Genomic DNA, 1153433 nt, shown 5'->3' on the forward strand with positions numbered 1-1153433 from the left:
GCCTGGCGTTCTTTACAGTTGTCTCCATCCTGGCACACTCCTTTTTAGCCACACAAAGCTTGTTGATGAGGTGGCATTTCTCCTCAATCTGTGCAGCCAGTGTTTTTGCTAGTTGCTTTTAATGTCTTCCATTAAGTTGACTTCTAACAGACTGAATAAGTCTGAAAGTAAATAAGATACCCACCAAAAAGGTGAGGACAGGCAGACTCCACACTGTCTCCCAGTGGAGGCTCTGGAACATGAACTGAGGAAACAGGCCATTGGGCGGCAGCAACACCAGGACCGCACTCAGCTTCCTAAGGATCAGCCCAAAGCTAAGCTCCACAGAGGATGGCAACCCCTCCATGGCACTGACCCACCACAGGGCTCTGCCTAGTTACCGTGGATCCACCAGCCACAACAAGTCCCAGGGAGCACCCCAACATTCCACCTGGAACCCAACCAGCAACTGACATCCCAGATCAGTCAGTTCTCTGGTCAGTGTTGGTGGGGAGGGGGAGGGTTGTCAGAGGAGTGGGTTGTAACTCAAATGTCATTTTCTCCTTTATTGTCTAATGGTAATTTTTTTCTTACCTCTTTCTTTTTGTGTTTATACAATAAAAATATGGTGAAATGTGTCAATGTAAAGTTTATGATTTTACAAATCTTTCAAATTCCTAACCCTCAACAGTATCAGAAAAGTCAGTGTATGAACCATATGTTTGAATCACATACATTAACAGAGAATATATACCCTTGTCACATTTCAGTTGAAATACACACACTCTCATGACATGAATCCCAATTTGATGAATTTTGATAGATGTATACACCAATGAAACCACTACCACAATCAAGATAGCTAACGTTTCCTCCCTAAGAGGTGCAATTTTCAAATTCCCAATTTATCCCTTCCCATCCCCTTTACCCTCTGGTAACCATTGTTGTATATGTTTGTGAGTCTGTTTCTGTTTTGTAGATAAGTTTGTTTGTGTCATTTTTTTTTTAGACCCCATATGTAAGTGATATCATATGACACTTTTCTTTCTCTTTCTGGCTTACTTCACTTAGAATGGTGATCTCCAGGTCCATCCATGTTGCTGCAAATGGCATTACTTTACTCTTTTTTATGGCTGAATAGTATTCCAATTGTATAAATATACCACATCTTCTTTATCAAGTCATCTGTTGATGTACATTTGGGTTGTTTCCATGTCCTGGCTATTGCAAATAGCGCTGCTATGAACATTGGGGTACATGTGTCTTTTTGAATTATATTTTCTCCAGATATATGCCCAGGAGTGGGATTGCTGGATCATATGCCATGGGTTATTTTGATTGGAACACAAACTATCCTCTTGAATAAATAAGGCCACAGAGCCTAAAAAGTTACAGGGCTTGCAAATCAAAAGAGAAGGACAAATACTTTAGCAGATAATGTGTGGCAGACTCGATCGCTGTCTGTGTAACTGTAAAACCTCATCCTTATCTAGCACTGGATAACAAAGGTGAGACCTAAATGTGCATGGTACAGCCGTGAAGTTTATGTGGTAAATACCAAAAATATCTCTGTGACCTAAAGGTGGAGGACTTCATAAACCATGGCCTCAAAGCACAAGTCATAGGGCACAATGTCGAATGCATGGACTGCATTGAAAAGTCTGACCCATAAAGACTATCATGGAAAAGAGTTATTAGAGAGACAACCACACTGGGTGAAGACAGTTTTAGTGTCTAAACCTGACAAGGGACTTAGACCCAGATGACAACAAGGAATTCTGGCTCATCAATAAGAAGACAGGAGCCCCCAAAGGAAAGCAGGCAGAGGACATTGAATTGGTTATTCCTCAAAGAAGAAACACCAGAGTCTCTAACAAAACATGAGAAATGTACAAACTCATGAGTGATTGAGGCAAATTAAATTAATGAGAGATCGCCTTTTACTCATAAGATCTGCAGACAGAAAGCTGATGAATGCCAGGTGGGGAGACTCCCGGGCTCTGCTGGTGTGAGAATAGACCGCTTACTTCTTGGTGTGCAGACAAGTCAAGCACTGTGTGCCCCAGGACCCAGCATCCTGCTCCTGGGCATCAGCCCAGAGAAGCTGATGGACGTCTCACACGTGTCCAGGAGGGAGCATGCATGTAGACGTCTGCTGTGGCATCATTTGTGATGTTAAGAAGGTGGACCCAATCGTGACATCTCTCACTGAAGGATGGAGTAGGCCAGGTGGAGGTGGGACAACGCAGCAATATAGCGGGATGTACCATGACAGGGGTAGATGTGAATGAAAGACAACACAAGAAAGAGAATGAGCACATCCACCTGTACATGAACAAACAGAAGAAAGCACAGCCTTGTGCCTTCCCATTTAGGAACCCTGTAAGGGGACATGGTGGTGGGTTTTATCAGGAGCCAATACCCCCGTCCCTCTTCCCAAAGCCCTAGTGTAGGAAGGGGATTTTGTGGGATGAATCCCAGTCTAAGGAGTGACATGGTGATTGGCTCTGTCACCAGTACCTACCTTCTCTGGCCCTCTTCTGCATAGTGAATTTGAGCCTAGTAGTTGGTGAAATGAATTTCTCACAGTGAAGTGAGGAGACAAGAAAATGATTTAGAATGCAATTACCTTGCTTCCTATGTGGCTCACCAGCTTAATGACTGCCTTATTCTAAATCTCTTTTTATGATTCTTGTGGCATTCATTCTGCCGAGGTCCACATCCAGGGCTATTAAGCAGAGGAAGGGAAGAAAAGACCATCTGTGGCTGATCTGGCCTGGATCTGCTAAGGGCTTGTCCCTGGCGGGTATGGAGTCAGGTGGCTCCAGAAGACGGATGGGGCTCCCCCACGCCACATGCAGAATTTCAAGAACTGGGCTTCCCACGGGCGTAGCTTGCTGTCACTGTCATCACACTGCCCTCCCCTAAGCCTCTGAAATCAGAAGGATGCTCTAATAAAAATGCCATCTGCCACACGCCATCTTTCCTGCATTATCGCATCCAGCTCCCAGGTGGACCCGAGTTGAGCATTATCAGCCTATTTTTCAGAAGAACCTCCTGGTGGTAACACAGACGCAGAAAGTGGACAATCTAGTTTCTTCAACATATAAAGTAGAAAGGGGCATAAGACGGAAGGAACCAGTGATCCTGGGTGACCAGCCCTGGAGCACCCCGCCCACCTCCCACTGCTGGATGAAGGAGAAAGAAATGTGTGGCTTCTCTGGACCACCCTTTGAAGATACAGCACTTTGTGGTCTCTGATATAGCAGCTTAGCCTGTATTCCAGCTAATACAGTCATTTAAATCTTTTTTTTTAAAGAAAATATTTAATGATATGAGAAAAAGCTTATAGATTACAGCTTAGGAGGAAAATCAGTATACAAAAAGGAAACTCATAGGGCAGTGTAACTACTCTGTACGATACTGTGATTGTGGATACGTGTCATTATACATTCATCCAAACCCAGAGAATGGACAATACCAAGAGTGCACCCTCATGTAAACTATGGACTTTGGGTGATAATGACGTGTCATTGTAGGTTCATGGATTGTTAACGGCGGGGATGGTGGCGGTGGTGGAGGCTGTGTAGGTGTGTATGTACTGGGCAGAGGAGAGGGTTATGTGGGAAGTTTGTACCTTCTGCTCAATTTTGCATAAACCTAAAACTGCTCTAAAAAATAAAGTCTAGTTTAAAAAACCGCCGTCACATAGGTGTACATCAAATATGAAAGAAACCCACATGTTTCTCTGGGGTGTGACCTCAGCCTTCTTACGGCTCACTGAGAGGCCCACACATTTACTGAAGGCAGCACCTGGGACTTGGAGTTTTGTATCCTAGTAAATAACATAAGAGGCATCTCTGTGAGAGATGTTTAGGTGGGTTCCCCAAGGTTTAGCTGGGCCTGGGTCTCAGGATCCCTCCAACCAATGAATGAGCAAGAATTCAGAGATCACAAGAAAATCAAGCCTGCTACTACGTAAGCGACCATCATGTGACACGTGGTGTATCACAGAGTGACTATTTATGACGGTCATAGGCATTTCTGAGCAAGTTTTCATTTGAAATTAGTTGGCCTTGTTCTGTGCAATGGTAGTCACGTCCCACCTCTTTTGAATGCAACACAACTCCTAAAACTATTTAGAAGAAGTATGTGCTTCGAGTTATAAGGGCTGATTTTGAGTCTGTGTGTATCCTCTGAAATCTAAATTTAGTCATGGATAATGACAGTGTGTAGCTCTTTCGAAACTTTGTTCATTAGATTCATGAGGTGTTGTATCTGAGAAGAATGAGAACGCTAATTGTATTTATAATGAAATTCATTAGTGCATAAATAAAATGCATTAATATTTTATCCATAATGATTACGAGCTGCAGGGGCAGCCAGCACTGTGCTGGGTACCAGGAGTTTGGAGCCATTGCTCCATTTCTGCCTGTTCTCTGCTCCTTTGCTCAGGTGCATGGGGACCCACAGGCACTCATGCAGGCATGTGCACACACCTACCCCAAGGACCCTCCCACAGAAGGAAAAAGGACGATGTCCAAGTGACACATCCTTTCTGGAAGCAAATACATGTCAGGCGTGATCTGATGGAGCCTCCATTCCTTGGATGTGACAATAGAAACAGAGACCCCAAATGGTTCTGATGGTCCACGGGAGACGGGAGATGCCCTCTGTGCTGAGAGCCTCCTCCTTAGGGTCTGTGCCCTCTGCCTGGGCTCCCCTTTCTTCAGGGGAGAAGAGGTCCTGGGGAGGGACTGTTCTTGAACCTCAACAAGCACCTTCTAGCCTCCCTCAGTGGGGGAAGACGGAGGGGGTAGTGAAGACCCTGTCCCCTGCCCCCTCCCCTGCAGAGATCCCCATGGACTTCCTGTGCGTGTTATCCTTCCTGAGTCACACTTTGTGTCACCTCTCTGTATTTATCTTGCACTCTACCTTAAATTGACCCCCCTTCTTTTAAATGTAAACACATTTCTTTGAAAAGAAAATATATATCCACATCGTAAATGGAAACCAGCCTCATTTGTCACAGAGATTAATTTTTAAAAATAAATACAAAAACATATTTGCATATACTCACATGCACGTAAAATATTTCTGGAAGGACAAATAAGAAATGCATGTGGATTGCCTGTGGAAAGAGAAGAGCTGTTGGCTAGGGGTGGATTTGGGGACAACTTGTAGTGACTATTCCTGTGGATTCCCACTGATACGTTCTGCTTTGGGAATTAAATAGAAACAGACAGTTTGGCATTAAATTCTGGCCAGATAGGGTCGCTTCCTAAAGGCACTGATTCCCCGGCCTCTCTGATAAAGAGGACTGGCACGCTCAGGGAGGTGGTCAGGAGATGCCAGCATCCAGCTGAGACGTTCTCTTTGATGTGATGAAAGGAGGAAGCAGAGTAAGAGACTATCTTTCCCACGTTGTTATTCATGCCACCTTCCTTTCTGCCCTTCGTCATTCTGCTGCCAGGTCTCTGCATCCTGGCCCTGACTTACCGTGGGCATTGCTCCAGGAGCAGAACGGACTCCAGGAAGTCAGAACTGAAGGCCGCCCTAGGGGGCCTCCAACCGAATGTTCCCGCCCTGGTTCAGGCATCCTCCAAGGGGCTCCGTGAACCCTTTGAAATTTTACCCAACATTTTATGCTCATGCGTATTTCCTAGGGAGATGGTGCCTGGTCTTCGTCAGATTCCCGAAGAGGAAACTGTGACTTCTAAAAGCAGCTCACTTTGCAGAAGCAGAAACAGGTTCAGAAAGGAGTGACTTCCCCAAGCACATGCAACTGGTGCCTGGCAGCGGCATCAGACCCACGGCTCCTGGCATCTCTCAGCAAACTCTTTTTGGATGCATTAGCGAGGTCATGGGAAGGAGGGTCCTAGATCTCTCAGCTGCAGGAAAGAAACTGCAAAGATTCATTTTGTCCAGCTGTCTGCCTCTCAGGTTCAATTTCCAAAGGAGGTATGGAGGCCCAGAGAAGCTAGGAGATCTCAAGGATTCTGATGGCTCCAGCATTTACACAGTGATCAATGTCACTGTCATTCAAAGCAAGGCAACCCGAGTGTGGGAAGACCCGCCCTGACAGCGGGAAAATGGGAATTTCAGACATCACTGACTGCCGGGACAGAGACGGCACTGACTGATGGCTTGTGCTCCAGGGCACCTCTGCTGTTCAGATTGTGTTCTTTCCCAACTGTGAGGATGATTCAAAATGGGAATGTGCATCAGGCCTAATTCTCTGTAATTCTGAAGGCTGTCTCTCCACTAGAAAGTGGAGCCTGGGACTGTGTTTTGGCCACGTGTTCACAATTAGTCAGTTTTCGCAGGAGGTTGAAGGCTCCTTCCTTTGATTGATGGGCGTGTTGACTGTGTTGGAATTTCTAACCTGATAGTTTGAGAGCAGTAGTTCCCAGCTAGGGGTGACTTTAGCCCCAGGGGACATCCAGCAGTGTCTGGGGACAGTCTGGGGGAGGGGGTAGGGAGGAGTGCTACCGGCATCTGATAGGGGGAGGCCAGGATGCTGAGAATCATCCTGTGATGCACAGGATGGTTCCTGCCACAGAGAATTATCCAGTCCAAATGACCAACCACATTGAGGCAGAGAAACCCCACTCAGGGTTACTTAGAACGTCTTTCAAAGCTGTTTCCAAGATGCCACACAAAAAACCCCATGGAACTCTGGAAGGACCTAGGCATTTGATACCTAGTTGGGTCACCTCTGTGCTTTCAAGGCCTAAAACAAAAGCCAAATCAGAAGAGGAGAGAAAATGGCATTGGCCCAGAGAACATGTCACCCTCCTCAGCTAGGTGGAGGGACTGAGGTTCTGAATTACAGGAAGGAAAAAGAGCCACTGAAATCATTTAGTTATCTGTTCATTTATTCCCTCAGAGACCACCACCGAGGGCCTACTGTGCCCAGGCTCTGTGCTAGACTTGAGGCCACGTCTGTCAATGAGACCAACAGGGTCTCTGCCCACATGGAGCTTCCAGTCCAGTGGGGGGAACAGACCTTAAATAAATAATTGCATAAATAATTATTTTATTACCATTGTGATAAGAGATACAAAACACAATACAGAGAACTTAAGACTATTTGAACAGGGCAAACCACTAACGCCGGAAACTGGGGATGAGGCCACATGAGCATTTATACAGGCAGATGGAGGCCGAGGGTCATTATGTTCCTTTTTGACACACAGCAGTTGTGCTCATTTCTCCTGACATTATCCACGAAGGTGGTGGCCAGGACCCAAGGGTACCAGTGACCACACTCAACCATACCTCTAAAGCGGGAGAGGAGTTCACTCAGTATCACTTAAACCAGACTTAACACGTTCTCAAGCTCCTGACAGCTACAACAGTTACTCTTCCCTTTCTGTGACCAAAGTACCAACGGGTTAGTGTCTGAAATTAATTGAGAATGCCATCTTGCTTGCACAGAAACTTGGACCATTGACTCAGGAAAACACATTAACTGCTTGAATGAAGTATTTATCTTTCATGGCCAGTAGATTTTTCTGCTGTATGGAATTTCTGCGACCACAGTGGAGGCAGCTGTGAAACAGCAGGGAGAGGCCTACAGGGCATGAGAAAACTTTAGTCCATGTTCTGTTGACTAGCAATGGGACCTTGAACAAGACACTCATTGTCTCTGACCTCGCTTTCCTCATCTGAATAATGGAGATAGTAATACCCAAGTGTATTGTTTAGGAGTGGTTTTGGCTGCAAGTAACAAACACCCAGTAATAGGGGCTTAAACAAATTAGATGTTTATTATTCTCACATAAGAATTTCCATGGCAGGTGGTTCCAGCTATTGGAGCAGCATCTCAGCAATGTCAGGGTTCCAGGTCTGCTTTTTTGTAGTTCTCTTGTTCTTTCCCTCATGGTCACAAGATGGCTGCTGCAGCTTCAGATATCAAATCCATATTCAAGGTAGTAATAAGAGGGATCAAAAAGCGTGGAACCACCCTATTACATTTTATTCAACTGTCCTGACATTCCCTAGCAGACTTTTGCTTTTACTTCCTTGGACAGAGCTGTGGCCGTGGCCACCCCTAGCTGCAAGGGAGGCTGGGAAAGTAAGGGTTTTTCTAGCTTGTCTGGTCTATTGAGTAGATTAGTCAATAAACAGCATGTAAAGAAGAGACAACATTAGGCAGTGGAGGGAGGCAGAGGAGAAACTAATCTTTGTTTCATGCCTGTCTTCCTCCCACAGGCTCCGCCCACTAGCAATGGGACCTTGAATAAAACACCCCCCACAGTCGTTGTAGGGTTCAAAAAACATTGCTTATGTGAAAGAGCTTCGTAACGTGCCCCACAACAAGTTATAGTTGTCACTCAGAGCATCAGAGCTGCCTGAAAGGAAAACAAAATTAACCATCCTAAAACAGTCTGCTTTCCCCTCTGCTTACTTGTTAGAAGGTTTGGATTTGAGTTAAATTGTCATTAAGCAGCCTCAGCATTTGCTTGGAACCCTTACCTCTTCTGATCCCTCCTTGTTCTGTTCATTCTTTGTTCTCCGTGCAACAGGGACCAGTCAGTTCTCTCTGCAAATAAAATCAGCGGGAAACCTTCCGGGTACACTTCCAGGCACAGACGGCAGCGTGGTGAATGCTGACTGGGCTGGGGCATGTTAATTCATCAGCAGGGAAAAGACTCTGTCAATATTTGCAGAGGACAGAAGTCTCTGCAAGTGAGAAAGGCCACATTATGGAAATGGAGTGTTTGATGCACAGAGACATTTTAGAATCAGGGAGGGTTGGTGCAGAAGCTCGGAAGGGTTAAGTACTTGTATGTCAGAATACGGCACAAACAAATCTACTGGCTGAGAAATAAAATGAGACTTCAATAACCTGCCCCGCCCTGCTGCCCCATGTCCCCATTTTAGGAAATAATGGACATTTCCCAGGGACTGTTCTGTGGAAAAATCTGGAGGTGCCTATGCCAGAAAGACTAAGGGAAAATCACTGCTCTGAATCACCACGAGGTCCTGTGTTCTGAGTAGTTTGGCTGCTTTGTTCCTCTTTGGCCAAAAGAATTTAGAGGAGGGTGGTTGAACTAACAGCTTCTTTTTACATTTTTAATTAGTTTTGAAAATTTTTATTGAAGTATAGTTAGTTTACAATGTTGTGTCAGTTCCTGGTGTACAGCACAATACTTCAGTTATATAGAAACATGCATGTATTCATTTTTATATTCTCTTTTACCGTAAGTTACTGTAAGATATTGAATATAGTTCCCTGTGCTATACAGTATGAACTTGTTGTTTATCTATTTTTTATACATTAGTTATTATCTGCAAATCTCGAACTCCCAATTTATCCCTTTCCACCCCTTCCCACCCTTGGTAACCATAGGTTTGTTTCTATGTCTGTGAGTCTGTTTCTGTTTTGTAAATAAGTTCAAACTTCTTAAGCTGGACAAGCTGGGTTCAAATCCTAGCTTAGCCACTTACTATGTGATTTTGGTCTTGTCATTTAACCTCTCTGTGCCTCAGTTTCCTCAGGTGTAAGACGGGGAGGTAACATCAGCACCTTCCTCGTGTGGTTGTCACGGGGATTAGATGAGTTACCTGACAACCAGGAGGCACGTAGAAAGTGCTCTGTCGGAGGTGAGCACTGATTATTCGTGAGGCAGGTGGCAGGTTTGGCTGTCAGGGAACACTGGGTTTTTCCCATCCCATGAATGTCTTGTGTGATCTGTCAAAAGACATGTTTTTCTCTTTCTTTCCCCTTTGGTAACCTGAGCAGTGATTTTGCAAACAATCCATGCATTTTTGAGAAGGAAGGCATAAGAGACAGGGGTGACCAGGTGCTGATAAACAGCATAGCCCAAAGGCAAGGCGTCCGAGCTTTGCCATCAGACACGTTTGGGCTTGAACTTGGTCACTGCTACTCATGAGTGCAGTGCGATCCTGGAGAAGTTACCTACCCTCATGTATGAAGGAGAGAGGGTGAATGCCCCAGGGTCGGAGGGCTGCTCAGCAAGGTCATAGGACAATGACATAAAAAGGTTGTCACCATGTCTGGCACATGAGGGTTCAATAAGTTAATTTAGTAATGATAATTCAATCAAAAGCAGCCTGTGGCTGAGGGAGAGGGGTTTGCCTCCCGACTGTCTGCGCCATAATCCCTCATCCCACCAAATGGCAGACGCAGACTGAATGCAGGGTGGAGGTTGTGATTGGGACCTGGCTTTGAATGGAAAGCTGCCATTTCCCACTCCACCCATTTCCGGTCATTCCTCGGCCAGTGGACACCGCATGGGCAGTGACCAGGGACTGCTAACAAGGTCTCGGAATCCTGGAGGGCCACCCCAAGGGCTGGGCTTTGAGAGGAGGTGGATGTCAGGAGCTGGCACTGGATAGGGAAGGGGGCTGTAAGCAGAAGAGACTGGACAACCTCCCCGCCGTCTTTGGAGTCCCCTTTCCCGTTTTCATGCATAAGGCGTGGGCAGAGGGGGCTTCAGGTGAAATCGCATACCGGCCTCTGTCAGGAGAGGAGCAAGCTATCCGATTCAGGAGCTCAAGAGAAGGCACTAAGCACACTCAACGCATTCTTTCCCCTTTGAGGGCAGCCTGTCCACAGGAAGAACACTTTCCACCCAACCTGTGCCCCAAATCCCAGCAGCTTGCAGGGGCAGGTCCAGGGTATGAGCGGGGTGGGGAGAGGCCTGCAGAGGCCCAGACCTGCCCCGGGGTCAGGTGACCGCTCGTGCTGCAGGGGTGTCTCAGGTACCTCGTACACTGTCTCAAGCCTTCTGTCCTCCTGCCTGGCTCTTGGAGAAATGAGTTTTACTCTCCATCCTGTGACTCCCACGTGCTCCGTGGGCCGACGGGGTAGGGAGGGGTGTTGCCGATTCACCCCAATTCTGTGTGTCCCTTCTGCGTGCCCCAAGCAATGCTTTCTTGGCTGCAAATTCTACAGTTTTTAATTCAGAAGGATTTTTTTTTTTTTGTATTTGACTCAGGAAGATCTGAAAATTATTCAAATATAGGATGTTTAGCCTTTGGGGCAGAGACAGACTGCTTTGTTCATGTATCCCCTGGGCCTAACATAATAGGTATTCAATAAACATATGTTGAATAAGTAACTGAAAATTAATTTAAGTAATTGGCATCTGAAATATGTCATAGGCACGAAGATGTTTGTTGCAGCATTATTTATAATGGTGAAAAAATGATCTTTTATGGTCTGGGGGAGAAATCTGTGGTATTGAATACAATGAAATGGATGCTATTATTAGAATTAATGTGAGGACTATAAAAACATGAGAAATTGTTTATGAATATAAAAGAAAAGGGTACAAATGAAGTTTAATAACACTGTGACTCAAACAATACAAACATGGAAATGAACAGAGGTTAAGATTGGAAGGTACACTTGGAAATCGAGTTATTATTGTGTAAAATCAGTGGGCTTCTGAGCAGAGAAGCACTTTTGATAACGTTTTACAGTGGATTCAAGAATGTTTTCTAAACATCTTTTAAAGAAACCCCTGCAGTACTTTCTAAACAGATGAGCCTGTTGTTTGCTGTTTTCCAGGGTCTGTTTGGTGAGCTGTGAAAGGCCCCATTGGAGAGGGGGCTTCTGAAACTTTCCACCTCTCCACCTCCTGCTGCAAAGCAGTTGGGACTTGACAGAGTTATTCTTGGCAAACATAATCTGTCTGGGTTCTCCGTGCAGAGAGCCTCCAGCGACCGAGGTGCTATAATCTGTGTTGGTAAATCCTGGTCCACAGCGGTGGTTTGACAGAGGGCTTTTCAGGCCTTTATTTCCAAGTCAGCTCCTCCTCCTTTTCCTTTTCTTTTTTTCAGTTTTGGTAAACAACCCAGGGGTGTAGTTTTGCGCTCCTCCAGGTCTGTGTGGTTGGAACACGTGGAAGGAAGCCTTGCCCTGGCTCCCTCCCACCCCACCCCCACCTCCCCACCCACCCCCCGCCGCTACCTATGCTCTGTCCCTGCAGCCCAGCCCCTCCCACCCCAGCCCCCATCTGTGGTCTCACCCAGGACCCCAGGGCTCACAGAAAGCCAACCTGTGCCCACTCTCACACCTCTTGCCGCTGGACCTCCCGTGTCCCTAACGAGACAGCTTGACTCTTTGTGGGACCTGCTGGTGTCCTGCCCAAGCGTTGGGTTAACTTGCTCCTGGAACTGCAGCTTTAAACTATCCATGCCTTCATTTGCAACAACCACCCTCTGGGACACCGAAATAGGTCTCCCTGGAGGTCCAGGTGGCCCTGGCCTGGGCTCTGCCCAACCCGGCTGGGGTGCCAGTGAGACAGGCCCCAGCTCACCAAGGCGGGCAGAAGCCATGTGGGGCCACTGCAGCTTCTGGTGGGCACTGCCTTCTCAAATTTCTGGGCCTTCTGCTAAGATGAGTTACAGCAGAATTCTGAAGCTTGGCTTTGGGGCCTGATAGTCTAGAAGGGTCTTAGTGTTTATCTGGCCCCACCTGGCATCACAGGACAAGCAGAAGCTTTCATTTCACTTTTACTTCCCAGAACTGCCATTTACTAGGGCACGTTTAATAACCACTCTCATCTGTTCAGCACTAGTTAGGTGTATGCTAAGCATTTTACATGCTCCATCCTCTGTAATCTCCGCAGCTCAGGGGTATGTGTACTCTTCAGAGATGAGGTCCAGACAGGGCAAGCTACTGGTCCAGGGACACCCAGCTTGCAGTTGGTGAAGCCAGGATCCAAACACAGATGGATTTTCCTCCCAAGCCAATGACTTAATCCTTGCCAAGCACTACTTCCTTCTGTCCTGCTAAGTCAGTTTCCCTCAAAAAGCAGCAGAATGACTATATGCCATGATCCCATCTCCATAAACCTAAACTGCAAAACTTCTGAACACTGGAAGTTGGTTAAAAAAAAAAAAAGTACTTCCAGCTCCAAAACTCTTCTAGTGGTAAAACCTGCCCTGAGCGGCCATGAGGCTCTTTGTGGTCTTGATTTATCTCACTTATTGTGAATGTTCATGTGTTTTACTGAGGAATCTAAATAATGAGTTTGGTTGTGGGTCTGCCCTGGAATCTGCCGGAGATGTAACACAGTATGTAGAGTGTACCTTGTGGTGCTTCTCTAGAACCTGGAAAATTCCGAATTCTGAAATACATCTAGTCCCAGAGGATTCAGGTGAATGCTGTGGATTGTATAAAACCGTCCCCTCACCCCACAAGGGCTCTCCTGCTCACCCAGTCCTTGCGGGAACTCGACAGATGTAGGCAATTTGGGTGTAAATGTTGGCATGAACATGCCCGTTGACTCAGCAATTTCTTCTCCAGGAATTTCTCCTAAGGATTTTGGGATAAGGGTATTCATCACCAGCCTGGGAACAGCCTAAACATCCCAAACTAGGGAAATAGTTTAAATAACGACTGATACATTCATACAGTAGAATGCTATGCAGCCATTAAAATTGGTGCCTGACTTGTAAAGTTAGTAATATGGAAACGTGCTCATTATGTGCTATTAAGTGGCTGGGAGCAGGGAACCCAGATTTACAAAATAGTATGTACTATATGTCCTATTTTTGTGAAAAGGAGAAAAAAGGTAAAATGACAAGAAAGAACATGGTCAACGCATGTCCACTCCTGGAAGAACATCTGTCTGCCTCGCATCTCTCCCTCAGCACTGGGCTGTCAGAGCACGGCGCTGGCTGAACTGGCTGTTGAGCTGGGATGATAAAGGACGCCGTCCATCCCTGGGTCATTCGGACCCTTCCTGTCCTCGTCGCTGCCCTCCCTGCGCAGGGCCCAGGCGTAGATGGCTGAGGTGCTAGAACAGATTTTCATTGCAGCGTTTTCTGCAGCCTGATGTGGGGTCATCTAGGGATTTTTCATCCATTCCTTCAACAAACATGTCCTGTCTTTCCCAGGCACTGTGTCCAGTGCCAAGGGTGTGGAAACGAACAGGACAGGAGGCTCCTGAATTGTACGCTCCCCAGCAGTGGTAGCTGTGTCTATTCATCTCTGTCTGCCATGTTTAGCGTGGGACCTGCCACCTCCTAGGCAGGGCTGGCCAGATGAGTGATGAATGAAGGGGTCACTGTCATGGTCTGGGAGAGGGAAAGAGGTGAAGAAATAAGTTTGATTGGATGGTCTTGGCGGCACATCCTGGTGGGCACACACAGGAGGGAAGATTCATTCTAGGGGCGGGGGAGGGGAAGGCTGGTGCTAATTCAGGTTTGGTTGGTTTCACAAGCCCTCTCTCTGGGTGGATGAGCTCATTGCACCTAACTGGACTGTTAACTCCATCGCAAAGACAAGCTTAGTGCCTCGGAGCAGAGAATACGGGTGAATGTGGGCTGGGATGAAGGGCTCCTCGTGTTAAGTTCCTAATAAAGGATGGCGACAAAGATGATGTAGGCGCCTGCCTGTTTAACCCAGCATGCTCTCTCCCCGTTTGCTGTTTCAAGTCAAGGGGAACTTGGGGAGGAGTGGAGTCCCGGGAGTTCACCGGTGGAGCCATTTTATTTTTCAGACTAGTTTCATGGCCCTGAAAGTGCCCTGTGCTTTGTTTAACCACCTCCTTCCCCCAACCCCTGACAACCACTGATCTCCATAGTTTTGCCTTTTCCAGAGTGTCGTATAATTGGAATCATATGGTACATGGCCTTTTCAGCTGGGCGTCTTTCACTTAATAATATGGATTTAAGATTCCTCCATGTCTTTTCATGGCTTGATAGCTTCTTTCTTTTTAGCGCTGAATAACATTCCATTGTCTGAATGTACCACAGTTTATTTATTCATTCACCTGCTGAAGGACATCTCGGTTGCTTCCCAGTTTCAGCAGTTATGAACAAAGCCGCTACAAACATCAGCACGCATGTTTTTGTGTGGATGTAAATTTTTAACTCCTTTGGGTAAATACTGATGAAGTAGCTTGGGTTATGGCCATTCTGCTTCCTGGTTCATGACCCAGCAGGAAGGACCCAGCTAGGTGACACATGGTCAAGGGCAGGACCAGAGGGGAGGTGAATCTGGGCACCGATAAACAACTGGGATTTTTAAAAAGTATTTATGCTCATTAAAAGCAGGCATTTAACAAATAGTTCCAGCGTGCCTACTCTGGCCACAAACAGAGCTGCTCACAGATCTGACTTTCCAGTAAGAGCCCTTTGTCCCTGCAAGTGACAATGCCCGTGAAAGTGCAGTTGTAGACCAGGAGCTCTGAGGACCCCAGGGCCACTGGGGCATCTGGTATTCATGGGGAAATCAGTAGGGGACACATGAAGGGGGATGTGGGGGAGAGAAGCCCAGAGTCAGCCTGGAGCCTCCCTGCGTCATCTTCCCAACTCTGAAAAGTTCCCTCTTGACCTTTCGGAGGTGGTCAGGGAGACAGCTGTCTGTCCAGCAGCCAGAAAATACAACCACCTGCAACTTTCTGATCACCATGAGGTCACTTCAACCCCTTAAATGGGGTTTGTGGTTTCCTTTCCTTTAATCATAATTGTAGTGCTCTGTATATTCCAGACACCATTCTAAATGGTTTACATGCAGTAGCACCTGTAAAATTCTCACAACAACCCCGTGAAGTAGGTCCTGTATTTTGATTTTTGTATCCATTATTCAGAGGAGGATGCTGAGGGAGAGAAAGCTTGTCCAAGCTCACCCAGCTGATAATCCATAGAGTTAGGATTTGAACCCAAGCTGACTGAGCTCAGCACCCATTTTCCTAATGTCTGGGCTCTGACGCCTTGGGTTAAAATGCCAGTGGGTAGGATATGGTCTGCGCACAGGAGGCACATGACTTGTTGAGGGAGACAGGGCTGTAAATAAGTAGCTGTAATGCAGTGTGGTCAGAACTGTGACTGTGGTGTGTGTCTGGTGGTGGAGAGATGCTTACGGGGTGACTGACTGCCCAGCAATTGTCTATACTCCTTCCTCTCTCCCCTTCCTTCCCTCTTTCCCTCTGTTCCTTCCTTTCTGCCTTCCATTTCCAAATATTTATTGAGCATTTATTATAAAATGAGGATATGAACCAGGCTGTAATACAAGATACATGGAGTCTGCCCCTGGGGATCACTGTCTAACGGGGAAATCAGAGAGTGAGGGGGAATTGCACCGATCCCCCGAGTCTTGTGTAGGGTTACCAGATCATCCTGGTTTTAGCACACAAAATCCCCAATTCTAGGAACCCCCTCAGTCCTGGGCCAACAGTGTTGATTGGTTTGCAGGTTGTGTGCAAGGGGAAGTTTTAACTTCTGTTTGATTTATTTGTAAATTTGCTTTTTGATAAGTATCAGTTGGGATTTCCTTGTTACGTTGCCTTTCTTTTGATCACAAGGGAGGTTGAACAATGCTTTTGATGCTTTTTAACCAGATGTATCTCCTTGTGTGTGAGTCAGCTGCTCCCGTCTGTTGTCAGAATGTGTCTACTGAGGCAGAGGCTCTCAAACTTGAGTGGGCATCAAATCACCCGGAGGGAGAGCTTGTTAAAACAAAGATGGCTGTTTCTGATGTGGCGTGGGGCCTGAGAGTGTGCATTTCTAACAAGCTCCCAGAAGAGGCTGATGCTGCAGGTTGGTCGGTCCACCCTTGAAGAAGCGAAATGGGAGCTCTTCATTTCACAAAGTGGCTCTCAGCCCCGCTGCACGTTAGAATTACCTGGGGAGCGTCCCAAAACAAATACGGATGCTCAGCCCTACCCTGGACCAAGTGAACGAAACCTCTGGGAATGGAACTTGGGCTTTGGTGGTTTAAAAAAGCTTTTTACGTGATCTCATCATCTCTGTAGAAATGGGCAGCAAGTGGAGAAAAGAAACTGCATCCTACTTTCTTCAAAATAGCTTATTGTATGGGTGTGTTTTACACTTTAGAATTAGTTTAAATTTGCCTAAACCTAATCCCAAAGACTTTCTCCTGTCTTTTCCTAAAAGTTTTAGTTTTATGTTTTGCGTTGAAGCCTATCACCTATTTAGAGTTAATTTTTGTATAAAGTGTATGGTTTATTTTGAGGGTTTTTTGTTTTGTTTTGTTTTGTTTTAGGTTTTTTGTTTATATATTGTTTGTTTGTTTGCCTGTGGATGTCCAATTGCACTTGCACTGTGTATTGAAAAGGTTGCCTTTCCTTCATTGAATTACTTTTGCATCTGCCAGTAATTAATTGAGCATATTTGTATGGACCTATTTTGGGGTTCTCTATTCTGTTCCATTGATCTATGTGTCTAATCCTCTAATGCCAGTCTTAAGGGGAAAGCACTCAATCTTGCATCATTAAATAGGATGTTTGTGTGTGTGTGATGGTGAGGGTGGGGGGCAGGGAGGTAGGTGCTCTTTATTAAGTTAAGAAAATGTTCCTCTATTCCCATGTTTCTGAGTGGTTTTTTTTGTCATGAATGGGCATTAAATTTTGTCAAATGCTTTTTCTGCGTCAATTTATATCAACACGTGGTTTTTCTTCTGTAGCCTGTTGTTATAGTAGATTCCACTGATTGGTTTTAAAATACTGAATCAGCCTTGCATTGCTGGGATAAACTACACTTGGTCATGGTGTACAGTGCTTTGTATATATTGCTGAATTCTACTTGTCAATGTTTCATTAAGGATTTTTATGTCTATTCATGAGGAATATTGACCTGTAGTTTTCTCTTTTGTGTGCTGCCTTTATCTGGTTTTGATATCAGGGTAATACTAGGATAATACTCGCTTCATAAAGTGAATTGGAAACTGTTCCCTCCTCTTGTATGTTTTGATAGACCATGTGTATAATGTCAGTCCTTCTTTAAGTATTTGATAGAATACTTTAGTGAAACCATCTGGATCTGGAGACTTCTTTGGCCGGGGTCGGGGGAACTTTTTAATTACAAATTCAATTTCTCTAACACTTGTAGGCGTAATCAAATGATCTGGTTTATATTGAGTGAGTTGTAGTCATTTGTGTTTTTCAAAGAATTGGCCCGTTTTATCTATGTTGTCAAATAATGTGTGTTCTCAATACCTTTTTAAAATTCACTTTCTTCTATTAGTTCCTCTCGAACTGAAGTGAGTTACCTCCCACACCTTCCCCACCTTCATTCAGGTCACAGAACTGATCAGTGAAGAAAAGCATTATTCTGTGTCTCAACCCCGAACTGGCATCCTGGACCCTCAGGGCAGAGCCCAGGATGGGGCAGTCCCCACATAAACTCACAGTTTCAGGGAAGCAGCTGGCTTTGGGCTTCTCTCAAGTGTCCTGGAAACCAAGAGGGCAGGAGACCCTCTAAATCTTCCAAGCCTCCCTGCAGAGACCTCAAAGAAAGGGAGGTAGTCAGAGCCCCTTCCTCCATATCAGGTTTGAGAAGAAACTCTAGGGACCCTGGGCACCACTAGGTGGCGCTCAAAATGCACAGTTGCTTGCAGTGGCCAACTGTAGATCCCAGTAGCTCAGCTCAGCAAGACAGTTGGGTCATTCTGTTCTTTCAGTGAAATGAGCTCTTAAGTCTACAGCCTGCAAAGACCCTGGGAGCACTAGGCTGGAGGAGTCTGCAACACTTTCTCAGACTTCCCTGCAGACAAAGGTGCTAAAGCTTGAGAGGGTGGTGCTGGCTGTGAGATGTCAGAAGCACCAAAGAGCAGCTGCAGAGACAAGAATGTCTCCCCGGAGCCTCTGTCTGGTTAGGAGGCAGTGACCACCACCCACCAACCTCCCAGCCAGTCCTGGAGCAGAATCCCAGAGAATCTGCCCTGGTTCCCTTCTAGCCCTGGCTCCTCAATGCCAGGCTACCCATTCCACCCCCAGGATCCAGCCCCACCAGAGACACAGAGATCCCTCCCCCTCATTAAGTATACATTAAGGAAAGAGCCCTCTGGAGTCCATGGTGGGGACAGAGGTTGTTTCTGCCTCTGCCACTAACCGTGCGCCTCAGGCAAGTTCTGTTCCAAGTCCAAATCCTGACTCAGCCACTCCCAGGCTGTGCCACCTTGGGAAGTTGCTTAGTCTTTGGGAGCCTCAGTGTCACGCCTGCCACGTGGGGATCATGATGACACTCATAGTTTTGTGACACTTTAATCTAGGCTGATGGCAGGACAGAGTAAGCCCTCGATGGATGTCAGCAGTTATTTTTATTACCGCTCCTATTAGTTTCTGTGCCTTTCCCACCTGGGGCCCTAGCAGTAGATGTATCCGTTTCCTGCTGCACTGTTAACAAACGACTACAAACTTAGAGGCTTAACACAGCGCAGATTTATTCTCTTACAGTTCTAGTGGCCAGAGGTCTATGATTTAGGTGTTGGCAGAGTCACATTCTTGCTGGAGGCCTCGGGGACAACCGGTTTCCTTGGCTTCCCCAGCTTCTAGAGGCTACCCCAGTGCCTTGGCTCGTGACCCCGTTCTCACATCACTTCCGACCTCTTGCTCCCATGGTCACAGCTCTTCCTACCAACTCAGATCCTCTTGCCTCCCTTTTTAAAGGATCCTTTTTACCTTGGCCTCATCCCGATAGCCAAAGATAATTTTCTCATCTCAAGCTCTGTATCTGAATGATGACACCCAGTGAATAGGGGAGCAGTGTGTGAGAGACTCCAGGGAAAGTTCTCTCTTCCACGGGTCAGGAATGAAAGTGAAAATCATTTAAGCAGTAGGTGTGTACAAATGCCACATGCAAAGGATTTTCCTCACAGCATTGCCTGTAACAGTGCACAACTTGAAGAAGTCATGGAGTTTGGTTAAGTGAGCGCCAGTGTATTGATAAAAAATGCTGAGCTGTTATTTAAAATTATACAGCAACTATAAAACATGAAGAAAGGTTTATAGAATAATATTAAGAGAAAAAATTAGGCACAAAACTCTGGTATATATTATATTAAATATGCTGTGATTATAACTATGTAAACATTATATGGGTCTATAAGAATTAAAGTTAGAAGGCCATTATTAATACATGGAAATAATTACTTTGTAAGGCTGCTGGGATTTTGGGTCGTTAAAAATACCCTTTAAACTATTCTACAGTGGACTCTATATTTTAATTCCTCTAAAGGCCCCCCTGCAGTAATTTCTGAACAGGTGAAGAGTTCATTCCCATTTTCCAGGGTCTCCTTGATGAGCACAATATCCCAATTTCCCTGGCAGTCACCTGCCACTCTTGAGGGGTCCAACCCTCAGATGGATGCTGTGTGTGGCAGAGTGGAGAGACTGAAGGGGACAAGGTCCCTCAAGGTCTCAGCGAGCTGCACGCCCACACTCGTGACTTCCACCTGGTTGGGCCCAGGTGTTTCCCAGTTTAACACAGCTGGGCTTGGGCTCCTGTCGGAGGTAGAAAGCATCATGACATCAACCCCTTTCCATGATTTCTCCACAGCTTTCATCCCATGTCAACAACATTATAAGGTCAACATGTTACCTTTAAAAAGCTGTTGAAAAGAGCCACTTTTGGAAACTGTGTTCCGTAGAAACCACCTATCCTTATGTCCTTTGTCCAAACTTTTGTCCATTTTTTCCTACCATCTTTTTTTCCCTAGAGCTATGACCCTCAAACTTAGGCTATGTCAGAATTATGGAGAGGGGCTGGGTTTTTTAATGCAGATTCTTGGATCTCACTTCCAGAGTCTGCTTTAGTCCAGTTCCTGAGTGGGGACTTTGTATCTACATTTTTACCAAGCTCTCCAGGTGATTGTATAACCACTGGATTTGAGAATCACTGTCCGGCTACATTCAGGGATTTGCCCCTGGAATCATGGGCAGACCCAGAGAGGGCAAAGGGAAGAGACCATCTGAAATCAGCAGTATACCTGCTTCTTTTTCCTTCAAATGCATAATTAAACACCCGAATGAAAAACAATGATGATATTTACAAATCATGTATCTGATGCAGGGCTAATATCCAAAATATAAAGGACCCCTACAACTCAATAGCAAAAAACCAAATAATCTAATTTAAAAAATGGGTGGAGGATACAAATAAACATTTTTCCAAAGAAGACATACAGATGGCCAATAGGTACCTGAAAAAGTGCTCAAGATCATTAATCATCAGGGAAATGCAAATCAAAGCCACAGTGAGATATCACCTCATACCTGTTAGAACGGCTATTATCAAAAGACAAGAAATAATCAGTGTCAGAGAGGATGTGGAAAAAAGGCAACCTTTGTGCACTGTTGGTGGGAATGTAAATTGGTGCAGCCACTGTGGAAAATAGTACGAAGTTTCCTCAAAAATTTAAAAATAGAACTGCCATATGATCTAGCTGTTCCACTTATTTATTCAAAGGAAACTAAAACACTAATTTGAAAAGATATATGTACTCCCACATTCACTGCAGCATTATTTACAACAGCCAAGACATGGAAGCAGACTAAGTGATGGACCAATGGATAAAGAAATTATTGTCTCTATGCACAATGGAATACTATTCAGCAATAAAAAGATTGAAGTCTTCCCCATTTGCAATAACATGGATGGACATTAAGAACATTATGCTAAGTGAAATAAATCAGAGAAAGACACATACTGTGTCTTACATGTGGACTCTAAACAACAGCAACACACTGAGCCCAGAGGTTGGGGGTGGGGATGGGAGGGCAAACTGGGTCGAGTGGGTCAAAAGACGCAAGCTTCCAGTTATAAAATAAACAAGTCATGGGGTTGTAATGTTTTGTATATTTGAAAGTTGCTACAAGAGTAAATCATAAAAGCTCTCACCATAAGAGAAAAAAATCTCTGTGCTAACTAGACTTATTGTGCTGACCATTCCACAAATATTGACTCATTATGCTAAACACCTGAAACTATCATCATGTTACATGTCAATTGTATCTCAGTTTAAAAAGTGACTTGTGACCTGCACATCCAGAAGAACTTTGGTAGAGATCTATATGCACCTGATTTGGGTCAAAATTAAGCAGCCGCGCTGAAAACTATGCCCTTGTCAATGACAAATTGAATGTGCTCAAAAGATTCATTTGAACAACTGATTAAGATCCTGACCGAGGTGAAAAGTTCTTTACAATCAGAAGAAGGCACGGACTTTTGATGATTCAACCATTTTTAATATGCTATGTCCTGTTTATAATGAGAATGTAATACTATTAACGTATTTTCATTGATTCTAAGGTGCAACTCCTGCCCCCCATTACACACATTTTTAGCAGTTGTGTAATTGGGTGTCTTATGATCAGTGTCTTATTGTTATTGACACAAAGTCATGACGTGGTTGTCATTGCCTGACACCATCTGTCAGATCCAGAGTGTAGCACCCTTGAAAGAACATTCCCTCATCAATGCCATCGATTGCCTAGAGGGTAACTTTGGGCTGAAAATAGGAACATTGACAGCATTGAGTTGAAAATCACTAAGAAGATTTGGACTGTGAAGAAGTTTTCAGAACAACTTAACCATTTTTTCACTTGTATTTTCCACTTTAGGTGTTCCCAGTGGCGAATAAGTACTTTCGATAAGTCTGAAATACAAATGTTAAGAGAAAAAGCATTGCATCATAGTTTAATTGGTAGCAGTTTTTTCTTTCCTAGTGCATAGGACAGTGGTGCTTCTCACAACTGCTAGCATCCTAGAACCAATGAAATGCAAGAACAGCTCACACATAGCACTTCCGGCTTGCCAGGGATTAACACCTCATACCCACGATCTCATTCAAATCCTGTCAGTCCATTTTACAGATAAGGAAACTGAGGCACTTAGGAAATAGGGTCACACAGCCAGACACTGGAAGAGCTGAGTGGGGTTCCACCCCTGGCAGTCAGCTCCAGGGCCCAGGCACAGACACTGCACTACAGGGTCTCATGTAGAAGCGTGTACATTTGCAATCTGTCAGATAGTAAAGGGTAAAGAGTTTTCAACCAGATTGGTATTTTAGCATTTTAGCAAGCATTGTATTAATTAGGGAAGAAAGTGGAAATGTGCTGCAAAGACAAGGTCTATTCTGCGACAGGCAGAAGGGCAGCAGAGGCAGCCTGCATCAAGGTTATTTCTCACCCTGAACTCCCCTGCAAGCACTGCCTCGTTTTAGCAGGAGCACCTCACATCAGAAAGTGTCTCTCTGTTTCTCATTGCATCCAATGGAACATTGAAAAGAGCAGAAATAAAAGCTGTTTGGCTACTTATCTTTTCCCATATTACACTGAAATGAGGAACAACTTAATGAAGACTTTTGCACAGATGTTTGCTGCCTTTGTCAGGGGAAGAGGCAAACCCAGTTTTCAGGGATCAAATTCTGGGTTGAATTATTATTCTTCGCAAAAGATTAAATAGACACGAGGACAAAGGGTAAAAATGTGGACTCATGGTAGAGGCTACCTCACAGATTTGCTTTGCTTAGCAGATTTTTTAAAAGCCTGAATTAGTGCCAATTTTATGTTATTTTATTGCTCTTGCCACACATGACAAGATTGATACGATGACAATGAAATCTGAGATGTGGATGACTGCAGTTGATCATGAAAACTGAATCTTTGAAGGATTAGTTCATTTGCAGGTGACAAAAGTTCCAGACTTAGTGATAAAACAGGAACAAAAGAATCAATCATCTTTGCTCATGGAAAATTTCTTTTGAAAACAGTTTTTTTTCCCCCCGAGGTAAAAACAGCCACCAAAAAAAGAGACTGGGATCAGAGGCCCTTAAAGCCCATTGTCTAACTTAAGCTTCCTGCTCTCTCAGCAAGAGGATGCTCATGGACTGTCCCGGGACAGGAGACTCAGAGAAGTGCACAGGGCTTCATCTGGGTACCACTTTCTCCTGTGACTTCCCCACCAGCATCTGCCACCTGACTTCTGCAACCCATATCTTTATGAGCATCTGAATTCTCAAAAACCATGAAAAGAAACTGCCTGGGTCTTGAATCTGCTATGCGGCATGCACTCCCTTCAATTCAGCCCAAATTTTCTGGAATTTACAGCCTTGACAACTTAGTATTGACGGGGGGAAAATGTAGAAATGTTTAGGAAACTTAAGATTCATTTAAAGCACTAGTTTTGTGTTAAGAATCAAATGCAGCTGTATTACTGAGGAAATGTGAAATCTAGGTGAATTTTAAAGAGAAAATTAAAATTAGCAGATATATTTCTGGCTCCCTGGTCAGCTTTGTGCTAGACCCCCTACCCCTAACAGCCCCCAGAGTTGAGTGAGATTCGTTTCCAGCTGCCCTGAGGGATACTCATGTGGAAAAGTTTGAGAAGCTCTGCTTGACAAAGAGTCCCTTGAGCCTCATGGCCATTGATCATCAAGTGGGAAAATACACTCGGTCCCTTCTGTCCTGGGCTGCCTTCCAATGCTGTCCACCCATGGCCGTGGTCTGCCCATTGATGGGCAGGGTCTTCGGAGTTGAGGGCTCCCTTGGCAGAATGCTCCCTGTAGTTTTAGCCCGGGAGCCCATGTCGTGTGGTTTTCAAGGCTAAATTAGAGACCACCCTAGAATTTTGAGGCTGAAGTGGAGACTTCTCCTCACTCTGTCTCATCTGGTTTGGGTGTTGCAGGGAGTCAGAGCTGTGATGGGCTTGATTTGAGAGCCCAGTGAACAGAGCACTTTGAAAAACCAACAGAATCCACACCTTTGTGCATATAGAGGATGGAATCTTTGCAAATCTTTGAATAAAGCTTTCCTTATTTAAAAGAAAAAAATACATTTCCACATATTTGATATTCATTCAACCATATTTTGGAGCTGCTGTAGGCATAGGGAATGCAGCAGCAAACAAAACAGATGAAAATCCCTGCCCTTGTGGAGCTTACGTGCTAAGGTGGGGAGTGAGAGAATTTTAAAAATCATTAAAATATCTAGAATATCTGATGGTGATCTATAAAGAAAAATAAGGGAAGAGGGGTGAGAGTGTGCATGTTCATGGGTTGGCTGTGATATTAAGTAGGATGTTTAGATTTCAAACAACTGAGGGATTCTGGGTCTGTTAGGTGGCCTGAGGGATGAAATATAGGGTTGGATTGAGAGAAGGAGAGAAACCAGAGAAACCAAAGTGAGATAGGCAGCATATGGCATGGTTCCCAATGAGCCCTGCCTCCTGGTATTCATGTCTTTGTGTAATTATGTTCCTCTTGAGTCTAGGCTGGACCTAGTCGCTTGTTTCTAATGAGTAGACAGACCATGGCAAAGTTGATGGGATGTCAGCTGGACCTAGTGATTTGTTTCTAATAAATATAACATGGCAAAGTTGATGGAATTTTATTTCTGTGATTAGGTTACAAACGATTGTGACGCCCTCTTACTGGCAGATTCTCTCTATTGCCTGCTCAGCCTGCACGCTTCAGTGAAGCAAGATGCCTTGTTGGAGAGGTTCACATGGCAAGGATCTGAGGGCAGTCCCTGGCCAACAGCCAGCAAGGAACTGAAGCCTTCAGTGCAACAACCCATGAAGGAACAAATCCTGCCAAAAAGCACATGAGCTCAGGGTGGGTCCTTCCCCAGCTGAGCTTTGAGACGAGATCACAGCACCTCCTAACCCTGCGATTGCAACATGGGAGAGACCCCAGCTGAGCCCATGTCCAGATTCCTCACCCACAGAAACCTAGAGATAATACACATGTGTTTTAAGCTGTTAAATTTGGGGATAATTGGTTATGCAATAATATATAACTCACACACAAGATTTTGGGTATGAACAACTGGAGGAATTAAATTATCATTTATCATATCATAAGATGAGTGTAGATAGAAGGATTTTTTGGTGGGAAAATAGTAAATTTGGTTTTGGGTAAGTACAATACACACATATTTCTGTTTCTGTGAGCATGTGTCTCATGAATTTTTCAAATGGTAGCTACCATATATGATCTAGATGCACTGCCATGAACTGCTTTTAAAAATGTTAATTAATGCATCTTCAAAAATCAGATTCTATAATAATTTCAGTCACAATTATTTCTAGAAATGGAGAACATCAAATCTAGTATCAACCCATTAATTCTGATGTCTTGCTTTCAAAGTTTTTTTTTTCGAGTTTATGCAAAAACTGGGATAAATTTTTGTATTTCTATAAGGAAAAGTTTTGCTGGAACAGACCGACAGTATAAACCATTTAACAGAAAGAATCTTTAATTTTTAGCATTCATAAAGGATTTACTTTACGTTAACAAAGCCATTCACTGTTGGTAGAAGATTATCCAACCTACCAAGGTTTTGAATTATGATAGCCTAGAGAGAGACCAAAGTAAGGCATGGAACCAAGAGACATGAAGGAGGTAAAATTGGCAGACAGTGGGGATTGTTTGGTGTTGGGGTGAGGAAGAAGGACTGTGGAGATATTGTATGCTGCTTATCCACTCTCTCATCTTTCTTGCCTAAAGAATACCATTTTGTTTCCTGTATCAGGTGGCCAGTGTGACCAGAGACGCTGGGTCTATACATGACCCAAGAAGGTGAATCATTGTTAATCTCAGCCATTCTGATAATCCCATTCCCTTTGCCCATGACTTGTTTACCAGTGGATACATGGCACAACCCTGGGGCACCTCTGCAAACGGCTTCTGTGCTCTTTAGAAGAGAATATTGAGGGGAGACTTTTATATCCTACCTCTGGACATTGCTGTCTGCTTACATGACCTGGATCCAGAGACACCATCTTGGGACCATGAGGGGAGTCAGGCTAAGAGACTGAGTCAACAGGCTGAGGGGGGCCAAGTGGAAAGACAGAGGAACTTGGGTCCTTGGTGCTGAGGTTGATCTGCCACATTAGTCACTCCTGGAACTGCTGCATTTAGGGGCTTGTTTTTACATGAGATGGAATGTTTCCTAATGGTTTAAGCCATTTTGAGTTGGGTTTTCTGTTACTTGCAGCTAAAAGCATTCTAACTGAGACAGGAGATTCAGGGATAAGACCTAGTTTTCTGGCTTGGTCAGTGGACTCATTTACTGAAAGAGGAAATTCAGAAGGAGAAGGTACTGAGCTAATGAAGGAGAGAAAGTAGAAATGAAGGAGAGAAGGAGAGAAATGAAGGCCTGGGTTCAAGACATGTTTAGTTAGAGATGCCTGTGGGACTCCCAGGTGAGGACATCTGTGGAAGTCCTGATGTGCAGTTCTGCAGGTTAGGAGTGAGCTCTGAGCAAAGGAAGAGCAGTGGGCATCCTCGTGTAGCACAGAGGTGGTAGTTTTTAACACAGCCTTGGCTTGAATTTGAGTCCAAGAGTTACCTCTTAATACCTATGTAAGCTGGGGTGGGGAACGTAACTTTTCTACTTCCCCATTTGTAAAGTGGAAATGCTTGGTTGCCTTAGTGCTTCCAAAGTAGGAATCTTACTGCAACATAGTAGAGACCATGCTAGATCTTCATAGAATGAATCTGTTTTCCTTTCCTCCTGGGCCCATGGGCAAACCTCATGTCTCAGCATCCCATGCTGTTAGGTGGTATCATATAGACGAATTATGACCAGTGGGGATGTGATGCTCTCCCTTACCTCACCTGCCAGCTGGATGCAGAGAATCCAGAGGAGGCCCTGAGGCTCTAGAGAATGAAGGAACCTTTAGATGAAAGAAGCCTGGGTCCCTGAGTGACTTTGTCCCAATTATCTACATGAAACTGTGGCATGAGCAACGAATAAATCTAGACCATGTTGTTTCTATAGCAACTAGTATTCCCTGACTCGCCTGCCCAGCATCCCCTTCCCTGACTCACCTACCCAGCATCCGCTGCCCTAACTTGCTACATAGCAGTCCTGACCCTGACTTGCCTACCCAGCATCCCCTACCCAGACTTGCCTACCCTGGATCCCCTACCCTGACTTGCCTACTCAGTATTTCCCAGTGTTTGATAATCAAGATGATTTAGGTGGTACGCAAATCATTACAAATTTTAAATTGTTACACTTTTATTTTAAAGGTATTAGAAAAAATACATATGTGTGTGTGTGTGTGTGTGTGTGTGTGTGTGTATACACAGAAAACTAGCTTGATGCATCAGTCTTATGATTTCAGAAATATTATTACCTGGGGCAAGGGCTGATTTAGTAAATTTAGTTGGTTAAAAAATATCAAAAAAATACAGGTGTTAGGTGAAAATGGTAAAAATGTTAATGGCAACACACACCCTGGCTTACTTCATGAGGTGGCTGTGAGGCTAAAAGGACATAATGTATGTAAAGTACCTCTCCAAGGCCCAGCACATAGTAAGTGTGTGATAAATGCTAGCTTTCATCTTGTAGCTCACAAACCTGTATCATAGCATTTATCACCCTGCATCACATGACTGGTTAATCATTTACTTGCTTATGACCCCCACTAACACTGAGCATATTAAAGATGGGGGTCTATTTTATTTCTCTTGGAATCTCAAGTTGTAGCTCAGTGCCTGGTACCTAATGGGAAACCAATAAATGGAGGATGAATGTTGATAATCTGGGGGCATATCATTCTTTCTAAGATTACAGATTTAAATACACTAGACTATGAACCCCATGCAGACAAGACCCATCTGAGTCAGTGCTGGGTCCCAGCATCCAACACAGCATCGTTGGTGCTCAAGAAAGGTTTATTGTGAATGAATATGTTTAATTAATCACTCTCCTGAACTCCTCCATTGTCTTCATGGGCCTGAACCCATGTTACCAGCTGAAGATGAGGGACGTAAAGTCTAGAGAAGCAAAGTGACCCCAGGAGATCACATAGACACAGGAATGTGCCGTGGGGCCTTTGAAAGTTACATAGGATGTGGAATAATTCTTCATTGTATAAGACTGTCCTGAGCACAGTGGAACATCTAGTGTCCTTGCCAATGCCCTCTCATGCCAGTGGTGTCCCTGGTCCTTGCAATCATCAAATATGCTCTCACAGATTTTCAAAACACCCCATAGGGAACAGTACCCCAACTAGGAACTACTGGTCCCAACTACTCTCCCAAATGGATGAAGAAACTAAAACCTAGGGAGGGAGAGAGACTTGCCCAAATGCCAGAGCCAGGATTAGGATACAAATCTTTGATGTTGCATCAATAATCTTTCTCCAATCATTGATAGTGTGAACTGTTCAGATCAAAAAGTGAGCTCCAGGAAGGAGCCAGGGTTTGGGTTTGGTCATGACTTACCACCCCAAGGTGGTATTAAGGCTCCTCCCACTAGATGATGAAAGTGGAGCCCATACCCTGTTCTCCATCCCTCCTCTTGTCTCCCAGCAGCTCAGTCAGACCCCAGGGAGGAGGAGGCATGTGGGAGCAGGGAGAGTGTGGCCAGTGAATCTCCCTCCAAGGTAAAAGCTGGCTCTGCCTCCTAATAGAACTGAGATGAGTGTGTGTGTTTTAAAGCAAATAAATGTTTCAGGACCTGAGAAGGGAGATGTTAATGGCTCCATTCGAATTCAGTAGAATTTATTTTCCATCAGGGCCAGACTTTCTGAGAAGCATGGTTCAATCAAGGTTAGACATGAAAGAAGCACTTGTGGGCTGAATGGACACAAAGTCAACCCCTAGACATTCGTCCACTGCACATTTCTTAATTAAATCTCTGAACCTGCAGCTGCCTCTGGCTGGAACACAGAAAGACATGCTAGCTTTTGCTTGCTCTTTTTGGCTTTTTCCATGTTGGAAAAGATCATCTTTTTAAGCTTGTTTTTCACAATCGGCTTTGAGACAACCAGCTAACTTACTCCCCTAGCTGACCACGTGTTTGTTGCTTCTCCATCCAAGGGAGTGCCCATCAGCTAGTAATGAGAAATTCGGCCTGTCCTTTCAAAAAGATTATTTTAAACAATGAATAGTGTTTGCAGACGTGAGACTGGGAATAGAGATTCATAATGAATAGCTCCAGCAATAATTACTTATTTTCTATATTTATCGAAGAGAAAAATGCAGTAATTATCACAGCTACTTATCTACTTTCCTATTTTAATGACTAGCAATTGCTATTTTTTAATTACTAGGGCAAAAAAGAAAATGTTACTCCTTAGATGAGATGGCTCTAGTGTCCTGAGAATGCATTTGCACATTAATATCTGTAACTTGGTGTGCAGAGAAAAAAATATATGTGTAGTATTTGGGCTTTGCAGTAGATCCCCCAGTTGTTAGGCCTATGACAGAAAAGCAACTTGGGGTTGAAACTGTTTGTCCCTGGATTCCTAAAATGAGTTAGTTTTCCTCAGAGTTGTATGTGAATCACCTCTCTTAAAGGAGGCAAAGTCTAAGAGCCCACATTCATTTATGTTTAATGATGTACTGGTAAATGTTTAACGGGAGACAAAAATCCTAATATATACTGTTGGTCAATTTCTATGGTGTAGATACTCCCTTCATGGCAGATTTGAAGATACCAACATGATATCATTGAATGTGCATTTGAACCGAGATGTGTGTAATTGACTCTCATGAGCCAGAGTGAGCTGGCTCCAGCACATGGCTGGATATAAGTCATATCTGACACATATTTATTGAGACCCTACTAGGTGCGAGGCACTGTCCTAGGTGCTGAAGTCACAGCAGTGAATCAAATAGAAAAAGACCCTGCCCTAATGGAGCATAGATTGAAAAGGAGCGACAGATGATAAACAAACAAGCTAACCAGTGAACATGTAACATACCTTCAAGGAGCGATGAGTGAAAAACGAAGCAAAGTGAGAGGGAGTGTTGTGACAGGGTTGGAGGCAGGAGCGCTTTTGCATACAGTAGACAGGGATGGCCTTTCTGAAGGGTGTCACAAGCACAAATTCAGTGAAATGAAGGAGTGAGTCCAGAAGGATGTCTGGGAAAAGAACATTCTGGGGAGAGGGAAAAACAAGTGATGAAGTGGGAGTGGGGAGGATGCCTGGTGTTGCATTTGGTCTCTGTTTCTGAAGGGCCTAAGATATGGCACATCTAGGGTTATCTTCTAGGACACAGATTTCTGGCTATTCATGCTCCAGTGAAGCATTCATCTTCTAGATTTAGGCAAGGATTGAGACTGGCAGTGACCCACAACTCTCTTCCTCCCATCCAAGCACAAAGGTTCTCTTGCGGGATTACATCCCAGCTGTTATTCTCATGTCTACCATGCCTCCAGCTCCTTCTTGTTTCCTCTCATAGACTGGCTCTTGATTTCCACATTCCTCTTACACTCAAACTTATGCCCCCTGCCTGGAATGGCACTCTACAGGGAAATATTTGTACACTGCTGTACACCCATCTTCCATAATAGGGCCTGGTCCTGTCTGCTGGTCAACATTCAGTAAATATTGAATTAATGAACACAAGAAGATGTAAGCGTCTGACTGGTTCATTAGGACTTCCAGCCAGGTCTGGCCTGAGCTGGTACTCACACTCTCAACATTTCATGTCCCTCTTCCTGCCAGTTTTGTTCACCACTCAGCACCTTCAGAATTGTTTGGGAATAGACACTCATAAACATTTGTTGAATGATTGAAAGCATGGATATTATTTTAGTCTAACTGACTTTAATTTTTATTCTAAATTACTGTTCTTTCTTCCTCCTTCATATTATAGATAGGACATTCTATTGATTTTTTTTTTTCAATTGTGTGTGCAGGGAGGTAAAATTATGATTTCATTTCAACATGGCAAGGGCGGCCTTACAATCCTGTGTTCTATGAAGGGGTGCCTGGGTCTGACAGGTGTGAGAATTGCTGGGCTGGACAGAATGATCCTCAGTTTCTTTCTAGTTCGAACAAGTCCTGGTGGTCACCTTGAGCATCTCTGAGGCTGTAAGAGAATGTGGGCAGGCTGAGGGCAGCTCTGGGGACCTTGGGAATCTCTGCTGGGGTCTTCAATGAGACCCACATATGGGACAAAGGCAGGCTTTCCTTTCTGGGCATCCCCAGTAAGCACAAGTTAGAATCCAGAGGGAGAACCATTTCATTTCCAGTGCTTTTAGAATCTGTGCAATGATTCAGAGAGTGGAGGTTTGGAATGAGTTTCTCACTTCATGTCATATCTGATGTCCAGTGCACAGAGAAGGTACAAAGTCAGAGACCTGAGAAATGAGGGTCCCTTCCTTGTGGGAGCTAAGTCTTGCTGGGTTTAAACACAAATCAATGTGATCTGTGCTAATAATGAGGTTGGGAAATACATTGACAGTGCAGGTGTTTTAAGTGTGAAGATAAAACAGACAGCTCTTTTGATCTATTTATCAGTGACAAGTCTCCCAGCTCAAGAGAGTTTGTTGTTCTATTTTATTTCTTTTTCACACTGACTTTTAAGGTAAAGAAATTCACTGAAGGACCTGATCTACAGAAATAGGTAACTGACAGCTCAGGTTTCAGAAAATGATACTGAGGGCTGTCATAGAGTAGACTTTGGCTCTGCCTGCCACATCCTGTGATCAAAGCTGGAACACATCTCTGTGTTAGAAACCAGGAAACCAGGCTCAGAGAGGTGGATGGATTTGCCTGAGACCAGCCTTCTGTGAAGGGGCAGTCCCGGGCTCAGACACAGGCTTTCTGGCTCTAAGAGTTTTGACAGGGGAGTTAATAATAGATGGTAGGAACCATACTCTATCTCCAGAGAAACAGAACCAACAAGATGTGTCTACACAGATATTTAGAGAAAAAGAATTTATTCCAAGGAATTGGCTTACCCGATTATGGAGGTTTGGCACATCCAAAACCTGTAGGTTCAGCCAGCAGGCTGGAGACTCAGGAAAGAGTTGGAGTTTGCAGAGTCCAAAGGCCATTTCATCTGCTGGCAGAATTCCTTCTTACTCAGGGAAGGTCAGCCTTTGTTCTATTCAGGACTTCAACTGATTGGATGAGGCACACTCACATTATAGAGAGTAATCTACTTTACTCAAAGTCTACCAATTTCAACGTTAACCTCGTTGAAAAATACCTTCACAGAAACATTCAGAATAATGTTTGACCAAATATCTAGGCACCATGGCCCAGCCAAGTAGATGCACTAAATTAACCAAAGCACATACATAAATTTTTAAATATATTTCTTAATGATAGCAAATGCAGTATATATTCAATATAGAAATATGAAAATTATAAAAAATATATGTAAAAAAACTTTTAATCCTACCAGGGCCTATTGGGATGAATATTCCTTATTACCTCAATTCTAGGCATACAAACACCATAAAAATATTTTTTCATACCCCCAAATGGGATCATTTCATGATAATGTTTTGTAGCATTCTAGAGGAAGGTTTTCTTTTCTTTAGGTTTCTAGGCTGGAGCAAGATAGGTTTAGGTCTAAGATTGCTGGAGGCCATTTTTGTCAATACTTGGACTTGATTCTAAGAATGAAGCCAGTATATAGGAAAGCAAAGTAGAGAAATGAAGAAAAGCAGACTCTTGATTACATTATTTGAACACCTGGATCCAACCATGCCTGAAGCTACTCTCCTATACTTTTCAGCCATGGAAGATAATAAATTCCTCCTTTTTTGCCTAAGCCAGTAGAATTAGATTCTATCACTTTCCCCTGAAAGAGTTCAGAGTCCTATCTGATATTGTATCTCTCCACCTGACAGGCACCAGTACGTGACTGTATGTTGTTTTTGTTTTTGTTTTTGTCTTTTTTGACAATTTACCCATGATGGGCAAGATGTTGCAAAGGGATTTGGAGATTGCAAGGTGACTTAGATATATTTCCTGATCTCAAGAAGCCTGTGATCCAGTAAGTGAGGCCAAGTACATTTTCATCACTTATAGGGATGTAATTCCAACAACTTATGGGGATCAGGACAGCTTCTCGGAGGAATAAGCACTTGACATTGACCTTGAAGGAGAGGGAGGAAGGATTTAAAATTCCTTGTCTGGATCCAAAATATCCTATGTGGCCCAGTCCTGAACACAGTTTAATGTGCATATGAATGGTCTGGGGATCTTATTAAAATGCAAATTGGAATTCAGTAGGTGAGGGGTGGGGACAAGTTTCTGCATTTATAATGAGTTCCCAGGTGAGGTGGGCCCTGCTGGTCCACAGGCCGCACTTTGAGGAGGGAAGGTACAGCTCTTGCCCACTCCTGCCTCACCTCACAACAGCCCCCGCGTGACCCCTCTGCCCAGCCTGGAAGGCTTCTTTGTGTTCTGGGAGCACACCCAGCTCTGGCCTCCCTTGAGGCTTGCAACCCACTGGACCCTTTGCCTGGATTGCTATCTTGTGCCCTCCCACAAAAGGGCTCCTCTCCAATCTCCACTCAGATGTCCATACCTCAGCAGGCCATCAGTATCCCTGACTATTTCATGCGGCACCTCCCCAGCACTCATTATTTGCAAGCTCTTTTCACATCATGGTGGAGGCAGGAAATGATACTGGTAGGGCTCACCGGACTAAATGGGTGAGGGAAACATCACGGGGCTCTGTATCTCTCACATCTGTCATCCACTCCTGGCACGTGGCCTGGAAGCTCTCTTAGCAGTTACCAGAATTTGCAATTATCAAGTTGATTTGTTCACCCTCTGCCTTTTCCAATAGAAGATAAAGCCCTGAAAGGCAGAGCCCTGTTCATGTCGCTCACTGTTCTCTCCTCAGTGGTGTCTGACACGTGGCAGGTGCTCAGCAGATATTCCTGAAGGAACTAAATGCATGTGTGGATGGGGGCACAGACTGAGACAGGAAGCAAGAAGGACATTTCTGGCAAAGGGAAGATCCGGAGCAAAAGTGGGCAATAAAATGAATCCCCCAGTTTAGCTGGACCCTGAGCAGAGTGTAGAGGAGGAGGTAGATGGTAAGGAGGGTTTGGACTGTTCTGCAGAGAGAGCTCCTGGCGAGGAGCAGTACTTCATGTGACAGGTGATGGGCACCTTGATCAGCTTTGATCACACCTCAGCTGGAGGAGTACCCATCTGGCTGGTGGGGTGGGGAGAGGAAGAGGGGGCTGGGAACGGGCACCGGTAATTGCAGAAGGTTCCTAGGGCAATTCAGGTGAAGGTGGATGTGGCGGTGGGAAGGGAGAAGAGGAATAGATTTGCAGGCAGGTGAGGACTGGGAGTGAAGAGGATGATGAGAAACATGACTTGGTGACTGAGTCGGGATAAAGGACCAGGGGTGTGCACCCAACGAGTGTGAAGCTCTGATCAGAAACGGAGGGGCTAAAAGAGAGGGGCAGATTCTGAGGGGAAACCTGAGTGAGATTAGAGAAATTCCTTGGTTCGTTGATTCTGGTTTGGAGGACAGATGGAGTTATATAACTTGAAGTTCCAAACTTAATGAAAGTGTCAGCCTGGGGTGCTGATGGCAATAGCAGGGGATGCTTCACCTACTTGTTCTGAAGTTCAGTGTCTCAGATCTAGAATAGAGGTGACAAGTGTACCTTGTAGAACTTTTGTGAGGTTTTGAGAGAGCACACATAGTGAGTGTTCGTGGTAGGATGCAGTGGGGGCATGTCACGCTGTACCTGCTGGAACCCCTCCAGGACAGGAGCGTTTATTCCCCTAGTTGCTGGGTATGTTGGTGGCTTATGGCTGACAGCTGTCGCTGTAGAGCCCTGCCTCACCCAAGGTCAGCCCCACCTAGGGGCGGGTCTATGTCATGGTACAAAGGCAAGTCTGAATCCCTAGCCTAGCTCCAGAGCTCCCAGTGGGATAAACGAAGGTTTTGTTGTGACTGCATCACAGCTCATCCTCTCCCTCTGTCTAGTCCTGCTTCCTTTGCTTCTCCGACAGGGACATACATTCCCCAATAAACTTCGTGTGTGTGAATCTCCACCTCCGTTTCTGCTTCCTGGGGAACCCAACCTGTGATGGATGGGATTATTTTGGCACAGTGACTTTAAGTCACAGAATATAGGGTGTTGCACACTGGCCGGACTCTTTGACATTATTCTGCAAATTTGCAGAAGCTGAGAAAGAAAGCAGTGTGTTCTAGAGGCCTGGCCTATGAGTCACAAGGCTTCTCAGGCATGTTAGAAATTCTTTTTTGTGCTATGGACCCATTCCTAGATTAGTTTATAAACGCAAAAAACAAATACATAGGGTTGCAAAGGAAGCCCATTTTACTGAAACATAGTTATCACACTATTACAAAAGTAGACTATGACTAATAATAAATGATACAGCAATATAAAAATTATTGTGATACATTAATATAGCTAATGAAATTTCTGTCAGTGGGTCTAATAATCTAGAAAAACAATGAGTTGATATCTCAAGATGTACATGGCAGCTGAAATATGATATGAAAATATCTGGCTTCTGTTGATGAGAAAGTACAGGGTTTGCAAATACTGAGGTCAATGAAAATAAAGACGTAATTTTCCTCCACCCACAACCCACAGCCGAGGAACCCCTGAATTCTATGCATGGAAGCCCTGGGAATCTGTCCAGTTGAAAAAAAAGCCTTGGTATTATAATGTCTGTAATCTACCTTAAGATACTTAGTTCCAGACGGTTACGCCAGTTAGGAATCCACACTCCCCGGGTGATAGATAACATTGGATCAGAAGGGTCACACCTCAAGGAACCTGCAGCCAGCTCTTCTGTTTTCCTTCTCGCTGGTCAATGCCAGGTGTCTTACTAATTAACAAAGAGGCTAGCAAAAGGGGGATGTTATCTGTGAGGTTTGTGGCTAACAACCTAACAGATGTTAGAAATGGGATCTTGTTAATAAAATTAGTGATATTCAAGATTAGGGGATTGGCTGAAAGGTTTCTGAGACACTCTCCATGCTTGGATGAATCGGGCAGAAGAATCAGACAAGGCTCATCCTGCACCCTCAGGGATGGTGCCTGTGTCCGGCTATGGGGTTGGAGGTTAGCTGGTTGCCTAATGTCAACCATAGGGATAAGCGGGTCCTGCCTCTGAAATCCTGTCATCTGATCCTCAAGAAAACATTCCCTGTAACGTGTGAGCAGATCTGTTAAAAAATCGGAGAGCTGGAACTTTACAGAGTTTATAATTATGTGTTATAAACCACTTAACTCCATGCTTGCTAATAAGTAAAGTCTGTGACGTGTGGTAGAATTTGGTCTGAGGCTAACTTTCAGTATTACTGGTAGTGAGGTTTCAGAGACGTTAACCTTTGACCACTTCAGAGGTTCTGGAAACTTCTTATATCTCTCAAAATGAACCCAGGAGATTGTGCATGACTATATTGGCTTAGGTCCTTTTGCAACAGTGAGACTTAAAAGTTCAAGAGTTCTGTTGATCCAAAATCATCGACACCACCACCAGTGCTTTACAAAAGACAGGTTTAGGGTACAGATGGAAGACCAATCAGAGCAAAGGAGGTGGAGCTTTGAGTTAATTACCCTATGGATGTTTAGATAATTGGCCTGGAGGGGATGAGAGGAGGTCAGAGCTTTACCCAAATGGCCCCAGAGAGAGGGTCTGTTTGACTTGGCTGCTTCCCTACGCAGCTAATGTGGAACAATTCTTGCTTTGTTGGGATGATTCCAGCCTTAACAAACAGCCAGCCGGGCTCCCCTAAACGCTCCTCCAGAGAGAAATGAATCCTGAGACGGGAGGGTTAGGGAGGGCCAAATGTGAGAGTGCTGTGTCTGCTCTCCTCGCTGTATTGGGCTGCATCAGAGACGAAGAAAAATCTCTTTGAGTCTCTTACTTGGAAAAAATGCAAGGTTTTATCAGGAATGGATCATAGTCTGAAGTAATCCTTTCTTTTTACCAATAATCCTTTTGTATAAAATCAAATAGCACTCACAAGACTGGGGTGAAAGAAAATAACACACTGATGCATCTGTAAGTTATGAGAGAGGGGAAAGAGGAAAGAGATGAGCCTGCCATCCATCCACGTCACCTCAGTAAACACTTCGTTCATCCCAGAACATACACTGAAGACCAACAGGCTAATCCATCCACCATCCACCCACTCATTCATTCAACATATGCTTATTTATTTATTTATTTTACCACCTACAGTGCACTGGTCACTCTGCCATACTGGGGCTTGTAAAGAACAGGAGAATGAAGGTCTCGTGGATCTTAGACACATAATTACACAAATTAGCATATAACTCTAATCATAATAAATGTTAAGGGGGAAAATGGAGAATAGCATAATGTAAAATGGGAGGAGTGGCATCTAAGGTAGCCTGGGAGATCAGGGAAAGCCTCCTTGAGGAGGTGACATTTAAGCCAAGGCCTGAAGATTGAATCACACATGAGGAATGGCACCTAGCACATGAAGAGTGTGTGTGTCTGTGTGTTGGTGTATGTATGTGTAGAGCATTCCATGTAGAAGAGCTCATGCAAACGCCTTAAGGTGGGCAGTAGCCTGGCCAAGTTCAAGATGTAGAGAGAAGGTAGAGTGACTGAGGTGGCGCATAAAGGCAGAGTGGTAGGAGAGGCAGGGATTGTGCTGGGGATACCGATGTGAATTAGATACAACTGTCCTTGGGGCTCACCATCAAGTGGAAGAGATCATTGTAGGACTGGGTGAATCATAGCAAAACAGAGACAGCTACCAAGGGCCTGAAAGTCTTCAGAAAACAGAGTAGTTGATACTGCCTGAAGGAGTCAGGGAAAGCTGCCCAGAGGAGGTGATATTTGATCTGGGTCTCAATGGTTGCATAGGAGTTTGTTAAACCAAAAGAAAGGCAGATGGAAAAGCATATGCAAAGGTGATCAGAGTGACCAGATCATAGAGTGTGGTACAGGAAATATCAGGAAATGATCTAAGACCTAAGATGTGAGCTGAGGGCCAAGGATATTTATTTTTTCTTTTAATATTAGCTCAAATGTGAATTTACTCTGCCTTACAGACACATTCAGCTACATTTTACTGATTTGAAACACTGAAAATGTTGCCATCATTTTTGTTTTCTGGGCTCATAAGTGGATTCAATCCTTGTCCTTGGTTGGTTGGAATCTTTTCAGTGACCCCAAAGCTAAGGCCTCTGCAAATATCTTTAAAATAGTTATAATCTTGCACATTTATTCCACACTACCCAGCCCTGGAGTCTGATATTTACATAACTCAGATGTCTGAGCTGGGGGCCATGACACTGATTAAGCTTTGAGGAATTTACATTTTTCTATTTGGAGACTTAGTGAAGCACAGCAATAATTCTTGCTGTATCCTTAAAATCCTCTCATTACACACATACACTACATTGCCTGGATCTAGGTAGGGGCTTATTATTTCTGGAATATTCTCTAATCCCATCCATTTCCCAATCCATCAACAACATACTTGGTCTGCCATTTCCCATCAATAGAATCATGTCTTGGTTTTGGTTAAATATTAATATTTCCATTATACCAGTGATTAGCTATGCAGTAGTGTGCCAGTTAACAGGGAGGAGGAGTCATGATTTGTACCGTCTGCCAATTTCTATCGTGTGAATATTCCCGTCATGCTAATTTCAAGCAACTTATTTTTAACAACTGGCTCACAAAATTTCTAAAAATTTAGCAATCGGCATCCCACTGGAGCAATGTGACCTTTGTCAATTTACTTAACAACTTCCGACTTTTCTCATCTGCAAAATGGGATAATAATAGTAACTACTTCCTAGGACGGGTATGAATATTAAATAAGTTGATGCATTGAAAGCTCTGGCCAGAATACTCATATATATAATAGAGCATGCATTTGACAAATAATTGTTGATTGTTGTTATAGTTTACAAGTACCCAATTACTATTTAATGAATTAAGCCAAAACAAACAAACAAATCTGTGGATTTCCACAGATTGCCAGATAGGTGGGTCATGTATAGTTAATTTGCTGCATATGAGTATTTTATTAATAAGTGGGATTTTAGTCACTTCCATTTAGCAAAAGACAATTCTACAGTTGCTTCAACAGCATCCTGCTAGTGTATTGTTAAGCTTTCATGACTTTGTCATCTTAAAAAAAATCTTTTGGCTTTTCATGATTCAAAAAAACCCTGCTGAAAGCATGAAAAATGTCCCTTACAATTTTCTCTTTAATACCCAGAAAGAACTGAATTATACCCTGTTCCTTTGTGTATTTCAGAGGGAATGGAAATTAACTTGCCTGCTTTATGCCACTAATAATATAGTACACGACGCTGTCAAAACAGCTTTGTAGACTAGCAGCACTACCTGCAGATGCCCTGCCTGCCTTCAGAAGTTATATTAATGGGCAGCTGCTGAAAATCTGGCAGAGGGAGCATCTGAGATAATGGTTTGGGTGAGAGCTTCTAGAAAGTCTCTTGTGATCCTTAAAGAAAAACAGACTAGGAGTGTAATAATCTTTCATTTTTATAATAAAGTGTCAGGATGTGTCTGGCTACACGTTACAGAATACCTAATGATGACTGGGGCAATAAAGACATTTAATTATCTCTCATAACACGATGTCTGACGATAAGCAGTTCCGGGTTGGTGCAGTGGCTCTGTGATGACTTTATCTCTCCCCTCTGTCATCTTCACTATGTTGCCTTTGTTCTTAGGCTTGTTGCCTCATGGTTGCAAGGTGGCTGCTGCAGCCCCAAGCATATTGTCCTTATACAACCATGTTCAAGGCAAGAAGTGGGGAAGGGATGGCATTAAGGGACTCTCCTCTTGTGACTTTTATCAGAAAGCAGAAGCCCCCAAGCTAACTTCTCCTTGAAACTCATGGGCCAGAACTCAGGCACGTGGCCTTGCCTGACAGCAAGGGAGGGTGAGAAAGACAGTAGCTGGCAGAGTGCAGTGGGATCACCACATTGGATTAGACCAATCATGATTTATCCCCTGCGGTTTGGGGAGGAGTCCTCAGTCCCATATTTCTGCTTCCCAAGTGCCTGGCACATAGTAGGTTCTTGTAGTAGTTAATCCTTCCATTGGGATATGGAATCTATATCCCTTCTCTTGAACCTGGGCTATGAGGTTGGTCAACCAGAAGAATGTGAGTGGATGCAACACTGTGCCATTTTTGAGGCCCAGGCCTGAAGAAACTGGCAGCCTCTGCTTCCTGTCTCTTGGGCACTTCGCCACCATGCTGTGAAGAATCCCAGGTTGCCCTGCAGAGAGGCCCCCATGGAGAAGAACTGACAACCAGCACCAACATGATAGCTGGGGGAGTGAGCCAACTTAGAAGTGGATCCTCCAGCCCTAGTTGCTCTGTTCCCACTGACACTGAGTGGAGGTGTGACCTGCTGTCCAGCAGAGCCCGGCTCAAACAGCAGATTTGTGAACAAATGAAATGATTATTGTTGTTTAAGCCGTTAAGTTGGGAGTGATTGGTTATGCAGCAACAGATAGCAAAATAGGGCTCAGAAAATTATTCAGGGAAAGACTAAGTAAATAAACCATCAGGATTTAAAGAGAGGAAACAATTTGCTCTTTAAAGGATTCTTGGTTGTTTCACCGAAGCGTAATTTTGAAGTTTATGAAGCATGTTCACAAAAGCAGGGAGGGATGATGTCTTTCCAAATGAATAATGCTCCAGCTGCATTTGCATCTTGTAACAACCAATTAAAAAGCAGAAAAATTCAAGAATGGCCACTTCACTTTGAATGGCTGAACTTGATGGAGGTATTGATACAGATTTTGTGTAATGAAGCTACTTGGAAAGGAAGATTTCAGAGTTCACTGTACCACAGAATCTGTTCCACTCCCACCCCCACCCCCAGGCTAAATCCTGAGCAGGGAGCTGGAATTGGGTTTCCAGGGTGGGAGGATCGTTTCCCACCCACTTCTGGAATCACCGAGTGATATTCTCCTTCAGGTGCAACCCAAGGTTTGATTACATCCCTAACAAGTCTGCTGAGGGGAGAGCACAGAAGCCCTTTCAGAGGAAAAAGGCATTAAGAATTCAACATCAAGATCTTGATTTATAACATTCACATCTACCTGTCAGTCTCCTTGGATACGCCTCTCAATTGCAGGGTGCGGTTTCGGTTAGGAATTCTGCTCACATGCCAGGGTTGGTAGCTGCATAATTGAACAGAAAAGAGTCACCCAAGGAAGCTGGAGGAAGATGACTGCCTTCGGATGGCTGGCTAGGGAGGAATCCCAGGACCTCAGAGCCACCTGCTGCTCTTTGCCACTTCTTCCCACCAGAGTGGGAGATGTTTTGCTGCCTACAGAAGGCAGGGGTTTATCAGAACTCCCTCTGACCTTTACTATTGATTGCATGGCCTAGGTCCGACGCCATAGCTTACTGATGCCTAAGTGCCCTCCCTCACTCTGCATTAGGCCCATTCACCTACCCTGGACCAGGCAAATGCAGGGCTAGACCACTAGAGTGGGTTGAATAGTGTCCTTCCCAAATTCATGTCTACACAGAACCTCAAAATGTGTCCTTATTGGACATATGATCTTTGCAGATGTAACTGGTTAAGATGAGATCTTACTGAATGAGTGTGGGCCCCAAAGCCAACGAGTGTTGTCCTTATAAGAAGAGGAGAGGACATAGAGAGACAGACACAGAGAAGACCCTGTGAAGACAGAGGCAGAGATCGGAGGGGATGCAGCTACAAGCCAGTGAACACCAAGGATTCTTCCTCAGAGCCTCCAGAGGGAACCAACCCTGACAACACCTTGACTCAGACTTCTGGCCTCCTGAATGGGAGGAAATGAATTTCTGTTGTTTTAAGCCACCCAGTCTGTGGTACTTTGATCTGGCAGCCCTGGGAAACTAACAACAGTCAAGGACAGTGATGTTCTAGGCAGACAACAAGGTGAAAGAGGAAGGATGGACAGAGCCAGGAATGCTCTGGTCCTCTCCCAACTCACCAGGAAGATAAGTCACTTTGGGTTTGGAGGGGAAGCCAGGAGTATGCCCCATGTGGAGCTCATTTACATGGAGAGACTTGAAGGAAGATGAGAAATGTCTCCCTCAACAGCACCAGCAACAGAAATCACCCCAGTGGAGTGAAGCCTTAATTTGACCTTTCGTACTGACTAAGCTGGAGTCCTCACCTAATGAACTTTAATTCTTTCCTCTCTCTTTCTTCATCAGAAAAATAAATACGCTATCTCAAGGACTTGATCAAAACATAACCACATCCAGAGATGATCATAAAAACGTGCAGATATTTTTATCTGCAGGTTAGCAGTACACTGTTTGGCTTGAGAACAGTGACCATAGCTGTTCAAAGTGGCATGAGTTCATGGGGCTCAAATTACTCAGGCAGGAAAGGCCGCCAATAAATGTTATATTTCCAACCACAGGTCTGGGTATGGCTCAGTAAATAAGAAAATTCAATCATGTAGAACATATATGTATTTGCCTTGAAAATTGTAGTTAATCAAATTTCACTTCTGTCCGAGCCAGCCTGGGGATAGAGCCAAGCCCAGGTGACACACAGAGCAGAGAAGTGGATCTTGGTAACATTGTTTGGTGCCTAGATGAAGCTGTGCCTGAAGCCATCAGTGCCCACTGCCTTTTTTAAAAAATTGGACATGAGTGAAGAAGGCTGAGTTAATCATAATCCTCAGCTCATGGCACTCTATGCAGACTCTCCTATTTATTTCTCTATTTCTAGTAACTCTTACTGCTTACTCCCTTTCCCCATCCCTCCCTGTGGGCAGTCATTCTGAAGTGTCTAACGTGTAACTTTGTGTTTGTATGCTTTGTTGCATGTATTTTTAATTTACACAATGACTTTGTCATGTTTCATTTTTTTCCTTTATTTTTTTCACTATGTACCATGCTTTTTAAAATTGAAGTATAGTTGATTTATAATATTGTGTTAGTTTCTGATGTATAGCAAAGTGATTCAGTTATATATATATATATATATATACACACACACACATATACATGCATATATATGTTCTTTTTTAGATTATTTTCCATTGTAGTTTATTACAAGGTAATCGAATATAGTTCCCTGTGCTATACAGTAGGACCTTGTTGTTTATCTGTTTTATATATAGCAATTAGTATCTACTAATTTGTCCCTCCTCTCCTTTCCCCTTTGAAGCCATAATTTTGCTTTCTATGTCTGAGTCTGTTTCTGCCTTGTAAATAAGTTCATTTGTATTATTTTTAGGTTTCACATGTAAATGATATTGTATGATTATTTGCCTTTCTCTGACTTATTTCACTTAGTATGATAATCTCTAGGTACATCCATGTTGCTGCAAATGACTTTATTTCATTCTTTGTTATGGCTGAGTAGTATCCTATTGTGTGTGTATATCTGTATGTACCACATCAGTCATCTGTCAGTGGACATTTAGGTTGCTTCCATGTCTTGGCTGTTGTAAATAGTGCTGCTGTGAACATTGGGGTGCATGTATCTTTAAGAATTAGAATTTTCATCTTTCCTGGATATATGCCCAGGAGTAGGACTGCTGGATCATATGGTAGCTCTATTTTTAGTTTTTTAAGGAACCTCCGTGCTGTTTTCCATAATGGCTGCAACAGTTTATATTCCCACCAACAGTGTAGGAGGGTTCCCTTTTCTCCACACCCTCTCCAGCATTTATTACTTGTGGACTTTTTAATGATGGCCATTCTGACAGTGTGAGGTAATACCTCATCGTAGTTTTGATTTGCATTTCTCTAATAGTTAACGATGTTGGGCATCTTTTCATGTGCCTATTGGCCATCTGTATGTCTTCTTGGACAAATAGACAAATGGAGACATGTCCATTTAGGTCTTCTGCCCATTTTTTGATTGGGTTGTTTGGGTTTTTGTTAGTGAGTTGTCTGAACTGTTTGTATATTTTGGAAATTAAGCCCCTGCTAGTTGCATCGTTTGCAAATATTTTCTCCCAGTTCATAGGTTGTCTTTTCGTTGTGTTTATGGTATCCTTTGCTGTGTAAAAGCTTGTAAGTTTGATTAGGTCCCATTTGTTTATTTTTGTTTTTATTTCTTTTGCTTTGGGAGACTGACCTAGGAAAACATTGCTGCGATTTATGTCAGACAATATTTTGCTTATGTTCTCTTCTAGGAGTTTTATGGTGCCCTGTCTTACATTTAAGTCTTTCAGCCATTTTGAGTTTATTTTTGTGTAAGATGTGAGGGAGTGTTCTAACTTCATTGATGTAGTTATGCAGCTGTCCATGTTTCCCAACATCACTTGCTGAAGAGACTGTCTTTTCTCCATTGTATATTTTTGCCTCCTTTGTCGAAGATTAATTGTAGGTGTGTGGCTTTATTTCTGGGCTGTCTGTTCTGTTCCATTGGTCCATATGTCTGTTTCTGTGCCAATACCATGCTGTTCTGATTACAGTAGCTCTGTAGTATTATACAGAGTACCATGTTTTTAAGGTCCAGATATGATACTGTGGCTACTACATTAACCATGCTTCTTATTAATTTATACTTCTCCCTGGTGTATTATATTCACTCTATTTTACATTTATATTCCCCTGCCACAAAATATACTGTTTGAACATGCTCTATATGTCCCCTGATGGAGCTAAGTAAGAGTTTTCATGGGTCATAACAGCATTGAGACTGCTGGCCCCTGCATGACTCAATTTGACTAAGCTGCCTGGTTTCTCTGGGTAGTGGATGTCCCAGTCTGCACACCCAATAGCAGTGTCTGAGGGTTCCCCCAGTCCTTAGCATTTTCCAGCTTTCTAGTTTCTACAGCCAAGTAAAAATAAGGTAATATCTCATGTTTTTAAAATTGGCATTTCTCTGATTACTAATGACTTTGAGCATCTCTTCATATAGCTGTATTTTGAGTCACCATTTCTACAAACTGCCTTCTATAAACCTCTGTAAACTGCCTCTTCAGATCCCTTGCCCATTTCCTCTTCTTAATTTGCACAGATTCCTAATATATTATAAAAATTAACCTTTGTTGGTTTTAGAAACTAAAATTTTCCTTTCTTTTATCTCTCCATGAACTTTCCCCACAGTTTCCTTTGTGGGCCAGAAATTCTTAATTTTAATGTCATCATGGTAGATAGAAATCCAAAGATGTCCTCCCAAGATTCTCGTCACCCCTCCCCCCACCACCAATTATTCAGTCACACAGTAATCAAGATACTGCAGTGCAGGGACTTTGCAGATGTAATAAAGATTATGCGCTGTGATAGTTGTTCTGGCTGCTACAACAAAATACCAGAGACTGGGTGGCTCACACACTTCTCTTTTGCCATAAACAAACGTTTATTTCTCACAGTTCTGAAGGTCAAGCTGTTGGCAGATTCAGTGCGTGGTTCACAGATGGCACCTTCTGGCTGTAACCTCACGTGGCGGAAGAGGCAGGGGAGCTCTGTGGGGCCTGTTTTATAAGGGCACTGGTCCCATTCAGGAGGCTCTGCCATCATGACCTAATCACCTTGCAATGGCCCTACCTCCTCACACCGTCACCTTGGGCTTAGGTTTCCACACATGAATTTGGAAGGACACACAAACATTCAGATCATAGCACAGACCTCAAAGTAGGAAGAGTACCCTGGCTTATCTGGGTGTGTCCAAGCTAAGCACTTGAGTCCCTAAACGTAGATGTTTCTTTGGCTGACGTCAGTGAGATGCAGGAGGAGAAATCAAGAAGGGGAGTCAGACAGGTTGGAATCTGAGAAGAACTTGAATGTATGCTGCTGGCTTGAGAGACAGGGGGAGGAAACCATGAACCAAGGAATGGGTGTGGCCTCTAGAAGCTGAGAAGGACCCCTGGGCTGGTAGCCAGCAAGCAACCAGGGAGCTCAGACCCACAGCTGCGTGGAACTGTACTCTGCCGACATCCTGACTTGGGACCTACAGAATTGTGAGATAATAAATAAATGTTGTTTGAGGTCAAAAACATTGTGGTAATTTGTAGTGGCAGCAATAGGAAACTGGCATACTAATCAGATTTATCAATTTTTTGCTTTATGATTTGTGCCTGCTTTTGAATTAAAAAAATTTTTTTCTCCTAACCTATATGTGTGCAGCATTGCCAGTGGGTGAGGTGGGATGGTGTGGGGGTGATCACCCCCAAAAAGGGGAAAACTAGTTTCTGAGAGGTGAAAGTTATCTTTACTCCTTTTATGTATAAAGCACAGCTATATATACAATATATAAACAGAATATCAGTATATATGGTATTAAAATTTCCCTGGGGTGAGGGTAGGGAGTTACATTTAGTAGAGAAAAATACCTAAAAAAGCTCCTTGAGAGGTGATAACAGAAGAAGACTGAGAAACATTGGCTTGTATCACAATGATATTCTGTATTTTTAAAAATTAACTTTATAGTTTTATCTTTCATATTGAGGTCTTTATGTAAAATTTTACTGAGTTCCTCTAAAAAATCCATATGAAATTTTTATTGGGATTGCATTGAATTTATAGTTTACTTTGGGGAGAATTGACAACTTTATAATATTACCTCATCCCACCAAGGACACAGAAGGACACTTCACTTATTTGGACCATCTTCTGTATCTTTTACCAGAGTTTGAAAGTTTTCGCCATAGAGGTTTTGTGTATTCTTTGGTAAGTTGTTCCCAAGGCACTTTAAAATATCTGTGACAATTGTGAATGGTGTCTTATTTTCAATTCTGTATTTATTTGACTCTAAGATGCCATCAGTGTAAGATGCATCCCAATTTCAAAGATATTAAATGGGGAAAAAATAGTTTAAAGTTTTTTTTTCCTGTTGATGTATTGCTGGTGTCAAGAAATGCTATTGATTTTCATGGGCTAATCTTGTATCTGGCAACATTGCTTATAAATTCTAATATTTTGTCTGTTGATTCTGTTGGTAGTTTTCTAGGTAAATGATGACAGTTTTATCTCTTCCAATTTTTACACCATTTCCTTCTTACTTTATAGCCTTGGCTATGACCTGTAGTACTGTGTAATCATTAGTGGTGATAGTTGACTCTGAACTTTCAGTTTATTGGTTTGTAAGTTATTTTTCTTAAGTCAGTATGCTTGGGTTTTCTGAAATTTACAATCCAAGAACCCTAACTGATAAGAAGTAACTTCTTCAAGAGTACTGAGTGCAGAACTATATAGCCAATTCTTGAAGGAATCTTAATTTTTTAGTCATCCATCTTGTCTACAGCACCTGGTACAAATGTAGTGGCTTGATACCAGTTTGGTTTGTGAGTGAAGGCAGATTCTCTTAGAAAGGAGTGTGGGCAGGAAGAGAGTAATTAATGGGTTTAGTAGAGTGATAATAATAATTAAGATAATGACAAAGATAATGATGATTCTTCCATCTTTATGACTTTAAGTTTTCAAAGTAATCCTTTACCACATTTGAATCTCATGACAATCCTATGAAGTTGGGTAGGAAAAGTATCATCATTTTCATTTTCTACATGAGGAAAGGAGAGCTTTATTTTCTACTTGGGTCCATGGGTAGCTAGCTTCTTGGCACTTGGCTTACAAGGGTAGGGGGAGCAAGGCAATGGGGTAGAAGGGTCCCTGGATCAAGTAGAGCTGGGGTTGGGAGTGGTACTGCTTATTCAAGACAGCCTGCAAAGCATGGCTCAGATAAAGAGCTAAACATGTGAAGATGCCCACTGTCAGAAAGAGTATTAGATCTGAATGGAGAAGATCCAGTTGAGTAATTCAGAACTATGACTTTGAACCCAGGTCTGTGAGAGATCATGACTGAAAAAAAGCCCACATCACATTTGAAATTTTATGTCTGCGCTATGCTAGCATTTGCAGCAAAGGACTTGGACAGAGCAGCCCTGTTCAAAATTTTGTTAAAGGTCCTTCAGCCCCTGTATCAGTGAGAGTTCCACCAGAGAAGAGGAACCAGTAAAATTCCTATTGATTGATTGCAAGGAATTGGCCTGAGCAATTGTGGGGACCACCTAGGCAAGTCTGCAATCTGTGGGCCAGGCCACGATGCAGGGCAGGCGGAACTCTTGGCCATGAGCTGAAGTTGCTGTTCACAGGCAGGTTTCTTCTCCCTCAGGAAAGGCGCAGTTCTGCTCTGAAAGCCATTCAACTGATTGAATCGGGCCCATTCAGATTATCTAGGATAATCTTCCTTCCTTAAAGTAAATGGATTATAGACTTTAATCACATTGACAAAATGCTTACACAGCAACACCAAGATGAGTGTTACATTGAATAAGTGGAAACTATAGCCTAACCAAGTCGGCTCATAAAAGCATTGGCCCCTCTGGAAATAGCAGAACCACGTTCATCTCTTGAGTCTTTTCTAACCTGAGTCTGTTGACTCGAGAAGTAAGGCTGTTGAAAGGTGGTAAGCCCTGAACTGCACGAAGAGAAGACAGTAGGTTGATGACATCAGTTTCTTCCTCCCAAACAATCTCTTCCAACCTTCCTTCCTTGCTGCTGACTGGCCTACAGGAATAAACAAGCCGTCAGGTGTAATATAAATCAGAGAGAAATATTAAAACTAAAAAAGGAATAGCCACCCATTGTACCTTGGCTGCCCCACCCTGCCTCTTTGCTGTCCTTGACAACAAAGCTTGTGTGGGTTAGAGAATTGTTTTGTGAAGCTCTTGCATCTATTCAGTTTTCTTGTTTTGTTGGTTATTACACTCTTCGATTTCATACATTATGCATGTTTGTCTTTTACAAACTCTCCTGAGGGTAATGTGGTGAGTTTCGAAGATGAAGTGTGAAGTGGAAGAGGAGAGTTCTAGGGCTCGGTCTGTGGGCAGTCCTGATGCAGTTAGCGACGAGGAGAACATGTGAGACCTGACACCGAAAGTCAGTCATGAGAAATTATGGTTTTCTGAGACATCTCCCTGCACTACTCAATTAAGAGACACAAGCCAACTGTTCTTTACAATGAAAGCCAATCATGGTGATTGGCTTTCACAAGCTGGTGATCCACTAGGTCCTGTCCCACTGTGCGCAGGTGTGACAAACAACTCAAAAGTGCAGCCGTGGCCTGGTCCACAGGAAAGGTGCTGAACTACAGGCCATGGTCATTGGATAAGGAAAGAGCTGGTCATCTGAAATGGCTACCGGAATCTCGAACAAACAGTGTAAAGCTTTGGAGAAGAAGTCACACTCAGGTGCAGAAAGCAGGTTATCTAGCAGCAGAACTTAGAGCCCAGAAAAGGAAAGGTCACACAGTTCATGCAAACCTAATAATACCAGTTAAATTTTAGTGAATAAAATATCAGAACAAGCTGTAGCATGAGGAATTGGAAAGTTTCCACTCTCAAAGAGTATTACAAGTCAGTGTATTGACGACATGTCACATGATGCTGAAGAGGTTTATGTAATAAACTGAAAAACAGTAGCTTCTCTATCCAGGTTGAGATGTCAACAGATTTCACCAATATATGTCATGGTGTAGCATTTGTAAAACTTATAAATGATGAAATTTTTCTGCTGCAAAGAGTTGTCCCAAACAAGCAAAGGCCAACATGTAGCTTTTATTGTCTTTTTTGCATCATTTTATTTTATTTTTCATTACAGCTTTATTGAGGTATAATCGCCATACAATAAATGGCATAATTTGATGAGTTCTGACATACTTGTACACCAGTGAAACCATAATCCTATAATCAAAATAATGAATAAACTCATCAACCCCAAAGCTTCCTCATACCTCTGTGTCATCCATTTCTCTCTGCTGCTGGCTCAGATGAAACCATTGATATTACTGCTACTATAGCTTAGTTTGCATTTTCCAGAATTTAATAAATTGCAATAATACAGTATGTATTCTTTGGTGTCTGGCTTCTTTCATGCAACATAATTTTTTTGAGATGCAACAGAATCATCCTGTTGTGTATATCTGTTCATTCTTTTTTATTGCTGAGTTGCATTTCACTGTATGTATATACCACAGTTTATCCATTCACCTGTTGATAGTCATTTGATTTGCTTCTTCTGGCCAAGCCTCTAAGAACATTCATGTACAGGTATTTATGTGGACATACACTTTCATTTGTTTTGAGTAAACACCTAGAAGGGGAATGGCTGGGTCATATGGTAGGTATACGTTTGACTTTATAAGAAACTACCAAATGGTTTTACAAAGTGGTTGTACCACAGCAAATCTATCACCTGCAGACTGTGAGGGTTACAGTTGGTCTACATCTTCACCAGTATTTGATATGGCCTGTCTTTTCAATTTTAGTCATTCTATGGTGGGCAGTGTTCTCATTGTGGTTTCAGTTTTTATTTCTTGAATTACCAATATGTTGAGCATCTTTTCATGTGCCTTCTTGCCACCTGTATTGCTTCTTTGGTGAAGTGTTCAAATGTTTTGCCCATTTCTTATTAGGTTGTTTATCTTCTTATTGAGTTGTTAGTACCCTTTATATTCTAGATACAAGTCCTGTGTCAGCTATATGTTTTGCAAATATTTTTCTGTCTAGCTGGGCTTCCATTTGAATTTTCAGAGCTGTTTTTTGAAGAACATATTTTTAATTTTGATGAAGTCCAGCTCATTGATTTTTTTTCTTTCATAGTTCATGTTTTTTTGTGTCCTATTTAAGAAATCTTGGCTGAACCCAAGGTCACTAAGATTTTTTTCTAATGTTTTTGTTTAGAAATTTAATATAGTTAATGTTTTTTTCACTTTGGGAAACAAATGGTCTGTCTTATATGGCACCATCCATAGTTGACTCTAGGAAAAGTTTTGCCTCTCTTATAAAACTGACAGTCTGGATGTTGTCAGAACATCTGAAAATATAAAAAACTCTTGGTGATTAATTGAAAAAATTCTGACTGAAGCCACAACAGTAGTTAACTTATTAAAGGAAGACAAATTCATTCAAGATTGTTTAAAGATGGTGTGAAAACCTAGGGTGAGGAAAAAGGACTTTTCTCTTGGAATACTCACTCTTGTGATCTAGCTGCCATGTAACAAAGCCCAAGCAGGCTATGTGACCACAGGAGAAAGAGAGGCCCAGTGTTCAGCCATCCCTGCTGTGATGCCAGACATGTGATTGAAGCTATTTTGAATGTTCCAGTCCCAACCACCATCTTACTGAAGCCACATGAGAGACCTCAAGTGAGACCAGCAGAAAATGCTACTGAGCAAAGGGCTCAATGACTGACATACATAGAAGCCAATACTATGGCACCACTTTCTGAGAAAAGAGCTTTATATGAGGTTGACCAGCAAGAAGACAGGAGGCAAGGCACAAATCTATTTCCCTGATTGGAGGTTTGGTCAGACTTTTATGAGTTGGGCGAGGGGGCTGGGTGGCAGAAGCACTGACTGGAGGGGTTTGGAACTTGGCCATTTAAGGTAAGGTGTGGTAGAGGGGCTTCAGCAGCAGATCTTCCTGGACAACAACTCTTCACTTCTGAAAGATTTCTGGCCTTCAGCTTGCGGTCTTGTTCCTGTCCTTTGGTTCCATGTGGGGAGAAACTTAGGTTCTGGGTGTAGTTTGAGGTCAAAATCTTCCCCTCTGCCCATGCTTTGGCTGCATGACTTGCAGGTTTGTTCCGTTGTCTCTGAAGATCAACTCAGTACCTTGTTAGAAACAGGATAGAACTAGTTTGGGGCTACTTTTGCCGTTACAAAATGAACCAGCTGGTCAACCCGCAGAATTCTGCAAGATAATAAAATGGCTGTTGTTTTGGCCATTAAATATTGGGATAGTATCTTACCCAGCAATAAGTCATCAAGCAGTCTAGTATAAAAGTCCCCTCGGAAGCTTCCAGGGTTGAGAAAATAACCTTATTGTAGAGTATGACATTGCCGCTCTTCCAGCCTTTGGTAAGTTGCTCCCATGACTGAACAGAGCAGAACTCCACCTCTGCCTTCCTATAGTCCTGCAGCCTGTTCCCAGCCTCTTCCGAGTCCAGCCAGCCCTGTCACCACTGTGCCCAGAGCAGGGGGTCTGTGGGTCAGAGATGCAGGCTCACATTCCCCTCTGCACCCCTGCCTTGGAAGCATTTGCACTTGTGCCCCAATATCCCTCTCTATGCCTTTTCTCTAGAAAGATCCCTGACTCTCAGGTTTGTTTCGAGAAAAAAAACTGTGTGTCTGTGTGACTTGTTAAAATGCAGATTCCTGGGCCATATGCTGCATATGCGGCTTCAGGATGCAAATAATTACACAGCAGATGATTGTGAATAGGCTGTCATGGGACCATGTTTTGAGAAACTCCACCCTGGGTTTACAAGGTTCTCCTGGTGGACAAGGGGCATTTCTTTGTCATGAGTTGTTCTTGATAAGTGACGGTGTGAACACACACAAGAATGTGTGTGTATAAGTGTGTGACCGCCAGCACGTGAGCACGTGTGAGTGAGCGTGTACATGTGATACAACTGTGTGAACCCACCACTGGGAGCATGCGCATCAGACTCCAAGTAGGACCCAGGGTTGGGCGGCGCACAAGCAGGGGAAGGGGTGCAGGTGTCCTGGGAGGAAGAGAAGGCCTTTGGGGTGGGACACAATTAACTTGGTGGCAGTGGTTGCTGTCCCTGGTGGCCGCCAGTGCCTAGCAGCTGCTCTGCTTTTCCTACAAACACGTGTGCCTGTGCTCCTGCTGAGTCCAGAAGCTCACGTTGTAAAAAGGTGTCCTGTGCAGGTAATGGAAAAAGGGCAAAGAAAACCATATGGACCTGGGAGGGGATCTCGGCTGTGCCGGAGCTTGGCAGGCGGCTGGGTCCTCCCCAGGCTCCCACCGCCGCCTACCAGCCCTCCATGGCCCACGGCCACACTCATAAACGGCCTGGATGGCGGGGGATTGCACCTTGTTTGGTACCGCCCCTGGCTCCCTTGAAGCGAACTCCTGGCACTTGAGCTGGCAATTAGTCTGGGTGTGCTTTTCAAAAATTCTCCACTGCCGTTTGGAAAGTCAAAGACATAAGAACAGTAATAATAACACTTGCTAGAATTTATTGAGCGTAATTCTCCATTCCAGACACTGTGTTGAGTGCTTTTGGGGCCTTTGCTCATTTAATTTCAACTTGTAAGATCATAGATATCTTCTATGATCTTGAATTTAACCTTAATCCTGAAATTAACCTTTAAAACAAAGTATAGATATCCCTGCTTAAAGGAAAAGTTTTAAGTAAAAATATAACATGTAGGAAAATGCACAGTGCATCAGTATGCAGCTCAGTGAGGTCCCATAGGTGAGCACACCTGTGTAACCAGCCTCCAGGTAGAGAAATAGGGCTTTGCCGGCCTTCCCAGAACCACTCCCGCAGGCCTGCCCAACCACTTACTCCTGCCTCCTTTCCAAAGGAATTGCTGTCCTTTCCTGTAACCCCTGGCTTCATAAACCTTCTGTGAATTGACCCACACAGGAGGTAGTTTCTTGTGTCCGGCTTCTTTCCCTGGATGTGTGCCTGTTAGGTGCAGCCAAGTGGGGCATGTGGCAGTGTTTCCTTCGTTCTCTTTGTGGTAGAGGATTCCATTGTGTGACGACACAGCATTTTATTTATCCATTCTGTGTGGACAGATCTTTTTTCGGGCTTGGACTATTACAAATAATGCTTAGGTAGCTTCACTTTTTATTGTTTGGTTTAAGGAAATAGTATGATATATCCATATTCAACTGACGGTCAAAAGTGCCAGATTCACATCCTGGATACACTGCTTACTAGCTCTGTGAAATTCGGAAAAATTCTTTAACCTCTCTGAGTCTCTTTTTCCCCTCCCTGGATGTAATAACAATGCCTACCTGACTTCAGTTTCCTCATCTTTCAAGTAGGAGTGGATAAAACCTACTTCCTAGGACTACAGTGAAGGATGGATAAGATAAGACCTTTCCTCAGTTCCCCCTGAGACCCTTGTGGAATTAAATGAGGCATTTCCTCCAACATGCTTGGTGACAAAGTAAGAACTGAGCCAACATATTTCCCTGTCCTTGTGTTAATACTGGGAAAAAGAAAAAAATAAATATTCCTGGAATATGTTAAAGAGAAAAACCATGGGCCCAAAATGGCGTCACTTGTGCTAAAGCCTGTGATACCAAACCTGTGTTTAATACCTAAGCTAACTGGAGTTTCAGTGTTCACTGAAATCTTAATCATGTAATCATGATTCAGACATGTAATCTTAATCAACCAGTTTGGAATTTTCTGGTCAACACAAATGAGGTGATTTTTCACGTGGGCTCTCTCTATTCCTGCAGTAAGTCCAATGAACTTAGTTTTGCCTGACCTCTGGGTTTTTCTGGTCTTTTGGGAGGTCAGTGGTCAGCATTTCCGTTTCTGCTCTCTTCTTTCCAAAGGTATCATCTCATTTGATCTCCTAACAGCCCTGGAAAGTGGGTACTATTTATCCCTATTTTATAGATGAGAACGCTGAGGGTCAAAGAGAAGTAACTTGCTCAAGGCTACAGTTTGTAAGTAGAGGGTTTGAAGTCGGGTCTGGCCACGCTAAGACTCTGCTTGCCTTTGTGCTTAGTGCCAAGCAAGTGGGAGGCATTATTTACATAGTTATTACCTAGAGTTAAGCTGACCCCTCTTTGCCTCTGACCACTGCCTCCTGCCTTTAGTCATCTGCTGTTCTAGACCCTGTTTTGTAGGGGAGGAAAAATTTTCCTTCTTCCCTTATAGATTCTTTGGCTGGTCTAAAAATTAAATTTACAGAAGACAGCTTAACTGGAGAAAAATGAAGTTCAATAACATGTATACCTCCTGTCTACATGGGAGAGACCCAGGAAACTGAGTAACTCTCTGAAAAGGTGGAAGCCTGCACCTTAAATACCATCTTCAGCTAAAGACAAAAGAAGATGTTCGGAGTGGGAGTCAGTTATGGGAGGTGACCAGGAAAAAGCACAGTGAACAAGGGTAAGGTTGTGAGGCAGGTTTAAGTCCTTGCCTTCTCCACTGATAAGAGTTTCTAGAGACTCAGTCATCCCTGTCTTTCTGGTACAGCAGGGAGACACCCTTACAAATGGTGTCTTATGTCTTATGGTGTACAAACCTTATGAAGGGTGACTTCTCTTTAATTTTCGGAGCTTCTCCCTGTCTGCCGTTTCTTAAAAATAACCAATTTAAGATAATCCTTATGCCCAAAAGACATATTTTGGGGTGACAAATTCTGCTCCCCTATAGTTTATATATTCAACTAAAATAGTCTTCTCATCAAGACAAGCAGCTGAAAGGTGGGGGGTATATCTCAGTGGTAGACTGTGTACTTGGCGTTCAACCCCCAGTACCTCAGTTAAGGGGAAAAAACAAAATTAAAAAAAATTTTTAAAGAAGACCAGCAGCTGAGTAGTGAAGACTCCTGCCTTTCATCTCACACCAAGTCAAAAGCTACTGTATCATATGTTCACCCAACCCCAAACACATGTTACTATTCCATACTCAATTCACCATTGAAAGTGCTGAATTCAAGTCTGGATACAGTACTTCCTAGTGCTGTGAACCTTGGGAAAATTACTCACCTTCTCTGGGTCTCATTCTCCTCTGGAAGTGATAATGCCCAACTTGCCTCAGTTTCCTATTCAATCTACAAGTATTTATCAAACAGCTGCCACACACCAGGCACTGTTTTAGGAGATTAAGGTGCCAATAGCACAAAGATCCCAGTGCTATTTTGTGCCTTCAGTTCCTCCTTTTTTTTCTTCCAGTTTTATTGAGATATAATTGACATATGCACTACGTAAGCTTAAGGTGGACAGCATAATGATTTGACTTTGATACATCATGAAATTATCACAATATGTTTAGTGATCATCCATCATCTCATATAGATACAAAATTGAAGAAAAAAGAAAAAATTTTTTCCTTGTGATGAGAACTCAGAGGATTTACTCTCTTAACAACTTTCACATGTAACATAGAGTAGTGTTAATTGTATTTATCATGTTGTATGTTACATCCCTAGTACTTATTTATCTTATAACTGCATTTTGGACCTTTCGCCTGCCTTCATCCAATTCCCCCTACCCCACCCTTCAGTCCCCTTTTCTGAGACGCTCTCTCCCCTTGAATCCTCCCTCTTCCTCTATCCCCACTTCCACATTTTGCCTAGCCATCGCCTCCTCATTCTCCTACACTCAAGTCTTCCTTTCCTCTAGGAAGCTGTCCAGCAGGGCACTGGTCACTGTTTACTGAAATGCTGGGGAGCTCATTTTCTACAGTGGTCTCTCCATCATCTGTGAGCTTCCCAGGCAAGGACTGGATTTCCTGCACCTTTGCATCCTTGGTACCTATTTCAGGTTGGCTTATGGTGAATCTCAGTACAAGTTAAAAACAATTTCTGTTGTACAGGTGGCAAAAAAAGCCAGTGCGATGGACACTCAAGGCGTATCTGTTGAGTCATCGGCACTCCAGGGACATGAGTACTGCCCTCAGAAACCAGAGCTTAGTCCAGGTAGTTTGCAAGGGATTCTGCCATGTTATGGGGGTTTGGGTCAAGAACTTGCCTTCTCCAAGCCTCTGTTTCTCGTCTGTTAAATGGGAAGAGCAAGAGCTGACTTTACAGGGACATTTGGAGGCTTAAAAAATATATATGTGAAGTATCAACATCTAACAATAATGGACACATGGACTAAATGTTTACTATCTATTCACTGTCGACTGAAGAAAAACACAACCTAAACGTTGCCAGTTCTGTTTTATTTGGGGATCTTCCTGAGAACTGTAGTCTGGGAGACAGCCTCTTAGCTCTAAGGGACTGTTCTGAAGAGGTAATGGAGGAGCCAGGATATTTAGGAATTTTTGCTAAAAAACAAAACAAAATCCATGTAGTCGGATATCAAAAGATTACTGCTAATCACAAAAAACAGACATCTCAAGTTAATGATTTTCGTGCTTCTCTGTGTATGGAAAGATGCAAGAATCTGGACTCATTGAAGTTATTCCTTAGGTATGTATCTTAGTTTAGGGCCAGTGTCCTGTTTTAATCCATCCTGAATTGCCCTCAGGGCGCACCTTCAGGGGCAGCTACAGTGGCTGATGGCTTGAAGGTGGTTAACAGCCACTGTTTACTGGAATGGCAGGCAGCATTTTCTGTCAGCCCCAGTTTAAAAAGTGCTTTCTATATTTCAACTCATTTAATCATCTCCACACTTTCGAGGGAGGGGGCTATCATTATTGCCCATTTATAGATGAGGAAACCAAGGCACCGGGGGTTTGGGGAATTTGCCCAAGGCTACGCTGACCCAGCCAGTAAGGAGCAGGACTGGAAATGAGACTGTGATCTTGACCAGCATGGGCCACACGGCTTGGGGTTGCTGCTGCCACCCCGAGACTCAGCTCAGAACGTCCACAGAGCATGTTAGCACAAGCTACACAAACCCGGCGGATCTCTCTCTTCACCTGCTCGCTTCGGGCAGTAAGGTCAGGGCCAAACACAGCTTCCTTTGAAAGCCCAAGCTCGGTTCTCCTGTCTTTGTTGATGAGACCTCAGGACAGATGAATTCTTGCCTAAAGACAGCAGCAGCAGCTTATGTGTGGGGGGAGCTCAGCGAATACTAATGATAGTTGAATCGAAACACTCAATTCCGAATGTACTGATAATAGAATGAACTGATAAATTCATTCATCTTATTTAACAAATACGTTTTGAGCACCTACTCTGTGCCAGGGCGAACTAACTCTAAACAAGACAGCTGAGGGCCTTGCCCTGCTGGAACTTACATTCTTGAGTTGGGAGGCACAAAAAAAGTTGTGTTTTTTTTCCCCATCACTTTTCCTTCTTTTACTTGTTTAGTTTGTCCAAATTTTGGTATTTTGGTTTTTCTGGTATTTTCTGGTATTTGGGGGGGATATTTTTGGTATTTTGGCATTTCATTGTTACATTTTTTTCCCTAAAATATGAAAGAGAGTTTAAAACTTTATATGTATATATAAGATATATATACATATGTGAAAGTAAAAATGAAAGTCTTAAAGAGGGATTTATACAATCTAAGAAACATGAAATTCTAGCATTGGAAAGAAACTGTCTGATCCAGACACCTGTCAAGAGAATTCCATATGAAAAGTCAAAGCACAGTAGAGCTGGCAGGGACTTCTGAGGTCTACTAGGCCAGTATTCCTCAGGCACTGATTTATGGAATGGCCTTGGATTTCAGGGAATTTTCCCCTACTTATAGAACTTCTAAATCTGAAGGTATTTACTTTTTGAGTCACCTGGACACAAATGGACAAACACAAACCTTACTCTCCATGGTCAAGCCAAAACTGTGATTTTTTTTTTATGGCTCTATCTAAATATAATTTCCCTATGAAGATTTGTGGGGTTTTATTAAGGCTAATGACTAAAAAATGAAAGCTTAGTAAAAAAAATTCCTAACTCTCCTGAGGAATGTAATATACATGCTACAGACTGAATGACTATGTCCCTTCAAAATTCCTCTGTTGAAACCCTAACCCTGCCATGTGACAGTTTTTGGAGATGGGGACTTTGGGAGATAATTAGGTCTCGAGGGTGAAGCTCTCATGGTGGGATTACTGTCCTTAGAAGAAGAAACAGGAGAGAGCTTGCTTCACCTCTCTTTGCTCTTGGCCGAGAGGATGTGAGGATATGGTGAGAAGGGAGCTGTCTGTAGCTGGGAGGTGGGCTTGCCTCCCCTCACAGTCAGCCTCAGAACCATCAGAAATCAGTGTTTGTTGTTTAAGTCACACAGCCTATGGTATTTTTGTCATAGCAACCTGAACTAACTAAGACAGTATGCTTAACGCATATCTGCTTGTGCTCTCTCTCTCACACACACACACACACACACACATACACATTTATATATAACTATGCAATTTCAGTGAGCAATGATCAAAACTTTAGATATTTTAGCATTCATAGTCTTATTGAAAGATAAGGAAACTGAGGCCACCAAACATACACAGGTTAAACATATACATATGTTAAACACATATCCATATGTTTGGAAGAGAAGAGTTGGATCTGAGCCTGGAGCTGGTGTTGGGGGGTTGCAGGAATAGGGCTGATGAGAGAGGAGGGGCCAGTCTGTCATGTGATTACTAAGTCACCTGCTGAGATGGTGGGAGAGAGGTGACCAGTGGGACTGCTGAGAAAGGGGGCCGTTTCAATACCAACAACATGGGGGCTTGATTACATCTAATTGTATAAAGGAAATGTAGTGAGTGGTGAGAAGGGAGAAATCAAAATTTAGTCCAATAAATAATTTACACAACCTCTTGAAGGGGTGGGATTCTCAAAATTAAACGCTCAGTCGTATAGATTCCATCCTGCACCCGCTTCTCTGTAAGACATCAGCTGGGTGCGCAGAGGAGGACTCAAGTGACTTCTAGAGGTGGGGGAAGAGGGCCTGGGTCAGGGCTCCCCAGGATCGCCCCCAACTTTGAAGACTTGCTGGGAGGACTCTCAGGACCCAGCACGCCATTCTGTTTATGGCTGTGATTTATTACAGTGAATGGGTACAAAGAAAAGTCAGCAAAGGGTAAAGGCACCGCAGGTGAAGCCTGGAGGAGACCAAGTCCAAGAGCCCAGTGTTCTCCCAGTGGGGTCACACAGGATATGCTTTCCTTCAGCAGGGAGTTGTGACAGCCCATGTGATACGGTGTCTATCAGGGAAGCTCCACTGAACCTAGGAGTCCAGGGCCAGTCAGGTTGGCACCTTTGCCTGGCATGTCCGGAAATTCCAGGCTTCCAGAAGGAAGGCAGGAGTTTTGCATAAACCGTATCATTAATGCAAAGAGTTTTGGCCCAGGGGGCCACTGTTGCCGGTTCTGGGGATGGTGAGCACCCTCTCCAAACCTAAGTTCCCAGATGGTAGCAAAGGGCTACCCTGGCAAATAGTCTCAAGCTGGCTACGTTCACTCTTTTCTGCACCAGGCCCAGATCCACACGTGTCTTCTGGATCCTGGATCTGCGACCACGGGGAGCTCTTGGGAAAGAGGTGCGCACTTTCCGCAGCAGACGCAGAGCTGAAGAAGGTAAGCCTGGAGCAGGTGGCGACCACCTGAGAACGAGGATGACACGAAGGTGAGCAGAGCAGAGTCTGGAGAGAGACAGTGTCCTCAAGACACAGCGGGAGACCTTGAGTGCAGTCATCCCTAAAGCTGGCTTTGCCCCTTCGAGATCCCAATTACAGGAGCCAGTGAAGGCCCTTTTTGTTCATCCTAGTTGGAGTTGGATTTCTGAACCCAAATGTTGCTGACTAATAGAGTTGCTTGGTCAGGAGTCACCTTACTGGTATCATTTGATGATTGATTTTGTTCAAGTTCAACACTCTTTTTTTTGGTAGGGGTGGGGGTGGGCAGCAGGGAATTAGGCTTACTTATTTAGCTGTTTTTAGAGGAGGTACTGAGGATTGAACCCAGAATCTTGTGCATGCTAAGCATGCACTCTCTCACTTGAGCTGTACCCACCCCCTGAAGTTCAGCACTCTTGAGCGTAATCTAGTACAACTCCACAGGAGATGCGGTCTTGTCCAAATGGCATTGACCTTACAATTAAAACCAGGGAGAAAAGATGGATCCTTCACCCCAGAGAATGTTCCTGCCGAGAGTTACTACTTGAATCCTCTTACTTAACATATCCTAACAAACCCTTGTGTATCTGGGTATTTCTTTCCTCTGGCCTTATCTCACGTGGCTGTTGAGACCCAGGGACGGGCAATGACTTGCTTTAAGCCACCTGGTCAGCTGGTGTCTGACTTTGGATTGGAACTCCTGCCTCTGAATCCCGGCACTGCTCGCTCCCTGAAGCATCTTGTGTGAGCATAATCCCTCTTGCTCCCGTGGCTCAGAAAATTCACACCCTGCTGTTTACAATTAGTCCTTGCTGCCTCCTTTGCTCATCAGCGTTCCTAATTTCATTTTCAGAGCTCTGAGTTTATCATTATCATAACAAGATTATTTAACATCTTGAGTATTAAAAATTTGACTCCACAGAATAAGGTTTGTGTTCCAAGGTGATGGCTGTTTACCCACACCCATCATTCAACCTGCTCTTTTTTTGTTGTTTTTGAGAAACATCAGTTTGAGGGCAAGACACCCCCCCCACTCCGAGAAGAGGTCATGTTTAAAAGGATCTCCTTTGGGTTCCTGATACAGTTGGCACTGATGTGACCCATCAGCGGGAAACTAGAATTATCAGCTAACAATTTTAGAGTCACCCCAGGATCAGAACAAGAAGGGATCTTAAAGGTTATTTAGCCTGGTCTTTGCAATTTTTAAAATCATATTTCTTCTATTATTTAAAGATGTACTTTTGCAGGGGGAGGGTATAGCTCAAGTGGTAGAGCACATGCTTAGCATGCATGAGGTCCTGGGTTCAATCCCCAGTACTTCCTCTAAAAATAAATAGATAAGTAAACCTAATTACCCCCACACACACAATAATTAAATTTTTTAAAAAGTATTTTTTAAAAAAAGATGTGCTTTTAAAATTAACACTTAATTTTTTTAGAGCAATTCAAGGTTCATAGCAACATTGAGATGGACGTACAGAGACTTCCCATATACCTGCCCTTACTCATGCACAGCCCCCCATTATCAATATTCCCCACCAAAGTGAGACATTTATCACAAGTGAGGATATCCTGATACAGCATGATCACCGAAAGTCCATAGTTTACGTTAGGGCTCACTCTTGATGTGGTGCAGTCTGTGGGTTTAGACAAACGTGTACTGGTGTGTATCCACCACTACGGTATCACAGAGAGTGTCTTCACTACCCTAAAAATCCTGTGCCCCAGCTGTGCATTCCTCCCTCCCCTCTAACCCTTGGCAATCCCTGATCATTTTATTGGTCCATAGTTTTGCCTTTTCCAGAATGTCATATAGTTGGAATCATACACTGTTTGGCTTGTTTCCCTTAGAAATAGGCATCATTCCTTGCATTTGCCGATGGGAAAAGTGAGCTTTGGAAAGTCAAGTATGTATCAATGGGAGTTCTTGGTTTAAAGGCAACTACTCTGCTAGCTTAAGAAGATCATGAATATTTGAAAGGATGTTAGATAGCTCATAGAAATCCTAGGAGGGTCAGAGAAGCAGGTAGGAGCCTACTAAACCAGAAACTAGCCCCTCAGGGGCTGCTCCAGTAAAGATTTCGCTATTACTGTCTGTGGTGGGTTGTAGTGGATGATGGGTGGCCGCCAAAGTGATAGACGTAACCACCCTTGGTGGCTCAGCCCCATTGCTAGGATAAAGGACACCTGTACTTCCAAAGGGGTTGTTCCAGTTGCTTCAAGGAAAATGTATCATTTAACACAAACCGTTGCTACTTTGATACACTAAAATGGTGTCTAAGAACACCAAAATTGTGTTTTGGTTTGCTTATTTTAAACTACTGAGGGTATACCTTTCCCCATGTTCTATTATTGAGTTAACTGTCCTTTCTGGATGTGTGAAAAATGCCATCCGTGTCTTTCGTTCACGTGTTTTTTGGGGTCTCGGTGGTGTATTAGGTTGTTCATGTGAGCTCTTTATATATAGTAGTTTCACCTTTCACCTTCCTTCCCTCCCTCCTTACATTCTTTCTTTCTTTCTGTGAACATTTCCACCAGATTTTTCTTTGCTGTTTAACTTTGTTCCTTTTTCTTTGACATACGGGAGTTTTATATTTTGGAGATAAACATTTAACAAATATTTCTCAGGCTGCCCACATAATGCAAGAGATTGTTTTTTAGGGAAAAACGTCTCTAACCCTGAATACTTAGCTAATTCCTCTTTTTTGTGCCCCGCCACCTCACAATGCTTTTGGGTCAGTAAGTTTATAGAGAGCCCTTTCATCTCCAGAGAGAGTCATAAACAACTCTGAGAGGCATGGTTTTTCACTACACCCCAGGGCAAAAAAAAAAAAAAAAGACAAAGATGAATATTGTTTGAGCCAATCTTTTACACAGACTCAACTCATCCTTCCATCTAAACTATTGTAGGAGGAGAGGTGAGGGGGGACAGAGAGACTATTAAGGTCTGGTTTAAAAGCCACTGAGATTTGACCCATACTAGGAAAGGCTCTGAACATGAGTTTGTCTGTGAGTGCAAAGGCGAGAATCCAGATGACTGGAGGAAAAACCTCTCCTTTAACTCCTAATTGCTTGCCCCCAGCTCCCCTGCACACTATGATCTCTGTCTCCAAGCTCATTTAAGGGTTGATCTTGATAAGGCATGATCTTGATGAGAAGTCTAGATGGGGTGCTGTTAGATGTCTGTGGAGCAGATAGACATGGTTGATAGACTCTGAAGCATGGGTCTTGGTTCAAACCCACCTCCCACCCACGTGGAACAGCTGCATAAATGTGGGCAAGTCCCTTAATCTTTCTGAGGCTCAGTTTTGTCATCTGTGTAATGGGATACTCATGCTGTCCTTGTGTGACTGATGTGAGGATTAGTGGCAGTGTGTGTCCTGTGCTTAGCAGTGTCTGGCCTGCAGTAGATGTGCAACCGGAGCCCATTCTAATGTATCAGGAAATTAACTGGCAAGGGCTTGTGGGTCATCTGCTGTGTGTCCAGCATTGCACCATGTCTGTGGCAATAGGTCCCAGCGTCAACCTTCCTGAGCTTGTGCAGCATGGCCCAGGAGACATGGCATAGCTCACCAACTGACTCTACAACTATTCAACAGCCTGGAAGTGCTGAATTATCGAGGAGGGGTTTAATTCTTAGAAACAGGAAGATATCTCTGTAGGCTGAAGTAAGTAGGGAAAGCTTCACGGAGGAAGTAGGGGCTTGAATTGGATCTTGATTTAAGAAACATATTCTCCTTTTATTAGAATCTTTTTTCCTCTGAAAATGAAATAGCTATACAGTTTTCCTTCTTAAAAATAATATATACTCTTTAAAAAATACTTACAGGATATAATAAATCAATTTTAAAAAATCTCGATACCCATGGAATACCTATTATTAATATTTTGTTGTATATATATTTGTATATAAATATATTTGTATTTGTTTATTTATACAAAGCAAGAGCACATCTAGACACCTTTAATTGGTTTGGCCATTTCCCTTTTTAGTGGCTGTAGAGTAAGCATTCCATTGTATGGAGGTTTTATAATTTGCTTAACCAACTCCTGTTTATTAGACACTTAGGTTATTTTTAGCCCAGCTCCAGATCTCTCAACAGTAACTTAGTGATATTAGTCAAGTTATTGCTGGTTCAATTTTCAGAAATGTTGTAAAAGTTGTATAATTTACACTCACTTCCACTCTCGGTATATAAAGGTTCTCTCTTCTCCACATCCTTCCCAGCACAGGGTATCACCAATATTTATAATCTTTACTAGGATGCTGGGTATAAATTATATCATTCATTTAAATATGTATTTCTAGACGGTCCTGTGTCTACACTGTCATGTTAGATGTGATACAAACGTGGTCCCAGAGCTCAGAGACCACTGGAAAAATACACATTAAATAAGTAATTACTGTAAATTCTTGATGAGGACTGTTACAATAAATTTCTTTGAATCAGGTCTTTAGTTAAATAAAATAAAACAGGCCCATTGAGGTTTTTCAGTGATGTAACCTCATGTCTATTAGTGGACCAAGGAGTGGCTGTTCTTTTTTGCCTCTGTTAACCCATGGAAGGACATAGATCATAGGGCAGCAATACAGGACATCCCAAGGGATTTGGGGGAGAAAGGTGAATTCAGTCATGCTTTTCTGACCTCATTTCTACAACATCATTGGAATTCTGTTATTATCTTGAGGACTGCAGCATGCTTATGGGGATTTACATCCTGATGTGGCATACTTTAATTGTACAACATGGGCCGAAATCATATAAAACAGTGCTGGAACAACTGGATATCTGTATGGAAAAAAAAGAAGAATCTCCATGCTTACCTCACATTGTACACTGCAATTCACTCAAAATGGATCAAAGACCTAAATATAAGTGCTGAAAATACGACACTTTCTACAAGAAGCCACAGGAGAAGATCTTTGTGGCACTGAGTTTGGCGAAGATTTCTTTCAGAGAACACAAAAGACATGAACCATCAAAGAAACAATTTATAAAACGGACTTTATCAGGTTTGAAAACTTTTGCCCTTCAAAAGGCACAGTGAAGAAACACTAAAGGGCAAGCAGATTGAGATTAAATATATACCAACCATATATCTGAAAGAGCTGATACTCAGAAAACATAAGTAATTTAATAATATTACAACTAATGAAAAAAGAGAAATCACTCAATTTTAAAAAACTGGTGAAAGAGTTGAACAGATATTTTACAAAGGAAAATTTCTGAATGATCAAGAAACACATGAAAAGGTGTTCAACATCGCTAGTCATCAGGGAAGTGAAATTAAGACTAAGTAAGATATTACTACACACTCAGTAGAATGGCTAAAATCAAAAATACTGACAGCACTAAGTGTTGGCAAGGAGGTGGGACTCTCCTACTTGGCTGATGGGAAGGCAAAAGGGTATAGTCACTTTGAAGAAGGCACAGGCTCATGGAGCATCTTAGATGGTTGCCCAAGATAATGAAAACATTTGTCCATACAAAGACTTTTACGTAAATATGCATTGCAGAATCGTGTCATTCAGATTAGTTGAAAACTGGAAAAAGTGCAAATGCCTATCAATCAATGGATGAATTGTAGGAAATCGATACTACAGGATACTGCTCAGCATTACCTCTTCCAGAATTTTTGCCCCCAAGAATGTCTTTATCAAATCCCTGAGGCAAGGGAGCACAAAGCCTGCTTGAAATGGAGGAGCAGAGAAGTGAAGAATACCAGGAGAGCAAAAGCAAATGACTATTTCAATAAATTACCATGTTGTGATGTCAAAGTGGGTTCCAGAAATGCTAATGTCACTAAGAAGGGGCATACCGAGGGGCTAGCAGAGGTGAAAAGGAAAAAAAAAACAAAACCAGGGAAGTCACCCAACAGTCGCTGAGTGCCATGTCACCCTCTCTGGTGTCCTGCCCATTGCCGCAGCTATAGCTGCCTTCATTTTATAGGCAGAGAAGGTAGGGTATAGAGGGATGAGATGACCTGCCTCAGGTCACACAGACCCACCTGGTTGGTCTGAGCCCTCAGCCTGACTGGCAGTCTGGAAGGAGAAGAGAGGGGACCCTGGAGTCCCTGCCGCTGGTTGCTTTCTAGCTTTTCGACCTTGGATCTGCCAGCACCAGCTGTGTGACCCTGGGTGTGTCACCTTTCTCTGCCTCAGTTTCCTCCTCTGTAAACCGGGAAGAATGGCCCCATCTGGAGGCTTGTGGTGAGGGAAAATGTGTAAAGCACTGAGGACACCATGTACACATCTGGCTTCCCCTGTGGCCACACTGGAGACGGGTCCCTGGGGTCGGCAGAGGCAGGACCATCTGACTGGAGCTGAAGAGCTTCTAGGTCATCTGGATGGGAGTTTGGGAGTTGACCAGGGACCACCAGTTAAGAAATCCTTGAGAGAGATGAGCATCTTGGGGAGCTGATTTCTGGGCTGTGGGTGGAGACAGGGAGGGTGGCAGAGGCCACCGAAGGCAGTTGAAGGGAGCTTGGGGTAGTGCCCGAGGGTCTGAGGGTCCAACAGATGTCTTTCCTCTCTAACGGAGGGAGAGGAGTCTCTTGGGCCTAAACTGGGTGGAAGGTCAAAGGCAGAATCAGAAAGTGAAACAGAATAATAGCAGCTCTTTCTTTCCTCCCTTATTTTCCTCCTCTCCCTCCCTTATTTTCTTCCCTCCCTTTCTCCTTTCCTCCCTCTTTCTCTATCTCCTCTTCTCTCTGTTCTCTCCTCCCTCCCTTGTTCTGAAAGGCCAGGGAAGAAGAGCCTCTCTCAGAGCCATGTCATGAGTAACCCACTTGTGTACTTGCGGTTTACCTACCTGGAGAAGAGTGGTACCCTAAGGTCTCCACATGCTGTAGGCAAATGGTTTCTGATTCAACTCCACAAATATTTACCGTGCTCTGGTTAACTGAGCGTACTTTGTGCTGGAGGTTCCAGAGAGATGCAAATGGGCAGAGCCCATCCTGGGAGGAGCCAGTCTGGGGCTCCTGGCTGATGTTGGCTGAAGACATTACCCCCGCCTTCTCTAAGGATGCTAAAGAGCTCTCTGTCTACAAGTGCCTTGAGCCCACATCTCCTTCCAAAAAAGTGCAGAAATTGGCGGCCAGTTCTGCAAGATCTTAACAAGACTGTACATTGAAGGTGTCACCTACAGGAATGAGGTAGAACTCAGCCTGCAGGTATGGGAGGGCTTGGTAAAGATCTGCTGGTTCACTGCTGATGGCACACACAAGCTGGAATTCTGATGTTGCATCTTTCTCTCCTCTGAATTTTCCAAGATCATCCACATACACAGAACTTTCTCCTCAACATGGTTTTCAGGGGCCACACCAGCAGTTTGAAATTGACAGAGCCTCAATTTAATTTGTATATGTTGCTTCATTTGGAGAGTAAGATTCATGCCTCACGATCAACCAAGGGTTAGCCAGGCCCCATGATGAGCCCAGAGCCGATGTGCTGAAGCTCTCGGAGGTGAAAGGGTATTTAGAAAGACGAGGGAAAATAAGGTCTGAAGAGGGACAGGGGGCTGCAGTCAGGAAGACAGTTTCCAAATGCTTTGGGCTTTCTGACTTCCTGGCCTGGATGGGATGTAGAGCAGAATATGAGTAGTTCTGGCCAATGAATGATGAGCAGAAGTGACACGTGCCTTTTCTGGGCTGGATCACTGAATTGTTGGGGTGAGGCCTCCTTTCCCCAGGCAATGTTCTAGCGGGGTGCTGCTTAAGCCTCTTCCTGTACGAGGTATTCCACATGTTCAGCCCCTCTGCTGACCCATGGCAGACAGGTGTTGGAGTGAGACCTCAGCCCTGGATGTTTTAAGCCATTAAAGTTAGGGCTTGTTTGTTATTGCAGTGTAACCTCATCCGTCCTGACTGGTACATTGGGAAAACAAAAAGCTTGATGTGAGAGGCAGCCTTCTGTTTACTTCTCTTCAAAATTCAATACATCAAATATCCTTCCTCTTCAGTCTTATCAGTGAACACTGTCCTTTATTGGGTCAATATTTATCATGTAGCATGCATAAAAGATACAATGAAGTTTTGTTACGATAGAAAAGGAAAGAAAGCAATGACTGTGTGATAAGAAGACAAGAAATAGAACTTTTCTCTCATCCCTAATGTGCATAGAACAACAGAGTCACAGACTATCACCACTGACCATTACCATAGACTTCAGAAGGGATCTAATTCAACTTCCTAGTCCAAGAAGGCATAATATCTCCATCTCAGACTTATTTGTACCAGAGCAACCTGGTGCCAGTTGCTCTGCTGAGCACGAGAAAGCAACAGATGAATAAACTCAGTTTAGTAGGTACAGTGACCCAAGAGGGGTTTGGACCTAGTGCTCAGAGCAAAGAGGTGGAAAGAAGCCACTTCAAGTGAGAAATCAGGGAAGGCTTCTTGGAAGAGGTGGTGATTCACCTGTCAGAACCTTATTCCTCACTGTATGTTTGGGCCCATTCCTGACTGTGAGAATGCAAAAATGGATGCTGGGCATGGTTCACCATCCTTCCTCACCAGAGGGGCCAACTAAGCCTTCCATGACCCACCTGGGATTTGGCTTCTGACCTCCACCTTGGCCCCATGACTTCCCAGACTGCCTTATGCATGTCCAGGCTTTTATACAGGAAGGCGAGAGACCAGTTGGGTGACCTGGGAGCAAATCCCAGCCTGTTTTATAAAACCAGGAGTTAAATGAGAGCCTTACATTCTCGGCTAAGCACTGCGAGTGCCCATCTAGCCATGCTCCTTGCAAGGAACCCTGCCTTGGTGGAGGTTGGGTGTGTAGGGTAAGTGTAGCTCTCATTCCTGATCTCCTGTTGGGGGCACAAATCACTGAAGAATGACTTTGTACTGGATCTTGTTTAGCTCGGCTGCCTTTACAGCTCATTCACAAGTAAGCACAAATTAATACAGTACAAACCGGCCACATAAATATTGTGCTGTAATTGTCTTCTGTAATCAAAGTCAAGGCTGCTGACTTTGTTACTTTCCCTACTTCCCAACTGCTGGAGGAAGACTTTGGGGGAGGGGAACTGAGGTTGTAGAGGTGGTTTTTGTTGCCTGCATCTGTTTTCAAGTTGTGTGTCTTATGTATTCAGAGGAGGATAAGGCTCATTACATTCAGATTCAATAAGTATTTATCAAATGCCTGTTATGTGAGATGTATTGAAAGACACATTATCTTATTTCATTACTAGATGAGTTAATAGTAGTAAAGATTTGACAACATGCACAAAAGTTAGTCTTTACAATAACTTTTTTTCCCTGGTATATATTGTTGGAATTTGAACAACCCTTTAACTTTAAAAAACCTGTTGTAAACGTATAAAAGGATATGACAGCCTTATCTCTTTGCTCACAGAATTCACAAAGGGCAGAACAACAAAATCTTCCACTCTGGGTAGTTAGATAAGTGGACTATAGTAACCAGTTTTCTCCAGCTAGTACTGGGTGAGTGAGTCAGTGATCTCTGCACTGTATACCAGTATCCACTTGATTGCTAAACAGTCTAAATGCATGGAGTTGGAATTTTCAAATCACTTCACCCAAAACAAGAAAACAACGCCATCTTTCCATTTACCTGCCAGTGCTAAAGCGGGCTTGGTTTTTTCCAGTGGTTGGTTGTACCAGGAGGAGTGACTTCGTGGGGGCATCCTCTCACATCCACTGCGCTGACTTTTTTTGCACTTTGGAGGATTTGGAGGGAGCTCTCCCCTTTGGGAAATCAAACTTCGAAAATCCAGAAAACCCTTTTTGCCCTGTTGAGGGGGGTGGGTGTCAGAGACTCTGCATAAACCCCCGGGAAAGCTCAGCTGTCGCCTGACCCCTGAGGGTTATGTAGTTTTCCTAACCCTGACCTCAAGTCAGCCGTCTTTAACCCCTTTCCAAAAGGTCGCTCATGCTGGGCTGTCGTTTAAAAGAAAAAAACCGAAACCGCTCGGTTCAGAGCTACAGGAAAAGGCCACTCGCTCCCTGGGGGCTTGGGGTAACTTCCAGGCTACCCTAACCAGGGATTCGCAGGAAACCAAGGATTCCGCTGGACCTGCTCTTCCCGTGTCCCACCCGCTCCCCGTCACTTCCCTCTTCACACGCCGGCAGGAGTGGGTGGCAGCACCGAGGCGATTTTACTCGTATTTTTTTCCTCCGAGTTTTGTCATGGAAACGCTGACACACACAGACGGCGGCCGGGCACGGCCGGGGACTGAGGGCTTTTGGGACCCTGCGGGAGCGCGGCGCGCGCTCCGCACTCCCCGGGAAACAGCTGGACGCGACCAAATCCAGGGTAGGGGCGGGGGGAGCGCGACGCTCCGCCCCGGCGCTCGGGTCCCTCCCTCCACCCTGCTGCTCTCCGCAGGCGCCCTCCCCTCGCCGGGGGCTGCGAGTTGCATTTGGTAAAACCCAGCCCCGGAATATATAGATCATTGGAGCGCAATGAAGTAGCCTTTGGAGAGGAGGGAGGGGGCCGGTCCGACTGCCACAACGGCCAGCGCAGCGGCAGCGGCGGCGGCACCATCATCATCGCTCGCACCCCAGCCGCCCGGCCCGAGAGGAGGCAGCGGCGGCCACCGGCGAGAGCGGAGGCGGCGGAGGAGAGGCGAGGAGGAGCAGCCGGAGGAGCAAGAGCGCGCGGCCGGCAGGTCCACGCATCTCCGCACTTCCAGAGCAACTCCGGCGCCTTCCACACCCCTGCCCGGGGCCGGAGGCTCCGAGAGCGCCGCGAAGCCAGTCCGATCCTCCTTGCGAATCCTGCCCAGCCTTGCTCTGCGCCTCCCGGGCTCCGCTCCGCACGGCGAGGTCCTCTTTTACGCGCTCCGGGCGCGCCTCCCGGACACCCGGGTCCCCGTAGCCAGGACAAAGCCATGAAGCCGGCGCTGCTGGAAGTAATGAGGATGAACAGAATTTGCCGGATGGTGCTGGCCACTTGCTTGGGATCCTTTATCCTGGTCATCTTCTATTTCCAAAGTATGTTGCACCCAGGTAGGGGGCGCGTTAGCGTGGTTTTGTTGGATATTTTCTTCTCTCGCGCGCTCTCGCTCGCTGTCTCACTCCGCCTGGTTTCTGCCTCTTCCAACCTTACCTCTTCTCCCTGGGCCACCTCAGGGTTCCTTGCTGACCGGGTCTGCCTGGATCACCGAGTCGGGATGAGGAGGAGGAGGGAAGATGTGCACGCTCTTGTTCTTCCTTCCTGCTCGAGGCTGGAGGATGGGACCAGAGCGGCGGTAGTTTTTTTTTTTTTTCTTTGTGTCTCTGGTCTGCCAGTCTGCGAAGGTAGCAGGGCAAGACAGAGGTTGTGGGAAGCTCCTGGGGTGGGAGGTTGATTTGAAGAGAACGAAACTCCCTCCTCTCTCCTGCCGAGGTTTGAAGATGAAACAGGCGCTGGGAGTCGGCCGCCCCGCGCCCCAGCGCTCTGCCTCTTCCTGGCTGGGGGGCCAGGGGCGAAGGGTGCGCGCTCCAGCAAGGTTGCGAGTCCCCGCCGAGAGCTGGGGAGCCCGGGGCTAGGCTCCCACGTGTCCGGGGCTTGGCGCCGCGCTGAGCAGGTGTGGGGAGAGGTTGGGTGCTTGGTGCTACCCCTCACCTGGCTGGGGAAGGGGCCCGGCGCCGGCTGTTTGCCCCCGGGGTGCGGCTCCGCATTGACCTTGCGGCTGGTGCCTCTGGGCCTGCTCCATCCCCCACAACACCACCCCCTCGACCCTGCGCTGGGGGATTCAGAGCTCCTGGGTCGTGCCTCCGTAGTTTGGGAGGAAACTTTGGCCGAATCCTGGGCTGACCGTCAGATTGCATCCCCCACTCCTGGGTTCTGAGCATCTGGAGTCCTCTGGTGGCCCCGGCCGTGTAGGAATGAGCCCCCTCCTGGTAGCCCCCACTGTCTTAGACAAATTACGCACCTGAAATCTGGACTGGGGGAGGGACAGGGCTAGCCCCTTCCGAGGGGCTCGAAGGAAAGTTTGGGACTTGGGGAGGAAGGGGCGCCTTCGAGCGTGGCGGCCCCTAGTTCGCAACTCCGCTCTGAAGCCCAACAGGTAAAACCTTCCAAAGAGGCTTCCGGGGTAACGCGGATCTCCCCGTGGAGCCTTGGTCCTCCACTTCCTGCCCCCCAGCAAGCCCCTACGGGGCCACCTTGGCTCCCAAATACATTTTTCACGTCTCCGAGTTGCCCTTCTCTGTATAGTCACAACAATAATTTGCTTTTATAATTGCAAGGAAAAGGGAGCTGGAAACACATTTCCTTCCAGGGCTATAGGGTTGGTGTTTTCTTTTTGCCTCCTGCGTTCTCCTTTCAGTGAGTATCTAACACTTTAGCACACGCAGACCCGAATTCATCTAGCCTGCGTTTGGGTCCATGGCAGAGGAATAAAGCTGTTCTTTCCATCAGACAGGCACAGCTGCCGGGTGTGAGATTCCTTGACTGCCTGGGATGGGATGGCCCCTCTCCCCTGCTTAGTCTGGAGCAGTTGTTAAGGCGGCCACATTGCCAAGGATATGGTCATATGGCAGGACACTACCATATGTAACCTCAGGACATCCGAGCCAGTCTTGTAAAAGGTGGCTTTTGTTTGCAGCTGGGTATTTTTAGTTTCATGTCAGCAAACTACAGCGGTGTTTGTCTCCTCACCCAAACCAGTGGTTGTGAAACTTCTAAGGGAATTTAAAAATGGACCTGGCTTGCTTGCTGGCAGCCAGGCGGTGGTTGCAGTGGGCAGGACCAGACAGACAGCGGCATCCCGGAGACCAGGCCAGACTCCGCCCGAGGGCTGGGGGACTGGGTGGTGTGCAAACATACTGGGGCTCCAACAGTTTAAACAAAGGGTCAAATGATTTGGTCTAGACACTGCAGATGTGTTTGGGCCATTTAAAGTTTTGCCTGCACCGAATGTGCCAGGTAATTCTCTGCGGAAATGCCCGGAACAAGGATGAATATTAGTCTCCGGCAGGAGTGTACTTTAACCTGTGAGTTGTGTAGTGACATACTCACTAGTCAGACTGCTACTATCCATGGTTTTCATGCATCTTGTTCTTTTCTTTTCCTGTGTGAGAATTAGGAAATAATTTGCTAGCCAGAGATGCCAGGAAGAAACTTCCAACTTATAATTGGCACTTGCAAAAACTCCCAGCTCTATTTGGAATATTAAGGTGACTTGAAAGTGGCATTAGCCCCTTTCAGTCTGGCCTTTTGGAATCAGGGAAAGAACCTTTTCTAAGGCTGTCCTGATAAATCTTCTCTGTCCCTGAGCCTCTGCTTTCAGCCTTGGCCTCCCTTCTTGGTCCCATTTCCTCCCCAGAAATGGCATTTGTGGATTATTTGCATCTATATGAGTATGCTCATCTGATATTTTGTCCCCAGTCCATAGCAAATACTACTTTCAATACATTCTATTGAACATAGAAGGGCAGGTAGCTCAACTGAAAGGTCTTCCTTATTTTGAATTACATATGGTTCCAGAAAAACTCCATGTCAATGGTTTATTATTACATGGGACATAAAAATATGCTTTGAGATTCTTATTAAACATTTACTTTTGCTCTCCATTTTATTAAAGCACACTGATGACAGCTGATGCTAAATCTTTTTCTTATCATTTTGAGTTTCCTTAAAAGTTAGCTGAAATTTGTTTCTTGGAAGGATTCAGGGTAATGATAGATGATCCTTTAGCCTGCCTCTGCAGTTTCTGTCTCTCCAGATCACCCTGGGAGAGGCAGAAGGGACCAGAGCATGGCACAGATTGTGTTGCTAAAAATTTGGAGCCCTCTGGCAGGAGGGCTATTTCTGTTTCTATCTGGAATAGCAAAATAGTATTCTAAAAGAAATGGATTCCTGGCTTCATTGATAGCTAGCGAATACCTGGAGTGTGTGGGGAGGGGGAGAAACAATAAAAGGAGACAGCTGGTGGGGGTCTCGCTGTCGCTCCCTCTAATTCTAATTTGAGGTTCATTATCTTTTATACTTTTCTAATATATAAACTTGAATAATTGATCTTTAATTTGGTTGGAGGGTTTGGCAGAAGTGGGCCTTGACAGTAGAGGTGGTTTTCTTTAGATCTTTCTCACTCTGGGTTAACAGTCTTAGGGCGGGGACCAGATTTTAGACCCCATTCTAATCCCAGTGTTTTACACAGTACCCGGCACATAGTAGGTTCTCAATAAAATAATTGCTGGAGGAATGCAAGAAGTGCCTGGACTCTAGGAGATCTGCTTCTTCAGTTTTTAGCAAACCTTGCCAAGATGTGTAGTCAGTAAGTCTGGCTTTTGGGAGGGAGGGCAGGGGAAGGGACAGGGAGTGGGGGATGGAATAATTAATTCTCCGCCCTCCTGGGCTCTGAGGTCCCCTGAGTCTTGGATCTTGCTCACCCTGCACCAGACAGCAGCATTTCCCATGGCATAGATTTGCTGTCCTGAAGTGTGAGGCAGTGAGGTACTGCTGGGTGTCCTGGGCCCTGGGGAAGCTCGGCCTCATTTAGTCACTGACCAGTAGAAACCCATCCACATGAGAGATACCTTCTGTGGGCGTGAACTGCTCCTGATTTCGATGAGAATGGAGCTGCATGCCTGTGGTTTGTGCACATGTCAGAGCCATCAGTGAATGCATCCCGTGAAAGTGCATCCCCAGGATTGAAGTGTCTCGCCTACCTGCCCCAGCCGGCTGGCCTTTGATGGAGCTGTGTCGGGCAAGGCAAAGCAGAGGGGCCCCCAGGCTGCATTTGTGCTGAGTGTGTGAAGACAGCTCCTCTGAACCTTCCTTTTGTGTGACTCCGTAGGATTGTGGTTTTGTTTGAAAGCTCCTGTTCATAGAAGAGAAGCCTGCGGAGAAAGCCTTTTTTTGCTTTCTTTCTCCTCCTCTCTCTTTTTTTCCCCTTTGCAATATGTTTACTTTCACTGTCGCCTGGGATTTCTTCGCCTTGGTTGAATGTATTGAAAGATTATACCCTTTATTTCCAGACTTCTTGGGTTACCCCTTTGTAGTTCACTTGATTAGACTGAATGTAAAATACTCTTGTATTATCATTTTAATCTAATTGTAAACACAGTGGGTGCTCACTTCAGAAAAATTTAGGAAGTACAGAAGAAAAACAATCTTTCATTAACCTACCACCCAGAGGCAATGGGGACTTTCTTCTGTAGATTACAGAATATATATTAAAAAATTAGTTGAGGTCACATCATGGGTTTTGTATCTTGTTTGATGGACAATATGTGTTTTAGACAAGTGCATCATTATAGTGACAAGTTATTAAGTTTAAAGACAGACAATTTAACCACAACTGTTTAAATTTATAGAGTTGCATTCACCTCTCTGCTCTTGCCCCCAGCCCCTTTGCAGGCTATCAGTCTGCAATGGTGCTGCTTTTTTTTCACCCCCTGCACATACTTAATTTTAAATTAAAGAATCTTTCTGCTGATACATGAAATGAGTTTGGATCACACTAGTTTGTAGGGGCTGTTCTTATGTTATCTATCTGAAACTTCCTTTGAAAAGATGTCAGAAGGGCCTCAAATATAAGACTGTTATGAATCCTGGAAATAGCACTAAATAACCCAAGGATAAGACGTTTCCAGCATGGGGTGTCTCCTTGGCAGTTTAAATGTTTGCGCCTCAATGGGGAGTTCCATAGCTGCATGAAGATGAGACAGATACACTTAGGCAATTTCCTTTGACAGTTACAGCCACTGCCCAGGAGTCCCCATTTCTCTGCCTCTGAAATCGGAGTGGTGATCAGGCACTGGAGAGAGAGTGGTTGGGGAATTTCTGATGGGGCAGGGGTGAGGGACTCCACCCTCCTGCAAAGGTGGCTGCTGTTTGTATTTATCTGGATGAAAAGTCATTTTGCTTATGACGAGCTCTATCAGCAACAGCCATTTAAAAACAGGAAATCAAAGGCTTACAAGCACGGGCACCACCCTTTCCCTTCTTAAATCCACTAAAGGGACAAACCTCTTCTTAATCTGTTAGTAAGAAAGACTCTTGAAAGTCGTGACCACTTGTAAGGTCAGATTCTGAGCAAACCCAGAAGTTGTTTTACATACTCATTTTCTCTTTTTGTTTTTCTTCTCTTGAATTTTGAGTCCCCATCTTTATCCCAAGTGAAGAGAGAGGCAGTTCTTCTTAGGAGCTCATTGAGTGATCTGATCTGTCCATTAAAAAATCCCGGAGTTTGTAATGTGGTGTATTTTAGATCAGATATGACTGGTCAAAACTTGAAAGCAGAGTTGCTCTTTCTTTCTCTGTTTCTCTTTGCCCTCTACTCTGGGTCGTGTATTGTTCTAGGCACTGGGGGTATAACAAAACATGACTTCTGCCCTCATGGAACTTAGATTCTAGTGGGCTAGGCGGACATCAAGCCAAGGCAGAAGTCACATGTCTGGCATGTCAGATGGTGTGCAGAGAGAAGAACAAAGCAGAGGAGATGAATGAGGGCTGTGGGAGGCCAGGGTTGCAATTGAATATAGAGGTAATTATGGGATGTCCCTGATATGATGACACTGGAGAACAGAGATCTGGCCATGTGGCCACCCAGTCCCAGGCAGAATGTTCCAGGCAGAGAATAGCACAAGTCTAATCCCCGAGGGAGGCAGGACCCTACATGGCAAGCAGCTCTGAGTTTGTGGAGCAGAAGGAGGGAGCAGTTAAGATGATGAGGTGGGGAGACTGTGTGGACCTTGGTCTTGACTGGGACGGGATGGGAAGCCCTGGAAGAGTTTTCTCCTGGAGGAGGGGTCACAGAGCAGGGGTGGACATGCTGGAGCCTTTGTCTTGCAATTTTGTGTTTATCTTAAGGCAGCCATAGTGCCCTTTGGTGAAGTGGTTACCCTGTAAATCCCACTTTCCCACCATCAACCCCCCAAACTAGATCACCCCTGTTTTCCATTTTTTAAAGCAGTAATGTATGAATCAGAAAAAAAGATTTGACAAAAATTGTAACTGTGCTTGTGTTGGGAAATTCTTCAAATATTCAGGGTACGATCCATGGTGTTCGTAGATAAAAACAACCACAAATGGCCCCTGACTTGCACAGGCACTCAAGAAAACTGGAGACTGAATGGGTTGATGATTTGGGAGTGAAAGACCAGGGTCCCTGTGTGGGGACCCCCTACTGCCTAACCCCATGAACTATTATATTGTATCAATTTTAAGATACTCATTTTTTTTTCACATTTTCCTATTTGTAAAAATTTGTGTTGTAATCGATAGTGTCCTGATGCTGTGCCGACCTTTACCGAGGAGCTTTTTTTCCTTAGTGGTCCGTCAAGTGGTGGTATGTCTTACAGCTGATGCCCTCGGACCTGCTCCTGTAAATTGTGAAGTGCCTTCTGTAAACCATGGCACACTGTAACCTCAGTAAGGTGATGAAAAATGGCACTCCTGCAAGACTCAGGCTCCAACTGAGGGCCTGGAGGTACCTGATCAGCCCTGATCACCTGCTTTGTAAAGGCTTTGCCAGCATGCAGGCCTTTAAGTTTTTCCTGCCCTCCCTGGGAAATGTGCACTCTTTTCAGAGCCTTAGGGCTTGTAGTCAGTCTCTCTCTCTCTTTGGTTAACTGATGAGGTTGGTAAGTGTCAGAATGGGAATGTGGGAAAGTAAGTTATTTAACATGGGGCTCGAGCCTGGAAGTTCACGGAGAAATAGACATGGATGTTTCTTGGGGAAAGTGTCACCAGTGTGGATTTCTTTCAAGGCCGTTGAGGTCCCATGATCCTCGAGCATTTCTTTTCCCTAGCCTTTTTAGAAATGCGTTGTAGTTGGTTGTTTACTTGTACATCTTCCTCTTTTGAGAAACCTGTGCCATGTTCCTCTTTATAGCCTCTGAGTTTGGTCCAGAGATGCTTAGGAAACATTTAGTAAGTAAATAAGTGATTGGCCAAGATGCCTCTTCTGCCCCCACCCACATCCCACTAATATGAATAGAGTCCAAAGGGGAGAGCCAGCTTGGCTTACTGTGTCCAAACAGCTTCTGATATGGTCTGTTTCATTTACCTCCCAAAACTCTTTGCTCCTGGTTTGCTAGGATTCAGTCAGGCTTCAGGGCAGGAACTAGAAAGCGGTCTAGGTATTTTAGGCAGAAAGGTATTTAATGGAGGGAATCTGGTGCTTATAAAATTGATGAGAAGGCTGGAGGCATAGGGCTCTTGGCTGGGCCTCCAGAAATGGGTCCCAGCTAATCGTGGTAGTGTCTGTAATAACTTACAAGCACATATTGACATGACTGCTCAAAAAAAAAACTGACCCACCAAGCTTGCTACTACTTTCAAGACCATTTTTGGAACCACTGAATCCAAGAACAAACTAATGACACTGGGAATGGGGCATCAGAAATCCTGATTCCAGAATTGGAATGTTCTCCACTATAGTCACCTCTTGACACCCAGAAAGCCTTTTCATGAAGCACGGTGGCCCCTTTCATGCTGTTGCAAAAAGCCTTCACATCCACATCACCACGTCTGTCAGTAGGAAGACAACCCAGAAGGCGGGAAGGGGGCCTTTAGCTCATGGCTTCTTTCTAAATCTTGAGTGAGTGCTTCTATTTCGGGGAACCAAATTCACATTCAGAACCCTGGTTTCAAGAAAGCCTGGGAAACATAGCTTTTAAATTAACAGCCTCTGCCATGTAGAAAGGCCTTCTAGAAGGGGGTGGAATGCATGATGAACAAACATCCAGAGTACTCACCACACCCTATTGGTAAAACATATTTGAGCAGATATCCCCCATATATTTTGCTTATGGAAAATTTATACACATTACTCCCATTATCCAAATATGTAGAATAAGGATATTTATAACTTTCAACAATAGTGATTGTCAATCCACATGTTCTTTATCATCTGGATAATTCTGTTAACTGACTCCTTGTCAGTTCTGATTCTCTCATCCTTTTTGCCTTGTAATGTGGCATACAAGACTCAGGGAAAGAGAGGAAGGCCATTTTCTTGTGTGTATGCGTTGTGAATATTATGTCCAAGCTGTGGTTTCTTGGCTGGGATCTCTTTAAGCTTCTATGCCATTTTGTGAGGATTAGTTTAGGTGACAGTAGACAGTCATATCTGTAAATCTACTTACGATTCAGCTGTAAATGATGGCTCATTGAAATATGCTGAGCGTAGTGGGATTATTGAGTTTCTTCACCTTGTGACTTTCCTCCTCGGGATATCTGAGTTTCATAAACAGCATGGAACTTGGTATGACAAGTTAGATTTGGGTGTTTGTTTCAATTCATATTTAACATGAATCTGTATTTTTAACATTAAGTTTCTTTTTCTAGAGTCAATGAAAATGGAAGGCCTGATGTTTCCTATTCAGGCCCCTTTGTGGCAGAGTGCACGTCCACTAGGCTTTGGAACCCCAGGTGTAGACTTGTCTTGAATGTAGCTGGGTGATTGGCAGGCCTGCCACAGTCAACTTTGGGTACAAGGACAGTGTTAACCCAGGGCTAGTTCTAGCAGGGGTGAGTCAGAGTTTGGCTTTAGATAAATAGTATGGGCAGGACTGATACTTACAGGATCACTGGAGCTTAACTCTAACTCAGATAGATATGGATTAGACATGAAGAAACCTGGTAATGTAAGTGTTTAAGTCCTTATCAATCTCTGGCTTAAGCGGTTATCTTAAAAGCCTTGTGAAAAAAGAAAAAAAAAAAAACCCACAAAGGCAACGCAAATGAAATAGGCTGGTGGCTGGGTTTCTGTTAGAAACTGTTAACTTCAAAGAATCCCGGAAGAGGCACAACACAAAGGCCCCTCTGAGGTGGTGGTGTAATGGGACTCATTACATTTCTTAACAGTTGACATAGTTTACCTTTAATGCCATTGTTCATGGTCATTCACTCTGGTGCAGAAAAGCACAGAATTTGCAGTCCAGAGACCAGTGTCAGGCCTTGGCTGTCCACTATATCCATTTGACATCACTGAAGAGATTTTTGTTGAATCCTTGTTGAGTTAGGCTCTGTTCTCGGTGCTGGACATTCAGCAGGGACAAGGGACAAAAGTCCATGTCCTCGTGGTACATCCAATGGGGCGGAGACATAATATAAACAAATGCATGTTTAAACCATAAATATGTTTGATGGTGACAAGTGCTACAGAGGAAAAATAAAGCCAGAAAGGGGGATGTGAAATAGAAGCAATGAGGGGACTGCTCTTTGAAATAAAGTGGTCAGGGAAGTCTCCCTGAGGAGGGGGCGTTAAAGATGGAGGGAGATACGGGCCCAAGAGGCAGGAGCTGAAGAAGAAATACAGATATTTATTGGATATTATTTATCGAAGGCTGACATGGGTCAGGTGTTTAATACGTATTATTCCTTACAGGAATCTGACATGGTCCACCTGTTATAATCACCATCTTACAAGAGTTGGGGGGAGACCGAGCTTACACAGGGAGGAGCTGATGACACTAGAATTTAAACGTGGCTGTCTGACTCTGTGGCTCTGAATGTCTAGTAGGGGCTCTCAGTTGGGGGTACTCTCTGCCTCCCCTATTTGGAAATGTGTAGTGATGCTCATTTGGCCTGAGGATTGATGACGTCAGTTTAGTGGGCAGGGCCAAGGATGATAGACATCCCGCACAGGGTGGGATCTTTCTGCCCATCAAATAGTCATCCTAACCAAGGGCCGATGGTGCTTCTCCTGGAGAAATACCTTAAGACTCTTCATGCTTAACAGCATCTGGCGAGGTACCTGGCCACCCTCCATGGCTTGGGAAAGTGCCCAGCATGCTGTAGGGGCTTAATAATTGATCGAATGAGTGACTGAGTGAAAGTCACAAACTCAGAGATTTGGTCCACCTCATTTGCCAAGTGAAGGTAGTAATAGGACCTCTCTTATGTGGTGGTGGTGAGGATTCAATGACAAATGAAATGTGATAAAGACATTGAAAGTGGATGAAAGGTATATGTGTATTGTTAAAATAAATGCACTGTGGTTCCTCATCCTAAGATTTTAATCTTCATGTTTACAACAGTGCTGTTAGATTTCATTCTGCTTGAAACCTGAGCGAACGTTTATCTGTTTCATAGGTGTGACCTACACCGTAAGGTTTGCTGAAAGTGTCGTACTCCTAGAGTCCCACAATACCTTCCTTCTATACACACTGACCCGCCGCCTGCTGTGCTGGCCTTGTCCCTGCCTCGGTGTAGTGGTGTAGTGGTGTAGTGGTGTAGTGGTGTAGTGGTGTTGTGGTGTTGTGGTGTAGTGGTGTAGTGGTGTTGTGTTTTGCAAAAGCAGAATTTATCTGGTGAAAAATCAGCTTTGTAGTTTCATGCTGAATGCAAAGGCCATAGCTCCCCCCTACCCCTGGTTATGCCCATAATTACCCATTGAGTTCCCATTAGCTTTGAATAGTGACACTTGAAAAACAACATGGGACACCTGTCAATGCCATTTCTGAAGCTGAACTCGGAGGTGGATGAGAGTCATTTCAGAACGATAACCGTTGGGTAGCAGCAGCCCTTACAGGAGCTGGGGATGGGGCACATTGCATGGGACAGAATTGATTGGCCACTGTCTCCACGTTTGAGCCTGTGTTGTGCAGACGAGGACTTTATGGGTTATTCTTGAACAGGGACCAGTCAGCCCCACTCTTAACCTATTAGCCGGGAGCTTCCTCTGGTGCATGGTGCTCAGCAGGGCAGAGGTCTGTTTCTGAGCATCGTCACCGGAGCGGGTCCTGAAATTTAGTCTCAAGACTGTAATCTGGATTTGGGCGAGGTGCAGAGTTCTTCAGCCTGAGACCGAGGGCCTATCTGACGTTCTTCCTCTCCACCTCTGGTCCCTCGAGACAGTCCCTGCCGGGCTTGATACTTAAGCGTGAGTGGAGGAGTCTGTCAACGCTAGTGATTCTTTCAAGTTGAAAAGTATCTTTTAAACCATGCAGCTCTGCTGGTGAACTTTCCTCCTCCCTTCATTGATGTGGACCAGCAGTTTTCTCAGCTGGGGACAATTTTGTTCCCTTCTCTCCCCTACTGCGGGGGCCATCTGGCCATGTCTGGAGACAGTTTGGTTGTCACAGCTGCAGAGGTGGGTCCTACTGGCGTCTAATGGGCAGAGGCCATGGATGCCAATAAACATCCTACTATACACAAGACAGGCCCCCACAACAAAGATTATTCTGGCTCAGAATGTCAGTAGTTGTAAAAACCCGTGTTTAGACTTCATATTTTTCAGATACTTTCCTAAAAATAGCACTAATGAGTACGATCACTTAGTGATGCTGTGCATCAGACAGTATGCCAACGGCTGTACTTGGATGGCCTTCACCATGACCTGGTGAGGGTGGGCGTTTACCAGCCCCATTGTACAGATGAGGAAACTGAGGCTCAGAGAGGGTAAGGAGCTTGCCTGAGGTCACAGAGCTGGAAAGTTGGAACAGGACCCTGGCTTGGGTCTGACACCAAAGACTATAGTGTTCATTTCAGCAGTGTATCCCATCTACATGTTCTTGGTTTTTAGCTAATTAGGTCAAGAAGTAATTATTTTATGAGGGCCTTAAGCTCAGCATAGATGCTCAGTGGGACCTTCAGTGATAGCCCCTTCTCTTCTTACCCTCCACTCTATCCCCTGGTGAGCTCATTCCCCCTTGGGGCCGGCACTGTATCAACTGTGTTCAGATGACACTCACTTCTCTTCAACTTGGATGTGTCTTGAGGTGAAAGTCCAGCTCATATGTTACCTCCTGTGTGAAACCAGAATGCAGAGTAAGGGGTTGGGTGTCCCATGGTCCTTCATGTGTGCACACGTCTGTTGTGACAAGTGCTGGTATGCCGGCTCATCCAGAGCAGGCCGTGTCTTGTTTGCCACAGTATCTCAGCACCTAGATTAGAGCCTGGTAATAGGAGTTGTCTTACTCTGGCTGGGCTGCTGCAACAAAAATCCCACAAGACTGGGTGCTTCTGAGAAAAAGAAATGTTCACATGTTGATATAGGGAAGTCGTTCTGGCTTGTACATGAATTCACTTGAACTTTATGCTAACCAAAACAGCCTGTTTGCAGCCTAGCAAACATACATTGTGCATCTGCTTTAATTATTAAAGAAAAGGGCACATTGACCAGAAGTAAAGAATGACCATGTTAAAAATAAAGATTAAATGCCCCTCTTCCCAGGACGCCAATGCTGGTCCTCCCTTGATGATAAGACTCCCTTCCCAGGTGCCAAGGCCACAGTGTACATGCTGTACGTGCACGCACTGCTCTGGTGTTTTTGAAACCGTGAAGGAAGGTATCCCTGACTTGTTCAATGTTCTTTGTTCTGACAAGATATAAAGCTGTGCTGAAAACCCTGCTTCTCCAGAGAAGTTTCTCAGAGTAATCTGGGAAGCTGGCTTCCGGGTTAGTCCTCAGTTTGGCTCAAATAAAACTCTTTTTTATTCTTATTATTGATTGTTTATTGTTTATTTTCGTTGACACTTACAAACAACAGACATTCCTTTCTTGCAGCTCTGGAAGCTGGAAGTCTGAGATCAGGGTGCCAGCATGGTTGGGCGAGGGCCCTCTTCTGAGTGGCAGACTTCTCATTGAATCTCCACATGGCCATGGGGCAGGGGAGCTCTCTGGGATCTCTTTTATAAAGGCACTAATCCCACTCATGAGAGCTCTGCCCTTGTAACCTAACCGCCTCCTGAAGGTCCCACCTCCTGATACTGTCACCTTGGGTACTAGGTTATCAACATATGAATTTGGAGCCAGGTGGGGAATAACACAAATATTTAGACCATAGCAGTAGTCACTTCGTAAATATTTATTGAAAGAATGAATACACTAATGGTAACTGGCCACCCAGAAGAAAATCCCCCTTATGGGGATGGCAGATATGGAATCTTCAGCTATTTCCTTGCCGATCTGATTTCAAATTTGAGTCTACAGTGAGTAAGAGAGCAAAGAGCAACTCATTCAGCACCATGGCTAGATGTAGACACAGCCAAATGGTGAACAACTCTAGAAGATGTGGTTATTATAGTAACCAGTGTGCCCTGGGAGGGGAGTCTGCTGACTCAGCTAGGAATGCCCTTCTAGGGCAGCGCTGCCCAATAGAAAATGCTGTCAGCTCCATAAGGAACTCTAAATTGTCTGGTAGCCACATTAAAAAAGTAAAAAGGAACAGATGAAGTTAATATCAAAAATATTATCATGTTAAGAAGCAATACATGTTAAAAATTATTGAGATATTTTGCATCGCTTTTTTTGTACTGGGTCTTTGGAAACCCAGTGTATATTTTACATTTACAGCACGCCTCAATTCAGACCAGCCACATTTCAAAATGCTCAATAGCCATGTGTGGCTGGTGGCTACCATATTGGATAGTGCAGCTCTGAAGCACTGAAGAACTTTTTATGCATTGGATTAGAGTTTTTTGGTTTACTTTTTCTTCTTTTTTTGCCCCTTCCCCCTTTTTATCAGCATGATGCATTCTTCCCCAGGTTTAAGCTATACCCTTTGAGAAGACTGTTGACTCTCTTAGGACTCAAGGTGTTAAGTAAGAGCTATCTGTTCTGGCGTCAGATGTATATAACTAATTTCAGGCCTCTAAGGTCTCTTTAGAGTCTCTTGGCTAATCAGTTGCCATCTGAAGTTTGACCCTCCAATGAGATCCTAACAGAGTCTCTAATGTAGAGAGAGAAACTATCAACTTCCTTCTACAGAGGCAGTGGAAACTCGGTGGAGTTCAGGGAATTGCTTAAATTTGCTTTAAAATGGTTCTAATGGAGAGATTTGAGTGCAAAGACTGGGCCGAGGAAGATTCATTCTGTTGGGGTGGACAGAAGCACGTGTGATTGACTGTTGTAGGGGGCCACACGTGACTGGGGTTACAAAGAGAGACAGACTGCTAAGGAAGGGGTGGGGTGATTGATTTAGGGAGGGGCGTGGAGGAAGACTCCACAGGACAGGTGATGTTTGCACTGGGCCCCGAAGGATGGGTAGAGATTTGCCAGGGGGACATGGAGGAAGGAGAAGACAGACACTCCAGGTAAGGGTACCTGTCAGAGTTAAGGCAGGGCGGGAAGGAGAGTGATGCCTGGAGGCCGCGGAATGGAGAGGTGGGTGGGCAGCCGACCTGGAGGGCTCTGAGTGCTCTGAAGTTTGAATTTTATTCTTGGGCCCAGGGAGCCATAGGAGGTTTAGGGTCTCTTGTCTTTCAGATGATGAAGATTAAGCTCAATTTCATGAAACACTCTTGTTTCATTAGAAGGGCAGAGGTTTTCAACTCACTTGCTCACAATGAACTTGGAACCATTTTGAAATGGTTTCTATTATTATCATTTAATGGAGGCTAAGAAGATTATTCATGAATGTCTAAAGTGCAAAGTAGGAACTAGCTTAAAAGCACTCTGTGATGGGGCTTAAAACCCCGCTGTCTGCACTACTTGCACCAAAATTAGAGGCCGTGGAGGTTAAATTGCAGTCTCTCGGTTGTTCATGGGGCCCTAGGCTCACCCTCAGAGGCCCTGGGGGGAGTGGCAAGAGAAAGGAAGAGTGTGTAAATAGTTGCAGGAGGAGAATTTCTCGCTTCAGTGTGAGCTCTCGGGTCTGTCTGGGGTCAGGTTGCAGCTGTGGGCAGCCGTGGAGATGAGCCGGGTAGACTGGACCAAAGTCAGCCACTTCCTCCTGGGAACCCAGACCCCGAGCTTTAAGGCCCCAGGAGACGCGTCCCCGGCACCGTGTGTGGGGTCTGATCTCATTGTCTCCCTGAAAGCTGCCGCCCTGTGTAATCTGCTATGAAAAGGCTGCCTCTTTGGAGTCCGGGCTCCTGGGCTGTGGGAGAGAGGATGGGTTAATTGTAGAGCTCACACACAATGTGAAAAGGCATCTCTGGCTTTCAGAGTCACTTCTAGGGGGCATTGTGCTAGGCACAAAGCTGAGGGTCCCCTTCGTTTTCCCTGCTAGCCCGGAGCACTCGACACCTGATGGTAAATATGCTAGAGCTGGTTTCCTCATTGGGAAATCTCACCACCTTTGATCTCCCGTTTTCTCCCCGTTAAGACAACAACACACAGGCAGAACTCTCCCAAAGGCTTAATTAAAAAACCAGAAAGTACCATAATGGCATCACAGATGTGCAGCATTTTGTAAGGGGGCATGTGGCCATGTAAACTACAGGGGTTTCTGGATTTACACTTGCCGACCTGTTAAGGATTTGGGGATTAGGGATTGGAAGGTCTAATTAAGACACTACCTGTTATTGAGGGTCTATGCAAAAGTATTGGAATCTAGCTTACTTTGAAGATGGAAGGGTTAGATCATGAATCCTTTAAGAGCCAAGGTTTTCTGGTACCTAAGGGCTCGCTGTATAATTTTGCTGTTCAAAAATGGAAGTACAGGTTTAAAATCAGAAATGGAACTGGCAATTTTTTAGTCACCTGTAATAAAACAGCTTTTACTGGGAAAGCGTGAACCATTCTATGAAAGACAATTATGTGCTTAAAGATACTAACTGGTAACGGTGGCCTTGCTCATTTTGGGGTAATCCATTTAATTCAGGAGGGGAGTGGCTGGGGGCTCTTTTCCTACAGGATTCCGGAGAGAATTCTTTTGAGGCTTGTGCAGCCTTTGTTTCCTGTGTCTGTAAAAGCAAATTGAGAATTTAAAAATAAATACGGGCCTGATAGCAAATGCCTTCCTGCAAATGGGATTCGAGCAACGTGAAGGATGTTGTCATTGGAAAGTCACAGCGACATTCCTCCTTTATTTTCATAGGAAATAAAAGAATCATGGGTTCAGAGTGCTGAGGTCTCAGCCTGTAAGCCTTGGCTTTGATTCGTTCTAAAACACGGGTAACCCTGCCAAGAAGCAGAGGTGCAGTTAAGGAGAAAGGGCGCTGGGTAGGGGGTCTGGTCCCCGTTCATCTAGGGGCCCTCTCACCTGTTACTAATGAATGTAGACGTTGGCAGTTTTCAAACTGCTCCTCCAATCCCAAAGCAGAAAACTTAATATCAAGGAAGGTTCCAGTAACCCCACCCTCCTCAGAGTGGCTCTGTGCTTATCTGTTTTATATTTTGAGGTTCTGAGTAAAATTTTGTTAGGAGAAAGTGTTTCAAGGCTAAAACCACCACCAACTTTGCAGTTGACTGCCGGGACTATTTCTAAGTCTGTTTCTCCCAACTCAGATTTTATTCTGTTAGCAGTTCTCAAAATTGATACACATTTACAGTTAGAGTTAAATCACAAGTGACGTGAATAATGACCATTAATCCAGTATGATCAGGTTGACCTCTTTCCACCCCTCCATCCATCACTCAAACATTTATTGACCAAAACATTCATCTGACTACAGAGACAAATCTAAATAAGACTTAGTTCCTGCATTCAGATAACTTGCCATTTAGCAAGTGGTGACAGACTCGTAATTGTGAGCTGGAAAGCTTTTCAGTAACAGCTATGGGCCACTAGAAAAAGAAGAGTAATTAATTTAGGGGAGGTCAGGGAACTTCACAGAGGAAGAACATCTGAGCTGGACCGCAGTCATTTATTCAGTTATTCAACAAGCATTTATTGAATGCCTACCGTGTGTGCCAGGACCCTTCCAAGTGCTAAGGAAACAGCAGGGGACGAAACAGACAAAAATCCCTGTCTCAATGGAGCTGACATTTCTTGGCATACAATTTATAAAGTGTCAAGTTTGGCAACACCGTTGGCTCCTTCTCCACCTTTGCCCCCTCCCCTGCCCTGCGGTATCAGAGTAAAGCAATGGTTTGTGTGTGTGTGTGTATGTATATATATATATATATATATATATATATATTTCAGATTATAAATTACATTCCAGCATAATACAGAGAATTTTGAAAAAGATGAAAGCCACTTCCAAAAGAGTCACCCCTGATCCTCCCAGCCTCTGGGTAACCTCTAGTCTGTTTTCCTATGCATCCATACAAATATCTCTATTATCTATCTCTATGTATTTACAAAGATGCATATATTATAGTGTGTCTTGCTTTTGTCACTTAGTATTGAATCATAAGTATTTTCTCATGTCATCCCATTTTCTTTGAAAACACTATAATATTCCATCGTATGAATATGTCATCACATGGATGTAATTTAGTCACTCTCTTTTGTTGAACATTTACAAAAAAGATTTTCCCTTTTAAAAAATGGCCATGGTTCACCTTTCTGTACATAAAGCTTTGTCTGAGTTTCTTAATGTCTCTTTGAAATAAATTTCCAAAGGGGAATGCCCACGTTATAAACTGTGGGAGGCTCTTGGTAGGTGTAGCCAAACTGTTTTCTAGAAGGTTGCATCTATTTCTGCTCCAGCAGGCAGTGCAGGAATGTGTTGGTCTGCCTGATGGTAGCCGGTTTGATTTGGCCGCCGTCCAGATTACTAACAGAGCCTCCCTCAAACTCAGCATGGATGCTCTTGTTTAGTTTTTGGTCCACACCAGATAACGGGCTTCCGGAGAGCACAGAGCGTGTCCCTAGTGCCTGCCCTGTCACAGACTTTGAATATGTGCTTGCATGTCTGAACGAGTAAGCCGCAAAGGTGAGGAAGTTTCAGCCGACAGGGGAAGAGAATAGAACTTCTGCACCTTATCAGTGGACTTTCAGGAAGAGGGAAACCCGTCAATACACAAGTGCTTGTCTGAAAGCCACCTTCACAATCCTGATACATATCTTAGAGGCCTGTAAATCATCCTCAGGGTTGAAATTCATTTAAAAGATAACGCCTGGACTGCTGACTCCCTGAGCGTCCTTTATGTGTGTTAAATCTAGCGAGGGAGGCACTCAGTTTTAGGTGGGACTCAGAGATGTTTTGTAATTAACTTAAGGTAACACAGCACAGTGGTCTAAATCTTTGTGACCTCCCCAAATTCATATGTTGAAATCCTAACCCCTAGAGGTGATGGTATCAGGAGGAGGGAGCCTGGGGGGTGCTTAGGTCATGGGGTGGAGCCCTCGTGAATGGAATTAGTGCACTTATACAAGAGGCATCAGGGAGCTCCCAGCCGCTTCCACCACATGTGGGCACAGAGAGAAGGTGCCAGCTATGAATCAGAAAGAGGGCCCTCCTCTGACCATGCTGGCCCCTTGATCTCAGACTTCCAACTCCCAGAACTGTGAGAAATTGATTTCTGCTGTTTTGAAGCCACCCAGTCTGTGGGATTTTGTTGCAGTGGCCTGAAGGGACTAAGACACAAGACTGGTGAGTGATAGAGCTGCGATTTCCTGGTCTGTTGGACTTTGGATGCTCTCCTAAGAACCTAACTTCTGTGTGCAAAGCATGGGCTAGTGTCTCTGTGAAAACCTCCTGTCTGTGGTTGAGGAGGAAAAGTGGATACCAGGGCGATCCGTGAGCTGGAAGGAGAACAGAGTTGTTCTACAGTGGCTAAGATGTAATCAACCATAGATCAAGAGGCACTGTGTACCCGATGGTTCCCCACCAACAGTGAGGAAGGATTTTGTGTAGTGACCAGGATCGAGACATTGTGGCACTGTGGAGCAATTCCTTACATGCTTAGCACCACTCTCAGGAGTGTGCTGGTTAGCAGCGCCTGGAGAAGGAAACCTTTCCCTGGGAAGATGACGCTCCCAGGGTAGGGGAACAGGCTCCCCTAAACAGGAAGCGGGAGTGGAGGGGGTGGGGAGAGAAAACCAAAACCAAACCCAACACATGACTATGTCTTTCCTTTTGCAAAAGTGAAAGATACTGCTGCTGTTCACACACACACACACACACACAGAGCAGATGGGGGCTTCTCGTGTACTGTCTGCATTGCCTCTGCCTTCAAAGAGTAGGCCTAGATATAGTTAATCATTCCTTTTTCTTGGATATTTTAAAACACAATCCCCCCTCCTTTTTTTTAAAGCCACAATAACCATTTTTATACATTAATTTTTGAGTTTTGTATTACTTCTTTGAAATAAGAATGGAAAGTAATTTATTCCTGCTATTAGAAAGAGACTTGGTGTCGGCCACTCTGGTGGCAGCACCAAGGGGTGGCTTAGGGCAAACTGGGCCCCCCATAATTTCCACCAGCCCACACCAGGTCTCCCCAAAATGCACACTAAGGAAAAATGCAGTGTTTGCTATGCAGGTGCAGTGCCTGGCCCCGCTCCTCCTCCAGAGTCTCCCCACAGCCTTTTTACCTCCAAACTCTGGAGCTGTCATAGTTCCTCTCCCCGTATTCCTTTTACATACGCCCTGACTTTCCGTCAATGTGGCACTTAGTGGTAGAAGCAGATGAGGAGGAAGTGAGAATAAGTCTAAAATAGCCGGCTATTAGGTTTCCTGTTAAATAGGATGTAGTCAATTAACTTGGGTTATCTGTGCATCGAATTCAGGCCCCCCTGCAACAGTGAGTGTGCAGAGGGCCCGGTGGTCCCTGAGTGGGCTGAAAGCAGTTACCAGGAGCACCGGGACCCGATGACCACCTTGAGAAAAGCCACTGTGATAGAGCCCTTTGTGAAATGAAGGTGATGCCACCTGTACCCGTCAGCAGTCACAGACAATTTCAGGAGCTCCAGGCGATGGCTGGAATCACCTAGTCACTCATCATTTAGGGGCTGTTGACATGGCTGGGTTCTTAACACGCAGTGGGAGAGGCTGTGAACTGGTCCCTCTGATCTGGGAGGTTACTGAAGGGAGGTTTTTTTTTTTTTAAACTTTTTTTTATTGATTTATAATCATTTTACAATGTTGTGTCAAATTCCAGTGTAGAGCACAATTTTTCAGTTATACATGACCATGTATATATTCATTGTCACATTTTTTTCTCTGTGAGCTACCATAAGATCTTGTATATATTTCCCTGCGCTATACGGTATAATCTTGTTTATCTGTTCTACAATTTTGAAATCCCAGTCTATCTCTTCCCACCCCCCACCCCCTTGGCAACCACAAGTTTATATTCTATGTCTGCGAGTCTATTTCTGTTTTGTATTTATGCTTTGTTTGTTTGTTTTTTTTTTAGTTTCCACATATGAGTGATCTCATATGGTATTTTTCTTTCTCTTTCTGGCTTACTTCACTTAGAATGACATTCTCCAGGAGCATCCATGTTGCTGCAAATGGCGTTATGTTGTCGGTTTTTATGGCTGAGTAGTATTCCATTGTATAAATATACCACCTCTTCTTTATCCAGTCATCTGTTGATGGACATTTAGGCTGTTTCCATGTCTTGGCTATTGTAAATAATGCTGCTATGAACATTGGGGTGCAGGTGTCACCCTGAAGTAGGGTTCCTGAAGGGAGGTTTTTTAAAACTGGAAATGACAGATGGAAGGGGGAGGGGGAGGGCCTGGGGGTGAGGAGTGTTCAAGGGCCATGTTTCAGAAAAGTTACCCGTTTTTATGGCATTTCCAAACTTGCTGCAGGTATTTGAGGTAGTCTTAAGGTATTGGTCAGTAGTCTTTCAGATGCAAGTCTTCCTCCCCCTGGCCTCAGTCAAATTGGTTTAAGCCAAAAAGGGACTTTGTTTTGGCTCCGGGAACTGAGAAAGTCATGATGGCAGGTTTCTGGGCTCTCATCCCTTATCTCTCTCTGTGTGGTGGCAGAATGGCTCCCAGCACTGGCAGCCTCCATCTCATCCTCTCAGCAATTCCAATAGAAAGAGCACTTCTCTTTCTGAGCAGTTTCCAGAAAAGTCCTGGAATATAAACCTCACGAGGGCAGGGATTTTTGTATTTTGTTCACGGTCATATCCCCAGATCCTAGAATAATGCTTGGCTTAATATGTGTTAAGTGAGTAAGTCTTTGGTGTGGCTGGGGTCACATGCCTAGTTCAAGAGTTGGGCTGAAAGTAGGGGAGGATGGTTCCTAGAGCAAACTGGGGGTGCTGTTCCTCAGGGTGGGGCATTGGGTGCTGGACAGAAATCACCCAGCATTTGAGCTGAGCTGTCCCAACGCTGTCAGAGCCATGTTGAGAGCATTGGAGGAGCTGCCTAGCAAAACCGAGATGAGTCCTGGGTGCAGCCTGAAACCCAGCCACCAGGGCTGGGATCCTTTAACTTCATGATGCCCTGATTGACAAGCTCAGGTAAGAGCTTCCAAGACTTATCTTGTGACCAAAATAAGAGGCTTAGAATGGGCTGTTGAAAACTTTTTGAAAAATAAGACAGCATCTGGGCATGCTCGCCCCATGTACAACTTAGGGACATATGTACCCAGATAAATGTGGCCCGGAGACATGGTCCCCATGTGGCATCATGGCTGCTTTGGCCCAGGGTCGCCCTGGGCTGCTGAAGGATTTTTTTTTTTCTATGATAAATAACTGAAGCAGGAGGTGAATAATCTATAATTGGATTTAAAAGACACTTGGTACTCTTGTAGTAGGTGGTACTCTTTGGACTTTTTTTTCCCCATTTGGAAAACCTATTTGTATTAAAAGTAGTGACATGATTTTTATTTCATTGTGTAGTTTTTTCTTTTTAAATTGAAGTATAGTTGATTTAGTTGATAGTGTTGTGTTAGTTTCTGGTGTACAGCATAGTGATTCAGTTGTACATATATATATATATTCTTTTTAATTATAGGTTATTACAAGCTATTGAATATAGTTCTCTGTGCCATACAGTAGGTCCTTGTTTATCTATTTTATATATAGTAGTTTGTATCTGCTAATTCCAAACTTCTAATTTATCCCTCCACCACCACCCCCTTTCCCCTGTGGTAACCATAAGTTTGCTTTGTATGTCTGTGAATCTGTTTCTGTTTTGTAAATAAATTCATTTGTGTCATTTTTTTTTTTTAGATTACACATGCAAGTGATATGATATTTGCTTTTCTCTGTCAGACTTACTTCTCTTAGTATGTACCTAGATATATCTCTAGGTCCATCCAGGTTGCTGCAAATGGCATGATTTTATTATTTTTTATGGCTGAGTAGTATTTCACTGTGTGTATATACCACAATTTCTTTATTCAGTCATCTGTCGATGAACATTTAGGTTGCTTCCACATCTTGGCTATTGTAAGTAGTGTGGCTATGACCGTTGGGGTGCATGTATCTTTTCAAATTAGAGTTTTCTCTGGGTATGTGCCCAGGAGTGGGATTGCTAGATCATATGGTAAGCCTATTTTTAGTTTTTTAAGGAATCTCCTTACTGTTTTTCTAATGGCTGCACCAAACTGCATTCCCACTAGCAGTGTAGGAGGGTTCCCTTTTCTCCATAGCCTCTCTAGCATTTATCATTTGTGGACTTTTTAATGATGGCCATTCTAAGCAATGTGAGGTGATACCTCATTGTAGTTTTGATTTGCACTTCTCTGATAATTAGTGATATTGAGCATCTTTTCATGTGCCTATTAGCTATCTGTATGTCTTCATTGGAGAAATGTCTGTTGAGGTCTTCTGCCCATTTTTTGACTGAGTTTTTTTTTTTGTTATTGAGTTGTACCAGCTGTTTGTATATTCTGGAAGTTAAGCCCTTGTCAGTCGCATTGTTGCACATATTTTCTCCCCATCTGTAGGTTGTCTTTCCATTTTGTATATGGTTTCCTTTGCTGTATAAAAGCTCGTAAGTTTAATTAGGTCCCATTAGTTTATTTTTGCTTTTATTTCTATTGCCTTGGTAGACTGACCTGGTAAAACATTGCTACGAGTTAGGTGACATGAATTTTTGATTCCATCTACCTCCTGTGGTCCATATGTTTCTCAGATAAGCCGTTCAGGGCTGATGCAGTGATGCCCTGATGCTGGAGGCCCACACGCCCTCCATCGTGCTGCACCACTCTGCCTGTGTCGTGATCTTCATCCACCTGTGGAAGCTGGCTCACCTCCATGCCTGCCTCCTGCCAGTGGGTGTGAGGAGCTCCGCCGTCACCCCAGAGGGCGAACACAGCACATCTAACACCCAGCCCTGACTCGGGGTCATTCAGCTTGTGTGCAGATGTGACAGCAGTAAGATGACTGAGTTTAGCCTTTCTCTGCCGAGAGAAGACCGACGCAGGCACCTTGTCGTGCTCCCATCCATTGTCGGAATTGGGAGCTTGGGTTCAGATCCAGAGCTTGGTCTTTAAGGTTGCACAGCACTTTTATGATTGGGGGGCTCACCATGAGTGCGTGAGCTGCAAATGGAAACGGTGGGACAATGAAAAGGCCCCTGACCGCAGACTTCCTGCTGGCCTCCCTCCCTCTTTCGTTCGGGTGCACCCCGGGTTGTAATTACCGAAACGCTATTTTTAGGGGTCAGGGCGATCTAAGGTGAATTGGGTCTTTGCACAGCTTGTCTTGGCTTGAGGCTGGAGCATAAATCATCATGCAGCTCTGTGTGTGTGTGTGAGTGTGTGAGTGTGTGTGTGTGTGTGTATGTGTGTGTACGTGTCTCTCCTTCCCTCCTCGCATCCTTCTCTTCTCTGCTGGGGCTTGGGTGCCTCCTGTGCCATGAGTTTCACTTTGTGGGGCTTCTCCCAGCCCATGATGCTGCAGCTACTCATTCCTGCTTGACCTTTAGATTTTTCTCTTTAGGGAAAATATGATCATTAGATGTATTCTCGAGCAGATGTATTTGAATCACAGGCTGTCTTCCCACCTCCCTTCACATCCATGGGAGAAAAGTGTTTTAAAGTCAGCGTACATTTTTAAAAAATACTACAGAAATGAATACTAGATGAGAGGACCATGATACGGCGAATGGCCGTTCAGGTGAGAGTCCTTGCTTTTGGAAATGATGACTTCAGCTTTTGGGGGGTCTGGCTTTTGGCCTGTTGGCAACATGAATCGGCTGGACTGTGGGGTTCATGAGCCAGAGCCCAGCCCTGGAGCTCGTGGCCGTCTGTGCTGGAGAGTGCGCTAGGGCCAGGCCAAGTGTAAGGGCTGCCTCTTGTGCTTCGTTCCTCTGGATGGTGAGATCGTCTGGAGGGTGTGTTCCTGGAACTTCTCAGTCACCATGGTGTGTATTCAGTGACCACACATGAAAGGCCTGAGGGCCAGGGCCACTCCCCAGGACAAAATGAATCACGGACTCTCAGGACTGGAAAGAGCCCCCTAGCAAACCCAAGGGAGGAGACCCTCCCTAGGGCTGGGGAGACCCCCACTCAGGGCTCCAACTGGCTCCTGTTGTGGCGGAGATGGATTTCTGATGGAGAGGGTGTTTAAAAGCCTTGGAAGCCTGGCTAGCTTTCCACTTTGGTTATGCAAATGAGTAACAGTCCAATTTAGTAATCCAGTAGAGCTGCATCCTTACGAGTAGGCATACCCAGATCGAATTAAAACTAAACAAAAGCAAGCCAAATTTCCGGTGTGATTTTTCAAGTCTCACCTTGTTTTAGGTGAATCCATTGGTGGAGGCATTAGACTGTATAAATGAAGAACCCGGCCTTGGGTCATTTTCATTTCTGCCTGCCTAAAAATAGTCTCCTCCCCACCCCATGACTGTCAAAAATTCTAGCTTATAATGACACGCTGTTACCAACAATTACTAGACTAATAATAGTGGCGTGTCTTCTTGAGTGCCCACTACAAGCTGCCCTGGGTACTTTAGAAGCAATATCTTGTTTTACAAGATTACAACAGTGTTTACCAGATTGCAGCAACTTTGGAGAGGTTCTCAGTGTCCGTATTTTACAGATGAGGAAGTTGGGCTTGGAGAAGTAGGGAAATTTCTTTCAAGGTCACGAGTGGAACTTAGATTGCTGGTTCCATTGATGCTTAAGAATCCTGTTAAAATGCGCACGGAACAGTCTGTATCAGCTTTTTATAAAAAAAAAAAAAGTAAATCTTCCTGGGTAACAGGTAGAGTTATAGGTCGTTTTATTATTTCCGTTTCCTTGTATGTATTCTTTGCATACTGGTAAAATCTTCAAAAAGGCATATTATCTGACAACTGAACTTTTTATGTGGGTGATTTTTTCTTTTGTAATTAGGTTAGCTAGTGAGGGGCCAGGACTTCGGGGAATCAGACTGTGCACGTGGGAATAACGTTTGAGGGAAGGAGGGGAAAGAGGCTTGTTCTGTCCCAGGAGGCAGATCTAGGTCAAGGCACCTGGGAGACTGAGGATCGCTCCTGTGGGTGTGTATGTCTGTGTGTGTGTGAGTATGTGTACACACCCAAGCCTGCTTGTTCCCCACCATGTTAGTCTGCTCGGGCTGCCACAACAAAATCCCACAAACTGCGTGGCTTCAACAACAGAAATTTCCTCCCGGTTCTGGGAGCCGGAAGGCTGAGGTCAGGGTGTCGGCAGGTTTGGCTTCCTCCGAGGCCTCTCTCCTTGGCTTGCAGATGGCCACCTTCTCCCTGTGTCCTCGCGTGGTCTTTCCTCAGTGATTTACTTCCTTTCTTGAAAAGTTCAACACAGCCAAGAGGGAGATTGGATCTAATGCTATATTTTTACTACATGTTAAGTCTTGAAACCGTTTTTGCTGAACTCGGGATCGGGGAATTTGAGAAGTAGAAACTGGTCTTCTCTCAGGCTTTGAAAAGAGAGGATAAATTCATCGCAAGAACTGACTGACATTTCAAAAAAGAAAAAAGGCTTGAGTGCGTGTGATGGGTCTGAAGAGAGAACCACTAGATCTTAGGAGTGCTTATTTGTGAGCTGTTTCCAAAATTCTAGAGCAAGATGTGAGAAATAAAATATTGACCATTGTTCAAAGGGAAAAATACAGGGTGATCTTTGGCAAAGCTTGACATTTGGCTTACACTTCCCTCATTTCTCTTACTTGTGAGCCCCTGCCGTGGACCAGCTCCTTTGCTGTATGCAGGAAAGGTCTCTTGATTTTTTTGATCTCTGTGTTAGCATCGAGCTTAGTGGACACGGTATATTAAATCATTTACTCATTTACCCAGCAAGCATCTCTGAGAGCCTGTTGCATTTAGGCATGGCTCTGAGTTCTCAAATAGTCTCTCACTGGGCGCATAGCAGATGCACATACTGTTAGATTTTCTCCAGATACCTCCCTTCGTGACCACCAGAGAGAATCCTGTAATTGCCAGTCCCTTCAACCACACTCACTGCATTTGATCCTGACTTTTTTGAGAATGACCTGGGGTAGGATGGATAGGAGAATTTAGCAAGAGCATCTAAGTAAAATCCACATGAGGAAGTCAGACAACAGTCTGAAAGAGATTTTTTAAAAACAAAAATCAGTTTACCTTAGACCCTTCCTTAAAACCCTCCAGCAGTTTCCATCGCACTTGGGATGAAATTCTGACCACCGTGTACCAGGGTCTACGAGGCTCTTCAAGACCTGGCCTTTACATGCCTTTATGACTGTTTCCTGCTACTTGTGGCCTTACTTGCCATGCTTCAGTCACATGGGTCTTCTTTCTCTCTCAAAAACTGCCTCAGGGCCTTTACACTTGCTATCCCCACTACCAAAAATGCTCTTCTTCCTGAAGTCCACCTGATTTCTATGAATCAATCTCAGCTTACACCCAGCCTTGGAGACACCTTCCCTGACCATCCGTTCTAAAGAATTCCCCTTATTACATCACCCTCTTGTTTTTTTCAAAGCTTGTATCACTTTCTGAAATTAGATTCTTTCTTCATTTCCCCTATTTTTACCCTCTTCCCGCAATCAGCATAGAGGCTGCCTGAGGGCAGAGCCTCTGTCTGCTCATCCGTCCCTGGGTATCCCTGGCATCTATCCAACTACCAGCTTGGAAGTAAGAACTCAATAAATATTATTGTTGACTCATTGAATGAATAAATCCCTGTTAATGCCCTTTGGAAGCTGTGAATAAAGAATGGAATTCCTGTTTAAAATTACACTTCAGGCTGTTGAGCTAGGCTTCTGGAACAAGACTTAGCTTGGAGATACCACCATGGGGGCCTGGATCAGTTGAACTGATGTGGTTTTATTAACAAGCATCCAGGAGGTAACTGAGGACAATTTTTAGTTGAAATCCTATGCCACACTTACCCATAATTCTCTGCTCTGCTCTCAGCCAGGTTAGATTTTCTTGACTAAAAAAAAAGTGAGCACGTGAAACCGTCATTGAAATGGTGTGTTGCAGCTCAGTGGTTTGCTGGCAACTTGTGTAGCCTCGGCTGTTCACATGCACCGGAGGGGCTTCTGATCTGTGTGTACTTCAGATCTGGTGTCTATCGACGTGACAAGATGTTTATTGCTTTGTCATCAGATGATGGATGTGGAAGAGAATGTTTCTGCCTGGAACCAGGTAGGCTTTGGGCCATTTCTTGAGCTCTTTCGTAGAAACAGGTGTTTTCAGAGGCCCCAGTCATTCCCTTAACAGATGCTTATTGAGCACACCTATTAAGTGCGAGGTACTGGGTGTACGTTGCTGAGTAACGCAGACGTGCTGACTTGTAATCCAGTGGCTTGGGACACGTCCTGTGTGAGACAGGTGGAAATAACATATGCAAATATACCACCTGCTTCATAGATGGTAAAGGCGTTATTTACTCATGTGGGAGATGTGCTGGGAAAGCAGGCTTCAGGTTGGCAGCGGAGGGGCCGTTTGAAGGCCTGAGGGTGTGAGGAGCCAGCGAAGCATCCCTCCCTCGACCCCGGCGCAGCCTGACGCTGTCTGCCCAGCAGGAAGGGAAGGACAAGAGGGACTTGTACGGAGGAAGACACTTAGTCACTCGGTGTGACGCTCCCTGGGGTTTTACATGTGCAGAGATGAGCTCTTTGCCATTTGTGACCCAGCCACTGTACGAGGATTTGGGACTCCAGGCTGGTGGATAGAATTGGGCTCCTTTCCCCAGATCTCCAGTGGGGTCCCATCTGAAGGGACAGCATGGAGACGACAGAGCCTGTACCGCAAAGCAGAGACCCTTGGCTGCGGCTCCAGAGCCGCCATCACCTGTTAATGTTCCTTACAGCGGCTCTTATTTGAATGGCTCAGAGCTAACAGCTTTGAAATGCAAAAATATGGTCTCCACTTCTGAGGATGTGATAAGTGATTTGGAGGCGATTTCCCAGGGGAAGGGTTTTGTCTCCAAGCATTCCAATAGAATCCATTCTAAGTCCGAGTACTTGGAAAGTTCACTTCTCGAAACTCCTCCATCCTTATCCTCTCACTAGTGGCAGACTCCACCACTTCTCTGAGCAGTCTTGTAGGTAGCTGAGCTCTGCAAATCACCAGCGATTCTGAATAATATCTCTGAGGTGGGGTGGGGGCCAGCTGATGGACTTAAAAGGCATTGAGAGGTCATTAAAAAAAAAACATTTAAACAATGAATTTTTTTTTGCACAGATTAAGAAAATTGGTTGTTTAAAAAAACACATATCATAAAATTTACCATTTTAGCCATTATTAGGTGTACAGGTCAGTAATGTTCAGTATATTCACATCATTGTACAATAGATCTCCCAAACTCTTTGTACCTTGAAAAACCATATCCATTAAACAATTCCCCATGGCCCCCTACTCCCAACCCCTTGCAACCACCGTTCTACTTTGTTTCTTTGAATTTCACTATTTAAATACCTTATAAAGTAGAAACATACACTTTCTATCTTGTGACTGGCTTATTTCACTTAGCATAATGTCCTCAAGTTTCGTCCATGTTGTATGTCTCAGAATTTCCTTTCTTTTTAAAGGCTGAATAATATTCCAGTGTATGTATATATCACTTTTTTTTTTTAATCCATTCATCCATCAGTGGACGTGTGGGTTGCTTCTACCTCGTGGCTATTGTGATGAGTGGTGTTATGAGCATGGGTGTGCAAATATCTCTCTGAGATCCTGCTTTCACTTCTTTGGAATAAATATCCAGAAATGGGATTGCTGGGTCATATGATAATTCTGTTTTTAATTTTTTGAGGAAACACTGTACTGTTTTTTTGTAGCAACTGCACCGTTTTATATTCTTACAGTATACAAGGATTTCGATTTCTCAACATCCTCCCCAGCACTTATTTTCTGTTTTTTTTTTTTTTTTTTTGGATAGTAGCCATCCTAATGAGTGTGAGATGGTATCTCATCATGGTTAAACAATGCAGTTTTATTACTTCTTCATGTTGTAATCAATACATAAACTGGTACTAATCTAAACTACTAGCAACTGTTTATTGAGTGTTTGTTAAGTCTTCTAAGTAACTCTCACTACCATTCTATGAGGAAGGTTGCATTTTTACCCCATTTTACAGATGAGGAAATTAAGGCTCAGAGACTTTGAGTAACTTAGCCAAGATCACACAAATAGTAAAGGCTTACGTCTGGATTTGAACCTGGCTGTCTGACTTCTAGAGAATTCTCTGCCTCCTTCTTCCTAACTAACTAAGCTGTTTAAAATTCACACCCTGAGCTGACCCATATCACAAAAGTTACAATAGATAATGAGATTCTCACTCGAGAATAAAGCTCCTTGGTGGGCTCAGGAGTTCAAAATCCCAGAATAAGGCCCATGCTTCAGTCGTCACTCAAGCGTCCTGTGGGAGCCCAAAGCTGGGACCCCACGAAAGGAGGCCAAGCCTCCTAAGCCCTTGACTTGTCAAAGACTCTGTGCCTTTTTAGCCTGAATTCCCTTAAGTCTTGAGTAAATAATAGAAGAACTGAGGCAAGAGACATAATTTTAAATGTTTCTTTCATGACAGTATTCACCTCCTGAATTTAGTTTCTATTCTGTGTGTGTGTGTGTATGTGTGTGTTGGGGGAGAGAGATGTTGAATTAATGAGTTGTTTTTGCATTAGAGGGTTTATTCTTAGAGCCCCTGGATTTTCTAGAAAGCCATGGAAATATTGGAATGCCTGCCAATTTAAAAATCAATGTCAAATACAGTCTTCCCTTGATATTCTCTGGGGATTGGTTCCAGGATCTCCCACAGACACCAGAATCCCTGGATACTCAGTCCCTTATATAAAATGGCTTAGTATTTGCATATAACCCACACACACCCTCCCGTATGCTTTAAGTCATCTCTAGATTACTTGTAATACCCAATAAAAGTAAATGCATGTAAACAGTTGTAAATACAATGTGAATGCTATATGAATAGATGCCAGTGTGTGACAAATTGAAGTTTTGCTTTTTGGAACTTTGTGGAAAAAAAATTTTTTTTTTTTTTTGATCCATGGTTGGTTGAATCTGCAGATGTGGAACCTGCAGATACAGAGGGTCAACTGTGTTTGGTTTATTTTTTTGTTCATCTTTATCTTATTTAATTGTTTTTAAATTAGGCTTATTATTAGGTTTCCTTTAGGGTGTTACTGAAGTGACTGCTGGCTACAATCCCCCATATCAGTTCTGGGGTTTGTGTTGGATTACTGTATTCACAAATGCTTTGAATTACATTAGGAAAACTACATTACATGATTTCAAGTCAGGGGAGCAATGCTGCACTCACACCCACTAATCCTGTCAGTAAATAATGGCCCACAGCCGTCCTAACAGAGCCAGTTCAATCTCTGGGCTCACTCTTCACTCCCTGAGATGTTTTGTTTACAATTTTCTTTTTTTGGCACCATAAAATCATGTCTCCATTAAGAGCTCAACTCACAGACTAATCCTCTAAAATTTTTTTTTTAAACAAGACAGAGAAAACATGATGTCGTTTCCTGTAACAAAGTCCTAGAGTTTGAAGGATGAGTTTTACGGTGTGTTCTGGGTTCACTGAAATGGGGAGTCCAGAAACAGCCTTTCCACTGGAGCTGGGGAGGGAGGCCTGCTCACCCCTGGCCTGGACTCAGCCCTACCTCTGTGGTTATGTTCTTGGATAATTTAGCCACCTTCTAACTGTGTGACACTTGGAGCCCTTGTCTATGGCTTGTGGAGAATACCTGCCTCCTAGGACCTCTGCGAAGATTTAAGCTGAGGTGCATCAGGGACCTGGCGTTATATGATTGTCACACGCCTTAAAGGATGGTTACTGCCACTGTCATTTGTTATGGGCTGAATTGCTTCCCGTCCCGTGATCTTGCTCTCTCTCTCTCTTTTTTTAATGTTCTTTTTTCAATTAAAAAATATTTATTTATTAAAAAATTTTTTTGAAGGAGATAATTAGGTTTATTTATTTATTTAGTTAATTTTTAATGGAGGGACTGGGAATTGAACCCAGGACCTCGTGCATGCTAAGTACACACATTACCACTGAGCTATCTTCTCCCCGACGCTGTTCCAAATTCATATGTTGGAGTCCTAACCCTCAGGACCTCAGACTGTGACTGTCTTTGGAGACAGGGTCTTTAAATAGTTGATTGAGTTAAATGAGCTCATATGAGTGGACCCTCATCCAGTCTGACTGGTGTCTTTGTAAGGGGAAATTCGAACACATACAGAGGCAGCGGAGGTGCAAGCTCACAGAGGAAAGACGTGAGGACACAGGGAGAAGGCGGCTGTCTGCAAGCTGGAGAGAGAGGCCTCGGAAGCAATCAGCCCTACTGACACCTCAATCCTGGACGTCTAGCCCCGGAACAGTGAGGTGACACATTTCTGCTGTCTGAGCCACGCAGTTGCTGGTGTTTTACTGTGGCAGTTGTAGCACACGGATTCCTTTGATGCTGTCACAACTTGCTGAGTACCTTGTGAGTGAAAAGAAAAGTTCGCATCCTCTTTTCTCTGCAATTAGTTTCCTTGAAGTTTTCTTCTTTAGTTGTTTTCTGGGTTTTTCTCTGAGGGGCCGAAGTCTCTTGACCTCCACTCACGTTTCCTCCCCTGTGTTGATTCTGTCTTCTTTCTGGGGCCCTGGATCTGTGATGGGACTGGGATGGGATGGGGAAGAGGAAGGCAGATGCCAGCAAGCACGCTGAAGCCAGCTGCTCCTTCACGGGCCATGTACATGTCGACACGTGGCGCCTCGTCAGGGTCCCCTGTGCGCTGCATGAGTGCTGGTGGGCGTCTTCCTGGCCCGTCTTCTTGTCCCCTCCTTCGTCCCATCCTCTGGCTCCAGGGATGTTGGACATCACGTCTCATCTCCAGCTTCGAGAGGGGGATCTCCTCTCCCTCCTTGTCTGTCTAGGGGTCAGATGTAAGCTTCTCCGCTTCCCTATGCACATGGGTCCATTTTGTTTAAAAGGCTTTATTGCTAACCATTACTGAGAGACAGACAGATAGAATGAGGAGTGACTAGATTTCAGGGGAGTCTTAAACTGCCAGGGTGAGAGCTTCACTTTAGCCCTGTAAAAAGCAGAAGAACAGAGGGATGTGCACATGAAGGACAGGGGCGGTGTTCATGTCTCATGACCGGAGTAATCTACCGGAACTATTTGTGCAACTCCTAATGATTTCCGAGAGCCTGATCAAGTGGATGTGGGGAGGATTCAGTTCAAAGAGCTGGGATGCTTGAGTTAGCTATTGATTTTAATAGCCTTTTGCAGCTGATAACATTGTTAAAGGTATCTTTTAGGAAACTTCTAATAGTTTTGAGGAGGCTGGGGGGAGGAGTTATTTTTGTTACTGTTCTTTTCCAGCAGTAAGAAGAGAGAGAGAGAGAAGTGATTCCGTTTTTAATTTCTTCTCATTGGTTCTTGATCTTTTTAACCCCTTTTGAACGTGGCCACCACTCTCCTGCTCTACAGCCTTCAGTGGCTCACTATTGCCAGTCCTCGTCTTCTTTTTCTCCCAGGGCTAGTTTAATTTAGGTTTCCCCAACTAGTCCACGGTTCTTGTTTTACAGTTCATATGGATCTCAAAGACTAGAGCAAGCATTCAGCAAAATTATCAGTGACTCTTATTTGAGGGGAAGGAAGGGATATTTGGATTTTTATCCTTTTCTAATAGGCTATTAGAGAAGCAGTTTTTTTCTCATTTAAAAAATTTTTTAATTGAAGTATAGTCAATTTACAGTGTGTTCAGTTTCTGGTGTACAGCATAGTGATTCAGTTTTACATATATTTTCAGGTTATTCTGAATATAGTTCCCTGTGCTATTACAGTAAATCCTTGTTGCTTATCTATTTTATGCATAGTGGTTTGTATCTGTTAATCCCATATGCCTAATTTATCCCTTCCCCCCTCCCTTTCCCTTTTGGTAACCATGAGTTGGTTTTCCATGGAGAAGCAGACCGTTTTGGTTTACTCCTCTGCACCTGGACTTTCTGTACAGGCCACTGGGGGTGAGGATATGAGGGGTGGGTGTCTTTGAGCCTGGATAAGAATTGGGGTGAGACCTGTGACCAGCCATTTGGAGCTTCAACAGTTGAGGTAGAAATGCCTGTAGCCTCCTACTGGTCCCTCGCTTGAATGGGGTGGAAGGGAGGAATTGGGGGACCCCCATGTCCAAGCACCTGGGCTGTTCTTTGACCCTCTCCTCAAGCCTGGAACAGCAATTGCTTGTTGGGTCATTAACTTTATGCAGTTTGGGGGCCAGATTGTGCATTCTTTAACCTTGGCTTCAATAAGAAGACATCAAGAGAGAAGACCTGGAGAAAATGTGCCCTGACAAATGGATACAGATCCGTGTTGGTGGGTTGTGAGAGCTTTGTTGAGTGTGAACTAGTCATTATTATGCAAATCAAATAGACACTGAAGTCTGGACAGCAGGTAGCTCAATACTGGAGAGTTCAGACCAAAACCAAAAAAAGAACCCCCCCCCCCAAAAGACAGGAAGGGGAATCATCAAAAACAGGCATGGGTTCTCTGGGGCCTCAAAACCACCTCCTGCCACTGTGTAGGTCCTCAGTACCCCCTCCTCTCATTCTGTGCCCCCTTTTCTCTTGTCCTCTGGGCATCCCCCCACCTGGCAATGAGGCTGCCACTGTAGGGTCTAGGGCGTTCTCTGGCCCCCGACCCCGTACCCAACGCCTGGTCCAGGCAGCCGGGGGCCCAGCGGGGAGCTGCTCCCTCTTTTGACGGCACTAAACCAAATTCAGACGGCTTCGCAGAATTTGATCATGGACTTTTATTCCAGCACCCCAGGTGACCCTGAAGCTCTTTCTGTTTCCCCTCCACTGTAGCTATCTTCTGAGCTACATTTGCCCGGCCTTGTTAATGGTTTGTTTTTTCTGCTTTGATTTATTAGATTCCAAGCTCTGTTCTTGGCCTCCCCGCCTCCTTGGGAGATGTTCTTGCTTCGTCTCCATAAAATGTTGCTGTTGGGCTTTTTCCTGGTTTATTGCTCTGCATTAATACCTGGCAGTTTACATCTGGGCTTTCTTTTTATTTCCTTAATATATAATATTGCCTCCCCTTTGGAGGGCCTGGTCCTTGCTAAGGGTTTGTTGGCCTCTTATTTTTTTAAGTTGGGAGGATAAGGGTTTGGATTTATCAGAGCCAGCTTAGTGATAAGCAGCACAAGAGAATTTTAAATATTCATTTTAAGTAATGTGATAGCGGGCAAAATGAGCCAAGGGTACAGAAACGAATGGGAAAGGAAGGAGGTGCATGGGCTTCTGACGTATTCTGCCCTTTGGGGTCTTACCCGTATATGACTGATTTGTTTCCAGCTTGGTGTTTCTCTGTGAGGCAGTAGAAAGGATTGCAGGAGCGAAGAGAGGAGCGTTCAGCAGGAAAGGGGTAGAGGAACAAAATGCTTTGGTGATTATGACGCTGGGTCTATTAAAGTCACAGATACACTTTTCCCCACAAAACCTATTTCAGTAGAGGAATTCATACCCCTTGCACGGCGGGGTTTCAGTTGGATGACAGCCGCAAGTCGTTTCTTGCCCTGGGTTGGCGTGGGACTCGTTCATCCTCAGGGTTTTAGCTTTCAGTGCATCCGATTCTCTGAAGTAAGGAAGGAGTTGAACTGTTGCAGCAGGCTGGTGGGTTAGTCTGGGATGTTAGGGAATAAACTGGGCGGCAGGTGGGGTTGGGGGAGGTTCCTCAGGTTCTGATCTCTGCAGGGTCCCGTCTGGAAGGTATGTTTTCTCGGGTGCTTGAGGGGGTTGGGTGGAGCCCTTTGATTCCATCCCTAGCGCAGCAGCCGGCATTCAGTGCAGGCAGGGCCCGCAGGAAAAGACGCTTCATTCCCCTCAGAGTCCTTGAGGATGGGAAGGGCTCTGAGCATCTCAGGCTTACAGGGAGAGAGGGGCATAAAAGTGGAGCAGCTTTTCAGAGCATCTGGAAGAAAAGCTAAGACCAGGATCTGGGGACAGAGTAGAAAGAAGCTCGAGATAGGACCCCTCTCTTGCATTCATGACTGGGCCCCTGACTGTAAAGGCGGCTGTCTGGGAAAGGACAGGTGTTAGTACATCCTGGTGGACACACAGTGGGGCGCTGGGATCCAGGAGGTAGCAAGGCGGCACTTCCGAGTCCCTGGAGGCAAGCACCTTAATTTTGCTGGGTAATCTTGTGGAGGCACTAGGCGGACGATGTTGGACCTGGAGTACTTTTCTCCCACTTGGGGACTGTGGTCTGGTGTTTGATGGTCACATCGTCTGTTCTAATCCCCGCCCAACCACAACTAGATCCTTGACCATGGGCAAGTTACTTAAGCTCAAGGATACTGAGGCTGACCCGAGAAATGGGCTCAGGTTGGTGTGGGGAGCATCCTCATGGACATTTTTTTGTCAGGAGGATGTGGGGGTCAATGAAGGGATTGGTGTAGGAGTAGATGGCTTAGGAGTTCTGGATCCTGCTCACTGAGAAAAATTAAAATTGCTAGTTATAAATGGCCTGTCCCTTTTAAAATAAGGTTAATGGAATCTTATTCAGCCTGAGGGCCGGCTAGTAACCTCAGCCTGGAGGGAGTGGACTTGTAGTTACAGTCTGCTCGGGTCCAGATCCATCAGGTGTCCCCAGCTGTGGGAGGAAGGACCTAGTCTGCCCCTAGGAATTCAAGGCAGGTCTCAAGTACCTTCCACCAAACCCTGGTGTCAGTCACTGTGGGAAGTGTTCCTTAGACCCTAGGACCCTGCCGATTTCAGGGTCAGGCACAACTGTGAGCAAACACCTGACCTTCCCTTCTCCCCCTGACAGCACATCTGTGGCCTCAGCCACTCTTTCCTCTTCCTTCTAAGTGCATGGTTTTTACAACAGACTGGATTGGCCAGATAATTCAGTTAATGAATATATACACTTGTCAGAGTGCCTGTTGCTTGTTATGGGGCAAAAAGTAAAATCCCTGAAAACAGAGCTCCTGTCTTTCCCCCAGGTGACTAGTAATTTAATTGGCTGGAGATCACTTGATTTGTGGATCGTCCTCTCCGCAGCCGGTCTTTTTGCTTTTCAGCCCCACCCCCTGCATGTGTGAGACAATTAACAGGTGAGCTCTCGGGGAGACAGCGCCCAATGCTAAATTGGGTAGCTGATGAGACGCTGTGTGAACAATCAGAAGTAAGATGGGGGGGACACCAAGGTGGGGCGTCATCAGGAAGGAGTTTCTGAAGGAAGTACAGCAATGGGAGTGAAAGCATCTTTTGTTAGGCTCTTAAAAACTCCTGAGGCCCAGAACCCAGGAGAGGAGATTCCAGGGGCAGCTCCTCATACTGAATCAGGAAGAGGAGGGTCTTATCTGCGCTTCTCAAATTGGATTCAGGGGGCTGGGGGCAGGGCCTAGGATTCTACCTTCCAACAAGCTCCCCAGTGATGCGGATGCTGCTGGTCTGGGGACCACCATCAGCGTAGCCAGGTCTTAGGTACTATGTGTAGATCTGTAACGTGACGAGAGGCGTTAGTTACCAGGGAGAAGAACTGTTGGCACACAGGGCTAATACAGTGTGTCTGGCCAGACGTTCTCCACGACTGTTGCAGAGGTGAGTGGCTTTGTGTGGCCTGCTTCTTAGGTGTGTGACTTTGGTGTCAGTCTCTTCAGGCTCCTCTAACAAAGCACCGCAGACTGGGCAGCTTATAAGCAACACACTGATTTCTCCCAGTTCTGGAGGCTGGGAGTCTGAGATCAGGGTGCCAGTGTGGTCCGGGGAGGGCCCTCTCCTTGGTTCATAGCTGGTGCCTTCTGGCTGTGAGTTCACATGGTGGGAGGGCCTGGGGATCTTTCTGGAGCCTCTTTTTTAAGGGCATTGAGCCTGTTCCTGAGAGTTCCACTGTTAGATTTAAAGGACCTCTCAGAGGCCCCACCTCCTAAGGCCCTCATCTTTGGGGTCAGGACTTCAACATATGAATTTTGGAGGGACACATTCAGACCACGACTTGGGCAAGTCGTTAACCCTCTCAGAGCCTCTTTGTCCACCTGCAAATGGGGGATAGTAATTAGTACCCACCTTTAAAAGAGTGTGTGTTTAGGAGTAAAAGAGCAGGTCTGTGTAAATGCTGACAGCAGCTCCTGGCCTACACAACCAACAGGAGTCTTTCCATTCTCTGGTCTGGGAGCACCTCTGCTTAATTGGACTTGATTAGTGAGACTTTCGGCCCACAGCCCTATGTCCCCTGGGGACCTGGCCTCCCCTCACCTGGTCCTTCCTGGGAATTCTGGCCGCCACCAGCACACAGGATTCATTAGGGCCCAACCCCTCTCTCTTTGAAGAACTGACTAGAAAAGCCAAAAAGAAGGGCTGAGACTGAATGGATGTGGATTTGTGGGAAGAAAAAATCCTGTGAGGAGAGGGAAAAAAAATCATTGGGCAGATTCATGAATTAAAAATGGTGAAGCAGCTTGGGACTCAACTTAGTATTCTGGAGCTCAGAAAGCCCCTCAGTTGCTTTGTTCTCCGCCCAAAACTTGGTCACCGTAGCTTGGTGTGTAAGTCTAGGAACTGCAGGTCTGGTCCTGGGACTGGACGGCATGGCAGTCAGGGCTTCTACCTACACCCTGGGAGGTGCTGGCTGAAAATTAGCATTGGTTCAGGAAAGTTCCCTTCAAATATAGGAAACAAACAAAAGCAAAAAGATGGGGCCTCTGGGGTTCTTAAAAATGAGCCCAGTTCCCTTCTCACCGTAGGTGCTGAGTGTCCTGGAACAAATGACTCGGGCTCTGAGCCTCAGTTCCCTCATCTGCAAGACAGAGGCCAGGATGATGGAGATGGTGCATGCGTGTTGGATGCACACTGCGTAAACGTCAGCTGTGTCTCTGTGGCTCTGCCGAGAACCTTGCACTGAGCCTGCTCCCGTCAGGTTCTGGCTGACTGACCTGAGGGTGCCCCATACACCGGGCAGCATCCTCACAGTCATCCTCTCACTGCCGGCAGAGTTGGTGGCTGGGGAGGAAAGGTTCCTCCGGGCCACCATTAGCACCTCGTGCAGTTCCGCAGCTGCGGAAAAGTCCCACGTGTGCGTCTGATTTCCCATGACTGCCCTTGGCTGGAGAAGCCCCGCCTTACCCGACTCCGTCAGGCCTTGTTAGTGTAATTAGCGGCAGGTGTAGGCGGCATTTAAGACCATCGGCCCCAGAGCGCTGCCTTCAGTCCTGTGGAGCGCCACGCTGCGGAGCTGGGGGCCTCCTCGCTGGGCCCGGAGCGCCTGCGGGGCCCGTGTGTGGTTCATGCTGGTTGGATCGTAGCTTGGGGGAGCCTGAGGACTCTCAGGTATGATTTGGTTTCTTGGAGTCAACTGTCAGCAGCCTGTTTGGGTGGGGAGGAGGCCTAAGTCACTGACAAAGAGGGTAAAATCCTAGAATTTAGGGCCGCTTGGAGCGTTCTGGGCTAGTGCTTCCTAAAAGCCAGTTCAGGGATGCGGTGTATTAGAATGTTTTGAGGAGCTTGTTTAAAAGGCAGATGCTGGGGCCCCATATTTAGTGGATGTGGATAGTTGGGTAAGGCATCCCTTAATCTGTATTTTTAAAACAATTCCGAGGTGGTTCTCATATGCAGTGAGGTTTGGAGAAGCCCTGCTCTAGTCCAGCCTTTTTGGTGGTGGGGCTGGACTCAGGTGCAAATCTAAGTCTGTCACCCCAACTTCACAGGGCTGGCACAGACAGACCTAGAACCCAGTCCTTGGATCTCAGAGGAATTTTTTTGGCCCTGACAAACACACAGGCCTTTGATTTGTGCTTACGAACCTCTGATCCATGCCAGAAATTCGGCCCAGCAGAAAAGCACACTCATCTAACTAGTGGTTCTCAGCTGGGGGCTGTTTTGCTCTTCTAGGGGGACCTTGGATACAGCTGTAGATAATTTTGGTCTTCATGACTTGGAGAAGAAAGTGAGTTCCTACTGGCATCTGATGGGTAGAAGCCAGGGATGCTGTTAAACATCTTTCACGGCACAGGACAGCCCCCACAGCAAAGAATCATCCAACCACAAATGTCACTAGTACAGAGGCTGAGAAACCCTGGTTTAGACAAAATGCTTCTCAGACTTAACCTCAATTAGTAGGTTGGCTGTGTGGCCTGGGATTCTGCATTTCTAACAAGCTCCTGGTCAGTGTCCATGCTGCCCTTCTGGGAACCATTCTTTGATAGCAAGTGTTTTTACAGAGTTGATTTCAGAGGGACTCCGATGTGGGTTGAAATCACAGCTCTACTACTTAACTAGCTGTGTGACCTGGGGCAGGTTTTTCAACCTCTGCACATTTAAGTTTCTTCACCTGTGAGTTGGGGATAATATTACATGGGCTCAAATGAGATGATGTCTGTAAAGAGCTTGGCCTTGGAGAGCATTCACTAAATGTAGCTGTTATGTTCATTATTCCTGTTATTATTATTGGCTTAGCAATTCAACGCTATCTGTGTACCTACTTTGTGCCTCATGCTTTGCTAAAATAGGATTAGTTGGGAAGAGATAGAAAGGATTATCTCTGTGAAGGTGAACTATGAAGATAACTAGTGTCAGTTTTACTCATAAATCACCCCACCCTTTGGCATTGGGTGGGAATTGAGGCTGGAACAGATGTAAAACCAACAGTGTTGTTTTCACATCCCTGAAACACAGCAGTCATACTACACTGGCTCACCAAAAGTGAGGATGGAGACAGTTTCCTAAAAATAAAGTTCCTGTTTTCAGAGGGGTTTTTTTTGTCTCTTTTTTTTTCTTTGAGGGGGAGATAGTTAGGTTTATTTTTACAGGAGGTACCAGGAATTGAACCCAGGACCTCGTGTATGCTAAGCATGTGCTCTACCACTTGAGCTATATCCTCCCCCGCAGAGTTTTCATTCTAATAACGTTTTGTGGATAATGGAGAAACATGACAAGTGAACATAGATCCCTATTTTCATCAGCTTTCAGAAATACGTACGGATGTCAGCTCGCATACAAGTATTTCAAAGCAGGTTTAGAGTGAGAGGTTGATTTTTTTGCTCAAAGCCCAACATTGCCAGGTATTAGCCATGTGACCTGGGCATTACTTACTGTCTCAAAGCCTCAGTTTCCTTGTCTCTAAAATGGGACAAAAGCTACCTACTTCTAGAGCTGAAACGAGGCTGAAGTGAACCGAAGCATAAATTACTTGCTGACTGTGGACCAGTATTGTTCTCAGCCTACAGTGTAAGGTTGTCACTAAGAAGACAACTTTTAAGAGTTAGTGCGTTAGAATTACGGGGGAAACTTGTGAATCCGACTTCTAGGGCCTCCCCCAGGGAGTGTAATTCATTAGGTCCAGGGTGAGGCTCAGGAACCTGCATTTCAAACAGGCAGCCCAGGGGATTGTGGTACTGGTGTGCCACTTTGAGAAATGCAGTCCTAATGCTGAGGTTAGAGTGGTCACCTTTGGTACTGTGGTGTTGGGCAGAGATGGAAAACACACAGGAAACGTGGCCGAATGAAGGGGGGAGAGGATACAGTAACTCCTCAGAGCAGTTCTGACAGACATTTTATTTTGGCAGAGGCTTATGCTTTCTTTGCCAGGCTATCATCCATTACTTGGAAAGAGGCAAGAGCATGGGGTAGGGAGAGGGGACATATACAGCTGGCTGTCAGAGCAGTCAACCTCCAAATGGGATAACTTCAAAGCCAGGCTTCAGGCAATCTGGAAGCAAGACGTGGAGGTGAGGGAGGTGAGAGCGGAGGCAGGTGCTCAAGGCATTTCTGCAGATTTCCTGGTAAATGTGAAAAGGTGATGGTGCCAAGCTGGAAAGGCTTGCAGGGGGTGAGCATGGTAGGGACATCGGGTGGAGGGGACACCTTTGCGGCTCCAGGTGCTGGTGTTACCAGACTGAAGTCCGGTCTGCCTGGCTGATGCACAGCAAAGCTAATCTACTGACACCAGTTGTGGTGAAGGAAAGTACAGTGTATATGGCGGAGTGCCAAGCCTGGAGGACTGGCAGCTTGTGCTGCAAAGACTCCAATTCCCCGATGGCCTCAGAGAAGGGTTTTTTCCTGTTGTTTTTTTTAAATATTGAGATATAGTCAATTTACAATGTTTTCTTAATTTCTGGTGTACAGCATAATGATTCATACCTATTAATTCATATTCACATATATACCTTTTCATACTCCCTTTCATCATAGGCCATTACAAGGTATTGAACATAGTTCCCTGTGCTCTACAGTAGGACCTTGTTTATCTATTTTATATACAGTAGTATCTGCTAATCCCAAACTTCCAATTTATCCCTCCACACCCACTTTGCCCCTGGTTACTTAAGTTTGTTTTCTATGTCTGTGAGTCTGTCTCTGTTTTGTAAATAAATTCATTTTTGTCCCCCTCTTTCTTTTTTTAGATTCCACATACAAGTGATTTCATATGGTATTTTTCTTTCCCTTTCTGGCTTACTTCACTTAGAATGGCAGTCTCCAGGTCCATCCATGTTGCTGCAGATGGCATTATTTCATTCTTTTTTATGGCTGAGCAGTGTTCCATTATATGTACCACAACTCAGAGAAGGGTTTGTAAAGGCAGCATTTGGGGTGAGGGTTGCAACACATGGACTTTCTTCTGATTGGTTGGTGGTGAGGTAACAGGGTGATGTCTGGAGGAGTCACAACCATCAACCTTCTGGTTCCGCTCAGTGTGAGGTCTCCGTGCTCGTGGTCAGCACGAGTCACCGTCCTCCGCTGGGGAGGGTGGTCTTAGTTTCTGCAGAACAATTCAAAGATAAGTGTCAGATTGTTGTCTGTATCCCTTCAGGAAGAACTAGGAGTCCTGTGACTATTGTTCTAACCATTAACTGCTTGAGTCTGCTCTTTGGAACAGAAGGAAGGCCAAACAAGAAGTGGGGGATACGGAGGGACTTTAGTACCTGGGGAGGCCCTGCAGGGTCCTGCTCAGTTTCAGCACCCCCTTGTCTTTGATACTCCTTAATCCTGAGGGGAACAGAGGTGGGGCAAGAAAGGGAATGAAGTTTTGGATAGAGAGATTCATCATAACCTTGGCAGGGGAGCTCAGGTTTAAGAGGACTGGGTTCCACTGGCCCCAAGGACGCATCTTTCGGGGAAGAGGATCTGAGTGGTGACGGTGCAGTGCGGGGAGAGGTGTGGGGAGCTCAGGTGGGCAGGCTCCCCCTGCGTGTTGCAGAGTTCCTGGGAAGAGCAGATGGTCCCCGTCACTGCCAATGCTAAGTCAGTGACTAGAGGGAGGTGAATGCACTAATTAGCAGATTCCCAGGCTTCCCTCCTCCCAGCCTGGAGGCCCCACCTGGAGCCCACGAGGAGTGCTTTGCCGCCTGATAAAGATTCAACTCTGACTGCTTCATGGAGAGAAGCTATGGTGAGTGAGGTGGATAACAGCAGAGACTGTAGAGCCACTGCCTGCCTTCAAGCTCCAGCTTCGCCGCCTACCCGCTGTGTCGCTGCGACAGTTACTTCCCTTCTCTGTGCCTCTTCCTCTGTCCATAAACTGGGGGCGATGACAGTAGTACCCCCGCAGTTACTGCCACAGTGACGCTGCCTGGCAAACAACCGCTAAGCCTCAGTAGCACACGATAATAACCGATAACAGTTCACACATCTGGGGGTCAGAGGGCTCTGTGATCTTGCTTCTCATGAATCCAGAATGGCCTTGGCTGGGATGGCTGAAGTGTTTGGACTCTGCTCCACGTGTCTCTCACTGGCAGGGTGACCCAGGCAAGCCCTCATGGACGTGATTCAGGTGCACAGACCAGCAAGCCACTCGTGCACGTGCTTTTAAATCCACTGTGGGATGTTGCTCTCATTCCATCAACCAACCAAGTGCCCCAGCTGAGCTCAGAGATCGAGGGGCAGAGCGTGCTGCCCAGAATGGCACACAAACTTATGGCCAGAGGGGTACGTCAGGGTAGGGTGAAGAAATAGGGCCATTTTTGTAACTGACCACACTTACTAACCTCACAGTTCCTTACACGAGCAAACCCTCACCCACCACATATGACATAGGGTGATTTTTTTTTTTTGTGTGTGGATGTGATAACCATGTGAGAAAATGTGGTGACGTGGAAAATATCTCCTGTGATTATTTGGTGGGACAGTCGTTCTAATAGCTGACCCAGCATTTTACTGCCATCGAACCATCATCCCTACCACCTCCTCCAGCACCACCAGAATTATTGTCATCATCCTTTAAGCCCTTGCCAGATCATCTTCTCTTGGATGACCTTCCTACCGGCTTCCCCCAAATAAGTAATAATGCTACACTATTTTGTATCTTGTATGTGCTCCTGTTCTGTCACACTGCGTTTGGTGTCCAGTATTGTTGGGTCTCCTGTTTACCCCTCTGTAAGGGGGCAGAAAACATGTCTCTGAACCTTAGTATTGAGAGCAGAACCTTCCGTGGAGTGGGTGCTCAGTGAACACCTGTTGAGGAACCATGGGTAGAAGAGTCTTTCTTTCCTCACTCTGTGATACCGTCGTTCTCAGACCAAGGATCGTGGGACAAGCCTGCCAGGCTGCTGTGCTTTCAGAGGCGCATAATCTGAGTAGTGTTCACAGGTGACACTGGATCCCTGGATAGGCACATTTTAGGAAGCCCCAGATCAAGTTGGGGCTCTTAGATGTTAATAAATGGACTCCTCATGACTGCCAGTATTATTGAAAGTAACGTTAGCTTCAGTAACATAAATCCCCAAGTCTTAGTAAATGAACACAAGAAAAGCTTCTCACTGAGGCAGTGGTCTAGAGTAGGAGATCCTGGTTGGGCAGTTCTGTGTCATTTGGTGTTTCAGGGACCTCAGCTCCTGCCATCTTGTTGATCTGCCATTTTCAACACAAGGCTCCCAAGATCACTCTGAAGGTCATCTCCTTTTTTTAGGCAGCCAGACAGATAAGAACACTGAATTTACTGAGTCAGGCCTGGAATTGGTTCCTGTCACTTCTCCCATTCTGCTGGCCAGAGTTTTGTCTCGGTGAAGCAGAGAAATGTAGTTCACTATATGTTCATTTTCATTTAGTAAGACCTCCCATGGCAGTGTGTAGGCAAGAGATGTGTAGCATTCTGTTTTTGTTTTTTTTTTTAAACACCTCTATCTGATTTTCCACTGTTGAGCTAATCTTAACCAAATCCTACTTCCATTTCATGCAACATTGGGTTGTAGTCTGCAGTCCTGTGACAAAATGGTGATCTTTGCACCAGGAAGGAGGGGTTGGAGAATGTGAGCTGCTACTAGCGTGTTGAAGATATGAGTGTTGCTCTATGTGCTGCTTAGAACATAGATCATTTTTAGGCTCAATGTTCATAGGTGTGGTATTGCTGGCTGGCAGCTCCAGGGACACAGATTCCATTTTGCTTGGTTTAAAGCCTTTGAGAACAAGGATGGCTGAATGTGCTTTCGGGAGCAGAATTTAATCTGCAGGGAGGTGGTGACTCTTGAATTTAGTGACTGCAGCAAAACTTTGCTTTTTTCTCTGTGTCGTGGAAACATTGTACAGCATGTCTTCCATAATCAATACAAGCGAAGCATTGGTGAAGAGAATCTCTTGTTCAGCAGACAAAGCTTTCTCTTTGTTGGGATTGAGAGGCTCAGCTAATTTCCTGGGAGTGTACTTAGGAGAAGGCGGTTTGTGATTCTTGGGAGTATGAAGTGAGGTTCTTGAATTTGGTTTTTTTTTTTTTTTTTTTTTAAATTTTGCAGAAACGTCAACAACCCATTGTGTTCTTGCAAAAGTATTTCGGTAGCTTCTAATTTGAGGAATGTACCCACAAGAGTCCCTAGTTTTATTACATACTTTAAAATAGGTTGGGTGGAGGGAGGATTTGAAACACGAACATCTCACTTGAAAGAAAAACGTCTTGTGTTCCACCTGAAACTGCCATCCATCAAAGCATTATGGGAGGTGAATTTTCTAGATTCTATATGTGGGATTTCACTGACAAGAAGTTGGACAAAATGCCAGAGAAGTCCAGTGCAAACCCTTGGTTCAGTAAGTCTCCACCCTCGTGGAGTTTATAGCTTAAATGCCCTTCCTTCCGTGAAGGCAATTTTCATCGGTTCTGTTTAGTTATAGAACCTTCCCTCCCCTCCCTTCAGAGAAGCAGGGGCTCACTTCTTTTCATCACTTAGGAAATTCTGTTTGTGGGCCCCATTTTTGGGGTTGGCCAGCAAAGTTTATTTGGCACTCGGATATCGAGATGCCAATTTCTGCCTCCCTACTTTTGCTCAAAGAGAGGCTGTGCTGTAAGTTACCACAGGGTCCTGCTGGCGTTCTTCCAGGTCTCCTCTCTTTCATTTACTTTGAATCCACCTCATGTGAGAGTTAAGTCCAATAGACAGTCAGTGGTATAGTTGGACCACGCGTGGCCAATTTCATGGCTTTGTTTAGTTCACTGAGTATTATGCCACCTTGTCTCGATCATGAAATGGTTTTGAAGATTAACACGTTGGAACCGAGATGTTACGGCTGGTGAGTTTTCTAGTCAATGGAAAGGAATGAGCTTGGCCAGAGTCTGTGACCTTGCGGGAATTCTTTATTCTTGCTGAGCCTCAGTTTCTTTACAGAGAGACCAGGTCTACTAATGCTTTCCTTGTTAGGGTTGTTGGGAGAACACATCTAAGGTTCTTCAACTGTAATTAAATACACAGGACTTGGTAAGTGATTGCTACCTTTAATAATAATAATAATAATATAATAATAATAATAATAATAATTATTATTATTATATACACAAAATCACTATCAGTGAGAGATTTAAAAATAGCCATGGTGGAAATAGAATGAGCCAGAATATTGGAAGCAGTGATTTTTCTGGTAGGATTTTATTTTGTAATCTCCAGCATCATTTTGGAGGCAAATCTGTAGCAGCTGAATCTGTGGTACCATTTAGAATGCCTATTATTTGGAGATTTAGTTCCATAAATGTTTATTATTTAGCACCTATGGTGTTTCAGTGTTATGCCAGGAGCTATTTGGTTAAAAAGATCAGACAGAGTTAACAAGGTAAGACAATGCTCTTTTTCTAAGACCTTATATTTGGAGTGACCCTATGCCCCAGTTTGCCCTGGAGAATTCTAGTCTCTTGTGGTTGTCCTGGCATAATTATTAATAGTGCCTCTTTCATTTCAAAAGTATACTGTTTTGAGAAATTAATTACATGGTCACTAATAGTCTGCTATTGAGACAGTGGGAGTTTCTTAAGAAGAGAACTGTTGAAGTCACTGAACAGGACAGAGCACAGTGAAAGCTGTTCCTCAGTGAGTTGAATCCAGGCTAGATGGAGGACCAGAGAGGAGGAGCCAGAGGGGAAGGCATTTTGGAACTAGAATAAGCCCTACCAGTGGGATGGACAGAAGTCCAGCTGGAGACTTGAATTCCACGGTGAGAAGAACCAGCCTCAGGTGCCCAGGCTTTTTTGTTTAGGTTTTACCCATCAGCAGGTCCCCTCGTTTTTTCATGGAGACCCTAACTATCAGGTTTTAACTTTTGCCTAAAGAATTCCCAAGCAGAAGAAGGGAGGGAGGTCTACTGCCTGCATGTCAGATGCTGAGCTTCGCTGAGTTATTGCCCTGGTTTTTATGACCATTTCCTTTCTGATTCTAGGTACTCGGGTCCTGAGGGGTGACACTCAGGGCTACTTTTTGCATTTCCACCAGGTCTTCAAAGTGACCCGATTCCTGGGGGGGAGGTGGGGCAAGGCGTTAACCCTACCTTGACACAGTGTTTGAAATCGGAGGGCTTCGTTTGCTTCTTTGTGCCACATCTCACATACACAGAACACTGCTTGCAGTGGGTTTGGGAAGCATTATAAGGTGATACGTACATGTGTCCAGAGGTTATTTCTAAGGCAACAGCCAGGCAGAATGCAGTTCAGTCTTTTTGGATTTGGGATGTGAATTTTACCCCCTGAGTGTTTGCCTTTGGTTTAAGCATCTTAATTACCATTCAGGGAACATCTGTGAAATTAAGGTGGAAAAAGAGTCACGCCTGGCTTAGGTATTGAAGTATGACACTGTGTTTATTGTGGAGCCTTCACCTTTGGAATTCCTATTTGCAGACCTGGGCAGCGCAACCAATTTTCTGTGTCGTTAACTTTTTCCTGTAACACCAAAGGGCAGGAGGCTGCTGGTCTCCACATTTGCTTTCTCCGAGGCAAGTTGCACCAACCATCTGTGTTGTGAGATGGATGGTCTGTGGTTGCCCTCTTGTTGATTTGGTATTTGTTTTAGTACAGGGATCTTTGCTGATTCTGATGCTCACTTCACTGGAATGCTTGCTCCCTGCTAATTCTCTGAAACCAATGATGAATTGATTGAGGTCTCTGTATCCAGAAAAAAATCAAAGAAGAGCAGTATTTCCTGACACATGAGAATTCCATGAAATTCAAATTGCCAGTGTTCATACAAAAAGTGTCACTGGAACTCAGCCCTGCTCATTTGTTTACGTATCTCTTGTGACTGCTTTTGCATTACCATGGCGGAGTTGAATAGTTACTCCAGAGACTGAATGGTCTGCAAAGCTGAACGTGTTGGCCTGGCCCTTGGCAGGAAAAAATGTGCCAGCCCAAATCTAGAGCAATGATGATTCTTGTAGCAAGATGAACCAGGCTCTCCACAGAGATCTTTTTCCCCTGATGAGGCTAAAGCTTTGGGAAAGCTCAAGCTCTCAAATCCCTCAGGAAGGAACTCTAAGCTAGTTTGTTCATTCATTTGTTTAATCATTTGTTCATTCTTCCTTGCCCCAAGTATTTCTTGAGTTCTTGGCATGTGCCAGATGCTGTTTTGGGTGGTGAGGAAAAAGCACTGAGCGACGTAGAAAAACATCCCTGCCCTCACAGAGTTTACGATCTAATGACAAGAATTAGATAACACGTGGATGAAAGCCCCTGTCAGGGGTGAGCAGTGCTGGGGATGGGGGGAAGGCGGGGATGGTCAGGAAGGGAGGGGCCTTACTAGGAAGGTGATAGTTGATATGAAGGAGGTGAGAGGTGAGCCCTGACAGACATGACAGGTTTGGGGGCCAGGAGGGAAAACTACTCAAGCAGAGGGGAAAACAAGCCACAAAGCCTTGGGATGGAAGCTTCAGAGAAGCAAAGCAAGGCATGCACAGTGGGGTTGTTTTGTTTGTTAATTTCAGCATTGGCTACAGAGCTTTGGTAATCTGATTTATTGCCATGTCAAGAAAGTGTCTATTGTCCTCTTCAGGCCCATTAGAAAACAAGAGGGGAGCCGATACAGTGCAGTGGATAAGAGGAGAAGTTCCGGGGCAGGGTTTCTCAGCCTCTGCACTGTTGACATCAAGGACCCAATAATTCTATGTTGTCCTATGTACTGTCGGATGGTTAGCAGGATTCCTGGCCTCCATCCACCAGATTCCAGTAGTAATCCCTCAGTCATGACAGCCAAAAATGTCTCCAAACAATGTCATACATCTGCTGCAAAATCACCCCCCCCCCCCCCCCCCCACTGAGAACCACTAGCCTGAGGTTAGGCTGCTTATCAGCTGTGTCACTTTTAGTAAGTTACTTAAGCTCTCTGGGCCTCAGATGTCTCATCTGTAGAGTGAAGGTAATGCCTCAACCTGCATCCTAGGGCTGTTGAGAAGATTAAAGGGACTGCACCCAGCACTCAGCTCGGTGCTTGGTATGGCCCAAGCCCTTGACAGATGTTCACTGGGAGAGCAGAGACCCTCGCTCTCAGTTTTCTCTCATTCACCTTGTTCTTCAGCAGACAGCACAGTGTCCATTCGTGTCTTGGTGAGAAGTGTATTTATGTGCTTTATATGATTGGCTCAGATCCGTGTGCAAAAGGGTCATCTTTTATTTTTTTTTCCCTTGTCATCATCATCCTTCATGTGCAGCTGCCATTTGACAGCTTCCAAACTGACCTGTGAAGCAATGAGGCGGACATCATTTCTTTTCCTTTTACGGGTGGTTGGAAATGGAGAGCCTCTGATCTTAAGGAACACTCCTCAGGTCCCTGAGTTCTGAACCCTAAAGGCAGGGAGCTCCAGCTCCTGGGGGTCTGGGCAGCCCGGCCAGTGTGATGTGAAAGGGGAGGCAAATTGTGCAGTTAGAAAAGGAGACAAATTTTTGCACTGTTCCTCTGTGGCCGTGCTGTTGACATATCCATTAAAAATATATATATGAGGGGGAGCGAGTAGGTTTATTTTTATTTGTTTTACCGGTACTGGGGATTGAACCCAGGACCTCATGCATGCTAAGCACTCACTCTACTACTGAGCTATACCTTCCCACAACACATCCATTTAAAAGGGCTTCTGTGCCCCAGGGAGCCCCTGGAACAAATGCTGGCTAATTCTGACTCATAATGTCTCCTCTGGCCCTACTGGATGAAAGGGACACCTGCTTTAAGAGGAGTGACAACTGGAAAGAACTGGCAAGACACATGGCAACTTGGCATTTTAAAAAAATTTTTTACTTATTGAGGGGAGAGGTAATTAGGTTTGTCTGTTTATTTTTAGTGGAGGTACTGGGGATTGAACCCAGGACCTTGTGCCTGCTAAGCATGCATTCTGTCATTGAGCTATACCCTCCCTGCTGCAAGCTGGCATTTTTGTCTCCCAGTCTGCTCAGGGCACCAAGAAGGGTCACACTGGGAGAGCCTGAAAGTGCCCCTGTGCATCTGTGTTCTCTGTTGGACTCATTTGGGCTTATTTCCTCCCCTGCACCGTTCACCTGTGTCTGGGTCGTGGGACAGAGTTCCTGTTGGCACTTCCTTATGGACTGTCGGTTGGTGAAGGAACAGTGACTCATGTTACTGAGCACTTCGAGTGTGCTGGGAAGTGCGCCCTGTGCATTATCTTGTTTCCCTCTCTTCCTCCCCATCAGGGCTGTTATCTCTACTTAAAGACCCAGAAGAAAGTTCCCAGGAGGTGAAGTAACTTTCCTAGGTTCAGTAATTTGGAGAAGCTAGCTGGAATTTGATCCCTCCAGTCTTTTTCTTTCACAAAATCTTGGATGCAACAGAAGAGTAGGCTTCAGATTCTCCAAAGAAATGAAAATCGCACCCCAAAGCTCAGAGTCTGGTGGGATTCCTGGGCTCCACCTTCAGAGCGTTTCACCTGTCACTGATCCTACTTTTCAGTATGAATGTGGATGAGCCCCTTAAAATCTGTCTCAGTGATGGGCCCACTATGTCTTGACAGCTTTCTGGGGAGTTATTTTTAATAGTCTTACAGTGTCCTCTCCATTTCTCCATCAGCATTCTGAAGCTTGTCAGTTTTAAGGCTGGGAGAACTGGGGTGCATGGGGGAGCCTTCCCTCAACCTCCCCCCCGCAGTCATCTTTATAGAGCACGCCTGGATGTGGAGGACTCCCCCCCAGGGATCTGGTTAAAAAGCAGATTGTGATTCCTTTGTAGGCCTGGCCTGGGGCTCGAGTCTACATTTCACATAAACTCCAGGGTGAGGCTGAGGCTGCTGCCCACTGATCACACTGTAGCTGGATATAGATGTCACCCTCACCCCCACTTCAGAGGCTGAGCCAAATTCTTAGAAGAAGAGTATTGCCCCAGAAGAGACTCAGGAACCAGGCCGCAGGAAGAATTCCATCTTTCCGGGGCGCATGGAATCAGTGTGATGTGGGGTTACTAAGCTGACTGCTGATGAGCCTGGTGGAATTAAGCCGGATGTTTTACTACTGATCCTGGCTATTAAGGGAGGGGCTCGTATCTTCTGAACACCTGCTATGTGCATTTGCCTTTTGCCACTGAAGAGCACGCTAGATCACTTTGGACCTGAGTTCCCTTTGGCAATGAGAAGTACAACTCCTTTCTAATAAGCTCTGGCCTTCAGTCAGCAAGCCCGCCATCCATCTGCTGGCCAGGAACCTGTGGGTGAGAGGGAAGATGAGATTTTACACACATTTTCATGCTGTATTTCCTTAGTTACATGGGTTAGTTACATGGGTTCTCAGGGAGCCAGCTTCTTGGAGGCCCGGTAAGGGATGTTAGGGAGGTTTGTCAGTTTCCTCTGCACCAGATTTACTCTGACTTTCATAAAGCCCCTGGACGGGCCTTCACTCTCAGACCCCATGTTGTCTGTGCCCGTTGATCCGGGTGGCACTTAGGAGAGCCTGGGCAGACACGCTGTCACAGTCACTACACCCTGGGCTTTCCCCTTGCTCTGCATATGGTGGCTTCTGTGAAGAAAATAGACTAGAAAATCATCTGTGTGTCTCTTGCAGGAAAAAAAACACTTCAGGTAATGAGGCAGGATTTGAGGATTTGAGTGGGAAGTGATGATAACAAACCCTTCATTCCTTCTCTGCAAAGTAGTCAGCACACCGTCTCCCAAGCTGCCTAATGAATGTAGTGCCCGACTGGGGAATGCTGGGGGGGCAGTAGTTTTTATCTGTGATCTGATATTAATTTGCCTTAAACAAAAGAAGTAATTCACTATGTACTTCTGAGGCTTAGGGTGTTTCTACTAAGTCCTTTTATCTTTTGAAAGATGGTGTTAGGCATTTTAATAAAAACTATTATTTTCTTTATAATCTTTTTTTTTTAAAATGTTTTCTTCTCTCTTCAATCAAATCATAGAGTTGGAGCTAATATTGCAGAGAGCTTTGAGACCCAGAGCTGCAAATCTTGAGGGGGGTGTGTGTGTGTGTGTATGTGTGTGTGTGTGTGTTTGTGCAGACAAGTGTGGTACGATACCCTTTGTGGAGAAAAGCACAGTTGCTCTCCCAGGGGCCTTGAGCCTTCCCAAACTGTACTTGATTTGGGTTTTGTGCTGTGTGTGACGTTTAGCCAGTCTGTCAATTATAGGCTTCCTTTAAGGAGTTTCCAGGAAACCCTCTTACCCTAAAGGTACAAATTAATGTTTCTCTAGTTTAATGACAGCAGTTTTGAAAGGAAGCACCTTTCAGACCATTATCTAAAGCCGGCTTCCTTTAAAATTAGAGGAGGGCACAGCGTAATAGATGGAAATCTGCCCTAGCACGCTCAAAATCACCCATGCCTGGGGGCAGTCACGTGATGCCTTTTGCCCTCGGAGGAGAGGTTTAGTTTTTTTGGAGATCGGAGTGGGGGTATCTGTATATCAGTGAGTGGAACGCCTTTGTCTTAAGGCTGTCATCATCCTTGTCCGATTCCAACTCTCTCTTTAGTATCCACTTCCCTGCCTTGCATGGAAGTGACCCCAAGGAGCCCGTTATTACGGTCCTGGCTTGAAGGATAATTACTGGTTATGAGGTTTGATTTGACACCAGCATTTTGCATGATAGCCTGTTGGATTTGCTTGGCTCCAATTGATACTTCCATTCATCTGAGCCTGCAGCGTGGAAACATGGTGGGGTGGGGTTGGCCCAGATGTAAAGATTTCCTGTGCTATAGCCATACCAGGACAGTCGTCCTGAGAGCTGTTTCAGCAAAGCCTTCCCAGTTGAAGGCTTCCCTTGAAGGCTCTTCTGCAGATGCGGGCTTGGATTCTGAAGGATGATAGTCTGGTTTTCCTGGGAGACTACTTGCAGTGTGTGTACCTGTGTGTGTGTTTAGTGTAGGAAGCCCAGCTGTAGAAGAGAAGGGGACTCTGCCGGGGTACGAGGGCTCCTGCTGCTGACCTTCCTAGCTGCTGGCATCAGAACTGGACAAGGTGCAGGCTGTCATCAGAGTTGCTTGTCTTTCTGCACAGTCGTGCTGCAGGCAGTGAGGGCTGCAGTAGCAAAAAATAAAGACTTATTGCTTATCAGCCATAAGGCCTTAGGGGAACTGCTGAGCATCAGTTTTTTAATCTGTTAAATGGGTCTAATAACACCTGCTCTGCTTACCTCACATGGTCATACATATCCTGTGAGATACCAATAAGTAAATGCTTTATCAACCATGAAGGAGTAAATGTGGGTCCATTCAGTGAAAGGCAGTACCACCTGATGGTTCGTGGTGATGAGTGAGCAGAGTGGTTGGAGCAGGTGTTAGCAGTAAGAAGGGGGGTAGTTAGGGGGAGAAGTACTACGGCTGCTACTACTTAGCCAGTTGCGGGGGTTTTTTGCCTTTTTTTTTTTTTAAACTGTTAGTTTACTATAGGACAGATGGTTCTGTCGCCTGAAATTCCAAAGCACTTGTTGAAGGAGATTCTTAGGTTGTACTCGTCTTGTTCCGCGATAGGACATTTTTCGCGGGGCACGGCCCTGGCAGCGTACAGGCAAAGCTCTGTGCATCGAGCCAGTGCGGTGCGGTGTCCTGTGGGTGAAACTAAATCTGTCCTGGGCTCTGAGCCTCGGAGGGGAAGGTTTTGAATTCCCTTAAGGGCCCTTGACCTTTTGTCTCTACTCAGGAAGTCAGACAATCCACAGCCCCTGGTGCATGTATCTCCCCTTGTGTTTTCTGGCCTTGGAGGCTGCGGGCCTTTTGTTTTGAAGTCGACTGCCTGATACTCCTTTGGAATACATGAGTCAAGGGGGAAAGAGCTGGACACATTTCGAATTTTGCTGGTGGCCTTTTTTCATCTATTAAAGGAATCTTGGCATCACTTAATCAGACATCTTTTTTCCCCTAGTTGATTTGATTAAATAATGGTAATAATAATAATAATAATAATAATAATAATAATAATAATAATAATGTTGTTGATAATTGATCTCAGTGTCCCCTGTTCCCAGTGCAGTTGCTCATACGTATTTATTCAATGAGTGGATAGACTTGGAGATCTACAGATCTTCTCTTGGAAGATTTGGAGATGTACCATTAGCTTCAAGTCTAGGGGGAGCTTTAAGGCAAACATTCTTTTTCTCTGGACTTCAACTCTTTCCTCGTCCCACATAACCATTTTCATCTTATCCACACGCATACTGCGATGCACATCCCCATGGATGAGCTCGGGCAGTATGATTACAAGTGGGTTGGCTTTTTCCCTCCTACAGCTTCCCTGTGCTCAGCATCTCGGGAAACTTTATAGATGGTCCAGCCGGCCCGGTGGCTGCTGTGGTCTGGGTTTCGTATGATGTCAGAGCTGGTAGGGAATTCAAAGATGATCTCTTTTCACCCCTGCATTTTGGAAACTCAGGCTCAAAGTGAAGGGACTACTTGCCCAAGAACACCCTGAGTCAGTGGGGCGGCCAGATAGAAACCTTCCTCTCCTGACTCTTCCTAGCTCTGGCCGAATTCCAAGAAAGCAGGCTGTGACTTCTGCCCTTGAGGGCCTGGCAGAGATGACACCCTGGAGGATGATAGTCTGCATGAGGTCAGAGCAGAGCACCCTACTCTGCCCCTCTGGGGGACCCAGGGTGACTCTGAGTCTTTGGACACTGAGGGAAAATGGGCTTAGGTCTTCTCTGCTGTCTGATTAAGATGGGACTTGCCCTGCTCCAGTCTGACGAATGGTATCCTGTTTCCCTGCCAGTGGGCATTTTCTGCCATTATCCGCCCTCCTGGCTGCTGAACAAGGCACCCAGGCTGTGACCGGCAGGGCTGCCCTGCAGGCTAATGGACTTGGTTGGCCTCGTTCCTCCTTGGTGGTGAAATCCCAGACAGGATTGTTGCACCCTCCCTGCACCCAGAAAACACAAGTCTTTGCTGGAGCTTATAAAATTGGGGTGTCTGTCTCCACTGGCGTTTCTTTCTCAGTCCTATTAATCAATAATAGGAAATTAAATCAAGACATTCCTTGAATCTTCGCCAGCCTCTCAAATACTTTTGTGGTCTCCGTGTTCTAGTACTCACTCCAGCTCTTTTCCTTAGAAGGGGATTTTCTCCATGATTGCAGGAGCACAGAGCAGGCTTTCTTGAGAAAGCCTGGAGGTTCATACCTTCTGGGCAGATCAGTATACAGTTGGTCCAATGTATTTGTGGATTCTGGCTGGAAAGCGGGGTTGGGTGAATCTGCAGATGCAGAAGCTGTGGATACTGAGGGCTGAGTGTAAGGGACTTGAGCATCTGGGGATTTTGGTATCAATGGGGAGGGAGGCTGCTCTGGAACTAATTCCCCGCAGACACTGAGAGTCCACTGTATTACACTGAGGTCCAGTTTTTGTATCTATAAATGGGTGTAATCATGCCAGTCTTGAAGATGTTGTAAAGATGACCTGAAATTATACTCTGTGTGGAATAGGTCTCCCTCAGGGCTTGCTGCTTGGTGGGTCTACACATTGAGGTGGATGCTGGCCAGACAGCCTTCACTCTGGTGTGATCTGTGTAAGTGTATCACAAGGGTTTTCACGCAGGCTGATCATCAGAATTACCAGGGTGCTTTCAAACACAGGCACCCCCAGCACCAGATACCTGGGCCCCTCTGGACCACTCATTCATTCAGATCTCCAGAGGTGGGCCCAACATTCTATCATTGTAAAAGGCTCCCTAGTGCTGCTTTTGATCCCCAACAATGTTTGGGAACCTCTGCATTTTTGATCAAGGCAAAAATGATTTGAGGGCTTAAATATTCTGGCCATTTATTAATGTTTGCTTTGGGCTCTGTTTTCACAGTAAGTTATGTGTGTTGGGACCAGTTGAGTGGGAAATGGGACAGTTATAAAAAATTGTCTAGTAAGAGAAAGTGTGATGCTTGGCTAATTAGAAATGGATAATTTGCTCCTAAAAATGCCTTCTTCATAGCATGAAAGACAACTGGATTGTCTCTCTATTTGGGCACCCCTGGGTTTACTTCCGAGACGGAAATTTGTCTCTGAGACAGCTTAAAGGTGGAGTCAGTCAGCTTGCAGAGATGTGCAAGTTGCTTCCGTCTCTCTCCCAGTTCCTTCCCTCTCTCCTCCCTCCCTCCCTCCCCTCTTGGCTGGCTTGGAACTGAGAGAGATCTTATCACCTCCTGGAAGACCTTGGTGCTTGTGGCGTCAAGGAAGCCAGCTAAAATTCTGTCTCCAACCCTTAAATGGCTGGAAATTCCATAAAAAAGGGAACTGTTCCTAGCTTGCAACTTATCTAAGGATGGCCTAGCTCTCAATATGAGGCCTTCAAATGTTTCTCTTGAGCAATGAGAAATATATCAGAGAAGGATGTAAAACGTGCCTCTTTTCCCTTTCTGGTTCTATGACCTGAGACAAGAAATTAATCTTACAATGTGAGCTGTGGTTCCCTTACTGGTTAAATGGGATGTTTGTGTTTCTTTCCTTCGCTTTCGCAAATGAAATACTATGTAAAGATGCTCTGTAAAACCACAGAGCCGTGTCACCTTATTGTATAAGGAGTGTTTTGTTGCTTGTTTAGAACACTGGCATTTACAGTTTTTGCTGGTTGTTTGCGTGTTATTTCTGTGTGTAACATGGCAAACTTTTGTATGTAAGTTTTCTTTTCTTTTTCTTTTTTTGCCCTTCAGTGCCCTGGGAACCCTTCTGTACCCAGGCACTTCGAAGGAGGGTTTTCTGGAAATCTCACATGGGTTCCCCCCAGCACCCCCATCTGTCTTTAAAAGTCTATCTCCTGTGCTGTGTTTGCTGGAGAGAGAAGACAGATGCCTCTATGCAGCGACTGACCAGCAGCCTCAGTGCTGCAGTGTTCACAAAAGCCAGAGGATTTTTTTCTTTGCTCCTCAGGTGGAATGGAGTGGCACTGCAGGACTTGTTTTCTGGTGTAGTTACTAACCCAAAGCGTCTTTCTTGTGAGTGATTGTTGCTTCCCACCATGGGACTGTGGATAGAGAAGGACACAGAGAGAAGATGACAGATGTGCTTTGGTGCCAACAAATGGAGCTGCCTTGCAGAAAAGTCATTTGCATTTATCATGTGTTTGTTAAATGGGGAGTTATAGAGTGCAGTTGCTGGCCTCTGTCTGCCTGTCCTTGGGGAAGTTTCGGTAGCAGTCCACCTTTGGCCCTATCGTCACTGTGGGCTCTCAGCTGGGTCATTTGTTTATCTGAATCTGGGATGGACTGTTGAAAAATATATACCTGGACAGAAAACAATCTTAGACATAGAATAAATTCCTTACAGATCATTTTTTCAGTGTTTAAGCATAGGTATAGCATCCCTTCATCCATCCATCCATCCATCCATCCACCCACCCATTCATCCACCCCTCCATCCATCCATCCTCCATTTTGGCAAATGGTTATTAAGCACCTACTATGTGCCAGTTTGTACTATGCTCTGGGAATAAAAAGTAACGTAAGACAGGATCCCTTTCCTCAGGAAACGGGCAGTCTAAGGTGTGTGATGTTCTCCTAAATTTTAAACCTAAGTTTTCTTCAACATGTTCCTATTTTTATTTTGTTTCGATTCTCATCTCTTGTAAACAAAGCACAGCATGTAACTACTGTGACATTCTCACTTATTTTCATAAACCCAAGTTCTAGAGTTGGATTTCACATTTTGCATAACTCTAAGCACAGTGTATGTGCCTGTATTATTAAACAGAGAAAGGGAAGAAATAATTCAGAAAAAAAGATCAAATCTTAGGACAGCAAAAATGTATTAAGGTACCCATTGGAATTCTTAAAAGCTGTTTTAAAAGCCTCACAGTGTATAATATTCAAAATTGCTTTTTAAGCCTTGGGTAAACTTAAGTGCAAAACATCTTCTAAATATATTAAACTAGAAAGCCAGTTGGGAGGCACAGAGTTCCGTTTTTCACAATAGCACAGGGACAGGCATTATAATTAGTGATTACGAGTTCAGATTTGGGATCTGACCAACCTGGATTTGGGCTCTCTTATTTAGCCGCTCTCTACCTGTGTGACCTTGGACAAGTTACTTAACCTCTCTGAGCCTCCAGTTTCCCTCTTTGTAAAATGGGAATAGCGACAGCATTCACCTGTGAGAATTATTATGAGGATGGAGTGAGAGCAAAGATTTGTAGAGTGCTTTGCACAGGCTTGACACATAGTAAGTGCACTGGAAAGTCTAGCTATTTTGATTATTATGAGAAAAGAGATTGGATGGTTCCAAATCTGTATATATAAATCTTGGCAACTTGAGGTTTTAGTGGTAGAAATGAGATGTATGGTGCCTTTTGGTTTTATGCAACTCCCAATCCCTTGAGAAGTATTAATTTGATGCTTTTCCAATAGCCTTTTTTTTTTGCTGCTTTGCTACAATGGGTGTGAATGGTGAGCAGGCTGTTTTTGCAGCCAAAGGGTTGGTGAGTGTGTGTGTAGAGAGCAGGGGGGAGAGAGAGCTTTACGCCTCTAAGCAGTGTCATAGATTCTCAGCTAACAGGTCTGAGCCGTTAGTGTATTATTCAGGTGGGTCACCGACTAAGGAGAAAATCCAATTCTGAAATTAACTTCAATAAATCAAAAGGCAATTGGTAACTGGAGCTGACATTATATTTTTTAAAGGGCCGACTAGCAAGTTCGATTTTATAGTAACACTTGAGGCAAAGCGTTCCATGTAGTGGAAATTATTTTCACAAAAGGATCATTTTCTTAAAAAAAAAAAAAAAAGAGGGGAGAGGGGTTCTCTTGGTGTTTTGTTTTCCATGGAAGGTAGTTCTATATACTGTTTATAGAGGCCTTGATCCTTTTTAAATTTAAGGAGCACAGTTGGCCTCCGTGGTAATAAATCGAGAACCATATGGGGGCTCAGGGACACTTAATTTATGTGCTCGACTTTCCCCCCAAATTCAGCTGGCTGCTTCCTGGGATGGTGTACTTGATTGATGACTCTCTGGCATTTGGTGCTGCCGGGATGTCTTTTGAAGTTTCTCCTACAGGGCTTGAAGTTTGCCCCTGGAGTTGTTAATGGACTTCCTGCTGGGGCTTTATTTGTGAAGGGTGCTTGTTACAGGGGCCTCAGTGGAGCGGCTGGGGACACGGAGCTCTTGTTCTTCTGAAGAGCTGACTCTCAGGCCTTGGGTTTCCAGGCCCCCAATTTGTGTTTGGAAGGCACCGCATCCTTGTTTTTATTCCTGCTCCCCCAACCACAGTTTGTGTAGCTTCTGGGCATCCCCAGACCCTGGAGGTATTGTTGGTGGGTGATCAGGCCCAGCCTGGAACATGCTGGAAGAGTGAGTCTGAGAGGAGAATCGAATCCACGTGGACGGAAGGCTCCTCTGGGCAGGGGAGAGCAGGGATTCTCCCTGGGTGACAAGAGATGGTGTCTTGAGAAAAGCAGCCTAAACTCGTGCCAAGGTTGGTCACTGCACTGTTCTCCTCAGTGGCCGGCCTGCCTCTAGGCTCTCCCTTCCCAAATTCCATTCTCCTCACCACCAGCAGAGAGCTCTTTAGACAGTGAAAACCTGTTTGTCACTCTCCTCTTGCAACTCCTTTCATGGTGTTATGGGTTGTGTTGGGACCTCCTGAAATGTCTGTGCTAAAGTCCTGACCCCTAGGACCTCAGAATGTGACTCTATTTAGAGATGGAGTCTTTAAAGAGGTGATAAGATAAAGGAGGTCATATGGGTGGGCCCTAATCCAGTCTGACTGGTGTCCTCATAGGAAGAGGCGATGAGGACACAAACACGCATGCTCACAGAAGTGAGGCCATGTGAGGACACAGGGAGAAGGTGCCGTCTGCAAGCCAAGGAGAGACCAACCCTGCCAACACCTAGATCCTGGATCTTCGGCCTTTAGAACTGTGAGACAATGCATTTCTGTGGTTTAAGCCATCCAGTCAGCGGTATTTTGTCATGGCATCCCTACCAAACGCATACACACGGCTACCTTTGACCTGTGGTCTACCTTCCCAACCTCAAGGAATATCACAGGAGGTCCTTTGTTTCCTGGCTTCTGACTGCCTCTCTCCCCTGCCTGATGAACTATAGATCCTTCAGCTGAATTCAAGGGCCACATGCCCTGTGAGGTCCCCCTAGACCCCCCATCTCTATCCTCACAGACCTGGATCTCCCCTGATAACCCTGCAGCTCCAGCATTTCCCTCAGCCACGGCCCTATCCATCATTCTCTACTTGTTTGTTCTTTTGTCTCTTTCCCACATTAGACTGAGATCCTTGAAGGTGGGGATTTTGTTTATCTTGTCTCCCTAGCACGTAGCTCTGAGCCAGGTAATTAGTCTACATTTACTGAATCAGTTAAAACATACCTTTTACTATTGTTTTCTTAGGGAGCCTTCACTCCCCACACCTCCACCCCACCTTTGTATGGTATGAGAAGAGATGATAAACCTTGATTCTCCTTGGGGTGTTGATAGCTCCCCACAGGTGTGTCCCCAGGTGATAATGGTAGAACCAGTCATTTTAAACTGGTATTTATTGAGCACGTTCTAGATGCCAAATGAGCATGTATCTCATCTAATCATCACGACACCCTTTCAAGTAAGCACATCTTCAGGGAAACTGGGGCCAGGTTTCCCTGGAAGATGATATAGCCTTAGCTGTGAGCAAGAAGGTGTGGATGTTAAAGGCTTCTGGGTCCTTCCTGGCAGCCTTGACAAAGCAAAATTTTAAGATGCTCAATTGCATAGTAAAATTTCAGTGAAACGGATGAGAAATGAAACCTCCCTTAACACACTCTTCATTTGAAAACCCTAGGGAGGAATTGCTTTCAGCAAAAGCCCTATTCACTAGACCTGTCATGAATTCCCTGGCTGCCCTCTAGCTTGGGAGTGGGTAACCTGTGGCTCTTTTCTCCCGGCCACTCTTTGGATATGGAACTGAGACCTGGAGGCATTTCTGAGACTTTGTCAGGTCCTAAGAAAAGTCAGTGATTGAAACAGGTTCTGCTGCTTTTCCTTTGGTGTCCAGATGGAGGAGTGAATTTTAAATTCGCTCTATCTCAGTACTGTTGGGGTTTTATAGCTATTCTTGACTTTGAAAACTTGTGAAAGAAGAATGACGACTGGGCTGTTTTCAGTTCAGTGCCTTTGACAGCATTTCCTTGTGCTGCTGTGTCCCTGGGACTGACTTGGCAATTCTTTCTGAATTGTGCCACATAACACAGGATCCACTGAGGGGAACTGTACTTTTTGGAAGGGAAGTGAGAAAATGAAAAAGCATAGTAATGCAATAAACCCATCGCTAGGCTTACAGAACCTCAGTCTAGGGTTGAGAGACCCAAGCAATGTCAAGAAATAGCTGTGTCTGCAGCCCTTCGGCAGAATTCCCATTTCATTTTAGTGTTCAGGTCAACTCTACGGAGGAAATGAGATTTAAACGGAGAGGCAGCGAAGTCTCCACCTGAGCTTCCCTGAGTCTGGGAAAGGAGACCGAGGGCAAACTGATCCCCTAGAGACTGGAACGGCCAAGGACAGCCAAGGAATTGTGCCCCCTCACCTTGGCTGGAGAGATGATTAAGCCTGGTCTAAATTTTTGGAAATTGGTTAGATTCCTTCCTTGGTTCAGGTGGGCTCGTTGTGTGGCAGGGAGTTGCCAGATTCTAACCCCTGGAATCTGGCTACCTTGTTCAGTCAGGCCTTGCTATTTGCTTAACAAGTGACTTGTCCCTCTGGGCCGCAGTGTTCTCCATGGCAAAATGAAGGTAACAGCAGTACCTGCTTTATAGGGCTCCCTATGGATTAAGTGAGATAATGCATGTAAAGTATATAGCATTGTACCTGGCACAGAATTTTATTAGTTCAGCTGTTTTGAGAGGCTCAACATAATAGTTGCTTCCAAAAAATGAATGATTATTTCTATCTGACATAAAGGCCAGGGGAGAGGGCCCAGGAAGGTTACAGAAGTCCCACAATGATCAGGGACTCAGCTTCCTTTACCTTGTTGCATTGCTGTCCTTAATATGTACCTATTTCATGTTCCAAGGTGGCTGCTTTAGTTCCTGCCATCATTTCTACATTCCAGCCAGGAAGGGGAAGAGGGAAGTGGAGGGTGTGGTCTGCATGTTGCCCACTGTCTCATCCCATTGGCTAGCACTAAGTCATATGACCATATTTATTCAAAAATGAGTTAGGGAAATTTTAGTCTTTAGCTGGTACCCAACTAAAAACTCTTATTACTATGTAAAAAAGAGAGATTGGATATTAGGGAACAACTGGCAGTTTCTGTTCAAGAGTTAGGTGTTCAATAAATGTTATCACCACCACTGTTATTACTGCAATCATCATGATCAACATCATTTCTGATCTTAGCCTGTAAGATCATTCTCCATGAACACACTTCCTAATTTACCCCTCACTTCCCGTTTTAGACCATCTTAGCTTGTACGTTGTTCCATTACACAATTTACTCCATGTCCATGTACTTCTGCCACCTTTTTATACCTAGAAGTTGGCAGCGTAATCACAGCCCTCCAATATCCCGTGTGGCAGAAGTGAATATTAAAGCTGGTGAAGACATTGACAGTTTAGGAATAGGGGAGAACAGAGCATGAAGTCTTAATAATTCATTTGGCACCTTAATTAAAATATTATAGGAAAAGTTGATGAAAGGAAGAAAAAAGTATAACTACCTTTAAATGGAGGTTAAGAATTTGTTTTGTTTTATCCCTTCTGCTCACATGTTTGTGAGCCTCTACTGGAGGTGTTTTGACTCTCCATGGAGGTCTTCTCCAGCCTCCTCACTCTCTTTTGAGGTTTCCAAGATAGAATAGGCTCAAAATCCTTAGCCTGGAAAGATGTGGAAGCTGAGTTTCTTCTAATTCAGAATCACTTTAAATAAATGAAGGGATTTGTTCCGTAGACCCTTATTCATGATTTAAATGCTCTGCAAGAATCTTTCGTGGTGGAGATGGTTCTTTGAGAAATCATATGGACTTAGGACTCATTAAAGTGTTGCGAAGACGGATGCCACTTTCCTGTCATAAATCCCAGTGAGGCTAATTTAATGGAGCTCTAGCTTTCACAGTTTCCATCAGCCATGTTTCACCTCTAATATTTGTCTCCTCCTTTCTCCTTTAAAAAATAATGTGTCAGAAAGTTACATTTTTCTCCTAGGAAGAATTGTGCCGAGATTACAACCTTGCTTCTTTCTGCCAAGGCACTCATCTTGAAAGATGAAGGGCCATGAAGACAAGGGACTGGGAAATCCCCAGAAAGAAACATCGAAGACATTGTCACTTTTTTTTCTCTTCCTCATCCTTTCCTTCTCCCAGCCCCTGGTGGTGTTCTCCAAGAAATCTCTTGGCAATTCCTCTCCTTTTTGTTCCTTCTGTTACTGTTCTAGTCAGGCCTTCAGTGTCCCTTGCTAGGACTGTTGCAGTAGTCTGGTTTTCCTGCCTCCTTCCTCTCCCCCATCCCATGCATGTTCTCCCAGCACAGATCTGGCCTGGTCCCATTCTTGGTTACAGATAGTCATTCCTTTCCATTGCAATCAATGGCACGGAATCAGCCTTCCTTGGCATGGGGTCCAAGGCCAGTTGTTACTATAGTTGTCTGCTAATGTATTCATAACAGGCAGAATAGTGAGCAGGGTGGTAGGTAAATAATTTTAATCCTCTTTCACAGCTGAAGAAATGGAGACTAGAGAGATTCAGTCACCTACCCAATGGCACCTGCTAAGAAGTAGTGGAATCAGCATTGCTGGCCCTCAGGCATCATGTCATGTGTTGGACTTGTTTCTTTTTGGCCTTTCTCTGGCCACCTCCTTCCCTCATGCCCTGGCTCCCAGCCCCACTAATTGCCTTTCACGCCTGTCTTGTTGCCGTGAACAGTAAGGCCCAGAAGTCGCCTGTGTCACTGTGTCTGTGTCTGTGTCTTTGCCTTTGCAGCGCCTTCTATGAAGTGTGCCTTCCCTTGCTTTTTTGGACGGGCAGAGTTCTACTTCAAAGTCTAGCTCACAGCCTCCTCTAGGAAGATTCCCCCTTCCCCTCCTGTTAGGTAAATGAGCCTAAGATGGTCACTGTGTATTGGCCCCAAGGTTTTTATTTCTCCACCACAGGCTGAGACCTATTAGATCAAAAACCTGCTGGCGCCAAACTCAAATTTCTACATGTCCAATTGCTTTTAAAATAGCCCAAACAAGCAGATTTTTAGCCGTTTAGGGTCTGTCTGCCCGCTTTGCATACCCTGAAACTACGCCCAGCATCTGTTGGTCATTGATAAGATGGAGCCTGTGGTTGTAAAACCCCAAGCTGCTGCTGCCCTTTGGAGCTCTGTGACTCAGAGTCCCCCCACTGCTGCTGAGTGATAACACTGAGACAAGCCTTCCCTTAGAGCTCCCCTCCCTCGGGACTTCCCTGGTCCTCCTCCTCCTCCTCTTCTGAATGGTGGACCTTGAGCCAAGCCTCTGGATGGCCTCCTGCTGTGAGGGGTGTCCCTTCCCAATAGAGCTTGTCGTGTGCCTCTTGTGGTCATATCTTTCCCCTCAATCAGCCCCTGAATCTCTCGAACCCTTACACCCCCAACAGAGCCAACCACACTCTTTTATGAGTTTCCATCATCTTTTGAACCCGCCTCCAGTACTGTACTCATCTTGCCCCGGTTGGCGGAGGATCACAGACCAAGAATCTAGGAAGCTGAGGAGCCCTGAGTTCAGAAGAACTGAAGGAAGTTTAGCCCATGAACATGATCGCACTTTCCCGTCGTTACAGATCCATCTGTTGTTCTGTACCTAAGCACACTTCATCCTGGTGTCCAGTATGTAAGTGTTGGTATTTTGTGAAATACTGGGAGTAGGTCTCATAAGTTTAATTTTTTCTGATTCAGAAAAACAAAAATGACCGTTGGAAATACATTGGGTAGGGAGGATGATGGAAATTTAGAGCACTTTTCATCAAATCTTATTTTGATGGTGTGTGTCCCGCCCCCTTTTCAATCTGGATTTGCCAGTAAAAACAGAATACAGGGATAAACAGGGGTTGGGGAGTGAGGGGAGGGTTACTGGCAAGGCGAAAAGATTCTTCTCAACACGTGTCCTTCCCAGTTGTGCTCCCCTAAGACTCTAAAGTGGTGGCTTGAGGGTCGGCAAGGCTTGGTGGGGAGAATGGAAATGCAGGAGCCAGCGGCAAATGCCGATCAGTAAGCAGTGAGAAGATGGTGCTTCGGATGTGGCCTCTGGGTCACATGCAGCTTTTTCAGAACAACGCTTTTTGGGTGTAGTTCATGTCTTGTTTATGTAAGCCTTCCCTCTTTCCTCCCTCTCTCCTTCCCTCCCTCCCTGTATTTATGCAGCAATTAATTTTTTTCTAGTTTTATTGAGAAATCATTGACATGCATCACTGTGTAACTTTAAGGTGTACAGCAAGATGGTTTGATCTACATATATTTTGAAGGGATTACCACAAGTTTAGTTAACATCAATCATCTTGAATAGACAGATTAAAAAGAAAAGAAAAAAAATTTCTCCTTGGGATGAGAACTCTTAGGATCTATATATTGTCTTAACAACTTTCACACAGCAATGTTAATGGCAGTCATCATGTTGTACATTAACATCCCTGGTACTTACTGATCTTGTAACTGCAAGTTTGTACCTTTTGACCATGTTCCTCCAGTTCCCCCTCCAAGGCATTTCTTGAGAATGAAACTAAAATGTACTCTCCCCCCATCCTTTAAATGGGATTAAAGTTACCCCATAATGAAAGAAAGGTGTGGGTTAGTAGAGATGCTCTTTAAGAAAGCAAAACCAGAAAAACCCCTGAAATTCTAAAATGTGATTTTCTTGGCACTTGGCAGGGTTCATTTTGAAGTAACTAAGGTCTTTTGTTTTTCTTTCAAGATTATTAATGTAATAGTGATAAGAAGTTTTAAGGGTAAATGCACTTAGTGAGCAAATCAACTTATTAAAAAATCTCTGTTTGGTTTCCTAGTTGAGTATTTTATTAAGGAGCAAGAGCGGCAAACTGGGTACCAGGGGCTGTTCCTCTAGTTCCCATGTTCTTTGATAGTGTAACAGACACCACACGTGAAGACGTTGGCCCTGAGACAGTCGGTTGTTTGCCCAGCAATTCTCAAGATGTAGCTTCTTAACTCTTCTTCCCTCCGAGTCAGGGAAATGGAGTGAGAACACATTTCCGACAATATTTTTCCAAGTGGCAGTTAGTCACTTGCCGCTCACAGTCCCTCTTTACCGATTTCCTTTTCACTGAGCTTTTTGCTTAGCGTTGAGTGAAATTTACATTCGTTTTTATCCCATGAGAAACATGTATCTGAGGGTTGCCAGGAAGGTGGATTTCAGCTGATCCCCTTGAGGACGTGAGAGAAACTGCTGTCATCTTCACGTTTCCTTCCAGGAAGGAGGGATTTGGGGTGTAACCCCGTATGGGTTTCTGCCTCCCTCATCTGCAGTCTGCCAGGTTGAAGAACGTTAACGCATGTGTAGGTTGATTTCTTGGGAGCTTTTGTTTTGATTAGTTTCATTTGCGTACTGGTTCATTAGGCACCAGAACATAAGGGCTCAATTTTAAAATTTTTATTTTATGAAGGAGCTCAATTGTTCTTAGTCTCCGGAAGCCAAGTTTCTTATTGAGCCGTACCACCCCGTCTACATTAGTCAACTGAAGATGTGAATTATACATTTTTTTTAAAAGTAGCTAATTATGGTAAAACCTGACACATTTGCATTTCTGTAAAACATCTTTCTGCAGCAAAGATTCTGGCTAGAAGACCGTATCATACTGAGTTTACAATCACTTGTGGTGGGAGCTAGTTCTTCTCATGAGAAAACGCGTAAATGTGAAAAGATTGCAAGTGATGCCTTCCTAGCCTCTATTCAGAGGCCTCGCTGCCCTTTGGTGTCTGTGGGCTGTCATCACAGTCCAGGGGCTCTGTCCTGAGACTCCCTCGTCCTCCTGGGTTTCAGGCTGGATTTGGGGGTGAAGTGACAGGACTCTAAAGACATCAAAGGCAGACACTGCCTCCTGTTCAGGTGGCAGCTTGTCTTGGGGTGTGTCCGTCCTTGGGGCTCCACGGGTCACATGCACTGGGTCTTCACTGCAAACTGTCTCAGCACAATAGGGTCTTAATGTCTGGGTGTTCTGATCTGCTCATCCCGATGAGCTCTGCATGTCCTTAAACCTCAAGGCCAGATCTCACACTGACTCTTTGACTGTGCTGCATTCCAGAAGCAATGTGGAATGTTGCTTACCTCAAGGAACATAAACCTTACATTGTGGGATGGAGGCATTTGAAAATATCTTCCCCTCTCCTATTGCCAAGGTGGCTCAATGTGCACTAAAATTAAATCCATATGGGTACACTGAGCAGATGGGGCACTTTGGAGGGGTTGGAAAGTACACTGCCTTATATGTCTGTGATGACATTCGTGTACCCAGAGGTAGCCTCAGAGTTATAAACCAGGGCATTATTGCCTAAACAGGCTCGTGTATTCATTTATGATGCTATAGAAAATCTAATTTATATATATATATATATAATATGTGTGTGTGTGTGTGTGTATACACACATGAAAGAGATCTTCATTCTGGATTCAATGTTAATAATTAGATTCATTCTAGAATTCCACATACAGTGGTGAAGGACAATTCTTTTTGTTATATTACATTAACTTTCCTTTATGACATCTATTAGTTCAGCTATCTTCAGTGGTAGGTCAGTAAGATTTAGAGGGGATGTGCATTAGAACGGGGAGAGACTGTAATTTGATAAAGCATATCCATTCAATTTGTTATTTTTCTTTTCTATATAAAATCCAGAGAGTAAAGCTAGACAAGTCTTCTGGCCTAGCAGGGCCAAGATGGGCTGGGAAAGTGTCTTAGGGATATAGGTTCGGAAAGGCTGAGAAATGGTGCCTTTGGGTTTGTGAAAAATGGTAGTGGGAACTCTCTCACACCCTTTGGGGGCAGAGTAAGACCATTTAATTTACTCTAAGTCCTGTGTTGGTGTCCATGAACCCAGGATATAAGTCTAATGAGGCCAGCCTCTCCCTCGTGTAGAACAGTCTGTGAGTTGATGGCCGTTGTTGCTGGGTAAGGGCGCCTACTCAGACATGTGGTCCGAGGACCACACCACCAGCATCACCATTGTCAGATGTTAGAAATGCAGAACTCGGGTCTCGCCTGCCCGGGTAATGCCCTTGTATAAACTGTCCGCACCTCTGCTTCGCTGTCCTTCCCTGTTATCCACGAGAGCCCGCGACACAGGGCATTGCTTTCTTCCTTGGGTAGCGAGGTTTTGGATCATGACAACCGTGCTTGGCTCTGCTGCTTGAAAGTTATTTCATGTCTCTGCCTCATTTTCCTCATCTGTAAAGTGGGGAGAACAGCCACGACCTTGTAGGGATTTTTTCAAGCATTAAGTAAGAGAATATTTGTAAAATACTCGTTCAAGAGCCAGGCGGATAGTACATGGTGGTTACTAGTGTGGTAATGGTGATATTTGTGTCATATTTCCCCTGCAGATGGTACGTGTGTTAGAGGCTTCCTGTCTACTTCATCTTTGTTTTCCTCCAGGCCCCTTCTCTGTATCTAGAACCTGTTTGATGGGGGACAGTTTTGTTGTCCGGAACTAACATCTGTAGCTTAAAATCCTTGATCTTTGGAAGATTCAGTTGGAGTCGGAGGCAGCAGCCCTAATAACTCTAGCTCCACGGGGGAGCGTTCTGAAGCCTGTTACAAGACAGCTTCTTTGCCGTCAGGTTCGGGCAAGCCCACGACTGCTCTCTGAGTGCATACCGCATTGCACGCAGGTGTGTGGGACAAAAAGGAGTAGTTGCTGAGAAAAGGCCAGCTCACTGTTTCCATCATCATGTCACTTTGGAATGAGGTGGAAAATGAAGAGCCTCAATACATTTTAAGTTGGCTGAAATTGCCCATCAACCTGGGAAGATGTCGTCTTGGATTGGGGTGCGGCTGTGAGACACAGAAGCTCTAAAGCATCAAGTCCTGGGGCGGTGAGGTAGACTGTGGGCCACCCACCGGCTGAGTGGACCACGGACACAGCCAGTCCAGTGGGACTTTTAACCACAGGGCCAGCATTGAATTAGCACTGGTCTTGCAGTACCCACAGGGGCTTTCCATCGTATTAGCGGGCAGCGAGCCCAGGTATTAACTGGGTGGGCCCTGAGGTCTGATGACCCAGGTTGAAATCTTAGCTCTGTCTTCTAGCAGCTGGATCACTGAATCTCACTAAACTATACCACTAGCAAGAAAACTAAGGTGAATTTATGCCCTGCCTTGTCCCTGAGATTTTCAGTCGGCTGCTCAATAGACATTTAAAAGCCTCTTAAATACATTTTAAATTTTGCAATAATAGCTTTAGATTTAGAAAAAAGTTAGCACATTTAGTGAAGATGGCACAGAGTTCCCATATGCCCCCAGCCCAGTTTCCCCTACTAACATCGTACACGAGTGTGGTACGTTTGTCGTAACCAGTAAACCTCTATCAGTACATTATTATTAACTGAAGTCCATACTTTATCTCGATTTCCTTCACTTTTACCTCGTGTTCTTTTCCCAGTCCAGGATCCCCTTTATGAGACCACGTTACATTTAGTTGTCATGACTTCTTCGGATGTGGCTGTGACAGATTCCCAGCAATTCTTTGTTTTGGGGGATCGTGACCATTTTGAGAAATACTGGTATTTTTCAGAATACCCCTCAGTTGGGATTTTGTCTAATATTTTTTTCTCATGACTTGACTGGGGTTTTGGGATTTGGAGAGGGAGACCACAGAGGTAAAGGACTGTTGTCCTCATATCCTGTCAAGGCTATATACTCTCAGCATGACTTGCAGCTGTTGACTTTGACCTTGATCACCTGGCTGAGCTAGTGCTTGTCAAGTTTCTCCATTAGAAAGTTGTCTCCTCACCCCGCTTTCTATGCTGTGTTCTTTGGGAGGAGGTCATTGTCTGTAGCCTACATTTAGGAGTATGTTCAAAAGAAGTTTGTTTTTTAAATTTTGCCCATACCTTTATTCAGTGGTTTCTACATCCTGCATCTGATCAAAATCCATCCTATTTCTTCCCACCACTAGGTTGTAATTTCCTCTATGGGAAGAACCATGGCTTATTTGTATAAACATTATAGGTCAGGTGACCACGTTACTTGACATAGGGGATCAGGTACCTGATTTCCAATCCATACCCTAATTCAGTATAACAGGATCCATCACTGGGGAATGCTGACTGTATTTTGAGAGGTGCTGAGTTTTGAGTAACTGAGGCCTAGGAAGTTCACAGCGATAACAATGAAAGCTCACACCTATGTACGCTTCTCAGGGGCCAGACACAGTGTTAGCAGTTAACGTATGCTAACTTTTTTAACCCCGTAAGACAGCTACTATTATTATCCTCACTTTACAGGTGAAGAAACTGAGGCACAGAGAATTGTAGTGCACAGAGAAACATTGCCCAAGATTGTGCAGCTCGTAAACTCCAGAGCTGGGCAGTGGAATTTGGAAGGCAAAAAGTTATCTGTATGTTTGCTGACTCTTCTTCCCTGCTGCCCACACTAGCCGAGAACTCCATGAATCTCTTTCCTCCTGTGGTAGCAGAGAGTCCAGGCTTTGGAGCACAATAGCCCTGCATTCGTTCCTGGCTCCAGAGCTTACCCACTATGTGCCTCTAGGCAAGCTACTTCCCTTTTCTGTCTCTGCATCGGTAGAATGTGGATGATAATAATATTGGCTTCCCCTTGAGAAGCTTTGATAAGATAATGCAAGTAAAGCACCAAACCTAGCATTTAACATAAACAAATCCAACTGCCATATTTTCTGAATTAAGTGTAGGGAGACAGAGGGAAAACCGTGTCAGTATAGGGACAATCAGATGAACTATTTAAAATTTCATGTCCTGAAAGTAGAATGGATGTACAGTGAAACTATAAGATGCTCGGAAAGAAGATGGGAGAGCTCAGTGGTGGGAGAGACTGAGAAGCCAGAACAAGTCAGGCGCTGTGCCATTTAGGAGGGACGTATCTCGAGACCACCTCAAACACTATGGATTGTCGGCCAGAATAGTGTAATATGTAGTAAAGAATAAACCAAAAAGTGCAGTAATCTTTTCACACTTTTAAGAATTATCCAACTATAAGAGTAAAGGTCATAAATAACATTATTAAGTAAAGCTTGCCATTAAAGTGACCTGTGTTTTAAAATTTTATTGTGACTTAGGATCCATAAGAAGATTTTAAGTAGCATCTCAGATTTAGGGGAAGTCACTATGTTTAAGCTAAGAACTATCAACCCAGACCTTTTTTTTTTTAATTGACGTATAGCTGATTTACAATGTTGTGTTAGTTTCTGGTGTACAGCAAAGTCATTCAGTTACACATACATACATGTATATATTCTTTTTCTTCATAGGTTATGCCTATTGAATATAGTTCCCTGAGCTACACTGTAGGACCTTGTTGTTTATCTGTTTTATATATAGTAGTTTGTATCTGCTAATCACAAACTCCTTTATTTATTCCTACCCCCTCTTCCCCTTAAGTTTGTTTTCTATGTCTGAGTCTGTTTCCCTTTTGTAAATAAGTTCATTTATATCATATTTTAGGTTCCACATATAAGTGATATCATATGGTATTTTTCTTTCTCTGACTTACTTCACTTAGTGTGATAATCTCTAGGTCCATCCATGTTGCTGCAAAATGCATTATTTCATTTTTTTATGACTGAGTAGTATTCCATTGTATAAATATATCATAGCTTCTTTATCCAGTCATCTGTCAATGGACACTTAGGTTGTTTCCATGTCTTGGGTATTGTAAATAGTGCTGCTGTGAACATTGGGGTGCATGTATCTTTTGAAATTAGAGTTTCCTCTGGATATATGCCCAGGAGTGGGATTGCTGGATCCTATGGTAAGTCTATTAGTTTTTTAAGGAATCTCTCAATTCCTAGACTTTTTAATTTTAGCTTTGCTTCTGTCAGTAACTCTGGCAGGTATCTTTTTAAGGAGAGCCATATTTTGCAAAGAAAGAATGAAAGTAAGTGTGTGAGAGTATGTAAGAGATAAAACCCCATGCCATCAACCCATAAGGGCGGATCTCTGGTGACCTAAGGCCCCTCACCTGGCCTCTTCTATACCCTCACCTGGATGCTCTTGACTCAGATTTGTGCCTCAGCAAAATCAAACAATTGATGACATGTCAACATGTCAAGGACCTTTGGGGAAGGTTGCAAATGGGTAAAACCACCGAGTTTGGTCTGGGAATACCAGTGCTCTGTCCTCTAAAATTACAAAGCTAATGAGAACTGGAGCCAGGGCTCCAGATGGCCTGCGGTGAGCCAGGAAGAATTTGATGCCCTAAAATGGCACACGTTTTCATTCTGAAAACACTGTCTTATCTAATCGCTTATGTGTTGGATTGAAGTAGAGGGATGGAAACTGAACTTTGCCTCTGAGATTTTGCTTCCCGAGTTCAGGTTTAAGTCAGGTCAGAAAAATGCTTTTTCCTCTACCACTTCCCGACAGCCAAAGCAAAGAGCCAGTGGCAGAATTTCCGAATAATTTTTAGAAGACCCAACATCCCTGAAGTATCCAATGCACTACCTTGTAAGAACAAGGATCAAAATAAGATAAACATTTTTCTTTCACAGAATGTTTTCAAAGTAAGTCTCTAGGATTATATCCAGCAACAACCCTTTTTGGTTTTGTTTTCACACACACACACACACACACACACACACACACAGAGTTAAAAAGTTTTCATCTGCCCTGGTCACGCTGTCCTCCTTTGGTGATTAATAGGCAGTCTTTGACTTCACTCTGTAGATGCAAAAGTCCTTGAAGGTGACCTCCATGCAGTAGTGTCAACCTACAGAGTGATTCATCACATGGCTGAGAAGTTAACGTCTTAAAATGACAGTCTGCCCTCACATCCCTTTTGGGGTTTCTTCTCAGTGCCTGCAAGACCCTTTCCATTCAGAGTGGTCCGTGTTCAGCTTGCTTGTTCTGTGTGGTTCTTTCTTTTCACTAAAACAAAAATGACAGTTTTCTTGTCTTGATTTCTTAAACCTCCTTGCCTGACGTTTGTGAAGTGGTTCTCTTTAACATTGGAAAAATTTCCATGGTGGCCCAGTGGATGTTCTGAAATAGAATTTCAGCCATTGCCTCATCCTTTAGCTATCCCCCTGTGAGGACAGGATCTTTACTCAGAATGCGTGTGTTCAACATTTTAGAGACACCCTTGCTCTTCACCCTGTTTCCTGGGGGAGTTGGGATTACAGCTGAGAGAAGGTTATTTCAGGACAGTTACTCTGAAGGGCAAGAAATATCTTAGGAGTAAAGACTGTCAGACCACCTGTTAGACCACAAGTAATCACTGGAAAATAACACCACTGCATTTTGTTTCCTAGCAGTTCTCATGTCCACGATTTGAAATCTAGGATGTGTAGTATCAAGTTGGGATTAACATATAACTTCATTTCCCTTAACTGTGAGAAAAGTGAGGAATGCATTTTAAAACAGTAGTATACAACATCGTGGAAAGTATGCTAACATTTGTCTTAAAAGTAATCCAGCACATGCAGCTGCCATGAAAAACAGTATGGCGGCTCCTCCAAACTTCAATGTAGAATTACCAACGGAATTCACTTCGGGGTATATACTCAAAAGAACTGAAAGCAGGGAGTCAAACAGATAGTTGTACACTAGTATTTATAGCAGTGTTATGTACAATAGCCAAAAAGTGGAAACAACCCAAATGTCCATTGACAAATGAATGGATAAACAAAATGTAGTGTGTGTGTGTATATATATGTAATGAAATATTATTTACCCTTTAAGAGGAAGCAAATTCTGGCACATGGTACAGCGTGGATGAACCTTGAAGACATTATGATAAATGAGATGTTAGTTATAAAAGGACAGATACCATATGGTTCCCTTTATGCAAAGTACCTAGAGTAGCCAAGTTCATAGAGACAGAACATAGGGTGTTGGTTGCCAAGGGCTGGGAGGTGGGTGGAGAGTTAGTGTTTAATAGGTACAGAGTTTCCATTTGGGGAGATGAAAAAGTTCTGCAGATGGACAGTGGTGATGGTTGCACAACAAAGTGGATGTACTTAAATGTTCTGAACTGTATCCTTAAAAATGATTAGAATGGTAAATTTGATATCTACTTTACCAGAATATATTAAAAAAAGAAAAAAGTTCACACATACCAGCACATTCACCCAGTCGCCTGTACAAGCACAGACCAATCTGGGGAGGATACACAGGAAACTGGTGTCTGTGATTGTGCTTTTATGCCCTGGACTGTTTTATATACAGTGTTCTAGCACACAGTGTATGTTCTATGAATACATTTTTTTCCCCCAGTGAATACCTTTGAAAAGATGGCTGTTGTCTAGGGTGGGCGGAGGGGAGGAGGGAAGGTGTATTTGCGTCCTAAGTATCCTTTCGTGCCTTTTGAGATTTTTGGGTATTGCGTGGCTTCATCATTCATTCAAAAGATAAATTCACTCCTTAGTTCCAGTGGCAGTGAAGGTGGTCCAGGGAGATGGAAGTCCCCTTGAGAACATTTTGGGGCCTTGAAAGGGTTGTTGCCTCACAGAACAGTTGCTGGTGGCACTCAGCCTCTGAGAGGTCTTCGCAGACAGAGGCAGGGTTGGCTGGACAGGGAGGATAACTCTCGGTGTGTTTTCATGGGTGGGACAGGTATTTTTGTCACTGTGTCACAGTTCACATGTTTTCACTTGGTCCTGGATGGGGGGGAGGGGAGTGGGGATCACTTCTAGCCTTTGATGCCTTCACAGTTTTGCTTTGAGGAACATTCCTGGTCATGGCCCCCAGTCGGCCCAGTCTGACAGGAGCCCGAAGTGTCCACTGAAGGAAATAAGCACGTTAGGTTGAATCTTGCCTGATGTCCTTTATCTGTCTGTGGCCTCATGCACAGTAACAGTCACTGAAGTCGCCTGACACTTTTCCTCCCCCTCCCCCTCTCCCTCCCCTGAGGAGTCAACAGATTCCACTCGCTTGGACCGATTATTGATCGTCTTCCCTTAGCTCAGTGTGGGCACCAGTTAAGAGATATGAAAAGAACTGATTAATTTCCATATATAGGATTGCTGAAGAGGACCTTCCTGATTCCGAAGAAGAGTGTTGACCAGCTAGCCTCTCTGGGCTAGTTCCTCAGAAAGCAGTGAGCAGAGTTAAGGATATTAGAGGAAAGTGTAAATTGAGGGACTGTGCCCCGTGCCAGCATAGAAGAGTTAACAGCTTGGTGGGGGGAGGGGAGAGGAGAAAATTTGTTCTGCTGTTGTGGAAATCAGAAGTTTGAGCAGAACCAATAAATGTGGCAGTCAGAGTCCTTCCCTTTTTGGTTTCTCATGATGATAATAAAGGCATTTCCAGCCCCATCTGAATCACTGCTGTAAATTTCTGTGGGGTGGATGCTGGCCTTTTCACAGCAACTGTGTGGTTTAGAAGTGTGCTGTCATTTTGCCCTGTGGCTGGAAGACGGGGAGTGGCTGTTAGGTTAGATCCGGCCAAGCAGCGTCCTTGTTCTGAGAAGTGGGAGGTGCGTCCGGAGTGTGGCACACAGTCCTTCTTGTTTGGATGGCCTCTGTGAATAGCAAGAATCCCCAGAGCCGGGCACAAACCCTCCCTGAGCGTCCTTGCTGTTACCCTGCAGGGAGAAAGGGAGAAGAGGACCAGGGGGAGTTCTGTTACGAGTGGCGGGAGGAGGGGGAGTCTGTTTGCTGCCTTCTTAACTTCTCAGCCACCTTGTGCAAGTGAGGTTTAAGGACTAGGAGCCAAAGGCCCCGCGAGGGTAGGGGGAGGTCTCCTGGCTTTGCTGAACTCTGGTGTTATGACCCTTGGAACCGATCCATCATGTCAGCCAGCACTACTTTGCAGAGCTGGTCCAGGTTTCCTTCGTTGAATGAATGTGGACTGTGTTCCAATGGAGGGCGGAGGGAGAAAAACCACCCTGAGTCAGGTTTTTGAGAATAACATTCCTTGTCTCTCTCTGCTGGGCACATACTTAGTTGATTGATTGAAAATCTAGAAACCTGGGCTTAAATATAGAACAAGTGGATATTAAGATGCTCTTTTTTTTTTTCAGAGGAAAACTAATATTTATTGAATGGAAACTCTGTGTTCTAAATATATATATATATATATATGTGTATATATATATATATATATATATACATTTCATAGGCCTCCTAAGATGGAGGGGGGCAGATAAAATGAGTAACATTAATTACAATCAAAACCATGTATCAAGTTCTCTTCTGAGTATTCAGTGTGTAGAATTTATGGATTTACTCCTTTCAACAGTGTTCTGAGGGTAGATTTGAGAACCCAGGACTCTGAGACACAGAAAGGTTAAGTAACTCACCCAAGATTACACTTAGTAAGTGACAGAGCCAGGAGGCGAACCCAGAGCTTGGGCAGAGACTGACCCGCTCCACTGTGGGTGGGAACCTGCCCAGCGGCATCCAGCTGTAAGTGATCAGTTTTCTTACTATTTCAGATGGATCAGGGATAGTGAAGAGCTGAGCTTTCCTTCCCAGGTTCTCCTTGGCTAGCATAATGGGGATGTTCTGAGCCACCCAGAGTGCCCATTTAGAAAGCTCGGATTTTGCTTCAATGCCTATTGAAAAGGGAATTAGAATGTCACCCCTGAGAGGGGTGTGGTGGCACCTGGAGATCTTTTTTCCAGGGTCATGTCAGGTTCCTGCAGCTGCTTCAGTCCAACCACTTCTTTTCTCTCCCGGACAAAACCAAAACAAAGCAAAACAAAGTCAGAGAGAGGTGGTGGTTGGACCAGCTGCATTCCCTGTGGGTAGTTGGCGCTTGCTCCTGAAGTGAGCCCAACCTTGCATGACAAACACAGCCCCAGCCTGAGCCTTTTCTAACAGCTTCCTCCAAAGCCCTAGTTAAGTGGTGCTTCAAATTCCAAACCAGATGACTTTCTGTGCAGATTAGGGTTTCTGAATATGTCATAGGGACACCGGAGAAACCAAGTAAGGAACTTGTTCTGCTTAAAAAATTATAGCACAGTGAACTATATTCAGTTTCTTGTAATGAGCTGTAATGGAAAAGAATCTGAAAAAAAGAATATGTATATGTATAACTGAATCGCTTTGCTGTACACTTTGAAACTAACATTGTAAATCTGCACTTCATTTAAATAGAAAATTAAAAAATGATTAATAATAAAGTACTCAAGTCTTTTGGCCACTCTAGCAAACACTGATGTTTTTCCTCTTGCTGTGTCTCGGGAGGATAGTTGGTGGGGATGCCAGTGAGGTTGGAATTTTCTGTGATGGAGAAGTAATTGGAACAGTACGAACGGTAAGATCTTCCCAAGCAGCGGGTACAGTGAAAAGGAATGCAGCCCCAGCAAAGGGGGTGTGCAGTTACAGGCAGATGGGCCAAGGTGGTGGTCTGATTGCCAAGTGGACTAGAGCCCAAGTCTTCAGGTTTTCAAGTAGGTAATTAGCACAGGAAGGAGCCAAACGCAGGCCCGCTGGCGCCTGGAACAGCAAGATTTTCCGTTCAGGTTGGATGGTCATAGAGATTAGATGGGTGCCTGTCAGTTAACAAATGCAAGCACCTGATATGTCCATGTTTGGGGTGGGGGTCATGGAAGAGTGAGCAAACAGGATTTCCATTCCTGAGCAACAGAAAGTCTCAGGCTGAAAGATAAATTCATGCAGCAGTGGAGAACAGTACATGGCAACTAAATAGGCAGTAGATTGCATGCTTTTGCTCCCAGGTTCTAGCCTCTCTAGTTAGCAGTGTTCCTGACACAGTGCACGCTCTAGAGTCAGAATGTTGGGGCTTATATTCTGGCTGCTCAAGCTGTGTGGCTTTGAGCAAGTGAGTTCATCTTTTGGGGCTTCAATTTCCCTATCAATGAAATGAGAATAGTTCTAGAATCTACCTCATAAATTTGTTATGTGGATTCAATGATTTTTTTTTTCCTGGATAAAAAGAAAAAGGTCTCTTGCTCCTGCTTCTTGCTTTTGAATGCAGTCTCGATACTTAGAACCATAGCAGCTCTCCTGTACACATGAGGCAGTGAGCATGGGGAGAGTTGATAATACAAAGGATGGCCAACAGGAGGGGTGGCACTGTTGGGGACATTAATGACTCTGCTGGGCAGCCAGACCAATACTTACCTCCATACTACAGACTGCTTTCATTTACGAATGAACCACTGCTGGTTGGGATTCCTGGTTGCAGCCAAATGTATCTTAATTGATATAAATTTATTACAAGACTAAATTCGTTGAAGGCAGGGCAATGATGTAATCGCCTTTGAGTTCTCAAGGAGAACCTAACATAATGCCATGCATACAGTAGGTACTCAATGGTTTATGAGGAAGGTGGATGGTTGGAAAGAGGGGAAGGAGGGAAGGTACTGGTAAATGTTTAATGTTAGCTCTCTGGGGGAAAGAGGTCCTGGTTTGTAGCATTTGTCAGGTTCAGTGGTGTAAATGTTCCCATCATGGCTGATTTCAGGCTGCCAGTGTGATGCCGCTGAGCTCAGTGATGGGAAGAGACACACATGGTCAGCTCTTGTGGCCGGTGCACACCAGCCCAGCTCACCGTGGAGGGGCGGAGGGGAAGAAAGGGAGAGAGAAAAGGGAAGGAAAGGGTCTATTAAAATTTGTAATAGTGATCATGATAACAATAATAATGCCTAAAATTGAGAGTCTACTCTGTGCCAGGTTCTGCTCTGAGTCCCGGTGGTTGTCTTTCTCCTCCTTGCCCTAAACTGGGTCACACGGCCTTTTCCAGCTACCAGAGAGGCTGAGAATAGAGAACAGAGGGCAGTGGACATGCTGTAACAGGCTTGGACCATTCATGTGTCCTTCCCTAGAGCCGGGCCCCTTGCCTCTCTGAACACATGTAGGCATCTGCCGGCAATAAGGGACAGCTCTCAGATGGGCAACCAAGAGTGTCCCAAAGGGCAAGGCTTTCCAAGCAGAATGGGTTGCTTTTCAATCTTCAAAAGTGCCTTTTCAGCAAAGTTAACTAGCCCCATTATCGTCAAAATTATAGAGTTCTCCCCTGCCTTCCTCCATCTCTGGCTACCGCTCCAGACATCATAAACTGACCTCGTCCTTCACAGTAGAACAGTCAATTTTCTCAGCCAAGCAGATACCAACTCCAGTGATAAATGAGGTGGGAAGAAAGGAAACATATGTGAATCCTCAAAACAAGATTGCAGTAAAACCTCCAGGAGAGAAAACAAGTGCTTCCAGTGTGCGGACTCACTGCATTTCATTTGGGCGGTGAAGTCCTGCATGGGTTCGGGGTGGGGACCAGCTCTGGCTGCAGCGAAGTGCAGAGAATGAGGCGATGGGGGTGCCCACTGCAGAATTCCTGCTTTATGGGGTCAGCTTCCTCCTTTACATGTCCTCCGGGCAGATTGCTCACACCAGAGTCTAGAGTCATCACCGTCCTCTGGCAGGTGGAAAATATATAATAAAGGAAAATGCCAACATTGGGGTTATTGTTAGGGGAAAAAAGGCAAGAACTATTGTAAAGGATATTTCTGTATCGCCTTCCAGACTTTTGTAGATTTTATATCCAGATGTCAGTTTCTTAAAAAAATAAAAGATTACAAGTGATTTATCAGTTCTACCTCGTCATAGGCCCAGAGATTGGAGCAAAGGCAGAGGAGGAAGAGATGTGAGGAGACAAATGATTCTGCTGAGAGAACGCCACATGACGGACAGGCCCAGGCACTGCTGCTTACCCAGTGGACGTGAGAGTGATGAAGGGCTGGCAGGTCAGACCATGCTGGAAGAAACACCTAGGAGAAAGGGGGTTCAGAGAGGCCATTCTTTCTCAGCAGGCTGCAGACCACACACTGGGAGTCAGAATCGATCCCTCCCTGACCCCTCTGACTGTAAAGGAGGCACCACCCTTCAGCCATGTTGAGTCGACGTCCAGGGGCACATCGGTTGGAGGCATCAGTTTTGGGGGGCTTTTCCAGTATAGGACTTGTTTTAACAGCAGAGGCGTGGTGTTGGTTCTTTGTTATCTACAGTGTTTTTTCCAGGTTGGCTGGCATCTCTGCACATGGTCCATCTTGTTGTTATAAAGGCAGAATTGCTCTAAGTTAGAGACCCAGTCATCAGCCAAATATTCTGACTTTTTTTTTTAAATGCAGAATGGAAAGTACCTTGTCCTTTTACTCTGCTATGAGCATTGCCTCATTCTTTTCAAACAGGGGCTGGCAGACTTCATCTTAAAGGCCAGACAGTAAACATCTTGGGCTTTGTGGGTCATATGGTGTCTGTCACACCTTCTCAACTATGCGGTTATAGAGCAAAAGCATCCTTAGGTGATAAATGAATGAACGGGTATGGCAGTCTTCCAGTTAAACTATGGCGTTACAAAGACAGGCAGCAGGAAGGGTTTGGTTCGTGGGCCGTGGTCTGCTGACCCCTGCTCTAAGGGAGTCTTAGGTGGAATGGAAGCCTCCCTTGCCAGTATGGATGGTAATGCACTGCAAACTGCAATGTGTTATTATGCTGCAAGACCCTTCCCCACTTGAGCTCAGAGTAGGGAACAGAAAGGGGACAGCAGACCCCCTCTTGTCCCGTTGACAGTGATACGGCTAACCTAGGGGTGGAAGAGGCAGAGAACGTCTTCAGGCCACTTTAATGATATCACTGCTCTTGTGTGAATGGTGCGCCCCTGAGACTTCCAGTGAGATGGTGTTGGTGTGTTTCGTGCTGGCTGGCCACTGACTTTCTGCCCAGGACTTTGCTAAGGCCTTCCTTCTCTTATTTCCTTCATCCTTCTAACAGTCTGGATGAAGAGGAAGAAAAGGTGAGTGCTGACAATTCCTACTTGACACATATGGCAACTTATTTCTCAGCAATTTTCAGGCTTTGGTTTTATTTCAAAGGCGACCTACTCTATTGTCTTGAAGTAAGAGTTGGGATTCACTAGCATTTTCTTCCAGACTGGGGATGGCTCTCCGAAGAAAAGAAAACAGTTTCCAGTTTTGGAACTGCGATTTCCCTCATAGACTTTCAATAGGACAGATTAACCCACAGTTGCACAGTGCACAAATCTGTTTTCACGTGAAGACCCAGAGGGGGTATGCTGGGGTCAGGCTGACGCCTCAGAGACACGCACATCGGTGTGGAGATCAAGCCCCACTCAAGTTGCTGGAACTATCCAGTTTCAGTCACTTGGCGGTCTTGCAAAAAGAGATGATGTAACCTCACTCTCTCTTCTCTGGCGTGTGCTGTGCCATCGTAACTTAGAAGGGCGCCCTCTCTATGAAAAGTCTGGATTTACATATTTTGCTAATTGTAGCTGTCAGATTCCTCGAGGTGATTTAACAGTGGGGAGACCTGACGAGTGTGAAGAGTATTTTTAACCTAGTTGTGTGGGTTTGATAGCCATTTGCAGACTAACAGTGGAATCTAGAGCTCCATGTGAGGCTCCAGGGAAGCGGCAGGTGGGGTGGGGGCTGAGGCCATGAAGGACTTGGGTGTAGGCAGCCGGTGGGTGATTTGATCCTGAAGGGGGCTAGTGGTCTTCTACCACATTCTGCTGACAGCTGTCAGTCAGCCTGCTTATAGGGTGTGAAATTGACTCCCTGCTGTCTGGGATGGGGAGCCTGTCTGGGTGCTGTGAGGGCTGCAGATGGAGTTGGAAACTTGATCTGCAGAGCATTCATTCATTCAACAATCAGTTTTTGAGGGCCATGCACTAGAGTTTCTCAAACTTCCACATGCATGCAAATCACTAGGCTATCTCGTTAATATGCAGATCCTGATTCAGTAGGTCTGAAAAGCTCCTGGTTGATGCTGGGGCAGGGACCACACCCTGAGTCATAATGCCAAAGCTCTGTGTAGTTTGGTGACATATGACAAGATGAGAACAACAAGCTTGGACCCACCTCGGGGTCTACTTTCCCATGTGCCCAGATGCTGTTCCCCTGGGTCACTGTGTGGCTCATTCAAGTCTCAGTAGCAATGTCACCACCTTGGAGAGACTTGTTTTCCCTGATGGCCCACATCTAAAGATGGCCAGTCTGTTGGCCAGAGGCCTCCCTCAGTTCCTTGCTGATGGGCATCTCCGTTGGACAGCTCACAATGTGGCAACCTGCTTCATCAAAGCCATCAAGGGAGAGTGTGGCAAAATGGAAATTGTAATTTTATGTGACATCATTACAGAAGCGACATCTCCTCACATTTACTGGATTCCATCAATCAGAAGGAAGTTGCTAGGCTAGCCCCCTCTTAAGGGGGAAGGGAGATTACACAAGGCTGTGACCATCAGGATTTGGGGATCATTGGGAGTCATCTTAGAGTCTCCCCACCACCCAAGGACCAAGGGTAAGAGAAGAGGGATAGGGTCAGGGATAGGGAATAGCACGTGCAAAGGCACCAAGGCACAAGGGGCCATGTCCTACTGAGGAAATGTGTGTCTGGTGGGTGTGGCTGACCAGCGCTTGGTGGAATGATTGGAGATGAGAATGGACCAGGAGCAAAGCTGCGTGGGCTCTGGTGATGGCACCACTGCTCTGGCAGTGACTGAGGGCATGTCCCTTGCTCTAGCCTTCCATTTCCTCAGCTGCATAAAACAAGATCAGGCATTTTCACTTGGGTGCCAGGGAACTTGGGCTTCCACCGAGAAATCTCAGGGGCTGCTGGGGAGGATGGAGGCATGGGGAGGTGCACATACTCTCCCCCTCAGAGCAGCTCTGCTCCAGTCTGTCTGAGATTGGATTTTCTGCCCAAGGGTTTCTTTTAGCAGAGTCTTCCTTGGCTTAAGAACAGGTGGGAACTGCCTGCACTAGCTGCCCTCGGAGGTGGCTCTGATAGGGTTCAGATGGACTTGAGCCAAGACCAGGACCGTAGACTCTGAGCCACTCAATTCTATTGGCATCGTTTTCCCATCCAGAGTTAGGAGAAAGAGGGACTTGAGGCTGCACTGGGGTGGGTAGGTGGGTGGGTTACCAAGTTACTGGAAAAGCAGTTTCTAACCTTGTGATCAGGACTATTTCATTCATTGGCCCCAGTCAGTCATTCATTCATTCCTTTGTTCATTCAACGCGGGGTCAGGCATACAGTGTTCGGTGTCGTCCTGGGGCCTTCTGGGGTTCACCCCCAGTGTGCTTTGTTAATGCTGAGCACGTGGCTTAAGAAACTCTGATCCCAGTCACGTCAAGGAGACAGGTAATAACTGAGGTCAGCTCACCGTGCGGCTTGCTCTCCGGAGGATGGCAGGGGGCCCTGTTCCTTTGATCTCATCACATCAGGGTCATTGTCCCTTCCTTTTTCAGGACCCTATGGGAAGGTAGGAAGAAAGGACAGTGAAGATTAGTAGGGTAAGGAGGGCTTGACCCTAGGAGAGGGAACTATATTGCTGTAACACGGTTTTCACATTTTAGACTCGTAGGTGTGAAATTCCACTAATATGGAATGACCCAGGGAGAAGTTTTGCTGATTTTCTAGAGACACACACTTTTCCCTTTGCCTCTTTCCCCCTCACTTCCTGTCTTCCTCTCTGCATATTTTTTTTAGTTGAATTTGATTTACAATGTTGTGTTAATTTCTGGTGTATAGCATGGTGATTCAGTTGTGTGTGTATATATATGTATATATGTATTCCTTTTCATATTTTTTCACTACATACTATTGCAAAGTACTGAATATAGTTCCCTGTCCTATATGGTAGGACCTTGTTGTGTATCTGTTTCATGTATAGTAGTTAGTATCTGCAAATCCTGAACTCCCAGTTTATCCTTCCTCACCCCCTTTTCCCCTTCTCTGCATATTTTTAATTTTTATGAAAGACATTGCTGTTTGTAGGACTCAGAGCCACGGCAGGTCCCAGTTTAGGAGCTAACTGCCACTGACCAGCTGACGGACCTGGACCAGCTGCCCAGCTGCCCTGCACTTAGGTGCCGAGGAGGAGGGGATTGGGTTGCAAGAAGCCCCTCCTGAGGCCTCTTCTGGCCTTGCCTGGAAGGCTGGGTTCTGGCTGATTGCTGTGTCCGGAAGCATTAAAATTCATTGTCTTCCCTGGAGCCAACTCTCGCTCCATTAAACAGCTTGTCCCCAAGGCAGATGGAGCTGGCAGGGGGACTGTCCTTAAAAGCAACAGGTTGGGTGCTGGCAGGCTCACAAAGGAAGTCTCTGGGGAGATCCAGCCTCCCTGCTGCTCTCTGGGCAGGGGCTCCAGAGCCCTCTCACAGCCTACTGGGCGGAAGAAGGGATTGCTGAGCCCAGAGTGGGAAAGTGCTCCCAAAGGCAGACCCTGGAACACTTGACGGAGGTGGAGGACGGTCCTGGGATGAGCTCCAGAAGGACAAGAAAGACCTCCCAGACACAGTGGTCATAGTAGTATCAGCTGATGCTTCTTCATCTTCTAGCTATGCAACTTATGTACAGTATCAGTAGTGCCGGGGATGATGTGGTGCCCCACTTTACAGAGGGGAAACTGCGGCTCAGAGAGCTCAAGGGACCTGTCTGAGGTGACTCAGCTCAGAAGTGATGGAGCTGAGATTGGAAGCCAGCTTTGGCTTCAAGGCCCCCGTTGGTCCGTTGTACCCAGTTAAGAAATTATAAGAGGGGCAGAGGAAGGGGCTCTGTGTGGTCCTGGAGTGTGTGTGGCTGGGTGCGTTAGTTTCCTAGAGCTAGCATGGCAAATTACTACAAATTAGGTGGCTTGACACAACTGCAGTTTATTCTCTCTCAGTTCCAAGGGCTGGAAGCCTGAAATCCAGGGCTGGTTCCTTCCAGAGGCTCTGAGGGAGACTCTTGTCTGTGCCTCTCTCCTGGCTTCTGGGTGCCAGCAGTCCTTGGTGTCCTTGGCTTGTCAGTGCATCCCCTAGTCTCTGCCTCCTCCTTCTGGTGAGCTCTCCCTGTGTGTTCTGTCTTCATGCCATCTCCCTCTCTGCATGTCTCTGTGTCCAAGTTTCCCTTTTCTTATAAGGACATCAGTTGTTGGATTAGGGCTCACCCTCATGTAACCTCATCTCAACTCGATTACATTTGCAAAGACCTCGTTTCCAAATCAAGTCGCATTCACCAGTACCCAGCAGTTAGGATTTGGACAGATCTTTTTGAGGGACACAGTTTAACCCACAGAGAGGGGACGGCTTTAAGGCGGAAATAGACAGAAAGAGGGGGTGGGGTTCATGCACAGCCGGGACCCCTGGGAGAAGCCAGCTCACAAGGGCTCAGGGACCCTGCTGAGGACTTTGGACTCAGTCCTGGACTAGGCATTGAGGGACCACTGAAGGACCAGTCAGGTGGGCGCGGTGAGCCCTGGGAGGAGGATGCGATGGGTAGGACCAGAGGGGACTCTTCATGCTATTGTGAGTCTCTGTCACACCCGGGTGGTGGGGGCGGGCGGCCGGCGAACAGGGCCTGAACTGAATGTGCAGGGCCTGATCTCAGGACAGGGCAGGAGGGAATGTTGTATAAGGAACTGAAGGATTCAGTAGAGGAGGGGGTGGACTTTGGAAGGAACAGAGGGCACGGTGGAAGGAAGCCCACAGGAGAGAGGCTTGGAAGCCAGGTCACTCCACCTGTGGACTTTTTCCTGGAGAGTGTGGGACCCGGGCTGGTTCATCTCAAAGCTTCCTTCTGGCTCTAATATTCTGAGGTTTCTGTGATTCTGAATCCGTGCAGGCTGGGGCAATCAGAAGGCTTCATGTGGGAGGTGGTCTTGACTTCAGGGAGGATGTGGAGGGGTAAGAAAGTAGGGAGGGCATTTCAGGGGTGGGGACAGCCTGCACCGCGAGGCCTGGAGCTGAGCTGAGTGCCGTGAACGGAGCAGCTTTGATGTGCCCGAGTCCTTTCTCGGCAGCGCCAGTCCTCCTGTCGTGGGGAAATGCAATTATTCTCCCTCATCAATATTTCAGCCTTGCCTCTTACAAAGCGCCTCCCTCTGCCTTTCGTCTTTCTCAGCAGCCTCCCACATAAAGGGAAGAAGTGTCCCGGCCCAGCTGGTGGGCCTGCCAGGGGGCTTCCCAGGCCTTTGAAACCTTTGCATCTGTTTGTGACTTGAGACAAGAGAGACTCTGGAAAGTGAGCCCCCAGTCCCTTCACCTGCACATTGGGGGCTGTCATGCTTGTCCCCGCTCTTCCCCACTCCCCTCCCCAAGTGTGTGAAATTAATTCCACTGTGCTATCATCAGTTTCTCCCTTCAGACAGGAACTCTTCATTCCAAGTCCACAGGCACTGGGAGCATCTCATAGAGACTTTTCAGAAATGGTTTTAGCTGGTTATCAGAGGCAGGGGTAGGGGTGGGGGTGGACAAAATGGGTGAAACCTATGAGCTTCCAGTTAAAAACCAAAGAAGTCATGGGGATGTTGTGAACAGCACGGTGACTAGTTAACCATACTGTATTGTGTATTTGAAGTTGCTAAGAGTGTAGATATTCAAGATTCTCAACACAAGAAAAAATATTTGTAACTATGTGTAGTGACGGATGTTAACTAGCTAGACCTATTGTGGTGATCATTTCACTATATAGAAAAACAATGAATTATTAAGCTGTGTACCTGAAACTAATGTGATATGTCAATTAGATCGCAATTTAAAAAATTAAATGAAATAGTTTTAAGCTCCACCGTCAGCTCTTGGTTACCTGCTGCCTGAGGGTTTCTAGGGGCCGGCTCTACTAAGGTGTGGGCGGAATAGGTTCTCAGAAAAGTTATTTGAGATCCTACTATGTGGAGACCCTGAGGAGGCTTCAAGGACACAGCAGACTCAGAGGAAGGAGGCTCTGCCTTCCAGAAACTCTGTCCAGCAAGACTCCTTCTCCCTCCAGCCTCCCCAGGTGGGCCACCTGCCTGTGTCTTCCTGGCTCAGCATCACCATGTTCTCCTGTGCAGACTGGCCCATCCAGGTGCTCAGGCTTGGAGCCCAGCATGCCCACTCTGTGGCTCCCGAACTGGTGCAGTGCCCGAGCCACGTGTGAAATCCACAGATGCTGAAGGACTGAAGGAACAGCATGTTGCCTTGGGCGAGTCACTGAGTCTCTCGGTGTCTCAGTTTCTCATCTGTGAAGCAGGGATAACAGAGGAGTCAATGAGATAGTGCTGCTGGAGTCTGAATTCCACAGCCCAGTGTGTAGCAGGTGTGCAGAAAACGTAACTGCTTTTTTTATGACATTGTTCCGGTCGCCCCTGACTGCTCCAGACTCTCAGAGCCTCGTTCCCTCTCCATATTCAGCTCCATCAAATCTTCCTCTTTTTCTCCCAAGTCTGCCTCGGGTTGGGATTGTCCAAGAGGGAAGTCAATGATCTATTTTCTCTTGATAAGACATTTACCTTTTACCTGCAGGGGGCCTCTGATGGTGAGACTTGAGGCTTCCTGGCTGCAAATGGTGGGAGCAGTCAGGACCAGTGCACATGTCTCTGAACTGCTATCCTGAAACAGACTCTCAAGGCCACCTTGTACCACCCCATTTTTTAAGGGTGTTAGTAAATTGCTTACTGTGTATTGGGCCATGGCTCAGAGTACCCCCAGCAGCTAGACTCTCTGCCCCTGGTATTCGAGGAGTCTGTAGGCAGCGGAGTGGGATGAATGCATGAGGATGCCAGGGCCCAGGGGAGGAACCACGTGGTCCTGATGTTGCCCGCCTGGTGGTTAGAAGCCTGGCTAATTAGGGCATTCTGCAGTTGGTGATTTCTTGTTCTCAGCAGTCCCTTGAGACTGAACTGGTCCCCAGATCATTTCCTAAAGGAACACAGCATAGCATTCTTTCTCCAGCAGCTGTAGCATCTCGCTTGGCTGTGCAAACTGGAGGGAAATGGAAGTGGGGACAGGAACACCCAGACTGTTTACCAAGTTTCTCTGAGCAGTGGGATGGGCCGTGTGGAAACCAGGTTCTCCTTCCTCTGCCCATCCTCGGTGAGTTCGCTTCCTGGGCCTGTCGACATTCCCGATCCCCTGGCCCTGCCCCACTGCAGCCCACAGCGGGATGTCTAGTCCATGTTACTACGGTGTGGGAAGAAGAGGACTTGGAAGCCACTTGCTGGCTATGTGACCTTCATGTAAAGTTACCATCAACTCTCAAGCCTCAGTGTCAGTGCTGTAATGGGAATCTGGAAAGTTCCCCACAGACAGGTCTTGAGGCTTCAGGGTCCGTCAGTCACTTCTTTCTCTGTTCCCTCTCCCAAGCTCTATCTCAGACTCCATAGAAGTCATTATTGTCACCCGTGTGAAATTCCACTTTCTCTTTATTTTTTAAGTTTTATGGAAGGGGGGGTCTATCTATAAGGTGAGAACTGCTCATAATGGGAATGATTTTAGACTCTCACAGAAGATATTGTGAGTCAGCAGCTGTGCAGAGATGCTGGGAAACCATTCCACCATCCCACCAGGTCCTGGGGGAGGAGAAACTCGTGACCACCACCTTGGGGCCTGCGTGTGCATGGAGCTTGTGGGAGTGGGTTTGGGACGGATCTTCCCAACACAAACAGTATTTTTTTCTCTATTTGCAGCAAAGAGATGGCTTTGAACCCACAAGTGTCCCCTTTATAACTCAGTGCTCAGAGTGTTTGAACTAAGAGGCCTTTAGAGATTCTAAAATAACCCTCTGTTTGGATCTCAGATGATTATTCAGGATCTTGGAACTATCAGGAGGGTCCTTTGAGCTGATCCAGGTACTAGCAAATAACCCTCCTATCTCTCCTTGGTGTGACCACAGTGGACATCACCAGTGGGTCCCAGCATCTCTCTCCACACCAAACCAGAGTGAGTCTTAGAATCTTTGCCTCACGGTGTCCAAGCCTGAGAAACCTTGTGCCTTTGCAGGTGTAGAAATTGAGACCCAGAGCCTCATGTAGGCAGCTCAGGGCAGATCTTCTTGTTAGGTGGACTAAAACACACACACACACACACACACACACACACACACACACATACATGTTCATACACACATAAAGTTTATACACATAAAGTTTATATGAGCAGCTTTCATAATGTATAAACATGCACACGTGGGTGTGTGTTTAAAATAATCCATATTAATGTTTCTCCCCCATTCCTTTATATCTGAGGTTCTCCATCAGGACCAATTCACCAGAGGCAAAATTTGCTGATGTCTCTAAAGAATAAAGTATACTGTCACTCTGATAAAGTATCATAGCCACTTAAGCCAGCGCATTAAAGCTGCAAGAATCTTTGGGAAGTGGAGCCTCGTGAGTCAGATGGACCACATTACGTGAAACAGGCAAAATGCGTCCGAGGTGGAGGATGACTGGCCAGTTGGGCGTCTTTAGATAGGCAGGGAAGTGCGGTTGCAAAATACCTTCGAGCTTCAGTCTGACCTGGAAGACAATTCAGTGCTTTCTTAAAAGGCAGAGAAAGGTTTGTCTTCAGTGGTTAGCTTCTCTTTGGGTAGAAAGCTGTTCCCTGGGTGCACGGGTCTTGTGTCGTTGCCCTTTTCCCCTGTTTTGTCCTCTATTTCCTTGTGTCTTTTAAGATCCAGCTCCCTCCTCTGGGCAACTTTCCCTCTGCTGAGAGCCTGCAGCCCCTCTAGCTATGCTCCTGTTGAAATCCACTCTTGTGTTGCTCTGTCCCCAGTGAGAGATTCCCAAGCTCCACTTGGGCATAAGCTCTTTTGTGAATCTTCTGCCTCCATCCTGGAGGCGTGGGATGGGGTTCCAGCCGTGTAGAAGGCTTAGAGGCTAAGCTTGTATGTGCATTTTTGGCTTCTCAGGGCAGGTCACCCTGGGGAAGGACGAAGGTGTCTGTTCCTTTCTACACCAGGATTCAGAGTCTGGGGCTGAGCCCTGTCACTGGGGCTGCTGTTTAGGACTGGGGTCTCCTTGCCTTCCAGCCTCAGGGATGCTTGGATGCTGACTGCAAGGAGGAGTGGGGCTCTCCTCTCTCACTGCAGTTTGTGGCTGCTCTGCTGTCTTGGTGGCTCCCACTGAGAGGCAACAGCCAACGATACCGTGCCAGTGGGCTCCTCCCACTACTTGTGCGTTTGCCCCTCCGTCTGTCCCCCTTTGCTCTCAGCCCTGCTGCAGGATGGGGATGGGGGACTGGAGCAGCAAGCCAGGCCAACTTTAATTAATTTCTCCTTGCTACACCTTCACTGATGAACTGTATGCTAGCGACTTTGAACAGAGCTAAGATGGAGTGAGAGTGGCTCATGGCTGGATACCTAGCTGCTTCTTGGGGCTTTGACTGTTATCTTGACATTTTACAAATGTGACCCTGGGAATTGCTGGTGCTCCTTCCCCTAGAAATACAATGCCAACAGAAAACTGTCATGTTTTGCTATTACTTACTATGTGTTTTCACTCACTTAAGGCTGAAGGCAATAGTAGTTCCAAACTTTACAGAAACTAAATCTCAGAGAGGTTAAGTAACTTGGCCAAGATCACAAAGCAAGTAAAAGGCAGAACTGGGGTTCAGTCCCAGGCAATGTGGGTTTTAAAGTTTGAGTTTTTAACCAGTATTCTATACTGCCTTTCTACTTGTAAAACATAAATTGAAACCTGCCCTTAGAGATCTTTAAAAGTAGGTCATTAGCTTTTGAAGGCAGTGCTGCCTTATGTATATAGCTACATTTATTAAGTATTTACTTAATAAAATAAGACTTAAAAGTGTGTCAGGCACCTTTTAAGTGCTCTTATAATAGCTCATTCATCCCCACAACAGTCCTGAGGAGTATTACTATTAGTCCCATTTTAGAGATGAGAAAACTGAGGCAGGTGGAGGTTCAGTAACCAGTCTAAGGTTCCAGAGCCAGGATGTGACAGAGCTGGAATTGGAATCTAGTTTATAAAACAAAACAAGCAAATTTCTCTACTTGGTTATTCCAGGGGAAGAAATTCTAGGGGTGGAGAACCCTCCTGGAGTTACCATGTTAGTCACTAGAGCTCAAGTTCTGAGACCCCCTCATTTTTCAGAATGTTTTTAGATTGAATGAAAAAAAAGCACATGACAAATATAACCTGTTGAATTTACTTAAAGGAGCAATCAGGATTTGTGGACAGTTAACTTAGAAACCAGTCTCCCTTACATTCTCAATATTCTGTTCTGAGCAGTTGCCTTTAAAATTTAGAGACGAGTTCAGAGGATGTCTGATTCCACTTTGTAATCTTCATAACAGTGTAGGCCAAGGACATCCTAGGCACTCGGGGACACAGTCAACATGCTGGATTGATTGAAAATTGAAGTTATGCCTAGGATACAAGGATAATGAAGGTGGGAAAGATTCCAGGCTGGGTATGTAGGGACCACATTTTTTCCCCCCTTTTTAAAAAAAGTTGAAGTATAGTTGATTTACAATGTTGTATTCGTTTCTGATGTACAGCATAGTGATTCAGTTGTGTACACACACGCACACACACTCTTTTTCATTATTCCAAGCCGTTAAATCTACTTCCCTGTGCTATGCAGTAGGACCTTGTTGTTTATCTGTTCTGTACATAGTAGTTTGTATCTGCCAATGTCATTGACAGCAACGTGGATGGACCTAGAGATTATCATATGAAGTGAAGTAAATCAGAGAAAGACAGATACCATATGATATCATTCATATGTGGTGTCTGGGAAGGAAAAAAAAGGACACGAACGAACTTATTTAGAAAACAGAAAGAGACTCACAGACATAGGGGCTGCACTTTTAGGGGTGCCTGGAAGGTACCCAGCCTGCACCCTACCAGTCTGTTCCCCGGCTCGTGGGCCACTGTGGGACAGGTCATGGTGCTGAAGGCGAGTGGTGCAGGTGGTGCCGTGCAGCCCCTGACACCTGGCTTTCCCCCTTGAGGGCCAAGACTTCATGTAGAGTCTGCTTCATAATCTTATTTTACAGTTAGCAGAGGAGGACACGATTGCAAAAGAAACTCTTTGCAGTCAAAGCCCTTGGCCACCCGAGCAGCTCTGCTCCACATTCTGCCAAATTGCTAAACTCAGAAACAGTTAACGGTCTTGACATATCAGACGACCTGCAAAACCGCCACTCCGTGTTTGATCTTCCCTTTGGTGTCACAGAAGCACGAAATGAGCCTTGTGAGCCAGGCTGTGACCCAACCTGTCGGGGAGGATCTAATTTAACTCAGTGGCTCCCCTGCCCTCCCCCCAACTCCACTGCTTTCCCGTCTCCTGTGCCCCCCTTCCCCCCTTCCCCCTACAGGGTTAAGTTGCATAAGAGCCGGGGCGCAGGTGCCTGTTTCTCTCCTTCACACCCTGTTTGTTTCTCTCCCCATCACCTTCTTGTTTGTTGATCTTGTTGTCTGAGAGATAGTTGACTCATTTTTAACATTTAACCAGCCTCCCCCTCCACTGGTAGGTGTGTGAGCAGCTGGGGATTTTACCATCTGTGAACTCTCCACGCTCCCAGGAAAGTCTCTACCTTTGTGGTGCTGTGCAACCAACCCAGCCCTGCGCCTTCTCTGTGTCCCACCTACCCTGTCTCCCACACCAGGAAGCAAGCTGGATGGTGACGGGCGTGGGATGACTTCAAAAAGAAACCCCCTCATGTCCTTCCTCCTAGAAAAATGTGCCAGGCATTTGGTGTTAGGGATAGAGAAGTGAGTATACAGGGTTCCTGCCCTCAAGGGGCTCGTGTGTTTACAAGAAAAGGCCACAACGTGGATGTCACTAACTGTCGCTGTTGGAGTGCTCAGGATGGGCCGGGTACAGTGCTTTACCCAGATAGTCTTACCTGATTCTCCCAACAGCCCTGTGAGCTTAGGAAGCCTTCTCCTCATTTGGAGATGAGAAGTGGCAGGGATGGTAGGTAAACTGGCCAAGGTCACATGGCTAGCAGGTGGTGGACTCAGGAGCCTGTCTTCAGAGGACAAACAATAGTAGCAGGATTCATAACATTTACTGAATGTCCACCACGTGCCAGATATCAAGTGCCTAAACACAGGCTGTTTTTCTGTCTCCCTGAAACACTGCGAGGGTGGTTTTATCAGATGGTCTTGACTTGCTGGGGGCCACGCGGTAGGAAGTAGCAGCTCGGGACTGATACCAAAGTTTGTCTGATTCTAGAGCCTCCAGGTTCCTAACCCCGAGCTCTGTCACCTTTCGTTAGAGCAAGATTCACCATCAAACCTAGCCGCTTGTTAGAGTGAAAGGAGGAACTCTGAAAAGTGGCTCCAGGACCCTAGGCACGGATAGGAACATCTCAGGGCCCCTGGGTTCTAAGTGCACCCTGGATGGGATGTACGAGTCAGTCATCAGGTATTTTCCGACGTGCTGGGCACTGCTGTCACGGGGAGCATGAATGAGGGGCTCCTAGAGCTTGATGTGCAGGGGGGAAGGGGCTGTGATGAGGTCCTTTCAGGTGACGGAGAGGTCAGTGCTCTGAGAAAGACACACGGGAAAATGGGATAAAAGGGGTGGCAAGAAGGCCTCCTGCAGGCGGGGACGGCTGAGCTGCAGTCCAAGTGACGATCAGGGTGAAGAGGGTCTTGGCTAAGGCAATCAAGAAGGCAAAGTTCTGGAAGCAGAAACTGCTTGACCTTTGGAAGGAAGAGCAATTTCTGGGTGTGTTTTGAGACCTGCGAACGGTTCTGTGTGGCTGGAAGGTGACATCATCGGGTGAGGTGGAGTGCAGTCTGAGACTGTCCTGCCTGAGACACAGCTCCGGGTGGCTCCCCACGGAGAGACGCCGCTCCAGGAGCAGCAGGGTTGGGGGCCCTTCTGATAAAGGAGGCCTCTTGCCCAGAGAGTGGAGAAACTCACTTTTGAAATAAAGGAGTTGGCTTCTCAAAGTCACTGTTGGCACCTCGAAGCCAAAGGATCATGATTTGTAATCACAGGGTGGGTGGCATGTACAAGTTTTGGTCTTTCCTAATAATAAAAGGGTGACAACTCTCATCTCTGAGATGCGTTCCCTTCCAAGCACATCCACATGCAGCACGATAATGAATATACTAATAGTTAATACTCAAGTGCTTCTTGTGTGTGTCCCATTGGGTTGAAGGCTTGCATGTAAATGGACTCTTGCATCAGTCTGTTTAGTCCTCAAGGGAACTCCGTGAGCTAGGCACTGTTTTGTTACCATTCCAAAGATACGGAAGCTGAGATCCAGAGGGGCGACGTGTAAAGAGCCCAAGGCCGCGCGGTTGGGAGAACAGGGCCTAGAACCCGTGATGCAACCGCCCTCGGAAGCAGCCAGGGCAGGCATTATCAGGCCCATTTTACAGAGGGAGAAGACTGAAGCGTGGTCATGGAAAGGGTGTGGAAGAGAGCTGGGCCTGGAATCTGGGTGTTCCGGTTCTGGCGGATGGTCCACTAGCTGTGGGAACGGTGGTGGAACCACACACGGTGTGCCTTGCTCGGACTTGGTCAAGAGCTCAAAGCCAGGCGCTGATGTTGGAGAAGAGCCCGGGCAGCCTTCCCTGGGGAGGAGCTGGCGGCAATCCCCGTGGCCCCACCCCTCTGGCCATTTCAAAAGCCCCTGTAAGGGCTGCATCTGGTCCATCTACCTCCTCTGCTCAGCCCTTTAATACACCCCGAGTCCTCCCACGTCACCTGGGACACTTTCAAAAGGGCAGATTCCTGGACCTGGAGGCAGGCCTGTTGAATAAAGACCCTGATGGTGGGGCCCTGGAATCTACATTGACCTCCCCACAAGGCAGGCCTGAGGGGCATGCAGGTTGCAGAACCCCTGGTCTAGGCCTCAGGACTTCGCCCCCCGAGAGGGGTAGAAATGGCTGTGGGTTCACTCTAAGGTTCTGGGCATGAAGCTTAAACAAATTCTGTGGTTACTTTGGCCTGGGGGAGGCTATTATCATCAGCCCCAGACGTTTTGGGGACTGCTGGAAATAGCTCACTGGCTGAGTGTTTCTATTTTGTATCAGTATGATTAGGTGTGTCTGGGGGCCGCAGCCTAAACCCTTTTTATTTTGGTATTGTTAAAAAAAATTGTGGTAAAATATACATAACACAAAATTGACTATTTTAACCATCTTTTAGGTGTACAGTTCAGGCACATTAAGTACATTCACATTGTGGGGCCTGCAGCCCAATCCAGAAGTCTCCTTTTTTGGAACACTCGGAGGGGAGGGCTGGGTACACACTGGGTGCTTAATAATTGCCTTCAGATGACAGTGGAGCAGCAGGGGTGATTGGGGTGACAGGGTACATTCTTATGCATTAAGTAAGCATCCCCACTTCTGACTTTCTTATGAGCAAGTTAACCTCAGTCTGAGATGCTGGCGAAGGAGACGCTGGGGAGCTATGTTTAACGCTCAGTTTCTATTTCTGAGCCAGGCAGGACGATGAGTTCATTGTCTGGTCAATGCCAAAGGCTGGTCAATGCCAAAGGCAACTTCCCTTGCCTCCCCCAGGTCCTCCCCCAGTGGAATAGAGGATATCTCTGTAAAAAATCCAAATTTCCCTCCTACGTGCGTGTTGGTAAGAGGCAACCTACACTCATTTCTGGGACTAGGGTTTCAGATGCTGCCGACTCAAGACCAGTCTAGCTGAGAGTCAGACAAATGGGCCTTTTTATATTTAAGAAATTTTTTTCTTTTTTACTTTGTGTCAACAAAAGATCTGTAGATGCTCTTGTTGTACATTTCACACTGCTGACTTCATACATGTGAGAGCACCACGACCCATTTACATTTTTGGGTGCATTTGGGTTTATTTCTGTGGTTACCGCTCTGAGGAGGTCTACAAAGGCTGGCCTGTTCGGTGGTAGAGCACGTTGCCAATGGAATTGGGTGAGCCTTGCAGCAGTGGAGGGGAGGGCACTGAGCTGGAGAGCGGACTAAGAGTTACAGAAGTATTGAATTTTGCAGCTGGAAGGGATCTTAAATGGAGTAACCCCCCTTTACTTAAAGATGAGGAAATTGAGACTGAGAAAAGAGGGTGGGTCCTTACCCAAGGTCACACTGCTAGTGAGGAACACAGCCCAGCACTGGCTTCCTGGTCTGCAGCCCACTGGCCTTCCACTGTGTCAGACCTTTCTAGACCTTGAACTCCAGCTTCCAACAACTGGATGGCTTACAGTGTAACAAACCTGCAGATACGTTTTCCTGACTTGAGAAGTTTTTCCAAGTTCATTTATATGTGTTGTGCCTTTGCCTTTTCCTGTATCTGGGTGGAGTTGATCTTTGCTCCTGAGCAGACCTTTCTCTTTGAGTTCCTTCCCTGAGATCTTTTTCTTCCTGATTATACTTGGAGCCTCTTGCCTCGGTTCGATGAGAGCCCTAGGTACACTGGCTCTCTCTCCAGGATGGGAGCAAAGCTGGTTGAAAAGCAGGAGACTGAGTCATCAGCTTTCTGGCATGGCTTATCCTGTCCCAGAATTCTGAAGTCCCGTCCGATGTTATTTCATCACTGTCCTTTTGGTCTGGGAAGTGACTCAGGTGTCAGCTATGGAGAGAACTCAACAGAGCCCTCTGTGATGGGGATGCTTGAGGAAGCACGGAAAGCTGGCTGTGTTACCTGGAGATGGATCACCACACGAGAACCAGACTCCTCACATGCCCGAGTAAAAACTTCTAGGAAGGCTCTGGGCTCTTGGGATGTGCAGTCATCTCAGTGGCAAAACCAGATATTAATGGGCCAAGTACTAAATGTTTATCGAGAACTTATTTTGTACTGGCCCCACTCCAAGTGGGAGACACAAAAGGAGTTTAGCACAGTCTCTGACAAAAGGAAGAGGCCATGAGATGGTGCCCAGGTACCTAGTAAGGGGCTTTATTACATGCTTCCGTTTCCACGTCACCCTTAAAGAAGCCAAGAAAGATGCCAGAAGAACGACAAAGGGCACTGTTGATCCTTGAAGCTCAACGAGGGCTGCATCAGCTCTCCTTCACCTCTGTGGTCCCAGGACAGTGTGGCTGCTCAGTGAATATTTCTTTCCATACATAACCCCCCTCTCTCCCTTTTTTTTTTTTTTTAACTTTCACACGGGAGGCAACTGTTGTGTAGAAGGGAGTAAGACTGAATCTGGGCCTGAGTTACCTGGATCTGAGTCTCTGCTCTTCCGCTTAGCTCTGCACCTCTGGACAAGTCACTTACCTCCCCGAACCTCCGTTTCCTCATCGGTAGAAGGGAGATGCCATGATTCTTGCATCATGGAACCTCTCTGATCTTGGAGTTTTCCTTTTTAAAACGAGAGGCAGTGAGGGTGCGTGTGGAAGGCCCATCAGACTAGGCAGACAGCTAGACAGGCATTCATTATTACCAGTCTCGTGTCAGGAATAGGCTTATTTACTCTTTCACCTCCAAGGCAGTTTCAGGAGTCTGAATACATTCCAACGTGGGCAACTTCCAAGTGCTGGTGTGTGGACCTGTCCCCTGGGCTGTGTCCCTCAGACCCTCAGCCCTGATTCTGCAGTTGTGCTCACAAGATGCAAGGTAGTCTGAGTAACTGTTGAGGCTAGATGTAACTGGAGGTAAAAGCTGGAAGTCCAGGAAGACTGTCCAGCAGTCCTGGCTGACTGGAAGCCACGTTTTGGAACACCTGCTGCTTCTGAGTGGCTTGTAGCATCACACTGTCCACCAGCATTGATCATTGAGAGGGACACGGAATGGTTGTCTGTAATTGAAGGCCACAGATAATGGTCACGTAAGATCAACCCTAAGTAATAGGTCCCTTTTATTTCTGATAGACATTTGAAGAAAAAGGCCTGAACTTTGAATAAAACCATTTGGTTTTTGCCTTCGTGGCCCTTCAGTTATTTCAGTAGGGAATTGATGCCAGAAATTGTTAGTGACTTTCCCCTTGTACATTATATAGGTTTGGGGGAATTAAATACCTTGTGGTTTCTGTTATCAGGAAGGAAGAGTCTAGGCTTCAGCAAGAGTATAAAAGAAAATTGAAACTAAAGATTGGTTTCTCAATTTGAGTAAAGTTCCCAGTATTCTCCAGCCACAGCGAAGCCAAAAGCTCTGACTGCATGCATGGGCTAGTGAAATAAAGCTCAGGGATGTTAAATCAAAAGGGTTTAATTAGGTCAATTAGGTTTGAATGTAAGCGTCCTGTTTCCAAATGCCACGAGACTCAATTTCATATTTTCAGTTGGAGTTTTAAACCCTCATGAACCGTAGACATGCTGATTGTGGATAAATTAAGAGAAGGGTGAATGAAGACTCGGTCTGTCAGGTCCAATTAGAGCAGGGTGGACAAATTTGGAGCTGAGCCTTCAACTTCTGCAGCAGGGCGAGAATCGTGCCTCAGGAAAAGCTTCTGGAAGTAAAGAACCCCATTCTTCTCCCCCGTGCTTGTTATATTCTGCTTCTGTGAGGTAGCTGGGGCCGGGATGATTTTTGTCAAGAAACGGGTGCTCAGTCCTCCGAAGCTCCTTACTTCAGTTGGAGGGAAGAGGGTTTTTCACAGTTCTTATTGTTGGCTTGCTTGAGTGAACAGCTCAGAATCTGAGGTTCCAACATGCTCATTGTGAAAAACAAGTGTTGACATTTATTGCCATTAGAAGGAAGTGAAAGGCCAAAGTGTCTTCCCTCTGTTTCTGTGGTCCTCCCACTTCTGTCCTGACTTCCCTCTCTGTGAAGTCACTCAGCCTCGACCATGGACATCCAGGAGCCTGCTTCTCCCATCAGAACTTCTCGTCAGCGATTGCATCCTGCATCCTCACGCTTAGGGACTTGGGTCCTGCTCCCAGGGGTGCTGAGCTCCTTTACCTTCTCCTGGAGGAACAACCTCCAACTTGATGAGACGGAGGATCACCTGGCAGTCACTGCGCTGTGTTAACAGTTTTGAGATATTAGTACTACATCTACATATGTATACATCTGTCCATGTATATTTTAAGCATAACTACGTCAGCTGTTTAACAAAGTGTATGGAAGAAAAGCTTGATAATTGAGAAAATTCTATCCCTGTTTGTTTTTGATGTGGTTTTTCAGACTTTTAGAAAGCTGGTTATTTGATTTAGTGGCTAAACATCAGAGAGTTAACTAGAAACCAATCATGTAAAGGAGCGCTGTATGGGATTTCGGGCTTCAGCAAGAGCCAGGGCAGTTATTTGGAGGAAGATTGGGCCTTATAATAGAGGGTCTTTCTTGATTCTGCTAAGGACCCACTGTACCCCATTCTGCCCGATACTTACAGGATGTGGTGGCTTCTGCTGCCATTAGGGATACGGGGGCAGGGGCCTTGGCATTGTGATGAATGGCTTGGGCACTGAGCTGTCTCTTTGGGGTCACCCTCAGAGAATACAAGGCATTTTGATGCTGTGGCACTTTGTCATTTGGACCTGAGGATATTCGTCTTGGCTTATAAAAGAAAGCATCAAACTTGCAGCCAATTGAGAGGGAGGGAGAGGGGGAGAGAAGGAATACATCCCTTTCAGGGGTTTGGGCTTTAAGATGAGGCATAGGGATGGGAGGAGGCCAGTAGATCTGTGAAGGGAGTCAGGGATCGTCGTCATCATCAACATTATCATGTCCTATTTTGTCCAGTGTAAAAAGGCTGTAATTCTGAGGTGCACCTCGATTTCAGAGAAGTTAAAAAACAAAAACATGTGCACATTAGAATCATGACCAGCAATGTATTTGGTGCTTTCATCTCATGTGAACTTCCTGATGACCTTAAAAAGTAAATTCTCTTGCTCCCATCTTACTGGTGAGAAAACTGGGGCACAGAGGGGTTAAGACTCCTGCAGAAGAATGAACGCTCAGCTGGCCAGTGGAGGAGCCCAGGTGGAAGCAGGAATTCCATCACCCTTAGAGCTAACATCTTAAGCCACTTTGCTCTACTCCCTGGCAATGAAGTCCATGGTGTTTGAATACTCTGATGTCAGCATTTGGACCCAGCTGTGTCAGACATGTTAACTCTGCTCCATGACTTTTAGTAAGTAACTTAAATGTCATCAACATATTTTCACGTTCTTACTCTTACTAAGGGATGGACCCACAGTCGTGAAATGCTGCTTTCTGTGTGTTTTGTGTCAGCTCTGCTCCCCCTCCTCTCCTACATGAGGTAGATCTCTATTGATAACTCAGAGTAATAAACATTTACCTGCTCTATCAGTCTAGAGAGTCTATCAGTTACTGACTGTGTGACTCCTTTGCAAATACCTCTCTGCATTTGTTTCCTCATCTGTAAAATGGGAATGGTAACACATTTCAGGATGGTAACAAGGAAGGGGAGGTTAAACAACATTTACTAAAGTGCCTGGCATTCAGCATGGCATATAATAGGACCTCAAAATATGTTCTGCTTGTTCCTGGCCCCTTCACCCCGGATCACCCAGATAGTAGGTGGCTGTGAGCCCTGAACCAGGGCCTTTTCTAACACACCTGGCCACGTCTCATATATACTGACAAGCAAGTGGCTCTCACATCCTCTTGTAGCTAGAATCATTTGCAAACACCTTCCTATTGTTTTACAGCTTTTGAATTTGCCTGCACAAATAGAGGCTGCCTGGCTGACACTGAAGGAATTTTAATATCTAAACCCAGGGTTTAGTATTTAAACCCTGGATGTGCCTGCTGCATCCCAAGGGGCCAGACCTTCTTGCTGATCATGGCAACAAGGATCTTCTGCATAACTTCCTTACTTTTTGAAGCAAGATGGGACCCTGTCTCTCCATATTGTCACAAAGCTTTTTTCTTTTTTAAGTAAGTCTCAAAATGTGAAACATTTCCCTGGGGAAATTTGCTACAGTAGCTCGGGTGCTTTCTTTCCCCTCTTTGGGTTCATTCCCATCCCACTGCATGTCTTCGGAGGGACTATGAACTTCGGAGTGAGGTTCAGCACTGCATCTTGGATTCCCTAGCGGGGAGGCAGGGAAGGGGAGAAATGGGAGCGTGGGCATGCGTAATAGGATACAGCTGATCTTTTCCCTCTGACCGTGTTTCAAGACGAATAACATTCGAGGTGCAGCCTACCTTCCCCTGAAGCCCCAGTGTGCCTTCTCTGCCCCTGTCCTGAGCCCCTCTCCCCGACATTCATTTTCAGATCTCCTCTGGCACCTGCTTTTATCTGACTCACCCCTGCACCACTTCTTGATGGCAGCAACATAAGTTACACTTAAGCAACATATTGTCCTGACACATGCAGAAATTAAGCGTTCTAATTTTTTCAAAGATCTGTTGGGGAAAAATATCCACATTAGTGGCTGCAGATAATTCTGGGGTCTTCTTTGGGGACATTCCAACTTTTTATTTAGAACTCCTCTGGCTTTCCAATAGCACCTTTAACACTAAGACTTGATTTGTATCTAGTATTGTATTAAAGTCATCATTTTTAAGTTGAGAAAAATGATAACGTGGAAGAAGGCATAAAAGCCACTCTAACAATTGTTTTCATTTTTCTAAAAATTAAAGGGTAGTCAGTTTACAGTGTTGGATAAATTTCTGGTGTACAGAATTGTGATTCAGTTTTATATATATATATATATTCTTTTTCATTATAGGTTATTACAAGCTCTTGAATATAGTTCCCTGTGCTGTACAGTAGGACCTTGTTTATCTATTCTGTATATACTAGTTTGTACTTGCTATTTCCAAACTCCTAATTTACCCCACCCCCATTCCCCTTTGGTAACCATAAGTTTGCTTTCTATGTCTGTAAGTCTTTGTGTTTTGTAAATAAGTTCATTTATGTCTTTCTTTAGATTCCACATATAAGGGATATCATATGATATTTGTGTTTCTCTGACTTCACTTAGGTTTGATGATCTCCAGGTCCATCCATGTTGCTGCCAATGGCATTATTTCATTCCTTTTTGTGGCTGAGTAGTATTCCAGTGTGTGTGTGTGTGCACACGCACACACGCATACACATGCCACAACTTCTTTATCCAATGATCTGTCGATGGACATTTAGGTTGCTTCTATGTCTTGGCTATTGTGAATAGTGCTGCTATGAACATTGGGGTGCATGTTTGAATTGGAGTGTCCTCTAGATATATGTCCAGGAGTGGGATTGCTGGATCATAGGGTCACTATTTTTAGTTTTTTAAGGAATTTCCATCCTGTCCTCCATAGTGGCTGCACCAATTTGCAATCCCACCAGCAGTGTAGGAGGGTTACTTTTTCTCCACCCCTTTCCAGCTTTTATTATTTGTGGACTTTTTAATGATGGCCATTCTGACTGGTGTGAGGTGATACCTCATCGTACTTTTGATTTGCATTTCTCTGATAATTAGCGACATTGAGCATCTTTTCATGTGCCTGTTGGCCATCTGTGTGTCTTCACTGGGGAAATGTCTGTTGAGGTTGTCATCTTTATACGTAAGTATATATTTCCATAGCCAAGATCCTGGTCCTCATACTATTATGAATTCCGCTGCTTTAACTTAAACTCCGTTTCCATGTCTTCATGTTATTACTTTTAATAACAGTATCATTTTTTGAGCAGTGAATATACTGTGATTTGTTAATGACATACCTAAGTGGACTGTGATTTATGAGATTATTCCTCTGATCTTGGACATCTTAGAGTGTTTACAATTTGGGGCCATTGGAAGAGAAATATATAGTGAACATCTTTGTGCATTAATCTTTTAGCTTCTGTTGAATTATTCCCGTGGTGTAATTTCCCAAGAGGGAAATTGCTGTAGTTGAAGGCTGTAAGCATCTTCACAGTTCCAGTGACATAGGGCATATGGGGATATTTTTAAAATCAGTGTTCTCTCTGGTAGCATCTTGTGCCAGAAAAATGTCAGGAGAAAATAATACAAATGAACAATTAAAAAGATAATTTCCATGTTTAACTCATCTAGACATATGGAAATGAAAATACGGATGCGTGTCGATGGGTGGCTGGCTGCCTTGGAAGGCTCCAGCTCTTTATTACTGTCAGCTTGTCTTTCCCTGTGGGAGGCAGTCTCTTTCTAGCTGTCTCCGGCCTCTGGAGAAAAGGTACTCATGCCATCTGTTCACACCCCCACTTCAGTGTCCTGCATCTGCCTCACGCTTGTTTTGAGCAAAATGGTTAGATACCCATTGTGCCTCACCAAGTCCTTCCGTCCATCAACAGCATCATAGTTCCTCTCTGATCTGTGAAATAACCTAATGTCCACAGATTAACATGTGTATATCATGTGCACAACTGTGAATTTGAGGTTGGAATAGAAGAGGATTTTGAGTGGCTCTATTAGGGGATAATTAGACAGAGAAAGTACCAGACATCAGGAGTGGTCAGCTAACTATAGCTTATTGAGCACTTACCTCGGGCCAGGTGCTGTTCCAAACACTTGATGTGCATGAGTTTATTTAGTCCTCACCACGCCCCTACTGCATGGGCATATCATTACCCACATTGTGCCGATGAGGTGACTGAAGCCAAGAGATTGAGGATCTTGTCAAGGAACCCATGTGTGTTTGTTTGCTAGAGCTGCCATAACTAAGCACCACTGTGTGTCCCTCTGTATCCTCTCCTCTCCTACCAGGACCCCAGTCATTGGATTTAGGACCCATTCTCATCCAGGACGACCTCTCTTAATTTAATAACATCTGCAAAAACCCTATATCCAAGTAAGGCTCCGTCCTGCAGTTCTGAGAGGACATGAATTTAGGGGGACACTATTCAGTCTATGACACTATGGTCTTGGCCAGAGCCCCTCCCTGCGTTCTCAGACAGGGTAGAGAAAGGGGGAAGAAGGCAGAAGCCCAGGTAGGACCATGTTTTGCCCAGGTGGCTTTGAGAGAGAGACAGGACAGGTGACAATTCCCTTGGGCCTTCGAGATGGCTGCATGGTGGGGACTGAGTGGAGCTCTGTGAGAGAGATGGGGTTGCCTGGTACAGCCAGACTGTTTCAGCATGAAATGATCCTGCCTGGAGCCAATCAGCTTTGGCTACTCAACTGGAGAGGGTAGGTTTGGGGTTAGGGACCCGTCACGCTTGAGTAGCTTGAGTAAAGATTCTGTAGAATATTTGCCTTCTCAAGCAGCCAAGTTATTCCTTATACCACGTTTCTGAAGCTGTAGGGGAACCCCGGAGGCAGACGTAAATGTCTCCGGTCGTAAAATCAGACTTGGAGCACTAGCCACAGGGAAGAAAGTATTTTGGCATATTATCTGCATCACTGCAAAATAAATTTTAAGCGTTCCAAGGAAACTGCAGGGGAGAGTGTAGCAATTCTCCAGCAGGCAAGGAAAGGTAAATGAAAATTAACTGTACAATGCCCATAATTACTCATTCGAGGTGTGTGGAATGTAATTAACACGATCCGGACTGCTGTGCTGTCTCTAGTTTTATGTAGATGAACATAAAAGGTAATTTATAAGGGCTTTCCTAGGATAGCCGCCAGTTTAATTCCTTAAACTGTGCGTTTCCACAGGCTCTTAGGTTTCTCAACAATAAAATTCATCCACTGCTGTAAGGGTTTTTGGGAACAGAATTTGTGCTGAGGTTTGGGGCGGGGGCTGCTCTTCCTTCACCCGAGATGCTCAGTCCACTCCACCGTTAGACTAGCCTGAAGGTGCCAATTCCTGTAAATTCTCTGTTAATGTGTTTTCATGCAATTGAGTGTGACAGTTGTATACAAAAGAAGCTTCTAAAAAACTTAAAGTTACAGATCTAGCAAGCTAGCCTTTAAAGTTGAGACTCTTACACTTTGACTTATAAATCTAGTAAATTTCTACAGTTATATTTATGTACACTGATCAATAGTTGACCCTTGAACCAACTTAACCTCCTTTTAACATTTTAAATTGCATTTAAAATGTCTTATATTTAATTTCTTTTTTGAGTACTTCACATGTCTGATTAACAAGTACTTTAATGTAAGTCAAATACTTCAAGCTTAGATACCTAAAGTTTCTGAAATGCTCCAACATTATATGTAAACTTAGAAGGCTTCAACTTAAAATCTCGAGTCACATAAATTATTTAGTTGAATTCTTCATATTGGTATGGCAAGGTAGATCCTTCTACTCAACTAGGTTAGCATCTTGAAAATATTAATCTTATGGGTTTTAAAAAAAATTTATGTACTTATTTTTTAAAATAGCCTTAATGAAATATAATTTATATATAAAATTCCCTTATTTTAAGTGTAGAAGTCAGTGAGTTTTAGTATGTTTACAGAGCTCTACAACCATCATCACAATCTAACTTTAGAGCATTTCCATCGTCCTGAAAAGAATTTCTGTGTCTGTTTATTGTTCCTCGCCACTCCCACTCCCAGCCTTAGAAAACCACTAGCCTGTTTTCTGTGTCTATATATTTGTCTGTTTTGGACATTTTTGGTACTTAATTTGAAATCATACTAGGTTTGTAAGAAAACAATTTTGACATCTCAAACAATGTTGGGGTCCCCTTCTCCAGCAATTTTTTGGGTTTCTCCCTCATTGGCTTGAGGTTTCTTTGTGAGCCAACCCTTGGCAGGGGAGTTGAGTTCCGCCTCCGACTGGGGGGGGGGGGCGGCTCTCTCACAGCCCATGACCCAGACTCAAGTCACTTACTACCTAATTCAGATGTCTCTCCATGGACGACCAAACCCCACCAAGTGGCTTCATTCCATTCAGATTCCTTGCCTACCCACCAGGCTCCCTGCTGTAGTACCTACTTAAAGGGAGAGCTGACTGAAGACTTCTCGTGGTGGTGTCTGGCTCGAGGCCACCATCTGGTTCTGAGGTCATACCCTGTGACCACCTACCATCTTCACAGCGCCCGCTTGGAGGCCCTCAGCCAACGCACTCATCCTGCTGCCTCTTGGCCCTTCTCAGGTTCACATTCCAGGCACCAGCAAGACGGCTTAGAAAGCAAAACCCCAGCAGGGATTCAACACTCGTGTTCATAGCAGCGTTATTCACCATAGCCAAAAGGTGGAGCCAACCCAAGTGTCCATCAACAGATGATGGATAAACAAAATGTAGACAGATGTACAGTGGAATAGCACTCAGCCTTTGAAAGAGATTCTGACACATGATCCACCATGTATGAACCTTGAAGACATCATGCTCAATGTAATAATCCAGACACAAAAGGACAAACATTGTATGATTCCACTTATATGAAGTACCTAGAAGTGGTCACATTCATAGAAACAGAGGATAGGATGGTGGTCGCTGGAGGAAGGGTGAAAGGCAGGCAGGAGCTAGGTCATGGGGCCTCCTAGGCCATGGAAAGGACTGGGATTTTGTTCTAAGGTGGTGGGAGGATTTTGAGGTAGAGAGGATGCTGTTACCTGATTTATATTTGGAGAAGATTCTTCTGGCCATTGACAGGGAATAGAGTAGGGAGGTCAAGGTGGCAGCAGGGGGCCCAATTAAGAGGATTTGTCCTAGTGCAGGTGGCAGTGATGGTACTTGAACTGTTGCAGAAAAATGTGTTACAGCTCAGTTGTGACAGCAACCTGGATCTGGGCGAGAGACCAAGCAGCACTCAGAGAATTGGAGAACTCAGGTTTATTATCCCAGCAGGCCCAGAGGAGTTGACACTCCAAGCTCTGGACCTCCTCTGTAGGTTTACACAGGCCTTTTATAGGCTGCCAGTTTTACACTTTGCAACATCATATGCAAATAAAGTATAACAGAAGTTGACCAACCAGAAACAAGCTTTGTAGAAATAGACCAATCAGGGAGTGAGAGAAATAACCAATCAGGAGTGAGCTCCATGCAAATGAAGTCCTACAAATGGACCAATCAGAAGTTAGGGAAGTGGACCAATCAGAAGTGAAGGAAATAACCAATCAGAAATGAGCTCAGGGAACCAATAGAATTTTAGGTGTAAGTTAGCCGCTTTAGAGGCAAAAAGTGAGATAGAGCCTCTGGGCGAGGGAATCGCACGGTGCTGGGAGGAGAGCAGTGGCCCTGCCTGGGGGTCCTGCCAGTCTTTTTATGGGGCTTCCCGCCTCAGGACCTGGTGGTGAGGAGCTGATGGCGGGGAGAGGGATGATGGCGGGTGAGGGAGGGGAATTAAGAATGACTCCTGGCGTCTGGTCTGCCCAGCTGGGTGCATAGGGGTGGTGTCTGCTATGGTGGGAAACACTGGGGAGGGAATTTTAGGAATGGAAGTCATGAATTCTCTTTATCAGTGTTTAATGTGTTCGGCTCATTTGCAACCTCAAGTGGAACCTCAGCCTCAAGGCACTCTTATCCCTGACCTGACTCTCAAGGTATCTAAGTCAGGGAGTTTTTGGAGGGGAGGGTATATAGCTCAGTGGTAGAGCATGTGCTTAGCATGCATGAGGTCCTGAGTTCAACCCCCAGTACCTCCACTTAAAAAAAGAAAAGGGAAAAAAAAGGAGAGTGGTGGTACCAAGGGTGATGCTGAACTCAAAAGAATGTGAGAAATCTTTGAAGGCGGCAGAGTTGCCCACTCTGAGATTTCCTCACCCAATTCCCTCCTGATGGAATTTGAGGCCAGAGCCCTGGGTGACTGAGACAAGAGGGTTTTGATCTGAGAACTACCCCCATGGCCCTTGCTAGCAGGGGAGGTCTCCTGCCCTGCTTTCATACAGGGAGGGAAGGCATCCCCATTTATTACTATCATTATTACTGTTATTTGTAGATGGTATCTTTCCATACAAAAAACCATGTAGTCTCAAGCAGGATGGCCACCTGTGGTGGCAGATTGTAAACAGAGGAGGAAACTGATGGGACATCTGTTTGTTTCACAGCCAAGTGTTGTTTTTTCTTTCGTAGCCTCTCCTGGCCCCATACTCTTCTCTCCCTCCTTCCCCCAAACCTGCTTAACTCTCACTTGGCTCCTCTGCCCCCACCCTTGCCTCTTCTACCCTGCCCTTCTCCAGGGCTATTTTAACGTGTGGTTGTCCAGAGAGACCTCCTGCTGCCCTGTGCTTAGAAATTAGGAATTCTGAGTCAGAAGGGACTTAGAGATCACCTGGCTTTACCTTTTAACCTGACCAGGGAGAATTCTGAGGTCCAGGGAAACCATGTTCAAAGGGAGGCTCTTTGCATGGCGGCAGAGCTTACGGGTAGGATCCAGGCCCGGGACTTTTCTCATGGACACTTTTGGGGGCCAGGTCCCAGGCTAGTTTACATTTTCATTTAATCCCCCCACCCAGGATTTAGACAGTTTAACATTGAGTTTCAGAGATGAGGACATTGACCCAACATCCCAAGACTAAACCAGAATTTGAATCCAGTTCTGGTTGACACCCACTCTCCAACCTTCTTATTCCAGAGAGTGCTGTCGGGTGATGCAATTGTCCTGGATTGCCTGGGACTTTCCTGGTTTTAGCACCAGAAGTCCTGAGTTCCAGGAATGTCCTCAGTCCTGGACAAACTAAGACAGTTGGTCACTCTAGCCTCAGTTCTGTGACCTCTGAAGAGGATGGGGAAGAACTGTGACATAGTGACTTTCAGGGCAGGCTGTGGGCCCTGCAGCTAAAAGCAGAATGACCCGTCCTGATGGAAGTAACCCTCTGAGGGAGCTGGGTATCACTCACCCTTGTTCTGACTCGATGAGACTGACTCAGTCACTGTCCTGTTCCAACGTCCTTTTGACAGATGGGCTGGACTGGACTGCACCGGGGCACCAGCAAGAATTAGTGCCTTGGGAGTAGACATCTCTGTAATTGCATTGGTGCTCTGCACTCAGGGCGTGGGGTGGAGGAGGAGTTATGCCTGGGCTGTTAGCAAATTAGGAGATTTGGAAACAGTCCAAGGTCCACTGGGTGTCAGAGCTGTTTTGCTAGCAGGAGGAAGGCATACCCATTTGGACTTGGGTGATTTAGGAGAGAAGTGCCTCACTTTGAGTGTCGAGGGATGTGAGAGCACTGATTTTTGCGGTGGGAGCTCTAAGTGTAAAAGCATCTCTTCCTGCCTTTAGCTAAAGCATAAGGTGGTTCTGGAAACAGAAGGTTGAAATTGGCTACTTGCTCTGCCATTTGCTGGGGGGTGTGATTTTGGGCAAGTTATTTAATCCCTCTGGGTTTCCCTTTCCTTGATTGTAAAATGGGAATAAGTGATATTATTTAGTATTTCTAATTTATGGGGTTCTCATGAGAATTGAATGAAGCAATGTGAGAAAAGGGCTTAGCATCAGGTCAGGCATCAGGCACTTGCTGAATTCTCAATAAATGGTCATTCTCATGATGACTGTTACTGACTATTGCTGTATTTCATAAGACCTGAGTTCCGGCCCTGCCTCTGCTGCCAGCTACTCTGGAGACCTAGTGCTTAAGTTCTCTTGAGTTTCTTCTGTAAATGGGAGGAGCTAGACTGTAATCCCTGAGAATTCTAATGTCTTTGGTTTTACAAAATGCATCAAAAGCGAGTTTCCACCCTGGATCCTGCAGCATTTCAGTTTTGTGTCTTTAGATCTGAATTAACAATCCTGCAGTTCCTTCTGCCCCAGCCACACTGGCAGGGTTGCAGGGAGCCGCTCAGGGAGTGAGACAGGCTTCACTCCTTTGTCGCTAGCTGACTTTCTGTCACCTGTTCTCGACTGACTGGAGGGGGAGTGTCCACTTAAAAACACGCTCTTCATCGTAACATGAAGCAACAAATACCAGCGGATTGATTTTAATTTTAATTTTATTTATGTATGTTGGCATAGTGACGGTTCCTGGCTTACGATGATTTGACCTATGATTTTTCAACTTTACGATGTGGTTGAAACCAGTTCACATTCAGTGGAAACCATACTTTGAATTCTGATCTTTTCCCAGGCTAGTGGTATGTGATACGATGCTCTCTGGTGATGCTGGGAGCAGCGGGGGCCACAGCTCCCAGTCAGCATGCGATCACCAGGGTAACCCACCAATACACAAACACCCATCCTGTACCCAGACACCATTCCGGCTTTCACTATCAGTATAAATTACATGAGATATTAAACACTTCATTATAAAATAGGCTTTGTATTAGATGATTTTGCCCAACTCAAGGCTAATATCAGCATTCTGAGCATGTTTAAGTAGGCTAGGCTAAGTGATGATGGTAGGTTAGGTGTATTAAATGCATTTTCGACTTAATGATATTTTCAATTCATGATGGGTTTTTCAGGACATAACCCCATTGGAAGTCAAGGAAGATCTGTATACACAACTGTTTCTGGGTCCAAGAAATCATACTGTGAATTGGACCAATGAGATTCTTACAAAATGGTCTTGCAGTTTATTGATTTTCTTACTGGAAAATCTGGTTCTTATCTTGCGCAGGAAAGAATTCAGGAGTGAACCATAGTAAAGCGAAAGCAAATTTAGAGAGATCACGTTCCATAGACAGAATGCCGTCCATCTCAGAGGGATCAGCGGCCCGAGGTGTGGGAGTGGTTAGTTTTTAATGGGCTGGGTAATTTCATATGCCAATGAGTAGGAGTAGGAGGATTATTCCAGCTGGTTTGGGGAAGAGGCAGGGGTTTCCAGGAATTGGGCCTCTGCCCACTTTTTGGTCTTTTCTGGTCAGCCTGGGAACCGTCATGGCATCTGTGGGCGTGTCATTTAGCATGCTAATATAGTACAATGAGCGTATAATGAGGCTCAGAGTCTATTGGAAGCCAAATCTTCTGCCATCTTGGACCTCATTGGTTCTAACCAGTTTATGTTGTATCTTCAACAGCTGTGTCATGCTTTTAATGGTTGTGCCCTACCCTCTTCCCTCCTGTCTCGATCTGAGTTTAGAAGGGAGAAAACAAGTGTTGTAGCTAAATAAAACTCGTGGTGGTGGGCACACAGCGGAAGGCCACCTTTAAATGTCCTCAGGGATTCCTCTCTTAGGGGTTTTGATCATCAGACCTTTCATTTTCAAAGGAAAAAAATAACAGCAGCCTGATGCCCCTGGCAGTTTCCTTTATACATAGTAGGAAACAATCTGTCTGACGGGTGTAAAGGGAGCCTTGAACCTGGATCATTCATGAACCTCTGAGTACCTACTGTGTGCCAAGCACCAGAGAAATTACATGAATAAGTCGGAGAGGGTCTTTACCCCCCTTACCTAATGTCTGATGTATCCTAGGTGCTTAATAAAATCTTGTCGAGTAAGAAAATGAATACAGGGAAAAACTAATAGTTAATAGTTTGGCCATCACATCACATCATTTTGACTACTCCTATAATACTGGGTTACATTTTAAATTGGTCCTAGAAGTGGCCAGCCAGTCAGGTCTTGGGCCAGGAGGAAGCTATTGAAATGTTTGAACCTGGCACTGGACATCAGTCCAGCAGGGTGGCCGAGAGCATGGACTGCCCATGTTGGAATCCTGTCTTCACCTCTTCCTAGTCACAAGACCTAGACAAGTTCTCTAACCTTGCTGGGCCACAGTGTTCCTATCTGTGAGGTGGGGACAGTAGTGGTGTCCATCCTGTAAGGTTGTTGTGTGAGTTAAGGCATGAACTGCTTGGCACACCGTGGATGTTCTCGAAACGTCAGCTGCCACCCTCTGTGTGTGTTGGTCACTCAGCCTCCTCTGCTGCAGTAGACATGACCAGGATAAATATACTCGCATGTATCACTGCTGGTCCTTCCTTCGCCTCCCACGTACACAGTAGGTCCTCATTGTTACCATTTGGGTATGAAAGAGCCCAGGAATCAGGTTTGAGCCTCAGCTTGGCAACTTCCCCACCACATGGCCTTGACCTTGGTCAAGTTCCTGAGGTTAAGGGAGGCTCAGAGAGGTTATCTGTAAAATGCAGGTGCTTTCCTCACCGTATGAAGGATTACGGTCAACCAAGTGCCTGGCCCACAAGGTGCGCGCCTTAAATGGTGGGATTGTTATCGTCCCCATAAAAAGCACACAAGGCCCCTTGGCTTTTGTGGCCTGGGGTGCCGAAGTTGGGTCACCGGGCGCCAGTGAAGTCATGGGCAGGCCTGCAGGCAGCAGTGGGGGCGGACGGCCTTGGGAAAGGGCCCATGTTGCAGGCCCCACACGGCCAAAGCATTTTAAAGGCCTCGTATTAGAAACATAAACCAATGAAATAATACGGCCCCCATAAAAGCTGACTTTTAATGGGTTGCGTGGTGGGGTTTTCTCCGTGGCGGTCCTGTAGCCACAGGTCTTGGGGAGACTGTCTGCCGCCATGGGGAGAATTTAACCTTGCACGGCATGGGCATGACTTTACAGGTTTTATGGCTGTTTTTTCTCCTCCAGAGTGTTGCTAGGTCATTGTGCACCAAGGGCAACCTGCATACATTTAACAGTTTACCTGGTTTGGGGTGGAAATGAAAAATGAAGTAATAAATTAAAGAAAAACACAACGTGGATTTTACCCCCCTCTTCTCGAGGCAACCATGGAGGAACAAAGAACCAGTGTTTCCCCGGACCACTTAATCAAATTCTAATGGCTTTTATGTGTGGACACTTGCCTGCAGGTTCCCCCCTCCCCAGAGGGGGCTACAGGGCATGTCGGGTGTGTTTGGGGCTTGTACTGCCGACCCGAGGGCAGGGGTCAGCAAACTACAGCCCAGGGGCCATATCCGGCCCACCGCCTGTTTCTGTGAAACGCTTGGAAAAAAATCAAAAGAAGATCTCCTAACATGTGGGAATTACATAGACTTCGGATTTCTGTGTCCAGAAGTGGAGGTGTTTTGGCACGCGGCCCCGCCCGTTCATTCCTGTGCCGTCTGGGGCGGCTTCTGCATGGCCCCAGCCAGACTGAGGAGTTCCCATATGCTGTATTATTCAAAGCCAAGTGCTCGCTCGCCCTTCATGGGTACAGTTGGCCGACCCCGCTCTAGGAAGTAAAGGAGAGGAGAGAAGACGGCTTCAAGTTTCTTGGAACTGATGATCACTCTCAGGGTTCCTATGGGGCTCAGAGGGACAAGTCAAAGGAGAACTGCATGAGAAGGAGCCTGGAGACCTTCCAGAAGTAATCGGCTACTTGTGGAGATGGCTTTCCTGGCTTTTCTGACCGCAGATTGGCTTCTGAGCAGAGGGGCCTGCGATAGCCCCCTCCCGTCAGCCCTCTTCGGCTGCCTGGCTTTCCTGTCAGAGAATCCCAAAGCCTGGCTTGAGGTCTGGTAACTTCTCATCAGCTCCCTTGATGTCTCAAAAATAGAGACATTCGCACTTTCCCTCCCAGGAGGCAGGTACTTTTTGTCCTAAGTGATGTGTAAAGCTAGTTTATAATCTCCAGTAGCTTCAGAAATTTATAACAAACACTTTTTGGCCAGTGCAGAGAATAATAACTCATTTAATCTTCACAACCAACCCAGGGAGGGAGCTCCTTTTCTCACTTTCATTTTACAGGTGAAGAAACAGAGGCACAGAAAGGTTAGGTATCTTGCCTAATAAGGTCGCACAGCAGGTATGAGGTGGAGTCAAGATCCAAACGCGGGCTGCCCGCCCTGCTGCCAATACACAGGGCTGAACTCTTTTGACCCGTGCACGGGTCTGCTTTCCTTGTTCTGCTCGTGCCCCGCCCTGTTATTCCACAGGAAAACGGCCTCCTGCATGGGAAGAAAGCACTTGTTACTTCGTTAATTCATCCCTCCCTCCTCCGTCCTTCCCTCCCTCCCTCTGTCCCTTCGACAAATAATTATCAAGCAGGTGACTATGTGTTAGACACTGTGTGAGGGACTGCATGAATTGAAGGTGTTTTGTGAACAAGAAGAATGAAAAAAGAGTCTTTCCTTTTAAAAACGGTTCTTGGTGTCCTCAGTGCTGTTGGGTTTTTGAGACATTTGCTTAATTCCCCCTCTTTTATTAATTGTTAAGAGCTCTCTCTGTCAGTCTAGAACAATACACCCTCATCCTGTCTGCCTTAACCTAATATTTTCATGAACAATAACCTATCTACAAGAGGCTTTGGGGAGGCCAGGCCTCTGACTTAGCCAGTGGGAAGGCCCTGCGCCGTTTCCCCCCCTCAGCACCCTCAAAGGAGGCTCCCACTGGGGTGAACTCACCACCCAGCTCGGGGACCAGGAATAAGAGGTCATAACTGGTTGCTGAGGGAGGAGGTGCAGAATTTTAAAAATAGCACCCAGCTTGGTGTTGGCAGAATTCACTCTCTGGGGACAACTTTTACCCTGTATTCTGTAAGTGGCTTCATTTGAGCGTTTCCAATGCCTGTCTTATTTTCTCAAGGATTTGCTGGGAAAAATTTTCAGCATGATTTATGTCCCTCTGGGTGTGGACAGGCCTGAATGTTGGGGAAGACACAGCGGCCCCGTGGTGCTGGACGAAGGAACAGCTCTGCCAGAAGCCCAGTCTCTCTCCCTTCCCCCTCCCCGTTTCTTCTCTCCTCCTCTGGGCCTTTTTCTGTGTCAGTTGGTAGACGCTGGTTGCCCATTTCTGATGAGCCTTCACTTTCTCTCCTCAGTCATGCGGAGGAGCCCCTTCGGTGTGGACATCTGCTGCCGGAAGGGGTCGCGAAGCCCCCTGCAGGAGCTGTACAGCCCGACCCAGGTAAGCCTTGCGACCTGCCTTGCTGCTCGGCTCTGTCTCCATGTGTCGGTTTCTTTGGAGTGGGGGATTACAGGGTGGGATTGGAAAACTCCAGAATTCAGTTCTTTTGGGGATTTGCTCGCCATTTTACCTTCCATGGGTGCTGTCTCGGTCACCCTTCCTCTACGGAATGGCTCTGAAGTTCTAGTCAGAGATAGTTAGTATTAGAGGAACGGCTTGGTGGAGTGCTGGACTGAGCTTTCAGACCTGCCCAGGTTTTGGATCCCTGGGAGCCACACGGTCACAGGTGCCAGCAAGGGGGACTCTGAAATTACAGAGCCTGCCAGTCTGTGGGGTCTCCCCCTTGGTACCCCCAAAGAAGGCTCACATGGGGACGAACTCACTGCCCTGCTCCCACATCCAATTATCCGAGCCCAACGATGCCCCCAAGAGTCCTACCGCGCTGCACCAGTTTGACAAGAATCCCTCGTGGGGGGACTTTTTGCTACGTGACTGTCACGGTAAGTTCGGACTTGATGATGGAAAGAGTTCCTCTTTGAGCAAAGTAAGTTCCAACCAAGGCAAAATTGTCCTCTGTGGAAAGCTAGGAGCAAAGAGGTGACCTGGCTGTCATGGCGATGGCCTTGGTGATGTGTTTGGGTCTTGATGTGCGGACTCCAAGGGTGGTCCTTTTATGGGAACGTTAGTTAGCTCGTGATGCCAAGAACTGGTGAATGAACAACTCGTGGCCCATCAGCTGACCTTTGATAGCTGCTGACAAAGCGGAGAAAAATGTATTGCTTTAACTCTAATCTCAGAGTTTTGATTTGTATCAAATTCTTAATTTTATACTCCTGTGAGCGAGGTGATTGGTGGAGGAAGATAATGTTTGGTCCTCAAAAGTGCTGAATCCCCAGAAGTCTTGCAGAAGGATGAGCCTGAGAACTTTGTGATCCCACATCTCTTTCCTGTCTTTCACCCACACTCCCTTCTGGAAAAAAATGGACTCATGTGTTTGTGCCAAAAAGGGTGGCCTAACCCTTTGAATTCACTTCCCTGTCAGCCCCACCACTTTGGAGCTCAGCACAATGAGGCCAGATTAGGCAGGTCATTGTAAACTCAGATTGCCTGAAGCCTCCTTTACTGGGCTCTCTGGTGACTCAGCAGGGAATTTGGATTTGAGTTTTGTCTGGTAATTATAGGAAAGTCTCCCAGCCTGTTCATACAGGGGTCCTAGGGAAGAGGCAGCACCAGCGTTGACAGAGGAGAGGGTTTCTGGTGAGCCATGGGGAAAACAGCGCGTGCTAGTGAGGTGCAAACCTTCTCTGTCTTTTAGTAGACATCCTCTGCTCTCAGATCACTTTCTCCTTCAAAACAAAACTGCTGAAGCACTCCTGCTTTCCTGAGGAAATTTTGTGGGCAACATATGGTGTCATGGGAAGAGCTATTTCTGAAGCCCCTCTGGGCATGAAGTCCACAGACTGTCTGTGCTGGTCACTGTTGTATCTTTAGCCCTGGTCCCTAGCAGGTGCCCCCAAATATCTATGATTGAAAGCATGAAAGTCCAGGTTCAAACTCCTGCTTCACTGCCAGCTGCTTGTGCAACCTTGAATGTGTGGTGAATTCTCTTTAGGGGTCAGCTTTTGCATCTCCCTGGAATGTTGGGAGGAGGAAATAACTGACCTGTCGGGCTGTGTAAACATGATTCATCATTATCGTGGTCATGAGAATGGCTTCAATATTGGAAGCCTTGCCTTTAGAATTTAGGCTGGGTTCAAAGCCTGGTGTCCTCATTTGCCAGCTACATTAGCGTGGGCAAGACCCTAAGCTGCCCTGAGGCTGCGTTCCTCCTTTATGTTCTAACAGTTCCTTCCTTGCAGTGCTGCACGAGAAGATGTGCTTTGCTCGGTGCCCTCTGTGAAATTTGTTCATTCCCAGACGCATTCATTCATTCACTCATTCATTTTTCTCTCCGCTATTACAAGTGCCCCACTGCGTGCTGCGTGTACCACGTGCTGGGCACAAAAGGGCCGGCAGGGCCTGTGTGGTTAGCCTTCTGCGTCTGATTCTCTTCATTATTCCAGGGTTGACTTGAGTAAGCTGCCTGGCAAGGGAGACCCTGCTTGGTCCATGTGTAACCCAATCAAAGGGCAGAGAACCTTCCTGGGAAGAGGTTATCTCTTCCATCTGGTGGTGTTGAGTGAGATGCTCACTGAGCAGGAGCCTCGGACCTGGGGGACTAGTTGGGGAGGTGGGGCTGTAGAGGCAGCTCTGGGAGCCATTTGTGTGGGCGTAGGTGGGTGAGTCACCACCCTTCTCCAGAACGTCATGGGCAAGCTGTCTGGCCCCTTTTGCTGGTAACCAGGAAAATGTTCCTGCAGGAAGATCTCCCCGTTTCCTCGGGATGTTGTCCCGGGATGTTTTTTCTTAGGCTGATTTCCTTTACAAGCTGCAATTATGTTCTCTTCCCACGCAAGTTCAGTCAGTGGTGCTGCTTGGAGAAACCATCTTGGTGATCTTTGGGGGTCGTTGCGGGCTGGGGAGTTCAAAGGACAGAAGGGAGCGAGCACCCTTGTTGAGTTGGGTTAGGTTTTGTGTCCACAAGACATTGACAAACAGTGTACCCAATCAGCCTTGGTTGTGGTTTCTCCCGTTCCCCTCGCAGCCAAGCTGTGGAAGCCGCTAAGCCTGGACTGATGTTATCACAGAGGCAGAGGGCAAACCTTGTAATTGCTAGAGTCCCAACTGCTCCCGGAGATGCCGTTTCCCCTTTTTCTGCTGACTGGTTATTTGGGTTTGATATGGCAGTGAAAGCAGGAACTGTTTATTTTAGATGATAAGAAACCAACATTACAGCAAGAGGGCACCATCTTGGTTGCTGTAGACCGGATGCTTTCTAGATGCTATGAACATCTCGTCGGATGCTTGTATTAAGCCCCAAGCTAGGTATTACACCCCCGTTTTATGTTTGGGAGAACTGAGGTCAAGGAGAGAAATGCCTACATGCCTAAAGTCACGCAGCTGGTAAGAATCAGAGTAAAGGTTCAAACCCAGGACAGACTACAGATCCATTTATCTCCATGCTGTAGTCACTGTCACAGCCACAGCAAAGTTCTCTCGGCAGGAGTTACTCCATCCAAAGAAAAAAAAAAAATCACACCCAGATTTTCATTGCACAAAGGCTTAAAAGCTCCCTTAGGAAGACTGGCTATAATCTGATTTTAGTGTCCAAGGTTTTCTTATTTTAGTGCCTTGCAAACCCCCAACTGTTACAACAATCCGTGAAAAAAAAAAAGTTTGTAGTTGATATTCTTAGAAAAACTGCGCTCTGATGTCTTATAATTTTCCTGGTTCTCTGTTGTCTTCCTGGCCCTAAAATAAAACGTAATTGCTGATCAGATCAGCTGGCGTCAAGTCACCAAAAGTTCAGGAGTTGCCAACTGCATATTTGTGGGCCGAGCACATCTGTGGGCCGCCCGGCTCAGCTCAGACTGCAAGGCAGAGCTGGGCTGTCAGCCATTAATAGGGCATAATTGCCTCTCAAATGCCAGCGAGGGCAAGACAGCTTGTCCTGCCTCGCCCACCTCCCAGTCCTCTCGTGGGTTCCCTGAAATCTTCCCAGCATCACTCATGTGGTTCGGCCCTGCCCTGCCTGGTTCTTTCTTTAGCGTTTCTACTTGGCTCTGTGATTACCGTGTTCCGAGAAGACAGATGCTCAGCCGGGGGCTGACCAGGAACTGGTAAATGCTGAGTCTAGGAGGCTTCCACAAGGTACCAGCGGTCTGTGAGCCTTCCTAGGGCCTCTGAGGACCGGTCAATATAATCTTTTGACCTGTCAGTATTTAATAATAGTAATTATTATTATTATTGTAACATTATTATTATTATTATTATTATTGAACTCTTATTGATCCAGTCTTAATGTGTTGAAGTAAATTTACTTCCCCGAAAGGTAGGCTCCAGGAGGAAAGATGGAGAGAAGGGGGGAGGTAAGAAGGAAAGAAGGAAGGGAAAGAGAAAGGAAGAAAGTTACTGTTTATAGAATGTGTAACACATGTCAGTGACTCTTCAGGACACACATCTCATGGAATCTTCACAGCAATCCTGAAAGGAAGGTATCTGAGAATCCCATATTTTAGATAAGTTAACTGAGGCCCACAAGGGCTAAGCAACTTGCGAGGATCGCACAGCTTCTGAACAGTAGTGAGGGTCTGTCTGACCTGCAAGATCATAGGAGGAAGAGAGCCTCTCCCTTTATCTTTCCCGGGTGGAAAAATGCTTCCTTGAGGTTCTCTTTCACAGCGACTGAAGCTGAGATCTGGGATGTGCTCGGGATAGTTGTAAAATTCCCGAAGGCCGGGGCCAAGGCTTATGGTATGGAATGCACAATAGATGTCCAATAAACGATTGCAGATTTCTTTTTTCCTCACTGAACCCGATACTTGGAAGGGCCTTTGGTCTCCGGGCTGGAGCCAGGCTAAGCAAGAGTCACCCTCACCCTGCGATGGAACAGCACAGCTTGGTGCCCTTTGGAAGCCAGGATCTTTGTTTCAGTTTTAGATTGATAAAAGCCTGAATCATCCAAGGAGGCAGGGAGTGGGAAACTTTCCTAGTCCCAACCTAAATCATTTTCTGAGCAAGGCTTGCCAAGATTTGTTTCTTCTGCAGATGTTTATAAGATAAACAGAGGAAAAAGACACAAAGCATGTAGGTAATAGAACTTGTTAAGTACTGTGGGATCTAGGCGTTTGAAAAGGTTACAGGAGAATCTGGAGTGAGCAGTTAACCCTTTGAGGTGCAGGGCACAGTGGGAGGCTTTCTAGAGGAGATGGCATTTGAGGCAGGCCTCTGAAGATGAATCAGACTTGACATGACAGAGAAGAGGGAACAGCATCACAGAGGGAAGGAACAGCAGGAGTGAGGCGCACAGGTGGGACAGTCCAGGGCACATCCAGAGAATAGTGAGGGGTTTGTGGCTGGTGTGATGGAGCGTGCTGGAAGCTGGTTGTTTGGGGAGGAGGCAGGAGAGGCAGGTGGATACCAGCTGGATAGGGCTTGTTCACCCTTCTGGAGGATTTAGTCTTCACCTGTCAGCAGGATTGATGGTCCTGGGGAGCCCAACAGAGGTGGTGTGCAACTTAAAAATCAGCTTCTGCTTCAGACTCAGCTGCTTGTTAACTGTGGGGCTTCTCTACAGAGGTCTGTCCCCTCCTTCCCACAGCCTCCTCATCTATAAAATGAAGGGGTTGGACCAGATCCATTTCTCAATACCTCCTCCTGCACTCAGGACCTCTGAAAAAATATGCAGTGCCCAGGCCTTACCCCCACCCCAAGATTCTGACTGTACTGCTTGGGCTGGGATAGGGCTGGGGCATCTGTTTTTCCCCCATCCCTAGTTGATTGTAATGGACAGCCAGAGTTTAGAAAGACTGTGTTGGAGATTCTTTTCTGTAAGGGCCTCTCCAGTTTTACAATCTTTGATTCCCACGTAACCCGTGACCCATTCCTTGAGAAGCAACTCAAAGCGCGTGCACTGAGGTTGCTCACTCTTCCCTACTCTCTTTCTATATGAAGGCCCTGTGTCAGTTTCTTTGCACTCAGCCTCGTCCACTAGGACATAGAGACCACATTCCTTCATGTGCTCCATTGGAAGGTTCGTGGGTCGATGCCCTGAGTATTGGAGACTCATTATGTGGACAAACCCAGGAAATGGAACCCTTGAGTAGAGTTTTGGGTGGAGCCCTGTCTAAATGATAATTGAGCCACATGGCTCTCAGTCCCATAAGGAGAGCCCAGACTTGTTCCCTGCCAGGCATCAGGTGTGCATCTGGGAGGGATCAGCTTCAGTCTTATGAATAAATGTGAAGGGGAGAAAGGACTCTCTGCCTTTTAAATTGTTCTTTGGGAAGAATGACACAGAGTGGATGGATACACGGGGGGAAGGCATGAGAGACCAGACATTGTACAGCCCCCAACACTGGTCAATTCATCCCTTCCTTACCAACCACCTGGTAAATGACAAGTCCATCTAATTATCTTGCTTTGACCCAACAGCTGTCTACCAGCCAAAGAGGGATTAATTGATTTAGCTGTGGACTGGCTCCTTATGCAAAGATATTACTTACTGTCAGCCTAGCAGAACGGCAGCTGGCTGGCAAAGATGAAATATTACATCAACCTGATCTTACACACAGCACTCAAGAGAATGCTTCATTATTAATTGCAAATTACAAAAGATGAGCAAAGCCCATTGCAAAAACCAGGGTCAGTGGGCCACCTTTTTCACTGTGGCTCCATTATTCTTGAACCAGGGAAAGTGCCCTGGTCGGGTTTCCAATCAGGCCGGGCCAGATGGAAGATCTAGAGTCCGTCACAATTCAGGTCGGAGGAGAGGACTGGATGCTGGAAGGAACGAGGGGTCGCAGCCCAGGTGTATGACCTAGGGCAATTACTTAACCTCTCCAAGCCTTGATTTCCGTATCTGTAAAATAAGAGCGTGATTCCTGGCTTGCAGGTTTGAGAGGTGGTGATCATCAGTAGCTGTCAGTGATCTGGGTTGAGTTAGGTGACCTGGGACTTTTCTTAGGGGGTCTGGAACCCTACTATGTCCCTGCCACTGCAGACTCAGACATTTGGCGGGTGCACACTTGGAATTTTGTTAAATGTTAAGAAGGCGGATGATTTTCTCCTGCCTGGAAGCCAGTAGCTGTTCATCATGAGCTAAAATTTTTGATTCAGATTATGTGTCTGGTAGACTCTGTTACTGGGAAGCCCGCTTTTGCTGATTGTAAGGCCATGAGTGCCTCGTGTGGGAGTGTGTGTGCATGTGGGTGCTCAGCCCACATCCTGGAAAATGGGCAGATACAGCTGTTATGTTGTAAAGGTCTCCTGTGGTTGTGTTAGTCAGACCCCCAGTAGCTAGCTAAGTGCCTCAGTAATTGTTGTTAAAATAAGACCATCTCTGGGCCATGTTCATGTGATGCCATTGATTTTATTGATTGGTCTGCATTTCATTCAGTTTTTATAGGCAGTTGTTCTGTTTCTGGAAGCCTGATTTGACCCGATATATTCAAATCTGGATAGCTCAGTGCTCTAATGGGGTTCTTCTGTGTCAGTCTGTGTGGGTATACTCTGGCATATTTCAGCTAGAGGAGGGCATTCAAGTGACAAAACGACCTTAGCAATTTCCAAATGGTAACACAGCTGTAAAATCTGCCATTTTCAGAAAGTTATTTCCTAAATTACCCTCAATTATAAGAGGCCTCTACATAATTTGATTTTTCTGTAAATTATACAACTCAAGGAGCTTCTCAGCCAACTGGATTTTAACCTTGTTGGATTGGATAGAACTGAAACAAAGCCCTGGCTTGTTTTCAGATTCTCTGTAGGAAAGACTTGGGGGCGGGGTGGGGTGTAGGGGTGGGTGTTGGCCTCCCCCCTATCCTGCCATCCTCTTGATGGCGAAGTTAGCCTGCAGGTCTGGTGGGGAGCAGGGTTTTCACCCTGCCTCTAGCACTAATTACTGTGGACTCCGGGGCCAACAGCCGAACCTTTTTTAAGCACTGGAGACCTTGCTTTTAAAGTAGGAATAAAATACCAACTGTTCAGTTATTAAGGATTAAATTAGAATATAAATAACAAGTTCTGGGCACATGGCAAGCTGCTCAGTCAATGCCGGGTATTTTGGTTGTTTTTTTAAAGTGCAGGTGAAACCTCCTACAGGAAGCCCTCCCTGATTTCCCCCCTTTTCAAACTCAGGTTAAATGTCCTTCTAGAACGGTGCTATCTATTCACAAGATATATGACTCACGTATGTTGTTTGCAATTTTCTGGTAGTCACATTTTTAAAAGTAGAAAGAAAAACAGGTGGAATTCATTTTAATAATATATTTAACCCAGTATAACCAAAATGTGATCATTGCTACATGTAATCAATAAAAATATTAAGATAGTTGACATTCTTGTTTTTGTACTGAGTCTTTGAAATCTCATGTGTATTGGACCCAGCACAACTCACTTTGGGCTGGCCATATGTCACATGCCTGATGGTTCCCCTAAAAAACATCCTTCCCAAAATGTAAGTGCAAGGACTGTGGAAGGGCTGACACTTAGAAAGATGCTGGTCATTTACATCTCAGCTTCATTTTTATAAGATTCTCTCTTGAGATTGGCATGTGACAGTGTGGGGAGGGTAGAGAGAATGTGTGCAGGGAATTGGATTTTTGAAAGGACTGCAGAAAGTGAGTCAGAGACTCAAAAAAGAATGGGGGAAGGGCAAGGGGCTGCTTAATCCAGACCTCGCCCTTCCTCAATACACAGCCCATCAGGGTGACAAAGGCTATGCACACACCAGAGCACACACACATCCAGCCCTCTTTCTTTCTTCCTGCCCTCACCCTCCTTCCCTCCTTCTTCCACAGAGTGTAGCACAAGTAGAAACTCAATAAACATGCATTAAATGATACAGAACTGAAATTCCTGGACACCACCTTTCCTTCCCGCACTTTCCATATACCCATTGTATTCATTTGCTGTGGCTGCTTACTGTAACACAGGACCGCAAGCTGGGCAGCTTAAACAACAGAAATGTATTGTCTCCCAGTTCTGGAAGCCAGAAGTCTGAGATCAAGGTGTTGACACGGTTGGTTCCTTCTGAGACCCGGGGTGGCATCTGTTCCATGCCCCTTACCTAGCCCCTGGCAGGTGGCTGGTAATATTAGGCATTCCTTGCTTGTAGAAGCATCGCCTCAGTCTCTGCCTTTGTTCTCACGTGCACTTGTCCCTGTGAGTGTGTGTCTGTGTCCAACCTTCTGTTTTTTATAAGGATTCCAAATGTGCTGGCTCAGGGCCCACCTGCTCTAGTAGGACTTCATCTTAAATAATTATATCTACAATAACTCTCTTTCCAGGTAAGGTCACATTCTTGGGTACTGGGGTTAAGACTTCAACATATGAATTTGGAGGGGTGCAGTGCAACCCATGACACCTACTGTATGCATAGTAGTTTGCCAGATGCTGGAGCATTTAAGACAAAGATGTCCTTGCCCTCTGTGGTTCATTATCAAATGGGAAAGTCAGGCCAATAAACTGATCGTCACAAAACGGAGCTCTGTTTGAGTTCGGTGCGTGATGCTGGGGGAGCGTAGAGATGGACCATTAAATTAGATGAGGCGTGTGCAGGTGGGTGTGTGTGCTCTGGTGTGTGCATAGCCGTTGTCACCCTGATGGAGCAGAGGCACAGGACAGGTGGCACAGAGAGGAATGTCTGTTTCCACCCTCCCCCGCACAAACATCAGCAAAGAGGAGAGGATGCACTGACTAGCCAGGCACGGGAGCACGGTCCCTCCTGGGCAGGTACCCCCATCCACACCCCTCTGATTAGGACCGGCAGGCCAGGGATGTGTGAAAACCGATTTGATTGTAGCTCCTAACTTCTAGAAAGGTCTGCAGCTCCAGCGTCTACAGCCAGTGTTCTGCTGTTCAGTATCTACATGACCACGCCAGGGGACACTGCCAGGTTGGCCTCACCCCAGGCTTGGCAGGTGCAGAGCTGCTCTGGAAAGCAGCTGGTCGTTCTGGAACATGCCACAGGGGTGTGACGCCTGGGCAGACTCCGCTGCTGCCTAAAATGGCCTATTGCAATATTTCCTTCTCTTCGTCTTAAATCAGAGGTTTAAAGCCACAGAATGGCCAACATATAGTTCTGGCAGTCGCTTGGACGATTGGAGAAATAGCTCTGGTTGTCTGTTCTATCTCCAGCAAGTTCCATGCAGGATATCCACAGGTATCCACAGCCATCATGAGTCTTGCCAGTGCAGGGCTTGGCTGTTCAGAGCTGGGCAAGCTCACCACTTGCTTGGATCCAGGCCTCACGTCCCGTCCCAGTGTCTGGGGGGAAGTTCTGGGAGAAACGGGAATGTTTGAGGCCCTGAAAGTGATTAAGAGCGCAGACCTTGGAACCGGCTGGAAGCCAAAGCCATGCCCTGTCAGCTGTGTGACTTGATGACGCTTCTTACCTTCTCTGTGCCTCGGTTTCTTCACCTGTAAAATGAGGATAAGACATCCTAGCACCTACCTCATAGGGTTCTTGTGAGGATTAAGTAAATGAGGACACGTGGAGTGCTTAGAAAGGTGATGGAATGGGGCAAGGCCGACGTGTTTGCTGTTACCATTATTCAGGCACAAAAGCCAGAAAGGAGGGAATGAGTGATCCATGAGGACAGATGAGCAAGTTGAAGTTCAGATCAGATCCCTTGGAGGGCAGAGCTCCAAGGAGCCAGTTCATCTCTGTTAAAAGGGGGCTCCAACCAGAAATTGACACAACATTGTAAACTGACTATACTTCAGTTTTTAAAAATGGGGGATAATAAAAAAGGAACTCCATTTTCTAGCGCAGAGGGTCTCCGTTTTGGCTGCTTTCAGAATCAAAAAAGAAAAATTTTTAAATCCACACTTTCAGCCCACTAGATAAGAATGTCTTTGGTGTCGGTACTTTTTTTAAAAGCTCCCAATTGATTCCAATGTATAGCCCAGTTTGAGAACCAGTTGCTCTGGGTTTTTCCTGCTCCAAAACAGGTCCTGCAACCAGCAGCCAAGGCCTCACCTGGGAGCTTGTTAGAAATGCAGAACCTTGGCCACCACCCCAGCCTTCCAAATGGAAACCTGCATTTTAACAGGGTCCTGGGTGCTCTGCACCCGCATTAACTGGAGAGGGCTCCTGAGAGAGCAGCCCACTCCCTGGGGACTCCTGCCTTAGACAACAAAGGACAGGTGGTGCTGAGTCTGTATGGATTTCAGAGGCAGGGACCAAGAAGTGGTCCTTACCCTTCCTGGAGCTTGGCACGCTCCTGCTTTCTGAAGACTTAGAAGGCAGATGCTATGTTTATGCGCATGGAGTGCTTGATAGTGGCAGGGAGCTGGAGTCCCCTGGTGGGCTAGATGGATGGACAGCCTCTTGGGTCCTCTGGACACATTAACTGTGAAATAGATGTGGCTTTGAACGGGGACCCTGGAAGCGAAAGCCGCTATGATGCCCTTAAAAGGCAGCGTTGTCCTTCCTGGGTGCTGGGTCCCTGGGGTGAGGGGGATTTGCAGGGTGAGGAGCTGAGCTGGGCTCCCGTGGGTGGCTGCAGTCTGAGTTTGTTCCCTTCATGACTGGGCTGTTCCTGACCTCACTTTGTTAGGAAGGAGAATCCCACGGGAGGCCATCCATGCGCTCCCACCCTCCCTCCGGCCTCTACTTCCAAATGATGTTTTTAAGTGTCATCCTCCCTCCCAGCCCCATCGCACCCTCCCCAACTGCCCCCAAATACCAGGCACAGCAAGTCTCAAACAATGCAGTTTAATGGGAAGAAAATGGAATTTAGAGCCATAAGTCCTGAGTTCAGATTTCTGCTTCTTTCCACTTACTAGCACTGTGATCTTCGGCAAGTATCTCAAAGTGGGACATAAATGATTAATTTTAGCTGAAGAGGCTACATAGTATAGCTGTTAAAACTGGGGGTCTCGGAACCAGGCTTTCTGGGTTTAAATCTATACTTGCAGGCAGAGTAACCTTGGGTCAGTTATCTCATCTCTGGGTGCCTCAGTTTCTTTATCTGTAAAATGGGGATAATAGCAGCACCTACCTCTTCGGATTGTTATGAAGATTTAATGAGTTGATTTGTGTCAAGGGCCTAGAACAGGAGCTGGAAATAGTCAGATATGTCAGCGAGTATTGTTTTTTGACCTTTATGTTCTCACCTTGAAAACTTCCCACTCATCTTCCTTCCAAAAAAATTGTCATCACAATTTGGTATCTAGCAACAGACTCTCAAGAGAAGCTTCTCTTGCCCAATGAAGTTTATAGTGCCTCACTTTCAAATAACCTGTTACTGCTTTTCAAATGCAGCATTCCCCATTTTTCAGATGGGGAAACCGAGGCACAGAGAGGCATTATTGTCTTTTAAAGTAACCCATGCAGGGTCATCCAGTCCAGCTGAGGAGCTGCAGAGCCACAGCTCAGTCCAGATCGGTAGCCTGTTGCTCCTGGGACCAGGCCACCTCCGCCAGCTCAGTGGGTATAGAGATTCTTTGACTCCATGAGTGACCTGAACTCCTTTGATTCTTAATTCACTGGTCCTTAGGTAGAGATGAACTCCCCTCTTCCCCTGAGGGAGAACTTGCAAATGGCTAGCTCCTGCCCGCCCTGGGTGGGTGGGGACCATGGCACTCGGTGAGGACATACCTGGGTGAAGGTTGCCACTCCTGAGACCTTCCTAGGATGGGGGCATGTATCCCCCTGCACTCTGTGCTGGCAACTTCTCTCCACTTCCTGGCTTCTCAGCCTCTCCCAGAGCCTCACTCAGACTCCTCATGAGTCAGACCGCACATCCTTAAACCACGAATGAGATTGCTCAGGTCAGAGATGGTATCTGAAACAGCGAAGTTACAGGAAGTGCATCTGAGGGTTTAAGAGTTGGAAGACTGCTTTTCTGAGTTCTTCCCTGCTCAGGCACAGTGACCATTTGTAATTGTCTCCTCAGTTCGTTCTTGTCAGGAGCGAGCAGTCAGTTTTCAGTCATCTTCCTGGGTCTGTGTTATGAGCTCTGTGGAGACACCATCTGTCAGCCACCTTTCATCTACTGGCCAGAGCCTCAACCAAGTAACAGTGTTCAAACAGGAATCAGGCTGATTCTAGGTTTCTTTCCTAATTAATGAGAAGCACAGAGCCACCAAAACAGACAGACAGCTTGGTAAGGGCAGGGTGGGGGCTGCCCATGTGGGGAAGGGTTGGCCACACTAATTGGTAGATCCACTGGGCTTCTGCTGGATCCGTGTTGGTTCCACAGCCTCGCACAGACCACAGCAGCAGCCGGCAGAGGGAATGGTAGGAGTTAACTCACCCCCAGACCCACTGATAACTAAGAGTAAAGAATGAAGCAGACTCACGCAAAGCCATTGGTTGTTGCAGATGGAATGTTCTGGGTTTCACTTTTTGAGAGCAGCCTGGAAGTCTGTTAATAAGGGGCAGCTTGTCATCTTTCAGAGGGTCCCTCAGCTAACAAGTGAGCCCAGCCAAGCCCTCAGCACAGCAGCTTTATAATTCTGTAATTGTCATTCCTGAAGAGCCTTCATTCTAGGACTGGTGGAGCTGCTTGAAAATTTCATCTCCTTCTGCAGGGAAATTGCATCCTTGCATGACATTTGGAAATTAGGAGTCTTGGGACTTGTCCCTCAAACGCATTTTGTCACCACAGAGACCAGCTCACCAATGGTACCCCTGCTTTCTCGCATTGCCGCACTGGGTCTCTCTCATTCATGGAACAGTTAATCTCCATTTAGAATCTGGACCTTGGCTCTCAGTAGGTTTTCCTTCATTCCGCAGGATAGATGAGCTGGTGCCTGAAAAGAAATGTGACTTTTTAAAGGAATTGGCAGATAGAGGGGAGTTCAGAGGCAGCTGATGTCCAATTATTCATGGTCATAGGGGAAAGGGATTGAATGAGAAATAGAAATCCACACATAATCTCCAGACCTCATGTTAACCAATAGCCTTCTCTTCCAAGATGCCTTTAACCGGTGCCAAGAAATGGGCTGATTCATTGCTTTCTTCAGAACTGAGGTCCTGAGAGAGCAGTACAAAAGAAATAATTTGCCAACCCTTTTCTTCATGAGAAGCACTAGAGGACCTGAAATTCTTTATTTAAAACTTTATTATTATTTTTGTTACTCACTCAGAGTGAAGTGTCATTTTTCTCGAGCAAGTGGCAAAACAAGCTTCTTTTGTGGGTTGGTTTGTTCATTGTCTTATCAGAAAACAACATATAACACTGTGGTTTTCTTTTTTGCGCGAAAAAGAAAGTGATTGTTGGGATTCAGGCCTAGATCCCGTTGAAATAAGAGCCAGGAGCTAGAAGGAGAGTGGATTGCAGTTGATAATTGAGTCTCCTTCCCCAGATTTTATGCTGTAACTCCATCCAAGGGGAAGGAGTGATAAGTATCTTGCTGAGATAAGGCCTTGCCAAAAACAGCCCCTGGCAAATTGCTGCCATTTGTTCTCAGATTAGTGCGCAAGGTTCAGTCTGTCTTGAGCCTAGGAAACCAGGCTTGCCTTTATCAGTTGTGTTGTTCAAACTGAACTTGCTATACATAGCAATGTCCAAATCCAGTGCAAGCCTCAGAAGGTGTTGGTGCTTCTGATACCAAGCTTTGTGCAGTGGGGTCCTAGGGAACCCCACAGACCACAGCCACTGGTTTGAGGGTGCCTTAGTCAAAGTCCAGGGAAAGGATTTATTTGAGGAATAAAAGCCAAGCCTGACTCAGAGGTGAAGCTAAGCCCAGGTAAGGGAACTGGAGCAGACGTCTGCTCTCCCTCTCTGGTGCCGTCCTTGCCCACGCCCCTGCCCCAGGGTCATTCAGAACCCAGGGCCTGTGTCTGCTTGCCTCCTAAACCCTGGTAGGCAGAACGGCCCCACAAAGGATGTCCACGTCCTAATGCCCGGAACATGTGACTGTGTTACCTTACGTGGCAAAAGGGACTTTGCAGGTGTGATTAAGGGAAGGATTTTCAGATGGGAAGGTTATCCCACCCTAGATTACGTGGATGTATCCAGCATAATTAAAGGGTGACAAGAGGGTCCCAGTCAGAGTGGGAGATGGAGATGGGATGCTGGATGGAAGCAGAGGTCGGGGTGATATGAGGAAGGGGCCATCAGCCAAGGGATGCAGGTGGCCTCCAAGAAGCTGGGAAAGGCATGGGAATGGATTCTCCCTAAGAGCCTCCAGAAGGAACTACCAACGCCTTGACTCTACCTCCAGAACTGTAAGAAAACAAATTTGTGTTGTCTTAAGTCATTGGTTTTGTGGTGATTTGTTACAGCAGCCTCAGGAAACTAACACACCAGTTCCCACCCATATCCGGGGTCCGAGATGTGGGTCTGTGATGTCAGGAAAGCAGAATCTAGCAGCAGTGTGGTGAGTATGATGACGAAGGTGGTGGTGATACTGCCTTCCTCAGAGATTGTTTTGAGCATAAGGGAGGTAGCAGGAAATGCCCAACAAATGCACGTTGTGAGCCCACATCCCTGCTGGCCGAGGCTCTGCTCATCGTGGCTCAGGAACCTTCGGGGATTGGCTGAGATGACAGCGCCCAGACCCTTATATTTGTAAGCATCTTTGTGACGACTGTACACGTCACCTGAAATTTACATCAGAGCAATTTTGTTGATGGGTTCCCATAGTTACTATCACTTTGTTTAGTCAATACATTTTTTAAAAAAGAACCACATACTTATTAGGAGTTAATGGTGTTACATTTGTCAAGATTTTCCTTCATGATTACGTAACACTGCCAGTGTTCTCTAAGTACCTTCACATGGGCTAGCGTCACTGAAACTCACAGTGCTGTGAGGATCGGCAGGGTGTAGGTGTCATCTCCCATGTTGCAGATGTCAACAGAAGGAGCTCAAGATACTAAGTCTCCAAAAGCCAGCTCTTCATACATGACTGAGATGAGACTAAACCTGAACGTCCAGCCTAGAGAGGGGAGTAGATAGTGCTGGTTAAGACCAGGTAGTCCTGCCAGTCACTTGCTGGGTGACCTTAGGCAAGTTACTTGACCTCTCTGCTCCAGTTGCCTATCTATCAGTGTAGGGATAATCATAGTATGTACCTCAGAGGTTTGTTTTGAGGACTAAGTGAAGATAAAGCAATAAAATGCTTAGAACAATGCCAGGCACACAGCAGGGCGTTTGATTGTGTATTGTATCCGCAGCAGCAGCCACAAACCCCAGGCAGAGTCAGCCGACTACCTAGTTCAGTGTTCGATCCAGGACTGCCCACAGACTGAGAGCCAAAGCACCCCAAACCATCTTGCTCTACTGAACCCTTCCAAAGTGCTAAACTAAGTTGGTGCCTCAAGCTCTGGACCAGAGGTTTGCAAACGTTTTCTAGACAGTCAAAGTTTAGGACTCCATTGGAACGACTCAGCTTTGCTACTGGAGTCTGAAAGCAGCCATCGGCAATATGATGGGCACAGCGGGATTTGGTCCACAGGCAACCTCTGCTTTAGACACTGCTGAGAGCCAGAAGCCCTGAGTTCAGGTCCCAGCCTCCCGACCCTACAAGGGCTTTCTTGAGCAAGTCAAAAAGACTCCCAGGGCTCACGTCTTTCACCTCTAAAAATAGGAATAAGAGTGCCTCTCAGGAGAGATGGTGAGATGATGAGAGCATTTGTAAACTGTAGAGGACTGAGCTTAATCTGGTTGTTAGTATTTTGTTGTTGATGTACAATCGTGGTCCAGGCCACCTGTGGTGGATAAAGCATGCATGTAGAAAAATTTTGGGTGCTGGCCACCCAGCTCTCTTGTCTGCAGTTGCATGATGAAATCCGGAAAGGGCTATTTAATTTCAATTACATTCATCTTATTTGGGGATAGGAGAGAGCACCAACCTCTCAAAGCTTCCCTCTACTGCTGTGAGATATTTCTTGAACAACAGTGCCTTCGGCCCAAAATGATCCCCATTCTGGAAATTGCAAAATGACTGTGATGAATGAGGGCTCTGGAGAAACACAAAGCTTGGGCTCAGTGTCTCAGGCAGGAGAAGTGAAACCTGGAGACTTTATTGAGAGAAGATGGGTGGGAAATGAATTGCCAAGCCGAGTTGCATGATGGTTGGTGAATCAAAGCATTGTGCTGAGTAATTATGCATCTCATTAAGATGCACTCAGTTTCAGCTGCGAGACTAGGGGAATTGTCAGAGCAATTATGTGCAAACCTCAGTTTCGAGGTTTAAAAAGGGGTCAGTGCATAATTGGCAGGAGAGGAAAAAGAAGAGAGATGGGTTGAAACAATTGGTATTAAATGGCCGTTGCTACAAGGAAGACAGGAATGGAAAGAGGCAGATGCCCTGATCACTCAAGACTAAGCGTGTGTGGTCTCAGCAACACATTCGGGCCACGTGGATAGTGCATTTGGTGCCCTTCATAGGCCTTCTTGCAATCAAAGCAGTTTTCTCTGTAGAAGGTTACAAGTGTGCTTGGGACGTGTTTGTTGAATGAATAAATGATTGGTGCTTGCCACATGATTGCCCAACGAGTGAATGAAAGAGGGAGGGAATGAATGAACAAATGAATAGACCAATAACTCATGTAAATGAAGATTATAGCAGTACCTACCTCGAATGGCTGGTGGAAGAATTATATGGGATAATGCATCTGAAATCCTTAGCACCGTGTTTGACACCAGCAGGCACCCAGTTTCAGCTAGTACCGTTACTACGTTTTCCCCAGGTGTACTGGTCTACTGGGACAGCCACAGCAAGATACCACAGACTGGGGGGCTTAAACAACAGATGTTTATTTTCTCAGTCTGAAGGCTAGGAGTTCAAGGTTAAAGTGTGGGCAGGGTTGATGTCTGGTGAGGCCTCTCTCCTTGCCGTGCAGACAGCCCCCTTCTTGCCATGTCCTCATGTGGCCTCTTTGTGTGAGTGAAGAGGGAGATCTCTGGGGTCTCCTCCTCTTCTTCTAAGGACACCAGTCCTGTTAGATTAGGGCCCCACCCTTTCGAGCCCTTTTAAACTCAATTACCTCCTTAAAAGCCCTGTCTCTAACTACAGTCACTCTGCTGGGAGTGGGACAAGGTGGATTAGGGCTTCGACATACTCATTTGGGGACGGCACACTCTGTTATACTCAGTGAAGATTCAGACTTCGCTTTTGCAGTTATTAGGCTGAACCTTGTCACTAAGCCAGCTACACTAGAATGATCTTTTCCTGAGAAGAGAAATGATGCCCCAATGTTCTGGAAAATTCGATGGACTTCCCATAGCATAAGTCTTTCCACATGAAGGTGCCTGTCTTCTGCTCATCAAAGGCCCCAGCAGTTACCCTTTTACTCTCCACTGTTAGACAAATAGACAGCTCACTGGTGTTTCCCCCTCCCCTCCCCTGAAAAGGGCAAAACACCTGAACTCTCTAAGGCTTCCATAAAAACAGGTGCCTGGGAGCGGAAATCGACCCCATGAACTCGCTATTCTGTGTTAGAGTGAGCGTTAACTAGATCTCATTTCTTTTTCTATCTTCTTTTTCATCTCCAAATCTGCCTGGAAGACAGTGAAAGGTCATTAATTTGAACCCTGCTAATTTAGAATACGAAACATTTCCTTCCAAGTTCACCATGAAGTAGGAATTCGTGAAGCAAATTAATTGTGTGAACATAATTAGAAAGGATGAGTCGTGTAGAGCTGGGAGGTACCTGGAGGTGATCCAGTCCTTTCCCTTGGTGGCTTTCTCTTTTCAAATGAAGAAATTGAGGCCCAGCAAACGTTCCTGGCTCCGCCAAGCTCACACAGTGGGACTGTTTACCCTTGTTAAGGACACCAGCCTAATTCACGGAGTCTTGTTTGTTTGCGAAAGACACAGGCACTTTACTCCTATGGGCTCCTTTTACTATGTGGGCTTCACATATTAAAAGTACATTTTTAAAAAAAGATTCTGCATTTCAGGTTTTCCACTAATTATGACTGGCCGTCTCCCAAGTTAGTTTGAGCTATTTTGGTGAGGTTTTATAGTTCTTTAATAAGAAAAGCTTTTTAAAAACCTCGTAAAACCTTCTGTACAATTCATTCTAACCAACACTCCCTCTTACAATTATGTCACTAACAACTTCTTTTTGAAAGACCAGAACTTTTGTCTATTCATGTTAACCTTAAAAGCAGCATTCACCGAACCCCTGAGAAACAAGATACGTACTACTTTACAGGACGAGGGCAGAGCAAATGAAATAATGCATGTGAAAGGGTTCTCTACATTTGGGAAGCAGGTACAAATGCTTTATGTTTTTCTTAATTGCCATCTCTGGCCTGGGCAGCCCCCCCAAAGAGTGGTCAGGATATGTTTATGGATGTAAATGTAGCATTTCCTTGGAGATTCCTCAGGCAATGGGCTGTTTTTCCATGTGATTAAAAAAAAATAAATGAGATGCCTATTTATAAGTCTAAATCAAACTGTAACTGCCACAAAGACTGGAATGTTCTCATCAGCGCGTTTTCTCTCTGGAGTCAGACCAATTAGGGCACCAGACAGCAATCAACAGATTATTTAGTGAGCCCAGGCTCAGAGCACCAGTGAGGTGGACAGAATTACAATGTGTTCCTTAGCCTTGGGACTTGAGCAATTCTCTGCACAGCCATGATCAACGAGAGTGGACCACTCCCAGTATGGGGGAGGATTCTGAATCTCTCCTTCCTGGGTACTTAATGCATTTTAACCCCGTTTCAGGATTGTGGAAGGTTAAGGTTGATTCCCTTGTTCCTGAAGCCAGTTCTGCACTTGGTAGGACGGTGGGAATGGTGGTGGTAACAGCAGCAGTAGTAGTGGTTGTTAATATTCCTTGCACACTCACTCTGTGCCAGGTAATATTTTGAAGCTTTCCACATCATTTGAATTATCACAACCCTATAATGTAGTAACTCTGTTTGACAGATGATGATGCCAAGGCTCAGAGAGGTTAATAACCTTCCTGAGGTCACACAGCTGGCAAGTGACAGCAATGGGAGGTTAACTGCAGCCATCTCATACCACTGCACTGCTGCCTGGCACAGTGCTCTAAGTCTTCATCTGTCAAGGTTCTTAGGAGTCCCAAGACACATGTTGCTCCCATCATGGAGACTCTGAGGACTGTGAGTGATGTATGTCAGGACCCCAACATTAAACCTGGGGTCAGGAGACAGGAAACTGCAGTTCTCTTGCTTAATCCCAAATGTGCCATTTTTCCTGTGTTTCCTTTAGAGCCTTATCATCAGCTGACAGGTGCTGACAGGTGGCCCCTCACCTCACAGAGCCCACTGACCACATGTGCCCAGACCATCTCTTTAGGGTTCAGCTTTTTGCATTCAAAAAAAGACAAAGATCGAAAGATTCCTATTTTTAGCTGCCAGGGTCACAACATGAGCCTCTCAGAGCTTGCTGAGTTTGGAAGCATTTCCAGTTTCCTTCTCAGAAAGCAGTAATTTGACTTTGGGCCACTGGTGCTCAGGAAAATGAGTTTCCCTTATCTAGAATACTGTGGCATTGAGTTCATCTGATGGGTAAGGGTCAGCTGCTCAGCTACCATGAGCAGCATCGTTTCAGCTGAACTGGCCCCTCCTTCCCACTTCAGTCTCATCTCAGGCCCCTCCTTCCCTTCCCACCATGGTTTACTTCCTCTGCTGTACTTGCTTTTCCTGCCACTGGGCCTTTGCACATGCTGTTTCCACTGTCTGAATAGCTTTCTCCCCTTCCTCACCTCTATTTGGTTGGCTCACGCTCAGCCTAGGACCTGTTTCATGTTCCCTTAACACTTTTACTTCTCTTTTTCAGCACTTTACCTATTATAAATTATTTTATTTTTTTGGCTATTTATTTAGTGCTGCCTTCCCCATTGGAGGCTAAGGTCCATGCTGGCTGCCTCTGTGCCTGCTTTATACCTAATGTAGTTCCTGACGTGGTGGGTGCTGGGTAGTTGAGGTGAGAATGAGGTGCCCCTTGCTTCATGAAAGCTAGGTCTTCTGATCAGTCTACTCAGTAGCTCCTTTTCCATCCACCCCAGATCCCAGATCTAGAGAAGCAAATAGAAAAGGGGTTAAGGTGGGAACTCCAGACTCAGGCTGTCTGGATTTCCATACCAGCCTTGCCTTTTACCAGCTATATTTTTCTATTCCTGAGTAACAAATTACCACAAATGTAGCAGTTTGCAGCAACACACATTTATTATCCCAGTTTCCATGGTTCAGGAGTCCGGGCAGGCTGAGCTGGTCTTCTCTTCAGGATCTCACCAGGCTACAATCCACGTGTCGGCCAGGGCTACGGTTCTGTGTCAGACTCAGGTCCCTTTCCAAGCTCTCGTGGTTATTGGCAAAATTCTTTTTTTTTTCCCTCCAGCTGTAGAAATCACAGCAGCTTGGCTTTTCCAGGTCAGCAGGAGAGTTTCTGAGTTTAAAGTCTAAGCCCTCTTTAAATTGCTTACCTTTTAGATTAATACAGAGTCAACTGATTAAGGACCTTAATTACATCTGAAAAATCCCTTTGCCTTATAATGTAACATAATCATGGAAGTGATATCCTGCCATATTCCCAGGTCCTTTCTGCACTCAAGAGGAGAGGGTTGTGTAGGGCATGTATATTAGTGGGGCAGAAATCACAGGTGCCGTCTTAGACTTCTAACTACTGCTCTAGCTGTGTGGCCTTGGGTAAGTTGCTTAACCTCTCTATGCCACTGTTGCCTCATCTGTAAAGTAGGACTAATAGTAGTACCCACTTCACAGGACTTGTTGTGAAGATTAAATGCATTAATGTCTGTTAAATGCTTAAAACAATTCCTGGTAGGTGGTGAGTATTCAGTAAACGTTAGTTGTTACAACCGTAAAGATGATGATAATCCCCGACCAAGCTACTGGGATCCCAGTTTAGAAACACAACCCACCAACTAGCTGGAAAATGAAACCGGAGAAGCCAGGCCGAAGGGGGAAAGAAGAGACTGGAGAACATCAGTGAGCTTGGTAAACTGGCCCTGCTAACAGGCAAGCTGACTGCTTCCACCCCACGGGGTGGGCACGGGCGCAGCAGATGGAACGCTGTATCAGGTTACTAAAGCAAATTAGACGTAAGTGGGTGCACGTGCTCCCCATTTTAGTTACTCTCATTAAAATCTCTCTTCTCAAGGTGCAAGGAGTTAACATACTCATCACTCCAGAAAGCTTAAAATCCCTTATGTCAGGAATTTTAATTAAGACCGACATCCCGAATATGAAGAAATGAGTATGACTGGATGTTTGGGCAGTTTTTGTAAGCAGCTGCACCCCCAAATTTAGCTCTGACCTAAAGGAAGGCTTTCTTCTGAAAGAGGATCTCAGTTTGTTCAGTATAAAAATAAGGGTCCCTCGTTACTCCGGTGAGACCCACCATCTTGTGAACCAGTATTGTGCACTGAGGCCAGAGGGAGGCCAGCAGGGAAAACTGCTACGTGGTGCGTGCGTCTTGGTGGAGAGGGTTAAGAATTGATTTGCTGCTCAGTCTGGGATGCTGTTAACCAAATATGGGAAGATGCAGCGAGGTGAGTCAATGAAGCAAGTTCATGGTGGCATATTTATGCGTCGCGGCTGTCAGGGAGAGAGAGGTGATGCAGCTTCTGTCTTTGGAAGGGAGTCCCTTAACTGAAATCCCTTTCAGTTGGGTCTCCGAGGGCAGGTCATTCACTCTTCTTTGGATCTCATACTTTGCATCTAATAATTCAAGTCAAGTACTGTTGATGGTGGTAGTGGACACTGTTGACACTCTGCCCAGACCCCCTCGCATCCCCTTATGGGTTTGGACACCCATCCTCCAGCTTCTATGTGCTTTGTTTCTAATGGCTACACCTGCAACTTGCTTCTGAGGCTGTATTTGGGTTTCTGGAGTTGCTTCCTTTTATGCACAGAGACCGGGAAGAATAGAGGCTTTACTTTTGTCTGGGCAGCCCTCAGCCTGGCTCTGTCATTTCAAGTCAGGACAAACTCAGAAGAGTAAAGTTATGCTCTCGAGCTCCCCAGGGGATCTGGTTTAAGATTGTCATTACGCCTGAAATTACATCCTTGCTGGGCTTCTTCAGTCTCCTATCCTATTCCCAGGACGAGTGACGTAAATTGCAGGGCCCCTTGTTAAAATGTTATTAAAAATTAAGAATCTCAAGATGATGACAGCAGAGCATTACACCCAGCATGAGACTCTTGAGGTTGGCAGGGTCCCTGTGACCTTACAGGTTGCACACCTGCAAAGCTGATCCTGCCTGCTCTCCACTTTCCTGGGAGCATCCCTCATTAAGTCACTTGCATGTGAATTCTTGTCTCATGCTCTGCTCTGGACGGATTCTAAGATGAATATGCTACCAAGCCTTCCCTCGAGAAGCCAGGGGAAGATAGATCAATGGCACAGATCATTAGATCACACATCAGACCGTGAGGCAAAGCCCGACCCTGGAGGTACCTGCAGCGAGTGGTGTGGGGAGGAAAATCCATCTCAGAGTTTGTGAGGATTTCTGGGTTCCAGGCCTGGGCTCTTTCTTCTGCCCTGGGAATATGGTGTGTGTCTCAAATGCTGGACAGATAGAATTGGGGTTGATGGTATGGGAGAGGGGATGGGAGGTGAGTTCAGAGAGGAGGCACAGCATAAATAAAAGTATAGAGGTAGGATCTCTGTTTATTATTTAGCAGGTGCCTACTATGTGTGCTCAGTGCAGGAAGTTTGAATTAAAAATGACCAAGTCCCTGCCCCCAAGGTGCTCCTGAGAAATGCTTATAACCAGGTTAAGTTGAATTCTGTACAAGGAAAGTGCTAAGCTGAAGTGGGCAAGAGGAAGTACTAGATATAAGAGAGGGTGTCTGGTCAATGCCTTATTAGACATTAGGACTCCTAGAGTTCATGTCAAAGAAAATACTCTCTAACTGTGGAATTTCAGAAATCAACAAGCTATTGGGATTGATTTTGGGGGGAGATGAGGGGGAACCTCTGGAAGCCACTCCATGTAATTGGTTCTCTAGTCCACTCAATTTGGTTTCTCAGCCTAACTCATCAGTTTTCTCAGATGAGTGTTAAATCCTCTTCCAAGTTTGTTCAACTCTTAATTGAAATGAATTGAGGTCTCCCAGTCACCCTTCAGCTGCATCCCAAACTGGGCTGGTGATAATGCTCTGTAGACAACACACACTCTTTCTTGTTCCTCGCCAGGGAGCCCACAAACACCCCAACAGTTTCCCAGAACTCTGAAGCAATTGTTGACATGAAGGAATCTTCCCCTCCAAGCCAGGAAATGCAGGCACTGGCTGTGGTCCTCCCAGTGAAGGAGGGAAAGGGAGGAGGTACTGAAATGCCCATGGTTCTGCAGAACCCTGAGAAACTCTTTTCTTTATCGTGGACTTCATCAAGCTGAAGCCATCCCTCATTTTTCACAAGCTTGCCTACGGGAAGGGTAGATGACAGCTCTTCCACTGGGAATAAGAGCATAAATGCCCTAAAAGTTGCCGGGCTTTGCCAGGAAGCAGGAGGAAGGGGTCTTCTTCGCTTTATGTTGTGCTGTCTTTCTAATGGTTGAAATATTTCGCTGCTCCAAAGTGAGCACCCACTGATCAAGGCTCATAATTCTTCCCTGGCAAAGGTCCCACTGGGATAATAGTTCGTGATTTCTTCACTGTCTTCTATTAAGCAATTAAAGGAAGACACATTATTCTATGGATATACACAATCAAATGATTTTTAATTACTTAGTGGTGTTGGAAGGGGGAGAGAATGGTGAGGGGAAGAGCTTCACAGTTTTCTCTCTCTACTGTCTTAATTTGGATTTTTTTTTTTTTTTTGAAGGCTTGAAAAGCATCCTTGAATGTGGCTCTGCACGCTGGAGCCCCTGCTGGCCTCGGGACATGTCTCAGAGTCCTGTTTCCTAGGGAGGTTTCTTTCCATCCTTCGATACTCCTGGCCGCGCCTCCCGTCTCACTTCCCTCTGCCTGTAGCGTCCTCCACAGTCTCAGATCTGCTTACTGTGGCTTCCTCAGGAAAACTTTCCCTGGTGCCCCCAACTAGCTTAAGTACTCTCTCCACAGGCTCTTCCTATGCCCTTTGCTTTTCTTCTGTAGCACTTCATTCAATCAGTGAGTCTTTATTGAACACCTATTATGTGACAGGCTCTGTTCTAGGCACTCATGACTTATCAGTGAACAAAACAGACACAAACCCCCATCCTTACAGAGCGTATGTATTCTAAATCTACTGAGACTGTGGCAATGAGTAATTGTTTGGCTATTAGTTTATTGATGTGTCTTCCCCAATAGCCTGGAAGCTCTGGGAGGGAGCCCTATCTGTCTTTGTTGACCACAGTCACTATCGTGCCAAGTGCCATGAATCCCTGGTGCAGAGTAGACGCCCAGTAGGTTCTCAGGGAATAGGAGGCAGCTGGTGAGCTGTGGCTGCTGTTTGATCAGCTGGGCTCCGTGAGGTGGCCGTGTCTTCCTTTGGAGTCCAGACGTCATCGTGTGGAATTAGCTTCTCAGGGCTGGACCACAGCCCATGAGAGGGAATGTGAGGGAAGGGGTGTTTGCTCAGCTACAGGTCTCCCAGAACCCCGGGGGTCTCCTCTGTAATGTACCCCACATGTCTCGGCCAGCCTGAGATGCACCAGATCTCTCCTGTTTAGTTTCTGTGTGTTTTAGCTCATACAACTTCTTGGGGTCATTTTATTTTATGCCAAATCTGTATTTGCTGGGTGATTGTGAAAGGAGGCCACCTCATCCAGGTGTCACAAGGGGTCTCCCTGTGCTTGGGGGTTGGTTAGGCAATGCCTGTTTCACCACCTTTGTTTTGAGCCCACGTCTGGCTACTTCCTTCTGATCTATCTTCAGATCAGGCATTAACCTTCTGAAAACCCTCCTGGAAAGAAAAAACAAAACCTGAGCTGGGAAATGGATCATTGCCTTCCTCAACAAGAGGTATCTTCTCCATTTATCTTAAGGAGGGGGTTCATTTAACCACGTGTTCATTATGCATTCATTCATAAAATGAGGGAAGGACAAAGGGAAGGAGGGAGTAGGACCAGGACTAGATCTAGCCAGGCAAGGCTCCCAGGTTTGAAAAGGTAGGGCAGCTTTGACTGTCAGGGCTGGGCAGGTGCAGGGTAAGTGCAGGGCAAGTGCTGGTGGGCAGCACTGGCCCTGGGGGGAGAGAGGGAGAAGAGGAAGGAAGGGTCTATGGGTGTGATTGAACACACGAAGGTCTTTGTCTCTGGAGCAGCAATGGAAGTGCAGTGTTGCCCTGTCTCTAGAGCCAGCTCCACCCCTTATAAATTTCATTGATCACAAAAGCCTTTCACTAGGTGACCCTGACACCCAGATGTGAGCCCAGGGTAGCACATCGAGGGGCCTCAATACAGCATTTCTGGATCCCCCCACCATGTCTGTGCTCTGAAGGTAGCAAACGCCTGTGAAAGACAATGTGGAGAGGGGAGAGGCCAGAATCTCCACATTTTCAGGAATGAAAAGTACATGTTTACACTTAAATGATCATTTACAGGCCCCTTCCATCGCAGATGCTGCCTGGTCATCTGGAGGCATGTGTCCAAGGCTTGTGATCTTTTCATATGTGCCCAGACTCTAAAGGGCTGCAACTGCCAGTTGTCTTGCAAGCAATCATCTCATCACAGAGGGGATTAGGAAGAGAGTTCAGGAGGCAAACAACAGCAGGAACACCTGGCGAATCCAGTTCAGCTGGATAATGTCTTTGAACAGGACAAAAAATGACTGCGTTGACGGCTGAGCGTTTCCAGACATTTGGTGGATTGACATAACCGTAGGACAGGTCTGTGGCCACGTCTGCTGTCTCAGACCTCAGCTGAGTCCCCGTGTCTCACCACTAGCTGGGGAAGAGTTCATCCGTGCTAGTTTTATCTGAAGAAGTGAATTAGGGAGTCTGATGGTGGCATGTGTTGGAGTGTGGCTTGCTAACCACTAATGGAGAAGCAGCTGCTGCTCTCCAGGCCTCTGTGTTCAGCAGCTCCCAGGCCATCACGTGACCCAGCCTGAGTGAGCCTCATTCTCATTTGGCCCCATGTGGTTTTCCTTCCAGGCAGGATGGGCTGGACCAAGTACAGTTTAATAGCAGTAGTAATAACATAGCTAACACTTACTGTGGATTATGTGCTAAGAGCTTTGCATGAAGTTCTATAATGGATCGAACCATCATGGTCCACTCCTTGCTTTACAGAGGACAGTGGAAGCCCGGAGAGGGGAGGCTGATCCAGAGAAACATCCCAGGTCTCTATCCTTTGCGTGTTTCTGTACATCTGTTCTCTCTGCCAGCCTGAGATGCTCCTCTGACAGTCCTTGGCCCTTTGGGCATGCCCCAGTGTCCTCCATCTCAATGACACCTTTTATGGCCAATTCAGGGAAAGAGGCAAGAAAGAGCAGCCTCTTTCCTTCTCTAACACTTATTTTTCGTGCCATTTATTTAATTAGGGACATTGTATAGTGTTTAAGAGCCTGAATGTGAACCTCAGCTCTGCTACTTACCAGCTTTGTGACCTTGGGCAAGTCACTTAACCATTCTGTGCTTCAGTGTCTTCATCTACAAAATGATAATGCTGGTAGCAGTAGGTGTGGAGTGAGGGGCAGCCACAGGCCTGGACCTGCACTACCACCCTCCTGAGTGGAGGTGGGATGGGAAAGAGTGATCAACACCCGACTGCTGCTTTGATTGCCGTCACCCACCATTCTCATAAAAAAGCAACCGCTCGGGGTGGGGTGGGAGTTGGGATGGGGTGGAGCATGGTGCAAAGTTGGGGTTGGGGGTCACACGGAAAACCAGCTGAAGCGTCTGCCAGGAATCTCCTTCTGTCGGCCTGGCCCTTTTGAAGAGAGAGTTGTGGGAATTTGTCTCCAGTTCCTCTTCCTGTGCTGCTTTGGTAGAAATCTCCAGTGAATATGTGACGGAAGAGTTTCTTTATCTGGACAGGTCCTTTTGTTGGCTGTAAGTTTAGTTTTCAGCTCCTCCCCACCCTCCTTCTTCCTAAAACAAGAAGGGTATCAGCAGTCTTCAAAGAGTGGTGGCTTTGAGTTCAGCAGATCTCAAATACCAACGGCAGGGACAGATCCAAGGAGTGTGCACAGGCTTTTTCTCCTGGCACTCAAGCTGAGAATGTCTTTTCTAGAAATGTCAGTTTGAGAGTGGAAAGCTTGAAAAATGTCAGTGTGAAGTGCATTTCCTGGTCTTGTTACTTTAGATGCATGTTGGCTTGGCCACTTTCAGGGACGTGCTGGGGTCTCAGTTACACCTGGCTTCCCATGACCTTAGTTAGAACGTTAGGCCATCCTGGGGTCAATGGGACGTGTGGCAGTAACTTCTGACTAATGTGCTTTGAAATACAGGTTGGGAGTCCCATATCCCATATCACCATTTTTGGTATCAGTTGACACAATTTGGACTAAAATAGGACATACTTATATATTACAGGTTGAAAATTCATATGACAAAATATTTTAAAGCAGCTGGTCATAGCACAGAGATTGTCCATGAATGTTCATAGCATTATTCATAAAGGCTTTAAACCAGACACAGTGCAGATGTCTACAAACTTGTGAACAGAGATATAAAATGTGGTACATCCTTGCAGTGGAGTACTACTCAGCAATTAAAAAGGAGCAACTGCTGGGACATGCAATAACAAGGCTTAATCTCAACAACATTATGCTGAGGGAAGGAAGCCAGGTTCAAAAGACTGAACTGTTTAATTCCATTCATGTGAAATTGTAGAAAAGACAAAACTATGGTGGTAGATCAGTTGTTGCCTGGGGCTGGGGGTGGGGAGGGTTTGACTGCAAGGGGCACAAGGGAACTTTTGGGGGATGATGGAAGGATTTTAAAATTTGGATGTGGTAGTTGCAGCTACTAATGTAATGTATATTTATGGAAACATCCATCTGAACACTTAAAATGGGTAAAATTTATTGTATATAAATTAACACTCAATAAATTGGTAAAAAAAAATGACTTTTAAAAGACAAGAAATATAGCTGGAATGATTAACATGACCTAAAAATTGATTATACTTAGGCCATTCAGGAGAGAACACAGATGTCAGTTAAAAGATGAAGGTACCCAACCTCACTAATAGTTTTTTTCAAGGGTGAAGTTAAACAGTGAATCTAGACATAGGCCTAATGCCTTCCACACAGATTAGCTTGAAATGGATCAGAGGCCTAAATGTTAAATGCAAAACTATAAACTGTAACTCCTGGAAGATAACATTGGAGGAAATCTAGGTGACCTTGGGTTTGGTGATTGCCTTTTAGATAAAACAAAAAAAGCATAATCCTTGGAAGAAAAAATTAGTAAGCTGGATTTCATTAAAATTGAAAACGTCTGCTCTTCAGTAGATACTGTTAAGAGAATGAAAAAAACAAGACATAGATGGGGAGAAAATATTTGTAAAACACCTATCTGATAAAGGACAGGTATCCCAAATACACAGAAGAATCTTAAAATTCAACAAAAAATACAACGCATTTAAGTAGGAGTCAAAGAGCTTAACAGATGCCTTACCCAAGAAGATACACAGATGGCAAGTAAGCATATGAAAAGATGCTCAACATCATGTCATCAGGGAATTGCAGCCTAGAACACTGAGACACCATGGCACATTGATTAGAATGGCTAAAATCCAAAACATTGATAATACCAAATGCTGGCGAGGCTGTGGAGCAACAGGAGCGCTCATTCCTCTCATTCATTGCTGGTAGGAATGCAGAATGGTACCACTACCTTGGAAGAGAGTTTGGTCATTTCTAACAAAGCTAAATACTCTCACCATGTGATCCAGTCATTGCAATTCCAGTTATTTATCAAACTGAGCTGAAAATGTCAGTCCATACAAAAACCTGCATGTGGGTGTTTATAGTGCGGCCTTGTAGTCATTTGGTTACAGTGGTTATAGTTACTTGGTCAAGTTTGTCAGAAGTTAGAAGCAACCAAGATGTGCTTTGACAGGTGCATAGATACATAAAATGTGGTACATCCCAACAATGGAATATTATTTAGTGCTAAGAAGAAACATGCTATCAAGCTATGAAAAGTCATGGTGGAACCTTAAATGCATGTAACTCGGCTACATACTGTATGATTCCAACTATGTGACATTCTGGAAAAGGTGATACTTTGGAGATAGTCATAAGGTCAGTAGTTGTGAGGGGTTGAGGGGAGGGAGGGATGAATAGGCGGAGCACAGGAATTTTTAGGGCAGCGAAACTATTCTGTATGATAATGATACATGTATGATATGATAATGGTAGATAAATGTCGTTACACAAAGAATGAGCCCTAATGCGAACTATAGCCTTTAGTTGATAATAATGTATCAGTATTAGCTCATCAGTCGAAGCCAATGTACCACACCAACGCAAGATGCTAGCAGTAGAAGCTGGGGGTGAGGGGTGAGGAGAGTAGATGAGAACTCCCTGTACTTTCTGTTCAGTTTTTCTGCAAGCTTAAAACTGTTTAACCACCCCACCCCTGCCAAGTCTATTAATCTAATTTAAAAAACAAAACAAAACAGTGGGCTGACCCTATTCACCTTCACACCAGCAAAAATGAAATGGAGAATGGATACTCCTCAGTGTTGGCCAGAGCTGTCAATCTCTGGAGGGCCTGTTAGCAATGGGTAACGAAATGAGAAGGATGTAATCCCCTGAACTCGCTCATTCCACTCATAGGAGTTGGTCTTCCTTCCTTCCTTCCTTCCTTCCTTCCTTCCTTCCTGGAGGTGGTCTGGTCTTGTCTTCTTTCTTTCTTTACTTTAATTGAAGTATAGTCAGTTTACAATGTTGTGTCAATTTCTGGTGTACAGCATAATGTTTCAATCCAACATATATGTACATATATTCCTTTTCACATTATTTTGCATTGTAGTTTATTACAAGGTATTGAATACAGTTCTCTGTGCTATACAGTAGAAATTTGTTGTTTATCTATTTTATATACAATAGTTAGTATCTGCAAATCCTGAACTCCCAGTTTGTCCCTCCCCATCCCCTTTCCCCTCTGGTAACCATAAGTTTGTTTTCTGTATCTATGAGTCTGTTTCTGTTTTGGAAATAAGTTCATTTATGTCTTTTTCTTTAGATGCCACATGTAAGTGATATCATATGGTATTTTTCTTTTTCTTTTTAGTTTACTTCACTTAGAATGACAGTCTCCAGGTTGATCCACATTGCAGCAAATGCCATTTTCATCTTTTTATGACTGGGTAGTATTCTGTTATATATCTATATATATATATACCACAACTTCTTTATCCAGTCATCTGTCGATGGACATTTAGATTGTTTCTGTGTCTTGCCTGTTGTAAACAGTACTGCTATGAACGTTGGGTGCATGTATCTTTTCAAATAGAGTTCCCTCCAGATATATGCCCAGAAGTGGGATTGCTGGATCATATGGTAATAAGCCTATTCTTAGGAAGTCCTTTTTAGTTTATTTTAAGGAATCTCCATACTGTTTTCCATAATGGCTGCACCAGACTACATTCCCAGCAACCGTGTAGGAGGGCTTCCTTTTCTCCACAGCCTCTCCAGCATTTATTGTTTGTCGACTTTTTAATGGTGGCCATTCTGACTGGTGTGAGGTGACACCTCATTGTAGTTTTGATTTGCATTTTCATAGGAGTTGGTCTTAAAGCACTGGTTCTCAGCTGCCCAATGTCTGGACACATTTTTGGTTGTCACTGGGGAGCTGCCACTGGTATCTAACAGGCAGAGGCACCTAACAGGTAGCTGCTGCTAAACACCCCACACTGCCTACGACAGCCCCCCACAACAGGGGTCATCTAGACCCATCTCTCATTAGTGCCGCTGCTGGGAAACTCAGCTGGGGAAGTGGGCAGGACATAGATACTCATCTCAGTGGTGTTCATAGTAGTGAGAAATTAGAAATAACCAAAGTATCATTCAGCAGAGATTAGTTACCCAAAAGATGGTGTATTCATACTGTGAAATCCTGTGCGGCCTTTGCAGATTCCTAGGAAGTACACAGCTAATATGAAAAAAATGTTCATGAGACATTGCAAATGAGAAAAGATTACAAAGCATCATGCAGAGAATAATTGTGTCATTGTGAAGTCTGAGTGTCTACGCGTGTCTTAAAACATCTGGGAAGATAGCTACCAAAATCTCATGTTGGTGTCTGCGTGGTTGGAATATAGGTGATTTTTATCTTTTGAAATTATTTTTGATGTTTAGAATTTTTTTTTACAGTGGACATTAATTATTTTTCCAATTAAAACAACACAACAAAAACTTTTGAAACTAAAAAAGTTATGCAAGTGGCAATGTAGTCAAGTAAAGTTGGCTGAAATTTTAAGGTTGATTATCAACTGTGACTTAACATTTGAAAGTATTTTAAGGAATGAACTCCTATACCAGTGAAGAGCCTGCTACTTGCCAGATTTCAATATACCTCATTTGCTTCTCAAAATGCCCTGTGGTGTTGTTGCTCCTTAGCCCTGTTGAAGAGATAAGGAAGCAGGAGGGTCACCCGAGTCAGTAGCAGTGATGGGATTCTACCCCATGGTTTCCAGATCCAAGGCTCGTCCCTTCCCTGCTGTACACAGTAAAGTCTCCGCCATGGCGCACAGTAATGTGCTGGTGTTGGGTTATCAGTCATACATTATATATTTTTTTCAATACATCTTTTAAAGAACCCTCACACATTTAGGGGATTTCCATTTTGAGAATTTAGAGAACATTCTGAGCATTTCTGTTCATACACAAAAAAGTTTTCATTACTATTTTTTGTTTGTTTGTTTGCTAATGACAGTTGGAGAGCTTTTTCTTATTGGGAAAATTCCTTTGTCTGGAATAGCCCATTCTAGAGCAAGGATGGAAACGTGAGTTTTGCCAGAGAGCTGGGGTTGTGTCTCTTGAATGTGTTTACTGGCTCCTATGACACAAAGACTTCTCTGCTGCAACCCGGGGAGAGCAGGGAGCGCATCAGAACGTTTCTGGGCTGGCATCCACCATCAGACAGTCATGCCTTGTTCCTCTGGTACCCAGAGGAAGCAGTTTGAGTTCCCTTGTTTCCCCTGGAGTTTGAGTGCAGTTAGTGATGAAGGGACCCCTTAGGTGTCCTCAGCTTCACCACCTGCTAATGGAGGCTGGTTTTCTTGGAGGGAGTTGTCTGGCATAGTTTGGAATGACTCACGGAATGGAGAACCACTTCTTCTTGAGAGCAAGAGGCATTTTCTCGCTACTCAGAGTCCTTACTGATGCTGATAGGCTGGTGGGAAGTGAGTCCTGCAGCTTCCACTCAGCACTCACCAGAGCAGACACTCCTGAGCATCTGTCCAGAGAAGCTTCCAGACATCCCCAGAATGGCTCCCTCCCCACCTCTGACGCACCTGGGCGGGATCCTGCGTCCCCTGCTGTGTTTCATCTCAGATTGCCTTTTGATTCTCCATCCCTTAAAATTACATGCATCGGCCTCCCCAAACAGCACCTTCCCACTGAGGTCTTTCCTCAGTCACCTTCTAAGTGGTTTCTCCTTGGATCCGTCTGTCATCAAGGACAGATTCTATTTCCTGTGTCCAGTGTCTAATGTGTGGCCAATCATCTCCCTTCAAAGGCAGAGCGACTTTGGGGACCTGCCAAAAAGGCACACCTGTATCCCTCCAGCTGGCCTGGCGCTGCCTGGGCGTCCAACAAGCTGGCCTTCCTTCCTTCCGGAGAAGTGTTCCTGCTTTGTGTTTTAAAGGCCCCAGGAGCAGCATTGGGGAACAGAGGAAAGGGCCTGGGGCTTGGGGTCTGGTATTGAGTCCTGGACTTACCATTGGCAGCAAGCAGTGTGGCCTTGGCCTTGTCAGCGTGGCACTCTGGACAAGCTGGTTCTGTCTCTGAAGGAGGCTACAGGACTGGCCAGCTTGGGTACATGAAGGACATCGGGGGACCGCCAACTCAGGTCTGTGCCTTGAAAGAGGGGTCAGGATAGATCCCTTGGGTGCCTGATTCTGGGAAACAGTCTGGGGTCAGAGCTGGGAGGGGTCATTACAGAGGCTGGGCCTGGGTGCCGGAGTAGCCATGGCTTATTTGCGTGAATGCCTGAGGACAGATCACCAAAGCTGGGCTTACCGTACTTTTCAGTGAATAATGATAGCACCATGGTGTGAGTGTGCTCACCATGCACCGGGTACTTGCAGCAATCCTCTGACGTATCTGATTACTCTGATTATCATCCCCATCACACAGGTGAGGAAACTGAGGCTCAGAGAAGTTAAAAGAACTGGCTCCACCCAGAGCCAGGGGCTAGGCCGGGACCAGAGCTCAGGCCTCCCGGCTTCTGCTTTGGAAGAGGGATTTGCGTTGGGAACCCAGCCTGAGCTGGAGGAGGAGTGACCCCCAGGTGGCAGTGGGCACGCAGGTGTCTTTATTTTGGCGCCTCCTGAGTTTGCTGCCTGTCTGCCTGAGCTCTGGAGGTGCATCCCCAAACCCCGCTCTCCCCGCCCTGGGCCCCCAGCCCTCCTCTCCACCCTCCTCCTGGCTTAGCTGAGGACTAATTCCTTTTCCCATTAGGTGAGCCAAGACAAAATTAGGGCTTTATTAAAAGGAAATTAAACTAGGAAATGAAAGGATAAACAAATCCCCAACGAGAAAAAACAGCAGCAGCAAAGCAGATGAGGGTACTGAGCACGTTCTTCATCCCACGGGGCGGACACCTGCCCACACAGCGGTGTGGCTGCCACCTGGCGCCGTCAGCCTCGTGTCTCCCCCCTCACCGGCTCTGCAGGTGGGCCGTGGCCATGGTGGTCTCAGCAGACGTGGTCCTCTCGGGGCCTGGCAGTGGCGCCATGGTCTCTAGCACCTCTCGCACATCGGTCCCTCCTTTGGCCCCTTTCTGGGTCTCACGTGTAGAAAGCTGCTGGGTCGGCCAGCTGTTCCCTGGGGCAGGGACCCAGGTAATGGCTTCCACACATCTTACCCCATGGGTGGGGAGAAGCTGCATTTCATACCCCTCTGCATCCCATTTCCCAAGGCCGTGGGTGGCCCAGTCCACTCACCACTCCAGCCTCACTGCTCTTCCTCTCTGCTCCTGCCCACTGTCATTTCTATGGCCCCAGGCTCCTCGTGGCCTCTGCCTGTGCCCTTCTCTCCCTGCAGTCCTCATCCCCCTTGCCACCTCTTTTCTTGGCCCAATCCAACATTTTCTTCAGACCCAGTCTTAAATGTCTTTCTCAGGAAGGCGTTCCCTAACCTCCCTAAGCAAGCTAGGTTTCTCAAGGCCCCTTGAAATCCTCCATTGCTTTCATGATAGTGGTAATTAGGTATTTCTTTAATGCCCATCCCCTTTGCTAGACTCTAAGCTCCTTAAAAGCCAGGACCAAGATGTGTCCTACTGAACACTAAAACCCTGAGCTCTAAATGCCTGGCAAATAATATGTATCCATTCCGTTCATCCATTCACTTATTCAGTCATTCATTCAGCAAATACTTCCTGAGCATCTGCGGTGTACTATGTACCATGCTAGGTGCAAAGAGTGCAGCAACGAACAAAGCAAAGTGCCCACTGTCATAGTGCTGGCAGAGCAGCCACTCATTCCATGTTTAGGAACACCTGTTCCTTCTTACTGAGATGTTTCTAATAAGAAGAGTTGCAGCCAGTGGACTGGCTGCCCTGTGTGGAGGTGAGCTCCCTGTCACAGGAAGTATTCAAGAAGAGCCTAGACGACCCAGTGTCATGATGCTGCAAGTGGAGCCTCCTGAAGGTCCCTTTCCCCAAAACATCTTTGATTCTCTGAAGGACACTGTGGGCTGGCTGCTGTGTTGTAGATATCAAGCCACTGCTGGACTCAACCCACAGTGGGGAACAAAGTGAGATCAGGAAAAGGACCCCAGGCAGCTTCAAGAGGGATATTGTCTCCATGTTTTCTTGGTGGAAGTAAACAGAATTCTCTTGAAAGCTAGAGCCAAATATTTTCATTTTATATAAAATTAATTTCCATAAAAAAAAGCTATCCCAGGGAAGCAATGTTTTTAAAGTACACTTTTTTTTTTAGATTATAAAAAGTGATCATTTTGGAAAACACAGAAAAACTTGAAAGAAAATTGGAAGGACTCTTAATTCACCTACCCAAAGATAGTCATTATAGACATTTTTATTTACCTTTATTTTCTTCCAATCTTTTTTGATGAGTATATAAAAATACACATGTTAAAAAAAATGGGACTACATATTGTGTCTTGTTCTCTTCACTTAGTAGATTGTGAGTATTTTTCACTTTGCTAAATATTGTTCCAAAATAAGATTTTTACTAACTATATGATGTTTCCATTTACATATTATCTACTGAAATCACCCCAAAATTTAGTGGCTTAAAGCAACACTAATCATTATCTCTTCCAATTTCTGTGGTTCAGAAATTTGAGAGTGGCCTGGTTGGGTGATTCCGGTTTGGAGTCTGTGGTTTGGTTGCAGTCAGGTGCTGGCTGGGCCTGCAGTCATCTGAAGACTAGACTGCTACTTCCAAGGTGGTTCACTCTTGTGGCCGCCAAGTGGCTCTTTTCTTCATGGCCTTTGCACTGGACTGCTTGGGTGTCCTCACAACATGGCGGCTGGCTTCCCCCAGGGTGCATGGTCCCAGAGAGACAATGAGCCAGGCAGAGGCTATGTCTCCTCTATGACCCAGCCTTGGAGGTCACACCTGCCATTTAGGCAGTATTCTCTTTGTCATACAGGTGAGCCCTGTTGTGTTGGAGGACATGAATACCAGGAGGGAGGATCATATGGAGACACCATCAGGCTGACTGCCACCCCCTCCTACTTCTGTAACCACCACTTGCTTAATCCCCTACTGTTGGACAACTGTATTATGTCTGCTGTTTTGCTATTCTGTGGAAGCCTTAAGCATTTCATGTTGTGCAAGTGCCTCACCTGCAGTTGGTTTCACTTAGTCCAGCCAGGGTTCCAAAGTCATTTGGGGGCGTACCCAGAGCTGGGCCCCCTTTGGACCACACCCTATAAGCACTGACACGATGATGTCCTGGTAATTCAGTGAATTATCAGGGTCTGGCAGGAGACAATTCAACTCAGACTGTAATGAAGGAACTTACAGGGATGTGAGCAGGGAAGGAAACTTAACAAGATTTGAGGCACCCTGAGACTGGCCAACAGAGGTGAGCCATGACCACCCTGAGGCCCGTGGGGGCAGGGCAACAGAGCTGCCAGAACCACAGTGCAAGCAGGGAAGATAGACCCTAATCTCCCTCCTCTGTCCACTCTCCTGTCTCTGTCTCTCCCTCCTTCCCTCTATCCTTCCGCTCGTTCCTCCTATTGGCCAAACTGAAACAGAGGTCAGCCAATAGCCAGCATGGAGCCCGATTAATGTGGTCCACGGGGCCAGCCTAAGGGTGAAGAGAGAAGCCTGGGGGCTGGATGGGAGGCTGGAGAGAAGAGGGAATGGAGACTAGCCAGCACACTGTCTGTATTTGGGGGATATCCATAGGGTCCAGAACAATGTATCAGAACAGAGGTAGGAACCCCTGCCATGCTGTAGATGTGGAGTAATTTTATTATTGTTAATAATCATAACAGCAGTTTAGCCATAACGTGTTAAGTATTTTCCATGTCCAGGGCAAAGTATTACATTACAGGGCGTTTTACACATGCTGTTTCTAATCTTTATAGCCAATCTGTTGGGCACATGTTATTATGAGCATTTTTCAGGCAGGGAAATATGGGCTTGGAAAGGCTCAGGACCCTGCCCGAGGTTACCAAATTAGTAGCAGAGCTAGGACTGGACTCCAGTCTGTTTTACTCTCAACTCCAAGTCCCCTACTCTCAAAGCAGCCTAGGCCAGCCTCACGGCGTGGACCGATGTGGTTTCTGCAAGAAGCCTTCAAAGACTTCTTCTAGAACAGAGCAATACTTTTTTAAAAAAAAGAGTAAATCTTTAACACACCATCTCGTCTGGACAGCTGCCCAGGAGTTCAAGTATCTAGGAGTTAAAGTGTATTTGGCAAATTATGAGTTTTGTGCCAGTGCATGCAAAGTAGTCAGGAAGAAAAAAAAGCAAGATCCCCCTTGGAATAGTGGAATGAGGGACACAGCGCTCAGCAAGGTGAGCTGACGTAATGGAGGTCACCTTCGAGATCTCAGTCAATTGCTGTGCTGAGGCCGCTGCTGCGGGAGGTACGCCGCCCTACCCCCCGCCCCCGCCCCCGCCTCAAAACAACGGCCTGGCAGTTCTGGGCACCCAGGAGGCACTCTGTCAATTACTTGGTTCTAGAAGAAAATTTCCCCTTTGCTGCAGATGGATGGGTGTGAGGAGGATTGGAGAGAAGTAGGGGACGGAAGGGGGAGAGAGATGTAACTTAATTGCATGACTTCACAGTCTGCCTTTTGCAATAATGAAAATTACCCACTCTGTCTTCAGTACTGGACACGTGGCAGTACTGGACACGTGGTAAAAAAGTTCAGGAACTTCCCTGGTTTGTTTTCATCTACATCCTTGGGATTCTTCTGTAAGGGAGAAGTGGCCGTGGCAACATCATGCTGGAGAGGTCACCTCGGTGGAGGAGGGGCTGGAGCTGTGGGGAGGACCGTGGCTCAATGCTTCCCTCTCCTGGAGCTGCGGCCAGAACCTGGTGGGCCTGGGGGGTTTGTTTTGCATTTCTCTTCCCTGTAGAGATTCTTCTATTTATACTTCAAACTCTAGGCGTCATGATTGAAATACCTAATCAACCCTGGGGTCATGAGACATTTACCTGGGTAATCTCGCTAACTGGAAGCCAAATCTGCTCAGGGGTCTCTGGAACGGTCACCCGAACACTCTGCTTATGCTGGAGATGCAGGCATAGCATGGGGGTAGGGGTCGCAGTGGGGAGGAGATGCTGGTGGGGGTGGGCAGCCCGTGTGTTTACAAAGTTCCGAGGGCCGAAAAGAGAGGACCAGGTCTCCATCCAAGCCTTTGCCAGCCAGTGGGACAATGCATGGACTGGAATTTGAAATCAAATATGATCTGAGCCTAAAATGTGGAAAGCACAGTAGGGCTTGGTGGACTTTGGCCTCAGATCCTGCTCACAGTAGGTGTTCCCTCAGTCAGCATTACAGTGTGGGGTTGGTTTAGGATGGGGCCTTGGGAGCCAGACCACCTGGGTTTACATCCCCTGCTCTGTGATCATGGGCGAGTGACAGATAATAGCCCTGCCTGATGGGGTTGTGACAAGGGTTAAATGACTTAGTACTTGTGAAGAGCTTAGCACATAGTATCTATTAGTCATTATTATCCCTAGTTTTTAGCCCCATTTTCAAATAGTAAAGATGGCCCTTATACCTGAGTTTTTTAGGACCCCTGTCTGGGGGCTCCATTGCCAGTTCACCTCCTGGTTCAAACCTATTTAGCATAACACCATCAGATTAATTTCTAAATTAATTTAAAGCTCTGTGCTCATTGCTTATTTGCATTAAAAAAATTAATACGGAATGTAAGAGCCCTTGCTTACAATTGGCATCCATTCACGGGAATATGATCCATGGGTTCACGCTGAAAAAGTTCAACGCGGGCCAAGAATGTGACACCCTGGTTTGTTCTTTTGGAAATGGAGGATGTTCGGGTGCATATAATTTAATTAACATCGATTGAACACCTCCTCTGTTCAAGGCCCTGTGCGTTCATCACTGCACATCTCAGCAGTGCCTCTCCCACCCCCGCCAGTGGTGTTGAGAAGAGAAACACTTTAAACAAAATATTAACTTGGAACCTCAGATAAAGAGAATGGTTCCAGTTTGGGGTGGGGTGGGAGAAGCCCAGGGCCCCCCGTTCAGCCTTTCTCCTGCAGCCAGTCCTGCGTGGGGGCCCCAGCCTTGCCCCTCCCTGGTCACTGCTTCTGTGTACCCGTGGGAGAACTGACCGGAAGGGCCCAACCCAAGGCCATCCAGGGAAATAAACCCAGAGCCCATGACTCCCAGCCCAATGGCCTGCTTTCTTTTCTTAAGTCTTTTATTGCTCTTTGCTCCTAATTAAAAAAATAACTTGTTCTTTCAACTGCCCCTGACGCCTCCCAACTCCAGCTCATGCTAACTTGACCTATTTTCTTACGCATTGGATCTTGCATCCAGAAGTTCTTGGTAGGTTTTGGTGGGGGGGGGGGGGGAGTAAGGGTAGGGATGGGATCGCCACTCTCCCTTTGCCTAATACAAAATTAACCTCCTTTCCCTCTTTCTCTTTCTTTCTCTTCCCTCCTCCCCCTTCCCCTCCCTTCCTTCCTCTTTCCTTCTCTGTCTGCCCACTATTCCCCCCCCCCCCCCCCCCCCCCCCCCGTCTCTTGCAATCATGAGCAAGTCCGCTGAGTTCTGGATTTACTGATTAGGTGACATTGGATGAGGAAGGTGATTTCCCTAAGCCTCAGTTTCTTTATCTGTAGTGTGGGGATAAGCACGCACACTTAGCTGGGCTATGGGGCATAAAGGAAGTGTGACTGTCTCCAACCCAGTGTTCGTGAGATCCCCTCCTTCCCGCCTGTCCCAGCTCAGAGAGATCATGAAAACTGCAGAGGGTATTTTTTTAAAGTATTTCTTAACAGTCATTTACATTTTCGGTGCAGTCGCACATGCAGTTTGATTGAGGGGAGAAGAATAACCGGCAGATGCACTAAAAGCAGCACTGGGCAATGACAGTCATTGCCGGCAGTGGGATAATTGATCTCATCACACAAAGGAAACAGCCCACTGGGGATCCGTGCCTGTCAGCCCTGCAGGCAGCAGCTGATGCCAAGCCAAGGCCTGGGTGGCTCCAGGAGGCCTGGAATGGGACACACAGGTGAGGGGACAGTGAGGCGGGCAGTGTGCCTACAGTAGGAAATAGTTTCCATGGAGCCAGCAAGTGATCACTGGTGTATATCCTGCCTGGTTGCCTCTGGAGAACAGAGCACAGAGCGAGCACTCGAGATGATTTAGAAAATATTTTTGGACTGTTGTGTTGACTGTTAACTCACCCAGTCCTGGTGGGGAAACTATTAAATTCCTAACACCCAAGACAGAGACATCATTTACAAACACAGCCTGGAAAGAGCTACCCTCAACATCTTGGAAGCCCCGACATGGCTCCCAGGTGGAAACGAGGCTGTGAATTGGTGAGTCTTGTTGGTTTTGATCCTGAGCTGTAGTCCTCTCTGGAAGCAGGTGCAAAGGGCCAGGGGCTGCTGCCTTGCTCTGAAGATCCTCTCTACCCATGCCACAGGCCAACCTGCTTTGCCCTGGGCCTAATGACCACCCATTCTCTTTTAAATATGGTTAAAAAATGACACATAACGTAAAATTTACTGTCTTAACCATTTCTGAGCATACAGTTCAGTAGTGTTAACTATATTCACATCATTATGCAGCGGATCTCCAGAACTGTTTCATCTTGCATATCAGACACTCTGTACCCCTCAAACGACAGCTCCCGTTTTCCCCTCCCCTTAGTCCCTGACAACCACCCTACTACTTCCTGTTTCTGTGAGTCTGAATACTTTAGATACCTGTGTAAGTGGACTCATACAGTATTTATCGTTTGGTGACTAGATTATCTCAATCTGATGCTCTCTGGGTGCGTCCATGTCATGGCCTGTGAGAGACTTTCTTTCTTAAGGCTGAGTAATACTCCACTGCATGTATGTGCCATATTGTCTTTATCTGTTCATTCATTAATGGATATTTGTGTTGCTTCCACCTGCATTTGCCCTTTTAAAACAAAGATTTCCTGAGCACCTATTATGTGGTAGGTACCCTGTCAGCTGCCATCCCCAGCACCCCTTCTCCATGTGCCCAAATGTGTACGAGTGTGAGGCACAGTGTGTGTGATCCAGGTACCTGGGAAGAAAGAACACTGCACCTCCCACTGAGAGCTAAACGCAGACCACAGCAAGCCTATGATGTAACAGCCGTGTTTATTGCATCCCTACTGTGTGCCAGGCCCTGGGCTGAGGTCTGTATTTGTGTTGTCATTTTACCTCATCTCATTTAATCATATCAACAACCTTATAAAGTGGGTGCTACCATTGTCTCCAGCGAGGAAACAGACTGAGAGAGATGAAGTGACATGGCCAAAGTTGTATGGCAGGGAGTGACGGGAGCAGGACCAGGACCCGGGCAGTCTGGCTCTGCACCTGCAGTTCTGAACTGAGATGTAATAGTTACACTGTGGACTCAGGCCCAAGCAGTGAGGAGCATCCCGAAAAAGCTTCTCAGGCAATTTCCTTGCATAGCCTTGACCAGTGACCCCAAGACCCTTGTCCCCACCCCTGTTCCCCCAAAAGAGCTGCAGGCACTTGCTGGAAAACCTCAGGAGGGTGCTGTGTTTACATCTCCGTGTCCTTTGCACCTGCCAGGGGCCAAGATGCTGCTCCCATGGCAGTGAAGGCCCCCACTCCTACCCCACCCCATGGTCTGGAGCAAATCATGAAGTGTGGGTGGTTTCCCAGTTCGCAGAAAGTAATGGGGTACCGTGAGAGGCCAGAGAGAGCCCAGCGGGCTGACCACCCTATGTGGCCTTTTCCTGTCTTCATAAGACAAGGGAGCGGGTATGGGTTTGTGACATTCATCTTCCAATTATTTATTAAGCACTTACTATGTAGGGTGGAGCTTTTGGAAGACTGAGGCCAGAAATTAAGGGGAGGGAGCCCTTGGGCCACCCACCTGTACAGATGGGTGGCCAGACAGCCCCCAGCATTCAGAATCCTCCAGGCTCATCCTAGCACTTGGTGGATCCCAAAGACTTTTCCATCAGCTCCTCCCTGTAGAGTTTTCTAAAAAGGCTTAGGGCCAAGAGTATTAAAAGTGCTGCCTGGTTGTCACAACAGGGTGGTGATGCGATCAACAGAAAGATGCCCCAGACCTGGTGGGAAATGGCCCAGGGCGTGGAAGTGTATGGAAGGGGTTGTAAAGTGGGCGGTGACACAGTGCACTCCTGGCCGGGGGTGCAGCTTCCCGGCTCCCTGGGTTCCCTGTGGGGATGACACCCCACCGAGAGGAGGGGGCCTGCCTGGCGGGAAGCTTCGGTCACCATTCCTGTGGGGGTTAGACCCCTGCCCCAGCCCAAGGATCTGGAGACTTGGCCTGTCCGCTCACCAGGAGCGAAGACTTGGTGCCAGATGACCCCCGCACGTTGCTGAGGCTGGGTGATACAGGATTGCTTCTGGAAGGTGCTCGTGAACTCGCCAACCATGCATCCTCTCCAGCCCTACTTTTTATTCATCTCCACTGCTAACTTCCCCCAGAATGTGGACCTCATCATCAGATCACCGGCCCCTCCTTCTTCAAAATAGAGATGATAATGGCATCTGCCCTGTAAGGACTGAGTGAAGTCTATGTGACATACTGGCTCAGTGTCTGGCAAATAAGGAACACGCTGTTAGTTCTCATTTCTCTTGTCCTTTGACAGCTGGCATGTGTATTTTAGGTCTCTGTCTCTTTCCCTCTCTCTGTCTCATCCCTTCATGAAATTCTGGGAAATGCTCAGAAATTGAGGGGATTTGTAACACTTGGTGGAAATGGCAGGGGGCTTTGTGGAGTGGATGGGGAAGTTTTCTGCCTGCCCCACTTTGGGTAGTGGAGGAGGGGAGCGTCTTTGCAGAGCTGGGAGCAGAATTCCAGCTGCTCAGCACAAATCCTACCCAGACCTTCCAGCTGCAGCAGCAAGCAGGTATTTTCCACTTCATGGCATTTCTTTTCATTCTTTCCTGATTAATGCCAGTGTGGAGGCAGCTCTGCCCCTTCAGCCTCAGCAGGATGTTGAGGGATGGATTCCTTCTGTTCTTACTCCCGAGAAGATCCATCAAGCCTTTACCCTGGGCCCTGGGCTGGAGGAGGTGGGGGAGGAGGTAGACCCGTCTTCTCGTGACTCCTCCACGACATACGACGTGCGTTAGGGGAGACAGGCTGCCTTCTCGGTTTCTACAGCCAGAGGTCACTGGCAGATGTCAGGCTGCCTCGCCTTACTTCTTGCTGCTCAGACAGAATATGCTGGAGAATCAGCCTGACAGAGAAACTGTTCCATGAAGTGGATAAGAGACTTGGGTAAAAGAAGAATGGAAATGTAATTGTCTTGAACCCTAGAAGCCCAATTGGGTTAGAAAATTCCAGAGCGTAATGGGGATGCTGTTAAACATGGTAAACCAGGGTGGACCCATTCAGGTATCAGTTACAGAGACCCCCACTATAGTGGCTTATGTGAGTTAAGAGGGTTTTTTTCCTCTCTCTTGAGAAGTGCAGACTTAGAATTGTTCTCATTGGGTCAGTAGCTCACAACTGGCAAAGCTGAAGTCTCTGTGATTTTCCTGGTTTTTCCCATGTGGTAGCAAGGTGGCTGCTGCATCTCCAGTCATCATGTCTGAATTCCAGGCACCAGAAAGGAAGAAGGGGGATGCAAGACAAAAGTGGCAGTGCCTAGAGCTAGAAAGCAAGGCTTTCTTAATAAACCCCTGAAGATTTCTTGTTAACAATTCGTTGGGCAGAACTATGTCAGGTGGTCATCATGAGGGAGGCCAGGAAATTTACTGTCCACTCCCAGGAAAATCAGGTTCTCTTTGGTAAGGAACAGAGTGGGGTGGGTAATTAGCACCCCTGGTATAGTGCTTTTCTTGAATTAATCAAATTCTGTCCCCTTTAGTAACTTCCACTTAACTTTTCTCATTTTTCCTATTTATCTCCTGCCTTTTGTCCAAGTCATGCTTGAGGCTCCCCAGAACTGAGATGGAAGTGGTCAGCCTGGGACTGAGGTCCAGGATCTGTCTTCTTAGACTGAAGACAGTGTGCCTGACCCCGCCACCCTGCAACGTCTCAGTCTCAAGTGGCCACAGTGACTGTTTAGATCTCTGTCATCTGGGGTCACCCACTGTGGGGCCAGCTGCGGTATACTGGCAGAAGTCCTTTGCTCTGGAATTTGAACTCCAGAGCATCCTCAGCCCCAGGCTAACTACAACTGGTTTAACTGATGCAAAAGTGGCCCCTGCCAGCTTTGCTTCTGAGACATTGGAATTTTGCCTCCAGCCAGGGAGTTACAGGGCAACACACCCACAAACCATCTTCATATCCACAGGGGGTTTGTTGAGGTGGAGGGGAAGACAGTGGAGGAGAAAGGAAAGCCAAGTCCTTATGTACTATTTTTCTGTTCAGCAAGCATTTATTGACCCTTTTTAGGGACTCAGGCTACAGAGGTGACCCAACCCAAGTCCCTGCCTCTTGTTCATACTCGGGAAGTTCTAAAGTTTCTGATACATGAAATTCTTTGCAAAAGGACGACATGCTAGGAAAGACTAACACATGTTGCCTAATCAAACTTCATCTTTTAAAAAAAAAATAATTAATGAAGAAAGGAAGCAAGTGTGGCCTAGGGAAATTAAGTGAGTTACTTACAGCAGCAATGTTTATGAAGTTTCTGGAGCCCAGTCTCAGCTCGGGGTCTGTGGGCTGTCAGTTAGCCCCGTGCTAGCACACCAATTTGTTTTTCCAGTTACATAACAATCTAGTGGAATCACATTCCCTGTGCTAGGAAGCATCCATAATTTACAATTTGTGGGTCTTTGTCATCTCTGGGAGAGAAACCAAAAGAATAAACCTTGAAGGTTTTGCATCCTTCACCCTAAATGACCATTCGTCCACATCCTACGTTACTGTCAGTGATCTGCATTTTATAATACAAGGCTTGCGTTTAGCTAATTCTCTGGGGTGAAAGGCATGATTGATTAGAAACTAAGAAGCTGTTCACAGAGAGGAACGTGAGGTCTTTCAGGAACCCGCCTCTCACGCGGCAGTTTTAAGGATGGAGAATTGATCTGGGAGTCAGGGCATCCTCTTTCTTCCATGGCAGATGCGAAAAACCCTCAACATCATTTGCAGCGCCCCCACCCCACTTCTGTCTGTGAGCAGCATGTGAGAAATAATGCACATCTCATTTCACAGCTTGGAAAATTAGCAATAATTGTCTCAAATTGCTGGGCTTTGGGAAGGAAAAGAAAGATAGAAAATTCCCAGTGCCCCATGTGTTTGAATGAACTGATCATCGTGGCGCTGGTGACCTGAGCGGCTCCTGCCACCTTCGCCCTGAGTTGCTGCTCGGGCCTCAGATGGATGTCTGTGCATTTTTGAGGGTCCGAGGGCTCCAGTGTAGTGTGCTGGGTGCACGCGGAGGGAGAACCATGCTCAATGAGCCACTGTGTCTGCCTTGGCTCAGGCTGGAGCACGGTGGCCAAGGGAGCCTGGACCCGAATAAAGACACGCTTTATTTCCCTTTCAGTTGACAGAGGGGGATTTTGAAGGTAGCATAGGAAACAGAGTGAGCAGTGTTCAGAGCTGCAGCCCACCTTCCTGGGTAGTTTTCCACTGCGACAGCCCCGCTGAAGCAAGCTGGCCGCGGAGACAGATTTTACAAGCTCGCTTTGCGGCCTGGGGCCGCGCACTGACCCGGAGGCCCATTTGCAAGGCCCCCATCTGCAGCATCGCTTGGTCAGGGGTATGGGGAAGATGTGTGTCCCCATGTGTATTAGTTTCCTACAGCTGCTGAAACAGAGAACCAGAGTGAGCGGCTTAAATGACAGACGTTACTGTCTCCTGGTTCCGGAGGCCAGATGTCCAAGGTCAGGGTGTGGGCAGGGCTGGTTCCTTCCTGGGGCTGCGAGGGCATGAGCTGCCTCAGGCTCTCCCCTTGGCTTGTGGATGGCCTTCTTCGCGTTCACGTGGCCTTCTCCCTGCGCAGCTGTGTGTGTCCAGGTTTCCTTCTCTTCAACAGGCACCAGCCATATTGGATTGGGACCCTTCCTGATGACCTCACTCTAACCTGATTACCTCTATGAAGACTGTATCTCCAGATAAGATTACTTTCTGAGCTTCTAGGGGTTAAGACTCTAACATATGAATTTTGGAGGGACACACACAGTTCAGCCCACGACAGCATGAACCTTATTTATATTCCATCTTGTTTATCAGGAGATGGGGAAGCAGCTGTGGGGCCCACAACTTTGGCATTTGAGAGTGGACTGATGATTGGCCCTTTTCTCTGCCTTCTCCTTCCATCCTCCTCCTTCCAGACACACTTGTCAGAAACCCCCAGATTCTGAACCCTGTTTTATATCTTAATAATTAGAGCTACTCCTTACTGGGTGCTTCTTAAGTACCAAGCAAGGGGCTGGGCACTTTATTTGTATTAACTCATGTAATCCTCATGATGACTCTTGAGGTAGGCCCTATTATTCTCATTGTACAGACAAGGGAACTGAGGCACAGGAAGACCAAGTAACTTGCCCAAGGTCACACAGCTAATCAGTAGCAGAGTCAAGATTTGAACCCACGCCATTTGGTGGCAGAAGGTACATTATAAACTACTTCTTTACTTAACAGACTCGATATTCAACATGAAGCCTTTCATACCCTCCATGCCCAAGAATTGGAGTGATGTGATGGGTCAGAGCATGAGCTCTGGATTCTGCATCTATGTTCATTATTTACCAGCTGTGTGACTTTGAGCAAGTGATAGAACCTCTCTGTGCCTTGCTTTTATCATCTATGTCATGGGGATGACATTCTCTTAGGGTGGTTTAGAGAGGATCACATGAGAGACTGCTTAATAAATATAATTATTGGTGATAGCATTATCCCTCAAAGAGCCCATTGCCATCTCCACCTCGTTCTCCATCTTTACAGTCCAGAGCAGTGCTGTTCAGTATGGTAGCCCTAAGTCTTACTGCGTGGTTATTGAGCATTTGAAATATGGCTAGTGTGAACCGAGATGTGCTATAAGGATTAAACACACAACATAATTTGAAAATTTAGCATCCCCCCCCACAAATGTAAATTATTTCATGAATAATTTTTATAGTGATTACACATTGAAGTGATAATGTTTTAGATATATTGGGTTAACTAAAATATATTATCAAGATTAATTTATTTTGCTTCATTTTTTTAATGAGGCTACTAGAAAATCTAAAATGGCATATGTAGCTCACATTATACTTCTGCTGGGCAGCATTGGTCTAGACTGTAGACCATAAGCTCCACAGAGCACATCTGCTTCGTGTACTGCTGTATCCTACTGCCTTGCTCAGATCCTGGCCTTACAGGAGATGCTCAAAATACAGTTGTTGATGCAGTTTTGATTATACAGATGCTCTGTTCTTAGCCCCTGCTAGGTCTGTAGGGTACCAAGCCAGGATCTAGGAAAGCCCTTGGTTCCCAAATCTTGGGGAAGCCCCGTAGGCTGGAGTCTCCAGCTCACCCTTGGACTCGGCCAAGGCTGGCCTCCCACTGGAAGGCTAGTTTTGATGGCTGGGCCTCTGACTCCCTTGAGATAGTCTCGCTATTCAGCCTGAGGGAAAGCATGGCTGTGGAAGTCTCTTCTATTTTCAGCACGTTAGAGAAACCAATTTTGCACAGAGGACATGAAAGCTCACTTTATCAGCCAAAGGAGGCCCGTGAAAGAGACCACTGTACACGGTGAGCAGGAGAGAAATGCTCGGAGGAAATTTCCACCAGGCTTGAGGTCCTCTTCTGGACTTGGCATCTCAAATTGAGCCTTATAAGTTAGCAAATTTAATCTTTCTACCTCAGTCCCTCTTCCACATCCCCTTCTTCCCAAATTGAACCCCAAAGCCAGCCCTTGTAAGAGGGTGTGTATCTGACATCCCTCTTTGACCTGAGGCCTATGGAAACTGAAGCCAGCTTTACCCGCAGTCCTGACACATCCCAAGATTTGAGGTCACTGGAGCGCTCAGGGGAGGAATTCCAGTCAAAGAATGCTGGAGCTAGAAGGGTTCTTAGGGACTGGTCCAGTCTCTTCTCCCTTGGATTTCTGTGGTTCTTATCCTTCCTGTGACATCTCTGCTGCCAGAGAGGGCTCGGCACATAGGAGACGTGAACCCCATGACCTCATCCAGCGCTTGACCTGGTCCACTTCCTCCTCGCGCCACAAGCCTCTCATTCCCTCTTCGGAGGGTGATGTCTCAGAATTTATATGCACTTTGATTCATCTGTACCCAAATCCTGATATCACTTTGCTTGAGTCATATGTTTTCAAGCAACTGATGACTTCTCTGAGACTCAGTTTCTTCTATAAACCTGGGAATAGTAGCACCTGCCCAGCTTGTCCTTGGGGTTATGTGAGATAAACATAACATTACATATATGATGTAAACAGCAGCAGACAGTGCCCAGAACGTGGTAGACATTTCAGAAGCACGAACGACCCTTGTCTACTTGTTCCGAAGTGTTTGCTCTTCCATCTCACCCTGCTCTGCCTCCCGGTTCACGGCAGCTGGATAAAGTGCTTCCTTCCTCTGACAGGGACAGGTGAAGGCGGGTCTCTACCTACCACGTGTAGGATTTTCACCCCAATTTAATGGCCCCTAGTGAAGCAATCTCTTACATGACACTTTGAAATCTGGAGAAAGTATTCTGGAAGTTGGAGATTACTAGTATTCCTACCTCTTGGCCTCTCAGAAGCCACCTGTTCTATTTGTGTCAGGATTAGAATAAGGAATCTTGGCAAAGAGGAGATGTGGCTTTTGATTAAATATCCAGAGCCTCATTTCCCATTTGGGGATGACTCAGTGAACTCCATATGGGTGCAGAAGGGGAGCAGGAAGTCATTTTTTACATGAAGTATAAACTTGGATGGTCACAGGGATTATTAATGAAAGCGTAGGATTCACACTGCTTAAGACGGCACCTGGCACGTCGTAGGATCTGTGTGTGCTGAGTTTTTGTCAAATGTCAGCAGACTCTGCCCACAAGCAAGCCACTTTCCATCTCTGAGTCCCAAAGAATTTTCAATCTTGAAAACTGGGAATAACCACAACGCTACCTACCTCATGCGTTGGTGTTATGAAGGCTGAAAGTGTTCTGTAACGGCAAAACACAGAGTATTAGTGCCCCATTCTTAATTATTGTGGCCAATGATAATCATTGTACCTCTTATTTGATTTGGGTAGAATATTAGTCAATTCCCAGTTGTGATTCAAACTAGATTTTTTTTTTCAAATTTCTAGACCATTTCCCAACCAATTAATGATCATGTTTGCTTTCTGGGAGAAGAAACTTAGGTGTCTTTCATTTTTTATCCCTTTCTGCCTGATCCATAAGCAATCCCCAGCTCACCAAGGTACCAGATGGGAGATCAGGAGCTCTTTTGAAAATAAAGAAAAAGCCCTTTGAAAAACTGTTGATATAGAATGTTTATTTAATTGCAGAGAAGGAGGTGGCTGTTTTTGTTTTTTAGGTGCAATGCAAGTAGAGTTTATTGCTGCTTGAGCTTTTAATTGGTTTACTAATATTTTTTATAGCTTCTTATTTTAATGTTTGCAGGTCCCCAGATGCTGAGATTTACTGACATCCATGAAAGGATTGATAAATGATTTAGTTGAAATAGCAAAACTAGAGGCATTGTATGAATTAGAAATTGTGCCATAGAGCCCACTTGGAGTCAGTAATTTGTTTAATGTGATCTGCGTTCTGCAGCTGTTCCTCACCACAGCCACAGGAAAAACAAATATTAACTGTTCCCCCAGAAAAGCAGGGGGTTGCCCTAGGGATTGGGGCGAGGTCTGTGGAGGGCGTCCAGTAGGGGCTGGCAGACTGGTCTGGGTTAGGTCAGCAGGACTGGACTTCCCTCTCTTAATCCACTCCATCATCACCTCTGTGTGAGTCTGATGGGGTTTGTCTACATGAAAGGAGGGGAAGACGGACACATGATCCTCACATCACTTCAGAGCACCTTTGGGACTTCTGCAAACAGATTTACCATCTTACGTCGGCTAGGGCAGAGTCCCTCTAACGATTCTCTCCTGAGTCTGTGATTTTGCTGAGGCTGATTTCTGTGGGCTTGTTTGGCTGTTACGTTTTCTTCCCTGGCACAATTAGAGATTTCTTGCAATTTTTAAAATGCTTTTTTTTTTCTAGTATGAAAGAGATCCTTGTTTATTACAGAAAACATAAAAAATACATACGGGTCAAAGTGAATTAGCTAGAAATAGATAGCAAATCCATCATCCAGGGATAATCATTGTTAACAATTTTGATAAATATTTTTCCACTTTTTTTCTCTGATATACATCTTTATATTTTTAAAAAATGGACACACGTGGCCTGCATTTTTGGTAGCCTGCTTTGTTCACTAGTCATTCTCTGTAATTGTCAACAGTCTTAGGCTGGTGTTCAAAGGCGCTTGTTCAAGACTGACCCTAATAAGTATCTGGCAGGAAGTGGTTTGCCTAAGTGCATGGTGCCCTTGCAGAGATGTGAGATTGACTGAAGCTGTGCATTTCTGTTTGGGTTGTTTCAGTGTCATCAGAGAGCACTGACATACTACAAAAGCCCATCTCCTTTTCTTTAGCCCATTTAAGGTGGCATTCTTAACAAATTCTTAAGGGTGACTGTTACTCTTGTTCCCTTCCTTTCTTTCATCCATCCATTCTTCTGTCCAACCTATTGTTCATCTGTCCTTCCATTCAAACATCCATCCATCCAATGTATTGAGCAACTAGGCTGTGCCAAGCTTTGTGTTTGGTGGTAAAGATGCAGAGATATGTAATACAGGCCTTTACCCACCAGGAGTTACCAGTATCCACCCAGAACTTCCATCTGCCGTGGACATGAGATGGTACCCTCCGTCCAATGTCTTCATCATGAAATTGATCAATTCCAAACAGCTAGCAGGCAGATAACTGGGGGTATGACGAGTAATTGCTCCTGTACGCTGGAGTAAAGGGTAAAAACTCTATATTGCTTTTTTTCTATAAACCCCTGAATACTGACTACACCTGTAGCCCAGTACTCTGTGGGACCACAAGAACTGAATATTAGAGCAGACTAAAGTGGCAGCAACATTTTTAAAAAGCCATTTTCTCCTCAACTATTATGTATTTCATCTGTCAAAGAAGGATGAGGACTTTTGGCTCTTTTTAAAAGGGTGGTCTCTGAGAGACAGCAAGTGTATTTTGTTGAGGTTTGAACAATATTCCCCTCCCTCGTGGTGTGTTCTAGAGAAGCACGGCTTTGTGTAAAAAGGTAAGATTTATTTTTGCCAGTAAAATACAACTCAGAGCACAGCCCAGCAACAGCATACAGCAGGAGGAAGTGCCTCATTGGATGCCGGCAGCAGTTACTGTAAAATGTTACAAGTGTGAACAGCCCCCACTCGCCCCCACCTCAGACAGAGTAGGCTGCATTTTTTCCAGGGAAGTGGGTTGTTTCTTTTTATGAGCCATTTCGACTTCCTAAGACCGCCATAGATTTATAAGGAAATAATTCTTCCAATGGGCCTTAGTGACATCCTTAAAGTTTTACATGTGCCACTTATGAAATTGCTAGAACCGTTCCGTGCAAACATTTCCATGTCACCAACTTAGGGCCGTTTATTACCTTTATGCAACTATGCTGTATGTGTTTTTTTTTTTTTTAAGATACCAAAATATTTTTAATAACCCCAACCCTGAGGCAAACCTCGGAAGTTAATTATTATAACGAATGTGCTCGACACCCTTGCTCTGCAGAAAGAAACGGGCTCCTGGCTTTGCCTGAGTGCTGCAGACACATCTTCCACTTAGCACAGAGCCGGGAGCTCCTCCATAGCCCCCTCATCTTCACCGTCCCCTCCCTGCTGTCATCTGGCCACCCTTGGGTTGATTGCAGATGTATGGGATCAGCCTGTGCCTGAGGTCTGGCTCTATCCACCCAATTTGTTGTTAGTTGTGTGGCTTTGGTTAAGTTTATCCTCCTCAGGGCTCACTTCTCCATCTGTTAGAGGCTGTAATAATAACACTTATCTCAGGATTTGGGAAAAATAGAGCTTTGGGAGGGGAGCAAGGGGAAGTATAGGAAGAAAAGAAGGAAATAATACTACTATACTACTTTACCATCATTTAAAAATGTACCATCATCTGGAAAGTCTCGTTTCAAACTGCACTGTCTATGTAGAGGTAGTTGTGTTGGAAGTTACAAGTGCAATTTTGGGGTCACACTGGGTGTTAGGTGAGTGTGTAGTGTGCGGCTTTGGGCAAGTTATGTATCCTCTCTGTGCCTCCATCTCCTCTATGTAAACTTGGGATAATAATAGTAACTATTCATGGGGTTGTTCTGACCATTAACTTAGATAATCAATCTGAAGTGCTGCACACAGTGTCTGGCACATATATGTTCAATAGATGTAAGTAGTAGCAGTTTTAATTCTTAACTTTTTTATGCCTATTGAAAACTGCATGTAAATTTGAAACAAAAATTTGTAAATTTTCTCTGCATACAGAGCAAATACCCATTTCAAGTGGGTTTTTTCCTTCTTCTTTCCTGTATCCTTCCTTCCTTCCTCCTTTCTTAGCATCTTTAGGCCAACAGAGATAGAATTGGCATTGGGATACTTCATTTAAATAGCTACCAGTTGCAAGTTCTGTTTAGGTAGGGGTTAAAAATATATTTCATATTTTGAAATTGTGGGAAGGGTAGCTTCCCTCTCCCTGAAAAAGACCTGAACTATTTTCCTCAAACTTTCTCAGCCAACTGAACTTTAGATGGAGGCAAGAATAGAGAAATTTAATAAAGGAAGTTTGGGGTTTCTTTTTCCCAAAATGTGATACAGGAGACCAGGGGCTATTGTGAAAAACGTGCACTCTCTTGCAGCCCCCTCTGCCTTGAATTCTGCCTTGCCAACACAAGATTTTATTAAGATGAGACAACCCAATTTCCTTCTGTTATTCTTGGGACTCCGCATTTTTGTAACCCATTTGCATCTCTCTGCATGTTGAATTCTAGAGGGTATGATTACGGACAAATAAAATGGGATGAAATAATATGGGCATCTTGCTACATTGGTATTCAAATTCAGTATTCAAGGCTCAACATGCCTGAAATACAGATTTTGCTCTGAAATACAATGGATGGCCAACAAATGTTTCTTGATTAAACCAAGAAAGAAAGGAAGGAAAGGGCAGAGGAGAGGCAGCAGGAGAGAAGAGGGTACAGATGGGGAATCCAATGTGGAGAGGTAGGCTGGGGTCAGAGAGGTGGGGAGCAGTGTGATGACTCCCACAGTTCTACAGCACTGGGCGTGACAGGGTCTGTGGGGGAGCCAGGACAGCAAATTGCTGTCCCATCCTCTTCTCCCAAACTGTGCCAAGGGGAGCTGGTGAGGGCTCTCTCCCGTTCATATTCCTACTGCCTGGTAAATAATAGGTTCCTTAAAAACACTTGTTAAATGAAACATTCTGCTGACCTGACAGTTGTGTAATGAACGTAGCTCTTTCCATTTACACAACTTGCGCTAAATGATGTGACTATATTTTGAGAGGTAAGTGGCCCTGACTCATCCTCTAGAATCATTCAGCTTAGTGAGTTTGATCCAGCAGTCTCTGGTTCTTTACAGTCCTTTGGCCTAAACTACCAACATTAAGGTTCTTCTGGCCTCTCTCATAAGATGTTGACAGCATCTTAGTGCCTTGGAGGTCTGCAGCTGTCCCCCTCCCTGGCTGCTCTTTTTGTAATAAGATGTGACAGCCATGCAGCCGCAGCCCCTGTGACTTGGTGCTCTGGCTCCCATGGGTCCTCCAGCTCCCAGATTGCACGCCATGGCTGTCTTCCACAGGGCTTGCTAGGACATGCGTCTGGCCCTAGATCAATGTCATACAGCAATGACACGTATGCTTTTGAGAACTCCAGCCCTTGGAGTTTCATATCACCCCTCACCTTGCATTCTCAATTAGCAGCAGAATTTTGCCCTTTGTTGGGGAGGGGCCCAGTGGAGACAGAGAGCCATGTTGGACAGTGGTCCTCACCTCTTCACCCATGTCTCCATACAAAGCAGGCTGTGGGGGCTAGAAGGCACTGCAGCGCCCATCCAGGCTCTGCTTCCTACTTATTTATGACCTTGGATGTCCATAACCCCTGGGCCTCAGTTTCCTCATCCATAAAGCAGGGATAGTAATGGTCTACCCTTAAAGGGTATGAGGACCAAATGAAGCATGTTAGCTTCTTGGCACCACCTGAAGGCCCAGATGATGCTGGTTATTGTGGTCACACATCCAGATCACCTAGAGGGCTTTTCAACTGCCTGAGATGCCCAGACCTGACTCAGAATCTCTGGAGGGGGTGCCCAGGAGTTCATGTTTTTTTAAAATCCCCAGAGATGATTTGCAAGTTCAGCCAGGGTTAAAACTGATTCTAAAGGAACTGAATTCATGGAGTTTTCTCTACAGGAGACAGTGTAGCTAGTATAACCAACCCATAGAAGCTGGAGTCAGATATTTGGGTTCCAACCCCAGCACACTTCCCTCTGTCCCACCAAAACCATTTGTCATTGACTGTGAGCCAACAACTTAACGTTTGTGAAAGTCAGCTTACTCAACAAGAAAATGAGGACGTTAGCACCCCTCCTAGGGTCAAATAGGGATTAAATAAGATAATATATGGCAGTCTTATAAGTACCCCAATAAGTGATAAGCACTTTATACATATTAACTCATTTAATCTTCATAACAACCCTAGGTGGTAGATACTGTTACCATCCACATATGTGGAGATAAAGACATGGGGCATTTATGTAACTTAGTTCTAAGGTCACAGGTGTTTGAACCCACTCCGCAATACACCGTGCTCCTCACCACAGCACGGCACAAAACAAGCCGTGATGAGCTGTCAGCCAAGCCTGAGCATCTGCCTCGCTAAATGGCCTGTGAGTGCCTGGTCCAGGAGCTGCAGCTGACCACACAAGTGGGCACAGAATACGTTCCCCGTAATGATGTTTATCTTCTCTGGGGCTAGCCATCGGCTGTGTGGTGCGGAAGAGAAGAGGCATTCCAGGTCCTTCCAGCTGCCTCCCCGTGAATGTTTACTGTGTGCCCAGGGTGGGAAGCATTAATTCATACCAGTCAGATGGCAGCAGCCCCCAGAGATGTATATGTCACAGCAGAAGAGGGAGACGCTCACCCCAAACCCATGCTTCTCGGAGGGAGGCGGATTCTGGGGATTTATAGCCTTCCGTGTACTGTCCTCCTTTTTGGAATCAACGCAGTTGTTTTCCTGTGGGGGAGAGAAGCCCCAGGCAACTCTGGTTTCCAGAAGTGAAGGTGTCCTCAAGCAGCCATGGTAGCCCTGACATTTCTCTCTCCCATTTGCATGAGCCAGGAACACTGCCCCCAGGAATGAGGGGGGGTCCCCAGCTCCATCGCGCCTCAGACACACGGTCCTCTGCAAGCCACAGCCCACACAATTGCCAGCTCTGTCTCCTGCCAACCAGCTGGGCTGCGCGTTCCTGGGCGCCGGAGCCTTTTCCTCCCCCCTCCCCCCTCCCCTCTTCTCCTGCCTCCTGGCTGCACACCCTCCTGAATGTTCCATTCTCAACAGCCACAATCAGGAGCCTGTTTCTGTGCTGGGAAAAAGAGCAGCATGAAGGCTTTTAAACTTGCTGGGTAATTTAAGGTATTTATCACTATTCGAAGAGCTTTGCTTGTTTTGAGTCCATTCCCCCTCCAGCTTTCAGAAATGGTGCAAATGATTATTTTTTTTTCCTTTGAAAAAGATGCTTCTGGGTCCTTCCGCTGCCCCAGAGGTTGGCTTCTGAATATAACCTCCAGACCTGGGGGCATTAGCTGAAGTTTTGTTCATTCTTCATTCAGCCTGGCCATAAACATTAATTAGGCGCCTCCTGGTTCAAGGCCAGACTTCTGTCTGCAGACAGCTCCCCCTTTCCGTGCTGGACTGTGTTTCCAACATACGCAGCAGCAGCCTCGGAGGTCAGGGAGTCTGCGTGGTCTTGACTCTGAGGTCAAGCAATGCTCTGCCAAAGAGCTGTGGGACCCTGGGCACAGTGCTCAGTTTTTCCAGAATTTTGTTTCCCATCTGTAAAATGAGTGTGATGATGGGTCCTACCTTACTGCTCTAGAAGTCAGACTAATTGGGTTCAAATCCCGGCTCTGCCACTTCCTCCTTCTGTGGTCTTTGCTTCTCTGTTCTCTGAGTTAACTTATCTTTAAGTTAGGAATAACAGGGAGTCCTCAAAAGGTGGTGAGAGGACTGAGTGAATGTATACAAAGTGCTAATGCCTGGTACTTAGAAAGGGCTCAGTGAAACCAGTGGCAGAGGAGAGAGACAAAGAGAAAGCACACGCATCCCACCGTGGCAAGAGGCACTTGATGACTCTAAGTTACTCTCCACCACTCCCTCCTTTCCTCAAGCCAGAGCAAGCCAACAGCTGGACAGTGGCGGAAGCTTGCCAAGAAGTTGGAAGCGTCTGTGTTCTCCACTCAGTTTCCTGAAGCTCTTACTGCCCTGACAGGGAGAGGAAGGAGAAGGGGGTCCCCTCCGCAGGCACACTCCGGCTGGAAGAGTCCACAGAAGGCCCCATGGTCTACTAACTCCTCTCCACCCTTGAGATGCTAAGGGAGGCCCTCTCTAGGGGACCTGCAGCAGACATGGTCTCAAAACCAAGGCTCCGAATCTACAGGCAGTGTCTGCTCCCTGAGACACAGTGGTCCTTTCTCCTGTCCTGCCTCCTTTTCCTTTTCAAGTCCATCCATGAACTGCTACCATCTCCCCTGTGTCCCCAACTCAACCTCCTTCATGCACAGCCCCTCGCCGCTCCCCCCGACACACACTCCCAGCTTAGTGTTTCTGCCTTTTCAGTTACTTTGATTTTCCATGTGTGGATTATCCAGAAAACAAAACTGGTTTTCCTGACCCGCCTTCTGAGGATGACGGGCAAATGAGAAAGCCTTGAAACCATGTATAGAGATGAAAAGATAATCACCTGATTGGAAGGTTTGAATTAAAACAGGCAAATGGTGATTGTTATCTTTTCTCATGAACAGGGGTGGGAGCAGGTGATCTTTCCTCCTCAGCTGAATTACCTCTAATCTGCTATTCTGCATCCCCTCCTCCTCGAAGCCTCCCGTGACCTCCACTCTGATTGGACACTGCAGTTTTGTGCTCCCACAAGCCTGACCAAGGGATGCAGAGAGGGCAGGTCAAGCCAGGCTGCTTGATTGAGATCTTGACTCTGCAAGTGATTTGCTTTTGCTGTGCCTTGGTTTCCTCCTTTGCAGAATGGAGCCATTATTAGTCCCTGTTTCATGCGTTGTTATGAATATTCAGTGAGACAATCATTATGAAGTGCTTAGAATATCTGACCACTTAGCATTACTATTACTAGTATTATCTTGATTTTCATCACAGAAGCACTTACTTAGACTGGACCTTAATCAGTGATTTCCTTGTCTACTTCCTTCTCCCAAGGGTCTGGCAGCAAATTAAGAGCCAGAACAGTATCCTACTCAACTCCAGAGAACAACTGTAATGGAGAAAAGGTCACTGTTACAAGCAAGGTGATACTTTGTTTCCAGAAGATTCCTTTACTTACAGAAAGGCTCTCTTTAACTTAGGGTTGGATATTTAGACATTTCAGCCACTTTTTCCTTTTCTCTCTCACTTCTCTCTTTCTTCCATGTTACATAAAGTGACCAGAGACTTTTCCACGGCCCAGAGGAAGGCCCCTGCATTCCTTACAGGTGTGTGGCAGTGGGAGCACCGAAGCCAGCCAACCGGGGGCGATGCAGCAATTTCCGCCCTGTAACTGGGGTCACTGCCAGCATTTCTTCCAACCATCAGCGATATCAGTTAGAAAATAGCATTTTAATTATCAGCCTTGTAGGAAAGATTTCTCTGATTCTCGATGTTTGGATAAGATTTAGAGTAGCCTATGTTTTTTTCTGTGTTTTGTTTGTTGGTTGTTTGGGAGAGAGTAATTAGATTTATTTATTTGTTTATTTTTATTTAACAGAGGTATTGGGGATTGAACCCATGACCTCGTGCATGCTAAGCATGCACTCTACCACTGAACTATACCCTACCTGATAAGGTAGCCCATGTTTTTGATCCTTAACCTTGAGAATGCCTGGGCAGTACAAGGGTGGTTGTTTCCAGAAGCATGATGAACAAGGCTCTGGCATGGTGCCTACAGGCTCCCCGAGGTCCGCCTGGTCCACAGAGTGGGATGGAAACTGCAGGAGTAAGGGGGCTGCAGAACAGTTTCCACAGTGAGCCCTAGTGCACAGAGTAACAGCTTGTAGGAGTGACATGTCCAGCTGTCCAGCTGTCTTACTGCAGGTGTCCATGAAGAGAAAGGTGGGAAAGAGCAGATAGCTCCAGAAATACAGAAGAACGAGGCTGTTGCTTTCTGTTTCCTGGCAGATTCTATTAAGATAGTACAATAAATGAAAAACTTTAAAGGAAAACCACTTAATGAGGTATCCTGTAACTTGCGTCCATTGATTTCATGAGCGACTGTTTCGGAGAGCCGGCCACCTGCGTGGCCCTGGCTTCCTGCTGTAGTTGCACATGTGAATGTGGTTGGCTTCCCAGAGCCTAGTCTGCCAGTCTTAACCTCCAAAGAGACCTTGGAAGGAATAACCACCCAGCTGGGCAAGATGACTTCCTGGGATGGACAGCTTGGTACATGACAAGGAGTTACACACTCTGCCAGCAGCTCTCCTGGCCAGAAAGCTGCCTCATTATCTTAACTACAAATCTTACTCCTACTGCTTCCACGCAGTGCTGTGTCTTCCTCTCCTCTGTCTCTTAGAAGGACACTTACCATTGGGTTTAGCTTCCACCCTGGTGATCAAGGATGATCTCATCTCAAGACCCTTAACTCAGTCACATCGCAAAGACCTTTTTTCCAAATAAGGTATCATTCAGAGGTTCCAGGAATTTGGATGGGATATATTTGGAGGGTGGGCCACATTCAGCCCATGGTACCTCTTAATGGAAAGGTCACTTGTGGATTAATACTGACGTGAGGAGGTTTTCTATGATGAGCCCAAAGCATTTTCTCAAGAATAAACGTCTGGTGATACCTGTTTGTAGCTGTTTGACAGATTACTTCACCTCTCCGGGCCTCAGTTTCTTCACCTGTAAAATGAGAATAATAATCATAGTACCTACCCATAGGCTTGTTGTGAAGACAAATGCAATGTATCAACAGCCATCTGGCATATAGCAAGCGCTCTCTAAATATTAGCCTTTTTTATGGTAATTATCATCATGGCATTATAACCACCATCGGAATCTACCCCATACAGCGAGACTTTCCAAGACCCCTCATTTAACATTCAGTGTGTTCATTTACGTCTCAGCCTCTTGGCTTGGTGAAAATAGCTTGGAACTTGTTGCTGTGTGACCATGGACAAGTTCCTTAACCTCTCTGAGTGGTAGAACTCCTCCCGAAAAGGCTGCTCAAAGATTAAAAGCGGTCAGTTGTGTGACATATGGTTCATATCAGTCCACATTGGCTCAACAGTGAGAAAACAGCATGTTTACAGTTTGCTGTTGTTTCACAAACAGTGGTAGCATTTTTCTTCCCTGCCTTTGTCTTTACTGCTACTTGGATTTCCTCCGCTGTCAGCTCTCCCCAACCTGTAGTGAATGGCGCACTGTTAGCTTTCGTCAATTTCCCCCTCTGAGCCTAATTTTTCGTCAGCTTCCAGTACAGATGAGGCTCTGTGTTCCAGACTGCTGTCCCTGAGCGGCTTCTTGCTGGCATGTTAGGGGAGGAAGTTCATCGGCATCTAAGCAGACCACTGCTGTTCCATTAGTTACAAGGTTTTTAGGTAACTTCTAGCTTGGTGTGCTTAAACCTCCTAACCTTTTGTTAAAATGCTGCCTCGTCTCCCTCAGCGGTCTTTCACAGTGGGCAGTAACCAGACCATAACGCCTCTGGTAGCTAGCACTTCTATGCTATATGGGCACTCTTACATCGTGCTCGCTCACCTGCTGTGAAGACCAGCCTCAACTCCTGATACTCAGCCACCCTCCCTGGTCACCTGCCTAAGGCTGCCCCGACAAACGACCACACTGTCCTAAGCCCTTTTCTGTCCCTCCCCCTATCCTAATGAGGAGGATCCTGTTACAGTCCCCATTTCACAAGTGAAATAAATGACGCCCCCAAAGTTTCAGTAGCTTCTTGCCCAGTATTACGCAGGTTATAGGTGGTGGAGCTGGAATTCAAACCCAGGCGCTCAGAGTTCAGCAGCTGGAGTTGAGCCCCTCGTGAAATGCTGCAACAATTTCTGGGAGGCACAGGGTTCCATCAATGTCTTATAGAATTGAGTGTTGAATAGCTTTCCTGTTCACTGAGGAGCCTCGTTGTTTGCTAGCAAACTGGAACGTCTGCCCCACCCCCAGCCTGAGAGGACTGCAAATTTGTCTTTAAGTGGATTTTCCCACCTAGGCTTGTCTTCTTACCTGTGCATAGTATGAAGGGTTGGTTTTTCAAACCCAAATTCTGTGTGATCTGGGTAAGCCATATTACCTCTCTTAGCTTTCATTTTGTGGGATTCATAACATTTAACACATTAAGTGTGTTAATGTATATAAAGTGCCGGGCATAATAGTAAGTCTCAATACACAGTATCCTGAAAAGTGAAATAAAAAATACTTTGCATTTTTTCTGAAGAAAGGTATTGTGTGATTCTCAAGATACATTTTTATTTTGCTTGCTCAGAGAAGTCTCGCACAGATATCTCTATTACAATGACATGCATTTTTAGTGGAGATCACTCTAATGCTATTTACATTGAACTCTTCTGGCCAAATGACAAGTTTATAAAGAATACTTTTAAGATTGAATCAGAAACGGATGATGATCACCATCGTTATGTATGAAACAGAATAATTTCCCACTGACATGGGTCTAATTCAGAATCGATAATCGCCATCAATTACTTCGGCTTCTCGTGGAAGCTGTGAACCCTTGCATGCTTCCTCCAGAACAATGAAGGATGGTCTCGAACTGCCTGGTGTGGAGCCTGGCTCTTCTCTACCTGGATGATGCGGAGTTCTGGCTTTCCAGCCTTTGTTGTTCTCCTCTCTTTTTCTTGGAACTATGTATCGTCAGTAGGATGCATTACTACCTTCAGGATCCAAAGAAATTAACTGGGACCAAGAATAACGGTAGTCATAATAATACTGAATAATGCTAATAATACTAATGTTAACAGCAGCTGTGAGGAGCTCAGTGCTTACCCAGCACCAGGTATCCTGTGTTTGTGATTGAAGGACCCTCCCCCACCTCCAGCTCTGAAGTCAGATTCCTGGTCCTGAGCCACGTACTTGACTGAGCAAGTGATTTCTCTGTGCCTCGACTTCCTCTCTTGAAGAATGGAATTTGTAACATTACCCTTCTTATGGGGTGGTTTTGAGGTTTAAAAGAGATCATAGGCGTTAAGTACAGAGCACACTAGCAAGCTGGACGCACTTGGCCATATTTATTAATGTTAATTCCTCGGAGAACTTTCCTGGTGGAGGTAGATGAGGAACTCGGGCTCTGGGAGGCTTGGGGTCACATGTGTGTTGGCTGCAGGGGACGGGGCAGGGGCTCAAGCCCAGCTCTGACTCCAGAGGCGGGACTCACATCCTCTATCCTCAAACATCTCAACTGGTCACCTCCAGGAAGTTCGTCTGTACAAGAAGGAAAACGAGCAACGATTACCATTGTTATAGCAGTTTGATGTCTGGACCATTATCTTGTTTGGGCAAGAGACTGGCCTTCTGTGTGTGGATGATACATTAGTTTCCTATTGCTGCTGTACCAAATTGCTACAAATTAGGGTCCTAAAACAAGATAGCTACATTATTTCATGCTCTGAAAGTCAGAAGTCTGAAATGGATCTTACAGGGCTAAAATCAGGTTGTCAGCAAGTCTGAGTTTCTTCTGGAGATTCCAGGGGAGAATCTGTTCCTTGCCTTTTCCAGCCTCCAGAGGCTGCCTGCATTCCTTGGCTTGTGGTCACAACACTCCCACCTCTGCTTCCATTGTCACATCTCCTATGACACTTACCCTCCTGTCTCCCTCTTATAAGGGCCCCAGTGATTATCTCCTGAGTAATCCAGGATAATGTTTCCATCTTAGGGTCCTTAACTTAATCACATCAGCAGAGTCTCTTTTTGCAACGAGGTCACGTGTTCACGGGTCCCAGGATTCGGACATGGCCTCTTTGGGGGCCGTCGTCCTGCCTCCCACAGGTGGCCCTCCACCCCCCGCCTCAGTGCTGACCATGTTCTCGTTTCTCAACTGCCATGTGCTGTGGGATTCAGGATGAGGAGGATTTAGTCTCCATCTCAGCCTCTCCCCTTAGCTGTGAGCCCAGGCCAAGCATTTCATTTCTTCATGCCCCGTTTTCTCCTTTCCTCGTCTGAAAAATAAAGGTTTCCGCACCCATGTTTGCAGGGCTGTTAAGAGCACAAAGTGAAGGTATGTGTGTAAAATGCCTGGTCCTAATTGGCTCTGAAAAATGGGAACCATTATTCTCACGATGATTCCTTTCAAATTATTTTTCATGCTCCTGTAGCAACAAACAGAGCCCAGTGTCTTAGTCAAAAAATGAACAAGGGTCTTAACATGTAGGTCAAGGGGTCCCTGATAATAGCTTGCAAAAAGCAGGGGGAAAAAAACCCAACCTGGTTCCAGCTCACCACAACTGGACTCAGTGGGGAACAAAAGGGTTATTCAGCTGACCAGATGACAGGGGTGATGCAGAAGGGGACAGGGAGCCGAGATTAGCTTGTCAAGCAGTATTTTACTGTGAAAGCTGCAGATCAAGGCAGTCTTTTGTAACAGCGTTTATATTGCAAGAGGCACAAGATATTTTATGGCCCCCCTCGTGGCTCAGAGCCTAAATGGCAACCCTGTTTGATCAGCCTTTCACAGGTTATGTGATGTCTCCAGGAGGAATTGGGTATAAATCTCTCAAGGTGTCCATCTGAAAATGGGGGGAACCACTGGGAATTTGAGGGGAGTAGAGCTGAGGGAGGGGAAGGGAAGTCCAGCCCCTCTGAGCTGTCACAGAATTTCAGTCCCGGCATGTGGCCGCCTTAGGCACCCTGTTGCCAAGACGGACAGTTGGAGACTGGGCGGCAAAGGGAAAGGGGGTTCTTTGTTTCCTGAAGAACCACCTTTCTCTTCCAACTTCATCTCACATCACCCTGCCTGCCATCTGTGTCCCTCAAACTTATCCCCACCGTGGGACTTGGGCAGTGGCCATTCTGCTCCAGGAACCTACGTCCCCGTTGACCACCCTGTGGTTGGCTCCTTCTTGTCAAGCCTCAGATGAAGTATCACCGCCCCAAGAGGTCTGCCAACCTCCAGTCGCTTCTCTGTGCTTCGCCTTCTGTATTGTCTTCACAGCACTCAACACCATCAGAAATGAGCTCGCTCATTTGTTTGTCTGTCTGGTGTCTCCCTCACTGCCTCTGGAATGTAATCTCAAAGGGAACAGGGACCCTGGACTGTTATTTACTGCTGTCACCCAGAGCTGGGACAGTGCCTTGCACACAGAGGGTATTTATGATAATAATCACTCACTCTTACATATCGCTTATTTTGTGCCGCATCCCATGCTAAATGTCTCAGGTGCATTAATTCATTTAATTCCTCTCAGCTAATCCATTTCACAGATGAGGAAACTTGAGACATAGTGTGATAAATGAATTAAGTCAAATCAATAGGCTATTTAGCCGAATGCCAGATATGACTGAATTAATTTAGTAACTCTCAGTTATCTATTGCTACCATCATTCTGTATAACAGAACACCCCATTTCTTCATGATAAGTGTCAAGGGTGCCAAGGAACGGTAAGAATGAGCTTTTTTATTTTTCCGCTGGATGGGAGATAGAGATTGCATTTTATATTTTCAGAGAGTTGCTGTGCACATTAACTGAGCATCTCCCCTGCGCTGGGCATTCTGCTACATTTTATTTTATTTAGTTTCTGGGATTCAATCTCCACAGTTGAGTGCATTTTATTTTTAAATAGTGAGAGCAGGCCTAGGAAGTACAGCACTGGACCTGCTCCATTCAGTCTGGAAGACTAAGGGGGGTGACAGCCCTCACGCCCTCCTGGTGTCTGTTCTACGTTTGTTCTCCTGAGAGCCTCCGGATAAAGCCTCTCCCCAGAGCAGAGCGCCTCGGACGTGGTAGCTACTCTGTAAATGTTAGCTGAACTGAATGAAGTGGGAGAGGGCACCAGCCAGCCTGTGAGAGTGGGCTTCCTATCTTCATCTTCCAGATGCCGAGACGGAAATTTCAGGAGATTCAGGTCAAAGTCACCTAGCTAGTCAGTGAGTCAGGATTCCATCCCAGACGTTTCCAACTCCTCCAGCCAGTGTAGCCGGTGCAGGTGAGGCTCAGGACCCACAACGTCTCCTCTGTAGTTTTTAGATGTCTCCCCAGGAGAGAAGCGGTGGGGTTGAGAGTATACATGTAGCTTGTGTGACCCCTGAGAGGCTACCCACTTGGGCCCAGAATCCCCCAGGCCCGGGAGCACCGCCTGGCCCTGGGCTGCCATCCACTTTGAGTGGAGCTCTGGAGTCTGTGTTCTGCCCTGGCCTCTGCCCCGTGTGTGGCTCCGGGAAGATGGGTTGGGAATAGAAGGAGCCCTCCAAACAAAGCCATCCTGCCTGAGGGCCTTCCGTGGACAGTGAGACCAGGCCTGCATGGATGATGTGTAGGATTCGGGGCTTGGCCAGAGTGTGGCTGTCCAGCCCTGGCCGCCAGGACAGCCAGCGCTGACACTGGCCATAGGGCAAGCGGACACCTGTCATCTCTTTTGGAAACTGCTCAGGCATCATTCACCACCAAGTGTGGAACAGGTGGAACAGAGCCCTGCCCTGTGGAAAATCTTAATTAGCTTCCAGAAGTGAGGCCAGAATCATTGCTAACTTATTCCCAACTCCTGCCACCAGGCAGCTCTGACTGCAGCGGGGAGGCCTTGCCCACAACCCCTGTGCTGTGTGTTGTTGTACTATTGCTGTTGGTTTGTGGATCCTCCCTCCCCCTAATCAGAGTTTTCTGCTGGACCGCCTCTCAGTTGGCAAGGGTCTACTTTCACTTAAGCGGCCTGAATCTATTCGGCATTCATTCACTCACCAAGCACTGATTGGGCTCCTGCTATGTGCCAGGTTTGCACCAGGCCCCGGAGACACAGCAGTGCACAAAGTCATCTGACTCTTGTCCAAGGGGGACAGAGTCTAGTTGAGGGGACAGGGCAGTGCCAGAGAGAGAATGAGAAGACGCCAGGTAGTAACAGAGTGCAATAAAGACAGCGTGGCTGGGCGATGGGACAGTGGGGAGGGGGATCAAGGAAGACCTGGCTACAGCAGGGACATTTAAGTTGAGTGAGGGGAAGGAACCAGCCAGGGGGACACCTGGGGATGTGTTCAGGCAGAGAGCAGAGCAAAGACAAAGGTCTTGCAGTGGGAGCAAGCTCGGTGGTTTGAAGAACCCAAAGCGAAGACGGTGCGGCTTGGGAAAGACAGAGGGTGGGAAATGTGGGTAGGCAGGCGGGGGCCAATCCACAGAGCCCATTGAAGGCCACAGAAATAAGGATGCTGGACCAGGAAGCGTCTTCAGCCCGTGATGTATGATTTCACTTCATCTACGTGACACGTCCAGAATAGGCAAATCCATAAAGACAGAAAGCGGTTGTGCGGCGTTGGGGGTAGCTGCTGCTGGGATGGGGGTTTCTTTGGGGAGCAGCAAACATGTTCTAAAATTACAGTGATGGTGCAGAGCTCTAAGTATATTTAAAAGTCACTGACCTGTACACTTCAAGTGAGTGCATTTATTACGAGATTCTCCTACCACCCACCCCAGACCTTGTAACTTCAATGGGGTCCATCCTTGATTTGCCAACACTAGACTATCACTCCCAAGGGGAAATTTTTTAAATTATTATTTAAATGTTTTTATTTGACATTTGAACCTGGTTCATTGCTGTATCCCTCAGCACGTTGGTGGGCGGTTCGTAGAAGCTTAGTAGCTATTTGTTGAATGAATGAAGAAGTGAGTGAGTGAATGAATGTGTGAGTGAATGCCTGCATTTGCACCTGTGGGAAAATACACCGCTATAGGATATTTCCCTGGATTCAGTTCCATCATGCTGGTGTTTCTTAGCCATGTAACCCAAGCTGGAGAGGCAGCCTGGAGAAGCCTGCATCAGCAGAAGGGCAGAGAGGACAAAGAACGTTCCCATAATGGTTGGCACTTGACTGTAAGTGCACGCTGCTGGCAGAACAGTCAGCAGAGGGAATGAGGGAGAGGCAAGGAGCCACAGCAGAAGCACTAGGGGGGCAAGGCTGCAGATCCCCAAGCTGATGGCATTATTGGCAGGAAAGGACTCTTTCTGCTTAAGCCCAGACGCATGGGTGTGGCTCCTTTCCAAAGGAGCCTTTCCTTTTCTTTCTTTCAGGATTACAGAATAAAAAGGAATTGGTAGGAAATACAGATGGACAGATGGACTGGTGGATGGATGGATGGAAGAACGGACGAGTGGGCATTCAACATGGCGCCGTGTAAAGAGCTTTGGTCTTGAATGGCAAAACTAACAGCCTGCTCGCTCCCTGAGCCCAGTTCTGTCATCTGTAAAAAGAAAATGATACGTCCTGCCCCTCCCTAGCTCTAAGGGCCATCAGAAAGCTCAGAATAAAAGCCAGACACCTTTGATCAATCATAGGGCTTCACAGCTGTAAGGAATTACTATCTGGGTAAACTCTTCCCCTCCAAAGACTGCCTGTAGTCCCCCACATTGCAAATATATTATGATTAAAGTGCAAGAGTAAGTCAAAATCTTAGTAAACTCTGTGATCACTTTGGAATTCCTCCAACGAACTCTGCATGGATTTTTTTCCCCCTCCTCTCAGCTCCCAAGCCATTTTTCTTATGTTGGAGGTTGCCAAGATTTTATGGCTATTTGGTTATCTTATCCATGCAGATGGTTAGCATTAATTTATGCTGAAATAAATCTGCAAAACCTCATCTGTCTTATTGCTCTAGAAGCGTTAGGTATAAGGCCTAAAAAAAAAATCCTAATGTATGGCCTCTAAAAGAGCTGAGGTGTGATCTGCATGCTTTTTATTCATTTTGACTTGAAATTCTTCTTTCTATCCCTTGATATTTACATATAAGCAAGTTAGGTTGTTTGGTATTAAAAAAAACTTATTTCTATGACTCTTAATACATGTGCTTGTCTCAAATTACTGAGAGTTGCTTTGTATTGAGAAAAATTAGGCTGTGATTTATCATCCAGTGATAAATTTTGAACAGCCCTTTTCCATTTTAATTTACTTTATTGTTTTTTGGAGGTACTGGGGATTGAACTCACGACCTTGTGCATGCTAAGCATGTGCTCTGCCACTGAGCTGTACCTACCTGCCTCCTTTTTGATTGTTAAACATTAATCACTAAGGCACAGTACGTGAGTCAGCGACCAGGGATTCAAACACTAATTAGCTGTGTGACCTCGGGCAAGTCTCTCAGCCTAGCTGAGCTCCATTTCATCACGCAGGTGAACACCTGCTTGGGGGACTACTGTGAGGGTGTGTGTGGAGTACCTGGCGTGTAACAGCACTGAGTAAATGCTATTAGGTAGCACTGTTGTTGTGGTTGCGCTGATGGAGGGTTCTGTGTGAGAGATTGGCCCAGATTTTCCTTTAGAGCAAGTCAGACCTAAATAACAGCTGAGCCCCTGCTCTCTGTGCATTGCCTGATCCCTGAATTGCTTTGCCCCCTTACTCTTGTGCTGTTTGGGGGTTTTTCAGTCTTATGCTCTGGTGTTTTCTGATGGCTCCAGAAATTCATTCAAAACATTTCTACAGAGTGATTCCATCAAGTTGACCTGACTTGTCCTAAAAGTCAAAGGGACAGCTTCTTTCTTGCTGTGCTCCAGGGCTTGGCTGATTGTCCCCAGGTGCCGGGCTGTGGGACAACAATTCTCTGGGAGAGAGTCTCCTGCATCTCCTAGCTCACCCAGGTGCAGAAGACGCCAAAGACCAGGTGGCTGGATGATGACCGCTGTCATAAAGTGTAGGAAACTTGATTCTGGTGCTCACTGGGCGCACACAAATCCAGCTCCTTTGTGTCACTTTCTGTGGGCTCCTTCTGAAGAATTTTAGGTTCTGCACAAGGCGAATGGTTTGGAGACGACTATATCTTAAGGCTTTCAATTGTGAAGCAGTTTCCCTCTGTCTGTCTGTAGGTGTTGGTTTGAGACTGGTTTGTGTAGGTTCCAACTTGCAAGGCAGATAGTCCTCCTCATGTGTGGATGCCACTGACCTACAGTTCATGCAGCAACCTCTCTGCGCATCGCCAGGTATCAGGAGGGGTTGTGATGGAGCCTGGGATTCAGGAGTTGCATTGGGGAGCCAGCAGGGCCCATGCCGTTGACCAGCACTTCGGGGGCCATCATGTTAGCGCCAAATGTTTTATACCTTATCATCTTCTCACTTAGGTGTCCAAGCCAATGGTTGCTGACTGAATTCTCAAGAGCACCTTGCACATTAGAGGTATTAAGAAAATGTCTATAAATCCTACCTAGCTCGGCAGTCCACGCGACTCATAATAATGGCTCTCGCGCTTAGCGGGCACTTACGGCACGGCACACACCATGCCAGAGTGCTTTGCTCAGATGAGCTCGTCTCACCCCCCAGCTGCCCCGGGAAATAGATGCTGTGAGCAACCTCATTTTACAGATGAAGACGCTGAGACCAGAGAGCTTAAGAACTTGCCCACCGTCACAGCCAGAAAGCAGGCGCAAGGCTTTGGCTCCAGGGCGGTCTTTAGACAACTTCTGGGAGGTGAACCAGTGCTGTGAGGTGAGACGAGAGGATGGGTGCCAAACTCAGCTTAGCTCAACCTTCCTTTGAAAGAAACGGACTTTTCTGCCCAGAACGGTCGTACTGCAGTTAGCGCGCAAGAAAAATGTTCTTCACGACTTTAGAACTTAATTGAGAACTAGTCCAGATGCAGTCTTCCGATACGCACGCCTCTTTCGTCACACCACGGCCGCGTTGCCCGCTGCTTAATGCTGTTGGGGAGGGGGTGAGGCTGTCATTCTGTGTTTCCTGCTTGCAGCCTGTGTGTGGAGGGGCAGGAGTTCACATTTGAATTTAGCAACAGTGTGGTCGTGTTTTCTGTGCGTCACTTCCCGGCATGGCATCCGATGAGCCTTATAATTCTCAGAAAGCCCAAAGGTGCCTGGTTATTTCTGTGTCTGTCAACCGGGGACCCCATGTGTGTTTTAAGGCTATTACAGCAGAGGGGAACCTTGGAGACCCGGGGCCCCTCCGTTCTCCCATTTTGCAGAGGAGACACAAGCATTCAGGCAACTCATTGCGCTGGATTTTAACTGTGGATGAAACGTTTGCTGTTAGAAAAGCAGCTTCAGAAAAATTACCGGAGCTCTCATCCTGGTCCTTGATTTGGCCGTAGCCAAACTTCCTTCCTCCCTAACCCGCAACCTCAGGGCCGTAAATCACCCACCACCTCCTATAACGAACGTGCTTCCTTCTGGTAGAACCACATTTTTCTGTTGCTGAGGATGAGGCCAGTGACTGTTCTCTCCCATGTCAAGCAGACCACGAGACCCTGGTTTGTGTGTTGTGTGCTGATTAAGATGAGCAAGACTCACCCCCAGCATCTGTGAAGCTGAGGACGAGGTGAGCTCCGTCCGTTCAGGGTTCTCTCATGATCCATTTAATGACCTTTTATGAAGGACTCACTGTAATTTTGTGATGAATAACAGTAACTGTACTTACTGGATGCTTCTCTGTGCTAGGCACTGTGTTAAGTGCTGTCTTACATCAGTGCCCAAGACATCCCAAGGCTAGAATGGGTGGGGGAGGCAGCTGGTCTATAACATGATGGAGAGTTTCGGGCCACCCTCGGAGAGGCAAAGCCCCAGGAAGGCCATCACTGGGAAAGCAGAGGCCAGCACAGGCACCATCTGCGTCCAGCTGGGTCTCTGTCCCCAGCTCTGCCCCTGCACGCCCTTTCCCAGGCCCCTCTCCCGAGCAGGTGTTTCTCTCCACTTTCTTCTCTTTACTGTCCCTGTCCCCCCCACCTCTCATACGCATCACTTTCACAAAATGCTCCATGTATTTTTTTTTTAAATACTACTGTGCAGAAATTACAGTTTAGGTCAAAAACAGGTAGATTCCATGTGGGAAGCTAGATGAGGCCGTATGAAGTTCTCGAGAGTATTTTTAATTTGTCTAATAGCGGTTGTCTCCCCATTCAGGTAGGCTAGAACCCTCGTGACTAAGGTGAGGATTTAAATATAAATGATTCTCCTGTAGCCACAGGAAATCAAATGAGCAGAGAAACCATTGGAAAGAAAGAGCAAGCAAGGTTTAGTTTTCATTAAAATAACACGGTCCCTATAAATAAGGTGAGAATCCGGTTAATAGCTTTCTATTCAAGAGGAGGCGTGACACTCCAGAGACGTGTGTGTGGGAGTCCTTGAAAACTGAGACCTTCCTTTCCACTTACATCTTCTGTGCATCCTGAGGGCTGAATCACTTCATCTGTAGTTCTCTTTTCAATTAGCTAAAACCATTGTTACCTTTTTAAAAAGTTATCTTCCCTGTTTCCTTCTTGGGTAAGAGTAAGTTGGCTTCTGACTCCAGCTCATGTGAAAAATGGAAGCATTAAAACCAACATTCGAGGCCTTCCTCTGGCCAGTCACGGAGAAAACAGAAACAGCCTGCTTGAAAAGAGGTAGGAATGTCTTAGAAATTTCCCTGGAGCACAGAGGCCCTACAAAAATATTTATTGTGGCACTGTTTATAATAGGGGGTTGTTTGGATACCCAAATAAACCATGTTATATCCAAACTATGAACTACTAGGCAACAATTAGGAAGAAGAAGGTAAATCTGAGTCACATCTGACTGTTGAAGAAAAAGCCAGTAGCTAAAAAGTCCTTTCCAATACTGCATAGCATAAGAAAATTGCAGTATATCTTCTGTGGGCGCACTTCTGATAGACCCATATGAACGTACAGAAAATAGTCTGGGAGGACTTACATCAAACTGAAATCAGTGGCTACATCTCGAAAGGTAGAGAGGGGACCAGGAATAACTCATGGGTGACACCCTCAGAGTCCTGTCCTCCTTGGTCCTTGGAGCCTGAAGCCTGAGAACTAGGCTCCTGGGCTGAATGCTCCCTGACCAGCCTGGTAAGCTGGGCCTTGGGGGTGGCTTTGCCCCACCTCTGAGGTCAGGCTTTTGTTCATCCAGGCAGCGTGTGCGACTGTCTACCTGGACAAGACACAGTGTTAGCCTTGGGAGTTAGCGTGACTTCCAGTAACAGCTAACGGCAACGTGTCAGGTACTGTTCTAATCGCTTTATCCTCACAATGAACCTATAATGTAAACACTATTTTTATTTACATTTTAGAGGAGGAAATTTGAGACCCAGAGAAGTTAAGTCACTTACCCGTTGTCACACCACTAGAAAAAGCCATGTACTTAAGCTACTATTCAATACATAGGACAGCCGTACGATTTATCCTCCAAACTGGGATGCTTTTGAGAATGAACAGGGAGATTGTTAATACTTATGCAGGTCAACAGGCATGAGCTGGGACTGTTCCCGGCAAACCACCAGGATGTGTGGTCACCTAAACTGCACTGTTTCTCGACCCTGACAGAATGGTGCCTGCCCTCCTTAGAGTCTGCTGTTCGGGGGGGGCAGGGGGGGCGACAGCCTGTGGGAGTTACAGGGAGCTTTAGAATATGGCAGCGCAGAGAAGGGCCCCTGCTTTGGTTTCTGGGAATCAGAGAGGGCTTCCTGGAGGAAGGAACAACTAAGCTGAGACTGAGGGATAAGTAGGAGTTAGTCAGACAGAGCAGAGTTGTGTAGTGGTGAGAGCTGACATCGGAGGGTTACCAAGGCCTGAGTCTAGACCAGATGTCTCTGGCCTCAGGCACACCCCTGCTCTCCAGGACCTCAAAGTGAGATGTGGATTATAGGGTTTATTTAGGAGTCTGCAAACATTTTCTTAAAGGGCCAGATAGTAAACATAGGCTTTGGGGGCCAAGAGGCAAAACTGAGAATGTTGTGTGGGAACTTATATAACCATTTAAAATATGAAGATCATTATTCGCTCTACGACCGAAAAAAAATGGCAGGGGAGGGGGGCCGGGGGGCAGATGATTGGATTTGGCCCTGGGGGTTTATGTCAGAGGTTATATGTTGCCCAGGTTTAACTGGCGTATCTATTCAGCAGAATGCTTTGCTGGATATCACATAGACAGTGGGGAGGCAGCTTAGAATCAGGGACATGATGCAGCTCAAACCCCAAAGGCCCAGCGGCCCCGTGCTCAAACTCAGCGCTGCCACTGAGCAGCAGTCAGCCTCCCACAAGCCGCTTAACCTCCCCCAGCCCCAGATTCCTCAGCACGTGAAAGACAGCGGGCAGCCCCCAGCTTCCCAGGGCTGCCGTGAGGACCCAGTGAGAACCCATTGGTTCGCGCCTTCTTTCCTCTTACTCAGCACACATTCTGGGCTGGGCGCTGCAGCGGGCTCTGGGTGGTGAGAGGTGACCCTGTAGCCAGGACATCATCCACAGGTATTTTTTTTTTTTAATGTGTTTGTGGTGGTCATTTCTATGAAAACTCTGGGCCCGTGATCAGAAGCACAAGCCCCTGTTCTGACCCAGCTTTGGTGGAGGGAACGAGTTCGATGTAGAATGTGTCTTCGCCTGAGTCGTGGCCGGGGGTTCTACCTGGGATCATGTTTACTTCAATAAAGTGACGCCTGAACGTGGCAGAAGGGGCGGGAGGCTCTTTGAATCCCTGGGATAAAAAGACTGAGGCGTCACTAGAGCCGTTCGTTCCTGGGCATCAGTCCTGGGTGAGTGGGGACTGATTAAAGCTGGCTGGAGTCGTCCTTTTGTATCAGAACTTTCTGTGCCCTTAGTCAGAGCGGCTTTCAGTCCTCAGCTTTGATGTGGGAATTAGAGTTCCTCGGACCTGAGTCAGACTCCAGGCCCCGAGCTGCAGAAGTTGGGAGCTTCCACATGGCCGAGAGAGTTCCCAACAGACCCTTGGCAGGGTGGGAAACAGAGCAGCCAGAGAAGACTCTGGAAGCTGGGCCTTGAGTCAGCTCTTGGGAAACTGCAACAGCAGGGGGCACGGGGAGTTCTTTGAGGCTGGATGAGCTTTCGTCACATCCTGGCATCATCACTTACCAGTACATTGTGTAACCTTGAACAAGTAACAGGGCTTCTTTGAGCCTCAGCTTGCACCCACCTGTAAAATGGACATAGTACTGCCCTCCCCCACCCTGGCTTGCGAGGACTAACTGGGGAAAATCACTGACAGTGAGTGAGTGAGAGCTTCATATGTGCAAGCTTTGGGCTAAGGGCCTCATCTTGTCCTCTTCAAGGTGCTGTGACGTGATGGTACAGAGCCAAGAGAGGTTCCATGTACCAAGAACTTAGGCAATTTGGTTCGAGAATCCATATCCCAGATCATTAGGTGTCACTGCCCCGTTAAGAGAGAGAAAACTCAGAAAAACAGAAACGTAATTCTCAGAAACATGTGTTGGGGTGAGGGGCGTGGAGTTCTATTTCTTGAGCAAGCATTTCCTGGGCAGCTACTCTGTGCAAAGCCCTTGAGACATAAAGATGACAAAGGCACAATTCCTGGCTATAAGGAGGGAGCTTCCGACAACTACTTAATCTTGTCTCTAAACTAATGATAAGAATGCTTCCTCACTCTCAGTTCCACCCCTTGTGTGCTTGAACTTAATAACAAGTCACTTTTAAAACTCTGTGCCCCATCACAGTTGTCCTTTCTTGTGCATATCTGGTATTGCCCCATAACCGAGGTGACTTGGATATGACGCTTGACAGTGCAGTCACATTCCTGCTGGGACTGCCAGGGACAGTGGGACAGCCAGGAAGAGCGAACAGGATGGGTAACGTTCTAGGAGGCGTGCAGACACAGAGGACCTCGTGTAACTAAAGCGGGTGACTCCCCCACCCCAATTCTGGCAGTGGTGCAGGGCTGAGAAAGGGCTGCACGGGCAAGGCGCTTCTTTGCCTTTGCTGGAGCAGTCATTCCCAATGTACGCAGCACAGCAGCAGGCCCGGGGAACCTCTGGGTGTGTTAGATAACCATCTGCACAACCTTTGCTGTGCAAAGACCCCAACTGGTGGGGCTTGGTGAACAGTTTCCAAGCCTTCTGTTTTGCTCCCACTCCATCTTTTTCCTTTTTCTTTTTTTTTAATTTGGGAAATTTTTGAAGATAAAAATGTAGCATATGGTATAAAAACACCTTTTACTCACTCTCCCAAATGAACAAATACAGCATTTTGGTGTGTTTGCTTCAGCTCTTTTACAGGTACGCCATTTAATAGAAATAAATCATCATCAACGTAGAAATGTTTTAACCTTCCTTCATTCCCCTCCTCTCAACCTCGTATTACACATTTACTATATAAATGCCAGTCTGTTTTTACACTTGAACCTCCACTCTGGGTAGCCATATACAATACATAGGATAGGTTTGTGTTTCAGAATTCATATAGATGCTGTCATCCTGAATACATGAGCCTTCAGTTTGCCTCTTCCACTCAACCTTGCGTTTTGAGGTCCAGCCCTGTGCGTCTTAGTTTAATTGCTGTATTGTTTTCCATCATAGGACTGTGCCACATTCTATTTCTCCATCTCTCTGTAGATAGACGCATCAGTTGCTTCCAATTTTGGGTCACTACAAACAGCATTGATTTGAACACTCTGGTGCACGTCCGCCTCCGGATGCACAAATGTAAGAGTTTCCCTGCAAACGGTGTGTCAAGACGCCCACCAGCAGTGGGCGAGGGCTCCTGAACCCTGGTATCCTCCCGGCCACTTGATTTGGCAGATGTTCTGCATATCTTACCAAAGAAATGATCTCTCTATTGAAAAAACAAAATGTAAAACAAGGGGGAAAAAATAAGGAGCTGGCACCGAAGTGTCATTAGCCTGCCCTGGGGCTCTTAAGAGATTCTGGCTTCCTGAGCCTTTTCTCTTTCTTTCCTGGGACTTTTCAGCCTCTAACACAACAGCTTTGCATGTCGGCTTTAGCCAAGTGAAGGGAGACTCCCTACAGCAATTTCACCAAGTCTTGACTTTCTTACTCCGGGTCATTTGAAAATATCTGTGCTTCATCTCCCGTCTGCTGTCAGCGCTTGGTCCAAGTCTCATTACCCGCCTCTCACCTGGATGGCTGCCCCTCAACCGCACTGGCCTCCTGGCTTCCATTTCCCCCCGTTTCAAGACTTCCATTCATTTCGTGCAATCATTTATCAGTCCATTTACTCATCCATGATTGACTAAAGCCCTGCACTGTGCATCCCTGTGACTACGGTTCTGGCCCCCATTACCTGTGGGGCCGAATCCAAATGCCTTAGCCTGGCCTTCAAGGCGTTTCACCACCCCAACTCCAGCCCCTTCCCCTGGCATCACCTCCACCTTTTGCATCCCAGGCAGCCAGTCTGCTCTCCCACAGTTCTCCAGACACTCCTGACAATGTTCTCGTGCTCTCTGCCAAGGTTCCCAGTCTTCACTGGGAACACTTCACTTGTTAAACTGGCTGGAGGCTCAGCTCAGTTCCCATCTGAGGAGCTTTCCCGGGGGTCCAAGACAGAACCGATCTTTTCCCTTCTCTGCTCCCACAGAGCTTTGCACATCGTTACCCATCTTGCCAGCTACTGTGTAAACTCTTCCAGAGCATGACCCATCCTCATTCACCTCTGTAGCTCCAGGGCTGAGGGTTGTGTCTGGCATATAGAAGGTGCTTAATTAAAGCTTTTGATGACTATCTGCCACCCCCTTCCCTGCTGCACTTCCCAGTTCAGCGCAGGCACCACTACCATCCAACTGATTGTTATTTGTTAAGGAATTTTTCTGTTGAGCAAGTTAGTGCTGGACACATGATTGAAGGTTTGTTTAATCTTAAAAAAATTAATTAGTTCTTAAAGAGTTTAACATAGTGTGTGCCAATGACAATTCTCTATTTTTGATCAGACTATCTAATCTAAAGCAAGCATTCTACTTAGAAACTTTTTGGAGTTTACTTTTATTTTTAAAAGTAATTCAACTGAATGTTATCAAATGTTGAGGTCTGTAATTCAGATTTTGCTAATTAAGATCAAGCTTTTCCTAGTCCATATAATTAGAGAAGAATCCTTGCTGGCTGTCTGGCCAATCTCAGTGAGGCACCGTAAATGACCGGGCTGCATTTTGTAAGCTCACTGGTGCCAGAATGACCAGTTGCATCAGAATCTCCTAGAATGTGGGTTAAATACAGATTCCCAGGCCTCACCCTAGCTCTAATGACACTGAGAACATGATGGGGCCTGGAAATCAGTATTTTAACAAGTGATCCAAATAGAAAGTGAGACGGAGAACCATAGATTCGGATCTGTGCTGTCCAGTAGTGACATGTGGCTATTGAGCACTTGAAATGTAGTCAGTCCAAAGTGAAGTGTGCTGCACGTGTGAAATGTACCCTGACCGTCAGGCTTGGTACCCTCAAAAAGGAAATACCTCATTAATATTTGTTAAATACTGGAGACATGTTTAAACCACACTATTTGGGATATACTGAGTTAAATTATTAATTTCACTTGTTTCTTCTTAATCTTTTAACATGGCTGCTAGAACACATTAGATTACAAGTGCGGCTTACCGCGCATCCTTGTGGGGCAGCGCTGGTCTGGGTGGACGCACTGAGAACACGGTGCTCGTCTCCTGGTACATTTCCGACAGTTGGTATTCATTGTCTATTGGATGAATGAGGCTGATCGCTAACACATGGCTTCCGCTTACCTACTGTGGGACCTCAGACAGGCTGCTTCGCTTCCCTGGCCTCAGTTTTCTCATCTGTGAAAGAAGCAGAGTAACTGAAGTGCTACAATCTGCTTCCAGTGAGATCTTGTCAGTCATCTGGAGACAGGATCTCAGTCCTCCACTTGCAGGGACTGCGGAGCATAGCGCAGCGAGGGCAGGAGGTGATGGTGTCCCCGGCTCACTGAGTGGGGAGGTCGGCAGCCTCTCTGGGAACCCTCTGTAACTTCATCTTCCGTTGCAGTCCTCCCCAGATCTCCTCGGGGCTTCAGTTAGAACCAGGAACAGTCCTGCCGCAGAGCCCATCTTTCTCACAGCTGTCCCCACATAACTTCTGGAATTTATTATTCACTTTTCTCCCATCACACATAATTTATGACTCAACTCTAGAAATATCAGATTAAACATCAATGGGTTTTTTTTTTCCCTCCTACATTTGCTTTAAAAATTATGTATTCATGAGGCAGTATGGTAGTCATAAGGGCAATTTCCCAAGTCAGATCATCTGGGTTCAAATCCTGCCCCCTACATCTTTCTAGTTATGTAACTCTGGGCAGAGTACCTCCATTTCCTCATCTGTAAAATGGGGATAATGCTAATAATGAACTCATGTAAGATGGAGAGTGTTACATGAAAATAGGATATGCAAAGTAATTAGCATGGTAATATATTATTATACATAACTGATTATATATCATAATTCATACATTTATGATTATGCTACTGATTGCATTTTCAAAACCTTTATTCCATACCCACTCTATGCCAGACATTACTGGGATAGTACCCAGTATCCTAGAGAAGGAAAGTTTTCCCCCATTGTGGCAGCTTTTAGGGAAAATAGCAGAGAGAAAAGATGAAGGGTCTAAGCAGCCGTAGATTCAGGAAGGAGAGGCCATACAAGCTGGCCAGGCACAATATACACACCACCGACAATAATAACACTACTGAACACCTGCCACAGACCAGTCCCGTTACACGTTCGCTACATGCACAGTCTCATTTCATCTTTATAACTACTTCCTTCGACACAGATGGAGAATCTGAGTCTCAAAGGCTGAGTCCAAGGTTGACCCACTACCGAGTGGCCGAGCTGAATCCAAACTCGTCCCTTCTGTCCACAAGGCCTCTGCTGCTTCTACCACCTCCACTTCTCTCTGTTAAAGTGCTGGGATCATTCCTTTCGATGTGTTTGAGAATCTTCTGTTCCTATAATAAGACATTTTCTTCCCCCACATTACTGAAGACCAGGCAAAAACAAATCACTGAGGTTAAAGCCAGAAGACCCCCTCTTTCTGAGAAGTGCACCTCTCGGGCATGCTGCCTGGGTGGGCTGTCCATGTCGCATGCAGTGTGTAGGATGGTTAGGGCTGGGGTGGTTGGCTGGGCTGCCTCGGTGTGTGGAGCTCCCTGTCACGCAGGAGTCTAGCAGAGGCTAAAGGTGCAGAGGTCAGGAATGTTCAGCACTGAGATCAGCAAGGTCCCTCCAGGTGAGACTTTGAGATGGGAAGTCAAAATGGGGCAGGGAACTAGACAGGAAGCTGGGACCTTGATCACCCCCTGGCCGTTCAGCACATTCTGTCCTAGTGGGACTGGGCAGGGAAGGAGGAATCTGGTGCCCACTTGGGGCTGGAACGTGGCAGGGGCTGAACCCTGGCCACAGACTGTCCTACATACCCCTCCCCAGTCATGGCCACACTGTTTCTCCTGGGGTTGGGGTCAGGGTAGACTCAGCATGCACTCACTCCTGGGAGCCAGGCTGGGCCAGGGCAGCCAGGACTCACAGGTGCACATACCTGCCAAGGTCACCTTGGATTCTAAAAGTCCATCTTCTACTCATTTGACAAACAGGCTGAGAATTCTTCTCTCTTCCATTTTCAGAGATCCCTGGAGAGAGTTTCTCTACCTTGGGTAAGTCATGATAGTGTCTCATTCACCTTGCCCTCTTACAGGCTGTCTGTGACCCACTCCAAAGACACCCTCAGGCCAACACATCCTAGGCGCTCAGTAAATAATAACTGCTAACAGTTGCTGAGTGCTTACTCTGTGACAGACACTGTTCTAGGTCATGCATTGTGCAGCTTCATTGAATCCACCCAGCAATTCTGTGAGAGTCCACAATAGCCCTAATTTATAGATGTGGAAGCTGAGGCACAGAGAGGTTGAATCCTTTGCCCAAAATTGCACAGCTCGCCAGGTCAGAATCCCAGATGGCCCTGAACCTGTGTTCTGAATATAGACACAAAGATACATTGGAGGACGGGGCCCGGGGGACTCCTCAGGGTCCACCAGGAAGCTTCAGGAAAGGCTCAGACAGTCATGCGTCCCAGGAGGTTGAACGACCTCCAGCCCGCTGCGGCAGATCATCTCTCTTCCCTGCTCCCTCAGCTCCTTCCCAGATTCTGTCCTGCCTCATCAGTGTCTTAAAGCCCACTGGAAACATTTGCTCATCCCCCGCTGTTCGTCTTAGCTGGTGTTGGCTCAGACGGTACAGTTTGGACATGTCTCCAAGGGCGGACAGCAGGGCGGCAAGAGTCGATAATGGATTCCAGCAGGTTGGACACCGTTCAGGTCTCATGCGAGGCTGGTGTCCGCGTCCTCCTCGAGTACTAGCAGCTGCTGGGTGCGGCTTCCCGGGAGGGGCTTGGGTCCCAGGGTGCGAGGGGCTGGGGGGCTCAGCAGGTGGGTGGTCACGGCTGAACTCCTGGCCGCTCAGGCTCCCCAGCATCTTCCCTTGTCATCGTGCCCTCCCAGGCCTGCTGGTTCTTGGAAACTCACACGGGCATGACTGTCTTTTTGCTCCCCACTGCATCTGCTGCAATAGTGTCAGCCCACAGTAGGTGCACAACAGGGTATTTGTTGGTGTTTGTTGAATGAGCATTGGTAGTTCCTGTCTGTAGTCTTGCTTGGCTGACACACGGGTCCCCTGGGCTCCAGACTTGCCTTCCTGTCTGCTTCTTGGATGTCTTCATTGGATGCTGCCAACTTAACATGCCAGAGAGTGAGGCAAGCACTCCGCTCACCTCTCCCACCTCAGCAGATGGCAGCCCTTCCTTCCAGCAGCTCAGAGCAGAATCCTCAGAACCCACGTGGACACGCTCTTTTTCCATGCCTCGTGTTCAGCCCATGCACGATTCCTCTCAGCTCTGCCTTCAAAACAAACCAAGAACGCGACGGCTTCTCCCCACCTCCACTGCTGCCTCCTTCCTGCAGTCTCGCCTGGTTTATCCCAGCTTCCACCCCTTTTCCCAGCAAAGAACATTCCAAGGCTAAGCCAGAGCTGTTCTAGAACGTAGATTGTTTCATGTCAGTCCTGCACTCACGCCTCCACCTCACAGTGAAGGCCCGGGTCCTCCCCATGGCCTGTGAGGCCTGGTGCTCACCAGCCCTTCCAGGCTGACTGCTTCTTCCAACACACTGGGCACACACCAGACGCACGCCAGGCACACGCCCGACCTGGCTTTTGTCTTGCTTTCCCAGATACACTTGTGGTTAGCTTCCTCACTTCCCTTTGGGCCCCTGCTTAGTAATCACTTTTGATGCTTTGAGGATTAGTGAGTTAACATGTGAAAAGCATTTAAAACTGTGTGGTAGCTTTTGCTGCATTCTCATTAGGGACTCTTGGGGCCTAATTCATAGCAGACGGTCAGGTTGGCCAATGGGCCACATGTCCAGGGCCTGGCTTGACGCCTGGCACCAAATGGGAACTCCAGCATCTGTTGAACTGAAAATGCAGAGTGAGGCCGTGCACCCCGCCTCTGCCCCCCGCCTAGTGTAGGCCATGAGAACTTAACAGTTTGAGAAAATGCTGGGAGCCCATCATTTCTGTGTCTTGTGGAGGCAGCGTTTCCTGCCTGCGCCCACTGGCCCACCAGCCTGGGGAGCTACCCCTGCCTGGGTCACTTTACTCAGGCCTGACCCTTCCTAGCTCCAAGCTCAGGGACATTGAGGAAAGCCAGAGACGAGGCCTTCTGGCAGGAATCGGACTCCTGACCAGGCTGACGGGGTGGCTGAGGGTGGGGAGAGGGAGCAGGTGACAAGGTGGAGGCAGCCTCCCCTGCAGAGATGACCCCTTGTACTGGGCTCTGCCACCCTCACCTTTGGCTCCCAGGTTCTGCCCAGGCCTTCCGGAAATTGCTGCTGGTCAGAGGAGGTTGGGACCATGGGCCTCGGCTGTCACAGCTTCTGGCTTTTCTTTCTCAGCCGCCCCGGGGAAGCTTTTGCCCCGAAGTCTGAAGATGAAGGTTGTGGCCCGAGTCTCTTGGTCTCTTTCTAGGGCAGAAGAGCCTTGTTAATCTGCTCTGTTTGGAGTAGCTCATAATTTGAAGCAGCTGCTGTCCCCAAGCAAAACCACTCTGTGGGTGTCCCAGCCTTTCAGAGGTCTCCCCTGGTTGATTCGACCTTGGCTGTTAGACCCTGAGACTCAGAGGGAAATGGAAGGTGGTCGTTTCTGCCTCCCTGGGCCCCCTTAGCCTCTAGGACCATCCCCAGCCGCACGCAGAGCTGCGCACCCAGCTTTAACCTCAGGGCACTTGATCGGGGGTAGTCAGTGCCTGGGTTTCTGCCTGTTTATGCCCCAGTATGTTGAAAAACAAAAAGCATGGAAGGTACTTGTGGATAAAACTGCTCTGTGAAACTTCCCTCCTCCTCAGCAGGGATGACCCAGATGTTTGTCAGAGAGGCATCTCGGCTGCTGATTAACCACACACCCTTGATAGACAAAATAGAGCAGTGCTCTGTCCCTGCGAAGCTTGCTTTGGAAGGATCCTGGTTTGGGTCATCTGGTTTATGCAATGTTGTTATTTTGTGAATGGGAACATCATGGCCTGGTAGGTCTGGAGTCAGGGAGACCCAGGTTTCAGCTCTAAATCCATCGCTTACTCACTGCATTTATTTCACCCCTCTGGGCCTTCATTTTATCATCTCAGATTCGGGAGTGATGATATACACCTTGCAGAATGTCTGTGAGTACAAGGGACCGTGTATGTACAGAGCCCAGCACATAGGTGCTCAGTAAATGGGAGCTGTTATTCATTGACCCAGGCAACTGCTGTTTATTGAGTGCCAGCTGTGTACTTGATGGGGAATAACAGTGGCAAAAATCCCTGCCCCTGTGGAGTTAACATTCTAGATGGGGAGCCAGACAATAACCAGATAAACAAGTCAAATAGGTAAGTCAGGAGGGAAGGTCGCAGTTTAAACAGTGTGGACAGGGGGAAGGCTTGCCGAATAGGCGGCATTTCAGCAAGAACCTAAGGCTGAGAGGGGGCTGGCCACGCAGACACCCCTGGAGAAGCAATGCCGGCCTCGAAGGGGAGGCTCACCCGCCGTCTCTGCTGCTTTTGACATGAGCTGTCCAAAACATGGTCTCTGAGCCCCATTGCCTGGCCTCTGCCCCTTCATTTCTGAGCCTATTGACCCACTGAATCACCCTCTGCAAGATCAACTGTGTCTTTAGGGAGTTTGTCTTAATAATGGAATTAATCAGACTGAATGTTATTTTGAAATGTTCCAGGGAAAGAAAGAATATGTGCCACTGTAGGGCTTCCAGATTTGAATGTGGAGTACTTGGGGCAACGTGTAACTGAAAAGGAAGAGGAGAGCGGGGCTGGGGAGGGAGGGACAGAGTCACTGCCTGTGTCTGAACTGAGTTCAGTTTCTAACCTCTGACGATGGAGACTGGAGACAAAATACAGGATAGTCCTTCTCCCCTGCCTCTTGTGATGCCAGCTCCTTCTCATCATTCAAATCTCAGTGCCAATGTCACCTCCTCCGGGAAGTCCTCCCTGACCAGCCCCATAATTACCTTCATAAACCTTGTCACCACCTGAAACTATCAAGTGTTTTTAGGTTTGTGGTTTATTATCTTCTTTAGAATGAAAGTGCCAGGAGGGCAAAAAACTTGTTTCCCTAGAACCTAGACAAGTAGTTGGCATGTAGTAACTGCTCTATGTTTATTTGGTAAATGGGTGAATAAAATCACTACATAGAGCTAGGGGAGGAGTCACTATAGACCAGTGTTTTCAGACTGCAGGTTATGTCCCATTAGTGGGTTGTGACAGCACTTTAGCTGACATTTTAAAAATTGAAATAGAGAAGAATTTAAAATACCAGCACATTACATGTGGTAAGGGTAAGTTTTGTTTTAAGAAACATATATACATACATACATGCTATCTATATGGAATGACATACTTTATTTCTCACTGTGGAGTAGTCAGAAGAGTTTGAAACTCAACAGTGAATTCTAAGTTTTCTCAGGCTTGATCTTCAAAAGGAACATTCTTCTCTCAGAGACTGTAAGCCTAGTCACATAAAGTTTACATTCTGGGGCCCCAAAGTAGAACTTTAAGAAAAGATTCCTTTGTTTCCTATTAACTGAAAAAAATGAATAACTTTCTACTGTAGAGGGGACCCAATCTCCTAAGTCTCTCCCAACACACGTGGGGTTAAATTTACACACTCACTCACACATATACACAATCATAGATACATAGCCACCAACACACAAGCACGCAGACACGTGCTCACACACGTGCACACAGACACGTACACTCTGTGCACACACAGACATGAACACAGTAATAGTCACAAATACACATCTATACGTACAAACACACGTACACACAGACACATCCACAGATATAGACAAACATTCATGTATACACAGACACAGAAGCAACACAGACACAGTTACAGACATGCACATGCACACACATACACACTTATATCCACACAAGAACATCCCTGTTCCGTGGAGACTCCCAGGCCATTTTCAGATGGGCACCCAGGCAGGGGCGCCTGCAAAGCCCAGCCTGTCCCTGACCAGTGTCCGTGGGTGGCTGGACTGGGCGATTCCCTAGGCTTTGAAGGTGGGCAGACTTGTCTTCCAACTTCTGCTTACTGTCTGGGCAACTTCGGTCAGGTTCCTCCGTCTCACGGAGCCTGATCACCTTGGGCAGGATCCCTGAGAGGAACTAAGATCTGTAGGAGGAGCGTGGGCACAGGGGCTGACAAAGCTTGTCACAGGCTCCCCCTGCCTCCCAAAGCTGTATCTGCCCTCTCAGAGCCTGCACCACCCTGTGCTGTCCTCTGGGGCCACTCGGAAGCCAGGCTGGGCTGTCCCTAGAAAACTACTCTCTCTGCCAGTTAAAGATCTCCCTTTGAAATGACATCTGTAATTTCTTGTATGGCTCTCCCCTTACTTCTGTGTGATAAGGATCAGCTCCCCACCTGCAGAAGGCTCTGGTATAAGGATCCCATGATGCCTGAATTGGGGCCCCCTGTGGTCTCCCTGGGGTACAGTCGAAAAGACTGTGTCATTTTCACTTCCATGGTTTCATGGCCTCTGGCCATAGGGAAGAACATGCCAAGAGTCGTGAATGTAGGGAGAGACAGGTCACCAGGATGGAGTGAAGGCAGCAATCATGGTCCAGGGACAAGGCACATCCAAATAGAACAGCCCGGATGGGGAGAAACAGCACATCCCAGGTACATTTTCTGCTCTACATTTTGCCTCCAGAACACCACAAAGCCACAGATGTCAGTGACAAAGAAACTGAAAAACAAAGACATGCATTAAACGTAACCAGAAGGCAGCAGTTTGTCTTCTGCCTGGCGCTGCCTCCTGGCCCTCCCAAGCTGGCGTCCACATGGGGGACCCGTGAGCTGTTCTGCCCACTGACCTGCCACACACACCCCCCTCAACAGCTCCATGGCCACCTCTCTCTCCTCTGCTTCCTTCCATCGTCAGCCAGAGCACATGGGTGTTTACTGAGGCTCTGATACGTGCCCGGCACACGCCAGGCGCCTTTGGGGTCAGGAAAGTGAAGGAGCCAGTCCCCGCCCTCCCGGAGGTTTTCGTCTGGTGAGGGGACAGATGTTACCTGAATCATGACACCCCCACTGCCCAGGAGACTGGTTTCTCTGCCAGCTCAGGGTAGGGTCTGGGAGGTGGCGTGAATTGGTTCAAATGAAGTGGTTAACTGGTGACATCCCATTTACTCCTTACCACCTCCCTCTGAGGGAGGGGTTCCAGCGGCCTGCCAAGGAACCCAAGTCTAGAAAGAGGTAGGGCTGGGATATCTGGTCAACACGTGTGGTCCTTTCACTTAGAACCAGTCACAGAGAACCACGTCCTGTGCAATTCCATTTCCATGAAATGTCCAGAATAGGCCCATCTGTAGAGACAAAGTAGATCAATGATTGCATAGGGCGGGCGGACGGGGGGGAGATAGCTAAGGGGAGGGCTGGTAGGTACGGGCTTGCTTTCTGAGGTGATGAAAATGTCCTAAAATTAATTGTGACGATGGATGTTCAACTCTGAATACTGACGACCACTGAGCGGGATGCTTTAACATTGTATGGCATGCGGATTTTATCTCAAAAAGCGGTTTTTAGATTTTTCTTTTAAAGTCGAGCCCTCTTCTCCTCGGCTCAGCTGGCCTGTCCCTGCAGCTGGGGAACAGCTGGCTCAGGTTCTGCTGTCTCTCTGCCTCAGGCTTTTAAGTGAGGAGAGCGGGGGAGCGGAGGAGACGCAAGACGATTCTTGCACGAGTGATGCTGTCTCGAGTTGGCCTTGGCTCTAGACCCGGCAGCGGCTTCCAGCGGGCTCCTTCTTGTGTGGGTTCTTTGGAGACTTCTCAGTCCCTGAGGATCTACCACCTTCATTTTCCTTAAAGAGGCTCTATCCCAGCTTGTTGCTTCCACCTTGTTCCTCAGCCCCTGCTGAGGACCTTGCATCCCACAGTTACCCTGCGGTTAGCCCAGGGATGAGCCTGGTGGGCCCTCCCTGAGCAAGGCCCTCATCTGGTCCCTGGGGAGCCACATCCATCCCTTCCCTGATGAAGCCCCGAGAGGCAGCTGCTGTCCAGTTCAGCCAGCGTTCTTATTTGTTGTCAAAGCTGCTAAGAAGTCGATATGGCCCCTCACATGATGGGAGACCCATCTATTAAATTCTTCAGTGATTTCAAAGCCCCCCTGCCCCCACCACCCGCCATCAATTTAAGATAAAGGGGAACCTCCCAGCCCTCTCACTTGGGTGTGTGGGTAGGTGGGATTTGTGGCTCTTCAACAGCTCTGTACAGTAAACCACTCTAAAATTTCTTCCCATCTCTTAAAACTCAACGCTTTTGTGTTGATGTGGGCAATTCTGGGTGGGACTGTGGGTCGGGGTTAAGAGTTGGGCCACTCAGTTCCTAGTACTCACTTTGCAAAGTCCACCTGTAGTCCAGTACCTGCTTTGAATCGAGCCATCTCGTGTATAATGTAGCTTTGCACTTCATCGGAAACTTCCATTTTAATAGCCTGATCTAATTATAAAATATTTGTCAGGGAGGGAGAACATGTTCTCACATCTTCCCCGGAGCGGCTGTGGCTTGTTCAGTAAAACCGAATAGATGCCAAGATGGGCTTGTCCACTGAATACATTTCCTGAGATGCCCCATACATGCTTTCTAAAGATGTCCTTTTTCAAACGGTGCCTGCAGTTTCCAGATGGATTTGATTTTTTCACTCATTTATGGATGAGTTTCCTCTTGTAGGAGGTCCCAGTGTTTTCTTGTCCCACCGACACACCACTTGAATAGGTTATATACTCAAATAAATAACAAACACCTTTTTTAAAAAAAAAGAAAAGAAAGTCGATGTTCCAGAATTACACTGGAGTTTTGACCTGTTTGTTGGCACATTTATCCTGAAGTGTCTAGCAGGGATGTTACAAGAAGATGGTAGAAAATAGCATTAGAAATTACCCCCCCCCCTTTCCTTCCTCTGTGAATAAACAGGCAGGCTTATGTTTTTTTGTTTTTTTCAGAGTTTTTTGTTGTTGTTGTTGTTCTTTTAATGCCCTTAGTGTTGCTTTTACAGTTGATCTTGGGAAGGACCCAAAGACAACATCAGCCAGTTTATAACTGAATCCAAATTGAGGGGAGGGTGTCAGCAATGGGAAGTGAGTTTATTCTCCTCTCAGCCATGTGCAGGGTCATTTTTCAAGCACTGCTGCAGGGTGAATTACAAGAGGCTTCAGAGGGCAAAGTCGAGCTGGCAGCCAGGCTCTTTGAAGATGAGGGATGCTTTCGGAAACAACTTTGACGGGAAATAACTAAAACACAGAACCTTGATGGAGACCTTGCATCGCTTGATTCCGAGTTTACCTCAGGCTCAGGATCTTACTGGTTTGCCCTGTTTCTCTCCAACAAGAAAAAATGTGAAGCCACAGCGGATGGAAAAATCCTCCTCAAAGCTTCAGTGTGGCCCCCTTGGTGCTTTCTCTGACCCCAAAGAATTATCTTTATGGGAGGTATGGGAGTGTTGGCAGCAGGCAGAGGCACGAAAGGAGTATCTCAGGAAGAGCTGAGTCTCACTGGAGATGTGGTGATTGGGTCTGAGCATAAATTAGGATTGGGCTGAGTTGGGCCAGGAATGAGCTGTCAGGATGGAAAAGTTGCCCTGAGAGTGTCTGTTTATCAAGCACTCCGCTGTGTATAAGGCACTGCGTGAGCGTTTTATACAAATAGTGTCATTTGGTTTCTATGAGGTCAGTACTGTTACTACTCTCATTTTACACCCGTGGAAACTGAGGCACAGAGAAGCCCACCTTCCCCCATGGTCCACAACCAGCTGAGAGGTAAAATCAGGATTTGGAGTCTGCCTTCAGAGCCCGTCTTTCACCCCTCATCCTCCCTGATGAAGTAAGAGGCAAAAGAAACAGAGGATACCTTTTGATTGTGTGTTTGCTGTGTGTCTGATAGAAAGCTCCTCACAGCAACCTCATCTCTTAGCTCCCTCTTCAGGGATGAGGAAATTAGGACCCAGAGAGTTTAGGTAACATGTCTATGGTCACACAGTTGGAAGGTAGTAGAGCTGATATAAAAATCCAGGCCTGTCTGGTTCCAAAGCCCACACAGCCATCTTCTCCCAGAGCCGCTGAGCTCTGGAGAGCTGCGGGAAAGCATCTGGTATGAAGACCACTGGGCAAATCTACATTGATCCGCTGTTAACCCTCAGAACTACCGACCCAGAGGAATCCCAGTTTGCCAGAGCCTGGCTCCCTCCACAGTCCCTCTGACAACACTGCATGGACATTCTTAAAGCTGACGTCATTAGGCTTTAAGCCTCCCTGCTCTCACCAGCACAAACGGCCCTTTCTCCGTGGCTGAATGGATGAGGGCCGTTCCTCCCAGTTTACGGGGTGATGCCAATCTGAGCTCTGAGCAACGTGGCTGGGTACTTCTTGTCGACCATGGGGGCAGGGGGCTTATTATTTTAGGGGACAGTCTTCTATTGTTTTGTGCAAGCAGGCCCTGACTCCCAGCCTCCCACTGTTGGACCCCAAGGTAAGTAAGAAAGTGCGCTTGATAAAGGACCCCAGCCCGTAATTCTCGTAGCTGGGCGGTGAGGACCCAGAGAGAATGTGCTCTTGTGGTTCTCCAGGTGGCCAAGGAGCACAAATTGTGCCTTGTCAACCAGCCTGGCCATGCTGTTCTGGGAGCTCAGCCTCTGCAGACACAGGTCAGGCTGCGTTTACCTCCACCTCAGGCCCCCTCAGAACTCCAGGAGTTATTCGAGCACGTGGCTAAGTCGCATTCATTCTGCTTGGGCACGTGACATGGCCTGACTTTCCAGTACTCTTTAGTAAAGACCAGTGGGTGCGTGTGTGTCTGTGTGACAGAGCCCTCCCCGACAGGAATCGGCCGGGCTAGCACAGCAGCCTATGAGTGCGTCCTCTGAAAGGCGGCTGCTTACCTGCCTTTGACCGCTCTTGAGTGCTGTAGGTACATCTCCCAAACCTAGGTGGGAGCCACCTCCTCCAAGTATGCCTAGCCAGATGCAAGGGGACTGTTCCCCTCACCCCTGCGTAAAGATGAAAGAGAGCAACCTACACTCTGAAGTTTACTCTGCAAGGGTGTCTAACGGCAAGTAGAGGGCATGTGACAAGAGGGGATGCCTGGCTCTGTGACTTCCTCCCTGGGGAGCCCTGTGGATGACTCACATCCTCTAGACCACGTCTCTGTCGCACGTGGCTGATTCCCTGAAGTCTGATCCCAGTGGGATTTTGTTTCCTGTTCAAGGCCTCTTTTTCCCAGCACCCCTTGATGCCGCAGCTCTGGGTCTCTCATCGCGGGATTGCTAAGAGGTTTCCTCCACGCCCACGCCTGTGCAGAGCCCACCCTGAGAACCTAGGAGCCATGGGCGTGGCTGGAGGGTACACATATCGGTTGCATTTTTGCCAGCCCGCCCTAAGTGGGCCCTTTGTGGTCCTTCAGGCAGCGGGTTCTCCTTGTAGTCAGGATGCTGTGATGTTTGGGGAAGCTGGGCAAAAAGAGCTGTTTCTAAGTCTCCCCAACCCGTCATGTGCTATCAAGGTGCCTTGTGGGTAGCTCCGTGACCCCTTGTCTCCCCCAAAAAATGTCTTGGAACATTGTGATTTGTCCAACCCAAGTCCAGTAACATGAGGCTGTGCACACACACTGATGTTTCTGTACATTCTGGGAGGTCAAAGCACATGAAGAAGGAGCACAGAGGGGGACCCCTCAGGGGAAGCCCCATCCCTGTGAGCAAACTGACCCCAATCCCTTTTCGGAGGACTTCCTGCTCCTTCTCCCCAAATGCAGGGGATGAGCAGATGGGGGCGCCGGGGGAGAGGCCCCAGCCTGCGAGGTTGTGGAGCTGAGTGCAAAGCCTCATCTGCTCCCAGAGAACCCTGGGTGGGCCTCAGGCAGTTTCACCCTCTGCACACTGGGGTTGTCTTCCCTGCCTCTGTTCGCTATCCGAGCTGGGCTGAGGCTTGAGGGACCTTAAGGGATGGATGGTAAAGAGCATGAAAATATACGAGATGCTTGATAAATGTCAGGAATCGGGTTTGCTTCGATGATGGTGGTGACAATGGTGATGGGCTCTGCCGGACACAGTGCTGTTTGACCTTTGACCCTGGCACAGCATCCAAAGGCTCCTCTTCCAAGTGAGCTTTGATGGCAATGGGAAACGCTACATAGCAACAGTTTGTATGACTGTATAGGGTAGCATGTAGTTGAGAGACAGCATAGAACAGTATCAGAAGACTGCCTGGGTTCCAAATCTGACTCCACTACCACCCAGCTCTGAGACCTTGGGCACATCACTCAGACTCTCTGTGCCTGAGTTTCTTTATCCCTACAAGAGCAGTACTTCCATCATAGAGTCCTCAGTTTCAGAGACCATAGGCTGGAACTGGAGACCTAGTGTTCAAATCCAGACCCGGTGCAAACTCAGAGTCTCTGACCTGGAGGCAGGGCTGTGGGAAGAGCCAGTCTTGAGTCCTGGGTGCAAATCCTACTGAGACCCTTGACTTGCCAGGAGTCCGTGGGCAAGTTCTGGCCCATCTAGGAGACTTGGAGTTCTCATTTGTAAAATACAGTACAGGTCACTTCTCAGAGCCACTGTGCAGGATAAAATAAGACTCTGTGTGACATAAACACAGCTCCCACTGAGTCTGTGGTCATTAGGTGCCAGCCACCCAGCAAAACACTTCATATTGTCTCACTTAATCCTCCCTGACCCCCATCAGGCAGGTATTATTATTGTTCCTTACTTTATGGGTGTGGAAGCTCAGATCTGCGAGGTTAAGGAACAGGGTGTTGGAGGTGCAAGTTGAGGGATGCTGCAGCCTCCGTGCACCGCAGCCCCTCCCCACTCTCACTTGGCTCCTGTGCCCCCCCTCCCAGTGTGAAGCCTTGCCATCTCGTGAAGCCCACCACTCGGGGAATATTGCGTAGGGATGAATGGGTCTGGGGTGGCAGGCTGTTGCTGGAATAAATGAGCTCGTGTGTCACGCCTGTCTCTCACTGAGTGAGCATCAGCCTATGAATTCTCGATGAGCTTACCCAACGGACGGCAATATTGGATCAGCCTTTCAATGGATAGCCTTGTGCTCACTGACAATGAGCAGTCAATAAAGGACTGTTGACTATCGGCTGGCTTACCCTGCTCAGGCTCAGGCGTGGGGTCCCTGCCAAGCCTGGAGAAAGGTGCAGCCCCAGCCCCAGGCTCCAGTGGATCTGGTGGTGCTTAATTCGCACAGGGGGTGCCAAGGACTCTGTGACCCTATTTAGCATTTACTTTCACACCTGCCTTCTCAAAATCAGCCCCCAGAGCCAGCATCACAGACACCTGCTCTAAATGGGGGCTCATCCTTGTCCAGGCCAGAGGAACACCTTGGGGGTCACAGTCACACCTACATCCCCTCTGGGACTATCCCCATTCCCTGTTGTTTTAGACGCAACCTCGAATACTGTATAAAACTGCCTGGACCCCAGAGCTGGCCCGCCACCGCCCAGCTCTGTGACTGTGGGCCTATCACTCAAACGCTCTGTGCCTCAGTTCCCTCATCTGTAAAATGGGGGTGATAACCAGTGCCCCAGTACCTCCTTCAGGAGTGCTTGTGAAGGAGTTCAAATCTGGAAAGGGCTGGCCCCGGGCCGTGCACATAGAGCGCACCATAAAAGTGTTCATGAGCTTCCTCCATAAATACCTGCTCAAGATCAGTGTCCGCTGTTGTCTCTGAGCTCCGTGAGGGCGGGGTGGCTGTCTGTCCTGGTCACTGCTGTGTCCCCAGTACCTCGTGCCCGGTCTGACCTATGGCAAGGTCTCAGAAAGTACCTGCTACAAGGGTGAGTGAGTAAATTACTGCTCCCAACTTGATGGGTGTGGAATGGGAAGAGCTGCTGCCGAGCCCTTTAGAAGTTCTAAAGGCCGAGAAGGAAACATCTGGGGCTGCGTTAGTTTCCTATGGCTGCTATAACAAATTACTACGGATTTACATCTCACCATTCTGGAGGTCAGAAGTCTGATGTGGGTCTCACTTGGCTGAAGTCAGGGGATTGTAGCTTCAAAGGACCCCCTGCATTCCTTGGCTCATGGTCCCTCCCATCTTCAGAGCCAGCAACACTGCTGAGTCTTTCTCACATCACATAACCTTGATACAGAGTCGATACTGACTCTTACCTCTTTCCCATTTAAGGGACCTTTGTGATGATACCGGACCTACCTGGATAATCCAGGATACCCTCCTTAAAGTCAGATGGTTAGCAACTTAAATCCATCTGCTGTCTCAGTTCCCTCCCCCTTTGCCAGGTAACGAAGCACTCACAGGCTTAGGGAGCAGCATGTGACCATCTGGGGGACTATTCTTCTGCCTACCACAGGGACTTCCACTTGTTTAGGAAGATGGGGAAGCTAAGGCAGAAACTCTCCATTTAACTGCCCCCAAACCATTTTTGGAGGGTCAGGGTCTTAGAACCAGCACCTCCTTCATGGTAGCTCTTCCTGAAATGCAGAACTCCAGACTATGCTGTGGTGATTCTCTAGAGCTAATGGTGGGTGCCAGTAAATCCAGCCTTAATAAAAGATAAGAGCCCAGAATCAGAATCAGGAAATGTTAAGTGGGCCCTTCCTATGGGCTAGCGTTAGCTGCACTCAGCAGCATTCCTGCTGTTCCAAGCCAGTCTGGATTCACACTTACTCTGGGAAATGCACTCTACCAAGCACTGGATGCCCGTTCTCTCACTGCATTCTCATGACAGGCCCTTACTGTAGGTTCAGTTGTCACCCCCACTGGACAGATGAGGAAATCATGGCACAGAAGGGTTTAGTGACTTGCCCAAGGTCACACAGCCCATCAGTGGCAGAACTGGGACTTGAACACAGAGTTGGACTCGAGAACACTGCTCTCCCCTGGTTTGCTCTCCTGCTTCTCTGCCGTTCATGCACATTATCTCATTTCAGTTGTACATCTGCCAAATGAGGGCAGGGTTTCTTTTTAATCCCCATTGCTAAGATTAGGAAACCAAGTCCAAGAATGTGATTGCGTGGTCAGCCCAGCGATACCCAGCCGCTGAGTGAGTGCCCTGCTTGGACTCTTTCTCTGTGTCAAGCTGCCTCACCGTGTGTTACTGATGAGGAATTTAGAAAAATGACAAAACACTCCCCATGCCCCAGTCCCTTTCAGAAGTGCCGGCTGCTTTTAGTCCCGCCCCTCCTTCTCACAGGTAAGTAATCACTACTGTTAGAAAGATTGGCTGATGTCTCCCGCCTGCCATCCAGGACTTGCATTTAGCAGCCAGCCTGAAGGTTGCAACAGGCAGGCAGAAGTGATGCTTGAAAGAGTAAGCACGTTTAGTCTCCCAGGATCTCCTTAATGAAAAATTTCAATCCTGTGGACAAGAGTGGAGCAGACACAGCCCTCATTACTACCCATGCTGAATTAAACAAGACAAGGGAGGCTCTTGAGAAAAAAGGCAGAAGTTACTGCAGGCTTATAGAACAAGCCACAGGAGGTATGCTTCTGTCAGGAAAGGTTCTCTGACTTTCTGGGGTGCAGGAACCCCAACACATTTCTTCTCTGGAGGAGCAACATCCACTGAGGTCAAGGGCACAGAATGGGCACAGGTGTGACTCCAGCCTCCTCCTCTCCCTGTTCTCTTGCTCAGCCAGGGCTGGGCTGCAGGCCTGACCCCATAACTCCAACTTGGCCCCCATGGTTCCAGAATGAGGGGACCCCAGTGCCAGACCACCCCCCGAGGCACTGTCTTCTAGGCCCTCCTTCTGTCCCTCTGAATGGCAACATGAGACCTGAAGTGGCCTGGTGCATCTGTCCTAGAAGTCAACATGCCAGCCATCATTTTTACTGTGCAGTCAAATAATACATCCATCCACTGTCCCCTTGCCCATCATTAGTCATTCTTCCCTTTCTCTCTCTCCCCCTCTCTCTCCCTTTCACACACACACGCACATGCACAATGCTGGCTGCAGTCCAGCAGGAATATAGGCTTCCTGCCATTAATTGGTGGCCCCTGACTGCAGATACAGCCAAACAGTGTATTCATAGTTCTTTTTTAATTCTAAGAAATGCTGCTCTAGCTAATACCTACTTCAGGGCAAATGACTGGTAGGCATATCAGCAGCACTTTTCAAGTTATAAACACCCATTTTAGCTGAGACTCCTCGTTTCCTTTAAGTGTTCTTCAGGTTAAAGAGTTACTGAGTGGCCAGCAGACCTGGGGAGGTGGCATAGAGGATGAGCTGGCCAGAGGAGTGGCTGGCACTGGGAGATGCTCAGGGAGGGGGGTGGCCAGTGGTGACCTACAGGCTCTACTTCCTCCAGAAGCCCCAGGAACGAGGAGGCCCAAGCCACTTCCTACGCAGCAACCTGCTCACAGCTTTCTTTGCCTGGCACCCATTTCCTGGAGTGAAAGTGCAAATGGTTTAGGAATTGGTCCCTCTTCCATAGCCTCTGGAAAGCAATCCTGACCTTGTCTGCCTTTCAGGCTCTTCTGCACTTTGGGGTCTGACACTGTTGTGGTTTTACAAACATGTTGCTTTTTGTGAAGTGAGTGAGCGGACTTCTCTGGTTCCATAAATACTGCTGGAGGCATCTGGGGCTCCAGGACACATGCTTCCTCCTGAAACACACCCCCAGCAAGCAGGTTGGCATTCAGAATATTGTGTCGGCTCCCATTTCTTGAGGACCTGCTGTGTGCCGAGCATCTGCCCCACGTGGGGTCCAAGGCTCTGCTGCGTGGTGGGTAAACATGACCTTCCCCTTTTTATGACTAAAGAAGATGGAGCCGAGGAAGGGGCAGTGAGCCTGTCCACAGCTTCACAGTTGTGAGCGGCAGAGCCAGGATTTTTGATGTCAAACTAGGACAAGCACTTGACCCAAGTTTCTGGGGACTTGGGCAGTCATCACTGCCCTGTTTTTGAGGTGTTTGTCTTCGGTTCTGTGCCCACTGCCCTCCTGAGGGCTGTGACTCAGCCTCCCCTTCAAGATTCTTGTCCTGCAGGCCCCTCACTGGGCACGCCTGCCCCGCGTCTCCCCCCTCCAGCAGGGCGTGGGGGCCGGCCACACTCACCCCATTAGCTGGGCGAGCCTGCTCCGGGTCTCCCCAGGACCACGGCCATCTAACATCCATTTCCCCCAAAGATGAACTGTCACAGCTCCTCATTTCAGACAGTGTAAAATGCCACGGTCAGCGCCAAGACTGAACAAAGCCGACCGGTGCTTAGCCTCTGAGGGAGGAGAACACTGTGAACTCTCCATCGCCTTCCTTTTGATTTGCTATTCAATTAAGAAAGAAAAAAAATTGGAGAGGATCAGTGAGTAGAAATCTAATTTGAAAAAAACAGAACCAGTTCACACAAACAGGAAGTGTGGTGTGCTGTGAGCTGGTCGAATGCTGCTTCAGGGCTTTTTAAAATGACAGTGCATATTCTAGACCCTGTGTGCGTCTCTCCTGCCTCCCTTAATGCGCCGGCGTTCTTAGGTGTAGCTTTCTGGGGTCAGAGGAGCAGGGCTGAGCATAAGGGACGGGGTGGAGTGACATCTCGCGCACCCTTTGCTCCTCCGGCCACTGTGGCTTCCCTGGTCTTATTGTCCATTTACTTCTGTTTTCCTTGGGAAATGTTTGCTTGCAAAGGAGATAAACCCACCTGATGCTGCTAAAACAAAAGGGGAGTTTACTGGAGGGGCAAGCCCTGGGGCAGGAAGGGTATTTGGGTTCGTGCCTGGCTCCCACTTCCATTCCCACCCCATCGGGCATCAAGGGGTCAAGGATTTGGCTGTGACTCCCCAGCGCGCTCTCTCTGGCCCTCGAGTCTCTGCCACTGCTGCTTTCTTGGTCTCTACCTCTCTCCCTCCCTCCTGCTCTCTCTCATATACAGACCATGTAGCCACCTTGAAATGGTGCCTTCAGCCTAGAGCCTTCATTTCCATTTCCACTGCCAGATCACCCTGTCCTTCTGGTCTTCAGTGCCGCATTCATGGGAAAGAGCATATGACTGATCCATGTCTCTCTCTGCCTCCGTTTCCATAAAGACAGGGATGTTAATAATACCCACGTCTAGAATTTCTGTGAGGGTGAAATGAGTTAGCGTTGCTTAACTCACTTAACTCAGTATAACTCTGTGCCTGGTACATAATTAGTGCTCAAAACGTGTGGCTATTTCTGCCGCCCTCTCTTGTTATTCAGTAGTCCTTGTAGAAGGAGTCATGTGATCAAAGATGTTTTCAAAACTACTTCAAAGAGAAAACAACTGGCATAGAAAAAGTTTGTTTCTCTTGAGGCACTAATATGAACACTTCATGACAAGTAAGCTCTTCGTAAGATATTTTTAATGTTCAAAGTCCTGCCACTGATACACATTTCATTTGATTCCCCTAGTATTTTGCAGTATTAGTTAAAGACTGTTCCATAAGGGAGGAAACTGAGGTATTGAAGTTAAGGTATTGCCGGAGGGTATGTGGTCTGCAAGTGACGGAGCCTCAATTCACATCTGGTCTCAACTCTGAATCCTGTGTGTTTTCAGCTTCATCAGAGGTGGAAGGTTTCATAATCCATCATATTTCTCTTTATACTTTGGCTGCTAGCAGCTCAAGCTAAGTGGACGCCCAGACTCAGCACTCCCCTAGCCATGGCTCTCAGTGTATTTCTTGTATTGTGATCAACTGCAGTACGCAGAAACAGTAGATCTGCTTTGTAAAACACAGCATTTGTGCTTTTACAGGTAGACAAATTATGCCCTCCCAAAGCATGAAAAGTGATGAGGGTAGATTTTACTTCTAGAATGTCATGATTTCTGTTTGTGAGAGAGGACAGGCTCTGGTGGATGCAGCCCGGACCTTCTGCCTGCCTACGATGTGGGCCTCTTTTCCAGCTTCCATGTCAGGGGTATTTGCCCATCTCTTTCTGGAGAAAAAGGGTCCCTTCCTCCTCCCCAGATTCTCTCTCTGCCTCTCTCTGATTTGGGGGCGGGAGAGGGGCTTTTCTCACAGGCCCTGGCAGTGGCACATGGTCAAAAGCTTGCTGAAACCTCTCTGAGGCTGCAGTGGGGACAGCATCTTTGTGGAGCTCTAAGCAGGGTCAGCCCCTTAAAGATTTGAAACTTGTCACCAGTAAACCAAAGTGCATTATGGGAAGGGTTGATGTGTGTCTGGGTGGAGTCTAATGGTTTTCTTGGTTTTTGTCTCCAGTTCTTGGTGGGGGGTGATGCTGGGGTGCTTGGTCAAACATCTCACACAAGATTCTGATTTCCTCCAGAGTTCCCCTTCCCCTAGACAAGAGCCAGACATACCTGGCCTGAGTCCCAACTCTGGTGCCATGCAACCTCCCTGAGCCTCATTTTCCTGATCTGTAACATGAGGGTCGTGTTACCTCCCACAGGAGTTGGTGGTAACAGCCAGCGGTCTTAATGACACTGATAACAAGGACAGCAGACACTCAGAGAAGACTTTACCTACCATGTAAGAATACAAGCTAATGCTTATTAAGCGCTCACGATATCGCAAATGCATTAGTGAGCACTTTGTGTGTTTTCACACGTTAATATCTCACAATGGCTGGTGAGAAAAGAGAGGTTAAAATTTGCCCAGAGTCACACAGCAAGTACACAGCAGAGGTGAGACCCAGAGATGAATGGAAGGCTCAGACCACAGCATGCAGTGGGTTTCTTGGCCCTTCCCCAGGGACTGTGAGGCCAGTAGCCTGTCTCCCCTGCGGGATCATGCTTGCTGGCAGGGCGGTCAGGGCCTCCCCTTGTTCCTCTTTCTCTGAGCCCCTTCCACCCTCCACTCATCATTTTCTTTCTCCTGTAAAAACCCAGCCTTGGCCTTAGCAGGCTGCATGAGGGGCTGGTTTTGCAGTTTCCTCCTAAGAGCACCTGCAGGGTTCTGGGGCCCCCAGATCCCCAGGAGGGACGGGGACACCCCACTGGTTCTGAAAGGGGCCTGAGAGCATCTGACCAGAGAAAACAACCAGAAGCAAGGGGCTTGTGTGACTCTCCCTTTTAATTTTCCTTATTTTGCCAAATCAGTCCTCTTCTTAATCTAGATGAATTCTGTCTCCCAAATCCCACTAACAGACTTCCCAACACACCCATCCAATGGGGCTTTGTCTTCTGAGCATCGCCTCAGTACCCCCACCTTCTGGAAAATAGCCACCTCTCACGAGCACTTGCTGTCTGCCAGGCATGGCTACTCGGGGGACCAACCTCACCCCCACCCTGGAGTACCGCCCTGTCAGCCCCATTCCTGATGGTGCAGACAAGGCACAGGGGCCAGACCGCGTGCAGCCTGGTGACCTCGCCACACAGTGGTCCATGGTTCCGCTCTGGGACTCCGCCTGCGATGCTCGCAGATGCCAAAGTCTTGCTCAGGCTGTGGCCGGCGGCCAAGTGGGAATTTACTCTTCTCCCTCCCCTGATGCTCACCCTCGGTAAATCACTCCCTGTTTTAGTGGTATTGTTAGAGCCAAAATAAAACCTCCCCGGAGGGCCCCCTATATCTGCCTCTGGCTTACTGCTGGGACCTCTGGTCAGGAGAGAAGTGCCCCCAGGAGGTGGTGAGTCCTATCAAAGGGTGGGGGGTCCGAATTGGACTCTGGGGAGGGGGCTGCCTCAGTTGCCCTGCCCCCAGTGCCCTTGACTGTGGTGACCTTGGCCAGCCCTCCCTGGAAAGGGGCTCCATCCTGTCCCATTAGAGCCCAGAAGACTGAGTGTATCGGGGTGTTTTCTGCATCTCTTCCCAGAGAGAAAGGGCTAGATAAAGCGAACTCTGTTCAGCCTAGAAAAGGAAGGAAGTCCTGACGCAGGCACAGCATGGACGAGCCTCAGAGGTGTTGCATTCGGGCAGTAAGCAGACACAAACGCTGTCCGATTCCGCACATGAGGTACCTCGGGGAGTCAGGCTCATAGAGACGGAAGGCAGAAGGGCTGTCGCCAGGGGCAGGGAGAGGGGGAGTGGGGAGTTAGTTTCAGTCTGGGGCGATGGAAAGTTTCTGGAGCTGGATGGTGGGGATGGTGGCACAGCAACGTGAATGTATCTAATGCCATTGAACTGCACACTTACAAATGGTTAAAATGGTAAATCCTGCATTGTGAATTTTGTTCCACAATTTAAACAAACAAACAACCTAGGTGGTTTTCTGCTTATGTCCCTGCCCACGGGGTTCCTTTTGTTCTGTGGAGTGAGGGTCTGGGGAGTCATCCGGGAACCTCCCTGGGTCTCCCTCCTGCACCTTCAAGGCCTCAGTGTCAGTTTTCTGGGCTGCTGTGAGCAGCTGCCGGAGAACTCGCTGAGTTACTGAGCCTGTGAGATCAGCTGCATCAACCCTGTCATTTTACAGAAGAGAACGGAGACCCTGGGGAGGCCTGCCTGAAGCAACACAGTGTGTTAGAGAAGGGATGACAGAGAAATACAGGGTGCGCAGTTAATGTCGAGTGTCATAAACAATGAACAGATGTTTTAGTGTAAGTATGTCCCATGCAGTATTGGGGGCACACACACAAATTACCTGAAGTTCCAATTTCACTAGCACTTTGCATTTTCTTTGCTGAGTTTGGCAAATGACATCAGAGGCCACCCACGTCTCATTCTCCCGGGTGTCTTAGCGCTTCCTGGCCAGCAGCTGGTGGTGGAGAGCGGCCTTAGGAACACAAGCTCCCGTGTCAACCTGGTAACCTGTGTGACCTCAGGCACGCTACTCAGCTCTATGAGCCTCAATTCCGTGTCTGCAAACATGGATGATAATAGTCTCTACCTCATGAAATGGGAAAGGATTAAATGATAAGACCGGGGAAGCCCTTAGCACAGTAAGCATTCAGTTAGTGGTAATGCTTCAGTTATTCTCGTTACTTTCCTTCCTTTGTGGATTAAAGATAACCATTTACTTGAGGCTGTGGTGCCAAAAGAGAAAAACATTGGTCCCAGCCTTGCTGTCATAGGCTGTGTGACCTTGGGTGAATCCGTGAACCTCTGGGTCTCAGTTTCCTCAGCTCTAAATAGGACCAGACAGTTCTAAGATGACTTTCAAATTCAGGAGTGTAAATTATACCTCAATAAAGCTGTTAATAATAACCTTTTTTTAAGTTCCAAAGCGTGCCTCCCCTGTGTCTGCACGAGGCACCCCTGTCGGTTTTCTCACAATGTTTGAGACCCTGAGCAGTAGGGGCCCCTTTCCCCATGTGGCAAATGAGTCTGAGGACTCAGAAGAGCTCAGTAACTTGCCCAGGGTCACACAGCTGTTACACGGCAGAGCCTGGCTTCCAACGCTGGCCATTCTTACCATCCTCTACAGACCAGGGATCGACCTCCCTGGAGGTGATGGAGAGTGGGCAGGGTCCCACAGCCACAGCCTCCGGTCAGGAAGAAGAATCCCTGGGTAGTGGGTTTCTGGGCAGGCTCACCACCTACCAGACTCCAGCAAACCCAGGCGGGGCAGGTGTGCATGGCTCCGAAAGGCCCACAGAAACTGCGTGTGGACTAGTCTCCCTGCTGCTTTGCCGCCACCATCGTGGACAATGAAGGTGCAGCTGGCCAGCAGAGATGTCTTCAGCCTTTAGTCATCCACCCCTGTTTGTCCATCCCTTATGCCCCTGAAGTAGGGTTGGCAAGAACAGTGCCTGTGATGAAGGCACTCTCACTGAGGCCTCTGTCAAGCAGAGGACAGAACAGAAAACAAACACACCCTCTTCCCGCCTGGCAGAAGTAACTGCATATTTCATCAGGGGTTCGCAGCGGCTCACCTAGAAGCCTTAGCAGAATATGTAGCCAGATGCTGTTTAGTCCTTTGCTTTAGGGCCAGCTTCAAAGTTCAAAGGAGTTTCTGTCCTTTTCATTATCTGACAAACCATTCTGAAATTGGGTTTTGGGTGGTCTCTGCTGACCCGTGAAGACTGTGTCGTACATCCCTCGGGTGCGGAGTCCAAGCTTGAGGCCAGACACTGGAGCTGCCCCTCCGGGTGTTCTAAGAGGAAAACCACAGCCACTGGACGGAAATGGAAACCTAAGGGGCTTGTAATTAAAAGGCTGTGGTATAAAGCCGGGGCCTGGGATGGTACCTGCTATGGCGAATTAAAAATGGACCCTTTCCGCAAAGCAAATGGGAAAATCCCAGTGACGGTGGGTCACTGGGAGCTGGAAAACAAAAGGCAGCACACATCTGCCCACCCATCTCCACATACACCACCCCACCCCAAGACAGAGGAGCTGAGCAGTGCTGCTCCACAATGGGCTTTTCTAGAAATGGCACTCCAGGTATACTGGTGTAATGCGGTAGGATGGGGTGCACTAGGATGCGAGGGTCCTCAAAGGCTGCTGTAAACCTGCTGGAGGGCTGAGACATTACATGTAATTTCTCAAGTGTTTTCTAGACACGTGTTTTAACTGCACTTAGATACGTGTGATTAGAACACACTGCCAAGTAATGTATCTGAACAGCCTCATATCTGTCTAGCAGAACTCAGGGCCCTGAAAGACTAGGGTGTGGGGCAGATAAGTCTGAGCAGACAGATTAGAGAAGAGATCAGGGACAAGTTTAATAGATTAATTAGGGAGAATGATTTTGCTCACTTGGCAGTTTTGTCTGGCCCACCAAGCTGCCTTCAGTCACCAGTGTAATTTTGAACAGACAGGTCTCTTGGGACCTAAAAGGAAACAGGCATTTATTTGGCTACACGTTCCCCACCCTCCCCACCAAGTGACGATGTAATCATGGCAATGACAAATTACACTAGTAGAACGTTCTAGAAAGAATAGTACCTGCTCTCTGACAATTACTGGGGATTCCTGAGATCTTGATTGGTCAAATGGTGTGATATACCCCACTGGGCCCTACTTTTAAGACCTTTTAAGGTCAAACCTTGCTCCCAGCTCATCCATTAACCCTTTGAGGAGCAGTAGATGCGTTAACCTAGCTGAGAGCTGACACCAAGGCTGGGGACGTGGCCTCTCCACCCAGGTGACTGAACTTACACGAATCCAAACAGAAATTTGCTCCTCAGGGCCCAACAAGGCAGGGCTATAGGGCCAACAAGAGGGCCGGTGGGTGTGGGCGGGCCCCAGGAGCGCAGGGCTCTCGGGAAGCAGGGCCCCCACACCCTGGCATGGAGTCTCGGATGGAGATGGAGTGGAGGTGATGAAATTGGACCAGTCCATCCACCCCTAACACACTGCGGATGCTCCTCAGTGTTTGTTGAATGAATGAAGAAGTCAGTGTGCTTTTATAATTGCATTTAGACAGAAATCTCTACTCAGAAGCTGAGGAGGAAATCTTTGGGCCTCCAGTCTCCTTCTTTCAGTCTCAGTAGGTATTTACTGAGCATCTGTGACGAGCTAGGCAGGGCTGGAGGTGTAGCAGTGAACACGACAAAGAAACTCCTTAACTGCATGGAGTTTGTGGAGAACAAGCAAGTGGTCACAGTCACGAGCTATGCTGGGAAGGAGGAGTACCGGGCCCTCACGGGCTCGGCAAAGTCCTCCCAGGAGGCGACATTTTAGCCTCGGCCTGTCAGGTGAGGTAGGGGTCGGCAGGCAGAGGGGAGGGAGAAGTGGCCCCAGGCAGATAGCGGTGCCTTCTGGTGGGCACTGGGGTAAAATCCAGGACTGAAAGAGCCGATGGCCTCTAGACATAGCACAATTTTTGAAAATACTACTACTCATAGCTGTGATGTCTCACTGCTCTCAATCAAGAGAATCTTCACTTCCCTTTCACAGGCTGCAGCTTTAATTGGGTAAGTGGTTCCCTTAGAAATAATGAGAGATTGTAATAAGTCACTGTTCAGAAGTCTTTGCAGGAACTAATTTGCAAGTCTCTTCAGGCTCGGCCTTAAAACTTCCCCAAAGCTGTGAGGACGTGTAAATCAAAGCCCCTGAGAACCACGCTGGGTTTCAGACTAAAAGAGAAGAGGAAGTGCCCACAGTCAGCACACACACCAGCACACACCGTCTCTGAGTCTCAGTTTGTGGCAGCTGTGAGTTTGCTGTCTTTAAGAAGTACGGAGTTGGGAGCTGGAGTAGGACTCTCACACACAAGCCACCCATCCCTCTGAGGTTAGCACGGAGTTCAGAGTCCCAGACCTGCGTTTGAAAACTAGTCCGTCATGGCGTTCTGCATTTTGCAGTGTCCCTGTGGGAAGTGCTAGTTACAATGCGCTATTTCTCCCCCATTTCAACTAGAGAAAACAGTGGACACCCCTGAAGTCCTGCCCCCAAGGCCTGGATCATCCACAGGCCCCCATCCCTGCCCAGGAAGACTTGCTCCCCTGCCCGCCCTCCCAGGGGACCACCTGCTCTTGTGGTTGCTAGAGGGGCTGGGGTAGAGGATGACGGGGCAGGGGCCAGTGAGGAAGGCAGTGGGTGGAAAGGGATGAGGTAGACAGCCAGTGTCTGTCTCCCCTTCAAGGCCCAGTTAAAGCAGTACTATGCTTGCTTTTGCTTAATTGTTGGAAGGGAAAATGTGGTTTACAAAATAGTGGAATCATCAGTAAAATGTAAGAACTAAGCTGGAAAAATACACCAAAACACTCATAATAATTATCTCTGGTCAATGGAAGTTTGGGGGATTTTTATTTTCCTCTTATTGTTTACCTCTAATTATTACTTTTAGTTTCTAGAATTGTTTTAAATATTATAGCAGGAAAAAAAGAGAAACTGAAACAGACATAGAGGCCAAGATAAGCTGGCAGAGAAACGGACACATGGCTAGATAGACCAATAGACCAGGGCAGTCTAAACTTGTCTCCCCTCTGACTTGCTCTGTCACGTTGAGCTAATGGCTCTCTGAACTTCAGCTCTCTCATCTGTGCAGTCATGTGCCCATGCCCCCTGTCTGGACTATCTTATCAGTTGTGGCAGTGCTCAAGGGAGAAGATGTAGGGGAACCTGGTAAATTATGAGATTGTGTACATGAAGAGGATTATTTTTACCCAGTAATTAAGTACTGAGGATTTAAACAGTATTTTTTTTTTGCAGGTGATTTGCTAGAATAATTTGTTAAGAATGCAGATTCCTGGGCACAGATTGGCTCCCTGGGAGTGGGGCCCCAGCATCTGCATTTTAACAGACACATACATGCCCCTTCACCTCCCCTGCAGATTCTTGTGTTCATTAAAGTCTGAGATCCAGGCATGTAAAGAAATGGCATCATGGCAAGAACATGAGAACCGGCTATGTAGAACCATAGTGTGTGTGGTTAAATAATGTGTATGCTTCTTCAGAGGCAGCTCGACAAAGCTAGGGAAGGGAGATCTGCAAAGGGTGGGTCGGATTTAGAAAGATGAAGAGGACAGGAGGTGCGGAGTATCTGGCTGGGGGTGCCTGGGGAGCAGGGGCACAGAGGTGGGAGGGGATGTCCTCCCCCTCCTCTGGTCTTCCTCTCTGGATGCGTGTCGGGCTGCTGGGGTGGTGGCTGGGGTGATTTTGCACTCTCTGTTCTCCGATCTCCACCTGCCCCCATGACTTGGGGGCTCTAAGTAGCACTAGGCTGACTATAGTACAGACTTGCATCTGGTTCCCTAACCTACTGGGCTGGCTGGTGTCCGATGATGGCAGAGCCACTCCAAAAACAAAGGCAGCATCGTCACCTGCCTCTGGGTCCATGTACTTACTGGTCTTCTCCCAGTAGGCTCTGAAAGCCTGTCTGCATCGCCGCCCCTCCCCACCCCCCGCACCTGGTTCCTTCACCCATTCATTTGAGAGGCAGCATGGCGCGATGGCCAATGCACCCAGGAGCCACCTGCCCAGACTGGAATCCTGTCTCTGCCTCTCGCTCACTGTGTGACCCATGACCAGTTACTTAACCTCTCTGTCCACATGGCTGCTCATCACTGAGGGTTACCATTAAGGATTCTCACTGAGATGATACCCACAATGCAGGGCTTACATACAGGGCTCCGTAATTGTTAGGTATTGCTAAAAATTATCAGCTGTTTCACCCAGGTTCATGGGAACCTACTGTGCTAGGTGTGGAGGAAGGGCTAGAAGCACTAGATGCTCATCATGCTGGGGCCTGAACAGGTGTGAAGCCGCTTCTTGTGACACAGAATGATGACAGCAGTGTGTCCAGGGCACAGGTGGCGCAGAGCGTGGCGCGGCTGCCTTGGCAACTGGCCCAGAGGAGGAGATAGTGGGGTTGGGCCTTGAAACAAGAAGGGGCAGAACTGGGTGTGGAGGCATTTGGGGGAAGGATGAGAGCTGTGAAAAGCAAAAAAGCCTAGGGTATGACATCCTTGCTCATTTTCAGCTCTGCTTTGCAAAGAATGGGATAGGACGGCCTCTTGATCGCTCACCCTCTGACTCTGCAGGAGGCCGACAGTTGGATTCAAGGCCACCTCGGAGCAGAAGGAAGGTAGTTCCCCAGAAGGGCTCTCCTGGCTCCTGGGTTGCAGCTGCCAGAAGAGTCCCAGCCTGGCAGGCACCCCAGCCCAGCTGCAGGGTAGTCAGCCTCTCAGAAGCACCTCTGCAGCACCCTGACGTCAGTGCCGGTACACGGTGAGCATCTTGCCACTGGCCTGCAGCGGCTGTGCAGCGTCCTTCTGAGCATGGCCTGCTGTCCTCTGCTCACAAGCTGTCTTCCTGGGGCCAGTCTTTGCCACGTGCCCCCTTTCATTGTTTGTGCCTTGACTTTGGCTGTCTCCTCTGGCATTCCAAGCCAAAGAGCACACACTAACCAGAACTTTCCTTGGAGGGCTGGTTTGCTGCTCACACGGCTTTAGAGGAGTGGAGGGTGGATATATCCATCACCCAGATTCGGCTGACCCTCCACCCTGAAACAAGCACAGTCCAAACACAGTTGCACCCCCACCAGCAGAACAAACAGGAAGTTCAGTCCATAGGCAAACCAAAGCCCAAAGGCGTGCACCAGAGAGATTTCACTATTGCCTGATGCGTGCGGGCTGGTGGCTCTCTCCCACGACCTTGGAGCATAAGCCCGGCTTGGGTTGGAAGTGTCAAGAAAACAAGCCTGAAGGGAGGCTTCTCCTAGTTTTATTTGGGGAGATGGGGAGCAGAGGAGGAGGCAATCCGGTACCTCCTATCTTGTCTATGGGCTTTCAACCTATCGCCCCGAGGCCAAATTTTGTAACAGAAGAGCAAGCCAGCTGGTGTGACCCCAGCACCCCTCCTTGCCAGTCCTGAGACTCAGGACCAGAACTGGACCTCCCTGACTTTCAGTGTTATCTGTCAATCAGAGATGAGCTTACCCACCTCTCAGGGTTGACATAGGGACTCAGGAAATACATCACGTTTCTAGCACCAAGTAAAGGTTTCTGAAATGTTAGTTCCCTTCCCTCCCCTTCCCCAGGATGATCCCCAAGTGTCATGATCCCAGAATGTGATTTCAAATGAAACCATGGCCTCCCCCAAGGGCGTTTGTTCCCCAAATAGTCCTTAGTGCCTGGTGCTGTGCTGGGCTTGGAGGATCCAGCTGTGAAAGAGACAGGAGTGGTGCCTGCCCCCATGGTCTGACGCCCTGCAGTTATTCTGGCCTTTGCTAGAGTTTCTGGTGATGGCAGGTCTACCTCGGGCATCCTGGCTCTGGCCTCAGGCAGGAGAACATGGAACCAGTTTCCCAGCTATGTATTATTGTTCCTCCAGGGAGATCATGGAACCCTGGTGGCTGGAAGTTGTGTGCTGGGGCTCAGGGGCAGGGAGTGGTGGGTCATGTCCATGCTTTGTATGGCCTCTCAGGGGTCAATGACCTGAGACCATTTGGACTTGACTGTGCCAGTAGCATGTTCTGTATTGGCCCACGTGCCGGGAGCTAGCAGGGCTTTTTCTGCACACACGCAGACCCTGGGAAGATGAAAAGCAATGATGCCTGTTACTCTAAGGACCTTCCAGTTCTTGACCACGTCTCAGCAGGAAATCTAGACTGTTGACACATTTTCATGGCTGTTTTAACCCCAGGAGCATTTATTTGCATGTGGCCTGAAAACCAACTCTGAACTTTCACTTACTTTTAAAAAATTCATCTCTCACATTGAAAATCAACCTTCTTATCCTATTTCTGAGTTTCCCTGCATCTCTTATCCCTTCTCCAAGCCCACCCTCCAAGGGGTCAGGGATGAGAGGGACTTCAGGATGGGGGATGGGCAAGACGATCATCACCCACATTACTAGATAATGAAACATCTCTTGGTGTTTCGCCAGCTGAAGTCACCCGGTCCCACTCCCCTCAAAGTGGCGGGATAAAAACCTGAGCTCAGTTAGGTAAACCCATTCATATTGGTGTCTGGGCATCACGGAGGCGTTTTTTGAATCTGGGCGGTTGACATCATCTCTCAGATCATCAGTCTCCAGGGTCCCTTGGCTTCCTCCTTCCCAGCCTGTTCATCACTTCTAAGACCAGATGGCAAAACAAACTGTGATTTATTCTGCAGTGACGTGAAGAACTGGAAACTTTCTTTCCTTCTGGGATTAAGTATTTATTAAGCATTTTTAAGCCCTTATTTGCAGACACATCATCCACCAAGAGAAGGCATCAGCCTGTTCTTTGAACTTGACAGGTACTGTCTAGTTTAATCCTCCCTGTGCACTCTTTTGTGTGGGAGGTGCTACCAGCCCTATTACATGTAGGGAAACCAAGGCCCAAACCAGCTAAGTGACCCACTCCAGGTCACACAGCTGGGATTCCCACCCCTGCCGCTCGTCTCTAGAGTGTGCGCCCCTCTCCGTGATGCTAGGCTGCCATCAGGCTCTTTAACTAGAAGATGTAGGTGAGAAGTATCTTGCACGTAAGTATAGAGTCCAGACTTTGATTTTTGCTTAATATAAGATGTTCAGATCACACAGGGAAACGATCTCCAAATTGATCCAAGATTCCCCTGTGGAGTGGAAGAAAGAGGAAAGGGGACGTTTATAAGGCCTTTGTGGGAGGGAGGAACCCTAGGACTGTGGCTGTCGAGAAAGGGCCTTGCCTGCTATGGGAGCATCTTCGAACCTGGAGAGCTCCTCAGTGCCCACTCCTGCACCCTGAAGCCTACCCACCAATCAGTTCTAAGCCCCTGAGCCCGGGTCACTTGGTGGTAATAGGGGCCAACACTATCACTGGCTGTGTTTCAGGCATTCTTCTGAGTGCTTTACATATTCTGTGAGGTTGGTCCAACTGCTATTCCTTTCCTAATGGATGAGGAAATTAAGGCACAGAGAGGTAAAGTAACTTGCCCAAGGTCACAAAGTGTGGCAGAACCAGGGTTCAAATCCAAGGAGATTGGCTCTTATCTCCACTGGCTCTGAGGGAAGGAACTCTGCATTTGAGACTTGAAGTTAGGAGGAGAGGTGGGTTTGGGGGTGGAGTGGAGAAGGGGCAGGTGTCTTCGAAAAGGGGTGATGTGAGCTGAGGATGCCAAGGTGGCTGTTCTCCAAGGTCACCTCTGGTGAGGGTGAAGGCCTGAGTGTTCACTGGGGCTGCCCAGGAATGTGGGCTCGGGCCCCTCCCTGCACCTCCAGCTCTCTCTGGCTGGGCCTAGCTGCTCTGAGGAAGGCAGCAGGGTCCTCCCTGTGTCAGCAGCTCCCGAGACAGACAGCGGGGAGGGGCAGGAGGGCCGTGCTCCTGCCTGCAGCGCTGTCAGCCGAGGGGCACCCAGCGGCGAGTGCTGCCGCTGGGAGGGGCGCGGGGTGCTTGTTCAGACCCGGCTGGCAGAGGGGCCGATGACTTCACCCTTCCCTACAAAGTGGACGGGGTCCTTTCTGTTACTTCTATTTTTTTTAAATTTATTTCAAAGCGGTTGGAGATACTTAACTGCTTGAGGGAAATCCAGCCCCAAAATTCCTAAGAAAGAGGGTGGCTGGTTTCAGGGCCTGATGTTGGTTCTGCTCTGTACAGGAGAGAGGTCCCTCCTGAGGGGCCAGTAATTCTAGGTCCTAGGTAAGCACATGATGGATGGCGTTCATTGCCCTCTCACCCTGGGCCCGTTTTTACAGAAACTGAGGCTCAGGGAGGCTGACTTGTCCAAAGTCATGTGGCAAACAAGGGGCAGGGTTTGGACTCAGGATTTCAACTCAAGCACCTGCTCGTTCCTCCTTACCCTCTCCCTGAATACGGATGTAGGTGGAAAATGGGATGGAGGTAATACTCTAGTCCCATAGTTCTTACTCTGCAGGGGTGGGGGGCACTGGTTCATTGCATCCTTCACCCCCCAGGATCGAATGTATTATATTACACAACTAGAAGTTAGAACAGTGCTTGGCACACAGCATTCAAAAAATCGCAGCTCTTTTGGTGGTGCTGTTGGCTGTGCAGTAACAACGATAACAGTAATACTATGTGCAGTGCGAGAGGTAAGCCCAGGTCCCTGGGGGACACCAGGAAGAGGTGGGACCTAACTGATCTGAGCCCGGAGGAGTGGTCATCTTTTTGGAGAAAGTGAGGTGTGCAGGGGGGGTCTGCAAGCCCACAGCAATTAGCAGGAAGAGAGTGACAGGAAGAGGGAGGTGTGAGGAGTGAGGCTTTGCAGCAGAAGGCTCACGTCTGCACAAGTCTCCTGTGCGAGAAAATGTAGCACTTCCAGAGAAGCCACAGCTGGCCGGCATGCCCACCGGGCAGCTCTGCACAAGGGAGCTGCTGAGAGACGTCGGACACACACGTCCAGAGTCCAGGCTCTGGAATCTAACTCCCTAAGGAAGGCAGCAGACACTCATTGGGAGCTTAAAGCACATGAACAGTTGGGTCAGTGCTGTGTTCAGAGGGACTGATCTGGTTAGTAGGGGACCCGTGCTTGGAGTCCCAGCAGCCATCCAGGCTAGAGGTGATGTGGTTTGTGCCAAGGTTGCCTGGATGAGATGTGGCCAGCCTACGGGGAGCAGATGTCCAGGAGTCTGGCAGGGCGCTGGGCACAGAGCAGTGCTGTTCCCAGAGGTGAGGACACGGAAGAGGTGGGTGACGAGTCACCTTTATACATGAGGAGTTTGAGCTTCCTGTTTCCAGGGGGATAGCCATTGAGAAGGTGAGCATGTGCTTTCTACTTTCTCCCTACAAAACAGCCACCATCGTGTCCCTGTAAGGTCTGGGGAAGGAGCTTTCCATGTAGAAGGGACAGGAAGTTCAATGAAATGAGTGTGGAGAAGGAAGGAAGGTGGGTAGACTGGGAGAAGGACATGAAGGGGAGGGAGGGACAGAAGCAAAGGACGGAGGGTGAAGGGAGGGCAGGCAGGAGGGAGGCCATGTCGCAGAGGAGGATGCTGGGGAGGGGGCAGGAGACTCCAGCTCCAGCCGTGAATGCCCGTGCTGGAGCTTTGCCCCGAGGCCTCCAACTTAGTCCTGTGTATTTCCAGATGTTTCTGGTTAGACGCTCCCATAAAACTCAGAGAAAGTGTCCCGCCCCTCTGGATTCTGGCCTGTTTGAAGAGCACCCAGGCTGACTGCGCCATAGTGGAGCCCAGAGAAACAGGGTGGGCAGGAGGCCAGGGGTGGACCTGAGCGCTGCGCTGTGCACTGAGCCGGGGTGTCCGAGCTGCAAAAGGCTGGTTCAGATCTGCACGCCACCCGTGTGCCCATGGAAGGTGGGCCCCTTTCAGTTCCCTGAACAGAGCTGTAGATGTGCCGGACGTCATGCATAAACTACCGTGAAAATCCGATTTATGAAAGCCACAGGGAAAGACATCCATCCCTGTGCTGTGTGAGGCGTCCTCATTGCAGGTCTGGGCAGATGCAAAATACGGCTTCAGGGGACAAGGCAGAAACCACGCCCTGTGGCTTACAGAAATGGAACTGGTAGTTTCTTTGAGAAGAAAACTTGATTTCTCTTTTTAACACCATGTATAGATAATCTTTCTGGGACATGCTGCCTACGCCATGAGTTATGAGAATTGTTGAAATTCCTTAACAGCTTCAGCAAGGGAGTTTTATCAGCTCTTCCACCCTAAGAGTTTGGTTCAGTAATCATTGCCTCAGTGTCTTACATGCACCCAGATGGCGCACCTGCCCCTCTTAGATAGATCTGGGCTGTGGATCAGCCTATGTGCTCCAGGCTCTTCCTGATGGGAATGACTGAGGTCATAAAGGTGGATCAGCTGAAGGTCAGTATGGGGGTCAGTGTCTCGGAGCTGAAGACCCACGTTCCAGAACTGGGCCACCAGGGTCGAATCCATGTCTCATGACTTATAAGGTATGGGCCTTGAGATGTTTAAGCTCTCTGAGCCTCAGTTTACTCATCTGTAAAGTGGGGATCATACTTCGAGGTTGTCATGAGGGTTCACTGAGATGGTGGCTGCCAAGTGCTTAGCAGGATGCCTGGTGCATGGCGGGTGCCCAGTGTCCTGACTGGACAGGCACTGCCAGCACCCTCCATGTGGCACCCAGGCACAGTTCCCCGACAGCACACTGCGCTCCAGGCATAAACATCCCGATCACGGTGGAAAGTGCTTTGCTGGGTGAGAGCAAAGACGGACTGACGACTTTGGAAAATTTCTTAACTTTCTGGGCCTTGGTTTCTTTATCTGTAAAATGGACGTGTTAGTTTACACCTCATGGAGTTATCAGAATCAGACATAAAATTAGGTAAAGCCTCAGCACAGTAGGGCTGGGTCTGCCATCGCCATCTTTGTGACTCCCTCTTTGACGAACAGGCCTCCTGCTGTCAGTTTGGCTCTGATTACATGGTGCCTTCACATAAGGATGCAGAGTTCCCCATGGTAGTAAAGAGGCAGGAGCCCCCACATACTCGTTTATTTCTCAGTCCTGTTGGTCCCAGGCAAGAGTCCACCACGATGCAGAGCCCCTTATCCCAGCCCACGGTCTTCCCGCTCCGTCCCTGTCTCTCCACCATCTCTGATCCCCCCATTCAGCCCAGCACCTCACCTGCCACATGACAAGTCCTCACTAAATGTCAACCTCAGTAAATGTAGCATCTGGTTCTCTTCCTTCTTCCACTTGAGACTGCAGGTGAATTTGTAGTTTCCTGCTGTCTGACTGCCTTGGGGTTGGAGGCTTGTTGACGAATGGTCCATTGATCTAGACTCTTCCAGATCATTGCTTCACTCCAGACCTCATGCTGACCCTTTGTCCAGCATCTTCCTCAGAGCAGCCTAGGAGACACCAGAGTGGAGGTATTCCTGCCTCTCGAGTCACTGGAATTCTTGTTTTTTCCAACAGAAAAGAGAAATCAGGGAGGGGACTCCCTCGTCAGGTGGTTTTGCACCCGGCCCGACCTGCAGAATTCGCAGAGCCGTGGGGGGAGGGGAGTGCCAAGGCTCCCTCCCCTGGGAATGCGGGGTGGCCTGTCCCTGGGCGTCATCAGGTGCCTTTGTTCCCTAAGGGGCCTCCCCTCGAGGCTTCAGTCAGCACAGGAAGTAGATCCATTCATGAAAATCAGTCCCCCCAGACCCTGACCCCACTTGCTTTTCTGAACCTCTGCTCATTGCTTTGGCTCAGGGAAAGCCACTTAGTGTACAAAGACAGACTCCCGGCGGCCCTCCTTGCCCCACCCGCGTAATGATGTCTGTGAAACTTCCTTTCTGGAAGGCCTGGGGCGGGGGGCGCACTGCCACCTCCCAGGGCCCGCAGGCTCCTTTAGCTTCCACGGACCAGCCTGTCCTTGCCACTGGGGGCACAGACAGTCCTGCTCGCTGTTCCTGCTGAGTCTTGCTTCCTCTCCCCAACTCCCTCCCTGGCTCACATGGCCTTTCAGTCCGGCTCACAGCTTCTTATCTCTCCAGCTTCTCAGGAACACTCCTCTCTTGGGGAAGCCACTTCCCACCACAGAGAGGGCGCTGCCTGTGTCTTCTGGTCCTACTTCATCCTCACGCCTACTCGTGAGATATGCGGTCTCAGGTGTTAAGTGCTTTTGTGCCAGGGTGTACGGAGCTCTTCTCATCTGATCTTTCCCACCACCTCTGAGGCAAGGGGCTCTTGTTTTGCCCCTTTTACAGATGAGGAAATAGAGGCTTGGGGAGGTTGAAGAAGCCCCTCGCCTCTAGGCTAGGAGGTACTAGGTCCGGGAGCCTGCACACTGCCACACTGCATTATAATTTTTCCCTTGCTTCATCTGTGCCCACCGTTAGGATGTAAGATTCCTCCCCGAAGACAAACATTACCTGGCTTGGCACCTGCCACCCACCAGCACCTGAGCTGGGGCCTGGTTTCTTAGCTGGGCCAACTGAGGCACTGGGGCAGAATATGGAGCGGCTGCCCAGTTGGAGTTGTCTGTCCCCCCTGGGCCTAGAGACCAGGGCCAGGAGGTCAGGGACCTACTGGGCAGTGGGAGAGCGGACAGCTGACCAGTCCACAGCCCACCCAGGCATCAAACAGGACCTGCAGGTTGTAGTCTGGGTCAGCCCGGAGGCTAGGGCACCACTGTGTTGCGTGCCAGTCAGGCGTCAGGGCCCCTTCCACCGAGCTCAGGAGCCTGGGCCAGCAGTTCTCTCTTCTGCGCCGCCTTGGACTTGCCACTATTTGTCCTCCCCCCAAGGGAGACGGGGAAGTGAAAGGACAAATGACATCAGGCTCCCTCCTTGTCAGCACTTGAGGGCAGGGGTCTAGCTAGGGAAGGTAACGTGGGGTGTTTTCTCTTCTCTTTGTTACCACATTGGCCTGAATAGAAGACGAGCAGTGCCTCTGTGACAGTCACCTGTGCATCCCCAGTGCGTGGGGCAGACAGTGAGCTGTTACCACCATCACAGTAGGAGGTCAGTGCTGGCATGAGCCCCGTTTTACAGATGGGAATGCTGAGGCAAGTAACTTGCTCAAGTTCCACAGCCAGTAAGTGATGGAGCTGGATTTTAACCCCAAGCTGTCTAGCTGCAGAGTCTGTGTTCTGAGCCATTCTGCCCCTTGATGGAAACAGTTACAAAGTAACTCTTTTATTTTTCCCCATGGGAAAGAACTTTTAACTTTGAATACTAATTGCATGTGCATTAAGAGCAGCTGTGAGCCAGGTGCTGTACCTAGTTCTTTGCAGACTTTATCCCTTTAACCCTCATGACAGCCTGGGAGACTTCTGCTGCTATCAGCTCCCACTTTACAGATGAGGAAACTGAGACTTGGAGGATGGAAATGATGACCCCGGCTCACGACTGCCTCAGTGCCAGGATTCGTGTCCATATGTGCCTGCCTGACTTAAGAGTCTGACCGCCGACCTCTGTGTCTAGTTAAGCAGAATCCTAGACTTCCTGGGCAAGAAACCAAATACTTTCATTTGTTCAGTATTTATTTAATAGGATCAGGGAGACACAAATTTTCTATAAAAATTTTATCCTGAAATTGAGTCATGTATTTTCTCACAGTCATTATTCTTTACAAAGAAAGAAAAGAAATTGTCAAGACTTTGCCCAGTTCTCGCTCCACTTTTCTTTAATGGGTTCCTCAATCTACCAGCCCAGGGGGACATATGCCATAGTCCCTATTCTGGATAATGAAAGAGGTCACTCACTCCTCTTTATTTTCAGAAATTCCACTGATCATGACTGTGTGTGTCACCAAAATACTCCTAAGGCTGATGGAAGTAGGGTTGTGTTCTCCACCTTACAGAGATGTTTTAGCACCATGTAGATGGCCCACCCATCGTTCTGTTCCTGAATCCATCCCTATGCCTTTCGGTTTACAGTGCAGCAGCACAAAGGGGCAGAAGTCTTGGGTTCCAGTTCCAGCTCCGCCACTTCCTGGGAGTGGGCTGATGGGTTAGCATCTCTGAGCCTCAGTTTTGTCATTGAAAATCAGGATGTGGTAACAGATGATCTCAAGGGTATTTTCCAACCCTGAAGCTCTGTTCCAAGGACTCTAGGGATGTGAAATCACTCAGAAGCTTATCTGTTAGTTCTGATCAGTCTATGTGCACGTCCCCAGAAGTGACCTGAGAAGCAGCCTGGGTTCTTAAGTTTCTCAGTAAAACAGCTAATGAATTTATACACACACACACAATTTTTTTATTGAGGTATAGTCAGTTTACAATGTTGTGTCAATTTCTAGTGTACAGCATGTTTGAGTCATACATGAACATATATATATTCGGTTTCATATTCTTTTTCAGTGTAAGTTACTACAAGATATTGAATATAGTTCCCAGTGCTATACAGTATGACCTTGTTGTTTATTATATGTTTACTTTAGACTAGTAGTCATGTAGGCACAAATACATCCTAAGAAGAATGAAGGAAAAAAAGGAGAGAGAAAAAACTATTTTCTTGCTCCCCTCTCCCTTTTAGGATTTTGATGTCCTTTCTTTTTCACATCTTCATGTTTATTCTCTTTCAACTCATTGTAGTCATCACATTTCCAATTATGCTTTTCTCATTTCTATAGCTTCCAGCTTCGTTTCTATTTAGAGTGGACCTTTCAATATTTCTTTTAGTATAGATTTAGAATTACTGAATTCTTTTCAGTTTTTGCTTGTCTGTGAAATTCTTTCTCTCCCCTTCTACTTGAAAGGATAGTCTTGCTGGATACTGTATCCTAGGTTGCAGCTTTTTCTCATTCAGAATTTTGAATATATCTTGCCACTCCCTTCTGGCCAGCAGTGTTTGTGTGGAGAAATCAGCTGAAAGCCTTATGGGGGTTCCCTTGTAACTGACTCTTTTTCTCTTGCTGCCTTTGGAATTATTTATCTTTAGCTTTGGCCATTTATGTCTTGGTGTAGGTCTGTTTGGGAAGTTCTTGTTTGGCACCATCTTTGCTTCCTGTACTTGGATATGTGATTCCTTCTTTAGGTTTGTGAAGTTTTCAGTCATGATTTCTTCAAATTCCTTTTCAATCCCCTTTGCTCTTTCTTCTCCTTCTGGGACCCCTCTTCTGCATAGGCTGGCACACTTTATATTATCCCACAGGTCCCTTATATTGCTGTCATTGGTTTTTACTTGCTTTTCTGATTGACTTCTGCTGTCCTGTCTTCTCAGTCACTTATTCGTTCCTCTGCATTATCTAGTCTGCTTTTGTCTGCCTTTAGCTTGGCTCTTGTCTCAGCCATTGAGGTTTCTGTTTTTAATTGGCTCCTCTTTATAGTTTCTATTTCTGTTTCATAGTATTCTCTGTCTCTATTCATAGTCTCTCTTATTTCCTTCAGTGCTTTTATCACCCCCTTTTTGAAGTCATGATCTAGTAGACTGTTGAGATCTATCTCATTGTTCATTCTTTGAGGGGACTTCTTCTGTTCTTTTAATTGGGAGTGGTCCCTCTGCTTCATTTTACTTACATTTCTCTGACTCTATGGATTTAGGAGTATCAGTTATCTACTGTGGTCTTGGAGGGCTGTTTTATTTTTTTATTTGTTTAAATAAGTGGGAGCATTCCTGTGTAGACTGCGTCTAATAGTTTTGTTGCAAGGGCTGTTCTTAGTATGGATGGTTGCCACCTCTTCCGTGTGTGTTGGCTGTTATCCCTTTGATTGGGGGTGTGATTGGTGGTGTGGTAATCACCTGCCCTGATTGTTGTTGTCGAGTGCAGCCTCCTTTTTTGTTCTGTGGTTGTCACAGCCTTGATAGGGGCTGGGTCTGCTCCCCTGTTGCTGGACTAGAGGCTTCTAGACCCATTTCTGTGCTGTGGTGTGTGGTAGGCAGGGTTGGAGCACTTCAGCTGGAAAGAAGAGTCACTGAGTACCTCCGCAGGAGATGTCCCATTGGGAGGTGCTCTCTATTGTCTGTCACTTTATGCGGGTTTGCTTACGAAGTACTCTTTGTTGACAATGCTGTTGTCCCCGCCTTAGCTGCGGGAATGTCAGCCATCTGCTCTAGTGTCCCCCTGGTTCTGGGCCCCAGGACCACCAGTGCAGATCCACCAATGTCAGGTGCCAGGACCTGCCGTAGCAAGCATGCAGTCGCACACCTGATTCCGTGGTGCACCACAGGGTCAACGCAGTCCCCAGCCACGCATCCACATCCGGTAAGGTAGGGTATGCCAGCCTGTTGTAAACCCGTACTTGCCTTGATTGTGCTCCAGAACTCTGCTTACTGCCTGTTCATCCCCAAGACACGGGTCCATGAAGGATCCACAGACGGCACATTCGCCCTCCACCTGGGGCTGTAAACAAATCTCAGTCCCACCCGTAAAGTTGCAGGGCCACTGGGTATGGATTCAGCTTTCAGCCCCGCCTCCACACAGCAGTGATGGCTATGACTGAGCCCCACCTCTCTTCTTGGAGAACACCCCAACAATGGAGCCAGCGTCTATGGCACAGCTGCATTGCACCCCTCCCCTCCACGCACACCAGCAGCGGTGTGTTTTTAATGGGGTCCCAGGCTGTTCTGTTCCGCACACACCCCAAGCCAGAGCTCACACTGTCCTCCAGTCCCCTGAGGCTGCCTCTATGCAGTGGACCCCAGCCCTCTGCCTGGGCTCCCCACCGATCTCTAGCAGCCAGTCCCGGCTTGTCCCTGCCGGCTTATGTCTAGGACTGGGGATTGCAGGGACCCTGTGATTCAGTTTCTCTTAGGGGCAGCCGCTTGGCAGACAGAACGTTCTCCTCCAAGCCTCAGAAGCTCCACTTCTGTCCCCGCTGACCTCCTAGCTGGAGAGGGGAAGTCCCAGCGTGAGGGTGCCTTTCTTCCCTGTGCTGCTCCCTCCCTGCAGAACCAGTGCTACACTGATTTTTTTCTTTTTTCCCTTTTTCTCTTACCGGATTTTGTGAGAATCCTCCTGTACTTTGAAACGAGACACTCTGCCAGAGTTCAATAGGTGTTCTGTGCGATTCAGTGGGTTTGTAGATGTGATTCTTGGTGTATTTGTGGGAGAGGGCGAGCTGTGAGTCTCTCTGCTCTGCCGTCCTGGCACCTCCCCCAGCTGATGAATTTAGATGTGCGCGTACCTGTAGTGCTCAAAGATGGTCTTCCTGTTGCACGATTATGATGATCTCAAATGGGCCATCCTTGGACAAGGGAGAAGGCAGCAAAGCAACTGAGACAGACAAAAAGTCTTAGTACCAGAGAGGCATTAACATGTTGGCACAAAGCTAGTCACACTCTTTTCTAAGTCCTGCAAGTATTGGGCACTGCATGCCTGTCACTGAGACAGATCAATATTTGGGCTGTGTCCTAACAGCCCTGGAGGAGGGAAATGAGTTGAACTCACATCTTTCATGGTGATGTAAATATGATCAGGCTGGAGCAGCCTGAGACAAAGGCGTCTGGGTAAAAGTGTTGGAAATGGCTCCTTGGGGGCCCAGGTGTGTGGCTGAGGGAGTGGTGGGGTGGGAGGAGGGCTCTGAGGCCCCATCTCAGAGCGGGCTTCAACTCTCCTCCTAGTGAAAGACACAACATTCAGGAATGAAAACCCAAGGGAATATACCCTTTGAACAATACGGAAATGGGGTATTACTGAAACATGCTACTTGAGTAAGAAATAGACTAACCTTCTGGGGTATCTCCCATCCAGCGTTCACTTTCTCTGAAATTCCACGCATGCTGTGCTGTCTGTCAATACATATTAATAGCTAATCTCTTTACAGCTAGAAAATTGCTCTTTAGACCTCCAATTTACTTAACAGCTGCCAATCCAAGTTGCCTCCACTTGCTTCTATCCATCTCCGATGTCAGTGAGATATTGAATCGCCTGGAGCCAGGCACTTTGCACAGATGACAAATGTGTTGGATGTTAAATGCAGAACCTGCTCATGTAAAAGAGATGTTTGATCAGCAGTTTTCAAAACGGGACACAGGACCACCAGCCTTGGAATTGGCCTGGTAGGATCTCTGGGGCAGCTGTCAAGAGCACGTACTGGGGACAACCAGACCCGCTGAGTCAGAATTTCTCAGGGTGGTGTCTAGGAGTCCACATTTCACTAAACGCCCATGTGATTCTTAAACACGCTGAAGACTGAGAGGTGCTGCTAGACAGAAGAAGGCAGGGTAGCGTGCTTGCTGTACTGCTGGCCACTACTGAAGCCACAGGCTGCGATGCTTATAATGACAGAGAGAAGTCCTGTTTACAGAGTGCCTGCTACGTGCGAGGCACCACACTAAGCACTTTCCTTGTAGGCTCTCCCTGAATCCTTTCAACAACCCTGAAAGGTAGACACAAGAGTCCCAATTATTGTCCCCATTTTCCAGATGGGGGAACTAAGACCTCAAGAGATCAAGTGATTTGGGCAAAATGTTAGTAGTAGGGACATTCTGGTGAGTCTAGGAGGAGAATCAGAAAGAGAATCAATGAAGCCAGTTGGTCCAGGGAGGGAGAGACCAAAAGGAGAAGCTGGTGCGTCATGGCCCTACCTTAGAAGATCATCACCCTCTAGGAGGCCAATCGGGGTGGGGTGCTGTCAGCCACCTAGGCTGGGAGAGGGGTGAGCCACTTGAGGAGTGGGCTCTTCCTCCTACCTCCTGGCTGCCAGCAGTGACTTCCGAGGGCCCCAAAGCATCAGTCAGCCAGGTGTACATTCCACCCACCCTCTGACTTCTGCTTTCCCAGGAAATCCAGCCTCCCAAGCAGTGTGGGAGCCACATCCCTTCCCCACCATTGTCCCTGTTCCGGGCTTCCATTCATCGGACACCGGTCCAGCTTGGCAGCAGCCCCATCCCTGCACCCTGCCCAAGCCTCCGGAAGTCCAAACAGCTGATCTGAGATGGAAATGAACCCTCTCCAGCCGCACCTGGCCAGGCTGAAAGGGAGCCCTGGCAGCACGCACCCTGCGACAAACCCTCCCAAAGCAGCCCTTGGCCACAGCACCCTCTCAAATGAGTCCCCTCCTCCTGCTTCCTGGCCTCACCATTCAGGTGGAAAGTGCCAGTCCCCCCCCCCCCACCAACACTCGTCAAACGCTGTTTCAGTCACCCCGAGCCCATTTCCACCCGGTGCCAAGCTCCCCAGATGCTTGTCTCTTGGCCTCCGGCCTCTGGGCTGATACTGAGCTCTTGTATTGCAGCTGCAGGATCTGTGCCAAAAACCCTCCATGGGAAGATGGGCTGGGGCTGTAGGTTTAGGCACCAGGAACCCCAAGCCAGCTCATCAGCTATTTTTCAGCCTTTAAAATCCATGCCATCCCAGGATCATTCTTCATCCATTCATTCAGCAAAGCTTTGAGTGTCTCACTTGTCCAGGGCACTGAGGTTACAAGAGTGAACAAAAAAGTGAAAACCACCTGCCCTCTCAGCGTTTATGTTCTGGAAGGGGAGAGACACATAAAATGAGCAGATTGTGAGGAGAGTGTTAGAAGGAGGTATGACAAAGAAAAGTGAAGCAGGAAAGGGGATGTAGATGGGGATGGGGAGAGCCGAGGTTCTCATGGTAACAACTGCATTCTGGAACTTCTGCAGCCTGGCCTGAATTTTTCTTCCCCTCTCTTGCTTACAGTTCTGTTAACTGAGCCGGGCAGCTGGGCAGGAGGCAATAGTGGTGGGAGCTGCTCGGAACAGCCAGTTGCAAGAGGGCACCTCCTGACTAGCATCACACACCTGGTGGCCCTCAGGCAAACCCAGCCTAAACAAGTTTTTTAAAAATTTTAAAAACACCATTTAAAAAATTTTTAAATTATAGCTAACGTTCAAGAACGCAGATTACACAGAAGATCGGGTCTTCTGGCTTACCTTGAGAATCTGAAATGTCCTGAAAGACCAGTTCCCCATTTCCTCATGCCAACATGAGTGAGATTTAAGTGGCATCTCTTACCTTCTGTGGTCCAGGGGCTCCCTGCTGTCTCCGGAGGGCAACTGGGTTTGTCACCTAAACCCAGGTCACCAAATTTAAACCCTGGATACAAAAGAAGGATCTTAACCAATAGTCTGAAGCAACCCTCTGCTTGCTTGTTTCTGCTTACAAAGCTCCCAAGGTCAGAACGCAGCTCAGAGCCTTAGCCTCACCTGTGGCCTTGTCAGCTGAGCCTGGCTCGGGGGCTGCGTCCAGAGGTCAGCACCCTCCATCGCCCAGGGTCTCCTGTACCCCTGCCTCACCTTCCAGAGCTCAAAATTCTTCCCATTCCTTGTACCTTTTCCTTTGCTTTGGAAAGATAAGTAAAGCTCCTGCAGAGATTCAGTCCTTGTAATCAAACAGGTGATTCCCTAGTGACAAGCTGAAACCCTAAGAAACCAACTTCCCTGGCAATGTTACATCACTTCTTTCCTAAACTCTTTAAGGTTTGTAACAGGTGCAGACTAGATCGTTTCTTGAAAGGCTCAATATTTTTCTCCTTTATTTCCTAAACATAAATGTTTTTAAGCATTATAGACTTCCTAGTGGTTCCCTAAGGATGCAGCCAAAGATGTCAGAACTGTGGCCTTCTAGACCTTTGATCTCTGGCCCTACAGAATGGAAAAACCCTTTGTCTCAAATCTGAAGACAGGAAGGTGGAACTTGCCCAAGATCCCACACCAGTCACTCCTCAAGTCCACTGTGTGCTTTAGTTTACAGCTGCTGGCATCGGAGCCTCTAAGGCAGTAGGCCCCACCTGGGCAGCTTTCGAATACCCAGGGAGCTGGTCACACACCCAGAGCAATCACATCAGAGCTCTGGGGTGGGCCCCTGGCCCCAGTGGTATCTAAAGCTCCCCTGTGAGCTCCCGGGGTTGAGACCCATGGCTCCAGCGCCTGCCCTGGCAATGGTAACTCCCAGGTGGGCCTGCAGACCCTGAGGGGGCTGCACAGTGCAGGGTCTCCAGGCACAACCTGCCTGGATTTGAACCCCAGCCCCAGCTCCCAGCTCCCTAAGCTCAAGCAACTTACTTAATTCTCCCTGTGCCTCAGTTTCATCATCCGTAAGCTGGGGTTACTGATGTACCTATCTGTCAACTGTGAGGCTTTAACAGTGGCTGGTACATAGTAAGTGCTCAGTAAATGGTAGCTACTATAAATATGGGCCTCTTTTTCCCTCTGGATGTGGTTTCTTCAGTGATTCCTCGTGACTAGCCTTTCTCATGAGAGTTTAGGAGTTTCTATACCAGAAGGAAATATAATGGAATCATAGCAAATCAGACCATTGGGTTTTCCTCTCCCTCTTCTGGTTCTAAAATCAACAGGGTGATGGCAGTGCCACTGAGATGCTTGAAGGGGTTCTGTATTAGGATTATTCAAGTGGACAGTTGTTAATGGCAGCTTCTGCCTTCAAATTTACCTTTTTCTCCAGGTTTCCATTTCTCTGCATCTCCCCAACCCAGGGCTGTAAAATGGACCGGTTGCTCCTCCCTCCCTTTGGGTTCTTGTGTCTGAAAGAAATTGTAAACACCACAGAAGATGTTTTAACTTAAGGGAAACCAGCTTGCCTTCCTTTCAGGATGAAATGTAATAGTTTTAAAGACTTTTTCAAATGTCCCCTAAATTTGGTCCTTAAACTAATTATAGTTGCCTTTTTAAATGTCTGAATTAAAAAGAGACATCTACAATGAGCACGCAGGACCCGGCCCAGAGCCTGTAGCCATATTCACAGTTTCCTAGAGTCAGCGCTCCTCTGCCCTAATTTATGTTCTGGGGAGATCAGAGGGAGGTGCAGGCGGTCGGGGCTGGAGCTGGAGCTAGAGGTAGAGGTAGAGGGAGGAGCTGCTTGGCGGCCGACGCCCAATTCAGCTCTGTGTTCTGTAATTAAGAGTTGCTCTGACCTGGTGAAAGATGTCCGATTACAGGCCTTTCCTCGGAGTGTGAAGATGTGGTTCTCAAAGTGTGGTCCCTGGACCAGCAGCATCTGCATCCCCTGATGTTCTGGGCTAAGCTGTGCCCCACCCCCCCATACCTCAGAATGTAATCCTGTTTAGGGACAGGGCCTTTAAACAGGTGACAACTAAACCATAGGTCATTAGAGTGGGCCCTAATCCAGTGGACTGGTGTCCTTGTAAGAAGAGGAAGAGACGCGGCAGGTAAAGATGCACAGACGGACGACCCTGTGAGAAGGCAGACGTATGCAAGCCCAGGCGAGGCCTCAGGAGACCCGTTCCTGCACCTCCAGAATGCTGAGAAAGGCCGTCTCTGCCGCGCAAGCCGCTCGGTCTGTGCTATTTGGCTGTGGCGGCCCTAGCAGACTGATAAGCCGAGAACTGGCTAGAAATGCACATTCTCAGGCCCAATCCTCCTGATTTGGAAACTTGGGGTGGGAGCCAGCAAACTGCATTTTAACAGGCCCTCCAGGGGGCGGCCATGCATGCTAAAGGCTGAGAAACAGTACTGTTAATACCTGGTGGGAACCAGTCCAGAAAAAGATGACACGTGGTTGGAAGTAAGAGCTGGTCTGCTAAATATAAATCTTCCTTTAGGAGGCTCTGGAGAAGTCCTGGTGGGATCCTTAAGTGGGACGGTGGGTGTGAAAGTGTCCTTTGAATGCTGAAGTGTTCTGTGGACATTGGGTGGTGGTGACGCCTAACACTAGTATTCGGTGAAGAAAGCAACCCTCTGAAAACTCTAACAGGAGCAAATTGAATCCAGAAATCTCCCTCCTCGACTGAAATTTCTGTCTCTTAAGATCTTGTACATTTTCTGCCCCAAGCAATTGGAATGTTTCTCCTTCCCAAGAACAAAAGCAAGGAGATTTAATCACATTTACCCTTTTGTCCCTGCTCCTAGGAAGCCCACCTCTAGAAAAGATCCTTAATCACAGCCCTCTTAGATTTGTTTTTTCCTATTTCAGTTGTATACTACACATATCCTCTGTTATGGTCTCTTCAAATACCTTTGAGAAAAGAAAAAAGGGAGAGAAAGGGAATAAAAAAGGGAAAAGATTGATTTCACAGCTCAGATAATTATCAGAACAACAAACCTTGTTTGTAAAATTGATAAACAACTGGAGAAGGCAGATGTTTCTTCCAGTGACAAGGGAGCAAACTGTTCATCAGTGAGTGCTCGTCACCCCCCTGTCTTCCTGATTCCCCAACTGGTACTCAGGGAACCTCTTAGTTGCTAGAGAGTTGGGACTATTACAGAAGCTCCTGTGAACCCTGCTTGGGGACAACTGTGGAGGTGACATGATCAGCTTTGCATTTTCCTTAAGGTTAGAAATCACTATTTACCTGATCACAGTTTCTAACTGGCTCTTGACCCTAGTAACAAAAATGGAAATATCTGGAACAGCCCAGGCTGCTATGCAAAATCTCTACCGGAAAAGCGAACCCTCCTACTCTGTTGGTGGAAATGTAATATGGTGTAGCCACTGTGGGGAACAGTATGGAGGTTCTTTAAAAAACTAAAAACAGAGTTACCATATGACTCAGCAATGCCATTCCTGGGCATATATCCAGAAAAGAAAGATGAAAACTCTAATTCAAAAAGGTACATGCACCCTAATGTTCATAGCAGCACTATTTACAGTAGCCAAGACATGGAAGCAACTCGTGTCCACTGACAGATGACTGGATAAAGAAGTTGTGGTGTATCTATATACAATGGCATACTACTCAGCCATGAGAAAGAATGAAATAATGCTACTTGTAGCAACATGGTTGGACCTAGGGATATTAAACTAAGTGAAATAACTCATAGAATGACAAATATATAGTATCACTTATATGTGGTATATATATCACTTATATATCACTAAAAAAATGATACAAATGAACTTATTTACAGAACAAAAACAGACTCACAGATATAAAAAACAAACTTATGGTTACCAAAGTGGAAAGGGAGGGGATAAATTAGGAGTTTGGGATTAAGAGATACACATTACTAGATATAAAACAGATAAACAACAAGGACCTACTACTGTATAGCACAGGGAATGATATTCGATATCCTGTAATACCCTATAATGGAAAAGAATCTGAAAAAGTCTATGTGTGTGTGTATATATATGTATATATATAAAAAACTGAACCACTTTGCTGTATGCCTGAAACTAACAACACTGTAAATCAACTATACTTTAATAAAAATAAATAACATTTTAAAAAAGAAAGCAATCTCTCCTGCCCCATCTTGGCAACAGTGGTGAAGCCTTCCTCCCTTCCTCTGACCCGTCCATCCAGGCATCCCCTTGAATCTTGGTTTGAGAAACTTGGATTAAAGCATCCACATATATAACTCCCAGGGGTCTGAGTTGTGTATGAGAACTAAATTAATTTCACATTTTTATTTTGTGTTTTTATTTGTATTTGTGTAAAAGTTAAAGCATTTCTGGATTATCGGGGCCACCCCTGATAACCTAGTCCTGCCACGTGAGATTATGGCATATGTGTTCACTGATTGTCTCAATGGTACCACGTAGCTCCATTTTTATTGTCTTGGGCTAATTAGAAATAGGCAGAGACAAGAAATACATAAATGATGCATTTGTACCAAGTAAAAGTCACGTGCTATTACAGGGTGCTGGATTTTACAGTAACTAGAAAGGAGAAGGTGGTGGGAAAGAAAGTGAGGAGCACTGAGAGGAGGGACGCCTTACTGCAAAGAGCCTGTCCCAGGTGGACAGCAAGCACCCTGCCTGTTTTAAGCGGGGCTTTGGTTCCAGTAAAACAACATCATCCGTCAGGTTAATGTTGTTCATTTGAATGTTTCTGTTTGTTTTGGTCTTGTAGTTGTATACCTAGTTTTATATTTATGCGTATTTTAGTAACATTGTATTTTAATAGGTTAAGTCAACACTAGCCTGGAATTATTTTAAAATAAAAAGGTAAAACAAGTTAAAACGTTTTGTTAAAAATTTCAACATCAGAGGCCTCGGTGAATTTCCTCCTCTGAGAAGGGGCCCGGACACGTCCCAGGATTGAGAATATGCTTATACTCTGAACCTGAGTCCTCCTGAGGGAAATGGTGCTGCCTCGCTGTGGCAGATGCACCATTTGCCACCTAAACTGCCGTGGAGAAGAAGGAAGTGGAAGAGAAAGGAACCTCAAATACCACATTTCAAAGCCCCTTTGAGTTATTTTTTGTCTCTGCAATTGGACGTAAAATGACACTGTGGTATCGTTTCCATTTTTCATGGCTTTGTGGTCCTGAATGCAATATTAACTGACATGCCACCTCCCCAGGGATTCAGATGGCCAGAAAATTGGCTCCAACTGAAAAGAGCGGGGCTGGGGGGTCGGGGAGGGAAAAGGAGATCCTCTCGTTTCTCTGCTCATTTAGCAATTTATTGCCTTCAGAACTGCCCAGCAGTGAGTCAAATGGGCAAAGTTGATGGACCCTTTTTCCTCCCTAGTCCTTCTGTTTCCTTTAGGACAATTTTGGTTTAGTTTGGTTTTTAAGTGCCATGAATGCTCCTTTTAAGTGATGAGTACTGCTCAGAAGTCAGGAAATGCAAAAGTCAGAGTTTTACTATTCAAAATAAATATTAATTGAATGCCATGACCTAGGGCTGGCCTGCAACAAAATTACAGAGCTTTCACCAGAAAGTTGTCTTTGAGATTTCTGGCCTTCTTTTTTGGATTTTTTTTCTTCTTTCATAAGGAATGCATATGTGTTAACTGCTTCCTGCACATTGTACCCCATCCAAATTCTGAACTAGACTTGATCTTATTTTCTAAACGCCAAACCACACCTTTTCTGATTTAATCAGCACCCCTGCAGGCTACGTGGTACTGTTCCCATTTTGCAAGTGATAGAACTGAGGCTTAGAAAGTTAAGGGCCTTGCCCAAGCCTAGGTCTCCTCATCTCAGACCGCAGCTACTTACTGCTCTAACACCCTTTCCTTACTCTTCTGTGTAAAAATATTGTCGTGTATAATGTCAGCTTCTCTTACACATTTATGTTTTACTGTAATTTGCTCAAAGTTAGTGACTGAAGGCCTGGCTCCTGTATTAGTTTCCTAGGACTGCCGTAACAAATTACCACCAACTTGGTGGCTTAAATAACAGGAATTTATTCTCTTACAGGTCTAGAGGCTAGAAGTCCAAAATCAAGGTGTCAGCAGGGCTGTGCTCTCTCTAACGGCTGTATGGGTACACCCTCCCTTCTCCTTCCCCTTTCTGGTTGTTCCCAGCAAGCCTTGGCGAGTCCTGACTTGTAGATACCTCACTCCAGCCTCTGTCATCACCTGCCTTCTCTATGTGTCTCTGAGTCACTGTATTCTCTCCTGATAAGGACACTAGTCCCTGGACGATGGCCCAACTTAACCCAGGATGACCTCATTTAACTAAGCGCATCTACAAAACACCGACTGCCAAATAAGGTCACATTCTGAGGCCCCCCTCCATGAATTTGGGGGGATCACTGTTCATCCGAGTACAGCCTCTACTAAGAATGTTCTGGCATCTATGAACAATTGGGAAGTTTCTCTAGTTAAAGAGGGGCCTCCCTACTGTCCTTATCAAGTATCCCTGAAGAGATCATTAACCAATTCATTCATTCACTCAACAAAGACTTACTGATCATCTACTACGTGACTTGCACTTTTGCAAGCACCGGAGAGGCCGCTGTGGAATGACGAAGTTCACATTTCATGCTACTTATACTAGACAGGGAGACCCCCGTGCCAGTGTGGTCTGGAAGTATGGCAGCACAGGGTGGGCACCGCAGGGCTTCCTCACAGGCTCCAGAACTCACTCGTCATCACTTCCACCACATGCTCCTAGTCAGAGCAAGTCACAGCCAGCTGGAGTCAAGGGGCTGGAGCAATGGACTCTACTTCTTGATGGGCAGAGTGACAGTGTAGGGTTGCAGAGGGGAGTGGCCATCAGGAGGGCACTAGCGACTCCTTTGGGATTTTCCACAGTTACTGGTAAAGCTAAAGTAGCCAAGACACTCTTGTTATTTGCACATGGAACTGTCAAAGCATTAGCACTGTGTCTTGGTTTGCTTCCATCCCTTGAGTGTGGACATTTCCAGTGATGATAACATCGAGTTCAAAGAATTGCTGGGAAGATTAAAGACAATGTATTTCAATAAACTATGAAGGTGCCTTACACAGAGTAGCTCCCCCTACTGTCTGCTGCTGTTTCACACCATCTGATCATCAACATCAAAATCGTTGCCCTGGGGACTATGACAGCAGACAGACACAGAGCCCTAAAGTAGGGTGTAGTGACTTCTCTCCAGTGGCGACCAGGATATCCCTCAATTACCCAGTAAACTCATCAGTGTTCCTAATTTAGGCCCACCCCAGTTGCCCTGTGCACATTCTAAAATGAACTGTACAGATTGTGGTTCAGAGTTGGAAACGCAGGGCCAGCTCTTTGCGTCCCACCCAAGCCTTGGCTCTACCAACTTGGCTGTCCAGGTGGTGGTGGTGGTGTATCACTGATCCTTCTGCATTCTCAGGACTCAAGGCCACCCACAGTCTGGCCCAGAGTGGGTGGTGGCCACACAAGGCCACCCACAGTCTGGCTTGGAGGCGGTGGTGGCCCTGTGGCTCTGAATCCCTGTGAAGCAAGCGTTCGCCCAATTTGAGAAAACCAAGCCTGAAGTACCCAGGGAAACTGCGCTGTAAAGGACACTCAGTGGGAGGGAGTTCAGAGGAAGGAGCCACTCTGCCACTTGTGTGGCAGGACCTTCGTGGATTGTCTGGTTTGTACCAGCAACAGTGGAAAGGGAAGGATCCCAAATGGGAATGGCTGGCACAAAAGGAAAAGAGTGAATAATTGCTTTCTTGGGAGCTCCCTCAGTTCTGAAGGGGGGAGGAGTGGGAAAGAGGCTGGAAAAGTCACTGGTGCTGGACTGTTAGGAACTCAGAAGATGAGCATATGGATGGGGACTCCATTCCTGGGGCAGGGAGCAGCCCCAGAGTGTCTATTCCATAGCCCTGATGCCTCAGTTTCTCTAAAACTTAATTATTAATCATAATTAATATTAATATCTTTTATATTTAAAAGAAGAGCCACTTTGCATATTCAGGAAGGTAGATGGAGGCATAGCATTAAGCCAAACAACCATAAGGCATCTCCACTCCGTAAAATCTCTGAGTCTCTGGGATTAGAGACCAAGACAGTGGCACATCAGGGCAGCATGGTCTGTGGTCTCCTTTTCTAGGTAGACTGTGAGAACTAGTTCAGGTTGCAAGTGAATGGCTTTGGGGGAGAAACTTTTGCTTCTAGAATTTAGAGGAGCACACACATCTTCCCCTGGGCCCCTACTGAGATTGCCAGCATTCTGGCCTGGTACCTCCAGGGCTGAGCCCTTCAGGAAACGGCTGTATCTCCCACGGATGCTGAGCATAGTGCCCTGTACATTGTGAGGTCTGAACACATGCTTGAATGGACAGGTCAATGGAAGAATATGGCAGAGAGGAAAAGCTCAAAGGTAATAAATACTCATATATGGTGGTTCCAAATACTATAATCCAGACTCAAACTGCATTATGCACCAAAGCAAACATACTGACTAATACAACAACAGTCCAGGAGTTGGGGTCTGGTTCCAACAATACACAGACCTAGGTATTCAGATGTCACTGGGAATGCACTCCCTTGTCTTTCAGCTCATCTCTCCTCTGCTCTCTTCATTCTCAGTCTAGTTCTCCCTGCATAGTGGCCCTCCTCCCTGTCTCCAAGCTCCAGGCTGCCATTCTCACAGCTCAGCATCTGGAGAGGAAAAGGAGTTGAGAATGAAAGAAAATGGGTTCCCAGAGGAATACTGAGGCACTGGCACTGAGGAAGCAAAAAGCAACAGATGTCCACAATGATGGCTTATAGCAAAACTGGATCCCCTTGCTTTGAAATAGATCAGTTAAATGCCAAAACTCCATGCTTTCTCCCTGCTGCAATCAAGGTGGGAGTACTAGACATCAGATTAGAGTGGGAAGTGGGCAGCTTTGGTTACCAGGAAGAACTGAGTTTGAATACTGACTCTGTCTCTTCCTGTGTGATCTAAAGCTAGTAACTTAACTTCTCTGAGCCTAAGTGCCCCTTTCTTTCCAGCTAGACTGTCAGCTCCATAAGGGCACTTACCTTGGTGTACGTTTTTCATTACTGCGCCCCCAGTGCCTAGCAGCATGTTACCTAGCACAGTGGCAGGTATTTGATACAGTTAAATAAATTAGTAATGGTTCAAGTGTGCTGTATGGAGAAAAGGAAAACTGTATATGAAGCTCTAGTAAAATGCCAGGCATGTAGACGGTGATGGAAAAGTTACAGAGCTGATCATTATTAATTACTCTCCAAAGGAAGTATGGTGGAACAAACAAAAAATAGTCGAGACAGCTGATGGAGAATTGGAAATGGAGAGGGGTCATTTAGGTTGTCAGCTGGGGCCGCCTTGGCCACCGTGGTTGTTGATGTGGCCAAGTATAAACATCCCACAAGTACTGAGTTCCTATTCCTCTGTGTCCCCTCTGCAGCCGGAGCTCTCCAACACGGCCGTCCTGCACCAGATGCGGCGGGACCAGGTCACAGACACGTGCCGCGCCAACAGCGCCATGAGCCGCAAGCGGCGGGTGCTGACCCCCAACGACCTGAAGCACCTGGTGGTGGATGAGGACCACGAGCTCATCTACTGCTACGTGCCCAAGGTGGCGTGTACCAACTGGAAGCGGCTCATGATGGTCCTGACCGGGCGGGGGAAGTACAGCGACCCCATGGAGATCCCGGCCAACGAGGCGCACGTCTCGGCCAACCTGAAGACCCTGAACCAATACAGCATCCCCGAAATCAACCACCGCTTGAAAAGCTACATGAAGTTCCTGTTCGTCCGGGAGCCCTTCGAGAGGCTGGTGTCCGCCTACCGGAACAAGTTCACGCAGAAGTACAACACCTCCTTCCACAAGCGCTACGGCACCAAGATCATCAAGCGGCAGCGCAAGAACGCCACGCAGGAGGCGCTGCGCAGAGGCGACGATGTCAAGTTCGAGGAGTTCGTGGCGTACCTCATCGACCCGCACACCCAGCGCGAGGAGCCCTTCAACGAGCACTGGCAGACCGTCTACTCCCTCTGCCACCCGTGCCACATCCACTACGACCTCGTGGGCAAGTACGAGACGCTGGAGGAGGATTCCAACTACGTCCTGCAGCTGGCGGGAGTGGGCAGCTACCTGAAGTTCCCCAGCTACGCCAAGTCCACGAGAACTACTGACGAAATGACCACAGAGTTCTTCCAGAACATCAGCTCAGAGCACCAGACACAGCTGTATGAAGTCTACAAACTCGATTTTTTAATGTTCAATTACTCAGTGCCAAGCTACCTGAAATTGGAATAAAGGGCGGGGGTGGGGAGAGGGAGAGAATCCTGCTTTTTAATTTAAGATTTTTATTTGTCAAAAGAATTATATGGATATTGGGTTATTTTGTAAATTAATATTTCTTTGGGGGTGATGCTGCGAGCAGCATAGTGAGAATTATTTAAAATCCTTAGTAGGGAAAGACGGCTGTCTTTGCAGGGGAATAGGATGGGTGTCCTTGTTTTTAGACGTGAATACTGCAACACTGTCTCAGAGGTTTCTTTGCATTCTGGTGAAGTCCAGGAATCGCGCATCCCATAAATTCTAATTAATGTTATTTATAGTTATTTAAACATGGTCTCTGTACAGATTTCTTTCTGTGGCAGCAAGATTCTAATGTCTTTGGAGAAGAAATCTATGTTTCGTTCTATGCTTACAACAGCTCATGTGGGGGCATAAATGTTCTCCTTATGAACCGCTCAGCGAGTCACTGTGTGATAACAACCATTGTGATGTCTGTTGATGCCAACATTCTGGAAATTCTGCTCGAAATAAATAGAAAGAGCCATCTTTGCAAGGGACTAATTCCAAACCGATTTCAGTCAACCCCAAAGTCCCTCACACTTTGTAAAAAAAAAAAAGTGATTCTTTTTAACCCAAGGAAAGAGCCATCTTTGCAAGGAGAGAGCTGATTGTGGCTTTTTTTTCCCACCAGAACTAGCAGTCTGATAGAATAGGCTTTTCTACAGAAATTTCCAGCTGGCAGTGCCAGTTGTGATGAAGGCGAAGTGGCTGTTGCTTTATTTATTAAGCAACTACTATGTGCTCGGCCTAGATATGTGGATAGAGCAGTGAACAAAACCAATAATCTCGGCCCTCAAGAAGCTTTACAGGGACACAGAGTATCCAGCTCAACAATCAGCAAACCCCTGAAATTCATGGACTTACCGTGAGGCTTGGACTCTTCATGAACAACCCCAGAAGGTCCCTGACCCCTACAAATTTGCATTTTTCTATGGCCCAAATTTGAAAATCACATGCTTGGAGCAGGCCACTTAACTTGGTGAGTAATCCAAGCTCACTAGCCCAACACAGGAGATGACAAAAATGTTTCCTCTCATGTGCTCACTCCAGTTTATTGGTAGTATCTGCCTTTAAGCCCCAGAAGAGATTTGCCAGGCACAGCAGGGAAGAGTGCTGTGATTAACTGGTGATGTCTGCCTTGGGTAAGGGAAGGGGAATATTTGCCAGCCGCCGCCTCCTGTTATTTCCTGCCCAGCATTCAGGTCTCTGGGCAGAAGTGTTGTTTTCTATTCTTTGCCATGTAAAAGGTTGAAATTTTGTGGCTGGTCTCATACATTCAAGGATTTGCAAGGGTCTGGCATTTTTTACTCCTTGTGAAGTTCAGACGTGGAGTGTTTGTACACATATGCACGTGCAGAGCCCCTCCCAAGTCCTTCAGAGGCCAAGAGACCGCAGGCACCTTTGCGACCACCGGCAGTCAGCAGCAAGGACAGCCTTCTGTGATCATAATCCATGCTCCTTTACTTTGGAAGGCTGGAAACATTCCATTTCCCGCACCTTGCTAATTAACACGCTTCTCATGTCCAGCCATTTCTGATGCCTTGGTTGAAGTTTGAGCCACATCCCTCTTACAGCTAGGGAATGAGTCAGTAGCAGATACTGTAAATAATAATAATAGTTCTAATAATAGGGGGAGGGTGGGATGGGGTGTGGGTCAGTTTTGCTTTGTTTTGTTTTTGATGCAGTGTATAGCACAGAGATGAGAATATTCTAAACAAACAAAAACGAATAATTTATTCACAGAAACTATTAAAATTGTATCATAAAGCTCACAGCCAGCTCAGTGAGCAGCAGCCGCCACGTCTCACCAAGGAAATTATTTTGTTGAATGTGAGTGAGGCGTGCACTTGAGAGGGTGGTCGAGGCTATTTACGAAATGTTGTGTACCTTCTTCCATGCTCTCTCCCCTTTGCCAAGGGCACAACGACTGTACCCTTGATGGACAGAGGTTTATGCAATGTGTTTTACCAAGTGACAGACTTCAGCTGTCCCTGGAATTGTCCCTGGATCCTATTTCCAGTCAGGGGACACTGTCCTCAGGAACATGGCTTCTGCTGATGAAACAGGTTTCCAGCATTTCCTGATACTGTGCTTCACAGAACACAGATTCTAGGGACAAGTCGGTGTGATGCAAAATAAAGGTTTTGTGGTCAGATATCCTTGGGAAACAAAGTGAAGTCAGTTTCCTTTCTGCAGGACTTTTCAGAGCCTTGACATTGTGCTGTGCATTGGGAATCCCTAAGCGCACCACTGATTGAATCAAGCATTTCCTGACCTTATGTGAGCAGGATGCCTCTACCTTGCAGATCATCTCACAGAGCTAGGGTTCCACAGATATCCTTTGGTTACCTTGCTTGGGCATATCTGAGGTCTTCAAGGATAAAAACTGCTTCCTTGATCACCCCTCTCCCTCCCCAAAATAAAACAGCACCACAGTTCCACCTGGTTTACAGCAACAGAGGTACTTCACCAAATGAATTCAACTTTTGCTTAAGCACGATGGTTCTAATTCTGAATGTTACACGGGCCCCTCCCTCCCAAAGGGAGTGGAGAAGAGTCTCGGGTGGTGTGGGCAGGACCGAGGGGACAGGCACAGGTACAGCTGGTGCCCTTACTGTTCTAGCCTAAGGATTCTCAGAGCGAGCCGAGACAGCTCATCGCTTGACGACTGCTCCTTCAATTCCCTAGTTTGGAATTGTTCACTGTGTGCTTTTTGTTTTTTAAGTGGAAATTCACGTAGGTGTCCCAAGTTTTGTGTTTCCGCGTCGCGTACCGTTTTTGATCAGCTGCGCGAGCCGCTCCGTGCCCGGTGCAGATGCCTTCTTTCATGCCTTCTCTCTCTCCAGTGGGAAAGAGTATCCTTCAGGGGACGACCCGGCAGTCTGGTTCTGCAGTGAGGGGCTCTTTCTCCTCCTGTTGTGTTTTGTGTTCACATTTTATTTTCTAATGGCATAAAAATTAAAAAAAAATTTTGATTCAACTGTTTGGCAGAATGTAGAAAGTTCTCTGTGTCCTTGGTTTAAAAGGATCTATGGGTGAAAATGTGCCTGGAAAACAAAGTTCTTGGAATTTTTCTTTCTTTTTTTTTAAATTTTTTAATGAAAACTGTTTGGAAAATGCTTTCTATTGCATGCTTAGCTGGAGAAAAGTACAGGCAGCTGTCCCATCTCTCAGCCACTTTTCAGAGATGCTGCTGTGTTTTCAAAACCAGGTACAGAGTAGTATTTACAAGGATATTCCTGCTTAAGTGCTCCGTTTAGTTGGAAAACTCTAGAGTATTAGCCACAGGGTTTGAATTCCTGCAGCTTCTCCAGACGCCCCTCTCTCTGCCTCCCAGCTGGTCTGGGAAGAAGGGCAGTCTGCTGACCTGTGGTGTCTCAGAGGGGACCTTCCTTCCTCCCTGTCCTGCCTGTTCACCTGGTTGGCGCAGGAGAGCAGTGGGCAGTAGAAACTTCCGTCGGACCAGTCCTCCTGGTGGCAAAGATGTGGAAGCACAAGGGTCTAACCCCTGCTGGCAGAAACTTCCCAGGACAAAACCGAGTCCTTCGCACCCTTAGCTAGTGGGGTCTGGACCAGTGCTGAGGTAGTGACTGCAAAAGTCCCTGTTCTGGCCAGAAACCGAGGGACTCTGTCCCTGGTGGGTGGTGCTCAGAGCAGATCTCTCACAGCCTGGTCCTCCCCAACACACACTGTCTAAGCTGCCCCATTCTGTGCGATCCTGGTGACCAGAAATCCCTTGCCCGCTCGTGTCAGCAGGACTGACCTCCCTCATCACTCCCCCAAGTTCCCACAGCCAGTCTTTCCTCCAGCCTTTTCCCATCACAACCAACTGGACCGTACGAGCAGGCAGCGGGATCTTCTACAACCAGCTTGACCCTTGGCAATTAACGGGCGAACTGCCGCCTCCTACTCTTTGTCGGGTACAGAAGGGGCTGCCCGTACAATTTTCTTATGAGCATGCTCATCACGGCATATGGACATATAATTTAACATCTTTGTGGAGTGTGACTTTTTTTTTACATATTTGTATGCAGTAGAAGGCTTGTTGTAGAAAACTCTCTCTGTATCTTACTGTACTGTTCAAGAAAGAAAGCTGAAATTCTACATTGCCAACAAAAGCGTGAAAATGTTCATGAACCTTCCTCCAGGAAAAGCCATTCAAGCCTGATTATTTTTCTAAGTAACTTCAATTAAATTGAAGAAAAAAAAGAAGCTTCTCTCTGTGTACGGTTTGTTCATGGCTCATTGACAAAAGACTGTAGGGATGGGTGGGCTGTGTTCCTTAGCACGTGGGGGGCCCTGCTCGTGTGCATCAAAGGATGGAGAGGGACAGACAGAGATGCAGACCCTGTTGGCAGTCTTGGCCATGGTAAAGAACGCCACAGATCCGAACCCTTTCTTTTTAGCAGATGAATAGAAGCTTTCTTCATTGCTGTTTTGTCCATAAATTCTTTGTAGATCAATGCATGAGAAGGCCCACCATGATCACACAGGCCATTACCCATGTGAAAAATAAGGAAATAGGCCCTGGAAAACTAAAGGACACTGGTGGCAGGGCCAGTATTCAAACCTGGGCTCCTGTGCCTGCAGAGCCCCGTGCTTGTGGCACTAAATGACGTGCCTCTCTGAATGACTGTCCACTACCCAGAAGTTACAGACCTGCCCTCCAGGCCCCAGTTTTCCAATTCCAAATCCATTCCCTTTCTGATGTCTCAGATAGCTTTTTTCAGTTCCATGGATGGACTTTTTTTAACTTTACTGATAAAAAATGTTTATTTGCCAGAGAAGAAATCACCTGCAAGGTTTTCCATTTTATCATACCCTAACTTCTCTAAACATATTATGTAAACATATCAGCATGAGAATATTGGATGAGGAGATACATCCCATTCTTCAACCTTTCAATATGGTGTATAATGTGTCCGCTCACCAACTGGTTCTGACCACCAGTGGCTCGCCTCCCACCCATTCTGGTGTCATCGCTGTCCTTGCTCTGGTCTCACCTGGTTGGCAAATGGCCAGACCGTGGAGCTTAGTTTTCTTAAATTAATGGGACATGTGCTTACTCTCTAATGTGGTGAGTGGCTCTGAGTTTGTCATGCCTGGCCCTGTCTCGTCTGGGACACTGTCGTATCAGTGCGAAGCAAGGCTGGAAGAGGATATCCGGGTCTTAGTTTACTCCCCCGGGAGTAAGACTAAGATGCCCTCTTGTGTGTGGCCAGCTAATCATTATTTCTGATGGTGCCACGGGTGCCCTCAGGCTGACACTCAGACCTACAGAAACCAAGCCAAGGCCAGAGGTTATTACTGATCCACTACTAAGGGAACAAAAATAGCACCAGGCAGAATCATTCATATTCAACGCCAAAGTGTCCTTCCTTGGGAAGAGTGCTCATTCCTGAAGTTATGTCTCTCCTGCATTTTGGTATTCTTCCATAATGGCAGATGTTAATTGATATTAGAAAGTAAAAATATTGGCAATTTTATAACAGCCCCCCAAAGTCACTTCAGGTATTTTCTCAAAAAGTCATGATATCCAAAAGACCAGAAGCCGTTGACCAAGAACGCATCTAAGGGGGCAGAGACCGTGGGGGCTTGGTGGAGAAAAGAACTCTGGGAAAATCCTTCCTGCACAACTCTGAGCTTTGCAGAGCCAGTACCCACATCCTGCTGCTTCACCATGGGCCCTGGGGTCCTGGGATGACTTACAAGAAGTTCAAGACTGGTCTGGTCTACATTCAGTTCACCATAGGGAGTTTATCAGACATCTTGGGTCTGGGGTGAAGGGTAATTCCAGTATAAAACAAAAAAGGGACAATCTAGCAAGAGTGACATGAGAGAAAAATCAACCAACCGAACAGCCTTTTCCCTGCTCCACCATCCTCTCCGGGTACCAGCTTCATCCTCATGTCATAATAACCCACAGAACAGTCAGAACGGGAGCAGCCTGCTGTTTCCAGATACGCAGCTGGCTGAGAACCGTTCACAAACATACTACCTCAGTCCTGTCCTCTCTGATACAAGCGAAACAGCAACATCTGACCTATGCCAAAGTTGAGATAAATAAGAACCCTTGAGATCGCAAACCGCAGTTCATCCGCCAAGGAGTTGTTTGTACTCTAGAGATCATCCCTTCCTATTTGGGTTTCAGTTTCCTCAACTGTAAAATGACCAAATTGAGCTCTATCTGTCATTTTCAATTTTGGGGGGAAAAATGAGTCTCTTAAAAGTTTTTTTGTGTGCTGAACTCATATGTAAAATAGATGAAACGGAGATATTGTGATTGAATAGCTGGAGGCCCAGCTGAGCCTCTTTTTTCTGTAAAATGCCTGTGGACCTCAAGGGACCCCCTGCGGTTCTATGGAACAGTTTGAGAACCACTCAGTTAGAAGACCTTGGCACCTCCAGTGTTGACTTTCTCTAATGAGCTACCCAAATCCTCCTCTGCACCTCTTTGTGGCTTTACACCAAAGAGGTCAATGAGCAATTAGACAGTACCACGGAAGTAAAAAGTGTTTCCAAGAGGGGATTAATTTCATTCCAATGCTGTTGCCTTAAGATGGAAGAAATAAGGAAAAAGAAAAAGGTAGAAGCAGCCTCAGAAAAGAAATGACTCTACACCCAGATGTAAGATGGGCGGAACCAGAGTTTACACTCCACTTTCCAAATGGTCTTCCAAGGATACACAGGCTCCAAATTTCTACAAACCTCCATTAATTTGAAATACAAGAGACTGGAACGAAAGTCTCTGTATTAATCTGCCTTTTATTTTTCAATATTTGTTTTTAAAAATAATAGAGCGTCTGGTTATGGGAGAACAGCAAGGGCTTTGGATCTCCCGTGGGTTTGGACCAGCCGGCAGCCAGAGGAGATTTTTTTGTGGCCACGTCCAGCCTTGGAGCTTTACCTGAGAGATCCAGCCAGAAACAACTCTGTGCCTGGAACCAAACTGGCCACAGGATGAAGGACAGATGCCTGAGGAAGCAACGAAGTAAGAAGGACCTGTGACTACAGTAATGATGCCTGAACACTGAGCTTCTCAGTACAAGAAGTACAGAATCAACTGCAGGTGGCTTGGAATTGTCTGCTTTTACTGTAGTCTTTTCCAAAAGTATATGGGTTCATAAACAAAGCTGACCACGAAAGTGGCTAAATTTTACTAATTCATATAGTTTATTATATGACTTGTGTTAAATGCTTTCCATTCAATCTTCACAACAACCAACAAGGTAGATATTTTTTACTCTTTTTACAGATAAGAAAGCAGGTGGTTGGAATGCTTAAATAACTTGCCCCAAATTACTCATCTAATAAGTGGCAGAGCCAGGATTCAAACCCACATCTGGTTGACTCTCTAGCTTGTTGGAATCAGTATCACTGATGGGCCAACAGGGGAGGGGACCAGAAGTCTAAACCCTGGGGGTAATGATGCTACAAGCAGACATGGAGAGACATTAAACTTTAGCCAACGTGGCAAAAGCTGATGAAATACAGCTGAAAGAAACAAAGACAGGATAAAACAAGAGAGCAGGAAGACTAAAAGGGTAAACTTTACCCTAAAATAGTCACAGAAACTAGATGATCCATCTAAGTAAGTTGAGTTCCTCCCTGTGTTGTTGAGCTAGGAACCACTCAGTTCCCCTCCTGTGTTTCTCCTTTCCCCTCACACCACTGTCACACTCAACACTTCTGATGCCAGATGAGGGAAGAGGGGTGGTTTCCCCACAACAGACAATTCTCTGCGACATCACTGGGTGTCCCAATTTAACTCAATTCTGACACCATCTACCTGGACATAACATCAGATCCCACAGGTTAAGGGCTCAGTCCTACAAGACTGATCACCCCAAGGCCAGGTTGTTGCTTGTGCTACACATCAGACGTGCCCACAACTCCTCCCTCAGGTTCAATATATTTGCTAAAGTGATCCACAGAACTCAGGAAAACAGTGTCCTTATTGTTTACAAATTTCTTATAAAAGAATTTGATAAAAGGATATGGGGGAGGGACCAAGATGGCGGAGTAGAAGGACCCTCTTAGCTCACCCTCTCCCATGAATACACCAAGAGACATCCACCAACCCATCCATTCACTCAGAACACCTGCTGAACTTTGACAGAACATCACCTTCTTCAAAAGACAAGACTCCTCACAAATCTGGTAGGAGAAAAAAAAGAATAAGAAAAAGGAAATTACAGTGAGACCTGTCCCGAAGGGAGGGAGTGGCAAAGGAGGAATAGCGCTCTTATGCTGGGATGTCCCCCTCTCCAATGGAGAGGTCAGCGGGGATGGACGGGGAACCTCCGAGGCTCAGACAAGTGCACAGCAGCTCGGCCAACAAGATTGAGAGAAACCAGAAAAAGGGTCCCTGTGATCCCCAGCCCTAGACACAAGCTGGCCAGGGTGGGAAGGGACAGGCTGCTGGAGCCAGGAGGAATGCTGGGGCCGACTGTGCAGAGGCAGCCTCAGGGGGCTGGAGTGTGCTGCGTGCCATGGCTGGGAGTGTATACAGAACAGAATAGCCTGGCTCCCACCCCACAAAAAAAGAAAAAAGCAACACTGCTGGTATGCACTGAGGGGAGGGGCACAAGGTGGCTGGGCTGTAGCCTCTGTCTCCGCAGACCCATGGCACCATCACTGGCTCCTTCTCAGGAGAAGAGAGGCAAGGCTCAGCCATAGCCACCATATCTGCAGGCAGAAGTAGGGCTGAAACCTGAATCCAAACCCAGGGGCTCCGCAACTTCACAGGAGGGGCTGAGATTTGTTTACAGCTCCAGGCAGGGAGGAGCATTATGCTCAATGGATACCTTTGTGGACCCACGCCTCTAAGACAAAAGAGCAAGGAGGAGAGTTGTGGCACACAGCAGGGGTGAGGGCTGGTGCAGAATTTTCAGCAGGCCTGCCTACCATTCACAGACGATGCGCTGGGGATGGAGCTGACCCAGTAGCACGAACACACAATCGCCACAGGGCTGGGGGCTCTACTGGCGGAGCATTTGGTGCTGGGGATGGGGCTGACCCGATAGTGTGCAGCGATCCAGGTGCACGACCCAGAAGTCAGTGTAACTGCACTGGTAGCTCAGAGGGCAGAGAACCTGGGGACACCAAAGCAGAGCACTGACACTCCCACGGATAAAGCAGGGACAAGGGCAGAGTCAACAAAGAGTACTTAAAGCACTCCACCCCACCTACCACGCACCACAGCTCAGAAATGGGTCTGGAAGCCTCCATTCCAACAAAAAGAGAACAGGCCCAGCCCGTCAGGGCTGTGACAACCACAGAACAAAAAGGAGGCCCTGCTCTACAACCAGGGCAAGCTCTGATCACCACAACACCAGCCACATCCCCAATCAAAGGGACAACAGCCAACACACATGGAAGAAAGATGTGGCAACCATCCATATTAAAACAGACCTCGCAACAAAACTATAATGGGCTCACAGTCTACACAGGAACACATCCTCTTTAAAAAAACAAAACCAAACCAGCCCTTCAAGACCAGAGTAGATAACTGATGCTCCATAATCCATAGTGGCACAGAGATATAAGTAAAATAAAGAAGCAGACGAACTACTCCTAATTAAAAGAACAGAAGTCCCCTCAAAGAATGAACAATGATAGATTTCAACAGTCTACTAGATCATGACTTTAAAAAGGGGGTGATAAAAGCACTGAAGGAAATAAGAGAGACTATGAATAGAGACAGAGAATACTATGAAACAGAAATAGAAATTATGAAGAGGAGCCAATTAAAAACAGAAACCTCAATGGCTGAGATAAGAGCCAAGCTAAAGGCAGGCAAAAGCAGACTAGATAATGCAGAGGAACGAATAAGTGACTGAGAAGACAGACAGCAGAAGTCAATCAGAAAAGCAAGTAAAAACCAATGACAGCAATATAAGGGACCTATGAGATAATATAAAGTGTGCCAAACTATACATAAGAGGGGTCCCAGAAGGAGAAGAAAGAGCAAAGGGGATTGAAAAGGAATTTGAAGAAATCATGACTGAAAACTTCACAAACCTAAAGAAGGAATCAGATATCCAAGTACAGAAAGAACAGAGGGTCCCCAACAAGAAGAATCCAAATAGACCTACACCAGGATGTATTATAATTAAGATGGCCAAGGTTAAAGATAAAGATAAAGATATGATTCTAAAGGCAGCAAGAGAAAAACAAAGAGTTAGTTACAAGGGAGCCCCCATAAGGCTTTCAGCTGATTTCTCCCCACAAACACTGCTGGCCAGAAGGGAGCGGCAAGATATATTCAAAGAATGAGAAAAAGCTGAACCTAGAATACTCTTATCTGACAAGGCTATCCTTTAGAATAGAAGGAGAGAGAGAATTTCACAGACAAGAAAAAATTAAAAGAATTCAGCAATACTAAACTGATACTAAAAGAAATATTGAAAGGTCTACTCTAAATATAAAAGAAGCAGGACACTACAGAAAGGGGAAAACCAAAATTGCAAATGTGATAACTACGAGTTGCAACAGAATAAACATGAAGATGTAAAAGAGGACATCAAAATCATTAAAGGTGGAAGAGGGGAGGAAGAAAATATAGATTTTTTTTTCTTTTTCTTGTTCTTTTTAGGATGTGTTTGAGCTTATATGACTACCAATTTAAAGCAAACAGATAAAGTAATGTGTTAATATACTTGAAAACCAAGGTAACCACAAATCAAGAGCATACAGTAGAGTCACAAAAACCAAAAGGAAACCAAATAATACAAAAGAAAATTATCAAACCACAAAAAGAAAAAGAAGAAAGGAACTAAGAGGAAATACCAAATCAACTAGAAAATTAAGTTCAAAATGACAATAAACTTAAACATCTGTCAATAATTACCTTAAATGTCAATGGACTAAATGCTCTAATCAAAAGACACAGAGTGGCAGATTGGATAATAAAACAAGAACTTACAATATACTACATACAAGAGACCGACTTTAGGGAGAAGGACACACATAGATTGAAAGTGAGAGGATGGAAAAAGATACCTCATGCAAATGGAAATGACAAAAAAAGCAGGAACAGCAATACTGATTTCAGACAAAACAGACTTTAAAACAAAGGCCATAAAGAAAGATAAAGAAGGACACTATATAATGATTAAAGGAGCAATACAAGATGATGATATTACACTCATTTACATATATGCACCCAATATAGGAGCATCTAAATATATCAAACAAATACTAACAGACATAAAGGGAGAAATTAATGGGAACACAATACTAGTAGGAGACTTTAACACCCCACTAACATCATTGGACAGCTATCCCAGACAAAAAATCAACAAGGCAATGGAGATACCAAATGATACAATAGAAAAGTTGGACTTGGTAGATATTTCTAGGACATTACATCCCCCCAAAACAGAATATACATTCTTTTCACGTGCTCATGGAACATTCACGAGGATATATCACATACCCAGGCACAAAAGAAGCCTCAACAAATTTAAGAGGATAGAAATTAGTTCAAGCATCTTCTCTGACCACAGTGGCATGAAACCAGAAATCAACTACAGAAAAACAGAGGAGGAAAAAAATGACAGCATGGAGATTAAACATGCTACTTAAAATCAATGTGTCAACCATTAAATCAAAGAAGAAATTTAAGAATACCTTAGACAATGACAATGAAAACACAATCACACTAAATCTATGGCATGCAGCAAAAGCAGTCCTAAGGGTGAAGTTCATAGAGATATAGGCCTTCCTCAAAAAACAACAATCTCAAGTAAACAACCTAAACTACCACCTAAAAGAATTAGCAAAAGAAGAGCAAACAAAATCTAAAGTCAGCAGAAGGGAGGAAATAATAAAGGTCAGAGAGGAAATAAATAAAACAGAGATAAAAAACAACAGAAAAAAATCAATCAAATCAAGAGCTGGTTTTTTTTAAAAAGTAAACAAAATGGACAAACTTCTGGCTAGGCTCACCAAGAAAAAAAGAAAGAGAACACAAATAAACAAAATAAGAAAGGAAAATGGAGAAATTACAATCAACACCACAGAAACACAAAAATCATAAGAGAATACTATGAGCAAATATATGGCAATAAATTGGACAACCTAGAAGAAATGGACAACTTTCTGAAAATATACAGTCCACCAAAACTGAAACAAGAAGAAACAGATGACTTGAACAGATCAATCACTAGAAATGAAGCAGAGTCAGCAATAAAAAACCTCCCTACAAACAAAAGTCCAGGACAGATGGCTTCACTGGGGAATTCTACTAAACATACAAAGAACTCATATCCGTCCTTCTCAAACTCTTCCAAAAGATTGAAAAGGACAGAGTACTCCCAAACTCATTCTATGAAGCCACCATCACCCTGATAACAAAATCACACAAGACACTATCAAAAAAGAAAATTACAGGCCAATATCACTGATGAACATAGATGCAAAAATCCTCAACAAAATATTAGTAAACAGAATCCAATAGCACATAAGAAAAGATCACACACCATGATCAAGTTGGATTCACCCCAGGGACACAAGGACAGTTCAACATATGCAAATCAATCAATGTGATACACCACATCAACAAAAGAAAGGACGAAAATCACATGATCATCTTAACAGATGCAGGAAAAGCATTTGATAAAATTCAACACCCATTTATGATAAAAACTCTAACCAAAGTGGGAATAGAGGGAACATATCTCAACAAAATAACAGCTATTTATGACAAACCCACAGCCAGCACAGTACTCAACGGTGAAAAGCTGAAAGCCTTCCCGTTAAAATCTGGAACAAGACAAGATGCCCACTCTCACCACTTCTATTCAACAGTCTTGGAAGTCCTAACGCCAGCAATCAGGCAAGAGAGAGAAATAAAAGGGATCTAAATTGGAAGAGAAAAGGTAAAACTGTCACCATATGCAGATTACATGATACTATATACAGAAAACCCTAAAAGCTCCACACAAAACCTACTAGAGCTGATAAAACAATTTGGCAAGGTAGCAGGATACAAGATTAACATTAAAAAATCTGTTGCATTTCTTTACACTAACAATGAATTAGCAGGCAAAGAAAGTAAAAAAAAAAAAAATCCCTTTTAAAATTGCATCCAAAACAGTAAAATACTTAGGAATATATCTGACCAAGGAGGTGAAAGACTTACATATGGGGAACTACAAAACATGGATTAAGAAAATTAAAGATGACGTGAAGATATAGAAGGATATCCCATGATCTTGGACTGGAAGAATCAATATTGCTAAAATGGCCATATTAACCAAAGAAATCTACAGATTTAATGTGAACCCCATCAAATTATCCAGGACATTTTTCACAGAACTAGAACAATTAATCCTAAAATTTATATGGAATCACAATAGACCTAGAATTGCTAAAGCAATATTGAAGAAAAAGAACAAAGTTAGAGGAATAACCCTCCCAAACTTCAGACAATACTACAGATGTACAGTCACCAAAACAGCATGGTATTAGCATAAAAACAGACATATGGATCAATGAAACAGAATAGAGAGCCCAGAAATAAACCCACAGATCTATAGTCAATATTAGACAAAGGAGGCAAGAATATACAATTGAAAAGAGACAGTCTTTTCAGCAAGTGGTGTTGGGAAAACTGGACAGCTACATGTAAATCAATAAAGTTAGAATACTCCCTCACATCAAACACAAAAATAAACTCAAAATGGCTTAAAGACTTAAATATAAGACAAGACATGATAAACTTCCTAGAAGCAAACATAAGCAAAACATTCTCTGACATAAATCTTAGCAATGTTCTCCCAGGGCAGTCTACCCAGGCAAGAGAAATAAAAGCAAAAATTAACAAATGGGACCTAATTAAACTTATAAGCTTTTGCACAGCAAAGGAAACCATAAGCAAAACAAAATGACAACCTACGGAATGGGAGAAAACATCATTTCCAAATGATGCAACTGACAAAGGCTTAATTTCTAGAATATATAAACAGCTCATACAACTTACTAAGAAAAAACAAACAACCCAATCCGAAAATGGGCAGAAGATCTAAATAAGCAATTCTCCAATGAAGATGTACAAATAGCCAACAGGCACATGAAAAATGCTCAGTATTGCTAATTATCAGAGAAATGCAAATCAAAACTACAAAGAGGTATCACTTCACACCAGTGAGAATGGACATCATTCAGAAGTCCACAAACAAAAAATGCAGGAGAGGGTGTGGAAAAAAGGAAACACTCCTACACTGCTGTTGGGAATGTAGTTTGGTGCAGCCATTAGGGAAAACAGAATGGAGATTCCTCAAAAAACTAAAAATAAACCTATCATATGATCCACCAATCCCAATTCTGGGCATATATTCAGAGGGAACCTTAAGTCAAAAAGATACATGCACTCCAATGTTCATAACAGCACTATTTACAACAGCCAAGACATGGAAACAACCTAAATGTCCATCAACAGATGACTGGATAAAAAGTTGTGGCATATTTATACAATGGAATACTACTCAGCCATAAAAAAGAATAAAATAATGTCATTTGCAGGAAACTGGATGGACCTAGAGATTGTCATTCTAAGTGAAGTAAGCCAGAAAGAAAAAATACTATATGATATCACTTATATGTGGAATCAAAAAAAAAGGCACTATGAATTCATCTACAAAACAGAAACAGACTTGCAGACATAGTAAACAATCTTATGGTTACCAGGGAAAGAAGGTGGGAAGGGATAAATTTGGAAGTTTCAGATTTACAAATGTTAGCTACTATGTATAAAAATAGTTTTTAAAAAACAAGTTTCTTCTGTATAGCTCAGGGAACTATAGTCAATATCCTGTAATAACTTCTAATGAAAAAGAATATGAAAAAAAAAAGAAAATACATGTGTATATGCATTACTGGGACATTGTGCTGTACACCAGAAACTGACACATTGTAACTGACTGTACTTCAATTGTTTTTAATGTTAAAAAAAAAGATAAGGATATGATAAAAGACGCAGATGAACATCTACATGGAAGAGATGCACAGGACAAGGTATGAGAAAGGGGCTAGGAGCTTCCATGTCTTCTCTGGGTGGCACCTTCACCTGTTCACCAACCCAGAAGCTCTCCAGACCCTGCACTTTGGGATTCTTACAGAGGCTTCGTCATGTAGGCATGATCGATCATTAATTCCATTTCCAGCCCCTCAACCCCTCTCTGGAGAATGGGTTGGGGTGGGGAGTGGTGAAAATTCCAAGCTTACAATCATGGCTTGGTCTTTCTGGTGATCAGCCTTCTCACCAAGAGTCATGTCATTAGAACAAAAGACACTGCTATTACCCCGAAAATTCCAAGAGATTCAGGAGCTCTGTGTCAGGAACTCGGGTCAAAGACCAACTCTTAGAATCCAAGATGCTGCTAGTATTCTGACTAGTTAGGAAGTTACAAAAGTTTGAGGAGCTCTGTATCAGGAATTGGAGCCCAGACCAATATTTAGATTTTCTATTATCTATTATAGTATCTTACCAAAACAGCTGGACTAATTATCAACAAATTTGGACAAACTATTCAGAATGGTTGAATAAAAAAAAAAATGGTTGAATAAAAGCCAAATGGCAAAAGTGAAATTCAAACTGGGGTCTCAGAGGAGGCTGGGAGTCTGACGAAATGGAACACATAAGCCATAAATAGTCTGATGGTCTGGACAGACAAGCTAACCTGGGCTTCAGACATCAGCCTCAAATGAAGTTTCAAGGGCCACCACTCAGGATGAAGATGTTGTGTTCAAGCAGCTGCTCACGTAGCAATGTCGTGCAGTGCACCCTGGGTGAGCAGCAGTAGGACAAATGACCCTTCTAAGCAGTGTAGAGAGGCCAAACAAAAACAGGTCAAGAGAGAAAGGCTGTACAAGGGATTTTTAGGGCAATGAAATCACTCTGTATGATACTATAGTGGTGGCTACATGTCATTATGCATTTGTCAAACCCATAGGATGTACAACATCAAGAGTGAGCCCTAATGTAAACTATGGACTTTGGTTGATAATAATGTGTCCATGTTGGTTCATCGATTGTACCAAATCTGCCACACTGATGAGGGATGTTGAGGGTAGGGGAGTATGTATGTGTGGGTGGGGAGGGCTATAAAAGAACTCTCTTTTTTCTGCTCAATTCTGTTGTGAACCTGAAACTGCTCTAAAAGAATAAAGTCTATTTTTAAAAAAAAAAAAAGAGAGAGAGAAAGGCTGAGGGGCAGGTGGGAGAGTCTTGGGGCAGAAACAGCTCTAGGTGTCCATCAGGCCTCTGTTCTTCACAGCTCCCTCAGCGTGGTCAGGCTTCCTGCAGACATGTCCACGTGTTACTCCAGCCCTGGGCAGATCTCCTGTGAGCTAAGTCCTGGGCTTCCCCATCCCTTCTAGGAACCTGCAGCTGTCTGAGGAGCCGTTCGTTCATTCATTCATTCAAATATGTGTTGAGCATCTGCCTATGTTAGACCCCCATGCAGGATGCTGAGAATACAGGGATTCTTAGAATTCATAATTCAGTGGGGAACACAGAAATGTTAACAAGTAGTTATAAAATAGTCAAAACATTCACACCACCCCGGGGAAAGAAGTGATCCAAGTCCATTTCTGGAGGAACAGAGAAGAGGTGAGGGTTTGGAGCAGCGGTGATTTTACCCCCTAGGTGGACAGACATCCACAACAAAGAACTGTCTGCCTCAAAAATGCTAAGGTTGGGAAACCCTGAACGGGAGAAATATTAAGAGGGTAGAATCTGTGGCTTTTAGTAGCTAAATGGATGTGTGGATGAGGAGGAGGAAAATGAGGCAAGGAGGAGGAGCGTATTCCCAGGTTGGGATACAGTAAGTGGAGACTGGGGCCGTTAATGGAGGCCAGGTATTCAGAAGCAGGTGTCTGGGAAGGGCACAACTTCGGTATGGGACACTGTGAATTCAGTTCATGTGAGACATCCAAGGAAAGATAGGTAAGTGGGTCTTAGAACCTCACTACGCAAAGTGTGGTCCCTGAACCAGCAACATGAATATGACTTGGGCGCTTGGTAGAAACAGTGTTTCAGGCCCCGCACCAGCCCTCCTACATCTTAAGAAGCCACATGATTCACATGTAGAGAAGCACTGGTCTGGAGAACAAGACACAGTCTGAGGTGCCTGGCCAAGGATGGGGCTGACACCCGACATTTAACCTGAAAAAAGAGATGTGTTTTTCTTACCCTGATTGCCAAGTTATCCACAGAGGGGCTGTGACCACCCAAAAGGTGTACTGTTCTAACATGCACAAAACCCCTAAGGCCTAGCAGTGGCCCTACATATAGTACAGTTCCACGCTGCCTTATCTGTGGTTTTTAAATCTACAACATCCTGAAAACCAAAAGTTTTTTCATAGATTGGCAGTAAGCTCACTTGACAGCAAAACCCAACCTTAGCTAACATGGATTAATTATAGTCTTTATTTATTCCACTTACTGTGAATATACCTACATTTTCCTGCAGAAATACTAATGTAAATATAAATTAATTTTCTTATGGGGTGCAGCTCCATGCACTGCTGAAGTATTAGGTAATACGTGTTATTTGCCCAGCATTATTTTTTTCTAAAATTTGCAAAATTCTTAATTCTAAAACACATCTGATCCAAGGGTTTCAGACAAGAACTGTCAACTTGACTACCTCAGTTTACACATGTGGAAACTGAGACTCAGAGAGGTAAAGTACATGAGGGAACCAAGGTTCAAACCTCCTGCTCCTCTGCATCACACTAGTTCCAAGAAGCGTTTTACGTCAGATGCTGCACCACACACAGCCCAAGCCCCTCCCTCACAGGCACTGTGCATTTTCGGACAGAAACATGCGTAAGAGGCACAAGGATCTGCCTTTTGTGCGGGTCTCCCGTAACAGAATGCTAGTCCCCGGGCCTGAGCGGCACATTTCCAGACAAATCTCCGGATATACTGACAAAACTTAGCCCAAAGCCAGGCACCCCGTGCTAGAAGCATCCACCAACTTCTGCCTTGTTGGCAGACACAGAGAATCCCAGCAATACTGCAGGAAAACAAAAGCAAGTGAATTCTCTACGGATCTGTGATTGAAACAACACTAACTAAAGCAAAACAGCAGGGATGGTCTTCTGCTGGGCTCGTCTTCTGCTGGGCTCGTCTTCTGCTGGGCTCTTCTTATTCTGCAGATGGAGGTTTCCAGCAGCTGCAGCGGGTCCCAAATGCCAGTTCCTTCCTGAAAAGACACTGTGTGCTTTGGAGTGCACAGTGCCTGTCATCTCTTCAGAACCGAGGGTTGCTCCTCTTTCCTCTGCTCCTTTAACAAAGAACTGCCTTTATTCTAACAGAAATAAGCCTGGAGCTATAAGTTATCAGCCAGATAAGAGTCAGTGGGCCATCCTCTCTGAAATTTTGCCAACTCTTTAAATTATATTCATGTGAGTCACAGCTGTATTCTCCACTTTCAAGTTTACATGTTTGGTGTTGCCACAAGCTGCATGCTGGAAATTTGTCAGGCTGTCACCAAAATCAATGACCATTCACTCTATTTAAATGAATTGAAGCTTTTATAAAAATATTTGCTTTTTTAAAAACCATTTTAAATCATTTCAGTGAATACTGCACTCAAAATTGTTTTCTGATTCATTTGACTCTTTCCATTGGGTATATATGAATTACATATTTATGTGTGGTTATCACTTTATATGATTTAACTATACATTTACATATCTTTTTTGGAGAAGTGTTTTTCAAATTTTTTGCCCATTTAAAACCTGATTTGTCTTATTATTGACTGGTAAGAATTCTTTATAAATTTTGCATTAAAGTCCTTTATCAGGAATGTGTTTTGCAAATGTTTTCTCCTCATCTGTGGCTTGTCTTTTTCATTTTCTAAATGGTGTCTTTCAAAAAGCAAAAGTTCTAAATCTTGTTGTAGCCCAACTTACCCATTTTTATTTTATGGCATGCTGTATCCTATGTAAGAAATCTTTGCCCAATCTGAAGTCTCCAAGATTTTCTCCTGTGTTTTCTGATTGAGTTGTTATAATTTTAGCTCTTACATTATTGAAAGTTAATTTTGCACACGGTATGAAGTAAGGGGCATAGTTAAGACCATACAGATACCCAGTTTTTCGAGTGCCATTTGTTGAAAGAACTGTATTTTTCTCACCTTGGTACTTTTGTCAAAAGTTGACCACACATGTATAACTTTCCAGCCTCTTTATTCCGTTCCATCGATCTGTATGCCTACCTTCATGCTGATAGCACACTGACTTAATTACGGTAGTTTCGTAGTAAGCCTTGAATTCACGTAAGTATAATTTCCTCGGGTATGTTTTCTTTTTCAATTACCCTGGCTGTGGCCTCCAATACAAGGTTTAATGGAAGTGGTTAAGAGGAAAGCATTCAATTTTGGTTAAAGAGTGCAATGGCAGCCGCAAGCCTTTTGTGGATGCCCTTTGTTAGCAAATTGAGGTGGCCGATCGGCTATTTTATTAGGGATTCTGCATCTATGTTCATGGGAAATATTGTCCTGTGGTTTTCTCTTTTCATAATGTCTTCACCTCGTTTGGTGTCAGGGTAATGCTGACCTCGTAACATGACTTCTTTTTTCTGGAAGAATCTGTGTACAAATTGTATTATTTCCCCCTCAAATGTTAAGTAGAACTTACCTGTGAAGCCATCTGAACCTTGAATTTTCATTGTAGGAAGACATTTAATTATAAAGTCTTTTTAAAAATAGATACTTGGATACTTAAATTATCATTTTTCTTGACTGAGTTTTGATAGTTTATACCTTTTAAGAGGTACATCCATTTCCTCTAAGTTGTTAAATTTATTGGCATAAAGTTGTCCGTAATATTCCTTTATTACTTTAATGTTTTTGGATATGTATTAAATCCCCTTTTATTATGGTGATTGGTGTCTTCTCTTAGATAGAAATTTATCAATTTCATTAATTTAGTTTCATTAATTCTTCTCTGTTGTTTTCTGTTGTCAATTTCATTGATTTGTGCTCTCATCTTTATTATTTTATTTTCTTCTTGCCTTGGGATTAATGTAGTCTTCTTTTTCTAGTTTTCAGTGGTACCTAAAAATACTAATTTACATCTATTCTTCTTTACTAATACAAGTACTTAAAGCTATCATATTCCTTCTAACTCCCCCTTGAACTGCATTCCATACACTTTGGTAAGTTGTGTTTCCATCTTCATTCAGGTCAAAGTATTTCCTAGTTTTCCTTGTGATTTCTTCTTTGATTCATGGGTTAGTTAGAAATATGTTGGGAGTTTCCCCTATTTTCCAGTCATTTATTTCTAGTTTAATTCCATTATGGCCAGAAAAACATAACTGTACGATTTCAATCCTTTAAAATTTACTTGGATTTGTTTTGTAGCCCTGAATAGGGCCAATCCTGATGTATGTTCTCTGTGTATCTTAAAAATACATGTATTCTGCTATTACTAGGTGGAGAGTTCTATAACCATCAACCAGGTTGAGCTGGCTGACAATGAGGTTCAAGCCTTCTATTTATTGTTTCATTAATTATTGAGAAAGGGGTTAGAGTCCCCTATTATAATTGTGAGTTTATCTATTTCCCCTTGAAGTTCTATCAGTTTTTGCTTCATATTTTGAAGCTTTTAAAATTAGGTACATACACATTTATTACTATTATGTTCTCTTGATGATTAACCCTTTGTCACTATGAAAAGTCCTATTTGTCATTAATATTTCTTGTTCTAAAGTCTACTTTGATACTAATACAGCTATTCTAATTTTCTTTTTTCAGAGTTTGCACTGTATATCTTTTCCTTTTCTTTTACTTTTAACCTATCTGTATCTATATTTAAAGTAGTGCTCTTTGTTGACTGCACATAAATGGATCTTTTTAAATCTAACAATCCCTGCCTTTTAATGATAGTATTTAATTTAATCTACTTGAACAACTCCTGCATTTTTATTATTTAGACTATTTACGTTGAATGTAATTATTGATATTGTTGGGTTTAAAGCTACTATCTTGTCATTTGTTTTTTATTGTCTTATCTTTCTTCCTTTTTCTTCTCGCCCTTTCTTTTCTTGAATTGATTTTTTAATGATTCCATTTTTTCTCTACTCTTGAGTTATTAGCTACTCCTTTGCTTGTTATTCTCAGTGACTGCTTTAGGATTTAATGCTAAATTAATGCTAATATGCAGCTTTTAATTTATTACAGCCTATCTTCAAAAAATATTATACTCTTTGTACATTTTGTGTGAGAACCCCACAACAGATTACTTTTATTTACTTTTCTTTTCCTTTTTACAATTGTTGTCATACATTTTGTTCTGCATGTCAGAAACTATACAGTATCTTATTAGTTTTGATTTATCAATCATCCTTTAAAGAAATAAAAAATGGGGGAAATGTTTAATATTTACCCATACCTTTATCATTTCCAACACTCATTGTTTCTTTGCATGACTGCAAATACTGGTCTCATTTTCCTGCAGCCTCTGGTAACCACAAATCTGATCTCTTTTTCTATGAGCTTGCTTATTTGTTTGAAGTATAACTGACCTACAACACTATGTTAGCTCCTGTTACATAGTGGTTTGACATCTCTGTACATTTCAAAATGATCACCACAGTAAGTCTAATTATGATCTGTCACCATACAAAGACTACACAGTTATTGACTATATTCCCTACATTGTGCATTTCATACCTGTGGCTCGTTTATTTTTCAATAGGAAGTTTGTACCTCTTAATCTTCCTCTATTTCTTTCCCTTCCTCTCTACTCCCCTCTCCTCTGGCAACCACCAGTTTGTTCTCTGTATCTATAACTCTGTATAATACTCTCCATGTCCATTTATGTTGTTGCAAATGGCAAGATTTTGTTCTTTTTTATGGCTGAGTAATATTCCATTGTGTCTGTATATATGTGTGTGTGTGTGTGTGTACTCACATCACATCTTCATCCATTTATCTGTTAACGGACACTTATTTTGCTTCTATATCTTAGCTGTTGTAAATAATACTGCTATGAACAGTGGGGGTACATATATCTTTTGAAACTTAGAGTTTTTGTTTTCTTTGTGTATATACCTACAAGTGGGATTGCTGGATCATATGGTAGTTCTATTTTTAGTTTCCTGAGGATCTACCACGTTGTTTTCCCCAACAGTTGCACCAATTTACCTTCCCACCAGCAGTGCCTGAGGGTTCCCTTTTCTCCACACCCTGGCCAACACTTACTATCTGTTATTTTTTGCTAATAGCCATTCTGAAGGTGTGAGGTGGTATCTCATTGTGGTTTTGATTTGTACTTCCCTGATTAGTGATACTGAGCATCTTTCCACGTGCCTGCTGGCTACCTGTGTGTCTTCTTCAGAAAAATGTCTATTAAGATCCTCTGCCCATTTTTTTATCCAGGCTGTTTGATTTTCTGATGTTGAATTGTATGAGTTCTTTGTATATTTTGGATATTAATGCCTTATCAGACATATTATTTTGAAAATATCTTCTCCCATTCAGCAGGTAGCCTTTCGTTTTGTTGAGTTTCCTTCTCTGTGTGAAAGCCTTTTAATTTGATGTAGTCACATTTATTTATTTTTGCTTTTATTTCTGTTACCTGAAGAGACATAGTCAAAAAAATATTACTAAGACCAATATCAAAGGGTATACTACCTATGTTTTCTTTTAGAAGTATATGGTTTCAGGTCTTACATCAAAGTCTTTAATCCATTTTGAATTTATTTTTGTGCTTGGTGTGAGAGAGCAGTCCAGTTTGATTCTTTTGCATGTAGCTGTCCAGTTTTCCCAACACCATTTATTAATGAGGCTGTCTTTTCCCCATTGTATATTCTTGCTTCCTTTGTTGTACATTAATTGCCCATATAAGTGTGTTCATTTCTGGGCTCTCTATTCTGTTCCATTGATCTATGTGTCTGTTTTTGTGCCAGTACCATACTATGTTGATTACTGTGGCTTTGTAGTATAGCTTGAAATCAGGATGTGTGATGCCTCCAGCTTTGTTCTTCTTTCTCAAGATTGTTTTGGCATGCTGGATATTTTAAATTTTACATTGTTGAGGGCTCAGTTTTCTTGGATTCTTTTAAGGATGCTGGATATTTTCTGACAGACAGTTGTATTATTTGTGGATTAGACTGATCCTTTTATGGTTTGTTTTAAACTCATATAGGGTAGATCTAGAGTAGACTTTATTATAAAACTAATTAAGTTCCACTTGCAAGGTGTGACCTTTCTGAGGATCCTATTTAGTGCCTTGAATCCAACAGGATCTGTCACTCTGGCTAGGGGCAACTCAAATAATTCCTGGCACTGTGTAACATCTGAGCATTATTTTTTAATAGATCTTCCCAGCAACTGTCCTTTCCTTGGAGATTGTTTTAGTCTCCTTATGGGATTTTACCCTAGACATGCAGTCATTGGTCAAAAACTCAAGACCTCCATCCAAATTTTTGAAGCTCTTTCTCCGTACAGCTCTCATCTCCTAGACACCTTACTCTGCCAATTCTAGCCACCGTGGCCTCACAGAATTCCAGCCCATCTCCTCAGCTCAGAGAGACTAGTCAGTTGAGTCTGGGGTTCTTCTCTGTGAGCTACAGTCTGGGAGTTACCTCCAGACAGAAAGCCCTGACAACAGGAGACCTCACCTCAATTGTTGTTCCCTTTTCTTAAGGATCACAATCCATTTTGGCCTGCTGTCCAACATCCAAAAATAGCTGTTTCCTATATTTTGTCCATTTTACTAGGTTTGTTTTTTCAATCATGGGAAGGTAATTCTGGACTGTGTCAATCCCTCAGGGTCCTTTGCAAATGTCTGCTTGTTGTTTCTGTAGCTTGTAGCTTATAGCAAAGCCTACACCCCATGACTTAATTATTCACTTTAACACTGAGAATGTGGATTATTTAATTTTTAAAAAATTATAAACAGTGCCAATGTTGGCACAACGTTGTTTTAAAAAAAAAAAGTCTTTCATTTTCTTTAGAATATATTTCCTTGAGACTTAGTAAAGTTACCAAAACAAACAATATGAACAATTTTATAGTTCTTGTTACAGTATTTCCTTATTGTTCTTAGAAAGATAAAACCCATTTACAGTGCCACTAGGCACTGTAATATGAATACATTTCTCTTGATTGCCAGCATTGGACTTTATCATTTTAATTTATTTTTGTTAGTTGAAACAATGAGAAATGGTGCCTCGAAGATGGCTTAATTTATTTTTTTCTTATACTGCTATGAAAATTGTGCATTTTTGCATCAGATAATTAAATGTCTGAATTTGCTTGGATATAAACTGTTTATCAACCTTGATGACATATCAGGAGGAATTATGGTATTCATTCTGTAGGACCTCATTATGTTTCGTAGGCTAGTAAGCTACATAGCTTAACCACTTCTTTTTCTTAACGTATGACTTTCATTTTTAAGCATGCCTCTTTAAGTAACATTGTTAGATTTTGTTCTTAATTCTGTCAGTGGCTCTTCTTTACCTAGAGGATTCCATCTTGTTAACTTACATATAAGTGATACTTTTTTTTAATTTTTCACCACCTTCTATGTACATTTTTAATTGTTACAATGGCTTGCTTTCTATTTGATAGCTGCAGCAATAAACTTTAACGCCTCAATTTCTCTTTATTCTGTATCCTCCTCAATCCACTGGACTTTAAATTCCACAAACCATGTCTGTGCTGCTACCTAATGTCTAGGACAGCAGCTGGCACACTGATTTATTCATTTAAAAATGATTACTGAAACCTTAACTCAAAAACATACATGCACCCCAATGTTCATAGCACTATTTACAAAAGCCAAGACATGGAGACAACCTAAATATTCATCAACAGATGACTGGATAAAGAACCTGCAGTATATTTATACAATGGACTACTACTCAGCCATAAAAAGAGTAAAATAATGCCATTTGCAGCAACATGGATGGACCTGGAGATTGTCATTCTAAGTGAAGTAAGCCAGAAAGAAAGAAAAATACCATATGATATCATTTATATGTGGAATCTAAAAAAAAAAAAAAAAGACAAACTTATTTACAAAATAGAAACAGACTCACAGACATTGTGAAGGAAAAGCTGGGCTGGCCTAACAAGATAACTCACAAGTCTAGGAATGTGAAGGAGAGGCTGGGCTGGGCTAACAAGGTAACTCACAAATCTAAGTATCGGAATACTGATCAGAGTTCTGCAGGACTAACTTGTAAATCTAGGTTAATTAGTGTTGGTTTGCTGTTCATGTTTTTTTGCTAGCCAGCTGGGTTTTCGAAGATACATATCTGGCTTTGGAATGTTGGTTTGCTGCCTCCCTGCCTCCACTTTAGGGATAATGATGCTGCTAAAGCTGTTCCATGCCTATTGGCCGAATACCCCAAGCTTGTACTTTACCCTATAAAACCTCATGCACACATCTTGGAGGTGCTCAGAGCTTCGGAGCAGAAGCCCCTCTAAGCCCGCCGGTGTAATACATCTGAGTACTCCAACCCTCCGAGTGGTGCTTGTTTCTTGGCTGGCCTGTCGTTTCCGTAACATTTCTGGAGGCCCCAGCGAGATACAACCATGCCGGCCCCTTGAGCCGCTGGACTGGTGGCTCCGGCCGACAGGGGGACGGGACTCCAGCAGCGAATGAGGTGGCGCTGCCCGACGGTATTCTGGGTTCTCCTTCGTGACAGCAACTCGGCCGGGTGGCTGGGCTACAACCAGAGCCAGACTCCGTGGAGGGACGGACAGACTCACCAGGTGGCCGTCTGGACAAGGTAGGAACCCCTGGGAGGAATCAGGTCCTGTCCCATTGGACAGAAGAGGAGGCTGATCCCCTCCTACAGGCTCTCCGTCTGATGGTATTTCAGATGGGGAAATCAGGTCAGGAATCAGGTCCTGTCCCAGGGGACAGAAGAGGAGGCGGATCACCTCCTACAGGAAACAGGATATTGGTATTGGTGGGAGGACTGTTGTTAACCTGTGTGTGTGTGTGTGTGAGTGAGTGAATGAGCGGCCTGTGAAGCACGCGATCAGGCTCGAGTTTGTAGCTCCACGGCATTCTGCTACAGAGTTCGAGTGAGTCCCAACCTGTGGTTCCGTGGTGACCTCATACGGTTCAAGGCGGTATCGGTCCCTCAGGGTCCCGATCGGAGTCAGCGGCTTATACTGACCCACCAAAGCTAAGAGGCACCTTCATCCCCACGAGGGGAGCAGCCAGGCGGACGCATCGAAAACCCTCCCTTGTCTTGTCTGCGACACCGGCACAGGGTGGCTACACTGGGAGGGAAAAGGACATAGACAGCCAATGAGTCAACGCCCCTGTGACCTTGGAGGCTAGGATGCTATTTCTTTGAAAAAGTCTCTTACCTGATTCTGCCACAGAACACCCGAGACTTATTGTTCCCCTACTGAACTGACCCAAGTAGTGCCCCTTTTGCCTAGCCTCAGACCCCCAGGACTCAAGTTTAGAAGACGAATTCCTTCAGGACCAGGCTCACCCGGCCTTGGAGGTCCCTTTTCTAGTCCATTTGTTTTACCATCTGCCGTCAGTCCCACGCCCTTAATACAATAGTTCAGATTATAGAGAGGATTTAATGAAGAAAGTCCCTGGAACTGCTTGAGGCCTTGAGCTCCAGAGACATCAGCTGTGACTGGAACCCAGACTCCCTGACCAAACTAGCCTTCAAACAACTCATAGACCCAGCAAGAGAGCAGTCTCTCTGGGAACTCCGGTGTTTTGAAGAGTGAAGAAGGGAAAGATATAAAGGCTACCTTCCCAAACATCTAGAACAACAGATCTATTATACTTAAACATCTAAAAAGAATGGGAGGCTCTAAGTCGAAACCCACCACTCTAGACTGCACGATTAAGAATTTCAAAAAGGGGTTCTCAGGAGACTATGAAATTCGAATGACCCCTGGCAGGCTCCACACTTTTTGTGAGCTTGAATGGCCGGCCTTTGGAGTTGGGTGGCCCTCAGGAGGAACTCTGGACCTAGCAACAGTGCAAGCAGTCTATCAAATAATCACTGGAACCCCAGGCAACCCAGATCAATTCCCTTACATTGACTCCTGGCTGAATATCGCCCAGACTCTACCCCCATGGGCTCGGTTCTGCTCAAATGGACCTGGACAATGCAAGATATTAGCAGCTCAGCCGGTCCAGGCCAGAAAGACAGAAAAAAAAAGCCTATTTTCCAGGGAGACACAGAGAACAAAATGTGCCTACCCCCTCCGTATGCCCCCGGGGCACCAACACCTCCCCAACCTGAGGACCCAGAGGCAGAGCCCAGCCCCCAGCCTGAGCCGGTAGGAAGGAGACTCCAGTCAGCACAAGCCGGGAGGCCAGCACCACCAGCCCTCCAAATGCCGCTGCAGGAGACACAAGGGCCACAACAAGTTGGGGAAAATGGGACTGTTCAGCCCGGGCAACCCGTACTCTGCTACCAACCCTTTAGCACTACAGCCCTTCTCAATTGGCGCCATCATACTCCTTCCTACTCCGAAAAACTGCAGGCATTTCAATCACATTATGGTCTAAACAAAATTAAGAGCTTCCACAATAATAGCAGATAAAGAGCCTCTGGTAAACCGGTCAGGATTTTTGGCCTGCCCTCCAAAAAAAAAAAAAAAAGGAGTGAAAAGTGTCGGAGCGGGCCACGGAAGATGTCAAGGAGAGCCACGCCAAGCAGCAGGGGATGGAGCAGCGGCCACAGCTGCCCAGCAACAGCAGCAGCAGCAGCCCCCACAGCCCCGGTACCGCCTCCACCTCGGCCGCTGCCGCCTCCATGGCAGCTGTCGGGGAGCACCGGCCCCTGCCCAGTCCCAAAGCAATGCTGGGATAGTAATAGGGCTCTGTCACAAAGACATGTGAATATTTGGTCTCTGTCCAGCCCACGATGATTTCTACTTGGTGGTATGTGACAACTGTAATCAGGCTGTCAAGCTGCAGGCTATGATTGACCTCGTAGAGTCTATCTTCCATTCTCACCGGCCCACCTGGGAAGATGTCCGCCAGCTGCTTCTGACTCTTCAATACGGAGGAGAGGAGACGCATTCTCACTGAAGCACGAAAATGGCTGCAGGGCTGAGCCCCTGGGGACACAATGGATGTTGAGGGGTGGGCCATGACACATGCCCCTGACACCAGACCAGATTGGGACTTCAACACCCAAGAAGGAAGAGAAGCACTGCGTGAGTACCAGGAGGCCATCCTACAAGGGCTAAGAGTGGGAGCCAAGAAGCCAATTAACATGTCTAAAATGACCACAGTGACCCAGAGGCCAGACGGAACCCCCACTGACTTCTATGAGAGACTATGTGAAGCATTCCGAGTCTACACTCCTTTTGATCCTGAGGCCCAAGAAAACCAGCGGATGGTCAACGCTGCCTTCGTAGCCCAATCATACCCAGATATACGCCGGAAACTCCAAAAAACTGGATGGATTCGCAGGGATGAACGCTATATAGCTGCTGGAAGTAACAAAGTTTTTGTAAACCGAGAACGGGAAGCCCAATGAGAAGCAGACCAGCGAATGAAGCAGAAAGCCGCACTCCTTGCAGCAGCCCTGAGGAAAACAAGCTTCAGCCAGAATCCTGCACCACCCCGGAAGAGGGGACCCCAACCAAGGATGCCCCTGAGCCGAGACGAGTGCGCATACTGCTGGGAGACAGGACACTGGAAAAATGAGTGCCCAAACAGAAAGGATAGAAAGAGAGCACCCCCAAAAGGCCTACTTATCAGCTGGAGCCACCAGCCAGTAATCACAGCGGACTGGCTGGGGTCGACTCAGAATAGGAGAGACCGGGCTCCCTGCCCCTGGGCCCCCGGGAGCCCAAGGTCAAGATGCTTATAGGGGGCCAACCAATGACTTTTCAACAACAACACGAAGCCACACATATGGGAAAAATGGCATTGGAGGCCCTCTTAAAGCGGTATTTCCAATTTCTCGTCTCCCTACTCTGTGCGCATCAGTCTCTCAACGCTGCTTGCTCTGTGCACAAAACAATCCAAAACAAGGGCTCACTGGGCCAATGAGAATACAACGATGCAGACTGGCTCCCTTTGAAGATTTAGAAGTGGACTTTACTGAACTTGGGCCCAGTAAGGGATGTAAGTACCTGCTGGTTTTTGTCTGCACCTTCACAGATTGGGTAGAAGCCTACCCCACCAGGACAGAGAAACCAAGGGAAATGACAAAGGCTCTCCTCAGGGATGTTATCCCTCGATTTGGAATGCCTACCTCCATCGGGTCTGACAATGGACCCACCTTCGTGGCAGAAACTGTACAGCAAGTGGCAAAGGCACTGAGCATCTGCAGGAACCTGCACACAGCATACCAGCCTCAAAGCTCAGGGAAGATAGAACGAATGAACAGAACTCTAAAACAAATGATAGCTAAAATCAGCCAAGAAACCCACCTCCCCTGGGTGGACATTTTACCCTGGGCTCTTTTGCAAATAAGATGCACCCCAAGATTTAATATTGGGTACTCTTCCTTTGAAATCCCCTATGGGCGACCACCACCTTTAGTCAGGATGGGAAATCCCACCCCAGAAATAGGAAATTTAGGGCTCCACCAACAACTGTTGTACTACGAGAAGTTTGAGGTTGGGTAATAGAGAGAAACCCCATTTCGTTAGGGGTCCAAGTGCATCCCCATAAACCAGGTGACCAAGTATGGGTGAAGGATTGGAAAAAGGAACCTCTCAAACCAACATGCAAGGGGCTATATTTAGTGGTATTAACTACCCCTACAGCTGTTAAAGTTGCAGGAATCATCCCTTGGATCCACCACTCCAGGGTTAAGAGAGCGACTTCACCTCAGACAGAGGGTCCCTAGAAAATTGAGAGTGTCCCAGGAGACCCGCTCAAGATCAAGATTAAGAGGGACCAGAGAAGGATCAATGAGCCCTGCTCTAGCCACACCCGGAAGCTGGCTAGTCAACGCAAGGCCGAAGCTTGAGGAAAGCTCAACAAAGCTGTTAAATGTATTTCTTTTGTGCTCCCTTGCCTCTTTCCTTGTTTGCTATACTAGTCTGCGCATTAGCAGTGGGGCTAGCTAGGGCCGCCCCACCTGACTGGAACATAGGCACAGGAATCGGTGGCATAGCCTCTTCCTCTTATTACTATTATCAGCTTACAGGTGAATTCAGCCACAATCTCCAACGAATAGCAGAAACCCTGGGAACTCTGCAAAATCAGACTGACTCTCTGGCCGAGGTGGTCTTACAATACAGGAGGGGTCTGGACCTACTCACGGCCAAAGAGGGGGGACTACGCCTCTTCCTAAACGAAGAGTGCTGTTTTTATGCCAATCAATCAGGAATTGTCAGAGAGATGGTTCAAGAGTTACAAGACCAAGTGGAAAAGAGAAAACATATTTTAGATAAAAGCCCATGGACAGGACCCTGGGGCTGGACCTCCTGGCTGGCACCGTTCATAGGTCCCTTGCTCCTGATTTTTGCAGTTCTGCTATTTGGGCCCTGTGTCCTAAACTTCCTGACCCGCTTTGTCAGTGAGCGGATAGAGGCTATAAAACTTCAGATGTTAGCCTCCAATTATGAGCCCCTGCAACAGATAAGTGATGATGCTTACTCCAACTAGGGTTGTGAAAGCATCAAGAGGGGGGAATGTGAAGGAAAAGCCAGGCTGGTCTAACAAGATAACTCACAAGTCTAGGAATGCGAAGGAGGCTGGGCTGGGCTGGGCTAACAAGATAACTCACAAGTCTAGGAATGTGAAGGAGAGGCTGGGCTGGGCTAACAAGGTAACTCACAAATCTAAGTATTGGAATACTGATCTGAGTTCGGCTGGACTAACTTGTAAATCTAAGTTAATTAGTGTTGGTTTGCTGTTCATGTTTTTTGCTAGCCAGCTGGGTGTTCAAAGATACATATCTGGCTTTGGAATGTTGATTTGCTGCCTCCCTGCCTCCACTTTAGGGATAATGATGCTGCTAAAGCTGTTCCATGCCTATTGGCCGAATACCCCAAGCTTGTACTTTACCCTATAAAACCTCATGCACACGTCTTGGAGGTGCTCAGAGCTTCGGAGCAGAAGCCCCTCTGAGCCCGCCGGCGTAATAAATCTGAGTACTCCAACCCTCCAAGTGGTGCTTGTTTCTTGGCTGGCCTGTCGTTTCCGTAACAACATAAAAAGCAAGCTTATGGTTACCAGGGGGCAGAGGGGTTGGGAAGGGATAAATTGGGAGTTCGAGATTTGCAGATACTAACTAATATATATAAAATAGATAAACAACAGTTTTATACTGTACAGCACAGGGAACTATATTCAATATCTCGTAGTAACTTAGGATGAAGAAAAATATGAAAACAAATATATCTATGTTCCTATATGACTGAAGCATTGTGCTATACACCAGAAATTGACACAAATTGTTAACTGACTATACTTCAATCAAAAAAAATACATATATATATAATTATTGGGACCTTACTATAAATGCTGTGGAGACTAGGTATGTGGTTTAACCCAGAAATCTGACTTTTTCTTGAGTCAGGTTTGCATCTCGGCTTCTCATATTTTTGTGGTCTCACTGGTAGACATTAACATTCTTTCATTAGCCACGCCCACCCTGGGAAGATACTAGACAACTTCTCTTTCAGAAAAGATTTCCTTTAGCTCAAATCTGCAGAGTTTCTCATTAAAGTTCTTGCAGCTGTGGGATTTGTTTCAGTACCTCTTACAAACACCCTTTTGCCTTCTAAAAGAAAGGTCAACATGGTCTTTATTAAAGGTCAGGCTAAAGGTTAACCTGGCCAACCCTGCATGAATACCGACAACCTCGTTTCTCTTAGCTTGGTGCAAATTTTCCCCAAAGCCTTCCTCTTCTATTTTCTAATGGTTTAAGGGGTTAATGCCAAATGTTTTGTTTCTCTATCTCTCAGTGTTTCCTTTCTTAAATCCTTAAAAGAGCCTGTCTTTAATTCTGATGTTTAAAACCTTGACCGGTAGCTATTTTCATTTGAGCTTTGCTCCTGCATGGATTTCTATATTGTTCCCTCCCAATGACGGAATCGAGGTTGCCATTCAGGTTAGAACACTGATCTTGAGTAATTTCTGTTCGTCCTGGCCTTTCCTCTAGAGCCCCAGACACTCCTGGGATGTGTTTGTTCTACTTCGTTCATTAGGTCCCTGCCAGGACTTCCACGGTCTGTTAATTTTGCTTGCATTATACTGCCTGCTTTTATGATTTGGTCTTGATTCAGGTTGTTATACCGATGCGACTTCCACCTTACTCAATTCTCTGTGCCAAAGCAGTCACCTTCATTTAAGCTTTCCGTGGACTTGCAAACACTGGGCTCGAATGAAATCTTATGCAGAAGTCCAGTGTGGAAAAGAGACACACCCAGAGCTGCTCTGGGGTGTGGTGGTGGTGGTGGAGATCCACAGCCTTCTCAGCCTCTTCGTCTCACGAGGGGACTCTGAGATCCCAAGGGATCCTCTGAGGAGCTGTACTCAAGCCACTCTAGTGTGTCAAAGCCACCCTCCCTTCTCAATTCCTCTCCCTGGCCACATGCATGAGCCTCCCTTCCGTCTTTTATGTTTGCTCCACTTCCCTTTTTAACAACCATCATTTCTTACTTAATCTTTCACATTAATTTAATATCTTATTCTTTATGCTTCCTTGAGGGTCTTTGGCAGCTTTGGTTAATTTTTTTTTAAAGCTATTTACACTTAAGGATTGTAAAGAAGCCAGGAAAGAAGTGTTGGATTTTAAAAAATACACATATGGGTTTCTTTTTATTTATTAACAGCTTTTATACATTTTCAATATTATTCCTTAAAGCAGCTGTTTCTTTGGATTCTCTTTCACACCTGCCTGTCACTTCAGATTTCCATTTGTTAATTTACAAATCTGAATTAGAAGTGATAAAAAGAAAGCACAAGGTAATTTTACTGATTTTAAATCTGGACATATATCTGAGAGTCATTTAGAAGTTCTATGTATATTCAGCTAAGGTCACAGAGACAGCACTGGTTCATTCCCCATCCCCTATGTACTGTTTCTGAGGTGTTAGTACTACTATAATATTTGCCAAACTTATATTAGTTATGCTTGTATGTTTTAACTCCTAGATTGTGAAAATTCTGAAGGGAATATTTTTTCCTCTATCCATCATCAGTAGTATTGTGAAGGAAAAACCGGGCTGGTCTAACAAGATAACTCAGAAGTATAGGAATGTGAAGGAGAGGCTGGGCTGGGCTAACAAGGTAACTCACAAATCTAAGTATTGGAATACTGCTCTGAGTTCTGCTAGACTAACTTGTAAATCTAAGTTAATTAGTGTTGGTTTGCTGTTCATGTTTTTTGCTAGCCAGCTGGGTGTTCAAAGATACATATCTGGCTTTGGAATGTTGGTTTGCTGCCTCCCTGCCTCCACCTTTGTGATGATGATGCTGCTAAAGCTGTTCCATGCCTATTGGCCGAATACCCCAAGCTTGTACTTTACCCTATAAAACCTCATGCGCACGTCTTGGAGGTGCTCAGAGCTTCGGAGCAGAAGCCCCTCTGAGCCTGCCGGCGTAATAAATCTGAGTACTCCAACCCTCCGAGTGGTGCTTGTTTCTTGACTGGCCTGTCGTTTCCGTAACAGTATAATGCAAGTGAATAACATATGCTTTGCTGGAAAAGGCATCATCTATTCATACTTTCAAAAAGTATTAAAATTAAAATTTAAAATTAAAAAGGTTAATGATCTTGGTGTTGCAGAAAACAGGACACAAACTGACTTAAAGAGAGAAAAGAGAATAGGGGTAATGTTCCTTTTCGTAGGAAGGAAAGAACATAATGTCCCCTGCTGGTCTCAAAGAGAGCGCATTTTCAGAGAAGTGGCTCTTCAGGGTAGTGAAATGGCAGAACGACAGGGCTGACATGGTACTGACAGCACTTCAGTGTGGCAAATACAAAAGGGGAAAACACCCAAATCAAACACACACAAGGGTGGCTTGGGATCACTACATGTAGCCATCCCTCGGTATCCGTGGGAAATTGTTCCAGGAGCCCCTGCAGATACCAAAGTACCGGATGCTTGAGTCCTGTATATAAAATGCTGTAGTCCAGTGGCCCTCTGCAACCCGGGTTTGCATCAGCAAATTCAACTAACCAGGGAGAGAAATGTCCATCAGCAGTTGGTTGAATCTGCAGATGTAAAACCCGGAAATAAAAAGGGCCAACTGTACATTTATTGGAAAAAATCCAAATAAGTGGACTCATGGAGTTCAGCCTCTGTTGTTCAAAGATCAACTGTAATTGGAAGTCATTATCTCTAAGTTTAGCTTTGAGAGAAAGGATGGGAGAATGAACTTAGTCTCACTGGCGAGACTAAGCAGCAACACAGCACAGCAAAGGTGATGGTCCTCCTGCCAGGCCTGGGCACATGCAGACCCTTGTCTCCATCATATTCGGTCTGAGTTGCCTCACCTGGGGTGGATTGCTAAGGGCCTGGGCAGTCACCTCTGACACATTCAGCAGTTAGCTGGCCAACATTATTGGGTTGGTGTTATTTGATGAGCTGGGCCAGGCTCTAAGTAAATCTCCACCGCACTCAGGTTATCCATTCATTTATTCCACGTGTATTTACTGAGACATTGAGGAATATCAAGGTGGATAACAGTCCTTGTCCTCAAGTTGGTCAAGGGCATAGCTCAGTATCTTGCAAGGGAATCACACTGAGACAATGATACTTAAGTGCTGACGTTTGCAATTCTATGATTGACCATTACTCCTTGCCTCCCGATGTATGAATAAGCCTCTTGCAATATACATGTTACTTGGGATCCCAGAGAAATGTCCTCCATAGAAATGGCCAACTGCCCTAATTATCCTAAAGTGACACCCATTAGTCAGCAAATGAAACCCATGCGTGGTCTTACTCTTGACTATAAGCTGACTATAAACTGTTAAATTAAACAAGAAAGCCATTAGACTGGTGTCTTCTGGCATAAGCTGCAAGGCATTAGAGCCACTAAAATCTAAGCCTGTAAGTGCTTCAAGGTTATGAAATCAACACCCTAAGGACAACCAATCACAACCAACCAACTAGGCTTTAAATTACAGCCAATTGAATAATTTCTCTTCTTTGTTTCTGCACTTTCCCCATGTAAGTCTTCCCCCTGGCCCCATGGGTGAAGAACTCCTAACCACTTCCTGTTTGGTGCTGATTTGAATGTACTTTGGTCCAAATAAACTCTTAAAATTTTTAATATGCCTCAGTTTATCTTTTAACAAAGCATATAGCGAGGAGTCTCCAAATATTTGCGCAAGCCATCCAAAACAAACAAACACAAAGCAAAGAGAAAAAATAAATCCAGAGAAAATAGAGAAGATTAAAACAAACAAACCCCACTAAGTAGAGCTGGTATCTTCCCAGAGGTAAGAGAGGATATTGTATTCATAAAGCAAGAAATGCCAAGAACAAGGAACAAACAGAGAATAAAAAGAACTCTTCGAAATTAAAAATAAGAGAGCCAAAATAAATTCAATTGAAAGATAGGGAGATGAAGAAACCTCAAAGAAAGGAGACTGAAGAAAAAAAAAAAAAACAGGGATAGAAAACAAGAAAGATGAGAGGGGTGGTTAATCTACCCACAAGGTACAATTTCCAACTAACAGGAACTCCAGGGAGATAAAACAGTAGGAAATTATCCAAAAATAGTGGAAAATTTTCCGGAAGTAAAAGGAGAGACTGTTCAGCACAATGAATAAAATATAAAATGCCCACACCAAGAGACATATCATTATAAAATTTTGTAACACCAGGAATAAAAGCTTCTGGTAAAAAAATAATAATAATAGTAAAGGCTCTACACATAGAGGAGATGAGAAGAAATAAGAATTAAAATAGAACACAGTATCTTTTGGTTGAAGATGACATACTGAGCAGTTGAGTTTATCACCTCGTATTCTTGGAAACTCAGTGAAATGATAGGGAAGAAGAATTAAAGTGAATAAAGTCATTAAATTGCTGTGAATTGAAAAGGAAGTGGGCACCCGTATTCTTCAACTGGGAAGACCAGGAGGATGGGAAATGAAGAGGGTAATACAAAAGAGCAGGGAAGGAACCTCATCCCAAGCACATGGTAGAGAGTTCTTGCCTCCAGGGTCAGCAGACACAAAGGACAAATATGGGATGAAGAGCAGATGTTGATGGGAATCATGGAAAAACATCAATCATCAGCTTCCCTTGCCCATGCCAGTGATGGTGGCATTTGCTCCCAGGCTGAAATCTGAGAAACATTCTCTAAATAATTAAACTAGAAGGATTTCGGGCTCCTCCAGTGGTGACTGAGATCTCAAAGTAGAGAGAACCATCCTCATCTGGAAATTTTGGGGAAGAAAGTGTATCTGCCCATTCCTAACCTGAGCATGTTAGTGAAAGCTTTGAGTGAAGTCGGCCGTTGGATGTGCTCATCAGCCACCCCTCCCTCGCCTCAAACACACATGCACACACACATGCACAACTACAGATAGACACCCACAGTATAGTCAGCCCTCCCACTCAGGAGAAAGGTCAGTAAAGATAGAGAAAATCATGCCAACTACCTAAATGAATGAACCCAGTGTCTCATTATCAAATATAAACAGGTAACTAGCAATACAAGGAAAAGCTACTGCACAAAGTGGAAAAACTGAGGGCAACACACAAAATGACGGATCCTCTCATCAATCAGGGCTTTGAGCTGCAGAGCACAGCATCCACTCCACCTGAATTTATTCATGTATTCAGTGGATACTCAAAGACCTACTATAAAAGGGGCACTATTCTAGGTATTGGGGGTATAGCAATGAACAAAACAGGCAAAGGCCCCTCCTTGCAGTCAGGTGGGTCCAGGCCTTCTGGGTGAAGAACAGCAAGCAGAAAGGCCCTGAGATGGGAACAGGGATTGTATGTTCAAGGGACAGCAGGGCCCCTGTCCGGCTTGGAAAGAGAACAAAAGGAAGAGCAGCAGGAGGTCAGGTCGGACCACACAGGGCCTTTCAAGTCATTGCAAAGAATTTTGTCTTTGCTATGAGGGAGATTAAGACCTATAAAATGGATTACTTTGACTCCACATTGAAAACAGACTCTAGAAGGATAAAGGCAGAAGAAGGGAGACCAGTGAGGACACTACTGCAATAACGCACATCAGAGATGGTAGTGCTTTGGTCCAGGGTGGTGGTGGTGGAGGTGATGAGAAGTGGTCAGATTTTAGAAATATTGTGAAGATAGAACTGATAGGATTTGCTGACGGCTTGGCTATTAGTTATGAGAGAAAAAGAGAAGTCAAGGATAACACCACTTTTTTACCTCAGCACTGAAAGGATAGGGTAGCCATTTATTGAGATGGGGGAAGATTGTGAGAGGAGGAGCATGTTGGCGGCAGGGCCTGGTTTTAGACCTACGTATTAGTGAGCTATTGCTGCATAGCATATTATCCCAAAATGTAGTGGCTGAGAAACACCAAACATCTATTATCTCACAGTTTCTGTGAGCCAGAAATCACATACACTTTAGCTGGGTCCCTCAGCTCAAGGTGTCTCATGATGTGGCAGTCAAGCTCATGGGCTAAGGCCCCATTTGAAAGCTCAACTGAGAGGGGATCTGCTTCCCAGCTGACTCATGTGGTTTTTGGCAGGCCCTGGCCTCTCACCACGTAGGCCTCTCTGCAGGGCTGCCTTATGACATGATAGTTGGCTTTCCCAAGGGTGAAGAATGATCCAAGAGAGAGCTAGAAAGAGTGACTGCCCAAGTTGGAAGCCACAGTCTAACATAAAGTGTGCCAAACTAAGCATTATACAGGTCTCAGAAGGAAAAAGAGCAAAGAGGATTGAAAAGGTATTTGAAGAAATCATGACTGAATCAAGAAGAAATAGACCACTTGAACAGACTGATCACTAAAAAGGAAATAGAATTAGCAATAAAAAAAACCTTCCTACAAACAAAAGTCCAGGATAAATGGCTTCACTGGGGAATTCTACCAAACATACAAAGAACTCATATCCGTCCTTCTCAAACTCTTCCAAAAGATTGAAAACTCATTCTATGAAGCCACCATCACCCTGATAACAAAATCACACAAAGACACTATCAAAAAAGAAAATTACAGGCCAATATTACTGATGAACACAGATGCAAAAATCCTCAACAAAATATTAGTAAACAGAATCCAATAGCACATAAGAAAAGATCACACACCATGATCAAGTTGGATTCACCCCAGGGACACAAGGACAGTTCAACATATGCAAATCAATCAATGTGATACACCACATCAACAAAAGAAAGGACGAAAATCACATGATCATCTTAACAGATGCAGGAAAAGCATTTGATAAAATTCAACACCCATTTATGATAAAAACTCTAACCAAAGTGGGAATAGAGGGAACATATCTCAACATAATAACAGCTATTTATGACAAACCCACAGCCAGTACAGTACTCAACGGTGAAAAGCTGAAAGCCTTCCCGTTAAAATCTGGAACAAGACAAGATGCCCACTCTCACCACTTCTATTCAACAGTCTTGGAAGTCCTAACGCCAGCAATCAGGCAAGAGAGAGAAATAAAAGGGATCTAAATTGGAAGAGAAAAGGTAAAACTGTCACCATATGCAGATTACATGATACTATATACAGAAAACCCTAAAAGCTCCACACAAAACCTACTAGAGCTGATAAAACAATTTGGCAAGGTAGCAGGATACAAGATTAACATTAAAAAATCTGCTGCATTTCTTTACACTAACAATGAATTAGCAGGAAAAGAAAGTAAAAAAAAAAAAAATCCCTTTTAAAATTGCATCCAAAACAGTAAAATACTTAGGAATATATCTGACCAAGGAGGTGAAAGACTTACATATGGGGAACTACAAAACATGGATTAAGAAAATTAAAGATGACGTGAAGATATAGAAGGATATCCCATGATCTTGGACTGGAAGAATCAATATTGCTAAAATGGCCATACTAACCAAAGAAATCTACAGATTTAATGTGAACCCCATCAAATTATCCAGGACATTTTTCACAGAACTAGAACAATTAATCCTAAAATTTATATGGAATCACAAAAGATCCAGAATTACCAAAGCAGTATTGAAGAAAAAGAACAAAGCTAGAGGAATAACCCTCCCAGACTGCAGACATCAAAACTGTGGTATTGGCATAAAAACAGATATATGGATCAATGAAACAGAATAGAGAGCCCAGAAATAAATCCACAGATCTACAGTCAATTAATCTCCAAAAAAGCAGGCAAGAATATACAATGAAACAAAGACAGTCTCTTCAGCCAAGGGTGCTGGGAAAACTGGACAGCAGCATGTAAATCAATGAAATGAGAATACTCCCTCACTCCATACACAAAAATAAACTCAAAATGGCTTAAAGACTTAAATATAAGACAACACATGATAAACTTCCTAGAAACAAACATAGGCAAAACATTCTCTGACATAAATCTTAGCAATGTTCTCCCAGGGCAGTCTACCCAGGCAATAGAAATAAAAGCAAAAATTAACAAATGAGACCTAATTAAACTTATAAGCTTTTGCACAGCAAAGGAAATCATAGCAAAACAAAAAGACAACCTATAGAATGGGAGAAAACATTTGCAAATGATCAGACTGATAAGGGCTTAATTTCCAGAATATATAAACCGCTCATACAACTTAATAAGAAAAAAACAAACAACACAATCCGAAAATGGGCAGAAGATCTAAACAAGCAACTCTCCAATGAATACATACAAATGGCCAATTGGCACATGAAAAAATGCTCAATATTGCTAATTATCAGAGAAATGCAAATCAAAACTACAATGAAATTTCACCTCACACCAGTCAGAATGGCCATCATTCGAAAGTTTACAAATGATAAATGCTGGAAAGGGTGTGGAAAAAAGGGAACCCTCCCACACTGTTGGTGGAAATGTAGTTCAGTGCAGCCGTTATGGAAAACAGTATGGAGGTTCCTCAAAAGACTAAAAATAGACCTATCATATGATCCACCAATCTCACTTCTGGGCATATATCCAGAGAGAACCTTAATTAAAAAAGATACCTCAATGTTCATAGCAGCACTATTTACAATAGCCAAGACATGGAAACAACCTAAATGTCCATCAACAGATGACTAGATAAAAAGTTGTGATATATTTATACAATGGAATAATACTCAGCCATTAAAAAGAATAAAATCATGCCATCTGCAGCAACATGGATGGACCTGGAGATTGTCATTCTAAGTGAAGTAAGCCAGAAAGAGAAAAGAGAAATACCATATGGTATCACTTACGTGTGGAATCTAAGTAAAAAAGACAAATGATCTTGTTTACAAAACAGAAACAAGAGTCACAGACATAGGAAACAAACTTATGGTTACCAGAGGGGGAAGGGGGTGAGAGGGGATAAATTGGGAGTTCAAGAATTGCAGATACTAAGTAATATATATATATATATAACTGATATATAATATATATATAGTAGATAAACAGTAAGTTTATACTGTATAGCACAGGGAACTATATTCACTATCTTGTAGTAACTTATGGTGAAAAGCAATATGAGAACAAATATATGTATGTTCATGTATGGCTGGGGCATTATGCTGCATACCAGAAATTTACACATTGTAAACTGACTATACTTCAATAAAAATATATATATACAAACAAAAAAAGAAGTGAGTCAGTATGCTCAGCCTTCCCACATTCAAAGAAAGGATTACACAAGGGCATGAATACCAGGAAGTGGGGTTCATTGGATGTCCATGTGGCAAGGTTATGTGGGCAGTTTGAAAAAAATCTGGAATTTGGGGGAAGTCCAGCTAGAGAGTCATCACCAGGAAAAGTATTTGTTATTGGGTATTAGGCATCTTAGAAAATCTTTGAAAGGATAGGCAGAATCAATCCTCAGTCTCCAGAAACATCTCCCAGAACCATACTGCAGAACCAGTCTGGCAAAGGATCTACTGTGGTCCCTGCTGCTACAGATCTCTGAGAAAGTTTGCCTCTGCGTCCTGTCAGTGCAAAATATATGCCAGGTGTCCTAGCAGTCTCTGCATGTAAACAACTTTAGAATCAAAGTTCTCAAAGAAACATATTTTGATTGACAGAACCCAAACTTATGTCCTAGTTACAAGCAGTTGCAAATGTGATTTTTAAAATACATCCTTTATGGGAGGAAAACATTAATATCATGGAGAAGTATTAAAATATAGAGTGCTCAAAAGATGTAAGGCATCTTACAAAGGACCACTGTCCTCACATTCTGAAGGAACCAAGATAATTTAGCAGAAATTGGGGATCATAAAACAAATCTAACTAAAAGCCACAAACAGATATGGATAGATATTAATCATGTCCATTAAAAACTCCAAAAAGAAGCAAAGAACAAGAAATAGTTTGTGATAGTTAAAGATGTAGATACAGAAATTAAGAATGTAAATTAGGTGGAAGAAATAGATGTGAGAATCTTCCAAAGTATAGAACAAAAAGAAACGGAAAATCTGAAGAAAAAAGATAAGAAACACATAATCTTAATCTAAAAGGGCCCACATTTAACCATGACATCTTAGAAAGAAAAGAGGGCATGAAATTATTTTTTTAATGTTTTTTAATTACCAGAACTAAAGGGAGATACTTGAACAGTTCTTCTGAGTACCAAATTCATTGAGTGCAAAAGGACCCACAGTTTTAGTATCATGCAATTTCAGAATACCCAGGATAAATATAAAGATGTTAATGACGACGAAACTGATTCAAAAAAAAAGCTAGTATTTTTATACTGCTTACTGTGTGTGAGCAGCTGTTTCAACATTATACATATTACATTATTCAATCCTCAAAATAATCCTATGAGTTAGCTACTACTATTATTATTATTAGCATTTTTCAGATGAAAAAACGGAGGAATTTACCCAAAGATACAGAACTAGCAGGTGGCAGACCTGGGATTCAAACCAGCAGTCAGTCTTAGTACTCCTGACCACTACTTCCTTTTTCAGTGACACCAAATTCTAGAGGGCAGGGAAATGCCTTCAACATTTTGAAGGAAAATGACTTTAATTTTAAAATTAACCAAAACATTCATCAGATATTAGGGGAGCATAATATATGTCCTGACACGCAAAAAATCATCTATTCCCAAACCCATTTTCAGACATGCAAGAACTCGGATAAGCAAAAACTCATTTTCAGACATGCAAAACACTGTATACTTTTTCTGAAAAAGTAACTTAAGGATCTAGTGCGACAAAAGGAAAAATATATCAAAGACAATGACATGAGCTCTAAAAACAATGAAACTAAAGAGCGTAACAAAAAGCTATCCCAGCATAACTACTATGCTTATTACCTAGAAATAAGTCAATGTATATTCATAGCCTCAGGATATATTGAACACCTGGAAGGTATTAGTTATAGGGTAAAAAATTTTCCCCTTACAACAAAAAACAGACTTTTAAAAACGCCAGGGGTACAAAATCGTACAAGAATATTAACTCCAAAAGCAAAACAAACTACACATAGCACTTTTCAAAGTACTTGACAGAGTTTGAGGGATGAGAATGGATTTGACTTTGACTCTTGGAATATCCTTGTTGACATGAAATTTGATTTTTCTGCGCATCCAACCTGCCCTGTTTCTTCATTAAACAATGTTTATTTAAATGTAATTTTCTAAACTGTCTTCCATTAAGATAAACTGACAAAATAACACAGCTAACTGGACATGGAAAGAAAAGAGAAGTAAAGAAATACGCAGGCATGCAAATTCCTCTACTGTGCATGTTAGTAAAGAAACAATATCTAAAGAGCATGGCTCAAGAAACAAGTTTAAACATATCACTTAAAGTAATCAAAGTAACCAAAATAAGACGCAGTCTTTAAAAATAGAACTAACAAGAGCAGGAGGAGGGTGTCAGAAAAGGAGACAGTAGAAGTGAATTAAATTCCGCGTTTTTCACGCTGGTAATTCGTAGACATTGCTTAAAACCCAGGAACCGCGGCGCCGAGGCGTCAACGACCACGCGGGTAGCGCGCCGGAGGCAGCCGTGAGGAGACGCAGAGACTGCGACAGGCTTACCTGGGAGCAGGACGGCTGCAGAGGCGAGCTAGACTATCTCCGTCTTGTCTGAGTTTCAATTTCCAGATACACGTTGAAAGAAATCCAAAAAGGCGGATGCTTTCCTCAAAAAGCGGAGGCGGCCTGGAGGAACGGCCGCGCGGCCGCCCTGGGCGCCCGCCATCTTGCTCCCGCTTCCGCGCCTGCTCAGGCGCGGGCTCGGCTCCAGGCGCAGGTGCTTCCGTTTGGAGCCAATTGACCTCTCGCCTCCTGGACCTTTGGCAGCGCGTGGATTGGCCCAGAGAGGGGCCGCGGGTAGAATCTGACGCCGTTTCTCAAGAGACTCCAGCTGCCGCGGCCCGAAGCGCCTTGGGCATCCGAGGAGCTCAGGAGGGATGGGCCGCACTGCCCCGGGAACGGGGCCCTGCTCGGGCCGCTCCAGGTTCTGCAGTTTTGGGGCGCCTGGAGAGTGGACAGCGGGCTGTCAGGGCAGCAGGAACCCCCCCCCCCCAAGTGTATCTTGAGCTTCGAGCATGAACTGGGAGGTACTGAGCTGAAGAGCTTGAATTATGTCGAAAAGGACCACCCCCCCCCCCCCCACCCCGGGGCCACCTAGACATCACAGGGTGAGACTCGGAGAGGGAGCTGGAGGTTCTGTGATATGCAAACGGAGTGACACGCAGGAGTCATTTAAGTCCTGCAAACATATTGGAAATACCCGAGACCTTGTTTGTACTCACAGGTTGGTGAGGTCTAGGGAAACTTGAATTATGTTTACCCAGCTTTCAAATCATCATCATCATTCTATTCTGCAGAAACTCAGTGTAATATTAAACGTATTTTATCTCACCTTTTTGGATGCAGAATGTGTTGTCTGTGTCCTGATCCAGCCTCCCAGTGCTGGCCTTGCTCTCCACGTATCGTCTCCAATCCAGCAGCTGCGGCGGCGGCCCCTGAGAACTGTAGAAACACACAATGCAGCCTCGCCCCAAGCCTTCCCCAACCAGAAACTGCAGTGCAGCAAAAGGTCTCCCACCCCGAACTCCTCATGACTCATGAAAACATCAAAGCCTGAGAAGCCCTGCTCTGAAAGAGTAGTTCTTAACCTGCCTGTACTTTAGAATCACCTGGACAACTGAAAAAAATTCGGATGCCTGGGCCCCACCTCAAAGCAATTAAATCAGAATCCCGGGGAGTGGAGCCAGATGGCAGTGTTTTATAAAAGCTTCCCCAGGTGATTCTAGTGGTCAGCTCCTGTTGAAAACCTTTGCTCAAAGGGTCAGCCTGACTGAATTTAAGGGATGCCTTTACCGTGGCTGCCCTCCTTACAGATTCAGATATGCTTCCCTCTCCTTCTCTCTGCCATGGACTTGCCTACTTTGGGCTCCTTCTTTCTTAATAAATGATCCTTTGTCCAGTGCCAGTCGGGAGTCAACCATGGAGGAAGATAAGGAGAAGTGAGCTCAGGTGATTAAATGAAGAGTGAGGAGATCAGCCCTAATACCAGTAAAAGCTTGTGTCAAACTGAAGTGAAGGAGGGAGAATTATGAAGGACCTTGATGGCTGGGCAGAAAAGTTTATTTAACGTGGTGGGGCGGGGGAAGAGAGCCATTGACGATTGGAGAGAGGTGGAGAGAAAGGTCTGATGAGAGTTTAGTTTGGTAAACTGAATCTGTATCTGAAAATACATCTTTACCCATTTCAAACCAAAAATTGAGATGATAGTCACTTAGGTATTCTTCTGATAACCACCTACCAAGGTGTTTCTCATACCAATCTGCTCTGGGGCCGATAATGAAATCCAGTAAACCCTTGCTAATTACTTTCTCCAGTGAATTGTAAGACTGCCTTATCCACAGTCCAGAGATTTGTGTCATCAATAACTGCGTTAAATATCCTCAGTTCCTTACATTTGGGGTTTAATTTTGGTGTTAATTGTACCAATTAACTCACACAGCATAGTTTTACATACCTGCAGGACAGTTAGTGTGCTGATTCCTCTGAGGACACTATCCATGTTTCTCTGGCCCTGAAATTAATCAGCCTTCTGGATAAATAACCGAAAAGTCGAAATTTCTTCCTCATGTGAAACACTCCATAATATCTTTGAATTAAAACTCAGAATCAACCTTACTGGTGTGGCCCTATCACAAATGTGGCTGAAAGATAGATTAAAGAAAGTGAATAGGCTTCCATCCTTCAGATCTCCTTGAAGAAGGACATTTGTCATTTGAGCTAGCAGTTTTAGGAGCCAAGGTCTTCTCCAGCTAATCAAATCATCTCCATCTACTAGTACTTACTCCTCCCTGCCTGGGCTGTATTATAGTTTCCTTGTATTAACTTACCAGGAAAATTGGTAAACCCAAGTGGCGTGTTTCTCCCTAATCTCTGGGTTGGGTGGGGTAGTGGAAGACAATTTACAATAAAATCAAACTGCATATTTTTTTCACTTATATTGTGAGAATTTCCCCCCATGACATTAAATGCTTTTGGAAAATATGATTGTACATGATATAGTTTACATATATTTTGCAAATTACATACCATAACTTTTTAAACCATTCCTCTACTGTTGGACATTCAGTTTGTTGGACAACTTTTATTCATCAATAACTGCCATGAATTTTCTCCTGTGTAAATCTTTGACTCCTTAACAGATTATTTACTATGAACTGCAAGTACCTTGTTTCTCCTTAGCATTCTCCTCAGTGCTAACAGTAGGCGTGGTTTCACATATGGCGCTTAATAAAAACACGTTAACTCCACTCGTGGTCTAGATCAACTTGCATTGGGGCCCTATTAAAACTATCTCTTTAAGAAAGAAAAATACCATATGATATAGTTTATTTGAGGAATCAGAAATAAAGGACACAAATGAACTTATCTACAAAACAGAAACAGGCTCACAGACTTAGAAAACAAACTTATGGTTCAGAGGGAAAGGGGATGGGAAGGGATAAATCAGGAATTTGAAATTTGCGCCTCCTGGGGAGTGATAGAAATGTTAGCTATCTTGATTGTGTGGTGGTTTCATGGGTGGTATCAAAATTTATCAAATTGTATATCTGAAATATATGTAGTTTACTATACAGGCATCATGCCATAATAAAAGTGTTTTAAGAAACTGTCTCTTTAATAATAAGCTATACAGAATCACAAGATTGTGGCAAATCCAATTATCATCTATCATGAGTTGTTCACTCTATAAATAGACATCTTACATTTTGTTATATTCAACTTCTGAAATGTAGCAGACACCATTAAAGCACTAGAAAATCAAAGCACAAGTAATAATTCTTTTAAAAAAACACTTTCCAACATGTATATATCATACATATTTATTCATCTGCTGCAGCAGCAAAACTCCCTATTCAAGTGATGTCCTTTCAAGAGGAACTATTTAACAAACCTTAGGCAGTACTGGATTTAAGCTACCTTCCTGGTGCCTTATATGATGTATGCCGTCATATACAATGTATACCATCATATGCAAATTATAGCATCAAGTCCCGATTTGACTGTCGGATGCAAACATCACACGCATGCACATGTACGCAAGCACACACACTCATATTCTGTGTATGGCAGTAATGTCCCAGGACTAACGTCCCAGGACTGATATGACTATCAACTGTTGAGTCATCAAGAGAAACAGAACACCAAGACAGAGGAAACCTACATCCCAAAGCTATTTAACTACTGCCTTTGGGGAAAAACAGAGTAACAAAAATACAAAACACTTCCAGAAATCATCTTTAAAATGTTTAGTTTTCCCAACATCATGAAGTAGACTGAACCCAAATAGGATTTAAGTATCTATCCAGCTCTGGGCCCAGAGTTGCTCACGGAATACAGGTTAACTTCACAAAGATTTAGACTGAGTCCATTTACTTCTGATATATTGTGGGGTTTTATTGTTGTTGTTGTTTGTTATTTTTGTTTGTTTTGGTGGAGAAGTACTAGGGCTTGAACCCAGGGCCTCGAGCATGCACTCTACCACTGAGCTATACCCTCCCCCAATTTACTTTTCATCCCTGCAGGGGTTCTGGAATTGTTTCCATTCTCTGTGGTTTTACCTGATAGCAGCTCATTTTACATGAGGGGAAAAGAGATTCAGTCATATTCAATCTAAGGGCATCCTTAATCTAAGGGTATCCTGCTTCCTAAGCAATCTAGGGACAACTGGAGATTTACCATTTCAAAAATCATCCAAGTACTTTCTGTGTATATATGTAGGCTATATTTAGGCTCTCATTATCTCTTTGTGTTATGTAACTTGACTTTGCAACTTTTACTTCTGAAAGTGCCTGGTTACAGTCATGTATAACATATTAGCAAAGGCTGTTTCCTGGCCTATTCCCAGCAGTTACAAAAGAAACTTTCAGGCCACCTTCCCTATGATGTGCAGATGGGTTTGGTGTGCACCCCAGAGATGACAGTCGTCCCCTCTGCCCTCTCTGTTAGAGCCAGAAGAGGCAATCCAGTCACCTTGTGATCCCTGACCTTACCTGGCCTTAGCTGATTGGACACCAGACCCAAGATGACTCAAGCAGATTTTCTGCCCCAAGGACTTGGAGACAGCGACTCTGTGACTGAGTTGGCTAGCTGTATGTGTTTCTCTTTCTTGTGTTCTCCAAATAGCTTCCAGCCCTTCAGCTTTCTGAGTCGTGTGCTCCTTTAATATCCAAATAAAATGTAGTGAGTGCTGTGATGGAGACACATGCCATGTGTTCAACCAAATTTCATTTCCTTTTTCTCTTCTTGGGCACACATTTCCCAGCCTCCTTTACAGTGAAGTTGGGGCCATGGGAAGAAGTGATGTCAGCCAATTCCATGTCTGGTCCTTAAAAATGCAGTTCCCCAGCTTTCTCCTTCTCTTCTGTAGTGACCTTAGATGCCATGTGTTCAAGATGGTGACGAACCTCATGTCCTACACCAGGCTAAAATGTTTATGGTGTGAAGCCACTGAGATTTCAGAGTTTATTTGTTATCCCATCCTAGCCTAGCCTTTCTTGAAGAATACAAGCCTCACTTCACATATGGTGACAATCCCCAAACCTCTAGAAGTAGTTCTAAAAATTTCCAAGAACGCGCGAGGGCTTTAATTCTCCTAGTCCTCTTTGTCTGAATTCCTGTAACTGTTGAATTCTTGATGCCTCTTGAGCCACTGTTCTTGCTTTGTATTCCCTTCCCTCCTGACCTGGAAGGGCTCTTTTTCTGTTGCTATAAAGCTGTTGTATGTTAGTCTTTTTACTAAAAACTTTGAGACAATGGACCAAAACAACATCACAGTACAGAACAGGAGACAATTTCAAATTAACCATTAGACATAATAAAAGTCAATGGCTATCTCATGGGGCACAGGTTAACAATTTTGATACTGCAATACACATGTGTTGGAGTTGGACAATTAAGTAAGTAGATGGCAAATGGTTGAGCCAGGCTTCTCTAGTTGGGAGTGGGAGTTTATAGTAAGCAAGGGGAAGAGGCTAGGATAATCCATGTGGTAATGGATTAGAGTTGGAGACATCAGTATAGATTCATGTTTATCTTGAAATGAGAGAGATGGTTACATATAGAAATATTTACAGGTAGGTATGTATGCATAGGTTAACAAACATGCATATATTTCCTTGTTCTCTGAGCTGAGAGGGCTGCTCCCCAGCAGCAAGGAACACACATAGCACCCAGATCTTTGTTTCTAATACCATTCTCTAATAAAAGGAACCAGGGCTCCTTGGAGAAACTGCTGATTCTAGGACTGGGGCAGGAAACATACAAGATGAGCCCTAAATTTCTAGTCACAAGGGAAAAAAATTGTAACTGTGTATGGTTACAGATGGTAACTAGACTTATTGGGGTGATCATTTTGCAATGTATATGTATATGGAATCATTATGTTGTACACCTGAAATGAATAGAATGCCATGTGTCAAATGTATCTCAATACAAATTTTTAAATTTAAATTTTGAAAAATGAAGAGGCAATTCCTCCAGTATTTGCAAAATACATAACTCATAGAGAATTTCAATATGAAGAATTCCTACTACTCAGAAGACAAACAACACAGTAAGTTTAAGATATTCGTGCTATAGTATGCTCAGGAAAGGTGATATGGTCTCTAGAGTAGAAAGACATTCTAACATCTCTTAGGACACCCAAAGTTAGTGTTTGTTCCATCACAGCAAAATGCTTCTTTTCTAAGACCAAGATGAAATAATACAAGGGTAGAGTGGAAGACGTTCTCCTTTCCAGACACCGTATGTACATAAAATATGGGAGAGAATTAGTCCTGGAAAAATCTAAATGCAGTAAAAATTTTTTCCCCTATTTTCTGGAGTCTTGAGATAACACTCTACAAATACTGAGGACATATACATTAAAAATCCATATCAAACTCTTATTAATTCAGAGCATTATGGGGGAAAAAAAGGGATAAGCCAGGAGCATGTTACAGTGCCAGAAAGTAGGAAAGTGCACAAAACCAAGAAACAAAACACAAAACTCAAATAATGGGATGTGTCAAAGCAATACAGGGGCCAACTGAAAAGGAAAGAACTCCTAATGGCCAGAGCTGGCCAACATTTGAGCAACAAAATAAACAAAGTAGTACTGGATTATAACCCAAAGCATAAATAGCCATGAGTCTATACTGACATAAATAAATGACTGAATAAATAAATGGGAGGCACAGACAAATATCTCATGCAGAAAAATTCTCTTTCCAGCAATGCCCAGTGACCTTGCCTGTCACCACCAGAAATGCACATTAGGGAGTCTCTCGAACAGGCTTCTTCCTCTGGCGTCCCCCCAACACAGTTGATGCATCTTTCTTTTTTTTTAATCAGGTTGACCTTCTTCATGTGCTCTGTCATTCTGATGAGCTCAGAATTCTCCCAACTCTTTCCTGAGCTATTGTGGTTCCCCGGGCGCAGCTCTCAGAGAAAACATGCACCAGGGAGTGGGACTTGCAAAGGCATTAGGAGAAGTCAGAGGAAGCTGTGGAGGTGGAGGGGGACAGCTCTTGGTGAGGCGGCTTTAAATTTTTTTCCATTTTTGTCTATCATTTTTCTGGACTTGGTGAGAAGGAACGAGATTTCAGGGTTGGCCATGCTGCCATCTTGAAACTGGTCTGTCCTCTAAAATGTGCAAACAGTAGAGCTGTTCCTTTCTTTTCTTTTCTCTTTACTAGCATTTTCTCCTTCCTATAATCAGCCAAACGCCCCCTGCAGAAACACTGTATATGGATTGGCAATTTAGTTCCCCAAAGTTCAGTTGTAACTCTGCAGATGTTTCAAATTTAAAACCATTTTTTTTCCATCTCTGGTTTCTCAAAGATTCTTTGACCCTACAATTAAAAAAGGAAAAACAAATAACTACCAAATGAACGCACTAAAGACCATACCTCTTGACTCAGTATTGTTAACTGTCTATATAATGTTAATCACCAATCCCTGAGTTCAGGAGAGCAGACAGTGTGTGTGCACCCCCGGGAGCTGATGCGCAGTCCCCTCAAAGACGGCTCTCCTGCACTTGAGTGGGTATCTCATGTGACCCTGATTTTCTCACAGATGTTTCATGCTGTAATTCTTGATTCTACAGTTGTTATTTTAATCTTACAGAAATAATTTAGCAGAAGGCAGAAAAGCTAGTATTTATTAAGTACATCCTACCTGCCTACTATTTTGTTCCAAGTACTTTATCTCATCTAATGTTCCCAACCACCTCATGAGGTAGGAATTACTACCCACTTCTTATAAATGAGAAACCTGAGTCTTGGAGATTAAATGAACTGCCCAAGATTGAGCTCCTTATTAAGCGGCAGAGGCAGGATTCAAATCCAAAGCCCATGTCTTTAGAACCCACCAAACTGAGAATTGGATACATTTAAGTGAAAACATTGTGGAAAACATGTTCTCCCGATAATTACTATTCATTCAGCCCTTATAATATACATACTTTCTCTCTAATCTTTGTGAAATCTGTAAGTAGGTATCATTGCTGTTTTATAGAGAAGGAAACTCATCCTTCAAGGTGTTGATTTGCCTGCAGTCAGTCTCATGGTCAGACAAGGAACTGGTTCCATACAAGGGTGGGACTGAGGTAGGAACCCAGGTCCATGTTGTTTCAGAGATGTGCTTTTTTTTGGTAGATCAGCTGGATCTGGTGAACTCACTAAGAGTGACTGTTTATTGAGGTCTAATTATATGCCAGGCACTAAATGGAAGAAATTTTTACATATTGAGGTATGGAGAAGTCATTCTGGCTTATACATGATTTAACTTGAATTTTATGCTAAGACAGCCTGCTTATAGCCCAACAAACAAACATTGTGCATCTGCTTTAATTATTAAAGAAAAGGGTGCATTGGCCAGAAGTAAAGAATGTCGATGTTCATAGTGAAGATTAAATACCTCCCTTCCGGGGACACCAATGCTGCTCCACTTTTGATGGTAAGACTCCTTTCCCAGGTGCCTAGGCCATACTGACGTGCTGTGTACATACTGATTTTTTTTTTTAAACGATGAAGGGTGTCTACTGATATTATCATCATCTGATTGATTGATTTTCCATTTCTACTCTAAACTATAGCCCCCACACAGACTTTAGGGGAGTCATTTATCAATGTACCCCCAGCTCCTAGAATAATGCCCAGCATAAAAGAACTGCTTAGTAGATAACTGAGTTACACTAAATCAATAGGCTAGGTAGATTCAAGTATTTGTTGAATTAAATTGCATTAAAAGGTTAGGATCTGTAATGTGTCTGACTGACACACAGCTAGGAAGCGGCAAAGCCAGAAAGTGAGCTCTGCTTATTCCAGCACGTGTTTATACAGAGGAAACCCAGGGAACAGGAAGGAAGAAGATCTCAGTACGTCGGCGATATAGCCCAGGGGTCAAAGAAGACAGGGGAAGGGAAAGGGTTTCGGCTGACAGGTGCTGAGCAGAGAGGAAAGAGTGAGGAAGAGGAGGCAGGAGCAGCTACTGCACAGAGAGCTGGCAATTGGAGAGGAGAGTGGACAGTGTTAGTGGAGGCTCCTCCCTCTAGGGGAGGCTTTGGCATAACAGGGAGCGGAGAGTGAGATCCTGATGCTGAAGAAAAACAGGTATGGGGGAGATGTGGCAGAAGAGGCATAGGTGAAAGGGTCAGCTTTCAACAAGGCGGGATGTCAGGCAGGAAAAAAGATGAATGGGTAGCACGTCCTGGAGGCCTCAACCTTCTCCTTGTGGGGGAATGTAAAGAACACCTGCTGAGAAGTGGGGGTGGAGAAGGGGGGCAGGGAGAAGGCTGGAGAGGGAGGAGGTCGGGAAGTGTCTAAGGGCAAGCTTGTGCAGATGGACAACATAGGTTTGTAATAAACCAGGTCTGAAGAGTTGGTGCCAATCCCCAGAAGTTCGGTGAGGCTTGGGAGAAGCACCAGAAAAGGCTGCCTGCGGGAACTGCCCAGAGTTGGCAGCCTGTGACAGTATGACGTCGTAGCCTGAAGGGCTGGTGACAGGGAGGGAACTGCTCCCCTCTTCCGGGCCCACATTTATGTGTTATTTCTTCTTATAATACCCCATCGTCATTAAGTATGAAAGCAGTCCACTTCTGCAGAATATCTTTCCTCACCTACAAGAATAAAAAAGAGATTCCCATTTTAAAAATACATTAGGTGATCATTACCAAACAGAACAAAATCAATCTTTTTTTTTAAGAGTCTGAACCATGGTTAATTGCTAATTAGAGTTGGGGACCTGTTGTCTAGAAAAGTAATAATTAGAACAGATTTCAAAAAGTAAATATACAAGCAACATGTTCATTATTGAAAATCTGGACAATACAGAGAATTTTAAGAAGAAAAAAGTATCTGTAGTCACATGATCCAGAGGAAAAAGCATTTTTAATATTTTGATGATTTTTAAAGCTGGAATCACCCCGTTGATTATTCTGTACACCATGCTTGTCACACACTGTCAGGAATGTTTTCTAACTCATCAAAGAATTTTAAAACTATGAATTCACTAACTGTGTCATACATTTTATAGATATACTACATTTAATTTTTTTTAACTTTCAGCCTGTTTCCAAGTGAAAAATTTCAAGTTGAAAATTGCTGCAAGGTACATTCTAGTCATTACCTTAGAACAGATTTATAGAAGTGGGACCAGTAGGTCAAAGAATGTATTTTTCAGGTAAAATTTTAAAATTATTTTTTGAATGAGTAATACACACATAGGTCAAAAATCAGAATGACCTAGAAGGTCCACAGTCTTATTCCCATCCCTGCCCTTGTGCTCTTTGACCCCTATAGTTAACTTTTTAGTTTCTTATTTTTCCTTCCAGTGTATCTTTCTTAAATGTTTATTCTTAATTCTCTCATTCTTACAAAAAAAGAGAGACTATCTTTACACAACTGTTCCATGTCTGGTTTTTTTCACTTCATTATCCTGGACATCTCCCCCTATCAGTGTGTAGAGATATTTCTTATTCCTCATCTCCTAGTGGTTATGTTTGATGGTGTGGTTGTACCACAGTTTATTCCACCAGGACCCCTGAATTGTCCTCCTCTGCTATTATAAATAAAGCTATCATGAATAACCTTGACATATGCCATTACATAGATGTTCGGAAATAGCTATATATAGATTCCAAAAATGAGATGTAGCGTGACCCCCTGCCGCCAGGGTGTGCAGGAAAACATTCTTTGCAGAGCTTTGACCTCATAAGCAATCTGATTTTTAAATGTTTTACTAAATTCTTGGGCCCATGTGAAGTATAGAGATTTATCGCTGAAACTTTAGTATAATGAGTAAAAAAGAGATACTTACATATTTGTGGATTGTCCAATAAATGCCAAGATTCTTCAATGTGCAGGTACCATCTTTTTGTGTTCGTTATTGTCACATGCACCATTCCTAATTATTTCCACTGTTAAGATAAAAGGAGCAAAACTGTTATTACTTGCAATGCTCTGGCTGTTCGGGATCTACTCATATTGCAACAGTATAGATTTTCTGGCCTCTGCTTTTCCCTAGTACCATTTATTTAGTGCTGTTCACATTACTTGTTGCCACATCATCCATCTTGCCCCCGGGGAATACAGACTTCTAATGGCTTTCTTCAAGGTTGTTACTGTGCTGTGTTGATGGCATCCACAAACTCTAGTCTTGCCAAAAGTATGCAGGAAAACGTGATTGGGAATTTTTTTTCTGATCATGGAAAATTTACCATTTAGAATTTTATCACGTACGTGTACGACAGTTTCCAACCATGTCTTCTCTTGAAACTTTAGCCTGTGGTTACTACATTTCTAGGTGTGATTTCTTTCAGTGTCGACTGCACCCTGACAAGGAGTTAAACTTTAGTCAGGCTCTGGAAACTTCTCCTCGGTCCATCTATGCACTTCCTTGTAAAACCCAGATGTAGCAAGAACCCCAAGTCAATTTAACCAGAACCCCTCACCCTAGATAACTGATCACCCTTGATATCTGAATGGGTTTCTCATCCCTGACCATCCCCCAAGTGATGTCCTATTACCTTGGCCTCTTCAGCAAAGAATCCCGTTAGGCCCAATGAAGACAATATTTCAAGAAGGGAGACTCTCAAATACTTTGAGAGACTGAGTAAGATGAAGATTCCTTACTGAGGACTGATCACTGACATGCAACATAGAGACTGCTGGTGTCCCTGACAGGTGTACCTTCAGTGGAGCAGTGGGGACAGAACCCTGATCTCCTAGAGAGTGAAGTAATTAGAGAAACAGAGTAGGCTCCTGGGCAGTTGAGGGGTAACTTGATGTCTGAGGTTATAAATCTGAAGATCTGCCCTAGCAGTCATGTGTTTTTCATGAGCCACATTCAGCTGCTCAAGTGCAGGCAAAGAGGAGGCAGAGGAGAGCTGTACTTAACCAGAGCGGTCCAGTAAGTATGAAGGAGGCAGTTGAGGATGTACGGATTGACGGGCCAAGGAATGTAAGCTGAATAATGAGTGAAAGAGTGGTAAAGCAGTTGAGTGGAGTTCTAGGTATGGTCAAAGCCCAATTCAGTATGCTTGTAAATACAACATGCGTACACAGATCAGAGTCTCCTCTGGGTGAGTTCCACACAGATTCAATGTTCATCTAGTTTATCAAGAAGTAAGTACAACGAGGCTGGGTAAATATGTTTTAAATTTTATTCTTATTTGAGTTTACAACAATTCAAAGATGGCAGATGCCCATTATAAATGGGTATACTATACCAAAGCTGTATTATAAGGCAAGGAAGCCCAAAAATTACTGAAAGATCTTTAAAAATGTACTTCATTTGGCCACATCATTGATAGTCTACGCTGTGGAATTTTTGATGTCTCTCAGAAGATACATTTATGTCAATTTTCATTTTTATCAGGTTCTAAGAAACTTCATTAAAAAAATAACTGGTGGGAAAAAAAATGTTTTTGAAAAGATTATTTGTGTTTAAATAAAATGCCTGATAAATTAGTGAAAGGAAGAAGTTTAGAGGGCAAACTTATAAAAATACTGTGAATTTGTATTAAGTAATACTGATAATAAATGATTTTTGTGGGTAGATAAAGAAAGTAATCTTTTTGGTTCCATATGTATATAAAGGCTTTCAAAAAACCAGTAAACATTTTTAAAGGAATTTAAATCCCTTTTATAAGTTAATTCAGCTAATTAGTAACTGACTTTTCTATGCCTTTATTTTTTTCCCCCATTACATGTCTTTTGGACATTTTGCTACTGTAACCAATATTGGGTAGCAAAAGAGAAAGGGGACAGAACTCAAATCAGTCATCCGAATTACTTATTAGCATCTATGAAAAATGCTAGATCTGGGAAGGGCTGTGACAATTAAATGTTCTATGAAATAAGGCATTGTTCTTTCTTCCAAAATTTTCATTTATCTTTGTTTTCCTTGGCCTTGGGAACATGAATAATTTAGCATTGCCTATACTTACCATCAAGGTACATTAAATGAAGATTCCCTTGTCTGAAATCAGAAAGATGTAGCAATACTCTATTCTACTTTAGAAAATCCTGTTTCTCCAGTTGATTTCCTCTCAGTTAGTTAGGTACTCTTGGTACACTTGGAGGGTCTTAGAAAGATAACTGGCCTAGGAGGTTGGAGACCTGGACTTTAGTCACAATTTGGGCAATTTGCAGCTGTACAACATTAAAAACGTAACTTCTCTGATTTTCAGTTTCTTCTGCTGCAGAGACAAGAATATCTACCTGACCTATTTCACAGGTACTGTTGGGAGTACTAAATAATACAGTGTATCTGAATGTGCTTTGCAATATGTAATGCATTAGATTAAAGTTGTTGGTAAGTGCTTTAAAAATGTGGTTTGCTATTGGTAAATGCTTTAAAAATGTGGTCTGCTGTGTTCTTTTTATGTTAAAAAATCAAAACAGAAGTCATTGGGAAATATAAATGCTTATGAATCATATAGACCAAATGTAAATAAGTAATTTACAAATGCTTTACAATAAAATCAAAGAAATTATTTACGGATTTTTTAAAAATAAAAAATCTTTGATGCTAAATATTCATCAACTTAACTTAATCATTCTTTCTTTTATAAGAATGTTCACTATGTGACATTATAACTCTCCAAAGGAGAAATTCTGTAATTAGTTCAGTTCTCTGCCTTTAAAGCTTCATTATAAGGCAGAAGAATGGAATAATTGAAGTTTTAAAATAAGCAAAAATATATAACTCTAAACCACAGTCTCCTTATTTTAAAGAGCTTAATAGGAACACTTCCCCCAATATATTTATAAACAACTTACTATTTATATAATGTTAACACTAACTCACAACTTAAACCACAATGATCAAAGTCAATGTGCATTTCTTCTTCCCTTTATCAGTTAAATTACTAAATATCTGACAGTCTTCAGAGATTTCTCTGTATTTATTTTAAATGAACTATATGTAATATAAAAATGCTTATCTATTGAATAACTAAGGTGTTGGCCAAGTGTTTGGAATATAGATCAGGATTTTAGAAAAAATATCTGAGAAACATAGCAGTGTACCTGGTAGTGTCTCATGTACAAATCAGCCTGTGCAAACAGATGATATGGACAGGCATGAACAATAACTGAAGTAACCCACCAACCCCTCTTTTAAAATGGTAAGCTGAAAAGTTTCAATAGACTTCTTAAGAGCAAATGAATCATTAGTTTATTCTAAATCTTGTATCTTAGTTATATTAAATAGTGCAGTTTTTTTTAAATAAGAAAAGTATTAATTATAATGTAGGTATAAGAAATACTAAATTCTGGGCAGAAGCAAAATTCTTGCACCAAATGACAAAAGCGTAACAATAAAATGTGTTACTGAGTAACTCTAGAATGCTAATATGCCAACAGCACTATCATCTTTGCTATCAACAGTCCAAGATTCAGCTCTCCATCAAGAGTCTCTGTCTCCCTCTCACACACATACACTCTGACGATTTCTCACAGCATCTTGTCTTTATAAATGCAGCTCAGATTATCTTGTTTTTGACTATTGTCTTCTGAAAAAGATCAACATTCTTTCAACAGATCAGTGATCAAAAATGACCCCTCACTTTCATTAAAGGCCATTCTGTCTTTAAAGAGTAGCCTGCCAAGAACTTGCAGAGTTGAAATTAAATTAGCATTAAATTAAATTAAATTGGCACATACAAGCAGGTAAAAGTGAGTTTGTCTCACACTCAGCAGAACATACTGAGGTCAGGTTAGGAGCAAGTAATTGGTAAATTTACCCTCAGCGGGCAGAGAGGTGGGCACAGTTAAAACTATTAAAAGCTTGACCAGGCCCCTTTCATTGTAAAGTTTGCTTTGCAGTTCACCCCATCTGTGAGACAAGAAAGACTAACCAGAACTCTGTTTCCTCTAACATGGCATTATAAGTTAAACAGTAATACAGTACATTTCTGCTACGTCTGCGGTTTTTAAATTATTCATTGTAAATGTCCTATATTCTTTCCTATTTAATTAATTTCAGGGATTGAGCTTGGATCTATGCCTACGTCAAATTATCATTCATTCTCTGAAAAGCAGCACAAATACTGTTCATTCTGGTTTCAACACAAGTTCCTTAAAAAATGTTAAGGCCATTTAATGGAATCAAGGTCAACTGAAGATTACCCTGGCAGAAGTCACACTACTGAATAAAAATTTTTGAAAAAGAGCCATAAGTGGTTGTCTTGTGTTTTCCTTCTTGGTAACTGGAGAGCAATTTGTAGGATTTATTAGTCTCCAACATCTCCATCTCGATCTCCGATAAGCCAAAGAAAATGAAAACTTAAGGCTAACAAGGCTGTCCCGAGCAGATCACCCAGTGCCGTCAGATAGGGGATGGAGAAACTGTCTGGGTCCTTTCCTTTCCTCCAGAAATGATGGACCATCCAGTCGGCAATCCACAGCAAGGTAAACACCTAGAAGAGAACACCAAAAATTACTGCTGTGGCCTGGATGGTCCCAGCCCAGACAACATGGCCATATGGCTAAGACACTGCTTTCTCAAAGGAACAGCATCTAACTCAAGAACCATTCTGGAAAAGAATAATTGACAGGAATATTTTCTTTTCATAAGGGAAAAAAACCTATGTATCTCTGCAATTTATAACATTTTTCTTCAACTTGTCACATCTTTTCATTTTCTTCTAGCCTCCCCAAAACCACAATGATCCTTATATTTAACAGTGTTTGTTTTACAGTTGCCAAACCACTGTTACGTGTCAACTTCTTTCTATGTGATAAATCTGTGAAGAAGGAAGAAGACATAGGAAGAAGGAAATAAAAAACTAAAATAAGGAGCAACATTCTCCTACTGCAGGTATAATGAAACTAAATGAAGATGGAGAACGCATCATTCATTTAATTACTAACTATGAGGCCCTCAGTGGATTGTCAAGGAAAAATCCAGTGCAATAGTTAGAACAATAGCCAGAAGGTAGGTGAACTGAGGAATGAGTTGTCTGTATAGATACAGACATGGACAGAGTCAAAATATTTCAAATGGCTGTTCAAATATGAAGGTGATAACATGTATTTTCTAGGAGATCAGGAATATTAAGACCTTTGTAATGCTGTGAATTTTGAGATCGGACAAATGGTTTTTTTCTTTGATCCATTTAAAGTAAGAAGATTCTCTAATTTTCAAACTCTTGAAGTATAAAAGGGATTTGGAATTAGAGAGGTTAATGTTGACTGGCTTGGTCCGAGCTGGCAAGTATAGTGCAGTGGTTAAGAGCACTCCTCCACACCTTCTAGCTGACTGTGGGCAAGTTACTTAACCTCTCTGATTCTGTTTCTCCAAATGAACATGAGAGATAATAATGGCATCTACCCTCGTGAGGATGCTGAGAGGGTTAAACAACAGACTAAATAATTCAGGGCTGGGCACGCAATAAACTTTCAATAGACGCCTGTTATTAGTAGATTTTAGCAGTGTCACTGCTGTTACTAGTTGCAGACTCTCGGACAGTGAGAACACTGGTATGCAGAGGAGGAGGCCCACCCAGGTCTAGCCTCACCCAGGGTCTGTTACCCTTCGGTGCTCTGACAAGTAGGCTGTGGAAGTAAGGTGTCTGCCCTGGTTTCTAAACTTCTGTGTGCTGTGCTTTAGCTCGGACACCTTGTCCAAACAGAGAGATATACACCTGTCCCAAAGGAGTGAACTGCAGATGTCTTTGGACGTCCATCAGAGAGAGGGGTTGTACTTAAGTCCTATTTTCTTTTGCATGAGGTTGATTCTTCGTTAGTGTTTCACTGGCAAAGACTGCGAATCATACAACATTTCAACAGGACAATCTGTTTGCATGTGCAGGAAGCATGGAATATTAGAAATATTCCTGCACTTGGAAGTCATAAGGTCTGGATTTGATTCCCAGTTCTACCATTTATCAGCTCTATACCTTTTGGGCAAACTTATTACCATTGAACCTCAATTTCCTCATTTGAAGAAAACAAAACCCAAAAGGGCCTAATACCTGCCATACTTAACTTTGAGATAATTAGCAGGAGCCTTGGTTTAGGAAGATGAAGGGAAAGGTAAAAAGGTGGCACGGCCTCAGGTTACATTAATAAAAGTGTAATGTACAGACCCAGAGAGGGTGTCAGCCCACTGGGCCTGGAGGATTCCAGTCACATCTAGGCAGCGTGTTAGGGACTTGTTCACCCCCATGTCTCTAGTGCCCAGCAAACTAACGAGCTCACAAAGTAGACGCTCAAGAGCTGACTGAACGCGTGAGAACCAGCTGCAGACAAGGTCATACGAGAGACTCCTGTGAGAAAGAGGACTGTTTGTCCTGGGCAAGGGGGGCAAGAGATGTAAACTTAGGAAGGTTATTCTGTCAGCAGACACCAGTTTATAATACACAGCACCAGAGTTTTAGGGTAAAGGATAAAAGTTACCAAAACAACTTAAAAAAAAAAACAATTTGAGCTATCTATAAATGGAACAAGTTATACAGTAAACCCTGTATGACTGAAGTATATGAAGGCTTAATAAAGAAATGTGCTGACTGTGTGAGTAATACGTGCAGGAGGAAACAACAGTTTTAAAGACAATGAGGGGAGCTATTTTCTCTGGGATTGGTAGGAAATATAAACAAATAATCCATATTATATATGTGTTATAACATTACATATTTATACATTAACAATGTATTAAAGCTATATTTATATACATTTAGAAAATGTACATCATACACACATGACATACAACCCACTGACTCCTAGTATAACATTCAGACTGAATGGGAGGTTCATCTAGAATGGGGGCTGGCAAACGACAGCCATGGGCCCAATTCAACCTACTGACTGTTTTTCATAAATAAAATTTTACTGGAACACAACTCTACCCATTTGTTTAACATTCTGTGTATCTAGTTTATGATTTAGTCCTCACAACAGTCTTATTAAGTAGGTACTATTATTATCTCTAATGTTCACTTGGAGAAAGTGAGTCAGAGAAGGTAAGTGACCTGCTTTGGGGCTACAATAACAGAATCACGTAGATGGGACAGAAACTACATGGCCCACAAAAACTGAGATATTTACTATTTGGCCTTTTACAAAAAAGGTGTGTCACCCCCTACTCAGGGGACAAACGCCTGCTCACGTGGAAAGAAAGAAAACGGCATCCCTACCTCATTCCCCCAGGTGAGATCCAGGGAGAGACAACTATAGAGAGCAGTACTTGGAAAGTTTAAGAAGACAATGTAAGAAAAGATCTTCAAAGCCTTAATGTAGGGAATCATTTCATAAATAAAATGCATAGTATATTAAAGGATCAGTTTATAAACAGTCTATAACCTACATTAAAGATTCCTGTGGCTCAATAAATACCATAAGTAAAATTAAAAATCATGCCCCTGGCTTGGAAAAAAAAAAATCTCTGCACTACATGTAACTGACAAAACATTGGTATTCCAAATATTTAGAGAGAATATCCAGAGAACTCCTACAGTTCATTAGAAAAAGAAATAATCCAACAGAAGAGAAAAGGAAACCTAAGGCTCTAATAAACATATGAAAAGATGCCCAACCTCACTCATAATATACGGGTGTAAACTGAAACCACATTGGACTCCATTTCATATCCATCTGACTGGCAGAAATCAACTTTTAAATGACAGTAACAGTGAACATTGTTTTTGAAATGGCCTGTTGTGGGGCCATGCAGTGTTCAAAGAGGTTAACATGTATGAATTGATTTAATTTTCAAAACATCTCCGTTAATATGCTATGGATTTTTACTATCCTTATTTGACATATGAAAAAACAAAGGCCTTTATAGAGTGTAAGAAACCTGCCCAAGATCACACAGCTCATAGGTGGAGTCAGGCTCAAACTCCTCCACTGAAGTTTAGTCTAACACTAAAGTTCAAGTTCGTATCCATCGGTACAGTACACTGTTTTGATAAAACAGAACTCCACGTTGGCAACAGGAGTGCAAACTGGCACAACAATTTGGGGAGCAAAGTGGCCCTGTCTATCAAGTGTGAAGATGTGTATCCCCTCCATTCAGCAACTCCACATACAAACTGTTTTTTTTCCCCTTCTGCAGCACAGGCAAAAGGATAGAGCTATGTAGGCTAGAGGAGGCTGGCTAAGGGGCTCTGCTGACCCCAGGTCCTATGTGGCCCCCAAGGACTGAGGGGACCAATATCTGGGTGTCCTTGTGGCTGTTCTGTATACATACGTACTAAGGGAAACGTACAAGAGTATTCACTGCATCGTTGTTGTAAAAGCCAAAAACTGGAAATAAGCTAAAATGTCTACTGACAGAAGAATGGTTAAATTAACTCTTAGATCACACAACTGAACACTTTTATAGAAGCTAAAATAAATGAAAAAGAGCTACATGAATCAATATGAGTATGTCTCAAAAGCATAAGGTTGAATGAGAAACAGTTGAAGACTATGTACAGTATGTGATTCTAATAAGGTTTATAAGTATTAAAAGCAATACAATGTGTTATTTATAGATACACATATCTGTAGCAATAGTATAAAAACATGCATGGCAACGATACATACCAATTTGGAATGCTAATAACTGCTAGGGAAGGGAATGAAATGAGACCAAGAAGGGATACACAGGAGGTACCAACCACATATATAATGTATTTTTATTGATCATTTTGAAATAGTTATTTAAATAATCTGCTAACGGTTGCTAAAGCTGGGTGGTAAGTACATGGCTGTCTTATTTCCTATAATCTCCTGTACACTTGTACTTTGTAATACAAAGTGTAAGCAGCTGGGACAGTGGTAATTCACTGACCAGGGCTGCCTGAGCTACAACTTAAATACCTATCCAGAGGGCTGCCGAGAAAGGAAGGCAGTAAGTATGCCCTGTAGCATCCATGAAAGTTTGGATTTGTAAGTACCAAGTGGTGCTGAGGCTGACACCAAATGATTATTTAGAAGTCTGTGAATGGAGTAAGCAAATGTCTGCATTTTCTCAGCATTCTGGCAACTGTCCTCCCCAGGTAAGAGAATAAAGAGATGTTTTCTGGAGAAACTGAATGGGAAAGACTCAGGCCTCAAGGATACTAGGCTAGCCTATGAAGTACTGGCTGAGAATGAGGCTGAATTGGAAATCTGCAGTTAACAGTGGAATTCCTTCAGACCTTTATTTTCCTCCAAGAACAGTGGCAGGCAGGCATGTAACTCCCCAGGGAGGAGGTTGGATGTTCAAATCCGGAGGGCTCCCAGCAAAATGGCCAGCTGCCCCTGCCCCAATCCTCCAATAGTAAAGTGCCCAGTCAACAGTTGTCCCACTGCCAAGCTACTTAGCCTCTCCACGTGTCAGTCACCATCCTGTAAACTAGAGGAAACAACCCCTAACTCATGGAGAGGATGATGGGCGTATTAAGTAGTGCAGAACACTTAGGACAGTGCTTGACACACAGAAAGAACTTAACTACTCGCTATGAGTTTCTAAAAAAAAAAAAAAATGGGTCCTATATGAAGAAATAAGAATCTAACTTTTTCAACAGCAGCAGTGGGAGAAAAGGGAGCAATACCTTCAAAGTCCCAAGAGAAAAGTATTTCTAATCTGTAATTCTGTGCCCAATTTATCAACCAAGTGTTGAGGGTAAACTAAAGATATCTTAAGACATGCATGTACTTAGATAAATTCTCCCATGTTCTCTTTCTTTGGAACTTTCCTGAAGATTGGTTGATGCAAAATGAGGGAGAGAACCAAGAAAGACAAAGGCTTGGGATCCTGGAAATAGAACAGCCAACCTAAGAGAGAGTGAGGGAAGGCTCCAGGATAGAGCTGGACAGCAGGCTGGGGACAGAATCCAGACAGAGCTGGAGGACAGGGTGCTCCAGGATAAGGGCAAATTAGCAATTATCTAATATAACATAGAGTTTTGGGGCAAAAGCCTAATTATAGGTGGGTGATAGCTGTGATGGAGCACTTGGCCAAAAAATTAAGGATAGGTATACAGAAAATGATGCAAGTGAAAAACACAGGGCAATTACCTCCAGAAAAAAACTAAAGAGACTTAAAAGGAAAGGAAATAAATTATAATACATGATATGGCTCTGTGATAAATGATAATATATAAATTACAATATAATTATTACTTATTTATTAAATAAAAATTGAGCATTACTACATTAGAAGGATGAAAGTTAGGGACATAAGGCTTTGGATAAAATAGCTAAATCCTCACTAGCATAACTCTAGGTCCACAGATAATTTCTTAAATTGATAGAGCAGTATTAGCAATACAAGTACAGTAGAGAGATAAATAACAGAAGAGCCAAAGGAGCTCTGGTATCTAGAGTATTAGTGTCTAGTGTTTACACACACATAAAATATCTAGAATAAAATGAATACAACGGAACAGAATAAAAACTATCAGCATGTAAAAAAAAAAGTATTAGCATGTATAGCACACAGTAAGGATATTTCACAAAACTTTTGTTTCAGCTATGAAATTATATAAATTTATATATAAATAAAACACATAAGTGTGTGTGCATTTATTTCAATATAAACATATTTCTTACTTAGGGTTATAGTAAAAAATGTTTAAAAGCTACTGATCTAACATGGACACCTTACCTGTTACATTCTAGGGATTCAACAAGTAAATCCCTGGAAGAGGAAAACCATGTCTTCTTTCTATTTGATCTCTTGGTTCCCAGCAGAATATTTACACATGATAAGCCTGAAACCAGTGGCTGGGTACTGAAGAGGCTCAACCACTGAGTAACCGTGTTACTGTTAACAAGTGAAAAGACCTCTACGTCTTAGTCTCCTCATCTCTAAAATGAGACTCCCAGGCTGGTCACAGAAATTAAATGAGATAATACATTTAAGGGGTTAAGCAAATATTTGGTACAATAAATATTAGTACTATCATCATTGACCATTGATTGTTACTCTGTCTCAGAATTTATGATCTCCGTTTAAAAAGTAATTGGAATACAGACATGACTTTTAGCCTTCAGAAGCCTTCGTTTGGGCTTCTATTTAAAGTGGATGACTTTATGGTTCCACATGTTCTGGGTCTAAAGTACAAAAGTAAGAAATTTGCTGTCATGAACCACATAGTGATTGCTCTTACCTTTGCGTTTCTTCCCCCACCCCTACCCACATTCTTAGTCTAGTAAAGGAATTTATTTAAGTTCCCTTCCCATGCAATTTCTTTTTAAAGGTATTTTGACCACTGAAAGTTCAAGCAGGTTTAAATTTATTAATGTTTTTATAAATTAACAAAGGATATCAGTGTTTTTTTTGGAACACTGTGTAAATCAAAATCACAATAAGTATCAGATACTTCTTAAAGCAACATGCATTATTTTCAAACAAAATGATTACTTAAGAAATGTATGCTTTTTCACTGGGAAAACACACCCAAAATCTAACCAAGGGTAGACTGTGTTCTTACATCGTCTGTTTTTTATGAAATATGCATAACTTCTTTGGGTAAATATATCTTCTGAAAAGGCAACTTTGTAGCCCCAGCTAATTATGCATGTTCTAGATGTACTGCTTGGAATTTAAATAAATACATAAAGCACAAGAATATATATTTGCTTTGGATGATACTAATTCTCTCAGCCAGCTCCTTTTTTGAGCTAGAATCAACATTCTCATGCAACTACCCCTCAGTGCCCTGCTGCCAGTAACAGCCTTGTGTGTCGTGTGAAGAAAGATGATTTCTTGGGGAGAGAAATGTTTAGAAAGAGGACACAAATAAACACCACAAATAGCAAGTTAGTACAGTTCTTCCTAAGCTTTCACTTGCAAAGGCTGAATTTATTTCCCCTATGAAAATATGCTTCTCTAATTCCCAGATTGGATATGCTACTCAATAAAATCCAATATTTAAACATCTGCTAAGAAGAATTAAGGATATCGGTCAACAGGAATTCAATCTACTCCTGATATACAGATAAAAGCATCTTTTCTTTGGTGTGAATTATTTTTATGAGCTGGAACATGGGGGGTAATAGTCACTGAAGTTCCCAAGGAGTCCATGACACAAAAATGGTTATGACCTTTTATCCAAAAAAACCCCTTAGAATGTGTTCAGGAGACCATACAACAATATTCATAGCCTTGATTTTCAATAGCAAAAAAACTACAAACAACCTGTAAGTCCATTAAAAGAAGAATGGATGAAAAAAAAAAAAAGAATGGATGAATAAATTATGGAATATTCATACAATGGAATACTGTATAACTAAAAGAGATGAACAACAGTTCCACATATGAATGAATATCAAATACAATGCTGGGCAAAAGAAGAAAGCCGCTTAAACACAAGTTCACTATGACTCCATATTTATAAGTTTCAAAACCATGCAAAACTGAAAGTATACATTCTTAGGCATACAAATAAATGCATTAAGTCATAGGGAAAAGCAAAAACTTGTCAGCCATGCAATTCAGAATCAATAGTTTGCTTTGAGGAAGAAAAAGGAGTGCATAGGTAGCTTTAAAAGGCACAGGTACTAAGGCACCAGTAGTGTTATAATTCTCAAGCTGACTGGTGAGTGTCCTCGTGTTCATTGTATTATTATTCTTTATACCTTACGCATGCCATTATTGTTTATCTATTCAATAGTTAACATACAATTAAATTTTTCTAAAAAACACAGTAATTTTTGGCTGAGCATTCATTAATCCTGGCCCAATTATTCCTGCCATTGGTCACTCCCTCATCTGACCATGTCATTCCCTTCCAATCATGCAAAGAACCAATGATAGCTAATGTCACTTAATATTATGATATGACAACCTGAAAATCAAGAAAAAAGTCAAACTAAGTAAGATGTTTCTTAGTTTAATAATAATAAGGAAAAAAGAGGAGAATAAAACATATATAAACAGCTAGAGAAAATGAACATTTACTGATTTTCTACTACACACTAAGTAAAATTACTTTAATGCTGTTAACATCCATAGAATATAAGGGAAAGATGCAATCAGCAGAGATCAGGCCCTAAACAATTTAGGTATTTCCTCTTTGCCCTCTGCCTGTAGCCCAAAGATGGCCCTGCTTCTAATGCTACCCCCTTTTCAAGTAGTAAGACTGTTGTCCAGCAAACCATTTCACTGGAAAAAAAGAATATTCATTCATTCAAAACTATTTATTGAGTGTCTTTTCAATATATTACTCAAATTTGAGAAATTTAAAAAAAAAATAGCACACAATGGAGATTCCTCAAAAGATTAGGAATAGACTTACCATATGACCCAGGAATTCCGCTCCTGGGCATATATCCAGAAGGAACCCTACTCCAAAATGACACCTGCACCCCAATGTTCATAGCAGCACTATTTACAATAGCCAAGACATGAAAACAGTCTAAATGTCCATCAACAGATGACTGGATAAAGAAGATGTGGTATATTTATACAATGGAATACTATTTAGCCATAAAAACAGACAACATAATGCCATTTGCAGCAACATGGATGCTCCTGGAGAATGTCATTCTAAGTGAAGCAAGCCAGAAAAAGAAAGAAAAATACCATATGAGATCACTCATATGCGGAATCTAAACAAACAAACAAAAAACATAAATACAAAACAGAAACAGACTCATAGACATAGAATACAAATTTGTGGTTGCCAAGGGGGCGGGGGGTGGGAAGGGACAGACTGGGATTTCAAAATGTAGAATAGATAAACAAGATTATACTGTATAACACAGGAAAATATACACAAGCTCTTATGGTAGCTCACAGAGAAAACAATGTGATAATGAATATATGTATGTTCATGTATAACTGAAAAATTGTGCTCTACACGGGAATTTGACACAACACTGTAAAATGATTATAAATCAATAAAAATAATGTTAAAAAAAATAAACATGCAGAGAAACATGAAAAAAATAGCACATGAAAATATTCGTGGTGGTAGTCTTTGAGTATGGGGGTTATGGACAATTATACAATGATGAATAGGTGTTGCTTTATGATAAGAAACAAAACTCAATAGACTAAAAATATCCCCATGAAACAAGACCAAAAAGCCCTTCCTTGACTGAGCTCAGTATGGAAATCTGTTTTTCCCCTTTACTAGGTAACATACAGTCTCAGAGAACAGATTTAAAAGGATAACAGTGAAATCTATAGGAACTGAGTAATGGGTATCACTTGAAAATGAAAACTACCTGAAAGAAAATTTTGCAGGTAAAAGAATCAGAAGTACAGTTCTGAACTTCTCTGACGTACGAAAGCTAAACAAACCCTGAAAAGAAGATAACCCATTTTTATGGGAGGGGATTAAAGGAAGGGGCAAAGAAATAACTAAGATATTTGAAACCTAGAAAATAGATCTTTTCTTGATAAAGAAGGGTGTAGTCATTAGAGACAGAATATGGAGAAAAGAAGAGACTAGAATTGGATATACAAAGGAAGGAGCATGCTTAATTAATTAACAGCTAAGAAAAAGCAGCTATGAGAAGTGCAGAATGGTATAATCACTTTGGAAAAAGAGCTTGGCAGTTTTTTTTTTATAAAGTTAAGCATGTATTTCCCATAAGATCCAGTAATTCTACTCCTGGGTATTTGCTCACAGGAAATAAAAACATATGTCCTATACAAAGACTTGTACACAAATGTTAATAGCAGCTTCATTCACAACAGCCCCAAACTGTACACAACTCAAATGTTCATCAGCAGGTGAACGGATAAACCAACTGTGATATATTCACAGGACGGAATACTAAGGACCAAAACAGAACAAATTATTAATACATGTAACAATATGGATACACTTCAAAAACATATGCTGAGTAAAACAAGGAGAAAACAAAGAGTATATACTTAGATTCATTTATATGAAATTCTAGAAAAGGGGAATATAATTTATAGTGACAGAGAAATGATCAGTGGTTGCCTAGGGCCAGGCTTGAAGGGGAACTGACAGCAGAGAAGCATGAGGGAACTTTTGGGGATGAAGGTAATGTTCTATATGTTGACTGTGGTGCTTGTTACATGGATGCACACATACGTCAAAACTCATCAAATTCTACACTTTACATGGGTGTATTTTACTGTATGTAATTATACTTTCATGTTATTTTCTTTTAAATTGCATAGGTTGGAGAGGTCATCTTTGTATGTCAAGAAGCAGTGTGCTGCACATAGGAGAGGTCTGACAAATGTCTGTTGAGCTTTTGAACCTGTCCAGAAAGGGAATGCCTAAAAATCTACAAGGACTCTGGTAGAGTTTTCTTCTCAGCAACAGCCTAGAGCAGGCGTCGGCAAACTACAGCCTGCAGGACAAATTTGGCTACCACCTGTGCGGCCCATAAGCTAAGAACGATTTTTACATTTTTAAATGGAAGGAAGAACTGTATTTTGTGACCTGTGAACATGATATGAAATCCAGTTCTCAGTGTCCATGAGTAAAGTTTTGGGGGCATGGCCATGTTCATTTATTCACACATTGTTCATGGCTGCTTCTGTGATGTCATGGCAGAGCGGAGGACTTGTGACAGAGGCCATGTGGCCCTGCAAGGCCTAAAATGCTGACTACCTGGCCCTTTACAGAAAGTTTGCTGCTCCCTGCCCTAGAGTACAGAGCCTCTTGCCGTCATCCTTCACCAGCAAACAATGAAATTACCAGGTTAAGTTCTCGGTCCTTTTACTTGTCCCGTGATGGAGCAGACAGAACAAAGACTTTGGAGTAATACAAATCTAAGTGCACATTTTATCTACCACTTAACTACTTCTATTACTTTTGGCAAATTTTTAAAGCTTTCAGTTTTCGTATGTGTCACTTGGCAAGTAGGGAAGGCTATATGTATCTCAGAGGATTGCTCAAAGGATTATATGAAATAATGTAAACAAAACACATGTCTGGCAGTTAATAGACATCATAAATATTAGCTCATATTCTTCTAAATGAGGTCTTCAAGAACAGTGGCTTATCAAAGGGGGCAGGGTAGGGGGAGAATGAACATGATCACCCACCAAAAGCTATTGTTCCCCACTTTGCCTCAGTTCTATTCTGGCAGAAGTTAGTTATCAAGCTTCATTTACTTTTTTTTTTTTTAAGCTGTTAATGCCCATTTCTGTTCCTAATGTAAATTAAGTGCTCTTTCTGTGTCTGGCTTCCTTTGCTTGACCTCATGTTTGTGATAGTCACAATATTGTTGTGAATGTACTGTTGCATAAAAGCGTAGATCATTCATTATTCCTGCTCTGTTCATAGTGAAATACACTATATTTCATTGTGAAACTTTGGTTTTTAAAATAACTTTAAAGCTTAGCATTCTGTTTAACTGGCTAAGATTTTTTTTTAATCTACATTGTTATAACGCTTAAGCAGTCATAAATATTTTATTTGTACTTGTTAAGCATATAACACTGCTTTTTAAAAAAGATATCCTCTTCAAATTGTTCTGTGTGTATGTTTCACCTCTCCAACAGATCTATTATCTCTTTTAGATGGGGAACATTGTCAAGTATTTGCCCTATTACCCAAACAAAGTACACTCAATATATCCCGAATCCAATTTAACAAATATTTACTTATATCTAACATACAAAACACTGTGATAAACCTTCTGGAGCATTCAGAGTAGAACAAGACATGGTTATTGCTTTCAATGAGATCAGAATCTAAATGAAGAAATATAACTGAAATGCCAAAAATAATCCAAGAATAATATAAAGCTGAAAATTCATTTTATAAATATTTACTGTACCAGGCAGGGGCTGGATGCTGAGTCAACGATGATGAATAAAACATAATCCCTGAATGAGCCTGAACTAGCAACACACTCTGCTATCCTCTGGGGAAAAAATGGAAGAGCACCCAAAGTAATAAAATATCTGGGAATAAATCTAACCAAGGAGGTGAAAGAATTATACACAGAAAACTATAAACCATTGATGAAGGAAATTAAAGAAGACTTTAAAAAATGGAAAGATATTCCATGCTCTTGGATTGGAAGAATCAATATTGTTAAAATGGTCACACTGCCCAAGGCAATCTACAGATTTAATGCAATCCCTATCAAATTACCCAGGACATAGTTCACAGAACTAGAACAAATCATAATAAAATTTATATGGAACCATCAAAGACCTAGAATTGCCAAAGCATTACTGAAGAGAAAGAAAGAGGCTGGAGGAATAACTCTCCCAGACTTCAGACAATACTATAGAGCTACAGTCATCAAGACAGCATGGTATTGGTACCAAAACAGACATATAGACCAGTGGAACAGAATAGAGAGCCCAGAAATGAATCCACAAACTTTTGGTCAACTCATCTTCGACAAAGGAGGCAAGAATATACAATGGAATAAAGACAGTCTCTTCAGCAAATGGTGTTCGGAAAACTGGACAGCAGCATGTAAAACAATGAAGCTAGAACACTCCCTTACACCACATACAAAAATCAACTCAAAATGGATTAAAGACTTAAACATAAGACAAGATAGAATAAACCTCCTAGAGGAAAACATAGGCAAAACATTATCTGACATACATTTCAAAAATTTTCTCCTAGAAGAAATAAAAGCAAGAATAAACAAATGGGACCTAATGAAACTTACAAGCTTCTGCACAGCAAAGGAAATCAGAAGTAAAACAAGAAGACAACATACGGAATGGGAGAAAATTTTTGCAAGTGAAACCGACAAAGGCTTGATCTCCAGAATATATAAGCAGCTCATACAACTCAATAAGAAAAAAATAAACAACCCAATCCAAAAATGGGCAGAAGACCTAAACAAGCAATTCTCCAAGGAAGACATACAAATGATCAAAAAGCACATGAAAAAATGCTCAATATCACTAATTATCAGAGAAATGCAAATCAAAACTACAATGAGGTATCACCTCACACCAGTCAGAATGGCCGTCATTCAAAAATCCACAAATGACAAATGCTGGAGAGGCTGTGGAGAAAGGGGAACCCTCCTACACTGCTGGTGGGAATGCAGTTTGGTGCAGCCACTGTGGAAAACAGTGTGGAGATTCCTCAAAAGACTAGGAATAGACTTACCATATGACCCAGGAATCCCACTCCTGGGCTTATATCTAGAAGGAAATCTACTTCAGGATGACACCCACACCCCAATGTTCATAGCAGCACTATTTACAATAGCCAAAACATGGAAACAGCCTAAATGTCCATCAACAGGTGACTGGATAAAGAAGAAGTGGTATATTTATACAATGGAATACTACTCAGCCATAAAAACCGACAACATAATGCCATTTGCAGCAACATGGATGCTCCTGGAGAATGTCATTCTAAGTGAAGTAAGCCAGAAAGAGAAAGAAAAATACCATATGAGATCGCTCATATGTGGAATCTAAAAAACAAAAACAAACAAACAAACAAAAACAAAGCATAAATATAGGACAGAAATAGACTCACAGACAGAGAATACAGACTTGTGGTTACCAGAGGGGTGGAGGGTGGGAAGGGATAGACTGGGATTTCAAAATTGTAGAATAGATAAACAAGATTACACTGTATAGCACAGGGAAATATACACAAAATGTTATGATAACTCACAGAGAAAAAAATGTGACAATGAGTGTGTATATGTCCATGAATGACTGAAAAATTGTGCTGAATGCTGGAATTTGACACAACATTGTAAAATGATTATAAATCAATAAAAAATGTTAAAAAAAAAAATGGAAGAGACCCTTGGCAGAGCTGGAATGTAATACCACAGAGACCTAAACTGACATTCTCCAGAGCACTTCCCAAAGCAGATGATTTATGGAAGTTAATTATTAACCCAAGATTCTCAGAGAGAAGAGATGACTGCACAAAGTAGACAGCTTCTACCCAAGACCAGCAAAAGAAGTTATAGTTACAGATAACAGAATGGTTTTTTAGACTTTCTTTTGGCCAACCAAAACTATTGCCAACATTTCATACTACACATGAATTAACGTTACAGGTGAAATAAAGACAACCTACAGGTAGGATAAAAGAAAAGCTATTCCCTGGTTACCTAGGAAATCGCTGAGACTTGTTTTCTTGGTCAGGCCTGGAAAATCTGAGGTTATGGAAGTGAAGTGTACTGTAGCCCCTTCTTAACAATACTTCTAATTCTTGCTTATCTCACACATATTACTGTCCAGTGTCTCAAATGTTTGACCCAGCTACTGTACCATCAGATGTTTCAATAAAAAAATTGAAAGACCCCTCCGCCACAAAGAAATTATGCTGACTGACTCAAACTGAAAATCAGATACCCCATCTTCAAGAAGAATCAACACGTGAGGTGAAGGTCTGGATAATCCTTACTGATATCCTGCAGCTTTGACTGAGTGAGGAACAAAAGAGGGGACTGAGAATGGAAAACATTCCCACATCCCTAGGAAAAGACTGATCTTTAGTCATGGTAACAAGAAGCCACCAAAAGTGGTTTCAAATTCATTCAATCAATAAACAGCTTGCCTTACCGAAAGCATTTTAGAAGGAAGCCACTCAGTCATAGTCTTTGCTTCTGAAGTAGCCAATTAGGAATAAATCCAGTTTAATAAATGTAACTCTGAGGACCAACCAAACAACAGTAGTCACACCCAAATATCCACACCTCTAAAGATGACACCAGCCTACTCAAGCTTTTAAAAATCTGCCCAACCCTGAACTCCATGCTTCTCTAAAACCCTATAAAAGGCCATTGGTTTGCTCTCCTTGGAGAGATTTTGCCTGATCCCAGCACAGATCCCTTACAAGAGTAAGCAAGACATTTAATTTTGTCTTTTTACTTCGGACACTGAATGATGGTCTCATCACCCTTTGATATCCTTTAAAGGTCCCTTTTAATAAATGCAAAAATCTTTAGAGACTTTTGCTTTTACACATTTCTCTAGATGGTACAAAAAAAAAACCAATTTAGATTAGCTTTATTATGCAGAACTAACACAGTCACTTAGCTTTGAAATAAAAAAGCAGTATGGTGCTAAACATTTATTTTTTAAATCACAAAAACCAAGTTTAAATTACAGAATCATTCAGGTCAGTATTTTCTGGCTGAATATTCTGGGATCACAAGCAATCGAGATTTTATTCTGGCAAATTTCTTGAACAAGGATTTTTATGCTTTTCAATTAAGTGCTTTCACATAGCTGTGTTATAAGATTTTTTTCTTTTTTTTTTTTTTTGTAGATGATGTGAAAATTCCTCTAAGTCATGTCTGCAATCTCAGCAAAATTCAGAAGACAGGCAGTAACATCTTAACCAGAGCACTAGGAAAAGAGGGCTTAGCTTCTCTGGTCCTAACTGCATCCTCATTAGCCCTGACAGGAAGGAAAAGAGCTCCCTTTCTCAACGCCTTGCTACACAGGGCTTTCGCACACTGTGCCTCCAATGAGGCAGGCAGTCATTTCATCTTCTGTGCTTACTGGCCTGGAGCCCAAGTATATCTCTCCAGAGAATGAGTCATAAATATGGATTTAGGAAAGTGTCTCAATTTTAAAACCCTACACCTAAGCTATAACAGAATAACACACTATTATATCACAAAAATGCAATCACAGGGCTAAAAAGGAATCTTAAAAAAAATCACCCATTTTAATTTCCTACCTTAACCATATTAATCAACTCCCAAAGGTAAAGGAGGTATTTTCACAACTATTAAAAAAAAATCTTCCAACTGGAGATCCTCCCTTTGCACCTCCCTTATCATTCTCTTCACACTTTTCCCTCAACCCAAGCTGACAGACAGAAACCAATTTAGAGACAGAAGCAGAACAGTCACATAGAAAGAATACAGAGATCTTTACTTTCCAGTTGGAATCTAGTGGATTTAAATCCTGAAGAATGAGAAAGAAAGGTGAGTGAAGTTAGGCAACCTTTTAAAATCTCCTGGTTGCTTAGCTCTTTCCTTTTAGATGTCATCGGGGAATGGGATTTGAGTTAACGTCATAATAAAAAAAAGACATAATCACACCATTTAATAGGGGCCAACTATGTGTCAGATATTTTAACATTATAACTGCTGTGCAAAGAGGAATCATTATCCTCGTTTTACAGGCAAGAACAATAAGACCCCCAAGGAATTAAGTAACTTGCCCAGGGCTAAGCCAATTAACTTGCTCAACTACTGGGTGGTTATCCTGGGATTCCAATTATGGCTACGTTGCCACCGTATGGCTACATTTTCTTTACTCAGAAGAATGACTCCAAAGAATGAGTTGGGTAGCAGAATCATGGTAGGGACTCAATGCTAGACTCACAGGTTCCGATCCCCTCACTGACACCCTGAGACTCACTGCCCCGGTGATCCACAGCTACTAGCGATGATGATATTAAAAGGCTAAGACAACAGCTGCACCTTACATGCATTATCTCATTCCATCCTCACACCAACCCACAAGGTAGTTCTGTTCTTAGCCTCTCTTTACAGATGAGAAAACAGATGTGAGATTACCTTCACTAAGCCGACACAGGCAGTGAGTGGTGAAAACCAAAGCCCAGGCCCCTTCATAATATATGACCTTGCATCACAGGACTGGATTAGATTTCTCAAGTTCGTCAAGAGTGGAAAAAAGTGGAAAATCATCATTCTATACAAAAACCAAACTCTTCAGTCTGGTCTCCAAGGTCCTTCATGATCCTGCCACAATCTATAACCGTCAAGTTTATTCTCCATCATTCCCTTGCATAAACCATATACTCCAGAAATTTTTTTACTATTGCTGTAAATATCCTGAGTTTTCTCATTTATTTAATGTCACTCCTGTCTGCTGAATGGCATTTTCTGTGGATTCCACAAAACAAAATTTTATCCATTGGAAAGCTTCCCTCCCTACCTAGGAAAAAGACCTCTCCCACTACGGAGCTTCCGCAGTACTTAATCCTTCTCTCCGGACATATTTATGTCCTTGACTGGATTCCTCCTTGACTTCTGTAGGCACAGATTCTGAGTAAACTTTGTGTAACAAATGTCCTTAGAAGGCAAAACACCTGGCTGGAAGAAATATGAAGATCTAATGAAACCAGAGAGAAGAGGCAGCTTTAAGCCTTCAGCAACTGCCATCTTAAAAACTCTGACCCTCACTAAGAGCAAAACAAAGTGTCAAACTTATTCTTGTAAAACACAGTGGTTAGGAGCATAGGCTGGATCCAGACTCCATCTTGCTGTGTGGACTTGGACAAGTCCCTCAACTTCCCTCCACATCAACTGCCTCATCTATAAGTGGGAACTAACAGTGTAGCTTGCCTCAGTGGGTAGTGGTAGGTATTCAGTGAGCTCATGTATGTGAAGTGCCTAGGACAGCACATGGCTCAGAATAAATGCTATATAAATATTTGCTATTACCATTTTTGAAACTCATATATACTGAAAAAGTGGCTCAGATCACTAAACCTCACGAAGGGAATTGTCAGAGATGGAAAATTTTCAGAATGAACAACTTACGTGATAAGGAGATGGACTGGCTTATATGGAAGAGAACCAGTTCTTTTTATCTTCCAAAAGTTGCAGATGAAGAGGAAATATAGCTGAACACTATAAAATAACAAGTCAAATTATGGCAGAAAGAGATAAATATAGACTTCCAGGTAAAGTAAGAAATACTAGAACACAGAGTGCACCTGGGAATCTGAAGGAGACTGTTTTAGGCAGAACAAATATAAAAACAGACAGCTTCTAACTGAAAAACAGACTAAATCTTTTCACTTGCAGCTTCCTGTCTACCATCCCTACTGATAGGGGAAAGATTATGAGAGAAATAATTTAGTTTTAGACATGTTAAGTTTGAAATGTGTTTTCAACGTTTAACTGAAGATGTAAGAGCCCAGCCTGGATCTATCAGTTTGGGAGTTAGCAAGGAAAGGGTGGTATCTGAAGCTTAGGGCACTCACCAGAAGAGCAAGAAAAAGGGGTCCTGCAGTAAAGAACAGGGGTCAAAAGGAAGGAGAATGGTGAGGAGATGAAGAAGGCCTCAGGGCACTGAATAACCAGCTCCAATAAAGAGAGGAAGATAAAAAAAGGCGTCTATGACAATAATGAAGATATACTGCAGCTACCGCCATTATTGGCAACTTATTATGTTCCAGGAACTCTACCAAGTACTTTATTTGCCTTAGCTTAGTCTTCATTACTATCCTCTGAGGTAGGGAAAAAATAAGGCCAGAGGTGTTACGAAACTTGACTAAGGTCACAAAATAAGCAGCAGAGCAGCAATTTAGACTCAGGTCTGACTCTAAAGACTCTGTGATCTTTCTACAGTGTTCTGCATACTGGGATCTTACCTCCCCTCTTCTTTCCTTTGTCCTTTGTATGTGAAGTACATGATGATTTATAAGGTTTATAAATATTTTTCTTCTGTGAAAACATTTATTTTTATGTCTTCACAGTTAAATGACACTGAATCACATGAATGTGACTTCAGAACTAAGACACTGGCAATGCTTCTGTTAGTAAGTATGCAGACCATATTTCTACTACCATGTTCTACTAGATGAGAAATGGAAGACGTTTGCTCTCAATTTGTACTATTTGTGTTGTGGCCATGTTCATGTCACAAACACAGGTTTCAAAATAACCATGAACTATTACTTATAAAACAGAAACACTTCTTAGGACATCCAATCATCAATATCCAGTTTATATATTTTTTTCATGAAGGGCATTCACTTGCTCATTTAAGTTGGGCTTGGGATTTGCTGAGAATAATTATTCTTGAGACTAAGAATCTATTGGGAAGTGTAAGATGGTGCAACTTGTACATAAGTGTAAAATTAAAAAAAACCAAACACTGCCTACTGAAAGGTAGTAATAAAAACTAAGGAGATTTCTGCTTTCAAAATTATATTAATAGGAAGTATAAGTATTACTATTTTGCTAAGGGCAGTTTCACATTTATTGATATGGATTCAAGTTTCTCATCAGGTGTAATGTAAACTTTGAACCTCCCTTCCAAAAAAAAAAAAAGTATTAAAGCACTTTTAAAGAATGAAAGCCACGCATAGGCACAAAGTGTGATTCTGAAGTTACACAGGAAGATGCCTATAACTTATTGTTATAAGAAGGTAAGTCTTAGGCTCCTCTCTAAACTATCCCATGCATTTAAACCTCATCTCCCACAGCTTAGAGAAGATCCTACAGCACAAGGACAGTATCTTCTATTTCTTTGTACAGTGACTAGCACAGTGCACTACATATGTGATAAAATCCTGATATTTATAATTCTCACCTTTATATACTGAGAATCTGTCATTCCACCATTTAAGGGAAACGTTTGTCTCTCCCACATTAAAAAACAGATACAGGCACATTTTCTACAACCAAACTTTCACATTAATTTCCCATGGGATTGGGTACTTCTAGAAGTTTAGCAAAATTCTTAATAACCTAATTTTCTGTATGAAACAATCACTGCTTAAAAACGGGAGTTAAAATTTTCATTTAGTAATAGTTTTGATTCATTGAATTATATTAATGAACACTTTGCCGGAATTTAACAGGCACCTAGGGCTAGAAAAGTCATTCTTCTTTCCTACTGAAATATTTTCCAGCAGAAAAAAAAAGTAATATACTCCAAATGGGCCTATCTTTTTGCCTTCCGTAGGTTATGTCATCCAAAGTTTAAGCTTTTATCTCTTTATAGACAAAGGAAGCATACTAGGATTTCAAACACAAAGGGGAACTAGTAGAGGCTTTAAATTAAATAGGGAAATGAACCACAATGTACAGCTGTTTTTTCTTTGCTCAAGAGATTGCCACTCTGTTTATCTGACTGACAGTTACCTTTGTACCTTCTCCGGTTTATTATGCTATCCACGTATTATGTCCTTGAAAAAGGCCATAGGGAATAAGGCAAACAAATGAATTATAGACAGAAAACCCTGAAGAGGATATCAAAATTCCCTTCTGCATCTCTTAGAAGGAAGGCCAACAAGGTCCACCACAGCCTGGAATTCCATATTATGCTTTTGATTTCACAAATTAACAGGTTTTGAGCAGTCAATGGAGTATCTGAATAAGTAAGATGTGAAGGCAGGGAAATGACCACTTAGAGGGAAAGAACCCAGTCATCTCTAAATTTGGAGAAGAAAGTACACTCTGGTTCTCTGAAGTTGTGGGTTCAGTGGGCTAGTTTGATACAGAAGAAAAATTACGTTCTAAACCCAACAACTGTGCCCTTTGCCAGAGTCTCATGAATGCTGACTGACGGCACAAAAGGTATAATGGGTAATCAGTATGGTTACCTTGGTGCCAACCCATTCTTCATGTGGAAAAAAAAAAAACAAACTCAAAATGCAGTGTGGCTAGGGGTGTACCAAATATGAATGCCTTTCGCACATTACTCTGGCCTTGACATATTCCAACCACTCTGATTGCTCTTGGGCACTGCGTAAGAATATGAGTAAGAGTACAGTCCAGCACATCTACAGACTCTGGTTCAGTGGCCTTAATGTCACAAAACAAAATCACATTTGTTAGGTTCCTTCTACTCTCAAGACACACAACAAACACCTAAACAATGAAACTGACATGTAAGTAGATTGTTAAATTTTTTTAAAAGTTTCAAAAAATGGTGTCAGTGGGCACCTATGGCAAAATGAGACACGAACCCAACCACTCTAAGTCTCAAACAATTTCAAACTCAAGTTGTCTTCTTACTTTTCACTTTCAGTAAGAAATAGTCAGCTACAGGATCAAAATTAGAAAGTCAATATGCTCTGAAAAATCCTCATTTTAAAACTCCTTACTATGTAAAAATTCAAATATATACAAAAGTAGACAGAATAGTACAAATTATCCCTACACCGCTCATGTTCCATCCTTCAGCTTCATCAATTTTCAACTCATTTCCAATTTTGCCTTATCTAAAGCCAAACTTGCACTTTCCCTTGATATCAAGTCACTTAATCTCTAAACATTTTAGTAAATTCTTACAATTTTGACTGAATGCTGATAGCATTTGTGGTTTTGTTTTATTTTTCATTGCTTTTATTTTAAATACCTATGTCAATGAAAGAGGAAATTTGAGCAAGAAGAAAATTTAGATTTTTTTTCATTTTTTCTGGAATTTCTGGTACCTAAATACAGTTGTATACTTTTCTCCTTCTGAAGGGGAGACAGAGCTAACAAGATATAGTCATTCAGTCTAACAAACAGTAATTGAGCACTAGGGATGAGGCTAGGTGCTAGAGATACAAACATGAGTAAAACAGAGACCCTTTCTCTAGAATGGGTAAAACAAACACACAAACAGATAATGTCAATATAATGTGGAAAAGCTAGGATAATGGTATTCATGGGTACCACCACCAGAACAGAGAATAAAGGCACTTAGACCAAATTAGGTATTCAAGAAAAGCTTCCAGGGAGAGATGATACCTGAGTAAAAGCAAAAATACTGCAAAGAACTGTTACTATGTCATTATAATAAGTTCAATATCAAGTTTCCTTCCATAGGATTTCCTTCATTTAGTTGACTGGGGAGTTAGGGGGCGGGGGTGGGGGTTTCCTTAAAGAACATTAGCCTGGGAAGAAGGTGAAATATCAAGAATTAAAAAAACACTCTATCATGTCTTATGGAGAAAATCAAAAAGAAAAAAGGCTTGGTCTCTACCCTCAAGGAGGCAGGAATCTGGATGGGGAGAAATCAAACACATATTAGAAAATTTTACTATATAATAGTCAATCAAAATACAGAGTTTAGTGATAAGAAGACTGGTGTGTACTGAAATATGTGAGTAAGAGCTGGAACTTAAACCCAGGTTTTGAATATAAATTTACCCAGATGAAAAAGGAACCCAACCAAGTAAAAATACTAAAAGTTGAGTCTTAAGTTGTGAAAGTCTTCATCTTTAAAAAAAGTATCTATTTTTTTCTGTCCATCTTTGAATGAAGTATGCAGGAAAAAGTGAAGATCTTCCATCTAACCTTAGTCTCCAAAGAGATGTACGAATGTGTGTGTTTGTGTATGTGTTATATATGTTAGTGTCAGAGCACGAAGATTTGATTTGAGAAGTTACAGTGTGATTCTAAGCTGTTCTGTTGGAATAACGCACAATGTCAGGTACAAAAACAAAGATCTACTCTGGCAGATACCTGATTTTGGGGGAAAAAACAAAAACTAAAACCCATAAAAATGACAGTCATAAAAGACACATAAGAAGATTCACTCAATACTATAAGGTAAAAAAAATTTCAATTGTCATTCAGCAATCAATGGCTCACCATTTATAATTGTTTAATAACAACAACAGCAGTGTCAGGTAACACTCATATAGCATCTACTACAAAGCAAGCTTTATGTAATTAATTCATTTAATCCTCAAAAGTGCCTATGAGGTAGGAACTACCACAGATCTTCCTTGACTTATGATGGGGCTCCACCCCAATAAAACCACGGTAATTTGAAAATACTGTAAGTTGAAAATGCATTTAATACAACCCTACTGAACACCATAGTATAGCCTAGCCTGACTTCAACATGCTGGGAACCCTTACACTATCCTACAACTGGGCGAAACCATCTAACACAAAGCCTATTTTACAGTGAAGTGTTAGAGTAGCTCACGTAATTTATTGTACTGCAAGTGAAAAACAGAATAGTTGTTTGGATACAGGATGGTCTTAAGTGTATCGGTTGGTTACCCTCATGAGCATGCGGCTGACTCGGTGCCGTGGCTCACTGCTACTGCTCAGCATCAGAAGAGAGTATCACACTGGATGTCACTAGCCTGGGAAATACCAAAATTTAAAACGTGAAGTACGGTTTCTACTGAATGCATTATCGCTTTTGCACATCACAGAACTGAAAAATCCGAAGTTTGACTGTCTGTGTTCCTCCCATTTTATTGAGGGGGTAACTGAGACACAGAGATATTAATATTCTTTCCTCAACTCAGTTTTTCAAACTTCACTGGTCAGAATTTAGGTCAGAGGTTTAAAAAAAGACATCTAGGTATACTGTGAGCATAGGTTGAAATCTAGTATTTTTATAAATTCAGAAAAATTTCTTATATCCTTCACTAACTTAAGTGAAATGATACATGATCGTATACTGGCACAGAACCATAAACATAAATGTCAAATCAATCCATGAGGTGAAGAGGTAAAGTTACAAATAGGAATTTGCTCTAAAAGTGGTGTGTTTATTAAAAGACCAAAGAACAGTTTCTTAAATATTGCCCATGGGATTAAGGAATGCATCTTTTTCATAATACTTACACATATGGAGAACATAAATTATAATAAATGACCGTATCACATACAGCAATAAAGATAGCCAGTAGTAAAAAAGGGTATTTGAAATAACTTCGTCCCTAATGAACAGCAGAAAAATATTACTCCCCAGGTAGAATCAACTGCTTTTTCTTCCAAGCCCTGACAGCAAATTATGCGTACCTATTCCCAGCATTAATATTATGTTACATTATAATACAGTTATTTGTTCATGTAGTAGTCTTCCCTCCAGACTATGAGTCCTTGAGGATAACGTCTGAATTTATTCATCCTGGGATTTAAAACCCACCGTGCATCAAGTAGAATGATGGTTTACTGAATGAAAAAATGAATGAATGAATGATTTAGTAGGTAACTTTTAATAAAATCTCAAGCATTAGAGAAAAGTTACAAATATCAATTAACTCACAGGGTTTTCGTTATTTTATGAGTAGATTCTTGTCTCCCTTATCTGGATTTAAGGCCTTTCTACATCAGCCCTAATCTACTTTCTCAACCCTATCTCATCTACTTTTCTTCTCTTGTTAGATCCTCTGTATGAATTACTTTCTCTTTCTGGCATACACTCTGTGCTTTAAAAATTCAGTAATCTCCAAAAGCTTTAGACTATGCAGCCCTTCCAATGTAAATGAGCATGCTTACTTAACATTGTGCTAATAGATTATGTTTACTGGAAAGCGATCTTAAAAATAGAAGAAAATAGACATTTTAAACAAATAAGGTTAACATATAAAAGTTTAAAATCTTTTCTTTCTGTGCACAAGGCACGGTTCTGTATGTACTTCAGTTTAAAAATCACTGATTTATATCAAAAGGACAAATCTCATAGAGTGTGAGAATTAACTGAATCTGTGCATGTAAAGCACTAAGAACAACACTGGTTGTATAGGAAACACATTAAATGTCAGTTAATGTCATTAACATCATTATTATCAATGCAGTTTCTTTTGACTGGCATAATTCCCCATACTTACCCTCCAGACTCACTCCTACAAACTGCTTGAAGGCCAAATGCAAATGTTATCTCTTCAAAAAATTATTTGAATGCATCTCTTAAGTTAGGATTTCTCACTGTAGGAGGTACCAAATCCTACAGAGCTTAGCAAGAACCCATGGCCAAGAAGCCAAAATAAAGTTGAACAGTTGGAAAAAATTAAAAATGGGTTTATGGAAAATGATGCAAATGAAAAAAGATGTGATTATTAACCTTAAGAAAAATAAAATACACAAAAAGAAAGAAGGTACATTATCTGGCTCTATAGTAAACAATGTTTAGATAGACCTAATGATAGAAACACTGACTACTAATGAAACCAAAAACTGTGATATAACCATATGGGAAAGACCGGTCATTATAAGAGCACCCAAATCCTCGATTTTCATTAGCAAGAGTCTAAAGGAGATTAACCATGAACTAGAAATTCAGGCATATTATTTTCGGATTTACAGATATATACCAGAAGAAATTTAACAACAACAGGGAAAAGGAGAAGACCTTGCAAGCTTCTAGAAATATAAAAGTAGTTTTGTACAATGAGATCAGCAGTGAGAATGGCATGTGTTGCTATTTTTCATGGTAATAGGAGAAGTTAAAAAGCAAGGAAGCAATGCCTTCAAACTTCTAAAGAAACAGAATTCTATATCCAGGCAACCAATTCATGAAAAACCATTTTACAACATGCAAAGACTCAAAAAATTTTTCCTTATGTAGCACTCTTTCTCAGGAATTTATCTGAAAATGTGTTCATACAAAACAAGAGAACAAAAAGGAAGACGCAGAATCCAGGACACAGGAAATTCAAAGGTTCCATTGATCAAATTAAAAGTGGTCCTGAGTTACTAGTTTTAAGAATATCAAGTCAATACACGAAGGCATTCAGCTGAGGTTTGAAACGCTAAAGTATTTCTTTTACTTCAACTTGAGCATAAAAGAGATTGCAAGAGGTTTTAACTCTTACCTGTAACACAGCAGCAATTAAGTATACCACTACGAAGATTACAGTTAAAGAAGTGTGACCACTTTTCATCAAATGAATAGTGTAGAGGAAAATTAAATGTCCAGGTATCACTAACAGCAGCAGAACTTGAGCTGACTTATTATTTACTCCTGTAACATAAAATGTAAAAGTTGTTAAAACAAAATCATATTTTGGTGAATAAAAGGTCGCGGTTGTTAAAATTTGAGGATTACTTCTAGTTACTATATTGTATAGAATCATATAAATGTCAATTGCTTAAAATAAATTTTAACTATTTACAATTCACTTAACTTTTAGAAATTCTTCCTATATGTTACCTACTTATTAAATGAAAGATGGTTGCTGAAACCTTGCTCTGAAGACCTTTGGTCAAACTATAATATCTATTATAAAAACAGAGAGAAGACAAAAGAAAAAATATAAAGTTCCTAAAGTACTGAAATGTTTAATTTTATTTTTCCTTTAGGATTCTTTCATTGCTATTACAAGACTGGGTATTTCTGATCCTTATTCAAAAGTCAATAATTACATTTACTTTCATCAGAGAAAAAAGTTGTCAAAAATTGTGAGGTTTAAAATTGTTTAGTTTTCTGGGCATTCTATGTCTGGGACATAAACAATGCAATGTTCCTTGTAACTGAGGTTATCCTCTCTCATTCTGTTTGGGATCAAATGCCTACACTTGGAAAGGCCAAAAGGATTAACATACAAAAGACAGTATATCTGTCTCCTTAAATCACCTCGCAATGCTTTCTTATATGTACAAGGCCCCTCTTTCTTGACTCATAAACAAGATATCCCAGAGAAAGATAAAAGACAAAAATGATGCAAAGTTCCTCAGCAACTACAAAATTGATACAAATTCTTTTTTTTGTTGTTGTTCACTGAGATTTAGTGAACAAAATCTATTTAAAATCTACTTAGCTCTCAGAAATGGAAACCTGTGCAACATTCACAAAACATGTATTCAACAAAGGCTGCCTGCCTATACTCATAAGAGTTCACCCACGAGCACCTACCTGGACCAAAAAAAGTTCTAAATGGGTAGTAACAACCTTTGGGTTCATCAGGCAGTTCTCCTGGAATGCTGTGTAAATGGAGGTAGGTAGAAATCCTGCTAGCCTGAATGGCCACCAAATTACCACCAATACCTGGAAACATAAAGAAAAACAATGTAGCTATCTTCTTATTTTAAATAACTTGCATAAAGTCAAGTAAATATAATCCAATTATGTCACATCGTGGGCCAATAAAGCAAAACAGAATTCTTCTGAAATGTTGACTTATTTAATGTTGAGGTAGATATTCCAAAGGCATAAAATCATTGTTGTGAAAGACTCATTCATTATTTTTCAAATCTAACTGGTCTGAAAGCAGAGTAAGTAATTAAAAAAAATTACTATTACAACTAAAATATAAAACTAGGTTATATGATGTTTCACGTTCATCATCTTAATGAGAGGGAAAATGAGCTAGATTTATCCAAATAGACAAGGTTTGATTTTTGTCTTCTCAGGTTACTAAAGAAACTGGTATGAGACACTGAAAGAAATACTCAAGAAAGTAATCTTTTAACCTAGATTATCCTCTCATACACTCTGAGAAAGGTGAGTTCGCAAAGGGCAGTAAGCGCCCCAAAGGTGAGTTAGGACACCCAAACTCTTTCTCCTTTGACAGAGTATAGGAGGAGGATGTAGTAGCCATAAAATCAAGTAGGAAGAAAACAACTGAAAATTTCAAATCCTTAAATACTAAGTGTGGGCTAACTGAACCATTGAGAATACCTGGGGACCCTACTTACAAGGGGAGTCCATGTTCACCTGCTTGCTATCTCTGGGTGTTTGTGAGACAGATTGAGATAGGGCAGAATACTTGACATAGCCAACCTTGATGGCACACAGCAAGAGAGCACATCCATTTCTGAATCTCTCTCTCACATGAAACAAACTATGCTTGAGGTGGTGAAGAAAACACCCCAGCTGTCTGATCCCAGGCAAAGATCAGCTGCCACTGGAGGAAGAGCAGAAGCAAAAGCTGTCTTCCTGCTCAAAAGAAAGTCTTCCTGCCAAGACCAATCTAGCAGAGTGACAGCCAAAAGGGGAGGGAAAGAAACACTAAGAAAGCCTTACCTCTGTGGACCAAGTGTATAGGGACTGCCTAAGAATGGTAATAGTACAAGAGAATCCCAAACTCCATCCATGCCTTGCATCATGTAGCAAGCATCAGCAGTCGACCATGAGCAGAGGAGCAAAAGCACAAACAGTTAAGCCTTCCATGCTGCAGGCATATAGAACTCCACGTTTCACACTAGGTGTAAGGAGCAGGAGCTCATCAATAAAGAAATTTGAAGTCAGTGATGCACTGAAGGTAACTATAATTACCACAAAAAAACAAACCCAGCTCAACTGCTGATGAGACTGACTCAGTCCTCTATGGAAACGAACTAACAGAAGAAAAAGTCTACCTTTTTTAGGCACAGATAATATTTGTCTCAGTTGCCAATGTTCTTTTATACACATTGCCCAGTATTCGATAAAAATTTGAGACAGTAAAAAGCAATAAAGAAAACAGACTATTGTCAGGAGTTAAGAAGCCAAAAGAACCAGACCCAGAGATGACTAAGGTGTTGAAACTATCTGACAAAGATGTTAAAATAACTGTGGTTAATACGTTAAAGGATCTAGTGGAAAAGATGTACAACGTGCGTTCTTAGACTCATAGACATAGAATACAGACTTGTGGTTGCCAGGGGGGTGGAGGGTGGGAAGGGACAGACTGGGATTTCAAAATTGTAGAATAGATAAACAAGATTATACCATATAGCACAGGGAAATATACACAAAATCTTATGGTAGCTCACAGAGAAAAAAAATGTGACAATGAGTGTGTGTTTGTCCATGTATGACTGAAAAATTGTGCTGAACACTGGAATTTGACACAACATTGTAAAATGATTATAAAACAAAAAAATGTTTAAAAAATATGGGGATATAGATTAAAATTAAAGGTATGGAAAAATATAGTATACAAGCACAAGTAAAAAGAAATCTAGAGTGGTTATAGCAATTTGAGCAAGGAAAAAAGAAGACTTTGTGACCGGGAATACTACCAGGGATAAAAATGAACACTGAATAATGGTTGAGGAGGTCAACTCATGAAAAAGACATAACAATTTTAAATGCAGATGCAAGATCTTCAGAATAGATAAAGGAAGAACTGATAAAACTGAAAAAAAAAATAACTCAGACAAGTTCTTGTTTATATTTGGAGCTTTATCACTCCTCTCTCATTAACTACAATACACAGATTAAAAAAATCAAAACTACATAGATGTTTGAAACAATATTATCAATGAGTTTGATCTAAAGGACATTTATAGAACACACCACCCAACAATAACAGAATATATATTCTTTACAAGTAAACACATGAAACATTCACAAAGATAGACCATATCATGAGCCATAAAATAAGTCTCAACAAATATGAAATAACTGGAACACATAAAGTATGTTTTCTGGCCAGAACAGATAGATATCTAAGAATTCCCCCAAATATTGGAAAGTAAATAATACACTTCTAAGTAACCCACAGGTCAAAGAAGAAATCACAATGGAAATTTTTAAATATTCTGGATTTAATGAAAATGAAAACACAACATATTGAGATTTGTGGGAGACACACAAAGCATACTTAGAAATTCACAGCATTAAATCTTATGTCAGAAAAGAAGAATGATCTTTTATCAATAATCCCAGATTCCAATCTTAAGAACATAAAAAAAGAAAAAATTAAGCTGAAAGAAAGTATAAAGAAGGAATAATAAGTTTAAGAGCACAAATCAATGAAATAGAAAACAAAAACAACAGAGAATAAAGAAATGAAACCAAAAGCTGGTTCTTTGAATAGATCAAGAATAAAAGATACAAATTTCAATAGTAAGAATGAAAGAGGGGTCACCATTACAGACTATGCAGGCATTAAATGAATAATATGGTTATGCCAGAAAATGAGAGCTTAGATGAAATTTAAAAATTCCTTGAAAACCACAAACTACAGAAACTCACTTGACAAGAAACAGTAATATGAATAGCCTTATCTCTATAAAGCAGTAGTTCTCAGCTGGGGGTAATTCTGCCACCAAGAACCAACCCCCAATTAAAAAAAGAGAGATCTGGCAATATCTGGAGACATTTTTGGTTATCATAATTTGGGAGGTGCTACTGGGATCTAGTGGGCAGAGGTCTGAGATGTTGCTAGACATCCTACAATGCACAGGATGCTTCCCCCATAATAAGAAATTATCTGGTTTCAAATGCCAATAGTGTCAAGCTGAAAAACCCTGTATTAAAGAAAATGAATTCATAGCTAAAAAGTTGTCCACAAAGAAAACTTCAGGGCCTGATGCCTTCACTCTATGGAAACCGAGAAAACACATCTCCAAATAACTTGTAAATTAAAGAAGAAATCATGATTACAAATTAAAAACCATTTGTATTTGAATGGAAATTAAGTATTACATACAAAAGCATGTAGGATGTAGCTAAAGCAGTACTAAGAGGCACACTTACCTTATTAAATGCATACACTAAAAAGCTTACGGACCTAAGCATCTATCTCAAGAAGCTGGAAAAGACAGAACTATTAACACAAACTTGAAGAAGAAAAATAATGAAAAGAGAAAAAATTAAGAAAGTCAAAAAAGTTAAATACCGGTTATTTGAAAAGAAAAAAGAGGAAGCACAAACAACAGGGAAAAAAAGGAAGTCATAATTCTAACTGCTGTCAATATTTCTAAAATAACAATATGAACACCTTTATGCCAATAAACTTAAAAATTCAAATGGGAAAATATCCTAAAATATACACAACAACAAAAGTAACTCAAGAAGAAATAGAAAACTTGAATCATTCTGTAATGATTAAAGAAATTGAATCTAAAATTTTAAATCTTCCTCAAAAAACCTCCAAGCCCACATAAGATGTTTGCTTTATTGTTTTTTTTTAAGTGAGTTCCACTAAATATTTAAGCAACAGATAATAATAAAAACAGCAAAATCTTACACATACTATTTTACAGTGTAAAATGAGTAGTATATCTAACTCACATAATGAAACTAGCATAACTGAGTTCAAAATCCAACAAGAGCAATATGAAAAAGGAAAATTATAGGCCCATCTTATGAATAAAAACACACATAAAAAGATATCAAACTAACTGTTGGCAAACTAAATCCAGCAAAATGTTAAATGCATAATATATCACAAAACTGGATTTATCCTAGGAATGTAAGGCTGATTTAATATTTGAAAATAATGTAATACAGTGTATTAACAAATAAATGGAGGGAAAATATAATTATATTAAAAATGTATAAAAATAAAAGTAAATGCAGAAAAATTAATAAAATTCAGCATTTTACTATTTATTATTAAAATCTCTAATGGAGAGGAACTTCTGATAACCACACACAGACATACACACAAACACACACACACACAAACACGCATAAAACACACAGAGGAGGTGCTGCAGATCATTAAGAGTGCTACAGACTTTTCAATAAATAGTGCCAAGATAACTAGTTATTAATATGCCAAAAAAGTCATGAAATTGGACTCCTGTTCATACTCTACACAAAAATCAGTTTCTGGTAGATTAAAGGCATCATATGGAAGACAAAATAACTAACATAGTGTGGAAGCTTATTAAAGTTTTAGCCTCCCATGGAATTAAAACCCCATTATGAGCTCATCATGATCCCTGATTATATTTTTAAACTACAGCAGAATTATTACCTTGGAATAATTGGCTTTCCTTAATGCCAAAAATGCTTTCTTGTTATCATGACGTACACTATACTTCTACTAAGAGCTGGGCTATCAGCATTTCTTTTAAATTACTTAAATTCCTCACAGACTAATTATACTACTAAAGCTAGTGGAGAACATCTAAAGATTGTCACATAAATTAATAACATTAATAAAAGCAGACTTCCAACATATTAAATAATTAGTGAGAGGCTTCGGTGTCCACAAGAACTAATTTTTAAGTACTTTATTGCTAGAATGGTAACATAAGGTTTGATAGTATGAATAAATTCAGAAGGTTCATCTAAGGACTACTTTAAAATCCAACCTCACATTTTATTAAATTTAGAAATATGTTTCCAGGAAATATTTAACACTCACAGCATAGAATATATTTCAAACTATGTCAATGATTCTTTTGGACTGTCCCAAGGGGACCTGAAGTGAAAGTTCATTTCATTAAAAAGTAAACCCTTGTAATCAACAGCACAACAGATCTCGTATCTTCCATATGTACCTACATATTTTAGGCACCTTCACTTCTCCTCCTTTCATGACTCCTTATCAGAACTCACATACAGGTATTGCTCTTTTAGTTTCAAGAAATGCAAAGGGTAGTAGAAATAGACATAGAAAACAAACTTAACGGCTACCAAAGGGGAAAGAAGTGGGGAGGGATAAATTAGGAGTTTGGGATTAGCAGATACACACTCCTATGTATAAAACAGATAAACAGTAAGGTTCTACTATATAGTACAGGGAACTGTATTCAATATCTTGTAATAATCTATAATGAAAAAGAATATGAAAGGAATACATATATATTTATAAATGAAACATTATGCTGTACACCAGAAATTAACAAAACATTGCAAACAGACTATACTTCAATGAAAATTTTTTAAATAAAAATAGTAGATAAACAGCAAAGTCCTACTGTCTAGCACAGGCAACTATATTCAATATCTTATTTATAAAGCACAGATATACATATAGTACAGAAATGGATCTGTGATATTAAAATTTCATGGATGGGCACATTTAGGGGGAAAAAAAGGTTTAAAGTGGCTCCAGAGGGCAACAATGAAAAAAGGCTGAGAAACGCTGCCTAGAAAGGAACTTCCCAAACTAGAATGTCTTAAACAGGTTACAGGTGTGTCTAGGTACTGTTCTCCTAAGCTCCACATGGGTAGGATAGGTCTGAGGCAGCTGCGGCACTCAAGGGGTTGCTTCTGGTAACAAGTGTTCTCCTCCTTCTTCACCCCCATGTGCCATCCAAATATTATAATTTTCTGCGTGTGCCATGACATGAAACAGTTTGGCAAATACTGCCCTAGAGAAATGAATCTATCTACCTTCTTGGGACAACTGAGAATGTCACTGTAAGTAAGGCCCTTCACCTTAGTCTCTCTTCAGGACTCCTTTTATTACTCCATCGAAGTAAGGGGTATCCTTTCTTTCTAAGGCTACTTTGTAGCCCATCATTTTGTGGACCTTACTCCTTCATTATTTACCATTGCTCATGCATCCTTAATCCTTCCTTTTCTATTACTCCTTTGCCTCCCTGCCAATAAATGTATCAACATCTCTCTCACCTTGGTGAGCGAATCAGGAAGTCTACTTTATTACTTGAATGATGGCTGGAGTGAGACATTAGTAGAAAACAACGGTAAGACATGCTTGTTATATAAGTAAATGAACAAGTGAATTCTGTTAAAGCACAAAGAGACAAGGTTTGGCCATCATCTATTCAAAGAGGATGAAGGGCCGGGTTGAATTAAATGGTTCCATGATTTTAAAGGCAGGTGATGGGCAGAATGTTGGTACCAGGAAAACCAGGAAGGGCATCTCTGGGGGAAATTTGTTCAGTTACCCCAAGATTAAAATGTTCAGTAAAGATTTTTAGGTGTGAAATTAGATTTGGAGAACTTGCTTTCATATATTTTCTTATACATAAATACATAAAAGTAATTTATATTAAATGTGTAGTATATCCTGTGATGTATATTTCCCCAGGTAGAATTATTTTTTAAAGTATATAGGCTTGGGCTATACTGAAATCCAATTTAATGACAGCCAGCCCAAAAGCCAGTAGGACTAGACTAAAATTATCTTCTTAAATGGAATCTGTACAAAAAAATCCCTGTGAATTTAAGTATTGTAATTTCCATTTTATAGATAAGAGAAAATTTAAGGCAGATTTGAAAGGGATCAGCAGAGGTATGATAGATTTTAATGGACTGAAATGACACTAGCAATGCTTAATCCTAGCTAACCCTAATAATTTACCCATCAAAATCGACAAGGGCAGCGACAAAACAATACAAGGCAGCAGATAAGCCCAAAATAAACAGTAATACAGAATTGAAATATCCCATTTTGCCATACAAACCTTAAAAATCAGGTATGTCTGACTCTCAAACAAATAGTGGTAAGATTAAAAAACAGTTGTTTTTAAAAAAAAAAAATGTGTTCTGCACACAGAGAACAGGGAAGGTACCTTCCACCAGCAGTAACAACCTAGGATCGAAAATAAAATGGACGGGATGGGAAGACAGACCTTTTAAAATCTGAACCCAAAGATACCTGTTAGTACCTAAGAATACAGAGAGATACGGTATCGTTATGAAACAGTATATCTAATTCTTACCATTAATAACTGGTGTGTAAACAACAATCCCAACCAAGTTTGGATCAGATACAGTTGTGTCCAGAATAAGGCCCCCAATGCTGAAAGATATAAAAACATACAATTTAAGGAAAAGGAAATGAAATGTGCTAATTTGAAGCTGTTCTTTATATACAAACACCCTTACTTTTACAAATAAAATATTTAGACATTAAAAAACAGAATAAAAAGAAAAAATATTCAAAGCAAAAATCAATGTCAACAGCAAAATGTTGAAAATAAAACATGGCATAAGCTGTGGTCCCACATTTTAGGGCTTTCTTGTCTCCAAGATATGTTACATGCAAAAAAGAAAAAAGCATAAACTTTAAGTGCATTAAAATGTCTGGAAGGACATATAAGAAATTAAGTATGTCAATCTCTAGGGGGTGAGACTGACAAGGGACTCATGGTCATTTAATATCTTTCTATACTTATTAATTTTTAAAAGCCATGTTCATTTATTACTCTTACAACTAAAAGATAGTTTTAAAGAGAGTATCTTTTCATACTTCAAGTATACAAGCCATTAAAAGGATAATTTTTATCATGTTAAAACTAGATACAGTTAGGATGTGTCTTATCACTGGTAAATTAAAATAATCAGTTGTAGCCATAGAAAGAGCTCAATTGGAGAACAGAGGTCTGGAAAAATAAAATACGGTTCTATAGTAGAAACATATACACTCTCAACATCTCAATGGAGCTGAGCGATCTGTTTTTGTTTCCAAGATCATTATCAACTGGTTAACTTCAGTCTCCAGGTCTACATACTATAAAGCATTGCCAGTCGCAATATTCCATGGGATCCTGTTGCCTAAATCTTCTAGGAAAATGCAATCCACATTACAGGAGAATGAACTATATGCTGACACAGAATGGGGCTGATGCCAAATATCAGATCAGATCTTACCACACTACCTGAGAGTTAATACTAGGAAATTATTATATTTTTATTATTTTAATTTTTTAATAAAATAAGTGAATGGCTTAATAATGGTATAATGGTAGGAGTTCCCATTAAAAGGTATACTATAAAGTCCAAAAATAATCACCCTTAGAAATATTTCAGTATTTTAAGCCCTAATTAAAAAAAAAATACATATTTTATAGAATAAACTAGTTATGTGTTAAAGAATAAATTTCCCTACCAAAAATACTCGGATCATGTTGTATATATAACATGAACACTTGCTAAAATACGTTTTAAAATATTTTTATTACTCAGGTAATAAAACCTATTATAGAAAAACTGGAAAATACAAACAAAAAGAAAATAAAAATCAACCATGGTTAAACTGACATATAGCCTCCCAGACATTTTTAAACACGTATATTCTTAAAAACAAAAACTCAAACTGTAAAAGCATTCTTCACTTTCATTAAATATTTTTATCAAACAAATGTATGAGCATCATTTAAAAAGTGAAAGCACCACAAAACTTATCAAATAGTCCCCTGCCCCACCCCGGATCCTGCTCTCTCTTCACAATGCTTTTTAACTTCTTTAACTGTTTCTCCTGGAATTTAATCATCTACTGCTAAACAGATTTATACAGCTATTTCTTGACTCTGACATTTACTAATGACTTCCACTGCAGCAGATGAGCATTCAGTCTCTCTTACCCTCCCCTCCCCACCTTAGTCCCTTCACAATTCCCTTCCTCCCTCTTTCCTGCCAGTTGGCTATATTATAACTTTTTGGTGAACTACTTAGGGTTTACTTTATTATAACATCATCATTATTCACAAATGAGCCACAAAGTGTATGATCAGATTTCCTCACTTGTACTTTTTTGTGCTGTCTTATATTTTTCTTAATTTTTTTAGGTACTTATTACTAATTCACCTCAAATTTGTAGCAAAGTTAATGGAAGGCCTCTGAATAGGGTCAAGCTCATCAGGTAATCGATCAGTTCCACTTTTTTTTCCCTAGACATTCCTCCCTAAGCCCACTGTCCTCCTGCCAACCTGGACACCTCTCTCTGGGCCTGATGCACCACTGTCATTCCACACCTTCCCTTCACTCTCCCCACGATGGGTCTTGGTCTGCCTACTATGATCGAGTCCCAACATTTTTGGGGATCCTGTTGCCTGAATTTCCCAGGAAAATGCAATCTGCATTACAGAAAAATGAACCACATGCTGTCATGGAATATGTTTCCTCCTTCCTGTGTCACCCTCCTTCCCAATGATTTTCTCACTTTGTTAGACCTTATCTACTTTCAGCTTCCATATGAAAAGATATACAGGAAGCAAATTTTTTGAGATCCCACATGTCTGAAAACTTCTTGAGCCTACATTTGGTTGATTTAGTGATTACATTTTATGTTCAAAATAATTTTCCCTCAGAATTTTGAGAGAGTCACTTTTGGTGTTCCAACTGGGCATCATTCCAGTTCCCAATACTTCATAAGCAATTTGATTCTTCTTCCTGAAAGCTTCTGAGGTTTATGATAGCATGCTTTGATTTGGGTCCCTTCTACTCTAATCCACTGTTCAAGGTACTCAGCAGGCCCTTTCAATCTGGAAACACACATTCTTCAGTTCTGGTTAATTTTCTTGTATTATTTCTTTGATAATTTCCTCTCCTTATGGTTCGCCTCCAATTGTCCACCTCTTTGCTTTCTGTTCTACTTTCCAGGATAGTTCTTCAACCCTATCTTCAAAATTTTTCTGCTGAATTTTTTTGTTTCTGCTATTTATATATTTTTAAATTCCCAAGAGCTTTTTCAGCTTTTCAAATCCTCTTTATTAGAGTATTCTGTTCTTATATTATAGATGCCATAGCTTCTCTAGTTTCACTAAGAATACTGGTGATAGTTTTTTGAGACTTTTGGACTATGCCTGTACTTTTTTTGAGCACCTTTTTTTTGGGGGGGGGGTCTCTGTCATGTTAAAAGCCTTGATAATCAAATGTCTGACAATCCTTTACTGCCTGCTCCTCCTTTAGGGACAACTGCAAAGCATACTTGGAGCTCTCTGTGTATGTGGGCAGAGCTTGTCAGCAGGTGGGCCTCACTGAAGAACGGTCAGGTAGGACATGCAGCTCTTTCACTAAAGGACCCACAGGGTCAATCTCTGCAGGTCTTTCTTTTGTGCTGATGAGTTTCCCCAGAAAGGAATGACCTAATTTTTCACCAGGGGGTATAAGCCAGACTGCCAGCATTCTATGAGAAAAGGAAAGGAAGTAGGATAGAGTATTCACTGTTCAGCATGTAGACTTTTCCTTAATCCTTGTTTTTCACACTGCTTAATCTACAGCCTCACTGGTGCAGGTGATTCTGAACCGAGAAGCTAATTTAGCCTCTCCAGGGTTAATTCTCATCTTCTGCTAGAGTGCAAGGGGGCAGGCACCCTGGCACTCAAGCTGGAAAAGGGCTTTTAGGAACAACTGCTTCTTATATTAACACAACCAATCTTCTTAATTTCAGCTTTTTGAAGTATTTAGTGCCTCTAGTTCCTCCATCTTTGGGGGTTTCCAAGGCTTAAATCAGCTTGCCTCTTATGGGTGCCCCCTTGTCCTATAGGCAGTTAGATTTAAATTTTCTTCTTTCTGTTAGTTCAGTTAACAACCATCCAACGAATTCCTATCTTACTAATTTTATTAAATCTCTCACCTAGTGTCCTCTCTGCTCCCCTTTTGTTTTTGCAGTTGTATAGCTTTTTTATTCTTTTACTGTCATTTTAATAGTTTCAGTAAGAAGACAAACATGAGTCAATCTACCAAGTTTAATAGGAAATTCATACTCTTTTCTAGCTTTCTCCTTTCACTCAATTTATAATGAACATCTTTCCACATCAATAGAAACATTACAATTTTATTTCTGACAGCTGGCTAATACTTCATTTTATGACTATGCCATAATTCATTTGATCAATACATGATTGCTAGATATCTGTATTCTTTCTCTTTTTTTGTTATTAAAAGTTCCACTGTGATGAGGATCTTTAAAACTTAATCATTTGCATATATCCTTAATTATATCTTTAAGTCCTGTCAGAATCCTAGAAGTGGAGTAGTCAAATGGTATGTACATTTCTAACATTTTCTGATACTTATCTGAGCAACTTACTGTTCAAAATAAGTAATGTCATTGTCAGCTTAAAACACACACATACACACAAAGATAAACACCACTAAATTTTAGTCATCCTTCTGGTAAGAATTTGGTTGGGGAAAATTTTGAAACCAGTAGCCAAATGAGGTTCTGTACATCTACTGATTTCAACAACTCTTGTAATTTCTATCCCTACTACCTGGGATAATAAAGAACTCACATTAAAATGACGGATCTAAGAAATAAAAACAGGCAACTGGTTTGTTTATATCAATCTATCTATATGTCTATTTATATATAGATAGATACATGTGTATAGTATAAACTCGCCCTTCCCCATCCAAACACACACACACACATTTAAATACTAACCTACTTATAACCATAGCTGTTATGACAGGCTCCCAGCCTGAGTGGAGAACTGTCCTTGTGGCTGGATGTTTGGCAGCTATTATAATCCAGATAGGAGTTAGAGCCAAGAAAAAGACACCAACTAATGGAGAAATGTAGTAATAGGTCTCTAAAATTAAAAAAGAGAAAACACTTCAATCTCTCTTCTAACTATGTAGCAAATGTAAATATTAAAAGTAAAAGTTTATCAGAAGATATGATGTTATCAAAGTTACTCATGCCATATATTTTCTAAAAATTTCAAACAAACTGAAAACTGTAGATAAGGTAAAAATGTTAAATAACGTAACTGAAAACTAATACATTTAATTCAGCAAGCATTTATTGAAATAGCTATGTGACCCAGATGGGAAATAATGTCACCAACAAGAATATCAACAGTAGAAAACCTAACATTATTTGACTCCTACCATTTACCAAGTACTGTGGTAAATGCTTTATATTCATCATCTCATTTAACTGTCCTCACCAGTACAAGGTAGAAACTCATTTCAGTCTTATGAAGAAACTGAGGCCTAGGAGCTTAAGAGCATGGCTAAGAAACGGCAAGAGCTGGGAGAAAATTACATCTGTAAATGACGCTGAAGTTAGTGCTCTCAACTTCAAACTATAAAGTCAAATAGAACTAACAAATGAATTCAGCAAGGCAGCAGGATACAAGATTAATAGATAGAAATCTGTTGCATTTCTTTACACTAACAATGAAACATGAGAAAGAGAAAGTTAAAAAAACTCATTTGAAATTGTGTCAAAAAATAAAATACTTAGGAATAAAGGAGGTAAAAGACATATACTGAAAACTATAAAACACTGAGAAAGGAAACTGAAGATGATTCAAAGAAATGGAAAGATACCCCATGTGCTTGGACTGGAAGAATTAATCTTGTTAAAATGGCTAAACCAGAACAAAGAACTATATTCAATATACTGTAGTAACTTATGGTGAAAAAGAATGCGAAAACAAATGTATGTATATTCATGCATGACTGAAGCATTATACTGTGCATCAGAAATTGACACAATGTTGTAAACTGACTATACTTCAATACAAATATATATATATATCTATATCAAAAAATGGCTATACCACCCAAAGCAACCTACAGATTTAATACTAACCAGAATAACTAATCTAACTATCTAACTAGAACAAGTAATCATAAAATTTTTGTGGAACCACAAAAGACCCAGAATTTCCAAAGCAGTTCCTGAGGAAAAAGAACAAAGCTGGAGGCATAACCCTTCCAGACTTCAGACTACACTACAAAGCTACAGTAATCAAAACAACATGATTGGCACAAAAAGAAATATATGGATCAATGGAACAGAATAGAGAGCCCAGAAATAAACCCACACACCTACAGCCAATTAATCTATAACAAAGGAGTCAAGAAAGTACAATGGAGAAAGAATGTCTTTTCAACAAGTGGTGTTGGGAAAGCTGGACAGAAGACACATGTAAATCAATGAAATTAGACCACTCCCTCACACTATACACAAAAATAAACTCAAAATGTTTTAAAGACCTAAATATAAAACATGACATCATAAAACTCCTAGAAGAGAACACAGACATTCTCTGACACATATTGTAGCATTATTTTTTTTAGTCTCCCAAGGCAAAAGAAATAAAAGCAAAAAAATTTAAAAACCCACAAAAATTAAAACAAAACAACAACAACAAAAACACAAATGGAACCTAATCAAAGTTATAAGCTTTTGCACAACAAAAGGAAACTGTAAACAAAAAGACAACTTATGAACTGGGAGGAAAGGTTTGCAAATGATGCTACTGACAAGGGGTTAATATCCAAAATATATGAACAGCTCATACAACTCAATATTAAAAAAACAAACAACTCAATCAGAAAATGGGCAGAAGATCTAAATAGACATTTCTCCAAAGAAGACATCCAGATGGCTATCAGATACATGAAAAGATGCTCAACATTGCTTATTATCAGAGAAATGCAAATCAAAACAACAATGAGGTATCACTTCACACAGGTCAGAATGTGCTATCATCAAAAAGTTTACAAATAAAAAATTCTGGAGAGACTGTAGTGAAAAGGGAACCCACCTACATGGGTTGGTGGGAATGTAAATTGGTGCAGCCACTATGGAAAACAGTATAGAGGTTCCTTAAAAACCTAAAAATAGAGCAACCAAATGAGCCAGCAATCTCATTCCTAGGTATAAATTGAGAAAAGACAAAAACTCTAATTTGAAAAAAATATATGCACCCCGATGTTCACAGCAGCACTATTCAGCCAAGACATGGAAACAACCCAAGTGCCCAACAACAGATGACTGGTTTAAGAAGAAGTGGTGTGTGTGTGTATATATATGTATGTATGTATGTATGTATGTATGTATATATATATAGACACACACACACACATATATATGTGTCTATATATATATATATATATATATATATATATATATATATATATATATATATACACACACACAATGGAATACTACTCAGCCATAAAAAAGAATGAAATATTGCCATTTGGAGCAACATGGATGGACCTACAGAATACTATACTTAGTGAAATAACTCAGAGAAAGACAAATATTATGACATCACTTACATGTGGAATCTAAAAATTAATACAAATGAATCTATATACAAAACAGAAACAGATGCACAAGCATAGAAAACAATCATATGGTTACCAAAAGGGAGAGAGGGAGGGATAAATCAGCATTATGGGATAACAGATACAAACCACTATACATAAAATAGATAAGGAACAAGGATTTATTAGATAGCACAGGGAACTATATTCAGTACCTTGTAATAACCTATAATGGAAAATAATCTGAAAATAAATATATATAACCAAATCACTTTGCTGTATACCTGAAACTAACACAATACTGTAAATCAATTATACTTCAATTTAAAAAAAGAATAACTTAGAACCTGAAAAACAAAGTCAAATAGGATATTGTTTTTACCCATAAGGATCTTATAGTACAAGCATTCCATAGAATATTGGTCAGTCGATTGATTAACAGATAGCCTCCCAATCCTAAATAGCATTCCAAGCTCCAAAATAAAATTGACATGCTAGGTTTGATAAAGTTAGACACAGTTCTTCACTGCAGAATTGCTCAGAACATTTAATATGCTAAGATAGAATACAGTACACTGTATTAACCATATTTCAATCAGACTACCTAGTTTCACATGTAGGTGTTAAAATTTACCGTGGACAAGAAAGTTAACTTCTATAAATTTCAATTTCCTTATCTATAAAATGTTAAAAATTACAGTACCTATTTCATGGAGTTACTGTGAGTTTTAAGAGAATTAATACAAGTTAATTAGAATAATGCCCAGGCACAAAATTAACATTTATTCAACACTTACTATCATCATAATCATCATCACCATTATTATTAACATCCTGCTATTTGGGACATACTCAGATAACAGACTGCAAGGACTTTTTTATACCTCTCTGTGATAGACTGTCTTACTTGATCACAATTATTCATTGTCTCCCCTTGTTGTGCTTTCCTACAGAAAGAGTTTAGGAAAATCTTGCCTACAAGAACAAAGTCCAATACTTTGCAAGGAAAAAAAAGTCAAGCACCTAACATTACATTCACAATGTCTGGCATCCAACCAAAAATTATTTTTAAAACTTCAGAATTATATTTGGTTGCATTTACAAACTTAGGAAAACACACTGAGATATTCTATTTACTTTAGACATTTCACTTTCTCACAAAAGTTTCCTAGAACGTAAAATAATCTTTCTAAATCTAATAAATTAAACACAGAAATATGGTGAGTCTTAAGTTTTCATAAATATTCATACCATGCATACAAATTTGGTAATCTTTCTATTTAACAACTACAAGAAAAAATGATTAATTATAAATTTTAAAATGGAATTAAGACTGACATGTTACTCTAACGGGCTAAGTAACAAGTATACTTTAAAAACTGGGGGAGGGTATAGCTCAAATGGTAGAGCTCATGCTTAGCATGCATGAGATCCTGGGTTCAATCCCCAGTACCTCCTCTAAAAATAAGTAAACCTAATTATCTCCTCCCCCTACCAAAAAAAAAAAAAAGGTTAAAAATATGTACTGCCTCTTTAGCATAAAACCATTCATAACATAAATTTGCTTCTCAAATATTTTTATATTTAGTTCTAAATCTCCCTATGTTTAAAAAGTTGCCCACATTCTTGAAATAGTTACATCACCCCCAAAACATGTTTGGTAATATAATTCTAGCTGATTAAGGTTTTATTACTATCAGAGATTTCAGCTAGGACATTCCTGAATTTTTCTGAAGAATTCTAATACTTACTTTGTAGGGTAGGGACTTCATAACTTCAAGACTGAGTTGATCTTACAGTCCTTGTAGCCTGCAGTCTTAGATTTAAGTTAAAAGTTACTAAACTTTTCTGACATCTCACAAAATTCTTCAACCCTTATTCATATTCTTATCTCTGATTGAATTTTGTGTTTCCTCATCTTCTTGAGAGATTTAAAGCTCTCCTCATCTATGACTAAAGGTGTTTGAATTAGATAGAAACTCAACTTTTTATTCCAATCACGTAGGAACAATTACTGTAAGTATTAAAATAACATCCAAATTTTATCCTCATGGCTTTGTCTGGATTTGCCACCACATCTTCAAAATAATTAGAATAAAACAAAATTCTTTAAATATTTTCTTCCACTTAAAGGGACAAGACTAATGTTACATATAGAATCATTTTCTCTGTAATTTTTTTAAAAATGAAAAAATCTTTATTGGATGGATTCCCAGTTCTCCTTGCTAAACCATCAGATAGGGATAAGTAACATTTCAACTAGGAGGCATTCTTACCTCCTAAAACAACTAATGTTGCCAACAGTCTCTTCATAGAATCAAACAGAAAACTAAAAGCATTAAAACCCACTAACAACAAATGAAAAGAACTATTCTGCTAAGTCAGATCATCTTGGTATTTCATTTTCAGGTCAAGAGAGGAGCACCATGCCAAGCTTTTAAATTATTCTCAACATTACATCTCTGGAAGGACATTTGAAGTTGAAAAAAACACTCACCATCCTAACCCCAGAATCACTGCCCTGAATTTTCAAAGAGGGGAAAAATTTCTCAGGAAAGAAATGAAAAATAACAAGTGGGCAGTTCCTCAAAAAGTTAATGAGTTACTATATGATCCAGAAATTCCACTCATAGGTATATAACAAGAGAACTGAAAACATATATTCACACAAAAACACAAAATGTTTAAAGCAGCATTATTCATAATAGCCAAAAAAGTAGAAGCAATCCAAATATGCATCAAATGGTAAATGGATAAACAAAATATGATATAACTAACCATACAGTGGAATGTTATTCAGCCATATTATTAATCCATACAAGTAAATATTATTTATGCTCAGATGAACCTTGAAAACATATCAATTAAAAGAAACTGGATATGAATGGTCACATATTATATGATTCCATTTTTTTGAAATGTTTAGAATAGGCAAATCCATAGAGACAGAAAGTAGATTAATGGTTGCCAGTGCAAGGAGGAAGGGCTGAATGGGGAAGACAGCTAAGGGTTTCTTTTTGTGGTGATGAAAATGTTCTGGAATGAGATAAAAAGTTGCACAATCTTATGAATATGCCAAAATCTACTGAATTGTACACTTTTAAAAGGTAAGTTATATATGGCAAGTGAATTATATCTCAATTTTTAAAAATTCCAACAATGAAAAAAAAGGAGGGGGACTATATTCTTTAAAACTGTTAATGTTATAAAAGACTAAGAACATACATATATACATACAGAGAGATGAACAGAATAAGAGATGAAGTATATGGGGTAAAATGTTAACATTTGGTGAACATTGGTACAGTGTACACAGGATTTTTTGGGTACTATTTTATTTTTGCAATTATTCAATAAGTTTAAAATTATCTCCAAATAAAAATTTTAACATTAAAAGAAGAATGGGAAAGCCATGATAAAATAAAAATATCTAAAATTATTTTCTGCAAAAGTATTCTATTTCAACTTCCCATCAAATCTAAAATGCCCATTCCTAATGAATTAAATTATATGTTAAGTTGTATAGGACCCTCCTACCTTTTCCCTGGTTAAATTCTAATCCAATAGGGGAAAATTATGAATATACAAAAAGGGAAGGTGCTAAAACATACCTCTTTTTAGGATATATTGGTGTTTTATATATGTCATAAAATTAAAGAATTACCTTTAGAAAACCACTAATGACACAATAAGCAAGAGAAAATGCTTGATTAAAAATCAACCATAAACTTCTATATAAGTATCAAAACCTAAATGTGTCATCCTTCTAAATGAAACGCATTTAAATGATCCTAGTCAAAACAACATTTTGTATTAATTTCTGGGCATATCATAACGGGTATTGTGGTAAGCTGAATAATGGTCCTCAAAGGCATCCACACCCTAATCTCTAGAACTAGTGAATGTTATCTTATATGGTAAAAGGGGCTTTGCAGATGTGATTAAGTCAAGGATTCTGAAACAGGGAGATTATCCTGGATTACTTGCGTGAGTCCTAAAGTAATCACAGGTGTACTTACAGTCAGGAAGCAGAGAGGAATCTGACTGCAGAAGACAAAGCAATGTGACCAGAGAAGCAGAGATCAGTAATGTGACTGCAAGCCAAGGAATGTTGGCGGCTACCAGAAGATGGTACAGGTAAGGAACGGATTTCCCCCTGAAAGCTCCAGAAGGAATCATCCCTGCTGACACCTTGACTTTAGCCCTGAATAATTGACTTATTTTGGACTCTGGCCTCCAGAACTATATGAAAATTATTTTCTGTTATTGTACAGCAGCAATGGAAATGAATACAGGAATACAGATAAAACTTTGTGGAATTTCAAGCCTAATAAATGTCTGTGTACATTAGTACTGATTCCACAATATAGGTAAACTACAGAACAATAAGGATTAACACAGCTAAAGTGGTTCAAATTGCTATGATTCCACTTAACCGCCAAACACAACTGCCATCTTTTGATTCACAACTTTCACCTTCTATTAGATTGTTGGAAGCACTTTGCAATTACTGTTACATAATTTCATTAATAGCATTCATTATTTTCACCTGCAGTACTTCTGAAATATGTAGCTGCTATGAGTGACATTTTTATGTTAGCTGTTTCTGGGCAAACAACAAAACGATGTGCATGAAAAGTTGTAAACATTCTTTAAATGCCTTTTATAACACAACCATCAGAATTTTCTCACTAAACTGACCTGTTAGGAATCACTCTAAACTAAGATGGCACAGTGCACTGAGGAGCTTTGTAGAAGAGTGAAATGTACAATACTTTAGGTTCTACTCACATCACCACATCAAGGCAGTGATATTCTAGGATGTTCTGTAAATAACCAGGTGGCATCCCTGTTAGTCTCCACAGGACTGAAGTAACAACCTAAGGCTGACTGTTATTGCTCTTAGAGTTTATTGCTTTGCAAGCCATCTTTTTAAAGTTAACCTTGAAGAATGAGAAATGAATAAAAACTTTGCTTCCCAGGTCTTGCCTAAAAAGAGAAAAGCTGATAATTTTTCAAATCAGTAAACATCATGTACATACAAGGATTATACAGTCATGTAGTTATAAATAACTGAAAGAGTCTTTAAAATCCTATTGAAATTATGCAAACAAGAAAGAAAAAGCAACAATCACTGTATAAGTATACAGGTATTTCAGTTACTGGCACAACTTTAGATCCTTTTAAGAGCTTTTAAAGATTGCTACATGTTTTAAGATTACTATATGAATGAATAAATAACTTTATATTTTCTCTCCAAGTCATATCAAAGCATATCATAATCTAGAGCTTAGGATACTCTCTAAACTTGCTATTTCCTCTTCTATTTTCATTTGAAATAGATCTTTTCTAGGCATATGTTGCCATTTTAATTTTTCTATGTTGATACTACTTTCTAGACATTTCCTGCTAAGGCACTCTACCATTCCAATATTTTCCTAATAATATGTCCTCACTGAAAGGATCTTTTTTTGAGGGAGAGGGTATAGCTCAGTGGTAGATTGTATGCTTAGCATGTACGAGGTCCTGGGTTCAATCCCCAGTACCTCCATTAAAAAAATAGTAAAAAATTTAAAAAAGAAAGGATTATTTTTTCGTTACAATCTATTATGTTAGTGGACAGATACTGTGGCAAAATCATTAAGAGGGATAACTGTCCTCCATTTTCCATGCATATATACCACTTCCCAAATAATTTCTACTCACATTAACTGGATAACTTTCAAAAGGAATAAAGCATTTGGTAAAGTGTTATTTATTTAACATCCACTATGTATATGGTACTATGGGGTGCTACAAAAAAAATAAAATAAAAACACAGTTTTGTCCATAAGAAGCTTATATACCCTCATAAGGGCAGGTATCATATTTACATAAAAAGCTATAATGACATGCCAAATGTAAAGAATCAATAAAGAGAAGACTCAATAAAGTGTTATAGGAATTCAGAGGAGAAAAAGGTTCCCTAAGATTAGAGAAATCTATGAATTTAGTATTGAAAAATGAGGATCCTAACCGGCCTTCATGGAGGAGAGGGGAATGATGTAAGAAAGATAAGAGAAAAATCACAGGCCGTGTATGAGAATCAGTAAATAGCTGAGTATGGCTGGAGCACAAGAGAAGGAGGAGCTGGCGGAGCTTGAGAAGGTGAGACCCCAGGAGGCCTGAATACCGGGCCAAAACTTCCACTTTGTTCACTAAGTAATAAAGATTACTTACAGTGACTACCAAAAGTCAGTAAGAGTAAACAGAGCTTTGTTTCTTCTGCCCTTTTTTGGAGAACTGGAGAGGTGAGAAAGGAAATTCCAGATTGACTTCAGATATCAGAAATCAGCACATTTTATCAGGAATAAGAGAAAGGTAGCAGGTTAAATGGATGTAGAGTGAACCTTAGTACATGTATCAAAGCTAACAAGACACGAGGGGAGCTGTTCAAAGTCATTTCCAAATATCCAAAACTCTAAGTGGGGAGTTAAGTGAGACCTTCCTCAATGTCCAGTTCTTTGAGAGCTATACAGTTCATGGCCTCTATTGATAACCAAAGCCTATGGCCACCATGAAATCCTTTTATAATCTCTGAAGACTGCTAAGTGTTTCTGATATAGTTCAGGAATTAAACTTTGTTTCCAAGAGCTAGGCATCTCAGCAGGATGAATGGGATCTTGGAATTTAAGCCTGCCCATTCCTAATCTCTGTGTTCAGAATATCCCCAAAACTAGGCTTCCAACTGGTGGTTTTATGAGGCCCCCTAGTGTTCATAATGCAGACACTTTAGAAATTCAAACTGACACTTCAGAAACACCTTTAAATTAACTATGGAATCTATCAGTAGCCAATTAAAAATATCTTTTTAGGGAAACAAATGATACAGATGAAACGTAAAAGATACTGTTTTAATAATTCATCTCGATATTTTGAGCCAACTTTCAGAAGACAAGTAAAGGCCTAGAAAAATCAAAGTACTATTTAATAATAAAATTATCTTTCAATGAACAACTATATGGAAACAAATTGGACAACCCAGAAGAAATGGAGAAGTTTCTGGAAACATACAGTCCACCAAGAATGAATCAAGAAAAATAGACTACTTAAACAGACCGATCACTAGAAATGAAATAGAATCAGCAGTAAAAAAAAAAAACCTCCCTACAAACAAAAGTCCAGGACCAGATGGCTTCACTGGGGAATTCTACCAAACATACAAACAACTCATACCAATCTTTCTCAAACCCTTCCAAAAGACTGAAAAAGAAGGAGTACTCCCAAACTCATCCTATGAAGCCACCATCACCCTGATACCAAAACCAAAGACACTACCAAAAAAATACATTAATTTCAAAACTATGGTATGTAATTTCACTTTTTTATTTCTTGATCTAGTTAAACTACTAATGTATCATCTGTAACACTCAAAGTACTTGAAGCTTTAGAGAACGGATTGATTAAGCTTTTAATAAGGAGAGTTTATCACTTCCAATTTTTAAAAATACAATTTAACAAGTGAGCACACACTATTTTCCTTAAAAGCTCATTTATCTTATGGAATGTCACAATATTTAGTCTGAATCATTATAACAAGTGTCACATTTATTATGACAACATTCTTCAATGGCTTCAAATGAGGAGACATCATGGTATTTAGCAAGCAGCTGAGAAATGTGTTACAAACGACTTCATGGTAATTTAAGTACCCAAGTCTATACTAAGTTAAGCTTCTCTTGATAGCTCCAAAAGTAGTAGAAAAATGACTGCCTTTATTAGGTGAAAGCCCTTTCTTCAAAAACATTTATCTGAGACTCTTCTTCAAATCAAATGTACTTTAGATTTATTCCAAAGTATACCATAAATCTGTCTGGAATCTATAAAAATATATGAGGATATGTGAATAAATGTTTGCTTCTGGCTTGGCTTATAAACCTTATTTGTATTGCTGTGGGTTTCTATTTTCATTTTTTAAAAATCTGGCATCTAAAAAAAAAATGAAACTACAACCACCTTTCAGCACTAAACCTATGTTCACAAATGACATTCATTTACACTGACAATAGTCCCAGAGTATAAATTTACATTAAAGCAATTCATTAGAGTCTATAAATATTCTCTTACTATCAACAGGAATCACATACATAAGATGGCTGCAAATTCACACAGCATTCAGGTTAATTTTCACGGTGATTTTTTGGTGGTTGTTATTAATTGCCACATTGGTTTCTGATGGGGGGAAATCACTAAATTTCAAATACCACCATAACTTTATGTTCTGAGACAGTAACACAACAAGTGTACCAAAATCCTCTGGGTTGACTTCTCACTGCCTGCACATTGAGATGAAAAGGCAGAATTCATAGATGACAGGCCTGTGTTCAACCTTCCTACCAGTACTGGGTAACACATGTAATCTCTACGACCCTCAGTTTTCTCATCTGAAATTAGAGACGATAATCCTTATCTTCTAGAATTTTAAACTCTCTAAGAGAAGACAATACGTGAGAATGACAACTCATAGTAGGTATACAACAAACAGTAGTTATTCTAACCAGCTACAACCAGAGTTCTAACACAGATGAAGGCCAACATGGATTCATCACATTGCTGCAACAACATTTACTTAAAGAGACTCTGAACAACACATTATATTTAATTTCAAGTCAACTTACCAAGACAGGAGTACAAACCCTGACTTATCCAAGCTAATATGGCAAGAGTTATAAGGTCGCCAAAACTAGCAGCAATGGGTGTGGCAACATTATCAGGATTTATACCAGTCTTCTTTGAACCAACGATAACCCCAACCATTATTATTCCTAGAAAAAAGAAAGCTCATTACTTTTTGTGCCATGATTTAAAGAAAATCAATCTTCCTAAATACTGAAATTTACAGGCTAGACAAACAGCATACCAGTTCCAGTTAGACTGCTTAGATAAGCTGACTAAAGCAAACAAAACATTTTACTCTAATGCCTTAGCAAAATGTCTTTCAACAAATTCCAAGTGGGGATCACAAAAGATTTGGAAAGTTCAATGTTGCATTTAGAGATTTGAAAAGCTACTGTTGCAATTTTAAAGCTAAAGTTACAAATTTAGTAACATGCATGCCTTTGATGTAATGTATTCATGTATATCAAAGTCAAAGATTTTATTTTAACCCTTAAAGTATGAAATGTCAAGAAAGGTGAGTCATTTTTATACACATAGCACTTGGGGAGAACACCAACAAAACCAGATTTGTTTACTTAGTGGTAGCCAGCAATGTTTCCTTCATTTTATTATTAAAAAGTGTTTAAGTATTAAGAAGAGAGAAGTAATTAAATTTTGAACACTGGAGACCAGAATACAAGAAGCAGTCTTTGTAAAAGATACTCTTTAAACTCAAAAGTTTCTGAGTCTGAACCTCCAACAACAGAAGATGAAAATCTGACTGTGTTCTTATACTTTTAAATCTTTATATTCTTGAATCAAAGAAACAGGAGAAAAATAGCATTTCTATCCATACTCAATTGTACAGATTTTCTCATGCCAATACATTAAGAGGATGTAGTGCAGAGAAAATTTAAGATTAGTTCATTTATGTGCTAACCATAAATCAATATGCAAGCCTATATATGGCTATAGAAAAGAACCAGACTTTCACTGCATTTTTAGACTGAAAAATGACTCAAAGGATTTTATTCTAAAGTATTCATTTTATAGATAATAAAACTGAGGTACTAAGAGTAGGTTTAAATTCTTGCCAAAGGTCATATAGCTTGTAACTGTTTTTTTTCTACTACACCATAAAGCCAAAATTATTAAAAGCAAAATTTTTGTCTTGGTTCACTGTCTCACGTCTTATATTCTGGAGGGTTTTTCAATTTAAGGACTTACCTTCCCCATAATATTATTGTAAATTTTTAAAAAAGGCGATAGAAGTTTTTTTTAACGTATTATATAATAATCAATCAAGATGTGATCATATAGAATTCTTTTTTCAAAATCAGCACCTTTTAAGATTGATGTGGAAACTTCTCCTATGACAGAATGCCATTTATATCTTTTCAGCTGAAAACAACTATTTTGTCATCATGGAGAAGTGGAAAGAGCTGGGAGGCAAGAACCAGATTTTAATTCTGATTTTTTTGTGAACAATCTGATGAAATTGGACGAGTTCCCTTACCTGAGTATGTTTTCTCACCTACAAAAGGTGGTTAATAGTATCTGCTCTACATAAAGGTCAACTTATCATAAAGTCAGAATATGTATTATTCAAAGTAAGAAGACTTAAGCAAAAGTATTTTTAAAATCTGAATTTTTATGGTTTTAAAAACCCCAGGCAATACAAATATGTTAGACTGAAAATTTTTAAATAATTATTTCTAAATGAAACAAGATTAGAAAGAACACAGAAGCAAATAAGCCTAAAGAAACAGAGTGCTAATGCTTTAACATTTGTTTTACCAGAAATTAATTTTCCAATAGCATAACTTCACTCTGCTTTTGCCAGTGTTAACACCATTCAATTCTAGTAATTCTAATATAGAAATAAGAAACCACCCCTGGTATAATTATATACTAAAATAAAATGCTTGAAAATATTTTGGAAGTCAAGTCTTAATTTTAATAAGATTCTCTAAATTACCAGAACCCAGACAAAAAAGTTAGCTTCATTGTATGATCACCTGACATGAGAATTTTCCATTTTAAACTTTCCTAGTTATACAAAGTGAGAAAACGGCAATAATAAAATAAAAAGAAATCAGTTTTTATGATTATGATTCCATAAAAGTTCTCTTGTGCAAAGTTAATATTAATAAATCAATATTAAGAATGACATCCCAACAAAAAAATTATAATGTAGTTAAACTTTAAAACCTTCTGGCTCTTTAAAGTTCTATAGCCAACAATATGCTGTGTTAAGCATATGGTTATACTTATATTGCCACAGAAATAGTAAAAAAAAAAAAAAATTGAAATCTGAAACTTTAAGAAATTTTAACAGAGGGACTGCTTTTGAAACTCTAAATTCCTAGAGAACTAGTTATTTGAATGACAATTCAGTAAATCCTCTGCATTATTTCCAGAAAGGTGTTTCTCAGTTAATTTAACTTACAGGAATAAATGAATATCCAGCCTATTTTCCTGATCTTGTCTGGGAACTGTACCAGGGGACTGAAGACCGGGAGACAACCGCAGAAACTTGCTCTATACTAGGTTTACATATAATACATATAGATATATCTGAAGTGAGATATTTTAAAAGGTAGATAACTTTTCTGCTTTTTATAATGAAAAAGTGTCATTTAAATAAAAACAGTTAACATGAAAAGTAATTAGAAAGTAAAAGATTGTAGGGTAGACATTTACCGATTTACTTACCCTGCAGAAGAGATGCAATGAAAGCAGTTGCCACACTGCTAGAGCACAAAAGTATGGAATGATCGAGATAGTATTTTCCCTCTGGAATCCACCCCAAAATAATTGCTGCCACAGCTGCTAGAAAGCCAACTACTGTTGCTTGAACCTTAAAAAAAAGTTTTAAATAGTCCAACTGAGTTATTCATTTTCAAAACACATTTTTATTTGATTCTGTAAATAGGCATACAAGTTGAGTCAGAAGAAAGAAAGTATATTATTCGGTAATTGAGCTGTCTTACCTTTTGAAGAAGCGACTGCATTTTACTTTAAAATTCCCTGAGGTGATGGGTTCTTAAAGTGCCCTAATCTGGCAGCAGTAGGAATGGAAGGGGATCTAGGAATCTATTTTTAACAAGAACCCCAAGTGAATTTGATGGTGTAATCCACAGATCTAAGAAAATACCAACCTTAAGACTGAAAAGTACTCAATCCACACAATGGAAGCCTAACTCTAGAGGCAATACTGGCAAGAGATGGATTCTATAATCGAATGACGAGAGTTTGATTTCTGGCTATACCACTCAATCTTGTGCCAAGTTATTTAAATTCACCCACCCAACAAGCATTAATTCAGACTCTACTATGTACAAGATGTCTGCCTGGTGCTAGGCTACAACAGCAGTCAAAACAGATTTATTTCCTGCCCTCACAGAACTCTTGTCCAATGGGAGAGATGGACATTAAAAAATAACCTCACAAATAGTCACGATCCTGATTAGTGCTATAAAACTTCCACTCCTAATCTGAGAAATGGTAACAATAATATCGAACATGAAAGGGTTATTTTGAGATTTAAATGAATCGAATACAAAAAGTGCTTTCCACAGTGGTGGCACAAAGCAATCCCCACCCCCCGCAAAAAAAGACAATTTTAAAAAGTCACTATGAACTCTTAAAATCATATTCACTAAGTGTTAGAACTAAAAGAAACCCTAAAGGAATCATCTAGTTCACTGATTCTTAACTGTGTTTGTACCACGGACTCCTTTGACAATCTGGAGAAAATTTTATTGAGCCTTCCCTCCACAAAAACACAAATGCATCTAATAGTTGAGTAGAATTTATGGTTGATCACAGATTTTATGAAGCCATACCATGTACTGGGATCCAGGGACACAGGTAGTCTGATCTTGGCACAGAGTAAATCAATGCAAGAGCCCAGGCTAGCGAGACCAGATAGCCTAGATTCCGGTCCCAGATCTTTCATTACGGCAGATTCAGAGCTGAGATTCAAGCTGTAAGGATCACTGAATATACCAGGTGCTAAGATATTTCAGCATTCTCATACTGGTTATTCAATAATATGATATGTAAAAGCAATAAAATTAACTAATAATGTAAATTCTAGCATTGTGATTCCAAGGTTTTTCTTAGAAATAAAACACAGAGCTTTTACTTCTTGGAAATAAAATACAGAGCTAGGGAGCCTACAGAAGACAACACAGCATGCATGCGCGTGCGCGCGCGCACACACACACACACACACACACACACACACACACACACACACACACACAAAGTTTAGATTAAGAAGTCCTGTTCTGTGAACCTGCAAAGGAAATATCCAATTGCACCAAAGAGAAGAGCAAAGTCTGGGTTAAGGAGAAGGTGGGGAGGTTCACAAGAGACACAGGCCTAAACAGATGTGAGTGCCGGGCATACCCTCCTCGTGGGGTACTGGTTCTTCATTGGGATTGGGAACTTAGCTTTATTCGACAATTTATGGACAGGTCGAGGTGGCCACTGGGTATAACTGTGAAGAAATCTATGACAGGTCATCTGCTTCGGATCCCATTTAATAGTCAGGGAAGCTGATGACAGCACAAGCCTCCTCTGTCCTTTCCATCCTTCCCTACGTCCACCCTCCACAGCTTGTCACTAGAAAAGGAGCACTGCGAGCCCATCCCACTCCTCCCTCCATGTGATCTACTCTTTCACAAGTTTTGGCTCAAGTTTTTAGATAAAGCTTCAGAGAGAGCACAACCGCCACCCCCCACCTGACCTTGCTTTCTTACTCCCCTCTGCTTTCGTCCACAGGTAAGTGGGCTCCAACCAGCTGCTGCCTTGCTGGCTGGCACCATCTGTGTCCTGATGGGCCTGTGTGGGCTTCCCTGTTTCTCATGCATCCTTGGTGGAGTGGGACAAAAATACATACTTCAGGCTATGGTAACTAGAGTCAGTGACTCCCCGGCCATCTCTGGCTCCCATCCTAACCAACAGATGCAGGGAGACAGGAAGACAAGGGAAGGGTGGAGAATAGGAGTGAAAGGAAAAATTAAAAGCCTAGATGGAAATTATTAGAATAATTTGATAAATAATCTATAGTACAACTCACATCACTCAGTAAGAGGGTGTTTAAAGAAGAAAATGGAATATATTTTCAATTTTAATTTATACATTAATTTATAGTAGTCTTCTTGTTAGATATTTTGGCTATTAGCCCTGCATAGACTTCTACAGTTTCAGGAAAATGATTATGGACATCCCTAGTGCAATACTGTGACTTAAAAGAAGAGGAAAATGAAGTGCAGGAAGGTCAAGTAAGTTAACAAAGATTATATAGCTGGTTAATGTTAGAGCTGAGATTAGATACCAGACTTTATTTCTAACCCTGTGATCTTAGAAGCAGATGCATAGATTTTTTTAAAGCCTACATTCCAAAAATTCCTTTATTTCTTTGTCTTTGAAACGTGTTACATGATATTACTTTTCTGCAACTCAACATTACGTTCCAGTTAACCTAACATTAAAATCAGTGAGCATTTCCTAAGCTCACACTTGCTAGAGAATTGTTAGGGGGCTGCAGTCTTGTGTCCTGGGGATAGGAGAGGGTGGTGGGAGAGAAAGAGATATTCCCCTGAGATTAGAAGGAACTAGATACACTATTTACAACAGCCAAGACATGGAAGCAACCTAAATGCCCATCAAAATATGACTGGATAAAAAAGTTGTGGTATATCATACAATGGAAAACTTATCAGCCTTAAAAAAGAATAAAATAATGCCATTTGACGCAACATGGATGGACCTGGAGACTATCATTCTAAGTAAAGTAAGTCAGATAGAGAAAGAAAAATACCATATGATGTCACTTATATGTGGAATCTTAAAAAAAAAAAGGACACAAATAACCTTATTTACAAAACAGAGACATTCATAGACATAGAAAACAAACTTATGGTTACCAGGGGGGACAGAGAGTGGGGAGGGATAAATTGGGAGTTCGAGATTTGTATATACTACTATATACAAAATAGATAAACAAGGTCCGAATGTATAGCACAAGGAACTATATTCCATAACTTGTAATGCCCTATAATGAAAAAGATTATGAAAAGAAATATATATATGTACAAATGAATCACTATGCTGTGCACCAGAAATTAAACATTATAAGCTGACTATACTTCAATAAAAAAGGTATCCTAGACTTAAAAAAAATTTTAAAAAGAACTAGATCATCTATATATAATTCATGTATACATAATTAACAATTTAATGTGATCATTTATAGTAACACTGAGAGCATTAACAAATTAAAGAAAACTCAGCTTAAACACACATCTGACAACGACATATCAAAAAGAGCTAAGTTTAATTAGAAGGTTTACTTTAAAAAAATCAGAGTTAAAAAAATAATACCTAAGCACTGAAGTGCTAAACACTTACTTATGGAGATATTAACTCAAATTCTGGCTCTATTACACACAAAGCAGTGTATTTATTCTGTATTTTGTATATTATATATTTTTCATATTTTGAAGAATCTGATCAGTTTCTAGAGAAATAAAACTTTCAGAAGCCATGGGTATCAATTTACTCTATCATTTTTTTCAAAGCACTAAATTATTGTTATAGGTCCCCTGAAATAATTAAATGGTAGACTTAAGAGCACTAAAATTTATTCCATTCTTAGAGACAAAACCCAAGAACTATAAACAAATATGTGTATCACTTACCTGTTTTAAAGCCAAGTTGCCAATTATTAGGTTCCACTTTTCAATGGGTGAATCCATCTTCCCAATATTTACCTGTTAAGGTGGATATTTTCATATATCACTGAATAATCTATATGCCCTCTACTCTGTTTAAATAGCATATGAAGTCTTAAAGCCAAAAATAATCCTTTAGTATATCCTATGTGCTCACACTGCAAACTAATAAAATTCTGAATTCACTACAAGTCTTGCATCTCACATTCAGCTTGCTTGAGATGCTGAGAAAAAAATTTCTTTCTACTTAATTATTAGTTCACAAGAACTAGTGAACTAGTTAGTTAGTACTATCTACCTAACCTCTGATGTTATTTTTACAACTCACATCATCAGGTGTCTATTTGTTTGTTTTTTGTTTTGGGGGAGTTGGGGGGTAATTAGGTTTATTTATTTATTTATTTAAATGGAGGTACTGGGGACTGAACCCAGGACCTTGTGCATGCTAGGCATGTATGTACTCTACCACTGAGCTATACCCTTCCCCTCATCAAGTGTCATACTAACATGCCAAACTTTGTGTACTGAGGCCCAATATAAATAATTACATAATTATGAGCTGCTAGGATTTAATCCCACATCGTGAAACATACGTAATTTGAAGAATTGACCAAAAAACCCAGATACAAACAAGTCATTCATATGTACATGATTTATATTTGAGTCATGACAAAAATTGTTATCAACAAAAAATTCATTCAGTTCACATATAAATTTTGATAATGTATCTCACTATTAAAATTTATACATCTTTTGGCTAAATGGAAGAATATTCTCTAAAAAATAATATTATTCACATACTCAATTGCTCTGTAGGCTAAATCATACTTATCAATCTCTTAGGATTCAAAAAATATATATTCAAATCTGACAAGATTTTCTAATGCAGTCAATTGGAAAGCAATAAGCAATCATTATTAAAAATATACTGAACTGGGTTTCAATTACTCATCATCCCATTGGTCATGGAAGACAGGTGAATGGGTAAAGAGGGAGATACATAAGGGTTATTACTTATGGGTAGTTTTAATGATGGACAAACTAGAGTTTAGCTTGCTGGCTTCAGACCAAAAGATTAAGTGGGACATCAACATTTCCTGTATCAATAGGGAAAACAGATTCTGCTCTCAAACCTCACTCTGAACTGTGGTCTCAATGTATCGAGCAAATGCAAGTATTAAGATTTCTCAGTGTTTCAAAATAATTATTCCTGCTGTCTTTATTTGTATATTTCTTAACTAAGCCTAAAAATCCAAATTATTGATGAAATTTGTGTTTGTAGTTCTAGTAATCCCAATCTTCACGCTAGTGAATACGTTACAAGCAATGTTTAAAGAGTGAACTTATCTCAGGCTTAGTGTTCAAGAAATATGTATGAGAAAAATGAGTGTTATTTTTAATAGCTTTTAAAAAGATTCCTATAGGTATAGGAAGCAATCTAAAATGATTCCATGAAAAAGTACAAGTTGTCAAGACTTCAGGACTGCTTGATGATCAGTGGAGACATACAGTAACTGAGGTCCAAGAAAAGGAAGAAAGATGAGAGTGACAGAATGAATGAGTGCTGTGAATTAGGTATGCAACTGTGTCAGATTCATTTGGTTTCATTACTACCAGTGATGCCTAGAGAAACATTCCTCAAAATCCCCTTCCCTAGAGCTTCAGATTATAGTCTGCCAGTGAGAAGAACCTAAGATTTGAAAGGCAAAAATGAAGGAGAGGCTATTATTTTTGGAAGGTCTCACTGGTCAGATATGGTAAGTATTAGGACCTCTTCACTGCAAAGTACTCGTGGCTTTCTCCCCCTACTTCAGTGTTTCAGGCTGTTTCTCTGACCTTCCCATCACAGATCTTCATTTCAATTTCTCCCACATTTGTGTAAACCCAAATGGGTCTATTAAATTTCTTACTGCCACAGTACATAACATGGTTCTGTTTTCCTGACCAAACCCAAACTGACAGAGCAACTTTACACTACTCAATGAATCGCTGTATAAATGATGATGATCACAATCTCTAAGTCCCTTCTAGCCTAGAAATCTCTGAGTCTATAATCCTTTTAGTGCAAAATAAATAATTAGCAAGTTAATGGCAGATGTGAAATAAAATAATTTCATGTTTATGAAATATAATTTATGATGTGAAATTTTAAAAGCAGAATATATTCTCAAATAATAACTTCATTTTTATATAGCAAAGACTTTTAGACATAAGGATTTAAAAAATAAAATAAAACTAGAGGAATGTTGACCCATTTCCATAGCTAGGGAAGACAGTTATGGTATGGGCATGCATTTAAAGTGGGGGTGGGGATATGGGAGGACACAGAAAATTGATCTTTGTTGCCTCCATCTTGTGAAACTGTACCAAGAATTGGGCTGACCCATCCTACTGTCCAGAGGCCTAGGATGAATAAGAACCATCTACATTTTTCCAGAGAAGAAGAAGCATAAATGTTATCTCTAAAGGCCTTTGTTCTACCTACGTTAATTAGATTAGTTGACCTGATGGTGCTCAACTAAAGAAACTAAGAACTTGAAAGCTGATAAAGCATAATAGAGCATGATATGATAAAGACTTCTGTGTAACTCAGATTCATTTAAATTACGTCTGTCTTAAAAGTATTAGGAAAAGAGGCCACTATTTTGGCAGAGATACCCACTAGTCTTTTAGGAAAGAGTAGAGCTGAGGTAGCCAGAGCCTGAAGGTGGTGTTACGTTTGGCCAAAACAGTGGTTTTAAATTTCTGAATCTGAGTGCCATTAGGTGGAGTCTGCAGTCTCCACTTTTTATAATTCTTAACACCTTTCCTCTTCATAAATGTATGTTATTCATTATTTATCTGACCCTCAAGTATATGAGTTATAGATAGGACTCAAGATTTATTGGGGCTAAAAATAAAAATGGGTTGGGATGACCTTGAAATTATACATATACAAATATAGTTACTACAATTGATACTAGAAAAAATACGTTTCACATGTAAGTACTTGAAACAAAAGGGTACTAGAAAATTTCCATTGAAGTACTAGTCTTAAAAAAATAAGTATTAAATATAACACCAAAAAGATAGGCATATAAAAAAGTAAACCATTGTTATTTCTGGATGATGAGTTTATGGATGATTATTTTCTTCTTTGTTCTTCAGTGAATTTTTCAAATTCCCATTACTGAAAAAATAGTATTGGTATAATGAGAAATTTTATTTAAAAACACACAGTTGGTGAATTTAAAAACTGGCAGCTAGAAAAAGAAATAATCTCAGCTTTTTGTCCACATGTAGGTTCTACAATATAAGTGACATTAAAATTCAAAGAGTATTAAGATGAAGACCATAATGTAAACTAATAAGACCGCTCTAAAAATAGGAGAAACTGGAAGTGAACTAAAGAATGATCTGCATACAGTAAGACACTAAACATCTGGAAGAATGAAAAAGTGGAAGGAGTAGAAGGAAAACAAAGAAATGAGAATAAAGTTGGGAAAGGCTTCTAGGAGAAAAATTTGTTTTCCTTTGAGAAGAACTAGAGAAGTGAGCATAAAATACATAGAATCCTTGAGTCTTAGCCACTGACGGTTGGTACATTTTTCCCAGAGGCTGTAAAATCTGCTCTTCTTAAGTTTTAAAAAATCGGTCAATTCTCACCTATCTAGGACACACTCGCAGTCTTGCACAAAGTAAAGATTTGACTAAACAATCTCTCTTACAAAGACCACAAATCAAAACTTAGAAATATGTAAAAAGTCCTGTAAAATATTAGTATTAATTAAAATGGTAGAAGAAAATACCATAAACGTGGAATCTAAAAGCAGTATAGAACTAAACAACTTAAAAAGCCTAAAACCTCTAAATACTATTCCCCACTCAAAAAAAACAGGGCTCCTTCGAGAAATGGCCGGTTCCAGGGCTGGGACAGGGGAAGTATAACGGTGAGCCTGGAACATCTTGCTGTGCCAGAAAGTAACAAAGTGCTCAAAAAATAGTAAGGGCATGTCAAAAGGACACAGGACTCAGTTTGAAAGGGCTTCCCCAGCCAAATCTGAGACAATGAGGGCATCAAAATGAATAATGGCAGTAATGGATTGTGACACCTTGAATAAAATAAGAGCCTATTGAGTCCACACTGTAGTTTAACGGTCAGCCAAAGATCTGGGCAGAATTCATACTCAGATTTTGGGGCCCATCTTCTCTGTGGTTCGCATACTGCTGGGATTTCCCCATAATTTCCACCTGCTCTGTCAGCTCCAAGCCTTGGTATGTAATAATTCAAGCCAATAAAACTGCAATTTTCTGCCACCATAGCTAAGCATAAGTCACAGAAGGCACTTAATAAAAAATACCAAAAACTCATAAATTTTAGCCGTGTATTTTTCTTTCAAGTATAGGCCCCTCTCATGTTTCTGCCTACTTTTCTCTTTTTTTTTTTTTTTTTTTTTTTTGCCAGACTCCTTGACCTCTGCCACCCCAAACTGGTAAGACTTGGGTTTTCTGCCACATGAGGCTCAAGAACTGGGGAATTCCATCAGGCAAAGAGAACCACAAACTTTGCAAGTCTTACCCATTGTAGTTATGGTCTTTTAAGGTTAAACTCTAGCTTCTGACTGCCTTTGATCACTTTCCATTCCCTTCAAATTATTTATTATCCAGATTTTTAACTTATACTCTGGGAAAGTTCATTCTTCATTCTGCCACTATATATTGGGAATAACTGAAATAATTTTACATGCTTGAAATATTTTATAATAAAACATACTAAACCACACACATATACCCACATACACACTCTAATTGCTTTTTGAATGTATAGGGGTGATGCTCATAACCCTGATTGTGGTGATGGTTTCACAGGTACATACTATGTACTGAAACTCATAAAATGGAAGACTGAATTGGTATAGTTTCTTACGTCAATTATATCACAATAATGCTTCAAAGAAATGGGGGAACTAAAAATCTAATTGATTGAAACAGTTTTAGATAAACATAAGCAGTTCTACTCCACAAAGCTATGACTATGGGTTGGTATTTATAACTTAGGAGATACACTTTAAAATTAAGAACTAATGAGAATATGCAATTCCATTTGTATCTAACAATTAGGGTATGACATGAACATATAAAATTCTAAATTATGCAAAATTTAGGAAAAAATACTGAGATTTTAACTGTACCTAAATTGTACCATAGTTATTAATGTCATTATTTGGGGCTTTATTTTTCCTTATTTTAGAAGTTTTACAATTTAAATGGAAACTTTGATGTAAAATTATTAGAGAAAGAGGTTTTGCCAACTTCTTCATATCCTTCCACTAGAATGTAAGCTCAATGAAGGCAGGAATATTTTCTGGTTTGTTTATTACAGATTTCCTAGCACACAGAGCAGTGCTTGGCATATAGTAAGGGCTCAAAAATATCTCTTCAGTTAATGAATTTAAAAGGTAGAATGTTTCAAAATAATTTCAGAGGATCAAGAGTTCTCTACGAAGAGGTTTAAGGCAACAAAAATCACTTTTGCCTAGAGTGGAAAAGTGCTAGGCAATTTAATCCTGAAAAATAGTTTTATAGGCTTTTTTGCTTTTAAATATTGTCTTTAGGACAGTGAATATCATTTCTGACTCTTATATCTAGCATTCAGAAGCAGAAAATTTTAGACCTCAGATAACAGAACTTAATCTCAGCAATTTATAGAATCACTGTACTTGGTTTATTTTTCAACTATATACTACTGTTACATATCTACAACAAGATCTACTATAATATATATCTACTGTTGAAAAGATAAAAATTTGGCAAAAATTATTCAAGATAGTCATTATACCTTTAGAAATAAATTTTGACTAAAGAGGACAAGATAAAGTTGATTCAGATTCAAGATTACTAAATCTCCCTTGTTAAAAGTGGAAACCTATTTTATTGGAATATCTTTTTATCTGTGATCATTTAATGTTTAGTCTTATAGAATAAAATTTTAAAGATAATTGACCTTCAACAGACTGGATGAGGAGGCTGTATCTGATATCCTATGTTTTAAGTTCTCTATCTTTATACTTACCCAAGGCCTTCCTTAAAACCCTATAAGCTCATTTATCCTGATTCTACTACAGACAATTATAAAAATGAGAAAAGAGAAAAGAATTTAATGGAGCAAAAAGAGTGAAGTAGATTGGCCTTCTATAGTTAGAATGATTTTTATTCTTGCTTTCACAAGTGAAAATTAATACTACATAGGAAAATTGTAAAATTTTGAAAGAATTATTATTAGTTTTTTACCATAAATGAAAGAAATGACTTTCAAATGGTGTTTGTTTTAAGTTTTAAAAAGATTATACTCATCCATCCTTCTTCCTGGAACCAGGGAGTACAGCTAGAAACCTGCTACAGCAGTCCCAAGTATAGACAATAGATGACTAAATTAAGGTGGTGGCAGGAGGGGGAAAGGGAAAGAGAAGAGGATTTCATAGGTGGAACTGGCAGTCTAGACAGTAACTGGATAAGAGGCAGGAGGTGATTGGTAATGTTAATAAACTGATAAATATAGAAAGAACAGCTAAAGTAAGGGAAGAAAATGAGTTTAGTTCTGAATGTAGTGAGTTGTGCAGACAATTGAAAACTCAGCTCTGGAAGTCAGGAAGGAGACTGGGGATATGACTGAGTCAGCAATGTGCCACAAGTGGTGGACCACATGAAACTACTGATGGAGAACATATAAGACAAGGTACTAAAATTTCAAGAAAACCTCAAGTCAAGAGGATAAGCAAAGAAAAAGAAACCAAAATAGTAGACTAAGAAGTCATGATACTAACTAGTATATATAAAATAGATAAACAAGTTCATCCTGTATAGCATAGGGAACTATATTCAATATCTTGTAGTAACTTATAGTGAAAGAGAATATGAAAACAAACATATGTACATTCATGTATGACTGAAGCATTATGCTGTACACTAGAAACTGACACAACATTGCAAACTGACTATACTTCAATAAAAATACACATATACAAAAAAAAGTCATAAAAGAGGGTGGAAAGTGAAGAGAATGTGGGGTCTCAAAGTCAAGGGTTATAAAAATTTCAAGTAGAGAGCAGTCAGTGAAGAGTCTATGGAAGATGAGGCTTTGGGGGTTTTGCTATTAAGAAGTCATTAACCTAGAGTTGCTTTAACAGCAAACAGAACATCAGAACTGGAAAATTGCTGACAACGATTTTTCCAGCACTCCGTAAGAATGGTAGGACTCTGCCAAGCAAACTTGAGATCAAATTCTCTAATGCTGCCTTTAGAAATATTTTCTTTGAGGTAAGTTAGCCAAAATTTCAGTTTTCCTGGCAAAGTTATCAAGTTGCTTAAATGTCTGTATGCTTAATTATATTTATCAGAACAAAGTTCACTTTCCAACAAAATGAAACTAAAGCCACCTCTTAACTCTCATTCTAGTAACTTTCTTCTACCTTACATGTTTCTACTTTTGTTTTCCAAGATCTCTTCTTTATTCTCTCCTGCCAAAAAGCCTCTTGGGTTGAGTTCTACCTAGGTAACTGACCAGTTTTAAAATGTAATGCAAGTGTAGATCACCAGGAAAAGACGGCAGATAGAACACAAATACATAATTTCACTAACTCTGAAAACCTTAGTAAAACTACATGAAAGTTTTTGTTTTGTCTTTTAAGACAAAAACTGGAGGTACTCTGGACACACATTCCAGCTGGATGCCAAATGGCCAAGTATTATAATAAATATTCTTCTGACACCAATGTCACCATTATATGATGAACTGCTAGGATTTTAGAACAAATGTGAAATTTAATCAAATTTTTAAAATCTTATGACCATTTTATTATTAAATTTTTTTAGAAATAATTTAGCACTGAGAGCTGCTAGATTGATCCTAAGGTCACTATACTTCATATTTGAATTACTATATAGATGCTCACTTTCAAAGCCATTAGAGAATCAAGATTGTTTCTGGTAGTTTTGTCAGTCTAGATACTGCTGAAAATGGTAGTGTTACTAAAATTTTTGGCTTCCTTTCCTCTTATATTATAATTGATAAAAGACTTATCTCCTCTTTAATTCCTAGGTGGAAGTTTTGGTTGATAGTATGATATAATTTTATTGAAATAATTCCATAAACTGAAGTTTTATACATTATTGCGTGATGATGATGCTTTCTAAATATTTTTAGATGAGTCAAAGATTGTTGCCCTAAAACAATTTTTTTATTTTAATATTTTTACACGTACCTACTGCTTCACACGATCACTTGAGAAAAATCTGCATTTAGCCCTTGAATCTAAAAGTGTAACAAATAGAGCAACATGACTGGCTTCCAAGACACCAAAAAAAGTAGTAAATTTCCATTTACAGCTCAGCTTTTATTGCATTCATGCCAATTTCAGGATCTTCTCAGGAGGAGAATGATAGGAGGACTTTTATAGAAGAGACTTTGTAAAAAATACTTGTACACTTCAAGGTACATCCATTTGGTTACTTGAGAAGGTTCCAGTAAAAGAATTGCTTTCTCTGTAAGCAACCAATGGTTTATTAGTAAGTCTTGTGACTGTTGCCTTCAGAGTATAACATGGAGGCTATTTTGTTCAAGCAACCCTCCTTAATATATAACTTTTCCATCTTGTTTTAATATCTCGCAGAAGTACACCACAAGGCAGTTTTGATATCTCTTCTATGCCATGTAATTTTCCTTAGGCCAAAAGAAGTTTCCACTCCTGGCATCTAGAATCAGTAGTCCTCCAAATCTGTAATCCAGCTCTGAGACCCACGGCGTAGAAGGCCCCACTTTGCACCTCCTTTAGCTTTGCCCCATTCTACAGGAAGAAGAATACACAGGGCCCAAGCAGTGTGCCCACTCGAAGCCTATGCTTCATCTCCTTCTAGGCTGTGCTCCAGATACCTGGGACCATGAATTTCCCTGACCAAGTGGCCTGCAGCCCAATCCTAGGGCCTCTTCCTGAAGTCAGTCCTCCTGAAGGCAGATCATACCACCATTGGTGAATGCCCAATCCAAGGAGTGCTCAAGGGCTGGCTGATTGCTGGGGGTATAGATGGAGCTTGGACATGAGGCCTGAGGTATGTGACATATTTCAAAGTCCAGGACACAGAGCCAAGGAGAGGGGAGGAAGGGAGCAGGCCTCAGACCAAGGGCTGGCTCTCTCTACAACATTATGTTCCAAAATAGGACCCAAGAAGTCCAGGAATTCTAAATTTGATCTTGGACTTACAGATCTTCAAAGAACATATTTGCCAAGGTAGAAAGATAGAAAAATTTTTTTTAACTTGTAAGCTTGTTGTACAATTTTAAACTACATAGATATATGGTCATATGGGCTTCTGTCTGTATTCCTGCCCCAGGCTCAACTGCAAAAGTGAATCTGTATAGAATGCTTATAAATACCTCACATTATTACACTAACATCATTACACTGATTAGATACAACCGGAACCTAGAGGGGTCTTTTCCCAGATTTTGACATAGCTAATTCACCTTTATTATTCAGGTTCCAGCTTACACACCGCCTCTCAGAGAAGTCTCCCCTAACCACCAATTATAAAATAGCCCTCGTGAATCATCTTTCATCACATTATCCTGTTTTATTTTCTTCACTGCCCTTACCAGTATCTGAAATTATTTATGTAAATTCCACCATAGCAGAGACCTTGCCTGCCTTGCTATTCATTTACAGTCTAATGGATTCTTATCTTATGCCACAGGTTATAATCTGTAACTATCATTATTTTGTGGCCCAAAATGTCCCAGATCTGGCTAGTATGTTACACTCTATCTTTTGTTGTATCCTCATCTCTCTCTCTTTTTTTTTTCTTTTTGCATTTCTTTACTTTCTGGCATGACAAGATGCCTCAGTCTCTCCTCTGTAAAACAGGAATAGTGCTTATCTCCTAGGGTTGTTATAAGATATCCTTGTAAAGCAGCTAGCACAGTGCTGGTGCACTATGAGTGCTCAATAATACCCAGTATTTCATTACTGTCCTGGGCAGAGTATGGCTATATGACCTTTTATCTGTAAAAAAAAAAAAAAGGGGGGGGCTTAGAAAGTTCCATAGGGCATACAAAACATTTCCTCTTAATTGAGCAAGTGAATAGTAATATTAATAAAACATTATTTAATGCATTTCCTCTCCAAACATCTGCTTTACTCAAGAAACCTTAGGGAATGTGTAGTTGCCTGGGGAAAAACAGGGAGAGGGGAAGAGGAAGAAAGGAGGGTTCCCATCAGCAACATGGTTGTTCAGCATCCACATCTTAGCTACCTTTAGATACACAAATGTTTTTTCCTAGTTCATAGATAGATTCACTTGTTGTAGCTTCTTTAAAGAAAAAAAAGCCTCATCTACTAACAGCACTGCAATTAGTTAACTTTTGATGATGGCTTAGTTAACTTTTGGCTAATACTCAGTGGCTCATTGACATGAACCTCATTAGCTACATGGTTTTAACCATAATTTGATGAATCTCCAAAGAATGGTATAGTGAGAAAACAATGTCTTTTTGGGCTACTAAAAATAACTCAGAACCTTGAAAGTGGCCATATTTTCAAAAATGTTTAAACTTTCTAGATGACAAATTTGCAATATGTGGCTAAAGTCTTAAAAGTATGTTTTTTTCCTGAACAGTAATCACAAGGCTAGAATTTGCCTGAAAGAAATTAGGAAAGAATGCAAAACTATACATATAAGAATATTCATTACAACATTGTTTACAGTAGCAAAGCCTCAGAAAGAATCTATGTATTCAGTAACAGATGGTGGATTAAACTGTGGTAGAGCTATGCAACAGAAAAACACATAGCCAATAAAAATAATGACATAGGTCTACATTTACTGACATGGAAAGATGATTATGATGTATCTTCAAACAGATATCACAGATTATAAAAGAGAATACATAATTCCAGCTCTATTTTAGAACATACCGTATGGTTTTATATATATAGTGTGTGTGTATATATATATCTACGTTATGATATATTTATGCTTAAGTAGAGATACCCAATACCCAAGTACAGAAGGATCTATACCAAAAATATTAATAGTGATTATGCCCCATGAAGAATTTGAGGTAGTTCTAAATTTTCTTCTTTATACTTTTTTCCCTTCCTTTCAGTTTTTATAATAAACATGTATTATTTTCACAATCACAAGAAGTTTAAATACCAATCAACCAACCATCAAGCCATAAAGAATCTCAGTATCTCAGCTGCCCATGTCTTAAGCACTGATGCTAACTACCCAAACACCCTAGAATGAGAGGCAAGAATACTTCTTCTCAGGATAAAGGAGGGTCTATTATTCTAAGATGAGACAGTTGGGGAACATTCAGGGCATAACAGGCACAACTACTTAGCATAGCCCTGAGGTTCAGAAATGTTATCAGTAGACAGAGGAGAAAATCTTTTCCTGATCCAAGTTCTCCTTAATTGAGAGAAACAGTAAATGTAAAGATAAAATACATGCTTTGAGGTAGGAAAAAACTTACCGCAGTGGATAACCGGGATGCCAATGTCATTTCCAAGTTCCCTTTGAGACCAAGAAGTGCAGGAACTAAAATGAAAACTTCCGTTACTTTTTTGAACACCTCCCAGTGCTGTAAGAAAAAAAAAATTTTTTTTTCTGACACTCTTTTAAAAACATTTGAGAACAAAGACATCAAAAAACCTCAGCCTTTTTTTCCAATGTTGTGTCTACATTTTGAGTAACTATACAGGTCATTTAATCAGTGAATATTTAGCTTAACTCTTCTCCAGAGTTCTGAAACCTGCATTATTTGAGAAGATTCAGTTAGAGCTGGGAGTAAGAGCTGACACAGTCACCACAGCCCATACACCGAGTGTGCTACCAACTCTGTTACTCTTACATCTTACTTTATCCCTTTATGAAGGCATGAGTCAGTGTAACTAGAGGTTCAGAGCACAGACGCGAGAACCAGATAACCCGTATTTGAATCTTGATTCCAACACTAATTACAATAAACCCACAGAAAAATTAAACTAATATTATTAGTTAATTTCACAAATGAAGAAATAAAGATTCAGAGAAGTTGAATGATTTTTCCCAAGGTCAAAAGACAGGACCTAGAATTGACTCCAGGAGCCCTGAGTCATCCCATGTTCTGGCCCCCATTTTAGGGTGTGAGGCAAGAGGAAACTGGAAATAAGAAAATTTGTGATACCAGGCATGGATCTGTCATAACCTGGCTGTATGATCTGGATGAGTTATGTACCTTTCTGATCTCAATTTCTTCATCCATGAAATGAAGATAAAACCTGCCCTGTCTAGCCTATAGGAAATAATGAAAATGACAGATATTAAAGTACTTAATAAGGTAAAGAGACCATACAAATAACTTAACACAAAGTGCTTTTTTATAAGTGCTATTAAGAGGTAACTGTCCCAGTATGAGACTTTACGGACTTAGCATATTAATTTACGCCAAAAAAAATCAAGAACATAGTTTTGTCATTAACATCAAGACAGGTGAGAAAAGTAAGACCTAAATCCATCAGATAAATGAAAGAAAATTTCAATTTGTCCCCACAGTTTTCCCTAGAGGCTGTTTCAAACAGGTGCAGAACTAGGGCCTAAAAAGAGTTTAGGAACTGTTCATCAGATCAGGTAAAAACCTGGTTCAAAAGATTCACAAGGGAATCCCTCCACAGTTCAAGTCAATTAAGGATGGGCTTAGAAAAAGCAGCTTCTCAGATCCCTTAACCTGTCAAAAAACTAACAATTTTGTCTGTTTTATGATGGGTAGGGATTCTGCTGTGCTAGTGGGATATGCACCCTTCAGAGATGATGGTGGCAGTGATGATAATGACCATGATGAATAACAAAATATTATTATTAGTAATAATAATAATAATTTTTAAAAAAGTAACAATATTCAACTGATTGCTTGTTACGTGCCAGATCCTGTTCTTAAGGCTGAATCATTTAATCTCAACAACAAACTTACAAGATAGATATCATTTTTATCAAATTAGACGTAATTCAGGAATACATTTTCCCTAGGTAGTAATTTTAAGACATCTAACTATATGACTTTAGAAACACCAGAATATCCAAATTTCTCTGTCAGTCACATGTCATCCCACTTTAGATCTCTTGGAATGCACTCCTTTGGGTGATTAGCACTCTTTCCAAGCTGAATTCAAATCAAATGCTCCTGTGAGAATTACTGTGAAATCACTAACACTAAGCACTGCTAGAGCAATAAGAACTATCACATTGATTTCCTACCTTGTGCCCAATAAATTTGCCATTCTTTTCTCTACAACTGTAAGGGTGTGCTTATAGACGTTCCCAAACTTTCTCAGCTCACACGTACCCAGGTGTTTCAGCAATGTTTTCATGGCATCCCAGGCCAAAAGAAATACCTAACAGTCCTACTAAGTAGCTAGGTCCAAATAGTAAGTATTTCCTAACAATTCTGTAGTCATATGAAGAAATAATACAAATAAACTGAAAAAAATATTTTTATGTCATATAGTACTTACTAGTGGGATGTGTGTACCTCTTAGGAATGGCACAACTTCTCAAGCGTTGGAATTGGCAATTACCACCTTCATTTCTTGTTCTATATTGATTTTTGTCTGACACTTGCTTTTTTTCACAGCACCACTGAAAATCTAGCTTTGCAAAGGTATGTCATCAAGAGAAATAGAGTATGATCTAATGTTGAAACACCTCGAGCCAGCAGTCTATAGCTTGTCCAAGAGATGTCATTGTGTTTCCCTCAAAAATTTACAGTATCTCACAGCAACCCTGGGGTGTCCAGACACACAGTTTGGGAAATGTGAGAACAGTGAAAACAGTACAGTACATTAGACAAAGGCAAGGACTCTGGAATCAGATTATCTGAATTGAAATTCCGATACTACTACTTTAACTGGATAACTTGAGCAAAACTACGCTTTACTTTCTTCATCTAAAATAGGGTCATAATGGTACTTATCTCATACAGTTGTGCTCGGGACCATGCCTGTACGTAGTAACGAATAACAATATTGAGTGTTTATTAGCTATAACACCAGAATACATTATCAGTTAATTCTCCTGTCAAGAGGACATAGTGCAAAAAAAAAAAAAAAAGTCCAGAAAGAGGATGCTGGGACAGCTGGTGCCCAAAACAAATCTCACTTACTTACAAATTTTGCCATAACACAGACATGTCCTCTAAGGCTATGAAAATTATTATGCACTGCTAAGCTTCTCTACAAGAACATACCCTAAAGGAAATCAACTTCTAACCTTACCTAATTTTGGATATCTATCAATATCCACAATCTTAGGCAAGCACACAACAAACTTAGTGTCAGACTGCTAACACAGGTACTGGACTCAAAACCAAAAAATCTATTAATGTCCAAAAGGACAAATAAAAACGAAACAAACAAACAAACAAAAACCAATAAAATAAGTTGAGGAACACATCCATAGAGTCCTATCTTAAACAGAAAAGGCTTTAAAAAATCTAATTGGTAAAAGAAGTTTATGCAGTTTTAAAAAACTTACATACCCCAAGTTTGGAGAAGATTTGTTTCTCATTTTAACTTATAAGTTGTTTAAAAAACTAAATCCATTCACTTTTAGACATATGACAAAATGACCAACCTCACTCATAATTACAGAGATGCAAATGAAAAGGTGATCAGTTTTCTTCTGTGAGACTGGTAAAGATCAAAAAGTTGAATAAGGGAAAGGGGAACAGCTCAGTGGTAGAGCACATGGTTCAATCCCCAGTACCTCCACTAAAAAATTAAATTAAAATTTTTAAAAAGTTGGATAATACTCTGTTGTTAGGAAAAAAATACCCTGTTGGTAAGAGCATAAGGAAACAGGCACTCTATTACACTATTAAACCTATGTAAAGGTTTTATTTTATTTAGGAGAATGTGGCAATATCTATTAAATGTAAAATGCACAAAATTTTCAACTCAGAACTCTACTTCCAGGAATTTATCCTACATATAAACTTGAGCATGAATTCAAACATACATGTAATGAGTCAACTTCACCACTGTTCATAATTACAAAAGATCTGAGGCACTTTAAGTCCCCTTCATCAGGTAACCTGGTAGAAAAACAATGACACATGCATACAATAGAGCATTATATAGCTGGACAAGAATCTGGTAAATCTGCGTGTATCCATGTGGAAGATCTGAGATGAACTGAGAAGAGTAAGGTGAAGAGCAACATTACAGGATGTTTTTTATTTGTGTTTTTTAGCAAATACACACACACACACACACACGTTAGCATATATATACGCATGTATATGCATTGTGTGTCTATTGAAGGAGACAGAAAAAAATACCAGTAAATTCTAAAGAAGGGGATAGGGGAAGGACATATAAAAGGAGACTTCTTTCTCCACTACATATTCTTTCACACAGTTTAAGTATGCTTTACCAGATACATAGGTTTTTCATTAAATTTTTAATTTTGAAATAATTACAGATTCACATGCAGTTACAAAAAGTAATACAGGGAAATTCTATGTACTCTTTATCCAACTTCCCCCAATGGTAACATCTTGTAAAACTATAGGACAATATTACAACCAGAATATTGACATTGATATAATCAAGATACAGAACATTAACATCACAAGGATCCCTCCTGTTGCCTTTTATAGCCACATTCACTTTCCTCCACTCTCAGCCCCTTCTTAATCCTTGGCAACCACTGATGTGCTCTCCATTTCTTGAATCTGTCAATTCAAGAATGTTATATAAATGAATATAGTATGTATAACGTCTTGAGATTGGCTTTTTTCACTCAGTATTATTCTCTGGAGATTCATCTAGGTTGTTGCATCATCAATAGTTCATTCCTTTTTGTTGCTGAGCAGTATTCTATCATACGGATTTACCAAAGTTTAACCATTCAACTTTTGAAGGACATCTTGGTTGTATCCAGTTCTTGGCTATTGTGAATAAAGCAGCTGTAAACATTTACAGACAAGATTTGTGTGAACATAAGTCTTTATTCTCTAGAATAAATGCCCAGGAACACAATTGCTAGGTTGCACGAGAGTTAATGTTTAGGTTTTTGTTTTGTTTTAAGAAATTGTCAAAGTGCTTTCCAGAGTGGCTGTACTATTTTAAATTTCCACCAGTAGTATGAGAGTGCATTTCTCTACATGCTCAACAACATTTGTTATTATCACCACTTTCTGTTATAACCATTCTGGTAGGTGCGTAGTACTATCTCATCGTGGTTTTCATAAAGTAGAAAGGTACTGAGTATCTTTTCAAGTTTATTTGCCATCTGTACACACACTTCAGTGAAATGCCTCTTTATGTTTCTTTGCCCATTTTCTAACTGTTTTTTATTCCTTTTTTTTATTCCTTTGTTTTTGAGAGTTCTTTATATATCCTAGTCTTTTGTCAGATGCGTGCTTTGCACCTATTTTTCTTCCACTGTTTTTATTCCTTTGTTTTTGAGAGTTCTTTATATATCCTAGTCTTTTGTCAGATGCGTGCTTTGCACCTATTTTTCTTCCACTCTGTAACTTGGCTTTTCATTCTTTTAACAGGGTCATTCACAGAACAAAATTTTTATAGGATGAAGTTCAGTGTATCCACTTTTCCTTGTATGGATCATGCTTTTGGTGTCAAGTCCGATTCTACCGAGCCCTAGATCCTGAAGATTCTTGCCAATGTTTTTCTAAAAGGTTTATAGTTTCGCATTTTATATTTAAATATGTGATCCATGTTGAATTTATTTTTCTATAAAGTATGAGACTTAAGTTGAAGGCTTTTTTGTTTTGTTTTGTTTTGCCTATGGATGTCCAACTGCTCCAGCACCATTTGCTGAAAGGGCTCTTATTTTTTCTCCACTGTATTTCTTTTGCATCTCTGTCACGTTTAGTTGGACATATTTGTGTGGGTCTATTCTGGGGTTGTCAGTTCTGTTGCATTGATCTGTGTGTCTATCCCTCCACCAATACCACAGTCTTGATTACTGTGGTCATTTTAATAAGTTTGAAATCAGGCAGACCGATCCCTTTCACTTTACTTTTGTTTCAAAAAAGAAAATTCTATTTTCTTTCCCTTTGCATATAAATTTTAGAGTATTATTTATTCTATAAAAATCTCGCAGGGATTTTAAAAGTTCTGTTAAACTTGTATATCAATTTAGGGAGAACTGACATCTTTATTATGTTGGGCCTTTGAAGCCACGAATATGGTATGTCTCTCCATTTATTTAATTTTCCTTGATTACTTTCACCAGTATTTTGTAGCTGTCAGCATACAAGTCCTATACGTTTTGTTAGATTTATATCTAGGTATTTATTTGAGTAAACGCTATTTAATTTTTAATTTAATTTGTTGTTAGAAAAAGCATTTATTTTTGTATGTACTGTGTATCCTGGGCCTTACTTACTAAACTCGTTTAACAGTTCTAGGAGGGTTCTGTTTTTTGTGTGTGTGGTGGATTCCTTGAGATTTTCTAAGTAGACAATCATGTCATCTGCAAAGAGGAACAGTTTCATCCTTTCCAATTTCTGTCTTTTATTTCCTTTTCTTGACTTGTTACACTGCACTCTGTTAAAGGTAACAAATGTGGCCATCCTTGCCTTGTACCTGATCTCAGGGGGAAAGCATTCAGTATTTCACCATTAAGTATAAGGTTGAGGAAGTTCCACTCCATTCCTGTTTACTCGAGTTTTTCTCATGAATGAGTGTTGAATTTTATCAAATGCGCTTTCTCCATCAGTTGATATGGTCATTTGATCTTCTTCTTTAGCCTGTTAATATGGTAAATTACATTGATTTTCAAATAGTGAATACTTGCATCCCTGGAATAAACTTCGCATGTTTGTGGTGTGTAATTCATTTTATATGTTGCTAAATTCTACTTGCCAATGTTTTGTTAAGGATTTTTCTTTCTGTATTCAGAAAAGATACCGGTCTGTAAATTTTTGTTTGTTTTGCACTTTCTGGTTTTGGTATCTGGATAAGACTAGCTTCTTAAAATGAAGGTAAGTGTTCCCTCCTCTTCTATTTTCCAGGAAAGCTTGTGTAGAATTAGTGTTAATTCTGCTTTAAACACTTGGCAGAATTTTCAGGTGAAACTATCTGGGTCTGAAGCCTTCTTTGGGAGCTTTTTAAATTATGAATTAAATTTCCTTATTAGGTATAAAGCTATTCAAATTATCCACTTCATTTTGGGTGAATTATGGTAATTGTGTTTTCTGAGGAAGTGGTCCACTTTAAGTTGTAAAATTTATGTGTGAAGAGTTGCTTGTAGTACTCCTTTGTTACCTTTTTGATGCGTACAGGCTCTGTAGTGATAAGCCCTATTTCATTCAGATATCGGTAATTTATATCTTCTTTCTTTGTCTACTGCCAGTCTTGCTATGAATTGTCAGATTTGTTGATCTTTTCAAGGGATCAGCTATTTGTTTCACTGATCTTTTTCTACTGTTTTCCTGCTTTCAATTTCATTGATTTTTGCTTTTATCTTTATTATTTCCTTTCTTCTGCTTGCTTTGGGTTTATTTTGCTCATTTTTTTCTAAGTTTGACATGGGAACTTAGATGACTGATTTGAGGTTTTTTTACTCTAATGTATGCATTTAGTTCTATAAATTTCCATTTCTGTATTGCTTTACCTGTGACTCACAAGTTTTGATGTTGTATTTTCATTTCATTCAGTTCAATGTTTTGTTTTGTTTTTTATTTTTCTTCTTCCTCTTTCACCCATGGATTATCTGAAAGAGTGCTGTTTGGTCTCTAAGTATTTGGAAATTTTCCTTATGTTACTGATTCCAAGTTTGATTACACTATGGCCAGAGAACATACTCTGAATGATTTCAGTATTTTAAATTTGTTGAGGTTTAGCTGATGGCCCAAAATATAGCCTATCTTGGTATATGATCATTAAGAGCTTGAACAGAATGTGTACTCTTCTGTTTTGGGGTGGAGTCTTCTATAAACGTCCCTTAGATCTTGCTGGTTGATGGTGTTGTTGAGTTCTTCTACATCCTTGCTGATTTCCTATCTAGTTGTTCTATCAATTATTGAGAGAAGGGTGTTGGAGTCTCCAACGCTAATTGATTTTTCTATTTCTGCTTTCAGGTCTATTGGGGGCTCTCATTGTCAGCTGACAGGATGAAAGTGCCAGCACTCTATTTGCCCTTCTCCGATTCCATCCTGGCTGAAGTGTTGCAGCACCTCATTACAGCCTCCTCTCTCCTACCCCAGCTTAACTGACAGTTAAAATTATATATAATACATTTAAAATGTACAGCACAATGGTTTGATAAACATATACATTATGAAAGGATTTCCACCATCAAGTTAATTAACCATCCATCACCCCATATTGTTACCTTCTGGGAGTTGTTTGTTTGTTTTTTGGTGAGAATGCTTAAGATCTACTCTCTAAGCAAATATTGAGTATTCAATACAGTATTATCAACTACAGTCACCATGCTGTATGTTAGATCCATAATACTCTTGTAACTGAAAGTCTGTACTCTTTCACACCAATCTCCTCCCACTTCCCCTACCCCCACCGTTCTACTCTCTGTTTCTGAGTTTAACTTTTTTTTTTGGCTTAAGATACCATACATCTGTCTTTATCTGACTTATTGCACTCAGCAAAATGCCCTCCAGGTTCATCCATGTTATGCATTACAGCTTCTTAAGGAGGAAGTCTAAGTTCCCCACTGGGCCTTCGCTGATGCGGGTGTGGGTGGGGCCACTGTTTTTTCTGTGGTGTCCAGCTAGAGCAGAACAGTAATTGTCTAAAACTTTCCTGTCTTGTTAGGGCGCCCCCTTTCTAGTCCTTAAGCTACAAAGAGCAGGCTTTTGTTGGGGTTTTTTTGGTTTGTTTTGTCTGCCCTTAGCATTTCTCAGTTGCTGGCTTTTTTAGCTCTAAGTCTGGGATACATGAAGCAAGAGAAAACCGAGGGAACTCACCACTGTTTTATTCCTTGAGTCCTAAGCCTAGGCGGCCTGCTTTCTTCTTTCCACCTTTCAGGGTCTTCTTATATTTGTTTTATACAAAGTTCCCAGTGCTTTTTTGGTACTTAATGGGAGAAATAGGTAAAAGTACATCTACTGCAGCTTCTTGGAAGTGGAAGTCCATCTATTATTTTTAAAATAAAAACTAGAACATTACATCAAGGTGCTCGTGCCTTCCTGGGGTCATAGCAATGTTAAAAGAGGTATCTTTAACACAAACTCTAAAATTGCAGCTATATTTTATAGGGAGGGACAAACATGGTGTGACACCTTTCTAGCTTTGCAAAATGAGAAACTGGTGACAAAAATTAGTCCAACATTGATACTGCCCTCTTACCTTCTCTTTGCACTTCTAAAACACTGGTATTTAATTCACAAAACTTTAACAAAGCATCCCTTTCCTCTCTGACCTCTCTACACATCAGAAAAACAGCCCTACTCAGAGTTTCAAGGTTAGAAACATAACTCAGGTATTGTATCATTCCATTGAATTTTGAAACATACACACAATGCATTAACAGCACAGTAATAAAATAAGGAATACTTGAGAGCTATACTATGGTTTATTTCAAAAGAATATTTTTCAGCACTGCAATAATACTGTCTTCATAAAATACAAGATCTTGGGGCTTTGTAGACATCAGCTTCCAATAATATTCTAATAATAAGTACAAATTTACCTAGGAATTACTGGAAGTTCTAAAGGTATTAGCTCAGTTTACTTACATTTCTTTTAGATGGATGGGTGGCTAACACTAATCTCATTTTACAGAATCTTATAATATATTAAGTCTATAGAAAATCCAACATTCACATATAGCATGCTATACAGAGAACAGGATTTATCCACAGACAGGGCTCTACCATTTACTAGCTGCATATTCTTGTCTGAATCACTTAAAACTCTTTGCTCATTTTCAGTGAGAGAAGAAAAGACAAGGAGCTTGGACCAGGCAATTGCTAAGGATTTCTGATCCTGACATTCTATGACTTAAAACTCTTAAGTTTGATCATCAAAATTCCAAAATTTTTATAACAGAGGTAGAACCTAATTTAACTCATTCTTTTCAACAAGGAATCACAGAATGTCTGTTCTGTGTAAGGCGTTAGGCTGGTTTTTCCGACTGGACCCTACTACAGAGGGACCAAAGACTACGTGGCCAGTCTCACCCAACCCCACCTACTAGTTGGAAGAGAACTTGGATTTATTTAGAATATTAGTTCTCAAACTTCTGCCCACATCATAACACTAGGAATCCTTACAGACTGCTTAAAAGAGATTGCTGGGCCCCACCTCCAGGGTTTCTGAGTCAGTGGAGCTGGGGTGGAGCCTCAGAATCTGTGTGGCTGACAAGTTCCTAGATGATGCTGAGGCTGCTGGCTTAGGGAGCCCACCTGGAGAATCTGATTCAGGTAAGGTCCTATATATGAGGAGCCAATCCTCTAAAGGTGTCATTCCTGCCTTCTCTGCACAATTTTCCATCTTCATCTTCCTTGATACAATACCCACTCCCTCTCCTTGGAGAAGCAGGTACATTCCTATTTTTTGTGGTTCTGGTGAAATTACTGATCTGAATGCTCGTCTGTCCCAGGGACAGCAGTGTAACTTGAACTGGGCTAATCATAATACAGTACCTCCCTAATCACATCACTGATTCTAGGGGTAAGTGTATGACCAAAGACAAGCCAACTGCTCCATTTTCCCCTAGAATTTTCCAAATTAAAGACAGGAGAGTGCATTCTTTCCTTTGTAAAACAAACTAAAAGGATATGACCTGACAACTGTCAGCAATCATATGCAATAGGAGCGAATAAGGACAACAAACAAAATATAAGCTGAAGTAAAAGACAAGACAGAGAGAAGGTAGAGAGAAGGTAATCATAAATTAAGTCCCTGATTTATTTGTATAAGGTAGGCTGTACACCTGCTTTTCCCAGTTACCAAAGACAATGCTTTCTTTCTTTCTTTGGCTTAAATTACAGTTAATTTAAGTTAGTTGAGTTTAAATTTCTTATGACAGAAGAGTGCTGACTAGTAGAAGGTAATCCAAAGATAAGACATGTTCCCTATAAACAGACAGTACGGTATTTGAAAGCGTAAGTTTTAGAGTGGGTTTAATTCAGCCAGTTGTGTGACCTTAGGCAAATCTCTCAGTTTCATATATAAAATAAAAATAACATCACCTACCTCAGAGTCCTCATAAGCATCAAATGAGGTAACTCATGCAGCGTACCGACAAAGAACATTCACTCAATGAATGATACGTGTTAACATTACACCACTTACTGAACACTGATCTCCCAGGTACTGTACTAGTGCTCTACATGCTCTTTTACTAATTTGCGGCCAAAATGAATATAAGGGATGTTCAAGGCACAAGCACACAGAGGTAGGTTAGACTGAGACAAAAGCTTACTCCTTTGGATAAGCTTGAATATGTAAAAGCAGCATTCTATATCCCTATAGGTCTTTTTGGTACCGCTATAGAATTCCTATGGCAAAGAATTTTTACCGCTATGGGTACTTGAATATATCTGCAACAAACAGAAAATCAATTTTTTAAGAACTATATCACTTACAGTAGCATAAAAAGCATCAAATAACTAGGAATGAATCTAACTGAAAATGTAAAAGACCTATAAAGACCGAAACTGTAAAACGTCTATGAGAGGAAGTAAAGACGACCTAAATAAACGGAGGGCTGGTCCATGTACATGTATTAGAAGACTAGGCATTGAGAGTCAATTCTCCCCCTAATTGTCTCTGAATCACAACTGCAACAACATTTTTTGAAAACCTATAAGCTGTTATACTGAAACCAGAGTCAGCATCAGTTCACTTTAACTAAAGGATAAACTAAATCTAAATATGTTTGAGATTAGTAACCTACAGAAAGTACTTTAAACAACAAACACAGTGAAGTTAAACAAAGATGAAAACCCACCTGGACTATATCCAAAACCATGCCAGCTGAAACTGTTCCAAAACCAGCTAGCAAAAATGGCACAAGTATTTGCAGTGCCATGACACCGCTGGATTCCTTTGGTAACTTCTGGTTTGCTTCCACAATGACATCTTCATCACCATCACTAGATACATCTTCATCTTGTAACATGGCCGTAGTTTCCGAAGTCTCCCTTCCATCACAGTAATTGTAGTTGGCACAGTCGTCATACTTTTGGCTACAGCTTGATGGTGTGTGCCCATTATTGCCATGAAAAGACTGCTCGGAGAAACTGTGATATTCCATGTGCTGTTCAGATCTATTACTAAAAGTCTGTGCTGCAGCGGATAACCCATCTTGCCAAATGCTGTTTGCTTTTTTGTGCCTATCTTCCTGGTTTTTCTGGTAAATTACTGGAACCATACTCAACAGCAAGTTTAAAAACTTATCAGACTGAATTGTACTTAAACTTGAAGTCCAGTCTACAAAACCTCCTCCATTACTTGGACCATTACTTGTTTTATTAGTAATAGACCTTCCTTTAGTATTAGTCATATTGTCATTGCAAAAGACCCTGCACTCCTTAGATCTCAAGATTCATGAACTATAGCAGATGAATCAGAACCACACCAACACTGGTTTAGATTAAGATGTTGACTTCATTGTGCAAAAATGTTTCCACTAATAAAAGATGTTCAGAAGTTCCACAGAGGGAATGGATCTGGAAAAATAAAATAATTTTTAAAAGTCAGATTAACTTTCTTGATACTTCATAGTTAAAGGTATAAAATATACAAGTTCTTTAACCAACCCCAAGGTACTGATGTTATACTCTGTGGGCTTCACACATAACCGCTTTGTGCCATACAACTACTTTGTTCATAGAAATATACTAGACAGTTTTTTGTGTTCGCTAAATCTTAAGTGTTTATCTTTGCATATTTTATATAATTAATACCCATGTTAAGTCTTCAAATATCAAGTATCTGTAAGTTCTACAATAGACAAATTTATTAAATAAATGGCTTCCGTTACTTATGTTGAGGTCTCAGAATCAAATTGCTACAGCCCTTAACGTATGTCAGTACAACAAAAGGGAAGGTACATGACATTATATTTTAAACGTTAAATAATAATCCATGTTACTTTATTTACAACTTAATATAATATACATTTTATTATTAAAATATGAAGAAACAATGACAATGTTCACCATGAAATTACTTTATAAATATCCTGAATACTGTTCAGGGTATTTATTATACATATAAAATTAGGCTGATGTCATAGTTCTGATACAGAAAAAAGTCATTATAGTTGATTTAGGAATATAATCCCTCTGTTAGCTAGGAAATAACCAAAATGGAAAGGGATTACAATATTCACTTAATCCTCTACTTTGCAAGCCAACCAAAAGAAAGCTTGTAATGCCCTTAATCACTTAATGTCCTTCTCAAAGTCAGCTCTGACCCTCAATCCCAGAGTAGGCTCTTGATTGGCTGGCCAGTGATGAGATTCTCCCTAAAGGTCTTGAACTAAGAGACACAGACAGATATTGTGACTAGTTTGAGAGTGGTGGGCACTGAACTTGCGAGGTCATTCATACATCACCTGCCCAGGGAGAGAGTCTATTTGGCCTGCTGCTACCACAGATCTGGAGGCTTTCAAAGCTATCAGAGTAGGTCTAAAGGCTTCAGGAACACCCAGCCCTGTGTTACACTTTCAAGAGCACCCAAGATCAAGAAATTGGCCCTGATTTGATAAAGGATAGATGGCCCCACTGCCTAACTGGACTGCCCACCCACCTAGACTAAGAATTGCTCCTACTATACTTCTGCTTTTAATGAAAACTGTCATATTCTTTAATATCTGTTTTCGATTTCTTAGAATATCGATCTCCTCTTCTTGGATAGGAAGATCAATAACAAGGAATGGCTGAGGGAAAAAGAGAAAGGGTTATGTTGGGGACAAGTGGATGCTAAGGCCTGGTTCATCTATTTAATCACTCACTCACTTTCCTTTCTTCCCTCTTGTAATTATGGAGGAGTCTGGGAATTCCTGCTGGGGAACACTCCTCAAATACAGATTTTAGGACTCCAGACCCACTGACTCAGAATATCTATGTCTGAGGCACATAAATCTTTTTTTAAGCTCTCCAAGTGATTATAGGGCAGACATCCTGTGGACTTGCACCGAGAATCCAGACATTAAGCACTAGTTGCCATTTTTGCCATTTGCAGGCTGATACAAAGTCAGTGTTTAAAGAAAATCAAATGAATGGAAACAAGGTCCAGAGTGAAGCAAAGAAGAAACTAAGCAGTCCAGAAAGAGAGAGAAGGCCAGAATAGCTGCCTGAGAACCTTCCATGCAACAAGAGGTTCAGCTTTATGTTGGAAGTTGTGAGCTTCCAGGCAGCCTTACGTGAGTCAGTGGTTTCTTTCCTTCAACCCATCCACCTCTTTTTAAATAGTGAGCATGCCCCAAAGAGATCTTTAATCAAACAAAATACAAAGCAAATCTCAAGGGGATTGAGCTTTAAGACAAGTCTACTCCTCTGAAGGGCCAGTGATGGATACAGGCAGTTTATTCTTCCTCTTGAAGCAGAACTATAAGAATGATCAAAAGGAAAATGCAGAGAAATGTAGATAAACAAGAAAGATGACAGTATCTGTATCACCACTTAGTCACCATTCAGCTCAAAATGCATGCTCAGGAAACTTGACCCGTAACACTAAATAGAAAAATGGAGGGGAGAGAAGGGAAAAAAGGGGTGAGGGAATCTCCCAGGACATCTCTCCTAGAAAATTTGCAGGACATGGCTAAAAAGCACATAGTTTACACTGAGTTTACTGAGTTTACACCGAGTTGACTGGTGGGATCCAGATGCAAAGACACATCTAGCTCATACTTCTGCTCCTAGCATTCTTACTTCACTATAAGCTATCTAGGTTAGACAGATACTCAACCAGGGCCACTGTGTACAGAGATTAGACAGCCTTTGTATAAATTTTAAGAGCGCCTCCTAAAAAAAAGAAGCTCCAGGAGTGGAGTCTTGGGCTGGATTTCAGCCCCACTCCATCCCCTCAGCCAAGTACCATCATGCCCTGCAGAACCTGCACAACCTTACACAGCAGACTGGGCAGCTAGCTGAAATATAAACCATGCTTAGAGAACATAAAACATGTATTTTTGTTGCTGTTTCCTCAGCATGTTTCCAATTTTTAGCTAATGGTACCTCCATTTCCTGCATGAAACCACACTTGTCCTATTCCATGAGATTCTGGTAACCACAGTACCCTACCCTCCAGACCACATAATGACAAGCACCTAGAGCAGGCCTGAGTCCTTCCCTGGAATTTCACTTGTTTGTTGGCTATTTCCTGAGTGTGCCTATTAGATGCTAGAGTTACATGATTAATAAAAGATTCACCATTCCTGCTTCTAATGGATTTTACCTTATAGCAGGAAGGAAAAACAACATTCAGTTAAGCAAATAAATAAATGAGATAATTTGTGATAAAGGCCATGAAGGAAACAGTTGATTTAAGAAAAAGTGAATGACTTACAGGGCTATTTTAGAGGGGAAGGCCTCTGGAAGAGTGTTTTCTTACTTCCATTTGGAGTGAAATAATTCTGAAGCTGTCACTATGCCTTCCTCCTCAAAAAGCATCATCCACCACCACCCCACCACGAACATCTAGAGGAAAGCTCGTCTTCATTATAAGGGGTTCCAGAGAAACAGAGAATCAGAGCTAGCAGAAGATGAGAGGGTCCTGACAACATAATTAGAACTTCTATCTCATTTATTTAAACCCTATTCTTCTATTCCCTATTAAACCCTATTCCCACCCCTATTCTTCCCAATTAGACTGGCCAATAAATTTCATCGCTCAAGCTAGTCTTAGTGGTGTTCGTCCTAACATCTGTTTTTTAAATAATGTAATTTGGGAGTACTAGGAATTATCTTACTACAAGTGCGTGCCATGGACTACATATCACCAACCTGCACTGAGGAAAACATGTTTATTTTTATTTATCCTTCATTTTATCCAGGTAATGAGCAGCCAGTTATTCTGATGCTTGCATACTGACAAGGTCTATTAGCTCCCTAAAGACTCCTTAAACTTTCTTCCTTTAAAGAAATCACTTAGAATAACTGATTACAATAAAAATACTCTGTGGCTGATTTTAAATAGGTAACGTACATATATGCCACTAAAAAAAAAAGCTGGTTGCTCTATATTGTTATTTAGCCTAGAATAAATAAAAACAAGTAAAAATTTTAAAAATAAGTGAATAGAATTGGGCAAAGTTTCCACTGGTTTTAAGGTGCTTCAAGTAAAGAATGCCAGTGGAGATATTTATGGGTCACTCTTTAGCCAAATCTGGTACCAACATAGCTGAGAAGAAACAATATCTCTAAAAGTTTGTATAGTGAATTAGGTTTAAATTCTCAATTCCCTTTGTAAGTTATAAAGCAACCCATCTCCAGGAAAAAAAGAATCCACTACTTTATTCACTAATGGCCAGTATTTGCACAAAACAAGAGAATGGTCACATTTGGGGAAGCAGTATAAAAGCACACTGGCGTGGGAGTTGGGAGTAGTGTTAGAGCGTGTGCTTATTAGCAGGCATGAGATCCTGGGTTCAATCCCCAGTACCTCCATTAAAAAGAAGGCACGGGGGGAGGGCCTCCAAAGATAGTGGTTCCATTTTTTTAAGCTTGGTAGTAGATACCTAAGTGTTTATTGTTCTTTAAAATTATTCATTACATTACATGAGTGCTTCAGTATGAGTGATACTGTGACAGATTTTACTATTAATCCCAGTTATTGCTTTCCTCCTACAAGAGGATTATTATCTCTACCTCTTATCATGTTACTTGCAGGGAGGATTATACTTCCTCATCTCCACTGACATCAGGGTTGGTCGTATGACTCATGATGGCCAATGGAATGAGAGCAGCGGTAACATCTACAGAGACAGTGATTCAGCTTTGCCTTCTCCTCCCTCTGTCATGAGAATGACATGTCCTAGGTAAGTGCTGCTTCTTCAGACTGGGTCCTGGGACAAATAGAACATGCAGACCCGAAGCTACTGCAGCCAGTATGCAGCAACCTACAGGCAACACGTAATATGAGCAAGAAATAAAGCTTTGCCACTGACAGACACTGAGAGTTTAAAATCGCTTACAACCCACAGCATGACCTAACAAAAGCTAACCAAAAAAGTATGTATCTTAAAAAGAAGTCTGAGAATAGGAAAAAGAATATGTATGTGTATAACTGAATCACTATGCTGTACACCAGAAACTACTATAACATTGTAAATCAAAAAATTTTTAAAAATAAAAATAAAAAGTAGTCTGACCTACAGATTCCCACCTATGTTAGTTTAGGAGAGTCTCTCTGATATACTAAGCACTTAAGGGTTGTGTCTATGGTTAAAGAGTTTTAAAACAGTGGTTTCTAAACATTTAGATCTCATTAACTCAGTCAAATTTCCACCCAAATTTGACCAAGTTAAAAATAACCTTTCCCTTAAAAATAAGTGTACATTTTAACATGAAAATGTAGGAAGGACAAAATCTTGGACTAAAAACTTTCCACTGAACACATTTAGATTTATGAAGAACTCACTCTACGTTCCCTGTAAAAGCGTTGTCACGGGCCAGCATTAATCCACAGAGTCATGTCAGGGAATCACTGACTTAAAGGAAAATAAACTAATACCAGACAATCCTTATGAATTCAACTTTAGTTACAAAAACAAAAACCTTAATGCTAAAGTTGCTAATTTTTAAAAATTAAGAAAAAGAAGTGTATGTGTGTTGATTTACTAAATCAGTATCTTGTAGAAAATCTGCGGGTTGTGCTGAAGGAGGGATTCTGTTCCATTGCAAAGGTTAAATGATACAATTGAAAAACTTAGCAGAGCTGTGAGTTAGCAGGCTTAAGTCAAGCCTCATTACTAAGAAAGGCAATAAATGGAAGTTTAATACTTTGTTATCTTCTCATAACCAAAACAAAAAGATTATCACATGCAGTCAAAAATCCGTTATCAGGTGGGTATTTTACATTTGTATAAACACATAAAACCACAGCACTTTCACACACATATATACATACACAAAATGACCTAGAAGTCAAGTCATATTATGGTGATTATGTATTCTGAGCTTTGCCACTCTGCAAGTGTGCATTCTGCTCCTTCTATTTCCTCTTTGAGTCTCTGTCTTCTGTGTTTCTGTTTTGCTAGTAAGAGATATAGACAGTTACCAAACAGGATGTACTATGTGGTCAGCTAAATCAGCTTTCAGAGAAGTCACGCCAAACAAAACTAGACCTTAGCTGATATTGTACAAATTATTTTCTTTTCTTTTAAAAAGTTTTGGTACATTCTTTTGAATAATACCCAGTGAGCTCTAAATTGTTTAACTGTAAATTGGTTCATACAGAAGGACTGTGTCTATTTAATTTACTTTTTGCAGAACTCCCAAATCAGGCTGACTTTATGGCAGCTTAGTTTTCTTCAACTATTTTCATTTAAAGAATGAAACCTGTATAAATGTAAATCCTCACCAATTTCAATGATTAACTCTTTCCATTTAAACAAAAACGGTTTTTAAAGTCTCAGTAGCCTTTTAGGTATCAGTTTCATCATCTGAACGCCTCAGCTTCTTCATTTCATACCCCAAACTCCTTTTTCCTGAAGAATTTACCATCACATCACTTTTCTCGGCACATATCCCAAACAGCTCTTAAACAGTCATCCTTCCAGTCTTTTCATGTTCACTCTGATGCCCCTTTCTGCCATCCTGTCTGCTGTGACTTGGCTGCCAAACCCTTCTCCCTCAAGAACTCAACAGAACCCACAAGGACATCCTAGTCCCATTTATGCGGATCACAGACCTTGACTACTAAACCATCAGAGCTAGCTCTACAGCTATTACTAAAATCATTCCTCCTTTTTAACCCTTTGACTTCACTATTCTCACTAGGCTCCCTACATTGCTTATTTTGGGTTCCTAACTGTTTTAAACTGACTCACTGCCTTCTATTAGATTTCTTAAACCAGTTAATTATTACCTTTTATTCTTCTCTAAGTTTCCTTTATTCAATCAGATTTCCTTTATTCAGCACTTCTACATTTTCTACCAAAGTGTTCCTAACGTCTGGGAACTTCCACCTCATTCAAAAGGTCACACTAAAAGTTTACTACCTCAAAGAAATCTACCCAAATTAATGTAGGATTAAGGGTACAGAGAGGGAAAAAAACAGTAAAAATTAAATGCCCAAAACAGTTAGCAATTTTCCTATCACTTACAGCAAAAAAAAAATTTTAATGGGAAGTATCCATTTGGATATCTAGCAATTCTCACATAGCAAAGATGACATCTTGTTTTTCCTATGATATTTAATATATCACATGACCCTCAAAAGTTAAAAATCAATATGGCACTGTAAAAGAAATCTCCAGAATTCCAAATGCACCATTGCTGCTCAGCAGAAGTATAATTCATGCTATCCATTAAAAATGTGTAACTAGAAAGAAAGGAAAAAAAGGGTACAGACGTCTCCTGTAGCTAACCAAGGAAAAAGGACTATCCCAAAGCAACAATTCTAAAGAATCAAGGTATGTCCAGTCAGTAACTATCCCACAAACTTCATAAGGTGTAAGTCCAAACAACAGCTGAAGTATAGTAATATACATATCTTGTCCCACAATTTTTATACTTGTTTATTAGCTCATTTAAAAGTACTTGGAAACTGAAATACAAAAAATGCTACCTCACAAATACTGTCCTCCTTGATTAAAAAGCTCACATCTAAAGTGGAATGAAACTATCTTCTCCCCCACTCCTTTTTTTGTTGTGGCTGAAATGCATAGACTTAGCTTCTAAAACAAAAAATATCTTGACTTCTTTGGCTTAAACTGGTAACTGTCTACTTAAATTGAATTTAAGCACTCACATAGCTTGCATTTAGGTAAAAAGTGGTGACATCAAACTTTCTTGGTTGGGTAGTCCTGATATTCTGTAACAAACACAAAAGCTCGAGAAATCACGGGCATGATTCAGCTACTGATATCCTAAAGCTAGCTGATTCCACAAAACATCGCTCATTTCTAAGCCTGACCACTGATAGAAAAGAGTAACATCATAAAATTTATCCATCCTAAAATTTCTATCTGCCTGAAAGACAGCTAAACATTTGTAAAGAATTTGTTTGAGCCCAGAGAAATAAGTGGGTATAATAAATCTTCTGTAATAAATCCTCAATACATCTGATACATTTTCACATATTGAAATATAGGGAAGTCATTCTGGCTTACACATTAGTTAACTTGAATTTTATGCTAACTGAAAAACAGCCTGTTTGCAGCATATCAAACATACATTGTACATCTGCTTTAATTATTAAAATAAAGGGTATACTGACCAGAAGTAAACAAAGTCCTTATTAAAAACAAAGATTCAATGCCCCTCTTGCCAGGATGCCAATGCTGTTCCTCCTATAATGATAAGACTCCCTTCCCAGGTGTCACAGCCATACTGACTCGCTGGTCTTTTTTTTTTTTTTTTTTTTTGAAAACTTTAAAGAAATATATCCCTGACTTTGACAATGTTTCTTTGTTCTGACAAGACATAAAACTGTGCTGGAAGCCATGCTTCTCGGGAACAGTGCCTCAGAGTAATCTGGGAACCCAGCTTCTGGGCTAGACCTCAATTTGGCCCAAATAAAACTCTTTCCTATTCTTATTACTGTTTATTGATTATTTATTTTGATACATCTCAAATAATTTTTCAAAGGAAACCAGATCCAGACAACTGATTTTGTTTTCAGAATCATAACCCTCAATCCCACTTGAAAAAAAAAGTATTTTTTAAAAGAATGTTTATTTGGAAGAAGGATATATCTAAAATAAGCCAATGAGCCAACTAAAACACAGTTAAACCATTTCTGCTTATTGAGAAAATGCTGACAGAATACACACGGTATATGTCCAAAGAACTAAGTGTAGTGCATAAACAAACTACAGTTCATTCTACCAGGTGCTATCAGTTAGATTATATTTAGCCCCTATCAAACCAACTGAAAAGTGAAAAAAAATCAATTATTTAACTCAGTATTCTGACTAAATTAATAACAATACATAAATAGTTTTATAATACAGGAAGAACACAATTACTAACAATATCAGTTAGTACTACTGTTTGAAACAACTCAGTGAATGTGGCTAAACTGCAAAGGAGTTAAATGAGAGGACTCTGTTCTGAAGCCAAGAAACTGCCTTTAAACAACAACAAAAATATATTTCTCACAGTGTCTTCAACATTTCTTACGTGGATCTTATTCAAAAAAGCTACCAAACACACAATGACTCTCTTCTGCAATTAGCTTGCAATTGACATTCATTAATTTCCTGCAAACTGCTGGGGAGAAATCACCTCCCTCATCCCTATATAAAGACGCATGAACTTTATTTAGAATTTATATCTACAGAAAGCCTTGCTACTGAAAATGGTATTTTTCTTTAATAAAGACTGAGTCTTTATTAAAGAAATAAAAGACTTTTATTTTACTTAAGCAACAAGAAAACTTACAGCTACATCTGAAACTCAAATCTATGATGGATTTATTCATCTTAATATTATACTCCTAGTTTTATTTTCTCTGGTACTGGTTTTGTAACTTTTTTCTTAAACCAATACTTCTTGTAGATATTGTCTTTTATAAAAAGACTAACACTTTTGTATAAAAGATACTGCACATAAATAATATATTTCCTTACTGGTTTCTCTGGTACTTATAAATCTGAAATACCTAAATTTAGAAACTAGGTAACTAGAGTTCATCAGTATTTTAAAAATACAGAGTAATTATTATTCAGAACTCACTAAAAAGTATACTTTCATATTTTAAGCCTTAATACATCTTTATATTCTTAGAGAGAATTCAGTTTTTTAAATGTGAGCACACTTCTGGGACCTACCTAAAATACACACTTTACTCTTTGTATAATTCAACTGACAACTAAAAACAAAAGCTTTCAGAATTGTAAAGTGCAGAAAGGTTGCCAATGTGTCAAAGTTTAAAAGAAAAAAATCTAAGGAAAGGGAAAAATGATTTGCCAATGTAAGGTTCCCATTCTTCTACATTTTAAGACCCCATGATTTTCATGGTGATTCCATTCCAAATATTTACTTAGAGCATTTCAATTCATCCAGGGACCCTTCTTTTTTCCCTGCCCCGGAGGTGAAGCAAACATCATGATAACACCCTGATCAAAAGGCCACACTATAAATTACATTACCTTCCACTAGGTAATGAAACAGGACAGCTCCCACACTGAGCGAGGTCTTCCTCAGGTGGCAGCCTAACATTACCTTCCCTCACTGGGACACGTTCACAATGGCACCAGCCAGGGAAATGAAGCTGATCTTCTACCTCCCCCAAACTGTATTTTCCCTCAGTCCTACTCCCTGGTACACAGAGCTATGAAGTCAGCTTAAGTTACAAACTCACTACAAGAGATTCTCTGCAGATTAGGTGAACCACAGGTACACAGTGTCCTGTTACTCAACCATCTTGGCATCAAACTGAAACAGTGACCTAACTCTTTCAGTATCTTTACTCTCTGCAATCAAGTCTCTGCTCTACCCTTTGGTCACAACTGCGGACTTTTTATTCAAATATCAGTTTAAAAAAAAAAAAAAAAGGAGCCCTTCCCTGAAGGGCTCAAGTCCAACTTGAAGTTCAAACTAGAACTATGCTCAAACTCACCCCAAAATGAACTTGGTTGCCACATATTTGGTCTTTGCTCATAAAAATATCCTGACTACCCTTCTTTCTCAAGCTCATGTAAAACAATGCTTCTAATGTCCACTGGCATAGTATTCTCTTTTATTGTTTTTCTGTTTTTCATAAAAGCAATATGTATCCAATGCTTGAAAAAAAAAAAAGCCAAGGACAAACAAAAATTGTTTATTCTGGAAACTCACCATCCAGAGATAATCACTGATGATGTATTAGTGTATATGATAGCTTTACTATATTTTTCTCTATATATATTCAAAATAAAAATAGACTCATATTATACACCCTGTTTTGCATTCTCTCTGCATTTCATAAAAAATCAAAAATGAGTTTATCAGTATTCTACAGTTATTTTTAATGGCGACTTACAACTTCCTCTTATTAAAACTCCCAGGAACTCTAAAATTTTTCCTTTCTTTCCTACTTCTCCCCCTCCACAATTCCCCAATAAGAACACAACCAAAAGGCAACAGCCTTCACTCAATTAACATAAACCTAAACACTTCCAAACAACTAACATTCTGCTGTATTCATAGCCATGATTTCACTTACATCTTATATTCGTTAGATGACTGTGAATAAATAACTGTATCCGCCCCATCAAGCTCCAAGGCAGGGTGAGACTGCCACCAAGATTATGGTGTGTCTCATCCATCCACCACATATAATTCAAAACAATAATTACTCCAAACAAAATAAGAGTCACAAAAAAGTACAACTTTTCCTAGAAAGAGTACTTCACTGTTTCTTTAAAAATTACAAAACATTAACAGATGGTCAACAGGCACATGAAAAGTGCTCAACATCGCTAACAGAGAAATGCAAACCAAAACCACAATGAGGTGCCACTTCACACCTGTCAGAATGGCTATTATCAAAAACTCTACAAATAATAAATGCTGGAAAGGGTGTGGAGAAAAGGGAACCCTCCTACACTGTTGGCTTGAATGTAAATTGGTGCAGCTCTGATGGAGAAGAGTATAAGGGTTTCTTAAAAAACTAAAAATAGAGCTACCATATGATCCAGCAATCCCACTCCTGGGTATATATTCAGAAAAGACAAAAACTGTAATTCGAAAAGATACATGCACCCCAATGATCATAGCAGCACTATTTATAATAGTCAAGACATGGAAACAACCCAAATGCCCATAAACAGACCACTGTCTTAAGAAGAGGTGGTATATATATACAACAGACTATTACTCAGTCATTAAAAAGAATAAAATACTGCCATTTGTAGCAACATGGATGGACATAGAGAATATTATACTTAATGAATTAAGTCAGAGATAAACAAATCATATGGTATCACTTATATGTGGAATCTAAAAAAATAATACAAATGAATCTATATACAAAACAGAAACAGACTCACAGACATGAAAACAGATTTATAGTTACCAAAGGGGAAAGGGAAGAGGGAAGGGATAAATTAGGAGTATGGGATTAACAGATACAAACTACTACACAAAAGATAGATAAGCAACAAGGATTTACTGTATAGCACAGGGAACTATATTCAATATCCTATAATAAACTATGATGGAAAAGAATCTGAAATATATATATATATACAGAAGTGAAAAAAAATTACAAAACATTAAATTACTAAAATTTTCCCCCTCTTTTGGTGCCCTCTTGCTAATGCTCAAACACATGCTTGGATTGTCTATTAAACACTGGCCCCAGGGACTGAGAAAAGAATAGGTTTTGTTCTAAGGAATAATACAAGTTTAAACTCAGATGAAAAAATCTACACACAATCAAAATCCCATACCTGAGTACACAGATTTCAGTCAAACACATTTTGAAAAGGAGAATATTAACTGCCTGTTCAAACCTGTATTATTCATGTGGAATCACGGGCAAATGCTTTATGCTATGTTTGAAACTGTACAAAGCTTATCAAGATATTTGAATGTTTTCATTAGATGAATAAATCAATAACATGATTTGCATTGAGTGATTTGGGGGGGAATTTCAAGTGACTTATTCAGCAAATCTTCACACTTCAATTAAAAGAGATGATTTGCTTTCAAAAAATTAAATGTGAAGAAGTGTCAACACACTAAGACACTGATAGCGTCTGGGCTGGGCTCTAACATCAAACTGCTTTGGCTTAAATTCTGACTTCCACTAGCTACGGGACTTACGCCTCTATACTCGCTTCCTCATGAAAAACTATCTCCTCCATTGGATTATTGTGAGGATTAAATGACTTCATACATGCAATGTGCTTAGGACAATGTACTGGACCTTCAATAAATATTAGCTAATTATCACTGTTCTCATCATTATTATTATACATTTTCATAGAAGGCTCAAAATCTAACTTCCCATCTCTTTCTCCCTTTACTAAGGAATATACTAGCCCATACAATTACAGAAATGTTATACATTGCTGTATTAAACCCCTGGCTTATACTTTTCAGATCAACTATCTTGTTCTACTCTTCTCCAAAAATAAACTGAAGTTTAATATTTACATTTTATACAACATACTGATCCTACTTTTAATTAAAGTGCCAGATTGCTACAAAGTACTGTGTGTGTGTATATATATATATATATATACACTGACTGGTATATACACACACCAAACAGTATGTATGTATACTAAACAACACAGGTTTTCAGGAAACCACAATGTTTTAAAAGGAACAAAGAAAATGAAAGCTGGACTAGGAAGTAGCTCTAACAGTGCTGTTAAATTTAAATATCACATTTACTGTATTTTTTAAATTTTAAAAAGATATCTAAACAACATTTTTACAATTTACAAATAAAACAGATGACCTTAAGCCATTACTTTAAAGTTTATTCTGGACTAGAGAACTAAGATTACTCACCAGAATGTGAAGCATTACAAAGAGAATCATGAGTTTGGGGTTATTCTGAAACCTTACAATTCAGAAATGCCATAGTACAAGAATTTTCTGATTTTTTTAAAAAAGAGAATTAGAATGTTACTATAAAAAACCTTTATTGTTTGTTATCTAAAAGAGGAAAGTAGCAGATAAAATGAAAATAGACCAGGCTTTAGACTCTGGGCCTACTTATTAATTTTGCTTTCTTGATCACAGATAAACAGTCTGCTTTAAATCCCAAGGGAATAGACCAGCTAATAAGGGAAAGGATTTACTTCCCCACTAAACATTCTCTGGCCCTATTACTTTCCTGTATTGTTTATTCTTATCTTACCAGGGATAAGAATAGCTTATCAAAATGTCACTCTCAGACTAAAAAACACTTCTTCACAGAACGAGAGTCTAATCCATAAGGCCTCCAAAATATTTAAAAACTTAAACTCAAAAGAAAGGAGAACAGTCACCCATTCTATAGAACATCAAAACCACTTAGAGCAAAAAGAATAGACTTCATTTGTCTGTACTTATATAATCTTTTCTAAAAACCTAGAAGATAGACATGTTTCTATGCTACAGTTTGGGAAACTGAGTCTCAGAGAGGTTAAGTAATATGCCCAAGTTATAAAGTCAGTTTAGATAAAGATACAGGACTCAAATCCACGACTTTCTGACTAACCAGCTAATGATAAAGAAGAAACTACAGGCATCCTCTGTACACCAGTGTGAGTGGCCACGGGAGACAAGGAGTCCAGGACCAAGGTCCTTCCAGTGCTCTCTCCCAACTCCATTTGTGCCCAACAGTGGAATCCAGTCAGTTGGATCTGGGTTGTTTTGAACACCGTTGACTGCTCAAGAATGAAAACTAAGTCCTAAGTCTCCTCTCTAATTCACAGGTGAATTACCTTCTGCATTATTTTCTTACTACTCAATAAAAAAGACCGGAAATGTACCCATATAATCAACTACCCTTTTTATAAGTGCCATATAAAACAGTGTAGACGAGACCACATGTATCTTCAGTATCCGCCCCTCAAATGCTCTTACTTTATAATACATAACTGCACTTATTTACATGAAGGTCACCCTCTACTAGTCTATGAGCTTTTGATACAAAATTCTGTATACTCCCCACTCAGTAATTAGTCAAAAGGTAGGTGGTGTCCACTAAATACACCTAGAAAGAAGGCGTGAACGAAAACAATAACAAGTCAAACCTTAAAGAACAAGTAACATTTAGAGAGATGGGAAAAAAAGAAGAGTAGGTGCATTCTAACAAGGTGGCTGGCAGGCAGGCAGAAAACTGCTGGGGAAATGAATAAATAGGTCTCAGTAGAACAGTCCTGTCACCAAACAGCAAAATGGTAAACTGGAGAAGATCTGGAATTCCTAAGAGGGTTAAGACTTCATTTTCTAAATAAGGCTAATTGTTTTTGAATACCTATTTTGAATGCAGAGGAATTCCTTGTTTAAACTAAACCCTGTGTGAAATCCCAATACAGACAACAGGTAAAAAGCAAAGCAGTCCGGGATGAACCACCACTCAGTCCCCACCTCACCTAACCTGAAAAGACCCCAACGCCCCTCCTTGGAGCACAGTTTGAAAATCACTGGGTTAGAAAAAAGGCCTGGAAGGACAGATACCAAGAAGTTCAGAGCACTGACCTCTGGAGAACCCGCTTGGCCTAGATTGGAGAAGTAGGGTAACGAAGGACTTGAAATACTATTTCCACTTTTTAAATTCTGTATATTTTTATATTATTTGAACTTCTATTTATATTGAGCACTCTTTACTTTTTAACTTAAAAAGTAGTAAGAAACTACTGCTCTAAAAAAGTATTTTTAATGGTTAAATGTCTTCAAGTCGATTGCCATATTTTAATGAATCACATCCTTATAGCAGGACACTTTGTGTAAATTACACCGCACTGAAAACGAGCATCTTTGTGCATAAAACTTTCCCATATTTAGAATTACTTCCTTAGGATAAATTTATACAAGTTAACGGTTTCAATTTAAGTTCTATAATGCACGGCTTAAAATAGGACTCTGTAGAACATAAAAAACACAAAATTCAAAAGCCGTCCTATACTAGCAACATTTGATTCTAGTGTTCATGTTTAAGATATATAAAATCCAATTTACAAAACTAATTAACAAAGTTTCCACATCTCAAAAATGTATTAAGAAGAAATCTGAATCAGAACTTGAAATCTCTCTACCTTTCATGAATTTTTCGTAACTTCTCTTGCCACTTATCAAAACCATACACTGAAAGAATTTTCCTTCACAGTTGGGTTTCACAATCTAATTCTGTGAAGTCACAATACTGTGACAGAACAATCATTCTCTGGCAACAAACTGACATCATTAAATTCTTATTTGTAAGGTCTATGGGGTATATGGATGTTCTATTTTTTACTTCTTCTAAGACCAAAATATTTTCTGCTGCCTCTCCATTAAGCTCATATGATTGACACATTTTAATCTAATTTTTCCTCTTTGTCCCCAGCCATCTTTGTAAAACTACCTTTTGGAGAATGTTCAGAGAATCCTATCAATTCAAACAAAATATAAATGGCTGCTGGATTGCCTCCTCCTGTGAACAATTTGTTACGGCTTTGTACTCCTTAGGAGAAACCCCAAAGTGAGAAAGTCTTGTTCTTTTTGTTATTTCTACTATTGTTTTAATATAACAAGAGTACTTTTTGTTAAATTATCTTTTAAGTAAATGGGATTCTATTACTAATGATTCCAACTATGGAAAAAGAATTTCTAGTAAAATCTTTTTCTTTTTCCAAAAGCAAGTTTTGCTAGAAACATCCAGGTTATTTCTACGTCTGTGTAACAGCTCTAATAGTAATGGTATTTAGACTCTTATCAACAAAGATTTTCTTAGTCTGTGCTGGGTACCAGGCACTAAGCTAAATGCCAGAGATTCGACGTGAATGAGAGAGAAGGAAGGTCTGCTCTCGCAGATTTTTCTGGTCTTGGTGCAAAGGCACTTTGGCAAACCGTCAATCTTTGTGAAATGAGAGGTTCCACTACCAAAAATAGTAGAAATATTTTTTAGAAAAAGAGACCGGAACCAGATTTTGGAATACCTATGACACTGGGCCAAGGAATGTGAAGTTTATATTCAAGTAGAGAAAAACCATGTACTCAAGGGATCTTTAGAAAATATTAATCAGGCCCTGATTAAAACTTTTCAATGGCTTCTCATTTCCTCTAAGATAAATTCAAAATCTCTAAAAAAGGTTAACTAAATCTTGCATCATCATCATCATCCCCACTGAACCAAGATCTGTGGTCACATTGTACTTTTTCTCTGTTTCGTCTATTGCAGGGATTTTCAAACTTTAAATGTCACAATCTAGTAAGTATCTACGTGTGACAGACTTTTTTTCTATTTTATTTCATTTTAAAAACATGCAAGTCACAACACTAAATTGGTTTTACAGTCTCCGGGTAGGTGCCCGCAATTTGAAAAATATCACTTTAGTACCACACTCTCTCACTTCTTAGCCTTTCCACATGTTCTTTTTGCCTGAACACTTCACTCATCCCATTTTCTGGCTACTTCCTATTCTACTTTGTGACCTTAGCTCTCAGACATCATCTCCCTGATTCTCTTAGATTAGTTTCCCCTCCTCTGTGGTCCCAAACACTCAGTGCTTTCTAAGATTTTTTAAGCTTTATTGTAGCTGTACATGTACTAATTGTCTTTCTAGGCTGTAAATTCCATGACTGTCAGGACCCACTCTTGTTCACTGCTGAATCTGAGAGCCTAGCTCAGTGCCCATTAATATATTAGGCACTCAACAAATGTTTGAGGAGTAAAACAAGTGTGCCCTTGAATCAACTATATATTTAACCATACAATGAAATAATCACCAACTTAAAAATTGTTAAGAGGTTTAGCTATTTCCAAGGAAAATGTATTCTCAGTTCCAGTTTTATAAATGGTGATTAAGTTCCTAAGCCAGCCTACAAAACACTATTACCCACAACATACTTAACTGATGAGAAGACAGGTCCTTATTTACCTCTCGGCAAGGACAACAGAACTTCCACTCCTCTAGGTAGGAGAAAACAGGATTAAGGGACACTTTGCTTTTTTTCTACCCCATCAGTTCCTCCTATAGCAAAGTGACATATCTAATGGCTGTGATAAGAATAAAGGTCAATATTCCAGACAGGCTCCACCCCTGAGCTCTCACTGGCTCTCCTGGACTTGTATGCCTTCAAGAAGAGAAACCCTTCCTTTCCATTCTAACTCCCTTGAGGTAATCTCTCTGAGACAGGATTTTCCCTCCCTACAGAGGAGACCTGCAGTTTTTTTAGGTGCTCTAGAGTCATCTGGGTAGATAAATTAAGGAACAGATTCAGCATGGGTCTAAGCTAAATTCTCCAATCCAGTTTTGCAAGAAATGAACATTAAACCCTATTATAATCTTCATCTGGCTTCTTGAATCTGATCTCAATTTGCAGAGTCTGGAGAAGAGAGGTAATCAGCCCACTGAAAAGCTCCATGAGGAACAACAGTAATCCCAGTCTGCTTTCTGGGTCCTAGGAGAAGAGAAGCACAGAGGAACAAGGTGGAACAAAAGGGAAGAGGAATGGAATGAAGGAGTAGAGGGTTTCTCCCACTTTTCCTATTTTGAATTTTTCTTGGGCAAAAATATCTAAACAAGTTGAATCTGTCTTCGTGTCCTACAGCCTTCCCTTCCAAACTGTTTCTCACGCTTGCTTTATCTTCCAGACCCATTATGCTGCCCAAAGAGCCCCATTTTCAATACTTACACTTTTAGAAATAGAGCAAGTTTCCCCCAAACCTCCAAAATGTTCCATGACCGCATACCACTTACCTCTCCTATCTCCCAAGTCAAAACTCCCATTTCCTCAGTGCAACTGGTCAGGAGGAAAGCAAACTGATTAAACCCATTAAGATAAAATAACTGGCTGACAGTATAGCCTTTGAACCCTACTAGAGATATATACATTTTTTATTTTACACACACACACACACAAACACACACATTTTTAAGTCATAGAAATCTAACCACAGTAATTTCAGAGAAAAGATGAGGGGTGCCTAAAAGTCTACCATAAAAGAGGCAGGTCCACTCTGACCGGCATTTCCCAGGGACCATGTCCCCAAAGTTGTTCACACATTGCCCCCAACTTTCGGTCCTTAAGTGACACTAAAAACTCCAGGGGGCAGAGAAAGCCAACTTGGGAAAGCATCTGTAGCTACAGGATATTTGCACATTCACTGGGTAAGTCAGTAACAATCAGCATTAGGCTGGATAGGTTATATTTTCAGTATGTTTGATAATCATTCTATTAGCTAAAACAAAAACAGTCAGGTTATACATTGGAATCATTACCTCATTCTACTAATGAAGTCAATGAGGCATAAAAGGGTTAAATAATGTTTCCATTGTTTAAAGTTCAGTGGCTTGAAGAGCGGGATTGGGCTGCTCTTCATACACTTTCAATCAGTTGTTTATCCACTAATTCCATACGGAATTCTTTAATTTTATTTTCCATAACATTTCTAAAATTTAGCAGTATACTTCTGAACAGTCATATTAGAGTAAAAAAAAAATGAGCCCAAATTCTTGGGAGGCAAGCATCATGTCTTTTTCAGTGATTTTGTATCAAACACCTGAGACTAATGCTGAATTTTTCTGCACTCAAATTAACCACGAAATACAGCATTCATTCAGGTGCAAGTGGCTCTTAACTTCAGCGCCATGAAAAATATTTGCTACCACAATATTGATACAGTTATAATAAAGACCATACCAACTTAGGATAACAAGATCTTCCACTTTGCCTGAAAAGCATATGAAGTTTTAATTGGGTAATTGGTATTTGCTATTTTTTATTGGTTTGCTTAGCTAGTCACCAAAATAAAGTATTTGTGTACTTAAAGTGATAATTGGGACTTTTCAAACCAAGCACAGAATGAAAATGCTAACTTCATATGGTCTCTCTTGACTCTGGTCATGAATCCACCTTTTATGGCTTTTCTCAAAATACCATAAAGGGTAAAGGGGCAGTAAGATGCCCAACAACTGACAGGGTATTCTGCAACATTTAAATGGCACTTACTCACTTTCCCCAAGTAGAAGCATTATGTTGCTTGGTATCAGATTGGTTGGCTTTTTTAGTCAGTGCTAGCCCCCCAAACGTAGAATTTGTTTTCTATAAATGAACGATATAACTCAACAGTAAAAAAACAAATAACCCAATTAAAACACAGGCAAAAGATCTGAGTAAACATTTCACCAAAGAAGATGTACAAATGGCCAATAAGTACATGAAAAAACGCTCAACATGATTAGTCATAAAAGAAATGCAAAGCAATACTACTTCACACCTACCACAATGTCTGTAATAAAAATTAGCCAACAGTCAATAACAAGTGTTGATGAGAACGTGGAAAAACTGGAAGCCTCATCCACTGATGAGAATGTAAAACAGTGCGGCTACCTTGGAAAAGTTTGACAGTCCCTGAAAAAGTTAAACATACAGACCCAAAAGAATTGAAATCATATGCCCACAGAAAAACTTGTTCACTAAATGTTCATAGCTGCATTATTCACAATGGCCAAAAAATGGAAACATTCTTAATATCCATCAACTGAAAACATATAAACAAAATGTGATATTGTGGTACAGCAATACAATGGAATACTATCTGGCCATAAAAAAGAATGCAGTACTACAGCGTGGGTGAACCTTGAAAACATCATGCTATGGAAAGGAAGCCAGACACAAAAAGCCACATATTGTATAATTCCACTTATATGAATTTTCCAGAATAAGCAAACCCACAGAGAGGGAAAGGAGACCGACGAGTGGTGGCCAGGGCGTGGGATAAGGCGGGGAATGAGAAGTAACTGCTGATGTGCACAGGTTTTCCTTTGGGGGCTTGGAAAATGTTCTGGATAGTTGTGACAGTTGCAAAACTTGGTGAAAATACTAAAGGCTACGCCTTAAAAGGATGAATCTCACAGTATGTTAAGTGTGTGTGTGTGTGTGTGTGTGTGTGTATAAAATATTGCTCACTTACAGAAAGATTACATATAGAGGTAACATACCTGTAAGTGTAACGTTATATACATAACCTTCTATAAATCAACGTTTGGGGTCTTCTGCTGAGCTATACTTCACATATACAAAAGAATGAAAGAATATGGTGACACGGAGCAAAAGTCGAGCCCTGAAGCCGTGGATCTGGGGTGTGCCCCAGCCTGCCTCGCAGCGTCTCCATCCGTGCTCACCTTCCACCCATCGCTCAGCCACCACCCGCCGTCTGGCCCAGTGTCAGGGCCCGGGACAGCACACCCGCGGCTGCCCGGCTCCGGTGCGGGCGCCCAGGGCCAGCCTGCCCTCCCGCCCGAGGTGGGGCCGGCGCGGCGGGCCGGGCTCCGGCGCTGCCCGCGGGCCGGGCGCAGACAGGGCGGCTCGGGCGGGCCCCGTCGCTCGGCCGCTGCCCTGGCCCCGGCCTCTCCCGCGCCCCGGCAGCCGGGTTCCGAGCCCGGTCCCGCCGCACCTCCCTCTAGTACCTGGGATGCGCCCGAACACGGCGCCGCAGCCAAAGCGGAGACTTCCCCTCCATTATCACCTGCCCCGGAGCGCGGTGTGAGGAGAGCGGACCCCGCCTCCTCAGACGCGACCGAGGACCGGGGGCGGGGGACAGAGGGAGCATTCACCTAGTCCCCCCGCGGAGGCGGCGGCGGCGGCGGCGGCGGCGGCGGCGGCGGCTGCCGGGAGCCCGCGGCTCGTTCCCCTCAGGCGCCTCCTCGCGCCGTCGCGGCCCCGCGTTGACAGCCCGGAGCCAGCTCCCGCCGCCCGCTCGCTCTCCAACGCCCGCCCCGCCCAGCCCGGTGCTGCCACCCTGCGCAGGCGCAGCCGCGCCGCCGCCCGAGGGAAATCAGCGCCTGGTGATGTGGCCGCGGGGGCGGCGACCTGGAGCGCCAGCGCCGCCCCCTCCCGGACCCTTGGCCGCACCCTGACCCAAGCCGGCTGGGAACCCGATGGAGCAGGGCAAGAGGGAAATTTTCAAGGGAGCCTACTTAACAGAGAAGGGCTGTGGCCTTCCTTGTTCCGCAGCCCACTCCGTCCCCACCGACCTACGCACATCCACATCGCCCGTTGCTCCTAGGTCCGAACCCCGAAATCTATGACTCATGATTTCTGTTCTCAAACCAGGGGCCTCCTGTTGGCTGGCTTCGTGTTTCCTTCTCGCTGACTTAGGTTAAAACTATATGCCTTTCCTCAGAGCAGCTCAGAATGGGCCATGCTTGATCCGAGGTAGGAGAGAAGGGGATGGACCCCGAAGGGGATGAGATTTTAGAGCAGCTTCCAGCACGCTTGAAGTGGGCAAGAGAGGTATGGGCAGAGTGCATGGGCATGTGGAGGTGGCTGGAATGCCAGACTTTTCAAGTTTGCCCATGCTTGTTTTTAAATCTGTGTAAAAGTGAGCCAAAGTTTGCAACGTGAAGCTGAGAACTCATGTATTTTATTCAACAACTATCTGGTGAGCATCTTTTGCATGTGATTTAGTTGATGGGCTACGCCTGGGAAGTATACCAGTGACTGAAACAGGTTTCTGTCCTCAGGCTCTTCTAAGAGAGAGACTGTCCTTTTAAAAAGTGCAGAGCTAGTGTCCTCAAATCAAAGCTTCCACCAACTCTAAGTCACTCCAATGATTTAGTAGTAGATTTTCAGGTGCTAAAGTATACCAGAGCATACATTTACCCAGTTTTTTTTTTTTTTCCGCTTTGCCATTAAACTGAGTTTTGACCTTCACCTTCAAGAAGGAAAGGTGCTTCTGTATCACTCTTGACCATCTGAAGTAACGCTTTTTATAATGGCCCATGCAAGTGTTCTTCACCTTTAAACATCCTTAGGAATGAAAGTATAATTGCAAGGAATATGGAAAAGCAGTGTTTTAATTGCAATTCCAAATGGTTTTTGTTCTTGTTTTTAATAGCTTTTTAAACTTTCAGGGAGTTTTTTTCTTGGGAAGGGATTTATTTATTCTTTATTTTTAATGGAGGTACTGGGTATTGAACTTCATAGGGGAGCTATATCCTCCCCACAACATTGTTTCTAATGTTCTGAATTATATATCACTCAAAGGTAATTAGCTGCTCTTGAAAGTCTGGCAGAAGTAAAAGTTCCAAAAAAGTGTTCCTTCTCTGTTTCAAGTAGTCTTTCAAGATTTCCGCACAAAGCATGCATAGGAGAAGCCACCCTCTACCGATTTTGAAAATTGTACTAACGTTTTTTCTGACAGAGCTGACGGTTTTGACTGCCCTAAATTTCACTAGTTGACATGTGGCAGGCAACCTTCTACTTATGCGGTGCCCTTCATTCTGCATACCACAACATAGTAGGTATTTTGTTTTAGATATTTTAAGCTTCAAGTTGGAACCCAAATTTAAATTAAATTTCAACCCTGAAAATAGCTCAAGGTGGAAGCTGGCAAAGAGATACCCCCTTATGAAAAAAGGTCCCCATGTGTGCCAGCAACACCATCACATTCCTACTTCATCTTCTGCCTGACAACTGGCCGCTTCAAAGGTGAAGCAAGTGACTTAGAATTGAGGATATGTAGTAATTACTGTTGTGATGATTGCTAGAGAAAATCCTGGGAGTTATGAAAGTGTGTAACAAAGGGATCTGTTCTAGGTGGTAAGAGAGATCTCTCTGAGGAAGTAATATTTAATCTGAGCCATGGAGAACAAGGAGTAGGCCAGGCAGCAAACGAAAGGGGTGGGGCAAGGAGTGTGCCCTTGAAGCTGCAGAAACTACAGGTTGGAAGGCCCTTTGGTAGGAAGGGGTTCATCTGTTGAGGCCCTGGCTAAGGGCCACTGTGGCTAGCGAGATGGCTCATTCTGCAGGAGACAAAGGGGAGGAGCCTTGAAGGCCACGATTAGGATTTATTCCTAAAGACAAAAGGAAGCTACTAAAGAGTTAGAGATGGTCCATCCAGACATGATCAGCTGTGTGTTTGTAAAAGACATTTCTGGCTGCAGTGTGGAGCAGGAGTAAAAAGGGAGCAACAGAGGAGGTGTGAAGACCAGTTTGCAGGCAATGGGAATTAGGAGGTGGTGAATCAAAGAAACAGATGAGGGTTAGAACTGTAAGGACGTGATCTTTGGCTGCATGTGGAAGGTGCAGGAGAGAAGAGTCTCCAAAAATGACTCCCAGGCTTCTAGCTTGAGCTTCTCCACCCCCTGAGATGGGGAACCTGGAGGAGGAAGTCTGGAGGGGACCATTTTGAGTTGGTTTAGATACAAGTCTGCTGTCTCTCTGAGACATCTCAGTGAAGATGCTGAGAACTCCAAGTAGAGATCTGGATGAAGATGAAATCAAAGCTAAATTCTAAGAGAGTAGGGAATATGACCCATGTGTAAGAATTTAACCTCTAATCTTTAGAGAAAATGAGCAGAAGCAATGGGAACCTAAACTTACTACTTGTGAGACCCTTCACAGAGGTTAAGTTATTTACTCCTCACACCATGTGAGGATGGTAATATAATCCCATTTTTCATATAAGGAAACTAGGGTTAAATCCTTGTTCAAAATTACTTAAATTCCAATTAAATAAGAAAAATTGAATAAGAATTTCTGATGATCACTGAGGTTAAAGAATCACCCTGTGGACTTCTTAAAAGTGGTCCCAAAGCCATATAAAACACTTGTAAAGAGAAAGGATCAGAGAAAGCCATGATTTGAAGGGCATGCAGCCCATGCAGCACGTTTGCAAACACATGTCCCAGTTTCTGCCCCCCCCCCCATCCTCCATTCTCAGCACCTTTCCTGGGAATCTCTAGAGCATTCATTTATTCATTCTCTCAGCAGGTGGTTACAGTGGATCTACTGAGTGTCAGAAAATCATTCATTCATTTAAAAATATTTATTGAGCACTTAAACCTAATGCCATGGTCTTCCCGTCCTATGCTCTAGGAATAAGCAGTGCACAAAAAGAATAAATGCCTGCCTTACAGAGTTCACATTCAAGTGGGGAAAGACAACAAAGACATATTTATGTACCGACAGACAAATGTATATCCCATTCAGTGATAACTACTAGGAAGACAAAACAAGGTAAGGAGTTGGAGAGTTTGAGGGCAGGGTTGTGGGGGTTGTAGAGAGAAGTGGAGACTGTTTCATACGGGTGATCCAGGGAGGTCTTGCTAGTCTGAACAGGAAAGAGTGAGGGCACAGCTATGCTCTCTGAAGGAAGTACAGCAAGCACAAAGGTCCTGAGACAGAAGTGTATGTGTCGTGTTCGGGAGATAGCAAGGAGTCCTGTGTGGCTGGAGTGTGCAGTGATCAAGGGGATGGTGGTAGCAGATGCAGTCGGTGAAGTGGCCTGAGGCAGGTCACCAGGCTCGTAAACCAGCATAAGGTGTTTGACTTTCATTCTGGGTGAGACAGGAGCCAGTGAAAGGACCTGAGCGGAGACATGGCTTACGTTTCACTGGGATCACCATGGAGGACTGACTGAGGGAGGAAGGGTGGAAGCAGGAGGACCGGTCAGGAGGTTTTTCCAATAATCCAGATGAGAGAACTGGTGGTCTCGCCACCAGGAGGGCAGGCACAGAAAAAGGGGTGAGGAGGGGCTGGACCCTGGATCCATTTGTTTGAGAGTGGAGCTGACAGGATTTGCTAATGGATTAAATGAGTGTGAGAGAGGTTCAGAGAGAGAGGAGTTCAGGATTCCTCCAAAGTTTTGGCCTCAAGCCATGGGAAGAAGGGAGTTAGCATTTGCTGAGAGGGGAAAGGCTGTGAGAAGAAAGTCGGGGGACAGTTATGAGGTCATCGAGTGAGGGCTCGGGTCTGGATGAACTCATTCAGTCTTCACGACAACCCTCTAAAGCGAGTACTGTTGTTATTCCTATTTTATAGATGAGGAGTGGAGGCATCATTCTCCAGGGTGCCTCAGAGTCCACAGCTGTAAAAAGGAGATAATATTACTCCTGAGCTTACTACTGCACTGTCCATCAGGGGAGAGAGACCACTAGGTAACAGTTACAGCAGAATCTAGCTCTGTGCGAGGGGAAGCCTGAGGGGCTTCAGCTGTACAAAGTAAGAGCATCTTCCAAAGTTTGAGGGTAGGAAGACAGGCAGGGGTCAGGAAAGATTTAAAGAGAAGGTGACAGTGGGCTGAAATCTAAGGGATTAATAGCCAAACTACAAGACGTTGTAGGAGGTACTATAGGAAAGGAAGGAGAGAGTATTCCAGGGCGTGGGAGCCACTTGTGCAAAACAAAAGAGAGGGTGGGCAGTGGGGATTTTAAGGAATGAAAAGAATTTCTGTATGATGTTTGTATCTCTTTTAGAGCACCTTGTTGATTGGTCCCTGTTGAAAGTTTTCCTCCACAAACTCACGGGAATGAACCAAGGGTACGCTGTTCCTGGTGTCTTTGGAATCTCTCTGTGAGAAAGCAGAGGCCCTAGAATACTCAGGAGGGCCCTGTTGTTCCTCAGCCATGCCCACCAATCCTGCCTCCCAGCTTCGGGACTTGCTGTTCTTATTAAGTAGGACACTCCATTTTCCCATAAACCTTCCTGGGTCTGCACCCACCAGGTGGACTCAGGGTCTTTCCTCTTTTCTTCTAAGACAGCCAGTGAAGTGCATGATCATATCACTTAAAAGTACCACGTTATAGATACACATTACTGTAAATAAAGTAGATAAACAACAAGGACCTACTGTATAGCACAGGGAACTATATTTGATTTCTTGTAATAACATATAATGGAAAAGAATCTGAAAAAAATACACATATAGTATAACTGAATTGCTTTGCTGTACACCTGAAACTAACATTGTATATCAACTTCACTTCAATAAGAAAAAAAAATACTATGTTGTAAAGGTTTACTTATCTGTCCATCTTTCTACTAGGTTGTCAGCAGGGCCTTTATGTCTCAGACTAGCACACTGTAGTTAGCCCTAAATGGATACTCAATAATTTTCACCCTGAAATAATTGACCTCCCTTTAGTTTTAGTGGTGCTGCTACTGACATTTTGATTTCCTGTTCCCATTCCACTCCCAGCAGATTTATTAATATATTTTAAGATATAATTATATATTGCATTGTTCTGGCTTCTTGAACCTGACTTTGGAATTTGTTGGGAGACAGTCTTTCTGCAACACTGGTACGCTGATGGCTGAGGTATTTTTCAGGAACATCTGGGTGTTGACTACTCTTCTGGAGATCAGGATGTGGCCTTGCTGATACTGTTTGGCTTAAGGACCAGGCAAACCCAATATCTGTAACCATTCCTTTAAATGGATGCTCATATATCCCCGCAAAAAAGACTATTTAAAACTGTTGACAGCAGTTTTGTCATAGTTGTCCAAAACTGTAAATAATTAAAAGTTCATCAATAGGAGAATGGAAAAACTAATTTTGGTATGTTCACAGAATAGAATCCTACTCCACAATGAAATGAAACAAACTATGGATACACTTAACAAAAAGGATGAATCTCACTGACACTATACTGAGACAGAGAGAGCCCAGACAGAAAAAATATACATACTATGCATATTCGTTTTCCATTGCTGCTGTAACAAATTACCACAAGCATAATGCCTTGAAACATTTGTTGTCTTGCAGTTCTGTATGTTAGACGTCTAATATGAGTCTCACTGAACTAAAAAATTAAGGTGTCAGCAGGACTGCATTTCTTCTGGGGGCTCTAGGGGACTATTCTGGAGGCTAACCACATTCCTTGGCTTGTGGCTCCCTTCTTCTGTCCTCAAAGACAGCAGTGTACACAGAATGTTTGACTCTCCTTCCAGCCTCATATCCCCTTTTTCTTGAGGGGGAGAGGAGGTAATTAGGTTTACTTACTTATTTATTTCTAATGGAGGTACTGGGGATTGAACTCAGGACCTTGTGTATGTTAAGCATGCACTCTACCAGTGAGCTATAACTTCCCCCAATACTCATATCTCTTTGATTCTCTTCTTGTGCCTCTTTTTTCAACTTTTAATGACCCTTGTGAGCACATTGGGCCTATGCGGATAATCCGGGATAATGTCTCTATTTTAAAGTCAGCTGATTAGCAACCTTAATTTTCTTTTACCACATAATGTAAATATTCTGAATAGATATATATAGAGAATAATGAAAGTCAGATTTCCAGTGGTGCTCTGCTAAACTGGCTCTTTTGCAGGGTATTAAAAAAAAACTGATCTGCAGCATTTGCCAATTGAGATGGTGTAAATGCTCCCATGGCTGATTGCAAGCAACAGACCAGCTCACAAAATTACAAATAGTAATCAGTCTTCCTGAGCCGATTCATGCTGGTTCCAGCACACTGCTGCAAGCTTCTCATTCTTGAAGTTTTAAAATATAGAAATAAATATAGATAAATTGTGCATCTAAGTATATATGTATGTGTTTCCTTGCCCCCTACGATGGGAGGGCCTAAAGACTAAGACGCATGAGTAGCAATTCACATGCTTGGCTAACTAACACATCCAGATCTTGCTTTCTAAATACCATACTCAACATTAAAAAGGAACCAGTGCTCCTTGGAGAAAAGGTTAATTCCAGGGCTGGGGCAGGAAGAGTACAAAATAAGCCTGAAATAACTTCTACCAGAAATTAAGGAAGTGCTCAAAGAATGATGGGGATATGTAAAAAGAAGAGATTTACAAATTAAAAGGGCCCCCACCTGGGACAGTTTTAGTATCAAAATAAATTATAATAGTAATGGGTTAAAACCCTTTAAGTAGAATAAAAGTCCATGAGCCAAAACGGGTATAAATAATGAATAAATAAGTAAATAGGAGAAGAGAAACTCACAGTGGAATACCAACTAATACATAGAGTATGAATGAAAGAGTTAGAAAATCATCAATAGACGTAAAAATTAAGGAGTGAAAGTTTAAATTAAACATATCTCCCCACAGATACTTGTGAATTGAAAAGAAATAACTAGTAATTTTTCAGTGCAGAATCTCACAGACACCATCTTAACCAAGTGATTAAAGCTGACATCACCCATAATACGACAAATCTATATCAAGTGAATTCCTGAGTCAACGGACTGAGAAGGACTTGATATCACCTCTGTGGTATATTTGCCAGAAATATATAATCTGAGTCTAATCACAGAGAAACAGGAGAGAGACCCAAATTGAGGGACATTCAACTAAATCTCTGGTCTGTTCTCCTCAAAAACATCAAAGTCATAAAAGCAAAAAGGTGACCAAGGGAACTGTCACAGACCGGTAGACAGGACTGAGTATAGCACATGATCTTGTGTTGTGGATCCTGGACCAGAAAAAAAAAAGTTATAAAGGACAGTATTGAGACAATTAAAATTTGAATACCAACAGTGGATTACATAATGGTACTATATTCATGTTAAAGTGTCTGATTTTGTTCATCATACTCTGGTTATGTAGGAAGGATCCTTATACTTAGGATTTATACATTGAAATATTTATGGGTAAACAGACAGGAAGTCTATAATTTGCTCTTGAATTACTCAAAAGAAAAAAAAGACGTATGTGTGGTATGGGGAGAGAGAGAGAAAATATGACAGCACAAAACAAATGGGGCAAAATATATCCATTTTTGAATCTGGGTAAAAGGTATACAGGAGTTGTACTATTGTCGCAACCTGTCTATACATCTGAAATTATATCCCCAAAAAGTGACAAAAGATTGAGATGGGGGAACAGGACATAAGAAGTTACTTTGGCAACATCCCACCAGTGTGGAGGGAAAAAACAAACAAAAATGTGCTGCTTCTGCTTTTGCTGTCTGTAGCCACCTCTCTTCCGATACCTTCTGTATTCTCGCTAAAAAAAAAAAAACAGGAACTTAGAGCCAGTGTGTAGGTGGTCTGTTTGGGTAACTTCAAAGGAAGACAGCTTTTGTGAAAATGAAAATACTCATTTTAAATTAATAAAGACCTCTCCGTCTTGGATAGCAGTTTGGGGCTCTGTCATAGTTTGTAATCAGAATGTGTAAACTTGCAAAACGTTCTTAACATGAGATAGATGAAACAGGTAGCATAGGATGAGGAAAAAGGAACAGTACAAAGTGTACACAACTTGCCATGTTAAAAAAAAAGTGTTTCCTTCCAGTCCCCTCCCATGATTTAACTCACGGGTGTTACTTCTGATTACACTGATATTTAGCAGAATTTAATATAGGTCTTCTTTGTGCCATACTATGGATGGAACTTTGAGAAAGAAATGATGCCTTGTACTATACACAAAATTCAACCCTGAAAAAAATTTTAAAATTCCAGCAGGTGAAGCAGAGAATCAAGTTTTAAGCCAGTTTATTGAAGGTGGCTACTCTTCAGAATACTGTTAGAAATAAAATCCTGCTACCTGCACGTCCCCACTCACCACCCCCAAGAGAAATTTTTACCTTGCTAGAAAATAAAGCATTTCTTTGAAACAAATGTTTGATTTTATCCATAGCATTAAATAGATGAATTAAGAGGCCAACCAAAACAAATTATTTGCAATATAATTACACCATAATTTCCAGCATTAACGTATAATGTCTCTAGAGATAAAATAGTTTTGATTTGCAAAATTGAGTAATTAAATTAAGCAGATAATTGTTCCTAAGGGCCTGGGAGCCAGGTAATAGCAACTTGAAGAGTTACCAACATAATCTGGTTAGTCTGCTGAAGATTTAAAAAATTGAGTAAAATTTACCTGTTAGGAAAAAAACCTCTAAATAATAAATTCTAAGTATTATTGACCATAGTAGACGTGTGGGCGCCTCCCTAATTTCTTTTGCACCCTTTCCCTATCACAGCGACTCTGCCAGCTGCAGGGGTAGACCCTGATTGGCTTAAACCAATTAGGATAATTCATTCCTCGCTTTTCACCAAGCTCAATGGTAGACCCATGACCCAAGCTGGTTAGTTCTACATTTTAACTCTTGAATGGCAATTTGATTCCAATTTCTTGGAAAGGTTTTATTGTAACACCCAATCAGCAACCAGGGGCTGCTGTTCTCTCCTGATTAGAGCTTGTCGATTATAACACCTATAACCTGTATGCAAGTCAACCAAGTTTCTTATACTGACATGCCTTTTAATACCTTAATATTTAAAGCTCATCTTCCTTTTGTATGATTTTCCTGTTGAATAAAACAGGTATTTATCCGTAGGATTTCCCACATTGTAGATTTGGCTGATTGCTTCCTTCAGGAGTTTCACGTAACCCTCTTTTCCTTATATTTCCAGAAAATGGTAGGTAGAACTAGGGGCTTGATTTAGAAAAGTTTTCACCTTTTTACAAAATGTACTAGCTGGTGGGAATCTCTGGAGTTTGTTCCAGATTCCTTGTGACAAGATCCCAGTAGTCTTTGAGAGCTTCCCGGCTTTCTGGCTCCATGGATGTTCCAGGCTTGAATTTCCTGACTCAGCTTGTGATCCGTCATTCGTCTAAGAAGCTCAGTTCCATTTTGTGGAGAAAGGTATTTAGCAGGCACGATCAGAACTCAGGGATGCTTGTTCTGGTGGGTTGTTATTGTTTCTAGACCTTCCAGTGGACTAAGCTAGGGAATAAGTAGTTTTTCAGAAAGAGAAAAGGAAATCATGAATTCATACAAATATTACCAATTCAAATTTAAGATTACAGGACAGTTTTACTTTTATTTTTTTCTCTTGAACAAAAAATTTGAGCTGCAAGTGGTGTTAATGTAATTACTTATTTGCTTTAACTAAGAATATGTGTATAGCAGTTTCAAAATAACCATACCAATCATAGTACTAAAAATTAAGGTGATTGAATACATTTTAAGAGTTCTCTGAGGGTGTGTGGTTATTGTCATTATCCTTAAGACATACCTTACAAAAAATGTACTGTCCTAATAGAGAGTTCTAAAGTCATCTAAAATAATTCTTTTCTGTGTTGTTATGCCACAAACTTGATATATAGTTAAATTTAGTTATTTCAGTCTGTTTTCAGTTTGGTGGGGGTGATTTTCTTTCTTTTTGTATTTAATATTTTTTTAGTATAAGGTATTTATATGATTCCAAAGTCAAAACTATAAAACAAAGCGCATTCAGAAAAGTCCAATACCCTTCCCTGTACCTTTTTTTTCCCCTCTAGGTAACTATTTTATTCATTTTTGGCTTATCCCCCACGGATTCTTTTTGAAAATACAAGTATATGTGCATGTGTACGTGTGTGTGTGTGTATCAACATATATAGATATTTTCCTCATTTTATTGCACAGAAGACTATATACTATAAACACTCTTCTGCAATTTGCTTTATTCACTTATCAGTGTATCCAGAAAATCACTCCATAGCAGGATACACACATTTTCCTTGTTTCTTCTTATATTGGGTAGTATCCCTTTTTCCTTTTGCTCAACTAGATCCCCGTTGATAGACATCTAGGTTATCTTAGCTTTTACTATTACAAATATGCCACAGGGCAAGTGTTATCTTGCATTTTTCCCCAGAGTATCGATAGGAATTTCTGGAGAGGAATAGGGTAAAGGTGAATGCTTACGTGTAATTTTATGAGATAATGTCAGTTCCTTTCCATAGCAACTCTACCATTTTGCATTCCCAACATTACTGTATGGCAGCACCTGGTTCCTTATAATTTTGCCAATAGGTGTGTTGTAACTTTCTATTGTTGCCATTCTGATAGGTAAGAAGTGGTTCCTCAGTGTCATTTTCTTGTGTGTGTGTGTGTGTGTGTGTGTGTGTGTATTTTAAATGAGTGAGTTTGAGCATCTTTTAAAACATGTTTGAGCACCATTTGTATTTCTATTTCCATGAATTGTCAGTTCATTACTTTAACTCCTTTTTCCATGGAGTTATTGGCCTTTTTATTCTCAGTTTTTAGAAGCTTTTAATGTTATGGGTATTGACTCTTTCCAGTGAGAGAAGTTGGAAATCTTGTTTTCAAGTTTATCTGCCTTTGCACATTGCTTATGCTGATTTTTCTTCTGTAAAAGTTACTTTGAATTTTTATATAGTCAAGTCATGGATCTTTTCTCTTACTGATTCTAGGTTTTGAATGATAGTTAAGAAAGTTTTCCCCATCTATTCCAGTTTTAAATTCTCTCTCTCTTAGTACTTTAAAGGTTTCATTAAAAAAATTTGAATCTCTAATACATTTGGAATTTATCTGGATGCACAGTGTGTGGAATGGATCCAGATTTCCCTTTTTTCCCCAAGTGGCTATTCTTTTGTTCCCAAACTACTTATTAAAAAATCCATCTTTTTCTTACTGATTTGAGATGCTCCCTTTATCCACACCAAATTTCCCAATGCTCTGGGATCTATTTCTGAATTGTCTTTTTTTGTCCTGTGTTTTGATTATGCACCAATACTGTTTTTAATTATTATGCAGACTTTATAGTATGTTTTAATATCTACCAAGGGTAGTTCCTCCCTCCCACTGTCACTCTTCTTTTTCAGAGTCTCTTTGCTGCTACTGTTTGTTTGTCTTTTTGTATGAACTTTATAATCACTCAAAGGGAAAAACATACCTGATGGCATTTTTATTAGGATTCTGAAAATTTCATAATGTACTTTGGGAGATTGACATATTTTTGATGCTGAGTCTTTTTATCCAAGACCATGGATATATGTGTTATAGCTTTCCATTTATTCAGATCTATTTTTTATCTTTCAAAAATGTTTTATGGTTTTCTTTATATATTTTTTGCAGATTTCTTGTTAAGTTCATGCCTAGATATTTTACTTTATTTTATTCCTCTTAAAAATGGGTTTTATCTTCTACTTTATTTTCAAATTGGGTGGCATTTATTTTATTTCCTGTTACTTTACCAAATTCTCCTGTTTGTAGCCATTTTTCTGATGCTTCTTCTCACCCCCAACTGTAGATATAATATCTGCATATAGAAATAGTTTTTTAAAAAAAGGAAATAGTTTTACCTCATGCTTTCCAATTCTTACGATTCTGTTTCCTCTTATGTAATTATTTTAGCTAACACTGCCAGCTCAATGTTAAGGTAATAGTGAGGACTGTGAACATCCTTGTATTTCCTCTGGAGACTTTAGCAGGAAAGCCTGTATTTCCCCATTAAGTTTGAGGGCAGAGGTATAGACATTTTCTTATGCATAATAGGTATCAGTTTTCATCTTATTGAACGTTGAATTTTGTCAATTATGTTTTGGACGTCTCTGGAGATGATTATATGATTTTTCTTGTTAATTCTGTGAAACCGATGAATTCTAATAATGACTGTACTAGTATATTAATGAATATACTAATTCCTCCTGGAATAAGCACCTCTTGTACAGCATCTATTTTTTAATGTGATCTTGGATTCTGTTTGCAAATACTTAATTTGTTGCATTAATATTCATAATTAAGACTGGAATTGTAGCAAAAGTTGTCAGAGCCTCACCCAAGCCCCATTGGCACTTACCATTTGTGTACACATCTGCCCAATTTTTAATAGCCAGCGCTGTAATTCTTTGCCTGAAGATTTTCTCTGGCCACTGGAGCCCACTGAACTAGAGAGAAAGGAGCAAGCCAGAAATGCAGGGAAATTCCCACCCCCTAGGGGCACCCCTCAATGATGACTGACATAAGCTGGTGGATAAACACCTAGTATCACCCAGAATAACTGGAGAATTTCCCAGAAGGATTAAGTTCCAATTGCCCTTAGTGACAATTTGCTTGGTAGTAACACATTATTGAGTCCCTTCTTTGCATGTTTCTCTTCCCCGTTCTGGCTCCCAAACTGCTTGCACTTAAACCTTATCTCTAGGTTGGCTTCTAGGGAAACCTAATTAAGCCAAGTCTATCATTTTCTTTTTTTGTACAATCTTTGTGAAATTTGGATATCAATGCTATAATCAATTCTTAGAATCTGGGACATTTACTTTCATTTCTAATACTCGGAAATAGTTTAAGTAGTGATAGATTTGTCTCATTTTCAAAGGTTTGATAGAAATCCCCTATAAAACCAACTGGGCATGGTGTTTTTATGTGGGAGCTCTGACAAACTTCTCTATAACTTCTATAGAAATAGCTCTATTTAGAACTGCTACTGACACTGGGGAAATTTTGTATATTTCTGGAATCTTATCCATTTCAAATGATTTCATATAGATTTTCAAATTTATTTGCATAGAGTTGTGCAAGGTAGTATTTATAAGTTTTTTGTATATTTCCACTGATTTTATGGTTATTATTCCATTACCTTTTATTTCATATATTTATACCTCCTCGTCTTCCCTATTTTGGTCTAGGTTAGCTAGTGGTTTGTTTATTTTCTTGACTTTTTAAATACTTAACTTTGGGGGGCACAATTTCATTTCACGATTTCCTCTTGATGCAAGGATTGTTTGTATAGTTTTAGGTGGAAGAGACTTTTGTATGTCATTAATTGCTAGTTATATAGAATTGTGACCACAGAAGGCCACATATCATTTGCATTCTTATGAGGTATTGAAATTTTCTTTGTGGACTATATGTCAATTTTGTGAATTTTCCACATGACTTAGAAGAAAGTTTAATCTCTATCATCAGGATTCAGTGTTTAATACACATTTATTAGATCTACTTTGTTGATAATTTTGTTTAGTTCTTCTAGATCCATATTACTTTTTTGTCCAATTAGGTCCATTCTGTTCTGAAAGGGTAGACTTTCTGTTTATTTATCTTTGCATGCCTTTTTAGTTTCTGCTTTATAATACTTACTGCTGTCTTAGGCACGTGGATTCTAATGATAGTTTTCCTTTGTAAATTGTAGTGTTTAGCATTATAAAGTGTCTTTCTGTTTCCTTTTTGGGGGATGGGTCTGAATTCTTCCTTGTCTAATAATAAAGCCGTGACCCTTTTTTTTTAAGTTGAGATCCAATTGACATACAACACTGTATTAGTTTTAAGTGTAGAACATAATGATTTGATATATGTATGTATTGCAATATGATTACCAGAATAAGTTAACATCCGCCACCTCACGTGCTTATAATTTTTCCTTGTGATGAGGAACTTTAAGATCTATTCTCTAAGCATCTTTCAAATACACAATACAGTATTGTTAACTGTAGTCACCATGCTGTACATTACATCTCCATTATTTCTCTTATAACTAGAAGCTCACCCATTTCTCCCACCACCACTCCCCTCCACTGGCAACCACAAGTTTCTTCTCTGTATTTATGTGTTGTGCTGTTTTTTTTTCTTTCTAAGATTCCACATATAAGTGAGAACACACACAGTATTTGTCTTTCTCTATCTAACTTATTTTGTTTAGCATAATATCCTCAAGGTCCATCCATGTTGTTACAAATGGCAGGATTTCCTTCTTTTTATGGCTGAATAATATATATATTAATATTTATATTAATTATATAGATATAATAATACATATATCTCACATTTTCTTTATCCATTCACCTGTTGATAGACACTTAAGTTGTTTCCATGTCTTGGCTGTTGTAAATAATGCTGCAAAATACGGGGGTACAGATATCTTTTTGAGTTAGTGATTTCACTTCCTTCAGATAAACACCCAGAAGTGGAATTGGTGGATTACATGGTAGCTTTATTTTTAATTTTTTTCAGGAACCTCCATACTGTTTTCCATAGTGACTACACCAACTTACATTTCCATGAACAGTGTACAAGTTTTTCCTTTTTTCACATCCTCACCAACACTTGCTATTTCTTGTCTTTTTTGTAGTAGCCAGTCTAACAGGTGTGAGGTGATATCTCATTGTGGTTTTGATCTGCCCCCCTTGCTTTTTAAATTTAGATTTTATTTAGAATGGATATAGATTAATCAGGTGTATTTAAATTTAAAAAATACCCTTTTATTTTACCATTTTAATTTTATATTTTAGGTAGTCTCTTCTATCTAGTATATTCACTTCCTAGAAAATCTGAAAATCCTTTCCTTTTTATAGGTCAGTTAGCTCTATTGCATGTATTGATAAAATTGATTTGCTTTGCTTTGGTTTTGTCATAATCATATACATTTCTTGCTAAAAGTCTGTTTTATTTAGCCCTCCCTCTCTCTCTCTTTCTATCTCATTAATTTTGGTATTTAGGAATATATTTATTTTATTCTAATAACTTTACTCAATACCATTCAGTCCTCTTTTATTTTGAGGTTGTCTTCTTACTATGAACAATATTGTAATTAGCTAGTAACTTCCTCTTTCTCTTCTCTCCTTTACCCCCCAAATCTAACTTAAAAGTATTATCCTTTTATTCCCAGTTTTTAAAAAGCAAAATTTCCTCTTCATATACAGTCTTTGCTTTCTCCCCATTTTTGATAATTTGTATTATATCCATAATATCAAAACCTATAAAAATTAAATACTGTTCTTTCAACCTTATTCTCACTATTTCTCCCCAGTTCTACTGTAAAATGCTCACCACAAAAACTTAAATTGAATTTCTCCAATTTTTGGAATCATATTCTCTGGTAAATTTCTCAAGAAGGCTATGGGAACAAGATTTCTTGAGTCCTTGCAAGTTCATAATGGTCTATGTCTCTAAAACATGATCGTGTTATGTATATATAAGAATACATCAATAATTCAATAACGACAAAGCAACTTGTATTAAAATGGGCAACGGACTTGAATATACATTTCTCCAAAGCAGACATACAAATAACTAATAAACACATGAAAAGATGCTCAACATCACTAATAATTAGAGAAATGCAAATCAAAACTACAGTGAGTTTACAATTAGTTATCACCTCACACCCAGTATGACAGCCACTATTAAAAAAAAAAGAAAGAAAAAGAAAATAAGCGTTGGTGAGGATGTGGAGAAATTGGAACCCTTAGGCACTATTGGTGGGAATGTAAGATAGTAGTCACTATGGAAACCAGTACAGAGTTTATTAAAAAGTTAAAAATAGAATTACTATATAGTTAGTAATCATAATTCTGTGTATAAATCCAGAAGGATTGAAAGCGCTGTCTCAAAGATGTATTTGCATAGCTATGTTCATTGCAGCATTATTGCAATATCCATGAGGAAGCAATATAAATGTCTATCAAGGGATAAATGGGTAAAGAAAATGTGGTATATTCATGGAATAGAATATTATTCAGCCTTGACAAAGAAGGGAATCCTTAAACATTGAGTCCGTTATACTAAGTGAAATATGCCAGTCTTGAAAAGATACGAAAAAAATACTTTATGATTCCACTTATATGAAGTATCTGAAATAGTTAAACTCATAGAAACAGAAATTAGAATGGTGGTTGCCAGGAGCTGGAGGCAGGGAGCAATGCAGGGTTGCTCAATGGATACAGAGCTTCAGTTTTGCAAGATAAAAAAAAAATTCTAGAGATCTGTTACATTGTTATGTAACTGTACAGATAAAAACAGTTAAGATGGTACATTTTATGTTATGTATTTTTTCTACCACAATTTAAAAAAATAAACTTAGAAAAAAGCGAGAGGAGAGCAGCCCTATGGTGCACTCTTGTTCGGATTCATTTAGCTAAAGCCGAGCCTTGCCACGTCTTTCATCCAATCACAGGGTCTCTAGAGCCTCCACCTTCCTTTTCCCACGACAGGAATGACCTCGTGGCTCCGCTAGGTGTCGCCCGGCCGCGGGCCACCCTCGCCCCGCCTTTCGCCCCACCCCCAACCCCGCCCCTCCGATTTTCCTCCAATCGCAGTCCTGGCCCCGCTCTCTGCCCCAGCCTTTTCCTGCATCCGGGCCTGGAGGGGTTGGATCTGAAAACTAGCGACCAGCATGGAAGTTCAAGACGATCCCCAGTCCGGTCCCCGCTGCTCGTCGTCCTCCCGGGACGGCTCCGGGGTCTTGGTGTCCAAGGAGCTGCTAACAGCGGGCAGCGGCGGCCGCGGAGGTAAAGGGCAGGTGACGGCGGCGTGGGGCGCGCACGTGCGGCGCGCGGCGCGCGGCTGTTCCCTGCGCAGGCCTGGCACTAAGGAGGGAGCCCCGGGTATGGTCGCAGGACTCCTGCTTGCCCCCAGCCGCTGGGCTGGGGGATTGTGCATCCGGCCTCGGGACCGGGGGTAGTTCCTGTATTACGCACGGTCATGAACGCCCACCGCCGAACGCCGTAGCGAGACACCTCCCCTAAGGGGGCGGCTTTAAGGTGGGCTCTGGGTTTAAGCAGCTGGCTGGTAGGGGGAGCAGATGAATATTATGAATTAACCACCCTCTCTGCGCAGATGCCCACAGAGCCACCCTTAGTGCCGGTCTTTTCTAGAGGGAGACGGGTCCAGAAAAATCCTCATAGGATTTCAGACACCATAATAGAGAACTAAAAAGCAAGTGTTCAAATCCCAGCTCCACGAGTAATTAATTAGCTGTGGAACTTTAGGAGACTTGTTTACATTCTCAACGCCCCAGTTTTTACATTTGGAAAATGGAGGTAGTAGTACCTATAGAATTTTTTTTTTTTGAGAAGAATGCGCCTAAGATCTTGAGCACCTTCTCATTAAATATTAACTTGAAGAAAAGATTGTGTGAGAACCCAGAATATCAGAAGAAGTTACAGTAATAATAGCCAGAGCTTCCGTACTTACTATGCCCCAGGAATTAATTCACCTCTCTAATCCTCCCGACTGCCCTGGGTAGAAGGTTCTGTTATCCCTGTTTTGTAGATGAGGAAACTGGGTTCTGGTGTATCGTACAGATAAGTAACTTGCTGGAGATTGTGTGGCTGGAAAGTGGCAAAACTGGGATTTGAATCCAATCGGCGAGGCTCCAGAGTCCATGCTCTTTACTTTTAATCCAGTTGCTAAGGCCTAAGGTATAAGCAAGGAATGCTGAGCTGCTGCTTTGATGGTGAACAGGATTTTTATACCGGAGTGAAGAGATTTTCTTCTTCTCCACCAGGTGTTGGAAATAGGGTGCTCAAAGCCTTGAGTTTTGAAGGACAAGCCTTATTCTCTGAGCTCTGATGGGCTGGAGAGCTAGGTTGATTTGAGGAGTAGTGAATGTTGAAACTGAATAAATGGAATAGGGAGGGGACAGCAATTCTCCAAAGGGCTGTTTTGTCTAGGTCGGATATCTTTGCCAAAGGGGAACTAACCAGGCAGGTGGGTTTTATAAATTAAGAAGCTAATGCTCAAAGACATTAGGTAATTTGCAGAAAATAACACAGCTGGTAACCATTTCTGACCTCACTTAACCCTTACCGTACTTTGAACTGCTTCCTGCATTCTGTCATTGCCGACCCACAGTTGTCATTGATGGATTTCTGACCCAAAAAGGTCTAGTTTAGTATGCATTGATTAGTCGGCATCAGTGGCACAGAGATGTAGGAGACAGGCTTAAGAAAGGGGGTAATCTACATGCATAAAGACCGGAAATGGAACAGAATTTGTGGAGTGTTTCTTTAGAAAAATATCTTGGGAAATGTGGAACAGTGAAAACTTGAGGGTGGTCTCAGAAAGTTTGCTGATGAGTTCCTATCTCTTTGTGCTTTAGTAAATTAAGTGTGTGTGTTTTCAGGTATATGGGACACTTTGCTCATCAACTCCAAGCCTAATTCCAGAAAGAATTCCACTCTTCAGACAGTTCGAATAGAGAGGAGTCCCTGTAAGTACCCTTCCCCCCGCCTCTCTCTCTCAAGATCCCTTTCTGGTGTTAAATTCTGCCTAACTAAATGGTTATTTGATGGGACAGTGTCTGCCTTTGTGGTCAGCTATCAAGCCAGAGTCCAGCTGAGCACGTCTTACTTGGGATTTACATTGTGAAGTTAGTGTACAAGGATAAAATTTCTTATATTACTTCCCTGCTTTAAGAGGGTAACTTTGTGGGATGGATTTTTGGAAATCAAAACCAATTATTCTTGATCTCCTTGGAAAATTTTTTTCTAGGTTACTGAGTCCCAAATTTAATATCCATGTATGGGAAAACATCACCATATTCCATTAAATTGGACATAATTATTTAAATAGTAAATGTTACTCATACATGACATAACAGGGCCAGTTCTCTTCATTAATTACTCTGATACTGCTGTACGCACACCCAAATATACATACCACTCAGATTTTGTTCATATAGCCTTCATGTAATACTCAGCATCTGTGTAATTCCCTCTTAATGTTTAAAAAAAAAGAATAAACACAAGAATTAGTGAAAGCAATGTAACTAATACATGAGGTTATCATGTCTATAAACTAAGAAGTCATGAGTATTCTGAGGTGGGGAACTTAACCATAGCATGCGCTAAATTTATAACAGCTAAAGTAACTGCATGGTGGCTCTCTACTCAAATATGAGCTTTTGTATGAACATAAGTTTTCATTTTGGGGGCTATATACCTCAGAGTGGAATTGTGTACTTTTTATAAAGAAGAACTTGCCAAACTATTTTCAGAGTTGGGTGCACCACCTTGCATTCCCACCAGCCGGGTATGAGAGTGTAATTACTGCACATCCTCACCAGCCCACGGTGTGGTCTGTCATCTTAATTTTAGCTATTCTAGTGCTATGTAGTGGTATTGCAATATCTCCTTAATTTGTTTTCCCCTAGTGACTGAAGATGTTGAACATCTTTTCATGTGTTTATTCACCACTTATATGTCTATTAAAGGTTAATGGATATAGAATTCTAGGCTGACCAGTATTTAACATATTTTTTTTAACCATTCAGTATTTTAAAGATGTTGCCCTGCTGTCTTCTGACTTAAATTGTTTTTGATGAGAAGTCTGCTATCGTTCTCATCTTCGTCATGTATAGTTCTTTTTCTCTCTGGTTGCACTTAAGATTTTCTTCTTTGAAAGAAAGAGGCTGGAGGAATAACTCTCCCAGACTTCAGACAATACTATAGAGCTACAGTCATCAAGACAGCATGGTATTGGTATAAAAACAGACATATAGACCAATGGAACAGAATAGAGGGCCCAGAAATGAACCCACAAACTTTTGGTCAACTAATCTTTGACAAAGGAGGCGAGAATATACAATGGAATAAAGACAGTCTCTTCAGCAAATGGTGTTGGGAAAACTGGACAGCAGCATGTAAAACAATGAAGCTAGAACACTCCCTTACACCATATACAAAAATCAACTCAAAATGGATCAAAGACTTAAACATAAGACAAGATACAGTAAACCTCCTAGAGGAAAACATAGGCAAAACATTGTCTGACATACATTTCAAAAATTTTCTCCTAGAAGAAATAAAAGCAAGAATAAATGGGACCTAATGAAACTTACAAGCTTCTGCACAGCAAAGGAAATCAGAAGTAAAACAAGAAGACAACCTACGGAATGGGAGAAAATTTTTGCAAATGAAACCGACAAAGGCTTGATCTCCAGAATATATAAGCAGCTTATACAACTCAATAAGAAAAAAATAAACAACCCAATCCAAAAATGGGCAGAAGACCTAAACAAGCAATTCTCCAAGGAAGACATACAAATGATCAATAGGCACATGAAAAAATGCTCAATATCACTAATTATCAGAGAAATGCAAATCAAAACTACAATGAGGTATCACCTCACACCAGTCAGAATGGCCGTCATTCAAAAATCCACAAATGACAAATGCTGGAGAGGCTGTGAAGAAAGGGGAACCCTCCTACACTGCTGGTGGGAATGCAGTTTGGTGCAGCCACTATGGAAAACAGTCTGGAGATTCCTCAAAAGACTAGGAATAGACTTACCATATGACCTAGGAATCCCACTCCTGGGCTTGTATCCAGAAGGAACCCTACTTCAGGATGACACCTGCACCCCAATGTGCATAGCAGCACTATTTATAATGGCCAAGACATGGAAACAGCCTAAATGTCCATCAACAGATGACTGGATAAAGAAGAAGTGGTATATTTATACAATGGAATACTACTCAGCCATAAAAGCCGACAACATAATGCCACTTGCAGCAACATGGATGCTCCTGGAGAATGTCATTCTAAGTGAAGTAAGCCAGAAAGAGAAAGAAAAATACCATATGAGATTGCTCATATGTGGAATCTAAAAAACAAAAACAAAAACAAACAAACAAAAACAAAGTGTAAATACAGGATAGAAATACTCATAGACAGAGAATACAGACTTGTGGTTGCCAGGGGGGTGGAGGGTGGGAAGGGATAGACTGGGATTTCAAAATTGTAGAATAGATAAACAAGATTACACTGTATAGCACAGGGAAATATACACAAAATGTTATGATAACTCACAGAGAAAAAAATGTGACAATGAGTGTGTATATGTCCATGAATGACTGAAAAATTGTGCTGAACACTGGAATTTGACACATTGTAAAATGATTATAAATCAATAAAAAATGTTAAAAAAAAGATTTTCTTCTTTATCACTGGTTTTCACCAATTTGATGGTGATGTGCCTTGTCATTTTCTTTGTGATTCTTGAGCTTGAGATTTGTTGAACCTCTTGGATCTGTGGATTTATAGTTTTTTTTTCAAATTTGGGAAATTTTTGGTCAGATATTTTTTAAGTCCCCCTTCTTTCTCATCTTTCCTGCAGGGACTTTAATTACACACAGTTTTGCTACTTGAAATTGCCCTACAGCTCACTGATGGCTTGGTTTTGTTTTGTTGGTCTTGGTGTTGTTTCTTTTGGTCTTAGTTTTTGTGTTTCATTTTGGATAGTTTTTGTTGTTAAGTCCTCAAGTTCACTAATCTTTTCTTGTCTAATCTGCTGTTTAATCCCATCCAATTTATTTTTCAAATCAGATATTGTAGTTTCCATCTCTAGAAGTTCAGTGTGAGTCTTTTTTATATCTTTCATTTATCTCCTTATGGTGAGGAATGAGAAGAATTTCCTTGTTCTTTTTCTCTGCTTTCTTGAATACATGGAGTATATTTATAATAGCTGTTTTAAGTGTCTTATTGCTGATTCTATCATCTGTGTCATTTCTGGATCTATTTCTGTTGATTTTTTTCTTACTTATGGGTTGTATTTCCCCGCTTATTTGCATGCTTGGTAATTTTTTTTATTAATTGACGTATAGTCAGTTTACAATGTTGTGTTAAATTCTGGTGTACAGCATAGTGACTCAGTTATATATATGTTGTTTGCTCATTTCTCTGGGGATAAAAAAAAATGCCCCAGTGATTTCAGGTGCATCTGCATCCGGGTGTTCAGTGTCATCAGGGATCTGCTGCTCCATATCTGTTGGTTCTGCTTGTCTAAGCATTGGCTTTGTCTAAGCATTGGCTTTGTCTAAAACAAGCTCATCCCCAGTGTATAGCAAGTGGGCCAGTTTATCAGCAGCTGTAGGCTTACATTCAGCAGCTCACTCAAGCCGTTTACTCTGAAAGAAGGGATGTCTTTCTCAGCAGTGCAAACCAAAGTCCCAGGGTGATATCTTATTGGCCTGACTAGATCACGGTGTTGCTGAACCAAATCAGAGTGGCCAAGGTTGTAGAACAGGTAGGCATGAACAGGGTAGGGACAAGAGTGACTAAGAGTGACTCTTAGTTTAAAAGGAAAGTCGGGGTTATGTTATCAGAAGAAGGGGAACAGATGTTGGGAAGGTCCAAGAAACCTCTGCTCATGCCTGAGGTAACTCAGAGGTGGAACTGGAATTCTGTTAATAACCTCATCAGTCTGACTTCAGAGCCTTGTGCATAAAAGTTCTACTGCTGCTTGTTAACTATTTGTTGAAGGCCAGCCTTCTAGGAATTTCCACTTCTGGGGGTGTATGAAAAACACAAAACTTTGAGACATAATTGCTGAATTGATAGTCCTACTGCTTTAAGAATTCAGAAGATGATGGAGGTCTTTAAAATGGAAGAGATTTGAAAGATTTTTTAAAATTATAATTATTGTTATTATCAAGTTGAGAAGTGTTTTACAAGAAATTCTAGATTTTTGAAATTTGAAGTTTGGCCAAATACTAACATAAATATTGATAAACTATATTTCTTCTCCATAGTGTTGGACCAAGTACAGACCTTCCTCCCACACATGGCTCAGGCAAATGAAAAGCTAAGAAAAGAAATGGCAGCTGCACCGCCTGGTCATTTCAACATTGAAAATATTGATGAGACTCTTGGAAAAGTTATACAAATGGTAACTATGGTTTGTTTTCATTTCATAAAGTAAAAATTACCAGTATGTATCATCACGCATACTGCGTGAAGAGAAAGAACTTTTTTTTTTTAATTTTGGGAGGTAATTAGGTTTATTTATTTATTGTTTTATTGGAGGTACTGGGGATTGAACCCAGGACCTTGTGTATGCCAAGCATGCACACTACCACTGAACTATACCCACGACCAAGAAAGAACTTTTAAAATTTTAATTCCAAGGGTTGTTTTCCTTTTTTAATGCAAAGTCAGCTCATGTTTCCAGTACCACATAGGTACTTGGTCATTTTATGATTAAGGGTCTAATAGATCAGTAAGCTTCCCTGGGTGAAGTTTAGGAATTTAGTAATTTGCAATCATAGGGAGGCTTTTTCAAGTCAAATGTTACATTTGTTATCTTGAAGCATTTATTTGCTAAATGTCCTAATTGGATTTTTTCTTATTTTTCTCTCCAAGGCCCAAAAGAGGCATTCATAGTCTGATTCATTGAGAATGCAAAAATAAACGATGTGTAAAACAGAGTAACTGATTACATAGCCACCTGTGAGAATTGCCTCTCCATTTAGGCTCATATCTTATTTCCACACTGGAATTCCCTTTATTCCACTTGTGTCTGGACAAATCTGACACCATTGTTAATAATAATACCTGATTTGTCATCAAATCTGTCAGCCCTATCGCCAGAATATACCCCAAATCCAGCCATTTCGCACGGCGTCCACTGCCACCAACCTCAGTCTAAGTGATTACGGTCTCCCCTGTGGATTATCCCATTGATTCCCCAACCAGTCTCCCTGCCTCCACCCTTTCTTCCTGGAGTCTTTTTTTCACACAGTGTGTGTGGCCCACAGTTTGGGAACCACGGGGGTTCCCATCACATCTCTAGTAAGTTCAAAGACCCCCATGGGCCTGTGTGATCCTGCCTCCAGCTCTGTACCTGACCTCATCTCCCACCCGGCCCCTCGTTTACTGACTTCAGTCTTGTCTTCCTGCTCCACGCCTTTCCCTGTTTGTAGACTGCCCTTCCCCACATTTCTGCATCTTCACTCCCTCCATCTCTTACTTCTAGTCACCTCAGCAAGAGGCCTTCCCCGATGGCCTGATTGTTAGCTTATTCTTTTTTTTCTTTTTAATTTTCACTGCCCTACACTGTGCTTTATATGTGATTGTTTATTGCCTTTCTTTCCCAACTACAACAGAGGTCAGCACATGTTTTCTGTAGGGGGCCGAACAGTAAATACATCAGGCCTTCTGGGCCATGCCATCTCTCATGACTGCTCAGTCCTGCCATCTCAGCTGTAGATGGTACTTAAAGAATAGACAAGTTTTACAAATTTCATTTATAGACACTGACATTTGACTTTCATATAATTTTCATGTTTCATGAAATACTCTTTTGATTTTTTTTCCTACCACTTAAAAATGTAAAAACTATTCTTAGCTCATGAGCTGAACAAAAGCAGGCAGCAGGGTAGGTGTGACCTGCAGGCTGTAATTTGCCGTCTCCTGCTCAAAAACATAGGTTCTACAAAGGCAAGGATTTTGTCGTTATCGTGAAGTCTCTAGTCCCTAGTGCAGTGCCTGGTTCGTGTTGATATTTATTGAGGGAATATTGTTCAATACATTCAGGATAAATAGAATTAGGTTGTGGGGGACTTTTTAGACTCGCACTGAATATAGATCATTATGGTCGACTCTGGCAACTAAAGAGTAACAGTGCTGTATTGCATTAAGAACTTTCTTGTCCTTCGTGTTTCAGTATTTGTGCTAAATGTTGGTTGCTCCATAAGGTGTCGTTAAAACTTTTTAGGGAACTGCCCTGAAATAAATTTCCCACATGGTGTTTTTTTGGCAGGATGTGGCCTTGTTTGAAATGAATCAGTCTGATTCACAAGAAGAGGACTGTTCAGAAGAGAATTCTCAAGACAGTTCAGAGGACAGTTCAGAATCTGAGGATGAAGATGACAGCACCTCTTCTGAAGTCACCATCGATAACATCAAGCTTCCTCATTCAGAAGATAGAAAAGGCAAGATAGAGGTATTGGACAGTCCTGCCAGTGAAGAAAAGAAATAGGGAAATAAATGATCTAAGAAAGAGGTGATAGAGCCTGCTAATTCTGTGAAAGAGAATGTGGTTCCCTAGTTATTTTGCATTTCAGATATCTATGGTGCTTCTATGTAATGTCAGACATATTTTGCTTCTTGGAGAAACAGAAGCTGGGTTTTAAAGAACTGGAAGAGAGAGCCTTTGGGGATCTTTTAAGAGCAGACTGAATTTGATCTCATGCTAAAGATATGGTTTAGAAAGCTTAACTTTACATACGGTGATGAGTGAATTTGTTGGCATCTTCTTTCTTTAGCATGGACTTACAGGTATCAAACTTTATTTTAAAGTAAAAATACAAATCACCTGTTTATTTTTGTTTTAAATTGTCCTCTTGGATAAAACAACCTAGGTTTGTTCTTTATTTAAGGTTATTATGAAGTCAAATTTATTGCTGTCAAAATGGGTTCAGCGAGGGAGAAGTTTTTTTTTAAGATTTTTTACAAAGGGAATATTTATATTTAATTGCTGTCAGACATATCTACTTTTACTTAGAAAAAAAATCCTTTCCAGTTTGAGCTGGAAAACCAGTGCTCTGTGCTTTAATCACTGTTGGTGAGTCTGGAGCCACTCAGTACACATCGAATTTACTGCTTGGAAAATTTGTAGGTTTTTGGTGGTGTTTTTTCTTTTTTTCATAAAGCAGTTTTTTTTGTTTCAGCTATTAAAATTATTCCTCACAGTTGCCCACAGTTTTATAAACCTATAAATGTAGAGAATAGGGACACCACAGGAAGACTGGGCACAGTATATAAACATAATAACTGGTTTTCCCTTTCAAACGACAAAATAATCCTCCATCGGAGTTGCCTTTCTGCCTCATTCTTGACCTTATTAAACTTGTTTGTGATCTCATCTGCCAAGGGACTGGCTTTTCTTAGGATGTAGACCTGAGAGTTTAAAGGATTCTCCAACTGTGTTGAGCTGATAGACCTTTGTCCCCTCATGTTATAGGGTTCTCTATTAACTATTTTTTCCTGCTTCTCACATTAGTCTAAGACATCTTGTAAATACTCAGAAGATAATTCTCAGGTATTTCCCGTTGGAACTTGGAACCCAGGCTAAAGGTATGAAGAAGTGAACAAATCTGGAAACGAGACTTCTTAGCTGGGGTTATTATGTGTAGCAACAAACACAGCTGTGCTGAATTATTGGTGTAAATATTTAAAGATTGTCTTCTACCAGATAGTAATTATGCTACATTGTGGGAAGAGTTGCATTTGTCCAGTTCACTTCTTAGCATGGTGCATGGCACACAGTAGGCACTGAATGATGTTCATAAGTGAATTAGCAGGTATATGAGGATGTACAGGACATTTTAAGCCATGGTATCTATGGAGATATGAAGGTGTAATTTCACAGGAAATACATATCCAACTAGAAATAGACTGATGGTCAGGGAAAGAGACTAGTCAGTCTAGAAATACATAACTAGTGTAGAATTTTAATGTATTTCTCTCCTGTGATGGCTGTCTCATATAATACAACTAGGTGTTCTATACAGTTACAGTTAAGTCAACCAAATTCAATACCTCTGGACAGTCTTATGACAGGAGAAAATAGAAAACCAAAAATTTAGTATGTGATAAGGATGCCATTTTTTAAGTAAGTCCATAAAATGGACAAATTATTTACAGTGTCAGGGCTACTTTTAAACAAGTTTAGGTTCTAGCCTCTTACCGTGTACTAAGATACATTATATATGGATTAAAGATTTAAATATTAAAAATAGAATTATAAGAATTTCATACTAAAATATGGATGAATAGTTAATAAAAGCAAAAGCTTTTTTTTTTTAAGGCAGAACATCAAAGCCTGAAATCACAAAGGAAAAGACCAGAAAGTCCATAAATATTAAAAACTAGTGGGTGGCAAAGAAATCTAAAAGGCAAGGGACAAACTGGGAAAAATATTTGGCAATATAAGGCAAAAAGTGAGTACTATTAGTATATAAAGGGCTCTTAAAAATTAGTATAAGAAAATGACTAGTATCTCAATAGTGAAAAAGCCTTAGGACATGAACAAGTAATTCACAGGAAAAAAATGTTCAATCCCATTTTTCAAAGACATGCAGATGAAACCAAGATTGTATTTTTTTACCTGTGGCAAAGTGGCAGATGAAACAACAGCCAGTAGTCACTGGGCCCCTTCTGTGTGTCAGCCACTGTTCTGGTGTTTGACATGTAAGAGTTACCACCACTCACACATATATAAAAGCTTCTTACTGGGTCATACATTTAACATTTGTGCTCTCTATGTATGTTACACCTTAATTGAAAAACTGTTTTGTTTGTAAGCGGTTTGCTCTCCAATCTCTTGAGAACTAAGTCCCTGTAGTGCTTTGGTTGGTCTGACCCTGTGGTTCTCTGCTTGGTGCTTAGGTGTGAGATGATGGCAGCCATTTGGAGAAGGGTCCTTCTCCTGCTAAGGCTGGTGAGATGTTCTCTTCAAACTTGTGTATTATCCTTTTATGGCTCTTGACAGTTATAAATCAGAAAATTAGGTGTAATTGTCTTTAAAGCAAAAATATTCTTGATGAATCCCGTCTATTCTAATAATCCTTTAATTGTGCACCAAATATGGTACTTAAAAAAACAACTGCCTTGCAAAGTAGTTTGTATTCTTGTGCTGGAATGTGGTAGGAAAGACAAGAAAAGAGCTTGAGTCTTTGATTTGTATTTCCCTCAGTGCCTGGCATGGTGCCTTTCACTCAAAATGTACAATAAATGTTCATGAAACTTTTATTTTCCCTCTTTGTGTCAGTAAAGTAATACACCTTAAACATCAGTGGTTCATAATCCTGAAGAAAAAAAGGACAAGTTTACGATCATTTGGCTTACTGATTGGTAGGCTTTTACCAAAAGTTTAATGTTGGAATCTCTGTGTGGTTGAGTCCCCTCCATTTGTTCATGGAGAACCCTTGCCAGTAAGGAAGTACATAAAGAGATGATTCCTTTCTTTTGAAGGAAAGGACTGGGTATCTTATGACTGGATGTGATTCCTGGAACTCCAACCTAGTGGACAAAATGGAGCCGCTCTTGAGGGTTCAGTCAGCACACCAAGGATAGCAAAGAGAAGCAAACAACAGAGTTATAGCATCAGATAACTGTAGTAAAGTCTCACAGTAGGTAAGCGGTGGAGCCAAGCTTTAAGTTCAGTTAGCCACACCTAGCCCTTGAGGGCCTGCTAGTCACTCTGCCACAGGCACAGGCTCTAATGCTAGATCCAGCCCAGCCCAGCCACTTACCTTATTTTTCCCATTTGTAAAATGGGGATAACGGTATCTCTCTCGTGGGGTTTGGGAAGAAGCTAATGAGTTAATATACATCACATGCTTAGAACAGTGCTTGATGAGTGTGAGGTATTATGATGCTGTAAGAATAATAGTACACCAGAAAATAACACAACATTGTAAATCGACTATACTTCAGTTTAAAATAGAATAATACACAGCGGTGGCAAAAAAACTGGAGAAACTATTGGTGAGTTTATAGATTGCTATGTCCTTTGAATCAGAGATTCTACCTCTAGGAATTTATTCTAGGTAAGCAAATACAGTTGTGTTCACAAGATTGATTGTGACATTTAAAATAGCAAAAAAAGATAAAAATATAAATGTCCAACAATAGAGAACAAGTTGAATTAAAGCCATATGCAGAGGTGTGTTTACTGACATAGAAAGATGCTTACATATTGTTAACGGAAAAAAGCAGGTAAAGTTATGTATAGTATTATACTAGTTCTATAAAAAAGTATATACATTCATTGAAAATATCTTGAACAATCTCAAATATCATCTGGTTATTTATGGAAAGTTTATGGTTTAATCTTACTTTCCCATTTTATTATTCTTACAAAATTAGGTGTTACTGAATCATTTTAAAAAATCCCCTTGGGTATTATTTGCATATAGTAATAATAATAATAACCCACCCTATCCAGCATGTCTCATGGCTGATAACCTACTTGTAGCCCAGGTTTCCCTTGATAGCTTTTATTTTCTTAGCAGGTAGGTACGGGGGAACTTGTTTGCTGCTTCATCCTGTCTCTAGTCATTTCCACAAAAGCTCTTGCAGTTAGTATCCACTCTGCTAGCTTTTTAGTTTGATGGATATTTGACATGTGGTCCTATTCACTACTCAGGACCTGATTTAGGCATTTGATAACAGCATCTTAGCTTGGTTAAGACTATAGCTTCCTTGCTTGAGTGCCTGTTCTGCCACTTAACAGCTGTGTGATTTGGGCAGGTTACTTAACCTCTTTCATTTGAAAGCAAATATTTATTGAGCTCTTCCTATGTATTAGACACTGGAGATACAGCATTGAACAAAACAAGCACCTGTTCATGAAGCTAACGTTCACGAAGAAACGGTGATAATTTAGTCAGTGTGTTAATTAAATCATCTAGTGGGCTGTGGATCATTATGTTCCAATTCAAATTCAGTGGTAATTTTATAAATTCCATGGAGCCTTTGATTCTGGTCAGCAGTCAGATAGAAAAAAAGCCCCTAAGAACTTTAGAACTCACTATGGAAAAAGGAGTTCTTAATCTGGAGCTCAAGCATGGGTCTCAGGAGGTCTGTGACTAGAATCAGGTATGTACGTGTATATTTGGAACAGAAGGGAGCCACAGCTTTTATTGGATTCTCAAAGAGGTTTCTGTCCCAAAGATTAAAAGCACTGCTGCTGCGGTAAAATTCAGTCTAGAAGAAACGGGCATTTTATTTATTTATTATTATAAACGGGCATTCATTCGCCATTTTATCTGTCCTTACAATATTTGGTAAAGTGATGAATCACATGCAATCAGTTAAAACACTACATTTAAAAAAGTGGTTCCTTTATAATAAGAACTTTGTCATTTTATGCAAATATGAACTGTCAGTTTGGACCCAACGGGGTCCAAATTTAGAATTTCACCTGTGCCAAGCTCTGATGGCGAATGAGTGGTCGCATAATAAAAAACACACTGACAGGCAAAACGTGCTCTACTGATCATGTCGGGATCATAATGGGTATTCCTTCTGAATGTTTTCTGCGCTTGATTTGGTTATTGTTTATTGATGACTGATCCCCTATACTCCTCTTATGTTAAGCTGCTGAGTTTCCAAAGTAACAAGTAGTCCCTAAGGGCTTCTTCAAAGCCAAAGAGATAGAAATGTTTACTGACATTTTACTTTACAAGGAGGACTAATGGAAGTTAATTGCTCCGACCAGCTTCTGGAGGCTTTTCAATTCAGGAGCTCACTTTTTTCTAGTCATACACAGATGGTTAGAATTTACCCACCTCACTATTTTTGTCTGACAGTGGGCAATTAATTATGTGATTACTGCATGGATTTTAATAATTCCTATTTCTTGAGTGTGCACTATGGTCCAAATACCTTGTTAAGTGCATTATTTTATGTATATTATCCCACTGGGTCATTACAATAACTAATGAGATAGGGACTTTATCCCTATTTATAGATTCCAAGGCTGGGCTTTGAGATACTCGGTAAATAATCTGCCAAAGATCACACAGCCAGTGAGAGGCAGAACCAATAGGTAGAAAAATGGAAAACCAAATGTCCTAGAAGGACGAATGAGCTGCAGAAAGAAAAGCACCCTTTTCCTTGGACCATTGTCATTTTTCATTCCGTGGCATTTTCCAGTGCTGCCGTATTGGGCACTGGCTCAGACAAGGGATGAGAAAGGAGCACAGGAATCGATGACTACTGAAAAGGGTTGTATGGGAATTAATTCACTGAATTAATATACCTCACTCTATTTTAAAAATGGGGATAGGGGAGCAGTTAACTTTTATTGAATATTTACCATAAAAAAGCACAGTGCAAGGTGCTTTACTTAGATTATTGCATTGAATTCTCATAATAAGGCTCCTCAGGGAGACATTTCTGTCCCCATTGTACATATAAGGAAACTGAGGCTCAGAGAAGTTGCATAAGTTTCCCAAAGTCATATAGATAGTAAGATGGTATGATATGAACAAAGATCAGCCCCCAAAAGCTATTTACTTTATAATATATTATACTATAAAATTCACTTTAAAAGCTATTGACTAGAATTAAACTATTTGGGACCAAAGATCATGTCATTAAATTCTGTATACTCCTCAGGACATAGTAGGTACACAAGAACTGTTTCTGGATTGGTCACTCATCACAGTGGGTTGAAAATAGAACATCAAAGGCACAAAGATGTATCTTATTTCCAAAAAATCCAACAAAACAAAAACCTTCCTTCACATTCCTTACAGGATATACTGTTCCTTCAGAGCAAAGCTATAGAAAACCTTTTTAATAACCCCATATGCCTGGTTCAGAGGTTAAAACCTATAAATATGATACAGGGGTTCAAAAAATGCACCTTCTGTATTATAACTGCATGATATTGACATTTTCATGAGTGGTTAGTCTTGGTAGGGGGAAAAAGCAGTTTGGTATTTTACAGAAATATGTGTGGTATAAACATAGTTAAAACCCAACTGCAAATCATTTTAAGATATAAAAGGATATTAGAAAATACCCAGGCACACGTGTAAATGCTTAGATATGTGGCCTGACCTTCTTCATGGTCCATGTGCGTATTTTCTGGCTGATGGCTGTTACCGCAGACCTCAGCACACCCCGGCTTCATGTCGAGAGTTGAGGAGCTGGGTTGTCTGCTGAGAGCTTCCTGACGACGGCATTGCTCTAATACTCCAGCGTCACAGTCTTGGTTTTGAGGTATTCGTTTAGAGCTTCCTCACCTAGGGAAGAGACAAGCAGTTGATGGACCATGTTGACAGGTGGATGTGATGTCCCCAGATCTCGGACACAAGTGTAGACATGATCAGTCACTAAGCAAACAGAATGGGGCCAAGGCCAGTGCTTCTCAAACTTTACATTTCTTTTTTTTTTTCCTTAAAAAATTTTTTTTAAATCTTTTTTTTGGGTGGGGGAGGTAATTCAGACTTTACACTTCATGTGAATCACCTGAGGATCTTGTGAAACTGCAGATTCTGATTCAGTTAAGTCCAGAGTGGGCCCCAAGATTATGTATTTTTAAACATTCTCAGAAGATGCCGGTGGGCAAGGGCCACCTCTGTGGATAAGGCTTTGGCCAGCTCCCAGGCCTTCTAAGGACCAGAGTGCTGGCTTGCCAGTCTCCTCCCCAAACCCTTCTCCTTTATTTCCCATCTTGCTGACAAAACTCTCCTTTGCTATCCTTTGCCCATTTAGGCTGAATAGAAGTGATCAGGGTATGGTCCTTCAGGTTACAGTAAATTAAGCTGAATAGAGCAGCAGAAAGAAAAGCTTAAGATCAGTTGTTCTCATCTTATTTTAAAGATAAGAAAAATGCAGTTTTCCCAATTTATGTCGTATGTTAGAAACACAGAGGGCATATCCAGGCGAAAAATAAGTAGGTCTGTCTGTTTCTACGCTGTTGCGATTTTGAGCTAGCACACTCATGCATTTCTACAGCAGTTAAAGAGCATGAATACTACAGGTGAAACTAATGAGTGTATGATACGGCAAGCTGAGCTAAACCCAGGGTCCTTAACCTTAAATTAGTATCACCATAGGGAGGTTTGAAAATTCCTGATCCCAGGTCACACCCAGACCAATTAAATCAGCATCTTTGCATTTTTTCAAGCTCTCAGGTGATTCTAATCCAATGATGCATCTGGGAACCACTGAGCTAAGAGCGTTTCAAATTAGGAAAGGAAGAAACTGTTAGGTAAAGTTACTGTTTTATAATAAAACAGACATGAAGTGAGTTGATTATTCCCTATCAAAAGACAAGTGGAACACTGTTCTCTCACTTCATAATAATAATTTCCCTAAGAAAATCTCCCACTGTGTTTTGGATCCAGGAAAGAAAGCCAGATTGAAAACATGAAAGAAAAAAAAAAAGACTTTACCCTAGAATTTAAATGGAGACCTACTTTTATTGTTGCAAATACACTGCCAAAAGTCATCAGGAAAGAGAAAATGTAAAAATACCCCAAATTAACCAAATTTATGTTAGCAGACTATAATTTTGGTAAATGGCAAATATTTCAATTTTTGAAACAATATGCCAGACTTTGGGGCCTAAGAACATGGGCTGCAGGGCCAGTGGCTGTCTGTCTGACTTTGGGCAAGTTATCCAACCTCTCTGAGCCCCATTTTCCTCAGCTGTAAAATGACGACAATAATGGCACATGCTCCCATGGCTACTGTGAGAACTGCTCATGCCATTACAGAGAAAGTAGTTAGAACAGGGCCTGGTGTATCTAGTGTTCTGAGTAGCTATTACTGGAAATGTGACAGTGTCACTGCCCAGTGAATTACATTTTGGGCTTTCTACAAACTCTAACTCTAGTTCCCAAATGCCCAGAAGGCCCTGCCAGTTTCAGGGCTGACTCTGAAAGACTGCCAAGCGGCTCAGAGACAGGGTTTATTCTTGGAGCTACCTGGTTACTGCCTTCTACCCATTTTCCTTTCTTGGTACCACTTGGTCCCAGGAAATCTAAAACAAGTTCATGCTGAATGTCAGGTCAAAAACCCCAAACATAGTTTACCTAAAAGATACTGTCAGGGTTTTCTTTTCAACATTAATCTTCTCCTTTTAGAAAGAAACACTTTCCCACACAATTTGTATACTTTTCCGTATGTACATATGTTCAATAAAAATGTTATAACATTTTAAAAAAATTAGTACCCTTGAAAACCCAGATCCAACTGCTACATAGGAAATGCCCTTCGAAGCAACACACCAGTGTTGAATGAAGCATGAAGCAGACTACTCTGATGTGGCAACAAAGGTGACATGCAGTAGAAAAGGAAGGCATACCTAAGTCTTTTCCAAAGCCAGACTGTTTAAATCCACCAAAAGGGGCTGCCACATCCGTCTTGTTGTAGGTGTTAATAAAAACAGTTCCTGCCTCTAGTTTTTCACTCACATACATAGCTTTATTTATGTCTCCTGTAAAAACCCCCGAGGCCAAACCGTACTCTGTGTTATTGGCTCGCTGCAACACTCCATCGATGTCCCTACAAGATGTTTTTAGGAAGACATAAAACTTCATTAATTGTAAAGCAAAACACTTGCATTTTAGGTCCTGCTATTTTCCCCCTCCATGCTAGAAATAGGAAAACGTTACTGCCCATGTGCTTACGTTTTTATAAAGGATATAGTCCAGGCTTACACCAAAAGAAACTCCCAGTGAAATATTACAACCCTACTATTACATTTTTCTATGTAGCATGCAACACCTTTAAAAAATCTGAAGTCATCTTTTTAAACTTCTTCATGGGTTCTCCTTCATGACTACCCCATTGCTTCTCTCCCTTGACTTCCACTTCTGGATATGTTCTCAGAGTGCCCCCATGTCCCTCCATCTATCCAGATTTTATACACAGTTCAAGGTTTATCCGATGCCTCAACTTGAAGCCTTCCCAGTTCCCACAAGTGCCACTGTTTAGCCGGTAGAGTGAGTGTAGGCGCCCCATGAGAAGGCTCTGCAGCCAGACTGCCTGGGTGACCTTGGGCAAATGACTTAATCTCCCATGCTTTTCTTTATTCTTACAAAAAGTGGAAATAATGATAATAGTACATGTCTCATTTGTCGTGAGGATTAAATTAGCTAACAGTGTCTGGAAAACTGGAAATGCTTGGTAAAAGCCTGTTATGATCAGAAGCATGTATCTCTCCAGCTCACTATTTTGGTTTAACTTTTTGTGCATCTGTGGTTCACCTTCCAGCCAGACTGGAAGCTCCCTGAGGGCAGGGATAACATCTTATTTTTCTTTATACGAGGCTGTTGCATCATCAAATGAGAGTGAACTCAACTAATATGCTAATTCAATAAAAGGATAGTAAAATAATCCCTTCAATCAGGCTGAGGACTCCCCTGCCTTCTGACTCAGTACACGTGCTTGCCCAAGTGCAGATGGGAACCTGCTCTTCTCTTTGCTGGGTCCAGTTACGTGCCTGGCGTAGTGTGAGTATCTCACCTTTATGAGTGTCATCCTAATGTTTAAAAATGCATGAATTTCTACAACATGGCCAGTAAATGCAAACCAAGGTTTCATCTGGGGCTCTGGCAAAAAAAAATAGGATTTCTGTTCCAAAACTGGAGGAAAACAGTTGTGCTGAATTCTTTGAGAAACAGCACAGGCTTCATTGTGGTACCTTCCCAACAGATTTTCAAAGATCATCTTGATTATACACAATTTTCAACTCTCATGAGAAATGTGGAATCCAACTAGGAGTGGACTGAGGCTCTGCTAAAACTCTCATACTTCTGGGTGCATTGCATTTGAGTGCACTCCAAATTATATAGACTGGACTAAGGCTGAAAGATGGCTGTAGGCCACTGCCCACTGAGAACTATTGAGATGACAGCTTCACAAGCATGATTGCAACAGCACCAAAAGCAAACACTTGACTTATTTAATGCTTAGAATGACCCAAAAAAGTAGATACTATTAATAACCCAATTTCATAAATAGAGAAACTTAGCAGAGGAATTAAGTGGCCCAAGCCCATAAAGGGAGTTACTGCAGACTCTACCCCCTGCGCCTCCCACCTTATACCCTCTGCCCCCTATCTGTCTCCCCTATTAGATGGCGAGCTCCTTGAGGACAGGAACTGTGACTTATCTAGGCTTATACCCCCTAAACCCTATATTCTAATATCTACATGTTTAACACAAAGGCTATCCTATGGGGGAATTTATAAGGAAAAGAGGGTAACAGGGCATCCTTGGGTCAGTAAGTCAAAAGCTTACTCGCGACAGCTTAGTGTCCCCAAGAGTCTCTTATAATAAGTCTATCAAAGCCCAAGAAGCCCTTCTGAACTCCATACTCTGTTTTTAAATCCTTCTCATTAGTTAAAGGAAAACTAAAGCCAGAATTCTGAACTGGGTACAGTATACCATGAAAGTCTACTTACTATATTAAATATTCTGATATGAGCTCAGTTACGGTAATGCCCTCTTTGATATGCTAAATGCTTTGGAAAGTTTCAGGTAACATAACAAGCCAGTATGTCATTTTCAGTTGATTATATGCTGATTGTGGACATTTCTACAAAGAGTTGAGTATTAGGCTTTTGGGAGCATGATCTCCTGTAAAGAAAGCAGTCTTTCTTTGGGAAAATCAGATTTCATTAATGCTGCCTTCCCTAGAAAAGTAAATACGAAAACTAGTTCTGTTATTCTCATTTACCTTATTCCAGAGACATTTCAAATGCTGAATATACAAAACTAAAACTTAGTCAGCTAATACCCTATAATGTTAGCCATTAATTTAAGCTAAGAAAATATACTACAATCTACATTAGTTAGCATTCTCTTCTAATTATTTAAGTTAATTATTCTTCTGGTAGAGAATTACATGCTTATTGATTTTTATGCTCTGTATATAGCACAATGGCAGAAGAAAAAAAATGTCTCTAGTCAGTCTGGTTAAATTGTGCCTGAAGAACATACCCATTTTGAAATTTAGAAATGACCATAATGGGCCCAAAGGATTCCTCTTTGGCAAGATACATGTGGTCTTCCACATCTGTGAACACAGTAGGTTCCATAAAAAAGCCTGTTTGAGAAACAGAAGAAAATAACATCAATTATAGGGTAACTTTTCAATGAATAGTTCTCTCATTTAATTACATTATAAATTTTTTTCTTCCCTTCTGGGTCTGTAAAACCAAGAAGAGTTTCATCTTCCTATTTGGCGTTAGCATTCTTAGGTTCTTCTTTTTTTAAATTCCTTATTACAAAAATTTCAAACAAATGTAAAAGCAGAGAAGATAATCTAATGAATAGTAAAATGAGTATTTATGCACATTTTGCTGTATTTGATTCATTTTTTCCCTACTGAAATAGTTTAAAGCAAATTCCAGAGATTATAATTTATACTCCAAGTTTTTTAGTACAAATTTGTAAAAAAAAATGACATTTTATTATACACCACAATACATCATCCCACAGAACAAAATTAATGCTAATACCCTGGGCCCCATCAACCATTCACCTAAATAACTTTAGCCTCCATTGATGATCATTGCCTGACTCAATTATTTCACTCAATTTAGGGCATACCAAGCAGTGATTTTTCTATTCTATAATTTTTCTACATTAATTAGTAGAGATTCTTCTGCCAAAAAAAAAGTCTCCTTTGTTAGCTACATGGTTACCGAGAAATAGATTTCATACACAATACACAGCTTAAACGTTGGATTTTTTTTTCCCTTCTAATTACCAATTTTCAGAATGACGTGTTGGTGCACAATCTATCTACAACAATTAAAAAAAATGAGGTTTGCTGTTGTTATTTTTCTCTCCTTTTGGGTATCATGACACTGAGCCATTCACATGCTGCTGTAACAAGTACTGCTTTAGACAACAGGAATGAATCCTCCCAGGCTAAGCTGGCTAAAATTAAATCTCACAATTCCAGGAATGAAAACCAGCAGCTCCTGAATAATGCTGTTATCCATTACACTTGTTTACTGTGCAGCTAAGTGCACATCCATTTTATTTGATTTTTACAGCCTTGTAAAGCAGGACGTGCCTATTTCACCCCATTTTACAACTCAGGCTCAGAAAAACTGTGTTGTCTAAGGTATCACAGCTTATAAGTGGCCAAGCAGGATCTAGAAAGTAATTCTTCTGATCATATATAAATGCCACTATTTACTTTTGAGGCAACATGGTGCTGCAGTGAAAACTGTTCCCATTTATTCCAATTTAAGAAGCCAGGCTCCCCGTACACCTCCTAGGGAGGTGATCTTACCTGGCCTTTGAACTTGTCTTCCTCCATACACTAAGGTGGCCCCCTCTCTCACTCCAGCTTCACAGTACTGCAGAAGCTTTTCCAGATGGGCCTTATGATTTTGGGGCCCGTGATCAGTAGATCTGTCAAGTGGATCACCAATTTTCATCTTTTTAATTTCTTCTACCTGTATGTCACCCAGTTCACAAAACACAATTGATTGTTTAATAATAATAATAGATACATTTGACTGAGCTTCTACTGTGTGGTGGGTGTTCTACTAAGCTGTTAAAAGATGTGTTCTCATTTAGTCTTCACAGTAGCATTGGAGGTAGATATTTATTATTTTCATCTTACGTATGAAGAAACCAAGGATCAGAGAGGCTAACTGACTTGCCCAAGGGCACACAACCACTAAATACTGTAAAGTTTTCCTAATTTGAAAGCCCCAACTTTTAATCACTGAGGTTTTACAGAACATAAGCTACAAACACTATATTAAAATTATCCTGAATATTAATCCATTAAAATAGCAAACCTCACGTTCTAGAATTTTTAATACAGCATACTTACACTTTTCATAACAAAATCATTTCTAAAATGGCTACATTGTTATCTTTTTTCTCTCCCAAATGTGGCAGACTGCCCTTGTGGAATTCTCACAATACAGCCACACCAGGGAAATCACTAGAATGTCCTCATGAGAAACCATCTTTATCGCAGTGTTCATCACTGACATGTGCTCCTTGGTTATCTTAATCTATTTCTGCATTTCTGATGTTAAATCTGATTATAGTAAGAATAAAGGATGGGAGTTACCATGACCCCCCAGGGCCATGAATTTGAATTTAGGTCTCGCAATAATCCCTCAGTAAGTGCTCAAGAAATAGCTGATGAACAAAGGAATGAATATAAATTGTATATGTACAAAACATGTTTGTTGATGGACTGATACCATAAATTCTGGTCTCAGCATTTGAAATTTCAACAAGCTATAGTTGTGAGAGCCCATGACATGTAGTGCTGTAGCCTGTATTTTACTGAGGCACAAAACTGGATTACAGGGATGTTCATGAGGCAGACACACTGCCCAGCATCTGCCTCTCCATATGACTTCCTTGCTTCCCACTCTCATCAGGAAAGATGCCTTTGCTTCTTGAGGGCGGGCTGGGGGAAATTGGCTCTGAAGGAAAAAAGCTGGGTGCTGGTTTTTCAAACAGAGACAAATTCATGATTACTATTACCATAATAATGATATAATGTAGTATGCTTTAGAGTTTATTTTAGCCATAGAATTCATCTTAATAGTTTTATAAATAGTTATAAATAGTTCATATTTAGGAAATCATGACCAAAGTACTGGGGGGTGTTTATTTACTTATCTATTTATTTTTCTAGAGGAAACTATATGCTGTCATGTTAACTGTAAATTGAGTATTCGTAAGGATCCAGTGGTATCTCTCTCATAGTCAGTTTAGGGATTTATACAAATCCAGGCATATATCTCCCACAAATATCAAAGATCTAATATACTATAATGCAGAACAAGATATAGGTAATAACAGCTCTTAAGTATACATTTTTAAAAATAGGTTTTTAAAAATAGACATAACTTTTTATTGTGAAAAATTATAAACACATAAAAGTAGACATATAATATAATAAAACTCCACGTATCCATCAGAAGCTTCAATAATTTCCAACTCATGACCAATTTATTCCCCCATTTACTTCCTTCCCTCTTGGGTTATTGTGAAGCAAAGTCGAGATATCATAATTTAATCTGCAAATATGTCAGAAAGTGGCTCTAAAAGATAAGGATTGTCTTGTTTCTAAAATATGTAACTGTAGTATTATTATTGCATCTACAAATTCATTAATAACCCCATAAGTACTTGTAAAGTAAAGAAAATTTCTATACAACTTCTAGAGTAAATCTGAAGACGCTTACCACTTTTGTCACAAATTCATCGTGGATGGATTCCTCCACGAACAACCGTCCAGCTGCAATACAGTTCTCTCCTTTGTTGAAAAATACTGCTCCCATGCCCTTCAGCAGCAAAGGAGACAATATTGTTAACATTACTGGGGAAGTCAAGATTGTCATAAAATTGCACACACTGAAAATTAGGTGCTCTCTACATCAGTTTGTAAAAACTGCCCCCCAAGTTTTAAAAAACACCTTTAATTATAAAGACGTTATTTTTAAAAGTAAGTACTCTGAGCAGTCCCAAATCTAAGCATAAAGAGGATGGCTTCTATTTATGATTAGAGAAAACCAAACCTCATTTTAAGATTCTTGATAAACAAGGTGAAGTCTGTCTCATAAGTAGGCACCTGTTTAGTTGGACTTGACCACTCTTACCATTCGCACAGCCTTGTCAAGTTCACAGTCATTGAATATTATAAGTGGGGATTTGCCACCAAGTTCAAGCGAAACTTTCTTCAAGTTGCTTACAGCACAGCTAGAGAAAAATAAATGGGATATGAGTTTTTTGTCTATCGGTCCCTCTCTATAATTATTACTTGGCAAGGAAAACATAACAGAGCCTCAGATATTTTAAGAAACTTATTCAAAGACAAAACATGAATGGCTGAATGGTGGTAATTGCTGAAGCTAGGTGATGAGCACAGGGGAGTTCATTATGCTATTCTGTGAGCTTTGTGTATATTAGAATAAAAACTTCTGTAATAAAAACTTGTCTCTTTTAAAATTCTGTGGTCAAAGGATTAGATATCCTCATAGGTAAATTTGGACTCTTTAGGTATAAGAATTTTGGTTACATAAAGACCTGGCAAAGAATTTAACTTTTAACCAGATTACTGGAGCACTGGGGGAAAAATATCAAGTTTTAGAAGTATACAGTTTATTTCTCCCTTCTTACAAAAAGTACTGTTATTTGAAGCATTTTTAAAATACTCTCAAAAATTCAGAAAAAAGAAAAGAAAAAAATAAAATTCCATTCAATGGCTCAAAGATCATTTTTATATTTTGATACACTTATTTCTGGTCTGTGTCCAAGGACAGCCTTTGCATTATTTAACATAGGGTTACCCAACATGTTCAATTTTGTACTTTATTTTTCTTTCCATTTACCATTTAACAACACAGCAATGTCATTAAAATTCTCCATGAATATGACTACACTGTATTCTGTTCTGTTGACATACTTTAACCACTGCCTTATTTTGGACATTTAGATGGTTTGCATTTTTTGAACTAATGTTACTGCTTTTTAGGAATTCATTTTATAAATAATCCAGAGTTGTCATTTATATGTCTTTTCAGTTTCTTATTTGTGCTCCAAAAAAAATTTGGAGCACAACTTTAGTACAGAAAATGTTTTGCGCTGTATCGGTAAAGCTCCCAGAAGCCTGCAGAATTTTAACATGCATCTGGTTTTGCTGACATTGGGCTTTACACTTTGGAAAGTATTCTACTGTATTCCAACATTTCAGTACCCTGCTGTGATAAATTGATTTCTCTTCTAAATTTGATGTGGATTTTCTCCCTTTAAAAAAAGCAGAAACAAAGCCAAAAACCAGCTTTGACAGGATTTCTAGCAAATCCACACTAAAACCAATACCTCTTCATGATCTGTTTGCCAATCAGAGTGGAACCAGTGAAACCAAGTTTGCGGATATCAGGATGTTCAGATAGGCGCTGTCCTGCTATGCCACCTGTGGAGTCATGGAATAAAATATGAATTAAAACATTACTCAAGTTCTTATGGTGAAGGTGGCTTTGAATTCACTGAAGTAGATTTCCAAACTCTCATTTATATCTTAGTTTTACATTTTCTGTATTAATAACAAAGTGACAAAAATCTAAATAGTATCCTCCAGGCAACTGTCAGCCCTCAAAAAGATGGGTAAGCCTTGGTTTTTTAATCTTCTGAAGCAATTTAAAAAATTGAATTTGGCCACCTTAAGGTAGTTTTACAATGTTGTACAATTTCTGCCCCTCCAACCCTACTCACCCACCATTGTATTTCCACTTTAAGATTTTAGCACATGGTAAATATTTTTATACTTAACTGTTTGGTAAGCTGTATTTAGTTTTAATATAGTTATAAGTCGAGACAAGACTCCAGTGGGAAAAACAGTCATTCAGCTACCCTTGTACCATTCATTAGTTCCAGCAAGTGGGTCATTTGTTGGCTTACCTGAACCTGGAATGATGTTGATTACCCCCTTTGGAAAGCCTGCTTTAGCTGAGAGCTCTGCAAACTTCAAAGCAGTCAAGGGCGTGACCTGAGCAGAAGCAGACCCCAGTTACCTTCTTCAGATGCTGTCTTGTCCTTTGGACCAATCCCAGCTTTCCCTTTACGGCTGCACTAGAGTTCATTTTACTTTTTCTTTTATTTTGACATGATTTCAACTTACAGCAAAATTGCAAAAAATAGTACAAAGAATTCTTATGTATCCATCACACAGATTCCTCAAATGTTAACATTTTATTACATTTGCTTTATCCTCTCTCTGTGTACGTTTTTGAGCTGTTTAAAGAATAAGATGAAGACACTACCTCTAAATACATTTGTGTACATTTCTTAAAAACTAAAGGATTGTTTCATATAAGGAAATTTATAACTGGTAGAATACCTAATTTACACCCCTTACTCAGTTTTCTCCAACGGTCCCTATAATGTGCTTTATAGAAAAAGAAAATCCAAGGTCACGCATTGCATTTAGTTAACACATCTATAGTCTCCTTTACTCTGGAAGACTTTCTGAGCTTTCTTTTATATATCATTACACTGACATTTTTGATAAACACAGGCCAGTTGTTTTGTACAATGTCCTTTCATCTGGATTTGCCTGCTGTTTCCTTATGATTAGATTCAGGCTATGTACTTTTGGCAAGCAGACCACAGGAGTGATGCTGGGTTCTTCTCAGTGCATCAAATCAAGAGGAACATGCTGTCAGATAGTCCCAATATTGGAAATGTTAGCTTTGATCATCTGGTAAAGGTGATCAGCCAGATTTCATCACTGTAAGTTACTGTTTTCACTTGGTAATTAATAAATATTTTTAGGGAGATACTTTGAGAATACATAGGTATTCAGTTACTCTTCAAACTTCTACTAGTATTAGTATGCACTGATGATTCCTGTCTGAATCAATTACTATGATGGTTGCTAAATGGTGATTTTCTAATTCCATCATACCTTCTACATGTATTAGTTGGCTTTCCATTCCAAGAGCTTTCCCTTCTCTTTAATTAATAAACATCAGTGTGAACTCATTGATTCTTACTTTATTCAAATGGTTATCTTTTACCACTGTTACTTCTTTTGATGTTCAGATTGTTCCAGATTTGGCTGATGGGAGCCCCAATCATTCTTTGAGCATTTCCTTGCTTTTTGGCCCAACAAGATGTTTCAGGAACAGTTTGTATTCACCCTGATCCTAAGCCACCCAGGTTCCTTTCAGTGCAGAACAGTATTTTAAAACTGTGCTATAATGAGAAGTATATATTTGGTCTTTGTCTCTGGGTCCTGGCACACAGTTCCCAAAACCTTGGAAGCTCAAGTGAAAAATGTCTTTCATATACTAATGAGATGAGTGGTTGCTGGGAGACCCTAGGTAGTTTCAGGATGGAATCTGGTCACCAGAAATACCAGGCTATGATTAGAGATTTGGAACTTTCAGCCCCAAGCTAGGGAAGAGGGGAGGGAGGTTGAGTTCCATCACCAACAGCCAATGATTCAATCAATCATGCCTATGAAAATGAAATTTCCATAAAAACTGTTCAATAGTGGGGTTCAGAGAGCCTCTGGTTGGTGGATGCATCCATGTGATGGGAGGGTGGCACAGCCGAAATCCATGGGGACAGGATCTCATGTGCTCATGATCCTTCCAGACCTTACCTTATGTATCTCTTCATCTGTTCATTTGTATTCGTAATAATATCCTTTATAATAAACCAGTAACAGTAAGTAAAATGCTTTCTAGAGTAATGGGAGTCATTCTAGTAAATTATCTCATCTGAGGAGAGCATCACAGGAACCTCTAATTTATAGCTGGTTGATCAGAAGCACAGGAGGCCCAGGGTTTATGAATGGCATCTACAGTGGGGGCAGTCTTACAGGCCTGAGCCCTTTACCTTTGGGGTCTGTACTGAAACTCCAGGTAGTTAGCATCAGAACTGAACTGAATGGTAGGATACCCAGTTGGTGTCTGGAAAATTAGGGAACAGGTTAGTATAGGAAAACAAAACGAAACCCGTTTGGTATCAAAAGTGTTATGAGTAAAAAAATATGAAGATTTTAGAAACAAAGATCTGGACACAACTGAAGTGTCATTGCTTCTAGGCCCTCTCAGTGGACAGGGCTGCGAAACAGATGTTTGCATAGAGGTACACAGATCTTTCTATCCCCACATATTCCGATACTCATTTCTTTATCTAGCTCTCTAAATGTACTAAAACCCATGAGCTCACACTGATACCTCCATCCAGTATCTCAGGGCTCATCCTGTTCTCCTCCTTTTTCACATGTGTACTTCTCCAACAGTGAGAAACATAGCTCCCAATAGCCACAACATATTTACTTATTTACCCTAAAATGTACAGAAATTTGAGAATTAAGCCCTGTTTCTATGAAAAAGAAGCCTGCTAACTTCAGTATTTATTTGCAGTGTTTTTGCCTCTAGTCTGAGGACATGCAGTCCAAATATTAGTCAAAAATTACTTGGGTTAGTGCTTCCTCACTGTCCTCAGTGTGGTGATATTATTCATTTGAAATATGCTTTAATTAATTTTTTGGTTTGTATTCAGTTTTACAGTTTTTGCCCCATCTATGTTGACTGTATTTCTTTTCTTTATTGGTTCCATTGCTATCATTGTTGAGTATGGGAAACATGCTTCCAAAAGTGAGGACTATACAAAGGCACATTCAGAGAAGTGTCGTTCTCCCACATCGCCCCAGTCTGTCCTTTCCACCTCATTCTCCCCGTGTCTTGTAGATAATCAGTCTCATTAGTCTCTGGTTTATCCTTCCTATGTTTCTTTTTGCTCAAATGAACATGTACATATTTTCTTATTTTCCCTTTCTTTTTACACAAAAGGTGGCATAATTATGGATCTCATTTTAAACATCTGTTACAGCAACACATATCTCAGAAGCAAAATGAAACTCCTATTTTTACACTCTTAAAAACCAACACTGACTAAGTCTTAAATTAGTACTTGGTTAATGTGGTCTCAAAAACGGAATGTGCAAGAAGATCCATTGAGTTGTGAATAGAAAATTGTAGAGCTTCTGTTTATAGATTTTAACTGAGAAGGATGTGAAATAAACCAAACATAATTAACATTTGTTATGTGACTGAATAATGGTACTTTCACTGTTTGAATGAAGGTTGGATGGTTACCAGTAACTAAGGTGTGTGTGGTGTCCTAGGAAAGAACAGGAGCTCACAAGGCCAAGGGAATGATGGTGTTTCCTCACTTGCTCATGGGCTTTCAGAATATTGCCATGTGCTAAAGTTTATAGGCCTGGTTACATGGATTCACAGACTACATTGTTGTTTTAACTAATGCAAACTTCATAAAAAGGTCAAGTGACTGAAAAGGAATCTGTATAAAAACAGCATGATAAATAATAATACTAACAAAGCAACCACAAGCAAACAAGAAAAAGGCAGGGTTAATTTTTCTTCCTTCTCATAACGGGTCTTGACAGTAACATTGTCAGGTTTAAAAAATGGCAGTCTAGTTAGACTTGATGAGAAATTTCAAACGCTTGAACATTTACAATTGTCAAGAAGATATTTCAAATGGTAGACTTATATCTATTATAAAGATGATGCTATACCAAAGTATATACTAGTACGCTGTAGTATAAAGTCATCATGATTAGAAAGACTTGAAAACTAACTATCCTGAATTAATGACAGTTTTTTTAAAGTAAGAATAAAAAGACGTTTATGCCATTAATAAATAAAATACAACAAATTGTCTCATCTTTATTTCATCTCTTTTCATTTCTACTGCTTTTCTTTCATTTAGCTAACCAGTTGAAATATAGGTTGACATCATGGCAGGATTATAGGTTTCAGTGATATATGGGAAAGCATTTAGCAGTTTCTAGGCAAGAGTAGATCATTGCTAAATATTAGGTTTAAAAAGTTGTTAGAACCTGTCAGACCTGGACCAGTTCAGACCATGGGAATCTGTACTTTCTTACATGGTAAAGGGCAAAAGCCATTTGATTCAGTCCTGATATTCACACAGGCCTTAATATTATCAGTGGCTTCATACCATGAAAAAAAAACCTCCCACGTAACGAGGGTTACTTTGGGTCTTTCATTCTCAGGATTACAATGATCATCAATTATTAAACTATCAGTTTTAAATCTCAGATAGAGCCAGGCTATGATTTACATGCGGACAGAAATTTTATGTCTTTGTCACTGACAATATGCTTGGCAACTAGCGTGCACTCGATAAATTTTTGTAATTTTGAACATTACATATAGTCACTGGAGTTCTCCAATGATTAGCGCTCTCATTGGAAACCATATATGGTTTTCAACCCAGGCCGTACCTTAGGAACAAATGTGAAGATTATAAGTAATACCAATGCCTGGCCTTTGACCAATTAAATCAGAATCTCTGCCAGTGGAGCCCAGTTACTAGTATTTTTAAAAGAGAATGCCAGATGATTCTAATGTGCAGTCAGGACTGAGCACCACTGGGCTAGGTGATCTGCCTCCTCTCTTCACTTCACTAGCTTCCTGCTGTGTAATGAGTGGTGCTGCATGGGAGAAACAGCACTCATACAGAATGCTGGTGAACATACAATTCCCATGGAAGGATGTGCCAATATCTATCACACAAATACATGTATCTGTTAACTGCTCCTGCTATTAGGAATATAACCCTATAAATATAGTTACAAATATGCATGATGCCATATTTACAAGGTTACTAACTGCAACATAGAGTATAATAATTAAAAGGTGGGAAAAATCTAAGTAGCCATTAATTAGGAATTTGTTAAATAAAATATTGTTTATACAATGGAAACCGTTTTTAAAAAGGAAATTTTTTTCCCTTTTGGTAAGTATGTGTAGAATGCTAGTATTTTATTTTATTTTTGTATCGTATTATATTGTGGTAAGAACGCTTAACATGATATCTACTCTCTTAACAAGCTGTGAAGTGTAGAGTACAATATTGTTAACTATAGGCAAAATGACGTATAACAGATCTCTGGAACTTACTCCTCTTGCATAACTAAAAGTTTATGCCTGATGATAGCAATTTCCATTTCCCCCTCTTCTCTGTGTTTTTTTAATGGGTTAAAGACATATTTTTAAAAAAAATTATCTATTTTAAAGTTTATTTAATTAAAAATATATGTGTTTATATGTGCAGAGAGTATCTCTGGGATACCTAAGAAACTAATAAATAACAATGAATAACATTGGTTGCCTCTGGGAGGTAAACTGGTTAGCTGGGGAGATAGAAGGGCGACTTTTCACTATTTATCTCTTTTATCTTTTGAATTAAAATTTTTTTGAATGTATACCTGCTTTTTTTAATGAAACTGTTTCTAATGAAGAAAACATGATGGCTGCAGTCAAATGGCTATGTAGCTATGCCAAATGAAATTGTGTTTAAGTCCTAAAAGAATAAATAAAAGGAGAGTTAATAGGGAACAAACTGTAAACTCTTCTAGATTAGAGAAAAAATTTTCTCCACGATTTGGGTACCTCAGAATGTCTACTACGGTGCATACAGAGTAAATGCTCAGCCAGATGTTAGGTTGGCTACCATATTTTTTTCTTGAAAAGCCATTGTAGCATTAGTAGATACTTTTGAGAACTCTATCATATGAATTTTTTTTTATTATTTCCTTGTTTTCCACATGTATATATTTTCACACAGGTGCCACAATCATGTACTTTCTCTAACATGTTTTTCCTTCATCTTCCATGACTTGATAATATTTTTGATAATTAAAATTTGAATGGCTACATAATAATTTTTATTTTGGTATCTCATAGCTACTGTAAATAACTTCTTCATTATTGGGCATTTGGTATTTTTCAAGAATTGAATTGGTTTGTAGAAATTCAGTGGACTTCACTGACATACACTATGTTTGCTTCCATTGTCATGGAAGTTTTAAATCATGGACTCCCCATAGGATACACTGGGTAGCTATTAAAAATGAGTATTTACTACTATGAAAAGATGCCCATGATATATGAAAAGACGACATAATGTACAATCTCATTTTTGTTTAAAGATATACTTTTTGTAAATGTATGTCTCCGGTTTTTAGTAAGTAAGAGAGGAGAAGATGCTGCATCTGGCCCCGTGTGTCTCACCTGCGCTGGCTTGAGCACTAAGGTATTGCCTGCTGCCAAACACGCAGCACTCTTCCACGCCAGCATCATCAGCGGGTAGTTCCAGGGGATGATAATGGCACAGACACTGCAGGAGAAGAAAGACGACATCCTCAATTGTCTTAAACTAACACAAGTCACTCAGAGGTGGTTTCCTTGTCTTACCCAAGTGGCTCCTTCTTGGTGAAGGTGAGATTGCGATTTGGACGGGCCTGGTTGATGGGAATTGTAGAACCCTAAAGAATAAAAACGGTTCACACTTATTTTACTAATTTAAATGTGTAAATTTAATCCCAAAGAATCCATTTTCTGCCTGCCTCTCTTGCTTTTTCTTAGCTGATATAAAAAGGCAGTGTTCAATTTATAAAAAATATATTCACATTTTAAAAGGAACTGCTGAAAAATAAAAAAAATAAAAAGGAACTGCTATATCTTTCTCAAAAGAACTGAGGCATAGGAGAATAAAACCATACTTCTAATTTAATCACCTCCATTCCCAATTTGTTGGCATGGCAGAGAATGTTAATTGTCTGCCCAATATCCATTCTCCCCTCTATCCTTAGTAACAGAAACCCTACATTAATAATGAGGAAAACAACGTGCCCAGATAGTGTACTGTGTTCCCCAGTTTCCATAGCAGATAAGGATGGTCAATGGAAGATAAAAGCACAAAGCACCGGGAGGGGAATGCCCTTTGAAGCAGGCTGACCCAGCTCACACAAGTGCTCTTTTTACCCTCCCTCCCACTCCTGCTTCTTCCTTCTTCCTGCTCAGAATGTTGCTAAAAAGGCTGGCACTGCAATGGTTATCATGAGACCATGAGAAATGGTACTAAGGATGGCCTGGCAGACAGAAAGAATGAATCTTCATATCCCATGCTAGACCTGATTGCCTTCCTTTGGACTCCTTGAAAGTGAAATTAAAACAAACTTCTAAGTTGGCTTTTCTATCATATGCAGCCAAACTTAATCTCAGCTGAGTCACGATAGTAGTCTTTAACTGAAGCTATACATTTGTTTTGCCACATAAAATATTACTGCTGTTACTAATACAAATAAGTGTACAGTCTCTTATTGGAAACTCTTGGGGTCAGGTGTGTTACAAGATTTAGAATTTTTTGACTTTAGAAACATAATATAATATATATACCTTTTATAATGTTATTGTCTATAAGGTCTGAGGCAGCCCCCCATAATCAAACACAGTAGTATTTTTTCAGTGAAATATATGCACATTCACTTTAAGTGATATAAATAAAGATAACAGATTCATGTTGGTTCAGGTCAGGTTTTGGCATCAAATGAGTTTGAACCAATTAAATCAATTTTTAGATTTCAGAGCAATTTGGATTTCGTAATTGAGGATAAAGGATGGACTTGAATCACTATTACAAATACTTATCTACATATGACTTTGTGGCTGAACAATGATAAAAACTAAATTTATGTGCAAGACCTACTATGTTGCAGACTTTAATTCTGTACTATATAAACACTTGTTGTTAATCTTCATTATGTAATCTGCAAGGCATGCATGACTGTAGCCATTCTACAGAAGAGGAAAGGAAGGCTCAGAGAGGTAAATAACTTCAACAACAGCAGCTGGTAGGTGGCAAAGCTGAGACGGAACCAAGTCTCTCTGATTCTAACACTGAAAGTGGTGGCAGCAATGTGCCCAAATAAAATATTACGTTTCCCAGTCTCCTTAGCAGAAAGAGACAGCCAATGGGGAGACATGAGCACAAGGCACTGGGAGGGTGAGGATGGTTTTTGAAGTCCTTTTACCTTTCTCCCTCTTCCTCTTTGCTGCTGGAAATGTGGCTATGATGGCCAGTGCTGCAGTGGTTACCATGAGTCTATGAGTGGCATGCATTCTGCTGTCTGCTACAAGCCCTGTCTTGCCCTTCTGTATCCCAATACCAAAGCCAAGAGTAGTTGCCATTTATCAATCACACATGTGATATTTATTTTCTTATAGGCAAAAGAAAATGGGAATTTTTATTGTACTCATGTCTTTAAAAATATTTTCTTATAACCAGTCTGCTTAGCCCAACTATGTTAGTTCTCTGACTTCTGTAGGCATCTGAGTTTCAATTCCTCCTTGATACCAGGCTTCTCTCTATGTGCCCAGAAGACTAATAGGTGCTCTCAGGAGACATTATAGTAAAGTACAAAGGACATCATTAGATTCTAGGTCCAGAAAACCTTAAGTTCAAATCCTAACTCTGTGGTTTACTTACTATGTGACCATAGATAAGTTATTCATTGTCTTCAGACCTCAGTTTCCACACCTGTAATAAGGAATAATAGCTATCCTCCTACCTCAAATGATTGTTATAAGGATTAGATGAAAAAAACCTACATAAGAAGCAGTTTGACTTTACAAGCTAATAAATATTTGCCCCTTTTCCTTTTGGAATGATCTATATGGAGACAAGCAACATTAACGCTTACCTGAATTTTGTCACACCACCCAGCAAAATATCTGAATGTCTGTACAGACATTCCAATGTGAGTCTTCAGAGCCAAGGTATAGACAGCTCCTGAATCGAGGGCTTCAATGGTTGCCAGCTCTTCTTGGTTCTCTTCCAACAGGTCTGCAAGTCTGTATGGTTAGTGAAAGAAATCTATTCAACAAATATTAATTGAGTCTCTATTAATGCACCATCCTAAGGGCCGAGATGGACTAGGTCTCTGTCCTCATGGAGAATATGGTGAGTAGGGAAAACAGACATTTAAAAAATACTTTCACTAATAATTTGTTTCAAGAGTTATAATGGAGAAGCAAAGGGTATTGGAAGTCAGTATAATTTGACTCATAAGTAAAACAGTGATTGAACAGTAATCCAAGGAGAGCAATGATAGAAAACAGTGAGAATGTGGACAGTTCATGAATATACAGGGAGATGTTAAAGGGCAACCCACACCTCTTGAGAACCTACAAACACTTGAGGATTTCTGGTTGGTACAGAAGTATTTCCAACATTAGCTGAAGAGGACAAGACAGAAATTCATGGAATGAATTACAAACACCACAACAGATTTCTGTTGGTGTATAGTTTCTATGGGAAGATAAGTACGGAACTGTTCAATAACTGCAAAACAGTCAAAACTCATCTTCTGTGGTTATCTCCTCCATTTGTTTTCCTTCCTTCCTTTAGTGGTTCTGAGCTGTGCCTTTTGGATCATTTCAAAGTCAGGCTTGAAATCCTCCTCCCCTAATGTTTCTTCCAGATCCTGCTCTAAGAGATCTTTAGACCAAGGTCAGCTAATGGCTTTCAGTAAGTAGAAAACTGAATTTATGTGGAATCTAATTATGTTTATCATACTCAGTTGCCAATTTACTTTCCAGGCCTTAGTGTTTTTCCTCCTTGCTCCTACTCCTTACACATCAAGTAGATTTAAAATCTGTCTTTGAAAACAACAGGGTGCTGGATGTTCTCAATGTGCTGCTTGTGATCCATTCTCCACCCTGCTCTGTGACCGGGAGGATGACCTTTAGAGACTACATCACTGGCTCCTGTGCTCTCTCACTGGGCTTGGTTAATGAGAGGCCAATGGGAGGCACCTCCAGGAAACTGACAAACTCGAGAAGAAAGTGGGCGAGGATTCTAATCTGGCTTCCTCACTGGTGGCTGTAGTTCAACAGCTGCTGTGTCCCTCCACCAAAATCACTGTAGTGTCTGCTCTTCTCCTACAGGTATAGATCTTGCCAGATTCTAGTAACAGCTTCTTCCTCTGTTCCGTCAGGCCTTGGAGTAGAAGCAGTTCCCCCCTCTTCTACCCAGCTTGTGCTTCACTATCCTTTATTGCGTTTCCCTGTAAATATGAATCTTTGTAAATACAAAGTCCTTTATTAAACTTCTTCTCCTACAGGGACGACTGAAACTAGCAATAGTGCAAAATTTGGGAAATCATATATGTGGGATTTTATATGATGCAAGTAACAAAAGGCATGTTATGTAATAGGTGCATACTAGAATGGTTTGAAGAAATTTTTAAAATCTTGGCAATGGCAATAGTAGTCAATATTAAAAGGCCACAGATTTGTGTTCTTAAAAAACATACCTGTACATCAATCTTCCTCTTTCTCTTGCATTCATTCTTCCCCATTCACCATTTTCAAAAGCATCTTTTGCTGCTGCTACTGCTTTATCAACATCCACCAAAGAAGCATAGGATACTTTGCATATTGTCTATTTCAAGGTAAGAAAAATAGGTTTTTTAGATGGAGAGATAAAAATGTTTCTTGAATTAATATTGTATTATAAACTCCAAATAATTTTTGGTGGAAAATAAATACTTCCAGTAACATAGTCAAGAAAAAGAAACACTTTTAACTTGAAAGTTGTGAGCCTAAGATTTGGTACTTCTCTCGCTGCACTGCACTACAGGAAGAGACATTTAGGAAATTGTTAACTATTTCTTCTAGGGTCTTAGAGAAGTGGAATTTGTTGCCACGAGCTTGCAAAGTCTGAGATTTTTTACCCCTACGTATAGCTTTATGTGGAATTATGCATCTGATATGTATAGGTATAGCTGTCAGTCTAAATTCATCATCAATATTCACTCTATAAAGTTGGTTATGGAAACCAGTACCAGAATTGAATAGCTGAGAGAAATTCATGAAGCACATTTATATTAAGTGCTTGGAGGCAGAGTAATAAAGTAACTTCTTAAGACTGTCTGTTTTATAACTGTGTGTAAACAAAAAATCCATGATCAGTGATCACGTCACACACCAAGTACTCACAGATCCATCTGTTGGGTTGATAGTGTCGTAAGTCTTCCCATCATCAGCATCTGTGAACTGTCCATTTATGAAACACTGATATGGCATTTTTACTGTCATTTCATTTACCTCCTTTGAAATCTATGAGAGAGAATTACAGTAATAGGTGCAATGAATTTCTGTGCTCATGCATTTGATACCAAATAGCAATAAACAAGCTTATACACCAGTGTAGAAAGAGAGGCTAAGCTGATGGGATTCCAGTCCTCACTGTCCAGAAGAGACAAGTGTATATAATACTTGGGCCTCATGATGCTCAGATTAGCCACTGAGGTAGGAGATTAGCATCTTCATGATCAAAGCGCTCTAGACTGGGCTTTATAAAGATCTGATTTTCTTCCTCACACAGATGAAAGACAACTCAGAAGACCTCCGGGTAATGGAAACACCACCATCTAGTGGTAACACCTATAGACTGCAGCCATTGCTTTCATTTAAAGCCTTAAAACTGCCTTTGTTGAAAGGTTTCCTTTTGCCTTTTAAGTGTTCTTTCCTGTGTCCTTCCCCATTTTCACTTTCTCTCTCTTATATATGTGTTGCTTAAACTGTGCTCGCTACTATCAGCTAGCAAGTGAATTTAGGTTAGTCCATTCACCTCTATAAACCTCAGTTTTTTCAACAATAAACTTTCATACAGTTATTGTGAGAAGTAACTAAAATGACATACGTGAAAGAGCATTATTGGCATAAAATTCCATATCAATGAAAGATAATCTAAAAGGGAAATTTAATGAATTAAGAAATTATTCTATATAGAGAAGTCAATAATGTTTAGAAAAGAAAAAAGCAGCAAGAGGGTATCTCGCCTTAACCCATACCAACTACTCATGTCCCATGATATATTTCTATTTGTTTACATATGATATAATGAAGGAAACGATCTGAATTGATGTGTTCAGTCCCTGCGTATAGTCCAGTTTTCCAAATTCATCATTCTGGAAATATGCTAAATGTCTTACATATATTATCTAATTTGATTCTCTCAGCAATCCTATGAGTTGGATGTTATTATTGTTCCATTTAACATATGAGGAAACTGAGGCTTAGAGAAATTAAGTAAATTGGCAAAGGTCACATGGCTAACAAGCAATGAATGTTACATGGATTCAGATTTAGGATGGTCTTACTCCAAAATTTATATTCTTAACCAGAGGATGCTAAACGGTTTTCCAAACTCACCTAACTCAAAAAGAAAAAAATGGATAAGAAGCACTTCTGGAATAGTATATTAAGGACCTCTGAAAATCTGATCCTTCATAAAAGAAATAAGAACACTAGAAAATATTGTCAAAATCATTTTTTCAGTATTCTGGAAATTAATCAAAGGCTTGCAAGAATCCATTTATTCAAGTAAGAACAGTGAGCTTTGTGGCATGTTAATTTATCCTATTCCCATCTCTCTTGACAGCTCTGCAGTAACTTGAAAAGCAACATCCTTGCAACGATGGTAGCTGTGAAAACCTGCAGCCTATTAGCCACTGGAGGGGGAGATGGGTCTGAAACTCTCCAAAAGCCTTATCCCCAGAAAGTTATTACTATTTGACCTGGTAGCTCCCTGAAAAGCTCCATTTTGGGGGCTTGTCTTAATTTGAGCTGAGTCAGAGCTAGCTATATACAAACAGCTCTATCTCTAGAGCGTTTGTCCAAAACAGTCAGTGGCAATTGTATAACACTGCAACTGCCCGAGGCAGTAATGCCAACTGGGGCTAACAAATAGATGGCTAAAGACCTCAGAAGGAAAAATGGGCATGAGACATCCATAGGAAGCTTTAGGAAGATCTGACATATTCCTGGGAATCTAGAAGGCCAATCTGGTGCAAGACTTGTGCATGTGCCCAGGAAAGATCTTGGAAAGCCCTAATCTCTTACCTCTGGCTGACCTGAGATTCTGTGCAAGCAGGAAGAAGGTGAAGACTAAGACAGTGTTGTAAGCTGCCTGCTGGAGGTTTAAAGGTATACCTGAACATTCAGAGTCCTTCACTAAAAGCTGGGAGACTTTCTCGTTCAAGGAATTTGAAGAAATCTATGTCTAATCATTAGCTGACCACTAAGTGAACCAAGCAGAGACTTAGGTAGTGGAAAACAACAAAGAACACAGGCTTTGCAGAATTAGTTCAGGAAAGTCACTAAACAAACAAAAAGCAACAACAACAACCAGCAATGACAATCCGTGAGGACGTAGCTGGGGTCTGATTTCCAGAGTTACCACATTCTATTATTTAAAATAGCTCACAGTGGGAAAAAAAGTGACAATGAATATATGTATGTTCATGCATAACTGAAAAATTGGGCTCTACACTGGAATTTGAACAACATTGTAAAATGACTATAACTCAATTAAAAAATGTTAAAATAAAATAAAATGTCCAGTTTTCAACAAAAGATTGTAAGATATGTAAAGAAAAGGGAAAGAATGCTATATACACAGCAGAGGGAAGAGCAGTCAATAGAAATCATCCATGAAGAAGTCTAGACGTTGACTTTATTAGACAAAAGTTTTTATAAGTAGATGCAAAGAACTAAAGGAAACTATGTCTAAAGAATTAAAGGAAAGTAAGAGAACAATGTCTCACCAAATAGAGAATATCAATAAAGAGATAAGAATTATAAAAAAAAGAACTAAATAGAAATTCTGAAGTTGAAAAGTACAATAAGTGAAATTTTAAAAGTCACTAGAGGGGCTCAACAGTAGGTTCAAGCAGGCAGAAGAAAGAATAGGAAGGAAAGGAATTTTAAAAATGAATAGAGCCTCAGAAGTCTGTAGGACACCATCAATGTACCAATACATGCACAATGAGAGGATGGGTGAAAAGGGCAGAAAGAATATTTGAAGAAATAATGGCTGAAATGTCCCAAATTTGATGAAAAACATTAATCTTCACATCCAAGAAGCTCAATAAACTCCAAGTAGAAAAATCTCAAAGAGATCCATTCTAGACACATCGTAATAAAATAGTCAAAAGACAAAGACAAAGAGGGAATCTTGAAAGCAGCAAGGGAGAAGCAACTCATCACATAAAAGGGAGCCTCAATAAAAAATTAACAGAGGACTCATCCTCAGAAACCATGGAGGCCAGAAAGTAATAGGATGACATATCCAAAAGTGCTGCAAGAAAAAGACTGACAACCCAAAATTCCATATACAGCAAAAATATCTTTCAAGAACAAAAAATAAATTGTCATTCCCAAATGAACAAAAACTGAGATAACTCACTGCTAGCACATTGCCCTTCAGAAGGACTAAGTGGTGTCCTTCAGGCAGAAATGAAAGGACACTAAACATAACTTGAATCTGCATGAAGAAATAAAGAACACTACAAAGGTAAATACAAAAGTCAGGATAAATGTACTTTTATTTTTAAACCCTTTTCTTATCTGATTAAAAAGACAACTGCATAAAGCAATAATTATAAAACTGTTTTGATGGGTTTATAATGTATAAAGGTGTATTTATATGACAATAATTGCACAAATAAGGGGGTAGGGAGCAGAGCTATACTGTAGCAAAGTTTTTCTACACTATTGTTATTAATTTGGTATTAATCTGAGCTAGAATGTTTTAAGAAAAATGTCTATTGCAATCCTCAAGGCAACTACTAAGAAAATAACTAAAAATACATAGCAAAACAAAGAAAAGCTTAAGCTACTAGCATACTAGCCAATATCCATTTAACAAAAAAGAAAACAGTAAAGGAGTAACAGAAGAGCAAAAAAGGCATAAAACAAGCATATAGAGCCATAAACGGCAAAAGGACAAATAGATAAGTTAGACAATCAAATTTTTAAACTTTTGTATGTTAAAGTACACTATCAAAACAGTGAAAAGAAAACTCACAGAATGGGGAAAATATCTACAAATAATATATCTGGCTAGCGTCTAGTATCCAAAATATAAAAAGGCCTCAAACAACTCAAAAATTAAAAACACAAATATCCCAACTAAACAAAAGGCAAAGAAGATATGCAAATGGCCAATAAGCACATAAAAAGATGTTCATCATTAGTCATTAGGGAAATGTAAATCAAAACCACAATGAGATACCACTTCACACCCACTAGGACAGCTGAAATAGAAAAGACAGATAATAGCACATGTTGGTGATGACATGGAGTAATTAGAAGCTTCTTACATTGCTAGTGGCATTGCAAAATGGTGTAGTCACTTTGGAAAACAGTTTGGTAATTCCTCAACAAGTTAAACATAGAGTTACCTTATGACTCATCAATTTCACTTCTAGATATTTACCCAAGAGCACTGAGACCATGTGTTCACACAAAAACTTACACGTGGATTTTCAAAGGAGCATTATTTATAATAGCCAAAAAGTGGAAACAACCCAAGTGTACATCAACTGAGGAATGGATAAACAAAATGTGGTTTATCCACACAATGGAATATTATTTGGCTGGAAAAATGAATGAAGTGACAATATTCAATACAACATGGATGAACTTTGAACACATTATATTAAGTGAAAGAAATCAGACACAAAAGTCCACTTATTGTATAATTTCATCTATACAATGCATAAATTCACTCTAGAATAGGCAAATCCATACAAACAGAAAGAAAATTACCAGTTTCCAGGGGCCAGGGCCCAGGAGAGGAGAGCAGAGAATGACTGCCAATGGATACAGGGTCTCTTTTCGGGTGATGATAGAACTGTTCTATAATCAGACAGTGGTGATGGTTGCACAACTCGGTGAACATACTAAAAACCACTGAATTGTGCTTTTCAAAAAGGTAAAATGTATGATATCTGAATTATAATCTCAATTAAACTGTCATTTTATTTTATTTATTTTAATTTGGGGGGGGCGGTAATTAGGTTTATCTATTTATTTATTACTTTTGGTGGAGTTATTGGGGATTGAACCCAGGACCTCGTGCATGCTAGGCATGCTCTACCACTGAGCTATACCCTCTGCGTAAACTGTCATTTTAAAAAAGCTATACATGTGAAAATAAACGGATGAAAGCCACAGCATTCTTTTAGAGCTTGTGGGTCTTAATAGTTTAGATTCTCAGTGACGTGGACAGGCTTACATAATCCACTACTAGCTCCGCTTCTTGATCTTCTCCTCTCAGTTTCCTCACGACTTTTTGGATGAAGTCTTCAAACTTGGTGGCCATATAAACATCTTCATTCTGTAACTGAAGCCCTCCACATTTCTGCCTGATCTCTTCAACTAGCCTGAAAGGAAGAACCAGCTCATGTAACTTACATTTTTTAAAGAGTTTAGGGGGACTGTAGTATAACATTTAAGTTGCTTTGAAGTAAGACATATGTCCCATGCATATTTATGTCCTATGAGCTCTTCTACGATAATAATCAGAGAAATTGATAAGATTGGGAGAAAAAAATTTTATAAGCTGTCTTGCAGGACAGTGGCAATCTCTTTAAAACTTTATACATGACTAGAAATACAAGAAATCAAGGCAAAGGTATTTTAATTACTTGCAAGCAAGATGATAAAGGGCACATAAAATTAGTTTCTTTCCTTTCAAATGTACTCAAGGAATAAGATATAAAGGAAATTTCTGAACTGTGAAGATTATGAGAAACAAAAGTTATATTGTAGAATATCTCCTCTAGATCTCGTGTAAGAATAAAACTAACATTTGTTTGTACTACATGGCTAAGATAGGTATTAACTAGAACCATGGAGTAGGTTAATATAATTTGTAAAGTCCTTTCCAAGCCTTTGATTTTTCACTGTTAATTTTTCAATTTACAGCTGTAACTTGACATTTCTTGAATAGCCGTGGTGTACTAGACACATTGTTGAAAGCCTGCTACAGTCATTTATCCTCTAAAAGAGATGAGGTGCCTTGGTAGTTCAAGATAATAGTATCAGATGATTTTGGTAAATCAGACACTCAAACAGGATATGGGTAATTCCTACAGAAGCATTTTGCTAAGTGAAAAAAAAAAGTACTAAAAGTCCAATGCTAAAATCTTTAGTTGGGCAAATTAGAAGTTTCTAGGAACTCATAAATCATAACAGAAATCTGTAACTTGAGGAACCAAAACTCTTAACTTCTGATAATGATATTTGCTCTTGAGAGGATTATTTTTGATCACTGGAATAAAAAGGATCCATGAATGAAGGGATTTTTTCTTGTTCATGACAGTATCCCCAGTGCAAAAAACTGTTCCTGATACGTCATAAATGTTCAATAAATTTTGTTTAAAAACAAAGTGAATAAATGAATAAACACAGTATTCATCAAGAACACTCACTGTCAGCATGAAGGACTGTCAAGAGGAGTTTACCTTGTTAAATTAGTGACTGGCCATTGTGTGGCCCTCAAAGAAAAAGCACCTGTGCAAGACCCCCCACTTTTAGGTCCTGGTCCACTCAGTATAGAGGGGGGCTTTCCAGTGCTCCAGACCTTCCATCTTGTTGTAAACCTCTGGAGAGAAATTCTGACTCTAGGGTGATTGTTCTTAATCTTGCAAGTAGCCTGACAGTCCTCATTCTAGGCATATCACACTGGGTCACTTGGGGAGATACGAAAACAAGATTTAGGGTAAATAATCAATGACAGGTATCCTTTTGGATGAAACTATATAGGAAAATCTCTACTGACATTCTCACCCAGAACTTCTCAATTCCAATGTCATACTGGAGGAAAATCAGCTAAGAAATATGAAGATAGATGTTTAAAAGAAACAATTAGAAGTGTTTTTCTAAGTATATTGGAAATATAAAAACAACACTTGGTTAGCAACAAAGAGAAGGGAACAGATACATGTATTTAACCATGGAAACAAACAAACCAAAAAAGATGAAGAAATGAGAAATATCGTAGATGGGTAGGATAGAGTGATTACATCCAGTACAAAGGATTTGGGTTTGATTTTCAAAGTTGAAGTCAAAAATTCCTGGTGGAGGGGTGTAAATCACTAAGGTGGTGATTCAGAAATCGATGTGTTGTAATTTCACACAACACTGTAAAATGACTATAACTCAATTAAAAAATGTTAAAAAAAAGAAAGAAATTGACACATTGTAAATTGACTATAAATACATACATTCATACATGCATACATACGTACATACATACATAAGATGGTGATTTTACCTGACAACATCCATTGAGCGTGCTCCAGATTTAAAGAAGTCTGTTGAGTCTTCAATAACAGGAACATTGCTTAAAATTCCAGCCCAGATGACCTACACAAGGGAAATTTTATGGGGGAAGTGCCATGTAGAACACTGTGGCAGAGACTCGCTAGCTTCTTACCAAACCCACTTTTTTACGTGGCTTGACTACATTTCTCAGGATCTCTTGAAGTTAGGTGCAGCCGTGTGACTGACTTCTACCCAGTGAATACGAGTATAAGTAATCTGTCCTCCCAATCTTGGCCCATGAAAAAGCTCCCTCACACAATTCTCTGTGTTCTTGTGCCTTTCTTGGCTGTTGGAATGAAGATGAACCCCAGGGTGACCCTGAAGATAGTAGAGCCTGGGTCCCTGTGTGACTCCACCTCTAATCCTCCTGTTCCAGTTTCACCCCTAACTCCCATGCCAACCTAGAACCACCTTGGATTATTTATGCAAGTGAAAAATAAATTTGTGTATAAATTTAGGCATTGACTTATTTTTGCAGCTAATACAAAGAAAAAGGATTAATGGTACCAGTTACAAAAATGGTTATGTTTTCCATGGTAAAAAGTACTATTAAGAACTTCACGTATTTACCTTGATGATCTCCGCCACCTTCAGCTCTTCAGCTGTTAGTTCTACCACTGATGTCTCACCGGCTGAAAAGTACTGAGATGCAGGAATCATTTTTCCATCTTCAAACTGCAGATTTCTCACTATCAGCTATAAGATAACAAAACAAGCAGAAGAAATGAGTATTAGGACAGTTCAAAAGTGAGGTTGGTGAGAGAAGGAGTGCCATACAGGTATGAGGACCAGCTTATTCAGCAAATACAAGAATATGAATTAAAAGCACTCACCATTATGTGTAAAAGGACTGAGATGGTATTTCAACAGTGGCAGCAGAAAGGAGAAGGTTAAGTCTAGGAGCAGATACATCTCAAAATGGATGATAAGTCCCTCCCAAAACTGACATTCAGATGTAGGTACTGGGTCTAAAGCCTACTATAACTACCACCACCACCACCAGTGCTACCATAGTACTGCCGTCATCTGAACACTTAATATGTCACTTGCATGGTGCTCAGTATGTATGTGCTGCAGTATCATATTCACACTCTTAAGTCCTGATGGAGGCAGATGCCATTATTACCCCCATCTTACTGATGAGGAAATGGAGGCTCAATGAGGTTAAGTAATTTGCCCACATGGCTAATAAATAAGTAACAGAGCTGGGGTTACAACCCAGAACCAGCTGGACTCTGAAGCCTACAATCTTAATAAATGATCTGTCCTATAAGCCACCAGAAAGTATCTGTGAGTTGCAAATTCCCTTTTGCTTTCTTCACTGGGCATCTACCCAAGAGCCTACTGAGGTCCAGAGTCCACACTCCCAAGCACAGGCGGTGTGGGTGGGCATCTGTCTGGTGAGGCGAAGGGAGGAGCATCTGAAGAGGGTAACATCATTTGATCCTCCCAGACTAACAGTGGGAAGGCAGCCAGATGAGATTACTCTCTCTGTTTTACAGAAAACTGAACTCAGAGGGGAAAAGCATCCTGCCAAAGACCTGTAAGTGGCAGAGCAGAGATGCACATCCTGTTCCTGACTAAACTCCAAGCTCTTCCTACCATATCACAAAGCAAACTGTGCAGGTCTGTGGGGCCCACCCTGAGAAGTCTTGTTCTCATCAAGGAACACAGAGCCAGTTCATCTCCAGGGAGAAATGGGGCAAAGACATCTTGAGCCTCCCATGTCCCACTGCAAAGTCAGATTACCCTGTGACAACTAGTCCCTCAATAGCTTGGGTTATCGAAGGAAACCAAAAAAGTTACTTTATAGGTAATCATATTGAACACTCACTGCTTTTCCATCGTTACCAAAAAGAACAAGTCCTTTTTTGGTAACAAGACCAGGCTTCTTGGCACCTTTAATTTCCAGTGGTTCTCCAGGGGGCACGGAGCTATTCAGTAGTGATGAGCCATAGAAAGTTACCATCTAATAAAGAGATCAAACCCAGATTGTGAAATGAGGAAGTGAAAGCTGTTTATAAGGGTGTGTGCAAGTAGCACACTCTGCAAAAAAGCTGAAGTTGGAATTTCCATTTATGATAAAATTTGGACCCCTCATGTAAGAGACTATACCCCATATCTATAGAGACAACATAAAGCAAGAGAGAGTTTGGGAATGTGTGACTGAGGAGTTTAAGAAATGCCCCACATCCAGGCGACATAAGGGTACATTTATTGCTTATTCACATTGACACAAAGGTTAATGAGATAAAAGCTCTCTCAGAGTTGGCAGCCTGAAGGTAGGGTTTATGGGGGAGTAAAGGTGTCGGTGGGGGGTCAGAGAGGGCAGATACAGAATAGTAAATAGACTATTACAATGCAGTGGGGTGCGTGATAGGAAGTCCAGGGTGCTCTGTGGATCAGTTCATGGACACAGAACTGGATCCAGACTATAACCAAGAGAACTTGACACTAACTGATTTCTTATTATAATTATTATTATAATTCCATGGCCATTAGCTATCATTTATTGAGCACTATAATAGTTAATATCATTGAATATATATTCTATGCCAAGGGCTAAGTAGTAAAATGAATGAACATATATTAACTCATTTCATCTTCACAACAATCCACAACTTATAACAGAGGCACTGTTAGTTTCATTCTACAATAAGGCAATCAAAGCACCCAATGGTGTAACCTGCCCAAGGTTACACAGCAGAGAGTGGCAGAGCCAGAATTTTAATGAAAACATTCTAGTTTCAGATCCCACACTCTTAACCACCACACTTAACTTGCTCCCTTGGTCCTTCATTGATCCCACATATTTTTATTGACACCTAATATGCATGAAGCACTCTGCTTAAGTGCTAAGCTAATCAAGACAATAATATGATGCCCTTGCCCCTAAGGGATTCATAGTCTACTGGGGGAAGCAGACGTAAGTGATGATCACAATATATACTATGCTGTGTCAGAGGTAGGCAGGGCATTGTTGGAACAGATGGGAGTGATGCCCAGGCTGAGAGTGGGAGGTCAGGAGACTTCACAGCAGAGGTGAAAGCTAGAACCTGAGTTGAGTGGAGACTCCCCAGGGATTAGAAGGCTTTGCCTGCCCCTGCCCACCGCCCCTGCCTCACCTCTCCCCACGCCTCTCACACCTGCTCCTCACACCTGAGGCTCCAGCTTCACTGAACTCTACTTCAAGTCCCTGTCTGGGTAACACACCCTCCTACCTCTGGGTCTTTAACTCTTCATCTCATTCTCTACCTGTTGACCTCTTCTTAAAGTATGAGCAAAATAGTCAGCTTTTCTAGGAAGCCTTTCCTAAGACACCTGAGTCTGGACCTCAGTTACAGTATCTGTCTTACTGCATTGTATTTACTCACTTCTCTGCTTTCTCCATAAAACTGCAGTCCCCCTGAGGGCAGAGGCTGTGCCAAGCACCTGCTTCACACCAAATGCTCATTATGTGCTGAGTAAAGACGGGGGTGTTTTCTTTTAGCTGGTCACATACCTAGAACACAGACCCTCCTCACAGCCAAGGGAGGAACTAGAGTAAGTCCAGCCTTATATACCCTCTTACAAAGGTCATATGCAAAAAAAAAAAAAAAAAAAAAAAAAAATTGGTCCCTAGAACTTACCTGTCCATTGATCTCCGTCCAAGCTCCAGGGACTTTATCATGACCTCGAATCCAGTTATGCAAAACTTCAGCAGGCTGATCCCAAGAAATCTAGGAATGCACAAAGCACAGGTTGAATTTCCCAATGCTGCAAGTGTCAAAGGCAACAGAAACATCTCTCTTCATCAGTGGCAGAGGTAGGAATGGGGCATTCTGGCTTGGAGCTCTACCTTTTGGTGAGGAAATGTACACTGGGAACTGCTTAAAGGTAGAAGAAAATGAACTTTGAATTGTGTTATTGAGTTGCTGTAAATACCTCAGCATCTTCCTTTCTCCGGATACCTTCATACGTTGCCCCTTCTTCTGGCTGGGGAATACGAGGAGCTTTTCCATCGGCTATGAGTTGTACAGCTTCTACCTAAAGCCCAAAATATTACCTGCATTAAAGCCCAGTGGTCATCAATTGCATGGACTGTTTCACTGAAGTTTCTGTTTAACAGAATTACTACATATAAATCTGTCCAGAGTCAGACTTTGGTAATAACTACCATTTTTTTTTGATCCATAATTGCGCCAGGTAGTGTGGTTAGCTACTTTATGTAAAATATCCCTTGCAACATCACACCAGTCCTACAAGGTGGATATTATTAGTGCTGATTTCCAGATGAGGAAACTGAGACTTGGAAAAAAGCCTCAAGCAACTGGTTTGAAAAAAAGGCAACTCACTCCAGATCACGGTGTTAGCTTGTAGGAGTCAGAAGCAGGATATGCATCCAGGTCTATCTACTGCCAATACCCAGCCTGTACTTTTGAAGATGACTCCCTTATTTAAACAAATTTCAATCCCCCCTTTCAAATTTCAATGGGTATTTCAGGAATATAATTGTAAAATAAGTCATTGTGGGTTATTTCCACTCATTATGATGATTCTAGAAAGTGATACATTGTTATATTTAAGGAATTCAACTGGTTTTCCAGCTTAGGACACCTGGAATTAAAACAAAAGTTAAAATCTGTCCATGAGTTTGATTGCCTTTGGGATAGATGTGTCCTATATCCCCTTCCGTGCCATATTTATGTTTACCTTAAGTTGAGAGACTCTCTCCTTCACTGGAAGACCTATGTGAGCTCAAGTTCTCAGATTTCTAAGTACTCACAGCTGCTGACCAACCTGCCTGAGAGCTCATGGAGGGAGCCACCTGGGAACAGGTCCAGGGTTACAGCTCATTCATTCCACCCACTTTGGGTATAACAGCACCAGATACAGGCTCCAGGATTGAGCTAATGCTACCAAACACACCAAGTACTATTTTGATTATAATTATCATTTTGAGTACCTGTGTGCTAGATGCTTTACACAAATGTCATTTGATTTTCACAACCACCCTCTAAGTCAGGCAGTATTATCCACATTTTATAGATGAGGAAACCAAGGCTAAAGAAGCTAAGTAACTTGACTATTATCACACAACAAGTAAGTGGTAGAGTGAGAAATCTGGTGCCTTTCTGACCAAAACCCTTTCTCTTAATCATTAAATGATACAAGCAAAGCACTGTTCTCCTTTCCTAAATGAATGGCTGCTGCTTTATGCCATCTTCTTGTCCATCTCTGTGTTGAACCTCTACCATATCAAACTCTGAAAGACATTAAATAACACTGAAATTGCCTTTCAATGTTTTACAATCTATTTTTACTTCATAGTATACATGCTTTGAGCTTTTTATCCAGAGCATATCTGAATAAATAAAGCAATGCCAAATTTCACCCTGTCCAATAGACTGATTTCAAATACTTCTGAAGGAAGTCCAAATTATATACCAACATTTCTTAAGATTCTGTACACTTCTTTACAATGAGTCATTATAAACAAAGTTGGAGATTCAAATATTTGGTAAAATAAATGAAGAAGTTTGATTGCTACTTTTTGTATCTAATCACTGCTCTCAGAAGATCAAGGCAGCTTCATAGACTAAGAAATTCTAAAGGTCAGATTTCTACCCTAAATATACCATCCTACTGGAAAATGTAAAATCTAATTTTGTTTTTCAGTTTTATATTTTTAATAAAAATTCATATAAGCAAATTCTCAATACATGAAAAATATTGCCAAAACTTCAAAGGTTTACTAAATTCTTTTTGATGGCATAAATATACTGACCATGGCCTTGATTCCTTCAGGAAAAAGAAATCGGTTATAAAGTGCATCCACTGTATCATTGGGTTCAACATCACATGACTTCTGAAGAAGAATAGGTCCTGTGTCTAAACCATCATCAGCCCAGAAAACAGAAAACCCAGCTTTCTTATCTCCCATGATTAGGGTCCTGTGAAAAGAAGAGTTTCAACTTAAAGCACTGGTTAACTGTATTGTAAGATGATGAATTAGTGACATTAAAGTATGAAGTAGTTACAATGGGAAGTAGAACGTCAATGAAGCTACCATGAGGAACTGCAGTAGAGCTGGAAGGCGACAGCAGTCATGAGAAGCAGAACTTAATGGTACTGCAGTTTTATACACCCTCATGTCTATAGTCTTGTTAACACATACTAATGACTCGTAGTCTACTCAAAAAGGCATTAGAGTCCACCATCGCTACCACTCACTGACTCCCAGGTGTCAGCTTTCTATGGCAGCATCAAGTAATTTTGCCCACCAGGGTCCAATTCCTATATCATACCTGACCCTCTATTAGGCAGAATAAGATAATGAAAGATAAAACAGAGGATGATCAGTGCAATGTGAAGAGGAGAACTGATTATTAATTTAGGTTGTGTAATTCAGGTATAAGCATCACTTAGAGCCAGAATTAATTCTAGATTGTCTATAAATTGTAGTAAAAGATGGCTGATCAATTCAACTATTTGTATTATGTGTTCTAAAAAATTTAGCCTAAGAGGAAATGCTAGCCCCACAAACCTTATGATACAACAAACCAGATATGTGGAAATACATACACACATACACACACACACACACACACACACACACACACACACACACACACATAAAAGCATATCACAGCACTATTTACAACAGCCAAGACATGGAAGCAACCTAAATGTCCATGAACAGATGACTGGATAAGGAAGCTGTGGTACAAACATACAATGGAATACTACTTGGCTATAAAAAAGGATGAAATAATGCCATTTTTAGCAAAATGGATGGACCTGGAGATTATCATACTAAGCAAAGTTAAGCCAGAAAGAGAAAGAAAAGTACCATATGATATTACTTGTAAGTGGAATCTATAAAGAAGACACAGATGAACTTATTTACAAAACAGAAACAGACTCACAGACACAGAAAGCAAATTTAAGGTTACCAGGAGGGACAGGGGGAGATGGAAGGATAAATTGGGAGTTCAGGATTTGCAGATACTAACTACTATATCTGATTAAACAGCAAGGCCTACTGTATAGCACAGGGAACTCCATTCAATACCTCGTAATAACATATAATGAAAAAGAACATGAAAAGGAATATATATGTATGTGTAACTGAATCATTATGCTATACACCATAAATTAACACAACATTGTAAACCAACTATACTTCAATAAAAAAAGAATATAAATTAATTAATACCAAAGGGGGGCATATCAGAGAGCAGGCTAATATAGACAGAGTATAATCTAGTATGTCAGTCATGCTCTCAGTCTAAGTCATTTTTACCTTTCTGAGCTAATCAAGCAAGACCTAAATCAATCAATCTACCACTCTTCAGAAATATTGAGGAATTAATTGGCACTGTGTTAACAAGAGCTTTGACAATATTCATATACTTTGACTCAATGACTCTGCATGTGGAAGCAATACAAAACAAGAAAAAAATACATGTTTCAGTACAAAGATATTCATTACAGCACCATTCACAAGAACAAAAAAGAAATCAATTCATGTAATCAATCTTTAAGTACAATGAAATGTTTTTCACCACATTTAAACTAAGCGTAGATTTTCTGCTATCTGATAACTTGAGACCAAGAGATATCAAGGCGATGTTAGGTAGAGGAGAGAAGACAGACAAAGTGGGAAAGGCCCACCTTGACCCACAGCATAGTGTACCTTTGGTACTGGGCTCCTACAGTGTACCAGGCATTGTTCTTGATATTGGGACATAGAGCAGTAAAAATGTTAAACCATAGTCCTTTCTTCCCTTAAGAAGTTTAACACTGAATGGGGGGAAGACAGACAGAGAGAAAGATAATTTCAGATAATTCAGCATTTCCTGAAATGTACTTGAGTTCCATAGCCAAATAAGTTTGGGAATACTTTGTACTCAGATTCCCTCTTGGAGATTATGATGCTCACATTAAAGCATATGTTAAAATTTCAAGAAGTTCCGGGATAAAGAAATCCAGCGTTAACCTAACTTCTGACCACAGGATCTTTGCTTGCTCAATACCTAGTTATATCCAGTGGAGCCAATACTCCATAGACTATTCTTGGGAAATGCTGTTCTGGCTTATACAGTACCTCTAGATCACAGGGGAGTTCCTGCAATAGTAGCAATCAATCAGGACTTCACAATTATTCAAGTATACCCAGCTCCTTGATCACCTAGGTAAGAAACAGAACGATTACAGGCAATAGAAATAGGCCCGTCTTGGTTATTAAAAAAAAATCTTACCAGTTGATAGCAGAGGCTCCTCTGTGCCTCGGAAGGATAGACGGGTGATAAATGATGGAACCATGCTTTGGGCTGTCAATTACATCCATGGGGATGAACTGTGTGCAGAAGGGAAGCACGTTTAGCTCTGCACCCACAGATCTGTAGGCCTCTGCCACCTCCTTTATGGTCTTGCCCTTGACTCTCCATCTTGGGAACTTGAACACAGGGGTCCCATTTTTCTCTGCAGCCAAAGCTGAGCATGAAAGAGAAGATTATTTTCATCAAAAAAGTTTTAGCTATAATTTATATTACTATGAATTCACATACCGTAATTTCATGAAACATTTACAAATAAAACATGATGAAGAACAATTTAGATTCTGATCAGGATTTGACCTGTTACAATGTTATCCAGATCCATCCACTCTTACAATGTGATTTTTTAACCTAAATATTTAAGGCATAATATGTTTGAACTTCAAAGTTTGTGGCTAGACAACATTTTGAGATTTTAACTGAAGCCACTTCTCTTATAGATCAAAAATTGTACATTTACTACTGATACAGCCATTTAGAAAACTTAGAAAACATTTTAAGATTTGAAATCAAGTGCCAAAACATCACCACCCAGATCAGACACAGGATGGAAAACCCTGAGTCCCTTCCAAAGCCCATTTCCTGGAAGACCTTTTATCACAGGGTAGATTGTCGACTGGAACAGTTCTCCCTGCCAAACAGGCAGATCCAAAAAGATAAATGGAGAAAGTCATTGACCTGAGCTTGAGCCTGTCTAGTTCCCTCTCCTAGACTTGCCAATCAGATAAGTCAGTGGAGGAGAGAGGCCAAGAATGGAGAATACATGCTCCCACAAGGGTTTTGCCATACTGAAGCCAATACAAAGCTCTTTGCTCAGGAAAATGTTGTCCCTTCTGAAAAGAATGACCCCATTCTACCTCTGTGTGAAACGTAATGGCCCTCCAAAGCACAGACAGCACAAGCTCATTTTTTTCCATAATAAAGTATCATCTTTACTAACTACATCCCTTACATGTATTGTGCATACATATATTTATTGTCTATCAGTAACACAAAGAAACAAAGGCAATATCCAGAAGCCTTACCTAAGGCTTTTTACCTGCATGTTTTGGTAACATTCACTGACACAACATTCAGGAGGGGATGATGCCTCCACCACAAAGCCTAAATTCCAAAGCCTAATAAGTCCCAAAAGGACTCTGGCATTCAAGGTAATGCCTTGGTCGATCCATTTGTAAGAATTTGAGAGACCAGTATAATAATGTCCACAAAATGTAAATGTTCCTAAAATGTTGACAAAACTGTGAACAACTCAAATGACAGATGATAGGAAAATGGGTAAATGATGATTTTTAAAAATGTGGTGAAACTGAGTGAAACTTGTGAAAGATTAGACTGGGACAGAAAAATCGGGTGGAAGAGACTTATAAGTCTTCTTTTAAGAAATCTGCTCCACTGAGAAAGGCCTGACGCATCCAGGTGTTGTCCTCCCACACTGATCTTTGACTGCCCCAGGACTATTTTTGGCTGCTCTATTTGACCATTCTGACAACAAAAATAGTTAGCCACTGTCACTACTGATCCTTTTTATGAATCAGGTGCAGTGCTGAGCACTTTACATACATTATCTCATTTGATCCATGTGAGATGGGTACCACTGAACTAAGCTTAATGAGTTTAAGTAACTTGCCCAAGATCTCACAGCTATTAAGTGGCAGAGTTGGAATTAGTTTCATGATTCTAAAACATACACTGTTAACCAAATGCCTGGGACCAGGCACTAGGGAAAAGTTCATTTCCTAGGACATACTCTGAAAGGAGGTTTTAGAGTCACATGTTTGCAATTCTTCTGAAGGTCATGTATATGGTAGAGAATGCTACTTGTCCCCTTTCATCCTTTAGAAGGGATTTCTCTACTTCAGCTGAACACATGGCCACCCCAAATAAAATCTGTATTTCTTAGCTTGTTTTGCAAAGATTTGGCCAATGTCTAAGTTCTAGCCAACAAGATACAAGTGGGAGTAATATGTGCAACTTCTGGATTATGCCCTTAATTGAAGGCTTGCCCTCTGCTTCCCATCTTGCCCTTTCTGCTTGTTGGAATGCAGAGTTGATAGCTGGGGCTGCAGCAGTCACCTTGGACCAGGAGATGGAAGTCCAGTGTTCATAATGGCAAAACAACAAACAGAAGGAGCCTGCATTGTGATAACTATATGCTGCTACAATAGCTGGGATGGCCAACTCAGACTTGAGAAATGGATTTTTATCCTATTTAAGCTAATATTATTTGAAGTTCCCCTGATTCAATAGCCAATCTGATATCTCAAATGTAAGTCCTCCCAAACATCCCACACACAAAGTTGGTGGAAATAGATAATGATGAGACAGGTAATCCCAGCAACGGGAATCTGTCCTCTTCAGCCTTTGGAGCCAGGCATGAATTTATGAGGCAGCTTCCCTCAGAATTCCCAGGTTGAGATAACCTTTTTCTGAAACAAGGATAATTTCTAAATCAAGTGATTAAATTCATGTGCATATGTGCTCTTGGCCCAACTTTTTTTTAGCTTGACTCTTTTTTTTCTTCCAGTTTTACTAAGATATAATCAACATATAGCACTATGTAAGTTTAAGGTGTACAGTATAATGATCTGACCTACATACATCGTGAAATGATTATTACAATATGTTTAGTAAACATGTATCATCTCATATAGATACAAAACAAAAGAAAGAGAAAACAATTTTCTTCTTTGTGATGATAACTCAGGATTTACTCTCTTAACAATTTTTATAATATAACATATGGCTGCATTAATTATATTTATAATGTTGTACAGTACATCCCTAGTACTTACTTATCTTGTAACTGGAAGTTTGTACCTTCTGACAGCCTTCATCCAATTTCCCCAGTAACAAGAACTAGGATAAACCCCAGAGCTGCTTCCTCCAAGAAACAAAATGTAAACTTTTAGAGTTATCACAGATACTGTTTTCCAACCAATGTATTGCATCACACCAGTGATTTATAAAGACTCAAGTCGTAAGCCAAGATTTTTAGATGCTAGCTCTTATTCCTTACCTGCAGGCTGTTTCTGTCTCTGCTTTTTGCACTCTTTCTCAGCATAACAATAGTGGGCAAATCAGAACCACAGAGTGGGTTTGCTCTGAGGATGGCTATTGTCATTACCTACCTTAATAGCCACGCAGCCATGGCTATAATTGTCCTGAGATAAATGCGTTGTTTATTGACCCCATGTCAATTGCTATTATTGGGTGTGGACTCCCCTTAATTCCTATCAGCATCTCTGCATCAGACATTATTCTAGATGTCCCAAAGCACCTTTGAGCTATTTCACAAGAGTAATTCAGAAAAAACATATGCTTGGAAATTCCTTTGACGGACCTGGTGACTACAGTGAAAGTAAGTACAATAGAAGCCTGAAAATCTTTGTCTTCACAGAGAAGAGAGAATTCTTGAGTCTGTACCTACTATACAAATAGACTTGGCCTGAAAAGGCTTCCAGTAGGCAGAGTTCCTGATCCAACTGTTCCAAGATACACTCACCCAGTGGGTCAGCTTTTCCATCCTTATCTGGAACTGTGAATACTCCCACGACTCGGTGGCCCTCTTTGCAGAGCTGGCTGTAGACCTCCTGTCCAAACAGACTCTGACCAATAAGTGCCAACTTCAGCTTGTTTTTGAAATATACCTGGGAAACAATTCAATAGTGACAGGTGTTAGTGTGTAATGTACTATGTACCATGTTAACTTTCTCCAATGTGAATAATTCTGAACCTCAAAATGCATTTGGCTCTACATGTTTCAGATAAGGAACTGAGGCCTTCACATTTCAGGTAATTTAATCCTCACAACTATCCTGTTTTATTATCCCCCATTTTGTACCATTTTATGAATGAAGAAATATTTTGGAAATGTCAAGTATATCTCCAAGGTCATACTGTCAAAATAAGCAAGAGGTGGGATTTGAATCCGGGTCTGTCTGACTCCAAAGCCCACATATATACTTAAAAATAAAATGGGCCACCACCACTCAGCTCTTCCATGTCCTTTTCAGAACATTAACACTGATGCACAAAAACACAGTGGTTGTCAATAAATATAAATATCAAATAGATAAGAGTGGCACTGAAGGAGTTAAAAGTTTTTAAGGCCTGTCTTTAAGCAACTATGTCTTCTGTAAATTCTCCCAAGATGAAGCATTTTCACAAAGCTTAAGGTAACATGTGGATGTGATGACTGTGAAGATGGTGATGAAGAGCCATCAGGTGAGGCAGGCTAGATGCAGGATCCTGGGTGTAGAGATGGTAATCAGAGGGTCATGACTGCCCATGTGCTTCCCGTTTTGGCAAAGGACCAACCCCAGCTCCCCAGAACTCTTTCCACCTTCTATTCCTCCATGTTAGAGTATGGCTTCACAGGATTTGGATTTAGAATATTTTTCCTTCAATCTAAATGGGATTAATTAATGTTCTAGAAAGTCATTCTAAAGTAGTAAAGCCTCACTGTTAAAATTTTACTCTAAGGAAACTTAATTTTCTCTTATTTCCCACACTATTAATGACATAGATAGCATCCCTTTTTAGGCATGAACTTAAAAGCATATGGGTTCACATCTTCCTTATAAGTGAGTTGATAATTAAGCAATTAAGGTTTTAGTTTAGAAATTCTTTTCCAGGCCCAGCTAAAGTTTCCATCCCCAAAGAGCCTACAGCATCTGTGTCTAACAGATTAACTCTAAGAACAGCACACCTGGCCTACAAATAATTCATAACTATTTCATTTCCTCTTAAAAAGTCAAAATGGTCTTTAAATATTCTATCTTCAGATCCTATAATTAATGCTGTTGCTTGAAATAGAACTGACATGTTTACAAATTACAAAATTTGGCTTTACCTCATGCCATTATTAATGCCACATATTTTAAGACTTCTAAAATATTACTCTAAAAACATACAAGAGCCAAGAGGATGAGTGGACTCAAATGTAACGTGCTCTCAGCTGTCATCTGGTTATTGGGAGTTCAGTTTCAGAGTCAATATTCCCCTAGAAACACAGTATTTACAGAAACCATGGCAGTATGTCTGGAAATTCTACATTCACTGAAACACTTTCTGAGCTTAGTGCTAAAACTAAAGCTACAAAGGTGAGTTTCTAACAGTGAGAACATTTCAGATTTTATGATTTTAAGTGTTTATAATGAGTTAGTATAATTCCAAAGAACTAGACTGGGATATTTTATCTCAGTCTTATTTCTTCAAGTATGGTCTGAGGACTGACTGTCCATGTTGGCAGAATCAGCTGGGAGGAAATGTTAAAAATGTGGTTTCCTGAGTCCTACCCCTAATCTACTGAGTCAGACTCGCAGCAAGCTGGCACTAAGTCAAAACCAAACGGGCAAGTTTCAATCCTGCTGCTGCACTTTATTAGTCCAGGAAGCTGCATTTTAACAAGCTGTCCACTGACGGACAGGCACACAAAAGTCAGAATCTCTGCTGTATGGAGTGTGTCCATTCTCTACAAAAAAAAATTCTGCCCTGGGGAGTCTGGGTCAGGTAGAAGTGGTGGAAGTAATAGTGAACATTTTAACAAGACCCTAGTATGTGCCAGGTATTTGATATAATGTTACTTCATTTTGACTGCCCAATTACTCCCAGAGACAGGCATTAAACAGCCATTTTACAGATGAAGAAAGTAAAGCATAGGTTAAAATACATCCTGGAGTCAAACAGTTACTATGTGGCAGCTCTGAGATTCTAACTCTAGTTCTTATTCCAGTACCATTGTTTTTCCATAGCACCAGCTGGGTGATCTTGAGCTGGGTCTCATCAGTTAAAATCTGAACAATAACAGTACCTATCTCATAAGGTTGCTATAAGGATTTAGTGGGATAAAGTACATAATGCATTAGTGCAGTGCATGGCAATAGTAAATGCTCAATAAATGTTCACTGTCATTATTCTACCACAAGTAATATCTTGGTAAATAAAAATGATGATAATGGAGTCTTCTTACTGGGAGTGTACCATAAGGCAGGCACTGGATTGAGCCTTTTTCACTAATTCAAAAAAAAGTATCAAATCCTTATTATGTCTTTAAGCCTCACAGTGACTCATTTTACAAATGAGAAGACAAAGGGAAGTTAAGTAACCCGTTCACAGACAGGGCTAAAAAGAGGCAGAGGCAGGATTCAAACTCAGGTCGCACTTCAGAGGATGTGCTTTGTGGTTTTCCTATGTTGAAGATCCCTCTTCCCCTTTAAAAAAAAAAACATCGCAATCATTTGACAGGTCAACTATGGGAAACACTTCCATCAGACTTTCTAAGGGACTACCTTGGTGGTCCTGACATGCTAGACAGCACCATTCATTCGGGGGAGCGAGGCTGATGACCAGAGAACATCCTTTAAGGCACTATCATTGCCTGTTATATTGGTGACAAAGAAGAGGGGGTTACATAAAATGACCCATAGCACTTATAAATCAGGGGGTACGTGCTATTATCTTGGAGTTTTCTAGAGAGAACATTCTGCATTAGAAGAGTCTGTTGCAGGGAATCGAGTTTTTGCTTTTTAAACTATCAAATATTGCATTTCCAGCTATTCACATCCTGGTAAAATTCTTTGGAAAGCAAGTTAATATGAACTCTGATTATCTCTAAGGATTAAAAAAAAAAATACACACAGTCTTCTAATGAAAACTCAAAGGCATAGTGCTAAGTGTCTCCCCTGATCCATAGCCCTTTTTTGAAGCAGGTGCTACCTAAATAGAACCATCTAAGCATGATGTCAAACAAGGTCAAAGCTGTTCATATTAGGAACTGTGAGAAATGGCAGCTTTTCCAATGAGAAGTGGAAAGGAGAAAGAACCTTTCCACAAAAGAATAAAACAAAGTTAATTTTTCTGAGACAGCGAGATATCTAACACTTAGTGGAGCACTTGTCACGTGGTGCCCCTAACAGTGCCTGACAGCGTGCAAGATCTGTTCAACAAGCATGTTTGAACATCAGCCATGCTCTGGGCACAGTGCATGGTAGGGACTGCTAATCAGTGACCCGGTAAGAGTGTTGGCAAAAAAACTGTGGAAAGATTTTTAGGAGGCTTCACATTAGCAGACTGAATTTCTGACTTCTCTTTAAAAATCAGGACGTTTGTCAATTAAATACTTCTTTCTACATCCATTTCTTCAAGAAAAAATGGAAACATTAATTCTATCAGGAAGTATTAGAAACGAATTTTCCCCTTGGATGTTGCTACATTCTGAGAGTTTTTTTTTTTTTTCATTCTTCATTCTGCTTTAATACCAAACTCAAAAGCACTGTGTGATTTTAAAAGTTTTTTTAAGAGGAAGGTGTAATTTACATACAATAAAACACACCACTTTCAGTGTATAATTCTGTGAGTTTGGACAAACACACAGTGATGTAACCACTGCTACAATCAAGATAAAGAACAGTTAGTTCCATCACTCCCCAAAACTCCCTCCTGCCCTCTTGCAGTCAACCCCTTTCCCTTCTCCTGTCCCTGATAGCCACTGATCTCTTTTTCTGTCACTATAGTTCTACTCTTTTGAAAGTGTCAGACGAATGGACTCATATAATATGTAGCCCTTTGAATCTGTCTTTTTACACTTAGCATACATATTTGAGTTTCATCCATGTTGTCGTATGTATCAGTAGTTCATTTTTTTTGTTTGTTTGAGTAGGAGTCCAATGTACGGACAAATATACCACAGTTTGCTTATCCTGTCACCAGATGAAAGACATTTATATTGGTGATTATGAATAAAACATCCATAAACACCCATAAATAGGTATTTGTGTGAACATAAGTTTTCATTTCTCTTGGATAAATACTTATGAGGGAAATTGTTGAGTTATATGATGGTTTATGTTTAATCTTATAAAAAACTGTCAGTTTTCCAAAGAAGCTGTACCATTTTATGCTCTCATCAGCCATGTCTGATTTTGAACAGTACTACAGAACACAATCCAAAGGATGACTCTCCATTTTCTATGGAGTAAAATATCGCCAATTCTTATTACTCCATGTCTTCCTTTGGTCATTGAAAAACCTTTCTTCCCAGCCATATGTCACTGCTTCTACATGTATTCCCGGGGTAGTCTCTCAGGTCCTTGACCCCTGTCCGTGCCCGGTGCTTCTCCATGGGTGTTTTTGCTTATGCCATTTGACACCTGGGCTGTTCAGATTTTTATTATTAAAATCTTATGTAAACCCCATGATTGATATCTTTTCACCCTTCAGGAATCCCTTCTGCTCTCCAAAAAAAGGCAATTAAATGAAAGGTGTTGACAGAGGAGGCCAATAAAACAGGCAGGCACAAACCCCTTGCTCTCTGTGCCATTCAACCCAGATTCCCATGTGCCACGTGGCAGGAGAAAGCTAAGCAGGAGTCCAGAGCACTGCACAGGAGAGCAAGCAAAATCTCTACCATAGCAAGTCTCTTTTTCCTTATTTGAAAAAAAAGGTGAATACTCCCAAAATAACTAGAACTGACTGCATGGGATAAAGTGAATTCTCATTACTTGGGGCTGTCAGGGGAACAAAAGCTTTTCCACTTATGCTACTTTGGGCCAGTTTCTGATGCTACCCAAGACTTCTCTCTGCCTCCAAGTTTTTATATCTGGATGTGTACACATGCACATGTGACTCCGGCAGAGAAGACAAATCAAAAAAAGCAATTTCTTTTATAACAGGGCAAACATGCACTTCCTGAAAAAGTGATCATGTACATGGGATGGATTTTTTTTTCCCTTTCCTAAACAGCCTGGAGTCTGTTTCCTAAACAGCCTGGAATCTGCCTAGATGCAGGGAGGCATATCTCCCCAGACCCCCGAATGCTGAAGGCAGCCCACATGCAACGTGTCCTCTCTCCTTCCATTTCTGGAGAAGCTGATGCAATTCCAAGGCCCTGGGCTGGGCTAGGGCTCGGTTTTTGCGCCATAGTTTACAAATGTTCAAGGGTGGCTGCTTCTGCAGCGCCTGGTAATCCTAGAAATCTTGCTGCTTGCAGCTCAGGAATAATGAGTTTGCAGCCACAAAGTCGGAGTGCTATTATCTGAATGGGCCCTGCATACCAGTCGGAGTGCTATTATCTGAATGGGCCCTGCATGCCAGTCAGAGCGCTCACATGTCTCAGGCCGGACCCCGCTGACTTGATACGACTCTCCTCCAGGAGATGGTCTCGGTCCTGTATCTCGGCTCCATCTCATAATCAAGGATCTCAAGATTGAAATGAAAAAGGAAAGGAAGCCAACTCTGGCCGCCTTGCAAAGCGACTATCTCCACTCTTTCAATCCCACCCATACCTTAGATGTTCAAAAACTGCATCCTCAGCCCTCTTCTCTGTGGAAGACAATGGCTCGCTTGACAAGCCCCATCCAGAACCCTCCCCAGATCCTCCTCTGCAGTATCCCAGTTTAAAAAACGTTGTTTGGGCTTTTAGCAAAGTCTAAACATCGCCATCCACTCTCAGCCCCGCTGCTCGGAACGCCCTCCCCCACCCCCACCCCCGCCCCCGGGTTTGGAAATCAGCCCGGGACGAGAGCAGGGACGCTCGCCCGGGCCGGACTCACCCGGCCGGTGGAGAAGCGCCGGAGTGCCTGGCCACCCCGCCGCAGCATGCTGGAAAGGAGAGGGAGCCGCGGGAGCCGCAGGGGCGCAGGAGACAAGCGGGGGCCGCTCAGCCTGGGTGCGGCCTGCAGCCTACTAGCCGGGGGCAGAAGCGCTCGCAGCTCAGGGCCTCGGCGAGTCCCGGGACCCAGCTAATGGCTCCGCCCCCTCCAGCTGGCAGGGCTCCCGGGGCCAATCCCATGCGACTGGGCGGGGCGTACCGCAGTCTCCCGGGCAGCGCTGGTGCCCAGCCAGAGGGACAGCTCCCGGCGGCGGCCTCGGTTCCAGTCTTACTAGCTGTGGGATCTTCTACCGGCTACTCACACCCTCTGAGGTACGTAAGGGTCTGCCTTAAACATCAGTCCTTAACACAGCCCTGAGAAAGCAACAGGTATGTGCGTGGAGCCACGAAAGATAAGGGATGCGGGCACCTTCGGTACATAAGGATCCGGATCCCTATCTCGTAGTCTGACAAGAAGATTTAATGAGAGACTGTGTATAAAGAAACCTGGCACGTAGCTGCTCCCCAGTAGATGACAGATAGATAAATGATAAATATCCTTATTTCCCTTATCTGTCTGAAGAAACCCTCAAGACATGCTTTAGCTGAGCACTTGTCTCAAAAAGAACTAACTCCTCAGACTGGCATTCAAAGCCGTCTGCAGTTCGGCATTTACTTTTATTTCTCGCCAGTCTTTTGCACATGTAACTCTGCCAAATCATTGTATTTGCCTATTCCTTCCTGGACAACGCTTTCCAGCAAAGCTTACCACCTGCCACTTGTTAGCATCTAGGCATGAACAATTCCTTCTCTTCTTAAGAGTATAGCTCAAATGCTTCCTCCTGGAGACATTTTTCCTGATTCTTTCCTCCCTAACCTCTTTGTTTCCCCCAAAGTAATCTCTCACAACTCTGAACTGGGAAGGACTTTTGTCTATGCATCTCTTATGACACCTCAATCTGTTACTGGTATTTATGTATCTGTCATCTTCTCTACTAGAAGCTCTTTGCAGGCTGAGTCCGTGTGTTATTTATCAGGATTTACAGTATTGAGCACTAAGCAGAGCTTAGCATATACTTGTTGAAAGAGAGAAGAAATAAATGAATGTGTTTAAGAAGGTAAAAAGGAGAGAAAAAAAAAAAAACATCCTTAAGGCCTGGAAAGCTGCAGCAAACATCCAAGGTTTTGCTTTGGGAACTGCCTCTTGACAATTCAACCCATTTCCCTGCCTGCATTTTGTGACTTCTTGCTTCTATTCAACTTCAATTCAAATATTTATATTCATTTTACCTATTCTAAACTGGGGATGGTGGGCAAAGAGTGTGGTTTTTCCTGAGTGAAGATTCTACATTTATATATACTCCAACTCCTAACTTTACAAAATGAGTTTATAGTCACCCAAATACAATGAAATATTTATGATGTCAAAAATTTTATTCTTTAAGAACCAAAAGTGTAGTTCTCTTGCTAACTGGAGGTCAGGCCAGATGCAATTATAGAACTTGATAAGTTAAAAAAATTCCTGCCAATCTAGATTTCTATACCCAGTAAAAATGAAGATGAAATACAGTCAATTTTAGAAACTAAAACCTGAGAGAATTTGTTATCAGTAGATATAAAATAAAGGGAATATTAGAGTATCCTTTGAACAGCAGGAAAATTACCCACTTGGAAGCCCAGAAATGCAGGAAGGAATGAAGACCAACAAAAAAGGCAAATATGGGAGTAAGTAAACACTGATCATATGAACAATATAATAATAATGAAATCTTGTAGATATATGTATCAATAAGACACATATTTATAAATACATAAACATATACAAACAATAATAAAAATTGTCAGATAAGTTTGGAGGACTTGAAGGAATGGAATGTTCTTTGGGTAAAAAGAAAATAACCCCAGATGGAAGCTCAGAGATGAAAAAGTGAAAAGCAATAGAAAGGGTAAATATGAGGGAAAATTTATGTTAATATTGTCTAAAACAATTCTAATAATGTTTTATGGAGTTCAAATGTATATAATTAAAATACACGATAACAATAACATGATTTTTCAAAAACTAAATAAAACAAAAAATATATGATTTTCAGGGAGAAAAGGTGAAGTTAAAAGGTTCTAAGGTTGCAGCATTGTCTCGGAAATAATAAAAGTGCTCATTTACATTAGATTTTAATAAGTTAAAGATGCATATTACAATCTCTAGAACGGCCCCTAAAATAGTAGTAATACAATCAATGTATAACTACCAAGTTAATAGAATGTAAAACTATCAAAATAATAGAATGATAAAAAAAATCAATCCAAAAGAAGGCAAGAAAGAAGAGAAACAGGAAGATGGAAGAGGTGGGAAAAAAGTAGAAGGACATAAGTAAGATGTTAGATTTAAGCCAGTAATTGCAGTAAATGAAAACAGACTAAATGCTTTAATTAAAAGACAAAGATTATCAGGTTGCTTAAAAAACAAAACTCTGATGAGAGAGACTCCTAAAATATAAAGATTCAGAAAAAATGATTTTCTAAAAACCAAACACTAACCAAAAGAAAATGTTAGTTTGACAGAAAGATATAATTCTAAATTTGTATACACTTACTAACAAGACCTCAAATTTTAAAAAGCAAAACTTACAGAACTTCAAGGAAAAACAGACAAATCTGCAATCATACTTGAAGATTTTAACATACTTTTATAACTGACAGAAGCAGGCAAAATATTAGCAATGATACAGGATATTTAAATGAGATGATTAAGGCACTTGGCCCAATTAAAAATTTTAGTCACTAGTGACTAGCCAAGTCAAAGTGCCTAGTCTAGAGAAAGCTGAAGAAGCAAAGTTGAAAGCAAGTTACCCTCATTTGAGATGCAAGTTTAGGGGGCAGATTTCTTGAGGAACTAGTTACAAAAAGACGATTTAAAAAATCCTAGAGATTACAACATGGATAAAGCAAAAATGAAGATCAAGCAATTTTTTTACTGAGGTATAGTTGATGTACAATATTATATAAGTTTCATGTGTACAATATGGTGATTTACAATTTTTAAAGGTTATACTCCATTGATAGCTATTATAATATACTGGCTATATTCCCTGTGTTGTACAATACATCCTTGTAGCTTATTTATTTTACGCATAGTAGTTCATATCACTTACTCTATTTCTATCTTGCCCCTCCCCCATGAAGATGAAGCAACATCTATTGTAGCCTCTGGTAAGACAGACATGACTAGGGACCATATTCCCACTGGACAGGACCATTCCTTGTGGCTAGCAAACTGGCTGAGTAAAAGAGCTGAATTGTGAATGTTCTCATTTGTATTATTTCTTTAACATATTATTTCTCAGCTATTTATTTTCTTCCATACACTATGTCATTGGGATAGCTTTGCAGGTAGCAGTGGTATGTGCTGTTTCTTAAGGGATACAGTTTTACGATCTGAATGTGTATAATTTTTGGATTAAACAATGCACCAATGAAAAAGATACATTAGAGCAGCATAAAGTAATTTACTGAAAATAAATATACATACTTCCTATTTTCTAGCATAGGACAAGATCTAACAAGTAATAAGTAAATTTTATGATTTCAATGTTTTGGGTTTCCTCACTTAATTGTAAACTTTTAATATTTTTCTTATTTTGTATAACCTCTATTGTGTTACTTTCCTGTCTTTTTCTTTTTGGATTTTGTAAAATAGAAGTTTAAGACCTCAAGTTAGAAGACATCACATATTTCAAACAGATATGACAGATCTGTGTCTCTACAGTTGAACCTGATTTGCCTTCAACTTGTTTCATTTTTAAAAATAGAATTTTTCTTGGGCAGTATTTGCACATTCTGGTGTACCTGTATGTGTCCTTACTTAAGAGCAGCCCATTGTATCTCGTGTTTATCACTTTCATAGTGTTAGAATATCTTTTTTGGGTTTTTTGTTGTTGTTGTTGAAGATGTGAATGAAGTATGTACATGCATAGACTGCTGAATTCACTTTTGTGCCATTTTTGTAAATACAGTAATTTATATAACTTTTTGCAAATGTCTGAATCTATTTCACACATTAGATGATAGATACCAAGTTGAAACCCAAGAATTCCCACACAAAACTCTGTGTGTAGAGCTTTGTAGAGTAAGAGTGGTTTATAGTCTTGAGCTTCCAGAATACAACACTGAAATCTTTACTCAGTGTGCCATGGATAAATGTTTTCTTTTGTGATTGATATCCGTGACTTTCAGGGGCTTTGTGCAAATATGTTGCTCAGGGATCTATTTTGTCCTGGGTAGAACATTCATTCAGAATTTTATGCAACTGCAAGTCACATAATTTATAAAAATTTTAAACATAGAGAAATTTTACTTTCATAGTCAACTTTAGGAATTTAGAATAAAACTCTGTGAACTTTCATACTTTTCCCTTGTTTGGTTACTTATATGACTCAAATTGATGTGCAGACATTGTTGCTATTTGGAAACACAGATGTGTGTATTTATTTGGTTTTAATTTGCTCTGCTGAATATTTTATTATTTGTTTTTGGAATGGTGTTTTCTTTATAAATTCTCATTTTAATTTAACCCACTTGAACCTGTATTATTATTAATGTTTGATTATTGTTTAAGTGAAAATAATTATATGATGAAACAAATACTTGAGAGCACTGATCCAGGAATCTATAACAGGAAGAACTGAATTTTGGTAATAATTTCAATGATGAGTTAAGTGAATCAAGCTTGATACAACTAGACTATCTAATACAAATACTCTATGGAATATGTCCCTAGTAAATAATTAGGTCTTTTTACTTCTGCAAATGTCACTTTAATATTAATATTCATTTAATTTTTTCCTATAGTTGATCCAATTAAATATATGAATTTTAATAATGTTTGGGATACCTTTACAATGATGCATTATGACACTGAGCATCAGGGACCCGAAATAAATTATTTTTCAATTTTTCTTCTCCATCTTTTACTTGTAGAGAGCCTGCCAGCTTTTGGACCAGGCATTCCTTTTAGATTTTGTTTCCATTGGTATAACTACTTTCCTGTGACCCCAAATTGTAGTAATGATAATCTTGAACATGTCCACTGATGGACCTTCAACTGCAGAAAGCATGACTGACTGATGGCTTCAGTTGCTGTACTCTGAAACTAATCTTCACATCCACATTAAGTCCATGCCTCCCATGGGTTGCTCCCAGCCAATGACTGGGAGTGGCAGGGATACCTAGGCAGGGAAATGCAGATCACTGATGACAGAGTGACTCCCCATTGGCCTACTGGATTTTCTTGAATTTCACAGTAATCTAATACTCTTCCCTCGCCTACTTTCCTTCCCTCTCTCCTTCACAAAGGGTCAGACCTGAATTTCAGCCTGGCTCTTCCACCCTCCACTGGGTCCCTCCTTATTTTCCCCTACAGCTGTATCCCCTAAAAACATCTCTTGGATGTTTAATCTCATCTTGGCATCTGCTTCTCTGAGAACCAAATATATGTAATAAAAAGGATCAACAAAACCAACAATTTGTTCTTTGAAAAGACATAAAATGAATAAACTTTTGGTGAGATTGACTGAAAAAAAAGAGAGAGAAAGCAGAAATAACAAATATTAAGGACAGAAAAGTGAACATCAGTAAGGATCATACAGACATTAAAAACATAAAAAGAGACTTCCTTTTCAGTTATGATAGTCCTTTGAGAAGATCAACACTCGAATCCAGAACAGCTAGTACATCTGGATAAACTTTTCAGCATATCTGTCTGAAGGCATCAGAAAGCTACCTTGATGTAGCATGTCTTTGAGGAATAAGAAGCTCACTGAATTGAATCCAACATTTTGCATTCTGCTTTCCAATTTGAAATTCACAAATTCTTGGTTTGGGGAGAGAAGCTGAAAAGCGAGGCAGGGAGCAGAGGCCAACAAGCAGAGAAACTAGCAGATTTCGGCAATCTCATGGAAGCAGAGAGAACAACTGGAGTTTGAGCAGCCAGAACTTAAAAAGCCAAGACCTTGGCGATAAGGGGGTTACAGAAGTGCATGTAGCTCCCAAAACTGATTTTCAGTTTAACGTATTTGCTATTCTTAAGATGCGTAGGATTAAGGCCATAAAACCGAGCAGAAAATGGCCAAAAACCAAACCAAAAGCTAAGAAATTGGAGTTCAACATCTGCCAGGAAGAGGGGAGTCCAGAAAATATTGCATTCTCTCTCAGCTGATACTCTTGGAAGACATACCCCAACACAGAGTACAACTGGAAGGTAGAACAACTACTGTAAGACTGCAGCCTAGCCCCACATGAGTTCGGCCCTGACTGTAATGAACTAAATTGCTCTACTTTAGCTGACTGCCAGAAAATAAAGTCAGTCTTTTCTGGAGAAAGATAACAGCCAGAACCTCTGCAATTATTCATTCATTCATTCTGCATTCAATCAAAAATTGCCAGGGACATCAAGAAATATGACCCAAAGAAATAAATAGTGTCATTTGAGAACTGCTGGAGTAGAAAAGACCACCACCACTTTCATATTCGTACCAGTAATCTCTGGGCAATAAATAAACAACATATTGCTCCATCATGTCTGCTCCCACCAAACTGTGTCAAATTTAAGGACAACTGTTCAATAAATAATCTTTGAGCACCTGCCATGTTCTAGGCACTGTGGCAGGTGCTGGGCTAAAGAGATGACGAGGCAGATGATTCACTTCCCTCATGTTGCTGATAGTCCAGCAGGGAATGGCAAATAAGCAGTGTGATCAGTGCTATAAGAGATGAAACAGAGTTTTATGGAAACACAAAGTAGGAGGACCTAACTCAGTGCTAGTGAGTGTGCTGATCAACTTTGCACCCCAGTACCCAGCACAGTTCTTGACACATGGAATAACATGTTTATGGAATACAGAAATAAATGAATTTAGTGACTGACTAGAGGCTGAGGAACAGTCAGAAAGGAATGACTAGTTCAGTTGCATGTCATAAGGGAGGATTTCACAAAAGATTTAACTCCCTGCTGACCCCAAACCCCCAACCCAAAAGGTAAGTTTTGAAGGGGAAGGATTTACCAAAAGATAAAAGTGGAAACATCAGAGGCACAAGAAACAGCAAATAAAAGTCATGAAGGAGAGAATTAGCACAGCAAGATCAGAAAATGCTTTAATGGTATCTGGAATAATGACTTTTAAACCTTTATTTAGACGCTAAAGATATTCTTTGAAGGAAATATAATGAAGAAGCCCCAAACATTAAAAAAACAAAAGGCAGGGGTATGGGGGATGCTCTGAGTGAAGTAGAGCCCTTAATCCCCTTCACTGAGCTCATTCTGTTAGCCAGTGGCTACAAAGAGCATTCACTGGAGTCAGGGGGAGTAGGCAAACATGGAGAGGTGGGACGGAGTCTCGTAGGGCCTGTATACCATGCTAAGTAGGTGACAGAAAGCACCAAATCTTTTTCTTCCACTCGTTGAATACTGTAAAATACCAAAATGTATAAAGAACAAAAACATCAAATCACCAATCCCACAATCCAAGGATAACTACTCAATATTTTGGTTTTTCTCCTCACTGAAGCTGAGTTAGGGAGTGCAGGGAGGTAATTACACTGCATTTTAGGAAACTGCTTTTGTTAGCAGTATGGAAGGTGGAGTGACACCAGAAGCTGTTAAGGAGAAACTGCAATAGGCCAAACAAGTACTCCCTGTTACAGTGGGAAGAAAAAAAGGGATCGATTTGAAAGACACTGTTAAAGTCAACTAAACCTTGTGCCTGATAAGAACAAGAAGATGGAGAGAGAAAGATAAATAGAAGGCATGTTCACTGTATCTCGACTGGGCTTCTGTGGGAAATGAAACCATTTGCCAAGACATGGATGGCATTACAGGGTGAGAAGCAGGTGCTGGAGTGGAAGATGATGAGTTCACTTGTAGACAAGCTGAATTTGATAAGATGCCTGTGGGAAGTTCCTGTGGAGATGTCTAGCTGACTACAGAAAAATCATGAGGGATACACCTAAAGATCTTTGTGAATCTCAAAGTTTGGTGATTAGAGCAATGTTTTGCTCAGACTTCTGGGGTTCTCCAAATCATATTTCTGCCAAGAGAATTTCTTGTGTAAAGAAATTACCCTTTAAACTGATTCCCTTTCAACTTTCCCTCCAAGTTTTGTCTCTCTTTTGATGATCTTTGTTTTTATGAGAGAAAACAATTCATTGCACAGTTTCCTTAAGAACCTGTATTAGATGACTAAAACCTTAGAAGCTCTTTTATCCTGGAGCCTAAACATAAGAAGCATCTAAATGATGAAACTGTTCTAAAAGGAACTTTGATACAGTGCACCTTAAAAAAGAATCCTACTATAATAATCAAATAATTATTTGCTCTAGTACCTGACAAATAGTACCAGTGTGATCTACTTGACCGCAAATGACCAAGTGGCTAGTTAATGTAATGACCATGTATTGCTTTTGCCGCCTGCCATCTAAGTCCACATCTTGGGATAACAGTACCCTAATTTTCATCTAAGGATCTGCTTCTCCTCCTTTCTGAGGCCATGTGGTTCCTATGAAGTTACCTTTCCCACTGAACTCCCTAGGATCCAAGGGTAGAGCACATGATCTACACTATGCCAATCAGTGCATCCCTCCCACCTCCTTAGTTACAATGATTGGTTCAAAAGTGTGTGCAGTATCCCAGTAAGGCTAAGCAAGGCCAGCAATACTTAATTCTGGGACTTCTGTTTGAGCTATCAGTCAAGCATACTCCTTTTCTCTCTTTTACTAGATTTGATATTGTGATAATATGAGGCTGAAGTTGCCAAGGGCTAGCATATGCAACCCAAAGAATGTAGCAAAAACTGTGGAAGAGATAGAAAAGAAACAGTGAAAAGCCAAGACCTGACATCATTTGAATCCTAGAGCCAGGTTCACCTGAAGGCCAGTCCCACCACTACATGTTTCAAAATGAACATACAACAAAATTGACTTTATTTTTGGTGTACAGTTCTGTAGGTTTTAACGTATGTATAGATTTGTATGAGGAACACTACAATCAGGATACAGAACAGGTCCATTCCCTAAACACATCCCCTTCAAAATCCTTGCCCTATCCCTTTGTAGTCATGTCTACCAACCACCCTTGACCCTGATAACCACTGATAAGTTCTCTATCACTGTAGTTTTATCTTTTCAAGAATGTCAAATAAATAGACTCATATAGTACGTGACTGATTTTCTTCATTCAGCACAATGACCTTGAGATGCTAACATTTAGAAACTTCCCAGGAATTTTGAGATTCTTTTGTTATTGATTTTAATATAATTCCACTATGGTCAGAGAACATAACTGTAACATTTCAATCCATTTAAATGTATTGAGACTTGTTTTATGACCTATCTTGCTTCTATACTTGAAAAAATGTCCATTTTGCTGTTTTGGGGTGGGAATATTTTATAAATATCAATTAAGTCAAGCTGATTGAGGGTATTGTTCAAATGTATATTGCCTACTTATATCAAATACTGAGAGAGAAGTGTTAAAATTTCCAACTATAATCATAATTTTATCTATTTCTTCTTTCTAATTATGAGATTTTAATTAATTAAACTTTATTGCTGGTTATCAAAAAAGAAGCCAGTTTACCAACATTCTGGATTCTGTTAATGTTCTTAAGAAAATGATTGGGGTTTTGATTTAAAAAGAAAGAAATTTGCTTGGACTCAAACCTCATAGAGTGCCGTAGCTTATATTTTGTACTTAGTTCTTCATTTAAACAAGGATTTGGCCAATGTTTTTGCTCAGATTATGGGGTTCACCCTCTTTGCTGTTCCCTTGATGATCAGTTTTTCCTGTTTAAATTTCAAGCTGCTCTGCCAGCCCAGTCTCTGTTCTCTGCTATTTATAACTCACAGGGCTTCAGCTTTTGCTCCCCGAGATGCACATCTGTTGGGGAATATATGTAGCCAGAGGGCAGCAAACACACTTCTCACCCAGTGCCATTGTTTCTCAAGGACTCCTGACTGCTATTTCAGCAGGCCCTGGGCATGTAGTTCAGAGGTCAGCCATGGATTCGGGCCAAGTTTACATGCGGATTTTGGATCTCATTTCTTCTGTGGGTCCCTTGCTTTGGGATTCCTCCCCCAGGTTTCCAGGTTCTCTTCCAACAACCCTTAACTTAGTTTGCTACCATCTTGAGCCAGTAAGACTGCTGTGTTTCACTTCTGGGGACGGACACTGTCAGGTAAAAAGCCACAAATTCATAAATATTACCAGTTGCTGGGTAAATTCTCCTGTGGTTTCTGCTTAAATTTATTCTCTTTCAGATCTTTAAAATGTTATCTTTATTATATTTTGTTTTATTTTCTTTGTTATTAGCTGCAAGCGGGTTTAATGAGTGCTTTAGGTGCCTCTAGTATCTCTGTCAATTACTTCTACATTACATTACATTAAATTTTAATGATAAAATTTTTCTAAGAAAGTTATATTTTTAAAATTAGGTTATTTCAACCCGTTCTGTAGACCAAAACTTATATAGAAAACATATATAAGTATATATACTTTTGCTCATTGTGCTCTTTCAGAGTTAAAAAGGGTTGACAAACTTTTTCTTAAAGGACCAGATAGTAGATATTTTAAGTTTGTGGGCCATATGGTCACTTTTGCAACCATTCAGCTTTGCCACTGTATTGTGAGGCAGCTAGAGGCAAAAATGCAAATAAATGGACATGACTGTGTTCCAAAAACACTTTATTTACAAAAGTAGATGGCAGATCTGCTGACTATTCTTTGCCAATCCCTAAGTTAAAGTATCTTATTTCTCCTACCAGATAACTGGGCTCTTTGAAAGGTGTTAGTCACGTGGTGTATCAAACAGAGAAGGTTCTGATTCCACACTGGTGGAAGAAATGAACAATTTTAAAAAGCCACTTTTTAAAATGAGTTTTTTTTTTTCACACTTACAGATTGCTTAACCAGCAGTGCCACCTACTGACAAACTAAGAGGAAATAATTTTTGTATAAAATGAATATTATAAAGCAATTTAAAAAATGATAATTATTGGTTTATTCTTTGAAAAAATATGTATATTTATCACCTGTGTACCAAGCACTGTACTTGACATTGAACTGTATCAAAGAGACATGGTTTGGATGTTTATAGAGTTTATAATCTAATGGAAGAGACAGCAAGTAACCCCCAAATAATTAAATGATCAAAACTTTTGATAAGAGCTACAAAGGAAAGAAATATATAGTGGATGTTAATAATAGGGGTACCTATTTGAGCTTGTGTAGTCAGGGATGTTCTCACTAAGGAAGTGACATTTAATCTGATCTATAAAAGATAATTGGAAGACAGCCAGTAGGGATAGAACTTTCCAGGCAAAAAGAGGGCACAGTGCGAGTGCAGGCCTTCATGTGGAAAAAAGCTCCATTTGTTGGAGGAACTGAAAGATCAATCTGGCTAGATCATAATGAGCAAAAAAGAAAGGCCTAAGATGATGCTGGTGAGGTAGACAGGTTTTTCCAACAGATGCTGTATTTTATTGTAAGCACAACTGGAAGCCACTGACAGTTTTTTAAACAAAGAACTAGGATACTTGGATTGTGTTTTAAAAATTACGCTCTGAATTGGTTTTGTCAGTATGTTTTATTTTAGCCATTCTAATAAGTGTTTAGTAGTTTTAATGCATATTTTCCTAATGGTTAAGGATGTTGAAAATCTTTTCATGTGCTTATTTTCATCTATATATCCTTCCTGTTGATGTGACTGTTCAAGTCTTTTGGCCATTTTTCCAACAGAGTTTTTATTTTGTAACTGTCGAGTTATGAGAGTTCTTTATATGTGCTGGATACAAGTCCTCTGTCAGATGTGAGAACTGCAAATATGTTCTCCCAGTCTGTAGTTTCTCTTATTCTTTTAACAGTGTATTTCACAGAACAAAAAGTTTTGATTTTGATGAAATTCAGTTTATCATTTTTTTCTTTTATGGCCCATGCATTTGGTGTCATGTGAAAAAACTCTTTACCTAACCCCTCATGAAGCTATTTCTCCTGTTTTCTGTTAAAAGTTTCATAGTTTTCTGTTTTATATTTAGATCTATTTTTGATTTTCAGTTAATTTTTATATAAGGTGTGAGGTTAAGGTCAAAATTCTTTTTTTGAATATCTAAGTCCAATTGTTCCAATGTTATCTATCTTTTCTCCATTGAATTATCTTTACACCTTTACCAAAAATCAATTGGTCATATTGGTGTGGTTCTACTTCAGGATTCTATATTATGCATTGATCTATGTGTCCTTCACCCATAGCACACTGTCCTGATTTCTGTAACTTCATAATAAAGTTCATAGTAAGTCTTAAAATCAAGTAGTGTGATTACTTTGACTTTATTCTTATCAAAATTCTTATTCTCATTCCTTTGTCTTTTCATATAAATTTTGGTATCAGCTTGTCAATATTGACAAAAGATACTATTTAGATTTTGACTGAAATTGCATTAAACATATAAATTAATTTGGGGATAAAATTAAAAAATAAAAGTCAAGCTCGGACTACTAAGACAAGAATTAGCTGAAGAGAGAAAAGAATGGAAGCAGGAAAGTAAGCAACAATATTTACTAAAAGCAAAAATAGAAAAACCTTCAGGGTTTCTGGCTTTGACTGCCTAGCTTATATCAGAACAACTTCCTGCTGAGAACAACTAGAAAAGATGGTAAAATATATTTTTTAAATCTTCTTTTTTGGAGACTTTTAAATTATGGTAAAAAACCATGTAATATAAAATTTACCCTCCTAACCATTTTAAGTGTACGGTTTAACAGTATTAACTATACTCATGTCATTGTGTATCAGATCTCTAGAAGTTTTCCATCTTGCAAAGCTGAAACTCTACATTCCATTGCACAATTCCCCCTTTCCCCTCACCTCAGACCCTGGAAACCACCATTCTGCTTTCTTTTCCATGGTTTTGACTTCTCCGGATATCTCATGTAAGTGGAATCATATAGTATTTGTCCTTTTGTTATTGGCTTATTTCACTCAGCATAATGTCCTCAAGGTTCATCTAATGTTGTAGCATGTGGCAGAATTTCTTTCTTGTTAAAAGCTGAATAATACTCATTGTATACATATATTTTCCTTTATCTACTTACCTGTAGATAGACATTTGGGCTGCTTCATCTCTTGGCTACTGCGAACAATGCTGCACTGAACATGGGTGTGCAAGTATCTCTTCAAAATCCTGCTTTCAATTTTTTTGATATCTACCCAGAAATAGATTATAATATGGTCATTCTAGTTTTAGTTTTTATAGAAACCTCCGCATTGTTTTCCATAGAGGCTGCGCTGTCTTATATTTTTTCCTCCAGTGTTGTACAAAGGTTCCAATTTCTCCACATTTGTGTCAACACTTGTTATTGTCTATGTCTGTGTTTAAATTTTATAGTTGCCATCCTAGTGAGTGTCAGGTGCTATCTAATTGTGGTTTGGGTTTACATTGTTCTAACTATTAGTGATGTTGAGCATCTTTTCATATGCTTGTTAACCACTTGTATATCTTCTTTGGTGACATGCCTATTCAGGTCTTTTGCCCATTTTTCACATTGAGTTAGTTGTCTCTGGTTGAATTGTAGGAGCTCTATATATACTGGATATTAACCCCTCATCAGATATATGATTTGCAATTATTTTCTCCCATTCCATAGGTTGCCTTTTCACTCTCTTGTTTCCTCTAATGTGCAGAGGTTTTTAAGTTTGATATATTATCATTTGTTCATTTTTTGCTTTTGTTGCTAAAAATCTTTTTGAAGGCACTGAAGAACTAGGACACTGAGGATATGAGGAACCGAGATTCAGGAGAGAAGGTCCAGAAAGGTGAACATGACATACGACACCACATTTCACCTCAAGGCATTTGCTGATTTGTAAGTTGCAGCTGACAATCTAAGAGGCTGAGAGGCAGAAAGCAGTAGCTGTGAGGTTGAAAAGATGCAAAGAGGTTTGGCAGCACTTGCCAAGCACCCTTGTGGAGCTACATCCTAGGATTAAGATGAGACAGAAACAGACCAGCCCTCACAAAGACAGAAACCCAGCTTGGAATCAGAATAGTCCTAGACTGGGTTAAAGTAATCTGCTCCTACTCTAATAACCTTCCAAAAGAAACAGTAATCTTCTCTGGAGAAAGATAATATCATCCAGATCCTTAACTTATCTCTATAATTTTTTATACATAAAGACAAGGATGCCTTAAAAAAATTTATCAGGTATATCAGGAAACAAGACCAAATGGTAGAAAACCAAGAGGAAAAACAAAAACAAAACCACACCAGACAATAGAATAGAGACATCCAGATAAACACAGATTTTGGAATTATCAGAAAAAGTGTCCTATATGTACATGGCTAAATAATAGACTCTCAAAAATGTCCATGTCCTAATCTCCAAAACCCATGATTATGTTATCTTACCTGTTTAAAGGGACTTTGTAGATCTGATTAAGTTAAGACTCTTGAGGTAGGGAGATTATCCTGGATTATCTGGATAGGTCTAGTGTAATTATAAGAGTCTTTATAAGAGGAAGTCAGGAGAATCAGTGCCGGTAGTAGATGTGATGGCAGAAGCAAGAAATTAGAATAATGCATGAAAGCAGAAAAAGGCAGGAAAATGGATTCTCCCCTCAGTGTCTCCAGGAATAACCACTCCTGCCAATACATTGATTTTAGCCCAGGGAGATTCATCTCAGATTTCTGACCTCTCGAACCCTAAGATAATAAATTTGTGCTGTTTTAAGCCACTGAGTCTGTGGCAATTTGTTACATCAGTAATAGGAAGCTAATACACAGCCTAATAGGGGAGACAGGTATATCAACATACAATTTCAAAGAAGTAAGTACTATGGAAGCACAGGGCTGGAATACTCAGTCCAATCTGAATCAGATATGATGGTAACCTACATGATCCCATAATCACTGGTCACCCATGAGTACAGAAATCCATAAACGCTGAAAGGCAGATTTTGGAGTAATCAGGAGGCTGAAACAAAACTTCACTGCCTCCCTAATTAACCTGTTTGTTTTAATGGACATACTACCCTGCATTCAATACTCAAAGAACATAAATTTTTTTTCAGGCTGACACGTATTTTCTCATTTCATCAATTACTAGGCTATAATTAGAACATAAATGAAGTCTCATAATATATGAAAGAGTAGATATCACATAGACCATCATCTCTGACTACATGCAATGGAGTTAGGTATCAATTTTAAATGATAAATTAAAAACCCCCAAGCATTTGGAAATTTTAAAACACATTTAAAATCACACATAAAAATAACTACTGGGTCAAAGAAGAAATTATAATGAACAATGAACTTACTAAAAATGTCCAGATGGTAGTGAGCTAGAAAGCTCTAGGAGACTTCTTTAGGATGATGAAATTAATGGACCACCTGAAGCACCTGAACATCCTGAGAAGAAATTTAGACAATTAGTGAAGGCCTTCAGTTTGAATTGGTAAAAACAAAACTAAGAAAATGCATTAAAAAACCCCAAGATAATTATAGTAGGAAAAACAAAAAGCTTTGCATTAAAAAATAAATCATAGTGTATTACATGGCTCAAGTAAGAGCTGCATTAACAGAGTCATAACATTCAATATTGACCTACCAAAATTATTATATAATAATATATTGGAAAAAGGGTGGGATGGCAAAGATATGAATGGTGGGGTGAGGGAAGAAAGATATTTACATCTTCATCTCCAACAGGGGGAAGACAATATATAATAACTATAGTCAAAAATTAAAGAAGTAATATTGTACTTATGCTACTTAGAGAAATGGAAGTAAATAAATCAACTAAAAGAGATAGAAGTGGTTGCCTTTCGGGATGGGATAATGGGGGAGGGTGTGGGTGAGTTTGCTGTTTTCCATAACAAATCTTGTATAACTCTATGATTCTAGCCAGGGGTTGGCAAATCTTTTCTATAAAGGGCTGGGCACGTAATATTCTAGGCTTTGCAGGCCACATAGTCTCTGTTGCAAATGCTTAACTAAGCCACTGTAGTTAGAGCAAAAGCAGCCATAGACCATTCGTTCAGGAATGGATATAACTGTATTCCAATAAAACTTTATTTATAGACATTGAAATTTTAATTTCCTGTAATTTCAAGTGTCATAAAATATTTTTCTGTTTTTCCCCAACTGTTTAAAAATGTAAAAATCATTCTTAGTGTGTGGGCTGTATAAAAACAGACTGGATTTGGACTGGGCTGTGGTTTGCTGATCACTGCTCTAAACAATGTACATTTAAAACTATCAAAATAAACAAAACCCCAACACAACTCTTTCAAAAGTAAGACTAGAAGGAGAATTTTTTTTATCTTGACAAAGTGTACTTTTAAAAAAACTATAGAAAACATCTTTCTTTTCATAGTCAAAATGTGCATGTAGGCACTTATTTCAAAAAATCAGGAACAAGACAAAAATATCTGCTATTACTTCTATTTAGCATTGTACAAAATTCTAGAGAATGCAGTAAAACAGTAAGAAAAATATATAAGGATTAAAAAGGAAAAGCAAAAGTATCACTATGCACAGACAAGTATAACTGTGTAGGAAGAAAATGCAGAAGAATCTACAAACTATTACAGTTAAAAGAATTTAGTAGGGTGGCTGAGTATAAGTTCAACATATAAGAATCTATTATTTTGATATACCTGCAAGAAACTGTTAGAAAACATTAAAAAATACACTGTTTATAAAAGCAACCACTGAAAGCAGATTTATTTTAAGAGAAGGTCTAACAAAAGATGTGCAAGAAGTTTATGGAGAAAATTATAAACTTTTATTGAAAGACATTATGGAAAACCCGAATAAATGATAGTGTTAGGAAGACTCAACATCACAAGAGAGATCTACTCTCGCCAAATTGACTTAGTGCAATCTCAGTCAAAATTCCAACAGGGTTTTCCACAGAACTCTACAAACTGACTAAAATTTATTTGGAAAAGCAAAAGGTCAAAAATAAAAATATTCTAAGAAGAGGAACCAGGTATGAGGCTTGCCTTACTAGACAGCAACACTTAAAAAGTTGCTGTAATTAAGACTGGGGTTTTTGGCATAGGGATGGATGAATTTGTTCAACATCACAGACACAGACTCATGAGTATGTGGAAACCTAACACATGACAGAGATGGCTTTGATGATGTTGGCTGAACCTCAGTTGTGAGGATTCAATAACGTAATATATGTAAAAGACTTAAAATGCTCCCTGGTACACTGTAAATGCAAAATAAGTGTTAGCTGCTATTATCTTTACACTCACTCCTAATCCCCACTTTACTCTTTTCCCCTAATATTCAAAATTTCAACTTCATCTCATTGGCCAGAACTTCATGGTACGTCCACACCTGACTATAGGTGAGCCTTAGGAGAGAGAATCTTTGAGTTGGGCGGCCATGGTCCAACCAAAAACTGGGTTCTTTTACAGGGAGAAAGGAATAATATGTCTTGGGAGGCCATTAGTCTCTGATATAAAAGCTAATGTCCAAATTGACTTTTGACAATATTATAGTTGGTTAGGGGACCAGGCCTAGAAGGCATGCTCTTGACTGAAGGATGGACTGGCATGTGTAAACTCAAGAAGGTTGGAAGCAGCAGGACTTGTTTGAGGAACTGCAAATGGTATGGTATTACAGCAGAGCAAAGTGGGTATAAATTGGGGAGTAGATGGGCAGAAAATTTAGAGAATAACCAAAGGGCAGACTGGAAGAAGCCTTGTGTTCCATCCTATGAAACATAAACTCCATGCCAAGGACAATAGAATCCACTGAAGGACTTAATGTGGGGCATTCCCTGATCAGATAGGTTTTGAGAAACTTCACTCAGTGGTGTGGACGATAGAAAGAAAAGATCTGTCATATATCTATAGTAAATGATAGGGTTGGGAAGACTGACTCTTGCCCAGGTGAGAGATTATTTTGTAAGGAAATATATTAATTAACATATTAGGAATCTTTTTGGCAGGTACACATAGGACTCTGACAAATTACAGAGAGAAATGTCTTTAGTGAGTTATCATAGATTTTTCTATTGCAGGGAACATACTTTATATTAACAAACAAGTTCGCTACGATCTTGGCATACACACACACAAACACACACACAATGTTTTGATACAGAATAAACTGGTACTCAAGTTGTGGATATAGGGTTAAAGGCAAGGATTCCCAGGTGCCAGCAGGAAGGCACATTCTGAGGGCAACTGTTCTAAAGTTCTTTAAAGCTTTCAAAATAGCAATAATACTGTCCATATGGAATATCTCCCCTTCTAGTTCCCAGCTTGCCTTTCAGAAAGTACTGCTAAGAATGAAGTAGAAAGAAGGATATTTAACTCTTCAAAATGATTATCTGCCTTTGGTAGCCTAGGCCTGAGAAATACAGGACACCTGCTGTAATAAATAACTTTCAGATAGCACATTTCAGTTTATAGTGAATGTGCTTTAGATTTAGTATCTAATTTATAGTTCTCTAATAAAATATGAAGTTCTAGGTGTAGAATTTGATTTAAAGATACGTAAGCTAAGATAGGCAATCCCTGAGATTTCTTTTAAAACAAGGTTATAATGATTCAAAACTGTAAACATTTCTATAGTATGTGGTTGGCGTTGTTCTGTGCCTCATATATGTATGAATGAGTCCTCAAAACAATCCTTTAAGGTGTTTACTACTATTGTTCCCACTTTATGAGGAAATTGAGGCACAGGCTAAATCACTTGGCCCTATATCACATGGCTAGTAAAAGGCAGAGCTACGATTTGGACCTACACAATTTGACTATAGAAACTGTGCTTTTAGTTATATTACATGACACTGCCTCTTGCACTGATTTAATAGATTACTGAATATGCAGATTCAAATTGCTCTGACCTGTGACTTCAATGTATCACAATGACCTGTTGGGAGACTAATCACAGTGATGAACCAAATGTAAGGAATACAGCAAAGTCAAACTCACAATCACACAGAAAGTAAAAGAAAAAATGTTTGTCAGCAATTAGGTACCAATGTTACAGGTTATTTTCCAATTTTGTTTCTTTCTTTTTTTTTTCATCCTTTCTAAAATGCCCACTAAGACTGCAGGCATCTGTTTTCTTGTCTGCCTTTTTCATAATCTCTGCATCTAGCATGGTACCTAGTGTGCACTCAAATACTAGCATGGCACCTAGTGTGCACTCAAATATTTGACCTACTCTGCAGATTCACGGGCCCCATGGAATGGTCTTCAAGCGACTTTTCACTTGCTTTATTAAGTTAGTTATTTTGGGTTCTTTCTGAGGTTACAGAAGTAAGACCTTAATAAATTCTCACTGTTACAAAGATTAAAAAACTCATAAGTAGACACAACAGAACCTGAAAATGACTTTCTAATCACCAACTCTTCCAGTTGACCACTGTCCGGTTTAGTGTGATTTGAGTTCACTTTCCATGCGTTTACACGCACATATGAATTATACACGTTTATATAAAAACACAAATGTGGTAACAAATACGCATTGTTCTGCAACTACCTCCTGTCAGTTTCTCATGTCCATAAATCTACTTCATTTAACAGCCATCTAATATTTCACAGCATGGACGTATGAACTTTATGTAATTACTCCCTATCGATGAACATTTAGATCGCTTGCTAGTATCTGATAAAATCAAGCAGCAATGAACACTGTTGTGCAAATACCTGTATACACGTAGCACTACTGGGTAGCACAGATCTCTGTTCACCAAAAAGCCATTTAGCAGGTAAGGGCATTTTAGAACCCACATAAACAGCGCTTCTTCTCCACCCCACTGCCTTCTGAGTTGGAGGTGGGTAGAGAGCCGGTGGGTGGAAGATAAGCAGCAGAGTAAAATTCCTCCCTAAGGTGTTCGTAAAGTAACTACTCTTCCACGCCGTATTTTCTCCTCAGGAACCATCCGCACAGGGTGCGCAGGAGAAGAGCGGTAAGAGCTCGGACGGTGGCTACCCGCAAGGCGTCGGATATACGGGCTCTTGGAAGAAGCGCCTGGACGGCGACGTCCTCGAGGACCACGCCTTCCTGTGACGCCCCCACCCCCAAAATTTTGCCCTTTTTAGGCTTGACTGAGGGAGCAACTTCCCTAGTATTAAAAATGGCCTGGAGTCAGCAGGGCGAAATGTAAGGTATCGATGTGGCCTGAGAAGTAAACTGAACGGTGCGAAGCCCAAATAGGAACGGGAGGAAACCGCGAGGACCGCCGCCGCCGCCATGGCGGCCTCCTCCGGCAACTGCGGAGGACTCGCTTTCCCAGCGGCCCCCGCGGCCCGCAGAAGCCTTGAGCCCGGCCGGCCCTCTCGAGCGGAGGTGGGGCCGGGGCCGGAAGTCACGTGTTATGACAGCAGCCCGGGTGAGGCCGCTGTCTTCACCCAGGCTGGTTGGAGCTGTGACTGTGGGAGGCGTCGGGGTGATGGCGGTGGAGACTCTGTCCCCGGACTGGGAGTTCGACCGCGTTGACGACGGCTCACAGAGTAAGGGAGCAGCAGGGCGAGGGCTGCGGGTGGACGCTCCCCGGCCCGCCTCATCCCTGGCAGCGCTCTTGCGGGAGGGCTCTGCTTCGCGGTCGCAGCGCAGCCGTCCGGTTCGGGACGCTTTCTGCGCCTTGGGGTGCGACAGGGACGCGCTCGCGAACGGAACTTTCGGAGTTGGGAGTCTCCGCGTTGGTGGGTCAGGCTCGCCGCGTCAGGGCTCGGCGTTCGGCGCGGTGACTGGCCTGGGGAGCTCGCGGTGGTCCGAGGGGCGCGGCGTCCACTTTGTGCAGCCAGGGGCTCGGGCGGGGCGCGCCCGGGGAGGGAGGCCCGGAGCCCGGGGGTGGTGGGGGGCGGAGGCTGTCCTGTCTCTGGCCTCTCGGGGCTTTCGCCAGATCCTCAGAACGCTCAGTTCTAGGTGAGGCTGAGGTCTGAGTTCCTGTTTCGGTTTCCTGTTTTTCTTCTTTTTTCTCCCAAACCAACTTTTGGAAGTTTGAGTGTTTTTTCTTTCTTTTGCTTATAACCGTAGAAGATAGCGAAAAAGAACTCTTTACGTGGTAAAAAAAAAAACAAAACAAAAAAACACGTGAATGTCAATTTATCCCCTTCCATGCCTTTTATTTGCGTTAAGTGGTATTTTTCAGTGATGTCCTGTAGTTTCCAGTGCACCTAGAAAGGTTTCAAAAATTACAGCAAATATGTTTCAAATTTTATTTCATAAAATTGAAATGTTTCATTTTAACTTAGAAGTCTAACCAAAAAAACGGTAACAAATTCATTTCACGCAGCAAAATTTACAGGCCAGACTATTTTAGTAAAACTGTTTAAGATTACTGCAAATTGGCCATCTGTTTCTTATCTTTGGTGTTATTAATCTGTATAGGTGGTAAGAGATACTGGGACATACTGCTTGTGAATTTGCTTTTTTTTTTTAATGTAGTTTTCTCAAAATGTGAATGTAATTTTAAAAAATTACATATGAATTTTGCTTAATTTTACAAAGACAGACAAATTAGTTGTAATTAGGCTTTATAAGCCCCTCAAAGAAACGTGGGCTTAATTCAGGATGCTTAGCAGTTTTTCACAAAACATTCCGTAAGTTATTAGCTCTCATATAGCATAAAAAAGCAGTCCTGATGGTTGTGACAAAATCCTTCAACTTTTCTATGGAGAGGATTCTGTATTTGTTGTTAAAGAATGAACTGCGCCTTGTCATGTATGAAGCTTTATGAATAGAAGTTCCCTATTCTACTATCTGCAAAATATTGGAATGAAAATATGATTTGGATTTGAAAGCAGGTCAATCAGGAGAATGATCTGATTCACTCAAAGACATTTTCTACATACCAGGAACTGTGATAGGTATTAGGAATACAAAGATAAAACAAGAAATTCAGTCTGTTGGAAGAGATAAGCATGTAAACAGGTTTTTAGAATTTTACTCTTGGAGAATCACTGTGGAGTTCTTATTTTAAATCTTTTTGTTTTAACTTTTTCCAATTTTAAAACTGTTACCAGCAAGGAGCTTTAATGTTATTGCAGGTTTTCCCAAACGAACTAAATGAATAATTCATTGGCATGTTTTTCTGGTGTTGTCATTAAGAACTCATTTGGTGGTTAAATGCAGCTTTGGTCATTTCCCATGTAATTGAGAATTAGAGATTTACTTGGGATTTTGAGGATTTTACGCGGTTTTAAAAATTTAAGGTGTAGGGAAAAGAAGACTTCTGTGCTTGGTTTTCATTAATTTTTGAAATACGAATGATATCTAGATGAATTGTTTTCCAGAATTGTCTAGATTGATGCTATAATGAAGTAGGAACCTTAATGAACTAAATTGATCCACCTGATTCAGAGCATTAGTTGCAAAATAAGGGAGAATATGAAACTAGGTCTTTATCCTTAATAGGTCAGAACGTACTTCATCTTAGAGTTGCTTCATATTGCTAATTTGAGGAGAGAAAAACTTTACTTTTTTTAGAAAACAATGATTGAATAAAGTAATTCACATCAATAAAAGAAACTGAGTTGGAGTTGAATTTGCTGCCTTTGGAATAATGATGAATTCTTATGTATAACGTGGAATATTTACTTTCATTAATTTTGATGACCAGGCATACCTTTATTGTCCAGTTTATTCCAGTGAATTCCAAGAGTCATCAATTGGCGTGTAAATTCTATAAATATCAACACAGTATTTTGTACTTAGTGTTCTTTACTGGCTTTTCCAACTCTTATAATTAAATAATTAAAATATCTTGGTAAGTTTGGGGCATCTCAGGAATAATATGATGAAATGGGTCTAGAACCATTTAAAAACATAATTTAAGTATGTTTTTAGACATAGTTTACTATGTATGGAATTAAGCATTACATTTTAAAATTTTGCTTCTATGACAATGCAGATTTTTGCACCTAAATCAGGTTTTTTTTTCCACAAAAAGTTGTTTATGACTAAGACATAAAATCAGAACATTGAGATGTCTAAGGCATTATTCATATAAGATTATGGGGTAAATTGTATAGTGACTTTTTTGCAGTACTTAAAGTTATGGTTTTAAGATTGTATCTCTATCTACTGCTTTTACAATCATTTTATCTATTTGGAAAAGATTGAAAGCTCAATTATTGTTTAACTTTGAAACTATTTTCAAGAAGTTCAGGCATTCCAAAGTAATACATTAACAATGCTTAGTATCTACTTTGCTATGACTTTTGAGATTATTTGAAGTAAATGTCTTATAATTCATTACTTATACTTCTCACGAACTGTTTTAAAATTAAATTTAGAAATCCATGCTGAAGTCCAGCTTAAGAATTATGGGAAATTTCTTGAGGAGTATACCTCTCAATTGAGAAGAATTGAGGACGCACTGGATGATTCAATTGGAGATGTTTGGGATTTCAATCTTGATCCTATAGCATTAAAGGTTTGATTTTGGTTTTATTTTTTAATTTATGTATGTATATTTAGGATGTAGTATATCTTAAAAACAATTTTTAAAAATGAGATATGTATTTTTTATTATTTGGAATCTAGAGAACTAAAAGAAACTTGGAGAAAAATGGTTAATTTTCTTTTCTCTAAGCCATGCATGTGTTTCTGTTTTTGTTTTTAAAAATAATGATACAAACTCCAAGTCTTTAGTATCAAAGAATGATACAAACTCCACCTCTTTGAGCTAGCTTTTGTTTTTCATTATCAAGAAAATGGAGAGGGTTGAAATAGAATGTCCAGGCTTTGTTTTTTATTGAGGTTATTTTGTATACAGTGAAATGCATAGATTTAAAATACACCATTCAGTGAGTTTTGCCAAAAGCCTATTCTCATGTAACTCATATCTCAATCGAGATACAGAATATTTCCATCATTTCCCAAAATCTCCCTTGTACTATTCAGAGGATATTAATATGGCAGTGATTTTCTTTTTAATGTATGAAATAAGACACTCTTGCTCTGTTCCATTTTGAGGTAGTTTTATTTTATCTTTCAAATTATAGCCTGTTACCACTTAAGTAATAACTAACATTTATTGAGCATTTATTATGTGCTAGACAATGTCCTAAGTCTCATATTGACTTTTTAAATAACAGGTTTCTTCTCTTGTAATGCACATGTAATACAGTTCTTTGGGTTTAGTGTGTTCACAGAATTGTGCCACCATTACAAGAGTTGATTTTAGAACTTTTAACCACCCCAAAAAGAAATCCTGTATCCCTTTGCAGTCACTCCCTATCTGGTGTGGTGCTAGTGCTGAGTACAGAGTCTAACATCTAGAATAGAGTTAGTCTCAATTTGTATATCTAAAATTTTAGCTCTTTTTTTTTTTAAATTATAAAGAAATTTTATTTTCCTTTGTTTTTTTAGCTTTTGCCTTATGAACAGTCTTCCCTTTTGGAACTCATAAAGACGGAAAACAAGGTACAGATTCCCAAACCTAAATACCTGTTTCTAAAATACTTCAGTTACCTGGTATAATTTACTTTTTTCCTTTTGTGTTTTTACTCATAAATCTAGGTCTTAAACAAAGTCATCACTGTTTATGCTGCACTTTGTTGTGAAATCAAGAAATTAAAATATGAGGTAATTATTTGTACTCTTAAGACATTAAAAACATGATTTAAAAGCAAATATGTGCTTACATGTGTACAGTGTGCATAAATATTTATTGAATGTTGAATAAGGTGTTTATTTATAATAATAATAATAATAATGAGTACCATTCACTGAGTATTTAAAAACACTCTGCTAACCCTGTGAATACTCATAACAGCTCAGGGTGGTATGTGAGGAATAGCTGAGAAAACTGAAGCTTAAAGAGGATGTCACTTGCCTAACATTTTTACTAGCAGTTATGATTTGAGTCTGGGTCTGCATAGATTCTAAGTCTGTGCTACCTGTCATGTATACTGGCTTTCTAGATATAACTGATTTTTTTAAAAAAGCTTTGAATTTTTAATATGTTTTGTGTTTTCTCACCCATGAGTCATTAAAATTCTAGTAGAAGATGGTAAACTTCATCTTTTTCTCTCTACCTTTTTGATAATTATAGTTGCTTTCACTTATGAACTAGTGGAAGGATACGGACAATAAGACAAAGTAAAGGCTGAAGAAATCAAGAAATGACTTTGAGTATCAGTAATATCTTTGGTACTCTAAAGATAAATTGAATTTACCTATATTATGAGCAATTTTTGAATTTCAGTATATTTGTATATATGATGTAGTCATCTGCTTATTAAATAGGGGTAACTAAGAGCTTAGGAATTTAGAAACAAAATAGCAACCTTTAAAATTATTTTAATTTTTTTTTAACAGGCTGAAACTAAATTTTATAATGGTCTCTTGTTTTATGGAGAAGGAAGTAAGTATTAAAATTTCACATTGTAATGTTGGGATGCCTTTTTTGGGATTGAAATGAACAAAAAGTTAACTGAAAATATGGGACTATCATGATCATCCAAAGTATTAGTGTGAGAAAATAAACACTCAGATTTTTTATTGGTGTGTTCTTTTGATGGCAAACAAGTGAAAAAAAACCCTGAGGGATGAAGCAGCAGCAAATTCTCTATAAAATTTGTTTGATATTTTTATAAATTATAAAGCACTGTAGCTAGATGAAGATTTTCCTAGAATTCATTAAATAGTGAAACAGATGATAACTTTTAATTGTGTGATTAATGATTGTCTCATTTTCCTCCTCAGTGTAAAAATTCTGTTTTTAGTAGTATGCAGATTAGAAGATGTCCAGTAAATAAAAACCATATTTTTCTTTTTTGGCATTCATTAAGTTTAAATTTTAAAAATTAAAATATTCTTCATGTTGCCTTTTAAAGCTACAGATTCCAGCATGGTGGAAGGTGATTGCCAAATTCAAATGGGGAGATTTATTTCATTCTTACAGGTAAATGATTTTTACTTTTTATTGAGGCTTTTCTTTGAAAAGTTTGAATAAATTACACATAATCAAAAGAGTTCTGAAAGACTCTGTTCTGTGAGTTGGTATTGGATTATAGTGGAGGTCTAATTCCTGGAGGATTTTCGTAGCATTTTTAGTGAAATTTCTTTATGGACAGTTTATCGCCATGCCTTTGAAAACAATTTAAACTTTGTACCTGGTACAAAAAGATAATTTATGTTAGAAAAAATTGTTAATGGAGATCATTAAGCTGGTATATAAGCAATGATGAGATTTTTAAAAGCAGCAGCACTTGATGCTTCTAGTTAAATGTTTCAATTTAGGTGAGTTTTTCATCACTGCAAAGTTTTAGTTATTCTAGGTCTTTTGGTTTGATTTTATCAAAAATATGAAACTTGCATTTTCCTCCTCCATTATAAAAGCAATGCTTGTATAATATGACAAAAGCAAAAATTGGAGATAAGGGAAAAATACTTATAATCCCACTTATCTTCTGATTGTTGGGTATAAGATTTGATATATTTTATTGATTTAAGCATGATAACATAGTCAAATCTTTCATATTTTTACTACTTTCTTTGGTCTTTTTGACTTAATTGAGAACATTTTATTGAAATTAACCTCCATTATGGTGTGTGTCAGTTAAGGTTCAGTCCGAAAAATATGTTACACAAGGTATTTCAAAAGAGGAGACTTAATAGAGCTTTCATATGATCCAGCAATCCCACTCCTAGGCATATATCTAGAAAAGAAAAAGCTCTAATTCAAAAAGATACATGTACATCAGTGGTACAGCACTAATATTTACAATAGCCAAGACATGGAAGCAACTTAAGTTTCCATCAACAGATGATTGGATAAAGAAGATGTGACACATATATATACAATGGAATATTACTCAGCCATAAAAAGAATGAAATACTGCCGTTTGCAGGAACATGAATAGACCTAGAGATTATCATACAAAGTGAAGTGAGTCAGACAGAGAAAGACAGGTATCATATATCACTTATATGTGGAACCTAAAAAAAAATACAGATGAATTTATTTGCAAAACAGAAGCAGACTCACAGACATAGAAAATAAACTTATGGTTACCAAAGTGAAAAGGTGAGGGAGGGATAAATTAGGAGTTTGGGATTAACAGATACACACTACTAAATGTAAAATAGATAAGCAACAAGGGTTTACTGTATAGCACAGGGAACTGTACTCAATCTTTTGTAAGAATCTATAGTGGAAAAGAATTTTTAAAATTTGTGTATAATTCAATCACATTGCTGTACACATGAAAGTAATATAATACCAAAATCAACTATACTTCAATTAAATAGGTAAATAAATAAAGAGGAGACTTAATATAGAGAATTGGTTACATAAGAATTGGAGGGCTGAAAGAAAAAAGAAAACAGTTGAGGTAAGCCAGAGGAAGCAGATATCACCTCTACGTCTAGGGAAGAGGAAGAGGTTGGGGTTGCCAGATCTTTGAGCTAGGTGGAGGAGCCCAGGGAAATTAGTGTCATATCTCTGAGGAAGCAGTGCTGCCTGGCAGCTGCTGGTACATCTGAGAGGGCAACACGTGATTGGTTCTGTAGTGCTGAAAGAAGCTGGAGACTGGGGCAGGCTGCCGTTGATGGGGTGAACTGCTCCTGCCTGGATTATGCTGATAAAAACAGCAAGAAATAGAAAGGATGTCCTTTTCCTGCCTTCTGTTCTTCTAGTGCCACCTTTTGGCAGAACCTAACAGGAAGCCTGCTGGACAGGAGTCTAAGAAATGTTAATTTGCAGAGTTGAAGTGAATGTGTCAGTTTCTCCCTTTAGTTTTTATCAAATTTTGCATTTGTCATTTTTGAGGATATTTTATTTGGTGCATACAAGTTTAGAATTGTTTATCATTCCCAATAAATTGAATCTTTTATTATGTAGTAATCCTCTTAAACTGTGATAATAATTATGTATATAATATATAATTATATATAGTAATTAGCTATAGTAATGCTAATGAAGTCTGTTTACCTGATATTAATATCACTGCCCCAGCTCTGTTTTAGTTAGCATTTTCTTTTTTCTAATTCATTTTATGTTCTTTCACCCTTTCAGTGTCATTATGTTTTATTGTGTTTCTTTAAAACTGCATCTATCTGGATTTTGCTTTTTTATATAACCTAAAAATCTCTTACATTTGGTTAATTTCTATTTCTTTATAAATAGTCTATTATGGATCTGTACTTGTTTCTACCTTTTTGCTTGCACTAATTGTCCTGCATTTTCTGTTCTTTTCTCTGCTTTTATTAGACTTTTATAAATTTAATAAGAAATGTAAACCTAGAGCTGTTTAAAATTGAAATGCATTATTTATTTTCATTGTCAGAAAATTTAAATTGTGGATCTCATTAGCAGCTGCACATAATCCCATTTTTAAACATTCAACAAATGTTTTATGAGCCTAGCACATGTTAGAAAACTGTTCTTGGTGGGTTACAGCAGTGCACAAAACCAACAGAAATTTCTGCCCTCATAGAGCTTATTATAATTTAGAACAGCTATAGGTTTAATTAGGTTTTAAATACTTTAGGATACTAACTGCTTCTATAGTTTTAAAAGTTGAGAGCTGTTGAAAAATTTTTAAAAGATGTGGGACTTGGTAGATGTGAGTTAATTATTTAATGACAGACATATTTCTCGGATAATTAATATTTCATATGGTGTGTGCTAAGCGTGGTTATAGATAAGGTTAAAGGTAATAAACACTTAAAGTTATTCTAGAGTAACTTTAGGAGACCTCTTCCCCTCATTGTCATACTTTCTAAACTGGTAGCTTTTGAGCTTCTTCATTCATTCAGGTGTTCATTTATTCATTTTATAGGACAGAAATTTATTGAGAAGTAGTTGAGGTTTAGCCACCATGCTGGGCAGTGGACATTCAAAGAAGGAATAAGACAGTCTGTCATTTAGCAATTATATGAATAACAAAAACAAGACTTAAAATAAAAGGATGAATGAAATGCTGTGGGGGCAAAGGAGTAGAAATGACCTTCGGAGGTGAATTAAGAACTGATTGCTTGAAGGATACTCGAAGTTGCCTTGCTGCAGGTTAACTGGAGATTTTTATTGGAAAATTATTTTGTTTTTATTTAGCATTGTTATCATAAAATTCAGTCAAATGGTGACATTTACTCAACTTGTAACATATACTCAACTTGTCATTTCAGGAACTGTCTTGTTTTGTTACGAGGTGCTATGAAGTGGTGATGAATGTAGTCCATCAGTTGGCTGCTCTCTATATCAGTAACAAGTAATGGATTTTAGAAATATTTTTTGCATTTTTAATATACAGAAAATTTTTTCTTAAACTAACTAATTATATGACATAGTTTTTCATTTGTTCACTCACCTATTCACTCATTCCTTCATTCACTTACTCAGCATTCTTTGAACACAAATGATGTTTTAAACACTACTTGATGTGTGTAATACATAGGTTAGTAAGACACAATTTCTGCCATGGCGAATGAACCCATTATCTGTCTGAATGAGAGTGCTGACAGAATAATCTTAAAGAAATTTGATTATATAGGAAAGGTCTAGTATAGAATTAATATATGTACCAAGTTCTCTCTGCTTAATCTCTCTCCTTTACTTTGAGGGTCCCTGGCTCATTAGAATCATGTGAGACTTCCCTTAAACTACAGAGTATTGAGGTGTGGGGCTAGGGAATCTACACTGGAAACATTTTGAGTAATTCTAATGATCTTCCAAGTTTGTGGACTGCTGCCCTAAATCAAGATAGATCTTCAAATTTTTCTAGAACCCTTAGTATTCCCCACCACCACAATTATTAATCAAACTCACATTTGATTAATACTTTCTACTTAAAAATTTTCCCACTTACTATTTAATTATAATCTTAAAGTAACTTTAGATATATAACTAGGGATTCTCAATTATGAAAAGAGTGATAGCTGAGGCCCAAAGGAATCATTTGCCAAGATTCCGTACAATTTAGGTACTGTTCTTTTAGTCACCAGCCAATTCATTTTTGTTCTTACTATATACCATGCTGCATCTTAACTCTATAAACTGAAAGATTGTTAACTGTTTCTCATTCTCGTGTTTTTCCACTCGGTCAGGTATTTTATTTTATGTTCTGTGCTTTCACTGAAGTTCTCCTTATGGCAGAAGGGAATGAGAGCATAGCTCCCCACAACCCCTGCAGTACCTGGTGTGTCATTCAAAGAGGACTCCCCACTACCACACCCTTGCCCTAGAAAAATGAAATTTCTTTGTTTTGTGCTTAATTTTGAAAATATTCTATCTTGTGGAATACTTATATGTGCTTTGATATACATGTATTAATTTATTTACTGTTGAATAGGTTGACTCTCTAGGAAGTCGAGTTGAATTATCCTGGGGCTTTTGACTTTGGTATAATTCCTTTTGTATGCATTGTTTTTTTCAGTAGGAATGAGAACTCCAGAAATTCAAATGAAGAGAAGACTAGTTCCCAAATGCCAGTTTGGATGAGATAACAAAGATTCTAGTGGGGAATTGAGAAATTCTAATAGTTTAAAAAGAAAAAGAGAAATGAGTATCAGTTTTGTTATTTCTCTAGCTCCGTCCCAAGCTTGATCCTTTAGGTTTGAGTGGCTAAGGTTATTCACAGGCTGCATGTTGACATATACCTACCCATTGAGTTGGCTGTAGGCAAGGAGAGCTGAGAGTCTGCATGTGCAAGTTAGTTCCCTTCTTGGGAAAGTGGAATATGATAGTAATTCCTTGGATCTCATAAATTTGAGTGACTAAAGCCTAAATAAGGATAAATATATACTAAAATTCCAAGAGCTTCTGCTACTATGTGTTTTCCTTAAAATAAAAGTGAACTGTGACAAAAATAACTTTTTTTAAAAAGTTGGTTGTTATTTTATTGCAGGATTGCACCCAAAATTATAGAGACAACTGGCGTTCATTTTCAGGTAAAAGTTATTTAACTGAACCTGTAAAGCTGTAATTTTTACTATATTTTACTTTGGAGTTTGTGTGATTAGAAGGGTAAAACAATCATTGCAAAACTCTTTAAGGATTTCTCTTCTTTTATGTTTGTTCTCGTTCATCTGTAAGGTTGATGAGGCTTTGCTGACCCACTATCTGTGTAACTTAGTTTTTCCTAGTAGTGGCCCAGTGCAGATTCTCTAGTCTCTTTGGGGGATCTACAGTATCACCATTAAGGATGAAATATTGGGTGAAATGTTTCCCAATTTAAGGCTAATTGTTCCATCTGAAGATTAATAGTTTCATCTGTAGCTTAATTTACCCACTGCTTTAATTTAGTAATTAGCCCAAGTGTGTTGAACTTTAAAAATCTACATGAAGCTTAACTTCTAACTAGTGATTAAATGATAATCATTAAAGGTTTCTTGACAGACTATGTATGAGCACTTGGGAGAGCTGCTAACAGTTTTGCTTACCCTGGATGAAATTATTGATAATCATATCACATTGAAAGACCACTGGACTATGTACAAAAGGTGAGCCAATTAAAATGTTTAAAATACTCTCTTACTTTGTATAGTTAATGTATTAGTAAAAAATAAACAAATGTAAACAGATCCTTTAAAAGACCTGAAGATCTATATTTACAAGAATCTTACATCAAATGTTTTTTTTGAAGGGAGTAACCATTCTTTCAATTTTAGATAGACTTGTTTGAGAATATGATAAACTTGTATAAAGCATCCTAATTCTTAAAGTGTAGTTGAATGTTAATTTGACAGCCTTAGGACTCAGATTAATTTTTTCCTTATTCAATATAAATGATAATTGTTTATCCTGGGTTTGATTTTATTTTGTTGTATACTCCAAGGTGTTTTATTATTATTTAAAAAAAATTTTTTAATGGAGGTACTGGGGATTGAACCCAGGACTTCATGCATGCTAAGCATGTGCTCTACCACTGAGCTGTACCCCCCCAACTCTAAAACTTTTTAAAGTCAAAACATTTTATTCAGTTAATAAGTATTCACTAAATGTCTGGTATCTAGAGAGCACCAGGTATGTGAATTTAAGATAATATAAAAAGATACGATTAGAAAATTAAATATATTAGGATTGTTTTTGTTCATATTTTCAAATGTGTAGAGCCAGACAAGAAATACAAATATAAAACTTTGATTTCTGAGAATATTTTTAATACAAGGATTTATTAGGCAAATTGAAGGGCTTTCTCCTAATTTTCCACAAGGTTACTGAAATCTGTCCATCACAATCCTTCAAAATTTGGAATTCAGGAGGAAAAACTAAAGCCATTTGAAAAGTTCTTGTTGAAGCTAGAAGGGCAGTTACTCGATGGAATGATATTTCAGGTATGAGAGCTGTATCAGGCTATGATAAATGGGCTTCTATTTGTTGACCCAGCTCAGAATTATAGTGGGACACTTTCATAGCATGCTTTTGTGATTATGTTTTTCTTTAAAAGTACTTTGGCTTAAACACTGTTAATGTACCAAAATATAATTATATCATTATCTAGTAGCAAACAAAATTAATAGTGTACTGGTTGTATTTGGGGTAAGGGTTTTTAAAAATTATGCAAAAGGATAAAACTGTTCAAGAATTAATATCTAAGTAGTTGTGTTAAGCAGTTTGTTTGTTGTTAACCTCTAGATTTAGATTTGTAAGACAGCCTTTTAAAAGTCTGTATAATTCTTCCTAGACTTAGGGAATATAATTTGAATCTGCACAATCCATGTGGCTTCTAACCGTGTGTGGCTATTTAAATTTAAATTAATTAAAATAAAAATTCACTTCCTCTGCCACACTAGCAATGTTTCAAATGCTTAATAGTTACATGTAATCTAATCATTGCAATGCACACTTTAAACTTATATTTATGTCAGTGATATCTCAATAAAGCTTGGAAAAAAGCCAGCTGTGGCTAATAATCATATCAGCACAGATGTAGAACATTTCCAGCATCACAGAAAGTTCTGTTGGATGGCACTGCTTTGGGTAGTAGTCACCAGAAATTGCTTACAGTGACCCTTCAACAACATGGGTTTGAATTGGACAAATCCTCTTCTATGGATATTTTTCAATAGTAAACACTCCACTATTACACAGTCCATGGTGGATTGAATCCGAGTATGTGGAGGAACCGTGGATACAGAGAGCCAGCTATAATGTATATGTGGATTAACTACCACTTGTTCAGGGATCAACTGTAAATATTTCATATAAAATCTGCTTCAGGTTTACCTTTAATTTATATTTTAAATGATTACAATTTTTACAGAATGATCCTAACTCTTGTTTAATATCAATTTAGCTATTAATTTGTTAGTTTCAGAAGGACCTATTTCTATACATGCTGTAATACAGTGCTAGGAAAGTAATTGTAAACAGATAAAGTCTACTCTTAGAAGTGCAAATTAAAGTCATAAAACATGTTTTCCCATGCTTCATTAGATACACCTTGTATACATCACCAAGCATCACTGTGTATGTCTTCATGTAGAATTTTAGATTTTTGGTTCGGTTTTATTTTACATAACAGGTACTCAAATATATAAGTACGTATACATTTTACATTCAAAAAGACTGGTGTTAGATTAGATTAAGGTAAAAACCTGAGCATCCATGTTAGAATTAAAATGATGAATGTAGGAGTTTATCACTCTATATTTTTATCTGTTTAATAGCATATTGAGTCATAGTAGCTTATGATAGTCTGAATTTCTCTAAATGTTTCCTATCTAGGGCTGTATAGAACAGCAGTTTGATTCTCTCAATGGAGGAGTATCTGTGTCAAAAAATAGCACTTTTGCTGAAGAATTTGCACATAGTATTCGCTCAATTTTTGCAAATGTAGAAGCCAAACTTGGTAATGTAAAAATGCATTTTTTGGTTTTTGTTTAAAAAGTTTTCATTTCCTTTAAAGGAGAATTTTAAGTATATTGTTTTTCTCTCATGTTATTGTCTTATAAGGAGAACCTTCTGAAATTGACCAGAGAGACAAGTATGTAGGAATTTGTGGACTCTTTGTACTGCACTTTCAAATTTTTCGAACTATTGATAAAAAGTTCTACAAATCTTTATTGGACATTTGTAAGAAGGTAAGAACTTGGAACTTTTATTTTTTCATTTTGAGTATACGGAAAAGATTTTGGATAAAACTGGATTTTTTTTTATTGAGTTATAGTCAGTTTACAATATTGTGTCAATTTCTCGTGTACAGCACAATTTTTCAGTCATACATGAATATACATATATTCGTTTTCATATTCTTTTTCACCATGAGCTACTACAAAATGGAATGTATTTCTTTGTGCTATACAATATAAACTTGTTTATTCTATATATACCTGTCAGTATCTACAAATCTCTAATCCCCAGTCTGTCCCTTCCCACTCTCCTCCTCATTGGCAACCGCAAGTTTGTATTCTATGTCTGTGAGTCTCTTTCTGTTTTATGTTTAAGTTCATTTGTCTTTTTTTTTTTTTAGATTTTACATATGAGTGATACCATTTGGTATATTTCTTTCTCTTTCTGGCTTACTTCACTTAGAATCACATTCTCCAGGGATATCCATGTTGCTGCAAATGGCATTATGTTGTCATTTTTTATGGCTGAATACATTCCATTTGATAAATATACCACACCTTCTTTATCCGGTCATCTGTCAGTGGACATTTAGGTTGTTTCCATGTCTTGGCTATTGTAAATAGTGCTGCAAAACTGGATATTTTAAAATGTATTTTTATTACTGTTTACATAGATAAGAATTATTGTTTATAATAATAATTATTATAAAATAATATTTTAATATTCATTTAAAAAATCTAAGCATTCCAGAAATAAGTAACATAGTGAGTGAAAATATTCCGTAATTCCACATCATGTAAGTACATACTAGTGGATGCTTTTCCAGATCATTTCCTATTCATTAACTTTCTTTTACTGTTAGAACTTTTTTCTCTTATTTCTCTTCCTTTTCTTCTTGCCACTTACTCTCATTATTGAAGTAGAAAAAATTTAAAATACTTTTTTTGTATATCTTTCCTGTTTCGATGATGTGGGACCTGTTTTTAAAATTGAAAATTTAGTTTGTGTGTAGAATCAGGTGATGTGTGACCGTGAGAATCTAGCCATCTTAGATATTTATTTTTTATTTTTTCACTAATATAGAATGAAAGTTAAGGTCATGAGGACTCAAGTTTTTGTTTAAGTTTTGCATATTTTTATTCATCTGAAAATCTGTGAGCATATGTAAGTGTGTGTTTGGGGCACGTGTGTGTGTGTGTGTGTTGTTTAATATTTAGGTAGAATAAAATTAGTGTCATGCTCCACACTAGACATAGGAATGCTTAACTCTGTGGCACAGTAGCATAATTTGTCTCATAATATATTCATGAGTATTTATTATTATTATTTTTTCTTTAAATAAATTGTCTTCCATTGTATATTGCAGAGCTACTGAACAGTTTATTGTTTAGCCCCATTTAATGATTTCCCTCCTCTTCTATTTCCTATTTTAGGTACCAGCCATCACTCTAACTGCTAATATTATTTGGTTTCCTGATAATTTTTTGATCCAGAAAATACCAGCAGCTGCTAAACTTCTAGACAGAAAAAGTCTTCAAGCCATTAAAATGTACAGAGATACTTTCCTACAGCAGAAAGCTCAGTCACTTACCAAGTAGGTTTTTATAAGTACCCATAATGAAAATATTTAGATATTTTGTATTTTCAAATCTTATACTGATTCTAAATATATGGAAGCATTTGAATTATAAGATCAAATATAGTTACTCATTACTGGAGAGAAGATTGGGCAGTCTCTAAGTGATTTGTTTTCTGGGAGTGTTTTTTTGTTTTAAATGTTTTAGACTTAAACTCAATTTAAGATGTAGGCAGATTATACTTTATGGAGATATGTATGTGTGTACATGCATTCATATACACACACATACTTTTTATCAAATGCAGTAAATATTTTTTTGTCTAAAGTGCAGTAGATGTCATTTGATAACATTAAGAACATTACGTGACTCAGTGTTGATTTTTGGAGCAGTTGACTTTTATTTGATTCACTCCTTTTTTTTCTTTATTTTTATGAAAGTAATGTATGCACATATTTAAGAAGTTAAAACTACTAAAGGTTCAAAGGGAAAATAATTGTCCTCTACCCAATTCCCCCCTGTATTTTAGTCCTGCTCCCTAAAAGAACACTTTTAACTCTTAGTTTCTTCTGATAGATACATCTTTATTTTTAGTTTCTCTTACTATGTAAAAGTTTCAAATGTACACAAAATAGAGAAAATAGTATCATGAGCCCCCATGTTCTCTTCACTTAGCCTCTCATCACCTAGCCTCAGCAATTAAATTTACTGTGCATTCTTACTTTAGTATACTGCTAAAGTTACATGGTGACCTGGATGAAGATTTTAAATGAAGCAGGACTCTGCCATTGGCCCTATGCTGGACGCAGTTTTTATCTGTAACATTGTTAAAGGGTGATAGGGATTCTTATCCACTTTCTGTTGATCTTGACTATTGAGAGGAAATTGGGTCACTCCTGTACAATGGGGGAAGAAAGGATGTGTCTGGAATATAGGAGATCCCCCTAAAGCATCTCTTAGTACTCCCAAGTCATGTGATTGAAGTCAGTGGAAAATGACAGCAACTCAGTTCAGGCAGGACGACTCATAGCAGAGGTTTCAGGGCTCTCCATTGTATTCTAAAACGGAGCTGAGGAGGGATAAAAATGAGGAGGGATAAAAATGTAAGTTTGGGTTTAGATTAAAGAGATGAATTCAGTAAGATGGAGAGATAGGAATCAAGTTTAGTAACAGTAATTTTAAAAAAAAGATGTGGATATTTCAGTTATCAGAGACAGTGTTTTTTTTTAAACATTTTTTTAACATTGTGTTGCAGCTGCTAAAAACGTCAGTAAATACTTAAGATTACATTAATAACTATACCCACACTGGGGGTGGGTATAGCTTAAGTGGTAGAGTACTTGTTTAGCATACACAAGGTCCTGGGGATTGAATCAGTCCCTAGGACCTCCTCTAAAAAATAAGTAAACCTAATAACTCTGCCCAAGGTGTAAAAACTAGTAGCTATAATATCTAGGGTAAGGGAATTGGTAGTTCCACTGAGTTCTTATTGGTCAGACTATAATTAGTGTTTGGTGGTGCCACATTTTAAGAGGGCCACATACTGCAGCATCTCTAGATGAAGCTGATCAGGATGTTAAAAGATCTGAGAACCATGACCTTTGAAAATTCATTGAAAAGTATTTAGTTTGATCTTTAAAAGAGAAATCTGTGGAATGATATGTTAGATTTCTTTGAATATTTAAAGGGCATTCATGTTGAAGAGGAACAGATTTGATCTCTGTGGCTCCAGGTTGAAATGCAACCAAAAGAATAAGATGATGGATATTAATAATAATTGCCAACATTATCAAGCTTGTAGCTATGTAGCAGACATTATGCTAAAGGCTTTAAACCCACTGTCTTTTGTAAACCCTGTAACAACAGCCTTCTCACCTCGGAAATAGTAAAGTCACAACTAATATTTACCCTATGCTTTCTACAAGCCAATAACTATTCCATGAATCTCATATGTATCATTTTTTATAATCATCAGAAAAATCCTGTGAGGTAGATACTGTTGTTATGGCTGTTTTATAGGCGAGAAAATTGAGGTACAGACAGATTAAACTTGCCCAAATTTAAACCACTAATGTGTGGCAGAGCTGGGAAGTCCACCTCTGGAGCACAAGCTGTTGACATTACCTTATGGTACTATTTTTATCCCATTTTCAGATAAGGAAAATGAGGCTTAGCAGAATGAAGTTTACCAGGTCACACAGCCAGGTACATGTCAGAGAGGGCACGCAAACCTGTGTAGGCTGCCCTGAGAGGTAACGTACTCTTCCACAAGAGCTAGGTGGGCAGAATATAGATGGCCATCAGTCCAAGGTGCTGTAGGAAGTGAATCTTATTAGGTAAAAGACTGATGAAGTTGACTTTCAAGGACCGCCCCCCCATATGATAACAGTTTAATATTTCTAAATTTTTTTATTTCAAAAATATACAGACACTCTAGAACTTCTTTGAGCTGAATGAGGCAATGTCTTTTTCATTCTCTTTGTAACTCTGCCAAAGAAACCTAAAATTCACAACACTACAGCGACCCTTAGGAGAGAGGAGATGATATGATCAGCATGAGCTTTGTCTGACATTCTAGGAGAAGTTGAGGAAGTGATCATAAGGGCTGTCCCAGTCAGGCTCCAGAGTTCATTAGGAAGAGGAAGCAGTGGGAGACAGTTTGCCTGCTCCCACACTATACATTAGACCCCAAATGACCAAGTGCCCCAGCCAAGGGTTTGTAGGTTGCTGCATTTTGCTTTTCATTCACAATTGTTATGGTGTTGGGAATACTACCCTCAGAGGGTAGAATTATGAACGTTTATTTCAAACCCAGATGATACACAAGTGTTGACACTGTTGATATTTTATATTAGAATAGGGGATTTATTTTTTTCCCCTAAGTGTTTTTTGTTTCTTCTTTTTGAGATGAAGCTGAAAGGACCCCTTTTGGACTCCCTTTGTCAATTAACTTGGCTTTTTAAAAACTTGAAGCAGTTTCATTTTTATATATTTATGAGAGACAAAGATTATCTGGTGTCTGGGTGTAGGAGTGATGGGCAGAGTGACAGACAAACCTCTGCTTTATCCTGCATAGTCTGATCTAAAACTGGGTGGTTCTTGACTGCCCTTGACTGCGTGTTAGCCTCCTTCATAATGTTACTGACTTGATTGCCATCAGCTTGATTGCTGTTGTAGTCTAGGACTTTTCCTTCTGTCCTTGCTCAGGACCCTTCTGTTCCCTCCTGTGCATTGTATCCCTCCCTGAGTCCTGGTCACAGCCTCCTCCTCAAACTGGAAACATTGCCCTAGGACTCTTCTCTTTCTCTGTGTTTCAGACTTTTAAATTGAATCATCCACAAGTCAAATAATACATTCCAGTGCCGTTTGAGGCAAAGCCAAATGTACAACTATTGGTGTCTTTTGTCTAATGGAATCTTGGCTCAGCAGAAATTATTTTTCTCAGATTTGATTCTGAGATTTCACCTTCTTAAAACACATTGAATTAATTTAATTTATTGTTTTTAAAATAAAAAAGAAATACAGCTTTAACAGCTTGTGGGCTAGAAGTTCTCATCTTGAGTGATTTGAGGTATATTCATAGTGATTTAGTGTTTATAATCAGCCTGCATAGTAGAATTACATTATTGATTTAGTCTTTCCAGGATGAGAAAGCTCCCTAGATTTGGGCTTAAATCCTCACTTACTCTGTACTAGTTGTATGATCTTGGGCACATTACTTCTCTGTTTCAATTTCCTCTTCTGTAAAATGGAGATCATTATAAAATTAATGTGAGGATTGGACAAGTTAATTTGTGTAAAGTGCTTATAACAGTGACTGGGCATATAGTAAGCATTCAATAATTGTTGACTTTTATATTCAGATTGTGACCACTTGCATTGTTCCATTCTGATTCAAACTGTCATCCCCTTTATTCTGCATTAGAACAGGAGCTTCCTAAGCGGTTTTCCTGCTTTTACCATTGTTCCCTTTATAGCTTATTTTAAACACATCAGCCAAAGTGATATTGATCCTCTTCAGAGTTAGAGTAGGTCACTCTGCTCAAATCTTCTAGTGGCTTTTCTCTGAAGTCCTTACTCCCTACCAGGCCTTACACAGATCCCCTTTCCACTCCCCACTTTTCCTATTCCTCGAGCCCACCCCCCCACCACTGTACCTCACTGATTTTTTTTTTTTCTGTTCTCATCCTTGCTCTGTGCTCCAGTCATACTGACTTGTTTGTTATTACTTGAACATGCCAGACTCACTTCCTGTTTTGGGATGATTGCATTTGTTATTTACTTTCCTAAAATTCTCATCTATTATATATTTGCATGAGGATTACTTACTCATCTTCAAATCATGGTTCAAAATCACCTTTTCAATGAACCTACTTTGACCACTGTTTAAAATTATACTCGCCATCCCAGTTGCTCTTTTCCCTGCTATATTTGTTCATTGCACAGATCTGACACCTTAAACAGATTTCAGTTACTGATGTCTTTATTATACAACTCCTTTCTAGAATGTAAGCTTCATGGGGGCAGAGATTTTTGTCTATTCTGTTTACCTCTTATTTTTGTTTTTTAGTAGTGCCTGGCCTGTATGGGCATTCAGTAAATATATGTTGGATAAGTGAATTATATGTGTGTATACGATATGTATATTTTGAAAACCAGAAAGATGAAATAGCTGCTGCAAAGAAATATTTCATCCCAACTAACATGAAGAAATGGAAGTACATTTTCTTTCCTGTGCTGAATAACTCCCATGTTTTCCTTTGTTAGAGATGTACAGTCTTATTACGTCTTTGTGAGCTCATGGATGATGAAAATGGAATCTATTTTATCTAAAGAGCAGAAAATGGATAAATTTGCTGAAGATCTCACCAATAGATGTAATGTTTTTATACAGGTAATTGCATCTTCTTAGAATATTTTGAGAGTCATTTCTTTGTTAATTTGTTGTACAGAGGGTACATTTTGAAAAAAGTGCAAAAGGTAGGATATGTTTTGGTTTTTAGAACTGAAATTGATTTGGTTATGTATGTTCGGAGAAATCTTTATACTCCCTTCAAGGAGTAATTTTCTTGCTGTATCCCATAAATTTGGATGTGTTCTATTTTTTATCCAATATTTAGTTCTAAGTATTTAAATTTTTTGTTGTGATTTCTACTTTGCTCTGTGAGTTGTTTTGAAAGATAATTCTTAATTTCTAAATGCTTGAGATTTTCCTAGTTATCTTTTTATTATTGATTTCTAGCAATACTAAAATACTTTCAGTATTTTGAAATTTGTTGAGATTTGCATTATGGTCCAGCCTGCGGACAACGTGGCAAACATTTCATGTATACTTAAAAAGAATGTAATTTGCTTTTGGTGATGTAGTGTTCTATATATTGTCAAGTAGGGTCATGTTAATGATTTTATCTGCATATTCTATCAGTTACTGAGACCCTTGGGTTAGAATCCCCAGCTTTACATGCATTTGTCTATCCTTTGTAGTTTTGTCAACTTTTGTTTTATATATTTTGAGATTAAGTAAGTGCATAACATTTAGAATTACTGATCAGTCAAACCGTTTGTCATTATGACATGTCCTTTTTAATCTTTGGTGGTGCTTTTTGTCATAGGGCTCTTGTGTGTGATTAGTAACACAGCTGTACCAGTTTGCTTTTAAATAAGGCCTACATGGTACATGTGTTTCGATCCTTTTACTTGGAACCTGTTTGGCTCCTTTATTAAATGTGTGTCTCCTGTAAGCAGCATATATTCCTCCCCAATCTGATAATGTTTATTTTTTATTTAACTGTTTTTGATATATGTCAGTACTGATACTCAGATTTAAAATTAGCACCTGACTAGTTGCTTTCAGTCTGGCTCACTTTTTCTGTGTCCCTATTCTTTTCCTTTCTCACTCTTTTGAATTATTTTTATTATTTTATTTTTCCTTCTATTAGTTTACTGTGTTTTTTTAGTGGTTACTTTAGAAATTTAAAGATGCATTACTGAACCAACATAAATTAGTAGTTTTACCACTTTCTAGACAGTATAAGGATCTTAAACCACTTTAATTCTATTTATCCCCCTCACTTGTGCTGCTGTTGTATATTGTGATTCTATATGTATTTTAAACCTCACAAGGCATTGTTGCCGTTGTTTTTAATAGTCAGTATTCATTTAGATTTACCAATATATTTATCATTTCTGTTGCTTTTTGTCCTTCCTGCATCTCTTCATCTTTCTACTTGTGGAATACATGTTAGTATTTCATTTAAAATGTCTTTCTATTGATGAATTCTCAGTTTTTTGTCTGAATATACCTTCATTTCAACTTCATTTTTGAAGGCAGTTTTGCTATGTATAGAATTTTAGGTTGGCAGAATTTTTTTCCTAAGCTTTTAAAGGTACCATTTTATTGTCTTCTGGCTTCCTTTGTTTTTTTTTGTTGAGAAGTTATCTGTCAGTTTTGTTGCTTTTTAAGTATGTGTCTTTGTTTACTTGCTTACAAGATTTACTTTTTGGTTTTTAGCAGTATTACTTAGGTGTACCTAGGTGTGTTTTTCTTTGTGTTTGTGCTGCTTGAGATTTGTAGAGCTTCTGGAATTTATGGAAAATTCTCAGCCATTAACTCTTTAAGTACCATTTGTGTTTTATTCTCTCTCTGTTCTGATTATCTCTCCAGTTATATCTAATCTGCTGTTAAACCCATACTGAGGTTTTTTTCCCTGAGTTCTTAATTTAATAATTTTACTTTCGATTTTTGTTTCTTTTTTTACAGTTTCCAGTTCTTTTGTGAAATAATTTTGTGTTTTATTTCCTTTAACACATTCAGCATAATTGTTTTGAAACCCATGTCTAATAATTTCATTAACTGGATATTTCTTTTATCTATTTTTGTGGATATGTCTTAATCTCTTCATATGCCTGGGTTTATTTATGAAAATTATTTATGAAAAACTATAATTTGATATAATATGAGGATCTGGATATTGTTTTTCTTCCTGCAGAGAGAATTTAATTTTGCTTCTGATACACAGCTAGTCTAGGAAAACTAGGAACCCAGATTATCGCAACCCAGTCCTGGATTGAGATGGTTTGAAGTGGGACCTAAATCCTAAAATGACTGTTTTTCTAGTTCAGTTACTTTTTAGAGGGTAGTTTTTAAGGATCCCAACTCAGAGCCTAGGCGATTTACCAGGACCTCCTCCCCTCCTTGATGGGCCATGAACTCTTGTTTTTATCCTCCTTCCCTTCCCCTGAGATGTTGAAAGATATGTTTGGCTTCTGTCTTAATTATTTCTTTTGGAATGGGCAGGTGCCTCTATGGGAAAGAAGCCTCAAATGGCAGGCTCACTTCTCTGAGTTTCTGTCTCCTCCCAGATCTTGGCCTTAAATTTTCTTATTTTCTTGATAACTCTTTGATGCCTTCTAAGAAGTTTGAAAAATATTTTGCCCAGATTTTCTGGTTGTTTTCTGCGGGAAGGTTGATCCAAAATATTTATTCTGCCATGAACAGAACAGAAACAGACCCCAGACCTCTCTCATCCCCATTTAGATGTTTAAAATACATCCTTCATGTATATCCTTCACAAATTCATGACCATCTGGGAATGGTGTAGTGTTGGCCCATGAGTTCTATGCCTCCCTTTCCCTTCAAAAAAGAAACTCCCTTTTTCTGCCTGCCTTAGAGTTACACTTTTGGTGTTCCTTGTTTCTGCTTTTTAACTTTTCCCAGTGCTGCACTAGGCCAGAGTCTGGTGTAATAGTCCTATAGCTGACAAGGTAAGACTTGTGGCTCTTCCCTGCATGTATGCCCCAAGCTTTGGTCTTACTGTCACCTTTCTTAGGATGCTACCTTCTCTCTCATTTCTCAGTTCTTTTAATTTTAGCACATCTCTTCACCACAGAGCTACTATTGACTCACAGAAATTCCTTCCTTCCCTGCCACTGAGTATCATTCCTTCAGTGAGCTGCTTACTGTTACTGCTGGTAGAGCAGGAGAAAAAGGCTGAGAATCAACTGGCCTATAGGTGCTGCCCCAGCTCCTTGGATATATTCACAATAGTATAATTTAGGTTCATCTCTAAACTGTACATGTATCTTTTTTTGGTCCTTCTTTAGAAACCCAAAAGATCTCCATTATTATGTTTCTGTGTGTCTTTTTTGAATCTAAATGAAAATGTATTTGAGAGGTAATATCCTTTTTCCTGTTTCCCTTGGGATTACTAGCACTAACTACAATTTTTTTTTTTTAACTCACAAGAGCTGTGTGCTTCCTTCATAAGAAGAAGGACAGGAGAAAAATCTGTTCTTATTGGGCTGGAAGGAGAGCAAGTCTGATTACCATCAACTTAAGCAGGGGACATGGTAGCACATAGATAGTAGGGACTGGCCTGGGTGAAAAAGAAAGGGAGCATTGGCTTGGAACTCAAAATACCTTTAGATATTATCTGTACTGGCCAGAGAGCAGCTTTCTTTGTCTTTCTCTCATTTTTCAATTCCTACTTCCTTAGAGTCCTTAGCTCTTATCTTTAGCTGCAACAGGTAGGAGTTTTTATCTTCTTGTCTGGCAGGTAAGATAGGGATGAATAAATAACTTCCTGACATCCAGATCATTTCTTTGAAAGTTTTGTTTTTCAGTGAAAAGATTCTTTAACTGTTGATTATATGCTATAATGTCAGTAGTACTAAACTTGTGGCATGTGATAGGTTACATGACTTTTATGGGCTGTTTTGAAACTTTACCACCGTGTGTAACATTGTGTTAGAAAATATTTCAAAATCTTAAGAGCTGACTTTAAAATGAACTTTAAGAATTACTAGTTATTGGCAAGTTGCTGAATAATTATTACATAGAGAATGAAATCTTGAAGAAATGAAGCCTTTTCTTGTGATTATAATCAATGTTTTATTTTTTATAGGGCTTTTTATATGCATATAGTATTAGTACCATTATTAAAACCACAATGAATCTCTACATGTCCATGCAAAAGCCAATGACCAAAACATCAGTTAAGGCATTATGCAGGCTTGTTGAACTTCTCAAGGTAGGTTTTAGATTATTTTACCTTGCCATTATAATTGAGAAATGACCGAGTTTAAATTAGGATTTTAGGGGGTAAGATTTGATTTCTTGATTACAAGAATAAAAAATTATAGAAAAGTCTCCTTATCTCTCAGTTGGATAAAGGAACTAGCCATTGAAAGAAATTTCTGAGTAGTTTTCTGTGGATGGCCAATATATTTAAACTTTATTAAAAGTTAAAATACAATGAAAGAGAAAAGGAAAATGAAAAGTTTAGCCTAAGTAAAGTCTTAATGAAAGTTTTAAAGTTTTTGCATGAGTTTAAAAAAGAAAGAACATGGGACATTTTCTATTATTTTATAGTATTCAAATGCATATGAGGCTAGTCAACATGAGGCTGTTTATTTTGTAGCTTAGAGAAAGTATTGTAATCTTGTGTTCTGAATACTTCTGGAAATGTGGTAAAAAAAAAACCTTACAGGCATAAGAGTCCACTTTTAACCTTCTGTAAAAACTGAAATCAAGATTTGTTAGTAAATTTCTGTTAATGGCTTTAGATTTGCTTAGGAAATAAAGATAGTTTTGGAGATTGTGTCTTTGGAGTTTTAGCCTTTTTTTCTTTAAGATATATTATTGTCAGTTTTATTTTTTTATGAATTATAAATACAGAAGTATATATATGTATGTATAGATGAATATACATCTTATAGCTAATATGTAAGCATAATTAAAAAAACAATAAACAGTTAAAAACCTATCATCCCATTTAAGAAATAGAATGTTACCAATGTCTTCAAAGCTCCCTGTGTTGTCCCTCCTTGATTGCATTTTACCTGCCTCATCAGAGGAACCATTGTCCTGAGTTTTATGTTTATCATTCCCTTGTTTCTTTTTGGTTTGCCACATATGAATGAATCTATAAACCACTCATTGCTTAGTTTTTGAGATTTATTTTAATGGAGTAATACTTCATGTATTATTTGGCTTGGTTTTTTTACTCAAAATTTTTTATTCGAACCAACCCATGTTGGGATGAGCAGGTGTAGTTCATTAATTTTCATGACTCTGTAGCTTTCTTGGGGATGGACTTTCTGGGTTGTTTCCAGTTTTTACTATTATGAACAATGTTGCCATTCTTGTTTATGTTTTTCTGAGGAATTGTATACCTATGAGTGGTTCTATGTTATGGACATACTCAACTTTTCAAGATGGTGCCAGATTATTTTCCAAAGTAGTTATATCAGTTTACATACCTCCCAGAGTTTATTAGACTTCCCATTGTTCTCTAACTGGCCAGCATTGGTATTATCAGGCTTCTATGTGTGTGTGTATGTGTGTGTGTGTGCGTGCACATGTGTATGCATGTACATGCAAATTAGTATATATAAATGATTTTATAGTTAACATTTATTTCCCTGATTGTTAACGATGGTATCTTTTCAAATATTGCTTATTGTGTTTTCTTTTTGAGAAAAATATGTTCATGTCTTTTGTTTAGTTATCTGTTGAATTATTTGCCTTTTTAAAAAAGTGTTTAATTTGTTTGGTGTCTTACGTATTCTGAGTACTAATCCCTTGTGTGTGGCAGATATTTTCTCATACAGTGGCTTGCCTTTTTATTTTCTCTATAGTGACTTTTGATAAACAGAAATTCTTAATTTTAATATAGTTGTATTTACCAGTCTTATCCTTTATGATAGTACTTTTTGTGTCTCATTTACAGATTTCTTACCTAGCTCAAGTTCATAAAGATATTCAATAATTTTGCCTAACAGTCTTCCATCACTTCTGATTCTTTTTAGGCAATAGAGCATATGTTCTATAGGAGAAGCATGGTTGTGGCTGATTCAGTCTCACATATAACACAACACCTTCAACATCAGGCTCTTAATTCTATTTCTGTGGCCAAGGTATGAAAGTTATTATGTATTCAGCATAATTATCTTTCTCATTTGCCCTTCCGTTGCTTTATATGTGTTTTCTAGTTCAGCCTGTTTACTCCATTCCTTCAAACGCAATATTCTTGGTCATAATCTCCATGGTATTTCATGATTTTACTTAGAGTGATCAAGTTATCTTTACTCTGAACTTGGCAGCATTAGCACACTTCTATTAAAAAAGGACATATTGTGCATTTTAAAAATAAGCATTTTTTAAAGAAATGATTTCCTTATTAAATTAATATGGTAATTTTGAAGTATGCCTAGTAATTTGCTGTCCTGATAGTAGTAAACAATTTACAGGAATAAATCTAATACTATGAGAAGAAGCTGAACACAAAGTATTTGCTTAAGTGCTCTTAAATTGAATCATGGAAAAGATAATTGAGAAACTTTTCTTCTGATTCTTTTATTATTGCCTCACATATAAAACTGATGTTTCCTGTTTTCTTTTATCTTTAAGAAAAGAGTAATTTCTGACAAAAAATATAGTGAGCAGCGTCTTGATGTGCTCTCTGCTCTGGTTTTGGCTGAAAACACTCTAAATGGACCAAGCACAAAGCAACGACGACTTATTGTTTCTTTGGCACTGAGTGTTGGCACACAAATGGTAAATGTATTGCTGTTACTTACAGAATAAAAATGAGATCTGAGATGTCACACTTCCTTTATTACTGACTTTAAGGAACCAGTCCTTCAAGTGTAACTTCTCTGTCTTTTTTCCCTGTCCCTGATAGAAAACATTTAAAGATGAAGAGCTCTTTCCTCTTCAAGTAGTCATGAAAAAGCTGGATCTTATCAGTGAACTTAGAGAAAGGTAAGTAGGGATATGTAATGATGCTCAAAAGATAGGACTAATGGAAACATAACTTTTTTTTTTTTTAAGCATAACAAGAGAAGAAATATAACCCAAGTAGACCATTAGTTCCTCTTTATAACTTCTTTAGCATGACTAAAATGAGACTGTGACAAGGGATCGTATTTCTTTAGCTTTGCTTCTCTGGTAAGGATATAGTTCTTGGAGGAACTGACATGAGGAGATGTCATACAGCCCCGAGAGCATCTGGCAGACCCTGGTTGCATTTTGTGTTTGTTGTGATGGGTATCTCTAATGGAGTTTTAAAATTGCTGCTTTATATTTATAACAAGGTTCATCTATTTGTGAGAGACTTAAGAGCCATCTCACGTAGTCTTCTGTAATTTTATTTGGGTTGTGAATTTGAATTACATTGTTGGCAGCCAGTCACTAAAGGTGAATTCGTTTTTGGAAGGCTTATTTTTGTGGCTCCCGTGGTGTTACTGTTTTCTCTTTATTGAATAAGCAGTAAATTTCTTGAAGGGAAGATGGGTCCTCTGAATTCTGATTCTCAGCCGAATTAAGATTACAGCTCAGTTTTTATTTAATATTCATATTTATAACAATGTTTTCGTGGTTCTGAGCAGCTCAGATTTTTGTAGTTCGTGGCATTTAACTTTCCGTCCTTAGAAGAAATACTAAACCTTCTTCACTGTAAGATACTTAATGATCATTTTGTTGTCACAATATTGAAAATAAATTTACTTTAAACTCTATTTAAAATTTATCCATATTATTTTTGAAGTATGCTTTAAAACTAAAGCGTATGTGCTGAATTCTGACAATGTCAGGTATTGGAGTGTTTTGTTACTGTTGTTCAATGTGAAAAATACTTACTTTGTGGCTTTTCTGTACTGATTTTGGGTTAAGTGATGCAGGGAATTAAAAAATGAGTAAGACAGAGCTCTTTATGGAATATAATGCATTCTTTTCATTTTTGGGGGGGTTTCTTTAGTTTTGGTACCACTAATTACTACTTTACATTGTAGAGTCCAAACACAATGTGACTGTTGTTTTTTATACTGGCATCGAGCTGTCTTCCCAATTTATTTAGATGATGTATATGAAAATGCTGTGGATGCAGCCAGATTACATGTAAGTAAAGAATAACATAAAAAATAAACATCATTTTTTTAGTCACTGTACAGACCATTTTAAAACTGCTGATGCTGGTTTTTTTTTTTTTTTTTCTACAATGCTGTATGCATTTTCAGTAAAATTTATATAGTCTGTCAGTTATAGAGAACAAACTAGTGGTTACGGGGTGGGCATCATAGGATAGGGGAGTAGAAGGTACAAACTATTTGGGTATAAGGCTTAAGGATGTATTGTACAACATGAAGAATATGGCCAATATTTTGTAACAACTGTAAATGGACAGTAACCTTTAAAATATAAAAGGTAAAGTTAAAAAACACTATGAACAAAATTCAGGAGGAAATTAAAAACTCAAAAATGTATGTAGTCTGTAGGTAAATATTATATTAATACTAATGAGTTAATTTAATATATATTTAACTCTTCCCCTCATATTGCTAATCTTTCTTGTTTCACTTGATTTTAGTTTGTATCAAAATAATCTGACTTTCATTTATCAGCAAGGTATATGTTACTCAGATCTTTCCATTTCTTTCTGGAAATGAGTATGTTTGAATGCTCAAGATCAGAAAAGGATAAATGAATGAATTTTTTAGTATACTTAAAATATATGCTTTATAAAATAAAATTCAGCTCTTATTTGGGAAAGTAAGACAGTCATGTATAAAAAAACAGCCTTCAGATTGAGGTTTTGTCTTTTAAGATGTAGTATTCTTTTGAGATCTAGTTTTTCTAAACTCATGTATATTCTGACTTTCTTTTTAGTACATGTTCAGTGCTTTACGTGACTGTGTGCCCGCTATGATGCATGCAAGGCATTTAGATTCCTATGAAATACTTCTGGATTGCTATGAGAAGGAAATTATGGAAATTTTAAATGAGGTAACATATTTGACATTGAAAAGCTTATAAAACATGTGTTTGGAAAAACTTCTTAGATTGAAGCAGGCTTTCACAAATTTAAAATTATTATTTATAAATCACTGTCTAGAACAAACGAACTATCACTATTGTGCTAAATTGGTCTTTAATTCCTAATTTTTAATATAGGAATCCAGATTAGGAATCCAGAAAAAAAAATTCTTTTACTTTAGTAAGTAGTATATTTGAATTTAAAATTGTGTGTTAGAAGAATGCAAATATGAAACTGGTTTGAATATTGTCTGCAGTTAGTGGTAATACAGTTAAGACAACTATCAATGTTTTATTGAATTTCATTTGGAGAGCTACTGACTAAAATCTTTATATTGAAAAGCATAAACACTATTACTTGTGTAACAAATAATTTGAATATAATAAAGTACATTCCTTCCTATTTTAATGAAGTGTGTATTATAAACACTGATATCTTTAAAATTGTATTTCCAGCTAGCAATATTTTTATATGGAGGGAGGAATTAAAAATGAGTAAACTTCACAATATAAACTTTATTCAGGTTTGATAAAATTATGAAAATTACAATTTCTTGTATTAAATATTCTTATTTAGAAAATAAAATACATATCTGGCCAGTATTTAGATTAATTTCATTGCCTTTAGCTCAGTGAATTTTGTAATTTTTAATTATTATTATTATAAGGAAGCTTTTAAAAAATTTCCTCTCGCATATTCTCAGGACCTCCTTTGTTGCTGGTTTCTATAAATTTTACAGTTTATATTGTATGTTCATGTCCTTGTACTGAAGCCATCAGACAGAAGCTTTTGATTTTCTTTTCAAGAATGTTAAAATATTAATGAAAAAAAGCTTAGATCTTATCTAACTGCTCCCTGGTCAAAAAATGATTGATTTAAAGTGGATAGCAAAGTAATTTCACTCTCCCAATAAAAATATTTTACCATTGAGTATTTAGACTCTTAAACCAGTTTGACAGATTTTTTTTCCTCATTTCATTGATTATAAAACTGTAATGGTCAGAACACAGACATCTAGAGGAACAATACAATTGGAATACCATTTTGAAAAATTAAGATGTCAATTCTTCTGTGAATAGCATTTGCTGGACAAGTTGTGCAAAGAAATAGAGAAAGATCTGCGACTTTCTGTGCATACTCATTTAAAGCTGGATGACAGAAATCCTTTCAAAGTTGGCATGAAAGACCTGGCCCTTTTTTTCTCTCTGAATCCAATTCGGTTTTTCAATCGTTTCATTGACATTCGAGGTGAGTGTTCTGCTTTCCTTCTTAGGGTCATATTCTGTATCTGTTTGCCCTGACTATCAAAGATCAAGTAGCAAAAATGAGACTTTGAGAATATCTTCTTTCGTGTTAGTCCATTTATTCTTGAATTCGTATTTGTTTCTTCATTTCATGCAAAGAAAGAAATTTAATGTTCCAAGACAGGTTGTTTCCTTTTTAGTTTCATTTCTGTTTTCTACTATTTCAGAAATCAAAAATTAAAAAATTGTTTTTTGTAGCTTATGTAACTCACTACCTAGACAAGACTTTCTACAATCTAACAACAGTAGCTCTTCATGACTGGGCCACTTACAGTGAAATGAGAAATTTAGCTACTCAGCGTTATGGATTGGTTATGACAGAGGCACATCTTCCTAGTCAAACTTTGGAACAGGTATAGTATAAAGTGTTTTTATTATAGTCCGATTGTAGCATGATAATAGTATTTCTCTAAGAAACATTTTTTATTTTTACTTTATTATGTGTTTATATTTCAAGAAGATATTTGCTATATAAAACCTCATAATTGACAAGAATAAAAAATTAGTGCTAGTTTGCTTTATGAAGGAATTTACCACAGGCTTCCAAATGTTTTTATTTTGCCTTTTGTTGAACATTTGAAACATACATAGATTTATATATAGCTTCTCAGAAATATATTGGGATAGTGAGGTGACTTCTGCAGAATTGTGAAAAGTTTAGTCAAAGTCATAGTTAAGGATTTTAAACCTAGATTTAATATATAAACTTTAATATCTTAGAAAATGGCTAAATTCATGTAATTATAAATGTATTTGTTCTTAAAATGAAGAGTGTAAAATAAGTATTTAGTGTTGCTAATTCAGTAAGCTTATTTACAAGATGGCAGTGTCTTGTGAGTGCAGAAGTTTATGTTTTCAGTTAATTTGCATGTCATTCTTTCTAAGATAATCCAGGTAATATTTACCAAAAAAGGTTTATTCAGTTCAAAAATTTTAAGAATCATAATTTTTCCTTCACTGTATTGCATATACAGGGACCATTTCCGGGATCAGTTTGTATATCCTTTCATTCATTTATTTATAAATTTAATATTTACTGAAAACATGCTAGGCACTGAACTAGGTATAGGGATAGAAAAATAAACAGAAACAGTATATCTCACGCACATATAGCCTAGTGGGAGAAAAAAATGAGTAAATTTTTAGATTAAAACATGAGAAGATCTGTAATAAAAACTTAAAGGGGTATTGTGATTCTAGTTTGAGCACCAATTAGGAAAGCTGTGGGACAATTTACACGATACCATTAAGTATTACAGTAATAACTGAAGAATGAAGGATTCTTATTAGGTATCTTGTACATTAAAGGTGGTCTAGTACAATTAAAAGAAGCATAAGGATTTGGAATTAGATTTTCTAAAATCCCTGGGTTCTGCTTTTTCTTAGCTATTTGACCTTGGAGAACTCCCTTAGCTTCATTTTCTTCAGCTATGGAATTTAGAATAATACCTCATTTTTGAGGATTACATGTAAAGAACCTTGCACTGTGCCCGAAAAGTATGTATTTTATAAATATCACCACATACTCTTGCAACCTTTTAAAATCTGGCCATTAGTTTACTTTGTAAAAAATACAGAAAATCTCCTTGGGAAGATAAATCATCTCAAGAGTAGTGCGGAAATGATTGTGAGTCATGGATTTTCAAAATTTAACTGTTCCTGTCTACACAAAAGGGATAAGATAACAAGCAGCTAGATGTCCCCAGACAGATAATCCTGATTGTACATGTCAGAAGGCTCTTTCAACCTTTGGTTGTACTCTTTGTACAGTTGTTCTTTAAGAAATGTTTAAAATATTGGAAGGCTTAGTGTAAGTGGTAAGTCACTATATTGATGCAAGTCTGATTATTTTAAATTAATAGTAACTGTGTGGATTGTTTTATAGGGCCTGGATGTCTTGGAAATTATGAGAAACATTCATATATTTGTGTCTCGATACCTCTATAATCTCAACAATCAAGTGAGTGAGTTTTAGAAAAAAAATTTTTTTTTAAGACACAATCTTTTTGTTTGGGAATCATTTAAAACTTACAAAAAGTAGCAAAAAAAATGAAATAGCACAAGACACCCTTGTACTCAGATTGTGTTCTCTCTCTCTTCTCTCTTTCCTTGCTCACTTTTTGCTGAACCATGAGGGTAACACACATCATGTGCTTTATCTGTATCCCATTTCCTAACGATAGGAATGTTCTTTTTTTTTTTTTTAAGAAAAAAATGTTTAACTGTGGATGGATAAATAGTAGGAAGGCTGAGGGGCAAAGAATTGATTGTAAATAGTGAAAATTAGTGAAATACAGAAAACAAAAAATAATTGGAGGTCATCTTGTTTCTTTGCTTTGACTGTGTTATCTTCTCAAATGACTTTCCAATTAAATTATCTTTAATGAAATAGATTCTAAAATTCTTGGGCTAACTGACCAAAGTTTACTTTGGATTGTGTTTGTTTCATTACAGATTTTTATTGAACGAACAAGCAATAACAAACATTTGAACACTATTAATATTCGGCACATAGCTAATTCAATTCGAACACATGGCACGGGAATCATGAATACAACAGTAAGAATCTTTGGAGGAGGGTTGGGTGGGTAATAGACCCCTGTTTAATTTGGTAGTTTGAAAAATAGTTTTTTCATCAAATATTCTGGTTTTTCATCAAATATGTTTCATCAAACATCATTACCTGTTTATATTATACCTGAATTTCCGTTTTTCTGGTTGGTATAATTAAAATGTCTGGCACTGAAGTTGTGTTAAATGTAATGGAAGCTCTGTGATTCAGAAGGCAGTTTAGAATGTCTTACTGTCTGAGGATCATCATAAATGACATTGGAGATTTGAGGACATCAGCATAAATATATATTGATGTGGGTTGTCTGATACTCTCTGCAAGTTCCTTTTGAAAGTGAATTGTTGATAGCAGTTTATTTAACATCAGTCATGCTCTTTTTGGGGGAGTAGCTTACTAATTATTCAGTTACTTGAGAGAATCATTTGAGTTTGTATGCTATTTTTTCCTTTGGTGGAAAAAGATAAATCTTTAAGTTTACTTGGTTTTAAGGCCACAGTTTCTCCTTGAGGAAAGAAGAATGTGAATGTTTAGATAGTAAAATGTTATTAAGCATATTTGGGAGTAAGGGTATATGCAGAAATTACATAACTGGAAAGTTACTTAAGGACCATTTTAGTATGGTGTGGGAACCATTAAAGTATTTGAGCTGATAAGTAATGTGATTGGAACTCTGTTAGTGGTAACCAATAGAGAAATGAGACAAGTTTTTAATTTACAGTAAGAAGTCATCCATGTGGAGATGTCTGAACCTTTCAGAATAAACTCTGATCCTTTAAGGATAAACTCTTCTTCGACCTCATATATCAAACACTCTTTCATGTAACCCATACAATTATGCTTGTATTTTACATGTCTCAGGCAGTGTGCTGGGCACTAGGATGAGAAAAACAGACATTTCCTACTCTCACAGTAATTGTATTCTGGCAGGAGATACGATTGTTAACCAGTTAACCACACTAATGAATGTAAATTTTGATGTCAGATATTGACGAAGTAAACATAGAAGAAATGATATCAGGCTGGCAGAGCTGCCTACTCTTAAGAATGGGAGGAAAAAAGACTACTTCTCAGACTACTGCTACTAAGGAGGTCAAGAAAAAGCAATGTTTAAACCTCAAGAAAAATTCTGAGAAAGCACTCATTTTTATAACTGAGTAATAGAGTGTTCAAAAGGGCATATGTGTGCCAAAATAATTAGTAATATTTGAGGGTGGTGGGGATGGAGATTAGTACAAGATTAGTGCAATTCTGTAGGTCAGAATTAATCTGATGTTGTTTTGACTTTAATCTCAGCTCAAATCCTACTTTTTCACGCTTTTTTTGAGTCTAGGTAAGGACCTTTTAATTCATTCTCAAAGCACCCACACTTCTCATTTTAGAAATTATTGCAGTTGAGTTTTAATAGTTTATTTAATGTATACTTGTTTTAAAATATCTATCACTGCTGCTGGAGTATACACTTCATGGTGACAAAGACCATGTTTATCATGAGAGCAGGCACACTGCCTTGTGCATAATAGGTGCTCAAAATATTAATGGCTAGATAACTGAATATTTACTGTCTTCCTTCAGGAAAGTTCAAAGAGCACCATGTTTCTTACTTTAGTATCATTTTAGATGTGTAGATTAGTAATAAATAATCTTATAGCTGGAGGAACATAGAAACTTCTGACTGGTTTATGACTGAAAAACTAGGGTGTTGAATCTGGTTTATGATTCTCACTATGGCTCTTGGTCTTATTGTGAGAATACTTTCCATGTTTTAATTTCTTTTTTCCTTTTGTGTCATAAAAATATGTAAGGAGAGTTTATAGAAAAGTTTTGTAAACTTAGGCAATAAAAAAACTTCATTTATTTAAATATTTCAGGTCCATTGTGAATTAGACTTTATAAATAGATTATTTCATTCAGTAAACATTGATTTGAAATAAATTTTTATATTAATTTTTTCCACTTTTTCAAATTTTAACTTTACAGGTTAATTTCACCTACCAGTTTTTGAAAAAGAAGTTTTATATATTTAGCCAATTTATGTATGATGAACATATCAAATCCAGATTGATTAAAGATATTCGGTTTTTCAGGGAAACCAAGGACCAAAATGATCATAAGGTATTTTTGCCTATTATTTTTAAGGTAGTTTGATTCAACTATTGAATATATAAGCGTACTTCGTGTTAATGAGCTTTGCTTTATTATGCTTCACAGAAACTTCATTTTTCACAAATTGAAGGTTTGTGGCAAAGCTGTGTTGGCAGATGATGGTTAGCAGTTTTTAGCAATAAGGTTTTTTTTTTTAATAGAACAGTCAGTTACAGTGTGTCAGTATCTGATGTACAGCACAATGTCCCAGTCATGCATATACATACATATGTTCATTTTCATATTTGCAATAAAGTATTTTTAAATTAAGGCATGTACCTTTTTTTTTTTAAACACATAGTGGTATTATTGCATACTTAATAGGCTCCAGTACAGTGTAAACATAACTTTTACATGCACTGGAAAACCAAAAAAATTCATGAGAATCACTATATTGCGATATTTGCTTTATAACAGTGGTCTTGAACCAGACCTGCAGTATCTCCAAGGTTTGCCTGTATAGCAAAGATTTATGCTAAAATTCATTATGAGTTACTCTCCTGGGTTTTTTTGTTTTCTTTATTATCTATCATGTAATGTCTCCTTGACCTGGCCTCCAGTTTTCTATATTTTCCCTTGCAGTTTCTTACTCTTTGCATTCTCTATAAGCTATAATGTAAGGAAAAATTAAATGGTCAGTGTAGCCAGGTGTTACTTTTATTTTAAAATAATACAAAGGCAAATCATTCTCATTTTAAAACGTTTAAACAACATCGAGTACATAAACTGAATGTCCTCCCTCATTTCTCTTTCCTTCCAATTCCGTTTTCTGGAGGCAGCTGCTATTTAACAGTGTCACGAGATGCCTTCCAGGTATCTGTGTGAGAAACATATATTTATACAATACAAATACTGCTTTTTTCTTAACAAGAATGGACTAAGACTATATATACTATTATGCACTGTGCTTATCACATATCAGTACATATAGGTCTACCTCATTCTTTTTAAGGGTTGATAGTAAAGATGTGTGTTGTAACTCTTTTAAGTTTATCCTACTGATGGCTATTTACGGTTTTCTGATTTTTCTGTTACAAACAGTGCCACACGTAACATCCTTACACGTTTATCTCTGTGTGTTTGGAGACTGTTTTTGAAAGAGATTCCTTGAAGAAGAAAAGAGCAAAGAATATGAAATTCTGATACATTTTGCCGGGCACTCTAAAAATACTGCACCAGTTGACATTCCCATCTGTCATTTATAAGAATGCCGTTTTCCATTCACCCTCTGGGCTAAGTTTTCCCAGAGTGAAATGAAGAATTTTAAGTAGTAGCAGTCAGAGTCACATAGCCTTGTGGATTGAGAAGCAACAGACTGAAATGGTCTTATGTTTGATTTGCCACATCCAGAACTATTTTAATTACTCCTCTTAAGCATCACTTAGTTCCAGCCCTCTTATATACTGGTCATTAGTTCTTTTCAGTGTCAGAGCAGCAAAATATTACTTTCTAGTGAAATACTATTAAAATTTTAGTGATCAGTATAAAATTAATGCTAACACTCATTTTTATTGGAATGGAAATTACTAGTATTCAGAGAAATAATAATGCTATAATTGTGTAAGAATAGTTCCCATTTGTTATTAATATAAAATGAGTAATTTCTAAATCATTTGATCAGCTAAGACCTGAAAAATCTTTTTTTTTATTGGTGATGGCAACTAGAAATTTTAGCTGAGCTGGATGTGTGTTATATGAGAAGGAGTGTGTTTATATAAGTCCCTAATAACTTTTCAACCCACAGAAACTTGGTCACACATCTCTAGCAAATGTTTCTAGGAGGAATTGGTTTCTTTTATCTACCTGATAGAGTAGTTGGGTGTTGAGAGACTACTAATGGTGGTGGGAAACCTAAGTTTGGTAGTATTAACAATTATTGCCCTTAGCTAATGTCAAAAAATTTTAATTTATATTGACCTTGAATATTGGTAGTTTTTGTGCTATAAGTTTTTTGTCCTTAGACTTGAGTGATTTTTTTTTTTTAAAGCACAATGGAAATGCAAATTAGAAAAGAAAATGGTATTGGCATGGTTTATTTGGTAGGCATTTTATGTTTTAGGGGTCTTTATTATTAATGATAGTCTTCAAATTATCTCTGTAGTACCCTTTTGAAAGAGCAGAAAAATTCAATCGAGGCATCAGAAAACTTGGAATAACCCCAGAGGGACAAAGCTACCTCGACCAATTCAGGCAACTCATCAGCCAAATTGGTAAGTTACTGTAAAAGTGTTGGGAAATAAAGTACAAATCCCAAGAATCTGTCTTGTATACTAAGTATCTCATACAAATAAACTTAATATGTGTCTTGAGTTCAGCTTTATTCCACTAGTAATTTCCTTTTCTTATATAAAGTTTTTCAAGTATGATTAGACTGTTGGTACAGAAATAACTGATAGATTGTGGATTAATTTAAATAAATAAAATACTTACAAACAGAGTAAATATTTATTCTGAGTAAATAAAACCTCTTAAGTTAAATTAAAAATCTATTAACTAACTCATCTCAAAGGCCATACTCATAGTATATTGTCAACTGGTACCTATTTGTTGGGTACTTACTCTGTTCAAGGCACTGTTTTAGACTTTAAAATGAGGTTCCCTCAAGTTAAACCTGAATACAAAGGTGTAAAATGTTTGTATGAAAAGTCAATTGACAATTTTTCTATGCTACATCATTTCACGTTTATGTTAATTTCTTGAGTTGTCCTTCTGCCTTACAAGTAGAACTTGTCTTCTGAAATGTGTAACATATTTAAAAGCAAGAACTGCATTTAAAAGTAATCCTAGTTTTAAAAAAGTTATACTTACTTGGGCTTTTCACATACATTATCTCTGTTAATGTCCTCATAATACCTCTTGAGATAGGCATGTAATCACCTTTTTAAAGATGAATAAACAGGAACTCATAGAAGTAAGTGGTGTTTTGGGACTTAAACCAGGGCTTTTTGGCTGCACATTTGAAGGTGTTTTATATTCTTCACAGTTGCAGACATTAAGCAGTTAGCAAATTCTTACTAACTGGGTAAAATGATGCCTCCTGAGATTTATGCATTCATTTGAGATTTATGCATTCATTTATCAAACATTTGTAAAGCATCTGTACACCAAATATTTTTCTAGATGCTGAGAATCCAGATAGCCTTTGTTCTCAAGGGGCTTTAAAGTTACTAGTGGAAAAGGTATTATAAGCATTTAATTAGGGAGTAAAGTTTCTGAACACTAGCTTATGTTTTATAAATTAATTGGTTTATGTATTAGACCTTCCTATTTTGTATCAGTACAAGAACTTAGAGAATTTTACTTTTGTAAATTTTTAATTTTAACCAATTTAATAATGAGGCATTGTCATATAAGTACTGTTTTATTCATAGTGATGCTTGATGTCATATTGGATTGTAAACTTCTGGAGCAGAAGTTTTTAACCCTTTCTGAGAATCTGATGAAAACTCTGGATTGATTTTTCCCAGAACAATGCCCAAATGCACATACACATACAGTGTTGCATATAATAGACTGAAGTTCAGGTGCTCAAAGTTATGGACCCAAGTCCATGGGCCTCAAATTAAGAACTGTTGTTGTTAGAACTTCATTTAATTTACATACTAATATCAGTTTTTTCCTCATGTGAATATTGCCTGTAGTGGTATTTATTCCATGTTTTTTTATTTTTTAAAAGTATAATTTTGCACTGTGAATCATTAAATCATGAGCTTAGTATGCTAGTCATTTTTTCTCTAATGGACATCAAAATACACATTTTCCTCCACTACACAAAATCTTATGTCACCTCTGTTGTCACTAGCATGTATTCTGCAGTTTGCAAATATTATCCTTTCACTTTGTTCCAGCATTTTACTCTTTATTCTCTTCTTAGAAAATATAAATTCTTTACCTCTTCCTTTAAAAATTTGTAATGTGCTTTTGAGTCTGTTAAATCTCTTGAGAAAAGGAAAAGGAGTAAGGACTCTCAGAGCTGGGAGCAAAATGAGAAGTCCTTTTGTCTAATAACCTGCCTGCTGAAGTAATAACAACCATGATTAACATTTATTGAGCATTTGCTGTGTGTCAAAGCTATTCTGAATGCTTTATGTGCTCTAACTCATATAAAGCTCACAATGCTATGAAGTAAGTATTTTTTCCATTCATTCATTCCACGGATACTTATTGAGGACAACAAATGTTTCTGGGTGGCGGTGATATATATGACAGTAAACAAAGTCTTTTGCCCCTGGAGAGCTTAATTTAACAGATTAGGAGACTATGGCACAAAGTTTATAACTTGACCTAGGTTTTATAGCTAAAAAGTTGAGAGTCCAGGTTTGAAACCCAAGCAGTCTGTCTCTTAACTGCTACTCTGTATTTGCTTCTCACTAGCACATTTTGATCGGCTAGATACTGGTTTGACAGTTTGGAGGAAAACAGTCAAACTAGATACTTGAATTTTCTAAGATGCATATTGAAGAAACATTTTAACATCATCTCTCATATTGAGATAAGCCTTAAAATAGTTTCAGTGACACCTTACTTGAGGGTTTTTAAAGACATCAGATGAAATAATGTATGTAAAGCATATATTACTGTAATGTACAATTGTGAAATGTATTAACTACTTCTTAACTTTTTGTTTTTTCTCCCAAGTAATTTCAATTCAATTGAGCAGAAAATGTTGGCTCTAGGCATGGAGTAGTGAAGAAAACAAAAGCTGTATCACAGATCTTGCAGTCTAGTGAGGGGAGATACAAGCAAAAAGAAATATATCAGGGTTAGGTGCTGGGGAAGGCAACGGGGCTGGGCAGTGCTGTTCAGTGATGTTCAGAGAAAGCTCTAAGGAAGTGACATTCGAGCAGGAACGTAAATAACATGAAGGAATAAGCCATATGCATGCACATCTAGGGAAAGAGTATACCAGACAGAGGCGACAGTAAATGTAAAAGCCTCGAGTCTGCCTAGCATTTTTGGGAAATAGGGTCTGGAATGGAGTTAGTGAGGGCCTGAATGGTTAGGGCATGATATCAGGACAATAGCAAGCGGCAAGATCATATAAGGCTATGTTGACCATGTTAGGAATTTGGGTTTTATTCTGAGATGGGGTTGAGGATCTTGAGTTTGAGTTGGACATATTAAATTAAAAATTATTCGTAGACGTGTAGGTGTAGTCACTGGATTAAAAAGCCTAAAGGAGTAGTCCATGCTGGAGATACTAGTTTGGGAGGCATTAAATAAGGATTTCTTGACACCACTTCCAGTTTTGTGTGTGTTTATGTGTGTGAGTGAGAGAGACACACACATACACAGACACATACTTAATGTGAGAGTAAAGAAATTATTGATACAGTAATTTTTAAATTTTGATTTTTTAAAATTTCCACCATTTAATGAATTAGTTTATCAAAGGAGTTATTTTTTTAAATATTTATTATACATATATAAATATGTACATTTATATTTTAAGCACACAAATAATGTAAGTTACTTTTATAGAGCAAAAACTAAAGTAAAATACAGGAGAATCTTTTGGTACTTAGGAGTGGGAACCTTTTAATTAACTGCTATATATAACTGTAGTCCTGATTATTAGAACTTAGAGTTATTCGTATAAATATCTTATATTTTTGTGTGTGTGGTTTTTAAGGTAATGCTATGGGCTATGTACGAATGATAAGATCTGGTGGCCTTCATTGTAGCAGCAATGCCATTAGGTATGGATGCAAATATATTTTTACCTTGTTTATGCTATTTAGAAATTTTGTATTTAAATCTATCTTTATTGTAAGTCATATTATAGATAAGGGTTTTTTTTTTCTTGTTTATATATGTTGAGATCAAATATGGAAGAAAATCATTAATTCTACTAGTTAAATTTTTTTCTCAAATTTTAATAAGACTATAGCAGACCTTTGAAAATCTTTATTTCTCTTAAAGTTATAGTTATTTTACTTTTATCAATACAGTTTCTGAATGGTTCTATAGATTACATGATTTTAAGGATTATAATTTGATTATTCATGTATCTAAAATTCAATTTTAGAACTAAAGAGGTGATATTAATAGTGTAATGGAAATGCAAAGTTCTTTCCAAATATGTAGTGGAAAAATTTAGTTTTACAGTACTGCTTTCATATCTGTGTCAATTGCACATGTTTAACTTGCCTTAATAAATTCCTTCCCAAATTCTTACGTAGATTTGTACCTGATCTTGAAGATATTGTAAATTTTGAAGAACTAGTAAAAGAAGAAGGTCTTGCAGAAGAAACAGTAAAAGCAGCAAGGTAATCTAATTTTGGAATAATTAAATTTGGAGCTTTAAAAAGTATATGTTCATTTAAACATTAAAGAGATGTGGATCTTGAGCACTTAATATATGGCTAGTCCAAATGTGCTAAAAGTGTAAAGGTCATAACTAATTTTAAGGATTTAGTGTTTAAAAAAAAAGCCAAATATCTTATTAATAAAATTCATCTTACCTATTTCTTTTTACTTTTAAAAAATATTTCTATTTGCCATCATGGTTCCAGAATATTAGCTCTTCCTTTCCTAACCTTTAGAGCAGCAGTGTCCGGTACAGTAGTCATTACGATGTGTAGCTGTTGAACACTTGAAATAAGGCTAATTGAACTAGGAAATTGAATTGAAAGTTTTATTTCATTTAAATTCAAATAGCTAATGACTATCTTATTTGACAGTACAGATCTACAGACTTGAGTATGTAGGGATTTTGAACACAATTTAAAAGTTAAGCAAGGCATGCAAAATTGTTAATAAAGTCTTTAGAAACCAAATTTTATTATTTGTAATTATAACAGTTATTGAGTCAGTCATGAAAGGGCACTCTTGGACAATTAGTGGGGACAATTTGAATGTTGAAAAGGATAATGGTAGAAATTGATTATAATACATTGAGTTAAAAAGGAAACCATGAATCATAGTGACAATAACAAAAGTTGGAAGAACAGATGGAGAGTTCTTTTTTATAGTGCTGGCCAGCTAGTAAGTACAGAAGAGATGAAAAAATTAGGGGAAAAAAATCACTATTGTGCAACCACCACTAATACTTGAAATCACAAAATCATCAATGGGTTCTCAAACATTTTTGGAGAAAGAGTATTCACCATGAAAAAATTATTTCTCAAATTGCTTATTAATCACAAAGGGAAAAACCATCTTCACAATGGAAAGACTGATGTATTCCATCTTAACCCAGTGATCAAACTTAGTATCTCCAGTAACAGGGCACACTAACATTATAAGGCCCCTGATGCAGTGTATTTTTAAGTACATATGTTGCATTCTCACCAGAAATGTTCACTCATCAAGCAAAGGGAAGTTCTTGGCAAGTGAAGTCAAGGAGTTACGAGGTTATGATAATGACTTGATTATCTAAATGCATATTGAGGTCTTCCAGAATGATGGAGGAGAACTGGAACAAGCATCACAGTGCAAGATAATAAATATTAGAGCAGTGGTTAAAACGGTTAGGAGATGCTTGCTTTCAGGAGCAGGTAGTTGGACATACTTGGGTCATGTGAGTCTCAAAGGAGAGATTTCTACCATCTAATGGTGGGGGAATGATAATTTGAACATGGTAATAGCTATACATGAAGGATGTACTAGAAAAAGCAGCTAATGTTTCTGAAGGCTGAGTGGGTAGCTAAGTTCTTGAAAAAGAGAGGTTTCACTTGAGGTAAGGAGACATAGAAGAAATATTAGTAAAGAGATTTAAGATGAAAAGGAGTTTATTTACAGTGAAATGGAATTCTACAGGGCTCACTGTGAGGAGAAGTACAAAACTCTATTTCAAGAGGCCCTACACATTCTATTTTGGGGACTACGTTAATTAAACAGTATTGATTAGCTTCTGTCTGTAAGAAAATAAGTTCATTCTGAACTCCAAGGAAGTTTACTTAGAGATGTTGTACAGTATTTGTATTTTTGAGTGCTCTCATCTAAACTAATGAGAGATGGATTTAAAAAAACACATCTTTTGAGAAAGGAACAAAGTAAATAATTTTTTTGCATTTTAGGCATTTGGATTCAGTCCTCAGTGATCACACACGAAATTCTGCTGAAGGCACAGAGTATTTCAAAATGCTTGTAGATGTTTTTGCTCCAGAATTTCGAAGGCCAAAGAATATACATCTCCGAAATTTCTATATCATTGTTCCCCCTCTGGTGAGTATTTTTATTATCCAAAATGAAACTTTTAAAAAAGTATTAATAAATGGATCCAGTTTTTTTGCAGCAGGAAATGCACACAGACTATATTCTTGAATTTCTGGTTGATCTCAGTGAGTGTGGCCTAGAATTTTTACTTACTAGCTATGCAGAATGAGACTTACTTACAGTTAAGATAGAGTCTTATTTGTTAATAATAACTGCCAGAGAAATCCTAATGTGATTTAAGTTACTTGGTTGTACACCATTTTATATATATACCATATAATCTTTGGGCTGAATTATACCATATACTCATTTAAAGTGATTAATGTAGACTGCTACAGGATGAAATATTTCTTAAACGCATACTATTTGAGGGCAATGTCTCTCTGTTTAGTGGTAAATATTTAACATCTAAACTAAATTTTTAGTGCTTCCTCATAGTATATAGTGTGTTCTGCTCTAATTCTGTAGTGGACATCTTAAAAATAGTTCAAGTTAACCAAAATTGTATTATAAAAATAATTGTTAAAGTGGGGAAAATGGGAGGTAAGATATTAGAGAGGTGTACTAGCAATAAGTTATTTTTCTCTAAAGTTTTCTGTAACAAAGCTCTTTTTAAAAAAAATTTGTAAATGGATAACTCTAAAGTCTAAATATCACTGAGCAGATGTGGCTTTTGATTACGTCAGCTTTGATTAAGAGTAATAACTTTTCATGTTGCTACCTGAATTAACATATATATTCTAACATTTTGTAACCATTTCCCATTGAAAGTAGTAACCATGGTCTATGGACAGCTTTTTTCTTCATGTATTTTCCTTTCTGCTGTTTTTTTTTACATTTATTATTAATGCTCTGTCATAATAATTGTTTTAACTATGATGTAGCAGAAATGTCCATATGTAGCTAATAGGCATTATCTTTTTGTCTTCAGATAGTGTCAGACTAGAGGCCAGTCTACCTTAGTTACTTTGATAATAGTGTGGTTAACTCATAGTGAGTTCTCACCACAAATTTTTAATTTGAAGCCATAGTAAACAGCAACGGGGAACTGTTTCTGAGTTTGAGGAGGAGTGTTTTGCTGGTCAGCTGTCAGAATTCAGTTAGTGATAGAGAAGACATGATGGATTAAACACTGCAAAGAATCATAGGACACTATCTTGTCCTTGAGTTTATAGTCTAATTCCAGAAAAAAAAACCAAACCATTAATGAGATATCTAAAAAAGATTTAGGTAACAGTTGACAAAGATTTTACAAAATGTGATTAATTGCCAAGTAAGTTTTACAGGCAAAAAAAGAAACTTGATAATCTTGTTTCCAATGTAGGCTATTATAGTACTTACCACACTGTCCCATAATTATTTCTAAACAGGTCTCTATCCCTGTGCTGTGCTATCCTTTTGTAGCTCAAAGTGGCTCCCAGTTCCTCGATTTTGCTAGCCACATTGCAAGTGCATAGTGGCCATATGTGGCTAGTGGCTTATGTATTGGACAGCATAGACGTACAGCATTCCTGTTGTTGCTGGGAGTGCTGCTCTATAGAGTGCGAACTCTTTGATTGTATTCATTTTTTATTATAATAATTTAATAATGCCTGGTATATAGTGAGTTTCAGTAAATCTTTATTGAATAAATGATCTGATTAGATAAGGTATTTTGGAGGAGCTAAATTTTTAGGGAAGTGCTTTTTGGGGGGGGAGTTTGTCCAAATGACTCCTAAGCCTTTTAAACCAAGAATACAATAAGAAATACTATTTTAGAATGAATTAGGTGGGCAGAAGTAAGGACTGCCATGCTTAAGAGCACTTAAGCTTTGATGTAAATCAGGCCTACTTTTCTGACTCCAATTTTGATTTAGAGTGTGACTTCAGGCAAGTTACTAAACCTTTCAAGTCTCAATGCCTTCATCTGTAAAATGTGCTTAATATTTTAGAATAAACTATGTATAAAGCACTGTGCTTGGATTAAATGGTATTGAGGGAGTGCTCATATTTAAAGGAGTTGGAAAGAAGAGCCATTAAGAGATTCTTACACATATCATGACCTCACCAAGAAGCTATTTATATGAGGCAGATGTTTCAAATCTCAAGGACAGGAACTTAGAAGAGATCCCATTTATAATTTTTCAAATGTCTGTTCAGAACTAAATTCAGAAGATTTTTTTTTGCACAGTTTTTTTTTTAATATATTGTTGTGTCTTTTTAGACCCTCAACTTTGTAGAACACTCCATTAGTTGCAAGGAGAAACTGAATAAAAAAAATAAAATTGGAGCTGCCTTTACTGATGATGGCTTTGCCATGGGTAAGCTTAATGGAATCGTTTTCCCATGAATTTTATGTTCACTTACAATGGGTTTTTATAGAAATGTTTGCTTGAAAACAGATCTGTGTACTCTTAGTAGATTTGTTTTTCTCGAGTAGTGTTTACTGTTTATTTTTGCCTGGGTCATCTGATTGATAATACTTGTTTTCCATCATTTATACTATTGTTCTTGCTCCTTTGGTATTGCTATCACTTAGTCTAGTTGGACCTAATATTTAGGTTTTGTTTTGTTGTGGTTTTACGGTTTTAGCATCTTGTATTTGGTTTGCCTGGTTTCCTTGTAGCGTCCTCAGTAGTCAGTTTAGCCATGGAAGTTTTTCCACACCCTTATGGCCATATGTTATCTCCAGGTGATGAAATAATTTTTTTCTTCTTGATAGGCTGGCTTGTTTTTAGTTCTTTATATGTTCACATCTATTTTTTTTTAGGAGGAAATTAAGCCTTGTTGCTAAATTTATCATTCATTTGTGCTATAAAATGTAATTTGAAAGATTAATTCAAAGTGGTTAGCTTTATCTTAGGAGTTATTGGTGGAGTAGAATACAACTTCTGTACACATGTAATTTTGTTTTGGTTTTGCTAATGACTCTAGGTGTGGCTTACATTCTAAAGCTCTTGGATCAGTACCAGGAATTTGATTCACTTCATTGGTTCCAGTCTGTTAGAGAGAAATACCTGAAGGAGATAAGAGCAGTTGCTAAGCAACAGAACGTACAGTCAGCTAGTCAGGATGAAAAACTACTACAAACCATGAATCTCACTCAGAAGCGACTGGATGTTTATCTACAGGTAAAGGAGAGTAATAGTCAAATCTGCTTTGACTTTTTGATATCCATTACTTCTTGATCGCTGAAAAAACATAAATCATATGGAAACCCCCATTTTTAACAAGTGAGATGAATAGTGGTCATAGGAGTGTATTTTTAAGTGAATGGTATTTGGAAGCCATTTGACTATCTTAAAAATGGATGAATTACTTAGTTCAGTTTCTGTATTTATGATTTGCACTCACTAGAGTTTTTTTAGAAATAATAAAGAGATTAAATACGAATTTTGATATTTTGCTAAAATAAGTATTTTCAGCTTTTATTTCTAATTTCTTAATTTACTTAGGAATTTGAATTGCTGTATTTCTCACTGAGCAGTGCAAGAATTTTCTTCAGAGCTGATAAAACTGCAGCTGAAGAAAACCAAGAAAAGAAAGAGAAGGAAGGTCAGTGAGTGGCTTAAATCTGCAAAGGTCAATAAATCTTTCTTTAATAATAGACCCTAATACTCCATTTTATCTAGTCAAAAATAATATAGATTTAGAAATGTCTTTTTATAAAAGTAAATCCTATGTGGATCATTTGTGAAACTGAGAAGAAATTTAACATAGTTTATGCATTTCATTCTGGGATAACTGTTTATTCAGTTCATCTTCTCTTAATTAAAAAAAAAACAAACCAAGTTTTTTCTTTCACCCTTCAACTGTATCAGATGAGAAGGAACAAATTAGAGGGAGGAGAGTGTTGCTGAAGGCAGAGCTGCTGATGACTAGACATTGAATGTATGGGACAGGTGATTAAAGAGGCGTGAAAGAGTAGGGGCTGTTTTAGTGCCGCAGTAAATAGCGTCCTGCGCCCTCCATAGCCAAGTCTAGGGGACCAAGGAGCAGGGTAGCCGTAGTAACTGAGGTCACATCAGTGAGCTGCAGTCATTAAGGATGTTTCCTTTTTTCTATTACGGAAATTATGTAACTTAGGTTTCCTCTTTGCTTGGAAGCTCAGAACTAGGTACAGTAACATGACAGTTTTCATGTTCGCTCTTTTTCCTTTATTCTTACTTGTATTTCACAAATCAGAAATAAAAGATATTTCCTAAAACATGATCAATATTTTCATTAACCTTATTTTGTCAGTTAAATTTTTAAAAATATTTATATTTTACACTGAATAGAGTGATTAATTTGGGTAGACCACTTATATCCATTACCTTATTCCCTAATAATGTTGCATGAGTATTACTTATTAGGAACATATGCAGGCATTTTTGGAATCTAGATTGAATAAATAATTATATGCTTGAAAAATGATTTCATGCTGTTACCTGGAAGATACTCAATATTTATTAACTGAAAAAAATAGATACATATTATGTTAGGGTTCATTTAAAAGTAGTATGTAGGAAGTCATCTGGAAGAATGTGAATTACTATAATCTAAATTGTGAAGAAACTCAGTTATTGCTTAGGTTATTTCTGCTTAGGTCTTACACGATGCTAGACCCTTGTGTCCAGTCTGGGTGACTGGGAATACTCTGCAAGTGGATTGCATAGTCACTTTAAGGCCTGAAGCAGTAAGATAAAACAAACATTGCAGTCTCAGTAGAGCTCCTTGCTCTGGAGTCCTGTTCTTAAGGAACTCTCCAGGGTTCTGGGTAACGTGTCACCCACATGCCTGATGGCCTGGGTTGTTCTTCTGTTTTAGGACTCTATTTTAGCTAAAGGTTGCTCAGAGATGTTGTGAGCGTTGCTGAATGCATTAGTTTAGTAGTTTTTTTCTGTTAATGAGACATATACATGTGACATTTTGCACAAAAAGACAGAAATTCATTTTATCACAATCATAATAAAAAAACTGCATTTAAAAATAAATTGTTAATAAAATTGAAAAGTTATTCATTCCAGTTTTATATGTGAATTTTCAGCCATGTTTCTATCAGAAATAGCACTGTGATTTCTCGGCCCAGCTAGGGGAACCAGCCTTGGTGGGGAGCATGCCTTCAAATATGCAGTGTGAAACCCCATACCAAATGCAGTTCTAATCTCTCATAATTCTGCACCCTCTTTACAAACTAATCAGATCATATAGTTGCAGTATTTAGCCTAGATTGCTGAAATATAAGGTAAACTAGATGTAATTTGTGATATTAGAGAAGTATTTGGTAGATGGAAAATTTTCTTTAATTTGAAATTTAGCAATATAGTTCTCAATTTTATTAATTCATTTTTTAAATGAACATAAATATGTCCATTATTTTTGCTCATGCTTCCAGAAGAGATTAAAACAAGCAATGGAGACCTGTCTGAGAGCACTGTGTCTGCAGATCCTGTTGTCAAATGATATTGATGGTATGCATTACCTGTATGAAATCATCAGAACTTTATGTGAGATGGATGTTAATAAGCTAATGACGATGTGTTTCCTGGGCCACGTCTCTGGGAAATGTTTAGATGTTGCAACTCTCCAAGGCAGTGCTCTAAAGTTAAGTCCGTTCTTCTTCTGAAGGCTCTACTTTTCAAAGGTTGAGAATGAGATTTTAAAATTGGATTTTTGCCTGGACTTTAGGCTAGCTATGCCTAAGAACAGTTACTTGAAGTGATGTTTTAGAAGGGCCAACCCAGATTTCTAAACTGCCACCTCAGATCTCTTGTAATCTACATGAATGTTTATAATTTGTATTTGCCTAGGTCTTCGATCCATTTTTGTCTCAGTCATTGGAAATTCATTGCATACACTATGTACAGCCAGTAAATATGTTTAAACAAAAGGAGTTGAGCCTGAAATTCATGAAGCATACATATCAATGTTCTTATAAAAGGGATATATGAAGCTGGTTTTGATACTAGAGGTGAGGCACAAAGTGTTATGTACACTTGATGTACAGTATGAACTGATTCATTGTTGATCTCACGTGACTCACAAGAACTGTTGCTGTCTTTGCTGAGATATTTTATAACTAGTTTACATTGCTTTGAGAACATTTGACCTCCAACAACTGCTTTAAGATTTACATAATACTCAAGGTGGAGGAAAATACAGATAAAGCCATAGAGTCCTGCTTGAGATTCACTTTTGGTTGAGGGCACTATGTATAATATCAGAGAAAACTGAATGAATTCTCTACATCCAAACTCAGGTTTCCTCTACATTAGGTTGAATTGAAATATTGATGATGGTTTGAGCAGGCTTTTTCTTTAAACCAAGTATAATCTAAGAAGTCAGATTAAGCACTGTGTAGGCTTTTAAAAAATTACCACTGTGAGAATAAAATTCTAATAAATCATTTACTGATTTAAAAAGTACAGAAAGATTTTGAGTAAATTTAATTCCTGGCAAGCTGTTAGCTTTATTTTTGTAAACATTATGTCAGTTAATAGTTAAATGGTTAATCATGGCATATAATCTTTTAATATAATACAGTGATACCTTTATAGTGAAAATAAGAAAATTTAAAACTTTATATGTAATACTAACATCATCTTAGGAAATACTTGATTTTTCCATTGCATTTGCCTATTAAGCATTTCTTTGGGTAAATCCTGCAGGTAATTCTAACATTGTTTGATTTCCAGCTTTTGCAACAGGTGCACAATGCCCTGTCTGTATTCAGTGATCACAGTCAGGGTAACTTTCCCAGCTCAAGATAAACACTTTCACTGTTAAAAGTCAGAAGAAACAGAATAGGTAGGAAATGCTTTTGTTTATTATGTAATCCTGACTTACAGAATTATGTACAATAGATGGGTTAAAGGCATTTAATATTTGTAATTCATACTAACTGCAGAAATGGCCCTAAAGCATGCTGCATAATTAATAATTTATATTTTCAGTATTGAGTTTATATTAATCTTGCATTTGATTGTATCAAATTCATCAATTTTATAGCAGCAGTTTTGGTTTTTTGTCTGTTTTTCTTCTCTTAACTTCTCAAAAATCACCTCATTTTTGTTAAGGATAGAAATTGTAATTAGAAGAGAATCAGATGTCTGTTATTATTCCCACACATGTCAGTTACCTTTATCAATACCAGACAGAGTTCACATGTTGACTCCATGGATACCTATGATTAAGAAAAATGACAGATTTTTATTTTGTCTTTAGTTCAAAATAATGTCACTGCAGTCTATATAAGTTATAAGTTCACTTATTTGAAATATGATCCCTGAAAAGATTAAGCATTAAATGCTGTTAAAGTACAGAGTCAACAGGACTTGAGTGTTTCACGCCTAAGTTAATATACACATTTAGATGATGGTTTTCCTTGCCAACATATTAATGGTAATATTTTCATTTTTTCAGACATACTGCAATGAAAACTCAGTGTGAGCATTTGTTACAAATTCACAGAAAACTTAATGTTCAAATTCTCAGGAATTAAAGACTAACCATAACATTGTCAGTTCTAATTAAATTTTATAAAAGATGGCAAGTGTGTTATCTCACTTGAGTGGGGCTTTCCTCTCCCCCAGTTCTAAGAGAATACAATATGTACAATAAAAGAGTAATAAATATAATTTCAAAAATTCACTTCCTTTGGATGTGTATGTTTAAAAATGAATGTCTTAAACCAGTAGTTTTTAACTTTAATCTTTTTCGAGTCCCCTTTAATCTAACAGTGTACAGGATCTGTATTTAAAAAAATACTTGCATGCACATAGGCCAAAAATTTCAAGAGAAAAATTGGTATCGGCTCCTCTCTGCGTATCCCAGGTGAAGGACTTCTGTTTTCTTTCCTTTGTACCTTCTTTATCTTTCTATTGCTTGCTGTTTTCAAAAAAAAGAACCCATATGAATGCTTAATTTTAAATCTTAATCCTGGGAAGGGATCATCAGTTTGCAGTGTTTAATGTTAGAAATAACTGTAGTGCCATTTGCAAACAAGAGTTGAACTGAAGCCTTCATAATAAAGGAGAGCCTTTTAAATACTATGCTAGAGAAACTGTTCTTGATAAAATCTGATTGCTGCTCCCTTTTCTCTTCTGAGGTAGTAAATTGTATGGTTGTGGGAAAGATGAGATAATACCATCACATACATACATCATCATGTTACTTTTATGCTACGTTGGCCAAAAGTAGAAGGTAGATTTTAACCAATTTTAATAATTTTAGTTCTTTTTCCAGCTTAAGTTGTGTAAGTTTCAGACTGATGGTATTCCTTTTCTTAAGGAAGATTTAGTGCCACAATTTTTTTTTTTTGTATTTAAATGTTAGAAACAATTTAACAGATTGTCAAAGATTTTAGTTTAAAAAAAGGAATCCAGAATAAGTGGTTCTATAGAGATCAAGTGAAGTAATAGGACTATAAAGTGAATTTAGAGATGATGATGGCAAAATTAGTTTATACAAAAAGTTCATATATACATTGTATGAAAGGTCAGTTTGGGCAAGAACATGGATTTGTTCCTCTATTTTAATAGTTTGGCTCTTCTTTACCTAGTTTACCTTGATAGTTCCAGTTCCCATCAGTGGAGACATTCTCAGGAAAATGGATGAAATTTATCTCCCGATCAGTGTAGATCTGATGTCGTAATTCTGGGATCGTCTTTAAGGACTGTACATTCTGTAGTGTACGTAAGATCTGTGTGTACTGAAACATTCTTTGGTAATGCCCTCATTATCACTAAAGTGAGGGGAAAAAAATGAACACTTCTATACCTGGAAGTGCCTATCTATTTAAGATTAATATTACAGTAATCATTTCAGAATCTGTACAGAAGGTACCAAGGCATTAAAGATGAATTTGATGTAATTGCTGAATATTAGAATAGTCTTCAAATATTAATTTGAATCAATATATTAATTGATTAATATATTGAGAGAAGCATCTGGAGATTGCTTTGTCTCTGGTTTTCTCTATGTGCTAATAAAACAGCACATAGGGGTTAGAAGCATAGATTCTGGAGCCAGACTGTGATTTGAATCCTGATTTGCTGTTTACCAGGTTACTTAACCTCCCTCAGGCATAACATGCATAATAATACAGCTCATAGCTTGAGGATTGAGTTAATTTGTATAAAGCACTTTATATATTAGGAAACAGTGACTGTTACAAATATTAGCTATTATGATGATTGCTTCTAGAGGCAGAAATGCACTTGGCATATAATTATCTGTGGAAAAGTTTGAAGCTAAACAGTCTGTATTTGAGTTGGTCTCATAAAAAGTATTCCTTTTTAAATGGCTCAGCTAAGTGTTGACAATGTAGGGCAGATCCTTCCCTTCCCTAAAGGTAAAGTCTGACAGATGGCTGGACAACCAAAGGCAAATGAAAATTGGTGAGACTAGCTGGCTAATAAAAAGACCTCGTTTTCCACCCTCCCAGCTTTCATTTCCTCGGCACTTGTTAATTTTTCAGAGTGCTTTCCTATGGCATCAATACGCATTTAAGTTGAGAGAAAGGGCAAGTCACTCACTGTTTCTAAATTTTAAAATTATTTTATTTTAAAAGTAAGATACATGCAAAAGAGTATATATGTATGTACTGCTTAGTAAATAAAAATGGAATTCTTGCACAGCCACCACATGGGTTAAGAGTCTGTTGCTGCCTCCTTAGTTGGTCCCGTTATTCCTTCTCAGGTATCAGCTCCTTTTTCCACTGCAGAGGAAACCAGTGTGGAATTTTGGTGGTAACCATTCCTTGCTTTTCTTTAGGGTTACAACTTATGTGTATTTTTCTAAAGAATATGGTGGTATTTTGCATGTTTTTTCAGGTTAATATAAATAGACTCTGTGCTTATGACTTCTTTAATTCCGTATCATTTTTGAAATTCATCCATGTGATGCATATAGCTATGTAGTTCATTTAGTTTTATTTCTCCCATATTCTGTTATATGGATACAGGTATTCTGTTGTGTTGAGATGTGGATTATTTCCAAATTTGGGATAGTATGAACAGTGCTGCTGTAATTGTTGGTGTGTGTGTGTCTTTGGGTGTGTGCTCACAAGTGAATCTCCTAGGTGGTAGGGCCAGGTGCACCTGCAAGTTCAGTAGAAAGAATGCCCAACTGTTCTCTCATCCCAGCAGAAGGTGGGATTCTTCATTGTTTTATCCCTGCCAGTGGCTGAATTTCTGCTGTCTGGTCAGTATATCATCTGTGTGGTTTTTCATTTACAGTTCCTTGATTATTGTATGATTGAACATATTTTTGTTTAAGAGCCCTTTTTACCCTATGAAATGCCTTTATGATTTCTATTTTTTTCAATTTATCTTTTTCTTACTAATTGTAGGGATATTTTATATATTCTAGATACTAACTTTTGTTGGTCATGTGTGCTTGCTTAATATGCTAAAGTTAATGTTTTCATTCTATTTTTTTATGAAGTGAATTTTAATGTATTGGATTTGTCTTATGATTTGCATGCTTTGTGGCTTAGTTAAGCCACACATTTTTTAAAAATTGAAATATAGTTGATTTACAATATATATCATGTTTTGGGTTTACAGCAAAGTGATTCAGTTTTATATATATATATTCAGATTCTTTTCTATTATAGGTTATTATATTCAATATAGTTCCTGTGCTATACAGTAAGTCCTTATCTATTTTATATATAGTAGTTTGTATCTATTAATCCCATACTTCTCATTTATCTCCCCCTCTCTTTCCCCTTTGGTAACCGTTTGTTTTCTGTGTCTGTGAGTCTGTTTTGTATATAGATTTATTTGTATTATTTTTAAGAGTCTACCTATAAGTGATATATAACATTTGTCTTTGACTTACTTTTACTAAGTGTAATACTGTCTAGGTGCACCCATGTAAATGGCAGTATGTAATTTTTTATAGCTGAGTAATATTCCATTGTGTGTGTGTGTGTGTGTGTGTACACACACACATACATACATATACACACCACATCTTCTTAAGCAGATTGTCTGTTGATGGGCACTTAGGTTGCTTCCATGTCTTGGCTGTTGTAAATAGTGCTGCTATGAACAGTGGGGTGCGTGTATCTATTCAGATGAAAGTTCCCTCCAGATACATGCCCAGGAGTGGGACTGCTGGATCATATGGTGAGTCTACTTTTAGTTGTGTGAGGAATCTCCATACTGTTTTCTATAGGTATTTACACACATTCTTAATTTTTTAAATTAAAAAAAATTGATTTCCGTTTCCAATGATACTGTTCCCCTCCCCTGCCAAACAATTCTAAGCAAGAAATTCAGGAGACTGTGGCTCTTGAAACCTGTCAGAACTTACTGATCTACTGTGGTTATGATACACAAATTGTAAGGCATTAGTTAACACTGAACTAATATTTTATGGTGTATAATCTCTTACTATTTTGAACAGCTCACTGTGTCTCTGATGGTGCACACATTATTCCTTAGCTAAACCCTTTAACCTAATTTTGATTTGCAAAAGTTGTTTTATTAATCTACCGTTTTTAAAAAAGCACCACCTTTTAAAAACTCGGCATTGAAATCACATTATTCATCATGTTGCATAGTACCCCCCCCCCCCCCCCCCGGCTATGATTTCATTATGCCTTGGTTTTTGGAAATTAACCGAAACAATTTTAGTTTTCTTCCACGGGTATTCTAGAAAATAACCACAAAAAGCAAAAGAAACAGAATGATAGTTTTTATTTGCTAGCATTTATCGCTAGGTTAATTTATTACAAAGACAATGATATTCTTGGTTATAATTAAACACTGTAGCAATTCAAGATCATTATACTTATTTCATAGTGGGCTGGGATGCCTGGAACCAGATGTGTCAGGGTGGAAATAGGAACTTTCATACTAAGCCACATGGCCAGCTGTGCTTCAAGTGAGTTTTAAAATTAACTGGTCCCTTCTTTAAGGAGGGTCTGGCTCAGAAGAAACAGGAATTGGTAGAGCTGCACCCTGTCCATGGTGATCCAGAAGGACCATGAACTTCTAGAGTGCTGGTTCATTAAGGTTCCCATGTAAAATGAAACATCTTTTGTGGTACTCAGCTGCTAGTCTTTTTATTGCATGATGTTTGAACAGTTACCAGAACTAGACTTGCATTTCTGCTAGTGCCTGGGCCTCAAAGCACAGGGCTCATCACCTGACTGTGCAAATTAATGCTGCTAGGTCCAATTACGAGACAAGCTTGATTATAAATACACAATTTTCAGAATGACAGGCACTTAAAGCTCATTAAGTAAAATACAAAAATAGATTATATTAATAGGAAATATTTAGTGTTTATCAAATTATAAATCTAGGCTTTTACCATTTTTTTAAAAGGATACTGGAAACTGAAAAGAGATGACACTGAAATAAAGTGAACAATCTTTTTTTTTTTTTATAGATTTCATTCTGAGTGCTGAACAATGCAATCTAAGAAAAGAACTTACCACAAAGCACCTAAAATAACATTTGTAGTTGGGTATGTTGTCAACCATTTCTTACTGTTTCCCTCCCAAGTCTCAGTATCAAGGCATCAAGAGTACATTCCACAAGCGATTGTCAGCATTCTGAAACCAGGTGGTGTGCCTGTATATATCAGAGAAGTTGAAAACCCTTAAGGAGGCAGCTCTCCTTCCTGGGTGCTCTTCCCCCCAAAGGCGCAAGACAGTTATGCTTCAGATTCTGCGCCTCTGTTTTCACTTGGACTTCCATCATTGTCATCTGGTTGATCGTTTAATAGTACATATTTTCCATCACTGGTTAGTGGTATGGACAGCATTAACTGAGCCAATGCTTCTGGATCCTGAAGTTAGGGGAGTTTAAGAAGGAGAAAAGAAAATGCTTAAAATGCACTTAAAACCCCTTTGGCTTTGCTGTCATTATGTTTGTGTTCTGTAATCTAGCCTCATGCCTTCGGACTCCTGCCTATGTGTGCCTTCAGGTGGGTCTTCTTGCATCTCTAAAAAAAAAAACTTAATCACATTACTACTTCCAGAAACTAGGCTAAGGCTTTACTTCTCAGCCAAAATATCATTTATTTAGCCAACCCAGAACCACCTTCCTGGGGAGAGTCCAGACAGGAGCTTCCTTTGCACCTAATTTAAAGAACACTTTTGTCTTTAAACACCTTTCTTTCCTCTCTTTTAATCTATACTATACCAAGAGTTGGCAAACCATGGCCATTTGGCTTAAACTACATTTTTATAAATAGTTTTACTGGAACACAGCCATGCCAGTTATTTACATACTATCTATGGCTGCTTTGGTGTTAAAACAGCAGAGTGGGTCATTGCAACAAAGATGGTAAGCCTAAAATTTATTATCTGGCCCTTTACAGAAAATTTGCCAACTCTGATCTATACCATAAAATACAAACTTGCAGTCAGTGCTTGCTATTTTTTCATGTATGTTGGTCTTAATCCTTCATCTACCTGCCCCTCCCTGATGGAACTGCACTAGTGTGACACCCATTAGCTACCATTACTATAAAGTCTGGTTCCTTAGTTACACTAGCCATAGTCAATCTGAATATTAAATAGATCATTTCTATTACTGCATTAGGTTCTGCTGGACAGTGCTGAACCAGAAGCACCCTGAGGCAGGAACCGTCTGTCTTGCTCACTGCTGTAAGTCCAGGGTTTTTCTTCCACAAACTTTGCTCTCAAACATTTGTTGTGTCAATGAAAGACTGTAAGCTGCTGATGGACAGATAGGTGTGAGAGGCTTCACCTCCAGGAAGTTTCCAGATGACATCTGTCAGTGTTGCTGGGCCTTTGACCACTCAGGAAGGAGCAGGGCCTTAGAGCACACAGTAGACACTTAAGTTTGTATCATCTTAATTTGAAAGAAAGGAAATCTAGCCAACAACAGCAGGCAAAAAAACCTGATAAGACAGCAGGAGCTACAGCAGTGATATTTATTAAGAACTCCATGTGTTACCAGTGGCTGTAGAACTAGCTGATCGGAAGTGTTTGGTAATTAGAACGCTTAAAAGGAAATTCCAAACTTGGCCACCCTGCCTTGTGAGCATCATTTTTCTTTTTGAGCGAAATCTTAGTATGTGTACAGATGTCTCCTAAGTAGTTGTTAAACCACCACGTTTAAAATGCACCTTACCTTCTGAGCCTTAATTATTTCTTTTCCCAAATTAATAGCATAACATATCTGCAAAAGACAAGAAAAGTAGTGTTTGGCAAAGGCAGCAAAGGATAAAGAATTTTAGAAAAAAATGTGATTATGAAAGTATCAGGTCACTGCTCACGTCAACATAGGGACAGGGGACCTGGCTACAAGAGACTCTACACGGGGCTCTGAACATGAGCGTCCACCTGTCTTGGTCTCCTGATGCCAGTTTGTGTGTACAAAAAATATTCAAGTTAAGTGAAAACTGAAGTTATTAAATTGTTTAAAATTCTTAACAGGATACTTTTTCTTTTCTCTCAACCATATTTCACCACTGCATGTTCATATACACAGTGGCAAACAGATACTTCCTGAAAGGGTTGATGCATTTTGATTAATTCTAAGTAGTGAATGTCAGCCACAAAGTTTTTCATACTAAAGAACACTTTAGATGTACTTTCCCGACATCTGCTTCCTCGATTTGCTACCTGAGAACAGACTTTCCTCATTGTTATTTTTGCTTTAATTTTTTTAAAAAAGAATAAATTGAGGGAAACTGCTTTTAATGTTTCCTGATATCTCTACTAAAAAATACTTCAACCATTAAATTTCGGTTGATATGTATTTTCTCCAGGGAAATTTAACCTGTCAGTTTTCTTTCAGTTGGGCCTTCCCAGGAGGTATTACTAGCTAAACTCCACAATGAAGACAGGCAGAATAGTCAGAATATCCAGGGAGGTGGTACAAAGTAACCCTTTAAACACCTTTGATTTGGACTGACATTACAGAATCTTAAAGTGAAGAAAGTAACAAGACCTTTTCGCCTTCTGAGTTGCTTTCAAAAACATATGTGCTCAGAGACTCTCCACCTGTGGATTCAGGCATGCGGACCACAAAGCCAACCAGTCTCTTGTTTTCTTGATGAGCAGCAAACTGAGTGACACTGGTAAGTTCAAACTACAAAAAAACAGGAACAGACTGACTATCAAACCACAAACTGGAATTAAAAAACAGACAAGGTCATTCTTCATGGAAAAAGTCATGAAAAATTGCACTATTAGTGGCATTTAATTTGGCAACTGTATTAAAAGTGCCTACTTTATGGTTAAGGTGGCTACAAAGGTGAATTAAAGAGTAATCATTAAAATGAGCGTGCATGCAGGTACTTACATTGGCCCTTGTTACTTGAGTCTGAGGATCTATCAACCTGAAATTTTAAGAGATTCATTATCACAAAGTTGGATAAAATTATATTACGTGAGTTTGTAGAGGTTCAGAATGGAATCACACAAATACCCTCCAAATACGAAAATATAAGGCCTGGTTGAGGGTGAGGTGAGAGCTCCATGGACCGTCCAAGGGAGCGTGTGCCGTGGTTTCTGCCTCAGCCGAACCTGTGAGGTTAGGCCTCAGGGTATCTTTATGAAAGACTAGCAGAGAATTAATTTCACAGTATTTCAGTACTTATCCAAAAAGGCAGCATTATAATTCTCCAGAAAATTCTGTATAACGTGGATGGATCACATTCTATACAGCCACCTTCCCAACATTTATTGACTGTCAGTTTCCCTTGAAGTACTGGATGAATAGATACTTATAACAATTTTTATTTTTTTTAAAACATGGGGTAGAGGTGAGAGAACAGTGAAGGGATTTTAAAACGATTCCCTATCAGTTTGGATGTAGGAGTAACTTTAAGAAGGTATTCTAGATACACTCTTTAACAACATTTTAACCGTCATCTAATATAATCCAATTGATGTCTCTGGGAAGACTAACTGCATGAGAGAATTTGCTGTTACCCTATATACAGATACACATTTCTACTTTCTAACACATGGTATTATATAAGTTACTGATTTGCTTATTATGCTTGATTATTATTGATTATATGAGTTTCGTAAGTAAAAGCAAAACAATCAATTTGTTAAAAAGATGGTTATAATTCCATTTATATGAAATGTCCAGAACAGGCTCATCTATGGAGACAGCAAGATTAGTGGTCAGTGGCTGCGTAGAGCTGAGCACGTCGCAGGGAAGGAGGGAATGACTGCTGACAGAGATGGGTTTTCTTTGGGGGGATGATAAAAATGTTCTAAAACTGGTGATGGCTGCAAAAATCTGAATGTACTAAAAACAGTGGGTGAATTGCACAATGGGTGAACTGCACAATACGTAAGTTATGTCTCAAAGCTATTACCCACTGCCACAAATGGTTAGTGTTTGAAATATAGGCATTTATACTTGTTAAAGCGAGGGATTGAGAGGGCTCAGATCCCAACCTGGCTACTTACTTTATGATCTTGTGCGAATCGCCCTGACTTCTCTCAACTGCTTTGTAAAACTGGGATAAGAACACTTCAAAAAGGTGGTTAAGAAAATGAGAAAATGTGTATGGAATTTTAAGCTACAAAGCTAAATCAATGTTAAAGTGAGTATCAATTTAATGATTTTTAAAATCTACACCATAAATAATTTCCCTCAAGTTGGGATAACTTTCTTAGGTATTTTGTAAAATTTTTCTATACATGAAAACTTAAAACATGCATGTCATACTTTCTGAGTAACTTTTAAAAGTTTTCTGTCTAAATCAGGTAACCTGGATTTGCCTCTCAAGATCTGATTTTCTGTGTGACTTCTAGATTGTCTCATAACGTGAATTCCAGTATACAAGTGTGTGTATATATAGTGGTAAAGTACACCTGACATAAAATTGACCACTACTGATATTTAGTACATTCACAACATTGTACAACCATTACCACGGTCTAGTTCCAGAACATCCTCATCACCTCAGAAGGAAACACCATACCTGTTAAAGCAGCTGCTCCCCATTCCACCTTATTTTCACTTTTTGGCAGCTTCTCACTAACTTGCTGTCTGTTTCCACAGATTTGCCTATTCTGGATAGTTCACATAAGTGACCATACATAGTGGCTGTCGGGGCCTGCCTTCTTTCCCTTCATGTAACATGGTGATGGCTCATCCATGTTGTAGCGTGTACCGGTACTTCATTCCTTTTCAAGGCTAATATCCTACTGTATGTATATACCATGTTTTGTTTATTCATTTTTTGATCGACATTTGGATTATTTCTACCTTCTGGCTATTGTGAATAGTACTATTATATGAACGTTTGTGTACAAGTTTTTGTTTAAAGTTTTTTTCAGTTCTTTTGGGTATATACTCAGAAATGGAATTCTGAACGTTACAGAGGAACTGCCAAATTATTTTGAACAGTGGCTGAACCATCTTACGTGCCCACCAGCAATGAGTTTCAGTTTCTCCATATCCTTGCTGACACCTTTTTTTTTTTACTTTCTTTTTAAAAAATATTTATGGCCATCCTAGTAGGCATGAAGTGGTTCTGGATTTGATTTGCATTTCCCTAGTGACTCAACACTGAGCATCTTTTCATGTGCTTGTTGGCCATTAATATATCTTTATATAGAAATGTCTACTCAAGTCCTTCATCCATTTTTACCTGGGCTTCTTTCCTTTGTTGATTTGTGAGAGTTCTTTAGTTTTGATACTAGACCTTTAATTAGATATATGAATTGCAAATGTTTTCTCCCACTGTGGGTTGTCTTTGCACTTTGAGTAGTGTTTTCTGATACACTACATTTTTCACAGTGCTTTTACATGTATTTACTCTGATCTTTTTGGTTGAAATTATAAGAACAATTAAACAATGCCTATGAAAGGTTCAAGACATACTTGGAGAAAAGCCTTAAATAGGTTTTATTCATAAGAATCTCATTCTCAATAGAAGCTTTATAATAAGTGAAGAGGACTGATTTTTAATAAGTGGAAGAAACTATATTCTGATTTTTGCCAAAGCACTAGTTAACTTTTTGGAAACTACCATTTATCGAACACTTTCTACGTGCCAGTCATGGCTGTAAATGTTTTACATGTATTAATTCACTTATTCCTCATGACAACTCTATAGGGTGTGGATATGGTTGTTTTCATTTTGTAGCTGAAGAAACCAAGGCATGGAGGTTAAGTAACTTGCCCAAGTTCATACAACTAATAAATGCCACAGTCAGGAATAAGGCTCTAAAGCAGTGCTGCTGTCCCACAGAAATTTAGTGTAAGCCTCATATGTAAGTAAAAAACTTCTAGCAGCCAGTTAGAAAAAAAATGAAATGGTGAAATTAATATATACTTTATAGACCTATAATAATACCAGCTAGACATGTTACTAATATAAAAATTAAGATAGTGTGCATTCTTTTGGGGAGATAGTGTGCAATCTTAGAAATTTGGTATGTGTTTTATACTTACTACACTTCCCAATGCAGATAAGTTAGGTTTCAGGTACCAGATGAAGCCACAGTATTAGAGAGTGCAACTCTTAACAAAGCCCATGCCGAACACAACCTGACCGTCGTCTGCTGTCATTCATACAGATCTTATTACTTGAGACCCCGAAACATGCAGTTAATATGGCTTGGCTTATTTTCGGCCCAACAAATACTAATCAGATCTCCCTTGTGGTGATCTAGTTGTCTCAGGCAAGCTTATGGTTCTGTTTTCACTGTTAATTAATTTTTATAAATAGTATTCTCAGAGATGGAAACGAAAAAAAAATCTTCCATTTTCAAGCTCTGAGATACAGAGTAACTCTCATGATGGCATCTTTATGCACAGTAGGGTAGGATTCACTCACCACTAAAGATACCAATTTCTAAAAAACACCAGCTCTTGTCTTTTAGGGAGCATCTTCCATTCATTGTATCTTATAAAACAAACGTAAAAAAGAGCAGAAAGAAGAGTAGCATCTTCACTTAATCAAACAAGTACTCTAGGATGAACATTCTAGATGAGTAAACGTGCCTTAAAAGAGGAGTCAGACGAAGCTGTAAGAAAGTCTGAAAATGAAGCTGAATGTACCTCAGAGTCTGACTGGTGACCATCAGATGGGATTCCGTCATCCGGAAGATGTTATGAATAGCCCGAGCAGCCAATACTTGTCTCATCGCTTCGTAAATCACTTCAGTAGTGGTGTCTGTTTTAACTGCCATTGATCCCAAAAACCGAACTATGAACATCTGTTGCAAAAGAGAATCTGCAAGAGAGCATTTTCTGCTCAGGATCACATTGACTCCCTGCCTGCCACTCCGCACACCAGAGGCAGATGTGCCGTCTGGGAACAGGCTGAAGACCTCAGGTTTGCCTTGCTTTCTGGAGGGATTTCCACCCAAACGCAAAACTCAGCTTTTATAAACCCCAAACGGACAACGCTCTGAACTGTCCACATTTGTCTGGAACTATTTATTAGGCTAGAAAAGCACCTTTTTTTCTTCATCTATAAAATGAAACCAAATGAACATCCTTCTAACACTAAAAGTTCAGGTGACTACATCTAAGTGGCAGTATATGCATCTCACCTTTTCTCTGAAAATAAGAGCTTTTCCACCAGGCAACAGAAAATTCATTCATTACTTTGGCCTCTTACAGAGGAAAATCTATTTGAATACCTGACCTTGGGTCTCATTCAGTTAATTTACATCATTTATCGCTGAAGGGCAGTGATGATACTCCACACACTACTGGAGCTCTCAAACTCTATGAATTTTTTGGTTCTGATGAACTGACAGCACTGCCGCCCTGATGATGGCACATAACCTGACAACAGCAAGCACAACTGGAAGATCATGAAGGTTTAAAAGATCTTTTTTTTTCTGTAACAACAATTCACTTATTCACTATCTGAAACTAAGAGGCCTACTTTTTCTTCACTTGCCCTATTAGTATCCTTGTCTCTAAAAATAACTTAAGGTTTACAAAACTTATTAGGAAAAAATAACTGATACAGTGTCATAAGTGGTTACTCCCATATGAAGATAGTTTTTACAAGTCTGAAAGTTCTTTGTATAGACTGCTAACAAACTGGACCGTATGAAAAGCCAGCTATATGTAAGTGGAGAGTCAGAGTTGAGGCACAGCCTATTTTTTTTCCTTTTCCTTTTTTTAAAAATTGAAGTATATAGCTGATTTACAGCAAAGTGATTCAGTTATGCATGTACATATCTATCTATAGTTCCCTGTGCTATTCAGTAGGGCCTTGTTATCTATTTTACATATAGTAGTGTGTATCTGTTAATCCGAAATTCTTAATTTATTCCTCCCCCCACCTTTTGTGCCTAAAGCTGTAAGGAATGCCAGTTCTTAAATCCTACTTTTAAATTTAAATGAGTGGCATTTCATTCTGATGACATTCTCAGGCTTCAGTCATGAAGCTGTGTTAAAGTGAGGTCCTGCCAGCACCTGTAATGACTAGATCGCCGTGGCTAGGCACTCAGGTTCCGCTTTGTGCAGGAGCAGGCTATGGTCAGCTCTGTTGAGTATGTTCTTACGTAAATCAGAACAACAAAAATCTGAATCTGAACTAATACTTTTTTCATGTTGTCTTCAAATTAAAAAATGAGCCATTATTTGTGCATTTGGTTTTCTGAAATGAAATAGCGCATTTTTGACTCACCTAGATGGTATTTTAATGTGACCGCTTTATCCTCTTTGAGTGTTTGCCATTTAGTGAAACTAGATTTAGATTTGGCAGCATTTCTATGCAGGAGTTAGAAAAAGGGTATGGATGTGGCTAATGGTACCACAGGGGTAGGAAATCTGTCAGCCTCCCCCTGACCTGCCCTACGGCATGTGTCCTAATGAGTTTTCACAGAGGACACCACATCTGTGGGTCATAATTTCAACTCCTATTCCAATTCATAGCTCTTTAGAACATGACTTCACATCTTATTTCAGTGGCCCTGGTCACTTTGTGCCAGGGAAAGAATGAGCACACAAGAGTGGCCACTTACCTTCTGCTTCTGGAAACGTATCATCCTCAGTTTCACCAAAAGGGTTGGCACGCCTAGGAGAACAGCCAGAGTCAACCATCCTGATGGTGTGGGCTAAAAGGACACCTAACATTGAACTCTTAAGTCAGAAGGCGGCGGTCTTTGGAGGTGAGTGGGGACACAAGAGATGTTAAATTTATTTTCATTTCTCCCAGAGTTAACCCCCCTGAGCCCATACCTGCTCCCTCTGTTCTGATCAAGGAATTCTGTAGCAGGAAGCACAATATCAAATTGAATGGGTGTTCCAGGTGCAATTAGTTGTTCCACTTCAGGTATAATGCCTGCTGCTTTGGGAACAATCTTGTCATTTTCCATCTGTGAACTTTGCAGGTTCTGGCTGGAGTACAAAATAGGAAAAAAAAATTTAAATCTTCTAACCATAAGCCTTTAAAATCAAATGAATACATGTTGAATGCTGATGTGACTTTTACAGATAGGTAAAGGAGATTTAACCCACTCTACAAATAAATCTTTGTGAAATGTCATCCATGTCCATGGTTAAAATCCTTTAGCTCTCCCCATGACCCAGAGTTAGTCCTGGTGCACAGCATTCTGCCTTGTGTTAACTGCTTACTAGATTACCTATTAATTTCCTGTTTGTATCTTTCTCCCTTTGAGACAGGTTTTTGAGGGCAGGGGCTGTAGCTAAATCCTATTTATTACTTGGTACATAATAGGAACTCAAAAATGTTAATGAATAATACATCTTGGCCTAGCATTCACGCACCTGGCTCTCCTTTCTCCTGGGAGCCTCCCTCTCCGCTCCCTTCACACACACCCCAATAGAGCTCCACCAGACACGCCATGTGCTCTTCCTCATTTCTGGCTCCATCATGGTTCCGCTGCTTGCCGGCTCTCTGTACTTCAAACACCAGCTCATATCCCCATTCATCCACTAGGCCTTTCAAGCCAGCCTGACCGTGTCCTTCCTCTGCGGTCCTGCGGTTCTCACGAAGACAGTCTTGGACCTCTCTGTGCCTCCAGAGCTTAGCACTGTACCCACATGGGCTGTTTTGAGATTGTGGCACATAAAAGAAGAGTACCATCTATGTAGTGATTAATCATGTGCCACGTGTCAGAATGCTGTATTTAACCTTTCATATGTTCATAATCTTTTCTCCCCAGCTAGAGTGTAAATGCCTTTGAGGGCCAAGGAATGTCAGTGTATTTTGATTTTGTACATTATTTGAACTGTAAAAAGACTCTCAATATCTTTCCATTCATTTGGGTATTTTGTTCATCAGTATTCAAAATTTCTCAAAGTATGTCTTAGTTATGTATGAAACATAACTATATTGTATGAAACTTTTATAATACCACTTGATGAATGAGCATAATGAATGGAAAGAGGGTAGAAACACAGTAGACAGACTGGTAGATAGTCATTGCAAGGAGAGACACTTAGTTTAAGCTCCACTGTTAACAGAAAAGGAAACCAAAGCCTCTAGAGAAACTGAGAAATGGCACTCAGTTATCTGGTGGGTGAGCCAGATTAAGAACTGAGGTCTCACAGCCAGTATAGTGCTTTCCTACAGCCTCACACTGCTACAGTCACCAAAATGAGAGAATCATATCTGCTATTTGATGCAGTCTGTAAAAAGAGAGGAGTATGGTTTAGTAAGTGAAGCACTGGAGGAAGGCATGAGTAGAAGCTTCAAGGGGAGGAAGCAAGTCCTAAGCCTTTGGCTCCCCGGAGGCTCTAAGGGGAGATGACACAGGGAAGACAGGATGGGGCCAGGTTGTAGAGGGCTGTAACACCATCAGGTGGGGTCTAACTTGACTTCTGCATGTAGGGAGCCACTGAAGACTCTGAACAGAGGAATGAAAGGATGCAGACTAGAGCATCACCTGTGATCTGCAGGTCACCAGCTCTAGTGGACACTCTGATCATCATCCTGCTTGATCTCTCAAAGCACCTAACATACTGACCTTGCCTCCTTGAAAGTTTTCTTTCTTGGTTTCTGCTGATGCCTCACTTTATAGGTTTTCCTCCTACTTTTCCTGATGTTTCTTAGTGCCTTTTGCAGGCTCCTTCTTTACTGCACACATTGGAGTTCTTCAGGCTTCTGTCCTAGGCTCCTCCCTCGATGATCTTTTCTCCTGCCATTTCCATGCTGATGGGCTCCCAATTCAGACTCAGCCCAGACATTGTCTTTACACTCCAGGCTTGTATCATTAGTTGACTGATTACCAGACGATATACTGGAATGCTTCACAAGGCACTCAAACTTACCATATCGAAGACTGAACTCTGGATACTGACTACCAGCTCTTTTCATGTCTTTAAACACTAACCACCATCTGCCCAGGTGCTCAACCCAGACTCTGGTCATCCATTGCTTTGTTCCTTTCCTTCCATTCCACATCTCATATATCGCACATCCTGCAGATTCTGCCTTCAAAATAAGACCCAAATCTGTCTACTTTTCATCTCCTCTGCCACGATCCTGGATTAAGACACCATCATCTTCCCTTGGACTAATGCTACAAACTCCTCATTGGATACCTACTTGCCCAGCTCTGCATTCTGCGTCCTCCACACCAGACGGAGCTGACCTTGGAAACTGTACACTGGATACACACACACCCCTCCCTCCTAAAACCCTTCCACAGCTCCCCGACCCCCTGACCATTACTTTCTTTATGATCCGTCCCTGCCACGATCTGGCCCCGCCTCCTCTTGCTCTGGGATCTCCCTTTGCCGACCATCTCCTTTCATTGGTCTCCTTTCATTTCCTGAAAGATGCCAAGCTCGGTTCAGCCATTTAGCCTCCACATCTGCCGCCAGGAATGCACTACCTCTGGCTTTTTGCAAGGAGGCTACTTCTCATGTTACTTCTCAGTTTAAATATTGTCTCGACAGATAGGCCCTAAATAGGTCTCCTCGTTACTCTCCGTGACAGCACCCTTGTCTTTAACATAATGGTGCTTTCCTCCATTTTCACTCAGTGTTTGTTTACCTACTGCCTGTCTTCCCTTCCAAGTCTGTATGTTTCATGGTCTAGCTCAGTACCTGGGCATATACTGGAGACTTAACATCTGTTGAATAGCTGGATAAATGAATGAGTATTAGATATGAGTAACCACAGAATGAGGGAAGGCCACACGTGATACTTGCTTGGAAGTGAACGGCAGTTTGTTCCTAAGAACATAGTTTTTCTGCTTCAACCCCCAACCCAGTCATCAAAACATTTCTTATTTGTAATGAGTTGACACTAAGGGAGCTAGTACCCCTCCCCTTCATAGCTCTGGAGCCATCTGACAGCCCCATCCGCCACCTTTCCACTCTTTGGGTTGATTCAGCTGGCTGGCTAGTCACTCTTTTCCTAGGGGTTCTTGTCCCTTCTATGGGGTCTTTTCTAAGAATGTGATTTACTTACTCTAGTACAGAGGAGAAAAATTAGTTACTGAATAATTAAATCTGAGTTGCAAACTGTTTCTTAGAAAACCAATCACCTCCTAATTACTAACATGAACTAAACTTTACATTGGCACCCTAGGGAGACAGCATTTTAGAGCTGGAAGAGGCCTTGGAGGTGGTCTGATTTCTCTCATCTTATGCCAAAAAGCTGAGGAGAGGCCCAGAAAGCTGATGACTCACTCAGGGACACCCAGCTGTGTTCAAAGCAGAGCTGTTATTAAAACCATGTCCCCTAATTCCAAATTGAGTGTAGTGTTCTCCACTCTGTCCCTCTGACATTTGTGTGCCTTTACAGAGAGAGATGCATTTGCCCAGTACAAGGCTCACAGATTAGCCCACTGGCTGGATCTTCCTTTCTGTTTCTATTCATAAAGTGCTTTCCTTAGAGCAGTACTCTGTAAGCATGCTGCTTGCATAAACTGTTCCATCCTTAAATTACGGCGCTGGAGTGTCCTCAGACTTGGTGCCTCTTCCCCGTTTTTATTACTTTTGTTCAGGTTCTCATGTTCCGCTTCACAGCTGCTACTGCAGCGACGTGCAGGGGGCCCCTCTGCCCCTGCCCTCTGAGACCAGCCCCGACCCGGTCCGTCCTTGCCGGTGCTGCCTAGCAGTCTGCCCAGTGCTCCTGACTACGCCTCCCCTCTTCAAAGCCTGCAGTCCTGCTCTGGGGCCTGTGACTCCTGAGCAGGGCACCTAGTCTGTGCACGGTCAGATCCAGCCTATTTTTTGCTTTATCTTCCGCTGTTCCCTCTCACATGTCCAGTGTCAGGTGTGTGAACACCGGCTCCACTGCACAGCACCAAGACCCTGGGAAGTTACTTAACCATTCTGAGCTTTCCGATAACTTTGTTCTGAAGTCAGACAATATCTGTAAAACATGAAACAGGGTTCTTTCTACCACACCACTAATGGTGGAGGCCAAACACAGTCGTGATGTTAATCTACCCTCGTCAGCATAACAGATGATACAGCCTTCTGTTGTTTAACCAAATGGAAACTCCCGTAAGATAAAAGGGGGCATTTCTGGAATAAATCCTGAAGCAGTATTCAAAACAGGAGGAAAGCTGTATGTGTGAAAATGCTTTCTATAAATGGTAACAGCAAAATAAAGGGGAGACAACCTAAATATTCAAATAGCCAATAATAATAATGATAGAATAGTGTGTAGTTAAAGGAATAATTATTAAAAATGAAAACATGAAAAATACATATGGTGAAATAAATGCACACATGAAAATACCAGTATATGCTGATAAGGTCTGCACAGAAACATGGTCACACAAAAGGTGATTTTCTTATTTAAAAAAATTTTGTTTTGGTTCCACAACTTTGCTGATGCTGATACAGAATGTGGGCAGACATCCTGACTAGGACACTCAACTGCGTGTGCTGTTCACTCAGACTGCAGCCGCACAGTCCGGGGGAAGGATGCGGGTGTGGAAATCAGACAGCTTTCAACCCATTTGTGGTGGGAACATGGGCAAAATACTTACCCTTTCCTGGTCTGAGCTGCTGCTTCTGTGGAACATGGCTGAACACCAGACCACCGCTGGATGGTTTGTAAGGGTGAAATTCCTAATACATGTGTAATTCAATACACAGTTTGTCTCCAGAAAAGCTAGCTTTCTTTTGTCCTTTAGTTACCTGGGGCAGGAGTTTTCTTGTTTTTTGGCAAAACTTGTAATGGGAGTCACTGCTTGGAGAGCCGTCTGATTCAACTTGATGGCGACTGCCTGAAAATCCACAGGAAGACATGCTCAGTTCCGGGAGGTGGACGCTTACCTTTCACACTGAGAAAAGGGCTGAGATGCAGGTAAGGCAGCTGTGAGTTACCTCTGGGTTGTCAGTCAGGTAGATCTGTCTGGAGATGTTGTTTACCGCACATATCCACTGTGGAAGACATTAAAAAACCCGCTGAATCCCAAAGTCACCCGCTATACTAGAATAGAAGTGAAACGAACAAGACTTTTACCTCTTCGTTTTCCTTTCTGCTTTCTGCCTGGAGGATTATTCCCCTGAAATAAAATATATCTAAGTCAGTGCTTCCCAGATCTCAGTCACTGAGGATTATTCTACATAACCTGAACTCAGCTGGCATCCAGAAAGGGAAGGGCCAGGAAGGCAGCATGACGGGGAGGAAACAAATAGGGTTCTGGGTCTGGCTCTGCTGTTCATGGACAATGTGATCTTGGACACGCTTCCTTTCCCTGGGCCTCCAGCTTTCCCATCTATAAAATGAGCAAGCTGGACTCAGACCTACTAGCCCAAGTCATGATTCTACAGTGTAGGCCATCTTGCTGGCCCTGCTTAGATGATCCAGTGCACACAGGACTGTGGCCCCGCCACTCGTGCAACCAAACCCAGAGAAGGAATCAGCAGTCATTCCGCTCTATCTGCATACATAAGGCAGGGGAATAAGATACTAATAAGACTGCCCTGCTTTTACGGAGGCTTCACTCTTTAAAGGGACTCTGCATCTGCCTGTTCCTCTGTTCCTCGTCTCATCTATGGGAGGTGGGGGACATAGATCTCATCCCTGTTTCTTATCTGAGGAAACCCAGGGCCAGAGGAGTTAAGTACCGCCTGGGACGGTGACTAGAGTCCAGAATCTTCATTCCCAGGTCATTTCTCGTCACCTAGGGAAGAAGGATGTCTAAAAACACCCTGCCATTCTGAGAGAAGACAGTCAACACCGTACGAACACCACCCCTTCTCCCGAACATGCTACTGTTTAAATAAACTCTCAACTTAGAAGCCCAACAGAGAAAGCCAGTGCAAGCAGAGAAGCTCTGACTGAGGATGGGGCCACTCCCTGAGCAGTCGGGAACCACTACTCTATGTGAGGGGGTGCCCCTGGGAGGGGATCTGCCTTGATGATACAAGGCTGCCATTCTGAAAGCATGACCTCCCCTGGGCCCACGGGGTGCATGGCAGGGCATGGGGACAGCGTGTTCCCCAGTGGTACTGCAGTGGAATGTACTGTCCACATCTCCTGTGTCAGCTGGAAAAATGGCCTTCTTGGGCAGGTGTTCCGTACCCACTCTCCTCATCCCTGCCCCGCCGTGATGCAGACGCGAAGGCTAAGTAGGAACAGGCGAGGAGCAGCCGCGGCTGCACCTCTGGGTATGCGCGGACAACAAGCTCCTTCTATCGCCCTCTCACACATGCAGGTCATCTCTCTTCCAAGGCCACAAACCCTCCCCAGGACATCTTAAATAAGGCAGGCTGGATTCCATATGGTCCTGTGGGCTTGCTTAGAGGGCACAAAACCCCAAAAGGTCAATAACACCCAGAGCGGGGCTGCTCCCATGGAGGGCGGGCACAGAGGAATGACCCAGGAGGTCCTGGGCAGAAGTGGAGTCACTACACCTGTTTGCCCCCAAATAAAACCCGAGCATCATACGATTTTCCATTGGGAGTGGTGATCTGAAAGCAGTATCGTCGGTCCTCACAATCCACCGCCATCACTGAGCAGTTGTCCAGGTCCTGGATCAAGCCTCCAGCCACGGCGCCCCTCGGCTGACACATGAGATTCCCGCCTTGGGTGAAGAAGTAAAGCCTCTCCCAGGTGGTGGTGACCAGCCCTGTTTTACTGTAAAAATTGTTTTCAAAAGCCCATTAGTACTAAGAAGCATGAGCGGCACCTCAAAGTCTTTCTGCCTTTTTGTGGGTACTGGCAGCATTTGAGAAATAATGTTTCTTTAAAGTAAAACTGCCCTGAAAAGATTCAAGTGCAGAGAGTAGCAAAAGAGTGGTACAGTTTAGCTTGAATGAGCTGGGAGGTTCTGGGCTCTGTCCCGACGGGAGATGCCAGGCCCAGGGCCAACTCCAGTCTGTGGGCGGGGTGTGCCTCCCCCACTGCAGCCAGACTCTGGCTTCTAAACCTGACATGTGGAAACAGAACTGGCCCATCACCATCAGGAACTGAAAACCTGGAAGATCGTGTCCCTAAGACACAGAGCTGAACTGCTCTAAATCTAGCTGGAGTCACCAGGGTCACCTCAGCTCACAGCACACCCCCTGAGTCGTGGGGACTTTACCATATTGGGTTTTGTTCCAGCTAGATGTTATTCTGTTTTGTGGGCTGCTTACAAGAGAAAAATCCAGTTCCTGGCAAGTAAGACCAGAACCTTGTGGAGTTTTCTATTTGTACAGGACTAAAGGAGACATTTGGTTTGCGATCTGAACAAGCTATACAGACCTCTGAAGAGCTCCACCCCGGGAAGAAAACAGCTGGCAATTCCATTTGGGGGATATCAAATATATTTACCTGACTCAGTATTTACTGAGTAACAACTATGTACGAGGCACCAAGTTTCCTCTCAATAATTATAATTTCCGAAAATGGCAATAGCTAACATTTAAGTGCTTACTACCTGCTAGGAATTACCTCGGTCACTCTTTGTAACCACTTTATGAAGTAGCGCAATTTTCAGCTCTATTTTACAGACGAAGTGATGGGGGGGGCCCAGCCTGGCCCAGCCAGAGTGTCTGACTGAGTCGGAGCTCAGCACCGCACCTGACAGCATCCCCCCTCTGCTCTTAGGCACAATTAAACCTGCACATCATCCCTTTAGTTCATAGTGGACCTGAGGGTTAATATGTGATTCAGTCTATATAAACCTACATGACTCTGAAAGCTTCCTGGCCCTTAGACTCTGGCCTCAGTAGGGGGGTCACTAGCACTGCTCTCACCCGTCAGGGGCCTCGGGGAGGGGTCTCAATGGTCTAAGATGATGACAGTTAAGAGGAATCTATCCTCAAATGGCTATGGTGATCAGGGGAGGGGTGGCCTGTGATATCTTGGAGCCCACGCACTGGGTTCTTACTCACATGACTGTTTCAAGCCCCATCTCTCCGTGCAGTGTGGGACCTGGGCCCAGAGACTTCCTGTGTGCCAGGTGGGAGGGGCGCCGTGGCAGGGGTTCTTCCCCAACCTTGCACACCCCCGCCCTCTTTGGGGCACTTAGCAGATGCTCTTTAGCCCCTCCTAGGGAACACAGATTTCAGGAAAAGAGACAGGCAGTGGCACTCTCACTTTCTAAGATTAAGGTAGCCAGCTTTCTGGATGAGGTTCCTGTTGATCTGTGGTGCAGCCACATCAAAGTCCGGAGTGTAAACAGATTCGTCAAGGGAAAGTAATTCTTGCTGGGATGCCCGCATCTTTTCCGCCTCAGCTTCCAGTTCCACCTGGATGCTTGATACAGAAAGTGTCAGGTCAGTCACTTGTCGCTGGCCGACCCAGCGCTACTGAGCAGCAGATGGCAGAGGCCCCACCCTCCACTCCACCCCATGCCAGCTCCCTGCCTCACACAGGAGCCACAATGCTCCACCTGTCTCCAGGGCCCCGAAAGCTGGAGGTCACAGGACTCAAGTCTGTGTTACCATGAGCGTTTACGTGACTGCTGTTTCTAAACAGAGCATATAGCAAATACCACTGGATGATGCCTGAACCCAGTTAATTTCTCAGCTGACAAGTGGTATCCATGCTCAAAACTGGTGATGCAAATTTTAGAAGATGACCGCATCCTCAGGAGCCACATATGCTGGCAGCCTGTCAAAGTGCCAGAAAGGCAAGAAGGAAAGGGCAGTCATTCATGCCCCTACCCCTACCCCCAGTTCAGGCAGGAGGGGAGGAGACAGCCACTGGAGACAGGACAGTGACCAGGCCATGGTACCAAGATGCAGCAACACTTTTCCTTTTATGAAAGCCATACAACTGCCCCAAGGCGGCGTGGACTGGCCAGCCTGCAAAGGTCTCCCATGGCCGGCTTTCATCTCCTTGTGTCCTGAGGTGTGGAAAATGAGAATTCTTAAATTGAGTGCTTTAGCTGTTCAAACCAGTGTTTTAAGCACTACTAGGTTCAGTTGGGAACCCTGCCTGCTGCCCTCTTAACAAAATACGACTCCTTAGGCAACAGAAGCACGACTCACAGAACTAGACCCAACCCCAGAGAGGGCTGTGCCGCCAGGGCCTTAACGCCCTGTCAGGGAACCGTCGGAGCGGCCAGGGCTGCAGGTCGGCTGGCCTAGTAACGGCTCACAGAAACTCTGACAGGAGGAAGGGTGTAGGCTCTAGGCCTGCATAAAGAGTACACTCGGCAGCATCTCAAAAATGGGCACAAATGTCCGGCCATCCATTAATATAAAAACCTAGTGCGCGAAAATAATCTGAAGCAGAGCCAGTTCTCTCAGAAGCAGAGAAAGCATGAAGTTCTGAGAGTTAGGATGAGAAAGAGACACAGGTAGGGGAGAGGGTTCCGAAGTGACAGGTTTAATAGGTTCCCTTCTTTCACTTTCTCCTGACATTCCCGGGGGCTGACCATCCAACTAAAAGGCAGGACATTGAACTCAGATTTCACAAACTGCCTTCTAGCGTAATTCTACATCTAAGCTGCATCACTCACTGCTGTCAGCGATCAGGGAAAAACAGCTCAGGGGCTTTCTGGAAGGAATATATACTTTTCTGAACGACAACTCTCCCCTCATGTCTATACGAACACTCAGCACTGGTTTTCTTGGGATTCATTCTTTACTTTCAGCATTTTAGGGAGACTTCTGCCTAAAGAGATTCCACTGCTTGGCCCTCTTAAGGAATTTCGAAATGCAACATCCTCAAGAAAGTGAACAACATTCTCTTCATTTTTCCACACAAAAACAAAATCCTATACTTTTATTTCCATTTTGTATATTTACTTACGTACCATAGCTATACATACAGAGAGACATTATTTCTATACTCCAGAGATCGTGAGGGGTACTGTGGGAACCACGCGTCTGTGGGGTACTGACATGAGCCTGGTGCTGGCGGCGCCTGGGCGCCTCCTCCGAGCTCAGTACTGTGGTCACTGAGGACAGGGAGCAACGGAGCGACAGCAGCCACAGCATCAATGAACGCGGGCAGGATGGTCTGAAGAGATGCTGTACTTTTTGAAAATAAACATCTGCAAGGGTGAACTGCCGTTTGTTAAATTAATTCAAAGGCTTAATGCCTTACTCATCTATTGTCAATTAATGTGATGCTAAGTTTCCTAAAAAGTTGCCGCACTTCCAGCTACTAACCCCATCAGCTCTTAAAGAAAAAAGCAGGCAGCTCTTCTAAATCCGCAGCACATCTAAACCAGACTCACAGGCTATAACATGTGAAGCCTGAACATTAACACAAGGAGGTCCTAAGAATAGACACTTGGATTTCATGGGAACGTGGGCGTTTTCATCTTTCACTTAGTCTTCTAGTGTAGTAGGTAGGACTGTGGGCCCCACACCCGCCGACAACTGCAGACATCCTTACTTTTCAACCACACTGTTCATAAATAACAGCAGCTGAGAAGGTGGCGCCGTTTCTGAGAGTTCACAGACCAGAGTGGGATGGGGGCTCCGTGGGACCCTCTGCGGTCAAGACACCGCCCCCCCCCACCTCCCAGAGAGGCTGATTCCGTGGGAAAGGCAAAAAGCACATGAGATTCAAACCAGAGTGCAGCATTACCTTTGAACCATGGCTGCCACGGAGGATAAGAAGCTGTCCATGCTTTGGGAAAACATCTCTGCTCCCTTCTTAAAAAAGTTAATCTGAAAGAGAAAATTATGATATTCTGAAAGCCATCTGGGAAAGGTGATCGGTGAATTCATTAACTGTGAGACTGACAGCGGGAGAGTGGCAGACACTGGCCGGCCCTCCGGGCCCGAAGCGCTTGCTGCCCCTCTCCCACCTCACTGGCTAAGAGTTACTCCCAAAGCCCCAAGTGCATTTGCAGTGAGGACGGTGAATCCTGCTAACTTACTGAAGACCTGTAAAGAGCAGGAATAATGTTAAGAGCTTGGTACAAACCACCTCATCAGTAACTACTACTGATAACTACTTTGATATTATCATCATCAGCCTTTCTCCCGCGTGAATTCTAGTTAGTCAGTTTCCTGAGGACAAGGATTTGGTCTTATTCACCTTCACATCTCCAGGGGCTAAACTAGTGTGTGGCCAATGACATGCACAACACCAGCAAGAAGCAGATGAGCAGCCTGAGGCTCAGGGAAGTGAAGGCCACCAATGACTGACCCTGTTCACTGAGCCACGTGTGACTCTGAAAACGGGCTGGACGGACGGCAGCTTGGCTGTGATACGGCAGAGGGCAAACTGGGCTGAAGACCCAAAAAGCCTCTTTCAACCCTGATGTCAACTTAAAGGGGACAGTGGATGTGAAGGACATGCAGGGCTCTGACACTGCCCAGGTGCTGGACACAGGGAACAGGGCCCTCCTGCTCCCCGATGTTCCATGATGGATCCGCCCTCCGGCCAGGGGAGGGGGGCCCGGCACATCTGAGGACTGTACAGTTTGAAAATGAAAACTGCAGTTGCTGACTTTCTGGAAACCAACAGAAGGAATTCCTTATTTCCTGTGACTCCTGTGTATTCACTTTCCTGAGAGTTTGGGTCCCTGACAAACTCTGAAGGGCAGGGGCAGGGGAAAAAGAGAAAGAATTCTGTGCACTGCTGTTATCTGCAACCATCCTGCCCTGAAAAGCAGAAGTTTCCATTTCTTTCTATAGCCACAGCTTTAAAAAAAATCCCAACATTGGGTGTGAACTGCTCCATTTTACATCCTATTATAGAAAGATAACAGGTGTAAACCTGAGCTATGAAAAGACAAGACATTCAGCCTGGACATGGATGCTCTCCCCTGCGATGTGGGTGCTACTGCAGCTCTTGATCTGGAAGCAGATTTGCCCTGGGCAGTGGGCATGGAAATCGGCCTCTCACCTGTAGGAGGCTAGTAGGTGTTACTGGCACAGTTCTGACATCCTTACACAGGGTTCCCCGGATCCCCTGGGGAAGTAAGTACACCAGTGTCCTCAGTTTTCACAGTACACAAACATGATGATCATGAACATCCCAACGCACGGCACAAGTGCAGGGAGGTGTTCTGGCCCCACAATCTCAGAATCATACAGAGACCAACACTGTAAATTTCATGCTGAATCCCTGAAATTTTCAGTACCAAGGTCTGTTACGTGAGCACTCTACTTTTCCAAGGGCACAACATCATGGTGGCCTTTCCTCTCCTCCTCCTCCCTGAACTCCTTGGAATTTACACTCTAAGTCCATGTTTCAGCTCCTCTGCTATTCTGCAAATGCCTAGGGCAGGGACTCACAGAATCCCTAAAAAAAAAAAACCTGACGAATAAATGAATGGAAGGAAGGGGATATGGTACTGGCTCCCATAGCCACATTACATAGACTTGTCCTGTAAATACACCACCAGACTTCACTTGTGTGTTCTCATTAACCTGTACAGATTACAAAATCTCACTCTGATTGCAGGCATGAGGACTGAATCATGGTCTAATTGAAAACCTGCTTAATGAGGGCCAGGGAAGGAAGAAATGGAGTCAAACCACCTACATCTGATTCAGTGGAACATGATCCAAAGACCAAAGTTCATGGGCCTTTGTGAACAGCAGGAAGTTTAATGGTCATATGACCATCAGCCAACAAAGGACACTCCATAGGCACTGGTTTAAGAGGGCTGGTGAGGCAGAAGGACAGCAAATGCTTTGGAATCATCCAAAAGATTCATGCTGTCACAAAACCACCTGGTCTACGGGAAGGATCTATAGTTTTCATCAGGATTAAAAAGCCTGCAGGGTGAAGGACTGTTTGGTCTTCTGTCTTGAAATCTGGATACTTTTCATATGGCAAATGAAACATGCTGTCCTCAGTCCTCAGAAATGCTGCTGCCACCACCCACCAACGACAATGCACTCTGTCCTGCCCTCCTAGGTACGGGGGCTACCCGGGGCTACTGTGCCCACAGCCCCATCTTCCCGCTGCAGCCGCCGTCCACCTAGGAAGTGCAGGCCAGGAGAAGTTGTGGTCCTGGGCCGTGAGAGTGAGTGAAATCAGCTGGAATCAAACCCATCCTTTAGCCCTGTGCGGACCATCCTCTAACCTACCAAGCTCCCCAAGCACTGACCCATCAGGCCTGGGGCAGTTCATCTTTCTGAGACTCTAAGCCCAGGACCCTCCCTGATTCAGGGCCTCTCACTGAGCAGAAATAACTGCTTCAAAGGCAAGAACTGTCAATCCAGGGAGGACAGATGTGACAGGAAGTATTAATCAGAGAGAGCCAAGGGAGTACTGGCATTCTCTAACAGAGTCAGGACGCCTGCAGGGGGAGAGGGGCAGTACTCAACAGGACAGAGGAAGGCGACAGAGTGAGCGAGTACACACGTGGGATGCCAGCGCCCTCTGTGAGGGAGCTGGACAACTCCCAAGGACTTGCTGAGGACTGGAGGCCACAGCTGGACACTGTGGATTTTTGGTTTAACCCAGCTTTGCTCAGCTGACACAGAAGGATGATATTGCTCTATTTTAAATATTACCTCTGAATACACAGGCTGACTCCAGTGTCCTCACCACTCGACAATAGTAAGAAGACAAACAGCTGGGCCTGGATGTGTAAAGAGTCTCTCTTGTTCTCCTTTTCCCTGAATGAAACTGATACTGTATTTTTTTTTAATATTCTAAAAAATGTATTTAAAAAATAATAGATGGTCACATGTGGGGTTTATTTTTTAATTGCTAACTTCTTTTCTTCTCAATATTTTGCTTCCTCACATCCCTTTCTGTTCCAGATTGTCAACAGAAAGAAGATTCTCAGGTGCATTTCTCACGTGCCCAAGTGAGGTTTGGAGTGAACCTAAGCGGGGCTAAAGCAGGCCAGGGATGGAGGGTGAGAGCTGGTGCCACAGTCAAGGCCTCAGTCTGAAACTGGAGCCTCCCTGCAGACAAATGCTCAGCAGACCATGAAATGAGAGGAGGAAGCCAGAGGAACATTCTGCAGAGACTTCATCAAGCAGCAGCGACATCTGCCCACACCCCAGATGCCAAGGTGCTGGCAATAACCTCAATAACACATCGTCTGGAAAGAGCCCAGCTGAGGGTGATCTTTATCACACGGGGAAGCCAAGGAACATGTGGAGTCCTAGGCTGTAAGCCCAGCTCCACCAACCTGGGCGTCAGCTGCTTCTCACAGAGTCAGACCAGGCCTGGCTTTCATTTGGATCAGAGATGAAGGGCCATGCCGGCTCCTCCCCACCGGAGTCTTGGGATCAGGGCCATCATTTCCTGCACTCACAGCCTAACAAGTTGGGCTACGACGATCCAGCCCCTCTGGCAGTTCTCCAAGTGCTGAATCTCAGAAGTTTCCAGGGAGGCTGTGCCTCTGTGCTTCTTTCTCTGACAATGCTTCAGTGTCTCCCAAGTGCTACGTCAGCAGACGGCATGCTGTTCTCCACAGCTGACGTATAGGTCTGAGGCCTCGGGGGAAGGGCCCACCCTACCTGTCCGTGCGCAAAGCCCAGCATGGGCTGCATCATGGCCACGCGCTTCCTGTACTGCAGCGCGTTGAGGGCACAGTAGTACTGAAGGGATGAAAGGTGCTGCTTCCGCCGTGCAGCCGCCACCTCCTTCACAACTTCAGTCTTCAACTGATCAAAAGGGGAAAGGAAGATGTCAAGCTGTCCAATGCACGTGGCAATTCTGTAAGAGCATGCAACTTCCAAACATGTTTACTTATTCATTAGAACCATTTTTGTGACAGACATAATAAAACACAGATAAGGTTCTACTTCAAGTTTCTAAAAACCCAAATTAAAAATACCAAAGTGGTGGCATCTCAGTGTTTGTGAGGCTGCACTGGGATGAAGCCACTACTTTCGGCTGGTTGGTACAGATTTTGTAGCTACAAAGCATTATAATCTTTTTAGGAAAACAATATGGTGGTATGCACTAAAGCCATAAACACTTTGGTTCTCTCATAAGATTGTATTCCAAGGAAATCACAGAACAGAAGTAAAAATTATATGCCTGAAAATACTCAATACTATCTACAGTATCTAAAAAGCTAGAAATCATGAATTAAAGAAGCAGAATCAACACCCAGGGCAAGGAGTTCGAGTGCCTGACTATATGAGTCAGACAACCATGAAGTACCCAAGCTTAAGTTAAAATCATTATGCGACTGTTAACTTTACGATGGTTCCAAGTTGGTGTTTGACAAACCGGTTTGAAAAGCTAGAACAGAAAAGTGGAAATCTACATAGGAGATTTGGAATAAACATTTAAAAAATCCATCTATAGGGAAAAAAAAGTTCATCAAGACATCCTCAGTGCCACGAATTCACAACAGGAAAACGCCAAAGGAGGGTTAAGTAAAGGAAGTGAAAAATAACATGTAAGGTAGGTATTCTTACCTTTTCGTTGTCCTTTTTTTTAGGAAGCCTGCTATATTTTGCCATTGAGAGGTCATGCTCTAAAAATAAAGAGACACTTTAGCACAGGCAGGCTGAAAGGCAGGAACATTCAATCAGCCCACAAACACACTAAACCCACATACCAAGAACAGAGAAAATGCTTACCACTGCTGGCGAGTCCAAAGAGATCCTTTAAAGTGCTTACTTCTGAACAAGAAGAAAGAAGTATCTTAGAGAAAAGAAAAATAAAAGCAACCCAGAGCTGCGCTTTCCCAAGAAAAGAAAGGTAGAAGGGGGAAGGCTCTGCCAGCACCCTCAGACCCTCTGCCCTCTGGGGCCTTAGCCTGGTGGTTTGGGACCCTGGTCTCACTGGAGCTTGTGGCTGCAGCTACACCCCATTCTCAGTGACCCTGACTGCCCACAGACTCTTTTTCTCTCCAGACAGCATTCAGGGGCCTGCAAAGGAAAGAATACTTTGGGGACATGGGCTGGAGTACGTGGAGACCAGGTACTGTTCAAGGAAACCTGGAGTATAAACTCTGATTCTTCAGCCCCTAAAAAGACTGTTTTCATACACCTTTCCTCCGAATGCCCTGACTATATCCAGAACCTAGAAATTCCCTGTCGTTGCCATTTTAACATCTGACAGTCACCACTGACAAAGGAATATGAGCGCTTGTTTTAATGAAAAAATCTGAAGCAATCTAGTGGACTACTTGCAACAAGCCAACAGCAGCAACTATTACCCCATGTGGGTGCCACACCCACTGTGCACAAAGACAGCTTAACAGGGTCTAAGTGAGAGCAATGACCGTCCAAGGTTAAAAACTTAAAAACAGAGATGTTTAAAAGGATATGACACTTTCTACAATTCTGAAACAACCCATTTTTACTTTGTCAAACAGAGCAAAGCATTTTCACATCTTCTGCTGTTTTTCAATGTCTCAAAGCTGCCTCCAGCTTTTAATTTTCTCTTCACATTATTCTTACTCTTTCCAATATAGGGCTACTTTCTGCCTATTCTCAGATTTTCCTTTCTCATCTTTTACTTCCTCTTGGGGCAGTTTTAGGGTTTTATTTTCCTCCTCAATTTTAAATAGCTTCCTTAATATCTCTTATTTTATCTTCACTCATATTATGTACTTGTACTGGTAGGTGAAGGAAAAAGGCAACAAAATGCGAGATGAAACACCATTAAGCAGAGGGGATGCCAGATTCTAATTTCGTTCTGATGTTGACTCAGGTCTGACCTGAGCTAAACACTTCAAATTTCTGTCTTGGGGTTATCAGAAAAGGATACCTGATTAACTCTTTTCATAGCTACCAGGAGGCTTCTCTTTTTACTACTATCAGGCAGTTTTATTCTCCTAAAAAAAAAAAAAAAATCATCCTCCTGGGTAAATACAACTTCTAGAGTGGAGCCCTACTGGACTAAGGGAGCCCGTGTCACTGACACTGCTGGGCACTCTCAACCCTGGGCTCCCGTAAACAAGCCTGAAGACATAAATCTGACAATACAAGTCTTAGGAGGTGATTGTTTTCTTTCCAAAACACTTAGAATTTGTTTTTAAAATGATATCCCCACACGTTTCCAATGACTTCGCTTAGAGAAAATCTTTTTTAAAAGTGCATTCAACGAGGCTTTCAGTCACTACTGGATAATCCTCACACGACGGCACTGATGTTTGAGGTTTACATGCAATTAAGGGATGCAACACTAAAAAACACTAAAAATCCTGCTTAACCAGGGTTTCTCTTTATACGAGCTAACTGACATATTATGTACTATTTTTTATTTGTCAAGTGTCAGTGCTGTCAAGCTGCCTGTAGGTAGAGTTTGTGCCAGCTCCACTGCTGCCTCCACAGCCTCAGATGACATGACCCCAGAGGATCACAGTGAAGGGGAAAATGCTTTCTCTAAGATCTGGCCTTCTGTTTAGCACACCTCTTCTGCTTAAAAAGAAAATGTTAAACTTTAAGATGTTATATTTTAAAGAGGAAGTCCTATACTGAACAGCTCTTTCAGTACTCAGGTTTAGATTTTTTGGGGTCTGCAATTTTTTATATCAGTACCCTAGAAAATACAGTTCTTTAGTCTCTAAGTAATGTATATTTTCAATGAAATAAAGGACAAGGGGACTAGATATCTGCACTTCCTTTTGTAACATCAAGTAAGTTTTTTCAAAATTATTTGTTCTTTTTTATATTTATTTTTGATTACCTTGATTTCTAATGATATAAAATTATTCTAAAGTCTTATTTTAGTTGAAGAATCAAAATTAATTGAAAATACCCCCCCACTCACTAAATGTGAGCTCCACCAGAACAGGGACCCCATATATCTTGTTCACAGCTGCACCCCCAGAGTCTAGCACAGATAAAACATGGTCCCTACTCTGTTCTTTCTTCTCCAGGCCTCCACTTCACATTCCAAAGTATTCATGGCTCCCTAAGAACAGCGTGCCTTTACAAATGCCCCCTAACCTGAAATATAAGCCTTACCATCTTTGTCTGCTTGGTAAACGTTTATTTCTCTCTCAAAACCCAGCTCAGGGATCATCTCCTCCAGGAAGCCTACCCTGGCACACCACCCTCAAAAGTGTAATCACGTCTTGCAGTGTGCTGTTGCTATTCCTGTTAAGTCTCTGTCCTGCTGCACCCAACACATGATTTATAATCATCTGTTTCCAAGTCTGTTTTCTCATTGGCCTGTGACTTCCTTTAAAGTGAGCCAAGAATATAGTGAGGATTTAATAAAAGCTGAATTGAATTTCTCAAGAAAAGAGGGCATTTCTCAATGGTCCATACACTTAAAGAAATAATTGCAGTAAAAATTATTATTAAATGAATTAATATTCTGAAAGTATACGGCACTGAACTTGGTTACTTTACCTGTGAGATCCTTTTCTCGAAATTGTATAATAGGTAGAACCATTGTGTCTGCCAACTGTTTAGCCAGCCCTGTATGGAGAACATTAAGCTGAAAGAAAGAGAAATCTATTGAAGAAAATTATACCCACTATTACTGACACTGTCTTACTTCAACCAAGGGATCACACTGAACACTTCCACGTGGTTAAAGAGCTCAGATTCCTTAGTAAATAAAAACCCTTCATAAAACGGCAAATGATATAGGCTAAAATGTATTAAAAACTAAATGCAAGGTTCTAGCTGACCGGGGCATCAGCGAGGTTTGCCAAAGGAGTCTCCGAGCCGGTGGTTACTGTTAGTTTACTGTGCAAACTCTGGCTGTGTTCTCAATCTGAGCCACATCCGCCTGGAAAGGGAGAAAGCTTTGTTGTGCTTGCAGCGCAGGTCAGCACTTCACCAGGCTGCCGTGAGCTCTCTCACTCTCAGAGGGGGCTGAGGTCAGACCTGAAAGACAGGCCTGCTGGGAACCTCCGAACTCCATGACGGCAGGCACTATGGGCCTGGGAATTACCCTGGAGAGAGACTGCTCCCCACGGAAACAACTCAGCCAGATTTCAGACCTTTCTAAGAATAAGACGACTGTGTTCAAATGTGTTCCTCCTCACTAGATAATTTTAATAGCTCTGGACTCTTTCTTCCCTTGTACCTCAAGGCCTTACTAAATCCTGTCTTTGCAAATGAACTTGGAAAAATAAAAATAACCACCATCAGCACAACCACCTTTGAGCACTTTGTGTGTGCCAGCTTTACGTGCTTTATACCATTTAGTTCCCACCCATTCTGCGAGTTAGGTATTATTTATTATCCTCATTTTACAGATGTATAAATAAATCTCCAAATCCAGTGAGCAAACAAGTGGCACAGCTGGGATTTTAGGCCTGGGCTGTTGGGATCTAAAATCCATGCTCTGTCCACCACACCATCTGGGGTACAGTAAATAATGGTAGTTAGCAATGAACCCGGTGGAAAGCGTGGTAGTTAGCAATGAACCCAGTGGAAGGCCCAGACTGCCAGGAGGATGCTCTAGGATCCCTGTTGGCTGTCTAAGGGGAAATTACCTAGCAGTCATTTTTTTGGACTAAACATCTGGCAAAGTTTCTTTCTGCAGGGACAGTAGTCACATGTCTGAATCTCCCTTCTGCACACAGATCTCCCAGCAACAGATCTGGTCCTTAAGGGTTGTGCCTACAGAAGCTGCTCTGATGACCTTAAAGACAGGCCTGAGGTCAGCCATTTGCCGGGCAAGGGAGCTATTGGCCAAGCAGTCAGCGTTCTCCTTATCTTTCCATCAAGCCCAAACATGGCAGTTTATTCTGCGGGGAAGAGTTGAACACAGTAAATGCCATCAGGATAGAATGTCTTAACCACTTCTTCTGAATAACTTCAATAAAAATGTACTATTGTTTTTTAAGAGCAGTTAATTGAGTTGAATGGACTGGCTCTGTGCTCGATGCTCTCATGTAATTATTAAATTTACTCTCTAACTGCCCAGTTAAGTGGGCTGTCCTACTACTGATATTTACAGATTAAAAAACTCAAAACTCAGGTTAAGTGGCTTTCTTTCCAATGGTTATACACTTCAGGAATGACAAATTTCCTAGCTACTCATTTTCTTCCTAACAACTTCTTAAAGATCAAGGAGTTTGTATCACCAACGTTTTGCCTTGAGGCTTTTGAGAGGCATGGGATTAGCGCTTCCCCGCACAGCAGCCTTGCTGAGGGGAGCACAGAAGAGCACAGACCACCGCCTGGACCTTCAGTATCGTCAAAAAAGAAAATGGGGTAACAGCATCTTCCTTGCGTGGCTACTATGAGGATAAAACAGTAGCATGAATGAAAAACACTCAGAGCAGAGGGCCTGACACACACTGGGCAAACAGAATACGTAATGACAAAGACTTCCTGTCTCATGCGCACTTCAAGGAAGTGATCTAGAAATTACTTTGGGGAAAATCACCAAGGGTAGAGATCTCTGTATGCCTATGATGTCGAAGATCTGGTTCCAAGACATTCTATTAAATATAAGTAAGAAAAATGCCTACTTTTAGTTGGATTTTTCTTTAATTTCTGGGTCAAATTACTTGTCTTGAAAATTTTTCAACCCCTGGTAAAGGAAACAACCTCAAAAGCTACTCTCCTCTTCCCACCTGATTTAACTGCTTTCACTGGCCTAGGTCTCTGCATCAGGAGGCTTCTGTGAAACTCCTTACCAAGCTAAGCTTTGGGGAGGCCATCAAACTACTTATAAAACCACATTTTAAGGCTTCCATCCTTGGGAATCCTTTGGGAATGATTCACTCCCCAGTAAAAGAATCATTATTCCTGCCCATGAAAATGTAGTTGTGAGTAAATATCTTAAAGAAGAAATCCTGGTTTAGAGTTTTGATAATTAACCACACTTTCTTAGCAAATCTTTTCTACTCAAGAAAACACATAACCTCAGTGGGTGTAGTCTACTGCTTCTCCTCCTGTGTTATTCATTCACTGTTAAGAAAAATTCTTCTCATCTTCAAAAAAAAATTACTTTTTGCTCCTAATTCCATTTTCCATTCATCTTCTTCCTCTTCTGGAATAGATATGCATCCGTATTAACACACACTTCAAAGAGCCAGAGCAGTGGGAGAGAGGACAAAGCTAAGAACTGGATAGCTTGTTCTATTATATCCCCAGTGCCTAGAATTGCATCTACAAAATAGCAGGTGGTCAGTAAATGTTTGTTCAATGAATAACGACTTGATAAACTTATTTGATGAATGAATGAACATGCAACTGGTACAATTTTACATGAATGTTAATTTCTCATTTTATAAGCTGGATGAACTGTCAACTGTCTTTTTTGCTTACTCTTTATGATGATTTTCTATTGTAAGTACTACAAACTCCCCAAAAGATGACATAGTTTATACCTACTTAATTTGGCAGAGGGTTCTGCCCAGGACCAATAGCATTTGAGTGCTTTTGTTTTTTTACAGTTAGGATTTATGCACTTTTCCTATTACAATACCTGCTTTTCACAAATATTCCAAATGTCCTGTACAATACAGCTACAAGAATGGCTGTATGAATCTCTCTGTCCTGGGTTGAATCATGCTCCCCACAAAGATATGTCCACCCCAAACACATGAATATTTGGGAAAAGGGTCTTAGCAGATATAGTAAAGGGTCTCAAAACAAGATCATCCTGGGTTACCCAGGTGGGCCCTAAACCCACTGACAAGTGTCCATCTAAGAAGAAAAGACATAGACAGAGGAGAAAAAACCTGGGGGTTGACTGTGGAAAGAAGGCTGTGTAAAGTCAGGGGCAGAGACCAGAGTGATGCTGCCACAGCCAGGGAGTACCCGGAGCCACAGGAGCTGGAAGAGGCGAGGAAGGAGTCTCCCCCAGACCCTCTGGAAGGAACGTTGCCCTGCCAACAACTTGATTTCATACTTCTGGCCTCCAGAACTGTGAGAGAATAAATGTCCATTGTTTTAGACCACCTACTTGTAATTTTAAACAGCAGTCCTGAGAAACGAATTCTCCCTCTTTAGGAAACTGAATTCCTAGAAATCTTTCTTTTGGTCTATTGTTTACGTATAGCAAAGTCTTCCCCCTCAAACCAGAAACAAACGTAATAGCATACAACCTCTTTTATGAAATAACCCTTGGATGATAAAGTTGAGATACCTTCTCAGATATTTAAGTAGATATTGAAAAATAGAAAGTGGGCCAAGATAAAATGAAAGAAAGTTAAAAAAAAAATTACAAAATTTTGCCACGTTGCTATCTTACCTCATCCACCACTTTGGAAAAATAGTGCAGTGTAGAAATTACTTCTTCATCGCCTTTGCCAAGAGCAAAATTCTAAGACCAAAGAATTCAGGTGTTAACTGGATGAGAGGGAATTCAGCACTACAGCATCGCCCCACAATACACTGCCCTCTGCCACCCTCCACATCGACTTCCTCTCTTCTCCCAAGAGCACGTCACGTCAGAGCGTCTGACTGCAGAGAACCAGAGCTGTGCCCCAGCGGTGCACTCAGCCGCCCCTCCCCGGCTGTTCCTTCACTGGTCATCACCCTTTTGCCTAGATATGATGGTATCTTTCAGTTTATTCCCTGGAATTGTTAGTGTGGATTCACTTGTAATCCCTCGAAGGCTATGAATCCTCAAGGGCAGGTGACTACTTCTGTAGGCTAAATGGAATGCATCATAAAGACTTTGGGATAATCATCAGTTAGAACTTATCAGTGGAAAGGAAAAGGCAAGAGAAAAGGAAAAATGGAAATGGACTATGAAAAAAAAAAAAAGGAAGGAAGGTCCTTTAGGATGTCTCTGGAGAATTCCTTTCTAAGAACTCAACGTAAGAGAGTCCTGAGCACAGCTTCAGACTCCACGTGTTTATCGAGTTACCTGTTTTTCATACGCCAGCAGTTGCTTAGAAAGCTGTTGAGTAGCCAGACACATTTCGTTCTGTAGGGAGAAGAGAGAAACAAGTTAGATTTGTCCAGTGCATACACAGCCACTGAAAAAAACGCCACCTCTGAGAATCACTTAAACATAGTATGTGTGTATCCGTAAAATAATAAAATACTTTGTTCAGGAATTATTTGGAAAACAAGACCAAAACATATTAAAAGGTTAAAGCTTGCTTTTTCTTCCCCACCATTTATAAACTGGGGCTCCTTCTGGTCATTCAGTTGGTAAACAAATGTAGTGAGCAATTAAAATGTGCCAACATCCAACAAAGATGTGGTCCCTGTCCTCATGGGGTTTATTAGGGCAGCAGACATCAAAAACAGTGAGAACCACAAAGGAAATACTGGGTACATTAGGAGGCTCTGACAGGAGGACCCAGATGGTCTCCAAAGAAGAGATGTTTTAAGCAGACCTCTGGAGAAAGACTAGGAGTTAGCCACAGGGATGAGTTTTCCCGAAAGAGGGATGAGCATGTACTAAAGGTACCTAGAATGTCTGAAGAGCTATAAAGTAGGGTGTAGCTGGAACAAAGGGTGCAGGGTGTGGAAGTGAGACAAGGCTGGCAACGTAGGCAGAGCGAGGACACAAAGGACTCTATGGCCCCGTTTTAGACTTTATTCTAAGGGCAGTGGGAATTTAAGCAGAATTATGACACATCAGATTCTACCAAACTTAAAGCACTAGGTTAGTAATGATGGATGGTAACACAGAAGCACTACTACATTGCCTGAGATGGCCCCTTCTGTGCTGTTCTGCTCTGGCCAATACTATCCATTTTCTTCTTCTCTTATTTATCCTTCTAATCTCTAGCTACATAGCAGCTGTCTGCCACTATCCTCCCACCATCAATGCCTAGAAAACACGTCTTACGCTTCTAAAGCTCAGTTAAGGCTTCTCTTTAGATTCAGGGTGTATACCTAAGAGAGGGGCGGAGCCACCAGATCTGACCTGGAGCAGGTGAGGGGAGGGCATTGGCCGGCCTTGGCCTCCACTTGCCTTCTAATTCTCCTGGGTTTGCTGTTCCTTAGGGGTAAGGCCTGAGCTCTGCAGGAGCTTGTTTTGTTTTTCACAGGCCTCCTTCGCAAGACCCATCAGAGCCTAACCCTGTTTTGGGGGCCCTCTTTGCAAATAACTGGTCAACCTATTTCCTGACTTCTTTCATCTGCCCCAAAGAACAGCCATCAATAGTCCCTGAAATGCGGTATTCTCTCTTGTCTCCCAGAATAAAGTGAGGCAATCATAATGAAAAGTCCCAGCTTTGACATCCTACTGGGGTGCCACTACTTTGGAAACTAAGCAGAGCAGGCAGCCACATTGTCAAAAGGAAGGAAAACAAATCCAGAAGCACTATGACCTGGATCTAGGCAGGAATGTGCAACTATTCCTAGCACAGCACAGGCATTCCACAGATGTTTGATGAATGAAGGAACAAAGTTAGAAGATTCATCTAAATTTCTAGCTTAAAACAATACCTGGAATCATGGTGTGAGAGGAAAAATACTTCCTCACCCTATAAGGCAACATCACAAATGGGAGGCAATAAAATACAAAGAGTGGACATGGATGAAGCAATCAGCCAGAAAACAGCCTGTTTATCATCTTCAGCAGCGTTGTTTTGAAGATCAGAGTGCACGGAGCACGGGTCTTGGCCCATTCACTGAGCTGCTACTCTGCTGTATCAGAAAAGCCCTTACTCCCCTTCTATGAGTTCGTAGTACTGTGTTTAAGACGGATTTGTTCAAGTTACCTTAGCATCTTCCTCCCCAGGCAGCACCATGTAGACTATGATTCACAGACCCACAGAATCATCCTAACAATAGCAGTTAACGCTTACAGAATACTTAATTCATGCCAGATGCCACACTAAGTGCATTCCAGGCATTATGTTGTTTAATTCTGACAACCCCGTAAGGCAGGTTATAATTATTAACTCAATTTTACAGAGGAAGAAATGGAGGCACAGAGATGTTAGGCCACCTGCCCAAGGTCACACAACTAGTTAGCAGCAGGGCTGGAATGTGAATCCAGGTCTGCCTGAGTCTAGAATCCACACTCTTAAACACTATTCTCTAGGATCCCAAGTCCTGCTAAAAGACTTGAGAAGGCCACTGCTTTAGGCTAGAGTTGACAAACTTTTCTTGTAAAAGGCTAGATTAGTTTTGGCGTATGGGAAAATTGGTCCCTGTCACAACACAAGAGCAGCCACAAACAATGTGTGAAAGAATGAGTGTGGCTTCGTTCCAATAAAACTTTATTTACAAAAAAAAAAAAAAAGGGGACCAGTCCAAGGGCTGTAGAGTGCTGATTCTGCTTTAGACAGTAAATGTCTCAAAACACCTGTCCTCTGCCACACCTCCCTCAGGAGGCTCTCCATTAAGCTACAATCCTTCAGATTCAAGAACAGTTTCTACTCTTCTATATCATTCTTTTCTCTATTTTAGTTAAGTCTAAAATATTACTCTTCCATATCTGTATCCTTTCGAGACCAGTCAACAGATATGATAACCACCCTCTGTGGTTTTGTAACAAGCAAGGGCCACAGGCTACTTGAATTCTTCTCTTTTCTGGAGCTTATTGGCAAGTGCCCACCATGGACACGAGAATCCTGCTGGGGAGCTGCCTGCAGAAGACTGTGCCCAGACCAGCACAGGGACTCGTGCCAGGCACACAACTCCATCGAGGCTCGGGAAGAAGGGACAGCACATGACACACACAACTGCTTTCCAAAATTCCCGTGTACAGTGGACTCTGCCTGGTCTCTCCTAGAAATACCTTCTGGAAATGCTGTGTATTTTGGATGTGTGTGATTTCAGGCGGCAAGATTCTACTCTACCAGCATGATTCCACTGAGCACAAACCATACGTGTACAAAGTGGCCAGTCACTTGCCCTGAAAAGAAACGAACCTCCCCTTACAGAGCACATGACATGAAGTCTTTTGAACGAGACCAACCTTAGTCTTGCTCATAATCTATTGTACACAAAGGTTTTATGAAATGCTTTACCAACACCATATAATTAATCCACACCCTGTGAGGTAAGCCCGCATAATTATCTCTGCAACAAGACTTGCAAAACTGGAACTTGTGTGAAGAGTAAATATTAGTAAGACAATAATAAAGATAGCTGCTAACATTTATTGAACCTTTTCTAGGTTTAAGAACTTTTTATATATTATCACATTTGAACTTTACAAGGCACCTATGGGGTCCTATAGGGCAGGTAGGGACTACTACCCTCATTTTACAAATGAGGAGAAAAAGGTTCAGAAAGGATAATACTTTCCTGTAATTACATAACTAATAACTGGCAGGGCAGAGACTCATCTCAGATATGCCAGATCGGAAATCTAAAGCCCAAGTTCTTAACATTATACTATTCCAATCCAAAGTCCAAAACTGTCCAGTACTACTCAGTGCCCTCGCAGAGCCTGTCAATATCGGCGTACCTCCCATACCTTTCTAGCGACAGTCCAGCAAAAGTGGTGGCCTAAACAGATTCTAAATGGAGTTCCGTGAGTAAGATTCCTTTGACACTCTAGAATAGCTCTTTGGTTACTATCTACACTATTGGAGGCCTCGTAAAAGAGGCCTTAAAAAAATCCTTAAAAGAGGATTCTGATGAAGAGTTTACTGACAGAATGTCCTATGTTAAACAGAACTTCCCAAGGCTGGCACTGAGAGAGAAACACCAATAGGTAACAAACCAGGACAGAAAACCGAGCTTTGGGCAAAGGAGTGTTTATCACATGGTGGCACAGAGCACTTATTAACTGCAACTGTCACCTGAAACCACCCGAAGGCCTCTGGACAAGAATGGAGAGGCTAGGAGGCGGGCAGGAGAAATTCATTAGAGTGAAAGGCACAATGCAGCCATTGCTTTGATCTGTACCAAACGTTTGGCCAGAAATGCTGCCCAAAGCCAAGCGGTTAAGAGTCTCATTCATCACAGCGCTACCCCAGAGCTGGGGTCAGGGATCGCACTGGATCAGATGCCCTGAGAGGGGGTGCACAGGGAAGCAGGGAGGAGTGCAAGGATAGAGGCTGGAGAACTGGGTTTGGCGCAGGCCATGAGGGGACACCTGCTCAGACTCTGACGTGATTCTGGAGGCACTGAGGAAGCCCCAACGAACTTGGGCATAAGAATGCCAAGATCAGATGTGAGCAGAAGAAAAATCATGAGTGACTATGGTGAAAGCAAACTCTGAAGGGAGAAGGAGGATGACATGAGAGTGAGGAGACCATCTGAAGTCGAGTGAGAGAAAAAAGGGTCAGCCTGAGCCAGGAAGTGGAGAAGGTAGCAGAGCTCTGCCAGGTGTCGCTGAGGCAATGACGACAGGTTATAGTGAATGAGGAAGAAGAAGCCAGATGACTGGGCTCTAGGCTGAATGAGATGATGGTGGTGCCCTTAGCTAAGGCCCTGAGGAGGGAGACAGATCTGGGAGTGGCAATAAAGTGCACAGTGGGGATAAACTGACGTTCTGGTTGAGGAGGCCCGAATGCAGTCCTTCATTTAACCTGTTTATCGAACACTGAAGGGGGCCAGGCAAGGTGTGGGCACTGGAGACAGGGTGAGTCTGCTCTCAGAGCTCACAGCGCACAGAGGGGCAAGAGAATCCAACACGCTGCCCCTACCGTAATCTGACCAACAAGAGTACATGGAGTCTGTAACATGGGTGAAGGGGGCTTTGGCCGTGGTGAGAGAAGGAAGAAAGGAAAGGTGTCAGACACCTCAGACCTAAGGCCAGTCTTAAAAGCCAGGAAGGCCATTTGCAGGGGCAAGGGGTCACGGGGATTCCCAGCAGCAGGAACGGCAGAGCAGTCTCGGGATGTGAAGAAGGGCCTGGCACATCCTGGAACAGCCAAACACAAGGTTAGACGAATAAGCTGATACTCCGCATGAAGCGCTTTGTGTGACTTGCTGAGGAGTTTAACCTCTGCCTTGTGGTTCCAGACAGCCACAGAGCATCTGTAGACTGAGGGAAGGGAGGTTTGGGCGTGGAATTTCGTAGAACACCAAGATTTAAGGGGCAGGTCAGCGAAAGGGTGTCAGGAAAGGGAAACAATCAAGAATGATGAGGAGAGCAGATACTAACTACTATACATAAAGCAGATAAAGTCAGAAAGAGAAAGAAAAATACCACATGATATCATTCATATGTGGAATATAAAAAAAAAAGAACTCATCTACAAAACAGACTTGCAGACATAGTAAATAATCTTATGGTTACTGGGGGAAATGGGTGAGAAGGGATAAATTTGGGAGTTTGAAATTTACAAATGTTAGCCACTATATATAAAAATAGATTTTAAAAAAACCTTCTGCTGTACAGAACAGGGAACTATGTTCAGTATCTTGTAATAACCTTTAATGGAAAAGATTATGAAAACAAATGCATGTATGTATATGCATGACGGGGACATTGTGCTGTACACAGAAAGTGACACATTGTAACTGACTATACTTCAATTAAAAAAAAATAGGGGGGAGGGTATAGCTCAAGTGGTGGAGCACATGCTTAGCATGCACAAGGTCCTGGGTTCAATCCCCAGCACCTCCATCAAAAAACTAAATAAACCTAATTACCTCCCCACTGCAGGGAGAAAACAAAAGACAAGTTTCTTCTGTATAGCACAGGGAACTATATTCAATATCTTGTAGTAACCTATAAGAAATAGAATGTGAAAACGAATATAAGTATATGTATGACTGAAACATTACGTTATACACTAGATACACCAGAAATTGAGACAACATCAAAAACTGACTATACATCAATTTAAAAAAAAGAGGAAAAAAAAAAAAGGATGGGCAAGAGACCCAGGAGAGATACTGTCACGGGAACCAAAGGAAGACAGTTTCACAGGGAGGCACTGCTAACAGAATCAGGTACTCCCAGGATGGAGAGGGTGGAGAGAGGCCGTGAACTAGACAGGAAGCAGCAGCACTGCCAGGGCAGGATGGAGCCCAGATTGGGGAGCAAGTATCAGCTATGCAGTGAGGACGTGAAGAAAGCAAGTACAGACTGCTCCTTCAAGAAAGCGAAGATCACGGGACCAAGCATCTATTTACCCCAACTCACAGCTCCAGAGTACAGTGCCATCTATGACTATTATTCTGAGACTGAGAAGGTGGTTATGTCAACAGTGAGCACTCTGCCAGGACTCATGTTACACTTTACAGGTGTTAGCTCTATCATTCCTCACAACCTGTGAGGTGGTTAATATTATAACCTGTTTAACTGATAAGGAAACTCAGGCAATCAAGTGACTTTCCCAAGGTCACATAGCAAGTGGCCAAGTCAAGACTGGAACTAAGGTCTGATGCATCTAAGGTCACACACTTAACCTCTATACCTAAGGAATGAGCCTAGCCCTGAATACTCTCCTGTACCAATCTGAACGCCTTCGATGCCAGTGTGAAGAAAGGCTGTAGATCCCACATGTAAACCAAGGGCAACAACCCAGAAACCATTCAGGGGCCCTCTGCTCCTGTACACTTAAAGCTACATACATATTTCTTCTCTGTCCCTGTCATGTAAACCTCAATTTGACTGTTTTTAAGGGCTGTTAAAATACACTGATTGAAACAATTACAGATAAAAACCAATTAAACAAAGGAAGCTACTCCCGGATACAAAAAGGAGTGGGCTCCCACCTTTAACATACTACAAAGCTTTTAGGCTGATAAGTGGGGGTGTTCTGTGATGACAAGAACAAGCTTTGAAAGCTCCTACTTCCTTAGCCTCTGCTGCCATTTCTGGACACCAGTACATCAAAAAGTACAGCACAGAGTGAGAGTGCAGGTTTTGGAGTCAGACCTAAATTCAAATTCTGGTCCTGCCACTCATCAGCTGTGTTACCACAGGCAAGCTACATAACCTCTCAGCTTCTCCATCTATAAACACACTACAATAATACCTCTCCTTTACTGTGAAAGCTAAATGAGATTATCCACAGGAAGTCCCCAGCCCCAGTGTGTGGTACATTTATGTGCCTAGTAATATTTTTACTATAAAGCTATACAGTTCTGACCCTGTCTGCCTCCCAAATCCTTCTCTCTCCTGTCACAAACTCACACTCCCGGATGCCCACTACTTTGTTTCCCAAAACATTAACTTACTTAGCTTGGTATCTGTATTTCATCATTTCTAAAGAAAAAATATTTTCTTCTTTATAATACCAAATTTATGCATATCTTCCCTTCAGTGTATTTCACTACCATCCCCTCTCACTGTCTTACCCCAATTTGAAGAGATCCTATTCCCACCTCCAACGTGGGCGTCTAGTTTTTAGGATTAGGATCTGTCCTCCAAAAGGTTTGGATGAGAACAGTTGCAGTGATGAGGCTGTATGTGAGTAAGCCTGCTCTGCTGAAAGTGAGAGAGCCTTAACCATGGTTCTCACTTCAAAAAATTTCATCCAAAATGTACTTGAAAAATTCCACCCTGAAGGCACCAACTACAGAGGCTTGTTGTCTGTTGGAGGAGAAAGACAGGTTCCAAGAGATGCCACGTTTCACTAATTCTGCTGGGAACATCATTCGACCTGCCCCTGTTTTCTCAGTACAGTATCTGAGAGAAGCAAGGTCACCTGAAATTTCATTTATAGACCCTAACAAATTCATTTTTAAAAAGACTTTTAAAAATTTAACCTAAGAAAGAAACAAAATTATGACAGATATACAGAATCAAACAAGTATATTAAAATGTATTAAATGCAAATTTTAAGCAGATTTAACTGAACATGTACACATATGCATCTATTTAGATACTATGGAAGTTTTAAACTCATTCAATAGTTTGAAAGATGGCAGAGCTTTCTAAGTAACTCATCTCTGCTTCATTAATGCATGAGAAACATGTTCAGCTTCCTTCATTCAAATGTCCCTCGATTGAGTACGCAGTCCCCCTCATGTGCGAAGGCACATCTGACAGTTGAGAGACCAGATGTGACCCAGGGATGGCTGTAAAATGCTGAAAACAGCTAGAGCCTATAGTTTCATTCTACTGCTTAAGCCAAATAAAATTTAAAAATTTCCCCAAACTAGCCAAAATCAGCAAAACTCCTCAAAGAACTTTCCTCTAGTTTTTCTCACTCTTCCTATTTCTAAAACTATGATCCAAACAGTATTCACTATATCAGAATCCAAAAACCTACCACGTGGCCTGACTTAAAAAACTCTTATTTATAAGCAGCATAAACCTGGTTTTTAAAATATAATAATGGAAAACAACATCTTGCTAAGTGCCTCTGTTTTAAGAAATGAAATTATAAAACTCTATTAATCTAATTTAACATGCCTAGGTATAAAATATTTAAGGAACAAATGTTAAATAAAATCAACAGAACATAATTTAGGGGGAAAAAGTTGAATGAAAACATTAGTGAGTTTTTCTTTTCTTCTTTTTTTCTTTCTCTCTCTCTCTGCCCATCCACATACATAAATACATACAAACTAATCAAGGAGGACTTAGAAAAGTTTTGTTTTAATTAGAAAGGAACAAAACAAAACATGGAAGCCTTCAAGTAAACCTGAAAACCAACTGACCCTGACCCGGCCGATCTGAATGCCACTGACCACTGCCTGCATCTGTCACTGAGTTGGCAGCACTAGCCAGACGTCCCTGCTAGCTTCTGCAGCAGGAAACGCCGAGGCAGGAGGAAGGGTTTCTGGCCAGTACGAGAACCCATGTGATGGTCATGTGGTGTGAATTAAAACCTGGTTACAGCCTCTTGGAATGCAAGACCCACTTAATTCTGGCAAAACTCAATTTTCTGACTCAAAAGAAAAAACTCCTAAGAGAGTGTTTGGACATCTCCAAGTAAATGATTCTGACAGACATGGAAAGGCAGAACAGAGTGACAGAGACATGGTCCCTGAAGTGTTGGGGCTCTTAAACCTTAATCAGGAGACAAATCATTTAATAACAATATTCAAATCACTAAATACCAAGCAAGTTCAGGTATAAGCTCAGTAAAAAATTTCCTGTTCTCTTAAATTTTGAATATTTAGAGAAAATACAAAACATGCAATATAAATACGGCTTTAAAAAAAATCAGCAAAGTTTGTCCCAGTTTCTCAATGTCTTACCTAAACAAACAAGCAAAATCACAAATGAACACATGATTCTTTTGGTTGTTAAAATCAGTTCCAGTTAATAAGTTACTGTATAATACTTGTATAATACAGTAGTTTGCAAATCTCTATCTCCAGCCTAACTCTGGATCTGAAGTTTCAACAAGATCTCTTTCCCCACTATGCTGTCCCTTAGACACCTCAAATTGAGCCTTTCAAGAAAGAATTAAGATCGGCATCCCTGCTATGCCTGCCACACACATGCACGCACACCCACACCCTGCTCCTCTTCTGATGTTCTCCCAGCTCTGCACCTGCTGTTCAAGTGAAAGATTTGGGCATCATGCTGGATTCATCCTTCACCCCCCTGACCTCTTCACATCCAATCAATCACCAGTCCACTTCTTCCCATTTCCACAGCCACGTCCCTATTCAGGGTACCCTCCTTACGCTTAGCAGTTGAGAGTTTGGGCTTTGGCTTCAGGTCGACTCGCTCTGCCATGTATTAATGGAGTGGACTTGGAAAGTCGCTCATCATCCGAATTCTTAAATCTCCTGACCTATGTACAATGAGGATAATAGTAACAATACCCACCTCACAGAGTTAGGGAATTTAAGTGAAATGATTGATTACATGCTAAAGACCCTGAAACTGCACCTGAAACCTATGAAGTATTCGATAAATCTCAACTGTCACCATCATCCTCCTTTTGAGGGTCCAGCACAATTCCTCTGGATTAGGTGGCCTCCTCTCCTAGCACCTCTAACACTCTGGTAATTGTTTTATCTGTTTCCCAACCCAACTGTAAGCTGCCTAATGGCAAGGACTGAGTCTTTTTCCCATTTATGATATGAATGAATGATTAATAAAATAATGATAATAATAAATGATTATGAATATTAAGAGCTATGTAATAAATGACTAAACATGATTATTAATATACATTACTATTATACACTGAATGTGGTATTTATTTAGAGATCATCAATGAGAAAAAGAAATATATTAACACACAGATTTAAGTCAGCAAAGAATAAATAATGACAAGTATCAGTTGCCATAATATAACCAACTTTATTTTTAAGTTACTCAAGTCTTCTCTAAGAAAGTTAACGTGCATGGGCATTTCTTAATGCTAAAAAGATTCATTTTTGCTGCTCAGCAATTTATTTTCCATAGTTTTGCAAGGCAGAGATATTTGTTCCTCAAAACAAAGAAGCCACCCAACAGTTCCAGAACTGTGACTCAAGTCTTTTCAGAGGAAGCACTTGAAAAAAACATCTCTACTCGCCGGCACTGACATCTAAGACTGCCCATTTATGAGAAAGACAAAGAGCCATGCCTCAGAATACTGAGCCCACTCAGTCACAAGTAGGAAGAGGAGACTCAAATGTTTCCCTTCAGGGTTGAATTTTTGAAAAATTAAAAGCAATTATGTGGTCCCTTTTCACTGGTTCTATTGTTGCAGGAAAATTATCCTCTTTCTTAAGCTGTGAAAACAAACTGTCCTCAGTTTTTTGAGGTGAACAGAGAGGAAAACAATTGTGATTTTATTTCAAAATTTTAAATGATGTTGTTCTGACTCAAATCTCTCAACCTCCTGAGAGAAGTTTATGATGAGGGCAGGGGGCTCCTACTCTGTTCCTCTCCAGGTGAGGGGCAGGAGGGTACCTGGGCTCCATAGACGCGCTGCATCGCCTGCAGCAGCTGGTTGGTGTAATCCGTGAGAGTGCCGGCATCTTCTTCAAATACACTCAGTAGAGAGCGAGTCTGCAAGAACACAGGTCAATTTTACTTCTAAGTGGAAAAATTACAAAAGAGGTAAAACACACACACACACAAATGGGGAGGGAAGATGCCTATTCTCTGGCTTTATTCTTTTATTGATAATACGAATATAAGCTGATTCCTGGAACTTCAATTTACAACTCCTTTTCTAATCCTTTAGACTACAGCGCAAGCGCAAATTGAATACAGTTTGAGTATCACGGTAGAGAAGGAAAACTAATTTTTAAAGGGTTAAGATCAAGGGCTATACTCTGCCTCGACTTTAGCCTCTACCCAAGCACCAGTAAAGCCCATGCAATAAAATAAGTGTTAAAAAGGGCAGCCTCTCCCTTCAAACCCATAAACTGAACTCAATGTCAGGCCTGTCTGTGGACCTGGGGTGTGGTCACCCGGTACTATATCATCACAGCAGTCAACCATCTGTCTGGTTTTCTGCAACCTTGGACGTCCTGCAGGAGTGTGTCATTCTTTCCACTTAACTTATTACAGTCAATTTCCAGGTCTTTTGTCATACACTATTCAACCAATTTTCAAAATCATGGCCAGGAAATTTCATGTACCCTGGGCTCACCAGTGGTAGCTCTGGGCACAAAACTCAAATAGCAACTTAAGAATGCTAACTCAGTTCCTTCAGGAAGAATACTCAGTGCTTTGAGATCAGCTGAGCAACGTCTCAGATAAAGGTATTTCGTATCATTTTAGTGCACAGTGCTTGACATGCTGAGCACCAGAGAAATAATCACATATTGGATGGTGTCTAAAGAAGCATCAAGGCATCACACAAGAGACCATAACTATTCAAAGGACTTCTGTCAATATGTCCCGCACAGTGGGAATTTAGAATACTACGTTAGTGATAATGGAATCTCTAATTCAGAAAATAACCCCTTAGGCGTAGAATGGAGAGTAACCTACAGAAATGCTTTTCCCCTGCAGCTAACGTCATACTCAATGGTGAAAGACAAATGCTTTCCTCTAAAATCCAGGACAAGCAAAGTGTTAGTTTTACCACTTTTATCCAACAGAGTTGAACAGTATAGTCACTGCAGTAAGGCAAGTAAAAGAAATGAATGGCACACAAACTGGCAAGGCAGATGTAAACAGTCGATGTTTGTAGATATGACTGTCTACAGAGAAAACTGCAAAGAATCTGCCAAAAACCTTAGAACTGATAAATGAGTTCAGTAAGATTGTAAGATACAAGATCAACATACAAAAATCAGTCACATTTCTTGTTCGCTATCTTGATTGTGGTGGTTTCACGGGTGTGTATACCTCTATCAAAACCCATCAAATTGTACATCTGAAATATGTGTAGTTTACTGTACAGGAGCCATACTACGAAAAGGTTTTTTTTTTTTTTAAAAAAAAAGAAATGCTTTTAATGAGGTGATACCAAAGCACTTTACAAGAACAATCCATTAAGGCTCATTATTTCCTTGCAAATGAATTTCAATTCCTTCTTTCTTTTTCTAACCTATCTCAGGTAAGTGAACAGTAAGTGACCCCAAAGCACCCTCAATAAATGAAGAAGAACCCCTGTGTTTGAATTTTGCTGACAAACTCTGGTGCACTTGACAGCAGTACCACTTACCCTGGCTTTGCCTGAGGTCTTTAAGGCTAAAAATACCTGCCCTGAGACCAATGTGCTCTCTTTGGTACCAATCCTTATCAACAGATGGATCAGAACAAGCAAAACAAAACAAAAATCATGGATGTGACCCGCTGGATCTCATAATCCATTAGCGGATTAAGGGATATCAATGAGCAGGTGAAAAATGTTGGTTTAGAATTCTTTATTATCTCTTTAATATACACTTTTTATTTGAGAAAGACATTTTCTGAACCTACTCTGGTTGTTCTATCACTCTATACTCATTCATTCATGGATGCATTTCTGCCTTCATCCAACGTCTGATGAAACACTGTGCTGAAATCTGAGATTCAAAGGCACTGAGAACTGACTGTTCTCCAGCAACTTATAGTCTACTGAGGCCTCTGAAAGGATCTGCGATCCTCTTGGAACAGTGTCAGTCCTGGGTCCAATTCAGGCTCTAATACTAATTTGCAGATAACAGTAGAGGTAACGATTGTACATCAAGTGCCTACCTATGTGGTGCCTAATATACAGTGATAGCTGATGATACTGGTTATGAAGAGGACAATGAACTTTGATTGCTTATAACATGTTGGACACTGAGGGCTTTACATGTATAATTTCATTCCAACACTACAGCAACACTGTGTTATCTACACAGTTAACTATAAATGTCATTTAACAGGAAAGAATCTTTTGGTATTGATGGTGCCAACGCTGGAGGAGTCCACCAAGGTTTACTATGATTCTGGTTCCTTTCTTTGCTGTAACTATGTAGTCATAGCAAAGAGAATGAAAAACAGTGACACAACTGGATTGAGGGTATTTAATTTTTTAAAAACTAGTTACATCCATTTAGTTGAGTCGTATTTATTGCTTTTAGTACTCTTAGGAATTAAATAAGAATGGAAAATGAGTGATAGGCTGAAAAGAGGGCTTATGTAAATGTCCTCCACAAAAAGAACAGAAAGAAAACTAGAACTACCATTTAATCTGTACTTCCTATGTGTCAGACACTGTGCTGGGCACTAAACATTACTTCACTTAATCCTTCCAACAACTTTATAAGGTAGATACCATAGTTACATTAACCCCATTTTACAGATGAAGAAACTGAGGCTCATCAAGGTTAAGAAACTTGCTCAATTTCCATGGCTGGGATGTAAACCCACGTCTGGCTGGCACCAATGGCCATGCTTTCTCCACTGCAGAAGGCTGCACCCGTCACCCAGCTACATGGATCTCATCAATGGGCATGTGTTTTGGTCCACAGCCCACAATCCTGTCTGGAGGCAGGATGCAGGTTGCCTGGAGCTGGCTTCTCTTTGGTCATACTACTGTCATGCTCTCACCTGTGATAACTGCCAAAACTACATCACAAGGTTTTTTTTTCCCTTTATATTGTGAATGTTAACCATGACACTAATTAGAATTGGCAAAATGCTCCATTACTCCCCTTTCTAACTAGTTCATGATCATCCTTGAAAAAAATACATCCACCTATCTTAGATACTATATTAATATCCACATTTATCAGCTCCACATCTGCTTAAACTTATATTTGGAACAACAGGAATGTTCTGAGACAAAGAAGGAGTGAGACCAAAACTCAGGCAAACGTACACCAGTTGCTCAGTTCTACCAAAAAATCTGAAAGACATTGGTGCCTATCATTTATAAAGATAATAACAGCAAATAACTCAATCTTTAATTGAATTACTATAATATGCAGGTGTGAAAATACTTTAGATATTATTTATTCTTATATATATGTAAGAATTAAGTAACTTTTTTTCCTAATTTTATACATGTTGAAACACAAGCTTAGAGAGGTCGTTAACTGCAGAATCAAGGTTTGAATTCCATCCTACTTAACTACCCTACACTCTCAAGAATATGCCTGGATAAAAAAAAAAAAAAACACCTTAGCCTTAACTCCACATCACCCTCTATCTTAGAACAAAGAAACTGGATGTCATCTAATAAAATAGTCCTAGATATTTTTCACTCCTAAGAATAGCACTTAATTTTATAGTGGAACAACATTAATAGCTATGATTGTAATATATACATATTTAAATATAGAAATTTTAAATGTGTTTACATTAATCATATACAACATATAAATATAAATATTGTATAGATATATTTTTAAGATAAAACATTTAAAACTCTTATACCCATAGTGTGGGAGATGGAGAGAAATGTCTCAGTAGAACCAAGACTACTGAAAGAAAAACATACTATAAACAAAGAGAAAAGCAGGATAAAAGCCCTCCGCAATGAAGGTAAAACCACTAGGTAATGTTCTGAGGCATCTTGCTTGAGTAAAGAAAGGTCTGATGTGGTCAGAGAGGGTGGTTCTCAGCCTGTGTAATCTCAGAATTTAGTCTAAGTTTTCTATGCCTCAGCTGCGCCAACTACAAAGGAAACAAAAATCAAAACAAAACAGCAAGCAATAGTGCTTCACTTTATCCTAAAAGCACACTATCTACAGAACAGAGAAAAAGCTCCTGAAGAACTGCTTTTGTGTTCCTATCACAGCAGCGTTCACACGGGGCCGGAACTGCTGCCCTCCTGCCTGTCTCCCGGAACAGACTGTGGACCAGTGGAGGGCAGGCACTCTTGTCGTATTTGTCATTACAGTCCCAGCAGCTAGCAGCACCTAGTGAGCAGAGGCTCGCAAACAGCAATGGAGACAAGTATCTTAATCCCTAAACATTCTGCTTCTCACAACCTGGAGGTAACCAGAAATAATACGTGTACGCACACAGACTAGTCTTAAAATACACTGTGCAGCACTGTGAACTAAAAAAGACATGAACAGATGTGTCTAACGTCAGTCAACTGCTACTCAGCTCTTTCCTGGGTCACTGAGTTCAAATACAGAAGCTTCTGTGTTCTTTAATGAATCTTGTGCAACCAGGTTACTAGAGCAACCCTCATATATACTCTACATAAAACTAGCAGAAACAAACAATAGATGGTTTTTTAAGATGACTTCCTCTCAGTGACACATTTTAGGTCACTGATGACAGAAAAGCCAAGGTGCTCAGTAGCTGGGCTAATTTGAACAACACAGGCAGACTGCCTGGGTTCCAATCCTGGCTCTGTCCCTTTATGATGCATAATCTTGGGGACAAGTTATTGAACGTCTCTGCTCCTTGATAATTTTAATAGAGGACCTACTTCAAAAGACTGTTGGGAAGATTAGATGAGGCAACATATGTAAAGCATTTAGAACAGTGCCTGCCACATAAAATGTATAATACAGGTGTTTGCTATTGTTTTTATTCTTTATAGATAAAATGAAGAAGTTGGATTAGAAATCTTCCAGTTACAAGTCAATGGATCTCCTTGGGAGTAAAGCTGCATTAGGCACGTGCCGCACACCAGAGTGCTAGATATGCTTTGATGATTATCAAAAACCTTCCTGGAAGTTAGCTTCCATTCAGACCTCACCAAGAACCCTCATATGGTGACACACACTCAAAAGGAATGACAGATTCCCTACATAAAGAGGAATACTGAACAGGAATGACAATGGCTCTAAACCTCCTCTTCCTCATATAAGCTGAAAGTTAAAAACCATGCAGATATGATAGAATTTTAACCCCCTTTAAGGTCATCTGCTCCATGACCCTCGTTTTGCAGAAGGTCATGAAGCAGATGACAGAGCAGGTCAGAAAACTGAGCCAATCACAGAAGGAGGATGAGTGACTTGCTCAAATCAAATGACAGGTTAACGTTAGAGCCAGAATTAGGACCCAGGTGTCCTGACTTGTTTGCCAGGCCTCCTTCTCCTTCCTTACAGCTGAGCACATCCTGTAAATCACTCAGAACTAGTGCATATTCATTTACGAGAGAGCCAAAAATTCAGAATGTAACTCCTCGGTGTCGGCAACATGGAGAATCAATTAGTGCAACCTCCCTAACCTGGCTCAATCATCACCATGTTCAGTCAGGAAGTCAACACATCTTTGCAACTCAGTTTCTCCAATCCTTGTTCAAAATGGTATCACAGAAATTCCTCATTATTATCTTCAGATCCCACACAGTAGTTGTGAGGATGGACAAAATGACTTTTACTAAGGGCTCTGGTCCCTTTAAAATACCAGTTTAGAGACCTAAAAGTGGCCTTTGAAAAGCCCATCAGACCAGCAGATACCAATTAAAAAAAAAAAATCACAGCTTGCTTATAGTTTCTTACTTGCCCACATAAAGATCACAAAGAAACGGGCACAAAGCATCTAAGTACACAGCCCTTTGAATACTCATTCTGAACTGAAGAGATGCAACATGGGTGCAGGTAAGTCCATCAAAGGATCATCCCAGAGAGGCACAATTCTCTAAGAAAATGGAAAGGAAGCAAAAAGAGAAGGGAAACTGTGAAAGGAAAACAGGTTACTCTAATTTTTCAAGAGTTGACATACCAGGGAGTAAGGAGACTAATTTAAATAACTCAAGGATGCAAACCACTAGAGTAGATATGGAGCTGGGAAAATGATAATGGAGAACAAAAGCTCCCTGGGGAAAGGTGCACTGAATTATGAACTAACGGCATTCTGTGCTCATTTACTATATTTATACACCAGCTTCCACCTGCAGAGCTCAAAGGACCTGACTCTCATCACGGGTGTGCTAATGAAGTTCCCCTGTGAGGCAAATGGGGTAGGTATTGTAATTTCCTATTCACAAATGGGAAAACAGTGCCGAGGGGAGGTTTGGCACCGTTGGGAAGGAGGTCTAGGCTCCCCGCCACCCACTCTGGCCCTAAATCCACGGGGTCCCATCATATCAGTAGCAGTAGTAACAATGATAAAAGACTGACTTCTTATTCTGTACCAGACATTGTCCACTAACAACTTTACAAGCATTTCCTTATTTAATTCTAACAACTCTAGCAGGCTGGTACAATTATTACTATCTTACAGATGACAAAACTGAGGCACAAAAATGTTATTTGCCCGGGGCACTCGGCTAGTAAGCGATGGAGCCCAAGTGTAGGCCGAACAGCCTCGGTTTCTGCTGAGTCTGGAAAAGGGGTCAGGCAGGACACAGAGCCTCGGGCCACAGGGGGCTTTCCCAGGGTCTCCAACTCTGCCTGCGGGATGCCGGGTCCCCGAGCATCCCAGGCTCAGGACGCAAGGCCGGGCCCGCCCCTTCCTCGCCCCGAAGGAGGCCCAGCGCACACCCGGCCTCCACCCCAGCGGCTGGAAGGGCCTCCCCGGCCTCAAATCCTCGGGTGAGGGAGACCCGGGCAGCGGGAGGTACCTGGGGGCTGTCCTGCAACGCCTCCTCTAGCAGGAGCTTGTCCACAGCGGGCATGGTGCCGCGCGGCAGGGGCCGAGGGCCGGATGGAAGGACGGAGGCAGGAGGCGCGCGGTGCGAGGGTGCTCCAGGCTCACGGGACGAGGCAGACGCTCTGTGCCCGCCGCGGCCCCGCGCGCGCCCACGCCTGGCCAGTGGCCGCCGCCGTCCGTCCGCCAGCCCGCCCGCCGGCTGGCCGGCCCCCCTCTTAACCCAGCCCTCAGCCCTGCCCTCAGCAGAGCTGCATCAACAGGAAGTGTGGCGAGCGCCGGACCCAGCCACCGGAAGTGTGGCGGCCCCGCTTCCGCCCGGGCCCACCTCTCGCGGGAAACCGCAGACCCCGCGGCCCCCGCCCCCGGCACTCCCCAAACGCTTCAGGCTCCGTGGTTTAAGGATAGGTGCTTAGAGAAGTCGATTCATCTAAAGCCCAAGATGCGGAACTGAAGAGCGGAAAGATAAGGTTTTATCTATTTGTGGCTACCCAGAAAGACATTTGAGTCGCAGGAGCTAGGAGCCAACAGATTTCCTGCTGTGAAAAATCTGTGAAATGCTGTGTGAAATTGCTACACTTCCTACACTACTTTTTCTAGATAAATCGGTCAGGTAGTTCTAGGAAAAAAATGGATAACTGAATCATCTGTGATATTCAGAAGTAACCTTTTTGGAAACCACAGCTATTTAATTTGGCCAATACTGTTAGGTCTCATCCTTGTGATTTGTTTTGTTATTTTCAAAAATTTCATAATCAAGTTTTTAGAAGTGGAAGAGATAGATGATCTAGTTCAGTGTTGTCATTTAGAGATAAGAAAACAGGACCCAAAGAATGAAGTGATTTAGTCAGAGTCAGTTAATGAAAGCTAGAGGAAGGATACAAGGAAGGAAGGAAGTGGGGAGTTATGGGAAATATTGGCAAATGGAAGTTGACAGCTTTTTATACCAAAGGCAAGATTTAAGAGTTTCCTTCTTTAGGAATCTGTAAAATTTGTGCAGTAGAACACGTCACCAAAATCAACAGGCAGTATATAGTAAAATTATACGAATTCTGTATTTTCTAGAAACACATAGGTATATTAAAGCACAATCTGAATCGCAAACACCTCTCACAATCTGATCGCAGGCTACCTGATGGCTTGAAAACTCCAAGACCTCTATTCCCTGTTTGACTCTAGATAGCACTAACCTTTCCTGAGCCATTGTGTAGCCTCCATGGGAAAATCATCCAGCATCCTTTCCCCATCATATTCTTTCTTTTTCTTGGGTAGAATCATGCTCACATCATGTTTCTTCCTTTTCATATATTTTCTATCAAGTACCATTCAGTTAATTTCAACTCATAAATTCTCCCAGCTCTCTTCTGACTGAAATCCTCTTCCACAAGGCCAGACTCAAGCTCTTCCCCCCCACCCCCCAAGATCATTGCCTCTTCAGAACAGCCATAGCCTTGATTGTCATCTGGTATGACTTACCCAGTGGTGCCTTTTCTTTCCATGCATTGGTCTTGCTCCCTCTGTAAATAGTAAGCCTCTCAAGAGCATAGGATGTCTCCTTTCTTCTAAATACTGAGACACGGTAACAGATATAAGTTTGCTGTTTATGACACTCTCATTTCTTCCAACTCTTTTCCAATTACTTAAGAGAAATTTCCCTCAATCTTCAACCTTCCATCTTGCTTTCCTACCCTTCCATCCAATTGGAAACACAACAGTTATTAATTGCCTACCAGGCAAACAATAATGATCCTGCTGGAGATAAGAATAGCATAAGATCATATCAAGGGAAAGAAATGCATGCATTTTTATTTTGAAAATAGACCTAGAAAGGAGACAGTGCTCTCTAGAACCCTTGAAAGTTTTCAGAAGTCCCCCTGGGAATCACAACATTTTTTCATGCACCATCTTATCTCCTAAATAAAGTTACTTTCCCTCAAACACCAGTATTCAAAATTGTTTAAACAACATTCTTACACAATACCATTACTTTTATACATTTAATTGCTACATTATAGACTAAAAAACTTCAGTGGGATTTCTTGGCACTTAAGTACCATTTGTAAAGTTGTTTCTGTGGGAAAATGCACCCCAAATTCAAAACAACCAAGTTACAAAACCAGCTCTGGAAACAACACTTTTGCAAATTGTTAATTAATTTCATTTATTAATTCATTCAATTATTCATTAATTTAATAAGTGTAGACTGCTTGGTGTTAAGCACTGTGTCTCCTGCTTATTTCACTGTCTTTATTATGACTCATTTAAATTCTGAAGCCAAATATTCTCCTCTTCAACAGATAACCTGTGCAAAACTATGTAAGAGGAATTTTTATGTAAATGTGAAAATTTTTTCAATAGTTCATTAAAAAGTATCTGTCCCTGTTAAACTATTGTGAGGGTGGATGTCAAATATCCACCCAACTGTAACTGAAATCCTTGGATAGCTGTGCGGTTGGTGACAAGAAGTACAGAAATGGACAATTTAGAGTTGCCATGTCCCTGGGGGAGATTAAGGATGAGCTCTATGAAACGTCATCTTTTTAACTCATTGAACACCAAAGGGGAAATCAGGATACATGCTGATTCCATAGGCACCTATCTATGTGCCCTGTATTAATCAGGACTTTTTCAGTTGCAACCAACAGTAAGCTAACTCAAGTTTGCTTAAAAAACAAACAAACAAACAGAAAAGTCTGGGAGAAACTGAGGGTTGAAACAAAATTAATTTCTTGGATTACTTGTACACTGATGAGAATGATCCAGTAGAGTATGGAAGAAACTGAAGATACAAGAGGGTGAAATGACAATGGCAGGAGCATAGTCCTTGAGTAGACAAAAGAGTGGGTCCAAATCATACATGATGGGGATAGAAGCAGGGACAGTGCAGTTATTCTGATACACATGACAATAAGTTGATAGATAATGGAGGAAGATGAACAAGTTCTTTTCTGATTGCTTCTCTTTTCTCAGTAAAATAAGAAGCAAGCCCATCAACTCAAAGTAATGATGGTGAGAGGGTGCTGGAAGTTTGAAGAGAGAAAAGAGTATGATGAAGTCATCTTGGGTCATGGGAAGATGAGACATAAGTATTAACACTCGCATTTTACAGATGGTGCAACTGAGGCTCTAAGAAATGTTCTGTGCCTAGGAGTCCTTCAGCCTGAGAGACTACCATGGAAAACAATTTTTAAAAAGGAAAGAAGAGGAAAAATCTTCGTTAGCTTTGAGTATTCATCTCATGGTGAGGACTGGACTTTCACTCAAGAAACAAATGTGATCATGTCACCATGCTGTATAAAACCATTGTGTAATAATAAGGGCAATAATACTAATAGCAAATAGGCATTTACTGAGCTATTACTGTGTGCCAAGTATTACACTAATTAGGGTGGGAAGGGATAAATTGGGAGTTCGAGATTTGCAGATACTAACTACTGTATATAAAATAGATAAATAACATGTTTCTTCAGTATAGCACAGGGAACTATATTCAATATCTTATAATAACCTGTAATGGAAAAGAATATGAAAATGAATATATATACGTATATGTAGGACTGAAACATTATGCTGTACACCAGAAACTGACAACACTGTAAACTGACTGTTCCTCAATAAAAAAATACATAATAAATAAATAAATAAACCAGTGAATTTTATGATATGTGTATTATATCTCAACCAAAATAAATTCCTAAAATTCAAGGGTTCTATTATTGAAAAAATAGAGAAGGGAGTAATTATTGGGAGACAATGGCCTCTGCCACAATTCCCTAGAATGAGTTAATCAGAAAAGATACTTTTTAGGCTACCTTTAGGTTAATGAAATAGAAGGAAAAGAAAGTTCTGTGAAGAAGAGTACATGGCAATGAATAGAGAAGGAGGCTTGAGAAAAGCTCTCAGATGTTCTCAAGTTCTGAAGCTGTGGGCTCAGTTTATCATCACCTCTTTGCTGAGAATTAAGACTTGTCTTTCCATCTGAGCTCATAAAACAAGACAGTTCAGGAAAATAATGATTTGATCATAAGGTCACTGATGTTAAGCTTCTACAAAATTAGCAAGTATGCCGTCTGCTATCAGGGACTTTTATAGTGGGAATAATCAGATCCTGGGAAATGCTGCAGAGAAATCATTGTCTGGTCCTCATAGCTTTTGGTCATTAAGCAAGAAACTTGGCAGTTCAGTAGCATGAACATCATTAAATTTGAAGCCCCATGTTATAGAAAAGAAAGCTGAGAATGATGGACAGACTAGGAGGAAAATGCAGCATCCTAGAAAGATCACTGACTTTGGAGTTAGATTTGCATTCAAGTCCTGGCAACGCAGTGTGCTAGCTGTGAGACTTCGGGCAAGTTATCCAACCTTTCTGAGCCTCAGTTCATTTCTCTATGATACGGGAATGGTAATATCTATCACAAGACATTTCCATGGGCACCGAGCCTCGGGTCCTATATTAATCAGGACTCTTTCAGTCACAAATAACAGAACTCTAACTCCAGTTAGCTTAAGGAAAACATAAACAGTTGGGAGAGTGAGGAAGGGAGCAAGAGAAGGCTGGATTTCTGAGATAATGTCACCAGGAAGGGCAGACATGAAGCTGGGAACTGTGAGAACTAGGAACTCAAAGCCCTTGGGGCTTGCTCTCGGGTTCATTATTTCTATCTTGGCTTCAGTCCCTTAGACCTCAGGGTCCTTAGAACCATGTCTGCTGGCAGTTGCAGACTCACCTCTGGCACTAAAGAGGAAAGAGATGCCTCCCAGCTTTACTTTGAAACATCCTAGTTAAGGACTCTGATTACCCTGGCTTAGGACCCCTACTCACCCACTCCTTGGACCACCAGCTGTGGCTGTGTGTGCGCATGTCCACACAATACCTGGTACCATGGTGGGCTCAGCCTAAGTCAGACCACACCCTTGAAATCAGAGGAGGTGGATTCAGTTCCCAGAAGAAGGTGGAGGGGGAAGCACTGCACGGATCTGGGCATGAGAAGTCTACCCCATCTCCCAGACCAATCTTCACCTTCCACCCATTCCTCCTCCTTCACCATCCCATACTCTCTCTTCTACTCTACGTCTCAGTGAATGACTTCACCCAGAGGCTGAAGCCAGAAATCTGGAGTCAAGCTCTATTCCTCTCTCTTGCTTCCCTCCCCCATAGGATAAATCCCCAGTCCTGGTACCCTGCCCGTGAACTCCTCACACATCCATCCCTTTCTCCATCCCCCTGCCCTGCCCTAGCACAGACCTCACCATCCTTTGCCTGTGTGACCGTGATAATGGAGCTTCTTTCCCCTTGTAGTGTCTCCCTCCATTCTAACTCCCACACTCTGGTGAGAGCTATTTTTCTAAAGTGATAGTCTTGTCATGTCTCTTCCCTGCTCAAGATTTTTTTAATGTCTCCCCATTAAGGCCAGCTACATACTTTGTGCGGCCTGGTACAAAATGTTCAGAAAGCCAGGGAAAAGTGCCATTAAATTGTCTCAAATATAAAGTTTCCCCCCCTTTTTGGTAGTTTCTCTCTCAGCATGTCATGATGTTTTAATTTGCCACTTTAGTTTCCAAGCCAAGAAAAATTCAAATGATAAGTTATTAGTGTGAAGTCTATTGTTCACCTTTATATTGTGCAATGCCAGTTTTAAAATGCAAATATGAGTGTTTAACTCATATGAGGAATCACTGAAATGATACAGATTGTGTTTTATAGCCCACTGCACAAAACTGTTTCATCTCAGTTTTTAAAATGTGCACAGTCTATTAAGACTCAGTGGAAGCTGGTGCCTTCCATAGTATGCTTCCCTTGTACCCGCTTTGAGCTGCTCAGCTCCCACATGTAGGAGGCCCACTGGAATACCGCGCTCCTGGGCCGTCACAAACACTACCAGGGGTGAAGCAGCAAGGTAAAGCAGACGTGTGCGCTGCATGTATCTCCTCTGCGCGTGCTCGTTGTTCCATTGCATGTCACTCACAGAACACAAGTTCAAAGATAAAATTATTTCCATCGATAGATGAATGGATAAAGAAGATGTGGTGTGTATAGACACAATGACCAGTGCGTTCCCCGCTCCTAACACCGGCCCTGACACGCGGTAGACGCCCGCTCACTGTTTGTTGAAGGAAGGACAGCCAGGGCCCAGAGCCCACTACGCAGAGCACAGCCATAAAAAGAATGCCATTTTGCCATTTGCAACAACATCGGTGGACGTGGAGGGTATTACACTAAGTGAGGTAAGTCAGAGAGAAAGAGAAATACTGGACAAGCTTACTTATATGTGGAATCTGAAAGAAAACAAAACAACAAACTAGTGAATAAAACAAAAAAGAAACAGACTCACACATATAGAGAACAAACTAGTGGTTACCAGTGGAGAGAGGGAAGCAGGGAGGGGCAATAGAGGTAGGGGATTGAGAGGTGCAAACTATTAGATATAAAATAAGCTACAAGGACATATTGTACAACATGGGGAATTCAGCCAATATTTTATAACTGTAAATGGAAAGTAACCTTTAAAAATTGTGAACCACAACATGGTACACCTGTATCTTATGTAATATTGTGCATCAACTATAGTTCAATAAGAAAAAAGTAAAAATAAAATAAAAAAGAAAAAATTATTAAGAAGTTCCAGCCAGCCGACAGCAGAGCATTAAACCGAGCGTGGGGCCCATCCGAGCACAGCGCCCTGCGGGCCTGCACAGGCCACACACCCAGGAAACCCGCCCTGCTTCTTATTTTCTGTAGGGAGAATTCAAGCTTCTTAATGAAATGCTGGACCCTTTACGATTAGGCCTGTGCCTCATTTCTTGCCTTTCTCCATTTCCTCTCCCACTTCTTTGCCCCACAGAATTTTTTCTCCTCCAGGGGTGAGCTTCTGGTAATTTTCTCTCACTCCATCCTCCTTGCCTGAAATGTCTGAGAACCTCTTGTCTCAAGCCTCCGTTCCGAGCTGCCCCCGCTGTGAAGACTGCCTCATCTCTCCCAGGAAGCCTGAGAGCCCGGCCACATCACCTGCGCTCTGAGGCAGCCCGAGGTCGTTACATAGTGCACGGCCATTGCCTGTGGGTCTGCCTCCCCAGGACCGTAAGCTCTCTGAGGGCAGGAGTGGTCCCTTTTCTTTTTTGAATCCTCAGGGTGCAGCAAAGTGTCTGGCAAATAATAGGTGCTCACTCACTAAAATATTTTTAAATTGAATGAAAGAATGAAACAAATACCTGCATACAGTAGGTGTCCATTAATTGATTCTTTCAAAAATGGTTACTGGTGGCCACCATATAATGGGCTTTGTGCCCTGTCTGTCCTTCCTTCAACAAACAGTGGGTGTCTACCACATGTCAAGGCCCATGTTAGGAGCTGGGAACACACTGGGGAACAAGGCAGGCAGGCCCCCTTCCCTCTGAGACCTGATATTCCAATTAGCTCTCAAGAAATGTGATTTCACTTTCTCCACCTTCCACTGTGCCTCCCAAGTGGTAACCAAATCAGTCATACATATTTTAAGACTCTCTCTACCTCCACCTTCTGCTCAGGTTTCTCTTTCTCTGCCTCATTCTCAGGTACCAAGAGATGGGTGCTGGATCTTGCCAGAGTTGTTTTTGTTTTGTTTTGTTCTGTTTTGTTTTTCAACCACTGCAGAGATCAACAGAGAATGAACACGAAGCCAGCCCTTTGGACCCTGTCCCAGCTCAAATCTTCTCACTGAATTATTCCAGAGGTAATTCCCCTTGGGATCAAGAAAATCACTCAGGGCTGGCTACTGTTTTCAATCTCTTCCCCTCACCTAATTGTTTCTCTCACAAATTAGAGGTTTATTTCCTATTAGCACATATCACGGCTGATAGTCAAAGCCGCGTGGGTCTCATTTGGAGTGTGGCTGGCCCCAGAGCGCAGCTTAGCCCAACCGGAGAGAGGATGGAACCGTTAGGATGCCTGGGCTCTTGGTGACAGAGGCCTATTTTCTATCCTCCCTTTGCTCCGCTGGGACCTTCTGCCCTCGTGTAATTTCTGAGTGCTCTGCAGTGGGAAGGAATGTCATGAAGTCTCTGTGTAAAAGTACCCTTACTCATACAGAGTTGATTTTCCTCAATGTTCTCCCAGCTGAGATGAAATTTTTCTTGCTTCATCATGGCTAAAAGAAGAAATATTTGAGGCAGTCTGACCAGTCTCCCATTCAGGAGCTATTTATGACTTAGAAAATAAAGAAGTCAGGGGTCCTATTACACCGGAAGAAAGGGAAAATGAATATTGAAAACAGTCTCTGCCATAAAAACCTGCCGTTCTCTTTATGATAGTCACCATAATCAGGGACCTTAAGTGAGGTCCCCAAACTTCACCATGTTATTTTCAATAAATTCAGTAATGGGGCCCAGCATTATGCTTGGCACTGATATACAAGCCATAAATCTAGGCACTGGGGAGACAAAGATAAATAAGAAACAGTTCCTCCCGAAATAAAAATAGTACAGTGTTTCATGTGCTGTACCAGTGGTGGTTACACAGTGTTTCTGGACGTGGAGAAAGGAATGATTAAAACTTCTGGAAAAGCGGGTCACAGGGGATGGTCTGGGGAGGCCTCACAGAGAACAACTTTGTCTGAGACCTTCATAGATAAAAAGTGAGCAGATACAAACCCAAAACCAAGTGCTGGGAGCATTCTCCACTAGGCAAGGGATTCTTGGCTCAGATAAGTGGATTCAAGCAAAGAATTAGAGAGAAAAGGGATGGAGGGGAAGAACCTGTCCCCTCTTCCTTCCCTACACCCTCAGGAACCAGAAGGAAAGAATGGAATACAATGATTCTTCCTTACTTTCAACCACTTATTGCTCTAGTCCAATTTTCCCCTTGAAATATTGGATATTTTTCATGCTGAAGAGCAAATCTGGCATAATGTGAATGAGGCAGAGAGATCCTTTTTAGAGACAGATTAAGAGTATTGAATGGCAGAGTTAGCTGGTATATGCATGGTGTGAAATTTCTGCTAAAACAATAGCACATAATCTCATTGAGAGAGTTAATCAAAGCTCTGGGGGAAAAGCTGCAGTGATGGCAATGAAATCAGTCTCCGTTCATTATTACAGATGAGGAAATGGAATGATAAAGTTAACTAGCTTCCTCAAATCATCGGGCTTTTTTGTGGAAGGAACTTAGATTTTCTTATTCCTGACAACGTCGGCTACCCTCAGTTCCTAAGCCTCTTTTGAATGTGGACATAGAGTTTTCTTCACTGCATACATGTGATAACAAATTGAAGTCAAAATGGAGTCATCACAGTTTAGGCATACAAAAATGGAACTGGGTGGCCATTGAGGGCCTGGTTTCAGGCCTGTCTCTGCAGCACTGGAAACGTGAACTTTCTTTGTATTATCCCAGACCCAAGGACACCACCAGCCACATTCAGAACAATACCTGCCAGCTGCAACCTTATGGTCTCAAGGTCTCCCCTTGTATTTATGTGGCCATTTCGGACCCCAGCCGATCCTTACTTAACAAGCACCTGTACTTCTTGACAGCTCCAATCATAATTGTTTTTTTAAAGAACCATTCAGTTTTATTAATTAACATATATTAAGTTCACAGGTAGTGTAAATAAATCCTTTCACAATTCACCGTATGATTAAATTAGAGATCAAGTTACAGGTGACAAGAATTCGGAAGCATTCTTGTTCTTCTGATATACTGACCTGAGAACTGGGATTTCTGTGGTTTAGAAACAGAGGCTATTATTTAACAAACATGGAAGTACATTAATTTTCTGACCTTTTAGGGAAATGTTACTGATACTTTTCTTGAATACCTGTGAAGATGTCTTTATTTTAGTCACGTCAACTAATATCCATGATTACTATTGCTTTTATGAAGATACTTCAGAATTTTAATGAACTGTCATCTTTTTATCCTTAAAAAGCAATTGGTACAACTATTTAGAGTGATCTTCAGTCTTACTTTAATACAAAAAATGATTCCCGGAACACTTAACCCTTAAATGGTTATCTATAGCAATGTTTTAAATCAATGACAAACACCATCTCCATTTAGATTTTCATTGCTCATTTTATATATTTGTTGTTTATATAATTCTTGATAAACAACTCATGTAACTACCTATAATCTTGAAGTTTTTGCCTTTATAAGCCTCCCTCATTTTGTAGTCTGGCAGAACACAATCCAGGTGCTTCTTGAATCTGTGTCTCCTGGGCTGCAGTCCCACTAAACCCCAAATAAACACCTTTTTATTTCATTAGGTCTTCGTAGTTAAAATTTTGGTTACATGTAACGTTTCAAATTCCAGTTTGCTTTCTATTTTGCTCCAGCATGCATACATTCTAACATAAGCTCACATGTACAACCTGAAAAGACCTAGAGTTGACTGTGATATATATCTTGATAAGGCTTTCACCGTGCATCTGGATGACAAATTAAATGGCACAGATAGTGATGCTGCAAAACTGTCACTATAGGTGTAGAAGCTATCACATGTCAAAACTGGACTCAAAATAATTTGAAGATACTTGTTTCTAAAAGAGAAAATGTATCCAGCCCTGCTGAGTGTGACATACACCTTCCTGGGGTTGGGGTAGGAGCCTCTGAGAAACTAAAAACTAGAAGAAAGAAGCATTTTGGCCATTCTGTTTTAGGGTTCTTTCCTGCAGGTTGCACTTCCTCTGTGAGGAGGGAATAGGAAAATGATAGTCAAAAATCCACCACGTGGCGGTTTGTGATATTCTAGTTAACTGAATAATAAAATGTATATAGTGCACCTTCTATACTGTGTCCTGTCACACTCCTCACTTGTGGTCTTGGTAAAATCCTGAAAAGAAGTACTCCTAAAGACTAGTTATGGATCTGAATGCTAGTTGAATATCTGAGCTGGGTTACAGGACTGTCTTAGTTTGGATTCTTCCCAAACCAAACCCCTGAGGCAAGAATTTCAATGTAAGTTGTTAATTGGCAAGTCCAGGGAACACTGTTAGGGAAATGAGCGAGTGCTCCAGGGAAGGGAGGAAGCCAGTCAGGGGACATTGTGAAACCTTAACAGGCAATTGAAATCTAGTACCACAGGGAAAGTCTAGGAAACAATGAAAAACACACATCTCAGAATAATCCTACCCAAGGGACAAGGCCTTGGGTGAGAGGGTGCGGAAAGGTTACTAGCTACTGGAGTGGGGCAAGGCAGGTGTCTGACCTGCTGTGAGCACCCGCCAGTTAACTGTGCCCGAGGTGCCCCTGCCGGGAGCTCCGTCAGCTGGTGCACCCTGAGTCGGTAAGGGCTGTAAGGGGGTTACCAGTAGCAGCTGCTACATTAACCATTGCAATCAACGCAGGCTAACTGGTTCATATCCCAGCCCCATTATTACTAGTTGTAAGACCTTTGGCAAATTTTTAACCTTCCCAAGCCTCGATGTGTCAGCCTAAAAATTAATACCATCCTTATAAGGTTGCTATGAGCATTAATTCAGAAAATGAATGTCAACCAAACCCTGGCACATAGCAAGTCCTCAACATTGTGTCTATATATATATGGGGGGCAGGGGGTAGAGAGAGAGAGAGATCGAGAGATATCATTCTTGGGGTAGGGAGACCAGGCAAACTGCCTTCTTATTGAATGTATCTTTAACAAGGCTTTCTTTGATCTGCGAGTGCTCTGTATTACCAGCCACATGGGGAGAGGAAAGGCCCCTTTGCATGTTAGATCATCACCCCCGTTATCGAGTCTATATAATACAAACAGGATCTAGATTGTTATTCCCAGAGCTTGAAGTAACTTTTGAAAAAGCAACACGGGAGAACTTTTGTGGCCTGGCAGATGGCTTCACGGCTCTCTCTGCCCTCATTCTGTGGTTTGGTCGCGTGTACAAGTCCTGTTGAACCCTTTTAGATAGTGGATGTGTGACCCTCCTCCCCTTGGTGGTAGACATGAGGGAACAGGGGTTGTAGCAGGTTTCCAAGGGAACCATTTGTCTCAAGATGCCTAGCAGACTTCTGTGTTCTCTTCTCAGTTTGTGGCCACGGTCACTCCATTCTTAAATAATGGAATGTGCTCTGAAACAATAGTTCTTTTATGGAAAGAAAAATGCTGTCAAAAGAGAAAATCTTCATTGTTTTGCAAAACCTCTAAAATGAAACAAATGTAAACTGTTGATTTACCTGTGTGCTTGTTTTTCAAATGAAGAATGAAATATCTTTTTAAAAATTACCCTTTATAAAAAGATATTGACATTTTACAGGTCAAAAAATTCTTTTTCTTACTTTGTTATTGACAGGCTGAGAAAAGCCCTCTTGCATTTTAAGTTATTTTTGTATTAAAAAAAAAAAAGACTGTAAGTAGCTTCATTTGGATGGTTCTTAAATATCAGGGTGAGAATTGGATTTGGATTTTAAAGCCAGTCTCCCAACCAGCATTATAGAAGATCCACTTTGCAAGAGTACAAATTGAAAGGAGGCAAAATATTCAATAAAAATAGATGATTATTGAGTTTTACATAGAATGTCACTTTCTAATACTTGTTCTTGAGAAAAGAGTTGCAGTACCTTCAGGATATTTTTAAACAGTTGATCAATATTTGCTTTCTGGTTTGATGTGAAAGCCAATTTGAACCAAAAAATTTACCTGGTTCACTTTTCACAGTCTCTTCTTAGCTTCTGCTTCCATGGCCTGACCGCAGGGAAGAACATCTTGGAAGTTTACTGGCCCAATGTGTCTCCTTTCCGCATTCATTGGAATTGTCATTTTGTTTCTAGATTGATTTCTTTCAAGCCTGAAACTAGAGTTGATTTTTTTTACATACTAATTTCTGTGAACTTAGATTTCTTTTTTGTTTGCTTGTTTCTCATAATAAATTTTAGCCTTTCTTAATTTCAGCCTTTTTTCTTAGCCACCCTATTACATATGATACCCAAGGTCTCCTACCCTATTCTGTTCAGAGAAATGACCAGAAAACCCAAAATTGAATGCCATCCACTTCCAAACTCATTTAAGCCCTGCTAAAGTGGGACTGAGATTTCTTAATTACTTCTCCACTTGGCAGAGCTTTGATTTTTTAATCCCTGTCTGCTTGGTTCCAAAGTTCATGCATTTTCTTTTAAAACTATAAAGAAAAAACCCTTTATCTTTTTTTGATGCTCATGTGATGAATGCTCCTGGTGCATCAGGACCAAGGAATAGGAAACTCATAAACAATGGCCAGCAGTAATCACCTGTAAAGTGCTTGAAATTTTTTGGGAGAAATTTTTATAATCTTAAGAAAACATTTCACTCATTTCCTTTACCTTTTCTAGTCATTTCTGAGTTCCCTAAGATAGTTAAGTTTAAGATTTAAAAAACATTCTTTATTCATTGTATCTGCTTTTATATTTACTTTCATTACCATCACTGAAACATCTTGTTCCTGCAATTTTTCTTGCAAATGGATAGAATTTGAGCAACATCAAGGCATAAATAAGCCTCTGTGGGTTGATCTGGGAGCCCTGCCCTTTAGAAATTGTTTCTATGAGAAAACATGTTTCAATACTAAACAAACAAATTACAACAAAATCCTTTTGTACGTTGGACATGGCTGGTTTGTACCAGGTTAAAAGCATGGATTTGAAGTAGGATTGATTGAATTCTAAATGCTGGCTCTGTTAAAGCTCGGTTTGTCGTCTTGAGCAAGGCTCTAAACCACTCTGAACCTCTATTTCCTCTTGTCTAACATGGGGGAAACGATAGTACCTACTGCAGATGGTTCTGTAAGATGTGAGTGATATACTGCATGTAAAGCACATTGGTAAAGCTCAACACATATTAGTTGTTATGATCATATTCTTAAGGGACCCTTTAGACCCCAGACTACACAAGTTGGGAACTAGAAAGATCAGGGCTCAGGCCAAAAGTCCTTTCTAGCATGAAATCCAGTGGTTTATTACAGGGAGATTACTATTACTACTAAGGATTCCTTCTATAACCCTGGAAAGTTTCACAATCTTCTGTGTCTCTGTTTCCTTCTTTAGAATAGATGTAAGCATGCTAAACCCACCTCTCCTTTTTTCTCCAGTTTGAGATATAACTGACATATAACGTTATGCAAGTTTAAGGTGTTCAACATGATCATTTGATGCATGTATATATTGTAAAATGATTAACACAAAAAGTTTAGTTAACACCTCCATTACCTCACATAATTACCTCTTGTGTGTGTGATGATGATTACACTTAAGATCTACTGTTTTAACAACTTGCAAGTATATAATACAATATTGTCAACTATGGTCACCATGCTGCACATTAGATCCCCAGAACTTATTCATCTTGAAACTGGGAATCTGTACTCTTTCACCAGCATCTCCCTGTGTCCCCACACTCAGCCCCTGGCTACCACCATTCTACTGTCTATTTCTATGAGTTCAAAAACCTACATCTCCTTAACTCACGGAACTACTGAGAAAATGAAGGAGACGATCTTAGCTCTCAAGGTCGACTAAACAATGCCATAAATAGGTGTCCTGAATCTCAGATGTGTACTTTACACATACAGTCATTCTTCTTTGGTGAGTAAGAGAGTGAGAGACCAGACTACAGGGAGAGCTGAAGCCACTGGCTGTGGGTCTGCGCACAGTGTCTGACACAGGCTCAGTGGTCAAAAGAGTAGAGATGGTGATGAAGATGATGATGGTGGTGGTGGTGGTGGTTATGATGACAATAATGATGGAGAGGACGGTGATGGTGATAGTGATGATGATGATGGTGATGGCGGTGGTGATGGTGGTAATGATGATGATGGTGATGATGATGATTTTGTTGATTTACTGCTTAAAGTTGTCTACCTTTAAATATCACAGCTGTTCATTTTTTTTTTCAGAGTTGCTGTTACTACTGCAGCCACAGGTACTTAAAATACAGACCTGAACCCTCCAAAGATGCTCCCTTCTCTATTTGCTAATATAGTCTTCTCAAAACTGCTGCCCTGCTTAAATTACATTATTGGTTCCATATCTACCTTCTGTTTTATAAGCCATGTAATTTTAAAACAGAGAGAAAGAGAGATGATGCTAGACATATCTTCCTACATTTCCTTTTTTCATTTAATTTAATGACTTTTCTGCTTGTTTTAAAGAGAGAACGATGTTGGCAGAGTGTGCAGATTGTCATTTTGATGGATCCTTGTCGTATTTAACAAGATTTGACAAAGAGTTTTCAGAAAGTGTAAGGTTTGTCAAAATTCTATTCTGTACTTTGTCAAAGATCCGTCATCATTTATTATAAATCAGAGACTTGTAGGATAAAAGCGTTGTCATAACAGGGGTTGTCGGTCTGCTCCTCAGGCACCCTGTACCCTCTTCAACCTAAATAGCTACTATTTATATATTCTGGAATTCTAGATGAGATTTCATTTGAAAACAGGTTCCACAGCTAAAATGTTTGCGCTTTTGTACATCCATGGCTTCCTGTAGGCTTAGACAGGAAATATATTTTCAGACAAGAAAAAAAATTTAGTCATTTTTAGCAGGTCAGAAAGGTAGTGGAGGAACGATGGGAGGTATAAGGAAAAAAGGGAGGTAAATAAAGACAGGTAGATAGACAAGGCACAGCTGATTAGGGAAGTACATTTTAAAAACATTTCTTGTTTGATATGAGGTTAACATATCCTTGAGATCTGAGTTCAACCACCAGCTCCTTGAGGATAGGAACTGGGTTTTAAACTGGGTTTTGTACAGCTTTAGGAACTGCTTTGGCATAGTTCAGGTATGGGTGGATCCAGAAGCTCAAAAACTGATTAGTTACTGGTCTCTTTCTTTTCATCTATATGCTCTGCTTTTTATGGTGATTCATGTTCAGATAGGATTTTGGCAACATCAGTGATGCCTGGTGCCTCCATGGTCCGTAGCTAGCGATCCCGGGGGTGGGGTACGGGGTGTCGAAAATTGCTCCTCTTTTCTGGTATTACCAGAAACAGTCCTAAGCTTGACCCTCATTAGCCTGACTTGAGTCAAGTGCCCATTTCTTAGCCCATTACTGTGTTTAGGGGAATGAAATACTCTCATTGGTCTTTTCTAGGTCATACATGTGTTCACTGCCAGAGCTAGGGCCAGGAGGTAAATCCTAGTTGATGTATGTGGACCTGAGAGCAAGGAAGGGGTCTTATCCGCACCCCCTCCCCCCAAATCAGTGTCCATTTCCAAGAGGAAAAACAGTTGATATACGCTACACACCTGAAGCTACCTCTTCCCCCTCTTCTCTGGTTCACTCCCAAAATTCTCAAAAGGGAACACTGTACAGAAGGAGTAAAAATACCAACTTTGGAATAAGACATTCTGTGTTTAAATTCTGTTATTGTCACTAACTTGGTGTCTCCCTGGACAAATGACTTAACCTCCTTGAGCTTCAGTTTTCTCATTTCTAAAGTAAAGATAACAGTAGCATTTACTTCACCGGTTGCTGAGAAGATTAAATGAGATAACCCTAAAGCACCACTGGGGTGCTTGGATCTAGTAAGAACACAATCAGCTTTATATTTCATAGACACTCGTTAACCATTGTCTACTTAACTTACGCAGCTGATCAAACGTCACTCTCCATTTTCTCTTAAAACGTACAGATAGACACCCATGACACACTGGCATGCATGCTGGGTATCTGGACACTTCTGGTCCCACCCTTGGAGCTGCAGTTGTTCCCAAGACTGTATATCCCATGTGTGCCTGTTATTATAATTACATGATTAAGGCTTACTAAACCAATGTCATATAAGTGCAAAAAGAGTTTTTCTGTGAAACGTCTTTTGAATGCTTTGTAAACGTTCTGGAAAGACCTGATAAAAGTGAATTACTAAAAAGAACTGCTATAAACTTAGATATGGGCAAAACTAGTGTAAAAGATGGGGGGAAATGTTAAAGTTCTAGAAGGATTCTGCCCACAAAATGGTTTACAAGTGTGGTTTTTTTCAAGAAACAGGATACAGAGCTCTAATCACAGACCTTTACTCAAGTAAGAGGCTTTGGCTGTAGTGTATCAGTTAACTGGTAACTGTATACAATTATGTGTTTAAAATTCAAATAGTACCTAAGGTATTTATGAATTATTTTTTGTGATTCCATGTTCTAGCTATTTCTTTCAACTAACTAAACAATAATCAATCTTAATTGCTTTATATAGATAATGGCATCTGAATGATTATTATTTAAAAATTTTATTTATTTATTTATTGGTGGGGGGAGGTAACTAGGCTTGTTTGTTCATTTTTTGAGGAGGTAATGGGGATTGAACTCAGGACCTTGTGCATGCTAAGCGTGCACTCTACTGCTTGAGCTATACCATTGCCCTTATTATTATTATTATTATTATTATTATTATTATTATTATTATCATCATCATCATCATCATCATCATCATCATCATCACTAAAACTATCACCTTTACTCATTACCGCTTTTTAACCTCCCATTCAGCCATTTACAATCTGACATCTATAACTATCATTCTCCCCAAACTTTTGTCTACGAAATTTGCAACCTCAGTTCTTTACTTACTCTTTGAACACTGAGGTTTCTCAGAATTCTGCCTCCTCTGAGATATTCAGACTCTAGGGGACTAATTCCAAATGCCTTATGCTGCTGAAAAACTAGAAAATCTAATTGGTATATTAAGGATCCAATTGTCAGTATTACTAGGATCATCACTCATGGTGCAGCTGGGTCACTGGGTCCTTGTCCACTGTCGGCCAAAGTACGTGCACAGGCCTCTTTTACATAGTCTCCAACATTCCAGGTCCTAGACCGACACCCACATTGTCTGTCACCGTTCAGCAGCGTGCCCACCATGCCCTGAGTCTCCAGAGCAGAGAGACTGCCCCTACTCCAGGCCTGGACCAGCCCCTAGACCTTAGGTTGAGCCTCTGTATTCCCTTCCCTCTGGAGAGCTCTTCCTTGGACCTTGGCTGCCTTTTTCTCTCAGTAGGATTTGATCAGGACAATGTCAGTGTCCTAGAGAGGTTTGTAGGGAAAACTGTCAAAGTCATTAAAATGATCCAAAAGAGTACGCTTTGTCTTCAGTGAAAAACAAAGTGTTTTCTGGCATATCTTTCTGGATTGTCTGATTCAATGGGGGCTCTGTGCCTTTGGCTGTCTTTGAGGGATTTCATAACTGTAATTTGTAGAGAACTGAGAGCAATGTAAACTCTATTTTCCACAGATAAAAGCTAGTTCTTTCTGCTGTAGGGACAATTGCTCCCCCCTCCTTACCAAAAGAAGCTAGTTTTGCATCTGTTTGTAAATTTGCTTTCACATTCATGATTGACCTACGGAAGTATGGTACTTTGAATTCTCCTTTGAACTGATTGCAACATCTATGGCTACCTCATTAATGAATGAGTTAAATAAAATCTTTGACAAATGTTCATTTTACATTTGTAGGAGAGTCCTAATTTTACCATCTTTAAAAGATTATTCTTTTGTTTTTTTGTTTGTTTTAATGGAGGTACTGGGGATTGAATCCAGGGCCTCGCGCATGCTAAGCATGCATTCTACCACTGAGCTACATTCTCCCTCCTGAAAGATTTATTTTTAACAGCTTTTTAAAAAACCCCTGATCCTCCAAAAGTTAGCCTGTCAGACCAGAGTCCTGTTACACCCTCTCCCAGGACAATAGGGAGCAACTTTTTTTCCCTTTACACCCTAGGAGAAGCTATCTACATAATCATAATTCTCCCCAGAACAGAGAACTCTGCACCAAGATCTCTTGCTGTTTCCATTTGGAGAAATAGCACCCTCTCCCAGGACAATAGGGAGCAACTTTTTTTCCCTTTACACCCTAGGAGAAGCTATCTACATAATCATAATTCTCCCCAGAACAGAGAACTCTGCACCAAGATCTCTTGCTGTTTCCATTTGGAGAAATAGCTGGCAGCTCTTAAATGGCAGCTTCTCTCCTGCAAGTTCCTTCTAAGCAGGCACCTCCCTGCAGAAGTTCACAAACTCATTTTTCATGTTCTGCATGAAACTGTTTGTCTGTATTCTTGTGTCATCCTCCTCCATCCACCCACTTTCTAGATCTTTTAGAGTGAGGACACATCTTATTCATCTATAGTCTCCACAGTGTGTAAAACTGTGCCTTGCATATAGTAGGTATTCAGAAAATGTTTGCTGAATTTATGTCATATTGTAGGATGAAGAAAAATAGAATGGCAGCCAGTTAGAGCAAAGATCTGAAAGTACAATATTAGGCTGCTAGAATTTTCAAATTAAAAGGAACCTTAACCATCTTCTCTATGATGAGAGGAAAACTAAAATGGGAGTGGTAGCAGTCTATCAACAGTTGCTTCAGATGTCCGTTCATAATGCCAAGGTCACTGGCTCCCTCCCTGCTCCAAGGGATCAACGTGTCCCTACAGTTCAATGGAGCTTTCAGTGCACTTAGCTCAAGAATGGGCCTTTACGCAAACAAGGCTAAAACTTTGTATCGTTTCAAATCTGGGACATACTGAACTCACAAGGGCAAAGTGATTATACGCCAAATAATAACCTGGTACTTGCTGTGCCGAGAATTCTAGACAAAGAGAAGAATATTCTGTAATACTTTGAGATTCCTTTTTAGCCAGCACTTAGTGATCCCAGAGGAGATTAAAAATACCACCAAGATATTTTTTTCCATGAAACTAACCCACAATGTCATCAATTTAATGTAGAACACATCGCTTTGGCCATTCTTCTGAAATTGATTTTTACCATAGCAAAATCTAAGAACAGTGCCATTCATGGGCATATCAAAGAGGTTTGTTCTTTATGTATTTGTAGGTGAAATAATAGAGAATAAACTAATGAGTCCTGTTCATCTGAAGTTTAGAATCACAGACTTTTGAATTCCAGCGTCAGAAGAGGAAGAGAAACTGACTCCCCAAATAATAACTATCGTTAATTGAGCACTGTCAGCGTCCTTCAGCTGAAGGCTCCTGTTCAGTCCATCAGGAACAAACCTGTGGTTGAACAGGCTGGGATTATTGCTCACTGCAGCCCAGGAAAATGCACACCATGGGAACTGTGGGGCATTTCAGTAAGGGGGTATTAGAAAGAAACTTTTATAGGATTTGGGTGTTGGTTGGGTAATCTTGGGAGGGTCTAAAGAAGCATGGGCCTGCTGTAGACTGGGCAGTATCAGAAAGCAGGGGCAATCCCATGATTGGGCATTTCAATAAGTCTTATCTCTGGGGAAGGCAGAATAGAGTGGAGGATAAAGCTATGATAGGTAACGAAGTAGCAGTCACCATTTTAGTAGAGAGAGGGAGATGTTTGGTATTTTGTGGCTTGCAGAGCGACCTTATTTGTCTCGCTTTATTGTGGTCTCAGAGTGACCTTGTCTGAAGTCAGTGTCCTGTGGGATTGTTTATGTCCAGCAGGAGAACAACATGGCCTGGCTTGGAGCATCACACCAGCGCCTGGATGGAAGGCAGAGTCAGGACTGACACAAGCTGAACTCCAGCGCCTACACACTGCTAACAGACCACTTGCATGACCCTCAGGTGCCTTAGGAATGTGGAAACGACAGAAGGTGCATGTGCGTATTGGGGGGAAGGAAGCTGGAAACCCTGGCATTTGGCTTTTTGTTTTGTCTCTGGGACCTTTACCGTCCCTTAGATTAGCCACCTAACATCCTTATCCTCCCAGATTCTCAACCCCTACTCTTCTGCACTAATAACATTCATCTCCAATCCGTGTGGCCACCTCTTCTTACCTGATCACACCTTGGGACTTGCCATTCCTCCAAATGGGCCATCTCTAGAAATTCAAAATTTGAAATTTCCCTCTCATCAAAGCATCAAAGCATCATATTGATCTTCCTCTTCTGTTATCTTATGTTCATCAAACTTGTTCTTTCCCATTATCTTTCCCTCCTGACTCCTCTCTATCTTCCAAGGCTATTTCCCCCTTCCTGGTTTCATTTTAGTTTCTACCCTTTCTACCCTGGGCCATATGGCCCAACAGTTAATTCACCAGATCCCTAAATACTTCCCCCTCCTTGATCTTCTGGTGACTCTCAACCTTGACTTATGGTGGTTTTGAACTCTTACTGTGTGCCAGACACTGATCTCAACTCTTTTCCAAGATTAACTCATTTAATCATCACAACAATCCTGTGAGCTAAGTACCACTATCCCCTCATTTTACAGATGAGGAAACTGAGATACAGAGTAGTTAAATACCTTGTCAAACGTCAAAAGGCGGTGAGTGGCAGAGCCAGGATTCACGCTCAGGCAGCCTTGCTCCAGAGTTCACACTGGTAGTCGGGATACTGTGCTACCTCAATTATTGTACTCTACCAACAGCCATCTCTTCTTCACTGCTGCCTGTGGTTACTGAATAATTTTAGCAGCCTGCATGGTTCAGTGACTACAGGAAATCTTCACGTCACTCACAAAGCTCAGTGCATCAACTCCTCTCCCTTCCGCCCCTCACTTCTCTGCATGCTCACCTTCTCTTATCAGGGAGGTATAGTCATTACTTGTAATTGAGTAACTTGATTTTCTGTGCATCTCCCCATACTACTAGCTAACCACCACTAAAAATCCATGACTATCAAGGGTATACTCCACCTAAGATTTCCAGCCCATAGGCTCAGCTCCTAAGTCAATGATCACCAAGCTAGATAGCATATAAAATGCTCCATTTTTCACAGCCAGTAGGAACTGGAATTTGTGTGGCTCCCTAAGATGAGTATTTATTGAACCTGATACCATTGGAACCATTAACTCTTGCCTTCCACTCTCCCCACACTGTGTGCCTGATCTGACTGGCAGAGCTAAATCATGACTTGTATGGTATAACTCTTGCCAGCCTTCTCCCTCTGAGGGCTGTCCTATCTCTGTCCGCTGGCTGGAATTTTCCTTCATCCCTGGTGAAGTTCCTCTTGGAACCAAAAGAACACCATCCACCTTGTGATATATCTTGTGGCTGCTTAAGGACCACTGTGGCCACACCCCACCTATGGGCATCAGTGAGTCAACTCTTTTGTGTGTCATGAGCACACTTTGATACACTTGAGAATCTGATGACGGTTAAAAGAGCACTTTACAAATCTATGTATCATTTAAGTAAATATCCTGAAATTTTGCAAAAAATTTTAAGGGTTTATAGATTTGCCTAAAGTTTAATGGAAATACTCATTTTTGTACTCAGAACAGTGTCTCAAATGTGGCACTTGGTAAATATTTGTTAAATTACATGGACTAAATTTCAATAATCTTTGACACAGGAACAGTTAAATTTAAATATTTAAAAATTCTTTATCTTGTTCCAAAAAAAGATCTTAAAGTGGTTTTAATGTTTAGACATTTGCTTCTTTAAAGCATCTTCCTGTGGTGATCATTTTGTAAGGCATAGAAATATTGAATCACTATGTTGTGCACCAGGAACTAACATAGTGTTGTAGGTTAATTATACTTTCAAAAAAAGAAAAAAATCCAAACAAATAAACTCATAGAAAAAGAGATCAAATCTGTGGTTACCAGAGGTGAGATGGGACAATTGGGTGAAGGTGGTTAAAAGGTACAAACTTCCAATTATAAGACAAATAAGTACTAGGAATGTAAGGTGTAACATGATAAATGTAATTAACATTGCTGTATGTTGTATATGAAAGTCGCTAAGAGGATAAATCCTAAGAGTTCTCATCATAAAGAAAAGATGTTTTCTCTTTCTCTTTTATGTATCTACATGAGATGATGGATGTATTGTGGTGATAATTTCATGACGACAGAAGTCAAGTCATTAAGTTGTACACCTTAAACTTATACAGTGCTGTATGTCAAGCATCTCTCAATAAAACTGGAAGGAAGAAAAAGAATTTTCCTCAGTACTCAGAGATAAATCCCTTTCTTGCTTAATTCAACAAGGGTACAGAATTTTTAAAAAGAAATATTTTTGGAACACAAAGTGAAAAAACAAAAGTGAAAGCAACAAGGACCTGCTTACGACAAAGGGAACTATATTCCATTTCTTGTAATAACATAGAATGGAAAAGAATCTGAAAAAAAAAAGTACGTATATGTATAACTGAATCACTTCACTGTATACGTGAAAATAACATTGTAAATCAACTACACTTCAATATAAAAAACTAAAAAAATGCAAAAGTGAGTCCCTCAAAATCAATTAAAAGGCATAAAATCGAATGCATGTATACGTTGCATATTCCTTATCACAGTGGCTCATAACCTTTCCTCCTAATTCAATAAAGCCATAGGTAACAGTGGCTCACAACTGCATGATTCCAGTGGAGGGTTGGCTGTGGGCCACGTGTGCTTGGAGGTCACAGCAGAATGTCTGGGGAGAGCTACAGTTCAGAAAATCCTCCAGGAGATTCTGATATCTCCACCTCCCTGTATTCCCATTCCCATTTGTGCCCTAAGATAACAAGACGTACCCAATCATTAATTCAGTTGGGCTTATTGGGCACCAGACTTTCTGTTCCTCTGTTTATTTGGTTAGGAGAGCAAGTTTCAGAGTTGGATTGCCTTGGATTGGAATCTTGGCTCTGCTGCTTAACCTCTCTGTGCCTTGGTTCCCCTGATAACGGTTGGCTGCCAAAAGCCATCTCTTCCTTCCTTTCTGCTAACAGAACATGGATCTGTTCAGACTTTGCCATGATATTCCTTGACCTCAGGTGGTCCTACATCTTATCCCAGCCTCAGGGTATGAATCATGATTGGTCAAAAATAGTCATAGACATCTCTTTCCTTTTGACCAGGGATTAGTGTAAAAGTGGGCTTGTGACCCAGTTATGGCTAGGGTGAATTGGCTGATGGGTGAGGCAGGGGCAGAATTCATCTCAAATATAATACAAAAATCCTTGAGAGTAGAAAAGTCTTCCTTGACCTTTCTGCCTGGATGCTGACATGATCCTGGAGGTCCAGCAACTGACTTGCGGTTTGGAAAGGAAAGTTAGCATGCTTAGAAGGGAGGAGTGGAAAACAGAAAGAGCCTAGTGGTTTAACTATATTGTGGTCTCTGTACCATCTCTGGACTCTGGACTTCTTATTCAGTGAGAAAAATAAACAATTCATTTATCAAGCCCCAGGAAAGTTTGTTACTTACAACTGAGTACATTTTTATCTGATATACACTGTTTTTAAAGTGTGGATAAAAATAGTACCAACTGAAAAGGAAGAAGTAAAATCATCTCTGTACAAAACATTGTCTTATATATAGAAAACTGTAAAGATTATACACACACACACCCACAAACGCTGTTAGAGCTAAAAGAAAAAAACCCCACAAATTCGGCAAAGTTGCATGACATAAAGTCAACACGTAAAACTCAGTTTTGTTTCTTTACACTAAGAATGAACAATTTGAAAGAGAAATTTAGAAAACAATTCCATTTCCAACAGCATCAAAAGAATAAAATACTTAGGAATAAACTTAACTGAGAAGGTGAAAGACTTGTTCACTGACCACCTCAAAATATTTCCAAAAGAAATTAAGGAAGACCTAAACCAATGGAAAGATGTCTTTTGTTCATGGATTGGAAGGCTTAATATTAAGATGTCAGTACTGTTCAGAGTAATCTACAGATTCAATGCAATCCTTACCAAAGTCCCAATGATATTTTTGTAGAAATAGAAAAATCCATTCTAAAATTCATATGGAATCACAAGGGATCCTGAATAGCCAAAACAATCTTGAAAAAGAAGAAATAAGTTGGAGGTCTCACACATCTTGATTTCAAAAGATTACTACAAAGCTACAGTAATTAAAATAATGTGTTATTTATATAAAGACAGACACATAGACCAATGGAATAGAATAGAGATCCCAGAAATAAATTTTTACATGTGTGATCAAATGATTTTTAACAAGAGTGTCAAGATCATTCAATGGAGAAAGGACAATTTTTTTTAAACAGATGATACTGGGAAAGTTCAATACCCAAATGCAAATGAATGAAGTTGGACCCTACCTTTTACCATCTATAAAAATTAACTCAAAATTAATTACAGACCCAAACTCTTAGTAGAAAACATAAGGGAAAAGCTTCATGATATTGGAATTGGCAATGATTTCTTGACTATGACACCAAAAACAAAGGCAACAAAAGCAGAAATAGATAAACTAAACTTCATCAGAATTAAAAACTTGGTTTTGACTAGTCCAGGGATATGGATGAGACATGGTACAAAATATTTGATGTTAGGATGTTCTGGGAAGTCCAGGGGATATCTTAAACAAATCTATACAATATCCTTTCCTTTCTTCTCTCAAGGGTATTTATTATTGGCATTTGTGGAAGAAATGAAGAAATTTGTGAAGTTGTCAATTTCAACTCTAAATTTGACATTTTTATTTATTTGTTTTTTCAGGGACACATCAAATTATTTTATGATGGGAGAAGTGTGGCTGATAAAATGATGCAGTGCATTTGATATAGCTCTTTTTAAAGAATTATTTATTTACTTTAACAAAAGACAATAGGCTTTCTACTGCCCAAGGAAATTGACCTCTTACAAAGTAGAGTTCTTCCTTCCTCGATTATTTCACATTTCCGTAACTCTAAGCCTATAGCTTCTAGATTTGGTTTGCATGACACACTGAAGGGAATATATGAGTGTATAGTGAAACAAAGAGCATGAAGTTCGTTTTGTTGGGTTCTATTTCCATTTTTATCTGATTAACAATTGCAGAGCTTTATTACTATGTTAATTTCTCTGTCTTTAATGTGCTTTCATATACACCGTCTCTTGGTAATTTAATTCAAAAGGTTTTCTCCTGCTCCAGATTGGATGAGGCGCTGTGCTTACACTGTGGGGTCTTGGTGGAGGAAGTACCAGTCTTTGCAGCCAGTGTGATCACGGTCACACTGGTGAAGGTACACAGTCCATACACAAACTGGGTGTGATAAACAGATCATTCCCATCACCATTCTGGAATTCTAGCTTGCAGGAATGACTTGGGATCTAGCCTTATATTTACTTGATGGCTTAATGGGTCCCTTGAGAAAGATAGAGACATTTGGAACTGAAGGGATGGACATGGAAACACTTGCTTTCTTCTGCAAATACTTTTTTTTCTTTTTTATAAATAACCCTCCTTGTTCTAAAATAGACTATTTGCCCTTGAAAAAAAATTATCTGAAAAACTTGATTTGCTAAAGCAAACATTTTTTTTAAAATAATTGTCTAGAAAATTTTTCCAGCCAGTGTAATTTCCATCCACTCCAATTGATAATAAATTTTAGCAAAACCTTTTTACCACGTGATCACCTGCTATCTTTGCATTATTACCTAACTCTTTCAGGCTTGTCTGCCTTATATCTTCTAACTCCAGGGGAGAAAATGGATTTTATTCTCTTCTAATATCCTACAGTGCTTAGAACATCACTCTGCAGATAACATATTTGGAACAAGTACTTGCTTGATGAATGAATAAGTTGATGAATTAATGACTGCTAAAAGCTTAGCAACTTTGAAGCTGTCTATAAGCCCTCTTTTCAATTTATTGTGAATTGTATTATAATTTGTCTTATAATAAAGCAACCTATAAGCAACCTACTGGCATCTCATATTTAAGTATATTCACATTTGAAAAATATTAATGACAAAAAAGCTTCTTGGACTAGGGAGAGATGCTCCCCAAGTTAAATGTGAAGAGCCTTTGGAAACAAGGGTGGAAAAAAAAAAGAAGAAAAGGAAGTTTTTAGAGAAACTGATAATCAGCAGGCATGACACCCAAATAAAGGTAAGGGGGCAAATTGGGTTCTGAGACTCAATTTTCAGTGTGTGGGTGGGGGCTTCTCACATGGCATCAAGTAATTCTCCAGACACCAGCTGGCATCCTACAATGCAACTCAGTTCTGACACCGTCTACCTGGAGACAGCGTCAGATCAGGTGAAGTGTTCAGCCCTGTAAGAATGCCCAGTCCCCTCCCATTCAGACACCAGTCACAAGTCCAGATTGTTACCTGTATTTCCGACTGACTGGCTATAAATCAGTGGGTCCTGTGACTCCCACCTCAAGTTTGATTAATTTGCTAAAGTGGCTCAAAGAACTCAGAAAAAAATGTATTTCTTACTAGGTCACTGGTTTATTGTTAAAGGATATAATTCAGGAACAGCCAGATGGAAATGACGTATAGGGCAAGGTAGACCTGGCAGTTCCACGCCCTCTCCAGGCAGCCTTCTCCCAGCACCTCCAAACTGGAAGCTCTCCAAATCCATTCTTTGGGTTTTTATGAAGGCTTCATTACATAGGCATGGTTGACTAAATCATTGGTCATTGGTAATTGATTCAACCTCGAGCCCCTCTCCCCTTCCTGGAGGTTGAAGTTACCACTGAAAGTTCTAACCCTCTAATCACATAGTTGGCTTCATTAGCAACTAGCCCCCATCCTTAGGTGCTTTCTAAAAGTCACCTCTTTCACATTACAAAAGATACAATTATCACTTTCAACTCTTTGGAAGCTCCAAGTAGTTTGGAAGCTGTGAGCAAGGAACCATGAAGGAAGGCCAAATATATTGAGAAATACATTTTCTTATAAATTACTATGTCACAGGGTGCCACATTGGCTTGTTAAGATGTACATTTTATTGGATTCCACAAATAACAGAAAATTCCATTTTGTAGCTTAAATACATAAGTGTCTCATGTCTAGGGGGAGGCTGTGCAGAATTGGTATAGTGGCTCCAACTGGTCTCCAGTGGTTCCCATATGAGGGAATCACTTAGGCACTAGCTAAAAGTCAGATTTCTGGGCCCAGTACTCAACTTACTGAATCAAAATTTCTAGGTATGGCCACAAGGAAGCTGAATATTAAACTGGTACCACCTGTTGGGACGGCTTTCGTAAACTAAGTGTCCATTGGAAGAATTGGAAGTTCGAGGTATAGTGGCTTTTCGTTGGCTGAGTTGAGACAGTCACTCATTGGCTGAGCTCTTTCCAGGCAAGAAGATAGTCTTCCTACTTCTTGTTGGGCCCTACTACATGGTAGGGCATGAGAGCTCCCCCATCTGGTCACCTGACTATTTTAATTGCAGTGTCTGTTCATTAAATTTTAGAAGGGCCTGAGTTGAGAATCGTTTGTATCTTTCTAACTTCCTACCTGCAGGAATTTACCTCCCCAGATTTCTTCTACATGCTCGTAAATTAGCTTTGATCTCTAAATGGCTAATGGTAGAGTCCAGCATGGAGGAGGATAAAGGAAAGCAAAATGTACTAAAGCTAGTGTCTCGAAGGTATAATCTAAAGAGGAGAAGGTTTGTGTTCTTTGGCAAGTGGCAGTGGAATTTTACCATTGAGGAATACTGAAGAATTTCCTTTGGGGTTGACTCAGCCTATTTTAGGGCCTATCATAATGATAAATGATTACAGTTCTTAATAACGCTCAGTAAATATTTTAGCTTGATTTATGGATCTTTTCATTAAAGGAAGAGAGACAAAGTAGTTTATGTATAGTGCATTTAAGATGGTGGATAGGAATTTAGTTTCCCAGTCTCCATCCCTATAAAAGTGGTTTTAAGGCTTTTTCCCCCTTGGGCTATAATGTTTCCAACTCTAAATTTCAATAAAAGTTGTTTGTTTATTTCCCCATCCTGTATTCTCCTTTATTACTTTCTGTGTACATAAGCACTAGCAGGTGTCAACATTGCTTTGAGACCTGGTACTTACAGGATAATTAGAAGAACTTGCATCTTGAGAGAAAGTGCAATTCCTTTAATTGAGAAATTATACTAATGGACTTTTATCTCATTTGCCTGGTGCAATGGTCCCTAACACTGGCTGATGACTAGAATGCCCTGGGAAGCTTTTAATGTATTTTCCACTGTTGATTAATTTCAATTACAAAAATAGTATGTGCTTTTGGTTAAAATAATTCAAAAAGTGCAGAACAGTAAAAAATAGAAAGTAAATCCCCTCTCTTCCACTTGGCACCCCCCAGAATAACCCCACTGTTAATATATTATTGTGTATTGCCTTTCAAAAACTTTGGTAAATGATGCAATCGGGTGCATATTTGTATCTTTTTTTCACAAATGTGACTATTCTATATCAACCATTCTATAAGTTGATTTTCCAGGCCACTGTCTCCTGAACAGCTTTTGATGTAGCATATGCAGCTCCATTTCAGTCTTTCAAATGAATATGTGTCCATTAAAATGATTCTGAATCATTGGATCAGGGGAGGCCCTGAGGATTTGTGCTTTTCAGAGAAACTCTGCCATTATTTCTGATGTAACCTAGTTCATGAACTAGCTTTTAGAAACCACTGTCTTAGCTCAGGTGGCAAGACATGTTTTAAGATACGTAATTTCCATCTTTGACTAAAACCGCTCCTCATCAGTGTTAAAAACCATGTTCTCCTTTCCGTTGCCTGATAAGAATGAGAAATGCAATATACAACTGCCCCCAAAGAGATTTTTTAAAAAAGATAATAACATTCTCCTATGGACACAAGGAAGAAAAGTTTCCTTGGCAACTGGTGGCAAGTATGGAAGATAATGGGTGGAATTTATCATAAGAATAAGGCAACATTTCTACTGAGAGAGTGTCAGAGTGAAATAGTTGAAACAAGGTGCTTACAGGTCTGCACGCAGAGCCCAGAATAAACACCTAATCATCACCATAAATAGATGAATAATGGCAAAGTGGTTAAAATTAAATACTGCCCTCCCCACTTGGTTTTTTCAAGCTAAAAAGTATTTTTCGTCTATCAAAATCATCTTTACCTTGAACTTGGATCCTAGTGTATTGCTTTAACTAATTTTTCCTCTCAAGGAATAAAGACTTCATTTTTGAAAAATGCTATCCCAAGCCGTGGGTGGAGGTTTTGAAGAGTCTTCTAGGAAACAACTAGAAGTCAGTAAGTCTGCCAAGGAGCTTCTGTGGGCCTCCCCTGCATTAGCAGCTTGTCATCCATCAGCAGTGAAATGTGTTTTTCTGCAGGATGAATCTTGGCTGGTCAAATTCAGACTCTCCAAGAACACTAATTAAAGTAATAAGCTAGAGTCCATTATACCCCTTAGGAAAGATTATGAATAGTGTGGGGCTGGGACGTGAGCGTACTGGGTCCATTAAATTCCTTAGTTTAGAGGAAGGGAACTGCTCCTCCAACCGAACCTCTCCCAGATTGTGACAAACGCCAGACATGATGAGTCCCCACGGCAGGAAAATCAAGCTTTATTTTAACTACATCATAGTTTCTAAAATGAACAACAACAACAACAAAATCAAACAAAACTCAAAAGATCTTATAAGCCCCCCCCCTTTTTTTTTTTAACCAAATCTACACAGGAACAACTGGAATAGAAGCTGAGCACTTTCAAAACACTTTCTCTGGGATTCCAAGTTGGATTTTATCAGCCATGGGACTATCCCATTTTGGAAATTATCACTTTAATTATTCAAATTGCATGAGAATGCTTACTATAACTATGATGACTATGGAAGAGCTGAATATGTTAGTTTGTATTTCCAGATTGGTTTCTGAAGAAGTATTCGTTCATTTATATGTTTATTAGTCACTATATAAGTTACATCCCTTTGATTGCAAGGAACCAAGTCAGATTAACTTAAGAAAAAGTGTAAAGTAGTAAAAGGAAGACACTGGGGGTGGGGGCAGAGCTCGTGGTAGAGCACGTGCTTAGCATGAGCAAGTTCCGGGGTTCAATCCCCAGTATACCCATAAAAATAATAAAATACAAAAAATAAAGCTTTTTTTAGAAAAAGAAATCCCATAGCTTTAGAGAATCAAAGGAGGAATTTGTCTTAAATAAATGACAAAGTAGTTAAAATTAACTTTTTTTTTTTTAAAACTAAAAGTCTTCCCTTCTATCAAAATCATATTTTCCTTGAACTTGGATTCTGGCACAGTGCCTTAACTATTTTAGTTAATGGCAGACCTCAGGAAAAAAGTAACCAGGGCAGCTCTGGAGATTTCACGAACAGGCTTTTTGGGTCATTGCCACCAGGATGAGTCAGCCCCACCTGCTTTCCATCCTTGTGTCACTCTGCTCAACATTCAGATTCCTAGGGGAGAGTTGGACTAGGCCAGCTTGGACCACAGCCCACCCCCCAGTCGATTCTTCTCCTTGGTGAGCTGTCATGGCTCATAGTCCCATCAGGGCCACGTTGAATGGGAGGTGGAGAGTTACCCAAAAGAAAGCCAGGTTCTTGTGATAAGAATGGGGAAGAAATGCTGGGTGGGTCAAAACTAGAGCAGCCCATTACTGTCACCAAGTATATCAATGAAGATGATTTCAGTGGCAAGAAGCGATACCTAACAATATTGTGAAAAGTAGAGATTTCACTCGTCTCACCGTCTTACAAGAAGTCCAGAGGTTGGTGTTCCCAGAAAATACTCTACAAATACTTATGACAAGTAGACAGAGATCTGGAAAGATGGGAGGTGTGCCACACACAGGGGGAGTGAGAGCAGGTAGAAAGGACAGTGAGGGGATGGGATCAAACAGGAGAATTATTTCCACCGGGGGAGACATTCACACTCTGAAAGCCAGAGAAGAGGTAAAAACTGACGTTCCATGTGGGTGAGACGCAAGTGGTAAAAGGGAGATGTCTTTTTTGGCAGTAGATGGATGGAGCCTAAGGCACAGGTGGAGGGTGACCTACTTGGAGGGAAAAGTACATATGGGCACTTTCCTGAGTGGTGTGGGGTGCATGACGCCCATCTCAATTTCTGATGTATGTGGACACATTATTCAACTACTCCAGCAGCCCAATCCTGATAATATGGCAATGGGAGATTTTAAAAAAAGGTTGATACCAAATGCCCTTCTATTTTGCTGCCATAGGCTTCCTCCCATCAGATGCAGTTCATTCCCAGCGATGCTGGTGAAACACTTCCCAGCACCATCCAGTGAGGGCATCTACGCGTCAGGTCCCTAATTCTAACGGCAGAGTCTGCCTTGGTCCCATGTATGTCCCTTTAGAGGGTAAGAATTTCATTCTGTGCCAATAGGTGGGAATTACTTCCAATTTATCGTGGAAGGGAATCTAAGTCATGGTTTCTCATGGCTGATGAGAGCTCATTGGCAATAGAAACTCAAATTCCAGGATTTGGTTTCATGGGATGTGACACTCCAAAGATATAATTTCTTCCAACCACTTTTATCTTATTGGATGTACATTTCAAAACCAAGTGCTCCAGAGACTACGGATCGAGGAAATCCAGGAAATGCTGCTTGATTTTCCCGGCACAAAATTGCTGCAAACAATCTCTGATCTGGTTGAATCACTTCTTCTTCAACAAGTTCTCCTTGTCTGACTCCACAACTCAGTGACTATTTGCCCAGGATCCATCAGAGAAATGATAGCTCCAAACTGAGAGTTTGCCATGTGTCTAGCTAAGTTCTGAAAATAGAAAGTTGAATAGAACCTTGATCTTGTGGAATCTATATTTTAGCATTGGGGGGGGGGTCATAAACAAGACACAATGATACAATGTGGGGAAGTATAGAGGGAGGAGGAATTATTCCTTCCTGGGAAGATAGGAGAGGACTAACCGAGAAGGTAACATTTGATGGGCTTTGAGGACTGACTATGAAGGTGCCAGGTGGAGGATGGAGGGGAGGGAGGAAGGCATGTCGGGCAGGGGCACCTGTGTGCGCAAAGGTGTGGTGGTGACAGCCTGTTTGGAGTGCTCAGAACACAGTGCTCACAAAGAGGAGTGGCTGGAAAGAGAGCTACAAAGGAGGAAGATGCAGATATTACAAAAGCTTTGAATGCCAACTAGAGAGATTAGCCTCTGTCTTCTTGGCAGTGAGGAGCCAACATGGGACGGAAGGAGAAGAAGATATGATCAGTTGTATTGGGACAGAAAGAGGCTCTGGCAGTAGCGTAGCGGGTGGCTGCTCCCTCTCCAGGAATGCTCCCTGGGTCTTCTCCATCTGGCTAGACCATGCATATTTAAAGATTCAGCTCAAGTGTCACCCCTTTAGAGAGCCTTGTCTGAGCTCCTCTGTTTAAAACACTGCGGAATCCCATGTAAACATGTCCCATAGCATGTAGAACATCCAATGGCACGTGTCTTTCCCTGACAGCCTGAGGGTCTGTGAGGGTTGGCCTCCTATTTTTGCATCTCTGTGTGGTCAGCATCGGGCACAGTCTGCAGCATCTCAAAGTTCCTCACTAAAAATGTTTGTCATTAAATGACTGGGAATAAGCATCCACTGCCTTTGTATTTTCCGAAGCTGGATATGCTTAATAAGTAGTATTGACTGAATGTTAGTCTTGGTGAGGTACTTTATGGTCTCGCTTAATTCTCATCCAAAACTATTAGCAGTAGTAACAATAACATTTCTTTTTCTCCTTCTTCTACCACTACTATTATACCACTACTGAAATGTCCCATATGGTTCTCACCATGTGCCAGACATAGATGTGATTTACGTGTATGAACTCATTTAATTCTCATGGAACCTTCTGGTGTAGGTGCTATCATCCCCCCCACCCCTACCTTATTTTTTTTTTTTTTTTTTTTTTACAAATAAGGAAGTGGAGACAGAGAGTAATGAGGTAACTTTAGTCAGTGGTGAATTAGGATTTAGACCCAGGCAATCTGGCCCAAAGAGTCTGTGTGCTTTCCTTTGTTTAGATTATGTCCACACTGTAGGTCTAAAGAGGTTAGGGGGTTTTAGGTTGTTCAGTCATCAATGCCAGGATGGGGGACTAATCCCATGTCTGTCTGACTCCAAAGTCCTAAGCCTTCAGTATCCTGCTCTGTTTTACCTTAAACATGACTGTTCACCAGGGTTACTGCTAAGACACTCAGAAAATTGAATTTCTGTGGAATTAAAGCAGGGGAGGGTGAAGTCTGATTCATGGAGGGGTTAGAAGCAGCCACATGTTGGGGAGGCTGGAGAAACTCAAGGTGGGTGGATTGAGTGTTTGTAAGAAACCGGGATTCAGAACCACTTTAGTCTATGAGGTTTCTAGCCTGACACCCTGTATCTGAAATCATGTTTGAAGATTTTCAAGCTGGAAAACATTGAGCAGTTTGATAATTTTTTTTTTTTTTTTGGTCACCTGTTGAAGCATTTAAGATCAGAAAATGATGTCCTCTTTATCTCCCTGAATCCTGGAAGATATTCTCTACTAGAGGGGCCTAAATATGGAAATCACTTTCTTTAGAAATCCCTTTGAGTCCAGACACAGGAGTCCACATTTCCTGGGATTTAGCTAATGATTAAATGTCTTCATTTCACCTTCTAGTTCCTTCCCTCTTTTCCAAGCAATTTAATCTTAACCATTCATGTATATTGTTTATTTAGTCATAGCAACTAGGCCATCTGATAGGCCAAGTAGCAACTAAATTTAGACGTGATATTGACAGTCTAGGTATGTTAGCCAAATTTTTGATATTCTACCATAAAGGTTTGACTGATCTCCATGGATTACCAATACACTTGAAATGATAGTATTGTAACTAAAAAAAAGTTTCCTTAGCATGTTAAACTGTGTTGTTTTGGCTTTCAAATACATTTGTAAGCTAATCTGGAGGGGTGAGAATGTAGCTCATTTTCCACTAAAGTAGTCTATGAAAAAATGGAGAGGAATTCCTTTGGAGGAAATGGACTTTTCAGGAGAAATGTGGATCTGGGAATTTCAATGTCAAACTTCCTTTTATTTTCCTGTTTAGGGAAACAAATACACAGTTGCTATAATTCCATTTTTAAAAACTGAACTTATAAAATGACAGTCTGTTGTAATGAAAATTTCATATATATGCATCCAAACTGTCACTCCCAGGTTTCCCTAAGGTTTGATTATGTTGCACAATTTAAAATATGTGATCTTAAATGTAATACAAGTGCAAGAATATTTACAAGTTTAACATTAAATTTGTAAATGAATATATGACATTGGAAGAGTCTTACTGGTTTCTTTTTTAAGTCATCGAAGATTATTCAACCGTGTTTCAAATCTTCATAAATAGTATGTAAAAAAATTCATAAACCAAAAAACTTCAGGCAAATTACTTCCTGCTCTTGGTTTGAATTCTAGCTTGATCTCTCTTTAATTCATCAGGGCAAGCTCGTCCGTGCTACACAGGCTAATAGATGTCTTTCATATCCTGAATGTTTTGCTGGCCAGAGAAAATGCTCCCAGTTCCCTGTAGGAGATGAGGACATGACCCAGAGAAAAGGACATGACATTCTTTATTCCACATGTGCATTAAACTTTCAACATGGTGCTGATTAGGCATAGCAGCAGGTTTGCCACTTGCCTGCTGCAAATGTTCCCCAGTTTCTCATTATTGTAAGTAACTGCTAAATTCAAATACAACCTTTCATTCTAGATCTCACTCGAACCTATCTAGCCTGTAAGTTCATGGGAGCACAAAACAATATATAAGCTTTGGTAATGTAAAAATACTATGGAATAATCCCACATTTAAAGTGTAATAACATCTCCATTTATGTGAAATACCCAGAACAGGCAAATCCACAGAGACAGCAAGCAGAGGAGTGGTTGCCAGGGGTGGGGAATAAAGGTGGGGAGTGACTGCTTAATGGGTGGAAGATTTACTTTTGAGGTAATGAAAATGGCTTGGAACTGGATAGTGGAGATGGCTGTGCAGCACTGTGAGGGCTAAATGCTACTGAGCTGTCTAGTTTACAATGGCTTATTTACGTTATGTGACTTTTACGTCAATTATAAAAGATGTGATAACATCAAGTTGTGAGGCTGGCAATGATGATGGGTGAGGAAAATGGGTGCTTTACAAGATGATTCAGGTCACATAACTATTTCTGTCTCTTCCCCAGCCCCTGTCTTTAAAAATGGCCAAGTAATTAGGCATCAGCCTAGGGAAGAGGAAGTAGCTACATGTGTGAGCTTTAAAGTGGGGTCCCTCTAGATGCTGGATGGCAGGGCCCTGAACCATTTCCTGGGATCCTTTCTTGCTTTGAAATTCCAGGAAATTAGCTCATCACACTTTCCTCTCCACTCCTGGGGCTCCTCCCAATCTTTGGTTCCAAGCTCCGAGTCTTGGAGGCCTGAGATGGTCATAGCTGGTTGAAATGCAAAACCAAGAGGCTTTAAGAGACTAGCTCCTTCCTGTCCTCAGGTGTCACCGTCACCATCTAATTAGCTCCTCCACTTACAACTGATGATTTGGGGGCATCTATTTAGGTTTTTTAAAATTTTGTTTTTGTTTTTGCTTTTGTCTGTCTCTTTCTCTATGTCAGCCTCACAGTGGCATGGATGGATGCTCATATATATTCCTGAGTCCCTACTTTGGTCCAAACACTGAGCAAAGTGCTGGAGAAATAATGATGAAGCCAAACCAGGCCTGATCTCTGTGTTAATGAACAGACAGCCTTGTAGTAGAGGCAGAAGTTAACCTAAGAATCACACAGAAACCTAAAGCTGCAACTGTCACAAGTGTTTTGTTTTGTTTGTTTTGGTGGGGGGAGGTAACTAGGTTCATTTTATTTATTTATTATTATTTTTTAATGGTGGTACTTGAGATTGAACCCAGGGCCTCTTGTGCCTGCTAAGCATGCAGTCCACCACTTAGCTATACCCTCCCCCAGTTGTGACAAGTTCTTTGAGGACCAAGAGGCTCTGGAATAGGGAAACAAACTTGTCAGGGAGGTGAGACTAGGCTTCTCTGCAGAAGTAACACCTGAGTAAAGCTTGAAGGCTAAGTAGGAATTAATTAGGCAGAGGAGAAAAAAAGAGCATTCCAGGCAAATGGAACAGCTAGTGCAAAGGTCTAGTGCTGGGAGGGACATGAAGAGTATCTGAAACCAAAGGAGATGAGAGGGGCGTAGAAGTAGGAGAGGTGGACAGAGGTCAGGCCAAGAAGAGCCTTGCGGGCCAAGTCTAGCACTTTTGTCTTTATCATAAAAGTAATGGGAAGCTATTGAAGATTCTAAGATAGGAGGCAGTGATTTGATCAGATTTACATTCTGGAAAGGTCCTCTTCAGTGCAAGGAATGAAAAAGAAAGGGGAGCTCGCCTTGGTGCCTAAGGTCTGCTCTTAGCCTTAGTCCTCGCAGTCTGACAGAGTGATGGGGTGAAGCAAGACCGGCCAGTCAAATTGCCACACCCTGTTGTCCTCAAAGACTTGTCCATGGATGAGCATGTGATGGAAAGAATGATTCAGTCTGAATGACTACTGGGAATTTAACAGGAATTACCAGAAAAGATGCATGGGCTTTCTCTTTGGCCTTGAACTTGAGCACCCATGAGGATCTGATGCTGCTGTCTTGGCCACCATGAGGTGGAGAGGCTGATGCTACTAGGGGCCACCGAGTGGGACCTGAGTATGGGACCAAGCTGAGTCCTGAAGAGTTTTGGTATCTCGTCAAAGCACAGCTGAGGTTGTCCTTGCTTATGTGCTTTCCAGATCCATGAACCAATGCCTTCTTGATTCACTTTTGCCAAATCTCACCCAAAGAGTGAGAGGGTTGATGGGCAGTAGGGGAGCATGGAAGCAGCCTTCATCTGGGCTAGTCCATCTCCTGCATCAGGACTGTGGAAGAGAAGGGACTTGTTTCAACTACTCCAGCCAAGGAGAGAGGGCACCAGAAGAGGAGCAGGGGGGAAATGGCCCCCTGACCAGGGAAGATGTATTTTGGGGTATCTGGTTATCTAATCTGGTTAGGATAAGAAGTGTAAATTTACTCTTCTCTATGCTGAAAAAATTACTGTGTGGGTGCTGCTGTTTCTTGGTTTCCTGGTAAGGTTTATTTTGGAAGCTCAGGTCCACTATTGGCTGATCTGAGGGGGACAGAGAAGGACCCAGGGAACCAGAGAGGTCAGAATGCCCTGGAGCCTGGGCTGGGGGGTGATGGTGTGGGGCAGCCACGGAGGCCAAGCTTCAGCTCCAGGGAGATGTGACTGTCCTCTCCTATCCGTGATGGGGGCTCCTGCTAAGTACCTCCCAACCCTCCCTCCACAGCCAGCCAACTCAGAGCTCCAGCAAACTTCAGTTTTCAGAGCCAAAGCTGCCTGCCAAATCTGATGGTTACTGAGGCCCAAAGGTCCACACACCTCAATCTCTTGTTCTCCCAGAGGAAGAATAATATCTGCAAGGGAGGAGGACGGTCAGAGGGCTGTCATTGCTTTGGTCTGTCTTTCAGGATGAAAGAGGCAGGACAGTCTGGTCCAGAGTTGGACAGGAAACAAGAAGCCACAGGTTCAAGTTCTTGCTCTGCTAACCAATAAAGCAATGGTGAACTAGACCTCTTTGCTCAGTCTCCTCACTCTCCCATGAGAGCATTGGGTTCATTGTTTTTAAATCAAATGTCATCTGTGTTATGATAGATAAATTCCTTTTAGAACTACTCAGAAATGAACCCCCTCTCAAGTTGGGGGGTGGAAATCGCCTGCTGATTAAGTCATGATGGGAGGCAGAGCTCCCCCACCCCTCTCAACTGGAGGGAGATAGCTTCTTTCTCTCTCTGACCCTACAAAGCATTTGACCTTGGATCTTTTCTCCTGAGGCTTTGAATCTGGACAGAGTGGTACACAGGTAAGTGAGGGAGAAGTGGGGTTTGCTATAGCAGCAGGGGTGAATAGAGGCAGTGGCAGGTATCGGGGTCCTGGTGGCAGGTATGGTGGCACAGCTGGACAAGCACGTGGCTGCAGGGTCCCATTGCCCAGTCTCCCTTGCCTGCTGACTGCTCCCCAGGGCAGGTTTCCAACCTTCCTATTAAGTCTGTGAACCACCCAACAGAATCTACCCCTTAGGATTTTATGTAATTCCCTTGAGGATGCAAATAGTAATTATCATTGTGTCTGACCCATAGTAAGAGCTCAAAAACTCCTTGTTATTGCTTTCAGAAAGATGATGTAAGTTGCCTTGGAAAACGAGTCTTAGGATTAATCATGGCATTTGGGCTAAAAATGTTTTTACAATGATTGATTCTCTTTCTCTCTTCCTCACCCCCATTCATTTATACTCATACAAAGACATTTTACCTGCTTTCATAGTGCAGGAAAGGAAATATAAAATGTAGGACACCATCTGTGTCCTCAAGGAGCTAACAGTTTAGAGAGATATGACTTACATATATTGAACACTGTTAAAAAATGTCACTTATGTGCTGAATAAGTAGCATGTGCCATATGAAGATGTTTTGAAACATCTTCAAATACTAAACATGGAGAATGAAAAGGGAAGTCCCAGTATATTTCAAACCATCACTTTCAGTGATAATTCTTTCCAAGACAAATTAAAATCAGTAATAAAAATATTAATACATTTAAAAATACATTTGGAAATAAGTGTTCAATGTATCATGGATTAATAGGTAATGGAAAGTACAAGGTATTTACAACTGAATGATGGTGAAAATATAAAATATCGAAACTTTGGGGCTGTAGCATAAGCAGTATTTAAAAGACAGATTTAAATGAGTTTGGTGATTAACTCAAGAAGTTATAAAAATATCAAAGTAAACTCAAAGAGATGAGAAAGAAAATAAAGCCTGGGAATAGAAATGAAAACAAAACAAAAAAAGAGGTGGTAAAAAAATTAAAAGTGGACTCTGAAACATCAATAAAGTGGACAAATCTACAGCAAGACCAACCAAGAAAGAAAGAAAAAGTACACTGTGGGACAGCAAAAGGGGACACACCCCTGGATATAAAAGAGGTCAAAATTACCACATGAAAACACTGTGGTTGATTTTATGCCAATGCATTTGAAAATGTATATTGTACCAAACACAGGTTTGGTTGCTGTATCTGTGTTATGACACATTTAAAATGCTATGCTGTTTTGATATGATATGATATGTTATGATATACCCACTGGTGTATGATGATAACCCTAACATCTCAGTGGCTTAAACACAACAGAAGTTTCTTGTTCATACTGCCGGGCCAGTGCAGGTGTGGGTGGGGCCTGCCTGATGCAGTGACTTAGGGATCCAGGCTGACTAGGGAGATACAACTCCTCCACACGTGCTTCCAGGGTCCTCACAGCTGGAGAATCCAGCGCTTGTAATCAAGAGCTTCTTTGTGTGCAGCTGGCTTGGCGATGGACTGCTCAGATTTCCCTTCAAGAGAGTACCTGCTGTGAGGGGTGAAGTTGGCTGAAAGTCTCCAGCTGCTGGCACCTTCCGGGTCTGCTGCTGTGGTTGAGCTGAGGGCAAGATCTCCCCGGGCAGCTTGCAGCTCAGCTGGGTTACTAGGGTCTAGCCATCTCTGCCCAGCATGGGACTCCCCTCACAGGAAATCTGCATTGGCCTTGGCTAAGACTTTCTCCAAGCTACAGCACTGTCATAGCTTCTTCCTACCCAGTCCCTCCTTACAGATCTCTCTCCTTGTTTCCCCCATGGGTGTCAGAACTGCAATGCAGCCTGAAAGGCTTTCCCTGCCTACTTTTGACCCCTCTCCCCTGTATCTTACAGGCATTACCCAGAATAAATCGCTTGCACTCTTTACACCTAACTCCCAGGAAGTCAGAACTCATAGAGACTCTAGGTCATATTTCACCTGTATTCACATTTTATTGGCCAAAGCTACTCATATCTGTGTGCCCATCTTCAAGGAAGTGAGAAGACTAACCCAGAAGGCAACTAAATGTTGGGGCATATTTGTAGTATCTATCACAACTATTGACTAAGCAGCTGTTAATTATCCCCGCCCCTGACTTTTGCCAGCAGAGCCCCACTTCTGTTCAGGTGTCTACCCTGCACTTCCTGTCATGACTCAGGGGCAGACTGTAACTTACCAGAGTCAGTTATAACCATCCTATTTTCCTTCCTAGAGGTTGGATCAGGAAGGGGCATGTGACCCAATCCTGGCCAATTAAAAGGGAGAGGAGGTGTTCTGGATGCTTCTGGGCTTTAAAAAGAGACATGAAACGGGGAAAGCCCCCTCTTTGTTGCTGAGTATTGTGTGTGGTTGAGCTCTTCAGAGCTGAGGCAGCCATCCTTCAGCTTGTCAACAGGGAAGAAGAGAAAAACATAAATAAAACTCAGGCCGTTTGTGTAAGACACAAACTTTTTGTGGTGAGCCCTTTACGGAAGAAAAACCATGAAAACTGAGACTGACTGAGCTCCGTGTCTTCCTGCGTCTTGCTTTCTTTTTCTTGTCAGATCAGTTTCAGTCACACACCTCTTCTCTCTCCTCCACATCACATCAGTTCTTGTTCAAAGAATGAAAACAGCTAAATGGGATGATTCAACTGACACAGAGAAAGAAGCGAAAATTGACCAGTCAGGAAATGACTGCATTAATGATTTTCTGTTGACTCATTGCTTTTTAAAAACACCCAAATGCAGTTAGCTGTTGTCTACAAGATAAATTCCTAAGGGGGAAAAAAAACAAAAAAAAGACACTAGACTTACTCTTTCACTCCACGTTAGGTAGAGAACTGACATTTTTGGAGTACTTACTGTATGCATGACACTTTATTAGGAAATTTACATAGATTGTCTCATCAAATGATTTTGCATTGCCTTTTGAATAAAATTTTAACTTTTTCTGAAGCCCATCCTACCCAGTGTGATTTGGCCTTCCGCTTCAGCTAACCCCCTCCATCTCTGCTCCAGCCCTACCATCCTGACCTTTTTTGGTTTATGAAACATATCCAGCATGTTCCTACCTCAGGACTCTTGCACTTCCCATTTCCACTGCCTGGAATGCTCTTTCATTGGTCTTCATGTGTCTAATTTCTTCTCATCAATCAGACCTCAGCTAAAATACCCCTTTCTCAGAGGAGCCTTCCTTGGTCATCCAACCTAACATAGCACCTCTTTCTCTACCCTTAGTCACCTAGTCCAGTACCCTGATTTATTTTTTTCCCATTGCACTATAGTATCTGATATTATCTTTTATTTGATTTTAATCTGTCTCCTTTCATTAGATATTTCCTCTATGCCATGTTCACTGCTGTATCTAAAGCCTTTAGAAGAGTGGCTGGCACAAACGAGATGTTCAACAGTGTTTGTTGAAAGGACAGACAGATAGCACACTCTATAACCTTATAAGGCAGAGTACATCTTATTTACAAGGGTCAATGTCCTGCAGCCAAAGACCATCAGGAGCGTTCTGGTTGTTGAACAACTTGGGTTTATCGCTCATTGCAGTGGCAGAGAATGAACATCACGGGTAACTAACCACAAGGCATCTCAGTAACAGGGTGTCAGAAAAGGACTTAAAAGATTTGGGTCCAAGTTAGGTGATTTTGGTTGGGGTTTAAGGAAGCGGTACTTTTCTAGATTGAATGTTGTTGGGAAGCATGGACAATTCTATGATGGAATATTCTTTTTTTGTTTAAACAAGGTTCTGGGGATGGAACCCAGGACCTCGTGCATGCTAAGCAGGCATGCTACCACTAAGCTATACCCCACCCATCGTGGGATATTCTAAATAAATCTCATCTACAAGGCAGGAGGACTGGAATGCTGCTAACACTATAACTGGTAAAAACGTAGCAGTCATTCATATTAGTCAGGATTGGGTGTTGTTTGGTGTTTTTGTGGTTTGCCAGCGACTTTGTTTTTGTCATATTCAGACAAGATTACTGAGTGGTCTTATTTTTGGTCTTACTTCCTCATAGTTATTGAGCAGCTGTCTCTGACATTGATGTTCTGTGAAACTGTCTTTAATAGGAAACCATGAAAACCTAGCTGTGAGTGTCAGGCCATTTTCTGGATGTCAGGGTCTGTTTTTCTCTTTCTTAAAAGTCTCCTAGTGCTGGAGTCCAATGTCAGACAGTGAAGAAGTAAGCAAGAGTGTTGCTTTTGGCTGTTTGATAGTTTCCCCTTTTCTCCCTCACCAATTCTGTATTTGTACAGGGGTAGCCACTGAACCAAGATGGTGGAGGCCAAGGTAGAGAAGCAGTGCTTCTAGAAGTCAAACAACTCAAAAATGTCCTATTTGCCCAAGATTTAGTTACCATCTCAGCACATGCTCAGGTACAACTAATTTTCAAATGGGGCATGGTGAATCTTGAATAATAGGGCGACCCAGTCTTCACCATCACCTCAAAGATCATGTTCAACCATCCACCAGGGCCTTGGTTCTGGTTCAAAATTTTCTCTAAACACAGCTGGATGGGTTTAGTAAAGTTTTTTAACCAGTATTCCAGTATCCTTTGGGCTCCCTGTATTCCTCTGTTAGCAGCCCTACTATATTCTAATTAATTTGTTTATAATCTGTCTACCTGGTTAGACTGTCTCCCTCATGCTTGAATCCCTGAAAGTTAATTTTAACAAAGGACTTGGCACAGGCTAGGCTCTCTATAAATATTAAATGGATTTAAAATGGAGATTTAATTTCTGGCATGAATTCATCTCACACAGCATTTATTGGGTCTGTCCTATGAGCCAGGAGGATATTTTGATAAATCAGATAGTCCTTACCTTCAGGGTATTAGCACTTATTCTAATAGATTTAAGAAAAAGAAGAGCTGGCATTTATTTAGGGTCAGGCACTGTGTTAGGCACTTTGCATGTATCTGAGTTATTATTGAGTTTTATAGGTAAAACAATGGATACAGTAGTGGATTCAGTAATTTTGCTCAAGTCACACAGCTATTAAGGGGCAGAGCAGGGATTTTAACTCAGGCAATCTGATTCCAGTAACACTTGCCCAACTATTAAGTTGAAAGGTGCCACGTAATTTCGCAGTTCTGTCGTTAAATCGGAGTTCAGGTTCTGGACCCAGGTTATCAAAATTACGGCAGATACTAACTTGAAGGTGGAGTAGGTTACTATGACCAACCTGGGGAAGCCCTTATGTTCATTACTAGCCAGTGTGGATGGATGAACAGAGTGGCATTAGCTTTCTGCTAAAGCAGAAATGGATTTCGGTGTTGGCTTGTCTATTAACAATTATTGGGCGCCCACTCTGCTCAAAACAGGTGTTCCCTGCTACTTCCTCTCCTCCCTGCATTCTGGAGCTAGGAAGGGAAAGAGGAGAAAGAGAAGAAAAGGCAACGAGGATGTGGAGGGCGGGCGGGTGGGCATCTTATGTCGCTCCGCCTCACCCTCTTGCTCACACCGGCCACGCCCCTCAGCCTCGCCCTCTCCCCCAAACCCACTTTAAACTCCCGCCCCCTTTTAATGGCGACCAATGCCTGACCCAGGAGCCTGCAGGAGGCTGCGGATTGGCCGGCGCCCCAGTTGCCGAGGGAACGGGTGGGTCCGGTGGGGTCCCCGAGCAGGGCGGGGGCTAGGGGTATCCGCCGATTTCCGCCCCGGCCCGCCCTAGACTGCCGCGCCCAGGTCCACGCCCATCGTTGGCGGAGGGAGGGGGCCGTCCCCGCGCGCCCCCAGGACCCGCGGGCCCCCAGCTGGCCTCCTGTTCGGGGCGCACCGCCCTCCGCCTCCATCTCCGCCCCCGGGATCTGCGGCTGCCAGCTCCGGAGCGCGGCTTCCCCGGCCGGCGGCGCGATGGGCTGCGGGAACTCCACCGCCACCAGTGCTGGTGCGGGCCAAGGTGAGCGCGGCAGGCGGCTAGGGGCGCGGGGACGGCGACTCGGGGGCGGTAGGGAGCTCTACAGGGTGGGCTGCCTCTGAGGAAGAGGCCGAGAGAGAGGCTTCGAGAAGGATGCAGGGACTCGGGGCTGGGACAGCCTGCAGCCCCCTCTCCCTGTCCCCATTTTACAGACTGAGTGGACCTCCCGGTTTTGGAAAGACCGAAAGCATGGCATTCCCCCTTCCCCCTCCGCGCAGAGACGGTCACGCCTGGACGAGGAGAGCCTGCAGGGCGATCCTGCGGAGGGATCGTGGGGATCCCTAGCGGCGGGGCTCCCCTGCAGCGGGTAGACCCTGCACCCTCCTGGGGAAGAGGGTTCCTAGTCGTGCCCAGCGTCGGTTCCCTTCTCTCCTTCGCTCGCTCCTGCAGGCCTAGCCCCCAGCACCTCGGAACCTAGAGGCTACACCTGGAAAAGTGCAGCAGAACAATTCAGGACTTTTTTTGGAAGAGGGGTGCTAGCGAGGTTGAGAGGAACTGCAAACAGGGCTCCAAAGATTCACCCGAGTGTGGCTTGATGCTTAAGACCGCTGGGGTTCTTGTAGGGTTTCTCTGAGTAGCTGCAGTATTGAGGATGCTTTAGAATATGTGTGACAGATCTTTAATATTAGCAGTGATCCGTTGATATATTTTTCATTTTAAAAAATATTGAAACTTCTTTTTACACCACTTCATTTTTTTTTTTTTTGATTGGCAGGCGAAGTCTTCTAGATTCCCCCAGTCAGCCAGGCATTGTATCCAGTGACTTATTCCAAAACTCAACCCTTCTTTTTGACTCAGCTAGTGTCTACTGATTTTAAGAGTCTGGATCTGTTTTGAGTAATATCTTCTGACCTATTTTAGTGTCTTTTGGATAAAGAACTCGTATCTCCTCCAATTGAGATCAATCAGATGCCACATCCCATCCCAACCAGCAAATGGGAACAGCGCTCTGATGCTGCAGTATTTCCTAGGCGGGTGTGGATGCCCTGTCAATGACTTTGTGACCTTGGGCCTGTCACTTCCCTTAACCCAGACCTTGAGGAAGATATGGTTTAAAATTCAAGCCTTTTTCATTTATTTATTTTAAAGTTTATTGTGATGTACACCTATGGGGTCAGATAAGGAGATCTGCTCATTTAATTGACCAAGTCTGTTATTCCTCTTTGGCTGTCAGTGACCACACAGATAATATTTTAAGAGAAGGTGCAAAAACATGTGGGATTCTAGTCCTAGAGCTGTGAATGAACCCAGGTAGTGATTCATTGAAAACTTTCTCTTATAGGTAACCTTTACTATCTTGAATTAAATTCCCATCCTTGTGATAGGCAGAGAGCCACTGTGGAACAAGTCTCCAATTCCTGTAACAGTGACATAGGTTAGTTAGCTTAGTTAGTGCCGTAGAGCAAGGACAAAATTCTAACTTGAGAGTGGCCAGAGAGCTCTGCATGGAAACCTGGAACAGAGTCAAGGCCACATCCTGCACCAGGAATTACAGTTGACCCTTGAACAACATGCGTTTGGACTGTGTGGGTCCACTTACACATGGATTTTTTTTTTTCAGTACTAAATACTATGGACTACACAATCTTTGGTCATTTGAATCCAAGGCCATGAAACTGTGAATGTGGAGGGCTGATCAGAAGTTACTCTAGGATTTTCAACTCTGTGGCGGGTTGGCGCTCTTAACCCCAGCGTTGTTTAAGGGTCAAGTATATATCTCTCCACCTAACATTTACTGTGTCCCTGTGCCTTCCACTGCACATGCACCCTACTTTTAAAAAGGTTATGAACAATTATCCACATTACAAAAAAAAAATCATAGGAAGGATTTGTTACCGATTTCCTTTAAAGTGGAGCTAGTTTAGTTCATTTACATATTTATTAATGAACTGCTTGTCAGGTTTGGGGAGAGATGGAGGAGTACCATTGCTAAACCAGAATGGTAAGGTGGCTCTGAAATGGTAATGTAAGAAAGTGAGAAAATACGATTCTCTTTACAAATATTTGGTTGACTTTTTTTCTCTAGATGCACACCCCTAATTATATAAAAGGAGATACAGTTATATTGAAAAAAAAAAAAAAACCTCTCAAAGTGCATGTCTTCTTGCTGAGGAGCCTCACTTTTGTTTATGAAGGACAGCTCCGTAAGAGCGTGCTGTTCTCTCCTCAAGCTCGCTCATAAAAATTACTTTATGTTCGGAGAAGAGCAAGATAGCAAGCACAGACTGTCAGACATGAAGGAGAAGAAAACAAACACTGAGTAGGGAGTTATTGCATCGCCTCTTTGGTGACTCTGCTCTTGTCTCTGAGTCTGGGAAGTCATTCCCTGAATGTTTCTCTGCTGGTGAGTCCTGCTGGCTAGCTTTGGGATTTGGTCAGTTATTTTCAAATTTTCTGTCAGCTGGTGGTAGGACTTCAGTTTCAGAAAGGAAATGCATCAGGAGGAGAGATGTAAGGTTAAGAAAAATAAGCCACAGTGTAAAGGTACTTCAATTTCTTTCAGTTGTGAACTTTGGCATCAGCATCAAATATGCTGCCACCTAAGCTGCAAACATATGTTGCTGTATCCAGGTGAAATGAAGTGTGTTAAATAGAGGTTGTCCCCATCCTCCAGGTAAATTTCATGCGCAGCTTCTGAAGTGTCCCAGGAGTCCTATAATTCAGTAGTCCTATTTAAGCATTTCAGAAAAAAAGGGAGAGAGTCGGTGGGAAGGGTGCTGAACTAGAGCCTGAAGAGTGAGGCTCGAGCTTGACATTGGCCCTGTGCTGGTTTTGTTACCATTTCACTTTGAGCTACAGAGTAAAAGCACACTGTGCTGTAATTGTTATGCAGTAGTGGAATATTACCATGTTGAAGGTGAAATGATTTTCCCGGAATATTTTTCTATAAGAACACAGGAAATCTACTTTCAAAGGATACATTATCACATTATAAAATGCCCCCCAACCTGACATCTCTATTATAAGCCCTGTTTTACTCCCTAAGTAATTCAGGTAAAACCAGAAAACTGTTTCTCTTTTCCCTGAGCTGTCTGCACAACTGCCTTTCTTGGCTTATGTCTGGTGAAATTGGTTTATGTGACAAATTGGTATTTAGTAGTGTACTTGAGTAAATTTGATTCTGTATGTCCAATGTGTGGAGAAGCTAAAATGCAGTAAAATAGTCAAATGGCCAGAAGGAATCAGATCATTCAGGCCCTGGAAATTCAGGTTAGATTTCCTTTACAGTAGATTTCTAACTGTAAGCTTATACACAGTCCACCTCTATGTGCAAAGCTTTGTACTCAGGTATAATAGGAACTTTTAGGGCAGGGGTAGGGGCAGCCAGCAATGGATGACTGTGGAATGAAATCAAACTTTCCTGCTCTTGAGAAGTTGATTGTCTAAGGCAGGAAGATGAACCAGGTGAGAACCACTGCAAAGCAAATTGGAGTAGACTGTGCACTGAACGTCCAGTGCCCAGGAGGTGTTGAATAAGATGCTAGTTTAATCAGAGAGGTCTTTGGGGGAGGAGCTGAGCCATCAGTGTAGATGGGATCATGAGAACCATTTCGACTACACAAGCGCTCTCCCCGTTTTAATGCTTTAGTAAGGTCACTCTCTCAATGTAGAAATTTGATTTTTCCAACCTAGAACTGTAGTCGGAGGACTTCTTGTATTTTCCATTCAGTGAAGACTCAGTGAACTCTTCCTGCATAGTGTAGAGTCTAGACCCTAAACTATAGAGAAATATCTGCATGAAAAGAGTCTGTTTTTAAAGGATTGCATTTACTGTAGGGCAAGGGGCATTTGCTTTCTTTGGGTTTCTCTCTGCTCCCCATCCCCACCTCTCTCTCTCTCTCTCTGCAATCAGGTTCTCTATCCCCTTGTTTTTCCTTGAATATATTCCTAATTAGGCAGAGAAGTGAGCACAGCTGCATTTGAGCTGATGGTCCACAACATGCAGTCATACCCTGCATACGGTCGTATGTGTAGACTGTTAAGTGAGTCTGTAATGTAAACCAGAAAATCCCTTCAAAGTTTAGATGGTTCCAGATACCTAAACGAGCCTATTTCAGTGCAGGCTAAGGCGGTAGAAATTATTTGCAGCAGCAGGGTCATTTCAGAAGGATTCTGCTCTTGGTAGTTGAGTGAGTTGGTTAGCTGTAGGTTTTCTACCAGAGATACGTAACTGGCAGCTATCTGACCATAACTTTGTGTGCAGTTTATTATTCGAATGTTTCTATAATCGTTCTTCTGGTGATTCACATAATAGTCTGAGGTGGCGAGAAGGAGGAATTTAACAATTACTTATCTTATTTTATCAGTGTACCTGGGGAGGCACTGTAGTTCTTTTGCGTCTAATTATTTAGGTTAGTTATCTCCTTATCCTCAATTAGATAATTGCATTCTCTTCTTTTGACGTAGCTGTATGGTCTGGCCTTAATCTACATCTGTAAGTGGTAGCACTGAAATTCTGCCACTGTGCTCAGCTCCAGGTCACGTGGGGGGAAATAATATAAACTAGTTCTTTGATATCAGCAACATTTTATACCTTGTGCTACTTCCCCCAAGCTCACTAAGGCCTCAGCCCCACAATCTTCTCTATTCTTTAAATATGTTCAACTCATTTTTTTTTTTCTATTTGTTTGGACACTCTTTGCTGGAGAGCCAATATTTTGTTCTCCTTCCCCAAACGTAGACCTCGTGAGAGCCTCATGCATCTTGTTCTCAGCTGGACCCTCAGCCTCTAGACCTGTATCCAAACTTGCAATGGAATTTTTTGGGTGTTAAAGTTTTTTTGTTGAATGAATAAATATATTGGGGAAGCAAAGAAGATAGAAAATTAAGTCCTAAATTGTGTGAGCACACTGTGACAGATGTAGCACTGGAGAGAATGAAATAAAACCTTAAGCAGTCAAGGAAGCCTGCTCGAAAGAAGTGGGACTCAATTTGACGTTGAAGAATAGGTAAGATTTGGATAAGCAGAGAGCAGAAGGGAGGGCATTTTTTGTGCTGTGTGAAAACACAGGGCCAGTGTATTTCAGGGTAGTGACCAGTCTCTGACTGGGTTAGTAGTTCATGTTGGTTGCAGTGTGTTGGAAGTGAGAATGGTTAGGGTGGGCGCGAGGAGGACGGAGAGGAGGAGAGCCTCAGAACTGAGAGAAGGCTCTGGAGCCAGAAGGCCCCAGTTGGAATCCTGCCTTCTTATCAACTGTGTGACCTTGGGCAACTTGCTTAAACTGTACCTTAGTTTCCTCAACTGTAAAATGGGAGAGTAATTATAGAACCTACTCAAGGTTAAATGAGCTAATACATGGAAAGTGCTTAGAACAGTGCCCCATATAAGTACTTTATATGCTATTTATATTATTAATATAGGGAAAGACATTCATGGCTGATGAAGAAGGAAAGACCCAGCGGATAGAGTGACATAATTTAAAGCTGCTGTCAGGAGTCAGTGACGTGAGAGGGTCATCAGTGAGTGGTGGGGGTGTTGATGTCAGGGACCCCCGGAGGCCAGCCTGGCTGAGGATGGACCGCATGTGACAGAGGAAGGGGGAGGGAGAAGTGAAAATGAACTCAAACTGTTCGAGCGAGGGTGACTGGCAAGGGATGCTGCTTCCTCTAAAGGGAAGGCGGGAGGGCGCCAGTGGTCCTTCCACTCTTGGATATACCATGTCTGACGTGATGTCAATGGCACCTCTGCTCAGACAGTTCCCACTGATGCAACAGAATCATGAGATTCGCTTGCTCCCAAGAGTTGATGTGAATGGTTTGTAAAGGTGACCCAAGTTCTGCCATGAGCTACTTACAGCTCAATCAAGACATGGCTTAAATTATAGCAGGTAAATGTCAATGTGTTAGCTTAGGCCTCTGTTTATTAATTTTTACCAGCCTAGACTGTAGCTGCTCAGCAAGGACAACCTGTAAGCAAAGAGCTTCCATGTTCATTAATGAATCATTTTATTGGTGACAACATGGATGGACCTAGAGGATGTTATGCTAAGTGAAACAAGTCAGACAGAAAAAGACAAATACTGTGTGTCATCACTTGTGTGTGGAAATAGTAAAGCCTTTGTTGTACACCTGAGATTAATACTGTAGGTCAAGTATACTTTAAACATTTTATATTTCTAGGACACCTTGACCTGAATGTTTTTCTCCATGACTGAAGAAATGACTTATGAATCTGTATTTCTTATCAGCTTATTGAAAAATAAACGTCACTTCATATGAACTCAAGAGCTGTTGTTCTACTTCTTTCGGCCAAGTTGAGGCTATGACATAGTTTTAGAACTATTACGGGTCAGAGGAGACATAGCAAGCTGCACAATTAAAGGGAATTTTGTTTATTTTTCTGTAGTTATGTTTTTACAGTTCTCAGTGAGACGTTTTTCTTTTATAAAAGAAATAAAGAGTAAAACGTTCCTACATATTTGTATTATTTCCCATAAGAGTCATAATCATTTATGTTTCTGATCATTTATGCTGAAAGAATGATTTGTAAATCTTTAGTACCGTTTAGAAATTCTTCATGGATGTAGTTTTTTTGGTGTTTATTTTAAATTATCAGTCTGAACAAAGAGATGCAATTTAATATGTGATTTAGCAATTCATTTACTTGTGAATATTCTAATATGTCACATAAACTATCAAATGCATAGGTTATAGTGATGAAAAAGGCATTAATAGACTATGTTTTCAAGTGTAAAAATGTATGTGACCTTTCTTTTAAAAGAGAAATACTTTGTTTATATTAGAATTTGGCATGTGTGAGGAAACCCATAACAATAAATACAGGATTGTGAACAATGTTGAAAACATACTGGGCGGTGCAGCTCAATCTTTTTAAGTTATCAGACTGATGAGATGGTGAAGAAACGTCTGTCTATAGGAACCGAGGTGTTATGGGTATCTACTTAGCACAGCTGATCTGACGTGCGTTGCAGCTGCCTCGCTTCATCATTCACTAGGAACAAACTTCTGTCTGTGGCGTGTATGATATGTCATATTGAATTTAATTCTCCCCAATTATTAATTTTGCTGTGCATTACTTTTCAAAAGAGAGTTTCTGGTTTTGAAGGGGTGGAGGAGGACAGGGATAAGCAGGTGTAGTGGGTTGAAGGGTGGCCTCTCAAAAGATGTGTTCGTGTCCTAATCCCTGGGACGTGGGAATGTTCTCCTGTTTGGAAAGAAGGTCTCTGCAGATATGATGAAGTTAAGGATGCCGAGGTGAGGAAATCATCCTAGATTATCTGGGTAGGCCCTAAATCCAATGATAAGTGTCCTTATAAGAGACAGACGAGGAGAAGACAGAGATACAGAGGTGATGTGAGGACAGAGGCAGAACAGAGAAGCAGCCAGGAATGCCAGGGCCTGTTCACTGCCCCCAGATGCTAAGAGAGGCCTGGGGTGGATTCTTCCCTGGAGCCTCCACAGGGAGTTTGGACCGACTGACCCCTTGACTTTGTACCTCTGGCCTCCAGAACTCCGAGAGCATGTATTTCTGTTATTTAAGCCACTCAGTTGTGGTGGTTTGTTCCAGCAGCCCTACGAAACTGATACAGAAGGCTTTTCTGCACTTGTTTGGGAATGGGATAAAATTAGAAAATAAGAAAATATAGTTTAAAAAACTATACTTGGAATATAAATAATTATTTGTTGAAGCAGATACAGCACGGTTCAATCTTGGTGTGATTTGTGAAGGATTTCAGAGCCTCAGTTACTTATCAGAGCACCAGATGTTTATAAAACGTGGAGAAACATTCTGAGAGGTGTCTTCCCTCCGGACACCATCGACTTCCCCAGTTCTCTGACACTAACTGGTGTCCTGCGATGCAGGTCAGTCCTGACTGCCGCCTGGAGCTAGCGTCAGTCACCGCGGGTTTGAGGGCTCAGCCCCTCAGATGCTCTCACCTCAGACACCAGGAGCTAGTACTGGGTCCCCAGGTTACCTGCACTTCTGTCTGCCTTGGCAACAAATTTGGGGGTTCCTACAGCCCTCCTCATGTTTGATAATTTGCTAGAATGAGTCACAGGAATCAGGAAGGCACTTTGCTTACTGGTTTAAACAGCAGTTTATTGTAAAGGACACAGGTGAATCACCAGACAGAGAGGAATTAGGGCGATGGTAAGGCTCCCAAGCGCAGGAGTCTCTGTCCCCATGGAGCTGGAGTGCGCCCCCTCCTGGCGCTTGGGCGTGTTCGCCAACCTAGAAGCTCTGAACCCCATCATTTTAGGAGGCTTTATTACATAGACAGGGTTGATTAAATCATGGGCCATTGGTGATGATCTCTGTCACCAGCTCCTCTTTCTTATGGGAGGACAAGGAATGGGGCTGAAAGTTCCAAGCTTGTAATCAGACTGGGCTTTTCTGGCCACCAGCCCCCATCCTGAAGCTGTCTAGGGTCCTGCCAGGAGTCTCCTCTTTAGAATGAAGGAGGCTCCCGTCTCCCTTATCACTCAGGAAATCCCAAGGGTTCTAGAAACTGTGCCAGGAACAGGGAACACAGACCAAATATCTTCTGTGATTCCACAATATCAGATTAAGTTTTTAAATGTTTGAATAAATTGGGTTTGCTATGCATTTTTAAGTGACTGAGACTTTTGACTTCAGGACTCATAAATAAAAATTTTTAAATCTTTAGACAAAAGTAAAAGGTGTACACAATCATGGGGAAACGAAGTGACACTGAACCACCACCAGTCTTTAAGTGTTAAAGAAACAGTTACACTCAGAAAGAGATGTTCTTCCTTACATTCTCGAACCATTTACCGTGACTTTTTGTCCCTGGAACTCTATGTGTTACTTTTCTGAGAGCAGACCTTACCTCCTTCCCTTCTGTTTTTAGGACGATATTTAAAATTACAATTATCATTAATAAAATTTTGGAAAATAGTTGTAAAATCTCGATGCACAAAAATTCCAATGGTCTTTATAGTTTGTGGTGCTTTTATTCCATAAGAACCATTGTTACCTTCCTTCCATCACTGTTCCTCCTGAGGCCCTTATATTAATGCACCAAGGCTGTATTTAAACAGTAAAGAGTCCTTTTGGCTAGAAATGAAGTGGTACTAAAAGGGATAAAAGCTCTATCCCAGGGGCCTAGAAAGAAGCTGATACACTAGTATAAATATTTGTTTAATAAGTGCTGAATCTCATGAACCATCAACACAATTTAAAGCAAATGGGATTTTGCCACTCTGAATAGTTCTAGTCAAAGTATTTTTTTTGCATAAATTATCAAGAGTAGAGTTCTACATCTGGTTAATTTTCATCAATATATAGGTGAAGTGTGATTAAAATATTGTAGTGAGGGTAGTAATATTTTTTCTTTTAGTTCTAATGATTTTATGATTTTGTACTTCTGCAAAATAAAGAGCTGTTTCACATTTTATACACCTAGATATTCTGATAGTTTTGCCCAGGATTTCAACAATTGTAATTTTTTTTCTTTTTCTCTGAGAAGTTCTGTGTTGGGGAGTCATGTTCTACCTGCCCTGGTTATAAGCTTATCATGAATCCCATGCTACCTTGCTTCTAAGATGCACATTTTCTTCCCTTTTAAAAAAATGAAGCGCTTCTGACTTCTTGCCCTGCCTCACCTTTGCAGTTATTAAATAGACGGTGCCTTTTAAATGAGGGACATTTGGGAACAGAAGAAATGATCTGCTGACTTCCTTTTGCAAGGTAACGCCAGGCACCCGCTGCCTTGGGCCTGCTAGGATGTTAGATGGTGAACCCAGCAGGGAAGAGGCCCCGAGGGTGCCAGGAGCCTGGTGCAATCAAGGTGAAGTGGGTGGAGGGTTCCTGGTAGCTGTTCAAATAAGTGCTTGTGGTTACCAGGGGAAACGGGGGAAGGGAGTGATAAATTGGGAGTGTGGGATTGCCGCATACGAACTACTATGTACAGAACAGATAAACAAGGTCCTACACCTGTATAACACAGGGAACCATATCCAGTGGCTTGCAGTAACCTGTAATGAAGAATATACATCTGTATATGCATAACTGAATCACTATGCTGTACACCAGAAACTAATACAGCATTGTAAATCAACTATATACTTCAATTAAAAAAATGGGAAAAAATTTCTTCCCTAATTGAAAAGCAAAAAATAAAATAAGTACTGAGGAGACTAGGTGTGGTTGTTTTGAAATGAATTTCACACATGTTTCCTGTGCTTTGTCTTCTCAGCTGCCTTTGTCAGGCCAAGTTTAGAAACTGAAGCGGAGTGATTTACTGACAGTTTAACCACATACTGAAACAGGAATTTTACTTGGGTCTTCTGCCTCCCAGTTCCACTCTGTTCTATCACCCTGCTGCCATCCCTGAGATGCAGTGGGATGCCCTCCCTGTGGGTGGTGCTGGGTGGCCCTTCATCTCTCAGTGCTGAGCACCGTGGTCCTCAAATTATGATCGCTTTCTTTGTAAGACTTCACAGAAATCAGTGTCCTGCTCCTCTGCTCTCCCCTCCCCTGTCCATGACAACCCTCCCAAACATTCCTCATCTTTCTCCATGAAAATGAAACTAAGAAAATGAGGAGATTATTTTCTTTCTAAACGTTCTTCCAGTTTCTCATGCTTGTTTTAACTCGGAAATACAGTGTTCATTTTTACGGTTTTTGGTGGCACTAATCCTTTGTTTATTTTTTCCTATCAAAAGACTCCACTGTTGTTATGTTAAGTTTTTTTTTTTTAAATTTTAGGATTTTTTTTTTTGGCTTTATCTCAGATTCCAAAGCGATTTTTACTTACATAACTTTAATGATAGTTGTAGAGCAGGAATGTTCCTCTTTCCTGAGTAGAGAAGCTAAGTTTATTACCAAGTTCAGGTTTGGTCAAAGCCTTCAAAGAATTTGTTCGAGGCATAGCCTTGATTACCTTTATGCTCTGCTTTGAGTTTGCAGTGTCACAGATCCTATGTTAATATCACTGGGGCATAGTTCTGACAATTTTGGCAGTACCCTCTTCCGCAGACTTACTTGCTTACATTGTAGCACATTTTCCTTTATTTTCACATCTCTGTGACTTCGGCAGAAGCTATTTTAATTCCCATTTCATAGATATGAAAATTGAGATTATGGAATATGTGACTGCTAATAACAACTTACTGAGCTATTTTTATGTGCCAGACTTTGTGCTATTTACATTTTTTGGTAAAATTTATTATTATTTTTTTTACTGAGGTGTAATTGACATATAGCATTATACTGGTGTCAGATGTACAATGTAATGATTCTGTATTTGTCCACATAGTGAAATGATCACCACAGTAAGTCTAGCTACCATCTGTCAGCCCATAGAACTAACTTTTATGATTATACTCTCTTGGCAACTTTCAAGTATGTTCTACAATATTCCTGACTGTAGTCACCGTGCTGTACGTGACATCCCCATGGCTTATTTATTTTGTAACTGGACGTTTGTACCTCTTGACCCTCTTCACTGTGTTTCGCCCACTTCCCAACTCCCTTCCCCTCTGACAACCAGCATACCTTTCTCTATACCTATCATTTTTGTTTTAATTTTTTTGCCACTTGTTTTGTTTTTTAGATTCCCCATATAAGTGAAATCACACGGTATTTGTCCTTCTCTGTCTGACTTATTTCACTTAGCATAATTCTCTCAAGGTCCACCCATGTTGTTGCAAATGGCAAGATTTCACTCTTTTATGGCTGAGTAGAATGCCATTCTATTATCCTATCCTCTTATATCTGCCTATCTATTATAGATATATAACTCACATCTTTATTCATTCATCCATCGATGGAAACTTAGGTTGTTTCCAATCTTGGCTACTGTGAATAATGCTGCGATGAACATAGGTGTGTAACGTCAAAATAGTATTTGTGTTTTCTTTGGATAATTCCAGGAATGGAATTGCTAGATTATTAGTAGTTCTATTTTTAATTTTTTGGGGAACTTCCATACCGGTCCGTACTGTTTTCCATAGTGGCTGCACCAGTTTACATTCCCACCAACAATGAACATGTGTCTCCTTTCCTCCACGTCACTTGCCAACGCTTGTTATTTGTTCTTTTTGATAATAACCATTCTAACTGAAGTAAGTTGCTATCTCACTGTGGTTTTGATTTGCATTTTTCTTTTTTTTTAATATGAATTTAAAAAATTTTTTGGTTTATTTTGGGGGGGTGGTAATTAAGTTTATTTACTCATTTATTTTTAGAGGAGGTGCTGGGGATTGAACCCAGGACCTTGTGCATACTAAGCATGCCCTTTACCACTTGAGCTATACCCTCTCCCTTGATTTGCATTTTTTGATGATTAGTGATGTTGAGCATCTTTTCATATACCTATTGGCCATTTGTATGTCTTCTTTGGAAAAATGTCTATTTGGAAATGTCTGTTTTCTTTGGAAAAATGTCCATTGTCCATTTAAAAATCAGATTGGTTTTTCTTTTGCTGTTGAGATTTATGCATTCTTTATATTTAGGATTTAACCCCTTATCAGATATGATTTACAAATATTTTCTCTTTTAATTTTGTTGATGGGTTTCCTTTGCTGTGCAGAAGCTTTTTAGTTTGATGTAGTCCTATTTGTTTATTTTTGCTTTTGGAATCGGATCCAAAAATCCATTGCCAAGACTGATGTCAGATAGCTTATTGCCTGTTTTCTTCTAGGAGTTTTGTGGTTTCAGATCTTACATTCAAGTCTTTAATCCATTTTGAGTTAATTTCTGTGTATGATTTTAAGATAGTGGTCTAGTTTCATTCTTTTGCATGAAGCCGTCCAGTTTTCCCAACACCATTTATTGAAGAGACTGTCCTTTCCCCATTGTATATCCTTCCTGCTTTGTCATAAGTTAATGGACCATATATGTGTGGGTTTGTTTCTGGGTTCTCTATTCTGTCCTATTGATCTGTCTGTTCATGTTTTGCCAGTAGCATACTGCTTTGATTGCTATAACTGTGTCATCTAGTTTGCAGTCAGGGAGCATGAGTCCTCCAGATTTGTTCTTTCTCAAGATTGCTTTGGTGATTCAGGGTCTATTGTGGTTCCATAGAAATTTTAGGGTCATTTGTTCTATTTCTGTGAAAAATGTCATTGGTATTTTGATGGGGATAGACATCTTTTAAAAACCTTGACAATAACCTTTGAGAAGGTGCTCTTATTTCCCTCATTTGACACCAGAGGGCAGTGAGGTTGTAAGACTTTAAAGGATACCTAATGCCATGGAGCTGATCAAGTTGGAACCCAGTTCTGTGTTGTTGAGGTAAGGATAGTAGAGGGAGGAAGTGGAGATGGGCCTGTGTTGTGGGCATAGGATCTGGGATAAGTGATTTGGAATGGGATCCAAAAGAGACGGGTTGTTTTTGGTGAGTGGGAAGCAGAAATGAGAGGGTTCAGTAGCACAGAGGAGCAGAGTTAGAAAGTTACGTAACTCCTTATGGAGCTGGGCTGGCGTCCTTAAGACTTCCTGATTCATTGAGGACATCTTTTCCGTTTTGTCTTGTGACTTTACTTTGTGGTTAGTACGTAGGGTGATTTATACCAGCTTAGAAGGTGTGTGGCTTAGAAAATATTTCTCAAATCTGTCTGTTAATTTATCTGTGAAATGAGGAGATTAAATTGGATGGTCTATAATACCCCTTTCAGAATCAACACCTTATGATGTATAGGAATTGTTGAAAATGAGCAGAATAAATTTGCCTAAACCTAACATTTGGATTTCATGGTTTTCCTGCTCTCCTTTTTTTCTTTTGAAATGATCTTTCAAAAAATCATATTCTCAACTCAGCTCTTCTAGAATATAATTTTTGTTGGGTATTGGGCTTAAAATTTTTGTATCGATACTATCAAGATAATGAAAAGCTATCTTTTCTTTTCCCCCTTAGGCCCTGCAGGAGCAGCTAAAGATGTGTAAGTACTTAATAAAATGATTTTTAAAATTCTTTATGAGAAAGACACTGTTTTCATGGTTATGACCTTTAGATTATATGTCGGTTTGGCTGAAAATACATAGAAATACTTTCTGTACTGTGTACAAATCACGATCATCGTTTGGTTTATACCTGAAGTGCTATTTGAAGAACGGGACTATTTGTGACTTTTCATTTTAGCCTTTCAGTTTCCTTAGCACTTTAAGAAAGGGAAGTGCTTAATTGTGTTTCTGTCCCACCTTTTATAGAGGTTTCTTCTAATTGAAAGCAAGCGATTATGGGAGAATTAAGCATCTAGCTCCTTTGAACATGCAACATCTTAGACATAGCCCACAGGGAGAGACGGGAGCCAAGCATTTACCAAAAGTACACTGAATTGCTTTAAAGTTGATAATGAGGTACTTGAGGAAACATATATGACCACTCAAGGTAGCCCATATTGAGTTGGACTTTAGACCATCGGACACTTAATAAAGGGGCATCTCCCTCTGAGAGGTTTCTGGAGCAAAGGAACCCTTTCAGCGTTTCCATCATGCCCCTTTCTCGCATCTTCCTACCTCGAATCTGGATGTAATAAGGACATGGCAGTCATTCACTATGTAAGATTGTTTGTGGACACACCAGGAGAGTGGGCTCAACCTCCGTCCCACCCACCCCAGTCAGTTTGGATGTCAAGACTGATGGTGCAACACACGCACCACAAGGGCATGAAAGCTGTATTACTCATGTAATGAGGCTTCCTGGGGAGAGCAGGGTGGGGTCCCAAACTGGTGCCTTCAGTTTGAGTGAAGGAAGGGGGTGAGCGCCTTGGTTTTTATTGCAGTGGGGGAGTGGGGCTGGGGCGAGGGCTCCTGTGCGTGGCCAGAGGTGTGCCTGCTCTGTCTTCCCCACCAGCACAAAGGTGGGACTTCCCGGCTTTCTCATCAGCTTGCACAGGTGTGGGACAAGAGAAGGAGTGGGGGACTTGAAAGCTGTCATGCTCAAAAATAGAGTCAGGCTTTTTCTTATTACAAAGAGGAATCCAGAGAGATTAGAATAGGGTTGTAAAATTTGGGGGGGAATTAAATAAACGTTTTATATGGGACTTTAGGTACAAAGGAAGCAGTAGAGATTGCTTCAATGGTTGCAGTGTTCGAGTTTGTTACAGTGTGTTCAGTGTCTTCACCTGTGCCTGTTACTGCAGTCTCTTGGTCTCTCCTTCAGTCTCCCTTCCATTTCTGTATGTTGTTGCAAGGTTAATTTCTCGCCCTTTTAGAACAGCTGCTTCAAACCTTTGATTATTCTCCAATGCCCACTGGATTGAGCCCAGAATCCTTTGGGAACAGGGGGGCCATTTATATTTCAGCTGCACGAGGTGGAAGGAAAACACTGCAGTCAGGGAGTGAACGAGGCCAAGGGTGGAGAGGTGAGGGGTAAGCTGATGGCCTGCTCTGCGAGCCCACCCTCTGGGGCTCAAGCTGGCCTCATGCTTTCTGGCTCAGCTCCTTGTGTGTGTGTGTGGTTTTTTTTTTTTTTTTTTTTTTTTTGCTTGTTTATTTTGTTTTGTTTTGTTTTGCAATTCCCTCTGCCTGGAATGGCACTTTCCCCAATTCTGTAAAAATTCTATCTATTCTCCTGGGTTTATATTTTATCCTTTATGAGAACTTCCTGGATCTCTACTGGATAGGGTGTCTCTCTCTTCTGGACTTTTACAGCAGTTTGGACCTCACTTGTGATACATCATATGGGGCTTATGGTCTAGTTATTTATCGACTTGTCTTCTCCCCCCTGGGAACTGAGAGACATTGCCACTAGTTATATGTGTCGTGCTTTGGACATAGTGTTTAACCAATGAATTCCATCATTTTTCTTTAAGGAGAGGTTGATTTCGTGACTTCGCCTTTCTTTTGGAGGGATGGGGGTGTCTAAGAAGATTTAGTGATGCCTTTGTGGACGTTGTGCCAACAGCATTAACTACCCGAGGATGTGAGAGGGCACTTAACTCTTTTTAAAATCCTGAATTCTCTAGATTTAAACTTGCTGTGACTATGTATACCTTATAGGTTTTAATAACTGAAAAAATATAACTTGACTCAGTAAATGACCCTTTTAAAAATATAGTAAATTTAATTGGAAAAAGTTAAAGAATATTATAGTATTACTTTTTCTTGAACAAAAGGTATCTTAAAACACTTCTTTGTTTTTTTTTTTAAAGCAGAAGTTATAGACTTATAAATCTTGACCATAACATTAGGGGGTGCCATGAATGAAGGGAGAGCTAAGAAATTAAGGTAATTTAAACTTTTATTTTGAAGACTTAATTAAAAATAAAATCTAAGGAGACTGATCCTGAATCAAAAGAAGTGGCCAAACTCAAGTAATGGGTGGTAAGGGTACAGAACTTCAAATAGGGCAACCACCATATTATACAGACCACAAAAAAGTCTTTTGGGGGAATTCTGATTTTTTTTTTTTTAGAAGTCAGAAATACTATAATTACTTCCTTAGTACATAATAAAAATCAGTTGTCTAGGGAAGGTTTGGGATTTTTAACTGTATCTCCCTTTTCCTATTTATTTGCCTATTTTTTATAGGCAAGAAGCCACGATATAAAAACAAGTAAAATGATATTTCTGCCCCAAAGTAGATCAGTGTCTACTGAGGTCTAAAGTACAGTGTGAGAATTGCTCATTGTTAAAATAGTCACAATTTAATGCTAGTCTGGGTCTTAAGGGGGGCACAGGAGTGTGTGTGGGGAGCGGAAGAGAGGCAGCCCAGGGCGGGAGAAGGAGCGTGAGAAGAGGCAGAAGAGAGCCTTACTCTTCTGGGAAGAGCCGGCAGAGGTGACAGGTGAGGCTGATGGGCTGGAGCCAGCTTGTGAAGGACCTTTGGTGCCAGGCCAGTAACCGTACTTGGTTTTTATGCGCATCCAAGAGCCATTAGAAATTTTCAGGTGGGGAATTACATGACCATGTTTGAACTTCAGGGCAGTGACCCCCAAAGCAGTGGGATGTGTGAGATGGGGCTGAGGCCACGAGAGGGGCAGACAGCAGACAGTACCCGGGAGAGGAGCGGAGCTGATGCATTCAGGGAGCATTTGGAAATAGAACTGGGAAGACCTGTGGAAGGACCGAATGGGGATGTAAAGGAAAGGAAAACCTGCAGTGAAGATAACCCTGTGCTTTCAAACTTGAGCCAAGGGAAGGGATGGCTGATAATCTGAAGAGGTCGCATGGACTCAAGGGAGAAGAGGAGCCACTGGATGTGGTGTGATGGCCTCGCTGGTCCCCGGGGGACTCGGTTTCCGTTGAGCGGTGTGAGTGCTAATGGAGTCAGAGTGGAAGCGAACGCGGGTGAGAAAGTGATGCCTGGTCTTTCATTTTACAGTGCTTGGCAGTAAGGGGTGGAAAGATGTTGATAGCTTAAAGAGGAAGCATATTTTAAGAAATATATTTCTGTTATCAAAGTAACACTAAGGAAACTTGGAAAGTGCAGAAAAGCATTTTTTTTTAAAAGAAAAACAACCCAGCTATTCTCTTACTGCCAGAGACAATCATACACTATTTTCTTCCATTTCTTTGTGATTAATTCTGCCTAATTATGTGTAAGGATGATTTTGCATATTAAAGTCTATTTTTCTTATTTATTTATTTATTTATTTACATGGAGACTAGGTGTACCATAGCCGAAAGAGTAGGAACCAGTAGAGGGTGGTTTGGGGAGGGGTTATCTGTGTGAAGGAGAGAATAATTGATGGACACAGATCCTAGAATGTGCAAGGAAGATTAAAAACCCAGAAAGTTTACCTTAGAAACTTGAGATAAGGAGGAAAGCATGGGTGAAGATATACGGAAATTTAACCATCATATTATCAGGGAATGTGTATCAGCGATTGTGACTTTTTTTCTCTCTCCTTTTCGCTTCAAAAGGAAATCACAGTGCAGTAACATACAGAGCAAAACAAATGAATTCAGTGCAATGATATTTGGCTGTTTTAACAAACCTGCAACATCAACCATGCATTTATTTTATGTCAGCGAATTATCTTAGCTATTTGGCACAAATAGGTTGTGTTGGGATATTTTTGGTTGGAAATGGCAGAAGCCCAGCTGAAACTGGCCTAAACAAACAAACATAAAGGAATTTATTGGCATGTGTGATGGAAAAGCACCAGGGGTTTGGCCCCAGTCACAGCTGGATCCAGGTGATTGAATGGCAGGAGGAAACTCTCATATCTCTGCTTTCCTGTTTTGGGCTCCATTTTTAAGGCTGCTTTCCCCAAGTGGTGATGGAGATGGCCAGTTTGTAGCTCATCAACTTAATTCCAGTGGAGAAAGAGCTTCTCTTTCCCTGTAGTTTGATCAAAAGTCCTAGGGCCAGGCTCTCCCTGGCTAGGATGTGGGGTCACGTGCCTTTCTCTGAACCAGGCAGTGGGCCAGGGAATGTGGGGTTCTCATTGGCCAGGCCTGGGTCATGTGCCCACTGCTAGAGCCAATCAGTGTCATTAGCCTCACTTAACATATGACCAATCCATGGGAGAGTGGTGGTTCCCTCACCAAGGAAAAATTGGGATGCTGTTACCAAAATGAGGGTTAGGCAGGAACAAAGCAGGTTCTCCATGTAGGTCAACTTTCATGTTATTTCAGAAAAATCTTCTGATTTAAATTTTAAGATTATTTTTAGGAATTTTACAAATATGTTTCAAATAAGAGACAGCATTAAACAAGTTGACTCAAATTTTATGTTTGCTGTTGAAAATAAAAATCATAGCCACTCAATTTGAATAAGGTAATTCAAATACTTCTTTCAGGTAAAACTTGTAAAGCGACATTTCATTAAGTTTTTTTCCTTAACAAAGCAATTTTATTGTTACGGAAGGTAATAACAATAGAGACAAATATCTTGGAATGAGCTAACATGAAACGTGTTGAAGTTCTGTCTTAAAAAAAATTGAGTTTTCTCCTGAGTTTCCTTGGAATCCTTTATAAATTTCCCGTGTCTAGTGCACATGTGTTAACTGATTCCTCTCCAACAAATGGCACTTCTCCTCTGTGAAGTGGCAGGCAAGGCCTTCTTCTGAGGGTGAGGAGGATGGGTTGAAAGTAGCATTGAAACAAAGAAAAAGAAAAAGCATGCATTTTGGAAGCAGAGAGACCTGTCTTTAAACTTCCCTCTACCATTGACTAGCTGTGTGATGTTGTATCCTTAGTCTTATCTATAAAATTGGGATAGTAACCATTCAGGGTAATCATTTATCATTGTCATCATCATTCTCAATTTAATGGCACATCTTTACTGAGAACTGCGTTGGTATGATTTCCTGCACTTCATTCAGTCCCTGTGACAGTCTGATGGAGACAGTGCTGCTGTTTCATTTTACAAACGAGGAGATGGGACACAGAGGTCAAGTAACTGCGCAAGGTGGTTACTGGTGCAGTATATTCAGTATCCTGATAGTGTGTGGCATTATGCTTTGCTGCTCCCTGCAAATGGTAGCTAGAATTAGGTGGCTGAAGCATTGTTGAAAAAATTTGGCAGTGTCTCTGTCATGCATCCCTGATGGCAGAAGACCCAATACATGGAGAGCCTTGCTGTGGTTAGAAATCTTACATTCCCACTGGTTGCCCATCAATACATGGGTAGGTTTTCCTCGGTGGGACCCAGTGGGACAGGAGCAGGCAGGGAGAAGGCAGTTGAGTGGATTCATTCAGGGATAGAGAGGGATTGGTGGTGACCAGCAAGTGTTGCTGAAATGCTGGACTGAAAGGCCCAAGTTGGAGAGGGGGAGGGGAAGCCCTAAGGGGCTGATGAACCAGGAAAGCCTGGACGGTGGGTGGACTGGAGGCTTCTTAATCAGTGGGGGTAGGTGGAAGATTTTTTTTTCCCCTAAGGAGTGGGATTGTCTGTTCTAAAACATCAGAGGTGAAACAGTTCCAGGAACTAAGCTCCACGGAGCACCCATGGGAGTAGTTTTTGGAGTAGCAATAAAAGTTGTTGGGAGAGGGGAAGTCAGGGAAATGTGAAGCAAGAGGTCGATTGGGTGATTTTCATGGGATTTAAGATTGTCTAAGATGATGATGGTTAGGAAGAAAACCTTTGAGTCAGGGCGAAAATCTCCGGTGCACCTGGGGCTGTTATGACAGGGTTCTGACGACACAGATGAGAGTTTTTGAGTGGAGGTGCAATTGGCCCCATCTGAAAGTGCTCTTTGGGGAGGTTGGGGGCATTCTGGCCCATCTCCTGTTTGGAGACACTGGGATATGGGAAAGCAAGCTGCTGCTTCTAGGGGTTTCAGGAAAAGCAATAGTTGCTTAAGTAGGTGGAGAGAACACTCCTGCCTGCCTTATAGCGAAGGATACTTCTACAGCCCATGTTGAAATAACCCAACACTGTGTGCCGCTTAGAAGGAGAGCTGCAGAAGAGTAGGGAAATTGCATTTTAATTCTTGATCCATTACCCCATACAGAGTGAATGTTACTCATGTTCTCCAGGAAGACATTCTGGAAGAAAGAAAGGGACCAGTATTGGCCCCAGGGGCCCATCCAAGGAGACAGACTTACAGCTAACTGTCCAAAGAAGTTTTGAAATTGTGAAGAAATGAATGAGATTGCATATAGGCCCAAACCGTCTGTGTTAAAATGGTAATTCTGTTCAAAATCACATGTAATGAAATGCTTGGTAGAATTGGTTGGAACCACCCTAAAAAGCAGGAGCCATCATAAAAACACATGATAAAGAAAAACGATTACACTTGATCTGGAGGACTGCAGGGTTGGTGGAAGTAAACATTGCCCATTATAAGACCTGTGCCAAAAGGTGGTCACGAATGGTAACAAAATGCAGATAATTGGAGCCACATGCATGGTCTCCTGAGGTTTCCATGTTGAATGTGTACTATTTACAGATCCCGAGTTTGGCCTCTGTAGTGACACTGCAAATATGGAAAAAGAGAAGATGGCTGGCTGTTTCTCTGCATCTTAGATCACCACTAATAAGAATAGCTCTATATTTAGAACATTTTTCTTGATGAACAAGTACAAAGTAAACCATTGCTTTGCCACATAACTCTGTTGTTTTGGAAGGAGAGGAAAGTGAGAACTTTCTGAATGTTAAGGCAAACTGGAGCCACGATGAGTGAGATGTTAATTGGAGTGGCTGGCTGCTGCCCGGGGTTTATCATCTGTGTGTGTTCCCGAGAGCGCACAGGGTGTACCCACGCCATGGTTCCATTGCTTTGCCTTTGAACCCTTTTTGCAGGTCGCTTGGGATAGCTATTTTATACACCCCAGAAGCTAAGCAAATACAGTGACGAAAATATTTCGCTTACAAAGTACTACTGAGGAAGAAAAAAAGCAGTGGTTTGTGTTTGACATCGTAACTCTGAATAAGGTTTCTCTCCATTGAGGTGATCATGTAAGATGGAAATCAGAGTGGTATAAACTGATGGAAAGGTTTAGATGTTCTGTGCGGATATTTGGTTCTAGATAGATATGCACAAAATACGTGAACGCAAAGAGGGCAGGGAGAGGAACGCCCACCAGCCCCAAGGAGCAACCACAGACGGGTGGCTGGTTTGGAGGCAGCTCACTTGTAGGGAACTTGACCTACAGGAAGTTAGAGCGTATGTATGGTTAGAGAGAAGTTCAGCCTTCCTGGTTCATTTAGGAAAGGTCTCCAAAGCTAGTCTGAAGCAGACGGGTGTGCCATTACCTGGAGAATCTGAATCAGTATAGAAACTCAGTTTGAGTAGAACGAGGGGAGGACCTTGCTGCTTTCACAGGAAGCAGGCTAGAAGTATTTGATGGAAACTCTGAGATACAAGAAAGCAGTTTTGAAACCAACGGTTCCTTTTTTTTTCTTCCCCTTTTTCTGACATGCCTGTGGAAGGGCCAAATTGGGCCAGCTTTGGTAAGCTAGAGATCACCAAATGGTATACCACTCTTCAAGGATGTGTCATTTTTAAACTATCACCTGAGGAGTTGTCTTTTCAACAATCCCCAGAGTGGGAGACATGAGGGACTGGTGGTGTACTAGACCCATAACCACACTGGTCTCTGCAAACGTTTTCATTGATGCAGCCGCCCACCTCTGAGTCAGAGCCTGTGAGCATTCGATCTTACTCCAGGAGGTTATCCTGGGACTCACATTCTTTCTCCTCAAACACCTGTTCTTTGATAAAAAGAAAGCTAAATCTTTGCTAACAAAAAGAGACCCAATGTAATGAAATGCCCGGTGTACTTTTTTTTTAAACCTAGTCTAAAATTGTTAATACATGTTCCACGGTTCTTAGGAAATGTTCTTGTGGTTTAAGAGGTTTTTTTTAAAAATAAGATGGGATGTGAGCTTTTGATTAAAAAGTTTTCCTTCCCCTCAGTGACCTCAGCCTCTGGCCCCATGGTGGTGAAATTGCGGCCAATGCAGGGAAAGGAGGAGGGAAACTGGCAAAAGTTACCTTTCACTTTTTGCTTTTAGGCGACTTGGTTTACAGTACCCATTTCCTTACCTCCTATAACTGTTTTGGTTCTCTTGACAGAAGCCTTATTCTGAAGATTTCTTCCCCATTTATGGTAGAGTGAGGGGTGTCCTTGTCCATGAATCCCTTCTCTCACCTCTACTTTTTAGGTGTCTGGGCATTGACTCTTCAGCTATGTTTTAAAACTTATTTAGAAGCAGATTCCTATGATGGGAGATTTCTCCTGATTGATGCATGTCCACTTGCTCCTTTTCCAAGGGAGCAAGATGATGGGTGGGCTGAATTTGAAGAGGTATTTGTGTTTGAGAAAAATGTGTTACAGCTCAGTTGTGACAGCAACCTGGCTCCGGGCGAGAGACCAAGCAGCACTCGGAGAGTTGGAGAACTCAGGTTTATTATGCCAGCGAGCCCAGAGGAGTTAACACTCCAAGCTCTGGACCCTGTTTGTAGGTTTACACAGGCCTTTATAGGCTGCTGGTTTACTCTTTGCAACATCATATGCAAATAAGGTATAACAAAAGTTGACTAATTAGGAACAAGCTTTGTAGAAATGGACCAATCAGGAGGGAGAGAAATAACCAAACAGGAGTGAGGGAAATTGACCAATCAGGAGCGAAAGAAATTACCAATCAGGAGTGAGCTCCATGCAAATGAAGTACTACAAGTGGACCAATCAGAAGTTAGGGAAATGGGCCAATCAGGAGTGAGCTCAGGGAACCGATAGAATTTTAGGGGTAAGTAGGCAAAAAGTGAGATAGAACCTCTGGGCCAGGGAACTGGATGGTGCTGGCAGGAGAGCAGTGGCCCTACCAGTCTTTTTATGGGGCTTCCCACCTCATTTGGACTAATTAACTCCTGGGCAGTGTTAACAAGAGCAGCAGAGTGGTTTGGCCCCTTCCAGCTCATTGACTGAATCAGCCTCGTTTTTACTTTGCTTATCATTTCCAGCAAGAAATAATTCACCCTTCAGTCTGTTTTCTAAGGGAGGACTGGAGGGTGAAGCCATCTCATTCTCTGCCTTTACTGCTCAGCTTTAGGACTGGCAGAAAACAGCATCCCGACGTTTGTGACGGAGGACCTTCTAGATTGTCAGCGGCTGCCGTTCTCACCAAGCCTGGGGACCCTGGAGTTTTCTGTCCTGCTCTCCCTCCTCACTTCCTTCACTGGTTTGGGGGACACATCTTGCAATCCATCAGCAATCACAGCTGCTGGCTGCTCAATAGCCACTGCCCTTCCACTAAAGCTGTGACCAGAAAAGGAGAACAATGGAGTCCTCTGTGGAAAAACAGAGTGGCTCATCCATCCGGTGGTTTTGGTAGGGGATGCGCTGGTCCGAGCACCACTGCCAGCCCGACGTTCTCCATCAGCAGGGTTTAGGAAGGACTGCAGGCTTTTTTCATTACTCCAGAAATTGAACAGAAATCTGCGTGTGCCTACAATGAGGCTGCATAGGCTCTCTGTTACCAAGATGTGAGATTTATTTGCCTTTGATTCAGATTACATAAATTCCCTGTGGGAACCATCCCAGGCACACCAGAAGGTCCCTTTCGCACTTGTATGTCTAGGAAAATATCAGCAGATGGACGATTAAGGCTAGTTGATAACGAACTCTTTTAAAACGATTTTTAAAAATGGGGTACAGTCCAGATGTTCGGACAGCCAGGGCACGATTCAAAACTTGAGAATCCCCAGGGATAAGAATCCCAGACTTAAGTTTCTTACTATGTTGCTTAGCAATTAGATAAACTTATCACCCCAGTTTTGAACTGCCGCAAGATAATGTCCACATTTTCTTGATAAGAAATTATGACTTTTCAGAGGAGTTAGTCCCCACATCAGAAGGTGGATTTTTTAGATGCCCACCTGGAGTGACCAGTAACCATGAGATGACGCTACCAGCTCTTCAGGGCTGTGGCTTCACATCTCGGGGCTTCCTTTTACCAGGAATCTTTATGGATGCTTAAGGAGCCATTTCTTCCCAAAAGTACAGCCTGTGTGGTCAGGACAGGACCACATCACCCCAGCTGGGAGGATGCTGTCCTCTTGGACAGGGCAGGACACCCCTTGGCTCTCAGGCAGCTAAACAGAGTGGCTTGGACCCCTCTGGCCACAGAGATTCGTTTAGACCAACCACCATTTTCTGATTTAACTTCAATTTGGACATGGTTTTCTAGATGAATAGATTCTAATGTGACTGCTGATCAGGAGAGCTTTTCTGCCGGAATAAAAATGAGTTACCTTGCCATTTGACAAATTCTGCAAAGACTGATTGTCCCTGGCAGCTGATAGAGGTTTCTTCTAATGCTAATGAAACATTGACTACGACTATTCTGCCACCTTGGTCCCCACTTCCCTTAAGTGGGATGGTGAGAATTGGAGAGAGCCAGCTTGGGAGATGGGGGTGTTTCTCTGATACAATTAGCCGGGGCTCACAGTTGATGAAGCGGGACCTGGAATCACACCAACCTTGGTTTTGAGTTCTGGCTCTACTTCCTGGCTCTGTAACCTTGGTCACGTGACTCAACCTCCCAGAGCCTGTTTTCCTTCTTTAAATGTGGCCAATACCCATCTTGCAGGACTGTGATGAGAATCAAAGGGAACAGGAGAACAGCGCTAGCTAAATTACAGTTACACAAGCAGGTTGTGAGACAGGGTGGGGCTGAAAGCTTTTGCAAGAATGTTGCGAAGGCAGCTCCTACTTTAGGGGAAGTCACAGAGTTGGTTTGTTGCTGGAAGTGGTTTTGACCTTTATATTACATCTGCCTATTTGAGAGGCAGAGTGTTGCATTAGAACGTGGAGCATGGTTTTGGTGTCTGATGGAGTTTCATTGTTGGACTTGCATGTTGGTTAATGATATGGCTCTCTGAACCTATTTCCTCAGGTCTAAACTCTTAGAACTGCTATGAGGAGTAGCACTGATGCACATGAAGTGTCTAACACTGCATCTGACACAGGAAGGGCTCGTCAATGATGCTGTTTTATCCATGTCATCTGTAGGCTGTAGGCTCTGTGTCGTGGAATAATTGTGGAAGGAAGGGGCGAGGCAGCTGTCTCGTGCATGGGAGCATACAGACAGAGGCAGGCACTCAAACTTACTTGAAGGTTTAAAAGAGTGGACATCTGATAAGTTTTTATAAATGGTATCTTTAAAGATTTTGTAATGTATCTGAAGCTCAACTTATTATCCAATAAATATGGCAGCCACATTATCATGTCCTCCGAATTAGGTGTGTGAGGTTATTGATTAACTTTATAATAGAGAACACCAAGTAGTTTTTAGGGTATTGAATAATTTGAGATTATAGATTAAAAATAATTTATTATTTTCTTACACTTGGGGAAGTTAAATATACTTTAAAACCTTGACTATATCCTTGAGCCAAATTAGGCAAAAGGGGAAAGAATTAAACAGCCATGTCATTGGATGAGAAGAGCTGTGGCAGAAAATGGGACATTGTATATGTCCACATCTGCCAGTTGCATATAGCTTCAAACACAATGTCATGATTACTCTGGTCCTGAATGGCCAACATTAACAGTTGTAATAATCTTGAATGAATTTGTCGCCATCATTTTCCTGTTACCTGCATTAACGATTTATAAATCCATTTCAATTAAAAGTAGTAAACACCTTGAAGTGTTATTCCACTTCAAAAAGCATAACACCATTTCTAATACAGTATGACTTTGACACCTTTGAATTAAAAAACGATCCACCTTTAGCAAGAGATAAATGAAGTTGATAATTATCTGGCAAATTCAGGTTATGGGCTCAATTTGGACAAATTAGCTCACAAGGTGTCTTTTTGCTTCTATTGGAGTATTTTCTGTGGGGATGGGCAGTGTTCAACAGATAATTTTGAAATCTCCCCTTCTTCATGGACTTCAGATTTACTGGCTGTTGCAATGAAGCAAAATCTCAAGTACATATACGTTTACAACTTTTAAATGGGTGAAACCACCATTAGACATTATGTAGAATTAGGAGATTCAGTGAAGCTGTTTAGATGTTTTCAGGCTACCCCTTCCTTGACTGAAGCCCTTTTAAATTACATGCTGAATTCAGCCAGATACATTTGAGTCTTGTTTTTTTTTTCTTTCAGAAAAATAACTAATATATGCTAACTAGTGCTCCAAGGAAAGCTTCCTGATCCTCCTAAAAATATGCCAAGGAATTCTAGTAGAACATGGATTCCTCTTATTCAAGGAAAGGCTGTGCATTTTCGAAGGGTGATTCCCTCCAAAAACTTCATTTTGAATATTTCCTCCTTCTCTTCGCAGTAGATCATGTATAAAATGGCTGGCTTTTTAGATAAAAGAAAGTTAAAGTCAATGTAACTCTTTTTGCACTAAAGAAATCTTTCATACCTAGATTTATGCCACTGAACTGGCATGAGAGAAACAAAAATCACAGTGTTAGGGCTGGAAGGGACCTTGGGAATCGCCCTCTTCTCTTACAGATGACATACAGGCAGGTAACTTGCCTATAGCCAGTCTGTCAGGCAGGGAGCAGCCAAGCCAAGAACCCAGGCTTCCCGACGCCTAATTTATGTGCTCTTTCCAATCTCAGCTACCCTCAGTTGTTCATTTTGTTTGGCAGTTGGGCTTGTTGGCCCTTGCTGGATTTGCACATTTCGGTATGTAGAAAATTACCAATTTTTTAGTCTGTAAGTGATTGGGTGGAGACAGAATACTGTTACAGAAAGACTCGCTGGAAGAACTAGAAGTAAAAGTGGCTTTAACTCATCAGTCCGTCCCCTTTTCCTCAGCCAAAAGTGAGGCCGCTGACTACATAACCATATGGCTCATAGCAAATGTTTTTGACCTTTTAGAACAGAAGAGTCGATAACAGAAGATGACAAGAGGAGGTAAGTTTGGTATTGAAGCTGCCTTTAACTTGAATAATTTTGGCCATACTTTATGGATGTAATTTAACCTGCATTAATTTAACTCATGGATTTAATCGACCACCGTAGCACATTGCCAATAAGGATTCCACCAGGAAAACTTTTGGCACAGAGAATGCAGGTAGGAGCATGTGATCTGATAAAGAACTTGGCCCAGGGTTCACAATCTTTCTTCTTTTAAGCAAGGTCGGTTTGTCCTGTGCACACAGCCTGTGCTGGTTTCCATCCTGGGGCCCTTGGATGTGCCATTGTCCCCAACTAGAGGATGTTCCTTCATTTTGCCCACCTTCTCCGTCCTGCCATCCTCTGATTAACTGCACTCCACTCTCATTACTCCTCACCTCTCTCTTTCTCCTCGCTTTATATCTGCCTCTAGGTAAAATGTTTGTGTGTGTCCATGGCACCTAATAGCACTCTGAATTCTTGGTGATTGTTGACTGATTAACTGTAATGTCACTGTACTGATATATTACTATACTGAATTATAAAAATCCCAAATTTTCTTTCTCATTGCAAGTAAAATACCTAAAAATTCTTCTGTACAGCTTTTTCTTTTTACATATAGCTTCTCTTTAACATAGAAAAGCAATTATATTTCCAAGGACAGTAATATTCTGAATTCTACTTTTGAAAAGTCATGAGTTACTTTAATAATTCTCTAATTATTTGAAGGACCTCATGCTTTCACTTTCTGCAAATATAAAGTACCACGTAGTTTGGTCTTATTTTTCTATTATCTACTTCTTTTCATGAAGAAACTATGGAGGGGTGTATGTTGGTCTACCGTCTGAAGCTGTCAATATGGTATCCAATCAAACAAAGACTGTACGAAAAAGTAAGTAAAACCATGTGATATTTACTTTCTCTACATATTTTTTTTGTTTTGTGAAAAAAAATGTGAAATGCATGTTTCAGCTTGCCTGACTACACATTACTGAGTTGCAGTGAACCATGTGTAAGAACCCAGTCTGCTCATTTGTTGAAATTGCCACCCACATAATGGGAGTAATTCCAGACCAAAATTTAGCTTGTTTGTGGTTATGCTTCATGGATATTTTAAATTTCTGGCTAATTTCAGTGAGATCAGTATGAAAATGAAAGCAAATGTTTCAGTAAGTTTATGGGCTTTTGTAGAATATAAAGGTAAATGCCTGTATTATAAATGTGACTGATGATAAGTAGTCTGGTGATTAGAAGCAACGTAACTGCCTATTGTATAGTGAAATGAAGTTTCTGAGTTTTAGTAGTAATTGTGGGGCTAATGAAGTGCTTTTGATAATAGGTGCGATTATGACCTCATAGATAAACAATTGCTTAAGCAGGAAGCTTAAGTGTGGCTCGTGGTAAAGAATGCTGATTTACTGATCACTGTACAGTTGTCTGATATAGTTTAAGAGCTATTAATGTTTAATTTTACACAAGCCTTTGTTATTTAACATACTATAGCTATTTGTTTCATTGCTGTTTCTCTACTTAATGATTTAGACTAGCAAATACATATGTCACAACTACTTTTAGTCTTATAGGAACCTAGAATATGTTCTTTATAACTGAGCATTTAACTTTTCTTAATTTTCTCTTTAAGATTAGAAGAAAATAATATCCTGACTCAGTAATCAAGAGGTACTGTATGTTTTTCCTAAATAATTCTACATATTTAGCCTTGATGCATGAAATATAGCTATTAAAGCTCTGTATTTCTAAGAAATCTTGAATTTCAAGAATTGGAGGGGGGTCTCATGATTAAATCTATGGAACTAAGCATGTTTTATTATAAAGAGGGCTTCAATGATTAGATCAATTTTGTTTGCAGTTTTTTTTTTTTTCAAATGCAACTTAATTCATTCAATAAGAACAAAATACCGAAGTTTCTCTCTTCATTGCCAAAATCTTTGTGGGGCTAGGACTTTGTAAATGACAGATAAGGAGAGACTAGAGAGGCTGGGAATTAGATTAGGATCAATATTAAATGTTTGGCGATGGCCAGGGGGTAGTTAATATACAGAGAGAAGATGTATCGATACCAAAACTCCAATAGAGATGGGCAGTCATCAATGTGCAGAGATGCTGTTACGCAGGAAGGAGCAGTCAAGTCATAGACCGAATCTCCAGGTTGGGTATTATACGTTCAATAGGAACAAAAGAACCCATTGCCTAGAAGATGAAGTGCTGTGGACCTGGTGAAGAGCTTGGAGTTAGAATGAAGACAAACAAGATCAAGGACGGAAGAAAAACAGCCTTCATTCAGTAACTACCCTCTGAGTACCAGCCTCTAAAAGGTGCTGAGCAGCATCTCCATAGAGGCAAAGAGCTTCAATTTACTTGGTCCAAAATGCATGCAGTGCTCGGATCTGCACTGTCTTTCAGTCTTGCTGAATGACATCCCACCCCTTTGGAACATCCAGTGACCAGGAATGCCCTGTCTCTTGAGATAGCCCATATTCTTTTGGGAGTCAGACAATCTTGGATTTGAATTCAGGCTCTTTTACATACTAGCTGAGCAAGTTACTTCTTTGTAACCTTCATTTTGTAATTCATAATAATGGAACTGATGGTCAGCTTGAAGAGTTCTTGTTAGGATTAAACATGAAGTAAATGGTAGCTTCTGCTGTAATTGTCATTTTTTTTTTGTAACCAGAATCCAGCCATTGGTAGACCAGAAGCAAGATTGATTCAATATTGAACCAACTTCTTGCTCAGGGCCAGTACTGGTGGCTAGGGTCTGGGATGGGATGGGTTGCAGAATAAGCTCACAGGTGGAGACAAGTAAGCTTCCCTACTGGGGGAAAGAGACAACTGATTTATTCTGGACAAGAAATCCAACAATCTTGGGTGGCCACTTCTTCAAAAACTATCTCATCAAGGCAACAGCATCACAGATATTTATCCCCTGGTGCCCATAACCACATTAGGCTGTTGAGTTTCTCTTTAGGAATCTGCTAAGAATATTCTATTTCTAGTATTTTTAATAGAATTCTAGCTCTCAGGCAGATTTCTAAGTTCCCTGCCAGTTTTCCCTTATATACAGCAGTATTTTTATTATTCGCATCAAATAGAAAAAGTAACCTAGTTGAAAGTAAGCATACATTACTGTTTACCCTCCTGAAAACAGGGTGTATTTCAAAAAGCATATTAATAGAGTGGAAAGAGGTGCCCTGTACATAGATAGCAGGGGACTCAGTAGCTTTATTAACACGGGACCTTAGATGAAGATCCTTACCTTCTCCCAGCCTCTCTCAATTTCAGTTTTCACAGAAGAGACTTATACAAGATAACTGTCCAATTTTGTATGGGACCTAGAATTCCCTGATGACAGTGAGCAGCGTTGCTGATACATCAGTCCATATAACTTTCCACGGCTGGCTAGAATATTTCCTTACTGCTCGTGGCTGTAAATAGGAAGATAAAGTCATTTTGTCACCATCCCTCTCCCTTCTCAATTTCCCCCATTCCTTAACTCAATTTCTAAACAGTCGCTTTGCCTCTTTTGAATTCCCTGAGGAGTTTTCTAAGTTGAAAGGCTGTCCATTTTCCTTAGTTGCTAATTATGCATTGTGGTACTTACCTGTGAGGCGTCTGAGCTTAAGTTATTGGACAGAAAACCCCGATGACACAGTCCTTTGGAGAGGGAGATGTCTTATGGAAAAGATTGGAAACACTTTTTTTTTGTTTGTTTGTTTTTACATGTTAGGTCAAAAAAACAATCTCTCTAGAAATAAAGCCACTGAACTCACTCAGTAACCAAAATTCAAAGTTGATTACTTTTTGAAGCAATTGAGGAATTATTTCAGAATCTCTTAAAATTACTTCTATCACGGTACAAAGGTGTAGTTTCTTCCACAGATGACTCGAGGGTGAAAGTTATGCCCATTTAGATGTATGGAGTCCTGCCAGCACAGTGATGCTTCTCAGATGCCAAGGGATGAGCCAGCTGCCTCAGAATCCCCTGGAGGAGCTCGGGAGAGTGTGGATGGCTCGACCCCTCCCAGGAGGGTCGGATCAGGCAGCCAAAGGACGGCGCTGTGACTGAGCAGTCTGTCTCAGAGATGTGGATGTGTAGCTACGTTTGGGCATCATCATGTTGTTGTATTTTAACTATTAGTTTAGAAATCTTTCTCCACGTGACTTTGTCTCTTTATATAAGAATCCTCAGGGCTTCACACTGTGCTGGCCACCTATTGAGTCTCAAATAAATATTGAACGCATGTTGAACATGTGCTTTTACTAAAAAGAAAATCAGTAAATAATTTGCAGGCTTAAAGCTGATATATATGTATTTTTATCTCCGTTGTGTCTTTTCGTGTTTGCAAACTCTTGTCTTTTTTGTTTTTTTGCCTTCATAGCTTGCTCATCAAGATTTGGATGGAATTTTTGCTTCGCAGGACATTGTAGTGCACACAGACATTCCGAAGGAAAGTGTAAACAGTCGCTCCTCCCCCCTCCTCCAAAATTCTTAGTTTATAGTTAAAACCATGGGTATATAGTGAATGTTGTGGTACTAGAAAAGAATTGGTTAAACAGTACTCATCTATGGAACTTGCCGTGGTCCACCGGCTGAAGACGAGCTTACAGATGGTTACTGCCCATCCGGCCACTGTGCTCCAGCTGCGTCCTCACCCTGGCCATCCCCACAGCTCATGAAGATCATGTCTTTTCACTGATACTTTTTTGATAGTTTTTATATAACAAAATCCTTAATCTATTTATAACTTAAAAGAATAAGGCACTATAAACAAATTACTCAAAGTAATATATTTGTCTTATCTTTCACTATTTCTATGTCATGCTGATTTTTAGCTGTAAAGCTGTTAAATTGATTCTTATTATCTCTTCTCCTTTTTTACTCTTTGGTTTTCAGCTTTAATTAATTGTCAGAGGGTTTTCTTTATGAGAACAGTGTGTTACATTGCAATACTTTAAACTGAGAAAAGTGAACTGAGATTTGCACGCCATGTGCACATTTTGATTATCCTCCTGTTTTCTTTTGTCAAAGGCTTATGTAGCCACAAGTATGTCATAGTCATTGAGTCTCCCATTCTGCCTGTGTGTGATCAGAGCATCTCATTGCCTTAACTCCACGCTCTTTTCCAGGCTTGTCACTGATGGTTAGTGGGATATTTGGAAAGTTCTTAATTTGATAGTGACCATGTGTATCCGTTTGGTACTGCAATGTAAAATCACTCAATTTACCAATGTATTTCAACAATTAAAACATTTTTATCCCTCTTTACCTGGATTTCTTTAGTTATTTTTTGAAAGAACACTTTCAAATAAGTCGCACGTAGCATTGTGATATATAGATACAATATATCAGTATAAAAATAATATAATAATAGATTACTGTGAAAAAACAATATTTTTTCCACAAGAAAAGCATGACCTTATATATTTGGTCCACACATCTACCATTTTAAAATAAATTAAAAAAAACCTGAAGATGAGAACCACTAAGAGATGGTTGTGATACACGGACTCCCGCCCTACACTCACACATAATGGCATTTAGGTGGAACTTAAGCAGGGCTAGGCTAGGGCAATGAGTGATAAGGTTCACCTCCTGCATGAGACACGCCTTTAAGATTAGGAGAGGGGGCTGTTTAATACACGGAGACCAACACAGTGTCAAGGGAAAAGAAACTTAAGAGTGTGTCTTAATTGAAACATTACATTAGGAAGGTCCGAGATGTTCCAGAGGGCAGGGCTATGCCTGTCCCAGCACCGGGTAAAACCCAGTGCTTAGTAACTGGGTTTTTGATAATGCTGAGGCCATCCTATTGCATCACATGTTTCTCCCACTTCTGTCTCCACTAAAGCAACCCATTAAGTGAAGACAAACTTCTTTTTCCATCAGTAGAGTCCCTAACACATACATTTAGCACTCAATTACACATTTTGCTTATTCTTCAAATATTTAATATTGAAGCACTGCAGACTCCCTAGCAGACAGCTGCCTTGTGTATGCCTTTCCATTCTTAGGATTGGGTCCCAGGGACTTACTGTAAAGAAGTGGCCTTGGGTTGATATGAAAGGAAGATAATTTATGAAATTTGTGACTTTCTCTTAGATGGGGACAGACTGTGATGTCTTCTCTAGAGCAGTAATATCTTTGGGACAGATTTAAGGCCTTGGGTAAATCATTTGATTTTTCTGTGCATTGGAAATTTTCAATGAATGGAACAAAATCTATTCTAATTTTCTTCTAAGATTGTCAGCAGAATTCATTCTGTCCTTGATTCATACATCCAGCAGTTATTTCCCAAGTGTCTGCTCTAGGCCCGGCATCGTTTCAGGCATTGGAGACGCAGTAGTGCACAAATCAGACAAAACTCCTTGGCATCATGGGGTTTATGTTTTATGAGGGGTGGGGATGACATACTAGGTGAATATATAGTTGTCAGAGTAATAAGTTCTATGGGGAAAACCAAGCCAGAGAAGAGGGAATAGAGAGCCAGTTGGGAAGGTGGTATTGCAATTTTAATCTTAAATAGGATGATCAGGGAATTACTCACTGAGAAGATGAAATTTGAAAGCAAAGAGCTGAAGGAGAAGTACCTACCCATGTGGGTTCCAGCAGAAAGATATTTTAAGGAGAAGGAGTAAGTGAAAATGCCCCACGCAGGGGTGTGTCTGGAAGATCTGAAGAAGCACAGAGTCAGCGTAGCTGGACAAAAGATGGCGAATGGAGGAGTCGTAGGGGAGGTCAAAGAGCCCTGAGGAGGAAGGTTTCGGAGGAAGATCAGGTCTATTATAGACCACTGGCTTCATTTTTTGTTTTAAGATAAAAATTGTATATATGGTGTACAACATGATTTTATATACATTGTGAAGTGAGGCTGAGCTAAGTTAAGCCAACACATCAACTCACATACTGTTGTGTGTGTGATGAGATCACTTGAAATCTACTTTCTGAGCATATTTCAGGTATTCAGTACAGTATAACTGTCGTCATCATGCTGTACATTAGCTCTCTAGACTAATCAGTCCTAAATAATTGCAACTTTGTACCCTCTGACCCACATCTCCCCACTCTCCCTTAGCACTCAGTGTTCTACTCTCTGCTTCTGTGAGTTTTTAGATTTCACTTACAGGTGAGATCAAACAGTATTTTTCTTTGTCTGGCTTTTTTTTTTTTTTTAACTTAGCATAATGTCTTCCAGGCTCATCTCTGTTGCTACAAATGGCAGGATTTCCTTCTTTGGTATGGCTGATTAATGTTCCATTGTGTATATACACCACATTTTCTTTATTCATCCATCCAGTGGACACTGAGGTTGTTTCCATGTCTTGACTATTGTGAATACTGTAGTGAACATGGGGGCACAGCTTTTAGACAGTGACTTCAGATACATACCCAGAAGGAGAATTGCTGGATCCTATGGCAGTTCTATTTTGAATTTTTTGAGGAACCTCCATACTGTTTTCCACTAGTGGCTGCACCAATTTTCATTCCCACCAACAGAGTACAAGAGATTCCTTTTCTCCACACTCTCTCCAGCACTTACTGCCTGTCTTTTTGATGACAGCCATTCTAACTGGTGTGAGGTGATATTTCATTATGGTTTTGACTTGTGTCTTCCTGATGATCAGAGATGCTGAGCATCACTTCACATACCTGCTGGCTGTCTGCAGGTCTCCCTTAGAGAAGTGTCTATTCGGGTTTCTTTGCCCATTTTTGAGTTGGGTTGTATTATTGTTATTGAGTTGAATTCCTTATATTCTTTGATACTAACCCCTTATCAGAAAGATGTGTGGCTTGCAAATATTTCCTCCTATTCCATAGGTTTCTCTTCTCTGTTGATTATTTCCTTTGCTGTGTTCAACAATAAAGGAATATTTGAAATTATGAGTCATCTTTACAGGATTATAATAGTCATAAAAATCATGCTTTTGAAGAATATGTAATTTAATAAGAAAGTGTTCACAGTATATTTCAGACAGCAAAGATAAAAGTTATATACAGAATTATCCCAGATATGTATGTATGTGTTTGTGTACACACACAGAGTAAGGCTGAGGAGGGCGTGGTACAGTGGTGTGTTGGGTCCTTGTCTCTCATTGTTCAGTGACCTTCATGCCTGGTACCCCCCGACGCCTAGCACTAGCGCAGTGTTAGGCTCCCAGGAGTAACAATGGTTTATTGAACGTTGATGAACGGACTTCATCAGTTTACCAGATCTTGACAGTTTAGAGAGTTTTAGCTACATTATATCTAATGCTCATGGAAATCTTCTACACTTTAAGGTAATAGGAAAACAGGATGATAGTTTGAATCGACTTCCTGCTTAACAATCGGCACAAAATATGTAATAACTTTCAGTGTTTAATGTCTTATTAAAAAACAAAACCAAACCAAACCACGGGCGCAGGTCATGCTGCGTGATGCGTACATTTACTGCCCTCTGGTGGAGTCAATTTTGAATAGCAGCTTTATTTTTCCCCCTTCATTGCTAATGATGGGAGTAATCCATATTTTACTTTCCTTAATATATTCGTGTATTCGAGGATTCAGCAGTTTCTTCATAATAACAGCGAGTTTATATCCTGGATTTGAAACTTTCTAGCTATGTATCTTGGGTAGTTGACTTAACGTCTGTGTCTCAGATTCCTAATCTGTAAAATGGAGACAATAATAAAATAGTAAAAATGAGTATGTATCGAGCACTACCGGTAACATGCCATCAATAAACTCATTGCATTTCCACAATAGTCTGTTTATATCAGAATACATTTCCATCCTACAAACAAGGAAACCAAGATCCCAGAGGAAAATAGTTGCTGCTTCTCAGAGAAGTGTGAGAATCAAGTGAGTTAATACGCGTAAGGTGATTCGGAGATGGCGTGATGCAGAGTAAGTGTTCAGTAACACCATCAGCACGCGTGTTACAAGACTGGGTCTGTGCCAAAGACGTTGCCATGGGCCACAGGGATCTTGATTTATGTTTGGACTACTCCCGTTTGAAACACATGCCAGTTACTTGCATCATGAAATGTGCACTATATCAAATAGTAAACTGTATTTATTTATACGTATTTTCCAGACACTTTTATTAAGCCAGAACATAACTCCTCATTTCTCCAGGTACTGGGGTCAGTCTATTTCACTCTTAATTGTCCTAGGAAATTTGTGGGAGGGAAGGATAAAAAGGGCACATTTAGTATTTACATTAGTTTGCAATCATCTGCAGGTAAATGGGATCTCTATGTATTTTCCCAGGTCTGAGTATGGGAAGTGGGGGTGAGGGAGCCAGGATGGTGCCCAAAGCTATTCATGTAGCTCCTTAGGCTGCCCATTTCTTTATCTACTCAAAAACTATGTACTGAGCCCCCGTGTCTTGTATTGTTCTAAGCACTGGCCTCTCCCTCAGTTCTTCCTTAAGAAATTAATCATGATTAAAATATCACTCTTTAAAAATATTGTTAGGTTGAATAACATCCCCTTCTGAAATTCATGTCCACTCAGAATTTCAGACTGTGACCTGATTTGTAAATAGGGTCTTTCCAGATGTAATTAGTTGAGGTCACACTGCATTAAATGGGCTCTAAATCCAATATGACTGGCATCTTCTAAGAAGGGAAGACAGACAGACACACAGGGAGACTGTCATGTGAAGAGGGAGGCAGAGATGGGAGTGATGCAGTTACAAGCCAAGAAATGCCATGGGTTGCTGGAGGCACCAGAAGCTGGAGGTGGCGAGAAAAGATTCTAAAAACTTTCAAAGGACCACTATATAGATAGATAGATAGATAAAACCCAAATTTCTTCTGTATAGCACAGGGAACTAAACTAAATATCTCGTAATAACTTTTAATAAAAAAGAAAAAAAAGTTTCAAAGGGAGCATAGCCCTGCTGACACCTTGATTTTCAACTTCTAGCCTCCAGAACTGTGAGAAAATACCTTTCTGTCCTTTTAAGGCACCCAGTTTGTGGTACATGGTTATGGCAGCCACAGGGAACTGAACCACCGAAAAGCAGTTTGTAGAACACTGCTTTCTGCCCACAAGGAAGTGGGCTTGTGAGTGCCTGGTCCCTGAACAGATGGATTTTCCCACCCAGTCTTTCTCTGAAGCATTTCCTGAGGGCAGGCTGGCTCCCAAGGAGGATGGAGATTAGCTGAGCAAACCCAGTTCCTTCCAGAAACTCACCAATCAGAGGGGAAGGACAGGAGGTCCAGCTAAGGTTTCTTCCAGGGGAAACACGGGGAGTGGGGAATAAGGGTTCCTGCCTAACACTGAACTGTACATGCCAATTTTTCCAGCCTGCACAATGTTTTTCTAAAAAAATTGAATTGGTTCCCAACATTAAAAAGTTGGGAGATTTCATGTAAAATACAGATTTCAGGCTTCTCTAAGAATAAGGAACATCTGTTCATACTGGGCCACATGCCCTCACGGTGAGGAACTCCTGCTGCAAAGTTGTTAGTGGGTAGACACACCCCTAAATTAGAGGGTGCATAGAGGGGTCCTCACAGCAGAGGAAGAGGGACAAAGTGAATGATTGTTTTATAGCTCAGAAGAGGAAAAGGAAAGAAAGGCACTGGGCAGGGGGAAAGCGCCCGAGGCAGGAGCTGTCAGCCAGGGTGGCTGGTAGAGACAGCTCCAGCTGTGGATTTTACGGGTGGCTTCTGACATCACATTTTCCTCCGGGTGTGCTGGAGCCAAATACCTTGTCTTCTGTTCTTGTATAGGCTTTTCCTGTAGTTGTCATGGCAATTGTCAGCGGTCATGGCACTGGTGGGTGTGTCATTTAGCATGCTAATGCATCACAGTGACCGTAAAATGAGGCTCAAGGTCCACTGGAAGTCAAATCCTCCACCATCTTGGGCTTCACAGGTTCTAGCCAGTTCTTGTTTCTTCTCTCTGCAGCTGTCTCCTGAGACTTACTAAGAGTAATTGGTTTCTATTCAAGGGAGGGGCAGGGGTATGATTCTGAGGACAATAGCCTTAGTAACAAAAAAGGAAAGTTGCTCTTAAGAATATCTGCAATCTGGTGGACCCAGCATCCCCCCACCCTCCAAAAGCCATCTCTGAAGATTCTGTTCATGCATGAACGTTTAAGGGAAAAGGGGAAGTAATCTCAGTTAATTGTTGAGATAAGGTGGTCAGAGTCGTTGCTGTCCCCCAGTGCCTGCAGGCTTGTCCCAGCCAACTGCTTCAGCCTGCTCTTCTGTGACTCAGGGAGGCCTGGGAGACTTCAGCTTTTCTATAAACAGGAGGCAGGGGTTGAGCGGGGAGCCTACAGGGCTCAATATCAGTCTCCCCCTTTTCTTTTGCTGAGTCTCAATCTTGAGAGCAAGTGTTGGACAAGAAAGGGAATACCATCTTGGATAGAGGGGTTAGTCAAACTCAGCAGAGGAGCCTGGTTTTAGGGGGACTCGGTGTCAAAGTGGTGCCTTCTTCAGATGGGGGCAGGCCCCAGCTCGCCATCCTACCTGCCACCTCCCCCCATGTCTCACCTTGGTCCTCACCACTCCTCTGTTCCCACCTGGTACCTTCAGACATTTTGGCTCAGGCTTCTCAGAGCAGCGGTTGAGAGCACAGACTTGAGTCCAACAAAGCCCTGGTTCATATCTGTGCTCAATTACTCCCTCAGGGTGTGGGCTTGGGCAGTTTACTTCACCTCCTTGAGCCTCAGTTTGCTTATTTGTAAAATGGGAATAGAAGCTGCCTTATGGTGCCACTGAGAGAATTCAATAACGTGATCACGTGAGTCTTTTTGTACCGATACAGGCCCCGTCGATGGGAGCTATTGCTTTAGAAAGCAGAACCGGACACTGTTGGAGGAAACCTGGACGAGAGAATGCCTCTGCTGTGAAGTATGCTTTGTCTGGTTTTAGGGCTGCCCTCCATCACACCAATTTTCAGAAAAATATTTTAATAAGCCAGCTTCCAAGGAGCCCCTTTCTGTAGTAAGGAGTCCAATAGCAGTTTGGGGAATTAGAGGTCCAATTAAGGCATTTTTTTCCTCCTCCCCAACAGTTTGAGTCTCTTCTGGAAGGAGGTTGCGGGGAGGCAGGAAACTCTGGATCTCATCCAAATACTTTGATGTCTGGGTTTTAAAATAGTTGTGATCTTAGCTGGCTTTGCAGACTTCCTAGTGGCCCTCAAAGGACAGTTTCTGCTCGCACTGATCACGTCTCCTGGGAGGCCCAGAATGGTGGAAGACGCAGAAGGATCCAATTGACTTCAAGTAGCCTACTTCCAGGTGGAGGTGAGAAGCCGGATGGGACTGGGAAGGAGGTAGGGTGACAGCAAAGGGTTTTTTTTTTTTTTCTAAAGGGGCTGCTCTACAGAGCCCTACACTTTTTCTCCCAAGTCACTGTGTTCTTATCAAGAAGGAATTGTGTTTGTTTCTAAACCTATTCAGCCAATTATACTTAATGCCATTTAGTACCAATAAAATATTCCTTAAATGTTAAAAACATGAAACATGAATGCAGAAACATGCTCTTTTTATGAAAATTAGACAGAATGTTTCAAAAAATATGAGATGCTTAAAGAAACTCATTAAAGTAGTCGTGGGAGGGGGAGGGTATAGCTCAGTGGTAGAGTGCCTGCTTAGCATGCATGAGGTCTTGGGTTCAATCCCCGGTACCTCCACTAACAAATAAGCAAATAAAATAAATAAACCTAATTACCTACCCCCCACTAAAAATTAAAAAAAAAAAGTTTAAAAAAATTGTCATGGGATGAAAAAATTTATCGAAAATTTAGGATTCTGCAATTAGATTACTTAAAGATCTTTAAGATCTTATTCCATTCTAAAGAAATAGAGATAGGATATCTTAGCTAATGCAAAATAGATGTGATTTATGCCAGAAAGGAAAAGTGGAACTCCAATCAGCACATCCATATTTAAAAAAAAAAAAACTTTTGGCCCAAACATAACATTGCTCTAGCCCTTCCTTCCTTTTTCCATTCCTTCCTTCCTTCCTCTTTTTTCTTTTTTCTATAAAAAGTGAACCGATTTCTCTCTTAGTAGCAATAGAATATTTCAGGAATTTGTGTTTTTTTTAAATTAAAATACTCAAGTTATGTATGTGTCATTAAAAAAGTGATTCCGTGCTTTTGCTGCCTTTTCTGATTGACAATCTCTGGAGTCGTTGAGGCCATGGGGTCTTTACTGTATGTATAAAGTTCTATACGAGATTTCCAGATCCTTCCAAGATGGCAGATTAGGCTTCAAGCTCTGCCTGCAACCCAACCCCCGATGAATTCTGAAAAAATTATAGAGGAAAACATGATACAGGAAATAAAAGATGAAAACCAAAACAAAACAGCAACCAATCAACCAAACATACAAACAACGAAGCACTGTGAGAAAGCTCTTGGGAGATGGACCGCTGCTTTGTATTGTAGGTTTGGGGTGGGTGGGGGTGGTGTGGCCTGGGGCAGAGGGTCTCGTGCTCAGATAAACTGAACAATGCAGCGAAGGTGCTCCTGAATTCCCGATCCACAGAAATTGTGTGAAATAAATTTGTTATTGTCTTAAGCTGTTAAACTTGGGGGGCAGTTTGTTACGCTGCAATAGATAGGAATTCAAACAAGGAAATAGGACTGAGTATTCCGAAGTTTCTTCCCGCTTTGCCTACATAAGGCTCTCAGGTGTGCCTCTGGGTGGTTAGGTCCTTTCCATGGCTCACATTTCTGTGCCTTTATTAAGCTCCTGTCATCTTTCTGCCATTGCCTATTTCAGGGAAGGAGTCAGTATGGAAAGATCTTTTTAAAACACTGGTTTGTTCTTCTCCCAAGATGAAGCCCAGGGAGTTTACCTTGCAGAGTTAAAGGTGGCCTCGGAGCCCATCTTGGGGGAGTGTACCCGAGGGTACTCAGGTGCTGGTTCTGCTCAATCATTGGTGACAGCCACACAAATGGAAGCAGTTTATTTTGGCTTGCAGATCAAGGCTGGGTTTTCACTGATTGGGGAAAGGAGCAGTGGGGAGTCTTTGGCCGAGGAGAGGAGCTGCTTCTCTGATTCATGGCAAGTGACTTTCCTTTCCTGGCCAGGGCTTTCCCAGATGACTTTCTAAGTGGTGTTCTTTCAAGTAAGGACATGCAGCTGAGAGTTCAGCCGCTTGAAGAGGCTTTCAGCAGACTTGGGACACTCATGAGCTTGTGTCCTTTCTCCCGCGTGTTCAGCAGTCCCTGTTGTGCTCTCGTGGACACCCAGAAACATTTGCCTAGGTTGCTCCCTTTTGATGGTTGGGAATATTACGTTCATTAGGGTCAGCATTTTTGTCCCACCCTAGCCTCACATCTGAGTTTTTTTTATTTGAATGGAGTGCAGTTTCTCATCTCCCACTGATCTTGAAGCCTCTGCTTTTGATGTTCTTGTTTTGGGGGGGCTGTGATGGGCTTGATAATTTTCTGTGCTAAAATGCTCTTGTGTCTTCCAATAAAAATAAGAGCCGTGCTTTCCTCAGTGTCCACTCTGGGTCAGGCACGGGTCAGGCACTACGCTCAGTGGTGTATCTGCGTCATCTCACCCAACCCTCCACAAACCTGTTTGGTGAGGACCACTACTGCTGAGGATCTGACAGGTGAAGTGATTTGTTCAAGATCATGGAGTCAATCAGTCAGGGCATGGGGAGAGAACTGACCCCAGGCCAGGGGGATTCCTAAGCTGGTTTGTGTGACACAGCACCAGGGGGCCACTCCTACTCTGCCAGGAAGCCTTCTGCCAGGATGGCATCTGGAAAAGCTGAGGACAAGAGAGCAGAGGCTACCTGCTGGCTCAGCCCCCTCCCCCCAAGGGTTCTGGGACTCCTGGCTTATCAGGGCACCCAACACCAAGCTTTGTTTTCCCACCTGGAAGAACTTCAACTCTGATCACGAAATCCACGACTATAATAACAACTAAGGTCCTTCAGCAAATACTTTTCTCTAGGGAAGTCCACGTTGAGGAGGTTTGATATACTGTATTTTGAAGTGTGTGTGTCCAGCTCTCCTGCCCTCCCAGCCCTGTCCCTGGCACAACCTGGGTGTGACTGCCCTGGTGGTCATTTCTACCTGCAATAGTGCTCTGCGTCCCGGGCACGCCAGACACTCCCACTGGATGTCTGTCGTCAATACCGGCACTCTGCACATTCTCTCCCAGTGCTTTGAGGGGGACCCCCTATCTGCCTCTGCTGAGCTGTTATGCAACCTTCTGAGAGCGTGAATCCCCTTCTTTCAGAGCCAGGATGGTGTGGAGCTCAGTGAGGGGCTAAGGAATCAGGCTGCCTGCAGTTGCTCTCCTGGCTTTAGTCCCTGCTCCCTGTGTGTCTGCAGGCATCTGAACTTTAGCTTCCCCATCTGTGAAGTGGAGACCAGGTTACCCATCCTGTCTTAGCCGCAAAGAATAACTGAGACAATGTACTCAAGCCCTGCTAGGTAGCTTCATCCAGGAAATAGAGGCCTTTCTATCTTTTCCTTATTCAAACATCTTTTTATTTTTATCACGTCTTCAAGTCAGAGGGAATATGTTCCAGCAGCTTAGATTTTTTGGGGTTCTCGGTTCCTGGGGACTGTGGACAAGCAGGGCCTTCGGTAGAACCCAGGTATTACCCAGCAAGTGCTCCCTTCACCACCCACATAGAAACCAACATTTTGACCCACTTTTGTGAAAAGAAGGCTGTACTGCGAGGCTGACCCCAACTTTTGAGGAAAGAAGGCTGTATTGCGAGGCTGACCCCAACTTTTGAGGAAAGAAGGCTGTACTGAGAGGCTGACCCCAACTTTTGAGGAAAGAAAGAGCTGTACTGTGAGGCTGACCCCAACTTTTGAGGAAAGAAGGCTGTACTGCGAGGCTGACCCCAACTTTTGAGGAAAGAAGGCTGTACTGCGAGGCTGACCCCAGCTTTTGAGGAAAGAAGGCTGTACTGCGAGGCTGACTGACAAAGAGACAGGAGGCAAGGCTTTCAAATCTTTCCCCCTCACCCCGTGCTTGCGGCTAAATTTAAGGCGTTGGCGGAATTTCAGCCTTGGAAGCTGGATGGCTAGTCTCTCATCGGTCTCTATTTGCTTCTCCGGCTGCTGGACGCCAGATTTTCCTTATTGAAGCACTTACCGCTTCATCAAGGGCTCCAGCGGCAACACTGCTGTTTTTGGTTTCTGAAGACCAGAGATTCTTAATTCTGGGTCACCCTGTAGACCTGGGTCCCATTTTGCACACGTACAGGGCTGTCTCGGTAAAACAACTCAAAGCTTCTCTAATCAATCCACCTATTTAAGGAGGCAGAACCCGTTGAGACTAGTCAGTGTTTTACGTGCGGTTTCACAGGTGTCTCTGGTTTTCTCGTTTTCCTTCACAGGTTTCAGGTTTTTCTCAGCAACGAGGACCCAATATGCTCCACGCTGGCCTTCATCCTCCTGGTGAGACCCCCGCCCCTGCCCACTTGGCTCCAGAGGCCCAGTGTGGAGTGATGTAGACTGACCCATCGGCATGACCCCTCCGGGGCGCCTGTGTTGTGCTGGTGACGGTATAACCCTCCATTCAGGTTCACTTGTAATTAGCCCAAGAGACAAACTCATGCTTGTGAAAGGGCGCAGAGGACCTACCATGCCTGTCTTCTCTTTCCCCTGGCTGGAGGACGGGGTTATTGGCTGAAAGACATTTTCACCATCTTGAGAACCATGGAATGTGAGTGCTACAGAGGTCTGCAGTGCAAAGTCCATTTGACAGATGAGGAAACTGAGGCCAGGAGGGGGCAGATGGCTGTGTTATGGGAAGACAGCACAGCTGGTCCTGTAGCCCGCGCACATTCAAATCCTGATTCCTGCACATACTCGCTCCGTGACCTTGAGCAAGTCACGGGGTGTCTCTAAATCTTGACTTCGTCTCCTGTGAAGTGGGAATGATATCAGTGCCGGCCTCATTGTGGAGTCATTGAGAGGGTTAAATGAGGGTGTGTGTGTGTGTGCACGCGCGTGTGCGTGCGTGGCTCAGTCCGGTGCTGGCACCGAGGCAGCGCTGGACCAGGACTACATTTACCCTCCACCCTAATTCTCCTTCCCTCTCTCCTACTCAGCGTTCTCGCGGTGGAGGGCACCCCACACCTTCCTCTCCACGGCACCCACGTTCTGGAATCTGGGGACCTGAGAACTGGCCTCCTTTCGTTTTTCAGCTTTCCCGTGGTCACCTGTGCTGCTTAAGCTTTGGGGACAACTTTGGTTTTCCTTACTCATAATCATGTCCTAAGGATCACACAAGCCATCGTATGATTATATTTATTATAAAGAGTAATAGTGAACCTCTATGGCACGTGTCCAACACGGCACCAGGCATGGATCTTCCCAGCAGCCCTCGAGGTAGTGGCTAATTTTACCACCCTCCTTATACAGATGAAGAAGCCGAGGCACTGAGAGGGGAAGGACTTGCTCAAGGTCACCCGCTGCTCGGCGGCCGTGTCCAGATGTGGTCCCAGGGCTCTCTGATTCTGGAGTTGCCTCACCTCCCTCTCCCCAGGCAACCCGTGTGTCTTTGTTACTCTTAGCTGTTGCCTTATTTAAAGAGGATCATTCTCTTTTCTTTCTTCTTTTTAAATCCATGTTGGCTTTTCAAGTTTTATGGGCAATTATATAGTTTCCCAGTTGTTGATTCTTGGGTGCGGCTGTGGGGCTGGTGGTTTCTCTTTGGATGAAACTGGAGATGCTAAGGTCAACCCGTCAGCTTCAGATATTTGACACCTCAAATCCTCTGCCACATTTTCTCTTTCCGTTTAACAACTTTTGTCTCAGATGGAAAAAGTTGATCGTTTTTTTTAAAATGGCTTTTTAAAAAAATTTGAGGGTTGGAGGTGACGGGTGGAAAAACAGGCAGGGTAAAGGAGGAAGTCTTTGTTTTTGAGTCTGGTCTCATTTAAAACGCTCTTTTTACCCTGTCCTCAACATTCTGGCTTTCCCGTTTTTCTCTTCTTAGTGGTTTTGCCCTGTCTCTGTTTATTTTGTGACTCGTGCCTGAAGGGATGTCTTTTCAGAAGAGAATTCTCCACACCACAGCTTGTTCTGGCCACGTGTTGCACCCCCACCCCTCCTCTCTCTCCCTCTTGGTCAAGGCCTTCTTTGTGCGGGGAGAGGAGGGTTTCTTCTGGTTAACGGGGATGCCATATGGGAGCAACGGTTACATGGGGTAGGGACGGAATGAACTGCCCTTAGAATAACTAGTCAGTGGAGTGGTAATAGCCTTCACACGATGTTTTTCCTGGCACCAGGACCACTTAAGCAGAGGATTAGGACACAGGATTCTACTGTGGGTGACTGAAGCACATCAGAACAGAGAGCAGAAAACTCTGCTCAGAAGAGGGGGGGATCACTCAGGGGCTCCAGCGGTTATTTCACTGGAAAATAAAGATGCCCAGGCCTCGCAAGACTCGGGGTCGGACTTCAGGGCCACGAGTCACACTCTCTGGCTTTCAGACGGTGTGGGGGTTCCCTCCTGCCCCAGTTTCTGGTGACTGCAGGATCTTCTTCGAGCCTCTGTTTCCTCGTCTGCATAACAGTCAGAGTGGTTAAGGGTACAGGCTCAGAAAGCAGATGATGGATGTTCACCCCTTCCACCGCCATTTCCTTCCTAAACTTCTGGCAAATCAGTCTGTGCCTCGCTCCTCACTGAGCATCGTCAGACTGTTGGTGGGTAAGAGGTTTCAGTAAGCTAACACTTGCCGAGTACTTAGCACAGTGCCCCGCGCAGGGCAGTGCCCAGCCTGCGTTGGCATGATTGTCTCCTGTGACTGGCTTCCTTTGCTCTCACGTGGCCAAACACAGCCACACCGAGGGTAGCGTTCACCCTGCTAGTAATAATCATAATAGCTCATAGTTACTGAACTTTTACAATGCAAGTATTTTATAAATATTTTAATTCAGCCCTAATGAAAATCACATGGACATAGTTACCTTTATTATACACTCCCCCACCCTCAACCCCGCTACAGATAAGGGAATCAAGGTTTGAGGAGAACAAACAACGCACCCGAAGTCACACGGGTAAATCAGAGCCAAACCCCTCTGTGTGTTGTGGGAATACACCACTGAGTCTGCGGGGGCTCTTATAGCAAATTACCATTGGCTGGGTGGCTTAAAAACAACAGACTTATTTTTCACAGTTTTAGAGGATGAAAGTCTGAGATCAGGGTGCCAGCATGGTCAGGTTCTGGTGAGAATTCTCTTCCAGATTGCAGACTTCTCATTGTATCCTTCTGTGGTAGACAGAGGTGAGGGAGCTCTCTGGGGTCCCTTTTAATAAGGCACTAATCCCATCATAAGGGCTCCACCCCCTGACCTAATTACCTCCCCAAAACCCCACCTTTCAACACCATCACACTGGGGATTAGCTTTCAACATATGAATTTTGAGGAGGGGATGCAAAAAATTTAGGCCATTGCAATGACCTTCCAAATCCAATGCCTCCAGTATCTGATAGTGTGGTTTCCAGTTCTTCATCTTGGTTTCTTAGTTTACTAGTTCAAATTCTTGAGGAGAAATATGGACTAAGTTCAGTCCATGGACGTTTTCCCCCTTGGGTTAGGTGTGCATTCTTGGACTAGTCAGCTGTGGCCAGAGGGGTGGGTTCATGTGGTTCCAATGGAGATCTAAACCACACAGAGGCTGAGAACTTCTCCCAGAAAGGGAAGGTGGGCAATCAAACCTCTCTGTTATGCACTCTCATTCAGTCCTAAAATGGCCACAGTGTTCTCTCCAGAGCGTTAAGGCACTGCAGGTATAACTTTCTGCCGTTCTCCTGCCGAGCACAGCTGTAGGCATGGGGGACCTTCACTGGCAGGCCCAGTCCCGCCCAGTTCTGGAATCAGTCTACACAGTTCTGGCAGTACATTGAGTGCCCTGTGTCTGCCAGTGGGTGGGGTCTGGAAACTAGTCTGGCAGCCACAAGTAGCAAGTGTCTGTGTGTCTGCCATGCTGGTTTCCCCCAACCTCCCGGCAGGTCTTTCTGATGACGTTCCTGCCGGTTCTTGGTCACTACCCCAGTTTTAATGCTGTTGTTAGACCCCTTCAGTAACCCAGATCATTTCCCTGCCACTTCCTCCTTCCTTCCTGGGGCCCTAACTACTAGCTGAGGGCCTGTTCTAATCCAAACATGAGACTCTGAAGCACAAACTCCCTCTGCCACCACCTACCCACCCACCCATCAAATCAGGTCCCCCTGAGTGTTTTTCTTTTAACTTCTTTGTAGAAAATTGCAAACGTTCACAAAAACGTACAGCCTCGTATGATAAATCTTCATGTACCCATCACCAGGCTTCAATACTGATTAAATCACGGCCAAACTTGTTTTATCTAGACTTCTACCTAAATCTCCCTCAGCATTACTTTGAAGAAAATTTCAGATCCTATTACTGCATCTGTAAATATTTCAGAGTACATTTCTAAAATATTAGAAGTTTAACATAATCACAATCCTATTATCACACCTAAATATATTAACAGTGACTTCCTTTTTAAGTTTTTAATTTATTTTCCTGATTGTACATTTAACATAATTAAAATGAACCTACAAAAATAGTGATTTCTTAATATCATCAAATAATCTAGCCAGAGGTTATATTTCCATTTGTCTCATACGTGCATTAAAGATCTTTTAATTAACAGGTTTGGAGTCAGTACCCAAATAAGGTCCACCTATTGTGATTTGTTGATAAAATCTCTAGATTGTTGTCTCCATCTCTATTTTTCCCTTGCAATTTGTTTCTTAAAGAAATTGGGAGATTTGTCCCATCGAGCTTCCCCGCTGAGACTTACTGATGGAACGTCCCTGTATGCATCCGTATTTGGATAGAAAACTCTTGATTGTATTTAGATGTGATTTCTCTTGGCAAGATCAGTTCATGGGTGTTGCTCCCCACCAGCCTTTCTCCACCAGCCACCAGGTGGCTGAGGTCCTATCCCTCCTCATGGCCAGTGTTGCCCGAGGTCATAAGAAGGCTCTTATGTTACCTTGAAGAAGAGCTGTAAGGTATTGGGCTGAACAAGCCATTCACTTAGCACCTTTTTTGAATGGGTGTGACTGAGACAAGAATTCTCTTAAGGAGCAAAGAGAGTCTTTCTGTTTGTAAACCTTTTAGACATTCTGGGAACTGAAGACTGTGCTGCCTCTGCTGTGCCTCCCAGCCAGCCCCGCAGCTCGCTGCCTCCTCCTGGTGCTGGCGTGTGCTCATGGAGCCTGAACCTGTTAGTGTCACGTCCCCACCACGCCAGAAGCCTCAGGCCTGTTCCTTTGAGGTTAATTTGAGGTAAGCTCAGGGCTGATGGTTAGGGTATATCTTAGTCTGTTCAAGCTGCTATAACAAAACACCATAAACTGGGTAGCTCACCAACAACAGAAATTTATTGTTTCTCATAGTTCTGGAGGCTGGCAGTCCAAAATCCTGGTGCCAGCAAGGTCAAGTTCTGATGAGGGTGCTCCCTCTTCTGGGTTGCAGACCATTGCCTTCTCGGTGTGTCCTCACACGGTGGAAGGAGGGAGGGAGCTCTCTGGGGTCTCTTTTATAAAGGCACTAATCCCACTCATGGGGGCGCCATCGTTAGGGCCTAGCCAACCTCCCCAAAGTCCACCTGCTACAACCATCACACTGGGGATTCAGTTTCAACATATGAATTTTGGGGAATACAAACATTCAGTCTATAGCAGGGTATAACTTGGACTAGATATAAAAGACCCCAAATGATAAATGAAATTAGATAGAAATGGATTTCTCTCTCATGAAAAATCTGAGCTGACATAGTGGCTCTGCTTCACAAACCCTCAGGAGCCTGACTCCTTCCATGTTTTAGTTGAGAATTTAGTCTTCTTTGGCTGTAGGAGATGAGACTGTCTTTATATGGGGCTAAGAAGGCCCTTGTGCTTTTGTGCTTCATTTTCATTTGTTTGTTTAATTGAAGTATAGTCAGTTTATAAATGTGTCATCTCTGGTGTGCAGCATAACATTTCAGCCATACATATACAGACGTATATTCCTTCTCACATTCTTTTCCACTATAGGTTACTACAAGGTATTGAATATAGTCCCCTGTGCTATGCAGTAGAAATGCTGTTTATCTATTTCATATGTAGTAGTTAGTATCTGTAAATCTCAAACTTCCGATTAATGTCGTTCACAGTCTCTTGTTTTGTCTTTTTTCCCAGAGCATACATTGTTCTCCAACAATGGCCATTCAATTCCATTGCCCTTTTAATGACTATTTCCTCCGTCTTTTCTCAAAAGTCTGATATGTCACACCCTCCAGTACCTTTTCTTCCTCTAGTATCCATTTCACCACTGGTTGGAAGTTTTACTAGTTTCACGGCCGTCTTGTGTCAGGGGCTAAATTCTCCATGTCAACAGGAATGGGGTTCTCGTTGCCTGTTGGCCGGCAGGGGAGCCAGCCCCAGATTCCATTTTAGCATCTGCTTTCTCAGACTACTCCTGGCATCATCCGTCCGGTCCCTCGGTAGCAGTCAGTGGGACAGAGACTGGACCATAATAGGTCTACAGGGGGGTGTGCTCAGGATGGATGCCCATGGTGGGAGGGACTGAGCAGAACTCAGCAGGGTGAATTCAACTGAAATTCATGTTCAGTAAGGGCCTCACATGACCGCTGGGGAAGGTCTGAAGCTAGGATGACCTGTCAGACTTGTCTCAAGTTTGGACAAGGGGCTAAGCTTTTATACCTCTGTAGTAAGTGACCAGTTACCACTGGAGGCTGCCCCTGGGAAGGAGGACCGTCCTGAGTGAGGTGGCTTTCTTCAGGAAAAAAGGAGAAATTTCTGAGGAGGCTGATAGTTGAGGGACCTCAGCCAGCAAAACTTCCAGAAGCTGAGGAATAAAAAAAAAAAAAGGATTTTTATAGATCCACTCATTAAGAAGTGGAGTCTGTTTTTCTGCCCCTTGAATTTGGCTCGGCCTCATGACAGGGTTTGCCCAATGGGACAAACGGCAACACGTGATACAAGAATCTTGAAAAGTGTGTGTCCACTGGGGCTTCCTTTCCCTTGCTGTTGGGAACCCTTCCACCGGCACGTCGAGAAGCCCAGGCTGGCCCTCTGAGAGCGGAGAGGCCCCACTCAACCCAGGTAAGTTCCAGACAGGTGAATGTGGCATCCTAGCCCATCCAGGCCTGGCCAAAGGGGCCCAGATGAACCACCTAGCAGGCTCACAGAATCAGGGGAAATGGTAAGTGTTTATTGTTTTTAAGTTTTAGGGGTCATTCGTTACACAGAAGAAATTTATTGATGAGCAGGCCAGCATGAACCAGGCACTTGGTCTGACCAAGTTCGGGAAATGTTTTGGGATTTGGCAAATGTGCAGTTTTATTTCCCTTTCCCAGGTTTCTAGATTTCTAATAAAACTCTAGCCAAACCCATGTGTTTTTCAGAGCCTTTCTTTACAAAGCACCCTTTCAATTACCCTCCTTTGCTCAGAAAAGGGAATATAAGAGACCTTTACCATTCATATTTGCTAAAGAAAAAATACACACTTTTGGAGCTGCCAGTGTTACTGAACAGAAAATACAGTTAGGACTGGAAGAAACCAAGGACTGTTATTTGATCATAAAGGTTCTAAAGTTAGCAGTCTGCTGATTGTTCGTTGAACTAGGTTTTTGGAAGGGCATTTGAGGACCTGATGCAGTGAATTACGTGGACATGTGCTAAAATGAAAAAGAAAGACCGTATCAAAAGAAAACACCGATCAAGTGCCTTCCATTTGCTTATTGGAAGTATTTGCATGGTACATAGTTCTTGGCACTTGAAAATGTTTGTTGAATGAATAAGAACATGGATGGTAGGTAGATGTGCTACTGTGCTTGAAAGACGTTCTGCTCTGTTGCCTCAGCTTTGAGATCTTGGAGAGATCAAGCTGGCATAAAAGTAGAGGAGCTGGGTTCAGTGATCATGAGGATTTCTCTTCCCAGACCCCATAGACCTCCACTCAAATTCTAGGGCCACCGCTTCCCTCTCTATTCCTTGATTTTTCCTTCTGAAAACAGATGATCAGTTTCCAAATCTGTATAATGAGACAATACTACTACCTGCAGAGTTTTTGAGAGAATTAGGGATAATCTAAACAGATTGCCTGGAATGTAGGTGCTAAATAGCTGGGCGTTATTTTATAAGGAGTAACTTGTAGACTGGTGTAGAGTAGGAATTATAAAATTGGTGTATTCTAGGGGACCTTGTGAAATCTGGTGTTTCTGATTTTATTCGTAATTGTCAAGTATTGGGATTCCCCCCACCAGCCCGTGCCCATTCAGCCCCACATCATCATTTAGAATCCTAAACACTTTTTTTCTGACTAGTCCCTCCTCTAAACCCCCATGGGGACAAGTCACATTTCTCAAGCTGTTCAATCGAGTGACAGTTGCCTCTTATTCCATATGTTTCTCATTCCAAAATGTTGTTTTGAACATTTGCAGCTACTAAGCACAAACTCTGGTCGGCTCTGTTTTGCCTTGTAATTATTTTTTCTCTTGCACACTTCAGACGCCTGCTTTTGGGTTTTGCCTTATTCTGTGGCTTCCTAGCCATTGGCTCCACCCTTTAATTGCTCCACCAGCACTTAGACTCCGCTGCTTGCCAAGGCCGCCTCCCCCTTTCCCCAATATCCTCGATTCTCCCCAAGGGCTGTCCTTAATCCAGCAAGCTCTCCAATACTTTGCAAAATTGAGAGTCCTCTGTTTATCCTGCCCCCTCCCCTCAATGTCCACGGCAGTAATCTCACGCGGGCTCCCATTTCCTGCTCTTGTTCTTGGCTCCCTGCCAGCCATCACACATTCACATGAAATCCTGCCTTTCCTCACAGACGGGAAAGGCTGTTTCCATTCATGGAATGCTCCTTTGCCACAAAGATGCTACACCCTAGCCACAAGCAGGGTGTCCTCGGGTTTCCTGACATGCCCAGGGCAAGGTCGGCGGGCCGTGGTCCCAACAGTCATTTAGAATAAAGGCAAGTCAGGCTAGAGAACAGTGTAGTCTTTGTGGTGAAGGGGAGAGAGCGGGGACTGTCAGTTCTAACTGACCCAGGATTTTGGTCCAGGTACCATGACTGAGCCCCGTGTATGTTTATCTGTGAAATGGGGATCCTAATTATACCCACATCTCACTCTTCTTCTGAGGGTTATGGATGAAAAGAGCTTTGTACAGGGCCTGGAAAATGGTACTTGCTCCATAACGGTTTTATTTTCTCCCCTTCTTATTGGTTGGAGTCCTTCAGGTCTGAGTCCCAGCGAGGAAGAGACAGGCATCTCAGGGGGGTCAACTGAAGAGAGTGTAATGAAGGGATTATATATGGGTTTATGCAGCTGTGGGCAGGGGACCACAAATGCCCCAGGATCAGCAAGAGCAGGAAGCCACAGTACTTGCTCAAGGGCAAGTCAAGGGCATGAGAGCTGTAGCCATGATATCGGGTCAGGCCAGACTGGCACTTGGAAAGTGAGCTGGGGCCTTAGCAATCGTCCATCATTCCCTCTTCTCTTTCTCAGTATTATAGATCTCAGGATCTAGTAAAACCTAGGAAAATACAAGCGGCTTTTTAAAAAAAATTAAAGCGGTTGGATGGGAGCTGTGGCTCAGGTAGAGGCATGTGGCCACAGCTAAAATCACAGTTTCTCAGAGTGGGGGCCTTGTACCCTGCTTTTCTCTCTTGCTGCCCAGGCCTTCTATTGGCTGACCCCCAGAGGGTCAGAGGGTGAGGGGCCTGGATGATGAAGTGCAGGAGCATTGGCCTCCTGGTCATAGACCAAAGCAGAGAAAAATGGAGAATAAGCCTGGAGGAGCAGAGAATCATCTTGTCACTTATCACCTTGTGCAAGGCCCAGAGCACCCGTTCTCTATAAGGTGGGCAGAAAATGAACCGGCTGATGGACCTCCCGGGGCTGTAATGGAGATCACCATTGTAATCACATACTGTGCAGATGAGCCTCTTTGTCACCAGCATTAGCTCACGTAATTCCCCGACAACTGGGTAAGACGGAAGACAGAAGGATTCAGAAGGAGTGGGTTGGCCACTGGGCTCGGCTAAGCTTTCTGACTGTGGGATCGTGAGCAAGCAACTTCACTCTATGAGCCTCAGCTGCTATCCGACTTTGGGTCCCCCCTAAGCAGATTCTGGGACAAGTATTTGAATGAAGTCCTTTATTTGGGAGCTGATTCCAGGGAGCATAGAGTGGGGCATGTAGGGAGGAGGTAGGGAAGGGAGGAAAGCCATTAGTGGGTCTCCATCCCACAGGGGCCTCCGGGAGCCTGAGGAGGACACATCCCTGGGTTGGCCCACTGCTGGGTGAGGGTGCTGGGCTGTTTATCCACCAGCTCCCATCCTTCACGGGCTGCAGATTGATCCTGGGGGTTTAACTCCCCCAGCCCTGCCAGGCTACATGTATTTGGCCAGAGGAGGCTCCAGCAGTCTCCTGCGGCCAGAGAGGCGCAGGAAGTCACACTGATGCCCTCCCATGAGCCAGGAGGAATTGACTGGGGGACTGACTGCTTTGGTTTCCTAAGTTATGTGATGTGTATGATGTATATGATGCCTGACTCACAGGGCTGTTCTGAAGATTAAATGATTAATGATGACATGATGAAATGTCTGCTGGAAGCCTGGCCCATGGTAGGTATCCTATAAATAGGAGGTATTCGTAACAAAGGGAGTAAATATTATTCATGTATTACAAATCAGGGCAAATGGAACTCAAAGAAGTCAAGACATTTGTCCTATATCACACAGACACTTCCAACGTGGCCAGGTAGTCCTCCACTCTGCCTTAGCTCCCTCCGTTAATGGACTAGACGTGTAGAGTGCTTTTGCATCATAAAGCGTGAGAATCTCCTTAAAAATAGTGTCTGTAGTCCCAGACGTGCTAGCTCAGAGCCAACTTAAATGGACTCTGAGTAGCTCTTCTCTCAGCCCTGACTCTCAAAGCCCAAATATATGTTTTCTCAGTCCCCTGGGGTCCTCCATTCTGTGCCCCAAGAACCCCCAGCCTTTCATTAGCACTGCCTAGGCGTCTCCACGTATTGCAAGGGGTGCCAGGAAGTCTCCAGACAAAATAAAACATGCCGTGAAGAGCTACGGGCATAAAATTCTAGACACCTTGTTCTCCAGGTAATGTTTCCTTCTAAAAATAATGATTTTGAAATGTCCTCTTTACTGTTCTGCTGATACACACATAAAAACCAACAAAACGCACAACCCTTTTAAAAAGTTGCAGTAAAACATACCTAACATAACACTGACCGTTTTGACCATTTTTAAGCGTGCAGTTTGGTGGCATTAAGCACATTCACATTGTTGTGCAAACATCCCCACCATCCAGCTCCAGAACTTTTTTCACCTCCCCAAAGTAAAACCCTGTACTTAGGAAACAGTAACTCCCTATCCCCTCGTCTCCGGCCCCCAGTCCCTGCAACCACCATCTACTTTGTGTCTGCTTGAGCTTGACTGCTCCAGGCCCCTCATATATATGCAGTCATAAAGCTTTTGTCCTTTTGTGACTGGCTGATTTCACTCAGCAGAAAGTCTTCAGGTTTCATCCAGGTAGTAGTGTGTGCCATCATTTCCCTCCTGTTGAAGGCTGAGTGGTATTCTGTTGTATGTATGTGCCACATTTTGTTTATCCATTCATCTGTTGATGGGCACTTAGGCTGCTTCCACCTTCCGGCTATTGTGAATAATGCTGCAGTGAAGATGGAGGTACAGATATCTGTCTGAGTCCCCACCTTCCATTCTCTTGGGTATTACCCAGAAGTGGGATTGCTGGATCGTTGGTAATGCTGCGTTTCACGTTCAGAGGACCCTTCATACTGTTTTCCATAGCGGATGCACCATTTTACATCCCCACCTGCATAACTGTTTTACAAAGGAGATAAATAGGAAAGGGACTTGTAATCACACAGTATGTAGTGCTTCAGAATGTCCACACTGGGGCGGACGTCACAGGGACACAACACAGCGGCTGCACATCTACTCCGTATGCCACCAGTGCAGACCAGCGTGCAGGTGTGATACAACCCAGGCTGCTCCTTGAGTGTACGGACATCAACGATTTTCCAAAACCAATAAACAAATCAAACACAGTGCCATCTCCATTTTACTTGTTGCATTCCTTGTATATAATATACATTGAGTGTATATTAAAAAATGTGCAAAAAGTACCTTGGTATTTATATGTGAAGCAAAATTATAATCAGAAAATTATGAACAGGCTTTTCATCCCCATGTCTCTCCAGTAGCAAGTTACACCTCCCTGCACCCAAACATTGTGATAAAAAATGTTCCTAAAAATTCCCAAAATGCTCTATAGAGAGTGAGATATGTCCCGCCCTTAGAAAGGATCACCTAATGTCTTAAATGTGGTAGATAAGTGATTTTTGGTGGCTTGACATTAAGAAGGAGAATTATTGGAACAAAGGCACTTAAAAAGGTCTGAGTCCAAGATTTTGATCACAATCAGCTCCTGGAGTTTCTTCCGTTGGCCTCTAACATCCCACAGGAGCTCAGTTGTTCTAAAAAAATCTGGTTTTGGTGCCCAGTGCATGGATGGGAAGGGACCGAAGGCCTGAGAATGTGTGGTCTCAGAGGGAAAGTACAAAAAGAAGGCAGATTTGTGAGACATTTTGGAGGCTGGCTCACTAAAACTTAAGTGATTAGATGTGGGGAGGGAGAAAAAGATGAAGTAAAAGATGGCTGAGTATCTCTGAGATTAGTTCACGGAGAACTGACATGCCATTAACACGGAGAGGGTGGGAGAGTGTCGTACAGCGGGCCCCAGAGCTGGGTGGCTGAAGGGTGGTCTGGGACTGGGTGCTTCTCCACTGTGCAAGGAGGCCTGAATGGAGAGAGGGGTCCCTAAGAGACAGCTGGTTATCAGTGGTTCCCAGATGTGCCAGGAAGAGCACCAGGCATTTTGGAGAAGGAAGACTGGGATTCAGGTTTCTTCTCTACCATCATAAGATGTGAGATTTGGGACCAATTGCTTACAAGTGTCAGTTTTCTCATCTGTAAAATGGGGCTAATTCCAGCCGCAACCTATCTCCCAGAGCACTTGTGGGAGAGCATCCTATTCTTGGCTTCACCCCTTTACCCAACACCTGCTGCTCTGCTCACCTCACACCTGAAATGCTAAGAAGTACCCTGTGTATCAGGCTTCTCCAGAGAAAGAGAACCAATAGAATATATGTCTGTACACATTAAGAGATTTATTTTAAGAAATTTGTTTATGCAATTGTGGAGGTTGGCAAATCCAAAGTCTGCAGGGCAGGCTGGCTGGCTAGAAACTCAGGCAGGAATTGCTGCTGCCTTTTTGAGTTTGAAACCTGTCGGGCAGCCTGGCATGCTGGAAGCTCAGGCAGGATTTCTGTGTTACCCTCCAGAGATGGAATTCCTTCTTTGGGAAACCTCATTTTTCACACTTAAGTCTTCAACAGATTAGACAAGGCCCACCTACATTATCAAAAGTAACCTTCTTAAAGTCAATTGATCATAGATGTTAATCACATTTACAAAATACTTTCACAGTGACATCTAGACTTGTGTTTGACCAAACAACTGGGGACCAGAACTCAGCCAAGTTGACATATGCAATTTAACCCTCATGCATAGAACACATGGAAAGCCAGACATGAGAGGGGTCTAGTCCACAACCAGGAATTGAGCCCCTGGGATCTGCTCCACTTGTCACATAACGGAGAACACACACCTCACTTGCTCTGGGCCTCATATCCTTCCTTAGTAAACTGGCTATTGGAGCACAGTCCTTCCAAAGTCCTGGTAAGAATTTTCCACATTAAGGTTCCCCCGGCCAGAATAAGTAGTGCTCAGTGTCTCCTTGGCTAAGTGTGACCCCAGTGCCTCCAACCCTGTGGAGTGGCTAAAGGTGGAGGGGCTGCCAAGAGGTGCCCTTCCTTACGGCCAGGCTCTCGGGACTTCCCTGACACCCCTGCCTTGCGATGTCTTGTCTCACCAGACTGAAAGTCCCCTGCAGGTACCCCGTTTCCCCAGAGTGGGGCCCCCTTGGCCCTCTGCCAGCAGCTGAGCCTGTGGAAGGGACTGTTTGCCAGCTGCCAGGTCATTCCTTCTCTTTCTTGGGCCTTGGGTGCCTGCTATTGGGGACCATATTGAGGACTGGCTTTTCTAGGTCAGGCTGCAGAAAGACAAAGGGTCAGTGGAGAGTATGGCTTTCCTGAAAGGTGGGCCCCAGGTAGTGGGGGCCCCCTTGCCTCGTTCAGTTTGCAGCTTAATTGGCCGCACGCTCCCCTACCCCCGCCCTCACCCCCCCATTCTCCCACCCCTGCCCCAGCCGCCTCCACAATCTGGGAAAATAGGCCTCTGTTATCAAGATTTTCACCACTTTTTGAGGACATCAGCTCTGTGGTTTGTATGCATATTTGCTGTATTACCTCCTGTCACCTCCAGGAAGCTCAACACAGTCTCTTCTCTGGCTTTCAGAAGATTCCCTCACACAGATTTCGGTAGTATTTCCTCCGGACTCATGATAAGGTGGTTGAAGTTCACCTCGTGACCAACTGTAAGTAGCAATACTTTTCACTTATTGCTCACTGGCTTATTTCTTCATTTGTCCCTCAGGGGAATACCTCCCACGGGCAAAGCTTGCTACAGCAAAAGCCAGTGAGGTGTGAGAAAGCCAAGAAGGGCATGGGGAGGTCATGAGCCTTTCTTTGCACATGGGGTAGTCAGGAAGGTGGGCTGATGCAGGGAGGTGTGAGAAAAATGCCAACTGTGGGCTCAGCATGCAATGGCCCTTTCCTGCAGCTCCCCCATCGGAACACTCATGTCACAGGATCCGTCACCTTTAAATTCCATCCCAGCCGCACAGTCAACATTAGCCCCACCCAGGCTGGAGGGGAAGAGGTGGGGGGCGGGGGGGGGCGAGCCGGCTGGGGGATCACCATCTTTTAGTCCCATCTTGGCCACAGTGGTCAGGCTAGTGGATGGAGGGTCTGGCAAGCAGGTGTGAATACAAAGAGCTGCCTGGAGGGGACTTGGCAGCCTCCTGGCTCTTGGCTATCTCTGCCTGGGTCACCTGCCTTCTCCCTCTTGTCTGACAGGATCTTCTCATCCCCCTGTCCCTGGGTGAGTGACTTTGGAGCTCCCACACCATCGTTCTCCCCTCCTTTCCACGGTGTCTTGGATGATATTTAACTGTGCCTAGTGCACGTGTCGTTTCCCGTTGTGACTGCAAAGTCCTTAGAAGCTGCCAGGCGCCTGAGATATCTGAGGCACCTCTCCTGCCTCCTCCACACATTCCTCTCATTAAGGCAGTGTCCTGGCTTCCTCTCTTTGATCCTTTTGTCCTCACCCAAGAGGGCCCCAAGGGAATGGGCTCCAGGCAGGTTCCCAAGCAGCTGTGTGCTTTCTTGCCTTTGCTGGTCCCCACACCTGGGCGGCCTCCCCTCCGCCACTGCCTGTCCAAAGCATGACTCTTCTCTCCCTGATTCAGCTGTGTCCTCCTCTCCTTGGAAGTCTAGGCCACTTAATTCCATTCCCTCTGTAGCATTTATAGTAACAGCAAAAACCAACCTCCGTCTGGCTAGGAATACCTTATGAAGTACCTCCCCATAGATGATTTTTTCTTATTCTAAGCAAAAGATTTTGGGGAATAGTTGCTATGCATCTCATATTTACTATAAACAGATTCTTTACCTACATACTGGTCTTAATGGTCACAGCAACACTGCAAGATGTATACTAGTGTACCCACCGTATAGATGAAGGAACTGAGGTGCAGAGACACCAGGTTGCTTGGTCAAATTCTTCTGGCCAGGAGTCAAACCCAGGTCTGCCTGACTTCAAAGCCTCCTCATCCACCACAGCATGTGGCCCACAGTGAGGACATACTGTTCAGTGGATCCCTCTTTATAGACTTGGAAATGAGGCTGGGTGAGGACAGGGAACTTGCCCAGGATGGCAGGATGCAGGGCTCTGGAAATCGTGATCCAGAGGGACTCACATAAGGCAAGGGGCTCCTGGCGGGGAGGCAGATTGTGAACACAAACTGCTTTCTTCATAGTTTTGCCAGGATCATTTCACGTGGGGTGGTGGGTGATGGGGCAAAAACCCTAGAAGCTGGGACCTGCACAGACAGTGGCCACACCCCAGCGTGAGTGATTGATCTGGGCGTGGGGTACTCCACGGGCCCATCACTAGCTTCTGGGGTACACGCTGTGCATGGAATTCTGATGTTTGCTTTTCTTGATACTGTATTCTTTCAGAGTATACAGAAATTAACAGTAAGTGCTGATGGTTCCACTGAAGGAGAAAAGTGCCCTTTGATTGGAGCTGCAAATGGGGTCAGCTTGGGTCCTCTGAGAAACCAAGATGAAATGTGCGAGGACTTTCTAGTTGGGAGGGACAAAGGAAGAGGGTCTAGTTTGGGGGACCCTCAAACCAGAGTGCAGGTCCAACACCTATGACACGAGGGCAGGAAGGGAGTGGTGCTGGGCAGGGAAGAGCCTCAGATGGCTGTGCAGGCTGATGGGGCATCTCTGGCAGAGTTGGCCTTAGAGGAGTCCTGCCTTGGGTGAAGTGGCCGGGCTCTGCTCAGTCCCCGGCAGGATGAATCCCAGGGAGAGTGCGGCCCCAGTGCACAAGCCGAGTGCAGCAGCTGGAGGCTGTCATCCACTGTACGTGAGGTTCACCGAGATGAAGCCAATGCTTCGGACCCCAAAAGATCCGCCTTCCTGGTCATGGGGACACAGGTAAGTAAACGAGTTTTTTTTTTTTTTTAAGTTAACTTACTTATCTTTGGCTGACAGATGGATTAAATGAGGTAATGTAAATAAGATGCCTGTCATGTTTTAGCTGCTCAAAAATTGCTAGCTATCTTCCCTTCCAGGAGCCAGTATAAAACAATGGCTAGCAGGGCAGATATTCCTGGGTTCAAATGCTGTTTCTGCTACTCGTTAGCTGTGTGGTCTTGGACAAGTTACCTAACCCCTCTGGGATTCAGATTTCTCCTCTGAAAATAGAGATAATAATAATTTTTAATGTCACGGGGTTGTTGTGAGAATTCCATGAGATAATTCCAATGAGATAATCCATTTAAAGGAGGCAGAACATAATAGCTGTGATTACCTGCCTGAATTCTAGAGTCAGGCGTCCCTCCTAAGGGGCCATGCAGGGCAGTGGCCTGCAGAGGGCAGCATCCCCACATTAATCTGACAACTCTGGGCTCACGTAACCGGGCCTTTCAAGTTTAGGGCAGTAAAAAACAATGTCTGCAAAGCGCAACAGAGTGACCAAATGACAGACTGTACCAGAAGCGATGGGATGGCTCAGGAGAGTGGGCAGAGCTTTAAAAAAATTAGTATTAATTGGTGGATGGCTGAAAGGACACAGACTGGAAAAAATACAAGAACTGAAAATGAAAAGCTCACAACCCACTTACGGGGAGCAGGCAAGACAAAAGCTTCTTACTGAAAACGACATACCTGCTCTCCTTCAGCATGTCTCGGGGGCCCCTGGAGTCTGGTGGCCTGGGTTCTAGTTTGTTTGTATAATTTGTGCCAGAGATTAAGACACTCTTTTAAAACACAAAGAACGCAGCTTAAAGATCAATAATCCAGAGTTGCCTGTGTAGAAAGTGGAGTAGTTTTGGACTTACAGGACATCTGCTATCTGATGCTAACTCAGTTCCAAAGCAGCTAGGTGAATTTAAGCAACCACTGGATTATCTTCCTGGGGAATGCAGACAGCCTTCTGGACAGTCAGGAGCAGAGGGCCGGGGTGGGGATGATCATGATTCCATATTGCCTGTTCCTTCCTCCCCCCACCCAGCAAAGTCCTTCTTGATTTGCCTCTTGTTATTCTGCAGGATACTCTCCTAGTTTCTCGAGCATCTTGGATAAAGGGAGACACGTTCCCACACTCCCAGCGTACTTGTGACCTTTGCTAACTGGCCTCTTAGGAGTCTCTTGGAACTATCATTAACAGTCGTTCAACACAGAAACCTCTACTGTTATTTGCCATGGAGTCTTGCTTCGTGTATAAAAATACAGTTTTGTTTTATGTTGTTTTTAACCTAAATGCTCAAATCCCTGCTTCATCCTTTACATAGCAGTCTGCCCTTTTCACTTAACCCCATATCTTAGAGCATTTCCTATGACATGTAAACGCTGATCTTGTTCTTCATAACGAGACCTGATGGTAATCCACTGTGTGGATGTGCCAGAGTCAATTTAAGGAATCCATGATCAATGGGCATTTAGACTCTTGCCAGTTTTCCCCTTTCAATATCAGCGCTGCAAGACTATCCTATGTGTCTCATTGTCCAATCTGTAATTCTTTAGGATGGATGCCTAAAAATGGAAGTGCCAGGTTGCAGGGGGTGAGGGCTTAAAGTTTTGACAGATACGGCTGAGTTGCCTCCAAAGGCAGTGCCTGTTTACATTCCTGACTCTAACACACTATTACCGTCCACAGATGACAGGTGGGTTCTCTGTCACGAACTGATGGACTCGAGAGGCAGGCAAGCCTACTGGTCAAGAGCTAGCTGTTGCATGCAAATCCTAATTCTACTCTTGGTGAATTTGGGCAAGACCCTTCACCTCTGTGACTCGGCTTTCTCAGGGGTGAAATGGGAATATGAAGAGTACATAATTCACAGGTGGTTTGTGACATGTGCTGGGCAATTAGTTCCCGTGTTCTGCCTGTGTCTCCTGCCTGGTGATACTTTGGATATTGCTGTTTTTAATTTGTTTTCTTTTGAGATTGTGTTCGCTTTGCAACAGTTCCTCAATTTATGTTTGTATCTCTAGCCCCAATCTCACTCCATAGTTTTAGTCCCCAGTCTCCTACTGACCTTTCATTGTTCTTACTTAGTTATCGCAACACATCAAAAACCCAACTCATCTTCTTGATCCTTAGATCAGATTCTCATTCCTGAATCTCTCACTTCTGCCTTTGGGTCCCCTACAGCCACTAGGTCTTAAAACTGCTTTGACTTTGTATTCGTTTCCACTCTCACATGATGCCTGAATCATCCCAGCAGGCTCTTCTGCTGTGTGCAGGCTCATTGTCTTGTGAAGCCTGGGGCACTGAGGATGAGGTTCTGGGGTCCCACGGCCTGGGGGCCACAGACTCGTTACACATCTTATAAGCTGCACAAACTTGGGTAAATAATATTTCCAAGCCTCAGTATCCTGATCTGTAAAATCTATTTTGCTATTTTCAGTATGTATTTTCCCCTTAAATCACATGTCCCTTCGATAAAGGGTCTAATTTTCAGAGCAGTGTGTGGGCAGGTATGGTGTGCTGGCCTGACTACCCTGAGTGGTCTCTCCTAACCCATTTTACTGTGCTTTATGATTCACCTCACTCATTTTTTTTTTTCCAGCAGCAGATATTTTTGATTTAGAGAGTGTTGATCAACCCTATAGAAATGCTACTTTCACACCTGTGGAATATCATGTTGCCTGACATTCACTTCTGTGGTGTTTCTAATCCTCTCTGGCTCTGGGCTGTGTAATTATATACACCCTTTCTCAGCACCGGCTGCTGCAGTCACACTGCTGGTTTTCTTGTCTGTTTCCTCTTCACCTTCCAGTAACCCCCAAAAGCATCGTTACCTGGGAGGTGGATTTCTCCAGAAAGAAGTGAATGCACTAGATGTAATTGCAGGCTCACCTGTTGGAGCCAGTGAGTGCGTGGTGAGTGACCGGTGGGGCTGGACTTCACTGTGAGTGGCTAGGCAACCCCATGTGGGGTAATGGCCGGGAGCAGAGAGACAGGGAACACACCAGGGTGTGCATGTGTTACACCTGCTCTGTCCAATAGTACTTGCTAGTCTCAGCCCCATGTAGTGATTTGAATTAAAATTACTTAAAAAATTTTTTAAATTTCTGTTCCTTAGCCATAATAATCACATCTCAAGTTCTCCGTAGCCTCTTATAACTACTGGCTTTCATTTGGGACAGCACAGATATAGAACAGTTCCATCACTCCTGAAAATTCTGTTGGAAAACTCTGCTCTGAAGTGTGGCAGCAAGAGTGGGCGTGCTGGGACCTCGGCCAAGGCTGCCGGCGGGCGGCGGGGAAAGCAGAGCTCTGCCCCCTTGGCCCATAGGATGCGGGCTGGGGAAACTGGCTGGGTTTCAGCGGCAGGCCCCGGGCCTGGCAGTGCCTAGCACCCGAGGAATGTACACGTTCAAGTGAAGCTCCCCTCATGCTACGTGGGGAGGGCGGTCTCATCTTCTTGGCTAAGCACGCTCTTGAGAGACTCAGGTAGATGGGAGCCCCAGGAGACAAGCCTACCCTGAGCATATTACACAGACTAGTTCGTTCAACCCTAGAGGGAGATAACATTGTCTCTATCGCGCAGAGAAGAGAACCCAGGTGTAGGCACTTTTGCACTGCTCCTGCGGCCTCAGTGTCGGGCAGAGGGCCCCACATTCTGGGGGAGCAGCAGAATGAGCTCTCTGCATGAAGCAGGCTGGAATCTGTTAGGGTAGCTCAGACGGAATTTGGGGTCAGCTCTCAAAAGGACTGGAATGCAAGGCAGGGAAGAGGAGGCAGGGCAAGGTGGGCCTGGGACAATGGGACAAACAGAACTTTGGGGGTGGTGCTGATGTCTCGGGGTGCTTACAGGTACTGTAGTGATGGGTTCTGTAGACCTGAGACGAGACTCGGAGGGGAGGACGGTGATGGAGGGATGGCTTGAACCTGGACTCTGCGGGGTCACACCCTCTTCTCTAAATTCCACTTCTGCCATTTTATTCCTTTGCAACAGCTGAGGTCACCTCTCTAAGTTTCTGTTTCCTCATCTGTAAAATGAATATAAGATGCCACTTATTCTTATCATTTTTTTCTTTGTAGCCTCAGATCTGAATGCCATGCTTAACATCAGAAGGCCCCCAATAAAAATGGAATGGAACTGAATCCAGTCATGAGGGCTGGAGAATGTAAGGGCTGAACTGAGAGTCCACCTGGATGAAAAGAATGAGGCCACCCAGGTGTACACCAGGGTGATAATTACTGTAAATCACAACATCATTTACTTCTAGCCCACCAAAAGTTCCCGTTTTCTGTCTCCAGTGAGGGATTATTTTTTTCAAGGGTTTTGGGGAAAGAAGATGGGGTGGAAACAGGGACAGGTTATCTCTTGTCTGCTCTGGAGGTGTTGATCATCATCCTGTGTTCTTCTGCTGATCTCAGTTGTGCTGGTTCCTGAGGAATGGGACCCAGCGACCTTGCTGGGATCTGCTGTGCGCTTGCAGTGGCAGCAGAAGGGTCAAAATGGGCAGCCATGCATCCTGTCCCTGCCCTCTCCTTTGTTTTGCAAAGCCTGACCATTCAAGTCTCTAAGTATCAGAATTTAGTGCAGGATTGAGATAACTAAGGAGGCATTTTCAAATTATGTGCTAATTATTAATATTCCCAGCTCAGGGAGAAGCCCCAAGGGAGTTCAAACTCTCCACATGCTGTTGGCTCTCCTGGGCATCCCCACCTTGGCCTCTCTGTGAATCCATGTTTCCTCTGTCATGTGCTCTATGTCCAATGTTCAGAAACCCCGCTTTCTACCCATAGGATCGATCCCTCCTCTCAAGTGGGTCATTTCCTAAGTCTGAGTTCTTGAGATAAATTGCCCTGGAGGGTTGCTGCGGTGATCAGTCCACAGTTGCCATTTGCTGCCGTGCTTTTGGTCCAGTCTGGGGAAGGGCAGGGTGTTGTTGGGCTGGCTGAGTCTTCATACTCACAGTGAAGTCAGTGGTGGTCCTGGGCACCCAAGGGAGGCGTTGTTGGAAGTCCCCACACCACTGTAAGATGTAGCCTCGACTCTTTCATTCTTCTGATTGTCCAACTAGTAATTGTTGGAACCTCCCTGCCTCCAGACACTGCCTTCACACCCAAATGCACACAATACCACCCTCCCAAGGACCAGTGTGAATTCTCAATAAGAGAACAGTCAAAACTCACATAATTGAAAAGCATCTCTCTCATGGTGGCCCTCCTGTCCACCTCTCTCAGTTTGCTTTCAAATCATGCCCCATCTAGCCTAATGGGATACAATATATACCTATCTATGAGCATCTCAAGAACCCAGGAAGCTTTGGAATTACTATCAACGAGGGCCCGGTTATATTGTTAGGGGCCATTTTCTGCCCCTCTCTGGAAAAGGAAGCAGAAGCGTTCATTTCTCCAGCAACATCATCTTATCCATTAGCCTTTATTGATCACATCCATGCAGAGCTGATTTTAAGGAATCCTAGTACTAGTCTTATTAGAAACCAGGTGTTTTGAGTTCATGTTCAGCCCTTATTAACTTGACATAATTCCCCAAATTTATGAAAACTGTCACTTACATGGCTTTAAGTTTAACCAACAAAGTAGTTCACCTGAGTCTCAAACACAACCACCAGCACCAACAGTTCTTCCACATGTGTTACTGTCTCCTTAGATCTTTACGACAGTCCTGGGCAGTAGCCAGACCGTGTATTTTATTCCCTTTTTATAGATGAAGAAACTGATATTCAGAGAAATGGATTCTTTGAGGCTCTCAGCTAGTAAATGATTGCTTAATTGTAAATAACTGATCAAACACTTGACTATCCTAAGAAGCATTCTCTGTTTAACTGAGAGCAAAGACCTCCCATTTCTTCATAAGGCAAACAAATTATTTTGCAAATGAGCTTAGGGCAGATTTTAAAATGTGAAAAGTATTGTGTTGGAATTTGGCTTTTATTTGCTGCTTCATGAGACTCCCTACTGTTCACATTGGAAGTCAGAGAGGGAGTGTTCAGTTGGCCGATCTGTGAGCTATTGAAGTTTTCACTTAAAAAGGAAATTTGATCTCTGTCTAAGTGGCACTAATGTGTGGGCTGAGAGCCGCTACTGTAAATTCAGCAAGGGATTCATGAATGCCGGGAGCCTCCTGGAGCCCCGTGGATAGGTGACCTCTGAAATAAAAGCATAACCGGGAAAGATAAGACTTCATGCATGATCTACAGGACTCTGTTTCTGGTGATCTTCAAGATATCTTAAGTCAAGAGTACTTAGGGCCAGAAAGCCAGAAGTTGGGTGGGGAGGGTGAGACCACCCAAAGATTAAATGATACCACACAATAGATTCTTGGCTTTTTGAAATTCTTTGGGAAATCTCCCCCCACTCCCCCCACACTATTCTCTTTGCTGGAAAAAAATAGGCTGTTTTTGAAAATACTTCATAGCAGTCAATAAGGCTCCTGAATTGCTAATAGGAAGATGGGGCTGGAAAATTAGTAGTCCCTCCTTATCTGCAGGGGATATGTTCCAAGACCCCAGTGGATTCCTGAAACCGCAGGTAGTGCCGAACCCTACACGTCCTATGTTTTTTCCTATTCACACATACCTATGATAAAATTTAACTCACATATATGAGTTACAGTGAGAGATTAACAATAATAAATAGTAATAAAATAGAACAGTTATAACAATATACTGTGTAAGAGTTATCTGAGTGTAGTTTCTCTCTCTCTCTCTCTTAAAATATCTTATTGCACTGTACTCAGCCTTCATCTTGTGGTGGTATAAAATTATACACTGTCTACGTTTGAGATGAAGTGAAGTGAGTGACATGGCTATTGTGACATAGTGTTAGGCTTCTACTGACCTTCCAATGGATCAGAAGAATTATCTGATAACCTAAATTCTACTAAGTGACTAGTGGGTAGATGGTGTATATGGCGTGGATATGCTAGACAAAAGGGTGATTCACATCCTGGGTGGGACAGTGAGATGGCATGAGATTTCATTAGAATGGCACCCAATTTAAAACTTATGAATTATTCATTTCTGGAATTTGCCATTTAATGTTTTTGGAACACAGGTAGCTGAAACCACAGAAAGCAGAACTGTGGATAAGGGGGCCTGTGGTACCAGTCAGAATCCCCCTGGGAGTCCCAGTTTTTGGAGTGCCAGACAGCTTAGTAAGATCCTGACTTTGACATGGGCTATGGGGTTGGGGTGTAAAAAGCCATCCTAAGATTCCTTGAACCCCTTGCCTTTAAATCTTCACCTTGCTGCTTCCACCATTCCTGGACTGTTGTCTCACGAGTTTTACCTGACTGAGCATTTGAAAGACTTGCCTTGAATCAAACATTCAAATCTCAATAAATTCAGACCCTGTCTTTCCTTCTTTGAGACTCTGCCAAAGCTTTGAGAGGTGGTGCTCTCTTAATGCAGTAAGCAGTAAGCAGCTTTGACGTATCAAGATGTTGCTTTGATGATATGTGGAGAGCCAAGCTTTTGACAGATTTGGAGATCCCACTGAGATCCAGTCGGGAGCAAGTTCTCACCGCCATGGCCAGTGTCCTGAAATGGGAAACAGAATGTCCTCGAGGCCCTTTGAACCTTCTGCTTGGGGATTTTCTGCTTGTAGTAACAGGGCGGGTAAATAGATCCCACATTAGTTAGAACTCTGATCTCTTTCGTTGAGCTCCTAGATGCTGACTTTATTTCCTTTCCTAAAATTAAGACACCCTCCTTAAGTTTCCAAATTTGAAAAAATGTATATATCCTTGGAGGAAATCTGTTTGTCTCTCTGTCTTTGTCACTTTTGCTGTCCATCAGTAAGAAGAAATTTGTAAGGAAGAGGACAGGTATAGGACCTCCAACCAGCCCTTTCCTCAAGCTGGCCCTGAAGACTGAGGAGTTCAGTTCAAACAAGGAGAAAACTTCAAGCTTCCAGTGGTCTTCATTTCTATTTTATATATGTATGTATGTATGTATGTATGTATGTATGTATGTATGTAATTGAAGCATAGTCAGTTTACAATGTTGTGTTACTCTCTGGTGTACAGCATGATAGCTCAGTCATACATATACATACATATATTTGTTTTCATATTCTTTTTCATTATATGTTACTACAAGATATTGAATGTACTTCCCTGTGCTATACAGTAGGGCCTTATTGTTTATCTGTTTTATATATAGTAGTTAGTATTGGCAAGTCTTGAACTCCCAATTTATCCCTTCCCATCCCATTTCCCCCTGGTAACCCTGTTTGTTCTCTATGTCTGTGAGTCTGTTTCTATTTTGTCATTAAGTCCATTTGTGGCTTTTTCCCCTAATGGTCTTCATCTCTTCATTGGCATAAAGAAAGTGCAGAGTCCAAAATCACTTTCTTACAGGCAAAAGAAAAAAACTAAAAACTGTTTCTCTTACAGTCCTCCTAAATCACAATTTGAAACTAATACAAGTCTTCGTCCTACTGTTCTCCCCAGATTCTACACTCAGCCATTTCCTTCTGGCCCCATTCTCCCTCTGATTTTCTCCTCATCCCTTGCCTGCCAGAATCCTCTTAAGCTCAGTTGTCTCTTAAAGTTAGACCTCCTCCAGGAGAGACAAGCCTCCTTTCTGTGGACTGCAAGCCCTGGTCTCCCTCTGAGCTGGGAGCCCAGAGAGGACGGGAAGAAATTTGCAGAAGAACTTAGAATAATTTTATGAATGTGTGACACAGGACTGACTCACTGGTCTATAACTATGAGTATAAGTGGAAACCTCAGATGCTAAGAAATGGATGAAGGAAGCAGGACTGGAAGCTCTCAAGGATGATTTAAAGGATCCTGAATTTCACAGGAAATCAGAGGGGTTTAGAAAAGCTGTAAATGTTGGCAAAGGTCTCTTGGAGTCTGTACCCCAAGTCTTCCCTATGAAAGTAGATTAGAGTCTAATGCAGTCCCAGGTAAAGAAAGGGTGCAGACTTTGGAGACTTCAGGGATAGGTTCTTTGTACAGTTACACAGCATTCAGGAGAAGATCTAGAAGCAGATGTGACCCCAGCTCCTCTCTCACTGTTTATAGATGGTATTCAGCCAGAAATGGTGTATTTAATATGTAAGCGGAGACCAGAACAGGGAATATCCCCATTGCTAGAACCCCAACACCTGCTGAGTGTTTTGAAAATAGCTTAGGATGAAAACAAAGTAGAAACCAGAATAAATTTATGGCTGTACAGATAAAACATCTAGATGCCCCCATCTCAGTCACTCAACTTCAAAGGAGGGAGTCTCTTGATAAAGATAGTTGTAGATATTGTAAACAGAGACACTGAAAACAGAATTGCTCTGTCTTGGCTAAGAAAACAGAAAATATGTAAAATATGAGATGATTGATCAATGAGGTGCTCAGAGGGGTCTGCTGAGCAGAAATTTCTCTAAGGATTAAAGGAGATCTTCTGATTGATTTATCTTAAATAAGTGCTTATATCAAATATTCCAAAAAAATCCCAGAAATTAAGGAACTCAAACTAATACTTGCAATATGTCAAAAAAAAATTCTTATAGAAACTTAAAAAGTTTAAGAGCCCAAGTTCAGATACTTTAGATACAATTTTGCACATGAGATTAGTTTATTATTTTTGGTTTAATAGAAAAAGTTATGTCGTTTCTAATTCTTCATGGTAAAGTACAATAGAAGCTTATGACTTCATCCAACTTGGGTATGTTCTTAAGCTTACGCAGGTTGACTGATCAAATAAACTAGCATGACTTTTACTCGATGCTCATAGTTATGAAAAATGAAAATTTGTGTTGATTTTTTTCCTGAAAATTAAATTTCACCAGTGATTATGTTTTGTAGTATGTCAGCTGGGAGATTAATTTCCAAGATCTTTAGGACTAATATTAAATTGGGTTAATGGGTATTCATTAGATGGCTAGATGCTTTGTAAGTAAGACAGAACACTGAAACATTGATTATTATGCTTTGTTTCAAGTTTATATACTTTTGCTTCTTATTTTTATATGCTATCTTTGGGCCTGTTCATGAATGTGTTCTGGTTTGCCACTTTGAGAAGTTGTATAAGGGGCGTGTGTGGCTGTAGAAAGTTGTTATGTGTATTCTTGAGCTCTGCTAATCTGTTAAAATGCTGATGCATGACAGTTAACAACTATCCCCGCTCCTCCTGCTCCCTCCAGTCTGCTCTGAAATACTAGTTACTTTGGTGAAAAGTTATAATTCAATACACCCAAATGAGTCTCTGCTATAAGTGATCTTGGCAGAGAGGTGTTACCAGTTTGTATGCAAGGTAATGAGATTTGGTTTTGTTTTGTTGAGGGAAAGAGAAGATTATAGTATGTGCAAATAACAAGTTTGAAAAGCCATGGAATGTGTTAATCTTGGTGAAATCTGCGTAATTGTGATGGGCTTGTTTCCTTGCTTTATGCCTTATTACCTTTACCTACAATTTAAAGCCTTATTTATTTATTTATTGGCCCATTGATTTATCTCCTACAGGAAAAAGAGATCAGTAGATCTCCACTCCAGGGGAATTCTGGATTTCAACTCTCCTTAGGCCTCTCCATTTCATGCTTTATAAGAAGCTCAGAAAGTTGTGGGGAATCCTACATGCTGTAATCGAGAGAGAAGCAGGCAATTTAGGCAGTGTCACTAAGAAAGGGGATCAGAATATGGTACCCCAAATATGCCATTTTGGCATAAGACCTGTTTTGAGCTGAAGGCAGTTGAGAAGACAGCAGACAGACACAGGAAGAGCTCTCTGCCGTCCCCCTTTCTGCCTAAAAGCAGGGCATGCATTTCTCTTTGTAAAGGGGACGCAATTTTCATTTGTAAAGGTGCTCCCCTTTCCCATATCAGGAAGAGAAAATGACTCCATCTGCGTAACAAACATACAATAACAACTCTTCTTTACAATACATTTCCTAGTAATCAGTAGTCTTTGCACAATTTACCTTAGAGCCCTGCAGCTCTCTCTTCCTTTGTCTTGTTACTTCTCCATAATTTACCATCCTTCGTTAAAGTGATGTATAAACTCCCAGGTCTAACTGCTTCTGTGAAGGCCTCTACGCCAGTAGAAGTTAATATACTAACATCAAATAAAATGTGTATGCTTTTTCTCTCTCTAATCTGTCTTTTTTTTTTTTCAGTTTAATTAGCAAGCCCCAGATACTAAGCCTGAGAGGATAGAGGAAACGTTTTATCCCCCTACATCGTACAGCTCTTCATCCAAGAGAATTATGAAATCAGGCAGGTGGTTGTTCAGAACAAAGGTGCCTTAATATAATATTGGCATCTCTAGGAGGAATGTGTTCTATTTTAGGGGGAAAATATCATACTTGATTCCCTACAGACTTTTCTTAGATCTTTAATGTTATTAAAAAAATCTGGGACATAAACAAAGAAATCAGATTAGGTCATTTGGTTAAAGACCCCATATCTGGTTCTGTGGATGCTTTAGATTAGGGGACAGAATCTGTCTGCTTAGTTTAATCTGGGTGTCCTTGGCTCCTGGCCAAGAAGTGAATAACAAACTCTGATCATAATTCTTCACTTAGTATTTGTCTGTGTGACAGTGTTCACATGCTTCATCTCTAGAGCTGTAAATGCTGTTGCTCAGCTGTTATCCTAGCAAATGAATTAGCAATGGGTGTCAGAAAGAACTGGAAAATCTGACACTTATCAAGGTTAAAACAACCACTATAGGAAACTTGGATGGAGCTACTGATGGAATTTTAACATGTAATGATGACACTTCAAGCAGCAGCAGCAAAGATCTGGATTAATTACACCCCTAGATATCCATGGTCTATCTTTCAGCTCAGGCTGGACAATGGCATCAAGAGAGACCGAGAACCGAAATGCTGATTCTCACCCTCCATAAGGGCACTGAGGACCAGCCCGTGCCTCACTCTGCACATTAATGTGACTCTGTGCTGTTCTTCTGTCTTCTTTAGCATGACCTTCTTCTTCCAGGAATCTGCTGCCTCGGCAAATGATGTGATTGTTCGTGCTGAAGATTCTTTGAACCGTTACTTTGAGGTCCTCCAACCTTGGACTGTTGAAACATGAGCCTTATTCACTTCTAATCAAGCCCCTGCTTTGAAAACCCACCTTACAGCAAACTTCCAATTCTTAATACATTCTGACTTTCCCTTCCTTCCTCTGAGACACTGCCACAGTTTTGCAAGATGACCTTCTCGTTTAGTGTGGCCAGCAGCAAATTCAGCTTTGTCTTACCAAGAGGTTGTGTTGGTTATATTTGCGGAGGCAGCTTCTGACGGATGTTACCATGGCTTCAAAGGAGAGGTCAAAATGTAGAGACATCCACAGATTAGAAATAAATGAATTTGAAAATGACTGCAAAACTGCCTTTTTTTTTTTTTAAAGAGAAGGGGTAGGGTATCCCTCCACCACACAGAATTTATTTGCATGTCTGTAGACAAAAATTACTTGCATTACTATCAGTTTACAGAGCCATAAAAAAGCTCAAAGGCAATGAAAGCTGCAGATTCCCCATAGAATCAAAATCAGATGACCTGGAAGGATGTGCTCTAGACAATGCATAGTTTTCTACTGAAGCACAGATTCTTCCCTAAACCACAGGGTGCTGGGTGTCAAGTACGGTTCTAGGGCATTTCCCAGACATTACAGCCTTTCATCTTCAGCACACCCTACAGAATGAATACTACAATTTCCTTTTTTCAAGTGAGAAAACTGACGCTCAGTGAGATTTTTTCAGACACCAAACAATGCTCAAATATCACGTGGAACATGTATTTGGCTAGCAAAGGCGTCATAGTGAGAGAAGATTGCGCACATCTTTGGATGGTGGAGAGAAAGGGGCTAACGGGTACCATAAGAAATGCTGGGTGCTAATCAGGCCTTTAATTTTGAGTTCTTTAATGTTATAGGGGTCTGTGCCTTTCACTGTCTTTGAGCTGTTTCGTAACTCTGTATGTTGAAAAAAACCCCGTAATAATGTAAACGGCTGATTCTTGTCCACATTCCATGCCAATGAATGTTCGGTGGAAGAAGCCAGTCTCGCATCTATTAACAAATGCACCTCAGCTTGTCTGAAATGCAGTCAGCACTTCTGACCACCTGCAGGTGTGTCTGCTCTTTGACTTCTCCTTTGGACCCATTCAACACCTTAGGGTTCCCTCATGACTTGATGAATTCAGTCGAATCTTTGACATGTGTTTAGTTTATGTTTACATAAGAGTCATGATTTCTAGCTTTTCAAAAATATCTTAACAGTTGGAAATGAATTTAGCCTTTCATTAGTTGACTTTGGGGGCACTTGATGTTTCAGGCCATGGAGAAGATTAGCGGCTCATCTAAGGCTCTCCCTGCTCTGAAATTATTAGATTTTATGACTACATACCTGACATTCCTAGAGTTGCATGTTAAGCCTTCTATTGTTTTCCTTCCAGAGCTATCTGATAGCACAGGCCGTCTCTTAAATACAGTCTGAGCAATTAGGCCTCGCTAATGTCTTCCTGACTAAACTGCCAGTACAAATATCCCACAGCAACAAGTGATTGAGAATACATAGGGGCTCATTAATGGGGACTGATTTGGTGTTCTGATGGAAATAGGGGTGACTATGCATTCTAATTCCAGATAAATGTGACTTCTCTCCAACGATGTTTGAATTTCAGCTATGATTAACTTTAACCATTGAGGGTGGGGACGTTTCACAGAGATGACTACAGCGCTCCGATCTGTCTAGTTTTTTGGGGAATCTCCATACTGCTTTCCATAACGGTTGCACCAAACTGCATTCCCACCAGCAGTGTAGGAGGAGGGCTCCCTTTTCTCCACACCCTCTCCAGCATTTATCGTTTGTGGGCTTTTTAATGATGGCCATTCTCTCTGACCTGTCTAGATCCACACATGTCACCCTAGGGGTCTTTGCATACTTGGAACCCTTGCCTTGGTGTCCTGAGACTCGCATCATTAATTACTCAGTATAATGTATTACAGTTGGAATTCTCAGGTTGAAAGCATCAAAAAGTTCATGTATTCAGAAGACAGAGTTTTAGTCATGGCCCTCTGCTGCAAGTGACAGAAGACCCAACTCAAGCTGGTTTAGGCAAAAAAAAAAAAAAAAAGACTTTGTTGGGTCACATGGCAGAAGCTCTGAGGCAAGGTAAGTTTAGGTATAGCTAGATGAGCAGCTTCAAAAATGTCATCAGACCTGATCTTCCTTTACCCTTGGTTCTTCTTCTTCTGGGTTCAGTTCACTGTCAAAGGCTTTCCCCTCTGATGGAGTCAGGCCACTCCTGGCTTGCAACCTCATTTCCCCAAGACTGGGGAAAGAGTTCAGCTCTCATCAGCTCTTCTCTGGTTGTTCAAACCAAAGTCTCAGGATCAGCTTTGAGTGGTCTGATTGCTGTGGACTGGACCACAGGCCCGTCACTGACCATCATGGCTATCATTATGTCCAAGGCGGTATGATACTATGAATGGTCAGGTTTATGTCGCATGTCCAATGTTACCTCTGCTCCCGTGTCCCACCCAAAGCACAAAGAGTGAGGCAGGGAAGGTAGCACTCCCTGGAGGAAAATCAGGAAATTTAGCTACAGGAAGCCCAAACCACCATACTGCAATAGAACTGCATGTTGACTGAAGCCCTCAGTTTAAAATCCTTGTCAAGTGGCAGTATTTTTGAGGGCGCCCTACAGAACAGCTGTGTTGCTAATTGGTATCTAAAAACATCCAGTTATTCTACCAATAATTGCTTATTGAGCAGTGACATGAGACAGGCTCTCAACTAGATTTTGGGGATATGGAAACAAAAACCACAGAGACTGCCATCAGAGAGAACATGACATTAATGTTATTTTACTGTCAGTGTCCTTGGTTGTTAGACCATCTACTGAGAGTAGAGACCAATGCTGATCCCCAATATGGCATCGTTCCTCATACTGGACTTCTTCCATCATGGAAGGGGCTGTATTTGGCTTTACTGGAACAGACATCCATGCTTATGGAATTCACTGGTTTTACCACGTTCCCCACCATCCTGAAGCAGCTAGCCTGACAGAGGGGAATGGTCTTTTGAAGATTCAGTTATGGGTAGGTGGCATTATCTTGCAGGGCTAGGGTAAGGTTCTCCAGGAGTCTGTATATACTCCAAATCAGCATCCAATATATGGTGCCTTTTCTCCTATAGCCAGGATTCACAGATTTAGGAATCATGGGGTGGAAATGGGAGTGGCACTGCTTACTATTGCCCCTAGTGACCCACTAGCGAAATTTTGCCTCCCTTTCCTGTAATTTTATGCCCCCTGGCCTAGAGGCCAGAGTTCCAGAGGGAGGAAAGCTTCCACCAGGACACAACAATAATTCATTGAAGTGGAAATTAAGACAGCCGCCAAACTACTTTGGGCTCCTCATGCCTCTTTAATTAACAAGCAAGGAAGGGAGTTCCTGTGCTGGCTGGGGTGGTTGGTCCTGATGGCCAAGGGAATATGGGACTGCTATTCCACAGGGGAGGTGAGTGAGAGTGTATCTGGAATACGGGAGATCCCTTAAGGTGCCTCTTAGTACTATGATGCCCTGTGACTAAGTTCAATGGAAAATTAGAGCAACCCAATCTAGGTAAGACTTCTAATGACTCAGACTCTTCAGGAGTGAAGTGTTGGGTCATCCCACCAGGTAAAGAACCATGACTAGCTGAGATGTTTGCTGAAGACAAAGGGAATACAGAACAGATGGTAGAAGAAGGTAGTTATAAATGCCAGCTAAGACCACACGACCAGTTACAGATAAGAACGTGATTGTCATGAGTATTTCCTCCTTATTTTGTTATGAATACATTTGTGTGTCTATATACATATATTCAGAAGATATCTTTCTTTGTTTTCCTTTTATTCTTATCATGTAAGATAAGATCTTTATATCAACAGTATTTAAGTATTGTTAAGTTTTCATCATAGTCCTTAAGTTACAGGAGGTCAAGGAGAGAAGTAAACATCACTCAAGACCTTATCTCCTCTCCCGGGGATTTTCAGGTGTATGTACATCATGTTAGAGGGAATTATGACCTTGTTAATGTCTTTATTTGGAGATTAAATATGGTTTAAGGAGATGCATGAAGGTGTCAAGTTGACAAGAGGTGAATTTGTGATGGTTCACTTTATGTGTCAACTTGACTGGGCTGAAGGATGCCCAGACAGCTGGTAGAACATTACTCCTGGATGTGTCTGTGAGGGTGTTTCTGGAAGAGACTGGCATTTGATTCAGTAGACTAAGTAGAGAGATCTGTCCTCACCAACGCGGGTGGGTATCAGCCAATCTGTTAGGGGCCTGAATGGAACAAAATGGTGAAGGAAGGGCAAACTCTCTTCCTCTCTTCTTGAGCTGGGATGCCCATCTTCTCCTGTCCTGGGACATTGGCGCTCCAGGTTCTCAGGCCTTCAGACTCTGGCACTTACACCAGCAGCTCCCTGTTCTCAGGGCTCTGGACCTGGACTAAGTTATCCCATCAGCGTCCCTCACTCTCCAGATTGCAGACAGCAGACTGTGGGACTTCTTGGCCTCCAAAACTGCATGAGCTGATTTCTGTGATAAACGTTCTCTTCTATAGCTCTAGTTATATATCTGTATCTGTATATCTATATCTCCTATTGGTTCTTTTTCTCTGGAGAATCCTAATATAGGTAGATAAGATATTAGATTAAATCAGGGACACTTTGAATTTAGTTTCCTCTGAGATGTAAAGTTGGCAGTTAATAGATATTAGTCTGAACTCAGAGAGTGGCCAGAGAGCTTAGACACACATTTGGGAGATGTATTAATTTTTGAGGGCTGCCATAACAAATGAACTTGGCAAGTTAAACAACTGAAATTTATTCTGTCTCAGTTCTGCAGGCTGGAAGTCCAAAATCAAGGTGTCAGTAGAGTTGGTTCCCTCTGGAGGCTCCGAGGGACAACCCATTCCATGCCTCTCTTCCAGCTTCTGGCGGGTGCTGGCAATCCTTGGCTTGGGGCTGCGTCACTCCAATCTCTGTCGTTACACTGCCTCCCCCTCTGTGTGTCACTGTATCTTCTCCTTTTCTCTTATAAGGTCACTCACCATTGGATTTAGGGTCCAACTTAAATCTAGGATGATCTCATCTGGAGATCCTTAATTTGCTTACAGCTGCAAGGAGCCTATTTCCAGATAAGCTCACATTCACGAGTACCAGGACTTGAACTTATCTTTTTGGGACCTCTAATCAATCTACTGTAGGTGCTATCAATTTAGAGATGCCATCCAAATCCTGGAGCAAGCATACAGTTATCTCAAGAGGAAAAGGAAAGAAGGCTCAGAGCTCAGTCTTAAAGAACTCCATCATATAATGGTTGGGTAGAAGTGGATGAGCCTACAAAGTAGAGTAAGAAGAGGCCAGAGAGGTGGAAAGAAACACTAGGAAGAGGAAGTCCAGGAAAGAGTGCATTTCCCCACGGAGGGGCAGAGCAATGCTTACAAATGGTCACCAAAAAGTAATATTTTGGAAAGGAATATTCACTATTGGCCTTTAATGTTGCTGATCTAGGGCTAATATTATACACTTATTTTAGTTTTTCTCAATTGAACTTTAACCTGAACTCCAAGTGGAATGTTAACTGTATAGAAAATTCAATCAGGCAAGTACATCTATGTTGACAGAAGTTTTCTGGACCTTATTTCCCTTTTTCCCAATAGCTCAACACCTGAGACTTCCCAATTAAGATTTAATTTTTATGAACTGAAATATAGTCCTGAATCTTGATTTCCAGCTGCATTTTAGGAACAGCCCCCTTCTTTGGTGCCTTCTTGGCAGAATGATATTACCATGAAGGAGACAAATCAAAAAATATGTAGAAAAGGCCACCAATTTTTTACCAACATCAGTGGACTCAGAAAAAGACCTAACAGTTTGTTTCTTTTGAGATAGCACAGGAAGTAAAATGCTTTAGCAAAATATACCCTATAATATTTACCAAATGAAATTTCTGGTTGTCCTAGATTTGTGAAGTTCTCTTTCTCTTTACAGGTAGATCAGTACTTTCTGCTTCTCGCTGAAGTATGTCTCTGGATGTGGAAGGACCAGGGAAGTACATTCTAGCTGGAGAAATGATGGGAGCTTGGGTATAGATGGCTTGAGGGACAAAATCTGTCTGACAGTGTTTGTGTAGGGCCTGAAAGGGACAAAGTTGGGAAAGTTGAGATCCAATTAGGTCAGGACCTCCCAATAGAAGCAGTGGGCTTTGTCCCAGAACAAAACCCTCTTTTCTCCACTTCTGTAGCTGTGATTTATCCTTGGTTTTCAATGCAAGGACAGCAATCCAGGATGTAGTTATTTGTGTTCTCTCTGGGGCTAATTTGGGAGTTTCTCTGGATTGAGGTCAGATTTTCATAAATCACCCTGAAATTCTTTGGCTGGAAACTGGAAAGGGTAGCCCAGGTATAGGGCAGCTAGATCTGGGATCTCATGTCACTGCAGGCACCGTGGAGCCCACCGCCAGCATCCGTGGTCTTTGCACCACACAGCATGACCTGGATCAGTTGGGCCTCCATGTTGGAGTCCGCTGGAGCCTGAGCGGTAGTGGCCAGAGGGGTTGTGCTCATCCCCTGTGTATTTTTGTTTTCCGCCTTCTTTCAGCCCTGTGAAGCTCTGCAGGGATGCGTTCCTTCTGTTCTTATTAAGTTCCTCTGGAGTGAAAGAGCAGGGGATCAGGGAGGGGCCTGCAGATGAGATGGCCTCCAAGGCTGGGATTTATAAGGCCATCCTTCCAGTGGATAATGTCTGCATGAGGTGGAGGTATGGTTTCAATTCCGCTCTGGCAAGGCGGGCCAGCCCACGTTGCCAGCACATAGTTCTCTTTCAAGTCTCACACTGATTCGAGAGTTTGTAGACAACTTTGTACTTTGGGTCTCTGCCAGCTGTCCTGAAGGAACAACTCCCCTTGGCTTCACAGTTTCTATCTCACCCCCAACCCCCTCTCTACTCCCAACCAAAGTTAGAGAATAATAATTGTTCTCTTAGCAAATATTGCTCCTAAAACCCAAGGAGGACCTAAGCCAGTGTTGTTTTCTCATATCTTTGTGACTTTCTTCCCTTTGATCACCTAAGAACAGCACCCTTGAGGGGAGGGTCTAGCTCAGTGGTAGAGCGCATACTTAGCAGGCATGAGGAACTGGGTTCAACCCCGAGTACCTCTGTTAAACACAAATAAATAAATAAATACCTAATTACCTCCCTCACAAAAATATCTGGGAGAAAATAAAGAATAACACCTTTGGACTTGTACCACTTTGGAGACGACCTGCGGCAAGAGGGTCACTGCACACACAGATGTCAGGCCTGGAAGAATGGATTTTGGGGATTCTGTTTGGTTTTTAAACTACCAACCCAGTCTAGATTTTTCACTTAAATTGCCACCATATTTTCTGATAGATCAATGAAAGAAAAAGAAAATGCCTCTATTTCATCTCTTATTCTCCCAAATGCTCTTTGTTTATTAAAAAGGTAAGATCCAGCTTCCCTGTCTGGGGATCATCCAAACCACTGGACTCTCCTCTGTCTTCCCCCTACTTTTTCTTCCACAAAGACGGTGCTGTGTGCTCCAGCCCCAGCTGGGGTGTGAAGGAGGGGAAGGTGGTAGCAGGTCTGCCCCCTTGGTCAACATGCTCCACCAGCTGCCAGAATCTGTGTAGAAGGCAGGTCGGATCATGGAACCCATTAGCTTCAAACAAAAGTCGGCAACTTTTTCTGTAAAGGGTCAAAGAGTAAATATTTTAGGCTTTGCAGGCTATGTGGTCTGAGCCAACCACTCAGCTTGGCCACTGGAGTGCGAAAGGAGCCATAGAAAATATGTAAATGAATGGCTGTGGCTCTGATCCACTAAAAATGTATTTACCAAGACAGGCAGAGAGCCAGATAGGACTCAGGGCTGTAGTTCACTACTCCCTCGCTTCAAACCCTCTATTGTGCCTACGTCCTTAGATGGAAACCCAAAATCCTCCCCAGCATGTAAGGCCAGCACGCTTCGGCCCTACCGCTTCTAGTGCATTGTATTCCAGCCACACTGACTTTGTTTCTGTTCCTCCAACTTGCCTTGCCCCCTCCCACCTCAGGGAATTCACACCAATTGTTCCTTGTGCCCTGAACCATCTTCCAATCCACGGACCACACTTAGAGTAGCCAGGGCTTAAAGGAACAGTTCTGGGCAGAGTTGGGCAATTGTTTTTCCACTTGCGATTCTTCCGGAAATGGTGGTAGAGTGGACCAGTCATTTGATCTTTCTTCTTTTTAAAAATCTTATATTCAATTTTTCATATTTTCTTTCTTTCGTTTCTTCCTTCCTTCCTTTCATCTTTCTTTCTCTCTCTCTCTTTTTCTTTCACATTCAGTATTTAATAGCTGATCATCCAGTAATAGCCAATATTAATTTTTAAACCTTCTGTTTTATTCTGGTTATAAAAGTAATAGTGATTCTTGCTTTTCAGGTTTGGTTGAAATGTTACTTCCTATGGAAAGCCTTCCTTTATTCCCAGAGACTACCTTCAGGTGTGCTTGCACAATCCCTTTTGTTTTTTCATCGCTGCAGTTATCATGTTGCACTGTAATAGTTCATGGCCACTGGGACCCCATTTGATGGTTTTATGTGAATTTTAAAAAGGCGTCCCTTTCCTAAGACTCCACACTTTCATCTGCAGGAAAACTCAACTAAATATGCAGGTCTGTGATGCACATGGTGGCCTTGGAGTTGCACACTGCACCTTGCCTTTACCTGTCTTCCACGCTGGACGTCGGTTCAGGGGCAGGGACTGTGTCTGTTACTTTTCTCTCTCCAGGCCCTAGCATAATGCCCAATATGTGGTAAGCATGCAAAATATATTTGCTGAATGAACAAATATTCATGGTAGAAAATAGTGAAAAGCAAAAAATAAAAAAATAAGAAAAATGAAATGCTGTCCTATTACACAGAGACAGCCTTTGCCAATATTTTGTTTTTACTTCCAATAGTCTTTTTCCCATTTGTAAATAGTTGTGTCATCCATATCTCTACATTTGCATCTGAATATGTAAGTTTTCCTCTTTGAATGATTTACTGACTCTGTGTTAAGTGCTTGGAAAGATCCATTATATTAAGCCCTACTTCTTGTCACTAAGCTTCTGGGAGCCTACAGTCTAGGGATGAAGCTGGAACCAAGACTAACAAGGCATAGCTGTCATGAGGCTCAGTATTTTGAGATTTAGCCTAGCATCTTCAGTACGAAGTGGGGAGAGCAGCTGGTCCTAGCCCTGCCAGGAGGTGTGGAACCAACCCCTGGGACCTGACCTGGGGGCTGCCCTTACTGACACCCTCTGACAGCCAACACAGTTCTCCACTTTACAAGAGCAATTCTTTTCTTAAAATCCCGCATCATAGGGCGAATCATCAGAATTTGAAAAACACTGTTACTTTCAGTCTTCAGACTGACCTCCATGCTGCTAAAAGAAATAAAACAAAGACAAAAACCCACCACCACATGCTATTAAAATGGATGAAATGACTCCATTTGTTAATGTAGCCTAACAGAGCTTGCCCCTCATCAATCACTCCACATAACATGGCTGTTTATTTGCTTTCATTAACCCATTGCACAGAGCACAATTAAGACTTAAAGATTCTCTTCTTGAATTACAATTTTGATGCTAAGCTTTTAAACAATTTACCCTTCAGTGCAAATAAATAAACCCAAATAGAGCAGGGGAGACCAAAGAAACCAATGAAAGCAGAGTTATCCCACCCTCTGTGAATGGTTGATAACACCAGGCAGAAGGCACAAGACTGTATCTTTACAAATGAACAAACCACCAGGATTCTGAAAGGAGAATTTGGTGAAGCATGTGCTGACTGGATAATTGCAAAAATGACCCCATGGTGACTCGACTCTGGCATTCAGCTGTCCACGAGGTGAGCAAAAGGCAAATGGTTCTTCCCAAATGCGAGGTTTTAGGAAATGAAAGAGGGCTACTAAATAAAACTGGTTTGATAAGATGAATCAAATTTCTCCTCTGTATAGCTCTATCCACGTTGTACCAAAGGCTCCCAAATGTCATAGGAACTGGGAGATTAGCTGTTCTCTCTTTTGACTCTCTTACCTCCAAATCTACTCCTCCTTGTCTTCTCTGTCTCAGTAGATGACACCACCTTGCATCTAGTTACTTCAACTAAAATCCTAGGTATCATCTTTGTGACAGTTAATTTTGTGTGTCAACTTAATTGGGCCATAGGATGCCCAGATACCTGGTTAAACAGTATTTCTGGGTATTTCCGGAAGAGATTGGCATTTGAGTTGGTGGACTCAGTGAAGCAGATGGCCCTCCCCTGTGTGGGTGGGCACCATCCAGTCTACTGAGGGCCTGAATAGGACAAGTGGAGGAAGGCTGCATTTGCTCTATGCCTGATTGCTTTAGCTGGACATCAACCTTCTCCTGCCCTTGGCACCTTTGGTTCTCAGGTCTTCAGACTTGGACTAGAATCTTCACTATTGGCTCTCTGGCTCTCAGGCCTTCAAAATATGCTACCGACTTTTCTCCAGCTTGCCAGTGGCAGATTGTGGGATTTCTTAGCCTCCATAATCGTATGCGCCAACACCTTATACTAAACCTCTATGTATCTGTTTATATCTAGAAATCTATACATCTATGTCTGTATCTATCCTATTGGTTCTGTTTCTCCAGAGAAACTTGACTAATATAATCTTGATTCCTTTCTTTCCCTAATCCCTCATGTTTAATTCATCAATAAGTCCTGCTAATTCTACCCCAAATGTTTCTTGAATCTATCCCATTCATCTCCACCAGCAAATTGCAAGCTGGGCTGAAGGAAGAGGGTTCCAGAATGTGGCTTCCTTCTTAATGGTCACCTCTGGACACCACAAGGGTAGAACTCATGAGCTTCATTGGGAAACTCCCAGGTTTTAGTCTACCCCAGTAGGAAGGGATTTCCATTGGGATTCTGAAGGAGGTAAAGGATTTTCTAATTCTAGCTTTTGCCAGAAAGTAGCAAAATGAGAAGGGGAGACAGGTCGCATCCGTCTTGAGTGGCTGGGAGGCATAGCAGAATGACTGGGATGTGTGTAGGGGAGACCCAGGCTCTCCATCCTTTTCCTGTCTCTTAACTGTAGATTATCCCATATGGGAGCGTTTAGAGTCAGGCAGAACAATGCGAGGAAATTTGCACAGTATGTTATCTCTGTACTTTACCAAATAATTGGTAAACCTTAGGGGGCTGGTCCAGCCTCTGCTCTGACCTGGCTGGTGTTTGGAAGCAGGCAGGAAAGCTCCTCAGTGGCCCCACGTGCCTACCTTAGTAGGAAAGTCCTAAAGTGCCCATGCTGTCAGTGCCTGAGGCCGGGGCCAGGTTCAGGGCTGCTCAGTGGCCAGTTCAAGTTCAAACAGTGTCACTGGGATGGTTTTGTTAGCCAGGAATCACGTGGTGTCCTTAAAGGCCTTGTTTGGGTCCCCAGAGAAAACCTTGTCTCTATGCCTGGGATAAAACCTTAATTTTCAAAAGGTTAAAAAAGCATGACTCTAAAAAAAAAAAGGACTCATGCAAATATAAAAGGAATACATGTCAAAGATTTTATTCTGCTCATTGATTAATTAAAGGACCAGCAATATGTTGAAACTTGTCTCAAGAATATTTGAGAAGCCAGGGATATATACATATATACATGAATCATATATAATATTAATTATATATGATATATATAATTATATACATATATGCAATTATATATAGTTATATATAATCTGTGTATAGTTATATATAATTGCATATATATGCAATTTAATAGATTGCTGGGTTTAAGTCCAACAGGGCCATACATCACAATCTATGGGTTATCTGCTCCCCCAACTTAAATTATTTCCATCTCTACCAGGCAAGATTCTACAAGCCCACCCCTGCCCTTGCAGAGCTGTAAAATCGCCCAGGAAATAGAAAGTTAAGACCAGTACTGTGCTGACAGAGCACTCAGTAATCTCTTTTGTCTATTTCCAGGAATCAGGTAATTTTTCTGATGATGGATTCTGATGAAAGCTCTCTTTTCAGGGTAATTTAGTGGTAGTTGAAAGGGGTCCCGTACCAAAGTTTATTCTGACAGCCTGCTGTGGCATCCCACTCCTTTCTGTGAAGGTTTTCAAGCCAGTACAGGGTGGAATATAGTACTTAGTATTTATTAAGTGTCTATTCTGAGCCAAACACATGGCTAAGTCTTTTACGTAGATAACCTTACTTAAATCCTTACAATGAATCGATTATTCTTATCTCTACTTTGCAGATGAGAAAATGGAGGCTTAGATAAATGCAGTAATTTGCTCAAGGTCACACAGCCATCCAGGAAATGGTGAATGGTGGATTTGAAGTCATACAATCTGACTGGTGAAACTGTGAAAGGCTGTGCTAGACACTGTGAGTTACAGAGATTAAGTATACACTGCCCCTGCTCAAAATCATCTCAGAAAGGTTAGTTTCCTACCAAGGCAAAGTCTCATATTTTACCTGCAAAAGGAGATACCACTCAAGCCTTCACCAAGCTTACCATGAGGACAAACGAGATTATGTGGAAGTGCCTTATAAATGCTACCTCAGTGGGCAGGCCAATGCTATTATTAAGGAGCTTGAAAGCCTCATTATCAGGGTCATCCTCTAGGGTCTTGGTAGCCCGGACATTTCCACAGGGAAGAGGGAATTTGGGTTTTTGATGAGCCTGTGACCCTGATGAGCTTTCTGGTAACCACTGGGACTGGGATGAGGGTGGTACAAAATTTAAATGGGCGCCAAGAAGCTCAGTCATCAAGATAAAAAAACATTTTAGTACAATATTTTAAAAAATCAAAGGAATGCAAAAAAATCCATGATGAACCAAATATCAACAATTTAAAGAAAGACAGGGTCAGTATTACTGATCTTTCCTTTTGTCTTGAGCTCCAGGATGGCTCAGCTTGGCACAGGCTACTAGCCCATTTCCCGGAGGAGTTCACGAAAAGGCAGTATTGTGGTGTGAATTCCCAGTCTTGTTCTGGAGTGAGCATTGCTGTCACATGTGCATATTGGGTCTGCCAGATCTAAAGCACAAGTAGAACAATTAAAATAAAAAAGAACTGGTTCTTTTCTATTCTTTAAAAAAAAGATACACACAGACAAATACATCATGGGTATATATAGTTCACAGAATTTTCATAAAGTAAATCCGTCCAAGTAATCAGCACCCAGATGAAGAAAAAGAACATTATTGGCATGGCAGGGAACCCTCCCTGCTGCTTATGACCCCTTTCAGCCGTAACTTAAGAGCAGTTTTCCTCGTGGGAACTCATTCATCAAGTAGTAATTTTTGGAGATTGTATGCACATCTGACCTAGGAGCACAAACTAGATCCATTCTCATCCTTGGTCCATGACACACTTTCATTGTTGACCCATGTGCAAGGCCCTCTTTTTATGAAGATATCAATTTATTTTAAATAATACCGTAAGAATGGAAAATAGAACACTGACAGCAGCTTACGTCCACCTCCAGGGTCCTGCAGCCTGTCCCCCTGCCTCCCGTCATTGGAAGTTACCTCCGTGGCAGCCCTAGAGTACGTGCTTGTAGGCTGTTTCCTTTGCTGAATTTCAAACATCAGAAAATCAGAGCCCTGACCATTATGTATTGTCTGACTGTCTCTTCAGAGGTCTGTCCTCTCTACGGGGACCCCATAAGCCCCATGTTCTGTCTTGCCCTTGGGTAGAGGAGGCCAAGGTGTAGACGGAGCCAGCTGGACCAGCCGTGCTAGGAGTGGCTCAGGGTCAGATCGGCCTGGGGTGGGTGAGTGGGAGGCTGGGAGTCCAGCTGGGCTCTCCTGAGATGTGGGGGAGGATTTGTCAAGGGAGCCTGGGGGAGGGGCAGGAAAGGGAAATTTTTTGGAGTGTCAGCTGGAGAGGCTTCAGCAGCCGGGAGTGGAATCTAGATGGCCAAGATTCAAGCTTGTTTTTTTAGCTGAAAAATGCAGGGGGCAGAAGCACCCAGAGGTGCGTGTCCAAGTCAGCAAGGGGTGGAGGCGGTGGGGACAGCCTCCCTACAATATTTAAAATGCAAATCTGGCTGCATCACTCCTTTGCTTAAAACATGACGTGAACACATGTTCAGACAGGGGGTTCTAATCCCACTTTGTCATATGCTCATATGCTCTCAGGCAAGTTGCTTAATTTCCTCGCCTTCAGTTTCCTCATCTGTAAAGTGAGGCTAATCACACTGCTTGTCTCACAGGAAACAAGTGTAGAGCCCTCGGACGTTGGCATGCACTAACCATGACAATAAGAGACTTATTATTCATGTTGGTATCATTATTATGAATCCAGAATGGACTCTGAACTTGGTAGCGTGGAAGAGAAAATCATCTGTGATCTGGTTCTGCCCTTTCCTCTTGCCTTATCTCCCCACTCCACCCCTGCCCCCCGCCTCATAGTCTCTGATCTAGTAAAGAGTGCTTACACCACCCCCCAAACCACACACCAGACAGCTTGGTCGCGCATGGCCTTTGCTCATGCTGTTCCTCCTGCCTAGATTACCCTTCCAACCCAAGTAGATGAAACTGATCTCCTTTGTCTGCTTGGTGCAGCCATCTGCACCCAGCCGCTCTGAATATTGGCTGCTAATGGCCCATGGCTATACTGTTTTCCAGAGAACTGCCCTTGATCAGGAAGTCTCCTGGAAGGGAAATGCCTGGAAGCTAATGCCCTCCAGCCAGCAGCATTTGATCCAATGCCCTGGGATTACAGGAGCCCAGCCTCTTTGCTTCTGAGCTACTCACACTCCAGAGCTCCCTGAGGGATCAGATGACACTAGACTAGATCCACTGTTCTTCAAGGTTCAACTCAGGCGTTATTTCCCCAAGAGAGCCCAGCAAAGATGATACTAAATACCTCTCCCTGTGCTCTCAAAGCTTCTCAGACATATCACAATCTTGTCACTTATATGCTGCATCAAAATAACCTGTTAACAGACATTTTTCCTCCACCAACAGACCGTGAGAGCCTTCCAAACCACGATTCCCTCTTTTTCCTCTCTGTACGCTTGGCCAGTCAACAGGTGGTTATAATATAAGGTGCTTAAAAAGAATTTCAAAGAGAAACCTTATTTAGATTTGGGGATCACAAAAGTTTTCCTCGAAGTAGCATCTAAAAGGTGGAAATTGCTAAAGAAAACAGGCACCATCGGGATGAGCCCTCACATTTTCTCATCCCTCCCCTCAGGGGATGGCCGGCTCTGGGTATTCATTGCAGGAATAGATGGGCAAAGATGTTTGATGGGTGTGGAGGATGGGCTTTGGATCTGTCCTCTTTTGCTTGGTTGAATGTAAACCACCACAGTGACCTGTATTCGTTAGGATTAGAGACAGCTGCCTATGAAAGAAAAGATAGTGGTTAAAATGCTAAAGTTTGTTTTTTCTTGTGAAAGAAATCTGGAGGCAGGTAGTCCAGAACTAGCCTGTGAAGGCTTCCTGGTCATCAGAGATCCAGCACAAAGCCTTGCTTCTAGGAAGGACTCAGTGTATTTCTGTTGAAGGGGACGGCTCTTCGCCCTCGGGGGCCAAGCCTCCCGCCCCCTATGCGTGCTGCTCAGTGCGGTGCAGAGAAAGCCTTGTGAGCCCCAGACACTGCTGACTGACTGGCCGGAGAGCTCAGGTGCCTCCTGAAGGGGGTTTTCTGCCTTCCATGTGCAAGACTTTTTTTTTTTGGTAGTAAGTTTCTAAATACAGAAGTTAAGAATTTTTCCTTTCATAAGGTAGGAAATACCTGATGGAAAACAAAATTTTGCCCAAACCTTAAGAAAAAGCTCAGTGAAGCTCTCCTCAGAACTCCCAGGGTCTGTCAAAGCCCAAAGGCACCAGGTGGAAACTCAAAACTACTCAAAGAGGTCTTTCAATGGGATCTCACTGGGGTGTGTGTGTGTGTGTGTGTGTGTGTGTGTGTGTTGAGGAAAGCTATTGTCTTTCTGATGGAGAGAGGCAGCAAGTTCACATCTCTGTAACAGACCACCCCAAGAGTGGTTACTGTCAATAGCAACAGATGACATGGGGATGCGACCGTGACAAGCTGAGGACTGGGCTTTGGAGGCTGCTTCTAAATAAGATGGAGACACAAGTGCCCCCTGACTGGCATGTCTAGATGTTCCCCTTCAGATCTCTTGGCCAGTGTGGCTGCGTCCTCACCCAGCCTACCATCCATTGTCGCCTTCAGGGCCCTTGTCTGCAGACGCCCTCACGCCGAGGTACCCGGTGCTTTCCTCCCACTCAGGACCTTTCTGACCCTCTTCCCTGCCTGTTGAAATGTGGACATCCTGTGTCTGCTTCCTCGGGCCTGCTCGTGGAGTCTAGCTAATCTGCTAATGTGATAATGGGAGGCATGCCTTTCTCCCTACCCCAGATAACAGACCTGCGTTTTATTTTTACTCAGACTCAGACAGGCAGGGAGGCAGTCGGAGCAGGGCCAATGCCCTTAGATAGCATCAAAGTCACTGCAGTTCAGCTTTCTTGTTATTGTTTTTGCTTTAAAAAAAAGCAAAGAACCAGCCAACCAACAAACAAAACAGAAGCTGTTTTGCAAATTCAGGTCCAATTTTGGGTTCATGGTGGCTCTGGATTTTTTTTCCTCCCTGTTGGACTCTTACATAACAAGTTTCTCTCTGGCTTGTAGGTTGCACATCACGTTTCTCTAGATGATTTTCATAAATGAGAAAAACGTGTTAAAAATATCTCCCCTGCGCCACTAACACACATAAGATGCCCATTTCTTTCCCTCTCCTTTGCCATAGGACCCTGCAGAGGAGAGATGACGGGGGTCTCAGTTCTCCCCCTTCCCAGATCCTCCTGCAGCTGCCTGACCTCCTCCTGCTGAGGGGTCTCGGGTGTGAGTGTGGCAGGACCAGAGCTTTCTCACCAGAGCATTGGCCCTTGTTCTTCTCTGGCTTCTTTCTGACCAGGCAGCTGGGATGTGAGTCTGGAGAATTCTCTTTGCCCATTTTTGCAGAGCCACCCATGCCTCGTCTTTTGCTCCTCCCGTCTTTGTCCTCTGAGATGCAGGATGCCCTCCACGAAGGGGGTTATCTCATTTCCTCAGTCACTAAGGAACGAGAGGAAGAGCCCATCCCAGGGAAGGCAACTGTCTCTCCTTTGACCTCCCACCCAGGCCATACTACCTACTTCGGCAGCCCCAGGTTTGACCATCATGTGTGTGATCGGGGTGAGACTTCCTTCCCCCTTAGTGGGGAGCCTTGACTGTCCCCTAGAGGTTGATAAAAACAAGGTAAACACCCTACAAATCTCCTTTTCAGGCAAGTGGCAGACATCACTTATCCACTGTGACATTCCACCGAGCCTGGGGAGAACTGCACCCCAGCAGACATTATCAGTCTATCAGAGTTTGTACTAGGGAGCAAACATGTTTGCCATCCCTTGCACAGTGATGCTTCTGTCAGGTGGGTGGGAATAGGAGTAGTTCTTCAGCTGCCTGTAGCTAACAAGACATGGAAGCTGGGGAGGGAGGGGGAAAAAGGGTGTTTTCTTAGGTTTCATGTGGATTTAGCTTTGAGCCAAAAGCTCTACCTGGTCACCTCTTCTAGGTCTCAATCTGGCATCTCCATTCACTTTTTCTGCTCAATAGAAAACATCAAGCACAAGGAGTAACTACCCTTAGGGTAGCAGTAGGCATGCTCCTTGGGGAGGAAGATATAAGTGATGCATTACAGTGATTCAGGCAGCCAGCGGGTCCCAGCGGAGGAGGAAGGGGTCAGAGGCTGGGGATGGGCGGGCTGAGCTGGAGGCTTCAGTCCCCTGGCAGCCCTGGCGGCCCACTGATCCCGCAGAACAACACGTATTCTCCTTGTCTGCTGCTGGTATTTAGACGCCGCCGGAATGTCCTGGCAGGACTGTCTGTCCAAATCCATTCAAAATTGATTTTTGTGCCTTCGATGGGGAATTTTGGCCAGGCTCCCTGTTGCCCCCCATTCAGCGAGACAATCTCCTTTTCCTTCAGCTTATTAGCTGCCTCTCTGTGGGAGCCTGGGCCTTTGAATTCCCTCCTGAGCCAGTTCAAATGATCTGAAGCCGTCATAAGGATTGAGGTGGGTCCACCGGCAGGGTTGAGATGCCCAGATGCATTTATTTCAAGCAGCAGCCTCTCAGCAGGGTTGACACAGCCCAAAGCTGAGAAGTTGGGTTCTCGGCCAGGATCTCCCCACTTTGCTAGAGAGCCAGGAAATGGGTAGGAATGCTCAGAGCCAGAACAGAGGAAAAGAAGGGGTCAGAAAAGAGAAGCTGAGGCCATGCAGGAAACATACTCGTAGGATGTACCGCAAAACCAGCTCCCACACTCAACGAGCCTTTTTGAGGCTTGCTTGCATTGTCAGCAGCTGATGGAGTGCTGACATGCACCAGGTGCTGGAGAAGTGGAGGGAGAGTAAATCCTTCCCTCCCGGAATTTACAGCCGGACAGAAGAGGTGACCAGTACAGACCCAATTCAAATTCAAATGTGGAGAAGACAGACAGCTAAGATATGCCAAGAGGATTCCAGGTTATGTGGAACTACGATCTTCTCTAAAGGCTCTAAGAGCTAAATTTTGAGTAGTGTATGTGTGTGTATTTATCATGAGTTCTCTCTCCTCTAGACAAATGGCTCTCATTCTCATCTTGGTGTCTTGGCTGTACACTGGAATCAATTGATGAACTTTAAGAAATACTGATGCCAGGCTCTGTCCCCAGAGATTCTGACTCTAGGGGGAATCCCCTAAGGATGGGCAAGGTCAAGTTGTCTGGTGGGCTGGACTCTGGTGCTCATTTGATTTGATAAATTGGAAAAATGGCGGTGGTGTAGAGTAGGGTGCAGTTTCTGGGAGTCAGAAGGTAGATACTGTCCTTTACTCTCCTCTGGGGGTAGGTGAGGAAGGAGGTGGTCTCTGGGTTGTGTTTTTAAGGAAAATGGACCCAAAGGAGGGAGGGGTTCACAGTCCAAAGCAACACCTCCTTCTACTTCTTTAATATCAACATACATTCTTGGGAGGACTTTTCTCATCTCCTGCCACCCTCTTCCTTCCATTCATTCTTCCCTTTGACACTCTCTCCCTTCTGTAAACCTTTATCCACAAATATTTATTGAGCATGTGCCATGTCCTGGGTGCAGTGATGGGAGTCCAGAAATGAACAAGGTAGATTAGTTCTTGATTTCAAGGAGCTGACATCTTATGTGCTTACCATAAAGAAAACATGGCTGGTGGTGGGAATGCTGGGTTTTCTATACCTGACACTTTTCCTGATGAGTCAGCAGTTTGTGCCTTAGTGCTGTATTTTTTGGCTGTCCAAGCCTCCCTGGGATGCCCAGCATTCCACTATCCCTGTCAAGGCACCAGACATGTAGTTGAACCCTTTTGGATGTGCTCATCCAGTAGAGGTCCCAGAGGACAACCACCCCATCTGATGTCACCACAAGCAGAAGATCCTCCAGACTTGCTGTGTAACTTTTACATCCAATGAGGAGGCATCTCTAGGAAATGTGGTGAGATAACTACGATGCCATGGGGAAAGAATTATATCAGGGCATGGAAGGCTAGAGTTCAAATATTGACTCGCTTACTGGATAGAGTACATTGAGTACATGACTTCCCCGAGCTCTCTCAGGTTCAATTTTCACTAATTATCATAACGAAATGCTTTCTGAGAGATTATTGTGGGCTACTTACCTGTTGAACACTTTACACATATTATTTTGTTTTAATCCTCACTCTATTCCTATGAGATAGATGCTATTATCATAAGGCTCATGGAGATTAAAAAGCATGTCCAAGGCCACATGGCTGACAAGTGCCAGGACTGGAATGAAATCCCAGGCTGTGTGACTTTCAGAGCCTGAGCTCCTGCCATACATTGGAATAAAGGTATTTCCTCACTAACTTGTTCTGAAGATTACACTATCATGTGAAAGCCAAAAGCAGCTAGATTAGTGCCTGACACACAGGAGCTTCCCGATCATCATTCGGTGGTTTTCCAACCAATGTGCTTTATGATTGCTGGTTAACCCTTCCCTAAATCATGATGCTATCCTGCTACAGGAACTCAAAAGGGACAAAATTACTGACAGTGTTTCCCAATGTTCCCAGTCCCACTTAGCAGCGATCATAATACAGAAATAGTTACACAGTGACATAATAAGATGCGCATCCTACGATGTGAGCCTGCTTCCTGGCATCATAAAGTTGGGCATTCTGCAACAGTTTAGAAAAAGATGAGAAAAGGTTCGTGAGGTTAACACTTCTCATCACTATTATTACTATCCGATTGCTCAGATCTTCTCACTAGAAAAAATGATTAGTGTGACTAACAGTTATGACAGCCAGTTCCTCAGCTGCATTTCCACGATGAGTAATGATGGTGAGCATCTTTTCAAGTGCTTATTGGCCATTGTCGTGTCTTCTTTGGAGGAACATCTATTTCTATCTTTGCCCAGTTTTTAATTGTGTTGTCTTTTTCTTGTTGAGTTGTGAGAGTATTTAATATATTCCAGACACTAGTCCCTTATCATGATTTGTGAATCTTTTCTCCCATTCTGTGGGTTATGATTTTACATTCTTAATTTAACTCTATTATCGACCTTCTAGGTTTTACAACAATATCTAGGCACTGGCAGTGCTGCTCCTTCTCAAGTCACAGAACATTAGAGAATGGAACAAACATTTATTAAGTACCTTTCATGAGTTATTCATTTTAATTCCCACAACAGGCCGATAGTACATGGTCCAATTTTACAATAATTAAACTGAAGCTCAGAAACACTATGGCAGTTTGGTCAAAGCCCCTCAACCAGTAGGAATGGTAAAAGAAGTTTAAACCCATTGCCTTTTGTTTCTAAATCCGGACTTTCTGGTCCGCTCTTATCACAATGAGTTGCCATCAGATTCATCAGAATATAAAAATAAAACACCGATATCAAAGAAACAATTAAGGGCTTGGCCTGAAAAACCATTCACCTAAAGTCACCTCTCTTGCAAGGAGGGGAATTGCGTGTCTCTGGGAGCCTGGCCTGGGAATGAGAAATCCCCAGTGAAAGCACGTGAGTGTTGCTCGTAAGCCATTGTGTTTGCTCTTCCTTTCTGAGGGTGCTGGGACAGCCCCAGATGGCGACTGCTTCTTATTCCACCCGGCGCTGCGGCCCGGGAGCTGGCAGAGGGGCCCCGGGGCATGCTGGGATACTCACTGTCGCAGCAGGTAAAGGAGCCTGAAATCGCCAGCTGGCCTGCATTTCCTAGTGAGATTGGGAGGACAGATATTGCTGGGAGGGAAAAGGGCTGTGGCTTAAGTCCTGGGAGAATGACTGGCTGTGAAAGGCCGAGAGGGCCAGCTTTAAACAATCCTCTTTCTCTGGAACTTTTTTCTTTGGGCACTTGGTAACACAGGATCCTGAGGCTGAAACGGTATAGTTACGAGGAAGCAGACTCTGCTGGCAATGGCATCTAGAACTCCAGCTCACAATCTCCTTTCCCCGCACCCTGGAAAGATACCAGATGCTCTTTTATACACATTAAAAAAAACCCAGATAATTCTAAATAGGCTTTCCTGAGACTCCTGGATCCATTGGAAATGGCCAGTATTGGAGACAAGGATTCAGTAGCTGGTTATCCTTTCTGCCCAAGATGTTTTCCTTTGTTTCCAGTCATCCTTTAAATTTGGCACAATCAGTAGAGATCAGCAGAGTGGATGGTGTGTACTGGCCAAACAATGTGTGTTTGGTAGTGGGGTAGCTTTTTTTTGGTAGTGGGGTAGCTTTTGAGGGAGGGTTAAAAAGCCTTCATGGGGTCTTCAAATGTGTGCTCTGTCTTTCGAGTCCTGGTCTCCTAGGGCTGTATAGGGGCGCCAATGGTGGCAGTTTGCTAAATTCTGATACAATTGAAGGAAAAGTGTTTGCCAAGGCTCTGGAGCCTCTGTTCAAACACGCTAATCTAAATCACTAATTCTTTCAACATTTAGTAGCACACACTATAGCCCTGCTGTTGTGTTAGGTGCTCTGAAGCACAGTAGAGCCAAAGGCATGGCTCATACTCTCCTGAAGCTGAGTGTGGAGTGGGTAGACGGTGCTCCAGAGGGGTAAATGGATGGACTGCAGCTCAGTCAGGAGATGAAATGTTCTGTTCTCTGAGAAGGCAGATCCAAACCAAACTGAGAGGGTCAGGGGCAACATCCAGGAGAAACTGACTTTCTAATTAAAGAGCTATCTTTATTGCATTCTCTAAACTCCATGCTGTTTGCTTCTCTGGACAGAAAATATCTGGGAATAATTATACTCCTACACGTCTTGCTGGTGTGCCAAGAATGCAAGACTCTGACCTCTCTTTTCCTGGGCCAAATCTCAGAGCTATGTTTGGAGTGAGCATCCTTGAGGGATGAAGTAACATCTACTTACAGGACAAAGACCAAGTGGGTTTACGGCTTGCTATAAAAGTGGTAGATTCCCCCAAGCTCAGTGTTCCTCAGTTGTGATACAGACTCACTCTATGTGAAGGGTCCATCTGGGCCCTGTTCCACTGCCATGTGGAACTTGGGGGCCAGAGGAACTGATGCAAACATGCTGCTACTTGCTGTGCTGAGAGTAAGAACACTCTCTGTCTCTGACCCAGGAGTCTTGTGTCTTATGCCAGCTTCCATGAAAGTAATATGCTAAGTTATTAGCTTATGAAATCCTAGCCCCAAGTAGTGCCCCTTTCATCATATGAGGAAATGCTCTTTCTGTGCTTTGCTTGGTTAATAAAGAAGAAGAGGGCCTCCTGGCAAGTGGCGTGAACCCCCGAAGTGTCACAGACACATAACATTGTAGTTCCATCTCACCAGCACCATCATACTTTTGAGGGAGATGATCTGAATTAAGATGATTGATTACTCTAGAGCAGAGCTTTCCAAAGCTTTTTCATTTTGATAGCTGAACCACCCCCCTACCAGATAATTTATAAAAAAACCCAATCTATATGACGAACACAGAAAACTACCATTTTAAGGATATGTGTTGAGTTTGAAAGCTACTTAATATTTGTAATGTAGGTATATTCCAGGAAAGAACATTCATAATAATTCTGTTTTGGTGAGAGTTGACCTGTGAAGCAGCCGAGGTATCCCTGTGCTAGATTAAACACTAGGTGTTTGGTGGTAGAGGGCTCTTGCCAGGGAAGGCAGCTAACCCTCCACTCACAGGCATCATAGGGAGGCATTTTCCTTTGTGAACCTGCCACATTCTGCCATTTGGCTTTCAGCCTTGTAGATTCAGAGACCTGGTTTATCAGCACAGCAGAGTGACTTTCAAGGGCTGACTTACATTAACTGTGCTTAGAAGGCTGATGTATTAACCAATATCATTTTTGTTCAAGCTAGAGAAAAGCTCCTGTTCTACCTGGCCAACACATTCCTATACCAAGGGCTTGGCGAGAGGAGTGCATAAGAGTCACCGGGACCCCCTCCTTGCCACTGAGCATCCTGTGCAGGACCCCATCTACCCAGCATTAAGCAGTGGCTCACAGCACTGCAGCTCTGTTTAATGCCTGCATCCCCAGCTGGACGCTGAGCTGGGAAACGAAGGATCGTATCCTATTCATTCTTTTCTTCAATGAACAAAAGAAAAAAAAAAGAAAAGAAAAGAAGGAAGAAAGAGAAAAAGAAAAAAAAAAAAAAAAAAGGGAGGAAAGATGGAAGGAGAAAAATGTCAAACCATGACCTAAAATGATAAGAGCTTTTCTGACTTAGAAAACAGTTTTACACATATGAACACCTTAGATCCTGAAGATGTGGGTGTGATCCTAACAGCCCCGTGAAGTGTATCAGACAGGTTTTCATTATTCTATGGTTGGGAAACTGAGACTCAAAGAGATGGACTAACTCAAGGTCACACAGCACATAGATCTTAGAGCTGAACTCCAGCTCTCTCTCCTCCCCTCTTTGTGTGATCCGCAGTTTGGCTTTTGGAGGCCAGCGCCCTTCCACATTACAGGCTGACTGACGGAGCTGTCCCGGGGACGAGGTGGGCCTTACATGTGGTCGCCCTATTAGCTCAGCTCTGGCTGGCTTCTCCTATTTAATAAGCCATGTTAACTTCACTAGCACTTGTTCTTGGCTCCACTACACAGCAGCGGTTTAGGCAATGCGTTGGAAAAACGTGCTAATTGTAGGCTCTAATTTTCTTCCATCTTGAAAATACTTTGCATTTTAGTACTTGAGAGAGGCATGGCAGAGTGGAGCTGGAGGGCTGGCAGAGGCTGGCGGCTCGCAGGGACTGGGGGCTGTGGGAGTGGAATGCGTAAGGGCAGAAAAAGAGAAGTTTGCCGAAGTCCCTGGGGGCTGGGGTCTGCTTCGGGGGAGGGGTGTGTGTGGCGGGGTGCTAGTGGGAGGAAGAGAGGCTGAGGGAAGGGGCATAGAGTTCTGGGAGGATCCCAGCAATGCTTCCTGTTACACAGGAAGAGAGGATTTGACAGTTCATATGACCTGTTGCTATTTGGCAGTTGTAAGTGGGTAACGTATAAGGTTACGAATTACTTTCTTGTGAATAGAATTATTCTCTCATTCAAGAAATGGTTTTTGAGTACCTGCATGTCCCAGGCACTGCATTCAACGCTGAGGAGATAGTGGAGACAAGGGAGATGTGGCCCCGAGCACCACACAGCTGACAGTGGAGTCTCAGACCACTAGAGTTGGATGGAATCTTCAAGGCAATCTCTTCAACTCTTTATTTTACAGCCATAGAAACTGAGGCCCAGAGTGGGCAAATGAGCTTAACTCCCATCACTCAGCTGTCTCGTGGCAGAGCCCAGACTAGAACCCAAGTCTTTTCATCCTGGGCCCAGACTTCTACTCAAATCCTCTTCACTGCAGTGAAAATACCGCATCTATTCAGCACCAGGAGCCCTACATACACTCAAGTGTGTAAGAGCGTGTTAGGGCAGTGCTAGTGGCTGTAGGGAGTAAGCCACTAAACCTCAGTGGCTTAAACAATAGAAACTGATCTCTCCCTCACATTCAGTCCTTTCAGTGGCTGGAATCCACAGTTGGATTCTGTCATCTTTAAACCATGGCTTCTAAGGTCATCTGAAAAGACCTAGATTTTGCTAGAGGGAGATTTCGTGGGCCCAGGCCTGGAAGCAATGCTCCCAACCCACTGGCTAAAACCCAGTCACATAGCAAAACCTCATTGCCAGGGAGGCTGGGAAATCCAGTACAGTGGCCCCCAGAAGAGGAAGGCCTTGTCTGGTGAGCAGGTAGCCAATCACTGCCATGTACGTTACCTGTGGATTTCATTGTCGGAGAGGAAAGGGCAAGTTACAAAATGTCTGTTACCAAAAGACGACGTTGGACATGATAGAGCTGAGAGCCATCACGTTATATGAAAGTCCTTTGGAGGACGTGTTCAGTAGATACACTCATTTTTTTCCTTTCCCATGGTTTCCCAATCCATTCCCCAAAAGCCTTTACTTTGACCCGATGAAAGTTCCCTCAGCCTGATTGGAAGGGTATAACCATGGCTCCAAGGAAGAGGGAAAGAAGAAAGAAGTCTGGGGACAGGCTTCCAGCAAATTCTCCTTGTGTCTTGAGTGTGTGAGGTCCTGTACTGGGCAAAGTTGAATCTGATGTCACAGACAATCTTATCCCTTAGTCGATGGGCTGTGAGTCTTCATAAGCCCTCATGTTTGGATGGTGCCTCCAGGCTTACAAAGAGCTTTCTAGAGCATTGTCTCACTTCAGCATCACATTAAGCCTCTGAGATGAAGGAGAGGGAGGAAGGGAAGGAACTAGCAGGAATAAAGGGAGTTCAGAGAGAGGGACCCAAGAGGCCTCACTGGAGAGGTGGCATTTGAGACGGGCCTTGAAGGGAGCATAGGAGAGCAGAGGAGGGCACTCCAGGTGGAGACCACATCGTGGGCAAAGGCACAGAGGTGGGAGAATGCTGATGTGTCTTGGGGACTGGGAGAGAAGGTCAGCCTGGTTGGAGCACAGGCAGTGGGATGCAAGCCTGGAAAGCTCAGGTGCACCCAGAATGCAGCATCCTTATCAGCAGCCTCACTGTGCACTTTGAAACACATTTCCACATCACCTGCTAGACGCCAGGTACTTTGCTAGGTGTGGGAGACACACACACACACAAATCACACACAGAGCAACCTTTCACGATATGTCTAGGAGCTACGTGTAAAGTTTGCATCTCCGTTTGATGTGTGGGTGCTTTCTGGCTCAAATCGGAGCAGCAGAAGCCTTCAGAGTTCCCATTTCATGTGTACCTGGAGCTATCTCTTGAAGGTCTTCCTTGAAGAATATGACTAGTCTTTGGGGAGGCAGTGGAGCCTGTGGCTGAGACCGCAGTCTCTTGTGTCTCAAGAGCTGGGCTGAAATCTGGGTTTCACCACCGATGACCTGTGAGTTCTGGTGGAGTCTTTAGTCCTCCAGCCTTGGTTACAAAATGGATGCAAAAGCTACCAGGTTGATTGGGACGTCACAAGTCTCAGTTGAGATGATGCAGAAGACTTAGTGTCGTGCGTGGCACACAATAAACACTCAGTAAATGCGAACACATACAAAAGATGCTCTGGGCTGTGGCTTTTGCAGCCTGTTGAGCAACAGCAGGGTCTCTGAGTGGGCCAAGCACGGAGGAACATGACCTTCCAGGAATCTTGCTCAGGAAGTAAAGCTGGGCTGGTGGGCCAGGTCATTGTGGGGCCTTGGGAACATTTCTTGGCTTGAAGGAGCAGAGATTTCTTAACAAGTCAGGTGTTTCTTGTAGACACACGCCACACACACCCCTCCTCAGCGGTGCCTGGAAAGAGGAGAGGATGTTTTGAATGTGTCACCACTGTTACATCCTGTTCTCGACCAGTGGGCTTCCAGCCGCTAAACCAAGGCCAGTGTCAGGGCGATTGCTGGCAGTAGGTGGGCCAGGAGTCCAGCTTTGTGGCCGCAGATAATGCATTCCTCTGAAATACGCCGACTCCTGGAGGGCTTCCTTCAATTATCCTGCCCCGTGTGAGTTTACACACCCTCACGCACAATCGGCTTTCCTATCTTAGGAGGTGGGGATATTTTAGGCGTTGCCCATCAGCTGTGTTTATTAGATAGCCTTTGTTTTCCCTTCTAAGATAGGAAGCTCATTAGAAACAGCACAAACAATCAGCCTTTAACCTAGCATTGAAAACGTCCCCTGAGAACCTGAGAACCGGGGATATGTCCTAAGGGGGTCAGGTTCAGAGACTCAGCCCAGATCAGATATGCTAAGCTGCCTGGTCAGGCCCCAGGTGATGCTGGGCTCAGAAAAACAACTCTCCACACTCTGAGGATTTTGAGGTTCCCTGAGGTGAATACTTTCCCTCTGTGAGCCCATTTCACAGGAGAGGAAAAGCTGGGCACACAATAAGAGCACAATTAGTCATGATGTCAAATGCCTGGTGTCAGATGACGTGGGCTCATGAACTGGCTTAGCCATTTCCTAACCACGTGACCTTGGGCGAGTTACTTAACCTTAGATTCCTCATTGTTTAAGAAGGAATGTAAAAATACCCCATTCCTGGGATTATCAAGAGGCTTAAGCAAAACGATGTCCCTGATGGTTAGGGGTTATTACCTGCAGTAACGTTCATTCATTCCTTTACTTGATGATACAGATTTAGGACTTTGTGTGTGTCGAGTGCTGTTCGAAGTGCAGGAGAAACATAAATGAATGAACCCTTGTCCTTGCTCTCGAGGAGCCAACATCCAGTGGGAGAGACAAACATGTACACAGGTGATTATAAAACCGTATACAAAATGTGGAGCAGGCTTTGGGGACGTGATGTGGTGACGGTGGTGGGCTCTTCAGGAAAGATTCCTACTGGAAGAAACACTTGAGTCTTGGAGGATGAATGCCCTTATATGCCTTAGGTGTCCTCAGAGCTGGGGGTACAAAGGTGACTCAGATGGACACAATCTCTGCCCATGAGACTTTGCGGAAGGGCAAGGACCAGGGATGCAGACAAGATGACAGTCAGTCACTACATGGTGAGAAGCAAGACTAGGTAAGTACAGGGTCTTGTGTGAGCAAAGAAGAGGGACTCCTGAGTCTGGGGGTGTGGTTGGCATCTTGGAAGGCTTCCTGGAGGAACTAATACCCTCTTGGCTGAAGGACACAGAGAACAGATGAGCATTCCAGACAGAAGAAGCAACATACTGATGGCCAGAGGCAGAGTGAGAGAGAGAGAGAGAGAGAGAGAACCCATTTGGGGATTTACGAGTTGTTCAGAGCCTGGAGCAAAGGCTGTAAGTGCATGTAGTTGAGGACTGAATGGGGAAGTAAGGAGATTAATTGGGGTAGTTTGAATTTAAGGCACATATATTTGGAAAGTATCCAAATGGCAATCAGATACAGAGATTTGGTGGTTAAATTCTAACTATTTAGATTATAGTCTCGGATTTCTAAAAACAGAGGTATCTGGATGGATCACATACAGAAGGACTTAATGGAAATTGGCAACAGGCGCTGCAGGAAAAGGTGCCTGTTTTTTGGATTACAAGCAACTTTGGCAGGGATCCATGTTTAGTGAAAATGCCTGGGGTTGTAGTAGACGCCTCTAAATATCACTCAGAATTCTTTTTCCAGCGCTGTGGGCAGGATGAACTCTCGGGGTTTCTTTTTACTTCTTCTCCTCCCTCCTTTCTTAGCCAACCAGAGGAAGCCCCAGTCTACACCCTGCCCACAGCAAAGATATCCACATGCATGATGAGACAGGCCATGTCACTTATCAGCTTGAAGCACTGAGGTCCTCGGGCCTCAGGAACGGCCAGTCCTGGTGTGATGCTCAGTGGAGAATGGAACTGCGTGGGGACTGAAAGAGGACCCTATGGCATGAACACCTGTTGGAGTTCACTGCAAGCAGGACTCCCGGGACAGGCTCCAGAGCGCCGAGAGCTCTCCAGGAGCCGGCCCGTCCCATTCCGTAGGGCCCATGGGGATGGTGGATGGTGGATGGTGGATGGTGGTTGGGGCACTGGCTCTGGCTTCACAGTGGGCTCTGTGCGATTCCACCACCCCTAAGCTGAGTACTTCGTCATGTTACCCAAATTGTCCAGGCCTTGGTTTCCTAATTTTTAAATGGGGTTCAAACTATCAGTTATAGAGGCTGCTGTGAGAACTATGTGAAATAACCCATGTCAAGTACAGCCAGGGCCGATCCTGCACCTGGTGCTTGGTAAGTGATTGCCATGTGGTCCTAACTGCAATTCACTCCAGAGGAACTAAGACACAGGCATCTCTGGGCCTCCTAACACCCCCAGGCAGAGCCCTGCAATGGCTGTGAGAAGCTTTCATCTCTGTGTTCTCCCCGCTGATCTTTGCTCTTAAAGTCAGAGGCAGCACTGGGTGGAGGCAGAAAAGGCGGATTTTCCAGGCGGCACGATGGTGTGAGAAGATGGTTCTCAAATGACCTGCTCACAGCTGCCTGCCAGCCGCACAGCTCCTTATTGTTTATTACGACTCCTCCTTGAGACTTTTAGAAGCAGCCCTATTGAGGGAAGGCATGGAAAGAGGGCAGGTATTTGGTACATGTTAGGTGTTTTTTCTTTTTTTTAACATTTCTTTATTGAGTTATAGTCATTTTACAATGTTGTGTCAAATTCCAGTGTAGATCACAATTTTTCAGTTATACATGAACATACATACATTCATTGTCACATTCTCTTTCACTGTGAGCCACCACAAGATCCTGCATATATTTCCCTGTGCTACACATTATGTTAGGTCCTTTACCTGTACTACGAGGTAGGGGGTCAGCACCCTTATCACCAGAGAGGTTATGGGGCTGATTCACTGTCACAATTAATCAGAACTTGAACCCGGGTTGCCTCCAGGTACCACTGCTTCCTCTTCCTTCCCTTGTCTGCCCCCACGTTGTCTCCTTCCTTTCCCTGCTCCCTGTGTAGAATACCTTAAATTCTTATCTGAGAACATTGCAGTTATCAGCTAACACCTCGGTTATCAGCTAACACCTCGGTTATCAGCTAATGCCAAGAGCATTAACAGGACTAGGGCTCTGAACACAGCCAGGAAGTAGGCAAATTTCCCAGATATGTAAGTGGGTGGGCACAGAAGATAAACTGCCCTCATTCACGGGCTGGCCCTGTGCCAGTTCAGCCTCAGAGGTGTCCTGTGTGCAGAGAAATCTTTGCACAGAGCTTGAGCCTGAAACTAGGAAGCCTAAAGGTCTGGGGGGCGGGGAGAGGGGCACCCCTCTGGGTGCAGAGGCACTGGCCTGCCGTCCAGTCCAGAGGCACACACGGCTCTTTCCCTCAGCAGCTCCATCATCCCCAGCGAGGTTCCTCTGAGGATGGAGGAACAACTGCACGTACATTTCCTAGCATAGCGTCCCTGGCTTTTGGTAGGTGTGCTGATCACTGCGCCAGTTCCTGTTAGGACTGCTTACACTCTGCCGGGCCCCATTCCCCCTCTTCAAGGACCCTCCCCCTGCACTTTTGTTCTGTCCTGAGTTCTCATTTGCCCTGCCTCTGTCTCATCATTCCTATCAGGTACTGGCATGCGCTAGTGTCTCCCATCTCTACAAAGACATTTCCTCTACCCTACAACTCCCTTCCAGCTACCACGCCGTTTCTCTGGTCTCCTTTATAGAATTCTCTCTTTAAAAAGGTCCATACTTGCTACGTTCACTTCCTTACCTCTCATTCACTCTTAAAAACGTTTGCATGTGTACTGTTACATATAGGCAAAAGAATGTGTGAATCAACAACTTACTTATAGGTATAGTATTAAGTTAGGCTAAGCTATGCGACAGTAATATATAAGCTCCCAAATTTCAGTAGCTCAACAGGCTAGGTATATTGCTTGTCTCAGGTCCCAGACCAATGTGATTGGCCGGGAGCAGCGCTGGTGGGGGTGCTCTACTCCACGCAGCCATTCAGGGCCCCAGCCTCCTCCCATGTTAGGATGCAGCTGCTTTCAGTATGTGCTTCTCAGGACTGCTGCAGGAGAGGAAAAAATGCAGGATTATGAGTTGGAGATTGTAATGAGTCCATATCTCAGTTGCCAGAACACAGCCAAATGGCTGGGAAATGTAGTTTAGCTGTGTGTTTGCTGAATGCCCGTATTCCCTCTGCTGCTGTAAGCTAGGAAGTGGAGATAAAATGAATACCCACGAATACACTGCTCAACCTTAAAGAGGATTCTACTGAAGCCACATGCATGCTTGCCCCTGATCCCAGCCCCCTGCTTTCTTACTGCAGGTAAACAGAATCCAGAAATTCTTTTTTTCCTCATAGCCTTGCCTATACTTATACATTTACCACATACATATGTAACCCTAACTGTTCTGTTGTTTGGTTTTACTTGATTTTGAACTCAGACTGTAGACAGTCTTCTTCCATTTGACTTTTTCCCTCAATGTTCCTAAGAGTCACACAGGGTGATGTAGGTAGCTCTGGTTTGTTTTATAGTTCACTTGCACCATGCTGCTGTATTCTCTAGAGTCTACTGTTCCACATGCATTGATCTGTATTCCTATTGATGGATGTTTGTAGGAACTAGGAGAATGAAAGTGTCATTTCCTAAGATGAGAAAGGCGGTTGTAATGGTTCATTTCGTGTCAATGTGACTGGGTGACAGTGCCCAGATATGTGGCCAAACATTATTCTGGATGTTTCTGTAAGAGTGTTTTGGGTGAGATTAACATTTAAATTGATGGCCTTTGAGGACAGCAGATAATGTGGGTGGGCCTCATCTAATCAGTTGAAAGCCTGAATAGAGCAAACACTGACCTCCCCTGAGCAGGAAGGAATTGCACAGTGATGGCTTTCAGACTTGCACTGCAGCATCAGCTCTTCTGGGGTGTCCAGCCTGCCAGCCCAACCTGTAGATCCTGGACTTGACAGTGTCCATAATCATGTGAATCAATTTCTTAAAATAAATCTCTCTCTCCATTTACACAGTTGACTCTTGAACAGCACAGTTGACCTGTGTGGGTCCACTTTTACACAGATTCTTTTCAATAAATACTGCAGTACTACACAATCTGCGGTTGGTTGAATCTGCAGATGTGGAACCGACTGTAAAGTTATATGTGGGGTTTTGGCTGCATGGGGGTCGGCATCCCTAATTTCTGTGTTATTCTGGGGTCACCTTTACATCCTATTGCTTCTGTCTCTCTGGAAAACTCTGATTAATACAGCTGCATTTGGATTGTTTCCTTCTTTTTTTTTTTCTGTCTTGTGAATACCACTGGTGTGCACTTTCTTGCTTATGCTTCAGATACCTGTTTGTAATATTTTTCTCTAAGTGTTTTTCAAAGGTCTCATGGGTGTAAAACAGCAACTCATTGTTAAGTTTACATTTTTCTGATTACTAATGTATCTGAACATTTCCCCACATGTGTATCGTCTATGACAGTTTCCTCTTCAATGAAATGCCTGTTCAGAGATTTTGCCCATATTTCCTACTGTGATTTTTGCCTTTTTCTTATTGGTTTCACATTTATTTATTCTGAAGATTATATTTTTGCTAAATTGTAGGTTGTTATTTTATTTTCTTGAGGGTGTCTTTTGAGGTTCTGAAATTCTTAATTTAATAAAACTGAATCCATCTTTCTGGTTTGAATCTTGTGTAGGAAGTCCTTCTCTGCTTTTGCTTATAAAAATCATTGTCTATATTGTAAAAATCTCAAAGACTTCCCTTTCATGTTTAAATCCTTAATGCATCTTGAATTGACTTTTCTCTGTGATGTGAGGTAGGGGTAGGATTTTTTGTACATGGATAATCAATTACCCTGGCACAATTTATTATACATTTCCTCCTTTCCCTACTAATAAACAATGCCACTTCTGTTCCATATGAGTGGAAGTCAGTTTCTGGGCTTTCTATACCATCCCGGTTTTTTTTGGTGTATATATATATATATATATATATATAGTATGTGTATATAGATATTATATACATATTTTTTGTTGTTGAAGTTTTTATTGAAGTCTTTTAACTTTTGATCTATGTAACTTCAGGTTATTTGCATTATATCACACTGGTCAATGTGACTTAGTAGAAGTCTGCCCTTCCCTATTGCTGTCCTTACACAGTACATTATAATGGTCTAATTTGTGTCTATATCTCCCACAGACTGCAAGTCTTGGGAGTTCAGGCAACAAATCTGTCTTGCTCATCGAGCACTGCTTTTGAGTAATAATTGTCAAATGAACAGATACATGAATGAATTGACCTCAATTCTTCTGGTACGACAAATGATTAATACTGAGTTATATTTACCAGGATCTCTTGTTTTATGCTCACTCCTAAATGTACGTCAGAATGTCAGATTTGCAAGATCTCAAATATCCTTTCTCAGTTTAGTGCTCCTCCTCCCTTTACGAAGGGATAATCAGCTGAAGAATCCTGCTGGTTTTAGTGTTTTGATGGCAACTCTGTTTCTGCTTGGTTAATAATCCTTCTTCCTACCCTTTATTCATTCTGAGATTTCCACTGGGAGAAGCACAGGTCAGCTGGTCGTTTCCTTCCCTCAAGTCGGTATCAAAGTGCTGATGAAGGGAAAGAGGAAAAGGGACACTCTAAGGACAATAGGAAAACTCCCTTCCTATTTGTGTCTGGAGAATCTGAGATTAGTTGGGAATTTGTTCTGAAAGAATCCAAAAGAAATAAATGCTTCAAACTATTTTTGCTGCCAAGAGGATTGACTACACGAATGCTCCTCCAGCAGGCCCAATGGTAGATTCAGGGAAGTGGGCAACTCTTCTAAATCAATCAGGCAGAATGCTTCGGTTGAGCCCCCACTCAACACAACACATTGTGCTCAGCAGTGGCTACAAAGAGGTGGAAGATTCTCCAAGGAGCTGTGGGTCTTTGTGGGGGCAGCAGGCCATGTGCATCACTAGTAATTCAGTGAACCTCAGAAACCAGACCTGAGAATAGACCCTGACAGGCCCTGGGCTATCAGGGCCGGAGCAGGCTCAAGAAAAACAAGTTTTTTTTTTCTTTTTTGTGGCATAACTCATTTGTATGTATTATCTCTTTTGTTCCCCACAGCCACCCCGGCAGTTAACATTTGTTGTTCCCATTTTGTAGATTAGCAACCTGAGGCTCTGAGGGGGACTCTGCCTTTGGGGCTTGACTCTAATCTGTTCAATAAGTAATAAAAATCTCTCACCTTGCCTAAGTTCCTGCTAGGTTGCTATACTATTCTAACGTTTTAAATGCATCATTTACTTTAATTCTAAAAAATAACCCTATGAATGTTGGTACCATTTTATTCCCATTTTGCAGATGGTAAAATCAATGCATGAAGAGAGTAAGAGGATTGTGCAAGGGGGCCAGAGGTGGGATTTGAATCCCCAGAATCAGACTCTGGAACTTATCCCTTTAACCTCTACATAAGCAACATGATTTAGCAGAGTAATCTTGGATTCGAAAACCTAAGACTCCATTTGGAGTCCTAAATCTTCCTCTCATCTCCTGGCTACTCAAAGTGTGGTCCACGGACCAGCAGCATTAGCATCACTTGGAAGTGGGGAGAAATGCAGGATGTGGGTTCCACCCTAGACGTCCTGGATCAGAGTCTTCATTTTACCTAAATCTCCAGATGATCTGTCTGCTCATTGCCTGACATTGAGACATGGTCTTATCAGCTTGGCTGCAAAAAGATCCCACAGGATCTCTCTCGGCCTCAGTTTCCCCAGCTGTAAAATGAGGACCACAACTGTCTGCTCCCTCTCTGTGCTGCCGTGCAGATCAAAAGGCAGGAGGTATGTGGAAGGCATTGTAAACTGCACAGAGTTCTACAAAGGTCAAAACCAAACAGTGAATCAGAGCATTAAAGCTTTAGAGACAATTCGACAAACAGATAATGCCTTTTATCCCCAAGACCCCGGCTGGGCAGGAACTCACAGTGCTGTGTGTTATGCAAAATCACCAGACAGAAGAAATGCCTTTTACAAGCAGTTCCTGGAAATTTAGAGCTTTATCAAGGAATTTGGTTTCCTCAGTTCACTGCCTAGTGAAAATAGCTGTGCCTTAATAAGGCCCAGATGTTGACACAGTCACTCACCTTCCCCATTGCATGGATGCGTTTCATACTGAATTTCACCTAAGGAATTTTAGACTTTAAAGATAATAATCAAAAACACTGCTAGCCCCCCTTTGGGAATCTTGCTGATTTGAGAGATCAAAGATGTCCCCAAAACACAATGAATATAGACGGAAAGTTAGGTTTCTTTCCTGACTCATGAAAAGATGAATTCAGCATAACAATGGCCATTTTTGCAATTTTAGCCATTTTTTCACAGGTCAAAGCTGGTTCGATTCTCATATATTTGTAATCAAGTTCCCCCTCTGCCTGTCTCCCCCTCACTCTATCGGTAGACGTGGTTGGTCTGCTAACAACATTAGCTTCTGTTTCAAATACAATTAAACGGGTGCCCTTGCTGGTTAATTCTTGGCATACCTAAAAAATACTTCCTCTGCGTCTAGGAGAAGTATGAGATGTTTAAATTCCAAACACTGAATGATCCCCAAGGGTAGCTCACATGGAGTTTCGTGGGATGGGAATCTAGCCCAAAAGAAAGGCACCCTCCATGGTGGCCCCTCACTTTTTCCGGAGGCGGCCTGATTTGACTTTCTTCGGGGGGCTGAGAAATAACATAACTCTTGACTTTTGAGAGAGCCCCGGACTCTGGTAGACCGACATCTAGAGACTGGGCTGTTTTCATTACACATGCACTGGAATGCATGGGGTCTGCTGCAGGCCTCCAGGGATCCACAGACCCCAGAGCAGGAATGGCAGAAATTTGACTTTGAGAGCCCCTGCCGCCACTCTCCAATTTGCTCTGGGCTGTCTGCCCCTTCTCCAAAGAAACTATTGAGGGTAATTGTCTCAGAATTGTTTTAAAGGGCCAGACAATGAGGATGTTACCTCACTGAGGCTGCTCTTCTGCAGACAAGGATATCTTGTGGACAGGACGGAGGCTTGAAACTGGGAAGCTTATCTTTTGAGCCTAGCTTTGCCTCCCAGCTCTGCCACTTACTAGCAGTTGAGTCTGGGCTGTTAACTCTTCAGAGACTGTAAAACGGCCCGTGCATCTCTGAGGGTTCTTGGATTACATCAGACCTGGGCTCATGCTACTGAAAAATCTGTGGATTTCTTCTAAAAGACACTATTTCCTTCCACCAGCAGAAGCCACCACTGTCAAGCTTTCTATTATTTTATTTTTTAAATATTGAAGATGGAAAGTACAGAATTGGTCTATTTTAGGAGTGGGCTAGATCACGCTGAGAATCTGAGTCTACCCCAGAAACTGCTCTCTGGAAGTTCCAGACCCACCGAATTCATTTCACCAAATAGGTATTGGACTTGGGCTAGATGCTTGCATTACAGGAGCTAATGAGACAGATCTGGTCCCCAGGGGTCAGGAGCTGAAGGTCAGTGCAGAAAAATAAATAAGTAAACCTGCCATTAGAAAACAGTGTGATGAATGTCACCACAGAAGCGTGGGTGCTAAGGACACCTGCTGACACCTGAAAGGTGGGGAAGATTTCCTGGATGTAGCGATACTGAAGATGTGATCTTGACGACCAATGAGACAGACGAGGGGACATGGTGCAAAATTCTGGAGGAGAGAGCAAGCAGGACTTGTGGGAAGTGGAAAAGAAAGTGCAGTCAAGGAAGAGCAGGGTCTGAGCAGAGGGGTGGTGGCAGCCAATGAGGCCAAGGAGAGGACCAGCCCAATCACAGAGGGTGTATAAACCAGTTTAGGGAGTTTCGATAAACCTGAAGGTTATTGGGAGCCACTGGAGAATATAATTCAGCTGAAGAACATGGTCAGCTTTTATTTTTGCCAGTGGGTTCTTCCATGGGCCCCCGAGGCATCCTGCTCCCCACCCTGCTCTCATCCCCCCCACAACCAAGTCGGCTGTCTCCTTCCTCATCCTCTGCCTCCTGAGGGCAGAGACTGGGTCTGTTTACCTTGAAGCCCCCAGCCCCCAACAGAGTGCTCAATACATGTTTCTTGAGCCATTAAGCGAAGGGGAAAGAGGCAGAGAGAGAATAGCCAAGAACAGCTCAGAGAAGAGTGCCAGGCAGGAGTCCGAGCACTTAGCTAATATGATGTCATGAAATCTCTACAACGATCCTATTAGGTAGATACCATTTTGGCCTCTGTTTACAGATGGGGAACCAAGGCTCAGAGAGGGGAAATCACTTGCCCAAGGTTACACGGTCATAAATAGCAGTCGTAAATAGCTGATCGGGAAGTTGACCTCAGGCTGCCTGTCTTCCCTGATGAAAGAAATTCTCACCAGGTTGCTCGTTGCTTACCTAGATGAGAGGCAAAGTCTCACCTGGTATTCTGCATCACTTACCTGCCACACCCTCCTCCCCACCCAACTAGCGGGCCATCTGGACAGACTGGAGGTAACACAGGAGAGAAGGGAGCCACAGGACTTGGCACGATTAGTCAGCCCTCTTCGAGAAGTGACCCCCCTCCCTCTGATAAGCTACAGAGAATGAAGGGCTTCTGATAGTGGCAGTCCAAGAAAGCTCCATGCCACGTTGGAGCGGCTGAGCCAGGCCAGCAGAATCAGAGAAAGTGGAATTGTATCGCTGGAGGGAGCCCTTGTGATTCTCTTAAGCACCCTCTGGTCTCAGCACAGGGCCACCTTGTTCCTCCTCAAGGCCTCCTCTTGCATCTCTGTGCTTTTTGAGACTCAGAGCAGATGCCTGTTGACTCACTGAAGCACCCCCTCCACTGCCCCACCGCTATCTCCTGCAGGGCCTCCCAACTGCCCACGAGGCTCCTCCCTTCCTCTCTGCCTCCTCCAGCTGACTCTCCACATGGCAGTCTAAGGGACCCACACAAACTTCTCTTTGACCAAACTTTAGTCGTGTTCCTCTTAGCCCTCTTTTCAACTAGGCCTCCACCTCAGCCTGCCATCTCTCCTTGACCTGCTGAGCCCAGTTTTAGCTAAGAATCCTAAGTCAGTTTGGCAAGAATTCTCCGACCTTTGATAGCTGATCAAATTTCTTATCCTCAACCCTTGATATCTAAGTCCTTGGTCTGCCATTAGCAAGAATCCTGTTAGCCCAGCTTAGCAAGAATCCCCCTGCCCTTCAAATCACCTCTTTGTCATTTTCCATCCACCTGCCCCCTCACTCTGCTCATTGCCTATAAATCCCCATTATATTGGCCATATTATATTTAGAGTTGAGTTTAATCATTTTCCTTACTGCCATAGTCTTGAATAAAGGCTACTTTATAAAGTCTACAAAGACAGAAAAGCAAAAGAGCCTGTAAGGCCCGGCCTGAAACTCGCACTCCATCACTTCTGTCCTATTTTACTGGCCAAAGCAAGTCACAGGGTCACACCCAAACCTAATTAGAAGAAAAAATCTACTCTGCCCCTCGGGTAGTTAGAGGATGCCCATCTCGGCAGTGTGGAAGTTTGCATTTTCTTTGGAAAATGCTCCACTTACAAGATCCAAAGAGCTCTTTCCTCTAGGCAGACCCGCCAGCAGAACCGCAGGGCTACAATCCTGCTGATGGAGACTAGATCTGGCAGTTTATTAGCAAGTTCTCTCACTGTTAGTTAGCCAACCATGCTCAGTCTAGGAGAATGCACAAAAGAGTCCTTTAAGTTCAAGTCCCATCTTCCAGAACTCACAGAGTGTATGTAGCATTGGAGGATTTGGAAGTGGCTCTGCCTCTTTTTTGACTCAGACTCCAGCTTCCTATGGGCACAGATCCCTTTATCCCACCTATCCAGGGGACTTCCCTTCTCATGGAGAGAAGATGAAATGTCTTTTTTGGGGGCACGCTCTTTTCTTTGACCTCTCTCTCCTCTTTCTCCTGCCGTTAGACTTAGAGCATTTGACAGGCATTTATGTCCTTTAGGCTGAAAGAATTCTTGGGTCGTCTTCTGCTTTGCTAAAAGTCCTCTTTCCTTTGGCTATATTTAAAGGCATAGCTACACTTTTTTTTTTTTTTTTTTTTTTGTCATGAGTGGAAATGAGGGTGTAGGGCCAGGTCAGAGTGGTGGTTGTGGTGCTGATGGTGGAGGTGATGGTGGTTGTACACCTGCATCACTGATGAGCAGAGAAACAAACTTTAAATTTTACCTACTCTGCTGTGGATTTTATGATCTTGATTTCAAACTTTATCACTTCAAAAAGTCATACTCTCAACAATCATTTGTTGTTATTAATTATGCCTTTAATTATAATCAATCACGTCCACAAATTACTAAAAAAAATTATCAGAAAGCTGTTGCTTTGGGAGATTGTGCTTGAGGATCAGCTTCCTTGTTGAGTATCTGCGTCTCTGTTTCTTCATGTCCAATCCAGGCTCAGCCACCTCAGCACAATTACTCAGCATGACCCTGATAAGTGGGTGAGAGGTCACGGGAAGAACAGTAACAGTGACTCCTGGTTTGGCGTCTACTCAGTGATATCATGGAAAGTTCTCATATATTATAGATGATCCTAAAAACAATCCTGCGAGGCATTGTTTGGGACTACTGATTTTCACCTTGATTCAGAAAGGATTTACAGGTGTACGAGCATCATTTGTATTACCTAAAATGGCATCAATTTAAAAATTAGGTACAAAACAAAAATGGAACAAACAAGAGCACAGACTAAAATAGAGCCAGCAAAAGGGCTGCAAAGTGCAGCCTAACGACCTCCTCGTACTTCTGGGGCCACAGCTTGGGCACTTAACTTCCTAGCAGCCATTTTGAAAAGGGAACTTGGATTAGTTACGCAGCTCAGCCTCCTTCAGAGAAAAGCCTGCTGTTGTTTAGTTGATCAGAAGTCTTGTGGGTGACCTGGAAGCTACCTTTCCAGGGACTGGGGAGCTCAGTTTGAACCCACGGCCTCTCTACCTGCAACACCTGTGCTTCTGTCACTGCTTTGGGTTCCTGGTCCTTCGTTCTGTAAAGGTGGCAGTGCATGTTACAGACAGCGACCAAAATGTGGCTGATTCTAACTCTTTTTAAAACAGAGGCCCCTACCCAGCTTACACCCATATTGCAAGCAATCTGTAACCTGTGAAATGTTGGGGTGCCTAAGGATTTGTTCTCAGGCCATCCCTACTGCTGTGGGATTTGTAGTTGCCTGTAACAGTCTCTCTCCTCTTACAGCGCCCCCTTCCCAGCGACCAGCTGCTGGAGAGGCTCAGGGCAGGGGGAGTGTGTGGAGGGTGAGACCAGGTGAGAGGGGGCGAGGGGGCCTGGGTGCGGGAATGAGTGGGACTCTCCCGACTCTTCATTCCAGAGGATTTAGATGCTTAAGTGCCTTTCGCACTAATCCCTGGAAATCCTAACACTTGCAGAATGAGGAATTTCTCACTTAGGAAAGGAGACTGGAACCTGATTATTACCCTTCTGGGAGATGTGTGAAGACACATGCTAAATGATGCTTTAGCAGATAAGAAAGTGAGCCCGGAGGTGGGAGACTCCCGTGCACTGTGCTCCATGTCTCCTTGTTTAGAATTCTTTCTCTGAGATATGATCTGATCTCTGGGTTCTATTTATCACTGTCAGCTTGAGATGGGGGAAAGTGTGTGTGTTCTCTCTGCTGATTTAATTTTATCCCTTTTATCCCTCTTCCTTGATGCCTTGGTCTCCCTTGTTTAAGACACGTCCATTGAGAGGTTAGTGGCTTATGCTGGGATGATGATGAGACAGTGGTGTTTGCCAGGGAGTTACTGTGTATCAGGACCATGCTGATTGCTGTATCTGCACCCCCTCCTTTGCTCATCATAACAGGTACTCTTTATCTCCAAGTGCACGTAAAGAGAGTAAGAGAGAGGAGGTTAAATAAACTGTAATGTTCCATGGCTTAGATGTAATGTGGCTGAGATTTGAACCCAAGACTGTCTGATTCTAGAATTCACAGGCGGAACCACTAGTTTTTGGAGCTGCCTTCCAACATAAAAATAGCCAAATGGTGCAGTGGAGGAGTCAGGGCCTTGAGTTTGAAGGTGGCTCTACTGGACACAGCTGGGAGACCCTGGGTAAGGATGCCACTTCCCCAGGACTCACATTCTTTGACTTTAAGGGGATGCTGTTGGCTTAGATATTCTCTAAGGTACCTTCCAGCCATGAGAGTTGAGATTCTAGAAATGATGTCTTGGTTCAAGAGCTGGAAGAAATTACTGTCTTTTCTTTATAGACTTGGCTCTTTAGATTAGGTGAATGAGATTCTAATCTCATTTAGGAGGTTAACTTTCAACAGAGAATTTTATGGGCTTTGGCGCCTGTGGACCAGGAATCAAATCCAGACTCTGCCATGAGTTTTCTGCAAGTCACTTTGTCTCTTTGAGCAACAGCTCCCTGGTCTGTAGGATGAGGATAATAAACACTTTCCTACAGAGGATCCATGCATATCTCAACCATCATGGTGAGCACATAGTATCATGCCATCCTTGAGAACGGTACCACGCTTTATTTATCTCTGCCAGGCATGGAATTGGGGTTGCACTGATTGTAAGAGGAAAAAGGCAAGTCTGGCTTTCTCTGGACCACCAGGGTTTACACACATAAGAATTTACATACATAAGGATCACACAAGTCATATTCACTTATATCCCATTGGTTAAACTGTGTGATGTGTCTATATCTAGCTGCAAGAGGGCTTGGGGAAGTGTAGTATTTATTCTGGTGACTATGTAGCCAGCCAATATTTGGGGGGTTCTATTGTGGAGGAGCAAAGGGCAAAAGCATCTCTGGGACAACTGTCAGGCTCTGTCACATTTAGATAGGACATCAACTTTTCCATAAAGTTCAAATACAGATGCATTGCCCCATCAACCTATCTCCATTACACTAGAAAGTTAGATTACATTTCTCTTAGATTCTTAATAAAATCTCCCCAAAAATGCTGGTCACAGAAGTAGTAGCTGGCAAGTTCCAGACTCAGACAAAGTGCAGACAGAGAGTGGGTGAGAATAAAGCGAGGGAGAGAACCAGGGCGGCAGTGATACACAAGCCTTCTAACTGGGTCGCTCATGGTGAGGAAACCCATGTCTACCCTTGGAACACAGCAGAGGAGACGTACTGCCCACCCCTGAGGTGACAGGGAGCAATGAGACTGTACGGTGCTGAGAGAAAAGGACAAGAGCTTCTGGGAAGATCAGACACTTGTAAAAATTCTATCTACTCTGTAAATGTAGAATGATTTGCTGCAAAGTTAAGTGAGTGACCTCCAAATTTAGCAGGCAGCCAGAGCAGTTGCAATCACCTAAAAACAGCAGCCTGGAACTCTGGAAAAAGCTGTAGGAAGAGGTTCTGGACCCACAGGTAATAAAGGGAAGAAATGTGGAGACATCATATGTTTCAGCCTGGAAAGAAATAAAGATGGGAAAGTCAGTATGGGAGAGGAAAGGATGAGGGATGAAAGAAAAAAGAGATAAGGACAGAAAAGAGGTAGAAAAGAAAGACAGATGGATAGAAAGAAAGAGAAAGAGGGAGGGAAAGAGAGAAGGAAGGAGAGAAAGCAGGAAAAAAATGGAAAGAAAGAGGGAAGGAAGGGAGAGAGGTGTGTTTACCTGCGTGTGCACATCAGGAAACAGCAAGTCAAGTAAGACAAGGTGTTGTAACCCTCTGCTATAACTTTATAGGAAAATCCAGGTCCCACCAAATGTACCGGCTCTAATGGTAAGAGCCCCAGGTCCCAGGAAGAAGTGAGGGCTCACTGCAGTTTCTCCTCCATTTCCCCTTTCCTAAGCATGGTCCTCACCGTACGTCATTCTCACCTCACCCAGCCTCCACCCCCGGGATTCTGGAGCCACCGGAATTGTTTCCGCTAATGTCGTTGGCCGTGCTTTGGCCAAGGAGACCAGGGGCTTCAGTCTGCCATGTGTTTTCAGTGTGCTGGCTGCCTGAGAACACATCTGTCAACCTTAACATCGAGAACAAAAGCTTGGGTTTGACATGAAAAGGACGGCAAAAGAGCAGCCCTGACCTGACTGCCACGTGGCATTCCTGAACGTGCAGAGATTCAGCCTGGAAGACGTGCGCAGTACTTGAAAGAAGTCTTTTATCCAGGCAAGAGGGGATAAACACATCTGTAGGGCATTGATTTTTTTTTTTCTCCCCCTGCTTTCTTTCTGGGATTTGGAGCTGGGCTGGGGGAAGGAACAATGAAAACATTTCAAACATCTGACACTGAGTTGGGGTTGTGGGTAGGCAGCATTTGGGGGGAAATGAAAGGTGAAATGCCAAATTTAGTTTGGCTCTTCTTTCTTTCTGGCGCCATTTTTCTCTCTTCTATTCGACCCGTATTTTCCTTTTAGCACCGGTGAGGGGCTGGGGGTGAGGTGGATCAGGTAACAGTCCTGCTTAGCACATACACAGCTTGCCTTGTCTAGGAAGGGAAACACACACTGACAACGGAAACCTCACAACCTCCTGAGTGGGAGACACCCTTAGGATTCTGGCTTCCAGGATATTTATTTTGGTTACTGTTTGGTGCACTGAACACCAAGCAGGATCCCTTGACTCACAAGTGAAGTGGGATCAGAATCCAAAGACAGGACGTCTCTGCTGGAAACACGAAACTTATAGCTATGTAAGAGGAAACAACTGTATTTCAGAAGAAAAAAGTCATTTGTACAGGGGTGGGGCCAAGTATATCCAATCCACTTTTCTGAGTTTCATATTTTCAGTTTTCAAAAATAGGATGTTGAGAAATATAAATGGAAGTACAATATGTAGGTGGAAAAAAAATCCTGATACAGCAGGAACTTAGCCAATGCCAAGTAACATATATTTTCTTATTTCCTGCCAGTGTATCTTCACCTAGATTATAAGCTTCTAGAGTGTGTGTATACTAATTTTGGAGATTTCAATAATATTTAACTTTAGTGCTTTGTAAACTTAAACATTAAAATTCCTTATTAAATGTACCTTGATTGATTATAACAAACTTTTTTTTTCCCCTCTTAAGATCAATTTTAGGGTATCTCTTTTTGGAAGTCCTCCTTGAGCTCTTAAAGTCTTTTTTAAAAAAAAATAACAGTTTAAGATATAATTCACATCCTATAATGTTTACCTCTTTAAAATTTTCATTTCAGTGGTTTTTAGTATATTCACAGATTTGCACATCCATCACCACTATCTAATTCCAAAACATTTCATCAACCCAAATAGAAACCCTGTATCCATTAGCACTCACTCTCCACTCCCTCTGCCTCCCCTTGCAGGTCCAGACAACCATGAGTTTATTTTCTCTCTATAGATTTGCCTATTGTGGACATTTCATATAAATGGAATCATATCATATGTGGTCTTTTGTGACTAACTTCCTTCACTTACTATGTTTTCAAGGTTTATCCAGGTACCAGTATCTCATCCCTTTATTATGGCTGAATAATATTCCATTGTATGGATATACCACACTTTAATTATTCATTCACCAATTGATAAACATTTGGGTTCTCTCCACTTTTTGGTTATGATGGATAGTTCTATGAACATTCATGTACAAGTTTCCTATGGACATGTTTTCAATTCTTTTGGACCTATCCCTAGGAGTGCAATTGCTGGGTCATATGATTACTCTGTATTTAAAATTTTGAGGAACTGCCAAGCTGTTTTCCAAAGTGGCTGCAATATTTTATATTCCTGCCAGCATTGTATGAAAGTTCCAATTTTTCTACATCTTTGCCAATATTTGTTGTTGTCTTTTTAAAAATTATATCCATCCTAGTGGGTGTGAAGTGGTACCTCACTATGGTTTTGATTTGCATTTCCCCGATGAATAATTTTTAGCATCTTTTTGTATGCTTATTGGTTATTTGTATAACTTTGGAGAAATGCCTCTTCAAATTCTTTGCCCATTTTTATATTGAGAAGTCATTTTATTGTTGAATTGTGATTTAAAATTTATATTCTCTTCTATTTTTTGAAAGAGTTTGTGAAGGAGTGTTATTAATTCTTGTTTGGTAGAACTCCCCTGTGATGCTCTCTGGGCTTGGACTTTTCTATGGGACCTTCTGATTATTGATGTAATCTCCTATTACAAGTAAATTCAGGTTTTCTATTTTTGATTCAGTTTCTGTAGTTGTATCTTTCTAAGAATTTTCCCCTTTTGTTTATGTTATTTAATTTGCTGGCAAACAATTATTTATGTTATTAACTTAGAATCTCTTACTTCTCTAAGGTAGCTAATGATGTCCCCTCTTTCCTTCTTGATTTTAGTAATTTGAGCATTCCCTCTTTGTCTTGGTCACTCTAGTTAAAGATCTGTCATTTTTGCTGATCTTTTCAAATGAACAACTTTAGGTTTCTCTGGTATTCTCTATTATTTCCTACTCTCTGTTTCATTTATTTCCACTCTAATCTTTACTATTTTTTTCTCCTGCTTGTTTTGGGTTCAGTTTGTTCTTCCTTTTGTAGTTTCTTAAAGTAGAAGGTTTGGTTATTGATTGAAGATATTTTCTCTTCTTTTTAAAACATAGGCATTTTATAGCTATCAGTTTCCCTTTCAACACTGTTTTGGCTGCATCCCATAAATGTTAGTGTATTGTGTTTTTTTGGCTTGTTTGTTTTCATTCATCTCAAAGTATTTTCTAATTTCCCTTTGATTTCTTCTTTGAGCCAATTTTTTGGCTGGGAATGCGGTTCCATAACTACGTATTTGTCAGTTTCCCAGATTTACTTCTGTTGTTGATTTCTAATCACGGTCTATTGTGGTTAGATGGCACACTTCACATAACTTCAGTCTTTTACATTGATTGAGTCTGGTTTTATGGCCTAACATATAGTTTCTCCTGGAGAATATTCTATGTGCACTGAAAAGAATGTGTACTTTGCTGTTAGCTAGAGTGTTCAATAGATGTCTGTTAGGTCTAGTTGGTTTTTAGTATTGTTCAAGTCTTCTATTTCTTTGTTAGTATTCTGCTTGTTATTGAAATGGATTCATATAAAAATGAAAAAAGGGAATATTGAATACTGCAATTACTATTGTCAAATTGTCTATTTCTCCCTTCAATTCTGTTTTTGCTTCATGTATTTTGGGGTTCTCTTGTTAGATGCACATATGTTTATAATTGTTATATTGTCCTAATGGATTGTCCTTTTAAATATTATAAAATGTTTCTCTTTGTCCCTAGTAACAATTTTTGTCTTTGAGTCTATTTTTTTCTGATATAACATAAATATTCCATCTCTTTTGGATACTGTTTGCATAGCATTTCTTTTTCCATCATTTTACATCAACCTATTTATGTTGTTGACTCTAAAGTGTATCTCTTTCGTACAGCATGAAATCAGATATTTTTTCTCCCATCCATTCTGCCAGCCTCTGTCTTTTTTATTGAATTCTGTGTTCATTTAAATTTAATGTAACTACTACCCCTGACATTTTAAGGTGTCATTAAATTGTCATTCTCAATGGTCCCTCTCTGTTCTTGTCTTACTACATTTTAAAAACATTTTTATAAAATAGACATTGTCTCTTTGAGTTCAGTGACATTCATCTTTGTACCCCCAGTGACTATTCTATGCCTTATATATATTAGGTACTCTATTAATGTTTGATGAATATGTGGTGAAGTTTAGGGGTTGAATTAAACTTGCTGAGAATTTTCCATAAGAGAATGATAGAAAGTTTTTCTGATAAGACATTTATTTCATCTCCATTTTATAAAAATGCGTTGTTTACCCCAAAGCATGATCATATTGGGGAAACTGAGGCAATATACCATAATTGTAAATGTGTTACTGCTATGAATCAGGTACCATTGTGGAGGCAAGGATCAAAAGAAACAAAGGCCCCCAGAGCTGACCTGACTCAACCACTCAGTTGCAGAGGGAGAAGGTGGAACAGAGAGAGTAGATTCCTCGCTGGGTCTGTGCCCAGGAGAGCAAGAAAGAGGGAATGAGAGACAAGCCTTGTTGATATTTCAGTGTAGCGTTGCCATCTCCTGATATGTGTAGCTCAATGGGTGTCAGGATTCACTAATATCCACCAGCTAAGTTACTTCTCTTCTTTGGTAGAAGATACAAGGGCAGAGAGAGAAAGTGCGTGAAATCACTCTACACTACCTCCTCCTGGGGAGTGGAGCAGAAGTTCCCTCTTATTTCAAAACCCTTTTTAGAAAATCTCCAAACTCAAACTGGCTTGAGGCAAGAGTTAATTGACCCACGTAACTGAAAAGCTCAATAATTCTCTAGGAGCTTGGCTGATACCATGAGAACTGAACTTCTCTTCCTCTCTACTTTCAACATGATGGCTTCATTCTCAGCCTCTTCATGGAAGCTCTTGGCCCTCTTGGCTCACATCCTCCCAGACTTATGTCCTGCAGAAAAGAGGATGTGTTTCTTTCTTGGAAGTCCAAACAGAAGGATCATTGTATTTCAATGACTCTGATTGGGTCATATGTCCACCCCTGAACCAATCACTATACCCAGAGCCGTATACTAGAGTAGCCACCTCTGGATCTGGCATGGCATAACTCCATCCTAAATGCATATGAGCTAAGTCGGGGACAGGTGGCTATAGAGAGGACTATTAGGGGACTACTCAAGGAAAATAATTAAAATAGAAAAGACAGATGTTCACTTTACTTCCTCTCAGTGGAAATGTGAGAACTGTGAGGGTTTTCCTACAAACATCGTTGAGGTTTGTGTTGTCCAGTATGATAACCATTAATCACATATGGCTACTGAACACTTTGGATGGGGCTAGATCAAATTGAGATGTAAAATATACATCGAATTTTGAAGACTTGGTTAGAAAAAAAGAATATCTCACTAATAATTTCCTTATGTTATTTACATGTTGAAATAATTTTGAATATGAGGTTAAATAAAATATATTATTAAAATGAAGTTCACCTGTTTTTATTTTTGTAATGTGGCTACTAGAAAATTTAAAGTTACATTCATAGCTCACATTTTATTTCTATTGGACAGTGCTGTTCTAGATGTTTCTAGATTCATCTTTCAGCTGCCATATTAGATGGAATTTCTCTTGAGATCATGAACTATGCCTTATTTATTATTATTTCTTTAGTAGAGGGCCTTGTATATACCATGTGCTTAAAAAATATTGTGGAACAAATGAGTGTTGTCTGTATTAAATAATCATCCCTTTTCAAAAGAATGAATGCAAATTTCTTTAATCTAACACCAACATCGTATCCCAAACTTATTTCCTATAGTAGGTTGGACCACGTCTCCTGGGCCATGTTATGTTCAAACAGGCTTCTGGTTCTTTCTTCTCAGTTCAGCCTGCAGAGACAATGGAGCCCAGGACACAGTAGAAAGGGGTAGATAAGAGGGCATGTGGCAATAAAATATGCTGTCATATTAAGAGCTGTTCATCTCTTGATGTTTAAAGCCATAGCTATAGAACCCTCATTCTCTGAAGTGCTCCAGATTTTCAGGGAATGATTCGGGTTCCCCCCACTATGCCAGTCTTGGAATTAATTCAATTTGGACTTCCCTGAAACTTTTCGTAAGATTCCCAGAATTCATAAATACCCTTCTTCCCTCTTTGGCTTAAACTAGTTCATGTGAATTTTGGTCATTTGTCTTCACAAGAAGAATCATAGGAACACAGCCCTCCAGGACTATGCACAGCAAATGTTGATTGAACAATCCAAAGGTTCCTAGTCGAGAGAGCAAGACACAGCAGGAAGTAGGACCAGATCCTTTGGCAACGTGATCAGTGCTCTTTCCTCCCTTCTATGCTGGGCCACGAGAGAGACACTGCAGGAATGCTGTACGCTCTTTATAAAAGTCGCTGTCTAGTCTCTTTCAGGCAGTTTCCCTGTGGAGGGAAGTAGGACAGATTACGGGCACAGGGCCAGGGTGTCTGTTGTGTCTGTACTTGTTCCGTGAGGTTTGAGCTGTTGTCTTAGTCCCCTAGGAAACAGTGTAAGTGCTAGTGTCTCCTGCTATGTTTTCCTTCTTTTTGGGAGAAGTATCTGGGGACAGTACCATATACCCTTGCTAGAGAGTGAGTGTATCTCCTTGGGCTCAGGCCTGTAGTGCTCCGTAGAACTGACTCTGGCTGTGTTGCAGAGGTCAGCAAGCATGTCTGTAGTCCGATAGCTGAGATCCTAATGATGTATATCCAATTCGAAAAAGTCCAGAGTTGCTGGGTTCAGGCATAGCTGGAGCCAGGTACTGACATGATTTTATCAGGAAGTGACTTCTCTACATCTGTCTCTGTATCTTCTTTGGTATTGACTTCATTCTTAGGATGGGGGGCTTTATTCTTGAGGTGACCTCTGGCAGTTCTAGATTAATAGACTCACAATTGAATGACTCTTCTTTTATCATGCCAGCAACATTTCTGGGATTAGCTCTTATTGGACACACTTATGTTACATTTCCACTATTGAACCATTTCATTGCTTCATTGTTCGTTAAACCATTCAACCAAAATACATTGATTGCTTTCCATGTTGCAGCCACATTTTAGGTTACTGGGGATAGAGCATTAAAAAGATATACAAGATCCTTGTGTACATTCCAGAAGTGGGAGATACACACACACACTCCACAGAAAAATGAGTAAACAGTAAGAAAAGACATCGGATAAGAGCTGTATAGAAAATTAAAATAGGGAGATATGTTTAAAGGTGATTAGGTTTCTATTTCTGATTGGGTGGTGAGGAGAAGCTACCAATCACCATTGCCACGTCGTATGTGATTGGTAATACCGTGTTGCTCCCTGTGTCACGGAGGCAGGGCAGCATTCCCATTCAAACCAAGTGCCTGAGTGAGAGAGAGAGCATGCGCTAACTGGAGTGCTATTTCCAGAATCAGAGAGAATGAAAGCTGGGTAGGGAAAAGTCACAGTTGTAGACTATAGGAGTCTTTTAATCAAAAGATTAATGAAACAATTTTTATGAGCATATCTCAAATATTAAAACCAATGAATTCAGCAGTATTTCTTTTTTTTTTTAAGGTATTTGCAGCTATTTACAGAAAAGAATTTTAGCAGAATGTGTTGAGAATAGTAATAGAGATACACATAAAGAGAAACATGATACATTAATTTATAATAAAATTAGTATTATAATATCTGTGGTATTTACACACTCAATTTAAAATGATGTAATTATTTGAAAATCTTTTTCCTGTGCACAAAAGCAGAGATATTGTCTCACTTTTTAAAGTTTTAAACATTAAATGATGACATTTCAAATATACAGCCAAGTACAGAAAATATTAACAGATACTCATGTTCGGGCCTCCCGTATTAACAGAAGTTAGCATTTTGCTTTATTTGCTTCAGAATCAGTTTTCTCTCTTTTTAGAAAAGAAAATATTAAGCACAGAGTAACCCTTTCCCATCTTCTACCTCTGCCCCAGAGGTAACCACTACCCTGACGTTGGTATATTCCTTTTCATGTAGCAGTATTCTTTTAAGTTGAATTTGTTTTGTAAGTTCACTGTCGTTACAGTGAGCACGGTGGAGTCAGGCTGTGAGGACAATGGTGCTGTTTCAATGAACCTCATGTGAGATCTATGTTGAGCTGCACCAAATGCATTCCAAGTCCTTTTGCCTGTTACGGGCCCTCGGGAGGGGAACAGAAGGGCACATTTGCCAGTTCCTTCCAAGCACCATATCCATTTGAATTCTGATCCTACTGCAAACAACTGTTTGAAGGAAAACATACCCAAATCCAAAGGAGTAAAAAATGTTCAGCTGTATGGTAAACACATCCATATAGAAAAGAAACTCTTCTACCCCCCAAAGCAATAGCATTCACAGAGACACTGCTCTTGGAGGCTCCGGACATAACCAAATAGACTATTCAGCTCACTTGTCTAAATTAGACGTATTTATTGGATTCCCCTCTTTCTACAAGATTATGTTTGCATATCTAAAAAGCTCATTGATATGGTATTCTAAAAAAAAGAAAACAACAAACAACCCTCCCTCCTCCAAAAAAAAAAAAAAAAAAAGGTGGATTAGTCAGTCTCAAAGGAGAGAGAAGACTTTGGTCAGATTTGTAACCTGACACATTGAGTCCTCCACTCGTGATTCCACCTTAAGGCTCACATTTATATCCTTCACTACTAGCCAATGTATTGTTGGCTTCAGCTTGAACAAGTTCTGCACTCTCCCTTGTATATCTGTGCCATTTCAGCCTCCATATTTTTATTTATGTTGTGACACCACTGGATCCCTTCTCTGGTTCTCTCCAAATCCCATCTATCCTTCAAGGGTCTACCTAAAGTCAAGAAGTTCTCCCACATCAGCCAACTGGATTTCCATAAGGCTTGCTTTCTCCCAGCAATTTGGATTTGTTATCTAAATTGCAGATAGGAAAAATGAGCTGAAACGTCTGTGATCTAACTCCATTCTTTTTGAGAGGGAACATCTTTGTCTAAAAACACCTTGATTTGTCCATTGAGGGGATAGGCAAGCCCCAAAGGCGTGGGTTTTGGTGGGCTCTTGGGCCGATAGACTGCTCAGGTGTTCAGCCTGAGAAACGAAGAGAGGCATTTGAGGTTTTGTGCTTCTGGCGGGTGGGGGGAGCGGTGATTAGAGAAGAGAGGGAGAAACCAGTGAGATCAGTCAGGATGGTGCCTCTGAGCCGTGAGGAGCTTCCTCGTGGTGGGTGACAGAGGCTTTTTAAAAAAAAAGGCTTGTCTTTTGCTTCCCTAATGTTTGTGTTCTGTTGTTGTAATGCCTTTTCTCTGCCTCTGCACAGCTTTAGGGAACGCTGCTGTTCTTAGAAGAGCTCTGAGACAGCAGATTTGGGAGGAAACGGAAGAAAGCTGAGTTTTCTGTCTGGGTTGACGTGGTGTGAAGCTAAAAGCATGGGTCAAGGGAAGCCAGGGCCTGGACCCAGTGACGACACAGCTCTGCAGAAATCTTTGGGAGGAGTCTTTGGGAGTTCTAGCTGACCACAGCCGTAACTCCAGGGCTCGCAGTGGGACTCCTCCGATTGCAGTCTCTGGATAGTGAAGCACCCCAGCCACTTCGTAATCCCCAAGCCATCTGCACAGGAATCTCTTGTCCCAAGGTCCTGCCCCTTTAGGGGACTACTTATTTTCTCCTCCCCGTTCTTTCCGGCTTTTTGTGATGTCTCCTTCTTCCTCCTTCCCCTCTTTTGCCTCATCCTGTCCTATTTAGAGCAATTTGGCTTCTACCAACCTTCTGTCAGCATGACAAAGAGCTGGTAATGGACCAAATGATCAAAAGATCACTCTTTGGGGGATAGTGGGGATTAGGGTGCAGAAGAGGTAGACTACAAATCTTTATTGTTTCATGTGTTTTTATGCCCTTCTCACTCTCATACATGCAAACATGTATATGTATAGGTCTTATCAGAATCCCTAATTTTTAAATTCCAAGAGTAGAGACCATGTCTTTTTTTATGACCCCTCTTTCAGTGAATCCTAGACGACCTTCAGTGAGTCAAATGACATCTATGGGAGGAGGAGGGAGGGAATGGGACTGACACTTGTAGAGCCTCTGTTCCATACCAGGCATAGTACAAGGCACTTCATGTGTGACACCTACAGTATACTCAATGCCTACCATGTATTCAGTACTCTATACAAGTTCTCTCCCTCATTTCCCACTGCTGGACCTTGTTACTCAATTCCAGGGATTGTGCAATATGGCAGCCATGCTCATAATCATCTTATAAGATAGATATTGTGAGCACCATAACACAGATGACGAGTCTGGGTTTCTAAGAATCATGAACTCTGCTCAAGAAACAACTTTGATCTGGTCTTTTTGGCCCATGGTCTTTTTTTCCTTTACCATAAAACAGATGTATTTCAAATGTGTGAAGACAAGCTATGTAGAGGCCGAGAATGAGGAAGCCTGTGCTATTAACCAATGTGCTATGGAGGAGGAGGGTCAAGGATGGGTGTAGGATGACCCAGTCCCCTCCAGCAGTGTTTCTTAAGAGGGACACCATGAACACTTTTTGGCTGGATAATTCATTACGTGGGACTGTTCTGTGCATCACAAGATATTTAGGTATCCTGAGTTCTTGCCCACTAAACACCAGCAGTGTCCTTTCTCTTTGTGACACCCAAAGGTAAGTGCTCTCAGACAGTTCCAAATATCCTTAAGAGAGGGTACCGCCCCCTCTACTCTAAGAACGACTGTAGACCAATCTGCCTCCCTGAGTGATCTCCTAGGTCCTTTAGCTTCGATATTCAATACTTTTGTGTAGGAATGAGTAAATGATTGGACAAAGGAGAGAAGGTCAGGACTGATCCCAAGTATCAGCTGCTCTGTGAGGGCAGGTTTGGATGGGATGTCCTGTGGTCTTGTAGAAACAAGATCATGGGGACTCAAAATGATACTCATGTGGAAGTGTGATGTATGACCCTGGTGTGAGATGAAAGGACCTGGAAGGCAGACTCCATCTACTCTGTAGTTCACCTCCAACCAGATCCCTTCCTGGTGCTTTCAGGACTGTTAAATAAAGACTCGACTTGCTCAGTGGCAGCCCAGAGCAAGAGCAGAGGAAGGGAAGGAGGTGCATCAGCCTCACTAGAGTAAAGTGGAAAACCAGAGCTCTTGACATTAATGCAAACCAGCTGCTGGCCGGCCCCAGCTTGCGATAGAACAGGCGGAATTCTTGGACACTGAGTTATTCTTAGAAGCATATGCGCAGCCGCCTGGCAGGGCTCACTGTGAACTGGCTGCTGCCAGCACCCTGTCAGGATGCTGTGCCAGCAGACCCAAGAGTGATTGTTCTTGCTTATGAAAAATAACTTTGGGATTTTAATTTCAAATTACCCACAGAGCTGGTGGGGCCTGGATGTAGACAGTGATGGTAAGGGCAAAGAGGAGAGCAGGACAAAGGAAGGGGACAAGGGACGGAAGAGCATCACTCGTTCGAACAGTCACTGAATGTCTACTGTGTGCAGATACGGGGGTTCTTATCCATCTGGACTTTCATTTGATCTGGGTGAACGTAGGTGAACAGTTGTTTAGACCCTGAGAGCGGCGACTCCCATGTGTTTTTAGATCCCATCTATTGAGTGCTTTTTGTGTGCCAGGCTCTTTAAATGGAAGATCACGTTCAGTCTTTACAAGGACATTGAGAGATGGGTATCATTGCTCTTTGACAGGAAACTAAATTTTGGAGCAGGAATCTGCCCAAAGCTCCACAGCTGTCAAGTGGCAGGGCCAGGATTTGAACTGGGGCTAGCCGACTCCTCTTTCATGCCTGTGTTGGGTGCCAGCTCTACACAAAGGCCGAGCTAGACGTTGGGTCTGTGAAACTGAGTAAAGCAGCTGAAGCCCAGCTCTCAAGTCTCTCGTTTGCCCTCTCTGTGGGAGAGACAGGCATATGACAAGGAATGATAGTAACAGGATTTGTAAAGCAGGAGATCAGAGCTACTGAACTCGGCTGGGAAGCATCAGGGGAGGAAGGGGATGGTTGAGTCTTCATGGAAAACAATGGGGAAAAAGCACTTTGAGCCGAGGACCAGCATGTGTGATGCCGCACGCCTGGTGCTCATGAGTGGCTGCTGGGGCTGCAGTGTAGGTGCACTGAGGATACTCAAGACGAAATGGCTGGGGTGGGCCTTGGAGGACAGACCAGAGAGCTGGAACTTTGTCCCGGAGGAACTGGAAACTCACGTATCCATTTGCTTAGCTGTTTGCTCATCCAGCATATTTGTCGAGCACCCTCTTTACACCAGGCACCCTGCACTTAAACAGGTTTAAGCAGGAAACAGGTGCATGCTTTGTACTTAGAAAAAGAAAAGCTACAAGGATGGGAAATTATTAAGGGGCCTCTATAGTGGCCTAGGTGAAAAATAACCCCCAAATAACCAGTGGTAGCAGCCAGGAGCTTAGGGGCATACATACATAACAACTTGAAAGACCTCGCTACTTGACAAACACAAGGGCTTCACTGAGTCTCCTCATTTCCTCTGCAAAGCGCATCAATGAATGCGTGCCCCCATCATGGAAAGTGCTTGCAAGTGTGGGCTACTCTCCAGGACACCCACACACGTCTGTTCTCATCAGTCGAACTGTATGTCTGTCAAAGATCATTTGTGTTTTGGTCCAAGCCTATTTATGCCAGGCTTAGTTGCTAATTACTTAATGAAACATTAGCCAAAAAAAGAAGGTAAGTGTGTAAGAAAGGACACGTGTTTCTCTGAATGCTGAGGTGAAAGCTTTGAAAAGACTTACTCAGGAGAATTCCTAAAAAAGAAAAAAAATATTGCTAAGGAATTGGGTGTGGTTGAAACAATGAAAGGATTGGGAAAAATCATAAAATTCTAGCGAGATTCAGCACTCAGATTGCTTTACAAGGGTCTTTAAGGTCTCTCTCAACTTCAAAGAAACTGATTCTGGAAATTGTAGATGATGCATTATGGGTGTGGTTTATGTAAGAAAGATGACAAGAAGCTCCAGTGAGCCGACCGTTCGTAAAGCAAAGCCTTGGCTCCAGATCAAAAGAGTGGTGAATGAATGTGCATTTATATGCTTCAAGTTAAAATTAAACAGGTTTGAAGTATTACGTATCATTTTTTAGCTTTAAGAAAAGTTTTTATTGAAGTGTAACATACAGAGAGAAAAGCACACAGATCTAAGAGTAAGTGGGATGTATTTTTACAAAGTGAACCAGCAGTGTATCCAGCAACCACATCAGGAGGCAGAATTTGCCAGTACCCCCAAAATCTCTCCTCATGCCTTATCCCAGTCACATGCTCCCACCTCAAATGTGACCACTGCTCTGACTTCTAGAAGCATTGATTACTTTTGCCGATTATATAAATCAAGCAGAATGTTTTTGCTTTCTGGTTTTGGCTTGATTTCTATTGTTTGGCATTATGTTTGTAAAAATCCACCCATGTTTAGCATAACAATAATTTGGTCAATCTCATAGTTGTATAGTATTCTCTGAGCTCTGTAGTGGTACACACAGTAAGCACTTAAAAATGCAGCCAAAAAGAGATGTAAGTGAACTCTAGCAAAGTGAAATAACCTTGGCAGCTGTCAATCATCTGAGTTCAAATGGTGCTTTGGAAGTGGTGAACACCCCACTCCACGGCTTTGGGATATTTATGTTGCTTTCAGTGTCTGGCTATTATGAATAGTCCTGCTACAGACATTTGTATACAGGTCTTGTGAGTAACATTGGCATGCATTTCTTTTGAGTGTTTAATCTAGGAGGGAAATTGCTGAGTCCTATGCTGTACACATATTCAGGTTTTGTAGGCACTGCCAAGGAATTCTTCCAAAGTGTTTATGTCAGTTTATGCTTCTCCCTCATGGAGTATGAAAGTTTTAGTGGCGCCAACATCCTTGCCAGTATTTGATATAATCCATGTCACTGTTGTTTTCAGTTTTGTTCTTGTGGGGCTGAAGTGGTTATCTTATTGTCTTTTTCTGTTTGTACATTTTTTAACTGAAGTACAGTTGATTTACAATATTGTGTTAGTTTCAGGTGTGCAGCATTATGATTTAGTATTTTTGCAAATTATACTCTATTACAGGTTATTACAAGATAATGGGTATAATTTCCTGTGCTGTACAGTATATCCTTTTGCTTATCTATTTTACATATAGTAGTTTGTATCTGTTAATCCCATCCCCCTGATTTGTCCCTCCCCCTTCCCTCTCCTCTTTGTAACTACAAGTTTGCTATCTGTATCCGTATGTTTCTGTTTTGCCTATGCTTTCATTTGAATTGCTTTTTAGATTCCACATGTAAGTGATATGATATAGTATTTGGGTTTCTCTGTCAGGACTTATTTCGCTAAGCATAATATTCTCTAGATCCATCCACGCTGCTGCAAATGGCAGTATTTTATTCTTTTTTATGGTTGAATAATGTTCTATTATTATATGCTACATCCTCTTAATCCAGTCATCTGTTGATGTGCACTTGGGTTGCTTCCATGTCTCAGCTATTACAAATAGTGCTGCTGTGAACATTGGCTTGCATGTATCTTTTTGAATTAATGTTCTTGTTTTTCTGGATGCACACCCAAGAGTGGAATTGCTGGATCATACGGTTGTTCTATTTTTAGTTTCTTAAGGAGCATCCATGCTGTGTTCCATAGTGGCTGCACCAATTTACATTCCCACCAAGAGTGTAGGAGGGTTCCCTTTCCTTTCCTCTGCGTCCTCTGCAACCCTTGTTATTTGTTGTCTTTTTGATGATAACCATTCTGAGAAGTGTGAGGTGAAATCTCATTTTGGTTTTGATTTGCATTTTGCTGATTAGCGATGTTGAACATCTTTTCCTGGGTCTGTTGGCCATTTGTATGTCTTCTTTGGAAAAATTCAGGACATCTGCCCATGTTTTAATTGGGTTGTTTGGTTTTTTTTTGGATTTCAACTTGTATGAGTCCTTCGTGTATTTTAGATATTAACCCCTTATCAGATACATCATTTGCAAATGTCTTCTCCCATCTAGTAGGTGGCCTTTTCATCTTGTTGATCGTCCCCTTTGCTGTGCAAAAGCTTTTCAGTTTGGGCATCCCATAGATTTTTGGATTGTTGTGTTTTTATTTTCATTTGTTTCTAGGTATTTTGACTTCTCATTTGATTTCTTCAATGATCCATTTGTTGTTTATTAGTATATTTTTTAGCTTTCACATATTTCTGTTTTTTGCAGTTTCTTTCTTGTAGTTTATTTCTAGTCTCATAGTGTTGTGTCTGGAAAAGATGCTTGATGTGATTTCAATTTTCTTACATTTCCTGAGATTTATTTTGTGTCCTAGTATGTGATCTATTTTGGAGAATGTTCCTTGTGCATTTGAAAAGAATGTGTATTCTGCTGCTTTTGGATGGAATGTTCTATAGGCATCTATTAAGTCTATTTGGCCTAATGTGTCATTTAAAGCTGTTCTTTACTTACTGATTTTCTGTCTGGAAGCTCTGTCCATTGATATAAATGGGATGTTTGAGTCCCTTACCATTATTGTATTACTACTAATTTCCCCCCTTATGCCTGTTAATAGTTTCTTTGTGTATTTAGGTGCTCCTATGTTGGGCACATATTTATTTACATATATATTACCTTCTTGGATTGATCCCTTGATCGTTACATAATGCCCTTCTTTGTCTCTTACTACAGTCTTTGTTGTGAATCTACTTTGTCTGATATAAGTATTTCTAAACTGGCCTTCTTTTAATTTCTATTTGTATGGAATACCTTCTTTTATCCCCTCACTTTCCAGCTGAAAATCTTATGGGAGCTTCCTTGTGCATAACTACTTGCTTTTGCCTTGATGCATTTAAGATTCTCTTTCTATCTTTAATTTTAACGATTTTAATTACAATGTATCTTGGTGAGGGTCTCTTTGGATTGATCTTATTTGAGACATTCTGATTCCTGGGCCTGGATGCCTGTTTCCTTTCCCAGGCTAGGGAAGTTTTGACCTATTATCATTTCAAATAAGCTCTCTGCCTCTTTCTCTTTCTCTTCTCCTTCTAGGATCCCTATGGTGTGAATGTCAGTACATTTGATGTTGTACCAGAGGTCTCTTAAATTGTCTTTATTTTTAAAAATTTGTTTTTCTTTTTTCTGTCCTGCTTGGGTGATTTCCAGTACTCTCTTCCAGTTTGCTGATTCGTTCCTCTGTATTATTTAATCTACTCTTGATTCCTTTTGGTGTATTTTCATTTCAGTTATTGTAATTTTCAGCTTTGTTTGGTGGCTCTTATATTTTCTAACTCTTTGTTGAATGTCTCACTATGTTCGTCCATTCTTCTCCCGAATTCATTGAGTATCTTTATGATCATTATCTTTAATTCTTTATGGGTAGATTGATTATCTCCACTTCACTTAGTTTTTCTTCTGAGGTTTTATCTTGTTACTTCATCTGGAACATAATTCTGTCACCTCATTTTGCCTAATTCTCTATGTTTATTTGTGTATATTATGCAGGTCAGTGACATTTACTGATCTTAGAGAAGCAGCCTTATATAGGAGATATCCTGTGGGCCCCAGCAGCACGCTCCCTTCTGGCCATCAGAGCTATGTAATCTATGGGTGCCTCATATGTGGGTTGAGTGGGCCCTTCAGTTGTGGTGGGGCCAACTATTGTGGGCATGCTGGTAGGTGGGGCCGGTCCCTGGCCTGGATGGCTGCCAGACTCTGCCTTGTGCAGAGGCTCCTGGACTCTGGTGGGTGGGGCAGATCCCAGGGTGGCTGGCTGAGGATGCAAACGGTGCAGGGCTGGTGCTGCCCCACTAGTGGGTGGCACCAGTCCTGGCATGGCTGGCTGGGTCCCTAGGGGTTCCTGGGCAGCTGACTGCAGGGCCCAGAGTGTTCTGATTCTGGTACCAGCCCTCTAGTGGGTGACATTTTTCTCTTTTTCTATTGGAATGTCTATTTTTTTTTCTTACAGACTTTCTAGGCTTTTAAAAAAATATTCTGGATTTGAGTCCTTTGTTGGATATGTGTATCACAAATATCTTCTTCCATTCTGTGGCTTTTCTTTTCATTCTATTAGTGGTGTCTTTGAAAAACAGATGTTTTTAATATTATCATGGTTGTAATTAGTTATTCCCCCTCCATGATTCTGTTTATGACCATAAGAATATTCTCCTATCTTCTAAAAGCTTTACTGTTTTATCTTTCACATTTATATCTATAATACACCTGGAATTAATTTGTGGGTGGGGGTGTGTGTGTGTAGTATGAGGTAGAGTTAAGATGCTTTATTTTTTTCTGTATGGCTATCCAATTGACCAAGATCCATTTATTGAAAAGACCATCCTTTCTTCACTCCATGCTTTTTTTTTCTGAATCTCTGTTCAATTCTGTTTACCAATACCAGACTATCTTAATTACTATTGCTTTAAGTCTTGGTATCTAGTAGTGTAAATCTTCCATTTTCTTGTCCTTCAAGATCATCTTGACTGTAGTTGGTTCTCCTTTTTTCCATACAAATATTAGAATGGCAGATCAATCTGCACATACACATACATCCTTATCAAAATAGATCCATATACACAATTATGTTATTTTGTCAACAAGGGCAGTGTTTTTCTTCCTTTTCAGTCCCCATACCTTTTATTTTTTTTTTCTTTCCTTTTTACACTGGCTGTGACTTCCAGTACAATGTTGACTAAATAGACATTCTTATCTAATTTTCGATGATCAGGTAGAAACTTTAAACATTCCATTGTTGAGTATACATATCTTAAAAGCTACAAAAAATATACTAATCAGACTTTAAAAGTTCCAGGCCCAGTCAGCTAAGATTTCTTAAAAATCACAATTGGATGTTGGCTTTATCAATGCCTTTTATTCATTTGCTGAGCTGGTCCTCGGCTTTTCCTCCTGTGTTATATGACTGTGGTGAATTACATTGATTGGTTAATTTTGAATTTAAAACTAACCTTGCATTACTGGAATAAATCCAACTTGCTTGTCATATGTTATTCTTTTTATATATGGTTAGATAATATTTGGTTACCATTTTCCCTCTACATTTATGAGAGAGATTGACCCATAATTTTCAATTGTTATAACATACTCACCAGGTTTAGTTTTCAAGGTTATGCTGGCATTACAAGTTGGGAAGTGTTTTCTCTTTTGCTTTCATTTGAAAGAGATTGTTTAAGATTAGTGTTGTTTCTTCTTTAAATATTTATAAGAATTTACCAGTGAAGTCATCTGGGCCTGGAAATTTCTTTGGGAAGGTTTTAAATTACAGGTTTAATTTTAAAATCAGATATAGTACTATTTCAGGGATACTCCAGAATTCCTTGATATTCCTGAAAATACAGTTAAACCAAAAGGCGCTAAAGAGATCAAGATGAAAGCACAGGTCACCAAGTCCATACAGGTTAGTGGTGAAGAACTTGAACCTGGCGCCCTTCTACCCTAGTCCTCTTTTAAAATGAATAGTAAGTTCAAACAAAACAGAAATCCTTGTTTATTCAACTTTAGTCAGGAGACAGGCATTCCAGGGTTAAAGTCTTCGGCACACTTCTGCTTGGCTTCTTAGCCTTCTTAGCCTGAGCAAATGCTTTGAGGGGCCAAGAGTGTTGGGCTCACTTCTCTCAGGGATCTTGGTCCTTCAAGTCTTGTCTGCCTTGGAAGCCCTGAACTGTAATTTTTGTCTCCCCAGCTCTGTGAGATTCTGGAAAACTTTCCTGGCATCTCTGTCCTTAACCGTCTCCTGCCTGGATACCCTGCAGATGCCACTGGGGAAAAAAAGAGGAGAACGTTGGTGCACCTCCCCGGGGCTCCTTTCTCTCCAGGGTCTTGATTGCTCACGTACTGACTGGCTGCCTCGTTAGCTCTCTGATGCCTTCAAACAGATTTACTTGTGTATTTTAATTGGCTTTTCCACTTTTTCTTGGCATAAACATTTGTCTCCTGTAAGCTGCTCAATATAAGTGGCATTAGACATTTGAAGGTAACTTTTTTATTATTACTAATGTCTCAGTTGATCTGACTTTTTGATTTAACCAATTGACTAAGAGTTTTAGTTAAAGAGATGAGATCTATTACTAAGATGATGATGGTTTTTTTGAACAACAATATAACTTTTTTATTGATTTATAATCATTTTACAATGTTGTGTCAAATTCCAGTGTAGAGCACAATTTTTCAGTTATACATGGACATATATATATTCATTGTCACATTTTTTTCTCTGTGAGCTACCATAACATCTTATGTATATTTCCCTGTGCTATACAATATAATCTTGTTTATCTATTCTACAATTTTGAAATCCCATCTATCCCTTCCCACCCTCTGCCCCCTTGGCAACCACAAGTTTGTATTCTATGTCTATGAGTCTGTTTCTGTTTTGTATTTATGCTTTGTTCGTTTGTTTTTGTTTTTGTTTTTAGATTCCACATAAGAGCATTCTCATATGGTATTTTTCTTTCTCTTTCTGGCTTACTTCACTTAGAATGACATTCTCCAGGTGCATCCATGTTGCTGCAAATGGCGTTATGTTGTCAGTTTTTATGGCTGAGTAGTATTCCATTGTATAAATATACCACATCTTCTTTATCCAGTCATCCGTTGATGGACATTTAGGCTGTCTAAGATGATGATGTTAATAGTAATAATTACAGCTTAACATCCATTGATAAGTCACTGGGTACAAGACTATGCTAAATTATTTCTCTTTCATTATTCCCCTAAGAATCCTGGAGGTATGTGCTATTATCCTCATTTTTTTCGAGCAGAAATCTGGACTCAGAGTACCCTGCTCATACTTACAAGGCTCATGAGTGATCATAATAAAATATGAGACAGTGCTACCTGATGCCAGGGGTCACACCCTTACAAAGTCTTCAAAAGATAGAATTCATTTACCTGACAGTTGATGTATTTGGGTTAGAGGGACATAAGGGTAACTGAGGCAGGGGAAACTGTTTGGAAGCCTAGAATGGGATGCTGGAAGGCCAGAGTAGGGGATGAAGGGGCAGGCTTCTGCACGTGGAGGAGGGACTTACTGCCTAGAGAAAAGGGAGATTCTGGTTTCAAAATACCTGATTTCCCTCATTCTGAAATTTGGTATTTCATATATTTTATGTTCTGAAAAGGGGATGCATCTTACAGTAGACGTCAAAAGAAACTTGTCAACTGCCCAGCACTGCAATCAGCTATAACAGAGCTGTCATCTTCAGCATGTGTACAACCTTCCTCTTTGACCTGATTGTCACTTCACTTGTCTTGTTTGATTTGGTAGCACCTTATAGGGAGGACTGTTATTTTATGTTGCCTACTTCATGAAACTTTTTCAAAATAGTTACATTAGGATTAAGTATTGAAACACAAACTTGCTGATTTTGCAAGTTTTCCATCATATGTCAGAAAGTGCCATTAATGCTGATGAAATTGCCGAATATTTTGGAATGCAGAATAGACTTTTGAAAGCCCTCAGCAGTTGGTGTGACTGCTTCATGTGTCACGAAGGACATCAAGTGCCCGACATCCAGCTGTCAGAAGCCTCTGGCTGACTTTCAAGAGAAGCTGTTTAACCTCCAGGAAGGTAAACTGCAATTAAGGAAAAAACAGAACCATTAATTTAACCAAATCGGAAATGCAAACAAACTCCAGTGTTCTTTGACATGCCTGGAAATGACTTAATTGAAAGGTTCCCCAAAAGTTCAAGGTCAAAGATTTGATCATGAGAACTTAGAGCTTATTTGTTGAAATGCACAACTAGCACCACCCTGCCTGGGCTTAAATCTTTGCTCTGCCTTTTAATAGCTAGGGAATTTGGGGCACCTCTCTCTGCCTCTATGCTTCTAGCTGTGTGTGGGGATGGTAACAGACCTGACCTAAGAGAGTCGCCATGAAGAGTAAATGAGTTAGTCAGCATAAACCCCAGGAAGGATGTTTGGCACATGGCAAGTACCACATCGATGTTAGCTATGAGGATAAGCCGCACATGACTCCTGGTATTATGCCCGATGTCATGGCTGTCTAGATGTGGCCAAAAATAATTCAGAAAAATATTTAGATTCTGAATTTAAAGAGGTCTTAGGGGCTAAATTTTGAATGTGATATTGATGAAGCAAGGCATATGGAAGTATATGAACAAATGTGTGTTGTTGTCAGCCGCTAAAGGTTTTATTTGTTGTCACTGGTTTTTAATGTAGTGTCCCATTTCATTGTAAATCTGGATTACAATGTCAATAACTGAAGTCTGTAGACCATTCTCATCATCAGTCCCTAGTCCATGCCAGGGATCTTGCAGTCAGTTGCCTCTTAGCTGGTCTCCCTATGTCTTATTTTGCCTTTTTCCAATCTTTATTATGCACCAGTGACAGATAACCTCTGACAAATACTAATTCGTTGCTTTCTGGGGAAAAGCATCCAGTGGCTCTCCACTGCTCTCAGAAGAAAACCCTAAATCCTTCACCTGATGCATGTACTCTCCCTCAATATGTCACCTTTCCTGTCTGTGCACCTGCGCTGCTCACTTGCTCCCCTCCGGTACCCACTGGGTATCCCAAGGGCCACCCAGCTTGCTCAGAACCTTTGCTATATCCTCCTCCCTCTGTCTGAAGGCTCACTGGCTAACTTCTGCAGATACTGGCTGAAGTGTCACTTCTTTAGAGAAGTCTTCCCTGATGCCAGGTTTCAGTCAGAGCTCATGTTACAATCTCCCCCACTTTTCTTTTTATTGCACTACCATGGTTATTCTTTCTTCCTTTGGGTGAATATTTGTCTCATGTCTCTCTCTCTACTCACTCATAAGTTCTACACGGGCAAGGATAGTGCAGTTTTTATAAGTGTTAAATCCCTGGTGTCTGGCTCTCTCTATGTATCTATATACATATGTATATGTAGATGGATATATTATGTATATTTCTTATTAAAATACAATATACATGAAGTTCACAAACTTAAAATGTATAGCTGGATAAATTTTTTACAAATAGATGCTTTCATGTTACCAGCACCCAGATCAAGGAACAGAACATCATGAACACCCAGAAGTCTGTCTTCTACCCCTTCCTGTCACTCCCCAAAGGCAGCTACTATGTACACTTTAATCATCACAGATTAATCCTGCTTGTTTTTGAGCTTTATAGAAGTGAAACTGGAGGCACCTAGTCTTAAATCTGGCTTCTTTTGCTCAGAAGTTTGAGTGCAGGGTTTACCCACGTCATGCATGTCCTGGTAGTACTTTTTCATTGCTGTGTTAGTCTATTGTCTGAATATACCAAAATGTATTTACACATTGTGCTATTGATAGACAGCTGGATTGTTTCCAGTTTGGGGCTGTAACAAATAATGCTGCTATGAACATTCTTCTGCGTGTCCTCTGGCAGACACATGAACTGATTTCTCCTGGGAATGTAACCAGGAGGGCAATTGTGGCCACTGCAGCAATTTGGCAACAATGTGTTTGACAAAACATATGTTTTCTCGTATGTTTGTCATATGTTTTGTCAAGTACATAGCTGCCAAATTTCTTGAAAATGCAAGAATTAATGTAGTGTGGGAGGAGCCCTTGACTCTATTTTCTGATGAGGATTCTGCCAGAGTTCCAGACTTGACTTTATTCTCTTTTTCACTAAGTGTTTATGGATCATGACAAACCACAAAGAGAGATGGATACAAACTGGCTGTCACAAAGTACAGAAGGAATTTACAAGGAAAAGGGGATCCAGAGGTGCAAGGTCTTTTTTCTGGTGCCCTTCTGAGACATGCTGCTCTCAGCCCTGAAGAGACTTCTGGGCTGGGACCTGTTCAGCCTGCCCCGTCCATCTACCCCGTCTCCTCTCCTTCTTGGCCTTGTGTCTTTCTCTCCGTTCTCACTTTCTGCATGGAATGGTTCCAGGGATGAGTTTGCAAACATCTCAATCATTTGTCTGCTGGGACTGTACTCAGGTCAGCAGAATTAGAAGGTGACAGACCCAACTGCAAGGGTCTGTTACGTATGACTGAGGGCTAGCAGGGATGACTGGGCTGACTTAGAATTAAAATTTGAGTAGAAGCAGAAAGGTCTATGTGCTCAAGCCTATCTCCCCCTTTGGTGTGACAGTGACAAACTCCACTGTGACTTCTCTCCTCTTTGGTTAAGCAGGAACCCTGATATCACAGCCAGCCCTGGCTGCAAAGGCATCACTAGCACCAGAGCACAGAGCACATGGATCCTAACTGCCTGGGGACACACTCAGGGTCCAGCGGAGGCAGCACACATTTCTCCCCTTTTCAGAGGCTTTTTAGGCAATGCTGAATCTCCCTTTCCTGGGTGTCTGCAGTCCCCTGTCCTTTAGTTCTCCTCTCTCCTCTTGGTTCTACACCTCTTCTCCTGGGATCCTGCCTTTATCCTGAGCATCTCGGGCTGGAAGTACCATTTTCAGCATCCTCCTTCCTCCCTCCTCACCTGCTCATGTTGCTGTATTAGAGTCCTTCAGAGAAACAGAACTAAGAGGATACATCTCTAGCTAGATAGATACAGATAAATGCAAGTTGAGATGAAGATAAGAAGTGGCTCATGTGGTTGTGGAGACCAGGAAGCCCCACAATCTGCTGTCTGCAAGCTGGGGAGCAGGGAAAGAAAGCTGTGATATGATTTAGTCTGAGTCTGAAGGCCTGAGAAACAGGGGGGCTAATGGGGTAACCTCCTAGACCAAGGCCAAAAGCCCGAGGACCAGGAGTGCTGATGTCTGAAGACAGGAGAGATGGACTTTTGGCTCAAGAAGAGAGAGGGAACTCGCCCTTCCTGCACCTTTGTGTTACATTCTGGCCCCCAGCAGATTGGATGATGCTGAGGACAGGTCTCTTTACTCTGTCCACAGATCCAAACGCTTCATCTCCTCCAGAAACACCATCGTAGACACACCCGGAAAACTAGTTTTACCAGCTGTCTGGGCATTTTGCCAGTCAGGCTGAGACATAAAATTAACCATCTCACTTGGTAAGGACCCTCCAGGCCCTCACTACAGTCAAGAAGACGCAAGATAGAGACTCAGGGAGCTCTTGTTCAAGCAGATTGTTGCCCTAAAGCACTATTTTGATTCATTATTATCCTGAAATACTCTTCCCCACCAAGCTTGAAGATTGGTTGGAGTGGGTAGGAGAGTCAGGGAACTAACACTGGAGAGTTCTTTTAATAATTAAATTTTTCAAAGTTCAATTTATTGAAGTATACGTCATACACAGTAAAATTTACCCTTTTTTGAGACCTGTAGGGCAATGAGTTATGACAAATATATACAGTTGCATAACCACTACCACAGCTGAAACACAGAACACTTCCATCTCTCTGCAAAGTGCTCTGGGGTCTCCAGTCTGCAGAGTGGTCTGTCTTTAACGGGGCAGATGCCCCTAAGACGGCCACGCTAGTGGGTCTGGAGCATTTGACTATGGGGTAGGTCTCTTTCTTCTAGATTTGGTCCTTTGGGTTGAGGATGGAGTAGCTGGTGCCCAACGCAGAACTTAGTCCCTGGAATAAGATTCCAGGTAGGGTGTCCAGAGATGGTTTCCTGGCTCCAGAAGGGAAACTGGGAGAAACATCAACCTCAGGGGTTGACGCAGAGCTGGGTGTGGATGGGGGCAGGTAGTACTGGGCACAAAACCAGGAAACAAGATGCAGGAACTCAGCATCCAACGTGGAATCCAGGTCGTTCTTCTGCCGGGCCCTCTCCGGTCAAAGTGTCAGCTGTGTCACCTGGCTGAAGGGATATGGACTGGGATCATAAAAGAGGGCACAAGAAGGGGAGGGTCTGGATGGCACTGTGGGCTTGCTGATTTCACACAGGGCGTGTGCACGTGTGTGTGTGTGTGTGTGTGTTTGTGTGTGTGTGTGTGTCTCTGTGTGTGCATTTGGAGACCAAGGTGATTTTCCCTCTGGGGATGTCTTGGCTGACCCACACTCTCAGTCAGGTGGGGAAGCTTAGAGCCTCCTCTATCCATGCACGCGAGAGCCCCCCACTCCCGCCCCACTGCCTCCCCAGCAGCCCGGGCTGCAGCTGAGCAGCCTGTGCCGGGGGCTGACATCCTGGCTGAGAGCTCAGCTCTCGCGTCCCCCCGGCTGGGGCAACCGCACATTCTTAGACGCTCTATGTCATGGAAAGAAAGGTGAAGTGCTCTGTCTGCCTTGCTCTGCTCTCCCCAAAATTACCACTCTAGCAACAAAAAGGAGGGGCATGGTGGTGAGAGATTTTCTTTCTCCTCTTAGAGGGCGGGAGAGAGTCTTTTGGATCCTGGCGTCCATGGTGATATGAAGTTTGAGGAATTTTTCAAATCATCATTTTGCGGAGGCATCTGCAAACCACCCTTCTGCACATGGTCCTCTGAGGAGAGGGATGTGGCAGGTTGTGTTTTCGTGGAGTCGTGCACCGGAAGAGGAGAGAACGCACTTTCTTCCCACAGCTGTTTGCTTTAAGGGATGAACACGGCACACGTCCAGCCCCTGCGGTGTGCCAGGTGTTAGAGAGAGAGAGCAGTGAGCGGAACCAGCAAGGTCACAGCCTCACGGGAGTGGGCTCCCATTGGGTGCAAGTCCCTGTGGGAGGCCCTGGAGGCGCTCCTGCTGCCAGAACTGATCACTGCTTCCGTGATCCTAATGAAGGACTTCTCTGGGCCTGTGCCCTTTGCCAAATGACCATCTTAGTCTCTTCGGGCTGCTATGCAAAGAATGCGATGACTCGAGTGGCTTGTAAACAGCAAACATTCCTCTCTCACGGTCCTGGAGGGTGGGGAGACCAAGACCATGGTCCTAGAGGCTAGGTGTCTGGTGAGACCATTGTTCTGGGTCACAGATAGAGGGGCTAGGGCGTCCTTCTGTAAGAGCACTAATCCCATTCCCGAGGGCTCTGCCCTCATGACCTAAGCCGCATCTCCTCAAACTCCACCTTCGGGGCTAGGTTTCAACATGTGAATTTGGAGGGGGGACACAAACATTAAGATCATAAGCAATGACTTTGCAGCTCCTTCCATCAAGAGGGAGAGCCTATTTGCTAGGATTTGGGCTGACCTTGTGACTTGTTTTGGCTAATAGAAGGTCAGGAGGAATCTGTTGCAAGCCTAGGTTTCTAGAGGCTCTGTGCGTGGACCTTCTCTTTCTTAGAGCCCTGCTTCTGTGGCGTGAACAAGCCCGCTAGAGGATGAGAGTCCGTGTGGGGAAGAGCTTACTTGTTCAAGTTGAAGCCATTCTGGACCAGTTGACAGCCAGCTGATTCAAAAACACAGAGAGAGTCCAGCCCAGAACAGCTTCCTCTACCCACAGCTGACCACAGACTCACGACTATGCTCAGCCGAGGGCAGAAGGGCCACTCAGCTTACCTGTATTACAGACTCAGGAGCAAAAAATTACACCTTTATTTTTTTGAGCTTCTGAGTTTGGAGTTTTCTCATGCAGCAAATAGTGATACAATGTTTAGGGCATAGGTCCTGCCTCTGAGGTACTCTCTACCTGGTGACTACCCCCGATCTCTTTGTTCCTTATGTAAGTAGGTATCATCCAGGAGATGTGACATGAAGTGACTTGGCTAGAGGCAGGGCAGCCTAGGGGTTAAAGTTATGGTCTCTGGAGCCTGGTAGAACTGAGTTTGTATCCTGATTCTGCCACTTATCTCTTGTGTGAACTCCCTTATCTGTAAAATGGGTGTATTCATAGGCAGTATCTGCTGGCTCTCAGCTCCCAGCTATTGCTTCTATACTGTCTTCTATATTGGGTATGGGAACCCAGCACATTCCTTTTTCTAGAGTCCCTTTCCACAGCTGGCTTTCTGTTAGGTTTTGCCAGTCAGATCTGTTGGTGGGAAACTGGGAGTCAAGACCGGGATTTCTGTCTGCTCCTGCCAGGGCCTCCATCAACAGCAGTGAGCCACTGAGGCCACTGGCTGCAGGTGGCTGTGACTCCCCTGCCATTGCTGGCGATTTCAGCAGCGTTAATGGGACCGTGTCTCCAGTCTGTGGCTAGCAGGAGCTTCCCGATTCCTAAGTAAAAATTCTCTCTTCCCCTTTGCTTTTCCAGCCCTTCCAATATCCTTACAGCCAATTCTTGGCCTTAATTTGTCCTATACTTGAAATACTTAAAGTGGCTTCTGATAGAGACCTGAAAAGGTTTCCAAAAAGGTGGCCATGGGTGCTGAGATAGGCGGGACAGATTCAGACCCCGAGAGAACTGGTCACAGATCCTGGGGCCCAGGGGTTCTGGTATTTTTTACTGCGAGGTGGGAAGTCTGTCTTATGCTGGGAAGCATTGGGACTGAATAAAATCGTATGGAAAATAAAGCTCTGGGGCGAGGTGGGCAGGGCACCAGCCCTGTCCTCTAGCACTCGGAGTCCATTTCCTTACCTGGAGAGAGGATGAGGCTGGCTCCTAGCCTACCCGGTCCAACTGCCTGAGGACTGGGGACTCTGCACGGAAACAGAAGTCCATCTTGACGGTCGGCCAGGCTTGCTCAGGCCTTGCCACGCCTGGCGAGGTGGTGGGAAGTAGGCCAGCGCCGCCTGTGTGTTGTTGGCTTCCTGACTGGCTTTGGCATGGAGCCGGGAGGGGAGGGTGCGGGGAAGGAAGGCAGAGAAGGCTGCTGGACCACCTGTTTTGAAGACAAATCCATTCTAGTGCATCTGCCTAATGCGTTCTAATTTCCATCGCCTTTTAGTGCGTCTAGTGCGTCTTCGTCTCTTGTCCTTCATTTCAGCACATGATGGAGGAGACAGTTGAGACACACTGACCACTCATCTGTCTGCCAAGGGTCACAGTGTCACTGGTTTTTCGGCTAAGGATGCTGATTTGGGCCTTACTGAGAGTTGCCTTTTTGTAGACAGAGATGAGATGAGGTCCAGGCCCAGACCTCAGGCACTTTGAAATCACTGTTCTCACAATCTGCACATTAGGACACATTATAATCATGCAGGGAAATTTTAAAAATATCCATGCTTGGGCCCAGCTCCAGAGATTTTGATTCAATAAGTCAGGCGTGGGGTCTAGACTTTGGCATTAAAAATAACCCACCCCCAGGGGATTGTCTTGTGCTGTTGGGTCGGGGACCAACCTGTTAAGCCTCGACACTGCTTCTAGGAATGAGCAGCTGCTGCCCATTTCCCCTATCCCTGCCGAGCAAGATGGCACTTCTCCTGCAAGGCCAGTTTCACCTTCCCCCAACGCGTCAAGCTTCCTAGAATACATCACCTCCGGAAACTCTGCCCCAAGCCCCATGATCTCTAAAATAAAGCGTGCCTTTCATCTCCCAGTTAGTACTACTGGTAACAGCCAGCATTAACGAGTGCTCACCATGTACCAGGCATTGTTTCCAGTGCTTTCTGTGTACGAAGCCACTCGACCCACCCAGCAGCTCCGCGAGTGCCCATGTCATAGGCTGGTTGTAAAGCCAGGCTTTGGAGTCATGTGTTCTGCACGGGGGTCCCGAGTCTGTCCATGTACCGGCTGTGTGATCTTTAGCCAGTTACTTCCCCTCTCTGTGCCTCAGGATAATAAAAGCATCTATCTCAGAGGGTTGTCATAAAGAATAAATGAATTTTAGAACAATGCCTGAATGTCTGATGCATAGAGAATGCAATATAAGTGTTAGAATCATCACTCCCATTTTGTTTTATTGTTTGCAGCACAATTTATTACCTGGTCGTAGTATTTGGGTACATAATAGGTATTGATTTAACACCATTGTGACCTCTCTTGAGGTCAAAGTAACCCAAAATATGAATGAATATGGCGCTGAGTTTGGCCTGTCTGAGGCTTGGTTTCTCACCGAGCAAGGTTCTCTGTATTCCTAGTTGGCCAGAGCAAGGCTCCAGCCTTCCCAGAGGCTCAGGAAGCACCTACTGCTCAGAGGGCCCCCTTGTAGCAGCGCCTCCTCCCTTCCATCCCCTAGCCTCAAACCATCATCTCTTTGAGGCAACAAGAGCTCGTGCAACGGTATTTATAGCATTTCATAAACCGTTGTGAACAGGAGAACAACACAGCACCATCTACCATGGATATTTATTTTCCTAATACCACTTCCAAGGGAGGAGCTAGTTGTGGAAAAAGCTGGTCTGCTGGGCTCTGCAGCTGGAGGAAAGGGTGGGGCTGCTGAGAAAGGCTTGAAGAAGAGAAATGTAAGGCACTTCTCCCATCTTGCAGAGGGGAGGGAAAGGAGTGGAGGAAGAGTGGGGAGGGATACAGGTCTGTCCAGATAGAGATTGGGTGGAGTGGTTCAGAGCGTTCACTCATTCGTTCCCTCGTTCATCCACTTGACACATCCTTCTTGAGCGCCCACTATGTGCTGGGCACGTGCTAAGCACTCCTGTTAGTATGGGGAGCAAGGTGAGCATCGCCTCTGCTCCATGCAGCTTACACTCCAGGTGGACATCGCCGTGTAAGGATAAATGTGAGAACGCTCCCAGGAGACACACGTGTGGGCGGGGTGAGTTCCCGGGAACGCAGGGGATGCGGGGATGGAGGTGAGGCAGCTGCTGTGTCCAGCTATAGCTGCTCAGCACCCTTTCCTCCGCTTTCCAGCCTAGCATCCCGATTCCCTTTAGGAAACTCAACCCTCCCCACCCTGCTGCAGTCATGGTGAGTTAAATCAAAGTGCCTGCCCCTCCTCAGCCACTCAGTTCCTCTCTCTCGGGACTTTGAAATTTGAACTCAGTGATGCAAAAAATATAACCTCGCAGTTGGGGAACATTCATGCTGGTGGCAGAGTCCCACTGAGGCTGTGAGCCATTTCTGCTATTCAGACCCCTAAAACTCTCCCTGTCTCTGTGATTTTCTGAGAATCAATTGCCAGGTTTTCCTTTGATTCTGTGAGTTATCTGATAAACTTCAAAGAAATTCCTTTCTTGTGTAAACCAGCCATGGTCAACTTCTGTTTCTTGCCAGCAAAGACCTCTCATTGGTTCAGTTGCCCTCATGGGCCCTCCTCATATACTTCCTGGTGTCAGTGTCAATGGTTCTGACAATGCTAGCTCAGAGCAGGGCCTCTCAATTCTTATTATTTCTCTCCACATGTTTTGAAAACCCCATACACTCCTCATAGAATCATTTTTCCCCCCTGGATTGTGTTTTAGTGCAAGTATTAGCAAAATTTTTCTGGAAAGGGCCAGACACTACACATTTCAGGTTCTGTGAACTATATGGTGTATTCATTTTCCATGCTGAGTAATAATTTATCATAAATGTGGCAGCTTTAAACAACACATTGATTATCTCACCATTTCATGTCCAAGGTCTGGGCATGGCTTAGCTGGGTCTTTTGCTGAGGGTCTTATAAGGGGATAGTCAAGTGGGTGTCTGGGCCACATTCTCATCCAGGAGCTTGACTTGGGAAGAAGCTACACCCAAGTTCACATGGTTGTTGGCAGAACAACATGGTCGTGGCTGCAGGACTAAAGCCCTCAGCTCCTAGGACCACCTGCAGCTCCCTTCCATGTGGCCCTCTCCATGGGCAGTTCCTATTATTGCTGGTTGCTTCTTCAAGGCCAGCAAGAGAATCAGTCTCTCTCCAGTCTGCTTAGACAGAGCCTTACACAAAGTAACACAACCAAGGGAGCAATACCCGTCACCTTGGCCTTATAATGTAATCCAATCAAAGGAGCGACATCTTATCACCTTTGCTGTAATCTGTTGTTCAAAAGCAAATCACAGGTTCTGGGGGGAGGATACAGCTCAGTGGTAGAGTGCATTCTTAGCATGCACAAGGTCGTGGGTTCAATCCCCAGTACCTCCTTTAAAACAAATAAACCTAATTACCTCTCCCCTCCAAAAACAAACAAGCAAATCAGGGGTTCTACCCACACTCAAGGGGAGGGGACCATACAGAGCTATGACTTGCTGGGCAGTGGGGTCAACTTAGGGTGTCCTGACTTTGTAAAATCTGTTGCAGCTGTTAAACTTTGCCTTTGTAGTGCAGAAGTGGCCATAGACAGTATGTAACAAATGAGCATACCTATGTTCCAGTAAAACTTTATTAACAAAAGCAAGCAGAGGGCCAAGTTTGGCTCATGGACTGTAGTTTGCTGACCCCTGGTTTTTAGAGTAATATTGTGGGCCTTTACCAAGAAACTTTTTAAAATAAGATTATTCACTACTGCATTTAGTATTTTTTTTTATGATAAATCTTGGAATGAATTTCTTTCTGGTAGCTGTGTTTTTCTTGAGTAACTGGTGTTTTTTTGATACAGTTTTTATTGAAGTATAGTCAGTTTACAATGTGTCAATTTCCGGTGTACAGCACAATGCTTCAGTCATACATGAACATACTCATTTTCATATTCTTTTTCACCATAAGTTACTACAAGATACTGAATATAGTTCCCTGTGCTAATACAGTATGAACTTGTTGCTCATCTATTTTAGTATCTGCGTATCTTGAACTCCCAATTTATCCCTTCCCACCCTGGTAACCATAAGTTTGTTTTATGTCTGTGAGTCTATTTTGGTTTTGTAAATAATTTCATTTGTCTTTTTTTTTTTTTAGATTCCACATATAAGTGATATCATGTGGTATTTTTCTTTCTTTCTGGCTTACTTCACTTAGTATGACAATCTCCAAGTCATCCATGTTGCTGCAAATGGCATTATTTTATTATTTTTTATGGCTGAGTAGTATTCTATCATATAAATATACCACAACTTCTTTATCCAGTCATCTGTCAATAGACATTTAGGTTGTTTCCATGTCTTGGCTGGTTTTAATCTCAAGAATACTAAGAGTTGTAAAAATAAATTATTGAAGTAAAATATAATGGCAAAAATGTTTTGACCACTGATTTTTATATTTGATCAAGTTTCCTTCTTCACTTTGGCTCTGAGAGTCCTAGCAACCAAAGTACAACCATCCATACCAAGTGTAAAGGACTCCATGGCATGCATTTTCTGTATTTGCCTTATTCCTGGTTCCACTTAATGCCCCAATCTTGAGTTCTCTTCTTTCACACTGACTTAATTCATGTCCTTCTGCTGTGTTGTGTGTGTTTAAATCCTAAATCATCTGTATGTATGGTGCATTAAAATATGAATAACGCCTATATTCAAATTGGGGAGAATAATAATTCAGTGAATGGACATTCAAGTTCTCTTAATGATACTAAACCTGAGGAGAGAGTTGATAAATTCTTCTCCAGAGAATACTGCTGGTTTCTTTTTATTTATTTTGAGCTTTGGTTTGGGGGAGAAGATTAATACCAGCTCACAGACATTGTGGTCTGCCCTGGGCTGCCCCTGGGTGGGGCTGGGCTGAGGCTGGCATTCTGGCTCTGTGTTTCTGGACCCATGAGATCACAAGCTGTATCCTACAAGGGTGCCTTTGTACCTGGCTCCTCACTGGTGATTTCACCACTGGGCCATCTCTCTCCAAGATTTCTTGCAGCCTGGGGAAAGCAGCTGTAGAATGGTTCTCCAGTGAAATCACTGGGCCCAAACTGCAGCTGTCAGCCTCACCCTGCACGCCCAGGTCCCAGCCTCAGCTCCCGGGGTGGAAGTCCTGAAGGACAGGCAGGCTGCCTTAGCCCGCAGCAGTGACGCTGGGCCTGCTGACCCAGCAGGCCTCGGGTAACTTGGCTCACGTGACCTCCCAGAGAAACCTGGCCCTTCCCATGGCACTGGATCATGACGCTAGCTTCCTGAGGCCAAAAGGACTTTGGCTGTCATTTCTTCCAAGCCATGGGTGCCCCAGAATCTTGGGATTTTTCCTGGGAATGATGTGTGAAGGGCTGAAATATCTTCTGAGGTGTCTAGCATGGTGCTTGGTGTATAGTATGTATGGACCAAAAATGAGCTAATTTAGGAAAGCATATATTACACATGGCTCCTTGCAAAGAGCAGTTTTTTTTTTTATCCTCAGTTGCATACTGATTTGCCTAGAGAGGCAGGATTGCATAATGGTTAGGAGCAAGAGCTCTGGAGCCAGGTAGCCTGGTTCAAATCCTACCTGACATGAATTAGCTGTGAGGCCCTGGACACATTTACCTGGCTTCTCTGTGTTTCCTTGCATGTGAAATGGGGATTGACATGGATGCTGAATCTTTGTCATATCCCTGCTTTCTCTCTCGGTTTGCCCTCCCTGGGAGAAGCTAGCTATCATGTCATGAAGACACTTCAGCAACCTGATGAAGACATGCATGTGGCGGAAAATCTGAGGCCTCCTGCCCAGAGCCATGTGGGTGAACTGACTTGGGGGTGAATCCCCCAGCCAAGCCTTCAGATGAAGCTGCCCATGCTAACATCTAGACTGGAACCTCACAAGAGACTCTGAGATAGAATCAGAGTTAACATAGTCCTGATTTTCTGATTGTTGAAAACTGTGGGGTAATTAAAGTTGGTTGCTTTAAGCCATCAAGTTTTGGGGTAATTTGATATGCAACAATAGATGACTAACATAGACTTTTTTTCTGTGTACAAGACAGAGTTTCTGCCCTCGTGGAAATTAAATTCTAACAGAGCATAGAAATGAGTAAGCTAGCTATATTACAGTGTGAAAAGTGCTCTGGGGGAAATACAGGGTGTGATGGGGGCATATAGAAGAGGTATGGGATATGGCTTGAGGGTGATGGTCACTGGGGGTGGGGGCTACCTATAGCCAGTAACATCTAGGTTGCATCTTGAAGGATGAGCAGAGGTAGTCAAACAGGCAAAGGAAATGGGGAAAGGCATTTTAGGAGAAGGAACAGCATGTGCAAATGCCTGAAGGTGAAAGATGGCAAGCAGGGGCAGGGCCGGAGAGGGGCCAGATGACATTGGTCTTTGGGATCCATAATAATGAAGTTTGGACTTTGAAGGGATTTAGGCAGGATAAGATTTGCATTTTAGAAATATCAATCTGATGATGCATGGAGAACAGATTGGAGTAGGACTAGGAAAAAATAGAAATAAATGATTAGGTTCCAATCTATTTGTTCTATGATGATATTACATATATAGTAAGCTTTTTTTTTTTTTTAAGAAAAAAGAATTCACTGAATATACCAAATATCCTTGTTTTATTTAAAATAATTTTGTGATTTGTCATGTTATTATTAAATAGTCAAATATAACTGCGTAGTGTATTTGAATGTACCACAATTGATTTAACCTATTGATGGATGGTTAAATTATTTATTTTTCACTATTATGCATATTACTAGGGTTGATGTGAGAAAGATCTTCCAGAATCTTGCATGGTGAGTTTTATTTCCTGGTGGTCTTGAGTAAGGAGTTGCGTTGCATCCAGGGGCAGGAGTGCATAGAAGAGGCAGTAGATTGAGCCTTTACTACCCAGCATATTGGTGACGTCATCTCTGGTATTTTCTGAGACATTCCTGATTTGGAACATTCCGCCTCATTGGAGCCATATATCATGAGTTTTTGTTTGGAAAATATTATCACCTCTCCACGCCATGAACTTCACGCTTCAGCAACACTGACTTGCTTTCCACGTCCCACACCTGCTATGCTGGTCTCATTTCCCTGCTTTTGCTTATGCTGACTCCTCTGCCTGGAATGCCTCCCTGGCTCCTCTTTATCTGTTTACCTCCTTTTCACCATTCTTTGATATCTCCTCTGTGAAGGTTTTCCTACCCTAGACTGGGTTGGGATCCTCGCCTTCATGCATCCACAGTGCCCTGTGCTCACTTCTTTCACTGAACTTAGCATTTCATGGCTCTCCCACACTCAGCTGTGAGATCCTTGAGGGCAAGTGATCATGAATTTTACAAAAACAAACTCTTTATGTAATGAGTAGAATACTTTGGGCATTGAGCAAAATTTTAGTGAAAGGGTAAATGAATCAATGAACCCTAGTGAAAAATGTGGGTGGTTGGGGTGTCCTCAGGCGAGGGTTTTGCTGGACAAAGCTAGCCCATCCAGGCAAGGAAATTGAAACTGCCAGGATGGTGGAAGTGGTGCACCAAGGAGTGTGTGCTGGGCAGGAAGTGAAGACTGGAAGGATTGGTAGGATGCAAACGAATCAAGGACCAGAGGGCTCTGTGGATTTGAAGGACAGGTGTGGTAAGAGTCATGCCAAGGCCAGGCTGATAGGCAGTAGCTTTAAAACTCAATTGGGCATAAATATCATCTAGGGAACTTGTTAAAAATGCCAATTTCTGAGTATCTCTCTTAGTGATTCTAAATGAGTAGGTCTGAGGGGGGATCTGGGATCTATCCATTTAACAACCACCCCAGGGAGTTCTCATTTAAAGGGTCCACGTACCACTCTTAGATAATTTCTGGCTTTGGGCAGAACATGAGTTTTCTTTTAGATTTCAGGGGTGGAGACTTCCCTTCTGTAACCAAAGTTCAGGTGTGGCCACAGGAATGCGTTATTGGAGCAGGAGTGCAGGGGTGGTAAGTGGAGACGAAGGTCAAGGGATGGAATAGATCATTCATGTGACAGTCACCCAGGATGATGGAAGGGCTTAGGGGGATAAAGGACCCAACCTCATGTGCCAAAGTCTTCTGTGAATGACGGGGAGTTTCCAGAGGGGTGGTAGATGATCTCCATGTTGGGGTGGAAATCTTACAAAGTAATAACTCCAGTTCTTGGGTGTGAATGCCAGTCTATACTGTGGTGAGGAGCCTGATTATATCTGAGAAGAGAGACGATGTCGGAGCCTTGATGACTTGTAAAATATATCCCAACTCTGTCTGCCTCTGTGTTGCCACTGCTCCCCTCTTGTCCACACCACTGTCTCCTCTCCCCTGCAGCTGCAGGAGCCTCCTAATTGGTCTTCATGCTCCATTCAGCCCCTTCTAGCCCATTTTCTGAGTAAAATCAGATCACACTCCTCTCTGATTTGACTCTCAATGGCTTCTCATTACACTTGGAAAGAAATCTTTCCATACCCTAGTGGTCCTCTGAGACCAGGCCCCCACCTCTCACTTCTCCCCCTCTCTGGTCAGAACCCCTTCTGCTCCCTGATCCCTGTGTGTTTCTGGAATGGACCAAGCTCTTCCCCACCCCCAGTCATTGCACTGGCCTGAAATGCTCTTTCCCACCTTGGCATGTCTTGTGTCTCCGCATTATTCAGTCTCCATGACCGCATGATGTAAAGCCAACTCCTCTCCTATCCCCAGCTGCTGTCACACAACCCTGCTTTATTTCCCTCTGAGCGTGAACTACAGTGAGAAGTGCTGTGATTTTCTTGGTCACGTGTTTGTTGTCAGTCTCTCCTTCCCAGGAATGTCGGCTCCATGGGAATAGCCTGCTGTCAGCTTTGTTTGATTCTGTCTTCTCAGCACTGGGAATAGTGCTAGGCGCAGTGTGGGTGCTCAGTGAAGACTGGCCTATTGAATAAAGATCAATCAGCAAGGAAAGTAGAGTGTGTCTAAACGAAAATGCAAGTCAGAGGAGAAGAGGTGGGTCAAGTAACTAGGTTAGCACAGCAACATATTTTTAATCCATTGGCTCTTAGAACAAACCTGTTTTCTCCGGCCATGAAACTGGACTTAAAGGCAAATTTATTAAAGAGATTTGGAGATTTGATTCAGCATGAGAGGCCTTGTGGAGCCTGTCTCCAGTCAGGCTTCTGTCAGGGAAGTTAGAGGGAAGGGAAGTTGTATGCGGTGGATACCGACCAAGGGCCAGGGCTGTGCTGGGCTCATGAAAATAATAATAAATGGCACTTACTGTGGGCTTGCTGGGTGGTGCCATGCCTGCTACACACATGACATCTCTTCTGTCAACCAGTCCTCACAGGGACCCTGCAGATACGGCACTGTCACGGACCCCATAGTAGAGAAGAGGAACCAGTGTCCCAAGGTGAGAACTTGCCTGAGAAACCATAGCTCGTGATGACCAGAGCTGAGATTTCAGTCCTAGTCTCTTTGATTCCAAAGCTCAACATCATACAACCTTATTTGTAACCTGCACGGCCACTGCTAATCGCATGTTCACAAGGGCCAGGCCCAGGACTAAGGCTTTAGGTAAACTTATGTCCATCGACCAGGATTAGAATCCAAAGTATTTTTTGACTGTAATCCAGAGTCTCCTCGCCCCAGGCCACATGGCCTGTTGAGTAGTTTTGGCCGTCCTCTGCCTTGGGTTTCTGGTTTGGTCTCCTGGGAGCAGATATCAATACAAGTGAGTGACTGGCTCATCTGTGGCCAGCAAACCGAAGGTGTGGAAAGGTTTTTGCTGACTCATGAGTTTTGAGGTTTATTTCTCAGCATTGGAATGATATGTGCTACTTGCAAGGATACTGCCAGTGTTTATGGCAGGCCCATAAATTGCCTGATGTTCACGGTGGAGTGTAGGGGTTATGTTGTGGGTCCAGGAGTCAGATGGAAATGGGTTCAAATCCTGGCTCTATCACTTATTAGCTCTTTTCTTATTTCTGTGTGTGCCGAAAACAGAAATGGCCTACCTCATAGTTGGTTGTGGCCATGCACCCCGCATGGTGCCTGTTACTAGCTCTCTCAAGTCTGAGCTATTGGTGATTCTTAAAAAGTTATTATTGTATCACATTTGAGGACTGTCCTGGGCCAGACTGTAGAGGCCTGGGGACGGGATGTTGGGGAGGTGACTGTGTTCCAACTCCACAGGGAGGCTTTTAGATTATCGAGACCAAGGATCTTGACTGTACACGCTTTCTACATCTACAAAACAGCAATGGTAATCCTCTCTCGGGTCTAAAATTTAAATGAAAACATCTATGAGAGTGATAATAATAATGGCTAATATTTATTGAACACTGAATATGTTGCAGGAAGTGTTCTAAGACTTCAGCATGCGCTGACTAGTAGGTGCTGTTATGATCTCCATTTTAAGGATTAGGGGCTGGGGTTACACGTGTGTCTGGAATGTGATGAGTAATAGTTAAATATTCATTGGATGCTAAGCTCTTTTCCAGGAAGAAACTTTTCACGATCTTCAGGGCCCCGCCTTCCTCCTGGGACACAGTAGGTGCTCTGTACATTTTTATTGTTGAATAAACGATACAGGTTAGAGGTTGCTGTACTTTTTCTGTGAAGGGCCCTATAGGTTTCGTGGTCTACGTGGCCTCTCGCGTAAGTTTTCAACTCTTCTGTCCCAGTACAAAAGCAGCCGTAGACTATAGAAATAAATGTGCATGGCTGTGTTCTGATAAAACTAATGAAACTGTTTTTCTATTTCTTTTCTTTTATTTTTTTTCACTCTTGTTTTTGCTTTTTTTATTTTAGAGGGAGGGAGATAATTAGGTTTATTTTTATTATTTTTTCACGGAGGTACTGAAGATTGAACCCGGGACCTTGTGCATGCTAAGCACACACTCTACCACTGAGCTTTACCACCCCCCTCCAACTATTTCTAAAAGCAGGTGGCAGGACAGATTTGGCTGCAGGCTGTGGTTTGCCCTGTCCTGATATAGATGCTGACACTGATATACAGTACTGTTTATTAACTGCCTCCTCTGTGCCGGACTGTTCAGAGTATCTTTATGCACTATCTCCTGGGATGCCAGTGAGGGAAGCAGGCTCATTGGGTTTAAGTAACCTGTCCAAGTATGCAAGACTGCAGAGCCTGGACTAAGGAGACTATGTTAAGGATGTTGGAACATGATCCAGGTGGAAGTGTAAGTCAAGTCTAGATCCTCACTACTCAGAGTCTGATCCTTGGATCAGCAGCATTGGTATCAACTGGGAGAAATGCAGGATTGTTATAAACGCAGGATCTCAGCTCCTCCCGACCCCAACCTGCTGAATCAGAACTTACATTTTCACAAGACTTTCAAGCATATTAAAATTTGAGAAGCAAAACAAAACAAAAATCCAAACACTGTTCCATATCCTGAAGTTTTTAGCTTTGGTGATTAACATAGCAAAAAATAATAACATAGCTAAGCTTTTCATTCATCTTGTGGGTGGGCATAAACCAAGTGTCAGCATGTTGCTGGAAGAACAAGAGAGCCAGAAACACCTGCGAGGAAAGGTACATTTAGATGCCAAACAGAGGCTTTATTGTCTAACAGCCTTTGGAAGCTACTTGAAGAATGGAGCCAATGATTTAATTATCTTTAAGGTAAAGGCATCAGAAAGGCACCAGCCAAGGGAGCTGGTCAGTTTTGTCAAATGGAGTTAGAACTTGCTTGTCTACACAGAGGTGAAAACACAGGTTAAAATTTCTCAGATGCTTCAAATCGGAGCCAAGAGTATAGATGATCTATATTTGGCTTCTTTCTTGTGATGGGAACAGACCCAGTAACCCCTGCAAGTCCTTGCTTAGGCTTACTGTGATTGACGGTCAGATCGGCACACAAAGGGCAGTGAGCAATCACACAGCTAACAAGCTCCTCGCCCTCCAGTCTCTGGAAGAATGTTGACTGACAGGGACACAATTAAAAAGGGATTGATTTATTGAGCTGGAATGCTCTGGACCCCCTAATCTCAGCATCTCTCTGCTTCATGTAATCACCGTTTCCAAACAAGAGCCAGCCTCCACAAACGAAACCCTGTGGTCACCAGGGAGCCAAAGATGCTCTTAGTTACCACAGGTAGCTCAGCCCTAGATGTCCATAAAGAGAAACCACATGAAAGGAGTCCTTTCCTGCACCAGGGCCTGGATAAGGATCTGGAATTCAGCAGGGAAGGATGATCTAAACAAAAAGCAAGCAGTAGTCATGAAAACTGCAAACCTTGGCTCCAGGAGGGAACTGGAGTCAGCGGGCAAGGAGCCCTATTTTGGTCTTTTATATAACGAAACTGTAAATTTCTGTTAGAAATCGCAGGGTCATCAAGTATCAGGAATGTTGATGGGGATGCCGGTGGGATTCCAGAGGAGAAAAAATGTTTGTGGATTTGAATTCAAAGTACACTTTGAACTGTTTCATTGAGCCAATGTGGTCAAATCTCAAGTTATGCGGATGCAAATAATTTTTTATAATTGTTGGGATTTGAGGGTCACCTCAAATATCAACTCGCTTTTCCATCAGAGTTATCAACTGGCTAAGATGTCAAACAAAAGACTTGGGGGCTGGAGACTGAAATACAGCACCATCTTGGTTACAGATGACGTGGGAAGTGGAGCTTATATCTGTGCATCCTGTGGACAGGTAGACTTCTTGCTACTGAGCCCTCAGTCTAAAAAAATTCACCTCCCCAAGTCACGGTGGCTCTGGACAGGCCCTTGTGAAACATCCTGTCCAAAGGGGCAGAGTAGAACTCTCTGCGGACGGGCTCACCCCCAGGAGAAAGAGTGGAGAGAGAGATGGGCTACACATTCCTGATTTCTTTCCAAACTTGGAATAAAAACATCACTTTCTTCCCTGGGGAGGCGGTGGTCAGTGAATGAGGGGACAGAGAGAAACCATGAAAGGAATAGCTTTGGGTGAGGAAGAGGAGAAGAAAACAGACTAAGAGGGCTGTGTAACGTGCCCGGGACACACGGGAGAACCGTGGGCAAACCCTGCTTTCCCTGGCTCCGGAGCCTGAAACCTGAAGCAGGCTCTGCTCTGTTTGTTGAGTGAATCAAGTGAACGGGTGAGTGAGTGGGGTGGCATTTAAGGATAACAGGTTGGGAAGCTGGGCCAGGGCGGGACAGCCTGTGCAGTGGAGATCCAGCGGTCTGTCCTTCCAGCTCAGGGGCTGGCCCGGGGGACGTCTCAGCCAGAAGTTCAGCCCTGCCAGGCCAGACCAAGAGGTGCCCAGCAGGTGGGCTCTGGAGCTGGTCCTGCTGGCCCGGGGGCCTGGTGTCGGGTGCGCTGGGGAAAGAGCCTCAGGTGTCCTCTTGTCCACTTGGCCATCACCATCCCCTTTGCTTAGGCTCTGATTTCATTCTAGATTGCCAGTCCATCTAGATGCAGATGGCCAGAGCTGCCCTGGGACAAAGCTCCACCCTCTGAGGATAGTGGGGCAAACCCATCTTAGCTCGAAATCAGACTCACAGATCAGGGAAAAATCATGGCCAGCAGAGCTGACATTCAACTTCCCCTCTCGTGGTGGGAATCCCAGTCTCCTCTGAATCTGGTCCCCGCATTTCCAGACGTCCCTTCCACCCCTGGATATTCAGCATGAGCCCCTGATACCTCATTTCCCTCACTTGCTCTTCACGCCTTGCGATTTATTTGCAACCCTTGGAGCAGCTGCAGCTCCCTCTTTCAGCACGTCCTCCCTCCGGGGAAGGTGGGGGACCTGGTCCCTCTCCAGGTACCTGTTTCCTGCTCATCAGCTTTGCCCCTTCAGTCTCCTCCCTCGTTCTCTCTCTGCCAGCCCTGGTATTGACTTGTGTTATCTGAATCTTTTCCTTTGGAAACCTCTTTCACTTCCAGGTGTCCCGTGTCCTCCACCTCAGCCTTTTTTTCCCTCCCAGGATCCCCTTTGCTTTCTCAGCCTTCTCTTCAAAGATGTTTGTGTCTTTTTCTCCTTCTTTGGTCCCACATGTGACCTGACAGGGTGGAGCAGCATTTTGGGGAGAGAAATATGCACTCATATTCCACAGATTCTATTCTTTTTCTTCAATGGGGCATTTGCAATCAATTTACGTCATTCAGCTGAAAGTTCAAGAATTTTCCACTTAAGAATCAACCTTCCCAAATGAAAAAATTTGTTGTGTTTTCCCATGGTCGTCAGGTCTCCACATGCCCCCGTGCAGAGAGGGCTTCCTGAGGAAGGCCTGTGGAGTGAGCACCGCTTCTGCTCAAGCCTTACAAACACTGATTTCACAGAGTGGGCAGGAGATCCTGTTCTTTGGCCTCCTTTAGGAAGCTCTCTCCAAGCGACATCACCATCCCGAAGTGCTTCCAATGGTGCCACAGGTGGGCATGAGACTCAGTGTCATGTGCACTTGACCCCTCCAGGCTCGGTCTCCATAGGAATAAATGCTCACGGAACAGAAGAAGACAAAGCAGCCCTGAATTATTTGCTAAGACCTTGACTCCAAACCTTGTTCCAAACCCTCAGTAGACCCCAGCTCATGCCAGCGGAGATTTTAAGTGGCACCATGGGGTCTAGAGTAGTTGCAGTTCTTATTTCCACCCGGGTCCCTGTGACCAGGCTGGTGCAGCCCTCCTCCAGCTGCTCTGGTAGCTGCCTGCTGAGCGCTCACAGCTGCCCCTTCCCTAGGGGTTTGCCTTCGCCCCCATGAGCCCCTTTACTTGGGAGAATACAAGCTCCCTTGTTCGCCCCCTGCACCCAATAAGTAACCAATGGGGGATATTAAAGGTCAGCCCCTGCTTCAAAGTGGGATCAACTCTGAGGTATAAATCACACTCCAGAGCTCTCTGCGGGGTCAGGCTTCAGCTAGATCCCAGGAGAGACCACATCTTGTCTTAGGTGCTTCCCTCCGGATCCTGCTCTCCTCCCTTCCCCAATGTGTGCCCAAACCCTTGTCTTAGGCTCTGCTTCCCGGGAGCCAGATAGAGAACAGTCTACCATATTGGGCAAAGGATTTACCCCATCCACATCCAAACCTGAATTTGGGGTCATGTAAAGGAGGAGGACAGTCAGACTCACTGAGAGAATCTGGGAAGACCATAGTGCAGATGCTTCCCCCTGTGCCAGAGTGGAACTAGTCTAGATGGATTGACCCAGACTTGCTGAGGCTGTGAGGGTGGAGGGAGCTGCAGGCGTGGATGGGTACCCACTGGCAGGATCAGGAATGGAAGTGTACACGAATGGGAGGGAGGTTATCAAAGAGAAAGAGACGGCCTTCTCTGAAGGCGGTTGGGCTCCAGGTTCCTAACCAACTGCTGAGAGATGGAGGACAGTGAGTCTTAGGTCCCTGCCACTTTAGGAGCAAGGGAGACACAGGTAAGACCCTAGTCTTTGTTCCCGGCCTTGTAGGGAGACCCAGGGAAAGTGCTGTCTTACCTGTTTTGGGGGATAAGGGAGAAGGTGGAGCTAGGGTGGGTGAGAAGGGGTGGAGGGGTAGGTGTGTTGGGATGAGCAGGAAAAGGTAGAGAAGCAGCAGCACTCTCCTCCAGAAGACCTACATCTCTCACCACTTTGTCTTAGATCTTGGACTTGACAGCCTTCCGAGCCTCCCCACTGTAAAGTCTTAGCCCAGCTTTTGCTTCACTCGGCTTTGCTCCCACTTTCTCTCTTGGCCAAATGCGTGGCATCCAGTCAAACACAAAGTGCCTACTAGGCATCTGACACTTTTCTAGACGCAGGGGAGTCACTAGAAACAGCTGATCTCAGATGTTGCCGTTGGGGGAAGACACCCAGGAAACATGCAGTCGGTGAGGTAGGTTAAGTTCAGCCCGAGGTAAGTGTTGTGAAGTAAACACAAGGCGAGTGTCCTGTACTCATCGTGCTAGTGTGTGTTTTGGCTGGGAGTCTTGTCTGCCCTGTGGAGCTGCAGATACTTTGAGGGAGGAGATCGCAAATGACTCTCTGCTTCCCAGCATCTCGCTCATCAGTAGTCACCACGGACATGCTCATTTCTGGACAGAGATTACCCTGGGGCTTTTCACCTTTGGACCAGACTGAGGTTTCAATCCTTTGGCCCTTGGGCTTCTCCCACGGCATGATTTGTGTGCAGTGGGGCAGATGTGGCCTCCAGGGCCCTGGTTGGAGCCTTATGCTGCTTGCTGGTGTGGGACCTATACCACCTCTGAGCAGCCATCCTCAGTGCCCTTCCGTGAGAAACGGGGGAGGGGAGCACACCCACCACAAGGGTTATGGAAGACAGGAAGGGACCATCTGTATGAAGTGCTCTCTCAAGGGAGGGCATTGGGTGATGGGTCAAGTCCTCATTCGGCACCACCCATGTGAGGAGCCAGAAAACTCAGGACCTGAGGCTCTCAGAGCCTGGATAGATTTGTGGAGGTCTTGGCCATTGGTTTTGGGCTTGACTGAAGTCCTAAGTATCGGCTCTTAGGGCCTGAAGGGGCAAATGGCAGGAGAAGGGCTCTTTCCCGCAGCCTTCCTGCTGCCCCAGACCCAGAGCTCATCCCTTCTCTCCTCTAACTGAAACCCTCCTGTTGGCCCTATATTTCCTGAATTTGACTTGAAATCCTATGTTCTTCTTGATGGTTTTCTTTCTCCCTTCCTACACCTCTTCTCAGAATGCGTGTCTACCAGGTTCTGGGGTTCATTTTCTCCAATTTCCATCATTTCATTTCCTTTGCCCTCGCCCTGCTCCCAGGCTGGGATCCCCTTTGTGCATTTCTGGTGGCTGGTGTCACTTCCTGGTGGGGAACTCCCAACTCTTTCTGCTCAGTATGGTCCATTAGTGATGCTCTGAGATCCACTTCCTAAAGAAGGGTTCCTACCCCTCGTGCTGGCATGTGGACGTCTCCCTTCCAAGACCTCCTTCTCTGTTCCCACCTTCCATGCTCAATACTCAATAGCCAACCTCGTCCACTCACCAGCTCCCTGAACATACAACTGTATTTCCCTGCCTTTGAGCTTTAGCTCCTGCGGCCCCTGCTGATGAGGCCCCTGCTGATGCTACATTTGCCCAGCCCTTCAAGGCTCATTTCAGATGTAGCGCCTGATGCCAAGACGGGTCGGGAACCTGCCCTCACCTCGGTGTATTCATATCCCTTATCTTGCACCTTTCCTATGACACTTCTATCCTGCAGCTGCTCTAGGACTTCATGCACTTGGGAGCCACTAGGGAAGTGGCATTGCCTTTGGTGGGGTGTGATCTTTACCAGTCAAGCCATTGATCCCTGCATTACATCCCACATGGGATACATGATTTCCTCCAGTGACAAATGAGGCTCAAGATTAAACTAGGTGCCCAATTCCTGCAGCTAGTATGGAGAGCTGTGGAATATGAACCCAGAGTCTTACTTAATCCAAACACTGCGTTCTCGGCCACTATGCTATAGTACCTCCAAGTAGACATTTGCTCTGAATGGGGTTGACCAGCACTAAGCAGCGAGTGTGGCTGAGCTCCAAGTGCCTGGTACACAGAGAAACTGTAGAAGCAGAGAGAAGGGTGGGCCATCTGAGAAACTTGGTACTGCCACAGGGCAGTCAGGTGGCCTCGCCACTGGCTCAAGCAAGCAGCTGCTGGTGGGGAGACCTTCCTGGGAAACCCGAGAAGGATGAGACCTCACAGGAAAACTGACTTCTGATGAACCGTGCCAGAAATGGCCACTCCGCAATCACCAGCCCGTCTTCGGTCATATTTCAAAGACTGGCTCAGGGCCACTGGCTGGGGCGCACGACTGTGAGATCATGGCTGAGCCATCTGACTCTAAAAAAATCTAAGGACCAACTTGGGAGTTTTATCGCATTTCTGCCTCCCAGGCATGAAGTCAGCTGGACCGCGCATGACAAGGAGCGTTCCTCTTGTAATTAGCTGGGGTGTGTGTGTTTTTTTCATGTTCTGCCTAAATTCAGTGGGCTGTGAGTGTGTATGCTCCCTCGGAGCTACCCCACAGCAGAAGTGGAGGTGAGTCATGGCTATAAAATTTGGAAGGCTTGTGGTGGGGGATTGGGGCGATGGATGGAGGGCGGCCGAGAAACAGAAATTGTTATCTTTCAGGACAGCGTGAGTTAATTATCGCACATTCACCAGCTGCATTGTGCCTCCAGTAACACCGAGCCAGAAAGGATGGTTTGAGCCAGGAAAAGAAACATTTCTTTCCTGGGGCCGGGGCCCTGGAGGTCCTTTGTTCTTTTGAGAGCGGATGGGGCATGTTCTACTCCTAGGGCTGCCCTGCCGCTCACCAGCTGGAGCCAGTGTGGATTTGTTCTGAGACACTCGGGTGTGAGCTGCCTCAGGTTTTCTTTATTTTTCTAAGGAATAAATCTGGCGTGGTGCTCCACCTGCCAGGGCTGGCAGGAAACCCATTCTTGGTTGTGTCTTTTTCAGGGGAGTGGTGGCGAAGGGTTCTTTCTCCCTTTCTTGGGAATGTAAGGAAGCCCTGGGAGTTAGGTAATTCAGCAAGATTGAGGGGGCTCGTTTCCAGTGCTGGGTTCACTGTGGAGAAATTCTTGCCCATGGTCTGCAAGGATCATTTTGAGGGAGAGCCCCATCTCCCTCCATTCCAAGCCTGGTCACGGGCCTCGGCAGAGGCTCCAGAGGCATGGGGCATAATTTTCTCTTCAGTCATCTGCCCACCCTGTGCTGCAGGTCTCCACCCTCAGGGTGCCCCGTCAAACCACTGCCCCTTCCCCAATCTCAGGGAGGGCGTGTAACCCCTCAGGCGAATCACCTCTCCTGTCTTCCTCCCTTTAGGACAGCTCCCCTCCCGGACAGTAACGTTCTCTAGTTACTAACCAACCAGCCAGAAAAGTAGAAAACCAAACCAAACCAAACCAAACCAAACCAAACCAAACCAAACCAACCCAGCAAACAGAAATCATGTTAAAGTTTTTCCTTGTCTATTTGCTCAGAAAGGGAGAAAAATGACCTTTTAATTCTTTGAGTCTTTTAGCAAGAACAAGATAGAGACACTTCTCCGTGGATTTATCTCCAGATCCGTGATCTTGGGCAAGTTACCTAACTCTGAGGCTCAGTTTCTCCTTTAAAGGTGGGATATAGGGCTCCTTGTTGTGGGATATTGTGAGGAAGAAGTGACATGGTGTAAGTCAGGCACTTTGTGCAGAGCCTGGTCTGGAGACGGCTCTGGGGGAAAGCATGGCCATTGGTGGAAGACTGGGAGCTCTGTGATGGTGCCTGTACCTCCCCATCCTGGAGGTCCGGGCTGTGGTTTGCTCTCTCAGTATCCTCTCAGCAGTTGGGCTGGTACCTGGCACCTAGTAGACATCCAAAACTGGTTAACTGAGTGGTTAGGAGAGCACCAAGCTTCCTTTACTAGTCCCCACCAACTAGCCTTCCTGTGGCAGGTCCACACCACACGTCTGTTTGCGTCTTAGGCGTGTGTTCTGTGTGACACAGTGACGGCAAGACAGAGCACACCAGACAGCTGCACGTTTGGTCTTCTGACTCTGGTTTCCAAGGTCTTCACTGTCAGGGGTCAGAAGTCTGTACCCATTTTGGGCCTATGCTAGATATTTTTTTTTAAAACAAGAATGTGTTTCCCCATCACCCAACTGTTCCTAAGGCTCACTTCTGGGGCTTTCCCCCCGCCTTGGCTTCAGTGGGGCTTACTAAGGGTCCCAGATTATTAAAAAATGAGGGTATGCTCCAAGGAACGTTTGATGGGGCTCAGATACGTCTCTGGTCACCGGCATGTGATGATCAGCAGATGACATGCAGACCCCACATGGGCACAGAGAGCTAAGGTGGTTCCTCTGTGCAGTCCACTTGGGATGCTACCTTGCATGGTGGCCTGTGATCTGCAGGCACTGTCCTTCCAGGCAGGGCCCGGAGACTCCAACGCCTCCCCTTTCTCAACCAAGCTTTAGTCCTTTTCACTTCTGTGCTCCCCACTCCACCCCCATCTTCTGCGATGTCAGTCCTGAGAACGAGCCGTTCTCTTCCCAAACATGGTGACCCTCACCGTAAGGGTAGGCTTGCCTTTTCTCTTGTTTTCTTTCCAGTTTTATGGCTGTAGCTTGAACTCTGCATTCTTCTTCCCTTGGGCCTCTTTTTGAACCTTGAGAACGTGTGTGTTGCTGGTGTTTCACTTAATCTGCACTGTAAACTGATGGGTTAGGCTGGCGTTGTTTCTAAGGAGCCCCCAGGGTTTCTGAACCTCTTCTCTCCACTCTAATCTCTGCATTTCTTCTCTGATGATGGCTTCCGCCACTCCCAGTGGGAAGAGAAGAATCCGGGAGACCCATGGGAGAGGTAGGGCAGGAACACCTTGGGAATTCTTACATTTCCTTGCAATCTTTGGTGGAGACCCTTGGAAATCTCTGGAGGAGGAGACACTAAGGGGCCTCCAGCCCTTTGCTCGGCATTTTTGAAATCTCAGCAGCTAATCCAGGGGATTCTGGCCTCTCACCTCCACTGCTGGGAAGCCTCCTCATTCGGGGCCACATTTGGACTTCTGTGAGGCTGAGGAACCCTGGCCTTTTGGAGCCCCTTCCTTCATAAAAACATACAAAAAGAACTTAACAGACATTCAGGGGACCTATAGATTTTCTTTTTTTCCCCCCTGATGAGAAACAAATGAAAATGTTTTATTCAGCCTTAAATGTTCCTTATTTTTGGTTTGAATTGTAAAGAAATGATATTTTTGTGGGTCCCTGAAGGTAGGCAGGGGGACCTGCCTGCCTGCCAGATGGAGAAGTCGGCCTGTCCTCACAGATGAAGAGGGGACATCATGAGGCCAGCCAGAACCTGCTTGAGGGCTCCAGTTTCTTGGTGCCTGGAATCTAGATGCAGCTTCACCTGAGACCCATGTGACGGTGGAGTGGCCTGTGGCAAAGGCAGCAATTGAAGTAGGGTCAGCCCAGACTTGACAGAGCCTGTGGGAGCTTTGGTCCTGCCTCTGCGGTTTCCTGTCTGCACCTCCCTCCCCTCCTTCATTCACAGGGCCTCTCGGAGTCATTTCTCCAGTCTTAGGATGTGTGAGCATACCCCTTGGGAGGCTTCCGTGGCAACCCTGGAAACTGCCAGTTTCATGGTCACGAATGGTTTCTCACCATTCCATGTGATGCAGCCTAGTACATGTCCGTTATCCAGTCTTGTGTGCTGATCTCCCCATGAGGGTGTGAGCTCCCAGTGCGTACAGGCAGGGATTTGAACACGGTTGTATCCACAGCAGCTAACTCGCTGTCCTCTAAGTGTCTGTGGAGTGAATGGATGATTCACTCTGAAGGGAAGATCACACACCTCTCACACTCTGCCCTCCTCCTAAAAAGCTTCTCAAACTTGAATAGCCATCAGAATTTTCTGGAGAACTTGTGAAAACATAGATCACTGGGCCCCACCCAGGAGTTTGATTCTGGAGGCTGGCTAATTAGCAGTTCTAACAAGGTCCCAGGTGTAGCCAATCCTGGACAATATGCTTTGAGAACCACTGTTTCAGTTATTCTTCTGGGGATGGGAGGAAGGTTAGCCATAAGTATTAAAATGAAAACAAAATCCCCCCTGTACTGGATTGAATAGTGTCTCCTCCAAATCCGTGTCTAGCCATAACCTGTGAATGTGATGTTTCTGGAAATAGGGTCTTTGCAGACACAGTCAAGTTAAGATGAGGTCATACTGGACTAGGGAGGCCCTAAATCCTTTGCGGCTGGTGTCCTCCTAAGAGGAGGAAAATTTAGACACACAGGGAGAATGCCACATGAAGATGGAGACAGAGGTTGGGGTGATCCGTCTACCAGCTGAGGAAGACAAAGGATTGCCAACAACCACCAGAAATGAGACAGGCATGGAACAGATTTTCCACCTCAGAACTCCCAGCGGGAACCAATCCTGCTGACACCTCAGTCTCAGACTTGCAGCCTCCAGAATTGTGAGAGAATAATATTCTGTTATTTTAAACCACCTTAGTTTGTGGGAAATTTTTATGGTAGCCCCGAGAAACAAATACACCCCCTAAGATTCACTCTCCCTCCCAAAAAACCATCCCCAAATTAAAACCAAAATCAGTGATTTATCCTTTCCTCCATCAGTGAGAAACTTTAGTAAGTATTGAAAACCCCCTAGAGGATCAGAGCCCCCGGGTGAAGCTGCACAGGCTGTTCCCACTCAGCCAAGGAGGTCCAGCCCTCCAAGCAATGCTGCCCAAGGGGCCACCTCCACTCAGGGCACCTCCACTGGGGAGCAGGTTGAAGCCAAGATTCCCAGGTTACAAGCCTCAGATTCCACTTTTGTAGTTTGGATGTATGTCCTGGAAATCTGCATTTTAACAGCCCTCCCAGGTAATTTATGGCCAAAGAGTGCATTTAATGAAACATAGGTTGGAAGGGGGTGGGGTAGGTAAAATTTTAAAGTAGGCAAACCATGTCCTGGACTTCCTCAACTAGGAGTTTTTAGCTTTTCTGTGCCGTTGACACTTTGGCAATTTGTTGAAGCCTGTAGACCCTCCTCAGAATAGAATATAGTTCCTAAATCACTAAAACAAAGTACACAGGATTACAGAGGAAGCCAGTTAGATTGGAATACAAATAAGAATATGAAAACCCCCAAACTTTCAAATTTAGTACCAAGTGGTTCCTTAACATACTACATATGAGAATTAGCAGTGGGTCTAATAACTCCTGAAATAACTTCAAGGTGGCAAGGAGTCAATCATTTTGAAAGCTGTGACAACTATAAAGTGACAAAAAAATCTGTGATTTCTAGTCACGCAAAGTCACAGGAACTGCTTATACTCCTGTGGTTTGTGGTCCACGTTCAGAATCAAATACATTTCAGTTAGAACTGGCAGAAATAAAGATGAACATTTCCCAAGTTCATGGTCCCCCTGAACTCTGTCCGCAGATCCTCTGGAAGTCCATGACCTTACCTTGGAGTCTAGCTTTTCACACCTTTTTCCTTTCTTGCTGGTGGCCCCCATCACCCTGCAAAGCCCACCACAAACCCAGATCCTCCAACTCTTAGCACACATTAAAAACCTGCCCTTCATGGCCACATGGTATTGGAGGCCAAACACAGGTTTTGGGGCCAGAAGGTCCACAGGTTCAAATACTTCTCTCCTGATTTATGAGCTGTATGACTAATCCTCTGAGCCTTGGTGGCTACGTTTATAATGCCCACTTTGTAAGGCTATAGTGAGGATTACAGATGATGTATGTGAAGTGTTAGGAACACAGTAGGTGTCTAATAAAGATTAAATGTCCTTTGATTAAAACAATTTTTTTTTTTTTAGTGTTTCCTCAGCTAGGAGATATTTAAGTTTTAACGAGGATTCATAGCATTTCAGCATCTGTTGGAGAAAGAGGATTGGATGGGAGGGAATTAAAGTTTCTCAAATCACTCCTTTTTGGAGTTAGATGGACTCATCCATTGAAGACTCTGTTTCAAAGAGATGGCTGAGTGCTGCGTCTGTCCGTGCAGTGTTGGAGCCAGAGGAGCATTGGGAAGACACTGTTGGAATCTGCACCGGGTTTCAGGTGTTCAGGCCTCCTGAGGCCTCGCCGGCCCGGTGGTTGCCGTGGCAATGGCTGCTAGGCACAAGGCAGGTGGGCGCTTGCAGTGGCCGGGCCACTCCTGAGACGTGGCCATTGCCTTGCCTGGTGTGAGGCTGGGGTGTTGAGAGGACAGGCAGACAGGCGGGTAAACATCCCCCCATGTCGTCCTGGCCCGCTCTCGCCCGGGCCTGCTCCTAATAAAGCCTGCGTGAGTGTGAGGGCCTGTGACAGACGTAATGGGGGCCTCTGCTTGCCAAGTCCGCCCCGCTGGCTGTGCTCTGGCCTGCTGGGGACTTGTCTGCAGAGGCCCAGGACAAGCCCGCCTGCACCCCCTTCTTTCCATCTCTTTGAGGAGAGACCGGAGAGAGCTGGCGTTGGAGGCCTCTGGGGAGCACACCTCTTGTCCTGAGGGAACGGTGGGGGAGTTTCACTGCTGTCCTCCAGGGTCTTGTTAGCAGTCAGGGCAAACTGCGACAGTGTCTACCGTGCTGAGGGAGACGGGCAGTGGATGGCATGCTCTGGCCCACGCCATCCAAAAGACAGGCTCTCTGAAAGTAGCACCAGGCCCACCTTCTGCCCTGTTGATGGTGACTACAATCTTTGTGCAGTAGCATCAAAATATGAGAGAAGCAAGAGATTTAAGGTCAAGTATGTATCCTGAATTTAGTTAGACTCTGTTTCCATCAACTGCTACCTGTGTGACTTTGGGCAAGATACTTAACCTCTCTGGGCCTCGGTTTCTTCATAGAATAGAGTGCAGAGGAGATGGAAATTAGGGCCATTCTGTCAGTGAGATAGTAGAAAAGGAGGCTTAAACCTCTTCCCTTCCCCTCTCCTACTACAGTTCCTGTAAATCTCCTGAACATCTAAATTCTGGGTTCCAACTTCCTCACAGTCTTTGTTTCGTACCATGTCAACCCAACGTGAAGTGTGGTCCTTCCTGGGAATTCCAAAGCAGCCCACTTACAAAGTAGCAGGAGTAAGATGAATAGGATTGACCAAAGTGTCTTGTTTGTTTTCATTTTGGTTTTGGTTTGGGCAGGGGAAAGAGAGGAGGGGTTTCCATGGCAGAGATCTGATCAACTTCAAGTGGTAGTAGGCATTAAACCTCCATCAAATGCCCCTCAGCCACCCTCCCCACTGCAAGGGAGTCTCACTGGCTCCTTGTCTCACTTCTAGTCTGAGTCCTTCTGTCTTTTTGGATCCTTTCACTGTATCAGCTGTTTTCTCTTCTTGTCACTGATCTCAGCAAATTCATCACCTTGCCTCTTGCTCAAGGTCCAGATTCTTTCCTCTTCTGTTGTCTGAGTCAACATCTCTGCCAGTCCTAGTGATTCTCACCTACCTCAGGCACCTCATTTTCCTGCAAAAGACTGTTACACCTCCAAGTGGACTTTCTGTCCTTGATGTTAATAACAGTGATGACTCACCAAATCACATGACAGGAGACAATGTAAACAAAAGTACTTTGCGAAAGGCAAGGTGTTACACAAAATCATACATCCAACCATCCCTGCAGGCCGTGAGCCTGTGTGAAGGTGACTAGGTGCTGGGGGTGCAGAGATAAACAAGGTGCCTTCAAGGATTTCAGTCGAATGAGATGCTAGAAAACAATCACAGTAACGTAAGTGCCACAACGGTGCCACATCTCATGAGTAATAGTGGGACAAAGAAGGGACTGAGAGATTCACGTTGCTATAAATATAGTGGAGTAGGTATTTGAAGCGTACTATAGGGACAGCAAGCTCAGAGTGCTCTTCTGAGCATTTCGGAGAGGAAGAGCTTCCTATCTGACCAGGACCCTGGGTTCCTGTCAACCACTAGCTGCATGTTCTGTGTGTCGACAGAGCCAGATCTGTGTTCAAGGCCAAAACGTTAACACCTGGGGTAGGGTATCCGACCCCTTAGAGTCTCGGTTTTCTCCTCTGTCAAATCTGTATGATAATCCCCCATAAGGTTACTGTGGAGGTTGAAAGAGATTCATTCACTTATTCATTTAACAAATAGTTATCGAGTAACTACTATGTATGGACACTGGTCTGGACAAGGGGGGTTTGCAGGGACAGACGGTGAGTAGGTTCTTGTCGACAGCTCTCAGAGCGAACATTCTGCTGGGGACATCACATCTAGCAGTACCCAGCCCTGATCATTGGCACCTAGAAGCTATACAGCATCTTCACGTCAACTTTTTCTTTCGATTCTCTTTATTATTCACTCCCCCTGCACCTGCACAAAATTCCATTGCCTTAGAGTCAGCTAGAAGTCCTGGGAGTCTGGGAGAAGGGGCCATCTTCAGGCCCACGGGTCAGCAGGCTGCTCTGACAAACTGTCACAGCCTGGGTGGCTGAAACAGTAAACATTTGTTTCTCATAGTCCTGGAGGCTGGCAAGTCCAAGGTCAAGGTGCTGGCAGATTCGGTACATGATGAGAGCCTGCTGTACGTCCTCACATGGCAGACAGGTCAACTTGCTTGTGTTTTTTCATTTAAGGGCCCTAATCCCATTCATGCAGCTCTACTCTCATGACCTGATCATCTCCCAGGGGCCCCGTTCAAATATCATCACACTGGGGGTTAGGCTTCAACATATGAGTTTTGAGGAGGACACAGAGAGTCCACAGCAGGAAGGCAGACTGAGGAGCAGACTAAAGACGCTGAAACCAACAAGCAAATATCTTTCTCTTTGCTCCCTTCCGCTAAGGGCACTGGGGAGAAACTCAACTTTTTAGTGACTTCTCTTTTTTTGGTTCAGGATTTATTACCCACATGCTTCCTTTGTTTCTTCCTATAATCATGTCACTGAATGCCCAGAGATAAATGTCAACTCAGCAGCCCTTTAGGAGCCCTGGTGGTGGGGAGAGTGGGGGGCTGGTATGCTCAGCAGAGGACACAAGCTGCGGGAGGGGTGCACTGAGCCATCCAATCCCCAGGTCTGGCTGAGTTCACAGCCAAGTGGTAGGGAGCAGAGCGCGTTCTTGTCTCAGGAAACCTCGCAGCCGTGGGGCTGGGTTTTTCCCTGGCTCCTTTGTCGAGACCTGGCTCTTCAGTTTTGACATTTGTTTTTTCCCTTTGGACTTTGTCTCTCATTACAAGTAAGTGTTGTGAATTTAAGCCTTGGGAAACACTTGCGTTTGGGGCACAGGGCATTGGTGGTAGATGGGCCCCTGTGATAGGCACCCACTGCCCGGACTCTTAGAGGCAAGGCTTGAGGCTTCGTGGAGTGCAGGGTACAGATGCGGTTGGGGAAGGATGCAGATAGGTCAACCACCCAGGAACGGGACTGGGTTTCTGGACTCCCAAGCTGGGCTGGCAGCACCACCCAACCCTCAGGGTCTCTGCTCACAAAGATACAACGTCAACGGCACCCCCTGGGGCTGCCCAGCACAGCTGTCAACGCTTCTTTATCTTCCCCATTCTCTCTCTTAGTCTTCCTAGTTTAAGTGGTTGGACTAGGTGACAATTTCCTTAAGAGCTAGGGTTGGATCCAAGGAACGTACTGAGGGAGCTTCATTAAGAGTTCTGCTGGGGAGACAGACGCAGGGGAGCCATGGTGTCAGAACGTCCACTGCAAGGCTGGAAGGAGGACTCTGCTCCAAGGAGCCTGGCTGGGGAAATGGGGCGAGACCTTGCTGCTGTGGTTTGAGGATGCTTTATTTACCTTTTCCCCTTTCCTCACTCTCTTCCTTGCTCCTTCCAGGGCCAGTGCTAGGGTTACAAAGACAAATAAGGACAGGAGTTTGGAGTAAGGCTTAGGTGTGTGACCCTCACCATCCCCTTGTCTGTGCCTTTTGGGTGCCCCACAGAGAGACTGGAACTCCCCAGGGACAAGTGCTGGATGTAAACCAAATCCTGCTCCAGTGATAGCTGGGCAAGCACCCCAGACCCCCTTCCTTGTATGCTGCCCCCGATCCTTGCTATTATAGGGCTTTCTGGGGTACAAGACTGAGACCTGGAAGCCTAAGCAGGCTTCCTATGGCCTCCACCCAAAGCCAAGGTGCATCTGTAAACGCAGCCCATTTGTTTATCTACCCAGTGGCAGATATGCTGAAACTGGAACAGAGTGGATGAGGTGGGTTAGGCTCAGCCTCCTGTGCAGGAGGCATGCTCTGCATGAATACAGTCTTTGAGCAGGCACCGTGACCCTGCCCACAGGACATTAAGGCCCGGGGAACGTCTTGTCCCCCTAGTATCACAAGCTGGGAGTGGACCTTGACTTCTTTCTTTCAGTCCCATACCCAACTAGTCACCAAGTCCTATCAATTCTGCTTCTAAAACACCTTTCAGATCCGTCTGCTTCTCTGCATCCCCTCTGCCACCTTCCTGGTCCAACACTGTAACCCCACTTCCAGTACAGCAACTACTTCTTTCTACTTCTCCCCACATCCCCTCCACCCTACCCATCAGCCATGCATCCATGGTCCATATTACTGCCGGGGAAATACCTGGTTATGTATTCCCCTATTGAAACTCTTCAATGTCATCCTTTCGCCCTTGGAAAAAGCTTTTCAAATGTTTCTGATCACTCTGAAAATCCCTACTTATACTTCTGATCTCATCTTTTGCCTGGCTACTCCAGACATGATGAACTGCCTTCCTTGTCTCCAGATGTCTCCAGATGAACCATGCTCTTTTTTGCCTTTCCTCATGCTGTTCCCTCTGTCAAGGAACTTTCACCCGACCCCCACCCTTTTTCAACTCCTATGTAATCGTCATGTTCTTTGCTCAGCTTTTTCTAGGAAGCCCTCCTTCCTTTGTCTGGATTGGTGGTCCTCTCACATGTCTCTAGCCATCTATCCCTTCCTGGGCATGTATTGAAATTCTCCCTGGCTACCAGTGCAACAGGTGCCTCTTGGCTTCTGCAAGGCAAAGCACATGGGGTCTCCCCTCCATTCCACACCATGTGGATTCACTTCGTCTGTTTAGGAGTTTGCCTGAAGCAAAAGAAAAGGGACATTGGACATCATATGGGATGATGTCCACAATAGCAATCATTTCTTTTAATACAGAGACATTCCGTGCATTACTGGTTGTTTTACTGGCTCTCAACAAAATCAAGGGTGAAATGAGATGTCAGCTCTTCAAGGACTGCTTTTTAGGTTATGTCTGAAAACTCCCAAATGGAACAGCATTTCACCTCCTCTCTTTCTTTGTTATGGTGGAAACTTTAGAGAAATCTTGGTAACTTTTTTTTCTGTCTCCAGAGCATCTGTAGTTCAGCCAGACTTTCGATAACAGTTATACATCAGATGATTCACTGTGGAGCTGCACGGGGGAGTCTGAAACGTTGTTGTTGATTAGGAGAGAAACTCTACACTCTGGATAGCAAGAGGCTTTTCTTCTGCAACCAGCACTTCCCAAGCATCTATCCTGTGCCTGGCTCTGCTGGGTGCTGGGGTTCAAGATGACTTAACCCATCTCTGCCCTTGAAAATCTCACCAGTTCCTACATTCTATCAGAATGGTACAAAGTTGAAAGAAGGGAGAGCCCAGAGATAGACCAAATACAGCGAAATGGGCAAGAATGGTGGAGTCCCATTTACACAGACAGACCTTGAATGACAGCGTATAATTGCCTTGGTTAGTGTCCCCCAGGCAGGGACAATGCCAAGTGTCAACGTGGCAATGGGAAGCTTTAGGTTCCCCATGATCCTCATCAGCACCCCCATATTTGTATGATCACCTCTTCCTTAATGTTTCATGAAGTGTTATGTAATACCCTCGCATCCCCCTACCTCCCAGCCTCAGGTTGTCTCCCAAGCACAATGTTAGACACTCTTCAGCGAACGCTTCTCCTTCCTATTCCTTGCTAATCCACAAGGTGCCAATGGTTGGCTCTTAGTTGGAAACTGAAGGACACTGGGCTTGTCAGAGACCTAGGCACAGATGGATGCAGATGCCTGAGCTCGTGTAGACATGAGCACACTTCTACGTGTACGCAAGCACACACAGCCACGTACCCTGTGCCACCATGTTGTCTTCCAGTTCCCTTACGTCGTTGGATGGGAACGTCTGCAAACCCTCCAGGGACTGATCAGGCTCCTGGGTAAGAGCCTTCCACCTCCTGAGTGCTTGGCAGGCTTTTGCAAAGCTGACCCAACAAGGCCCTGGCCTGAGACAGCGAAACAATGAGGATCTCAGCGTTATTTATGACAGCCTATTTTGTTCTGTGAGTGACCTTGTATTGTAAGTATCCTGTGTCTGAGGGAGGAGTCTGTGCTAAGACGATGGGAAGATTCGTGGGTGTGGAGTGATGGAGGGGAGGCTGTGCATGAGGAGGGCCGAGGAGTGAGGGGATGGGTGCTCATCTTGAGGCCATTTGTAGTATTGGGACATCTCAGAATAAACCAATGGAGACAGAAATCCTAAATTTATCCACAAACATTTACCTCAGAAACAAGAAAACGATGATATTCATAATAACAGCTATCATTTTTGCCAGCTGGGGTTTCGAGGGGGCACACCCAGTGGCTCCTCTTCCCCTTCTGATTCTGAACCAAGACAAAGTCGTGAGGTGGATGGGGCCGAATGGTCACCTTTATGGCTGGAGCAACTTGGAGGGAGAGCCCAGGTGGGCTTACTGCCTCCCCAAACCCAGACTGGACTTCAGAGGAACCAACCTGAGAGCACATTGGAGTCTGCAGAGGAGCACACTTCGCTAGGTGGAGGACACAGAAGAGAGCCCCCTCCTGGGGGAGGTCTTTGCTAGATTAGTGTCACACATCCAAGAAACAGACAATGGGCTCTTGTTCGCTCACCAGGAAACTCACTGTCTCCCCAGGCAGTGGTGAGAGGTGGGACCGGAGGCCAGGGCTGCTAAGGGGAAACCCCACTCATCACAGTGAACACCTAGAGTGGGGAAGACTTCTCTCCCCTCATTGCCCCATGCTTTTGTCATAGTCCACCCATAGTCAGTGTGGGCTGTGGCTGTGTCCTCATGGGAGAGGAGTCCTTTGTCAGGACTGCTCTGTCTCCCTGCAAGAGGCTGCCCTTCCCATACACTCTCTGCTCCTCTGGGGTTTTCCTTGGGCTGCTGGCGGGCAGGGTAAACTCGGCCCTCAGAAGCTTCTGAAATGAAGCAAATCACACTTAACTAAATCCACTCCATGGGCATTCTGTTCAAGGCTGAAAAGTTTTGCCCTTTCCTACTTCTCTTTCCAATTACGTCAAGTACCATTGACTAATACAGCTCCCAAGATGTTCTTGCCCGGTGGAGAATCAAGTGATGAGGGGGATCTGTCAGGACAGAGCTTTGAGGTGGGGGAGAGCTGGTGCCGGGCGGGGCCTGTTGAAGGGACGCCAGTGGCTTCCAGGGAGGAGCTGCTGTTGAGGACGTGGGGCCTGTGAACTCCACTGAAAACAGGAGTGAGGTGATGCATGAGGGCAAAGCCCCTCTTTCTCTTCTATCTTTCTCCTTCCCTACCCCTCACCCTCTCTCTTCCTCACCCTTCCTGAATTAACAACCCCACCAGGACATCCTGAGGAAAACAGCCAAGTCAGAAGTCACCCCACCTCTCTGACAGCCTGGCCCAGCCCTACAAGCCCATATCTAATGGGCAGCTACTCCCACATGTCACCAGGGCCACCGAGAGACTTCCTGTTCATTCCACTGTCAGACACAAGTAGTTAGCCCTTTTTGGCAAAGGATCTTGACAGTTGCCTTGGGGAGGAAAACGGCATGGAGGGTTAGTGGAAAGAATGTGGCTTTTGGAGGCAGGCGGACCTGGGCTCTCCTCCAGCTTGGACCCTTGATACCTGCGTAACCCTGGGCAAGCCACTTACCCTCTTTGATTTCCAGTTTCCTCATCTGCAAAATCAACAGTGCAAAGATGATCACGGTGACCCTACAGAACTGTTTTGAAAGGTAAATGATTCAATGCATGAAGTGTGCCTATAGGACGCATGATAGATAGGGTTTTTTTTTTTTTTTTTAATATTTTGGGAAGATCCCATTGCAGGCTAATCACTGAGTTTTATGGGTCTCTTCCTCCCAAAAAATATCAGGCCTATTTGAAGACTCTGAAATGACACAAATCAGGCAGCATTTGCTCTGCCGTAAGGAAGTTCTTCTTAAGTGATCTTCAGGAGGCTTTCTAATGAATTGAACTTTCCTTTGCTCCAAGTCTGTGACTGTTTTCTTCTTAGTGGTAGCTTCTTACGGTCATTTTCTGAAAACTGTCTCACAGCATCATTTCAGCCATTCCTTTACTACAAACTGCCCTGGTTTGTAATGCATTTCTATTGTATTGAGTTGCCCATATATGGCCATGGGTCTTATAGTGTGGACAGAAGTGCAGAGGACTCAGGAGCCCGGCTGGCCCATGTAAGGCCTTTGTTAAGGACCTATCCTGTGGATGACTCAAAGCCCCTTTGTCCTTCCATATTTTGGAGTTGGATGGAGCCCAAACTAAAGCAATCTACCCATAAATCCTTCTCCGAGGCCAAGTGTATTAGGGAGAATGTTTCAGTATGTCCTGTGGATGTTTCCCTGAGGCCATCACTCAGGGTTATTAGATGCAAGCAACAGATTTCCACAGACAGTGCATATTGAGAAGCTATTGAGTAGCTTCCAAGATTGATGGACGACCAGAGAACCAAGCTTAGGAAATGTGTGTATTCCAGGGATGTTAGGCCACAACTGAAATCCTTTGTCAGCGTCCGGCCACTACGTCACCACTGTTCTCATTCCCCAAATTGGATGAATGGACTAGAAGCTCAGGAAGGAGATTTCTTCCCAGGAAAGAAAGAGGAGAAAAGGAAGCCCAGTCCTTGAAATCTGAGAATGATGACTATTCTGTAAGAGCATGCTGCGATATCAAAGGAAGATCCTAATGAAAATCACAACCAATCTTCCTAACAGGCCCGCGAGCTACTGTCCCGAATGGGTTTCATTTTGTGGATGAGGAGCCTGAAGCTGAAAGAAGTCAAATAATCTGCCCAGAGACACCCAGCCGGTATATTTAGGGCTTGAGATTCAACCCAGGAATATCATTTTGGATTCTTGGTTGGAAACATCAGAATCCAACATTGGCTAGTTTAAACAAGGAGTTCACTTCATAAAAGATGCTGATTGCCCCTAAAGAAGCAGGTGTGGGGCAGTGTTCCAAATTCAGCAGCTTATACCGCACACTGGCTACAAGGTTGCTCATGCTAGAGCCTCTCCCACATCTGCCTCTGGGGGCTGGATGCAACTGCCACTACGCTTATTTAAACAGGTTCCTCCTGGTGCCATCTTCCTTGCATCAGAAAATTTACAGAGGCTTCTGATAGTCTGAACCCAGGTTGAATGCCTGCAACTTAGCTGTAAAGGAGTTCAAAAAAGTGAAAACACGGCTTCTACAGAGGGAAGAAATTTCTTCCTCCCATCAAGATGAGGCATTTCCCCAACAGGAAGCTATTCTAAAATGCTGGGGGTGCAGACTTTGCTTGTTCTTAGCTAAATCCCCAATGCCTAGAACAGTGCTTAGCACCTAGCAGATGTTGTGGACTGAATTTGTGTCGTCCCCAAAATTCATATGTTGAAACTCAAACCCCCAAATGTGATGGCATTTTGAAAGGACCTTTGGGAGGTAAGTAGGTTTAGCTGAAGTCAAGAGGATGGGGCACCCATGATGGCATCAGTGCTTATATAAGAGGAAGAGACACAAGGGCTCTCTTTCTCCACCATGTACACACAGATAGAAGACAGCCATCTGCAAACCAAGAAGGGGGCTCTCACCAAGAACCAGATCAGATGGCACCTTGATCTTGGAATTTCCAGCTTCCAGAACTGTGAGAAATAAATGTTTAAGTCACCCAGTCTATGATATTTTGTTCCAAGATCTCAAGCAGATTAAGGCAATAGGTGTGTAATAAGTATTAACTGATTGACCAGTTGATTCTGTCTGACTTTAAAGTCCATGCTCTCAGTCTCTACCTGCTACCCCTCTATAGATGGTCCTTGACAAGTTCTAGTAGAAAAGATGTAATTGCACATTAGTGAAATTACATAAAATTTCTATCCTGTATAAAACTATCTTCATGTATGTATCTTATTCATTCAATAAAATGCTGTTGTGGTTTATGACTATGAGCTCTGAGAGGGAAGGACCATATCCACCTTGTTCACCATTGTATCACCCATTTTTCATGCAGTGCTGCAGAATGTGCAATTGTGAAATAAATGAGTGGATTGATGGATGAATGAATGACTTTAAGAGGTAAAGCTGTCAGGACTTGGGATGAATGGACCTGCTAGGTGGGGAGAGGTAGTATCAAAGATGGATTCCAGTCTTCTGGCTTGAACACCTGGGTTGGATGCCAGTTCCTACCATTTCCTGAGATAAGGAGCATGGGAGGATGAACAGGCTCTGGAGGGATGGCCAGGAGTTTAGTTTGGGGCTTGCTGAGCTGGTACGTCTGTGGGACATGAAAGTGGGGATGCCGCGTGGGCTGCTGGATGTGTGGGTCTGGAGCTTTGAAGCTATGTCTGGAATGGAGACATAAATTTGGGAGTTGTCAGCATTTAGCTAGTAACTGAAGTTACAGGCATAGACGTGAAAGTATATGCTAACACAACATATAAAACCATATATGACTACAAATATTTTAGTAGGAAATTATGTTCATGTGCAACCATACATGGCAGAATTCAGTTATTGGTAATATTCAGGAATGAAGATACAATATCAGCCTGAGAAATTACTGATCAATGTTCAGTGGACACCAAAATGGCAGAAACCATACTTTGGAGGTTGGTCTAGTTTAATTCAAAGTTGGTCTGTCTGCAAGGGCAGTATAAACACAGATCAGTGATGTGCCCACATGTCAGAGCCCCTTCTGCTAAGCTACTGGACACAGAATGTTAGAGATCTCGGGTAGATGTCAGGCATGGCTTAGGCGTTTTCTTCATGTCAAGCCTGAGACCAGTCTGGGGACGGAGTAACAAAGGCGGTGGGAACGACAGGCTGAGGAGGGCTGGGGGCTGGCAGAAGAGCTCTACAGAGACTGAGCCTTAGGAATAGGAGACTGTGGCCAAAGGGAACACCTCATACCCTTCTCCTCTCTCTGAAAGATATTTTCAAGGGACAAAGCAATCAAGAGATTAACATTGAACTTTCCCAGGCTCCCAGCCTGGGAATTGGCAGAGGGCACCTGTGTTACAAGTCCTTTCACTCTACAGTTCACTGATTACAGGCCACCCATCCATCACTGTGATGGAAAGCAAGAGTTGTGGATTCAGATACAGAGTTCAGACCCCACCCCTGCCACTAACTTGCTGGGCTGCCTTAGTAAGGTACTTATTCTCTCTCCAAACTTCAGTTTCCTCACATTGCTGAAAGGACAATGGTGCTACAGTTGACCTTTCCTTGAATAACGAGGGGGTTGGGGTGCAATTGAAAATCCATGTACAACTTTACAGTAACCCTTCATATAGCATCTGTGATTCAATCAACCATGGATAGTATAGGACTGTAGTACATCATTAGTGAAAAAAATCCACCTGTGGACCTGTGCAGTTCAAAGCCCTGTTGCTCAAGGGTGTTTTGGATGTAGTGAAGACCTAAACAAGGCCTTATTGATGACAAATTTGAATTCCCACTCTGCCACCCTGTTAGATGGGGAGGTGATGGCATCTGATTTAGCATTTAAAAAGATATTCCTGATACCATATGGGAAGTCAGAGTGGACACTAGAGGACCAGATAAGTGGCAGCTGCACTAGTGCAAGCATGGAATGATGGTGGTTTGCATCAGGGCAATAGTGAGGTGGGGGTGATGGACTTCCAGGTTGTCATAAAGATTAGTGTTTAGTAGGAGCTTAATAAATCATATGGTTAAGGTTATTACTTTCATTCTTAACACTAGTAATTGCAGAAATATATTTGGAGAAATGGCAAAACATGCACATTTGAGATACTTATTATGTCTTTAATAAACTCCTTTGTAGTGCTTACTACGTCCCTGGCGCTGTACTAAGCACTTTGCACACATCAGCATATGTAATACTCCTAACACTTCTGGCATCCCCATTTTACAGAAGAGGGAACTGAGACTCAGAAATGTCACACAGCTAGTAAGTGGTAGAGCAGGGTTTCAGCCCTGTGAAGTCTGGATTAATATTAAATTTGGAAAGAAAAGATGATTCTTAGAATTAGTTTGGGACCAACTCTGTTTTTATGCCTCCAGCAGTAAATGGCTCGAAATCTCTTGCCTGGGGATTGAACAAAACTCCTTTACAGACTTCAGCTGCCTCCCTGCTACACTCTAGCGCCATTCAAACACATCCATTTTGATAACGGTTATATGAACATTTGAACTAGTGGGCATTTGGGTTGAAAGTCTCTTGGAAAACTTGTTCTCTGGGGTGTGCGCTTTCACCTCCAATCAAAAATAATAATGAAAAAAAATTAGAAGACTTAAATCACCTGACTGTTCAACTGCCAAGAGCCCAATTAGTCAGAGCAGACCTTACAATAATACCGAATCAGGGAGGAAGTCTGATAAGAAAACACTGCCTAAGATGGTTTTTAATTGGCAGGGAGAAGAGCTGGAGAACAATAGCTTGATGGTGCCAGTTCCCTTCACCTTTCTCACTAAATCAATGTCTTTTCCCATCCGGAATGTGTTCCCTCCTCTTGACCCACCCGTTTATATAATTACCTTTGGGACTTCACTGAAAATTTAGCTCCTGCTAAATACCTTTCCCACCTAGCATCAGTTTGCTTGGATTTGATGGATTGAATCATTAATTCCTCACTACATGAGAGCCTTCGGGTATTAGATACTCAGCCAGTTGCTAAGAACCCAGTGGTGAGCTGGGCACCATTCCTGCTCTCTGAGTCCAGAACTTTTTGTGATGATGGAAACATCCTATGTTTGTGTTCTCCAACCTAGTAGCCGTTAGCTATGTGTGGCTACTGAGTGCCTGAAAAGTGCCAAGTGCAACTAGAGACATGAGTTTTAAAATATTATTTAATTTTGATTAGTTTCAACGTAAATAGCACATGTGAGAGCACATGTCTAAAGTGAATGACTGATCAAGGGTTGCAGCAAAGCCTCCAGGTGCTGGGACAGCAACCTCTAAGAGGTGGAGAGGAAGAGCCACCATGGGGCTGGGCAGCTCTCCTGGGCAGAGTCCGGGTCGTTTAGGGGAGCAGTTATGCAGAGCCTCTGAGTCAGCTACCTGGGCTCAAATTCAGGCTTTTTCCATCAGTTATCTCCATAATTACAGGCAATCTACTAAGATTTTGTTTTACAAATGAGGAATCTGAGGCTGAACTAGAGCAGAGGTGAGTGAAGCTGGAAAAAAAAAAAAGCAGACTGAAGATCTGGCCAGTGTGTCCAGGCGTCCTCTCCTGAGCAAGTACGACAAGGTGCAGGCACCATTTCCCTTACAGGACTACTCCTGCTGGGGAATCACATTCCATTTATGCTTCTTGCGTGGGTCACTCCTCTTACTCACATGCTCATGCCAAAATAAGATCAATTTTCTCTTCTGATTACAAGACATTCTTGCTCATTATCAAAGGAAGTACAGAAATCATAGAAAATTATAAAGAAATCACAAATCCCTTCACCCAGGTTTTCAGGAATTGGATATGCAAATATTCCTACAAAGAGATACACAAGTTTACATAAGTGGGGATATCTGTATATTATGCTTTTTAAGTTGCTGCTTCACTTTGCTGTGAATATTTTAGTGTTAATATAGAACATCACAAACACATTAATGCCTACGTACCATTCCACTATCCCATTGTGATGGACATTGAGTATTTTCAATTTCTCCCCAATCTATGATGATCAGACATTTTTATGTGCTTGTGTGATGATCCTCACAAGTTCAAAAATTTAAAATTTTGTTATGTAATGAGGATAATGTTGACTCTGTACAGCATGTTGGGTAGTAAACATTTTAACAATGTTAAATCTAATCCACGAACAAAGGATGTCTTTCCATTTGCGTCTTAAATTTTCAATGTTTTGTAGTTTTCAGTGTCTAAGAGTTTCACGTCTTTAACTGAGTTTATTCCTGGTATTATATTCTTTTTGATGCTATTGTAAATGAAATTGTTCTCAATTTTCTCTTCAGATAGCTTATTGTTAGTGTATAGAAACAATTTTTATGTTGATTTTGTATCCTGTAACTTTACTGAATTTATTAGTTCTAAGAGTTTTTGTGGCATACTTCGGGTATTTTCTATGTGTAAGGCCGTATCATCTACAAACAGATAACTTCACTTCTTTCTGATTTGTATGATTTTTATCTTTTTCTTATCTAATTTCTCCAGATAGGGCCTCCAGTAATGTGTTGAAAAGAATTGGCAAGAGTGGGCATCTTTGTCTTGTTTTTGATCTAAGAGGAAAAAACTGCTTTTTGCCATTGAGTATGACGTTAGCTGTGAACTTTTCATGTATGCTTCTTTTCATAGTGATGACAAAGTTCTGCAGTGTCCACTTACTACTTTTATGTGAGTCAGAAGTGTGTACTCAGCCTGACTTCCAATAGCTCTGAAACCTTCAGGCTAAAAGCAGGGACAAACTGCTCTCATAGACCTGCCACCAGTTATTCTCCCTGGAAGGGGAGAAGCAGAATTCATCTTTGGAGTAAGGCTGGTCTTTTTGTGAAAAAACAAAATGTTAGAGTACACAGAGTTCAAGTTAAAATCCTCACCTGGAGTGGAGAAGTTTGAGACCGAGTAGCTCAACAGAATAGCTAAATTACTCTGCATAACAATGGAGAATAATATAGCACGTTGCAACTCTGGAAAGGATTATATGTCTGAGGGAAGCTGGGGCCTGGATTTTGGGACGTTGGTAGTGGTGGGAGGTAGGATGGCCCTCCACATGGAGGAGGCGGAGAGGCTCTCCAGTGTAGAGTGGGTGCTGGAAGGAGGGCACGGTTGATGGACCCCAGGAGCAAGGATATCTGACATCCACTTTTAAATGCCCTCTTCTCTCACTGCATGTGAATTAGCGAGCTTTAATTGTCAGCCACAAGCCTCAACACTAAGTGAAGAAAAACATTCTAGAAAAATGTTGGGAAGCTCCTAGGATTGGAGGAATAAAGAGACATGAAGCAGAAAAGCAGAAACAAGCACATTCCCTGAAATACAGAAGCAGACGTTTATGCTCTTTCTCTTTGGGATGGGCTCATCACGTGACCCAGTGCCCAAATTCCTAGCCTGTCTCTGTCCAAGCTTCAAATCCCAGGTAGGATTAAAGTGAACCACCCCAGCTTGGTAACGTATTTCTTCTCCTGGATCAATTGGCTGTGCTGGGGACAGGGAGTGTCGTAGATTTGGTGGCTGGGGCATTGTCAAAACACTGGCAGCTGCTTCAACGTGGCTTCCCTACAGCAAATCATCAGAAATACGGTTTAAAAAGTACTTTCCCCCAGTGTAAAAAAATAAGGAAAGAGCAAATGCCTACTGACAGGGACTCTCCAAACCTTCAAAATTATATTATTTAACTTCTTTAAGTTGGCTCTCACAGAATGAAAATGATTTTTTAAAAAACTTAAGTTCACTCAACTTTTACAGACAAGAGTGCAGGCATGTACTTTGTTTTCTGTTAAGACACCTGTTGTATCTATTGTCATTTCAGCCTAATTAATTAAATGATGTATATGCCTACTCCACGCAAAACAGGATATGGTTCTGGATATACTTTAAACTCAAAGCTACTATTTTTACATTATTCAGGACTTTTTTGGATAGGAGTACAGAATGTGAGATTTGGCTTAAGCCAAAATCATGGTTTGTTGACTCACATAAGTTCAGAGGTGGTTGGATTCAGGCACAGCTGGATCCAGGAACTTAGACAATATTATTGGGGATCTATTTTTTCCTTCATTTCTTCTTGATTTGTGTGTTAGCTTCTTTTGTGGATACTGTCTAATAGATGGAGAAGATTGCCATTAAGAGACTCTCATATACAGCCTTCTACCATAGGACCCTAGTGGGTAAAAGAACAGCTTCTATGTTTCAACATGCATATATAAACAAATGGAAAAAACTAAAGGAAATATCTGGATTGGGCCTCCTTCCTGTTCCCGACCAATCACTGTTGCAGGAGGGTGCAACAATGGGCCCAGCCTGGGCCACCCGCCCACTTCTGCAGCGGTGAAAGTTTCAGGGGTGGGTACCATGGATCACAGTGACTCCCAGCCCACCAGTACCACATGCAGTGGAAGGAGTGCCATTCCCCAGTGGAGTGTGGTTCTGGGAAGTCAAAATCAGCAGGTTTTCACTTCACTATATTCATAACTCCTGATTTATAGATTTGGGAGGGATCTTAGAAATCACTTGTCTGACACCTTGACTTTAAAAACAAGGAAACAGACCAACAGAATTGAAGAGACTCTACTCAGTCATTCATTCGTTCAACCATGCTATGCTTTGCAGATATAACTGTGGCCAATTCTAGTCCCTACCTCCAAGAAACATTTTGTCCAGCAGGAAAGAGACAAGCAAAACATCTATTACAATGCAGCACAGTAGATGTTACTGAGAAAAAGAATGGGTCTGTTTTGGGAGCACATATGAGGGGCCACTAACCCAGTCTGAGGGACCCTCTATGAGGAAGAAATGGCAAAGACCAAAAGAATGGGTATGTTAGGGTAGTTGTCAGAGGAGGACATAGAAGAGGCCTTAACTACTGTGGCCCAGAATGGTATGAATGCTTAAGCTCACATTCCAGTGGTGAGATCTAGTCACATGGCCACCTGGATGCAGGGGATTTAAAAATATAGTTGCTGACCTGGTAGCCACAGCCCAGTGATAACACTACGGAAGGTGCCGTCCCTGACTCAGTAAGTTGGCCAAGCAGTGACAGAGAAAAGGCTTGGTGTTCTAAGCTCAAGGACGTAGCTAGATACATTTTTAAAGGACCCAGAGGTGACGAAAATTGGGTCCAATTGGAGCAAAGCTGTCAGATTTAGCAAATAAAAACAGACATCTTCCAGTCAAATTTGAATGTCAGATAAGAAACTTCAGATAAACACATCAGATAACATCCCAAATATTCCATAGCATGTATTTATACTAAAAATTACTCATTGTTGCTCTGAAATTTACATTTAACCCAGCATTGTGTATTTTATCTGACAATCCTGCATTTGTGGAAAGAGATTATTCAGAATGACTGGAGTATATAGCATTTGGGTGGGTGGGAATTTTGAAGCTGGGGACGAAGGCATAGGCCAGGTTTGTGAGGGTCCCTGTGAGCCATGTTACAAGTTTACTCTTATAGCAGAGTCATTACAGGGTTTAAAATGAAGGAGAGGGAGTGACACAGGCTTCGATCTGCATTTTAGGAAATTCCAGGGGTGGCGAAGAATATGTATTACAAGGTGACAGAGCGGGGTGACCGGAGGCAAGGAGACAGTGGAAAAAGCAGGACCAAACCCAAATTTCCAAGTCTGAATCCATCACAGTTCATGATTTCTGCAGGTTGTTGGCAGTTTAGAATAGTGGAAATGTCACCGAGCAGGACCCTAAGGAGACTTCCCAGGCCAGAACTGCTCCCCCTCCCACTGCCTGCCTCTTGTTTGTAGTAAAACTTTAGCGCCCTAGGCTTTCCCTGAGTTCCAAAGCATCAGTTTCATCAGCAAAGTCAGAAAATGCAGAAACAAAGGAAGAGTCAAGCTAGACAAAGTGATTATAGTTTAGTCATTGGACAAATCAAGGACCTTTAGTTCCTCCCTCAAGAACTATAGATAATTTTCTGAGTCATGTCCTTTAAGCCGTTTTGCAGACACTGAAACCCCCACCAGACGGAAGAAGTTAACTATATGCTACCCTCAAGCACGTAGACTGCAGACTGGCTGGAACTGGAAGGCTGATGATGTTGACTCCGAGGACCTCACCACTAACCGATCAGAAGAATGTCCATGAGCTGATCATGCACCCCACAATCCCCTGTCACTGTGTCTTTAAAAACCTTTCCCTGAAAGCCATCGGGGAGTTTGGATTTTTTAAGCACTAGCTGCCTGTGCTCCTTGCTTGGTGCCCTGCAATAAACGCTGCACTTTCCTTCATCACAACCCAGTGAGTGGGCAAGAGGACCCAAGTTTGCTTTGGAAACAGAAAGAGCATGGTTGGGAGACGCGGGGTCCAATTCTGAACATCTGAGTAGTCACTAGAGCTTTCTAGGCCCAACTGTCCCCATCTCTCAGTTCCTCCGGAATTCTAGGATTCCACCTGCTCTGCAGAACGAGTCTCCAACTCTGCATTCTGGTTTCTTCCATACTCCCCTACCCTGAAAGTTTGAGGGCCTCACAAACACCAGACCCTGCCTGGCTCTGGCACTCAGCTTATACAATTGTCAGAATCTTCCCCATGGTTTTCTTCCATCAACAGTTTGGTGCTATCAGCTCCAGCTGCCCCTGGCAAATCCATCACATTAAGCCGCAAGAAGTCACACCTGTCAGGCCCTGGCTGTTTATCTCAATAATTTCCCCACATAAAGCACAAACAGTGGACTATTTATTTTCCTTCCTGACACACATGAGGCTGTTAAAAGTCTGAGCGTGCTGGCAGTTTACACGAAGCTAACCTTAATTGCATCCTAGCACACCATAAAAGGATGATCAGGCCTCATTAGCCAGGGACCAATTTTACATTTTTCTCCTCTGACCAAAACTGTTTAAAAATGTGGGGTACTATCTCCTCTCAGGCAGACATAAATTTCAGGGCTGTCAAAATGCCCTTGCTGAATTCCAACGTCTCATGCTTGAAAGTGTTCGGTGTGTCAGCCTGGGCTACAGAAAAGTGCTTTATCTTTTTCGGTTTCCCCCTCCAAAATGAATGAAAATCTCTCTGGTATTTATAGCACGACTGCAGTTAATGAAAAGGACAGGATTCTGATCAAAAATTTTTTTCCTGATTTAGGGGTTAATCAGAAATACTTTCAGCCATCCTTGTGGGAAATTTTCCTGGCCCTCCTACTATCTATGGGGCACCGACGCCGTGGCAGACAGAGAACACACTGATTACCAGTCTAAGACCCACAGCTGCAGCTCAAATGCCTACCACCTCAATACGCCTCCCTACTAGCAGGACAGAATCCCAGGGTCACTCTGCAACCTCTCTTCTGCTCCCCCTTTTTTTGTTGGCCAGTGCCTGCTCAGCTGTTAGGAAAATTCTCCTTTTCTCTAGTTACTGCCACCATCTTGGTGTCAAGGTTTACTTCCGGCTGCTCCCAGAAAAGAGCTGGGTTCTTTCTGCAGAGTCAGAGAGAAGGACCTCCTCCCCAACCCCACAGGTCACTTTGCAGCTGGGCCCTCAAAACAGCTCTTCTTGTGCCCAGCGTCTCGCTAAGTCCCAGAAGCTTCCACTGCCCTCTCTTCTCTCCACCAGACTAAGGGAGTGGGACTATGAAGGAAGTTTTCCAGCTTCTCCAGGTGCCTGTCTTGTTCCCCTCTTTACTTCCCACAAGCTTTTCCTTCCTTCTGTTTGTGTAAAACTCAACATTAAAACTTTAAGTCTTTTAGGTATCGACTGAAGTTTCTACCTACACGAATGCTAAGTGACTGCCAACACACACGCTGCTAGTTGTGGCTCTAAATGTTTCTAACAACTCATTTTGTCTTCACAAGAGGCAGGTTTGATTGTTCTATTTATAGATTAAGAGCCCTCAGGTGGGAAGAGGTAAGTTGTGGTACTGTGTTTGTGCCGATAAACCCCATGCGGCCCTGAGTCTCAGACAGTGGAGGGTGTGTACATGTGGAGTTTTCTCTATGCTAATAAAGCGCAGTCTGCAGGTCAGACCAAAATTCTTTGAGATGGGTAGTACCATCCCCATGTTACTGATGAAATAACTGAACCACAGAAGTTTAAGCAGCCCAAAGCCAACTAGCTGTACTAGGCACCGGGAACTGGGCCAGGCATTCCTCCCTTAAAAAGCTGAGCTCTTTGCGTTGCAACCCCACCCTCTTTCTAGAAGCATTCTTCTATGTTGCTACTGTAACAACTGGACGAGATTTAATTCACCGATTCCTTCACTGAGAAGATAAGGCTCTGCAAATTTGCGGGTGCGGAGGGAGAGATGCTAAGACTTGCAGCTAAAGGACTGGCTGGGGGCCCTCACTCTTTTTGCCCTATTTGCTGTCACTCTGGGCAACTGCCTTCAGCATTCTAGTTCTCGTTTGTCAAACGGACATTCATTTCCCAGAAAGAGAGAGACAGAGGGAGAGAGTTGCATAGTATTAGGAAAGTAGGTTCAGAAGCCCAACTTTGTGGCCTTCAGTCTTCGCTCAGCACTTGAGAAAAGCTAGTCCGCCATGACCCCCGGGTCACTGAACATCTGCAAGCCAAGGTTCTTGGTGAAAGGAGGACAGCAGGTTCTCGCCTCAAAGGCTTAGGGTGAGAGCAGTGAGAAGATATCAGAGGTCAAGCCCCCATCCCCCCGTGCTGGGCACAGAACCCTCGGTGGACAAAGGGCAGCTATTTTGATGAACCCAAACTCTATTCCCCGGCTTCTGTTACACGTTAGGTTCTGCATGTAAAACCCGCCAAGACCAATGAGGACCCAAGTCCGTCCTATCGGCCTCTCAAGAGAGCTAAAAAAATAAAAAGACCTCCTTGCCCAGACCAAAAACGAACAGAGAGCATATTTTCTGCAGCGTGGAGCTGCAGGAGTGCGTTTCTGAACCAGGACTGTCTGCCCCACGCACAGCAAGCCTTAACCCTGGGACCCCGAGCTTTGCAGCAGGGAAAGGGCGGCTTGTGGTTCCCGCAGCCCAGCCAGAGGACGGGAGAACAGACCTCCACCCCGCCTCTGGGAAGGCGGCAGGCTATTAAGGGGGGGTATTTATGGAATAAGACAGGCATAGGGCGTGTGGGCAAAGGTGACTGGAAATGAGAAAAGATGAGGAAATCACTGTTCTGCGCAGGTGCAACTAAGCTTCGGCCGCCTTCCTGGGAGGCAAGGTCACGCTCTTGGGGTGGAGCGTGGGGCCCTTCGACGTCAAAAAGGTCACGAATCAGACGCTTGCGCATGCTCAGTCGGAGGGTGGGTGGTCTCAACTAGTCTTAACCGACTGGAGCGGGAACGGGACACAGCTGATTCCAGGTTTCTGTAAACCTACTCAGGCAAACATCTTGTTTAGGCTACCTGAGGCTTGGGGTGGGCGTGCTGGTTTTTGTGAAAACAAAGCGGGCTTGATCACTGAAGGCTGGTTACAAGTTTAATGGGTTTAACTGCCGATTGCCTCAGTTTCAGGTGTGGCTCAGTGTTTTTGCTGGTTTACAGAACTGTGGGTTAAATGCAGATGTGGAGTGAAGTGGCCTGAGAGTGTTAGAAGGAGCCCTGGAGGGCTTGGCCAGTAAGAAATCATGACCTTGTACAAGTCACTTCTTTTCCAGTGCTGCAGTTTCTTGCCTCTGAGATGAGCGGGTTCTACAGGGGCAATTGCTGGAATCCCATTCACCTGTAAGCTCTCTGATTCTATGTTGGACCTTCAGCTCAGTAGAGTCTTTGAGCCCCTGGAAGTTGTTTTGGATAAATCTCCACCACGACTTGTTACATTTTAAAGAATTTGCCTTTTCTCCATGTAAAGGATGGCCCCAGCACTGCCAGAGATTTTATTTATTTATTTTTCCTGAGAGAGATGTGTTCATTAATCCTTTTTTTGTTATTCTCATTCTTGTCTTTCAGGCAATTAAGGAAGTCCCAATACCCCGGAGGGCTCCTGAGTTTAAGAAGCTTGTCCCGCTGCCTGCAGTCTGTGAAGAAGCTGCCCATGGGTCTCAGAACTCATCCTGGGTGAGTTTGCACCAGCGCATGCATAACCTCAAACTGCTGCTTGGGCACCCTTTGGGCTCTGACTCTCGGATCTTAACTGGCTGATCATGGTCCCAGGTGAGCCTAGAAAAGGTGCAGATGCCTGGCTCAGAGAGGATCTTAACCAGAGGAATAGGTGTTCCAGGATTCCTGGGTGTGCTCCTTTCTCATTTTTCCTCTCTCACTTTCTGCCTTTCCATCTCTCTGGGTATCTTTCTCCTTCTCCACCCCTTTTTTTATAGTCAGATGGCTTGGTTTCACATCTATAAATATGAAATATCTCTGGAGGAGCGGTGGCATGGTGCTTCTTGCTCAAGAGGGTCTGAACTATGAGGTGTCTTCTTTCTTGTGTATTCTAATTTCTTTCTTTTTTTAAATCTACAAAGTGGAAGCAGTGCAGGTGTGGGAGTCGGAGACAGAGACTTTGGTTCTGAGTTCTGAGTTCTGAAAGCTGTGTGACCCTGGGAAGTTACTTACCCTCTCTGAACCTCAGTTTTCTCAGCCCAAAGGTGACATCATCTACACTCACAATGTGGTGGTTGCCTTCTAACCTGTCCTCCTCCAAGCCACTCTCCTAGGGCAGATGGATAGAACTTTAAAGAACATAAAGCAAGCCTTAATTTTTTTTTAATTTTACTTTTTTTTTTTTTTTTACAAAGTAGATTCTTTTTGATTCAATTTGTTTAAACTAAAAAAAAAAAGCAAATCTTGTAAAATCTTATCATATTTCTGTTCAGTATCCATCTCTGTCTTCCTGAAACATTTAGAATAAATTCCAGGCTATGTTCTGTGAAACCCTGCAAGGCCTCACCCTGCACCATGCTGCCCTCACTCATTAGGTGCCCCCCATCCCAGTCTTACTGCCCCATGGCCTTTGCATATGCTGTTCTTTCTGTTCAGAATAGCCTCCTTCTACTCTTTACCTAGCTGATTCTTTGATCCTCAAGTCTCACTTTAAATGTCACCTCCTGAAACAGACCTTTCTTGACTCCCTACCCAGTCTATTTTGGGGCTTCTAGTCCTATTCTTTATAATTTTTAAGCTTTATTATTTTTATTTTAAAAATTTATGGTAAAAGTTGCATAACATAAAAATTTACCATCTTAGCTACTTTTTAGTGTCTAGTTCAGTCTCACTAAGTACACTTACATCCTTGTGCAACCATCATCACCATCCAACTCCAGAATTTTTTTAATCTTCCAAAATGGAATCTTTTATTAAACAAAAACTCACCATGCCCTTTTCCCATTCCCTGATAACCACTGCTATACTTTCTGCCTCTAGGAATTTGACTACTCCATTCTTCATATAAGTGGAATCATGCGGTATTTGTCCTTTTGTGACTGGCTTATTTCACTTAGCATGATGGCTTCAAGGTTGATCCATGTTATCATATGTGTCAGTATTTCCTTCCTTTTTAAGGCTAAATAATGTTCCTTTGTATGTGTATATCACATTTTCTTTATCCATTCATCTGTGGATGGACCCTTGGGTGGCTTCCGTCTTTTGGCTATTGTGAACAATGGTGCCATGAACATGAGTATACGGTTAAATTCTTTTATAGCATCTTGTACTTTTCCTTCAGATCTTGTGTGTTGATTCATTTACTTTCTCTGTCCTCCAGTAAACTTTAAGCTGTGCAAAAGCAGGAACTGTTAACTGTTTTGTTTACGATGTATCAACTGCCTTTACAGCATCTGGCATGGGGTGTTTGACATGAACGCCAAAGCTAGCTTCTTTATGCTCAGATCCTGCCTCCACTACTTAGTAGCTGTGTGACTATAAGCAAATGACTGAATTTCTCTGTGCCTTAGTTTCCTCACCTATAAAATGGGGATAAGATGTGTACTTGTCTCCTAGGGTTATTGGAAACATATGTGTAAAGGGCTTAGAAAGACATATTGTGAATGTTAAGTAAATGTGTGCCATTATTATTGTCCTAGTAGATGCTCAAATATTTATTGAGTCAGTATGTTAAATGAGTGAGATGATACTGGAGGTGAATTTGTTTCCCTCCTCATTTCTGTCTTTCGTATGCATCTTTATCGTCCTGCCCTTCCCAGCAGGTGCAGATGCTAATGGAAGGCATTTTCCAGCATCTCTGGATGCTCATTAGTGTGCCATTAGCAGATCCTCTCTGAAGCCATGGTTCTCAGCCTCGTGCACATTAGAATGACCTGGGGAGGTTTAAAAAATCCTGATGCCTAGGCTGCACCCAGACCAGTTAAATCAGCAAATCTAGAGGTAAGACCCAGACTTCTGTATTTTTAAAGTTCCCTGGTCATTGCGATGTGTAGGCAGGGCTGAGAACCATTGACCTAATGTCTGAGTGAAGCTGGGAGGTAGCGTCTGAGGGCTGGATGCTTGGGCTCAGCTGTTCAGAATCTAAGCATGCCCGAATTTGGGAGAGGTTTCTGTAATCTTGAAGAGCAGACTTGTTACTAACGAACCACACATGGCCAACAGTCATATGAAAACACATTCAACCTCACTAGAAAATCACAGAAGGGTAGATTAAAAGACCGCGGTGACTGTTCATTTGCTTCTCATCAAATTGGTACAGATTTAAAAATAATAATCATAATACCTAAGGTTTAAGGTTATGGGGAGTTGGGCAGTTGGGACAGTCTGTCTGCAGGACACTTTGGCATTAAATATCGAAGTCCTTATAGGCTTTCAGATCAGATCTGTTGTGTATTGGTAAACAAAACCACTGACTTGAAAAAAAAATTGTATTACTTTTTTCTGACTACAGAATTTCTATATGTTTATTATAAATAAAAAGATGTTGAAGTGATCTATAGTCCCACCAATCTAACATTGGCTTATATTTTGCTGTCTTTCAGATACTTTTCCTACATGTATTTATAACTTTTTAAGAAAATGCAAGCATATTATGACTACAGTTTTATAACCTGCTGTTTTTTCTACTTTATCATATTTCATATATTATTGGTACCAAAAAATATTTCTTGTCTGCTTAAATGAATATTTTCCAACAGTGTAATTTTTAATAGCTTGAGATTTGATTTTTATGATGTACCATAATTTAACTAATCCTGTATTATGGGATATTTCCATTATAAATTACTTTGCCATTCATATTTGTCTTAGTCCATTTGAATGGCTATGACAGAATATCATCGACTGGAGGGCTTGTAAACAACAGGAATTTATTTCTCGTAGTTCTGGAGGCTAGAACTTCAAGATCAAGGTCCCCATATGCTTGGGTTCTGGTAAGAGCCCTCTTCTGGGTTGCAAATTGCTGACTTCTTGTGACCTCACATGGTGGAAGGGGCAGGGGCATCCTCTCAGGTCCCTCCCCATTAGGAGGGCTCCACCCTCATGACCTAATCACCCTCAAAGGCCCCCAACGTCCAAATACCATACACTAGGGATTAGGTTTCAACATGAATTCTGAGAGAAAATAAACATTCAGCCTGTAGCATTGCTCTTGTAGACAAATCTTTGGGTGTGTTCAGTTATATCCTTAGTATAATTTCTTAGTATAAAGTGGCTTTACTAGGATAAAGAATATATACCTATGTAAGGCCTTGTTTCCCTTTTAGCTTTCAAAGCTTAAAAAAATGCATCTAGGTGTGTTAGTAATAACTAGGGGCAATAGTCTATGAGTAAGTTATTCGTAAACAGAAGTGGCAAAGAAGGCAGAAACAAAGGGAGGCTCTATTCAATCCTTAGTTGATCATGGTATGTATTAGCTGGTTGTTGTATTTTAGGCACCATATGTATACCTGTGTGTGTGCGAGCACATGCACTTGCCCTTATGAGCACGTGCGGTATAAATCCCGCTGATTCCTTCATGCAGGCAGACAGGCTCGCAGTCCCTGCTTCTGAGTCAGCTCCTTTCACAGTCTCGACCCATCATTTTGTCCTTACTTTCCTGGCTGATTGTACAACCGTACCTCACACCCCAGCTTCTGACATCTGTTTTGTTCTCCGAACTTGGAATCTGCATTTGCAGTACTGACCAGTAGAGTGAGCAAGCCGGTTAGAAGCCTGGAGTTTGGGCTGCAGATGAGGATTGCCTTCTGCCAACACTGGCTTTCATGGGACCTGCCCAGCTGGGCTTCTTCCTGGCACCTCTGCTCCCCGATCCCAGTTAAGGAGAATGCAGGATACTAGGGGGCAGGGGGTCTCTGAAAGTTCACAAACCTGGGGTGGCCAGTACCTCCACCGGTACGTGACAAAAAGAGGAATCCTCCTCTTTCCATGAGTAAGTTTCCAAATGGTTCCCAGAAGTCACCTTTCTTCTTCCTCTTCTTCTTTTTCTTCCTCTTCATGCGGAAGCAGCAAAAAAGCCTCCAAGGCTTGTACATATGTTTTCTTGGCGATAGAGAAGCTCTGTTTGTAGCTTAAGCCCAAATCATGATCTTCAGGGGCTGTTGGGGAGTCAGAAACTGGAATAAAGAGATACGCACAGGGCTTTGGAAGAAAGTTGGAATCTCAGTGGCAGCTCCAGCCATAATTACTCATGAAAAGTCAAAGACCAGGGCAAGTTATTTATTTGATTTTTCATAAAAGGCCGCTTTAGGTTAGTTGAGTTGGAGCCCAGAGATAGAGCTGGCTTTCTTATAAGATGACTATGAAAACAGGCAAGGAAAACCACTCTGTTCTAACCTGGAGGCTGACTGGAAGGGCCTTTATCAAAATGTTATTCTTTTCCAGAAGACATTCATCATGTTCAACAGGGCTTCATCCTGGTGTTGTAAAGTGAAGTCTTGCCTCAGGTTAAACTAGCAGCATTGAGGGAAAAAATAATTCTTCTGACTGCATCCAGGGAGCTGTCACCATGATTAATTAGCCTGGACAGTCCCGGGTGGGTGCTAAGGACCAAGGCACTCTCACCTACTGTTTGTGCTTCGTCAGTGATGTGGGTTGGGCTCAGGTCTCCTGCATGTCATCCTCCTTCTGGGGAAATGACACTCTGAGACCTATCTCAGGGAAATCAGTGGGCAGGATTGGGTTTAAAACCTGAGAGGCAGGAGTCCAGGCTGGCTTGGTGCCTAAGTTGCTCTATACAGTTGAGCAATTTTTTCAGTACACTTTTGGAGCTTAGTTTTCTCAAATACAGCATGGCTCCAAACGTGCCTTATTATTGGGCCACTGTCTACCTCTCCTTCAAATAGGAGACTACATCCAAGCCTTATCGGGCTGCTTTCAGCTTTTTCAGTTTTCTCTTCTTCCTCTCGCCATTAGCCGTAACCCAAGCCCTGCCCTCTGTTTGCTACAGAATGTACTTCCCTCCCTTCTTCTCTAGGCGAATTCCTGCATATCCTTCAAGCCTCAACTTAAGTAGAGCTCTCTTTGAGAAGTCTTGCTGGATACTCTTCTGGGGGGTTAGGTTCCCTTAGCTCTCTGTCTTCCCCTAAAGTGGTGCTGACCTCTCATACTGTGATAGCTCATTCGTGGCTGCAGCTGGCCTTTGGGCTTCTTGAAGTCAGGGAAAGTGTCTAACTGTTTCAGCACTGTAGGTGCAGTACCTAAGGACAGCGCCTGGCACATGGGAGAGGCTGAAAAAACAATAAGGGAATAACAGTAGGAGATGAAATAAGGGGAATCATATTAGGTGAACAGCATTAATGTTTTGAGTGTAAACACTATCCTCATATCCTAAAATGTGCACGGTTATCCCTCACCCTCACTTTTACACACAAGCATGACAGCTACTGAACTTTTGATACCCATTTATTGAGAAATAGGAAATGTCAAAGGTCACTATGAATTAGCAAGCCTTGGAATTAATTTGTATTTTATTAATTGCCATAACATTAACTACATGTGAAAATGCTCATACATACTAAATTGTGGAATACTCCATCAGAGACTAAAATTGTCTGTGTTTTAAAATTTATTTTTCAGCGTGAGAAGTGAATAATAACTGCTTTTGGAATCATTGAAGGTGGTACCTCCCACCTACCTCTGTTCTCCCCCTCCCTCCAATTCTCCCTGCTGGAGTGGATATAGGAATCTCTCATTCACTTGGAAAGTTTCTCTGAAAGAATAACTCACTTTATTTATTTGCTTACTTACTTGAAGTATAGTCAGTTTTGCAGTGTGTCAATTTCTGGTGTACAGCCTAATGTTTCAGTCATACATGTACATACATATATTCCTTTCATATTCTTTTTCATTATAGATTACTACAAGATATTGAACATAGTTCCCTGTGCTATACAGAAGAAACTTACTTATCTATTTTATATATAGTAGTTAGTATCTGCAAATCTCAAACTCCCAATTTATCCCTTCCCACCCCCTTTCCCCCGGGAAGCCGTAAGTTTGTTTTCTATGTCTGTGAGTCTGTTTCTGTATTGTAGATAATTTCATTAGTGTTTTCTTTTTTTAGATTCCACATATGAGCAGTATCATATGGTATTTTTCTTTCTCTTTCTGGTTTACTTCACTTAGAATGACGATCTCCAGGTCAATCCATGTGGCTGCGAATGGCATTATTTTATTCTTTTTTAGGCTGACTAGTATTCCATTGTATAAATATACCACAGCTTCTTTATCATGTATTGATGGACATTTAGGTCATTTCCATGTCTTGGCTATTGTAAATAGTGCTGCTGTGAACATTGGGGTGCATGTGTCTTTTTGAATTAAGGTTCCCTCTGGATATATGCCCAGGAGTGGGATTGCTGGATCATATGGTAAGTCTAGTTTTAGCCTTTTGAGGAATGTCCATACTGTTTTCCGTAACAGCTGCATTCCTACCAGCAGTGTAGGAGGGTTCCCTTTTCTCCACACCCTATCCAGCAGTTACTGTTTAAGGACTTTTGAATGATGGGCATTCTGACTGGTGTGAGGTGACACCTTATTGTAGTTTTGATTTGCATTTCTTGGAAAATTAGTGACATTAAGCATTTTTTCATGTACCTCTTGGCCATTTGTATGTCTTCATTGGAGAACTGCTTGTTTAGGTCTTCAGCCCATTTTTGGATTGGGTTGTTTGATTTTTTTTTTTTATTATTAAGTTGTATGAGCTATTTATATATTCTGGAAATTAAGCCTTTGTTAGTGTCATCACTTGCAAATATTTTCTTCTATTCTGTAGGTTGTCTTTTTTGTTTTGCAATGGTTTCCTTTGCTGTGCAAAAGCTTATACTTTTAATTAGGACCCATTTGTTAATTTTTGCTTTTATTTCTTTTGCCTGGGTAGACTGCCCTAGGAGAACATTGCTTAAGATTTATGTCAGCAAATGTTTTGCCTATGTTTTATTCTAGGAGGTTTATAGTGTCTTGTCTTATATTTAAGTCTTTAAGCTATTTTAAGCTTATTTTTCTGTATGGTGTGAGGGAGTGTTCTAACTTCATTGATTTACATACTGCGGTCCAGTTTTCTCAACACTGCTTGCTGAAGATACTGTCTTTTCTCCATTGTGTGTGTGTGTATATATATATATATATAAATGATTGTGGGGGGGGTAATTAGGTTTATTTATTTATATATTTATTGCTAACAGAGGTCCTGGGGACTGAACCCAGGACCTCATGCATGCTAAGCAGGCACTTTACATCTGAGCTATATACTCCCACCCCTGGAAGAATAACTCACTTGTGAATTACCAAGAACTATTATTATTACTAGCAGTAATAGTAATAGTAGTATGGTGGTAATTATTACTCACTTAGGAGCATGATATATAGCCTCACAATTTAGGGAAACGGGTGTAATCAGATTCTTTGTGTTTTGAAGGTGCATAGGAAAGCTGCTTCACCCTTGAGGGAGAAGAGACAAAAAAGTTCTGGGGCCAAGAGCTGGCAGATAATCATAAACCATCCTGACTCAGTGCTTCTGGGATGGTTTGGACTTCAGATAAGCCTAAAAAACTTAGGCTCTGAGTTCTCATCTTGTAAACCTCAGCATTGCAGCGCTTACCTCTGAGTGACTAAGATCATCCTGCTCCAGAGAACCTCAGTGATCACAGTGAGTTGCCATAGCAGCCAAGTGTTGGACCTGTAGGACCCGTCTTCAATGGCAACTTGGTGGTGGAAGACTAATTCATCCCTTGTTCTCTGTGTGCTTGGGTGGGAAAGCAGATTGACACCCTCCTGGACAGTAAAGGAGCGAATAATTGAAAGGAAGAAAATGGATTTTCTGCTAATAAATTTGGTAGGGATTGTTCTTGAAAAATCAGTGGGAGTGAGTTTTACAGGTGGGGAAACAGCATAAACAAAGGCAAGGAGGTGAGGAAATGTGGGGTTGATGGTGGAATGAGTAGCTTGGCTTAGTTAAATTCATAAGGAAGAAACAACATGTAATAGTTGAGGGATTCAGTTTTGGAGTCAGACTTGAGGTCTTTTTTTTCCCCTCTCTCAGTGACTTGCATACTGATCTTTCATTTTTTTCCCCCAATAATTTATCATGAAAAATTTTAAACATACAGAAAAGATTAAATAATTTTACAGTGAAAACATATCACTGGATTCTGTAATTCACAGTTTACTATAGTTGTTTTACCATATATCTATCCATCTATCATTTCATTTTTTTAATGTATTTCACAGTAATTTGCAGACGTAAGTCCAATCTTGCCTAAATCCTTTGGATGCATGCCATTAACTAGAGTTTAATATTTGTGGTTCTTCTAAAAGTTTTCCTTTTGAGATAAAATTTACATACAATGAAATGCACAAATCAAAGTGTACCATTCAGTGAGTTTTGATGAATGTGTAACCCAGTGATCTATCAAGATATAAAACATCACCATCACCCTAGAAAATTCCCTCATGATTCTTCCCAGTCATTCCCTGCTCCCACACCCCCAGAGGCAATCGTTGTTCTGATCTTTTTCCATTGTAAATTAGTTTTGCCTGTTTGGAATTTTTATATATGGATTTGTATAGTTTGTCCTTTTTTTGTGTGAGGTTTCTTTCTCTCAGTACAATGCTTTTGAGACTGACCCACATTACTGCATTCATGGTACTTCATTCCTTTTTTTTTTTTTTTTTCGCTGAGGAGTATTCTTTTGTACCACATACCACAGTTTGCATCTCCATTGTCCTATTGCTGGACACCTCAGCTGTTTCTAGTTTTTGAGAATTACAAATAAAGCTACTATGAACATTCTTGGACAAATGAATATTCAAGAAATAGTTTTACCTAAAAATTCTGCTTTGTAGAAATAGGTTCTGGCTTCTTTTGGCTACACACCTAGGGGTAGAATTGCTGGGTCTATAAGGTAGGTGGTGTTGGGATGGACAGCATGGCTGCTCACATTTCTGTACATCTGATGAGCAGGGGCACTGACGCATTCTTGCCAGACCACTTTGTCAAGGACTTGGTATTGTGAACAGTCTTGGAAGATACGGTGTCTCCCTCCAGTCCAAGGGGCAGCTTGGTTACTGTCCAGTATAATGAAGATAATGTCTTCTTCCAGGGCAAAGGTCAGGCAGGCTTACTGCCCTTTTAGGAAAGACTTGGGTTCCCTAAAGTCCTTCCTGAAGGGTTCATCTCCTGGAAGCCAACTCACCACGTGACAGATGTCACCTGGTCCTCTTCATGTCGCCCTATATTTGGGCTTCGGAAACAGTCACTGGCTGATATTCTGACTGCTGCCATGGCTGTGACCAATAAACTGTTCTTTGTCTCCCACCCGTCTGGTGACCTCTGCCAGCATCCAGGAAGCTGTGGCATGCTAATTTATTGAAGTACAGTGAAACCTCAGACACTTCACAGTTTTGCATGTGTATGTTTAGTGTTTAAGAAACTGGCAGACCTTTTTTTTTTTTTTTTTACAAAGTTGTGTGCCATTTCCTCCACCTTTGTATTTTTTTTTTCAAGCTTAAATTGGGTATGAATTTGGAATTAGCTTGTCAATTTCTTGTCAAAACAAAACACTTGGAGGGATTATTATTATGATTGCCTCGATTCTGTGAATCAACTTGGGGATAGTTGATATCTTAACACTATTGGGCTTTCAACCCCTGCACATGATATAGCTATCCATTTATTTAGGTCATCTTTAATTTCTTTCCACAGCATTTTGTAGTTTTCTGTGTAGAGGTCTTGTATGTCCTTCATTGAATTTAGGCTGAAGTATTTATGTTCTTTACACTTTTGCAAATTTAACTGTTTTTAGTTTATTTTTATAATTGCTGCTTGTCTATACAAATACATTTGATTTTTATATAATAACGTTATACCCTTTGATTATTTGCTTCAAGAGTTTTTGGTAGATTTTTTTTACAATTTTCCATATACAATAACACCGTCTATAAATAGATACAGTTTACCTCTTTCTGAACTTTATGCATTTTTTTTTCTTACCCTTTTACAGTGGTTGGGACCTCTAGTACAGTGGCTCAATAGAAATGAACCATTTCTGAATCTTAGAGGACAAGTTTTTAGTGTTTCACATTCAGTGATGTAAGTGTGAGTTAAACTCAATTTTTAATAAATGCCCTTTATAAGATTGAGAAAAGTCCTTCCTCTTCCTAGTTTGCTGAGAATTTTTATCATGAAAGGATTGAATGTTGTCAAATGCTTTGTCTGAATCTATTAAAAATTACATGTTTTTTCTTTTTTATTCTCAATATGTTGAATTGCATTGATCATTTCTTAAATATTAAAACATCCTACAGTTCTGGGATAAATTCCACTTGGACATGATGTGTTACTCTTTTTCTATACATTGCTGGATTCAACTTGATAATATTTTGTTAAGAATTTTACATCTATGGTCAAAGGAATATTGGTCTGTAATATACTCTTCTGTAACATCTTTGTTACAGATTTTGCATTTGAGTTACGCTGGTCTTGTGAATTGAATTGAGAAATATGCCTTCTTCCTCAATTTCATGAAAAAGTTTATATAAGATTAGTGTTATTTTTTTTCCCTTAAGAGTTTGATGTACTGCATTACTGAAACCAGGGACCTAGAATTTTGTTTGTTGGAAGTTCTCTGAAAATGAATTTGATTTCTTCAGTAGGTCTTTGACTGCAAATTTTCTGTTTTTTTCTTGCCCAGTTTTGTTCAATTGTATTTTTAAAGAAATTTGTCCATTTCATTTAAGTTGCCAAATTTGTTGGGATAATGTTGTCCATAAAATTGTATTATTCTCATTTTTAAGTCTGTAATATCTACAATGATAATCCCTCTTGTATTTCTGATACTAGTACTTGGTGTTCTCTTTCTTTTTTCCCAGTCTTATTAGGAATTTATCAGTTTTTTTGGTCAAAAACTCAACTTTTGGCTTTGTTAGTTTTCTATATTGTTTGTCTGGGTTTTTATTTTAATATATTTCTCTTCTTATCTTTATTATTTCTTTCCTTCTCTCTTTTACTCTAGTCTTAATATTTTTTTTTCCAGTTTTTAAGTCAGAACATTGGGTCATTGACTTTAGACCTTTCGTAATGGGCTACGTTGTGGCCCCCCCCCCCCCAAATTCATATGAAGTCCTAACCACATGCTGAAGTCCTAACCCCAGAATATAACTGTATTCAGAGATAGGACTTTTTTCTAAGTGATTAAATGAGGTAATTAGATCTGGCCTTAATGCAGTATGACTGATGTCTTTATTAGAAGTTGAAGTTAGGACACAGATGGATGCAGAAGAAAAACCATGTGAAAACATACAGATAAAATGGCCATCTATAAGTCAAGGAGAGAGACCTAGAAGAAATCAACCCTGCCAGTACCTTAATCTGGAACTTCTAGTCTCCAAAATCACGAGAAAACAAATTTCTGTTCTTTAAATCACCTAGTCTGTGACACTTTGTTATGGCCTAATCCTAACAAATTAATATACTTTTCTTCTTTTATAATATAAGCATTTAAATCTATAGATCTTTTTCAGAACCATGTTTCTCAAATTTTGATATATTGTGTTATTTTTATTTATTTCAGGATATTTTCTATTTTCTGTACCACATGATTTGTTCTTTCATCCATGGTTTTTTTGGAAGTGTGTTGATTAATTTCTAAGTATTTGGAATTTTTCTTTATACCTTATTGTTTTTGATTTGAAACTTTATTTCACTATCGTGAGAAAACATAGTCTGCATTACTTCAGTCATTTTATATTTATTGAGACCTGTTTTATGGCCTCGTATGTGATCTGTCTGGGTGAGCACGCTGTGTGCTTTTGAAAAACAAAGGTGTTCTACTGCTGTTGGTGTTGTGTTCTAAAATATCAATTAGGTTAGGTTGGTTGATAGTGTCGTTCATATCTACTATGTCGTTACATATTTTTTTCTTCAGTTCTCTCAGTTTCTGAAAAGGATGTGTTAAAATTTTCAGTTCCTGTTATGGAACTGTGTATCCTTCACTTCTGTCAATTTTTGCTTTATTTCTTTGAAACTCTGTTATAAGGAGCATATAGATTGATGGTTTCCTAAAACATTATGAAATATTCCTCTTCAATTTTGTACAGAGTTCTCTGTCTTGAAGCCAACTTTATCTGATATTAATAATGTCTTATGCTTGCTTTTTGCATGGCTAATATCTTCCTGTCCATTTAGTTTCAGTCTATGTGTATCTTCCTATTTAAGTTTATCTCTCATAGACAGCATATGGTTGGGTTCTGCATTTGAAATTTGTTCTGGCAATCTCATCCCTTTAATTTGAGCACTGACATTTAATTTAAATTTTGATATTGTTGAATTTGGTACTACAGTATTATTAGTTGTTTTCTGTTTGTGCTTTTTGATTTTTGTTTCTCTATTTCTCCTTCTTCACTTTCTTTTGGATTAACTGAACTTTTTTTTTAGAATTACGTTTTATCCATTGGCTTTTTAGCTGTACCTCTTTGCATTATTTTTAGTAACTTCTGTAGGAATTACAATTACACATCCCTAACTTTTAACAGTATAATAAGAATTAATACTGGTACGTTTCACCACTCTTCCATCCTTTATGCTATAGTTGTAATGTACCCACAATACAGCATTACAGTTTTTGCTTTAAATAATTGTATGTCCTAAAGAAATTAAGAGGACAAAAATAGTCCTTTGTATTTACTCAAATATTTACCATTTGTAATGCAGTTCATTCTTCCCTGAAGATCAAAGATTCCACTTGGTGTCACTTCCCTTCAATCTGAAGGACTTATTCCCTTAGTTTCTAATTATTTGAAAATGTCTTTATATAGCTTTCATTATTGAAGTATATTTTTGTTAGATATAGAAATCTGCGTTGACAGTAGTTTTTTTTTTTTTTTAATACTTAAAAGATTTTATTCCACTGTCTTCTGGCCTTTGATGAAAAGTTAGTGCTTAGTTGAATTATAGTTCCATTTAGGTAGTGTGCCATCTTCTTTGGCTGCTTTGAAGATTTTCTTCTTATATTTGGTTTCATCAGTTTGACTTTGACGTTCCTAGGCATGAGGTTCTTTGTATTAATCCTTTTTGTTTGCTGAGATTCCTGAATCTGTTTTTCATGTCTTTGACAAATTTGATTTTTTTACTCATTATTACTTTAATTTTTTTTCTGCCCATTCTTTTTCTCCTCTCCTTTACTGTATTCATGTTAGGCCTTTTGATGTTGTCTCATAGGGCCCCTTCTTCTCTTTTAAAAATTCTTTTTCTTTTTGTTCTTCGTATTGGGATTATTTCCATTGGTCTGTTTTTGTATTTACTGTCCACTTCTAATCATATTGATGGAACTTTTTTTATTTCAGATATTTTATTTTTCAGTTGTAGAATTTCCATTTGGTTTAATTAAAACTATAAACCTCTGGTGAGGTTTACTGTCTTGTAAATTATGGCATATTTTTCTTTAGATTCTTAAATACAGTTAAATGGCTGCTTTAAAAAACTTTTAAATTACTTTTTCTGTAGTTTTGGGGGGGGAGGTAATTAGATTTATTTATTTATTTAATTTATTTAAATGGAAGCTCTGGGGATTGAACCCAGGACCTTGTGCATGCTAAGCACGCACTCTACCACTGAGCTATACCCTCCCCCAGCAGCAGTTTTAAAAACCTTACCCATTAATTCCAATATCTGGGTCATTTCAGGGTAGTCTTCATTAATTCCTTTTCTCTTGAAAATACTTAACATTTTCCTGTTTTTTTTGGTATGCTGATCAGTTTTGGATTGTGCTCTGGATCTTGTGAATGGTATTTGTTGTGGTTTTCAAGTGGGCACTTAACTTGGCTGGACTCTGACTGCAAGCACTGCTTCCGCTGCAGTGGGTGGAAGCTCTAATCCCGGTTGAATCTTATTCTTTGTTGGTCTACTTGGAGTCTGCTTCACCTATTCATGATTCGGGGCTCAGCCAGAGATTTGGGCGTGGTTTACGTAGAGCATTTAGGGTTCTCTCCTTCTGGCTGTCTCTTCCCTGGGATTGGCCCACGCTTCCCAGTGGCTTGGATCGCCCCAAACTCTGTTCTTTGGTTCTTCAAGCCGTAAGACTAGGCTTAGGCTTTCTGTTAGCCTGTCCTCCGTGTTGACTCCCCTCCCCGCCCTCCCCTCCAGTATGTTTTTGCTTTGAATTACTCTCTATTGCCTTCAAATGTTTGTTTTTAAATTTTTCTCACATTTTTTTAGTTGTATTCTGTGAAAGGGTTGGTCCTACAATAGCTCCTTGGCTATATTGTAGACTAGACTTGAATTTGATGTTCAGGTCTGCCACTTACTTGCATCTTTACTTTAGACAAGCTGTTTACTCTCTGGGACTTTCAGCATCCTTATTTATAAAATGGAAATGATGGTGGTAATCATAATAGTTCATATAAAAGTGAGTCTGAAGATTAAATGAGATTATGTAAAGTGCTTATTTAGCAAAATGCCTGGCAGATATAGTATGTGCTCAGTAAGTGGTAGTTATTCACAATTATTAGTACAGGTACAAAAACCAGTGGAAGATAGAAAAGTGATTGGATATAGGGCTGAGGAATTTGAATTTTATTTGAAATGCACGATAATCTGTGAAGTGATGCATTTTCCTACTATGGTTTAGACCTATATAATCAGTTCCTTGAAAGCTAAGAACCCTCTTGAACTTCAGCTGTGCTCGTGCCCTTGGTGAGGTTTGGATATCATTCTATGTATCTCCTCCCTGTGATACAAACAGTGCTACCTTGAAGATTTGTCTCTGCTGCATGGACAACCATTTTTCTCTGTCTTCCAGAATGCCTTACGTGTTGGCATACCTGTTGTTCTCTGGGTTCCCAGGCTGGATGGTTGAAAGATTTAGTGTGTGCTGCAGAGCACAGGGCTTCCAACAGACATCCTAGAGTCATGGCCTAAGCGCCTAGTTGGATCTTTCCATTTCAGTCTTCATGTACTTGAGGAAACTCAGCATCCATGTCTGTGTAAAACGGGAAATCCAAGCAGGTTGTCCACAGTCAGTGGGTCACCAGACTGTGATGCTTCGACCTTCCAAATATCCCTCCAGTCTTGCCACTTCTCTCCATGGGGACAGATGTGACTTGCTCAGGTACTCTCAGCTCTTGTCAGCACATCCAGTCCCTTTATTCCCCCTTCCTCTCCTGTCTCATTCCTCCCTCCAGATCACTGTTATCAAAATCCCTAGGTCTGCCGCTCCCTGGCTCAAAAATCATGAAATATTGCAGGCCGTAAACTGCCAAATTCCTAAGCATTGCATCCAAGGACCTTCATGCTCTGATCGCTTAATTGTCCATTTACTAATCCATCTGTCACAGAGTCCCTTCCCATAGGATGTCTTTTTTGTGTCACTTCTTCACTTTAGCTGGTAATAGTAATCATTATAATTTCTTCAGTATTTAAGGGCCACTTATTACAAGATTCACTTTAAATTTAATAATAGCTTTTCAGAAAGAAAAGAAAGACTACTACCCTAAACAAATGAACGTTTTCATTGTTAAGATGCATTGCTACTCTAGAAACATTAAAATGTGAGGAAGTTGTAGGTCTGGGAATTGAAGACACGTCCTCATAGGTGCTATTTTTTAAGTGTCAACAAAGGGCTCAGTAGTGATTTAACTAAAGAATCTTTTCTTGCTTCATTTGGCCTCCGAGGAGCTATCAGCAGTGTAGCCCTGCCCACTCTGTACATGACTTCTAGATTGCTCTCTTGTGCTAAAATCAAACTGCATGGAATTTATTTGGTCCAAGCTGGTTGGGCCTGCAAAGAGAGTAAGTGGTTTGCCTATTCACTGTGTAAAATTTCCTATACTTTAAGGAAAAAACTGGTGTTGAAAATAACACCAAAAAAAAAAAAAAAGCCTCCACATATTTGTTCTATGTTGTTGGCAGCTAAGGATTAATTATTTCTGCTTCCTGGGAAGAGTGTAGGGGTGAAAGTCAGGGGGATTTGCTCTTTTTGTCCAAGAATGTCATTTTCTTTCTTTCCAAGGTATTTCCAATGCAGTTATTACATGAAGGTAAATTAAATACTTGGGATCCAGGCTAGGATTTCACTCAGTCTTTTTTTTTTTTTTTTTAAACCACTTTTGACCTCTAAATATTTGACCCAGTGTTTGAGTTGGGATTAAGCCGTTGCAGATCTTGATTTGATAAGGGAAAAGAAATTAAAATGGACAGCAAGAAGTGAGGCTAATTGGTATTTCTAAGTGATTTTGCCTCTGCAACTGGCCAAAGAAAATTTCACGAGGAGAATGGCATTTGCTTTCTCTTTCAGCCTTCTTTGTGCTCGCCTGTGAGACCCCTGAGCAGGCCTCACCTCCGTCAGTCTCTCTGTTCTTGGGATATCTGCGAACTGGGCTCTGTTGTTGAGCGTCTACACACGTTTAATGGGACTTCTGTTGTCTGTGCTCAGAGGATTCCAGACCCTTCACGACATCTCATTTGGAATTCATCCGATGTGGGCTGTCCTCCAGGCTTAGTGGCTGAAAGGTCCTTTCCAAAGGGGAAAGAATTCAGGGATAGAATTTAATAAAGTTTAGTATGAAAGCTAATTCTTCATAAAACCCTGAAAAACCTTACCCCAAAGTCCAAACACCGTAACTATCGTGGACCTCAGGATTTCATCCCTGCCCTCCTTGCTTGGGGCCTGTGGATTGTAAGGAATGAATCTGCATTTGTAAATAAGGAATAACTTCATGACAGTTTAATGGGGTTGGAGAAAATAATTGCCCTTTTTCTGGGGAGAGTGACTCTTCCTATCGTGTCCTGCTGTGGTGAACCATGACGGTGGATTTGCTATAGATAAGATCCTTAAAGTGAGACTAAAATAAACACAAAGATAATCTTATTCCATTTCAGGGCTTAGACTGTCTACCAAAGCAAAGTACATTCACTGTAAAAATGAACAGGATTCCTGGCCAGGCCGTCTGTGGGGAGGATGTGGGTGGGGGTGGGGCAGGAGGGGACTGAAGAATCAAGCAGCTGGGAGCCCTCCTGGACATGGCCCCCTCTGGCCACTCATCCCTCCCACCCCAGTGGTGCCTCCCCTGGTTTCAGCCTTAATCAAACTCAGGTTCATCCTCAATGCTGTCATTTTAAATTTGTCTTTGAACTTGAGTATTCTTTCTCGCTTCTTGGCTTTGGGAAGCCCTGCCCGCCCCTCAAGGATTGTCTTTTCCGGGAGCGTTCCAGTTACCCTTCCTCTGGGCTCTGTAGCGCTTTGCTCAGTGTTCCGTTTGAGCCTGTTGACGTGTGGGCATCGATAAGTGAGAGCCTTCCGCCCTGGACTGTGAGCCACTTGAGGTCTGGTAGGAAGCAGTCATTCATTTATTTGTTTGCAGTCATTGACTCAGTCCTTCTGAACACATACACTGTGCTGGAGACACAAGGCAGAAGGCAGCAGAGATGCCCTCCTTTTCACACTAGCCAAGGAGACAGAAAGCACAGTGACTGAATGAATAAGTGCTCTGAAGGAAGCAAATTGAGAAGAAGAAATAGAAAGTCCACTCTATTATAAACAGGGTCCATGAGGAGGTTTCCCCAAGGATGGGCATCTAAGTTAAGACCCCAAGAAGGAGGAACTAGCTGCAGGAGAGCATGTTGACTGCTCAGGGATGAACTGAATGGATGAATCTAAGTGGGAGGTCCTTATGGTTTACTGTGTTGAATTAAAAATACTGCTGAGAGTCAAGTCAGGGAATATTTCCTAATGCAGTGTTGGTGCTATCTGATCTATTGGCAGTGGCTGCTGAGAGCAGTGTGGAGGAGGACTGGGTTGTATCCAAGCTCAGGGGAAAGGGTGCCATGGTCATTGAGATTGGTCATGGGTGTGGAGGTACTGGTTACCTGAGTGCTGGGCCCTTCACATCCCCGCTGAATGGACTGACTGGCAGCAGGGACCATTTCTCTGTTCTTGTTTCTTCTAATCGTTCCCTTTTGCTCTCTGATTCTTCTTCCAAAGTTTTCTCACTCATCTCTTCTCCATTAATCAGCTTATGATATTTTCATGCTTATTTTAAGATTTTCCTAACTGTATCTATATGTGCATATATGTATATCCTCCATTATATTATACACGCATGTGAGTGAGGAAGTGTATATACATACAAATACATGCATGTGTGTATGTTTATATGTTATGTATAATGAACACTGCACGCCACACACACACATTCCCGATCAGTTTGGTCTCATGTAAATAGCACTACCCTCATATGATACATATTCAGTCACTTATTCAGCATCACTTAAAGCTTATTCAGTAGCACTGGCAATAGCTCATTCAACATCACTACCCCATGATGCTCAGATTACTCACTCTAGTCTTAGCTGGAGTAAATGTTTTGCCTTATCTGTGTACAACTGCTCACGCAGCCTGGTAAACCTTAAGAAAATAGGATTTGATCTGAATCTAAATCTTAGCTCTTGCATGTATTAATAATAACTCCCCCAAGCTTTAAATATAAAAAAGTAGATTTAGTAATAATGATGGATATCATATATCCCCCACAAAAATGTCAGAAGATCAAATGAGACAATGCACATGAGTGCATTTGGAAAACTTGGGCAGAGTTATTCCATGAGTTTGTTGCAACGACCTGTTTCCCTTTTTGTACCTCTCGTACTTGGTGTTTTCACATGAAAGATCTTAGAGGTGGACTCATTTGATTTATCTGGAAAATTGTTATGTATAAATTGGTGTTTACTAATGCATTTTGATACAAATAAAAATGGCTCTAGACATGTTTACCTCTTGGCAAAGAGGTAAAGAGGAAATAAATGTTAACATGGTTTTAAAACTTTTTGCTCTGTTGTTTTTCATAATAAAGTTTCATTAGACTACAATTTCTTTCGTGCTAGTTCCCTTTTACAGAATCTAATATTTTTGTGTAGAGAGGAGATAGCACATCTCATTTTAAAGCTACTTTTAATTCAATGCAAGTTAAATAATTTGAAGGCCAGTCTTGTTTCTAAGGGAAGTAGGCTGAGGGAGAGAATGACTCAAACTTTCTGACTGGAAAAATGTCAACTGTGGAAAAAGCACATCAATTAATGTGAGAAGCACAATGTGAGATGGGCCTGCCTTCGTGTAGAGTAGAAACACAAGCAGGGAGTCAAAGGGAAATGGTCCCCCAACCCAACAGCTGCATGACTTGGGAAAAGTACACCTCTCTGAGCCTCACGATGCAGAATCAGGCTCTTTTCTAGACGCTAGGGATGCAACAATGAAAACAACAGACAAAATCCCTGTCCCGTTGGACCTTACGTTCTAGGAAGAAGCTCAGCAAACTGAAATAGGAGAAAAACAATGCAAATTGCATCTAGATACATTAGAGTCAAACAGAAGAGCAAAGATAAAGAAGAAATCTTAAAATCAGTCAGAGAGAAAAAGCCCGACACATTACATAAAGACAATGTTTCATCTGACTGCTGACTTCTCATCAGAAACCATGGAAGCCAGAAGAAAGTGCAAGAACATTTTTAAATTGCTAAAAGAAAAAAGATGTGTCAATCTAGAATTCTATATCCAGCAAATACATCCTTCAATAATGTAGACAGAATAAAGACATTTTTGGATAAAGATGAGCTAAGCAAATTCACTGCAACCAGACCTAAGCTTGTGCAAATTCACTATGCAAAGTGAAATTCACCAGACTGAAGGAGAAGGATTCCTGGAAAGAGAAGGAACAGGATATGCAGATCTTTAGAAATGGGTGAAAAGTATCAGAAATGGTAACTCCTGAAATTCACTGCAGCCTGATCATATAGTCATTAACACTAAATTTATACATGAGGAAAACCTGGCAGAGACAGTTTTAAAGACTTCACCACAAGTCATACGTGGAGAGACTGCAGCACCTGTATTCGAAAGAACATCCTTTCTTTAATCCTTGGACTACATTGACCTGTGTCTCAAAAGTGGTTTTCAGAAGTGGAAGTAGAAAATTTAGAAGAGAAGGCACACCCTTGTCTTCTCTTCTCTTCCCCAGGTGGAAATATCACAAAGTCAAGAGCAGTGGAGACTCTGGCGTCATGGAGGAAGAGAGGGGTGATTCGTGCAGGAGAGCCGGCAGGGCTGTTGCTTCAGACTGATATTTTTTCCCTTCTGAATTTCTAAGAGATTTCTTTAGCTTGGACTTTGGGGCGAGTGTTTATTGGAAGCTGCTGTGTGCGGAGCACTGGGTTGAGAGCTGAGAGACTGAGATGAATAAAGCACAGCCCTCGTTGAACTCATGCCTTAATCTGGACTGGCTCGTGAGCACCTGCCTAAAAAGGCAGTGACTGATGGCACCTGCCCTGACAACACTGCAGAAACCGCTTGCTTCCACCCAAGACTCTCTCTGCCTAACTTGTCACCCACTTTTAGGTGACATAGGCCATCTGGCCTAGCCAGTCCTTGCTGCCGTTTCCTGGGCTGGACTCTGCTAATTCTCTGTGCTACAGTATTACTGTTTTTTCAGCCTAGATATTTAACATTAAGACTAAGACCTTAACTTGACTTCTCTCTTTTTCCTTAACCTTTTCCCACCTTAGCTCTAACCCTGATCCATCAATTCTCTCAGTTTCAATTGCTCTCTGTTCTTCAAGGACCAAATACTGTCCTCCTCCTTCCAATAGCCTTCCTTGGTTTCTCCAGCCCCAGGGCACTTGGGGCTCACAACGTATGGTAGTTCTTGGAAAATTCCCTACACCAATGCTTTCTCTTCACCTTCTTTCTCTCTCTCTTCTCCTCCTTCTCTTTCTTCTTCCTCTTCTTCCTCCTCCTCCTCTTCCTCTTCTCTGCCTCCTTCCCCATGATAGCCAACATGTATGGATGCTCTACTATGTGTGGGTAGCATGCAAAATGCTCTTATATATTATTTTAGTTCATCCTTATACGAAGTCCATGGTGTCATCTCCTTTTCACAAATAAGGAAACCAAAGTTCATTGAGATCCAGTCCCTGGCCCAAGCACCCCAGTTATCTCCAGCCTCCTAGGTGATACTCTCTCTTGCAAAATTTTATTACATCCCAGATCCCTTCGTGAATCTGGTGCGAGTTAGTCATTTCCAAGAAGAATTCACACGTGCACTTATACATAAAACTGCATTCATGTTTTCTTCCCTATCTCTCCTGGCATCCCTGAAAGACCTGGGTCCTGTCTTAGTCTTGTCTTGTGTCTGCTCAGAACAATAACTGCAGTAAGTATGCTGATTGGCTGGGCTGACGGGTTGGTGTTCTTTTGGTGGGTGTGATTAAAACAGTCAAGTAGCTGATTTGAGGATATTTGCAAAACAGGAATAAATTGGATCAGGCCCAGCCATTGTGGCCAAAACTCCAATCAAGATACAAAGTTTACTGGAGCCTGGTACCTCATGCTCACAGTGCACGTGTACACACACACACACGCCCTTAGTTCTGTTGCAGACATGGAGGCAAGGCCACAACTGTTCTAAACCCTTGAGGGGAGAAATGGGAACCAATTTTTCATATCATAGTAGTGGCCACGACAGCTAAAACTGAAATCAGAGTTTTGCAAACATGAAGAAAGTTTTTTAGCCTGGGCAGAAAGTCAACATCACTCAATTTCCCCATGGATATGTTTTCTGCCTCACTCTTGAAGTCTTGGGCTCTGGTGCATACTGGTGCTGGGTGAGAGAGTCATTAAGTTTTGCACGATGGGGATAATGGCTCCGAGTATGTTATTTTTTCATGAGGCATGTTTCAGGGGGTACCCTGGCCTCATTGCCTCCAAAATGTAGCTGCTGCCCTCCACTTGCCCTCTCCCCATCCAAAAACGTCTGTGCGGGGATGTCTGAAGAACCCTGGCATCTTACAAATGATCCATTCAGACTGTCAAGCATCTTTTGTTTGGAAGGAAAAGAGATGTGACAAATGTAAACACTGGAGAATGGGACCTGCAGCAGAGGACGGATGCCATGTCAGACCCCATCAAAGCTGATGCCGCATTCCTTTGCTGTTAGTCAGCTGGCCTCCCCTTCTCTCTCCAGCTCCCACAGCCTCCTTTTTCCTGCCATGATATTTCCTTTCCTTCTGACTCCTTAGGCGTGCTCGGGAAGCCAGGTTCTGATTAGTACGAAACTGCCCACCTTAATTTTTTATTTTCATCCATGTTTCTAGTTTGGTACCAGGCCGCAGTATTCAGATGACAGATCAAATTAGATGAAGTCCTCTTGTTTCCTAGGACACGAGACAAAGAGAATTCCTTTCTGTCACTCAGCATGGAATGACCATCTGATGTAAATGTTGATGGAGGCCACCTCACTTCAATGACTGAGATCCTGATTATATAAAATTTCCAGAGGCAGAGGGAATAGTCAAAGGAAAGGAATAGCCCCTGGCAAAGTTTGGAAGCCAAATCAGTGTCTTACTCCAACCCCATCCCTAAGACAGGCCCAAGCGTTGCTGTGAAGTTGGAGTTGGCTGGCCACAGATGGTCCCTTCCAGAGTAGCCATCTAGGTTGGAATCTTGAAGCAGAATACCAGCTGCCAGCTAAGCCTCCCTTGGCCACGTTAGGACACCTCATTTCTTCTGCATTTGTACAGTGCTTGCCTCAGATTAGGCGCAGTACAGAGTAGCAGTTAAGAGAACAGGTGTTGGACTCGGACAGATTCAGGCCTGGGTTTTAGCTCCATCTTTTCCCTCTCTGTCAAGATTGCATTTGGTTGCCAGCAACAGAAAAGTTGACCAGTGATGGCCAGAAGGGAGTTATCCATCTCACACAGCCAGAAGTCCAGAGGGAGGCAGCCCAGGGCCATCTCAGTGGCTCAGGGACTCCACTGTTGATCGGCTCCTTCCAGCTGCCTGTACTGCATCTTCAGGGGGTTGTTGTGGGACAAAAATAGAACCCCCAGATCTCCACAGAATGTAGTTTATTATCAGGAAAGGATCCAACGATGGTGAGATAAACAAGCAGAATCACTCTGTGTATCTCAGTGTTCCCAGGAGAGATGCTGCTGCTGTCAGTTTCTGCTTGAAGCTTCTCTAAGTGTGTTCCAAAGCAGCAGTTCCACAGGGGGGAAACCTCTAAAATCCTGTCCTGGGTCTTGTCAATCAACGAGCACATATGTGTCAACAGAAGTGATGTCTCTTATTGTTGTGTTTACTTATGTAAGGATGACTCGGCTCTGAGCTGATTCTCTAGACTGTGTTTTACAAATTTTTAGTACTGCACAGCTATGAGCCTGAGCCAAAGTGATGATAGATGGGGGCCAGAATGAGGGCAGTGGGGGTTGCTTAGAGAAGAAGGAAGCCTGCGAGCAAGATCCACTCCTAGACAGAGAGCGATTGGATGTGGAGGGGTCCAAGCAGACTCCGGGTTCTTCGGATGGAGGTGCTTGGAGGATGTTGAAGCCATGAGTAGGAAAGAGGAAGTCAAGAGGGGGATGGAAAATGAGAAGTTCAGTTTGGGACACACAGGGAAGTTCTGGGTTTAGCAGGGGCATAGCAAGAGGGAGAAACCCAGGGTGCAGCTGGACATCCAGGCCTGGGGCTCAAGAGAGAGGTCAGTAGAGTTAAAATGCAGTAACTATTTAATGATACTAATGAGAGAAGATAGATTTTTAAAAAATCCATCCTGTGACTGAATCCACCCGTTGAATAAAGTGAAATCTGTAATTTTCTGGTGAACATGATCTTTGTGGAGGAAAACACAAACCTCTGATTCCCCATAACTGCAGGGGAAGTGAGGAGGGCGGTCATTTCTGAGTTCACAGGAGTACCTGATTCCTTGGGTTATGTAAGCTTGGAAAGCTCTTCACACATCAGCTCCTTCAAGGTTCACAAGAACCCTACGAAGAGAGCAAAGGAGAGCTTCTTTCCTACACTGACAAACGAGGAAAGACGGGTGCAGGCAAGCCCTGTCATGTGTCCAGATTCTCGAATGGCTGAGCCCACGGTGGAGACCAGAACCCAACCAGCTGGCCCAGTGCTGTTTCCATCGTGTGTGCAAGGGGTGGCTGCCAGGCCTTACAGCTTCTCCCTCAGATAAAGGATCCCTTCTGCAAAAATACGGCTACTTAAATCATGTTACATCACCACCTCCACTCTTTGATGACTTCCTAGTGAATTAGATAAATGATTCTTAAACGTCAGTTCACTTGAGAAGTTCGTAAGATACAGATTTTTGATCCTCACACCAAAAGATTCAGTGTTAGTATGTGTGTTAGCGTTCTCAGAACTGAGGATATAGATACAGATGTAGATGTGGAGACAGATAGGAGATACGTGTGTGGGGAGATTTACATGTCTATATATCTCTTTCTATACAATGAGATACATTATGAGGCATTGGTTCACATGACTGTGGAGGCTGGGAAGTCCCACAGTTTGCCATCTACCAGCTGGAGACCCAGGAAACTGGTGGTATAGCTCCAGTCAGACTCCAGAGGCCTGAGAACCAGGGGTGCCAGTGGTGTAAGCCCCAGTCTGAGAGTAGGAGAAAATTGCCATCTCGGCTCAGAGAGGTGTTTCAGTCAGGCAGAGAAACCCCTCCTCCACCTTTTTGTTCAAGTCAGGACCTCGGTGGATTGGGTGAAGCCCACCCACATCGGGGAGGGCCCTCTGCTTTGCTCAGTCCACTGAGTCAAATGCTCATCTCTTCTGGAACCATCCTCACAGACACACCCAGAAAGAATGTTTAACCAGATAGCTGGTCACCCCCATGGCTCAGGCAAGTTGATGTATAAAATTAACCATCACAGTGTGTTTGCCTCGGGTCCAGGAATCTGCATTGTAGCCAACATTCCAGGTAGTCTGATGCAGGTGGTTCACCCACCGCATTCTGAGAAGCACTGAAGTAAGTGGGGTGGGGGTGAGGGAACGATGTCTAAGTCCTTCTGTTTTCTTTCCTGCCTCCCCGCCTCTCTCCTCTAGATGAGAAGCTGCTTATCTGATGGGCCACATCCTGGGACATAACCCAGGCTGTATTCACTGATGGAAATGATCATTCTATTGTAAAATGTCAAGTTGTTGTATTTTCTCTTTTTTGCTTGCTGCTGTTTTGATGTGCCATCACTAAGCTGAGCCAAGATCCCTCAGTGTCTGATGACTTTATCCTGTTTTTTGTTCTCTGCATGCCTTTCTAAATGTTGTCGTGGAAACTCTGGTACCCTGGATCGTCTGGCCCAGCCAGAAGGTGATTAATACCCAAGAGTTGCAGTTGGAAGGTAGGGGCCTTCATAGGCAATTAGACTAGTTTGCTGACCAGAGTGCCACCTTTTGGAATACCAGGCATTGGTCCCAATAAAAATGAAGTTTTAACCTTGTATCCATTCAGTCTTGTTTCCTATGTGTATAGCATCTTCAGGACTAATAGCTAGCATTTATTTAGTGCTTACTATGTGCCAAACAGTGAGTGTTTTCAATAAAGTAATTCATTTTATTTTCACAACAACCCTGTGAGAAGGTACTATTATTATCCATTGTTCTTTTTTTTTTCCCAGATGAAAAAATTGCCTGAGGTTTTGTCACTGGTGAGGGGCCACCTGCCCCATCCGTTCTACTCTCACCATCCTGTATCATCTTAGGAACTGCCTGGGGGAGGGGATGAGTAGTCAAGATAGAATGCTGGAATTCTTGGGTCCTCTGGATGTATCCCGTCTTAATATCATCAAAAATCTGCCTAGAACTCTGAATAGAGGCCAACTCAAAGGCAAAAGGACACAGGAAGACAAAGACATTATCTGGCTAATTAGAACCAAAACTATTTTGAGTTGCATTAACTGGACAGATTTTTTCAATAGCTTTCTGACTCTCTTCTGAATGAGCACTTAACTCTGGCCCCTCTTAGCTGCTGTCGAAATTTCTATAACCTCAGTGGTCCTGGGATCAACAGATGATGAAACCTTCTTTAGCAGATCCATTTTCTCTGAGCCAGTTGACAAGAGGAGGTCTGGCATTCCCTATCTTAGAACAGACTATAATCAGAAAGAAAGGCCGCAACCATAAATCGATATGAATTGGGTACAGTCGTTCCCGAATGACTTTGCCCTGCCAAAAGTGTTCTTAGCTTTATAACATTGGTCGACACTGGCCCCAGCCCAGCGGTTTCTAGTTTTTCTTTATGGAGGTAAATAGACTAAACTCAGCACTTTCTCAGTCTCTCAAATAAGTGCACTGACATCATTGGGAAATTATAAGAATCCACATATCAAGCCAAATTCCACCCTGGGTTCAACATCCGCTGCCCCACCTCCCCCGAATCAACCCCCAAGAGTATGGTTAAGTGAGGGCAGAACTTGGCCGGAAGCTTGTTATTTTTGCAGCTTTAATTACACATACCTCATCCATTTGACCAAATTAGGAGAGAAGGTTCACAGAGGGAACCTTTGCCTATTGGCTTGCTTCAGTGTCTGGTTCTTCTAGTACCTAACTTGGGAATTTCAAGAAAACAGTCAAGGAATGACTTTTAAAATTTTTAGGGCTGGAAAGAACTTGGATCATGAGTATCTAGTCCAAACCCCATGGTTTTATAGACCAAAAAACAAAAACAAAACAAAAAAACTCCCTGAGATTTAGAAAGGAAAAGTGCTCAAAGTCACATGAAAGGTATGGTCAGCTAGGCAAAAAAAACAAAAACAAAGGAAAACAAAACCAAAAACAACCCTGGGATCGGTCCCTCTTGTTTAGTGTGCTTTCTGCACATCTTGATGGAAAGAGTTATTTTTCATAGAAGATTGCTCTTGCTGTGTTCAGTAGTGGAAAGGACCTAGGTTTTTAGAGCTAGGCAGAGGTAGGATTGGATCCAAGTTCAACTACTTCCTAGTCGTGTGTGCCTAGTTTCTTAACTTCTCTGGAACTTAGTTTGCCTATTTATCACATGAGGAAGACATACTTCCTGCCATTAAGTGATGTGATATTCCTCACGCAAGTGGGACACAGTAACTGGTCCCCTTTTTCTTGGGACTTTTGGGTTGCAAATGATAGAAACTCTGACTGGTTTGAGCATAAAAGGGAATTGGTTACCTGTATGATTTTGAGTAGATTTTGGTTCAAGAGTCAGCTTTCTTCTGCATCAGTGACATTCTCAGTCCAGGTTCCTCTTGGTGTGATGAGATGGCTGTCAGCGTCTCCAGGCTTGTCTCCCACAGGGTTCTAGTCCAGAAAAAAGAAAACTTTTCTTTCTCAATGTTACCATTGAAGATCCAAGAACTAAGCCACACTGATCTAGCTCTGATAAAACATGGAACAGAACAAATTAGGTACAGAACAAATCACTGTGCCGTAAAGCTGGTAGTAAGATCAGAAGGTCAGGTGGAGGGCACATGCTCACTCCTGGAGCTTGAGGGTGGTGGTGAGGGAGGGTGGGGTGGACCCCCAAGGACACACAGGTGGAGAGCAGAGCAGGGTTCGTTCGCCGTAGAACAATCTGAATGTTCTTGACAAGATACAGTGAGTGGACACTGGAGTAGCAGAAACAAGATTCACTTCCTCTCCCTTTTCACCACTCAGGTGAAAACAAGCAAAAGGCTGTTTGTTTTCTCAAAATGTTGGTACATTCTATCTGTGCAAGGAGGTAATGGGTAGTACTGAAGTTAGTGCCTCTTGGGCTGAGTAATTAGGCGTCCATGGTTAAAAAGATTTGGTCAAAGGAAGTATTCTTTTCCATTCAGCGATGCTTTATCTGTCCTTATAAAAACAGCACATTATATTAAAATGGACAAATAATGCTTGCAAATACAGATATAAAATGCTACCCATTATTAAATGTGAGTCATCACATCCAATAGTACTATGTCTTATGTAGATATAATGTTTCATATTAAAGCAAAAATTATTTATTAAACATTTACTGTGTGCTAGGCACTATGATTGAGTTAAATACTGAGGCCATAACAAGAACTTTCAAAATAGTTTTGACAGTGATCTAGCTTAAGATTCAGTAATTGTAAAAGTATTTATTGAGGCCCAGCCATGTGCTGACCATCTTTCTAGGCAGAACAGGAAGTAAAAAATTAAAAGCCAGAAGAGTGCAGTGCTTAAGTACATGCAGCTTCGAAGAGGAACAGATATGTGTTCAAAACTTGGCTTCATCACAGATCCATTACATGACCTTGGGGAACTTGCCATTGAACTCAGTTTCTGTAAAAGAAGCATGCGAATTGTATTTCTTTTTCATGATAATTGTGAGAATTAAAAGTCATAATGTATTTTAAGTTCTCTGGCACATGTCACACAGTAGATAACAAAGTGGTTGGTAGTGTGGCAATTTTTGCATTGATTTCCTGCCACTCACCTCCAAGCCCAACGTGCACATGTATGCGCGTGCACACACACACACACACACACACACACGGAGCCACTAGTGTAATAGAAGCAAGGGCTAAATAAATATGCTGTAATCAGACTGTGTCAGAACCTCTGGTTGTTGCAGGTTATCTTGCTGTCAGTGCATTTGCCTGCAGCTGCGACCATGGCACATGTGTCCAAGCACATGTGAAATACGAATTGTTGATGATCCATGAGAAACCAGGCCGGCGAAACGTTTGGGACCCTGTATGGTTCATTGCTGTGACTCTCACACAGAATGTAGCCTGGGTGAGGCCAACCCAAATGCTAATTGGGTGACAAAGAAAGTGAAATCGGGGCATGGAAATAGCAACGCTAGAACTTCTGCCTCCCATGTTAAACAATTGAAGACCAGATAATATTGTGAAGCAGTGGTTGTGCAGGAAACTCAGGATAGTGATTTCCGGGGAGGATAGAAATCAGTGATTCCCCCAGGTCGCTGCTTGGAGGAAAGTTCCAGGAAGTGACAGAAGGAAGAGGAACAGAAACAGCCCAGGAGGCTCCGTGAGTTAGATAATAATGGATTGGCGCTCAGGGAGTTCAAGGCAGATAGAATTCTCAGGGTAGAATGTAATTTTCTGTTGGAATCCAGACATGATGTAGCAGGGGAAAGGAAACATGGTAGATCGGCCTTTAGTGATGTAGTGGTGAGGCCTGGGGACAGGAGAGAGCGGGGAATCTTCTACAGCCCTCTGACTAAGTCTCAGTCTTTTGGGGAACTTGTGTCCCTGGACTGCGAGCTTCACCATTGCTTCTCAGTTGTTATCCCCCATAGGTGGGGCCAGATGATTAGAGGGGGCTGGAGTTGAGTATTCCCTTGCCCCAGGTAGGCTAGGCTTTAATATAACCAGAGCAGTTTAGGCTCTGATAAATAGTTTTTCCTGAGAGCAGAACTTGCTAACAAGAACAAATGCTCTGGCATATTCAGAATCGTTCCTTTTTCCGTCCTCCTGCTGGAAGCATGAATTATTTTTCTCCAGTATTTATTGGGAGGACCCAGCAGAGTTCCTGGAGGTAAAACTCACAGAAGTGTGAGGGCCCTCCTACGACTGAGTTTCCCTGGAGCTTTTTTCTCTCAGGGTGGTGTAGACTGAGCCTCCAGCCATTCCTCAGTGATAGTTCAGGTTTTCCTACCTGGCCATGTTGCCCGTGGAAGTTTCTGCTCCAGCAAATTGTGATTCTCTGTATCTACCTGAGTGTCTCTCTAATTTTGGGAGCAGCAGTTTGTCCTGTGACTTCAGTTCTCTGACAGTTCTAAGAAGAGTTGTTGATTTTTTTCAGTTTGTTCGAATGTTTATTTATAGTTAGGGTGGACTGAAGACTTTTAATTTTTAAGTTCCTTACATGCCAGACCAGAAACCAGAAGTCTTCATTGACTTTTAAATACTTACCCCGCAGTGGACACATGTAACTTCCACTCCCCAAATATTGGCCACAACCAGTCACATGACCTGGCCTATGACAAGAGATCCATGAAGTGTCTTGCAAGCCTCTGCCTAAAAAGGGGAAAAGAGAAAATATTTGGCAGACAGAACTAATGTCTACCACAGAGATCAACATACATTTTTATTATTGATACAACTTAGACAGGCTCTGCTTAGATATAGAGACACAGCAGGAGCTCAGTACTCCCCCTGAATTAGATACTTATCCTCATGGTCACTGGTATAGCTGGACAACCACAGCCTTTCCCCAGGACACCGGGAGGCCAGAATGTGCTCCCTCTGCAGGCAGATCAGAAAAGAGAGAGCCCCAAGAGGCTGTGAGGAGCATGCCCAGTTTCTTTCCTGTCTCATCATTAGGCAGACCTATCCTCTTTCTTGGTGAGACGTGAGAGAGGAGAGCATGATGGGTAAGGGCAAGAATATTACTCTGTTGGGAGCTACCCCGCCATGGGAAATAACATCCCTGCATCTTCACCAGGAATCGCGATTTCTTGGAAAGTGTTCTAGAAACTCTGTGTTTGACTGATGGTACTTGTGCCCATGGCTGAATACCTTTGAACTGAAGTACCATCTAGAAAGTGGCAGATCCCACCTCAGTGAGTTACATTACTCAGAAGGTTCTATTTCCAGGAAAAACTTATTAAGCTGTATAACTCTCTCAGGAGTAACTTTCAAAGGGCACATTCTGGGCTCCCTGAGGGGAAGATCATGGTGGGGCAGGGGGTTGCTTTAGAAAGATGGAGGAAGGGAAGGGAAGTAATGTAATTGGAAGGCTTACTACGAATCAGGCACTAACACAGGTACTTTGACATATGTTTTCATCCAGTAATATAGCAATGTTTTGTTAAATGCCTACCATTTCCATTTCTCTCTTTTAACCCTCAAAACATGGTGACAAATCAGGTAGGTGGCTACAGTGCATTGGTTAAAACCATGGGCCAGACTGCCTGGATTTCGATCCTGGCTCTGCCCCTTGTGTGTTACCTTGGGCAAATACTTACCTTCGTGCAATTCAGTGTCCTCATCTGCAGAATGAAGACAGTTATAGCTTCCCCCTCATAGGCTTCTTTGGAGGATGAAGTAAATTAATTTGTGGCAACTACAAAGAGCTTTGTCGAAACAGTCTGTTACTGCCCTTACTGCAGGCCAGAAAACTAAAACATGAGGAGCTGTGTCACACAGCCAGGAATTTGTTGCCTTGGGGTGAAGGGGTAAGTGTGAAGGCAAATCTGACTTGGATGAGCAGACTCAGTGGAGAGAGCATTCAAGGGCTCTGGGAATAAGATGATAGGGAATTGCCTGCAGGGACCTTAGATATTGTAAGTGAGTGTGGTGAGGATGGAGTTTCCCCAAATGAATTTTTTCCTAATTTTTTTTTCCCACGGAGGCATCCCTGCAGCTTGCTTTTTACTGATAATCATGCAGGATGTGATCTCCTGGGAAGATAAGTGGGGTATGGTGTCCCCCAAGCACAAAGAATGAGTCATGGCCTATTTTGGTTCAGGTTAGAAGGGTAACCTGGTGAAATTCCAAGGCTGGTTGGTGGAAAGAGCTATCTTTTTTGCTTTCCTTACAGAGCTAGATTTGGTAAACAGAGTTTCCCAGACAGGAAGAGGAAACCAGGTTCCAGTAAAAACAAGTCACTTGAGGAGAGACAGGAAGGAAGTTGTGTAGGTGTTTGGGACTGCTGGCTTTGGATCTGGATGCTCTTTTAGTTTCTTACATGTGGCTGAGGAATTTATTCAGTGTTGGAATAGGGCTGATAAGGACCCTGTGGGCTTATAGAAGCCCACCACTGATGCTTTGTAGGGGGGCTATCCTCCTGTGCCTAAGTAAAGCCCCACCATGTTTGCTGTTTATGCCAGTGAAGGCTTCGTAAGCCCTTGTTGGTGTCTAGGTTTTGTATGTTTATTTCTTCCAAGTCTTCTGTGACTGCTGTCTCAAGGATTCACGGCTACCATGCTGAAGTGGGCAGGACTAAAGTGATTATTCCCATTTTGCAGATAAGAAAGCAGTTTCTAAGAGAATACATTTCCTGCCTGAGGTCACACAGCTGGCAATTAGTAGTGCTGAGGTTGAACCCAGAGCTTAATAAGAAGCCCATTGACCTGGGAGGGTATGTGTGTATTGGAGTGAGGGTGGGAGCCAGTGCAGCTACAAGGGTTGGGGCTAGACCATGAGAGATATGAAAGTAGAGGCTCAGTTTTCTGCACCTTTCAACTCTGCTGCCCAGCCCTGAGCCTGTCTGTCACAGGAGGTCTCAGATATTTGTTTAAATGCATTAAAAGGAAACCACAAGAAGTCAGGGTTGGCTTGAGACCAGGGGAGGGTGGAGCCTTTTTGTAGCAGGAGCAAGAGTCCTGGCTGGGGAGCCTCCAGGGGAATGACATGAGGGTCTGGTGTACAATAAGATTTTAATAAAAGACTGTCCAAGAGGTGTGCTTTTAGACTGTACAGTGCAGTAGCAGCAAAATCTGTTGCTTTTCCTTGTTTTGGTCAGAAAGGAAGTGCCTATGACCAAGAAGTAGAATGGGATATCTTTCTCTCCCTCTGTGTTACCCCAACATGAAACAGCCACCCTTCAGCACCTCTTCTGTATCTTCCCTGCCTGCCCCCATTCCCCCTTCCCTCCTACCTGATACCCTAGTGGCTCCATGTACACACCATCTCCTGCCCCCACCCCCAAGGTGAAGCTCGTTGGACCCAGTTTAGGAAAGACAAATGGACCCCTTCATCTGACTGGGGAGAGTGTAGGGAGGCAGGGCTTTGCAGGCAGGCAGCCTTGGTTTCCTACACTGAGGTCTCCTGCATGCATCCATAGACTTACAGTATCTCCCTTCTCCTTTGCCCTCTGCCCTGGCCCAAACCACAGACCCAGGTGTGCGGCCTGGATGAGTCAGATTTGGCTCTTCAGAGAATGTGCAGAGAAAACAGTCTACTCTCGGGAAGCTGAGAGAGCGCCCTGAAGAGCTTATTAGGTGGAATCCCAGGGAGTATCATGGGCTGTCAAAGAGGGTGCTTTGTTCTTCCTCCCCCCGCCCCCTCAGTGGGCCGTCCTCTGCACACTCACACGGAGGGATGCCAGCTTCTCAGCTGCCTTATGCGGCTGCCAGACTTTCACTCAGGGACATTGCTGCTGTTTCTGCAGGTGCGAATAGTTTATGTTTCTGGAAAGACTCCTCTCAGTTTTGAATAGTTCGCCCGACTTGGGAAGAGCCTAACCCGGTATGTCTGCCATGTTGAACAAATACCAGGCACCAGAAATAACGCTGGTAATACTAAAAATGAGCTTTAATTGAACACCTGCTACACGCCAGACACGGTTTTAATTGCATTGCATGCATTATTTCTCTTAGTGCCCCCAGCAATATGTAGTAGGTATGACAATCACAATTCAAGATGAAAAATTGAGACTCAGAGAGAGTTTACATAAATTGCCCAGGGGCAAAGTATGTGATGGCAAGTACTTGACAGAACCTGGATTCTATCACGGGCCTTTCTGACTCCCCCATCCAGCCTCATAACTCTGTGCCACACAGCTTCTCTCCGGCGCCAAGCTAGGAATAATTTGTGCATGTGGGTGTTATTGTGATGGCCTCTGCCAGTATGTCCTCTCTGCTAGATGGAAATCAGTGAGGCTGGTTTACGGGGACATCATACTCCTCTCCCACCGTTGCCCTGGGCTAGGCCCCCGAGCCTGTGAACCTTCATCAGGATGCGGGACCTCTGGGCCCACCTCCCACCGTCCTTCTAAGCCCTCACTCCTGCTGTTCTGATCTCATTGACCTCCTTGCAGTTCCTCAGACACATCGACTATTCCCCTGTCTCAGGGACTTTGAGCTTCCTGTTCTCTCATTCTGGAATGTTCTTCACTCTCATGAATGCTGGGTTCATTCCAGCATTTCACTCAAGTCTGCCCAAATATCAGCTTAGCTGAAATCTGTCTCTACTGTGTATAAAAAAGCACCCCCTTCTTCCCCCACCACCCTGGGCCTCTACCCCTTTCCACTGCTTCATTCGCCAGTCTCACATGCTAACAGAGTAAATGTTGACATATCAAGGTAGAAGCTGATAAAAACCCAGAGGGTTGCTCTTGAACACAGCATCTGAAAATAGTGCAAAGATGTTAAAAGAAAAATAAGAAAAAAATGTTTTTTTAATGATCATATACAGATTATGAGCTTGGAGCTATTGTATGAAAATTTAGAATTTTGGACTTGATTTCAGTCAGAAAGTTATTTGTAATTACCTGTATAAATGTGCATATTTAGAACTCTGTATAGAAATTATATGTACTTTCTCCATAAAGTCTTCTAACCTTCCTGGTAGGAATTAATTCCTCTGTCCTTGGAAATTCCAGAAACATTATTTGTACCTCTCTAATAAATAAGGCAGTTAAGCCGAAGTGACTCAAATAAACACTGGATTTGAAGTCTAGCAAATACAAGTTCAAACCCTTCTTTTGACATTCTGTAGCTAGATGACTGGATAATCCACATAACCTTTCTCAACTTATATTTCCACACTTATAAAATGACGGTACAATAATGTGGTCAATATTTCACTAATTCAACAAATATTTCTTAAGTGTTTTCTATATGCCAGGTACTTTCTATGTGTTTGTGATAGATCCTTGAACTAAACATATAAAAGTTCCCTGAGCTTATGGAGTTTATATTAAAGTAATAGTGTGTATGAAAAGAATTTGAATACTATCAAATGCCAAGTTAACATTAAATATTCTAGCAGATGGTGTTGGTTGCCCTTCTGCCGTCTATCCTGTTTTTCCTGCATTCCAGAGCCTCAATTGGTGTCTGTATCTCTCACATGTTTCATGTCTCTGGGAACACAGACCAACCACATCTGTAGCCTCAGGAATAAATCCTCACCACAGTGGTCCCAGGTCCATTTGCCAGTGGTTGGGGTAGGGATGGGAATATGACCTAGGTCTGGACAGTGAGATGGGAGAGAGGTTTTATGGAAAGGTATCCTTTCTTCTACAAAGAAGACAACAGAAGATACAGCCTCATTATTGCCTCTGGAAATTGTCACGTCCAGGCATTACACCTGGAACTGGCTCTTGAAGAATTAAGTAACTTCCTAAACTGAGGAAGATGGCAACATTGAAAATGCAGAGCAGAGAAATGGAAGGGATCTGGGTTCTTGATTATATTGTCAGCCACAAACTCACCCCATTCTGAAACCTACGCCACCTTTGAACTTGCTGCTACACTTCCAAATTATTGAAGTCACTATGGATTAGCATTTTCTGTTACTTGCATCCAAAGACACTTTAATTGATATGAGTTATTATCTGATACTACTTCCCCTACTTATCAGTAAGATCACTGGGAGTTGGCTCCGTTTCAGGTTTATGTTTGCATTTGTACTCCGTGGCTCACATAGCACCATGTTTGCTATAGAGAAGATAATGTGTACTTCAGTGAAAATATATCTTCAAGCATATATTTGTAGCCATGTATATATATGATCTTTTAGACTTTTTGCAGGTCTTGGGTTCAATGCTTTGTACAGTTATATGAGAGAATAATAAATACCAACTTATTTTCAGTGCTTAGATACGGCAGATCCAAAATTTAAAAAAAAACTAGTTTTAAAATTCATGCACTTTAAGTCTAAATTCTCAGATTCAGTATGTCTTAAGTGGGTTTACTTGAAGCAATGGTCTATAGTATTAGCCAACACAAACATCTTTTATAAAACCCTATGAGCCTGGCTGAGGCTTGTAGTTCCCCTGAATAAGCAAGGACAGTCCTGCCCTGATGTCTGCTATGTGTTCATGCCAGTGAGTCGGAGTGAGGGTGGGGTCCACCCGGCCCCATCTTTTTGTTTGATGAGGTCATGGGAACTGGACAAGGTTTGCCCTGGGTTCTGATATGACAGCCTGAGGTCTGGTGATGTAGTGTTTGCATGGCATGGGCCAACCGCTCTACTTTCACAGCTGGAGATGCTGAGACAAAAGCAGCAGAAGGACAACTGGTCTACTTCAGAAGGCCACTGGGAATTTACGGGGAGTGTTCTCAGAGTGTACCCTAGAGTGTACCTGCCTCTACACAGAGCTGGCCCTTCAGTTCATTTCTGCTTCATGTTCAACACCTGTTTCATACACATAGGCACTGTGAGGGACATAAAGTTGAAAAATGCAACTTTTTTGCAAGAGACTGATCGTCTAGTAGAAGAAAATGACAAGAATATAATTCTTTCATACCTATGCTCATTTATTCATTCATTCCTTCCCTCATTCAGCCAACTTCTAGGAACATGGTATAAAGCAGCGAATAATGCAGATGTGGCTTCTGCCTCAGTGGAGCTTGTTTTCTCACTGAGAAGACATATCTGAAAGCACATGTTAACCTAATCAGTGACTTAACTACATTTGTGATGTGTGCCACAGAAGAAAGAAGGACAGGATACACAAGGGCATTGATGGGGGACTGGATCCAAATTGGGAGTCCTATTATCTCTATTTTATAGATGAGAAACTGCATGAGGAATTAAGTCACTTGTCCAGGGTCACCCAGGTAGGCATGGTGGAGCCAGGTTGTCTTACCCAGAGCTCTTAACCATGCTACTCGGCAGGGAGATGTCATGAGCTCCAGGTTGGTCGTGGAGCAGGCAGTTGGATGAATAAGGCTGGGTCCTCAGGGAGGCCTCTGGGCAGGGGCTGGAACACACAATACAATGAATGCCAGCAGAGAGGCACAGCGTGCTGCCAGGGGACTTTAGGGAGAGGCTGCCTCTGTCTTAGAGGAGGACTTCTGGTGGCGGGGGGGGGGTGCCATTTCCTTCAGATGCTGAAAGGAATATGGAAGAATGTCTGCAGGGAGAGAGAGCGATCAAGGGTAAAAAGGGCACTACAGGCAGAGAGAAGAGGGTGTAGAATAAAGAGCTAGGAGAGACAGTGGTTCCTTAACAGGACCTTCTTTACCTTTTCTTCCTGACGTCCTCAATGGCACACCATGCACTTGCAGGCACCTGGGCACGCACAGAATTGTAGCAAGTTGTTGAATATTCATTAGGGCCCCCACTGTGCAACCACTGAGCAGCAAAGAAACCAAAGGCAGCATCTGTTGCAACATGGGACCCAGAGATCATCCGGCCCAAAGCTCCCCTTGTGCTGCCTATGAATTGAAGCTCAGGACGGATGTGATCATCCCCAAATCATACAGCCCTTTACTTAGGAAATTTAGTCCCTCCTCCAGCCTCTTTCTCCCCACTTCTAACCAAACAGCTTTAGGAAATTTCTGTACCCTCAGGCAAGCCCCCCATTCATTAACTCACTGCGTGGCTTTGAAATGTGCATCTCTTTTCCCTACCCTAGCCCCTCTTTGGTTTTTGTCTGTTTGTTTTGCTGTATTTTGTTTTGTTCTTGACCATGTATGGACCCTTGCCCTAGGCCAAGGGGCTCTGCTAGTTGATTTACATGCATCATGTTTTGTAATCCTACAACTCTTCTGTAAATTACAGGAATTCTTCCGCCCTTTTTACAGAAGCACAAGCAGAGACACTAGGAGACTGAAGAGCTCCTCTCCAGCTCACACGGCTGGTGTTCAGCTGAGCCAGGATTTCATCCCATGTCTGCCTGACTCCGAGCCTATGCTCAGATCTAGTCAACCTCAGGGTCTCTTACCCACAGCTTCTCCCTCATGGAGGGAAGCCTGACTGTTCTTAGGCTAGAAGGATTGATTGGCTGAAAGTCTATATTCTCTTTGAGACATGGTGTCGCTGCACACAACAGGTTCCTCTTTTATAAGGGTATTTCCTGTTGTTCCTTGGCCTTCTGGCTAAGACCAAGTGTAAACATGTGTTTCCTCCATGTGCCACTGCTTGTAAGAACTGGTGTTTCCAGTCAAGACTAAAATGGAAATTCATGCCCTAGAGTAATTAATGGCTTCTTTACTACCTAACCCAGGCAAATAGTATGATTTTTAATATTAATTTTGGATAAACACCTAATTTCCATAGTCCATGTATACCTCCTTGGGAAAGAGAATCAATTTTATCTGGTACCCAAAAGGATATGGTGCCACATCTCACTGTGCTCCATGTCTTTCTGATGGAACGTCAGCAGTGGCTCTTTTCCTGGCTTCGTTCCTCCTGGCCTGGAACCAGAGGACATTATCACCCTTCCCAGAATGCTCTTGGACGAGGCTCCATGTCCAGTTATCATACGTTACCCAGGAACGCCAGGACTCTGGCTGCTTACTGTGAATTTACAGTTCTTCGTCCTTTTCCAAAGTCCTCACATTTCTTTTGACGTGAAAAAGCAATTTAAAAATGTATCATATCTAATGTAACACATGGACATATTCACCACACACATTCTTTTAATTAAAAGGATAGGTACACTGCCTTTTGCTGACAGTTAACACCAGTGTTTTAATGCCATTTTCTATTATTGATTTATGAGGTGCATACTCAAAGCAAATTAGGGAATAAATCATCGATGACATTGATTTGTTTACCAGCTCCCCAGTAAATGTGTATAATTAATTGTGGGTGTGCTACCTGTCTCTGCTCGTTGAGAACTTTCCACAGTTCCTGGCCTCCCCTCTCTGTTCCACTGTTACACCGCTGGGCTTAATGGAGAAGGATTGGTAGCATACCTGAAGGTGTAGTGTGGGTAAGAGCTTAATCCATCAGTACATCTGATACTCTGAGGTGGAAAAGGAATTTTTGCATGCTTCTCAGGAAAGGGGATGAGGAGACTGGTTGGGAGGGAGTTTCTGCCTGAGTGAGGCAGCTCATTGTTTCAAAGGGTTTGCATGGGTCTCAGTATCACCTCTGGAACTGGTTATTTCTCAACCAGGATGGCTGTCAAATGAAGTGTTTTTTACTTTCACGGTCATGCTGGGAAAGGACCTTGGTCTGCAGGTGTCAGGTCAAGGAACAAGTGGTCCGTGCTCTTCTTTGATTGGTCAATGTGTCTGCTCTTGAACGAGCAGATTTCTCCTTTGGATGCAGGTGGGGAGCTCAGGACTCCTCCAGGGGGCAGGGGCTCGAAAGGCAGTAGAGTGTGGTAGTGGGTGTACTTCCTCTAGAGTCAGTGTTGTCCAGATCCCAGCACTGTCGTTTACTCTCACAATTCAGTGTGACCTCTGGCAAGTTATCTAATTCCTCATTCTCAGTTTCCTTGTTTATAAAGAAAGAAGTAATAATAGTAGCTGTCTCTTAGGGTCACTGTAAGGATTAAATGAGATAATTTATGTGAAGTGTTTAGATTAGAGCCTGGCACACAGCATGATATGGTCACCATTATTATTTATTACCATAGAATTCATGGATGGGCTTTTGTTTGTCTGTAAATCTGAAGATCTGTGCAAACTTTATGTGTATGTACATGTTTCTGGGGAGTGGGTTCATAATATTCATCAGAGTCTCAAGGAGTCCCAGACTTCCTAGGAGTGGAAGGCTCTGTGCCCAAGGGGATCTCTTTCCTATTTTGGGAGCACTTGTAACTTGGGCTCTTCTCCCTATTTTGAACATACTTTCCCTCCTGGAATTCTGTGTGGAATATACGTCCCTCAGTCTCTCTGTCTCCTTTTCAGTAATACTAATAATGATAATAATAGCAGCTATGTTTATAGAGCATCTACTATGTGGCAGGTCTCAATTTGAGTAAGTTACTAATTTTTCTCTGAGCTCTGTTTCCCATCTTGTATGGCTGTTGTGCAAATTAGTGTGGGCAGAGGAGCTGATACTTTATTGGTATGTAGGTTCATCCTCTTAATTTGCCTCCTTTTGCCTATCATTTTGCAGTCCTTAATGGATAAGAAGCATGAGGAAAAGAAGCCTTTGTTGTTTTAAGACAATACGTTCTTGGGATTGTTACTGCAGTGTTACATAGCCCATTCTGACAGATACATTTGGATATCCCCCAGTGCCCCAGGATAATCAGGCACATGATTAAATACTCAATAATTATATGTTGAGCAACTGAATGAGAAAGAAGAAAAGAAGGGCAGGAAGAAGAGGGGAGGAAAAAAGTTGGAGAGAGTTACGATGAAACTAACTGAAAGGATGCATGATGGGTCATCTTCTCTAGAGTCATCTTAAACAACAAAAATTCTTCCATCTAGAAAAAGAGACTTTCCAAAACCTCCAGAAGACTGAGATGTAATTGTAAATGGCAGGCACATTTTGGGTTTGCGATGGGATCCAGAATTCCTGGGGTATCCTCCTGTTTTTCAGGGGGCCATCAGGTTAATCACTGAACATGGAATTAGCAGTCCTCTTTGGTGCCTGTGGTCCCCTGAGAAAAACAGACTATAGAGATGCTCTTCAAGAAGGTAATTTTACATGTAGACCTTGATCCAGTATGGCATTTCTAGTCTTTAACAAAAAAAGCCTTCTCCCCTGCTAGCCCAGTTCTCATTGGAATGTGGCTCTCATCTTTGTGGTCATGTCTGGCCCCAAAGGCTCTCAGTCATGAGGTGTGCAGGGTCTCAGCATGCTCCTGGCTGCATAGTCCCACAGAAGAAGGAACGAGACCAATTCAGAACAGACACCCTGCACAACCATCAGGACCCCTCTCTATGTCGAATCTGCTGAAGCCACACCGAGCTGTTTCTCAGAGCTCAGGAGGACTCCTGTTGGTGACGTCACAGTATCAGGGACTGCCGAATTATTGGCATTCTTTTGTTCTGAGAAGAATAAACTCCTTTCAGCTAAAATCAGAACCAGATTGCCGTCCAAATGTTGAAGCCTGGGACTTGCTGGTTAAAAACAACTCCTAGCATGTTTGAATGAGATCTTTTCCCCAGGATGGCTTTGGTGAAGGAGGAAGGGCTGCCAGACGCTGCATTGTTAACTAAATACCACAGAAATGGCTCTCTGTTTGATTGCTGTGTGTGTGAAACTATAAAGAACAAGAAATTGGAAAGGCCCAGCTGTCTTCAAAGAATGGAGAACAAAATGCCCCAGCTGTTCTGTTCGGGGAAGGATAATTCATAAACACAGAAAGAGGCAACACATTTTTGGATCTGGCTCAGCAATGACTTGGAAGTCATCATGTGGGCAGAACTCTTTTGGCCATCAGACAGCGCCCCCCATCTTCTCCCTTCCCATGTGTCTGAAGCCGTGTCAGTCCCATCCTGGACCAAGTCATGCCACATGCACCAAACTGCTTGTCAAATCACCTTGGTCCTTTGGATGACCACTTCTTGCTTATATGGGCCTGCAGAGGGATACCCAACCTAACATGAGACCAGGACAACTGCTGGTCCTAAATTTGGGTTAAAGAAATATGAAAAGGACCAAAGAAAGTGGAAAAAAATGTGACACCCTCCCCTCAACCCCCGCCTCCGGTCTCCTGTTAGAATCCTATTAGAGGTTCCATTCAAGTCTGGAAAAATTCAACTGATGACATCTGCTTGACCTCTTGGGAATGGAAGAGAGGTGGGGCTTGCCAACAAGATAACTTCCTCCTTCCTCCACTTCCTGCAGCCTCCTGCTCCAGCAGCGCCCAGGGCTGCCTTCCAGCTGGGCCTGGATGCTCTTCTCTTGTGGACCCCACCCTGCATATTCGTGTCTGCATCTGGAGGCCCCTCAGCCTCTGGCTGCTGGCCTACTAGAGCAAGGCAGACTTTCTCAGCCCAGCAAAGGCGCTGGCTCTGAAGACAAGATGTTGAGAGGACTCAAGGACCTGATGGATAAGGAATTCCAAGGTCTTAGAGGAGCTCCCAGTGAAAAATGTGGGTCAGTGCTAATTTTTCTGAAAGAGTTCTTCCTTTAGGAAGATTGGACTCTGTTATTCCCTTTGAGCAAAAGCATGGAATAAAATAAGGAAGTCCATTTCAATCCATTTTTGCAGATGAATTGCCACAGTTCAACTGTGCTGGAGCTACAAAACCGATATTTTCAAGTTGTTCAACCTATCCTGTTATTTTAACACAGTGCTGGGCACTGAGGAATAAAAAGAACAGCAAGAAAACGTCTTTTGGGGAACATAGCATCCAATAAGGCGGGGGGAGCATTTAAGTGGATAATGACAGAACTATTGTGAATCATGTCATTGTAGAGGGCATGGCAAATCCTGCTTGACCAGAAAAGAAAATATTGCCAGAATCAGTTCTTCGTAACTGCATGCACACAAACTTCTTTGTTTAAGACTAGTTACTCTCTGTCGCCTTTTAGAGTGGGGAGAAGGCGGCATATAGCATTCTTGTTTAATTCAGTTTTTTATTTTTGAATAATTTTAGTTTTATAGAAGAGTTGCCAAGATAGTACAGAGAGTTTCCATCCACCCATCACCCAGTTTCCTCTCATATCTTACACTACCATGCTACATTTGTCAGAACTAAGAAATCAGCATTAGTACATTACTGTTAAGTAAATTCTGGGCTATTCAGTTTCACCAGTTTTTCCACTGATGTCCTTTTTCTATTCATGTTACATTTACGTGTAGGGGTTTTAAATGTATTTGCAAATTTTTTGATACTCTTCCCATAGAAAATGGGGTCTCTGTCCATTTGCCTTGAAACTGGACAGGTTTGGTGACTGTTTGGGCCAATAGTAACTTCCCAAGTCTAGGTTATAAGTAGTGATTCATCTTGAAGCCGCCAGTCTCCATGTAAGTGATAATCCAGCTGCCCTGAGCCGCCATGATGGGAGGAAGCCCAAAGTGCCCACTCAGAGAGACCACGTGGAGAGGCCTTGAGACCACATGGAGAATGATACCCAGCCAGGCTCCAGCTTCTTAACTCCCAGCTGCTCCAGCCCCACACTGTTCCAGCTTTAGTCACTATCAGACTGCAACCAAGCAAGAGACCCTGGGCCAGAGCTTGTCAGCCGAGTAGTCCCTGAATTTCTAACTCGCAGACACTGTGAAAGGTATTTCAGTGATTGTTGTGGTTTTAAGCTACTATATATTGAAGAGTTTGGTCATATAGCAGTAGATTGATAGAATAAGATGGCTCCGCCAGCAGGTCTTAATGAGGTATGAGGCTCAGTCACATGTAACAACCTCCCAGTTGTTCCACTGGTTCATTTTTCACACATTTGTTTAACACCTACCATGGGTCAGGTACTATACTAGGTGCTGCGGGAACTGATGTCTAAGTGAGTTTCTGACCTTGAAGCAGTCATAGTCAGAAAGAAAAGCAGGCAATTAAACAAATGGCCACAGTACGATATATTAAGGCAAAGTGTCATGACACAAAAGGGACCCTTTTCCTGGGATACATGCTGGAAACCCTGTGTTTGAACCAGGACGTGAAGGATAAATCAGAGTTTTCCACTTGTGGAAAGCAATGAGAGTGCATGGAGTGTTTGGGGTTGGGAATCCAGAAGAGCTCTGTGTGGCTCTGAACCCAGAGTTTATTTGCATGAATGCGTGTTTGGGGTTGGGAGTGGAGTCAGGCATATAGGAAGTAAAAGTGAACAGGGAGGCTGAGGTTGAGTTTCTGGAGTGTAACCTGGGGTCAGAAGTAGACTGTCATAGCTTTTAGCCTGGATCTGATTCTCCTTCCAGAAACTTCTCAAGAAGATGATGTTTAAATCATCTGGTACCCTCAGGAATTGGGACTCAAAATATGTATCTACTGTATGTAGCTTGACCTTCTGGAAGAATAAACTTTGGAAATGTTTGGAGGTTAGGGTTCAAAACCTCTATGCAAGCTTGTCAAAGTGCTGGTCAAGGGCTTTATGAGTTTTTATTTCTGTGGTTTGTCTTTTCCATGGAAACGAGTGTATGGTGGGGATGGATGGAATGAAAACATGCATTTTCAAAAGTAAACAGAGCTTAGGTGAAAGGAAATCCAATAAACTCTGTAAAGGCAACAACTGAGGACTGAAATGGAAAAAGGGCTGAAGGAGAATGAACTCAGTGTGGTGGGGAGAAAGAAAGAAGTTAGAGCCGAGAGGAAAAGGACAGGCGAGGGGTGGAGAGAGCCTGCACTTTGGGAACTCAGACTGTTGCTTGTTCCAGTCTGGCCCCTCCTTTGGTTTAATCTGCTTTGAGTTTGTTTCTGTCCTTTTGAAACAGGAGAGTCTCAACTACTTCTCCAGGCTTATATATACTTCCTCATTTGATTCCTTCCCAAATGCAGATTCTCAAGGAGATAAAATAATTTGCCCAAAGTCACACAACTGGTAAATGGCAGGGCTGGATTTGAATCAGACATTCTGACTCAAAAGCTGGTAGTCTTTCCAGAAATTGAGGCAACATTCATTCCCATTGTGCCTATTTTAACGGTCTCTCTGACCGCCCACTCTCTGTCGTTGCTTACCCACCTCAGCTAGCAAAAGAGGGCTGATGCCCCAGAAGCTACCATGGGGTCTTGTAAACTCTGAATTATGGGAAGGAATGTCACTGTAGACGGTTACATCACCTGCTCTTGTCTCTCAACTTAAAGAGGATATACCTCTCCGTCACCATTCAAGGCAAGGCACAATTATCAGTCTGCTCAGGCTGCTGTGACAAGATATCATAGCCTGGGTGGTTTAGACAGCAGACATTTTTTTGTTTTGTTTTCTCAGTTCTGGAGGCTGGAAGTCAATATTAGAGTACTGGCATGGTTGGGTTCTGGCGAAGTTCTTCCTGGCCTGCACATTGCTGCCATCTTGCTGTGTCCTCAGATGGTCTTTTCTTGATGTGATCTCTCTCCCTTCATCTTCTTATGAGGCCACCAGTCCCATCAGATCAGGGCCTCACCTTAGGATCTCATGTAACCTTAATTACCTCCTAAAAGCCCCATCTCCAAGTAAGGTTGTACGGGGAGTTAGGGCTTCAATATAGGAATTTTGGGGAGATAAAATTCAGTCTATAGCAGCAAGGGAGGAAACATGGCTCTCATTTCACACGTTAGGGAGCTTGAGGTTCAAGAAGTTGTTTCACAGTCAGGAAGTAACCAAGGTGGAATTGAAGACCAGGTCTCTGTCTCTAAAATTCATGATGTCCATGCCCAGAAGTTTTGACGCATTCTTATCATTGCTGATGATTAAATAGTACCATTAGCTGATATATATTTTACATAGTGCTTACTATGTGCCAGGCACTTTTATGGTACTTACAGTTATTAACTAATTGAATCTTCGTGACAGTCCCAGGCTAGATTTTGAAGGTGGCGAATGTAAACGTGAAAGTGATCAGAAATGAATCTTCAGAGCAAGTGACCTTTCACTTTGGCATCATCCCTTCTCTTTCCTTCAGCACCTTCTTGCCTCCTGCTTGTGCTTGGGAGGGGCTTGATGGCACTTGTCTGGGTAAGAAGCGGGGGTTTGGGGGAGTCTGGATCCTCAGATGAAGGTCTGTGATTTGCTTTCTTGAGCCCTTCCAGGTTCAGGGGCTTCTATGCACACCCTCCCCTTTCTCAGAGTTTCTGGCCGGGGGCCTTTTCCATTTCAGCCTCATTTCTCCATCTCCCTTCCCACCTCCTTCCGGCAAAGACTGATCTGTCTCTTTGACAGCAGACACCTGTTGCCAAGAGAAATAATCCCCATGTGTACTGGGTGTTGTCGAAGGGAACAGGGTGGAGAGAGGAGGGAAGGGCTTCCTGCCAGCAGCCCAGCGGGCAAGGGGGAGGAGCAGGAAGGTTGGTTGGGCCAGGAGGGCGGGGCAGCGAGAGGATCTGCCTGGGGAAGGGGCCGGGTCCAGGGGCAGCTGGGAGATAGCTGGGGATGGGAGAAGCCAGGAAGCAGAGGGGAATAGGAGGCAGCTTTCAACAGGAAAGGGAAAGGAGGGAGTGGCTGGAGGCTGAGGAAGCCCACAGGGAGGGGAGTGGTGTTGGTGAAGGAGGCAGGGGTGGGCCGTGGTAGCAACTCACATACAGCATTTCACAGCTCACCCAGCATTGTGATGGCCATTGTTGTACCGGGATGGGGGCGGGGGGGCTTCCTGAGGCTACCCATTTTGCTGAAAAGTAAGCCTTGGCTCAAATCAGTAAGCAGGTGATGATCCTCACTGGGTGCCCACTGCGTGCCCGGTAAGGTAGCACGTACTGTTATAACTGTGAGTTGAGGCGATCCCAACAGCAGTGGCAGGAGGCAGTTAGACACAGCTGCTCTTTTGTAGATGAGGAAATGGGCTCCAGTTAATTCCTGCATTTTAGAAATACCTACTGGCCAGTACTGGTTTCCAGGTATCATACAAAGGCTGGAGGTGAGATCAGTGTAGACACTCCCCTGGGCTAGGACTGTTCCAGGAACTTTGCACACTTGATTTACTTATGTTTTTACAACCAGGAGGTAAGCATATGATCATTAGCATCCCCTTTCTACAGATGAGGAAACAGCCTCAGCAAGGCACAGTGGCAGAGGGGTACACTGTGAGTGGGATTCCAACCTAGGCGGTTTGGCCCTAGAGTCTAAGGGTTTGTCTTCCAGGCTCTATAGCGGCGAGTAAAAGAAATGTGGCTTTGTTCTTGGTTTTGAGTGACTGACTCCAAATCCTGTGCACTGTCCACACACCCAGACTGCTTTTCAGGTTAATCGAAGGGCCAACGTATATGTTACACACATAGTGAAAAGAGGACGGCCAAGCACCGCATGCCGTGCTGAGAACAAGTGGCCCTCTTGCCTGACTGCCAGGGCATAGTCAGACACAGGGACCTGCCCTGGAATCCTAACAAACCCACCCGCCAACAGACAATCAGGTGTGTCAAGGATGATGCCGTGGCCTCTGGTTCCTTGCAGATCAAGCAGGTCTCTGGCACTTGGGTGACATCCAGCTCCACCTCAATCTCCATACTTGGGGAAGTAGGACACTCAGTGAGTTTAATGCTGAAGTTGAGTTGGGTTTAGTGGATAGCCACATTCAAAAGAATGAAATTAGACCCTTTTCTTATACCATGTACAAAAGTCAATCCAAAATTGATTAAAGACTTAAATGTAATACCTAAAACTGTAAAACTCCCAAGAGAAAACATAGGGGGAAAACTCCTTGACATTATTATTGGCAGTAATTTTTTGAATTTGACATCAAAAGCACAAACAACAAAAACAAAAATAAGCGAATAGGACTACATCAAACATTTCCGTACAGCAAAGGAAACAATCAACACAATGAAAAGGCCATCTTCAGAATGGGAGAAAATACACTTGTACCTTGTTCCTTGGTGTCTGTGGGGAATTTGTTCCAGGACCCACTGCAAGTACCAAAATTCACGGATACTCAAGTCCCTTATTAAAATGATGTATTACAGTTGGCCCTCTAGATCTGTGGGTTCTCCATCTGTGGATTCAACCAATATCTGATCAGATTTTGATTCAGGGTTGGGTCTGCACATCTGGAACCTGTGGATATGGAGGACTGACTGTATTTGTAAACCATATATCTGATAAAGGGTTAATGTTTAGAATATGTAAGGAACTGGTACAACTCAGTAGCAAAAAAAATGAATAACCCAATTAAAAATGAGCAAAGGATCTGAATGATAAATTTCTAGAAAAGATATACAGATGACTGATAGGTATATGAGAAGATGTTCAACATCTTTAATAATTGGGGAAATGCAAATCAAAACCACAAGGAACAATCACCTCACACTTGCTAGGATGGCTATTATCAAAAAATTTGAAAGATAACAAATAATGGCAAAGATGTAGAGAAAAGAGACTCCTTGGACACTGTTGGTGGGAATGTAAATTGGTACAGTCATTATGGAAAGTAGTATGAATATGGGAGTTCTTCAGAAAAATTAAAAATAGAATTACCGTATGATCCAGTAATTCTACTTCTGGGTGTATATTCAAAGGAAATAAAACCACTATCTTGAAGAACTATCTACACTCCCCTGTGCAGTGCAGTATTAGTCACAGTAGCCAAGATATGGAAACAATGTGTTGACAGGTAAATGGATAAAAGAAAATGTGGTATATTATTCAATCTGAGGGAATATTATTCAGCCTTAAAAAAGGAAGAAAGCCTGCCATTTGCAGCAACACTGATGAACCTGGAAAACATTACACTAAATGAAATGAGCCAGATATAGAAAGGCAAATACTGCATGATCTCACTTGTATGTGGAGTCTTAAAAAAAAAGCTGAAGTTATAACAGAGAGTTGAATGGTGGTTATTGAAAGCTGGGATTTAGTGGAAAAAGGGAGATATTTATCAAAAGGTACAAACTTTTAGGTATAAGATGATTAAGTTCTGGAGACCTGATGTATAGCATGGTAACTACAGTTAATGGTAATGTATCATATACCTGAATTTTGCCAGTAGGGTAGATCTTAACACACACACACACACACACACGGTAAATCTGTAAGCTAATAGATCTGTTAAAAAAAATTGCCAACTAATTGCTCCTCAACAACCCCTGCTGATACTCAGCAGTTTCTTTCTTGTTGAGATTATAACTACGGATCAGTAAAAAATTTAAGTAGAAAAAAATCTTAAAAAGAAATTAATAGAGGAAAACTGTAATAATTAACACACAAATGATTAATGTAAAAGAAGTAAAGAAAGGGGATAAAAAAGGAATATTGTTGTGAGAAATAGAAGTCAAATGACATCAGTAATAACACAAAGTGTAAGTGGACTACTCCAGTTAAAACACAAAGCTTGTCAGACTACCAGAAGAGTACAGAACATTTGAATGTAAAAGGATAGGATTATATATACTATCTAAACACTAACTTAAAATAGACTTGGAGGCAAAAAGTATTTCTAGATATAAAAAAGGGACATTTTATAATAATAAAAGGCTCATTTCACCTGAAATATATAATAATTCTAACTTTGTATTTAATAACAGAGTATCAAAAAATAAAACTCATCAGAACTAGAGGAGTAATAATTAGAGATTTTAACATCGCTCATAGTAATTGATGGAAGAATACCAACAAAAAATTCAGTAGAAAATAGATTTGACCATGATTAACGAATGCCGTACATAGGATACTGTACTTCAAAACCAAAGAACATACTTTCTTTTCAAATGTATGTGTGATGCTTACCATTTATTGAGCTAAAAGCATGGCTCAAAAAATTTGAAAGAATTCAAATTACCCAGAGAACACTTTCTGACCACAGACGAATTAAATTAGAAACTTAAAGGTACCCAGAAAACCAGTCCTATGTATACTTCAAAATAATCCATGGGTCAAATTTTAAAAATCCGGTAGGAAATTATTTTTAATTTGATTTAAATTTGATTAAATTATATTAATTAATTATAATTTAAATTTTAACTTTTAACTTAAAATGAAAATGTTTTAAAATAAAATAATTATGTTTTTAAATAAAGCATTGTAAAATGTTTTCAATTGAATGATATTGTATGGGATGTCCACCTGCCCTTCATTTCTTGACTGGATGTTTCCCCTACAGACTTGCAAAATCTTAAACCCAGGAAAGAACTGCCCCAGCTAGACCAGCGAATAGATTTGCATGAACCCTACTTTCCTCAGAATGTAGGGGAAGGAGCAGAGAGGCCTGGTGGAACTCTGCAGTAGGGCCTCAGGGGCTATGAGGGCTTGTGAAGCGGAGCTCTGAGAACATTTCCACCACAGAAAGGACTCCTCACCCTTTTCTCTAAGAGAAAAAAACAAAAAATGTGGGATGCGGCTAAAGCAGAGAAGAGAGAAAAGTTAGAGCCTTAAAATATATGATGAAAGAAGAAAGGCCAAAAAAAAATCAATGGTTAAATATCTATCAAAAAGGTTGGCAAAAGAGCAGCAAATTAAATCCAAAGAAAGTAGAAGGAAGGAAATAATAAAGATAAGGGCAGAAATTAATGAAATAAAAAATAAACATTCAAAAGAAAATAATCAGCAAAACCAAAATGTGCTTCCTTGAAAGGCTAATAAAATTGATAACCCCAGGAAAAAATTATTAAAAGAGAAAGAGAAAACACAAATAATCAGTATAAACAAGAGGACAGACATGAAAGAGATAATTATAGGTTATTATAAACATTTTTTATGAATAAGCCTGTCAACTGAGATAAAAATGGATAAATTCCTAGAAAAATACAAGAAGATGTAAACACTTAAATAATTCTATATCTATTCAAAACAGTAAATTCATAATTTAAATCTTTCATGAAGGAAAATCCAGGCCCAGATACTTCACTGGGATGAATTTTTCCACATATTTAAGGAACAAATAACACTAATCTTAGATCAACTTTCTCAGAGAATAGTAACCAAAGGGATATTTCTCAGCTTTTATTAGGCTGTCAAACCTTGATACCTGACAAGGATCTTTCAAGAAAGAATTCAGTCTTTCTCATGAATATACACGATATTTTAAACAGAATATGTACAAACAGGATATACAAAACTATACACATTGTGATCAAGTCAGGTTTTTTCCCCAACAAAGCACAGTTGATTTAACATTAGAAAATCACCAGTATTATTCAGGGCATTAATAGAAAAGAGAAGAGAAATTTGATAATCATATTACTAGATACAGAAAAATATTTGATAAAATTCAACATCCATGCATGACTTAATGTAATCATGGCAAACTAGAAATAGATAGAACTTCCTTACTTTGATAAATATTTATAAAAAGTTACAGCAAACTTTATATTTAATGAGCTATTAAAAACTTCTTTCCTGAGATTGGAGTTGAGAAAGAAGTGCTGGAGTTCATCATTCCCTATCACGATTTTACTACCACTATTCAACATTGTATTGGAGGGCCTAACATTCGCAATAAGGCAAGAAAAGGGAATAAAATGCCTAAGAATTGAGAGGTAGAAATTACCATTATTCACATATAGTATGATTTTGATTTTAAAATTTATACAGAAATGCAGGAGCCTTCCAATAACAAAGGCAATCTGAGGAGGAAGAAAAAGTTTGGACCTCATATTACTACTGGCTATTAAGAATTATATAGCTCTAGTAACTAAAACAGCATGGTCTTATTGGCACAAGAATAGACATAAACCAATGGGGCTAAACTCCAAGTAGAGAACAAAACATATGATCACTTAATTTATGACAAAGGTAGCACGGTAAAGCACTGGAGAGAGGATGATTTTTTCAATAAAATGTTCTGGTCAAGTGGAAAAATGATATTGACCCCTGTCTCATATTATACTAAAAAAAAAAATTAATTCCAGATGGACTGTGTATCTCAATGAGAAAGAGAAAACAAGAGAGTTTCTGGGAGATGATATAGAGAACATCTTCATGATTTGGAGGGTAGAGAAAGATTTTTGAAATAGGATATAAAACCACTAAACATAATGGAATTGATTGATAAACTGGAATATGTTAAAATTAAGAACTTAGAATATGAAAATGAATATATGTATGTGTATGCATGATTGGGACATTGTGTTGTACACCAGAAATTGACACATTGTAACTGAATTTACTTCAGGAAAAAATAAAAACAGATAAATAAATAAATAAAATTAAGAACTTATGTTCCTCAAAGGGTACCATTCAGGGAATGAAAGTGCAAATACACAGTGGGAGATGTTTTAAATATATATAACTAACAAAGGACTCATATTCACTGTTACATATCAGTTTTTAAAGAAGATAAGCCAATTTAAAAATGGCAAAAGAATGAAACATTTCACAACTAAATGGTCAATAAGTACTTAAAAATGTGCTTAAGATCATCTGGAGAGGGCAAATTAAAAATCACAATCTGATACCATTACAAACCTACTAGAATGACAATTTCAAATGTTGATGAAGCTGTGGCACCTCACTGAAATTCATATATTGTGGGTAGGAGTGTAAATTGATACAACCACTTGGAAAAATGGAACATTTGTGCACCCTGTGACCCAGCAGTTCCACTTCCAGATGTGTGCCCAAGAGAAATGCTTACATCTGTTCAGAAGTAGGCCTGCAGAAGATGTGAAGTACACAGCAATGCCAGTGAAGAATTTTGCCCCAAATATTTAACCTAAACCTATTTAAGCTTTTAAACTTAATATCCAGTTTACAGTGAATTCAGGGTAAAGAGGAACCATGGTAACCACAGTAAAACACTCAGCTAAATCCAGAATATTGGATAGGTACAAAATGGCCTGAACTCTTCAAAAAGTCGCTATCAAGGAGGAAAACAACAAAACAAAGGTGAACCAGAACATAAAACACCGAATGCAGTGCCTGAACCAGGACTGGGTACTGGTTGAGAACAACCTACAGAGAACAATCTTGTGATAGCTGGGGGAATTTGAAGGCTTGATATCAGATGTTATTATGAAGTTATCATTATTTGACATGTGAAAAAATATAGAGGCTTGTCCTCATGCTCAGGATGAGATGCTATGTACTTGGGAGAAATGTTAATGGTATCTGCAACTTATTTTCAAATATTTAGCAAAAATAAGTATAGATAGATTAATGGATGTAGATATTGATCGATCGATTGATCTATCTATCTGTATCATGAGAAATAAGGCAAATACGGCAATAGGTTAACAAGTTTTGTTTTAGGCAGCAGATATTTTGGTGTTTATTATGACACTCTTTCAACTTGTCTGGGTATTTAAAATTTCGATATGAAATTCCTGGAATATATTTTTTAAATGGAATTTTGCGCCTTGACTTCTTCAGAATGGCAGTTAACTTCTGCTCTGCTTTAAGAAAATAGAAACAACAAATCCTAAAATATATCTTATGAGTGTAATTTATGTTAGAGATAATGTTAAAACTCTAATCAGAGAACTTAAAGTCAAAGAAAATGCCTTGGCTCTACATCAAAAGTCTGGTTCGTGAATATACATTGATACGTTTTTGGTTAAAATAAAATGCTTAATATGTGCGTACATCACCTTTTAATGATTCCCAGCTTTAACCATATTTTTCTGATGAGCCAATGCATGACTAGTGCCAATTAATGCCGAATGAGAGGGCATCCTCGGTATACTTTGCATATGGAAAAGTGCAGCCCCCAGTGAAGAGCTGGTTCAGGGACTGTGATTGGAATAACCATCTGTTAGTGCTGCTGGGCCTCCCAAGAGAAGACAGGAAAAGTGAAGACTGTCCTGGTGTTCTAGGGGCAGCGTACAACACAGTACCTCAACAGCTGGGCTCCTCACCATCCTGTTGCATGCGTCCCCACCCCTCTGCCCCCTTTAGAAGCCAGGACAGTTTTCTCTCAACTTGTTTTCTTTTGGGGGGGCCAACAGCACTAATGGATGGTTATTCCAACCAGAGGGACGTGGGGTTACATTCTGGAGCTGTATGACCTTGGGAAGGTCACTTAACGAACATGAGCCTAGTTTTCTCTCGTGAAAGGTGAGACCTATCTCACAGAGTTTTTGTGGGGGTTAAATGTGATGATGTCTCTGTAGCAACTGTATAATGCAAATATACAACTGAATTCATTGTTGGTGGTGCAATGCATATGGACATCTGGCAGGAGGAAGAGGGTTTTAATATATCAGTCAAGTCTGTAACTGTTGTTGAAGACATAGAGGAAATGGAGGTTCTGATTCCTCAGAAAATTCAAGATGGGAGGAGATAGGTTAAATTTACCAAATGTGCTTAAAATGAGCTGATTTTTATGAAATGGTTGAACCAGTTTTCCTCAAAGGATGACCAGGCCCTAAGGTGGCAGTGTCACCTACTGCAGCTGTTCAAGATGCAGATTCCGGAGCCAAGCCCGTTACCTACTGATCAGAAGCTCTGGGAATGGGAGGGGCCTAGAAATCTGCACTTAACAGGTTTGAAAGCAAGTGAGTGCCGAGACCATGTCTTCCCTGGCAGTCACTGCTGCATCCCCTGCATCTAGGAGAATTCCTGGCACTCACAGGTGCTCAATAAACACTGGGCGTTTAAATGGTCTGACAGATGAATCAACAAGGTACTGCTCCATGACTCTTACAAAGAGGTAGAAAGGTAGGACTGACTTCTGTCCTTCCTTACATACCCTTTAGGCCACAAGTTGCCCTCTCTCTTTTTTTTCCTTTTGCCACTGCCCTTAGGGTCATTTTAACTTGATTTTGCTGCAGGGACTTGCTGAGGCCAGAAAAAGGTGGGACGCTATGTCTCACTGCCTGATAAGTCCTGTCCAAGGAGCTAGCTTTATATGCAGCAGTGGTTCTCAGTCTTGGCTGCACTTTAGAATGACCCAAGGCTTGGCCCCCGCCCTAGACAAATTAAATCAGAATCACTGGAATTAAGGTCCAGATATTGGTATTTTTGAAGAGCTCCCCAAGTGATTCTGAGAGTCGTTGGCAAACAGTAACATGAATAGCTCTAAAAATCTCAATGTTGAGTGCACAAGGTGGAAAACGATTTATAACACAATACCATTTAAGAATATTAAAATTTAATATACACATTAATCAAAGCTATGTTTTTCAAAGGTGCACGCAAATATAAAGACATATATGAAATCCCAGGAAGGAGGAGAGTGGAGTGAGATTGTAGAATAAATGGTAAAAATATAAAATAAAACAAGAGAGAGGCCTTGCACATGGATTAAAGCCATGGACTAAGGAGCACAGCCTCAAATATCAAATCACAGTGGTCAGTTTGACTAGAGCACTTACGTGCACCAGACACAGTGTGATTGCTTTACTGCCTCGTCTCTGTTAATCTTTGTGATAATTATGAAGGATATATTATTACTTGGAGTCATTTTACAGATGAAAAAACTGAGGCTTAGAGTTTAAGAATTAACTAAGGTCTGACAGCTAGTAAGTAGCAGAATTGGGTACCAGCCCAGCTGACCTGACCAGAGTCACGCGAGTCTCTCTTTGCTCCATTCATGGCCTCCCTTGGGTCTTTTTGAGCATCTTCTGGAGGGGAAGCTTCCTTCTCCTCCCTCCCCCAACTTCATCCCACCCCTTACCTAGGATGGGAAAGAGAATGACCATTCAATGCTCTGGGCCCACGGCAGGGGAAGAAGGCTATGTACAGTCTTCCTGACCTGGAAATATCCAGAGAGAAGCCTCAAATGATAGAACAGAGAAAAAGGACGGTGGGGGCTAAGATGAAAAAGAGGGAAGCTTAGAGCTCATTGAACATATTTAACTTACTCAGATATATTTAATAACACCAGATATTCTTTTCCCCTTCTGCAGACCCATCTTGTAGACTACTTTTGTGTAACTTCATAGCCATGATTTACAACATGCATCTCTGAGATCAGGCTCTTCCCACCAATCTCAGAACCCTTAGAAATTAATAGCAATAAAAATGTATTTATCGAGGCAGGTACAAATACCAGTCCGCATTTTCCACAGAGAAAACCGAGGCGCAGATGGGCAACTTGAACAAGATGTCCCAGCTGGAAAGTGATGCTGCTGGAGAGACAGAAGCACACTCCTCTCATCTGGCTTGGCGCCCTCTAGAGGTGAGCTGACTCTCTGCGGGCCCTCCTCCCTCCCAACTGGATAGCGAAGTTTCCAGGTGGAGTACTTTTTCCCAGAAGCCAGCCCCGCAGCAGCCTGTGCGCTACCTGTGAGGTGCACTCACAGGGGTAGAACAGGGCAGGCTGGCCTTTGTTTTAGCTGCATGTGCAGCTGCCTCTATGGGAAAAGTCGAGAGGCACTGGAAACCCCTCTTATCCCACTCACTTAAAAATGTCTCCTCTGCCGCTCTGCCACAGTATCCAAAGTCATCCCATTCATTCATGGAATTTAAGTTTCTGTCAAAATACAAGTCTCTAAACTGAGGGTGTGTGAAAAGCATAAGGGAATTTGCTCAAACTTTACTGTGCCTAAAACTCAACTTGAAAATGCAGATTCTTGGGTCCCAGTAGCAAAGGTTCTGATTCAACAGGTACAGAGTGGGCCCTGGAGACCTGGAATCTTAACAAACACTTGTGGTGATTCTGGTGATGGAGTTCCCTGAACCTCACTCTGAGAAGCACTGTGTTAACATGAATACTTTGGCTTTAACTAGTTCATCAGACTCTTGGCTGCAGGTCGGCTCAGTTGATGCTGGCCAGTCTCAAAGGAGGCAGAGAAGAGGCACACAGCTACTGCTCCTCTGACCTGGTCTTTGCGCAGGTCGGAGCTGTGCTGTCAGCTCGTGGCTGAGAGTGAACGTTCAAGGCCTTAACTCAGCCCTAAGCCTAGAGATAGTCTGGACACACATTTGGGGGGTGACGAAGCCCTGTGCTATCTCAAGACCTCACCCAGTAGTTCTCAGCTTCAGAGGCTTACCCAAGAAGTAAAAGTGGAAAGAAAAAATTGGTATTTTGAATCGTGGTGATGCTGTTTGAACATTCTTACAGCTTTCCAAATTCTTGAATGGTATTACAATAGAGAGTCACCTGAGGGCGCTGTAGTGAATCCACAGGAAATGAAGAGGAGAAGGAGGTTCTGTTGATGAGTAGATTTAACCTGTTAGTGTGATAAGCACCCCCCCCCCACCTTAGCCTGGAAAGATCCACAGAGCTTCCACCTGTGTGTGCCTGCACATTCATGCTCAGCGCGGAGGGGGTGGGGAGCAGAGAGGAATAGGAATTGATGAGGGTCCAAAGGGAGAGAAAATTAAAATAAGGAGCCTTCAGAGTCACCTTCTTTGTGATTTGAGAGAGAGTTTTCTGCACTGTCATAAAAAAGCCCCCATCTCTACCGTTCAAGGGGAAAAATGTGCCAGTTTCCCAGAGAGTCCTTGGGGAGGAGGGAGCACAGGGGAAAACATGCCAGAAGAAAAGGCAGACAGAGGAAGGCTTGTCTGCACAGGAGCATCTCCGGTCGGCTTTTGCTGGGCCGAGTCAGACCCCCACCCTGCCAGCAGCGGTCACAGGCTGACAGCGGGAGACCCAGGCTCCCTGGGCAGCTGCCCGGGCGAGGCTTCTACCCCAGAAGGAACAGCTCCAGTTACACATTAGTCACCAAAATAACAACGATCAAAGGGAGCAAAAGGCATGGAACGGCTTCATTTTCCCCATTTAATTATGGGACTGGAGGATCCATTTAGATCTGGAAGGAGTCTGATTTTAACTCGTTGTAAAATAGTTGAATAAAGTACTGGATATTATTTTTATTCCCCACTTTTCCTCCCCTTGCTACCCCTCCCCACCTTCAATGCAAGCATTTAATGGGCTCGTGGGCCCTTGTTATTCCCTCCCCACAGACCCATGAGCAGAAACATAAATGCAAAAACTGCATTTGCCCCCTTTCACCTGGGAGAACCTTGTCAAGAGGCTGAAGGGCCAAATCAGAGCCTGCAGTTAAGGTCCCTCCAGTCCTGGGCCTCAGAAAGGAATGCCAGCAGGTGAGTGATGAGGGGACCTCCCCCTCGGGGCAAGTGCAGCAGTCTGTCTCATTGAGAAGGTATTTGGTCATCTGAAAAAAAGGACCTGTGGCTGCTGGATCAGATGACAGGGCTCCATATGCTTTTGCGGTTACAAGTGGTGTTATGGGGCAGTGGGAGATGCAGATCAAAGTTGTGTTCCAAGTGCGCACGGTGGGCTTCTCCCTTACGCCCACAGCCTTTGGGGACACACGCACACATACATACACATGAATTCTCCTGCCCCAAAGCCAGGCCTTGGGCTTTGAAAGGCCAGCTGGAAAAAATAGACCAGGGGATATACTGTCGTCTTGGAGGCTGGCTGGGTTTTATACTTATGAAGTACAGAGTATGATGACATTGTGGCTTCATGAGGATAAGGCCACCAGGTTACTTGGGGAACAATGATGAGACAATCACTTTTGGGTCATTCATCGTCCATAAAGGGTTGTGTTGGGACCATGTACTGGGCAACATCGTCTAAAGCTTGGATTGACAGCACAAAGGCAGGTGGGGGGCTGATGGTGAGGGGGCAGTTTGGGGACCAGTTCTGCCACTGATTTGCTGTAGGAGTTTGGGAGGGACATCCTTCTGGAGTTCATGCTCTTCTGTACAAAGCGGTTTCTCTCTCTGGATCTTTTGAGCTTTAAGCCTGTGACTGTAAGCCTTTCCAAGGCTCAGACATCTGTGTGCAGCCTTTTAAGGGGGTCTCTGCTCTTTCCATGCACATTGCTTAGGGATTTGTTTGGAATTTTACTTCTCCACAAGGTTTAATTTTAATGCCAGGTGAGTCTTTTTCCTACCTCCTGGGAATTAACCCAGGATGTATATTAGGGGCAGGAAGTAGATGGAGTGGATAAACATGGGAGGTTTTGACTTCCCTGTCTTTTGCTTTGGACCCCTTTCCCTGTCCAGGTTAAAGCCCCACTCTGGCTTTCTTCCTTCACATTCCTGTTCCAGGCTGCATAGGACAAGGCTCTCTCTGCAAGGTTTAGCTTGGCTTCTCCTCATTTAAAATTTGAGTGAACTCTTGTGAAGTGGGTTCACCTTCTCACAAAATTTAATGTGGCTAAAGTGAAAAGCAAAAAGGACATACATGAATGATGAAGCAAAATTACATTGCTATCTTCTCAGCCAAAAGTGACAGGTTTCTTTACAAATTATGTATGTTCAGATGCCGTACAAAACCAAACTCAAGGCTGGATTCACATTGAATCATGTTGAAATGTACATATTCCATACTGGTAAGAAGCCACATGTAGAGTAACTTATGCCTTATATTTTATGTGATATACTTGGCAACATATATAATCACATCTGAAGGCCCACAATTAACATTGACAGACAAGAACACAGACTATGTATGTATAGGCAAGGGAGGGTGGAAAGAATTTTAACCTTGGAATTCCCTGTCTATTGACTATTAGGGTCCTAATCTTGAAGCTGGATACACAAGGTTTTTTGTTTGGGTTGCATTTAATATTTATGCATTTTCTGAAAAAGAACCAAAGAGGGAAAGAAAGGTTTAAATTTTCTAATATGCAGTTTTCACTCCTGGTTTAATCAAATGGGGCTTTTACTGGGCATTAACATCACTGGGAACTTGTTTAAAATATTGATTCTCAGACTCCACCCCTCAGTGTTTGATTCTGTAAGCTGAGTTAGGTGCAAAAATCTGTATTTTAGCAGGCACCCCATGGTGATTCATATGCCTGCAGTTCAGAGAGGTTGTGCTTTATGACATACTAGTCTCACATATATTCACTTTCGTCTATTGAGAATGCTTCTGTTTTTATTTTGACTATTTTATACATTCAAAGGCTTGTGTATTATTAATATTATAGTTGAACTTATCTGATGACATTTTATAGATTGTAAGACATGCCAGGTTGAGGCTGCGCCTTACCGTCTTTCCAGTCCTAGAACTTACTGCACTGCCTGCGATGCAGCCGACTTTCAGAATGTGTTCACGCATCTCATTGAACCAGAGGTTCAGCTATGACTTAAAATAGCTGCAATTTGAGATCTTCAGCACACATCCTCCAACTCTGAAAGACAAAACGGAAACATTATCTGACCTCCAAAGAGGCCAGTCCTTGCATCTTTGCACTAATTCACGTCCTCAGACATAGATTTGTAAGTTTTATTTAAGTAGAATCTGTAACAAGTGGTTTATCTTCCTTCCTAGCTTAAGAGAAATGAAAGAAAATTAGAAAAGGCACCTCCACAGCTTTTTCCTTCACTTGTCATCACCCAGGCAACACATGCTCCCGCCAGGCATCCTTTCTCCAACTCTGCTCTTGTTCCGTGGAAGCCCACCCTCATTATTCTCACATTCTATTTTGACCTTCCCCAGCACTTTTGTCTAGTAGCCCTTCTGAACCAATCCTCACATTGGCCAAGCAAATCTTTATTGCCTTTGCTGGCTCTCCCCACTCCCTCACTTCTCATCTTGGAGATACTGCTTAGAGCTAGAATCCTAATCCTCTCCCCATCACTTCTTCCCACATTCCTGAGATCTGCCTTAGAAAATGTGAATGGTTTCCAAGTCCACAGTGTAGTGCTGAAAATCTTCAGTTTCTATCACCCAATTAGCCACTCAAACTTATCCTGCCTTGGGTTCTTATTTGCCTTTTCATATCTATCTAATCCATCATAAATCCTGTTACTTTCTTTTTTTTTTTAACATTAAGAAATCCTGTTACTTTCAACTCCTAAAAAATCTCACAAAACCACCCACCTTCCTCCAGCTCCACCACCACTTATCTAGCTAGTCCAAATTACCATTTTTGCTCACTTAGGCTTTTGCCCTAATTTCCTCATTGGTGTTCCCACATCCCGTCTATTCTCCATCCTGTGACTGGAGTGATCACAAAATGCAAAATGATCTTCTCTCTCATGAACTGAAATGCTGTATAGTTTCCCATTGCTCTTAAGATAAGTAAAGCTTCTCAGCATGAGCTGTAGGGCCCTGGGTGGTATGGACCTTGCCCGCTTCTCCAGCCTCATCCTCCAGCAAGCTCACCTGGTTCTTTCTGCTCCAGCCGCTAAAGCCTTCTTTCAGTGTCCTGTATTTTCCAGACTCCCTTCTGCCACAGGGTCTTTGCACACTCTGCTTCATCTTCCCTCGCTTCCTCATTCAAGTAACTGCTATTCACAGTGCATCTCTCAGTGCAAATCCTTCCCTGATTAACCTGGCTAGGTCAAACCCCATTCTCATTACACGCTGCATCTTCCTTCAGAATGCTTAGTGCAGTTTTAGTTTTACAGGTATATTTGCATTTGCTTGATTAATATCTATTTCTGTAATTGACTGCAAGCTTCATGAGGACAGGGGTTATATCTGGTTTTGCTTACCATTTGTGTCCTAAATACTTAGCCTAGCACTTGTCAAATGGCAAACATTGGGTAAATATTTGTTGAATGATAAATGTTGGATAGATTTATTCAAATGTGCTAAACGTGTCACTCACTGAATCTACATTAGACATTTTCCTTTATATTTGAGATCTCACCATCTAGGGGAGAAAACGAACTTGAAAGATTTTAATTTTAAGAGTGTAATAGGGAGATGACCATAGATCTTGGGATCCAAAGGAGAGAGCAAATCTGCCCAAAGGAATTTATAGATACTTCACAGAGGATGAAATATTTAAGCTGTGTCTTGAAAGACAAGTATGGTTTCTCCAAATGTAGAAACCTACCAAGCAGAAGGAAAACATGAAAATGCCTGGAGGTGGGCAGTAGCGAGTGGTGGGTATGTATAGAGTTCTAGAATGAGGTTGGGTTGGGGCGATGGGGCATGGTGAGGGATAGGTAGCAGGTTGAGGTGAAAGGTCTTGCTAAGAACAATGGACTATAAGAAACAGAGTCAATGGAAATATAGATAAAATTAAGGATGCTTGCATTTTGGGAATGTCATTCAGACTGGAGTGAGAAAACATAAAGAGAGAAGTTAGGGAGAACAAGGGAGGAACAACTTCAGTAGCTCAGGTGAGAAAAAAACAGGAGTCTACACAGGGCAGTGATAGCAGAGAACAGGGGAGTTAAATTTGAGAGCTGTTTCAGAGGAAGAATCAACAAGTTCGATGATCAGTTGGATGTGGGATTTGAGAGAGAAGGAGACATGTAAGATAGTTCAAATTCAGTAGACTTAGTAAGATGGCAGAATTGTTAATCTGCATTAAAATATTCCAGGAAGAATAGGTTTGGGTATAAGGGAAGAGATAAATAGCTCAATTTGAACTAGGCTGAGTTTTAGGTGACCACGGAGCATCTAGATGGAAATGGCCAGGAAAAGGTTGGACCATCACAGGGCTTAATGCAAGTGGCTTCCTGTAACTACTTGTTACTACCTGTTCCTCAACATTGGTGGTGACCTATAAAAACACATCAGTCCTGTGTGTCTTTAAAGACAATAGGCAGCATCTATCACCGTACTGGAGCCAGGTATATCATCAGTAGAGTAAAGCACCACTCAAACAGTAGCTTAATTGAGGGAAGGAAGGTTATCATATGCTGTCTGAGTAATTGAGAAGGCACCTCTATGGAGCTGTAGTTTGGAATTAACTATCAACAGATGGATGCTGGCTAGGCAAGTGAGTAGAATAGAATGCTTTTAAGATGTTCCATTACCAGGGTAGGGCACAGAAAGTCACCTTCAAAGGACCATTACATTCAGTTGTATCTTCATCCATGGAGGCCACTCGATGTCCTCTGGTTTGGCTTGGGGGAGGGTAGTTATCTCTCCTGGACTCCTTTATTCTAAACCATGCATTGATTTCTTCATTCATGTCGTGGTTGAGGCATCTAGGTTCAAAATCTCTTGGCAAGAGGTGACAACACCAACTTTAGTTCTTGTTCTTAGTTAAATGCATGGGCTCCAGAGCCTGAGAGCTTTGGGTTCGAGTCTTGGCTCCACCACTTGCTGACTGCAGGATTGATTTTATTTTGTGTGTCTCAGTTTCACTTTCTGTAAAACAGAGATAATAACGGTAGCTATTTTAGGGATTTTGTGATGATTAAGTGACTCAATATATATGAACTTGTCAGGGGGGTGCCTGGCATTTAGAAAATACTCAATAAATGTAAGCTTTATTACTGGATCTGGAAGTTCAAGGATTGCAAACTTTGCTTGATAACCAGCATCTTAAAAAAAAAAAAAAGACTTAAATGCCTTTAGAGGAGCAGGTACTGTCCAGTCTCTCAGGCTCCACTAATCCCCATAGCCTCAATATGCATCCTATTCACAGTCTTTTGTGTGGCTCCTGTATGTTTTGGAGACTGTACACACCAGTAAATCCCAATTTAAGGAACTACTTCATATCATGGCCTAACGATGAGAGAAAGGATAATCTTTCTCTTCTCTATAAATAAGAATAATTTGTCCTGTATGAGGGTAGAACTAAGCATTTGTTTCCTGGTGTGATTGGAAAAAGCTGAGAAAGTCTCCTTGATTCTGAAATCCCATCGTTGAAGAATAATTTCTTTGGATGAAGTACCATGGGGTTGGGGCTATTCAGAGGAGCTGAGGCTAGAAGGCCAGCTTTGACGTAAGCAGCACTTTGATGTCTAGAGATGAAGCCTCTGTGGACTTCTGACCCAGATTGAAAAATTGCATTGGTGTTTGAACCTGATGGAAGGGCTCAGATGGGCTCTTGGTGGGCTGGGGCTTTTCACTGAGAATCAGGCAATGTACCCGATGCTTTATCAGGGGAGCCCTTTTCTTCCTAAGCTACCTTGCACTTGTCATGGTTGGCCTTGGAAAACATGAGACTGGAGAGGGGGGCAGAAGTGACAATGAAGACATTCATTCCTGCCTGTCCCCCACCTCCATCATTCACATAGAACCCAAGCTGGTTTAATTCCAGGAAGCAAGAGACAGAGCAAAATCAAATTCATGAATGAGGCTAACTGCATTCAATGGCAAAGCTAACACCAAGCTGTTTTTAAACATAAATTCAGTTTTTCAGGTCACACAACTGAATTCAGCAGCAAGAGCACTAGGACTTCTCTGAAAGCCACTCACAGCTGTTACAGTTCATTCCAGCCCCTCCTGGAAAATTCCAAACAGAGGACATATTCCCTGGACACTGCCTTGACTTGTATAATTCTGATATTCATCCCTGGAGGAAAAAACTTGGTTGCATTCAGTGACAAAGCTGTCACCAAGCTATTTAGTTAAACTTCCCTCATTAAGAGACTATCTGTTGCCCAAGGCTTCTGAATGTGGTGATCTGTATAGCCCATTACAAGTCAGCTTCTTTCATCTTTTGTTTGTTTGTCTGTTGTGTTGCCTTGTTTTGCTTTTGCTTTCTTATATATAGGGATAACCTGGAGCAAAGTTGGGAAGGAGAGGAATTGTGCCTTCCCTGCTCTTTCTTTCTCTTTGTACTTTTTTTTTTTTTTTGCTCTTTTAATGGATCAACATCCAATGGACCAAATCCTTGACTACTGATGGTGGAGCTACTAACTAATCGGGCTGAAGAACCTTAGGAAAGTTCCTTCTTCTTTTGGGGACATACCTGTGCCATTGATAAAATCAAGATTTGTTCCTCTTGATCTAGCACCCATTGAAATGTCATTAATTCCTCTGCTGAAGTCCTTGCCCTGGAACATGGTTAGCTAATTCATGGACCTTAATGAGGTCACTTGCCCTTCCTGTGCTCAAGGCAGACATCACTAATCAATCACACCCCACTTTCTGACTGAACCCAGGCTCAGTCTCACAGCTGCTTTCAGCACATCGCCTCAGTAGATGGAATGGAGTTGTGTTCAAGTAGAACACCATCTGCCATCCTACTCTGTAATCTCTCTCTCATCAAAGCATAATTGTGTTACATTCAAAAGTAACCATTTTCCCTCTGATTTTAAGATGATGAGATGGGACACACTGATACACATTATTTTGGGTTTGGGCAATCTATGTGCCTGTCATTCTAAAGCTGACCTTGTGTATTCTTACTGGAATAAAGGTATTAATACTAAAACTGACACATGGGGCCATGTCTTCTACCTATGTCACTCTCTCTACAGTTCCTCAAAGTCTGAGAATCTCTCTGTGCATCGTTCATGTCCTAGGCCAATGGACCATACTGGATTAGGAGAGTCCAGATTTGGGTACCCAGAGTGGAAAGAAATCAGACACATTTGGCTGAATGAGGCTTATTTCTATCTGATGTTGCTACAGGTACATAATAAGGTAATCAGAAAAATTGTATCAGGGAAAGGATTTGGGAGAATGCAGGGTGGGGAGCAGAACATATGCTAAGAATATAGACCCTTAAGTTTGCAATATAAGCAAAGTAGCAGTTATAAAGAGTATTTCAAGACTATAGTCAGATCTAAGTGAGATAATAAGAAAAAAATGTAATGGGCCTCAGAAGTTTATTCTTGTCAAAACAAGCTTTTAGACATGGCCTATAAGCAGGGTGACAACATAATTTATCGTCCAAACCAGGACATGTTTGAGAGTGAAAGGCCCAGGATAAATAATTGCAGTGGGAACAGGTGTAAGCTGGGACATATGATCACTGCAGCTGTAGTTCAACCCTTTGCAAAAACTCCTGAGCATGTGTCAGTCCAAAGGGAGGAAGTGAGTGAAATACATTTGACAGAGGAACAAAGCACTATCTTCTTCCTCATTGAGAGGCAAGGGCCCGGGGCAAAAGGTCAGATAAAATCATATTTTAATACATACATATTAAAAATTTGTAGTTTTCCTAACAATGTGTTGTTCATGTATTTTTGTGTCAAAGTAGGGATAAATTGGAAGAAAATTTTTCATTTAAGAATGAATTTTTGCATTCCTTGAAAAGAGTGCATCTTAAAGAACGAGACATAGTTTTGAAGCCAGCTGTATAGCTTTAATGATCACAGTTTCCATCTTTCAATAAAAAGAAAAAGAAGTTTCTATTTGGCCTAATAGAGAGGTCACATTTCTAGGACACCGCAGCATATCGCCACAAGGATCACCTGACTGCCTTAGCATCAGCTCAGATTTCCTGGAGGAAGAAACTAACATCATATTATTTAACCTCACAAAAATTCTGAGTATTTTACAGATTCTCCATTTTACAAATATAGAAACAGGGCTCAGAGATGACTTACCCAAGGTTACCTTGTGAAAGGCCGTTGGGGATTCAAATTCACCAGGTCCAACTTTTCCTGCAGCGCCTAGGATGAAGACATTAAACAAAAACCGCAAAACACACAACTCATTTATTAATTCTTCGACTCTTTATTGAGTGCCTACCGTGTGCGCAACTGTGTTCTACATATGAGAGGTACAGAGATGAACCCGAACAGTGCTCTTTTGATGCTTATATTCTGGTGGGAAAGGCAGGAAGAGCATTCCCGGCAGAGGGAACAGCACATGCAAAGCTTGTGAAGAGAAGCTTCACACTAGGGAAACCAATCTGGCCATCCATAGAGAAATGGGTTAGAGAACCTCAAAGCAAGAACTAAGGAATAGAGCGTGTGGGGTCCTGTCATCCCCATGTAAGGACTTTGGCTTCCAAATAAGATGGGAAATCAGAGAAATTATGTGATCTTAATGACAGCTTTGTGAAGCTAGGACTGTATGGGACAAAAATAAAAGGAAGCTGAAAGACCAGAGAAGAGGCTATGGAGGTCTTTCAGGCTAAAGATGATGGTGATTCAGAGGAAGGCAGCAGCAGTTGAGTGGTGAGAAGTCATGGAGCCAGGAAATGGGCTGAAGGCCAAGGGACAAGGTTGGTGGATGGATCAGATGCTGACCTTGGGAGCAAGAGAGGCAACTATTAGTGGAACCATGAATGCAAAGTTGGGTGTGGGGAAAGACGAGGCTGGGAAAATGGGCAGGACTTCATGTTTCTTCCGGTGGAAGGCTTTGGGATGTTCAATGGAACTATTGGTCCTAAAGGATCTCAGGATACTTTGGGAGGTTTTAAGCAAAGGAGAAAACCCATTCCACTTCCCTTTTGGAAAGATCTCTCTGGTGGCAGTGTTTGGACACATTATGGAAATGGAAAGAGAAAAACGGGGAAAACAGTTGGAAAGTCAGTTGCTGAGTTAGGTAAGGGGTTATGAAGGCTTGGATCATGACAGTGACAAACAGGATGAAGGAGGGTACCTTTGAGAACCATTGAGGGAAAGGGAGTTAAAGACAGAGACTTATTAGATGTAAAAGAAGGGGAATATTAAATGGTTCCCCTTTTCTGAATAGTTTAAAGTCTGGGATGTACAAAAATCTCAGCAAATCCATATTTCTGTAAAGGACCAGTATATGTAAATTAATGAATCATTAAAAATTTTTCCACAGAGAAATAAACAGTTTTAGAAGAGAAGGTGGAAGTATTTCTTTTTTACATTAGTGCAAACCTTTCTATTCTTTTAGGAGGAAGTTATCTTTTAGGTCAGGCTGTGAATTGCACAGGAATGTATGTCTCGTTATTTTGCCCCAACCCCCATCTGTTTTTGCCTTAAGATAGAAACACCCATCTCCACTGGCCAGTTTGTTCACTTGACCCAGCTCCGCGGTGACTGTGGCTGCTTCAGTAAGTCACACCGGCGCTCAGAGGATGGAAATTTCTTCCACTGAGGATATGTAAGATAGTGCTCTGCAGGTTTTTAAAGTCATATGGAACCACTGGACTGATGTTCCCCTGAGACTACATGGGTCTCTCTGGTGTCTCTGCCTGTGGGGACACTGCTTCTTCCACCTCTGGGGCTCTGCCTCCCTCCCACCTGTATTCGCACAACTTGTCTTTCAGAATCAGCTCAGCTGTCTCTTCCCCTGGAGTTCATCCTTTGCCCTCCAAGGATAGGTCATCCGTGCTGTCCCTCCCGTGTGCCGTGTGCTCCTGGACCCCTGGTGTTCACCTCTGTCCCCACTGCACCATGATGCTCTCTCTGTTGGCCACTTCTGTCACTTGTCTGTGAGCTCCTGAATTGGGACCTGTGTTTTTATATCCCCATTACTAAGCATAGGGCTTAGGTGTAAATACATGTTTGTTTAATAATGGATTCGTAGCCAGCTCTAAGAATTGAAACAATTTTTTTAAAGTAGGACCAAAACAGTTAGTCTGTACTCTCTGCTGGTAACCACTTTGGTAGGGCAGTGCCCATTTGGAGGTACCTGTGTATGAGTGCTGAAGTGTGAGTGTCTGAAATCAACTGTGGTGTCTTACTGGTTATACAGAAGAATAGGAGTGCATTTTAAGGACCCGTTTTTATTGACATATCTCTAACAACAACAGCAATACAGCTGACCTTAACTGGCCATTTGCTTGTTCCAGATCTGGTGGCAAAGACTGCCAGCTACCTGCTTACACCCAAGTTCTCCTTCCTGGCCCACTGTACCCTTATTTTATTGAAGTAATGAAGTGTAAGTCTGTATTTCCCAGCTGCCCTGGGTTTGGGTGTGGCTACTTGATCCAGTTCTAGCCAATGATCTGGAACAAAGATGTTGGGAATGACTGCCAGAGGGACTTCTTAAAAGGTGGATTGGCATTTGAGGAAAGCCCTTTTCCGCATTTCTGACACTTGCAGTGGGGCCATTTTGGATCATGAGATTACCTTGAAGATGCGGTCTGGCTCTAAGATGCCAGAGCCAAAAGATAGTGGGCTCCTATCTCCCTATGATTTCATGGGACCAAGATATTAGCTGTAATCAGCTATCGCCTGACATCTTTTACATATGGAAAGGAATCCTTGTGCAGTTAAAGTGTTCTTTGGATTTTCTGTTATAGGCAGCTAAACCTATTCCTAATGAGATTAGGTGTTTTACAGAGACAGTTTCCATTAACCTTCACAGTATCTCTGTGAGTTAAGTATTACTGTGCCCACTTTATAGATGAGGAAATCGAGGTGGCAAAAGTTGGGTTGAAACCCATGGACTGTCTGGCTCCAGACCTTCTCCAGAGCTTCTGTTTTAAATGAATTCATGTTTTTCCACCCACTTGGAAATCGTGAATTTTATACTTTCTAAACATTTCTTTAGATCTTTTTCCCTTGTACCTTCTTTTAAGCTTTTTTCATGTGATCAATATTTATGGTTGGATGAAAAACCAAGAAGACCTTGTCCATAAAGGTTTTAGCCCAGAGAAGATACCTCCTCAACCAGAGGGGATGTTCTGCTGCTCTCCTGGTGTCTGTATAGCAGCTGTTTTGCTTTAGAGAAATGCCAGCACTCCCTTTGTCTTGTTTTCAATATTTAATGAGTGAGAAGACTGACGCTCCCAGGGTTAGCTCTGAGCAGAGCCAGTTGGGGGCTGCTGACCACTTTTTATTCTGTACTCAGGATTCAATACTTGGGGAACCTCTGTCCTGCCTGGGGAGTTTGGGAGAACCACTGGAATAAATAATACCCCTGGAGAAATTTTAGAACCCCAGGGAAATCTCTCTAATATCACTCTCAATATATTTCTTTTAATTCAATTCTAATTTTCAAACTTATATACATTTGTATACCAACAATTCTAGAGAACTCTCAAAACAAAACAAAACCCAGAGAAAAAGTACAGTTATTTGTTCATCGTCTTTTCAGGGATGTGAAAGAACCATCGTTCAAGCAGCCTTTATTTGGACTTTATCTGCCACATCTTATATGTTTATAAAAAGATAATTCAATTTCCAATAACTGTCTCTTGGATTCATTTATAAGACACTAAGCTCCACCGTGTCCTTGCCTTTCATCTAATGAAACACATTCTAACTCTTAAGAGGATCATGTCATTTTGCACATCAGTGAATAAGCCTCACAACTCCGATTTCAACCCACAGCAAACGCCCTTGAGGTTAGAGCTTGATGGCTAAACACAAAAGGTCCCAATGCCCCCAGATTCCACAGATGCCTGTTGAATTACCCAGATGCCCACAGACTGCAAATACTTAACAAAAGAGGTTTCTCCTTCCTGACACCCCCTGCACTCCCACCCCACCACAAATAAAGCAGAAAAGAAGCCCCCAAACTTCAAACAGTGCACCTGGCTGTAATCTTTTCTACTTGAACTAATTGCTGTGTGCAGTGGCATAAGGTTGGGGGGAAGGGGAGGGGTGGAGACTCCTCTGGCTAATAATGAAGTATCAAACCACAAAATGATTTCATACAGTTGGTTGTTCCATTCCAGGGCAGCCAACATCTTACATCAATTTTCAGTTGCAGGAAATATAGTTCTCATACAAAGAAATATATTCCTAACAAGGTACAGGAATTAATTTTCAAAATGCCCTTAATGCAAAAGCAGGCAAAGAGTTTCAAGTTAATTCAGAGTGACTTTTACAGATGTCTGAAAATTACTCAACTTCTGGACTTTTTAAAAGCTTTAATGTTCTTAAAAGGGGAAAACCTCAAGAGTTTATAATTGACCACGGTTTTAATTATGCTTTCATGTTTATGATTATTTATTTAATGTCTGTCTCACCAACTAGATTGCACATGTTTTGCGCATCAGTTAGCTTGCACATGTTATGGTCACCACCATCCCATCCTCAGTAGTCAGCAGAGTGCCTGGCACTTAGCAGGTGTTCAATAAATCTTTATTGATCAAGTGAATGAATGAAATCCCAAGGCTGTAGACAATTCTTTAAATGTTTGCAGTAATATCCTGTCACCACATGGTTAAAGGGGAGAGATAGGAGGACAGGAATTTATAAAAATTCTATAAATTGGATTGTTTATAGAGTGCCTTATCTAAGTGGAAATAATTTCACATATAGTAATAATAATGATTATCATTGTTATTATTAGTAGTAGTAATAACAGTGAGGTTGTGGTAGTAACCTTGAGTGATTACTGTGTGCCAGGTGTTGGACTTAGCTCTTTTCATAAATCGTATTTTATTCTCACAACTTCTCTACGGGATAGTTATTGTTACTCTCCTTACTTCTTAGATGAGAAAAGTTTCCCAAAGTCCTAGCTTTCCCATCGCTAGGAAGTGGCAGGGCTGAGACTAAACTACAGCCCATCTTTTCTTTTCTCTTCTTTCCTTTCTCTTTTCCTTTCCTTTCCTTTTCTGTCCTTTCTTTTATTCCTAGAACAGTATAATGGTGGTAGACACCATGGTAGACATTGTAGTTTGACTCTTCAAGCATCCATTCTCACCTGTCCCAAGAGAATGGAATGCTGAGCACTTCATTTCCCAACATCCTTTGCACCAAGGCTTGGCGTTGCCTGCAATTTGAAACAAGGAGTTGAGAAGTGGAAGTCAACAGAAAGAGGGTGCAAATACGGACTTGGGAAAGCTCTTGATTTATTTAAAAAAGGGAAGAGTGCAACTGGCATTCCCCCATTTCCCATCTGCTTTTATCCACTATTAAATGTGATGTTTGTTTGTACAACAACCACATTGTGACCTTGAAGCCAGAAGAATCACAGGGAAGTCAACCCCAGCATTGTGGACCCACTGAACCAACCTCAGTCACCACCTACCTGTGGACTTCTTGTTATGTCAAGAAAACTAGCCTCCATTTTTCTTAGCTGTAGTGAATCCAGTTTTTCACTGTTACAGTTGACATTGTTCCAGAATGATACCAATCTGAATTTTCTAAAGTTATGGCTAAGGACCTAGGAAGCTGCTTCATGGGCAATCTGAAGAAACTTGACTTTTGGGGATGAACAAAAGTAACCTCCTCACTTGTGTTGAGGTTGAATCTTGCAGAGCGGCGATATTAAAATTCCAAGTGAGACAGAATGTACTAGATTGTGAAATTAGACAGAAATATCTGTATTTGCCATTGTCTCTCCGAAATAGTCACAGACATTGAGTGTTGCTAATAAAAAAATGTAAGTCGGTGTTTCGCAAACCGTAATCAGATTAAAAGGAAAAACTCAGAAACATGGAGGAAACCTGATAGTCCACAAAACAGATGTTTATAGGTTTGAAGGGACCCTGCAAGTTTATCTAGATTTTGTGGCCTGACATAGACAATTCATAGGGATTTTCATCAGTCACTTAAAGTAAGAAGGATGTATATATTCCTGCCCGAGTAATCATTCTTTCACTGTTGTACTCTACCTTTAAGAATGATGCAGAAGAGTTTCTTAAAACCTCCCTAGATAGTAAGCTCGGAATAAGGAGTTTCTCATGTCTCACGTTTGTATCCTTGCTGGTAGCTCTCTACTGGTACATTTTAGCCCTTCCGTCAGTTTGGAATGGCCTTCCCCATTCGGATAGAAAATTCTTTGCCTTTCATAGAGACCGAGATTAAGTTTATTCACTGGGGCTATGACATGAATTTACCTGGCAACTTGGTTCTCCAAATCATTTAATTCAGTTTATTCATTCATTCATTCAACACGAGGATAAACATGTCAGGACCATGTTTCTTGAAGCGCTGTTTTGCTGGCAGTTAGAAGTGTCTTGATTGTTTCCAAGGGAAAAAAAAATGATGACCTAAATTTATTCATGTTTTTTCACAAATTTGAAATGTAAAAATCACTGTGGTTTTCACAGAGACGCCATTATATTTTTAAAGATGGTTTTTGTTAATGTTCATTTAACTTGATTACTGTGTTTTAGCCTCATTTGTGTATTACTGTTTACATTTGCTGAAATCCCCCTTTTCCATTATTATTATAGGTTTAGTATCTGCTGTTCTCATAAAGAGATCGGTGGCTCGGAAGTGATTTGCTGAGCATAAAATTAGCAATGAAAATAGGTGAATAGGTGTGTAATAACTACAGCTTAAAATAATGTTATAAACAAGGAATAGGACTCAAGTGTGTATGTGAATAGGTACATGTTGGGACAAAATGATTATGTGATATGTGTGCTAATGTGATATGTTTTTGACAGCCTATCCCCCAAAATGTTTGCACAGGAGGAATCAAAATGAATATCTGAGGGTACATTTTACTATGAGCAAATTACATCTAAAGAATCCTGGCCTTCAAAATGAATGAATAAATGCATGAATGAATGAGTGAATATATGAAAGTTTATATTGCTCTCTAAAATGCAGTTTATTACCTATTTTGAAATTCTGTAGAATTAGGAACATAAAGTCAATAACAATTTAACTTTTAAACAAAGCCTAGTGGTGTAACCACTTGAGTGTTACCAGAACAAGGACAAAATAATGCTTTCCAATACAAAATTGGTGAATTAGTTAAGGCAGCGAAGAGACCAAAACTCTTGAAGTGTCATCCAAATTCATACCCCTGGATGCAAAACATCTTAGTTCCATGGTGGCCAAGACCATTCTAAGACTGGTCTTAGGTTAATAAAAAATGTGCCCCAGAAATCAGAATGAGGCTTTGGCAAGAATCCTCCATCCAGTGACGTGTCTGGATTTCTTATTTGTGGTAGTACACAATGGAGAGAAGTTGCTATTGTTTTCTTGTCGGCTGACTCTATTGAAATTCAGAGTATAAATCAGCTCTTAACTTTCTGCACGACACATATGAGGGGAAAGTGCAGGACGACATCTTGTTCTATTTAATTGCTTAAGTCCCTGCCACAGGAGAAGACGTTTTCCATGCAGTTAACAGTTATTTTGTGATTCATGTGCAGGCTGCAGAAGGTGGCTGGAATCAGCAATGATGGCATTACTATGCAAATAAAAGAGCTCGCACCCAGTGCTGGCTCACACACTGCTTGATTCAAAGAGAACTGGCAGAAATGACTCCAGGAAAACATTGCCGTTGTGCTGGAGGAAGACAATGGCAGTATCCCCACCAAAGTTGTACAGCAAGGTAGCCCTGATGCTCTACCAGCCGTTCTTGAGTCAGGGTTGGAAGAAATGGTGGAAATTCCAAGTCCTAGCAAAGCGTGTCTAATGAGTACATGTCTTTTCTGATTCTTTGTTAATTAACTGAGCAGTTAACATTCTGCTTTCTGGCACTTGAGTATGCTGGCTCTTGAGGGGGAATGTACTCTCAAATAATTTTTTTTTTTCAAATGAAGGATGAGGAAAAACCTACATTTTTCCATGACACTAAAATACCCGTGTAAAAATATCATTTCGAGTGGCTTGCTCAACTGGACTAGCTCAACCACGTAAACTTTATATCAGTTCCAAAATGCCACGACTTTTAATATCAAGGATTAAACAAGATACTAGGATTACTTAAGAAAATCAAGCTGGTCCAAACATTTTCATTGCTGGGAGTTTGATTCATTCCCAAGTGCTTGATGATTTTCTTCACTGACTGAAGATAATCATTGATGATATATTACTGGTCATATTTTAAAACCACATCCAAGTGGTCCAACATACCATGAAGAAATACTTTCGAAAACAGACGGCATCAAAATGGGTGCCTTAGGAATTCACTGACCAATAAATATCTCCCAAGTTGAAAAAGGCAATTTCCAAGATATCCTTATTAACTTGATAGCCAAAATGACTAAATGCTTGCTGCCAGCCCCAACCACCTTCCTCTGTGCTCAACCATATAATACAACATGTGACTAATATATGAATAAACACACATAGTTCTTTTCCTTCTCATTCTTTTTATTAACAAAAGGATGACATTTTACCAGATGCTTTACTTTGCAACTTGTTTTTTATTCCTCAAAAATATATCATGGGTAACTCTTCAAGTCAATAGGTATAAAAATGTATTTAGAATATTCTAATTTTATAAGTAAAATAATAAAAAGAAACCAATCAAATGTGAAACCTCTCACAGCTGAGGAAAAATGGCAAATGAATCTCTCGTTAATAGGACAAAACCTTATTATTAATTTTGAAATTTTTTGTAATAGTTGATCATTTAAAAACCAAGATATATTTTTCAACAATCATTGCAGGATAATTGACATACAGTAAACTGCAGATATTTAAACTGTAAAATTGATGTTTGGACATATGAATATATCTGTGAAACCGTTATCACCATCAAGATAATGGACAAATCCATCACCCCCGAGAATTGTCTCAGGTACCTGTGTGATCCCTCCCTCCAGACCCACCTGGCCTCAGGCTGCTAGTCAGGTTCACGTATGCTCCGGATGTCCCATTCTTGGACAAGTAGCCACCTGAGGTGTACTCTTCTCGTAGTGATGGCAGAGGCACAGGAGGCCAAGCTGAATCATACAGGCTCATTTAGAACTGCTCCTTGTTTCATGATCACTAACATTCCACTGGCCGAATCAAGTCACGCTGCAAAGCCTACCATCAAAGTAGGGGGTGGCAGGGAGGCAATGTGCTCTACCTGCTCTAACGGGATGTCCTGCATAGCTACCTGGCAAAGGATGTGGATGGATTACTCCTAACTGGGAGGAAGTCACAGAAGATGGGGAAGAATAACTCAGTTACAATAAATAGGCAGCTGAAAATATGGAATTGGTGTTCACAAGCTGGAGATTCATATTTGGTGGCTGACGCCTCCCTGCATCTGACAGCATACAGAAGGGAAGATTCTGAATGATAAGAAGATGCTGGAACTTTAGGCTGTGCCACACCTAGGGAGTGAGAGCAAGATAAGGAGACTGAGAAGAGCCATCAGGAGGCTAGAGGAGGAGCCAAAGTACCAGAAAGAGCTGTCAGAAGTCATCTTTCAATATCTTGTAGTAACCCGTACTGAAAAAGAATATGAAAAGTAATATATGACTGAACTATTATGCTGTACACCAGAAATTGACACAACATTGTAAACTTACTATATACTTCAATACAGAATTTAAAAATAAATATCAACTAGGGACAAAAAAGTCATCTTTCAAACAGCAGAAGGTCCTACAGAAATTTTAATGGTTCTAACCATAGGCATTTTATGATTTATTCCCTCTACTCTCAACCTTTTACTTTCTCCTTTACTTTCCCTCATCCTTTGGTTCTAGAGAAGGGAAACAAGCTACTTGCTGAAGTCTCTGATCACATTTTTAAAAATCACTAGATTCCTATTTTAATTACAGCAAGTATTACAAAGGGGCAAAATAGAGTTAATTTCTGTTTTCTTTTAAGCCTTTAGAACATACACAATGAGAAGTTCTTCACTAGTCCACAAAACCTTCTATATACAAATATATACACGTATGTCTATATTTAATACATGTTTCCTCTGAAGGGCCTGCAGTATCACATATAAATACATCATATGGTCAGCCTTTTGGAGTAATGGACATGCCCTCATTTTCTGTGACTCATCACTTCATGAGCACTGGGAGGACTTCACAGCAGCTGTACAGAAACTTCCATAATAAAACCATAATGGGCACTGCACAAATTGCCTTTTTTAGATTTGGGGTTTCATTGCAATTGGGAATGTTGGATGAAATTTTTTGAGGCTTGGCTTGAGGAACATCTAGCCACTCTGCCCAGTCCTGAATCTGGAATCTGGTTTTAGGTGGAAAATAGGCTCTAAACTCAGCATGAGGTGTGGTGGTAGTGTTTTTGTTGTTGTGTATAGTAGGCTGTATAGAAAATTAAAATCAAAAAGTAGTTATTTGTAGAAAGAGCTGCTTTTCCTTCTTGGGCGTGTGTTGAGAAGAGGAAGTGATAGTTCATTTACAGTTTTCTGACGTGGGACATCAGTTACCAGTTTATAGTCTCTGTTTCCCCTGTTGAACCACATGATCCTGATTGGATGAAAACTGCCACCCATGGTATTTAAGGTTCTCCCCAGACCAGCCCCAACCTTCCCCCCGGCTTCCAGCCTCAGCCCTCCTCTTCTCAGATTTGATTCTTCCGTCACACCCCCTCTCTCGTCTCTGGCTGGGGTCATCCTTTTCCTACTTTTCTCTTACTACACCTTTGTCATTAAATCCCACTTACCTGTCACATGTCAGAAGGGAGTCATTGCTTCTGGAAAATTTTTCCTGAACCAGTCAACACCCGGTTGAATGTCTTTCCCAGGAGCTCCCCAAACCAACTTTCAGTCCTGATCACTGTATTGTAGTTACCAGTTTACTGGTCTTTCTCCCCATGAAGTAAGCTCCTGGACAGTATAGACCTTACCTCTCTCCCCATGACAGCCTTAGCCCCCAGCTGGGCCCAGCCTCATGCACCCAGTTGGCACCTCCCTCAGTATACAGTCATTCTTACACTGATGCCCACACTGTCATTTAGAGAAATAAGGTCCTCTGTCCACAGAACGAGCACTGAGGGGAACTCCTCCCCCTCTTCCACCCAAGCTCATTCCCGTTGAGACTGAATATCCAGGATTAGCAAGAGGACAGTCACGTTTCTCCCATCACAAGTGTCTCTTAACTACCCAAACTATGTCTGTTCTCCCAGTTATAAGGGCTCCTAAGACCCAGAACTCTATTTTTGAAATGCTCTTTATTCTTATAATTATTCAGTGTGACTTTGGATTGTGAATTACATGAGGTTGGGCACCATTTCTGATGTATTCATGGCTATATCCCCATGTTTTAGTAGCAGAGCTGGGATCGTGGTAATTGCTCAGTAACTATTTTTTTAATGCTATGACTGAAGGAGTAATACAGTTTTATAATGCAGGTCACAAGAATTTACCTCTATCCCCTTAGGGTCGTGTAAAAGCAGTAGGCACTAAATAAATGATTCTTGATACCTTACACATATCCTTTCCCTCTACCTGGACTGCCCTCTTTCCTCTTCTGTACCTACTAAAATCCTGGTCCATCAAGACTCAAGTCACAGTCACCATGTAATACTCCACCTCACCCCTCCACGGGGTGCCATCAACATAGACTGTGCTGTGGATAGCAGCAGCTGGAGTTGTGCAAAATAGAGGCCACCCCCAACCCAAATGTCTCCTCTACTGGGAAGTTTTTCTCCATGAAGGCAGTGTTTCTGTTTCTCATTCAGCATTGAGAACAGTGCTTGGCTCATAGCCAGCAGTGGATAACTGTTGACTGTGTAGGTGACATCCTTGGTCACAAAGAGCCACTCGTCCTCTGTGTTTTACACCTTGTCCTTGCTCCTAGTTTGGCATCGTTTTTATGTGGAATGGTGTTCACAAGTGCACTCGTGATTATAACCCAGCTCCCTGTGATTCTGAACTTTGTTCTGTTTTATACCAGAACGTCAGGGTTTCAGAGAGCCTGTAATTACAAGATGGAAGCCCTTGTGCCACATCTGTACACAGGTGGGTCAACTCTCTATAGACATTTCTGGAAATGGGCACACCCATGTTTTCATGTGGCCTGGACATTTTACCTCAGGGTGTGGTACATGCAGTTTAGGCCACAAACCATGGTTTCTGAGAAGCACTGTTTTGAGAGTGAAGGCTCTGGAAACTTGGATAGGAAGCATGAATAAGCTCTAATGGAGGGCACATCCACAAATGTTAGGTCCAGCTGCCAGAAATGGCTAGCTTGAATTGTATGAAAGGGTGGTGCCCCATTTTCTAAAGAGATGGGGGAAGGGAGGAACCAGGTCATAAGACCTTGTATTTTGAGCAGAGCCATCTGAGATATGTGATCTCATGTTCTGTGTATTTAGGGATCCAAGATAGATCATACAGAATCATTTGTTCTCCTGCATACACTGCAAAGCTCAAAGATCTAGCCACACTTTACTGGACACCCCTCACATTTATGCATCGATGTTCTATGATGACCTGAAAAAGTGCACAAGCTGTCATCCAGTGTAGAATGTAGGGCAGGAGTGGGAAAACTAGGGCCCCTGGGTCAAATCTGGTCTGCATCCTCTTTTTATAAATAAAATTTTATTGGAACACAGCTCTGCTCACTGTTAACATAATGTCCATGGCTGCTTTCATTCTGCAGGTTGAGTAGTTGAGATAGAGACCACGTGACCCTCAAAGCTAAAGCCATTTACTTTCTGACCCGTTACAGAAGAAGTCTGCCTACCTCTGACTTAGGAGACGAAGCCTTCCTCTGTCAGTAGGGGGTGTCCTGCTGTACTTGCTTGTTACCATAACTCTTCCCCCCAATAGATTCCATGATTGCAGGGAGGCGTCTGGCTCACTCACTGTCATATCCCCAGGAACTGGCCCATACCAAGTACTTGCTAAGTATCAAATTAATTAATTGAGGACTAAATAGGTGGATACAGAATAAGGGAAATGAAATATTCCCTTGAAGAGCACAGAAATGACCAGTCTTTTGAAATTCACGCCAACTTCTCTGGGACCTATCCATTAATTTTTGCTGTTTAATTTTTTTAAGATGACGCTCTCAAGGAAAAATTGCATGTAAAGGAGTTGTTTAACTGTTGATTCATATGCATCTAATGACTTCTGTTTACACAGAAAATTTTGACCTTTGCTATGCAATAAAAAGTATACTTAGAAAGCCCCAAATGCCTTTGCAAGGGCACTGTAACATCATTGCACTCATCTATTGTGTTAATTTCTAGGGTTGCCATAACAAAATACTGCAGAATGGGTGACTTAACTGATAGAAATTTATTTTATTTTCTCACAGCTTAGAGGCTGGAAGTTCAAGGTCAAGCTGTTGGCAGGTTTGAGCACCTTTTCACTGCATCCTCACACGGTCTTCCCTCCTTGCACATCGCTGGTGTTTCTTTTCGTGTCCAAATTTCCTCTTCTTCTAAGGACACTCGTCAGCTTGGATTAGGGCCCACCCAGCAGTCTCTTAAATTACCTCTTTAAAGGCCTTGTCTCCAAATATTGGCACATTCCAAGGTGCCGAAGGTTAGGGCTTCAACATACGAATTTTTGGGGGAGAGGGGACACAGTTCAGCCCATGACATCTCCATATTCCATGTACTTTGTTCTTTTCTGCGAGCCCTAAGTACTTGTGTATAGCCACACATGAGGTGACCATCACGTCACCGACCTCCAAGGCTGATGTGACCCATCTGGCTGGGAAGGCAGGTGTCCTCACCGCCACCTTTTCTATCAGAGGAATTTAAATTCCTTATTTGGTCAAGGGCTTGCTAATGACTGTTTCTCCAGTTCAAACCTCCAAATAAGTTTTCCAGGTCAAATTTTCCCAGCATAGATAAATCATTTAAATATTCCCAGTGCCCTGCATATGTTTAAAAATGATTGGGGTGGGGCGCGGTATGGGGAGGAGACCACTTAACCTAAATGTTCACCCATGGGGAGTTGGCTAAACCCATTATAATAGAGCCATAGTGTGGAATGTGATGTAGTCTTAAAATTTGGTATGCCGAGGGAGCCTTAGTGACCCGGAAGGCTCTGTACAATATTGTTAAAGGGAAAAAATGCAAATTTCCAAGAAATATTTATTCACTCATCTAACAAATATGTATTGTGTACCTATTATGGGCCAGGCATTGTTCCAGGTTGTGGGAATTCAGTAGTGACTGAAACAGAACATATGTCTTCTTGGAGCTTAAATTGCAGTGAGGAGAACCCATAATGAACAGACAACTCTGTAATACGATACCACGTATTGTAGCACATGGACGGGGAGTAAAGCAGAGTAAGGGAACAGAAGAATGGCAGCAGGGAGCAATGATTTCAGCTTGTGTGGTCAGGAAGTCTTCTTGGAGGAGGTGACATTTGGGCAGTGAACTGAAGGTGAGGGAGCTTGTCATCAGAGTAGGTGGAGGAAGAACATTCCATGAAGAGAGAAGAGCAAGTTTAAAGGCCATGAGGTACAAACGTACCTGCAGTGTTTGGGGAATCTCAAGGGGGACAGTGTGGCCAGACTGGAATGAAACAGATGCTTTTATACTTTTTTTTTTTTTAATAGGAACAGCATAATTTTCAACTCTGTAGAAATAAAAAGAAAGTGCAGAGAAAAAGGCTAGAAAGAGCTACATTAAGAGTATGACATTCTGAGTGATCTCTATTCCCTTCCCTTCCCTTTGACTGTCTGTAGTTCCCTAGATTTTCTACTCTATGTGTGTATTATTTTAGAAAGAAAAAAGCATGGACGTTTTGGTGTAATACTTTCCACGGAGCTCATCACCTTTGCCCAGGAAGCTCTCACTGCTCCCGCAGCACGTGGGTATTTAGACAGCCACTCCAGCTGTGCGTTATTCCGGGAGTAGGGGGACAGAGGGAACCCCCAGCTGGAAAAGCCAGAGGGAGGTGTTTCTGCAGATGCCCTCAGACAGCCGGAGTGGCCCCTGATTTACGGTCAGCGGTAAAGGTGTTAATGTCTCCTCTCAATGGCATCTCCGCTATCAGTAAGTGTTGCCTGAGTCTAATGACGACCTAATTGGCAACAGAGATCGGAACAGATGTCTCACCTAATAAAAAGCCTTTGTGTCCACGGGCTGACCCCTCTTGGGCTTAGCCGGGCTTTGGTACTGTGCGTGACCCCTTTTGGGAATTGTCATTGATGAAACATGCTTAGTAATTGTGGCTTGGTGTATACCAAGTCTACTGGATCAGCCTGGGCCAAGTGAGCATGCTCAGACTGGCTTTCCCGGAACTCTGACCTAGGCCTTGTCTTCTGTCACCTCATTTAATACACACACGGGATAGACTCATCACCCACCCATTCACTCAGTGAGTCCTTGGATTTACAATGGAACCTCCATTCCCCAGATGGAGGTAAGTGAAGAGATCGCCATTGGTTTTCACCTCTCTCTGTGTGTGAAGTGAACTGGCCTGAGTTTCCATCCTGTGGTAGAGTTGAGACCAAGAACTCCCTGTGCAGGGAGAGAAGGAAAGAAAGTGCTTTGGAGCTTAGATATCCCCTTTCCCTCCTTCTGAATGTATACCTGATCAGGTAAGGTCAAGATGATGGTTATCAGCTTGCAAAGGCAAAGACATTTTACCTGCCAAATTTCAGGTTGAATTAAGTATATTGATGAACAGAAGCTACTGTTGTTAAGAGACTAGCCTCTTCTTGGAGGCCTAAATAATCAGTTAACAGAATTAAAGGCTAAATGCATAGGAGGCTGCATTCAGAACACAAGTAGAGCATTCCCTTGAGAACCAAAACCTTGAAAAATTTATATTCTGTAATGCTAATTCAAAAATTCATAAGTAGTCAATGAAAGAAGGAAAAGAAGTTTCCATGGTCAGATAAATTGGTGCCTTACTAGGTTAGACAAATGCAGCCAGGTTGCTTTTCTACAGGACTTATCAGAGCCTTCAGTGTAGACTATGATTAATGGAAGCATACTATTGCCACTCAGTCTGTTTTACAAAGAGTTGTATTAGGCATAATACAGGCTAAGTCTTTATACAGAAACTGACACGCCTGTCTTTTTCTAATTTTTGGTAGTTGGTGTTTCAGAAATTTCTAATATAAGGAGAAAAGTTGAATTTTTTAGGCCCTGTGTTAGTTTCACTGGTTATAAACAGTTCTCTGAATTAATTAATAGTTTTCTGAATCTGCGAGTAGTTGGATAGACAGATAAAATGGGTTGGGAAGGGATGGAAAAGCATAGCAGCAAAATGTTCTCAAGAGTTGTGTTGCTTCCCCTCCAGCTCTATTTTTATTATTTTGTGATTCTGGGCCATTTCCTGTTATTATTACACGTATTGTTGTCACAGGAAGCCAATTCATTTTCATATTAGCCTGAGCAAAACATAATTAGGAAGAGAATCTGCTACCAGAAAGGAAAGATGTAATTGCTTCTTTGCATTCCAAAGCCTAGTACGCAGATGAAAAAACACACAGAGATTGCTCTCCACACGGTCTCCAAACATCCTGCTGGGCCAGTGAAAAATTCAGTCACTCTGAGGAAAAACAGCCGGAGAATCAGATGATATAGCAAGCTTCCCACTATTCCTATTTGGATTTTGGAAGAGGAAGGAGAAGAGGCGAACGAGAGAGAGAAGGGGACAGAAGAGAAGGGGGTCAGGTCAGGAACAGCTCGGAGCCCTGCGAGCATCCCCAGGCCCCAGGCTGAGGGCTGAACTGCTGGCCGCCTTCCCTTAGATCTCTCAGCGCCTCCGGGGCCACTGCTGACGTTTCCTCCTATGAATCCAGAGCTTCTGACAACCTGAAAGTCCATCACATCCCTGTGCTAAGGCTTCTTTTTCTCCTCTCTCTCTCCTTCTCTTCCTCCCTTACTAACAAGAGCACTTGCCCTTAATTGTGTGTGATGTGCACTAATCTTGGAAGGATCGATTTCCTGGGCATGCGTGGGAGGTGCGGCAAGGTAGAGAGAAGAGGGGAGACAGAGCACCCGCAGCTGGGGAGTCCAACTCTGTGCCCAGCCCTGTTAAATCTTTTCACATAACTTATTTCATGTAATCCTCACTATAATAGTGGGAGGTAGGTATCATTATCATCCCCCTACTACAGATGAGGAAATCAAGGCTTAAAGGGGCTGAGGAATGTGCCCAGGGTTACCAGGCTAGAAAGTTTTGGAGGCACGATTGAAATACAGGTGGGTTTGTTGACTTTGAAAGCCAGTGCTTTTAACCACAATCCTTATCTCCTTCACTTAACTTCTTCAAGTCTCTGGGTTTTCACTCATGAAAAGAGATTATCCTTGTATTTGCCCTTGTTCCTCTTATAGTTTATTATCCACACGATTATACCGTTTAGGACTAGGCTCAACTGCTAGAAACAGAGACACTAAATAAATGTCTGGAGATTATCTGTATGGGCAGGTATGAATCTGTTCTGTGAAGTCCTTGGGAACTTAAGCTTCTTCAGCTCACCACTATGCCATCCAGAGGGGTGGCCCTTGGCCTCACAGTCCAGTGTAGCATCTAGAGCTCCAACCGTCACATCTGCATTCTAGGCAGAGAATGAAGGACAGAGTTAAAAAGAAAAGGGTCAAAGGCATGATTTTTAATTTTAATTAAAAAAAAATTTTAATGAAGGTACTGAGGATTGAACCCAGGACCTCATGCATGCTAAGCACACACTCTACCACTAAGCTTTACCCAGCCCCCACCACGATTTTTTGAAGCACTGTACCACCCTTTTGCATATCACCCACAGGCTTAGTCATGTGGCTCTACCTATCTGCAGGGCAAGCTAAGAAGTATACTCTTTATTCTGGGATGCCATGTGGCCTGCTAGAAATGTGTGTTTTCCACTGTTATGCAAGAAAGAGGGAGTAGATCCTGGGGGCAGTGCTCAGTCTTAGACAGAGTAACCCTTTTGAAATATAAGTCAGATCATGCTACTCTGCTTAAAATTGTGGAAAGACTTCCCACTCACTCAGGCTGTAAGCCCAAGCTTTTGCAGTGTCCAGCAGGGCCTTACATGCCTTGTCGCTCTTATCTCTCTGACCTCATTTTCTACCGGCTCTGCCTTGCTCACTTTGCTCCAGCCACACTGGCCTCCTTTCTGGTTTTCTAACAAGCCAAGCACATTCCTGCCTAAATATTTCCTCTGAGCCCTTGGAAGCCTCTTCCCCAAGGCGTGTGCTCATCTCAGCCCTCAGTTCCTTAGGTCTTGCTCAAAGACCCCTCCATCGGAGACCACCCTGTAGGAAACAGGATACCTCTCCCCAAGGACTCTCTGTTCGCCTTACCTTGCCTTTTCATCTTCTGCTTTTATCCCACCTCTCCCATCTGAGAGAGTCTATATTTGTTCACATTTGCTTATTGTCTTTTTCTCCTATTGTAGCAGAAGCTCCATGAGATTAGGAACTTCATCTGTTTTAATCAATGCTTTGTGTCTTCCAGACCTAAAATAGTGCCAGGCATCCAATAAACACGAGTTGAATAGATGAATGATTGGTTGAATAAATCCTGCTTGATCTATCTTCCAAAACTTAGGAGAGGATGAATTGAGGTATCCAGTCTGAAAGGGCTTGGAAAATAGAAAGAGGCCAATATAAATTAGTATTATGCTCCTCTTTGATGTCCTCCCATTTGTAAAAGTGCTCTGTTGACTGAAGATTAACGCCAGTGCTGTTGGCAATTATTATTTTGAAGTGAGGCTCAGTGGGATAGAATTTCCCAGTCATTTCATCCCAAAGCATCAGAACTATTTATTCTAAATCCATTTCTTCCCTGCCTTTAGTTTTGAATGAACATGGCTTTGCTGCACATTGTTCCCTAATATATCACTTTGATGGTTTATTTCACATAAGTAGCATGGAATTGAAGTCTGAGACTGTATCAGGCTGATTTCAGGTCTCCTTTGCTTCCCTTTGTGCCATCACAGTGGGGGAGAGTTGTCAAGCTGGGCTTGGCCAAGTTAAATGAGGAGACCAGATGGTCAGAAAGAAAGGAATTTCCATCCAGGTTGAGGAGGAGAAAAGCTGGGAGCAAAACTCCTGCCTAGTTTTTGACCAAGAGATCAGAATACTCAGCACTAGGGGTGCGTTACTGAAGGACAGGGCTCACCAGCAAATGTTTGCAAGACCGGAGTTCCTTTTCATGTTCGTCTCCTAGAACGTTTTGCCAGCACTTCAAAATCATCTTGCAGTGCCAGGGGTTTGGTTCTATGTTGCCTTTTGTTTCTGGAGACAGAGGAATTGAGTTGTATTAAACATGACCGAAAGGAAAAACAAAACAGGAGGTAAAGAAGTCACTCTGTGCTCTTTTGCTCTTAGTAGGCAATCTGAGGAAGAAAAGCAGACAAAATGAAAGGTCTTTAGTCCTCTAAACAGAAAAGGCGGGTGGGATGGAACCCGAAAGGCCGCTCCAAGTTGCATTAAGAAGTGGCGTCCTGAACCATCTGGCCCTGAAGTGGGGTCACGAGGCAAGAGAGAGAAAGTCAAGCAGTAGAAGGCGGCCAGGATCCAGGCAGGAAACAGGCCGAGTGTGAACGAGTGTCTTTGTGGCAGGGACAGGTGGAAAGGGAAGCGTCAGAGAAATCCTGCTGAGGGAGGAAGCGCCTGCCTGCAGCGGCCTCTGAGCCCACACTGCGCCGCCTCCGGCCTTCAGTTGGCCTTGTTTTTGTTGTGCTCATTGCTGTGCCTGAAGTAAAATGGCAGGGCCCTTGCCCTTTGGCCTCATAGCTTGAATGTTCCCTAAAAGGCATGAACGTGGAACACGGTCCTGGGAGAATGGGGGTGCCAGCATCCCCGAGGCAGGCTGAACTTTTCCGGTTTTTGTTCAGATTGGCGCTGGCACGCCAGGGTGACCTGATAGCCATGTGGTATGTCTGTAGCTGAGACCATAAGCCGCTTTCCTAGTGGTTCTCTTTTTGAGCATCACCACCACCTTAGGGCATGAACATGGAATGAACCATGGCCATCTTTGCAAAGATAAGAAGACTGGCGTTTGGGGAGTTGGAATGGCTTGTCCAAGGTCACTCAGCTAGTAAATTGTGAAACTGGGACCAGAACGTGGTTCTCTGTCACCTAACACGTTGCCTTTTCACCACATTATTTATGGGAGTTGGTTACCAAGGCTGACTGTGTGTGCACTTTGTAGACGCCGTGGGGAGAGGCAGAAGAACAAACCAGACGTGACCCTTCTCCTTGGGACTCTCATCATCTAAAACGGGAGACAGGACAAAGGCAGATAAATGAATCTATGTACACAGGCTCCCACGAGCATACATTTAACTAGATGTTCAGACATATTCTTACATCCTAAGGGTGTTTTTGGAAGCTTCTGGAAGTAAATCTCTGGGGATCTGAAGACACTCAGAAAACTGACTCATTGGCTTGGCTGGGAGGCTATTCCAGATATTAGGAGCTATGCAAGTGGGGGCTTGGAATTAGGGCCAAAAGATGCATTTAACTGGAGGGGAGGGATTTGGGATTGAGATTTGAGCACTTCTTGGGCAGCAAAGAAATTAAACAACCTTAGAAAACTTCCCTGGAGTGAGTTCTCTGCCCAGATAATGGGACATCTCAGACTCCTTGTAACTGGAATCTAGCTAGAGAGAGAGAGAGAGAGAGAGAGAGACGTCTGGAAAATTTTGTCCTAGTTGACATTTGGCTTCCCTTTCATAGTTTTCTTAGTGTGGCATATGTCAGACTCTGAGTGGCTGCGGCTCTTGGAAATACAAATACCATCTGGGTCTGGATAATCCCTCGGAGCTCAGGGATGCTGTGGAGGGAAAGAGGAAATGGGAGCCTAACACTAAGCTGAGGGGTTTGTCCTTGCCCACCCCATCTCTTAGCCTGGGCACGCGCAAATTACCTGCACAGAAAGTGTCAGGGGGCAGATACTACAAGACCCATCTGTTCATGACACAGTGACCTCATTATCTGGTGAGAACATCCTGATTTCTCTTTGGGAAACCATCCTTCTCCCACTATAGCCTTAAGGGTCCAATAACCATTTGACTCTAGACAGAGAGCCTGCAGCTTGTAGCAGGGCCAGTCCCTTCCCCCTGGACCAGAGCCTTGAACAGAGTGACTCACAGGACCGGAGCTAGCTGCGTCCGGGACACAGCGATTCTCTGAAGACACGGCCCTTTCACATCGGCCAGGTCTCCCGCTGCCGCTTCACCAGCTTTACCTTCTGTTCTCTGAACCACTTCCTAGTCTTCCCCCAGATTCCTTCTTCACTTTGGACAGTGTCTGTTTTAATTGACTTCAAGCCAATAACCCCAAGGGATGAATTCACCCCAAGTGAAATCATACCCATTCTTTCAGGTACTCAGGGTGTGTCTGCGTCTATCTGTCCTCCAGCCCACCTGCCTGTGAAGACCCCTTACGGGCTGAGAGCCCTTCGCCCAGGCCGGGTTCGCAAAAGCAGACTGTGTAACACCTGGGGATTGGAACAATCAGTTGGGTGCAGTAGGATGCAGGCTTCTGTTTCATAAAAATGACTAATAAATAATTGCCTCTGGACCTCCATGTCCATCTGCAAACATGATACTAATTACCAGGTTAAGTTTCGCCAATAAATTGATGTGCCGTGTGCTCAGGGCTTCTCCTAGCTACCCATAGGATTTCTATTTCTGTTTCCTTATGTTAAAAGCCAGAGGAGTAAAACGTCTTCCCAATGTCACTGTTACAACATTTATATCCTGAAAATTTATAATAAAAGATCAATACAGTAATGGAATGCCTGGAAATACCTATATTTAATGGTATATAGACTCTAACACCTATAAAGTCTTTGCTAAAAAATGTTAGCGTTTTATTTCTATCATGGGGAACTCAAGTTCTCTGACAGCGATTGGTCGAACATTTCACAAAGAGATCGATAACCCTTTACGGCAGGATTAATAGTTGGCCAGAAATGAAGGAGAATTTTACGGCTCTGGCGTTGCATGAAAATCTGCGATTCCAGAGTAATCTAGAGCAGGGTGGAATCTGAGTGCCACCATCGGGGGCTGGAAGGGCTGCCATGGGAATGACAGTGGAAGGCTTCACATTCAGGTGGCCCTGAGCTCACCATCCCATTTATGGGTTTCCTTTCTGTACAATTCCAGGAGGGCTGGCTCTGAAGTCCACAACTCCACCACTGAATCATGTCTCTGTCTGGCATATTCTGGACACAATTGGCATTTTTTAATATGCCAAAAATGCCAGTGAGAAGGCAAATGCCAGTCAGAGATGAAGAGGAATAGAAAACTTTAGTGAAAATAGTGTTTAAGAGGAGTGAGGCTTTTAAAATGCAATTTGAGGGGTTAGTCTATTTCTAACTACCTTGTCAGCCCCCATTTTCTGCCCTCCCATGGCTGACACCTCCTATGCTAACCTGAGAACCTCATAGAAATGAAAACTGGCTAACTTTCTCTGAAACAGTATACACTTATTCATCTTTGGGTTACATTCACTTCTAGCTGAATCATACTCCCCCCTTAATATTCTGTAACTTAAATGTCAAGATACAAAGTTTACCTCTTTTACACATCTTTCATTACATAGTCAATGAATAGGCTAAGGGAGAAAAGAAAGAAAAAGAATATTTTAAATATATAATATATATATAAACATACACAAACATACTTATAGATATTTATATACATATATGATACACATGTATCAAAGAAAAGAAGAAATTCTCATGACTATTATAGCCACCATTTCTGCAACTGGTCATATAATCATAGCTGTCTTCCTTCCATTAGCCTTTCTATATTTGCTTTGCTCTCAGAAAGCACCGCAACGGATCATAGCTCCTTGTCTGATGGAATGATCCACACCCTAATTCTAATCTTGTCTTCACTGAGGTGTGGTTTCCCATTAATTTTTTCCATTAGTTTTTAATCACAGGGCAGGGTATTACCAAGTGATGTCCCAAAGATTGCCGGCATTCCGACACGCTCTTCCCTGCCCTCGGAGAAGAGTAGCGACTCGGTTTTCCCTTGAGAAGTTCAGTCAGCCTGGCCAGTGCTGTAATCCCCTTCTTTGTTTGTTGGTTCCCTAGCACGCGGTTTTCCAAGTGGACTTGGGGCAGTCTTAGTTCACAGTTAATAGTACTGTTGTTAGTCCCTGGTAGAGAGTCCCCTGTCAGGAGCACCTAAAGCCTGCTTGCGTTTTATCAAAGCTGCAGACGTCGTTTGGGGCTCTCCTTTTGAGCAACTTCCAAATTCCCTCTGAGACACGAGCTTGAATGCAAGACATTAGGTCTTTCCCCAGAAAAGTTCCTCTTGGAAAGTGAAGAAAGAAAAAGAAAAAGAAGGAAGGGGATGAAGAGGAGAAACAGAAGGAGAAAAGGGAAAAAAGAAAGATGTTGGAAGGCAGGTTTTTCCAGAGAGGATCATATCACAGTTGTTTCTTGTCCTTGACCCTAAAGCCATCACCATATGTGTTACATATGGATCTGAAACTCTTATTTTCTGATTTGACATCTCTTGAAAAAATTAATATGAAAAATCTGTGTTTCAGAGCAGTGAGATCATGTGATTCTTGGGACCAAGAGCTGTGTTAATTCAGAAATGTGAAATAATTCTGGAAACAAAAACAGAAAAACTACTTTCCAGTCCTATGTAGGGCTTTTTAAATTTTAATCATTTTTTATGAGGCTAAAAATAACAAAAAGTATAGTTTGATAAAATATTGAACACTTAGTTCAAGACAGAAATTGCTGGGGGTGGCGGGGAGAAGCCTTGTGTTGGCTGGGCTTTAACCTATAAATCAAGAGAAATCAACAGAGAATTTAATCCAAACATGTGCTGCACATAGTTTCCACTGGCCTTGCGTTACCAAGGTTAGAATTATGGTTGGGTTCACTAGTGAGAAAGTGAAAAATTGATGACATCGGCCCTCTGAGATCTTTTTGCTTTCTTGGTAGCTACTGCAGAGGCCTTGGCATCCTGCGATGAAAGCTTCGGATGTATGATGGGAAATGTCACGTGGGGGTGAACAGTTTGAAAGCAGGACTCTGTCCATGTTCCTGAGACTCTTGTAAAGCATCTTCTCTTGCTACTGACAAGATCGGACATCCTGGATGTTCTAGGATGGTAGGATGTCCTGAATGATGGAATATCACTGAGATGGTGGAAGGCCTAAGAGTGGTACCAAACCAGCGAAAACCAGGGCATCTTTGCCTCCCATCCTTTGTCATCTCATTCATTCATCCATCTGTTCCTTCAACATATATTGGCTAAATAAGGTAGTAGATGCTACTAGTGTCTGCCCACATTCTTTGGGTCTTTCCACTTGGGTGCACGCCAGCCACCTTCCTCTGCCAGGACCTAGACTTTGACCTGAGGGATTTCTCTAAAGCCACTGTGCCTGCACTCACTGACAGATGAAGTGATAAAGAGTTGTCACTCCCCCAGAGCAGTGTCCACCAATGACTGATGAGCGTTTACTTACAAATACCAAAGCATCCTCACTCGTTGGGTGGATAAGACTCAGGCACGTTTTCTGCACCACTTCCCAGTGTTTTCCCATGAGATTGAGCACCAGGGGCCCACAGCTTTAGCTTCTCTGATAACACACCCCTTTGTAGGCTGCCTTCCCGTTTCTGTTCACCTCCGCAGCCCCCACCGATGTTTCCTGCACCTCCCTCCCAAGAATCCCTGTCTTGGAGTCCACTTCTGGGGAACCTACACACCCGCTCTGTGCCAGGCACGGGGGCAGGGCTTTACTGATCAAAAATCACCAGATTGTAAGATTTCAGACACCAGAGACGGGCTGGTGGGGAAGACATTTGATAGAAGGTTGAGAGTCTGTTCTAACAACTTACTTTAAAAATTGTGAGGTTTAAACTTGTAAAGCACTTAAAATAGAGACTGGCATCGAGTAGCGGTGAAGTAACTATTAGTTATTATATTTGTTACTTTGCTGAGCTCAGGCCGTGGGTGCCTAGCAGTTCCTCATTAGAGCATGAGTTCCCATGCAAAGGTGGTGCTCGGGGCTCTCGGCGGCCGTCGTTGCTTCAGAAGGAATAGGTTTGTCAGAGAAGCTTTAGTACTTTTCTGGACCTTGAGGGAATGACACAAAAGGCAAAGTGCTTTCATTTAAGTGGTGGTTGGGGAGGGAGGGCCGACTGCCAGGGGGCAGGAGGGGGCAGGCATGGAACAGTCCAGTGGGGCCTCCAGCCAGGCAGGGACCAGCCTGGGGACTGCCTGGGCGCTGAGGCACCCTCCAGGGCAGGTGACTCCAGGCTCCTCTGAGTCCAAAGCCTTCAAGAGAAAAATGGCAGCGCCAAGATTTGAACCTCAGTCCTGCTCATTCATTTATTCATGTATCGTTTTGATACCTTCGTTCTACACATAATGATTTAAATTGGCATTTCGAAGGCACAGGACTCCCAACGGGAGAACACATATTTGGAAACCAGCGGTGTGCAATACAGTATCCTGAGGGCTTTGGTAGAACGTTTATGTGGCTCAGAAGCCAGAGAATGGCTCCTTCCACCTTGAGCGGGCAGAGGGAAGCCTGAGTCAAATTTTGACAGGCAGCTGACCCTGCATCCACATTCCATCCACCTCACTCCACTGCCTCTCTTGTACTGAGAGTGGACAAGTCACTTCATTTCTCTAAACCTTACTGGGGTTCTTCACCTGTAATGTGGGGGGATCCTGACCCCAACCTCTCAAGCCACTCTGAGCATCTCAGGAGAGCTGGTATGGGGGAAGCAGCAGATAGACAAATGCCAGTTTCCTCCCATCTTTCCTCCAGCTTACAAGGAACGAGATGCAAATTGGCAAACCCCTCCTAAACATAAGGACTAGACAGGCTGGTTAACAAACAGTTGTAAGGGCAGAACGAGCTTCCCTGGGCCCGAGAGAGCCTGACACAGGGAACACATCAGCAGGAGGGCACCGAGAGTGATGTGTGAGCTCTTGAGTCAGACAACTGGGTCCACATCTTAGCTTCATTCCGTATTGAGTATGTGATCTCGGGCAAGTTTCTGGACTCTGAGCTTCAGTTACTTCATCCAGGCAACATGAGTGAAAATGTTAATCGTTCTCACCTCCTGGTGTTGTTATAAACATGAAATGAGATGATTTAAGTGCTTGGCACATCCTAAGTGCTTAATGGATGTAGCTATTTAGAAGGGATTTCTGGCAGAGGGAGAAACCACAGACCAAGTTTCCTAACTTCTGTAACTCGACGACCATGATTGAACGGCCTCTAGGTGGAGTGGGGTAAGGTCTCAGTGGTTGATGCTTTAGATTTAGGGAGCTCTGTGCTTTGACTCGCTGTCTGCAAATATTGGCGAAGCCCCGCCCAGATGCCCTAGCGGGTCTCTCCCACATTCTGAAGCACACCGGCACTTTGCCCAAGAGGATGGAGATTGTTCAGCCTTCCCGGCAGCTTGAACATGCCCTCCAGCCATGACAGGAGAGGTGATGTATAAACACTCCAGCTTCCCTGACGTCTTGCTGGGCTGTGGTTCTGGGGCGTCTCAACAGTGAACTCAATAGTCTCCCAGGCTTGAGTTCCAGCTGCCCATAGTGGTAACTGGCTGAACGAGACCCTTTTCCCTTCTCTACCTCCCTCCTCCTTTTCCCTGCCATACACTCTAGCATCACTCCCTAAGTAAATTAATTGCACTAAAATCCTTCATTCTGAATCCATTTCTGGGGGAACCCAAACTAAGACACTTATGGACAGGCCCCTTTAAACAAGTTTAACACAGGCCAAATGAAGTGCAAGGTCATACCTGTGTGCAATCATGACCGTCTAGACAGCCAGCTCAGGCCCAAGCAAATTTTTGCTTGCCTGAATTATTTGGGTTGGCTTGCCCAGGCAGCACTGGACTCTGTCCAAAATTCCTCCAGCCCCCGCTTTCCTTTGGTCTTGGAGACTTAACCTCTGAAGCTGGCAGCCCTCAGATGGGAACGGCATAGGATTCTGTGAAGGACAAATGTGGGCCACCCCTGCCAGCAAGCCCAGGATAGAGACAGCTTTTCTCTTGTTCTCAAGCTGGAATACCCAAGGCCCTCCCACCTCTTCTGAACCCAGAGATGAGAATTAAACTATTATTTCTCAGGAATCAATGCCATTGTCCAAGGTGAGATAGCAACAACGTGTTGCAGGTACCCATGGAAACGGGGACAGGTTGTCAGCACCCGGAAGCACTAATAGCAGGCCCGCCTTGGTCTGTGACTCCCATCTGGGCTCCTGAGAGCTACTCGTAGGACTGTTCAGAAGAGCTGGTGTGATTCATACATTTAAAAGGAGGCAGGCCTTTACGAGAATACTGCCAGCTAAACAGACAGAGAACACTAAGTCAATCCCACGTTCAGCGGTGAGGAACCAATCCCATGTTCAATAACAGGAACCTCTCTCTCCTCTAGACCCGGTTGGGAAGAGAAGAGGGGAGTTGTGAGAACTCAACATTGCAGATCCAGAAGGGGAAGGGCATGATTTCAAAGGCAGACAGAAGCCAGTGAGATAAATAAAGGTGAGCATTTGTGGAGGGCTCCACATGGGCCAGGCATTGAGCCCAGAAACTGGCCCATTATACACACAGTTGTATGTAGGCCCTCCTCCTTTTTGTCTGTCTGTCTCTCTCTCTCTTTCTCCCTCCACCCTTGCATATTCTTTCTGGTTTAGTATAGGGAAACTGAGGTTTGGAGAGAGTTGCTTTCTGCCCAGTATCACTGGGCTACTAAGTACGGAAGATGAGACTTCACCCAGGTTTCTCTGACCCCGCATTTTTTTTTTCCTCGTGACACTCAGAGAGCCTGACTCATTCGAACAACCATGAGCCTTGCTCCTGCTGGTCCCCCTCACAATAAAGGTCCCCCTTTATTGTGATTGGCAAAAAACATTTGCGGTGTACCCATTATAGAGGAAATCCTGTTGCAGATGATCCAAAGATAAATAAAACGTGGTCCTGCCCTATCTACAACCACTTTACCTTTTCCCTCTGCTCCTTTTAAACACCATTCAGTTATTCAGCAGGCTTCTTTCACAGAGCCTCCTGGACTTTCCCCTTCCTCTTGACGACCTCAGTCCCTAGGGTGAGGGGACCTCTTCCCACCCCTACTGTGGTGCCACAGCCTCGGCCTCCTGGCTCACCTCTCTGCCTTCAGTTTACTGAGGTGACCTTTTGAAGCAGGACCTTTGTAGTGTCACCTGATAGGGAGAAGCTGACCTCCACTCCTTCCACCATCACTGGTGCGTGTCTGGAGAGAGCCCAGGACTGGGAAGTGGGAGACCCGGAATCTGGACCCTGCCCTGTCTTTGACCGCTGGATGACCTTGGGCTGGTTATTCCTCTCTTTTTCACTGGGCCTCAGGTTCTGATCTGTAAAATGGAAGCATTGGGGTTTGGGGTTTCTTGGAAGTGCTTCATGGGCCTCTTCACAGGATTTATGCATTCATTGTTTATTGAGCTCTTGTTGTGTGCCAGGCATTGCTCTAAGCACCGGGGAGAGACCTGCAAACAAAACCAGACAAAGGCTCTGCTCTTGGCTGAGCCTTCTTTTTAATAAGGGAGACTGCCAGTGAATAAATAATACATGATACGTCAGATAATGGTCAGTGCTAAGAAACAAAAATAGAGTGAGGACACAGGGAGACAGTGGCCCTGTGTTAAATAGGGTGGCCAGGGAAGGACCCACAAGGGGGTAATAAATAAAAAGGAGCCTGAAGGAAGTGAGGGAGTGCCCATGTGGGTGTTCGGGGTAGAGTTCTCCAGGCAGAAGGAAGAACCAGTGCAAAGACCCCGATGTGGGAATGAGCTGGGCATATTTAAGTAGCAAGAAAGGAGGCCACTAGGGCTGGGTGGAGGTGTCAGTTATAAAGTGGCAGGAAATGAACTTGGAGAGTTATCTGGGCACACAATCAGGGAAGGCTTCAAACTGAGGTGGAACTATGAGAAGTCACTGGAGGGTTTGGATCTGACTTACATAATAAAGCAAGGTGAATAGGCTATAGAATGTTAAGGAGGAAGGAGGGAGATAAAAAAATCCAGATCATAGATGGGGGTGACCTGGACCAGGATGAGAACAGTGAACCAAGAAGCAGTCAGATGTGGAGTAACACTGATAGGATGTGCTGATAGATTAAAAGTGGGATGAGACCAGAAGAAGACCAAGGCACATGGCCTGAGCAGCTAGAAAAACTAAGTGCCATTTGTGGAGATATGGGAACTTGGGGAGGGGGTAGGTTTGGGAGGAGAGGGAAGGAGTTTGGTTTTGAACATGGGATGTTCAGTTTCCAATGGAGATGTATCAGACATTTGGTTCATGAGTCTAGCATCAAGAGGGGCAGTCTGGGCTGGAGATACAAATTAGTAAATCATCAGCATAGAGATGATGTTTAAAGCTGGGACACTGAATGAGCTCAGGAAGGAACGAGTGTGTGCAGAGGACAAGGGTGGGGCCCTGGGCACGTTGGCATTGAATGGCGGGAGAGAAGGGGAGGAGCTAGCAAGATGGAAGGAGGACTGAGGGCATGGCATGCGGAAAACTAAGGGGAAATGTTTTCAAGGAAGAGGAAGTGATGAACTGTGGCCAGTGCCACTGACAGGGTGAGAAAGTGGTGGACTGGGAGCTGACCACTGGATTCGGTGACATGAGGGTGACCTTTGTAAGAGTGGTTTCAGCAGACTGGGCAGGTTGTGCTAGGTCTGCAGGCCTCCTGGATCCCTTAATCCCCTCCACCCAGAGCTTGTAAACACACACACGAACACACTCACCATCTGCAGGAATATAGAGAAACAATATTTTAAAGTCATTATCTTTGTTTTTTGTTTCAGTACTTCTTTGGATGAATCCATGACTCTTTCCCTAATTAGTCAAAAGCATTCAAATTGCTTCACAGAAGAGTGAGACTGTTATATAGTAGAAACGAAAAGTAAGAGAAACTGTCAGTGTTCAGTTTAACTTTAGGATGTCAAAGCCCACAGCAGAAATGTTAATTTAGAAAGTCAAAGCCTAAGCTTTGTGAGGCCAAGTTTTATCAAAAGACAAAAAGATTCTTAATAATCAGGACACTGGGAGCAGAATGGAGACTTTGTGCTGGAACATGAGTAGTAGAGGATAGAGGAAGTCCCAGAGCACTCATTCCCCCATCCTCAGGGGACCAGCTGAGCATCAGTTAGGCTAGAGCAGGCCTGAAGGGAGTGGATGGAGCATGATCTTAAAGGATGTCTTTGAAGTTTTAGATGAGGAGACCAAACCTTGATAGTGAGGGTGGGAGGGCACAGAGGACCAGAGGGCAATATCCAGAGAGTGGCCAGCACCAAGGAGCTTCGTGGGGCCTACTCCATAGCCTAGCAACCATCTGCCTCCCTTTCCTGGGCAGCATGAACCTCCATCAATCATATGGAAGAAACCACGTGAGCTTCTCTTCCCATTGCTGTCTGGTGGGGGTCCTTCTCCCACCTGTCTGACCACTTCCACTGGATTTTCCAGCTGAAAACATTCCTGTCCACGCTCTGAGATTTTTCCGAGTCCCATTCTTACTTCCCCATATGGAAGTACTAGTCCTTGGATTGGGCTGGAAAGTGATGAGACTCACCCCAGTTAAATCAGATTTCATTTGGAAAATGGTTTCCACTCTTAAAAGTGTTCGGAAAACTTCTGGTTTAGTTCCAACAAGTAAGGGGCTTAGAAGTCAGCACTCCCATCCTTACAAGAAGAAAAGAGCTGGACAAACTGAAAATCAGTGACTTTTTTTAAGGCCCGTCAGAGAGCTGAGGTTTCAGGGGTAACCACCACCCTGAAATCTGGGAGTTCTAATGGAAGCCCTAACAGGGCTTCGACGGGGATGCAAAACAAGGACAGCAGACGAAGGTGAAGCTATGGCATCGACATCTCCAGCAGACATTAAACATGGCCCAGTGTGTAGCCAGATTAATGTGAATCTTCACACTAAAGGCCTGTTTGCCTCAGTTCCTATTACTTGATACAACATATCCAGCTTTCTAGAAAAGAAACTACAAGGCATACTAAAAGGCGGAAAAACAGAGTCTGAAGAGTCAAAGTAAGCATCAGAACCAGACTCATGTATAAGACATACTTGAGGATTATCAGACAGATGATCAAGGTCAACATCAACAATAGTAAGTCATGTTGATAGTATGTCCCCTTAGCAGAATGTGATGAAAATGGCACTTTACTCTGTGCTCGTCCCCCCAAACGCCTGTGGCTCCAATCTAACCTGAGGAAAACATCATCTGTAACCATTGTGAGGGGCAGTCTACAAAATACCCTACAAATATCCTCATCGTCAAGAGAAGCCTAAGGAGACTTGCCTATTAAATGCCATGGGGCGTTCTGAATGGGCTCCTAGAACAGAAAAAGGACCTTAGGTAAAAACTAAAGAAATTTGAATCAAGTGAACTTGAGTTAATGATTTATGAACATTGGCTCATTGATTGTATCAAATGTACCATTCTAAAGCAAGATTTTAAAAGTAGGGAGGGACTGGCTGTGGGGTATATGGGAACTCTCTGTACCATCTTTCTGTAAACCTAAAACTGTTCTAAAATTAAGATTTATTAAAAGAAAAAACTGCTTGGCAATGCCTGGGCTAACAATCACTGAGATATCTTCAACTCAGACTATGTTTTTCTGTTGAGTTCAGTTTTGTTTTACCTGTTTTATCCAGGGAACCCAGAGCCCAGCTTATCCTTGGTCCATTATGAAAACCCCTGGATGAAAAAGACGGCAGCAGTTTATTTAACACTAACAGAGCAAATTTTAGTGTTTGGCATTGTGTTAGTCACTTCTATGTATTAAATGCATTTACTTATTAATATCTTATAGTTTCTGATACTTTCTTTGCTCTTTATTTATTTTTTTTAAAACAATGAGGAATGTCTGTTCAGCCCATATACCCACCTTTCTCTGGTACAAGCAGATCCTGATGACCAGTGAATCCACTAAAGGAAAATACATTTTCAGACTCATTCTGTTGAAAAGCCGCAGTGACACTTTTTGAGGAAAGCTCATTTCCAGGCTCCCGTGTCCTTTCCGATTCTGTTTGAATCCCTTTTGCTTCTTGCATCTCTGGGATGAAGTGTCACACCTGGAAAAGTTGCCTGGATTACATTCTGATGGCGTGTGGGGCTCAGGAAGCTGGGGGTGGGGGAAGAGGTGGGCAAGACCTTCATGACAAGCATCTCTTCATGACGAGTCTGTTGGCTGTGGCCGTTTTCCCAACCATGAGCCTCAGCTGAGGCTCTTCCATCTTCAGGTCCCAATTAATTTTCCTGAGTTAAAGGCTTGGTCTTGGTGTCTGAAAAGTAATTTGGATGTTCATAGTGGCTAAAACTATCCAGGGGAAAAATCAAAAGTCACCATTAAGTAATGAGGCTAGACTATTGGGTGTCTCATATCCTGTCTCCAAATGCAGATATAAAACGGGAGTTCAGAAAGGATTTCAACAATGGCAGCATTGTTGGAATAAGTGACAGTTGCCCTTGGTGACTTAGAGGCCAGCACCTATTTGGATGTGTGAGACCTGGTATTTTCCACCATCAGCCTCAGAATGTGTTGTCATACCTGATACTTCCAATATGGCTGACGTGGGGAATTGAGAGGATCACCACGTCCACATCTCAGTTCAACCCCATCACATTGTTACTTCTCTTCCTGGGTCTGGCTCAACAAATACTCCCAAATCCTAATGAATCCTATTCTTTTTGGAAGAGTAACACTGCTATGTTTAGTGAATGTCATGGACTAGATTAATGGCATAGACCACTTGATTCTACCTCCTTACTATCATTTCTGCCCCTTCTACCTCCATCTCCTGTCTCAGACTTTCCCACTATTTTTTCTACACTAATGCCATCCCTTCCTTGTTGGTCTCTCTGTATTTAGTCTCACTCTGTTCCCAACTCAGTCCATTCTTCATATTGCTTCCAAAGTGAGATTTTTAAAGAAAATACATACTGACATTTTACTTACATAATTAATATTCCTTGATGCCTTTCGAGGTGTATGAAGATACTGATATTGGCAGGTCTTTTTTGCTGAGTGAGGTGATGGGAATGGAAGTGTTAGGATCACTCTTTGTTGTTCTGCCTGAGAGAGAGGAAGAGAGAGAGAGACAGAGGAGAAGGGAAGCCTGATTCTCAAATAAAGACCTGGGGTCAGAGGAAATTCAAGGCTATTCAGGAAAAGGGTCCAGAGAGAGATGGGGACCCTGCTGGCAGGCAAAGGAGGGACTAGGGGAAATAAGGATTTTGGAGTGAGATTTTGTGCACTCTCCAGTGTCACTCCCTCCACAGTCTCACACATAAAAAAAACACTTCTGGTTTTTTTAGTGGTGTAGAGACCTCTACATTATATGAATGTAGAGAAAAATCCACATTTCTCCCTAATGTTTTGTGGAGGGCATTGTTCTTTGGGGGAAATGTGTGGAAGCACTGAGTCATGCTACAAGAATGGCATGGAGGGGGAAAAAAAACAAGGCAGGATGCAGTGTTAGCCAATCTGTAAAATGCACAAATTGTCTCCCTGTGCCTCTGATGAAGTCTTCCAGAGATCCCTGTTCCCCCTGGGGCGGTCACGGGGGCTTGGAACACTTTAGCATGGAATACAGGATCCTTCCTGATCTGGTCTCCGTAAGCCTGTCCAACTGTGTCATCTAAGCAACAGTTCACACACACACACACACTTCATACCCTAGAGCTCTGACCTGCAGTTCTGTCAAAGCTCCTGTCACGCCGGTATTGCTGCTTCTCCCTGCCTAGGCTGCTCTTCCTCCGTTCTTGTTTAGCTACAAAACACCTCCTTCTCCCTCAAGCGCACCTAGGACACCTCTCCTTTGGGCTGCACTTTTATTGTATCATCACACTGTTTTATAGTTGTGTTTTTGCCTCCCTGTCTCCCGGACATGACCATAAGCTCCTTAAATCCCAGTTTAGTCTTACCTCTGTAAAGTATTTCTAGCACCTAGCAAAAGGCCAGGCACTTAGCCTAACATTTGATGAATAAATTTACTTTCTATGACTTGTAAGTGTTCTACAGAGAGAAAGAAAAATGTTCATTAGTCTCTAAAAACTTCCCCAATACTAGTCATTTTTGTCTTCACAAAGCCTGGTCCTATGGTGATCCTCAATGAACCATGACTCCTAGCGTTCCTTGTGTCAGCCTTTCCAACAATGACTCTGTGCCCAGCCATGTGACTAGCTTTGGTCAATAGGAAATTGGCAAGCATGACACAAAAGTAACGGTTGCTGGTAAGTGCTAGCACATTGGGTTTGTCAACTTGGAATGCTTTCTTGGAACCCAGGTACTATGTGAAAAGGAAGCTCAAGAAGCCATGTGGCGAGGCTGATGTAGAGAAGAACTGAAGCCCCTGGATGGTGGTCTCAACAGAGCAGCCAGCCAGGGACCATCACCAACTGCTAGCCATGTGAATGAGACATTTAGACCTTGCAGCCCTCCCAGCACCCCAGCTATTACTACATGAGGCAGAAGAACCACATTGTTGATCTATAGAATTGTGAGAAGCAGTAAATTGTCATTGTTTTAAGACACTAAATTTTTCAATGCTAGTCATTTCATGTAATTGAAATTGCACAATATGTAGTCTTTTGTGACTTGCTTGATTCATGCTGTAGCATGTTTTCAAGTTCACTCAGCAATAGCATGCCTCAGTACTTCATTTCTTTTTATGACTGAGTAATATTCCATTGTATGGATATATCACACTTTGTTTATCCATTCACCAGTTGATGGGCATTTGTGTTGTTTCCACATTTTGGCTATTATGAACCATGTGGCTATGAATAGTTGTATACAAGATTTTGTGTTCACATATGATTTTATTTCTCTTGGGCATGTGATTAAATACCTAGGAGTGGAAATGTTGGGTCAAATGGTAACTCCAAGGTGGCTGCATCATTTCACATTCTCACCAGCAACATCACCCTCTTTTTACAGATGAAGAAACTCATATTATAGAAAAGTGAGGATGGAATTCTGTGACGATCCTGCATTTAAAGGACCATTAAAGAAGAGCTGGCAGTGGAATTGGAAAAAGAGCAATTGGAAGGAGCAGGAAAAGGAGAAACCATCATCATACAACTGGAGAAAGAGAGAAGGTCAGAAGCATCTGTGTGAAAATAATCACAGGCAAAAGAAAGGTAAATTACAGTAATTATTGAAGAGAGGTTTTTAAGAACGTACTTGGCTTCTTATTCTTAGGAGGTTTCTGCATTCTTAGGAGCTTCAGGGAGAATGGCGGTGGAAGAAACCAGGTTGCGATGGGTGACAGGTTAAGCGCGTGCAGGCAGCATGTTTTTGAAATTCACCTGTGATGAAAAGAAGAGAGAAAGAATCGCCCTTAAGCTGGAGGGGACTTGAGCATGTCTGTAGAGAAGCGAAGCCAGAGTGATTAAGGAGCAGAGACAGCTGAGAAGATGGTGAGACACCGTGTTGGAAAAGCCGAGGAAAGCATAGCATCCGACAGAAGGGAAACCTAGTTCTCTGTAGCCACGGATGGAAGGAGAGCAGGGTGGCTACAAGTGAGAGTGATCTGGGGGAGATTGTCAGATGACCCCTTCTAGAATTTTCTGTGTGGATAGGTTCAGAAGTCCTGAGAAGATGCTGAGATGTAAGTAAGCTGTGTTCCTTCCTCCCTGTCCTTTCCCCCAAGACCTAGCAAATCACCTGCAGGGGGAAGCGGAGCCCTCGGCAGGCCCTCACAGCAGTTTTCAATGCAAATGATGAAAAGACACTGGGGGCATTCAGTCTTTTAGATTGCTCCACTGTTCAAGGAAGATTTTAGTCTTAAGCCACATACCACAAGGTTGAATGAATTTTGGAGGGGCTTTCTGGGATTCTGAGTATTCCTTATGTATTCGTGGAACCTAGGTTTTCAAAGGATGCCAATAAATGTGGATTCCTGGGCTGTAAGACATCAGCTGAGAGGAAGTGTCTAAACTGCCATTAATCATTCTTGTTCTGTAGTATATTTATTACACATCACATTTTTTCCTTCATAGCCCCCCAAAGCCTTCCTAATTGAAAAGCCAGGAAGTAGTTCATTGTTTCTTAAAAACGGAAGCCATAGTGCTTACTTACAGTAAGTCTCTGCCATTCCAGTTAATAGTTCTGATTTATAAAACCTTCCGGGGCTTTCCTCGAGGAGAAAGGAAAAACCCCAGTGCATGTACTAGCAGCAGATTTACCACAGCCCCTGCTGATAGCAGAGGTATTTTAATAAAATCCAGCATAGAAATGCAGGTTTTGTTACGCTGACTCCAACAGATAATTAGCTGCAAAAGTTTGACAATCTCAGGAAAAAATGATCGGCATGACGACATGTGGTTTCAAATATAGATTACAAATTCTGGGGGTGGTGAAGGGTGGAGAAATCTGTGCTTTCAAGTGAAATGAGAACCTTTGCCATGGAATGCTAGGACATCTCCTGGGCCCCATTGAGCGCCACTTACCAGCAGCTGAAACCATTTAGATGGGCCTGTGTCTTCCCTCTGCAGAAAACGATGGAACTACCCCAGGGTCCCTTACAGTTCTGAATGTGGTCCCAGAGAGTTCAGGGACAAGACAGTGGATCTTTGCATGAGTAAATTCCTCCATCTCTGTGGTCCTTGCTGACATCGAAGGAGACTTTGGTGCTGTTGTTGTGTTGCTTTGTTTTGTTTTGAATCACAATTGATGGGAAAGGCAAGATGGGTGTTTTTACCTGAAGTTCAGGGAGGTGAAGGGATTCTTCCTAAGTCACGTAAGTTCAGGTGGGAGAGAGATGGCTCCACGTTTCTTGGTAACGTTGTCCAGAAATTTGCTCATCAGACCATACCTGGTAGGTAAAGTTTAAAAACTAGTAGCCCCTTTTGTGTGTGCCTTTAAAGATGAAGAATCAACAGAATGGCTTGAGTATCTGTTGGGCAGGAGGGAATTTCGTTTGAAAGACTCATCTGATATGGTTGGTGACACAGTGAGTTCAGTCCATTTTACCTGCCTTTACTGATCAAGGTCGTTTTAAGACTTGCGTGTCTTCCAAGTGGCTTGTGGCCTCAATAAGATGTTTGCCCAAGGAGTTTTCTAGGAACTTGGAGTCAGCTGCATCTAGTTTGAGTTGAGCCGGTTAAGACTGGATAGTTAAGATTAGATAGGACCCCCAGCTGTTCAACTGGGCGTGCGCAAGTGTCCACTGGATGACCTTTAGAAATCGGAGGACCAAAAACTCCACCCCCAGAAGATGCCAAGCCCTGTGCGGCCTGCCCAGAACGACCATCACTGCACCGCTTTCCAGTCACATTTCCCCACGCTCCCCGCGCCTCAGATCACCTGCTTCTTTGTTATCCCATAAATACCTCAAGCTCCTTGCCTTCAGTGGGGTGGATTTGAGATTGTTCTCCCATCTCCTTGCTTGGCTGCCTATTAAATGAGCCCTCACCTTGCTGCACACCTCACATCTCAACGTTTGGGCTCACTGTGCATCGGGCAAAACAAGCCTGATGACTTTGGGCGTCTGCTGAGCTCCTGACCTCTTGCCACTGTCTCCCTGAATACCTGTTCCTTCCCAGCTACCATCCACTGACCTTTTCCCTTGAGGTTTTCAAAATCCCGTCCATACAAGGAAATTCTGTAAGGTATAATTTCAGTGAATATTTTGAGGTGATGCCCAAGAGTAAGGACTACATTGCCAGAAGCAATGTAAAATTGAACAGCTCTTTTCAAAATTCTCCCCAGCCAGCGTATTCCTGCTAATCTGAATGATGTGTGAATTGGGAGGGGGGAGTTCGTTTTCCTTGAGACTTTTATTGCCATCTGCTGAGAAATTGTTTCATAAATATAAGAACCGGAGGTTGATATCTCTTCCTGGAGTTGTGCAACACAGTTGTCACAACTGGAAGCAACCACTGGGAGCTTCTTACTGGCCATCTTCTTGTGGCCGAGTCTTTCTGCCCCACTCTCTCTCTGCCCCCCTCCCCACCAACTCGGTTTCCTCCTTTAATTTCCCTCAGGTTTCTTCTATTCTAGGTCCCTTTACTCTCTTGTTTTTGAGATACCTTAGAGAAATTTAGAAATCTTATTTTTAAAAATTTTGGGGTTTTTTTTTGGGGGGGGGTAATTAGGTTTATTTATTTATTTTAATGGCACTACTGGGAATTGAACCCAGGACCTCATGCATGCTAAGTGCCTGACCTACCACTGAGCTGTAGCCTCCCCTAGAAATCTTATTTTATTGTATACTAGCAACATGTAAATTCTTACTTTATTTTAATATTTAATTTTTTACTTCTCTCTCCTACTCATCCCACCCCTGGCCCAAGGGTTACCCTTCTTAACTGGGACAGTCCACCAAGGATTTCTGCTTCCAGTTTTTACATTAACTTTCTTTCCCTTTCCAGCAACAACAAAAGACTTGATCTGTTATAATCTCCGTAGCACCTTCTACCTCTCCTTTAAAAATCTGCATATTATAGACCTGGCATATAGTGGCTATGTATTAAATATTTGCAGGTGGAATATTTATTTTAAATGTATAACGGTATGTAGTTTTTAATAGGATATATTAGATGGTGAACTAATATCAGAATTCTCAGTGTGTAGTTAGCAAAGTGCAGAGCTCACAGTCGATGCTCAAAAGATATTTGTTAAATGAATATCTGTCAACAAAATAACCTGTTTTCTACCTAACCCAGGGGCCTCTGTGGAGCTGAGCCTCATGATGCTAAAGAGAAATAGTGCAGGAGGTTATTTTAGTTCTTGAGGTTATCATGGTTGAGTCATACATGGGATGAAATTATTTACAATGAAAACAACTCTACAACATGTTAGTCCCTTCTGTGGATATGTCACAACTTAAAAGGAGTTTCAAGAAAGTTACTTTCACATTTTAGCCTCAGAATTCTGTGAAATAGGTACTACCTGCCTCTGCCCTCTGTCATCCCACTTTACAGATGAGGAAACTAAGGCCCAAAGAGATTTAAGCAACTTGGTTAGGCTCACATACACAGTAACTGATGAACAAGAATGTGAACAGAAATCTATGAATGCCGAGTCTTGTACATTTTCCGCTACATTACAGCATCCCTGGTTTGGAAGCAGAAAACTGAGTGTTCTTTCCCATGTAGATATTTTAAAAATATGTTCTTTTGCAAAAGCATAAAACACATTCCTCAACCCCAGCACAAGTCTCCAGTCTAGAATCCAGATCATGAAGTGTTCACACAGCATACTTTGAAATAGGCCTCATAAAAGCACAAAGTTGAAATTGTCTCTAAGGATTTTCCCTACGTAGACTGAGTCTAGTGGGGAAAATGAAATCTTTTCCCCAGGGCTTCACAAAAGTGGAGTCTGAAAGACTGAGCGCTTGTGAAAAATAACAGATACTTTTAAAAAGTTTTGATTAGAAAATAGAAGAATGGTACTGAGTTTGAAAAAAAAACAACAAAAATGAAAAACATTTATGACATTTGGAATAGTTAAAAGGATCATGTAATTTTAGGGCTGCAGGAGACTAGAAGAAGCATCTAAAAGTCCCTTCCTTTAACAAAAAGAAGCAACATTTTGAGTCACAACCAGGATTAGCTACGTAATTTGTAGGGCCCAAGGTAAAATGAAAATGGGAGCCTCATGCTCAAAAATTAAGAATTTCAAGATGGTGATCACAGATCATTAAAGTGAGTGTGAGACCCTTCCACGCATGGGGCTCTGTGTGACCGCAGCTCAGGTCACACATCTGTGAAGCCAGCCCTGGTCACAATATCTTTAATACTAGTACTTTATCTTTACATGGTACTTTACAGTTTATATGGCCTTTTCACAGATATCTAATTGGAGTTTCCTAATATCTCAGTGGAGTAGAATGAATGCTACCTTTATTTTGAAACATTCCCCCATGGGAATAATTTACCAACCCCAACATTCTGAGCGACTAAGATGATCTAATGCCCTTTGTACCAGCTGTGTTTCATTTCAGGATGTTAGCAGCTTCTATTAGATTACACAAGAAGCAGCTAATTTGCTCATAGATAGGCATTCGACAAACTCTTCAGACCTCCTGTGAGCTGAGCACTTTGCTAAGCGTTTCAGATGTCTGACATGAACTTCACAATAACTCAGAGAAGGGAATGAATCATTCCCGAGGTACTAATGGGCATTCTGAGAACCAGAGAAAGAAAGTTGGACGTTCAAGGTCACAGATTAGTTAATGAAATATTTGGGATTTAAATAATGGTTCCCAGACTGTTCTGTGGTGTTCTTTTAAAAGTAGTAAAAATCCTCTAACATGAGATACAAATGTAGATTTCCAATTGTCCACTAAGGAGATTAAATCCAAATCAGTAAATTGCTGTTCTTTTACTACCTCTCCTCTCTCTTGCGCGTTCTTCTGCTTCAGTTTCTACAGCAGAAGGTACAGGAGTATAAAGATGAAAGTTACATCCGTTTTAGGAGATCGCCTAGTAAATGAGTTAGAATCACATTAAATGACTCAATCCCTGCCCTCATGGCAGTGCCCGGATTGCTTACTTAACCTGCATGAGCTCTTCCACGTTTCTAAGCAGCCTTGCAAGCTGGGCAAAGCCATGACTGTTTCTGGCCAATGGACCACACTAAAGTCTCGTGTATCATTTCTAAGCTAAGTTATCAAAAACTCCTTCATGACCCTTTGGCTCCCTCTTTCTCCAACTGAGTGACCCCAGGAGCCATGTGTTGAAATATTGGAATCACAAGGTAGAAGCGTAGTGGCTCCCTGAATCACCACTTGGAAGGGAGATTCCCTGGAGGACCACGGGTCTTGCAGTGGACTTGATGTGAGCAACAGAACTTTTCATGTACTAGTCACTAAGATCTAGGAGTTTGTTACTGTGGCGTATCCTAGCCTCACCCTGACTAATAGCTAATAGTGTTCCTCTCCTTCTGGCTTGGTTCCCTTTCCCTGTTTTTGACACTTAGCGTCTACAGTGAACACATATAAAGGCTTTCAAAGTTTCTCCTCAAGCTCCTTTTTGTTTTCCTGGAAGCTTTGACAGCTGGCCAGTGTCTGCTATTTCCCAAGGTTGAGGCCTCAAGCTGTTTGATTTTTACATGAAAAACAAGCCTGACCCAAAAACCTGAGGTACTTGAGAGCATCCATGAGTCAGAGGCTTCAGTAATTTCTAGGTCTTTCTAAAATAAGTTAATTTAGGGGAAAAGTGGTTAAACACTGAAATGATAAGCAGCTGGTTATCTTATTAGCCTCGGTACTTGTTTCCAGGAAAACGGTAAAAGGGAAAATGTTTATTTTCCTTAGCCAGGGATGGTATAGGAAAAACAGAATCCCTAGGCATAATCATACATCTCACATTTAAATAGCAATACAAACAATAGTTTGAAGACAAGATTGCATGAGATGTGATCATCACATAAGTAATGAGACTGACTTACACCCAAAACATATAAAGGGCATGAGTTTTCCTCAGGAAAGTGATCATCCTCAGAGGCTAAGGGCTTTGAGCAAAGCTCTTCCTCCAGACAGTCAGCGTCTATGATAACTGCACTCACCTTTGCTCCACATGGTAATTGTAGCACATGTTGAGTGGGAGGGGTGGGCTCCAGGAGTTGAAGAACTACCTATGTTAACGATGGTCCCCGACTAAGTAAGCCAGCCTCGCCAAACCTCATTTCTCAGCTGTCAAGTGAAGGTAACAGTGGTCTATCTCATAAGTGATGGCCAGGAATTCATGAGATAATGCATAGAAAGCTTTCAGCCTGGCACAGAGAAAGTGCTCACTAAACACCAGTTGTTATTCTGGAAGACTTTCAGGGATGGACATTCTTATATTTGGAGGATGACTTTAATGTTTGAGACAACAAGATGCCTTCTGGAGTCAAAGCTGGTGAAATAGGACCTGCCATCAAACTCGCCAAACGTGAGGCAACTTAAAGCAACAAGAATGTTCTCATTTGTCAGTTAGTTCCTTCTATGCGGTCAAGGTGGCTAGAAGGGAGACCGCCTTTACAGCATCTGAATTAATCCTGGGAAAATAGTCGGGTCTCTAACAGGAAAAAAGATATTCAAGCCAGAAGCAGCAGCGGAGCAAGTGCAGGAGCCAGTCAGGCAGGGAACAGGAGGTGGAATAGTCTGGCTGCAACAGAGTGGAAATGGGGCCAGAGGCTTGGCTTGAGTTCTTTTGCAGAGTATCTTGAATTCCACAATGAAGGAGTTTTGCTTGATTCACTTGGCAGTGGGGAGCCACTAAAAGTGTTAGAGTGAGGGAGTAAAGGGCTGGACTGATTGCGGAAGGTACTAGAGAGGAAGGGAGCAAGTAGATGGCTCCTAAAATAACACGAGTGAAATATAAGTGGTCCTGAATTTAGGGTGATGGCAGTCAAAGAGGAGGTGAATTTGACATGGACTATCCATGACTTGGGAACAGAGTGAAAGGAGTTTGACATGATCACCAGGTTCAGAACCTGGTGCCTGAGAAAATGTTGGTGCCCTTTATCCAAACCAGAAAACCAGAAGAAGGGGCTGGTATGGGGGAAAAGGAAGAGAAAGGAGTTTGCTTGAGGCCATGCTCACTTTGGGCTAACCATGTGTTTGTGTGGGAATGTAGGAATGCCACATCAAAAATGTCCCTTGTTAAACAGAAGTGGGCCAGACTTGGGCGAGATGGGGAAGAAAGCGAGTCTGCATGTGACTAATTTCATGAGTTGCCACTTTAACACCAAGCTAAAATTACCTCTGGCTGGATCTAATTCTTGCACCAGTAATTCTTTCTAGCTATTAAAGTTTTGCAATACTTTTGTAGCAGCTAGCCACTTGTGGGCACAGTTGGCCAGCTGCCCCTTCCCTGGCAAGGACAGATGAAACGGACCTCTTTACAGCACCACTTGGGCACACAGTTACTAGTGACTGTAATTTTTGCATGTTCACCAAGCATCCACATATGAAAACTTACCTGTAGGAGGACTAGGGGAAATCAGCTGGAAATTTGGCCCAGGAAAGAGAGAAGACAGAAGAAAAGAAGAGCTACAAGCAGGAGTCGAGAAAGGAGAGGGAAAGTGGGAGCTTTATTTATTTATTTATTGAGCTTTTTTATGTCCCAGGGTAAGTGCTGAAAATACGTGGATGAATAAGATGCAACCCCTGAGCTCTCATCCAGTGGGAGAAAAGTCTACTATGGAAATGATTAGGAGACGACAGTGAGTTTTATAGTAGAGCACACTTTGTTTCAGATGCACCCCACTTAAACTGCAGCACAAGGATCAGGGAGTCCATATTTAGGAGAGAAAACTGAGATTCCAAGAAGTTAAATAAGTTGCCTAAATTCACAGTGTGATCATTAGGGCTCCATTGGTTACAAGTGACAGAAACCAAATTCAAATTAGTTCGAAGTTAAAAAAATAAAATGGCGGCTCATGTGACGGAAAAGTACAGGGAAGGTGAGGGGTTGATCTGGCTTTTTTCCTGGATTCAGGTGCCCCATCTGTGCTGTCTTGCGCTCTGCTTTGTTCTGTGTTGCTTTACCCTCAGAAAGCCTCTCATCTATGGGGAGGGAAGGTGGCTCCCAGAAGTCACAGGTTTTCATGGTCCTTCAAGCTCATAGCACACATGGACCCCCAGAAGCGTTCTGATTGGCCCGTCTTGGTTGCCTTGGACCAACCACTGAGTCGAGTGGGATTGCAAATGAAAGGGAAGGCAGAAACCATTTGGGGAGGGCAAAACACCAAAGAAGAAATGAGAAGAGGAAGCAAGAGAAGCAAGATGGTGAGAAACTGAGGGGAAAAAAGAAAGGGAGGATAAAGGGGAAAAAGAAGTACTGAGGGGCCATCCTGCAGCCTTCAACCCCCTCCTCTGGAATCCCTGCCAGAAGCCGCTGCTATTTTTTGGAAAGCTTTTTCCCGTCTCCCTGTTAAGACACGGAGAGCCAGATGCCCCATTAATCTTTCAAAAGGCCACTTTGGCTTCTCGTGGCAGAGCTGTGCACATTTGGCTTGGTTCCCTCACATTAGTTTTCCTTCCCAAAGGCAGTGGGACTTGGCAGACCCACCCAAGACCCATTAGGACCACAGGGACCAATGGCTGTTTTCACAGTGGCTCGGTTTTATCTGGGGAGATAGTCGTCAGCCCCGCGCCTGAAGGGTTCTCCTACCATTTGTCTGGCCAGGCACTGCTTGTACCGTACTCTTATTTCTCAGGCCTGTTTGCAGTGCCTGGTACAATGCAGGGTGTAGTCAGAACACTAGGGAAGCCTTTCTCCTAGCTGAGCTGACAGTTGGGAGCAGGCACGGAAAGCAGACCCACGGAATAAAGAGGAGTGTGACACAACAGTAGCTCAGCCAAAAAACAAAACAAAACCATGTAAGAAAGGGCACAAAACAGACCATTTGTCTTACTGAATGTCTCCATTCCACCCTTGGAGAGGTCACAGGGACAGGTGATCAGTCGATTTGGAAAGCGTGGCATGTGACTAGCACTCCTGCAAAGACTATCGTGGGGCATGCTTGTCTCAGCTCCGTCTCTTTGGCTCTTTGGAATTGCATTGCCAACTGAGAAGCACTGTAATGGGCTGAATTGCATCCTCCACCAAATTCATAGTTTGAAGCCTTAACTCCCTGGACCTCAAAATGTGACTGTTTTGGAGATGGGGCTTTGAGAGAGGTAATCAAGGGTAAGTGAGGTCGTAGGGGTTGGGCCCTAATCCAGTATGACCGGTGTCTTTATAAGGAGAGGAGGCTGGGACACAGACACACACAGAGGGAGGACCGCATAAACATACATGCAGGAGAAGATAGCCACCCGCAAGCCAAGGAGAGAAGCTTCGAAGGAAGCTAACCCTCCAGACACCTTTGGTCTTGGACTTCTGGCCTCCGGAATTGTGAGAAAAGAATTTTTTGTTTTTTAAGCCACACAGTCCATGGTATTTGATACGGAAGCCCTCGCAAACTAATGTACCTACTCTAGCGGGGCTAGAACGCGTGGCCGGGTGAAGCTGTGAGGCTTGGCCGAGCAGGTGTCCCCCTGCCCCCATCACACCTTTTATGGTGAAGATTGCTTCATTCCAGCACTCTCTGGATTAAATTAGAAACAAAGCTAAGAGTTCACCCTCCACCTGCCTTTCTTTTCATCTTATTTCTCAGTTTGTTCGGATATCAGATAAGGAAGCAGGGATACTGTTTATTGGTCTTCCTCAAAGAGTCCAGATTAGATGATGATAGTCAGGAGAAGCCTACTTACACTGGGGTAACAGATGGCCTCCCAAATCCCGGTGGCTTCACAAAACAGTCGATTATTCCTTGCGCACGTTCTGTTATCAGCCTGCTCCGGTGGAACTTGCAGTCTCTGCTCATCCCTGTCACTCAGTCACCCAGAGGCCCCAGGCTCATTACAAAGGTCCATGGTCACCGCAGCGGGAAGAAGCAAACATGGTGTTTTGTACACTGGCTTTTAAATATCCCTCAGAGACACATATCACCTCCAATCACATTTCATTGGCCACAGCAAGTCATTTGATTATGGCTAACATTAAAGGATTGGGAAAGTGTAATCCTATCCTATGTCCAGAAGAGAGAGATCTGGAAATACTTGTGAACAGCCCTAATGGCCAACATAGGGACCACCATCGCTGCCCCCGAGGAGGTTATAGTTTAGAGATGGAGAATGAGGACTTGTGCCCAGACTGTCATTCCTATGTGAAGAAATGGCCCTTCTTGTGTGTGTGTGACTCACTTGAAGGTCTCAGATGAACAAGTTACTCCCTAAGAAGTGAGGCTTTAGAAAGGAAAGTTACAGGCATGCTTCTGCTCATTCAATGAACGGACTTCTTAAGTACCTATTCATATGCCAGGCACAGGTACTGCCCTGAACCTTGCAGGATTTTGGGGGTCCCTGACCTCCCATCCCCCTAATGTCAGTAGATTCTCCCAATCATTGTGAAAACAAAAATATTTCTATAGATTTCCAGACTACAGCAGGGTAGAATTATCACAGAAGTGTCTTTTTTTGCCAATTTTTCATGCTAGAAAAAAAAATTGTATTTGGGGAGAAGCATTCATTTTATAGCAGGTTTTGTGGGGGAAGCATTTGGGAAAGAGGAAAAGCAATGGGTTTCCATCTCAGTGATCCAAAAGTGAGTCATGGAATGTTGATGAAATGATCTCCCCAGAGCTGGCAGGAACCTTATAGACCCTCAAGTTCAAGTCCCTTATTTGACAGACAGAGAACCAGGATCTGATTACTATGAAGTCTATTTTTCGGTTGGTGGGGGGGAACATTCTTCTTCACTGCCCTGGTCACATTGTCCTTCTTCCAGCACTGCCCCCCACAACTCCTGTACTACACCTGTCTGTCCGTGACTTTGGACTTGGGTAGGGTAGAGGCAAGAGGGAGTTGGGGAGAGCAGAGGGTTAAGAGAGAATAAGGAAAGGAGGAGCTAAAAGAGCCAAGCAGGAGGTTGATGTGGTGAAGGGGAATTCAAGCCACTCCAAAGAAGATGTGTGGTATGGTGGACCTCTGGGCCAACCCAAGCATCGGCCGATCAGGCCATTCAGAAAACACAAGGAGATTGCTATAGAGGAGGGGTTCTGATGACAATACCAACCAGTATTATTATTACTTTTCGTATTGATAGTGTAGCTTCTGGAACTAGAGGTCAGCAGAACTGTTTGAGAACGAAGGCAGGAAATTGGCTTGTAAGCATCATCAAAACTCCGTTGGTTTCCTCTTCCTCTTTTAGACTGACAACATGGTTTTAAAGAGGATGAGAAAGCACTTAGTTTGTTGTGGTGAGTTAGTTACTCCAGATGTTGGATCACCTGCTTCAAGATTTCAGCTGAGACTTGCAAATTCATTTCATCTAAGACCATAAGCTAGTTTCAAGCCTTGGGTCCCTGAAGCAATACTGGTACCACTCCCAGGCCATAAGACATGTGCTGCAGGTCTAAACTGTTTTCATGCTTAGAACCGCTTCTACGTTGGGGCTGCCCCAGGAGTTTCAGAGATGACTGGGAAGTCTGAGGGAACCACAGAGACTCATTAGGAGCTGTTTACTTCCTTTCCCTGCAGTATCTTAATGGGGATATTGGTGGATCACTGGGGGGGTTTGTGGGATGGTTGCCAAGGACACCAGGAAGCAGGAAGTCAATTCATCAGTGCCATCTGGTGTGAGAATACTCCTTGGCTCACCTCTGCACGGACCAGCCTGCGGCTGAGTGGACAGGGAAGAGGAGCGCCCCTGCTGCCTCCGCCGCACTCTGCCAGCGGGCGCGCACATGCAGCCCAGGAAGGAAGTCGAATGTATGTTCCCATGTTTCTCAGGTGACAAGTGTTCATGGGGCAAAGGAAAGACGTGCAGCCAGGCAGAGTCTGAATGGTGCTGACTGGGGAGGCAAAAATCAAAACTGGAGAGTGGCACTAGGCATCGAGTCTGCAGGACGAGGTTAGGCATCGAGTCTGCAGGATGAGGTGAGGCATCACCAGGGAGGTGAATCCGCAGGGAAGGAGGAAGGGAGAGCCAAATGGCAAGGCAGCTGGAGGCAAGTTGATGAGAATAGAGCATACAGGTATCTGAGGCCCATTTCTCCTTGATGGAGACAAACCCTAAGGGACGTGGGTGAGAGCTGGCAGTTCATAAACCAGTTCCTTTAGTAAGATGCTGCCTCAATCGCCTCCACCTCAAGGCTTGGAATGGAGTCAGGTTCCCGTCTCGGGATTTGAGGAAGTGACTGTGACCACTCGGCCCCCATGGAAACCCTGTGATTATCCTGGTTGCTGAGTAGAACCAAGGACTTCTCTGCAGGGGGAAGCCCTGAGGTCCAATCTCAGCCAGTCCCCACGGGGCCAGGCCATAGGATTGTCTTCTAGCGAAACATCCTCACTAATCCTTTGCCTTTGTACTGTAGTTTCGAGCTACTCCAGGACCTCAATAGGGGCCCTGCTCTGCGGTCTAACCTCTCCCTCCCTGGGGGCTGGATTCTGCTTTGATGACCCCACTTCTGGCAAATGTCTTTCAGTATGGTATCATGTGGAGAGTCTCAGGGCCCATCTCTCTGACTCCTGAGTAAAGAACAGGGATTTATTTCAACTTCCTCACCCTTCTGTTGGGCAGTATCCACATTGACAGCCCAGAATTTGAATGAGAACATTATGTAGTTATCTGCAAGTCTTGAGTATTCCTCAGAGGTCGGCTTTTTGTAGTAGGGTTAGTAGCCCCACTCCATGCTGGATTTATGGAGTGGAGTTTTTCCCTAGTCTCTTCCATCTCCGCGTTGCTGAAAATTTAGGATGCCTTGGGCCCGAGCCCTTCCAGGTGAAAGTAATTTATAGCCTCCTTCCATCAACTCCTCCTTCAGGGCTCTCTGAGCCTTCTGAGAGCTATATGGGATGTTTTAAACATTTCATGGAGAGTCAAGGAGTAATGTTCTAGCTCCTGGGGTTCTTCTCCGTGGGATCTAGCCGTCCTAGGTGCAGACTACAGGGAGGGGATCAACTTGCATTAAATTGTAAGCACTAACCACAGCCTAGCACCTGGAGAGTTTGCCAGCCGCTATTCTCTTGCCTTAAAATAGATAGCAGTCGTAGAGCATCTATTATTCTACCCATTCAACACATCCTTTTACAGGACCCAGGAGCAAAGCCCCTAGGATGGGTGACACTCACATCCCAAATCCAGAGAGTCCTGTAGGAATCTCTGTAAAGAGAATATCATCCAAGGAAGAAAGTGCATATATATCTGCCTCTGTCTGGTCTGTGGAAGACTGTAGCAGGCTTTGAGGCTATCTTCTGCCCCTCAGGCATGTTCTCATGACTCACAAATCCACACCATCTATCGTGGCAGGGATGGTTAATGTGATAGCTCTGGCTGGACACTTGCCTTTCTCTCTGCTCACCCCATCACATAGAAATGGACTACCTGGCAACCTCAATCATTCAGAACATGGCCCCAGACAAAGGGAGGTGTGGAATCACTTTATATAAATATATTCTATCTCCCCAGTGAGACTTTTGTTTCCTTCCAGGATAGGTAAGAATCTTATTTTTATTTACATCATCCAGAGACACACTTGCCGTTTTGTCTAATACACAGCTGGCAGGAAATAGAGCTTTGCTGGCTGATGATGGTGGAGTTGAAACCTGCCTTTTGGTGATGTCCACTTACCAAATGTCATTGGTCCACTTACTGGAGCCATCCAGAGAAAGATTTCTCCCTTCCATAGAAGAGCCTTTGCTTTTTAAAAAGAATGCTTTCCCCCCACCCTTCTGTTTTTAGACATCATAATTGCTTTTGAAATATTTGAAAGCAGCAATCCTGTGGACTTTAGAGGAAGACAGGCCAGAATTGAATCCCACTTTTGCTTCTCCGCAGCCAGAGACCCTGTCATCCATTAAACTTCCTTTAATTGTCTTTAAAACTGAGATGGCAACCAGAAAGGCATAAGGCTTCTTGAGAGGTAATGACACAGATATGCTGGTCCTGAGGAAGACTCTGATCAATTGTTAAATTTGAACAAAGTAACCCAGGTCTTCGTCCCAGTGCCTTTTAACTCCAAGTTTGGGTTGTTTTCACTTTGATGAGTTATCACCAAGCCTAATCAAATTGACAGAAAATGCTTATTGGTTACTTACTTATTCTTCCAACTATCTTTTTGCTTTTATTTAGAAAAATATAACAACACATCTGGGATCTATTACAGGGTGGTATATATTCCAGTATATGTTTCTGCTAATGCTTTAGTAAACAGAAACTGCCTGCATGTTGACTGCTCTAATACAGTAGCCGCTAGTCTGCCTTGAGTGGGGCTCAATATAAAGTTAAACACTGCAGGATTGAAAAAAAAAATGGTTCCATCAAAAGTAGAACTCTAGCCCCAGCTGTCTCTGAATCACCTTTTATAGTTAAGATATGCTTTTAACCACTTCCTACTGCTTAAAATGAGGAAAGTTTTAGAAGTCTGTGAGTCTTTATTTATATCAAAGACAAGTGTATCAGTTCGGAATACTTCCGCTTGTTAATATCAGTACACTTACTCATGGTGGATTGAACACAGAGAGGGGTGTTTTGTCATTGTTTTCATATTTTCTCAAACAGAAACCTTGGTTCAGGGCCAGTATCTCTATGAATCTTTGATTTTCCTCGCTGTTGTACGTTGACTGCCCTGACACCAGACACCATGTCTGCATCCAGTTGAAGAGCTAGGAGTGAGGAGGTAGGACCAGCCACATGCTGCGTGTGTTCAGAAAAGCAAGATATTTCCCAGAAGCACTGAACAGACTTACATCTCATGGTGTCACAGGGCCACCTGGGTCTGCAGGGGACACTGGGAAAGTGAGGTTTTACCTATCCCAGCCTCTGTAATGAAGGTAGACAAGAGAGAAAGAGATAGAGATGGGTGTTGGGTTAGTCAATCCCCAGTGTCTGTCATCATGAACCTCATAAAAGTGTTTGTGGGCTGAGGCCAACTGCAAATCTCCTTCAACTGATTGCAAAACTGCAGATGGATCAGGCTGTGGATCAAAGAACTTTGAAATCAGACTCACCCAAGTTTAGGTCCTGCCTCTGCCACTTACTGAGCAAGGTGGCCCTGGAGAAGTCACATCTTCTCTTTGAACCCCTATTTCCTCACTTATAATAGTAGTGTATGGGGGGTTAGTGTGGAGATCAAATGAAAGACTGCAAAAGCACTTTTTGTGCTGATAACACCTCTGCACACATATGTTATTAGGCTGACTACCACTATTAAGTGGTAACAAGTAAAAGAGGAATGAGGAGTGTGTTCTATACTACACAGAAAGCCAGGCCTGCAGGTCTGTGATAACCCAGCTCTACCTTTCTTTGGTCCTTCCTTCATGTGGGTCGTTGTTTTCCACCCCTAGACTGTGATCTCATTGTGTCACGTTCAATTTGATATCTCTAGTGCCCAGTGCACAGTGGTAGGTGTTCAGGCAATGTTTAATGAATGAATGAAATTCCTTCAGAAGCACGGACTAGTTGGAAAAAGAGGACGTTGTAATTCAGTCAGACACGTTCAATAAAGACAAGTTTTTCAGGGAATTATTCAGCAGCTATTTAAGAATCAATAGACAAGGAATTCTAACAAGAAGGTGGTGGCAGTGAAAATGTAGTTTTCGGATCTCAAATTTCCACCAAGCCACTAGACACAAGAACCCAAACCCATGAGTTACATTTGCAAAAAAACTGGGTGACAAATTATATCCTTAAACCCAAAAATAGAGTGGGTGATGCAGTAATGCCAGAAACCATAAGATCTGCATTGTGTCAACATCTGTGCTGGAAGAGCGAAGGAAGCAAGAGGATGACGGAAGGACCTCAAATAGACAACAAGTATTCACCCAGAAGCGCAGACGGGTGATTTGAGAACAGCAGCTAAAACGGACATTCCAGTGGGATTTTGCTCACTGGAAGATGGGTGAGGTCACAGTAAGGACTGAAATCCTGGGGTAGTCTAGCCCCTATGGAATCTTGAAACTGACAGCCCATTTCTCCTTTTCAGGATAAGACCCCACACTAAGGAAAAAATGCTAGAAGTGGAATCAAATTTAGCAGGTCAGAGACAATATTGATGAGGAAAGAAAAGGTTTAGGTAAAACTAGAGGAGAAAGGGATAAAACCCAAAATTTCAGAAAGAAAACCTTAATGTTTTTAACACTACATAAAACCACAGAAGAGTGAGCTCTATGAAGTTAAAGATGTTATCTGAAGAAGATCTCCTTCTTCTAAAAATTAGGAGGAAGCAATTTCACACAAAAAAAATGAGCAATACGAAACTATGGAGGTTAAGTTCCATAAAAAGTTATTTAAGGAAAAAGGAGACTAAGACATACGTAATAGCCCTATGGAAAATGAAAACATGCCAGAAAGACATGTCCATAAAACAGATCAAAATTTCAATTTATTATTTCAAAACAACTAAAGGACATTAAGAAAGTGATACAAGACATGATAGAACAAAATAAATCATAATTAGGAAAAAACTCAGACAGAACTGAAGAAATAATTTAAAACAAAAGAACAAATTATTTTAGAAATGAGGACAAAACTTTAAGTAGCACAGAACTAATAAGCACAACGAATGATGCTTTAAGAGAAATAAAAGGTGAAATGAGAAATATTTTTTAAATCAAAAATAAATGAAGAAAGAAAAGTATTAGAGAACATGATAAATATTGAAGATAGGTGTAGAAGATCCAGTATATAAATAAGCAGGGTACCCTGAGAAAAAAACCAAAAAAAGGGAACAGAACAAATTATAAAAACTGTAATTCAAGAAACTTTTCTGAAATTAAATAACATTTGAAACTTCATATTGAAAGAGCATATTGTATACCTGTGAATATTAACATAGCCTGAGCAATAGCAAGAAATAATACTAGATTTAAAAGAAAAAACAAAACCCCTTAGGCATCCAGGCAAAAACAGCTAGAAGCTTATCAAGGAGAGAGAATTAGATTACCTTCAGACTTTTGGGCCATATTTTACAGCAGCATACTATAGTATACCATATTTAAAATGGTAAGTTTAAATTCAGCTATACTTACAGTAAATGTAAGTGGTCTAAAAAACTTTTTTAAAAGTTTAAACTCTTTCAATGCTCAATACCCCTTCCCCCTGCATGTTGCATTCAAACTCTGCCCTGTGATGGCAGAGGGTCCTGGATGAGAGTGAGCTTCCTGTCCACCCCCAGTAGCAGCAGACCTCTGCTTTGAATCAGTGAAAGATCCTGAACGTGATGTTTTCTTGCCCCTTCTCCAGCAGCAGAGGGGTTTTCCTAATTGCAATACAGCCAGTGAGGGCTTGTTTTCCACCCTTTCTCCTGCTGCAGGCAACTTTTACCTTGAAGTGGGGCAGAGGGACTCACAGGAGAGTTTTCCATTTGTCTTGCAGTGGCAGCCAGTCACCACCATGCACTAATGCAGGGCCCACAATGTGGATAGGCTACTCCAGGAAGTCCTGCTCTACCTCTAAAGTTTGACAAACCTGCTCACCCTCACTGAGGACTCTCAGGCCTCCTTTCCTGCCCTCGGTCTTTCTTATAAGCACTCAGTGAAGGATCATGGAAAAGAGCTGTTGAGTACACGTGGGGTCCTCTGTGTCTGGAACTCCTACGCTGTCATGCTAGCCCACACTTGACATTTAAGAAGCTGTTAAAATTTTGGTTGTTCTTACCCACTTTTATGACTATCACTTCTTCCTCCCACATTCTGCCAAAGGTAAAACATTTTGTGTGTCCCTATATTCTCAGAGGGATTTGTCAGTCTTTGGAATTCAGTTTATTTGGTTGTGTTGAGACCTCAGATCTCTGATGGACTGAAAAGAATGAGATTTTGTAGGTTACGAGGCTTTGTTGTTGATGTTGTTGTTGTAAGAGTGGGAGTGATGTTCTCTTGTGGCTTTCTCCATCCAATGAAAGAGAAGCTCCCATTTTTTAAAAACTATTTTTAGTAATTATAATTGGTAGTGGCCATATTAGTATTGTTATTCGGACTATTGTGTATGTAATTACACGATATGGGATACAGCAAATGAGTTAATGATGGGATATTTTAATTCTCTCATTCACTGTGTCCTTGAGAACCAAGGTTTTTGGTATGGAAGAAAGGAGAGATAGACATACATGGTATGGAAAGAATCAAGTAAAAACTGTGCAGCCTTGAATTTGAATTGGAAACACCATTACGAATTTATAAGACATTTCATATTTAAATACATATTTATTTCCTAATTCCATCCACCAAGAATGTCTAGAAACATGACTCTCTAGTTGCAATAAGCATCTGTAGTGTTCAGATCGTGATCTTCAGATATCTTTTCCTACCACCAGAAACCAGGGTTTCTTTGAGAGATAGCTGATTCAGGTTTGGGGTAGGAACTACGTAAGAGGAGCCTGGCACATCTTGTCCTACTAAATAGAAAAGATGCGGTCAAAGACTTACAGGGTTATGGCGAAAGGACCCACTGCCAATCTTAAGAGATTTCCACTGGCCAAAGATAGGACAACTTGAGTTTGAATTAACGATAAGAAATGCAATGTACTTACACCCATTAAATATATTTAAATTAATGATTTCAGATTATATATCAATACTTTAAATCAAGCCAGTCACTTTTACAGGTCATAGAGAACCAATTCACTATCTTCAAAACAGGTAAATAACGGAAAAAATCAAGCATTTGTCCTTTTCTGTATAAACTATGCAACTGAGTAACCAAATAATAGATGAGGAAAGCATCTCTCTATAAATTATTCCAGCCAAAAAAGTAAAATGAGATGTAGAATTAGAGTGTCGCCGTTTTTCAATCTCCAGTGAATTTATGGGTCTAGGCAATGAGCCTCAACGGCTGTTGACATCACAGAAAGAGAGACAAGCAGACATACGCTATCTAATGAAATAACATGCCACTTCCTGTGGTCTTGCCAAAATGACTGGGTTAAAGTTTTATCCGTCTCCGAATCCAGCTTCTGATTTGTAGATAATGCAGAGGACAGAGAAACATGTTGAACAGCACCATGAATACACAATCAGCAAAATCCAGACAAGAGGGAGATTCCACAGGTCAAACCACCAGGGATCTCTAACAGATAAATTATAAGCAAAAGCAAGGGATGGAGGGAAAACCAACAGATTCAAGGAAAAAAAAAAAGGAAAAACTTATCAGATTTTTGAGAGTGAGTGAGAATAAACTGTAGTGCTAAGAATGTACACTTGGATAACAAAATCATAAAGAAACAGAGGGAAATGATTATTCTAAAAGTCAAGATAGTGGTTATTTTTGGAGAGAGGAAGGGAACACATGTGAAGGGCTTCTGGAATATCTGGAAAATTTCTATTTCTTGATCTGAGTGAGTGTTAGCCTTATAATTCACTAAGCTCTGTGTTTGTTTTGTATGGTTTTCTGTATCCGTGTTTTATTTTACAATAAAAGTATTTTTTTAAAACTCTGATTCACTTTAGAACAGTCTCTTGAGCTCATCCCCCAAACAGTGAATTGCATATATCTATGTATAAAAATGAAATACATAATAAATTTTTTAAAGAATAAATAGGCAAGAAGTATATATTTAAGGATATATTTTAGATTGAATTAATTTCCCTAAATGCCTTCATTAGAACCTATTTCACAGAATCTTTTCCTTCCGTAAAAAATCCTTTCAGAAGAGTCTATGCACTTTTTTTCTAAACTTGTCAAACTAAATCACTAGAAAGCATTTCCTTTTCAAAGTCCAAGGAACATGCAATCCTCTGTATAACAAAAAAAGGTGTATTAAGGTTTCCAATCCCCCACCCCTTCCTCGCATTTTAGAGGGGAAAATACACGTGTGTAAATATGCACACACTTATTTATGAAAGCAGCGTAAATGCTGTGATGTAAATGTAGAAATGGCATTCAAAAAGGAAACCTCCATGAAAAAGATAAATACGTTTTTCAGCAAGCATTAGAGGATGAAACAGTTTCATCAGAAGTGGAAATACATTAAAGAATGTTATTTGCCATCTGAGCTGCAATTTCAAAGCCAAAACGTGAGCCCAGTGTGGGAGTTTTAGCAACAACGGAACTCGCTGACTGCTGAAAGAGGATTCCGAGTCCTCCTAAGTCTTTTGAAGTTCCGTTCGGCTTTGTCGTCAGATGTCTTGACATAATCAGCCCATTGATGCCTTGTGCTGTCGTGTGAACACAAGCATTTGCTCATGATTCCATGTCAGGGCTGGAGGCAAGGAGAGGTTCAGATCCCTTTGACATCAGGGCGGCTGGTCAGGAAGTTCTCAGATGTGCAGCAGTGTGAACTTTGAGCTGAACTGCTGCCCAGTGGGATGCCTGTCCTCTCCACCTCCACTGGCTCAGGTCTTCAAAGCCTGGGGGCATCTGTACCCGGTGACCTGCATGGCTGGCCTGACAAATCTCTTCCCCACAGGGTGGTCGGGGTGGAGGGAATTGAAATGACTTACTCATCTTTATTTCTCAAATTTGAGCCAGAGCATGTGGGAGACCCTCCAAGATCAGACAACCCCCCAGTTGCTCCCTAGTTGCATTGGTCACTGAACGGGCATCTGCTTGGCCTTCTTTAAGAAGCATGGTCCCCATACTTTGGGATTAGCACTGATGATGATCATAATGCTGGTACACACTTACAGGAACATGAACATCATCCTTGTTTAATCATGACAACAACCACAAAGGTAAATATCACTTTCTTCACTTTACAGATGAGACCACTGAGTGAATTCACCCAAGAACACAGACATAATTAGTGGGGGAGCAGGGATTTGAACTCGGGCAGCTCTGGCTCCCAAGTCCATTCTCTAAACCACCACACTATAGTGCCCCTGGCTTGGGAATAAACACAGTCACTTGATATTGTTATATAATACATGATATAGAATATCAATATTATTACTCTTATTATTATACTTTACATAATTAACAATATGAATGCTATTATATAATAATATTTATTATTACTATTTTATATACATAGATGGTCTGTTTTCTCAAACAATTCGAAAGGTTGTTAAAGAGGAGCATAGCATTCTTTAAAATTCATCAGGATCACAGATTACCAAAAAAAAATTATGCTGAACTCACTTGTTTTCCCAAGGAGATCAAACCAGCGAAGGAGATTGATGCTGAAAATAAGCCTTAGGATGGTAGACCACCACACTGCACAAAAGCACTGTTCTGAGCCAAGACAGGCCCCCAACACTCTAGACAGAGGACAGTTATCCTTCAGGTCTCATTGCCATAGCTGGTGCTGTTCATGGAGGACTCATAAAAGCCAGGTGACCCTCTAATCACAGTCCCCACTTGACCAGTCTTTCATCACCTGGACTCTGGTCCTTCTAAGATCTCAAGTCCATTTCTGTCCTCATGCGTTCTGCACAAACATCTAGTATCTAAATCCTATTTGATGTTTAAACAATACATTCATATGTAAAATAGATATGAGAGAATGATAGTCTTTTTCTCCATACAGTTGCCCTAAATCCCAGAGGGATTACAGTCTCTTCACCCTGAGGGACATCTGGCTATACATGACCAATTCATGCTCATGAGCTCCTCAGGCAGAAGCTCATCTCCATTAAAGTCCACCTCTTTATTTAATTGGCTTTCCCCACTTCATCCCGTTTCTGTCACTCCCAAGTCCAGAGAGAACTCTCTCAATAAATCACTTTCAGTGAATTCATTTCTCAGGCTCAGGTTCTAGGGACCCACCCTACGACACTTTCCCAGGTGACATAGTAATGTAGTGTTGAGACCTCAGATGGAGGACAGCACCCTGGAGAGTAGCCTGGACCCTCAGCAGACATGTTTAAGAGAAGAGAGAGCCTTGTGATTGGGAGAACGAGTTGTCTCTCCTGACTAATAGAGCATTCAGTGATGGACCTCAGTAGCAGGAGTTTCTAGATCTTCCTCCTGGAGCTCATCAACGGATGTGACTCAGCTATATCCTCCATTGCTATCTGTGTTTTGACAAGACTTCCGAGAGATTCAGATAGACGCTCAAGCTTGAGAGCCGCTGAATTAGAGCATCTGGTTTTAGCGGATCTAAGTTCTTCCTCTGAGCCGTCCTTGCCTGAATGAGTACAGTATAATCCCATTAACAGACCGAGTTTGGATGAATGCAGAAGAGACTGTTGAAGCTGGATGGAAGCTCATTTCCCCCCCAACCCCTGTCTGATTCTTGTACGTAAATCCTCGTCCAAAAAGGAAATAGCTTTTTTTTTGGTTGCAAAAGGGATTGTTGTTTTGTGGCAAGCGGAATGCTTTGCTAATTTTAGGAAGATGGCTTCAGTTATGGATAGGATGCCTTGAGGGGAGGGGAAACTTTGTCTTGAATTTTTAAAAATTATATTTCTTTATAAAATGTGTTTTTAAAAAAAGGTTCACAGAAAAGAAAACCCCACTCACAAACCTCAGCTGACTAAGACAAGACTTTAGGGAGCCGTTCGCCAGGTCCCCACCGCTACAGCTGAGGAAGCTTGGAAGACAGTGGCCCTCAAGATTGCACTTTAAAAAGAGAGTCTTTGCAGTTTAAATTGGGTCTAGGAGGAGACAGAGCATCTGTCTGAAATGTTTTGCTTGTAAAGTCCTTGAGAACATTCCTCTTCCCTGTGCTTACTCTGAGCTATGAGTGCTCCTGGTTCCCTCAGAGGGTCATCCTAGTAACCAAGTGCTCAGGAGTGCCCCGGGCTTTACAGTTTACAAAAGACTTCCACATTCCTTATCTTGTTTACTCTCCAGCAAGCAAGGCAGATCATATGATTTTCATCTCACAAGTAAGAAAACTGAGACAGACGGAGGAGGCAAGTTGGCCTCTCAGACGAATAAAAATCATGAACTATAGTTTTAGATATTTTATCTCCTTGAATTCTTGACGTGAGAAGAAGTCTTGTTTTCATTTCACAGCTGAGGAAATTGAAGGTTTAGAAAGGAGCCATAACTTACCTAAAGTCACAAGGTTAGGAAGGCAGGGGAACGTGCCTCCAGCTCAAGGTGTCTGGTCCCCAGCTCTCTTCTCTGGATCGGAGATGAGTACTTTAAGTAGTTGGTCCAGGAACTTATATAAACCTCGTATGAGCCCCTAGAAAACGGAACACTTCAAAATAATTTCCTAAAATTTAATTTATCCCAACAGGAGACTAAATATAGTTCCCTGTGCTATGTTCAGAGTGAGCTTCTGAGTGTAGTACTTATTACAGCAAATGTTCCTAATGCAAGGACTCGCCCAGCTATGTTTTCTTGGCTAGGCCCTCTGTTGGCCGCTGGGCCCGGGGGCAGGGCTACTGTCCAAGAGGGTGGCACCTTCGGGACATTTTTGGCAAGCCTGGACCAGCCCACACGTCCAGCAGGCAGGCCTATTTCAGACAACATGTCTCACATGGATTTGAACTGCTGTCCCATGAGGGCGTCTTAATTACCCTGGCTTCTGGTCAGCTTTGACCCACATGAGTCATTGGGATATAAGTGAAAGCTATATATGTCACCTTCTGTTTAGAAATGTTTGATAACATCCCATTACTTTCGAGATGAAGTCCAAAGTGGAAAGGACATGAGAAATTTCGAAATTCTAGCAGCAAGAATCTATCACCCAGTTGTCGTAGCTTCTCTCATTCTCTCCTTCATGACCGATTTATTTAAAACACCCACCTTCCAGATGATGATGATGATGAAGAAAGTGGGGGTGGTAGGGAATCAACTGAATAAAGCAGCAATGCTCTGGCAGAAATCTGGAAATGAAGATCGCTTTATTAGCAAGTTCTGGCTTTTTTTGGTTGCAAGGAAAAATGTGGTTTTTGTTTTGTTTTGAAGGAAATCAGGCCTATGTCAATCATCTGCTGTCTCTCAGTCTCCAGGCTTGGCTCAGAAATGGATATGGGTCCCATGTTGGGCCGGTGAGATCTCAGGATGTATTTTGTTGAGGCTTCTGGGAACTGAAATGTTTTACTTGTAAGGGAGAGCTGCTCCCTTGTCCCCTGGGGGTTGTCGTGTGTGGATTGGGGCAGTCATCTTTCTCCCAGCCTGAAGAGAAAACCAGTCCCCAGAGAAGGACAAAGTCCAGTGAGGCACACACAGAAATGAGCCAAGACCACGCTGGGTCTTACGATGTGATTCCTTTCCCTACTTGAGGGAGGGCCCCACCGTCAGGAGCTGGGTGTTATGTTGTCCAGCACAGCTGGCGGGGCGCAGCACCTGGCGTGGAGAATGGGCTTAGTGCAGGAAGCAGAAGATGGGCAAACAGACAGCCACTGAACCTCGGGTTTTCTCAGTGCGTCGGATGAATTGCAGGCTTAACCTCATGCAGGTAATAATACACTTCCAGGCTGAAATTCAGGGACAAGCAAATCAAATTTTTGATGAAGAGACTTGAGTAGAGTGTTGGGGAGAAAAGTGGCAGGAAAGGATGGAGAGTGTCAGTGCAAAGGGTTGTGGCTTTGGTGCGGTGCCCTGGCCAGAGTCACGTGTGTGAGGCTGTCCCTGCCATGGACACCGCGTTCTCCTGTGGGCTTGTGCATGGCGAGCCAGAGAGGTGCTCGCAAGGAGTCTGGAAGAAGCGTTAGAACTTTATGAGCTTAAGTACTTTACCAGAGTGTAGATTACATCCAAACCTGGAAGTTTTCAACAGCAGACTTGCTGTGGCTTTCCAAAAGCTTCAGGCTTGCCTTTCCTTCAGTAGAAAGTCAGTCTGTGCCAGTTACAGCTGAGAACCTGAAAACAACCGTGTAGATTTTGAACCTCATATTTGATGAGATTTTCATGCCTTTCTGCTATGCAGACATCCAACAAGGCTGTGGAGGTAGGTCACATCCAACCCACCGGCTCTGGCTTTTTCTGAATTAGTGGCTGCCTTATCTTAAAGGAACTTCAAGGTCCAATTGAAAACAACACTGACTAGATTTTACTTGAGCACTAATTTAACTTGGCCAAGATGCTTGGCCTCTCTGGGCCTGCAGCCTCTCTGTAGAGTCAGAGATTGACCGAAATTGACACTGAGTTTCTCTGTATTGAGAAAAATCATTCCATGAAATGAGAATCCAGATAAGGTTTAGAAAAAAAAAAAGAGCATGGGATCAGGGGACAGCCTAGAATTCGAGACCCAGTTCTCCCACTCGCTAGCTCGGTTAACTCCCTATGTGGCTCTGAATCTGTTTCGTTATCTATAAAATAGAAATAATCTCATTTCCATTATCTATGCTACGGGGATTTTGGAAGGCTTCAAAGAGATGATGCGGGCAAAACTGACACAGAGTTGTCATTTAATTAAAAAAATTAATTCAACAAATTTTATTGAGCATATGCTACGTGCTAGGGGGATAAACAAACTAGGCATCACCTTTCCCCTCGTGCGTAGACAAAGACTTAGAAATCATACTTATAGATGTATAACTGCCATATAAGACCTACAAAGGAAAGTAGTAGGGTGCTGTGACATAGACATAATACATTGCTAATTCTCGTCCCAACTCCTTTTTGTATCCGGCAATGCCACCAAAGCCATCATTCACCAAAGGTCTCCCTTGTAGCCCTTTTAATGGCTCATTAGGGAGAATGCATTGCCCCAACCTAGATTTCCCACTAGGTTAATTTTCCAGTATCAGCAGTCTTTGGGAGATTCGCTGATTTCACTTGCAATTCATGCATAAAATAATACAAGACTGTTCCCGCGAGTGGGAGGCGAATCTTGGATCTGACGTTGCCAAGCTCGTGTTCTTTCTCTCAAGTCTATGTTAGCGCTCATCTCTGCTGAGGTAGATTTGATTAGTCAACACATCCTGCTACCATCATCATTGACGAAGCTGTCTAACTACAAAGAATAAGGGCTTTCTGCCCAGTCTGACACCCACCTGGCGCCAGGTAGATGCGGGGTCTCTGGGAGAGCAAGCCAGCTCGTGTTGATCCTGTCTGAGAGCCAAGGAATGGGAGAAACCTCACTCCAGTAGCACGGGAGTTTAGCTCTGTTAGGTGGAGACTGTTTGGCATCTGAGAGAAATGTGGACATGTCACTTCTAATCTCAGTGCCACTATTTTCTCATTCACAAACAGGAACGGTCACGGCCTGACCTGTGCATTGTGCAGGGTTTCCATTCACATCATAGGAGATCAGTGTCCTCTCCCTTCTTTCAAATCCATCGCTTTGTTTACACAACTGTAACCACGGTCCTGGTTCAAATCTTATCCTCTTATGTCTAGATTATTGTGGTAACCTGCTAACAAATCTCTCTTCTCTCAGTCTTGTTTCCAAATATCTTCTAGTCCAGTTGTGATATTACTTTTAAAGTTTAAAATATAAATGGTAGTCTTTCTGCTCTCAAAGGACAGCCCCCTGCCCTTAGGATGAAGTCCAGAATCTTTAGCATGGTATTTATGACAGATACTGTGAGTTGCTCACTCATGAGCCATTCTTCTCTTCCATACCAGCAGAACCTCATTTAAGATCTGGTTATTATAATGTGTTCAGACCAAGGGGATAAACTATGATTGTTCTAAGCCAACCATAATGATCTCACTAGTCTTTAGATTAAAAGTAGGCATGTGACCCAGTTCTGGTTAAAGAAATATAAGGGAAAGTCAACTGGGACTTTAGGGAAAGACTATTTTCTTCTTGATAAGAGAGAAGTGTGTGAAAAGATGGACCATTTTCTGTGTGATACCTGGGGCTGTGGCAGTCATCTTGTGACTGAGAGGAGAGATGTTGAGATACTAAATCATCCTGGTTTACATGGGATTTTCCCACTTTTAGCACTCAAAGTCCTATCTCCTGGGAAATCCCTCAGTCTCAGGATAACTGGAACAGTTGATTGCCCTAGGAAATATCACTAATGTTCTGAGAGAGAAAAAAAATAACGTTAACACCTTACTGACCAACACTGAGCTGCTGAACCAATTCTGAGGTTACCTTTCTCAAGTCTTCTTGTGTAAGTTACCCAAATGCCTTCATCACATGTTTTGTAACTTGCAGCTAAAACTTGCAGCTTGAATACAACATTTAAGGTCCTGCATCATATGGCCCAGGCTGCCTTTCAAATGTGATCTCCCACCATTCCTATCCCACCCAGAAACGCACCCAACGTGTATTACTCACCCTTCCCTGAGTTTACCTTGCATCTGCACACCTCTGTGTCTTTATTAATTTCATTTCCTTTGCCTGAAATTCCTTCCTTTTCCTTCCATCACTGAAAACTGCCTAAACTTCCTCCAAGGCCCATTTTACCAAGTTCCTTTTTTCTTTTTTTTTTTAATGCCTTCCCCTCCCCCACGCCTTCCTCTATGCTCCCAGATTTTAGCAAGCAGAGAAACTCTTGGTTTATGTGTCTCTCATCTTATACTTTGAGTGTTTCCAGGGCAGGGATTATAACTTAATTCATTTTGTATCTACAATCCTGAGCCCAGTATCTGCCACCCATGTCCTGTTTGTTTATGGAATGAATAATAATGTTTATGGGATGAATAATTATATGGAATGAATACATTTATTTTGAAAAAGCAGAGTCTTCTGGAAAGTGCAAAGGACTGCCTTTCTTTTTGTGATGGACTCTGCCCAAGAAATCTTCTCTGGAGAACTCTTATTCATACTGAGATTCCTCTTCCTTTGAACTCACTTAATAACCACACTGTTACTGAGCCCACACTAGATGCCACCAAGTATGTCTCAAAATACTGCTGGCAATTAGAGATGAGTGGTTCCTGTATAACTCTAATCTCCCTAGTAAAAGGGTAAGGAAAGTGGCCTCCTTTCTACTATGAAGGCCACCTAATTCCAAGCCCAGTGCTCTGAATGAAGAAGTTTGGACAGCATAAATGTTGCCTGAGTAAATTTTTGAAAAATGATGTATTCTGCTATCGCATCAGGAATGCATTTGGCTGCAAGTAATAGAAAAGTCTACTAAGGGTAATAGTGGCAGAGAGAGCTAGCCGACCATTACAAGATTTGGATTTCCCTTCCAGAGTACAGAGTTGTTAAGCAGCTTTCTAAGTAGTGCCTTTATTTCTCAGTTGCTTTGCATTGAGGTGGAGCCATATTTCTACTCACAAGCTGAATATGAGCCAAGAAGCTTAGGGAGGCTTTACCTGCATTCTCATCTCCTTCAGCAACAACTTTAGAGACTGAAGATGGTGGCATCCCAAGCTGGAAGGAGCCTGAATCCCTGAGTTACTAATTGAAGAACAACCCAAATAAGAAAAGCCTCATTGGATTTGATTTGAGCAAGATATCAACAATTATAGTATTAAGACATTGAGATTTGGGGAGTTAATTTTACATTTGTATTTATAGCATACACTGTCCTGATAAATACAGTGGTCTACACAAATAATGTATCATTTTCTCTACATAGAATGTCTAAAGGTAGATAGTTGCTGGTATTGCTGTTTAAAGAAGACTTTAAAGTCTCAAACACTTCTTATGTTTTTCCTCTACCATCCTTAGTCCTTTGTCTTGCATCTTGTGGCTTTTGCCTCATGGTCACAGGATGGTAGCTCCTGCTCCGGGCTTTACATCATTGCACCAGCAAGGAAAGAGTCAAAGGGCTAGGCTTTAGGATTTTAATTCAAGTGGAAACTCCTAGCCAACTTCTCTTCCTGTGCCATTTGCCAGAACTAGCTCATGTTGTCAACCTTAACTGCCATCGAGGGTGGTGAACGGACTGTGTACTTTTTCCCATTTCTCTAGATGAAGACAGCAGAAAGGATTGTGGTAGGGAAAGGCTCTTTGGGCCAATGAACATCATCTGCCATCTTTTATTCCAATTTCCAACTATTTTATTTATAAAACTTGGCTGTATCTTACAAGAATTCCTGTTAACAAGATAAGATTTATTGGCCAACCTGTTAGTGGTAGTGGTTTTAAGTTACTAAGTAAATTCAGAATACAGATGGGTCCATTACATTAATGTTTCACAAGGGCAAATTCATCCAGAGCGTGTGACAGGCATCAGGAAATACCACTTTGTGAATCAAGGCTGAGCTGAGAGAAGTCCTTAGGCTCCATAAACTCCAGTGCAATAGTGCTATCGCCCACTCTCACTGTGTGCCTTGCTAGCTTCGTACCTCTTTTTTCCTATGGTTCTTCCATCCTGCCTGCCATTCCACTGGGCTCTGAATCAGAAGATCTGGACTCCACATAAGTGGATGACTGCTAATTTCTTCTAATAGTCTAGGATAAAGCTTCCTGGGTCCAAAAAGTTAGTGATGTGGCTGGAAATTTTGACAAAGAAGGAAATAAAAATTTGCTGGTGATTTTTACTCTAGTGATGAAAATACCTAGAGAGGATACAGAAATGTCTTTGAATCTCTGAAGGCCCATCTTCCAGAGCTGGGAGTGGACTGTTTCCATTTGGTCCCCAAGAGTAGAACTAAGACGAAGGGTGGCACTCTGTGACAGTGGAGATTGCAGACTGGTGGTCTGTGGGCCATCTTCACCTCCCAGAGAATAATTTGTCTCGGTCGCTCATACAGTCTTTATGAAATGCTTCACATAAAGCTGACTTCAAAACTTTGAAAACTGGCATAAAAATCAAATTTCCATTTTCTCTTAAAAATTCAGGTGATTTGGTAATACCATCCTTTGGGAGAGTAACTGGGGCTGCTGTCCTAGGGGCTGCACTTGGGGTGGGGGATAGGCACCCCATTAGGGGGAGGTGCTACACCTTAATCCTCCTTTCTGAGAAGTGAAAGTTTATTAAAATTATTAAAATTCAAATTCAATGTTTAGTTTTGATATTAAACAATATTCTAAAGTACAGCCTCCCTTCTAGTGTGACTTTTTGGGCAGTCCACGTGAGTTAAGCCACTCCATCCCCAAAGCAAGCCCAGGGTCTGGCAAGTCTGGGCCCACATTCCTGCAGGGAAATAACCTCTTGGTGTGGAGTAGCAGCCAACTGCTGTCAAAGGGCATCTCTTCTCCATCCTTCATGACTCCTTGTCTTTAAAGGCCCCCATCATTCATTTACTTTGTGCTCTGCTCCAGGGAAATAGATGTGGATTTCCTCTAAGGAAAAATGAATTGTTAACTACCTGAAAAATGAAAAAGTAGAATGGCTTTAAAAATAAGACAGTGAGTTTCTCCATCCCCTTAGACATTCAAGAAGAGGCAGAACCACCACCCATAAAAGGGAAACCAATATGGGCTGGAAGCTGGTTTAGAAGATGCTCTTGGAGGCCCCCTCATCCTTAAAAGATACAATTCTGGGAACAGCTGGTAGCAAGCAGGACTTGTCAGGGAGGCGCATGCAGGAAGAGGCCTGAGAGCTAAAAGAAAATCATTGGCACATTTTTTCCAGCTTGGGTCCAAAACCATCTGGCAAACTCTATCCAAAGCAGGAAGAAAAATTTTAGCTCACATTAGACTTGAAAAATAATCAGCATTTATTCCAGGAAAAATAATATCTTTCATTTGCTCCGTGCTGCGTGGTTTGAAGTGCACTTTCACATACATTATGTTGGTCCATCTTCATAACACTGTTGTAGAAAAGCCACATGAGTAACATTAATCCAATTATGCAGATGGAAACTGAGGTCCAGAGAAATTAAGTCTCTTATATGCAACAAGAAAGCAGGAATCAGGACCTGGATCTAGGTCTCAGCGCTCTTTGGCTTTTCCTCTCCCAATTTGATCTCATGGCAGCAAATCTCAGAGGCAGGAAACCAAAGAAAAGCCTCTCAGATTCAGCAGCCAGAGTCCCCCTTCCCCTTGGGCTTCCCTCGGGGAGATCCCACTATCCCGCTGATGACCCACAGAAGCAGGAGCACTCGGTGCTACAGTCCATCAGGAGTTCCATCGGCCTCTCCTAGATCTTCTTTCTCCAGCAAAAGCCTGATTTTCCTTCTGCTTTGGAGAGGATGGACAGGTGGTCCCCGTCTTCCCCAGAACAGCTCCTCATAGACCCGAAGCCTGTTATTAAGCTGACGCTCCATCTTTTTCATCTCCAGACAAAATAATTGACTTAACCTTTCCCCCAAATGACAAATACCCTCTTGAGTATCAAACACCCTTTTCGTATAAATGGGGAATTCCAGAGTGCCCACTTAACAAAACCCTCTTCTTTAAAAGCTCCCCCTTTCTGAAAGCAGTAGGGCTTTTAGCCAGTGAGCTCTTCAAGGAGCCCATTAGTATTCTGAAAAGATCAGCAAGAAATACAATTAGACCTTTGACCTCAGGTCTGAGGGAGTGCTTTGAAGGGAAGAGAATGGCCAGGCAGTGAAGTCAGGTCAGTCTGTTTCTCTCACTCCTTGGCCCTGGGCATGCGCTCCAGCTGCTCCCTTAGAAAGAGTAGGGACCCCAGGGCTCTCTTGGGAACCCTGCTGCCTCCGGCCTCATCCTACTTCACATCCTGAAGCCCATTGCTGGCAGTAGCTCAGGGAAGTTACATTTGCTTGACTATAATTCTTGGATCACAAACATGTTGCTTCTTTTTTTTTTTTTTTTCCCACAGAAGAGACTTACAAATCTTTAAACTCTTGTAACCCAAACTGTTTTTTCATCTGGCTTATGGTAGTTAAACTACATTTCCTTTAATGTAAAAGAGAATAAACATTGTTATATATTTGAATGGTTATTGTGAGACTTACATGAAATGAAGCCTATGACAGACCTTCAGAAACTTTGGCTTGTTGCTTCTTTGCTGAATGTACAGGAATATGAACATTGCCATTTTAGCCACTGGCCTCACAGCCAGCACGTCCCCCTGGAGACGAGAAAGGCAACGTCTCAGGTAAACCTGGCCCACACTAGGACACCGGTGACGGGGGCAGGCTGAGAGGCTGAGCGAGAGTGTCCTGCGTGTCTCTCCTTTGTTTGTGCACACCTGCCCTCTCAGACGTCCAGCCTCAGTGTAAACAGGCCTCTCATGGGGATTGCCTTTGTCACTGCACCTGCCTGTTCCAATTTACTTGCTGTGATCAGAGCCCTTGGCTCTTGACGGCTGTTCGAAGGCACAAAAGAAAGCCTCTCCCTGGGGCCCATTTGTTTCTGTGTGGAGATGCCCTGGTAGCTGTTAATCCATAAATGGGGCATTTTGAGACCCCCATCTTGCTCTCCCATCTCACGCCTTCGCCAAGGTCCTTGGAGTCTGATATCTGAACAAGAAGCTGTCTTTTTCCCCCTTTAATTACCTTAGTCTGAAACTGATATTCCCCTTTATGCAATATTCAGGGAGGATTCTTTATCAATTTGTAGTATATCATTTGTAATAAAAAAGATAATTTTTTTTGGATAAGCCAAATCAGGCATAAATATACATCTCTTTGTAAATATAAAGAGATAAAAATCTATCCTTACCTCTCATAGACTGATTGAATTATTGAACCCAATTCTTTATTCTTCCTTCATGTGACTTTGGAGTTCCTCCAATAAAGGCAGAGTATATGTCTCTATCCCCAGTAACTTGCTTTGGTTAAAAGAGTAAGGGAGAAGCGTAGGTGTGCCTAGGTCCCCAGGGGCCTTGTGTGTTTAAATTTGCCCTTGAGCTTCTACCATTGCCGGATAAAGACCATGCCTGAGCTGGCAGGGGGGTCCCAGAAAGGGGTTGAGAGGCATGTGGAGCAGAGAGGCCCCAGCTCAGCAGCAAACTCTGCTCCACTGAGCCTGCCAGTCTGCCTGCAGACACTTGAGCCAGCCCAGACAGGACCACCCAACCCCCAGATGACCCACAGTCATGTGAGGTATAATAAGAAATGATTTTTTTTTTTTAAGCTACTGGGTTTTAGGCTGATTTGTCACATAGCAATTGTTCATTTAAACATCACCAAGGACAAATCCCGGGAAGATTCAAAAAATACAATTCCCCCTAAAATAAACAATGTTTAAAAAAGGAAACATTAGGAAAGACATTAATGTTTCCCTCATTACAGAAAGATGCATTCATTACAGAATACTTAGAACGTATAAGAAAAAAAGAGCAAAAAGAAAAATCAACCATCCTTTAATTCTGAGAAAGTCAACATCTGTTAACATTTTGGTGTTTATAGTCTCTTAAAAACCAAAACAGTTTTGTTACTAAGTTACTAAGTTACTAAGTTGAAAAACAATGGCAATAAATCACAAAGGAAAATATCAATAGATTTGAGTGAACAAAATATAATATATCTGTGTGTTTAAAGGGAATACTAGAAAACAAAGAGCAAGAGAAACAGGAGAAAATATTTGTAAGACGTATGACAAAAGTGTTAGTATCTTTGGAGCGTAAAGAGTTCATCTGCATTGATAAGAAGAATGTGGGATCCTAAAAGCTAGATAGCCAAAGACCCAAATAAAACATTGACAGAAAGACACTTAAAAGTAAACATAATGTGGGAAAATGTCCAACCTTACAAGCAAACAATAAAATACAAATTTAAATGACCCTGAAATGTTACTTTCCTTATGACACTAGAAAACAGAATTTCAATTATACTTAGGGTGGGAGGTGGTAGGATGCAATAAATTCACATATTATTGGTGAAATGGTAGATATATGCAATCCTTAGGGAAATAAATATGGCTTATAAGCCTTAAAATATGCATCCTTTTGACCCAGTAATTTCACTGATGGGAAGCTATCCAAAAGGCGTAATACAAAATAGTTGAAGCTTTCTGCATAATTGGCCAACAGTCAGGCAACCTCTAAGTAAATTGTGATCTGCACAATGATAATATAGCATGTAGCTACTAAAAGAGGGAGCATGAGACAGTTTGAAAATTCAGTAAAAATGCTTATATTTAATATTAAGTAAAAAATCACCACTAAATTATGCTTGCAATATAATTAAAATTGTCTACAATAAAAATCTTGAAATAAATACACCAAAGTGCTCACAGCAGTTTGTTTTGTTTTGGATGATGAACAACGAGCAGCTTTATCATCTCTTTCCACCTTTGTGAGAGTGGCTCTCAATGCCCTGGTCAGGAGAAGTCCAGGAAAACGCTGGCAATTCTAGTCATTCTTGCTCCGTGACATACATGGCATCTGGTCTTTAAATTGTCTTCCTAAAAGTGTATCTTCCACTTTGAACGCAGATTTGGTCCTTAGCTGTTGGTGCCTGTCACAGAATTCTCTAGAAGCAGAACCTAAGATAAGGATTCTTGTGAAAATGATTTATCAAATTATCGAGGGAATGTTCTTGGGAGGAGGGAATCCGCAGGAGAGGGCGGGGGAAGGAAGCTGAGCAGGGATGGAGCCTGGCTGGGGATGGGCTTCTGCCTGGTCCTGGGCCCTCTGGAGCTTAGTTTGCAGTCCCTCATCTCTGTGCCCTGCGGTCACGAGGTTCTGGCTCCCTTCTCTTCCCACCCTCTTCAGAGCGGGTGTCACCTGTTTAGCGAGGTCCACCCTCTGGAGAAGGAAGCAGCTCTGGCGTGTGGGCAGCCTCACTGGCGGCAACAGAGGAAGGATGAAGGGTCCTGGGAGGGACGCCAACCTCAACACCGCAGCATCTCTCTCCCATCTCTTCTCTTGTCCCCTCATTGATCTCGGCCTTTTGGGATCTGGACACATCAAGGCCTGAAGTTTCTTTGTTTCTTGGTTTCCAGTCATCTTCTACCACATCTCTTTGACCCAAAGCATGACAATAAGGACATCTTACTAGAAGCCAGGCACAAATAGAGTTGGGACTGCGTCATTCGGCAAGCTTGGTGCAGCACAGTCTCCCCACGGGGAGCCCCCGACCTGAAAGCTGTGGCAGGATGGGCCAGGGTCCTCAGCCCAGCCTGAGTGTCCTTACATCCCTAGAGGCTACCATCCCAAAACCTGGACCATCTCGCCAGGCATGTGATGGTGACCACATTGGCTAAACAGAAAGAATAGGCAAATGTTATTTTCAAAAGCACATGAGTTAAAAAACTGGTGACTCAATCTACTAATCCAGCTGGTGAGTTTCCCAGCCATTTGTTATCTCTTCCAGGAGCCACCATCTAAAGATCTATAAATATTTCCCGAGGACCAAAAGGATCGGGGAGAGGGGAGTTTTCTAGGTCAGTCAGTCACGAGTAAAGGTGAAGTCACGGATGGGCACAGTGTCCCCAGGCAGTAAGAGGTGGGGCTGCCTGGGGGAGCAGGGGGTTCAGTCAACAGGAAGCTCTGTTGATGGAATCTCCTTAAACTTGGATTCATCCTGCAATTAGCTGGAAACTTTTGATGCTTCTGTGGACAAGACCATGTGAGAAAAAGCATTACAAACACAGTATAAATATGTTCTCAGAAATGTTTATCAGATTTTTAAATTTAAACATTTTAAACTTATGCCTTAGCCTGTCAAAGCTGGTGCCCCTTTTTCTAGTCTCCAACAGTGTCGCTCATTTTATATCATATATTAGTTGATCTCATTAGGGAAATATGTCCCCCGTTAGATTGGAAGCTATGAGAATGGTCTTATTTATCTTTAGATGCCAAACAACTGGCAATATATGTTTACTGAATGAATGAATGAATGAATGAATGAGATGAGATGATTGAAATTACTGTTTTCCTTCTATAGGACCTCTGCCAGAAAATCCTGAGTGTCTGATTGCCCTACACCTTGCCGTGCAGATACAGCTTGCGTTCTGCAAGCCCTCTCCTGCTGTTTCATCCTTCTGCCTCCTCTGTGTTCCAGTGTGCTGAACCCACTTGATGTTTGTGTTTTTGTTTTTTTGAGCTTGTGTGAGAGCTTGGGAGAGTTTGATTTTTCTCTTAAAAAATAAAAAAAGCTGGATGCAATAAAGAGGAGCCCAAGAGGTTTTCTAAACCTTCAAGTTGGTTCAGAAGCAAAAGCCTTCCATCCTGTTTGCCTGTTTTCTTAATCATTGATTCGGTAGCTAGAACAAGCTTACATTTTTTTTATAGTGATAAACTCTCAGCCTGATCTTTTCTGATTGGCCTTTACACTTGATATTTTTGGTCTTGAATTCTAAAAGTCTACTACTGTTTGTCCTGCCAGGGAAATCTGTTGAGAGTGTTACTCATAGGGATCTTTGCTGAGTTACAGGACCCTGGACCTGCAATTTTCCCGGCGGAATTTCTGTAGCCATGGCAACTATGCAATTCCTAATGTCATTCGTAATGATGATATTGACTTATTGGTCCTTTACTCTCTGACTGGCATTGTGCTGAGTGAGTCACATGTATTTTCTCACTTGATTTTCCAGCCACTCTGTAAGCAAAGTGTTATTGTTATTCCTATTTTCCAGAAAAGGAAATTGAAACTCAGAGAGGTTTGGTGACTTGCCCTAGGTCAAAAGGTTAGTCAGAGAAAGGGGAGAGAGGCTTATCAGATAAAGGAGCAAACATTTGAATCCAAGGCTGCGTGACTGTTGGGCACAGGTCTTCAACCTGTGCATAATATACACCCCACAATGACAAGCACTCATGTGCACTGAAAGTTTATGGTGTCCACGCACTGCGCTCGGTGCTTAATGCGAGTCATTTCATTTAATGCCCCAAGGAAGCATAACAGGGTGGAGCGGCTGGACTGCGGTGCAGGAAGCAGCCAGAGGAGGATGTGGGAGAAATGGAGCTGAGTGTCAGGTACAGGGGGCCTTCTGGGGCCACTAGAGGAAGCTGCGACACAGGATCAGAGGTTGAGGGGGCCGGGAGTGAATAGTGTGGGATGAGGAGGAACCCCTGAGTGAGCTGGCAACCACTTTCAGGTGATGCTGGGTGCAAATGGCAGCGAGGCAGAGCCATTCCACGGGCCAGGCTGCCGCATCCCCACTGTGGCATCCCCTGCTGGTCCACCCTGCTTCCTCTCTCCTCTTAGGGCTGCATGGATGTGCAGTGGGCTCTTCACTTCATGAGACCGTGCGTGGAGGAGAGGTGGGGGTACAGCAGATCCAACACTGGAGTCCAGAGACCCTAAGTTCCTTTCGTGTTCAGTCTCCCCAGCTGTGGCATCTTGAAGAATTAATTTAACCTCTCTGAGCCCTGGTTTCTCAGTGGAGAAAATGATGCTGACACCATAGGGTGGTTGAAGGACTCATTGAGGAAGGATTTAGCCCAATATGCACTTGGAAGGCATTTAATAAATATTAACCTCCTCCATCTGTCCCTCTCCAACTCCCTTTTTCTTTCTGTCCTTCAGTTGTTTCAAACACTTGATTCTGTCTCCAACTAAGTTGTGAATTCCTTCAGGGCAAGGACTATATCTTTTATTGTCTTGGTTTTTTTCATTCATTCATTCATTCAGCATGTACTGTGTGTTAAACACAGTTTATCCACTGTTGATATTATGACTTTGATCACTTGTTAAAATAATGAATAATGCATGCTTGATTTTTTTAAAAAAGATCCTTCACAGGCACCCAAAGTGTGAGGCTATGCCAAACTCAGTTCATACGTCAGAAAATGTTACATGGGAAGGACTACTGAGTGTGTGACATTGTCAAACATTGGATCAGCACATTGAGCAGTTAAAGGAACTATTCCCAGAAGATTTCTCATTTCCCTCAGTTATTAAATACATTGCTTTAACCTCCACCCTTGGCATCAATCACTCCTGCCTTTTACACATTTCAGAGGAGTAAATAGTTCAATTAGTGTCATATATCAGCTTGTCAAGTTTTTAAATTAAAAAAATTCCAATTACAAAAGCAGTTCGTGTTCACTTACAAAAATTTTTTAATAAAAACAAGAAAAAAGAAGATGCATTTTAAACATTTCTAATTATTCCATGTAGCGGTGCTTCTTATTACCCTTTGATATAAATCCTTCTAGATTTTTGAAATGTGCATGGGATTATATTACATATGCCTAAAATAGGATTATACAGTGTAATATTAGTTTGTCTTTCATCATTTTAATTTCCACTTTGGATTCCGCCAATCTCTATTTGTTTATCAAAAAGAAGAAGAAGAAAGAAGAATTTTCATAATAAAGTGAAGTCAAGCATGCCAGTGTTTATATGACTTGAGTTCTTGGCTAAAGCTTCTATCAGCAAGAGTCTATCCTCATGCAGAGAGAGGAAAGTGTGTGTGTACTTTGAACCTTCCCCCAGGTGTGGTCCCACTGCAAATACTATTTCTCTTATACCCTAGTTCATTCTAACTCTTTTTCTCCCTCTTTCCCCCATTCTTGGCGCTTTCTTCCCTCTTGGCCTGCTAAGAGTTACAAGGACATTAGCAGAGTGTCACCTTAAAAAGAGGTCAAGTCTGTCGAGATCCTTGCTCTGCAAGCATGTTGCCTGCAGCCCTGGGCTGACATGCACTGCACATGGCCCCGCTGGGGTGGATGGCAGATTGGACAGAAGAAGGAGCCAAGCCAAGGACATTGTGTTCGGCCTATAATCAAATCCCATTAAACAGAGAATTCTTCAATTCAAAAGTTTGAATAGGACGGTACTTTAAAAAGAACTCCAGCTGGTTAAATTTAGAGCCTGCAAAAATTCCAGTCTAATAATACATTCTGGCTCTGGGCTCACCACACCCTTGAGATGGGACGAGTGGATGCGTTTTTCCTCACTTGGGCTGCCTCTCCGTGTTGACTCGGATGGAGGCAGGCCACAAGCATCTTTGCTGGCATTGGCCTCAGTAGGACTGGGTCACCTAATGAGAAGAAAAGCTTCCTGTGGGCCTCTGGCTGTTAAAGCAGCCTCCTGCTTGCTGAGGCCTTTTCAGAGGTGGGTTGTGCAAGCAGTACTGCTATATTTGTCAAATGGTTTCGCTTCTTCAGTCATTAGCCTGGCATGTCTCCCCACGGCCCCACCGCATTCATCCACCCCTCCTTTTGTTTGTAAACTTTGCAAAAGAGCATCCTCAGAAAAAGTCCATTCTCTCTTGCCTCCTGTTAATGCCTGCAAGGAATTTCTTCTGCTTATGTTTATCACTTCTACTAATAGATATTTTTAGACACTTAGCAGTGTTTTCGTCATTCTCCCTAGTCTCTTAACTTATCAGAGCACATAGCCTGTTCCAGGCCCTTTTATTGCTCAGTTCTATGCAAAGTACAAGTCAGCAAATGTTTCAGAAGTGCCTTCTCTGGTCAGGGCTCTCTGCCAGGTGCCTCGGTGAAGGTGGGCGGGAGACATTCCCAATCCCTAGGATTCAAAAGCTGACCACGCCAAGCCCTTCCCGTATCCCTGCGGGATGGGTTATTTGCCCCTCTGACACCTGCATCAAGATTACAGTCCTTTCCGATCATTCGATGTGATGGCACTGCAGGCTTTGCACGTAGTAATCCCAGCTCTCCTGACATCCTTAAGGTATAAACACCATCGATCCCACTTTATAGATGAGCACACTGAGGCTCAGAGAATGAGAAATGGGGCCAAGACAACACAAGGAACAAGTAGCAGAGCCAGATCAAACACAGATAAACTGACCCAAGGTCAATGCTCTTTGCTTTCACGTTGTATCACCTCCTAGCACGGAGGACAAGACGGAGAAAGAAACAAACTTGTCTGTGTGTGTGTGTGTGTGTGTGTGTGTAGAGTAGGTAGCGGGGCGGGGGGGGGGGGGGGGACCTGGGATGGCCTAGGAAATGAAGTAGCATTGTTTATTTTTCTAAGATTCTCCCTGCTCCCTCCACCCCAGGGATTCTACTCCTCCTCAGAAGTCACTGGCCATTGGGACAGTCTGCTGTGTGCCAGGGGAAAGGCCTTGGGCAGGCTGCCTGGCCCTCTGGGGTGTCCTTCCACAGAGGCACCTGCCCCAGCTAGCTTGGCTTCTTACAGAATCATAGGGCCGTTGTTCAGTAGAGGCTGGGAGGAGACAGAACCAGGCTAGGCCATCCAGGCTGGAGTGTTCTGAAAGGTAGGCGTTGATGTGGGGGGAATGAACTTTAGCTGTCCACATGTGCACATTTGTATCATCTGAATTTTAACACCAAAAGATTACATTTGTAGTATGCGGGGAGCGGTTTAATGCAGTGACTACACACCCTGGGCCAAGAGTCGAAAGGTGTAAGTTCAAATCCCAGTTCCACTACTTGTGCCAGTTACTTAAACTTGCTGTCCCTCAGTTATCCTGGATCTGTAAGTACAAGGATGACACCAACCTCATAAGGGGGTTGTGAGGATTACATGAGATAAGGAACATAAGGCTTTAGTGCACTTTGGGCACAAAGAATACACTTAACTGATTTTACTATTTATTATTATTGTTGTTGTTAGTGATATTTCAAAAGAATGAAGTTTAATGAATCTTGGGGATTTCAGAGTGAGGAGGCAGCTGGCTACTCCCCCAGCCACAGAAGCCCCTTGGAGGCCAGCTGGGGGTAGAATTAAGAATACAGCTGAAATGAAAACCAATGGTCCTTAACAGATACACATTACCATATATAAAATAGATAAATAACAAGGACCTATGGAATAGCACAGGGAACTATATTCAATACCTTGTAATAACCTATGTTGGGAAAAAATCTGTAAAAGAGTGTGTGTGTGTGTAACTGAATTACCTTGCTGTATACCTGAAACTAACACAACATTGTAAATCAATTACACTTCAATTTAAATAAATAAATGAATGAATGAATATGACTTCATACACACACACAGAAAATAAAATAAAATAAAATAAAACCAATGGTCCCTTTTCTGCTCCCACATCCTTCAGCTTTTTCTCAGCCTCTTCTCATTTGCTGAAACCTGGGTAAGGGGACAGTGACGGAGGCAGAGGCGGGAAGAGGGACAGGCCACAGGAACCCCAAGCTGAAAGGAGGGATGCTCGTGGAAATAGGCACATGAGCTGTGCAGATTGATACTGTAGAACTAAGCTTTTTTTTTTTTTTTTTAATGAACTCTGTGAAAGCTCTAAAGTCAGCTTGTCATGAGGTCACTGGTGGCTCTGTTAGAAGGGGGCTTTCCTGCCGCTGGCAGGAGCTCTCCAGATCACAGAAGCGTCAGGCACATGGACAGTGGAGACTGGCCAGTCACTCATCCCCGTGGCCAGGCCACCAGATCTTTCTCATCAGTGCTTCCTCTTTCCCAGGAAACCAAGGAGAGGAAAATCGAATCAGATCACCGCCTTTCAAAATGTGCTCGGCAGCGATAAAAAGAAACTCCAAACGTCCACATATTTGATCAATTTACTTTTACCCTTTAATCGAATAAGCCCTGCAATCAAAAAGAAAAACATTTTACTAAGCATTTTCATTCTCCAATGATTCATCTAACAGTGGTCTCAAAGCTGACATGATGGGAATGAGGTATTTAATGCTGGAATAATTTTTATGACCACATCACAAGAGACTGGAATGGCTTTTAAGGTACATCATATTTTAATCACAAGCATATATAAAACATCCATTGCTTGAAAACTTCGGAGAAGTTTGAGTTGGAATGCCAGAGTCATAATACCATTATCAAGAAAGGAAAGACTGGCTTTCTCCCCCCTCCCCCCCAGTTCTTAACTCTTTCTGCGTTGTCAGTTAGTCTGATAGACTTGGAGGAAAAGTGTTTTAGAAAGAAAGTACACACAAAAGGAGATTTCAAACCAGCAGACACCCAATCACTCTAAAATAGGTAACCTCACCATCTTGGGTTGCTCATTAGCTGGAGGGAAGGTCTACTTTGAAAGATCAGAAAGATTCCCAGAAGCCAGGACATGTGCAGCATTTCTAAGGACTGTACTCCTGGCCGGTGTGTCCCACTGATCTGTTCGAGGCTCGGCATCCCAGTCCTCTGTGGACGGAGGGAAATTAAACCATCACCATGGTCCCTCCTGCTAGGGCTCAGGCCACCCTCTCTCCAGCCTGTTGCCACTTAGGTCCAGGGAAAAAGGAGGGAAAAGACCAAAAGAAGTGGGTCAGGGAAGAAGGAAAGCAGGCAAGGGGAAGAGGAGGGGCTACGAGTTTTTTAAGGAGGCAGGATGATGTGGGGAAAATATAAGCTTTGGAACCAGGCAAACCTGGATTCAAATCCTAGATCTGCCATTTCTTAACAGCTTGATCTGGGACCAATTCCTTAACTTGTCTGAGTTTTATCTTCTCGACTATAAAACAGGGAACATACTTTGTGTATTGGGTTATAGTGCAACTTAAAGAGAAGATGTATGTAAAGATTTTAGGTCAGTGCCTGAAATATAATAGGCACATGATAAATATTCGTTTTCATATTTCCCCTTGTCCTCTGACCTCTTCAAAGGTGAAAAAATAGAATAAAATTGACTGTGTCACTCAATTCAGATCTTGTCCCTCGACTCTGAAGCTTCTCCATGGTGCACCGTTGTCTACAGAACGCAGCCCAGTTTTCCAGCAAAGCATCCTCTTTCTGCACAGTCCAGCCCCAGTTGGCATAATTACCCACCTCTCCTGCCACATGCATCTGGGTACCTTACAATCCATCCCTCCCAGACCATTCCACCCTTTTTTTGACTTGTGTTACTCTCCTCAGCTTAGGATTCCTGTCTCTCCTTATTTACTCATGGAAATCCTACAGCTCTTCCCTCCTTCCCTTCTCATTTCTTGGGCAACTATAACCTACCAGATGCTCTACCGGGAGACAGAAACACAAAGAGAAAGATGACCTGCCATGATTTGGGTGGGGTGGCTGGGGTGGAGGTGGGGGAGGCAGACTGCTCAACAAATGCTTGAGCGCTAGCAAGGGAGCAATGAATTCTTCTGGAAGAGACCGGTGTGGAAAACAGCTACAGAAACGAGGCAGCAATTGAGCTGGGCTCTGAGGGTTATGTAGGAGTGTTTCAAGGAGGGAGAGGAAGGAGAGGCAGTGGCAGAAAAGGCAATGGGAAGGATAGTATTTTGAGGGAGTGTAAATCTGAAATCAGACTCTGTAGCTAGAGGGAAGTAGAGTTGGGTGGTATAGAGGGTGAGCGATTCCAAGGCACGTGACGCGGCACAGCTCTCCCCCCACCACTTCGCAGCTTGGCATCCCTGGCCAGTTCCTGCACCTAACTTCACTTCTGTAAAGTAGGGGTAAAACCAGCACCTCGCCAGTAGAACATGTGAGGATAAAAGAAGGTGATCCATGCAGTATTCTCTCAGAGACTCTGGCAGCAGAGGAAGTGCTGAGCAAGCATCGGTGACTCGTACTTTTGCTTGAGTCTAGCTAAAATGCCAGCTCGTATTCAGCTTTTCATAACCCTCTGAGTCAACTCCGACTTCTTTGTCCTCCGTGCTTTCACGGCACTTTTATAAACCTCTACTTAGCATTTACTTCACGGCCCTTTGCGTGACCCTGTATTTGTTTTCCTGCTTCTTTCTCTGGCAGATGGAACCCTGTGCTTTGTTCATCTGCGGCATGTCCTACACCACAAAGCGCGGGGCCCTGGGTGTGGCGATTAATCGCTGAATGATTGTTGACTGAATCGATGAAACTTCTCATTAAACAACTTAAAATGAATAATTTTAAGAAATATTAGAGTGAACAGAAATCCTCCAATCTAGTGTTTCTCAAACTTTGCCTACCCAGTCCTCAATACAAAATGCACTTTACGACAAGACCCAGTGTGTGTCTACCTGCATTTTTATGGTTAAAGGTAGCAAAAATTTCATGAAACAATAATTATCCTTACTACTGCAGTACATTCCAATATTTTCTAATCTGTTCTCTTTTATTCATTTACCTTTGTTTTGACTCTTTTAAAATTGAAGTATAGTCAGTTTACAATGTTGTGTTAATTTCTGGTGTACAGCATAGTGATTTATTTATGTATATATATATATTCCTTTTCATATTCTTTTTCATTATAGGCCATTACAAGCTATTGAACATAGTTCTCTGTGCTATACAGTAGGACTTGTTGTTTTTCTATTTTATATATAGTAGTTAGTATCTGCAAATCTTGAACTCCCAATTTATCTCTTCCCACCCCCTTTCCTGGTAATCATAAGTTTCTTTTCTATGTCTGTGAGTCTGTCTCTATTTTATTTTATTCAACTTTTTTTTCTTTTAGAAGAGTTTTAGATTTAAAACCTTATTGTGAAGATACTACAGAAAGTTTGGGGTTTGACATTTTTCTCATGACTAGACTGGGGCTGTGGGTTTTGAGGAGGAAGACCTCCGAGGGAAAGGGCCATTCTCATCGCACCTTATCGAGGGGCCATATTATCAATATGACGTATCAGTGTTGATGTTAACCTTCATCATCTGGCTTGAGATGGTGCTTCTCAGGTTTCTCCACTGTAAAGTTATTTTTCTTTCCTTTTTCTATACTGTACTTTTTGGAATAGAGTCACTGCGTGCAGCCCACAGTTAAGGAGAAGGGAGCTGTGCTCCATCACCTTGAGGTATCTACATAAATTATTTACATATCTACGTAAATTATTTGGAATTATTGTTAACTCGTGCCACCATGGGACTTGACTTTATCAACTAGAGTACAAGGCTTTCAGACAGTTGCCTTTGCCTTTGCCCCTTACAGACCCACTACTTCCCAGAGTTCTCTCCCCTCCCCTCCTCAGTGAGTTCTTTTCGCACATTTCATTCCTTGACCTACCACCATGTTCTTGACTTTGGGCTTCCCTTCAGCATCATCTAGCTTCCAGTCCCAAGTCTTACTCACTGTTTACTACCTTGTTTTGAGGAGGATTTCCTCTAACAGCTTTCTGAGAAACAGAAAATTGGAAGCTACATTTTTGAGACAATGTCTTTATTCTGGTCTATACTTGTTTCATCACTTAGATGTTCACATCCTAATTTCTGGAAAATGTGAGTATGTTACATTACATGGCAAAAGGGAATTTGCAGATGTGATTAAGATGATGGACTTTGAGATGGGGAAAATATTTTAGATTATCCCAGTGAGCCCAGTATAACCATAGGAAACCATAAAAGCAGAGAATTCTCCCTGGCTGAGAAGAGAGGTGAGGCAGAGGTGAAAACAGAGAGATTCGAAGTTTGAGAAGGCCTCAAAGCAGCATCGCTGGCTTTGAAGACAAAAGAAGGACACCATGAGCCTAGGAATGTAGGCTAATTCTTGAAGCTGAGAACAACCCCTGTGGCCAACAGCCTGCAATGAAAGGGGGGTCTCTGTCCTAAAACTGAAAGGAACTTAGTTCTGTCAACAACCTGGATGAGTTTGGAACAGGATTCTCAATCAAGAGCCTTCAGAAAGGAACTCAACTATGCCAGCACTGTGACTTCAGCCTTGTAAGACTCCAGCCTGAGTGACCAGCCTCGCCTGCCATGTTTCTGACCTCCAGAACTGAGATAATAAATGTGTGCTGTTTTAAGCTGCTAAGTTTGTGATCATTTGTTATGGCAGCAATAAAAACTAATACATCTTGTTTGGATAGAAAATATCCAGGTTAGAAATATTTTTCCCTCTGAATTTCAGAGATACTGTTCTACTCTCTTCCAGTATCTAGTGTTGCTATGAAGAATTTCAGTGCCACTCTCATTTCCTGTTCCTTTTTATGTACTCTATTTTTTCTTTAGAATTTTCTCCTTGTCCCGTAATGTTCTGAATTTTATAATAATATGCCTTTAATTTGTTTATTGGGACAGGCCCTCTGTGGAACTTGTCTATCTAGAAATTTGCTGTGTCAGTCAGTTTTTGTTGCATGCACACCATCCCCCAATTTAATTATTGGATAGCAGTTTGGGCTGGGCTCTGCTGCACAGTTCTAATGAGTTGGCCAAGTTCAACTGATCTAGGCTGAGCTCAGCTGGAATCACCCATCTGTGCTCCATATTGTCTCTCAGCCTTTAGCTGGGGAGCCAGGCTTACTCACAATGTTTGTGATAGTTGGCAGTAGTCCCAAGAGCAAGACTTGGGAGTACATAGGGCTTCTTGAAGCCTAGAACTTCTGCCACTTTCTGTTGGATGAAGCAAGTCACAAAGCCAGCTTAGGCTCAGAGGGCAGAGAAACAGATTCCACCTTTTGATAGGAGTATTATGATTATTTTTGCATGTTCTTAAGACCTTTTTCCAATGTTATTTCCTTAATAATTTCCTTCCTCTTTTCTCCCCTGTTACCTCTTTCTGGAACTTCCTTTAAGTAGACCATTGAGCCTCCAAGACTGGTAGAATTAGTTCCTTATCTTTTCTCTCCTATTTTCTATCTGTTTGAATTTTAAACTTTCTAGAAGATATCCTCAACTTTTAATTTCCAACTCTTCTATTGATTACTTTTGATTTCAACTATCATAATTTTAATTTCCAAGATCTCTTTCTTTCTTGTTTTCTGAATGTTATTTTTGATACTAACTTGTTCTTTTGTCATGGATGCAATAATTTATTTTATCTCTGTGGACATTTTAGTAGAGTGTTGTTTCACTTTAAAATTTCTTTCTGCTCCTTGGAAACTAGATTGATTCTCCAAGTTCCTCTATTTTTTCTTGTGGTCTGAACTTCATGTTAAAGGATTTTCTCAAAGGTTGGGAGAGTCTTAGTTATCTGTGGCTATTTAAGAATAAGGTCCCATAATACTGAATGGAAGAACTGTGCCCATGAATGGGACTTGCCACCTGGTCGTCTTAAATTTTTATTTTAGCTTGAGGAAACTGAGTCTCAGCAAGGTTAGTCAACTTGCAAAAGGTCCCAGAGCTCGTGAGTTTTAAATCCAGGCTTCTGAGAAATTGTAGTAATTTATATTTAGAATAAATATTAGTTGAGGATTTCTACTTCTGCTTAAAATATTGGAAACCCAAGAGAACCCCTGATGAGGAAGAAAATGCTGGATAACTGATAAAATCGTCACCTTTCTGGCGGCTGTGGGAAGGCAGAGGTCGCAGAGCCGCTTAGTAAAGTGCATTCTGATGAGCTGAAAACCTCGGGGAGAGACAGGGCCCACAGCTGGCTCACCTTTGGTGGACCTTGGGAGAAAGAGGGGGCCACCGGTTAGGTGAGTGGGAAGAAATCAGCTAAGATGTTCACAAATTCTTAAATTCCGGAGTGGGCTAATGTGTGAGATTGGGACGGCTCGGAGCCCAGACACAGGGGGAGACAACACTGCTCACAAGCTTTGCTCCATGGGCCTCCACTGTGTATTCATGAGAAAGATGAGTGACAGGCCAGAGACTGGGAGCCCCAGAGGTGGCACAGGCAGGCAGAAGGGGACAGGCACAAAGCCTCACTGCTTTCCCAGATCCTTCTTCTTAGAAAGCAAAGCTGGAAGTTGCTGATGGAACAAACCTCCTGTCCACAGGCCCAGGAAAAAAACCCATTACTCTGGGACAGGGATAGAAGCAAAACCCTCTGTTCTTGGGAAAGGAGCAGGAAGCCACTTTGGGCCCGGGCTGGTGAACTGGCACCAAGCCGAAGTCTGCTAGCCCCAGAGGAGAATGGATTTGACTCCTAGGGCTGCTGTCATGAAGGACCACAAACTGTGTGACTTCAGCAACAGACAACTATTCTCGCACACTTCTAGGAGCCAGAAGGTTGAAATCAAGCTGCCTGCAGGGTGGGTTCCTTCCGGAGGCTCGGAGGGAGACTCTCTTCCACACCTCTCTCCCAGCCTCCAGTGGCTGCCAGCAGTCCCTGGAGTTCTTTGGATGGCAGCTGCATCCTCCAGTCTCTCCCTCTGTCACATGGCTTTCTTGTCTCCATGTATCTCTATATCTCCCTCTCCTTTCTCTTATAAGGACACCAGTCACTGGTTTAGGGCCCACCCTACTCCAGTAGAGCCTCATCATAACTAATCACATCTGCATAGATCTTATTTCCAAAAAATGTCACCTCCTGAGGTTTCAGGTGGACATTCATTTGGGTGAGGGGACACTATTCAACCCAGTACAGAGGATAGGAAACTCTTCCTGCCCCAAATCAACCACAGACTCAAGGCAGAAGTCGGCCCCCACTGAAAGAGGCACAGGAGTGCTGGAAAGGCCCCACTCCCAAGGCCTAGGCACGTAGGGCTGAGGAAGGCTGAGGCTGGGCCAGGGCAACAGAATGACCCCTGCCTAGTATAAAGGGATGAGCAACATTGGGAGGGCCAAGGGCATGGAACATGAGAGACTGTCATGGACTGAATGTTTGTGTCTCCCTGAAATTCATACATCAAAGCCCTGATCCCCAGTATGGCTATATTTGGTGTGGGGGCCTGTAAGGAAATAACTAGAGTTCAATGAGGTCAAAAGGTGGGGCCCTGACCTGGTAGGACTGGTTGGTGACCTTATAAGAAGAGAAGTCAGAAGGCTCTCTCTCTCTCTCTCTCTCTCTCTCACTCTCACTCCACACACACACACAGGCACTGAGGAAAGGCCATGTGAACAAACAGAGAAAAGGCAGCCACTTGCAGGTTGAGGGGAGGGTCCTCCCCAGACGCGGACCCTGCTGGCTCCTTGAGCCTGGGCTTCCAGGCTCCAGAACAGCGAGAAAATAAGTGTCTGTTATGGAAGCCGTGCAGCCTGTGGTTTCGGCAGCCCCAGAGGACTGACACAGGGCCCTGGAGCCGCGCTGGACACAGGCGTGCAGGGCCTGCTGGGAGCCGAGATGGAGCAGAACAAGGAGGAAACCTCCATCTTCCTGGTCCCACGTTAAGCCTTAGGTGACAGTGGCCCCTGCAGGGGGAATCAGGAGCCTGAGGCGCATGGAGAGTGTGGTGACAACACCCCCCCCCAGGAGAACTCTTGACCAGATTCACCATCACCCCCTCCACACGCATGAGAGGGGAAGAGGGAAAATGTGTACCCATCTCTGGGTGTAAATGTCAAGTCTAGTTTAATGCCGCCTGACAGTCACCAGATAAAGAAGAAACAGGGACTTCCTCCGTGGAGTGGAGGGAGGGCACGGGATGCAGGCGAGGCACTGTAACAGCGCCGTCCGCCCCCCGCGACTCCACGTCACTTGGAGAACTGCCTTTTCCGACGGCAAGGCGGGCTTTGATGGCTTCCCGCCTAGTTGTCCCTTAAACATGGTTTACGAGTCAAATGAAAACCAGGCATCACTGGGCCGGTGGCGACTGAGGGAAAACAGACCCAGCCACATTTATGTTTGTCCTTTCTCCAGCATTTTTGATAAATCTCCAGTTTACTCAAATCTCTTTAGACTCACAGCTTTAGATGTCTGGCTTCATGCGAACCATTCGGCACAGCCTGGTGTGCGTTACAGGTGGTTTACTGAGCTCGCTGCTGGGATTGCTGAGGCCTCACGTCACGTGAAAGGTTTCCAAGGAATCCGGGTTGAGAAGGGCCCACCAGCCCAATGATGGTTTTTGCGGCGTTTTCTTCTTCTAGTGACTTTCCTCGAAGAGGCCCAGGCTCTGTGCAGGACTGGAGCTCTGCTGTCTGCACTAGAGCTGGGAGCACCAGCCTCCGGCCTTCGCCTCCCCTCCTGCTTATTCACCAAGCGGTGAGGGATCCAGCTGTAGGTCTTCAGCTATCTGGGGACAGTTAACAGATTTGGACCAGCAGTGCCTGCACATGCTTGGTTCCAAATGCTCCACATCCTTTAACAGTAGCTCCATGGAAAACCAGTGTCTGGGGTTTGACTTGTAAGAGCAGTGGGTGGGACTGGTGTGGACGCGACACTGGCAGACACCTCTCAATACCAAAGGGACAGCTTCTTGTTCAACATGGTAGAGGGCACTCACTTTTTCAGCCTCTAGAGACCTCACTGAACAAACCCCCCAGTAAAGAGGAGGATTCTCTGGGAGCAAGAGTTTCTAATCAATTTGAAGGAGATGTGTTAGTAGATGAAGCCAAGAAGTAGTCACGGCCCAGAACATGCCACCAAAGGGGCCGCAGTGGGGCTGTGAGGCATCTTCCAGCTGAAACGCCTAAGAGACCCAAAGCTTGCAGGCAGTAAGTGGCACAGATGGTAGGACTGGGAGCAGGGCTTGGGCGTAAGTCAAAGATCTCTATGTTGATCAGTTACCTGAGCAGTTATTCCAGTGGGTTCCATCACTTCCTATTCCTACTTCCAACTCACGGAGAAACCAGCAGCCTGGATTTCACCCCAGGCAGACATCTGGGAAAAGCTGACTTGCCTCCCATGTGACTTGGCATCTCAGAGGAATGTCCTTTTCATTCTGGTGCCCCTTTTCCTTCTGAATCAGTTATCCATCACCGTGTTAATGCCGGGTAACTATTTTCTCCAGAACTCAGTGGTTTTATTATCTCTCATGAGTCTGTGCATCAGCTGGGTGGAATTTATTTTGTAGAAAGCGATGATTTAACAAAGATTTTTATGGAAAGAGAGTAGAATACTAAGTACATTTTTTTAAAAAAGCTTTCACAGAACAAACTCAGAGTAAATTCATTTTCTCTGAGCGTCAATTTTTCCATATTTAAATTAGTTTAAAATATTCAACTTCCAGCCTGGGCCTGGCCCTCCCCATCCCAGGGAAGCTCCCAGGCGCCTCAGCAAGGCGGCAAATGAGAACAGGGAAAATTTCATAATTGTTGATGCATATTTGGCCAGCCTCTAGCCTGAGTACCTACATTTCATATGCATTAACTATTTTAGCCCTTCTAATAACCCCATGGAGTAAAAACTATTATTATCAGCACCATCATCCTCATTTTACAGATAAGGAACCTGATGCTCAGAGAGGGTAAGGAAGTTGCCCAAGGCCACACAGCAATGAAGTGACAGAGCTGCAGTTTGAACCCAGGTGTCTGGCTCCAGGGCCTGTGCTCTTAAAAACTGTACTATTTTACCATTTATCATTCAGTGGTACCCAACCCAAGGTTATTGTAAAAATCAAGGCAAAGGATATAACGCTCTTAAAACAGGATCTGGCACATAGTGAAACCTTAATAATATGTTTGCTGTTACTACTGCTTGTTGTTGTTGTTAGCTATAAAGTAGACAAAGTAATATATTTATATAAGTTATATTTTATTCACATAAATATTTATATAAGCATTAATGTTTATCTATACTTATAATTTATACATATAATTTGCAGAATTGTTATGAGGCACAAGTGAGCTAAGATGTATGTAAGGTATCTAGCACAAAGCCTAGAACTTGAGAATGATCCCACTCAAAGTTTCTTCCTTTCCATGTCCTGTTTTTTTTTTATTATTAAGCTATATGTTAGATGACCAGCAGTTTTTTCAAGGCAATCTAGTATTTTCCTAACATGCACCTCAAAACCCTTCCAGCCTCTATCCATTCTCAAGGTCCAAGCCCACTGCCATACTTGTCGGTGTTTATTACACAGCAGCACCCTACGTCTCGGTACCCAAGTCTATGTTAGTCTGCTAGGGCTGCCATAGCAAAGTGCCTCAGATTGGGAGGCTTCAGCAACAGAAACTTGTTTTCTTACAGTTCTGGAGGCTGGAAGTCAGAGATCACAGTGTCAGCCAGGTTGGTTTCTCCAAGGCCTCTCTCCTTGGCTTGTGGACCGCTGTCTTCTCTCTGTGTCCTCGCGTGGTCTTCCCTCTGTGCGTGTCTGTGTCCTCATTTCTTTTTCTTACTAGGACACTAGTTATGTTGAAGTAGGGCCACTCATATGACCTTGTTTTAATGACCTCTTTAATGGCCCTATCTCCAATACAGTCACATTATCAAATACTGGGGATTAGGACTTCAACAGATGAATTTGAAGGGAGACACAATTCAGTCCCCGACAGCCTCCCATCCAAATCATCTAGGAGAAAGACGTCAAGAGCCTAAAGCAAGAGAATAGAGGAAAGAAATGTGTACACATAACCTTTTTCTAAATCCTTCTCGTGGCCCCCAGCACCTATCTTCCAAGGTGCTTACTCCATTTGGTGGAGGGGAGAGAGCTGTGTCAGACCAGTTTCTTGGCTTTGTGTTGAGAACAGTGGCCCTGGGATTTTCTGAGGGCATTACTCACTTCTCACGTGGTAATGTTGGCATGATGGAGACGGAAGCTGGGAGAAACATTTTGAGTTTGGAGCAAAGGGGAAAATAAAAACAGAAAGAATAAATAGAGAAAAATACCACATTTCACCCCAGAGATCAGCCAACGGAATCAAGAACTTCCAGCCTGGGCCTGGCCCTCCACATCTCAGGGAAGGAAGCTCCCAGGCCCCTCAGCAGGGCGGCAAATAAGGGCAGAGAAGATCCTGGGGAAACATGTGCATCTGTGTTTATGGTGGAGGCTGATGGAGAAATCTTCCAAAGACACTTTTCGTGAGAAAACAGAGTGTGGTCTCAACTGAACCGCCTGACCCTCTGGGGGAAGTGGCTTTGCAACTTTAGGACTGGAGCTTGTAAATGACCAGGAGGGGGTGGTGCTTCTGGGCGGGTAGGGTCCTGATGGGAATCAAGGGTGAAATGGAAAAGGCGAGTCAAGACTGGGCAATAAATCCCTCTCAAGCAGACACCTCCCAGTGCCAGTCCAGGGCTGGTCACTTCAGACAGAGGGTACAAGGAGACACCCACCAGCATGAGCATTCCCTGAGACGATGGAGACAGACCACTGGAGTCTAGGGAGAGGGTGGTGAGGCCTATTCTACATGAACATCAGCTTGGGTACCACTCACTTCAAGGGAAACCTCCAGCTGCTTCCGAAACATCTCTGATGTAGCTGGGAGAGCACTGGAATAGGAGTCAGAAGATCTGGGATGGAGTCCTGAATCTGCTCCCCACTACCTGACTGATTTTGGACACATTTCTTAATTTTTCTGAACTTCAGCATCCTCATTTAGGAAATGAGAACAATATTACGTGGTCTCCCCTCCGACACACAGTGTTATAGTATTAGATCAAATGATGTACATAAAAACATTTTGTTCATTTCTAAAATGATGAGGAAGAAAGTAGTTGGGCCTTGGCTTCAGACAGGCCTGGGTTCAGATGTGGTTTTAGACACTGACGAGCTGGTGGTCCCAATTTCCTCATTCACTCATTCATTCATTCGATAAATCATTCATTCAATAAATACATTACAGAGGCCAACAATAGGTCAGGTACTAAGATGAAGAAGATCCAGGGTCCTTACCTTCGCAGAACCTTCTCATCAGTAAGAAGGGAAAAAAAAAAAAAAAGAATTGCCTTTCTTACAGGGTTGCTGGGAGAATCAAATAAGATTAAGTATTTGCAGTGCTCAGCCTAGTAGTGGCTTATACAGGATGCTCAATCAACCTTCTGTCTCTGACCGAAGCATTATCATCATTCATAGGGGAAACTTCTTTTTATCAAGGCCTTTTAAGAAAAAAAATTGAAAATAATTACAGAGAAAGGCCAGTTACTTTCACAAATTAAAATGGATTTGGGCCTAAGCACATTCTGCTGAGGCAGGATATTTCATGTGATGGATAAAGGATAAAGGATTTGGAGGCTTCTTTTAATTGAAGTCAAAATTAATCAGAGTAACCAGCCCAAGTCCACTCAACATAATGTAATTCTATTTGCAGATTGAGATATCTTTTTAATGGGCATCTAGAAGCCTGTATGTGAGCATTGAAGCCAAGGACCCATCCCTCTTTCTGCCTTATTTTCTCGCTCTTTATTCCTATCTGAATATACACCCCCAGGCATATACACACGTGCACACACACACACACGTGTACATACACGTATGTATATGAATACACGTACATGGGCACAAATATACCCACGTGTACACACAGGATTCCCAGGAGGCTGGTGTGTCTCTTCATAAGACAACATGCCATTTTGAGCCATAGTTCTCATTTTTGCTACTCTAATAAATATTCGCTGAATGAAGAAATAGACGAATGAATAAATTAGCTCTTATGGGCCAAATACCAGCTCTGAACCAGAATTTGGGGGGAAAAGATAGAAACATGTTGATAGCACTTAATTTATACTATCACATTGCTTTTCAAGAATCAATTATGCCAAATTATGCTCTTCCTCATCATGTTTGAGAACATTAAAAATTACTATTTTCATCTTCAAAGTGTTGGTAAGCAAGGAGCATTTAATGTTTTAATTTGCGTTTCATTGATTAATAGAGAGAATGAATTGTTTCACAGATTTTAAATCCTCCTTTATGAATGGCCATGCCTAATTTCACTCTCTGTCTCTCTTGTTAGTTACCTACCTACCTATAATAATCATCATAAAAACTGCAATGAGTATTATCATTATCACCAACTTGGGCAACCAGATGGATGGTTGATGAGCCAGAGACTAAAGATGAGCCAGAGACTAAAGACCTGCTACAAAATGGAAAAATTAATAGCATCCGTTAAATCACAATGCTTAAGTACCACATGTATTTTCAATGAAGTAATAATTGTATTATAAAAATAGCAGCTAATAGTTATTGAAATCCTCTTATTTGCCTAAAAATCACTGTGCTAAGTGATTTACATTTGTTATGACATCAAACCCTTAACATAGGTTCTGATTGATCAATATGTTCGATAACCATCGAACCATTTCTAGAAGCTCAGTGCCACCCCAACTTTTATAAGCACCAGAAACCCAATCTTTCTCTCCAAAACAGTTTTGTATCTAATAGGACATGAGCTCCAGTGTGATGTGACCTTATTGATGCTGTAACATCCCTAACCTTTGGTTCCAAAGTTAGGCAAATAGGAAACGTTGAAATTCTACCAGATAGACAAACTGTTCTTGGATATTCCCAATTCACTTTTATAAACACTGGGGGTTTAGAAGTTTGCAGAAACATCCAATAAATTTTGAACCTTTTGCTGCTTAGAGCAAAGTGTTTGAGATCCATCTGTTGGAGAGAAGAGATGTTTTAGAAAATAACCCCATAAAAGTGACTTCCAACTTCTCTTTACAATTTCCATTTTAGAATGAGGCGAAGAATTTCTAGGGCAAAGTGTGGCCAGTTTTGAGGAAGCAAGTGTCTCCTGAGATAAGTCATATTGCCAGGCGAGCCTGGTGCCATTGTCATTTTAACAGTACAGTGTCCCCCCTCTGAGTTCTTCCCTTCTCCATTGAGCATTTCCCCGCCCAAATTTTCAGCCTTTGTATTTTCCATTCTTAGAACATCAGGCTCACTTTATTTTGTGGTTCCCTTCTTTTTCCATTTGGAGGGACAGCAGCAAGAATGTAGTAAGTTTTCTCTAGGGTTAGATCTGGCAGGGGGAGAAAGTGGTAGTTTTGCTGAAGAACCGAATGCTATTTCTGAGCTCTGTGGCTTTGCACAGATTTTTATTTCTGTAAGAGGTTTTGTTTAATGTATTATAGTTTTGGATTTCTGCTTGATGCTGCGGATAGCCAAGCCTCCGTTTTAATTTCATATGACTTTGGCTGGTAATGATGAGTCTGGAAGATGAAACAGGAATCAGAGACAATTCTCCCTTCTAGCCCTGCTAAAATTGCCCCTTGCTCATTTTCAGAAGGAGCTAAAATTTTTTCAAGTAAACTGAAAGGAGTATGGTGAAAAGAAACGACCTAATGCCCCGGTCCCAGGTGATCCCAGCATCACTCTCTGGGTGTGGTCATCCATATGTTACCTTCTCCAGATGTGTGTGTGGCTTTATCTGCCCCAAGGCAGACCCACCTGTGCTGTGAGAATATGATGTATATGAGGTCAGGCTGCTCACCTCCAAGGCACACAGGTAAATAAAAGATGCTCTGTCTTCAGCTTCTGGGTGTTCCAAGCCCAGCTCTCCATCCCTATCAGGTCCGCTGATCATTCAGGCTCTGGGTTCCCAGAGGAAGGAGAACAGACCATTTGTCCAAGGAAATGTCTGTAATACACGTTAAGTGGCCTGTAAGAGAGCCCTCTCACATACTGGCTGAAACATGAAACGGAAAACATACGCAGCTAGCACAGGGCCCCCAGAGGCCCTCGCTTCTTCCCAGGAAATGGAGTGATGGAGGAGAGAGCACACACGTGAATTCAGGCAGCCCACATGCCTGGGCGTTTCATGATGCAAAAAGCATCTGTGCGGTGGAAATCCCGGGCACAGGGATTGGAATTTATAGAGACAGATTGACTTCTAGTCCCTAACAGGGATTCCATTCCTGCTGCTATGGGGATAGATTTTTCCATCAAGCAAGAAGCAAGAATTCCTCATTCAGTTATACAGGGTGGTTTTTTTTTTTAATGCATTTGATGCACATTTACCAAAAGGCAAGGTCTGTGTTAGGGGCTGAGGACCTAAAGATGAATAAAGTAATGACCCTACCTTCAAGAAGCTCACTCTCCAAAGGAAAGAGAATGATGAATAAGTGAATATTTACAACACAGAAGAGGCAGGGTGACTGGAGAAATACACATAAAGATTCAGAAGGAAATCGGTGGGGACAGCCATCTGTAAACCAAGTGTACTGGATACTTGCTGGTTGGGGCCATCAGAGATCCATTTTTCCTTCCTCTTGATAACATTCAAAATAAGGTTTGTTTCTCTATTCATCTAGTGGCACCCCCAGCCCAGCACTGGGCCCCGATTGGCTGAACCCAGCCATCATACCCCATGTGCCTCTGACCAGAATCACTGTTTCAGGGCGTGTGATCCAGTTCCAGCTGGTGTGATTCCAGAGGTAGTTGCAGGAGGCTTCTGGGGCAGAAACTCAATTGCTCTTTTAATAGAACTTCTGAGAGAAGTTCCCTTTCCTGCTGGGTGGCTACAGTCTCTAGGAACTCTTTGGATCTTGAGGGGCACTAGCCTCGGAGTGGGGAAGACCCCGCAGAAGGTGGGGAGTAGAAATCAAGGTAATGAGGCGTGGCACCATCGCTGAGCCACTGGAGCGGTGTCTTCTAAAGCCCGTTGTGCTGCCCAGGACTCTCCAGTTGGATGGACTGATGACCTCCCTTTATTATTTAAACCACTGGGGATAGAGTTTGCTGATACTTGCACCCCAAGATAGAGAGTGTTCCCCAAAAGGAGAGAGGGATTTATGTTAATAACAACAGCTAACCATGTTGAGCACTTTCCACGTGCCTGGTGCTCTGCTCAGCACTTTTGTATGATTTTATTTACTCCTCCCAGTGATCGCTGGCTTTGGATGGGTGGGTATTAGTTAATTTAGATGCACAACCAAAAGACAATAAAGACAAGGAGGAATTTTAAGGGCATTCTGCTTAGAATCCTAAGACTCCACTAGCTGAAAAGGACCACAAATTTCATTCATCCCGGCTTCCTGCCTGAAGTGGGAACCATCTCTGTGACATCCCCCAGTGTCACGCTTATGTGGCACCTTTGGAGTGAGTATAAATGCCACGTACCCACTGTACATTTTCTTATGTCATTCGACATGTCTAAAGTCCAGTTTGCAATTTTCTACTTTAAACCTGCTCTGTTTTCCACTGATTTCTATCTCAGAGAAGAAAGAGAAAACAGCAATCCTCCTTCATTCACTCACCAAATATTTATGAATATATGCAATAATAATATTATATACTATATATATATATGTCTCTTAAGTCTATTCACGTATCTCTAAATGGACCACCACCACCATATTCTAAACCAGCAGCCCCTCCCCTGGAGGACTGCGGTGACATCCCCACCAGCCTCCCCAGATATACTGTGTCCCTATTTATGATCAGCAGGCAGAGTGACCTTTCAAATTTCAAACAAAAAAAATCTCACCTTCCCAATGAAAGTGTTTCAACATCTTGCCATTGCACTTAGAATAAAAACAAAGTCACTCAGCACAGCCTCCAAGGCTTGTATGATCTGATCCCTGTATGTCCCGCCAGTTGTGTGTTGTTACGTGTTTCCCTTTGCTCTTTGCGTTCGGCTGTATTCGCTCTGACCAGAGCCATCAGAATCTCCAGCTCCTACGCCCTGTCCCTCTCTCCTCACAAGATGTTATTATTTTTCCTTTCTGTTCATTGTGAAGTTTAAAATATACTTTTCAGATAATTGAAATACACAAAAGTAGCATGTAGGTTAAGAAGAGGACAGTGGAGTTAAAAATTCTAAGTTCCTTGCATTGTTCAGAAGGAAGGTGGCATATAAATTAAGAGTAGTTTTTATTCTTTAGAAACACAACTTACATAAAGAAAACATGTCATTAAAAAGACAAAATCTGTGAAATTGTTACCAGGGGGTGACTCGATTATGGGGTTATGGGCATGTTTTTTTCTGCTGCTTTATAACGTTTTGTACTTTCCAGTTTTCTACAATGAGTGTATAACACTTTTATATCTAGAAAGTAATACAACATTGAAAATACGACATGTCATCCATAGTGTAAGAAAATAATACAGTTCTATCCCTTGTTAGGACATAATAAAAGACCTTCCTATACTAGGAGGAATGTTAGACTCCATGACTTACAAAAACTTGTCCCATGCTAAAACTCCAGGTCTTTGGTATATTATGTCTTTTGCCATGCAAATTTCACTCCTTGAGAAGTGAGAATAGCAAAGTAAGCTCCAGATAGCGTATGTGATTAACAGACCTAATCAGATTATCGTTTCCACGCTCAACCAGAAACCGAACCTGCCCTCTGACATTATCTGTTTCACATTCTTTCCCAACTTGGCACAGCCAAGCGGACCAGAAGCTTCAATTCTGCAACAGGAAAATGTGTCCTAGCCTAAAGAGGGGGAAGGGCCAGAGAAGGGCCCTCCCCACTGCCCAGGAGAGAGGGCTCAGGAGGCCCACCTGAGAGGCCCCCTGCTGGCCACAGTCTGTCACAGGAGGTGGTGAGCCCCACCTGCTAACCCCGGGGGCCAGAAGTGAGCATTGCAGGGCGTGGATGTGGGGCAATTATAGTGAGAGTATGTCTTCACTGAGCGCTTGGGTTCTGCTTTTTCATTTTCTACTTGGGAGAAATTTACAAATCATCCTTATGTCTCAAACAAATTGGCTACTGGTCCCTTCAAAGCTCACCACCACATTCCTCAGCAGAAATCAATCATCATATATCAAGTTGTGACAAAAGTTGTATTGATGTCGTCAACTAAACCAGGAACCTTGGACAAGGGACTCTGGCTAAGAGCACATGGCAATGCCCTCTTTGTGATTAAGACTAGGATAAAGATTTGTGGGAACAGACCAGAAACCACCCCCCACCATGTCTGGGGCACAGTCAGCTATTGTGGCAACAACAGTCCTGCCAGCAACATAATCACAGAACGTAAGAGTAACCTGGCTTCAGGCATGCACAAGTCTCTGTCACATGGTCTGCCATGGAAACATAGTGGAGATGCACAGTAACTGAACACCTAACTCATCAAATGCCAAACTGTAGAAGACTCTTGCTTCTTCCTGTGATCAGTGGGTTCTTCATTTATCTCCTAATCTAATTATATAAGGATAAATTGCAATTTTCAAAAAATAGTGCCCTAGCCTGAGGATTTGCATAGTTTGCTTCTGCCCCTCTAGATCCACTTAAAAAGGTGTGTGATATTGCAGTTAGTCCTGGAATATCTTGAGTTTGGATCCCTGGCCCTGCAGCCAATGCACTGTGTGATCTTGGGGAAATTCACAGTGGCCAGTGCCTTAGTTGCTATCTATGTAAAGGAATAGAAAGTTAGGCAGGGCTGAAAGTGGTAACGCCCCTGAAGAATGCTGGGAAACTCCCTAACGCTTTGCACAGCTCTGAGATACTCAGTGTTAGCAGGGGTCAGACTCCACCAAAAGTCACATGGACATTTGCCCAGTGACCTAGAGGTGGAAGGGGTGGGGAACAGAATGGCGGCCTAAACTTTATTCACTTTTCTCCCAGATGGATGGGAGCAGATGTGGTTCTGGCTCCCAGGAAAGGAAGCCCAGCTAATGCATTCACATCCTGAGGATTTGCCTAGCCTACTCAGCAGAGAAGATTGGAACTTGGGTGTGATGTTAAGTGCCAAATCCTAAATACCTTGAGCCTTCTCCAATTCTACAGTACTGGGAAAACATCTTGAATTTGCAAGACCATGGGATGGCCTTCCACCAAAGAAGGAGAAGGACAGACTCTGCTGTTCCCAGCTTCTTTCCTTGTGGGTGTGGTTGTGACACATGCTCCTACCACAGCTCAGGCACCACAGATTCTGCTGTCCGCTGACACTTAGTCAGAAGGGACTTCCGAGGTCATCTGCTGATGCTCACTTCCTTCCCATCATCCTCAACAAATTGCCCTGCACCTTCTGTTTTTATACCTCTAGTAACAGGAAACTCACTCCCTAACTTGGCAGCCTGATTGCTTATCTTGTTTTTTTTGTTTGTTTGTTTGTTTGTTTTTCATATTTCATGGAAGTTCCTTCCTTGTAGTGAACAGAAACTTACCTCCTTGTAGCTCTTTTCTTTCTGGTTTTACCTCACATAGAATGACCATATTATTATTGCCCAAACCTAGGTTCATGTTTAAGACTAAAAAGAGGGACTATGAATAATTACACCAGGACAATAGGGATAAATTTGAACTCTCTTGGCAAAACAAGACTTAAGACTACCTTTATCTTAGGTTTATCCTAGAGGCAGCTAGAACAATTCTAGTTCCCCTTCCTTAAGAGTCAATGATGTTTAATGGCACTTGAATTACCCCCAAGTCTTCTCTCCTCTAGAATAAATAAGGGAGCCTTGTTACTTTTGTGAAAAGGTAATTGGACTGAGAATGAAAATAGCTGTGACTTTGGGGGCTACATCAGGCAGGGCCAGTTGCCTTACAAAATCTGGTGTTGTGTCCTGATATCCCAGGAAAGAAAGCAGTTGTAACATCCTGATATGTGAAAGGTCTGTCAGGAGGACATGAGATCAGCCCCATGAATTGTGAAACATAAATTGTGGTTTTCTTTATTCTGCAGAACTATTTTAAAAATTGCAGATTTTTCCCGAGGCTGTAGAGCGTGACGGCAGTGAGTGCCAAATTTTGTCTGCAGCCTGGGGCTGAGCTGGCTGCACCAGAATCTGGTGGGAGGTGTACTAAAAATCAGATTACTGGGCCTCACCTCAGACACTCCAGAGGGGCCTGTAACACTGGCATTCTGAAAAGCTCTGGAAGCAATTCTCATGATGAGCAAGTTAGAGACCTACCAGCACAAGGACCAAGAACACCAACTTTGTGCCATACATTCATTCACTCCACAAATAGATACGGGGCACCTGCTATTTGCCAGACACATTCCAGGCACAAGAAAACCAGCAGTAGACCAAAAAGAGGTATAAAATTCAAACAGATTTGTGGTCGAGGACTAGTCTGACATTACTAGCTATGTGACTCAATCTTTCAGTGCCTCAGTTTTTACCTCTATAATATGAGGATGATATTGCCTACCTTGTAGGGTTGTTGTGATGTTTAAATAAGGTGAAGTATGTAAAATGCTTACCCCGGTGGCTGGTCCACAGTGAGCACTGGAGAAATGTTAGTTGCAGTGACCACAGTATATTGAAGATGACAATGGTGTCAAAGACAACAACGATAAAACTAGGAAAGGGAAACAGAGAAAGCCTGAGTTTCGTCCCATGGAGATATGGAAAAACTAAATACCATCACATCTAAGTTTTCACAGCACCGTATGGCCACTTTTTCACTATGACTTTTGGTGGCCTTTCTTCCCATCCCCTGGTCTCAAGTATAAAGATGAAGGACTTGTATTTGATGATACGTAGAAATTCCATGCAACATTAATATTCTGTAAACCCAGATTCACTTAAATGTGTCTCAGAAAACAGCATCCAGGCACTTGGCCATACTTCTGGCTTTCTTCTGGACCATTCTATCTGCTGGTGTTCCCCTGGACCTAAGGCCCCAGAGTTAAATGTGTCATTCCAGGCATGAGCTGAACTCAAAAGTACATAGTAAAAGAAATAATAAGGAAATAAAAATGGTAAGAGCTGAGCTCTCACTTGTATCATTCTAGTTCTTGTTCATGTGTAGGCTTCAGACCAGGCTCATGTCCCCAGGGACTGAGATCAGGCAGTGGCTCAGGAAGAAGATGGCCAGAGAGATAGGGCGATGTGCAACTTTGGACCCCCAGGGAGTGAGGCAGGGCCACAGAGGAGGCTGAGAAGCTGCCTATTTTTTGCAGGCAACAGCTTTCACTTCTCCAAGGAGGTCATCAGTGTTTGTAATGAGAACATTTTGGCTGAAGCCATGATTCATTGTCCAAAACTGGGCTGGGCCCCCAGCGCTGGGAAAATTTCACAGTTTTTCACATTATTCCCAACTCCTCTGTTTAAGGGTGTCACTCAGGGTTTATTACAGAAAGGGTCCAGAGGCCTCCATTCGTACTTGTCCTGGGGGCCAGAGGCTTGGGAAGAGTAGCAGTGGGGATGGGGCAGCCAGGAGCAGGGATAACGGGCAGGGCTGGGAGAGAGTAGCAGGAAAGCTCCTAGGAAGGATGGCTCAGCTCTCTGTTCCGTACAACCTTGGTTCAGAGTTGTGGAGAGACGCAAACACTGAAATGCAATAGTAAGACGACGTCGAAAGGAAGTGGCCCTTCCAAGAGGCTACTGGTCAACCATAGTACCACCAAGTACAGCTGTGTTGTCTGGACACTATTGTTGTGCTGTCAGAGTGGGAATGATAACTTCTGTAACAAAGGACAGCCCTTGCAATTCAAACATTCTTTACTTCTCTTATGGCAAAATATTTTTGAAAAGCATGACGTGCTCAACTTATTTTTGCAAGCTTAGGACAGACCTTTCTGCTTTCACCCGCCTGTTTCATGCCGAAGGATTTAAAATGACACATTTTCATCTCTTCCCTCATTTCAACGCAGGAAAAGAACCGTAACTGAACATAAGGAGAGCAGTGTTTACTGGCAGAGAGGTGGTGTAGAACGGCCAGTGAGGCCCAGCCTCTGTGCACAAGTCCCGGATCCCCACTGGCTGTCATGTTCCTTCACCTCTCTGTGCCTCAGTTTCCACACCAGTAAAGTAGGGATGACATCCACAGGGCTGTTGTGAGGATTAAATGAGTTAATAAGGGCAAAACACTTAGAGATATTTCTGGCACAGAGTAAGCACTCAATAAATGTTACCTAATATTATTCTAGATTCTTCCTTTGTACCAGAAATGTTCGCATTGAGACTCTCATTTAATCATCAAAAAATTAGGAATTCTTCCTTGCTTTCAGACTGCACCGCTAATGATCAACATTTATGTGCCTTTACTAATGCGTGGTAAATAGAGGCACACAAATCAGGGGTTTTTTTCCTATTTTTTTTCCAGCTTTACTGAGATATTATTGATATATAACATTTAAGTATAAGTATGCAACATGTCAGGTTTGATTCCAAGTTCCTTGCCTTCCTGTGTCTGCTGCCATTCCATGGCAATTCTGCAATTAAAAACCATTTCCATAAAGTGTTAATTCAACTCAATTTATAGTTTTAAAATTTCAGTCTAACAATAGAGTGAACTCTCCCCTTTTTTTTCCTTTTTTTTTATTCTTTGGTCCAACTGAGTGTGTGCATATATGTGGGTATGTGTTGGGTTAAGAAAAGATGCTAAAATCTGACTCAAATGATGTTGAAGGTGAACCTGACTTCATCTTCATTCTGTGAGACTTAGTGGTGAGGGGCTATGGAGGAGGGACTTATGAGAAGAGGTGGTCCATGGTGGCCCCTGCCTGTAGAGGGCTCCTGGTCTCCTGCCAAGACTCTCCAGAAGGCTGAGGCTGCTACAGTGGCTGTTGGATCCTGTCCTTTAGTCCAGCTTCAAGGTGTCCTCCAGCCCTCTGTCCATATCTAGTGCCCATCTTGCCCACCAGACATCTGACCTTCTGAAAGGTACAGGATAGAGAAGGAATGAAGATGCGTTTGATGGAAAGGAGAAAAAGGAAGGAGCTTTGAGGGAGCTTTTCCTGATAGCCTGAGATTTTCCCTGGAAAAGGAAGCAAGAGCACTGTGTGAGTGAGGGCGGGAGTGGGGCCGGGAGTGAAGTGGGAGAGAGCTGACGAAACGAAAATGCCAGGAGACGTCGAGGGCCATTTACTAAGGAAGGAAGGAATGTTGGCTCATCCTTCAGACCCTCAATGTGTCTTTCTTAGAAAAGCAGCGTCCGCTCTTAAAACATCGGCTGAGGTCTCTAGAGTTCCTCCAAGGGCAGATGGTGAGTGCTTGCAGCTCTGTGCGGATTCATTCTGTCCCCCAGGAAACCCACGCTGAGCGTGGACCGTTTACCGGGGGCTCTGAGGACACAACAGTGGTGGAGGTAACATGTCCCTGTTACAGTCTGACAGGGAAGGCAATAAACAAAAAGCCCACCATGTCCATGAATAAGGAAACGAACAGAGTGTGAGGAGTCAGAATAACAGGGTGTACCTTGGGGGTGGGGTTCAGGCAAGGCCTTACAGGAGAGCAGGACAAAGAAGCTCCAGGCAGAGGGAGCAGAGCGTGCAGAGGGGCCTGGGGAGAAAGGAGCTGTCGGGGCGGTGAGCCTCGAGTCCAGCGAGCCAGGAGAGTGAAGACGGAGTGTTAGAAGGCTAGGCAGGTCAGGTGGGGCCTGGCATGATGTGGATCTTATTCTGAGGGTGTTTGGAAGTCAGCTTGGGCATCGGCACCTTGGTACCTTTGTTCCCAGCAACGTCCAAGGGGCACATTGTGAAAGCTTTCGCTTAATCTTTGCATTGACTAGACTGTCCCCAAGTTCTCACAATTAGACAGCATATTTGGGAGATGGCTGGGGTCAAGGGTCATGCTAAGCTCAGTTTTCTCTTAAGAGAGGCTCACTGCCTTGCCTGACATCAAAGCCACTGGGGAGCTTTATAAACACACAGTGGATACCAGGGCTCCACCTCAGACCTCCAGCATCGGAATCCCTGGCAGGGGTGCGGGTGTGGGGTCAAGGCCCGGATGATTTTGCTGCCCGGTCAGAGTGGAACACCCCCGCCTTACAAAGTTCCAACTCACCACCTCAGCCTCATAAAACCCTGGTCCCACCAAAGACCACATCAAAGATGGGGCCTGAAAAGACTGCTTTTCCATCTGCTGCTAATGACTCAACCAAAGTGTTTCTCCTTTGCCCCATCTACCTGTGTCGGGCCTCTTAGGAAAGTAAACTTGTCCATTTGTCAATGTTTACTCTGTCTACTGTCCTCAACGAAGACAGGAAAACAGTTTTCACTCTCAAGCTAGTGTTTATACAAAGGATTTGTGGGCTGTCTCAGAGATAGGGAAAATCAATCACCACCCCCCCCCCCAGTTAACCTGTGCCCCTAATGAGGTGGTGGCTTTTCTCCCACCATCCTATCCATCAGGGATGACAGTGCGTGACTTGTCAACCCCTAAGAATTCAGGTTGAAAAGGATTTCACCCAGAATCCTGGGGAGACAGATGCTCAAAGTGTAACCCAATCCGAGAGGGTGCAGCCTGCCCTGCTGATTTTGGAGGACAGCGCCAATGGGGCTCATCCAGAACCCATTCAGGAAGGGCTAGCAAATGCCGAGGCTCTCGTAAGAAGCCAGTATTCTTTGGCAGTCGGAAACCTTACCAGCCCATTCCATTTGCTCCAATCAGTAGGACACCCAGTGTTACTTCCAAGGCAGGGATCTGCTACTGTGGATTCAAAAGGAATTGCGATTCACATTGCTGGAACTGTGCATTGCTCAGAGGGCAGGCATTCCTGAGGGTGGCTGGGCTCACCCCCAGGGGAGAGCAGCATTTGCAGTTGCAACACCAGCCAGCTGCAGTCTGGCTTCAGGGGTCTCAGTCACAGCCACACGGTTTTGGACATCCAAGCCACCTGGGACAGACACATTGAAAAGCCATTTGCCGGGCTGGGGGCGGAAAAACAAATTTGATTACTGCTTTTGTTGTTCAGAAGAGCCCTTGAGTTTATGGGTCAATCCGAGGGGCAAGAAGCAGGCACATCTGAGAAAGAGCTTCAGGGGCCACGCCCGCTCCACCAAAAGTGCAGCCCAGATGTGCTGCTCCGGCTCCTACCATGTGCCCAGCACTGAGCTGCACACCAGCAGCTGACCCAAGGCTGCAAAACACCAAGCAACTCACAATCTGTTGGTTGCAGACTTTGGAGGGTTCAAAACTCCTCCTCAAAGGAAGCATGGAAAAATCTGGGTGAGGTTAGCTCTTGGTGGGGAAAGTATCTCCCCTGGACTCCAGGTTGCTCAAGCAGGGCACCCAGCCGAGTCCCTTGGTGTCCACAGGGAAGCCCAGGCCAGAGGTGGGAGGCTCATGCGTGGACCTGAGCCAGGGCACCCTTAGGTGGCATCTCTCCACGCTGAGGCCACAGCGGTCCTGGAACAAGATGGGTGAGGCCTGAAGAGTCTGAAGGGGCGCATGGTAGGCTATAGCGTGAATCTGAAATTCGATCAACCTTGACTTAATATTACGATTCCATTATTAAAAATAATGAAAGCAGTTGGATTTTGTATTTTTGACATTGCAGTGCTGCCCCGGAAACTTCTCAGCACTGTCCACTCCAGCAGTCCCCATGGTGACTGTGAGACACGTCCACCTCCAGTAGCAGAGCACCAAGGCTCCTCCTGGTTAGCGGTGCCGGTGGGCACGCTGTGGGCACGGCTGTTGATGCCACGTTAGGGGGCTGGTTGTTCCCCTCCGGCCCCAGAGGAACCAACCAAAGTGAGGCTGCTGCTGCCTCACAGCTACGATGGACTTTAGTAAAGTCTGTTCTTTTAACATTTTTGACCCACCAGAATAAAAGCGTAGTTTGAGTAGCCCGCACACTCCTATTTTCTTCCTATTTTGTTTATCCTTCAAATCTAGGGTAAAGAAGAGTTATCATAGATATTGTTTCACATGATTTAGGGGCTTTTTCTCCTCTTTGAGGAAGCAGAACTGGCATTTTAATTTTTTAAATTCATCCTCACAAGAGATGAAGCAATGCAAACAAAACTTTTTCTCAGATGACTCCTAGCCTTAAATGGGAAATAAACATCAAGAAATTCAATCTAATGCTTAAAAGCTATTTAAGTTATGTTACAAATACTAGTATGCCAAATCTGTAAGAATTAGCATTCTAATCTAATCACCTCCATTATTCTGTCATGTATTATTTTTCAAACTTTATAAACATTTGTTGGCTCAAAAAGTCTATTAACTTGTTTTTCAAGTGATCTTGCTAACCCACTCCCTTTAATATATCTATATTAGCATCACACTGTCTCTACTATTTTTTGAAAGATCTGATAACTGTTCTATATTTTAAATTAATAGCTTTTATTGCCATCATTAGTTATTATAGTGTTTTGCAATAACAAGTATCCTCTTGGCTCCAGGAGACTAATAGAATTTCAATATGTCAAGCACATAAGAAGAATTTTCACTCCAGGATTTATCTGCCTGTGTTCTTCTATTTGAAAATGTGTACTCAGGAATGAACAATAAATCAAGTGACATGACTTGATCGTGTGACTGACTATCCCATGGAGTAGACATGCTTTAACCTGCAGGGTCACAGGATCATAGATCACCTAGACACAGCCAGATGCCAAAGACCACGCAGAAGCAGGCGCTCAGCAGTCGGCGATCTTCCAAAGTTAAAGCCAGATAAGTGGAGGCTGAATGCAGGGGTGGGCTGAAGGAATAGCAGCACATGTGAAGTCGTACTGAAAGGATCTCTTTGCCCATCCATGCAAACTAAGTTGTGAGCCTGAAGACGGCCAGGCTGGTGTCTGATTCACTTTGGTACCTCTACCCCCTAGCACAGGGCCGGTCACACAGTTGGTGGAATCAAACTAACTGTGCCCTCCAGAGGCTTCTGAGAAGTCGGCTGTGTCTCTGGGCAGCACCAGCTTCACTTACCCTCCTAGACCTACATCCTCAGGCTCTGGCCTCCACCTCCAGGCCCAGCCTGTGTCTTCTGCTGGGCCCCGCTGGCCAAGCCATGCCATGGTCCTGTCTAACATGTGTAACCCTTGGGGCCCAAACCTCTGACCTGTCATGCTAGAGGCCCTCACTCAGCAGCTGTCCCTTTACAAGCCCAAAGGAGCCGGGGCCAGGGTGAGTGCCTCATCAAAAGTAGAAGTATCTTGTGCCATGAAATCAGAAAGAATGCGTCTTCCGAGTTCCCTGGAGAAACAGAACCAGGCTGAAGAGGGAAGGAAGAGATTATAAGAAATTGGCTCACATGGTTATGGAGGCTACGAAGTCCCAAGATGCACAGTCACCAGGCTGAAGACCCCAGAGGGCTGATGGTATACTTTCAGTCCAAGTCCAAAAGCTTAAGAACCAGAAGAGCCGATGATGTAAATTTCAACCTGAGTCCAAGTCCAAAGGCAGCGGAAGAGTGACAGCTCAGCACAGAGATAGGCAGGCCGAGAGCACTCCCTTCTCAGCCTCTGCTCAACAGGTTGAGTGAAGCCCAACTCCACTGGGGAGGGCAAGCTGCTTGACTCCATCTGCCTGTTCAAATGTTAATCTTACAGAAACACCATCAGAGATGCCCTGAATGATGTTTAACAAATAGCTGAGCACCCTATGGCTCAGTCAAACTGATATAATTAGCCATCACTGGAGTCCAGCTGCCTGTGTAGATCTTTGCTCCCAAGGAGGTTGGAAATCCAAAAAATCCCAGCAGCATGGGAAGAACATGAGTTTGCACACCAGTCCAAGACTGAGTCTGAACCCCACTCCACCACTCAAGAGCTGTACAGCCAAAAACAAATTCCTTAACGTCTCTGTGCCTCAGTTTCCTCGTCTGTTAAGTGGAGGTAATCCCACCCATCTCACAGGGCTACTTTAAGGAGTCACTAGCTCAGCATCTGGCACATGGAGAGGGTCTCAAGAAATGCCAGTTCCCCTCTTTATCCTACCCAGCACATCCTTGCACAGGCCTCCTCTTCAAACTTTTTGTCCGTGTTTGGTGAACTCTGTTGTTTACATTCAAATTCTGCATGTCCTCTAAAGTCCTCATTCTTCAGGAGGTCGTCCCAGGAGCTCCAGCCCTCCTCTTGTGAACATCTAAGCATCCCGGCAGTAACATAAAATTCAGTGCACACCTGTGTCTCAATGTCATTTTTATAGCCTCAGTCAGGTTGTAAGTTCTATGAAGGAGGCAGCTATATCCTAGACAAACTCTGTTCTCGCTCACTGACCCCAAAACATACCTGCAACACAGGACTGTTCGGACTGAAGTCTCTTAGTGAAGACTGAATTCAATCTAAATAGATAAGTGATCACTGGAAGAGAATGATTTCTTTTAATAAAAGAGAACTCCTTCATCTTTAGTCACAACATGCTCAGGGAATCCACACATCTCATGGATCTGAGAACCGTCATGAGGGACCGAGTGAGTCGTCCATCACAGGGCTAAGGCATGTGGGCTATCCAAAGGCCACACAGTGGCCAGCAGGAATCAGGGTGTATTAAAAGCATCCTGAGAGTGTACTGGAAAATCTTGGAGACAAAAAGTTCTAGATATAAATCCCCATTGCCATTTTCTGTATAATTTTAGCAAGTGAGTTAAACTCTGTTCCTCATTGATAACACGGGGGTAATAATGCCACGTCACAGGGTTGTGTGAGGATGTAATGAAATAATATGCAAATGTAGTAGGAGCAGCAGAGCGGAGCAGACTCAGGAGTCAGGGTCAAATCTCAGCTCTTCTACTTGCCTGCTGTGTGTAGCTTACCTTCTTGTGACTCAGTTTCCTGATCTGTAAAATGGGGATTATAACAGTACCTACCTCTTGGGTTGTTGTAACACTGAATGAGATAATTTGTGTAAAGTGCTTAGAACAGAAGAGCACTGAACTGAGTGAAGCTCAGTAAATGTTTGCTGTTATCACAGAAAGGGCCTGCCTTGGTCCCTGGCATCAGTGAGTACTCAGTGAATAGAAGCCACAGGTAGATAAATGGGTGGTCAGTTGAGGAGAAGAGGAAGCCCATTAAGAACCACAGCAGCAAGAGCTGTGTCCTGAGCAAAAGCTGAACTCTGTGACCAAGGAAATTTTGTGGAAGCCAAACTGACTTTTTGCCCAATTACCATTTTTGATAAGCATATACACATGTTCTACAATCAGCAAGGGAAACATATTTGTACAAACATTGAACCCTGCAAGTAATAAAAAAAGTTATGTCTGGTTCTGGTCACCCAAATAAATGACACTTAAGAGCATTTCCCTGTTAGCATGGATTCCTAGCAAAAACAGCTACGTTCCTGATTTTTACAATGCCAATAGCTGAAGATATGTCACAACCTTTCTGCATGTGATAATCACATAAGAATGCTGTTTTGTCCCCACCATGAACAGACTGACGTCCGCTTGGTAACCTTGATGATCTTGTGGTTTTGTTCTCTAAATAGCTTTGTGTTTTCTATTTGAAGAGCTGGTTCTACTGAAGTCTCACTCCCTTTACTTGTTGCAAGTCAACTTCCCTTCTTTCCTAAACTTTTGTCTCTGAGTCTCCCGTGGACAGTTACAAGGCCAATGGCAACGAGCTGATTGTTCAGTTCTTCCAGCTCCGAGGTTTGGGACCGTGATACTACCCATGGAGGAAGAATGTTATGAAAGAGTGGGCGGCTAGGTTGTGTTGAGGGGAGCAGAATGCGGAAAGGTAAAAAGATTCCAGCTTGATACATCTGCCCCTCGATGAACTGGATTAGCTTCTGCATCTGGTAAATAAGGTGGAAGAGTGTGTTAGTTCGGAAACAAGGAGCCATGATCACTTGGGCCTGGAGCTATACGAAAGCTGTGTTGATTAAGACTAGTTAAAGATGGCACTGGCCGAATTTCAAATCATGAAACATGATTTACTCATTTATAAATAAAGAAAAATATTTATAAATAAAGGTAGCTAGAGGAAATAGATTAATATTTATATTAATGAAAAGTCTTCTATAATATATTGTATACATGTATTATAACATTTATGTGTTATCATATTAATGTGGTCTAATATATATTCCCAGCACCTAGAACAGCTCCTAGCACACAGTAAGGGCTCTGCAAACATTTGCTGAATGAAGATAAGACCTAGAAAGAAAAAACACAGTAGGGAAGGAAGAGCAAACTGTCCTGACATTCATTTCAAAAGGCTGTTCTGAGGACAAAGTCGAAGGTGGGGCTGAAGGGGAAGAATGGGCAGGGAAGAAGCCTGGAGACCAGTTAAGAGGCTCCTGCAATGACCCAGAGGAAAAAAGATGATGGCTTGATGCTGTGTGGGTGGATATGGAGTTTAATGCCTTACCCATGCTGGTTGAACAGACATGAGAGTTAAAGCCATCTGAAAAATCCACTGTTTAAGGAGAGCTCTGCAGAGGAACTTCTGAAGATAAATCAACTTCTTATTTTAAGAATAAAAAATAAACTCCTAATATTTGGTTATTTGAAAAGAATTTCCTGTGCACGTGCAAAATGCCCAGCTTTTATTCTCTATTAAGACTTGCAGGGTCTATTATTACAGCCTGGATGTTTAACTTACCATCAAAGAGAACAGGCTAAGATGGCCAGATCTCAAGTTCAAGAATGTTAAACACTATTCACAATATGCCCCAGACTTAAAATGCATTCTTTAATACCGAGTAGCATAGTTCACAAAGGACATACTCTTTCTTCCAGACATAGGGTGAGGCTGTGGGTGTCACTGCAGTAACATCCCAAAGATGATAGTCTGACACTTAAGAGGCAAAGAAACAGCATGGGATCTGAAGTGCACACCCTGACTTCTAAACCTAGTTGTGCCTTGGGTTAGCTGTGTGACCTTGGACAAGTTACTCAACTGCTCTGAGCCTGAATGTCTTCACCTCATTATCACTGATAACAGTGCCTGACACTCTGCATGCATATCAGATTACAGAACTTAATGATTTTTATTTCAGCAAGGGAGGCTGCTATTGAGTTGCCAACTGCCTGGATCTCTAACGGGGAAGATAGCGAGTCATTTTCCAGGAAATCGTTTTGTTCTTGGAAGAATGTTTCAAAGGGAGGCCTTTTGGTTATGTGGATGTAGGCTGAGAAGAGCCCCATTGCTCTGGAGGAAAGGCTGGATAGGACAGCTTCTTGGCCTAGAAAATGCCATTCCTCCCTAGGCTCTTCCAATTTTGCATAAGGGCAAAGGAGACCACTGGGAGGAGAAGATTGGAGGGGCTGACCCTTCCTCTTTGTAGGTTCCACTGCTAGAACCTCTCTGATGGATGGAGGCAACTTGACTGGGGCCAGCTGGCAGGAAAAGATCCTGCCAGGGGCCTGGGAAGGGAAAAGATACACATGTTTGTTATTATCATAGAGTAAACATCAATAATTACTAACATTTGAACTGCTTTACAGTTTACAAGGCATTGTCACATATATTAGTATCGTCTTCACAATACCGTGGTTTGACCTGATTTTTCAGCATGAGGAAGCCATGTTCCCCCACCACCAGCACCCCTATACTCCTGAAAAAGACTCCTCTGGGATTCTATCCAAGAAATGCCCTCATGAAAGTTTAGCATCTGTTAGTTCAGATACTTGAATACCAGTCTCTCCACCCACATCTTGCTCTTAAATCTCTTTTCTCACCCTTTTCATTACCAAACACTCATTCTGTCCCCCACCCCAGTTATAATTCTTCCTGAGTCCCATCAGTTCAATTTACGGCTCAATTTTTCCCTCACTTTTGATGTCCTGGTCCACTTCCTGGCTGCTATATTCATCTCTCCTCTTTAGCTTGATAATTGCATATTCCCACCCTTCTAGGTACCTCTCTGCCAACTCACCCTGAGACCTTCCCTTGGTACTTTGCCCCAGAAGCAGTTTCCAGCACATTCGTGGACAGAACTCGGGCAGTTAACACCATCTGACCAGTGAGGAACCAGCCAAACTGTGCCGCCCCGACGTGAAGCCTAGCTCTTAGAACTCTCCTGCTCCGCTTTTGCCACTCTGCCTCACACCGGGTCACCTTTCACATCTAAGCATTTTAGCGACATCCAGCCTTGCAGTGCGTTCGTTAAAACACAGGATATTTCATTTGGCAGAATAGGGTTTCATCGCATTCGTATCTCCTAGGGTGACACCCCACCCAACTGCATGATCATGGCCAGAGTGGTTCTTCTAGGGTGATCAGGAAGCAGCAGTAATAAGGCCATTCGTGCTCACCCGAATCCAAACTTAGACCAAGGAGACATGGCTGCAAAAAGGCCAGTGAGTAGCAAGAGCAAAAGAAATAGCCTCAGGGGGCCAGAATCTGCCAAACAGCTGACCAGTGAAACCTAAATTGGCAACAAGGCCCAGTCCCCATTTCAAAGGGGAAATTAAAACCAGGCTTTCTGGGAGGGCAGGCCCTCATCAGAAGGGAGGTGATGCCTGTATCCAAGGCAACATCCAAACACCAACTTTTCCTTTCTCCTCCTCTCCTCCCCAGTGGCCAACTTCCAAACAGTCCTCCTACACTCAAATATCTCAGAGAGAGGTGTCAAGAGAGGATGAAGACATCGCATTATTCCCTGAGAAAATCCAAAAGGCTTAGGATGCACCCACCAAAAAAAAGACAAAAAGATAAAGAAAAATCACTATAGTTGCTTATGTCAGCAGAGAGACTTACATAATAAATGTAGGAAGGCATTTAAGTCTTCCCAGACTGAGGTCATGAGGATCCTTCTAGAAGGATTAGAAATTCAAAACAAAGTTATGTAAAAACAGATAGTCAACAGTATTTTACATGGATGTAAAGTGTTTCTGAGTGCAGAGTGATTTTTCCATACATTACTATCTTGTGAGGTAGAGCTCACTGTCTCCATCGGCAGGGGAAGGAAATAAGGCCCAGGCGGTTTGAGTAACTTGTCCAAGATCTGGAGAATGGAGCCTCCAACAGGGTCAGTCCTCAGCAAATGCTTCTGAAGTGAAAGAACGCAGCATATCAAAACTGATCGTGGATTGAAAGTTTTCAACACAAGTTTAGTTTCTTGCTGTCCTGCTCCTTCCAAGAGGTACTAAATTCCTGTATGAGCCTCACTCTTTCATTCATCAATTTTTGGAAACCTCAGGAAGGCAGCATCATGTGCCAGGACCTGTGTGAAGTGCTAAACCCTGCAGTGAGGGAGGCCTGGGCCCTCACGGAGCTCACACCCACACGGTGGGGGTAAGGGGAGGGGTAGACAGCAAGAAGAAAGAGGTCAGTGAGAGAATTTCAGATTGTGGTAAATGCTCTGAAGAGAACAAACAGGGAGTAACTAAGGAAAGGTGTATGTGGGGGCTTTTTAGGGGGTGGTCGCTGAAGAGCTGCTCTTGAATGTGATGACTGTACACACTTACACATACACACATATATACGTATACACACACATATACATATACATATACACATGCATATACACACACATATACATACACACATACATATATACATATACATACATATACATGTATACACATACACATGCATATACATATACACACATATATACACATACACATGCGTACACACATATACATATATACATACATATGCATATACATATACACACATGTGCTCATACATATACACACATGCACACACATGCATATACACATGCATAAACACATATATACATGTACATATACATATAATATACATATACACATACACATACCACACATATACACATACATATACACATACACATACATATACACATGCATACAGTGCTGATCTGTTTCCCAACAGTTCTGATCTCTGTCAGCTTCAATTTAAGGACACGTCCAGAGAACTCAGATTGCTGTTAAATACTGAGTGGAAAATTTTCAAGATACGGGGTTTTATTTGGGGGGGGGGTAATTAGATTTATTTATTTATTTTAATGGAGGTACCAGGGATTGAATGCAGGACCTCATGCATGCTAAGCACATGCTTTCCCACTGAGCTATACCCTCGTCCCCGGATGGAAATTTTTAGTAAGTATTGTGTGCTTCATTTTTTCTTAAGCACTTGAGTGAGGGCCAGAGAACTATCAGCTCATACTTAGTGGTCCCACCAAATGACGACTCAGTTATTTCCTTCTATCTATCAATTGTCATTTCTTAGTGGAGCCACACTCCTATTTCTAATCAGTTCTGAGCTATGAACTGGAAGGAACTTATTGCTGACACAGTAAAGTCAATAGTCTTCAGTAAAATTGTTTTCAGTTATTCCTGAGAAGGAGAAGGAGGACAGGCAGGGGGAGCGGCAGTAGTAAGTCCTCTTTGCTGAGCCAATTACTTAAGAGCACACAACTAGTTAATAACAGAACCAAGAAGAGGACGCAGCACCCAACCAAGGTCAGGACTCTTTCTAATCTGGGCCACAGGAATCTGTGGAGCCTCAGTGCTCTCATCCATAAAAAGAGGAATAACCCTCAATGATCTGAGGTTCTTTCTGGCTTTAAAACCCTATGATGGAGGGCTTTCAGGTCCAGCCAAGATGGAGTAACAGGAACTGGATTCTCCCTCCAGGAGAGACAACCAAAATCACCTGACAAAATGTATGAAACGCTGCTTTTCAAGACGACAGGCGATAAAAAGGAGTCATAGACTTGAGGAGGTTTAGCAGACATGACAACTAAATGCAACACGGGATCCTGGATGCGATCCTGAAAGAGAAAAAGGGAACTCTAGGGAAGTTGGTCAAATGTGACTTAGATCTGTGTTTTAATCAGCAGTTTTGTTTCAGTGCTGATGGCTCAGTTTTGATCACTGTGCTGTGGATTTATGCTCTGTTAGCCGTGGGAGACACTGAGTGAAGGGTAGGCAGGAGCTGCACTCCTTTCGCAGCTTTTGTGTAAATCAAAAATAAGTGCTACCTAAAACCATTTTTTTTAAAGTTGTATTATTCATTAGGTAATCAGATGGCCAGCCACCTCAACCATCTGGAACAGAACCGGAGTCCTAAAATGAAGTGGAAGAGCTTCCAAACAGAAGAAAATTAGTCATCACCAACAGACATACCTACAGACCAGGTTGTTTGGGGACCTAAACTACGTCTCAGGTGTCACAAGTCGAAGGTGGCCCAAGGTAGGTTCTCAGCAGCAGGTGGGCCATCTTCCCTTAATCAGGCAGCCCTCATCCAAATGGCACTAAGGTTACAGTGCTTCAGGAAGTAAAGCTTAGGTTTTTTTCAAGTCTTCTCCCTCATTCACTCTTTCAACAAGTATTTATCGGCAACTTACCAACAACTACACTCCACTCAGCCACCTTTTGTGATTTCGCAAGAAATTTTCATTCTTGTTCTTCTTCTAAACCAAGACTCAGCAAACTCATCTGTAAAGGATCACAGAGTAAATATTTTAGATCTTACAAGCCATACAGTCTCTGTCTTAACCGCTCCACTCTGCCTTTGTAGCATAAAAGCAGCCCTAGGAAACACATAAATGATTGGGAAGAGCTGTGTTCCATCCAATAAAACTTAATTTATGGGGGAGAAAAAAAACAGTGGACCAAAGTTGGCCATGGATTGTAGTTTGCCAACTTCTGTCCTAAAAATTCAGGAAATACATGAATATTCCCACCAGCCTAATGTGGAGGAGATCATCTCAGTCTCATCCAAAACTCCAAAATGAACTTCACCAAAATAAAACAAAACTCCAAAATAATTTAGTTTTCAAACTAGGTCATGTATAATGGACATGTGCTTCAGAATTTCACATTTTTTCCAGTTGAACATTTGCCTTTAGAAGTTTCTTTTTACATGTCAGAATATTTAAGATGACTTAAGCTGTCAAGCAAAGGCATGCAGGCAACCCGAAGTCAGCCTCTAAAGGCCACCCTGACCCTTGACCCTTTTTTGGGTTGCAATTCGGCATCTGTGACTGGTCTTTGTTCTTGGATATTATGCTTTAAATGCAGTTCAGTAAAGCCACAATTACAGATTCCAAATGAGCATTCTCATCATTGCTTTTGAAAGGGGTTGTTTTAGAGAGCGTGGAATGGTTCTGGGAATGAACAGAGACAGCAACAAATAGCAATCTGGTGTCTACTGGTGTCTAGTTGCCTTTGCTCTGGGGAAGAGAGGCATTTCTGAAAACTGCCTGGATGACACAACTTGGCCCGAGTTACCTGCCCAGAAAGAGTCTGAAATGGTCCCGCCTCAGGAAACAGTGGGGCCACTGTCCTGCTGCCCAAGTCACGATGCTCAAGGTGGAGGCTTGACTCTGCTGCCACCTCTGCCACATAGCAACCACTTCTCTGAACCTCCGCTTCCCTCAAGCAAGTAATTTATAGTGATATTAAATTTTTACGTCATGCTGGATGCCATACATTTAATAGGAGAAGCAACTTTCACAACAGTGAGGGAAAGTAATGCCATTTTTTAAAATATCTACTCCCATGGTGTATTCTAAATGTTAAGACCTCATCCCATTTGCAGATTTACAACTAAAACCAATCTGTGAAGGAATGGGAAGCTTTATTCCAGGCTAAAAATACAACATGAAACAAAATCCATTTTATAGTATTTAAAAACAAAGAATTCCTACCCGTGCATTGAATATTAAATTTAGATGTGGACATTACACACAAAGAAGGCTTTTAACCAGTATTTCCTAATGTAAGCTGCTTTGTCAGATTGGAGTTATTCCATGGAATATCAGTTAGGGATGTGTTTGGCTGCATTTCACAAAAAGCCAACCAGCAGTAGCTTCAATAGGTTTTGTTTTTATTTCATTTGATGAGAGTTGCAACATGGCAGACAACCCAGGTAAATGTGCCTCAGTTTAGTGATAACATTATAGGCCCAGGATGCTTCTGTCTTTGCTCTTAGTCAAACTTAGTCTGTTGGCTTCTCACCTCAAGGTGACAATTAAGCTGTTATAGCTCCAGACATCACATTCGTACTCCAAGCAGGAAGAAGAAGAAGAAGAGTGGGGATGCTAAGGAAGATTTCCTGAAGTGGATTCCTCTTTTTATCAGTGAAGAACAAACTATCTTGGAGGCCCCTCAACACCCCTAAAACCCCCATAGAGACTTCCCTTTGCATTGGACATTTATGAGTCATATGACTCTTCTTAGCAGTAAAGAAACTGCGATAGTGAGAATGTTGCCTTTCTAACCACTAAAATAGAAGATGGCAAGGAAGAAGCAGGTAGATGGGTGTCAGATTGGCCAATCCAGTTTGTCTACTACATTATAGGTATTCTTACATTTCTATTTTTTGTGTTTTCCTCTTTGCCAATAATACAAATATTTATTTTATTATTTAAAAAGAGTAATTTTTAAAAGTTATTCTTGTGATAACTGGATGGTTATTGAAGTCATTGATTCAACCCAAGAAAACTGTTGGTGTTTAAGTAAATGCCCTTAATATATAATCGCCCTTCCAATATACGCTCTACAGGAGAAGCTGGCAAACCACGGCCACAGGACTAATCAGCGCGCCAGCCCACAAATAAGAATGAAGCTTTGTTGGAACACAGATGCACTCATTCGTCTACTGTTGTCTAGGGCTGCTTTTGTTGAGTAGTTGTGGCAAAGACCAGGTGTCCTCCACGCCCCAAATATTTACTGTCTGTCCTTCTACAAAAAAATTTGCCAACCCCTGACTGATAAGATATACCCTAGAAGAAGCTAGTTCATCTGCAGAATCTCAGGCTCCCCCAAGGGTCTTCCGGGCTAATTGAAATATTTTTAATGAAAACAATATCCCCGATGGACCTAGTGACGCCAGCTTTGCCAGCTGCAGAGAACGATCTGGCCCTGGGGTCTTCTGCGCTGGGCCGTAGACTTGCCTTTGTTTTAAATGAGCTTCTTCTAGTTTCCCATTAACATTAAGATAGTATATGTAAATCAAGGACTTGGAGGAAAGGGTCATTTAGCAAAATACTGGTCCTTTTTGCTTTTGATTTTTCAAAACACCAAGCAACGAACCCACTGGCTCAGAGATCACCATCATAGTTGAACCAATAATAAATAGTTTTGCTTTTTACAGACTTTGCCAACAAAAGCTTTTTAAGAAAAATAAATAAATCTCATCTAAATCGGGGCAGATAGGGCATGTCCCGTAAAGTGACGGAGGCTTCGTTGCGAACTGATTGCATCTCCCTCCATCTCCTTTAAGAACAGGACCCATCCACCCCTCTTGCTGAGATGTAATTCACCCCTACAGCCTCTGGGGCTTCATTAAAGGCCACCCTCGCCTCACAGAACAGTTAATCTCTCCTATATTAACTGTGGCTGATCTCAAGTTCTGTCTTTGGATGAAAATTCGACAAACTTGGATAAGAATCTCCAGAACGCTGGGCTGCCTTTCCCGCCGCCCAAGGTGAAGCCCAGGAGAGACCCAGACGCCCTGCGGCCTTTTCCAGTCCTTCCTCCTGCCCTAGTTCTGAGCTGCTGACCGCACGGTGTGCTTTGCAGAGGGTCAGCAGTTGTGGCCGGCTTGGCCTGCGGTGCTGCTAATTATATAAGCTATACTTACCTAGAAAGTATGGGTGGTTTTTTATGAATCTAGCTACTATGATTACAAATTTAATTCCTAAAAGTAACCCAAAATGTGGGTTCCTCTTTTTTTTTTTTTTTAACCCTAGCCCCTGCACTTCCCCCAAAGCAATGCAAATGCATACAAAACGACAACAAAAAGACATTTGTCTGGAAGAAGAAAGCAAATCTTTTTTATTTTTTGCTCGCCTGCTTTGTGCTTTACATACAATAGCTCTTGTCGCCGTCTGCCCAACTGCCCTGTGAGGCTGTGCCTTACTTGGCTGATGAGGAAACTGAGAAGTCAAGGGACTTGTCCAAGGTTCCAGTGGTGAATGAATGAGCCTGCCTACTCCAAAAGCCATGTTGTGATCATTAGATGACAAACACAGGCTCAGCCCATGAACCATCAATCTTTTGGGCCTGGGCCTTTTAGCCAGCCTGCTGTGCCCGTGCTCAGGGCCCAGAAAGGCAGTCATCCTGAATTCATATAAAGGTGCCAAGAGTCCAAGAGTGCATAGGTCTAAGGGCCTGAAGCTGGAGCAGATCAGGAATCCCTTCAGAGAATTCAGGACCCGGGTCTCACCACCTCCAAAAGCCATGCTTTGTACCTCAATCCTGCCTTCCTGATCAGCACCGATACATACAATTCTTTTCTCCCCAACAATTCCGTAGTCACTTACAAGGCTATTAACTTTATTGATCAAGGAGTAACTCAACTTGGCCCTCAGCACCTGGAGCAGACACATTCAGTGCTACACCCAGAGACTTTCAGAGCTGTTTCATACTGATTTTGTACATTTGTCCCCCGCTTCTGTGTACTTTACTTCTAACTGCTTTTATCTACAGCTGCTTCAGGGAAATATACCCTTGAACCGCTCAGCCGATGTGCCTTATGTGTAGAGAACTAGAAGTTCCCAGGAGCCTACATCCTCTCCAGGCAGCCTATAGCCAATGGCTGGCTGATCAGGAGTAGGGCAGCCCTTGCCTTGAGGTGGGGCAAACTCTCAAGATGTAACTTATCTGCAAGATCAGGCTGAGACAAGAACTTTGCCTGAAATTGTCCCTTTGATCAATTGCTTTCTCTTCTCTGACCTATGTTCCTCATTCCTTTTCCAGCTTCTCCTGGGAGCACATTCTTAAAAAAAATTACTTGTGCACAAATTGTCTTGCTCCTGGGTCTGCTTCTGGGAAACCCGTCCTGAAACAACAGCAGGTTGAAATTACTTCATACAGTTTTGCATCTTTCAGCAGCATAGCCCTCTGGCCCTCATCATTCTCATCCTGGCCCTCCTCTTCCGTTCTTAACTTGCCCCAGCCCCACCTCTGTTCTCTTATGATTCTCTACCTTTGAGCTATCTTTTCTGCGTGGTTAGAAAAAGCTTAACAGTCACACAGGAAAGAATCAAAAAAGTCAGAATCCAAACCAGGTCAGTCTGATTTCAGGTTCACACTGTTAACCCTGGGATGCCTACCCCGTAAGCTTTGTCTCTGTAGCTGATCTCTGGGATCCTGATTCTAGAATACCTTCCAAAGACTCCAATTTGAACTCACTCCATGGAACTTTTTCAGTTCAAATTCCTTTAAGTTTTTCTATCTGACTATTTAGATAGAAGCTCACCATTTAATGTCCAGCCCATTCAATGTCCCAAAATAAAAGACATGATGCCTTTGAGCTTTATTCGTTCATTCATAGTCTAGAAAATATTTCTTGAATGCATTCTCTAGACTGGGCTCTATTTGAAACACTGGAGACACATGATTATTGAATTGGAGGAAAAAGGGAGAGACATTAAAGGCTCTTAGTCTTCTTCCTGGTTTGAATTTTCTTTCATACCTCTCCCTAAACTCCACCAAAAGTTAAAAACAGTATAGCATAATAACAATGGGCTTTGGAAGGGAAGAAATATAAAGAACCTGAGTTTTTAAATACTCCAAGCAAAAATACTAACTCTATGAAATTACATAGATTCATGTAAGGTGACTCTTAAACAGTGGTTCTCAACCTGGATACATCCAGGAGACATTTAGCAATGTCTGGAGATTTTTTTTTTTTTTTTTTTTTTTTGGTGTCACAACTGGGGGATGGGGTTCTACTCTAGCAGGTAGAGGCCAGAGATGTAGCTAAGCATCCTGCAATGCACAGGACAGCCTCCCACTGGGGGAAAAAAGCAACTGTTTAATCCCAAAACATTAATAGTGCTGAGGTTGAGAAACACCACTTTATAATATAGTTTCAAACTCACAATGTGGACGTAGAAATAAGTGAACAACTAGCTCCCACGTAGGTGCAGTCCCCCTTTTCCCCCCTTCCCTCCCCGGTGGCATGGAATAGAACATACTCTCCGATTTGGGATTGTGCTGGGAAACAGGATCCCTGGCCTGACTCTCCAGCTCCCCGCACCCCACCCCGTCCCAAGAGAATTGCTTACATTCACATGGCAACTTTCCTCACTTCAAAGGAGATATTCTGTTCTCTTTGCAGTGACAGAGACAAAATATGTGCTTATCATCCTAGCATCTGCTGGGAGGTGAAGGCCTTTTTTCCTGATTTTCCAAAGATGGAAGCCACAAAAAGATCAGATAGCAAGCATAATGGCAACCAGATTTCATCCCGTGCTTTACTGTAAAAACCAGGCTGCGGGCAGTTGCCTACATGAAAAGCATCAGCAGGTCTAAGCCCAGGTAGGCTGGACTCAGGGCCTCTGGGACTCCAGATTTCCACTTTACCCTTTCCTGAAGCTACAGCATTCTTAGTGAATTTCACTTCCTTTTCCATCGTTAATTAGAATTTGCCCAGACCAGGAAGCTATGGGCATAGACTCAGCCACTCTCACTCCTCCGCTGTCCCACATGGTAGTCCCTAGCCACAAATGGCTACTTAAATCTGAGTTAATGAAAATGTTTTGAAAATTAAAAATTCAGTCCCTTAATCACACTAGCCATATTTCAAGTGCTCAGTGGCCCCCGTAGCTAGTGGCTACCATATTGGGCAGTGCAAACGTAGAATAGTCCCATCATGCCAGAAGGGTGGGCGGCACTGTGCAAGCAATACTGGGCAAAACACTTAATTTCGTTGAGCCTACGTTTATTCGGTGGTAAAAGGGAGACCATGTTTCTTGACTTGTCCTTTTTCCAGAACTATTAAGAAGGTGAACTATTAGACTATGTGTGCTCTGTAAAATATAAAACAGTAAGCAAATGTAAGGATTGTGATGAGAGCCCAAATCACCTCCTTTAGCAAAGATGGTCAGACTTGTTTTATTGCCAAAAAACCATAATGCTTCTGTCCAAATTTTTATTTTTTTTTTAATTCTGTAGAGCTTTCCTTTTTTTTTTTTTTTTAGAATATTTATTTATTTATTTATTTATTTATTTTGGTACAGTTTATTTTATTTATTTATTTTGGGGGGGGTAATTAGGTTTATTTGTTTGTTTGTTAATGGAGGTACTGGGGATTGAACCCAGGCCCTCATGCCTGCTGAGCACGCGCCCTCCCACTGAGCTACACCCTCCCACCTGGACTGGAAAATTATTGTTCAGGGTGAATACCTCTAAGTTGAGGAAGTTTTGTGTGGCTCTGCTCCCCTCCTTCGTACCTAAAGTCTCTGCTGTGTACATAGTAAATCCACTAGTCTATTCAAAGAGCTTTGAAGTGGAGAATTTTCCATTTGCTTACTGAGGAAGTTTCCACTGTTGTTTTGCATTTGCTTCTAAAAAGTCAGCCCAGCTCCTCCGTTCCTGATGGGGCATTTGAGCAAGTTCAATCTCTGGGCTTGAGGGAGTCTTTGAATTTTTCTTATTTAGTATCAGCAAAGCCTTCCAAATCAAAAAGAAGGAGTAACTCCCGTTAAGCCCTGAGCAGCCTTCGGTGTTTGCTCTGCTGTCAGCTTGAACACAATCCACTGAAAGAGCATGTCTCTGTTTTCACTTAGGCTTGTCCTGCTCTGTTATAAGCTGTAGCTCGATGAAAGCATTATAGGACAACAAAGAGCATGCATGTCAAGTAATTGGCTAAATTACCTCTGTGAGCCCTCAAAGCATGCCAGCAGGGCAGCTCAGGCAACCTAAAGGTGCCACTGGAGCCTGGAAGGTTGAGCCATTCCCAGGCGTCTCAGAGGCCCTTGCATCTTTCTAATGGTAATAATGAGCCTTGGCATCTGCATGCTCTTCAGAGTGAAGATGCTTTATCAGCATCCACTGTTGAGCCACACCATTAATTATTCCTCATGTAAGGATACACTGTAGACCAGAAATGGAGTCCTGGGACCAGGCAGGGCAAGAGGAAAACATTAAGTGTTGCCTCGTTGCTCTGTCTGTGTATCAAGATTATTACAGTGAACAAAGCAGACACAAATTCTGCCTTCATGGAGCCCACATTTTAGTGGGGAGGGGAAATAGGGGAGGGAGAAAAGTAATAACAAATGAACAAAAAAATATGAAATGAGAAAAATATAATGGGATAAAAATATTAGAGTAAAAGGAGTTGTTGAAATTTCACACAGAATGGTCAGGAAAGGCCTCACAAAGTGACATTTCAGTAGGACCCTGCAGGAAATGAGCATGCAAGCCCTGGGGATTTCCTCAGGCAGAGGAAGCTGGCAAGTGCAAAGGCCCTAGGGCAGAAGCATGCCTGGCCTCTGTGAAAAAGAGTAGCAGATTACAGTAGCTGAGGCAGAGTGAATCAGGGGGAGAGGGAATAGTTGGGGATGAGGTCACAGAGGCGACCTGCAGCCAGATCATGTAGGGCCTCCTTCGGCGCTCTGCTCTGTAAGACCAGGGAACTCTTTGGAGAGTTTTGAGCAGAGGAGCAAAATGATCCTACTTAAGTTATTAAAGAATATTTCTGGATAGTCTGTTGAGGGTAAAGCAATGCAAAGATGAAAGCCGCTTATATTCAACCAGCCTCACAGGGTTTTCCCCTTATTTTCCATCAGCAGTTCCCCACCCTTGTCTCTCAGACCTGTAGATGTTCACACCAAACCCATGCTGTCTCCCCAAGAGACAGCTCATGCACAGCAATGACTTGTACCATTGGATTCATTCTGTCCACCCGAGTCCACTCACAGCCTCATAAGATCAAAGCTCATCATTGTTGGAAGGAACTTGGACAATTGCTTGGCTCAGCTGTTCCTTTTTAAAGTTATGAAATGGATCATACATACAGAACAGTGTAAATGATAACAATAAAGGAAGTGGTCACATGCTACTTTCTAATTACTAACAAGAGCATTCTTTGTCCTTGCATGCTCACTGTCCCTTCCCAGTCACATGCCTCTCCCTTCACCCCTGTCTAGATGTAACTCCTATCTTCTGTTTTCATCATTCCCCATGGCGTTTTTTGTTTGGGTTTTGGTTTTGGTGCAACTGTCACCTATGCATGGAGATCCAAATAACATGTCTAGTTTTGGAAAATGGGTACAGCCGAAACCTGCATGTGTCACTAAGAGATAGACACCCACAGGGGAAGACAGGCTGACCCGAGTCTCTAGGTCACGGCCTGGCTCCAACTTCCCCGAGGTTTTACAGAGCCCCTTTGGGGAAGCCACAAGGCAAGGTCACATGTGAGTCCTAAAAACAGAGCTCACTGAGAACACTACAGCCTGTCTGGCAAAACAAGTGTGGGCTGAGAACTAGACATGAGGAAGGAGTACTGTCAGAGAGGGGGTTGCTCTGAACTGCACGGCCCACTTCCAGCGCAAAAGACCAGGTCAAAGCAGAGGATTTCTATGGATGAAATGAGTGTCCTCAGCTTATCCAAGCGGCAGAGCATGGAGCAGAGAGCAAGGAGTTGCTCAACGTATGGTCAAGAGAAGCCAGGTCAAGTTCAGAGTCCAGCCCACACTCTCCCAGGTGTTCCATCCTCGGGTTAGCTGGGCACTTGGTGTTGGCAGACTCAGTGGGTCTGTGTCTGCTCAGAGCTGGGAGGGTACCCATCATGTGTAGACAGAGCTGCCATCCTGGGACAGACCTGCACCGTCCGTCTGGAAACACCCCGTCACCTCTCTCCTCTCCTGGCTCTGCGATGTGCTGTATGCACGTCTTCTTCATTCTTGACTTATTGTTTCATTTTGTTGAAGTACATCCTCTAGTGGATTTTCGAGACCATTTTGAGACTTTAAATACCTGAAAATATTGCTTTTCTGCCCTCAATAATAATTAATGATTTGGCTAGGTATGTAATTGTTAGTTGGATGTTATTTATCTTCAGAATTTGGGGAGGTGCTACAGTTGAAGAATCTGAAGCTATTTTGATGGCTGAATCTTTATATATAATCTGTTTTTTCTCTCCAGAAGCTCAGAGAGTCTTTTTGTCTCCACTAATCAGAAATTTCATGAGAAGCTTTTATGTGGATCTTTTTTTTCCATCCCTGTGCACTAGGTGACACTTTTGATTGGTCAATCCATGTCCTTCAATGCTGGGAAATTTTCTTAAATTATTTCCTAGATTGTTTTTACCCTTCCTCTGGGCTTTATTCAGATCTCTTTTTCTGGAATTCCTTTTGGACCAGTCCTCTAATATTGTTATAATTTCTTTTCTATTTTTATTTCTTTGTCTTTTTGCTCAATGTTTTGTCATATTTCTTCAAATTTATCTTCCAATCCTCCTGAAATTTTTATTTCTGTCCTCATGTTTTTAATTACCAAAAACTCATTGTCTTCTCTTTACTTTAGAGCATCTTTTTCTCATTTCATTCATGGACTATCTTGTCTCTCTTAAGAACATTAATGAAAGATATTTTCGCATTTCATTTCCCTCATGTCCATTGCATTTCCTGTTTATTTGTTGTGGTCTCTGTATTTCGTGCTTGAGGCTTTTCCAATGTCTGGCAACCTTTGCTGCTTGTTTTGAATAAAAGCGAGGAACCAAAAAATCTGATCAGAAGCTCCCAGCCAAGTAATGGAGCCTGTCAGCATTGACTTTATCAGACCATGTGTTAGGAAACTCCCTTTGTCAGTATCTTTTAGTCTTTCTTCTTGGCTGGAGGTTAGAGCCCCAGAGGAGACTCTACCCATCTCTGGCTTGGAGGGGAAGGATCTTGACAGCATTCTATGGTCAAATTGGGCAAGAAGGTTGGAGCTCTCTGCACATAGCATGCATTGTGCAAGCAGTCACTGAAGTCCCTTCTCTTTGATACAGTGTCTGCTTTATGCCTGGTGTCCCCTGCTCCAGTGACCTCCATTTTTGCCCCTCCATAAAATATGCCTTCTGACTTACCAGTTGTTTAACTATTTAAGGCAACAGTCCTAGGTGCGGTAACAAATTCCCAAATCTCAGTGGCTTAACAAAATTAATTTACTCCTTATTCCTGCACAGTCTGATGTTAATGATGCTACTTGGCAGAGAGCTTTCCATTCAGGGATGCAGTTTCCTTTCTTCTTGGGGCTTCCCCAGGTCTCAGAGATTGCTCCATTTAGCTTCTGTATGCAGAAAAAGAGATTATGCATGTAAGCTTGTTATGGACCAAACCTGAAAGGGGTGCGTATCACTGTGCCTGCATTGCACTGTGGACTCGTCTCACCGCCATACCTAACTGCAAAGGAGGCTGGGGAATGTATCGAACTATGTGCCCAGGAGGAAAAGGAAATGGGCTTTGGTGAACGCATGGCAATCACTACTCTAACGACCCTCACGTGTTGCTTAACCTCCATGAGTCTCCATGTTTTTTAACCAATAAAATGGTAACATTGGAACAATACCGCCTGCCTTACAGTGTTGTTGTGAAGATCACTTTTGTGAAATGCTTGGTCTTTAGCTAGGCACACAGTAAACCCCCAGGGAATGATGGTGGTTGTTGTTGTTGTTGTATGTTTTTATTATCTTTTCATTGTTCATTTCATCAACAATGGAGATCTATGAAAATTCAAATCTTTCATCTTTTAAAGAAATTTAGAAAGCAGATGACAGTGTACAGAAGAACAATAAGGAACAGAAAGGAGGAGACTTGCATACTGAATGTCACATCCATTTCACTTACATGTCAAATATTTTCTGATCATCTACTATGTACATTGCATCAGAGACCCAGAGATACCGAGTTAAACAAGATAAGATCCCTGCCCTGTGGTTACTGCAGTCTGACTGAGAATCAAGAAGCTAACCTTTGTCACTCTTTTGGAAACCTTGGGCTGTTTTTCAAAGATAAGTTGGGAGATACCCCAGAGGATAAAATAATCTGAAATAATTTTCCATGTTAGTGGTCAAAACTTGGATTAGTCAAGGTTATCAGTCCCTTCCATGTGACTAAACTCAGTGGTAAATTCTCCGTCTTTATCTTACACAACTTGCATCTGATATGACTTCATCCTTGAAATGGTATCTTCACGTGGCTGTTTTGCTTTCACTTCACTGGCTGCTCCTTCCTAGTCTCTTGCGTGGGCCCCTCTTCATTCCCTAGGGCTCAGTCATTGTACCTCTTCCCTTCTCTATGCACACCTCTCCCTTAGTGATCTCATACAGGTGAGAGCTCATATAGCTTTCAGGACCGTCTAGAAACTGAAGGCTCCCCAAACTATGTATTGTGCTCAGGCCTCTCCTGCACTCCAGACTCACACATCCAATTGCCTACCCACCTTCTGTAACTGAATGCCCATTAGCTGAACTTCTGGTCTTCTCCCCAGTCCCCATTCCCAAACTTCCTCTTGCCACAGCTCTCCCCATATCTCACTGGCAACATCCTTCCCGTGTTTAGACCACAGACCTAGGAATCATCCTTGATTCCTCTCTCTCATACCTCATTCAACCCATCAGTAAATCCTGATCACTCCACCTTCAGTAGACATCCATAACCCAAATACTTCTTACCATATCTACTACCACTGCCCCAGTCCCAACCACCATCATCTCTCAGCTGGATTATTTCATGAGCCTCCTAATTGCTTTTTACCATAGCACTTATCACCATGTGTCATAATTATCGCCTGTCTCTGCCACAATAATGTAATGTGCAAGGATTTTTGTCTGTTGTGTTCACTGTTGTGTCCCTGGCAGCTAGAACATTGTCTGGCACTTAGTTCCTATTCAATATTTTTTGTCAATGAAGAAATAAACGTGGATACTATTTTCAAGATACCTGCTGCAGTTTAGAATAGCCCTTTCCACGTGGAAAGAGACAGAGGAACAGGCTTAATCTGACGTGAGTGCTTCTGCATGCAACGTTTATTTCTTTTAGCGTGTTATCATTTTTGCTGGAGCAGGAGCTGGGCCTGGCCCCCGGCAAAAAGATGAGATCTCAGGGGAAGAGCACAGGTTGCCTTCTCTGGGCCCAGTAGAGATGGTATAGCCTGGTGGTTTTAGAAAAGCGCGAGTCAGTATAGTGCCACCTCCTCCTCTGTCACTCCCCATGGGCAAGGTTAGCCGCCATCTCCTTTAGGAATCTCTGGCAGTTCATTCATTGAACTTAGAAGATTCTGTGCTTCTTGCAGTAGACGCTGCTGCTATTACTTTGCTTTCTATTCCCAGCACCCTAGCTAGAATGACTAATTCATCCTGGTTTTCCCGGGACTGTCCTGGTTTTAAAACTGAGAGGCTTGCATCCAGGGAACCCTCTCAGCCCTGGATGTACCAAGAGGGTTGGTCACTGTATACTTAGCCCAGCACCTGCCACCTGGTAGGCCGTAATAAATAAATGTTGGATGGAGCTGATGTGTTGCAATTATCTGCTCATGCATCCATTCACACAGCAGTGCCTGGCACATGGCATATTTCCTAAAATTTGTTTCAGAGAACCCTAGTTCCATATGATATCAAACAAGGTCATATCTATAGTAGATGCCTTTGGGGGCCCCACTCAGATCTCCTTTCTTGGCATGGGGCATCCAGCCCCTAGGTGATCTGACGGTTGGCCACTAACCACTCACAGCTACACAACTTACAAAAAAAAAAATGCCCTTAGTCTAAGAGAGGCTTCCTGCCTACAAATTTCAGAGAGATTTTGCCCTCCTTCCCCAAGGGTGTCTTGGAGGTGACAACTATCTGATACTCACATGAAAATCTCACCCCACTTTCTTCAAGATGAAATAACTAAAAACGTGGGTAATTATTAGTCAAGTCCATTTTCATCTGCCTTCACTAATCAAGGTTGTTTTAATTGTTGCTACAAAGGACTTGCATGTCTTCCCAGGAGCATGTAGCCTCGGCAATAAGATGTTTACTGGAGTTGTTTTCCAGGAACTTGGAGTCAGCTGGCTCTAGCTGGAGCTGAGCTCGTTAAAACTGGATAGGACCGCCTACCCTCCAGCTGGGCATGTGCGTGTGACCTTCTGACTGCGGAAGCCTGTAGCTGAGTTATACCTGTGCACGATGACAGTTTTCACAGCTTTTTCCAATCATCTTTCTCCACGCTCCTCACGCTCCCCGCTCCTCAGACAGCCTGCTTGTTTATTGGTCATCCCATAAGTACCCCGAGCCCCTTGCCTTCAGGGAGGCGGAGCTAGGGCTCATTTTTCTGTCTCCTCGCTCAGCCACAGTATGAAAAATCTCTCTTTGCTACACAAGCCTTGGTGTCTTAGCGTTTTGGCTTGCTGTGCGTGGGCAAAGCCATGGTTCAGTAACAACTCTAGCATTTTCATGCCTTAGGGCTCCCCATGGGATTCAGGAGAGGCTAAACGTTAGCTAAACCTAAGCTCTTCTCTCTTTGCTAAGCTGCTTCTCTCACTTTCTTAGATTTCTCCTAAGAAAGCTCCCTCGGTAGATCACTTACAAAAGACTCCCTCTTAGACCCTGCTTCTAATATAGGCCAAACATGAAACAGTTACCATTTAGGGTTGTCCTAAGAAGCTAGCTCTAGGCGTTCCATATTTGGATCACCAACCTCATTGCAGCCGGCAGTGAGGACCCCTATCTCACTGGTCAGTGGAAGTGGACGTCTGGATGCTCTGGCCCAGTAAATGCTGAGATTTTCCCCTGAATGCAGATAGAACACAGGTCTAAGGAGATGCAGCAACTTGTGTGACATATCTTTACTGCTTCCTTTGTATCTTTCCCTTGTAATCATTGAGATGGTGGGTTGGGTAGCTGTTGTTGAGTGCCTTTCTCTACGTTGAAGAGAAAACATCAGAGGTTCAGATGAATGGCTCGTCAATTCAAAGCAAAGTGCGAAATTCAAACTTAACAGTATTTATCCTGCAAACCAGAGAGCCGCTTGAACGAAAAACCAGGCTCAAACCTAGTTGTAGAACTTCACGGAAGTTTGAATTCTAAGCCTTAGAAAGTCTTCTAATGCCAAAGTTTGACCCTGATAGAGAAGTGGGACGCCGAGGCCGGTGAGAGTACTGGGTAGATGCACTTGAGAACCTTGTTGAACACTCTGCACCTGCAGGAGTGAGCCACTCCCCCTTGTTAGGCAGAAGTCAGAGCCTCCTCTCTCCGACGCAGCCTTACTTGAAGTTAGCACAAAAGCCTCAAAGGAGGCAACGCTTGCTTGCTCCCTTTCCCCTCCTGCCCACCAGCCCACCACTGGGGACAAATCTCAGTTTGACCTGGCTGAGGAAGTGCTGGGCCTGCTGAGCAGAGGAGGGACTGTACACCAACGCGATGGCGGGCGTGGATAAGTGTGCCGGTAGGGACCGGGAGAGAAGGCCAGAGATGGGTCAGGAGAGCAACAATAAAGTTGGTTAAGGGAAAGTTTGTCAGGATCAGGGTACTCTCTACAGCACCGATCCCCAATAATTGTTGGAATACCCTGATGGTTGTTGAAAAACAGCTGACCTGGGGGCTAGTCTGATACACTGTGGAGGTGTATCTTGGCAACTTGGAGCAACTATCAGTAGTAAGTGAAACTGAAACTAGATCTACTGGCTCGATTGTGGAGGAAGAGATCCAAGAGCCCACGAAAGTGGGCGTTTTAGAAAGTGGGTCTTCAGAGTAAGACCAGGGAATGTACAAGCCATCCACGTTTCTCAGGAGGGTGCAGAGAACCTTCTGTTTGCCAGGGTGAGGAGTATTTTGGTCAGGAGAGGACCAGCATTGTTCAGATACCTAATAGCGGCAGTCCTCTGTAGGCTGAGCTGATGGTAGCGGTTCCTAGCAGCAAGGGGATGGCAGAAGTCAGGGGACAGCAGTTAACTTCAGAAACCACGTAAACAGGACTACAGAAATGATCCTCAAGGTTGGACTGGCAGCCAGGAAGGCCTGACATTCAAGGACATACAGAGATAGCTAACAACACAAACAGCCATTCCTAGGGGCAAGATAGACAGCTAACAAGAAATTAAGCCAATTTCTTTCCTCTGAGGCTGAGCCAATCTTAAATTAGGTTCAGGTGTGTTGTGATCTAAGACAAGTATCTCAAATTTATTTCACCAGGGAATCTTTAATTTTTTTAAGAACCCCTCATGGGATTGGTGTTTTACAGAATAACAGTAGTACCTAGTTCAGTGCTCAAAATATTTATGGAGTGAATGCATATTGAAAGTATAAATGGTTCCTTAGTACAACTCATTACAGTTGTTGGACATATCTAGAGGCCCAAAACATTATCCTGATACCTACATCCTTTAAGAAAAAATGAGGAAAATATTGATCTAGTAATTAAAGAATAAATTTGCTAATGAACCAGCCAAACCACAAACTCAAGCTGGTCAACAACAGTCAGCATTTGATATGTCAGCAACTCATTCACCCTTGCCCACCCCAACAAAGCTTACAAAGACATTAAGAAAAAGGACTTTGGGGGAATTAATGGAAATTAATGTATAGAGAAGGGACAAAAGTCAACTATAAAACTGGTCCAGTTGAAACTGTCCAGGCCAAAACCCAAAGGTAAAAAACTTACTTACACTTACGTTCAAGGAAAAGAAGTCCCTATGATTTATTTAGCATTCTGGAAGATGGAGTGATAAACGAAAGCTTCAAATGCATGACGTTATCATCAGAGTCATGCGCTTCCATGATTCGAAGCTGGCATGACGTCATTCGACAGCACACAGTAGGCTTTGCCCCTTCCATCTGACTGCCTACGGGATGCCACCGCTGCACCAACAGAAAGGGTCCAACTGTCATAATAAGAAATTCCCCTGTAATCAATAGGCGTATCATAGGAGGGAATAAATCCAACATGAGCATTAGCTCCAAAAGAAAGATGTGCATTTTTCAATAGCATGTGTTTCCTGCCTCAGGATTGTGTTCAAACTCTGGGAGAAATCTCTACTCTGTTCTCTTGGAAGAGCTCTTCCCCTGTGCTCCAGACCTTGCTTGTAGGAGATCCTGCCTCACACGTGAACGTGCTAGTCGCTTCCTCTCCAGTCCGCTGTTACCAGACGCGGACTTCATCTCATGCCCAGACGGCTGCAGTAGGCTACTAATTAGTCACTCCAGCTAACTCCCTCCACACTGAGCGCTCTCCTTTTTACCTCTCCTGTTATTTTCTGTTCAAAACCACCAGCAATATAGAATGTCTAGACACAAAGCCCCAAATCCCTGGCCATCACTGAAGACCCATGTGAGAGGGGCCAAGATATAGTGAGAATTTTATGAATGTCAGAGTCAGACAGACCTCAGTTCTAATTTCATGATGCTGTTTGCTAGCTGAGTCTTCTTGGGAAAGTGATTTTACCTCCTTGGGCCTCAGATGCCTCATCTGAAAATGGGAATAAACCTTGGTGTTGTAGGACTTTGCATCAGTTGAGAATGTGTGCAGGGTGCCTGGGACCCTGTCTAGCACACAGTAGGCATTCTACAAAAGACAACTATTTAACCGTATATTATATGCCTCCCTCCTACCTTTTCCTATGTTGTCTACTACCACACTCTTAAAGGAACCGAATTTTCTGGTCAGATCAGTTCTACCCACAGAACACAGAATTTTTGGAGTGAATAGAACTTGACATATCATCTAGTCTAAAGATAGAAAATAAGTTTCTTTCCCCATCTCAACTACACCAATTGGTAGTGGCTAGCTGGGATTCTGAATTCAGACTCATCCTAACGTGTTTTTTTTTTTTAATGCCATAATTGATTAGCTCATGCCTTGGGAGGAGGGAGTGGTAGTAAACAAGGCAAATACAGCTCACATCTGATCAAGACATTCACGCCCCACATCCAGACTTATCACTACCCCGTCACCTTTTTAAAATAAAATTTGGGAAACTTGCCCCGGAGTCATATTTGCATAAAAATTACCTTGATTTTACTTAAAAACAAGAATTTTTGACTTAATGTGGGAGGATGATGCTAATGGTGAAAGGGGTTTAATCCACACCACCACCATCACGAGTTAGAACATTATGCAGCAGTAAGAAGCAATGGATTCAGTGTACACACAGCAAGGGGATTTATCTTTAAAACATGGTGTTTAATTTTAAAAAAGAAACCAAGTGAGACACATAATACAATGTCTTTTACATAAATCAAAAATGTGTACACAAAAGCAACAATGAGATTTCGCTACACACGCATTAAAATGGCTAAATTCCAACACACACACAAACCTACAGCATCAAGCGCCTGTGAAGATACAGAACAAGGACTCCCATTCATCTCTGGTGGGGCTTCAGAACGGGGCTGCCGCACTGGAAGACAGCTTGGCAGTTTCTTGCAAAGCCAAACATAGTCTTACCGTATGATCCCACAATCATACTCCTAGGTATTTACCCAAGAGATCTGAACATTTATGTCTATCCAAAGACCTGCATGCAGATGTTTTAGCAGCTTTAATCATAATCACCAAAAACTGGAAGCAGCCAAAATGACCTTCAATTGCTAAATAGGTAAACAAACCGTAATACATCCATACGAAGGAATAGTACTGGACAATGAAAAGGAATGAGCTATGAAGTCACACAAAGGCATGTATGAATCTGAAATGCATACTGCTAAGTAAGAGAAGCCAGTCTTAAATGGCTTCATACTGCATGATTCCACTAATATGACATTCTGGAAAAGGTAAAACTAGAGACAGTAAACAAACAAGTAATAGAGGTTCGGGGTGGAGAGGGGTTAAGAAAGTGAAGAACAGGGGACTTTTTTCAGGGTGGTAAGTCTATACGAAATAAACGGTAGAAGCATGGCACTTTGTATTTGTCATAACCTGTAGCACTTTATAGCATAAGAAGTAAACCTAATGTGTACAGAATTTTATAAATCATGTAGAAGGTCAAGGGATCCAGGATGGAATGCAGAATGTAACTAAAGATTTTAAATGTATTACAGAGGTATGAAATAACCACATTGAAGGCGGTTGAGATCTAACCAAAGTAATTTTGGAAATGCGCGGAGTCTGAAAGACTAAAGGCAAAAGGAACTGTACAAGAGCACTGTATAAAGTCGTTTCCCATGGTGGGAGCAGGTTGACAGTTCTGAAACCACTGCATATTATACTGGAATTGAACAGTTAAGCAAATGGATGGCAGGTGATGGGAGCCATATTTCTCAGTATTGGGGTGGGATGTTACAGATGAGCAAGGGGAGTAGGCTAGAATGATCAATGTAGTGAAGGATTAGGATTGGAGACCATCAGTAAGAACTCATGATTAGCTTAATACATAGGTTGTTGCATATAGAAACGTGTGTGTGTGTATGCAAGTTTTTTCTTTTCTTCCTTGCTCTGTCATCCTAGAGGGTACAGAAACAATGACACCCCTGTAGCAATGAGCACACCTCATGCCTCGATCTGGATTTCGAATACTGCTCCCCAAGAAGAGAATCCTTAGAGAAATGGCCAATTCCAGGACTGGATAGGACTGGAGCAAGAAATACATAAGATGACCTGGAGCATCTCATAGTGCCGGAAAGTAAGAAAGTGCTCAAAACAAAACACCCACAATGATGAGGGTTTGTCAAAGGGACACATGAGCCAACTGAAAAGTTCTAAAATAAATATCTATGAGCCTATAAACTATCGAATACATAAATGGGAGAGAACAGACAAATCTCCCATGCAGAAGAATTACGAATGATTTATAGAGATACTTTGCCCTCAAGGAGTTCGACTCCCTGCTCCCTAAGTGGAGACCAGACATAGTGACTTCCTTCCCAAGAGTACAGTATAGAAAGTGGGGAGAAGGGAGGTGGAGAAAGCCGGCAAACACTCAGCAAGGCAATCAAGACTAACATCCGCAGTGAGAAGGCCTGGCTTGGTAGTAGCCACCCTTAATATGATGTGATGAGAATGGCATTTTACCTCCCCCCATACATCTTAGTCTAATCATGAGCAAAACGTCAGACAAATCACAATTGTAGGCACAGTTCACAAAATACCTGACCAGCACTCCTCAAAACTGTCAAGGTCATCAAAACAAAGAAAGTCTAAGAAACTTGTCACAGGCAAGGAGACCTAACAACTACATTTAACGTGGCATCCTGGAAGGGATAAGGATGGAAAAAGGATATTCGGTAAAAACGAAAGAAATCTGAATAAAGTATGGGCTTCAGTTAATAGTAATGAGTCAATATTGGCTCAAACTTACAACAGCTGTGCCATGACAATGTGAAGTGTTTATAGTAGTAAAGCAGGGATTGGAATGGGATGCATGGGACCTCTCTGTACTATCTTTGTCAATTTTTTTGTGTGTGTGAATCTAAACCTATTCTAAAATTCTGTAAATCTAGAATTATTCTGAAACCTTAAAATTTTAAAGTAAAATAAAAAATGCATTCAGATAAACAAATATAATACATTATGTAATAACACATATAAGCAAAGGATACATAATAAACCCAATGGTTGTTTATAGGGAAAGAGAATGAGAGTGTAAAACGTTAGATGGAAGGAAGGGAGTGAGGGAAAGACTTGCATGAACCAAATAAGATAACTTTCTATGAACCAATAGTTGAGATAAATCCAAGCTTCTGACCAGAGATCTATAAAGGGAAAAAAATAATAATAATGCACCTTGTCGCAGTCCCAGGCTATCAGTGCTTCTGCTGTGGCATGGGACCAGCATTTGTACTGTATCTACCTGTGCTTCCTTCTTTTGAAAGAATCGACTTTGGAGTCATGGATTCTTCTGCTCACATTCTACCTTGAAACACAAGGGCATTGCTCATGTCAAGTAGGAAACTGGGTACATTCTCTGTACCCGTGCATATCAAGAACACCGTTAAGCCAAGTGCTTTTGAGACAGGAGGGGAGGGGGCAGGGCACAACCATTAAAAGAATGACACAACAGTTGGCACCAAGATGGTGAAAGATTTGACTCCTAGTAGACCTTGAGCTTCATTATATGCTCACTGTAATACATTAGCATGCTAAATGGCACTCCCACAGGTGCCATGACAGTTCCCAGGCTGGCCATAAAAGGTCAGAAATGGGCGGTGGACCAATTCCTGGGAATCCCTGCCCCTTCCTCAGAGTAGTTGGAATAATCTTCCCACTTGTCAGCATATAAAGTTACCCCCATAAAAACTAACAGCCCCACACCAGGTGGCCTTTCTCTTGCCTTCCGAGACTGCCGGCACTCTGTGGAGCGCACGTCTCTCCAAATAAATCTACCTTCACTCTACTGTGGCTCACTCTTGAATTCTTTCCTATGTGCAGCCAAGGGCCCTGACTTAATGGGGCACATCCCAGAGACATGGCCATCCTCCCGTGCCTCATTTTTCTTCCTTTCTCTGGACTCAGTTTCCTCATTTCTTAAATGTCCACTCGTTGATTATTCCTTATGAGGAAGCTATCTCAATAAATTAAAATCAGAATTGTTCTTTGTGTTTTTATGAATGTTGTCCTCATTCTCGGGTAGAAAACTATGTCCTTTGTTGAGATTTGATCCCCATGTTGGAAGAAGCTGATGTAGCTGTTTGAGACTTTTAAACTGCCCATTAGTCAAATTTTCAGGGACTCAAACATGTTATAGAACCTGTTGAAACTAAAAGCATGGTGTTGAAGGTCCCTACCAGTTCTAACATTCCATTTCTTATTGGAGTATGAGATGATTCCTTTCTGTTAAGTCTCCCAAAGTCACTGAACACAAAATCATGGGGGAAAAAGTCATCTAAAATTAAATGACTTCAGGTGGGTACAAAGGTGAGAACTAGAAAAAGAATAAAGTTCCCAAGACAAGGCTAATTTTTTTTTGTCTTCTGAATGGATATTTCATTTGTTTTAAAATGAAGATTCAACTTGATTTAATTCCAGAAATTTCTACTGAGCATCCACCGTGAGCCAGATCCTATCTTCAGTCTTGGATATACTGGGAGAATGTTTAAAGGCTTACACTTGTAACATGAGATTTACAAAATCAGATCTGCGTTTTAGAAAGCTCACTGTGGGGAGTGGATTTGAGTGGGGCAGGGATACCAAGAAGTTTTCACAGGTTATTGAAAAAGTTCAGGCAAAATACTATAGTGGTCTGGATCAGGGTGTGCTGATGGAGGCGAAAGAAAATGGACAGTTCAGAGAGATGTGCAGGAGGAAGAAAAAACCAAACTTGGTGACTGGATAAAAGACATGTACGATGGCTTTACATTTGTAATCTGTGATGTGCAGGGTTGGGAAGGGGTGGACCAGAATGCAAACCATGAGATGCCTCTTAGAAGCAATTTCTCTTCCTAGGACTGGCTGAGGATGGGGGGTTTTCCTTGAACCCTGGTCATAAATCTGCACAAGAGAAAAACAAGAGGCCAGGCAAGAAGATGCATGTCTGAGGTGAAAGGAAAAACATGTTTGGTCCTAATAGGGCTGTGATAGAGGGGAGGGAGGAGGGAGGAATGTTCTGGACCAGTCTGCCCCTAGGTGAGAACTGGTTTGTGAGGCTGCCAGTATCTGCAGCAAGATGTTAATGGGGGTTATCAGCTGTCACTGAAACAAAGGCAGGGAGTGTGCTGGAAGCCCAGGAGCCCCAGTCAGCCAAGACACGTGTGCACGCAGACATGCGCATGTCCCAGAATAAACGCCGGGCTTACTGTATACAGATGTCCTCAGAGAGCAAATACTCTTGGCAAGGCCACCTCTGAACACCAGCCACATAAGACAGACACCTTTAATGTATGTTTGGCACTTCTCAGTGGAGGGCCATTTGCAGAGAGCTGCTCATTCTTCTTTTATGTCTGGTAGAAAGAGAGTCCCTTTTATCCCAAAGAGAAGCTCCTTCCACAAGGGAAATCACCCCACCCCAACCAAACACACATGCACGCAGTCCCAGAAGTCTTCTCGCATTGGAGGCCTGTCTTTTTTTTTTTTTTTTTTTTTCCTTGCCAATTCCTGGTTACACACCAGGGCTTATATCTAAACACATCCCTCTTAAATTAATTATTCTCCTAATTGGGCACTCCTCAAATATGCTCTGTAAATGTGTCCAGAGTCAGATCTCCAATGCTGGAGGCCCAATGATCTCTCTCAAGAAGTACTTTGGCATTTTACCCTGTTTGACACCATTAGAAGGGGCTCCAGGGATCAACTTGATGTTCTAGGTCATCTGGAAAAGATCTGAGTTCTCCTCAAGATCTTGGTAGCAAAGACTTTAAAAGCATTAATTTGCAATTAGATTGACGGGCTGAGTCGTGGCTTTTCCACTGACCTTGGGCCTCTGACTTAATCTATCTGCTTCAGTTATCTCATCTGTAACATAGGAATGAGAGCCATGAGTAGGGACTACTACTATCCCACTTTACAGATGGGGAAAACTGAGACACAGAGATGAAGTGATTATTCCCAGATGAAGCAACTAATAAAAAGTATGGTTTGAATGTGAACCCAGGCAGTCTGGCCCCATCTTGCATTACCTGCCATAACTTACTCCAAATCTCTTCTTTAGCCCTCAAAACAACTCTTGTTAATGGGAACTTGGACAAGAACTTACTTAACTCCCTCGGTCTCTTCACCTCAAGAGAAAATAGGGTTTTGTTATTGCAGACCTCATAGGATGTTAAGGAAATAACTGAGAAATGCAGGTAATAGGATGGGCAGAGTACCCGAGTGGTTGTGAGCATCGTAAGAGAGCCTGTAGTCACTGCAGTGGTGACACTGATCGCGTCGTTAGCATCACAACACCTACTATCCTTGCAATTATTTGTTCCAATGTTTGTGTTTTCCTTGAACTACAAGTTCAAGGACAGAATCTGTTTCTTTTTTTTGCCCCTGTACCCATAGCATCTGGCAACCTCACACAGACACACACTGTGCTTTCCGTGTTATCCATCAGTGAATGAATAAATGACTCTGTGACGCCTCTCTCTTGGATTGCTGTAAGAATTAAATGAGATAACGTATGTCAAAACACCTAGGACAATGTTTGGCTTGAGAATTCCACCAAATTAGTGTTAGACCTTTCCCCTTTGCAACCAGAGCACATTATCTGAGACAAACACTCTGGAATCACACGATCCAGAGAATAACAATGCCTGGGCTCCTCCGATCAACATAAACATCCCATCAGAATCCACGCACCATGTGACCTGGGCAGGTGTGCTGAAGAGGAGCACCAGCTGGGCTCCATCTTGATAGGCAGCACTAGCACGCATCACGGACAGTCATGCTGTGGGCACGTTTGGAAGTCTCGAGAGCTGAAAAGGGAAGGCACTTGATGTTCCGATTGATTAAAGCTACTAATTATGTCTATGCACGGTACAAACACTGGCAGCTCTTGCTTCCTGGGTACCAGGGAAGGGTTTGGCTGAGATGAGTGAAATGGCAGCCAATCCATCCATGAGCCAAAGTGCTGCATCTATAAAGGGATGACTCAACTGATTACATTTGGAAACAGAAATTGCTGATGATGTGCAGAAACTCTAAGTAGAAATAATTGTTCAGAAACTAAATAGAAACATAATAGACAGGTGGGGGAAAAAGTCTCACTTGGAACAGCTCAGAAAATAACTAAAATCAAAAAGCAACCAGCAGTGTGAAAACATGGACTCAGGCATCAGATTTCCCTCCCAGACTTGGCTCTACCAACTGAGACCTGAGGTCAGTCAACCAGCACCTCTGAGCTCCCATTTCCTCATTCACAAAGTGGAGAATATCCACTTGATAAAGGTATGGGAAGCTTACACAAATAATCTGTACAAGGGACTGGCAAATGTAGATTTGCCATCATCACTACCACCACCTCAAGGTAGCCAGCCTGATTAGATGATCCACAGGAATCCATACATTCCTGTCTTCCCTCTTAAGTGGCTCTAATGGTTGTGTTATTGTGTTGTGTTCTGCGTCACTGACTATTAATATAACTAATCCAGGGCTTGTAACAGGACAAGTGGCAAATACTCAGATGGAAGGGACCTGGATCATCCTCAAATAAGATAAGCCACTCCAGAAATAAACGACAGGGCACTGGCTGGGATGGGAGAGAGGAGAGGGGCTGGCACAAAGCTAGGAAGCTAGAGAGGGCAGTCTGAGCAAAGAGGCAACAGAAAGAGCTCTAGAAGAGAGCTGAAGGCCAGCAGTGGCCCAGATAAGAGAGAAGCAGCTGAGTGATGGTGAGTCACCCACTTTACTGATTCTCTACCCACCCAGACTGAATGATGAAGGCCAAGTATGGCACAGGCAGCAGCCAATGAGAGGCAAGCCTATCTGTGACTGACAGCCCTGGAATGTTTCAAGAAGTGGAGGCGCAGATATGGTAGGAGGTGGGATGTGAACCTCAGCTGGAAAGGTAATAGGAGCCTTAAGACACCAGGGGCCTCTACCTCACTCAGATATTCAAGTACAAAGAGTGGATCACTGGTGAAACAGCCAGTAAGTCTCAAGTCACCTTTCTTTACCTTTCTATTTAATTCTTTTTAATTTATGCAAGTAGAACTAAAAATCTTACAGTAAATTTCTCGAGAAGATGCTAATGAGATCTGGTATGTGGTTTATGACATGTGCAAAGATAGGGTTTTTTTCCCTTATTTAAAACCAAAAATTACTTTTCAATTCAAACTTTATTGAAAACAATAGTCAATTACACTCATTTCTTGAAAGAGAGCTTTCTTTTCTTTTCATACATTTAAAAAACTTACAAGAACACAGTACATTTCTGTTAAATAACTGGCTTAAGACAAAATAGAATTTCATTTTTCTAAAGATAAGCTTGCTATATTTAGATAAAGTTTGTAAATTATTTTAATGGATGCTATTTGAAATATGAAAATGTATTGACACTGCTGAATAGTAAAACTGCTGAAATCATAAACCAAAGCAATTTAAATAAAAATATAGCCTAAGACAATTTTTACCAGACTTTGAAAAAGTGTTTTCTTATTAACATAATCAGACTTACCTATAGGCCTGGATGTTTCAGAATAATTATAGACATCTGTTGGTTTCTTGATTTCTTACCTATGTGTGCATACGAAATGTTATATTGAAAATAAAAAATCAAATTTACCTTGTAATATGAGATCTGTGCTTTTTTTTTTTTTTACTGGACAAATACTAAATTCTGAGTCAAATTTGAGATCAGAACATACAGATTTTATTTCCAACTGAAGTGAAACCATTTCTGTCTGTGCTCTTAATGCATGTTAAGGAAAAATTTGCTCACACATGTAGGAAGCTGAAAACTGCAGCAAAATGGCCCTTGTTTTCCTATGGAAGGTTGGATACGCCTCTTCATTAACCAGAACTTGTGAGGGGCAGGTCAGTAGACCCCATCTTGAATGTACTATGTGACAGCCCCCACGAAGTTCTTCCTCTTCTCTCAAAGTCAAGTTCTCTGGCTGAGCAGAAGATTCAGAAAAAGTGTCCGTCATCTCCTCAGACACATGTGTCAAAAGGGAGGGAAAATACTTCTCAGTTTGGTCCTGCAGATCTTCTAGGTGGTTGGTGATATTCCATATATGCCAATATCCTTCATCTCTCACAAGTCTAAGCACCAGTGGAAACATCAGGAGTTCCTTTTGCAACATGATTTTTCTGAAGAACTTCGCGCTTGAAGTCAAAGCATACTTTCTAAGTCCTTGCAGGGACTTCTTCCCTTAACCCATCTGATGAAAACTGTCCGTGAAGTAGGCTAGTTTCTCAACCATTCTTCACCTTCAGAGATCTCAGCAAATCTGGTCAATGCTTTCCCTGAATGTACCCCTGCCACTCACTTTTCAGCTCAAACTCCTGTTGAGAACTCTCCCTCTGTGAAGCCATCAAATTTCAGTATGTAGAAACCTCTCCTGGAGCCAGCCACAGATGGGCCACCAGCAATACAACCACCAACACAGTTTCTCCAAGACAGACTTTGCGTTTCTAGATATAAAAGCAAAACATTAAATATAGATGGTTTTTCATCTATGTATTATTTTGGATGATCATCTTTGGTAGCTGTAAAAGTTTTCTTGAATTCCACCATCACTTACAAATCTTGCAAATACCACATCATGACATTTATTGGTGAAATCTGTTGACTCATCAACTTGGATAGAAAAGCTTTTCTTTTTTTTTCCAGTATATTACACCAACCTCTTCATCATCGTGTGAGATATCAACGCATTGACTAATCAGATGGCTTAAAAGTGGAACCTTTCCATTTCTCCTCCTCTATCTTGTCCTACCATTTTGCTTTTTCTAGCATTATTAGATTTTCACCAACTGTGTGACTTTTCCTTTTGGGGGGCAATAAGTTCTGCTACAAACTAACTTGCTCCTTGGATCCGAATGGGACTTTTTAGCTACAGGTTCAACCCTGTTCGTTTTGAGATTCCAAAAGTAATCAAAAAATCATCAGCATCTTTCCTTGTCAATGGTCTGTGATTTGTAGTTAAAAGTCATACTTTGCTGAAGCTATCGCTGCATGTGAGCTGTTTGCCACAGACCTGCCCAGTGGAATCAGGACAGGACAGATTAGCAGCCGTGTAAATCCATGGTGAGTAGATTTCATCACACAAAGGGACTTCTGTTGTGTCCCACTTGTTGCAGAAGTGCAGCTAAATGACTCAGAAGACTGTAATTCTTCATTACTAATCTTATCAGAATTATCCATACCTGTAGGACTAGAAAAGTTCACATGGAAAACAAACATGGAAGAGAGCTAAGGAATACTAAAAAAGGAAAACATCAAGGGAAACTAACCTTTCCAGATGTTGAAATATGCTAATAGAGTCAGTATAATTAAAAAAAAAAAAAACCAACCCACAGGACTGACACATGAACTGACAAGTAGACTGATGGAATAGAAATGGAAACCCAGAAATAGACCAAAGTACATTTGGAAATTTAGTATATGATAAAGGTGGCCTCTTAAGTCATTGGTGCAAAAAAAAAAAGTATACTTTAGGAAATAGTGCTAGACAACTAAGTAGTCAAAAGGTTGGGCTTGCAGAAGCAAGATCAGAAGAAGCCCTCCACAGAGTTGGGAAAAGAGGTTGTGCTGACTCTGGCTCGTGCTGTAGTTCTGAGAGGGTTCATGGGCCTGATGCTAAAAGGAGCTGGAGGCTAAAACCAACTGCCAGGGTGACTTGGACAGGAACAGGAAGAAATAAGAAGTTCTTTTTCCTTCCTTTTATATTCCAGTCTTCTCTGCAAAGTTGCTGGTAAAGGAGAAAATGTAGTGTGCAAAGTCCAGCACCAGCATCACAGAGCAGAGTAGCAGAAGGTGGGTTTGAAGCTGAACTTAATGGCTGGCAAACTTGTAAATGCTGAGTACTTATTTAGTTAGCATGCACTATCCTAAAAGTCTATCAAAAGGAAGGAGCAAGGGCAAATGGAGCCGCTGGTTGGATAAGAATGTTCAATCTTCATCTTCCTTCGTAGAAAGTTAAGGCAATGTCCAAAGTGATAAGTCAAGAATAGCAATATAAACGTAACACTTAGAAAAACAATTTTATGGAACAGCTTAAAAAAGTTTTGAGGAATGATACTCAGATGGGGAAGAGTGGGACAGAGGTTTAACTTTTTAAATTATAGACACATATTTGACTTTGATTTTTTAAAAAATTAAAACTTAAAAGCATATGAAAGAAGGGAAAAATAAATTCAATATTATAAGATAGCTTCACACTTGGAAAATAAAGGGGAAAACTATCATTTTGATAATACAAATTCCCAAAAGCAACAATGGGAAATTCTTTTTGCTGTTGAATCATGTGAGAGGTGGGTAAGAAATTAGATTATTATGCCCATATTTTATGAACAAATATGTGAAAGAAAGATTGGACAGAAGAACTCACAACACAAAGAGCAGCCACATAGACCTGCTTTGATTACAAAGAATCTCAAAGGCTTACCAAGAGAAAAAAATCCATCCTGCATCCAGGTTCCTGGTTTCAGATGAGTAACCAGAATATTATAATGGCATGTGATTAGGGCTGTTTCAATGATGGGGACAAAGAATTGTGAACCATAGAAGGTGGAGAATATCACTCTGCCTGGGAGTAGCTGAAGGTGACCTTGAGGGTTGATGGGCCACAGTTGGTCTGAGTCTTACAGAAAGTCTAAGAGTTAACCAGGTATAGGATCAGGGGGACGAGAATAAGAGAAAACGCAGGTGACAAGCCTTGATCTATCCAAGGAGAGTCAAATGTCTTGTGGGATGTAGCAGAGTGCCTGAGGAGATGCATGGTGGGTAATAAGATTAGAGAGGGAGATGGATTACCAGCCTGAGTTCATTGACTCTGATTCCTTGGGCATTGGGGAGCAAATAGAAGCAGAAAAGTCCTTTAGTCACATTTGAATTTTAGGGAAGATCATTCCAGTAGTTGTGTGAAAGAAGTACCCAGAGCAGAAGAGAGCAGACACCAACACCAGAAATAATAACAAAAGCTAATGTCAGTACTTACAACACGTTCAGCTCGGTGCCCAGGCTTGGCGGGCACTGTCTCATTTAATCTTGAATATTACTATGCGAGGTAGGAATTTTTATCCCAATTGTACAGATAGGCATGCTGAGATAAAGAGATTGGACTTTTATTTAAGGAAAGAAAAGTGTTCCCTAACCAAGAAGCCTCCAATCTATTTTCTGCCTGGGCAGGAACCAATCAACACGTGCGGCTGGCCTGATGCCAGCAGGTGTGTTCACCTGGCAGAACAGGAAGCATCTGGGCAGGAATGAGGGCAGTTCCTGACAAGTGCACTATGACATTTGCTGAGAGGGAAGTAGGGTTAATGCCTAAATATGGGTATTAAAGAGAAGTTCAGGGCCATGATGTCAGAAGATACCCAGCCAGTCTCCCAACACCCAGTTCTCCCCAAAGCTTGTCGACTCTAGCTCTGGGTGACTTAATCTCACCAACAAGAAGCATTAATCATGCCTCCCCTCAGTAAGTTACTATTTGTTACCCCAGAACGATACGTGGCACACTACATGTTCAATAAATGGTTTCTTTTGTCCACTCCCGTTTTCACTGAAATTCCCTCCTTTTGTCTCCATATAATCACTCTCATTTAATGAACTCACCATCCTTTGTCCTCTCCAAACAAGTGCTTACTCCCAATGTCAACAGTGGCCTCATCTACTCAGCCGTTGGCCAAGCAAGAAGTCTCATTGTCATTGTCAACTCCTCTCCTTCTCCATGCTTAGTCACCAAGTTCTGTCTTGACCATAATTCTTGATGTTTTTCCATTCTATTTTCTCATCTGACCAGCTCTGACTTACTTGGTCATCCAAAGAGCTTTCTTATAGTTGTCCAACCACTAGTTTTGCCTGCATCAAAACAGCCCTTCACATCCTCTGTTACAGGTTGAATTACAGCACCTCATAACATGATGAAGTCCTAACGCCCTGTACTTGTAAATGTGGCCTTATTTGTAAATAGGGCCTTTGTAAATGATCAAGATGAGGCCATTAGGGCAAGTCCTAATCTCATAACATGACTGCATTCATTTGAAAAGGGGGCAGTTTGGACACAGGGTCAGAGACGCACACAGGGAGAATGCTATGTGAGGATAAAGGCAGAGATGGAGTGAGGTGTCTATATACCAAGGAACACCAAAGATTATCATCAAACCACCAGAAGCAGGGGGAAAGGCCTGGCACAGATTCCCTCCCATACCCTCAGAAGGAACCAACCCTGCTGACAACTGATCTTGGAATTCTAGCCTCCAGAACTGTGCAATGATTTTCTGCTGTTTAAGCCATCCAGCTTGTACTTCATTTCACAGCCTCCAAGGCATTTTTCTAAATGCACATCTGTATCTGAAACTCAACTACAGTGGTTTAACCAATGTGGATTTAAGCCTTCCTAACTGAGAGACCTGGTCAGCACGAGGGATGCATTCTCAGCCTGATTTCTAGGACATAGTAAGTGCTCAGTCATTGTTTGATGAATGAATCAATAGGTAAATGACTGTATTAACAATAGAAGACAGAAGCCTTAGATTATAGAGGTCAGTGCCCTAGGGAGAAAATAATATTTATAGCTACCACTCACTTGCTAAGCACGTTCTATGACGCCTGCATCCTCACAGTAATCGTCACAACTCTTAGAGTTTGATATTGCTGTTCCCACTTCACAGATCAGGAGCCAAAGCTGGAGGAGACTAAGCTGGCTTACTCAGAGTCACAGCCAGTGTGTGGCAGGGTGAAGATTTGAATCCAGACCTGGGTGATGTTGGAGATTATGTTCTTTCTCTTAGGCCAGCTGCTGTCATGATTATCTGCCCATCAGGTAGCGGGGCCAAAACTATTGGAAGATCGGTAAAACCTGGGGTGGAACCCAGGCCCTACAACCACTGGGCATGGACAGTTCTTTCCTCTGTGTCTCAGTTCCCTCATATGTAAACAAAGTGCCAATTGTCCCTTCCTCATAAAGTTATAGTAAATGTGACGTGCAGGTGTGTTTAGCAGAGTGCTTGGAAAGGCTCAAAAACTACTGTCCTCCACCATTATTGCCATCACCCGCCCCCCAAAAAAAAGCCCTGCAAAAATCTGGGCATGAATGGGGGCCAGCCCTGAACAGAAGGCCCCACCCCAGGGGGGTGTCGACTGAGCCGGGCCTTGCAGAAGTTGCTCTTTAACTTTGGAGACCCTGTCCTGACTTCTCACCACCTAAACCCACATCCCCTTCCCAGCACAGATCCCCACGGGCCTCAGAAATGCCTGTGAGATTTCTCTTTCTCAGCTGAAGTTCTGATAATTCACTGACTTCATTGTCATTCCCAGTTGAGGGAGCGTCCCTTGGAGCCTAGGCTCACCCCTTAATCCCACGCAGGTGTCAGACAATGCCCGATGGGTGGAGAACACGGAGCTACCGCCTGGCTCCCGGCCGGCCCCACCTTAGCACGGGAGCAGCTGGGAGCTGGATGCGTCTGAGACGAGATGCGGGGGCAGATCTGAGTCTGTGGTACTGATCTGCCCAACTGAAGCTTTCACATCTGTCTTGGCACACACATAGGCAATCTAAAGCAATCTAAAGTCAGTTACAGCTCCAAGCAGCTGGGGTGGGGTCCTGGGGCACTGAATACAGGTAGGGCTAGATGCCTCCCCTGACAAAGCTGGCACAGCAAATCCCACTGATGCCCGGGGCCACTTAGGAGAGTCAGTGTGGGAACGAATGGGGCAGGAAATTGCTGTACAAAGCAGGATCTTAGCAATCAGATCTCTGTTTGAATGCCAAATCTAAGGCTTACTTACTATGTGACTTTTACTACATTACTTAACCTCCTTTAGATGCTGTTTTTTCATCTTCAGAGTGGGGAAAATAATAGTACCCACTGTTGTTATGAGTATTAGAGGAGATAATTTAAAAGCATTCAGCACAGTCTTTGGAAAATTGTTCATGCTCAATAGGTCTCAGCAACGCTAATCACACAGCATCTAGTATATATACATATACTAAATATTTTTTTAAAACCAACTTTATTAGCTTTTAAAACAAACTTATTAAAATTAATCACAAATATCCCCTCCCCCAAGTACATATACTAGACGCTATGGGCACCAGAATCTTCTGAACGGTAAGTTGCAAACTGCCATGTGCTCTGGGAGTGATGCTGGACTGTGGCCGCACTTTCCATTTTTTCTTGTTGCCTATGTATGTCCTGTAAACAGTGCTCAGATGAATGGGCATAGTACTGTTCTGTGGTAAGAACATACGTTCTTAAAGTACGAGTTTTGTCTGTGCTTACTGTCTACTCAGTGCTGTGTTTGCTCCGAATAAATAAAATGATGCAACCTAGTTCCTGCTTTCAGAGAGCTTTCAATCGAATTGGGGAGACGGTATAAAAGTCATATAAAAAATGTAGAGAGCCTAAGATAAGGTATATAGCTACACACTAACGTAGGTGGATGTGACCATAATCCATGGGATTACTCAGAAAAGGGAGGTATCCAGGAGGAATGGAATGGGTCCCTAGGGTCTGGTTGGCCCCTCTCAAGGGGCCTGAGAGCACTAAAGTTTGAGGTTGATGTGGCAAAGTAAGAGGTCATCCTTCCATTGCATTTACTATGTGCCAATTACTAGTCATATATGTATATATATGTATATATGTTTTCACTTTCATCCACACCACATATCTATGCAGTTGGTTGTGTCATTATCCCCATTTTAACGATGAACGAGTGGGGTTCAGAGACATGAAGTAACTTACCCCAGGTCACACAGCTGGTAAGTGGCAAAGCTGGATTCTGAACTCAGTCTCATTCCCAAAGCTGCTTCTCTCTGACTCCTCTGCCTCTCTCTTTAAGGACCCTTGTGAGTATAACAGGCCACATGGGGACACATCAGGGACCTCAGGATAACCTAAGATAACCTCCCCATCTCAAGATCCTTTAATCACATCTGCCAAGTCCCTTTTGCCATTTAAAGTAACATATTCATAGGTTCCAGGGATTAGGATGAAGACATTTTTGAGGGTCATTATTCAGCCTACCGCAGTAGGAAAAATAAACTCTACTTGTGTACACTACTGTTTGACAATGGTTTGTTACTCACAGCTGAAGGCAATCCAAGCTGTTAGGAGCATCTCCTGGGTCCCAGGCACTGTGCTTGGTGCTGGAGATACTCCAGCCGCTAAGTATCCCCAGCTGAGAGCCTGTCATGCTGTGTTTGCAACTATTATTTGCTTATTTAATGGCCTCAGGAGATTATGAACTCTGGAAGTCAAGAAATGCACAACTCACTCTTTTCTGTCATCCCAGCACCAATCCAGGGCCTGACACACTGTGGTGCTCAAAAATTGTTGATCGAACAATTGTTGATTGTACTCAGCAACTGGGCAGTCATGACTTGGATGCCACATCCTTAGCCAGAGTTAATTCTAAAATCACCGAGTAGGAGCTTGGAGACTATTGATTAAGGCTCTGTCCCAAACATCCCCCAAAGAGGTGTCGTGGAACAGATGCCGGATGAAAATAAACGGGCCAGAGAAGGTTGGGGGCGGGGCGGGGGGGGTGCTGAAACAAATTAGTTTAGAAAGCCCATACGTGCCTGCCTCTTAAAGTTTCAAAACTCTGAGATGCTCCACAATGAAGAAAACCTGCTCAACGTTAGTTCAGCATTTCCCAAATGTATTTGATAATGATTTTCGTTTTTCACGGCGCACATATTAATCTACAGAAGCAGAGTTCTGTGGAACACCTTTGGAGAAACTCTTCTCAGTCCTTCCTAGGACTGCTTTGGGAACTCAGGCAGGGCCCCCAGGTGGGACTGAGCAGTGGATCAGACCAAAAGTGCACGAAGGCTGCCAAATGGAGGAGCTGCCATTGTCAGGGAGGACTTCGGGGGAGAGCTGGATCTCAAAGGGCGGTGGCATTTGTCCTGCAAGAGGGGAAGGTGAAGCATTTCCCACTTACACCTAAAGGCTGCCTGGCTTGTTTCAAATGGTCCAGGAGGAGAGTCAGTGAGCTCAAGGGAACAGTGATTCCAGGACCACACAAAGGCCTCTTTCTTGAGTCCCCTGGCAAGGAAACTCCAGTGGTGCCCTGGTCCCAAGCCAGCTGACCACTTCCCAGCCACCATCAGCCAAATGGCCACCAGAGCCTTAGGACCTGATCTCTTCCTCCACGGCAGCCAGCCTGGGCAGGGGCTACCTGCACTGTCCCAGGAAGCCATGTGACCCTTCAGCCCTTCTGCATTCTGATCCAGCTTCACTGAGAAGTACTGCTCCCTGCTCCCACTTAGCAGCTAGCATTGACCTCCAGGCCCAGAGGCATTCCCCACCCCTCCTACCCCTGGTCCCGAGCCTTCTGATCTCCTGTACTCATTAGGGGACTTGTGTCCGTGGGATTATGGAGCTGAACATGCTGCTGCAGATCCTCTGTTGAGTGGTTCTGCCAGTTCAACTCTGTAGTTCAATTTGTTTGATTTTAATTAGAAACCTGGGGTTCATCAGGGTTGCTTGGGGACCCACTCTTAGGGACAGAGGGAAGCTTTTACTTTTTTCACATGGGACTCACTTCAGAGGAATTCATTTATGTTCTTTACAGATACATTTTTTAAAGAATTTAAACCATATTATCCAAATACCTTCATATTACACGTGGGAAAACTGAGGACCAGAGAAGGAAAATAAGTGCCCAAGATTGCAAAGCAAATTAAAGGCAGAGTTGGAAGGAGACTCCAGATCCCTTGACTCCTAATTAAGTGTTGTTTCCGTCACACCATGTAGTTCCCAGCATGGGTGGCAGCGGATCAGAACAGAGCATTTGAGGCAAAATCTTTATGAGATTTTTTTTTTCCCCAAATTCCCAGCAGTTACTAGAAACTCTGGTAGAAAACAGACTTTTAAAAATAAATTTGTATTATTATAATAAAGAGCATGCTTCTTAAAGGACATCCCCAGAGACTCCATTTGGTAAGTTAACTACTTCACCAGTCATCTTTTTGAAGGTTTCACTGGCTCTGAAATGGGTTTGCATGCAGGGGTCTCCTCACCTCCCCCAACCCTCCCAAACCCTATCTGCTCTCTTCTCATTAGCTTCCTGGTTATTTTTAGCAACATCACTCTGGCTAAAGAGAGGAAAGTATTCTTACTCCTGCACAGGCTTAGAATAGCTGTGTAAGTAAATATTCCTAAATAATGAAGCACCGCCCTACACATACACACACAGTAGGTCCCAGCCCCACCGACTGCCTGACCCAACCCCTGTCCTACACCCACCACCCCCAGCTCTGGACAAATCAACAAAAAGGACTCTACTTTTCAGAAGACAGGTTAAAGAAGATAAGTATCTGTAGGAATTTTAAAGCAAAGGAATCCTCCATTTGCCGGTTTGAGGACTTGTGTCAGAGAAGCCTGTGTGAAATTTAAATAGGTAACAGGACCCACCCACTGAGTTCAATGGAACATAAGTTTTTTTCTGTTCCTTCCCTACACCCTTGTCCTCTTGATGACTCTCTTATTTAGGGCATAAATGAACCACTTACTTTCAAGACAGTATGTTTTCGGTGAGACTGGAGTTATGACCATATTGCAAAATGAAGAGCTGAAGCTCAGAATGGTTAAGTAACTTACCCCAGGTCACACAGCAAGGAAGTAGTGGAGCCTAAACTCAAACGCAGGTTGCAGACTACAATGCTCATGTTTCCCCCACTGGGCTCTTCACTTCTGTGATATGTAATATTAACAACATGAGCTAACATTTATTGAAGTCTTGCTATGTGCTGAACACTGCAAAACGTCTGCCTTTGAAGAAGTACAAAAATAAACCCTCTTCAGCAAGGAACAAGAGTGGCTTTTGGATTTTTAACCTCCCTCTGTCCTCCAGGTGAGACAGGAAAAAAAAAAAGTCCATCTCTGGAACTTATAATTGAATGGAATAAGAAAGACTCGTGGACCCAGCTAACTTATTGAGTGCTCATGTTTGCAATCTGATTCCTTGCATTTGAAGGAAAGAGATATGATCCTCTTAACTTTTAAGATGTCTTACAGCATTCTCACCTCCTGTGCTCTTGTCAGGTCACAGAAATAAATAGCAGTGTCACCTTGATAGCACCTGTCCGAATGTTGGATGTGGACTGCATCCTCGATATTACTATGGCAACCAGACTCACCAGATGTTTTAGGAAAGTTCCAGACTTGGTACCTGTCCTATTATCCATGTAGGTGGCCTGTCAGACCATCTGGTTACTCTGTATACAGCCCACAGATCTGCTCAAATAGTTAACATGAACCTCGTGTCACCGAAGCTCAGATGAGCTTGAGCTTGTCCCTGGAATTGCTTAAATTTATGACCGTTTCAGAGGGGCTGGTTTTCAAATTGCAGTCCATGATCTCAGAGACAGGCATGAACCCCGTCTCAGTTTAACATGTTGGTTTCGGGAATTAAAGATCCCAAAGATTGAAGTGTCATCTGTGTTTTGTAGGCAAATATCTACTTAATCACTATTCCATTGCCTGAGGAGAGAATCATAACCTATACATGCATTCTAAAGGAATTTGGTTTCCCAGTTGGCAATAAATATCATACGTTTCCAAACTGGGCATGTTTAGGCATTTGATGTATCATATCACCCTGCAGATCTGAGAACAAGACAAAGGGAGGTTTTATGCCAGAGCAGAACGATGGGGAAGCTGAGGACACCCAGCATTGTCTCATGGAGAAATTTTCCTCCACCATGCTCCCAGTTCGCTACCTTAATGACCAAAGATACCGCCCACCACTAATGTCCAAGCTTTTTCCCCAGGATTTGAACAACCCCGGAGTGCCCACCAGGGATGAGGACTCCTTGGGCTTTGGGACCCAAGAGGGCCAGCTGGAGGACAACGGGGTTGAGAGAGAGGCTGAGGCATAGTTCATCAAAAGTGTAAGAGTTAATCAGAGGGATCAGAAGAGGAGAAGCAACTGTGTCTCTAGCTTTAACCCTGCAAAGGAAATTGCTAGAACTCTCTCCCCCTATTCAGTCCCTCCACCATTTGCGGAGTCATTAGAGGATCTCAAGTGTGTTCACGAACAAGTCTTTGATCACCCTATGGCTTCTGCTGCTGCCCCAACCTCTGTGGCTCACAGAGCCCCCACTAGACAGCTTGGCATTATCATGGCCAGCCTTGACCTCCTAATATTGCCAGAGTTTCTCGAAATAATGCCTTCCACTTTATTCTCAGCACTTATTTCCTGAGGACACACTCAAGAGCCTCTCAGTGCTGGGTGACACAACCAGTGATACATACATGCTGGACTAAGCAGCTCCCACTGTCTTGTGACGGTCCTGTGGCCCCTGAAACAAACCTAGGTGCCTCTACTCTTTACCTAAGGAGAATTCTAACCCAGAATTTTTCTCAGTTCCCCATATGACCCACCCCACTGTCCTTCTATACCCATCCAATGAGTGTTTTCACTTTCTAATGTACTCACCACAGCAACCACACATCATAGATTATCCCTATGTTAAGCCATCTCTTACATCCCTGGTGTTTCTCTAAGACACACCAGCCTAGGGGCAAATGGAGCTGAGTTAAGAAAAATAAACTGTATCTCTTTGATTCTAGTCCCACCCCTGTTGCAAGATGTCAGGCATTCCTGAGAGTTCCCTCTTGCAAAGGAGCCACCTTTCCCATGCTCACAAATAAGTTTCCTCCTTTGCCAGTTATCAGAGTTTTATTGCCTTTAAATGCAACTTAGAGGACTGGGCTTTATCGAATAGACGAATGTCAGGAAGGATTTTGGCTTATCACATTCACCTCCGGTAACATTTTTCACTCCTGCTTCCTTTATCTACCAACCTATTAATGCCTATGATGGCCATCAAGGTTGCCAATGAACCAGTGTTGGCCATCAAGAAATCATGACCTGATGGTCAAAAGATTCTCAACATCACTAATTATTTGAGAAATGCAAATCAAAACTACGAGGTATAACCTCACACCAGTCAGCATGGCCATCACTCAAAACTCCTGAACCAACAACTGCCTAGAGAGGGTGTGGAGAAAAGGGAACCCTCCCACATTGTTGGTGGGAATGCAAATTGGTGCAGCCACTATGGAGGACAGCATGGACTTTCCTTTAAAAAACTAAAAATAGAGTTACCGTATGATCCAGCAATCCCACTCCTGGGCATATATCCAGAGAAAACTGTAATTTGAAAAGACACGTGCACTTCAATGTTCATAGCAGCTTTTTACAATAGCTAAGACATGGAACCAATTTAAATATCCATTGACAGATGAATGGATAAAGATGTGGTATATATATGTGTGTGTGTATGTATGCATATATATATACACACACATATATATAATATACATAAAATATATACACACATATACACGATGGAATACTACTCAGCCATAAAAAGGAATGAAATAATGTGATTGGCAGCAACATGGATGGACCTCGAGGTTATTATACTAAGTGAAGTGAGTCAGACAGAGAAAGACAAATATCACATGATATCACTTATATGTGGAATCTTAAAAAGTATAAGAAACAAATTTATTTACAAAACAGAAACAGATTCATAGACATAGAAAACAAACTTATGGCTACCAGGCAGGGAAGGGAGGAGGGAGAAATAAATTGGGATTTGGGGATTGACAGATACAAATTACTATGTACAGAATAGATAAACAGCCAAGGTCCTACTGCATAGCACAGGGAACTATCTTCAATGGCTTGTAGTAACCTGCAATGAAAAAGAACATGTATCTATATATGTATGACTGAATCACTATGCTGTACACCAAAACTAATACAACATTGTAAATCAACTATACTTCAGTTTTTTAAATGAGATTAATAAATAAGAAATCATAACCAAATTAGCCAGGATTCTTAGGGTTGCCAGTGACAGACACCCAAGTTAATGTGAATAAGGACAGGAGGGAATTAAGTCACATAACTAAAAAAGAAGTCAAGGTAATGAAATACTCAAGAATCCCAGTGTCTCTCTCTCTCACTCCCCATCTCTCCCTTCTGCTTGCCTTTGTGCTAGCTTCATTCCTAAACAGGCTCCCTCCTTGTAGTAGCAAAATGGGTCACGGTGACTGTCAGCTCCAAATTTGCGGCCATGCATAGCAAGCAGAAGGAAAATGCAGACTTTTTCACTCAACATCTCCGGAGTGAAAGTCCTGGCAAGATAGCTCTCAGATTGCCCCAGCTTGTATAACATGCTTTTCCTGAACCGATCAATGTGACCAGAGGAATATAAACTTTAGCTGACCAGGGTCATAGGCCCACCTCATGTGAAAGACTGCTGGCTTCAAGTGAACTAAATGGAATAGTCTCCCTAGAGGGAAGAAAATTTCCGTCACCAAAATAAGGAAGAGAAGAATTCCAGGAAAGCTAAATCAGCAGAAACCCAAATAGACATTATTCCGAGATCTGACATCCCTGTTAGCTCTTTTAGATCGCTCGGGAACTGGGATAAAGCCAGATCTGCCCTCATGGGGGTCAGGACATCGATGGACCCTGGTGTGAGGATCTGGGATCTGGAAGGTCAGAAGAAACTGAGTAGGGGTAGCTGTTGATCCCAACTCACGGTGACCTTGGACATCTCCCTTTCTCTACGTGAGCCTCTGACCCTCATTTGTGAGCAGCGTGGTCCAAATCATTGTCCTTAACCCAAGGCCCCTGAGCCCATGGAAGCTTCATTATTGCCCCTTGATCTATCTTCAACATAAACTATTAGAACCTTATTTACCATGCCGCTCTTCTCAAATATGCCCTGATAGGAACATTTTAGCAGTTAAAAGGCAGCCCCTAGCAACCATGAACGTAAGAGCAGTCTGGGAATGAAGGCAGCACAGAGCTAAGGGATAAAGAGGAGTCTGGCCACTTATCATCCGGGCCCTGACTTCCTCCGTGGATGCAGCCAGCATCTTCCTCTGGACTGGTCCATCACAGAAGAAGAGTTCCCCCTCTGCATACACCATAATCGGTGGGGTTTTCTATCGCTTACAGTGAAAGAATCCCAAGTGAAAGAAATAGGGAGTGGCTTTCCTGAGCACTATCTTGAGAAATGTGATGATATGTTGGATGTTTAGTGAGAGCACTCAGCTGATGAGAAATGTCTGTCCTGGGTCTAAGTCTCAAGTCAGGCCAGGGAATCTTGGCACCTAGTCTACGTGAGGAAATGAGCAAGTCCAAATCCTGGTGGCAGTAAATATCCCGTCTTCAGTGACACAGATTATTGACAATTGATCAGATTCCCATCTCTGTTCCCCCTCAAAAAAAAAAAATGGATTCAGAAACACCTCTAACTCCCACTGCCCAGTAAGATGTAGTTGGCCATTTTTTTCCCTCAGGATATCAGGGAAGCCATGCAGTAAGACTCCGTCTGATTTGCAAAGTAGCAGGTCCAGTGAACATTAGTGAACTGATCAGCTTTCAGAGAACCAACCAAGCATTGAGCCAAAATAAGGAGACTGACATGGGCTTCTATGAATCAGTTATCTTTCTGATTAGCATTTAGTTTCACTTTAAGGATTAATTCTCTCAGTACAAGGGTGAGTGCTGGTAATGCATATAATTGTTCTCACTCCAAAAGGAGCTTTGTATTAAGCTACATACCTAAAGCTTTTATGACATTGTGAAACCCAAATCCCTCAAGTGAACAACTGAGGTCTTATGTGTAGCTTAGATGATAAAGGACTTCAAAGAATTTCTTGGACGTACAAGGCCTTGGACCTATTTAATTTTGGGTTTGGAGTTTGACTCACCTTAGGGGTTTGAAGGATCTTAATCAAGTTTGTCTAACTACAGAGCCAGAGCCCTTCGCCACTGCCTTCTCTTACCTAACATAGTTCCTAGAACAAACTAGGAAGCCAAAAAAATATTTTTAGCTTTTTTTTCCCCTCTCCCTCTAGAAGAAACTTTGAAGTTTAAAATATCTATTCATTGGGACTCAGGCCAATCTAAATTATCAGCCTTTAGCATACAAATTCAAACAACAAAAGTAATTCATTAGTTCACATAATTGAATGTCCCAGAGGTGAGTAAAGCTTCAGGCAAAGCTTGATCCAGCACTCAGTATTTTGCTATCAGAGCTTGATTTCTTTCTTTCCTTTTTTTTTTTTTTTTTTTTACTTTCAATTGTAGTCCGTTTTCTTTGATGTTAGTTCCATTCTCAAGCAGTCTCTCCCCTCGTTGTGTTAAGAGATGAATGGCAACACAATTCTGTATTCACATCCAGCAGAAATAGAGTCTATGTCTCAGCATTTCCAGCAAAAGTCCTAAGGTTCCCCCTGATTGGACTGGCTTAGATCATATGCCCATTTCTGAATCAATCATGATGGGAAGAAAGAATGCCACCTGCTATTTGGCCCAAGCCAGAGTCCATTCTTGGAGCTGGGGGAGTGTCAGCCTCACCCAGACCACGTGGCTGGAGAACTTGAGGTACAGTAGGTAAGAGAAATGAGGGATGGTGAGGGGGGCAATCCCCAAACAGCTATTACAACCCTCATTTTACACGTGAAGCAACAGAAACCAGAGAGATTATGTGACTCACTTAGAATCACACAGGGAGCCGAGTGGGAGAAGGAGGAACTAGACCCCAACTCTGCTGCTGTAAGGAGCCTTGTTGTTTCCTCACTCCATTAAACTCACTCCCAACCAAAATTGTACAGATGTTATCACGTCTTTTTTTTTAATTTTAACCTTTTTAAAATTGAAGTATATTTGGTTTACAGTATGTCAATTTCTGGTGTAGAGCATAGTATTTCAGTCATACATATACACACATATATTCCTTTTCATGTTCTTTTTCATTATAGGTTACTACAAGATATTGAATATACTTCCCTGTGCTATACAGTAGGACCTTGTTGTTTATTTATTTTGTATATAGTAGTTAGTATCTGCAAATCTCAACTCCCAATTTATCCCTTCCCACCCCCTTCACTGTATCTTTTGATACTTCTGAAGTCTCTGGGAGAAAAGACAGAAACCCTCTACAGTTGTGTAGGGGAAGGTGATTACCTGCAGGGGCACTCCACTCCTGGAGCAGGCTCAGTGATTTTCAAGAACAAGCAACAAAAAAAGAAAAGGCCCAAGAACCCAAAACATAGGCCAGCTCCATTATCCCATCCAGACGGAGCAGCACGGGGTGTCGGGTGGGGAGACAAAGGAGAAAGTCCTGCTTGGGCCCTGGGGCCGCCCCCAGATTTGAGGGAGAAGGCTGGGGGCCAGGACTGCCTTTCTTCTGCTCCCAGTCCACTAGGCTATTTGCATTTCATTGTGGTCCTGGATGATTTAAGGAGCCCAGTGAAAGCCCTTGGATGTGGTTAAGACGTTCATGCTCCAGTGATAAATAATGTGAGCAATGTGTATGGCCTAGAGTCCTTGCATTATCAAAGGGCTCCTTGGAAACTGGGGAAATGGCAGGGCTTTTTCCCCTGCTTCTGCTTATGTATTTATTTTTTCATCTGCTTGATGAATTGACTTCTTGTCCCTTCCCAAGTGTTTAATGCCATCCCAGGAACCGACACTCTTCCCATCCTTGGCACTAGATCTTTTCAGTACTGTGGTCCCACCAGATGACTGGTCAGAGCTAAGAGAAAAGGGTGCAGGGAGCCGGGCCCCTTGCCCATCTTTCTCCCTCTGCCGCCCTCTCCAGACATATTTATTTTCCTCAGATGAAGTCTCCTGGTTGACTTCAAAGGCAACTCTGCATCCAGAAGAGATAATACTGTAGGGGAGCAGGGGAGGATGGGGCAGAGTTCAGAGGGAGGAGTGGAATCCCTGGACAGGGACGGATGTGGGACAGATGGAAGCTGGGTCCACTGGAAATGGTAACTAGCATTAGCATTCCAAGAGCATTCTATTTACTTCATTTGGATTGTAAGTTCCATTAGAACATCCTCTTTTCAAGACGGAAAAATCAGAATGCAACTCAGACTTCAAATGTTTCCCTCCTTCCCTCTGCATGATGGCTTTTGGGGCACCGAGGCTGATAATGTTTTCTTTTCTGCTGTCCCATCATCACTGAACTTGGCTTTCTAACACCATAGAAGCCCTCTGTGCCAGGGCAACCAATTAGGCATCGATTGATAGAGGATCCTGTAACTCAAGGGCTCATTGTTTCCATTTGTCGTCCAAGAGCAGTGATGATTGCTTTCCAGAGCCACAGAGACTCCATCTGTGTCAGACTCTCCAACAGAATGATTTACAGACATCTCTTTAAAGGTACTTTGCCCACTTTGCAGATTCAGAGAGAAAGGGGCCATCCCACCCAACCCTAGAATTGAAGGGCTTGGGGCACCAGTGATTCTCAGGAGTAGAAGCTCTAAATCACAAGCAACCGATTGTCCTTACACCCTTGGAAAAACATCTACATATAGAAAAATATTCTCTCTTCTAATTGTCTCAGCAATACCAGGAACAGTTACTATTATTACCTCCAATTGATAGATGAGGAAACCAGGTCAGAGAGATCAAGTGAAGCCCACTTTCTTCTCTCCTCGGCTTTCTGCCTGTGCACACTGGGGACACTTTCTTGGAAGGATTGGGACAGAGCTTCTACCTGCCCTTCCACCTTTCATCTCCTCCTCGCATGGTGATGTATCTAATTACGGAGACTGAGAAAGGCTCAGAGCACATGTCCTCCCTTCCCTTCTAATTCTTGATTTTTCAGAGTAGCCCACCCCCACCCCATGACCCACACCCAACACACATTGTCAATCTGGTAAGCCAGCTACTGCCGCAGGAGAAAACCTGGGCTTCTCCACCTGCTTAGGACACCTGGTTAAGACTCACCCATACATGGAGCCGCATGTCTAGACTTCAGAAACCTGATTTCACCTGTGGGTCTCATCAAGCTTTGTTAATAATAAAGCTGATGAGTTAATGCCTACCACTCAGCTGCTTCTGACTCGATGTTAAAGGGAAGTTTTTGGTAATTCCCAAACCCCAGGGGCATCCCCCCAACAATAACTTGCCTGAAGTCAAACAGCTGGGAAGGATGCAGATGTGAAATCTGAATCCAAAGTCTGAGCTTTTAACCGCTGCTCTAGAGTGCCAGTTAGGAGGAAACTGAGACCCAAGGAGGTCTGAGGAAGGAGTCATGTCATAAAAGGTCTTGTGAAATGTGAGGGAAGTTTGGATTTTATCACAAGGGCTGTAGGAAGCCACACGTGTTCCAAGCAAGGAGAGGAGACATTACCACCTGCAATAACCCTGCACCAGACCCCCACCGTGTAGACTTTGTGTTAGTTTTCTTCCCAAAGAAAAATATCTGAGAAAACAACATCGTTACCGTCTTTGACAGCTATTCGTGAAAATGTGAGGCTGAGGAATGGGAAGGTTTCTTATTGTTGTTGTTGGTTCTGAAAGAAGAAACATCCGAGCAAGTGGGTTGTTTTGTCTTCAACTTCCTCATTCTTGAGAAGTCAGGCAGGTCAAAGCAGCAGCTCAGGAATGTGTGTGGTCCACCGGGGCCTCTCAGGTGAAACCCGGGGAGCCAGACTTCACTGGGACCTGCTGGTCTTCTGCCCCACTCAGCTCAGAGTCAAGCCCTAGTGCACAGTTTGATTATCATCATCAGTGCCTTCATCATCATTAACAATTTCCTCTACTACCTGTGTCACCCTCAGGATGCCTTAGCCCCTTGACATGGTCAACCTCAAGTAATTTCATAACAAGCCAGTGAGGTAGGTACAATTATAATTTCCATTTTACAGATGAAAAAAATTGAAGTGCAGAGAGGTTAAACAATCGGGTCAAGGTTAAACAAGCAGGAATTGGCAGAGCAGGGATTTGAATCCAAGTCTATTTGACGCCAGACTTCAAGTTCTTAACCACAAGGCTACGCTCCACTGCGTAGAAGGTGCTTATAGTTGGTTTCAAGAGTATCAGAAGCAATGATTTGGGAGTGGTTGAGGATGGGGGTAGACTTGGTAGGAGGAAGGGTTAAATGCCCTGGTGCAGAGGCATGTGGACATGCTCGTGACCTCTGATAGAATCACGTAGGGATACCCTCAGGCTAGAAAATGTTCTCACTGAGCTTCAAGTCTCAGCTTGCTCGGAATAGTGAATAGTGTGGAAACATCAACTTAGCCATCTGATGTCCCAAATAAATGAATGAACAAACAGAAACATTTGCACTTTTATCTTTAAGCATAGGACGGACAACAGAAGTAGGGATAAATGGCTAATGAGTCAAGGCAAGTCAGTATTTATAGACCATATATTGTGTACTAGACATGGGACACAGAAACGAATCAGACACAGCTACTGCCCTAACAAGGCCGAGAGAGTCCTGCAAGGGCAGGAAGCTTAGAATTAATCATCTAATTATCTCACTGCATCTAAATTCAATGTGTGCAGTGTGAACAGGGTGTTCATTGGAGGAGAGATGCCTGAGCAGTTATTTCTATCTAGAACTTCACACTAAAGGAATACTTCACAGAGGCAGGGATGTTAGAATTTAGCCTTGAAAGATAGGAAGAGTCAGATAATAGGGAAGGATATCATAAACAAAACTGTGAGCAGAGGAAAAACAAATGCAAGGGATATATGAGACTGGTGAGAAAATGATGTGTTTCTGGGATGTTAAGACTGATGCAGGAAGATAGGCAGGGCTCAGATCATGGAGTGCCTTGCAGGCCAAAATCATGAGCTTGGACTTGATCCCGTGGGTTATGTGGAACCACTGGAGAGTTTTAGAAGCAATGAGAGTAACTGTTCAGTGTGCATTTTGGGGAGCATGCACTGATGTTGGGGTGGAGGCTGGACTGGAGGGTAGAGGCTAGAGGTAAGGGTAAGAGACTACTTAATAGTCTAAGGTATTGATGACAAGGGCAATGGCAAGAGGGATGGTACTGAACAGACACCAGGGTTGAATAGACAAGGAAAAGTTTGGCAAGTTATTGGACATGGAGTTGAGAAAGAGGGAAGAGAAGTCCCTAAGCTCTCTGGTGTCTGTGGAAGGGTGGGGGGCTGATGATGTCACAGGAAACCCGGGAGGAGAAGTGAGGGTGGGGACTGGGGAAGATAATAGGTTCTATTTGGAATATGCTACATTCAAAGCCTTTAAGGGCACACAAAATTGGAAGGCAGTTGAGGCAGAAGCCTGAATCTCCAAAGAGTGAGATAGAGATGTATGAGTCATCAGTATTTCATGGGAGTTTAAAGTCTGGGAGAAAAAAGTGCCCAGAGAATACAGAAATTACTAAAAGAGTTGAGAGGGCAGAACTCTAGGGAAAGCTCTTAGGACAGTCCCAGATACATAGTAAGCACTTAACGTATGTTCATTTTTAACGTCCACGCATGGTTGTCATTAATATTCCACCACAGTCTGCGTAAATACAGGGCTCAGTGAGTTTCTTGAGTTTCTTGCTCACTGGTCAAGCCATAACTTTGCCCCCATGCCAATACTAACCATCCTGCTAGGCCTATTTCAAACCCCATTTCCTCCTAAGTGCCTTGGCAGTATTTTCTACACCATTCACTGGGATAGGACCTTTCCTGGTAGGTCTTGTTCATCTTGCTTCTCCAGTGAGACTGAAAGCTCCTTTTAAAACACAACAATCATATGTCTGGGGGTCCCTCTCCTGCCCCAAACTGCCCAAATAGCACATACTGGGCTTGGAATGTTCTTTGGTTGAATGGGCTAGACAGGAGTCGGGTGAATCATTTTAGAGATATTTAGCTTTCTTGCTAATGTAATTCTTACTGACCTCCAGCTCACCCTCATCCGTCCTATTGTCAAACTCAAGAAATGACCAGACTCTGTCATCCAGAAAGTTCTAAAATGCCATGACAATGAGCATTGTGTCCTTCAACTGTCCTACATTTCATCGTAAACATCCTAATCTTAATAAACATTAGGCAGACTTTTTTGTGTCTTTCAAAGCATCACAGACAGTGTGGTGCCTTGGAATGAGGAGACAGAAAATGTGCCCTTGAGTTCCCTTCTGCTGTCTCCTGGTTGTGATCATGGGTTGATGACTTACCATCTCTGAGTCTTACTTTTCTCAACTGTAAAATGGGAACAATGAAATGGCTGCCACAGAGTCTTGGTGATCAGAATAAAAGATAAAACGTCTGGGAAGTTACTTTGAAATGATAATTATACCAAGTTAGGTATTGTTCCTATTCTCAAATTTCAGAACCCATCAGAGAGAGGGCGCCTTACAGAAGACGCACAGGCCGTTGACCTGCCAGCTTGTGTTCAGCCTAATTAACATTCACCCAGAGAGCTTCTGGGACTGAAGAAATGAAAGGGACTGAGGATGTGGGGGACAGGGTGGGAGAGGAACAGTTGGTGATGAAGAAAGAAAAATCTAATCTTTTGCTAATACCGAGGGCCCCAGCTTGAGAACACACAAGTAAACAGTGAAGTGTGGTGACCCAGGACTAGCTGGGGGACCTTTCAAACAAAAGCAGTTAACAAAGCTGCTTTCAGCTCTGCAACTCTCCAGGGCCAGCTCGGGCCTGGGGCTGCTGGAAAAGGAGTTGGGTCCTGCTTGGAGAGACCCAGCCTCACAGTCAAATGTCAACCCATCAATACCAAGTGAGCAGAAAGGAGCCTAATGTTTAGGGCCTTTGTTTCTTTGTTTTTCATTAATTAGTCTTTTGTTCACTCATCTGAGTCGTAAAGAAATCTCTTCTGCAATCCTTTCAAAATCCAGCTCCCCCACATGTACCCACATTAGTGAAAACAGAATAAAATCTGTGGTTTTGGCTCATTGCCTTGGCCACATGGTCAAATAGGACTTTGAAGGGCTTTTTTTTTTTTTAACAAGTGTTTATTGAGTAACTGCTATTCATTCAACAAACATGTGAAGAGTGCCTACTGCATTCCTGGCCCTGTGCTTGGTGTTAGGGACACAGAGATGAATAAAATCCAAACTCTGGAACTCAATAAACTCAGTAAGGGAGGTCGGAGATCAGTGCCGGTTAGCACAGTCCCCGGAGGGGAGGCACCAACTGCCGGAATAGACTCTGCGAGCTCCGAGGAGGACGAGAACGCTTCTCTTGGGCACGAGCAGGGAAGGCTGTGTTTCATGGTGCCATTTGGGTGCAGGACCATTCTGACATGCATTCCCGCACGTGTTTGCCACGTTAAAACAACAGCAAGCTGGTGCAGTACCTCCGCTGGGTGTGCCAGGCACTGTTCTCAGCAGTTTCTTCAGTGCTCCTTCAGTGTGGGGCCTCTGATGATCTCCACTTTGCAAATGCAAATCTGAAGCCAGGCAGCCCGGCTCCAGAGCCCGTCCTCTTGACCTTGGTGCTGGCTGTGCAGCCTCTGCTTACCAGACCCACCGTCCCTGAGACCTGTCAGCCTCTCCCGCCTGGGCCCTCAAAAGCAGGGCTATGTCTTACTGACCTTCATGCCTTCAGAGCCTAGCATGGTTCCAGACACGAGGCTGAGCCTTCACAAGAGCGTCCTGGAACTGCTGAACTTGAACCCCCTACAGCCAGATGCTGAGGTCCCGGCAGGCCTTGTGGAAGGGATTGGCTAGTCAGAACAGCAGGGAAGGGCTGGGGTACGCTAGGGTCAGCTGGGGTGGGGAGAGATGAAGACACCATCAGCTTGTTTCAGAAAGCCTTGCTTGTGGCCTTTCGGAGGCCAGGAATGAGGGCAGAGCCGGGATTTGGGAAATGGAGGCCCCTCTCCTTCGCGACCCTGTGCACAGGCTGCTTCTACGCTGAGAAGAGACCTGCCCTGGGGTGCACTTTTGTGGCTCTGAGGGCAGGGTTTGGGCTTTAGATAATAATTGCATAGATTTGCTTAGTAAACACAGGGCAACTGTAAGATAATTACATGTTCTTACAGAGATGGTGCTTGGTAATTACTTTCAGTGGCCCCAAAGTATTATTTAACACATATTCTGGTTTATAAGACAGAAATAATGATGAATTTGCTTGGTAATTACACAGCACTTACCCACGACATATCCTGCCAGTAGCTAATACTTAGTCCGTCATTAAGGGGCAAGCTGTTGCTTTGGTAAATAGTAAGTTCTTCTTCTTATTGGTCTCTAGGCACATAAAGCATGATTAAAACACCATTAGTGACATTTCTTCAAAGGGTGAATACACAAGGCTATGTGAGAAGCCAACTTTCCTTGGGTTTAAATGCTTTATTTCTACCTTTCTGACAAGAACCACAGAAAGGAATCACTTCTAACGTGGGCATCTGCTCCTTAATGAAACTGAGCAGATGAAGTGATCTTTGCCCTGGCTTAGGGAATGGGAGGGGAGTGACCGCTGTTTTCAATATGAAGATTGCTCCAAATGGCAGTGCCCGGTTTAGAAGGAGCCCCAGGTCTGGCGCCACTACCCTGGTGGTGGGCTGGGTCAGCACATTGAGTACCAGGGCAAACCACAGCCTTTTGATGGGTCTTGTCAGCGACATTCTCGAGGGTCCCCCTAGGATGGGGCCCGAGAGGCTCTTGGAGGGCTTGGGACTCTGGAAGCGGGGGTACCCTAGTTTTCAGGCCATTTGGGGTACACATGGCAAAGGATCATACACACATCGGATACCAAACAAGGGAGATGCAAGCTCAGGACCAGACTCTTTGTCCTTAAAAAGGGCTCTTGGGAAAGCTGCCTAACATATTTCATCCGGAAGGCAGTAATTTGGGGGACCATGGCTCAGCTCTAAATGCTCTTGGCTCAGACACTTGCATCAGAAGAAATCAACTCTTTGTAATCAATAGGGGACTTAAAGAGGGTGGTCAACCATTATGGCTGGTGGGCAGGCTGGTGAATGGGCCTTCTGGAGCAAACAGAGCCCTCATTACCATTCCATTCCAACCCATCCCATTTCTGGAGGGAACGATTCAACATCAAATATGAACTCAATTCCAGATCCAAATTCCCAAGCCAAGTAGCCAATTCCAGTGGCCTGTTTCTTCTGTAATGAACTCCAGGACTCTGACTTTGGCTTTGGAAGTGACTTTGGTTGCCATGGAAGCCAATGGGGAGTAGTTGAGAAGAGCTAAGGTTTAACCAAAGAAGACCTGGGTTCACAGGGGCCTGCTCTTTCCTAGTTGGGTGATCTTTGGCAGTCGCCTCTCTAAGCTTCAGTTTCTTTATCTATAAAACAATCTGTGAAGACAATGAATTCCATTAGGCTAGAAATCATACCATTTCGTTCAGCTTTCAATTCCTGCACCCAACCCAATGCCTGATCCTTTCTAAATCTGTAATCAACATTTTTAATTGAGTAAGACTGAGGAAATGTATTACACATTTAGTTTACAAAAATCCACCCCTTTGCACTTAGTGAGAAATAGAGGGAAATTAAAAACAACAATTTAAATAGTCCAGAAGATTGTGCTTGATAAATCCACTCAATGTACATGTGCCCCAGACTGATGCTAAAACCAAAAATGTGGAACTCCTCTTCTCCCCTTTCCTGGTTTTGAGAACCTTGCTGTACTGAATGCATAAATTAACATTAACAATTTAATGATTTAATATTCCACTATGGAATATGTACTCTCACTAAATAATATGCAATATATTACTATATCCATCCCACATAATTTGCAAGTATGACTGCATTTGGTGGTAATCACAAAACCTTTGAATCTCTGGTCTGTGGATGATTTAGGGAGGTTTCCAGGGAGATTTTGATTAGACTCAATTATTTTTTGTCTTAGACTTAACCTTGAGAAGCTTACCTCATTTGGGTTATCTCTCAGGGTCATTGTGAGGGAGCAGAGAATGAAAGCATTGTGAACTAGAATTGCTGTTATCCTGTTCACTGCTCTCTTGGTATAGCTACTTAGCTTGGTCAAGGTCAAAAGCCTTGATTCCAACCCAGTTCTCTCGACTTCCAGGCTTGAGTGCTGGGATCTACATCACAATTTAACCCAACAAAAACCTGTTGAGTAATTATTGGGAGCTCAGCGAAGTGCTTGCCGCATATGGTGGTATAAGAGAAATATAAGGGATGGGACACTGGCCACCAAGAGCCAAATGATTTGCACAGTCAACAAGTGCTCAGCTGGCCCCAAAGTATGCAAATCTCAGCGTTCTCCCTGAACATGGCAGCAGATACTGGAAAGCACGAGATGGAGGGGCACGCACACACATAGGCAGAATTAGTCCCCAGTCCTTGACACTAAAGCCCCTTTCTTCCCTGTTCCAAAGTGCTTGTTAACCGTTGGAAACTTCCCCCTCAATTCAAAGCTGCCTTGTTTCCACCTTATTTCACTGGGTTTCAAATGAGAGAAGGAAGTATAACATGATTTCTAGTCTCCATACCCTATCCACATCCCACCACTTGTCCTGTATTACCCAGGAAGACCCTCCAGTCCCATGGGAGGAGCGTAGGAGGTAAATAGAATCCCATATTCGACTGTAAAGTGTTCCGGTGACAAGAGAGGGGAACGTGGACTGGGATCACCAGGAAACCTCCATGGGCAGGTCAGAGTTATAGAATGAACTTGAGCTTGAGAAGCAGGCTGTGGATTGTGTGCCTGTTGATTTTCCCAGTCCCCAGTCCTTTCAGCCTTATTTTCATAATAGGATCCTGATTTCTTTTGGGAAAGACCCTTCTCCCTGGCCTTAAGAGTGAGCAAGGGACCCAGGCCTGAGAAATTTTGGGAATCCTATTCCCTTGATTACAGGGAATAGTTCATAAGTGAACACGCGTATGTCCCCAGGTAGTCTAATCAGCCCGGTCCTGAGGACTATTGGAAAAGAGGCAACCTCTTTTTGTAGAATAACTAAGCTGGGAGGATGTAAGCGTGGAGCTACCAGGGCCAGCCCCTCTAGCGCTGACCTGCAAGTGGAGCCAATGTAGAGGAAACATAGTCTAGGCATGGAGAAACAGACTAAGACCAGGTCCTGGAAAAATCATCTGAACCTCTGGATCCCACCCTGCCTGCCTTTGAAGTAAAACGGTCCTGGATTTTAAGTTACACTCCCCAGTAAATTTAGTGTTCAGGCAAGTTGAATTGGGCTTCTCTTAATTGCAGTGGAAAGAGTCCTAACGAATTAGATATTCATTTTAAAAAGGAATGACAATGCAGGCAGAGAGAATGGCATGAGCAGAGACCTAAAGGCAGGGATACAGGACTTTGGGTGTCTCAACATATTCATCAAAAACCAAAGAAGATACATAGGGCAAGGGGGCATATTATAAAAATGCCAAGTGATGGAAGGAGGCATTCGGACTTTCCCCTGGACTTCAGAGAACCAAAATCCAGAGCTGAAAGTAGGCAAATGCATGCCTGGACCCAAAGGCAGCTCATGAATTGGCTGGTCCAGTGACATTCTCCTCATTCGGGGAAATCCCTACCACATGCCAGCTGCTGCACATCTGTGGTTAGCATTGTTCCTTTAAAGAATAACACAGATTCTTCTCCGGGCAAGCCACACGTTTTCATTAGCTGTGGTCAGGAGGGAAACCGTGCTCCTTCAGACGAGTTTCAGCTGACAGACTGCTCCAGGGCATGTCTTTCAGGGACGCTGATTCATCCTCTCTGTCGGCTGGCTGTGGGGGAGGCACACCTGTGTCCCAGGATGACTTTAGAGAGAGCAGAGACAAAAGACCACGTTGGGCTCCAGCTGCCTCTGCAGACACTCTTACAGTGCAGCAGACACAAGTGCAGCCATGCCTGGTGGGCAGTCAGCAGTGGGGTTGTTTACGTTCAGCTCCTGGGACCCCCAGGACTCTGCCTCTGAGTTCTGTCCCAACTGATGGCTTGGGTCAGGGGAGACTGGCTGACATCTGGGCTTAATTTGATCCCCACTTATCCACGTCTCCGTCATCCACATGCTACATTCTTCAACCTCTGCAGAATGCAGGCTGCTCAAAGATGCTTTGATGGTGGAGCCACAAACTGGGTGGAGGTGCAGTCACACCATGCCCACATTTAACTTATAAGAATTCTGCTGGGAGAGAAAGAGAAAAAAGAGACCGAAATTGAGCAAGATCATGGGTATGAGTGACTTGACCTTCCTTCCCACTCACAGGGCAGATGCCCTGTAGGGAATGTGAGAAGGTGCAAGCAATCTGTGATTCGCACAATAGGTCTCAGTTCCTGCAGGCCTCTCGTCACATAAATGCCTTGCCTTGCTGAGTATACTTGTCAAAACAAGTAGATCTAGCTGCTGCAACAAACAGTACTAAATCTAAGAGGCTAACTGCTTACTCCAAGTCACACTGTGAAGTGGGTCTGGAGGTGCTCCTTGGTGACTGCCCTCCTAGCAGCAATCCAAGGATCCAGCATCCTCCATCAGTGACCCTGCCATATGAAACTCTGTGGAAGGGGATGAAAGCCGCTGCAGGTGGGATTCTCCAGAAGCAGACTCTGAGATGGAGATTAGAGTGTGGGACATCTAATAGGAAGCGCTCTTGGAGGGGGAGGGTATAGCTCAGTGGTAGAGCACATGCTTAGCGTGCACGAGGTCCTGGGTTCAATCCCCAGTACCTCTATTTAAAAAAAAAAAAAAAAAAGAGGAAGTGCTCTTGGGATCACTACATGTGACAGAGAGAGAAGGATGTAAGTTTGGGCAAAGGGAGAAGCTGAGATGCAATGCAGCCCCTAAAAGGTCTCCTGCAACCCAGTGGAGAACTCTGGGGCTGGGTGGTCTTTCAGAGCTGTCCTGAGTTGGGACAAGGTGTTATGCTGTTCAACCTCTATGTTTCTCAGTCATTGGATGTAGATGTGGACCATCTTCTCGGAGCACTCCCAGCAGCTGAGGAATTGTTTCATGGCCAGAGTGGGATCTGGTGGCTCATTGTAGCATGCACTGCAAGGCGACTAGAGCAGGGGTCAGCAAACCTTTGGTAAATAGGTTTTACAGGCCACATTGTCTCTGTCACAACTACTCATCTCTGCTGTTGTAGCACAAAAGCATCAGAGGCAGTATGTAAACAAATGAGAGTGACTGCGTTCCAAGAAAGCTTTATTTACAAAAACAGGCAGTGTGTCAGATTGGCTCACGGGCCATAGATGGCTGATTTCTGGACCAGAGGATGACGGGAGGAAATAAGGACCAACCCTATCAATGACTTAGATCACTCCTGTCCATATTTCATTGGCCAGAACTTCACTGGCCCCAATTTAACTGCACAAAGTTAGGAAATGGAGTCTTTCTGTTGAGCCCCAAAAGGAAATAAAGGGAATCTATGAGCATCTAGCCAGACTCTGCCACAGTGTGGTTCTTGAAAATCATTTTTCAAATATGGAACAGCCCTGCAACATCTTATACATTTCTTCATCTCTATTACTGAGTAGTGTATACTCTACCTCCAGGGAGACTTGGGAGACTTTTCAAGGGTACTTCTCACTGCATTTGAATTTTGCTCCATGCACTGACTTTGGAACCTAATCCCCATGTGAACTCTGACTCTGCATCAAGTGAAAGTTCAAAAAACAAAAGAGTGAGGAGTCAGACAGACCTCGCTCTAGAGCTCAGCTCTGCCACTCACCAGCTCTGAGTAACCAGTCACATTTTCTTCTTTTTTTCAATTTTTAAAAAATTTAAGTATAGTTGATTTATAATGTTGTGTTAGTTTCTGGTGTACAGCACAGTGATTCAGTTACACATACCATACATATATTCTTTTTCATTATAGGTTATTACAAGATATTGAATGTAGTTTCCTGTGCTATATATTAGGACCTCATTGTTTACCTGTTCTACATATAGTAGTTTGTATCTGCTAGTTCCAAACTCCTAGTTTTATCCCTCCCTGCCCCTTTCCCCTTTGGTAACCATAAGTTTGTTTTCTATGTCTGTGAGTCTCTTTCTGTTTTGTAAATAAGTTCATTTGTGTCACATTTTTAGATTCCACATAGAAGTGGTATCATTGGAAAACAGTATGATTTCTTAAAAAATTAAAAATAGAGTTACCGTATGATCCAGCAATCCCATTCCTGGGCACATATCCAGAGGAAAAGCCAATTCAAAAAGATACATGCACCCCAATGTTCATAGCAGCACTATTTACAATAGCCAAGACATGGAAGCAACCTAAATGTCCATCAACACGTTTCCTTCTTGAACCGCAGTTTCTCCTCTTCTAAAATGAGATGCTAATAGTGCCTACTTTGTGTGGTTTTTGCAAGGATGCAAGTACTGTAATATACATAAAGCACATAATAGTTGACACATAGCAAGCACTCAAAAAATGCCAAAGATTATCAATTAAAGGGGCCTATAATAGAGATGATCAAAATCTGCTGGGGTGACCCAATGCATTCCTCCATCTCTCTGGGCCTTGATTACATCTTCTGCAAGGTAATTAGAGGGTTCCCCGCAACATGTGGGATTGGGATGAATGAGAGTTTCTGTGACTTTTGTAATTAAAAATAAACAGAAAATCATAGTAATACTTACCTGACAGGGTTGTTGGGAGGATAAAGTTTATGTCAATATAAATGTGTTGAGGGCAGAAATATGCCAGGCAGTATAGTAGATTGTGGGGAAACAAACATGAATAAGGTATTGTGTTGGTTATCAACTGCCCCAGAGCTTAGTGATTTAAAACAACAATTTCATTGCCTACAGTTCTGTGGGTTGACCAGGTGGTTCTTCTGGTGGTTTTGGTTGAACTCACTCACGCAACTACAGTTTCCTGGTGGCTTGGCAGTGGGCTGCACTCAGCTGGGAGGCTGGGAAGGCTGTGTCCCATGAGATCAAGCACAAGCATGTACCCATCCTCTGCTTGCATCATGATTTCTGACATCCCATTGGCCACAGCAAGGCACATGGCCAAGTCCAGCATCAGTGTGGAAGGGGACCACACAAGGGCATGGCATGTGTAACAGAAGGAGAAATTCCTTCAAGGCCATATTATAATAATGTGCCACAAATATCTTATATGCCCTTAAGAAAGCTGCCATGAAATGTCCATCTTGCCCCCGTGAGATATATCAATCTCCATAGCCCACCTTCCCTGGTATCTCCTAAGGAAGCATTGATAAGAGAATCACCCATGGAGCTTGCTTAATGGCAGATGCAGAAAGATATGTCATGTTCAGTTACAAAGTGCTTCTCCTACCTCCCTCTCCTCCACTCCTATCCTCCTGTCCATTTCTAGGTCCATCACTATGGAGTCAACAAAAGAGAAACTGCACATGAGGATATGCAACACTGACATGTGGCATGGACAAGAATTTGCTGTTCATCAGCCTCAGTGTGGATTCCTCTGCTGGGCTGCTCTTGGAAATGCCTTAACAGTGACTGATCATGACCGTTCAACTGTCTCGCCACGATGCAAAATGATCAGACCTCCCTCGCATCAATGTACAGATCAGCCCAAATCTTCAGACAGCCATGCCAAGCATTCAGGTTCACTAGGGTGCTCAGGGTTCCAGCCCCTGATGAGCAAGCTAAGCAAATTCCCTGAGGTCCAGCTACAAGGTCAAGATGCTAAGAGCCAACAGATTCTGCCCCACTCTTCCCAACCCATGGAAAAATGCAGCATTTGGGTCACTGCATAGGCCACTGAACGAATGCCCAGTTGGCCTGTGAGCCACGCCTTGCTCATTTCACTGTGGGAGGTCAGTTTCCTTTTTCTCTAAGAATCTAACATTGAGTTTCCCAGTCCCTCTTTTCTCATTATATAATCCAGCTGTTTCCTGCAGCAGCCTGCTGGGATGAGAGTGCTGGGCTGGGAGATCTGGCCCCGAGACCTGGTCTCCAGCACTCTCTAGGCGTAGCTCAGTCACAAACACTCTGTCCTTGTGGAGCTCTGTTTCTTCATCTGCAGAATGGGAGAACATATCCTTGGCTTCCCTGCAGGGCTGTGGGGAGGATCAGGCAGCATGATTGTCACTTCCTCTCCCACAGCGTAAGCTGGTGGGCATACGATAAGCCGATAAGCTGCTGTTTCTGGCTGCAGTCTGTGGTGGGGAGTAGGGGTCTGAGGGGTGGGGAGGAGGGAGAGGCCCGGGTTGACGCTCAGACAAAATGCTGACCCAGGGATACCTTCATTGTCCTTGGCCCTTGGCCCACCCACAATTTTCCCAGCAATCTTGCCACACCTTAAAACCACCCAGCAAGAAAAGGGGGAAACTGTTTCCCTCAGTGAAGCCCTCAGGTCCTCCCTCTGAAACCAGAGCTTCGGAGAGAGCAGCGAGGGAGTGGTGACTCAGTGTTTAGTCTCTGGCATTTCATGTGCCCAGGCCGACTCAGGAGGGTCGAGCTAAGCTTCCAACGCTGCTCATTGGAGTCTGTCTGGGATGAAGCACATTCAAAGGGCCTCTGAGCCCGGGACAGCCGAGGCGGAGGTGAGAGGCTGGTCCAGAGTGAGAATGGAAAGGTTTGAAAGGCTGCCCTGAGTGTGTAAACTGGGGTCAGGCACGGGATGGGCTGGGGTCAACTGTGATGGCCGTCCAGGCAGAGGCTTCTGGAGCCAAGTGAGGCAGTTTGGCCATCAGAGAGCTTCTTCCCCGACGGATCCCTGGAAAGGAATGTAAACAGGGCCCCGTGCGTGACTAAAGCTGAGGAGGGAAGAACCATGGGCCCACTTCCCACCTCAGGCTTCTGTCAGACCCCCCACCTCGAGCCCTGGGAGCGGTACCCCCACATCTCAGCCCCTCCAGAGGTGGAGAGGATCGCACGGGGAACATCTGCTCCTCTTCATGGGAATAAAATGGGCTCTGCATGTGCATCTCTGTTTCCTCCTCAGGCATCCCCTCTCCCCTCTTTCTCTTCCCAACTTTTATAAACATAATATGTGATGCCAGGGCTTGCAGACCAAATCCCAGCGATATCTGGGTGGGTCTGATGTGTGTGGTTCATCTGCTCCTACGAAAGTCTGCCTGCTGGGGGATCACATCCCTGAAGAGATGAGGGGGAGGAACAGGAAGCAGGGACATGCCTGAGGTGTGAGGAATCCACGGAATGAGGGACAAGCTAGACTCACACCCTGGAGGTATCACCACCTTCTCAGTCGTGTGCTTAGTGAGAGCCGTGGACGCTTTGTTTTGTCCTTACCTCCTCAGCCCTAGGCCATGCCTCCCACTGGCACCTTAGTTTGTCCGAAGCTTAATGCCAGGACTCAGCAAGTCATAGATCATGGTAAAATAAAGACTATCTAGTGGATGGTGAATCGTTCGATATATCAGGCTAACTGGCCATCTCCCGCTCTAACTGAAGGGACCAGTCACAGCAGAAGCAGCTGTTCCCTGCTGGCCACTAGCCACTCAAGCCGTGTGTTTTGACCAATATTCAGATCAAATCTGAGCACCTGTAACTCTTTTCTTCTAACGTTATTGCAAAGTCCAGCTACTCTCTTGGGCTTTGCCTCTTATCTCCCAGCCTCTCCTTTCCTAGTCACGTCAGCCCATGTCATTCATCAGAGACCAGAGATGCTCACGCTGCTGACTGCTCTGGATACATTGGGATACATCCAGAGTAAAATCGTCTTTGGGTCACAGGAAGGGAGAAGGTGCTCAACCCCCTGTCTTCATAACACATCATTTTATCACTGCCTGACATTATAGCATATGTTCTGTATGTCTCTTCTGGCTCCTCCACTAGAAGATAAGCTCGGTGAGGGCAGAGACCTGGACTTTGAGGGCTGATGGCTCACTACTCTATCCCTAGCGCCTAGCACACTGGCCAGGCAAATATTTATTTAATGAACGAATTGTTGGGAGACTCTATCTGACCAGACTGGACTGTGAATGACAAGTGAAATGTCTAACCACACAAACACAATGGGCCCAGATGTGCATGTGCAGCCACACACGGGACCATGGGGGTTTGTGAGTGAATATGAATAATGATAATAATGCTGATAATAATGGCTTAAAGTAATGCCTTTCTATGCCAGCGACCCTGCGAAGCACACACAAGCATCGTCTCAGTCAATATTCAGGTCTTACCCTATTTTAAAGATGACAAAACATTCAGAGAGATTAAGTGACTTGGTTAACAGCAGAGGCAAGACTAAAGGCAGATCCATCTGTCTACAAAGTCCATGCTTTTTAACCACGATGCTCTTCCTCAAAGTCATCATTTCCTTCAGGCATTCATTGTGTTCAGCAAAACATTATTATATTATTATTATTTGAATTCTCCTGAGTGCCTAATCTCCATCACTAAATTAGAACTTCCTGGCGTTAAGGATTATATCTTATTTCCTTATCATATTCCAAGCAGAACCTGGTACACTGAGCTGCACATAGCAGGTGCACAGCACATGTCTATCCAATTAATTAATTAATACAACCACAGAGTATATCACAAAAGAAAACTCAGCTATAGATGACATTCCAGGAAAGAAAGAAAGAATAAGGCTGAGGTGTCAAAATGGCTCTGCCTGGCTGGAAACCTCTTCTTGGTAGGGCTAAGTTTTATTTCTCTTTATATATTCAATTATTCACAAAGTTCTTGGCATCAAGCTTGTTGTATGAATCAAGAAAAACTGGTTCATAACCTTGGGTCTCACAGAGTGAATAGTCTTGAGGGATATTTTATCTAGACATTTGAAGGTTTTGATGGATAAGTACCTAATATGATGTCTAGCATAGAGAAAATACTTTAAAACAATTTATTGAATAAGTCAGTAGTGGTCTCATAGTAACTGGTACAGTATCTGGCATAGAGTGAGTATTCAACAAATTGTGCGATTAAATGATTTTTTAAAAATAGTTTCCATTTATCAAGCCAGGTACTATTTTGCATTAATTATCTCATTTAATCCTCATATTAGTCTATGGATCAGGTATTATCATAATCTGTATATTACAGGTAAAGAAACTGTGGCTCAAAAAGGTTAAATAATTCGTCTAAGTTCCCACAGGTATAAGAGGTGGAAATAGGAATTGAATTGATGGTTTCCAAACGGTTAGGCGTGATGCTTGGTCCTACCTTGGCAGCTCCTTTTGACAGAGGCACTGTGTCCTGACAACATGACACTCCTGGGAAATAGCTAAGTCCACGAGCTGGCTACCCAGAAAGAAGGTCAGGTACAAGGCAGTGCCGTACGGTGGCACCCAGTCTTCTGCCTTCCCTGGTGGCCCACAGCCAGAATCCCCCATGTTCTCCCTCCCTTGCAGTAACTTGGAGGCGTGGGTAGGAACAAAAAGAGAGAGTTGAGGGCTTTTTTTGGTCCACACGGGGTGTCCAGTATCCAAGTTCTTTACTTTCATTGTGTAATTTAGAATTTCCATTTTATGGAAGAAGAAACTGAGGCTTAGGGAGGTTGAGTTTACTTTCCAAGTTCACCCAGCTGGTAAGTGGCAGAGTTGGGTTTCGAACTCAGGTCATCTGGCTTCCCAAGCTCTTAACCACCACGACTGCTTTATTTACATTTGACAGTGTCCAGAAACTACCAGTTAAGACATTACTATTGATATTTATACACCATAATTATAATCATGGCAACCAGGTAGAGGTGCTTGCTGTTTGCCAGGCATTGTTCTAAGAGTATCTTCCTTACTTGATCCTTCTGCTGATGCTATGGAGTGAGTACTATTAGCCACATTTTTCTGACAAGAAAACTGAAGCTAACGTAAAGAACTGGAAGGGCTGGGATCTGTCTGAACCAGATCTGGCTGATTCCGACAGCTGGGCATCTCCAGCCACTCCTAGTATCCATGTCCTTAACCATTAAGCTTCCTGGTCTTCCTATTTTGGCTTTGCATTTGCCCTTGAAGTTGTACTACATGCCTCACCTGCTCTATGTCTCGTACTATGTATTTCTTTTGAACAGCAGTCAGGAAGATTACAGGGAAGTACAAAGACTTGTTGATGCCTCTACCTTCTACTGCACAAATCAGGGGTAGCCCTGGTTTTCTGCCCTTTTCTATAAAATCATCACAGTTACACTCTCAAAGAACTTTGAAATAGATGGACTTTGGAAAGATGCTCTTGCTTTCCTAGAATACATTTGATTAGAAAAAGTATGAGATGGGGTATAATCTAATTCAGGAACAGAATGGTTCCATCAAGTAGAATCTGTTTGAAAGCATCCCTTTAACCAACGGCTAGGCAACAGAAAGAGAAATAAACATATGTAAAGCATAGAAAGTGCAGGTGCTAAGTGGAATGCCCTTTAGCAGGCAGGTTTGGACCCCTTCAAGTTACATTACAAAACCTATAAAAATCTGTTGGAAAATGAATAATTCAAAGAGATGGCTCTAGGTATTTTCCAGAAATAAGTATGTTATGTTGTTATCATTAGAATCAACGTTGTCAGAGCAAGCCTTACACGTTAATTAAGCTGGCAAAGACTTCTGAGTGTAATTTAAGCAATCAGGGAATGATAGGAATAACCCCTAACATCTGTATGTATTTATGGTGTGCGATACTTTTTCACATATATTGTAGTGCTTTGCCCTTACCACAAACCATTGAGGTCTACAGGATTTCCATTTAGAATCAAGAAAACTAAGGTTCAGATTTTAGGTTTCCTGAATTCAAATCCATTGTGTTTTCTATTACTCTTAAATGTAATAATCATCATCATCATAAAATAACAATAATAATAATGGAAATTAAGGGAATGTCCTGGCAAAGATATATACTTCCCCTTCACAATTCTGCCAGGGCCTTGAGTGACATACTGACTTCTTGTGTTTTACAAGAGATGATAAAAAAATGAGTTAAATGGATGCAATTCCTCCCTTTCAGATGATTACAACTAGGTGAGGTAATAGTGCTGCCCATCTAAAGAGTATGCACTTACTCATTCATCAAATACAAGGACAGAGGGCTTTGCTGGCACATGAGGAGGTTTTGTGCAAATTCCAAAAAGGTGTCTTACCCTCTGAGCTGACGTGGTTCCAAGTGAAGACACAGCTACTGACCAGCACATTCCTGGCTGGATTTTAGCTCCCACTTATCCCCCAGGCTGGACACCTTTGTCTAGTACACAAGCTGCACAAAGGCAAAGACTCTCACTCTAGAGGAGAAGACGTATATAAAGGGATTATTACAGCGATGTAATTAATATCATAAAAGATTTGAGAAAGGCACTTCAAGAGGATTAACTCTTCAAGAGGACTAACAGAAGCTCTGTTCAAAATTGTACTTTGAATTCTATGGAGGTTTGAGAGAGCCCAACTGATAGTGTTCTCTTTCCCTGCCTCTGAGCCAATAAATTGATATTAGAGAATGTGACCTAAGCCTATGGGCAAGTAGACATTTTCATCTTCAGAATCAGACCAACTTACCCATCTGGTCAGTTACAGGCAACGCTGGGTTTTCACTGCCTGCAATGTACCCGGACCCACATTGGGGTCTGGTCGTATCAAACTTGATTTTTGGAAAAGCCAAGCAGAATGTGTGCTTCCTGCAAAGTAGACTGCATACCAGAGAAAGAAAGAAGAAGGGATTGAGATCCCCATTCCCAGTTCTTAATCCCAAATTCACTAGTCAAAAATTCAAAAAGCCAGGAATCATAGCAGAGCTTCTCCCACGTGGAAAAACATCAGAATTGAAGAAGAATCCCCAGTCTGCCCTCCTCTCCATTTAACAAATATGAAGATGTTGTCCATTTCTATTCCCAGCATTAAACCATGAACAGAGACCATAACTGTTCTTTCCATTTTTTTCCAGTTTCCATCACATTACGTGGCACAGAGTAGACACTCAATAATTATACTTTTTAAAAATAATGATTAAATGTTGACTGAAAAGCTCAGAACAGGCTTCTAGAAAGGAAATGACATTTGAGTTAAGCCTTAAAGAATCAGCAGCTGAGACAGAGCAGCGACGGAGGGGAACGGCAGGGAGTTCAGTAGGGGCAGCCGGATCTGTGAAAAGGAAAGCAGGAGGTGGCATGGGAGAAGTCAGAGTGTAAAATGTCTCCTGTGCCCATCAAAGCAGTATTGGAATAAAAAGAAAAGTAAACAAGGATTAGCCATGGATTAGTGGAGTGATGTCTGGGTTAACATGAGAGCAGTTGAGAATTTACAGATAGGCTTCCTCCAAACCTGCTATTCAAATGCCCATGGAAATGCACTAGAAGACAAAATCATCCTCAATAGAGTGGACAAAAGATAAGCAAAGACTGTAAATTACATAATTTCTAGGAGATGTTCCACCCTGCCCTTTATGGAAGGAGGGGCCGCTATAAAGTATACTCTGGAGCTTTGTCCCGCAAGCTCTGCCTTAAACCAGAATAGCAGAACCCCTAAAAGGCAGAAACCAACACTCTAAACCACTCATACTGCCTCTCCCTATGGGACCAGAAAGGGATGCCTCTGGCCCAGCTGCCCAGAAGCTGTCTGCCAGGTTAGCCAGAGCCCTGGTCCTGTTCCCACTCACATCAGCCCCTTCATCTATAGATCCTTCTAGAAAGCACTCCTCCCAGCATAGAACATGGTACCATCACGGGATGCTTGGGTGCACTGCAAATAAAAGGAAACAGAACTATGAGAGGAATGCAGACAAGAGGGAAGGGCAGGGTGGTGGGGGATTTCTCGTGGCCTTCAGTCCTCAAAGAGGAGCTACAGAGTGCCTCTAACTCAGACAGCCCATCAGTGGGAGCAGGAGACAACCACTCTGGCTCAGGCTTATCCACACTCGAAGAAGGGCAAACCTGAGGGTGAGGTTTACATCCCGAGGGGCCCCTCCTAGTATCCAGAGGAAAGTAAGTGGCACTAAAGGTGTTTCTTTCACCAGCCCTCTTGACTGGCAAACTTTAGGCTAAGCTAAGCCTCTCTCCAGTGAAGGAAAAGCAAACAGAAAGAAAAACTGCACATCTAGGGAGATTCTGTAGCTTAAAGGGGAGGAGCAATGTGTTGAAGTCTAAAATTAAAAAAACACTCATAATAATTTTCAATGAGAAATATCAAGTGTTTAGAAGACATCTATCTGCTTGGCATCCTTACAAGAAGACATGAGGAGCAAATGAACTGAGATGAAGACAAAGGTGGAAAGAAAGATCGTTTCTCATTGTTCATTCATCAGATACATATTCAGTACCTACTATGGGCCAGGCACTGCCCTAGGCAGGATAGAGCAGTGCAACAAATCAGATAAAGATCCCTGCCCCACAGAGCTTACACTCTAGCCAGGGAGAGAGACAATAAACAAGCTTAATTAATAAGGAAGTTATTAAGTAAATTAAAAGGTGATACATGCTATGAAAAAAAAAAAAAGAAAGAAAAAGCAGAACCAGGTAAGGGGGATCAGAAGTGCCATGATGTGGGATAGTGGGGATGGAGCAGGTTACAAATTTTAATAGTGTGTTTAGGGCATGCCTGACTGAGAAGGTGGCATTTGAGGAAAGATTTGAAGGAGGCACGGAAGTGAGCTTGTGAGTATCTTGGGGAAAGAGTTTGGCAGGCAAAGGGAACAGCCAGTGCAATCAGGGATGTGCCTGGTTGTTCAGGGAGTCCAGGATGGTTGGGGTGGAGTGGTCAAGGGGGGAGGAGGGGAGGTGATGAGCACAGAGGGGAAGGAGGGACCATCCTACAGCGGCCTTGGAGGCCCTTCACTCTTTCTCTGCGGGAAACTGGAGCTTCTAGAGTTTTAGGAGATGAGTGGCAATGATATGACTGACTCTTTGAAAGGATCACTCTGGATACTTAACCAAAGGGGTCAAGGATGGAAGCAGGGAACCAGTTTGGGGGCTATCACGGTAATCCAAGTGAGAGAAGACAGCAGTTCAGACCACGATGGCAGCAGTGGAGATGGGAAGAATGGACATAGGCTTGACATATCATGAAGGAAGATCAATACGATTTCCTGAGAGATTGCTTACGGGTGTGAGAGAGGAGTCGAGGATGACTACACAGTTTTTGGCCTGAGCAATCAGGATGGAAGGATGGAATTGCTATCAAATGACTAAGCTTTGGAAGATCTTGAGAGAGCAGGTTTAGAAGCCAAAAATGTGGTTCAATTTTGACATGTTGAGTTTGAGAAGTCCATTCAACATACCAAGCAGAGATGTCAGGTATAAAGCTGGCTATCTGAGTGCAAAGTTCAGATGAGAAGTCTGGGGTGGAAATTTAACTTTCAGAGTCTTCAGTATATGAATGGCATTTAAAGCCACGAGGCTGGAAGGGATTATCAAGGGAATGAGTGTAATAAAGAAGAAGTCCAATTTTTAGGGCTCCGCAACAGCAGGCGAGGAGAGGCCAGCAGAGGAAACAGGGGAGGGATGTGACACCCTGGAAGCCAAATGAGGAAGTACAGTGATCAGCTGTGCAACGTGCAGTGAACAGGCCAGGTAACATAAGAATTAAGAAGCGGCCATGGATAATATCTCAGGTTGGGCTTTGGGGACCCTGACCACAGCAGCTTCAGTGGAATGATGGGGCAGATTGGAGTGGGTTTAAGAGAGAATGGGAGGAGGGGGCGTGCAGACAGAGTACAGGCTATTCTCTGAAGGAACTTTGCTACAGAGAAAAGTAAAGAATAGAACGTCTTTGGGAAAGTCAGTTCACAGGAAGTTCATCTGTTCTTAAGATGGAAGGGATAACAGCACGTGCGTGTGTTTGCGGCTTAGGGCTAGCAAAGAGAAAGACTGCTGATGTAGGAGAGAAGGGAGAGCTGCTGGAGGTATCCTTGAGTGGCTGGTTTTAGACTGAAGCCAGAGTAGCACATTTATAGTAAAAAGAGGGCAGGCAGAGAAGGTGGGCCCGGACGCTGGTGCGGCACGGACGGGAGGCAGAACTGTCACAAAATGAAAGACTAGCTGCGAACATGGACACTAGCTAAATGTGTCAAAGTACCTATGAATAACTGTTGTGCACATTTTAATTCAAAGCCCAAAACTATAATGAAAAATAAGATGTACATGGTTTTACAAAAATATATACAATAAAACAATGGTAGGAATAAGAAGAAGCAGCTGAATCTGTAACTCGGCTTAAAGGTTTGAAAGACTAGGAAATGAGTGGTGAAGGGACGCAGAAGATGAAAAAGCAAACGAAAATCCTCAGATATTCAGGGATTGTAAGTCATTGTTTGGCCCTTGAATCTGATAATTGGAGAAATATAGATTTCAAGACATGTTTTATAATCTTAAAGACAACAAAACTAGTCATGGAATATAAAACAGAACTCTTAGCCTCCAAATCATTACTGAAGATAAGTAGCAAATAAAATCATCTATGTATCACCTGGAAAAGATGAGGAAGGGGGAGACAGGAGTATGTAAAACTCAGAGAGTGTATATAAAATTATACCCGTAACACCAATAACATCAGTTACATAAATAAACTAAATGTGTTAATTAACCATATTAAAAGACAAAGACTTTTAAGGTGCATAAAAGAGGGAAAAGTTGAACTATATGATGCTTATAACATTTTTGCCTAGAAGAAAAAGGCCTAAAATGGCTAAAAATGAAAAGATGGGTGAACAGATTGTTGACAACCGACCTGGGGCGCCTGGACTAGGGCAGGCGGGAGAATCGATCCACGAACACTCAGTTTGACCCCACAGCAACTAACTCCAGAGAGAATCATAACCAGACCCAGTGAAATCAAACTACCACAGTCACTGCTAATCTTTCCCTCTCCCCTCGGCTCCTTTCTTTGCCTCCTTCTGCCCGTGTACCTCCTGCCTGCCCCCGGGACCCTGGCCCACCTGGGCACGCTGTCCTACAGCTAAGGTTGCAGTCGAAGCTCTTTGACTTAGAACTGGGCACAAGTTCTTCCTTGTACAAGGCCATCCTCTTGTCCTACCAGTGTTCTCTTTCTGCCACAAAAGAGCAATGAAGTACGTGGGAGTTGTCCAAC

General features: G+C 42.5%; 7 protein-coding genes and 2 long non-coding RNA genes across 25 annotated transcripts; 4 read left to right on the forward strand and 5 right to left on the reverse strand.

The window, feature by feature from the left end:
- Nucleotides 1-65418: 65418 nt before the first annotated feature.
- On the reverse strand, nt 65419-70636 carry LOC135322536 (uncharacterized). The gene is made up of 3 exons (XR_010383195.1): nt 70004-70636; nt 67239-68292; nt 65419-66992 (listed from the first exon to the last, which is right to left on the reverse strand). It is a non-coding gene; the product is annotated as an uncharacterized LOC135322536 (long non-coding RNA).
- Nucleotides 70637-70821: 185 nt separating this feature from the next.
- Nucleotides 70822-316666, forward strand: CHST11 (carbohydrate sulfotransferase 11). Of its 6 annotated transcripts, none has more exons than XM_031462882.2 (4): nt 70822-71400; nt 185038-185123; nt 264180-264209; nt 315144-316666. In XM_031462882.2, the coding sequence occupies exons 1-4, from the start codon at nt 71283-71285 to the stop codon at nt 315996-315998; spliced, it is 1089 nt and encodes a 362-aa protein (XP_031318742.1). In that variant the 5' UTR covers nt 70822-71282; the 3' UTR covers nt 315999-316666. The 6 variants fall into 6 exon arrangements, with proteins under 6 accessions (XP_031318742.1, XP_031318743.1, XP_010988347.1 ...); XM_031462883.2 differs by having other exon boundaries at nt 70822-71385; XM_064491671.1 differs by lacking the exon at nt 70822-71400 and adding an exon at nt 71442-71642.
- LOC116156402 (uncharacterized) lies at nt 305624-359224 on the reverse strand. Its single transcript, XR_004140191.2, has 3 exons — nt 359126-359224; nt 307067-307157; nt 305624-305710 (listed from the first exon to the last, which is right to left on the reverse strand). It is a non-coding gene; the product is annotated as an uncharacterized LOC116156402 (long non-coding RNA).
- A 3202-nt stretch (nt 359225-362426) lies between these two features.
- SLC41A2 (solute carrier family 41 member 2) lies at nt 362427-475588 on the reverse strand. 4 transcript variants are annotated; one of them, XM_064491675.1, is made up of 14 exons: nt 475402-475541; nt 454135-454855; nt 442688-442795; nt 431146-431217; nt 427148-427292; nt 424453-424599; nt 413169-413316; nt 408718-408797; nt 401276-401407; nt 400236-400384; nt 374404-374525; nt 369920-370019; nt 367520-368720; nt 362427-366453 (listed from the first exon to the last, which is right to left on the reverse strand). In XM_064491675.1, exons 2-12 carry the CDS (start codon nt 454687-454689, stop codon nt 370007-370009), a joined length of 1671 nt encoding a protein of 556 aa, XP_064347745.1. In that variant the 5' UTR covers nt 454690-454855; nt 475402-475541; the 3' UTR covers nt 362427-366453; nt 367520-368720; nt 369920-370006. The 4 variants fall into 4 exon arrangements, with proteins under 4 accessions (XP_064347745.1, XP_064347744.1, XP_031318739.1 ...); XM_064491674.1 differs by having other exon boundaries at nt 362427-368720; XM_031462879.2 differs by lacking the exons at nt 362427-366453; nt 367520-368720; nt 369920-370019; nt 475402-475541 and adding an exon at nt 475549-475588 and having other exon boundaries at nt 371251-374525.
- Nucleotides 475589-484047: 8459 nt separating this feature from the next.
- ALDH1L2 (aldehyde dehydrogenase 1 family member L2) lies at nt 484048-554070 on the reverse strand. Of its 2 annotated transcripts, XR_010383196.1 has the most exons (24): nt 553895-554070; nt 547846-547990; nt 544263-544497; nt 541787-541952; nt 539944-540045; nt 539649-539738; nt 537854-537988; nt 536590-536715; nt 535970-536061; nt 533927-534074; nt 528841-528960; nt 528156-528283; nt 526542-526692; nt 524254-524324; nt 524071-524176; nt 517892-517979; nt 517313-517406; nt 516091-516190; nt 515677-515775; nt 513747-513912; nt 512441-512546; nt 509800-509999; nt 507546-507730; nt 484048-485408 (listed from the first exon to the last, which is right to left on the reverse strand). XR_010383196.1 is itself a non-coding variant. In XM_031462875.2 (23 exons), the coding sequence occupies exons 1-23, from the start codon at nt 553940-553942 to the stop codon at nt 507675-507677; spliced, it is 2772 nt and encodes a 923-aa protein (XP_031318735.1). In that variant the 5' UTR covers nt 553943-554070; the 3' UTR covers nt 503810-507674. The 2 variants fall into 2 exon arrangements, 1 of the variants encoding a protein (XP_031318735.1); XM_031462875.2 differs by lacking the exon at nt 484048-485408 and having other exon boundaries at nt 503810-507730.
- NOPCHAP1 (NOP protein chaperone 1) lies at nt 492509-503723 on the forward strand. Its single transcript, XM_031462877.2, has 4 exons — nt 492509-492697; nt 494314-494400; nt 498722-498858; nt 500731-503723. Exons 1-4 carry the CDS (start codon nt 492583-492585, stop codon nt 500947-500949), a joined length of 558 nt encoding a protein of 185 aa, XP_031318737.1. The 5' UTR covers nt 492509-492582; the 3' UTR covers nt 500950-503723.
- A 20251-nt stretch (nt 554071-574321) lies between the features above and the next one.
- On the forward strand, nt 574322-638077 carry WASHC4 (WASH complex subunit 4). 6 transcript variants are annotated; one of them, XR_010383199.1, is made up of 37 exons: nt 574322-574464; nt 577252-577391; nt 578330-578383; nt 578480-578545; nt 579281-579326; nt 579799-579866; nt 583094-583176; nt 584812-584854; nt 585303-585406; nt 586120-586240; nt 587634-587757; nt 587862-587989; nt 589412-589572; nt 594323-594449; nt 598459-598584; nt 600365-600472; nt 600966-601112; nt 601240-601319; nt 602348-602453; nt 603222-603338; nt 604449-604617; nt 604872-605026; nt 606559-606633; nt 607128-607232; nt 609223-609357; nt 611489-611597; nt 615020-615086; nt 615570-615656; nt 617409-617556; nt 619751-619847; nt 620461-620657; nt 620982-621081; nt 622904-622979; nt 628127-628160; nt 629914-629991; nt 631074-631138; nt 632423-638077. XR_010383199.1 is itself a non-coding variant. In XM_064491677.1 (34 exons), exons 1-33 carry the CDS (start codon nt 574329-574331, stop codon nt 622969-622971), a joined length of 3597 nt encoding a protein of 1198 aa, XP_064347747.1. In that variant the 5' UTR covers nt 574322-574328; the 3' UTR covers nt 622972-622979; nt 623319-625158. The 6 variants fall into 6 exon arrangements, 3 of the variants coding, with proteins under 3 accessions (XP_064347747.1, XP_064347748.1, XP_010994753.3); XR_010383197.1 differs by having other exon boundaries at nt 631074-638077; XR_010383198.1 differs by lacking the exon at nt 628127-628160 and having other exon boundaries at nt 631074-638077.
- APPL2 (adaptor protein, phosphotyrosine interacting with PH domain and leucine zipper 2) lies at nt 629200-679527 on the reverse strand. Of its 3 annotated transcripts, none has more exons than XM_031462869.2 (21): nt 679298-679526; nt 672310-672408; nt 661495-661554; nt 660874-660945; nt 657063-657150; nt 654336-654377; nt 654171-654229; nt 653259-653405; nt 649408-649490; nt 646960-647118; nt 645325-645513; nt 643894-643936; nt 643755-643811; nt 643566-643654; nt 638679-638837; nt 638462-638514; nt 636534-636708; nt 632805-632841; nt 632451-632591; nt 631629-631676; nt 629200-630098 (listed from the first exon to the last, which is right to left on the reverse strand). In XM_031462869.2, exons 1-21 carry the CDS (start codon nt 679349-679351, stop codon nt 630072-630074), a joined length of 1881 nt encoding a protein of 626 aa, XP_031318729.1. In that variant the 5' UTR covers nt 679352-679526; the 3' UTR covers nt 629200-630071. The 3 variants fall into 3 exon arrangements, with proteins under 3 accessions (XP_031318729.1, XP_010994754.1, XP_031318728.1); XM_010996452.3 differs by having other exon boundaries at nt 629200-630315; nt 679298-679522; XM_031462868.2 differs by lacking the exon at nt 629200-630098 and adding an exon at nt 630322-630471 and having other exon boundaries at nt 679298-679527.
- A 41744-nt stretch (nt 679528-721271) lies between these two features.
- Nucleotides 721272-756194, forward strand: C11H12orf75 (chromosome 11 C12orf75 homolog). Its single transcript, XM_010996453.3, has 7 exons — nt 721272-721363; nt 723345-723697; nt 737560-737584; nt 750890-750925; nt 751720-751799; nt 752550-752587; nt 755308-756194. Exons 1-6 carry the CDS (start codon nt 721272-721274, stop codon nt 752552-752554), a joined length of 591 nt encoding a protein of 196 aa, XP_010994755.3. The 3' UTR covers nt 752555-752587; nt 755308-756194.
- The last annotated feature ends 397239 nt before the right edge of the window (nt 756195-1153433 follow it).

The sequence above is a fragment of the Camelus dromedarius genome, chromosome 11 (genome assembly GCF_036321535.1).
Source record: "Camelus dromedarius isolate mCamDro1 chromosome 11, mCamDro1.pat, whole genome shotgun sequence".
Lineage (NCBI taxonomy): Eukaryota > Metazoa > Chordata > Mammalia > Artiodactyla > Camelidae > Camelus > Camelus dromedarius.

Excerpts from the sequence above, each read along its gene's own strand:
- NOPCHAP1 (XM_031462877.2), top strand. The coding sequence starts at position 492,583 with ATGGAAGTTCAAGACGATCCCCAGTCCGGTCCCCGCTGCTCGTCGTCC. Across the intron at positions 492,698-494,313 it reads GGGCAGCGGCGGCCGCGGAG|GTATATGGGACACTTTGCTC; the intron begins GTAAAGGGCAGG and ends GTGTGTTTTCAG. Across the intron at positions 494,401-498,721 it reads TCGAATAGAGAGGAGTCCCT|TGTTGGACCAAGTACAGACC; the intron begins GTAAGTACCCTT and ends TCTTCTCCATAG.
- ALDH1L2 (XM_031462875.2), bottom strand. The coding sequence starts at position 553,942 with ATGCTGCGGCGGGGTGGCCAGGCACTCCGGCGCTTCTCCACCGGCCGG. Across the intron at positions 537,989-539,648 it reads GGACGGAGATCAATGGACAG|ATGGTAACTTTCTATGGCTC; the intron begins GTAAGTTCTAGG and ends TCTCTTTATTAG. Across the intron at positions 516,191-517,312 it reads GGCAAACAGATCATGAAGAG|CTGTGCTGTAAGCAACTTGA; the intron begins GTATTGGTTTTA and ends ATTTTTCTCTAG.
- C11H12orf75 (XM_010996453.3), top strand. The coding sequence starts at position 721,272 with ATGTCCTGCAGCCAAAGACCATCAGGAGCGTTCTGGTTGTTGAACAAC. Across the intron at positions 737,585-750,889 it reads GCAGGAGCAGCTAAAGATGT|AACAGAAGAGTCGATAACAG; the intron begins GTAAGTACTTAA and ends TTGACCTTTTAG. Across the intron at positions 750,926-751,719 it reads ACAGAAGATGACAAGAGGAG|AAACTATGGAGGGGTGTATG; the intron begins GTAAGTTTGGTA and ends CTTTTCATGAAG.
- SLC41A2 (XM_031462879.2), bottom strand. The coding sequence starts at position 454,689 with ATGACTAATACTAAAGGAAGGTCTATTACTAATAAAACAAGTAATGGT. Across the intron at positions 442,796-454,134 it reads TGGTTTTGGATATAGTCCAG|CACTGGGAGGTGTTCAAAAA; the intron begins GTGGGTTTTCAT and ends TTTTTCTTACAG. Across the intron at positions 408,798-413,168 it reads ACAGCTATGGTTATAAGTAG|CATTGGGGGCCTTATTCTGG; the intron begins GTTAGTATTTAA and ends TATATCTTTCAG.
- WASHC4 (XM_010996451.3), top strand. The coding sequence starts at position 574,329 with ATGACAGCAGCCCGGGTGAGGCCGCTGTCTTCACCCAGGCTGGTTGGA. Across the intron at positions 594,450-598,458 it reads GATGTAATGTTTTTATACAG|GGCTTTTTATATGCATATAG; the intron begins GTAATTGCATCT and ends TATTTTTTATAG. Across the intron at positions 607,233-609,222 it reads CGGGAATCATGAATACAACA|GTTAATTTCACCTACCAGTT; the intron begins GTAAGAATCTTT and ends TTAACTTTACAG.
- CHST11 (XM_031462882.2), top strand. The coding sequence starts at position 71,283 with ATGAAGCCGGCGCTGCTGGAAGTAATGAGGATGAACAGAATTTGCCGG. Across the intron at positions 71,401-185,037 it reads CCAAAGTATGTTGCACCCAG|TCATGCGGAGGAGCCCCTTC; the intron begins GTAGGGGGCGCG and ends TTCTCTCCTCAG. Across the intron at positions 264,210-315,143 it reads AGAGAGTTTCTCTACCTTGG|CCGGAGCTCTCCAACACGGC; the intron begins GTAAGTCATGAT and ends TCCCCTCTGCAG.
- APPL2 (XM_010996452.3), bottom strand. The coding sequence starts at position 679,351 with ATGCCCGCTGTGGACAAGCTCCTGCTAGAGGAGGCGTTGCAGGACAGC. Across the intron at positions 654,378-657,062 it reads TCGAGAAAAGGATCTCACAG|AAGTAAGCACTTTAAAGGAT; the intron begins GTAAAGTAACCA and ends CTTCTTGTTCAG. Across the intron at positions 645,514-646,959 it reads GGCTACCTTAATCTTAGAAA|TAAAACAGGGCTGGTCACCA; the intron begins GTGAGAGTGCCA and ends CAATTTTTACAG.